The 1,153,433-nt window shown below is 41.2% G+C and overlaps 4 protein-coding genes and 2 long non-coding RNA genes across 20 annotated transcripts; 4 read left to right on the top strand and 2 right to left on the bottom strand.

Moving 5' to 3' along the window:
- The first annotated feature begins 271,932 nt into the window (after nt 1-271,932).
- Nucleotides 271,933-316,303, top strand: CRBN (cereblon). 4 transcript variants are annotated; one of them, XM_054034604.1, is made up of 12 exons: nt 271,955-272,021; nt 273,753-273,785; nt 278,733-278,842; nt 280,620-280,822; nt 282,329-282,478; nt 291,355-291,517; nt 301,031-301,093; nt 302,036-302,120; nt 302,895-303,010; nt 307,708-307,772; nt 310,044-310,175; nt 313,033-316,303. In XM_054034604.1, the coding sequence occupies exons 1-12, from the start codon at nt 271,955-271,957 to the stop codon at nt 313,208-313,210; spliced, it is 1,365 nt and encodes a 454-aa protein (XP_053890579.1). In that variant the 3' UTR covers nt 313,211-316,303. The 4 variants fall into 4 exon arrangements, with proteins under 4 accessions (XP_053890582.1, XP_053890580.1, XP_053890579.1 ...); XM_054034608.1 differs by having other exon boundaries at nt 271,958-272,021; nt 278,736-278,842; XM_054034607.1 differs by lacking the exon at nt 273,753-273,785 and having other exon boundaries at nt 271,933-272,021; nt 278,736-278,842.
- Nucleotides 316,304-337,202: 20,899 nt separating this feature from the next.
- On the bottom strand, nt 337,203-350,925 carry TRNT1 (tRNA nucleotidyl transferase 1). Of its 3 annotated transcripts, none has more exons than XM_054035040.1 (8): nt 350,830-350,925; nt 349,102-349,261; nt 344,320-344,513; nt 343,260-343,398; nt 342,579-342,705; nt 341,179-341,372; nt 340,737-340,990; nt 337,203-338,949 (listed from the first exon to the last, which is right to left on the bottom strand). In XM_054035040.1, exons 2-8 carry the CDS (start codon nt 349,259-349,261, stop codon nt 338,701-338,703), a joined length of 1,317 nt encoding a protein of 438 aa, XP_053891015.1. In that variant the 5' UTR covers nt 350,830-350,925; the 3' UTR covers nt 337,203-338,700. The 3 variants fall into 3 exon arrangements, with proteins under 3 accessions (XP_053891015.1, XP_053891016.1, XP_053891017.1); XM_054035041.1 differs by lacking the exon at nt 350,830-350,925 and adding an exon at nt 349,652-349,786; XM_054035042.1 differs by having other exon boundaries at nt 338,851-338,944.
- An 8,220-nt stretch (nt 350,926-359,145) lies between these two features.
- Nucleotides 359,146-390,307, top strand: IL5RA (interleukin 5 receptor subunit alpha). 3 transcript variants are annotated; one of them, XM_054033303.1, is made up of 11 exons: nt 359,146-359,210; nt 363,537-363,621; nt 364,764-364,909; nt 365,551-365,689; nt 370,109-370,241; nt 370,318-370,505; nt 371,991-372,136; nt 372,890-373,025; nt 380,053-380,161; nt 384,706-384,790; nt 389,295-390,307. In XM_054033303.1, the coding sequence occupies exons 2-11, from the start codon at nt 363,540-363,542 to the stop codon at nt 389,409-389,411; spliced, it is 1,281 nt and encodes a 426-aa protein (XP_053889278.1). In that variant the 5' UTR covers nt 359,146-359,210; nt 363,537-363,539; the 3' UTR covers nt 389,412-390,307. The 3 variants fall into 3 exon arrangements, with proteins under 3 accessions (XP_053889278.1, XP_053889276.1, XP_053889279.1); XM_054033301.1 differs by lacking the exon at nt 359,146-359,210 and adding an exon at nt 359,685-359,927; XM_054033304.1 differs by lacking the exons at nt 359,146-359,210; nt 363,537-363,621 and adding an exon at nt 359,686-359,927.
- Nucleotides 390,308-397,446: 7,139 nt separating this feature from the next.
- Nucleotides 397,447-1,051,658, bottom strand: LOC128840976 (contactin-4). Of its 7 annotated transcripts, none has more exons than XM_054035596.1 (24): nt 1,051,563-1,051,658; nt 972,673-972,713; nt 717,334-717,474; nt 624,397-624,523; nt 622,826-623,001; nt 572,788-572,883; nt 533,376-533,579; nt 527,796-527,898; nt 526,457-526,641; nt 513,207-513,343; nt 511,507-511,636; nt 504,791-504,941; nt 472,010-472,137; nt 437,009-437,184; nt 432,756-432,876; nt 418,998-419,156; nt 417,150-417,299; nt 414,656-414,726; nt 408,294-408,528; nt 407,630-407,745; nt 406,804-406,990; nt 405,904-406,016; nt 403,261-403,429; nt 397,447-399,340 (listed from the first exon to the last, which is right to left on the bottom strand). In XM_054035596.1, the coding sequence occupies exons 3-24, from the start codon at nt 717,386-717,388 to the stop codon at nt 399,240-399,242; spliced, it is 3,090 nt and encodes a 1,029-aa protein (XP_053891571.1). In that variant the 5' UTR covers nt 717,389-717,474; nt 972,673-972,713; nt 1,051,563-1,051,658; the 3' UTR covers nt 397,447-399,239. The 7 variants fall into 7 exon arrangements, with proteins under 7 accessions (XP_053891571.1, XP_053891577.1, XP_053891578.1 ...); XM_054035602.1 differs by having other exon boundaries at nt 432,756-432,873; XM_054035603.1 differs by having other exon boundaries at nt 437,111-437,184.
- LOC128840977 (uncharacterized) lies at nt 424,477-448,325 on the top strand. Its single transcript, XR_008445754.1, has 4 exons — nt 424,477-424,686; nt 425,399-425,452; nt 435,073-435,163; nt 447,960-448,325. It is a non-coding gene; the product is annotated as an uncharacterized LOC128840977 (long non-coding RNA).
- LOC128840978 (uncharacterized) lies at nt 486,139-509,693 on the top strand. 2 transcript variants are annotated; one of them, XR_008445755.1, is made up of 3 exons: nt 486,139-486,289; nt 493,324-493,441; nt 509,428-509,693. It is a non-coding gene; the product is annotated as an uncharacterized LOC128840978 (long non-coding RNA). The 2 variants fall into 2 exon arrangements; XR_008445756.1 differs by lacking the exon at nt 509,428-509,693 and adding an exon at nt 500,593-501,129.
- Nucleotides 1,051,659-1,153,433: the final 101,775 nt, after the last annotated feature.

Below are 1,153,433 nucleotides of genomic sequence, written 5' to 3'. Positions count from 1 at the left end.
AACTTTAAATAATAAAGGTATTATAGTTATCATGTATAATCTATTGTGCTGCACCTGATGTGGTAATGACTACCATTACAGAGCATTTTAGTTTCAATAATGAGTTAAATTTAGTACATCTAATGAAAGCTCCTGAATTAAGTGAATATTATATATGCACAGATACTCATATTATTAGTGTTGTTCTAGCTTTGTGTTTAGCTGTCAATAGAAAACACTTGCTCTCAAAACTGTTGTGATTTAGCCCCAAGATTTGTTTTAAACGATCCATTGAAATTATCTAGAATTATATTAAAATATGGTGGTTTTCTTACAGTAGGTTCTTTATAGACTTGGATTAACTTTTCCAGTTACAGTGGTTTCTAGCACCAGAATTCTTTCATTTTAGGAAATTTCTCTTAAATAATAATAGGACAATAAGAGAAAATGTTTGATCTAATAATACTGGGAGTTGAGTGACAACACTGCAAATGTAAGCATGGAATAGTGGAAATATATTTTTAAGCATGTGAGATCAAAAATAACACAAGTCTTTAAACGAGAAGTTGAAGAACAGGAATGTAAACAGTATTTCACAGTTAGTTTATGTAATCATGTAAGAATAGTCTTCTCCAGAAACTCTCGGCTCCTTTTGTTCTCCAACCAAACAATGAAGTAGAAAATGAAACCAAACTTAAGTATTTTAAATATTCCAGGAAAGACCCTGAAATATACTGTAAAATATCTTTCCCCTCTAGCTTTGGATATTTAGTCCGAGCCTTGAGTTGGACCTATTTTAAGATGTTCAACATAAGCATGAAATGCCAATTAGGAGGTTAATTGTAAAGTTCTTTACAATCCCATGCCTGGATCTAATAATTTAGTCCTTGTCCTCCCCAGTTTAAGGATTCACAATGCTGAATCTATATTAAAATCTCAATTAATCAGAATTCTCTTTTTCAGATTCCCCTCTTTATTGCATGTATTGCAAAACCATGACATTACATTATGTAAAATGACTGTTTTATTGTTTGATCACTTTTGGCTTGGTCCTGGGATATTGATAAACCTTGTTGCAAGCTTCTTTACAGTTTTTCATCCCACACACAGACCATTCTTGAAAATGAATCATCACAAAAAAATTAAGAACCTCCTTGAAAGATGTAGCACATTGTTTCACAGGCTTAACTAATCAGCCAGGAAAGCTGTGGACTTGAAAGCAAATGGGTTTTGGATTCTAGATGAGAAATGGCCTGAACTAGTTCAATGAACTTCAAATACAAGCTGGGGTTGTTCAGAGGCCCATGGGAAGTTAGAATATATGCCAACCCACTGCTGTCGGCTTCAGTAATTCTCAGAAGATTTTAGCTTAATAACATGTATAGTGTTTTGTAGGTGTTAGTTTGAGAAACTAGACTGAGATGAGTGTCCCTTTGTGCCAACAGGCACATGCTGTTTCAAATCAGGAAGATGTAATTAACAACAGAATCATGGCTAGGTGGTTGACAGCCTTTGGGAGGCAGAACCGCAGGAAAAATGAGCTGCCTTTCTGCTTCAAAGTTAACAGCTGGTATACTCCCAGCCTTGACCTGTAGATCAGCAACATGGCATTCACCAATAAGATGAAGCAAACCACAACAAAGATAAGAAGTACATGAAGTAGGAATAGTTTGGATGTGCCACTAAAAGAAGAGAGGGAATGGACATCAACAGATGATAATGCAGATGCAGCAAGCACAGCTATTGATGCAGATGGGGAGATGAACTAGAAGCTAAACTTTGGCACAGGCACGTCCAAGGTCATGCAATGCATCATCAAGTTCACAGAAAGAATCAGTGGTAGAGCTGGTAATAGAACTCAGTTCTCCTAATTTCCTCTCCTTTGCGCCAATTTCTAGACCATGCGCCTCTCCTCATGAAATCACATACAAAATGTGTAATTTCTGCCGATGCTGAGCTCTGTTTTATATGTGGTGGGGACACACACTTTAATCTAGCTTGTTGCAAGTTTCCATGATATTGAGTCTGGCAGTGTGACAACTACAATTATAAGGTGCACTAGCATTGTAACCTGTATACTTCTAATTGAGATGTTACAATGTGCGCCAATTTGTTGAACCTTCTATAGGCTCTTAGACTTGGATATTTATAAACCATGGAAGTTAGGTTTCCATGGTTATTTTAAGAGCACATGCCTATATCCATACATATTGCTGCCTGAATTTGATTTTAGAGACTAAAGAAACAGGGAGGTGGCTAGGAACAGTCAGTCTTTCCTCTTTGAAATCAATATTTGGTCTTATAGAAGAAATACTGATATTTTTCAAATCTGCTTTGTAGTTAAGGGCCAAGTATTCAGCCATCCCAAATCAGCCTGTTCTGCATATCTACTGTTGCATATTAGAAAACTGTTCTGCAGAAATGGATCTGCAGCCATGGTACACAAGGAAATATACATTTGCATATGAAAAAGTCAGGTAGTTGGTCACCCGCCTGCCTGACTTGCACAGGGAAACAAACACCGTACTGGAGAGCACCAAAAAAGGGCATTAAAGTGAATTGTATGTGCAAAGTTGATGCACATAAATGGAGTTTGATTGAAAAGGTGTTTTTTTTTTTTAAATCATGATTAACAGCATCCTAATGTGGGTGCTAGGAATTTAAAGAACTCTATTTTCAAGAAATGTTTGAGAGAGGATATTATATAAGAAGGAAGGAACAAAGCCTGAATGTAGCACTGTCTTGGTTCTGTCTCCCTCCATGCTAACCCACAAGATGTAGTTTTAGAAGTGCATCGGCTCCTGCAGGTACATGAAATTAGAAGTTAAGAATATTGCAAAAAAGAAACAGAGAAAACAACAATGGCAGCATACCAGTTTCCTGTCCCCGAGCTCATGGAGTTTAAAGAGGATGTATTTTGCAGTTTTTAGATCACAATGGGAAAACTACAGAATTGTAATGGAGCTGAATAAAAAGGAAAACATCATGAGAGCACACTCTACTAGCTGTAATGGCCAAAGGCTGTCATATGCTCTAAGAGCATCTGGATATGTCAGCAGCAGACTGGGAAGATCCATGTAAAATACCAGAAGTGCTTCAAAAGCATTTTCAATCCATGAGATATGTCATACACACAAGGTAACTCTTCAGCAAGTGTAATACAAATGTGGAGGAACAATAGATCAGTATATTCTCAAACTGTGCAAAACAGCTGAGTCATGTGATTATCAAAAGCTGAACTCGTTTGTGATAGATTAGTAACAGCAAAGCGAGAGTTTGAATGAGAATGTTCAGAGAGCCCACACTAACTTTCCCAGGAGTTACAGACAAGTGCACAGCTAGTGAACAAACCCACATCCAAATGCAGAGGATAAGTAGAGCAGACAGAGAATTCACCAACTAGAGCAGGGAACGCATGAAAATACAAAAAAAAGAACAGGAGTACTTATGGCACCTTAGAGACTAACAAATTTATTAGAGCATAAGCTTTCGTGGACTACAGCCCACTTCTTCGGATGCATATAGAATGGAACATATAATGAGGAGATATATATACACACATACAGAGAGCATAAACAGGTGGGAGTTGTCTTACCAACTCTGAGAGGCCAATTAATTAAGAGAAAAAAAAAACTTTTGAAGTGATAATCAAGCTAGCCGAGTACAGACAGTGTGATAAGAAGTGTTAGAGTACTTACAAGGGGAGATAGAGTCAACGTTTGTAATGGCTCAGCCATTCCCAGTCCTTATTCAAACCGGAGTTGATTGTGTCTAGTTTGCATATCAATTCTAGCTCTGCAGTCTCTCTTTGGAGTCTGTTTTTGAAGTTTTTCTGTTGTAATATAGCCACCCGCAGGTCTGTCACTGAATGACCAGACAGGTTAAAGTGTTCTCCCACTGGTTTTTGAGTATTTTGATTCCTGATGTCAGATGTGTGTCCATTAATTCTTGGAATTAATTCTTGGAATTAATGGACACAAATCTGACATCAGGAATCAAAATACTCAAAAACCAGTGGGAGAACACTTTAACCTGTCTGGTCATTCAGTGACAGACCTGCGGGTGGCTATATTACAACAGAAAAACTTCAAAAACAGACTCCAAAGAGAGACTGCAGAGCTAGAATTGATATGCAAACTAGACACAATCAACTCCGGTTTGAATAAGGACTGGGAATGGCTGAGCCATTACAAACGTTGACTCTATCTCCCCTTGTAAGTACTCTAACACTTCTTATCACACTGTCTGTACTCGGCTAGCTTGATTATCACTTCAAAAGTTTTTTTTTTCTCTTAATTAATTGGCCTCTCAGAGTTGGTAAGACAACTCCCACCTGTTTATGCTCTCTGTATGTGTGTATATATATCTCCTCATTATATGTTCCATTCTATATGCATCCGAAGAAGTGGGCTGTAGTCCACGAAAGCTTATGCTCTAATAAATTTGTTAGTCTCTAAGGTGCCACAAGTACTCCTGTTCTTCTTTTTGCGGATACAGACTAACACGGCTGTTACTCTGAAACATGAAAATACAAGACACACCAAAGTAATGCAAAACCAAATGTACAAAAAAAAAATGCAAAGGAAGACCTGTGGATAGTGTGGGGGAAAATATGGTAATGGAGAATGCCCTGCATATAGAGTCATATGCAATAATCATGGCAAGAGAAATCATTATGTCAAAGCTTGCAGACAAGAAAATCAAAAGGGGGCAGAGGGAGGAGTAGGAAGCGCCATATTGAGGAAGCAAGCAGTGACTCAGGAGATGAGACTTTGCCCAACAGACATTTATGCAGTACAAACCAGCAAAAAATAAATGGGTTGTAAAGCTCAGATTAGGACTGGTTGTAAAGACAGGGCAGCAGCACACAAACAGGAAATTGAATACCAACGAGACAAGTGGGGCATCCGAGAATGTGCCAGTCTACAAAGACTTCCTCACCATTGTGCAAGAAGAGAAAATGAAATTGCAACGAAGCAAACCAAATTTAAAATGCCAGGATGGAATGAACTATCATAATACCACTAGGACAAAAGTGCAAATTACAAACAGAATACCAAGAAAAAGCAGTACAAGTAAAATATAGACCCTACTGATTCCACTGCAAATAATTCATGAACAGAGTGACACTAAACCTGGGACAAATAATGCATAAATAGACACAAGCAAAACAAAACAAAAATCCAGAGCAGACAATGAACTGTCACCCTTGTGGCAATTCTCCTAAAGGATTATCATTTGATTTTTGGTTTTGAAGGATGACGACGTGTTCGAGGTATGTTACACCTGGATATAGACTAAACAATTCAGCTGGTACAGCACCTGCCTATTACATTGAGAGGAAAAAAATAATGGGAGCAGTAAAGCAAAAGGAAAAAGAAGGCATCATTGTTAACATCGCAGAAATCACAAATTGGATAAGCAGCATGGTATCCGTTGAGAAGCCAGGCCAATTGCACATCTTCATAGACCCAAGCAACCTAAACAAATTCACTAAAGAGAGCTCATTACCAAATGCCTACAAATGAAGAATATTACTTGACTTGGCTAAAGCAAAAATATTCTCAGTACTCGAGGCCAAAGAATACTGGCAAGTACAACTGAGTAAAAAAAGCTGCTGCCTACCCACATTTTGGATCCGAGCAGGTAGATACAGAAAGCTGAGGATGTTGTTTGGGATCAAACCTACAGTAGAAAAATATCAGTGCCACCAGCAAGATTTACAATAGGACTTGCAGGGATCAGTGTCATCGCTTATGACATTCTGGTGTCCGGATGTGGAAGCTACGGCAGATCACAGCCGCAACCTCATCTGTCTGCTAGAAGGAGCCAGAAAGTAAATCTAAAATTGAATAAAAGAACATAAGAGTGGCCATACTGGGTCAGACCAAAGGTCCATCTAGCCCAATATCTTGTCTTCTGACAGTGGCTAATGCCAGGTGTCCCAGAGGGAATGAATAAAACAGGTAATCATCAAGTGATCCATCCCCTTTTGCCCATTCCCAGCTTCTGGCAAACAGAGGCTAGGGACACCATCCCTGCCCATCCTGACTAATAGCCAGTGATGGACCTATTCTCCATGAATTTATCTAGTACTTTTTTGAACCCTGTTATAGTCTTAGCCTTCACAACATCCTCTGGCAAGGAGTTCCGCAGGTTGACTATGCATTATGAGAAAAAATACTTTTGTTTGTTTTAAAACCTGCTCCCTATTAATTTTATTTGGTGACCCCTATTCTTGTGCTATGAGAAGGAGTAAATAACATTCCTTATTTACTTTCTCCACACCAGTCATGATTTTATAGACCTCTTTCATGTCCCCCCCTTTAGTCTTTTCCAAGCTGAAAATTCCCAGTCTTATTAATCTGTCCTCATATGGCAGCTGTTCCATACCCCTAATCAATTTTGTTGCCCTTTTCTAAACGTTTTCCAATTCCAATATATTCCAAATTTTTTTTGAGATGGGGTATTCAAGATGTGGGCATACCATGGATTTATATAGAGGCAATATGATATTTTCAGTCTGATCTATACCTTTCTTAATGATTTCCAACATTCTGGTTGCTTTTTTGACTGCCACTGCACATTGAGTGGATGTTTTCAGAGAACTATCTACAATGACACCAAGATCTTTCTTGAGTCGTAATAGCTAATTTAGACCCCATCATTTTATATGTATAGTTGTGATTATGTTTTCCAATGTGCATTACTTTACATTTATCAACACTGAATTTCATCTGCCATTTTGTTGCCCAGTCACCCAGTTTTGAGAGATTCTTTTGTAGCTCTTCACAGTCTGCCTGGGACTTAACTATCTTGAGTAGTTTTGTATCATCTGCAAATTTTGCGTCCTCACTGTTTATGCCTTTTTCCATATCATTTATGAATATGTTAAATAGGACTAGGCCCAGTACAGACCCCTAGGGGACACCACTATTTACCTCTCTCCATTCTGAAAACTGACCGTTCATTCCTACCCTTTGCTTCCTATCTTTTAACCAGTTACCAATCCATGAGATGACCTTCCCTCTTATCCCATGACTGCTTACTTGGCTTAAGAGCCTTTGGCAAGGGACCTTGTCAAAGGCTTTCTGAAAAATCTAAATACACTATATCCACTGGATCCCTTTATCTACATGCTTGTTGACCCCCTCAAAGAATTCTAGTAGATTGGTGAGGCATGATTTTCCTTTACTAAAACCATGTTGACTCTTCCTCAACAAATTATGTTCATCTATATGTCTGACAATATTGTTCTTTATTATAGTTTCAACCAGTTTGCCTGGTACTGAAGTCAGGCTTATAGGCCTGTAATTGCTGGGGTCACCGCTGGAGTCTTTTTTAAAAATCGGTGTCACATTAGCTATTCTCCAGTCATTTGGTACAGAAGCTGATTTAAATGATAGGTTACAGACTACAGTTTGTAGTCCTGCAATTTCACATTTGAGTTCCTTCAGAACTCCTGGGTGAATACCATCTGGTCCTGGTGACTTATTACTTTTTAGTTTATCAATTGGTTCCAAAACCTCACTCTGGGACAGTTCCTCAATTTTGTCTCCTAAAAAGAATGGCTCTCTCACAATGATGCAAAGAATTCATTTAGTTTCTCCGCAATGGCCTTATCATCCTTGAGTGCTCCTTTAGCATCTCAATCGTCCAGTGACCCCACTGGTTGTTTAGCAGGCTTCCTGCTTCCGATGTACTTAAAAAAAATTTTGCTATTATTTTTTGAGTCTTTGTCTAGCTGTTCTTCAAATTCTTTTTTGGCCTTCCTAATTATATTTTTATACTTCATTTGCCAGAGTTATGCTCCTTTCTATTTTCCTCACTAGGATTTAACTTCCACATTTTAAAGAATGCCTTTTTTCCTTTCACTGCTTCTCTTACTTTGTTGTTTAGCCACAGTGGCTCTTTTTTGGTTCTCTTACTATGTTTTTTCATTCGGGTATACATTTAAGTTGAGCCTCTATTATGGTGTCTTTAAAAAGTTTCCATGCAGCTTGTAGGGATTTTACTTTTGGTACTGTACCTTTTAATTTGTTTAACTAACCTCCTCATTTTTGTGTAGTTCCCCTTTCTGAAACTAAATGCTACAGTGTTGGGCCACTGTGGTGTGTCCCCCACATGAAATTGTGATTGACTGCACCATACATGGGAGATCAGCAAGTATCCCAAGGACTACTACCTGACCCTGAAAAAACAAAAACAATATAGCAGATTCCCACACCTAAAAATATTCAGTCAGTGCTGATACTTTCTAGTATTTGTAAACTAGCTGACAAAATTTCTTCCAAGCTTCTTAGATGTGTGTGAATCCCTGAAGCGACTGCTGGACAATCCCACAGTATGGACCTCAACCTGATGTAGCGATCAAAGAGCTTGTACCACCTATCCTATTCTGAAATACTATGATGTGAATGACGAGGCAATCATACAATGGGAAATGGCAATCATACGAGGCAATCATACAATGAGACAGGGCTTGGAGCGTCACTCCTACAAAAGGGACAGCCAGTTACTTTTGCATCAAGATCAGTATCACTAATGGAACAAAGATATGCCCAAATTGAAAAGAAATGTCTAACAATAGTGTTAACATGGAAACATTTCACCAGTTTATTCAAGGACAGGAAACCTTTTGAGCAGAAACTGACCGTAAGCCACTGCAGAGCATTTTTTAAAAGCCATTGCTAGTTGGCCCAAAATGTGTTCAGCCCATGTTACTGAAACTGCAACTTCGAGTGAATTTTCCTAATTGCCCACAGCTCCTCCAAGAGCTAAGAACAGCAGTGGTCACCCTCCCCCCAAGAAATTACATACAGAATGTTTAAGGCTGCGAGTCTTGTAAGTCATGGATTCCCTGACTTTCCGGGACCTCTGTGACTTCTGCAGCTGGTGCGGCTGACCCTAAGGCCGCCTGAGCAGCTGGGGTGGCCCTGGGGCCAGATGCGCTGGTTGCTGCTCCAGCGGCCCCAGGCGACTACTCCTGGGAGCTGCACTGGAGAAGCAGTCCCAGAGCAGCAATTGCACCCCAGGCCACCCTGCAGCCCAGAGGAGCGGCGGCAGAGGCAGGGCCCCAGGCTGCCCCCTCCCCGCCCGGAGGAGTGGCAGCGGGGCCCCACCTGGCCCGGAGGAGTGGCAGCGGCCACCAGAACATCCCCCACCCCTGCAGCACCTAAGATTTAGTTAGGGGTATTTTATGTCACGGACAGGTCACTGACCATGGCATTTTGGTTATTGCCTGTGACCTGTCTGTGACTTTTCCTAAAAATACCCGTGACTAAATCGTAGCCTTAACAATTGTACATAAACGTAATACAGTAAGATGCCCCAGAGATATTGCAGGAAATGGCCATATCTGTCACACCTACTCTGACAGTCAAGCTAAAGACCTCTCAGGACAACAATCCACAGATCCTATCAGGATCAGATTATTTTCTCAGGACAAATCATACACTTGGAAACAAGCTACATGTGTTGAACAGATAAATCCCCCTTCATGTAATGTAGAAGTTGATGGGCATATATTTCACCAAAACCGCAAATACATTTGCCCACTAAGTACACAAAACAAAAACATGGATGTGGAGGACCATGAAATATGCACATTGCTCTAAGTTAACTAGCAGGACGTGGAAGGAACTCAGGCCAACAAGTGACCAGTAAATATAGAGCAGACTCTCAAAACACTACACCATGCGAAGTGCGTGGCAATGTCCTGTCATCACAAGAAAGACTTGCACTTGCTCCAACATCAAAAAACCTGCAAAGTATACTCAGGACTTTTCACAATAGTAAAATGTGAGAGAACAACCCTCCCAAACACAGAGGAAAATACCTTAGTTGCCAAGCAAGTTAAGTTAATTAACTTGAAAAACAAAAAGGCTCGATAAGTTCTATAATATCGACTTTATGATGTGTAATAGAATGTTAAGTGTGTAAGCCGGTTATGGTATTCATATTTAATTTTGATATCTCAAACAATTGTAACAGTTGGAGCCAGGGGTGTAATTCCTAGCTCGTGTGCACATACTCACACTAACCCTCATTGAGGGTTAAATAGTAGTGTAGTTGTGCTAGCACAGGTAGTGGCAAGTGGCAACATGGGTTAGCCACCACCAAGTACATACCCATGGGATTCAGGTGGGTTTGGACATGGGGGTAGCTAGCCTTTGTTGCTGCTGCCTGCGTTACCATAGCTACTAGTTGGAAGACAGCTAGCGCAAGCTTGTCTATGGTAATAGTGTAGATGCAGCCACAGAGAACTTGACTCACAAAATGCTCAGTGAGAGAGGACTGTATGTGTGGCGGGAGGGATAAAGCCTGAGGGTTGCACTGTTTTGGTCCTCTCCCTTTATGCTCACACAGAGAACAATGATGATAATTCTGACACACAATGCAGATAAGCCGTGCTTAACGCTACAGCATATTATTTATTTGTGGCTCATTGCATGGACATGAGAAACAATTTTGCAGAGCAGATAATCCAGCTTTTGCATTTCCATTTTTGGCTGCATGGAATTGCTACCTGGTCAGTATCTCACCAAATACAATGCTGAAGAAGCCTTTAAAATTCTTTTCTCTAATGTTCAATTTGTGATTTGGAAACTGAAGAACAAAAATATGCACGACTAGATTAAGAACCTGGCAATTAAACTACAAGTCCTCTCAGAAGCACTAAAACAAAATTAGTCCTTTAAAATGTTCCTGAAAATCATGAGTTTCTTTGCTAGGAAATTATCCTATAGGACCCAGGGGTAGGCAGCCTTTCAGAAGTGGTGTGCCGAGACTTCATTTATTCACTCTAATTTAAGGTTTTGCGTGCCGGTAATACATTTTAACGTTTTTAGAAGGTCTCTTTCTATAAGTCTATATTATATAACTTAACTACTGTATGTAAAGTAAACAAGGTTTTCAAAATGTTTAAGAAGCGTCATTTAAAATTAAATTAAAATGCTGATCTTATGCCACCAGCCTGCTCAGCTCGCTGCCAGCCTGGGATTTTGTTCACCTAGGCCGGCAGCAGGCTGAGTAGGGCCTGCGGCCAGGATCCCAGACCTGGGGGTGGGTGTTTCAGGGGTCAGGGCAGAGGGCTGGGGTGTGTGGGGGTGCAGGGCAGAAGGCTGGGGGTGTGTTGGAGTGTGGGGGGTTCAGGGCAGAGAGCTGGGGGTACGGGGGTGCAGGGCAGAAGGCTGAGTGTGTGTGGGGGGTTCAGGGCAAAGGAATGGGGCCGGAAGGGATATGCCCTGTTCCACCCCCTTCCCCCAGGCCCATCCCTACCTCTGCCTGCTCTACGGAACTGTGTGCACGTTGCTGCTTTTCCCCCTCCGCCTCGCTAGGGCCATCAGCTGATTGACGCAGGGACGGAGAGGAGGAGGGGCAGGAAAGCACCGCTGGGGGAAGAAGAGGGGGAGGGGGGAAGCTTGGCTGCTGCAGAACCAAGCTTTTGCCTCCTGCCCCCACAGGGAAGAGCGGTAGGCGGGGGGGGGGAGGCCTGAGGGCTGGGACCGCGTCAGGGGAGCTGCCTGCCACTCAAAATTGGCTCGCGTGCCGTAGGTTGCCAACCCCTGCTATAGGATGAGAAAAAGGATGTTATCTCTTCTTGTGAAATCCATGACTACATCCCATGACTCAATGTATTTATTCCAGAGAAAATATACATAATTCAGGAGTAGCAATGGGTCCATTCTGTGAAATTCTGGTCCAGAACATTAGTGTCAGTCTGAATTCAGGTCCACCTCTATTCAAGTAAAGTGTAGAGAGAATATTGAATGAATTCCTTTTTTTCTTGTGCATCATTCTCTGGGTACGTCTTCACTTACTGGAGGGTCTGGCGGCAGGCAATCGATGTTCTGGGATCGATCCCGGAAGTGCTCGCCGTCGACGCCGGTACTTCAGCTCGCCGAGAGAAGTACGCGGCATCGACGGGGGAGCCTGCCTGCCGCGTCTGGACCCGCGGTAAGTTCGGACTAAGGTACTTCGAATTCAGCTACGTTATTAACATAGCTGAATTTGCGTACCTTAATCCGAAGTGGGGGCTTAGTGGGGACCAGGCCTCTGTTTCAGTATGAACAAAACATTGTTTCATGCTCTAATGAAATATTGGTGTTTGTCTACTCTCTCCTTCACGTTTCATAGTAGAATATAGTTTGACTATATGCTGAGACTATCACAGTTATGCCTGATGGACATTGTTTGTGAGTCTTTTACGTTGTTAGAAAGTTTAACTTTCACACTGAGTCAAACTTAAAAATGAAAAGTGAATATTTAAAGCAAACAGTTTCCGTTCTGTTTTCTCACAGCACTCCTCTGAGGTAGTAAAGATTTTTTAGATGGAGAATATGAGCCACAGAGATTAAAGGACTTTATGTCAGAGAGACAATTAGCATTCAGGAGTATCTGGGTCTGAATCATGTGCTTAGACTACTAAATCATTACATTAGGGTCAAGAATTGAGTAATAGGGCCTGATTCTCATTGAAGCTAAGGCTCCTTGGCAGTAAAGGGGCCTTAAAATGCATGCAGGAGAGTTGTGTAAACGAGAACCAGGTCCAGAGTAGTGAAGCTGATTCTGGCATTAAACACAGGGGAATAATCATAACCTTTTTACTTTTGTAGAATAGCTTTTCTGCACATATACAGATCACATCACCCACTGGGGATAGCAAATATCAGTTGACTCCAGGTATGTACATTCTGTAAGGGCTTCTAACTCCTTCTTTCTTTTTGTCACCCACACTAGCATTTAAAATGATTTTGCTTTTCTGCTTCCATCTCTATGGTCTAAATATTCCAATAAACCCTCAAAAATGCACCAAGAAAAGTTGCAAATACACTTGTTTATGTGTAAAAATATGCATTTGTTTATGGAATTAGGTACTTGATGTAGGCCTAAAATGACCCACTTTGCACTCCTACGTACCCTTTAAAGAGATGCATTCACAAATGTTATAGTGGCAATAATAACAATATTTAGATACTCCTTTTGCAAATGCAAGTCCCTAAGTGGACATTCTTCAGTTTTCTTAAATGTTTAGGTATTTCCACAACTATGACAACATAGTTTGCCAGTAAAAGGCTTTACGTATTCTAATATCTTCTTTCTCTCAAATTTTTTGAACCTTAAGGGTACGTCTACACAGCAATTAAACACCTGTGCCTGGTCTGGCACAGCTGACTCGGGTTCATGGGGCTTGGGTTCTGGAGCTGTAAAATTGATGTGTAGATGTCTAGGCTCTGGGACCCATCCTCATCCCCCTCCCTCACGGTCTCACAGCCTGGGCTCCAGCCTGAGCCCAAACATAGACTATAATTTTTAGCCCCGGGAGCCTGAGTCAGCTAATCTATGCCAGCGCGGCCATGCTACAGTTCTTGTATTCCTGTATAGACATACTGTAAGTGAGCTCCAAAGGGGGAAACAATGGGGATTCTGTTCCCAACTAGGGCTTGTCTATACTGCCAAGTTTTGTCGATGAAACTAATGTCGACAACGGAAAATTGACAAAAGCAAAGTCGCCAAAGCGTTTCTACATTTCCTCCCTCTGTTGACAGATCGTGTCCACATTCGGGGCACCTTTGTTGACAGCACAAGCAATGGACTGTGGGTATGTATCCCACAGTGCCTGGTGACACCGTCTGTCGCTAGGTGTTGTGGGAATACGGAAATGGAGCGCAGCGCATCCTGGGATGTGCAAAATGCACGATCATGCACCGTTTTGTGACTCACCCCTCGAAAGGTCTCTGGCTTTCTTTCACACCATTTTTCCAACTGTCATTCTTTTGCATTGCACGCCAGCATCTGCAGTGAGAGAGGATGGATCCCACACTTCTCTCCTATGTGCTGTTAGCTGTCGTGAGGACATTGCGCATGGCAGCACAGTTACTCACAGAGTTGCTCGCAAAGTTAGCAGAGGATGAATCGCAGGCACCCGAGTATCATATGAACGGCAGCAACTTATCAGTGCTTTGTGCATTCACAGAGCAGCTGCATACGGTAGAGCGTCACTTTTGGGCTACGGAAACAAGCACTGATTGGTGGGATCGCATTGTCATGCAGGTGTGGGATGACGAACAGTGGGTACAGAACTTTAGGATGAGTGAAACAACCTTTATGGAGCTATGTGCTGACCTGGCCCCTGACCTGTGGCGCAAGGACACCAGATTGAGAGCTGCCCTTTTGGTAGAGAAGTGTGTTGCAATTGCTGTGTGGAGGCTGGCAAACCCAGACTGCTACCGGTCAGTCGCAAATCAGTTTGGAGTAAAGTCCACTGTTGGGGCTGTATTACTCCAAGTGTGCAGGGCAATAAATCACACCCTGCTGCATAGGACCGTGACTCTGGGAAATGTGCATGACATAGTGGATGGCTTTGCAGAGATGGGGTTCCCTAACTGATGGCGCACACATTCCAATTTTAGTGCCAGACCACCTCCCCTCTGAATACATCAATAGGAAGGGATATTTCTCCATGATGTTGCAGGTGCTTGAGGATCACCGGAGGCTTGAGGATATCAATGTAGGCTGGTCTGGAAAGGTGCATGACGCACACATCTTCAGAAACAGTGGCCTATACAGAAAGCTGCAGGTGGGGACTTTCTTTCCAGACCACAAGTTCACAGTGGGGGATGTGGAAATGCCCATAGTAATCCAGGGAGATCCAGTGTACCCCTTACAGCCCTGGCTCATGAAACCTTACACAGGGCACCTGGACATCAGCAAGGAGCATTTTAATGACAGGCTGAGCAGGTGCTGCATGGTAGTAGAACGTGCCTTTGGCCGTTTGGAGGTGTTTAAATGGCAAGCTAGACCTTACCGAGGATAATATTCCCGTGGTCATAGCCGCGTGCTGCACTTCACATCATCGGTGTGAATCTAAGGGTGAAATGTTTGCTCAGGTGTGGAGCACTGAGGCAGAGCGCTTGGCTGCACAGTTTGAACAGCCAGATGCTAGGGCTGTCAGAGGAGCCCAGAGGGCTGCTATGAACATCAGAGAAGCTTTGAGGAACCACTTTGACAATGGGGGGCAGTAACACATGTCTGCTTTGGAGCTGATTCCCTGCTGCATCCATGTACAATTTTGGGGCCCAAGGTCCGTGCGACACAATGCTTTAGAAGCCTGTACCCGAGTGTGAATTGATTGCTATACACTTTTGTAGAACACAGAATAAAAACGCTGTACCATTAAATACCTTAGCCTTTAGTTATTATTAAAAAGGGTAAAACCTCACAACTGTGTGTAGGTCCAGCTATCACTGTGTAAGCTGTGAGAGGGGGTGGAGTGATGGGGAAACCCAGGAGTGCTGTGGAATGAAAAGGAATGTGTGGGTATAGAGGGGGGTGGGGTTGGCAAAGAATTGTGCATCCGAGGCGCTCGAACTCGGATCTGCTCAGTTTGCAGCTGTATCAAGGACTTGAGCATCTCTGTCTGATCCTCCATAACTTATCATCCGCTCTGTCGCTTGCCTAGCAAATGCACCATTCTCTTTTCTGTCCTGCCTTTTGGCTTCTCAGCGCTCTTTACATGCCCTGCCCTGTGTCTCATTGTACTGCAGCACCTCGCAGAACATCTCCTCTTTGCCGCACCTAGGATTTTTTCTTATCTGTCGCAGCTGGTCGGCAGGGGTGCGTGGTGTGTTCCTCAAGGTCTGTGCTGAACAGAAGAGGGATTGTTACATTCCAGCAAATGATTGAAACATTTTAGTAAAAAGGGCATTTGCAAGTAGAAATCACTTTCTCTCTGAGACTCTAGGCAGGCACACAGCCCTGCGAGCACCCCAATCATGGTCAGTTCCAGGGGTGGGGGGAAGGCGGTTGTGCGTATGGACAAAAAGGTCTCGGCTTGCAGGGGAGCTTTGCAGGAAACTCATTCTAAAATTATCCCACAAGTTTTCACAGGCAGCCAAGCTGCTGGCTGACATCTCGCTGATGAGGGTGACTAGGGAAACCAGGACTCAGCTTTTGAACGCTTGCTATACCCTGGTCTATATGCAGCTCAGCAATGTGGCACTTTGGTCCCAGCTCCAGTGATTGCTAAATGGCATGGGACAGTTTCCTACCATGGGGCACCTAACAAGGCTGCAATCCCTTGGAATCTGTGGCAGAGGATTAACAAGTGCCTCTTGGAAACTTTCCAGAGCCTCTCTCTGGAGGATTCTCTGCAGGTCTTGATGTCCATCGACACCCTGCTTGGCCATGCACATTAGCGACACAGGGCAATATCCAGTTCACAGAAAACACTACCTGCTTCCCACTTTTCGATTCCCTACACACGCCACAGCAACTTACCCGGCGTCTCATCTGCTTCCTGCTCCCCATTGAGCACTTCTGGAGTGGAGAAAAGTTCCTGGCTGCGTGCCTCACCGGGCGATCCCACTGGGAGCACCACATCCTCTTCTAGCTTGACAGGAATGCCGGCCAATGGGAGCTGGGGGGGCAGTGCTAGAGCTCCCTGACCACGCCTCCCCAGCAGGGAGGGGGAGGGATCTGCTCCAGCTCCTCTTGCTCAGCCTGCCCCACCTCCCGGGGCTGAGCCGCCTGGGACCAGTGCCGGGGCCGGGTCATTCTCGGCCAGCATGGGGGGAGGGCTCGTCTGGGCCCCAGGCAAGGGGTTATGAGGGGGGCAGGCTCCCTCCCACTCTGATTTCCCCCACCCACCCCAGCTGTGATGCTGGCTCAGCCCAGGCAAGGCAAATAGCCCCCCCCCAGCAGGCCGGTGAGTGTGGCTGGGGGGCAGGCAGGCGGGGGCGCTGGGTCTCTGGGGATGGTGCTGGGCAGTGGGGGTCTGGGCCCCAGGGGCAATGAAAACAGCCCAGGTCCCCCTCCTGCAGCGTTCTTTGCTTCCCTGCAGAAAGTGAAGGCGAACCAGGGGTGTGTGATTGGGAATGTTCATGGCATAGTTTGGGGACATTACCCCCCAAATAGAGGTGAGGGGTGGGGGGCCACATGGGATGCAAGGTCACGCCACTGCCCCCCCCCCATATCTGTGAACACAGAGTTGCTGCAGCCCCGCTGAAAAAAGAAGGTGCTGCTCAGCTTCCTGGACTTTGCAGCTGGACACGACCTTCTGGGTCCTAGGGCTGGTTGAGCTCCCTTCTGTGTGCTGGGAGCCATCCTTCATCTTGTACAACAGTGAGTTGTAGGGCAGGGGAAAAGAGGCAGGGGGGAAAGAAGGGGGTGGGATGCAGAGGAGATGGAGTGGTGGGGAAGGGGCATGGGATGGGGAAGAGGATAGGAGAAGCGGGGGCAGGGGAAAAAAGGCAGGGGGGAAAGAAGGGGGTGGGATGCAGAGGAGATGGAGCGGTGGGGAAGGGGCATGGGATGGGGAAGAGGATAGGAGAAGTGGGGGCAGGGGAAAAGAGGCAGGGGGAAAGAAGGGGGTGGGATGCAGAGGAGATGGAGCGGTGGGGAAGGGGCATGGGATGGGGAAGAGGATAGGAGAAGCAGGGGCAGGGGAAAAGAGGCAGGGGGAAAGAAGGGGGTGGGATGCAGAGGAGATGGAGTGGTGGGGAAGGGGCATGGGATGGGGAAGAGGATAGGAGAAGCGGGGGCACGGGAAAAGAGGCAGGGGGGAAAGAAGGGGGTGGGATGCAGAGGAGATGGAGTGGTGGGGAAGGGGCATGGGATGGGGAAGAGGATAGGAGAAGCGGGGGCATGGGAAAAGAGGCAGGGGGGAAAGAAGGGGGTGGGATGCAGAGGAGATGGAGTGGTGGGGAAGGGGCATGGGATGGGGAAGAGGATAGGAGAAGCGGGGGCAGGGGGAAAGAGGCAGGGGGGAAAGAAGGGGGTGGGATGCAGAGGAGATGGAGTGGTGGGGAAGGGGCATGGGATGGGGAAGAGGATAGGAGAAGCGGGGGCAGGGGAAAAGAGGCAGGGGGGAAAGAAGGGGGTGGGATGCAGAGGAGATGGAGTGGTGGGGAAGGGGCATGGGATGGGGAAGAGGATAGGAGAAGCGGGGGCAGGGGAAAAGAGGCAGGGGGGAAAGAAGGGGGTGGGATGCAGAGGAGATGGAGTGGTGGGGAAGGGGCATGGGATTGGGAAGAGGATAGGAGAAGCGGGGGCAGGGGGAAAGAGGCAGGGGGGAAAGAAGGGGGTGGGATGCAGAGGAGATGGAGTGGTGGGGAAGGGGCATGGGATGGGGAAGAGGATAGGAGAAGCGGGGGCAGGGGAAAAGAGGCAGGGGGGAAAGAAGGGGGTGGGATGCAGAGGAGATGGAGTGGTGGGGAAGGGGCATGGGATTGGGAAGAGGATAGGAGAAGCGGGGGCAGGGGGAAAGAGGCAGGGGGGAAAGAAGGGGGTGGGATGCAGAGGAGATGGAGTGGTGGGGAAGGGGCATGGGATTGGGAAGAGGATAGGAGAAGCGGGGGCAGGGGGGAAAGAAGGGGGTGGGATGCAGAGGAGATGGAGCGGTGGGGAAGGGGCATGGGATTGGGAAGAGGATAGGAGAAGCGGGGGCAGGGGGAAAGAGGCAGGGGGGAAAGAAGGGGGTGGGATGCAGAGGAGATGGAGCGGTGGGGAAGGGGCATGGGATGGGGAAGAGGATAGGAGAAGCGGGGGCAGGGGGAAAGAGGCAGGGGGGAAAGAAGGGGGTGGGATGCAGAGGAGATGGAGCGGTGGGGAAGGGGCATGGGATGGGGAAGAGGATAGGAGAAGCGGGGGCAGGGGGAAAGAGGCAGGGGGAAAAGAAGGGGGTGGGATGCAGAGGAGATGGAGTGGTGGGGAAGGGGCATGGGATGGGGAAGAGGATAGGAGAAGCGGGGGCACGGGAAAAGAGGCAGGGGGGAAAGAAGGGGGTGGGATGCAGAGGAGATGGAGTGGTGGGGAAGGGGCATGGGATGGGGAAGAGGATAGGAGAAGCGGGGGCATGGGAAAAGAGGCAGGGGGGAAAGAAGGGGGTGGGATGCAGAGGAGATGGAGTGGTGGGGAAGGGGCATGGGATGGGGAAGAGGATAGGAGAAGCGGGGGCAGGGGGAAAGAGGCAGGGGGGAAAGAAGGGGGTGGGATGCAGAGGAGATGGAGTGGTGGGGAAGGGGCATGGGATGGGGAAGAGGATAGGAGAAGCGGGGGCAGGGGAAAAGAGGCAGGGGGGAAAGAAGGGGGTGGGATGCAGAGGAGATGGAGTGGTGGGGAAGGGGCATGGGATGGGGAAGAGGATAGGAGAAGCGGGGGCAGGGGAAAAGAGGCAGGGGGGAAAGAAGGGGGTGGGATGCAGAGGAGATGGAGTGGTGGGGAAGGGGCATGGGATTGGGAAGAGGATAGGAGAAGCGGGGGCAGGGGGAAAGAGGCAGGGGGGAAAGAAGGGGGTGGGATGCAGAGGAGATGGAGTGGTGGGGAAGGGGCATGGGATTGGGAAGAGGATAGGAGAAGCGGGGGCAGGGGGAAAGAGGCAGGGGGGAAAGAAGGGGGTGGGATGCAGAGGAGATGGAGTGGTGGGGAAGGGGCATGGGATTGGGAAGAGGATAGGAGAAGCGGGGGCAGGGGGAAAGAGGCAGGGGGGAAAGAAGGGGGTGGGGTGCAGAGGAGATGGAGTGGTGGGGAAGGGGCATGGGATTGGGAAGAGGATAGGAGAAGCGGGGGCAGGGGGAAAGAGGCAGGGGGGAAAGAAGGGGGTGGGATGCAGAGGAGATGGAGTGGTGGGGAAGGGGCATGGGATTGGGAAGAGGATAGGAGAAGCGGGGGCAGGGGGAAAGAGGCAGGGGGGAAAGAAGGGGGTGGGATGCAGAGGAGATGGAGTGGTGGGGAAGGGGCATGGGATGGGGAAGAGGATAGGAGAAGCGGGGGCAGGGGGAAAGACGCAGGGGGGAAAGAAGGGGGTGGGATGCAGAGGAGATGGAGTGGTGGGGAAGGGGCATGGGATGGGGAAGAGGATAGGAGAAGCGGGGGCAGGGGGAAAGAGGCAGGGGGAAAAGAAGGGGGTGGGATGCAGAGGAGATGGAGTGGTGGGGAAGGGGCATGGGATGGGGAAGAGGATAGGAGAAGCGGGGGCAGGGGGAAAGAGGCAGGGGGGAAAGAAGGGGGTGGGGTGCAGAGGAGATGGAGTGGTGGGGAAGGGGCATGGGATTGGGAAGAGGATAGGAGAAGCGGGGGCAGGGGGAAAGAGGCAGGGGGGAAAGAAGGGGGTGGGATGCAGAGGAGATGGAGTGGTGGGGAAGGGGCATGGGATTGGGAAGAGGATAGGAGAAGCGGGGGCAGGGGGAAAGAGGCAGGGGGGAAGAAGGGGGTGGGATGCAGAGGAGATGGAGTGGTGGGGAAGGGGCATGGGATGGGGAAGAGGATAGGAGAAGCGGGGGCAGGGGGAAAGAGGCAGGGGGGAAAGAAGGGGGTGGGATGCAGAGGAGATGGAGTGGTGGGGAAGGGGCATGGGATGGGGAAGAGGATAGGAGAAGCGGGGGCAGGGGGAAAGAGGCAGGGGGAAAAGAAGGGGGTGGGATGCAGAGGAGATGGAGTGGTGGGGAAGGGGCATGGGATGGGGAAGAGGATAGGAGAAGCGGGGGCAGGGGAAAAGAGGCAGGGGGGAAAGAAGGGGGTGGGATGCAGAGGAGATGGAGTGGTGGGGAAGGGGCATGGGATGGGGAAGAGGATAGGAGAAGCGGGGGCAGGGGAAAAGAGGCAGGGGGAAAGAAGGGGGTGGGATGCAGAGGAGATGGAGTGGTGGGGAAGGGGCATGGGATGGGGAAGAGGATAGGGAAAGCGGGGGCAGGGGGAAAGAGGCCGTTTGGGAAGGAAGGGGATGCGATGTGGAAGAGAAGGGGATAGGGGAAGTGGGGGCCCAGTGTGCAGATCCCCTTGGCAGCAGCTGAAGCTCCCCTGTTAAGCAGGCCCCTCAAACCCTCACTCTGACAAGCCCCACCTCCCCTGCATCTGTACCACCCTGATGAGCCCCCCCAGACACCGTCCCCACTGAGTTCCAACCACTTTCACTTGATCCCCTGCAGACTCCCATTACCCCTGCACCTGGAATCTCCCTGTACATCCAGATCCCCCACTGAGCTGCCTGCACCCAGACTGGCCCACATAGAACCCTCTTACCCCCGCCCAGCCAATCACCGCCTCCCCAGCGCTACACATGACCTTTGTTGACTTACATCAGTCGTAGCGCTCTTCCACCACTGCGCTCCAGCTTGGTTGGCACTCTCTGCGCCCGCCCTGTAAGTGCCATCACGCCATTGGTCAAGGGGATGTCCAGAGGGTGGGATTTGGTGAGGACTCTGTTCTGAGCTGCGGCGTGGTAAGGGGGCTGAGTCAGGCGGTTGGATATGGGCCAGAGGGTCTTGGGGGCAGTCAGGGGACAGGGAGTGGTTGGATGGGGCGTGGGAGTCCTGGGGGTCTGTCTGGGGGGCAGGGGTGTGGTTAAGGGACAGGGCAGTCAGGGGACAGTTAGGGGGTAGGGTCCTAGGAAGGCAGTTACAGTGGGGGGGGTCTCAGGAGGGGGCAGTCAGGGGACAAGGAGCAGGGGGATTGGGGGTTCTGAGGGGGGCAGTCGGGGGCGGGAAGTAGGAGGGAGTGGATTGGGCGGGGCTAGGGCAGGGCGGGGGCGGGGCTAGGGTGGGGCTCCCTGGGTGCACACCCTAATGAAATGTGCTGCGCACGCCTATGATCACCACCCAGAATAGCATTGTGGCAGGATAGAAGTGGCAGGTCTTAGATGCACGACGGGAGCGATGGTTCGCCTCCCGCACCTTATGGTATGCCTGCCTCAGCTCCTTTATCTTCGCTCTGCACTGCTGTGTGTGTCCCGATCAAAGCCTTTTTCACACAAACCTCAAGAAATTTACCCATATGTGTCCCGAGTCCTATGCGTCACTTGCAGCTGTGACTGAACAGACTCCTCTCCCCATATACTGATCAGAACCAACAACTCAGCGGGAGCCCGTATGGGGTGATAGCCAGCCATGCTCACCTGGGAAACTCCTCTGGGAAGCCAGCAAACAGGAAATGAGATTTAAAAGTCCCAGGGCTTGCAAGGGGGAGGGGTGGGTTGGCTGCAGGGCAGCAGAGTTCAAACCGCTGAACAGAGTGGCAGCAGGGGAATTGTGGGATATTTTCTGGAGGCCAATAAAATCGGGGGCGGGGGGAACCTGTGGTGTCTACACTGGCTGTTTGTCGACAATAAAGGGAGGGGAAAAGACAAAAATCTCTTGCAGGAGTGGAAGTTTTTTGTTGCCAAAACTGGGTGGGGGGGGAGAGGGTTTGAAAAAAGTGACTTTGCAGTGTGCACGCTATCGCGGGTTTGTTGCCAAAAGCCCGGTTTTGGTGACAAAACTTGCAAGTGTAGCCAAGCCCTCAGTCCTAATGTCTCATGTGACTACAGGCAAGTCAGTTCACCTCTTTGTGCCTGTGTTTCTGTAACCCACACACCTCCTGGGTGTGGTGCTCTCTCCCACCTAGTGGCACCAAGACCACTAATGCCTGGTTTACACTGGGGGGGGGTCGATGTAAAATACGCAACTTCAGCTACGGGAATAGCGTAGCTGAAGTCAACGTATTTTATTTCGATTTACCTCAGGTCCTCACCGTGCGGGATCGACGGCCGCAGCTCCCCCGTTGACTCCGCTACCGCCGCTCGCCCTGGTGGAGTTCCGGAATCGATGGGAGCGCGTTCAGGGATCGATATATCGTGTCTAGACAAGACGCGATATATTGATCCCCGATAGATCGATTACTACCCACTGATTCGGCGGGTAGTCTGTACGTACCCTTAGAGAGACATTAATGAGGCTACTCTACAGCCATCATTAACAGCCATGTGGCTTTTAGCTCATGCAGTAGAGGCTCATACACTAAGCTCCAGAGTCCGCAGGTTCAATTCTGCCTGCTGACGACCGGGGTCTGTCAGCGTTACATTTCTGTTCCCACTCTTTTTGTCTTGGCTCTTTAACCTGTAACTTCTTCATGGAGGAACTGTCTGTTGCTGTGTATCTGAACAGTGCCCTGAACAACAGGGTCCATTTGGTTGGGGTCTCTATGCACTACTAGTACTAAATAAACATACATTCCTGAAGGCAAGTTATAGTAGAGGAGTTTATATGTTAGAGCTGAGTGGGGATGTTTCTTGCATTGTCCACACTTAGTTTGCTTGAAAAATAAACAGGATGAATGGAAGTCTTGCATGCTTAATTTTTTTTTTAAATAGACCTTCTGTATCCTTGAGGACACCAAGCTTCTGTAATGCTACCAGGGGGTAATGAGATCTCTGCTCTGCTGTACCACAGGTTGAAGCTGCCTGAGGTCTAGTTTAACTTCAGTTTTTCCAAATTTCAGAAAACTCTTAGAGTGGATAGCTACTCCTGGGGCACTTGTTTCTCTCTCCCATCTCCTCTTTCTTTTGGACAAGCACAGCTCCTCCTCTATGTGCTGAGTCCCTATGCTGCACACCAGAGTCCATGCAAACACCAACCTTGTGAATGCTGAATGAATGTGTCTTATAATCCCCAAAACTAAAGGGAAATCAGATGTAAGTGGGATAGAAATCAGGGCATAACTCCAGCTTCTTTTAAATAGGACAGAGCAAGTTGTATTTATATTACACAATGCGTGCTCTGACTATAAATATTTTAAAATACTGTACAGACCTGCTAAAATCTCTACTTGAACTTGATAAAATTGTGCATTATCATACCTGATCTTTTGATTGGCAGAAAGGAGGAAAATTACATTTCCATAACAATAGCATTTAATGACCAGAGTGGGTGAAAATTCAAGGTCTAATTTTACATCTGGAAATAAAGATACAACTTTTCTGCCAGAATATTTGAAACTTGTTTTAAGGAAAGATGTTGGTAGCGAACAGATGGCCGCCTACTTTCATACATATTCATGAGTGCATTTATTTCATTATGTCTTCCCCTGGGAAACTCAATGCTTCAGCTTTTATAAGTTTGTGTGGCCATCAAATTGAGCAGTCAGAAGCCCTCTGTCAAAAGCTGTGTTGCTGAAGAAATTGAAGGAAAGAATGTGAAAAGCTTTCACACTTTTGTCTTGACTTTTATCACAGAAACACCTGTTATTTTGAGATCTAAGACGGGAATTTTATCAGGCATAATAAATGTTATGTTTTGATAGATAAAGTGACATGTTCATTTTATCTGAATTACTTTTACCTTAAATTTGTGACATCTCTAAGCATCACTATTTAATAACTTCATAAAAGAATGAGAATAAATCTTGCTCGTATTACATGATTAAGAGCTTTTCAATGCAACCAAAGGTGTCAAAAACTGTATTTGGGTTTTTTAAAAAATCATGTGACTTTTTGATGTCAGTGATGTACTATAATTCTGAGATTAGCTATTTAAGAGATTCCTTTCTCAGGATAGCAAGCAAGTTTTTAACAGTAATTAAAATAGTTTATAAAGAAACCAAACTTAAAGATACAAAGCAAATCCAGCAGAAACTAAGTTTGATGTAAACTTTATCAGATGGGAAGGCACATTGCTAAGAAATAGTAATCATGGTTAAAAATGCCATCATGATTATTTGTGAATATACTTTTTAAAATATTCCAAGTAGAGTTGATCCAACAAATTCAAATTTTTAAAATTTTCACCAAGAAAGGACACATTTTTCTTCTGACATTTTCATGAAAAAGGTATCCCTTTTTTCAACCAGCTCTCATTTCAAGTTTGTTAGGTGCTGAATTTCTTATATAGGACATTGCAGTGCAGATTCCTTCGTTCCTACTATCTGTGACAGAGACATATTCACCCTGAACCATATTGGAACACAGATCCTGCCCATCAGGGCAAGGTATGTCTGGTTTACCCAACCACTATTTATCTATGGTTTTAAGGTTTGTTCGTTTTTTCCCTTAATGTCCACAAGGTTTGATCCTATAGGGATTACTTGAAGTCAGTGGGATTTAGGCTACTTTCATGAATAAATATTCCAGGCCTTTATTTTGTACTCGGTGGGACATAACAATGCAGAATTTTTAGATATTTTTATGTTGTCAACCCCAATAGGCTTGCCTTTCCTTAGCAGACAGATTCCAGATGAATGCTCGCATCCAGCATTCAGAGATGGCGCAGAGTAACATCTGTGGTGGAATGATATGTAAAAGTCCAGTCCTTGAAGAAACATTGGTTATCCTTTAATATCTCTGAGGATATATCTTGTGGCTGCTTCAGGGCAAGACATCACCTCATAGAGAGTTTTGCTTTAGTAATGAGTCCAAGGGCTAGGCCCAAGTACTGGGTAGTATTTGCTCAATTACTAAAGAGTTGCACAGTTCATTTCTATTTAGGCTGATCTGACAGAGATGGGGGAGAGAGAGAAATACCATTGAGTTGACTGTTAGGCCTTTCTTCACTAGACTAATAATTAGCTATTTTCTGGGCATGAACTATAAATTGAACTCCATGCAGACTGGTTAAATAGCAGGAAGCAAAGGATGAACCTGTATGAAGTCCTGCTGAAGTCAATGGTATTACTTGGGATTTATACCAGGGTAACTGAGAGCAGAAATTGACCCAGATTTGTTGAGGGCCTATGAGGGTTTGGGATTTCAGGGCTCTCAGTGCCTCACAGAATTGGTAGGAAGGCCAGTGAATGCATCATTTTTTCTTAAGCCATGCTCACTGCCTGTCTTTCTTTTTAAGAGTTGTTGAAGGAATTCAAGCCAACCCAAGGTTTAGTTCTAGTGGCTTGGCCAAGGCAGAGTAGGGTTTGTGGCTTGATATTTCTTCTTTCGTTCTTCTGATCATTTTTTACTTTTTTCTTCCTGGCAACAAGGCTTTTTCTGTGTTTGCCAGAACAACACAGGTAGTGTCAGTGTTACACTACATAGAGGCAGCAGACCCATTAAATTAAATATCCCGTTTTAAATTAAACCCACTACCAAAGCTGAATGAGGGACACTAGAAAAAACTGTTTGACTTTAAGAAATTTCTTGCTCGGAGGCTAATCTGACATGAACTGGATAAAACATTGAAACTTTTTTTTTTTTAAAGCTTTACTTAAACTGGGTCTAATCACAGCCAACACAACATGACAATTAAAGTTGTCAGCTGTCTGAAACTAGATGAAATTTTGCCCTTGGCAGTAAACACTTGTCGTAAAAAAGGTGTTTTATTATCCTATTCCATTTACTTTGTTAAAAATCAAATAAAACAAGGTTAATGTTCCACCATTTAGTTTAATGGATAGAGTGCAGTTTAATTAAATACAATGTGCACAGCTATGGTTTTTTTTTTTTTTTAGCATTATGGAATGTCAACCAAGTGTGCATTTCCCAAAGTGTACTCAAAGGTTCATTTAATTTTAAAATGATTGTAGCCTTGGAACAGCTTAAAAGGCAGTAATACATTTAATCAAAGGAGGTAACTGCTAATATTAAAAATTAATCATTTGCACATGCAAGTAGTAAAGTGTATAAAGCCTGCATGGAAAACATTTAGGGCTAAATTCTTTCCTCGAACCCCTTCATATCAATTTCATTGAGGTGAATGGGAGTTATGCATATAGTCCAGGGCAGAATTTGGCTGCGTGTGTGTTTGCTCTTGACTTTGCAACCTACGTAATGTTTTCAATGGAGTTTTTAAAATGTAACTTCCCAAGTGTTTCTTAGAAGGAACAATGTAAAAGCCAGTTCTATTTGCAACTGTCAAAGTGCCCTAGTTATGTATCAGCACCAGGGCTTGGATCTTCAGAGCTGCCGCACAGATTGCTACCACTTGTAGCTAGTACTGTAGCTCATTAGCTAGCATCAGGAGAAGGTTGTTACCCCAAACTGGGGGGAGGTGTTGTCAAGACAATGTCCTATGTGTCTGGATGGTGATCCTCATTGAAGGGCGAGGTCCATAATCAGTATTTTACAGTTTGATATTCAAATTGTTTGGTAATCTGTTTTATCCTTAATTTAAAGGAAATCCTGGGCTCACTCCTATGGTTGAAGGGAAACTTCTTGATGCTCTGATGGCTTTTTTTTTTTTTTTTTCATGCTATAGTCTCTTCATCATTAAGGATGACTGATGGCCTAATTTAGTAACTCGTTAGTTTTGAAGGTATGGATTTTTCCCCCCTCATCTATACTTCTCAGCTTTCTTTTGTTATTGTTTCTGCCTTTCTGGTTAGTTCTCTCATCTGAAGTGCTGTATTTTGAACTAGAATGCTACTTGACTCAATTGTAAATTAAATTTCTCCATAGGTGTGAAAGCACTCCAGTAATGTTTCCATTATTGTATTCTGTAGATGAGGAGTTATAATTATAGCATCACTTCAAATTCCTATAAGAACTTGAATTTTGAAATGATTGGGGTGACTAGGTTCTGAGAAGGCAACATAGAATTCTTGGAGAAGTGTAGGGTTTTTTTTTTTTTAAATCAATACATATAATTGGAAATTATCCACATTTACAGCAATTTAAGAAGAACAATTTTTGACTTCTAATGTTCTGCTATTTAGAAGTGCCTCCATCTACTTAACTGAAGTGCAATTAGAAATGTGAAGCTTTCAAACAATTGTAAATCTCTCCATCAAGTAAGTGCCATAAACTTGACTTTTTGCTTTGGGGTATTTATATTTTCATTTCTAATCTGTGAAATCTTATTGGTAACATGTCAGTGTGAGAATATAAATCTCTACAAGAAGTCAATAGGAGACAAATACTACTTAGTTCATGCAGTGCACTTTCTATTATTGTGATTTTACAGTACAGAAGAAATGGTATAATATGGATATACCATCCATATTATAATTATCCTATGTGAGATGCTGAGTGCCTTCAACTTCTGTAGACTTCAATGGGTTCCTCTCACTTTGCATCTGGCTAATGTCTTGCAGATATACTTAACTTTACACATTTGAGTAGTCCCTTTGACTTCTATAGGATTATTCACAAGGGTAAAGCATGTACCTAAATCTTCCCAGGATTGGGCCCTATGATTTCACACACATTCAGAATGACCATATAACCATTCCTTGTGTTTAGTATTGTGACGTTATTGACATGAACTGTGACCATATAGAACATTGTTGAAACCAAGATCCTATAGTTGCACCAAATCTTGTACAAAGGAGGTCGAGTAAGTCTATGGAAAGGTTGTAATTGCTGGTTATGATTATGCTGTCTGTATGTGTGTATCATTTTTGTATTTGAAGTTATGAATATTGGCTATGTAATTGTATCTAAGTAGCATCAGTGAGGCATTTGGTCAGCTTCTTGAGAAAGGAATATTCTCAGTAAGTGCCCAATCAAGAAACACTTAACTGACAATGGACATTGGGAAACACCAATCCATATCTGAGCTTTCCTGGGAATGTTCAAACTAACATGTAAACAATGGCATCGGCCTGCCAAAAGCTGAATCATTCATGGACATGTGACTTGCCCAGGTGGCTACAAACTCCATCTTGTTGCTGTGACTTTGCACAGAAGAACAGAGGGGTTTCCACCCACGAAAGAGTATATAAAAGGCCCTGGAAGCCTCTCCATTTTATCTTCAGCTGGCTCAAGAGATGGCCTCCCCACCCCAAAGAGATGCCTGAAAGAAACTGGGACAAAGTACTGTAACTATGGGGGTGTGAGTGATTGCTGGACCCAGGCCATAAACCACAACATTGGTTTGGAAAGGATTGGGCCCAGACTAGGAAGGAGTCCAGTCTGTGAAAGAAGCTTATTGGAACATCTCTGAGGATGAGATTTTATCTGTAATTAGTTTCTTAATGTATTAGGCTTAGACTTGCGTGTTATGTTTTATTTTGCTTGGTAACTTACTTTGTTCTGTCTGTTATTACTTGGAACCACTTAAATCCTTCTTTTTATATTTAATAAAATCATTTTTGCTTATTAATTAACCCAGAGTAAGTAATTAATACCTGGGGAGGGGGGAGAACAGCTGTGCATATCTCTCTATCTGTGTTATAGAGGGTGGACAATTTATGAGTTTACCCTGTATCATCTTCATACAGAGTAAAACTGATTCATTTGGGGTTTGGATCCCATTGGGAGCTGCGCGTCTGGGTGCTAGAGACAGGAGCAGTTGCTAAGCCATTTTCAGTTAAGTCTGCAGCTTTGGGGCGCGTGGTTCAGACCCTGGGTCTGTGTTGGAGCAGACTGGCGTGTCTGCCTCAACAAGGCAGGGTTCTGGAGGCCCAAACTGGCAGAGAAAACAGGCTCAGAGGTAGTCTCGGCACATCAGGTGACTGTCCCAAGGGGATCTCTGTGAGCGAACCTGTCACAAGTATATTTAACATTTATCATTTTTGATTGCCAAAAGTATATAAATAGCACCATCATATTTCAATCTTCATACTGTATGTAATGGAAATGATTATGATCTTAAAATATTGCTTCAATCATCTTAAACATGAGGACTTACAATCACATGGCACAATTTTTTATTCTTAAAACATTATTATAATCTTCCTTCTGAAGTCTGATATCTGGGTTCTTAAAGCTTCTTGACTGTTCCTTGGTTTTTCAGACAATTGAAATGATTGATAAATATGTGTGTCTCACAATTTTAAATACTAAACAGAAGTTTTTTATTTTAATCTTTTCCCTCTCTATAGAAAGATAAATGATCTAGGACTGAAGACTTCACCGTCATAAATCAAAATATGACTAACTTCCGATAGGTTAATACACAGCGTTGGCTGTGTAAAATAGAATTGCCAACCCACAAAAGAACCTGACAACGTTCATATCTCTTGCGGACAAAATTACAAACACAAAAGCATGATGGCAGTAGGCTTGGGGGTTAGTTAACTAATTACCCTGATTCTGAAAAGTTCTGACTACCTCCTGCAAAAGCACTAAATGACATCAATGTCCATTGAGTTCAATGAGAGTTGAGGGTACTTGGCTTCTTTCAGGGTTGTGTACGGTTGTACGTGTCTGTATATTTACTGAGTTCAGTATCAGAGGGGTAGCCGTGTTAGTCTGAATCTGTAAAAAGCAACAGAGAGTCCTGTGGCACCTTTAAGACTAACAGAGGTATTGGAGCATAAGCTTTCGTGGGTGAATGAAGTGGGCATTCACCCACGAAAGCTTATGCTCCAATACCTCTGTTAGTCTTAAAGGTGCCACAGGACTCTCTGTTGCTTTTTACTGAGTTCATTATTTCAGTCATTCAAAAAACATGTAGCTCATGGTAAATATTGTGTAATTCATTCTAGTGGTTTGCACCAGTTAAACTCTGTGGTCGGGCAAAAAGTAGAACTGTGGGAGGAACAGCCATGCAGCGAGGCCTCTGCTCCCTTGTGTCACAAAGAGCGTGTGTGTGGGGGAGGGATCCAGAAGCTGTAAATCCCCAGAAAGGGAGAGCAGAGTGGCTAAACCCTAAGGTTGTAATACAGACGCCAGTGGGCTACTGCACCAAATTCCATCCCCACATCCCAGCTAAGGGTTTGATCCAAAGCCCATTGCAGTCAATGGAAAGATTCCAATTAACTTCAGTGAGGTTTAGCCCATGCTGAAATCCTAGCCATTGATTTCGGTGGGGTCAGGATTTCACCACAGGCCTCTAGTTTCCTTCATAGAGCTCAAAGCTTAGCGTAGGAACAGTGAATTTCACCCATAGTCTGAAAACACATCGTTGGTAAGGAAAAAAAATTCCCTACTATCTTGCCTTCACTGACATACCTTTCTTTCAGGCAGCCAGTTTTTGACGGCTTTTTTTTTTTTTTTTCAAACTGAGAGTCAGGAAATGTATTGATGGCAGCTTGGTGAATGCCTGAATTCCTATACTTTTCAAAATGGTCATGTTAAGTATGTAGAAATAGAGATAAGGGAACTAATTTGATGACAAGTGGTAATGAGACATGTGTATTAATCTGCCTTTTGATTTTGATTCCTCTGGCTGTTGTATATTTATTAAATGGGGTGTAAATTTTTTTTAATTGGTTTAACTCAGAGTCAACCCTGTCAAAATATTCTTACACATTATGTCCATTATGTGGTATCTTCCCTTCTTTGAATGAAGTTATTATGTTAAGTCAAAGGTTCAGAGAGTGATTTAATGAAAAATGAATTTCAAGGAAAAAAAAAGCCGGTGGGTCATAAATATGAGAGAATTTCCACCTGTTTGTGATACATGCCTCAGTGATAGATTCATACACCTGTGTAAAGGATGGATAACTTAAAAATCATAACAGAAAGAGCCTTTTTGTTAGTTTTGGGAGTGGCAGTCCTGCAGCGAGGCCAAGGTCATTTAGAATTCCAGTATAGTACCAATCTGCTAGAAGTGACATTTTAGTAACAAAACTCTACCTTTATGTATATTAATGGGAAGGATTAAGACCAAGGAAAAAACCCCTGGGGCCTAAAATACATACTCATCAAATAAAATGGAAATTAAAGATTTTGACATTTCATTAGTGCTGCTGCTGGGAAGTTGGCTTTAATTTATTCTTGATGCGTATATACAGTGCCTTTTCCTCAGACTTTCATTCATTAAGGTCGCTATGGGCAGAGGACTTGGAAAGCTGCACCGAACCAAAGATTCCCATTCCTGCAATGTCTAGAATTGGAAAACAATTCAAACACTTAGTCTTTTTTTTAAAGACAATTCAGAGGAGGTTTTGTTTGTTTGTTTTTGGGGGTTCTTTTTGCAGCTCAAAAGTAAGAAGCAAGATAAATGGGGAGGGAGGGAGTTTCACTTGTAATTTTTTTGCCTAAGCTGCCTTGGAAAAAACATGGTGTCACTCATATTTGTTTGAAATGTTCCTATAGAAACAAAATGGCTACCAGTCTATTTATTTCTATTGCATCTAATGTCAAGTGCACTTTCATTGGTCTGAGTCTGTGTATGGTGGGTTGTTTTGATTTATTAATGTACTTTCAACAGGGTTCCGGCAGTCATTTTGAGTACAAATTAAAATAGAAAACCTTTTCTGGTGTAAGGTAGGATAAAAATAAAACACATGTATATTCACTACAACTGCTGTATAGAATTCTTTTCTGGTAAGCAAACCCCTCAAAGTGTGGGAGATGTTACAGATACTTTGAATTGGATGGTCTGAACTTCATTGGTCTCTTCTTCTGATCCTGTCATGCCTGGCAGACAGAGACTGTGAGAATGCTGCTAAACCTTTTGCCCCTAGGGGAGGTAAAGCTTTGTGTCATTCTCTGAGTTTCCTTCCTGCCCCTGAATCCAGGGCGTGGTCTTGTTAGGCAAAGAAGAGAGGTATGGTAATTTCAGCTCTTCAGTTGTTGAAAAGGTTGCAATGACTTGGGGCCTTTGAGGGTAAATTATTAAGGTAAGAGGGTAAGGGGGAGAATGAGGGGTTCATCGGGGCTCTGAGACAGGCTCCAAAAAAATGTAATTCTCAGGCAGGAAATTAAATTTTCCAGCAGAGATGCTGACCTGTAAAGTGATATCTTCAAGGGTTTAGCTCTGAATGTCATTTCTTCCGTGAGACAAATCTGACTGACACTGACCTTATTAGAGAGCCTGAGAGAGAAAGGGAAGAGAGATCGGGGGACCGGGGACTGAGACATTTTTAAAGTAGTATGCCAGAATAATAGTATTTTAAAGAGAACTCTTTATTTGGGGCCTAACTTGTCATGACCTGTAACCAAAAATACGCTATTAAAAATCATTTGCTCAGATAAGTTTCTGGCGATAATGGTGCAAGGATTTCACACTCCGGGTGAAATCCGGACCCCATTGAAGTCACTGGGAGTTTTGTCATTGACTTCAGTGAGGCCAGGCTGTCACCCTCTGGCTTTAGTGTATAATGTTGTACAATGAATAAAGCATTGTGAGGTGCAATGTCTTAAAAATAAGGTTTGCTTCATAGTTTTTATGCAGTTGCTCTTTATTTCAGTAGATGGTCTCGCTATTCCAGACCCACAAATAACTGTACACTTCATATTTTTATTTGTTTTGTAATGTCCATAATACCACTAGGATGTGACTTTAGTTATATTCATCCCAAACTAGCAGCCATGCTTAACTAAGGCCTATTGCACTCATGATCACAGCCATCTTTAATATCATTTTCAAACATAGTTTTGTCTTCTGTGATTGTAACAGAATTCGCATCCATATTCAACATGCTTCCAAAAGTGGGGGGCCCAATTCTGTGAAATGCTGAGTGTCCTCAACACCCAATGAATTGAGAATACAGAGAATCTCTAAGACGCATCAGTTCCCATTGCATAATTGTGCTAAAAAGCCATGCTTTTATCTTGTTAGTGGGTAGCCTTGAGTGTGATTTTGGCCAGCCTATTAATTAGGAGATGAAATTTCCCCCCCCAAAACTGGAAATAATTGAATGAACTTAGTGGTAGTATGGTAGAAGCAGTAGTAATAATGAGGATGATTGTGGTAAAGTACATTATATACCAATTCCTCCTGAGCAACCCCAGTTTGCTTTACAAATCGATATACAAACATCTCTTCATCCACCACTGAAATGCAGAATCCTCTATGGTAAGAGAGTACACAATAACACTACTTAATACTATATGAAAGGAAGGGAGAAATTACACTGTTCTAATTGAAGCTGCAGGGAAGCTTAAGTAAGTGGAATGTTTTTGTGACCTGAACTGAAAATTAGTCTTGACATTGGAGAATATGCCATGGGACATTTAAGTCACCACAAGGTCAGGGACCTGTGTTTTGCATCTTGTCTGAAAGACAGCACCTCCAAGAGCAGAGTCATTCGTGCCAACCTGCTGGACTATATTTCAGTATGACTTAGAAGCAAGCGAACTGCATATGAATAGAGCCCTACCAAATTCATGGTCCATTTTGGTCAATTTCACGGTCATTTTAAAAATAACAAATTTCATGATTTCAGCTATTTAAATCTAAAATGTCATGGGGTTGTAATTGTAGGGGTCCTGACCCAAAAAGGAGTTTGGGGGAAAGAGGGGGTTGTTACCCTTACTTCTGGATGGCTCCTGACTGTGGTGCTGCCTTCAGAGCTGGGCAGCCGGAGAGTGGCGACTGCTGGCTGGGATCCCAGCTCGGCAGGAGGAGCTGCCACCAGCAGCAGCGCACAAGTAAGGGTGGCCTGGCATGGTAATCCCACCTTTACTGCAGAGCTGGGCCCTTAGTCAGCAGCCACCACTCTCCAGCTGCCCAGCTCTGAAGGCAGCAGCGCAGAAGTAAGGGTGCATAGTATGGTACTGCCACCCTTCTGCACTGCTGCCTTCAGAGCCAGGTGTCCAAACAAAAGCCGTTGCTCTCTGGCTGCCCAGCTCTGAAAGCGGCACAAAAGTAAGGATGGCAGTGCTGCCACCCCCGTAAAATAATCTTGCAACCTCCCTGCAACTCCCTTTTGGATCAGGATCCCCAATTTGAGAAATGTTGCTCTCCCCCATTAAATCTGCATAGTATAAGGTAAAAGCACACGAAAGACCAGATTTCACGGGGGCGGGAGGAGACCAGATTTCACAGTCTGTGATGCGTTTTTCATGGCTGTGAATTTGGTAGGGCCCTACATATGAGGGAGAGGCCAGCATTACTTCTTGGAGCACCTAGATGTTCCTTGGAGATTCCCATCCAAATATTCTCTAGATTCAGCCTGTTTAGCCTGTGAGATCTGAGGAGGAAAACAGCCCAAGGTAATATGTACAAGCTAATTGGTGAGCTGGGGAATTATACATGTAGCTTAAATACTATTGAATTTTTCTAACTTGTAATTATACAATTAGTGTAGCTTTTCTTCATCTTTCTATTGAATATACTTTCCAATGAAAGATGAATTGTAATGTATCTGTGTATACATACAGGAAAACAATATATGTGGATATTTTATACGTTTGTGTGTGTGTGTGTGTGTGTGTGTGTGTGTGTGTGTGTAATATGTATATATTTAAAGATTGTGAGGTGCTGAGATACTATGGTTGTGGGGGCTATGTGTGGTTGCCAGGAGTACAGCAGGGCTAAGACAGGCTCTCTGCCTGCCCTGGCTCCACACAACTCCCTGGAAGCGGCCGACATATCCGGCCCCTAGTCACAGGGGCAACCAGGGAAGCTCTGCTTGCTGCCCCAGCACCGACTCTGCACTGAGTGAGGGTCGGGGAGAGTAAGCGATGGAGGGAGGGGGGCTGGAGTGAGTGGGAGGTGGGGCCTCAGAAGATGAGGAGTAGGGGCGTGGCTTCAGGGAAGGGGCGGGGCAAGGGTGTTCAGTTTTGTGCAGTTAGAAAGTTGGCAACCCTAGGGCTATGGAAGTACCTAAAATAGAAAATGTGGACCCATTGATGCTTCCTCCTTTCTCAGAAAGCAATTCAATACATATTTATTTAAAAATAGAGAGTGATAGAACGTCCTTAGAGGCAAGACACAGTTTGGTATCTCCTTGTTTTTAAGTACACAGCGGTTGGTTTAATCAGAAAGTAATTTCACAGGTAGAAATTGTGTAATTCAGCATCAGAGCTTAATAAAGCTGTCTCCTGTGTATCCATTTAACTTGCAGCTGCATCCTTCTCTCAGATGTTGTTATAAAATATGAAGGCAACTCTCTCTACTTCAAATCTGATCTAGTAATGAGCCTAAAGTGCTGTTTTGGGTGAGCAGTTACCTTTTATAGCTTTTGCAAAAAGTGAATAGTGTACATTTGTAGTAAAAGAAACAAAAGCATGTCTCAAAAAGAATAGACCAAACAGAATGCAAGACAGCAAGTCTTTTGCTCACTTTTATTATTTCATCTCCAGATTATTAGAAAATGGTTCTGTTCCATTTAATGCCCATTCTTAAAGTTAGCAGGTGCCACTAAAAACTCAACATTTGTCTCTCCTTAGATATTGTGACACTATGGTGTCGCTTAAATGTAGGACGATATCACACTTTCAGGTCTGGGAAATGTACTCGGAGTCTCACAGCTAAATACAAGATGAAACAAATTGTTTAGCATAAGTGTTTTAACACATTGTAAGACACAATTCAAAGTGAAGTGTGCAGTTAACACTTTTGCAGCCACAGGATAAAGGAGGGTTAGTAGGTTACAGATTATTGTAATGAGCCATAAATCCAGTGTTTTAAGACTATGATTTTTAATGTCTAACAAAATTATGAATTTAAGCTCCCAGGCTCATCTCTTGAAGGTATTGTGGTAGTTTCCTTTGAGGAGGAGGACTGAGAGAGAAGATATGGAGTGATTATTTTGTGAAAAGTGTTCACCCATGGGTGATATAGTGTTTTTGTCTTTTATCATTTCCCTGTGTGAGTTCATTCAAGATGGTAGTGATTGTGTGGTTTCACCTACATAGTGGTGTTGGGGTATTTAGTGCACTGGCTGAGGTATACTACATATTGTGATAAGCATGTGTAAGACTCTTGGACCTTGAAAGGTGTGTTGTGGGGGGTATTGATCATTGTAGCAGTGGAGATATGTCTGCAAGTTTTGCATCTGTTATGATGTGATCTGATGCTACTTTGAGTTGGTGGGTCCTGGTCTGTTGGGAGCTTGCTTCTTATGATGAGGTTAGGGGGTGGAGGTTGTTTGAAGGCCAAAACAAGGGGTTCAGGCAAGATTTCTTTCAGGATGGGGTCCCCACTGAGTATGGGTTGTAATGTGTAGTGGTAACCCTTATGGGTTCCAGTGTGGGGTGGTAGGTGACAATTAAAGGTGTGTGGTCAGAGGGTTTTTTCCCCGTATTGAAGCAGGTTTTCTTGGGGTATTTGGGTGGCCCGTTCGATGATGCGATCTACTTCTCTGGTAGGTGTCCTTGTTTGGTGAAGGTAGTTTTGAGCATGTTAAGGTGTATATCCTGGACTTTCTTCTTGGTGCATATTCTGTGGTATCTGAGTGACTGGCTATAGATAAGATTTCTTGGTGTGTTTGGGGTGATTACTGGATCCGTGAAAGAAAGTGTGGCGATCCATGGGTTTCTTTATATATAGTTTTCTGTAGAGTTCCATTGCTGAAGTTGATCATGGTGTCCAGGAAACTGCTGCTAGTGTGGGACTGTTATAGAGTTTGATTGATAGGTGGTGGTTGAAGTTGTGGTGGAAATATCAGGGAGTTTAAGTCTGATGTCCAGAGAATGAAAATATCATTGTTTCTCAGGTATATCATTGATTTCATGGTGCATTTGTCCAGAAATTCTTCCTTGTGGTGGCCCCTGAAAAAGTTGGTATAATGAGGAACCGGCATAAGAGGGAACAAGCCTAGTACCTTGGCTGTTCCCATGGTTTGGAACAAATGCTTGTTGTTGAATGTAAAGTTGTTATGGGTAAGGATGAAATGAATGAGTTTGGTGATGTTTGGAGTGGATATCTTAGTGTTGTCCATTGTCCTGTAGATATTTGAGGCATTCAAATGTAAGAGCTAACCATTGCTAAAGATAATACCTGGGTATCCCACCAGCATTAAAATACTCCTATCAATTAAAATTTTTCTCACTTAAGGCCTGATCCAATACCACTAGAATCAATTAAAAGACTTTCATTGACTTAAATTGATGTTGCAAATGAGGCCCTAGAGCAGGGGTGGGCAACCTGTGGGCTGCATGCGGCCCATCAGGGTAATCCGCTGGTGGTAGGCTGACCAGATAGCAAGTGTCAAAAATCAGGACGGGAGGTGGGGAGTAATAGGTGCCTATGTGAGAAAAAGACCCAAAAATTGGCACTGTCCCTATAAAATCGTGACATCTGGTCACCCTAGCTGGTGGGCAGACAGTTTGTTTACATTTGCACGGCCGCCCATAGCTCCCAGTGGCTGCGGTTTGCCATTCCCGGCCAGTGGGAGCTGCAGACAGCCATGCAAATGAAAACAAACTGTCTGTTGGCCCACCAGTGGATTACCTTCACGGGCCATGTGCGGCCCAGGGGGGCATAGGTTGTCCACCATTGCCCTAGAGGGAACTGAGTTTTGCTGTAAAGATTCACTACATATATCTGAGAGGAAGAGTTTTGTGCTGTGCTTGCCTGTCTTCCATTTTGTTGGTTTTGGTGTCCTTCCTGATACCTAGAAAGTAGGCTTATGCATTTATTGGAAATGTTGTTGTGAGGCTTAACTAATTGTTCATGAAGTACCCTAGGGTCCTCAGAAGAGAAGTATATAAATGCAAGAATTACAAATTTGAAAACAAGAATCTCCATCGATAAACTCAGATTCTCCTCATTCCAGGAAGCAATCACAGTAAGCTAGCAAACTGATGAAGATAATCTTCAGGTCAGTAAAAAGTTTTAAAGCAAAACTATTAATTGATGCTATATAGATGGTGAGACATGGGAATATCTTAGTGCTGGTTTCATTACCCCAGTCATTGCAATTCTGGCATAATGAAGACAAGAGTACACTATCATTGTCAGAACCTCATTTAAAGGATGATAAATTTTAAGGAAAAAAAGCAATGACTCAGAAAGAATATAAAAGTACAAAAAAGCCAAATACCTTTTTTTAATGTGTGTCTATCAATCAGAGTTTATTGGAAAGGCAGTAAACACAAATGTAGAGAGATTATGTTCTGGCAAATAAAATGAAAATAATGGATGTAGCTAAAATTTCTCAGTTGTGGCACTTACCCTTCTGCAGGAACTATCAGTAGAAAAATTTCTGAAGGAACTTTTAATCTCACACACTCACTTTTTTTACTCTTCAAATTAAATTGCCTTTTGGTAATCCAGCTGTGTTTAACTTTACCCACACATTTCATGCCACAGCTGAAGGGGGATTTTTATGGAGCACTGTCAAACATATACATTTCTCATAACAATTCAGTTAAATTTTCTAACTAGAGGACTCTGCAGCTTCACAGCTCTAGTGGAGACACTGTTGTGCCTGAAAGATCCTGGTGCTTCTGCTCAGGTGGGTAAACAGTTTATGAAAAATGAGGGAATTGCTGCTGGCAGATTTAAATTGCACTTACAATAGCAGCATTAGTGTATGTTGCCCTCATTTAGGATAGGAATGAAATAAAACACCATTGGGCACTTTGTAGATGCTGCTGTTAATCATATAATAACACAAAATCTGCGTCTAGGAGGTATCCTAAGGCTGAGATATAAAGGTCTCTAGAACGTAGGTGCAATCAGGTAGTGACATAGGACACACTTCACTGATGGAGAAGTGGAAGGGACATCCCAGAAATGTTTTAATGTGCTGGAAGGTGCAATTCCTGTTTCAGTGACCCTCTTACCATAGGGACAAACCTTGCCCCTTCCTTCATGTGTGTGGAAGGCTCCACGTGCACAGATCTGGTGCAGTTCTGTTGCAATAGGGGAGGTTGGCAGGAACTGCAGGAGTTCTTTGTGCTACCCCACATGGAGAGGATGTGGTGGACCACAAACATAGGTACCAAGGAGTCCAGGCCTCAGAGCTGGTGTAGTAGCCATGGAATAGCTTTGGTGCTGCTCTATAGTCTGGAAAACGAGGTTCCTTGCTTCACGTCTTCATTTTCCGGTTACTTTGTTAGGTGCTGGTTAAAAAGGGACCTGAATCAGTTTCTGTCAAATTCAATGGGATTTTTGCTAATGATATCAACTAGAGCAGGCTTAATAGCCCAATCTTAAAGTTCTGTGGGGAAAAAATGATTTTACTGGAAGAGAATTCGAGTGTAATGATACATGCATGCCTTTGCTCTCAGAATGATAAAAACCTGGTCTCTCAAATTCAACCCCATTAACAGCAAGGCTAAATACAATTTCAATTGATTCTATTTTTGTATTGCATTAGTGCCTCAGAACCCCAGTCCTGGACCAGAACCTCATGGTGCTAGGTGCTGTATGAATATAGAACAAACACTGGTGAAATAATAGCATGCATGTGTGTTTGTGGGTTGTCTAATTAAATGATCCAGGAGTCAGAATCCTATTTTATAATTCATTCCAGACCAGTATCAAATAACGGGACCACTCACATAATTTTTCAAGTATTTTGCTTGAAGTAGGAGTGGGAGAACATGTTAGAAAATAAACTACTGAAATGGAAAGACGGCTCCTTTTCATTAAAAGGCTTATTTTATAACTTATTTTAGACACTGGAGAGCTAGAATATATAAATGACTTGCAATCTTTTTTTCACTCCCCTTTGCTATACTTTCCATGACCTGGTATGACGTCAAGTGTGTGCAAGTAGGAGGGGGCAATAGAAACAACACTCTATAACCCTTTCAGAGATCTGATTAGAGCAGGTTGGGAATTTTCTGACAAAACATGTTTTCATTGACAAATGTTGATTCATCAAAACTGAAACTGTTTGGGTGAGAGGGTTGGTTTCAACAATTCTCCCAATTCAATTTTTTTTTTCTGTGGGGGGGGGAGTTTTGAAATTGTTAAAACATCCCTTTGTGATATTTTTGAAACAAAATGTTTAGTTTTTTGATTCAAAAGAACTTTTTGTTCCTAATTTTTATTTAATTTATTCTAAAAAAAAAAAAGCGAGACATTTCAAAATTATTGAAACAAAATATTTCAACAGATCCTCTCTATTATTTTTTTGTCATCAGTTTGGGAAAATGTTTAAGATTTTGACTTTGGGACAGGAAAAATATATCAATCTTAAACTCTTATGGGCAAACCGTTTCCTGGTCAGCTCTGACCTCTGCATTGCTATAGCCCATTATGGGTGGGGTTGTGGTCTGGCTTTGGTGTCAAAGCAATACCCAGCCAAGAAATGCAAACAAGCATCCTATTAGTGGGTTGGATTGCAGGAGGGAGATGTTTTTCAGGCATACAAAAATTAAAAGCATGAAGGTTAGTGCTATGGCATCTTATCTGAACTTTATCTTCTAGTTTTGACTTTAATGGCTGGGATGTAAATTTCAAAATTAGGTATGCATGATTGGGCAGCTAATTTGTGCATGCCATTTCTCTAATTGCCTGTGTACATTTCAAAGAGGAAATGGTCAGTTATACATCTAACTAGCATTTAAACATGCAAATATCAAATTTGCATACACAGTTGGAGGTATTATACAAGGAACTAAGGCATGCAGTGGATTTTTGTGAAATGTTTGCCTGCCAGAATCAGGATACCAGACTAGATGGAGACTTGGCCTGTTCTAACATGATGAATCCTACATTCTTTCCAGTTTAAGCTTTCTTGATCTAAGGATCAAAGTGGTATCAGGTAAAAGACACTGTCATACTTATAAATTATTTGCTTGTGTGATTTCATTGTTGATAAGAGGGTTACATTAAAACTGTGGAAAAGCTCTGCTTGCCTGACTCATGCAGAATGGTTGTCTGAGCTGATTAATACTGCCTTAGTGGAAAAACTCTCATTTAATGGGAGAAATAACAGGAAAATGCATGATAAAATCTGGAGCTTTTATGATAAGCTTATTGAAGGAATTATGTGAGCACTTACATTTTAAAACTGTCTCTCTCACTGATACTAGATCATTGACCTATTAAATTTATATTTGTACATATGAGTGACTTTTACAGTATTTTTTCCTCTTATTTGTGCTGTTATAAAGCAAATCCGAAGTACTTTGTTCTATTATGGTTCATTTTTCCTTTATTCCAGTTTTTCTGTTACATTGTGTTTAAGCAAAAAGTACTTTATAAAGAAGATAAGAGATTATCTTCGATCAGAAAGGATTTTTCAAGATCCTATGGGCCAAACCTTGGCAGAGCCCTGCAAGTAGATGCATGTCTATATCCATTAGGGACAGTATAGTATGGAAGTTGTCTGCCCCAGTTTTGGATTATCTGTTTCCAAATACCGGATCGCTAGGCCTTGTGTATGGGCATTCTAGTCTGGCTCATAGGAGTAGAAAGAAAGGGCAGTGAGAAGGTGGGGAATGGAATGACTCAACATAGTAGGAGCATTCTCCTCCACCCTAATATATGGTGCATCCCTCTGGTCACATGAGTTCTTTACATCGGGATTCGTAGAAATGGTACAGTCTAGTCACAGACCTTCTGAAGTTTTCCCATTTCCCAGAATAATTTCATTCGTTAATTTCACTTTGTAACTGGTGCTATGTTGCTGAAATTATATTTTGCCTGCTTGCTGATGAAGACATTAGCAATGTATTGTGCTTCTTTGCTTTCTGTCTACCTTCCAGCATTGCACTGTCCCTTTTAAGGACATTGTATAAGGCGATCATTATTTTATGCCTGCTGTCTGAATCTTCTTTATTCACCTTTGCCACCTTTGTCCAGCTTGTCCTTGTCCGTCTCACCATGAACCAAGTCGATGCCACACCATTCTCTTTTGTTGTGAGTGTGTTCTTTGTCATGGGATCGGCCTAGTGTGTTTTCGGTCTGCCCAGTGGTCGCTTGTGGTCTCTGGGGATCCAGTCACTGATGTGGGTTGTCCACCTATTGTCTTGTCTGTGGATTACATGACCCGCCCATCTTCGCTTTGCGTTGTACTTTGCCTGCACTACATCGGTCACCTCTGTATGCCTTCTGATCTCCTCATTCGGTATATGATCACGGAGTGATGTCTTGCACATTCGCTTTTCCATTGCTCCCTGGGTGACAGCGAATTTTTCTTCCTCCGCTTTTGTCATTGACCAGCTTTCTGCTCTGTATATCATTGCTGGCAGAACAGTGGAGTTAAACAGTTCTTTCCTTTTCTTCGTGGGCAGCTCATCATCCACTAGAGACGTCTTTATTTTGTTGAAACTTGCCCACCCCGCCTTTTGCCACCTCCTGCATTCCCCTTTGAATGAGTTGTCTCTGCACAGCTGCTGACCTAGGTAAATATATTTGTCGACCTCCCTGTTTCCTTCCCCGTTTACAGTGATGATTCCTTCTGCACAATGCTTATTCTGTACCCACTTAGCCTTCGACGTGTTCACTTCCAACCCGATACCATGCGAAAGTGTTTGCAGTTGCTGCAGATATAATAACAAAACGTGAGCAATGATATTCAGTGTGACTTTGGATTCTAATCTTTTTGGAGTACTGAATTCAATCCATTTAACATTCATCAATTTCTCTTTTCTTTCTCCTATATTTATACTGTTGTGAACACAAAATGTAATGGTTACATTGGACTCGGATTCCTTGTTGTTTTATCCCAGCACATCAGTGAGCAGATGCAGTGATGCTACCTAGTGGCTGATATCCCAAGGGTTGCTTTTTAGTTAGTTTAGCACTCTCTTTAATTGACTGGCAAACAATAGAAACAAGATAGTTGAGGATAGCTGAGTCCATCCATGTAGGGAAAGGGTGTTCTAAGACTTCAGCTATGCATGAGGCCTGAGGGCACCCCTGTAGGGTTTTACAAATTAGCACATAAGAGACTTCAGAATTCTTTAGAAACTCATGGAAAGTAATGTTAAGGAAGTCCAGAATAGGGTGACCAGACAGCAAATGTGAAAAATCGGGGCGGGGTGTAATAGGAGCCTATATAAGAAAAAGACCCCAAAATTGGGATTGTCCCTATAAAATCTGCAAAAACAACAAGGAGTCTGGTGGTACCTTAAAGACTAACAGATTTATTTGGACATAAGCTTTTGTGGGTAAAAACCTCATTTCTTCAGATGCATAGAGTGAAAGTTACAGATGCAGGCATTATATACTGACACATGGAGAGCAGGGAGTTACTTCACAAGTGGAGAACCAGTGTTGACAGGGCCAATTCAATCAGGGTGGATGTAGTCCACTCCCAATAATAGATGAGGAGGTGTTAATTCCAGGAGAGGAAAAGCTGCTTCTGTAATGAGCCAGCCACTCCCAGTCCCTATTCAAGCCCAGATTAATGATGTTAAATTTGCAAACGAATTTTAGTTCTGCTGTTTCACTTTGAAGTCTGTTTCTGAAGTTTTTTTGTTCAATGATAGTGACTTTTAAATCAGTAATAGAATGACCAGGGAGATTGAAGTGTTCACTTACTGGCTTATGTATCAGAGGGTCCTGTGGCACCTTTGAAACTAACAGAAGTATTGGGAGCATAAGCTTTCATGGGTAAGAACCTCACTTCTTCAGATGCAAGTAATGGAAATCTCCAGAGGCAGGTATAAATCAGTGTGGAGATAATGAGGTTAGTTCAATCAGGGAGGGTGAGGTGCTCTGCTAGCAGTTGAGGTGTGAACACCAAGGGAGGAGAAACTGCTTCTGTAGTTGGATAGCCATTCACAGTCTTTGTTTAATCCTGATCTGATGGTGTCAAATTTGCAAATGAACTGGAGCTCAGCAGTTTCTCTTTCCTCACCCTCCCTGATTGAACTAACCTCGTTATCTCCACACTGATTTATACCTGCCTCTGGAGATTTCCATTACTTGCATCTGAAGAAGTGAGGTTCTTACCCACGAAAGCTTATGCTCCCAATACTTCTGTTAGTCTCAAAGGTGCCACAGGACCCTCTGTTGCTTTTTACAGATTCAGACTAACACGGCTACCCCTCTGATACTTGGCTTATGTATGTTACCATTCCTGATGTCCGATTTGTGTCCATTTATTCTTTTGTGGAGGGACTGTCCGGTTTGGCCAATGTACATGGCAGAGGGGCATTGCTGGCACATGATGGCATAGATAACATTAGTGGATGTGCAGGTGAATGAGCCCTTGATGGTGTGGCTGATGTGGTTGGGTCCTCTGATGGTGTCGCCAGAGTAGATATGGGGACAGAGTATGCAACGAGGTTTGCTACAGGGATTGGTTTCTGGGTTGGTGTTTCTGTGGTGTGGTGTGTAGTTGATGGTGAATATTTGCTTCAGGTTGGGGGGTTGTCTGTAAGCGAGGACTGGCCTGCCTCCCAAGGTCTGTGAGAGTGAGGCCATCATGTGCCAGCAATGTGGATGTAAATTGGGATTAACGCCATTAAAGTCAATGGAGTTACACCGGTGCAAAACCAGTCGGAGAACAAAATCAGTCCCTGATATTGGGAGCCAACCATTAGCAATTAATTCCTTAAAGTACTATGAGCTTATAAATGAGCAGAAAAGTGCATCCTGACAAGGATTTTAGACATGTATGTGGAGAATATCCTTTGATTATAGCAGGCAGCAAAGAACCTGATTTTAGCCAACAGATACATGGATAATTGGGTACCTGTGCAATTATACACCTACTCTTTTTACAAACTCCTCACTGTGTGGGTGCTGGAAAATCAGGTGGTGCATGAGCACGTGGCTAGATAGGTGCTTAGGTAGTCATATGCCTGTCCTGCTCCCTCCCAAATTGTACATGCATAATACTAGAGAGCTGTGAAAAATAAGCATGCAGTTGCATGCCTGCAGATGCACATGGATTTCACTTTTTTTCCCCCTAAAGTCTGCATGGCATATTAATCATGCACAGATTTTTCAAACAAACCAAAGAAAGATAAAATAGGAGCTACTTTGCTCTGCAGTTGTTTGGAATAGGTTGCACAACCTACTGAGCTGCAGGTTTTTTAGGAATATTTTGTCTCCATCATGCACATAGGGTGACCAGATGAGGGGAAGAAAATATCGGGACACATGGGGGAGTGCCCGCCGGCAGAGCAAAAAAACCCCAGTGCTGCCGGCGGATGTCGGGATGCGGAACAGACACCAAAATATCAGGACGGTCCCGATTTTATCGGGACATCTGGTCACCCTGCATGCACATATCGGATTTGAAGCATGAAATCTGAAACAAACCCCCTTTCTCAGCTTTGTGCAATTAAGGCAACAAATGGCTCATGAAATGATACACACTTGGAGAAATGTTGTGTGGAGTAATCTCTTTGCTAAAATATTACAAGATGAAATGAAGTGAATTTTCATTGTCCTCTGTAGCCTTTATTGAGATCTGGTTCTACGTTCATCTACCGGTACTTTACTTTAATATTTCATCTGGGTGACAAACTAATGTCTTGGTGGGGATGAACACAATGTATGTAATGACCTTGAATTTTCCTGGCGCATCTACCAGACAGAAAGGATTAATGGTATGATCCCGTATTGACAAAGCCTGTGTTCTTGTGACCTGTTCTTTGGATACCTATCCAACTGAACTTCTCATGCAATGAGTTCATGTCATTAAAGGGACAGAGAGACTCTAAGTGCTTGTGCAGTGATTTGGACAGATGATCCTCTATGCAGGTTAATCCATAAGTTCAGGAGCTCCACTTTGGACAAAAAATTCCACGTCCGTAGAAGATTACTTTACAAATTCTGGCTACATGAGGAGTGGTCAAACTTTTTGGCCCGAGGGCCACATCGGGGTATGAAAATTGTATGGCGGGCCATGAATGCTCACAAAATTGGGAGTAGGGGTGCGGGGGGGGAGGAGTGAGGGCTCCGGCTGGAGGTGCGGGATTTGGGGTGGGGCTGAGGATGAGGGGCTTAGGGTGCAGGAGGGTGCTCCAGGCTGGGACCAATGGATTCAGAGGGTGGGAGGGGATCAGGGATGGGGCAGGCTGTTGGGGCATGGGGTGGTTGAGGGCTCTTGCTGGGGGTGCAGGTGCTGGGTTGGGGCTGGGGATGAGGGATTTGGGGTACAAGAGGGGGCTCTGGGTTCAGATTGAGGGGTTCGGAGGGTGGGAGGGGGATCAGAGCTATGGCAGGGGATTGGGGCTCGGGGTGCAGGCTCCAGGTGGCACTTACCACAAGCAGCTCCTGGAAGCATGTCTCCCCTCTGGCTCCTACATAGTATGTGGAGGCACAGCCAGATGGCTGTGTGCACTGCCCTGTCCGCAAGGCACCACCCCCACAGCTCCCATTGGCCAGGAACGACAATGGGAGCTGCGGGGGCGGCGCCTGCGGACAGGGCAGCATGCAGAGCCACCTGGCCATGCCTCCGTGTACTACGTAGGAGCTAGAGGGGGGTCATGCTGACTGCTTCTTGGGAGCTGCAAGGAGTGGGGCAAGCCCCCGACCCCGCTCCCGCGCTGGAGTGCCAGAGTCCCCCACCCCGCTCCTCAGTGGGAGCTGAGGGCCGGATCAAAAGGTCGGATGGGCTGGATGTGGCCCACGGGCTGTAGTTTACCCACCCCTGGGCTATACAGTCCTGGTTGTAGACCCTGAGTGCACTCAGTAAGAACTGTAATGATATGCCCCTTCACGCTGATTCAGGGACTCAGGGAGCTTTGATTTTGCTTGATCTATCAGCAGCACTGAATTGCTTCAGCCACCATGTGATATGCAACTACTTATAGCATTCTGCGGGTCTTATAAGTTCCTTTCTAACTTAATTTTCTCGACACTAGAAATAGTTTGCCTCCTGATCTGTTGTAACTACATGGATCAATCCTGGGCCTCTTGCATTAAGTACATATGTTTAATAGGTTATTGCTATTCTGCCGGTGATGTCCACATTCTATCCGCCACTCTCTTCTGCCTAATTTGATACCACCTCAGAGCCAATATGGGCTACCTATACCTAAAAGCCATATCATGTTTCTAAGTCTCCCAATGTAGCAAGAGCTATTGCCAAACTATCTTTTTTCACACAGATAGGTGCTGAAACTAGAAACATGCCAAAAAGCAGCAGTCAAGGAGAACAGCTGGCTCTGCACTTATTTCTCTGCAATTTATAAAATAATGTACTCTGTGAAACTGTGAATATTATCCTCTTGCCTACTCATCATTGTATCAGCACGCACGCTGTGAACAGTAAAAGCCATCAGTACATATCAGTTCACTTCCAGTGCTCTTTCTTTTCAGGCTTGGATGATAATTTACTAATATTTGGCTTCAATGTTTCTGTGGGGTTTTTTACTTCATTTATTCAGAGAATGATAGCGATTTGTTATACACTTACTGCAAAATGGTAAATTACAAATATGATATGCAGTAATTTGCTATAGAACACATGCATTGGGTTTGAGTAAAATCCAACACAATGACTAACTATCCTAACTTATATGATTGCAGTATTTCCTTTGTGCTTCCAGGCCCTGTATTGTTTCTGTTGATACAAAGTAATAAATTCTGCTTTGGAATAGCGTGACGACTACTTTGTAACTCTAATTGTGACAGTGTCACTTTCTTTTTTAAAAGGGACATTAAGATAAAAAATTATATATATATATATATATATATTTAATACCCTTATCCCTGATAACATCTTATGCTATCAAAAATGAAATCATTTTCTAAAAGCAAATGTAAATTCCATCATGTATGCTGGCTGGCTGTGTTTTGGTACCTTGCTCACAGACAGTGGATGTTTATAGACCGTTTCACTTTCTGGTCTCATGAAGATTTGGCTTGAGTTTCCAGTACTGTAGAGGGAAGTGTTGATTTTCAAACAAAATACATATTTTAATTTAAATAAAACAATTCATGAGCACGTTTCTATTTTATTAGGGCCGGATTCTGCCACCCTGACTCTCACTGATTGTTATGGTACTCTGAGTTTCTCCATTGACTTTAATAAAACTTCAAATAGAGGACGGTACTACTCAGTGTGAGTAAGGGTAGCAAAATCTGGCCAATAAAATGTTGCATTTTTTTTTTTATTCACCGCCTGAAGCTAGGTTTTGTTTGTATTGCAATGTCATGTTGATCGTGTGTGGAATGATTAAGCAACCAAAAGTAAAATATTAGTCCTAAACTTGGCAATGTCCCTTTGCTGTGTTGCCAACTCTCACGATTTTATCTTGAATCTTGTGATATTTAGTGTTTTTCTTCAAGTCCCAGCTACTGAAATCAATTTATTCCATGAGAATCTCAACTTCAAAAAAATTAAAAAGTTGTTCTGGCCCTCATGGTTGCAGAGAAATGAGAGTGCACCCTGCAGGCTCGGAAGGCAAATACCTTCCCCCATCCCTTTAAAAAAAAAAAAGAATCTTAGGGTGATTAAGGAAATCTCATGATTTTGGGTGAGGGGGTGACTCCTGATTTTTGAATGCTTGGGGTTGGCAATACTGCTTTTGGGACTTATTTTTAAAAGAGGGGTCTGAGCACTCTGTATATTTTTCAGTATACATTGCGGGTGCAATTGTATGTAGCTATTTGGGCTCCCTTTTGTGGAAGTCATATTATTTGCCACTGTGTAAAGGGGGTTGGCATACCAGTATCTATTTCTTTATATTTTATACGTTTATCTTTGTCTTTATAAAAACAAGTTTGACTCCACTTTTTGCAGCACTGAAAAGCCTTTTCAAATGGAACGTACACTGGTCACTATTAAAAAGTCATCACTTGCCATGTGTTTCTACATAGTAGTATTTTAGACTTTAGTATTTCCTGGATACATTTTGATTAACAAGGGACCTGATGTATCTGTTTGCAAATGTTGGACATTTAAAAATCTTCCACTGTACTTACAACCTGAATGTTTTTTTTTTCACTGCAAATGAGAATATGTAGCATGTCTTATGCATTTGAACCCTGACTTTGAATATACCTTTCCTTAGAAAACACAGGTTCATGAACTGTTAATAATTTCAGTCACAAGGAAATGAATCAAGCTCACTTCAAGGTTGTACTGAAGAGCCCACTTCATGTGCAAAAACGTTGAATGTATTGTTGGGCTGACAAAGCCTTCTAAAACACTTTGGGTTATCAAGGGGTACTTAAGGCTTTAGATACTGAAAACCAGAAACAGAACTAGCCTACATCTGATAGTCATCAGGGCAAGATGCAAGGCCTGTATATTATTCCTGTTTGGAGTGAGGGAGAATTGTGAGGGTTGTAATGGGAGGATGGATGGATTAATGTTGATATAGTCTTTGCTTTGCCTGTTGAAGGTTGCGGAAGGTGTGAGTTGCATAAACAATATGTTTGTATGTTCTTTGTATATTGTATAAGTTGTCAAGGGCATCTATAACAATGGGCGAGGAAATCTTTTTTTTTTCTTTATCTGTGACTAGAAATAAATACATCTTACTCTTTCTATGCACTGGACCAAATTCTGTCCTTAAACCTCACTGGCAGAAATCCATGAAGTCCAGTGAGTTACTCTGGAGTTTCACTGCTGAAGTGAGCCAAGAATCTGGCCCAATACCTACTGTGTAATATGAATATTTCCACATCATGAACACACACAAGCATGGAGCTTGCCATGTATTTGATAGGGCTGGAGCAGGATGGGATATATTTTGCTGCAATATATGCTAGCTGATATATTACCTCTTCTCATTGTATTACACTACTGAGTTTAAGTGAGTGTAAGTTTACTTGTTGCTAGGGTGCCTGGAGTTTGTGTATAGGCTTTTCAACATATGTTGTATCTAATCGGTATTTTTTTAAAGAATAGGCACTTGTATGGCACTTTAAATCTTTGTAGACTTTGAAAAGTTTTAATCAATAATCCCCTATGAGCTAGGTAAGCAATTACCTCCATCTGGGATTGGGAGAATGATATACAAAGAGACTGAATGACTTTCAAAGGTCCATACAAAGGTCCGTTGTTAGAAAATTGAAGTTTCCAGTCCCATGGTCACACCCCTAGCTTTGCAGTAAACTGTCTTCCACACTTGTCATAATTCTTCTCCAGTAAATAATCTTCCTTTTTCCACAACAGTCCTCCTTACTGGCCTGATCCAGATCCCTCTGAAGTCAGTGAAAAGATTCCCACTGCCTTCAGTCGGCTTTGAATCACTCCATAACAGGGAACAAATGTGGCTTGGTTTGCTTTGTTGAGGGGAAATAAAACCCCAAATTCTCTCTTTAAGGTTTGTCCTTGACATGTCCAAAGAATGATGCATTTATTCAAGGTCTACCTAGTTCTGTTCCTCATTCCATGCAAAGATTAATTCCTACAGTCTCAGTATTGGAAATATTTTCCAGTGCTCATTTTTACAATATACTTTCACATCATGGAAAACCCAAACTGTATCTTTAAATCTGGTGCAAAAATAGAGTTTCCAGCATTATTTTAGTGACATTGGTTTTAATCACACTGTGGGCCAGATCTTCAACTGGTGTAAATTGGTATTGCTCCTTTGAAGTGAAAGATCTATGATGATTTACCCCAGGTGAGGATCTGGCTCATAGTTTTGAATGTATATCTTTGTTTGAATGTAACTAGAAGCTTTACACAACATGGGAAACCATCATAAACTCATCAATCACGTACTGAGTTTCAGGTGCAACTCAATTAATGCACTGCTAATTTATCATCCAATCAGGGATTGCTGGAAAGGTTTGATAACCTAATTCTCATCATGCTTATTTTCTGTGTGGTTCACACAAAAACACTTGCAAAACCTGTGTGTCAATGAATATAGTTGCCTGTACAGGAATATTTAATTGCCAAGTTTAAAAAAAAATAAAATTGGAACAGGATACTTAATGAATCAAAACACATTCAGATTGAATGATTAGAAGTTCTCAGTTAATCACCAGAAAGAAAACTAATTAAATTACAATTCGGCTTTTATGGGGGCTTTGGGGATAGTATGCGAAAATAGGTTCCTTCAATCATTTTTCCATTAGATGGGACAGGCATATTCAAGGTTAGCAATGATAAATGCAGTTTTCTTGCTCCCTTTCCCAATTACATGTAACTGATATCTTATGCTTTCTCACCTTACACGAACACCAATGGATACTGGTAACAGGAAGCCATGGTGAAGAAAGCTCAGTAGGCAGATACACAAAGGAAAGGCAAAAATTAGGCAATAAATCAAGTTTTATATGGATCCTCTTTTCATTGTTTAAATTTCTGACAGGATTTCCCCTTCACACATAAGGAACATCTTGGATATGAGAAGGTATGTAGGGAATTTAATTTCATACAGTCTTTATACCTTCCGAGATACAGCAGAATGGCTGTGTTCCAGAAAAAGCACTTACGCATGTACTAAAGTTTAAGCATGCGAGTAATCCCACTGATTCCAGTGGAGCTACTTTCAAACTTAAAAGATAAGCACTTGCTAAAATTCGCTGTAAACAGAAAAGGTGGAAAAAAAACTGCCTGACATTTTTTTTCCTAATACAGAACAGAATCTCTGTAATGAGCCAGCAAAGCTTGTCTTTCAAGCTGCTAGCCTGTGCTGTGTCCTTATAAATCAGGGTTTTTTTTTAAAGTGGACATTTTATTTTGTGTTTTGGAGATAGAGATCCTCGTTTAGATTGGTCAGGTCAGTGTGCACAAAGCATCAACTCTTCTCCACGCCCCCCGCCACACCCCTGTAAAACTGTCTGTCTTTAGATTATTAGCACACAGACCCTGTCCATCATTGATACACACACCCCTTAAGTTATTTTGATTTGAAAGGAAATGTTACCTACCTAGAACATAGTTAATAGGGTTGCCAGGTGTCTGGTTTTCGACCGGAACGCCCAGTTGAAAAGGGACCGTGGTGGTCCCGTCAGGGCCGCCCAGAGGATTCAAGGAGCCTGGGGCAAAGCGGGGGAGTCGCGGCGCTTGTACTCACCTGGTGGCGGTCCGGGTCTTCGGCGGCATTTCGGTGGCAGTGGGCCCTTCAATCGCTCCTCATCTTCGGCAGCACTGAAGGACCCCCTGCTGCCGAAATGCCGCCGAAGACCCGGACCGCCGACGGGCCAGGGCTCACAGGGCCCCTGCAGGGCCCGGGGCCTTGGGCAAATTGCCCCACTTGCCCCCCCCTCTGGGCGGCCCTAGGCCCCAGTCTGCACCACAGTTGGCGGCATAGCGGGACAAGGCAGGCTCCTTGCCTGCCGTGGCTTCGTGCAGCTCTCGGAAGCAGCAGCATGTCCCCCCTCTGGCTTTTATGTGTAGGGGCAGCCAGAGGGCTCCACACGCTACCCCCGCCACAAGCTCTGGGTCGACAGCTCCTATTGGCCGGGAATTGTGGCCAATGGGAGCTGCGGGGGTGGCACCTGCGGATGGGGCAGCATGCAGAGCCACCTGGCCGCACCTCCGCATAGAAGCCAGAGTGGGGACATGCCGCTGCTTCCAGGAGCTGCTTGAGGTAAGCATTGCCTGGAACCTGCAATCCTGACGCCCTCTTGTGCCCCAACCCCCTGCCCCAGCCCTGATCCCGTTCTGACCCTCCAACCCTCTTACAGCCCTAACTGCTCATCTCTAGCCCCCCAGCCAGAGCCCTCACACACACCCCCACACCCCAAGCCTCTGCCTCAGCCCAGAGACCCTTCCCGCATTCCAAAAGCCTCAGCCCGGAGGCCCCTCCTGTACCCCAAATCCCTCATCCGTGGCCCCACACCAGAGCCCGCAACCCCAGTTGGAGCCCTCATCCCCCCTCACCTGCTGCACCCCAATCCCAGAGTCTGTACCCCCCAGCCAGAGCCCTCACACCCCCTGCACCCCAACTCCCTGCCCCAGCCCAGAGCCCACTTCCACCCTCCAAACCCCTCAGCCCCATCCTGGAGCCCCCTCCTGCACCCCAAATCCCTCATCCGCTGCCCCAGCCTGGTGAAAATGAGTGAGTGAGGGTGGGGAGAGCAAGCGACAGAGGGAGGGGGGATGGAGTGAGTGGGGGTGGGGCCTCAGAGAAGGGGCAGAGCAGGGGTTGGGCCTCGGAGGAGAGGCGGGGCAGGGGTCAGAGCAAGGGTGTTCGGTTTTGTGAGTTGCGAACCCTAATAGCTAACCTTGGTGTTAAAAGAACTTTCCAAGTGACCATTGATGGAGTAATAAAGTTTTTAATGATGCAGTATAATTGGATCATCCCAATTAGCATATCACAACAGAAGCAGAAATGTGCCTGCTAAGCAATCATCCTGACTCTTGGTAGCTCTTGAGCATGTGGGGGTCTATGTTCTTTTTCATTTCAATGAATAGCATTAAAACTAAGATATATACAAAGCACTGAAACCTTTGTTAATTTTCATATTTTTCAGTGCTTTATATATATTAGTTTTAATGCCATTCATTAAATGAAAAGGAACATCCAACTTTGTTATTCTTGTGAGCTACAGATAACCTCTTTAGCCATCATAATAATATTAAACATATACTGCACAGTATCCAAAAGTTTGGAAAGGATGTAAACCTTCATGCTTCATGGCATGAACCAACCTCTAACTACTAGGGGGTAAAAGAAACTTTCCCTCTGGTTATTCAATAATTACTCGTGTTAGGGTTTCTGGCACCTTCCTCTGAACTTCTTGCCCTTCCCACTCTTGGAGACTAGATGGTGTCTGATCAGCTTGATAATTCCTGGATTGCTAGTGTACAGAGCTTTATGTCATCTAAGCTTAATATAAAGCATTAATTACTCCTCACAATGTCTCTCTGCAGTAGCATATTATTACCATTTTACAGGCAGAGAAACTCAGACTGTGATAAGAGAACATTCCCCCAAAAACATAAACAAAATTCTGTACTGCTTTAACAGGAAAAATTAAGGAAAGCAATTTTCTGGTACTCTTATTTGAAGTGTTGCATTTTCTGTTTCAAGCTGACTTGACTAGAAAGAAATGAAAATGGTGGCATTTTAGAAGTATGAAAATCCCTATGATATTTGGAAGACACAGGTGGGGGAAAGTTGTATAGATTTGTTCTCCTGGGGGTCAGAGATAATACAGAGGTCATATAATTCTGCATTCGATGGCATCCTATAGATTAAAATAAAAAATCAATGGAGGTATCCTATCTCCTAGAACTGGAAGGGACCTTGAAAGGTCATTGAGTCCAGCCCCCTGCCTTCACTAGCAGGACCAAGTACTGATGTTTTTTTTTTTTTTTTGCCCCAGATCCCTAAGTGGCCCCCTCAAGGAGGTAACTCACAACCCTGGGTTTAGCAGGCCAATGCTCAAACCACTGAGCTATATATCCCCCGGAGGAAAAAGTGATAAATCTTAGTTTATTTTGGAAAGATGGTGCTTAATATTTTTGTGTTCTGAAAAAAATCTATTATGGCCTCACAAGTGTAACAAAAAGATCCTGGTGATATGTCTTTTGTTCAACAAAAAGAGGATTTTTCAGAGGAAAGTAAAATCAATCAAATCCTTTTGCTTTCTTTCCTGGCTTTTTAATGTCTGCAGCCAAGGTCTCTGACATCTAGAACTTCCTTGAAAAGTTAAGAAAAGAAAATGCAGCTGCAAGATTTCAAAGCAAGTCACAATCAATTCAAAATAATCTGACTTCAAAATCTCAGGCCTTTTCTTTTACTCTGTTGTTTCCCATGTATTTCCAGATAGCTGAGGAAAATATGCTTTAAAAAGACATAAAGCAATTCTGTCGTCTTGTTACACTTGTGTGACCCCACTTAGAGGAAGAATTGGCACTTAAATAGGCCTTTTTATATGATCAATACACTGTACAAACATTTGGTAATTAACCCTCACAACAGATATGCATGCGATTTGGTGGTTATCTTGAAGCCTCCAATTTCTGGGATTGTGTTATTACCTGAGAATCTCAGCTTTCATTTAAAATAAAACACTAAGTTTTTAGCTCTCTTGGATGCACAGAAAAGCATGAAAACACGAGCCCTAAAATCTCTAACTGCAGAAGACCTATAAAAAGAATGCAGCTACTCGGTTTGCCTTAGGGCCAGTGCCAGTCCTCAAATCCTCCCAGCGGGACAGTAATGTCACTGAAGATGGTGTTCAGAAAAGAAAACGTTTATATTATATTTTTTATTTTAAATTTCTTAGAAATAATAAAGCTGTCATACAACTTTATACAATTTTTTGCCTGCCAGAGAGTTTTTAGTGTTTGCCAGACACCTGGCAACACTTCAGTTCTGTCAGTTTGTTGATGTTTGGCCTCCGTGATTGAGCAGTTGAAACCTTCAGGATGGCAGCAAGGTGTGCATCAGATAGCTGTGTTCGGTATTTTGACTTGTTTGTATTCATTGTGGAAAAAAGTGATGCTGCCTCCATGGCTGACTCTGCCCGGCAACTAATGATGATATCTTCCCCAGCCAATGGGAGCTACAGAGGGCGGTGCCTACAGCGGACATTGCCGACAGCATCTGCCTCTGTCTCTCCTCCGCGGGCTGCAGTGGGGAGCTTCTCAGTCTGCAGATGGCCCACAGGCCGGGAGCTTGAGACCCCTGTACTATTGTAATCTTACATTTTTCAGCCATTCTTGTGAATTTTTTTTTGAGTCTTCACTTGAACTTATGAATGCTTGGGGTTGGTAAGACTGACCTTTGTGAGATAAGTAAATATTATCTCTATTTTTCTTTAAATGGGGATACTTGAGCAGAGAGATTAAATGACTTCCCCAAAGACTTCATGCAGCAAATCAGTGGTAAAACTGGGATTAGAATTCAGGATTTCCTCATGCCTTGCACCTTGTGTAGTCATCTACTCCTGTACAAAATGGGTGTCAAATGCTGCCATTTTGACTTGCTAACATTTAACACACTCTTTGCATAGACATAAACAATGCCATAAAAGAGTGGAAAACCAGGTTCTCAATGCTTATTTCTCCAGGCTTTGGTGTCACACCATTCCTTGGACCTTGGTGGAAGAAGGGTACGGCGTCCAGCAGCCTGTGTGTCTGGTTTTTGTCTTAGAGAAGTAGGTTAAGGAAATTATATTGTGCCAATCAGAGGTGCCATTTTATACACCTCCTATGTCTCCTATAGCTGGGCCACAGAATCTACTCAATATGCTTCTGTTTTGTTACCAAAACAAAGTTAATTGCCAAGCTCTGCCCTCAGACCCTCTGCAATCTCATTGGCTGCAATGGGGTCTCACAGGGTACGAGTGTGAAATATATTCCACAGTTCTCATCTTTTCACTGTAATCTAATAACGGGGGAGGGGGAAAATAATCAATTCAGTAACAATTCTGACTTTGGTCAGTGCTTTTGGCCTGCCTGTAGTTAGATGAGTACATCACTGGTTGCAGTTATATTCATATATCTCAAGATATAAATAGCTAAACTTCAGTGGTTACTTATTTTGCTAAGGATTTGAGGCCAGTCTTCTGTTGTGCTGCTGCTGTTCTCTTAGATATCCTCACTCAGAGAGTAGCTGGCATTCCTCACCCCATGCTGCCATTACCCAAATTTATTTGCAATGTGATCCCATTTTCAAACAGAGCTCTAGAATGATTCCGCACACAGAAATACCTCAAAGAAGGAAGGCCCCTCAGAGATTTTCCCTAAATTCTTCCATGGGAGCAGCTGTTGCTTCTCCCAAAGAAGCAGGCAGATTCAGTCGTCAAAGCTCCCAAGAGCTATGTGGCTCTCCGGACTCATGAAAAGGAGAGAAATATCATAATGCAGACCTTATATCTCCCTATTAGCTCTTGATGATACTTTCCTTGGTTCTCTGTTAGGTTTCCACAACCAGTAGCTGCCCCCAGGGTCCCACTTAGAATAAAGTTATGTAACAGTTAGGGGCTCCAATCAAAACTGTCTCCAGTCTAAGGCTGATCTACTTCTTAACAGACTTGTCACAGGGCCCTGGGGGATGATGTGTATCTGTCTCTGCCCCGTACCCGGTTCTACCTCTTTCCATTGTGTGGATTCCTGGACCTCTGTGGATCTAGAGACTCTGCCCAGGAGTCAGCTCTATGGGGTGTGGGGGAGGGGGACACAAGACCTTGGCACAACCTGTGAGATCAGCAGGGATACTGTTGCTGGTGGTCCTTAGAGCTGGCGCCTCTGGGACTGAGGGGAAAGCCTCTTCATTTGAAGGCCCTTGTCTCTGAAGCTCACTGTCCTTGGTGGTCCACTGCAGCCTGACTTTGCAGAGCTTTGCAGCATGGTGCAAGTTAGCATTTGGGTGATTTTTTTTTTTTGTACCCCATACCATTGAGATTCAATTTTGGTTTTCTTTTGTCACCACTTTTATATTTCATCTGTTTAGCAGTGGAGATTAAGGTACCTGGTTATGGGTTTTCTAGTTGACATGTGTTGGAGGAGGTTCTTTACCTTGGTTATAAGGTGTTATTGATTACTTCTATTCGTGTTGTGGTATCATCTAGGAACCCCAGTCATAGGCCAGGACTCCATTGTACAGAGACAGAACAAAATGGCAGTCCCTACCCCAAGCAGTTTAAATTAATAGCTGTTGGATTTTGTCATATTTCACATCTGATGGCGGGGAAAAAGAAAAGAAGAAGAAACCCAAAAGCATTTGAAACGATAAAGGTTAATAATCCTGGAGACTGAAATCTTGGGGCCCATAAAACAGACTCTCTCAAGTTAGCCTCCTATTCCATTTCTATGTTCTGACTTTTGTGTGTAATACTGGTCACTGCCAGGGATACCGGACCAATGCTCATATCCAAAATAACACGCTCGATGTTTGTTGTGTTCTTATTCCTTGATACCAACTTTAGAGTCAAATCTGAATTGCAGGATGGCTAAATGTCTGCTGATTTTTATATTTTTGATTTTAAAAATGACTGAGGCCCAGACACTCAAAGGTATTTAGGTGCCTTTGAGGATATGGGACTTAGCCTAAGGGTATGTCTATACTACCCGCCGGATCGGCGGGTAGCGATCGATCTATCGGGGATCGATTTATCGCGTGTAGTGTAGACGCGATAAATCGCTCCCCGATTGCTCTCCCATCGACTGCTGAACTCCAGCTTGGCGAGAGGCAGAAGCAAAGTCGATGGGGGAGTGGCGGCAATCGACCCTGCGCCGTGAGGACGTGAGGTAAATCAAACTAAGATACGTCGACTTCAGCTACACTATTCTCGTGTCTCTTAGGTCGATCTTCCCCCCCCCCCAGTGTAGACCAGGCCTTAGTCTCATTGGAAGTCAATGGGAAAGCTCCTAAAACACTCAGATGCTTTTGGAATTTGTACCCCATGTATTAGTGAAAGTTGTTAAAGTCCCAGGACCAGTTTAAGATACTCCTGTTGTACTAAATTCATTAATTCTGAAAAGAAAAGAAAAGAAAAAAAAAACCAAAGAAGTCAATATTTCTACTTGTTTAAAGGAATCTGATCATTTGATTTTGCTGTAGAATAATTTTATTTAGGGAGCTGAATGATGAGATAATTTTGAGACATAAGAGTAGTTCATTGGAACAAGTATTGTAAACTGTAATACTTTCGCTAAAAGAAACAAAAAAGCACATTGTTATCTAACGTAAGTAGCCACTCATAATTGTGATTTGAACTTTTTTGGAAGAAAGCCAAAGATTTTCTGTCTAGGGTCCTTTAAGGAATATTAATCTTCTTATCCTGGAAAGGGAACTAGTGATAATCCAGACTTCACAGCTCTTTTGGGCCCAGATCCTCAAAGGTATTTAGGTGCCTAACTTCTATTTATTTCAATGGGAGTTAGGCACCTAAATGCCTTTGACGATCTGGGTCTTGGCCTTAGTTGGTAATAACTTTGGTGGTGGCTGTTGTTTGTATTTCAGTAGTGTGTAGATGCCCTGACAGAGATTAGGATTGCAATGTGTTAGGCCTTATACAGATGCAGTAAGAGCTTTCCCTACTCCAAAGAGTTTACAGTGTAAACCAGTGATGGGCAACCTGTGGGCTACATGTGGCCCATCAGGATAATCTGATTGCAGGCTGTGAGACATTTTGCTGACGTTGAACGGCCGCAGGCACGGCGCCCCTCAGCTTCCAGTTGCTGTGGTTCGCCATTCCCGGCCAATGGGAGTTGCGGGAAGTGGCAGCCAGCACGTCCCTGTGGCCTGCTACTTCATGCAGCTCCCGTTGGCCGGGAACAGCAAACCACAGCCACTGGGAGTTGCGGGGGGCCGTGCCTGTGGATGGTCGATGTCAGCAAAATGTCTCACGGCCCGCAATCAAATTATCCTGATGGGCCGCATGCAGGCCGCAGGTTGCCCATCACTGGTGTAAACAGACAGGACAGACAAAGGGTGGGTGAGGGGACGTATTACCCTCATTTTATATGTGAGAAATATCTGTCCAAAAAGGATGCGTTAATGAAAACACGCTTCTACAGACCTTGCCATCACAGACTGGGTAATAATTATCTTCTGGATTTTGATCTAAACTGATGACTCTATACTGAATTTGTACATGCGCTGTATAGCTAAATTTAGTACTAAGTAAGCAGCCTACACCAGCAGTTTAATACAGTGGTTGTCTTTTAGTTAAAAATAAAAGATTAATTCCTAGACAGGTGTTTATAAAGCACAAGGATTTTCAATGTCTGTACCCAAATGAACAATTGTAAAACTAAGTTAAATAAAGGTACAGGGATCTGTCAAAGGCATCACAATTCCCCAGGTGCCTGAATCCTCACTATTCTTTGTGAATTTGTTCCTTGCCCATGTATGGAGGCGATGCTGATACCAAATGGCTGCAATATGTTGAAGGGGGTTATTATAATAAAAATATTTCCTCGTCTTCCTCCTTCTTTTGCCTCTTTGCAGTAAAAATAAGATATGAAGCTGTGATTGCAGCTGTACAGTCTAATGATTTTGCTCCTTCTGCCTAGCAAATGTGCTTCTGGGACAAGAGAAGGGGAAATAAAAGGCCCTTGACGAGTCATAAAAGGCTAACATCTAAAATCTATAAAAATGATTCTTAATGGGTACTATTATAAAACCAAATAGGGTTCTTTGAAAGATCAATATGATCAATTGATGAAAGAAGCCAAAAACATTATGAAAGGGGCTTTTATGCCATTGAATTGGATAGAAATTCTAGGTGTGCTACAGAAAGAAAAGCCAAATCAGAAGTGTTAAAATATGAATATTCTCAGAAATGTTTTACATGTCTAGTCAATAGTGCATGAGCAAGATGAGATTTCCAAAGCAAGAGCTATTTCAGACTTACATCAGAGACTTTCCCACAATCTTTGAAGCAGCAACTGAGGGCAGCATTAACTAAAATACTGAAAAGCTGCAGCCAAGTAATGTATTTGTGGTTTATTATCTGGTCTTTTGAGCTTTCTTGGCTTTCCTGGCTGCATATCTAACTGAGCTGAATGTTGTGTGTGTACGTGGCACAGAAAGTAACACTGCACAGCCATCATCCCAGTCCTGCAGCCAAATGCCACAGATTATTAAATAGGTTCCATCTAAAATTGTGTCTCAAGCTGAAGGAAAGAGGAAACATTTCAAAAGAGCCTGCTGGCCACAGTCACTCCTGCGGGACTTTCGGTTCATCAATCCAGTCTGAAAGTTTTCATGGAAGAGTGTACCAAGCCTGATAACAAACACCTGCTGAACAACAGGAGTGTGGGAGTACCAGCTGCCAACCTGATGAAATGAGTCATACTGCTGAACACCATTGGATGCAGTGGACTGCAGCCCCTCTTCCACTGAACAAGCTGTTAAAAGATAAGAAGAGCAGCTGTAGAGATCAGAGCTTTGGAATAAAAAAAAAACCAAGCTAAGCGTTATACATGTTGCTGACCAATATAGTCTGGCCTCAGGTTCAGGTTCTTAGTAATGGAAGCACGTATAGTTTGGCCCCTCAACAGTAGATATGGTGTATAAACCCATATACTGAGAGCTTACCACTGAGAGAAAATTGATGTGTGCCTGAAAGATCACTTGCACCTAGTAGTAGTAAACTCTACACAAAAAATGTAATAGAATCTAAGTTGTGGACTTTGAGTCAGGCTTTTCAACAGTGACTAGTGAATCTGGATGCTCATTAATGAGACGAATTTACAGTGGGGCAGGTGCTTAGCACTTAAGAATTTGGGGTCCTTTATAGGGTATCAAGTTGGGCACCCATGGAATTAACTAGTCATGCCGGTATGGCTAAAGCCTACTTAGTTATTTTGTAAAGCAACTTTCGGCAGTAATAAGATTGGAATTCTTATTGGCACATATACAAACTCAGTAACAATTACAAAAAATGCACTCACTGCAGTATAACAGGGAATAGATTCATAGCTAGTCTGTGGAACCCAGAGATTCTAAAACAGCCATTGTTCTGACTGTGGAGTAGAGCTGGTCTAAAACTTTGGAACAAAATTTTGTTATTGAAAAATGACCTCTTCAAAATATGGGGAAAAATGAAAACACTTATTTTTTTTCAAATGTTTGTGTTTTTATTTTAACCAAAATGGGAATTTTGTTTCTAATTTTTCCTTTTCCCCTGGTTTCAGTGATAAATTTTTTAAAAGCATGAAAATAAGGGTACAAAAAAACCCCAAACTCAAATGTTCTCTACATTTTTTCTTATATATTTTGAATAAATGAAAAATCATTTTTTCCCTAAAACTGCAGAATGAAAATTTAGAAATTTTCAGTTTTCTCACAGACAAGGCTTACCATTTTGTCGTCTGCTCTGCTGAGGAAGCACTTGATCGAAGGCCAGGGTTAGAGAATGAGAAGACACTAGATAGGTCAGGGAACAATTAATGCAACTGGGAACAGAAAGCAGCTTTTCACCACCTGGACATTGTTTCAAATTTAAAGCACATGGGCAATGACCAAAAAATGGTTACTGTCCGGTGGCTGTTCAATGCCTTATGTGATGATGATCTCTTGGTGCGATAAGTCTAGTTTCTAGTACACAGATGTCGGTATCCACTTCATTATCACAACTGATGAAATTGGTGCTCCGATTGACTGTATCTAGAGAGGACAACGACTGAGATTTCACAGAGAGCACCCAGCCAGAGGTAGCCCTTGTAACTCAGGATCAAGGCAATGTGCAGAAGCTTGCATGGCTCTGCTGGTGCTGTCTATACCATATGTGCCCTGTGAATACATCAGGGGCTTCAGTTTCCCCTACAGTTAATCCCAGGCCTTTCACAAACAGTAAATTGAAGTGCAAAACGTAAAAAGAAAGCGTGGAGGATGGAAACTGGGAAAGGAGAAAGAATATTGGCTCCAGTACAAGCACTAAGCCTGTTACGTGAAAAAAAATTATAGCTAAATCTACTGCCAATGGTCAACTTGCTTTGTACTCAACAGCTGCGGGTGTTGGCTGTTTTACTATACAAGCTAAGACGCCTGTGTGCCATTTTATCACAGCCTTAGTTATCCTATCAAGTGCCCGTCTATAGAACATGCTATGTTGTATGGCTGCTTTCAGGCACTCCCTTTTAGCTGTTGTTTTAATATTTCCTTTCAGTGTTGTGGAATGCTATCTCTGCCATTAACTTGTCTGGGGTGCTGCTCCATTGTCTGAAATTCCTAAAGTTTTTCTCCAAGAAACTGTAACACAATTGTATAGACAAACTGGATAATTCAGTTACTTTACTATCCCAGTGTTGTATTTGCTACTAATTTTAAAGTAGGGTTAGTGTTATTTTAAATGTCAAATAGAGTGAGGTCACACATCAAGAGATGGCAGCATCAGCAGCTTTTTTGTTTGTTTGTTTGTTTGTTCTGTTGATTAGCAGTCTCAGAGTAGCTCTGCAATAAATTTCTTGTGTAACCTTGGACTAATACTTTAAGAGCTCTGTGACTCAGTTTCCCCTCTGTAAAATGGGGATCATACTCTTTGTCTCCTACTCTGCAAACATTTACACACTTGCTTACCTTTATACATGTGAGTAGTCCCATTGACTAGAATGGGATTGCTCACACACATAACATTAAACATATGTAAGTGTGCAGGATTGGGATTTTAGACTGTAAACTCTTTGTGGTAAGGGACTGTCTCTTGCTATGTGATGCTATAGTGGTAGCAGGATGATGCCCTGATGTCAGCTGGGGCTACAGAAGTACATATAATTAAACAATCATTTAAAAACATGGTATGTTAACCCTGCAGATTTGGGGAGGTAGGGGTGAACAGACAAAGGGCTTGTCTTCACTACTGGGGAGATCGACACTGCTGCAGTTGATGCAGCGGGTGTTGATTTAGCAGGTCTAGTGAAGAAAGACCTGCTAAATCGATGGCAGAGCGCTTTCCGGTTCTCAAGAGTAAAGTAAGTCGATCGGAGAGCATCTCCTGTCGATGCAGTGCAGTGACGACACCGGAGTAAGTCGACCTAAGCGTACCATAGGTGGACTTACCCCGGTAGTGAAGACAAGCCCAAAATATGGACTTCCTTGAGGTGGCTGAAAAAAAATGCAACGAATCCAAACTTTAGCCCTCTAGTTATGCCTGGGCCCTTGGAAGGTCCCAAATCCACCGGTGCCCTAGCCTACTGGAATGTGCCAGGGTATCCTTGCAGATTGTAGACTGTCTAAGACAGCATTGTAATGCCTGGCATAAACCAGTGTCTATTGCATCCTTAGTAAGACTTTTGAAAATTGTGTTTAAATAAAGATAATTGAGGCTTCAGGCAGCCTGTGAGCGGAGATATTTTCCAAGTGGGAAATATCATAAAATGCATTCTGTATTCTCTACATCTTTATAACTAAATGATCCAAAATATAGCTCTTGAGGATTAGCCAAATATATCTAAACACGAACTTGCTAATATATAAAATCAAATTGCACAGAACATTTAAAACATCGGTCTTTTTTTAAAAACTGGTTTTATGATTTGGACACAACACAGATGAACTATAGTCAAGGTTCATCCAGTTTATGGCATAAATTATGTGTTAGGTTACACATTTCTTTTAAAATGCTCAAAATTAATCTTTCCCATATGAAAGATAATACAGTGCCTCATAAACCTTTATTTCCATTAGGTCTAAAAAAGTTTATCATACTTGCTAACAGTCCACTGGATAATATTCTTTGTCTGAGGTTAAAAAATCAGATGTGATAAGGAAACATCTATAGTGTGTAAACAATACACTGCTTATCACTTGTATTTTTCCACACTGATATTGATAGTTGTACTAAAAAACACTGTTAACAAAGATGATTATTGATAGATGTACTAAAAAACACTGTTAACAAAGATGATTCTTTCAACAAATAGTGTCAATATTAGATCACGAGTTTAAAATTTACTGATATACCGGTATTTCATTACTGTTTATTTGCACAGTTGCATAGATATGTACATAACTTAACAGGATGAAAGAGTGGAGTCCTGCTTCAAGGGCCTTACAACCTAAATTGAGTATAAGCACATAAAGGATGACATATAATACACGGAACTAAGAGTGCTATATAAAAAATCCATGTAAAAAACTGCATGAAGAAGCCATTTGCTGTGCACAACAACAAGAAGTTTTAGTGGTCCTACAAAACCCAGGGACTGTGCTACATATTCTTCAGTACCATCTATTAATTATTTACATATGTATAGATATCGCTCAGAATGGTACTGACAGTTTGAGAGCTCAATGAGAGACGCTTTTGGTACATATGATACATGTGTGTTGTTGTTTTCATTCGGGTGTGGGTGCTTGCATGCGTACATACAGGCCCTGATTCTAACCTCTTGTGCAACTTCAGCGATGTAATTCCTGATTTACTGCTGTAAATGTAATCAGAAGCAGGAGAGTAGTTTTTAGACAAAGTGTTTTTTGTTTTGTTTTGTTTTTTGTTTTGTTTTTAAATTAACTTCCTTAGCCTGTATGATACGAGGGTAGGAGTGGTGAAGTGGAGGCCAGTGCTGCAAGATAACTGAGCAGTGACTTGAAGGAAGGTGGATGAATGGAGCACAGAATCTGGAAAGATACTGCAGGCTGAGGGCTTCATGAGAAGAGGCATGTAATTATTGATGGAAAAAGATACTAGGGGAACAATGTTGATTTGGCAGTGAGTGGGAGTACAAGCAGGGGAACAGCGAAGGAAAGAGATATAGAAGAGCTGTGAAAAGCCTTGAAGGTGAGGATGAGGAGCTGTCATTTGACATGCAAAAACATCAAAAGCTGATGCAAAGAATGAGAGTGATGTTACTGAAAGAAAGGAGCTGGCTACAGCATATTGGCCAGACTTGAGAAGCGGACAGAATCAGGGAACCTAGAGGAGAAAGCAGTGGTGAATTTGAGGTGACCCAAGTCCATTTTAGCTGTAGTTACGGAGAAAGTGTATGATCCATACTGTGTTCAGTTCAGTAATTATTTATTTATAATATGGTAGCACCTGTAGGGCCTACTTGGGTTTAGGACCCTATTAAACAAGGCATGGTACAAATATAGTGTGTGGCATTATCCATCTCGAAGAGCTTACAGTCCACATGCAGTTATTGCAATCTACTTTTAGAGCCAAACTATATGTAAGACTGACTGAACAAATATTGATACTTTTTGCAGATTGCATCTAGACTGACAAATTCTAATTTTCAGCCTGTTGTTTAAAAATGATGAGTTGACAATCACCTGAACAGTGGCATTTATTAAGGAAAAAAACAGACAAACCTTCAATGATGACATAGTGGGAACCACTTTAATTGTTTCCTTATTCAGAGAACAGTATTTGTAAGGGACTAAAACTATTTCACAAAAGGCAGTTCAAATCCTTCAAACCACGTATATTAAAACCTAGCCTGTTTTACTCAGGGGAATGTAAATGCATAGAAGCAGTAAACAGGCGATCTGCTTCACTACCTTTCTGCACTACTAGAGTTGTCATGTTTTGCAATGAAAAATATTAGCAAGCTGTGAAATTGGAATTTAATTGTGCTGTCTTTCTCAACAAATGATTCACTTAAATGCGGATAACCTGAAAATTATTCTTCTTGCAATTGCTTTTATTTAGTTAAAAGCTATTACACGTGTTCCCAAGTGCAGTACAGTAAGAACAAGTGAATTTGTTTAAAAGATGGTGTGTGTGTGTGTGTGTGTGTGTGCACGCTCACCTGGAGGATGAGAGAAAAATTCCTTCCTATTGTCTCTGCCAACTAATGGCTGGATACCATTGTGGATTTAATCAATCAGCAGCATTTCCTGCCATTGGGTAAGATTAAAACAGTTTAGTTGCACGCTATTTCTATTATGATGCCCTGGTACATTTCTCCTTAGCTCTCCCTTAGCTCCTCTGGAAATCAGTTAAGACCTTCCCATTAACTTCAAAGGGTTTTGAATCAGGCCCTTGGGCTCTAATTTGATTTATTACACGTCTTCCAAATACACTGGAAAATGCTGTGTATTGCAGTGATTCCCCTACCCCCCAAGTAATATATGTTCTAGATCAGGGTTAGGCAACCTATGGCATGTGTGCCAAAGGTGTCAAGCAAGCTGATTTTCAGCTGCACTCACACTGCATGGGTCGCAGCCACCGGTCTGGGGGGCTCTGCATTTTAATTTAATTTTAAATGAAGCTTCTTAAACATTTTAAAAACCTTATTTAATTTACATACAACATTATGTTTAGTTATATATTATAGACTTATATAAAACGTTAAAATGTATGACTGGCATGCGAAACCTTAAATTAGAGTGAATAAATAAAGATTCGGCACACCACTTCTGAAAGATTGCCGACCTCTGTTCTAGATACATAAACTGAACAAACAAACAAAGACTGCACACACACAAAAAAGACTTTCAGATAGTCAGTCACCTGTGTGTAATATTACAGAAACTGTCAGGAGTTGAGGTCAACAGAGAGTGATGGTAAAGTATAAAAGGATAGTGGAGGTGGTATCAGTGCTTGAGTTAGGATTTTTGGGAGAGCTGTTGAGGTCATTCTTTGTCCCTCCTCCCTCACCTGCTACAAATGTAACTGAACTGTAACATTTAAATTGGTGGTGCTCTCTCTGTTTTCCACATTGGAACCTCTCACCCAGAATCTCCTTCTCATCTAGCAAGGACGCCTCTCCTGCTTAGCAGTACGGGAAGGGCAGAAGAAAAAAATCTGTCCTACTATCAAATAGTGCTGGGCTGTGAAGTTGGGATACAGATTCAACTTCCCCAAAGTTCAGGGTGTTTGGAATCAGAGTTTTGGTTTATGCTCATCCCTCCTAGCAATGGCAACAAAGGTGGAAGGAAGCAAAGGAAAATGACTAAAACCCATTGTCTCAGGGGAGAGGTTTAACCACCTCCATCCTGGGTTTTATTATAAGGCAGAATAACAAGAAAAGCAAATTAAATTAACAGGAAGAAGTTACAGATTTCTTTCCCCTCCCATACCCCTGAGGGCAAGCCCTATTGTCCACATGACTTTCTTTTTCTATTTCACTCCTCCCCACTTCTCTGAATGTCTTCTAGTACCAAACTCTAGTTCTAATCTCTCTAGAGTCCTGATGTTCTTAATATTGATGAGTAACATCTATTTATTTCCCCTTAAATCTGCCGCAGATGCAAACAAAAAAAATCTCTCCCTTACCATATGTCTTGTCCATATGTCTATCCATTGACACTCCATCCATTCTTCTACTATGGATTTCCTAAGCTAATTTCCCAAGGATAAAAGCTTACTGCCCAGATCTATGGAAAACAATTTTTCAAAGTATCACTTAACCTCAAGCCTCACCTGCTTCTACAGTTTCTTTCTCCCTATGCTGCTCAACTGATTCCAGCTTCAGAGCCCTCATCAACTTGACATCACAGAGGGAGCGAGGCTTTCCCAGGCAACCAAGTAAATAGACAAAGGGGCAATCTATTCAGGGGACTGGTTGCAGAGTATCTGGCATGCGCAATGGCAGCTCCTTGGATAGAGGATTTCACCACTGAATCCTGCTGATTTTCCTTTTCTGCTTACGTTTCCTGAACTGAAGGGCCTTTTGCTGAGAACATAAGAACCTCAAACCAAGGCCTACGTTCAAGAGGGGTGGGGGAGGGCGCGATTTCCTTCTGCATTGACATGAACATGCCATCTTCTGGAGAGTGACCTGTATTGTCCCCTCCCGATGCAAAAAGGGCTTGAACCAAAGTCCACTGTCGTCAGTGGGAGTTATTACACCTATTTCAGGGGACTTTGGATCAGACCTAGTTTAAGCACAAGGGATCATGCTAAAAGTCTGCACATACATAATACTAAATCCAGCTCAGGGCTTATTTAGGAACACAAACACTGTTAATTTAGGACCTGATCTGAGCCCATTTTAGTTGATGGAAAGCCTCCTATAAGCCATCTGTTGATGCTCCTAGGATTGGGGGTCAGATCCTTGGTTACAGGCTCTGGGGTTGATATTAAGATATTGGCTTTTATCTGCAAAGACAAGTGATCTGGGAGCTGCTTATCTACCAGACCACCTCTCTCCCCATGCTATTTGCCACAGTTGTTGTCAGCAGAGGAGCCTATGCTGGAGTCCTGTAAGTATAAGAAAGGAAGGGCAGCTGGCAGGGCATTATCTGTTAGGACCCTGGGCCTTTGGAATTCACTTCCCCAGCATGGTGCATATCAGCATGAGCTTGTTAGCCTTTGGGGCATGTGGCATGGCCCATTGTTTCTCACTTGTCTGGGAGGATATGGGTGTTGGAGAGGGCTGGGTAGTGGCAGGGTGGGACTCTGGTGGCAATTGTGTGGGGAAGTTTTATTTTTTGTTATATTTATGTTGTTCCAAGCATATTGGGTTTGATCTTGAGATAATTGACGTCTTTTTAATAGAGTGCCAAGAGCATGCTTGGGTTTGTTTAGTTTGGAAAAGAGAAGACTGAGAGGGGACATGATAGCAGTTTTCAGGTATCTAAAAGGGTGTCATAAGGAGGAGGGAGAAAACTTGTTCACTTTAGCCTCTAAGGATAGAACAAGAAGCAATGGGCTTAAACTGCAGCAAGGGAGGTCTAGGTTGGACATTAGGAAAAAGTTCCTAACTGTCAGGGTGGTTAAACACTGGAATAAATTGCCTAGGGAGGTTATGGAATCTCCATCTCTGGAGATATTTAAGAGTAGGTTAGATAAATGTCTATCAGGGATGGTCTAGACAGTATTTGGTCCTGCCATGCGGGCAGGGGACTGGACTCAATGACCTCTCGAGGTCCCTTCCAGTCCTAGAATCTATGAATCTATGAATCTATGCTCCGTGTGGGTATAGAGCATGCTCAGTGCAGATAGAATAGTCAGACAATTTAACTTCTTGCCTCTAATAAATCTTTACAGAGCGTGTACAAAATGAGATTTTTCAGAAGGTTGTATGTTTGATAAATTTGGGCAGTCTTTCACAGGGATGGGAAAAGGCACATCCTGGACAATGTGGTGACCCCTTTGCCAGATTCAAGTATTCACGCCAAAACAGTTGCTAGAGCTTCTCACCAAAATGGCTGTATGCATTTTTTTTTTATGTGGGCAAAAGAACATTTCTCAAGACCTTCATGGTTAGAGAGGGGTTTTAACTCGTGCACTTTGACACTGATGAACTGAAGAATTGGCTAAAAAGCAACAGGGGGTCCTGTGGCACCTTTAAGACTAACAGAAGTATTGGGAGCATAAGCTTTCGTGGGTAAGAACCTCACTTCTTCAGATGCAAGTCTGAAGAATTGGATGTAGTTTTCCTGAATGTGAAGTCATTTGTAAGCAGTATTCCATCAATACCAAGCCAGATTTCAGTCTTCATGATGATTACAGTTCTGGTAATGTACTATCCCTTCATAATTAGTTAGTACATTCCAAAGGTTGTTTGGATAGGAAACATAGGGCCATTCTCCTTGAAAGCACTTAGCACATGCATAACTTTGCTCACCTGAGCAGTCCCACTGGCTTCAATGAAAGTGCCCACATGCACACCAGTTTGGAAACTATACAGACGGTAGAACATTCAATTTGCTCAGTTGTACTTTTGGATTTTTGGTGATCATAAATATCCCAGTAACTTCTCACTCAGATTGACCTTTCCTTGGCTCCGTTTTCCTTGCTGCAGAATGTAATAGTGCAGTGTACCACACTGTAGGCCCAGAACATGTCACAGGAAAGCACTTTTGTCATGTAAAGGATGTGTTTAGGAAGCTGTGACAGATCTGCAGGCAGCCTTCTAATGAACAGAAAAGTACAGTATGGTGTGTGTGTGTGTATATATGTGCGTGTATATATATAGATATAGATATAATGTGGCTTTCAGAGGGTGCTATTTTCTATTTATCCCCTGCCACCTCTGGGTCTCATTTTCAAATTCGTTTTAGCTTAAATGGAATCTGCAGTATGTAAATAAGTTTAGATGAATATGTGTGGATTCTTGGCCAATATTTAATTATAAGAAGTTGTAAATTTGCAGATTAGGTTATCCAGATATATTTTTAAAAGAAGCAGAAGCATGGAAATATGTTCTTTGAGCAAGGTACTGAGAACAGCTTGTGGTTTCATAGGAAACAAGTACATATTACATCCTGTACGCTGTCAGAATTCCCCACTCAGTGTTCTAATGTTAGATGGTCTTTTGCAAGCACAAATGAGTGTCAGGAGCATTTTGAGAGCTCCTGTGGTAGCAGGTAATCTGTAAAGAACTGCAGCAACATCATCAGAAGCAGAGAGAGAAGGCTGCACCTATTGTCTGCAGATTCTAGGCACAGCATTGTCCAGTATATTGCAATAAAAAGCCTCTGTCATAGGACTTACCATGTATAACACCCTCTCTTCCTTTTATGATTACAATGCTGAATATTTGAGTATGCTTCCATTCATGTTCTGTAAAAAAAAAATACTAATTGCATTGTGCCACCCTTATAAAGCAGACGGGCCAGGGTGAAATAGCATTTGATAGATTTCAAGGTCAAAAATGTATGTCCTCTATATTTATTATTATTTTATTGATTAAATGATAAATAACACCAAGGGCCTCTCAGTGGACCAGAAAGCCACAAACACACTGTGATGTTGTATGTGCTCTGAAACATCATTAGAAATATATGAACATATTTGTACCCTAATAATAATTATTAATGGAGATATCCCATCTCCTAGAACTGGAAGGGACCTTGAAAGTCCAGCCCCCTGCCTTCACTAGCAGCACCAAGTACTGAGCCCACCCACCTCCCATACCAAGTACTGATTTTGCCCCAGATCCCCAAGTGGCCCCCTCAAGGACTGAATTCACAACTCTGGGTTTAGCAGGCCAATACTCAAACCACTGAGCTATCCCTCCCCACCCTAAGGTGAATCTAGAAAAGTATTGGCCTATGGCGAGCTTCACTGTCATGAGATTTGGGACATTTCATTCAAGCTTTTCACAGTATTGAAGGCAATTTCAGAAAAATGATTTTTGCCCCTTGCCCTTATAATATTGTGCACACATATGCCTTTCAAAGCATGACAGCGTATGAACCAGAAGACCTGGGTCCAAGTCTGAAAATAAATTCAAATTAAAACTTCTCTGGAGGACTTCATGCACCTCAAAAGGTGTTATGTCACCCTACCTAACACAGTTCATAACCAGACCTGACACAAGAGTAGATTGATGTGGCTTGTAGGCCATCACCTGGTGGGATTGTCACATGTGAACCCCACTGTCTCAGCAAAAGATTAATCTTGCCAAATAGCTAAGATTGAAACTAGGATTAGAAGACTACCCAGAAGAAGGACCTATTTTGTAAGGTTTCTTTAGGCCCAGATCGCTCACTTTTCTATTGGTCATAGAGAGGTGAGTGTGAGGTATGATGCTTTTCATAGTGAAACTGTATAGTGTTGCTCTATGCTGACAGGATTAGCACAATATGTGCTATGAATAATCACACACAGCTTTAATAAAATAAGCAAATAACGTGATGACTAAGCCCTACGAAAATAATAACTTTACTCTTGTACATCTGAGACCACAGGAGGAAAACTAATTTCAATTCTGCTATGGTTTAATAATATTTAAATGACTCAAATAGTTTCTGTAAATGAATACATTACAAGGTTCATGTTGATGAAGTTTGTTAGTTTAGTTTCATAAATGTCACCTTGTTATTAACAACACAGGTAAAGGTAATTTTACTAGAGATTCCATTATCATATGGGCAATGAAATACTGCATTGGCTGACTAGTATATTTAGAAATGCTCTTTTTAATCTGATGCATTCTTAAATTACTCCTACAGTATGAAGGCATGAGGCAATATATTATTGCTGTAGTTCTCTAACAGTGGTGAGTGGAGTGCTTATTGGTGGTATATGGATAGCTGGCTGGTCATTTGGTGCCGGTTTCCCCTCTATATTTCCAGCTGCTGTGTGGCATTAAAGTATAGATGAAAACACATTACATATTCTTATACTTCTCCATGAAAGATAAAGGATTTCTGTAGTTAACACAAGGATGTCACATAATTGCAAGTTGGCAGGGAGGTGGTGGTGCAATTTCTGCATTCAGATGTCCATACTGTAGAAAAGTTTGAGGATTTTCGTACTGGTATGTTTTATATGCAGATGGAATTTGAATGTAAGGGATTGAAATACAACTGTATTATAAGGCAGAGGTGAGCCTGGAACAATTAAATAGATTATTTAACTGTGATGTTAGCAACATAATATCAGTGATGTCAGAGGTTGAGGAAATAGTCTTGAAGGTTAGTCTGTGCATCCAGGGCTTGCTCTGGCTTCCATTAAAGTCAGTGGCAAAGCTCACATTGAATGCATTGGCAGGAGAATCAAGTCATCGAGGCCCAGTTCACAGTACAGGCCTAAACCAAAACTAAGGGAAGTCAATGGAAAGGCATCCACACGGACTCCACTGGGGTTTGGATCTGGCTTTAGGTGCAATGCTGAGAAACATCTCTGCACTGGGAGTTCTTGGGATCATTGTGTCTCAAGGACAACAGAGGGAGCACAACACTGCACCATCCTTTGAAAGGGAACAGCAGCTACTCCTCCCTGCTGCAACTGCGGCAGATGAAGGGCTAAAGACATAGCCCCAGTATTGCCCTGCCTCGTTGAGGAGGCTGCTGCTGCTGTAGGTGCTTGCGTGAAGCAATCCGTGTGCTCCAAGGACTGCAGTTATGCCTGGCTCTTGTGCCAAGCACTTGTAGTTTCTCTCTTCCTTGCTTCCTTACATTGGGTAAAGCTTTAGTTGGAGTACTGAACAGGAGACCCTTGAAATATCAGGAGTGGTTAAATGAATTAGTTAATGTCTGCAAAGTGATCTGAAGAGGAAAAACAAATAGTATTAATATAATATTTCATAAATGTGAAAAGCATGATCCATAATAAAAGCCAACACAACGCAATTTGTTTCATTGCGGATTATTTTCCAAGTCTCCTAAACAAAAGACCGACTCAGTGATCTTTGCTTTCATTTCCAGATTAATCTTTGGGTGCTGTCAGTAGTTCACATGTTTATCTCCCCGAAAAATTAGGTTAAAAAATCATATACAACCATTTTTAAACCTTATTTTTCAGGAAGATGAGGAAGGCCAAGATGTCAATAATATCCATCAAATACCTTTGTCTCAGATATATGATGGGGCTGGAAGCATGTCCAAACAACTGCTCTGTCATTTTATTGAAATTCTGTCAGAGTCCCTTAGAATAAGATACAAAGGTGGATAAAGAAATCTGGATTACAGAGATAAACCTGTGAAACAAAGACTAGTCACAAGAGTGAAAATAGGTAAACGTTTAAATAATCCCAGGCTGCTGTTTTAATTGAAAACTATAATGTAGTTAAATTTCTTAAGTCTTGATTGTGACCTGGACTACATACCTGTGAGGGGATTAAGAGGGTGTAAAAAAGCCACTTTTCCCTCTACCACTGACTTTAGTGGAGCCACCATTTCATCCCTTGGGTCTGGACATATTGGAGTAATTGGGGGCTACATATCCACCTACTCCCTCCCTCCCTGAAGCAAGTGGGTGGGGAGTGGCTCCATTCTCCACCACTGAGCCAATGAGGGGTGGGGAGAGTAATCTACCCTTGGCAGTTTATTTCTTTCTTGGAGCAAGTGAGCGAGGTGCACACCAGGAAGGGGACTTGTGAGTCTGAGTGACAATGCCTCTCATGGCTACTCCTGGGTGATGCAGCCATTAGACTAAACAAAAATTGATTTTTTTGTATGTATCTGCTGAAATGCAGTATCTCTGACAATGAATGCTGTAGCTACTGATTGCAGTCTGATCTTGCATATGATTATTAGACATGATGAAGAATAAAGAGTTCATGTGGTGTGTGTGTGTGTGTGTGTGAGAGAGAGAGAGAGAGAGAGAGAAAGATAGTTAGTTAGAGCTGGCCTGCAAATGGGAAAGAGTTTCTGAGAAAATATTTGAAAGTATTGAAATAATTTTTGTTCTACAGATTTCAAAAAGCACATATCTTTTTAGTTCAGACACTTTTTGTAAAAATGTTTATCAGAATGTTTTTGTTTTTTTCCATTTTGCCTTTCTTTCTTTCCTGGCTTTTCCTTTATTATAATTTAATTGTATTTATTAACTCTTTATACCACCAAAAATGGGAGGGGGCAGAGAAAAAATTAGAAAAAAATCAGAAAACTTTTTGCTTTCAGGGTTCGTTTTTTAAATAATGAAAACTTTTGAAAAAATACCCCCCCCCCCAAAAAAAAAATTTCAGTTAAACATTTGTGAACAAAAACAAAAACAAAAACTCTGACAAGCTCTAGAATATATGTGGTTTGATATTGTTCTATTTTATTGTATCACCAAGTTGATGCCTGGTGGCTGGCTCAATATATGTTCTGTTTATAAACAATTTCATTTGTTTAACTGTCTTTACTTTTTGTCCTCTTGATCCATTTTTTTACAGTGGTCTATTGCTTCTGCATTTGTCCAGATGACTGAAAAAGAATCACATTAAAAAAAAAAGTGGTGAGGGTAAACAAGGCCACTGGTACTTTTCTTAGTAGATGCCATAATGTTCTTTAAAAAAGGAATTGGGGGGGATGGCAGGTTCCCTTTGATCTTTCCTAGTAATTGTGCCTATGTGCTCTGGGACTATGTACAATTCCAATAGAACTCAATTATTGCTGAATATAGTTCCCCAAGACAGGAAGTAACTGCTGCTTCATGATTCATTTGACATCCATTGTGAACAGTTGAATAACCTTGCACACTGAGAATCGTAGTTAAATCAGAGGTCATCCTTCTGAAAGTTGTGCACTTTAAGTATCAGCAGATATGACTTGAAAAATCAAACAAATGGTTATTACTATCACATATAGCATCCAAAATTATAGTTGTTTAATATACTGTTGTATCATGCTCCATAAATTCAGTAAGGTGACCCATGAGTGTTCATTAGAATTTATTTTAGCCTCTCTTATTATCACTTAACAGACTAAACAAGAACTGATGGCTCTTCAAGCAGTAATAGTAAATTATAGTTATGGTGAACACAAATGCCTCATTATGTCTAGTCAAGGTCTATTTGCCTTTTATAGTGATAACTGTAGAAAAGCATTGTTTTTAATTTATGAATGTAGATGCACAGGAATCTTAGCTCTTCTATTTACATAAACATGATAGATCATTAATCTTCTGTAAAGTAAGTAGAGCAGTATTTGGAAAATATTGACTACTTCTGAAGCACATTCCAAAATGCCTATAGGGCTTTTACATCACGGTGTGTTTTTAATAGTGATCTATTACACAGATACAAGTATAAACAGAAGATAAATAGACGGTATTCTTTTTTACCTAATTTTATGCTTTGTGATCTCTTCAACTAAAACTGAAGTGTGGAATTCTATAATGCCTATTGATTCTCAGAGTGCTTTATAAATACTAAGTCTCACAACATCCCCTGCTGTACTGCAGTAAGTGTTCGTTTTACAGATAGGCAAACTGAGAAACAAAGGGTTAAGTAACTTGTCTGAAGTTGCATAGCATGATAGTGGCAGAACCAGGAATAGAATCCAACAGTTTTGACATTATTCTCTTGCTCTAATTACTTAACAAAACTGCCTCCCTGATTTGGCTAATTACCTTTTTCGGTAAATTCCAATCACAAAATTCTGCTTTCTACACAGCCTGCTGCACGGTCTACAAATGGAACTCCCATTGATATTAGCGTTTATATTCCACTTACCTGGAATGAGTTTAGACTATGCAAAGAGATTCAAAGTACAGCTACTAAGTGAGAGAAGAAAAAGTCTCTTCCTTAAAGAAATGTCATCATGCCCATCCTATGCATATATTTATTTCTATGATAGTAAGCACCATAGTGCCCGAGGGCCAGATTATTAAAGGTATGTAGGCAGCTAAAACTGCAGGTAAGTGCATAGGTGGTTTTGAAAATCCCACTAGGCCCTAACTCCTATGATCCTGAGTGCTTTTAATGAGGTACATTTTTACATACCTCATATACGTGTGTGTTTGTAACATAACAGAGAGAGAAAGTGGAATGGCATTTCCTTTCATTCTTAAATTAGATTTCAAATTGAGGATGTTGCATATTACAGGCTCTTATTTCCAATGGAAATAAAATCTCACCTAACCAGTGTCACCACTGTTCATTTTCCTTAGGGATTTAACGCATAGGAACAGCACAGAGCAAACAGAACTGTCACTGTATGGTGAAAGCTCACAGCAGCAAGGTAGCCATACTGCATGCATCAGTCAAAGCAGCTGGTTTGCGACCTCTGTTGTAATATAGCTCTGTGCTTTAATTGAAAGGTACCAGTTTCAAATTCATCAGTAAGGTTTCCTGTGGTTTGGAACTCAGCTGTTAAACTAAACTAAAGATTCCACCCCAAAAGACATGATTATAATTACCAATTCTAAATTTACTACATTGGATTCCTGTCAAATATAAATCTTATTGAAAGTGCTAGAAAATAGAGATGGAAAAATCTCAAAAAGGTTTACAGTCAAGCTAGAGAAGGCCTCCAAGTCTGATCTGATTTTTCTTAATTGTTTTAAGATTTTCTTCCTCTCTCCTCTTCTCTCTGCATCCTCTTTGTTCCTCCTTTTCTTGCCTCTTTCCACATCACCAGATCCTTCTCCCTTTCCTTTTTCCCCATGACTGACCAAGTAAAATCAGCTGTCTGGCTTATTCCCTGTCCAGTAATGAGCAGTTAATAAGGAACTCAGGTGGAATTGCTTCACTCCAAATAAAAGAATTACATGCAATAACTTACTGAGGAAAACAACTGACACAAAGAAAACCAACAAATATCTAGAAATGGTGTTTAAAGAAGAAAGCAGAGGTTTGTTTTAAAGTTAAAACAAAACAGGAAGGTAGGATGACCATCACTGGAGTAGTATTAGTTTGGGGTTTGCAAACCTTGTTGGTCTGATTTTTTTTTTTTTTTTTTTTTTTTTCTGTAAAACCAAAGCTAGCAGTTGTTTGAGTCTGGATCCTATTTTAACCGAGTCAGCAAAATTTGTAGGAGTTCAGATCAATCACTCCCATTTTTGCGCATGCCTAGTTTAAAATGCAGCAGAAAGGCCTTTTTCTTATTCCTAAATGTCTTAATTCTTAAAGTGACCAAACCCCACATTAATTGTAGTTCCATGTCAGTTTTACATCTATTGTGAACAGATTGTACATAATGTGCCAACCTCCTATGCAAAACAAAACAAAACAAAAAATCAAGTAAATGATGTAGGCCTAAGATCTTTTTAATACCCCATGTCCTTTGGTTACCATCAAGTAATGCAAGAAACACTCATTGTGATAATATTGTTGAATCTCAGCAGAAGTTGTCTCCATTCTGCAAAGTACTTCAACCCGCTTATAATTATTATAATCATCATGGCAGATCCCAAAGGGACACAGCTTCCTTGCAGCAGATTGAGCGCCACCTAGATCAGTTTCTAGCTAGGTACTTCAGATAAACTGAATATCTAGCCAGACTATGTCCCTCACTGGCTACCTTCTTATACCACTGAAGCTTTTGGTGACTGTGATGGACAACGTGTAGCAGCATCCCTTGATAAACACACTTTGTAATTCTTTGGTCTTCTAGCCTAATATGTCTGTACCAAGCCTGTGCTTAAGTCTCATTGAAAAATAGTGCTTAAAGTTAAGTGGCCTCTGGACCAGCCAATCAGGCCTCATCTGGCCCAAATTAAAGGAAGCTGCAAACCGGAGCTAGTGAGTCTGCTGCAGGGAGTCCTAGGGAGAAGACTGGCTTCCTTGAGGGCTACAGAGAGACCGGCACCTGGAGAAGGGCAGGTGCTAGAAGGGACTGGAGGAGCTAGGGTGAGCTCCTGATGGGCTACCAGGACTTGCAGGCTTGAAGCCCTGGGAAGAGGGCAAAGGAGCTGGAGCCAGAGGCAGGAGCAGAAGGAACTGAGGCTGCGGGGAAGTGGCCCAGGGAATAGAGACAGTGAGCTGGAAGGAAGAGGCAGCAGGAAGCTGCTGTTTTCAGGGTCCCTGGGCTGGGGCCTGGAGTAGAGGGTGGGCCTGCCCCCCCACTACCCGCTGAAGGAGCCGCCTGGCTGTGGACTGCCAAGCCGCTGTGAGGAGAGGCTGGACTCTTGTTGGAGGAGTCCCCCGGACAGGGGGGAAACCAGATGGTGACGGCGGGAGGGCTGTGCCACGAAGCAGACACTGAGTGAAAGGAGTCGTAATGGGTCTGCAGGCGGAGGCGAGGACAGGAGAGCCACCACCACCTGCTGGGACTGAGCTAATTCCCAAAACGCCCAGCAGGAGACGCCAGTGTGGTGAGTGACCCCCGTGACACTGGGTTTGAAAAAATATTTTCTGTGGGTTTGATCCCATTACGTTTGCACCCTTGAGTTTTATTTTGACATGAGGTGGTCAAGTTCCGACAAGAAGAGAAAATAAATTCTTCCTGAACATAAATAGTACACCTCTACCCCGATATAACGCGACCTGATATAACACGAATTCGGATATAATGCGGTAAAGCAGTGCTCCGGGGGGCGGCGGGGCTGCGCACTCCGGGGGATCAAAGCAAGTTCAATATAACGCGGTTTCACCTATAACGTGGTAAGGTTTTCTGGCTCCCGAGGACAGCGTTATATCGAGGTAGAGGTGTACCTTACTCCGAAATTAGTCCCATTAAAATAAGTGTGACTGGTCATAGAATAAGGGACTCTGTAATATGAATAGGGGTATCACAATCTGGCCTTAAATTCCAATTTCAGGGCCAAATCCTGTCCTCACTGATACCTCAACAACCATAATGAAGAAACTGAGAATTTGGCCTGCAAAATCTTTACTTATACTGATGCATAAGTGAGAAAGAACCTGGCATGATTTTCAGATCCTAGGGTAATATTTCAAGGCTGACAGGGAAAAAATGGATATATCCTTGTAAACTGAGTAAATTTGGCCTGGAAATCATTGAGAAATAATAATAAACATAGCACCCCAAGCTTCCATTATTACAGAACCACGTTTAAGAACATGAATGCACTTGAAGACATTTTTTTCCGACTTTTCATCTTCTAGGCGTCTTTCTTCTAAAGCTCTCTGTTTTTGAGTAGTTCTTTTCAGAGCTTTAGCTTGATCCTACCCGCTAACATTTCAAATTATTTTATTGTTGTATAAAAAGTCAAAGTCTGAGTACTTCCGTTACAAAAAAAAAAATTGATTTCTTTTTAATGACTTTGGCTATGGTGTACTTGATCTTTTCCCTTTCCAGGACTTTCAAGAGCAGTAACTTAATATTTCTGTCATTACAAAGACATTTCTGTGGGATGTATTCACTTCCAAACATATTGCCGAGCTACTCTTTTCACTGACATTATTCTACCTCCTTGCCTTTACCTGATCCAAAAAAGTACTGGTGTATTGGCTTTATGGATGCATGTATAGGTTGGCTCATCTCAATGTATGAAACGCTACCTTGAGAGCTGCTTTTATATGTTGACATGAACATGCTAGTGGCTTGACATAGTGATCACCATTACAAAGTCACTATTTGTAAAATATTTAACAGCAGTAACCGAGATACTATAGTTCAGTCAAAATGTAGGATACCATTGTGTGATAGTTGCTGATAAATACAGAGTCTTTAATAGTAACTACTGTTCAAATGCCTACCAGAAATGTAAACACCTATAACTTTACATGAGTACGCTAATTATTGAAGGACACAGCCAGTAATCCTAAAATTACAGTCAGTTATCAAATGTGGGATCAGTAACAAGAAGTACAAAACTTGCTTTGAGTTGCTCAAACTGTCCATTTCAAACCGATTTTCTGCTAGAGCTGAGATATTAAGTAATAGGCATTTTTGAAAATGTAACCAAACTCCTATTTTCAAAGGTGAGGTAGGCACTTTGAGAACCTACATCTCGTTGAAGTCAATAAGACTTTTATGCACTTTTGAAAATGGGACTTGGGCACTTTTGAAAATTTTATTCAATAGCTTTAGAGCTTGATGCGATTATCATTGAAGTCAATAAGAGTTGTTCTATGGATTTCCATTAGAGAAAACTGAGCCCTCAGAATGGAACAACTGATCTTGCCTGTTTTCCCCAAGATTTCTGCAGATCTGGCCTCTTCTATGCCATACCGTAATTATTATTCAGTACTTCGCAGATTTAGTTGAGATGTACTTACTCCTACCAGATAGAGCATGATTTAAAAGGACACTGCCAACCTGTTTTTATCTTAGTAATTGATTAATTTTTAAATAAATAATTTTCCATTTATGATAGAATATTCCTTAAACAGTGTGTCCTAATTTTTTTTAAAAATCATTAAAACATCTATGAGTGTTTTTTCTGTTGATGTTTACACGGGGGATCTTTTTAATCAAGAGAGAAACTGAGGGTGTGGTTTTAAAATTTCTCAGCGTTAACATAACTCAACTCCAGTTAAAATGAATAGTAAAACTATTGACTTCAGTGTGAGCAGAGTTAAGCCAATGCTGAGCACTTTTGAAAGTCTCACCCTGACTTGCTGTATAGAGGAAACAGTGAAACTGACTAAATATAAAGAGCTATTGAATGCACTATATACACAAAGTTTAAAATGTATAGATTTTTGGTGAACTTATTTTAGTTACTAGTCACCTTAGATGTTAGGTGTAGCCACAATAAACACAAAAGTGTCAGACCAAAGTCACTTTCAAGCAAATAAAATGTTTGCCAAGAAGTAAATATTGAATATGGTAAATTATTTGTATCCATGTTTTGAAGAGATTTTACAAAATCCACAAATATCCCAAGTTGCTGTATTTATTTAAAGCCAGACTGAGCTGCTGTTTTTGCATCCTAAAAATTAAAGTAATGTAAATGGTTATAGTCTTCTTAATAATTGCAAATAATTCCAGTTAATTCGGAGTATCGTAATTCACCCTACTTCATGCAGACCCCTACTGACTCTACAGAATGTATTACATGCCAGAGCTTTCACCCTCATATTGATTGATTCTTTGCAATGGACCTTAAAAATCCATTAAGGAAGAAGTTAGAAGTTGTGAATTAATTTTAAATCCTTTGTTGGTATGTGCAGGCTGAAAAAAAGTATTTGTAAATCCATTAATCATACCTCAAAATACATCACTAACTTAAAAATAAATTTTAAAGTAAACTAGAGAACAAATGCAAGTAGGGTATTTATATTTGCTACTTCCTGAGTGCAAGGTGGACTTGGAAGTTTTATACAGTGTTATGGAGTATATCACCTATGTATTTCCATTTACATTATTCTGATGGAACTATCTTGTCACACAGCCACCTATGCCAAAATGAAAAAGTAGATGATTATTTAATAGATTAGGTATGTCACTGGTTTATAGGAATACGAAAAGCAAAAATAATAAACCTTGAAATCTATTGCCAGGTGACACCATTAATCAGGCAAATTTTAATTTAGAACATACAAAAAACCCTCCCTCTGAAAACTTCACCCATTATTAATTATTAAAATTAATTTTGTACTGAAAGGTTTATACACCCACTGCTCCCAAGAACATCTCAATCTTAAAAATTAAGTTACAGACACTTTAAATTAAAACCGAAATACAATAGAAGTGATGCATGAAGAGCAAGATGATCTGAAGTAGAAAAGGAGAAAGCAGAAGGGTGAAAAGCAGAATGAAGGAACTAACAGCAGATTTTACATATATACTTCATATTTATTATACTATACAACTAGATCTATTATCTATTTCTATATGAATTTATGTATAAGGCAGCTAGGGATTTGGATTTATATGGGGTATTAACTCAACGAAAATTGAATAGATAGTAAAACGTATTGCACCAAATCCTGTACTCGTGCTAGCCATCCTATTCATTTACATATTGATTGTCTAAATTATGCTTGCATTTGCTCTGATTCCTTATGTTACCAAACAATGTATTTAAGCATTACGGAGTGTTTTCCGCTTTAGCTGAATTCTTCATTACTGACTTCAGTGGGGCTACCCACACGAGTAAGGCAAGCACGATTAGGCTCATTCTATATAGATGATCTCGAAGAGCTACTACAAGAATATGGCTTCTTGAAGCTTCATCTTAATGACACTTGCTATCACTTGCAGATATCTGAATAGTTCATATTGGGTGGCGTTCAATCTGCATTGAGAGAACCATTAGTCATTTGAATCCTTCCTGCCTATTTACACGCAGATGTGGCAGTGCTGGTACATCTACTTTTTCTACGTACACTTTCTTTTTTTAAAAGACGCCCAAGAGAGGTAGGGTGAAAGTCTGGCTCTGCTGAAGTCAATGGGCAGAGCTCCCATTGACTTCAGTGGAGAAAGGTGTCCAGCTAAATAAGAATGGGCATCTTGAATGAAATCCTAACTCCTTTGAAATCCCAGCCTACTATTCCTAGCTGCTTCATGCCCATTTTATGCAGCTAACTAATGAGATGTTTGTGCCATACTAAACCAGAGTGGTGGCAGATTACCAATTGTATTTGTGGGTCACTGAATGCCCTCTGCTCATTGCTGCTTAATTTAATGGCCTGTAATTTGGCACTGTTTAAAGCTTTGCTGCATTCTCTTGGTAACTTTTCATTGTGTTTTTTGTAATCCTCTCCCTCGTTCATGTAGCTGCTGCTTCTCTAGTTATATAGCAGGATGATATTGCTAAAAGCAAGATCCTAGCATAGCTAATAGAGTTTTATAAATTCAGGGGAGTGACTTACAGAAAAACAGGGCCTGTCCATCTCTTATTACAAGTAACCATCTTTCCTTCTAATGTGGTCAGTCCATATGACCAAATTTTTGCTTCCAGAGATGTATGATGGGACATTTTGAGCTACCTTTGACACGAGAACTCTGGTTGGGATAGCAGAAAACTGAGTTGTGATTTACCATATGGATCAGAGGAGAGATAGTTGGTCCTAAATCTCAACAAGTAAAATCAGAAACTACAGGCTTATTTGTAAAACTTGATGCTGAACTTGGGGGGGGGGGGGGGGGGGAAACTACAGAAAATATTTTGATCATTCCCCAGAGATCCCATATATAGTAAATTGCTAAGTAAGCAAAATGAAGCCAGCGAGCTGTGTAATAATTAATCCTACTGCAGCCTGAGAATTTTATAGTACCTGCGAACTATTCTTATTTGAAAAGTATAACACAGGGATGCAAATTCATTTTCATGTGGTTACTAAATTCTATTAATACTTTATTCAGGTCTGATTATGAAATTGTGCATTATTTAAAAAGTGGTGCTTTATAAAATAGAGTGTAGTGCCCATTGCACGATAGGGGGTGGATTATGCAAGATGCTGAGCAGTCTCCTGTCCCATAGACTCGTAGGATTGGGATTTGTGGTAGAGGTGTTAAGGAGCCACTCAACCCTATTGACTTGAACGGTGTGATCCTGCAGACATTGTGAGAATAACATCTTAGAGGAGCATCACTTGCTCGGTCTGAGCATGATACTCAATTTGTTCTTGTGGTCCTTTCCATGTAACTCAGGCATGCATGCAACAATACCAATACATGAGACATCATTAGAAACTGTTATTAAAATATGCAATTTCTGCGTTAAGAATGGTGCCAACGAATGTGCCTTTGGAAACATGGGGCCTGATCCTTATCTTATTTACCCCACTTGTATACTGGTGTAACTCCACATAATTTAACGGAGTTACTCCTTATTTACTTTTGTTTGAATGAGAAGAGAATCGGGTCACATGTGATACAATGTTGGTGTACGTTATATGTGTGTGAATGGGTGTCAACAGGAGTAACTCACAATCTGAAGGGGCAAAAGGGGAGGCGGGTGTATCAAGAAAAACTATTCTCTATACTATTCTATTCAGGTTCTTGTACCTCGCTTTGTCACCATACTATCCAAGTGCCTTCACTCAACGACTACCAATAAAGTGTAAAATGATGTAAGGGAACGCAGGTTCCTTCTCATACCAACTTGCTGATATGTAACCTCCACCACCTGTACAGACTCTTCTGAATCAGGCTCTAAGTATCAGATTGAAATAATGGATTATTTTGCTTCAATAGTTGGTGTTCTGTGAACTTCATCCAAAGACTTCCATTGATTTGAAGGGGCATTGGATCAGGCCCTGTAAGAACACATAGCTTACCATGACTAATGCAGTTCATAAAGTTTTATGTAGTGGTGACAGCTCAGAATTCCATTAATTTCATTCCTTGGCATAGCATGTTGTATTGGCAATCAATAAAATGAAAGAGAATGAAATATTTTAAATGACATTCTGTGTAACATCTCAAGTACTGAATTTTCTATCTGTGACCTTTTTACTACCATATTTTATTATTTTGTTTTGGAAAAATATTTAACAAATCTTAATGAAGATTAATCACCATATAGGAGGGGATTGCAGAATAGTCCAATAGACAGGTGAATTCCAAAAATATGTAGGTGTTAAGTCATACTTTTTTTTTTCAAAAGGATAGGCTTCTCTTAGCTTGCATAACCAAAAATATTATTTGTTTCAAAAATTGTTGAGCCCTTTCAGATATCCAGCCACAATATAGAGATTCAATGACTTCCCATAGCAGTCAGTTCCTCATAATGATAACATATTTTATGCAACTTGTTCTATTTATTTGTTCTAAATGTATTTATCTTATATTACAGAATGGTCTTTCTTCTTTTTTCATAATCTTAAATTGAGAAAAAAATTATGTCTTGCTCTTTAATGTATTGTATGGGATCTGGCATACATGTTGATATCATAGCTGATGTACTAAATTTTCATAAGTAGAGATTTGATTTAAAACATGAAAATGAGTTGGATAGACTAATCCAACTCCTTGCTCATTTATCCATATCATTAAACCATGACTCAATTTTGCTTGTCTGCTCAGGACTGAAATCTCAGGGGTGGTGCATAGATAGATCAGAATTATGATGCAATGTACAGAGATTTTCACAGCACCCAGGCACACTATATCTTTCTTTAAATTACAGTTGTTAATACTATCCTTTGATGAAATTCACAAAAGATATTAAAATGGAGACAATATAAGGATTATTATAAATACCATACAGGAGATGAATTTTACAGCTCTTTCCCTACACTGAGCAGAAAATGAAACTTGAAATGTGAAAGGTCTCCTTCTGCTCATTTCATAGACTACTTTCTACTCTAACTTTTCTTATTATACAGGTTGAACCTCTCTAATCCGGCACTTCCTGGTCCGGCAACATCCGTGGTCTAGCATAGGCACCGACTCCGTGGATGCTCCGGGGCTGGAGCACCCATGGGGAAAAATTAGTGGGTGCGGAGCATCCACTGACACCAAGCTCCCCCTTCTGCTCCCCCTACCCCCAGGCCTCTCGCGCGCCAGTGGCCCCATCTTACCAACTTCTTCTCCGCCTTCCCAGCACTTCCAGAGTGCTGCAAACAGCCGATTCATGGCATTCAAGCTCTGGGAGAGAGGGGGAGGACCTGGGACTGGCAGCTGGGATGTGGGGCTGGCATCGGAGCCCCTGGGCAGGGGGCCGGCTCCTGGGACCCCGGATGGTAGCGGGGGCCCCTGGGTGGGAGGTCACTCTGGGCGCAAAGCCTGGGGGTGTTGCAGCAGCCCCTTGCACCTCTACTTCCCACGCCTATGGAGACCTACTGGCACTCTGCATTGACCTCCCATGGTTAGGCAAATTCTCTGGTTCAGCACCGGACAGTCCCGAGGGTGCCGGACTAGAGAGGTTCAACCTGTAGAGATGATGTACAGACAATATAGTCCTCCAGTTAGTCACATGGTTGCTATTTACATTTGTTTTCAAACTATGTCCCTAAAGTGAAAAGGAATTTTTCCATTGACTGCAATTGGCTTAGGATGAGGCCCTGAATACCTAACGTTCTTTGGCATTCTTTCATTAGCCACATCAAGAAAAGGTAGATTTGCCCTTGTCACGTGATTGTCATTGAAGTGCATTGGGGATAATGATGCTTACCTCCTTTGCAACGAGCTTTGAGATCTTCTGCTGAAAAAGCACTATATAAGAGGTAGATGGTATTACTATCATCACTGGTGTATACTGAGGCAAAGTCCAAACTGATTTGTCAGCACTGGGGAAAGTCTGAACATGAATTGTAAGCTATAGTCTCCATCTGTTCCTCCTGTAGAGCTGTTGAGTGTAACAGGAGTTTGCAGCCACTGTTAGGTCTTGTCTACACTTGTGCTGGCATGTTGGGTACATGTAGCTACACGTCACTGTGAAAAACAGGCTACGTCCATGGTAAGATCTACCTACGAGTGCCAGTGAAAGGCTCTGGCAGTGGGGTGGTGACAGGGAAAGTCTCCAGCAAAGCGGGGCTGCAAGAACCTTTCCCTGGGCGTTTTCCCCACTGTCAGAGCCTTTACTGTGGTGGGGAAAGGCTGTGGCAGTGGAGAAGCCGTGGGCTATTACGCTGCTAAAAATAGCAATGTGAACAATGGAAGCCTGGCTTGGGCAAGTAGAGAGCCATGTAAGTTATAGACCCTAAGGTTCTGGTGTGTTTGTATTCTACTTGCCTAAGCAGTGCCTCACCATCTACGCTGCTATTTATATCCACACTAGTTGGACATGCAGTATCTGTACTCTACATGTGCTGTAAGTGTAGACGTGAGTATAATGATTTAAGGAACTAAGATCTGGAAACAATGGGCTATTAGACTATTGAAATGACTGAAGATTTGAGTGGGGGCAAATGGTTTTTAGAGACTAATTAATTTGTTTGATAAATTTTGCTTCTCTTTTTGTGCATTGTGCTTGAGAACATGTCAGTTTTCTCCAGTGGATTTTTTAATTTGACAATATTCCTAGACGATTGCCTGTGACTGGCTCTTGGGCACTATATATCTATGCAGCAAGCCATATGTGCAGATTCACTTTCAGAATAAGGGTCTAAGTCTGAATTTTGTCCTAAAGCAGTTTACTGCGGATTTTTGAACTTTTAGCTACATTATACATTGACTGGTCAGAAGTCAGCAGCCAGTATCTGTTTTGGGCTGGCTATCTGGCAAAGTTACACTGCATTGGTTAGATCAAACTAGCAACTTAGTAAGTAATGGCATTTGTCCTTATCAATATTTTGTGTGGTGTATTCATCCCTAGCAAGTGAGGACAGAGCAAATCCAGTTGCCAATATTGTCAGTCATGCCTATCCAGAAGACAATATATCTCTGTGAATGTATGTATATGTTCTCATGCATACACATCAGTATATATTCATGTACAATAGATGTGTGTTTCTGTATTTTTTTTTCAGCTGTGAGAGTTTCTTACTCTTAAAAACCTGGACAGAGGATAGTTATACAACAGCTGCATTGCAGTATGCTGCAAAAACTCAAGCAGGACCACCTGCCAGCAATACCTTTGTAGTATCATATAACAATGTTCCAGTTACTTAAACAGTTGATTCTCAATGCACTAAATAAAAGACCTGATAAGAGGTGGATATATCTTATATAACTTTTTTTCAGCAGGTTAATACTGTATGTTTTACTCAGCTCTCAACAGTATCCTTAATTTTTAATACAAATGTACAGATATGATTTAAGACAGGAGTGACCTGATTTTTATGTTTCCAGAGTCCCTTTGATGCTTTGTGAATTCCTGCTATGTCTCCTTAGTGTACCCACCTCCAAAGATTTCTTCCCAAGCACATGCTCTCAAGTGTTGCTCTGTCCACTTCCCTTTGTTAATGGCTGTGCAGTACCTTCCTTCATCTTTATTGTTTACAAGTTCCAAATCAAAAGCTAGAGACATTTTATAGACATCGAAAGTTTACATGGACTATATAGATCTGGTAGCTTAAAATGTCTATGTTCAAACACTTCCACTGTGACTTTTAAAACTTCAACCTTGCTACTCGGCACTTTCTCCTTGGAAACACTCTTCCATGAAACTACATAGCTATTATTTATAGTGAGCTCTGTGTAGTTTTTTAATAAAATCTGCATGTCTTAGTTCTGGGAGTATTTAAAATAACCTACATGTGGAGCAAAATTTGCCTTTTGTTTTTAAAGCTCACCCAGTTCTAACTAAGTCATTATGACCTAGATTTTTCACAAGAGCTCAGCAGATCAGGCTGTTTATTTAGGGCCTGTGGAGTGTAACCTACTGATGTGTGCTTGCAAAGGATATAAGGTTCTTGCAGCTCCCAGTCAGACACCCTGGACTTTTTAGCCCAAGATGTGTTAACTTGGTTCAATTCCCAATGTGTCAGCTAAAATAGTGGCCCTCACATAACCTCTTTCGAAAATCTGGCCTCTTTCAGGTGCTGACCACTTTAAATTCTGGCCCAGTAAGTGCTTGCAGTTCAAGGATAGAGCAGCCTTTCAACTGTGAATGGATGGTCCCCTGTGCTATTGACGCCGTGTAGAACAAACCGCTCTTAACTAACATTCACCATTAAAGCAACATAGATTTCTGCAGTTTTGTTAGAAACCCAAGCCCTGAAGAATATATTTATCTATTAAAAACAACATCATTAGTGTCCTCCTGAATCATAGAAGATTAGGGTTGGAAGAGAGCTCAGGAGGTCATCTAGTCAAACCCCCTGCTCAAAGCAGGACCAATCCCAACTAAATCATCCCAGCCAGGGCTTTGTCAAGCCTGACCTTAAAAACCTCTAAGGATAGAGATTCCACCACCTCCCTACATAACACATGCCAATGCTTCACTACCTTCCTAGTGAAATAGTTTTTCATAATATCGAACCTAGACTCCCCCCACTGCAACTTGAGACCATTTCTCCTTGTTCTGTCATCTGCCACCACTGAGAACAACCAAGCTCCATCCTCTTTGGACCCTCCCTTCAGGTAGTTGAAGGCTGCTATCAAATTCCCCCTCACTCTTCTCTTCTGCAGACTAAATAAGCCCAATTCCCTCAGCCTCTCCTCATAAATCATGTGCCCCAGCCCCCTAATAATTTTCATTGCCCTCTGCTGGACTCTCTCCAATTTGTCCACATCTTTTCTGTGGGTGGGTGGGGGGAGCAAAACTGGACGCAATACTCCAGATGTGGCCTCACCAGTGCCGAATAGAGGGGAATAATTACTTCCCTCAATCTGCTGGCAATGCTCCTACTAATGCAGCCCAATATGCCGTTAGCCTTCTTGGCAACAAGGGCACACTGCTGACTCATATCCAGCTTCTCATCCGCTGTAATCCCCTGGTCCTTTTCTTCAGAACTGGTGCTTAGCCAGTCAGTCCCCAGCCTGTAGCAGTGCATGGGATTCTTCTGTCCTAAGTCCAGGACTCTGCACTTGTCCTTGTTGAACCTCGTCAGATTTCTTTTGGCCCAATCCTCCAATTTGTCTAGGTCACTCTGGACCCTATCCCTACCCTCTAGCTTATCTACCTCTCCCCCCAGCTTAGTGTCATCTGCAAACTTACTGAGGGTGCAATCCATCCCATCATCCAGATCATTAATGAAGATATTGAACAAAACCAGCCCCAGGACTGACCCTTGGGGCACTCCTGCTTGATACCGGCTGCCAACTAGACATCGAGCCGTTGATCATTACCCGTTGAGCCCAATGATCTAGCCAGCTTTCTATTCACCTTGTAGTCCATTCATCCAATCCATACTTCTTTAACTTGCTGGCAAGAATACTGTGGGAGACTGTATCAAAAGGTTTGCTCAAGTCAAGGTATATCACGTCCACCGCTTTCCCCATATCCACAGAGCCAGTTATCTCATCATAGAAGGCAATCGGGTTGGTCAGGCATGACTTGCCCTTGGTGAATCCATGTTGACTGCTCCTGATCAGCTTCCTCTCCTCCAAGTGCTTCAAAATGGATTCCTTGAGGACCTGCTCTTGAGTCTGTTTTGAAAACCGCTCCTATCAAAAACAGTTACAAGGAAGTGACTCGATTGTGTTTTGCACACACACTCTCTTTAATAAACCTGTTTGCTAGTCCTAATCTACTTTGAATAAAGCAACTGGATGTGGCATGTGCAGCAGGTGATTCCGTACCACAGTGCTCTAATGTGCAGCTGCAGATATGTAGCACGGTGTTTAATTTGCCAGCTAGCCAGGTGATGAGAGAGGGGGATGGAGGTGTCACACACCATTGTCAACAAATTCACAGAGTTGTCCTCAACAACAGGCACTAACTGCCGGTATAATCATCTGCAGTAACGACTCAGTGCTGGAGCTAGAGCCAATGTTGTCACTCCCCTCATCTGACTCAGGGGAACGGTGAGATTCTTGGCTTTCAGTGCAGATCTTTGTCTCTTCACATACTTTTTAGGTGCTGATTACATCTCTTCCCCCACCCCCATCTTTGGTATGGTCTAGAGGAGGGACCTACAATTACATAGTCATGTAGGAACAGGCACAGACCATAGGCCCATCATGTCTGTAATGTTTTAATGTCTTCCTGCTCTCTGGCTTACTGTACCAGGTGAAAGCAGAAACATTTCTGTACCAAGCCACAAACCCCTCCCCTCCACATCCAATGTGAGATGAAAAGTATGATCGGCAATAACAGCTAGGGTTGCCAGCTTTCTACTCCCACAAAACCGAACATCGTTGCTCCTCCCCTGCCCTGCATCGTCTCCAAGGCCCCGCCCCTACTCACTCCATCCCCCCTTTCTCTGTTGCTCACTCTCCCCACTCTCACCCGCTCATTTTCACCAGGCTGGGGCTGAGGGGTTTGGAGTGCAGGGGGAGCTCTGGGCTGGGGTCAGGGGTTGGGGTGTGGGGAGGTGTGAGGGCTCTGGCTGGGGCTGCAGACTCTGGGCTGGGGATGAGGGGTTCGGAGGGTGGGGGGTGCTCTGGGCTGGGACCAAGGGGTTCACGGTGTGATAAGGGGATCAGGGTTGGGGTGTTGGGGGGTGAGGGCTCCGACTGGCGGTGCAGGCTCTGGGGTGGGCTGGGGATGAGGGGTTTGGGGTGCCGGAAAGGGGCTTCAGGCTGTGATCAAGAGGTTCGGAGGGCGGGAGGGAGATCAGGGCTGTGTAAGGGGATTGGGGCCCAGGAGGGGGTCTGGGGTGCAGGCTCCAGGTGGTGCTTACCTCAAGCAGCTCCTAAAAGCAGCGGCATGTCCCCCTTCTGGCTCCTACATGGAGGCTCATCTAGGCAGCTCCGTGCGCTGTCCCATCTGCAGGCGCCGCCCCCGCAGCTCCTATTGGCCAGGGTTCCTGGCCAATGGGAGCTGCAGAACTGGCGCTTGGGAACTGGCAGTGTGTGGAGCCCTCTGGCTGCCCTTATGCTTAAGAGCCGGAGGGGGACCATGCCACTGCTTCCGGGAGCCGCACGGAGCCACAGCAGGAAGCGAGCTTGCCTTAGCCCTGGTGCACCACCGACCAGACTTTTAACGGTCCAGTCAGCAGTGCTGACAGGAGCCACCAGGGTCCCTTTTCGACTGGGTGTTCCGGTTGAAAACCAGACACCTGGCAACCCTAATAACAATAATAATCCCTAAGGGTATGAATGAGCAGCTCAGGAACACATTAGAAGTGCAGGACATCACAATCCGTGACTGCCAGAAGACAGCATTCTTAGGCGTGAGAATTTTAAGGACAGTCAAAGGAGAGTGAATGCATTTGAGCTCCTAAAATGCAGGAATTCTGCGGAGGGTTTAACAAAACTCCTGACTATCCAAACCCACGGGGTCAATTTGTGGTTGGGATTTATTGATGACTCATGGGGATAAATTTTAGACAGTAGCTTTCTCCTTTTTATACTTCATAATAATAATTAATAATTCCCTGCTGTTAGCCACTCCCAAGCACAGAAATGACGATTAACCTTTTAATTTGTTAAATTCCATCTAGTTATGCTTGCTTAAAAACATTGGCATACCTTGACCACAGAACCCTGACCAGAAACTTGTTCCACCCTGCTGTCACAACCACATAGAATTAATTCAAACCTGCATTCCCTCCCTCTGAAATGGAAACACTGTTTCTCAATCCAGTGCTAAGTCAATTTGTTAATAAACGGAGATTGAGTTAAAACTGCTGCGAACACTTACTGGTTGTTCACTCATTGTCTGACTGGCACAGTAATGAGACCATGTGTCTATTATTCTAAGAATCAGTGAACCCTGAGGAGGGAGTACAACATTCAGCCTGCTGCTCTGTGGTATTTTTATTTTTCGAAAGAAATGATATTTTTAGGTGTGTTCTAACACCCAGAATGGGGGAAGTTGGTAAACTAAGGGTTCCCGATCTATAAAGCTGTTTCCCCATTCTCAGAACCAAATAACTGGGCAAGTTAGAAATGATTTCTAACATGCAAAGCTATAACTGGTGAGAAATAACAGTTAATTACCATTACCTTTAACTCAAGAGCCATAAAACAAGGAGAAAGTAGAAGTGGAAAAACAAGTGCCAGAGCTTTTTTGTTGCCTGGAGAAGCTGGTAAGAGTAGATACACTGGCTGTGCTCCCAAACTAGAGACTATACATCCTGTGTTTGATTCTCTCACATCTGTATTTAACCCAGGAACTGGACTTAGTGCTAAGTCAGGATCCGATAGATAGCTGAGGTTGCATATGTGACTTAAAGGTTTTTAAAAGTCCATTTCTTTATGGATGCTCCCACAGTGAACACAGCCGGCTAATCCTCTGAACCAATTTCTGTTACAATAGCTCATTCTTCTAATATTGAGTAACAACTTGTTAGAAGCAACAGCCTCAGTGAACTTAGCTATACAGTTTCCTAGAAGTAACTAAGGACTGGGGATTTGTCGTTCTCAATATACAAATGCTCCTGCTAGGGTGAACGGTTTAAGAGCTCTTCCTCCTCTCTTTGGCCTTGGCTACACTTACCAGCTAGTTCGACGGCTGGAAATCGAAGTTCTGGGTTCGACTTATCGCGTCTAGTCTGGACGCGATAAGTCGAACCCGGAAGTGCTTGCCGTCGACTGCGGTACTCCAGCTCGGCGAGAGGAGTACCGCGGAGTCGACGGGGGAGCCTGCCTGCCGCGTGTGGACCAAGGTAAGTTCGAACTAAGGTACTTCGACTTCAGCTACGTTATTCACGTAGCTGAAGTTGCGTACCTTAGTTCGAATTAGGGGGGTAGTGTAGACCAAGCCTTTGTGTTATCTCTCACAGAGAAAGGAGTAGGAGATTATTAGTAATTCAAACAGACCCTAAGAAAACATCTTAGGCTGTCCATTTGAGAAATAGATGTATAAGGACAAGATGTACATCCCCGTTAATGATTTCATTGGGAAGAAGATAAAGTTAGTGGACTGCTTCTAATGATGGTTTATGTCTGTTTGTTTGCTGTCATCATCATTGAAACCAAGTACATTCAAATGAGGAGCTGTCTCCATCCCAATTCCGGTTAGTTCAGAATCAAATGAAGGTCCAAGGATTCCTACCTAATAATTCTGCGAATAATGATTTTAGCTTCTCTTCACTTTTTCCTGTGCACTGCAGAACAACACTTTAGACCGATAGCTCTCTGTGTATTAATTGGCAAGAGCAACAGTCCTCACTGTCCCTGGATCTCCTCCTATTACTTTCATTGTGCGTCAGAAGACCCACAGCTTGTGGAATGAGAAACCTGATGTCTCTTGTACTACATCATGCAGGAAACTGGTGTCTCCAAACTTCTACTCATATCTTTTCTTTAGATTTAAAAAAAGATAAAACAAGAGTTGATATGGTTATTATGCTTGGTGGTTTGATGGTTTCCACTGAAAACCAGAATTCACTAAAAAGAAGGAAAAATGCATATGAAATTGAACAAAAGAACTTGACTGACCGTACTGTGTGCAATACCAGTTTAGAATCCATTTCACATTGATTGTCTTGGTAATTCTCCAAGTATGATAGTGACACATGCACATAAATGTCCAGACATAAAACACAGGGAGACACACACACACACACACACACACACACACACATCAGTACTGTGCCCTTGCACGTATTATTCACTCAGTCTTACACCTGCCAGAAGAAACTAAGAAATAATGGACAGAGAGCTACTCACTATTCAATCTACTTTCAAGGAGTGGTGACGCTCTGTGATGGGGGCTTGACACCCAGTGCAAGTCTTCGACAACCATAAAAATCTTGAGTATTCCTTGAATGCTCAGGCCCAAAGATGGCTCCAGTGGGCATTCTTCTCCTGATTTAACTTCACCATTTCATAACATCTGGGAACCAGAAATGGGAAAGCAGACACCCTGTCACATAATGGGGAATATTACTAAGGAAACAAGAAGCCCACCCTGGAACCATCTTATCTCCTGAAGCCCCATAACTTAGTTAACGCTGCAATCTGCCTTGATGACCCTCCTTCAGACAGCTGCTCAGGAAAACCTTCTGCCGTGAAGCTCCGCCTGACAAAGGAATTCCATATAGGATGGGGTGACATATGTCAACGGGTGCATATACATTCTGCCGGGGTACTCCCGTATTAGAGGCACTACACTTACACCACAACACCATGATCATGGGCCACTTTGGTTGCCTCCAGACTTTTTGCACCTTTGCTCATTTCTTCTGCGCGTGGAAGTCTAGGCCTATGTAGTCTCCTGCACCACATGTGCCTGTACTAAGATGCCTTGCACAAGACTCTTTGCTACCCTAATATCCCTGGAGACTCTGACCAGATCCTGGATCTCAATCACTCTGGACTTCATTGTGGAGCTCCCAAACTCTGAGGGCCACACCATAGTTCTAACTGTCACAGACTGACTGACTAAAATGGCCTAATTCATTCCCTCTGACCATCTGCCTTTAGCTGAAATGATAGTCCAGCTGCTGGTGATGCACGTTGGCTGCCCCCATGCTCCCAGACCAAATAATCTGTGACAGAAGGCCTCAATTTGTCTCGCTTCTGGCAGGAGACACTCCACCTAATGGATGTTCATGCATCCACCTCCACAGCATATCATCCCCAGACCCATGGGCCGTTTGAGAGGATTAATCAGGTATGGGAATATTGTTTGCTGTGCTTTATTAACTTCCATCAGGACAACTTGGTTTCCCTGTTACCATAGGCCGGATTATCTACAATAATACAAATCATGTCTCTACTAGGCAGAGCCTCTTTTTGAATTGTGGATATTATCCCCATTTCCACCCTGTGTTACCCACATACTTCCCAAACCTGGTGGCTGTTGACTAGGTCCAGTGAATTCACCATATCCAAGAACAGTTCTGACGTCACCTGGAGAGTCTAAAAAAGCCTATATGCAGTTTGAGGACCGGCGATGCCAAGAATGTCTGGTGTTTATGGTGGGACAGAAGGTCTGACTCACCATAAAACATTGCAGCAGGAGCAGGGCTTCTCAAAAGTTAGACTGTCAGTTCCTTGGTCCCTTCCATATCTGCAAACAGGTCAGCCCAGGTGAATTTAAGTTGCAAAATTTCCCCAGTAACCTCCACATCCACCCTGAATTCCACACATCACTTTGCAAGCCCTACATAGGGAATCTTTTTTCTGGGTTGGTCTAAACAGCCCCCTCCACCAGTTGAAATTCAGGGGCTTAATTATATAGTGCACAAATTCCATAACTCCCATATTTGGCAAGGTGGCTTCTAATACTTCATAGACTGGGAAGGTTACAGTCCCAAGAAATAATCCTGGGAACCTGTCCACACCCCTGAGCATGTGAAAAAATGTCACCTGGATCATTCTGATAAACCAGGCCCTGAATCTCCCTGGAGCGGAGCACACCTGAAGGGGGTGGTGTAAGGATCCCAGGGTGTGGGTCCTTGGTTTTGGTGTCTAGAATCTGCAGCTGTGGGGGACCTGGGTCTCGGACACTCCCTTATTGCCACAAGAGAGACAGACAAAACAGCACCTTATCAATTCTGGGAGGTCAGGTCCCACAGGCAGTCTTAACAGAATGTCCAAGGCGTGTGGACATTTGATTGGGTCACACCCATTACTTAAGCCAGGAAGTGACCCAACTGGGATGTCTGAGCAACTGCACAGACTCTGTTGCTGCCACATCAGACCCCACTCTTGCCAGTCTCCTGCAATCTGCATCTAATTCCTGTTCCCAGCTCCTGCTCCACTCCTATTCTGTTCCTGGTCTTGCCTCTCTCCCTACCTTGCTCTTGCTCCATGCCTGACCTGTACCTCATCTCTGGCTCCCACTCTATGCTCCACTCGTGACTATTGACTACCTGTCCTGGTGCCAACCCCTGTTCATCTTTTGGCTTCTAGCTCAATTGCTGGCTCTGACCCTTGGCTAACCTCCAGACTCTGGGTCTTGCTCTGATCCGACTGCCTACACCCAGGTTCTTAACATGTGATATTTATTGTGACAAATTGGAGAGATTTCTTGGAAATTTGTATTGATTCCTGGTGGAACTTCATCTTTTATATAGGTGAGTGCTGTGAATATAACACTCTTTCATTCTGTTGTGATGACATATTCAAAGAAAAATTATGAAATCAAAGTGTTGTAAATATAAGGCCCAAATTCTATCTTCACTTATCCTTGGGCATTGCCCATATGGCTGGAATACCCTAGTGACTGTTGATTAAGGTGAGACATAATTTATTGTTTCACAACTCTGTAGCCAAATCTTTAAGCAATTAAGAGATGAAAATAACCTTCACTCCCCAGTGATGAAAAATTGAAGAAACAGCCAGTGGGCAGTCATTAATATTTCTTCAGAAAAGATCATCTTTCTTGGTAAATGGGCTAAATTCTGACTATCATTGTCTGAGCCCTTCATTTAGAAGAGGTCACTTTTATGTCACAAAAATAAACTGCAATATGGAACATCCATGTACATCAGAAGGTAAAGCAGTAACATTACAGATGTATTTGACTCTTTTTCTTTTTTTAAGGTTGAATGGTCCTGTTTCTTGCTCTATTAAGAATAACGAAACCTTAATCGTTCCATTTTGTCCATTCCCATTATGGCCGCTTTACAAAAGTACCTTTTAATTTCTCATAACGCTCTTACAGTGTCTTTTGTAAAATATAAGGTGACTGATACCTCTGTCCACTGTAGATGTGTTATACTTGGAGACGCTCAGTACTGGCATTTTTGAGTGGTGCTTCCTTCTAGTGCCATTGCTTATCCAGTTACAAAGTTGTGACTGATTTAGGTAAACTGCTGAATCAGAGACTATACCTCAGTAGCATTAAAAACTGAAGTACTCGTGGCTACTTGCAGTTCCCTTTGCATGGAGTAAGAAGCTCAAGGCCCATAAATCTGCACGCTTTTGCATTAAAGCATTTGCTTCATTAGTTCATCTCTTTTAAGAGGCTCTATCATTTCACACACTGTTGTCTTGAAAATGCATTAGTGTTTGCAATGTATTTGGTTGGAAAATGCTCACACCTCATAAGCCTGTAATAGGGCCCTACATTAAAGCGTTTCTTTCACAAGTTCAGCTATTTTAGTCATCATTTTACACGCTATCATTTTACACTATCATTTTACACGCTGTTGTGTTGAAAGTGCAATAGCGTTTGCAATAGTTGATTCTGTATGACATGTATTCCTGGCCTTACCATCTAATAGGACACCAGCTGAGATTACTGTGTTCACTTTTCTTTCTGTCTAAGGGAGACCTTGTAAAGCGATTAAAAAAAAAATGTTTAATGCCTCATAGACAAAATCCAGTGTGTCTGCTACAATGATGACATTGTTTTCATCTTCTTTTAGAACGAGGGCAAGTGAACAATCACATAAAATCCCCCCCAAAGTCACTCTGGATATTTATGTCATTCTTTGCGAACTGGAAACGAAGAGAAGTTTAGTTTTTATGTCTTGTGTATAATCTGCTATTGATCCACAGTAAAACGGCTGCCAACAGATGTAGGCATAGTGCTTCACTGACCCCAACTTTCTAGTTCTTTACCGTTTTATACAGTCTGATCCAAAATAGTTCATGTGTGCCAAATTAGGAAAAGATCATTTCAGCTTCATGAAAACGTAGGGCCAACCTTATCTCTGAAGCACGGGCAAATGTCACGGAAATCAATACATCCTTTATCCACTTAAACCAGACTTGAATTTAGCATGTGAGGTCTAGAAAAGAAGCCATATGAGAAAATTGGTTAAATGGTCAAGTTAAAGAGTAGGAATGATCCCCCCAAAATAAGTGAAAAACGGACAGACTTTCGTTGTAAAGCCCTGCTCTGGTTTCATCATGGCAAGAGCATTCCATTTCACAGCTACATTTGAGAGTGAATTTCCTATTTCTCAACTCCTCCATCCTCTTCAGTCGCTATGAGGCAATAGGCAAATTTAGAGGTTCTTCTAGCCCCCTTAGCGCTCTGTTTCTCACACTATATACCCCGAAATTGGTCTAGGGAGGGTGGAGGGTGGAGCCAGAAGGAGTTTCAAAGAATTGTTAGTGTATTTTAAAGTCCATATCCTGATTCAGGCTCAGAGTATCCTCTGCTTAAAGCTGCTTCGAGTCATCTCCATAGTTTGGAAGAACATTACCCAGGGAGTCAATATTTATAATGAGTCGAACCAACCGTACCTGCCCCTGCGAAGAAAAACCTGAATTTTGGGATCTGAATATTTTGACTTGAGGCAACCTCTATGTGGAATAAATGGGTGCTGGGGAAGGAAGGTGCATCAGAAGCTATTTGTAGGTGCTGTAGTTACAGAGGAGTGAGCAGAAACAGTTGGGCTGTTGTGGGTTATCTGCAGTAAGGGTGAGATCTGTGTAGTGGAGAGGCCTTCTCCGCTGCCGACACTTGCAAATTCACTTATGATCCAGGTAGAATTGTAATCCCTACTCTCTAGGGAGCACAGGGACTGCCCCTTCTCTACTCCCCTGGGAATGCATGGTACCCCAAAGAGGATAGGGAGGATGTAGGGCTCTACCTCTGCCCTCTTTGCGCTGCAGAATGGGAGTAGCGCAGTGATGGAGTAAGCTGTGCCCCCATCAAGGTAGTTGTACTAATGTGTTCCTGGACTTGAAGAGGAAGCACTTTAAGGGCATTCTGCTTTTCAGAGGCAGAATTCAGACCTGCTCCCAGTGCTTCCTCTGTGGTGCTGCTGTACTGCATTATCCATTACCATGGCTGTTCCTTAAAGTCATGATCTAATCTTGAGAGAACTGAATCAAAGCAAAAGAAAAAGAGTGTTTTTTCCCCCCCCATCATTTTAATAGAATACCTGTGATGCTGCCTGGGAAGGTCAGGCCTATCTAACACTGCAAGAATGCTGGTATTCTTGGAATGACCAGCTGTTCAAAATGCAGTGACAAATTGTGTTTGTGAACATGCAAAGTCACTTTACCTTGTAGATAAAAAGCGCCGTATCTTAGTACGTGGAATTACCTTTTGGAAAATTGGCTAGTAAGCCTAGTGATGCTCGTAAGCTATGGTGATTTATTGATTCAGTTTACTATCACAGGCCAAAAGAAGGACAAGGACATCAAGCCCGCAGGACTTGCATTGTATGATCAAAAAAGATCCTGGTCAATGGATCACTTATAATGAGATGCACAAGGACAGATGAGATGGAAGTGAGAGACTAATCGTGCAGTGCTCTGACTGGCAGTGCTTGAAATGGAAAAATGTGTTTGAACTGGGCTGAGGCATTGTCCTTGTATTGGAGTTCTAGGCACACTCTTAAGGTGCAGATTCTCTGTCCAGCACCATCTCCTGCACTTTGCAACCATGTGATCCAGCTGCCCAGCCCCTGGAATCAGTACTGACCCCTCAAACTCTCAATGTATCTTAAATACACCCTCTCCCAGAGCTCCAGCCATTTGGTGTTCTGGTCCACAGTTTTACTTTTTTACGGGGCAAATGAATAATGTAACACACAGACACTTTTTGCATAGGATTCTAAAATCATTGCTCTTTACTTAATCACACAAGAAATGCACAAATCTATACAAAAATAATAAAGCTTTACATGCATTTTCCTGCCTCGGTTTCCTCACTACTCCTGAGCATTCTTTGGGATGGGGTCAGAATTATCTGGGGATATCCAGAGTTCTTCGGCAGTATGCGTTGCTTATGTTCTGAAAAATGGAGCTCTCCTTCCCCAGTTCACCTCTGACCTTGGCTAGCCTGTCCTCTTTTCCTCCTTCTGCCCAAAACTTCAAATATGGCTTCCTGAGTCTTCCCCTCTTAGTCCTCTAGAAAAGCTAGCATCATCACTGTAATATCTTTGGTCTGCTACCGGTAACTTTCTAATCTTCAAACTGAGGGAAGTTGGAGAGAACTGGTTTCCCTGTACAGGCAAGTTCTTTCACATCCCTATTGTCCAGGGATCGGCAGTGTTTGGCCGCTTTGTTTACTTGCCGCATCTGCAGGTTCAGCCGATCGCGGCTCCCACTGGCCACGGTTCACTGCTCCAGGCCAATGGGGGCTGCGAGAAGCTGCGGCCAGCACATCCCTCAGCCCGTGCCGGTTCCCGCAGCCCCCATTGTCCATTAAAGTCTAGTGACCCACTGCTGTACCTGGTCTGGCAAAGATGTGGCGCAGACCTGCCATCCCATGGTGGCTTCCAAGGGATTCAGTCCTGACCCCAAAAAGGAGATGTGGAGAGGTAGCAAGGTTATTGTGGAAGAGGGGGTTGCGGGACTGCTACTTTTACTTCTGTGCTGCTGCTGGTAGGGCACCACCTTCAGAGCTGGGCACCTGGCCAACAGACGCCACTCTCTAGCCACCCAGCTCTGAAGGCAGCACAGAAGTAAGGGTGGCAATACCACGACCTCCCTAAAATAACCTTGCAATCCCCCTACAACTCCCTTTTCAGATAGGACCCCCAATTTGAGAAAGGTTGGTCTCCCCTGTGAAATCCTTACAGAGTAAAAGCACACAAAAGACCAGATTTCACGGGGGTGGGGCGGGGGGAGACCAGACTTCATGGTCCATGACGCGTTTTTCATGGCTGTGAATTTGGTAGGGTCCTAATCATGACTGCTCAAATCTGAGAAAAATTTTAGCCTTTTGGGGAAAGAATGTTTCCAGCATCTGATAATAGCCTTGGTGCTACCATTCTCCTGATTAAGGCAATCAAAGATAACTCGTAAGGCGTCTAAGAATAGCTTGTGATGCTCTGACTTTACTTTACTCCACAAATAGTCCCACTGAAGTCAATGGAACTATTAGTGGAGTAAGATACCACTCAGTGCAAGTAAAGGCATCACCATCTGACCACTAGTTAACAGGACATTCTGCTCTCAGTAACGGCTAGCTTCAGGGAACATGTATGGATGAAACTGAGAGCAAAATTTAGTCCAATATCCATTCTTAAGTGATTTCAGTGCCTAATTCGGGATTATTAAAAATTAATCTCCAGGTCAAACTGCCTGCTGGTGCAACTCCATTGGCTTGAGTAGAGTTACACCAGCAAAAGATTTGGTTCTGAATAATTAGGAAGTCTATGGAATGACTAGCGAGTCTGTGTGAGCCTAGGTGTCTGTTATCATATACATGTCAGGTAGATCTGTGTCTGGAGTGGGTTGTTTTTTTAATGGTGTTTTTTGAAAGGGGGAGTTGATTTCAGGGAGGCTTTTGCATTTAATTTGGTTGTATTCGTTGCTGTATTTTTAATGATAAAGGCACCTACTGCCCTGGAAAGGCACTTTTTAATGTTTCTGCAAATCTAACTGAATACACTATTTCAGTAATAATTTGGTAACAGTTTTTCTTACCCAAGATCCTGAAAGTGCTCATGGATAGGCTTCTGAGTCCAGCTATGAGACAAAACAATAACTTACTGCAGTATGTCAGTTTTCCCTGAAAACAATTACTCTCTCTTTCTCCTAATAGAATTTCCTCCTTCAGAGTTTCCAGCAGCGTTCTCTCTCTTCATCCATTGGACAGACCCAAATTGGTAAATTCGATTTGCTGGAGGAACCTGAGACAGTGTTTATGCAGCAGACCCTGTCACAACCTGCTCTCTCATTGCCTGTTACGTTTCCTCTGAACATCCCACACACCTTCTCCATGACACAGTGGTCTTCAGCAGTCTGCTTTTTGATTGGTTAGAAGTTTAGTTCCTGTATTAAGGTGTGCAGTGCCCCCACAACATATGGCAAAAAAGACATACAGATCTCCTGAACATGTGCTTTTAATACTTACATGTAAATTAAACTATCAAAACTAGAGAGCTGACCCATGCTTCCTGCCAATTACATTACAGACTAAAGTCAGTCTCTGTCCTACTGTACCGTGGCTTTTGCTAACTTCATTTTATTTTGGGGGACCAATGAGGGGAAAAAAAAACCTTTCCTATTGTTCCATTTTGTTCAGAGTCTGAAGCAAGGGAACCTTTTTCTTCACATAAAACTGATTCTAGCTCATCCCACCTCTGTTTCTATCTGATTGGGCATGTGGGTATTCTGAACTGTTTATGCTCTGAGCTAAAACAATAGGGTTCAACAAGTTGTTTGCAGATTTTACTTGCCCCTTGAATGGTTTTAACCAAACTTGGTTTCTTCTATTCTGTCAACTGGTTGCAGCATCTGACGTCTGGAAAACCAACCACCTAACCGCTTTAGGGATAAAAGCATTTTTGGTCTAAAGCTGAGTAGCAAACTGTTCTGTCTGGATAAAGCCATTCCACATACATACTATCCAAAAATGAAATGAAAACAAAGCTATTGTAAATGAGCACTGGAACCCCAGAAGAGGAGAAAACCTCTTGTTGGACATTCCATTCTATCTTCTCAACTATTGCCTTGAACCAAGGAAGTAAGTATCTCTAATGTGCCTAAGGGCTTCTCTACACTTACTGGGGGATCGGCGATCGATGCAGCAGCGGTCGATTTAGCGAGTCTAGTGAAGACCTGCTAAATCAACTGCAGATTGCTCTCTTGTCGACTCCTGTACTCCACCGGATCGAGATGAGTAGGGGGAATCGACGGGGGAGCGTCTCCCATCGACATCGCATAGTATGCACCCCACGGTAAGTAGATCTAAGCTGTGTCGATTTGAGTTATGCTATTCATATAACTCAAATTGCATAGCTTAGATCAAATTTCCCCTGTAGTGTAGACCAGGCCTAAGATAGATAGGTCTCAAGACTCTAATACGAGCACCAATTTGGAATTCTGTAGCCCTTCCATCTGAGAACTTCAAAGTACTTTACAAACAATAATGATTAAGCCTCATGGTACCCCTTTGAAGTGGGTTATTATCCCCATTTTACTGACAAGGAAACTGAGAGCCTGAGAGGTCAGGTGCCTGCCTGCTCAGGTGCTGAGCTCCTAAAACCCCAGATGATGTAAAGGGGAGATGTGGGAGCTTACCCCTTCTGAAAGTTAAGCTCTTTTACAGAGGTGCCCAAGGTCACACAATATATTGGGGGCAAAGCCAGAAAAAGAAACCATCTCTTCTGACTGCCAGCACTATGCTTTTAGCTACTAGATAGGCGTCGTCAGCTGGATGCTTTGCCATTCTCACTATAGATGCATTTTTTTTCCCTTTGGTGTCTGCATATTGGAAATCTTGATTTTGATCTTGAACTTAATGTCTTAAAGAAAAAAGGATTAAAAACCCCTTAGTATCTGTGTCTGGCATTTTCAGGCTTTTATAACCAGCCATGACTCTAATATTAAAAAAATCAGATGTATCATGTCTATGGCCATTCACTGGCACAAATTACGTTTAATCTCTATGCAGTGTGCTTCTCAATATTGAGCAGCAGAATAAGTATGAATTATGGCATAAGTATACTTTGTGAAATTATGTCTGTGTTCTCTTCCTTGTTAATACTAGTGTAGAATGAATAATGTGGAAGAGATAATCAACAAATTACCATGAAATCTCACAGTATACTAAAATGGGCATGAGTGTCTTCATTAAAGAGTTCCTTAGATCCATATTTTCATAATTACTTTTCAAAATGAATCTGCTGTTGAGTTGGCTATTAATTGCATTCGAGCTGAGGTATGTGCGAATCACTTCTGTGAAAAATCTAAGCTTCCCTTCACTTTGGAAATCCTTAAAACCAAGTAAATCAGAGCTTAGCAAGGAAGCTCTGCTCGGTTCTGATGAGTTCAGTTGGGTATTGAAAGCAGAATGCTGAGGATTGTTTTCTCTCATTCCCCACATGCTGCAGCGCCTGTGGTGGCACCTGAAACTAAGAGAGACATTAATCTTTTTCTTTTTACTAAGCCATATGACAAACTGACACCGTGCTGCAGGCTGTGATCTAAGCGTGGCACGGTAATGAACAGGCCTAAAGGGAGGGGGGTTGCTTAAGCTTTGGGAGAATTGTGCATGTGCTATGAATGAATTAATACGTCTGAGGCTGAGGTTTGAATCAGGCAGAGTGGGCCAAATTCTGGGGACTTGGTGTGGCTTGCTTTGAAGGCGCTTTAACTTGCACCCTGGCTAGCATGGCCCCTCTGCTTCACCCCTGTGCTATCATGTCAACCCCTTATGCTTAACAATGGACCCACCTTGTATTTAGCTTAGATGCTCTGTTTACCTTCTCCAGACCTCACAAAGAACTCTGTGAACCTGAAAAGCTTGTCCCTTCCACCAACAGAAGTTGGTTCACTAAAAGATATTACCTCACCCCCTTTTCTCTTTCATATCTTGGGACCAATGTGGTTACAACAACATTGCCTGGCTTCTATGGACCTATGATAGCTAGGCAATTGCCGGCTGTGACGTTGTGCAGTCTATATGGTTTTATAAAAACTTGATAATAAGTCAATATAATGTAACTGAGCTGGTTTTAGAGAAAATACGGTAATAAGTGAATGTAACGTAACTGGGATATGCTTCATGCAAAAGGTCTCTTGTAAGGTATCATTACAAAGCTTATAATCTACTGAGTATGATCATCTGATTTGTATAAATGTACCACTCTTGTATCTAAAACTAGAAATATAAAATGTAACTCTGAGGGCCTATTGTAATTGTGTAAAGTGTGGACCATTAATGATGGTTTGGAATCTTGATGACTCCCATTGTCTGCAGATGGCTGTATTTACCTGTGAGTCTTCCTGTATATGTGTGTGCTGGCAAGTGAGTAATGAAGTCTTGCAGTGACATGTGATCATGTCACCTGAACTGGAATCCATCTTTAACCTGGTGCTTTTCCAGTGAGGGGGGATGGAAACCCAGAGAGACAAAGAGTTCCCGCCTTATGCAAAAGATATATAAAGGGGGGAAGAGAAGAGAGAGGGGGAGGAGCCATCATGAAGAATCCCCTAGCTACCACCTGAGCTGCAACAAGAGCTGTACCAGGGGAAAGAATTGTGCCCAGGCCTGGAAGGTATCCAGTCTGAGAAAAACTTACTGAAACATCTCTGAGGGTGAGATTATCTGTATTTAGTTTGATTAGGCATAGATTTGCGCATTTTATTTTATTTTGCTTGGTGACTTACTTTGTTCTGTCTGTTACTACTTTGAACCACTTAAATCCTACTGTCTGTATTTAATAAAATCACTTTTCATTTAGTAATTTACTCAGAGTATGTATTAATACCTGGGGGAGCAAACAACTGTGCATATCTCTCTATCAGTGTTATAGAGGGCGAACAATTTATGAGTTTGCCCTGCATAAGCTTTATACAGGGTAAAACGGATTTATCTGGGTTTAGACCCCATTGGGAGTTGGGCATCTGAGTGCTAAAGACAAGCACGCTACTGCGAGCTGTTTTCAGGTAAACTTGCAGCTTTGGGACAAGTGATTCAGACCCTGGGTCTGTGTCTGGAGCCAGATGGGAGTGTCTGGCTCAGCAAGACAGGGTGCTGGAGTCCTGAGCTGGCAGGGAAAACAGGAGCAGAGGTAGTCTTTGCACATCGGGTGGCAGCTCCCAAGGGGGTTTCTGTGATCCAACCCGTCACACCGGCATTTAAGATTACAGCAGATGTGACTCCTCCCTCCCACTGCCTGTTCCCTTCCACCTTTGACACATGTCCTGCACCAAGGGTTCCTGCTATGGGAGGGAGTGCAGAGCTGAGAGCTGCACCGAGGGATTCTTAACTACTTTGTGGTGCCATGAAGGGACCACTGCACACCAATGAATCAGGCCCAATATAAGCGAACAAAGTTCTTCCTAGCCACCTTAATGGTGGACAGGATCCATAATGATCTTCTTACCCCGCTGCCGCTGCGCCTTTGAGTAGATGTGGTCAGTTGCGCTGAATTATGTGGTGGTTATGCAATGTGCTCTGGGGAGTAGGGTGAGATCATTGAGCTTATTCTCACCTGTTTACCTAAGCTAGCTGATGACTCAAGTCAGCTGTCTTTGGTTTAAAAACACACTGAATTACCTCATTGTGCCACCTACTCTGGATTTGACACTGTTCAGTTTAATTAGATATGAGGTAATTGTACTGGGAAAATTGCAATGCCAGCCTCACGATTAGGGTCGTAAGATGGGGTTGTTTGGAAAAGCAAAAAACGCAGAGAAGCCCATGAAATAAGAATTAAATTGTAGTCCTCGTTAATATCAACGGAAATGTGAGTACGTGCAATGAAAGGGATGAAGGATCTCACCCGTCCTCGTTACAGATAAAATGTTAAAGCAACTCAGCAGTATGTTATGTGGTTCATGATTTAAAAAGTTGGATTGCATTAAATATTACAGAACAGTAGTGAGCTGATTGTTAGAAGCAATATTTTTACTCTCTTCTGATTAGATCTAAGGGTGAGATTCTCATCCCGGCTCTGGCCCATTTGAGCCAGGATAAAGGCATCAGAGTGGTGAAAGAGACCCTAAAACAGGGGTGCTCAGACTACGGCCCACGGGCCACATCCAGCCCTCCAGCCAATTTAATCCAGCCCTCAAGCTTCTGCTGGGGCACAGGGTCTGGGGCTTACCCCGCTCCTACGCGCCAGCCAGGAACTGAGGCCAATGGGAGCTGCAGGGGCGGCGCCTGCGGATGGGGCAGCACGCAGAGCCACCTGGCCGCGCCTCCATGCAGGAGCCAAAGGGGGACATGCCGCTGCTTCCGGGAGCTACTTGAGGTAAGTGCCGCCTGGAGCCTGCACCCCTGAGCCCCTCCTATGCCCCAACTCCCTGCCCCAGCCCTGATCCCCCTCCAAACCCCTCGATCCCAGCCCCACCCCAGAGCCTGCATTCCCAGCTGGAGCCCTCACCCCCCACGCACTCCAACCCCCTGCCCCAGCCTGGAGCCCCCTCCTGCACCCCAACCCCAATTTTGTAAGCATTCATAGCCCTCCATACAATTTCCATACCCAGATGTGGCCCTCTGGCCAAAATGTTTGCCCACCCCTGCCCTATAAGCCCCAGTTCTAGGTAGGAGAGAATTCCCTTGGCACAGGAACTGCAGAGCACAATTGCAGGCACAGCACTAAGGATCTCCTTGCAAGCCCTGGCATCAGGGGGTTGCCAGGAGTGGGAGAGGCTTGTCAGGGGTAGGCTAGGAGGCAGCATAAGGTGCTGTGGAGTTTCTGAACAGCGTTGCTGCCCATTCGGCAGTCCAAGACGCTGCTATAACTTAGACAGATCCACATGGCTGTCTAAATTGTGTCAGAGCCAGAACAGCAAAGGATTGAGGGCACAAAATCCACTTAAATTCACCAAATCCCCCACCACCGAGCTGCAAGTTCTGTGCTGCATCTCTGGATCCCACTGCAAATCTTTCAGAAGAAGCCATTATCTATTACATATTTTTAAAATTGCTTGATGCTGTTTATATGCTTCCCACAACAGATACCTCTTTTCCTTTTTCTAGCTAGAACTCCCTATATTGGTCATGGCAACCTTTAGATTTTTGTTAACATTTTCACTTTCATTTGCTTAAAAAGTTTTTCTTATGTTTAAATGGTATATTTGGTGTATGATGAAGCTCATCTGTGGTATTTAAATGTAAGAATCAGAATCTGCAAGCAGTGTTTAACTCTCCCGCGTGCTTCCACTCCCTTTTCTTAGTCACACTCTAGAGGCCTGAACCGTCCCCCCATGAAGTAAATGGGGTAGTGTCACTGACTTCAGTAGGAGTGAGACCATGCCCTAGAGTTTGCTATTATGCACCCTCTGTGTATTGCACACCGAGAGGACACACAAAATACACGGACCAGTGGTTTACACAACACTGAGGCCCGTGGGTGGGGGAGGCTGGGGCAGGCCGTGCCTCCCCAAACAGCCAGGCAGGGCCCCACTTCGGCGGTGTTGCTGGGATCTAGGGGCTGGGGCCACGCTGTTCGCCTTGTCGGAACTCCAGCAGCGCCGTGCGCTCTGCCTCTTGGTACTCCAGGGCTGGGGGAGCTGCGGGCACTAGCTAGCCTGGGGTGGGAGCCGGCAGCTGGGGGGGGGAGTGGGTTGGTTCTGGGTTCCAGGGGCGTGGCCTCAGGTGGAAGGGGCGGGGCTGTGGCTAGCCTCCCTCAGCCAGCACTGCACACGCCACCCATGCTGAGGCCTATGAGTAAGTGACATTGTTGTTACTACTCATGGGCCCAATGAAAGGTTCACTGAAATCAATGGGCCTCTTTCTTTTGACTTGAGTGGGTTTTGGAGCAGGCCTCATGTTAGGAAATATTTACGAGCAGGGGTATTTCTGTTTAAAATATTTATTTGCTGATCGTGCTGAGTTATACTGTTAGTCTTCCATTTTTGCTCATACAGTAGCAGTATAAAGCAACGCAAATGTGAATAATCAAAGTGTTACTTGGAAGACATACTGTCTTTCCTCCCATCCATAACCTTGGGGGCTGCTTAATTTCCTTCAACTTTTCTATAGTGTTTGATTAATGGGAAAACGTGAGGAAGAAAATTAGCCACCCCCTTGCTGCTTCCAACAAAAGTGTATCTATTTGAAAAAAATAAAGAATTAAATGGTATTAGACCAGGTGTTCTCAAACTAGGGGTCGGGACCCTTCAGGGGGTCGCGAGGTTATTACATGGGGGGGTTGCGAGCTGTCAGCCTCCACCCTAAACCCCGCTTTGCCTCCAGCATTTATAATGGTGTTATAAATTAAAACCACTTTTTTATATATTTAAGGGGTGGTCGCACTCAGAGGCTTGCTATGTGAAAGGGGTCACCAGTACAAAAGTTTGAGAACCACTGCATTAGGCTGCATGCTTGACAAAGACATCTATAATAATAGCAGTTACTTACATTGCAACCATCATAGTGCAACTTGATAAAGTAATAAAAAGGAAAAGCCTGACTACTTGAATATAAGGAAATTGCTCTTGAAAACAAGTAAACACATCTTCCTCATATTCACGCTTTGGATTGTTACCTCCCACTTAGTGCATCTATATACTATTTAAACAGATAAAAATATTATTCATTTTCCATTAATTTAGTATTCCAATAGAAATATTTAAATAAATGGTATTCTATTATTGTTTAACAGTGCAATTAATCGTGCAATTAATCGTGATTAATTTTTTTAATTGCTTGACAGCCCTAGTTATCTCCATTATCTCCCTTAATAGAAGCAGTTGAGTCAGAAGCTCTAGAATTTTTTTGTGACAGTTTGATAGACATCAATTTGAGATGGAAAATCAGAGTACTGCACAAGCGCACCCATGCACACACAAAGGCTGAAGGCTGAACTAAATCACCACTAAATGCCCTACCACTTCTGTGATTAAATTGCAAGGTCAAATAAATTGTTGTTTTTATTCTTATTGTTGTTTTTTGTCTTATACAACACTTGGAGCCTCATTGTGTTAGGCACTGTTGTAAATTCACATTGTAAGAGACAGTGCTCCCCAACCCCCCAAGGAGATTATGATGTAAATAGATAAAACAAACAAAGGGTGGGAGAAAGGAAATATCATCTCCGTTTTATGGATAGGAATGGAGGCACAAAGCGATTAAGGGCCTGAGTCAAATACTGAGGAAGTCACTGTTCCTAACTGACTTGTCCAAGGACACATAAGAAGGCTGTACTGAATGGGAACTTGTCATAGGTTTCACCCCCACTCTGGACTTTAGATTACAGATATGGGGACCTGCATGTGAACTCTTAAACTGAATTACCATCTTAGATCTGGTTTTGCTGCCACCACTCAAATAGTTTGAATCATTTGGGAAACTCTGTCTTCCCCCAAAAAACCTTTCCCTCCCTGGGTAGCCTTGAGAGACTCCTCCACCAATTCCCTGGTGAACACCGATCCAAACCCTTGGATCTTAAAACAAGGAGAAATTAACCATCCCCCCTCCTTTCCTCCACCAATTCCTGGTGAGTCCAGATCCAACCCCCTTGGATCTTAAAACAAGGAAAAATCAATCAGGTTCTTAAAAAGAAGACTTTTAATTTAAAAAAAAAAAAAAGAAAGGTAAAAGAAAACCCTCTGGGAGAGATTAGCATACCAGCTACTCTCCCAGACAACAGATTCAAAACACAGAGGATGTTCCCCTGGGCAAAAACTTAGTTACACAAAAAATACCTAATTTGATTATTCCCTAATGCCCAAGACAAGTTACAAAGAAAATAAACATAAACCTATTTATTTCCTTCACTGATACTCACTACTTGATAAGAGGCTGAATTCTGGAGCTTTCCCACTCCGGTCAAAACTTAAACGGAAACTAAACAAAGGAAACTTCCCTCCTTCCTTTTCAAACATCTTATCCCCCCATTGGTTCTTCTGGTCAGGTGTCAGCTAGGTTAGGTGAACTTCTTAACCCTTTACAGGTAAAAGAGGCATTAACCCTTAACTCTCTGTTTATGACAGAACTGTACCCAGAACTTCTAAGCCCCACTCCAGGGCCTTTACCACAATGCCACATCTATGTACAGACGGGTGTACAAATAAAAGATTAGGTAATATAGTTGGTTTTCCTAGTTTTGCACTCACTAGGAAACCATGTGCTCTAATGTGTGCCTGATCCTGCAACAGTGCAGGTGCTTAACTTGTAAGTGGAGAATCTAGCTAGGGTTTCGTTCTGCTGGTATCTTCCTTCCTTTTTCCTAATTTATGTATATTGCTGTGTGGATAACTCATAACGACTAATTCATTTTGATGAACTTCTCCTCCCTTGTGTTTATGTCCGTACAGATAGCATGATTTTCTCAGATTTATTTGCTTTTTCAAATTATTTGCTGAATAATTCTTGTAAATAATACCTGCTCAGTAGTTCATTTTTAGGCAGCCAACATGAAAGGTTTTTGCTCCCTGATTGACTGAGCATAATTCTAAGAATCGGATTTCTGGTGTGAATAGTCATGAATTCAAAATTCACTTCCCATGAATATTTCCTAACGTCTACTATTATTGGAAATGAATAGCTAATATAATGAATATACTTGCCTAAAACTTTCTGTTTTGATGAATGTTCCTGCCAGTGAAGTTCTTCACTAGAATATTCATGGAAAGTAAACACACAGGGGATGCAAACACAGGTAAAGTGTATTAATTTGCAAACGTGAATTAATATTCATGAAAATTCTTTATAATATTCACCCATGTCTACTTATGTGTATATAGCTATGTCTGTTTTAGGGTGGAAAACAGCAATTCATTTTATTATCATCACAAAACAGTACGTAGGAAAAACTATGAAACACGTTTCTATATTGTTTTGTCTCACTTTGGCAAAGCAAAGTGCTATCTATGTTCTAAGCACTATATATTTTTTAGCTAATCCCTACAATACCCCTCTCCGGTAAAGTGAGTATTGTAATCCCCATTTTACTGATAGGGAAAATTGACACACATAATAGATAAATTAATTAAGAACACAGTGAGTCAGTGGTGGAGAAGGGATTATTTTAAAATGTTCCTAGTGTCTGGATGTTTGCTCCGTTTGCTAAGGCACACTGCTTTCAGGTGTAGTTCACTAATTTGTAATTTAGCCCAGGCCAACATGGACCAAAATTTGGCATCTGACAGCTATTTTAGTTCCCAAATCCCAATAAAAATCTCCTAAACCAGACAGTCACCTTGACATGAAAAATTGGATGGTATTTTGGATTATCAGAGAACTTGCCAAGCAATGTATGGGACATGTTGGACACATGGCACTGAATAGTTACCTGTTCTCAAAACATTTCATGTGAGTGCATAGAATAAGAGATGTCACCCATTGGTCTGCTGTCAGTTTAATATGTGAATACACAATGCAAAGGATCCCTGCCATCTAAGAAAGCAAATTTATGTATGTGTTAAATAAAAGCAAATAATGTTTAACAAATAACTTCTTAAACACGTTTCAAATTCTTTTCGCTGCAAACCAAGAAGACTGAAATCCTCAGGTGATTTATTTTGAAATTATTCACAAATGTATCTGTGATTTTTGTTGTTGTTGTTATCGCATGTATGAAGAGTTCATAAATAGTTTGTTGGGAATACTCAATATTTAAAATGTTTGCTTTCTTGGCATCAATCACATAATTGAATCCTCCAGGACTGACCTTTCCACCCATACACTGATCCAATGACTTGGGACAGCATATAAGTGCAAGACTTGGCCTGAGCAAACCCAATTGCAAGAACAGGGCCTTGAGTAGTTACATAAATCACTTGGCATTGTCTTTGTAACTTGATTGAATGATTTGAATAATTTACCAACAGAGCATTCATAATGAATATTAAAATAAATATACAAACCAAAATTCAGTTTTGAGGGAGATTTTCAAAGGCACAAAGGACAGTTTAGATTCCTGACTTCTACTGAAAGTCAGTGGGAGTTGGGCAACTAACCTATATTTTGTTCCTTTGAAAATCTCCCCATTGATGAATAGCTGAGCTTAAAATTCACTTTTCAACAGTGTTTGTTTGCACTGGCAAAACTCAGCCCTTGGGACGTTAGAGGAAAGCAACTATGAGTTTGTCTACACTTACCAGGCGTTCAACGTGCGGCGATCAATGCGTTGGCAGTCAATTTTAGTGGGTCTAGTGAAGACCCACTAAATCGACCGCCGATTGCTCTGTCGACTCCTGTACTCCACCTGTATGAGAAGCGCAAGGTGAGTCGGTGGGAGAGCATTTCCAGTCGACATCGCGTAGTGTGGACCCCGCGGTAAGTAGATCTAAGTGCATCTAAGTTGCGTAAAGTAGATCTAAGTTGCGTAACTTAGATCGATCTCCCTCCGTAGTGTAGACAAGGCCTTAAAGTCGCATTAGCTGAGGTGTAAATGCTAATGTGCACCTGTGTGTTGCACGCTAACTGAGCCATGTGGATCCTTCTGTCACACACACAAAAAGTTCCCTAGTGCACATTAACATAGTACCTTTTGAAACAGGACTACATTAACATGTACTAGGGAACTTTTAGTGCACACCAGCTGGGTGCCAACAGACCAGTTAGTGCACAACACACTGGTGTACATTAGAATTTACACGCCAGCTAGTCTGGACCAAGGTACTATGTAGACAAGTCCTAGGGAAGAGTTAGAGATGCAGTCAAAACAAAATTCATTTTCAAATTGAAACAAATACTTGGGAAAAGTATTCACTCTGCTCAGTGAACAGCACTAACCTGTTTTCTTTATTTGTAATTTAACTGTCATTGGCTCTTCAAGGTGCCAAATCTTACTACTGCACTTATGTGGAAATTTCCTCATACACTTTATTTAAACATTTTCCCCCTACTGATATATGATAATGTTTCATATCAGCAAAGATTGCTTCATCTCAGGACTGGCAAACACTGTTTCTTACCTGATAGCTTATTTGGAATACATTTGAAAAAATGTAAGACACATGCTGACAACATTTAAAACAAATCATGAGGGAATAAAGAAAAAGAAGAAATGTTTTTATCTCCCATGTAGTAACTGGGAAAAGAGAGAGTTCCTACATTGATTATCGTTGGGTTGTGTAATTTTTCTCAGTGTACCTGGTGATTAAGCAGTTATCTCAAAAGAGTGAATGTTACAGTCCAGTGGATTCCCAAGGTCACTGTAATTGGCAGATGGAAGAAGTTCCATCCTATCAACTTTCAGAATGGCACAGACTGTCTGCTTGCTTGACAGAACAGTAGAATAGATGAATTCTGCTTATACTGAGAGTGGGCTGCATAGCAATCAGCCAAATCCGTCAAACTGTATTATTTTTACACACAATGTGCTTTTCTTCCTGTAAAGCAGAAGCTTGCCTTTGTTTTCTCATAGAAAAAGTATATGCATCTCTCCTCTCCTTTGAAATGTCCTCTCCGCTCTTTGCTACAATTCCAGATTGCACAAGCACCTCCAACTCTAACTCATGTCTTTCTGCTGCTGCAGACTGTTTGAAATGGTGCAATAATTTGTTTGCATCTCAAAGAGCTACAGTACGAATGGTTGACATAGGCCCTTTCAAACCTTATCTAGTTCTGAACCTACTTACAGAAAATTCTTTTGTGGATGTTAAAAATTGTATTGGTAGAATAATGTGCATGTTTGCAATGGCTTACATGGGTCTCAATTAAAAAGCCTCTTCCTGTTTGAAAGATTTGATGCAATACTTCAAAGGGCCTAATGCAACTCTCATTTGGATCAATGGAAAGAAGATACCTCATTTACCTGAATGGGAGTTCAATTCAGGCCCCAAATGGTAACTACCAGTATTAGTGGTAATAGCTTTCAAACCAGCAGAAAATTTTTAAATTGACCCACTTTAATCCAGTTCTTCTGTGTTATAAGGGGAATAAACGTGTATTTTTTTACAGTTAAGGAAATAACAGTGTTAAGGGTCACAGTGCAATGTTTTAGCATATATATAAATAAATAAAATACATTTAGCAGAATCCGTTTGCTTTACTATTTATATATCCCTTATTTTGGTATTGAAGGATGGGAGAACATCAAATTAACTATCTTGGTTCTGCTTTGAGGACATCAGACCTTGAAACAACAACCTTCCTTTAAAAATGAGTAATTTGTTAGCTGCTTCATCATCAGGAATCCTCAACAATGGCTTATTTTGTTTACTGCACAATTATGTCCATGACCCCCGGATTCTATGAGTTCTAGTGGAACTGAAATCCAGTGGAAAGTTTCACTATTCACTATTCATTCATCTGCACTGAGAAAATAGAGCAACTCACTCCTAAAGGAGCAAAATGGTAGACTCCACAAATTTAGTATTGCAATTATGAGAAATAATAATGTGTTCTGTGCAGAACAGCAAAATATCCTTAGGTTGAAAAAAGAAGGGAGCGAAAAGCCAAGATTATTAAAATTGTTTAGTGTTTCAGTGCCCAACTTCAGATACCTTAAAAGAGGTCTAATTTTCAAACAGTGCTGAGTAACTACCCTCTGAAATGAGGTCCTTTAAACCTCTCAAATTGAGCACCGAAAAATTGTTATCCCCAAAGCACTAATCACATTTGAAAATCATGGCCTGAATACTCTAAGCACTAGAGAGGAAGTGTGATTTAAGAATAAGGCTGACCAGCTTGGTCTCGTTAAAATAAGAACTGACCCCAAGCTGATGTTTGAAGAAGTTGACACAATTTTTCCCTCTTTCCCATTTTTGTACATGATTGTGTCATACCAGAGTTAAATACCTTCTTGCAGTCTTAATCTGTACAAAGGATTTTGCAACAAAACCTGATTAAAAAACCAATAAATTCACAAGGCTAAACTCTCCATTGTTTAGGATTTTCTTACTAACCTATAACTGGCAAATGGACCAAAATGTTCACTGAGGTAATGTAAATTTCAACGAACCTAAGCAGCATTACAGCTGAAACTCAGCTGAGTTTCCCCATACTGTATAATTCCCATTCCCATAACTGGTCCCCCATAAACACCAATGTATATGTCCATATCTTCCAGTTGTTAGTCTCGATGGCTTGTTACCAAGACCTGGTATACTCAGGGGCAAGTTGGACCTAAACTCTATAGTAAAATCCCTAGTTTTTCTAGCAATGGAAATTCTATGGCAGCATCATTTAAATTTAAAAAAATAGAGGGTGTGTGTGTGTGTGTATATATGGATTAACTATGAAAATTAGCAATGTAGTCAGTATAGTCACCTCTGTATGTATTTTGTTAATAAATTCAATTTATTTGAGGCTGTTCAGCATTTTCCTTTTCAGTGTGCTGCAGAAGATTGCATTGATCATGCATCACTGACTCATGGAAGTTGTCAGGGGAGATGCTGTAGGTTTTGGCACCTCTGGAGGCCTGGGAAGTGGTTTGAGATTGTGGGATTCTTGGCTAAAATGATCAGCAGTGAAGTAGTTTGTGTTATCTGCAAAACAGACATTGATCTCTACAAATGTATTCATTGTGTGCAATTTTTTCAGCTAGTATATTTATGTTAATATATGTTAGCTGATAGGTTGTTTGCAATCTATAAACTTGGAGCATATCTTTGCTGATTCATTATTCTTTGTATGTGATTAGTTAGTTAAGGCACCTGGTATTGCTTCTGCTGCTTTATTGAGTGATTGTAATGAGGCAAGCACTTGCAATGCAAGTAGTGTACATGTACGTGTGTGTGTGCATAAAGGTGTTTGCATAAAGAACAGCTCTTTTCCCAACTCTCAGGTGAACAAATATCCATCCACACAAATGCTCATGGAAAAGTGCAAACATGGCCTAATTCAAAATAATTCCAAATCAGAGTTAATGTTTGTGAAGGCTCTTAAGCAAAGTAAGCTGTCATGGGATAAGAGGGAAGGTCCTCTCCTGGATCAGTAACTGGTTAAAGGATAGGAAACAAAGGGTAGGAATAAACGGTCAGTTTTCAGAATGGAGACAGATGTGAATTTCCCCCAGCGTTCTGTACTCGGACCAGTAGTGTTCAACATATTCATAAGTGATCTGGAAAAAGGGGTAAACAGTGAGGTGGCAAAATTTGCAGATGATACAAAACAACTCAGGATAGGTAAGTCCAAAGCAGATTGTGAAGAGTTACAAAGGGATCTCTCAAAACTGGGTGACTGGGCAACAAAATGGCAGATGAAATTCAATGTTGGTAAATGCAAAGTAATGCACATTGGGAAACATAATCCCCACTATACATATAAAATTATGGGATCTAAGTTAGCTGTTATCACTTAAGAAAGAGATCTCAAAGTCCTTGTGGTTTGTTCTCTGAAAACATCCATTCAATGTCCGGCGTCAGTCAAAAAAGCTAACAGAATGTTGGGAATCATTACAAAAGGGATAGATAATAAGACAGAAAATATCTTAGTGCCTCTATATAAATCCATTGTATGCCCACATCTTGAATACTGAATGCACATCGATCACTCCATCTCAAAAATATATATTGGAATTGGAAAAGGTACAGAAAAGGGCAAAAAAAATGATTAGGGTATGGAAGAGCTTCGATATGAAGAGAGATTACTAAAACTGAGACTGTTCAGCTTGGAAAAGAGATGATTATGGGGAGAGGTGATAGAGGTCTATAAAATCATGACTGGTGTGGAGAAAGTTAATAAGGAAGTGTTATTTACTCCTTCTCATAACACATAGGGGTCACCAAATGAAATTAATAGGCAGCAGATTTAAAACAAATAAAAGGAAGTATTTCTTCACACAATGCACAGTCACTTTGCCAGAGGATGCTGTGAAGGCCAAGACTATAACAGGGTTCAAAAAAGAACTAGATAGGTTCGTGGAAGAAGGGCGGCCAGCATCTCCTTCAGCCCACGCCGCTTTCTGCAGCCCCCATTGGCCTGGAGCGGTGAACCACGGCCAGTGGGAGCCGCGATTGGCCGAACCTGCGGACGCAGCATGTAAACAAACTGGCCAGGCCTGCCGGGGCTTTCCCTGAACAAGCAGCGGCCCAAGTTTGAGAACCACTGCTTTAAACGACCACACAAGATGCTGGGAGTGGAAACTCTGGCCCATTGGTTTTTATTCTGAGAGACCGATGTAGCGGATATGAACAGCAATTTCTGAATCCAGATGGCTTATATTTCAATATTAGTAATATAATATCATAACCAATATTCAAGTTCAGCCTTTTTTATCCTTTAAGAAATGCTGTACCAAGGCTCATAGCACATAATTTGAAATCTTTTGACTTAGTGCTAAAATATTACAACCATAGGATCCCCTGAGTCCTGAAGTTTGCAAAGATCATTTCTTTTTTAGATTAGACCAAATTTCTGTAGAAGACATTCTATTGTTCAGAATAATAATTGTTTCATATAAAATATAATAAGAAACAGAAGGGTCCTAAATTAGTAAGGAGGCTTACTGAATACTTGATTGTGTAACTTATCTCAGCACATCATACTATAAAAATTGTGGTTTTGCTAGAGACTTTGCAAGCCGCCAATACATGTCCTTTTCTACATCGGTATCTTTTAGAATTGCCATGGATGTGCACACTCTTCTCACGTGGGGAGAAAGCATTTTTTCAGTCAACCAAGGTTTATATACCAAGTTAATACCCGATTTTTCTGCTAGTGCAAAGCTAACCTTGTATGTTTTGTTTCATGAAAATTCTCATTATGAAACTAGAAACAGTTATGACATACTTGTGAATTTTGCCAAATGCAGTAGGTTTTACCCAGCATTATTATTAGTATTTATTAATGTGTATTAAAGTAGCACCTAGAGACCCCAATCAGGACCCCACTGCATTAGGTGCTGTACCGCACAAAATCGAAAGGCCATCCCTACCCCACAGAACCACTTTTGCAAGTTTATCCTCACTTTAGACAACCTTTTGTTATTGCTTAGGGATGATTGTGTTTCCAACATGTTATGCTTATTGCTTACTGTGATGGGTATACAAACCCCACACTGGACAACAAGAGGTTAAGGAGCTGCTCTGGGCTCAGCAGACTCTGCCCCATCACACCTGCAAGGCAAGCACAGGCTGGAGGAGGAGCTTAAAAGGGGACCAGAACAGCTCACTTGTGAGCAGATTAGGAAGGAGAGCAGACATTCAACTTTCAGCTCCTGAGGAAAGGGCAGAGGGAAGGCTTCTCAGACAGCCACTGCTTGAAGGCCCCTCCCTGAGGGAAGGGAGGGCTAAATCCTGATGCACCCTGAGGAGGAGTCATCCCCCTGAATCTCTTACTAATTCAGTTTATTTGTGATAATTACCCTTGCTTTTTGATCATGGGCTACCCTGGAGAAAGAGAGACTTTGGAGTGACCTGGCTGGAGAGCCAAGTCACAGGAAGAGACAGGCCACTTTTGGCAGGAGACCTCCAGTGAAGAGAGAGCTGCTATGCCATGCCCGGCCATAAGGAGGTGGTGAGTTGACCCCTGAGATGAGTTGACTCCTTCATACTTGCATTTCATGAAACTCCTTCAGCACCACTTTTATCAATTAAAAGCCATTCTACCCTCAGAGAGGCATGTGTCACTCCCACTGATTCCAATAGGGGATGCATAAGCAGATCATTGGGCTTAATTTGACCCTAAGTGAAACTGAGGGTTGTGGGGGGTTTTAAGTGAGATAACACAGAAGGAAAGAAGATACCCTTCACTAATGGTGTCAGTTATGGTCTACATTATATTATTATGTATTTGCTTTTCATGTTTAATCATTAGCAGTACAGCCAAGATAAGGAAAGAAAACATCTGTGTATCCTAAAGGAAAATTAACTTCTTTTGAAAGGTCAGCATAATTTAACTGCATAGTCATCATTCCAACATCAGATATCTTAACCTTGATAAGAGACATTTTCAGGATTGTCAGATGGTGGTTTATATATATTTTTTGCCAATGTGAAATTAGTTTATAAATGATAGGACTATAAATGGAATGATATAACTAGAATGGAACTGGAGACCTCAGTCTTGTGACTCAAACTTCCCCTGATGAAGCTTAAGTAGATCTGAGATACAGGATCAGGGTCCTAGAGTTCTTTTTACAGATTCCTGATAGGCTATTGATAGCCTCTTGAGATTAGGTGTTCCTTGGGTGAAACATTGTGGCTTTGAAATAAAAACTTCTATTTCCTAAGCACCACCGGTAATTAGCTGCTAGGTAGTTTACTATAAACTTCAAAGAGAAATCAAGACAATGATATTACTACATTCACAGTTCATCTAAATGTTAACATCTCCTTTTGATCTCTGAATTAACAGAATACAGTGATACACAGGAACCATTTGGTTACATTGTCAACGTCTAACAATATATATGTAAACACACTATAGTGAGGTGGTGTGGCCTCCCTCCCAGCCAGAGAGGGAGGGACCACTCTCTCCGCCCAGCTGGGTGGAGTCCAGCGAGGCCTGGCCCTCCCACCGGAAGTTGAGAGGCGGGGCAAAAGGCAGAGCCCCTAGCCCAGTGAAGGCCGGGCCAAGGAAGGAGACAGATGCTTACTGCTGCCCACCGACCCTGCTGCCGAGCCAGGCAGCAGCCCAGACCTTAAGAGGTCCGAGGCCGAGGAGGAGCTGGTGGGATTGCCAGCAGCCGAATACTCTGACAAGCCTGAGAAACCGGAGCCGGATCTGGAACTCAGGTAGGAAGTAGCCCCGGGGTTTAATTCAATGGTGTTGTGGCTTAAGAGCTAGTCAGCATATTACGGGAGGATCCCCGCTGACCCAGCGGCAGGATACCCCACCGCTGTTGGCCCTGGGCTGGAACGCAGTGGAGTGGGGCGGGCCTGTGTTCCCCTATCCCTGCCACCTCACTCCTCGGGTGGCAGCCTGCACACCACAGGCCATGTGGCCACTGCTTGCCAGCACTCCCCTGCCCACGGGTTAGCGCTATAGACTGCTTACTGACTCTACCCTGCCTAGCCGCCTAAGGCCTCTTGACCATTGGGAATTAATCCTGGTACAAAGGCTGGGACGCTGCACCTACACTGCTAATTCCCCCAACAGTAGGCCGGGGGCCTGGTGATGTACTGAGGCAGGGTGATGGCTGCTCCCGTACTACACACACACCAAACACAATCATTATCTACTAATATGTCCCTAAAGGCTTAATCTGGGTCAATTAGCCTGCTATCTGTGTAACCCTTTCTGGCCCTGTGTCACAATAATAATATAACTTCTTTCTTTCAATGTATTTACTGTCCCTGTCCCCAACTCTAGCTGCAATGGCATAATGGGGTGGTCTTGGGGAGCACAGCTAAGGTGACGTACTATGACATTGATTTTCTAAGTGTTGTATCTTTTTTTGTCATGTTCAGCCTTGGGATAAGTGATTTTTAAATAAATCTAAATAAAAGGTGGGAAGAAAAAGAACAGTTCCCTTGCTAGCAAAGGGGAAACAAGTAGGAGGTGCTTTTTAATGTGCTCAGAGGCAGCCTTCCAGGAGGAAAGTAAAGACAGCTAAATCGAGAGAGACAATCTGGATTGCCTCAATCTATGTACAAGAGTCCTCCGTCCCTAAATATAAAGTAGTTGGGCAGAAAGGTGGTAGCTCGAAACATCCAATACCATGAAGGTAACCAGCTATTCAGATTAAATACTGAAAACATGTTTACTTTAGGAATATGAATTGAGAGGAAAAGGGAATCTAATCCCTCAAAGCGGAATCACAAATCAAACACGTCACTTGAAACAATCACAGACTTCCTTCACTCGACTTCCCCGTAAAATGGAGTCTCACCATACGTAACATGAGGCTTGATGCTGCTCCCACTGCAGTCAATGACAGGTTTGGCATTGACTTCAGAATGAGTCCCTAACCCTGTCTGGTACATGTGTGCCACTGTATGCTGCAATGTGCTCATTTTAGCAGAACTGGTGGCATGATTCTCAGCAGTGAGTATCTGTGTAGACAGCGTGGATTAGCATAGTGAAGGTAGCATGTAAATAGAAATGAAGATTTTGTGGTTCATAAATATTTGCTGCTCCAAGATCAGGAATATATCAGTGGCTCATATCCTAGAATCTTCCAAATACTTCACAATGATTAATTTGCTTTATATATGTGTGTGACACAGAGAACTTCAGAGAAGCAATGAGAACAGAGACCGTTATTATTTCAGTAATATTAAAAACATGGAAACAAGCAGAGTTGTCACCAATAAAAAGTCATCATTCACTAGCCATTACCACAACATGCTGGGGTATTTCCCTATAGAACAAACAGGAAATAACTTCTGCATTTTGGAGACTATGGTACAGTAACTGCTGGTAAATGTTGACTTTATGACAACCACTGCACCTGAAATTTACAGCTACTTCTACCTGCCTTTTCATTTTGAGGAGGCCAAGGGTTGACCCCGCTTACCTACCGAAGGCCAGCTCAGATGAGGATGGATAATTTAATTTTGTTTTGGTCTCTTTATTTTCAGGCGGTAAATCTTTCCTTTCCTAATGCTTCCCATATTCTTGGCTGCCCTTTGCTGTGACTACTGCATCTTGTCCGAGACCTTATGTGCTACGTGATATCTCCTGGATGCTGAATTGTCTAATTTTTTATCAGTCTTTGTGAACCACAAAACTCCGCTGAAACTGTAGTTCAGCATCCTGACGTACCAGCTTAATCTTTTACTAGCATTAAAAAAAAAAAAAAACTGACAAACTTACAGCTTTACACCAGCAATAATGATAGCGAGGAAGCATTTCTCATGAGATAATCCTATCTTTGCAATGTTAGAGATAGTTCCCCTCCGGCACTGTTATGAGGCTCAAAGACTATCTTGCTCTTTTGACTTGAACTATATTTTAAAAATCCCCTCCCCTGAATAGATTATTAAAATAGAGCTGCATATTAGTTCTCCAGACTAACACTGTTCATGGCACAGGCTTTCCTTCATTGTCCTTGAGGATTGTTATTGCGTTAGTTGAGCTAATTCAACAAAGATGGGCTCCTTGACTTAATTAAAAAGTGCAACCTTGGTTCCTTTGTGTACATACACTTCATATGATTGTGCCTGAACTTGTCATGAACTAAGGGGATTTGATTATTAAGTATGAAGGTGGAAAGGCAACCTGCAGGTTTGATTAAGGGACTCTTGTTTATCAAACCAGGAGAGGTAGGAGGAAAACACTAGGAAAGAACGTAGGGGGAGATTTTCAAAGGGAAATAATCATATTCCCATTGACTTTCAATTTGAGCTTGGTGCCTAACTGCCATCTGTGCCTCTAAAAATTTTCCCCAGGCTCACCACTTTAAAGGAACAGATCTCATCACTGTAGATTATCTTAATTCAATCTAGGCTGTTCTTCTCCCAAAGTAAAAGTCCTATGAATACTATGGGTGATGAGAACTATAAATTCCAGTGCTGACTCTCAAGACACAGTACCTAGTTCCTACGTACAGGGATGCCAGTTAGCAGTTTTACCCTGGACAACCTTCAGGATTCCAAAGAATGACAGCTGGAGGCTGCAAATGTCACTTCAGGGGGATGACCATCACAGCCTGATGTAATATGCATCTACTCCGAAGCTCTTACCTCCAGCCCACTCTCCTTCTCAGGCCAGCAGATTTCTTTCTTAATGTGGCTGCTCTGAGTGACCAATTCTAGGGAAGACAATCCCGTTTACATACTTATATCTGTAGACCACTGGTCTCCACTTGGGGCTGGAAACATCCTCCCTCCTCGTTTCCTGTTAGAAAGGCCAGAAGGCCAGACTGAAACCGATGGCCTCAGGATGGCAATGTGGTGTATCTTAATCCATCATGTTTCTTCAGAAAGGGTAGCAGCTCTATTACTGTGGCCTGCCCACTGCCATGACCTTCTGTGCTATAATGTTCATGTTGCCCTAAGTCTCCATTTTAACATTAAAATATCTCAAATTATTAACTTTCCAAAAATGTAATAAACATGCAGAGAATTCTCCAGTGACAAGCAATCAACTGGACACAACCTATTTAGTATTTCAGTTCATTTATTTAAACTACCATTTTCATTTGCACAGCAGTTACGACATTTAAATCAATACACACAGAATAAAAATGCTTTGATTCATAATCCTTTGTGCTGGGGTCATCAATAGTTCATTAGTCTTGCTTTGCATCTGTCAATAAATGGAGCAATTGAGAGAGAGAGAGAGAGAGCGCCCCAGGAAAAAAGTAAGCAAAATTCATATTGGGAAGCAGACATCTTTCAAATCATTGCTTTGCTTCTTAGTCCTCCCCTTTTACTTTTAGAACCCATGATATGATTATAATACAGATGTTGGCCCTGATCCTGCAGAGAGTGTCTCATGGAGCCCTATTGAAGTCAGTGGGGTTCTTCCAGGGCTCAGTGGGGCTTTGCCCAAGCACAGCTCTTGCATGATTGAGGCCAGAAATAATTTTTGAAATGCTGTCTTTTATAATCATCCTTGCCGAAGGGAATGAGTTGCATATGACGGATTTATTTATTTATTTATTTATTTTACAGGGAGGAAAGTAGTACTAGAGAGAAAGCAGGCCTACTAATAAATAAGCAAGGGAATGAAATTGATTAAAAACTACCAAGTTACTGATCTCACTTTCAAATTTGATATTTTTTAACAATTAAAATAAAGGAAAAATTTAGACAACTGGGTAGTAATGAAAACCTTGTTAAAATAGTAATTGTTTAAAGATCAAGTAGGGGAATCCATGGAAGATCTGAATATGTGCAAATCAGCTGGTCCAGTTGATGTGAAAACTAGCATCTCAAAGTGCAGTTCAACTCTTCATAAGTAACTAAGGTGGTGTCATATTTACTAACCCAACATCTTGTGTCTGTTCAGTTACATCTGCTTCCTTTAGTATGGAATGAGACTCCAACCCTGCAAACATGTATGTGAATAACTTTATGCACATGACAGGACAGGAAAAACAGGATCTTGCCTTCCATTTGATGGAGGGGCAGGAAGGGATGGGGCTATTGCCTTTTATAGTAACACAAGAGACATTCTGCTGGTCTAGAGCCAGGATGGCTCCAGGAGGGCAAGGAGGAAGAGCTCTGCCCTGTGCATTTTACATCCCTGGCTTACGTGTGCTACAAATGACAGCATACGTTCTAGGTAATGGGGTCCTGGTTCAGTACTTTAGCTGGATAAAAACATCCCTTTGAGACATGGCTAGGAATCCATGCTCCATAGTTTTTCAGTTGACACCAGTGGGGTGAGAATTTCACTCCAGGTCCCCTCCAGCATTCTCCTGAGGGTTAAGTGGAGCTCCCGTACTGTTGCTTTGACAGAAAGAAGCTTCCCATGTATCCCTGTAAGGTACTCACACAGCACAGGACAGGATGGGGGATTTGCTTCAAAATAATAACCATACTACTTTTTATAAAGCTTTTACCTTAAAGTATAAGGTGGCGTACACTCACAAGGTATTTTTCATCTCTGAGGATCCCAAAGTGCTATAAAAATTCTTAGCTTTATATTGAGATCATTTCACACACCTAGGAAATGCACACGTGTAAAAATAACAGGTTGTAAAAACAAACAAACAAAAAAAAACCCACCTCACAGCAACACTGTGCACCACTTTAAAGCAGAACGTATAGAGTTCTGTATTTAGTTGAAACAGCACTGTGGACTTAGGCAGGAATTGTGGCTGAGACTTTCAAACTCCATGAAATCTGGGCTTCTAAAATTCAGTCTGTGTCATTAACCAGAGTTGTTATTTTGTCCGGAAGGTAAGGAATATCTCCTACTTTTGAAGGGGAAACATGCAATAGGATCTCTAATTATTATAGTTATGACTTTAATGGTAAAAATCAGTCTAAAAGATAGCAGATTAAACAAATCAGTGCTCCCAGGTTGGGACATTGGCTTCCTATTGATTCTGAAGATAGCATGCCACCTACTGAATAATGGGTACCATTTCCTGGAGCATCTAGGTGTTCCTTGAAGGCCTCCAATCCAAGTAATTACTCGATCTTGTGTAGGTTGACTTGTGAGATTTGACGTTATATCAGCATAAGGTGCTGGGGCTGCAGGTCATGCTACCTGACTACTATAATGTAGCAAAAATTATATTAACAACAGTTCATTACCTGGTCCCTGTCAGTCTGCACCACTAAACGTTACAGATAAACTGGAGATCATTTCTTGTAGCAGGTTCAAATCAAAGTTGACTTACTGGTTCAACAAAACTTAAGAACACGCTTGGTAATTTCAATTTTTATCAGTTAATTAGAACTTCGCATAGTATGATTAGAAGGTCAAGAACTAAATTGTATCATTAATTAGATATTAAATAATTAGCTTGGTAGGCTTCTGGGATTCTATATGATTACTGTCGTCTTGATCATGACATATTTGTACCAGGAGTTACTAAGCATCTGAATATAGTATATGCTCAACACTACATAGATGCTGGAGTCAGAGTGGTAAAACAAAACATCCTATCATCAATAGCTGTTTGAAGGTCTCAGCCTTCCCATAGTGAATTGAAAAAAAAACAAAAAAACAAAAAGAGGTTTGGCAGGAACTTGATTCTGTATTAATGAGAACTCTGCTGTCGGAGCACCAAGATGCTCCTGGCGTAATAGTGGGAGGGAGGTCGAAGAAGGAAGTACCCCACTAGGATGATGCAACAATTTTGCACACTCTGCTGTGTAGCATTCAGTGACTTTCAAGTTCAAGGCTAACATGGGTTTCTACCAACCCACACTGTTACAACTACTTTGCAAAGTTTGAGTGGTGTATTGTGCACTGTGTTGGAATTGAAAGTGGGGGCAGAGGTGGTTCTTGGTCCTGCTTTAAACTGGGGTCTTTGTAGCAAACCATGTAATCTGGGAACAGCAGTCAGGTGTGCAGTCAGCCAATCTATAATAAGGTGGAGTAAGTTTTAGGGAGAAGCCTGCTTTATCACTCTGTGTTTTTTAATTATTGTGTGTATTGTTACATTGCAATCTTCCAGCAAGAGTATTTGCTTGTGACGTTGTGCAGTCTATATGGTTTTATAAAAACTTGATAATAAGTCAATATAATGTAACTGAGATAGTTTTAGAGAAAATACGGTAATAAGTGAATGTAAGTAACTGGGATATGCCTCATGCAAAAGGTCTCTTGTAAGGTATCATTACAAAGCTTATAATCTACTGAGTGTGATCATCTGATTTGTATAAATGTACCACTCTTGTATCTAAAACTAGAAATATAAAATGTAACTCTGAGGGCCTATTGTAATTGTGTAAAGTGTGGACCATTAATGATGGTTTGGAATCTTGATGACTCCCATTGTCTGCAGATGGCTGTATTTACCTGTGAGTCTTCCTGTATATGTGTGTGCTGGCAAGTGAGTAATGAAGTCTTGCAGTGACATGTGATCATGTCACCTGAACTGGAATCCATCTTTAACCTGGTGCTTTTCCAGTGAGGGGGAGTGGAAACCCAGAGAGACAAAGAGTTCCCGCCTTATGCAAAAGAGATATAAAGGGGGGAAGAGAACAGAGAGGGAGAGGAGCCATCATGAAGAATCCCCTAGCTATCACCTGAGCTGCAACAAGAGCTGCACCAGGGGAAAGAATTGTGCCCAGGCCTGGAAGGTGTCCAGTCTGAGAAAAACTTACTGAAGCATCTCTGAGGGTGAGATTATCTGTATTCAGTTTGATTAGGCATAGATTTGCGCATTTTATTTTATTTTGCTTGTGACTTACTTTGTTCTGTCTGTTACTACTTTGAACCACTTAAATCCTACTGTCTGTATTTAATAAAATCACTTTCTATTTAGTAATTCACTCAGAGTATGTATTAATACCTGGGGGAGCAAACAACTGTGCATATCTCTCTATCAGTGTTATAGAGGGCGAACAATTTATGAGTTTGCCCTGCATAAACTTTATGCAGGGCAAAACGGATTTATCTGGGTTTAGACCCCATTGGGAGTTGGGCATCTGAGTGCTAAAGACAAGCACGCTACTGCGAGCTGTTTTCAGGTAAACTTTTGCAGCTTTGGGACAAGTGATTCAGACCCTGGGTCTGTGTCTGGAGCCAGATGGGAGTGTCTGGCTCAGCAAGACAGGGTGCTGGAGTCCTGAGCTGGCAGGGAAAACAGAAGCAGGGGTAGTCTTTGCACATCGGGTGGCAGCTCCCAAGGGGGTTTCTGTGATCCAACCCGTCACATTGCTTTTAATCTAACTTTTCTGTGTATATGTCATGAACATAAGCGTTAGGGTCCATACTTATATTCAGCACGTTTAAGAGAAGAACAGTGTTGTTTAAATGGTCTAATAAAGAGATGGTAAAGACAAAAAACAAAATGTGTAGTTTAATTTAAAAAAGCTACCAACTCTTGGGAGTTCTAACACTGGAAATAAGTTATTTGCCATAATAGTATTTATTAGGGCTGTCAAGCGATTAAAAAAATTTACCTCGATTAATCATGCGATTAATCGCACTGTTAAACAATAATAAATGGTATCAAATTAATATTTCTGGATGTTTTCTACATTTTCAAATATATTGATTTCAATAACAACACCGAATACAAAGTGTACAGTGCTCACTTTATATTTATTTTTGATTACAAGTATTTGCACTGTAAAAAAACAAAAGAAATAGTATTTTTCAGTTCACCCAATACAAGTACTGTAGTGCAATCTCTTTATCATGAAAGTTGAACTTACAAATGTAGAGTTATGTACAAAAAAAGCATTCACAAATAAAACAATGTAAAATTTTAGAGTATCCTCAGTCCTACTTCTTGTTCAGCGAGTCGCTCAGATAAACAAGTTTGTTTACATTTGCAGGAGATAATGCTGCCTGCTTCTTGTTTACAATGTCACCTGAAAGTGAGAAGAGGCATTCTCATGGCACTGTTGTAGCCGGCATAGCAAGATATTTATGTGACAGATGCGCTAAAGATTCATATGTCCCTTCATGCTTCAACCACCAATCCAGGGGACATGCGTCCATGCTGATGACAGGTTCTGCTCAACAACAATCCAAAGCAGTGCAGACGGATGCATGTTCATTTTCATTATCTGAGTCAGGTGCCACAAGCAGAAGGTTGATTTTCTTTTTTGGTGGTTCGGGTTCTGTAGTTACTGCGTCAGAGTGTTGCTCTTCTAAGACTTCTGAAAACATGTTCCATACCTTGTCCCTCAGATTTTAGAAGGCACTTCAGATTCTTAAACCTTGGGTCGAGTGCTGTAGCTATCTTTAGAAATTTCACATTGGTACCTTCTTTGTGTCTTGTGAAAGTGTTCTTAAAATAAACAACATGTGCTGGGTCATCATCCGTGACTGCTATAACATGAAATATATGGCAGAATGTGAGTAAAACAGAGCAGGGGACATAGAATTCTTCCCCCAAGGAGTTCAGTGACAAATTTAATTAACCCATTATGTTTTTACCAAGCATCATCAGCATGGAAGCATGTCCTCTGGAATGGTGGCCGAAGCATGAAGGGGCATAGGAATATTTAGCATATCTGGCACATCAATACCTTGCAATGCCGGCTACAAAAGTGCCATGTAAATACCTGTTCTCACTTTCTGGTGTCTTTGTAAATAAGAAGAGGGCAGCATTATCTCCTGTAAATGTAAACAAACTTGTTTCTCTTAGCGATTGGCTGAACAAGAAGTAGGACTGAGTGGACTTGTAGGCTCTGAAGTTTTACATTGTTTTGCAGTTATGCAACAAAAAAAATCTACATTTGTAAGTTGCACTTTCACGACAAAGTTTGCACTACAATACTTGTATGAGGTAAATTGAAAAATACTATTTTTGTTCACCATTTTTACAGTGCAAATATTTGTAATCGAAATCAAAGTGTATATTATTTTTGATAACAATACATAATACAATATAGATGAAAATGTAGAAAAAAATCCAAAATATTTAATAAATTTCAATTGGTATTCTATTGTTTAACAGTGAGATTAAACTGCGATTAATTGCAATTAATTTTTTTAATAGCAATTAATTTTTGGGCTAATCATGTGAGTTAACTGCGATTAATTGTATATCGTATTGCAGTGTTGTTGTAGCTGTGTTCGTCCCAGGATACTAGAGAGGTAAGGTGGGTGAGGTAATAGCTTTTATTGGACCAACTTCTGTTGGTGAAAGAGAGAAACTTTTGAACTTACACATAATGGCCTTACATAAGAATGGCCATACTGGGTCAGACCAGTGATCTAGCTAGCCCAATATCCTGTCTTCTGACAGTGCCCAGTGCCAGATGCATCAGAGAGAGTGAACATAACAGGACAATTATTGAGTGATCCATCCTCTGTCATCTAGTCCCAGCTTCTGGTAGTACTGTCCCATGGTGAAATATATTGTTATATCAAATTCTTGGTTAAAATCAATGAGATCCCTTGTACTGTTATTAGAAGTGTTAGAAGCAACTTGGGTTACTACTATCCAGTTATCCAAATCAAACCAATTGGCAGAGCTCATGTTTTCACTGTTATACTTACAGTAACTGGATCATTAGATCCTAGTGTGTAAATTGATTTGATTTTTGATATTATGGTAGATTTTCTGATCCCCACTAGATTCTGAAAGTGTGATATCTTGGCAAGAATAACACTGTATGCTCTTATAAAGTAATATGACATTGGTGAAAAGACCTTCAGTCCACTCATTTGGGGGTAAAAAAGCTGACTGACTCAGCATTGCCTTTTATTCAAATTTTTGCGATACATATTTTGTGTGACAAGTTAGTGCAGATGAAAACAGAATGTATAGAACCAAGGAGAAGAACAGAGAGCTAACTGCAGCAGTACCAGCAACACCCACAGCAGCAATAAAGAATGAGTGTGGTACAGCACCTGTGTAGAAAGCCTGAGGCCAGAGTGGTAGGTGGCAGAAAGATTGCAATAGGAAATGGGCATGGGGAGTACCATATGCACTGAACACTGAAAAGCTGAAAACAGCATTTTAATGCTGTGAAAAAAAACTTGTGACCTTGAATAAGGACAAGAATAGAGAGGAATAGATGAAGTTGTGAAGGTTGGCACATGCCGTTGTTTGCCTAATTTATGCATATAAATATCCAATCGATATAGGAAAGTCAGGTACTGTATTTGCATGTGACCAGTTTGGCAATCAACTCTGTGTGTGTGTGTGCACGCACACGCATGCACATGTAAGTAGTGAGTTGTGTACATATATTAGATATTTGCTAATATGAGGTAGATGTACATGCATGTAGATGGTGGCATGCACCTAACAATGAAAATTTGGCCATAAATCAATCCAGCAACTTACAAACTCCTATGTTTATCTCCTATATTCTTGTGTTTTGGATAGGCACCTTTGGTGTGGAGTTTGCGTAAGCCTGAAATCTAAATGAATGAATAATATTCTCAAAACAAACTCCACAATCACAGTTATTGGAATGTTTTAAATGTGTCACTAGTAAATGGCATTAGTAAATGTATTTTCCTCCCCTAACTTTTAAAATCCCCAGAGTCCTCTAAGCCTCGTGCGAGTGAAAGCTGAAAAACAAAAATACTGCTGTTTATATGGGATCAACGCTGGAAGTTGCAGTTTGGAATTTGCACACAGAGGGCAGCTGATGCATTGCCTTCCTTGCTCATAAAATGTCCATAATCTCCCAGTTAACATGCCTAGTGAAGATAATATGATTGTTGGTATGCAGTGAGTTACTTAGGTAGGAAATCCAGCACTCAGATGTTAAAAGGCCTCATGATGAACATTAATACTGTCTGGTTGCTATAAGAAAGGGAGCTGGGCTAAGATTATAAGCCAGGAAGTGAGAGCTGGAAGAAGCTACAGGGGAAGGTTTGTGCAGTTGCTCCCTGGGAGGAGGGAGGCCTCCAGGAACAAGGAGGTGGTTTAGTGGGAGAGTAAACCTTGGGCTCCTGCCCTAGATTAAGGAGTCTAGCAAGAGGTTTAGAGGGAGTGAAGTGTATAAGTAGTCACCATTTCTATTTATTTCTTGATGAATTTGGGCACTTCAGGGAAGCTTGAATGTATCAATGCCTGCATCCAAGTGCTATGTATATGGTAACTTACTATAGATGAAGATTGTTAGAAACAAGTGAGGAAAGAGCCACATCTGGCCATCAAAATGTGAAGAAGTCTTGTTGAATTTCTTATCGTAAGTCACTATGCGAACAGTTGAACCAGCTTTCTAAAGGTTTCCGCCCATAGTGAGAATATAAAATGGTGCCTTTCCTTGTGCTTGGAGTTAAGCATGAGCTTAAGTGCTCCACTGAAAAAAGGACTTACAAATAAGTCTTTAAAGATCTTTTTACTGACCATCTTGAAATATTTTGCATGGGGCTCCTTACCTGCTTGCTGAGTATAATTACATGGAGTGCAGTTAACTAAGCTTTAGTTCAGAAGGATCCTGTTTAATTTTTATTTATGTACATGGGTTGCACACAGTGAAAGCCAATATCTGGAATGGAACTTATCATGGAGAAACAGAAATACACTGGATTTTTTTCCCATTAGAGTAAAATTTCTCATTTTCAAAAGACAGTACAAATAAATTGGATGTCCTCCTTACAAGTAGCTGCAATTTACTGCAGTTGAGGTGTCCTACAAGTCACTCTTCCATGGTGCTTAGAAAAAACAGATCACTGTCAACAGCCAAGCCTTGTGACGGTTATTTGTTCTATTAAAAGCAAGCATGTTTTATATTTTTTAAAAATACACCCGCCCATGTTTTGAAAGTAATTTACACTTAGCTTTATCTAAACAAAGCATCGAAAAGTGGAAAATCTTATCTGACAGCATGCATTCTAGTGATTCCTAATTTCCAGTCACTCTGCCAATTCTTCCAGGTTTGTCTTTAATTAGTGTAGATTAAAGACTGAATGCCTTTGCACTGACTTCACATTATCTTGAGTTATTGTGATCACTTCACTCCAAATTCTTTTTCAGTCTAATTTAATTCCTGCAGCATAAATGTCATTATTAATAATACATTTAGAAGACCAACCTCCTTCAGCCTCCTGATGATAACTACAGAATAACCACCTTTCTTTCTGGTTGATATTTAAAAAGTGTGGCCTGGAGTAAGAATAGCTTCAGGCTTAGCATAGACAAAATACATTGGTGGAGTTTGGTTTAAAAAAGAACCACCCAATAGTTATACTATTACATTAGTTTAGAGAATATCACTTCAAAATTCATTTTAGACTTTGCTTTTTATCTTGGGACTCTCTATGTAGATTGCGAGAATTGTAATTATATACAGCAGAGATCTTTTCCTCAAATCATTCATTGTTTATGCAAGTGGATGGGAACCTGACTGGAGGAATATGGTGATAATGGCAGAAAGGAAGCTGTGATAAATGTGGGGCATCCCGCATCCTTTTCTTTGACCCCATGGAAGCTCCTCTGTGGGTTCCCTGCAGGGAATGGGGGACATGAAGTGGTATGGTGAGGGCTAGGGTTAGGATTGGTGGGGGACTGCCCTGTCCTCAACATTGTTCCCTCGCCCAGTATTGTGCAGGATGCTTTAACAAATGTGTAAGGCAATGCATACGATGGACTCCCTTCCACCTCCATCCCAAAGGAGTCGACTGAAAGAGAACCAAACTTCTGTGGAATATGAAGTGGTGGGCCACAAAGCAGTGCAGAGTCACAGGCCATTGACACGTTTAGCCATGTAGGTCTTGTGGAATGCATGGATTGTAAAGGTCTGAATCCCCTAGCAGTCCTGTGTTGCTGGAGAAACTCCAGCCCTGAAGGAGCAATGAGGCTGAAGGTTGGTGACTGGCACTTTATGGAGTGCTCTGTCTCATGAGTTTGTCCCAGATAGGTAATGACCTGGCCCATCATATTTATAATTATGGTCAAAAGTTTACTATTGGGAAGCACATACATATTCTCACTATTAAAAATGAGTAATTATATTGTGTACTCTATAGTAGATGTGGTTTTTTTTAAATCATTACAATGAAAAGAGGAAGTACTCAAAATTCATGGATCTTCAGCTATCATTGCACACTCAGATTAAATTTTAGAACATATGGACCCATTTACCAGGGAGAACTGGCCACTATTAGAACTTAAAGTGTCACTTTAAAAAAACAAACAAACATAGCATTTATATCATAAACATGAAGCATCAAGGGGTTGCAAAACCATGCAAAAATGAAACCTCAAACATTTCTGCGAAACAAAGAAAGCGACTATTTCACAGCTCTCCTGGGTAGATCAGATGGAATTACCTTGATATTTCCTTATTGGTGGCATTAGAAGTGATCCTCTATCTCTGTATCCATGAATCAGTGGTCTAAGGATTTTCTGAAGGATGCAAGCAGCAATGAAATAATCTCTCTTGGTAGGTGGGATAAAGTTAAATAATCAAATTGATTCTTGGTCCAAGAAAATGATTAAAATTAGACAGATCCGTGATCTTTTGTCAATATTGGTGGTATTAGGAAGCTGTGTAGATGGGGAAAGTACAGAACATCCAGCTAATTTTGTAGGGAAGGAGTCTGAAATCCATTTATACAGTCATAATGGAGGCTAAGATTTGTTTGTAGATATAATTAACTCAGGGCCAGATTCAAAAATGGTCCCATTGGCTTCAGTGGAACTACATGGGGGAGTAAGATGCTACTCAGTAGGAGTAAGAGTAACCAAATCTGGCCCTGCTACAACAATCCCAAATTCTTGCATAGCCTCGGTGTATTTATTCAGGCTTTAGGAACTCTCCTTGATGCTATCTCCTGCATATTAGCTAACGTGGAAGTCATAATGCACTGTAATTCAATCTGATTTAGTTAGGATGCATAGATCAGCCAATAAAGAAGTCATAATGCACAGTAGCTTCACTGTCCTTGTTAGGATCACATACTTTTCAGTAGTGATGACTTCGATAATCTTGGAAGTGATGCAGAGAGAGTAGAAATTGGGTGTCAGCTAAATATTTTTAGATCCCCTTTTGGGGACTGGTAGTCACATTTGCAAATGTCCATTCATTGAGCAAACTTTGAAGGTTTTATGTATAGTGTCATCCTAAATCTGCTGGGTAGAGCCCTGTGTATACATAAGCAGCCTGCATAATGGACAACCAAAAAGCTCTTCAAAACAAAATTTTGAATTAAGTTAAATTAAATTTAAATTGACAAATGCACTTTAGTAGTTAAATTAGTCAAATATCTGCTACGCTATATAAACTTACTTTCTCTTGTGTTATTCCTCCCATTTTAGACCATTCCCGAAGACGGTCTCAAGGTCAAAACTTGCTTTGTATGTCATGAATTTATCATAAACCCATTTGTTTCTTTGTAGCCATCACCATGAGGTCAAATGAGAAAGGGAAGGAGGAGTGTTTCAAATATTCTTAGAAGTTTCAATTCTGCCCATAAAATATGGCAAAGTATTGTAGAACACGCAGTGTGTGGAGAGATCTTCATTGCTGATTTTAAATTTAATGCATTATTTTGGCTGCTAAACAAAATCTAAATGATAAATGTTTATATTTTGATGAAATCTATATCTTGGGATTTTATATAAGAAAAGCCGCTGTTGCCATTGTAATTTATTAGGGGACCGTTATGTGCAGATGGTACATACAGAGTCATTTCCTGACCGTAGTCCAGAGTAAGTTGATTTGTGGTTTAATGATTTTTATCAAAATGAAATAAGCATTTGATCTTTGGATTTGATCTGACTATCTCTGCAGCTGCTACTCCACTACAGCTATTACTTCCAAACTGGGCGTTATGCCCAGGCAAATGGAGTTTGTCCTTGTTTCATGTCTCATTGACTGTCCTGATAATACACATAGTAACAGTCTAAGCTATTCCTTCTTCTAAATTTGATAGCTGTGAAAACGAATAATACGATTTTTCTCTTTTTCCCCCCTAATCAAAGAAGAGTGCTGTGCTAGAGTAATGCATTTGGTGGGACCAGTTAATTTTATTAATATAACACTCGAAGACACTTTTAAATAAAATTTAGTATGAATGCATGTAATTTTCTCTACATAATCCTTGTTCTAGGAAAACAAGAAACTCATCTATACATTCTAAATCTAGGCACCTACTGGTAATCTTCACATCTGTCTATCTATTTTAAAAATTGTCCTGTGGAGATTTTTATATATATACTGGAGCAAATCTATTCTTCGTGTAACTCCAACTGAAGCCAATTGAGTTGTGCCAGAGATGAATTTGGCCCATTATACCAGCATATGAAATACATTACTCTACATTTGCTAACCTTTGCTTAAAGCACAAACTAGGCTAATTTTAATGCTAGCTCATATTTTCTTTGCATGAAATATCTTTCCAACGCAATAGTTTTTCTTTACTTCCTCTAAGGGCCAGCAAAAGTGTTCAGCATCCAGCAGCTAATAGTTAAGCTTCATCCTAGGGCAAGCCCTGAAAACTGTTGTTCACGTGAATAGTCCTGATCCATGTGAGTTGCCCCATTGACTGCAGCGTACTAGACAGTAAAGTAATGTGAAGTAGTATGGGCTACTCCTATGAGTAATATCAGCCCTCGAGTTAGTAGCATGCAGTTTGTTCTTTGAATGGAATGGTATTGTTTTTTTCCACTGTTTTAGTGCTAAACTATCTTTCATGCCTCTAACAGAGCTCAAGACTTCAGATTCGTAGCATGAAATAGGTTCAGTTGCACAAAATTACAAAACAGACCAAGGATCTATATTTCCCCCTATTTACAGTCACATGGAGAAATGCATGACCCCTTAACTCTGGGCCACTTCGATTTGAAATAGTCGCTTTTGGCAGAATAGTGTGAGTATAGATCCCTATGTGATAAAAATGGAAATAACTGGAGAGGAATGGGATCAAACTGACTATAGATCTACATTCCTAGCAGAAACTGTGACATAAAGCAGGTAGTCATGAGTATACCAAAAGGATTTCTTATGCCAGTGTTGCTACTGTGTCTTTAGCAGATCAGACCACTTGTACTCTATTCACTTGTTAATCCAGGAAAATTAAAACCACCAGTGATAGCTTCATTGTCTTGCCATCTGCTGCTCCAGGTGCTCCCGTGCTTTATCAGAGATGGCGCAATGTGACCTAGAATTCTATTGCAGAGTTGGGATTGTTCCCAGAAGTCCTGAGTTTCAATCTCATGACATCGAAATAAAGTAAACATTAAGAATTGATGCGAGAACATATGTCCATTGTATACCTCATTGGAAGTCTAGTGTGGAGCTATTTTTAGACATGTACTACTTTGCAATCACCAGAATATCAAGTTTAGTGTAATGTTCAGAAAAATGTAAAGCTACCTCTCTAAAGATGCAAACAAATTTAGTTCAGTGGTGTGTGTGTGTGTGTGGGGGGGGGTTATAACTGTTGAAGCTTTAGGACCCAATTCTGCAGCACTTTAGTGTGTCCTAAATTTGAGTTAATTTATCTCAAATGGAAATGGTTGAAAACTGCAAAACTGTGTTCCTTTTCTATGTAATGCTGCTAATAAACAACCATAAGCTTGGAAGACATGAATCTTACCTTACACCAATTTCACCCTTGTGTAACTCCATTGAATTAAGTGGTTGAATCCTGATTTCCAAATATGGGGAAGTGATGAAAATGATTATCTTCTGTTTTCAAGTTATTCACTAAATAGTCATACTACTCAGGAGGCTAAGCAAACTGTTAGTCTAGCCAATCTGGGTAAAGTGTCACAACTCATTCTCTTGTGGCACCAGGAAGATTTAAAATGCATTCCGCTTTTAGAACACCTGGGACATTCACGTGTTCTCAGATGAAGCAGTCTCTAGCACCCTTTCGTCTGCTTTGTTTCACCTGACAAACATGGTATGAGCAAGGCACTTGATGGTCATTTTGCTGTAAGAAATTAAAAACAATATATGAGAAGAAATGGAAGGAGGAACTATTCTGAGAGCTTTTTCAATCTCCCTCATTGCTAGGAAGTGCCATGAGTGCACCACATTTCATGTTCTCAACAGCTGCCTAATTTGTACTGCAGAATTGAGGGCTATTTACAGAGGAAACTTTCACAAGAGAAGAGGAAAAATGTCAATGTGGATCTTTCCCCCCTTCTCATGGCTTTCATAGCACCTGATTAATTTTGGAACAAATCTAAAAATGTATGGAAACCAACTGTACTAATGACAGCAAGAGCCAAGGCCTCAAGGTTTCAGTGATTTCCCGCTGGGCAGATCCCAGTACCCCTGTGGTGCTACAATGACTTCAGTGAGGCTCAGTACAGGTGTAGAAGTCCATTTGCATGGAGCTCATTGCAGGCTTGAAACTCTACGGGCTAGATCTACAAAGGATTTAGGCACCTAACTGCCACTCTCTTGGGGCCCCTAAGACAATATTTAGATCCTCAAAACCCCTGCTTAGCTGTCATCTAACCCTCTGTTTGCCTGAAGTCCCCACATACCTACATTTCTGCTGATGGATAGGACTTAGGTGGCTTTGTGCATGATCCTGTCTTAGTCCCAGCATGATTCTCAAACTAGACATTCTCTGCTCCTTACCTATAAGGCAGGAGCACACCTATTGGAACAGACAACAGAGGAGCAGAGGTGATGGTGCCCACCTCCCCCTTTAGGCCCAACAAACTCACTTGGAATGTAGAAGACCAGACTCTGCCTGATTTGGGGAAAGTCTTTGAACCCAGCTCTCCCAGGAGAGTGCCCTAGCCATGAGACACTAGTGTATCCTAGGATGGGTCTCTCAATCTCTCCTCTTGAATCTGTTTCACTTTCCATGAAATACTTAAATAATCATTTGGCCTGAGAGAGAGAGTCACTCTACAGCCCAGTGGCTAGAGCACTCTCCTGCAAAACCCCGGTTCCAGTCCCTGCTCCAGTAGATAGTTAAGTCTGTTTTATACAAAGTGGAACAGCTTAAACAGGAGAGATTGAAAGACCCACCCTAGAAGAGCCTATAGCGCAGTAGTTATCACACTCATCTGCAGCGTGGGAGACCTGGGGTTTGAATGTGGGTCTCCATGTCTTGGGTGAAAGCTCTAACCACTGGTCTGTTGGATATAAAGGGTGGGAGTGTGAGATTGTGGAGATGAGTGGTGCCACTACCACCTCCTCTGTTTTTGGTGAGAAAGGGCTGGCCTGACTTAGGCACCTACCTCAGAGGAGGATTCATAGCTTTGGATCGTGAGTGGAGGGAGATGCTTGCTCCAGCCCAGAGTTAGTCACCTATGTCCCTCTGAGGGGCAGAGCTTAGGCCAAACTGCTCTCCCTCAGCATTTCCTAGTGGCTCCCTCAGGTGGCTGCCTGCTCAGTGTGCTGGCTTCTGTAAATCCCATGCTTAGGCACCTAACTTTCCCACACATTGTAAAAGGAGCCTGGGTGGCTAGAGGTTAAGCCCTGCAACACTGCGGCTCAGTGCCCTTTGTGGATCTAGCCCTAAAGGCCTAACGCTTATTTACAATAACATCTCTTTGCCCTGTTCTTACGGCTCCTTCCTATTGCCAGAGGGTGTAAAGATGCCTTAGTGTAAATGAGAATTGGGCCCTAAGACTTTAAAGATGGCAGAAGTGTTGGAGTGAAAAACAACTTTTGAGACCAGCTAAATTCTCTGCAATGAACACAATATCAAAATGATTTCTGCTATCAGCTAGTCAGGGTTCAGAGAGAGGAGTGCAGCTTTGCCATTTAACTCTCTTGGAATTAATCCCCACTGATACCGCAGCCTTGTATCATGGGTTTGTGAAGGATTCTCCGTAGAGGGAATTAGTGTCTTCCTATGTAAAGAACAATGGGTGAAAATGGGTAATCCCTTCTTCCTTTTCTGTTTGTTGTTTTGTTACGCCTTCCTTATTTACTATGTACAATTACATATTTCTTTTCATGCAATTATTCATCCCAAATTTCTTTCTCTGCTTTTTTTTTTCTTATAACCTCACTGTCTCACCATTCCTCACTGGACCTGGGGGCCTCAGACTGTTAACCCCACATTATTGTCCTATTTCCTCCTAGCTATTCCCTCAGAATTCCCTATTTGTGACTCTGAGCAAAGTTTTAGGAGAGCAGCCAAATGTCAGGTCCCTTCAAATTACCGTACCATATAAATAGACTAACAGATGCAAACAGTATGTTAGAATAGCTTTGTTCAACAAAAATTAATACTTAGAGGAGCTGTCCTCAACATGTCCCAAAGGCAGGCCAGATGGTCACTGTTGGCATGGCCCACCAACTCTAAGGCGTGCAGCCAACTTGCTGTCCCACATGTGTCCCAGGCACCCCCTACTTAATTTCTTTGCACCCATGTTGCACAGAGTAGTCTGTAATTCTGACGTTCTTATTTTTAAAGGGATGGGAGTTGTTTGCAAAGATTGACGCAGGTTAAATGACATTAAAGATGCAGAGCACGGCTGGGTAATGAAACTGTCATTGCGGTTTGTTCAGAATAGAAGTGGTTGGTCCTCCTGCGTGTCCTCTTTGGGTACATCACCCAGGAATGTCTATAGGCTCAGGATCTTTCCTGTGAGTTTTTCCATTACGATTCAGTGAAAAGTGATAATTCCAAGCTAGACTCAGCAACTTTCCTGGGCTTCTAAGGGCCTTATTTGTATTGTCTGAGTGGAGCCAGAAAAGCTCATTCTACACCAGCCAGTAGGTTACAAAGCCTATGTAGAGGCTCAGAGCCCTTTGTCATCTTTTTATTATTATTATTATTTATTATTTTATTTATTATCCTATGCATTATCAAGGAGGTGTCAGACACCGCTGCTACACTGAAGCAAGAGGATAATGACAGGTTAGTTTATGTGAGCTGAACTATTTTGGGGAGAACACATTGTGGAAGTTTTTCTGGTGTAGTATCAGTAGAATGGACGAGCACTTTGCAGAACAAAAAGCATTTAATGAAAAAATGCTACTTCAGTTTCTTTGGCAGACTCTCTCAGGGTCGTGCGTGCCCAGAGGGCCTGATCTTGAAAGGTGCTGAGTACTTGCGCTTCAAATTGTATTCAGGAGGCACACAGCACATCACAGGATGAGGCCCTACTAGAGTATTGGCTGGTTCACATGGCTTGCATGCGCTATGCAACATTAATTACTTTGCTGTGTTTGCTTTTCATTTTATGTTGTAATATATTGCCTCTTCCCACACAAGCAGTGTAACAAAGTACATTGCTTCATTACAGATTGAAGGAAAGCACCAGATAAGAGCTGATGTGCAACTTAAAAATCTTGTTTGTGACAAACCGTGAGTAACCCATCAAACAACACCAGGTTTGCAAGTATTTGAGTCATGTTTGGAAAGAGCAAGCTCTAATTATCATTTTTTAAAGTGTGATTTCTTTCCTTCTGGTTACATGCAAAGTTTGTCAAACTTGCCTGAATGTTCTTTAAAGAACTGATGACTCCCTTTCTTTTTCTCTTAGTATCACCATGCTCTCTTCTCCAGCCAAATCCTCTATCAAAAAGTTGGAAAAGACTCTTCTGAACTGCAGCAGGAGGGATATTTAGCAAGATATTGCTAAATGTAATGCTTTTTCAGGCTTCTTTAATTGCAAAGGACACAAGGAGCTAACTTAATTTCCCACTTTTTTTTCTTGTCTCAAAATTACAGAAATCTCCTTGCTCTTTAATAAGAGACAATCCTTCCCTTCTGCCCCCACACTACACACAGATTCTCAAAGGACAGGAAGACCTGACACAGTGAAACTGGTGGGATTCCAGTGTAGCAAGGAGGAACAAAGGATTGGGTCCTTCTGCATGGGTTGTGTCCTGCACAGAGCTGTATCATACTGTGGCTCACTGCAGACCAGTGATAAGGGGTGTTTCAGGAACAGGCTGGGAGAAGAATAGGCAGGGCTCAGGAGAGCAGCTACTATACATATACACTGGCCCTTTTCCACAAGCAGAAGGGTTAGTGAAAGGCATTGACCACTCCCAGTCAAGGCTGGGTTAAGGCAATCTGGGGTCCAGGACACACAAGGACACAGAGCTGCCTGGCTCTAACCCCACGCGGTGCCGTGGTGGTATAGTGCCTTCCTCACTTTGCAGCAAATCAGGGTCTGTGGCATATGACCCCCGTCTCCTTCGGAGCAGCAAAGGCAGCTGCGGGGATCCTCTCTACCCCATAAAACAGGGGTGGCAGCATTGAGTCCTCAGTATTTATCCCAGCAACCAGGTTTTATATATATATGTGAATAGGCCAGGCCCACTTGACTCTTCTCTTCCTGCCATATAGCCTGTCCTCTGGAAGTGATGTTGGCAGGGCTTCCCAAGGAAAGAGCCTGGTCTAAACACCCCATTGAGATGCATGAAGCCATCTACACATCTGAGCTATTGTTCCAGGCACTCTGCAAACTCAGGCAGACACTGCTGCCTCCGTTACACTTGATTTGTTTTCAACCTTTTCTTCACGGTTACGGGGGGCTAGAGGCTTATCTTCTTTAAATGAAAGCTGAGATTCTAGTATATAATTCCAGCAGCTACGGCCCTTGGCACAGACCATATGGTGCCTATTCCTTTACTCAGCATGCATCCCAACCCCATGGACCCACCCAGAGACTGACTGCTCAGGCTGTATGCTAGAGACAAGATTTAGCCCTTGGTGGCAAAGTTCTTCAGATACTATACTAAGCAGCATTAAACATCTCAGGAGAATATTCTCCCAATTTTAACCTCTTACTCACAAAGACAAAGTTATTATGGTGGGATGTTGGGGGGAAGAATTGCATTCAGGTCCCATGCTCTGCTTAATCCAGAAAATGGAGACTGATGGCAAATATGCACACAGTAGTATCTGTAAAGTTGGTATAATTTAAGTATCACTTCTCCATGATTGCCTTTCCTGAGAAGAAATTAGGACAAATAACTTTTCAAACCCTGTGAAATGTCATTCCCATAAAAATTGTCTTTGGGAGTAGGTCCTTCAAGGAATACGCAAGGCCTTGGGCAAGTCACTGTGCCTCTCTGCCTCAGTTTCCCCATTTGTAAAATGGGGCTAATAATACAGACCTCCTTTGTGAAGCACTTTGATATCTGCTGATAAAGTGTTATGTAAGAGCTAGCTATTTTATTACCTGAACACCAGTAGGTAACTCCCAAAATGGGAATTACCAAAATTGCATCCAATACATTTTAAAAAAACAAACAACTATATGACCCTTCTATCTTGATCTAAATGAAGCATGTAGCAACATTCCTTAGAGAGTTCAACAGGGAATCCCAATGATGTAACCCTTTTTCACACAAGATTTTGCTGAGCTCTAGGCAGCATCACTTAATATATTCAGGACACACGTTGATGTTACTAATAGTAGGCAAGGGCATCAACTTTCAAAAGTTTCTAGCTGTTGCGCCTTGAATGATGAAGATGCCCTACTGACCACAGACTTCCAGGGCGGGGAGGGAGGAGCTATTTACAATATAAAGCTGACAAATCAATTAGAGCTACTTCCTGATTCCTGATTAGCTCAAGAAAGGGAGTTCCATTCTAAGCAGAAAACACGTTAGTGCAACATCCTAAGGGTCACAAGGTTAAAATCTTGAGTTTATGGACAGAATGTCAGTAGTGATGACTGGAGAGCAGTACAGCCAGTAGCGGTACATAAACTTAGCACCAGGCTGCCAGAAAGCATGAATTTCAAAGGCAGAAGATTGTGCAAAAAGCAGTTCCCACAATTTAACAAACGGAAGATTATGATTATAATAGGCCCACAGGCAGCAATGTGAAATATAATGCTTTGAATTCAAGTCACACCGATAAGAATAACAAATAAAGAGACAGAATTCACTTAAAAAGCAGGATTAGAGAGGCTGTTGGGAGGGAAGGGGGATATTTTAAAAGATGTTAAACAGAAGTTGATCTGCTTTTATATAATTTGTTTTCCTATTCTTCCTGCGCTGGCTTGCTTTGGAGACAGCTGCTTTCAGGGTTTACAACCATGCATATGGTTAGGAACGATAGAATTGGCAGCCAATCAAGTGATAGAATAATGACTAACTAGTAAAACAGCTGAGTATATAATTTACAGATGATTTGACCACATCAAATCAGTGAAACATGAACTATTCATTTTTACTATCTCCAGCTTGCTGCCTGTTGTGAACTGTCCCATTTACAAGTCTGATTGCCACCCAATAGGTCTATTAGCCATGCATACGCTCCCAATGGTGGAAGCCTTTTCTTTCTGCAGCCCCCAACATGTCGGCATGGCATAGTCTGCTGATTCCTTTACAGTGTGTTGGACACACAAAAGCCATTTTAAATTCCATACCAGGTACAAAATAGAGAGAGACCTGAATCAAAACCTGGTCACTGGATCAGCACATCTCCTGAACTGTGGGACATTCCAAGGATACGTAACCCCACCTTCAAAATATGGGACATGCTCAGGATCCATATAGCACCTCAGCTATGGAACGTTCAACCTTACAGTTGTCCCATCTCTCTGTCAGAGCCAGACTAGAAACCCTAGGTCTGTGTATTCCCAGATTTGGGAGAAGTATGGCACTGGACCCAAACTTTGTGAACTAGATCAATCACTAATATGGAAACAAAATTGGTAGCGGAGCAGTGAGAACAGAGACTAAAGTTACATTAAAATTGTTTAACCCTTTACAAACTGCACCAATTACCCCTCTCTCCCCCTCCACCCCCCCCCTCAAATTCTGTAGGAGAACTCCTCTTCTGAAAATTTTCAGCCGAAAAATTTTGGGGTTCCTGAAGGTATTTTTTCTTTTAATCTAAACATACCTTTTCATTCACACTTTATTTTTTTATTACTTGGAAAAAGGGGGAAAGGGAGTAATGCAGGAAGTGGGGGGCAGAGGCGGAACACAAAACTCTAAAAATGGAAAACTGAAGTTTTTCAGTTTTCAAGAAGCCCAGCAACATTTTAAGTTGAAATAAAATTAAAAATTTTGTTTTGTTTCAAAATGTCAGTTTAAAATGAAAATTTTCATTTCTGGTTTTCTAATTGGAAAAGTAAAACATTTAGTCAAAATCAACACTTTTCCACACACACAAAATTCAATGTTGACAAAACCACATTGACAAAAACCCCATCCAAAACCAATATGAATTTTTTGGGGCAAAAAATTTTGTCCAGCTCTAACAAAGGTATTTGGCTGTTGTTCATGGCTCTGGGAGAACAATAGTGTGAAGTTTTAGGTGACCTTGTATGTCTATCTTTTATTACATCCTAGAGTATATATCATTGTTGTGTTACATATACTTATGAATAGAGCTGTTTGTAAAATGGGATATTTTTCTGCAGAAAATGTTGATGAAAATGAAAAAGACACATTTTTATTGAAACCCCAGAGATATTCAGTTTTACAACAGAAAGTTGCTACATTTCTACCCTTCCCCTTTGCCTTAGTGAAGCTTGCACTCCTTGGGGCACCAGAATAGAGTTGTCCCTGTGCCCTCCTGAATGCAGGACAGTCACTGTGCCTGCTCTTTCATAGAGGCACAAAGAGAGGTGGTTCTCATCACCACCCCATCTCCTCTTGTGCACCCATGCAATGGCCAGCTCCAATCTAGCCCATAACACCTAGCGACAACAGCACACATTGAAGAATCAAATGTTTCTTTTATTCCAATGTCTGTATAAACTGCGTTTCTCCTCTGTGTTTATTTTTTTTAATCACTCAGAACTCTTCAGCTCATCTTGACATTAGAATTCTGTTCATTATCCCTGATTCAGGTAATTCAACTGGCCAGAACCGGCTTGATTCTTTCGTGTTGCAAAATTGTTGCTCCGCTAGGCAAGCAGTACATTTTGTTTGCAATATATTTTACATGTGTTTGAGAGGGTCAGGTCACCACTCAATGAAACCGTCAGAAGAGTCCAAACAGGCCACAGTACTGCATGGAGTGCAGATAATATTGGTTTTTCCAGCCTTATTGTATTATGGAGAGAAGTCTTGCATCAAAGGATATTATTCTAGCAGTCGTAGCAAATGTAAAAGTGTCATATCATTTAACAGCTGAAGTGCCAGAATTTTATATGGTGAAGTCCAACTCTTTCAAAATTCTACAGGAGGATACTTGAACTAACAATTTTATTCACACCTCTTAGGGAGAAAGTCTTCCCCATTAGGTTTATTATAAGGCACCTTTAAAGCCAGGGGCTTAGTACAGGCCAGTTATTACTTCTGGCTCATGAACAAAGTGGGTTATTGTGAATTTATAGAAGGCCATATATTTGTGGCTTCAAAATGAGTGATTTGCTGTCAAAGTTTCTTAAAAGTCCATGTGCGCCCATGGTGAACAGCTTGAGACAACTGCGGCATCCTTGTATGATGAAATATGTCTGCAGTAGCAGATGATAATGGTGCAGAAGTTCCACAGAGTCTGTAAGCATCTTGAAGGTGGTCCAGAGGACATAAGATTATGAAACTCTGCAGCTATCATAGAAGGAAAATTCTTCATCTTTGTTGTTCTGTCTTTCTTTCCTGCCAAAGCCCACCAATATCCTTAAGACAAGGTCTGTGAACACTTGAGGGTTAGGAGGGGAGGAATGTTTGGTGGCATGGGCCAACTCATTTCCCTTTCCTAACTCACGTTGTCTTCTGGCGGCAGTCTCAGTTTGTCAGCTCTTATGAATTGGTATCTGCCCCCTGTTGTGCTCTTCAGTTTGTTTGCCTTGCACCTCTTGAAAAAAATTGTGTAGAGATTATCAGGAAACGGATGTGCTTAAGTTCCACTTAATTAAAGTACATATTTGAATGCTTTCCTGAAGTGAGATCTAGAGGACTGATCCAAAATCATTTGAGGTCAATGGGAGTTCTTTTTTCCCCTTGCCTTCGGTTCAGGCTTTCGGGGGTTATACAATGCGAGAGTTCTGGTATAGTTTATGCCTCCTTGGCCACTTATTAGTTCAGAGTATCCATTCTCCTGATCCTTTCAGGCTGTGGAATGGTTAGGGTGGTCTGCCCCTGGAGTTAAACCAGGAACTCAGAAAAACTGACAGATACAGGCATTCAGCTCACAATTTTGCTCCCTGCATTGCATTTTCTGGGGTGCCACTGGGACATTGTGCAGAGTTGGTGAAATTGCTAAACGGAGTTCCTCAGTTTTGTGCAGGAACCATGATATGCATTCTGAAATGTGCATAAATTTGCCATACTCTTCAGCTGATGATGCCATTCAGAGTAGCATACTTTGGCCCATATTTATGAAGCATGATTTATTTTAAAAAATTGCAGTGTTGCAACACGATATTCATTCATCCTACTTTCTTCTGAAAGGAAATATGTTTTGCAGGCTATTTTTTAGGATTTCAAGAGGGAAAGAAAATAACATTGTGGCCAGTGTAGTAAAGTAGGCTTAGCGCACTTGGCTTCTCTTGACTGGAGCCACTTAAAGTCAATGAGACCATAATGACTTCTCTCCATCAGTATCATCTTTTGAGTGATAAATTGAGTAGGTAAACTTTTGTACTGGGATGGACAACTGGGTTGACATGGAAGTCTATGGAAACCCCAGGCATATATTAGAGGATGGAATTTGGCACATTTTTATAGTCATTTATATTGCGAATAGACATGATTCTGGTCTCAAACCCAGTTTAACACCAGTGAAATTTCCTTGACTTGAATGGAATTACACCTATTTTCCACCAGAGGCAGCATTGGTTAGTGGATGGGGCACTGGACTGTGACCCAGGAGACCTGGTTTCTCATTCCCAGCCTGCAGCAACTGACCTTCTTTGTGACTTTGGACAAGCCACTCCACTTCTCTCTTTTTCTGTTTCTCTTCCCATCCTTTGTCTGTCTTGTCTATTTAAACTGTAAACTCTTCGAGGCAAGAATTGTCTCTTATTCTGGTTTATACAGTGCCTAGCAAAATGGAGTCCAAATCTCAGCTGGCCATTAGATGCTACATTAATACGACTAATAATACACTAGCATGAATCAGATCAGAATCAATCTCCATATACTGAAAGTTTAATACTTTCCCAAAGCAGCACTACATCATGGGCTAATTATCTACTAAATCATACTTTTCTAAAAAATCAAAACCAAGTTCCAAAGTGTGTTTTGAGAAGTTTCCTGCTAGATTAATCATAACCTTTTTTGCCAAGCTGTAGCACAGCACAAAACCTCAGGGCTGAGTTATAACCCCCCCTGAACAAAATGGGATTTATAATGGAAATGTTGATGCTTCACTATTGATTTTATACTTCATGGCTGTAGAATGGCACTAGTGGGACCTGCCATAATAAAACTCTTTGAAACATACAGAGTATACAGGCCCTGAAGTTCCCACCTCTCCTTACCCTCTCTAAATGGTGCCTTACCAAACTGCACCTCAGTTTCTTCTAGGTCTATCATTGTTCCTCTTTGCATTTTCAGAATATTTGTGTACGTTATTTATCACTAATTTCTGGAAGTTTTATCTCTACAGGTGATATTGTTTCCCAAAATAACTATTCATGTTCAGGATTAATCAGACTACACAAAATTCTTAAAGCTACAGCCAACGTTATCTCAATGTAGTGGAGCTACCTATTAAAGGAATGGGTTTACTAAGAATGCCCAAATCAACATGATATCAAGGCTGTAGATCAAAGTCCAAACATTACCTTTTGAATGATACATTCTACCCTGACCTCCCAGCTTTATATTCTGACACCAGGATGATAAAGATCCTTTACTGCGGCCTGAGTCACAGTTGCCCAGTGGCGCCTTTGAACCATCACAGCCGCTCGTTGTATTAATTTAGATGGAATAAATGGGCCAAAGGCATTAACTTAAGTCAGTCACTGTCCAACATTAAATGGCGTTAAACAAGGCCTGGGGTTTGGTGTACAGAGACCTTAGCCTGCTCAGTACCATGGAAACACACCATTAAAAATCCCTTTTAACCTTTTATTAAAGATGCAGAAAAGAAAGAAAAACAGTCAAAGCTTTTCAAATGTATTGAATAAGGCTTTAATTTTAACATCTTTTGTTCCTCTTTCCCTTTTGCTGGAGACAGGTTTTAGAAGGAAAAAACCCTTGTCTGACAGACTCTTAGATGGTATCAAAGATGGTAATAATTGTTCTTTTGGGGAAAAGACAAGAAATTGATTGAGATGGTTGGAGCTGTTGTTGAAGTACGATCCTGTTTCATCTCTGGTGTTATCTGGAATTCAGCTAGAGCTGGTAAAAGTGATGATGTCATCTGGGTCCCTCTCTCTCACTTGGTTTAGCAGGACTGTCTCTCAGGGTTAGGCTGAAGGTCGGGAGTCCCAGAAGATGGTGGGGGTGGCAGACATGATGGTGAAGCTCACACCAATAGCCAGTTTTTCTCCCCCAGTCTTTTTTTTAAGGACCCAAAAAGGCAGTGATGGGTAGACTAGCCCATCCCCTCATTACTTTGCCTATCAAACAGGCCTAATATCCAACACACCAATTTTGGTTCATTAATTTCTGGACCTGGATTTTCTTGTTGGCCAAGAATGATTTTAACACAGTTCTTGAGTTATATGAGTAGGCCTTCTTGTTTGGATTAATTCAGTCTTTCAGTCTCCCCTTCATACCTTTTCCTATCAACATTTGTTGTTATAGGTTATTGTGCTGGAGTGTTCCAGGCCCTTTGAGGCCCCCTACTGAAGGCCCTGTGGTCCTACCATATCCCAGCTCAGGAAAAGGAGTAGTGAAGGTGGGTCCTCCAGGCCTGCCTAGAAAAGCTGCAGGGAAGCAGCCAATCAGAGCTCAGCAGGCTCAGTTAAAAGGAGCTATAGGGCGTAAGCAGGGTAGTTGCTGGCTAGAACCAGAAGGGTGAAGAAGGAGTGGAAGGCTGTGAGACTCCACAGGTAAAGAGACTGGGGAGAAGCCCTGCTCAAGCAGTGATAGGACTGTAAAGCTTTCTCAAGCAGTGATAGGACTGTAAAGAGGCCTAGGAGAGAGAACCCTGACAAAAAGGGAGAAAAGACTGTTATAAGCTCTCCAGGCAAAGAGGCCTGAGATAAGATCCTGAGAAACCAGGACAGAGACTGAGAAGCTCTCCAGGCAAGGAGGCCTGGGAGAGACCCTGCTTAAACAGGGAACAGATGGAGAAGCCAAGAAGGTGGTGGGACAGAGTTGGAAGAAACCCAAGGAATGCAGCAATAGCAGCTAGTAAAGAAAGCTACTTGTAGGGTCCCTGAGTTGGGATCTGTAGTAGTGGGTAGGCCTGGGTCCCTCCACTGGTGGAGTGCCCAAAGCCCTGAGAAGAGGACAACTTTCATTTTGGAGCCCGAGAAAGGGGCTAGAGTGTAAACAGGCCCAGAGCCAGGGCTGAAGACCCTGGAGATGGCCAACCCTTTGTTGGATTGTGTTACCCCAGAAAGGGTTGTTTCATGTGTTTTTAGACTATTTGTGACTTAGCACGAGGGCTGAGCCACTGAAGACCTACACAAAGATTGCAACCACCAACAGGGGGTGCCAGGAACAGAAATAGGAAAGAGTGCATGATTACACCCAGCTGACAGGAAATGCTCATGAGAGGCAAGTGTCTGCCCCCACTATAGACGTCTTGTGAATTTTCACACACTTTTCCCAGTTGAGCTCAGAATTACTGTAAATTTGTAGGCCCAAATATCATAACCCTCCCACCCCAGAGGACAACCCTTAGAGCAGAAGGGCTGTCCCAACAAGTCTGCCACATCTCCCCCACAAGAGCCTCAGCACTGGTATTACTGGTATTACTGGGTGTGCCAAGGATAAGGGGGAAAGGCTTGGTCCTGCATGCCTCATTGGAGCTTTGGGAAGATGGGTAAAAGCCTGCTGGGCAGCCTCCAACAAAGCACTTCCTTCCTGTGACTTCACCAAGCTGTGCAGCATCTCAGGGACAAACTCAGCCTTCTTTGTCTGCATTGGCTGAAGAGGGAATACCCCCCTCTGCTCCACTTCTCCCGGTCCTTTTGGTTATAGATATCGCTGCTTATCTTCAGGGCACCAAATTGCTAATTTTCTTTTCATCCCTTCAGCAGCTGATTCTGGGACACTTCTAGTTGGGCAGGATTTTATTGACAGCACCAAGCAATGTGCATCAGATATTTTGCATTGTTCCCTTTGCGTTTTACGCTGCAAGGGTCATGTTCAAATTTATATTGAATTTAGCTCCCATCATTGGGAGCACAAGCAGACTACTTGGAACAGTGCTGAGTGTGTGCTCAGCATTGGATATAAACCCTTTCCTTGCCAAATGTGCTGGCATGTCATTTGTATTTACCCTAATATAAATACATTTACAGTTCCTTGTAAATAGGCTTTTTATGATCTGTTTCAAACAGCCGCTTGCCATGGGAAGTAGATGCAATTTAAAGGGACTGAAAATTTTCATCTTTCAAGCTAAAACTAACCCTTTTCCTGCTCTGGCCATATAAAGAGGCCTTAGTATAAGTAAGAATCTGACCCAGTATTAGGAAATGCAACAACTTCTTCAGTTGTGAGTAGCTAAAAATATAGGCTGCTAGCAGTTGTGTGGGAAAGCAAATGTTTGTTTAGATGTACTGTTGGATAAGGCACTTGCAAAACCAAAATGGAATGCTTTTTTCCCCTGCAGAGAACTTATTAATTGTCCTTTATTCATTATTCAGTATTTATATTGTGGATCAGGGCCCCATTCCGCAAGATGCTGTACAAACACAGGGAGTTATTGTGACGTTACACCTCATATTCTTCATAGAAATATTGCTATAATATGAATATGGCATAACTAAGATATGTTTTGTGCAAGATGGGTTATGTGAGGTATCATTGGAAAGTTTATGATTTACCAAATGTGTTTATCCAATTTGTATGCATGTATCATTTTTGTATCTAAAGTTAGGAATATTGTCTATGTAACAATTACAACTGTGTTGGTATGTGCTTGGGAAACGGACTGTAAACAATCAGCCTTGATGGGCCATTAGGAAAAGACAATGAGTCTTTGAAGATGTGGATCACTCATCTTCCCAGGAGTTCCTTCCTGTGGACCTTGCAAATAAACCATGTCTCATGGTTGCCTTGACACTGCAAGGTGATGTGATAATGTTACCTCACACAAAATACCAACTTGGACACTGCTGGTACTTTTCCACTGGAAACAAAGGCCTGGTCTACACTATGATTTTAGGTCGAATTTAGAAGCGTTACCTCGATTTAAGCCTGGACCCGTCCACATGACGAAGCCCTTTTTTTCAACTTAAAGGGCTCTTTAAATCGATTTCTTTACTCCACCTCCGATGAGGAGATTAGCGCTGAAATAGGCCTTGGCGGGTCAAATTTGGGGTAGTGTGGACGGAATTCGACGGTATTGGCCTCCGGGAGCTATCCCAGAGTGCTCCATTGTGACCGCTCTGGACAGTGCTCTCAACTCAGATGCACTGGCCAGGTAGACAGGAAAAGGCCCGCAAACTTTTGAATCTCATTTCCTGTTTGGCCAGCATGGCAAGGTGCAGGTGAGTGCAGATCTCATCAGCAGAGGTGACCATGATGGAGTCCCAGGATCGCAAAAGAGCTCCAGCATGGACCGAATAGGAGGTACGGGATCTGCTCGCCCTATGGGGAGACGAATCCATGCTAGTTGAACTCCGTTCCAGTAAACGAAATGCCAAAACATTAGAAAAAGTCTCAAAGGGCATGAAGGACAGAGTCCATAACAGGGATGCACAGCAGTTCCGTGTGAAAATTAAGGAGCTAAGGCAAGCCTACCACAAAACCAGAGAGGCAAATGGAAGGTCTGGGGCAGAGCCGCAAACATGCCGCTTCTATGCTGAGCTGCATGCAATGCTAGGGGGTGCAGCCACCACTACCCCAACCCTGTGCTTTGACTCCGTCAATGGAGAATCATGCAACATGGAAGCGGGTTTTGGGGACGAGGAAGATAGTTCATAGCAAGGAAGCGGAGAAACCGGTTTCCCCAACAGCCAAGATACGTTTTTCACCCTGGACCTGGAGCTAGTAACCGCCTAACCCACCCAAGGCGTGCTCCTGGCCAGTACAGCTACTAGAAATGTCTGTTAATGTGTATGGGGATGGAGCGGAAATCCTCCAGGGACATCTCCATAAAGCTCTCCTGGATGTACTCCCAAAGCCTTTGCAAAAGGTTTCTGGGGAGGGCTGCCTCATTCCGTCCGCCATGGTAGGACACTTTACCATGCCAGGCCAGTAGCACATAGTCTGGAAACATTGCATAACAAAGCATGGCAGCGTATGGTCCCGGTGTTGGCTGGCATTCAAATAACATCTGTTCCTTATCTCTCTGTGTTATCTTCAGGAAAGTGATATCATTCATGGTCAGCTGGTTGAAATAGGGTGCTTTTATTAAGGGGACATTCAGAGGTGCTCGTTCCTGCTCGGCTGTTTGGCTGTGGCTGAACAGAAATGTTCAACGCTGTTAGCCACTTGGTGAGGGGAGGGGTGAAGTGATCATCCCAGAGAATTGCATGTGTGTGTTTGGGGGGGGGGGTATTTGGGTTTGTGCTGCACACTAACCCACAAACTGCAGCCCCTCCTTTTAAATTGCCAACCCATTTTAAATGGCCAACCCAACAGCCGCTTGGTATGGGAAATGAGGGCGCTGCTGTTTGAAACCATTCCCACATGTTATGAAGGTTAAAGAAGCCAAAAGACTGTGGCTTACCATGGCTGCTTGCAAGCCGAATTCTGTTGCCTGGCTCTGCGTGTATGATCTCTCATACCAAACCGGCAGGCCCTCAATATAAGAGGCAAAATGTGACCTTGTAACGAAAGCACATGTGCTGTGTAATGTGAACAGCAAGGTTTAACAGGAAAGAGTGATCCTATTGTTCTCTAAAATGTGTCTTTTTAACTACCAATCTCCCTTTTCCCCCATCAGCTGCAAAAGTTTCTCCTTCGCAGAGGCTAGCGAAGATTAGAAGGCGAAAAAAACACACTCGGGATGACATGTTCTCAGAGCTCCTGCTGTCCTCCCACACTGACAGAGCACAGCAGAATTAGTGGAGGCAGACAATGTCAGAGTGCAGATAATATGAACGTGCGGAGAGGTGGTAGGCTGAAGAGAGTAAGTGGCGGGCTGAAGAGGATAGGTGGCGACAGCTTGCTGACAGAAGGCAAGAGTCAGTGCTCCGGCTGCTGGAGCATCAAACTGATATGCTCCAGTGTATGGTTGAGCTGCAGAAAAGGCAGCAGGAGCACAGACTGCCGCTACAGCCTCTGTGTAACCAACAGCCCTCCTCCCCAAGTTCCATAGCCTCCTCACCCAGATGCCCAAGAACCCGGTGGGGGGGGCCTCCGGCCACCCAGCCACTCCACCCCAGAGGATTGCCCAAGCAACAGAAGGCTGGCCTTCAATAAGTTTTAAAGTGCAGTGTGTCCTTGTCCTTCCCTCCTCCCCCACCCGGCGCTTCCCTCCTCTCCCACCCCTCTCAGACTACCTTGGCAGTTATCCCCCTAATTAATAAAGAATGCATGAATATGAAGTAATAATGACTTTATTGCCTCTGCAAGCGGTGATCGAAGGGGGGAGGGGAGGGTGGCTAGCTTACAGGGAAGTAAAGTGGACCAAGGGGGAGGGGGTTAATCAAGGAGAAAGAAACAGAACTTTCACACCGTAGCCTGGCCTGTCATGAAACTGGTTTTCAAAGCTTCTCTGATGCGCACCGCGCCCTGCTGTGCTCTTCTAACCGCCCTGGTGTCTGGCTGCGCATAATCAGCGGCCAGGCAATTTGCCTCAACCTCCCACCCCGCCATAAATGTCTCCCCCTTACTCTCACAGATATTGTGGAGCGCACAACAAGCAGTAATAACAATGGGAATATTGGTTTCACTGAGGTCTATCTGAGTCAGTAAACTGCACCGGCGCGCTTTTAAACGTCCAAATGCACATTCTACCACCATTCTGCACTTGCTCAGCCTATAGCTGAACAGCTCCTGACTACTGTCCAGGCTGCCTGTGTATGGCTTCATGAGCCATAGCATTAAGGGGTAGGCTGGGTCCCCAAAGATATAGGCATTTCAACATCCCCAACGGTTATTTTCTTGTCTGCGAAGAAAGTCCCTTCCTGCAGCTTTTGAAACAGACCAGAGTTCCTGAAGATGCGAGCTTCATGTACCTTTCCCGGCCATCCCACGCTGATGTTGGTGAAACGTCCCTTGTGATCCACCAGATGCCACAGAAACTCTGCAACTTGCCTAAAACAACATTTAGGGTGATAAATTACATTTTTAACCTGTTTCTTGAGTGTATTAAGCTTAGTTTGCGTGTTTTGTTTTATTTGCTCAATAATCTGCTTTGTACTGTTGCTATCCCTTATAATCACTTAAAATGTACCTTTTGTAGTTAAACTTATTTCTTGTTTATAACATAACCCAGTTAGTGCTATTCATATCTGGGGAGGTGCAAGAAGCTGTGCGTATCTCTCTCCACATTGAGGGAGACGGCGATTTTTATGAGCTTGCACTGTGCAGATTTTTCTATATAGTGCAAGACAATAATTTTTTGGTTTACTCCCCAAAGAGGGTGTGCACGTGAGTGCTGGGTGAATCTCCGAGCTGAATTCTCTCACACACAGCTGACTTCAGTCAGTGTCTGCAGCTGGGTGTGGCCTTACGTGTGTGTGTGTGTGTGTGCGCGCGCGCGCGCGTGCTAGAGAAGGCTTGAGGGCCTGCCGGCCTGGCACAGCATAGACAGGGTTAGTAAGCCCAGGCTGGTGGAACGGGCGGGCTCAGTGAGACCCCAGCACATCAGGTGACACCCCAGACTGGGAAGGGTCTAACCCGTCACTGCTATCATAAAGGAAAGGAGATACTCCGATTGACTTCAGTGGGTGTTGGATCAGGCTTGTACATTGTTGTCTTTTTAAACTGTAAGCTCTTTGGGGGCAGGGCCTGTATATTCCTACAAACAGACCAAAGTCCTGGCTGTGTGGATGGGTGGGGTTTGAGAGGTGGTGGGGCCGGGTCTGGTGGGAAGTGGGGTAATGGAAGGACTAGTAGCCCCTACATGTGCATAAAATTCCCGTTGCCTCCTTCTTCTGGGCTTTGGGGTGGGGACTTTATTGAGGACATCTCTCAGTGCAGGCCTCACACTAAGCAGCAGAGCAATGTGTCCTTGCTGTATTTATTCTTTTTGACCAGTAAGTAGCACCAAATCTAGCCATTGCTTTTACTGTTTATAACAGTAGCTGCTGGATATCCCTTAGAAAGAATCATGCATCTTGCTAACTTGGCAGGATGGTAGCAAACCTTGATACCCTCTTGTTGTAATCTGGCTCGTGGGCTTATAGTGATTTACTTACCATAGAACCTAAAGTAAATGAAATATGTTAAGCCCCTGCATTTGGTCATAAATAAGATAGTGTGTGCCTGTTGAAGTAATTGCATGTTTTATATGTATGTTTATCTTATGTATCGCAAGCACACAGCAAACCTAATGTCACTGAACTGCATAAATCTTTGGGTTATGACTGGTTCTCTTAGTTATCTTATGCAAAGTTAGCTGCAGTAAGTTACACATCAATTAACATTCTTATTAAATGTCAAGGAGTATTAACTGATCATTTCCTGTGACTACCTCACTTAGTACCAGTTCCATTGTGAAACCTGTCTTTGCAAGTTTAATATATGGAAAATAATGCTTATGCATTACCTACTTAAGTAACCTAATATTAATTACATGGCAACTGGAGGTATCTGTTATGGTCAAGATTTTAGAAAATGAATGCCTAAAATCAGTCTTCAAAACCCACAAGGGAGCTGTTGGGTACTCCACATTTTTGAAAGTCAGGTCACTTAAGTCTATGTTTAAACTTTCAGCACCTCTTGAAAACAAAATTTCCCTATATATTACTACTTAACCATAGCAAGCTTTTCTTTACTTATGAGCTCACTTGAGAGAGGTGAACTATCACCTCAACTTGCTCACCATCCTGTACATACTGCCAAAACACTTGTTGCTCACTGGGCAACCTTCCCCAGTCTTGTACTTAGGAATATGTGAATTGGGTATTTTTTATCCGCAAAAAAATCTCCCCTTAATCCTTGCCCTCTATTAGTTTCAAAGGGAAACGCATACATGGCAAACCATTATTTCATGGCTATAACTCACTTTCATTTGTTACAACTGTTCTTGTTATAAATGACCAGGCAGATCTCTCCGGGATTGACCCATCTTCCTCATGGCAATTGTGTTGCAGGAAGAAAGTGACAGAACTCAGGAGGATAGCATTGCACTATCTTGTATCCACAACCGAAGCCCCAAAACATTTGGGTGAGTGGGACAAGCCCTATTTCAGAAAATCAGCATTTTGATTGCTAGAAATTATATGGTTTGTTACTTTCTACTGCCAACACCATAGTTTATTTATTAAGGTTAATCTGGACTGAGGTCAACCAAAATATCTGCTTCCCTCTCCACTGCCTCTGCTGCACCACCAAAAGAAAACCTTGAAGTCTCCCAAAGAAGTCACCTCTTCTTCCTTTAATGTTAGGACTAATAAAGCAAGAAGGGCCAAGAGGTTTTGAATATTGCAGATGACTTGTTTGATGGCTCAATAAAACTTTGATACTTTTCTGCACAAAGTTAGGAGGTTTTGGAAAGAGGATTAAAAAATCATTAATTGATTTTTCCTTTATTGTTGTAATATTTATTTTCCATCAACATCATCTGCTGCATGATGGTTTTGGAATATTCTCTAGAAACATTGGACATTAGGATATTCTTATGCAGGAAAGATTGTCTTAAACTCTTTAAGGAACTAGAGGATTATTTAGAAAACTGTTAGCTCAGCAATTTGATTCCATCCATATGTTAATTGTTTGAATTGGGGAGGGTGAGTTGGAGTGGGGAATGGAAGATAGTCACAAAGTACAATATGAAGAGATTGGATTAATTATCATTAGAGAAGATTTACCAGTAAATTTAAGGTATTGAATTCTATGCAAAACTAGGGTTACTATAGTAACTATTTGTAGCAAACTCCACTGTGCAGTAATTGCTGTATGTATTAGGAAGACTTGCCCTGGAGCAGTCTTAGACACTGTCCTTTACTGTACATGAAGCTTTTACCTAGGGTTTGTTTTCTCTTGAATAAATTTCTTCTTCCTTTCATATGTTTCACTCTTCTTTTTTAGATTTAGCTGCCGTTTAGGCATATGGTTTAATCTCTCAGCCTGCCTCTGTTCTGGAATTCCATGTAAATACAGCGAAACCCAACCAACTGGGATGTATCCCTCCATGTAACAGAATATGGAATAATAGAACCATAGGGTTAGAAGGGACCTCAATGATCATCTAGTCTAACACTCTGCCAAGATGCAGGGTTTGTTGTTTAACCCATCCAAGAAAAATGGCTATCCAGTCTCCTTTTTGAAAACCTCCAGTAAAGGAGCTTCCACAACCTCCCGAGGCAGTCCGGTCCATTGTCCTACTGTTCTTAGTTAGGAAGTTTTTCCTGAGATTTAATCTAAATCTTCTATGCTCTAATTTGAACCCATTGCTTCTTGTCCTGCCCTCCATGGCTTTTCTCCGTCTTTTTTTTATGTAGCCTTTCAAGTGGCTTTGAGCAAGGGGTTGGACTAGATGACCTCCTGAGGTCCCTTCCAACCCTGATATTCTGGGGGGAGGGATAGCTCAGTGGTTTGAGCATTGGCCTGCTAAACCTACAGTTGTGAGTTCAGTCCTTGAGGGGGCCACTTAGGGATCTGGGGCAAAATCAGTACTTGGTCCTGCTAGTGAAGGCAGGGGGCTGGACTTGATGACCTTTCAGGGTCCCTTCCAGTTATAGGAGATAGGTATATCTCAATATAAAGTATCTGAAGACTGCTATCATGTCCTCCCCCAATCTCCTCTCTTCCAAACTAAACCTACCCACTTCCTTCAGTCTCTGCTCATGTGGCTGCATTCCATCCCTTTCATTATCTTTGTTGATCACCTCTGGATCCTTTCCAGTTTCTTTAAATCCTTTCTATATGTTGGTGACCAAAATTGGACACAGTATTTAGTACCTAACCAGTGCCAAGTAAGTGGTACTATCAATTCCCAGAACTTGCATGCTATGCCTCTGTTAATGCAACTGAAAATTGTATTTGCCTTTTTTGCAAAAGCATCACATTGCTGATTCATGTTGATGCTGTGATCCACCACAACTCCCAGATCCTTCTCAGCAGTGCTGCTGCCAAGACAGTTATCCCCCACTCTGTATTTGTGCAATTGGTTCTTCTTCCCTAAGAATAGCACATTATGATTGTCTTTGTTGAATTTCAATTCTGTTGTCTATAGCTCATTTCTCCAGTTTATCAAGATCCCTCCAAACTTTAGCTCTATCCTCCAAAGTGTTGGCAACCCTCCTGCCCCAAGCTTTGTGCCATCTGCAAACTTGGTCAGTATGTTCTCTATTCCAGAACAGATCCTGTGGAATCCCACTTGAGACCTCTCTCCAATCTGATATCACTCCATTAATAGTTACTGTTTGTTTGCTGTTGTTTAACCAATTATGTATCCATTTAATGGTAGTTCCACCAAGCCCACATTTCTCCAACTTACTTATCTGCTTATATATAACTGCTCCATCTTTATTTGGCGATCCACTTCAGTTAAGCAACCAATTTTGGTTGGTGCATTGAGGTAGTTACCTGAGACTGGTTTCAGAGTCCTGTGTGGATTGGTGGTTCTGACATTCCTCAGAGTACAATCTGGACTGAACAGTGGTGTCTCCTTAACTCTCTAACCTGCGGTGCTTTTACACTGCTTTGCTATCAGAACAGCCATCCATGATCTGATCACACAACTTTTGGCATATAAATCCACTCCCAACTAAATACATGAGCACTTTGACCATGAGCACTCTGAATTACATACAGGGTGACCCCTGCAAATTCTTAGTTCCTCCAGAAATGTGGTTTCATTCTGTCTAGCACACTACTGAACAATGCACCCTCATAGAAAGTCTGTCATTTCATCATGGGAAAATGATGTATGTACCAGCCTTGCTTAACCCAAATGGAGTTTCCCACACCCTTTAGTCTGAACACACTGGTTAAGATAAAACAATAAGATAAATTTAACTACAGAAAGATAGATTTTAAGTGATTACAAATATTGATGCATAAAAGTCAGTATTGGTTGCAAAATAAAAGAAATACACAAGCTGATACCTAACTTAACAAGCTACGTAGCCTTCAAAGCAAAGATTATTGTCTCACCATACTGCTATAAATTTCAGAGGCTGGGTCTCCTTCCAGCCTGGGACCCATTCCCCCATTAGTTTAGCTCTTTGAGAGTTGTTGATGTCATGAGCAGAAAGACAGGAGGAGGACAGGGTGAGTTGGCGGTTACTTATACTTACTTATATCCCTCTCCCTTCTTTGAGAATCACCCCAGCTGGGGTGTAGGAAACAAGCCTTCTCTTGTGGATGTGAGGTTTCAAACATTCCTGTGATGTAATGTAAAGTTCTCATTTACAACTTCCCATTGCTGGAGAATGGCCGCTTAAGTAGGTGATGGCCCTTTAACACCTGTCTGGGGTACTAGTGTGTCTGTGTCTGAGAAACTGGATTGTGGGTGTTACCTAGAATTACAACATATTTCAGTAACAGCCATAAAGTTAAACCTTATAACGTTACATACAATGTTGATACACATCTTTTACCAGGACAATGATATTCATCAGATTATGACTTTTAAAATGATACCTCACAAGGCATACTTTGTACAAAATTTATCAGAGTCTTGTAAAAGTGGTGACCATTATAGTATAGACCGTCACAGTGGTGTATCATCCCTCTTTTGTTATATAACAAAACAAGCCCTCTTGTGGCATATCATGGCAATCAGGATGACCATAGCACATGATCACCACCAGCAGACAGTTGTGGTTTTCTTGTGTGAATACACAAGTAATTTAATGTCTAGGGAGAGAGTTGGTGGCTGAATATTTCTGCACTTTTACCAAAGATACAGTGGAGGATAATGTGCCTAATGAGGACTGAGCAGTCAGTTCTTGCATGTTAATTTCAGAGCGTAGAAGCTCATCACTCAGTTTGTGCAGCCTGTTTCTGAATCTAGTTTCAGAATGTATGTGTCACTGCAATAGTTGGAGCTTGTGATGGTGTAATGAAATTGTGACCTGTGGCACATGCCTCTGGACAGTGTTAGGGGATTCCTGTGTGCATCCCAGTGCCTAGAGATTTGCAAAGTTGACTGAGGGAATGGACAAATGTAGAGCCAGCAAATCCACCTCTTAGTCATTGTTCACACATGGAGGGGCCACAAAGGCTATGGAGACTGCTTCAGACCTGAGGCTGAATCTATTTATAATCTGTATTACGGTAGTGTCTAGGGGCCCCAAATGTGTGTTCCCCACATTGCTGTGCATTGTACTGGCATACAGTAAGAGGTGGTCCCAGGGGTGAAAGTAACTTAAAGGACTTGTGTAGTGGGGTGGTTACCCCGCTCCTGCAGAGGGGTTTAAAACAGCCCTGGCAGAGGGCTGGGGCAAAGGGAAAAGCTACTGGGCTGATTGGGGAAGTAGCCACAGCTGGGCCATGCCCCAATCAGGCCCCAGCTGGCTTGTATAAGAAGGCTGGGAGCCAGGACCTCAAGAGTTTCTCTCTGAGTGCAGAGAGAGAAGGGCCTGGTTGTAGGGAGCTAGACAGGGTACCTGAGTGGAGCAGGGCTGAGGAAAGGCTGAGGAGCTGGGGAGCTCCAGGCTGTGGCCTGGTAATAGGCCAAGGGGTACTGGGGGTTGCAGAGGGCAGCCCAGGGCTAGGCCAAGGCAGCAGGTCCAAACCCTCCTTGCCAGTGATGAGTGGCTTATACTGCAGTCTGCTCCAGGGAGCGGGGGCTAGTTGGTGACTGGCAGTGGCCTAGTGCTGAGGCAAGGTGGGGATAGAGCAAGGGGCACTGGGGTCCTGGTAGGGACACGGGAGCCTGAGGAAGAGGACAGGTGGCTCACCGGCCTGCAGAGGGCGCTCCAGAGGCTGGAGAGCTAATTCCCTGGACAACGAGCAGGAGGCACCGCAGGGGTGAGTCCAGCCCTCTTACAACTTACCGGTACGCCGGAGTCCTGAGAGGTGGCGTGGCCTCAACCGGAAGAGGCGGGTTGTGGCTGGGAGCCCCAGGGCCTTTAAATCACCCCGGAGCTACCAGCTGCAGAGGCGGCTGGGAGCCCCGGGGCTCAGGGGCAAATTAAAGGGCCCGGGGCTCCGGCCGCTGTGGAGCACCGGGCCCTTTAAATCCCCGCCCGAGCCCGGCTGCCCAAGCTCCAGCAGCGCTTTAAAGGGCCTGGGGATCCCTGCAGCGGCTGGAGCACCAGCCCTTTAAATCCCCGCCCGAGCCTGGCTGCCGGAGCTCCGGTGGTGCTTTAAAGGGCCCAGGGCTCCCCGCAGCGGCTGGAGCCCTGGGCCCTTTAAATCACCGCCGCAGAAGCCGGTGCAGTCCAGCACAGCGTACTGGCTCTTGCCGGTATGCTGTACCGGACCCGACCGCTTACTTTCACCTCTGGATGGTCCCAAAGAGCTTACTCTCTAAACAGAGAAGACAGAGAAATGATGGAAAGGGAAACAGAAGCACTGAGAGGTGAAGTGACTTGTCTGAGATCACACAGCAGGTGAGTAGAAGAAATAGGAATAGAAGTCAGGTCACCTGGGTCCCAGTCCTGTGCCTTATCCCCTAGACCATACTGGTTCTCACTGATTTCCTTTTCTCTTCCTGGCCCTCTCCCCCTTCCGGACAGTTAACTCAATGTAGTTTGCTGGAGAGAGAATCCTCCCTCTGTAAACCATACAATCAAATCTGCTTCCCCCTCCCCTGCCAATAGTTTACATTTTGTGATTAAAAACAAAGTTTTACCATTTTAGCAAGATTGCAAAATTTGGGACCATCTCTTCCCACCCAAATCTGGTGCCACAGCTGCTAAATGTTACTATCTCACAGTCAGAGGCAAACTGCGATGACTTTAGACAATCACAAAGAGATCCCATCAAAGTGAGTAGTTTCTAAGGCTAAGGGAAGATTTCACTCAAGCTGAAATACCTCTAGGGCTTGTCAGACAATTCAGACAGGAACCTGACCCACTGGCATGGCGATAAGTGTTATTCAGGTACAAAATACAGGCGCGCACACACAGCTACTCCCCATATACCTGAACTTTTCCCAACATGCTCATTTCCCCTCTTAACACTATAATAGCTTTTAATTGTATATACAATACAAGTAATCGTTTTGTCTCCTTTTGCCTGGATCATCTAAATTGCTTTAAACCCATCTGCAAAGCAACTGCTTCAAATTAAATTTTGTGATAAAAACAAATGAAGCATAATTGACAACAGACAAAAGAAACTTGCCTTGAGAAAAGAATGATAAGAAATTTATTGAGACAATGGTGTTATCGGGTATATATTTTTACTCTACAGTAGTCCAAATGTTCCTGCAATCTGTGAGATGCTTACTACATTATAATTATGCCAGTTTTGTGCAGTTGTTGTAAACATTAAAAGGTCTATCTTCCCCATCTATGTCGTACAACTCCCCCCAAAAACATAACAATCGTACTAATGGAAGAATAGGTCTAGATTAAACACGGATGCAGAAACACCTGTATTTTCAGAAGCCTTGTGGGTAGAAAGTATATTTATTCTATAAAGAATTACAAAGATGCTTTATACTTTTGTTCATACTGCAGATGGGAGCATTGGAAAACATGCAGCTTGTCTCTAGTGGCTTGCTTTACCATGGAATTGTTCATGCAAATATGGATCTATTGTTTATTGTGTTAATTAATAAGCCAGCAATTAAGGTTGCTAGAGGAAATTAAGAGGTACAATAGGCTGTTAGCAGAAAACAATCAGAAACAAGCTTCTTGAAATGTATGCTTTAATGTTCTTGCTGATGATTAAGCTGCTAAGGAAAAGACTCCAAGGTGTATATAAAATTAATAAGGGAGCTGCTCAAGTAACATCCTGGCTAGTATGTCTTGGGGCTTGTCTGCATGGAGACCTCCAGGAAGATTAATCCAAAATAACTAAGGGTGTACATTTGAAGTGAGATAGTTAAATCACATTAAATCTCGGTGTGGACTCTTATTCAGAATTAAATGGGCCTTAATTTGATTTAGCTTAATTCGCATTGGATTGTGGAGGGCTCAGAGATTGGACTGTGCCTGTCACTAACCTGCAGAGGGACAGCAGGGCCTGCATAGGAGTGCTGGTATTGCCCATGGCCAGAGGCGTTGGGAGCTGACCCCTGGCAGGCAGAGCCAAGGGTTCATCACTCTAAGGGCAGATCATTGCAAGGTGCCTCACAACCCTGCGGATCCTGGGAAGCGTCACAGGAGGCATCTTCTGCCCCCTCATCAGATATCTGAACCTCATAAACGAAGGTGTCTCTCACTTATCATTCTCAAGACAGTATCTAACCAAAAGTGTCAGATGTATTTTCTAACTGCTGATTACCACAGGAGGATGCCATGCATTAAGTCAGACATTGTTTCAGTTCACGTTCATTGGAACAAGTGCCTAGAGAAATTCATAGCACTCCAGTGATCAGCACAGAGCAGAAATGCCAAGAGAAGACATTGCTGGGAACAGAACATGGAACTGTATAATTGAGTAACATTCTAGTAGCACTGCTAATTGTAAGTTCAGGCATGCACAGGATTAATTGCCAGCAGGTGCCAAAGATAAGAAATATCCCTTTGATCTGGGGAGGGGGTAGCTTTGTGCATTTCTTTTTATTGCTCCATTTTTACCAACATGTAATTGAGCATAACATGAGCCTTCATTTTAGGAAATGTGATAAATAATTTTGCTACCTTGGAGAAAAACACTTTAATACAAAAGCAATTTCCTCGTGTGAGCCTTCACAGAGCAGAGTGTGTTAATTAGGAAATTACTACATGGGGGGAAAAAATACATTGTGGGGGGGGCAACCCTTCACTCTTATGGGTGAAGCCGCTACTTTATAACCTGCTCTGAGTGAGGGAGTAGCACATAGCTTCACTGTCACAAGGGACACAAGAATGAATTGGGAGTAAGAGAGTCCCACATCCTCCCTCTTTGCTCTAAGGGGATGAGTGCACCTATTCTAGTTGGCATGTGGGGGATACGGAGCGAGGGAACTTTCCCGCTATTCATGCCTGCCCTGCCCACTTGCTCACTGGAGAGCATATCGAGCAAATAGCCCCGTTCTCCCCACTCCTTGAGCAACAGTCCCAATCTGAGCAACGGAGAAAGCAGGCACCTACTGTGTGTTTGAATAGGAACTGTAACAATTTAGTCCTATGTGAGAGAGGATTTACTCACGTGAGGTATGATTTGCAGAATCACAATAAAAGGGACTGAGGTTGAAGGGAATGGTTTAAAATTCAGAGGCTCTCTCAGCTTCTCAAAACATTTATTAAATACATAATTTTAATCAATATATATCAAAGAAAAGCTATGGCACCCATTAAAATCATGGGAGTGCAAATAGAACAGTCACAAATAAGTAACCATATGATCACTCCCATCCTTGCCTGACTGGTCTGCTTCAACAGCAGTTCCTTTGTTTACTATAATATTGCCAATTAATCAGAATTGTGAAAGCTATGGAGAGCAGCCTATTCCTATTACCGCCAATATGGGTTTAGCAATCGTCTTCAATGGAAGCCAGACCCGAGTCACACACGTAAGTTGGCAACTTTTATGCACCGTTTTACATGGATGGAAAAAGAGAATTGTGCACTGAGCTCAAGAATCATTGGTTTAAATGGGCTCTAGGAACATAAGGATTCCAATGTGCGTGCGAACACACACACACACACACAAATCTTTATTTTCAAATTGGCAAAAGAGCCATAGCCAATCACTTGACAAAGGAAAAAATAAAAATATAGTGATCCAAGTTTCTCCTCCTCCCAGCTCTGAACAGACATTTTCCATCTGCTTATCAGAAACAAATGCTTGTGAAGAAGGATATTCAGCCATTGCTGAAGAATGATTTTTCTCACAGGCATCTGCTAAAATGTAAGTTTTGCCTAAGTATTCCATTTCTCAACGGAACCGAACAGTCTTTCAAGACCTTTGCTAAAGGAGGAGTGCCAATCTTTGAGTGGCAGGTTTAGGAAACAGAAGAAATCTTACAATATTGTATTTTTAGTGCTTCCCAGATTTTCTTTTTTTCCTTCAATATTATCTGTTACAAAGTGTCTGAGATGCAACTTGCAATGAATTCCGCCTGCCCGAAAACACAAAAGGCCAGATTTTGATACCCTTCCTCACAGTGGAATAGCACCTTCCTCTATGAGGGGTCCCAATGAAATCAGTTCATTCTAATGTCAATATTAAAGTGATCAAATATGAATTAAAAGCTCAGTTCAACAAGATTTCTATTGACTATTCATGCTCTAAAAGAGTGATATCTAGATGTGAGAGCCACTTCCCTTTATGTATTTTGAATCCTACTTCATTCCCATTAAACAGCACACAAGGCCTTAAAACCTGTCTATGAGAAGTGCTAATAAATGCTAAACAAATTTCACTGCTACACCCTGTGGATACCTCGATCCACAGCAGAAGGGTTCACTGCACTCTCTAGGGCTTCTGGCTGTGAGCCAATGATATACAGAATACAAAGAAAATCTGAATCACTGGTGTGTTATGGAAATGAATAATTAGAACGCAAATGAAAACTTATCCCGTAGAGTGTCTGTTACACAAATATCATAAAGTTGCAATGGGAAAAATAAGTATTAAGTTAAAGGATGACTAATGTAAGTCCTAGTGGGCAACTTTGTAGATATTTAATAGTATTACCAACTCCTGCAATTTCATTGAGCGTTTTATGGTATTTGGTGTTTTTCTTAATGCCTTAGTTCCTGTAGTCATGGGATTAGGTGAGAATCTCAACCTTCATTTAAATTAAAACATAAGTTTCTAGCTCTCATGGTTGCAGAGAAAAGTCTGAAAATGTGACCTGAGTGCACCCCACAGGCTCAAAAACAGAAGACAAATAAAAAAGAACCTAACGTACATTATTGTAATATAATTACATGATTTTGAAGCCAATCTCATGATTTTTTGAGGGGGTGATTTTTGAATCCTTGAGGTTGGCAGTATTGATTAAAGTCTGTTTTCAACAAAGCAAAACAAACCATTTTGCTAATCTGGCATGAAGGTTGTAAAGTTATGTATTACTTAGGAAGAAAAGACCCTTAAGTGAGCATTTTATTTCTTTCTAAAATACCATCAATTCACCTGATCACTGTTAATTAAGATCACCCAAACAGCTTTAACCCTGCCCAGCTCCTGACCTTCCCCACTGCCCTACCTGACAAGTAAAATGGAGACTTCTAAGTGAAGGAGATTTTAATAAGGGTATCATGTCTAGACTCAAGGTTTCCATCCACCTTATCTCCTTTCATTCTCAATTGTTTACTTGTCTGTCCCTTCCTCCCATTCTGATCAGCAGTTGTTGAGGAAGGCAACCATAGCCATGCTGGGTCGGGGGCGGTTACAGAAGATGGCATCTGGAGTCCCCATGAGAAATTCTGGCTTCTGGGGATAAGAGATCCAGATATGAGAGTGGTAGCTTTACCACATTTGCACAGAGTACACCATGTTCAGTCAGCTTTGTTTAGTCATTTCCCCTTTCAAACAGCTACCAGCATGTGAACACTAGGGGGCACTAGCGAGCACTACCAGGGAGCGGGCATGGTGTTCCCCAACAGGATTTTGCACAGCCTCTGTGCGGGAGTATGGATCAGGAAGATGTACTGTACATCTTGCACCCTGTGTTCCCCACCCCTTCGTGCACCTGTGCCAGAATGCAGCCCTCTACCTGTATATATTTCCACATTTGTCTTGTGAAATGTGAAAATGGATGTCTCAGATGGGCAATGTGGTCCAGTTAACTTTTCTGTTAGAACTTCATTTCCTAGCTTTGTGGGTAGCCTAAGATAGGCCACCCAATCTTGTGTGAATGTGTAGACATACTCCCACCCACTGGATTGCATTTATTGTTTGGCAATTTAGAGGCATCAACGCTCAAGAAATTTGATCCAATATCAAATCAAATTGTTCAGAGAATGAGAGAGAGAGACTGTGGAACTGGTTATTCTGACCACCAAACCAAATCAAATCATGAAATTAAACCATTTGCGCTTAAGGGGAAAATGCAAAAAACATCCTATATTTTGTTTCGATGGCTGGTGTGCCACAGAACCCGCCAGGCATTGTACTCGATAATGGATGAGGAATGACAAAATACGGCAGCAGTATTGAGTGAACAATCTCTGTTGAGAGACACCCACCTTTATACCCTTATCTATGTTAGGTAAACCTGGGAAATTAAAACGTTTTATCCTATTTGGGTTTTTGTATTTTGAGGGCTGTCTTATCATACTGCAAAATAATTTGTATGTGCAGCACTAATTATGTTTGTTGCTGTTCTCACAAGTGATAGCAGATAGTGATATTTACCATTTCTTTTTGCCATCGCAATGCCTACATCCAGCCTGAAGCGTATCAGTTTATATGAGCAAAATGAGGTTAAAAACAAATATAAGCAGCTGAAGCACAAAGTAAGATATAATGGGTAGATCTCATGTTTTGACAGCACTCTCCCAGCTGCCTTTGACATCATCAAGCATTTCCCAACCTATCAAGTGATTGTTCTCTCTCTCTCTCTCTCTCTCTGGTGGAAATTTTGCAGTGCTCATTTTCTTGAACGAAAAAAGAGCTATGTTTGTGTCATGCACCAGTTGTTTTCCTTTCTGAAGGAAGATGTGCCGTGGCTAGAGTGAAAGCTGAAGTCAGTGGCAGAAAATAAAGCAGCCGGATCTGATGAAACACACAGGAAGGAACCGTTGGAGACTTTGCAAGTAGAAACAATGAATGGAATAGTGGTAAAGGAACAAGAGAAGAGGTGGGAGGATGTGGCACTTGAAAGGCTAGTAAGATAAGCAGAGGATAAATGTCCAATGAGTCTCTCAAATTAGTCACCAACAATATGTTCTGAATGTGAGCGGGCAGACTGAGAAAAGGCATGGGCTGATAGTATCCTAACCACTGACCAGAATCAAGGAAGTATGAAGGGGTATACAGACTCCATACTGGTCAAGCGGGGATTAATGACACCCTGTGAGCTCAATCAGCACTGCCCCACTAAACCTGTGAGAGGTGTGAAGCCTGGAGGGAGGAGTTAAAAGGGAGAAAGCCCACCTCAGTAATGGCTGACTGGGAGAGGAAGTAGAGCCCTTGTGCTAGTTCCTTGAAAGATGGCCTGGCTGGGCCAGGGTCTTTCTAGAGACTACCTAAAGAAAGGCCAGGCTGGGGCCAGGGGATATTCAGAGACTCCTGAAAGAAGTTCAAAGACTGCTAGATGCCAGAGATTCCTTGGGTCAGATAGGCCTGGTGCAGGACTTTTTATCTTTGCTTTGTTTTCCACAACTAATATGCTTTCCTTTTGGTCCTGGGAGACTAAGCCTTTACTATAGCAAAGATACCACTTCTTTATTAAAAACAAAACAAAACAAAAGAACTATATCACAGCTGACAGCAAGCATTTCTCCAAGAGCAAACTGCTATACAGTCAGATAAACATAACTTATAAGACTGTGATGGTGCCAGCTGGTGACTTCCAGGAAATCTAAATGTAATGGAGTATGCTGGCAAAAATATCTCTCTGCCCATCTAGGCATTTTTGCATAACAATCACTGAAATATCTGAATATATCTGGCACCCAAAAAAAGTAAACAGGATGGTATGCTACCATCCAGCACGTGGATCAGCCATATCAAAATGACCTAAAATATACTGGGGGTTCCTAATGATGATAATCCATGTGAAATAAATGTTACCAACTAAGAAAGAGTCAATATGGCCATGAATAGCTTTATTGAACTGGGAAGACAGATGAAGATGGTAGTGATGTAGGTTGTGACGGGTTGAATCACAGAAACCCCCTTGGGAGCTGCCACCCGATGTGCAAAGACTACCCCTGCTCCTGTTTTCCCTGCCAGCTCAGGACTCCAGCACCCTGTCTTGCTGAGCCAGACACTCCTGTCTGGCTCCAGACACAGACCCAGGGTCTGAATCACTTGTCCCAAAGCTGCAAGTTTACCTGAAAACAGCTCGCAGTAGTGTGCTTGTCTTTAGCACTCAGATGCCCAACTCCCAATGGGGTCTAAACCCAGATAAATCCGTTTTACCCTGAATAAAGCATAAATTGTTCGCCCTCTATAACCCTGATAGAGAGATATGCACAGTTGTTTGCTCCCCCAGGTATTAATACATACTCTGAGTAAATTACTAAATAAAAAGCAATTTTATTAAATACAGACAGTAGGATTTAAGTGGTTCAAGGTAGTAACAGACAGAACAAAGTAAGTCACCAAGCAAAATAAAATAAAATGCGCAAATCTATGCCTAATCAAACTAAATACAGATAATCTCACCCTCAGAGATGTTTCAGTAAGTTTTTCTCAGACTGGATACCTTCCAGGCCTGGGCACAATTCTTTCCCCTGGTACAGCTCTTGTTGCAGCTCAGGTGGTAGCTAGGGGATTCTTCATGATGGCTTCTCCCCCTCTCTGTTCTCTTCCCCCCTTTATATATCTTTTGCATAAGGCGGGAACTCTTTGTCTCTCTGGGTTTCCACCCCCCCTCACTGGAAAAGCACCAGGTTAAAGATGGATTCCAGTTCAGGTGACATGATCACATGTCACTGCAAGACTTCATTACTCACTTGCCAGCACACACATATACAGGAAGACTCACAGGTAAATACAGCCATCTGCAGACAATGGGAGTCATCAAGATTCCAAACCATCATTAATGGTCCACACTTTACACAATTACAATAGGCCCTCAGAGTTACATTTTATATTTCTAGTTTTAGATACAAGAGTGGTACATTTATACAAATCAGATGATCACACTCAGTAGATTATAAGCTTTGTAATGATACCTTACAAGAGACCTTTTGCATGAAGCATATCCCAGTTACTTACATTCACTTATTACCGTATTTTCTCTAAAACTATCTCAGTTACATTATATTGACTTATTATCAAGTTTTTATAAAACCATATAAACTGCACAACGTCACATAGGTAATCTCTCAAGTGCCCTTCCAATGCAGAATACAAGGGAAGAAAGGAGAAGAGTAATACTGGAGACCCATTGATAGATGCACAGGTGATATAGGAAGATGTGGTGTGTGAGGTTCCAGGACCACTGGAATGCCTTTAGTAATGGCAACCTATTTCAATTAGACGATCCTCCATTAATAAGAAAAACCAAGTTCCTAGACAAGCGTTCATTTAATTCAGATGATTGAGTTTGTACTTATGACATACAAAGCAGAAGATAGAAGGATTTAAAGAAGAATACAACATAAATGGGCTAAAGCAATGTTTATATCATTGAAAGATGCCTGGGGAAAAGCAAGAAGAGTTAGGCGTAATACTAAATTCTGGAGATTTTGATCTCCCTGGGTATAGTGAAACTTGGGGGGACAATTTTCATAAGAGCACATCAGAAAATGGCAATACTATGTTTTTGTAGGCTATCTGAATTGCTTAATGTCAGATACTCACCTAGTGTCTTAGGGCCACTTTAAGTGCCTAAAGTTGCAGATAGGAGCCTCAGGGGATTTTCAAAAGTGCAAAGGTACCTAACACCCATTGAAATCAATAGCTGGAATAAAATCCCATTGAAATCAATGGGAGTTAGGCACCTAGACATTTCTGAAAATCTCACTAGATGCCTAAATATCGTTAATCTGGCCCTTACTTCTTAAGTAGTCACACTCTGGACTGGGCCTTAAGAGACTGAGTTCTTTTCCCAACTCTGTCACTGGACTGCTGGGTGACCTTGGGCAAGTCACTTCCCCTCTTTGTGCCTCAGTCTCCTCATCTGTAAAATGGGGATAATGATACTGACCTCTTATGTACAGGGTTTTGTGATCTGCTAGATATTTTTAAGATTAGTATTTATTCAATGGAATATGCATGGAACAAGATATTACTCAAGTAACTAAGGATATTGCACTGAGAACTACCTCAGAATTACACTGAGAAACACCTCAGCAGGTGTTAATTTTTAAAATGGCCATGCACAGTGCATAAATTAGAGCAATTACCACTCATTTCATTTTTTTCAAAGCAGAGCATTGAGTATAACATACGCTGTGTCCTGTGGTACCCATTCTAATACCCAACTTCATGTTTAGTAGCTCTGCAGTCCGTGGGCATTTCCAGTGAAATCCACAAGACTCCCTGAAGAGCAAAGTGCTCTTCAATGTGACTAAGAGTATCAGATTCTGGCATTCTAATTACTTCATTTTTTCATCTTGCTGTAATTGCATTTAATTGCTGTAAGAAGACATTAATAGAAAGTACAGTACAATAAGCATCAGATAGAAGTACTCTCGTTTAAGCCAATGGGATCATATTCTGGTTTATTCTTAGCATTTTCTCAGCATAATCTCAATTAAGTGTGTGTGTGTGTGTGTGTGTGTGTGTGTATTTTATTTTTCTCTCCTAAAGTTTGTAATCCGTGTTTGCCAGAAATTATAGGCAGGTTGGCTTTCCAACACCGCTGTGCTCCAGGTCGGTTTGATAATATGGGAAATGGCAGTTTAACACCAATTAACAGTCCACTTTATAATGGATTAGCATTCTGTTCAGTTGATAATTACAGTAATTAATTCTCTGAGTTTGAATGCACTTTTGAACAGAAATTTGGGCCTTTTTTCAGTGCTGAAAAAGGAAATACACAGAACAGACATGGCTCATTGAAAATATTATAATCGGTTATGATCATGGGTTTACTAAACTTGTGCTTGCTTGTGAAATATGCCTGAAACTGGCATATTCCTAAACAGAACTGTCTGTATAGATCAATGTGTGTAAGAGGTATGTGTGTAAGCTAAGGACAGCTGCAGGTGGAGAACTTGACAAGTTTCTACAGTTCTGATAAGCTCTATGGTGCTTGTTCTGCAAAACTAATGTGTTCATTCTGCCTTCAGGATCCCCAGGCTTCCAAATTGCTGACTTGCTATATACCTGGGCCAGATGGTCAACTGCTCAGCACCCACATTCAGAACCAAATTTTCAGAACAGCTCAGTTCCCATTTAGACAATTAAATAAGGGCCAGATTTTCAGAAGTGCTCAGCAGATCCCACTGGGACACTTGTGACCAGATTTTCAAAGGAGCTCAGCAATCTGGTTCTATCTTTTGGGTGCCAGGCCCTTCTGAATAGTCCAGCCCTAAATTTCTGAATTTCAGAATCGTTGTATGAAGTGTCTCATGCACCCTGAAATGTTTTTCATTGCTATGTAATCCACTTGGAGCTCTAAAGCACAAATACTCCCATTGGTTTAAACCGATTTTTGGATCAGGCCATTGGCTACTTTCTGCCCTTGAGGGATTACATATATCAAGACGTGAGTTCTATTCTCAGCTTTGCCAGTGGTCTTCTGGGTGATCTGGGCCAAGTCAATTCCCCTCTCATTGCCTCAGTTTCCCCATCTGTAAAATGGGGATAATAATAATTCCTTCATAAAGTACTTTGAGATCTACTGGTGAAAAGCATTATGTAAGAGACAGGTATCAATATTATGTGGTTTTTATAATGGCTGGATTGTTTATGGGGTCAGCAATGCAACGCAAGCTTGCTTATCTGCATTTGGCCAATTTGTCCATTTTATGATCCCATACAAATCACTGTCAAAAATCAATCATGTCATATACCTGGTTCTAACACTGGGAGAGCAATGGTCTTAAATCGTTCTTAATCTTTAATCAACAGCATAGTGTCACCAAGAATTTGATCCTGCCAATGGGAGTTTTAGTATTGACTTTTGAGGTAGAAGGAGCTGGATATAAATTGAAAATCTGCTCGTCCTACTCCCAGAGAAAGGGTTTTGTTAGTTTTCTCATGCCAGGCTGTCAGCAACAGAATTATTGGATGTGTGCATTGTGTAGCAACCAGTCTCCCGTATGACTGGGTAACAGCTGTTATAAGGGTTTGTCATGCAGCTAAACAAGAAGCTTTAAAACTTCGGTTGTAGTTAAAAATTAAAATATTCATTTATCCCAGCAGAACTCACGTCACTGTTCTTGACATTTCATGAAATTACCACATACTCAGTGAAGACATAGATGGAATGTTCTTGGCTTATTTGAGAACCATTTAGCTCAACAATAATGGAGCTAATTCATAAACTTAAATAATATTAACGATACCACGGTGTTCATATAAAAGCCTTGACTCTTCACATTCGTGGCTCTCTGGGATTTAAGAGTTACATGGGAATGCCCACTGGATGCCTATTGTACTGGTTCTGCATGTGGGGAAATCCCTGTGATAGCCATATGTTGAAAAGATGAAAAGTCCTAAGTGCTGCCATCAGACATACATGTGCAACCAATTTGGTGGGGTGCGTTGTTATCCTCTAGTGGCGGGTGGGCTACAACCAGATTTGATGAACCTGCTACATCCTTGGCTAGTGGAGCTGTTCTTTTAGCTGAAGAGATAGAGGCTCATGCTTTAAGATGGGGTACTAGTTGGTGTCTGCTACAGATCATCAAATCACACTTGATAACAGGACGACTGGTTCCTTAAGCACATATCTATAATGTGGAGGGGGGGAGGAAGGGAGAACTGTGTTATGGAGGACCTCAAACTGAGGCCTGGTCTACACTACACAGGTCAATATAAGGCAGCTAATTATGTCAGTGTCTACACTATAGCCTTGTGCCATCAATGCAAGTGCCCTGCTACACTGACATAATAACTCCACCTCCACAAGAGGTGTAGGACTTATGTCAGTGTAGTTAGGGGTGACGCAGTGTCTGTATAGACACTGTGTTACTTACATCGGCTTGTCAGTTTCACTGCCATCATCGCCCTTGGAGAGCCCGTTTACGGTGGGAAGCCGGTGCGAAAATGAACCCCACTCCTGGCAGGGAGCCTGGGCAAGAAGTTTGGCTGCTCCCAGTGGGGAACATTGCCTCTCTTGTCAATTTCACAGCTCCATGCTAGAGCCATGAAATTGATAAGGCTGCCCGGCTCCTGGTGGGGAGCAGGTGAGCGGGAGGGAATGAAAAGCCGGGGCAGCTGGACCCCGCTTCCAACAGGGAATGAGGAGGTCGAAGGGGGGCAGCCCACGGGAAGCCTGTGGGGCAGCCAGGCCCAGTAGAGCTGCGAGAGCAGGCTCTGAGCCGCCCACACTGCCCCTCTTAGGTTGGTGGAAGCGCTCTTGGTGAGGACGTGTACCACCAATCCAAGGAGGGTAGCCTGGACATGTACCACTGCCGTAATTGCTGCAGTGGTACAAGTCGAGCTAGTATAGGTTGACTTACGTTTTTATTGTAGACATACCCTGAATGACACATGCTGGAGTCTCATGCTGTCAATCCTAAAACATCCCCTGAATTTCTAAAAGTTATAGTTTACAATTTCTTAATGCAAAAAGTGTTTAATCCAACATGGGGGGATTCTATATTAGACCTCATATCGACAGATAAAGAGGAATTGATCTCAGAACTAAAAATTACTGATTGCTTAGGTGCAAATGATTGTGGCTTGATTACATTTGTTGTGCAAACAGAATAAAGTCCAAACCACTAATATATATACTTGATACTTTTAAAAGGGCCAATTTCACAAAGCTAAAAACAATTATCCAACTCAGCTGAGATGATAATTGGGAATCGCTAAAGAATATTTTACTAGATGTTCCCAAATCCGCAATCTCATAATTGAGAAAAGACTGTTCTGGTTTAAAAAACAACCTGGCTTAGAGGGATAGCAAAAGCAGCTATAAATTTTTAAAAATTCTATGGCGAAACGGGAAGTTGATAGTAAAGAATATAAATTAGAAGCTAGGAATTATAGAATATTGATAAGAGAAGCAAAATGACACAAGGAGAAACAAATGGCTAGCAGAGTTAAGGACAATAAGAATCAGTTATTTTAAAGTATATTAAGAACAAAAAGGATGCTAACAATAGTATTAGACTATTACTATGTGTAATAGTAGAATAGTCAATAATAATTAGGCTTGGTAGAATCTGTAATTTCGACAAATAATATTGGTGTTTATTTTAAGCATTTTTTTCCATTTTTATAGATTCAAATTTTCACAGTTGCAAGAAATTATGGGGTAGTTAATAACTAATGACAGGACATGTGACAATTCAAAGAGTTAGAGCTTTGTACTGTTAAAACACAAATTGTCAACATCACATGTCAAAATATACAAATTAAATATCCTTAAATCAAACTCTATTAAGTTCTAACGTACTATTTTTCTTATTTTGCCAGTCTGTACATTTTGATTATTGTCAATGGAAATATTTCTTTGTCAGTTTGTGTGTGTATGGTGAAACCAACATATACTGACATTTACTGATAAAAATCGAATCTTTCCAAGCCTATTAATAATGAAGAAAAGGCAAAAGTATTCATTACATCATTTTGTTCTGTATTTGGGGGAAAAAATCAATGACTATTCATATCATATGATGATGAAAATAATTTCCATTCCAACAGTAACTCAGGAGAATATTAAATAGCAACTACTAAAGTTAGACTTTTTAAAATTAGTGTGCTTCGATAACTTGCATCTGAGAGAGTTAAAAGAAATGGCCAAGTAGCTCTCTGGAGCATTAATGTTGATTTTCAATAAGTCTTGGAATACTGGGAAATTTCCAGAGGACTATGAAAAACTCTTGGGAGTCATGGTGAATAATCAGCTGAACATGAGGTCCTAGTCAAAGGGCTAATGCTATCCTTGAATGTCTAAACAGAGGAATACGAAGTAGGAGTAGGGAGGTTAGCTTTGTATTTGGCACCTACATGTCCACTAAACCATCCGAAGAAGTGGGCTGTAGCCCACGAAAGCTTATGCTCAAATACATTTGTTAGTCTCTAAGGTGCCACAAGTACTCCTGTTCTTTTTGCGGATACAGACTAACACGGCTGCTACTCTGAAACATGTCCACTACTGTATCCAGTTCTGGTGTCCACAATTGAAGAAGGATGTCAAAAAAATTGGATGGGGTTTAGAGAAGAGCCATGTAAATGATAAAAGATTTGGAAAACCTGCCTTACAGTGATAGACTCAAGGAACTCAGTCTATTTAGCTTATCAAAAAGGATAAGATGTGGCTTGATCATAGTCTAAGTACCTACATGGGCAGCAGAAATTTGATAATGGAGGGCTTTTCAATCTAGCAGATGAAGCATAACAAAGTCCAGTGTCTGGAAGCTGATGCTATACCAGGGGTAGGCAACCTATGGCACGCATGCCGAAGGCGGCACGCGAGCTGATTTTCAGTGGCACTCACACTGCCTGGGTCCTGGCCACCAGTCGGGGGGGCTCTGCATTTTAATTTAATTTTAATTGAAGCTTCTTAAACATTTTAAAAACCTTAATTACTTTACATACAACAATAGTTTAGTTATATATTATAGACAAAGACCTTCTAAAAACGTTAATGTATTACTGGCACACAAAACCTTAAATTAGAGTGAATAAATGAAGACTCGGCACACCACTTCTGAAAGGTTGCCGACCCCTGTGCTATACAAAACAAAGTGAGAATTACAGGGTAATTAACCAGTAGAACAATTTATCAAGACTTGGGGTGGAGTCTCCATCACAGGAAACTTCTAAATCATGTGTAGATGTTTTGCTAAAAGATATGCTGTAGTTCAAACAGAAATTAATTCAGGGATGTCTTATTGCCTGTGTTAGGGAGGAAGTGGTCACAATGCTGCCTTCTGGTTTTATAAGTGAAGATAATCTAGAGGTCACAGGTTTGCTTCTCACTGCTGGCAACTCACACATGCGCTCCCCTCTTAACTCTAGTGGGGAAAGCACTGATGCTGGACGGGGGGAGATATTTGTGTTTAAGACATAGATTATTCTAAGAAGAAATGGTCAAATAGAGAAATAATGGGAAGAAGTTGGATACCTGATCTTTTATAGAATTAGAAATTTGTTTCTGCTTTAAATTGTTAAGGAGAAGTTGATTCAAATTTTTGGATTATGGGAGGATATTTACTTTCTACGCTAGCTGTTCAGCATAAGGTAAACACTCAGCTGATCCACTTAAGATATAAATAAGTAGTTTTAATGCAGTGTTGCATAAAACAGATGTTTGAAAGCACATCTGTTAGATGTTCAGGGTTTTTTAGTCACCTTCAGCTTTTTATAATCTGATCTCCTTCTATAGTTGTATTAAAGACTATTTTCAGCGGTAAATGTGCACCAGGCTGTCTTAAGGATGGAGTGTTCAGGAGTCGGCAGTCAATCTAGGTCTGATTCCTAGCCCTGGTGTTCATGCCTCCTGGGCTGGAAGAGGCTGAGACCACTGCAGAGAAAGTGTACTCCACCCCCGGGGCAAGGGAGCGCCTTCTATCCTTTGACATTGACTTGTCTAGCTGATTAAGGAGTCAGGTTGACAGACTGTAAAGGGAGCCACATTCTGTCATGTTCAGCTAGAAAGATGTGGTGGCTGCAGTGCAGGGGATAAAACTGTTAATGAAATGATGGGATCTTCCAAGAAATGCAGAGATCCTTCCCCTACCAGAGAGAAACTATCAGCTGATGTAAATCGAAGACAATGGCACTATGCTGATTTGGCCCAATACCTCTCTAACACACTGCTGCAAGAACCCCACTGGCCTGCTTTCATACTTCAGCAATGTGTTCTTTGTTACCCTGTGCATGGTATATTTCAAACATTGCAATTGATTTAAGATGTTGTGCTATTAAGTGCAAAAAGAAGCCTAGCTTTCAGACCACTTGTGGAAGGAATCCCTTCACTGATTCAAAGCCTGGAGACAGGCCTGCATTTCCAACAAATGTCTTCATAATACTTAATATTCATTAGAATAAGAGGAGACTAATGAGCACTGCCACTATTCCAGGTTAGTAATTACCTCTGTCATTATTAATTTTCTAAAGCAATCCAGTCAAATGAGTCATTATTATCTCAATTCCTTAGCTAGGACTGATTGAGTCTTTCTCCCTATTGTGCCTAATTTCATGTAATGTCTGACTACAATACAGAGCTAAGGATCCTGGGCAATTCTAATATAGAATCCTTATAAATAACCTGATTCTTTGGTTATAGCCCGAATGGATCTGGTGTTTTATGTTACTTTATTGAAATAAATTAATCCCTTTTGAATGAAATGGCAACGTTTTCTGAAGATACAACTATGTCATAAGCAAAAAATAACACACTTATCTGAGCAGATTTCTTTTAACATGCATTACATAAATCTATTTAGGGCTTGCCTTCATTTAAATCTTCTAAATAAATGTATCTATTCAGTGCAATGTATGTTGAATCAAATTAGTCCCAACTGTGTTATTTTTTTACAGATGACTCATTCAGTGTGAAAGTAAATGTTTCCTTTCATTTTGGACATGACATAATGTGCTACCCAGTCTATTTTGCTGATTGATGAGTTCATCCCAATTGTAGCCAATCAGCAGGCGGACCACTAAGAAATGCAGGTGAACTACAACCTCACCTGATTAAGATGAATCTGTGTCCTGGAAAAGTGTGAATGCAGTGGAGTAAAATCAAGTTGATGCTCTATTAAAGGTGCCATCCTTAACATGACAGGTCAGATCCTTAGCTAGTGTAAACGACCATCGCTCCATTGAAGTCACTGGATTTACACCAACTATATTGATTTACACCAGCTGAGGATCTGGCCCAAAATGTTTAAATGAGATCCTCAACTGTGCTGCTCATCCAGCTAGAAGAGTAAAAAATGCACAACACTCTTCAAAAGGAGTATGGAATAACCTGGGAACATTGATTAACTTTCTCACTCTTTGTGAAATAGGTTCTTAGAGCCATCTTAATTGTATTGTGTCATGCTGAAGAGAAATGAAAACGTGGCCAGCTGCAAGGGAGGGATATCTTGGGGTGGGGGGGGGGAGAAGGGGGAGTTTAATGCTGGGTGACTTAATGAGCTGGTTTTCCAGGTCCATTAGCACTTTGTTTGAAGCCTTCACAGCAGATCTAAGCGTGATCTAGCAGAAAGAAACTTAAGAGGTTAGTCATCTTTTCCCAACTCTTAAATTGTGAAAACAAGATCAATGGAAACTAGTGCCTTTACCAAGATGCAAAGGGCTTAGTATATCAATGACTTAGTCCTGTCTCTTGGTGAGTTAAATGATTCCCTGTCATTTAGATAGCTTTAAATTACACCTTTTTAATTGCTCTGCACCATGGAGAGGTTGATAAGGAGCCAATGGGAATTGTAAATCTTTGAACGCTTGCCCACGCCAGGGTTCAAACACCATCAGCTTGCTTTGGAAGAAGAGAATAGCGTATACATTCTACACTTAGTTCTGGGGTCATTTTTAATCAGTGTCAGACATGATGGCGTATAGCTATGTTTCTCAAAAGCCTAGAGGCCTTGGAACTCATATGTAGTGTTGTTGTAGCCATGTTGGTCTCAAGATGTTAGAGAGAAAAGATGGGTGAGGTAATATCTCTTATTGGACCAACTTCTGTTGGTGAGAGAGACAAGCTTACGCAGGCCTGATAAAAAGTTCTGTGTAACCTCAAAAACTTGTATCTCACCAAAGGAAACTGGTCGAATAAAAGATGTACCTCACCCACCTTGTCTCTCTCAGTACTCATTGACAATAAGCACCACATAGTCTGTGTAATGGGGATATAGAGTGGGTATAAATTACACTTGCACCCACTTTAAATCTCTTAATGCTTCCAAAGAGGTATAGACAGGCCTTAGTGTAAATTAAAACAATCTGCAATGATTAACGTCATGGTGTCAGTACAGTATGTAGTTTAAGGCAGTGCTAGCTTTCTATAAGGAGGTCTAAAACTAAGTTGTTTATAAATATTCAACTGTTGGAAATGAGGCCTTCATACTGAGTTTTAAAGCCCAAGGCCCATTACGTATATTCAGTTTCCAGTCCCAGCTGAGTGGATGTTCATTTTTTTCCCTGTGCACTCAGTGACCTTTATTTCTTGTGTTGCTTAGAGTTGTGAAATGAGAAGCACCTGCCTTGTCACTGTCACTGCTCTGAGCTCTGCTCATTTTTGCATTTCTAAAGCCAGTGTCTTCCCCCAGAGGAAGGCAAGTCTTGGAGCCCAGCTCACATACTTCCTTGTGCTTTGCTCTGACATTAGAGTTTGTCAGTTTATGCTGCGTTGAGTTGAATTTTGAAATTAAAAATATTGAATTAGACGTTTAATAAATGAGGAGAAGAAAAAGGGACCTCTTGGGGCGTTTAAAAATCTTGACCATCCAACATTTCATCATTTGTTAATTTCTACTGACCATTTGTAAAGAAAGCTTGACTTTGTCCTTTAACGGGCAGAAATCAGAAATAAACTTTGTTCTTTTGTAGCGTTTATAAACTCAAGCTGGTTGCATGGCTTTTTCTTCCCTTAATTTCTTTCAACTGATGTGTTTGAATATTTACCTCAGATAGTAATGTGTGATAAGTCAATATTTGTCATAGATGTTTATTATCTATCAAAGTGAATAGGCTAAATTCATCTTCACTGTAGTAAGCTTACATCGGGACTGATTTGGCTCAGGAAGATTAACTGCAGGAATTAATAGTATTTTAGCTTCCTCGGTTTAAACTTCATTCTTTAAAAAAATCTTTATTATTTTGGGTGAAAATCACCTGTGTGAATACCTCTAGCACAAGGCCTCTACAATCCCCTAAATGCCAATCTAAACTCTGTTTTGAGTCAACAGGACTACTCCAGTAAATAAAGTTACTCACATATGAGTGTTTGCAAACTTGAGCCCCTAAACCTTATGGTAAGGTCTTCAAAAATACAGACTGATGACCTCGCTCTGCTCCCACTGGCATTAACTAGGTAAAACTCAGCAGTCAAAAAAGCTAACAGAATTCATGGTATGCCCACACCTTTAATACTACATGCACAAGAACCAGGAGTCACCCAATGAAATTATTAGGCAGCAGATTTAAAACAAACAAAAAGAAGTACTTCTTCACACAGTGCACAGTCAACTTCTGGGACTCATTGCTAGGGAATGTTGTGAAGGCCAAAATTATAACGGGGTACCAAAAAGAATTCGAGAAGTTCATGAAGGATAGGTCCATCAATGGCTATTAGCCAAGACGGTCAGGCATACAATCCCACGCTCTGGGTGTCCCTAGCCTTTGCCTGCTAGAAGCTGGGAGAGGACGACAGAGGATGGATCACTCGATGATTGCCTGTTCTGTTCATTCCCACTAACGCCTCTGGCGTCGGCCACTGTCAGAAGACAGGATACTGGGCTAGATGGACCATTAGTCTGACCCAGTATGGCTGTTCTTATGTTCTTAACTCCCATGAATTTCACTGAGAACAGAGTTAGGCAAATAATTAGCATTAAAATCCCACCCTAAACTCTTTGTGGCAGGGACTGTCTTTATTTTTGTGCATTGTACAGCACGAAGTATATTGGTGTCAAAGAAACAATAATTATAATTAAGAATCCAACACTGTACATTTCCAGGGGATTTCATTTTAAAATGTTGCCTCCTGTAGTTTATGCTCCTATTTATATGTTCATTTCTGTAACCTGGAAGAGTTCTTGATGGCTTAGTTTAGGACATTTAACCCATTCATCCCGCACTATAATAAAAATGCATTAGGGAGCTAAACCAAAACCCTTTGAAGTCAATGGGAATCTTTCCACTGACTTTAATGGACTTTTGAATCAGGCCTTAAGTGTATTTAATAATTACATGTTCATGCTTGATTATAATCTATTATCCATATTGATTTCAGGGGCCAAATTGCCACTGATTTATGATGGTTTTGATCACAAATGGTGGTAGAGAAGCCTGGAGGAGAAATTTGGAGAAGCCCCAGTTTGCTTTGTACTACCCAGTTTAGTTAATATGATCTCCTCTAACAAGACTGTAGAGGATACAGAGCTATCTCTGCTTCCTCTCTTCACATAATTACAGTGTATATCATGTCATAGTCCTCAAGACATACAGTAAAAAAGCTATAAAATTTATATTAAAGTTTTATGATTTCCAGATTTTACTAGGAATACTTCATAATATTAGTGCCGCCTTCTTGGAAAGATTTCACTCTTGTAAATCATTGCTTTTTTCTGATGTTTCTCCCCCACCATAGGATAGGTTTAATCCGTGAATAAAAATTAAAAATGATATTGGCTTTAAATCCTGTTTCCGTTTAGTTATGATAAATATTCAACTTTGAAATCAGGTCTGAGATGCTGAAGCCACAGCAAAGGTCTGATCCTGAAAATCTTCACTCAGTTGAATAGTCCTTACTTGCCTACAGACCTCTTGAAGACAATGGGACTACTTTATATAGTGTGAAATTTGCCCCTTTGCAGATGATCCACGCATAGGGTGACCAGATGTCCCGATTTTATAGGGACAGTCCCGATATTTGGGGCTTTTTCTTATATAGGCTCCTATTACCCCCCAACCCCCTGTCCCGATTTTTCACACTTGCTATCTGATCACCCTATCCACGCAAGGCCTGTGTCAATCAAGTGCACAAAATAAGGCTTACATTGTGCCTATATCATGTGCCATAAGGACCACTTCTCTGAGTAAGGGTTGCCTGGCTAGCCCTTGAACTTGGACATTTTGGTAAAAGCAAATACTGGAGGAAAAGAAGTGCCATAGCTGACAAAGAGAGGAGTCGAATGCTTATTCTAAATTGGCAATATGGAGAGCTGCCAAATATCTGTTTATTCTTTTTCTTTTTTTAAAAAAAAAAGCCATCTAATGAGGAGCACGGTGGCAAAGTTCCTTTCGCATCTGGAAATTTGGCAGGAATATAAATGTTAATTGAAGTTACATATGAGAACAATAGAATCCTCCAAGTAAAAACAGAAAACACCCATTAGGTCATTCACCCAAACCCCTTCTCGGGAGAATTGTTCTTACAGGACATTTTCTAGTGCTTTGTTCAGTCTAGTATTACATGTCTCCTGTGATGGTCAGTCTGGTTAGATCCATACCCTTCAGACTCTTTGTCTCTTTACATTTTCATTCTCATTAAGTGATGCATAATAATGAGATAATAGGCCTGACCCTACTCCATGGTAGAAGTCCCATTAATTACAATGAGGCCAAAAAGGATAAAATCCTGCTGTCTGTTACTTAGGCAAAATTCAATCGGCCTGTTGCCTGAGTACGGACTGCAGGATTTGGGACCTGTTCCAGCCAGCCACTTAAGTATGTGTGTGAATTTAAGCACAGGAGTAATCCAATTGAAGTTAAATTACACACCTGCTTAAAATAAAGCACCTGTTTAAGTGCTCAGCTGGATCAGGGCCTGGCCCATAGAAATGGACAAAATTTTGATCTTATGGCAAAAAACGGAATGAGTGAAAGTAAATGGAACTTCCTACACGTAAACTTAGCTGAGCTTTGCAATGAATCGCCGTGGTTTTTATAGTAAATGTTACTTTATGACAGTTGCCATGTTACTTTAATCCTCTTTTGAGTATAAATTAAAAGCGTGTGTATCCTAAAATGTTTTGTTCTTTATGTCACATAATGCTGTCTTTCCTTCCATTCATGATTAATTTTTTCATGGTTCCCTTTAGACCTTAAAAAAAAAAAAATTAAATCTAATGAATACTCTGCAGTGGCAGTAAAGCACTGAGCATATTGCATCCTATCTCTGCTCCCAAGTCTGATCAAAGAGAAGTGTGGGGCTGTGAAGTTATAATGTTTTGTATTTAGCGTTCTGACCACCCATCGAGACCAAATGATGACTTTGGGGATAGTCATGAATTAGAGTTTTCACTGTTTCACAAGAACTGTACAGAGATGGTAGAATTCAAATTAGTTCACATAGTGTTTATTTCCTACTGGAGTCTTCTTTGATACTTATTCCCTATTGGAAGATAACGTTATGCAGAAGATTTTACAATGGCCACAGATATCTTTCCTCTGCTGTCTTCCTCTTTCTCAGTGTTTCACATACACTACATCCTAGACCTGGCTAACCTATTTCAAACAATAGTTGGTAAGACTCCACCCCTCTTTTATTTAAATCTGTTTATCTACGCTCCTAAAGCTTGATGTTTTTTCATATTTCGCTAATGCACTCAGTCTTCTAAGCCTGTGCATGTATTTCGGTGGAGATCTCAGTCAGTTTTTAGAATTTCTTTTAAAGCATTCTGGTTCGCTGTTAAACATTAAGATTTATCGGTAAATAATGGAAACAAGTGGGTTTGCAGCCCCTGATATCTGCCATTCCTGGGATTTTCTACAAAGCCTTTGAAATGAGCTTGAGGTGGGTAATTGACAACTGAGTGCCTGGTGGGGGTGAAAGTGTCATTACTACAAGAAGCAACCTTCAGAGCTCCAATCCAGTAGGGGATCAGCGAGGGCTGGCTCAAGTAAGACAGTCCTTCGGGATTGGTGAAAAACAAGCTCTCTAAGCAGGCTCATGGGGCTTTGCAAGCTGTCAGCTCCTTTTTTTTTTGTTTTTAATAAAGAAGATTTGCTTGAATTCAGTGGGTGTTTTACATGTGCAGACTGCAAGCCTAAACCCTACGTGGGCTTCCCAAACTGAGCACAATCCCATGGGAGTGCTGGCTGGAACATTTATAAGTCCTAGGCAGAAGGAACATTGGGTTTATGGTTCATATGAGGAGGATACTGAAAATGCAAACCATAATCTGCGTAAAAATTGCTTGCTGTTGCAGTAGCCCGGAGGAGACGTACTTTAGGCCAGATTCTGCCACCTTTACTCACACTTAGTAGCACCTTCCTCTGCGAGCAATCATGTTGAAATCAGTAGGACCATTCCTGGTGCCAAGTACTGTTTTTAAATGACTATAGATGGCAGTATCTGGCCCTTAAAGTATATCGCCACTACAAATATCATAACCATACTTCACCAGCTGTCGCTACACCGGTGGTGGCAACTGTGGCAACTGTAGTGTAGATAGGACTCAGTTGCTTTTACCCCCATCATGTTTTCTAAACATGGACAACACAGTGCTGATAAAAACACCTGACTGTTGAGTGCCCTCAGCTTCCTCTGTTGTACCTCTGGTGGAGATGCAGCTACAGAGCGTTCAGCATAGCACATCGCTGGAGCTATAAAGAAGCCATTAGTGCTATCTCGTTTGCCCACTGAGCACTAAAGTATTCACCGGTTTAGGTTCAAGCAGCCTAAAGGCTGCTGCAAACTGTGCTGGTGGCCAAAAGGGGGCCATTCCAGCAGCCAGGGATGCTTGTCATGGGTCAAGCTAAAAGTTCGTTCAACCTGAAACACGTTTCCTTACCTTTTGGGGTTATAAACTCTTTTTTGCCCTTTTTTTTTAAAAATGGCAATTTTCTAAATGAAAACATTTCAAAATAAGTCAAAACATGTTGAGATTATTCTGATCTTTTTCACCTATTTATTTTTAGCCAAAACTATACTCTGAATTTGACCCAAATTTGCAAATAGATTCAATGGCTCCCCAAACTGCACTTGTTGGTGAATGTATTCATTTATTTTCTAAAATGTTGGGCTCTATTTGCTAAATCACTAGGATGTCACAGCCATGCTGCCTGTGTCAAGGACTGGAAGGGCACACTAGGAATTGCTAAGGTGGTTCTGTCATGCCAGGGGACATGGGTGAACTAGCTTTAGAAGAGCTGAGTGCCGCCAGAGTAAGGAGCAGCTGTCATAGCAGGGCTGAGAATCTAACTCAGTGCACCCAGTGCTCTTCCTTTGAGGATGAATTTGCAGAGTCTCAAAATGGAGTTTTGCAGCAAGCCTAGGAGAGCAAAAAAATTTGCAGTTATGAGGGAGTTTGCTCTAAATCAGGGCGGGCAAACTTTTTAGTCCAAGGGCCACATTGGGTTTCCGACATCATATGGAGGGCCGGTTAAGGGAGGCTGTGCCTCCCCAAACAGCCAGGCGTGGCCCGGCCCCCGCCCCCTATCTGACCCCCTCTTGCTTCTTGCTCCCGACAGCCCCCACCGGCACTCCTGTCCCATCCACCACCACCCAGCTCTCTGTCCCGTGACCACCCCTGGACTCCCCGCCCCTGACTGTCCCCCGCCACCCCATCCAACCCCTCCTCTCATTCCTGACTGCCGCCCAGGATCCTTGCCCCCATTCAACCTCTCTGTTCCCAGCCCTCTGACCGCCCCGACCCCTATCCACATCCCTGCCCCCTGACCACCACTCGAACTCCTCTGCCCTTTATCCAACCCCCCGGCCCCTTTACCGTGCTGCCTGAAGCACCAGTGGCTGGCAGCGCTACAGCTGTGCCACCCAGAGCACCAGGACAGGCAGCCGTGCTGCCCAGCTGGAGCCAGCCACGCACCACGCAGCACAGAGCACCAGGTCAGGCCGCGGCTCTATAGCTGCACTGCCTGGCAAGAGCTTGCAGCCCTGCCACCTAGAGCATTGCACCTGCAGCGCAGTGAGCTGAGGCTGCAGGGGAGGGGGGAATAACCTCCCGGGCCAGGAGCTCAGGGGCCGGGCAGGAGGGTCCCGCAGGCCGGATGTGGCCCACAGGCCATAGTTTGCCCACCTCTGCTCTAAATACTTCTGAGATTTCTCTTTCAAGATATTTGTTGGTGTGTGTGTGTGTGTGTGTGTATATGCACATACATACATATTAGAGTAGCACTTAGAGATTGGGCTGTGTATGTGTCTGTACTGTACTAAGGGTATTTTGGTAGCTTCCCATCAAACATTGCATTATTCTAGTCAGCAGACTTTACCGAGAGCCCTGCTCGTGGATCTGAGGCCAAAATTTGGTCCTTTGTTTGGATGTTTTGTTTATTTCTATGTTTCTTGTTGATTTCACGGAGAGCTCATCTCTTTGAAAATCAGGCATGTGCCTTCAAATGGATTTAGGAGACTCATTTTAAGCTCCTGTTTTAATAAAATCTTGAAGCAGTATCTTGCTCTGCAAGTAGTCCCACTGATTTCTATGGGAATTCAAGGAGTAAGGTAGTCCTCAAAATGAGTAAGGATGACAGAATTTGAACCTTTATTGTTGGTTTATCCGGACTGTGATTTCAGTTGCTATTTGTTAGAAAATATGTCTGCATGTCAGCTATGGCTTCTTTTTTTCTCCCCTTGGAACCAATTAATAAATCATTTCAAAATGAAAAAGTGTGTTTTCCCAAAGCTGCACTACTCTACTTTTATCTGGTTTGTACAGCAAGTCAGTTTAAACATTTAAAACTTGTCTGAACAGAAATGAACCAAATTAAGGCCAAAAAGAGGAAGGATGTTGTTATGGTTAAGACCTCAAGATGGGCTTAAATTCTTGGCTCTGCCATGGACTTCCTATGTGATCTCGGACAGTCAGTTAGGTGGACTTGTTACCTATCTCCCACCCTTTGTCTATCTTGTGTAATTAAATTGTAAGCTCTTCAGAGCAGGAACTGTCACTTAGAAGTTGGGTATTATATATGTACCTGGTAAGTGCTCCTCTAATACAAATAATAAAAAATATCTTAAAGGAAAAAAATCTCAGAACTATTCAGTGCAAACTCTCCCATAACTGTAAACTTTTTTCCATCTTGCACATTCGTATAGTATCATGAGTTAAAGTGAACCAAATCTAAACTGTTGTGGCATATAAAAACTGCAAACAAAGGAAGGCAGCTTTTTTCCCCTAACCCCCTGAGATTTATTCTGACAGTTTGCAACAAGATGAAATGGATAATGGAAGTCCCTTGTCACAATAACTCAGTTTAAATGTATTGTCAGATTAATAGACTCAGTTATCCACTCTTCCAGGGAGAAAAATGGCTCGTAGTTTCAAATCATCCCCTCACTCATAATATCCAATCAAATTAACGGAACATTCCAAATTTAGATCACCAGCGGCAGTCAGGCATTTTATGCTTTTTGTAATAAAATCTATTTTATTTTTTATTTTTAGTGCTAGCCAAATGATTTCCAATTGTCACAGCAACATCTGTTGGTGACCGTGCAGCTGATCATTAGAATGAAATTCTATCACTAAACTCTCTGTAAAAGCCCCATTGGAGTGTACTGTGCTTAGAGTATGTATCCAAATATTATTGTGCTGTTCTGGTGATAGGAATCTTTTTCTTTACGTAGGTAACTCAGCTGCCCAGTTACAGATAGCAGAGATTTCCTTAAACAAGGATTTTATTTTCACACCCATCTGGAATGGACATTTAGACCCAAATCTGCAAGCAAGATGCTTCTATGAATGTCTAGCATTGAGCATGTGAGTTGTCTTGTTGAATGGCCCACTGAACTAGAGCCAAAATAGGGTGATAGAAATCACTGTAAAAGCCTGTCAGGCCAAATTCGCCGCTGATGTAAAGTGACACAGCTCCCGTGAAATCAATGGAGCTGTGTTAATTTACACGACTAGAGAAGTTGGTCCACTGAATTTAGATCCTTTCTATAGAATTTTTAACCCATCCTATGTGATTACGTAGGTCAGTTTAAAAATTCTATAGAAAGGATTTCACTGTCTGTTAAATTCAATAGGAAAGGAAATAGCTCCTTTCTTCTTATTATTATTTATTTTATCACATATTGAGGGTAATTAGTGTGTGCAGTGTTATACAAAATAGGCATAAAAGGACTATGTATTTGTCAAAGCAGGACTTATTAAATGCAAAGATTATGGTAAATTATTTATGGAAAGGCAAACAATTTGAGTAAAAACCAGACACCCCTTTTCCCATCCCTTGAACTGAACCAAAAGCAGTCATTTTTCAACCGTTTGGGGGAGTTCGGTTATGGCCTGGTCCAGCATATTAACTTCCATGGGACCCCTCACAGGCTTAAAAGTTAAGCACGTGCTTAAGTGGATCAGGGCCTTAATCTTCTACCCCTGGCTCTGACTCCTAGTCTGTCATTTTGTGGCAGTGGGAATTTGGGCAGCATTGCAACTGGTTTCTAGGATTTCTTCAGTAGCGATGTCCCCAATGTTAGGATGTTAGTTCATTAGTTCACTTGATGACGCAGAGTTTTTTGAGAGTGTTTTGGGTATTAACTAGCTGATGTAGGGCTGCTGGGGACTTTTTATAATTGTTGTTAGGCAGAATACTTTATGTAATTGTGAAAGAGTCTTTTCATATGCTGTTTTGTATGTAATTACAAAAACTTCATTAATGAAGTCATTCATTCATTAATGCATGTGCAGTGGGTTATCCTGATTTGCATCTGGATAGTGGCAAATTGTTAGCTTTAATAGTTCTGAGCATCTCTGATCTGCAATCACTGTCTAGCAGATTTTTTGATCTGACACTGCATTGTGGGGAGTATTGCAAGGATCTTTCTTCGACCTCTATCGGGGAATCCTGCTGTCAGGCACCAACTTATGACACATGAAATGTGTCGTATTAAAGTCTAAACTTCTTCTAATTCACGATGCTCATAGGCACCAGTTTCCATTCAAAGTTCTCCTCCTGTGTGTGCTTGTCCATCTCTTGTGATGTGTACCTCATACCTATCTCTCTCCTTTGCATCACTAGGGTTTATTTAGCAGTAAGTGTCATAAGGTTTACTTTCAAAAAATGTCATCTTCTCTCTTAATTAGGCATTTTCCTACAATGAACCATATGAGAATCAATTAGGAAGATGAATGTTTGTGTCTTTCCAGGATGATCACATGCAGCAGACTAGCTAAGTGTTTACTGATTGATAAAATTGGCAGAAGGGTAGATGATTGGATTTTTAATAGGGGAAGATTTTTTTAAACTCACCAGACAAATAAGGAAAGGAACCCAATAGGGAAATCCAAGTGCAGCATGTCTCTACATAACCGAAGGCTGCTCCTGCCATTGGGGACTCCACTTCAGTGTTTCCCTTCTCTTTGATTCTCCACGCCTGTTTTTGCTATCACCAGCTGCCACTTTACACCCTCAAAGTGGCTGTATTTCAATTGCAACTCCTGCCATGGCAGAACAATTCCTGGATGGTTCCCTGACATGGCTTCAAAGTCAATTCATAACCATTGTTTGATTTTAAAAAATCTGTTTCCTATGGGAATGCTATAAAATATGAGGCCATGACATTTTTGTCTTAGATCACAACCTATCCTATTTCCCATCCCTGATTGCTTTGTTGAGCCCTGTCCCCTATACTCTTGCTTTCCTCCTGTCTGGGATAGTTATCAAAGCCTATTAGCCAGGATGAGCAGGGATGGTGTCCCTCACCTCTGTTTGCCAGAAGCTGGGAATGGGCGAGAGGAGATGGATCACTTGATGATTACCTGTTCTGTTCATTCCCTCTGGGGCACCTGGCATTGGCCACTGTCAGTAGACATGATACTGGGCTAGATGGACCTTTGGTCTGACCCACTATGGCCGTTCCTATGTTCTTATGGGATCCATTTGCACTTGTTATTTCCCTTTTCTGTTCTTTTCCTTTTACCCATTCCCATTCCTCTCTCACCCATATATTTTCCATCTCCCACTCATCCTCTCCATATCCCTTCTCCCCACTTCCCATTCCTGTCCTCTGTCAAGCTTCCATTCCCTTTTGTCATGATTTTCTTCCCCCATCCCCCCCCCCTACATTTCCTTATAGAAAATAACTGTTGCATAGATGTTTTGGATCTTTCCACAGAATTTAACAGAGAATTACAGCCTTGCATAGAATCCTAGAGACTGGGTTAAAAAGCCCATAGGCATTGATTCAGAAAATCACTTAAGCATATGCTTGACTTTTGAGCATGTGATTAAGTGCTGAACAGGACTATAGCACAGATCCCATCTTCTATTAAAAGGCATAGGTTTTTAAAGTCATTTCCATAGGACCCTATTAAACGTTTCTGCTTCTCTAGGTCTTTGCCATAAGTGAAACTCCACTTGATGGGATGGACGTCCAAACCAGTGGGGGTAAACACTGAAGAAAATGTTTGTATGTCCTCCCGAGTAGCAAATTTGCTGTACAACGCACAGCCCCATAACACATTGGAACACTTCTTCTTTAAACTATAACTGGAAAGTGGAAAAATAGCCCAGACGAAGAAGAATCCCATGCCCTTTTCTTGTTGCTGTTAATGTGCAAAAATGGAAACACCTACTGCTTGCTGGGCTTGCTAAATAAATCTCTTTTATTTTCATAAATCACCAGAGTAGAATTTGAATAACATTGCCCCAGGTTTACAAACTAAATTAATTTCCATTCTCCAGGTTTTTGTAACTTGTGCATTAACTCTCGAGACTCTGGCCACCCTTGCCTGAGTAGGGTCCCACCACCTGGGAACTGCGGGGGCTTCATGAATTACAAAAGCAAACTGAAATGTCAGCCACACGCAGCCTTTCAAAACAGCTAAATTATGGATCACAATGCACTACATCAAACATTTAGAAATTATTCAGTCAAAGTAGTTGTGGGGCTCTGGTTTGTAAAAACACTCAAAAAACCCTACACTTGTGCTTTTGTAATCTATGGGGTGGTTGTTGTACATGCTTATGAGTAATATATTGTGTGTGTGTGTGTATAGATATAAACTCATTTTTAATAAATCTAGGCACTTCAATCAGAGCTTCATTCTACCGTAAACCCAATTAGCTTCACTCTGCCAAGTCAGCTTGGCTGTTCACAGGAGTGTGTGTAAGGCTATGAATAATTCCTAAACTCGGTTTTCCCTCTAAGAAATGTCATGTGGCTTTTGTTGCAGCTAGATAACCTTCTACACTTGTCTCTGAGTCCCCACATCCTAATAAACTGAAGACATCTGTTTAAAAATCATAAATATGTATGCAGCTTTAGCCAGGATCCATGGGTTCAACTGCACACACAGAAATCAGGCTGGATTAACCAGTGGGCACTGGGAGCACTTGAACAGGGCCCCTATCTCAGGTCTGTCAGGGGTGGTCAAGGTTTACTTGGTCCTGCCTCAGTGCAGGGGGCTGCACCTGATGACTTTTCAAGGTCCCATGCAGCCCTACATTTCTATAATTCTGTGATGGTGGGGTGGCTGGGCCAAATTTGAGTGAATGGCATTATGACCCCATGTGTCAGGTCACAATTCCTAGAATGGGCAGCTGGGCCCAACCCCATGGAACAGGAGCTGCTGTTGTGGGGTGAGTGCAGGGCAGGCTGTGGCGGGGGGGGGGGGGGGGGGAGGATTAGAGTTGGAGTGCCAGGGCAGACTGTGCTGCTGTGGGTAGTCGATACCCCCTCAGCAGTTTAGAGTAGTGCAACCCAGTGCATGAGGAGGCTATATCTGTCTAGTATTAGCATTAGTATATAGTGTTAGTATTCAGTGTATGAGGACATTCAATAAAAACATATGCCTGTCTTCTTTTCCTGGTCTCATCAAAATGAATGAGGGTTTTGCCATTAAGTTTCAGTGGGAGGAGGATTGAGATACTACTATTCTTAACCAAGATCTCAAGACTGTTGTCACCCATAAAAACTTTATAGGTCATAAACTCTATTGGGCAGAGACCATCTTTCTGTTAAGTGTTTGTAGAATGCTTAGCACAATGGGGTCCTGATCTCTAGGCACTCCTGCAATTCAATTTAATAATAATATAGCTGCCACTGATAAGTAGATAACATTGCCATGCTATTTCCTATACACCTAGACTATAGAGTGTATACCTGGACAAAGCTGTTCAGTTCCAAAGACAACTGAAATGTTCTGAAGGTGTATAATAAACTTCCAACAAATACAAATGATTTACAAAAAGCTGGGAAACGAACTATGTGCTATATGTCCGCTCTTGGAGGCCATTCCTTCCTTGGCCTTTTGGCTGAGAGGTCAAGATGGGCTACTTGTAACATAGACATCTGTGTACTGTAGCTGAAACCATTAACTCATTCTCTACAGGCCCAACCAGCAGGTCACCACACAGTAGGCCTATTGCCACAGAGGAGGGCACTTGGCGGACCACCTTGCACGTGGAAGAGGTAAGGAGAGAAAGCCAGGAGTAGGTAGTTGTCCAACAGTACATATCGATAAGAGGGTAACCTGCTTTATTTTAAAACACACACGCAATGCCAACACTTTGTTTTTACGATGTTTTAATATACTTTTGGTGTCTGATGGGAAAAACATGGGATCATTTTGAGGCTCAAGGGTATAAATGCTTACTAGCTGGTGATTTAATAGAACATACTTTACCACTGACTACTTTTACTTTGGGATTCTAAACAAATAGCAGGTAGGCCTGGGAGGTTGTTAATTTGCTTTTCTCATGGAATCTTTGTCTAAAATGCTGTTTCAAAATGTGCTGGGGAGGATCTGCACAGATCTCCCCATTCTTCTTCTTTTTTTTTTTTAGGGCTGTCAAGCAATTAAAAAAATGTGTCGCAGTTAATCGTGCAATTAATCGCACTGTTAAACAATAATAGAATACCGTTTATTTTTGGATGTTTTCTACATTTTAAAATACATTGATCTCAATTACAACACCGAACACAAAGTGTACAGTGCTCACTTTATATTTATTTTTATTACAATATTTGTGCTGTAAAAACCAAAAGAAATAGTATTTTTCAATTCACCTCATACAAGTACAGTAATGCAATCACTTTATCATGAAAGTTGAACATACAAATGTAGAATTATGTATGTAACCCACACACTTTCTGGGGGTGATGTTCTGTCCCATCTAGTGGCACTGAGACCACTTAGGGAGAGAGAGAGCTTATGAGTTTGCTCTACAGCCTTAGCTAACAGCTAATTGGCTTTTAGCTCATGCAGTAGAGGCTCATGCACTGAGGTCCAGGTTCAATTCTGCCCGATGACAACCAGGATCTGTCAGCATTTTTTTTATTTATATATATATATATATAAACTTCATTAACAATAAAACAATGTAAAACTTTAGAGCCTACAAGTCCATTCAGTCCTACTTCTTGTTCAGTCACTCACTCAGACAAACAAGTTTGTTTACATTTGCAGAAGATAATGCTGCCCGCTTCTTGTTTACAATGTCACTTGACAGTGAGAACAGACGTTCGCATGGCACTGTTGTAGCTAGCATCGCAAGATATTTACCTGCCAGATGTGCTAAAGATTCATATGTCCCTTCATCTTCAACGACCATTCCAGAGAACATATGTCCATGCTCATGGCGGGTTATGCTTGATAACGATCCAAAGCAGTGCAGACCGACGCATGTTCATTTTCATCATCTGAGTCAGATGCCACCAGCAGAAGGTTGATTTTCTTTTTTAGTGGTTTGGGTTCCATAGTTTCTGCATCAGAGTGTTGCTCTTTTAAGACTTCTGAAAGCATGCTCCACACCTCGTCCCACTCAGATTTTGGAAGGCACTTCAGATTCTTAAACCTTGGGTTGAGTGCTGTAGCTATCTTTAGAAATCTCACATTGGTACCTTCTTTGCTTCTTCTGAAATCTGCAGTGAAAGTGTTCTTAAAATGAATATGTGCTGGGTCATCATCCGAAACTGCTATAATATGAAATATGTGGCAGAATGCGGGTAAAACAGAGCAGGAGACATACAATTCTCTACCAAGGAGTTCAGTCAAAATTTAATTAACTAATTTTTTTTTTAATGAGCATCATCTGCATGGAAGCATATCCTCCGGAATGGTGGCCGAAGCATGAATGGGCATATGAATGTTTAGCATATCTAGCACGTAAATACCTTGCAATGCCGGCTACAAAAGTGCCATTCGAATGTCTGTTCAAACTTTCAGGTGACTTTGTAAATAAGAAGCGGGCAGCATTATCTCCCGCAAATGTAAACAAACTTGTTTGTCTTTGTGATTCGCTGAATAAGAAGTGGGACTTGTAGGCTCTAAAATTTTACATTATTTTGTTTTTGAGTGTAGTTATATAACAAAACATTTGCAAGTTGCACTTTCACGATAAAGAGATTCCATTATCGTACTTGTATGAGGTGAATTGAAAAATACAATTTATTTCGTTTATCATTTTTACAGTGCAAATATTTGTAATACAAATAATAATATAAAGTGAGCACTGTACACTTTGTATTCAGTGTTGTAATTTAAATCAATATATTAGAAAATGTAGAAAACATCCAAAAATATTTAATAAATTTCTGTTGGTATTCTATAGTTGAACCATGCGATTAAAACTGAGATTAATTGTGGTTAATTTTTTCAATCGCAATTCATTTTAATTTTTTTGAGTTAATCGTGTGTGTTAACTGCAATTAATTGACAGCCCTAATTTTTTCCCCCTCATCTCTTCACTGTACGCAAACAATCACCCTACTACTTTCAGGCTAGCTAGGGGGCTGCTAAAAAGCCACGAGATGGTATTTAGTACCCCATCTAACTCCAACTGAAGCCAGTTGAAAGATTCTTACTAACTTCAGTGGGAATTGGACTGGGCTCTCTTTCACTACCAATCTGTGCTTGCCATATCCAAATACCAGTCTTGTGGCTACTCACATGTTTTTTCTTCAAGCACTTTTATTTTGGTCACATAAGCTGATGCAGAGTAAGTAAGACTGAGATAAATACGATGTACCAAGGTTCAGAAAGAGCTAAAGTACCTGAGCCAGACTGTCTGATGTCGAATGTAGAGCTATTTTGGAAAATTTCAAATTTTGAAATTTCAGAAAAAGAGCCACTTTTTCAAATGTTGTTAAAAGAAAAATTAAATCTTGAATTTGTAAAATGTGGAACTTGCACAAAAAAGTGCCCCTTTTTTCAGCCATCTCCTCTCTAATCAATACCAAGCTTGTGGTGTTAGCTAGCTATGCCACTTTAAATATCTTTATACATTTGTCCTTGGTGATAATCTCTGCAGTATATTTTATTATTGCTTCAACAGCGCAATTTTTAAATTTGAAAATATTGCTGACACTCCAGTGGGAGGTCAGTTTTAACATCATCCTGACTGATTTTAATATGAGGTACAACACTGAGTCTATTTTAACAACTGTGAACTAAGTTGCATAAAATAGAAATGACAATGTGATTATAGCACAAGAAGTCAATCTATTGTACTGGTATGACAAAGCTCCATTATTGATTCAGCACATGAATGACAATTAGGGCCTGACATTTTCTGAATATACTGATATGTCAACAACTGCTTTCTCAGTTACTTAGAAGTGGGGTGGGGGCAAGGGAAGAGGTGACATGATGATAAATTCTCAACAGCATGATAATTTATTTTTTCTTTTCATCTATATCCATATATTTGTAAGGCATTGTGGCACCTCCATGTGAAACTTAATCTCAGTTCTTTGTGTGAGATTATCTAAATCCACATCTATGTCTCACTTCTAATCCATCACTATGAATAATGTATTGACAAACTGATGACTAGTGCACCTGTACTAGTAGAAGGGACAATGCAGAGAACCCAGCGAGTATGTGTAGTTCTCTGAAGATTTTCACTGCAGTGAAACGAATCCCATTGTGTATAAATAGTTTTGAGCCCTCTAATGGCACCCAACATCTTCTCTTTTAGCAGATGCCAGGAACTGATCAGAGCAGCAGTATGTGTATAGCTTGGCCTTGCATGTTTGTGTGCAGTTAGCAAATATAATTATCTGCCAACCAGCTCTGACCATGTGGCTTCTTCACTTTCTTGTGTTTGTGTAAAGACTAAGAGCAGAAGACACAACACACCCAGCCTGCAGAGAAGGGGGCATGGCCTCTTCCCTGAAGGTCCTGTGGACTCTAAGGTAAGGCTGAGAACCTTAACGTGCATATAGTTATGTTCTCTTATATAAGAGTGATGCAGTATTGCTAAGGATGTCCACACCCTTATCTCCCCAGTGGGCCATATCTTGGAGTTTTTTCTTAATTCTTACTCAGGCAAAACTCCCGTTGAGTTTTGGAATCCTGATGTGATCCTCTAAGTGTGCCTGCAATACAAATAATAAATCATCATAATTAGAGCACTTTCTGTGCCCACAGATATACAGGTGTTTCATAGAAATTATGTGGGGGGAGAAGATATTTTACACCTAAAGGGCAAATAAAAGATATTGTCCAACAGGCAAAGCTAAAGCTTTCAGAATTATAGGCTGGGGGGTCTTGAATCATATTCATGCTTCCCCCCTTTCCCATTACATTTGTAACCCTTTTAGTGCATTTATTACCTAAGGACATCATTACAAATTGTTTTTTGTACTATATTATTGTTTCATTGTCTAAAATGTTATAGATAATGGGTAAAGCAGCTGGGAAATTCAGGGCTTTGGAGCGGAGCCCGGAGCTGGAGTGTGGAGCAGCTCCGGAGCAGTGGAGCTGCAGGTTTTTGCCTGGAGCTGGAGCGGAGCCAGTTACAGTTACAGATAGACAAACAGACGCCTGGGAAATTAAGGAGTAATTTCAATTGTTATTAATGAACTACAGCTTGCATAGCTGATAGCCTTCAGGGAAAGGAGAGAGAAAAAGTTCTTGAAAATGCACAGATTCTGTGCTTGCACTGAGCTGTGCTGTCATTGTACATTTCAAGGGACAAACTTGAGAAGATACAAGACCGTTATGAGTTCTGTGCAGAGAGTTACACAGAGGAAAGTTTTTGCAGTTCACAACACCAAGTTTTATTGCACCTATCAAATCCATGAACAATGTTACATATTCTTGAGCTCCAGCTACTGCCACTTCATCTATTAACTATTTGCATAAATACAGAAATAAAGTATTCTTGTCACACTATGTTTTTATAAATCCCACATAGGATTTCTAAAAGATTAAGAGCCAAATTCTGTCCTCAGATACTTGTGCCCAAAGACCATTGAAGTCAGCAGGATTGACACACAAGTTTTTGAAAGCAGAATTTAGCCCACATCAGCATTTTCTAAATTTAAAGGACTATTGGAATGGGAGAACATGTGGAGGTTATTTTAGAAGATGGAATATATAGGAGCAACTTGGAAGAAGCTTGAAATCCAATTAGGGAAACTCAGTTAAAGGTTTTACATTAGCTCATTAAAGGATGGCAGATGTAGGAGGTCTTCAAAGCAAAGAAATTTCTGTTAAATGAGGAAAGGCTGCAGAGCTGCGGTTTTTGTGGTCCTGTCTAAGAATCGGAGTATTCTGGGGGACAGTTACAGATAGACAAACAGACGCCTACAGTGAATCCCAGAAATTTGCTTTGGGGGATTAGATAGCCTCATATTTAATACAGCTGTCTTCAGCAGCCAGTTATTTGTAGCTCAAGAAACAATTCTGATTTACTGGTCACACAATGTGCCCGTACTTTGGGCCCATCTACAGAAATGTTGGTGAGAATGCTGCCAATGTGATAGTTGCAGGCTGAGATCGAAAGTAAGGATATTTCGCTGCATTTTAACATTCAAAGGTTGCTTTAGTTTTGGGGCTTATATAAACAGGCTACAGAGGGAGACAGAGGCATTGCAAACTCCTCTGCATGCCTCTCAAGCCTGACCTGCAATGTCTATGCTATTCCTGCAGGGCTGAATCGACACACTTTGAAATCACATCAACGGCAATACAGCCCAGTAAGCCAAATTCAGTGCTGCCTACTGTGAGATCAATGGGGTTAAATAGGGCATAAAGCAGCACAGAATTCAGGTCCTATGATGTGGCTGTACCTCTGTGGATATACAGTAACCACAAACAGTCCTCCAACTGGGACACACTTGCAGTCTCAGGGAGCTGTTGCAACACAGCAAAAAGTTAGAGCAATCCTAATTTACTTTGGGGTCTGCTCCATTCCCCGTGTGCCTCCAGAATTCAGGTGGCACACATCTAATCTGGCCCCTCACCTTTCTGCACTGAGCTCAGCTTGGCCTCTGCCCACAATGTTTGTTGAATGTTATGAATCCTACCTATAGCTTATATTGTCCTCGAATGACTCCCATTTGTTTCAAATGCGGGGAGAAGGTTCCCCTTAGATTCTATATGTGCCCTTTTATTAGAGGTTGATCAGGAATCATTACCTTAAAAACTATTTTTAGCACTGATGTGTGAATTTAGACAAATACAGTCCTTTTAAATCTCCTTTATATAGTGAATAATAGATTGCCTTAAAGGGAAAAATGGAGATTGTGTATCATTAGGAGAAGCGTCATTAATGCTCTTTTGTGTTTATTTTGCCAATAAGCAGAAGGAGATTGAAAAATGAAATGTACAAATTAATTGGATGATTGTGCCGCGATTGTCATCAGCCTCTCTCTCTCTCTCTCTCGCTCTCTGAAGTTAGGGGAAGCCGTCATGCTGTCAATGTGACAGGCATGAGTAATAGCGTGCAGCTGTGCCACCAAGTTTCTTATTGCCCACGCCAAGCAGAGGAAATGAGAGAATTCTGACAAGGCCTTGCACTTTTCAAAAACTGTGAAGGGAATAAGCAAGAAAATTAAACTACTGGCAGAATGAAATCCTGGCCCAACTGAAGTCAGTGGGAGTGTTTTTCCATTGACTTCAATGGGGCAGGTATTTCATCCCTGGGACCTGTCTGAGAAGGAGCGCTATTTCCATTTCAGTCTTGGGAGCCCAGTCTCTCAATCCTTCCATGGGAGTTTTGCCTGAGTAAGGATGGCAGCATCAGATCTCTTTACCTCTGTGCTAAACTCCTATTGACCTCAGCAGGAGTTTTTAGTGTGGCTGAAGCATAGTTTATGGCACTTCATCTACAAACCTTATAAATGCAACTGAAGATCATTTGTCATTTAATGAGCATGGAGCTCCAATTTAAAACAATGGGAGCTAAGCAAACGGAGTGGGTATGGCATAAGGAGACAAACAGGTAATCCATATGTTTGCTGATATGGCCCCTGACCCGCCAGTAACTCTTGTGCACAGCCTCATAGAGAATTTATTCGGGCATCTGGCAAAAGTAATCTGCCCTGATGTGTTGGAGGGAAGAAAGGAGGAACTATCAAGAGGAAGAGCAGCGTTTGGGACTGGTGTTGGCCAAAATCCGAACACACATTACTGCAGCTTTTGCAGCATGAATGTTTGCTCCTGTGGGTAGTGGTGATACCACTTCCTCAGGGCCAGCCTTAGGGAAAATGGCACCTTGGGCAAACTTGTATTTTGGCACCCCTGTCCCCTGCTGCCGCTCATTTCTGCAGCCTCGCATCCCAAGCCCACCCCACTCCTTGCCTCTTGATTATAGTTCCCCCTGACCACGACACCCTGAATCGTCACCCAGGTCGCCCACTCGTAAGGCCAGCCCTGCACTTTCTCCTGCCCAAAGTTGGCCCCAGGCTATTAAGACTACTTAAATACGTTGCTCTGCTGAAGCTGCTTAAATCCAGAATATTGGTTAAATCCACAAGCTCTGTGATTCCTTTGACAGATTTGTGATTCCTCTTCAAAAGATATTCCCATGGAACCTCAAGCAGCAGAGAGACAAGAATGTTTATCTGATTAAAGAGTTTAATGAACAAAAATGAAAAATGTTCCGCTTTGCTAATGGATTCTTCGTTTAAAGAATGCAGTGAGAGGGAGCAGTGGTAGAGTTAAGGTTACAGCTGACTTTTCATTATAAGTCCAACGGCAGCATCCCCGTCTGAAATCAATGGTCTCAAAAGTGATATATTACTTCTGGGGTATAGGTAGAATTTGTCTAAAAAATTTGATGTGACTTAAACGAGGGCTTTACAAATTATGATGCCCTAAGTATTAACACACATTTAATTTTCCAACAGAAAATAGAAAGAAGAGAGACAAAACCTCATTTCCTGGATGCCCTAGCTGAGATTTAGAGCCCAAATGGGGCTAGGGCTGCAGCTTAGGGGACAGTGATCTGGGAGGCCTCTGAGACCCTCCAAAGGCTCTGGATTTGGTCTGCTATGCTGCTAAAACCAAAAGAGGAGAAGCGGGGAGGGCTGTGGGCCAGAAAGGATTGCCAATTGGATTGCTGGATTTACCCACCCAGAACTCAATTCGTGTGCACAGCTGGTGTCCACAGAAAACAGGCTGTCCTTCTAAGGATCTTAGGAGGTGTTCGTTAGTGAGGTACCTCTCCCACATTCATCAGGAATCCCCCTTCTTCCCCCCGCACCTCCTTCAAGTTCCAGTTCAATTTAGGACAATTTAAAAGACAATAAGGAAATCCCCATACAAAGTTGTGTTTTATTTTAAAGTGAAATAAAGTTGCAGAAATATATTCGAGAACTCAGAGTGTACTTTTAAAAACTAACAGACTTAAAAACTAAAAAAAAAAAATTAGGAATGTAGGAAATTCAGACTTCAGGCTAAAGCTTAAAAAAACCAGACTATTGAAAGCAAGGAAATTCACACTTCAGGTTGCTCAACTACCTTAACTCTGCCCCCTGCAGATCCCAGCATACCATCTGTTCTTCTTTGCATGCAGAGTATTGAAAATGTGCATCACAGAACATTAGTTTTATAATTTGCTTCTTACATCTCTGAGCTTATTAGATTTGTATATGGAGTAACATTAGCTCTGTGTCTCATGACACTATAATAATTGGCAGCCACATAGAATCAGACGATCTGATAATATATTGTTTAATCAGAGGGTTGTAAAATTCTTGATTTTGTACTGTATATAACCATAAAACAGGTCATAAGGCAACACAACCACAATGTAATTAAGATTAGGACATTCTAGTTTTTGTGGTCACTAATAAAATAAAACCGTTCCTTATGGATAGATAAGGTAGTGTGACTTTCCAGTGGTTTCAGGGCATTGCTAGTGGGGTGGGGGGGCAATGTGACTTCCCATACTTTCAAAGGTTTGGCTTTCTTGCGCCCTTAACTCTGAATTTCCTAGGTTTCTAACATACATTTTTAAAAGGAACTCTACTAGCCTTGCAAACTAACACATACTCAAATAACTATTATGTGCCTGCAACCTTCAATTCACCTTCAGTTTCATGTGGAAATTCCATACACTTATTAAGACATCCAGCAGGAAAAATACCATTAAACAGAGTCTTTTTAGCCCCCTCTTAGTTTGCCTTTAATATATTAAATGGCTGTCTTTGAATTTGGTAATGTGTGTTATCCCCTATTATCACAACGGATAAATTCTCTTTTCCCTAGTAACGTGTTTTAGGGCTCTTTGCAAATAGTTTGTAGCAAAAGGGTGGATGCATTTGTGGTACATCTTTAAGTGAAAGGCAGAATTTGCATTTCATCCTCTTGTGTCCATAAAATGATTTAGTGTTAACGTAATTATTAGCATTCTCATTAAAAACAGTTTAGCTAAAACCAAGACACACAAAGACATAGTGACTTCATCAAAGCAACTCAAATCCAGATAAAGCTAGCTTTCTAATTTGACTTCTGTGCTTTGAAATAAATCCTCAGAGCATCAATTATAGTATCTGCTATAAAGCAATTACTATCAGCCTCCATCACTTCCCTTTACACATTTTAATTGAATTATTATTTCTGCTTTAAAATGTAGGGTAAGGAGTTTTACAGTCCAAAAAAAAAGAACTAAAGCAGGCAACAAAGAAATATAATCTAAAAACAGAAATTGCTTTCTTTAAGAACCAGGTTGATTAGACTTGTGTATAATCACACACACAGCAGGTGGAAGGAAGATTAACATTTCACTAATTCTTAGTGGTCATTACAGCAAGGAAATTTAATCCGCAGCATTCACAAGAACTGCAATTGCATGCTGCTATATCTGATTTAAGAGACAGCAAAAATCACACAATTGTATATTTCAATATCTGGTTTCATTTGAATCTTTTCTGGCCTGGAGGCAGTACCAGTACACCCAACATCCTCTATTTAAATGAAAAATTCATTTTATTGATCATGAACATTTAACAAACACATTCACGATCTGCTTCTGCCTTCACTGGGAGTGGAATCAGCCTGTTGATAGGAAAGGTAGTTGTAGAGCAAAGATATTATTAATCCACCAGCAAGTCACTGATTCAGATCTCTGCTATATCAGAGTAAATTCAGAGGAACTCCCATGATTTACATGGGTCCAAATGAGATCAGATTCTGGCCCACTGCTTCATAATCTGGCAAATAAATAAATAAATGCAACAACTAAAATCAAACACAAAAGGCATGAGAGTTCAGCTGAGGTCATCCACTGTGCCTACCAGAATGTCTAAACTCTGTGCCTCCTACCTCCACTTTTTATGAGCTACGGGCCCCCCACCAATGAATCGCTGGATCTAAGTTGGGCCCAGGGTCCCTTACCAGCCAGGACTCAGACACATAGATCAATGGAAATCTGTGCTTAAGCTGTAAATGCTTGGAAGAGTGTTGGATGCTCCCAGAAATTTTCCTTGTAGTTCTTCGGGCCTAGTTTTCCATTTCCCAGATGCAAGACAAGAGGGAAGTGAAAGCATAGGAAGGAAAACATTGCTATCTCTAGAATTTACTGTGTAATGCTACTAAAGATGAGATGTGGCTAGAGCCAGCAGCACTCTGCAAAATAAACTGCATACTGTTCACTTCACCTAGAACCAGACGTCCTGCTGCTGTATCTGCCTTAGAGCCCTTTGGTATAGACACATCAAAAAGATGAGCTACAAGGAGCTGTGCTGGCAGGAAACATTAGTTCAGACATTATGAGAAAGCCATTGTTCTTGGCTATGCACACGGTATCATACTTGTAACTAATACGATGTGATCTCATAATGCAGCAGGGACCCTTCCTGTGTCAGTTTGGTTCTTCTCCTGAAGAAAAAAAACAGAAGTTAAGGACCAAATCCATCATCTTTCACACCAGCTGCAGAAAGAAGACCCCTGTACAGCAGGACTATCTGCAAAGAAGGGCTTCTGCCCCCTATTCCAGCATCTAGTCCACCTACTCAGCCACATCCAGAGACTGGATGTGCCCCTCTGGTAGATATCTACATGGTGCCTCCCTTTGAGCTGCGATTTGGTAACAGAGAGGTTGCCATTAAAATGCCTTGGCATTTTGCTTTGCTTGGTGTTATTTTTTCTGTAAATAAGGTGCTGGGTTTTTTAATTAATAGTTTAAAAATATTTAAAATAGAAAACAAAATGTGGTTAAAGATATTATGACTAGTATGTCAGGGGGAAACTATGCTACAATAGCATGACAATAGGCCCAATTCTCTCCCTCCTGAAGTCAGCAGGAGTTTGTCACTAAGCTCAGTGTCACTAACCTCAGTGGAAACAGGAGTGGGCTCAATACTAGTGTAGCCCATGTTAAATATCAGTGCAAGTCTATAGAAATGTTATTACAATACTAAGATGAAAGCACAATAAAGAAATCAAAATCCACTACTCGGGTGTATACATTAAAAAAGTTAAATATGCTTTTACCCTGATTATCTTCTCTCAGAAAGTCATGAATTAAAGAAAGTCTCTCCCAACCACTAAACAAAGGGGTCAGGAAGACATTTCCCCTAGGAACACATTATTCCAGAACTGTCCATTTCAAAAGTTTCTTGCACCGTCCTCTGAAGCATCTGGTATTGTCCACAGATGGAGAAGGGACTACTTGGACCATCACTCTAATCCAGTTTGGCAATTCCTGTCTTCCTAGATTCCAGTGAGTTCTTAGAAATGAGAGTCAGGGTGCTACACAGGTGTTTTCATCCCCTCCTTTCCGTACCATGATAAATAAACTTTAAGATGTCTTAGGCATCATCTTTCCAAAAAAAGCATGCCATTAGATGGCTGTTCCATAGATGCAGCTGTCCATTGTGCTGTTCATACTCTGCAGAATGGTTTCAGAATTATGGCTTTTTGTCTATTGCTGGAGCCTGCTACAGGGTCCAAAATCCAAATGTGCTGCCTCACAACACTCCCCTCTCGATTGTGTCACCCCCTGAGGTTGGAGCTGCTGCAGCCACTTCTTCTTCTTTGAACTGGAACTGAAGTGCACCAAGACACAAATGGGTGATTTGCTTTGGTCTTAGTCCAAGTATTAGGCCAGATCCTGTTTTCATTGACGCGAATGGCATTAACTTCAATAGATGTAGAACTGAGACCATTAGGTGTTTTTCTTTTTTAATACTCTTAAGGCCAATAATTCATTCCTCTGGGCTATAAAATGTGTGTATGTATAAAATACATACACACAAAAACTGTTATAAAAATAGAAGCAGATGGCATTGCAACTAAATGATGTTTGTATTAGAATTATTGAAGAGCAAATAATATATCCCTGCAAAGAAAACAACTGACCATCAGACATATGTTTTAGCTGTGTTTTATTGAGCAACAGGGGTTATTTACTAGGCTAATTATTATAGTAATGACAGTGATATAACCCTTGCTGCCTGTATTCATACAAATATTCTCACTGGACCTGATCCTCAGCTGGTGTAAATTGGCGAAATCAATGGAGCTAAGCAGCTTTGTGCCCTTTGACTTGCATGAGTGGAGGTTGGAAACTTGCTCCTGAAATGTAAGAGTTAGACCCCAGGGGGAACTTGTGCAGGTCCCATCACTTTCTGTTTTCCTAGGTTGCCTGTGCCATAAAGAAGCTGTTTTATCCCACTAATGGTGGATGAGATGAAATTGGTGGCTGAGATGAAATTATGTCTCCTGCCTGCCTGGCTAACGAGGATAGAAGAGAAGACTTGTGGTGTTCCATGAAGGAACTTGTGGGAAACGACAGAGCAAGATATCAGAGCCTGTCACTAGCTAAGATAAAAACACAAAGAAAATTAAACAATAAACTAAGAGGTAAGTTGTTGTTTTTTTTTTAAATGTGTAGGAAGAGTAAATGACAACAAATCACTGGAAATGTGATGCTTTAATGATTATGTTTTCAGAAATATGGCCCAGAGCTATTTCAGACTACAGATACTGACTTTTGGCTGCCGATATCTGTTTAAATGCAAGAAATAGAATTTATAACATGCAAACTAAATGAAACAGTCCTTAGGACAAGAAAAAATGGATTGCAGGTGCAAATAAGCATGAAATGAAATTCTGCTAATGAGTTTCCATTAGTAGCTAAATACATAATCAAATCATTTTTCACCCAACATACAACAGTGAGAAAATCAATTTATTCATCATAAGCATTACTGTGTGTATTGACACTTTCAATATGGGTCTATAACTAGCTATGTTGAGTGAACACTTCAATTTCAGTTAGGGTTCAGCTAGCATCAGCATATAAACCTTTCTCAGTGCAGAGACGGTAGCGTTCTGTGATTGGTCATCAGCTGAAAACTAATGAAATGTTTTATTTTAAAACCACAAACAATCAAAGTTAAGATTACAAAATACATGGAATGTTTCAGGATAATTGTATGTGGAATCAAAAGAAATAAAAAACGCGGTCTTGGCCTCATTACATCTAGATTCTACTTACAAATGTCTCAGTACGGTAAGTGGGTTAGTTTTTATCTTTATTTTTCTCTCCTATAATTTATTTAGTCCTCTTGTTAAATGTCTTCCTTGATTTCCTCTCTCCTGCCTTGATGAAAAACTTTGAACCTGACTTACCTGACTTCTTGGGACTTTATTTATCTGTGGCATGTATTTCTGTTGCAGATACCAAAAATTTGGGATTGGGGAGAGTGTCCTGTGGTTAAGGCACTAATTTGGTATTTAGGATTCTCAGATTTGATTCCTTTTTCTACCACTGACTTCCTGTGCAAACTTGGGCAAGTCTGAATCTCTGTCTCTTAGTTCCCCATTGTAAAGGGAGGTTAATAGCACTTCTGCACCTCACCGGGTTGCTGTGAGGATAAATACATTAAAGAATGTGAAGCACTCCAATTCTAAGTTTATTGGGAGCCACAGAAGTACCTAAGATTGATAACTAGAAATAAATATCAGGTAGTAAATGTCCATGGTGAAGTATATTCAGTAATGATTAAATAACAGAAGGCATATTTTAGAGTTAAAGGGCCAAATGTTTAGTACGGTGCATGTAGCTACCACAGTTACATGCAAGTTGTAGTAAATATACAACAGAACTGGGTAAAAAAAAAAATTTGCCCCAAAATGCAGTTTCAGGGTGACCAATTTGGTTTGGATTCAGCAAGTGGTTTGGTTGAATACAAAATAAAATTTAAAAAAATCAAAAAAGTTGAAACCATTTGTTATGAAATTTTCAGAACTCAAACATTTCAATTTTTCATTTTGAAACAATGTTTTGTTTAGAAATTTAGCTAGACTTTTTTTTTTAATAAACAAGTGTAAACGGTTAAAAAATAAAACAACCAAACACCTAAGAAAATGAAACAAACTGGGGGGAAAAAATTGTTTCAGGTCATTTCAGCCACCAATTATTTGCTCAACTCTTGTAGAAATAAACAGACAGCGAGTTGATTATTTCTGCATGTAATGATTATGGCACACAATAGCAGCAATTTTGCATGCAAACCATGCATCTGGAGTCTTGTACATGCAAAACTGTAAAACCTTACATTCAAAAATTGATTGAGATGAAGCCAATATACAAAATATTGTATTCCTTATTTACTAGATTCTGCCACCTTTAGTCCCAATGAGTCAGTTGTCCCATTGATTTTCAATGGGGCTATTTGTGGAGTAAAATACTATTCAATGGGAGCAAAATTGGCAGAATCTGGTTCTAATTCAGTGTTATTTTAAAATATAGTAAATGAGCAGGATCACTGCATTATCCCATTAAAGAAAACAGCACTAACAGCTGGTGACTTTTACCTACCAAAAAGCCCAAGACCGCTCTTCCTTTGATGCTGGTACTCAATACCTTTGAGGACCAGGACTTTTGAAGTCAGTGGGAGTTTTGCCTGGGTAAGGACTTTAGGAATAGCCAATAATCAATCCATTACAGTGCACTGTATTATGTGCATTAGCATCTAGAAAGGCACATGTTATTCAACCTCACAGAAATCCAAAGTAGAATAAATCTTAGAAAAGTGGGGGGACCCTCATATTGACCTTTCTTTCAAGTAAGAACTCATTTTGACAGCTGAATGCAGTTATTAAATTTTCAAAACTCTCTCCTTGACTGATGACATTGGGGCAGTATACCAACCATGCCTAGTTGATAAAAAGAGGATTTAGTAGACATTATTTCTCAGTCGATCTTATAGATGGAAGTTGAAGTGTGTATTAAGTGCACCACTGAAAAGCAAATGAGACACTTGGACACACAATACTTCTAGAGAAGCTTTCCACAAATGCATGGCTGGATGTAAACCTTCCATTGTGGCATAAATATGTGCCTTTCTTGCTCATACTAGAAATTTCAGCAAACTCTGAAATGAAATTTTTTTCCTGTCTCATGTCCAAAATAATGAAGAGGCAGGAGCTCAATTAAACTAATCTTCATTGATAAATGTTTATAGTTAAAGGGTCAGATTCTGCTTCCTATTCACATGGTGAGGAGCATTTTACTTCATGAGTGGCTGTGTTGATTTCAGTGGGATAATATTTTGCATTTACATAGTGCTTTTCATTCCAGAGGATCCCAAAAGGATTTACAAATTTGACAAACTGGAATACAGCCTCCTCTTGTGTGACAAGCATATGGTTCTGCTAGACAACTATTTAGGCTTGGAAATGATGAATATCTTACAGTTGAAACTACAATGGGCAATTTAGCCAGGCACAATGTAATGACCTGACTTGACAATTGGGTAGGACACATGGGTTTACAACCCAATTTTTGGAAAATGTGCCATGGCATCTATAATAGCCACAAGTAGTCAGAACTGCAGTTTTGGGTCTCTTCTGAAAGCTATTCAGCAACTGTTGTGATAGAAGCTATATCAGAATACTGATAGATTAGATGGAAAGATAACATCACCAATAGATGGATACCCGCTAAGCCCACCAGGCTGGGATGCAGAAGAGTGCTACTTACTGAATTGCCATTACTCACTGTAGAATGAATGAGAGCAAATCATGAGGCAAATATATAACATGCTATATTACTAAACACATTCCAAAATACTTTGTTTTTCAAGTTCATTGATTTTTATTTTTATTTTTTTTTGGCATCAGTGAAATTTTTATCAAAGGGGGGCATAAAATATCATGTGCTGTCTGAATGTCCACCACGCTTCTGAGGCAGCTTTCCACAGAGTATTTGCATAGCATGTGGACAGTGTCCCTTTGAATTTCCAGTGGAGATTGGTTACTACTTGGTAGAAGTGGAATAGGTGAAGTCACAAGGCATTTCTTCTGGTCTCTTGATTGGCCAAGCCTGCCTCAGGAGAAGCAATTTGACTTGTTTTCTCAGAAGGAAGGCCAGCATTTGGTGCCTGTAGCAGGGTGGACACCTGCTCCTGCCTGGAAGGGCCTGAGATAGCCCAGGGAGTAGGCAGTGTGAAGGCTGAGCTGATTAGGGGAAGTGGCTGCAGCTGGGGCCATGCCCCAAACAGCCTCAGCAGGCTCTATAAAGGCTGGGAGCCAGGAACTCAGGCCAGTAGTTTCTCTCTGCCTTCAGAGAAAGAAGGGCCTCGCTGCAGGGAGCTAGACAGGGTACCTGCAGTGGCGCAGGGCTGGGGAAAGGCTGAGGAGCTGGGGAGCTCCAGCCTGGATAACCCCAGGCTGTGGCCTGGTAATAGGCCAAGGGGTACTGGGGGTTGCAGAGGGCCGCCCAGGGCTAGGCCAAGGCAGCAGGTCCAAACCCAACCTTGCCGATGATGAGTGGCCTATACTGCAGTCTGCCCCAGGGAGCAGGGGCTAGTTGGTGACTGGCAGTGGCCTTATCCTGAGGTGGGGTTAGTGGGTAGGGGTTCCCCTGGGAGGGGAGACCTAGCGTGTCTGGGTATTGCCAGGGGGCAGCACCCAGGGCAAGGGGCACCGGGGCCCTGGGAGGGACACAGGGCTAGTGCAGATGACAAGGCGGATCACCGGCCTGCAGAGAGCACTCTAGGGGCTGGTGAGCTAAGACCATCATCCTGGACTGAGAGGGAGGACTGCTATCCACCAATGTCACCAGAGGAGTTGAAAGCCCTTCGCCTCAGAAGACCAAGTAGTATTGATGAGGTTTGTCAGGACTTGGGTCTTCCATGGAGGGGAAAGAAAATGTGTGGGACAGAAAGAAATGAAAATATTTGCACAACTTATTGCAATATAGTTCAGCAAGTGCTTTAGGCTTCTCGGACACTGTAGAAATGCACAGCATTCTTCTTCTTCTTCTTGTTTATTATTTTTCAGTAGTATCTCGGAGCCTCAAGCATGGCTCAGGATCCCATTGTGCTGTACAACCAGAACAAAAAAAATCCTGGACCCAAAAAGCTTACAGTCAAAGGCCTTGTATCCACTATACATTTAAGTCAACCTCTGTTAGCTCAATGTACAGCCAGCACAGTATTTACTGTGGTTTTTCATATCCATACTACCCTCCCTCAGCCGGTGGTGCACGCCCTCACCAGGAGCACTTGCACCAACTTAAGTGGAGCAGCGTGGGGGGCTGACAGCACAGGTTGTCAGCTCCATGCAGAGCTCCCAGCTGGGCCCGGGGAAACACAGTGCTGCCAGGCTATGTAAGTAATGCAGTATCTACACGGACACTGCGCCACCCTAACTACTTCGACCTAGGCACTACGCCTCTCGTGGAGTTGAGTTATTAGGTCAGTGGAGTGGGAGACTTGTATTGGTGGGAGCAACACTGTATGTAGACATCTACCAAGCTAGATCGACATAAGCTGCCTTACGTCAACCTAACTCTGTAGTGTAGACCTGGCCTAAGTATAAGACAAGAGACAACAGGAGACAGACAGACAGGGGGACACTAGGAAACAATATCAGTCAGCTCACCAGCTGCCTAAGCATTGTATTACTGTCAAAGCATTAGAACTTTCTACATATTCTCTACATCTATACCTCGGAGAGCTGACTCAAGGATGTCCTGCTTCCTCACCTTTCCTTAGACTTGTAAATGAGAAACAAATAAAATGTATGTAGATACCACTTCTACTCTACACATCAGGAAACACCCTTTTTCTCACACCAGCTGGATATCTTGCATTTTTATTGCTCTTCATCACCAGACACATTAATCAAACACGACGAATGCCTCCAAAATGCCAAATCATCCTCTCCATCTCAATGTCTGCATGATAGTTGTCATACCCCCAGTCAGTTTTAAAATATGTACATGCCAAACTGAAATACTACAGCTTCTACCAGGGATGCGAGAACAGGGGAAGAAAACTGAGTTCCAAATGAATTTTAGGTTTTTTTCACTTGCTCAAAAAATAAAGTTGAGATAAACTCAAGAATTGTTCTGGGACTTCCAGACATTTTTCCTGCTAATTAAGGTATGACCTGTGAAGTGTGAAATGAAAATGCAAATGCTTACAAATGCAGTTTCATTGATCTGGTGGAATACTCAGTTCCATGGCCTTTGCTATGTAGTTAGCTTGGACACCTTCAATTATCCACTTATGTGAAAACTATAGGGTTTGGATTACAAGGGGTTGCAAGTTAAGCAATGCCTTCATGCTTCCTTGGAGGAAAGAACTGTACAAAGCCTCCAAAGAAGCACCCAACTGCTTCCTTACCCCTGGGGGCCCCTTCTCTCTCTCTCTCTCTCCCCCTCTCCCCAAGCTGTTCTCTACCTTACTTCCAGCAAGGACCCATGCCACTCTTCCTGTCTCTGGGAAAACCCGTAACCACCTGGTACCTTGTGATGCTTCTTGAGCTGGGATGGGCCCCTTTCTGAGTCTTTTGGGGGTAGCCAGGTGGTTGGTGCCATTTATTGCATCTTCGGATAGGATGGCAGGCAGGATCATTGCTAACACTAACCTACAAATCCCCAGTTTTCTGGGGGACCAAGTAGTGGCCTTACTGCTCCCACCGTGCTGCAGCTGGAGGGCAGAGAACTCCCTGTCACAGAGATAAGTTTCCTGCAATATCCTGGACAAAGCTTATTGAGTTCATGTATCATTGTGGGCTAGGGATTGTATGAAGTTCCATGCGGGAGGGGGACCATAGCCCTCCAGGTTTTAAGAACAGCAGTAGGTAGTTAGGCAAATTCACTCAGGTTATAATACCTTCAGAGAGCTAACAAGACCTGAAGAGAGGCTCCCATATGCTGGTTCAAATTGGACTCTCCAGGGACCAATAGACAAAGAAAGGACTTTTGGTTAACTAGCCTGAGTTAAAACAGACTAGGGCCTTCTTTCTGATCGAGCAGCAATCAGGACCTTCTATCCAAGGATGGCCTCAGGCCTTCTTAGTAAAGGTTGGATGAACATGACCCAGTCCATGTGCTTGTTCTGAACTAACAGCTGTTATGAACTTATGACCACAGGAAAAAAATGGTTGGTAGGATTTGAAGGACTGTTGACTGGCCAGAGCCCGAGTTGGAGTGATCTCTTATTAGTATGTGTGTAGGTTCTATCATTTTAATATGTTGTTGCTGTAATGCTTTTACCTTAAGAATAAATGTACTTGTTTAGAAAGACCTGTGTGGTAACTTAACTGTGCAATTACATTGCTCAATTCTCTGAGGCGAAAAGTGAACAAGCCTGCTGAGGCAATCTGACTTTGCTGGGAAATACACAGTGTAGGCAGGGATCTGTGCAGCCTGCAAATACTCCTGATAGGGGGTAAAGAAAGATGCATGTCTCTGTCTGAGAGAGGTGATGGCTAGGGATCCAGGAACCTAAGAGTGGGTGCTCTTGCTAGACCACACAGGGGGAATACAGGTGCAGTTGTCCTGAACTGTCACTTTCACCATAAGGCTTTGTAAGGTAAAGTAACTTAAGAATCCAAAGGCATCTCTAGCGCTACATTCCTGGAAGAGAAGCCCCAGAATCCTTAGTTTCCAGTGAGCACACTAGGATGCTCATTGGTTTTAATTTAGCAGTCACTGCATTGGAAGAGGATGTGTTACCCTCTCGTTCTGCTTTCTGTATTTGTGGGAGGGAAGGAGGATAAGTAGAAGAAAAGGGCTTGAGACTACATCCAGACCTCCACCTAGAAAATCCAGCAAATTTGGAGTGGGTAGTGGTCCCAACTGACTGGCTCACAAAGATACCCAAGTAAGAATATTGGAATGGTCATTCGGAAGCTCACTGGATTTACTGAGAAAGGGGGAGGTGGAAAGGGACTCTGGTTAGCAGGGGATGTTCTCAGAAGGGTTTTGGCTGTTTCCCATCATATAAACATTCTCTACATGTTTGTAAAAATGTATCAAAATCAGTCTGAGTCGTGAAGGCTTGAATGAGTATCGGTCTGAGCTCTACCTATAATAACTGCTCCCAGGGAATTGAGTTCTATTCCCATCTGTGTCACTGTAGAAAAGTCCCATAAATTGGGTGAGCTTCCCTTTGGAAAGGAGCTTTTATGAGGCTTAAATGAGGTTTGTAAAACACTTTGAGGTCCTAAGATGAAAGGTACTGTGGAAATGCCGAACGATATTAAAAAATATATATACTAAAACTTCAAATTTACTGTTGCAGCTAATATCCTTTGTGCTTAATGGGTTTGAAAGTGTTGCACTGTATATTCCATTGTTGTTTTACAATCAGGTTAGTGAGTAAATCTGCCTTTTTTATTACATAACAGGTTACTTGTTTTCTGCTGAGTTGCCAAAGAAATATGCTGGGTTCATCTTGTGCAATGTTTTCATGTTGTTTTCCCTTAATATTGGTGAGTGAAGTTTTCTCTTTCTTATTACATATTCTTTTATTCTCATCCTCTTCAGTGTAATGGGTGTGGCTTTAGGCATTAAAATTCCATTCTTTCTGTTTGGGGGATTTAATGTTTGAAAGACACTAAAAGGGAAGCTTTGAGATCATCAAGGTCCAAAACATTGGAGTTATTTTAAAGAAGAAAAGTTACAAAAATCTAATATTGAAATCAGTGCTTTATGGATTTTAAAGGATTTAAACAACTGAATGACACTGAAAGGGAAACTATCAAGACATCTAGGCCCCAAAATTAGCTTTTATTAAAATATATATTTTTTTGCAAAATCCAGAATTTAAAATCAGTGTTTGTGGATTTTTCTAAAACAACCTCAGTGACAACAGTATAATTGTTTTGTGAATTTAAGCATTCCCTCTTTGGTGTTTTGCAACCCAAATACAAGAACCTTGTGTTCATATGTAAGAACCAGAAACTGACAAGGAGAGAAGAGGGGAATTTTTTATTTATATTCAGTTGATACACGATTCCAGAATCTTGAAAGCATTGAAATACATTCTCCCATGAACAAGCAAAATACTGACTATTTCTTTATGACACAGCATTTGCTTAAATCTATGTGGAGCACCTTAGTATTTGTTCCATTTTGTAGCTGTGCAAAGGAGAGTTTTTAGTTTTAGTTTTTAACATTTTTTTGCAACGCAATTCCCATTAAAACTGAATGCTGAATTTGTGCTGCACAAAAGAGTGCTAATGTTGCAAATGTCATAGAATGCAAACCCCACCTTGAAGTCGATGGGAATTCTGCATCTGGAGTGCTTAAAGAGTAAGGCCACAAACAGAAGGATGATCCAATGGTTAGGGTGCTGACTTGGGAAATCTGTGTTTAATTCCTTGCTATTCTACAGACTTCCTGTGTAACCCTGGGGAAGTCATTTCCTCTTGCTCTGCGTCAGTTCCCCATCTGTTTAAATGCGGAGGACAGAAGGATATTGTGGGGCACTCAGATACTAAACTAATGGGGGCCATATAACTGCCATGGATATAGATAGTTCTCACAAATTATTATTCTATTCCCAAACAGAAACCTTTAACCAAGAATTAATGTTAAAAGCGTATTTCAGTGGAGTCCCACTACCATCCAAAAAGCATTTACAAAATAAAGTAAATGTTAGGAAGTCTGGATATGAACAGTTAAGGTATTTGGCTAGTTTCCCCACTCCTCCTTTGCTCCCATCCCCACCTGATTTACAGGCATAGGTTGGAATGTTCAAAAGACCCTAAGGGGTTTAGGCACCCAAATGCCATTGAAATTCTATGGGAGTTGAACATCTAACTTGGCCTTCTTTTATTTGTCTCTGTGGGTATGTCTGCACAAGGATAAACAACCTGCAGCAGGCTTGGGTCAGCTGACTCGGGCTTGCCAGGGTTGGGCTCTGGGGTTGAAAAAAACGCCGTGTAGATGTTCAGGTTTCGTCCGGAGCCCAAGCTCTGGGACCCTCCACGCTCACAGAGTCCCAGAGCTTGGGCTCCAGTCTGAGCCTGAACAGCTACACAGCATATTTTATCCCCGCAGCCCAAGCTCCGTACACCTGAGTGGGCTGACCCGGGCCAGCCGTGGCCATGCCCCAGGTCTTTTATCCCTGTGTACACGTACCCTATCTCTCTCCCAGGCCCTGCACCCATTTCAAGGCTGTGGACATTATTTTAATCTCTTAGGATACAATTTCTAAAGGGCCTAAGGGTAATGTTTCTAAAAGGGCCTAAATCATTCAGGAGCCTAAATCCCTTTGAAAGTCAATGCAAGTTAAGTCACTTGGGAGCCTAAATCCTGTTGGGCATTTTTGAAACTTTCCCCCTGGTATTAATTCATAGGCTGCCCTTTATAGAGTGGCTGAATTAAATCAAGTGTTTTCAATGGCAAAAGGCTGCAGTTTCTCAGGTACCATCCTTTCCCTCCTTACTCCTGGGGAGGAGGGTGCTGCCAAGTTCAGTCTGTGGTAGCCATTTCTTGAACCTGCCAAGGCAGCTCATCAGCAGGGTTGGTTGGGGGGGAAAATGTGGGAAATCTTGACAAAAATTTAAAAAAAATCTTTTTAATCAAAAACATCCTGGGAAAATTTTGACTTTTAATTGAAAAACTGAAAAAATTCCAAAACTTTGGAAGGTTTTTGATGAACATGTGGCATTTCTTATGTAAAGCACACTTTAAAACGTCAGTGTTTTGAAAATCTAATTTTCCAGCAAAAAACAGTAGAGACCTACTGGGGATTACAGATTATTCACATGCATGGTCCCACATTCAGCCAGTGCAAACTGCTACTGTTTGACCTACACCCAAATGGTGAGGAAAGGACATTTGTCACATCCCTGCTGACAAGAACAAAGTGGTCTCATTATGCTGCCCAAGCTGAATGAGATTCACATAGCACAAATGGTGGCATGGAAGCTACATTCTCTTAAATTCAATTTAATAGTCCAAGGTGTTAACACAGGTGAGGGGGAAATATTTGAAGAATAATTTTTTTCCCCTATAGTAAAGATTCTCTAAGTGGTGACTCTTAGAAGCCAATTGCCTTATGAAATATATCTATTTATTACCTAGCGTTTGATACAGGTTTATCTATCAAAATGAGGAGGGATGTCAAAAAGTTAAACCTGTTTGCAAGAAGCCTATTTGGTGTGAAACCCTCTCGGGCTCCAGGCAGGAGAGGATTTCCCCAGCTGAGAATTACAAAAGAATATCTTCATTTAAAAGATGAGTTTAGAAGGAAGCATGTAAAGTCAACTGAGGATGTTTCCGGTATTAGCAAAAAGCTTCAGCCCAGAGTTAGAAAGCCTGCTGCTGGCATCCTTCACTAGTAAAGGCTTTATTACCTGAAAGGTGTGATCAGATGGAAAGTCAGCATTGTTGGGGTCAGGATGGGAATGAGCTAGTGGGTTTGGGAAGAAATCTTGCACAGCTGTTCATCTTGCTACTGCCCTTGAACTGTACCCCGGGGTGAGATTTCATTCATTGCAACAGGAGGGAGCATGTGATAATGCAGATACCATTGGCATCATCATACTTAATGGTTCCCTGCAGGGTCCTGGAGCTACAATGCCACCAGAAGCAGCCATCTCCCTGCCCCGATTCATTTCACTTGCAGAACATCCACTGGGTCAAAGGAAGGAGGATCACTACCCAGGGTGCGCCTCACTCTTTTCTGGCTCTCACAGAGGAAGGAATTAACCTTCTGTGGAGAGAGATCACTTCACTCGCCACTGAAATGCAGCCACCGTTGGAGTGGAATGCAGCATACATGATCATTTTGGGAGCGAGGGAAAAAGAAGACTGTAGGCCAACGTTCTGTGAATCTAGTGACCTCAACTCCATTTGACTTCTGGCCCTATAATTGTAAGTCCAACTCCCTATGTGTTGTCAAGACCTCCAAGGTACTCATCTGAAAGATGGTATTTCCAAGAAAACGCTGCCCCTTTACACAGTGTTAGGAATTGGTTCAGTACACAGCTCAGAAGGAAGAGGGCCACCTCCTGAATTATCAAACCCTGCTAGAAGTTTACGCTGGATGTTATACATGTACATACACATATACACGTTCTAGACAGGCCCCCATGCAGCTTAGCTTGTCAGAAATGCTGAAACTGCAAGCCAAGTTGGTAATGACTGCAGCCTATAATGAATCCTATGTGTTTCCTGTTAAAACCCCACCAAACAACTCTCTTGTTCTAGTCTGAAATATGAACCTCTTTTTTTGTAACTTAATATGTAATTTCCATCCATAAACAAGTTAACCTCATTGTAGAAAGCTGCTTCCCACACTGGCTGCCAGCCAACCCAGATGCAGTTTGCAAGTGAAAACCTGTCATTAATGTGATATTACATATGAACTATAGTTTTGTATAGAGATGGATAGCAAGAGACCCCTCCGTTGACAGGGGTCAGATAATATATGTGTATTTTGGATGTGTTTGTTCTATAATTTACTCTCATTGTGGCCATATAAGATACTGTAATTGCACAAAAAAGTAGCGTTAGTCCATTATTTTTCTAAAAAATGTGGACTTTAATAAATCACAGCTTTATTTTAGCATCTGCCTAGTTTTAATAAAATTCTGTTTTAAAAATAATTTTACTATGTGAAAGTCTAATAGTTATAGCTTCATTTTGTCCAGGGGAATATCTCTTGGGTGAGAGAATTTTATATCCGTGTTTAATGCACCTTCCAAGTCCACTTTTGGAAGATCTGTATTTGATCAGCAGTTAATGCAATGCACTTTTCACCAAAGCAAAATGGGTTATATCTTCCATGCAATAGCTGCAAGATTAGATTTTATTCCCTTAAGTAAAATGATTGTGGAATCAAAAGCATTAATCAGTTTCAGCACCAGTTAAAGTTATAGTTTAATTCCTGCAACTATTTAAACTTTCACTGCCTTTCTAACAAAAACATTTATTTGAGCACAATCCCACACCTCCATTTAAAGTGACTGATCAGAATATTTCATCATCTGTCTTTCTATTGCTGCCAGTAGCAATCTGATCCCACCCCACCCCACCCCAGCCAAGAAGAAAGGTGGAAGAGGAGAGTATTCAGTGAACATACAATTTTCCCAATTGCTTGAAGGCTTGCACTTGGTAGTATACAATGATATGAAAAGTGCTGGGGAAATGTGCAATGTACTTTTCCAGAATGCCCAATTGCCTGAATGATTTGAGAAAAGTTAATGGCACCCAATTAGTCTTTAAGACCAATATATGTGATTCTCTTTATACTGTAAAGGCTCAGGGCTTGACCTGCAAGGTGCTGACACTCTGCCCCAATCCAGCAAAGCACTTAAACACGTGCTTTACTTTAAGCATAGGATTTGAAAGCCATGGGCGCCACTGGATGTTGAGCACTTTTGTAAAACTGGCCCCCCAGAAGTAGTGATACTCAGCACTTTCATCCATAGGTGGGTAAGCATCCTTATCCCCATTTTATAGATGGGAAAACTGAGGTACAGGGAGGTGAAGTGACTTGCCCAAGTTAACACAGCCAGTCAGGGACATTTTAGGAATTACAACTCAGATCTCCTAATTCCCAACCTTATGCTCGATCGACTAGACAACAGCTGATCAGGAATGGTCTAGATAATACTTAGTCCTGGCATGAGTGCAGGGGACTGGACTAGATGACCTCTCGAGGTCCCTTCCAGTCCTGTGATTCTATAATGCAGCCATTGTAATGTGTATGCAGTAGTGTTATAACCGGGTTGGTCTCAGGATATTACAGAGACAAGGTGGGTGAGGTAATATCTTTTATTGGACGAGCTTTTGTTGGTAAGAGAGACAAGCTTTCATTGTAATGTGTAATTTATTATATCTGCCCCGTGAATTAAAGCACTATCCACATGTGCACACCTGGGTGATTTTACTGAGTTGCTGCATGGTATTGATGTACAAAAGTCTACAGTGTCATAGTTCAATTCAGTGGCTGGGTCTTCAGATCTGCCCAGTTGATCACATTAGAATAGCCTTTCTCACAATATTTTGGGGCTTTTTATCCTATTTGGAATCTGGAAATGGGGAACCACACAAAAATGAAAAGTAATATGGGGTACAAATGTGAATGGACATTTTCAAACATACAACTGATTCTTACTTGGATCTAAAAATGGGCAAAGGTACAAGAATTGATGGGGGAGGTCTTGAATTTTCTAAGCCAGTTCAATCACTAGTGTACATACTAATTTCTGAGATAATTGTTACACAATTTGCTGAACATAATCAAGTGTTAGCTGTGCCCTGTAAAATGAAGCCATGGCTAATATTTCGACTAACCACAGGGGTGATTTAACAGTTACACTAAAATGAGAATAAAGACTTGTTAATGATCTTTAAAGATCACATCATTTACTTCTGTGCTATTTGTAGTTAAACTAAACTAGCCACAAAGGGGTATATGCTCCTTTCAGTGCATGTATGCAACTCCTGTTAATGCTAATGGCAGATGCATACCCATTGAGAAAGGGTAGTCCCCCTAAACCAGACTTATCACCCCGGTGTGACAGCATCAGGAAGCACTGTAATGGAAGAGGAGAGAATTTGCTATTCTAATTGCACAACTCTAACATTCAATGTGATGAAAATAGTTTAAGGTCCCGATCCTGCAGGCTGTTGAGCATTTCCTGTATGGTGCTGAGAACCTTTGCTACCCATTGAGCTTGCAGGGCTAGGTCCTAAACAAAGAACATATTAATATGTTCTGAAGAACAAAAACATTACAGGCCAGATATTCAAAGTGCTCACTTGCAACTGGGTCCGATTTTTCAAAAGACTTCCACTCTCGTTTAGATACCTAAATGCAGTGGTCAGATTTTCAAAAGTGCTCAGCAAACAGCAGCTCCCATTAAGAACAATGGGAAATGCGGAGTGCTTTGATGCGTTTGGAAATCTGGCCTTGCAAAGTCACTATGGCAACATAGTAATAATCCAGGAGACTCTGTCCAAGATATTTCCCATTGTCTCCAGTGCTCTTGTTTACAGCAATATTCCAATCAACTACAGCAGTTCATACTTATGCACAACTGACGGTATCAATGGGCAATTCACATAAAAGTAAGGGTGAGTGATGATAGAATCAATTCATAGATTATATATGATGGCACTGGGTATTCACTGCATACCACTAGTACAATATAGAACATCTAAATTTTCACATCGACTATAGTGACTCAGAATTTACTTCTAACTTAATTTGCTGTATAAAGAGCTTAAACTGCCAACAAACAAGTAATTACTATTTTATCACACACTCTTTTTCTTATCTTAAAAGGCAGATAAATGCAATTCTCAGTAAAGGGCCAGTAATTGGGAGGAAATGGTCCACATTTTTTCTGTGAAGTTCACATTAATTAAAGTTGCTGGAACTATTTTTCCAATCCATAACTCACACGTGTGTGTCAAATTATTCCCTTGGTATATATGCTGCAACTCCTGATGAAATGGAAGCTTAGGTCCCAATTTTCAACCTTAGTACACCTGTTTTACACTGGTGTTGCTATGGCATAAAACTGGTTTTAAAGGATGGAGGATCAGGACCTCAGTTTTAGTTTTTTATTGAATACAAATTCTCCTAGTGTCATTAACCAAAATTGTAAGGGCTTGATGACTTGTAAGGGGGAGGGCTAGCTCAGTGGTTTGAGCATTGGCCTGCTAAACCCAGGGTTGTAAGTTCAATCCTTAAGGGGGCCACTTAGGGATCTGGGGCAAAATCAGTACTTGGTCCTGCTAGTGAAGGCAGGGGGCTGGACTCAATGACCTTTCAAGGTCCCTTCCAGTTCTAGGAGATAGGATATTTCCATTAAATATATATATATATTTCTTGTTTTGTAAGTCTGAAATTTGGGTAACAAATCTTTGAGCTTATATAACATAGTTTATTAAAGACTTTAAAGTGCTTCACAAAGTATCATTTATTAAATCTCATACTATGACCGTTAAATGTAAGAATTATACCCAAGTGTTTAATTAGTGCAAGGGATGGGTTATATAGTAAATCCTATGCTAGAAATATACACTGATTTTTATCAGTGAGACAAAGGATGATCCAGTGATTACAGTGATAGCGTGTGGCTTGAAAAACCTGAGTTCAAATCCCTGCTCTTTTGTAGACTTCCTATATGACCTTGGGAAGTCACTTGGGGCTGGCTTCACAAAGCAACTTAGGCACCTGACACTTCAGATACCTCAGTCTCAGATTTAGGTGCCACTTGTATTCATCCCATGAATTGTGCTCAGCTGCCACCAAACCCTGTAGGCACCTAAAATCACTTGGCACCTAAATTTGTGCTGAGAAAGTTCCCTAGGCACTTGTGTGTCTGGCTCTGGGTATGCACACTGCTGTCTCACACTAGGTGTTTGGATGCCTAAGACCCAGTATGATGCATAAACCCTAATTCACCTGCAGGGCCCAATACAGTAAGCATTCTCTGAGTAGCCTACCTCCTCACAAAACAGTTGAGTGGGAGGGGGGTCAGAGTCAGAGAAAGCATGAAAATGATGCTATAGCCTGGTGGTTAGAGTACTTACCCAGGCTGTAGGAGAACCAAGCTCCGGTCGCCTTCCTCCACTGACTTTTATCCACAGTGTAACAGCATTAACAAGAGAGAATGAGGGAGCTGTACATCAGACTATCTCATACCCCAGTGGTTAAAGCACTCAGGTGGTAGATTCCTGTTTAAATCCTTTCTCCTCAATAGGTGGAGGGGGGACTTGAACCAGGAATCTGTTGCATCTCACCACTGGGCTAGCAGTTTTGAAGGACTCCTTCCTCCTCTGCTTAATGCAAGAAATGCCTTAGGCATCTACCTTGAGGAGGGGGTTCACAGCTGAGAATCTCAAGCAGGGATAGGCATCTCCCTCCAGCCTGGACTTAGGCATCAAACTCCCTGACCGAGGTGGGACTTAGAACATATCCCTTTCCTTGGCATTTCCCACTGGCTAATGTAGGCAGCTCTCCACTCAGCACCTGACTTTTGGGGGGAGGGATAGCTCAGTGGTTTGAGCATTGGCCTGCTAAACCCAGGGTTGTGAGCTCCATCCTTGAGGTGGGGATTTAGTTGGGGCTTGGTCCTGCTTTGAGCAGAGGGTTAGATTAGATGACCTCCTAAGGTCCCTTTCAACCCTAAGAATCTATGATCTTGTGAATCCCATTTTTAGGTGCCTGTCTTCCTCCAAATTGCTGTGTAGACATTCATGTTCAGGCTGAAGCCCAAGGTCTGGGACCCTCCACCATCACAGGGTCCCAGAGCTTGGGCTCCAGCCCAAGACCAAACGTCTACACAGCAATTTTTCAGCTCTGGAACTTGAGCCTGAGTCAGCTGACCAAGGCCAGCAGTGCTATTTTTATCCCTGTGTAGACATACTCTAAGTGCCTGTCACTTTTGGAAATGGTGCTTAGTTACTTAGCTGCTTCTGAAAATTTTACTCCTGCCCTAGTCCAACCAGAAATTATGAGTTTGATGCAGGAGATACTGGGTGAAAGTCTCTGGCCAGTCTTATGCAGAAAGTCACTTTAGATTACCATAATGAGCCCTTCTGGCTTTAAAAAACATTAATCTTTTCCAATGTGTGATGGGGTGTTCACCCCACACCAGAAAGCAGCCTAGGGAGGCTGTGCAGAGAGCAGCCAATTGGAGAGAGGCTACACAGAGCATCCAGTCAGGGCCCAGCAGGTTCACATAAAAGGAAGCTGCAGGGCCAGAGATAGTCAGTAGCTGCAGGGACCCAAGAAGACAGGATTGTGTACTTAGTGGGAAGGTAGCACCTTGGACAGAGCAGTTGCTGGCAGGGACCAGAGGCACAAGAGGGAGGTCCTGACTGGCTGCTGGGACTTGCAGGCTGGAGGCTCTGAGAAGAGGGCGAGGAAGGTGCTGGGACATTAGGGAAAGAGGCCCAGGGAAGTGAAGCAGTAGAGGCGAAGAAGTTAAGGAGAGGTAGCAGGAGGCTGTTATCTACAGTATCGCTGGGCCAGGACCCAGATTAGTGGGTGGACCCGGATCCCCTCCACTCGCATTGGGGAAGTGGCTGGACTATAGACCTGGGTGATTCTTAACCCCCCCGGAAAGAGGGAAGACACGGATGGTGCCATGGCCAGAGGGCCGAGTCATGAAAAGGACACTTCAGTTCCTGGGCTGAGATGGGTCTGCAGGCATAGAAGGTGGAAAGAGAGGCACCACCAGGAGAGGGCATGCCAGCTGAGAACTAATCCCTGAGACAACCAGCAGGTGGCGCTGCTCTGGTGAGTGAACCCTAGTGCACAGTGTCACAGCAGCTCACTATGATATTGCTTACACTGGTCTCCAAACGATTCTGAATAGATCTAGATCGTATAGTAGTATTAAGGTACAAATTTTGCCATGGGATGAAGGCCCAATAAACTCAATGGCAAAACTTGTATTGCCTTTAATAGGGCCACGATTTCACCCCAGGTTTCACCCTAGAAGTTTCAAAGATATTATGTTATTGGTATGTGTTTCTTTCACTGAAATATACATCCCAGAATCTGTGGTTCAGTTTTACCCTCTGCCAGGTGCCAAAATACTAAGCCTAGCTGCATTTTCTCCTACCTTATTTTATTTGACCCTCATGTGGTACCTAGAGTCCCATAACTGCTCATGGGCACCTTACAAAACACATAAAAAGACCAAGTCCATGAGGACATTACAGTATAATACAACTACGGGGCATTGGTTTAGATGCAAGAGGTGGAAAGGAGAGACCAGTCCTGCTTCTCCACTGCCTTGTGCCAGGTATAACACCACCAGATCAGAATTTACCACTCTGCAGTCAGATTGCATAGGTGTGAATGACAACCTGAGGTACCAGGGGGAAGAGAGTCAAACCCATAACTAACGAGAGCAGAACAAGAAAGGTCTGCAAGAGAAATGGGTTTTAAGGTGGGGTTTGATAGAGGCAGAGTTGGCAGGGTGCATGGGAGGCTGTTCTAAGCATATGAAGCATTCTGGAGGCAAAGAGAGCATTTATGAGAGAGGATACATAGGAACAAAAAAGCTATAGGATGAAATGAGAGTGGAGGTTCAGGTGCGGGTGGAGTTGTTCAGGGTCCTTGACCTTTGAAGGGCCCTAAGGGGAGAAGTCTGAAACTTACACGTTTTCTCTATTGTCTGTAAGATAAAGGAAAACCTGACATTGTGTGTCATAGGGGGTCTGCACTCTTCTGTGAAACCATTTCAGGACTGGCTATAATTTTAGGAAGGCCTGTTCTGATGTTCTAAAATTAAGTTCAGGAATGAGTTGTGTCAACTGGCAATGAGCTTCATGAAGCTGCTGAGCTGTACTGAGTTGAGTGCTACCAAACTATACTTAAAAAAGTAGAAATCATTTTTTTTAAAGAGTCTCACCTGCCTCAAGTTTCTGTCCTAATCTACCACTGTCTTTAACATTTGCCTGTGCCAGAAAACTGCAGCATTTGTAGTTTGGTTTGATTGACACTTTCAAAATACCCTTTTGAATGTGTTTTGGGTCTGATTTCCCCACAGAAACCTCCATACATCAAAACATTTTAATAACCTCTGTCTTGGGACTGTTTCTCTGCAGTGGGGCACATCATGGACAAGCCTGCAGTCAACTGTCAGGAATACAAAGTACATCCCAGATTGAAATGTAGCTAAAATAGCAAAATGTATAGGTCAAACAAACAGGTATTTAGATGTCTAGATTTGTTAATGATTCATTTGAGGCTTTGAGCTAAAATAAGTATTTCTTTCATCCATTTTTAAATTGTTTGTTTTTCTACATAGTCTTTTACTTCAAAAAGAAGAACAGGAGTACTTGTGGCACCTTAGAGACTAATAAATTTATTAGAGCATAAGCTTTCATGGACTACAGCCCACTTCTTCGGATGCATATAGAATGGAACATATATTGAGGAGATATATATACACACATACAGAGAGCATAAACAGGTGGGAGTTGTCTTACCAACTCTGAGAGGCCAATTAATTAAGAGAAAAAAAACTTTTGAAGTGATAATCAAGATAGCCCAGTACAGACAGTTTGATAAGAAGTGTGAGCATACTTACAAGGGGAGATAGATTCAATGTTTGTAATGGCTCAGCCATTCCCAGTCCTTATTCAAACCGGAGTTGATTGTGTCTAGTTTGCATATCAATTCCAGCTCAGCAGTCTCTCGTTGGAGTCTGTTTTTGAAGTTTTTCTGTTGTAATATAGCCACCCGCAGGTCTGTCACTGAATGACCAGACAGGTTAAAGTGTTCTCCCACTGGTTTTTGAGTATTTTGATTCCTGATGTCAGATTTGTGTCCATTAATTCTTTTGCATAGAGACTGTCCGGTTTGGCCAATGTACATGGCAGAGGGGCATTGCTGGCACATGATGTAGGGTTACCATACGTCCTCTTTTTCCCGGACATGTCCGGCTTTTCAGCAATCAAACCCCCGTCCGGGGGGAATTGCTGAAAAGCCACACATGTCCGGGAAAATGGCCGGCACTTCCTCTCCCCCTGTGGCTCTGCTCCACTCCTCCTCTCTCAGATTTACAGAGCCAAGCTGCCCGAGCAAGCGCTACTGGCTTCAGGCAGCCTCCGGACCCCGAGCCCCCAGCCAGGCACTTCTCCTACCCGGCTCCAGCTGAGCTGCTCCCACGGTGCAAGGTCCAGAGGCAGGGGGGGTGCTGCCTGAAGCCAGTAACGCTGGCTCCTGCAGCTCTGCTCTGTAAGTCTGAGGGGGCGGAGCCGAGCAGCTCGGCTGGAGCTGGGGAAGGGACGTGTCCAGCCAGCTCTGGGTCCTGAGGTAGGGGAGGGCTGCCAGAAGCCAGCAGCTCGGCTCTTACAGTCTGAGCTGGGAGGAGCAGCTCAGCTGGAGCCCAGGTAGGAGAAGTGCCTGAAGCCGGTAGCACTAGGGCAGCTCGGCTCTTAAACAGAGCCGAAGAGTCAGGGAGCAGCAGCAGTCGCCAGAGCCTGCTCTAAGGTAAGCCAGGGATGCCAGCAAAGCTGGGAGTACCATGCGCCGCTGATTGCACAGGTGGGGGGCAGCGCTGGGGGAGCTGCTCCGGGGAGTCGCCAAAAAGCACTGACTGGTGGGGGAGGAAGGGAGGGCAGTGTGAAAAAGGCAGGAGTGTGCAGAGGGATCAGAGCTCTGGCTGCGATGGGCATCGGGCTGCCTTGCCTGCAAGTGGATCAGAGCTCCTGGGGCTGGGGTGTGCTGTATGGCACTCAGCTCCCCATTTGTGATGAGACACAGCAGTGTGGTGGATCACTGCGAATTGATGAAGAGTGTGACAAATTCTGTGCTGAAGTGAATAATATGTACAGCAGATGCTTAGAATATTTGGAGATGTGGCTTAGACCCCTTGAAGACTTCTCTTGTTTCAGGTGGATTACCCTGAGTGAGACACCGAATTGGAGTGATGTGGAACCTTGTATCAAGTACCTGACCGATAAGGGGATGCAAATTGATGACGTGAAGTGTTTTGATCAGTTCAGCAACCTGAAGAAGTTTACAGAAAGTTGCAACAGTGATGAAGAGTTCAGTAATTTGCTAGCACACCAGAAGTGGACCAAATATTTTGAGAAATCCAAAAACATTGAGTGTCATTCAGAACTGTTAAAGATTGCACAGTTTTTCTTTGCTATTCCTTCTCACAATGCAAATGTAGAGCGAATTTTTTCACTGATGCAAAGCCAGTGGACAAAGGAAAGGACCAACTTGAATGTTGAGTCGTTGAAAGGAATTCTACTTGTACAGTACAACTTCAGACAAACTTCTTGTAAAGACTTTCATGCCTTCTTAAAGAGCAATCAACCACTGCTGAGAAAAATGCGATCTGCAGAGAAGTATGCGTGGGCACATGAGGAGAAAGAAAACTGAAGAACTGGTGAAAGGAAAGGACTCACTACATATAAAGAATTACGTTTTAGAATTAAAGAATTAAATAGCTCAAAATGTCCGGGATTTTACCCGGCAGGGAGGAGAACTGGGTGCTCCAAGGCATCTGGGGAGCTGGGAAACAGAACAGTGTGAGCTGCGTGTCCTGACCGCTCCCAAAAACGGAGCGCTGGGGCAGATCCTCCACTGAGCAGCTTCATTAAAGTCATGGGAGTCTATACTAGTGGAGTGCCTGACTTTAGAATTGGTGCAGTTGTTTCGTGTGGCTGGGAGGGAGGAGGGGGAATGTGGGGTGCTCAGGGGAAGGGGCGGAGACTTTGGGGAAGGGGTTGGAATGGGGGCAGGGAAGGGGCGGAGTTGGGCGGGGCCAGGGGCGGGGAAAGGGGTGGGGCAGGGGAGGGGAAGGGGCGGAGTTGGGGCGGAGTTGGGGCGGGGCCGGGGCCCTGTGGAGTGTCCTCTTTTTTCAATGTTCAAATATGGTAACCCTACATGATGGCATATATCACATTGGTAGATGTGCAGGTGAACGAGCCCCTGATGGTATGGCTGATGTGATTAGGTCCTATGATGATATCATTTGAATAGATATGTGGACAGAGTTAGCATCGGGCTTTGTTACAAGGATAGGTTCCTGGGTTAGTGGTTTTGTTCAGTGATGTGTGGTTGCTGGTGAGTATTTGCTTTAGGTTGGGGGGTTGTCTGTAAGCGAGGACAGGTCTGTCTCCCAAGATCTGTGAGAGTAAAGGATCATCTTTCAGGATAGATTGTAGATCTCCGATGATGCGCTGGAGAGGTTTTAGTTGGGGGCTGAAGGTGACAGCTAGTGGTGTTCTGTTATTTTCTTTGTTGGGCCTGTCTTGTAGGAGGTGACTTCTGGGTACTCGTCTGGCTCTGTCAATCTGTTTTTTCACTTCAGCAGGTGGGTATTGTAGTTTTAAGAATGCTTGATAGAGATCTTGTAGGTGCTTGTCTCTATCCGAGGGATTGGAGCAAATGCGGTTATATCTTAGAGCTTGGCTGTAGACAATGGATCGTGTGGTGTGTCCTGGATGGAAGCTGGAGGCATGTAGGTAAGTGTAGCGGTCAGTAGGTTTCCGGTATAGGGTGGTATTTATGTGACCCTCGCTTATGAGCACAGTAGTGTCCAGGAAATGGACCGCTTGTGTGGATTGATCTAGGCTGAGGTTGATGGTGGGATGGAAATTATTGAAATCATGGTGAAATTCCTCAAGGGCTTCTTTTCCATGGGTCCAGATGATGAAGATGTCATCAATGTAGCGCGAGTAGAGTAGGGGCGTTAGGGGACGAGAGCTAAGGAAGCGTTGTTCTAAGTCAGCCATAAAAATGTTGGCATATTGTGGGGCCATGCGGGTACCCATAGCAGTGCCGCTGACTTGAAGGTATATATTGTCCCCAAATGTGAAATAGTTGTGGGTGAGGACAAAATCACGAAGTTCAGCCACCAGGTTAGCTGTGACATTATCAGGGATACTGTTCCTGATAGCTTGTAGTCCATCTTTGTGTGGAATATTGGTGTAGAGGGCTTCTACGTCCATAGTGGCCAGGATGGTGTTTTCTGGAAGATCACCGATGGATTGTAGTTTCCTCAGGATATCTTTTTGCGGATACAGACTAACACGGCTGCTACTCTGAAACCTATCTTTTACTTCAATTCTTTGAATGTTTTTATCCAATGTTAAACACACCACACTGTGAGTACCCAGTAGATATGGCTGTATGAGTATGCATACGCCTGTCATGCCAGCATAAACTAGAATTTGCATGAACATATTTGGCAAATGCATGGCCACAAAGGCTAAGCATGCAGTTATGTAGTTTGTGCATGCAAATTGCACTTTGCATGTTCAACTGCAGAGCTCCCTTTTGAAAATCTGGCTCTCTACATCTGGTAGCAATTGGCATTATGCAGAGCTGGCAGATGTTACCCTCTACTGGATTGAATATCAGACCTACTCATGTAAATGCGTCACGTTGCCTTCTAGTGGCTGGATTCTAACATGCATGCACTAATACTACTGCAGCTAATGGGGATTCTTCTTTTGTTCAAATGGTAGATGCTGGTCTGATGAGGCAGAACATGTCTTGATGTACGTAGGCACGAGAGTCCTACAGCTGTGAAGCTTCATGTTTCTGGTTTCAGGGCTGGTCGTGGTGTGTCTGATTTTACAAATACTGCTGGGTTTGTTATGGCTTTTGTTTACCTTTAGGGACTTTACCTGAAAGAGCAACCAGCCACCTGCACTGTTTCAAATGACAGCAGACAGGCTGAGAACCTGTGTGTCCGAGGGACCATTCCCCACCTGGCCTGACACATGCATACACTTTGCCTTTCCCCTCTAGGTCTCCCAGTGAGCAAACTCTGCATGAGTCCTTGAGCTAGACTTACCCTACACACAGGGGCGGCTCTAGCTTTTTTGCCACCCCAAGCACAACAGGCAGGCTGCCTTCGGCGGCTTGCCTGCGGGAGGTCCCCAGTCCCGCGGATTCAGTGGTAATTCGGCAGCGGGTACGCAGAAGCTGCGGGACCGGCCGCCGAATTACCAACGAATCCATGGGACCAGCGGACCTCCTGCAGGCATGCCACCAAAGGCTGCCTGACTGCTGCCCCCACAGCAACCGGCAGGCCGCCCCCCGCGGCTTGCCACCCCAGGCACGCACTTGGAGCGCTGGTGCCTGGAACCGCCTCTGCCTGCACATAGTCACATGGAGTTAGAGTTACTCCAGGCAATGCTATAAGTGGCAAGGTTACAGTCAGCTGAGCTGCATATCCAACAGATACAGGGGCTACTCATCTAGACTGAACTGGAAACCTCACTTCTAGGGTATCAGCACAAGCATGGGGTTGTGACAGGGTACAGGAGGGCAAAAGAGAGCCTGTTTCTAGGGAATAGATCGTGGGGAGGTGAGACAAAGGAAGACTGAGAGTGAACGGAGTGTCAGAAAGAGGAGAGAGAGAGGTCAGTAGACAAATGTGTTTGATGGTTTTGTCTCTAGTTTAACATGCCAATTGTTTGTGTTCAAAGGGGTCCTAATTGCATTTGAAGTTAAATGAGGACACAGTGCCTACTACCCTCCGGAGGTTAGATGAGGATACCATGGCTTACTACACTGTTTCCCTTTGCAATGTCTCCACCTGCTGTCACATAGGAACTACACACAAACATCTGAATGTGGTAGAGGAGAGACTTACACTATACAGCCTAATTTGGGAGACACATGTTCACAATTTACTATGAGTACGTATTGACTGGGACCACTCTGTCATTTGCTTTTATGCTGAACAATCCAACTTGGACAATCGAGAGCTGTCATGAGCAGAATCATTTAGCAGAGCAAATAGAAAAGAAAAGAGCTATAAATTGCAGGGAACTTACTTCATGGATAACAGCCATCACACTTTTCCGTGCTGTCAGAAACAGGATTATACAGAAACTGTCCTTTCATACAAAGCAAAATGGGTTGAGTGACAAACTATCCTGCAAGATCCCAATTTCCCATTCAGTATTTCTTAAAACTGGCATGATTTAACAGGCAAATACACTTTTGCCCTAAGCGCTGTACTGATAAAATGTATTACAGGATTAATTAGAAGTATAGAGATGGGTTTGTAGTAGCCTTACTGCTTTTTATTTTCTATATAGTGCTATATTTTAGGATAGAAAAAGTGCAGTCATTGAAAAAATGATATTTTGTGTATACATTCCTATTTCCTTTCTTGAATATGTAGCCTAAAAAGCAAGCAAAACTGTTCTTCCAAGGCACAAATACAGGGGTTGCCAATATTTAGTTAATGTTAAATAGCACTTTATTATTTCCTCGTTTTATTAAAACAAATGACTAATGTAACTATTGAGAGACCTATATTGTAGGGTTAGTAAGCTGATCAGCAGCTACGCTTCCCAATATCAGTAAAAAGGTTATGAAGGCCCAAAGCAGGTTCTAACAAATGGAGTCATGTGTGCTATTTGAGGTAAATAAGAGGGGAACAGATTTATTCCAGCTGGAAGCTTGTACAGTGAGAATTCCAGATGACAACTCTGTCACAATGACGGGCTGACTGCATCTCTGACCCTTCTGGGTCTTTTTCAATGCACCCCCCAGGTGTTGGGCCTCAAGCCATCATTCCTTTTTTGAGGTGTAATCACACAGTTCTGCCACTCTCAAACTGAGTCTTGGTCTACAATCCCCAGGTACTAACTATGATTGTCTCAGTAGGTCAGACTTAGGCTCAGACTCTGCAGTTCTGTTCCCTATGGGAGCAGTGACCAGTGGTCAGTACAGTGACCAAATAGTAGTATTTATTTAGAACAGAAGCATTTAAAAGAAAATAGGTCTTAAAACAATGAACAGACTATACACATGTCTAGCTTACCAGGTTATACATCTTCCACACAGCAATCCTTGTAGGACTACACTTCCCATATATCCCCCCACCAAGACCGCTAGGGTCTAGATGGTACAATGTGGCCCCATAACTCATAAATCAGTTCATTCCTCTCTGCTTCAGAGAATGTTCTTTAAAGCCACTTAGTCCTTCTGATCACCCGCCTTCTGTTTTTAACTGTTTGTAGCCTTTTATTCTGTTAATTCCCAGTACTGGCAACAAGTCTTTTGACTTAATGGAGACAGCATGTAGAATTACCAAAGATAAAAGGTTTCCCCATTGTCTTTCAAGCATGTGCCTTGGTGTTCTTATCGAGAGTTATTGTGTTGCCTTCTGGCTTTGTTTTTTCCAACAGCCCCTCCCTAGATCAATACATTCTTACAGGAAAGGCTAATATACCATAACTACCTCACTGACTTTCTCACATACAGGATTCATGAAAATTATTACATAGCAATTCTGCATCTGCCACAAGCTCCACCAGGTGGAATTGGGGAGTTTATAGCCAGACAGGAATCCATATGCACACGACCGCCACACAGATAACCACTGTTTCTGTTTGAATGTCTTACACAGTCCCCCTGGCAACAAGTGACTCTTTAGCTCTATCTAGTGGATTATCATCCCACAAAGTTGTGTAAAGTGTTTCCTTTGGTGTCTTGCATTCAGATTCCAACTACCAGCTATTGTTTGCATTAGTGCACACGTTTTGGTTGCTTTATAGTAACACAGTTTGAAGAGAAAGTAAGGATTCTAAAGGCAGTGGCTGAGGATTCTTAGATCTTACTATATACTTTCAGGGCAGCTAGAAGAGGCAGATTGACAAGCGTTATTGTAGATAAAATGATGTCTGTAAGAAGGTTGGAATGTATGGAGGGTATTTGTAATTCCTCAGCTATTGATTGGGATAACAAGTATTCGAATAGCTATGAGAGGACGTTTATAGTAACAAAGCTACCTTTCTTAGGGTCTGTTAACACATTTAGCATAGTTATAAGCTATTTCAAATTTCCTGCTTGGCAGTGAATCAACCATAAATAAATAAGCTCACAGTATCATTAAATCTGTAGTGCTAATGGGAGTGAGTGCTAGAGGAAAGCTCACAAATACTAACGTTAGTAAATGGAGTTTTAAATGCTTTAGATATTATTTCAAGAGTCCTCCATATTCCTCTTTACTTCCTCCCAATCTTTAAGTTCCTATAATTACACCCATCATTTTTACTGGAGAGGACATGAATCCACATAAGGTGCTTCTTGATCAGATGGGACACAGTCCAATTCAATGAGATTCTTTCCAGTGTCTTTAATGAGAGTTGGATTGGGCACTTGCAGGGGATACTTAAATAATTCAGTGAGATAATGCTCTTTCTGTCAGTGGCTGCAGGCATTAGCACTACAGCAGATTAAGCCACTTGCAAACCCTGGTAACCAAAAACAACTGACTGAACCAATCTCTTGCACACTGTAAGTGCATTACCGGTATAGCTGGCAGAAATTTGAGGGTGGAGTGTGGTGGCTGGGAAAAATTTGAGCAGGTGAGATCATGAATAATTTCAAAAGAAAGCAAACAATTTGGGTTCCTTTGAAATTTTTCACTTTTTGTTTTTTCCAGTGGATAACTTATAAATAAATTTTTAATTAAAAAGACCATTTTTCAAACTTCCTGGGTTTTTTCCCCTTCCTCTTCTTAAAAAAAAAAGAGAAGGTGAGAAAGTGTTACTTTTCTCACTTTTAACATTCTTTTACACTTTTTTTCTTGAGAAATATGCAGTTAAGTGTGAGAGAATCATAGAATCATAGAATATCAGAGTTGGAAGGGACCTCAAGAGGTCATCTAGTCCAACCCCCTGCTCAAAGCAGGACCAATTCCCAACTAAATCATCCCAGCCAGGGCTTTGTCAAGAATGCTTTTTCTCTTTTTTTTTCTTCCTTTTTTCACACTTTCCCCTGGGGGAAAAAAGAGGAAAGGGAAATAAAAATAGAGAAGGCTTGAACTTTTACAACAATTTAAAACAAAACATTTAAAAAATACCAGAAAAAGTCAGGCTTTTTATTTTACGCCCCAAACCATTACAATTGAAATTTTTCAATTTTTTTTCTTTCAACAATATCCAATTTTTCACTGAAAAAAAATTATATAAAAAAAATGTCAGCAACTCTAATTTCTAGTAGTTTAGCTGGCTGGTGCTGCTTTAAAGGTGCATCAACCTCTCAGGACATCAGAAGTTAGAGCTTAGATCTCCATTATCAATGGAAGCTCCACACTTGTAAGGAAAGCAGAATGCTGGAATCGAGAGACTTTTTGCCCTTAATTATTTTTACTGGAATTTTATACTATGTGGAGGATCAACTAGGACTAGGGAAAACAGGAAGTGTGTGTAGCGGGGGGGTGGGGGCAGAGGGTGGAGGGTTAACTTAAATGGGTGGAACGACTTCAATGGAACTTCATCCTGATCCATTTCACTAAGAAAGGGCAACAGAAGCAATATCTTTAAACTGGGCTATAAAGGAGAACAGGCAAAAGGTCGGAGGCATTTAGAAAAACAACAAACAGCCTTCTGGGGAGAATGATTAAAAGATGAGAAAAACAGGAGCAGAAAATAAAATACTGACGGGTCAGGTCCTCAGCTGGTATGCATTAGCTTTGCTTCCTTGAAGTCAGTTTACACCAGCTGAGAATCTGTCCCTGAATAGCAAATTGCAGAGAATAGTGAGGTACCAGCAAAGAATTTTCAAAACTAGTTGCAGAAAACAGAAGTAAAAGTGAAAATAAGTCCATTGGCTCATGCTGGTGGGGAGAAGATGAAGAAATGCAGGATTTTTTGTCTGTTACCAGCCAGCTGGCCCCTGCCTTTAGAGAGGAGGATAAGGCTGGAGAACTGCCGAGGACAGAAGATTATATTTCCTGGTGTGATGCAACAGGGGAATCTGATAGTCTCTAGATAACAACAAAAATGAGATTAGATGCTGTCACAGTAAATGAAGTCGGGAGAATTTAGCCCCACACTAAAATGTAATATAGTCTTTGGAAGTACCTGGAAGAGAGTTCAGATTCCTGATGGCTGCAGAGCACAGTAGTTAGCACCATTGTTTTAAAATACATAGCTACTAAGACATATCATAAGCAATGGCAGAGCAGTGATTCTACAGCAACAGTATTTTCTTTTTTGCTTTTTTATTATTCTTACTCTCCACTGCTTGATATACTCAAATATTGAATATAAATAGTATTTCTTCCCCTAACAGCTTTCATTTCTCCTCTCCTGTTTACCATTCTAATTTACTTTACTTTTCTAAAAGAAAGCTCAAACATCTGGCCATATCAGTACAGAGGCCCCCACCGACCCGGCCAAGTGCCACCTGCACCATCTGGTGGCTGAATGCTTTACGTGCATTGGATTTGTATTCTCAGGCTTTGCAGCCTTGCTGAATATTAATGCATTCTTCTCCCATTGACTTTAGTCTTTATTTTTAATGGCACAAATTTTGCTCCGTTATTCACAATGTAACTCCATCTTAAGCTTTGCATTGTGTTCATTGGACTCCCCTGGGTTCAGTGGAGCTATTCACGTCATGGAGAGAATTTGGATCCCTTTCTGTTTCTTGTATGTATATTAGGGTGCAAATATGCAGACAGTTTTGCAGATGCTTCTACAACACAAAATGTGACTGCACTAATGATTTAAGAAGAAATACATTCTAAGAATGTCATGCTGATTCTCTGAAATAATGGTGTTGATGTTTCCTATGCAAATCATCATAAATATTGTACATGTTTCAACAAGTAAAGCTTGGACTCTTAGCTAGGTATGACACTGACAAATGGATATAAATGTGTACAAAGAAAAAAAGGGCTAGGCTGGCTTTGAGCCATGGCCTGCATTGTGGATATGACTGAAGATGCAGCAAAATTCCCAGGAGCGATTCTGGCTGGCGACATTCTTTCTGTGGATTTGGGGAGAGTATTCTGCGAGGCCACTCCATCACACTTTGGAAGGGCACAGTGTGTGTTCCTTACAATCTCTCCTGATTCTTGCACACCCACGTAATGCAAACCGTGATCTGGCCCTAAGTATTGGGGGCCCAATTCTGCCTCCCTTACTCATGCAGAGTTGTGCTTTCCTCAGATGGCACCATTTAAAGCAGGGAGATGTCCAAGAGCGGCAGAATCAGACACTGAAAATTGCAGAGATGTATCTGATTGCCCACTTTTGAGCCTGACACTTCTCAACAAGTGGGTAGGGGTAACAACCAGACCTAACTGAGTAAAGGGCTTTCCAGTGAACAGGAGTTCCTTCCTAAATGTTCTGACAGGGCCAGGTTTGCCCCCCAAACACTAGCAAAACTGGCAAGTCCCCCTAAACCTGCAATGACAGCCAGGGCCGGCTCTGGCTTTCTGGCCGCCCCAAGCAAAACAAACAAACAAAAAATGCGGCGGCCAGAACAGCAAAGCAAAAAAAAAAAAAAAACCTGCGGCGTGGCCGGAGCCAGGGTGCAGGGGGACTCCCTGCTCTGCCGATGTGCCCCAGCTAGCGGGAGCGGGGGGGAGAGAGAAAAGGGGGTGGCCAGGGCTTCAGCGGGGCGCTGCCACGCAGCCCCTCCCGCCATGCCCCCCTGCCGGGTGGGCTCCACACCGCTCCAGTCGGCTGGGAGGGAAGGACGCGGGCTGCCCTGCCGGGCTTGCTGCAGGGCGCTCCCGTCCTCCACCCGCTGCCCCCTACAGGGCAGCCGGAGCGGAACAAAACAAAAAAAAAAAAACGGCCGTGCCACCCTAGGATTGGGCGGAATGCCGCCTCCTACAAGCTGCCACCCCAAGCACCAGCTTGCTCAGCTGGTGCCTGGAGCCGGCACTGATGACAGCCTTCATCACCCCCTGAATGATCTCACTCTCACATTCTGGACTGCACCAACTGGCTTCAAGCCCACCCAGCAGTGCAGAGGTTGTGTGACTTGTATCACTGTTATCCCCTGCTGATGGAGTTTCCTCCATGGTAAAAACCAGTGGAACCCAGGCACTGACTCAGATACTTTTTCTTTCATCTGTCCCATTTGGTTTGCTGGCTAGAATTGCTGCAACGTACCCTCCTACACAATGGGGCAAATCCTGCATTCCTTATAATCCAAGCAAAGTTCACACTGAAGTTTGCTATGTACGTTTTTTCTGGTGTAAGAACTGCAGGAGTTAGTTTCTTGTAGGATGCACTGATCTGAGGCCAATATCAATGCCATCTTCGAAACTAGATTTTCCCACCTCCATACTCTGCATAGTCATGCTATCCAATAAGCAGTTAACATTCCTGGTTTCTCCTGTCTGCGAAATAAGTCTTCAAATCTACTCCAGTTACTTGTTTCATGTATTGTTTTAGAAATGTTCAAACGCAACTCAGTATATTATTATGAATGTGATTTGGTCACCTTATTTAAAATATTTACATGACATTTAAATATGTAAGACTCAGCAAATTGAGTTGTGATCAACGTCTTTCAATGAGCCAAAAGCAAACTCCTTTACAAAAGTACTTTAGTAAGAATTAAAATAGAATGTAATTGTGGAAAATGGGAATTTTGATTCTAATTGTCGTTAACTTACTTGAAAACACATTTGGTATTTAAAACTTTAGTAAATCATCGTGTCTTCCAATTAACTCACACCCCAGACAATATAATGTGACTAATTTGATTCAACTCTGTTTATTAAACATCTAAACAATTCTTTATTTCTGACACACAAAGAAATGTGAAGTTGTGTTTTATTGGCAAAAGGAAAATTACTGGAGTGAAATTCATTTTGGCTCCTTGGTTTATCAGTTTAAAGAAAAGAGACAGTTTGAACGATGGCCACAATTAGAACATTAACTCATCTTCACTGTCTTACAGACTTAATTATTTGTAGTTTAGAAGAATTTAAAGTATTGCAAACTGAATTTTTGTCTGCCTAAGCAAAGGCATAATGGGGGTCGGAGTCAGTGCTTAGCAACATCCTTGGATATCACAGAGTGCTGTCATGACCCTCAGGCATGATTGTTACCTTCCAGGTGGCATCATGCTTAGTTTTGAAAAGAGAAGACTGAGAGGGGGCATGATAGCAGTTTTCAGGTATCTAAAAGGGTGTCATAAGGAGGAGGGAGAACTTGTTCACTTTAGTCTCTAAGGATAGAACAAGAAGCAATGGGCTTAAACTGCAGCAAAGGCGGTTTAGGTTGGACATTAGGAAGAAGTTCCTAACTGTCAGGGTGGTTAAACTCTGGAATAAACTGCCTAGGGAGGTAGTGGAATCTCCATCTCTGGAGATATTTAAGAGAAGGTTAGATAAATGTCTATCCGGGATGGTCTAGACAGTATTGGGTCCTGCCATGAGGGCAGGGGACTGGACTCTATGACCTCTCGAGGTCCCTTCCAGGCCTAGAATCTATGAATCTATGTTAAGGAGATATCACATCACTCGTGGACAACTTCAAGCAGAAGTTGTAACTAACTATATGTATTGTGGCAAGGTACCCCTTCTGCCTCGCCGGACTTAGCGCTCCCTCCTCTGGCAAGGACAGAGCCTGGGGTAAATCAGCCCCCAAGCTGGAGCGTATCCATCTTCCCTCTTCGGGGTTTGTTTCTCAGAGCCTTTCCAGTAAGCCTCAGGGCAGGCCTGAGGAGCGCTCCTCTGCCAAACAAAGGGAAACAAGTCTATAACACACTGAAACAAAAGGGGAATACCTTTCCCTGCCCCCCTCACTGGGACAGTTGTTGTCCTGTCACTGGCCCTGGGGGGTCAGTCCTTCCCCTAAACAGGCACTGAGTTCTGGGTGTCTCCCCTATAGGGAGGAGCGCAGTCTCTCACAGTGGAGAAGCCTATCTCCCTGCTGCCTCCAGCCTTGCAGAGTTTGTCTCTCCCTCCTCCCCTCCTTCACCAGGAGAGAGATTTTAACAGATTTCAGGCAGCCTTTAATTGGACTCAAGTGTCCCTAATTGACCTGAAGTAACCTCTTCCCAGCTTGTAGGAAAAAGGACGTTTAGCATTCTGGGACTAACATACCTGTTTCCCAGACCTTCCTGCAGCCATCCGGCCTGACTTTGTCACAGTATATACACCTAAAGTGCTGCCCAATCCAAGTTTAAGCAATAAATAAATATGCTAGGACCTCAACAATAATAATTTTAGTAATCATAATAATAAGCAAATGAATAATACTATGCTTAGTCTGAGAACAGTATAATGGCTGCAAACATGCGGCCCCTGTCCTGGATTGGGTCCTGTAAGTACTGCTGTAATACAAATAATGATCAAGTTAGAGAAAAAAGTCAACATGTTTGAGCAAAGTTTTGCTTCATTTAGTCTTTATTATAAAGTTGATAAGGTTTCCCATTGATACCTTTGATAAGGTTTCCCGTATGGAACAAATTCTCTGCTGGCATCACTCCACTGATTTCGGGAAGGTCCTGTGCATTTCGGTTTCTACATGTCACCCAGGAAGCCTACATCAGAGCCAGGCATTGGACGCTGCTCTTAAGCCTCAGTCCAATGCCTTAACCACAAGAACATCATTCTTCTCGATAGGAAAGTATGAATGCTCCATCAGCTCCCAGCAGATTTTAAAAGTTTTTCAAGTGATTGGAAGAGACCAATGTTTTCATTTAATGGTAAGCAAGTCCCTATAACTTTGCCTTGCAAGTATTCATGCCAGAAGAGTTTGAGCAGTTATCCAATCAGGGGAGAGAGACAATACTATGTGACTTACCAGACTAATCACAGGTGAGCAGCGCAACTTGAAATTTGAATATTTGTGATCCCGCCATAGAGCAGACAATTTGAAAAGATGATTGCTGAATACATTCATGATGAATAAATCTGAGGAAAGTGTGATTCGCTTGCAGTTATTCCATGAGCAGAAAATAAAAAAAAAACTAGATTCCTTGAATAAATTTTCCATTGCAAATTATTTGCTCAGCTCTAATTATAGTCACATGGGTCCAAAACACATTTTCTGAAATGTCACTTTTTTTTCTTTTTCTTTTTTTGCACAAGCACAAAAATCTACATTTGAGCTTCACAAACAAGTCTATTTCCACCCGATTTGTGGGCATAAATTTGAGTTTTAGCACATGGAACAGCACAGTTGAAAATGTATATGCCACTTTTGAAAATGTGGCCCATATTATACAGTGCTTTTATTACTCTAGTGTTATTTTCAAATATACATGTTAGCAGAGCCATTAAAAGTCAGTGTTTAAGCGCTATTCCCTTTGCAGCCTTTTGTGCTCTATTCTGCAAAGAGGTGGCTACCCTGACAACTTCTTAGAAAAAGCAGTTTATAGCATTTGGGCTACTTTCTCTCCTGGCTGGGGTGAAAGTAACTTAAAGGACTTACCGGTATGCCGGAGTCCTGAGCAGGGTGCGGGGCCTCTTCCAGAAGAGGTGGAGCCTCAACCAGAAGAAGCAGGGCCTTTAAATCCCCAGGCCCTTTAAATCCAGATTTAAAGGGCCTAGGGCTCCAGCTGTGGTAGCGGCGGCTGGGAGCCCCGGGCCCTTTAAATCACCACTGGAGCCCCATGGTAGCGGTAGCTGCAGCAGCAGTCGGGAGCCCCGGGGCTCTGGCGGCAATTTAAAGGGCCTGGCACTCCAGCCACTCCTGGGAGCCCTGGGCCCTTTCAATCGCTAGCCCGGGGAAGCTGTCCCCTACCAGTATGGTCGGCGGTGTACTGGCTTTTGCCAGTACGCTGTACCAGACCGGACTGGCTTACTTTCACCTCTGCTCCTGGCTTTTAGTGAGACTCTGCAGAATCCACTAATTGACCAACGGTGATCTCAATGATTCTGGAGCTTCCAAGAAAGAGATGTTAATATAAACAACAATGTTGAGTACCGGGGGCAATGTGATGGTATGTTTGTGTGCGTTAAATTCATATAGCATCATCTGTGACTAGAATGAAAATTTCCCAGTTAATGATGGCTAAAAATCTTTACTTCATAATAGACTCAAATGTGGCCAAGATTTTCAAAAATGACTAGTGACTTTAGGTGCCTTGAGACAGCCTAACTTTCAGAGGGCAGGAGCACAGCACTTTCTGAAAATCAGGCCCCTGGAAGGTCTCTCAAGTTGTGCATCTCAAGTTGGGCACCCAGAATCCCTGAACCATTTTGAAAATCTTGGTCTGATTCTCCTTTTGACTTTATCGGGATTATTTCTTTATGTTGCATCTTCAGGTACTGGAATACAAATAGTAGTAATAATACCAGCAAGAGTGGAAATCAAGATTACAGGAAAATGGCCACCCATGCAGATTTTGAATTGCCACTTTAACTATACTGGTATACGGAAAGTGGTACGATTCGTGTGCAGACAAACTCTAAGTCATTGCTAGCTCATGGTTGTTCTGTGACTTGTGTAAAATGAGTTATGGACTCAAGCCAATTCACAGTGGATGCCCTTGTATTTGGGCCTTGTGTTGAAAGTCTTAGTGCAGGGACCAAGGGCTAACAGGGCTCCAAAACTGATTCTCTGACCTCCTGTGTTTTTCTCTGTACAGAAAGACTGAAGTGGGTAGAGAGCTAAGGCTAGGACTGATTATGCTAAACCTTACTTGTATTGTTACCGCATTTTTCCAACCCTCCCTCCCCGCCCTTCTTCTTCTCTGTTTGATCCAAGTGTTTATGTTGAGTCACAAAGCCGACTATGAACTATCTGAGGTGGGGACTGTCCATTTGTTACTTGATTGTACAATGCCAAGCACAATGGGGCCCTAATCCTTGGTTGGAACCCCTCAGCATTAATAGTGGTAAGGCTGGATAGGGAAACTTCAGCCTCTGCTATTATGTGCCAGTGCAGAAGATAGAAGGCATAAGTCTCTGTGATTGCTGTTCTGAAACCTTTAAACAAAACTACATTCCCTTAATTAAAAATGGTATGTGGATTGGCTTAGAATACAACATAGTGCCAGTGATGTCAGACTTTCAGAGCAGATCACAGTTTTGTTTTGCCTGATATCATCAAAGCTAACGATCTAATTATTTATTAGTTGCAGGGAAGCCAAGAAAATCTCCTTCTCATTGCTTCCATCTCTAAACATTCAATCATATCTCTGCCAATAATTAATCTATCCACTTCTGTTCGATATATTTTCTGTGGTTTGTACTATCATTTCATAAATGTACAATTACCACAGCTGGTTGGAAAATTGTCATCTAAATACTTGATGGAAAGTTAGTGTTTTTTTTTTTTATTCAACCGACATTTTTGAGGAAAAAAATCCATTTAAATCAATTTAGGGGTTTTCACTGAAAATCAAAAATCCCCCAAATGATATTTTGGGGGAAAGGTTGTTTTTTAAAAGGGAACCCCTAAAAATTTCAAAGAAAATATCATTTCCCAATGTGCTTTAATAATTATTTATTCTTTACCTGGATCTACAGCTTTGAGAACCTTGGGTGGGCTTCCTTTCACTATGCTTTTGATTGTGCAGTTTTCTGATCAATATCTGGTTATTGGAGTATTGCAGGTGTTTAGAGTCCATGCTATCTGGGTGTGATGGACAAAACATTCAGGGGCAATCAACCATGACTATCAACAAGAGCTTTGGACTCTGAATGTGTTATGATGTGGAAGCTGTTCATAAAAATTAACCCCATGGTTAATAATTATGACTGAACTAAAGTTTCCACTGAAAATAACTTTAACAGATTATGCAATAATCATCATCATGATAATTAATAAATATAAAAATATTATTTAAAAAGCACATGTTTACAGAATTAAATAAATCCATAAACTAAATGCAAGGCGTATCCACTTCTAAATAGCTCTAAAACCAATAAAGTTGCACCTTTTGAGTTATGACTGCTCCTACCTCTGATTAACAAAGCTGTGATCAAGTATAGGACCAGCTGCAGATTTGGCACTTCAAATAAGTATGTGATAAACTTCAACCCTAAAACCCTTAACAGAAAATACACCAAGATTTACTGTAAAATTCCATGGAGCAGTAGAGCAAATGGTAGGTAAGTACTAAGTCAATAAGTCTTGGGTTACTTGGCGCTTTTAAAGTAATCAATACTTTCCAGTCAAATTAGCTCATAAGATGGAAGATGACATTAATATCTGTCTCTTTTTCCTCTCTATACTTACTCATACTCTCGCTTTAATCAATTATGCTGGAATCAATAATAATATAGAAAAAATGCAGTTATTTAAAAATAACACATTTGATCTGTATTGACTGGCTTGTTGGAGCTAATTTATATGGTGTTTACTTGGAGTAAATAATTATTTTATTTTTCCATCTCTAAATGGAAAATTCCTACCCCTGAAAACTCTGGGGTAGCATGTGGTATTCCCCATGGTGGTATTTGTTCTGAATAAACAGGATAATAATACTACAATATCCATTTTAGTAAAATCTTGTAGGATGGTTTCAAATAATACTTAGCATTTATGTAGTATATTATGATTTAAAAGCAGGGTACAGACATTAACTAAAGTTAATTGGTATTAACTGTTTAATCAATCAGCTCTGTACTAGTATACATTCAGAGTTACCTGAAATAATTTCACCCTCTTTGGTTGAAGGAACTGATTCTTTGCCTTTGATTCTGTATCAGAGAAATGGAGCAACACTTACAAAATATATTGTCATTGGGTCCAATACTTACCCAGGCAAGTCAAGATTAGAGGTGGTCAGAGGTGACATTTCAAAATTTGTTTTTGTTCCAAATTGGAATGAAAAGTTTTGAAATTTCTCACAAAACAGATTTCTTTGATTATCAAATATGTACAATCCCTTTTGACATCATGTCATGATAAGTGAATTTACATGAGCCTAACCTCAATAGACCTTTGTGGATCCAATACACCACTACTCACTGATAAAGTGTTTTTGGAGTTGCATGAAAGTAACTTTTGATATGCAGTGTGCCCATCAACCTGTTCTTCAATGTAGACACTATATTAAGTCCAAATATACCCAAGTATACTCCCCTTGGGAGTCTGGTTTTATTACACAAATTGACAGTAATGTTACATAAAGTTCAGCTCATACCTTCTTGCTTGGGCCTAGGGTTCCTGTGTCAGGACCACTCCTGATCATCTCACCACCACCACCAATTCCACCTCCTTCACAGCTGAGCGATTTAATGAGACACCTGTCTCTTAGTCAGCAGAACTTACTTTGCCCAGTCTCAGCATGATTAATGCCTGCTGACAAGGTGGGGGCGGGGTTCAGGAAAACATTACTAGATTGGGATATACCTCTACCCAGAGCATGCTGTCTGGCGTCCGATCCCATGCATAACCCCTTTGGGCTGCAGCTGAGTGGCACACAGTGCATCTCAAGAGAAGCAAGTATAAAGGTGACTTTCAGGCCTTTCTAGTCCCCAGTCCTAGGTTTGGAAGTTGCTTTAATTTGCAGTGGGTGCCATTTGGTCCAAGGGCCCGTTACAACAGCCAAGAATCACAAGGGCGTTGGGAAGCTCAGGCCACATTGCCTTCCCCCAGCCACACTCCCTACACTGGCAGCCAGGAAAGGAATGGCACAGGGCTGCTACAATAACTCTCCACCACTGGAAAGATGCTTCCAGGGCTGGCTTCACTAGCTGAGAAGCTGTTTTGCCATTAGCAGCACAAAGCAGAGTAGAATGTGATCCTGTGTGTCCATCTCTTCTATTATTACTGGGATGAAGATCATAATGGTGAATTACAGAACATGCTTAAGCTTCAAAAGCATCTGAACACTTTTGCTTTAATCTGTATTCTGTCAAAACACAGACAATTTTGGAATCTTTTCTGGGGAGGGGAAAGTGTTTGATATTGTGTTTCAGTTGGTTTCCCATTTATGCTAGCTGGTTTTGATCCCTCACGTTCCTATTTTGTACATTCTTTCCATTGGCTGGGCTGGTGAATGAACAAATGTCACTCTCAGAGTGACATTAAATGCCAGGATGATGGAGTATGCAATGTAGCTGTAGTTGAGTCAGTACCAGGATAATAGAGAGATAAGGTGGGGGAGGTAATATCTTTTATTGGACCAATTTCTGTTGGTGAGAGAGACAAACTTTCAAGCCACCGAGAGCAGTTCTTCAGGTCTGAGAAAGCTACTCTGAGCATCACAGCTAAATGCTCAGAGTAGCTTTCCCAGACCAGAAAAGGAGATGGCTTGAAGGCTTGTTTCTCTCACCCACATAAGTTGGTTCAATAAAAGATATTACCTCAACCACCTTATCTCTCTAGGATGATGGAGTGTAAGACCACAAAACTCTATGCTGTGTTCATGAATTTGGCCTAGTATTTATTTTGGATACTTTTGCTAGGAGAGATAGATGGCCTAGCTCTAAGTGGCTGGGCATTCACTGACCCAGACCAGGGTGAGAAGGATTACTTTCGACCTTATTTGTTCCAGGATTTGTATCAGGACCTAATCTTGTACTCCCAGTTAAGATCTGTAGCTCTCAGGCAGGATCTTGTTTAAAAATGTTGTTAGTATAATGTTCATCTTTGGATATCAGGGAGTTTATCGTTGAACTGTGGTCTTGAACATCACCGGTCTTGCAGTCCTCGAAACTGTAGATTTTGTACAGATCTAAGAGCTTCAATGAATCCAACCACAACAAAACAATCACTAACCTAGAGCAATCATGCACTGGCTGTGATCTTGCCAAATCTTGCAAACTAAGCAAGGTGGACCTAGTAAGTACTTAAAATGGAAATTTACCAGGAAAAAAAGGAATTTGTGTATCATTAGGGCACCAGACTGCAGCTGCTGTTCCATCATCTGACAAATTACACCATATTAACTAATGGAAAATACCTGAATTTCTATAACCTTTACTACCTAGATGCAACATTTTGAATTATGTTGAGTGAGCATATAGTCAAAGACCCTTTTGTAATATGGAAGCAGAAGGGGACTGTGACATTGGTATGGGAAGTTATATGCTATTAAAACTTCTGGACCACATTTTCAGCCAGTCTGAAAGTTGGTCTCTGTAATTGCTCCCTTAAGTTTCGTGCGCATCAAGAGTTGCATGTAATGTGTACAAAGGGGGTACTGGGGGGGATGGGAGGATGGAATGAATAATGAAAAATCTAATTTCCAAGGGTGACTGAAATGCGCCCCTCCATGAACATTATCTTCTTTATGGAAAGTAAAGTTTGTCTAACAGCTTGGAAGAACTTGACTGTGGAAATGCATTGCAATAATTTAAATTAATGTCTCTGAATGATGTTCTTTTATAATTAACTAAATCATAAACATGGCCATGTAATCAGGTCAAGAAGAGAATGGCTTGCAAATCAGTTATGTAGTTATGGACAATAAGCATCAGGGATTCCTTATGTCTGAAAATACAATCCGTTAGCATCAGGTCTGTTTAACATAGCAATTTTTTTCTTCTTGTTTGAACAAACATGATTTGTGCAAACTATTGTTTCTAAGTACAGAGTTAATTTGATAGATTTCTAAGTAAATTAAAATGAATGAGGAAAGAACGTGTTTAGCTATGTATTGAATTCACTCGTTTATTAGTGTTAGATTCAAAAGATACTGGGCCAGATTCTCTTATTTCCATCCCTTTTGCACCATCTGAGATGTATAGAGGACCAGAATCTGGCTGTAGCTACCTAGCTGAAAATTCCCTTGGTTGGGCGGGGTGGTGGGGGGGGTAGATCTCAGCTGCTGTAAAGACAGCAGAGCTTGTATCTATGACAATGGCCCCCAGCCTAAGTACTTTAGGGACTGGGAGACATGGGGTGGAACACAGCTTTGCTTCGTCAGTTCACAGTGGGTATACTGTCCCTTAGGAACTATAATAAGCTGTTGTAAGTTTAAAGCAATCCCCTCTAGAAATCTCCCAGGATTCACTACTTCTGGAAGCTGTATTGGGAACTGCAGGATAGGTACCCAGAAAGCACTGCAACTAAAATGGTTGGAATAGCAGGAATATGAGTGCAAGGAAGCTGAAGCTGTTCTTAAAGAAGTTCAGCATGGCTCAAGTGAAGACACTGAACCATTTATGCTTAAATTAGTTTACTACAATAGGTTCAGTTACAAACAGTCCAATCCTGAGTGCAGACATGGCCACAGATTTCGTCTCTAGGAAGCTGCACTTTGGCAATGGTATGTGACCCAGGTATAACTTGGTACCAACTGGTGGAGGGCACAGGAGATGCATAGAGTTTTATAGGGGTCCCCTGGGTCAGATATCTGCATACTAATTCAGTAGTGGGTGACATGGGAGATCTGTGCTGAGAGCCAATGGCCCACTGGTCATCAGAATAATTGTGAAATATACGTACAGATACTAGTTAAGGAGTTATGGGTCTATACTGAAAATTATGTTGTTGCCGGTAACCAGGAGGTGGCATGTCTCAGATAGGTTCTTTCAGACATCTATTTCCATGTCTGGTCACCGTGTATTGTGTGTCTCATAATGTATGCCTATTTGCACACTGAGCCAGATATCAATTAAGAGATTGTGACATCTACAAAAAAGGAATATACAGGAAAAAACAACCAGCAGGGTGGGGTGGAATGGGGAGATAGTCCTGTTTATAATTAAGGACTAGGGATTGTTCTGATATATCTGGGGATGCAAACAGACACCCTGGATCTTTCCCTGAGGATGCAAGTGATGGCATGACTTGTCTCATGAACAGTAGATCATAGTCAAGTCTGGCTGTATAATGCTGGAAGGACTTTTGGGTAAGAATTGCTCTGTAAGACATGAAGGTGTCTAGCTTAGCAAGTCTAGATTCTAGAATGCATCTTATGATTTTATTTTATATGTAGCCATTTGTTCCCAACACTAAACTTTTACTTGTTTCCACTATAAAAATATCTAAGTGGTGTGTGTCAAATGGAGCTGTGGTCTTAGGTGACACTGGTAAGCTGGGGTGTACTGCTCTTTTGGAAGCAATAAATCTGAGTACTGCACGTGTCCAGTGGAACGGGGACTGGATATTCCAGGCAGACACTTGAAGGGTTTGGGGATTGGAGTGTGCATATAGTTAACTAGAGAGAGACAGTGGGACCTGCATAGGCCTAGAAGGGAGTGCTTGTGTTCCCCTGTGGCCACTGGAGTTGGGCAGATGACCCCTGGCAGGCACAGACAACACTTCCTCATGCTAAGTATTGGTGGTAGCAAGGAGCCTCATGACCCTGGATAATGTCACAGGGTACATATTAATCTTTGAAACACTGATTCAGGTCAGGTGACTGGAGATAGTAAATAAGGTTAAGAATTTCAGAAGTGCTGAGTGCTTTTGAAAATCCTACCCTAAAAGTCCAGTTTCTGCTGCAGTGTGTGAGGTGTTTGATACATAGTAAGTCCATTTGCAATGCGCTTTGGGATTCTTCAAAATAGACAGCACCCTCATAAGTTATAATCCACTTTCTCAGACTATATGCTTGCTTGGCAGTGTAAAAGTCCGGTTCTATCTGTGGACTACTTGTGCAGAAAATATCTCTGTCTCAAGGATGGTAAACCTATCAACCTTACCAGAGATGGCTTATTGATTCTTGTTGCTCTTTCACCCTAGCTGTCATGGCTAGTCTGAACTGAATATAATTAGATGAGCTCCATGCACTCAAGGGAAACAGCTTTTCCTCTTTTACAGCTGCTTATAAACAGGACATAAAAAGAGAATGAATCAGTTTTGCATTCTGCAAAATGGTCAGTTTTTGCCATTTCATTATCTGACTCTATTAATCAAACCAATGAAAATGCAAATACAGCACTCAAACACCTCTTACCTGAACATAGAAACATATTCTGAACAGACATGCCAACCCCTCCCCCCCCCCCCAAAAAAAAATAACACGCAGAAATTGGGCTTGTTTTTTGGCTTAACTGGCTTGTGAGTTTCTTGTTGGCTAGTTTTTGGCTTGTAGCTTGTTGCTTCCATTTTTTTGATTGGCTCCTGGCAAGCAGGGGCAAGGAGGGGCAAACAGGGGTAAGGGGCAAGCAGGGGCAAGAGGGGGGAGAGAATTGGGGGTGCACAGCAGGCCCACCACAGTCCCAGACTGCACACTGGGGGGGATCTAGTCACATAGAGTGTTGAGGTTCTTAGGGACTGGCTTGTTTTGGCCTTGTTTTGAAATGGGATTAGCTTGATTTTTGGCTTATTGTGAAAGTTGGGGTGCTTATTTACCACGTGAAAGTTGGCAACTGTGATGCTGAATTTAGTTTGCCTTGCAATGTGCATCAGTTACACAACCATCTTGTGCCTTTCTAAACCACTTTTCCCAAGCTAAGTTCCCTGTTCCTCCACCCTTTTTATTTCTTTATGTTATTATAGACTCTGTGGGGAAGATTTTTAAAGCACGGGTGGAGTGAGATGCCTCGCTGCCCTTAGCTTCCTGGGTGCCTAACTCTATTTGTGCCTTTGAAAAATCTCCCCCAATGCCTTCATTTATAACCTTTATATATGCTTGTTATAATAGTATTGTTGTTACAACCCCCCTCTAAGTTTAAGGATGCAATATCCTTATAAAGACAGTATATAGGATTTTCTATTCTGCTTTGATTTTCTAAGAGCACATTTTTATACTTAACTAACTATCTTTATTGTAAGATTAATTGAATAATTCAATTTTTAGAACTTTAGGTCAAGCTTTTCAGAACTTACCTCCATTTCTGTGTATGCCTAGAAAATGACTGCACCCACAAAATAGAATCTTTGCAAATGTTAGTAGTTAAACATTTGAGTACCTGTTTGTTTTATTTGTTTTGTGTTATTAGCCGCTCAGGTACTTAGATGCATAGCTATTATATGCACATGCAATTTACTACATCTGTGAAAAGAGAGAGACAATTATTTGTGAGCAGAAATTTGCACAGACAGAGAGTAGGAATGTCTACACTGCAATTAAAAAACTGTGGCTGGCCCATGCCAGCTGACTTGGGCTTACAGGCTCGGGCTAAGGGGCTGTTTAATTGCAGTGCAGTCATTCAGGCTCCCGTCCGAGCCCAGGCTCTAGGACCCTGCAAGGTGGGAGGGTCCCAGTGCTCAGGCTGCAGCCCAAGCCCTAACGTCTACACAGCAGCTGAATAGCACCTTAGCCCAAGCCCCGAGAATCTGAGTTATCTGTCTTAGCCAAGCTGTTGGTGTCTAATTGCAGTTTAGACATACCCATAGAGACACCTGAAAATCTGGCATTGTGTTGTTATGCTATTCAAATAAGCCTTTCAGAACATTATATCATTAAAGGAAGGTCAATTCATTGTGGAAGCATTTTTGTTGACTTTTCCATGGCCTTGAAACTTGTGAACCATAAAATTCTTCTTCATGAATCTGGCAGATTTTTGGATTGGTTCCATTGGTTAGAATTTGTTCAGGAATCATATGAGCAATTGAGCAGAGCCAATTGCGAACCATTGTAGGATTCTGTTTCACTACCAATTTTAAACTAAAGGTTCCACTGGGATACATCACAGCTCCTCAGCTGTTTTTCTCATGTCTTTGTGAAAGTCTTTATGTCCCTCTGTAGAAGATCTCTGTTTCCTTTCACTGAAGTGATGCTTATTTTCAAGTGCCCTTTAACAGGCTTTTAATAACATCTTTTCAAATACTGGTGAAGGGGAATAAAATCACCCAAAATGCAGTATAACATCAATGCCAAATTTCAAGATGTTAGGAGTTTCTCAGATTTACCATTTTAGAAAGTTGTCATTTGAAACATGAAATGAAATTCACCCCATGCAGACAGCCAGCACAACATTGCCTTTACATCACTTCAAACCCACTTTGCCCTCAAAGCAGTTGAAGAAAATAGAGCTAAAATGGGTCTGAAGTGATGCATAGGCCTTTAACTGTGGTCAATTTTTCGTACCTGGTACATAGTGGTATTAAATCCTATTAACCTTAGTATTTACAAGTAATTATCCCCATGAATTAGCTGTGATTATGTCAAAACATCTGTTTCCTTTGAGCATCAGCCTACATTTACTCTTAGCCAAGGTGAAAGGTGTCGGCTTGGTTCCTCTGAGAACTGAATTTGTTTTTCTGCAGAACAGCCCAAAAAGTGACAGTATAAACTTGACCACACTGACCTGAACATCTGTACAAGAGTATTTTAAAATATATAATTAATGTGTTTTATATTTAATTGTGTCCTTTTTTAGAATGTCTTATTTTCCGGTACAAAGGACCTTGTCAGACTAGAATTTTAGCGATTGAACAAATCAGATGGTTAACATGTATAACACTTTTAGACATATTGCATCATTATTTCAACAATGAAATATTTCAACTGAGAAATCCATTTAATGAGCTTTTCCTTGTCTGCTTCCTTGTTTGGGAATCTATCTATATCTGACTACATTTTCAACCACAGCCTCTGATTTTGCATCCACAAAAAAAGTCTGAATTATGCTTAGATTGTAAGCCCCCGGGGCAGGGATTGTCTTTTTATTTCCTTATTATTCATGCACTTGTACAGCACCTAGCACAATAGGGTCTTGGTATGTGATGAGGGCTCCTAGGCACTATGATAATAAAAATATAATAACAAGCTGAGTTGAATACACAAATAATTTTCATGACTACCCTTGGGAGTTTAAAATTGAAGGATGAATAGTTAATAGTGTATGGGTACCTGGGTTAATGATATTCAAATGCTCACTACTTCTAAATCAGGCCATGCAATTTGCAGATTTAAAAAAAAATCTCCATTTACTGAAAATACTCGGAACATGATACCTTTTAATCAACACACTTGCAGAGATTTTCACAGGTTGTCATTTTGTTTCAAGTTCCTTTAAAGGCTGTTAGGTTAGGATTTCATTTGGAGGCTATTAAATATAGTGGAATTTTCTTTATGTGAAGGATATTTTAGTAAAGGAAAAATATTGCAGAGTTTCCAATATGAGTTTTTCTGACAAAAGATCCTTTTCTTTTAACCCTAGCAGTTGTTGGCAGGGTCTTTCCTCACCTTCTGCAGTGGCAATTGGATGGGATGCATGTGGGGAGTGGGTGTATATTGCGTGTGTGACACTCTGTGTGCGTGTGTGTGTGTGTGTATATATATATATATATATATATATATAATATAAAAACATATACTAGGCCATAATTTCACTGCAAAAGTGTGCATCAGCTGTACCAAGAACACCTTATCAGCCTCCATTAGGGGGGAGGCAGCCATAGAAAGCCTGGGAGAGAAGGATTCTGCCTTTCCATTCCATGGGTTAAGGCAACTTCTCTTCTCCTGTCCTCACTGAGCAGAGGTGGAAGAGCTAGTGCATGGAAAAGTGATACACCAAAACAGGATAGTGCCACAACTTTCATAAATGTGTTTAGCTCCTTTCCAGGGCACTGTAAGAGCTTTAAAACTAAAAGATAAACGGACTAGTTCATGGTTTTATCTGTATGTAGCACACGTTTTTATTAGACTCAGTAAAAACTTTCCTGGGTTATAAAACAATTTCTAAAATACATTTCTCCTCTCGCATAGTTTACTCAGCAACGTATAAATCTGTTTCTTCATAGGCAAGAAAGAAAAAAACAAAAGGGTTTTGAAATAACATCATTTTATGCGCAAAAGTCAGAGTCAAAAATATATAGAAAGTGATTATATTTTTCTTACTCTGAACTTGATCAAGAGTGCTGAGTTTGTGAAAACCACCTTTACAAATATTTTTACTACAAAGCAACACATAGGCACAAGGTAATTGCTGGACAATATATTTACTGTGGCCTCTTTTCTCTTTTTTATAATCTGTTCTGAATGAGGCACAACACAGATTTGTTTGTTCTCTACATGGGACTTTTCAGTTTAAAATAAAATGGTAGATGATAATAGGAGTTACTTTAAACACACTAGCTTTTCACCCAGAGTGCTCTGCTTTTCATCTAATAGTTATGGACCTGATTCTGATCTCACTTATACCTATGGAATTAGTCCAAATATACACTAGTGTAACCAAGAGCAAAATTAGCCCAATATCCAATTTATTTTATCAGAAAACTTTATGAGGCTGCCTTCTGTAGCCCAAAGGGCTAGCTTGCCTTTACTGTATTCACTTCCTTGTCTTCAAGTATCGGGGGTAGCCGTGTTAGTCTGTATCTACAAATGTTGCGTCCGAAGAAGTGAGGTTTTTACCCACGAAAGCTTATGCCCAAATAAATCTGTTAGTCTTTAAGGTGCCACCAGACCCCTTGTTGTTGTTTTTCCTTGTCTTCATTATATTTAGCTGCTTTCATTATAATCTGCTGAAATAGAAGAAACCTACAGTATCCCGTATCCTCAAAGCTGAAGCATAAATTAGCATAACTGTGGTTAGGTAGGCTGTAACCCTTGGTATAGATAGGGTTACCATTCGTCCGGATTCCCCCAGACATGTCATAGCCCCTCCTCAGCTTCCCCTGCAGCAGAGATCACACCCTCCCTCCCTGCATTCGCAGATCGCCTCCAGCAGTCTGGAGCTCCTCCCCCGCTCCTCCTCCCCTGCTGCCCGGCGTGCCGGGACAAACGGCTCAGGCCGTTCCTGAGCAAGTTCACAGAGACATTAGGCGAAGGCCAACAACAAGGGGACCAGGGGGTCAGAGAAGGGGCAGGGAGGTTTTGGATGGGGCAGTCAAGAGATGGGGGGGGGGTCGGGAGTTGGGGGGGGCTTTCTGGGGGTGTGTGGATAAGGTTTTGGGCAGTCAGGGCACAGATAGGGGGTAGGGTCCTGGGGGGCAGTTAGGAGCGGGGGGTCTTAGGAGGGGGCAGTTAGGGGACAAGGAGCGGGGGAGGGGGTTGGGAGTTCTAGGGGCAGGGCTGTCAGGGGGCAGGAGTGGGGAGAGGGATTGGAGCAGTCAGGGGACAGGGAGCAGAGGGGTTTAGATGGGTCAGGAGTTCTGGGGGGGGGGGCTGTCAGGGGGTGGAGAGTGGTTGGATGGGGTGTGGGAGTCCCAGGGGTCTGTCTGGGGGTGGGGGTGTTGAGTCTGAACTTTTGATGAGCTTAAACTTAACCGAGACTTGATGTCTCTGTCTGAACTTTTAATCAAAGCTCTGACCTGCGAACTACTCATGACACCCCCCTCCCCTTAAGTAGTCATCTCCCCTTTTCTCTTTCTGAATTTACATTTTAACCTGTTTTATCCTGTAGAATCTTGATTGATTATACATGACCATTATGATCTGTTAATCACTTTGTTTACTTCTGTGTATAAATATTGATGCTCACCCCTAATAAACTTGCCACACTTACTCTGAAGCTTTTCAAGCTAAGGATAGTGTGAGCCCGTTGATCAACGAATTGGTGTCTGGTCTCTGACAGATTGTGAGCCCCATACCAACTCCGCACGAACTCGGGTGCTGGAGAGGTGAGTGAGGACTTGCTTTTTACCTAACAATTTGGGGGCTCGTCCGGGATTTCCTTCTGGTGCGGTGCCTCTGTCCAGTGGTCAGACCACTCATATACGAATTGGCAGGCGCCACGGGAGATTTCTCCCAGCCAATTCAATATTGAGGGGTCGTGTACTGGACAGCAGGGTAAACGCCAGTTGGAGGGCTCCTGTCAGACACCATGGGTCAAGGGACTAACGTGCCTCTTGAGAGTCCGTTGGGGATTGTAAATAAGTTATGGAACGAAGGGAAACTCCCAGTACAGACAGGAATGTCTAGGAGGAAGTTGTACACACTGTGTGTAAGGAATTGGACTGGGAATACCGCGGTATTGGCCGACCCGGAGATGAGGTGGCCTTCGTATGGCTCTTTCAAACAGGCTGCCTTAAGAGGAGTAAGGAGCCAGATCGAAAAAGACCATCCGGGACAGTTATGTTACTGGTTTTGTTGGGACACAGCAGCAGAGCTGTGGAAATCTTTAAAAATTATGGCAGTCAGGTATTCTCCCGAGAGTGAACCCCCTCCATGTTATTTCGATGAAGGGTGTAAACCACGGCGTGTTTTGACTCGTCAGTTGGTCCCCACTGCACCTGCCCCTATTCCTCCGCAGGGGGACTCTCTCCAGGGCGCAGAGGGGAATCTGCAGGACTCCAGATCGGAATCTCTGCAGAGGGATAAGGGGGAAATGGAAGGGCACACCTCGGGAGGAGTAATTACTAGGCAAAAGATCAAGCAGATGCAGCAGGTTGCATACCCCTCCCCTGGGGACGCCCAGAGGGTCCGGTCGCATCCGCAGATACTTACACCAGGGACGAATACACCCCTGCACCACCAGCTCAGCCCGTTCCCCAGGCCTGGATCAACTACGGGCAACAGCAGCAGCTGCAGCAAACTCAGCCTCCTCAATGACGGTACCCCGGGGGCGAAGGCAAACAATGTGATGGTCTTATTTCCTTAATGTCTTTAGCCGGCTCCTTCCTCACTTTCTCCCCTCCCAGCAAAGAGCCTCGTCTAACCCTTTCAGTCCAGGCACTGCCTGTCTCCTTCCTCAATGATACTGGAGCTACTTTCTCTCTTTTAAATCATGCCCCCTCTCCCTGGCTATCCTCTGAGGTTAAAACTGCAACTGGGGTGGAGGGCAACCCACAGTCTCTGGGACTCACTTTGCCTCTAAATGTTATTTATGCTGATAAATGTTTTTCTCACCATTTTCTTTTTTCCCCAGCTTGTCTGATCCCTTTGATGGGCCGGGATTTACTCTGTAAGCTTGAGGCTACTTTAACCTGCACTCCTGAAGGGGTAGGATTATTGATGACAGTGTTAGGAGATTCGGCCCCAACTCAGGGTAATTGGGAACCCCCCCCTCTCTCCCCTGACCTCACTGACTTGCCTTTAACCCTCTGGGGAATTTCTGACACTGATGTTGGCCTGCTCCTTTCGGCAGAGCCAGTAAGGATTCAAGTGAAGCCCTCCTTAACCCCCCCGTCAGTCCCTCAATACCCCCTGTCGCTGGAAGCCCGGGAGGGCATCCGCCCCATTATCGAGGGATTCATTGCACAAAAGCTAGTCCGCCCTCAGCGCACTCCCTGTAACACCCCTATACTGCCTGTCAAAAAGCCTCCTAAAAAGGACGGAGACCCTATTCGTTGGCGCTTTGTACAGGATCTACGGGTTGTTAATCAGTATGTGGTCCCTCTTCATGCAGTAGTTCCTGATCCAGCTACTATCATCAGCCAAATCCCCTGGGATGCTAAGTGGTTCACTGTTATTGACTTAAAATCAGCCTTTTTCAGCATTCCTGTGCACCCAGACTCTCAGTATCTCTTTGGTTTCACCTGGGAGGGACAAAGTTATGTCTGGCAACGACTTCCTCAAGGCTACAGAGACAGCCCCATGATTTTCAGCCAATGCCTCCGCCACTACTTGGAAGGCTTCACCAGTCCGCAGGGATCCACGTTAGTCCTATACGTAGATGACATCCTATTAGGTAACCGCGAAGAAGCTGCCCTCCGCATCGATGGTAAGGCACTTTTATTATACCTACACACCAGAGGCCACAAGATAGACCCTAACAAGATTCAGTGGGTCTCACAGAAGGTCCGATATCTGGGCTTCCTGTTAACCCCAGAGGGGAGACAAAGGGACCCAGTCCGCATAAAGACTATCCAAAACTGCCCTCTGCCAAACACCAAGAAACAACTTCAAGGTTTCTTAGAATTAATTGGCTTCTGTCACCCCTGGTTGCCGTCCTGCGGGGAGTTAAGCAAACCGCTCCACCGACTCACTGCTAACCTTGCTCCTGACCCTTTGCAGTGGTCCCCGGACACAATCCAAGCCTTTCAGTTACTCAAGGACAGTGTGGCCTCCTCCATGTCTCTCCGCCCCCCCCCCCCCCCCCCCAATTACAGCAACCCTTTCACCTTTTTGTCCACGAGAGGGGCGGAATTGCTAGTGGCGTCCTTACCCAGCTGAGCGGGCCCCACCATTTCCCGCTTGCTTTTTACTCTCAGCAGATCGACCCTGTCGCTCAGGGAACCCCATCCTGCACCCGGACTCTGGCAGCAGCTGCCCTGCTGATCACAAAGGCAAAGAGCCTGACCCTGGGTCATTTTACCATGGTTTGGACCTCTCATGCCTTGTCAGCCCTTCTGCATAGGGGCACAACCCAAGTCTTTTCGGCCCATCGTCAGCAACAGCTAGAGGCCGAACTCTTAAAAGACACTAACCTAATTTTTGAAAGGTGTGGGCCCCTTAATCCAGCTACCTTGCTTCCTGACCTGCCAGTCCTCCAGGATCAGCACGACTGTTTGGAAGTAGTTTATAGCATCTTACAAATAAGGGACCTGGCTTATGCCGGATGGCTGAGCCTGCCTCCCTCGCTCCACATACCCCGTGGCAGTTCACTGGCACCATGATAAGGGGGGTCACTACGGCACGCACGCCCTTGTGGACACCATCGCTCGCTTTTGGTATGCTCCAGGCATTCAACCCTACTGCCTGTCAATAGTGAAAGCATGCAGCACATGTCAGCGTAATGGACCTGCTCCGCCTCTTAACAAAATTAAGGGTGGAAGACCTCTGCCTGCTGCTCCATTTCAACATCTTCAAATTGACTTTGCAGATATGCCAAAGGCTTTTGGGAAAAAGCACCTCCTTGTTTTGGTTTGCCCTCTGACTTCCTGGGTCGAAGCTTTTCCTACTGCTAATTGTACTGCTGCCACAGTGGCGAAGATTCTCCTTAGAGACATTGTACCCCGTTTTGGCATCCCTCTCGTGCTTGACTCAGATCGCGGACCTCACTTTACTGGTCATGTCCTTGGCCGTTTAGAACAAGGACTGGGCATTTCACACTCCTTTCATACACCCTACCACCCTCAGTCTAGCGGGAAAGTTGAGCGTATGAATAGGGAGCTTAAGTTTACATTGGCTAAATACTGTCAGGAAACAGGGTTAAAGTGGCCTCAGGTACTTCCCTTGGTCCTGTTTCACCTTCGTACTCGCCCAACCCGTGTATTGGGATTATCCCCCTTTGAACTGCTCTATGGACACCCCTCTTTCAAAGGCGGGGCGCTACCACGTGCTGATGTTTCACTATTGGGAGGGGATCATATGACCGCGTGCCAGTTTCTCTCCCTACAGGCTCGCCTCCGTACCCTTTGGAAAGCCTCGCAGTTTTCCCAGACCGTGCCGCTGGAAGAACAGATCCACCCGTTCCAACCAGGGGACTTCGTCTGGGCCAAAAAGTTCGTTCGTGGCGACACCCTCCAGCCGAGGTTTACTGGACCCCACCAGGTTCTTTTAACAACCCAGACTGCAGTGTTCCTGGAAGGACGCAAATCCTGGATCCACCACTCCCACGTCAAGCCAGCCGTAGTGGACCACAGTGACGGACCAGCAGCTCTTGCCACCACTGAGGACACTGCCTCCGACCAGTGGACCAGCTTACCTCTTTCAGACATCAGACTTAAATTGACTCGGCAAAAATGAGAGGACCTTTTATTCTGACAACTGTATGTTTTTTATTATGCCTTTTTAGTTTATTTTCTACTTATGAAGATAATGCTTTTATTAGATATTCCCATGAGGTTAAAACTCGTATTTTAGGAAATAGAAGTAATTGCTGGGTATGTACTCAATTTCCAGTAAATGCAGAACAGGGACTACTAGAATCTTTAACCAATGAAACTGCGACCCTATTTGAGAATCAGGCCGGGGAAATGTCCCAGCTGCGCCAGTTAGCTTTGCAAAACCACATGGCTTTAGACATAATGTTAGCAGCCCAGGGAGGAACTTGTGCCCTCATAAATGAAGAATGCTGTGTTTTTGTAAATGACACCTACTCTGACACTTTTCAATGTACCAAACATTTAAGGGAAATGGCTAAGAACTACTCCTCTGGCCAGCCACCTTATAATTGGTGGGGAGCCTTATGAAATTGGCTGCCTGGATTTGGGTGGGTTAAAAAAACTCTTGGTGGGTATTGTTGGGGCCATAGTAATCCTTATAATACTGTGTTGCTGTATTCAGTGTGTCCCCTCCCTCATAGACTCATGTGGGTCAGTTTATTCTTTTCCTACTTCAGCCAAGGGCCTTACTCTCTTCGAGTTGGCCCAGGCTGAAATTGCCAAGCGGCCCTTGGCTCCTTAAAATGGGGTGTAGCTTTTGGTAAATAGTTATCCCAAAGCTACAAATGGAGGAATGTTGAGTCTGAACTTTTGATGAGCTTAAACTTAACCGAGACTTGATGTCTCTGTCTGAACTTTTAATCAAAGCTCTGACCTGCGAACTACTCATGACACCCCCCTCCCCTTAAGTAGTCATCTCCCCTTTTCTCTTTCTGAATTTACATTTTAACCTGTTTTATCCTGTAGAATCTTGATTGATTATACATGACCATTATGATCTGTTAATCACTTTGTTTACTTCTGTGTATAAATATTGATGCTCACCCCTAATAAACTTGCCACACTTACTCTGAAGCTTTTCAAGCTAAGGATAGTGTGAGCCCGTTGATCAACGAATTGGTGTCTGGTCTCTGACAGATTGTGAGCCCCATACCAACTCCGCACGAACTCGGGTGCTGGAGAGGTGAGTGAGGACTTGCTTTTTACCTAACAGGGGTGTGGATAAGGGTTGGGGCAGTCAGGGTACAGGTAGGGGGTAGGGTCCTAGGGGGCCAGTTAGGATGGGGCGGAGGGTCGCAGGAGGGGGTAGTCAGGGGACAAGAGGCAGGGAGGCTTAGGTAGGGGGTGGAGTCCTGGGGGGCAGGTAGGGGCAGGGGTCCCAGGAGGGGGCAGTCAGGGGACAAGGAGTGGGGGGAGGGTTGGGGGTTCTGAGGGGGGAAGTGGGAGGGGCAGGGACGGGGCTAGGGCATGATGGGGCGGGGCTAGGGCAGGACGGGGTGGGGCTAGGGCGGGGCTCCTCCCATCCTCTTTTTTTGCTTGCTGAAATATGGTAACCCTAGGTATAGCTCAATGGTTGGTTACCTTTAGATTTTAGGATCTAAGGAGAACTTGCTTAATGGTAGGAGTCAGAATGTTTCAGTAAGTGCTACCGCAAGGAAGATGGAAGTAATAACCACAAATCCGCTTAAGCAAGGGGTGATGGGTATGATCATGAGCTGAAATGGTAGTTACATGTGTGACATTGCACCCCATAATGCTTTATTGAAATATGCTTATGAATGTAATATGTTTTATGCTACATATGCCATGTAACATATCTCTGTAAAGGTTATGATCTACTGAATATATTCATCCTGTTGGTGTACATGTATCATTTTTTTATTCAAAGTTATGAATATTGGCTGTGTACTTGTCTGATTTTTAAGTAGCCTTAGTAAGGCATTTGGTCAGCTTTTTTAGAAAGGAATTTGCAAGTTAAGTGCCCAATCAAGAAACGCTTAAGTTAACAATGAACGTTGAGACGCCAATCCACATCTGAGCTTTACTGGGAATGTGGCCTGGCTTGTAAGGACTGAGTCATGCATGGACATGTGACTTGCCCATGTGATTGCAAAACTCCATCTTGGAACTGGATTCTGCACAGGAGAGAGGAGAGGGGCTCCACCCACAAGAGAGTCTATTTAAGTCCCTGGGAGATGCCTCCATTTTGTCTTCAGCTGGCTCAAGAAATAGCCTCTCCACCCCCAAAGGATACCTGAAAGAAACTGGAACAAAGGACAGTAACCACAGGGGTGTAAGTGATTGCTGGACCCAGACTAGAAGGAGGTTAGTCTGTAAAAGAAACTTATTGGAACATCTCTGAGGGTGAGATTTCATCTGTAATCACGTTCTTACTGTATTAGGTTTAGATTTGCTTGTTTTATTTTATTTTGTTTGGTAATTTACTTTGTTCTGTCTTATCACTTGGAACCACTTAAATCCTACTTTTTGCATTTAATAAAATCACTTTTTACGTATTAATTAACCCAGAGTACGTATTAATACCGGGGGGGGGGGGGGGGAAACAGCTGTGCATATCTCTCTATCAGTGTTATAGAGGGTGAACAATTTGAGTTTATCCTGTATAAGCTTTATACAGGGGAAAACGGATTTATTTGGGGTTTGGACCCCATTGGGAGCTGGGTATCTGAGTGTTGGAGACGGGAACACTTCTTAAGCTGTTTTCAATTAAGCCTGCAGCATTTAGGGGACGTGGTTCAGACCAAGGTCTATGTTTGTAGCAGGCTAGTGTTTCTGGCTCAAACTAGGCAAGGTTCTGAAGTCCCAAGCTGCCAGGGAAAACAGGCTCAGAGGTAGTCTAGGCACATCAGTTGGCAGTTCCCAAAGGGAGTTTCCATCACAACATGTATTAGTATACTAACTTATAGAAGAAGAACACCTCAACATTAGTCAGATGGGGAAATACAAATAAGGAAAAGGGGGGGAACCCCCTACTGAATATGCATTAGATATAGTGGCATCGTGTAACATATTATAAAAGTTGAATCCCAGCCTGTGGGCAGTAGGGGAGAGAGAGATGTAGCTCTTGGAAGGGGCCAAAAATGATGGCCACTAGTGATAAGGAGGAAGGTGATGGTGATGAGGAAGATATTGGCTAACAGTTCAGGTCATCCTGCAAGGGACAGTATGAGTGGAGAGATGTACATTCTATAGTCTCTCTATCTTCCTTATTGAGTTAGTGTTTGTGACTTTGTTAGATGTATTAATAAACTATTTGGGAATATAGAGTTCCTATAGTGTGAGTGTTCCACTTGTGCACATTGAGGTTTCCAACTGTATAGTAATTTTAATAATACTGGGCCTGATCTTGGGAAAAGAACCTATCTACCCTCAAAGTGATCACTGGGAATTCTTAAGTAATCAATATAATTTATTACATAATCTACAGATTGTGCTACACTGCTGGCCCAGTGATAGGGCTGTGGATGGTTATCCAGGAGCACTGAGTTCATTTTTCAGTTTTTTCACTCCCTGAGCTCTCAGGAGCCAGGAATGTTGTCAGGGCCGGCTCCAGGCACCAGCTTGCCAAGCAGGTGCTTGGGGCGGCCACTCTGGAGAGGGGCAGCACGTCCAGCTATTCGGCGGCAATTCGGCAGACAGTCCCTCACTCCCGCTCGGAGTGAAGGACCTCCCGCTGATAGTGGCGCTTTTTTTTTTTTTTGCGCCACTTGGGGCAGCAAAAACCCTGGAGCCAGCCCTGAATGTTGTGTACATAGCATGTCCAAATCCAGAGGGACTGATTGCCTTATGTCCATAATATAAGAACGGCCATACTAGGTCAGAACAAAGGTCCATCTAGCCCAGTATCCTGTCTTCCGACCGTGGCCAATGCCAGGTGCCCCAGACGGAATGAACAGTACAGGTAATGATCAAGTGATCAATCCCCAGTTTCCCATTCCCAGTTTCTGGCAAATAGAGGCTAGGGACACCATCCCTGCCCATCCTGGCTAATAGTTCTTTTTTGATATAATATACCTCCAGACACTGAAGAAGCAGTGTGCATGAATTCTGTGTAGTGAATGGGACATAGGCAGTCATGCCTAATGGTTAGAGTCGGGAGCCTGGAACTGGAGCCAGGGTCAGAGTCAGAGGTAGGGTGTAGGAGCAGGGACCTGGTGTAAGGCAGGAAAGCAGGAACCAGGAGCAGACAAGGGTCTAGGATGAGAAGGGCAAGAACCAGGAGTCAGGCCAATAGGCCGAGTCCATAGTAGCAGTCAACCAGGTATTCACATAATTGCTCAGACAGGGATTCACCTGTGCCTCTTTCTGACTTAAGCAGGGCTGGTTCCAGCTTTTTTGCTGCCCCAAGCGGCAAAAAAAAATAAAGAAAGAAAAAAGAAAAGCCCGACTGAGCTGCCGCCAAAGAGGAAGCCAGGGAGTGAACCGCCGAATTGCCACCGAAGACTGAAGTGTACCAATTGAGCTGCCGCCGAAGTGCCACCACCCTGGACCTGCCGTCCCTACAACAGATGGACTGCTGCCCCTTTCTATTGGCTGCCCCAGGCCCCTGCTTCCTTTGCTGGTGCCTGGAGCCAGCCCTGAGCTTAAGAAGTGCATCCCAGCCAAACAGTAGGGCTAGACATCTCTCCCAATCAGGAGCTTTGTGGGCAAGACTCTTTGTGAGCTAGTTGTGCCCCAGGGGAGAGCAGGAGGGAGAATAATCTTATCACAAATCTCCTAAATCTAGAACATAAGAAAGATTAAAATATAGAACCGTCTCGTCCTGCACAGAACAGAAATTCTGCTATCAGCAACATGGCTCAATCTCACAACAAAGATAATAAAAAGTTGCACTCGTGAAACTCACAGCAGAATTTGGTTCTTAATCTTTCAAAGCATTAAGGTAAAGGAGCAGGACAGGGCAAGCCCAGTGTGAGTGCAAGCTGGCAAATGATTGGCCAAATGGTTTGCTTAGCAAATCTTTGAATTGCTTATATAGGATGGATTTTAGTTGCTTCACCCTTTATGGCAAAAGTTGTATGGCCACATGTGCTACTATTTCATAAGTAAAAAGAACAGAGGGATTATTTTTAGGGGATTAGAAGTATACTTATGAAATATTTCAGAGTAGCAGCCGTGTTAGTCTGTATCCGCAAAAAGAACAGGAGTACTTGTGGCACCTTAGAGACTAACAAATTTATTAGAGCATAAGCTTTCGTGGACTACAGCCCACTTCTTCGGATGCATATCCATGAAAGCTTATGCTCTAATAAATTTGTTAGTCTCTAAGGTGCCACAAGTACTCCTGTTCTTTTTGCGGATACAGACTAACACGGCTGCTACTCTGAAATATTTCATAAGTATACTTCTAATCCCCTAAAAATAATCCCTCAAAAAAGCAAGTACTATCTAGCATGGGATGTGCAATGGTACTTCATTGAGATATATACAGTAACATAGCATAAGCAAACCAGTGGGTTTTAACATTTTGAAAGATTTTTTTGCTAGTGGTATGTATTGAATATAATGTTGTTGTGTCCCCACTAGTCCTTCAAAGGGAAGTTGCAATGTTTGCATGTACATTTCTGAGCATTAGCATAGAAAAATACCAGTGAAGGTCTTGATTTTAAAACCGTTACTGCACCTCTTACAGTCCCTTGTCAGTGTTAAATATGACTGGGTAATACATTTTAAATTCTGTAGTCTGCTGAGCTTATATATTCCCTTTCCTTAAAATGTGGGGGGAGGGATAGCTCAGTGGTTTGAGCATTGGCCTGCTAAACCCAGGGTTGCAAGCTCAATCCTTGAGGGGGCCACTTGGGGATCTGGGGCAAAATCAGTACTTGGCCCTGCTAGTGAAGGCAGGGGGCTGGACTTGATGACCTTTCAAGGTCCCTTCCAGTTCTAGGAGATGGGAGATCTCCATTAATTTAATTTAATTTAATTAAAAAAAAAAAAAAAACTAGCTCTTCCACTGTGAAGCCAGCAAAATCTGAAGCAATCCTTAAACCAAACCAGGGAGTATTCCTAAAATGAATGCCAAATACTGTTGGAAACGATGTGCTTGCATTAAGTTTTTTGAAGTTTGTTCACTGTTGAATGACTTTGTATGAGAAATGGAGATAACAGTATAAAGCATGCATGTAAACTAGTGCTTTCAACTGATTTATGCTTTAGACTTGAGTCTAATTTATGAATTAGTTCTCGTTATAAATGTGTGTAAACAATGATTTTAAACTAGTCTACATAATGTATGGAAATAATGTAATCTTTGACTTTGCTGGTTAATATATACATATGTAAACCTAACATTAATGCTCCATTACCCAGTGATTTACTGTGCCTTGTTTAAATCTTGTGTTCCCTTGAATTGTTGTTTGGAAACATTTACACATGCAAGATAAGCTTTGTAAATTGACTGTTTACATCACATTTCATTCAGTTTGCTCACTAGGGGTCCAACTCTCCTGCCCAAGTTAATGTGGAGCAGTGCCTCCTTTTGCCAATAGTTCCCCCTCATTTTACTGTGAGCAGGGATGGCAGAAGTGAGCCCTCCATTAACTTCACTTTTCATTCAGACAGAGCTGGTCAGAGACTCCACTGCAGCACCAGCACTGTCCAAAATTATGCATTGTTCCTTCTGCTGAGACAGGTGCCATCAAGTCAAATAAGAGCTGTGGTGACAGAGAGAGAAGTGAAAATCACATTTTAAAACTACCTGTATAGGCCTGATTTCAGGTGTTAATGAAAGTAGCTGTTTAATTCAACAGTTACTCCAGTTTACACCCGCTTGAGTATCTGGCCTATATGACCATTAGCCCGTGATACAAAATAATCAAACAATAAAGGAAAATAGATTTTTGCAGTCAAATAAAATGAATATTGCTAAGAGCCAGATCCAGTTTCTGGTATGTGCTCTTTGCACTTTAAGGTAGCAGCTGAGGATACACCAACTCTGTGCCAACCCCAGGCTCTAACAAAGGGACATTTCAAGGTTGGGGGAGACAGGACCAGAGTGTAATGCTCTCCCTGAGAGCTGCTCTCTTTTGGTACAAGTTAAAGCAGCCCCACCTGTGCTGTCTCACCTGCATAGGTGCACTAAGAACTGGTCTAGTGCACCTGGGGATTTGATCTTAGGGCCTGATTCTGCTCTTACTTATACTAGTTTTACAACAGTGTAACCCAAACCACTTCAGTTAAGTTACTCCTGATTTACACTGGTGTTCATGAGAGCAGCATTAGACCCGTAGATTTAGATGGGAAGGAGCTCCTTGCCCCTGTTCTCATTACAACAGAATCATCTGCTATGGGCAACAACTAGATAGTTAAGAGAGAACCCTTCCTATGCCTCAAGGACAGCAGTGGATGGGGCAGCATAGAACCAGTTTGGGAAAGGGCTAGAGTTGGATTTTTCTTGGGCTGGTTTGCGTACTCCTTTCCCCCAACTAGCCCAACATTACCTAAACTTATGACTTTATATTCCCTTTCTACTGTCTTTATCACATTTCACTTTATAATCACATTCACTTTCTCTCCCATGCTGTGTATCACTAAAGTTGAATACAAGTTTTGCACACAAGCCAAATAGTTTGTTACATGGGAATGCATTGGCCAGAGTTTATTGGGCATGTTTAGTAATGGTCTCTTTGTCTAAAAAACATTTTTTCCAAGTCCACTGAGATGCTCACTCATCACACTAGCCTGGCCCCATCATATGCCTGGTCAACAAATATTAAATGAGAGTCATAAATATGTCATGTCCTGATTCATTGTTTTTGCTATAGATAATGTATTTTCAATTATGTATCAAATCACCTAGAGCCTGGGAGTCACTTTTTACATTTAAATACATAAATATAGTGTTACTCTTCTGCCTAGTGGTAGCAGAGTTCAGTGCTTCGTCTGGGTATTTTCTTAATGTTACTTGTTCTATTCACACTATCTATACACACCAGTTCTTGAACAGAAGTGATCACAAACGGCACAGCAGGCAAGCCCATTGTAGAAACCTCAGCCAAGATAGCAATGCCTGGTTCCCGAGGAGCAACACTGCCCCAAGAATTAGTTGCAGTTTGAAAGCTTAAGGTAGAGAGCAAACTCTCCTGCTGCTTGCCACAGCTCCCCCCAAAATACATCACAAAACTAACAATGAACCATTTCTTCAAAGACCAACCAGTGATCACATGCTATGAAAAAGAACTTGCAAATCTCTTTGTAACAACGACATTTGTTGACTCCAATCATAGCAATAAAGTACATTAATCGTAAATACAGAAGTTTACACTTCACTCAGGGATATATGTTAGGCAGAGGGAGCTTGTATTTGCTACTTTTTGAAGACTGCTTTTTGGAGACTGTATTCTCTCAAGCAATGCTGAGGAGGGCAAATAGCTCTAAAAGAACTGGAGTTTGATGTGGCAGTAAGCTCTCTCCAGTGCAACACTGGCTGCCACTCTTCCATCCCCTAACCAACCACATTTTCCCCTCTTGAATACAGGCTGGGGGCAAGCACATGAAATCTACTACATTCCACATTGTGGGAGAAATGCTGAACAAAGCGGGAGATAATATCTTTGTGTGTTGGGGTCAGGGGGCAAGAAGCAACTTGAACAATAGGTAAATTATAGAACAGTTTCTGTGATCGAATAATTAAATCATAAGGCCCTGACTGAATATATCAACTCCCTCTACTGGCGTAGTTACAGAAGTGGAATTCTCTCTTTTGCTTTCTGGGTAGAGGCCTTTATTTTTAGTAGCCAAAGAATGTAAATTCTATTTCATGGATATAATTTGCTGATGAGTGTGGTGTTGGAATATGTTTGCAGCCATGGAATACTGCAAACTGCACATGAAATTAATGTGTATGTTCTGTGTACTCACACCTAGGGTCTTTATTTTCTATATTACTAGTGTCACTCTCTGCCAATGCCAAACTAACCATTGGAATCCTAACTTACTGATTTTTTTTACTTCCTTTATATTGCTGCTCCTCTTCTGTTGTTTTCCTCTGGGAAGGTGATTACCCTCCTATGACACCAAAGCCACTCTGAGATTAGCCATCAGTAGTCTTGCAAGTAATGTATGGCCATTAACCCTCCACTATAACACTGTCTTCTAGGACACAGGCAGATAACCTGCCACAGACTCAGGGAGAAAAGTGTGTAAAGTGTATTCTCATATCCCAGTGTTCTAAAACACAGTACTCCTGAAATAATAAAAATGCAAATTCACTGCAGCTGTCTCTGTGTGTCTCCAATAGACAGGTGCAAAGGAAAAAATGAAGGAAGAGAGATAAGGGCCCCTTCAAGTGCATTGACTTAGTTTAAAATTACAATAATTTAAGCTATTCACAGACAGACTGGCACTAACCAGATTAACTAAAATAGCTTGGGATATACATACACACTCACTGGCTCAGACCAGATTAACTAAAATAGTTTGAGACTTTTATAGTAGCTTTCTGGTCTCTGACAACCCATCCTCTTGTTGCTGCTTGCCCTCTTCTATCAGATCCCAGGTTAGTACAACGACAAGTGTACAAGTTAAGTTGACTTCTAACTCTGATATGAACTCTGGAGAAGACTGATCTCTGCTGGGATGGATTAAAGAATGAAACCTTGTGATATCAGACCTTTCAGCCTAGTGATTACCTGATGTGGTACAAAAGCCGATATTAATCTATCAATTTAAAAACCCTGTTAGAAATTTATATTTAACAATGTTCAAAAATTGAAATAAAGTATCATTTAGCAAAATTTAGAACAAAATAAATAAGAAATATAATTAACATAACTGCAGACAAAGCCACTGTGCAGAAGGCTGGTAGAAATTATCATCCATATTTTACACAGCAAGAAACTGAGTCAGAGGTTGAGGCCTACATTTTCAATGGTCTAATTCTGGGTTTCTAATCTTAGACACCAACTGGAATTATGGGATGCTCAGCCCCTTTGTAAATAGGTCCGAGGCATGTCTAATGACTTATCCAAGGCCATGGGAGGAGTCCCTGTCAAAGACAGGATTAAAACTCCAGAGTTCTTGTCTCCCAGTCTGCATTCTCAGCGCTCACAATTTTATCATGAGCCAAATAATATTTAGTGTTTTTCTTAATATCCCAGCTCTTTGAGTTGAGATCTCAGCTTTCATTTAAAAAAAAAAAAATTCTAGGCATGTCTTTGGCTTTCTATACAGTATTATTTTTTTTGGAAAACTGCAATAGCATGGTTGGATTTCAAATAACTATGTTTATTAATTAAATACAAATATACAAGACATAGCTACTTATGTACACTGCTGCTCCAGCAGGGTTCTGAATAGCTTCTAAACAAAAGACAAAGATGCTAACTAAAAGGCTCCCAAACGGTTTAAAGGGATAGTACCTGGTTCCTATACACTAGCCCTCATGATTGAGGAGGAGAAGCTGAACATGTGACCCCAAGCATGCATGTACCCAAGATGCAAAAACCGAAAGGCAAAAAAAACCAAAACTCTGCATGTATTTTTTTTAAATATCTTGAGTTTTTAAGCCAAACTTATGATTTTTGTGGATGCTAACTCATGACTTTTGAATGCTTGAGGTTGGCAACACCAGGACACTCACGTTGATTTGACTTTTTTTTTTTTTTTTTGGGTAGTATGTTACAAACATATATCTGGGTCCAAAACTGTTCCACATTATGGATCACTGGAAAATTTGATGATACCAACAGATGCCCATTAAAATAAACTGCCTTTTTGCTGTTATTGATTCTGAAAAATCTTTTAGCAGTACTGGGAAACACTTCAGGCTACATCATACTCTTTTGTAAGTAAAAGTGAGTTGAAAATATCTATTCTCTGAGATATTCAAACTTCCTATCAGATTCTACCACTTCAAAAACACATATCCTGGGATGAGGATCTAGGTTTTGACTAGTTTGAAGAATATTATTTCTAAAGTATTTGTCAGTGTTCATGTTCACACAGCAATCAACATCATATCTGGAGCTGCATTAGGAGTGCTGAGTAGAGAGCCTCGTACTGAAAAATTTGGATAAAAAAAAAACAGGTTTCAAAGGCATCAAAACTTTGAGGTGTTAAGATCTGCATTTTGGAGTTAGCCCATTATAAAGTATGGGCCATTTGTAGGACCAGATATTCGACTTGTGTAAATCAATATAGATACACTAAAGCTAATATGTTTAGACCATCTGAGAATTTGGCCCACAAAATACTAATCTGGGTTCACTTTTCAAATATCCCCCAACCTCAGGCAGGGTTAGCATGTTCCTATCTGGGGTTTCAGTTTAGTTCCATCTCTAGTTTTGTAAGATCTGGCCTCAAAGCACACAGTGGGCTCCCTAATGAGTTTCTTACTTGAAAGTACATGAATCCTGTTCCTAATGACAAATATCATTATCCAAAGCACAATTTTTTGTGTAAAAGACCAGAGTGGTGTTTGTTCCATGATGGATTAACTCAGAAATGCATTTGATCAAAAAGTCCCATATTACAAATATCAGCCAAGAGTATTTCTTGAGAGCACCATTTTGTGAACATGGGCCATTAGATACTGTAATCCCATCTCATATTTTGGAAGATAATTCTCACTGTTGGTTTCAAAAAAATTAAAGCATTGTGTTGTAAATAAATATGCTGTTAAGGGGAAGGGAAGGCACATTAAGCATAAGGGTCAGCATGGAATAAAATGCAAATGTACAGAGACAGTTGATAGCTAGAAGCCTGAGACTTGACTGGGGACTCCTGGAGTGGACTGCAGAGGGATGATACAATAGGGTTACCATTCGTCCGGATTTACCCGGACATGTCCTCCTTTTTTGTTCTAAAAATAGCGTCCGGGGGGAATTTGTAAAGCACTCACAATGTCCGGGATTCCCCCCCTCCCCCGGCAGAGCAGAGCGAGCAGCTGGGAGGGCTGCAGGAAAGTCCCGGGCTGGACTATGGAGCAGCTGTAGAGGAGCCGGATCCGCCCTGCATTCTGAGCCGGCAGCTCTCCCCTGCAGCCCGATCCAGCAGCACTGTGCAGGGCCAGGGACCGGGTTTTGTTGTGCTGGGGAGCGCAGCCATGTGTCCGGCTCGGCTTGCACAGAGCCCAACACCCTGTTCTGAGCAGCAGGGTAAGGGGGCCAGGGAGGTTCTGGAGGGGGCAGTCAAGAAACGGGGGGGGGGCTTTTTGGGGGGAGTGGAGAAAGTTTTGGGCAGTCAGGGTACAGGTAGGGGGTAGGGTCCTGGGGGGCAGTTGGGGGGGGTCTTAGGAGGGGGCAGTTAGGGGACAAGGAACAGGGAGGCTTAGGTAGGGGGTGGGGTTCTGGAGGGCAGTTAGGAGCAGGGGTCCCAGGAGGGGGCAGTCAGGGGACAAGGAGCGGGGGGGGTGGGGAGCTGGGAGTTCTGGGGGGGGGCTGTCAAGGGGCAGGAGTGGGGAGAGGGATCGGAGCAGTCAGGGGACAGGGAGCAGAGGGGTTTAGATGGGTTGGGAGTTCGGGGGGGGGGGCTGTCAGGGGGTGGGGAGTGGTTGGATGGGGCGTGGGAGTCCCAGGGGTCTGTCTGGGGGTGGGGGTGTGGATAAGGGTTGGGGCAGTCAGGGGACAAGAGGCAAGGAGGCTTAGATAGGGAGTGGAGTCCTGGGGGGCAGTTAGGGGCAGGGGTCCCAGGAGGGGGCAGTCAGGGGACAAGGAACAGGGGGAGGGTTGGGGGTTCTGGGGGGGCGGGAAGTGGGAGGGGCAGGGGCGGGGCTAGGGCGGGGCTCCTCCCGTCCTCTTTTTTGCTTGCTGAAATATGGTAACCCTAGATACAAGTTCAGTTACTCTGAAATTGTGGCAGGGAGATGGGTATCCAGAAGGACTAAAAGAAGGAAGTTATAGAAATCAAGATTGGAGCTGAGAGTTTTAGCTGTGCAGAGAAAAAAGGGCATTTTTTGGAATGTTAGGAAGAATTAGCAGGGAGCATAGCTTACTGCACTTTCACTTTGCTCCCTGCCCTTTGTTTACTTCAGGCCTTCTGCTCAGCTGGACCAGTTTTCTTGTTATTATTTGTATTACTACAATGCCTGGAGGCCAGTGTGCTAAAGGCCGTATAAAATAACAAACAGTCCCTGCCCTGAGGAATTTACAATAAAAAGCGTCAGGAGCGAGGAAGGGTGGGAGAGAGGGATATAACATACAGTGATGGGTTGCCCAAGTCTTATTAGAGCCGCATTTGTGTGTGTGTGTGTGTCCCAAGGGGTTGGTGGCGGATGGTGTTTTTGCAAGGAATGGATCAGCTAAGTGGAAAGCCAAAGCAAGGAAGAGGGACACTGAAGGGAGGGAAGGAAGGGGGCAGATGGACTGAAGCCACGATAATGAGACTGAGGGCAAGGGCTGCCTGGGGTTGAAGCAAGTATCTCCCTAGTGGAAAGTACAGGAACCAGCTGATGCCAAAAGCAGCGGCGCCAGCTGCAGGCTGCCTCCGTCCGTCTCTCTTCCCAAGTCCAGGCTGGGGCGGGGAGACGAAGGGGCCACAGGGAACCCGCAGCCCTGGGGGGGAGCGATCAGCTGCTGCCTGCAGCGCGCCCGGGCGAGGCCCTGGCCCGGCGCGTGGCTCTCCCGGCAGCTCCCGCCCCGCTGGGCGCTAGGGGTCGCTGTGCCGCGGCTCGCCGTGGCTGCGGGTCGGAGCGCTCCCCCGGCGGCTCCTCCTCCTCCCGCCCGGCGGCTTCCCAGGCTCCTCTCCGGGTAAACAGCGATGGCTGCCGAGGAAGGAGGCGGAGAGCCCGACAACAACATGGGGAATCACCTGCAGCTCCTACCCGGTAGTGGCCGCTGCCGCCGCCCCGGCCCGGCTCCCTGCGCGGGGGCAGAGCGAGGGACGGGCTGGGCGAGGGGGTGGAGAAAAGGAGCTCGGCTGGGGGGCGCGAGGGGCAAGAGGCTGCGGTGGGGGGCAGGGCCCTGTGGGATGGGGGGCAGGGGGCTGCGGTGGGGGGCAGGGCCCTGTGGGATGGGGGGCAGGGGGCTGCGGTGGGGGGGCAGGGCCCTGTGGGGTGGGGGCAAGGGGCTGCGGTGGGGGGGCAGGGCCCTGTGGGATGGGGGGCAGGGGCTGCGGTGGGGGGGGCAGGGCTCTGTGGGATGGGGGGCAAGGGGCTGCGGTGGGGGGGCAGGGCTCTGTGGGGTGGGGGCAGGGCTCTGGGATGGGGGGACAGAGGGCTGCGGTGGGGGGCTGGGCCCTGTGGGACGGGGAGACAGGGATATGGTGGGGGGCAAGGGGCTGCAGTGGAAGGGGCTGCGGTGGGGGGCAGGGCCCTGTGGGATGGGGGGGACAGAGGGCTGCGGTGGGGGGCTGGGCCCTGTGGGATGGGGGGGCAGGGCTCTGGGATGGGGGGCAAGGGGCTGCGGTGGGGGGCAGGGCCCTATGGGATAGGGGGACAGGGCTGCGGTGGGGGGCTGGGGCCTGTGGCACGAGGTAGCTGGGGGCTGCAGTGGGGGGCAGGGACCTGTGATGCAGGGGTGTCAGGAGCCTGTGGCACAGGGGTAAGGGGGATGTGGTCGGGGGGCAGGAATCTGTGGCATGGTGGGGTATGGAATTGCAGTGAGAAGCAGCGGGGCAGGAGACTGTGGTGTGGGGGTGGGGGGGAGAACAAAGGGGGGTGTTTGGGGCCTCTGAACATGTCACCAGGATCCAGAAGCCTGGGACATCATTGGGGAATAGGGAGTGGGGCTGGGTGGTGGAATACTGCAGCACTGGTATGGTGGGGAAGCAAGTGAGAGGTCTAGGGAAAGGTCTTGGACTTGGTGAGCAGAGGAGGGAGAACTAGGAAGGGAACCTGAGGACTTTGGCAGTGGAGGAGGGATTGCTGTATAGTGGGCTCAGTGTAGTATACAAATAATAACAATAGAGGGACATGATATTAAAAGAGGTGTTTTTCAGTGCGGGACCAGGCATGATCAGATTAGGGGAAAGTAGGAGAGAACAGGTCCTTTGGCGGACGGTGAGGTGTGGAGGCAGGGAAGGAAGACAGGCTGTGTTAGGATGTGGTGTTTATGACTGCTTATGTACAGTCATCCCTCCTGCTTTCAGGGGTGCTCTGAATCTGCCCCGGCAGAGGGCTCTTCTTGGTCAGAAGAAGGAGCAGCAGCAGCATCTACTATTGTTTTCACTTTTACTTTTGTTTGTGTGTATTGAGGAAGCTTAGACAGAAAGGGGAGGCATTCTCTGATTATTTTTTTTATTGCTGCTTATGTAGTTGCAATTAGTATTTAAGCAGGGGGTAAGATATGCAGAGGAAACAATGTTTTACAAATGAAGCTGCAGTCTTTCAGCCTTCATATGTCATGTAATTGTCTAATATTGGCTTGCTGCTTGCTTACAGCAGGGAATGTACAGGAGTTAAACATCAGCCACGCAGCATAGACGGGCAAAATAATTAAATATTGAATGTGTGTTAGAAGTTAGGAATGGAAACTTTATCTTTTAGATCAAGTCCATACCCATGTAAAAGGAGAATTGGATATTCGGTGTATGATTTATGTAAATCTATGATTTACAGGGATGCTGAGCACTGATTCAAGGAGAACTGCAGGTACCTTTATCTATAGCTCAAGAGTTACTATGTTAGTTTGAAGTCGAAGGAGAAACTTTCAGTTTGAACACTGTAAATCCCACTAATAAGCAGGGAAGCTGGGATGGACCGTGGTTAAAGCACTTAACTCAAGAGATCTAGAGTCAATTCCTCCTCCTGCCACAGACTTTCTGTGTGACCTTGACTCACTCAAGATAGGAATTTTAAAGCAGACTAAGGGCTTGTCTGCATGGGGAAGTTTGCCAACATAAGGAAACCACTATAATTATATCAGTCTGGCATCCCCTGTGGACACACTTATTTTGGAATGAGTGCTTTCTCCATGTTAGTTTATGTTGGTTTGGAAGTGGTAAGAATTAATCTAGAAAAAGGCATTCCTATTCCAGACTAAGGGTGTCTACATGGGGTGCCAGACTGATATAGTTATGATAGTAAATTTCCTATTGTGGATAAGCCCACAGAATTCGGTGCTTAATTTCCATTGAAATTCAGTGAGTGGGTTGCCTAACTCCCTTAGACTCCTTTGAAAATGCCTGCCTTAATCTTTTCCCTGCACCTCCTTTTCCCAGCTATAAAATGAGGTACTTTCTTACCTCACAAAGGCATTGAGAGTAAATTCATTAATATTTGTGATTGATGAGATACGTTTGAGTACCTAGATTGGTGATCTGCCTTCTACAAAGTAAATGTAAGGTCTGTCATGTGGTTTGAATGTTATCTTGGGTGCTTGCCCTGACTTTGGCATAGTTTTAATATACTAAAGGTCACATTTTACTTTCAGCTGAAAATCAGATAGTTTCTTTTAGGTAAGAGAAGGCAAGATGTACTCTTTCTGCCTTCCCTCTCATTTTTTTTCTGATAAAAATTTTGTAGAAAAGTAAAGACACTGATGCTCTTTCAGTGTTCACATTGTGCCATTGCAGTAAAATGAGTCATCATTCCTCACAGGCTTCCAGGCTCATTCGGCCAGCACACCACAGTTAATATATATTTTGGCAATGCTATGCAAAACTTTGCAGGACACAACTGATTTTTAATCTACAAATGATGCTTTCTACTCTCTCTGTTTCAAACAAACAAAGCATCTCCTCCTTTTTTTCCCTACCTCTTTTTTAAAATAAAAAAAAAACCACAAAAACTCATTACCTAGTGATATACCTGAATAAGAGTTCGTTTAAATCAGAATATCATTTTTAGATGGAAGGAATCAACTAGCAAAAATCTTTTGGGTATGAAGTTTTAAAAAAGGAGGGCCTAATGCTGATTTGAATACAATTGATTTTATAATATACACAGGACTTCTCACTGGAGACAGTGGGAGACAACTCTAAGTAGAAATTAAATGTGTTTGAAAAATAACTGAGAAGATGTCTATGTTTAGAGCTCCAAAATATAGTTAAGACAATATAGGAAATGAGATTAGGGGGTTGTCAGATACAGTCATTTCCTATTAATATGCATTCTGCACCTAGAATTGAGCCAGCTTGTTAAAATATTCATATGAGTGGGAGAAATATGATATGCGCAAGGTTCATAACACAGACAAATCAGATCATGTCCTCCTATGTGGAAAGTTATGTAAAATATATTAGCACAACATTTTCAAATGTAATTTACTCCTGGGGGAATTCTGCACCAAAAAAATAAAAATTCTGCACACAGTATTTTAAAATTATGCATATTTTATTTTTCAAAATAACACAATACAATCATACCAGTTTCAATTATTTTTGGTCATTTATTTCAGAATACTTGTCAGCAAGTGTCTGTTACAATACAAACAACAAAAAAGATTCAGGAAATATTTTTTGACAAATAGATTCCTTACTAGGCATATTAATACAGAACTCTGAGTAATAATTCATTTAAACTACAATACAGAACTGTATTTCCCGCACCCCTCAGAAGTAGTGCAAAGGCTTGGGGGTGTCCGGGGTAACGGAGGACCTGAGGGAGAGGGAAGTAAATTGCTGGAAAGGAGCCTGAGTGTGAACTTGGAGGGTTGTTGGGTATGGATGGGAAAAGTATGGAACAGGTTTTTGGGGGTGGAGGGGAGAGATTGTAGGGAGCTTCCCCCATGCAGACCCTGGCTGACCCCTAGCCTCTCCCATTCAGTCAGGCACATTTGTCCCTGTCCCCATGTGTTCCTGCACCCCTGTGTGTCCTTACACCCCCTGTCCACATGCGTCTCTTCACCCCCACTCAGACACCCACTCCCCCATCCCCATGTGGCAATGTACCTCTTCCCCCTCTCCCCACTCCACCACCCCTCTGTCCCTATGTAGCTCTGTACCCCCTCCCTTGTCACCATGTGGCCCTGGACCTCTCTCCCCCCTGTGGCCCTGTTCCTCCACTCCCATTCAGCCTCTGCCGTGCAGTCTGTCCTCTGCCACTGGCCCTTATGAGCCCCTGTCCCCCCCAGCACCCCATGTTGTCAGACTCTCCATAGCCCCTGTCTCCTGACCTGGCCTGACCGGTGCTGTGAAGAAGGCAGGTTCTTTCTCTTCCTTAGCTGGCCAGGAGCTTCTATTGTGGTCTATTGCCACAGTGCCTTCTGGTGGGCAAAAGGTGGAACTGCAGAAGTTATTTTCTGCTGGGAGCTGCTGCTGTTCTTGCGCCACAGTGCCCTGTGGTAAGCAACAGGCGGAACTGCAGCAACATTTTGGCAGAAGCTTTTTTCTGTGTAAAAAATTAAAAGTATGCGTGGCTCATTAATTATGCACACACCCAGTAGCACAGATTTCCCCCAGGAGTAGTAATTGTCCACTGGAACATATAGAAAACTATCAGCCAAGCACTTGGAAAAGCTTGCATCTGTGGCATTCACTTGTGATAGGTGAAGAGGAGAACTTGAGAAATGCCATGTTCACTGTTTTGCAATCTATTCAATATTTACCTTATTTTAAGATCATTTACAGACACATCATACCTTAAAAGACATGCAGGTTGTCATGCATCATCATAGAGTCCCGGAAAGGCTGTTGGTTTCTTTCTAATTGTGCCCCTTTACCTCTACTTTTGAACACAATAGGGTCTTGGTAAGGTTTATGTAGCCTGCACTTCCATTGCTGAGAATAGAATTATTCCTCCTGAGACACTTTACTTTTATAAGTCTGACCTCTCTTATTGTGATTTCGAAATAAGATGCAGTTGCTGATCTTTGTCAATATTTGTGGTTTGTATTTGTTACTTGATTTTGTTTTCTTTGTTCATTTTAAAGAACATATTAATTATAAAGACAAAAGCTGAGCAAGAAATCTGTCACAACCCTTATATTAGGTCCTTTCTGTGTTGTATTTCAAGATCTGTGTGATGTATTTCAGCACCATTACAATAGATTCACTACTCAGCATTTATTGCTAGAATCCTGCAAATCTATTTTAGACAGCTTACACGAAAGCTAGGCATGAATATATCATGTGACAGTCATTTTCATTCCTCTTCTGAAGAAAAAGTATGAGTGTCGTGCAACTAAAGGAGAAGTGATGTTTAATTAGCTCATTGCACTATATGGATATAAACTAACAGTAGCCATTATGTAGTCAGTGAAAAGAACAGGAGTACTTGTGGCACCTTAGAGACGAACAAATTTATTTGAGCATAAGCTTTCCTTCCCCACTCTGAACTCTAGGGTACACATGTGGGGACCTGCATGAGAACCTCTAAGCTTAACTACCAGCTTAGATCTGGTTTTCCTGCCACCACCCAAATTATTTATGAGTCATTTGGGAAACTCTGTCTACCTCCCCCCCAGAATATCTCCCTCCCAAGTACTATAACCCTTCCCTCGGTAACCTTGAGAGACTTTTTCACCAATTTCCTGGTGAACACCGATTCAAACCCTTGGATCTTAAAACAAGGAGAAATTAACCATTTCCCCGCCTTTCCCCCCACCAATTTCTGGTGAGTAGTCAGTGGTCATGCCTAGAATGATCACTAGTTAGCAATTTATAGAGACGTGTATTGCTTTGATTTTTCTCCACTGTAGTCTCTTACATTTAATACAGTAGAAAAATATTTAAATTTTTAAACACATTTTATATGTAAGTGAAGTAGCTATTGTGAGCACTGAATCACTAAATACTTTTCTTATATAGGAGATGTATTTACTACATATAGATTATGGAAGTAAAGGATTAAAAAGGACATAGCAAACTTAAAAATCACACTTTTGTCTGAAAATATTTTTAGAAGTAACGTATAATTACTGGAATGCAAGAGATTACTACTTTCCTCCAGTTTTACATATTATTTACTTTTGTATTTGACAGCAATTTTTAAAGAATCAAGTTAATTGCTTCCCCTCATAGTAACTTAGTTTCGCTTGCTGATTTGTGTGGGTGTTTCACACAATGACGAGAGAGGTTAACAACAACACCAAAAAACTTGGCCAGAAATATTGTTTGAGGGGCTCAAATGGGTGTAGAACTTGGTATTTCTTTTAACTCATTTTGTGTAGATACTACTACTAACTTTTATTATGCAATTGTCTAAATTTCAAAGTACTATAAATGTAATAAAATATTTAACATCTTGCCATATAGCCTAGTTTTCTGGGTTCCTTCAGTTCATTTCCTTACATAATGTGAGTAAAAATTTGGAATTAAGAAGTACTACTTTGTATTATAATTGGACATCTTTGGTGACAATATTGTTTCATGTAATAATTGCTGCACCTTTTTCTGTTTGGTGCCTTGAAAACATATTACCAGCACTTGACTGTTTCTGTGAAAATGTGATTCTGTGCAACAGCAGGAAAATAGTTTCCCATAAAAGTAAAACTCATTTGTTTTTCACCAATTTATAAATATGAAGACTATTTGCCTATGGAAGGATATATTCCAGGGATGCTATGTATCCTCTTTTTCCTAATGCTTTGCGTTTTCAAGGCAGCTTAACACTTGTTGGATGATGTTTCTTCTTGACATTTTGTTTCCTGCTTGCTAGCAGAGAGTGAGGAAGAGGATGACCTTGAAATGGAAGTTGAAGATCAAGATAGTAAAGAAGCTGAAAAGCCAAACATTAATTTTGACACCAGTCTGCCAACATCACATATGGTATGTGGTTTTTCTATGTGCTTTCCACAGCATCTTAAGCATCCTTGTGAAGAGGTTTTGATCCAGTTGTATGTAAATATACAGGCTTGGATTTAATTAAAGATTTTGAATAAATGCAGTGGTATTCCTAGTGTTGTCAGGTTACTTAGACTATTCTTTCAAATATTGTCCCAGGAATCCCTCCTTTTAGTTATAGTAGTAATGGAATAGAGACCAGAGGTACATATAACTAACTTGAACTTCTACAAGAAACAAATGATGGGTATTTAATTTAGCGCAGTTCTAGTTGGTGATCTCCATCATATACTTAATGGATCAGGGATTATATCCTAAGAATGGCCGCAGTTGTCACCCTTATTTTCAGCATAGAATCGAATGGCTACTTGAAGCCACCACCGTCTCATGTATAAGTGGGTCTTCCAGAGTAAGGTTGTGGCATTTTGACAAAGCAGTAAGTGTTCACAGCTGTAGCCTCTGGTGTGCCAGTTCTGTCTGAAAATAACAGACTTCACACATCCAGCAAAAGTATATCAAAGTTTCAGAACTAATTGAATTATATTTAAATTGAAGATTTTTCAAAGTTTTGACATGCTGAAAAGGCAAGGCATTTTAAAAAAACTTGAATGGGCACCATCTCTAGATAGCAATTTGCAAAATTACGTTTATTGTAAGGCCAGCAGAACAACCTGTAAAATATTCCTTTGACATGAAAATGTTGCAGGATTCCTGAACTATTGTCCTTTATAGATGCTTGATCATGCACATGTTAATTACTGAGTTTAGGGCTTTACTACCACTATGAATAGTCTCTAAGTACCCTTTAGGTCTTGTTTAGACTAGGGGAAAAGGTACTTTTAAAAAAGAAACATGTTAGCCAACTGATTTTAAATGTTACTTAGCATTTCGGTGCTGACCGTGTTTAATACCTTTAAAACATATTAGCTGGTTGTGGATGACAATAGTCTGGGGTTCACAAAAACCAGTGAAGTTTTTAAGGGTATTAAACCAGGTCTACACTAGGTGCTAAGTGAAGTTTAAAATCATAACATCTGACATGGTTTACATATATTATTCCTATCCCTTCCACTTGTCTTAGAGTGTTACTAAATCCATGGGCATTTTAAAAAAGCAACAAAGAGTGCTGTGACATCTTATAGAATAACAGACATATTGGAGCATAAGCTTTCGTGGGTGAATGCATGCTGATGAAGTGGGTATTCACCCACGAAAGCTCATGCTCCAATACATCTTTGTTGCTTTTTACAGATCCAGACTAACAGGGCTACCCCCTCTGATAATGGGCATTTTTGTAACTTAAGTGCAGCTTGCAGGCCAGAAGCCCCTTGTGGAGTGCTTGCTGATGAGCTGCAGTGAGCTGACCGATCATTTGGCAATGGTTCTTTTGCTCATTTCTAGCTGCTAAATCATTATATATTTTCCTAATATTACTTTTCCATTTAAGGAATTGGTATAGTTGCCACAGGAATGTTACGTGATCTCAAATGTAAGATGGGTACACATGATTGTGAATGTGAGGGAAGGTGACCTATTAATATTAAGATGCAGTCCACAAAGAATCCCTGTATTAGTCCATTGGAACCAGTTTTTTATAATCTTTATTCCTTCGTTGTTCAATATTTTTAGAAACTTTGCAAATACTAATATGTTGTCATCTCCTCAGGCTAGACATTTTGTCTTGCTTTATACGTACTAAGCACCAAAACTACTTGTAGCTCTCAAAAGTAATATGCTGTGATATTTATGTTTTGCTTTACAGTATTTGGGTTCTGATATGGAAGAGTTTCACGGGAGAACGGTGCATGATGACGACAGCTGTCAAGTGATTCCAGTGTTACCCCACGTGGTGGTGATGTTGATTCCTGGACAAACCTTGCCTCTTCAGCTTTTTCGCCCTCAAGAGGTTAGCATGGTGCGGAATTTAATTCAGAAAGACAGAACCTTTGCTGTTCTTGCATACAGGTAAAATACTCAGTAGTTACTGATGCTATGAAGCTTATGTTTTATCACTGATTTCTTTGGGCAGAATATTATAATATTCTTGGTTAGAAAACCAAGTTTGCCTAATTATGTAAAGATTTAATGGGTTTGTCTCATGACATCATCACAAACATAACCCCTTTGAAATATGGAGGGAAATACATTTGGGGATTTTTTATGTGACTATTTTATTGGTTTCATTAAATGTTTGAAAGCAGTGCCCCTCTTTGCTTAAAATAAAAAGTCTCAGGGTCTGGAACATAAGGACACAAACCAGAGGTTAGCTTCTTATTTTCTAGAACTTTATTTATTTAAGTGTGTTTTGCCTGTGTAATTGAAAGAATGTATTTCTGATTCTCTTTTCCCCAAATTAAAACCACAGACTGCATAACTTATATGTAACATGCTTAGACATATTATTCAAATAGAGCTAAGGCAAATGAGGAGATATCAGAGCTACTATATGGGTGTGTGTGTGTGTGTAAAAGAGAGAGAGAAGCTTACTGTGACTGCCAAGATGTCAGGCCTTTCTCATTGCTTTGGTTCTTAGCTGTCCCTTGTCTTTTTCCCCCTTACTCCTAACTGGCTCCTCATCAGTTTCTCCCTTGTTTCCCCCTTCCCCTGTCATAGGCAGTGTACCCTGGAAGGGTGCTCTCCTTGCCACGTGCCTCACCTCCATTTAAGAGCTGAGGGAGTCCCCATGAGTCCTAGTTAAAACAGTCAAATCGCAATAGCTCCTCCTTCCTTCCCTTTTTCACCCCCCACCTGCACCAGCCAAAGAGATGTTCCACAAGGGATTAGAAAGGAGTAGAAGTATGTTTTGCTTTCTGTACAGTAGCTGATGTGGGGAGAAGCCACTGCAGCCCCTCAATATCTAAAGGCCTTCTCGAACTCCAGCAATCTTGGTCAGATCTTGGGAGTGTTAACCAAGGTTCCTCACTTCAGAATCAAGTCCTGCCTATGGATTGCCCAGACTGGTTAAGAATTTGTAGGTTCCCCTCCCCCTCCATTAGAGATGTTACTAGATCATACTGGGGGAAGCTATTTTCAGAACCATACAGTCTTAAGAATTTGTTAGTATGTTCATTATCAAAATTTTAAACACAGAATTGTTTTTGTTATGATTATGTCATGGCAGAATCATTCTCCTTGCAGATCAGCTGTGTGCTGAGTCTGAAGGGGTTTTTGCTAAGTAATTTTTGAATGATTAGTGTAAACACAAAATAAACAAAATTAGACTTTATTTTTTAAATGAAAACAAATATTGCTTCCTCTTTGTAATTCAGATAGCTGAAGAGATTTTCCTCCTCAAAGTTTAAAAACAAAAACAATTTTAAGCTTAGACGAAGCATGGATAATTTCAGCTCTCAAGGAGACTTTTTAAGAAAGTGATGAATGAGTGAAAAATGGAGGTGGGAGGGTTAATAGAAGTTGAGTGAACACTACCTACCGTACAGATTACAATGTGTATCTTCTACTCTTTTTTAGCAATATACGTGAAAGGGAAGCACATTTTGGAACAACAGCCGAAATATATGCCTACCGAGAAGAACAGGAGTTTGGAATTGAAACAGTCAAAGTGAAAGCAGTAGGAAGACAGAGGTTCAAGGTGCTTGAAATAAGAACTCAGTCAGATGGGTAAGAAAATAGATAATGTATGCATCTCTGTGTTCAGCAAAACTAGTGACTTCCAGCACTTTTTGTAATTGGTTGGTAAAATTTGACTCTGAAGAAATTTTCCCTCTGAAGAAAATTTTTACTGTTCCCAATGCAACATTTTAACTGTAGTGCTGGGAAATCATGCCTCTCAGGGTCACTGAACTGATTAGTCATTATGGATCAGGCTGTATTTTTAAGGTTGCCTGACGCTGCCTGTTTAAGACCCTATTTTCAGTAGACTAGAACTTTACAAAATGTTTACCATAAAATGGTTCATCCATTCCTGAAGTGAGGCTAAGGAAAAATACATTGATTTGCTGTGTTAAATTTTTTTGGCAACTTCTTCTTTTAAAAGATTTACCCACCGCTGCTTTGGAACAGGGACTTGAAATTTGGCCAAGGGCATGGCCTTTGTGTCAGGAATGTGCTTTTTGCCATCCCCATGAAAACACCCCCAGATTTGGTCAAGTTATAAGCCCTTGAAAAATTGCAGTTCTCACTTGTTCAGTAGAGATTTCTTAGATTTTAGCAGCTAAATTCCATCTCTGCACCTATCCCCGTTATGCACATGTGTTATGAAATAGTATGTGATAATGTAATTATAGACTATTTTTTCCACAGGACCCCGGCTTCTGCGTTGAGGGTGAATCAGGGTTGTATAGGGAAGGAGACTGTTGCCTGTACGACCCCTGCTTTGTTGCAAATGTTTGAAGGTTTGTAGTGAATGAGGCAGGGGATTGCAGGAAGAAAAAGAATGATGTCATGGTTAAGTCAGCTGAGTGTTGTCCTGGAGAATTGGTTTCTATCCCTGCCTCTGGTGGTGTTCATGTGTGATGCTACTCGAGTCACTTAAACGAAACTTGGTTACTAATTGTGAGTTCCTCATTGTCATCCTGACTAAGTTTCTGGAATTTGCAGAAGGTGCTGAGGAATCTTAGCTACAACTGATATTAATGGGGGCTATGCATTGAATGGTATTAGTGGTAAATACTCTGGGGAAAAAAAATCAGGTCCTCTGCATCTCAAATGGGGCACCCCAAAATTAGTGGATACTGTTGACCTTAATCTCTGTGTCTCAGTTTCTCTATCTGTAAAATGTTAATGATGATATGCCTTCATCTCACACAAGTATTGAGGAAATAAATTAATTAGTGTTTATGAAACACTTAAGATACTATAATGATGAGCACCATAGAAAAGCCAATGAGGAAGTTAATTCTGTCTTCAGAGCAGGGAGGAATTAGTGTGCAATAAATAAGGCCTGGGGCTACTCATTGTACAGTGAGGAGAAAATAAAATGTTGAATAGCTGCTCAATAAGTAAGCACATCCATCCTGTGCACTGAATTAGGCAGAGGTCCTGTGGAAAAAGTAGTATGTGGTCATTTAATTAAAGACTGTATCACATATTCACAAGAGAAATTAAAATTGCACAGGCAACCTTCATTCTGGCATTTCCTAACTTTTGAGTGCTTGACGTTGCAACCTTAATGTTGTTTTTAATGCATCTACATACTGTTTCTAATAATTTTTGCTTTTTCTCATTTACATTTTAAATGTTTTTTAAAATTGTGTTAACTGTTCTAATTGAGAATTTTAAATTCTGACATATGATTTTTGAAATGGTGGGGTTATTTTTCTTACCAGTAACTCTGCAAAATCACATCTCTGGCATGTTGGCTAATATACCATTATCAAAAACAAACATTCTCCATTCAGAATTTACTGATCAGTTTTGTTTCACTCTGATAGCAGTGCCAATACAGCCAACAGGAGTGAAAAATAGTAAAAGGTTGTTTTTAGCATTAAAGGAAGCCCTTATTACACCTCTACCCTGATATAACCCGACCCAATATAACGTGATAAAGCAGCGCTCCGGGGGGGGGCAGGGCTGTGCGCTCCGGCGGATCAAAGCAAGTTCAATATAACGCGGTTTCACCTATAACATGGTAAGATTTTTTGGCTCCCGAGGATAGCGTTATATCGGGGTAGAGGTGTATTTGGCATATTCACAGGGCTCAGATTGATTGAGTAAGAAGGTGCAATATTTATAGTGATCTTTTTTTAAACCATAGTTACACTTTAAGTTTGGGACACATGGCTTAAACTCCCACATAGATTTCCACAACCACTACCTGTCCCATTAAATTCTCTCTGGAACACTCCCACACTAGCATCAACTTCCTGGACACCACAGTACCGCTTCGTTCTGGGTGACGGATGAGTCAGACAGGCTATTCACTCCCTCTGGTCTCCGTTCGTCCTTATCTCTGGGTCTGTAGGCTCCTCTGCATCTGAGTCGAGGTCATCATCCTCCCTCTCTCCACCGTCCGACCTGCATCGAGGGCAGTTGATGGATCATTATGGCTACTAGGATTGGTGCCCAAATTGCGATTGGGATGGAGGTGCCTGGCCCAGCACCTACTGGCCACCAATGCCTTATCCATGTCAGTGACCTCTGTGGAATCCATGGGAACTCGGTTGTGGAGGTCCCGCTTTTCATCTCACTTAAAGGGGAGATTATGTGCCAGATCTGTGGTGGTGACCATCAGTCCGCCACAGGCCTAGGCACTGACAGTCCTTTTCCCTGTGAAACCTCCAGAGTTGTCCTGTTTGGGTCCGTCACCCCTGTAATGGGATTTGGCTTTGGCTTGTCTTTGTCTCCGGATGATGCTGTACTACCTGACTTATCCTTACCTTCGGTACCAGAGGATTTTAAGGAGTGCCAAGACCTTTTGTGGCAAGGAGCTGCTTCCTTTAGTATACAGGCAGAGTTCTTGCAAGGAAAAAAACCACAAATTGGTGGACATCCTATAGCTGTCTGCCTCTGGGAGATTCCCTATCAACAATGTGATCCTCGAACTGGCTATTTCCCTCTGGAGACGCTGGTTTCATTATCACCTGAAGCTAAGTGCATGGAAAAGTGCTGATTCATTCCCATGCAGGGATTTGAGGGTTTTACTCTCATCTCACCCCAAATTCCCTAGCTGTAACTGGTAAATGACAGAGCCTGACCAGGCAGGTTCAAGTCCACCCCCAAGGCTAGGGACTCTAAACAATTTGACCTCTTAGGCAGGAAGATTTACACCTCCTCTGAAAACATCCACTCAATCTGCAGCGGCAGTCAAAAAAGCAAACAGAATGTTGGGAATCCTTAAGAAAGGGATAGATAATAAGACAGAAACTATCACATTGCCTCTATATAAATCCATGGTATGCCCACATCTTGAATACTACGTGCAGATGTGGTCACCCCATCTCAAAAAAGGTCTATTGGAATTGGAAAAGGTACAGAAATGGGCAACAGAAATGCTTAGGGGTATGGAATGACTTCCATATTAGGAGGATTAATAAGACTGGGACTTTTCAGCTTGGAAAAGAGACAAGTAAGAGGGGATATGATAGAAGTCTATAAAATAATGACTGGTGTGGAGAAAGTAAATAAGGAAGTGTTTATTTACTCCTTCTCATAACACAAGAACGAGGGGTTACCAAATGAAATTAATAGGCAGCATGTTTAAAACAAACAAAAGAAAGTATTTTTTTCACACAATGCACGGTCAACCTGTGAAACTCTTTGCCAGTGGATGTTGTGAAGGGCAAGACTTAACAGGGTTCAAAAAAGAACTAGATAGGTTCGTGGAGGATAGGTTCATCAGTAGCTATTAGCCAGGATGGTCAGGGATGATGTCCCTAATCTCTGTTTGCCAGAAGCTGGGAATGGGCAACAGGGGATGGATCACTTGATGATTACCCTGTTCTGTTCATTCTCTCTGAGGCACCTGGCATTGGCCACTGTCAGAAGACAGGATACTGGGCTAGATGGACCTTTGGTCTGACCCAGTATGGCCACTCTTATGTTCAACACTGGCTTCTACCCAGGACATCTTGGAGTACCTGTTATGTCTTCAGTCATTAGGGCTTGCACTTAGTTCGCTGAAAGTGCATCAGGCAGTGATATTGGCATTTCATCTCCTTGTTCAGGGAAAATCAGTCTTCTCCAATGCCATGGGAACAAGATTCTTAAAAGGGATCCTTTGTCTACATCCTCTGATTCAAGAGCGTGTTCCCCTATGAGACCTAAACACAGTCCTAACAGCTCTGATGGGTCCTTCTTTCGAGCCCCTAGCATCTTGTCCCTTTCCATTCTTGTGTCAGAAAAGATTTTTCTGGTAGCAATAAAATCCTCAAAGGAGATTGTGAGAGTTGCAGGCTCCAATGGCAGATCCTTTTTATGCACAATTCTCCAAAAACAAGGTGACTTTATGACCACACCCATTTTTTTTTTGTCTAAAGTGGTTTTGAGCTAGTCAGTATATTTACCTGTGTGGGGTTTTTTTTCCCCGTAAACTGCGTTCAGCTCCAGAGGAGCAGTGTCTCCATACCTTAGATGTCAGGCAATGTTTAGCTTTTTATCTGGACAGGACTAAACCATTTCGTGCTTTGCATCATTTATTTGTGTCATATGCAGACCACATGAGGGTTCAAGCAGTCTCTTCGCAGGCTGTCTCCAAATGGATAATATCCTGCATCAAGATGGCATAAGTCTCCTCAGCAGGTGCGAGCTCATTCTGTGAAGACTCAAGCAATGTCCATAGCTTTCCTCAGTGACATTTCCATATTGGACATATGCAAGGGTGCTTTGTGGTCATTGATACATTCGTTCACAAACCATTACCCCATAACCTTATATTCCACAGCGGATGCAAGCTTTGGTAGTGAGGTCCTGCAGTCTGAGTTTAGGTAGACTCTGAGCACCGCCTGCTGCAGCTGAGGGACATGGCACTTCTGCTTGTGTCACCTAAGTGGAATACACAGCTGCATCTACTTGAAGAAAAAACGGGTATTTGTTGTAACTGGAGATGTGATGGAGACCTGCATCCCCACTGCATCAGAGTCTTGTTTCTGGGCATTCAGTGTGAAATTACTCCTTTGGCGCCTCCTTCTCCACTGCATTAAACACTAACTTCTGTTCCTTTACTTTACCAGTTCACAGTTTAGCTTTCCCATAACTTAATCAATTTCTTATCTTATCTCACTGCTTTGTGACTCATCTCCTTCACTCCATCAATGATGTCAGCCTCTTTTACCAGCTTGTCATTTCTCCCATAATCACTTCTCACCTTCTTCCATGCTGCCCATTAGGCATTAAATACTATTCCCTAATCAATTTGCAAGGCAGTTCTCTGTCCTCTGTTATGATGCCTGTGGTTCACTACATAATGATATTGGCTAGGTTGGTGGCTTGTAGGTGATTCATTAAGACCTCTTGTCTGCTTATTTAAAAAAAAAAAACAAATTAGACACTTCTAAATTGTGCACTCAGTTGAAAATATATGCAACCTTGTATTCCTGGTACTGTCACCCATGTATTCCACTTTCTCCTTCTCCCATCAGGGGTGCTGGAACAATTTGTGTAGTGGGGATGCTCAGAGCCATTGAACCAAACTGTAAACCCTGTATACAATGGAAACCACTTCAAGCCAGAGGGTGTGTCAGCACCCCCACACCCCTAGTTCCAGCACTTATGTCTCCAATTATTTTCTACACCTTGTTGGATCTTGTCTCTATTTAAAATGTAACCACTCTGGGTTAGAGACTGTATTTTGCTATATATTTGTACAGAGCGCTGCACTGTCCCTACTGAGGACTATGGGTGGTACCAAAATACAAATAAAATGTACATTTAGAAATGAGATTTCCTGTCCATCCACGTAAAAGGAACAAAGTAAATGTTTGCATTCATTGTTCAGTACAGCAACATTCTTTTTAAAAAGAAGCATTAGAATATCAGCTAATCATTCTGTTACTTTACAGTAACCTTAAGTAAAAGATTAAATAATGTGTTGCCATTTACAAAGACCAGTACTGCTCTGCTGTTCCTAACTGTCTAATTTTTTGCTTATCTGTCACTGATCATTTGAATTTTGAAACAAGAAAGTTGTTGTTTGAACACAAGATGGCAGTACACAGTTAACCACAGTAGCAATCACATCTGTTATGAAAATTGACTATCTGGAGGTGGCAAAGATACAGCTGTTGTGTTCTGCTGCTAGAATATTTTACTATGGCCATTACATTCTAAATGTGATTTAGAAAGTTCATTATTCCACAGCAAAATATGAATCAAGAAAATGTGAAATCTTAAGGAATTTGTTTTTTAGGTTTTTAGAACTAACTCAGGATAGGGTCTAAAAATTATCTACAAACAAGATATTGTTTAACTTTTTAAAGATTACATTTATGTTCAGCTTTATTGCATGGTTGGGGAGGCATTCTCATATTTTAAACTGTTCCATGCACTTACACCTTGTACAACATATACGTAGTTAATAACTCCAGTGTGCTGTATTAAACTTCCCTAATGTGACCTTTGAACCACAGTGAAAAATCAAAGGTTACCTAAGTATATTTCTCTTGGACCTTTTTAAACCTTTCTATTCTTTGTCACATGAAGTGACTATCAAAAACTAAAGGGTGCCATTCTTTTTTTTTATTGCTCACTTTCATCCTATTATTTAGCTTCAGTAAATATTAAAATATCACTTTACAATATGATCAGCATTTGTAGTCAAGACAGCAGTTACTCCTAAAAATATCCAATGGGAAAGTACACATTAAATATACCAGAAAAAGCATAAATCTAAGTCTCATGCTTTTCTTGTTGAATTGAAACATGTGGAATCACACTTTTAAGCTGACAAATTCATTTTAGTATTTTAGCATTCTTGATGCTGTGACGGGTTGGATCACAGAAACCTCCTGGGAGCTTCTACCTGATGTGCCCAGACTACTTCTACCCCTGCTTTCCCTGCCAGCTCAGGACTCCAGCATCCTGTCTTGCTGAGCCAGACACACCCGTCTGCTCCAACAAAGACCCCAGGGTCTGAATTACTTGCCCCAAAGCAGCAGGCTTCACTGAAAGCAGCTAACAGAAGTGTTCTTGTCTTTAACACCCAGATGCCCAACTCCCAATGGGGGTCTAACCCCAAATAAATCCGTTTTACCCTGTATAAAGCTTATACAGAGTAAACTCATAAATTGTTCGCCCTCTATAACACTGATAGAGAGATATGCACAGTTGTTTGCTCCCCCAAGTATTAATACATACTCTGAGTTAATTAATAAGTAAAAGGTGATTTTATTAAATACAGAAAGTAGGATTTAAGTGGTTCCAAGTAGTAACCGACAGAACAAAGTAAGTCACCAAGCAAAATAAAATAAAATGCGCAAATCTATGTCTAAGCAAACTGAATACAGATAATCTCACCCTGAGAGATGCTTCAGTAAGTTTTTTTCCTCAGACTGGACACCTTCTAGGCCTGGGCACAATTCTTTCCCGTGGTACAGCTCTTGTTCCAGCTCAGGGGTTCTTCATGATGGCTCCCCCTCTCTTTGTTCTGTTCCACTCCTTTATGTATCGTTTGCATAAGGCGGGAATCCTTTGTCCCTCTCTGGGTTCCCACCCCCTCCTTCTCAATGGAAGGACACCAGGTTAAAGATGGTTTCCAGTTCAGGTGACATGATCACATGTCACTGCAAGACTTCATTGCCCACTTGCCAGCACACAGGTATACAGGAAGACTTACAGGTAAAACACAGCCATCTGCAGACAGTTGTCCTGGTTAATGGGATTCATCAAGATTCCAAACCACCATTAATGGCCCACACTTTGCATAATTACAATAGGCCCTCAGAGTTATATTTCATATTTCTAGTTTCAGATACAAGAGTGGTACATTTATACAAATACGATGATCACATTCAGTAGATTATAAGCTTTGTAATGATACCTTACAAGAGACCTTTTGCACGAAGCATATTCCAGTTACATTATATTCACTCATTAGCATATTTTTATAAAACCATATAGACTGCAATGTCACAGATGCATTATACTGTTAAGAGAACAGAACGTATTAAAATACTTTCCTACTAAACAGTGTTCCTGGTAGGGGGTGTGGTTTTTTTTCTTTTTCTAAGTACAGTGGCCTTTTTGTGGAGTAGGTGACCTGGTGTATAAGTGGGGTATTAAAAGATGATTATCGTCTGTATCCTATTTCTGCCGATTTTGAATTCTAGCTAATCACATAAGGGTTAGGGCTTAAAGAATGTAAACTGCTTTTCAGCGAAACTTCCTTTCCGAGAGTTTGATATGTATTAGCTGACAGTTACTTTAATACCAAAAATAACTTGAGGAGACAAATATCTAAAAATATAATGCTGAGGTGGTAGAATGTTCTGCTGTGACTCTACTTCCAACCTGACTTCAGTTCTGATCACAATTCTGATACACATCCTATGCCTTAAAAATGTTGATGACGCTTATTTTGTATCTCATGATAAAGGAAGCTAACTCAGAAAGGAAGAAAGTAACCATGCTGAAAGTTTTAGGTGGTAGTTTCCACATTCCTGCATAAAAAGATGTGATAAAGGAATATTCATTAAGTTTAAAGAAAAAAAAAGTAGAGATTAAGAGATCTAACTATTCTTAAACAGTGATACTTTATTCAGTAGTTGTTTTGAAAATGTGGGATACACTCGGCACCTAAAAGTGCTTCTGGTGGTTTGTTTATTAACTGGAACAAATTTCAGTGGGCCACACCTTTTGAATATAGCAAAGATGTGTTCTGTTTGCTTTCAAATACATAAGTTCTATGCTATGTAGTCACAACAGTAATTCAATTTATACAAGTGAGACTTAAGTAACTTTAAAAATGTAATGAAATGGCTTCATGTTTGAAGTTTTACAGTGCTGCATTGAGGTTTGGTCTTCTGCACATATTTACATAGGCGGTGGAATCCAAACTGTTGTTCTTCTAAATTTTGTATTTATAATTTTTTTTTCTTTATCAGAATCCAGCAGGCTAAAGTACAAATCCTTCCTGAGCGAGTGCTGCCTTCGACTATGTCAGCAGTACAGCTGGAGTCTCTCAACAAATGCCACATATTTCCTTCTTCCAAACCTACAGCATGGCAGGACCAACATATACATCAATGGTGGCAGAAATATCAAAAGGTCAGAAGCTAATTGTGGTGGGTTTTTTTGTTTTTGTTTTGTTTTTATGGCATTTCAAAAATCAATACGTTCTATCTGTGCGTCTTTAAAGAAAAATGCACAAACTGGGACCCTATATGTCAACCTTCTGCTGTTGCTGTAGATTGTGTGGGTTGTTTAGCAATGGACAGCAGTGGGCAGATACACATTTTGTATTAGATTAATTAAGTCCTATTTTAATTACCATGTCATTGCTTTGGGGGAAGTAATGTATGTGTATATCTTGCTAAATTACTGGGAAGGTATAAGGATTGCCTACATGGGGAAATTCACCAGCAGAACTATACTATTACAGTTATTCTGCTATAGTTATACTGGCATAACTCCCCATGTGGACACTCTTATTTAGGCATAAGAATGCCTTTTTATTTACATAGCTTATGCGGCTAAGTCCACATGAAATCTGTTAATGTTTGTGGTGGCACTTAAACATATAAAAAAAAAAGTAAGCTAAGAATCCCAGGCTCCCAAGACGCATTCTGTCTATTGGGATGGTCAGTGTTAGGAGATTGTGGTGATTGATACATAATGATAATTAAATCTAAGGGCTTGATTTCTAGTTCCTCTCACTAAGATTTACTTTTTTTCCCCCTCATGTTAGTTCCTGTCATCCATCAGTTTCTTTCCTCTTTCATTATCATCCTGACTTCTAGTACTTCAGGTGAATTATAGACCAGTCAGCCTAACTTCAATACTGAAAGATACTGAAACAAATTATTGAACAATCAGTTTGTAAGCACCTAAATAAAATAGCCAGCATGGATTTGTCAAGAAAAATCATGTCAAACCAACCTACTTTCCTTCTTTGACAGGATTACTGGTCTACTGGATGGGGGGAAGCAGTACCTGTGATGTATCTTGATTTTAGTAAGGCTTTAGAAAAAGTCCCACATGACATAAACATTTGCTACTTTGCTTATGTTAGTGTTCTGCATTGTGTTTCTGGCCATTTCTGTAACTGTACCTGGTTTGTTTTTTCTAAACTAGGCTTCTTTTTCATGTACATAATTGAACCTCACTAATCTAACGCTGATTAGTGAGGTTTGTAGAATACTGAGAGCTGGGGATAGGGTCAGCAAGTTGATATGTTGTTCTTTGTGGGCAAATAGAAGGGCTTCTTGACATACCCTGGGCTAGGGTTACCATATTTCAGCAAGCAAAAAAGAGGATGGGAGGAGCCCCGCCCCGTCCTGTCCTAGCCCCGCCCCTGCCCCTCCCACTTCCCGCCCCCCTCAGAACCCCCAACCCTCCCCCCGCTCCTTGTCCCCTGACTGCCCCCTCCTGGGACCCTGTCCCCTGACTGCCCCCCAGGACTCCACCCCCTACCTAAACCTCCCTGTTCCTTGTCCCCTAACTGCCCCGTCCTGAGACCCTCCCCCCATCCTAACTGGCCCCCTAGGACCCTACCCCCTACCTGTACCCTGGCTGCCCCAACCCTTATCCACCCCCCCAAAAAAGCCCCCCCCCGAACTCCCGACCCCGCCCGTCTCTTGACTGCCCCATCCAGAACCTCCCTGCCCCTTCTCCGACCCCCTGGCCCCCTTACCCTGCCGCTCAGACCAGCTCCAGACTGCCGGTGTGAACTGGCGGCTGGTGATCTGCGAATACAGAGAGGGAGTGATCTCTGCTGCAGGGGAGAGGAGGAGGGGCTTTCTCTGGCTGTCGGAGCCCCATGTAAGTGGCATCATCTGGCCGGCTGCCCTGTTAGCCGCGCGCGCTCTGCATGGGGGGCGAAGTCCGGACATTTACAAATTTCCCCCGGACGCTACTTTTAGCTCAAAAAGCCGGACATGTCCGGGGGAATCCGGACGAATGGTAACCCTACCCTGGGCTTAGCTTTGACTCGAAAACTATTGGCCATCAGTGCTGCTACTACTGCCTCTGCTTCTGCTCCTGTCTTGGTGCTGCTGCCATGGCTTTGGTCTGGCAGTAGGAGAGAAGAGGGATGTGGTAGCTGATTTGTAGTGGAAAATTTTAGAGTGCCATCATTTCCTGTCTTTTCTCTGTGGCTGGGTAAATTCAGCTGAAGGGCAGAGGTGGCTTCTTTTTGTGGCTTTATTGATCTGTGGGAGCACTGAGAGCTTGCACCAGTGGAAGAGCATGAGTAGCATCTGCAAGTGGTCTAATCTCCTTCCAGGCATTTGATATGTGGGTGAAAGGTAATCCATCGGTGATACTGTATTCCTGTAGTTATCCACAGGGAGGCGACTTCCCCAACATCGGAACTGCTGTGTTTACTTCCTCACTGAACAGCAAACTTGGAAGTCTACTTTCCTTTTGCAGCTGTGCAGTTTAACAAAGTGCAAATCAGTGAGGTTCCATTGTGCTTAATTTTTTGTATTTAAATACATAGTTTTTTCCTCTCATGTTAGGATTGGTGATCCTAGACCATAGATGACAATCTCGTAGGCTGGATGCATTTTACTGTCTTCTACTAAATACTGTAAAGGAAATTTTATAAATGAGGTTCATGAACAGGCTGACAATATAATACAAGAAATAGAAGTTACTTGGTCTTTTTTAATAAATTGACAGTGTCATGTTTTAAGATCAGAGGCCCCTATGTGTTAATCCAATACAAATTATGATAACATGCCCCTTTCTGAATAACACAAGAATCCTGAATATCCCAAACTGATATTTGCTTAATGCCTTTTTGCTTAAATATAATCCTGTTTCACCCTCGTTATTGAAATGAATCAGAAAGAAGGTAGGGCAAAGCTGATTGCAAGTCCCTCCCTCCCTGCATATGTTAATCAGGTTGCCCCACACTTTTGCAGTGAAAAAAGGTGCTTTATGGCCAGAGTTCATCACCTGCAGAAAGTAACTCATCAACAGAAAATGCAAATCCAGCCTTTCTGAAGACCAAACCTCTGCAGGAATCAAAAGAAATCAGGTGTGTAGTTACATCTCGATTCTCCCACCTGAGAAGTTGGTAGTTAACCCTAAGAAGCTGAAATATAGCCTATTTTTGAGCACATTCATGTTGTAATTATCATATTGAGAATATATGAAGAGATATGTACCCATGTCTGAAATTATATACAAAATATTTCTGCATACTTCAGTGCCTAATAACCTGCCCAGTAAATTATGTCTACCAGAGAACTACAGTATTTGTATTTAACCCATTTGTTTTGGACAAATTCTACATACTTCTAATGCTACTTCATTGTTCTTGGCATATGTTCTTGGCATTTGTGTTGAACACAAATATTTCATGCTCAGAAGAGCTAGTATGTAATTTTTGGTTATATATTTTGAAATTTAAATTCAGAACGTTAATTTGATTTAATGCAATATTAAGGTTACATATTTAAAAGTCAGGAGATGCAAAACGTAAGGTTCACATAGAAACCTTTATTTGCCTATGTTGCATATGCTCTATCTGTACGTTCTAATAACAAGTGAAAGAGAGCATAGTATATATGAATTGGTGTTTCTATGAGAATCTTAACTATTTTATTTCCTCCTCTCCTTTTTAAAGATGCAGCTTTATGCTGCTGAAACTTAACTTTGAGAATTGAATTCACTTTTTTTAAAAAAGAGAAGAGGAGAAACTGCTATTGCACTTTAATAAGGTGTTAGTCATGATTGACCGGAATTTAACTTCAATTTCACTTATTTCCCCAAAGTATGCTCCACTGGTGCAAATCCTATCTCCTTCCCTATGCCGTGGAGTTGCACCATTGCAGCTGTGCCAATTGGCTGAAATTTCAAAAGAACCTAAGGGTGTGTCTTCACAGCACAGTTAGCTCTAGTTATGACTCAAGTCTTGCCCCTAACTCGATTCCCGTCCACATACAAAAACCTCTCCCTTAAATTAAGAGGTTTCAGAGTAGCAGCCGTGTTAGTCTGTATCCGCAAAAAGAACAGGAGTACTTGTGGCACCTTAGAGACTAACAAATGTATTAGAGCATAAGCTTTCGTGGACTACAGGACTATGCATCCGAAGAAGTGGGCTGTAGTCCATGAAAGCTTATGCTCTAATAAATTTGTTAGTCTCTAAGGTGCCATAAGTACTCCTGTTCTTTTTTTAAATTAAGAGGTGTTTTAAGCTCAACCTAGTTGGCCTATCAGGGAAGTGAGTTGAAGCTCAAGTGATGCTGATGCTCAATCTAGTAGTGCAAGAGCTCAAATTACAGTAGCTAATGCAATCACTCTGCTAATCTAATCAGTCTGTACTGTTGCTGCATGTTTGAATTTAATAACTATTTGAGATTGTCAAATAACAAGCTCAAATGGAATTATGTAATCAAAAATTTAATCAGAGATTAGTTCAATACTATCCAGAAAGAAAAGATACATTACCACGTTTGGTGTAAGTTAAAGAGCTGGCCTTTGTGTCTCTCCCCTGTATAACTGGTGGGATGATGGCAGGTTTCATTTCCCTACCTAATTCCCAATATGTCTATATTTTTTTATGGGGTACGAAACAAAGAAACCCCTTTTGTGAATGGAAAAAATATTTTCCTATGATTAATTTTTTTGCCATATTTTATGTTTTAATGTTTTTGTTTACCTCATTACTTATGGAATTTCCTTTATGGTATTTGTAGGCTACATTGATAAGCAAAAAAGGGAATTCTAAGCAAGTCACTATTCCTGACAACTGGCAATTCCCCAAGACATCTTTTAATGGATCCCCATTTCATCACTGCAGAAAGCATCTGCAATAATAATTGTTCCTTACCAAACAGTCCTGCCTATATCTATGTAGACTCTTTTGGTAGTTTGAGGGGGTCTCTTTCCTGGACATCTGTCTTCCCACAGAGTTGGATCTCTTATTGTCTAATATTCAATCATAAGTTCCTGCGGATAAGTCACTCACAGGTTATGGACCAATACTCTGGCCTTACTAGTCAAATGCACTTTGCTAACACCATAAAGAATTTGGGAGAATCAATAATATATAAATGACTTATAAGGTAAGAACCTCAGAGTTACGACACCTCAGGAATGGAGGTTGTTCATAACTCTGAACAAAACATTGTGGTGGTTCTTTCAGAAGCTTACAACTGAATATTGATTTAGTAAAGTTTCAAAACTGTATTATGCAGAAGAAAAATGCTGCTTATAACTATCTTAATTTAAATGAAACAAGCACAGAAACAGTTTCCTTACCTTGTCAAATCTTTTTTTAATTTTCCCTTTATTCTTTTTAGTAGTTTACGTTTAACACAGTACTGTACTGTATTTGCTGTGTGTGTGTCTGCTGCTGCCTGATAATGTATGTCCAGTTCCAAATGAGGCGTTTGGTTGACCAGTCAGTTTGTAACTCTTGAGGTTCTACTGTACATTCTTATAAGAGCAAAACTAACACATTGGTGACCTGGTCTGGTCCCCAGCTGCGAGGCTGTCAGTTCTTAGCTAATGCCTGCAGCCTGAGTAAGAACTAGCATCTGGCCTGCCAGCGTCACATGTACATCTCAATGTTAGTACTTTACAATATTGGCTGTCAAACAATTACAGACAAGGACAGACACAGTGAATCAAATGCTTTCCATTCTAAAGAAAGTGCTAATACAGTATCTTTAGATTGGTGAACTCAACCTTGCAACAGCTTTATTGTTCAGTCTTCCTGTTCCATTTATAACAAGTGCTACAGATGCATGTAACATAAAATGGGGTGTTCCCTGCAGCAGGTTCACAGTGTGGGGACATTGCAATTCCAAGCATTCTTTATTCATCTCCAGCACAAAGTTGTCCATGTCCTGAGCTTTCGCCACCGGAATATTAGGACAGTGGGTTTTTAACTGACCTTGAACTATCTTGTTCCACTGCTGTTCAGAGCATGTTAGAGAACTTTAGGAAAGGATCTAATAGAAAATGTTGCAATTAAAAATGGAAAAGGTTCACAATGTCGGCAGATAATACTGTAATAATAATAATAATGTCCCGTACAAAGGCCTCAAACCATTGTCTACTCGAGTACTTGCTCCGGCTCAAAATATCATACCTATCACTTTTTTGTTTAAATATGGTCCATTTATCAGTCACTGTAATGAGAAATAAATTTACACGATTACCGGAGATTCCTTCCCCTGCATCAGGGTCTCCCATGCTTGAATACCGTAACCAACTGGACGTCGGTGGAATCTCAAACAGGTCCTGGCTTGCGACATAGCTCAACTCCCTCCTCCCACTCCCAGTTACATGTCCCCCATCCTTATTCTTGCTGTTCATGTCCGGGGCCTGTGATTTGGGCTCCTAAAAGGTATCCACAGTAGTGTGCGGGAAGGTGATGGGGTCTCTGCCAATATCGCCTAGAGCTCTTTGTAAAAGCAGCAGATCTGTAGCTCAGCACAGGATTGACTGGTGACCTCTTCTGATATGCCTGACACAGTTCCTTTGTTTTTCATGTAGCACTGGCACTGATCTCGGTTGTACTCCGTCTCCTGCATCCACCTGCAATCTGTTTGTAGATGTCCATGTTACATAGCTGTGCTTGCACAGCCTCTTTGCCCAGGAGGCCAATATGTCCTGTCCACTCCAAGCTGGAGCACATCTGGAACATGTAGCTGGCATGGTCGCCTGGGCTGTTGCACCAAACAGATAGCTGCTAGGTGTGCTCGCCACGATGGACAATCAGGAGAAGGCATTTCAAAAATTCACATGGTTTTAAAGGGGGTGTTGTCTTCTGTTCTTCAGCACTGGAATGGGTTACCTAGAGAGGTGATAGAATCCACCTTGACAAAGCCCTGGCTGGGATGATTTAATTGGGGATTGGTCCTGCTTTGAGCAGGGGGTTGGACTAGATGACCTCCTGAGGTCCCTTCCAACCCTGACATTCTATGATTCATGACCCCTGGGCAGCGCAGTTCACAGTTGTGACCAGAGTGGTTAGTGTCTGGGTTTGTGGGACAGCTGCTGGAAGGACTGTTAGGGTCAACATAGGTAACACAAAAAGAACAGGAGTACTTGTGGCACCTTAGAGACTAACAAATTTATTTGATGCATCCGTAGAAGTGGGCTGTAGCCCACAAAAGCTTATGCTCAAATACATTTGTTAGTCTCTAAGGTGCCACAAGTACTCATGTTCTTTTTGCGGATACAGACTAACACGGCTGCTACTCTGAAATAGGTAATACGGTGTCTACACTCATGCTGCATCGACCTCAGTACGTTGATCATGGCTCAACACTGCTCAGGGAGATGGTGTTACTGTGTTGGCTTAATGGAGAGCATATGTTAATGGAAGACAAATTGAAATGTAGATATGCATAGCTAGGTAGACACAAAGTGGCTTACGTCAACCGAACTTTCTAGTGTAGACGAGGCCAAAGGTACCAGTTAGGACCAGTTGTGGTGTTTGTTTTTTTGGAGAGTAAACCTCTGTCCATTAGCAAATGGACAGAGACCCACCGTACTCATTTCTCATATGCCAGTGAACAATATAAAGTTTTCAAATTATTAGAATAAAAATGAACAAGGAATTTTTGGCTTGGTACCTTCACATGCCAAGATTTCTGAAGGAAGATTATTTGACCTAGTAATATCCCTGAAAATAAGGGCTTATAATTAAATGCTGACAGATTTTTAGCTAGACCATTGCAGTAGGTGCAACTGTTAAGACACCCACACTAGTTTCTTTAAATAAAGAAATAAAATAAAATGCCAGTCCTGTGTACTTGAGTTCAGTCTCTCAGTAAAAGGTCCCTAAGTGTGTAATGACCAAAGCATTTTCACTGCAGAAATCAGTCATAATAGATGTCCTTGTTTTGTGTTGGGGCATCAGCCTTCCTAGAGAATCATTAATTCCCAGGAAGTAGCCTGTGACTTCCTCATTATTGCTAATATTCTTAATCTCTCTCATTCTTTTGTTAATTCCTTGAAACAAGCATTCGCTGCAGAGGTTTGATTTGTTTTTTTGAACAACTGAAAAACAGTGTGTTACGGTTGGACAGGTTGAACATTGAAAAATGACGTTGCTGAGCCTTTTCCCTTTCATGCTGTTTCTCTGAATCCACTCTGTATGTTGTAGTGCCGTTTCTTTAGAGCAGAAATCAAGTGATCCTGTTACTTGTTTTCACATTTGAGAACAATTCAGCTAACACAGGTCACTCTTGACCGTAGAATTTTACAGTAATCGTGGTTATGATTTCTTCTACATCTCAAACTGTGTGTGTGTGTGCAGTCTATTAAGTAGAGTAAAATCTATTCTATTTCTATTTTTTAGGGTCTTATACCACAATCATGGTATCAATAATGCAATTATTATTTGATTTTAAAGGCACTTCAGTAATGTTACTCATTATACCTTCAGTGAATACATTCCCAGTGCTTTTAAGTTTTCCTCATCTTCTTGTGACACATCTTTCCCATTCCACTTCATTTGAACCTGAATTGTCCTTAACAGAACACTGTTAAAGTATGATATAAGTATTTTTATGCAATACTTAATATATCTAAATTGAAACAATAAGTGCCTATGTTGTTTAAATAGGCTTCCAATAGATTGGGAATAAGCATTGATATTTGGTAAGCATTCTTGAAAATGTTTAGCACTGACGATTGCCACATAAAAATATTTTTACCTTTCAGTTAGAATTTAGATAGCAATGGACTCATGACTTGACCACAGTTTTTTATTTAATATGAAATGTCCTTACTCAACAACTGTTTTACTATGAGGAAGCACTCTTTGGATCTACTTACTAGACTACTACAGGGCTGAGACTTGGGGGATCTGGATTCTGTTTCTGGCTTGTCCACAGATTTTTGTGTGTGTTTAACTTGTCATTTGGGGACACTGGCAACTTAAAAATCAAACATCTATGTGAGTACTTTTACCTGTGGTTTTTACAAGTATCACTTACCATTGCTAATTCTTTAAAAATATTCGTTTGAAGTCAGGGGGACAGTATACAGCAGCTAATTATCTGGCCCATTGTTCTCAATTTTTTTTAGTTTGCATGTGCATTTGGCAGCATTTGATTATAATAATTTCATTGTTTACCCTGTGTAGTCAGTCAGTTTCCCCATCCTCACCCCCCATTGATGGAGGGGATCATTCATATAGCAACAGGAGAGGGATAAATATGTTTAATATACAAAAAAGTGATTGTAAAACCCACAAAAATTAACCATGGGCTAATGGACAGGCAAATTACCTGAAACTACTGTTAACTTTTTATAAAACTGACTAGATTTGAAGGTGATGATGTATCTTTAAAGACCACGTCTGCTTGTTGATTATTTGTCATTAAATGAGATTTAATTTCTGTTTGTTTGTTTGTAAATCTACAACGTGGGTACTGTGGATCTTAATACATTTGCAAAATATTTTGCGATTTTTGGATTGAATATGGTAACAAGTCCCCAGTGGTGTTATGTTGATTGACATTTCAAGGCATTTTTAAATAAGTAGATGTCTTCCCAGATAATTTTCTCCTCTCCCTCCCCTATATCTGTTTGTACAAGATTTACAGAAATATTATGATTCAAAAGTAAATGTTATGTTTTCTGTTCCAGCGGAAGTTTCACTGTGCTAGTTTGACTTCTTGGCCTCCATGGCTCTACTCTTTATATGATGCTGTAAGTATAAACCAGATCTTACCCAGGGAGCTATAATCAATTTTATGCTTTTGGGTATTTCATTATTAAGTAGCACAAAACCATATAATCTATTTTTATTTCGTGTTTCTAAGTACTAACTGTGGCATTATCAAAACATTAGCCAAAATGACACACATTTTAAAATATCTTTAACAAACTTACACATATTTACTGCAAAAATACTCAACACAATAACAATTTTTGTTTTTATTTCCAAATCAGTAGCTTGGATTTTTATTTGCTATCTTATAGTGTTTGTACATGAATTATAGAAACCGTGGACCCCCACCGAATATGACCTACCCTAATAGTTGATCCAGTACTGAAAGCTTCACTTTAATTAAAAAACTACACAATTAGAATCTTTAATCAGCACTAAATTAATCAGATATTCCCCTCCCTCCCAGTAAAGTCTGCTCAATCTTTACCACAATCATTATAAACAAAACGGAATATACATCCTGTGAAGAACTTGAGCACTACCAGCCCTGGCTGTTCGTGTATTACCTCATCTATGAAATCTTGTGGTGCCACTGAAGTCAGTGGAAGTTTTGAAATTGACTTCAGTGAGACCAGGATTTCACTCCTTGTGTCCTGTCACAAGAGGAAGAAGGGGGGCAGTTCTGCTACCAACCACCCTGATACTACCATAATATAGAAATCCTTTAAAGATAGTTAATTTCTTTTCCAAACTGATCAGTTCTCTCTTTCTGAGAAGTGTTCCCACCTTGCCAGATGGGAAACCTAGGCTGATTTTTAACTTATTAGCTCAAAATATGTAGACATGTAGATAAACTGTCTTTGCACTAAGTCTTTTAAAAGATAATGTCCACTAGAGGCCAATAGCTCACTCCCCGTTTTGCTTTTATTTTAAAGGGGAAAAAAATGTGTATTTAAATTACGCTTTTCTTCTAATGAAAGGAAACCTTAATGGAAAGAGTCAAGTGGCAACTACATGAGTGGGATGAAAATCTTAAAGATGAATCTCTTCCATCAAATCCAATAGGTATTGTAAAATTATGTTGCTTGGTTTTCAGCAAATTTGTATTTTCTCCCCTCATATTTTGTTAAAGGTAATGATCTTTTTTTTTTTCTTGCTGGCTAGCCCACGACTACTACTGGGAAGAGATTATGTGTACTGAACGCATGTACTGGTCCATTAACAAAGCACCTTTATCAAAAATTTTCCCAACACACTTTTAGCAGTTGTTTTCTGAACTGGTAGAAATTAATGTTTAAAGCTGGAAAGTCCAGCTTTTGAATTTTCTGACTGACCATGAGATGTAGTATATCTGACTGACCATGTAGTAGTATATCAGGCCTGTGCTTGTCCTGTGGTCTAACAGTGATTTGATGACATAAGGACAAGAATGAATACGGTAAAGTCCATTACCTTATGACCACATAAATTCCAACGTCTGGTTAAAGGCAGCTGATTTTTATATAATTTTTTAAAAATAAAAATCACTTGAGTATATCAAAACTGAAACGTGAGACTATTGTTATGTTTTTGTTCTGTGTACAAATCGGGGGGGGAAGGAACCCTACAGAAATGAATGCACTCAGAAAATGCTTATCCTTCCCATGATATAACACTTAAGCAAATGTTGGTATTAGAGCCAACATTGCCACTTGGATACAGTGTGTGAAAAGTGTACATTTTTGCTAGTACAAGTTTATTTCTCTTGTTTAGAAAAGCATTGTGCATACATAGAGAACTGAATAAAAGACATCCATATTTTATTTCTTACATTGTAACAGGCATGGTGCTTTTCTCCAGATTTTTCTTACAGAGTTGCTGCTTGCCTGCCAATTGATGATTCATTACGTATTCAGCTGCTTAAAATAGGAAGCGCTATTCAGCGACTGCGTTGTGAATTAGATATTATGAACAAAGTAAGTATCTTATTTATGTTTAATTTACGGTACTTTGATTTAGTGTCACCAGGTAAAAAGAGTAGTTTGTATAATCTATAACAAAAAAAAATTCTGCCATTTCCAAGTTATATTTTAAGAAGTGGTATTTTTTAGAACTTTTTATTTTTCCTGTTTATTTTTAACTTTGATAGAATATGTAGTCCACTGAGATTGGCTGGCACATTATATTTAGCCGCAGACTTGCAGTGCATTTTATCCTTTTTTTCCCCTATCACTAAAGTACTTGCTGGCTTTTTTTCGTCTTGAAAGAATGACAATTATATTTTTTAAATGATGTTCCAACACTTTATTGTACTGTGCCAGCCAAGAGATGGTGCTAGAAGCCTGATGCAGTTAGTACCATTCTTTCTAAAATCAGAACGCATTTACAGTAAAACATACAGTAATGAAATATTGCTGTGCCATGATAAGTGGAGTGGATTTTAGTGCTTTATAAAGTATGATATATCCCTACAGTGATAAGACTACATAAATATTGGACTGAAAGGATTTTTACATTCAAACATCTACTATCCTAATAAGCAACAGGATTCCAAGATGATTTAAAACTTGTCTTTTGTTGTCCTTTTAATATGGGTTTTCTGGAACTAAAAATTAACCAAGACTATCTAACACAGGAATTACAATAGCTATGTGTTCAAATGGGCTGTCAATCTAGCGTACATGCACGAACTTCACATGAAAGAGCTACAAGAAATGCACAGAGCGGAGCATTTGAGAGTTAATAACAGATGACAGAAGGCTGAGGTATTTAAGGCCTATTTTGTTTCAGTCCTCACTAAAGAGGTTAATGGTGACCAGATGCTTAACACAATCAATATTAACAAGGGGGAAGGAACACAAACCAGAATAGGGAAAGAATTAGTTAAAGAATGTTTAGATGTTAGAGATGCTCAATTCAGCAGGCTAGGATACTTAACGTATATACTCGTTCATAAGCTGAATATTTTTGTTAAAAAAGTGACGCATCACAGAGCAGGGGTCAGCTTATAAATGGGTCTATACCAAAATTTGATGATTTTAAACTCTATGGAATCATTGTATTGAATATCTAATACAGGCAGGAAGTGACGGCCCACGCCGCTTCCCGCCGCCCCCATTGGCCTGGAGCAGCAAACCGCGGCCAGTGGGAGCCACGATCAGCCGAACCTGCAGACGCGGCAGGTAAACAAACTGGTCCGGCCTGCCAGGGTGCTTACCCTGGCGGGTCGCGTGCCAAAGGTTGCCGATCCCTGATCTAATAGATTGTCGTTCTGTTTACCTAGAGCGACTGCAGGCATGGAGCCCCGCAGTTCCCATTGGCTGGGAACAGTGAACCGCAACAACTGGGAGCTGCGGGCTCCATGTCTGCAGACGCTCCAGGTAAACAAAATGTCCCGACCCGCCAGTGGCTTACCCTGACGGGCTGGGAGCCAAAGTTTTCCCACCCCTGAAATATAGGGTCGGCTTGTGAAAGGAACATACAGTTTTTGCTATTTTTACCTATCCATTTTGGGGGGATCAGCTTATAAACGAGCGGGCTAATGAACGAGTATATACGGTAATTCACGCTAGGGTACTTAAGGAACTAACTGAAGCAATCTCGGAACCATTAACAATTATCTTTGAGGACTCATGAAGGATGGATGAGGTCCGAGAGAACTACAGAAAGGCACACATAGTACCTATCTTTTAAAACGGGAACAGAAAGGACCTGAAAAATTAGACACCAACTAGCCTAACTAAGAAAGTGGAACAAATTACTAAACAATCAAATTGTAAGCAACTAGGGAAAATAGGGTAATAAGTAATAGCTAACATGGATTTGTCAAGAACAAATCATGCCAGACCAACCTAATTTTCTTCTTTGACAGGGTTACTGGTGGGGAAGGAGTAGATATAGTCTATCTTGATTTTCAGTAAGGCTTTTGACACGGTTCAACATGACATTCTCATAAGCAAACTAGGGAAATGTGATATAGATGAAATTACTATAAGGTGAGTGCACAACTGGTTGAAGGACCATACTCAAAGGGTAGTTATCAATACTTCTCTGTGAAACTTGGAGGCCACATCTAGTGGGATCCCACAGGGCTCTGTCTAGAGGCTAGTATTATTCAATATTTTAATTAATAACTTGGATGATGGAGTGGAGAGTAGGCTTAAAAACTTGTGGCTGACACTAAATTCGGAGGGGGTCGAAAGCACTTTGGAGAAGATGATTAGAATTCAAAATGACCTTGACAAATTGGTCTGAAATCAAGATGAATCAGTAAAGTATTTCACTTGTGAAGAAAAAATCACCAATATGGGGAATAACTGGCTATATGGTAATATTTCAGAAAAGGATCTGAGGATTACAGTGGATCACAAACTGAATATGTACCAACAATGTGCTGCAGCTCTGTAAAATGCCAATATCATTCTGGGGTATATTAAGAGTAGCGTCGTATGTAAGAGAAGGGAGGTAATTTTCTTCTCTACCTGGCACTGGTGAGACCTCAGGTGAAGTATTGTGACCAATTCTGTGTGCCATGCTTTAGGAAAGATGTGGACAAAAATTATAAAAGCTCTAAAAAACCTGACTTATGAGGAAAGGTTAAAAAAAAACTGGGTATGTTTAATTTTGAGAAAGAAGACTGAGAGGGACCTGATAACAGTTTTCAAATATGTTAAGTCAAAGTTCCCTCTAGCCGATGGTTCATCGAGCTGTTATAAAGAAGACTGTGATCAATTGTTCTCCACGTCCACTGAAGGTAGGACAAGAAGTAATGGGCTTAATCTGCAGCAAGACAGATTTAGGTTAAATATTAGGAAAAAGTTTCTAACTATAAGAATAATTAAATACTGGAATAGGTTACCAAGAAAGGTTGTCTAACCTGTTCTTTAAAACCTCCAGTGATGGGGATTCCACAAACTGGGATGGTCTAGGCATGGTTGGTCTGCCACAGCATGGGAGGATTGACTAGATTGTCTCCCATGATTCCTTCCAGCCCTACGTTTCTATGATTCTAGGGCTGTGTTGGGAAAATTTTCAGATGGGATTTCTCTAATCATTTAGGAGATTAGCCACCCCTTTCCTGTGGCTGAAATTATAAAATGCTCTAATGTTAACATTCATGCAATTCCAAGAACTGCTCATCTACAGAATTAGGTACATCTTTTTATAAATCCTAAAAGAGACTAGGAGACTTGACCTGCCCTTATGAAATATATAGCATTGATTTTAATATATAGTCTTTCCTTGCCCAACAATATAGGACACTAGTGTACATGTGAAGATCCAGCTGTAAAAATGTATTATATAAATCTCTCTAACTATTGTATTAGTTGGAGTAATATATAATATGAAGGCCACTAAATTGATTACATACAGAATCAGCCAAATTCTGATTTATTCCTGACGTAGTGTTGTAACTGAGGTCAGAATCTGGCCTGTTGCCTTTATGACATTTGATGCATGTGAAATGTATTGCATTAGTAATGGGTTTTGTGAATAAAACTTGCACTGCTCTTATGATAAACAGTTTATTATTGTTTAATATTTATATAGAGCTAAAAATGTGCATAGCACTATACAGAAATAATACATACATGATTCCTTCCCCAGAAAGTTTACATTATAAATCAGACAGTCCTAGTGATTGAAACACCAGATAAAGAAGCTGGTAAGAAGGGAAGGATGGACAAAGAATAAAATAAAGGAGAATATGGGTGGTGTCTGATGCTTAAATTCTGATAATTTTAAACTAAGTGCAGTAGAATGAGAGAACAATAGAAGATGGCACACAGGAATGGGTCAGTGGTGGGGAAGTAAGGCAAAAAGAAGTGGGTGTTGAGGGATAGGAAGGAAAGTAATGACAGTTGGCACATTATTAGAGGGAAGTCATTCAGGGTATAGTGCGCATCCCAAAAATGCATAAATAAGAGGAGACAAAAGGAGCAACATGCTGAAGTGAGCAGGAGATAGGACACGAGGAGTAGGAGTCAGAACTTAGTTGGAACCAAAAGTACGAACTGTGATTTACATAAATAGTTTTAAGTGAACATTGTTAAAATAACATTTTGTCCCATAAACTTCTTAAATTGTTTCACTGACAATTTCAAAAGTATTATTCTTTTTTTTTTTTAAAGATGGGAAATATTTTACATCCCAAAAATTTATACTGGAATAAAGTATTATTATGAACTTATTTTTAAAGGCTTAGTTTCTGGGAAAGGCCAGTAATGAATTGTTCTGTTCCAGCTTACTTTCTAGTAATTTTAAGTGATAGATTAATCTGTTATAGTACTTCAGAGGGGGAAATAAGAAAAAGGATGGTGAGGGAATCAATCCATTTAATGTTACAAAATATTTTTTCTTGAAGTTAAAAGCACTCCCAGTATTTCAGAACTTAATACATTTTGCAGAAATTAAAAATGCATGTTTGTACTTGTCCTCCTTTTCTGTGTTACATATTAAATAGCAACATCTTTGTATTTCTCTAGATGTATTAGTTTTTCAAAAGCTCTTGAAAGAATAGACCTTTTCCTAATTTATTATAATTACATAGTCAGAGGCCTTTTCTTTTAAAAAAACAAAACCAAAAAAGCTTGTGATTATGTTACTTCGATGACAAATATGCAGAAGTGAGTAAAGTTGTCCTTTTGATAGTGTATTTGTTTTTCTTTTGAAGTGTACATCTCTTTGTTGTAAGCAATGTCAAGACACAGAAATAACAACTAAGAATGAAATATTCAGGTGAGTTTTTAATTAGTTTAGTCTCTTCTTTGGAAAACAATAAATGAAAATTGGGTATGTATTCATAGTTTTGCTCTTCCTACAACTCTCATTTTCTCTTTGCTTGTATTCTTCTGAGATCGTTCTGAGCTGATCAATAAATATTCATAGGAAATTCTCTGTGTAAAACAAAATAGGTAAAATAAATTCAAAGACATCATCCAGTCCACAGACCTCTAACAAAATGGTTATTTATGATAACTTTAGAATAATAGAAGTTGGAGTTTGAAAGGCCATGTTATATTATCTAGCTCAGCACCCAGCCAGTGTAGGGTTGTACTCTTATGGTGAATTTTGGAGTATAACTTCTTCTATATCGCTGTAATATTTCGGGTCTGATTAACCCAATTCAGAAGTAATAGGGAAAAAAATCTCAGTTGTGCATAATACTTCCACATTTTAACAAGCACTGATTTCAGATTACTATATGTGATTTGAGTATCATAGATGTGCTATTAGTATGTTGTGAAGCAAGAAAGACATGTATCATTGGATATGACGTGATGTGAAACAGTCTAAAAATCATTCTAAGAGTTGTAGTAGGCAATTCATTCTTATATGTATGACCTATCCATTGTCCTCATTAATAGCTGTGTCAGGATAGTATTTCTTGAAAACAGTTACCACTGCTGGTGGCCTTGTCTCCAGCTTCACCCAGGATAACTAATATCTATCTTTCAGAGTAGCAGCCGTGTTAGTCTATATCCGCAAAAAGAACAGGAGTACTTGTGGCACCTTAGAGACTAACAAATTTATTAGAGCATAAGCTTTCGTGGACTACAGCCCACTTCTTCGGATGCATATAGAGTGGAATAAATATTGAGGAGATATATATACACACATACAGAGAGCATAAACAGGTGGGAGTTGTCTTACCAACTCTGAGAGGCCAATTAAGTAAGAGAAAAAAAACTTTTGAAGTGATAATCAAGATAGCCCAGTACAGACAGTTTGATAAGAAGTGTGAGAATACTGACAAGGGGGGAGAGATTCAATGTTTGTAATAGCTCAGCCATTCCTGTTCTTTTTGCTAATATCTATCTGTCACCTATGATGATATGAAGGTTAGAAGATTTCTTGGCTTAACAAAGACTCTTCATAGTAATATTTTTGTTTTGTTTTATCCGTGTGATAAGCAGCTGTAGTAATTATCTAAACGATAGAAGCTGCTGCTATGTTGTTCATTTGTGGGGTGTCTTTTTTAACTCCTTTTTTGAAATTGAGACAATAGTGTGACAATAAATGCTCATTTTTGCTGACTGCTCAATTTTAAAGGTAGAATTAAGAGGCTGAGTAGTGTTGCTATTTGTTTTCATTGTAAGTTTTTACTCAGTGGAGGCAAGTAAAAGTAAATGGCAAATTATCCTGTATTTTGTTTACACTAAGGCCATGTCTACACTTACCAGTAGATCGGCACTGCTGCGATCAATACAGCGGTGTCGATTAAGTTAATGGGAGAGCACTCTCCCGTCGACTCTGGTACTCCAGATCCCTGAGAAGAGTAAGGAAAGTCAGCGGGAGAGCGTCTCCCATCGACACAGCACAATGTAGACACCGTGGTAAATCGACCTAAGCTACGTCAACTTCAGTTACGTTATTCACATAACTGAAGTAGCGTTACTTAGGTCAACTTACTGCGTTAGTGTAGATTAGCCCTTAATTACATATTGCTGAGGTAAAGACCATCAGCCACTCCAAATGAGGTATTTTCCATGCCAACATTCCATCAGGCCTGCAGTTATTAACTTGTCACCTTTAAGAAACACTTAGGCCCTAATTCAGGAATGCACTTAAGCATGCGTTTATAATATTCAGGAAAGCATATAAGCACTTGCTTAAGTGCCTTTCCTGAAACAGAGCCTTAGGAAGTAGTCAGCAGGAGTTGCTCATGTTAGTAAAGATTACTAACTCTGAGTAAGGGATAATAGGATCAGACCCTACATTTATACAAAGTTTGGAAAATTATTGTGACGTTATCGCATGTAATAAAGGTGCACATACCTATTTTTATTCCATTTTTTAATACTTTAACTCAATAAATCTTGTCTACAAGCATATTAGACTTCTTTTTATGCAAAATATTTTTAAGTGTTTGGCAGTTTGCTTCCTCTATTCGTTTTCTAATTGGAGTTGTTTTAATTTTATGAACACTTTTCAGCCCTGTTTTCCTTTTTGATGTATGTCTTGAGAAACTATCAAAGTACATAACTGGTTCTTATTTATCCATTGTAGTTTATCCTTGTGCGGACCTATGGCAGCATATGTGAATCCTCATGGGTATGTCCATGAGACCCTTACAGTGTACAAAGCCTGCAACTTGAATCTGAGTGGCCGACCTTCTACAGAGCACAGTTGGTTTCCTGGGTAAAACAGTATTTCTTTCTGCTAATAATGTACTCCAGTATTACAGAATACAGTTCAGAAATCTTATTAGCAAATAATAGAAATTAATAATTCTGATTTAAATGCATTCTGGCCTGCAAACACTGAGAAGCAGACATTACATTATTTTCTAAACTCTTAAAAATGATCATTCAACTACTGTAAATGAAGAAAAAAGTAAATTTAGTATTCCTTCTTAATCTAAAATAAATTGGAGAAGTTAGATAAAATGTATTCAGAATTCTCTTGTGCCTTTAAAGTTGTACATAGATTTTGCCATATTTTAAAAGTTGTTTTTGAATAATTCTCTTTTAATTACCCAACTAGTGTCTTGATAAATAACTATATATAACAGGAAGTGTTATCATTGGTATTGTAGTAGTACCAAATGACCCCAATCAGGTATCAGGGCCTCATTGTAAAATAGACACTCTGTCCCCAAAGGGCTTCCAGTCTTTCACACAGATGGAGAAAGAACCAGCATCTAAAGTGTCCGGTGACATTAACAATCATCTTAAAATCTGTTAGCTATGGGATCACGTCTTTCATTCTTTTTAAAAACATTTCAGTCTCCAGGATGATACTACTGTTGCTTCTTCCCTCCCTCCTCCATCCCCAATTTGAATTGTCTTCAGTATGTAATCTCCAACCCTACAACTTTCCACATAGTAAACTGTGAATGTCTCTCGTTATGACCAGAGATTATTTACTAATCTGAGGACCTTGTTTTAAACTATTTTGGTTGTTTATATTGCTTGTGGTTGGGAATTCTGTCTTTCATGGATTAAAATGTATAGATTTGTATAGATTTTATTCATATTAGAAACGTTAAGTGGTGCACACTTTAATACTGACTTCTGACTCCTCACTATCAAATATCTGATAGATCTTTGAAAAGGATTATGTGTAATTTACTTCTGTTCTCCCTCAATCTCCTCAGTTTATCTTTGAAGCTCCTTCCCTACCCTCCCTACAAGTGTAGTTGATGTAAAATGCCAAGCAGAATATTTAGCGTATTTATAATTTCAGACCATGTCATGTTACTCATCTTGTCTAAAAAAATTACAAGGAAAATTTCCTATATTAAACCATATAACTGGACTAGTAGCTTCTTAAGTAGGTTGGAGATTTTGAATACCCACCTTTTAAAATAAAATAGAAAACTTTAAATAATATATTTAGACACAATCCAGCTTCTGGAGCAGATAAGTGGGATATTTATTTCCTAAGAGTTTCTCTGTCTGTGACATAGACAAGTTTATGGAAAACATAAATTAATTAATTCTGTAGGGATCAGTCTTGTCCTTACAAAAAAACACAAACAGAAGTTTATAATTTTAAACGGGGAATTGTACAGCATAAACAGATGAATTCTGAAAAAAGCCATATTGTTTCTCTGCAGCTATCTTTGGTGATAAAAAATTTAGAGGCAAATACAGAAAACGTGATGCCTACGTGGTGGTGTTCCTATATACAATATTTTTAAAAAATCCATGAACTGTCAGCTATGCTTTAATAATAATTGAAAAATAGAAATATTACCTTATCCAGATACTTATTTAAATCTGCAGTGATATCATTCTGCTGTTTGAGGAAGTAAAATACTTATTTTTCAAAATAACAAAGGTATTTATTTCTGAACCATTTTAGAAATAATCTCTTTAGTGTGTATAGTGCACTGCTGGAACAGTAACCTAATTTTGTTAGTTTATTCCTGAACCATTTTATAAATAAACTCCTTAGCACCTGTAGCACTGCTGGAATAATAACCTAATTTTTAAGCTATTTGAGTTCTGAGCACTTTAAAAAGTGTGTACACTTCGGCAGGTGAAAGATGCAAATAAATCCCATTTTTCTAACTTGAAGGAGATAGAGGGCAAGGAGGAGAACAAAATGTACAAGTGCAGGAACTGTCTCAGATCCTGCCAAGAATCAAAGGGGAAACGGAACAAATTTAGAGCAGTCAAAGTTGTTCATGGTTTCTGCGTGGACTATTTCAAAAGAAGGTTATTCCACAGAACAAGTTTTGGTAAGGTGAAGTGATATCAATTAAGATAAAATTACAGTAATTAATTCTTTTAGATAGTACACATTTGAAAGGTTGATGCCAGCTTGTACTTGTGCAACCAGCCTTGTCCTGAGCTCTCCCCTATAAAACCTCGGGATGTGACCTTTTGGGTGTGGTGCGATTTTGTGGGGGGGAGGGGGGAGGTTCAGTCCTTTATCTGTTATTTTATTAAGCAACTACTATGATCCTTTCTTCCAACTGAAGTTTAGTTTCCCTTAAAGTTGCCGCCCATCTCTCCCACAATCATTTAAGCTTTTGGTTTGAATAGACAAGCATATTTTAGAATAATTAAAAAAAACAAAAACAAAAAAAACTTGCACCTGTAAGGCCGTCATAATTCACATACAATTTGCCTCATTCTTTGATTTTTTGGGGTTGCTGATGGATTTAATATTCTCCTTTAAATAGATCCTTAAAACCATCCCTTATAGCTTAAGTTTATTATGATAAGCATTTTGAGACTCCTGTATTGGCACACAATAATTAATCATGTTACTGAAATATATACTGAAATAAAATGCTTTTATTATTCTACTTTTTGTAGACAATGTAATAATCTTGAAGGCTGAGATTTTCAAAGAGACGTAGGGAGTTTGGTGTCCAAGTCCTATTGAAAAATCAATGAGAATTGGGTGCCTGAATCCATTAACCCATTTGAAAATCCCAAACTAAAACTGATATTTTCTTCTTATTTAACTGTGTTCCAGTTCCATTAAAATGTTCTCATGAATGATGTGACTCCTGCCAAAACACTTTTTTTTTTTTTTTTAGGTATGCATGGACTATAGCCCAGTGCAGAATTTGTGGGAATCACATGGGGTGGAAGTTCACAGCTGCTAAAAAAGATCTCACTCCTCAAAAATTCTGGGGATTGACCCGATCTGCTCTCCTGCCTAGAATTCCAGAAGATGGCTCAGGCAACGATAGAACACCATTACTTTGCCTGTAATCTAGTAACCTGTTTTTGGAATGAATTAGCAGCCGCCAGTGTCTCTCAATTGAACGTGGTCAGTGCTGCTTCTGATGCTTGCTTAAATAAGTTTTTTTTTTTAACGAAAGCAAAGAAAAAGACAAGTATCGTTACATTTTGGGTTTGGTACACAGACAAGGTACTGTTGTTTCCAGATACACTGGGAATTGAAGGTTGTGTCTTAAAATTTGACAACTGGGAAGAGAAGTACAGTGAGAGACCAGCAAATGCATCTGATTCTAGGAATGTCAGATAAATGCTGAAACAGATTACTCAAACTTGCCACCGTATAATTAAAGAAGATATTTACTGCTATTGAATTAAGGTAAAAGATATGCAAAAAAAAAGTCCTATTAAACAGTATTTGAGTCATACAATTTATGTGTGGTGGTAAATATCAAATTTTGTTTGTGGGATATTGGCTATTAGTATACTTCAAGTATATTTTGCTGAGAAATCCTTGTTTCTAACTATATGAAATATTCCACGTTCACACTGTTTGTTTGTGTTTCAAATGTTTGCCTAAACAAGTATCAAAGAGCGTGTCAGGTCTAAACCTCTGTTCTGATTGATGTTTCATTGGTTAATGTCATCCTCGTAGCGGTGCTGTAAATGGTAGAAGCCAAGCACTTCCTGAGATCTGCTGCTAAAGCAACTACTGTATTCGATTCCTTTTTAAAGGAATCCTGTATTAATTGTTTTGTCCTTAACAGGTATTTCATATACTTACCATGTTTGACATGTTGATTAGCAATCGTTTAAAAACTAAATTATTAATATAAAATGTACAGGTTGATTCCAGTGCATAAAATATATTGTCATTTGTTTCCATAATACATTAGTAAAATTTCAGTCAATAAAATTAAATAGGTTTACATTTTTTTAAACAATTTCCTTCTGAAGTTTAATTTACCTTGTATACATGCCTAAAGTTTGGTGAAGTAATCTGTGAAATACTTCACATTGGAAATTGCTCACATCTATATTTTGACTAGGGAAACGCAGGATACCTTTACTGCTTTTTATGTTTGCATATCATAAGTGAAAGGCTGTGCATTTATCATCATCCTTTCCTGATAAAGGGGGAATGTTTCTAAATAAAGCAGAAATCAAAGGCAGGTTTGTTTTTATGAGACACTGTGCTACAGAAAAGGGTGTTTGCTATTTTTTCAGAATGCACTTTGATGGTAGAATCTGAAGATGACAGATTTCTATTATATATATATATTTTTTTCCTTGTGAGGCTCTTCTGTTCACTCTTTATTTGTTCAAAGTAAATCTTAGAGATCCTGTATGTGTGGTTACTTGTACTGTTAAAGGAAAATTATACTAAAATGCTTAAGATTATATTTATGAAATGCTTCATCCATCCCCACATACCATGCTTGTTTATTGTATGTAGCATTAATATGTTACTCCAGTAAAGGAATAAGGACAAATATCTTTAAGAGACAAGCAACTGACTTTACTGATAATGCCATGGTTTGTGTTGTACTGCAGCCAAAAAAAGATTTTCAAATGATACAAGATGTTATATGCTGAAAGGATATTAGAAAACTTTATTATGTTAGGTATCTAGAGAGTAATGATGGTGTAACTCAGGTTTAATTCCTTGAAGCCTTCTACCTCTGTGCTTCTATGATGTTTTTTGTTATCCCATATACATCTGTAAAATCAAATTTCACTTTATTCTGCAACATTCTTAATTTATCAGTGAGCTGTGAAAAGCAATACTAGCTTAAACATAATTCTGAACAAATAGAGAGTGAAAGATGATTCATTTTCTTAAAGCATTCTAGATTCTGTTTGTTTTTTTTAGAATCAGCTTTCAAAAGAATTAAATGTTAAGCACTAGTGTGAAAAGAGCAAGAGTCTGTGAATTATCTGTACTATACTCATTGAAATCATATTAATTTTTTTCTAACTTAGTTTGATTTTTTTTTCCCCAAAGATACTAAGCACCTGAAGTTCCTATTGACATTACTGAGCTTTGTGGATGCCTAGCACTTTTGAAAATCATGTCATTCACTGTTAACATTCACTGAATTGTGGTGAGTGATTTTTCAAAAAGGATGTTGTCTTCGGCTATCATCAAACCTAATAGTGTGCTTTTATTTTTGGCTAGGTCTGTATCAGATTGCCTCAGCTAAAAAGATGAGACAATATTTTAGCATGAAATAGGCATATTTTTGGTATTGTGCATATATAAAAATGTAAAACTATTATAATCGAGAGAGATCACTAAGAAATTAATTTAGCAGTATCTTAATGTTGTTGTTTTTCACTCTGCCTAAACTTCTGTGTAATGTTTGCCATTACAAAGTTCATGACATTTTCTAAGTTAAAAACATGTGTGATTCAGGTTAATTGCAAAGAAGATAAACTCTGTTGTGGGACACCTAGCCATTAAAAAACTACAACTGTAGGGATCGTTAATATGTACAGTATGTATTTTATAGCATAGATGTAGAATTGTAAAAGGTTCTGTACATTAGTTAAAATTTTCTATGTTTAGAAAAATGGGGTTTCTTTCTGGGGAAAAACTACTACAATGTTAGGATTGTCAGCTGTTATCAGTAAATTATTCAAATACAGAGATTACATACTTCTGAGAGCCAAGTACTAAACAAATCAGTAAACATCATGAAAACAGTTGTTTCAGCTTCATTCAGTTGCTTCTTTTAAAGTCATTATTGCAGTAGCACTAAGACACCTCATTGATCTGACAGTGCATTTCACTAACAAATATCAAGATTTCAAAATTTCTGTTCAATTTTGATGCATAAACAGAACCATAATAAAATGTTTTCTGTTGCATGTAGCTATTTTTGTTCTAAAGTGTTTTGGAGTTCTATATCATTTATTTTATTTTATAATAATGCTATTTTTGTACATGAAACATTTTGTTCATCCACCTGTTTTTCATCTGACTCTGTTAAAATTTCTTTGTAAGGTTGCAGGTAGGGTAACATGCTCTGCTTTAACTGTTCCTTTGTCTGCCTTTTTAAACAAGTTTTCAGAAAATCTCATTGCTTGCAAACATTTGCAGAAAATAAAACTCTTTCAAATATATTTCAAAACAAATGCCTAGGATCATGTTTTTGGGTGGTGCTTGGGTGGGGAAGGAAAGATAGCATTCAGTTTTGTATTTATTATTTAGATTGTGTTGGCATCCAAAATACCGAGGACCCTGTTTCCAGTTCAAAGAGCGTGCAGACTGAAAAGGCAAAGAAGGACAAAAGGTGTTAGATAGTCATACAATATATAAGCAAAATGGTACACATGTGGCTCAGTAGTTTTACTGGTTTTATTTTTGTTTGTTTTTGAGGGGGGGGGGATTAAATGAAACACTAAAGTCCCTCCTCCCTTACTCCCTTCCCCTCCTCCATCAACCCTTTTAGGATGACCACCCATCCTGAATTGGGTGGGACAGTTCCGAAATGCAGAGTTCAAATCCCGGTCCCAGGCTGAATGACCCCAGGAAAGCATTTGGCCCAGATTCCCTCCAGTAGCTGCCTGAGGCTCAGGGGCAGCACCAGTCCTCTTTCCGGCGGCCTTAGCCCCCCTTGCCATGAGGCCCTGCCTTTGCTCCTCTCCTCCCCCACCCCCGCCAAGGGTGTCCCACTTTTGCCTTTTTAAAAGATGGTCTCCTTAGCCCTTTGCTTCCACCCACCCAAGTAGTCCCTAGCTTCAATTCCAATTTTTGTTTTCCTCTCTTCTAGCATTCCACCATTTATCTCCATTTAAAGGAGTAAATCTTTCATTAACAGAGAGTTTAGATAAATAAGTAGATAACTTAGGCAGCTAATTTTTGAAAGGCATCATGGAAGAAGTGAGTTTTGAGGAAAGGGTAGCTATGGCCTTCGCAGATAAGTTCAGGAAAAGTGCCATCTACAGGGAGCTGTGTGGAAAAAGGATCAGAGACTAATATTGGAGAGGCAGACAAATGGTATGTTAAGCCTGGCAGAATTAGCAGAGAGGAGGAGAATGAGGACATAAGGCCAGGGAAGATGAGGCAAAATTATGTAGGGCAGCGGTTCTCAAACTGTGGGTCGCGACCCCATTTAATGGGGTCATCAGGGCTGGCTTAGATGTAATGGGGCCAAAGCCCGAGCCCCACTGCCCAGGGCCGAAGCTGAAGCGTGAGCCCAACTCTTCCGGGGCCAAAGACTAAACCCAACAGCTTCAGTCCTGGACATCAGGGCTCAGGTTACAGCCCCCTGCCTTGGGTTTCGGCTTTGCTCCCCCACCACCACCCCGCCCCCAGCACACCAGGAGGGGGTCACAGTGCAATGAAGTTTGAGAAATCCTGATGAAGGGCCTTAAAAGCTGTTACAAGCATCTTGAATGTCTAAGATAAGCAGAGGGACCAACTGGCTCCAGGATGGGGGGAAATATAAAAATGATGTCAAGCCACCATCGCTCCAGCTCTTGCTCAAGTCCTGCATCAAGTGCATTTGAGCCAGAGCAAAGACTCGGCTTAGATATGAACCCAACAATATGGTCTCAAATGTGTGCTATCACATGAACCAGGAGCATTTGAACGTTGTCTAATCTGAGCTTTTTCACCGCTAATGTGTATCCTCTGGGCTAGGTGACCTAAAGAAATAGAGTAACTTGGTTTTGCTGTTGATGTTTTTGTTCCAAAGTACAGGCCAGGAACTAGTTTTCTGTTAGAAAGCATCCCCAGTTCTGCCCCCAGCTCCACCTTCAGCCCAAGCCCCATTGCTGAGCCAACTGTGCAGTAATGAAGGGGGGGGGGAGACAGGAACAGTTTGGGCTCCACTGGGCTAAGGGCTTAAGTCACTTGAAAATGGCTCTTAGGAGTGTATCTCGCTTAGGCACTTTTGAAAATTTTATCCCAAGACTTGATGTAAAGTGGGAAGAGTTTTCTCCAGTTACCTGGCAAGAATTGTAATGGAGGGTGGTTAGTATGGCAACTCCCATCTTTTCGTGTACTGTTATATATATCTCTCTCTTCCTACTGTATTTTCCACTCCATGCATCTGATGAAGTGGGTTTTAGCCCATGAAAGCTTATGCCCAAATAAATTGTAGTCTATAAGGTGCCACAAGTACTCCTCGTTGTTTTTACTGATACAAACTAACACAGCTACCAATCTGAAACCTGCTAAATACCAGCAAGTATGAAATGTAAATCTTGTCCAATTCCTGTTTGTTAATGTTTTCACAAATGCTAGTGTATGACTACATTTCCGCATAGGCTTTTCAGGTCATACTTTGAATGTAAACGGAAAGTGTTTGCAATTTTTTGTATATTCCAGCAGTTTATAATCACATGGCTGAAAAGCTATTCCGTGCTACATATTATATACATTTTTAACGTCTCCCCTCCCCCACAAGATCTAGCATGCAAGAAAAACTGGGCATGCATTTTCTCATAAACAAGTTGCCATTGATTGGCCTACCAGATGCTTGACTCAGTACAAATTTAAGATGTCTGCCCTTCTATCTTGGGAGATCAACGTTTTTCAACATTGTGTAAATCCGCTAGGGGCTAGTGACAAATGCATAGCTATTGGGCATGGGTTCATAGATTCTGCATAGAAAGGTAAGCCTGTGCCATATGAAGAGGACAGATCCCAAGCTGTATGTGATTTTAGGTAGAGTTGTCTAAAGATATTATGACTAAATGAGGCTGTACAACTTGTACTTAAGGTTATATGCAGGTAGTGGAGCATGTTGAATTGAATTTCAGACTTTCAAAGAGCTATTGTGTTATGAAGAAATTACCTAAAATGTCAAGACTTTAAATCCTTGTCCTTTTACACACATTGATAATGAAGGGCACTGATAGCTCCTTTAGCACTAACATTCTGTTAAAGCAACAATCTTTACTATCCCATTGGAATTTGAAGAGGATTGGGGGCGGGGGAGGGAAGAATTATTAGACTATAACCAGTCATGCTTCACAGTATTCTATAGGATTTGCTGATTTATTGAAGCTCATAAGAAAGGTCAACCACCTGAATACAATCGGTGATAAAATACTAGATAAAGATAAAGATATTATCACAGGCTTTATTTAATCCATAGAGAAATTAAAAAGGGTCTGGAACGGCAGCATGTTATATGACTTATTTAATCTTTGTGTGACTTTTTAAAAATAAATATATGACTTTTAGAGGACTTAGAGGACAAACTGATTGAAAAGCTTCATCTATGTCTGAATATGGTAGCACTTGTCTATAAAGGGCTGCAATCTGTATTTAATTCTCTGTGCACATTTTCCTTACCTACTAGTAATTCCATTTGTAATATATAGGAACAAAAAGGTTAGTATTGTCATAAAAACTATCATCTGAGACTATGAGAGTCCCACAGAAGTTAATGAGCCTTCATGTCTATACCAGATGGGCAAGTAAAATAAGGATAATGCTCTGCCTTCACATTCAGCCAAATGGATCCCAATGCACAAATATTGATTGTGCAAGCTACCGAGGAATCACTCTTACTCCAAAAAGTACAACATTGTATAAGGTGAAGCAAAACAAATTCTAATAGAGCACAGCAGGACTTCACAAAAGTTTAGGAAGTAAAGAATAATTTACAGAAATGAAAGCACATGGGAGATTTTAATACTCGGTGATGTAGTGTTTATTCAGGTGTAGACCTCTGTCTGCTTTTAAAACATGGCTAAAGTATCATTATTTCCTTTCTGATGGATGGGGAAACGAGAAGTGACTTATACAAGGTAATCAAATGATTCAGTAAGAGGTCCAGGACAGAGTCAAGAGACCTAGCTATGAGCCATTTGCCATACCTATGTAGGCAAAGTATGATTACCCACCATAAAAGGAGGGATTAGCCCTTCTGTGAAAAGTTTCATGGCATCTGCACTGACCACAACCGAGGGCCATGTTCTACATTTCATCCAAAAGACAATGGGTAAAATTTTCCGAAACTGCTCAAGTTATTGAGGAGCCAAGTCCCATAGACTTCCAATAATAAAATACAAAAAGTAAATAAAAGAATACAACTAACTGTACAAATAAGGCCAGAGCCTGAGATCCTGTAAATTGATAAATCTCCACTGGAGTTCATGGAGCTACAGCAATTTATACCAGCTGAAGGTCTGACCCATAGCATTTAAAAATACAGTTCAAAAATCTGAGCTCTGAGGCAAACATAAGCATTGTGAATTCATGATATTGTTTGTTTGCCGTGGAATGCAGCCACAGGTAAGAAAAACCCAGGAGAAACTACCTTGCAGTGAGGGAGGCTGTCCATGTCACACAATGAGCAATAATCAATACCAAACTTGCAAACTGTGTCTTTATTTTCATTCACGGTGTGTAATAATCAGTACCATGACCTTGATTCTCCAGCTGTGCTTGGATAGACAGGAGAGTGGCAGTTGCAGAGAGTTGTTTGCAGCCCTCTAATTCTCTTTGACCCCTGCTCTGGTGGAAGTTAGAACAAGGGGGTGGGCCTACTCTACCTGAGTCAGTGGCATAAGGGCCACAACGGACCACCACATTCCACTGTTCTCCCTCCTGCCCTTGCAAGTATCTGACATCCCCTCCTTCCCCCATTAACTCTGGTTACACTACAGAAGGGAAATTCTCTACCCATTATCTCTAACCATTTTAAAACCGCCTTGTGCAAAATGGCTTCAGCAGACCAGCAAATCCAACTGTATGCATCTCCCTAAAACCAAATGCTGGGAGAAAAGTGAGATTAACACAAAATGTAACCATCACATTGTAACTTGCCTATTGTAACTTGCCTTCATCTGATACTTCGTATTCATGTGTCACTTGAGCTGTAATGTACCGGGGCCATGTTAGCACAGTCTCAGTCAGTTTGAATATGTACGGTGTGGTCCTTGTGATAAAATAAACTACAATTGCGTTAGAAATGTATTTGTTGTAAAATGATTCTCCCCAATACCTGGGGAATACCATTTGCTTTCAGTGCGCATAAAGTTTGAATAAAACTTTGTCATAAAATAAAATTAGGTTTAAATAATCATTTTCTCATGTAAGAGCAACAGATTTGTCTTTGTCTTTAAAAAAAGTCATCTCATTGCAAATGCAGCATAAGTCCCTTCATAAATCAAATTGTGTCCATTCATTGCTGAAGTCTATGCTAGGAATAGAGATAAGACTTTGAAGAGTAGGGGAAAAAATTAAAATGCTGCTTTTGTTACTAGCCTGCAGTCTGGGTAGCTGGAAACATATCTTGTTAATTCAAAATGGTAATGATTTAACCCTTGATGTCTTGGAGTATGTTTTCCTTCATAAGAATATTTGCAATTTAGGAAGCCAAACAATATAGTCCTCATAATATTCTTATTAGTCTTGCAATAGCACCTAGGAGCCGTAGTGATGGACCAGGTCCTGTACAAACACACAAGAACAAAAGATGGTTGCTACCCTAAAAGACTTTACCTTGCATTTCTATTGCACCATATGCCCTAGAATCTCAAGATATTCAAAGCAATAAAGCTACACCACTCCTGAAAGCAAGATAGGTATTATGTGATGTGAGTCACGTGAACTGAGGCAAAGAGATGTATGATTTGAGGCAGGTCACAGAGTGAGTCAACGGCAGAGTCAGAAATAGAACCCAGGTGGTTTTCCCCTTTCGCCATTCACAAAACCCCCTGGCCCAGCTGAAACACCCCCCCACCAGCACTGCCCAGCCCTGGGGAAACACACACACCCCAGTGCCGCCCAGCCCCCGCGTAAGCAAGCAGGACACACCACAGCGGCACCTCCTGCTGGTCTTCTTGGGAATTAGCTCATCCAGCCATTGGAGCGCCCTCTGCAGGCCAGTGTCCCACTGCCGCTGGCCCCATGTCCCTCCCGGACCCAGGTGCCCTTTGATCTAGGGTGCTGACCCCTGGCAATACTCCCACACTCTGGCTGTGTCTCCCCTCTCTGGGGAACCTCCCAACCCTCTAATCCCCACCTTGCCTCAGTATAAAACAGCTTGGGGGGTTTCCAGGCTGGAGCTCCCCAGCTCCTCTAGCCTTCCCCCAGCCCTGCTCCACTCCTAGTACCCTACTCAGCTCTAAAAGCAGAGAGAGACTTCCTCTGGGCCTCTGGCTCACAGCCTTTTTATACAGGCCAGCTGGGGCCTGACTGGGGCATGGCCTAGCTGCAGCGGCTTCCCCAATCAGCCCAGCTTTTCCCCTGCCACAGCCCTCCCCCAGGATTGTTTTAAGCCCTTCAGGGTAGGAGCAGGGTAACCACCCTGCTACTCCCCCCCGAAACACATCCCCCGCCCCAGTGCCGCCCGCTCCTTCCCCAGCACCACCCTGCCGAAACAGCTGTGGGCCAAAAAAGAAGGTTGTGGGGGGTGATACTTTATTAAGAATTTTTCAATTAAAGCAAACAATTTTTTTAATTAATTAATTTTTTAAATTTTTTTATTAATCATGGAAAAATGAAAAACACCTGTTCCATTGAAAGAAAACATTTGTACTTTTCATAATTACCTTGCAAATTTAATGAGAGATATTACATCTCTTTTCGGCAAAAAGCTTGTCGTATTCGGGGGTCATATCTGAAGTGGATATTTTCATCATGTCTTCCAAATGGTCGTCAGTCAGAGAAGAACATTTTTATTCATGTTCATGATGGAAAATGTTTGTTCACATATGTAAGTGCTTCCAAAGATGCTGAACGTTTTCAGTGCAACGTCGATAAGATTCTTGTATTTTTCATCATCCAGACTTTTGTAGAAGTCCCACAGGCTGCTTTCTCTGTGCTTATTTCGGTAAACTGCCGAACAGTGAAGTTCAATAACCTCCAACTGCAAATCTAGTGGCACTTCCTCTGGATCCACAGAAAAGGGATCTTCAATCAGTTTCAATTGGACCTCATCATCTTTAGACAAAGTAAGTCTTCTGTCAAATTCTTCAATCAAAAGATTGATGTGCTTTGCATATTTTTCTCCTAATGCGGTGTGTTTGTGCTGAGGGATACGCTGTGCACAAGTGGGAAAGTGACACATTTCACCTTTTGACAGCTGACTTCTGAAAAGTTTCAATTTCATTTTGAAAGCTTTCACTGCTGCACACATTTGAAATATAAGTTGATTTTTTTCCCTGAATTTGAATGTTGAGATCATTCAGGTGTGCAGTAATATCATAAAAGAAAAAGAGATCTTGATTCCAGCATTCATTTTCAAGCTCTGGGAATTTTATTGGCCCATTTTCTAGGAATTTTGCTACGTCGTCTTTCAAAGCAACGAAAGGCTGAAGCACTCTTCCTTGACTCAACCACCTCACTTCTGTATGGTAGATTAAGTTGCTGCACTCGGTGTCTTCCCCTTCAAGAAAGGCTCGAAATGTCCTATCTTTTAGTCCTCTAGAATGGATGTAGTTTACAATGGAAACTACCACTGACATTAAATGCTCAAATTTTAAGACTTTGCTACACAAAACTTGCTGATGTATAATGCAGTGATGTTTGGTTATTTGTCTCCCAATAAATTCTTCAAGAAGAGTAACTACTCCAACAGTTTTTCCGCACATAGCTGGAGCACCATCAGTACAAATGGCGACTGGGTTTGTGAAATCTAATCCCAACTTATCATTCATGCACTTTATCACTGGAGATTTCTTTTCTGGTTGTGTGACCCGTCATGGAGCACATGCCAACAAGTTCTTCAGTAATTTCAAAGTTTTTATCAATACCTCTAATAAAAATAAGAAGTTGGGCGGTGTCTTTTAAATCGGTGCTTTCATCCAGAGCTAGGGAGTAAAAGCAGAATTCACTGATTCTCTGCTTTAATTGATCACTTAGATTGGTAGAAATGTCAGCTATTCTTCTCTGTACAGTCATGCGTGATAGACTGACATTCTCAAATATTCCCCTCTTTTCTGGACATAACTCAGATACAGCAATCAACATACACTTTTTTTAAAAACTCGCCTTCTGTGAAGCATTTCCCAGCAGCAGCAATTTCCTTAGAAATTTGAAAGCTTACTTTAGTAACTGTATCGTTCTCAGTGCTCACTTCCTTGAAAATTTGCTGTTCTCCACTAAGGGTTTTCGCTAAACTGGCTGCTTTAATTATTTTTTCATTTGGGTTCAATTTGGCGAGATTGGGATGTTTTGTTTCAAAGTGCCGCCGAAGGTTGTATTCTTTCGGAATGGCTAACATTTCATTACACACGAGGCACTGTATTTTGTCTTTGGAAACAGTACATAAGCATTTATTCGTCCATTCAGTGTTGAAAACTCTGTGCTCTGATTCTCTTTTTCTCTTTTTCTTTTCACTCATGGTAGCCATTATGAAGTTCAAGATTTTGTTGAATAACTTCACACACAAGGGAAACACTCAGTCACACACAAAGAGAAGCAATATCTCACGGCGGCACACTAGCAAGGCACTGACAGTGTGTGGAAGCCTGTAGAGGGGGAAAGAAACAGCGCGCAGAGGGTGATCAGATCACAGCAGTAAAATAGGACCTGCCCCCTCCCTGCTCGGCCCCACCATTATACCCCTCTTCAACCCCCCAGGGGTCACTATATTACTGCACACAGCAGTACCAAAAATTAAAATACTTAAAATGGATGCCTCCCTCCAGCCGCTGACTCACTTCCTCACCCCACCCCCAAGTATAAAGCCTCGCCGCCACTGCCCGCCCGCTCCATTTGTCATCCCACCCCTGAAATAAGGGGAGGGGAAAAGGGGGACAGTTTGAAGGGATTTTCTGGGGCTATGAACTAAGCCGGAGAGGGGAAAGGGGGGCAGTGTGAAGGGATTGGATGTGACTGTCCAACACACAAACACAGGGGCTGCAGGGAGCCCGGGGATGGGGGCGGGGGGAGGGTAAGGTCCCTGGAGCAGGGAAGGGGGCAACAGTCGAGGCAGGTCTCACACACACACACACTCTCTCTCTCTGCGCCCCCCCCCCGGGATTTCCTGGCTGCCCACAGACAGTTCAACCCCCCGCCCCCCCCATCACTACAGAGGCCGCCCTGGGAGCAACCAGTGCAGTAGCCGCCATGCCCCAAACCAAAGGGGGGGGTTGGGGGAGGTCTCGGCCCAGTCCCCCCTCCCCCTCCCCCGAGCTGCGGCTCGAGCCCTGGCCGAGCGCCCCTCCCCTTGCTTGCATTTACCGGCTCTGCCTCGTGCCCAGCGCTTCCCGCCTCAGCAGGCCCTGGAAGTGACGCACCCGTTGTACGCCAGGCGGGGGAGTGGGAGACGGAGACACGTGCGCTTCTGGCATTTCGAGTGCGGCGCGTGTGTGCCGCACTTCTGTCCGTTTGGGTGGTTGGAGCGCGGCGCGCGCGCGTAGGTCTGTGAGGTTGGGCCCCTCCTGGGCAGGGGGCAAACCTGGCAGCCCCCTCCCGCCGCTTGCCCACAGGCCACACAGTGAGCCCACGCGGGCCACATGTTGTGCAGGCCTGCTGTAAACTATATTAAAAATGGAATTCAGTCTCTGCAACGAATGAGTTTAACACCTTATTCTAGGCCATCCCATTGTCAGGGTGTCAGTGGGTATGAAAGGCATTTATCTTCCCAACTCCTCTACATGGTAGGGAAGTATTACCCTCATTTTGCAGATGGGGAACTGAGGCACAGAAGGATTAAGTGATTTGCCAAGAAAAATCTATGGCCATAATCACAACCAGTGTAAATACAAAACACGCTGTTAGGCACTTGCTCAAGTGCATCTCCTGCTACTAATAATCTCACCAGTCATGGTCCTCTCTTTAACCTGCCCTTGTTGGGGAGATAATGCTGACATCACATGACTCTAAGCTTTCCTTGGTCCCTGCATATCAGAATGGGCAGAAAATTTTCTTTCCCATTGACTCCACAGGATAGAGGATTGGATGAGATTGTCTACCCAAAATAGAAGCGTTGCTGGTTGACTGGAATATGTGTCTTGAAAGAAAGGCATGGATGGTGCCTATCATCTTGCCGGAGGGTGTTTGTCCAGTTATCTGAAAATACTTCAGAGGGACTTTACTTTTACCTGAGCAAGAGAGAGAATCATAGAATCATAAAATATCAGGGTTGGAAGGGACCTCAGGAGGTATCTAGTCCAACCCCCTGCTCAAAGCAGGACCAACCCCAACTAAATCATCCCAGAGAGTGTGTGTGCGTGCGCATATATAGAAAGCTGGCTACCTACAGGGCCGGCTCCAGGGTTTTGGCCGCCCCAAGCAGCCAAAAAAAAAAAACAAAAAAGCCGCGATCATGAGCGCGATCTGCGGCGGCAATTTGATGGGAGATCCTTCACTCCCAGGCGGAGCGAGGGACCGTCCGCTGAATTGCTGCTGAATACCTGGACATGCCGCCCCTCTCCGGAGCGGCCGCCCCAAGCACCTGCTTGAGAAGCTGGTGCCTGGAGCCGGCCCTGGCTACAGATGCATTTTTTGCTCGGTGTGTGATTTGTGCCCAACAGAAAGCTGAGGTAATAATGGCCGTCTCGTTGTGCATTTTTAGCCTGAGCTGCTCCTCTCTCCTTCAGTAATGGAAAAGGGTAAAAATGTTAATTTGAAGCAACACTCATCGCTGTGAGTTATGCTTAAATAGCAAATTACTATCACTGCCAGAAACTCATCAGAAGAACAGCCCTAATCCTCATTAATGCAGCCTTAGTGCAGAAATATTATCGCAGAGAAAATGAGGCTACAAGAGGAACGAGGCTCATTTTCTGAGAGTGAAATAGATTATATTGTCTTCCTTCAGATCAACTCCTATGTATTAGCTGTCACTAAGTCAGATTATGGGTTAACCTTTTAGGAAAGCGACATCTCAGCTTGCACATGGAGTTTATTTTCCTTATGCAACCTGATAACTTGTTTAACCTCCTTTTTTATGATATGCCATGTCTGATATGCCCTGACGCCCACCTCCCGGTAATTCATTTCTCAGTGGTATAATTTTCCATCTAGCACAATGACTATTGTACAAGCTCCACTCTTTCCTTGTCTCTTACAGCGCCAAGCACATTGTTTGCCAATTAAAAATGTGAATAAATAACATGAGCCAAGCTCTTAAGGTACAGGTTGCTATACGGGCCTAACCCGTAAGAAGAGATTTAGTTGACATTTAAAGCCTAACAGACACACACAAGCAAATGAACTACAGGCCTGAAAACACCCAACCAAAAAAATGTCATAACTGCATGTGTTAGTGCTGCTTTGTCACAACTGCTTAGTGAACCCAGGCCCTGGCACTGTATCGAGCACCTGATTCCGCTGTGCTCATGCCTCAAGGACTTCCCAGAGAGTTGGCAGTCGTGTTTGAAGCCAGCTGGTTTGCACATTGATGCTTGGTATCATTGAAAACTATAGTAATGCATGTGGTATCAATGCCTAGCTCTAATGAGTTATTATTTAGATGATTATTTAGCAGGGCTCTAGGGCTGGAGGGGTGACTGGGGCAGGGCAGAGTGAGCCGTGCTCTGGGGATGGAGGGATGAGAGGGGCAGGACAGGGAGAGCCACACTGTGGGGCAGGATGGGGAGGCCACCGATACCTCTCTCCACCGGAGCCATTTCTGAGTGCTCCTCCAGGCTCCAGCAGCTGCTGCTCTTCCCACCCCCCAACCCCCAGTAGCGGAGGCCTGTTCCTGCAGGCAACTAGACTTTTAGTGTCCAGTCAGCACTGCTGACCGGACACTACCAGGTTCCTGTTTTAACAGGACTTTCCAGTGGAAAACCAGACACCTAGCAACCCTATCAGGAACTGGATTCTCTCTGAAATGAATTGAGGTACCCTATGCATATAGGCAAGACAAAAGCCACACAGAAAATCAGGTTGCTTAACCCATCCGCAACCATGTTTGACCCTGACTCTGACTATCAGGTTTCCTAACACAACATTCACAGACTCCCGTCCACGGCTGTTACTGCAAAGTCACTATGCAGAATGGCCAAAAGCAGCACAACTCCTGGAGTCAGCAAGGCCCTTCGACGGGCTCAATTCTAATGTTAACAGTACCAGTTTTACCTCATACAGCCGTCACATCCCAGCAGGAAATGTACCTGCTGTATGTGGTGATGGTCTATGGTTAATGGACGCTTTTGAATAGTTTCCAGCTTACATATAATTGGGACTGTGACAAAAGGTTTGGAAAGAGGATTCTTCCAGCCGTGTGATGAGCTACTGGCAAACGGTAACTCAATAGGAACAGCAGTGATAGAGAGAGACCACTTCTGTCTTGTGCTGTACCAAAGGAGTCACCATCAGGCCAAGCACTGAAACTGGTAGCCTGATTTAAGTGGGTGAGTGTGGAAGCCAGAACATTAACAGTGATGTGCCCTAAACTCTTCAACTCGATTCAGCCAACTGGTCAAACAGAGTCTGAACCTGTTGCCCTTTGGGATACACAGCATGGCCATGTCGGGAGGTGGGTTGAAGGGGGAGCATTTAGGTAGGTAGCAATGTTGAGCCTCGTAGGTTGGATGGGTGAGAAGCATCACCATGGCAGCGTGTACCTCACTCTCTATTTCCAATTTTTTCAGAGCTTTAAGTATAGGCACATTTGGTGTTCTAGACGGGTACTAGGCATTCCCAAGCAAGGGCAACCTTGTGCTAATGCTGTTTTGGGGGCAGTAAATAAAATTACAGTACAGGTTCCTTACTTTTAAACTCAATGTCAGTGCTTAACAAAAGGTTTTAAATTAGCATGTGTAATTTGCCTCTCTCTCTACACCCTCTGATTTGTTCATTCTGCTTTGTTAATGAGAAGCAATTGCATGAGGTGAGTGGGGCGGGAGGACGAAGTAATTGGAACTTAACTCACAACACCATTCACTAGCATTCCCAGTCGCTCAAACTCCAGCACTGACAGTCACAAGCACAATTTTTTTTTTTATTTGCCACAGGGCTAAATTTGGTTTGCTATTTTTAGTTCTTGTTTGCTGTTCTAGAACCAATCAGGCCAATTTGAAAGCATTACATCTAGTTATAGTTCAATTTTCTTATTGCCACGCTAAGGCATAATGCAGGAAGTCTTGTATGACATTACTTGTATAGAAGCTAGTTCACATTTCAGAAACATGCTCCTTCACGTTACGTGCAGCAGTACCAGTCCACTATGTAGAATACTAATTCATTTTTAAAACTGGTCTCCACAATGTAACTATCCTTGTTCTTAGTTTTTTTCCCCCCTAGAGACACTTTTCCCCTTGATTACTTGGTGCATTACACAGTTCAGATAAGTCTTATGTAACAGCAATAAGTATCTAAGTGATACTAAGCAAATATTGCACCTTGAAGATGACTTTTCTTAACGACCCAGCACCTATCAAAGGGGGCGGCAGTGGGGGGGATGAGCCCAAGACTGGCACCCGCCACTACATGGCCAGGGGCTAGAGCCCAAAGCCCCGCAGCCAGCTCCCGGGCCCTGAACCCGAAGACCTGCTGCTGGAGACTGCAGCCTACTGCTGTGTGGCCAAAGAAGGCCAGAGAAGGCAGTGGGACACCAGGAGTGATGGTGAGAAGGGCGGGGGGATGATGGGTCTGGGGCCCTGCAGACTGGAGACAGCCCACCTCCATGTGACTGAAGCCCGGGGCCGGAGGAGGCAGAAGGTACGAAGGGTGATGGCAGGGTGCGGGTGGGTCTGGGGCCAGAGCTCGCCGGAAGCCCTGCAGCAAGATCCCAGGCCAGAGCCCGAAGCCCTCCCACTTTTTTCCTGCCTTAAGGGTGAGCAATGCCGGGGAGGGGAGAGACTGGAGAGGATCAAGTGATAGGCAGGGCCTCGGGGGAAGAGGCCGAGTGGTGACAGGGCCACGGGGGCAGGGGGTTGGCCTCCCACTTCTTGGGAGCCTCTGGCGCCCCTGCTCCAAGGTGGGGGGCCAGTATGGCATGCCTCCAAAGGGGGGGCACTCACATCCAGCATGTGCCCTCCCTGCATAGCCAGCCTTTTTAATTTTGGGGAAGCTTAGCCTCCCCAAACTCTTATACATGCCATCCATGAGTAAGAGAAATTATTTTAAACATTACTGCAACGTCTTGTTGACTGTGTCTCTTTAATTGAAAGCCACCATGATATGCTTGCTTTATTTTGCTTTTACAGTGTGCCAAACCCCTGTTCTTAATCTTGGGGGAAATTGCATGGCATAAAACAAACTTTTAGTGCCTTGTACCTCCTCTATGGTTTTCTCTCGCTGTCACTCCAGCTATCCTCTCCAACTACATGGCAAGCAGGGTGTTTGTTGCTGTATGTCTTGCAGGTCATCAGCGCTGGACACGGGCAAACCAAGGCTTTGACCCTACAAGCAGAATCACTAATGTGACCCTCTATGCCAGCACAGCAGGTCTAGGGCTGTACACAGGTACAGTGGTCCATGCTAGCAGATCTGATTGCAGGATTGGGGGCAAAGAAAGAAGCTAGTCCCAGAGGTCAGAATTCCCGCTGCAGCACAGCCGAAGGACTGGAATCTCAACTCGTATGAGTAAGCCTAGCACACTGGGGGAACCCTTGGGCAAAGGCCACGAGTAAGTCTGCCAGGCAGAGGTGGCGCATGAAGCTGTGACTGTGGGAAGTGCGCTTCCTCCTCCACCATAGGAGGGCGAGCAGGGCCACGTTGGCAGCTGTGGCACAGACACTAGCGCCAGCCTGAGGTCCCTCTGTGGGGGGCTTGGCTCACTGCCAGCGCGAGTTCGCCCTGAGGGCCCCGCTAGGCAGGAGTGTCAGATTTTGAGCAGTCAGAGGGTAAAACAGCTTTTTAGTTGGTATTGAATATACTTTTTTTACATATACTCTAGGTGCTGTATGTGTGTGTGAGGGGGGTGTACATGCTTCTGTGTGTGGGTGTGCACATACACGTGTATATGCTGGGGAGGAGGCATGGGAGTTCTACTCTGTATATGTGTGTGTACACACGTGTGTGTATACCTGTGTGTGTGCACACATGCTCCCTGTGTGTTCACTCCTGTGTATTTGCCTACCCTAGTGCATGTGTGTGAACTGAAATGCTACAGCAAAATGTTTGGCTGCCTCAATGACGGGCTACAGAAAACCCTAAACTAGACAGTAACAGCTTGAAGTGGCAAGCAGAGTAGGGAGGCCGGGGCGGGGGAGGGATATAGTTGGTAAAGTACTACAGGAGTAAACCCTGCAAATCAGACCTGCTCCAAACCTCACAGGGACTCCTTTTTCACGCCTCCATCTCGCTCTCATTCAACTTTCTCATTTACTCCTTCAATCGCAGTGCGTTAAAAACTGCTCAAGGCAAACATGAAGCAAGCTCTTTTGTGTTTTAATATGGAATACTTCAGTTGCTACAGGAGGGCAGCAATAGGAACACACACACACACACACACACACACACACACACACACACACACACACACACACACACACACACACACACACACACACACACACACACACACACACACACACACACACACACACACACACACACACACACACACACACACCCCCGCTCTCTCCCCTGGGGCAATGTTCCTGGGGTCAGGAAAATAAAGCACATTTATCCAAAAGTTTCATGCCACTCACGGTCTATAAAGCGCTTAATAACACACATGCCCATATAAAAGCTTGTTATAGCTAGGCTGCTAAAAAGACGGGCTTAGTGTCCCTGAAAAGTTTGCATAAAAATGCTTACTTGTTGACAGTCTTCCTTTCCTTACCTATACATGGAAACCAGCAGCAGGCGCCGCGCACTCACCGCCTGCTGGCAGAAGGAAAGGATTGGCCTGGAGTGTAAATTTTACTTAAATGTTTGCTTTGCTGCGCTCACCCTCATCTCTAAATCTAATCTGGAGGGTGGAGCAATTGCTGGGTTGTTTTGAATCTATTATGAGTGGCCTGTTTGTCACTGCAAACAGACAAAGCAAGGTACAAGCAACTGGCTTTTATTTCAGTGAGTGCTAGTTATACAAAAACAGGGCTCATGTGACTTCATGTCTTTCGCTGCATCCTTCACCTGTTAGTGATAAGGCAAAAAGAGCAGCAAGTTTTCACTCTTGTGCCTCTTGTTACAAAGAGCTACAGCAATAAGATGAGCTATTTTGAAATGGGCAATGAAAGGCTAATGTATGCATTGGGGCACCCTAAATGTTATATGGACTGTAGAGGGACTAACCACCTCGGGGTGGCTCAGCCCCCATGGTACAGTCATGAGCAACGAGGGCCAGTTTATTTGAGATTAAAGAACCAACTTGAAACTTGATTACAGATCCGTATGGATTGTCACGTGACAGAGATTATTAAAGGGGAACTGGACGGATGCGGTGACTGCTAATAGGCCATTGACGGTGATTTACACACAGATAATGGGCAATCCTGGTTTAAATCTGCCCTCTGCCTGATGTAAGAAGGGATTTGAACATAGGTCTCTCACTGCTCCAATGAGTGCCAAATCACTGGCCTATTCTGAGGTGGGTTTCTGGTACTGTTGGTGTACAAATAATTAATTGGGCTGGCACGTAAGTGAGAATGACACTGTATTTGTGTGAGACGTGGGTGACCCAACGTCAAATCCCTTCACACTAGGCAAAGGGAGAACTGCACTGGAAGGAGCCCCCATCCCACTTAAGTGCCTTAACCACCGGGCCAAGAAGTTATAAGGGGAAACTATTCTGCCCCAGGCTGTTTTGTGCCTTGCCCCGGAGTTGCCCCTGGCCTGTGTCTTGGCAGAAGTCATCCCTTCCCCGCTCCTCCCTGCTGCAGCCGGAAGCAGCTCCTGTCCCTTCCCATAGCCCACAGCCACAACCCACAGCTGCTAAAAAACAACAACCCACAACTGTCAGTTAGAAGTAGCCTAAGTGAGTGGAAAAAAACGCTAGGAGTGGGGCTGGGTGGGGGGGGGTGTGTGAAGGGGCAAAGTGGGGAGGCGACAGCATGAGGTGGCACTAGGGGAGGAGGCAGCAAGGAGGGCCGATGGGTGGGCAGCAGAGATGGGGTGTTCATGTGCTCCCCCCTTTAAATTGTGCCCCTCCCACACTATCAACAGTTACATCTTGCCTTTTCCTACCAGATCACACTCATATAAGAATCCTGTTGGGGCTGCGTGAGGCCATAGTGCATATGCCCAGTGGCAGAAACATAGGTATAAGGGACTTTTAGACACCGCCAGAGTTTGGTAGCAGGTATGTAGGCATGCTAGTGGTGCCTAAATGTTGGATTTAGGCATCTAGAGCGGGAATCATCTTGTTGTAGCTAATTAGCACTGGCAGAGAAGAATTCCAGATTAGATGGCTCATGAGTGCATTCCTGCTTGGCAGTTCCTGTGCTACAGTCTTTTGCATATAGGTTAATTTGGATAACTGGTGTATACTGCAAATTATATGGACAAGCTCCGCATCACGCTAACCATTGGGGGCTGTTATAAGAGGAAAGAACAAGCACTCCTCCAACAGCAGGCATGCACGTGCAATAACAATGATCACATTTACTGTGGCACATTCAAAGGAAATCCTGCCGGTTATTGTAAATTTGAAGTCCTTGCCATAAAGACAAGCTTATTTTAGCGCTTCCCCCATGAAACACAACCTTAACTCCAGGTCTAACAGTCACCACTATTATGTTGCTAGATACACTCTCTCATAGAATTTGTTTTTTGTTCATGTTGGCTGAGAATTTAGTCTTTGAGAAAGTTGCCAAATTACTGCAGCTGTAATCCAATTTCATCTGTTACCCACAGCATGGGCAATGGCATTTTGAGGCCTACTTAAATGTATCCAGCTTATTGCTAAATGATAAACACATGTAACTATGCTATACCTGACAATAGATTATTTTATCAATACCTTCCAGTGTTTCTTAAGAGTTTTGTCTTTCACATCTAAATGTTTAATGGTCCAAACCGTTACTTGTCAGCTAGCTGAGGTGGTGGGAGTATTTCCCAAATGGAGTCACCATGTAAGCATGGCTCAACCACAGCAGGTGTGCATAATTTACAAACTGTTGTCCTGACCTTGTTATTGGAGCCATGAAAGTAGCCTTCTATGCCTGTTCCAAGCACCAATGAAAGCCAAGCAGACGTGGGGGAATGGTGTCTGCGAATATCCAATTGTAGCACTGGATCCTACAATGCTAATAACTTGCACGTAAGGCTCTGCGAATAGGTTTCAAAAGCAAAAATGGCACCCAACTCCCCTTGACTTTAAGTGGCAGTTAGACACATAAATGGCATTTGTGCCTTTGAAATCTACCCCCTAGTTTAATGATGGCCTATTTTAGCACTGGACTTTGAAACTTAGAGGGGGAAAAAAGTTTGAACGAGAAAAAAAAGTGTCTGAGGTTTTTTTTTTTTTCAAATGCCACAGCTCTCAAACTCAAATAATGATTCGAGCAATACATTTTTGATTAAAAAAAATGATCTGGCCTCTGATTGTGAATATTAAGGCGAAGGTTTGGAAAAACTGGTTTTATGGGCTGGTGTTAGCCTTGTCTGTAAAACTTCAGCTCCAGTTGGTAGCTCCTGCAATTGAGCAAGTCATGTTGATGCCAGGATTCAGAGGTGTGAATTGCACGGGTTGCTAACAGGCAATTTAGCAAGTCAGCATGTTAAGCTAAGGTCTGTACAGCCCGTCAAAATGTAAAACCCTATAGAAGTGCTAAGTATTGCTATAAAGTGAATAAGAAAGGGAGGCGGAAACAACCCAAGAATGCCCAGGAAGTAGGGTTGCCAACCTTCCAGGATTGTCCTGGAGTCATCAGGAATTAAAGATGAATTTTTAATTAAAGATTGTCATGTGCTGAAATCTCCAGAAATACCACCAACCAAACTTGGCAACCCTACCTGGAAGCCACTGATGAGTGCTTGTGAACACTCCCACTCAAGCCAGGCCTCAGCTGCCCTGCTCATCCTCTGCTTAGCACTGATGTCAAAGTCGCTTGAGCGCTGAACTCAACCACTGTACCTGGCGCTCAGTGTGCTAGGTGTTTTCTAAAGAAATCAAACCCTACATTCTATGTACTCCAAAAGGCCTCAGGTCCTTACAGTTATTTTCCTACTAACCTCCCTCTAGCAAGCCTTTAAATTTAGCGTTCTCAGGGGGCATAAAAAAAAGCCCCATTGTAGTGATAATACTGCTCCCAGCCTGCTGGCTCTGACCTTTCCTTTTGAGATTCATTCAGGCCCATTTGGGACATTAACGATATTTACCCAAAGCACAGTAAATACATTCATTAAACCTCACAACTCACCTTGGAGGTACATAATTAGTATTATTCTCCATTTTGCTCTCCTCAGGTGGTTCCTTATCTGAGGCAGTGGCATATAGTCTTTTCTTGTCCCTTGGAGAGGGGGGGAGAACGGGTGGAGGGCAGATGAGCAGCTTGCTGAGGGCAGGAGGCCCGCCCTCCCCCTTGGAGTTCTGCACCAAGCGAGGCTGAATTTGTCTTGTGCTACGCTATGGATGGTTGCTACCTCAGCATGGTATCCTTGGTAACATTCTAAATATTAGTCCTTTTCTAAGCATTCCATTAGTGGACATCCCGGGATGATTAGTCATCGCCTAGCTAGACCCCGGAAGACTACAGAAGCAGAGTATCATTGCCTTGTTTATAGCTACTCCCACCCCTGCTTAAGCCTGGCAGCACTGACTCTGCAAGAAAAAACAGAAGGGACAGAGAGCAGAAAAATTGCAGGGAAAAGACAGTGGAAAAGCACTTTCAACTCTTCCTCCGGGTTTTCTCCACAAAGAATCTTCCTCTGCTGCTTGGTGGTTGGGAGCTCTTTTGAAGGATAAAAGGAATATGGTGTATCAGAACAGAACCATCAGTTCCTTTCAGTGACACAGGACAACAAATAAGGAAGCCTGTCTGCACACCAGGGGGATCAGGTCTGTAAAAACTGAGGACATCTACACTACAAAATTACATCGACCTAACTTACATTGGCAGACAGCCCCTGCAGTTATTAAATTGCTTGTGAGTATGCACACTTAGCTCCTTGTGAAAGTGGTGTGTCTGCACCAGGAGCACTTGTATTATCAGAGTGTGGCACTGTGGGATGGCTTCTGAAGGCCAGTAACAGTCATAATCATAATCAACATAATCAACAGTGTGTACACTGACAGTGTGTTGACCTAATTAGATCGACTGACTCTAGGCTGCTCAGAGAGGTGGTGTTACAGTAGGCTTAGAGAAGCACTTATGTCAGCGAGAGCCCAATGTAAGTGAAGACACTGCCACAGCTAGATTGAGACAAGGCAGCTTCTGTTGCCCTAACCGCTTAGTATAGACCAGGCCTGAATTTGCTTAGTTACCCTGGCTTCACAAAACATAATAAATAATCCATTCAACCATTAATATTGGGAGCCATGTTAGAGAAAGGGCCACAGTATTTATGAACAGGGATGTCCTACAGCCTGTCAGACCCAAAATATGTTATATGGAACTTTACAAATTAATACAAATTATGAATAGAGCTTAAATAAGCCACTTATGGAATACACTACTTAAAGTGAATTTGACAATGATATCTACAACAGCTTTGTTGCTTAATTGTGGAATTGAATATAATTAAATTTCATACTGAATTAGAAAATAGAGCTATTAACAGCAGCTTTTAATGTAGAATTTAATAGTTTGTTTAAAATGTTATGTAGTCATTCACAGCTATGAAAATTGATCTCTCACAGTTTCACATCTTTTAATTTTATTTCTTCCAAATTCTGTGAAACAGAATTGAGCATTCAATGCACCCGAGGTAGGCACCAGAAATTTAATAAGAATTTTAATTGGGGTATTTGATCTGAGGTGCTAAGCAGGTTGCAATTAAAAACAGAGTGATTGTATTTAATCACACTATTTTCAAAGCAACTTGCTTTTCAATCTGCTGAGAGTGTCACTTTAAGGATAGAAAAGTCAAAGATGCCAAACCCTCCCGGAGTTTCATCTTGAGAAGAGAAATTTCAAAGCTGCTGCATTAAGTTGCTACCTGACAGGGCTGCTTTAAGGATTAATTCAAGTCTGTTAAGTGTTTTAAGTTCCTTAGAGAGAAGGACCTACTTCAGTGCTAAATTGTATCATGTTTTCCCCAGCAAAATTAAACAAAAATACTTTATTTAACAAATTGTAAAGATAGAATGCTGTGATAAGCACATCAACAGACTAACAAAATACAACCATGCTCTTATTAATATGAAAATACAGTACTCAAGGATTTGTGTTTTCTCCTCAGTTTCCGATCATTGGCCCTAAACTGCTACAGAACAATGTATCATGTCGAGTGTGTAAGTAACTGGAATCCAACACCCCCCAGTAATAATTAGCCACATAAAAGTACACAAATACATGTTCTGCTGTAAAACTGCTCTGATTTTACTGCCATCTAATGTTAGAGTCATTGTCTGTTTTCGTAAACTAATCCCATTGATTTCAATTCAAGCATTCATTGAATGACACTAAACCTAAGTAAGGGTAGCAGGAACTAGGCCCAAAGTCAGTTCTTTTGAGAGGTGTGGGGGTATTACGGTAGTAAATATATTTTTACAGTCCATTCCTTATTCCCCCAAATGCTAGACATTTTTTACATGCCCATATTTCACTGGAATGTCAGTACTTCAAAGCGTATACCCAGTTCAGGTTCACTTTGCCTAGGGTATGTCAAGAAAACACACACTAACCCTTTTACTCTCTTTGAGAGCTGTGGCTGTAGGGAAAGGTGAGAAGGGAATTACTTCTAGTCAGTAAAGAGAAGAGGAGGTGGTTCTCTTTTACTATGGCAGGATGTGATTACCTGACACTGGAAGGAGAAATCTGGACTAGCTACTCTGGACCTGTTTTAGTTTTCAGTGGTTACATGTTACACTTTAATATTCCTCATTTCATGTACAAAAATTAAAATAGATTTTAGGAAAAAGGGCAGAGGGGCTCCAAAATTTTGTATCCTTGTAAAATGAGAAACAAATGATTGAAAAAATCACAAGACATAAAAAGTACTTATACCCAAGTAGATACTGATGATAGTGATTTAGACTAGTCATCCATTTAATCTAAAATTGATTTTGGAATTAAGATAAAAACCAAAACCTTTAGGAAAACAGGGCTGTTTCACATGATAGGATATCATTTGTTTGGGAACTGTTGAAGTGAACCTTTCAATCTGATACTCAGCTTTGACTACAAAAAATAATGCATTAAAGAGGTTTTTTAACTGGAGCACAGAAGTCATTCACCTTGTCTGTAGCTAAATCAGAATATCAAAAATCCTTGTGTCACCTCTACTTGCCATTAGGAACATAAGAGATAAAAAAAAAACCCAAGTATTAATTATTTACCATTTAAACAGAACAAACAGAGGTAGGGTTTTCAGTCAGATTGGCAGAAATAAAGCCGCACGTTACTGCACAGCTAAACTCCTGCATTCAGAGCATAGTATGAATTTTGAACATAAACAATTCTGCGCCTAAAAGTCTTGAACTCAAATGCAATATTGGCTGGTAGTAGCATTATATTTACATATATTTTGATTCTTCCTGTAACAAGATAATTGTATTTATGTGCATTACTAAATTATCATCAAACCTCACTACTCTTAGATTTTACACCTTCTTTACACACGTTAAGAGTTCTTCTTTATCCATTTGGTAACCACTCTTCTTCCACTGATCCCTTAACTGCTGTAACACTGTTCCAATTTCCTTTCCAGAAGAAATTCCCATTTTTCTTAAATCATGGCCACTGATAGGAAAAGAAGGGACAGACCATTCTTGCATTTCCTTTAGAAGATGCTCTTCTCCTTGGTATTTTAGAAGCTCACAGATCCTGGAGTTCATATCAGGTTCTCTAGACTTAAACAAAACCAAACCACACATCAACTATTAAAGTGTCAGAAAACAGCTTAGTCTCAGATCAGTTCCTACACAACATCACCAACTGACACCACAACCGGCGCCCTCTTGGCAGCCTATAAGGGCAAGTTAATATATATACACACATATATACATATACATATATATACACACACACACCCCTCTACCTCAATATAATGCTGTCCTCGGGAGCCAAAAAATCTTACCGCCTTATAGGTGAAACCGCGTTACATTGAACTTGCTTTGATCCACCGGAGTGTGCAGCCGCCCCCCCAGAGTGCTGCTTTACCGCGTTATATTGAGGTAGGTGTGTGTGTGTGTCTGTGTGTGTGTCTGTGTACATTTTATAACATCTCCATTTTAACTGTGCAGTTGATTAGTTTTCCCCAAAATCTAACCAAGACTGGCACTTGCAAGAGAGCCACTGTAGCTACCAGACTGACCCAGATGAGAAGTTGGTTTTAGTATTTTGGGGAAGGTGGAACAAATCAGAAGAAATAGTGGAGGTGATATTTTTCATCCCAAGTCAGTGAGCCTGTCTGATTACTTAGGTTTGCAACCTGGGGATTTTTGGCAGATCCTTGGAGGCTTCTGGAAACCCAGATAGTAGTGGTAGCAGTGGCCATCAACCTTTTTTCTTCTGTGTTAATGCAGCATTAGAGATCAGCTGGGACAGTCACAGCCAAACTAACATTCCCCAGATATGTTTGCAAGGAATTGTGCAGCACTGACTCAAACTTTTGTTTCAGATGTTTAAGTCCAACATTTCAAACCTGGCTGCCTTAAAGTCAGACCGATAGACCCATGCAAAATCTGCTACCTTACGGAGTTGGGGCAGCTCAGCACTGCTAAAAATGATATTACTTCTAAGAAGGTGCATACATATGGATTTTAGGAGCCTAACACAAACCATCAAATTTGAAAATTTTGGCTTTTTTTAGGTATCAAAGTGTGATACAGGTGACCATGTGAATGGCAGCTCTGAAGGGGGCCTCAAAATATCAAACTTGGTGTTTTATGCGCACGTGATAGATTTATTATAGTAATTAAATTCCTCCCCTGACCCCCAAACCTCCCCCCACACCCAACAACCCTCCAGGTTCACTCCTAGGGTCCTTCCCTCTCTCTCAGCTCCTCCGTTGCCCCAGACTCCCACAAGCCGTTGCACTGCTTCTGAGGGGCATGAGAAATATGTTTCTGTATTGTAGTTTAAATGAATTACTCAAAGTTCTGTATTTATTTGCCTAGTAAGGAATCTATTTGTCAAAAAACATTTCCTGAATCTTTTTTTTTCCCTGTATTACTACTGTCATACTTGCTGACAGATATTTTGAAACAAATTACCCAAATAATTGAAACTGGTGTGATTCTAATGGTGTTATTTTGACAAAAAAAAAATATGCAGAATTTTAAAATATCATGTGCAGAATTTTTAATTTTTTGACACAGAATTCCCCCAGGAGTAAACTATAGTTAACTCTGTATAGCACTTTTCATCCACAAATCTCAAAGTACTTTTGAAAGGAAGGAAAGTATCATGATCCCTATTTTACAGGTGGGAAAACTTTGGTTATAGAGGTGAAGTAACTAACCCAAAATCACAAAAGCAGGCCAGTAAAATGGCTGGGAATAGAACCCAAGAGTCCTGATTCCCTGTCCAGGGTCCTCTGCATTGGATGAGGCTGCCTCTTTTCCTGTCCGTCTTAAGTGAGAGCTTTGAGTTTAACATAAGAAATAAAATAGACAGTGATGTGAAATTCACTTACATCTATAATGAAGTCTTGATATGGTTTAAGTGGTTCTGGACTATCTATAGCTTTGATTAAGTCTCTTCTATGCTTCATTATAAAAAGGCCAAGGTTTTTCTCTTCTTTTGAGATTTTCAGCCTCAAATCGAGTTTTATGACATCATCCTGCACCTTGAACAGTGATGTTAGAACGGTCATTGGTTTTGGAAACAGATTCTGAACATTTTTACTGACTTTGTCAAATTCCTCTAAACTCCCATTAACAGGTAATCCTGAAGGGGGACACACAAAAAGCATCATGAAACAGTGTTACAAAAGAACTAGCAAATCAGTAGAAGAAATGGTCTAATCAAATACTGCACAACACCACAAATGACTATGGAGACTACTGCCATCTTAATATGCTGGTCTGCAGTTATTTGTGTTATACAATTCTTATGCAACCATCATTGTACTTTACCTATATAATGGGCAACATCAAGTTCATACATAAGTCGAACCAAATGATTTACGTGGTTTCCAACAAGAATTTTTTTCAGTTCCACCCAAATCCTCTCTCCTGATATTCCAGCCAAACCTTTGGCATTTTTCTTAATTGCTTCCAGAGTATTAGGTTCATGGTCACCAGGCTTTTCTGCTATTCTTCCATAAAACCTACAAAATAAGAATTCTAAATTTTATTACATTTAACAATTCTCCTGTTTATTACTTCTCAGAGAATTACCTCAGGGCAATATTAACTGTCCCAATCTTAAAGTATTCATGGAGTATTAAAGTGCAACTGATCTTACAAAATTAGAACTTCTATAGTGCTTTATATATCCACAGATGTCAAAGTACATCACACTTTCAAAGGCATCATCACTTCATTCTACAGATGAAACTGAGGTACAGTTGAAAAGGGTCTTACAGAAAGTTGGTGGCAGATCTTGGGACAGAATTGAAGTCTCTTAGGGACAGATTTTCAAAGGTATTTAGGTGTCTAGTGGGTTTTTCAAATGCACCTAAACAGATTAGGTGCCTAACAGGAGTCAGGCAGCTAATCTGTTTAGGCACTTTTGAAAATTCCACTAGGTGCCTGTCTGCATCTTTAAATGGCTATATAAATGCCTTTGAAAATCTGGCCGCTGACTGCTATGACCTACTCCCAATGAACCAATCAGTTTCTAAACTTGTAATGATTATCCAACTTTTGTGTCTTCAGAATAGCTCTTTCCTTTTCTCTCTGCATGTTCTCAGATAACGTGTCATTCATAAACCATTCCTGAGAGGTTAATGCTACGTTGGCTCTACTCTAACTTCCCTTGTAAAAAATGGCAGCACTCCCCATTCCTCAACAGAGGAATTATATTACGCATATTACACACCCACTAACCTTCCAAGCCACTGTAGTGAATTCTGGACATCTGCTTCCAAATCAGAGGCAATCACAAAAGAAAAGCTGATTGATCACTGAAAATTTCTAGGTATGGTAACATTAGATCCATTGAGGGGTCAGAGTAACCAGTAAATTGAGCTTCACGTTATCAGTTAACTCCACAGTTCTAAGGCTAACCCAGTCTTGTTTCTCCATCTACATGTTTTGTTAATAACTGGGACATCAGGCTGCAGAAACCAATGTGTAAAGACCCATCGTCCTATTTATCACTGCAGAGGGAAAATCATTACCAAAATTACATTTGATTCCTTATTTTCAGCATCTTACTGAGGACAAGGCACTATATGAGTTTGGCCTGTGTGTTTTTCATGACACACTAAGTTTCTATTTATCCAACTGGCTGTGGAATATAACACTCTATAGTTATTTTCAAACAAAATCTTCACAAATGTTATTCTTTATTTAGAAAAGCAAAGTATTACCTGAAATATCTCAGTATTCGTAAATAATCCTCTCGTATTCTCTGGCTTGCATGTCCTACAAATCTGACTCTCTTGTTTTTTAAGTCTTCGTAACCTCTGAAATAATCAAAAAGCGTGCCATCCAAACCTAGTGCAGAAAAAGTGTTTTTAAAAGGCGTACTTAAGTAAATGTAAAAACAGCCTATAATTTAGTTAATTTAAAGCAGCAGAGAATATACACTTAGTTTTAACAAGATACTCTATTACTGGGTAGATGATTAAATTGCAGCAAGGGAGGTTTAGGTTGGACATTAGGAAAAACTTCCTATCAGGGTGGTTAAGCACAGGAATAAATTGCCCAGGGAGGTTGTGGAATCTACATCATTGGAGATTTTTAAGAGCAGGTTAGACAAACACCTGTCAGGAATGGTCTAGATAATACTTAGCCCTGCCGTGAGTGCACGGGACTGGATTAGATGACCTCTTGAGGTCCCTTCCAGTCCTATGATTCTATGAAGAAAACGTTCGCATCAAAAGACATGAAAGCCAAGCCTCTGATCTGTCAGATCTCCCCCGTTTGTGCAACCCAAAGTTTAGCTATAGGAATAAGTGGAGGCAGACTGTGGCTTTTGTTGAAAGCCTAGATGAAACACTGCCTTCACAATAAGACAGAAATTATATTTTATTTTTGGAAGAACTTACCTAAAAACATAGAGTTGATTGTAAGATCTCTTCTTTCAGCATCTTTTTCCCAGTCAGTTGTGAATTCCACCTCTGCATGTCGTCCATCAGTGACTACATCAATTCTAAGTGTGGTAATTTCAAAGTTCTGTTCATGGAGCTGCAATTCACACAATATTGTTGTTTTATCTTCAAACACAATAGGGAAAAGGAATCAATGTACAAGAGTTAAATGTTTCTTTGTGCATATCCAGCTTCTAAACACATGTACAATGAATTCCATGAACAGAAAAACCAGAATACGTTCATTGCCTTTAAGTTAGGTAAGGTTTCATTTTTAATTTTCTCATGCTACTTGGGGGGCTATACTTTTGTTCAGAAAACAGAAGCAAAATAATTATACAAATCTTGGAGGAAATAATTGCAATGGTACTTTGGCTAAGATCAAGCATAGTATCAGTTTACTATTGGATAAGCCCTGTATTGGGGACAATATATCCTGCTTTTATATAGTGATGGACTATCTAACACAGGGTGGGCAAACTTTTTGGCCTGAGGGCTGCATCGGCTTTCAGAAATTGTATGAAGGGCCGGTTAAGGGAGGCTGTGCCTCCCCAAATAGCCAGGCAAGGCCCGGCCCCTGCCCCCTATCCACTCCCCCACCTCCTGCTTCTCACCCCGATGCCCCCGCGGGACCCCTGCCCCTGACTGCCCCCCATCCAACCCCTCCTCTCATTCCTGACTGCCCACCTCCAGGACTCCTGCCCCTGACTGCCCCCCGCAACCCCATCCAACCCCCCCCTCCTTCCTGACCCCACCCCGGGACCCCTGCCCCATCCAACCCCCCCTTCTCCCTGTCCTCTGACTGCCCCTGGAACCTCTGTCCCTGACTGTCCCTCACCGCCCCATCCAACTCCTTCTCCTTCCTGTCTGCCCCCCAGGACCCCTGCCCCATCCAACCACCCCTTCTCCCTGTCCCCCTGACTGCCCCACGCAGGCCGTAGTTTGCCCACCTCTGATCTAACAGATCTTTTCTAACTACTAAGAGCCTACATGATTCATAAACCTAGTTTGTGATTACCCTGGCAGTAATGGTTCCATGTTTTTCTCCTTTGTTATTGATCATACGAACACCAGCAGACTGGAACATTTCCTTCATCTGAGTAGGCGTAGCAATGGTGGCAAAGTCCACATCTTGTGGTTTCGTTCCATTTAATAAATCTCTGACAGCACCTCCAGCTATTCTTAATTCATACTTTTCCTTTTCAAATAACTCTGGGAGGGGAAAAAGTCATGGTAAGAATATTTTCTTTTAAAAATGTAATATCCATCTTTAACCAGCTGTAGATTTGGCTCACACATATATTGGGGCAGATTTTCAAAGATGAGGCAAATATTGAATACGCACAAATACCAGGATTGCAGGTAAACAAAAACAAACTAGGCATGTGCGCATACAACCAAGCCAGCTGATTACCTAACTGGCCACGTACGGACACAAATCTGTTTGCAGTCATGACATCGCATGCACACATTTGAAAATCTAGCCCAGTACATTATGTTAACAAAGGCTTGTTTTGCATAAAAGACAAAGAAAGACAATATAGGCCTTGTGCATTCAGCAAATAAATACACCTCTACCCACATATAACGCTGTCCTGGGGAGCCAAAAAAATCTTATGACGTTAGAGGTGAAACCACATTATATCGAACTTGCTTTGATCCTCCGGAGTATGCAGCCCCCCCCCGAGCACTGCTTTACCGCGTTATATCTGAATTTGTGTTATATCGGGGTAGAGGTGTATTTAGGTTACTGTAATTTGCATAAGGTTATACTTGCTGTAAAGTTTGAATAGCACCACAAGAGAACCTAAACAAGATTAACTGTGCAAGGGCTCGCACATGCACACATCTACCATTGGGTTTATGTGAAATTAAAACATGTGATAAACAGTTTAAAGCAGTGATACTCAGATCTCAGTGGTTCAGAAGCCAAATTAGCCATCAACATTACCTAAAAGAGCCACAGTAGTATGAATTCATTGTTTCATTCAATATTTTATGTATACAATATGTGTGTGTGTGTGTGTATATATATATATATATATATATATATATATATATATATATATATATATATATATATATATATAAAAACAAACACACACACTATACTCACAGCAAAATGAGAACTGCAGGAGACACATTAAAGAGACATTTCTGACTTGCGAGACTCAGTCTAGTATCACTGGTTTAAAGATTACTGCTGGTAATAGTTCAGTACTGACTTCTGTTGTCACTGTGGACCCAGAATATGAAGAAATGCCTCTATGACCTTGAAGAACCAAAAAAGTTAGTCTGCTGCCTTCAGCAACTTCTTGACATAAATTATGAGGTGCACTGTCTTCTTTGGAATCTATACAAATGATTGTCATATTTGAAATTGGTAAAAAAGAATATATGGCAAAGTACACATCTCCCTGTAGTCTTAATATTTTACCAAAAAGAGGCAACCTTCCTCAATTAATTTAGAAAAGTGGTTCCTGCAAGCCTTGCAATACTTTTACTTCAGTGCATCTGCAAGATTCATGAGTTAGAAACCAAATATTTATTTTCTTTCAGGCAATACGTTAATTTTACTAGAATTTAAAATATTTTTTTAAATAAAGTTTCAAAAGACACCCTTTAAAGTTGAGAGGCATGGTCAGTACATTACTACCACATTCCGGCAAATGACATTATAATTTACGTAAATATTATTACAGTGCAGTTTTCCTAATCTCCAATGTTTTCTTCTTGACAGATTTACTGATGCAGTAACCTCAAAATGTGATATATCTCAATTCAAGGTCAGAGGTGTAACTGCAATACCATACTTATTCAGTGGTGCCAAAAAATCAGTTGTTCCACCCCAAGTTTAAAAGAAAAAGTCAGACTCAAGAAGTGAGATTTGTTTTCAACTAAGAAAAGAGAAACACACAAAGAACATATTATACATAAAAATGCGTTAAAATGTCCAAGTTTGCTAAAGCGAGGCAGAGGTTTTTTTAGACCTCTTAATTGTAAAACGAAGACAGAAGAAACAAGAATACATACTAATTTAGGAACAAAATTGTTGATTTTTTCATTGTTTATAAACCTACTGTGAATAAAAATGTTTTCATTTATTATTTCAATTAAAAGAGTTTTGCGGATAAATATTCCCTTGTAGTGTTGAAATCCTTAATAATACCCGCACATGAGAACCAAAAAGTCGAATAGACTAAATAGACTAAAAACTGACTGAAATGGCTTTGACCAATGTGCCAATTACACTGTCCTAGCTGAATGAAATGCAAACAAGGAAACAACGTACATTGGGAAAAAACAGCTGTTTAAAGCTTTCAGTTTCAACAATGTAAGGCATTTTAGTATCAGCCATATTAAAATGTTCTTTTTTCTTGAAAGTGTCCCCTTAAGAAGTTAGAATAAAATGATATATGAAGCCACTTTCATGTATTTATTCATTTAATTTCCAAAGTGATTTAATAATATTTTAAACTTACATAGTACTATCCCGAAAGATCCCAAACACTTCACACATTACACAAAACACCCCAACTTTTGGAAGGGACAGCAAACAAATGGCACACAAAGTCAATGAAATTTTGTCTAATACACTAGAGCAAATCCAAATTCAATATATGGTACCATCAAATCTTTAATATATTTACAGAGCTAAGATAACAGGATCACTGAGTTTAGAAAGCTTATGCTCCAATACTTCCGTTAGTCTTAAAGGTGCCACAGGACCCTCTGTTGAGTTTAGAATGCAATTCTACCCTCAGGAAATGAATCTCTAAAAATGTCACAGTGGGACTCCATATACATTGTCTCACTGATCTGCATTTTAAATTTGCTCAGTTTGAAAGTGAAAAGATTTGTTTTCTAAATGCCATCACCCACAAACTCACCCTGGACCCCTACTTCTCTCTATTTCATAAATCAACACCAGTAATAGAGGTTCTGCAAGCCAAATGTATCTTCGGCCCCATAAACTTCAGATTTTGCACTCAGTGACACTATCAGCCTTAGGTAACTTTGTACAGGTGTTACCTATAATCTGAAGACAGAGGGGTTGCCAAGGTGCAATCTGGCAGATAGCAGTGAGAAAAATAAAAGAATTCAGCTTGACTGTGAAAACACCCAGGGTTTGTGCTGATGACATTTGCAAGCTGGGCATATCTGAAACGTGAATCCTAGAAATGTAGGACTGGAAGGGAGCTCAAGAGATCATCTAGTCCAGTCCCCTGCACTGAGGCAGGACTAAGTGTTATCTAGATCATTCCTGACAGGTGTATGTCTAACTTGCTCTTAAAAATCTCCCATGACGGAGATCCCGCAACCTCCCTAGATAATTTGTTCCAGTGCTCAACTACCTTGACAATTAGCAAGTTTTTCCTAATGTCTAACTAAATCTCCCTTGCTACAATTTAAGCCCATTTATCACTCTCCTCTTTATAACAACCTTTTACGACCTTGAAGACTGGTACGACCCCCCTCAGTTTTCTCTTCTCCAGACTAAACAAACCCAAGTTTTTCTACCTTACAGGTCATGTTTTCTAGACCTTTAATCATTTTAGTTGCTCTCTTCTGGACTCTCCCCAATATATCCACTCCTTTCAGGGGTGAAAGTAGGTTAGGCCACTTACTGGTACAGGCTGGGTGGGGAGGGGGGCGGGCCCCTCCGGCCCCTGGAAGGGGTGGGGCCTCAGGCAGAATGGGCAGGCTGGGGGTCAACATCCCCCAACCAGCCCTTTCAGGCCGCCTGGCCCGTGCTGTCTGGGGCTTCCGTGTTGATTTAAAGGGCCCGAGGCTCCGGATGCCGCTGCTGCACTAACAGCAACAGTGTCCGGAGCCCCGGGCCCTTTTTAATCGCCGGCCCCAGGGCAACTGCTCCCTTTGGCCCCTCCGCCCGTCAGAGGCTGCGGGAGGGAGGGGAGAGCAATGGGGCAGGGACAGTAAAGCGCTGCAGGGCCCTTTGCCGAGGCAGCGTTTTAATGTTGCTGCGCCCCCCACTGACCAGGGGGGCCTGCCGGGGGGTGGGGTAGGGGGGGCGCGCAGGAACGTTAAAGCGCTGCCGCGGCAAAGGACGGGGGGGAAGGGGCAGCGACGTTAAAGCGCTTTAAAGACGGTCCTTTGCTGCGACAGCGCTTTGAGGATCCTTAAAGCGCCGTCGCAGCAAAGGACCGTCCTTAAAGCGCTGCCCCCCCCACCCCTTCTTGACAGTGTGCCCTGAGGTTGGTACTCACGCTCTTGTACTTCTGCAAGACAACTTGATCCAGAGAACAATATCTGCACATTGGATGGTACGGTTCCACCTTTCATTTTCTGAGTTCATAAGTGATGGAGTAAGAGTCGATGATGAATATGGAACCATTTACACAAAGTCACGTTTGCAGGAAGCACTGAATTTTACAGTTATACAAAAGCATGCATGTTCCAGCATGCAGTACCTGCACCAATACCTAGTCCCTCCTACATGTGTACAGATAAAGGCTATGTGTACATTAGAGATCTCTCTGATGGAGATATCCATTCATTGGTGAGAAATGCACTTGTGTCCACACTCAAATTTGTTTCAATATATATTTCTCTAACCATTAATCAATGCACGCTATACCAACACAAGGTTGTAGTAAGCTTCCTTCTGTATTAGCTTCATCAATTGAGTGGCAGCCTGGACCCCTCCAAATTCCAATCAGTGCTAACAGTGCTCTGAGCTAGTGATCTACAATGATCTGGTCACTTTTCTGAACTCCACTGCCAGGGATTTGCTTGACCAGAAGTCACCTCTGAGGATGGAAGTATAAGGCTCTCTCACCTGCCACACTCTTCAGCCCTGGGGTGAAGAGAGACTGGAATTCCGGAGACTCCAGCTTCATGGTGACCAAGTGCCGTCCCTGGATCTGGACCCCTCTCTGAGTGCGGGGGAAGAGGTGGAGACCTCCCCTGCAGCGCTGCAGGAACAGCTGACACCACATCTAAAGAGAAGGAATGGACCCAGTTTAAGTTGGGACGGAACCCGCAGCTGAGGACAGAAAGCCAAGCTCCCCTTCTCTGCAAGCTTCTCCATAAAGGTGGGAAGGGGCAAACTACTGATCTTGACATGAATATGCCCTCTTCAATTACCACAGCACCGGTGCACCTCCAGAACTTCAATGAATGTCTGCTCAGTACAGCCCCTGTGAAATAAGGGAGCATCACCACCTTTGTTTTACAAATGGAAAACTAGGAACAGGACTCCTTGTTGTTTTTGTAGATACAGACTAACACGACTACCCCCTGATACCTGACACAGGAACAGCCATTAAACCCTTGCCTACGCATGCTGTGGTTCCCGCTTAACTGCTCCTGACGATGCATAGACCCACCCAGGCCAAAATAACGGTGCCTTGTTCCGGGTTAGCTCAACCGACTCTGAAAGGTTCAGATTCCAGAATAAGAGTGTCCACACACACAGCTACTCCGAGTCCGGACCCCAAGCTGGCGCGCAGAGCTGGGGGGGCGGGGGGGGGACACGACCCCAGGCCGGCGCGCAGAGCTGGGGGGGCGGGGGGGGGGACACGACCCCAGGCCGGCGCGCAGAGCTGGGGGGGCGGGGGGGGGGACACGACCCCAGGCCGGCGCGCAGAGCTGGGGGGGCGGGGGGGGGACACGACCCCAGGCCGGCGCGCAGAGCTGGGGGGGCGGGGGGGGGGGACACGACCCCAGGCCGGCGCGCAGAGCTGGGGGGGCGGGGGGGGGGACACGACCCCAGGCCGGCGCGCAGAGCTGGGGGGGCGGGGGGGGGGACACGACCCCAGGCCGGCGCGCAGAGCTGGGGGGGCGGGGGGGGGGGACACGACCCCAGGCCGGCGCGCAGAGCTGGGGGGGCGGGGGGGGGGACACGACCCCAGGCCGGCGCGCAGAGCTGGGGGGGCGGGGGGGGGGGACACGACCCCAGGCCGGCGCGCAGAGCTGGGGGGGCGGGACACGACCCCAGGCCGGCGCGCAGAGCTGGGGGGGCGGGGGGGGGACACGACCCCAGGCCGGCGCGCAGAGCTGGGGGGGCGGGGGGGGGGACACGACCCCAGGCCGGCGCGCAGAGCTGGGGGGGGGGACACGACCCCAGGCCGGCGCGCAGAGCTGGGGGGGCGGGGGGGGGACACGACCCCAGGCCGGCGCGCAGAGCTGGGGGGGCGGGGGGGGGGGACACGACCCCAGGCCGGCGCGCAGAGCGGCCCTGTGCAAAGTCTGAGGCGGAGCGAGGCCCGAACCCCGCTCTCCTTGCCCCCCCAGACCCCCCGAGTCCGGAGTTCCGGACCCTTCCCGGCGCAGCCCCCCCCGGCAGAAGGCTCCGAGGGGGCCGCGCGGAGCCGGCATTGCAGCGGGGCTCGGCCCAGGGCAAACGGCGCCGGGATGAGTGGGGCCCGCCCCTCCGCTGCCCGCTGCGGGCGGGGGGCTGGTTGGGCCCAGGGCAGGCGCCGCGGGCTCCGGCCTGACGGGAGCGGCCCCCAGCTCGGCGGGCGCTTGGATCGCGGGGAGCGGGGGGGGGAGGAGGCCGCCTTACCCAGCCTGCGGCCTCCGTGCCGAGCTGCCCCGCCGAGGCCGCCTCTTCCGGGAAGGGCGCGGGAGCGCCGAGCGCCGCAAGAGCGGGGAGGAGCGGTCGCGGGGCGGGAGGATGACGGGCCCAGCGCCCCCTGCCGGCCCCTAGGGAAGGTTCTGGCTGTGGGGCCCTGCGCCCCCTGCCGGCCCCTAGGGAAGGTTCTGGCTGTGGGGCGGCCCCGGGGAAGGTGCTGGATGTGGGGCCCTGCGCCCCCTGCCAGCTCCTGGGAAAGGTGCGGGCTGTGGGGCCCAGCGCCCCCTGCCGGCTTCGGGGGAAGGTGCAGGCTGTGGGGCCCAGCGCCCCCTGCCGGCTTCGGGGGAAGGTGCAGGCTGTGGGGCCCAGCGCCCCCTGCCGGCCCTTAGGGAAGGTGCAGGCTGTGGGGCCCAGCGCCCCCTGCCGGCTTCGGGGGAAGGTGCAGGCTGTGGGGCCCTGTGCCCCCTGCTGGCCCCTAGGGAAGGTGCGGGCTGTGGGGCCCAGCGCCCCCTGACGGCTTCGGGGGAAGGTGCGGGCTGTGGGGCCCTGTGCCCCCTGCTGGCCCCTAGGCAAGGTGCGGTCTGTGGGAACCTGCGCCTCCTGCCAGCTCCGGGGGAAGGTGCGGTCTGTCGGGCCCTGCGCCCCCTGCCGGCTCCAGGGCAAGGTGCGGGCTGGGGAACACCAGTGCCCCCTAAAGGCGAAGACAGTGGGACTGTGGGATCTGCATCCCAGTGTCCTAGTGCTCTTAGACCATCTCATCACCCAGCCCCTCAACAGCCAACATGGAGCCTTCAACCTGCACCAGGTCTACGCTGTCGTCCTCCCCCGATCACCTCAGCGTCCACTGGGCCAGGCTGAGGGAGATAATGATGAGCCTCCTGCTCCTGTGAGCATCCCTGTTGTGGATGAAATAAATCCCCACACAAGTCTGAGGGACCCCTGGTCACTTGCCCTATTAACCTCTGTAGGGCACCTTGACTGATTCTGCCACTAACCCACAGACAGTGCTTCTGTTTTTTGGCATTTATTAATTTCGTTTTGGGAGGGTTATTTTCAAGAGTTTTTGAGTTTTATGTAGCTGTCCAAAAAAACGGGGGGTTGCGGCTTTCTCTCTGAATATACACTGATTTCATTTCTTTTTAATTGGGATATTTATCAGTTGCACTAGACAATCAGAAGCCAGCCTGCAGAGTATCATGAGAACTTCCATACATACTTGGGTAAGGTGGGCAGAAGAAACATACGGTGTACGGTAATAGGTATGTGTTGTCAGACGTCACCGGTGTGGTGCTCTGCTCTGTCTAATGTTGATAACAGTCAGCTGTGTGTGTGTTCTCCCTGTGTGCTGTCCCAGCTCTGCGCACATCACTGGCACAGCAGATCTCGAGCGAACTGCCCAATGACCACAGACTCCGATAAGGTACAAAGGCATCCGGCCACGTTTATTGCCAAATGAAACAGTCTCTAGCTCCCCGGATCAGATGTCTATAGTTCTGCTAGTACATATGTGACAATGCCTGGGAATGTTAGGCCTGGGACCATGACTGAGGAATGTAGTATTATGATTGAACCTAAGAGGCACACCAAATAATTAATATATATGAATAATATGGATAGGGTGTATATATTTGTAGTGTATACAGGCATATATGTATGTATGTGTACATATAACAGCACTTTATATCCAAGCATAACAATTCTTTTCCAATCTGGTGGTGTAATTTGGCCCTTCTGGTACTGCAGATAGCAACCCACTTTTATTAGGGCAATTACAGTTACCATCTGTATCATTATTAGTAGTTGGCTGAGTGTTTTGAAATACTGAGATAGGGATTGTGATAATGTGTCCCACAGTGCTATGTACATGAGAATTAAAACAGAAATTTGGAGTAGTGACACTACCACTGAGGCCTTTATATATAAATATATTGTAATTAGTTACTACACAGTACTGTCCATCCATATTATAGATTACCCTTACTGCTGGTTGTCACCCTCTGGTAAGCTTCACTGGGCAGGAAACAGAAGTGGCTAGCTTCTCTGTTCCATTGGTTGAACTGCTCTGTGATCAGAGCCAGCTCTGTCTTTTTTGCCGCCCCAAGCAAAACAAACAAACAAACAAACAAAAAACCTGTGGGGCGGCCGGAGCGGCAGAGCAAAAAAAACCGTGCAGGGTGGCCATAGCGCGGGTGCAGGGGCACTCCTGGCGCTGCAGAGGCGGGGGGGGGGGGGAGGAAGCAGGAGATAACCTACTGAATGGACAGTAACCAATTTATCAAATATTGCTGTGTCAGGATGAACACTGAATAAGATTATTTTGAACAACATGTGCCTTAGTTAGGATGTAGTGTCAGTAACCCAAATTATGACTGGTACTAACAGGGAATTTGTTTACCCAATTTGTAGTTACTGTGTAACTTAATTTCTTTACCAATTTGTTTTTTCCTTGCCTTCATGTTGATTGCTGCCATTCATTTGTTGATTTTTAACCTGTGTGTTGGTTAAGCAGTTTAGCAAGGTTATGCACATTGTAAATGTTGTACAGCAATAATGCAATACAGCAATAATACAGTAGTACAGCAATAATACAGTTGTCTTTACATAATAACCAAGTTGAAATTAAATGACAGTTTATCCTGGTCCAGCTAGTGGGTTTTAGCTGATTGTTAACTTAATTGTCCATATATGGTAGATAGAGGTGTATTTGACCAGTCTCTAATTTATAAAGCACTTCATTTTTCTTTTCTTGATGCTTGGGGGTTTCTTTTGGTGTCTTCAGGGTGTGATATTTTCTGGTGTCTTTGGGTCTGTGGGATGCAACTTAAACAACTTTTGTTAGTTAACACAGTGAAGTTTTTTGTTTGTTTTCCTTTTTTGTTTTTGTTTTCAGTAACCCAAACTTAATACATTGTAAACAAACTTAGTTAAATTTTGTAATAGGGACAATGTAATAGGGACCGAATCTTTCATAATACAAGCTATACTTCTGCAATTGTTGTATAGACATTCATTTTTATTTGAGGTGCATTACTAATATTTTATACTAAATGTAATGCTTAACTACTAAAATAAATGCTCACAATCTTTCTTTGTTACTGTTACTTGCCCCACCGATTTTGTGGTGTGCTGTTTTCATCATTTAACAGCCATGGTTATAGTTTGCAGTAGTCTACATTTCAAGGCTACTGTCTCTGCTCTAGCCTTACAAATTACATTACATGTTTCTTCCCCATTATATTTTTTAAACTCTGTGGGGATTTGCAGAAAGGAGTTACGGGGGTTCCCTAGCTTGTGGTTTTCTGTCATGTTAGATTGCGATTCCTACAGCGGACAGCTCGCTTACTCATCAAATCAACGGTCGGGGTCACCAATGTCAGACATCACCAGTGTGGTGCTCTGCTCTGTTCAATGATGATAACAGTTGGCTACGTGCGTGTTTTCCCTCTGTGTGCTGCCCCGGCTCTGCGCAGATAGCTGACACAGCAAATCCCGAGAGAACCGCCAATAACAGACTCCGATAAGGTACGAAGGCACCTGCCCAGGTTTATTGCCAAACAAAACACAGTCTCTAGCTCCTCAGATCAGATGTCTATATTCTGCTAGTACGTATGTGTTCCCTGACAATGGACCGGCTCAGTCAGTGGCGGGATTTACCACTGCCTCCTAGGTCAGACAAAGACATCCACTCAGGGATGCATTCTTATACACAGGTACAAACAAGTTATACATCACTCTTGACGTATTGAGGTGCAACCCCTCTACGTAGTAAGGGGCCGCCTCTCATCTTGTACATGTTGGTTTGAGCAACACAACTCTATCGATCATATTACCCTTTTGCCTGTCTTTAGGATGGGTCAGCCTGTTCCTTGTTATCTGTGTGGAATGTGCAAGTATCAGAATGTTCTGGTATGTGTATTTTTGCAACATCAGCCCTTTCCTTGCTAGCTTCTATGAGCAGGGCCTTCCTCTGGCTCACAGTTCAACTTTGCTTTATGTTAATAAAGTCTTGCCCATTACTTTAGTTCAGGCCTTAGGCCTCATACCAGGCCTCTGATACAAGGGTTTATGTTTCAGGGCCTCATCTTACTATAGTATGTTGGCAAACAGAAATGTAAGTGGCTGGAGGGGACTTCACAAGGTCTAGTCCATCGTCCTGCCTCATTGTCCTGGGCCATCCTTGACTCTGACAGATGCTTGTCCAACCCGTTCTTAAAAACTTCCCATGTTTTTAAAGACTGTCCTTTAATTCATAGAGATGCACTGTTGCTCACCCCTAGAGTTCAAAGATCATGACTCAGCTCCCCCCAAAATCATGACTGGCTGGTTTAGAAATAATGAGATTTAAAAAATTAAAAAATGTGTTTATTTGCCTTGGACTTTTCTGAGCCTTTAGGGTGCTTTACTATGGAACTATGAGTGCTAGAAATTTACATTTGCAAAAAAATCAAAGCTGAGATTCACATGCAATCCCCTCATTCCAGCAGCCTGAACTTTAAGAAAAAGTACTGCAAGTCTCACAATAATATCACCAGAGCTGGCCACACTACTGATGAGCTGTAAACATGAGGAGTATTCTGTGGTAAAGTCTTAGGTCAAGAATCCCAGATAGACCTGCCTGGTTGCACCTGCTTACCTTTGGTGGGGCTCTGCATGGATGTAGAGATGTATGCAGATGGATCAAATTTCCCATGTCTTTAGTCCTTAGATTTCATTATAGAGAGCCCAAGCAGAACAGAGGTCCCGTGTGCAGCATGCCTGGATGCATTATGGATAGAAATAATGCAGAACATAGTTTAACTGTTAATTGTAAGCTCTTTGGGGCAGGAACTATCTCCTACTATATGTGCGTAGCAAAATGGAACTTTGATCTCATTTGGAGCCTCTAGGTACTGAACATAATAGTATTTCACATGACATATAGATGTTATATAAAAACATAAAATACTATTGCTGGAAAGTTGCAATGTAACACTACTTTATTTCTTAGAATGCAGAACAATACACACAAGAGCTTAAGAACAGAGAGACACAAAGCGGGTGACTCCCTAAAACAGAGAGACACAACTCACTTAAAGCTGGCTCTCTGCAGACTGTCTGCTGAGAAAGACCCAGATCACATGCTTCCCTATATAGCCCCCAAACCTGCAAGCAGGACCAGTAAACCCCTTACAAATTACAGTGGTAGCATCTTATTTTAATACAGCTTTCAATACACCACAAATACAAATAATAAAATAGCACATTCCCGTTTGGAATGTTGTTTTCAGTGTTGGTATCACAATTTGAAGATATAGCTGAGATTCAAAAGGTTCAGTGAAGGACAATAAAGATGGTTAGAAGTCTTTTGTGAGGATATGTCTATAGAAAGAGACTGAAAAGCGAGAGAACAGTAAACTACAAAACATAATGAGATAGTACTCCGAGCACAGGATGGGAAACGAGGAGCTCCCTGAGTTCTAATCTCAGCTCTGTTAGTAACTCATTGTTGGCCTTGGACAAGTCACCTAACCTTGCTGCCTCAGTTTCTTCATCTGCATATTACCTACCAAATGATATAGTTTTGAGGATTAATTACTATTTGAACAAAACTTTGAAAATGTAAACACTCTAACAGCTTTAAGTATTATATCATAGCCTCGACTGTGGGGACAGGTACATTAAAAATACTGTGAAAGGTATATAAGCACTTATTTGAGGTATATAAAATTAAAAATAGACCTGTTTTTTTATGTGGTCCCTTGTAAAAGAACATAATAAGGCATCTGGCCCTGTCAGTTCAGAGTCCACAAATTCATGGATTAATTTCCTGTTGTTAGCTAAGTCGTTTTGCTGTGTACTCCTTACCTTTGATCTCAAGAGCAAGGGGTCACTTGAAATTAATGGTTGGTACTTTTGATATAAAACAAAATAATTCTTCACAGTGTGTTAAGTCAGTGAGCTGAATTCACTAATACAGGAGGTCAGAACATTATATGCTGTAGCTGGCTTTAATAATGGCCTGGATAATTCTGTGACCAGAAAAACAAAATTATAGCTACAAAGGCAATGTTAGAGCCCATTGAATTTGATACTCCGGGTATTAAATGTTAGCCCCAGGGTCAGAAGGATCTCTTCCCCATGAAAAACATTTCACAATTTCTGAGGTGCATTAGGTTGGTGGACATTCTGCTTTCCTGTGAAATAATGACAGTAGTTAGGATACTGGTCCTAGTATTGCAAACCTGATGGTCCTACGTTTTCCAGTGCAGAGGGCACTATACCTCACTTAAACCTTTCATTAAGGCTTTAGATGGAATATACTGGTATAGTGAGACCTTGTTTGGATCCATTGACAAATTTTGTTGTTAAGCCATAATCAACTTGGGAAGATGCTGATGTTGGTCCATCCTCTGGTGCGTTTAGGACAATCACAAAGAAAAGTACCGCAGGGGTTTGCTTAGTACTTACCCTGATCCTGCTTGTTTCTTATTTACTGAACCATCATAATGCAAATGTTCTGATTTCTGGCAAATGTAGCATGTGACCTCCCTCTTGAGGTGAGCACAATTGGCAGTACTTCCCTTGTGCATCAGGCTGCAGGTGCTTCTGAGCACAGCTGCAGGCAGGCAAGTACTCACACAGTAAAGAACAAAACACACAAGTATCAAGGGATGATAAAATGAAATTTTAACAAAATGTAAGCAAATAACCAGCGAAAACATCACAAACAACAGAAAGGAACAGTCAGTGTCGTGACTTCAGCTTCTTAATGAAAAACACAGACAACGATTACAAAAGAATAAATTTATAATGTGTTCAGAAAAATTCCCATCATTAAATATAAGTTCATACTAATCTTCAGGCAACTTTAAAATTAATAGAACTCTATCTGAAATGTAACAATGTTTACCATTCTGAAATGTTTTACAAACATAGGCCCCAATTCTGCAAAATGTGTCCACCCACACAGAGCCTTGTGGGGCCTATATAGACCTTAATGGGTTTATAACTGATACATCAACTACAGAGATCACATCAAGCAATGAACTGGAGCCACTTCTGGTATTAAATTTGAGAGCTGTTCAACAATGCTCTGTGACATTGCATAATAATTTGGGTATTTGGTATAACTTTATTGAGAGAGAATGATTCAAAAATGGATAAATTTCCTCTTAGAAAGCTAGAAGGACACTACTGACTGAGGCAAAGGGACAAATTTGGCTCATTAGAACAAGAAGGCAGGCTGGGACTTTCAAAGGAGCCTGAAGGAGTTACACATCCACAGTTCATTGAAAGTCATTGGGAGTGGATGCCTGACTTTCTTTGCCTCCTTGGAAACTCCCGGCCTGAATAAAGTTCAGTCTCAGCAGCAAGTGTGTTGAAATGTTCATTGCAAATGGGAGGCAATGTTATACATAAATGCAATCTTTTGTCTCACATTTTAAGCAAAGTAAGCTGACACATTAGCATCTTGCCGTGGAAAGATTTTCCTGGCATTGAACACTTAAAAGAGATTGCAAGAGTGAAAGCCTGCAAGTATAAACGAACTCTTCCAAAAAATCTGATTTTATATATATATATATATATATGACCTTCAGTCAGACTTGTGTAAGATGGTAAGAATACTAAGAATCTGTCCCTGAGTGGCGGTAGCTAGGTTGATGGAAGGATTCTGTCATTGACCTATCCAATCCACATTTACACCTGGGATAGGTCAGCATAACTACAGGCTACAGCTCTCACGGGAATGAATGTGTCACACCCCTGAGTGCCGTAGCTATACCCATCTAACTTTTAAGTGTAGACCAGGCTGATGTGGCATAGCTAGGAAGAAGTTTTTTCTGCCAATGCAGGACCACCACCTGCTCAAATAATATTAGCTTTGGCAACAGAAGGACTCTTCTGTTAGTGTAGCTGCATCTATACTGGGTGTGTTTGTCAACATAGCTATGACGGTATAAGTTTTAAGTGTAGACCAAGCTTAAAACTAGCCTCCTTTTTATCCCATTCCAGAAACTTTCCATTGATAATGACAGTAGGGGAAAGGTTGCGAAAGATTGGCAGCTAAGTGGCGGACTGAGTATGGGACTAAATGTGAGCGGAAAATGCAGGCCGTTCAGTGAACTCTGTCCGGCAGACCCTGCCAAGATATGGTTTAGCGCAGTTCAGCATTTTTTTGTCTGTAAACAAGTCAGCTTATATAATGTGTATAATTTATGAATGCAATGAATGTAGCCAGCTGTTGACCCCATGTAATCTTGAAATAAGCGCTGGGGGATATAGCATTGCAGCGGACTCCCTTGGGTGGAGTCCTGCCTGGCCAGCTGTCCCGAACGGTCAAAGTTCCCTGCAGTCCCTCCGCGCACGCTGGGACTCTCCGCGCAGCTTAAAGTGTAAGTTCTTCCTTCAGTAAAGCTTTGCTTGCTATTCTCAGACTTGAGTGTCATCCTTTCACCGGTATCATGGCCCCCTTGTAGGCACAATGACAGAGTTGCTTTCCCTATCAGTTCTCTACATTTGTCTTTTCCTTTGTTTCTTAATTTCTCATTTCCTCTGCTATCACTTTTAATTGTAACTTTGTGCCAGAATTCTTTAACCCTGCAGAGCATTTGGGGATGCAGTTTGTATGAAAGACAAAAATCATCATAGTGTGTTGTATCATATTGCTATATGCCAAATTATTTATAGACCCACCATAGTATGGTATATAATTAAGCCAATACAGGTAGAAGTAAACCATTTCATGGCTTAAGAAAGCTCTTCATTCTGTGGTTATATGCACAGTTCCCTTTTTTTTCTGCACAGTCTCCTAATTAATCATCCGTCATCATTTCTAACGTACCTCTCAGAGTTGCATTTAAGCACAGAGCAGAGTTATAAAAGAAACACGGAGAGAGCTGCCCAGAGGCCAGTTTTCAGAAACAGAGCAAAGAATCTGAAAGGCACCCTTAGGATTCTGCTGGGAACCTCAAGGAACATTTTTTGGAGGCGTGAATGGGTATCCCTTTTACAGCTTGCCTTGTCTTCTGTGCACTGGGAAATGAAAGTCTGGAACCTGCTCCCAGTCAGTAAACTCTTGACAGTGGACTAGACTGCAGCTGTGCTAATAAGTAAGAAAAACCTTAACTTCTAGCAGATGTTCTCTGCAACCTTGGCTTTTTTGCTGTCTTTTAAGATGGAAGATACTATTTATAATTTTCTACAGTATTTATTTTATACCATACGTAATCAAAATTTGCTTGCTTCTTATTTCAGTGTGAATACTTATCATGCTTATTAATGAATATGCTGTTAATGCTATTGTAGATATCTAATCAGCTTGTCTAATGATTTAAAATGACACTTTTGTTTGATCAGAGAGACAAGGTGGGTGAGGTAATATCTTTTATTTCACCAACTTCTGTTGGTGAGCAAGACAAGCTTTGGAGGCACACAGAGCTCTTCCTCAGGTCTGGGAAAGGTACTTCCAATGTCATAGCAAAATGTAACATGGACTGGATTGCTTAAAGCACATAGTATAAGGGACCATTCAAGGTAGAGTGGCCCGTTAACACCATAAAAGATTTTACTTCACCCACCTTGTCTCTGAAATATCCTGAGACCAAGACAGCTACATGTACACTGCATACATTTTCGTTTGATTACATTTTCAGTAATTTAACATACAAACCCACCAGTAAATGATACAGTACAATGGTAAATATATCTGAAAAGTTTGTAGTATTGTGTGAGTATGGAAATGCCTCTTTAAAGCGTTAATTTTTCTGTACTGGGATGATGGAAAAATGAAGTATAAAATAAAAAGAAATGAGGACGGAAAAGATTTGGAGCTAAAATAACAAGGATTCAAGGATAAAACAGCGTAAGATTCGGTCAAGGTAAACTGATCTGCATTAGTATAATATTTTTCTCCCATTTTTCAGATGGGGAAATTAAGGGTCCAGGAATCTTAGGGCAGGTCTACACTTAAAACGCTGCCCGGCACAGCTGCCCGAATGCAACTGCACTGCTGTAGCACTTTAATGAAAACACTCTAAGCCGACGGGAGAAAGCCCTCCCATCGGCTTAGTTAATCCACCTCTGGGAGAGGCGATAACTATGTCGGCGGGAGAAGCTTCCCTGCTGACATAGTGCTGTCTAACCGGTGCTTAGGTCAGTATAACTACGTTGCTCAAGGGTGTGGATTATTCATACTTATCCTGAAGTAATTCTGTAGTGTAGACCAGGGCCTAGTGTCCTTCCAAGGTCCCAGGGAAAGTATGTGGTGGAAGAAGAATTAGAATCCAGATCTCTTGACTCCAAGGTAAAAATTTACAAACTTGGGTGTTAGGCTCCCAAATCCATCTTTTGGCTACTAAATAGATGGCTTGATTTGCAGGCGTGCTGAGCACCAGCCGCCTCCATCCAAGTCAGTGTTGTGAAATTACTGAGGTAAGGCCGAGAGGTGAGTCTTCAGCACATCTGAAAAGCTGGGCATTTTAGAAACCTAAAGGTGAACTCAGGTACCTAACTTTAGGCACCTATGTTTGAAAAAATTGATCGCCGGTGTTGTGCTCCCTATTTACTGAGAGAAATATTATAAAGCTCTCTTTAAAACATTACATAATGGTACTGCTGCAGCTATGATGCAATAATAAAGCACCTCCCATAGCTAAAAAGTGTAATCATAAGTGAAATCATAAGTTCAATACTCTGATTACATCAGCTTAAATGATACCAGAACTAAACGGTAAGTACCATTGCATTGTCTCTATGAGGCTCAGACCTCCCTGTTAGGATTTGTATGTGTTTAGTCCAATTTTTCAGTAATTTGAATGTGTTTTAGCAGAAATATGATCTAGCCATGCACCTGTGGATTTCACCATTGGCTGTAATTACTCTGGTGGCTGTAAGTCAATAACATAAGTTGAGTTAGATTTTTGTATCTTTAGTAATGTTTATGGAAGAAGAACTGAAAATCTGTATGAGGCTTGCAAACGGAATTTTAAAGAAATGCTGTATTTCATATTTTTACATTTTTTCAAGACCCACTGAGTCTTTTCTTACACAAAGACTTTTTTATTGGTATGATTTCTGTGTCTTTACATACAGATTAGGCAACAATTAAATAGCCCATTTTAGGGCATGTCTACCACAGCCCTAACTCAACCTATGTTATTGACTTACAGCCACCACAGTAATTACAGCCAATGGTGAAATCCACAGGTGCATGGCTTTTCAGGAGCTATACTGCCATCGAGGGCAAGTGGTCTTGGAGATATTGTGCAGGCATGTGGATGGCCCTGGCATGATTCTTTGAAATTCACATGGATCTCAGGAGGGCATTAAGTGTCAGGCCAAATCTGGTTCCCACTCCACAGTAGCAGATGGAGGCCAAGCTTGGCTCCCTTGAGACTGAGCAGTTAGAAACACCACAGGTCCAACCAGACTCATGCACTTTCCTGACCAGCAAAGAACTAGCTCCCCACAGGATATAAACATAGAGAATGGAGTGGGACTTGGCTGTTACACAACACCTTGTTTTCATGAACTCAAAATTAAAAATAGTTCCTCTTCAGCAGAAGTTTTCAAACCTGCGCTTGCTGGCTCACTGGGGATCTGCAGAGTACTTGCTGATGGGTCATGGAAAACTGATAAGTCACGGGATGCTAGCTCTTTTCCTTTCCAACTGCTAAATCACTTTACAGAGGCTAAAATACACTAAATACTTTCACAGTGTTATTTTTCCTTGTAAGGAATTGCTGTAGTTGTCACAGACAAATTATGTGCGTCAGAATGGGAGGGAATGCACTCATGCCTGAGGACGTTCTTAGTGAGACAGTCTCTCTCTTAAGATGAGGTCCATCATATGAAAGTTTGGGGACATACTGGTCAGTACTGCCTTGTTGTTTATATGTGAATGATCAGTAGAACAGATTTTCTGTACTTCACACAAAAAAAACTAGTTTAATCTCAGCACACTATGCTGTTTACTAAACATTAAAAGTCTAATACAAACAAAAATGGGTTCTCTTACACCCAGTAATAAACACAGTCATGTAAGTCCCTGGAGAATGTAGCCCATACGGCTAGCCTGCTAGCTTGTTTTATTATATACCGCAAGAACATGGAAGTAACGGTTCAGGCAATAGGATGTTGACAAGACGTAAGTTAGTAAAATAGTGTACATGGAAAGGAAGGAGGGTACAATGAAGGTTGTAGTGTGTGCAGAGACAACCTGTACCTGCTGATAGTGGGGGGAGGACACAATTTAAAGGTTCGGCTTCGAGTCATACCCCCCCACAAGGCTGACCACCTTCCTTTACCCTCAGTCTCCCATTCCAGAAAGCAGCGGCCCCTCCCTAAGCTCCCAGATTTTGCTCCTGCCTCTCCTTGCGGGGTGCAGCTCACCGGTGCCGACAGCTGCTGCACAGGGAAGGGGGACCTGCCATAACATGTGACCCACATGCCCCCCCCCCACATGTCATCCTTAGGTGGGTGGTCCACAGAAATTTGGTAATGGCAAGATGTGTACCTGCAGGGGAAGGAGTGGAGAGTAGACACTGTAAGGTGACATCTTAATTTCCTTAATTTTGTTTATTTGCATGTAGCAACCTCAGATGTTACACTACAAACTTTGTGTGTTAATTTATAGCTAAGGGATTGTGTCTTGTATTTGCTAGTTGAAATGGGGCTGAGGCATGTGCTGATAACTAACTGTTATCGTTTATTACCAAAAGGCTATGGCCATCGTGGTGAGCATTTTTCCAGTTCTCCTTTGGAGAATGATGGCATTTCAGACAAACTTATTGCAGGCTAAAGGAAGTAAGTAATTTTCTTCTAGTGATACCTGAACCTTTTGTTCTTTTGCCATTTATATGCTTACATTTTTCACCCATCATGATTTGTTCTCCCGGGGTCTCTGTCACCTTGTCCTTCTAAATTGTCAGTCCCATCCTTCTTCTGTCTCTGCAAATATTTATGCCTTGTTTCCTTGTTCAGCATACATATGTTCCACACATATATGTAGGCTTGGCAGAATTCAATTTTTTTTTATTATTTCAATGGATAATACCAATGTTTATTTTAAGCCTTTTTTCCAATTTTTATTGATTCTAATTTTCACAGTTGGGCAAAATTATGGGTGTGTGTATCAGACAATTATTTAATGACAGCAGGTGTTGTTATTAAAAAAGTTAAAGCTTTATTATATCATTAAAACACTAACTGTCAACATCACATGTCAAAATATACAAAGTAAATATCCTTAAACCAAACAAAAATAAGTTTTCAAGCAGCATTTCTCTTACTTTACCTATTTATAAATTTTGATTACCAATGGAAATATTTTTCGTCGGTTTGTGTGTGTGCGTACGGTGAAAGCGATGTACACGGATATTTGCCAATAAAAATCTAATCCTGGGAAGCCTACACATATAAATTCTTGTGTTTTCAATTAAATCTCTCTGTATGGTTTAATATACATTTCTTCCAGGGACAAAACTCAATTCCATCTTGTTTGTAAGGCCCTAATTGTGCAAACTGATTTGTGGGTGACAGCCCTGGGCCAATACAAATGCCCATGGACCTTAGGGATCCATCCATGTAAATCAACGTGAAGGATTCAAAACTATGTTTTATAAACAAACTAGATGTGATAGTAGGTTACTCAACTTCACGAACTTAAAGAAATCTGGTTTTCATAATAATTTTAGCTTGGTTAGGTTTTAATTAAATTCCTGTTCAATAATCTATTTGCTCCTAACTCTCAGCCTTTTGACCAAGTATAAGAAACATGTTTTATAAGAAGCTATTGAATGAATGCAGTCTAACATTTAAATGAAGTCTGTAACCATTTTCCTGTATTGATAGTTACTTGTAAGTAGTTATTGCTCTGACCTACTCACTATTATTAGTTTATTCATTAGTATATCATTAATTCTTTTGTTTTCTCCCTTAATCAACAGTTCAGGTTCTCCCACCTGTTAATTTCACCGTCACAGTCTCTGCACTAGCAGAAGTACTTTTGCAATGGAAACCAAACCCTGATCAGGAAAAGAATGACACTATTAATAAATATGAGGTGGATATTATGACTCCTAAGTTGGACCCAGTAAGTGTAAAGTATGGCTAATACATGTTGGCTTAAATATGCTATATCAAATTCAAACCCAAGATTTACTGATTAAGATATGACTTTCAGATACATTGGCTCATCAGATTTACTTTTGGCTCTGTGTCATAAACAAATATATTAACTGTTGGCCACATCCATCTCTCTCTCTGCCTATGGGAACAACTCTGTTCCAAGGGAGATTAACCCCAGGAGATAGCAGGTGTTAGTACTGCTGTCACGCTTCCCAAGGAATTCTACTAAGTGAGGGCAGTTTTGCTTTTTGGCCCGTTGGAGGCTGTCCGGGAGAGGTGTTGAATCAGCACTGCTTCTGGATGGTATAGTCCACCACTGATGTTACTGCATTTATTGCAGATTGACGCCAGTATATAGATAGTATTTGGGACCATGCTTCACCAAAATTCTGTACATGGAAGCCTTCATTTAACCCATTTCCAGTAGGCAATCCCTCATCTTAAGCAACACATTTGAAGTACCTTCATATGGTTTCAAATACCATATGATTTGAACTTTAGTTAAAGACCACCTTTGTTAGGAGATCTACCTTTGCTGGTTCCCTGAGTGAGAACCTAGGTCAGGTTTCATTGCATTTGAGACTAATAAATTGTTTATTTTTCAAGTTTGATACAAAGAAAACTTGCAGTACCTGTACGGTTGTGCTTCATAATGGTTTTTCTGCACGTATTCGGACATTGCTTCTCTATAACAACTCACAAATGGAAAGTAACTGGGTTACAGCTAAACTTCAAGCCCCACCAGGTAAGATGTGTTAGGAACAAGGATTTAATTTTATGTTATGTTCTAGTCTGTAGACAAGAAAGCATGAAAAAGATGACAGGTTAAAAACTTCAAAAGGAGACACATCTCCTGCTCTACATGCCATTGTTCTTATACAATAGTTTTGGTCCAGATTCCAATATCTTTATTCACACTGAATAGCATCTTACTCCTGATTATAACTTCATGACTTCATTTTGTCAATGGCACTACTTGTGGAGCAAGATGCTATTCAATCTGAGTATGGGTATCAGAACTCGGCCCTCAGGAGGGACATAAATTCCCAAGGAGCAGGAGATGGCTGAGATTTAGGGTATCAGTTAAGATTAGCCTGGTTTGGCCAATATAACTGATAAAAGGAGGTGGAGTAGTGGTTTTGTTAGAGCAGGAAGTGGGCAGAAATATCATGAGGATGTGTAAGATCCTGAAATGAAAAGAACAGAAAGATGCATATCCTGGAAGACTTACTGGCTCAGGGGACTGGTAACAGAATAACGACCTTTTTCACCTGTAGTTACTGTTTGACTTTAAATTACTACTACTTAAAAACTGTTGAGAGGTCTGCGAAATAAGCTGGGGAATCCTGTTTGGTTTCTGGTGGAGCTGATTCATCATCACAGTTTTAACTAATTGTCTATCTATGCTGAAAGGACTGAATGGAGATGGGCACTATTTCTCAACCTTAGAAATGACCCCTACAGGTAGCGGCAATTTAGATGGTAGGGATGCATGTAGAAGGTTGCACCCAAGCAGCAAAAAAAGCGCCGCCCCGAGCCCCCCCGCCAAGCGCCGGAGCCCGCCCCCCCCCCCTGCACCGATTGCCGCCGGAACCCCCCCCGAGCGCCGAGCCCCGCGCCGCCCCGCCGGAGCCTGCCCCCGCCCCCTGCCGAGCGCCGCCGGAAACCCCGTCCAGCGCCGCGCCAGCGCCGCACCTCCACCGAGCGCCAGAACCACCCGAGCGCCGAGCCCCGTGCTGCCCCCCCGCCGAGCGCCACGCCGCTGGAGCCCGCTCCTGCCCCCCGCCGAGCGCCGCCGGAACACCCCTCCAGCGCCGCGCCCGCGCCGCCCCCTCGCCGAGCCCTGCGCAACCGGAGCCCGCCCCCCCAGCGCCGCGCCGCCGGAGCGCCCCCCCCGTGGAATGCCGCGCTGCGCTCCCCCCGCCGCCCCTTACCAGGTGCCGCCCCAAGCATGTGCTTGGGTGCCTGGTGCCTGGAGCCGGCCCTGACTGCTGTTGTAAGATTTGATCCTGTAAATGGACTCGCATTCTTATAAATCAAATCTAACCATCCATCCTTTGTTTTAAAAAACATACTCCTGTTTTAGGATTTTGAATTCTCCATGAGACAAGTCTGTAGCACTCGTCTCCTACAGAATTTTCATTTTCCCAATTGTCCTGCATTGTTTTCATTGTTGGCCTGGTATCCAGCAATATCAGCAATCAGAGCCTTGTGTTACAAAAAAGCTAAGCAAACAGGCCCCAGAGAATCATAGTTATCTCTATTGCTTCTTCTATCTCCTTTCCAATCTGTATCTGATTTCAATCTCTCTGCAGCTCTTGTCATCTCCATGCTAGCCAGACTCACTCTTGGAAGCCCTCAAGCCTGGAATACGTTCTGCAGCTGCACAACTTTGATAATCCTTACAACAGAGTTCTTGAAAGACAGTAGCTGACATCATCTAATCCCCTCTTATTTAATAATTCAGTTCACTTCTGCTCTAGAGACAATTTAGACCAGCTCAAGTCTAAATACACCAATTACATCATAAAGCCTGAAGGGCCGTGTTGTATCTGTTCTAGCCTGACTTTCTTTATGCAAACAGATTCAACCAATTCTGCGGAAGAATGAAATGGAAGTGATTTTAAGAAGCTTTTGATGTTTGAAATGTTTATTTAGATAGAGATAGGTCTGTTTACACATGTATGTATGTATGTGTACTTGTCAGACATCATGCAAACTGCTTGAGAAAGCCTTATACTATTGAACCTGATTCAAAGCCCTTACTAGTCAGTGGGACTACGGAGAGGCTTAAAATTATGCATGTGTGTAGTATTAATTGGGCCTACAAACTTACCCTAATTGTGAGCTCAATTGTAAGAAGTGAGTGAAAGTTCAGAAAATGTCACAGTAGCCTACAATAAATGTTGATGGGGAAAGATACAAAAGGGAGACAGAATTAGTTAAAAAACCTACTGTTATAACTCAAGCACTGTGTTAAGATCATGCCTGGTAAGCAAAAAAAGTCTGGGACTGGAACTCAGTGAACCAAAAATGGTGTTTTGGAAATTAGACCTAATTGGCAAACAAAATAATGAGGCAATGGGTTATTCTGCCCATCATTCCCTTTTGGGTGCCTTAAAAGAAAAGACGTTAGTGTGTGTGTGTGTGGGGGGGGGAAATCAAGCAGCAGCTGTCTGCCAACAACCAGTGACTGAAAGATGGGAGAACAGGAACAAGCAAGCTTCACCACCATGGCTTTCCTCCCTCCCTCACCCACTGGAACCCTGGAGTCGGCCCTGCCCAGATGATATCACTACCCCCACTGGCTCTGGCTAAATCCTGGACACCATCTGGGGTCTGAGACTGTGTTGTTTTCTTCCCTGCCTGTGTATCTTTTGCCCGCCCCACCTTATTTCTTTTCTTTCCTATCCCTCCTCATTTGCCTTCTAATTAATAGAAGTCTTGCTTAGCCAGCCGAGACTGCATATTTTTCCAGTATGTCTGTGAGCCTGTGCCTAGAGAGGCAGATAAAAGCAATGCCTAAATACTCCAACACTGGTACAAGTTTGCCAAGTCTTGGAGTGGCTGATAAGACTGTGCCATGCCTGTGTTTCTCCAGCAGTCAGGTTGCAAATGAGAGTTAACACCAGAGACAAAAGTTGCATTTTCTATCTTTCCTGTTCTTTTCTCTCCTCTTGTGTGTATTTGTCTTGTTTTGCCTTCTAGAAAATGGGATCAGACTTTAAAAACGACAGCAACAGCAGCTCCAGCCCATCTCACCTAACTTTTTCTCTTTTCCCCAAAAATGACCATTTAAGAGACTATCAAAGATTTTTTTCCTTCTAAAGACTCTCTATAGGTAAAGGAAAAGGGAACAAGGGATGCTGTTAAAATAAAAGTCTTGCTTAATACTTTACAGTTTAAATGCTTTAACTGTTTTCCCTTCTTTTCTCTATCTTTAATAATAGTTTAAAAGGTTTTTTAATGATGTGTTTGCTATGGTACTAAGCAGGCTGAGGTCTTTGTTTACCAAATGTTAAAGGTCGTTTAAAACTGTTTAATGTTCGAAATTTACAGGGTTAACACCTTTAACTCTTTGGGCTGATATATAAGGCCCGACTTGAATTGTGGGATGAATTTTAAATAATTGCGGCTGAGTTGCGAACAAGACATGGAAAATCATGGAAAAGTAATAATGGACCTTTATTAATAGCAGTAATTTGGAAAAGCCAAAGTAGACCTATATGTTTAAGAAAAATTTACTGGAACGATAGAACACTGAAGAAGGGGGAGGGATAGCTCATTGGTTTGAGCATTGGCCTACTAAACAGAGGGTTGTGAGTTCAATCCTTAGGGGGGCAGTTTGGGGCAAAAATCTGTCTGGGGACTGGTCCTGTTTTGAGTAGAGGGTTGGACTAGATGACCTCCTGAGGTCCCTTCCAACCCTGATAGTCTATGATTATGTTATGCCTGCTAATATTTTTGATAACCAACCATTTTGCTGCAACTATATTACATGCATTTTAAAACAGTGATCGTACAATATAAAATTCAGAAGACTAAAAGTCTCAACACAACTGCTGTAGAAATCAAGTCCAGTCACGTTAGCCTTTTACAGGCATTGAATGGTAGTGCAGTATTAATTGCATAATCAAAATGTCTGCAAAATTGTGGACTGTGCAAAGTAAGCCAATTAAAATAAAAATTGCAGTGGAAGCCGCAAGATCTGCAATTTCTGTACTATCGTGGATGAAGTAGGGCTGTACTCTTATAGACCATCAAATGTAGTCTAACATGTGCTTAAGAGTTTTGGTGGAATGCGATTTAAAGAAATTGCTTCAAGTGAATGGGGCTAAGAGAAAATATTTTATAACTTTCTAAAACATTTCTAAACATTGTTTTCCATAACTGAGGGGCATATACAGAATACGTGGTGGTGTCCGGTGGTATAAAAATAACATTTGTAGTGTTTGGGATGAACCACTTCACTACTCATGAGAGAGACATCCCAATCTTGTATAAATATTTGATATATAGAATATATACATATACAAGGAACCAAAGATTGTAATCAATTGTATTTTATGTTATTTTATATTCATGAGTAATAAGAACATGCTAGTAAATATTTAGCACTTATTACCTTACAAATGCAACCTTTTATGTATTGTTGGTGCTAAAGGTGCTGTTGAGACATCAGTCACTAACTTGTCCTGTGTGATTTACATGGCCATTAATAATACTGCATCTCTTCATTGCAACTGGCTTGCTGGCAAAGAGGCACCAGAAGATACAAAATACTTTCTATTTTACAGGTAAGGGTCTGATTCTATTTTTGCCCCTTGTTAGTTTCCTTAAGATAATAGTGTCTTACAAACTCATCTTATTTAGGTATAATAGCTACACTGAAGAATGCCAAGAATATAGTAAAGACAACTGGAAGAGAAATATTGGTTGCCGATTTTCAAACACTTACATAAAGACAAGTGAAATTGACGAAGTCGTCGTACACATTAATGGGTCAAGCAAGTACACTGCAATCAAACCTTTTGAACAGTTATTTAATCCAAATGCCATTGGTGAGTAAATATGTTTAGTTTTTACACATTAAAATATCAGTATAACTTCTTAGATCTTGGTGAAATGTTTGCAGTGAAATCTTTAAAAAATCTGGTATAAAACTCAAACCTGCTCTGCATTTTGGCTTAAAGGCTTGCTGAAATTCCTTGGTGGTTTGAATGATCCATGCTCCAGTTTAAGATATGGGCTAGTTTAAGGTTTTGCGTGGATATTTTCTGAAATTGGAGGTGTTAGTGTGGAACTAGGGCAAATATGATTTTAACTGTGTGGTTTTAACAGTTAGGTTTAAATTCTAGGACAATAAAAAATAAGAGATAGAAATAACCTATTAGTTCATCTAATTTATCTGTCTGCCAAAGTATGGTTTCAGTATTTTTTTACTGCTTTATCCAGTCTAGTCTTAAATGTCCCAAGCAATGCAGCTTTTACCAGTTTTTATTATACAGTTTAACACATTTCATTGGAAGGAAGCTTTTCCTGATAGGTTAATTTTCCTTTTCTTAATGTCATCCCTTTACTCCAGTTTATACCCCCTTGATCCTCTTATATAATTCCTCTCCCATCTTAATTTTTACAACCTTCACTTATTTATAGACTTATGACATCTCCTTTCATATGTTGCTTAACTAAGAGAGACATATTTAACTTTTTTAACTTACATATTCAGTTTCAATGCTCTTCTCTGAACTTCTTGCAATTTTTCAGAAACTTTATGGCAGCATGGTGCCTGGAATACACTGAAGTATTGTATTCCAGTCACCATATTACCAAAAGGATGTTGAAAAACTGGAAGGTTTTACAACACAGATGGACTCAGGAGGACATATAGAAGCACCTTTGGCACAGGAGAGGCAAGATTTGTGTGTGGAGGGCAGCCTCCATATACACAATTCTAGGGGGCATGATCCAACCCCTAAAATAAGGCAATATGAAATGATATATAGTGGCAAAAGCTTAGGGTGACCAGATGTCCCAATTTTATAGGGACAGTCCTAATATTCGGGGCTTTTTCTTATATGGTCACCCCCCCCCCACACACACACACTGTCCTGATTTTTCATATTTGCTGTCTGGTCACCCTACAAAAGCTGATGGAGGCTAAGGAGAAAAGGGGGAAAAGGTTATAGCAACAAGCCCTATTTTGCATGAAAAAAATCTCCTTACTTCTCTTTGAGAATAATGAATTTTACAAGGGATGAAATAATTGAAAGGTTTTTTTTTCTTTTTAAATCTTGTAAAGGGTTTTAATAAAGGAGGAGAGTTACTCCGTAATTGTTGATATATCAGTGGCTTTAGCTACTTTTCAGTATTTGTTTTTCCACTGATATATTCAGTTCTTTTAAACCCCTTCCTATCATACAACAAACTCAAAGTGAAACTCATGGGCTGTAAATTCAACTAGATCCAAACCATAGCCAAACTTTGAACAACCTCCTGCCAAGAGACTTGCTTTATTGGTAACACACTGGTATTTTATTTTCTAGAGAAAGTGAATCCTCCCAGAAATGTCACCGTGTCTTTAAAACAAAACAACCTTCTGGTCACGTGGGAAATGCCAGATTCTTTTTTCAAAAAGGAATGTTTTGAATATGAATTTAACATCTACAACTGGAAGACAGGTTACAAAAAGGTAACTGCTTGTTAAAAGTTGAGGTATTCTATATAGAACTTGTCTATGAATTGTCTTTCTTATGTCTAGAATAAGTCTCATATGTAATCTAGTGAACAAGTCTTCTGGTTCATGGACATCTTTTGAGTTTCAAATTATGCATGTAACCAGAACTCCATCTACCATCCTCTAAAATCTACAGATCTAGTGTCAAATCTTAGTCCCACTGAAATCAATGGCAAAACTCCCACTGACTTTAATGGGCCTAGGATTTCACCCCTAATTTTTAAATCAGCTTTCTTTTACGGAGCATTTTTTTTTTTGTTTTTTTGCCTACAATGAATTATACCCACATGATACTTGGAAAACACTAATGGAACAATTTAAAATGTTCATCAGTTTTGGATGCTCATCTTGATGCATCCAGGTCCATTCTGTCAAAGGTACAGGTGCTCCCAAAACCAGTGAATTCTTTTGAAAATTTTGGCCTGAATGAATTGCAGGTGAAAAATGGTGGATGTAATTAATTGTGGGTGCAAAACTGTGCCCACAAATATGGAGGTTTTGTGTGAAAATCAAGTCTTTGGCATCCACCTGTAGGCTATTAAAACTAATTTAAAAGAAGAACAAACAAATTAATCAATTTGTAACGATGCTTATATTTATGCCTAAAGCAAATATTGTAAAGTTTAGTAACTGTAGCAATTTAAGTGTTGTTGTCTTGACCTTATTAGTCTTAAGAAATCTATGACAGAGTTGTGTTGTTTTTAACAGACATGGGAAACGAAGTTAAATAGTTTCAGTTTAAGGATTGATGACACCTGCAGATATTCCATAAAGATAAGAGCTAATCATCAATCATGGTGTAGTGAAGGAATTTGGAGTGAATGGACTGAATCTGTTTATATTGGTAAGAATCAAAATGTATTTGTTGTCTAATAGTTACTTTAATACATATGTTATTGAAGGCCAAATTCTGTTTAATCATGAGCATGTACAGCTACCATTAACTTCAATGGAAGCCATGCAAGTGTATCTGAGGACGTACATTGACTCTTTAATTGTTGCTACTACTTGCTATCTCTGGATAGTCCAGAATATAGGTTCCATTCATAAAGAAACTTGTGGATAAATGAAACATTTGTTTGAAAGAACACTTGAAAATAGTTTAGATCCCAAATTGAGGTTTTAATCAAAAGAATCAATAAAAACAGCTTTGTAAAAATAAACATGGTGTTGTGAACACAAATGTAATTGTATTGCTAATACAGTAACTCCTCACTTAAAGTCGTCCCGGTCAACGTTGTTTTCATCGTTAAGTTGCTAATCAATTAGGCCAGGTCTACACTAACCCCCTAATTCGAACTAAGGTACGCAACTTCAGCTACGTGAATAACGTAGCTGAAGTTCGAAGTACCTTAGTTCGAACTTACCTTGATCCACACGCGGCAGGCAGGCTCCCCCGTCGACTCCGTGGTACTCCTCTTGTCTAGCTGGAGTACCGCAGTCGACGGCAAGCACTTCCGGGTTCGACTTATCGCGTCCAGACAAGACGCGATAAGTCGAACCCGGAAGTTCGATCGCTCGCCGCCGAACTACCGGGTAAGTGTAGACCTACCCTTAGGGAACATGCTCGTTTAAAGTTGTGTAATGCTCCCTTCTAATGTTGCCTGCTTTGTCTACTGCTTGCAGGAAGAGCAGCCCATTGCAGCTAGCTGGTGGGGGCTTGGAACCTGGGTAGACCAGCAGCCCCCCTATCAGCTCCCCCTATCAGCTCCCCGCTCCCCTAAGTTCCCCGTGCAGCAGCTGCCTGCAGTTCAGCTGTGTCCCTTCCCCCACTGCCATGTGCTGCTCCTGCCCTCTGCCTTGGAGCTGCTCCCCGAGACTCCTGCTTGCTGTGTGCGGGGGAGGGAACGAAGAGGGGGGCTAATGTCAGGGTGTCCCCCTCCACCTGCTCCTGCACCCCGCGTATCCAATCTTCCATAGAGAAGGGGGGACAGACCAGGACTCAGGACAGAGGGAGCTTGCAGCCGCATCTCAGCAAGCTGATCTAATTAACAAGGCAGTGTGCTTAAGGGAAATGCTCATATCTCCCTCCATTCCTGCTGCCTTGTGTAGAGAGAGAGTTAACCCTTGAGGGCTCAGCCAATTGCTAGTTCATCATTTAGCAGTAAGGGAAATATCCCACGCTCTGACTCCTCCACCTCAACCAAGCTTCACAATCATCATCACTGGGTACCAGTATTAAATTGTTTGTTTAAAACTTATACTGTGTGTGTGTGTGTGTGTGTATATATATATATATTATATATAATATAGTCTTTTGTCTGGTGAAAAAAATTTCCCTGGAACCTAACCCCCTCATTTACATTAATTCTTATGGGGAAATTGGATTCGCTTAATATCGTTTTGCTCAAAGTCACATTTTTCAGCAACATCTCTACAACATTAAGTGAGGAGTCACTGTACATGAGAACCAGAAGGTGAAACTGACTGGTTCAAGTTTTAGAGCTGGTTGAAAAGGATTCATTGAACTACACCCACAATTCTCTTTGAAGTTAATGAGGGCTGTGCATGCTTGGCACCTCTGAAATCAGGGGAGTGTATAGAGCTCCCTCCTGCCTACTGATAGAATGTTGGTAGCATTGGCTATGTCTACACATGCAGAGTTTTTGCACTGTCAGTTTCAATGGTGACAGTGAACCGGTGAAAGAAAAGCGCTGGTTTGTGTACTCACTTACTTCTACAGGCATCAGAGAGTGTTTATATTTGCAGCACTTCCATCAACAATGAGAGCAGCTATTCCACAGTGCAGCTCTCTCCATTTTGACGATGGGTCTTGTGCGAAGGTGGGGTTGTGATCGTGGGGCTTCCTGGCTCCCTGCACAGCCTCCGCTCCCCAAACACTGATCAGCTCCAGTTGCTCAGCATTGCTCCAAGCAGGGGATCCTTTGCTCCAGGGAGCAGGCATTGTCGCCTGGCCAGATGATAAGAGAGCACTTGCAAGAAAACAGGGAGGAGAATTTCAAAGTTCCCGGGGCTTTACAGGGGGAGGGGTGGATGTCTGTTTACCTGGCGTCACAGCAGCGGAGCTGCTGCCAGAGTGGTCACCTAGGCACTGTGGGATATCCTGTGGAGATGAAAAGCTGTGTAAACAGGAAGAACGTGCCTTCAGTTGCACATCACCGCAAAAGCATCCCCGGTAAGAGCTGGACGCCTCTCGTGGAGGTGGTTTTCTCTTTGTGGTGAAACTTCTGAGTTTTACTGCAAAAAGTCATGGCTAAGTGTAGATGGTCCCATGGTTTTTGCGCAAAAAAGGGACTTTTTCCACTTTAAATGGCAAGTGTAGACATGATTGGTGCAATACTATTTCAGAGAAATCAATGCCACCTCCTAAATCTACCTCTTGTAGTAATCTGCAGTGTCCTTAGGTGTCTCCATATAATTACTAGCCTGGGGCAATTTTGCTCTCCATGTGAAATATGACAAGATCCTAGCCTGAGCTGGCACAGCTGGGTCTGACATGCATCACACCTGAAGAAATCAGCATATCCTGCTAGCTGTTTACTTCTTTAAATTTGACACATACCTGTCATCGTCCCCCCCCCCTCCACATATGTGGGTGCTGGTGTGCTAATGTCAAAAGTCAAAGCAAATGGTGAGGTCACATACTCCTTATTAGAAGTTACCTGAAGTCCCATGGGATCTGTGAAGGTTAGTATCTTTGGAAGGCATTAATTTGCCTAGATCTGATCCACTTGATACTGCCTTTCCTGATTGCTGAACATGTTTTCATAGAAGTAGCAGTTATCTTATCATGACACATTATTGACTGTTTGTACTCAGCCATCCCCCTCACTCTTATCTTTGGAGTTATATTTCTTTACTTCCTGATTTTCTTTAAAAAAAAATGTTCTTCACTTTGCTCTTCACTTTACCAAATTCTTCAACGCCCTTATACCTATCTAATGAACATTAATGTGTTAATCAGCCTACATGGCTCTAATGCATTCGCTGGGTACCTTTACCCAGCTCCTGGTAACAGAGTGTCCTTCAGAAATGTGGCCACAGCAATGCTCTGGTGCTGACCAAGCTCGGCTCACAAAATGAAGGAAGGCAGTATAGGCAGGGCCAGTGCTACCATTAAGGCAAATTAGACGGTTGTCTAGGGCACCAAGATTTGGGGGCACCAAAAAGCGGTGCCCCCAATTTTTTTTTACAGCATTCTTGGGCTGGGCTGCCGGCGATGCGCTGACACGTGCGTCTCAGACTTCCTCTCCCAGCGCAGCGGCCGCTCCATGCAATTATTGTCATTGCTGGCGGGGGCGACGTGCTTGGGGAGGGAGCGTAGCAGAGGTGAGCTGGGGTGGGGAGCCCTGCGGCAGCTCCCCCCTGCCCTGAGGCATCCCCCCCCCCCCCGCAGCAGCTCCCCACCCCCCTGGCGCCCCCCGCCACGGCAGCTCCCCCCCCTGACCTGAGGTGCGGCAGCTCCTCACCCCAGCTCATCTCTGGGTGGCGTGCTCGGGACGGAGGTGGAGCAGAGGTGAGCTGGGGTGGGGAGCTGCCGCACGGCTCCCCACGGGGGGAGGCACCTCAGGGAAGAGGAGGGGAGCTGCTGTGGGGGGGGTGCCTCAGGGCAGAAGGGGGGGGCGGGGAGCTGCCGCAGGGCTGGGGGGGGGGGGGAGGCGCAAGATGGAAGTTTCGCCTAGGACGCGAAACTTCCTTGAACTGGCCCTGAGTATAGGGCTGCTTACATCGGCCCTACTCTGTTTCCATGCTGCGGAAATTTTCCCCAGCCCTTTGTGACTCATTTATAGGTCCTATAAGCCAGTGGTTCTCAAACTTATTTGATTGCACCCCCCTTCTTTGTGTCTGTAGGAGTTTACAACCCCCCACCCCCGCCCCGCTTCTGGCCCACAAGTACATATATGGCCACCTTAGCTCTGAAGGCAGAGCGGGGAGCAGTGGCGGGGCGTCTAGCTCTGAAGGCAGCACCACCACCAGCAGCAGAGCAGAAGTAAGGATGGCAATACCATACCATGCCACCCTTATTTCTCCACTGCCTTCAGAGCTGGATGCCCAGCCACCAGCCGCTGCTCTCCTAAAGCTTCTCACCCCCCTTTCCCGGAATACATTCCACGCCCTCCCAGTTTGAGAACCTACTGGAGCCAGGGTCAAAATTTGCCACAGTCACAATATCTGAGTTGCCATGGTTAAGGCCCTGTGTTAAGTTCTTTCAGCTGCCATTAGATTCATAGATTCTACGACTGGAAGGGACCTCGAGAGGTCATCGAGTCCAGTCCCCTGCCCTCATAGTAGGACCAAATACTGTCTAGACCATCCCTGATAGACATTTATCTAACCTACTCTTAAATATCTCCAGAGATGGAGATTCCACAACCTCCCTAGGCAGTTTATTCCAGTGTTTAACCACCCTGACAGTTAGGAACTTTTTCCTAATGTCCAACCTAGACCTCCCTTGCTGCAGTTTAAGCCCATTACTTCTTGTTCTATCCTTAGAGGCTAAGGTGAACAAGTTTTCTCCCTCCTCCTTATGACACCCTTTTAGATACCTGAAAACTGCTATCATGTCCCCTCTCAGTCTTCTCTTTTCCAAACTAAACAAACCCAATTCTTTCAGCCTTCCGTCATAGGTCATGTTCGCAAGACCTTTAATCATTCTTGTTGCTCTTCTCTGGACCCTCTCCAATTTCTTCACATCTTTCTTGAAATGCGGTGCCCAGAACTGGACACAATACTCCAGTTGAGGCCTAACCAGCGCAGAGTAGAGCGGAAGAATGACTTCTCGTGTGTTGCTCACAACACACCTGTTAATACCTCCCAGAATCATGTTTGCTTTTTTTGCAACAGCATCACACTGTTGACTCATATTTAGCTTGTGGTTAACTATAACCCCTAGATCCCTTTCTGCCGTACTCCTTCCTAGACAGTCTCTTCCCATTCTGTATGTGTGAAACTGATTGTTCCTTCCTAAGTGGAGCACTTTACATTTGTCTTTGTTAAACTTCATCCTGTTTACCTCAGACCATTTCTCCAATTTGTCCAGATCATTTTGAATTATGACCCTATCCTCCAAAGCAGTTGCAATCCCTCCCAGTTTGGTATCATCCTCAAACTTAATAAGCGTACTTTCTATGTCAATATCTAAGTCGTTAATGAAGATATTGAACAGAGCCGGTCCCAAAACAGACATTAGCTGGGCCCTTACTTCTTATTTGAAGTATGAGGAAATACTGCCTTGTCTCAGGTAACACACTGTGGTAACTTTGGCAAATGTTGACTCTGCAGAGGCTAACTGGGTAAATCTTAGTCTGCTTGTCTGTGGAGAACTTATTAGACCTGATCTAGCCTATGACAATGAACTGTTTATGCGTCAAGTGAGTCTGCAGCGACAAACTGGTTTCACATGTGTTTTGCAGAACTTGAACTTGCAACCTCATATGTTGCATCATTAATTAATTGGAAACATGAAACATATTCAAACTGATGAAAAAACTAAAAATGTACTTAGATGTCTCACCAGGGTCATTCACTTAAAACCTAAAAAAAAAAAAAAACCAGTGAAATTCCCCACAACAAACTGAATTCAGTTTCAGTTAAGGTTGCTAGGTTTCTCTTATTTACAAACAGCAATTTGCATTCCTGATTCCTGCCTTATCTTATGGCTCTTTAGGATCATGGGCAGCCAAAATAAGACACAGAAGCTTCAGGGCTACTCTAGTCTGTGCTGGGAACCAGGAATAGCTCACTCCAGTTTTAGGACTAAGAAAATGTAAATGCGTCTTAGGGCCACTTTCCACCCCACCCTCCCAGTCTTGTACTGAGCCTAGCTTGGCCTCAGGCCTCATTTTCTTGGAAGTATAATTGTAACCAGAATTTTTAAAAAAATCTATTTACATCAATGGCGGTAATTAATATGCACAATGTTAGCCCAGGTCGCTGAGCTGCAATGGCACAGGACCCAATCCTGCAATCGTTTCTCATGTGAGCACTCCATACCCACAAAAGTAATCCCAATGACTACAGGGAGACTACTCACGTAAGATCTGCAGGCTTAGACACTTAGTCCTTCATTCCCCAGAAAAGAATCTGTTCCAAAGGTGCATATTATTTCTTCTTGAAACCTGAGCATTGTGCTGCTCACCAATTTGTTAGTCTCTAAGGTGCCACAAGTACTCCTGTTCTTCTTTTTGCGGATACAGACTAACACGGCTGCTACTCTGAAACCTTTAAAATCTAAAATCTAAAATCTAATCTAGGAACACCTTTGTCGAATAAGAACATTGTCCTTAATGTAATAGGTGTTTCTGCCCCCAGGCAGTTGGAGCAGTGACATTCTTCCTGAGGGAGGATAAACAACAGACTTCAAAGAAAGAGTGGTGGTCTCACTGCATGTTTCATTGGCCATGGCTATTAAGCCAGGAAAATCCAACTCCTGGCTTGAAAGGATTAATATAAATAACTGAAGGGTAGTTTAACGGAAAACAAGTTCTTTGTGACCACGATTATAAGCAAACTGTCTCTTTATTGCAGACTCAGCCATATTTGCCTGTTGTGTGAAATTGCACAACTCAGTATGTTAACATAGCAGGGTGTACTGTACTGATAATGATTGTGGCCTTGATTCATGCCAGTTCTTAGCTCGCTTTCTTTCTTCTACGCATACGTTGAAACCTAGCCATGTGGAAGAAGTTTTTAATGCTGAATTTGCTACAGATTGTTCCCCAGTCATAAGTATAAAATATTTTATATGGAGAGATATAAATTGTGATTCAGTTACATCCATGTAAACCCACTGAATGAAGTTGATGTAGTAAGCTTGGTTCCAAGGGCTTATCTATTAGAAGAATTTTTCCCAATGTGTTTTTTCCAAAGGAAAAAATCTCACCACTTTTTTTTTTTTTTTTTTAATCTAGGAGAAAACCAGCCAAGGACTTCATTAGACTCCAAGGCCTACATGGTTCTCATTGCGCTTATAGTATTCGTATGTTCCATGGCATTGCTTATTGCTATAATATGCAGAAAGTAAGTATTTTTGATTAGACAATAACTAATTAGCATAGATTAAATTTGCACGAGGAATCATTAAATGAATTATTCTGTACTCAAAGGGCTTTTACTTTGGTATTAAACATGATTAATAAAAATCAAGAATATTGATTAAATGATAAAACTTGTTCAGTGAATTTGAGGAAATTTAGGAGAATGCTCAATTTAATCTCAAATTCCAAAGCCATGTGTTGAAAGAGGGACTGAAACGGTCTCAGTGTGAGATGGACTGTCGGGAAGCTACCTTATCTACTTTGCTCAGTCCTCACTAAGATGGACCCTGCTGGCCATTTATCTCCACAGAAGAATGCCACCTTGAGACCCAACAAAAGCTGCTAAGAGAAACCATCTTTCATGGTTAAAGACAAAGGCCAGTATTTTCAAACTTGTGGTCTAAAACCAGGCACCCAAAATCCATATTTAGGCACCTGTACATTTGGCCTGATTTTCACTGACTTCACTGGGAGGCAAAGGTGATCAGCACCACCAGAAAACCAAGCCAGTATTGACTCAGACCCTTAGCATTTAACTATTCTCTAGGGCTGTTTTGGAAAGTATTTTATACCAGCTTCTTTTTAATATTAGGGCCCAATGGATGCCCCTGTAGCCAACCTTCCAAAGACATTGTGTGAACAAAGCCAGAAATATTTTGGATGTCAGTGGCAGTATCCAGAAATCAAAGAAGAGAATCATAAATCAATGATGAAGTCAGTTCATCAATGATGATTCAAAGAATCAATAATTTAATTACAAACTCCTCTTCCTAAGAGATATATCAAGCAGCAACCATCAGGTTCACAATAAAAATGCTCCCAGTAATTTAAGGACTGTCCATGAATCCACTAACTGCCTGTTAATTTCTTTAATGGCTCTTAAATTAGTTGCTCACCTGATGAGTCCTCAGCTGATTTCCTTCCCACAAAGTTTCTTTTGTCAAACTAAAAGCACAGGTTGTGAAAAAAATCACTTTGGGTATGTCTATACAGCTGACTGTGGTAGCACTTTAATGTGGCTGTGTAGTCACTGTTCCAGCGCTGGGAGAAAGCCCAGCGCTGTAAAAAAGCCACTTCTGTGAGGGGAATAGCTACCAGCCCTGGGAGCACAGCTCCAGTGCTGTAGCACTGTCTACACTGCCACTTTAAAGCGCTGAAACTTGCACTGCTCAGGTGGGTGTTTTTTCATTGTGTATATTCCCAGTACAGAGTTAATTCGGGAGTTGGCCTTAATTTCCCTCCTATCAACACACAAAACCCTCCTATCCAGATTTCACAGGGACTTAAACCTGGGCTAGCTGGTATGGCTGGAGGTGTGGGTTAGAATTCCAGTTCCACTTTCACCCAGGCTGGTAATCCACCCACTCTGCAATATGGACACAGGCTCACTCATTTGAGTGCTGATAGTTCTCCATTACCTTCCCACAATTCCCCTTTTGTGCCCAGGACAGACATGTTCTCTCACAATTCACTGGGAAGGAATTAAAGAGTAGGTCATCTTACTTCAGCTCAACGAACATGGGATAGGCCTCTGAAGTCCTAGCCACACACATGCACGAGTGCAGCACCAGTGAGGTATGTCTACACTGTGATAAAATCCTGATGGCGCCAAGTGTCGGAGCCCAGGTCAGTAGACTTGGGCTCAGGCTGTGGAGCTAAAAATAGCATGTTTGAGCTTGGTCTGGAGTCTAGGTTCTGAGACCCCCACGAGGCGGGAGGGTTAAGCCTGAACCCCAACATCTACACTGCAAATTTTATAGCCCTGCAGTCTAAGTCCACTGACCCAGGCCAGCTGTGGCTGTGCAACAGGTCTTTTATTGCAATGTAGACATACCCAGTAACTAGGGTAGGGCTTTGCAGTGTGGCTGCTCACACTTGGGTTGGGACAACATAAGTGCTCAGACCAGGTGCCAATCTGTGCTGTGAAGATATTCCCTTTGTGGTGCAAGTAACTCACCTGCCAAGAGCTGAAATGATAGCAGCATGTACAGCAGTACTATCTCCAGTCAGCTCTGTCCTATTCCTGAGCTCGCTCCCCAGTCACCTTCCCCTGAATGACTCTAGCTGAACCACACTTCAGGGGATGCCAAGCACATTCCAAATCATTTTGTGATGCCGTGTTCAAAATAGGATGCGGAATGTTCCATCTTTTCTCCTTGGTAAGGAGGAGGAAGTGCCTAGGTCCCCTGAGAAATCTCTTTCTTAGGCACCCTCTTTCTCCCCCATTCCCAATGATTCCTTGGCCACACACCTCAGGCATAAAGTTATAGCCCAGCGGTTCTCAAACTGGGGGTTGGGACCCCTCAGGGGGTCACGAGGTCAAAACATGGGGGGTCGCGAGCTGTCAACTTCCACCCCAAGCCCCGCTTTGTCTCCAGCATTTATAATGGTGTTAAATATATTTAAAAGGGTGTTTAATTTATTGGGGGGGGGTCGCACTCAGAGGCTTGTGATGTGAAAGGGGTCGGCAGTAAAAAAGGTTTGAGACCCACTGTTATAGCCTGTACAACAGTGAAAAGACTTCAGTGTGTTTTCAGCATTCCAAGTCTTCCCTTTTGTGACTTGTAATGTTCATCATCATGTCACTAAATAATCAGCTAAGCGCAAATAAGTGCTTTAACATTTACCTTCTGAGGCGGTAGCCGTTTTAGCCAGGGAATGTCTACCAACTACAATCCTGCATGCTAGTCATGGAAGACTTTGAAGGAGCTATCTGTGGGGTATAATTAAGTGCTCAAGGGGGAGAGACATAAATGGGAATAAATTAGTAGCAGAAATTTACTTTAGACAATTTGATCAGAAGGAATGTGGGATAACAAGAGCTTGACAGGAACCAAAAGGGCTTTTGAAAAGGGCAAAGTGATGGTAATGGAAGAGTTCAGCCAACCAGATGAACTGAGACAGTGGTTATAAAATAAAAGGCTCAGTAGCTTAGTGGGGATAGTACAGGACTGCCTCTTCCTTAAGCAGCACACAACAGAGTGAAACAGAAACAGGCCGTTCTCATCTTGACCCGAACCAACACAGATGAAAGTGGTGCAGATGTAATGCTAGCTGAGCATCTAATCAATAGAGATTACCCTAATTGTTGCGCTAAACCAGTGTCATTTCACTTAAATCATACCGGCATGTGATGGAATGGACAATTAAGTCATGTATATTAAGGATATAGTTTTGTCACGGAGATCACAGGATCATGTCTGTCCTGGGCACAAAAGGGGAATTGTGGGAAGGTATTGGAGGACTATCAGCACTCAAATGAGTGACCCTGTGTCCATATTGCAGAGTAGGTGATTACCAGCCTGGGTGAAAGTGCAACATTGAGCCTCAGCATCAAAGTTGGGTGTAAGGATCTTGATATGGTTCCATAGGGGGTTATGGGATTTTAATCTCGTTTTTGGCAGGTTCTGCAGGTCATGGTGCTGTGGGATTCTCATATTTGCATTGACATGATTAAGAAAGTGAAATAGAGCTTTTTTCTGAGCAGATACTACAGATTTTCATTTTGGTGATCAAACATTGTAACTGAGACTCTGATAAACTCAACCGAAGCTTTTGAGTTACTTCTCACTGTGTTTCTGTGGGGACTGACCTGTTTAGCCTTACTTTGTTTTATTTATGTTTATGTATAACTGTGAAGATAATGTATGTGGATTATAAAGTAGCCTCATTATAATGCAGAAATTGTTGTTCTTATGTTTCTTTAGCGTTATAAGATTTTATAAAGTTAGTAGTTGAGAATTAAGTTAATTCCTTTTACAATTGGTTTGGGGAGGTTGAGCCTGTGCAAGCCGTGCTGAAAATCTTCAGCAACTGAATTCTGGGTCTCCATGTGCTTTCCTAGGGGAGATGGGTTTTTGAAAGCACTGGAGAAGGGAAGTGAAGTAAACTCTAGCCCACCCACCCATACAGGCCACATGGGCTTTTACAAAGCAGAAGCCCTGTCTGCTGACCCTCAATGGAGTCCAGCTACAAGGAACCTATTGCGCATGTCCCAAACTACACCCAATTTCAGGAACTTCTGGGTGTGGCGTGCTAATTTTGCATTTGCCAAGCACCAATGACCCAGTCATTCCTAAACCCCCACCTCTTCCCCATAGATCTCTTAAAGATATCTTTCTCTGTTAGGTACATGGGTTACAGCTGCATTATCCCAGGACCACCTTAGAGAACAGATTATGACACAGAGTCACATTCCCTCCCCCTTTCCCTGGGAAAAGAATAAGTTATTGCATTCTTTTTCACTGAGCAGCACTTCACTACTCGCTGTGTGCTTGGTCAGCTGTTCTGGCCAGTCATTAGGGTGAGTGGCGTCTCCTCCCTCATTGCTCTGGCCTCAGGCATTTACTAGAAGGTGAGTAGCCCCCCAGCTCGCCTCCCTGTGCAGGAGTCAATCTGAGCAGGAGTTTGGGCAGGCGAGTTGAGTGTATGTGACAATAGAGCCCATGGGAATCAAATCATTGTTAATCATGGTAGAGTGAAGAAAACAACTGATTTTTTCATAAACCTGCTTTACTGTTTCCACAGATATCACTTATGGAGCAGACTATTTCCACCAATTCCAACACCCCAAAACAGTATAAAAAATCTGTTTTTAAATAAGAGCTATCAGGTAAAAGAAATGTGTTCCATTATTTGCACAGAAGAGACAATTAACAGTCTTTGGCTGCTGCCTCTTCCTAGACATCTGCTAAGCCTGTATTTCTTTTGTATTGTCCTCCTGGAGAGCAACTAACATGGCTCTGATTAAGAACTCCCTTCCTGCTGTTTATAACTTCCCATGTATATAGTACTTGTGAGCCACATTTTCAGACTAGTGCATGCAGAAATGCGTGCACGTAATTTGTGTGTGCAATGAACGCAATAACTCAGACAATCCTAACGGCAAGTGCAAAAGACGAGCTAGAAACCGAATTAGCCATTTGCACCTGCAGTTAGTGAATTATGCAATTATGGCAACTGTGTGCAATTATGGCAACTGTGGCCAGACTCTCAAACTGGTTTAAATGAGCAAAGATCTGTTGACTTTAGTGAAGACTTTAGATCTAGCCCTGTTTGTGCATTGTATATTTTTGTGAAATCTATATTACATAGCTCTACTAAAAATAAGCCACAAAGCCACAAAGTTCAAGGTTTAAGGCCAAATCCTGGTAAAAGGACCAAACTTGGGTAGGAGACTTTGCTTGAAGAAATATCTGTAGCTAGACTAGGGCTGGCTACAGTTGTGTATTTGTGTGTGTGTGTGTGTAGGAGCAGTGGATGTGGCCTGCTACTACCTTCTAATGTGAGGCATGATACGTCCTGCCATGCCTGCAGCTTGCCCACTGGGGAGCCCAGGGGAAGCCATATACATTCCTTCAGGGTTTGAGAGAAATAGCCAGATTTTCAAGGGTGACCACATAAATGTGCACCCAAATCATACATTTGCTCAGGCAAACTGGCATGTAGGTGCATAGCGAGCTACCCATTGGAAGGCCAGAGTGCCAGCTTGCCTAGTCAGCTATAGGATTTGCACTGATGATTTAGAATTCACGTTTGGAAGCTGTGCCCACAAAGTGTTCCAAAGTGAGCCCAGATTGCTACAGATGCTGCCATAGCTCCGATGGGGAAAGAAGCTGTCTCCTAAACCGTGAAGTGGAGTTCGAGTCCAGAGGTATTTAATGGCAGATTTGTATAGGATAGTACAAGTGGTGTAACTAGGACTAATCTGATGAAATGAAGAAAGGGAAAACCAAGGCAGATTTATCTGGAAACATTTGCTGACAGCAAAATGTATGTGGTGGAGGAATGGTGGGAAGTGCTGGAAAAGTCCGTCACAGAGGAAACTTGAAACCTGAATGGACAAAGCACTAAAGAATATATTCTAGGAAACATTCTAGGGCAGAAGGATGATCCAGTGGTTATAGTACTAGCTGGGAACTCTAGGTTCAATTGCCTGCTCTGCCACTGACTTCTTGGGCAATTCAAATGGAGCACTGCAATCGGAGGTGTGAGTGTAGTATGTTACATGGCTGAGTAGCTTTAATCTAGCCAGCTTGGGTACGAATGGCAGTGAACCCATGGCAGCACGGACTGCAGCATGAGCTGTTGGTACCCAAGCTAGCTAGAGTAAAGCTAGTTCAGGTATGTCTACTCCAGCTGCAACCACACCCCCGATTGCAATGTACGTACCCTTAGTCTCTCTGTTTCAGTTCCCCATCTGTAAAATAGGGATAATGGCCTCTCAAGGATGCTGTGAGAATAAGTACATTAAAGATTGTGAGCACTCAGATATTACAGTAATGGGGGATATGGAAGTACCATAGATAGATAGACATGTGTTGGCACGGACACAAACACCATCTAAGTTCTGTCTTCTGACCTGATTTACTTTGTGAAAACTGATGAGAAATCCTTTGGACTTAATATTAAGCAGTTTTTATGCTTTCTTATGTTTGCTATTCCTGAAACAATATAATTGCCTTACAGATAAGATGTAACTTCTCCTTGGCTTTTCATGGAGAATTCTGTAGAGTAACTTGCTTCTAATTTCCCCCCGCCCTCTGAAAAGTTTTCCTTTGTTATTCCACAGTCTGATCAAGGAAACAGGTTTAAGAGATTATTGTATAAGCTTTCAGTTTGTTTTTAATTAAAGTAAAGTCAACTGTGGAAAATAATGTGATTGGGTATGACAAACTGATTTTAGAGTAAGAGAAATAGCAAATATTAACATAGCAGCTAAGCAATCTTTAGAAAAAGTGAACTGAGACAAAGAGCATTTTACATTACTGAGAGCAGCATTGGGGTTTACTTAGCAATCTTTTTATTTAAAGTAAATTTAATGCAGGTGAACGAAACCAGATTGATAGCCCTAGAGGCAGAAGGCCTGTGTTTAGCAATAGAATCAGGGCCGGCTCTAGGATTTTGCCGCCCAAAGCAAAAACAATTTTGGCCGCCCCCCCTTCTTTAATTACCCCACCCCCGGCCCCGCCTCAACTCTGCCCCTTCCCCAAATCCCCAGCCCTGCCTCCTCCCCCCAGACTCTCAAGCCTAGGAGGGAGGGAGCGAGGGAGGGGGAGACGCGGCGCCCGCGCCGCGGCCACTCAGAGTCTCCCTGGGAGGGAGGGGGAGATCCCGAGCGGCCGTTTCACGCGCCGCTGCTCCCCCTCCGTCCCAGGCTTGAAAGCCTGGGAGGGAGGGGGAGAAGCGGCGCCCGCGCCGCGCGAAACAGCTGCTCGGGATCTCCCCCTCCCTCCCAGACTTGAGAGCCCTTTTGAGGTTTGAAATCCTGGGAGGGAGGGGGAGACTCCGAGTGGCCGCGGCGCGGGCGCCGCATCTCCCCCTCCCTCCCAGGCTCTCAAACCTCAAAAGGGCTCTCAAGTCTGGGAGGGAGGGGGAGCAGCGGCACGCGAAACAGCCGTTTCGCGCACCGCGGCCGCTCGGGATCTCCCACTCCCTCCCAGGCTCTCAAACCTGGGAGGGAGGGGGAGATCCCGAGCGGCCGTTTCGTGTGCCGCCGCGGCGCGGGCGCCGCTTCTCCCCCTCCCTCCCAGGCTCCCAAGCCTGGGAGGGAGGGGACGCAGCGGCGCGTGAAACGGCCGCTCGGGATCTCCCCCTCCCTCCCAGGTTTGAGAGCTTGGGAGGGAGGGGGAGACCCCGAGCTGCCGCGGTGCGCGAAACAGCTGATTCGCGCAACGCTGCTCCCCCTCCCTCCCAGGCTTGAGAGCCTGGGAGGGAGGGCAAGTAGCGGCGCGCGAATCAGCTGTTTCGCGCCCCGTGGCAGCAGCAGCGGAGGTAAGCTAGGGCGGCCGGGGCACATTTTTAGGGGCGGCATTCTGGCGCCGGCCATGCCGCCTCTAAAAATGTGCCGCCCCAAGCACCAGCTTGTTTTGCTGGTGCCTAGAGCCGGCCCTGAATAGAATACAATACAACATGAGCAGCCAGCAGTGCAAATTTCCCCCCACCACACGGACATGCCTTAATTTGTTCTGATGGGACCACTTCTGTGCCAGATCAATTTTGGTGTCTCCGCTGAGATTGCCAGCATCATGGTGTTGCCCGTCAGTTCTTAAATATTTAATGTTAACTCCGAAAAGGGCCTGTGTAAAAATGGCAATTCACAATTTCCATATTTATTAGGTTTCAGTGACTCCAAGGCAACTTTGTTCAACTTACAAGTAAACAGATATTGTATCTCTCTGCCAGCCCTACAAACTTAGCTTCGGATCATGAAAGTCCAACTGTGTTCTTTCTGGTTCATGTATCAAGGTTTTGCAAGCCACATTCTACCCATAATTACACCTGTGAAAGCCCATTTGGGGTTCAGAGGTCAAAATTTGGCACCACCATTCTTATTTAAGAATTTTCTATATGATGGATAGCCCTCTCAGTCTCTCCTAATACTATTCATAGTGCTTTTCCTCCATAGATCTCAATGCATTTTACTAAGGAGGGAAAATATCATTGTCACTTTACAAAAGGGTGAACATCTGGTCCCACTGAAGTTATGGCAAAATCCTCACTGAAGTCAGTGAGACCAGGATTTTACAGGACTTGTCCAAGGTTATGGCAGGCCAGTGGCCAAGCCAGGAATAGAACCCCAAGTCTCTTGCATGCTGGTAGGGTGCACCACACTGCTCCTCTCGGAGCTAACAGGCCAGAGTAAAAAAAGAAGTCAAGCATTGATTTTGCAATGAAAATAATTAGATATAATAAGACACCAAATACACCTGGGGCAGATCTGTGGAGTAAGATAGTGCCACTTTTGCCACAGTCAGTGCTTTAGTATTTTTCTTCTGCCAGTTAAGGCAATATTATACAAAGCTGGATTTGTGACCTTTGTCAGTAGATCTCACACTGCCATGACAAAAGTGACAAGCAACTGGGTTAATTGTAATATAAACTTTTATACAATTTATCCCCTGCTGAGACATACTTCGCACCCTGCAAAATTTCATACTGCTTGGATAAGTTAATGGATGTGTCACTTCTGGAATACACCAGTTTCAGAGGTTAAATCTCAAGCAAAAATATATATTTTTCAATTGTGTGTTTTTAATCATTGTGAACTTTGAACTGTAGCTCAAACACATTTTTCACCTACCGTTTGATAGCTAAAAGCAGTGTTTATGTTTCAGAGAGCACGTACCTTTACCAGTGAAACGGAAACAGAAATTGGAAGTTGCTTTGAAGATCTTGGAAGTTATGTTGAAGACCTTTCTTCGGATGTCCTTGAAGATTCTTGTAATCTGTAATCCATTCATGAACTTGAAATTAACGGGAGTGTTACTGCAAGTGACAACATCTTAGATTGGATGAACCTTCAGATCATACCATCATTAGTGCTTCAAAGACAGAAAAATGTGTTGCTTCCAAGAGGTGAAGTTGCTTAATTCCAAGCTAACACATACAAATGTCACTTTTTAAGAAAAAAGTGAGTACATTCTATGACACTCTGTACCTCAGGGGGGACACACTACACCCCCATGTTCATCTTTATAATATGATTGTGTGGTATCCAACGCAAAGTTTGTCATGTTGGGTGTCTTCGGAAGGCTCATGATGCACTGAGCATGGTTGTTATAGTGATGTTACAGTAAGGTTATAGGTTATAATTTCATGTATATAGTGACGAGGCTGAAAATGTATCTTCATGGCTTAAAGCAAGCCCTGGCAAAAACTCTCCAAGAACAGAGAGGCAGTTCACACCTCATCAGGGCATGGATGGGACAAACCCAGCCCAGCCTCACAGGAACAATGGACATTGGCTTAGGCAGCAACAAAAGAATCTGTTAGACCCTTGAGGGAGTCACCCCTTCCTTTGGGCAGTTTGGGACTGCAATGTGGTAATGCTCACCTGACTCTGAAGGGGGGGCAAAGCCAAGAGGAAAGAAAAGGGAGAGACATTTTGCCATGCTCTCTCTCTCTCTTCCACCTACACTTACAGACACCACCACCACCAAGCGACTGAAGCGCTGATCACGGGGAGAGCCTGACTGAAAAGCCAGCCTGTGGTGAGAAGCATCTAAGTTTTTAAGGACATTGAAAGTGTTAAGATCAGCTTAGAATGTGTTTTGCTTTTATTTCATTTGACCAAATCTGACTTGTTTTGCTTTGACTTATAATCACTTAAATCTACCTTTATAGTTAATATATCTGTTTGTTTGTTCTACCTGAAGCAGTGTGTTTGGTTTGAAGCGTGTCAGAGACTCCCCTTGGGATAACAAGCCTGGTACATATCAATGTCTTTGTTAAATTGACAAACTTATATAAGCTTGCAGTATCCAGTGGACATAACTGGACACTGCAAGATGGAGGTTCCAAGGGTTGTTTCTGGGACCGGAGTTATTGGCTAGTGTCATTCGCTTGCAAGTAGCTGGGAGCAGCTTACATGCCAGAGGCTGTGCGTGAACAGCCCAGTGGTGGGGGTTCTCACAGCAGAGCAGGATAAGGCTGGCTCCCAGAGTTAAGGATTGGAGTGACCTAGCAGATCACTGGTCCAGACAACACCAGAAGGCAACGTCACACATTCTGTAAGCATCTCTTATCAAAGCATGACAGCCAAAGACCTCTTCTGCTTGGCAGCTAAGAGATAGAACCCCAATAACCTCAGTGAAGCTACCTCTACTTACATCGGAGCTGAATTTGGCCAAGTGGAACCACCCCTATAAGAGTCGGCTGAAGAACTGGTGTCCTATTGCTTGTTTTGTTCTCCAACAAGTGGAATATTTTTGTTCCTAGAACCGTATGTTCTGAGGAAGTGGTTAGGGGACTATCACACTTATATAAATCACATTTGAGTCTTTGCTCTTTGTGAGCGCAGGAGGGACACAGCCAGAAAGACTCAAAAATCAAAACACAGTGAAAGAACTTTTTCAAGAGATGGTGGCTCTGTGTTTTGTTACGCAAGTCCCTTGCCCTCCACTCCCTTTTTAAACTCACCTTTTCCCATACAAACAACCCCCCATGATATAAAATGGAACTTAATTATGATACATCCTTTGTTGTCTTAGCTGCTCTAATAGCTGGAACTATGAACTACATCCTCCCTCCATCCTTCCCTTTTTTAATATTAATTCCCTCAGCATCCTATGTTTGTTGAACTCATCTTAGGTTGTAAGCTTTTTAGTTTGCAAGACCTGTGTCTTAATATCTGTAAAGTGTAATTTATATCAATGGAAGTATAAGCAAATACTAACAACTTACCTAATTAGGCAAACTGTACTCAATTTAATTTAAAATGTGGATTTTCTTCCCCTTTTTTTTTTTTTGGTAATTAGAACTGCTTTAATGGTGTGTGAAATTTGATGTGCAGAACTCTGTTTCATAGTATTTAACCAGAGGTCAAACATCAGGGTCTGATTCTCCATTACCTTGTGCAGTTAGTTACCATAGTGCAAAACGGGTGTAAAACTTTGTATTTGCATTCTTTTTGCACTGCTGTAATTGACTAAACAGGTGCAAGATAATGGCAGCTCAGGCTCATCTGGTCTTCTTAAATGACAAAAGTTTGTAAACTGTGAGGTCACGAGAGCCTGATTTTTAAGAGGTTAGTTACCTTCTGCAGCATTCAAAATAGGCTGCTTAATTTGCACATGCAATTGATAACTGCACACGCAAATGAGCTTTTTGCATGCACAACTAGTCACACTTATAAGTGATTGTGTGCATTCAGATAATTCTTTGCTTGTGCAATCAATGCAACCTTGGATTTTATGCATCAGGATAATAGCTTTGTGCTCTGCAATGGTATCACTGTGCCAAATTCAAACACGGATGAATTCATACTGAAAAGCATTCAGGGCAACATCTATAAAGTTCAACAGAAAACCAGGAATAGTCACACATTCACATGTAAAGAGGAAGCCAACAGATTCTTGGTAGCTGCCCTTTCAAACATTGTGAAATGGTTAGCCTATCAGCGTAAAGCCCATCTGTACTACGTGCCGTCTACAGACAGGGCTGAGCACATTATCAGCACTTAACTCATAAATCGTCATCATTACTTTGAAAATGCTGCTTGTGCAGATGAAACAAATTCTTGGCCTACGTGCCGAAGTCAGTGGGAGTGGCAGGCACCCAGCACCTCTCTGGAGCACGTCCTGTGCCCTCTCATGGCTTCTTCTCGAGCATTTTCTTCACAACATCTGTGCTTGAGTGCCCGATATCTTCAGCAATGTACTGTTGTGCTAGGAATGCCTCTAACCTGAGGACTCGCCATTTGCCCAAATCAAAAACTGAGTGGGAGAGCATATTCACCAGGGGAGCCCTGCTTGCCCCACCAGCCTTCTCACTGTTCTCCTGGGTCCAGCTCTGCAGAGTGGAGACATCAGTGGGTGAGCACCACTGCTGTTCCCCTGCTTTCATCCCTCAGCTTTGGCTCTCCTGCTTACAACCAGCCAGCACCTTCCTCCGATGCCCCTCCTGCCTTCAGCGTAGGGTGACCAGACATCCCAATAAAATTGGGACTGTCCCGATTTTGAGGAGTTTGTCCCACGTCCCAACCAAAGTACGGTTGGGACGCCATTTGTCCCGATATTTTGTTTCGGGCATTTTTTTTCTTTTTTCTTTTACACTCACCTGTCCGGGTCTTCGGCAGCAATTTGGCAGCGGGTCCTTCAGTCGCTGGCGGTTTTCGGCGGCGGGTGCTTCTGTCTTTGGCGGTAAGGTTTATTACCCGCTGCCGAAATGCCGGACGGGTGAGTGTAACCATTAAAAAGGCACCCCTCCTGTGGTGGTCCCGATATTTTCCACTTAGCATCTGGTCACCCTACTTCAGCCCCCTTCAGCTATGGCTCTCTGGGTTGGGGAGGTCAGCTGGCAAACCCAACCTGTGACTCTCCTCGCCTTCAACCTTGCCTCAGGAAACACTTGGCAGCTCTCACCTGCCCTTCCTGACTAACTCTGGCAACCTCGACTCACCATCTTTCTTCCTCTTAGATTCTCCCTGATCCTTTATAGCCCCAGGTGTTGCACTGCCCTCTTAACTAGCCAGCCTGGGACACCTTGTCTGGCACAGGGAAGCTGGACCTATTTCACTTACGGCGGCCAGCCACCCTGTGACAAGGTGAAAGAAAACCCTCAGAGAAATATTATTGCTCTTGTCTGGGATTTCTGAATGAGCCAAAGGGAGTTAGGCTCCCAACTCCCCATTAATTTCAGCTCCCTTAGGATCCTTGAGAATTCCAGCCTTAATCAATACAGTTTTCTGGTATTGCCTACATTGTACGCTACACATTTCAGCTCTCAGTTGCACCAGTCCAACCCCAATGAAGCAGAGTTTAAGCCAGTGTTTGTTCTTTTAGTTTAATCTTGCTGCCTCGCTTGCAATCTGTATGCTTGCCTTGTGTAATCCACAGAGCACACTGTAAAATAAACCTGCAACTTTGTCTTGAAAGGGAACTTGTTGTGCTGATGCTCATGAGGTGTGGCAACTTGTGCAGAGTTTCTTCTAAAACTATCAGGAAGTTAGTACCACCACTGTCCGGTGCTGTTGTTAAATAGGTGTCTGGTAAGGCAACTCCCATCTTTTCATATGCTGTGTATTTAGACCTCTCTACTGTATTTTCCACTCCATGCATCTGATGAAATGGGTTTTAGCCCACGAAAGCTTACGTCCAAATAAATTTGTTAGTTTCTAAGGTGCCACAAGGACGCCTGGGTTTTTTTTCTTTAATTAGCCAGTTCCCAAACTGGTGTAAATTGGTATGACTCCTTTGAATTTTTGTGCCTAAAAATCTCCCTTCAGGTGATTTTAATGGATCGGAGGAGCCAACATATAACAGCCTAAAAACAGTGTGTTAGATCAACAGAATCTTAAAATGAGAACACAGGAGAATACATTTGCTATTGATGTATTTTATTTGTTTTATGCCATCAAATATCCTAATATATAAGAATGCTAAATCTAGTTCTCTCATTTATTAAGCCCTTTTTAACAGAAGGCTACCACAGGAATTATGCAGTATATTTAAATAATTTTTGTGTTGTATTACCATAGGTTCAGTGATTAGAAACTGCCTGGAATGCTCAGAATTTACCAGCCAAGCTAGTGATGTGATCAAACATAAAAGACTGGTATATTAGGCTGGTGTACTTGGACAAATATTTGTGTTTCTGATTAATGTCTCAAATAAAAATGAAAGACAATCTTTCAAGTTTTAGTGTTATTGACAAGAGCCAGATGGATGGTGCATGAGGAAATTACACAAACATTTGCAAAGATTTGATGAAAACATGCAAGAATGTGTACAGATTGTCATCAAGCCAGAAACAATGCTCCAGATTCTTAGTACTTCTAGAAATGTTTCACTTGCTCAAGAAGGGCCAGATTGCAAAAACCTTACTCACAACACTAGTTGTGGTGTAAGGTATTATACAGTGTGAGTAAGGGTAGCATAATCGATCCCACAGAATATAAATGCTGTGTGGGGACCACAGCCATTGCCTTGCTCTTGGAAAAATGCATTTAAATAAAATATAACATGAAAGATATATATCCAGCAACAAACTGTTAGGATCTGGCACCTAGATTTGTTCATTCTGCCCATAGGTGAGCAATACTGCATCTCCATGTATCTATGCTGGTACGTGCTCTTCTGAAATCCAGGTACCCCATCTCCAGAGAGGAGATGTCTTGTCTAAATCACAAAATTTCCAATAAGATTCTAGAAATAAAGTCTAATCAGGCAAGTTTGTAAATATAATTGAAAGAGACAGTGTGGTCAGTGAATAAGGCACTGGACTGAGAATCAAGATGCCTAGGTTTTATTCCTAGCTGTGTGACTGTGGGCATGTTACTTTGCCGCTCTGTGCCTCAGTTTCCCCCTCTGTAAAAAGGGCATCATGACCTCACATCCCTTTGTAAAATGCTTTGAGAATTGCAGATGAACAGCAGTAGGGAAGAGCTAAATATTATTACATCGTTAAAGATATTCAAGATGTAAATTTCCCTTTGAAGACAAAATGTTTGTGTGTATCAGATAATAGGAAATAAGTATTTTTCAAGGCAATCACTATTTTCCCCTCCTTACAGCACCTCTTACTGCCAACAGTACAGATTTATACTGGGTTTATTCTTTTAATGGGATGAGATCCTAACCTGATATAAATCAACATAGAATCATTAACTTTACCAGCTGAAGATCTAGCCCATTGTATTTGCTGTTGTTGACATCACAGTACTGCCTATCTTATGCAGATGTATATAGGGAAGCTTTGCTTGTGGCTTAAAGGGACTAGCCATTTATTTAAAAAGAACAAAAAAACAACTCTCTAGTAACTCATTCCTTCCTGCCATTTAGCAATTTAAGCCACAGGACAGTAATTTGAGTCACTGAAAAATTTCTAATACACTCATAACATTCATGGTTAATTGCACTATTATCATTTAGTGATTACTGCCTCTTTACCGTGTAATATGGCAGAGATGATGGGCCAAATTTACCACTGGCGTGGTGGCTGCAACTGTGCTGAAGCAAATATTGAGCCTGTTTATACCAGTGTTTTTAGCTCTGAATTACAAATAGGTTCAGTACATTTCTGCTAGACACCCAAGTGAATACTTCACACAAATTTTGTCTTCGATTCGGATACACAAACCCAATACATTCATCATATACATCAACACAAAAATATCTGAGATAACATCAGCTGGAGAGTCAGCATGGGGAATGCCTACCACTAAATTCTGAACTTGACTGAGTATTGCAAATTTAGAATTGAGTTATATACTACTAGGCCGTTTGATTTTTAAGCTCTCTTGATCATAAAGTGGAGCCTGGCTCCTTTGAAAAGGTACAGCGTCATTGGAGTGCTATAATCATATCGTCTTCACACATTGGTGTGCCTGAAATTCAATGTTAGAAATGTAATACTGCGGGATATTCAGACCCCACACCATTCTGCTGGAAATATGTGATGGGGGGGAAGCTTGTGCAGATCAATTTCTCCTTGCTTGCTTGTTCACTGAGCACTGGAAAGTTGGAGTCTGTAAGAAGAGCTATGTTGGACTGAGTGGTAAGCTAGCTAGTATCAGACTGGGAAGATCTTCCTGGAAATCTTGCACCTTTGCTTGCATAGCCTGTTGCTCTGCCTTCATCTCTTGCTTGGTCCGTTCAATAGAGACTCCTCTTTAAATCCACATAAGGGCTGCAATTAACTCCCCTCCACACCCTTTTGAGGAGTGTCTGTTTACTGTTAAATTTAACACACAGCATCCAGTGAGAACACATATCTAGATCCAGAGATCACGTTCCCAAGCAGAACACTGAGTTTATGAAACCGCAGTATGGGCCATATAAATGCCAACTCATGACTTTAATGCCATTTTCAATTTACCATTACCCTAAATCCAGCAGCACTGACAAACTGAGGATAATACCTCAAAGAAACTGTTAGCCTCTCTAGTATTGAATCAAAGAGAACCCTTGCAGTATAAATGAGGATATACCATTCTTGACACCCTGCGCATCAAATTCAGGGATAGTCCATTCTTTTTTGTCAAGGTCCAAATTTCTTGGTTAAGGTCCAGACTCCAGGAAAAAATAATAATAATAATAAGTAAATAAAAAGATTTTGGGGTCTGTTCAAAAGCGGATTTGGCCCGCAGTCCGCCTATTAACTACCCGGATGTACATTGTAAAACACAAAGCAACAGCCTTTCAGGTGAAGGTTCATTGGAATTGTGTAGAACTTAGAATTGGATGAACATTTAGAAGAACATTTCAGCAGTAACAGCAAGAGTCAGCAGGAATCTTGATAAAGCTTATCCTTACGTACAGAATTAATATTCCCACAGGCACCAGAAGCACTCATCCTCTGGACTGTATTTGCGCTATCTGCAAATGTTATCAGCAAACTGGCCACCTGTACTGCAGTTCCTTCCTACCTGCTGAACGTTTGTAGCTTGTGTCCTTCCTCCTTAACTGTCAGAAGTGTTAAGTGGGTTTGTGAAGATAAACATTTCATCTGTTTCTTTTTTCCATATCTAAATGAGATGCTAACTGAGATTCTCCATCAGTAAAGGCTTTATGATATTAGTTTACATAAGCTTTGAAAGGTCACAGAGCTACACAAGAGTTTGGAATCATCCAAAATTCATCAGATACCCCCCTTTTTTTTTTTTAATAGTGTAGGAAGCAGAATAAGCCTAGAGACTTCTCTGCCTCCCCTTAGTTCTGTGTTGGACTGCTTCCCACTTTTAAGTCAGTGGCAATCCGAGATAACCAGTGCTGAAGTTTGTCTCAAATTATGAACAGGTATTTAGGAAAAATGCTCCTGAAAGACCAGTATCTTTACAAATGACAGAATATTTATTACCAATACCTTTAAAAAAAGATTACATCTGCTAGATCACCGATAAATATCATTTACACCGGGGCAAAAACTACATAGGCTTTTTTTTTTTTGTTTCATTTTCTTGTTTTTGTGGGTTTTTTTGTTTTTGTGTTTACATAGAAGTAACCATATCAAACTAAGAAAGGAACACAGCTTGAAATATTGACAATATTTCTCTGGTTAACACCCCTGACTTTTACACAAGTGGAATCCCAATTATGAGTTACTGAATAAATATATTGAGAAGGTTTAAACGTTAACTTGTAGTATTTTGTAAGCAAAAAAGACAAGTTACAGGCAAATTTAAGCTATCAGGAAAAAAAATAAAGCACTGCAGCGCATTTAAACTTGAAAATTTTTATAGAAAATTCCATTGCCTTTTTACCAGCATTGATCCAGCTGAGTGGACTTACAAAACGATCCCATAGTAACAAACAGTCCTTTTCTCAAGAAGAGTTATTTTGCTGTTGATATTGTCATTTTCCAATATGATTCTATTAAAACTTCATATTTGTATGAAGCGTTTGTAAAGAAACAAAGACTTCCTAGCACAGAACTATTGAGGGACCATACACACAAAGATACTTTGCAAATTAATATGAAAAATGTACTTCAGAGAGTTATTCACTAGAAACATGATACATCTGTCAGATTCAGTTTATGACCGACACTCAAAAGAGATTATATAAGAAAACATAATTTTGTGATTAAATTATGAAGATTTATGAATTACATTTAAAATGTACACTGAAAAGAAATACATATTCAGACAGTGGAACCCAGAATTAGTTTTAAATCTTAAAGACATGCATATTGTGATTATAATTTCCTTGATGTAAATCCAGAGTAAAATAATTGATTTAAACTGGCATTACTTTGGATTACACCAAGGTAACTAAGCTCAGAATCTGGTCCTTCTTTTGCTGCAGTAACTTTTGGTCTACGTTACTATAGGAAGAGATTACGACTATGTAATATCAACTTTAATGTTCAATTTAATGTTAATTATGATCAAGACAAAGCTACTTAAATACAGTAAAATGAAAGCTTAATATATGATGTTAAAGTATTGGCTAGGAACAAAAATCTGCATACTTATTTTTGAAGACTGTAGCTGTTCTTGAAGGTTATCTCAGGTTTATCTTGTACACTCATCTGATCCAAAATGAAAAAATATCTTAAGCACTTGATTTTACTTAGGAACCATCATAACTGTCGTTTAAATACAGCTGCCTTGAGTTACGAACCAAGTCCTAAACAGTTCTCCCAATGTGTACCCTTGCAAAACTGTACAATCAATTTGTAACCAATTTACTGAGAACAACTTTGAACTCTCAGTTTTAAAGGAAAAAATTCCAAACAATATTTTTTATGATAGTGTTATCTGTAGCATTTTATAGCAGAGGAAAAATTAATATCTACATCATATGTTAACTTTAAAAAATTCTATAAAACACTAAATATATAATAAAAAATATGCATATAAGGACATATGTAAACTGCTTTGGTAACATCATATTACAGATGTTTTCAGTGCATTGCAGAGTTTCCAAGGAAACTTCAAACAAAGCTATATTTGCTTTGAGGAAGTACTGTATAATGCCATTCCTAAAGAAGCATAAAACATTTTTTTTCCAGTAGTAAGATGTACTTGAACAACAATATTACTTAGTACTGGGTGTCTTCAAAACAACTAGCTAAATGTTGCTTATATTATAAACAGGAAGTCCTTTATGTAATTTTTGTCATAAACTTGATCTAGCTGTGAGGGATATCATTATTGTGCTGATGGCTGACAACGTACACGCATTTGAAGTAGAAGTACCAGATCCTCTCGCATATGCATCTGAGAAAAGGAGAGAGAAAAGAAACAGTAAGGAGAGCAGGATTCAGCCCACAGCCATTAAATCCTGTCATGATGAGTCCAAAATGCATTCGACAGCAAAATGGGTAACAAACCACAAATGGGTAACAAACAAACGAGGAGGTGGTCACCTCCGAAGGTCCAGAGTTCAAAGTAAGTTTGGCTACAGATCCAAGAGTTCAGATGTTCCTGCAAAGTTTAGCCAAACTGTACATTTGCAAATTGGAATCTTACTACAACAGCCTTCTGATGGGATATCAAACTCCCAAAGAAATCAATCCACTTTAGCCAAGCATACTGAATGCCCAAAATTTGTAAATCTCACAGGCCCAGTCTGAGGAACACAGAGGGAAGAGGGGATGGAATTTCTCTTTCTTGGACCTAATCAACCTCTTCTCCCCTTCTAGATTCTGTTTATTTAGTGGGACCTACTACTTTCATTAGCCATTCTGCATTATGGTTTGTACTTGTATTTCCCCAGTCATTTGTATTCAAGGGTACATTCAAAATTCTATGGCTTTAGGGAATATCTCTCTTTAGAATAGAACAAAGTTCAAGTTACCAAACACCATACCAACATGGCATGATTCATAGATTCATAGATTCATAGATTCTAGGACTGGAAGGGACCTCGAGAGGTCATCGAGTCCAGTCCCCTGCCCGCATGGCAGGACCAAATACTGCCTAGACCATCCCTAGTAGACATTTATCTAACCTACCCTTAAATATCTCCAGAGACGGAGATTCGACAACCTCCCTAGGCAATTTGTTCCAGTGTTTAACCACCCTGACCGTTAGGAACTTTTTCCTAATGTCCAATCTAGACCTCCCTTGCTGCAGTTTAAACCCATTGTTTCTGGTTCTATCCTTAGAGGCTAAGGTGAACAAGTTCTCTCCCTCCTCCTTATGACACCCTTTTATATACCTGAAAACTGCTATCATGTCCCCTCTCAGTCTTCTCTTTTCCAAACTAAACAAACCCAATTCTTTCAGCCTTCCTTCATAGGTCATGTTCTCAAGACCTTTAATCATTCTTGTTGCTCTTCTTTGGACCCTTTCCAGTTTCTCCACATCTTTTTTAAAATGCGGCGCCCAGAACTGGACACAATACTCCAGCTGAGGCCTAACCAGAGCAGAGTAGAGCGGAAGAATGACTTCTCGTGTCTTGCTCACAACACACCTGTTAATGCATCCCAGAATCATGTTTGCTTTTTTTGCAACAGCATCACACTGTTGACTCATATTTAGCTTGTGGTCCACTATAACCCCTAGATCCCTTTCTGCCGTACTCCTTCCTAGACAGTCTTTTCCCATTCTGTATGTGTGAAATTGATTTTTCCTTCCTAAGTGGAGCACTTTGCATTTGTCTTTGTTAAACTTCATCCTGTTTAACTCAGACCATTTCTCCAATTTGTCCAGATCATTTTGAATTATGACCCTGTCCTCCAAAGTAGTTGCAATCCCTCCCAGTTTGGTATCATCCGCAAACTTAATAAGCGTACTTTCTATGCCAATATCTAAGTCGTTGATGAAGATATTGAACAGAGCCGGTCCCAAAACAGACCCCTGCGGTACCCCACTCGTTACGCCTTTCCAGCAGGATTGGGAACCATTAATAACAACTCTCTGAGTACGATTATCCAGCCAGTTATGCACCCACCTTATAGTAGCCCCATCTAATTTGTATTTGCCTAGTTTATCGATAAGAATATCATGCGAGACCGTATCAAATGCCTTACTAAAGTCTAGGTATACCACATCCACCGCTTCACCCTTATCCACAAGGCTCGTTATCCTATCAAAGAAAGCTATCAGATTGGTTTGACATGATTTGTTCTTCACAAATCCATGCTGGCTATTCCCTATCACCTTACCACCTTCCAAGTGTTGGCAGATGATTTCCTTAATTACTTGCTCCATTATCTTCCCTGGCACAGAAGTTAAACTAACTGGTCTGTAGTTACCTGGGTTGTTTTTAGTTCCCTTTTTATAGATGATGAACCAGATCCTCACATAGCTAGCTGATTTATACCAGCTTGGAATCTGGTCTGATATATTTTGTGACTCCATTTTAGATCACAGAAAAATAGCATGTGTGTTACTGGCTTTTGAGCTTATGATTTTCTGTGACTGACGCTTAGATTCCTGACTTGTTTGTATAAGCAACAGGGCCGGCTCCAGGCACCAACTTACCAAGCAGGTGCTTGGGGTGGCCACTTCGGAGAGGGGCGGCACGTTCAGCTGTTCGGCAGCAATTCGGGATGGTCCCTCACTCCTTCTCGGAGCGAAGGACCTCCCGCTGAATTGCCGCCGTAGATCGCGATCGCAGCTTTTTTTTTTTTTTTGGCTGCTTGGGGTGGCCAGAACCCTGGAGCCGGCCCTGATAAGCAAGGTACATATCTACATAGATAAGATCAGAATCATAGCCTATTACCTTTGACACTGCTGTAACTCTACTAACTGCAGAGGAGTTACTCTGTAAGTAAGGGCAAAACCAGGCCCTTACAATGGATTAGTGTGAATATAGCATCCAGAACTCTGAGAAATATGAAAGATTCCCAGTAAAACCACCAATCTGGATTTAAATCCAAACCTAGTCAAACACTGCAAGCAAAAGTGACACAGTCTTAAAAATTCCCTTCAGAACATCCATAAACACCTTCCCCTCTGACAAATTTATGCCAGGGTCAGGCTTGAAGAACCTGCAAAAACAGTCAGCCTAGCATCACCTCCCTAAACTTTCAGCTCTGTCTTGCCCTATCAGCTCTGATCCTGCTTGGAGACTTTCAGCCATCTCAGGTGGACTGGAGCTTTCCCCCTGACTTTCCCATGGTATGTGTCAAATCCTGCCATCCTATTTCAGTGGGAGTTTTGACTGAGTTATGATGGCAGGATTTGGCCCGTGGCCATAAACTCCCCCACCCACCTGAGTAAATCAGTTTGCCAGCTGTAGCATCACTCATGGAAATCACTTGGGAAGGTGGAACACAGACATTTTATAAGACCAGTGCATTGTAATAACTACTCCTTTCTCTATTGAAAATGAAAATATCAACTTCTACATGGAGATAAAACCTCATTTCCCTAAATAAGTATATATGCACACAACATAGAGTGAAGTACTGACATAACGCGACAGTATAAATTAGTAAGTTGTTGCACTTCATACTGGACACTTTCTGATCACAAATTGCAATGAAACAACAGATTCAATATATATATACACCTCTACCCCGATATAACACGACCCGATATAACACGAATTCGGATATAACATGGTAAAGCAGTGCTCCAAGGGGGCAAGGCTGTGGACTCAGGCGGATCAAAGCAAGTTCGATATAATGCGGTTTCACCTATAACGCGGTAAGATTTTTTGGCTCCCGAGGACAGCGTTATATCGGTGTAGAGGTGTATTGAAGAGACTATCAAGACCTGTAAAAACAAATGAAAAAAAACCTGAGAGTGTCAGTCTAGAAACGCTCAGTGAAATATAACCCTTTTTACTATGCTGTTGCATATCATTTATTCTTGAGTAAGGGCCAAACCTAAACCTTGGGTTTGAATGCCCACAAATTCTGGGAAAGTTCAGGTTTGAATATGAGTGCTGTCGCTCAGTCTCGTCTCCGGTTTATTGTTTCTCAGCATACCTATCTGCGTACATGCGGAATTGGGCAAATTTGAAGCCTGCCTTCGGTATGATTGAACGCTCCAGTTTGCTTGCACAAAACCTTTCTTTGGGGCTGCAGCTGATATTCTGCATATGCAAAGTGAGCCACGGTGCCCCCAACAGCTCAATTTTAGTGTGCAAAAAACGGGATGCCATCTGAAAATGTTGGCCCTTGATCCATTAAGAATCCATGCTCCGTGGGCTGGAAACACAAGCACAATGACAACATTCTTACTTGATATCTTTGGAATTCGGATTTGTTCGCTGCTGCTACCATCGCCTCCATCACTAAATGGCTTTATTTCTATGATGTAATCTTCATCAAAAGGCAAAGAAAGCTCGACAGATGTTTTATTCGTTTCGATTACAGATGTGCTACTCTGTCTGTTCCATCTGTATAAAACCTGTAAAACATTGGAGTGGAGAAAGGGTGGGGGTGGGTGGGGGAGAGAAAAGAGAACTGATCATCTCCATAACAACCTGAAGATTTACTATTGATCTTTTCCTTCCTAGAGCACAGAATTGTCTCTATTATCATCAGAAGCACAGCAGATTTCACAGATGTGTTGATCTGAACCTGATGGGTGCTTTAGGAAGCCATGTTTGTGAATTCTTCACTTTGTGCTGATGTGAAGCCACTGGGCACTGAGGGCTAACTATGGAGGGAGCTTGCAGAACGCGGCTCTTGTTGGAATTCAGATGTGTAGCCCTGTCATAAAGCCACATGACACTCAGCAGAGGCCCTTGTAACCGGCAGAGCACCTCTGCCTCTCAGCTTGATTAAACTTCATTTTCCCATCAGCTGGAGCAATTTCAGAAGCTCTCCAGCACAGCCAGTTTTAGCCAGGCAGGTGTGCTTCAAAAGGGCAATCTAATTTATGGGTCAGCCATCAGAAATCGTTCTGAACAGGTGCTGCTGCTGGGCTCTTTATTCACTAGGTTGTTGGGAGAAGCAGGGAAGCGCACTTCTACTGGAAAATAAAAAACAAAAGCGATTCTGCTGTGGCGTGTGATCAGATGAGCCTGGCATAAATCACCCTTCCATTCAAAGAGCTAACCAGGCACATATAAACTTTATTCAGAATCACTGAGTTCCTCTGCAAATACTTCCCTCACCCTCCTCTAAAGTAGCATTAGATCACCTTAATTTATACTTGTTAAATGCAAGGAGCTGAATATGATTTTCCTTAAATTAGCAAGATCCCTAAGCCTCCTTTCTCAATTCTGGGCACCAGAGATATCCAATTCAGTATCACCTTAGTCCTTACTAAGGATCAAACTAAAATAAATCCTGTGGCTTATGTAGAGATTTCATAACATCTTATTATAGTGCTTCAGAAAACTGGACTGGCGTATATGATGTAGTGTCACAAGCAGCTTCGCAGAATAAATTGCTTCTTTGATTTACCTTCTTTCTTTTCCTAAGATCTGGAAATTCAACTTATTTAGAATATAAACCCTGCCACAAAATAGCATATTTCCAGAAAAAAAGAAGTGGTTTTGCTCTCTGCATATAAATGCAATAATGTGGCTGTACAACTGTAACACAAAAGAAAAACAGGAGCTACAAAAAAGACACACTACTAGATGAGACGGCTTTGGAAAGGTCACGAGGGCCTCTCTTCCACCATTTCAGGCTGACTTTTGGTTGAATTTTGAACTCAAAAACGTGACCTGAAGCTTGGCCAAAACTGCTGAGATTTGCCGGCATTTGGATGGAAACAAGTTTTGACCATACAAAAACGTGGTCTAGATTTGGTCAAATATCAGCACAGACATGCACGAAACTTGGCCTAGGTTCATGAATGTAAATGAATCTGGCTTGAGTTTCATGTTCCTAACAAAACCTGAAACTTCGTAAAATTTTCCGTGGTTTCAGGTTCCATTGGAAAAGGTTTGCAGAGCTTGAAACTCGATGTAACTTGCTGGCAAAATTGCCATCACTGTTTTCCTCAGGCCAAAGTAAGGTCTTGTGTAGCATGGCATAGTTTTAGGACTGAATTCTACCCTTTACTAATTATAGAACAAGCCCACTACGTGTTGATTCTGTATCTATTTCTGAATGTCCCTACATAGTTACAATGGGCTATGCAACTGTGTACAGCATTGTTCCTGCTTGGGTCAGGAGAGCAAACAACACAAAAGTCTCTTGGGTAGGGTGATCATAGTTCCCAAAAAGGAAAAATGGACACTGCCTGGGGCTAGCCCAAAGTGCCCTCCCACGCCCCATGGGGCTGGCCCGAGCCCTGCCCTCCATCTCTGTGTGGGGCTGGCATCAGCCGCTGGCCCAACCCCCCACCCCCTCTGCATAGGGCCGGGCCCCGAGCCGCCAAGCCGTGCTGCTCACCCCTCAGCCTGCGCTGTTGATCCCCCCCGAGCCCCTCACCCGCCTCCTGGCTCGCGTGGGGTCACCCTGAGCTGCCTGCCCATGCAGGGCCAGCCTGCACTGCTCGCTCCCCTCAGCCCGTGCTGCCCACCCGCCTTGGCCCCTGCCACTCACCTGAGCCATTCCCCCCCTCCCCGCCCGTGTGGGGCTGGCCTGGCCGGAGCCGCTCACCCAAGACATCCAGGGATGTTCCTCCATGCCCCGCTAGGGGTCGCACCCCTCTTTTTTAGCTCCTTTGCTCTTGCCAACTGATGATCAGGACAGGGCTTAAAAAAGGGACTGTTCCGGCCAAACCGGGCCGTATGTTCACCCTCCTCTTGAGTTTTATTCCAAACTCTAAACTCAGCTTCATGGATTCATGGACAGGTTCACTTTAACCAAAACTCAATGTGAAAATCCCAGGGGAGTTGAATCATCACAGGCCTACTGTCAAGAGACAGTTAATACAGATAAATAACCAGTCCTATGTGCCCATGCTAAGAAGTTACCCACTTTGTATCCTTTCACTTCCGATTCATTATCCAGTGCTTTAACTTGATCCCAGTTCAGTATAATCTTGGAGTCAGATGAATTCCATATGATGTTTCCAGGAGGTTGACTCGGTGCTATATTAAAATATACAAAGTATTATATGGTTAAGTAGCAATGTTTTCTAGCTTAATCCATCTAAATACTTATATGGCTTCCATCACCATAGTAGCTGAACATCCACAGAATCCTACTGCTCTGGTAAATTAATGAGCTGTTGCACCGAGGTCTGTGTTCTAGGTCAGAGCAGGTCTTAGGCCTGGTTTACACTGGGAGGGGGAATCGATCTAAGTTACGCAACTTCAGCTACGTGAATAACTTAGCTGAAGTCGACGTACTTAGATCGACTTACTGCAGTGTCTTCACTACAGTGAGTCGACTGCTGCCACTCCCCCGTCTACACTGCCTGCACCTCTCGCTGAGCTGGAGTACAGGAGTCGACGGGAGAGCTCTCAGGGATCGATTTATTGTGTCTAGACTAGACGCGATAAATCGATCGCCGCTGGATCAATAGCTGCCCGCCGATCTGGCCGGTAGTGAAGACATACCCTTACACAACACAGTGGTATAAATGAAAAGCGACTCTGTTGCTTACTTGATGTGAGTATGACTAGAAGAGATAGCTACCTTGAATGATGATATGAATGTTTAACTTTTCTGCACAGTAATGATTTCAGAAGCATTTAAAAAAACCCAACCCACCACAACAACCCCACAAAGCTCTTGCAGAAAGAACGTAGCTACAGAAAAAAAAAAAAACCTCACAGCATCTTCAAATTAGAGAGAGACCTGGAAAATGCCAGCAAGGAAAGTGCTTGTTGGGATCCCAATGTTAGATCATGATCTATCACAATGAATACTCACGTGGCTTTTTGGTAGTGACATTGACTGTAGCACTGGAGGGTCCTGTCCCTGCGGTGTTGTATGCCTTGACGGCTAAATGATATAATGCATTGCCTTTCAGATTAGTGATTTTTGTAGATGTTCGATTACCAATAGTCCTGATTTTTCTAGCATTTTCTTCCTTATCTTCATGTCTCCAACATCTAACCTGAAAAAACAGAATATGTACATTTACCTACTTAACTCAGTGTAATTGAGCCTATCCTTGTCTTAATTCTCCATAGATATGGTACTGCAGTAAGTGAAATCCCGAGATTAATAATGTAAAATTTATCTCTATGAATAACATGCCCTTAACTACTGTCAAATGGAAAAGGGCCATTCACCATCCTGGAAGTGAGAATCGTACTAAGACAATGTTCCAGCTCCACTCTGTAAATCTTGCCATTCTCTCCATCTTAGAGAAGACCACAACTGGAAATGTTCATAAACCCAGAGGTCAATGCTTCTGACCTTCAGTGGACTCTGAGATGGAGAAAATGAAACAATTTATAGATCTCAATTTTCCACTGAACAGCACTTACTGCGGGTTACTATGGTCTCCACAAGGCCCTAGAGAAGGCAGATTCCTCTCCCCTCCCCCAACAGACTGCTACCCATTGTCACCATGGATTACATATATATTTTCCTTTGTACCTTAAAAAGAGACATTCCAGTGTACAATGGGGAAAAACAGTGAGCAAGCAGATGCATGTGTAAGAAGCAGTGTTTAGGTGACCTTCAATTATATATTGCTATGATCAGTATTAAGTCTGCTCCAGCCTGATATCACATTTTATTCTCATACCTCATAACCCTGTATCCTTCCTTTACTCTGATTCTCACGTGGAGAGGCCCAATAAACTTCAATGTCCGAAGCAGAAAGGCTTTTGGCAAAGACGCTGGTTGGAGCTCTGGTGGGTTCTATATGTATAGTTTGGGGGGGAAAAAAAGGTCTTAGTGTAGGTTCTATGCTTAACTTTGCTACAAACTTCAGGGTTTACTCCTCTCACTAGAAGAGAGTGGGGTTGGGTAGCCAAAAAGAATGTTTCAAATTCAAAATGGTGACCCGTCAGGGCTAGGCAGGATTTCATTATGCCAATGTGTAATAATTAATCAGATGTCATTGGGGGCACTTAAACCAGGACACTATGTATTGGTATTAGGACAAGAGAAACATTTTCTAATCAGTAGACATTAATTCCTGTTAAATCTCTGTTGAATTCTTTCAAGATTACATATTACGTTCCCATTAATATCAAAAGATTTCACTGTGATTCATGTTATTTTAATGACGATCAAAAGAATGAGTTGTGACTCACCATTTATAATAAATCAGAGCAAGGATTAGATATCAACAGATGTGTCCACGTGGGATACTAAACCCTTTCAAAAACAGTTAGCAGCATGCCTCATGCATCGGATTTCAAGACAATGCAAAGGAAGAAAGTGCAGTGCGCAGCCTACTGTACCTTCTTCTGCAGAATATACAACTGTCACAGGGCTAAAAGAACCTTCCCCTTTATTGTTGTACACGCCCACTTTAACTTCATAGGGCGTGAATGGCGGCAAGCTCTCATTTCGAAACACGTATCTGGAGGCATCAGAAGAAGCTACTACAGTCTGCATCCAGCTCACTGTGCCCAAGGGTCGGAATGCCACCACGTAACCGAAGCCACCTCCGTTCTGTAATTCTTCAGGCACTGTCTATAAGGAGGGCAGATCATATACAGAATAATCAATAGGGTCAGGTATTGCTTGGATTTATTTCTCCTTCTCGCAGGCTTTCCATTCTCAGTTTGCTCCCTTTAAGAAACCCCCTCATAAATGGCACCATTCAAAACAGGAAACAACAGTGGTTCTACAGTAGGAGCAGCTAATAATTAGGCCAGAGCATCTAATTGCCAAATATCTGCAAGGCAGCACCTCAAATTCATATAGAAATTCCTGTATAAAACATTCTGAGCCACATCATACCTGCAGACACAACTGTCTACCCAGAGCCGGTGCAAGGATATTTTGCGCCCTAGGCGAAACTTCCACCTTGCACACCCCCCCCCCCCAGCCATTGGTTCATCGAGGGGCAAATCCCAACGAGCCTTTATAGACCCCAGGGGCCAGCCGTGCCCAGGGGCTGCTCCCCAGACCAGGTTCCCCTCCCTGCCCCCTGAACTGCCCTGGAGGATGCACAGCTCCCCCGCGAGCCCTCCCCTCCTCACCCCACCCCAGCGGCCCCCGCCCCAAGTCCACTCACTAGCTTTGCCGGGCTTGGGTCGCTGCAGCAGCTCGGCAGGGAGGAGCTGCCTTCTGAGGGCTCCTGCAGCAGATGCATGGGGCAGAGACCCCGTGCACCCCTTGGCTCCCCCCTCACTGTGCTCGGGCTCTGCGGCTCCCAGGAGTGTGAGCCGCCGCCGCCCCTCCCCCTCCCAGAGCAGTCTCACGGCCCCGCGCCCCGGCGGCAGCTCACATGCCCGGGAGCCGCAGAGCCCGAGCATGGCGAGGGGGCAGCTGGGGGGCGCACAGGGGCCTCTGCCCGCATGCATCTGTTGCAGTCTGCAGGACCCCCCGGGGGGGCGCTAGGCCGCAGCCTGGGCAGGAGGGGTGGGGGGCGCGGCTGCTCCCTGCTAGCGGCGCCACCGCCTTTGCAGGGCTCCTGCCCCCCTGCGCTGCACCACGCCAGCTCCTCCATGGCTGGGGCTCACCGCCCCCTGCAAGTTTAATGCAGTATTATTAAACTGGTGCCCCTATGCCCGATGGCAGCCTGAGCTTGCAGCCCGGCAGGGGCGGGGGCGGAGGGACAAGGCAGAAAGAATAACAAGACGCCCAGCCCGCCTCACGGTGGCGGAGAGTCACAGTTCCCTGCAGAGACCCCTGTACCCTCTCCCTCACGCAGAATGGACATGCAGAAGGTACCTAATTAAAAGCACTAAACTAGGGAATAAAAAATGTCAGTCACAGGCTTTTTGATATGCCCTGAAGTTTGTCAGACATTTATTTGCAAAAACTTTGTAGTAAGGGTGAGTCAGCTGTCTTGCTGAATACACCATTAAATATTATGGAATCCATGATGCAGCTCTTCTCTGTTTTACATTTTCTTAATCAGTATTTCTAAGCTGATTTAATATTTTAAATGTACTCTTAAGCCTTCATAAAGTAATCATTCCAGATTACTACATTAACTCACTGAAACAGACATTATTTTAAATTAATCAGTCACAGAGGTTTAGTGTGTTCATAACAATGTTAATTGCTTTTAGAAAAGGGGAACATTAATTTACTGTGTGTGATCTCCATAACAATACACACGTTTATGAAATTTCACCAACTTTAAAAAATATGTTTCCAAAGATTTTAGGCATAACGAAGGATTTTATATCTTACAAGGTACTGATTTTGCTTAAAACTAGTTCATCAGGTAGTCAGAAGTAAAGAAAGGGAAATTCTTTGTCCAGCTATCTGGAAGCAAAGGGCTGTTGCTTCCTTCAATGGGGGTGGGAGGGAGGAGAGGGGATGAAAGGAGAAACGGATGGACAGAAAGGACAGGAAGACTTTGGAAGTAAGTTTTTTTACTATAGTAATTAAAGTGTGTATTTTAGATAAGGGTGGTCTTTTGAAAAAATGATTTAAAAAACCATATGTCTGAAGATTCAAGCATTTAAGGCTAAAGATGATTGTGCATCTAAAAATCTATACAAGGATTTTTTAGAGATGTGATTTTATAATCTTCACCAACTCACTAATGAAATATTTTTAAAGCAAATTTTAAACTAAGGTCCTGTAGACTGACATGTTCTGAGTAAATATTACAGTCATGCACAGCTGTTTTTGTCAGTACATGCAGAAACTGACAGTAGATACCTGGGAGTTGGCAAATGACTGTTTAATGTCTTCATTACCCCTTGAATGGCTCTTTAACAGTTTCAGTGTTGTACTAATAGGTCTGGCAGGCTGGAGACTGTTTCTCTTTTAACTAGTAGATCCCCTTCCCAGGAAGACTCAGAGCCTGCAGGAAGGGTCAGAACAGGGACAGGAAAACCAGTGGGGTGGACACTAAGACCCAGTGGTGCCCCAAATTTTCAGGTGCCCTACCCGGCTGCCTATGCCTGAGGACGGCCCCAGGCGCCCCCAACCACTTGCCGCCCTAAGCAACTGCCTAGTTCACCTAGTGGTTGCACCGGCCCTGTGTCTACCCCCTTAGGGCTGCCCTGTGATAGCACCTATCTCTGTAGCATATCCCAGGTAAATTAAATCCGCAGAACAGCTCCCATTTGTTTTCAGTGAGTTTCTCATCTGCATCTCTAAGTTAACATGTGGCTCCATTGTTTATATAAACTGACATTAACCATGTGTATTTACTATTCAGCTCTCTGACTTTATAACCATCCAAGGCATTAGCTTGTGTGCTCCTCTGGCTACTCTGTGGGCAGTTTCCAAATTCCTGGGCCTGGTAAGTAGCTTGTTTTCAGGCAAAGAAGTAGACTAACAGCTGTAATATAGCAGTGAGGGACATGTCATAAAAGTCATGGCAGGCAAATGATGTATCGCATCTAGAAGAAGAGATTTGTCCCCTTCAGGTCACTTTTGTACATGCTGCCATTGGCTAGCTTCCTATTTTTAACCTTAGAAAAGGAACATAAGCAGTAAAAGCCCCAAGTCAGTAAAAGCATCCCTATACAGGAGAGTACTCAATTATTGTACTTTAGTCTCACTAAAGTCAATGGATCTTAAGTGTGTGCTTTTTGTGAATATCAGAGTAAAAAAAAAAAAGTAACTTTAAATGAATGTTCCATAATCAGTGTTATATGGATTTTTTAAAAAAGAAAAGAAAATGACTGTGTGCTGATCATTTTAGAGGAGCCTAAACTAAGATACTTGCAAAGCATGATTCAAAGTCATGGATGATGTTTTTGACATCTCTCTAATACTTAAAAAAAAAGTATATTGAGTGTCTTTAAGGGATACAGTGAAACTAATTAGTCCAAGGGAGGATAAGGTTCAACACATTGAGCCATGTAATGAGGATAAAAACACATTTGCAGATTTTTAATAATCTTAAAAAATACCTCTGGTGACTCACAGCTGCCAGGGTGCTCAAAAGAAGTGCTGAGTGTGGGCAGTATCAAATCTAGTGACGTTAATGGCTAGTTTAACTCTCTCCATCGTACCACAATATGAAAATAAGAGCAGTCAAACAATGAATGTTTCACCCTCAATTGCCTTCAAGAATTTTTCATCTGTGTTTTCTGCTTCTCTCGGCTTTGTGATAGACTGAAATCAGCTGGTATTGCAAGTTCTATATGATGCACTATCATTACAGCCACCTTCAGCCTGGCGCTAATCACCCACAACTCACCAAGCAAATCAGCACCTCTCAGGATTTGGCCTCTTGAAACTTATTTTATACACCAAGGTTAATCCTCTGTGCAGTGGCTGTCCTGAGTAACCACATCAGATGATGGGCAGGTATGTAGAGGACCAAGAGTGGAGGAATCCTGCCTCCTGACCCCAGGCCATGGAGCTGCTTCCTGGGGTGGAGGACAAAAGGATCCTTTCTCTCTCTCTCTATCCTCTAGCTCAGCCCATCCGTGTTCTGCCATTGTCCGTGCTGATGTGCAGGGGTCATTGTGGAGCTGAGCTCACTGCCACACAGTAGTGCACACATCCTGCACCGCCCACTCACAGCCAGCTCCACCCACCTTGCACAACAAATATGCATTAGTTCCATGGCTTGGAGAGCTTCCATGGGCATGGAAGAACAGGCTGGATTTTAGTCCAATTGAATCGAAGGCAGGAACCTTTTCAATAAATGTGATCTTGTGCTCACATACACAGGTGTAAGTCAACAGTATCTCCACTGGAGAATGGAAATACAATGCGATAGAATCGGCGTGAGCAGATCAGCATCAGTCATGTGCTGCACACTACATAAGAGTGGCCCTACTGGGTCAGACCAAGGGTCCATCTAGCCCAGTATCCTGTCTTCTGACACTGGCCAATGCCAGGTGCCCCAGAGGGAATGAACAGAACAGGTAATCATCAAGTGATCCATTCCCTGTTGCTCATTCCCAGCTTCTGGCAAACAGAGGCTAGGGACACCATCCCTGCCCATCCTGGCTAATAGCCATTGATGGACCAATCCTCCATGAATTTATCTAGTTCTTTTTTGAACCCTGTTATGGTCTTGGCCTTCACAACTTCCTCTGGCAAGGAGTTCCACAGGTTGACTGTGCGATGTGTGAAGAAATACTTCCTTTTATTTGTTTTAAACCTGCTGCCTATTAATTTCATTTGGTGACCCCTAGTTCTTGTGTTATGAGAAGTAGTAAACAACACTTCCTTATCTACTTTCTCTATACTAGTCATGATTTTATAGAGCTCAATCATATCTCCCCTTAGCTGTCTCTTTTTCAAGCTGAAAAGTCACAGTCTTATTAATCTCTCCTCTTTGGAAGCTGTTCCATACCCCTAATCATTTTTGTTGCCTTTTTCTGAACCTTTTCCAATTCCAATATATCTTTTTTGAGATGGAGCGACCACATCTGCACACAGTATTCAAGATGTGGGCCTACCATGGATTTATATAGAGGCAACATGATATTTTCTGTCCTATTATCTATCCCTTTCTTAATTATTCTCAGCATCCTGTTCGCTTTTTTGACTGCCGCTGCACATTGAGTGGATGTTTTCAGAGAACTATCCACAATGACTCCAAGATCTCTTTCTTGAGTGGTAACAGCTAATTTAGACCCCATCATTTTATTTGTATAGTTGGGATTATGTTTTCCAATGTGCATTACTTTGCATTTATCAACATTAAAGGTCATCTGCCATTTTGTTGCCCAGTCACCCAGTTTTGAGAGATCCTTTTGTAGCTCTTTGCAATCTTAAAGATCTTTAGTAATTTTGTATCATCTGCAAATTTTGCCATCTCACTGTTTACCCCTTTTTCCAGATAATTTCTGAACATGTTGAATAGGACTGGTCCCAGAACAGACCCCTGGGGGACACCACTATTTACGTCTCTCCATTCTGAAAACTGACCATTTATACCTACCCTTTGTTTCCTATCTTTCAACCAGTTACCAGTCCATGAGAGCACCTTCACTCTTATCCCATGGCAGCTTACTTTGAGGAAGAGCCTTTGTCAAAGGGACCTTGTCAAAGGCTTTCTTAAAATCTAAATACACTATACCCACTGGATCCCGTCGGTCCACATGCTTGTTGACCCCCTCAAAGAATTCTAGTACATTGGTGAGGCATGATTTCCCTTTACTAAAACCATGTTGAATCTTCCTCAACAACTTATGTTCATCTATATGTCTGACAATATTGTTCTTAATTATAGTTTCAACCAGTTTGCCCGGTACTGAAGTCAGGCTTACAGGCCTGTAATTGCCAGGATCACCTCTGGAGCCCTTTTTAAAAATTGGCGTCACATTAGCTATCCTCCAGTCACCGGGTACAGAAGCTGATTTAAATGAAAGGTTACAGACTACAGTTTGTAGTTCTGCAATTTCACATTTGAGTTCCGTCAGAACTCTTGGGTGAATACCATCTGGTCCTGGTGACTTATTGCTGTTTAATTTATCAATTTGTTCCAAAACCTCCTCTAATGATACCTCAATCTGGGACAGTTCATCAGATCTGTCACCTAAAAAGAATCGCTCAAATTTGGGAATCTCCCTCACATCCTCAACCATGAAGGCTGATGCAAAGAATTCATTTAGTTTCTCTGCAATGGCCTTATCGTCCTTGAGTGCTCCTTTAGCACCTCGATCGTCCAGCCTTATAAAATAGATGCATTAATTCTCCCATTGGTTTATACTTTACTTACCTCCCAGGTAATGACCAGCTCCGACTTGCTCCCTCCACCTCCACTGACGTTAGCCGGGGTGATTTCAGGAACTGTGTAAAAGAAATGTTATAGTAGGTAGCATGGAAAGCACAAGTGATTAATTTTGAAGCTAGAAGTTTGATTCATTTTAAACAGAGAAAGAAAGAGGCACATATAGCACTGGCATCTTGTGACTTTTCCCTTTTGGGACCATGAGCCTGACTATCAAAAGGAGAACAGGGAACAGACACTTCCACTTTTTTGTCAGTCAGATGGACAAAGAGCATGTCTAGTATCCATGTATCTAGTTGCTAATTGTTTGTTTTAAATATTTATTTTCCATATAACAAGGTCCATTTATTTTCACAATATTGATTCCTGCTTTTCAATTTAGAGCCAAAATCCTGCAGTCAGTAGGGATTTTTCCTGAGTTAAGACAGAGCAAGAACTACAAGATTGGACCCATAATGAACAGTCCTAGTGATAACTGCCTGGGGTGATATCTCCAACCCTGCTCCAAGACCTTTAGGGCAGGTGAAAGGGCCAGAGCAGCATAAAGGGGCTCTGAAAGCCCCTCGGCTATAAGGCTGCCTTTTAAGAATCTCCTCATGAGTATTAATTTAAAAGGTGTCAGGGAGTGTGGCTTGTCAGGAGCGAGGATATAGCCCATAGTGCTGCAGAGATTATGAGCAGTGCTGTGGCCCAGAGGACAATCCACAGAGGCTGCAGTAACTAAGGCTGGTTGAAATTTTTTTGACAAAAATAATTTCGGTTCAAAATGCCGTATTGTCTAACCCAAAATGGTTCATGGAAGCATATTGGTTTCAGTGAGAATTTCAAGAAAAAGCCACCCCAGAGTAGTCAAGAGCCTAGTGCTGAAGGTTGTCTCCTAGGATGTGGGAGACTCAGGTTCAAGTCTTCGTTCTGCCATATCCCAGGTGAGCGCTCTAACACCAGCCCATTGGCTATTCTGACATGCATGGACGGCTCTCTGTCTCTTGTGTTTTTTTGTGAAAAACATTTCAAAAGGTCTCATTTTTGTTCATCATCAAAATGAAAACAAACTTCAAAATTTTTTGCAACACCGGATTGATTTTTTTCTGGCCAGCCCTCACCACAATTCTCACAGACGCCCCAGAGCTGTCTGAACATGGGGCGGACCAGGAACAAGAAGGCCTCAAGATGACTTAAAGCTACCTTAGGGTACGTCTTCATTACCTGCCGGATCGGTGGGTAGTAATTGATCTATTGGGGATCGATTTATCACATCTCATCTAGACGCGATAAATCGATCCCCGAACGCGCTCCCCGTCAACTCCGGAACTCCACCAGAGCGAGAGGCAGAAGCGGAGTCGACGGGGGAGCCGCAGCTGTCGATCCCGTGCCGTGAGGACCCGAGGTAAATCGATCTAAGATACGTCGACTTCAGCTACGCTATTCTCGTAGCTGAAGTTGCGTATCTTAGATCGATCCCCCCTCCCTAGTGTAGACCAGCCCTTAGTCTCTCCTCTGTCTCTGCGCTGCAAATTCTATGCTCGGCCTCTTAAGCTACATCTACACTGCATACCACTAGCGGCAGTGTGTAGAGTTTGCGTAGCTACACACGACAGTAAAAAACAAGCTGACGCCACACTGTTATGTGTAGCTACAGTGAAAAGCTCTGGTGGGGGGGCGCCTTTCTCCAATGCTGGAGTCTTTCACTGAAGTGGGGACAGTCTCCAGCAGTGGGGAGCTGTCAGAGCCTTTCCTGGCTACCTTTCCCCCTGCCAGAGCCTTACCATGTTGCTAGAGCCTTTTCCTGTGACATGGAAAGACTCTGGCAGTGGGTCACGACACTTCTGGGAAAGGCACTGCTTGGGTGTGTACAGTGCTGTATAGATTACATACCCTAACCTAAGGAATCAGGTGTGTTTTTACTTGCCTAAGCAGTGCCTCAGTATATACTGCTATTCATACCCATGCTGGAAGGGTGTGAAATGTATGTACTCTACACTCCACCATAAGGAGTGTGAAGTGTAGATGTACCTGAGAGGAGTAGACCAGAAACTCACCTCTGATCTGAAAAAAGTAATCATACTGTACTCTACTCTCTAGAGTGTTTCCTCTGCACAAATGTGGGACAACAGAGGGATTACTAGACTGGTTCACATCCGTGATCCATCGTATCTTCAGAGGAAGCTGAATTCACCTCTCCTCAAATGCCCTTTGTCAGCAGGGCTATAGAGGACATGGGGGAATTGGGGGAATTCTTCCCAGTCATGTACTTCTAGAAAGCATGGAATAAAGCCCATCTTGGGCCTCATTTTTTCTATTAATTCTATTCTACTCTATTTGTGTGTGCTCTTTGTGAATGTTATAAGATGAGGCAGAGGAGAAACTAGATAATATAACTGTCATATAGAAAATACTTCTTAACCTTGTTCCAGGTGACCTACTGCTTATGGCAAGGTGCTTTTTAAAAAAGACTTTATTGGACTTCCTTTCTACTACTTACGAGCTTCTTCAGTTCTTCTTTTCTCTGAGGGTCTGCTTGGTTCCCCAATCCCAATGAGGTTGGCTGCAACTGCTCGGAATTCATATTCAACCCAAGGGTTTAATCCCACCACGGTTGCAGTGAATGTCTTGCCATCAATGATATCTGGAACTGAAATATACCCCCAAGTTAGGAGAGTGAGAGTTGGACATTAAGAGCAATTACACATATTCAGTCATTGAAGAACAGTAGCCTCTTGATCTATGGGCACAGTCTTGAAACTATTAAACAATGGAAGATCACCCTGAGAGCAGAACGATTAAGGACTATGAATCTGGGCCCATAGTGTGTCTTCCCATTTTACTCCTTTGTCAGTGCTTAGTATGGGGAAGCAAATCAGGCTGTATACAAACAATATGCAGGCATCAAGGAAATCTATGCTTTAGAAACTGACTTTTCATCCTCACAGAAATACCACAGTATCCTTATAGGGTCTCATTAAAAGGTAACACAACTTAGGCCTGATCTACACACAGTTTTTGTATCATATGATTATTTTGTTTAGGTGGTTATTGGTTTAACTAATAGAGATATACTGGTACAAGCCCTAGTGTGGATTCAGTTACACAGGTAAGAAGGTGCCTTATAGCATTATAGCTTATTTCCCCTCCCATGCAGGAATAGGTATACTGGTATAAGCATATTTATATCAGTGCAACTATGTTCTCTGTTGTATAGTTTTAACTACATGGGATTGGTTAAAAAACAGTACAACTTTCATGTGTAGAGAAGGCTTTCCATACATACTGTAGCATTCTGAACTTTTTGCTTACAACAGTTGAAATGATTTTTATAAATTGTGTCTTTCATAACAATTAGCTGAATCAAATGAACATATTTAAGAATGAGCAAATATACAGTGGAGAAAGTAATTCCGCCAAAAGAGACGGTACTCCTGATGACATCGTCTGTCATCTGAAAGATGTCTTTACAGTGCCATAGTTGTCGTCATGGTTGTACATCACCAGCGTATAGGGTGACCAGATGTCCCGATTTTGGGGTCTTTTTCTTATATAGGCTCCCATTACACCCACCTACTGTCCTGATTTTTCACACTTGCTGTCTGGTCCCTCTACCAGTGTAGCAGTGTGTAATATTTGAAAGAATGGAATGAAACCTTTCCTCGAAAATACAATGCATAAAAACTGATGAGAAAAACTGGTTGAGTAATACCACAGCAAGGTTGGCAAATCATGAAAAGGATTAAGAAAGACCAAATGTATTGCTATTAGAGCTGGAAAGGAAGTGGTTTTCCCATTCCATGAAACTTTTTGAAATTTCAGCCATTTTTCCCATTCCATCCTGAGACAAACCTGAGACCTTCTGAAGTTTTTCTGTGAAAAATGGGAGAGACCCTCCTCATAATAGCCAGGTGGTCAGGGCACTCATCTAGGACGTGGGAGACCCAGGAGAGAATTCCTGATTCAGACCAGGAACTTGAATCTGTGTCTTCCACATCTCAGGTAAGTGCCCTAAACACCAGGCTACTGGCTATCCTGGAGCAAGCGACTGGTTGCATATGTCTGTTTCTCTCCCTCCCAGACCTGAGGAACCTTTCCTGACAAAAGTTTTATCTAAACAGGTAGGTTCCAGGAAAAAGTTTCAGTTTCACTGAATTGGCATTTTCAGACAAAAAGGGTTTTGGTGAAAAATTCCCAACCAGTTGTAATCACTGTGCTGGAAAATGAGTTATTCTGGCTGCATTGCTAACTTTACTCTTTCTGTACGTGTGTGTACTGATGGATCAATTTTTACATGTACAGAATTCTTTCATGGCCAACTTTAGTTACCATTGAGTGCTGCATTTACCTGTGTTCACGGCTTGCCATCCCACAGAAAATGGGGTCCTTGCTTGAATTACATACATAGTAATGGGGCTGTGATTATCTGCTCCTGGCCTCCAGGATAACTGAGCTGTAGTGTCAGTGATTTCATCTATTGTCACGGCTTCAGGTGGGCCTGGTGGACCTGTGATAAAGTACATACAAAACAGTTCAGCTCAAATAATTGAGATGACATAATACAGCATGTGAAGGAAGGAATGTTCTATTCTTCATTTAAGATTCAGTAACAGAAAGCTCAGACTTAGAACGGAATGGCTCTGTGGTTTTTGCCTCTAGCACCTAGACCTAGGAGCAGCCCTAGCTGTTTTGCCACCCAGGGTGAAAAATGTGCTTGGCACATACCTCCTTGCAGAAGTATGGCAAAAAATCCCCCCCAAAAACAAAAACCCCACAACATCCAAACAACTGTCCAATCAGCAGAGCAAAACAAAGGCTGGCCAATCAGAGCAGAGCAAAAACAGCGGGCTAATCAGAGTGGAGCAAAAACAGCCTGTCAGAGGAGAGGGGAAAAGAAGCACCCAGTGGTGTGGTGGAGTCCCAAGGAAGTTGGTGCCCAGGGCTACTGCCCAGTTCGCCCAGCCCTAGAACCAGCCCTACCCAGATCTACCAGACCGTACTGGCAGACCAGCAGTGCAGCTCATGGGCAGTGTAGCCCATCTAGAAGAGAATTGCTACAGTTGAAGTAGATTTTACAGCAGAGAATTTAATTAGAAAAACACATAAGAATGTGCTTAAGTGCTTTCTAGACAACTTAAACTCATGCTTAAATGATTTGCAGAATCAGGGCTTTAAAGCGATAGTGTATCCAGTCACTTCACTGTAATAATAATCCAATGCAATTAGTTTAATCCAATGCAATTTGTACAGATCTCTGTGCGAAACAGCTATTATCAGAAAGCATTCAATAGCAATGGCCTGAAAAGAATTAACCTAAAGTACCAAATATCCAAAAGAAGAAACACAAAAGTTTGGTCTCCTAATTCCAAGAAGTCAGACTCTTCCTCTTTACTAACTACTGAAGTTGTAAAATCTTTGCTTGATAACCACCTGGGTTTCCTCTGGTGATAAAACAGACAACTTTCCTGCAAACTCAAGCCATGATTTGGATAGGTCTAGAGCAGGGATCGGCAACCTATGGCACACGTGCCGAAGGCGGCACGCGAGCTGATTTTCAGTGGCACTCACACTGCCTGGGTCCTGGCCACCGGTCTGGGGGGCTCTGCATTTTAATTTAATTTTAAATGAAGCTTCTTAAACATTTTAAAAACCTTATTTACTTTACATACAACCATAGTTTAGTTATATATTATAGACTTATAGAAAGAGACCTACTAAAAACGTTAAAATGTATTACTGGCACGCAAAACCTTACATTAGAGAGAATAAATGAAGACTCGGCACACCGCTTCCGAAAGGTTGCCGACCCCTGGTCTAGAGCGTAAGTGCACAAGAAAGGACAAAGACCCCAAACTTCTGATTTCCTTCTATAAAGAAGAAAGGCAGGAGCATGCTACAGATAAAGACCTATTTAAAACCTGGTTAAGAGAAGGCTTTACTACAGCTGGTTGAAATTTTTACAAATTCAATGACATTTCAAAATTCTAAAATGAAAAATAAATACTACATTTTCACAATCCTCTTCCTTCTCACCCCCTCATTTTTGCCGACCGTAAGATTGGTGGATGTGTTTCAAATTTCAAAATTCCAAAGGAAAAAAAGTTCAAAAGTATTTTTTGCAAAATTTAGCAGAAATTGATTTATAAGATTTTCCAGTTTTTAAATCTAGATTATTTAGACCAACAATGCACTGATTCAGGCCTCTCACCTAGTACCTTATTCAAATACTCAATATAATATCACTTTAGATTACCTGCTGTAAGACTTGCTTCTTTTGCAACCAGCCTGGTCAAGTGTCTTACAGATTAGACAACAAACCCCAACCCCCCAATAAAACAAATTTTGAAGCAACTGCTGTGATACTTTTTACTTCCAAGACTCTGGGAGAGTACAGTTCTCCTTAGACAAGATAGTTTGATAATATCTTAGAAGTTCTTCAATGTTATACTAATTAAATCCACTGAAAACTAGAGACACAGCTGGAAAAGGGAGAGAAGAGAAAATGAAATTAAGATACGGATCCACCTTCACTTCAGCAATGTGTGCCTGTTTTAGCTGCCAGCATGCACAATCAAGAAACACTATCATTACATGGCTTCAGAATGAGTGGAACTCTCAGCCTGTGATGGGTGGCTTATTTGTTATTTATACAATTCCACAGGAATGTTTGTTCAGTATTATCTTGTCAGTTTTTCTTGTTTTGTATCCTCTGACATAAGGTACCTAATTTATTTGAATTCTAGATGTGAATAACACACCATATCTAATCTGTGTTATTAACTTAACCTACCTAATTTGAATGGCTATATTGTACATTTATTAAAACTTTTTTCTATGCATTTAACAACACACTTTTATGGCATGTATCGTCTTTCTCCATGCCTATCCCCACAGTATCTTAGTGGCTCTGTCCACAGGAACAATTTTTGTGTGCCCCAGTAAAGGGGGAGGGGGAAGAATAGAAAAATCTATCTTATGTTTTCATACTCTCACGATCACAGTATCTGAGTGTCTTGCTTGAAAATTGGTAGCTATAAGTCCTTAGTAGACTTCATGGGGTCTCTGGCTCACCTCCTTTTTTGGGGCTCAAACTATGGTTTGGTGTTTTTTGTTTTGTTTGTTATGGGTTTTTATATTTTATTTTTATTTTTGGGAGGCACAGGAGGGTGTCTGTGTGGTGTCATTCTGCCTATTATGCAAAGGCAAAAAATATGAACAAAATGTCAGTGTAGTAGGGTGACCAGATGTCCCGATTTTATAGGGACAGTCCCAATATTTGGGGCTTTGTCTTATATAGGCTCCTATTACCCCCCAGCCCGTCCCGATTTTTCACACTTGCTGTCTGGTCACCCTACAATGTAGTGAGAAGGAAACTCATCTAGACAAAGCACAGACCATGAGAGCATTCAAGGAGGACTTGAAAGAGCCATCATTCTTGCCCAGGCAGGGCTGCTGTCGTTTTGGGAGGTAGCCTCTCCAGCATGAGTATGGAAAGGCAGAAAGTAACAGAGCCATGATGCTGTTCCTCTGTTATGAGAGCATAGACCAGACCCTTGCAAAGGATGGCTCCCCTCTTCTTGAAGACATTGGATCTTTAACAGCATGAGGTCTTGCAGGTCTTGAACGGGCCACAGGTCCCCAGGTAGTGCCCAGACTACAGTGGCCATCAGGCAGCTCGCTGGAACTGAAGAAGACGACTAGCAGAGCTTTAGCTCACTCTGGGCTCCGCCCACAAAATATCCTGATTGGAGGAGATGTCTGGCCCCACAGATTGGCTCAGATGCACAACTTAAGCCATCAGGAGGCAAGTAGGTGAATCCCTGGCTGGCTGCCACTTCGGACCCCGTCTAGTTCCTGTCCTCCTTATCCCAGATCTTCCTCTGCTCCCAATTCCTATTTTCATACCTCAGTCCAGCTTCCTGCTCTTTTGCTCTACCTATTGTAGTAAGATGAGGCCCTGAAACATAAAACCTTGTATCAGAGGCCCGGTATGAGGCCTGAGGCTTGAACTAAAGTAATGGTCAAGACTTTGCAAACATAAAGCAAAGTTAAGCTGTGAGCCAGAGGCAGGCCCTGCTCACAAAAGTTGGCAAGAAGAAGGCTGCTAACTGGACGTATGCACATATCTAAAGGGTATCAAGTCCTAATAGGATAAACAGGTGCCAGGCTGGCACCAGAACAGTCCAGCATGAACACATTCCACAGAGATAATGAGGAACAGGCTGACCCATCCTAAAGACAGGGTCAAAAGGATAATATGATGGATAGACTTGTTTGTTCGAACCAACATGTACCAGGAGAGAGGCAGCACCCCAACATGCAGAGGGGTTGTACCTTGATGTGCCAGGAGTGATGTGTAACTTGTTTGTACCTGTGTATAAGAATGCATCCCTGAGTGAATGTCTTTGTCTGGCCTAGGGGGCAGTGGTAAATCCCGCCACTGACTGAGCCGGTCCATTGTCAAGGAGCACATACGTACTAGCAGAACTACAGACATCTGATCCGGGGAGCTAGAGACTGTATTTCGTTTGGCAATAAACCTGGGCGGGTGCCTTTGTACCTTATCAGAGTCTGTGGTCTTTGGCAGTTCACTCGGGGTCTGCTGTGTCAGCTATCTGCGCAGAGCCGGGGCAGCACACAGGGGGAACACACGTACATAGCCAACTGTTATCATCATTGAACAGAGCAGAGCACCACACCGGTGATGTCTGACAACATTGGTGGTCCCAACGACTGATCTGGTGAGTAAGCGAGCTGTTCGCTGTAGGAATCGCAATCTAACATCACCGAAAACCACGAGCTAGGGAACCCCCTTAACCCCTCGATACAAGTCCCCCCAGAGTTTAAAAAATATAATGGGGAAGAAACATGTAATGTCATTTTAAAGGCTAGAGCAGAGACTGTAGCCTTAAAGTGTAAAATATTGCAAACTATAACCATGGCTATTAAGTGATTAAAACAGCATGCCACAGAATTGGCGGGGCAAGTAACAGTAACAAAGAAAGAGTTAAAAGAATCAAAAGAAGCTACACAGATCTGGAATGCTCCCACCCCCCTTGCAGGGTGGTAAGCAGCCCAGAGACAACCAGCACAGGAACAGAATAAAACATTGGAAACAGCTGCAAGGAACCTACAAAAAAAACATGTGCCATCCCCTGTTATAAATATTGGTGGCAAAGAGCAGGCTTTAGGTAGCTACCCTGTGCCTGAAGAATGGGGACAGAAGTAGAAAAAGGTAGCCCTAGTAAAATTAAAAGATGGGGTCCACTGCAGTGCAACCACCACCTTATGATAAAAGCCAGGTTCTGGTAAAACCTAACCCGGGACCTAGACTGGTGCTTGTCAGAACGGGGCAAGTAAGTGCACAAATGGAAAAAGTAGCACACAATACTTTCACTGAATTGGTAAATCAAATGAAGGAAAAAATGGAACAGTTCACAGTGCACATTACAAGACAGGAGCTGCGACTCAATTGCAGGGGAGTGAATAAAAAGGTATTTCAAAGTCAAAAACTAAAATTTAGCAGGTTAACACCTAGAATTGATGCATTAACATATGGAGTTGCCCCAAAAAAAGGAAAAAAGGGCACTACTGCAATCTGTTTGGCATGCAGACAAAAGCAACAGACACTGAGGGAACAAATTCAGGTTTTACAAGAGCAGATAATTACCCCCACTCTCATCTCAGAGCCAGGATTAAAACCCAGGTGTGGTTTCCCAACTGCTTTGACCCACGGAACCACACTCCGCACTCAGCTAAAAATATAACCTCCTTTCTCAAATATTTTTACATACCAGTATGTTTTATATCCTTTATCAGTTGTAACTTGCTGCTACTGCCTGGACCTTAAGAGTTAATCTCTCTTGGCTCAAGTCTCACTACCTTCCTAGGTAGCTTTTCAACCCCCCACACTCCTTTTTCCCTGCCTCTCCTCACTGCAACTCTTTCTCTGTGTTAAAAGTTATAGGTTTTACAGAAACCTCCAAAAGATAAAGCAATTGAAAACAGAACAAAACAAGAAACAAAAAGAAAATAAGGTAAAAACTTTATTTTAAATAAATCCAGTAAATTAATTATTTTAGCCCTTCAGGAATGCAACAGCTGGAATTATTCCTAACTTTCTTGAAGATATGGTTGCCAAGCCACAGAAATGCACACTCTGCTTCTAATCCTAACCACTCACTAATATTTGAAACATGGGCTTTTCTTATTTCTATATAGCACAGTTTTAAAATAATGTTAAATATAAAGTAATGCAAAATTCCTTGTTACCAAATTAATACAATACATTTGGCAAATATTAATATATTTTTTATCAATTTTTGTTAAAAGTTTTAAATAAGGTAATATTTAATGTTTAACTCTTTTTATTTTTTATTTTTGTTTGCCTTATTTTGTATGCTTATGAATAGAATTCTGGCACCATTTGTTTTTAATTGTAAGTTTGTCCTATATGTCATGTGTGTTGTCCTGTGTTGTATGTGTCATGTGACTATTTTTTATTATTTTTATTTTGTTGCAACAAAAGTCAATTTTATACCCTTTTGAAAGCATATGTATATGTGGTACCACACTGTTTTAAGATCATGGATGGGGTATAAACATAGTATTATTAACAGCAATTTTTTTGTGCAAAGTTCAAAAAGGTTTCAGTTACAAATATGTGTATATTTCTGCCTCAAAAAATAATGCAATTGCAAACAAAAATAATTCTCTTTTATTAATCAAAGTTTTGTTTTGTTTTTTAAGGTTTTTTTATTTGTTATTCAAAGGAAAAATGTAAGGGGAAACCTCAACATTAAGGTAAAGATAATATTAACAAAATGTCAATTTCTTGTTTGGGTTTTTATTAACTTGTTTGCACTTTTAAATATAATTATAAGAATGTGATAGCAAAAATGTTTAAAAATAACAATTTACGCATAAAGCTAACCAAATAATTTCAACAGGTTTCCACGTTTTCAATAGGTTTCCACCTTTGGCTCCCAAACACAACAAAGCAACATGAAAGTTTAATACTGTCAAAGTATTTGCATGGACCTCTATTTAAAATTTATTTTGGTTTAATTTTATAGTTGGTTTAATTTTATACACTTTTCTTTTCTTATGTTATGTTAATGGGAAGCAGTGGTGTTAAAGTTTGTGCTTGTAAACAGTTAACAAGAGTGAAATTGGTATCACAAGCAAATTAACTCTAAAAAGCTTGGTAACAATTATGTTATTGACACTTTTGCTAACACAGAATGTTCATCAGGAAAAAAAGCAATACACCTTCTCACAGAAGATTTGAGCATTTATTTTAGCAGTTAAGCATTACATTTAGTATAAAATATTAGTAATACACCTCAAATGAAAATGAATATCTATACAACAATTGCAAAAGTATAGCTTGTGCTATAAAAGGCTCGGTCCCTATTACATTGTTCTTATTACATTGTAAACAAATATCAGAGGGGTAGCCGTGTTGGTCTGAATCTGTAAAAAGCAACAGAGGGTCCTGTGGCACCTTTAAGACTAACAGAAGTATTGGGAGCATAAGCTTTCGTGGGTAAGAACCTCACTTCTTCAGATGCATCTGAAGAAGTGAGGTTCTTACCCACGAAAGCTTATGCTCCCAATACTTCTGTTAGTCTTAAAGGTGCCACAGGACCCTCTGTTATTGTAAACAAACTAAGTTAAACTGCGTATTAAGTTTGGGTTACTGAAAACAAAAACAAAAAAGGAAAACAAACAAAAAACTTCACTGTGTTAACTAACAAAAGTTGTTTAAGTTGCATCCCACAGACCAAAGACACCGCAAAATATCAGTATACAGTGAAGAAACTCCCAAGCATCAAGAAAAGAAAAATGAAGTGCTTTATAAATAAGAGACTGGTCAAATACACCTCTATCTACCATATATGGACAATTAAGTTAACAATCAGCTAAAACCCACTAGCTGGACCAGGATAAACTGTCATTTAATTTCAACTTGGTTATTGTGTAAAAACAACGGTATTATTGCTGTACTACTGTATTATCGTTGTACTGCTGTATTATTGCTATACAACATTTACAATGTGCATAACCTTGCTAAACTGTTTAACCAACACACAGGTAAAAATCAACAAATGAATGGCAGCAAACAACATGAAGGCAAGGAAAAAACAAATTGGCAAAGAAATTAAGTTACACAGTAACTACAAATTGGGTAAACAAATTCCGTGTTAGTACCCATCATAATTTGGATTACTGACACTGCATCCTAACTAAGGCACATGTTATTCAAAACAACCTTGCTTAGTGTCTGGATACCAATATTCCAAAAGCTCTTACTACATCCTGACACAGCAATATTTGATAAATTGGCTACTGTCCATTCAGTAGGTTATCAGGAAAACAACATCCATAAAAACAGCTAGATCTACGTCAACTACTGGTGTATCATAGGGCAATGCAATCCATGGAACAGAAAAGTTAGCCATTCCTGTTTCCTGCCCAGCAAAGCTTACCAGAGGGTGACAACCAGCAGTAAGGTGACCCATAACATGAATGCACAGTACCGGGTAGTAATTAATTACAAGGCATTTATATATAAAGGCCTCATTTGTAGTGTCACTACTCCAAATTTCTATTTTACTTATATACATAATACTGTGGAACACACTATAACAGTGCCCATCCCAGTATTTCAAAACACTCAGCCTATTACTAATGATGATACAGGTGATAACTGCAATTGCCCTAATAGGAGTGTATTTCTATCTGTGTCACCAAGTAAAAGGGCCAGAGTACAACACCAGACTGGAAAAACATGGTTACGCTTGGATATAAGGCGGTGTCATATGTACACATACATACAATACATATATACCCATATATGCTATAAATATATACACCATATCCATATTATTCATATATATTAATTATTTGGGAGTGCCTCTAACTCTCAATCAATACTACATTCCTCAGTCATGGTCCCAGGCCTAACATTCCAAGGCCCACCATAAGGCACTAAAAAATAATTGGATAATAAAATCTGTCTATCAGTCATACGAGGGAATGTGCAGACTAAAAAGACAAGTGGGGTATGAGTGTATGGATGGTAAAATGAGGTAATCATATAACAGTGTTTAGTCCCCTGGGTTATCTGTAGTCCATGCATTATGCTTTTCTGGGACGATGGGTAAACATCCTCCCCATAAAAAGACAAAAAGTGGGGGAATGTAGTAAGATAGGCCCTGAAACATAAATCCTTGGTATCAGAGGCCCGGTATGAGGCCTGAGACCTGAATTAAAGTAATGGTCAAGACTTTGCTAACATAAAGCAAAGTTAAGCTGTGAGCCAGAGGCAGGCCCTGCTCACAAAAGTTGGCAAGAAGAAGGCTGCTAATTGGACGTATGCACATATCTAAAGGGTATCAAGTCCTAATAGGATAAACAGGTGCCAGGCTGGCACCAGAACAGTCCAGCATGAACACATTCCACAGAGATAATGAGGAACAGGCTGACCCATCCTAAAGACAGGGTCAAAAGGATAATATGATGGATAGACTTGTTTGTTCGAACCAATATGTACCAGGAGAGAGGCAGCACCCCAACATGCAGAGGGGTTGTTCCTTGATGTGTCAGGAGTGATGTGTAACTTGTTTTTACTTGTGTATAAGATTGCATCCCTGAGTGGATGTTTTTGTCTGGCCTAGGGGGCAGTGGTAAATCCCGCCACTGACTGAGCCGGTCCATTGTCAAGGAGCACATACGTACTAGCAGAACTACAGACATCTGATCCGGGGAGCTAGAGACTGTATTTCGTTTGGCAATAAACCTGGGCAGGTGACTTCGTATCTTATCAGAGTCTGTGGTCTTTGGCGGTTCTCTCAGGATCTACTGTGTCAGCTATCTGCGCAGAGCCGGGGCAGCACACAGGGGGAACACATGCACGTAGCTGACTGTTATCATCACTGAACAGAGCAGAGCACCACACTGGTGGCATCTGACAACACCTATGACTCTGATTCTGGCTTCGACCCTTGGCTTGACTCTTGCCCCAGGATCCTGACTGTGACCTCTAGGTTTGACCACCCAGGCCTCGGTCATCACAAACAGCTTCCTCTGTGGTGGTGTGACTCCACATCGACCTCTAGTAAGTAGACCTAGTGGGATCCAGGAAGTGGGCGGGCAAAGCCCGCCCACTGCTAAGGGATCCCCGCCAGCCTAAGGGGGGGTTCACAGGACCTGGAGACCAAAAAATTACGCTCTAGTAAGTAGAGCTAGGCAAATAATTGATTTGTCAGTTTGGTGGGAGTTCAAGAAATAAAATCCAAAATATTTTCGTTTGGGTTGAACTGAATCAGAAATATTTTGGTGAATAAAAAGAAAGTCTGTTTCAGACTATGGATTTGAACCCACATCCCAAGTGTGTGCCCTAACCACTGGGCTAATGGTTGTCAGGTGGGGAGTAACATCACCTCCTTCTCCTTCTCTGTCTGTTTTGTGACTAGCCAAAACTATACCAATAGTTTATGAATAGTTACAGGTCAAGCTGAAACTGCTTTTTTTTTGGTCAAATAATCTATTAGTCTGAGAATCTTTCCCCAGCTCTACTAGTAAGGACGGCCCTTAGTATGCCTCACAATGGTGCAATAGGTATTATTCAGCCTAATAATGGTTATGGAAGCTGAGGACATAAATGACTACTCATAAGGGTCAGTGGCAGAACCAAAAGTGAAGCTTGGGAGCTATGGCTCCTGGTCGCACACCCTAATGTTTTGACAATACATTTATCTGCCTTTGTGGCATGCATAAACCCTTATCAATAAGTTACCTGCTTTCTGTTTCCTCACCCATCCTGACACAGAAAGTTCCCATAGTTTCCCTGGCCCTTTTTCCCCCTCCATGTATGTTTGAGTGATTTCTTTATTTTGGTATGATCGGTATAATTAGCAACAAAAATGGCCCTGCTTTTCAGTTGAGGAGGCAGAATCAACAAGAGTGTGCGTAGTCGCCATGGGACAACAATCTTGTCAGAAAAGTTTCAGACTGGTGTTTTTTGTGGTGGCAAGGTCACTATTTCTGATATCATTGTGGTCATTTTGTTGTAAGAATCATGTTCTTGTTGACTGATTACAGAGCTGGTTTACGGGAAGTTACCTAACTCATGTTCTCATCAGTGGACTGTTTTGAAATGTTTATGCAAAAATATTTATCTGAAACAATAAAGACAAAAAACAGCAATGTAACTGTAGGAGCTGAGCTCTCTGGGGATATGGGGTAGCAGCTTTCCTTATTGGACAGGGGATGTCAAATATAGCAATTAATGAGTTTTTGCTTCACACATGCCCTCACAAACAATGATTTGATGATCTGGCACATGCCATTTCATCAACAGCTATCATCAGCATGTGTTGATAGATTCATGAGGAGAAAACATGAATGTTACAGTCATTCCTCCCATAGGTGTAGCTTTTCTCAACTATTTTGCTAATTAAATAAAGAGAAATTCAGAGTTTAGGAACAACAGACCTAAATCATTCATTGCGTTTGTAAGGGGACTGTTGCCCCTTACTAACATTCAGTGGGGGTGTTTTGGTTGGCTAGCTCCCAGCACTAAAAGGGGAAGGGTCGATGAGAAGCAGGATCCTGAGACTGACAGCCCCCAGGAACAATGGCGAGAGGCCAATGCTTCAGGTCAGCCTGATTGACAGGGCAGGCAGGCTAATCAGCATGACAGGAGACCAGGGGTGGGTCCCGTCCTCCGTGTGAGTTGGAATTACCTGGGTCAGACTGAGTGGGGCCGAGCTAAGGAGAAAGCTGGGGCCTAAGCTGAGCTGGAGAGCAGAACCGTGCCAGATCCAGAGGGGCCAGAGGCACAGCCACCGAGCCAGAGACAGCCCAGGGAGAGCAGATCCTGGGCTGGGGCCAGAGGCGCAGCCACAGAGCCAGAGACGCAGCCCAGGGACAGCAGATCCTGTGCTGGGAGCAGAGCTGCAGCCACAAAGCCAGGTGTGGTGAGCAAGTGGGGCCAGCCAAGGGGGGACCTTGGGCAAAGGGCCCAGCACAGAAAGACACCCCTAGCCAAGGGCCCTTGCAGGCCAGACCGGGAAGGGGACCGTAACCTGACGGGGGGCTGACGCTGGGAAGAAGGGTCCCACCACTCAAAGCCTGGAGGTGTGTGGCCACCACCATTGCCAGTGTCCAACCCGCAGCATCCCTGCAGCACAGCCAGGGCCTGAGAAGGAAATCTGGGACCTACAAGGAACAGACTGCGAAGTGCCCTGATGTCCAGAGACACTGTTTGTGATGTTCCCTGCCACAGAGTGGTGTGATGTGTTTTCCTTTAACCTTTCCCATTTTTCCTTATTCTTTTCTTTAGATTAATTGTTAATTAAACAACTTGTATTTGCTTTAAATTGTATGGAATAATCAGTGGGTCAGGGAGGTGCCCAGTGCAGAGAGGGTACCCTGGAGTGGGGACACCCTAGCCCCTGTCCTGGGTGACCATAGCAGGGTTGGGGGTTGAGCCCCCCAGGAATCCTGGGATCAGCCTTGTTGGGGTTTACGGGGACTCTGCCAGACAGGAGAGTGGAAGGGGAGTCCTCAAGGGCAGGGAGGCCTCTGGGTAAAGGGAGTGGGAGCGAGGACTCAGATCCTTTCACTAGCCCACTTCACCGGGGTAGTGCAGAAGCCAGGAAAGTTCCCCACAATAGCAGGACCATTCCCCCGCTTACACGTTCACTGGGCTTTTTAGAATATGTTTTCTTCTAAGAATGGTGTTGACAATCTAGCAGAATCTAATGTTATTTCCTATAAAATGAAGTATGCAATATCACTTAGGAACTTCACATACTACTAATTTAAATACTTAATAGTTTAATGTATTGATATTTAAGTGCCGATCTGAGCATCATCCTCATTAAATGGAGTATACATTCAGAACATGAACAATGTCTTTTATCCTACAAGGGAAGGACTGACAAACAATGATTGTCTTCTTAAATGGACTGTAATAATTTCTTCTCTGCTAGACTCTGATGGCTTGCCTGTGGTTAAGAACTTCAGCATTCACCTCCTAAAGTAGTAAACATATTTAAACTCATAAAATAGGATGTTGATTTCAGGAATTCCCATCTATACACAGGGGTACATTTGTGATGGTAGGTTTCTGGCCTAATCTTGTATGTTTTACTCTGACAAAACTGCCACTGCCAATAGGTGAGGGGTGCAGGATTTAGCCCTTGCTACATAGTTTTCTCTTTTCCCTTTTGGAGTGAAATGAAAGTTTGTGGAATACATTGGGTAAACAGCAATAAAAACTGAAGTCTTCCATTGGCAGATAAGTATGCAAGCTTCTCCTCACACTGCCCAAAATGTACCTGCCTTTACCTTGACCCAGAGGGACATCTTCAGCGGGGTGAGAGTCCAATTTGATCTCAGTTCCCATCCCATTCATAACTGCTTTGCTGAGGCAATCTAACAAAGGCAACTAGAGCAAGTTGCAGGTCTGGGTTTTGGGATAGTGTCCATTCCTATGATGAGCATCCTCAACTTCCGCTGAAATTGGTAGGAACTAAGATTGCTCAGCACCTTGCATGAGCAGAATGGGCATGTTTAGGGACTGGTTTGGTTGAAACTAACAATTGTTTTTTCTGACACAGCAACTATACACTGAATCCAGGCTATATTCATGCGTGTGACCCAGAATGAAGATTTAATACATTCAAATTAAAGGCCACATTCACAGATCATCTAAGCACACGAAGGATTTGATCTCAAAGTTAACCATGACGGTGGTTTTACTAGATCATGATTAATCTGGAGAAGCAATGCAGTATTGACAGCAACAAATTTATTGAATTAACATTACAGTATTTCAGTTGCAGAAGTAATTCAATATAAAATCTTGTTTCTGCAAGTTATGAAAATGTTGTGATGGATATATAAACACACATACAAGGATTTTTGTGTGCAGAGTTTGGAAAATGTACTGTGTGGTACCTTGGAGCTTATTTCTTACAATAATGATAAGGTGTTAGGATTTTAATGAATTTCTCTGAGACCATGTATTGTATTACCAAGAACAGCAGATAGTGCAAAAAGTAGTTTTACAACAGCAACAAAATTCAAATACCTCTTACAATCAGGTCTGCAGTAGCCGATAGCTTGTCCACAGTTGTTTGCACCATGCAGACGTATTTCCCAGCATGCTTCAGCTGGATGCTTCTGATCATCAAATCACCAGCTGAATCCTGCTGATAAAGTAGGGAAAAGTGGTTACAATTACTTTTTAATGAGCTCTAAACATCATTACCACACGAAGGACACTGTGACTAATGGATTTATTTTACACCGGCTGATGAAAACATTAGTAATGGAAGCTGTGTGGCCTATTATAAATATGTGAACCTGCCTTGAAGATAAGAGCAGTAGCATTTCTAAAATTATAGTTTCTACAACGGATGGGGGAGTCGGGTTTGGGTCAGTTAGACAGTTTACCATTCAAATGACGTGACAAAACTTATGTGAGGCAGGTTCTCTATGATTCCTTATTTATCTCTCCAGCCATCCAATGTATAGACTTAATTGGTATTCAGATATCTTATGTTCTGCCTACAGTCATTTCATAGGTGAAAAACGGCCTAAATTATGAGGCATCTGCAATAATTTGACAGCCTTGTCTTACAGCCAGCATTTTGATTGCCCACAATTCATATATTAAAGATCATGAGAACAGTACTCTCTAAGGAAATCTTGCTTCACCTAGAGTGGAACAACACTAATGCATGTCTGATTAGCAGTTGAATAGAACTAATTATGTTTATATATGTATATGTATCTCAGTATTTCTATACTCTTCACCAGACACAATGCTTTCAGTACATTAGAAATCTCAGTGTAAGATTGTGATTACGGCATCTTCAGTGAAGAATAGTAATAAAGTTTGCAATTTTAGTTTTGTAGCCCTATCAAGTGTAATCACTAGAAACAGCTGTCTCTGTTGCTGTGTACCCTAGAGTGCAGATCTTTGAGTGATATGTTGCATCTTCAAATTAATTTTATTCGCCCCCACCCTCAAAATGATAACAACAAGGCTCATAAATTGCATTTGCTTTTCCCTGCAGCACTAAATTTCACACCTGAGAAATGTAAATGGAGACCATCACTCTGTTTAAAGTCTAGAAAAGGCTCTAACTTTGTGAAAAGTCCATGAAAGCCACACATGGAAACCTTTTTCTCTCCCTCCACTACTTCTAGTGAATACATATTTGATTTCTTCCATCTTTTCTGCTAGCTACATTGAATGCAAGCAGACAACGGAAAAAAATGAAATGAAATATTTTTTTCTGTTGCAACTAGGTTAGAGATTAAACCCTCAACATACCTGCACAAAATGGAGTGGGTACAACTAGATGATATCGGAAATGTGAAAAATAGCATAGAATTTCCAAACGAAAGCAAACTTTCCATCCACGCTATGAGTATAACCTATGTGACAGCTAATGCTTTTGTTTGAAACAATGTTTTTTTAATCACACATCATATTTCATCTTTTCTACCACAGTTGGATATATAAGCATGTAATATGATAAGATACATGGACTTTGTCTATGTATGAAATACTGCACTGTACCTTCACCCGACCCAGTTTTCAAACTTTTTATTCAAATGAAACAGAAGTGAACCTAAACCTTATATTTTTAGTGAACTGCAAGGGATTTTGGTCCTGTGGGCCCAAGTGACCTCAAAAGAAGTCACACACAACAACTCAACCTGTGGTTTACCCCTTTGAAAATTTAAGGGGTGAAAACTTTTCATCTGTGTTATCAATTTTTTTCAATCAGAAGAATAACATCCAAAAGTTTGGTTGGTTGTGGGGAGCAGGACCGGCTCTAGGCACCAGCAAACCAAGCACGTGATTGGGGCGGCACAATTCCAGGGGCGGCATTTTTTTTTTTTTTGCTTCGGCAGTTGCGCTCTTGGAGGTTTTTTTTTTTTTTTTTTGCTTGGGGCGGCCCAAAACCTAGAGCTGACCCTGGTAGGGAGAAACTCATGGATCTGTTATTCCTATTTTAAACCTTCTTTATAATGACTTAATCCAGAATTGTCCCTTGGGTATGGCAAATCGGGGTGATTGGATGACTCGGGCTCTTTTCACCTCTAGGTCAACAGTTTGATCCTGACTACTGTTGGTAGTGACTGAAAGTTATTACCTCAGGATGGCTGTTCATGAGTCCATGTGTAATGAGCTCTCATTCTTATAGGGTGTGGTTTCACATTACTAAATCCCCTTTCAAATAAGATATCTATGTCAATAATCTCAGTAGAGAGGCCAAGTACTGATGTGATTAATGAAATAGACTCTATGCCTGATCCGCTCCCTTGTTTTCTTTTCAAAGGCATCTCTAGGAATTTGTACTGAAGTAGTATGGCATTTTTATTTCCTACAGGCCCCATGAGGAAACCTGCTTGCGAACACTGCAGGAACACCAAAAGCACCATGAGATTGTCATCTTCATACAGAGGACCTTGATTGCAAAGGTATATTTAAGGCTTTAGACTTTGAGAAATGACTTCAACTTAGTGGCTTTGACAATTGGTATATTCACTGCCGCTGGGATCTTCAAAAGGGCCCATCCCTAAACAGCACTCAACTTCCATTTAATTTCAGTGAGATTTGGATGCATTAACTCCTTTAGGTTCCTTTGAAAATACCAACCTACATCTATTAAGTCAAACCTCAAACATACTGTCACAGACAAGGTACCATGCAGAAAGACTGGCTGCCTCATGGTGCTCTTCCTGCTGCCATGCAGTGGATCCTTGAAGAGAAAAGACAATATGACCCATAAATACTATAAAAATGGCCAAATCTTGATCCCATTCAACTAAATGCAAAAATTCCTATTGATTTCAATGGGACCAGGAATGGGCCCAACGTCTTTTGTTTTAAAAACAAAAGAAAACTATAAGATTAAGGCCTGGAGGTCTTTTCAGTGAGTTTAATGGCCACAAGGGTACTAGATTCACAGCCATGGAGACCTCTATTGACAGACAGAAGAGGTTTGGCACAGGTAGCAGTCGGGCAAACTTCCCCACACTGTCACATCAATTTACCACGCCTCATTCAGCAGATGGGAGAGGGTGGTTCATGCCTTATGCCCATTTAGCTCGCAGACTCTCCATGGAAGCTGCTAACAATAGTGTTAATTAGTGCCGATTTCGGTAGTTGTTTTCTGATGGGCTCCAAACAACTCTAGAAGAAAGTGGATATGTTTCACACAGGCCCGCTAGGCAGTGATCAGACAAAGTAATAACTTTGGGAGCTGCTGTATTTGAACTAGTGTCCTAGAGGTGAAAGGTGTGGGGTCACTAGTTAAGTGAATTTGAAATGAAATAATGTATCTCACAAGGCAGAGAGGATTTTATGGATGCTTTTCTAATCCCATAGTCTATTCTGTAATGAGCAACTTTACATTTTGAATGTGATCGAAATGGTTACAACTCTTGTCAAACCTGCTTTTTTACTCCATACCATATTTTCATGGGCACAATCTTTCTAACCTACGAGTAGCATATTCTTTGGTCATTGAAAATATTTGCATTATCTGGTGCCACAGTTTAGAATTCAGATAAACAAAAAAGTATTAAGTGGCGTTAATACCAGCCAGCCATATCACACAGACAGAAAAATCAGATGGTAAAACATTGAAAGAAAACCTGATCCCAGAGGCAACACTGTCCATAATACTATGCAGATTATGCAGTTTGTGGGAGGAGGGGATACTTATTTTGAAGATGTAAACTGGCACAAGAGTGAGTACACATTGATTTATGAGGGCATAGAAACATGCTGACAATGACAAAGACTAATCAAACAGGTTCCAGAGCTCCAGAAAAGCGGTGTTCCCCAAATTCCTTCGATTTTTTATGTGAATACAGAGTTTTACAATTACATTCAATTTATATTTTGCTGCTTCAGCAAGGAGGAGAACATTAAGGAATTTATTCACCTTGGGGCAGATTAAGAAATCTGTTATACGCAAAGGGAATTGCCAATGTATTATAGGTATCTTTAGCATTAGTGGGATGTATTGGCATAAAATATGTTCCCCAAGAATCCACAGAAAAATAGACCTTGAGAAATCTCAGTCATATTGGGCTATATGAATTACCACAAAACTAGGATAGTGTACCTATTTAATGCGTTGCTTAGCAGTCAGTAAAACACAAGATAAAGTTCTCACTCTTAGCAGGGATATAATTTATCTTTCCCTTTAAGTCTGGTTCTGTGTAGACTGTCCTTTTCTCAATTATCTGTGGTCATTACTGTGTCTCAGTATAACATGTGAATGGCTTTTGGGGGTTGTTAATATTAATACTTACCCCTCCAACTCTTTCAAAGTGATCCCCGTCTTTCTCAAAGTCTATCAGGTGTCCATTAAATGACCAAGTAAACATAATATCTAGCGAGTGATCATGAGATACCTGGCAAGGCAGGACAATACTTTCTCCAACAGTGACATCCGTGCTGGAAGGTGGCACCACAACCTGTGTTGGATCTGTAAATAACAAACAGAGAACACACAAGAGAAGAATGAATCCCTTCTCCTTTAGAAATACATAGATTTCAAGAGCTGATTACAACACTAGGCAGCTTGTTGCAACCTCTTTACTGGTGGGTGAACTTTTAAAAGGTTAAGAGGTTCAATTAGGACAAGAACTTAAGAGTTAGGAGGATGCTTAAAGGAACAATTGAACTATTAAGTTTGTAAAACTGGGCGAGGAATTTTGTAAGAACAGGCCCTTGAGTTCTCTGTTTTCAGCTGAGTTGAAAATACCACCTGCAAAACTTTCAGGATGTCTGCTTCCAGCCGCAGCCTGGAAGGGTAGGGAGAGGTGTATGAAAATAAAAAGGTAAAGACCAGATGTGGAGAGGGGGCGGGGAGAAAGGAAATCAAATTTGAAAGGTTTGGTTCAAATGTAGGGAAGGGGCCAAAGATCAGAGAATCTTTCATCAGAACCTGTCTATCCTCCCGTTGTCAGTTTATCACCTTCTATTTATGTGGGAATACATGCTGCAAGGTTTATCAGCCAATGTATTGGTTCACTAGTAGGGTTACCATATTTCAACAATCAAAAAAGAGGACACGGGGTGCTGCCCTAGCCCCTCCCCTCCCACTTCCCGCCCCCCCTCAGAATCCCCCTACCCCCACCTGTCCCCTGACTGCCCTCTCCTGAGACCCTGCCCACCCTAACTGCCCCCAGGACCCCACCCCCTATCTAAGTCTCCCTGCTCCCTGTCCCCTGACAGCCCCAACCGCTCTCTACACCCCCTTCTCCCGACAGCCCCCCCAGAACTCCCGAACAATCTAACCCCCCATTCCCTGTCCCTTGCCTGCTCCAACCGCTCTCTACACCCCCTTCTCCTGACAGCCCCCCCCAGAACCCCCGACCAATCTAACCCCCCCGTTCCCTGTCCCTTGCCTGCCCCAACCGCTCTCTACACCACCTTCTCCTGACAGCCCCCCCAGAACCCCCGACCAATCTAAGCCACCCATTCCCTGTCCCTTGCCTGCCCCAACCGCTCTCTACACCCCCTTCTCCTGACAGCCCCCACAGAACCCGACCAATCTAACCCCCCGTTCCCTGTCCCTTGCCTGCCCCAACCGCTCTCTACACCCCCTTCTCCTGACAGCCCCCCCAGAACCCCCGACCAATCTAACCCCCAACTGTTCCCTGTCCCTTGCCTGCCCCCCCGCACCAGGCCGAGGGAGAGCTGCGAGCTCCACGTGCAGCCAAACACTGGCGCTGCTCTGCGGGGGAGGAGGGAGCGGGGGAGGGGAATGGACTCTGGCTGCTAGAGGCCCCAGTGGCTGCGAGCGGCTTTCAATCAGGCCCAGCCATCCAATCAGCCGCGCCACACTCTGCATTAGGGGAAGGGGGAAATCCCGGACATTTCTACTTTATTAGAAATCCCCCCCGGACGGCCATTTAAAGCTGAAAAAGCCGGACATGTCCGGGGAAAGCCGGACGGATGGTAACCCTATTCACTAGTGTTATCAAAAAAAGGGTTGTGAGTATTCTGCAGACTGAGCATTACCTCGATGCCATTCCTTCATGGACTAACGAGCACTTATTGTCTGAATCATAGAGTGTGCTAAAGTAGCAGCAATCAAAGTGAAGCAAGAACATACTAAAATTAAACTAAAGATAGTCAGAACCTCCCTTATCTGTGGCTCTTATCGCAAACTGTGTGTTTCCTTGGTACACCTGTTTACCATCGTCCCAATTCTGATGCTCTTAAGTCCATTTGGGTGAAATTATGTTTTGAAGAGGGCCCACACGAGGCCTAGGCACCACATTCCTCTTAAATGGGAGATTTTAAGTGATGCATAAGCCTTATATGCTGGCTCCCTGCACAAGGATGAATTTTACCATTATTAAAATTTCAAAGCTTATATTGTAGCTCTCGACAGATATTTTCTCTCAGCCACCCCTCTTCTCCCACACCTGCCCCTTGATTTACATGCCTTTGAAGCCAAAATGATGATTTCATTTTTAAAATAGCAGTGACCCTTCCTCCCAAACAGCTCTTTATGAAGATTTTCTCATTCTGTCTTGAGATATCAGATGTTTCAATACTTAGACAGCAGGATCCTAGTGACATTCTCAGAGATACAACAAAGCAAATATTCCACCATATGTCTTACTGACGAAGACTAAGTTCACCAATGTAATGATATTAAGGAGTATTTCTCATCATGGCATAGACGCAAACGTTATGCATAAACACTGCTGAATATTTTACAACTTGTTCAAAGACAAGGCCAGGGGACAAGGGCCTAAATGTACAAAAGGAGTTATGCACCTGTCTGTTTTAGTTATCTAAGTCCCAGTTTCGGGGACCACTGGGATGCCCAAAACTTCCACTGAAACCCTGTAGGCGCCTAAACTCACTTGGCACCTACGTTTTTGCAGTAAACGTTCCCAAGTTGTTTTTGCTTCTGTCTCTGAACATGCACACTGCTGCCTTACTGTGGGCGTCTGGATGCTCATCTCCTGCTTAGGCCCCAAAGTGATTCACAAGCCAGGGAAGATAGGCATCTGACAACCTAACTCACCTGAGGAGTCCAATCTGGTAGTGTTTGAGAGCAATGTAGCTTGGCAGATTGCTGGGATACCGGGGTTGGCTTCCCGCAGTAGGATGATAAAATTATTGTTTAGGCATCTCCTACATGATGTATCTAATCCAAAGGTAAATGTTTAAAATCTGGGCATTTAGAGCTTGATTCAAACCCCACTGAAGTCAAGAGAAAGAGTCCCACTGACTTTGTTAGGGTTTGGATCATGCTTTCAAACGGACTTTAGAATGAAGTTGGACCGTTGTTGGTTCACTAACTACATAAATACAAGGAATAGAAGACTTGGGTAATACGGATTTCCACAATGTGCAGCAGGAAAACTAGCAGAACAGGTAAGGAAATACAATATGGTACCTCCCAACACAGGTATAGTATTATCATAAGTTGGCCTACAACATCTGTACTGACTATTGTGTTTCATTATAAATGTTATATGTTAGCTAGAGGTTCAGAGTCTAAAAGATTGAGTACATTGGTTTCCACCTCCAACCCCTGGAATGGATTAAGACACACTTGATTCAAGCTACTCTTTACAGCAGTCCAGCATGTTACCCTAGGGTTTGTACCAGTGAGGGTTTCATTGGTGTTGCTACGCTCATGCAAAATTCCCTGTGGGTCTGATCTTGTAAAGTAAAGTTAATGGAAATTGAGGGCACTTAGCATTTCCCATCCCCCATCCCCCGAATAATTTCAAAGAATAATAATAAAAACCCACCTATCAAAAGCTCTAGATGTCCTAACACATCTTAATGCTACAATAAAATCCTAGCAGGATTACAATAATCATTTAGACAGGAACTGTCCTGTCCCTCAGCCCTCTCCAAAAACCCTATAAAATGTTTAAGAACATGAGTGTTTCCTACAAGTTTATGAGCAAAGTTGGGCAAATGTTTTTACACTAATTGTTTTACTGAGTTTAAAAAATGTTGATTTGGTGACAACAAAATATTTCTTGAATTCGTGTTGATTTAGCTGAATTTTTTTATTTTGGAAAAAAGTCAATAAAATTTCCCAAAAATGTTGAAATGGCCAGTTTTGACATTTTCAAGATAAAATGTTTAGATTTTTCAGTTCAATTTTTTTTCAAAATTTCCAGTAATTTTATTTTAAAAAAATCAAAAAGGTTTAAAATCAAATAATCAAAATCAAAATCAAATGTTTGTTTTGTCAAAACAAAATATTTCAGTGGACCTGAATGATTTTTTTTTTACTTTTTGGAATTGCTAACAAACTGAAAAATCCCTCCCCTCACACTTCCCACCCCGCTTTTGTCCTGATCACCTTCAGCTTCTACTAGAGTCCTATAATTTATCTTGCAGGATTGTGCCCTAAACAAATATTAGTGGCTAGTTTTGCTGAGTCTAGTCTGTACTTCCCTGTGACATCCTGCAAAAATGCAAGAGGTCATCACTACAAAAGGAAAGGGAAGGGCACGGACTGGTTGCTGAAACACACACACACACACACGCTTTCAGAGATGCTAAGCATAATCCCAGTGGAAATCGATAGGAGCTACAGGTGCCCTTGCCTGAGGTTCCTAATCCCTTAGTGTCGAGAAGCACAGTGATGTTATATTTTAACATACTGTTTTGCACTGAACGGCTGATACAGCCTGATGACAAATGACACCTGAGTGGAATACAGGCAAGACTTTGACCCTAGTCATATTTAGCATGAATGTGAGCCCTCTGTGATGCAATTTACAAATCACTCTGGGCAGAATGCTTACCAGTCTGTTTTCAAGGACTGGAAAAGTAAGAAAAAGTTCTATTTAATAGTTCTAGTTGCAGCAGCAAATGGAAAGTGTTATGCACAAGCCAGTTGAGGACAGTCAAGTGGACAGACCTTGGCAATATGAGGTCAAATGGTAATCAAAGTTATTTGATTTGCATTATTAAAATCCATAGTTTGAAGCATCTATTTAATCAAAGAGAGTGCTTCAATGACACCAAACTTGTTCTGATTCGCCTTCATATTTCAAAGTTAGCTACAACAAGGATTTTTATGAAAAATTTGCCAGGAAATAACTATTTATTTATTCATTCTCTATGCTCTTAGTTACTATGCAAGAAAGACGAATGAACTATTTACCATATACTACAGCAGAGCTGGGTTTTTTTTGTTCTTCCACCATGATGTTCTCCTAAATACAGATTATTTTCCTCAGCTATCTTTGTTAAGTAACCTTTACCCAGAGGAAGACTTCCAAGGGCAGCTAATTGTTTTTAAAAAATGGTCAAACTGAAAGGTTTTTTTAATTTGCGATTCAAGTGAACATTTGCTTTTGGAAGCCCTCTTGTGCACTTTGGTATGGCTTTAAAAATAAGAGCAATCAAAATTGTTTAACGTGAGTTCTGAGAAAGTTCAGCTAGCGTTACTGCACGGATACAATTGGAAATACAGCCGCATATTAAATTGAAAAAGGTAATGTTCAGTTTCTCTAGAGGTTTTTATTTTCTTCAAACACCAAATGGGTAAAAAAAAAAAAATCCACTTTCCAGTTTTGAAAAGGAACTAATGACAGATTAAGAAAAAAGAGCAATTGAGTGAAATAGCATGTTTTGTATGCATATATGTAAGTATATATTGTAGATTAATATATATAGGGCCAAATGCAGCCCTGGTGTACATTGAAAGAGTTCAATTCCCATTGCCAAGGGACGGATTTCAACCATAATTAATACAAAGGCTTTCCTAGATAAGTATTGAGAGGACAGGCAGTAAATGACGAGATTTACAGTTTGATCTGACTCACTGCTACAAACACTGTCGGTGAGTAGTTAACACTCTTGCCTGTAGGTGTCACTGAAAGCTCAGTAGAATAAGAAAGCTGCCCTCAAGTCAGCAATTTTCAGGACCACAGGTTTAATGCTTATCATGTAAAGGAAACTTCATTTTCTTATTTTACATACAATTTTTCTTTGCATGCCAACAATATCTGACAGATCATGTACTGGCTGAGTTTCCAGTGTGTTTTGAAAGCTTAGGTGATTTGAGAAGAGAATATGCTTACAGGGCCAGATCATCAGCTACTGTAAATCAGCATTATTCCATTGATTTCAGTGCCACTATGCCAATTGACACCAGCTAAGGATTTGGCCCATAATACATATGAAAGAACGCTCTGAGAGAATTCAAGCTTTCCTGACCTATCTTTTGATCTGCATTGTTTCTTTTAGTTTTACTGTTGATTGCAGGCTACCAAAATCTGCTGTATTTCTGATTAGTTTAGTTTAGTCTGCTTATGTTGCACTATATTTTTAGCAAGAGTAGTCCTGTTAACCTTCAAAGTGAGAAGATGTGGGTAGCATTTGTCATCAGTGGGCTGTTGCTTTTGTCACTTGTATTTCACCAGAAGAAAATCTTCTCTGGCTGTTTGCACTGTTTGGTTTTCATGTCTCATTTTGGGAAGTTGCAACACATTTTATAGATACAAACCGCCTAGCTGTATGTATCACCGATACTGTCTGAGGGGACAAATTATCCAATTTGAAAAGAAACCAGCTTGCCCTGATTTTTTTTTTATTGATTCTGTGTCCATTAGGAGGGATTGTTTGTTTAGAATAAACAGCTCTGCATTGCCATATTTGCTTGTTGTAGATCACGCAGTGCTGTGTTGTGTCATGTTGATCTAGAGTACATGACACAGTGGGACACAATCTGCTGTGGCACAAAATAAGCAACATAAATAAATCAGAGGCAGACAGTCAGAGACAGATACATTTTTTTTAAAGTCGGTGCCCGATGTGAGAGTGTCAGCTTCTGAACGAAACGAGTGAGCAACAACAGAGTAATGAACGACACCACAGTGGATAACAGTTTATCCCTAGTGACCAAAAAGACGTCAAATGAATTGGTGATTTCTACCTAGAGCTAGGCTGGTTTGCTGGTCCATTGCATTGCACCACACAGGGTCCCATTTCAAGTGTGTTCGCTTCCAACCTGGCAATGTTGTGTGCTCAGACTGTGAAGGGATGGGAATGCTATAATGTTAATAACTGCAGTGCCTTTCATTCAAGGACATCAAAGTGCTTAGCAAACAAAGGATGAAACCTCTTAAGTCCTGAATGAGGTGGGAGGATAGAGTATTTTAAATCCCAAAAGGCTGAATACTGTTTACAACATACAACTTGAGACGAACAAAAGGAGTTGTGATTCAGTGGGAGCTGAGCATCTCAAATGATTGGTCCCAAAGAGACGTAAATGTTTTCATATGTGGGTCTCTAAAGTTAGGGAACGAAATACGTATTTAGTCATCTAAACAAGTGACCTGATTTTCAAAGGTACTGGGCTGAAAAAGGCAAGCCTTGTGATATAGACACTAGACTGGGACCCAGGAGATGGGGGTTCAGTTCCTGGCTTTGTTACAAACTGTGCAACACCTTGGACAAATCAGCTTCTCTGTGCCTCGATTCCACATCTGTAAATCTCCACCCTTTCTCCACCCTTGTCTATTTAGATTATAAACTCTTCAGAGCAGGGACTCTCTCTCTCTCTCTCCTCTGTATGTGGGGTGCATTGTACAAATGTCCCCCATCTTGATTGGAGCCCCTATGCACTACTATATTACAAATAAAAATCATCATAACAATGGGCACCTACCATTTCCATTGATTTAGCACCTCTGAGCACCAGAGAGCTTATTTAGGTGCCTAAATACATATGTAAGTGCTTAGCTTCAAGTCCCTATGTTTACATTTTTTGCCAAAATGACTCTCTCCAGGTTCTACCAGTCACTGGAAATGCTCAACAGAAAAACAACCCAGGTGCCTTGCCCCCCCTTCCTATATTGTAATCACTAGATCAGGGGTTCTCAAACTTCATTGTACTGCGACCCCCTTTGAATCACAAAAATTACTACACGACCCCAGGAGCGGGGACCGAAGCCTGAGCCCACCCGTGCCCCACTGCACTGGGTAGGCAGGGGGCAAAAGCAAAGCCCAAGCCCCACTGTCCCGGGCGGGGGTGGGCTGAAGGCAAAACTGAAGCCCAACAGCTTAACCCCAAGGAAGGGGGCCTATAACCTGAGCCCCGCCACCCAGGACTGAAGCCCTCGGGCTTTGGCCCTGGGAGGTGGGGCTTGGGCTTCAGCCCTAAATGGTGGGGCTCGGGCTTTGGCTTCAGCAAGTCTAATTCAGCCCTGGCAACCCCATTAAAACAGGATCACAACTCACTTTGGGGTCCTGACCCACAGTTTGAGAACCGCTGCACTAGATCTCATGCTCTCATCATAAAGCCCCATTGGACTGATGTAAAGAATGGCACAGACAGGGTTCATAAGGCACCTGGTCTCTCTCTGCTCTCCACTATTATTAAACATCTCCAGAAGATTAGCATTATGCTTCTCACTGTATAAGCATATTTGAAGACCCAGACCCAGATCCCCAAAGAGCTTCATAGAGTCAGAGTTTAAGACCAGAAAGGACCACGAGATCATCTAGCCTGACCTTCTGCATATCACATGCCATCAACACCACCCAGTTTCCACACACTAAACCCACCGCCTAAACTTACATCGAAGTATTATAGCCTTCAGGAGACTAGACTATTATCACAGAATGTAGGGCCAGAAAGGATCTTCTCAGGTCATCAAGTCCAGCCTCCTGCACTGAGGCAGGACCAAGTATCCCTGACAGGTGTTTGTCTAAGCTGTTCTTTAAAACCTGCAGTGTTGGGGATTCCACAGCTTTCCTGGAAGCCTATTGCTATGCTTAATTACCCTTATAGTTAGACAGTTTGTATTTTTGCCTCTGAACACTCTTCAGTTTATACATGTTTCTTAGAGTGGACTGGACACAGTACTCCAGCTGAGACCTCACCAGTGCCGAACAGAGTGGGCCAGTTACCTCCCATGTTTTACGTACATGAGGAATATGGAGATATACCTATCTCATAGAACTGGAAGGGACCTTGAAAGGTCATAGAGTCCAGCCCTCTACCTTCACTAGCAGGACCAAGTACTGATTTTGCCCCAGATCCCTAGGTGGCCCCCTCAAGGATTGAACTCACAACCCTGGGTTTAGCAGGCCAATGCTCAAACCACTGAGCTATCCCTCCCCCCTTAAGAATTGAAGCTAGCTCATGGAGAGAGAACAAACCTGGTCTGGCTCTTTACTTGGAAGAAAAAAAGTGAGTCTTTGCTCAGGTAACTCATGGAATTTTCTTCAAGCTCCTGGGTACCATTTGTTACCCATATATTAGCAATCGACTCGGAGGCGATGCCTGAGTTAGAGATCCTGAGTAGCTCTGGCACAGAATGGCCAAAGTGGCTGCTGGAGAAAGCAATGAAGAGGATTTCATTCTGAGTTGGAAAGGAGGGTGCCGTATAGACCAAGGCCATTTCAGCACACAAGGTGCTGACTTCCTGTACCACGTATTGTCATTGGAGCATGCCAGGGTGTCTGTTAGATGTTTAATGAAAGCCAATGTCGATGACAAGGTAATTTCAGGTTCAAGCATGAATGCTCAAGTGCAGGAGTTTATGTTCAATTACCAGATGCTTCAAACAAGCAGTAAGACAAAGGAAAGCAATGCCAAGCACAAAGGGTCAAGTCCAACACTATTGAAAATGGACAGAATGTTGCCTTTGCTGTTGATGTACAGTGATCAGATAAGACACAACAGGGTAAAAGGTTCAGTAAAGTTTTAGCATCCTTTGTGTGGGTCTGGGGATTTATGCAGTAGCTATATATTTGAGACCAGCCATTCCATGGCCTCAGGTATTTAACAATGTTAGGAACACCTCCCCCTCCCTCCCATCCACTGTGGAAGAATAATAGACCACAGTTTTTACTAAATTCCACTCAAATGCATTAAGTTATCACTTTTGATTGTGCATTCATGGTTGATTCTGGAGAAATTTACTTTGATTAACAATACTGAAAGACTAGTTCAATAAATTACATTGAGTCATTTTTGTGTCTGATTTCATAGGCCTCAGTTGACCCTGATGTGCATACCCAGAGCAAAAGCAGATATAGGGCTATATTTTTTCTATTGCCTCCATTCCGCATCCATTTTTGTAGATACAAACAATTGTGCCTGCAGTTGTGGACCTGAAATGATTTTCAAGTGCAAATACAAGCCCCACCCATTTAACTACCTGATTTTCTGATGCAAACATCAGAGTTAACTTTCAAAGTTCATTTTTTGCTTAGGCACTCATACAACTTTACAAGGATTTAGATTTAAATTCAATTTTTTAAAGATAAATTATAACCCCAGAATTTTGGAGATGATTTTTGAAATATTTTTGTTTGATTAATTTATTTTTGCCATAAGTAGCTGTTCAAAGATCTCCATTACTTAGTTTCAACTGGCAAGGACCAGTGATTACACGGATATAGCAGAAACTGCTCCCAGGCATTTCATTTTGGCCTTGGATGTGTCCGACTTTGGAAATCCATTATGAAGGGAGATAATGGGCAGCATACCAAAGCAGTATGCCCTAGATTTTGCCCTGCATTGTAGAGCATTATGTTGGTTTCACGTAAGACTGAGTCTTATCTTCCTTTGTGTAAGCTGCAGAATTTTAAAGCGTTCCTAGCACATGTATCTCACCTGAGTGAGCAGATGTTCTCACCTTCAAATTTAGGTCATTCTGGTACTGTTGTTGAAATTTTGCTTGCTGACTTTTGGCTTCAACATCAGGGGTTAAGAAGCTAGGTTGTCTTGTAAGGGTAGCAAAATACCAGTAAGATAAGAGATGATCTCACCATTTTCCAGGAATATTTTAATGGCATAATATTGGTACTAAACCACACTTGGTGCCTGAATGTAAGTTTAACAGGAAACCTAACATGGAGGGTGTGTGTGTGTGATTTCAAAACATATTTTCAAGGTTTGTTCTAGGCAAAAAAGAAGTCAGAATTTTTCAAAAAAGGACAACAGGATTACAAAGATGTAACAGCTTGGGTACACCTCCACCTGAGTTCTGGGCTGTAGAATAAAGCAGGAAAAGAGAGAAAATGAAAATATTTAGTCAGTGGTGATCTATTTTATGAGTGATGTTTATGGCCATTCTTGGTTTGTGACTAAATTATTGCATTATGTAAATAATTCAGTGGCCTTTTCCCTTGCCATGTTAGGGCTGACTTTAATTCTCTGGGAAAGGGTTATTTGGGTGTCTGCCAGTGTTTTGATATAAATTAGCTAGGATATAAATTAAATAACCTCTTCTTCTGTTTCTATAGATGATAATGTGATGGAACCAGAAGTACTTGCAGTTGTAGTTTGGTCAAGAAGCAGGATGCTGATGACAAAAGGGCATATGGACAAACAAGGAGAGAGATTAAGCAGATGGGGGACCACATGAAGTGGTTGGAAAAGCCCCCAGAAGCAGACCGATAACAGTTAGCACTGTGACAGCAAAGAGAGAGTAAAAAGACACACTGATTTGTTTTTTTAAACATGCATAAATAAGTGACATTTTTGCCTGTGCAGACAGTGAAGATTGAATGCCACACTGTCGTTTTTGAGCAGGCAGAAATAAAGCTTGGGTTATCATGCAAATATGCTCAACAACACTCTTGGTGTCGTCCACGAAAGCTTATGCTCTAATAAATTTGTTAGTCTCTAAGGTGCCACAAGTACTCCTGTTCTTCTTTTTGCGGATACAGACTAACACGGCTGTTACTCTGAAACCTGTCATAAAATTTGTCAAACTTTTAAAGAAAATAATGACTGCCTTAAGAGTGGCAATGCGAGCTAGCAGATACAGATTAAACTGAAGTGTTAAAAACCTAAGGCATCCATGTAACGCAGGCAGAATATCTACCTATCCAGGTAAATGGAACCAGGGTAATGACCCAATGAAAACACAATGAAAGTGTAAATTCCAATGACTGAACCAAATTCACCCACTTACAATGATGAGGTGACATGTAAACTTATGATGCCATTTATGTTACCTCTGAATTTGGCCCTAAAAATCTATAATCATCATCCAGTCCCCTAGCATATGCCTGCATCCCACAAAGACATAACAAAATGCAAATTCTCAACAGCGAGGATAATTAACCATTGGAACAGTTTAGCAAGGGATGTGGTATGTGCTCCATTATTTGGAGTCTTTAAATCAAGGCTGGATCACTTTCTACAATAGAATGTTCTAGCTCAACCAAGAATTATTGGTCATAATGCAGGTCTCTTAATGGGTGACATTTTATAGCCTGTGTTATGTATGAGTCAGACTAGATGGTCATAATGGTCTCTTCTAGCCTGACAATCTGTGAAAGACCTTGCAGGACAAGACAGTGACTAGAGATAATACAAATCAACAGTAGCATTTAAATCACTCTGCTTTTGATATGTGATCAAAGACTGGAAATCACCCACAGGAATACACTAAATATTCAGACAAGCTACATTCCCCCCCCTCGCTTTTTTTTTATTTGCTAATGCAACATTTCTACAAGAACTGCAAATTGCCTTAAAGTCAAAAGCATCTGAAGCTTGGTGACTATCAAACTTCTGGGACCTCTTAACACTCTAGACATCATCAGACACTGTGAAAAATGCTGAAGACAGGATAATGTGACCCTGAACTGAGAAGATTAATAACCGGTGAATAGCTAAACTAACATGTGATAGTTTGCTATGCTAATTTCTACAGCTATCCTAATGGATCGTTTGAGTAGTTTATGGGGCATGGCCAAAATTCATTTGAGTAAGGAACGGGGAAAGGTCAGAGCAAAGGTGAATGGTTAAACAAAATCTTCTGTTTTACAATATCACAGCATCCACCTGCATTGCTTTCACTTATATGCTGTCAATCTTACAGGAAGGCAACAGCACAGAATGTTCCACATATAATAAATAAGACTCAGGATTGCTCTTTTCATATACCAGTATATGTTTCCATGTTTTTTGTACAATGAACCATTGTACGTGTGTACTCTCAAGCAAAGGAACTGCTTTGTAAGGCATGATCCATATAAGAAAATGTATAGCATTTGACTGTTATTGATTATTTTCTGCAGTAGTATGATATTGCCAGATATAGAGTAAAATGTCTCATGACACGTCAATGGACTTAATCTCCTAAGTGCCTGAGTCACTTTTCAAAACAGGACTTAGGTGCTTTTGAAAAGTTAACCCATAGTGTTACTATATACTCCTGCCATACGTTTCTGTAATAAGGTATGTCAGTGATTTATAGCTCTGTATATAATTGGGAGTGAGGCTTGGAGGGGGAGAAAAGCGGTCTTTTCTGAAGGAGCAAAGGTCCTGATTCAGCAATTCATCCCCGATTCAGCAATTAAGCACATGCTTAAATGCTTTCCTGAGTGGGTGTCCGTATGATTTCAAGCCTGGCAACTTAACATGTTTAGTCTTTGCTACATTAGAACCACATTTCATAAAGGGAGAGCTTATATACTTTTTAGATATATGTTACAGTGTCTCCTGAGCCATTTTCTGTTAGGAAGCATCCATTTCATTTTAACATGGGCAATTTTTCTTTTAAAGTAAAATGTGAGCAAAATACTGTTCCATTGCTTTTCCTACTAAGCTGTCCATCTGTTCACTTTTAAGAGTGGCAGTTTCCTTCTTAGCTCCATTCATACCTGAACGGAGGTTTTGGTACAACTTATGAACGCATTTCTTAAAATGACATTGAAAAAAGGCTTCCCATAGATTGAAAACTGTCTAAACATGATGTAAGAGTCTCCCTCCCAGGAATTAACACCTCCCATCTCCCAGAAAAGGACCAGGCAGTCAATCAGCAGACAAGCATTCCTGCATACTGAAATACACACTCTTTGTGTGGCTGAATAGTAAATGAAGGTTAATTTAAATCTGAAAACAAATTAAGAATGGAATTGCATCAAAGGATACCGGGGAGGGATGCACCATTATAGCACCATGAAGACAAAATAATTGAAAATATATCTGGTCCAGAGAGAGAGCACAAAGGGTGTTTCTTAAGTAAGAACAGGGAACAATACTTCATTTTAACCACCATTTTATCCTGTGCAATGCTATCTTATTAAATCAAGCTCTCTCCATACAAATGTGACAAAGAGAATCCTATCTAATGGGGTCTGGAAATGACAATCAAATCTGTCACTCAGAGAAATTTTTACTTGCTCTTTTAAAGCAGTCAGCATTGGTGCCTGATTACACTAGGAAAACAAAGCATACATTTTGCTATACATGTATCGTTTTGTATTTAGCACTAAAATAAAAGGCACTTCACTTCAGAAGTACCTTATATGAAATTGGTATATTTGACAAATGATTGTACCATTTGTGACAGACTTTATAGATAATCCAGTGAATTCAAGGTGTCACCTTTTGTGGGCTATTGATTAATACTAGCTGATATCCATCTTTGCAAGTATGGAATAATCTACTGTCATTACAAAAATGATGGCCATCTTACAAGGAAGGTTAATCAGATACAGGAGCAATCATATCTGGTCTTTGATAAATTACAAGTCACTCAAGGATCAATCATCAGTTCCCCTTGCAACAAGCCATTGTTACTGCACAAATGTGATGACATGCAGTGTGTTCTACTATCACATGCACAGCATCCAAAAGAATTTTGCCACTTTGAACAATGTAGCCTGCTGAGATTGTTGATTTGTGGTGTTTTAAAATATCTTTGGAATGATAATGATTGTAAATATAGAGAAGTGCTGGCTTAAATTTTCAAGGGGCTACAGGCGAGCAATAAAAATAACTAATATGCATGCACTCAGACACATCAGCTATAAGGTCATTGATATAGTTTGTGCATTTGTATGGAGCTGTATGTATTCTTACATTTCTCTACATGCCCATCATGCCACCATATTTATCTCTGCTCTGCCACCTCCATACCCAGGATGTAGGCCAAGACGTTATTCTAAAGCTCAGGATTTAGTGAACATGCAACAGTAAGATCAAAATAAACCATTTTTAAAGTCTAATATCTTGAATCACCAAAGCTAAAGAATACCATTAGACATCAATGGAAAACCAGGATTTCCAATGAACGTGGTATAGCATTAGTTTCTAATCCCTAGTAGCATGGATGTCATACCATGATATGGTCATTAGTCCCAAGGGTTAGGCAAAAATCTAGGCCTTCCAGGACATTTACTATACAGAATATGGTACTCTCAGCCAATTATGGACTCTGTCCTTTTGTCTGATGACCACTCCCCAGAAAGCTGAAGTTGCTGGAATAAAAGTTGGTGATTATTACTTATTATTTGTTTTGTGGTAGCCACAGAAGGCCCCAGTCAGAGACTGGAGCCCCACCGTGCTTGGCACTGTAAAACAGAACAGACATCCACGGCCTCATGGGGCTTACAGTCTACATATACCAGTATATGGACACATGAATATGTGCATGTGTGTGTTTGGGAGTGGGTGCGGAGCATTATCCTGGTATATAGCTGCCCATATCCTGGTGCCATTATTTTGATTGTACATGTCTTAGGGGGTGACAACATCCTATTTCAGGGGATCATACTCAATGGATAAGTATTTTGTCTCTCAGATGTTATAGTAAAACATATAACCACCACACACCTGCCTTTTAGATCTCAATTCATGTTGCAAATAAAGCCACAGGCAAACATCTCTTTTTTCTTCCATTTGGCTAAGAGTCAAGTTCTAATGTTTATTTCACAAAGGTTCATGTTTTGCCCCAGAATAACACAGTTACTGGCCATAACATTTCATTTGAACTGTACTGGGTTACTGAAGGACACCTCCTGTACATTTAAAAAAAATAAAACATTCTTGATTTCATGTCCATTTGTTGCAAGTTTTACAAACTTCTTCAAGATGTGAAAGACAAAATTCTATCTATCGTCCTCTGTTGAGCAGAAGCAGATATCAGGGCCTTGCAGTTTGGTTCCCTGGTAGAGGAGAAATCAATGATGTGGAGTCCAGGTATAGTCTTAGTGCAACTTTTTTATTTTACACCAGATACATCAGTCCTTGAACAGCCATGGTCACAAACAGCACACAAGCAATCCACTTTCTGTCATCTCACTCTGAACACCAATGCTTGGTTCCCAAGGGGCAACTCTGGCATAAGAATTTGACCCTAATTAGCAAGATTAAAGCAGAAAACAGCTCCATCTTATTGCTTGCCATAAGTCCCACAAGAAAAAACTACATAACAAAACTAACAATAATACCATCATTTTTTCCAAGACTGAACAGTGCTTGCACACTGAGAAAAAGAACATCCAGGACTATGTAACAGTGCCACCTGCTGACATAACATATCTAAATACAGCTACATATTGTCTTTCATTTACAGGGGTGATTAGTAATTCTTAATGACTCACTTTTTTTGGGTGCCCCACTGGAAGTAGCAATGAGGGACCTGATTTTCAAAGGGTGTCTTATCAGCCCTTTCTAAAATTCAGACCCCTAGGCAGTGTCTCAATCTAGGCATCCAAGATCACCAGACACTTTTGAAAGTCTTGACCATAGTATGTGCATCAAAGGAATATGCTGAAAATGTTCAGCAGAAATTCAGTGTTGTAAATGTCTGAGGATAAAATTAGCAAATATGGCCCTCAATTCAGCAACTTGGGACACCAGGGGATGAAGAAAAACTTTCCAAAAATAAAGAACAGTAAGTGTTTTCATACTAGTTAACCAATTTTCTGTGACTTTCTCAGTGATGCAGAGAACTGAATGCCACGAAGTATTAATTTTTTTTAAACAGAACTATCACTAGGGCGGACTCCCAGTCTTTATTCTATTTAGCAAGTTGAACAAAACTCACAGCCGTACATTTAAAGTAAAAACACAGTCAGGCAGATTTTCAGCTGGTGTAAATTGACTTAGCTTCTTCGACTTCAAGAGAGCTACACTGCTTAGCTCTAGCTGAGAATCAGGCCTTTTATCTCTGAGTTGATGCACAATTTCCCTCTCCTTCTCCCCACCCCATCTTTGTGTCTGAAAACCCCTGTTCCCACCTTAAAATGCTTTTGGACAGGAAATGGACTATCAGACAGGAAGTGGATTATCAGAGTTGATTTTACTGGAAACCAAATTCTCTCTATTATTGTATATTGGAATCTGTGAAGGAACACAAAAGACAGTGTAAAAGAAGAACAAAGCAAAGAGGTTCACACTGGGACCTACAGTTATTTCTCCTCCGGAAAAATGACCACCTCAGTTTTCAGCAATGAATGGCAACAGCCTGTTGTTATTACAATGGTTTCTCTGCAGGTTGGGTTGTTGAGTCAATCCCACAGATGACTTCAACCAAAGTATTCCTCTAAACAGCATCTGCTGCCACTATTTTATAATGAGAAGAAAATTAGTAGAAGTGTTAGCAAATATCTCCCTGAAAGAAATGATTCTATAATACAAATGTCAAGTCTAAGATCCTTAAGCCTTTTAGAAACCACACTAAAAACCACACTATGCTTTTGCAATACAATAAAGAAACAAATTAGACTGCAGGCTATATTAACTTACTGTTATATATGCAGAGGTGTAGGTCATAACACAACCTGTGGCTGTTACAGCTCACTTTGTTTGGTTCCAACCCAACGTATTTTGGACTTGCACAAAAAGATAAGCAGTGTGGGATCAGGCCTTCCATGTAAAGTTAAATTCTGCCTGTATATGGACCAAGTGGGGAATGGCAAGTAGGCCCTGGGACATGACCGCATAATAGAGGGAAATACCATCATATAAGTGTAGATAATTCTTATTTTAAAATACATCTTTATCCTATATCCTGTTGATCCTTTGCCCTATTACTGCATCCAACACAGAAGACAAAACACATCTTTCTAAAAGGACCAAATGCCAAGAATTGAAAGAAGCCCAACCAAACAAAACCCTCCAAAACAAACCTCTTTTTAAAAAATTCCATGCTCAGAAGAGACTAATTTGTTTTCTGGTGAAGATGATAACCTCTTCTCAATTTACTTGGGAATCCTGCAAGTACTGATTAATGTTTCCTTGTCCCATTGACAGATCTTGAGACAGCAAACTTTTATTTCGATAGCTGAGCTTTTCTTCTATTACTGATAACCTGAGGTGGCTGAAAATCTCCAGTTCCCACTCCTGACTAATAGTACAATATGACAGCTTTCAGAGTAGCAGCCGTGTTAGTCTGTATCCGCAAAAAGAACAGGAGTACTTGTGGCACCTTAGAGACTAACAAATTTATTAGAGCATAATACTACAGTCCACAAAAGCTTATGCTCTAATAAATTTGTTAGTCTCTAAGGTGCCACAAGTACTCCTGTTCTTTTAGTACAATATGAAGCATTCTTAGAAAGCATCCTTAATGTTGCTCCCCTTTCCCAGATTTTTACTCCAAATCAATCACAGGTTTCCTTATGTAGATCACTTCATAATGAGACTCAAGAGCTAACTTATAAAAATATACAAAGAGAGACAAACTATAGTACACCAACGTGTAAACTAATTTTCATATTTCAAACTTTAGTTTCAAGAATTTTTTAAATGGTTAAATAAAAGAGTGGGTTTAGTGGTCATAAAAGTGAGAAACGAAAAGTGCTAGGTTTGGCTGAAACTACTTATTATTTGCATTGGGTATATATAATAATAAGGGACCTGAGCTCAGCTGTTCTAGGCACTGTATATATACACCTCTACCCCGAAATAACGCGACCCGATATAACCCGAATTCGGATAGAACGCGGTAAAGCAGTGCTCCAGGGGGGCGGGGCTGCGCACTCCGGCGGATCAAAGCAAGTTCGATATAAAGCGGTTTCACCTATAACGCGGTAAGATTGTTTGGCTCCCGAGGACAGCGTTATATGGGGGTAGAGGTGTAAAGAAAAGATGGTACCTGCTCCAAGACGTACTGGGGCATTCATCCCAACTTCAATGCAGTTAAACCATGGATGAATTTGGCCAGTGCTGGTAGCTACCATAGTAGCTATCCGACCTAGCTCTGCTGCTGCCCTTTAATCATTATCTCCAACACCACTCCTTGCCATTCACATTCATGGTTCTCTTGAGCGGAGAAGATCAGTCATCTTGAAATATATCAGACAGTTTGGTTATCTGGACAACTTATGTCTAGCCTTCAATCATTAAGATCACTTTCTATTGTAACCTAAGTCAGGATATTAATTCAGGCCTCCAATGTTGAAAGGTGAGTGAATCACTATAGCACATCTTTCTCTATTTTTTTTACTAGTAAATACAATAATAATAATAATAATACCCAGCTCTTACATAATGTTTTTCATTAGATCAGTAATTTAGATGTTAGAAAGAGACTTCCTGCTACTCTGATTTCAGAGTCATTGTTTTCAAATTTCACTGTGTACAATTTTCAGCACTGAAAAATTCTTGCCACTGCTGTCCATTTCACACCCCCTCCCCCCACATTGCTCCCTTTGGCTTATCACCAGGCACTGAGACACAGTCGCATTTTCAATGTGTGTAATATCCAGGTTTAGGTCTCCATTCTCCTTCAATAACATGAATGGAGGGGAGTCAGATTGCTCCCCACACGTTGACAGCCACTGACTCGATGACAAGCTTTCCCTTTCCTCCAAGACAGGGTTGCATATTCAGGGAGGGATGGTGCTGTTCTCTGCGGTGTCCTTTCCCGTTAGAATATCAGGGAAATAACAGCAGAAGATAACAGTGACCCTGTCTGCAATTTCTCCCTCCTACGGAAGTCATGCTGCCAAGGCAAAGGAGATAGATACGAGGCAATCCTGCAGAATCCCTGCCCTCTCTCCCCCACCCTGCCCAGATCTGTGGGATTTCTGTAGAGGTGATGCGTTTGGAGGTCCATTCCCTGCCTGCTCTGGAAAGGGACAAACCCCATCCCTCAGAGTGGATGAGTAGAAAGACATGCTAAGAGTTGAAACTCACTTAGTTTGACTAGCCCCTATGATGTGGGTTTTTCCTGCACTGGGGTGTTCTGGGACAGTAGGAATTTTAAGCCATGGCCGCACAGCTGTCACATTTAACTTTATAAGAATCAAAACAGTCAAAGGAACAAACAAACATACAAATTCACTGAGCCAGATCTTCAGCAGGTGTAAATTGATGTAGCTCCATTAAGTCCATGAAGCTACTCAAATTTGCACTACTAAGAATCTAGCCTACTGCATCCAATTAGAAATGGATTCTTCTTTTTATTCTTATGTTGCAGACATTGGCGTTAGCCGTACAAATTGTTAACTGTCAGAGCTTAGTGATGCAGGAAAGGTTAGTCAGCTCATCACTCCTGTTCTAACCCTGCAGCTACCTCCAACCGACTTAATCTGTCAAATGCATCTGTGGCCTTCTTCCCACGATGTCGGTGCCTGACTTACTGGATTCGAAGATTCTCTCATATGCTACAAGTTACAAACATTCTCATTTCCCTAAGTCAGAGTCCAGCAAAAGTTGAGCTACTTTCTATTCCTGATAGCTGAGGAAAGTGGGTCGGATGATAAACCAAATGTATCCGCTTTACTGTAAACACACTCACCATGCTGATAATCTTCAGTTAACCAGCTCTTGCTGCTCTTTACATGTCTTCCCTCGCTATGAAATTAAAACAGCTTCCATCTGGCCATGGGCAAAGTAACTTATTCTTGATATTTTGCACTCGTACACATACACGCTCAGATGTAGACGTAAGTAGGCATCAGATATATATCAGAAAACAACTATGTGTGCTTTGAGAATGCTTTTGTTTTAATAACATTGAACTTTCATTTGTATTCAGAAAACTGCAAAATATTGTAACCTTTCTGAAATGGATCATGTTAAACTAAATTGGAACAAGTTGATGAAAAAGTGTTAATTAACCTGCTTTCATCTCATTGAGCATTTGTGTTTAACCTACAGGTCATCTCCTTTTTGAACTGCTGTATGGATTTGATCTTCAACGACAGGCAAATCGACTGAATCATCTATTGACAGTGAAATTAAGTGAGACCTCTTGAACCTCTTCCTTTCTCTGTGAGGGTAAGTAAATTCCTAAAACGGAAGGCATGAACCTTTTCATGAATTATTCTAAGGTTTTTTTTTTTTATGGTAGGAGAGGTTGTAATAATTCTTAGTCTTAACATGTGAGCTTGTGTAAATTTGTTAGCTATGCCTTGTGGGCGTAAGCTGAAAATACAGGGTGACAAATGGAAAAACCTCTCCTTTTCTACAGGGAATGTAGACGTACGGCTGACCACTTTTAAAAAGTCATTTTCCCATAAGTTTTACCAACTGAAGCAGAAATATTTAGAAACAACAAGACACTTGCTCCAGTCTTGACATGCTTATTTATCTGTGCAATTATCTGGTTTAAAACCACTAATTGACTAAAAGAGTAAATGGAGGAGGAAAATCCTTCTGAATTTAACATTTAATAGAATAGACATTTCACAGCACCCAGCTTTCTTTAAATCAGAGTTGGATAGGCAAAATAAGAAACTGAACTGAAAAAAGAAGCTCCGAAGGAGTCAATATATTTTTATTTCTGCTGTTAAAAATATAACTTTAATAATGCTAGAGATAAGTCCAAAACTGGCAAGTAAGGTAGGTCAGAGATCTATGCTTTTTAATATCTTGCTTTTCTCCAGTAAGACTTTTATCACATTAATGGCTAAATCATACTGATTGTAAAACAGCCAAAATGAAGCAATTAGTAAGGCCTGTGACAGCCATGGAGAATGAAATGCACAAGGTTTACAATGCAAGCCAGATGGATATCTTCAATATATTTCTTATTATCTGCTCGTGGTAATATGTTCAATTAAACTAAATCAGTACTACAGAAGACCATTTGAATTGCCTGAAAAAATTAAGTGTCTGCTACAAGTTTAATGAGGCTAAACAGTCATATTATGTTTACAAGTTTTATTTGTTATGATCAGTAAGTGTTTACAAGAAAAAAAAAGTAATCTATTTCATTTGAGCAGCCTTTCCTAAGTGAAAAGTATTATACTTTACACTTTAATTCAGCTGCCTGAGTGTGTTCTATTCACTTGTTAAATCCTTTAGGTATCAGAGTTCAATTTAAATGTAAAAAGGGCAAGAAACAAGCATTTTTTCTCAAAGTACTTTCTGTCCAGCAATGATCATAAATTAAAGGAATGCAGTATAACAATATACAGTTGTTAACCAATTATAATAGTTAACCAATTATGGGACTGAAGCAGCTCCCAGAGAAGTCAATGGAAAAACTCGGTAGTAGTTGGATGGGGCTTTAAAAGAGGGACATGTTCAGTAAGCCATTATGCTTGCTATAATCTTTATAAAATGTTATGGAAAGTTATCGACCTTTCTCTACTACAACACAGTGCTAATGGTCCATGGCTGTACTGCTTGTCATGTTGGCATTAAGAAAACCAAAAGGAAAAGACATTCTAACAAGAACTATGAGGATGGTAAAAATCACACATTCCATGGCACGCACACATTTTATACTCTGTGGGTTACATTTTCAGCAGTCCTCCTTAACAGTGTCTGCAAAATTTGAGGGGGGAAGAGAATATGGTTCAAATGTTATAGCATGGATCCTGGGATCTGCTGTGTGACCTTGGACAATTTGCAGTCTCTGTGCTTTAATTTACTTATCTGAAAAATGGAGATACTGAAATAATTCAATTTATTTTACCTCAAAAGGGTGTTCTCTGAACCATAGTCAATGTTTCCAAAGTACTTTTTCAGATCCACAGGTGAAAGGAGATGTCTAAGTTCTAAGTATTATTAAATGCAAGTTTTGCATGCATAAAATGCATACCCCACAAATTTTGATTTCTGAAGATGATTTCTGAACATTTGACCCTACATATATGATTTGGAATGGAAATGACTCGTGTCTCACAATGAAGATCCCAAAGTGGTCTACAATGAGACTATTCAACTACTGTATTTAGGAGAAGAAGTGAATAATAACTCACCCCAATTAAAACTATGGGGGAAATGCAGTAAGGCAACACACTGGAATTCTGCTTGAAATTGTAATACTGCTCTTGCAAAATGACACCTACTGGACATCAACAACACATCTTTCACTTCTATCCAACTACTGACCAGGCTTAGCTTAGAACAGTGATTTTCAACCGGTGGTCTGCAGACCCCTGGAGGGAGGCAGACTACATCTGAGGGTCCATGAAAGGTTGTCATTACCACAGAACAGTAGTTTTCAATCTGTTATCCATGGATCCCTGGGGATCCACAGAGTATGTCTAAGATTTCCAAAGGGGTCCACACCTCCATTCAAAATTTTTTAGGGGTCCGCAAATGAAAAATGGTTGAAAACCACTGGCTTAGAAGATCCACTACCAGCACGACAGCCCCAGGGGGTATGGCTACAACAGTTTGGGAAGGTGACAAAGAAGGATCACTGAAATGAATAACTTTCTCATTTAAAAACTTTTTTTTTCATACAGTGTATGCGTTGGATCATATTTAATCCTACTAGAAGACACTTAATTGTATCCTAGAAAATAATTGGTGTCATTGGAAACACTCCAATTAGGAAGAATGTACTCAGTTGCAATTTTATGGCCTAACGTTATTGCTTTTGTTAATTGCTAAAATTTAGTGTTCATTACTGATTTCTAACTGTTTGTGAGTCAGAAGACTGAAACATTTTTCAATACTTACACATATTGGTTAGTTTCAACAGACTATGTGAAAATTATCACACTTTTCTTTAGAAAGTGGTAAAGAAATGCACAGAGATAGTCTCTCTACTGAAAACCAAAGTTGGAATCAATTTTATTTTTCTACTCCAAAACTAAACAAGAAAAACACAAAACCAAACCATGAATAAATCAGAGGTCAAATGTCTCTATATCCCCTGTATTTTTCCCCATAGAATTGTACCTAAAAAAATCTGGATTTGTTGAAGCATGAGATCAATAGTGGGTTTAAAAAAAAAACACATTATTAAGCCAAAATTGGGATTTCTTTACCCAAAATTATTTCTTTAAACGAGTATTATTTTTTATGGAATGCTCACATCTTACATATATACGATGAGTCCCCATAAAAATGGTCCTCCATTACTTAATAAAATATTTTAAAATTGTCTCTCCCCCCACCCCCTTGACCTTTTTAAAGTTCTTGATGATGGGTAACTGAATAGTTTTGGCTCTGATATTAGTTGACAATACATAGTGTGCCATCAAATATAATTACCAAAAACCAAGCCATAGGCAGCCCAAATTGCCTCTCTTTGATTGCTGGTCTACGGAAGCTATGCCTTTTTCTTACTGGGTATTGTGACACTGGCAAACCAGTATGACCCTTAGATGGTTGTAATCAGGACAATTCTCTTGTGTGTGGGTATCAAAGAAATGTTAATTAGACTAGCAATCACTAATTTGTTCATGTGTAGTGATAAGAATCAAGAATAATTGCTAAATGTATTTGTCCGTGTTTACCTATATCCTGTTAGAAGTTTACCAATGTCACCAAATCAGCTTGTAGATGCTAAATCCTTTTCAAGTCTCTTTAGATGAGGTATGTGACTGTACTCAACCAGCCTTAAAACCAAAGATGCGTATATAATGCATGAGACTAATGATAATAACTGATGGTCGTCAATTATCCATCCCTGTTATAATGCATGGCCAGCAATTACCTTATGTAAATCAATGTACAGTATCTGGTTTGTTTGTTTATGCATGGGAAGCAGAAGGTTAACTTCAAAGAAGTTTAACAATGAAGATCCAACTTGCTGTGACAATTTCTGTAAGGAGGCTTGTTAGCCTGCCGGAGAGTTATAAATACTGGACCTTGGGCAAAATCCTGCCATCTCTAGTCTGTTGAACTTTAAACAGGGAAAGTTTAAGCCATTGGACAGAGATGTCCAAGTAACTTCTTGGATTGCCCTGGATAATTCATGCAAGGACTCTAACAGACTACAGCTAAGCTATCATTTGGGCTTTTGGATGATCTAAAGACATTTATTTGCCAACTACCAGATTTAACATCACTGGTATTATCCTGATCTACAAACTCTGAAATCAACTGTAATGTACATGATTCATTTACCCTCTTAATAACGATCTTTCCTTTTCTTTTATATTATTAAAGTTTTTAGTTCCTAAAGGGTTGGCTATGTGGATTTTTGGGGTAAGATCTCAAGTATATTTTGACCTGGGATGCGTGTCTGACCTTTTTGGATTGGAAGAACTTTATATGTGATTTCTGGTTTTAATAATTGCAGAAGTCCAGTTGTCTGGGTGGTAAGCTTGGTGAACTCTAATGTTGGAATAACTACCAGTTTTGAGGTGACTGCCCTGAATGTGGCATTCTCAGGGGTGACCCATACCAGGCAGCATGACAGGTATATATCCCCCTCTAGTTCAACATTAAGTTGTCATTGAAACTTGCTCTCTTCTCAATGGCAGAGTCAGAGAGAACTATTAGGGCTCCTGGAAATGACAGCCTGATCATACTAACTTTCAGAGTTCAAAGCAGACTTCCTGGCTGGTGCCAGGATGAACTTTTTAGGAGTTTAAAATTGGATGATGTACATCAGTCAGCTGGGAAAGAAATGTAAAGCAACTGCATGTCACAAAGCACCACCACCTCAAAACAAATCTCAGAGAGAAGAAAAAAGCAGCAATTTATTATATTTATATGGTGAAAGACTGGGTCATAACTCACAGAGTATCTGTGAAGAGGATGCCAAGGTTCTAAAATCTTATTCTGGCAAATATGAAATATACCTTATGTCTGGAGCAAATTCAGACTTTTTTAGACAAAAATTCTATGGGGAATAATGCAAAGAGACATTTGACCAGTGATTTAGAATTCTTAAGTCAGACATTGTGGCTAATACTATGCAGACAGTGATGAAATGGTTAGAGGTAGTAAAGTATTTGATGCAAATTCTCTCCTAGGGAATATCTTCTTGATCAATAGCTGGTGAAATGCATGGTGATAAAATGCATGTGCAGTCAGTGATGGAAAAAAAAGGGGCTACAAAAAGACAGCCCAAACACTTGCAGAAAATCTGCACTTTGTATATCCCTAAGGCACAGAAATGTTGTAGTTAAAGACCTGCAAATGAAATAATATACCCAGAAAATGGTGGTCACTGTACTAAACTTAATAAATTGTCAACAAAACTTGGGAGAGGCATGTAGATATGACTCAAACCAAGCCACGTAGATTTTTGACCAATACATGATAAAGGACAAAGTTGCTGAACACAACACATTTGTTTTGATATAGTCAGCATTAATGTTTGAGAAATAGATCAGTCATGCACAGGCCAAACATTTGGAGAGCCCAAAGAAACATTATACCAAAGCACATGCTGTATTCAGCAAATTCAGCCTTCTGGTTCCATTGCATTGTACAAGTAAGAGTTTCTATGGCTATGGAACTAAATGACAAAGTATAAGGCACAAATATAAGCTGAAATGCAGACATGCTGAGGACTGAGATTTTTGTTATGAACACTCAAGCATCTTCAGTTATGGACCTGGAGTCATAGAATCATAGAAGATTAGGGTTGGAAGAGATCTCAGGAGGTCATCTAGTCCAACCCCCTGCTCAAAGCAGGACCAACCCCAACTAAATCATCCCAGCCAGGGCTTTGTCAAGCCAGGCCTTAAAAACTGCTAAGGAAGGAGATTCCACCACCTCCCTAGGTAACCATTCCAGTGCTTTACTACCCTCTTAGTGAAATAGTTTTTCCTAATATCCAATCTAGACTTCCCCAACTTGAGCCCACTGCTTCATGTTTAAATCTTGCAGTTATTAAACTGGGGTGATCTGCAGATCCAGTTGACAACATGAAATCTGACACTCTAAGCATCATCCCACCATGAGAAGAATTACAATGCAAGAATGATGAGACCTATGAAAGAGTTGCAAGGGTCTGAAAACACAACTGCAATGCAATACAAAAGAGGCTCCTTCTTTTAAGCAGCCTTAGTGATATGTCTGAACCTAGGAAAAAAAGATTGCTGTGTGTACTGGAGGTAAACTAGTTGGAACATTGTTTGATGGAAATGGGATCAAACCAATCCAGTTTAAATCATTCCAATAAAGAACATGAAACAACCATATAAAGGTTCTTGTAGTTAACTACTGTAGCTGGCAAAGTTTACACCAAACTGTTTGAAATTAATGCACCACCATGGCCATACTAAAACAAGTCAATGAATTCCATTTAAGATAAAGAACATGACACTGCTTTCCATAATATGATGGACCTTTTCACAAACCAACCTGATTCAGTGTTTCCTGCGTTTTTATTTGAAAACTTGACCTTGTCAAGCAGATGCTTCTATGAATGGCCTTGGTGCAGTAGAGCCTCAGAAAGGCTGACTACTACTGAATGTAACAAAGTCACTCAGACCAATCTGAAGAGCATTATGCATAAGCAGAAAAGCAATTCCGTCTGATTGCAAGTGTGATCATTAGTATTGGCTCGATCACCCTATTATAGAAAAATTAAATCACTTGAAGAAACACCAAATTCTCCAGCACCAATCACTTTCAGAACAAAACTTCTGAAACATGCAATATTGGATAGATGGCCAGACATTAGAAAGTAATATTTTTCTAATGCAGCAAAGTTTTGGAACAAGAGATTTAAGTTCTTTTCAGCTCTGTCTTGGATGGCATAATCTTAATTGTTGAAGGTGAGAAAATAGTTATTTCACATCCACTAAAACAAGATACAAGAGTGCAAATCCACACTGGTTCTATGGGTATAATACAAAACACGAGGCAGGGACATATTGTCTCGGCCTGGCACATGGTAGCAAGTTGACCACTTATTTCAAAGTGTCCAAACAAAAGATGTATGTGAAATACAAAAGAGCCATAGATTGCAAGTTAACGTTTGCAAGACCATTCCAGACCAGGGATGTGGTTTATGTGGGACAATAAAGCCTGTATCAATACTGATTAATACAATACTCTTTGAACTACAAGCCTGAACATATCAAAGGTATTACAATAATCCATGAATTGTCAGATATGGAATCCCTGAAAAGCTCTCAGACAATGGAGGTAAATATTCCTCAGAGGAATTTGCTGAATTTTGCCAAACCACAGGATTTTAAAAACAGCTCATTAAATCAGTGTATCCACAAAGTAACATGCTCACTGGGGGTGGGAGAAAAGAATCCAAACCTGAGCTGCTGGAGAAAGTGGAGGCTGTTAGCAAAGACCTCTATCTCAGTCTATTCCAGGGTGTATATCTTTGCACATTACTCCTGCGTGGAGATAAAGAGCTGAAAACCAAAGCAGCCAATCTGAGATGGATGCAAGCTAGTCTGAGACACAAACAAAAATAAAAGTAAACAACTATTTAAATCTGTTAAGCCATTCACTGCTTTGAATGCTGGCCCAGCGGTAGCTGGAAACCTTCTCCCAAAATGAAACAGGTAAATAATGTAATTAGAACTTGTCCTTGCCCTAGTTGCATGTAAGTACTGGAACCATTGTTATAATCTGCTCTGGAGAGCAGAAAAATCAGTCTACAAAACATACTGACTCTATCCCTACCTACTCTGGTATAGGACACCAGAAAGTGATAAAGCCACTCCCACCAGACTGTTACTTACAAACCCCATAGATTCTCCCTTGTCCTGAACTTCATCTAGCTATTTTCACCAGGGAAAAGGGGTTGCAAATCATTACCATTCGGAATGTGTAGTGTTTTCCATACACTGAGTAGTACAAGGTGCAGTACAGTGAGGAACCTGACCCTATCTCTCCAATGTAATTACAGTTTACGAACCATTAGAGCAATAATACTTGCACCATCGCTATTTCCTGTTAGGATAGTGCAAAGACCTGTGGTGTGAAGCCATATACTAACTTGGCCGAACAATTAAACCAATATCGTTTCAGATTTAGAAGCTGTTTTATATGATACAGAGGGCTATACCAAAGCAGGTAACACTGCACCTGTTTACATAGTTTGAGTGTTAAGAACTGATCTGATCATTCCATTTCTCCAAAGCTACAGAACTAAATCATATTAAGAGGATCATGTATGTCAAAGTAATTTTGCCGCTAACTCATGTAAGTGTTTAGTGTAACTCACAGGCACCAAGATGTACCAGAAGGATTATCTTATTTTGGGAAGGGAGCAGTAGCAAGATCATTTGCATTAATGTCATTATTAGCTTGTGTACACAGCTCCCTCCTGAACCCCTGCGTGCCAGAGAAACTTCATTTGTGTATTAGTCATTGCTATCCGAGTGAGAAGGGAACTGTTGGTAATTAAGCCGTTCTGCAAGCAAATGGTATCCGACTTGTGCACGTAAACAAAACACAAAATAACACATCCGGGAAGATGAAAGAAGCTGGTCCTCCCTTAGCCATTGACAATGCAAGGCTCAGGGGAACCATTCCAGCAGGCTGCGTGCGCCCACTCTGAGAATGTGGAGTTGAAAGAGGCAGAAGACAGGAGTCAGGATTGGCAGTTGCGGTGCGCAGAGGAGGTACCTGGTTGGAAATAAGTTGCTACTGCAGTAACTAAAGAAGTTCCCTTTCCCAGAGTCTCTCTATAGTTAATGTATTCAGCTTTGCTATTAAAATCTGAATTAGTCCTCCAGCAGCTCAGAGCTGCCACTATAAAAAGCCACTTATGTGACTACATTAAAGTACAAATAAGCCAGCATTCGACAGTATATGCCTAACACTGTTTACTCTATTTGTCATGTAAACACTCCAGTACTAAGAGTTTTTATGTCATGGAAGAATTGGAACATTTAGCCTCAGGTACAGCAAAAATGGAAAAATGACTGAAAATTAATATGTATATGCTGCATGTAAACACATCCTGTGTTCTACACATCTCCTAATAATATCTGCTGAATTGTTCCCTATCCATACAGATGCAATCCCTGCTTTTTAATGTAAAGGTCAAACCATACATGCAAGGTTTGCAAGAATTTGGGTCTCAAAGGCCAGGACAGTTTTCACTTAGAACTAACAGAACAAACCAAAAATGTATTCTGATTGGTTTGGAAAACCACTGAAGTTCAGAATTTCTGACAATGGCATGTTAATAAACAGCCCTGTAGGCACCTGTCAGAAAGTTATATTTTTAAGACATCTACTCATGCATAATACGAATATTTATTCATCTCTCTGGTTGTTTGCCAGAGATTATTTTAAGCCTCCCTGGATCTGGTGTAACAGATATTATCCTTCCTCTCCTCCCCCTCCAAATCCTCCGTCCTTGATCACCCTATATGTGACACTATTGGCATCCCTCTTCAAATTCATGAGGGAGGGGGAAAGAGGGCAATAGGATTTAAAAAAGAGAAATGCTTATTGTTAATGGAAGAACACAGAAAGGTTAGAAAAGATGTCTCCTGATGTATGACCTTCACCGTTTTTTAATCAATGACATATGATGAGATCAAAAAGAATAAAAACATATCTTAAGGTCAGAGAACACATCAGCTGATAAATTAGTCCTTTTGTAGACCACAAAATTGAATTAAAATATGGCATTCAGAAATATTTCACCCCAACTATTACATGTGTTACTTAAGGCATAGAAACTCAGATATTTCAATGTAAAAATACAATACTTTACTCAGTCATTTAGAGTTCAGAACAGTTTTATGTGCTTTTATACTTTTTGTGGGCTAGATTTTAAAATTGTGTTCACTGTTAATATCCATGTCTCAGACCTCAGGGTATATTCTCCGCTTCACACATATGTGTAGGTCCTATTAATGTTAATGGGATCAAGTTCCTACTGAGCATTGAAGATGAAAAAATAATACTTGCTAATCTCTTATAACCTCAACACAATGTGAAGTGATACTTAAACCATGTGATCAATAAAGAATGACCAGATGCAATATATACTTTTGCATTAAGTAGCAAACAGGCTGCCTCTAATAATAATAATAAGGAAGAATTCGATAATTCTTAAATTACAAAATTACTACTTTTCAACAGCATCAGCTAAACAAAGTAATATTTTTAAATATTAACCTTTTATGAATGTACAGTCAGGGCCTGATTTGTGGAGGTGCATCTGACTTCAACTGGAGATGTGGGTCTTAGCATTTCTGAAAATCAGACCCTGTAGACCCAGGGTATGGGTCTCATCTTACTTATGCTGGTTTTACATCTGTGTAACCCTCTTCACATCAATAGAGTTAGTTTTGATTTACATCAAGTGAGATCAGAATCAATCCCTAAGGGTTGGCCTGGACACCATCTGGGAGCATGCTTCCCAGTGCAGGCAGACAGACATGTGCTAGCTCTGCTAGCTCATGCTAACAATAGCAGTATGGCCCATTGCAGGTGGCTTGGGCTATCCACCAAGTATGTACTCAGTGGGTTGGGCGGGTTTGAACTTGGGTAGCTAGTCCAAATGACAGCACATGCCGCTGCAGCCACACTGCTAGTTTTAGCATGCTAGCTCGTGTCTGTCTACCCATGCTGAGAGGTATGTGCGCAGCTGCAGTGTAGACATAACTTAGGGGCAAATTCTGCCTCCATTGTAACCCCTCACTAGGGCTGACTAGAATCAAATTTGTCCTCAGACACGGAGCTCTTAATTATTATTATTTAAAACAGTACGTTACAATTCACCCAAAGGTGAGAAAAGTGTGCTTCTATATCTATAGAGGCAGGAGTGCTGAAACAATTTGTATAGTGGGGCTGCTGAGAGCCATTGAACCAAACTGGGAACCCTGTAGATCATGAAAACCAGTTCAAGCCAGGGAGTGTGGTAGCGCCCCCAGCAGCGCTAGTTCCAGCCCCTATGTAGATAGGTTCTAATACCACTCTCATTACCATAGTATCTGGGCACCTTCTAGTATTGAGCAACGTGACTGACATCTGTCATGGATTATTCTCTCATCTGCTCCCCAGGCGGTGAAGCACGTACAGTGGAGTGTCTTGTTTGCTAGGGGTTTTGGTTGTTTTTGATAAATATAAATGTTGCTGTTTATTGTTATGGGTCGAATTAAAACCCCACTGAGACGGATAGGTGTGAAACCACCCTTCAATTAGCATCACTATTAGCATAAGTCCCTGTGTCAGACAAAAGACGTGTGTGAACCCACCCAGGAGCTTTTGGCCAAGTATTGTTTTGGGTGGGGATGTTTGGTGGGAGAGGAGGGGGAAAAGGTATCACACATAAACTGAGACCAGACAAGAACAGAGACAGAAGAGGCAAGAAAGCCAAGCAGGAGCGTGTAAGCACAGTGTGACCATGGACAAAGCTAAGATCTAGTGTGGCACTGTAAACCAAGAAACTGCTCCTTTTGTTCTTGGTTCCTTCTGCATTCAGAGACACAGGACTTTGTACCTTCCTTATAAATAACCAAAACTGCATCAAAGAAAATATCAGATTTCCATCAATTTCTACTTCCAACTGAAACATCTTTAGGGCCCTGAACTTTGACCAGGTGCTTGGTTGAAAAGGGGCAACTTTTTTTTGTTAGAGAAGGCAAAGTCAAAGAAAGGAACCTTGCACTTGGAGCAGAAGCAGTGAGGTTTATGATGGTCCTTTGTTCCTGGAAGAGTTCATTCCATAGTCTTGGACTGGCCCCCAAGAAAATTTCTGTGTCCCACTTGACCTGGCTATGTTTTGGGTAAGCGTTCTTCTCACATACTGCACCTAATGCCTGACAAATGTCTCAAGTCTAGCCCTGGCGCTCTTCTGACTTGAGATTGACAAGCAGGGTTAGTGGTATGGTGGTTTTGAGATGTCCACAAATGAGGGTTCGCACATTGGGATTCACTCATTTGGTGCTTCCATCTTCAAGATCTGAGCCCAGAGTCAATTTCACCGCTGACATAAGTGAGTGCAACTTCCTCATAGTCCATGGAAGGGCCATTGCACCACCCAGTCACATTCCTAGCCTATCTGCTTTCTTCTACTAACATAGCGGGCTAAGAACTGTATCCTTCTGTGTCAACAAGGTCGATTGTTATATTCTGCTGTTTATGTTTTCCATGCAATACTAATGTATTTAAATTAGTACCTTAATTTACAAAGGATTCACAATTAGACTTTTCCCTAAGGAGAGACTATTGAGATCCAAATCTTCAAGGGGCTGAGCACCCTCAGCTGCTACTAAAATCAACAGCAGCAGCGGTCACTCAGGGCGATCTCCTGTGCCTGCTGAAGTCCAAAGCTCCCGCTGACTTCAGTGGTGGGGCACAAAGCCTTCTGCCCCTTACAGGAGGTGCTCAGAACCTCGGGCAAGACTTTTCCTGCTGTCCTGTTCTCAGGAACGTCCAGAATTTCACTCACACTTATTTGTTATGCCTCTGCTTGAGGATAACAGGGATTAATGTTTAAGATGATTCTGGCAACCAGAGTCATCTTAAACACAGACCTACTGCTAACCTTAGGGACTTCCTGTTCAAAGAGACTAATATCTGCTGAGGCACATGCTGTACAAACTGCACAAACTGGAAGTGACTATGTTAAGTCCAATTTATTTCTAAGACGTAATATAGTCCCCCTATAGCCTTAATTTTAAAATAAAAATTGCACAAAGGTACATGTACGAACAAAAAAGAAATATGCATTATGCAGGTGTATTTGCCCAGTGCAGTCTTACTGTAGGGACTGACCCTTCAATTCCTACACATGTACCAGCCTCATCGATGGAAGTTCTACCTGGGAAAGGACTGCTACATTTTCAGATGGTATTGCAGAAGATCCCAAGGGGAGAGAGTCGGGGTAATCAAGCACAAAACACAAAGGGCCAGATCATCAGCTGGTGTTATTCCATGAAGCTCCATTGACTTCACTGGAGCCACATCAATTTACACCAGCTGAAGATTGCCCCAATATGCTTAAAAATGTTTCTAATATAAAGAGAAGCATGTGAAATTAGAGAGAGAGAGAAGATCTAATAATATCATTGGGACAGTTCCTGTCCTCAGACACAAGTGCACACCCAATATTTTAGGGAAGATTTTGCTCCACGAACGTGCTGGTGCTTCATCAAACACACACACACACACACACACACACACACACACACACACACACACACACACACACGTAAAGTGTCATGGGGATCACTGTTTTTCAGGGCCAGCTGTCCTGAGATTCATTGCTTCAACTCGGATTATAAAAAGCACCCATTTAAACTTGCATTAAAAGCATTTTTAAGAAGTCTCTGTATACTATAGAAATAATTGATAGGGAGATCCTCTAAACCAATATTGTCCATCAATGCCAATATATGGGAGAATTAAAACTGACAGCATTAGAGCTCTGTGATTGATTACAAAATAATAAATCAATCTCTCCTGATCTGATTTTCCACAAATAAGAGAGAGATGGAGAGTGTTTATCAGTGTAATAATCTATATGTCTGTTGCCTATAATAATTCATCAGACACGCAACTTCTCATAACAGTGCATAACTTTAAAACATTTGTCACTGTCACCGCATTTAACAGATTTGAACTTTAAATCCTTGGTCAAACATTTTATGTTTACTTTTTAAAAAAAAATTGTTGAGACAGAATTTCTGGGCATACACTTGGGATTCATGGGATGTATAAAGAAGATCACCCAGTGGCAAGAATTATTAAATAGTGTTAAATAACTCACTGATTATATTTTGGAAAATAAAAAGCTGTATTGCAAGGTCAAAAGTTGCATATTATTTTGTAAACCTGCATGTATTAAGAGTTTACCAGGACTTTTAAAAGGATTAGACATCTGCAGATGCATTAGATTAGATAAACATTTTTAAAGGACATAAACTAGCCATTAACTGCCTAGGGTAAAAAAAATTCCTCCATGGATAGTCTGACTTTAATGGATTTTAAGTTAAGCATGTAGTTCAAAAACTTTGCTGGATCAGGGCCACAGTGCACAACTGTTCATAATTAGTCATTAGGGAGGCAACTTCCTCTGAAGGGTCTAGTGCTGGTGACTGTCAGAGGCAGGACAGTGGACTTAATGGACCATTCATCTGATCCAGTGCAGCAATTCTTATGTTCCTATATTTAATTCAGTTGAATCTTATATATATTACAAAACATAGTACCAACTCGCTATAAATATTATTCAAGACATCAAACAGATTTTACTGTTAACATATCTTTGGCCTCAGTGATACTTAACGGCATTAGGTAAGCTTTGATATTTGAGAATCAGCAATCTCTGTATACTCCATAGAGCCTTTCAGCAGAAGGGGATGTTTGGCAACAGCTCCCATTGACTTCACCGGGAGCTGCTGAGATTCAGTACCACTCAGGTTCAGAGAAATTAAAAAGCGTGAAACATGTGTGGCTTCTTCTTTCTCTATTAGAGATTAAGACAGCGATATCAGCGATGTGTAATAAGGGCTGTTGTTACCTTTCACCACCAAACTTCCAGTGCTGCTCGCTGTACCAAAATGGTTTGTTGCTACACAGGAATAACTTCCAGCATCTGCCTTAGTGACATTGACAATTCGGAGGCTTCCATCATCCATAATATTGATTCTGGAAAGACAATCAGGCATGAAGGTTTTTTTTAAGATAGCATAAAATTATTTTGAGTTTGTATCAATTATTTTCATTTTGAACGGTACACAGTCCATTGCCAATTACAGAGGGCCCAATTCATAAATGCTGCATGCGTCATTTACATGAGTTTTCTGTGTCTTTACCTGAGGGCAACTTTAATTTACACAGTAGCAGCATGTGTAGGTTTTATGTGAATCTGCACTTTGATAGTCAGTGCTCACTGGAACAACTCTTGCAACATATGGTGCACATGCTACACCTAAAAATTGAGAGTCAATTACTTAATACTGCAAAACCGAGTTCTTACAAAATTAAACTTGCTTTCTTTGATTTTTCTGTAAGACACTTTGTGGCTTCTAAAATAAGTGTACAAAATTTACCAAATTCAGGGTGCATTTTCTGCTTATTGAACACCTAGCACCTGGATGTTTTAATTGCACTGTCATTCCATGGCATGTCTGACAGCACTGGCCTATACAATCATGGTTTGAGAAGTCCTGTAAACTTTCTCTCCTTTGCAATAGAATTCCTGCAACATGCAGTGTTATACCTTGCTTGCACAGCAGGGGGCAGCTGGATAACTGAATGTTAACATATAGCATGGGGGGAATAGATACTTGGTCCATTCTCTTCTATACATTCTGTTAGATTTAGGCCAGGACTGGCTTTAAGGGCAGGGCTGGCTCCAGGGTTTTTGCTGCCCCAAGTGGCGCAAAAAAAAAAAAAAAAAAAGCCGCGATCGCGATCTGTGGCGGCAATTCGGCGGGAGGTCCTTGGCTCCGAGCCGGAGTGAGGGACCGTCCACCGAATTGCCACCGAATAGTTGGACTTGCTGCCCCTCTCTGGAGTGGTTGCCCCAAGCACCTACTTGGCAAGCTGGTGCCTGGAGCCAGCCCTGTTTAAGGGCTTGTCCATCTTACAGTGTCATTTTACCTTTTTTCTGTGCTAATCATTTTCTTTTTCACTGCTGCATAAGGACACAGAATATCTCCATTCCTACTGTTGTGTACATAAATGGGAGCACCAAAAAGTGCTTAGAATGTTGATCCCTATACCATTAGGGTGGCAGTACGCATGTTTGGGTGCTGTCTGGCTTATATCTAATTCAGCATGCTAAAGCCCAATCACCGATTGTGTGGCAACCCTGCCCACACTTGGCAGTTTCTCACATGCTGTGGGGTTATCACAGCCCAGCTTCCATTAAAGTGATTCACTTTCCCGCTCAGTGCCTTACTTACGCTTCTGTGATAATGCTCATGTATTCCTCCTCGAAGCCTATTTGTGCCGTTAACTCTCCCGACACCCGGCATCCACACTCATGTTATGGAGCTGACATCATATCCATTCAAATATAACCAGCTTTCCATGGGGTGGTAAATCTGTCAAGACCCAGCAAATCCTGGGTTTGGGGGTCCCTGAGAGTTTCACTCTCTCCGAACCCTTTCCAGGGGAAATCTCACACCAACACTATTGATTCTCTTTAGCAACATGTTGCTTTTCCCTTTCTCTGTTTGTTCAGATACTTCTGAAATATTCTCCACTTTGTGAGCCAATAGAATTTAAGAGGAATTCTCAGAGCTGAATTAACTTTTTCCTTGTACAACATATGATCATAGAATCAAGGAAACGTAGGGCTGGAAGGGACCTCAAGAGGTCATCTAGTCCAGCCCCCTGTGCTGAGGCAAGAACAAGTAAACCTAGATTACCCCTGACAGGTATTTCTTTAACCTGTTCTTAAAGAAGGATGGGGATTCCATATTTTCCCTTGGAAGATTAAATATCCTTATAGTTAGAAAGTTTTTTCTAATATCCAACCCAAATTTCCCTTGCTGCAAACTAAGCCAGTTATGTCTTGTCCTATCTTCAAGAGAGATGGAGAACAACTGATCACTATCCTCTTTATTTGAAGACTTAATTCCTTCCTCAATTTTCTTTTTTCAAAACATACCCATTAAAAAAAAAAATCTGTCCTTACAGGTCAACTTTTCTAAACCTTTTATCATTTTTGTTGCTTTTCTCTGGACTCTCCAATTTGTCCACATCTTTCTTAAAGTGTGGCAGCCCAAATTAGATAATACTCCAGCTGAGGCCTCACCAGTGCTGAGTAGAGTGGGGCAATTACCTCTCATGTTTTAGATACAATACTCCTGTTAATACACCCCAGAATGACATTAGCCTTTTTATTGACTGCATCACATTTTTGACTCATGTTCAATTTGTGATCCACTATAACCCCCAGTGCATGGAGTACCAGAGACATTTTCTGGAGGAAGACTGAGAAGTTGGCATTGGAGGAGCTGAATGTACGCCAGCAAAAAGTAGATATTAAAAGTAAGGAAAAGAACAGAGCTGCACATGTTCAAGGAAAAGGACAGTTGTGTTCAAAAGCAGCAGAAAAGTCCTGTAATGTATTTTTAACTATAATCCACCATTTCCGTCATCATCAAACCTTCTGTCATGTCATCTACAAATGTGAGTTTCTTGCCATTTATCATGTGTGCATATTCACCTGGCCCCTTCCCAGGTGAAATATTGGGAAATATTTCTTCCACGGGGCTCAAGATGAGGTCAAAGCACATCTGTCTGAGCCATTTACGGAACCTTCTCAGGCGCATGCAGAGTTGGATGTGACAGCTACCAACAATCACTGTTCTGACCAAGGAGATGTTTCAGTCGCAAGAGCCAGTGCTAGTCCAGCCCTTGTGCCACTTGTGTGCTCTGTCAACGTGCACAATGAGGAGACAGACACCGCCTGACATGTCCACTGTCAATGCATGGAGCTGGCTAACACAGCAGCAGAGATTCTGAGCTTGCTGCACAATGGTAGCTGTGCCATCACGTGGAGGCTAGAAAGCAGGCTATGGGTAGTCTAAGTGGTACTTGGCAGGCAGGGGCGGCTCCAGGCACCAGTGCAGTGCCTGGGGTGGCAAGCCGCGGGGGTGGCCTGTCAGTTGCTGTGAGGGCGGCAGGCAGGCGGCTTTCGGCGACGTGACTGTGGGAGGTCCGCCAGTCCCGTGGATTCGGCAGCAATTCGGCGGCAGGGACGCCGATAGCGCGGCACCGGTGGACCTCCCGCAGGCATGCTGTCGAATCCACGTGACCAGCGGACCGTCCACAGGTGCGCCGCCAAAAGCCACCTGCCTGCCGTGCTTGGGGCAGCAAAAAACACAGAGCCGCCCCTGTTGAGAGAATACATTGCGTGTATTTCATTAGTGTGTGCAGTTTGAATAGCTTAGGGATTTGCATCAGGTCATTGCAGTCAGCTTTAATATTTTTACTTCGTTGCAGAAATCTAGTGCCCCATATTAGATTCTGTGCTACCTCCCCAATAATTAGAGGAGACTGTTATGTTTTTACTTGTCTTTACCCGTAGACTGCCACATATCAATGTACGTGTGACGTGAACTGTATATTGGAACATAGAGATTGCCCTACTGGAGCAGACCAATGGTCCATCTTGTGCAGTATCCTAAATCCAGCAGAGGCCAGCACCAGCTGTTTCAAAGGAAACTGTTGGTGCTATTATTCACGACAAGTCTTAAGAACAGACCTAAAAGCATTTTTCTGAAAGCTGAAGATGCCCTGGACATGCATTAAAAATTCAAATTGACATAAACAACAAATGCAAGAACAAAAAATATTCCCCAGCCCCCAAAAGAGAATCCCGCCCACCCTCTCCATCCACAGCATACATTCCCCCTACCCCCAACCTAAGCCAGCCCTCAGCACCCCTGCTCTACACAAAAGCCCAAGAAAGGTGATAATTTTATATTTTATTTTTGGTTTTCAGAACTTAAAGAAAGGGACGAAAGGAACATTATTAAAAAAATCACATTTTTGAAACCAAAAAGGGAAAATTATTGTGTATTTTAATTAATTTTTTTAGAATTAAAAAAAAATGTTTGGGAAAAAAAAAAACCCTTGTGTGTCAGTGTTTACTGTTTCACTTTGTCAGCAGAAGCCAAAGCTGTACAGACAGGAGAATGAAGCTCTTGGGTCTGCTGGAAAAGGCGTCTGGGGGCAACATGAAATGAGACCGTGGCTGAAAAGAGCCCAGTGTGGCTCAGGGGAAGAACAGATGGAGCAAATTTATTTAAAAGGTGATTATTTGATTTTAAAAAGGCATGAGGCAAGTTCCAGGGTGAACAAGAGAGTCTGATGGGACCCCTTTATGTGCAGAATTCAGGAGACAGTGCTGCCTAGTCCATAGCGCACAAACAGTATGTCAGGAAACCTGGTTTTTCCTCCTAGCTTTGCTACTGACCTGCCTTGTTACAGTTGGTAAGTCAATTACCCTCTCAGTATCTGTTTCCCCATATGTATGTTGGAAAACCCTTTGAGGTCTGTGGATGAAAAGTACTAGATAAGTGCTATTAAGTACTGGCACAATGCTCCTAAGGAGATGGATCATAGATCTTTATTTCGCGTAGAGCTAGTTGGAAGCTATTTATCAGATAATGTATTTCATGAATAATGCATTTTAATTTTATCCACTGTTCAAATGGCTCTAATTTTGAGTTTTGTCTAATTCCCTCTCTCTCTAGCTTCCAAATGCTACCCTTTCTCTTTTTGTATGAACTTCCTTCACAGCATAAATTTAGTTTGCTGATCACTTGAAAAGAATTTTGGATTTCAGCTTCCAAAGAAGTGACCTTTGGATGATGCCAGTGAGTCTAATATCAGCTTTGTGCACACTTCAAGGGGGTAAGGGGGAGGGTTAGTGCTGCTTTACTGAATGAGGATCTATGTCACTTCTGTTTCCAATTTTGAGGTTCATGTGGGTGGTTCTCAAAATTGACAGGTGGGTGTCTCTTAATGATGATATGAGATTGCCAGCAGTCCACTAAGTACCTACATAAACCTCTCTACCTGCATTCTAATAACTGTGAATACACCCTTCTTAATTCTAAAACCACACTCCAGTAAGTAATCCCTCTTACTTTCATGCTAAGGATTTACGTTAAAACTGACAAATACCTATAAAAAGAACAGGAGTACTTGTGGCACCTTAGAGACTAACAAATTTATTAGAGCATAAGCTTTTGTGGACTACAGCCCACTTCTTCGGATGCATATATATATCCGAAGAAGTGGGCTGTAGTCCACGAAAGCTTATGCTCTAATAAATTTGTTAGTCTCTAAGGTGCCACAAGTACTCCTGTTCTTTTTGCGGATACAGACTAACACGGCTGCTACTCTGAAACAAATACCTATGTAAGACAAATGTATTTTTTAAAATAAATCAGATATTTAAGCTTACTGTTTAAATTGTGACTCATTGATTAAGTGGGCATCATGGTCCATCTTACTGAAAGTACTCTTCTAACCTGTACATTTTGCCCCTTAATATGAAGCTCACATGGTAGAAGTTAACAGGAACAATTTTTTCAGCACTTTAAAATTTGCTAGAGAGAGTTCAAAAAGTAGGAATGACTTCCACTGCTTCACAAGTTTTCTTTGTAGATGTAGCCACATTAAAACAAGGGGAAAGGCTCATTGTAGGCCATTGAAGGCTCTCTAACTGCTAATTGGGTTGAAAGAAAACAGGTCTTCATCAACCACTTTCAGCAGTTTGGTTAAAGATGTTCTTTCATGATGAGAAGTTCAAATTAAATGAAGCTTTGCTCAGCATACTTTTTGTTCTAAAATATACCCACCAACACATTTTCTAATTAGTTGCAAGGAACGATGTTAACTAAAGCAACATTTTCCATAAATGCATGTATTACTTTAGTGGAGAATCAAATGTCAATTGCTGAGTACGTTTTTTTTCAAATTAAATAGTCCTTTAAAACTGCTTCAAACTTGAAAATAAGAAAAAAACAGTACTTTTCCCTGGAGAGTGTGTTAACAGTACTACCATTTGCAATTCATTTACAATTATAGGTGTCTGGCCACATGGTTAGAAAATGTAAAAAGTTTCCACAAACTTTTGCCTTGTTTATTGCAACTCAATGCAAATGATTTTTCAGTCTCTGTCGATCATTATTATTTATATAGAGCCATACAAGCACTGTATTATCTAAATATTATTCTGTAATAGACTTCCATTGACTTCAATAGGCTCTGGATTAGGCCCCTAAGAGTTACTGTTATCCTAAAGATCCACAAGGGACAGATTAAGGCTATTGCCTGTTGAGTCTGGATAGATATAGAAATATCTATCCAGACTCAACAGGCAATAATCACTTTGCTGACATCAAGCAAGTCTAATGCTATTGAAACCACCAGGCTCACCATAACTTCACCTCTTGGAAAGGCCTGCCAGACTTATCTTTTTCACCATTCTTCATTTCACGTTCTTCTCCTATTCTTTTCTCCCATCATCTCCAAAGTGCTAAGCAGGTATTTATGAAACGTGTAATTCCCCACAGCATCTAAAGTCAGCAGAAGCCAGATCTTTAAGAAGAATGAATTTAAGAAGAATACTTCAGCAGCAGCATGGCAACCTGGCAGCAGTGATATTGGACAGCTGAGTGGCAAAAGCTGAAGTTTTATTTGTATACTGAGCAAAAGTTTTTAGGCAAAGCCAAAACATACATGAAGATGCTATGTAGGCTCAGAATAATAAAGAATCTTTAAAATGGATCCATTACCCTTCAAATCAAAGAGATCTTTTTTATTGACTTCAGTGGGCTTTGGATCTGGCACATAGCGCTTAAATATAACATTTTGGATATTACAACATGCTGTAGGATTATACATCGGACTTTCCGCTTGCATGGCTAGTTATTTACATCCATAAGAGAGCACTGAACTGGAAAGTGTCTGCCACTTGCAATTCTATAGAGTGTCCATGAAACTCTGAATCTTTAAGGTAGCTATTAGAATGGTATCTTACGTTGAGCAGGATCAAGAGTATTAGAAAGTCTGTCTCTATATAACTGCTAATATGGGTGGCGGGTGAACGCGTCCATGGAGGATGCTAGCCCTCGGGCTCCTCCCCCTTTGCCCGAGGTCCCTATCCTCCCCTTCCATTCCCCATTTCCTGCGCTGGAGCCTGGAGCACCCACAAGCCCTGGAGTTCCCTATTAATTCCCATTAATCCTGATAACATTAGATAAGAACTGAAAATATATATCTGCTTCTACTCTTGCATAGGCTAGTGAAACTGACCGACCTGTAGGCTGCCTTTTAATCACTGACAATATCATAGAAAAGTCAAAGAAGATAAAAGTATTAAGGTGGAAAAATAAAGAAGAGACAAATACTTCAGCACCCCTTTATAAAGACAGGACATCTTATCTGCAACATATTACATTATCTGTAACGTACAGAAGCTGCTGGTCTTGGCTGTCAACTTCAGACCCATTGAGAGTAGGAACATATCTGGACTTATGAGATAAATTGAATTTCTGTTTCTTAAAATGAGGCTTTGGGTTCTAACCATTGAAGAGTTGACCTTGTTCTTCATGTAAATCAAAACCAGTCTGGGGAGATGGTAAAAATGCTGATTTTTCTTCCCCTGCAGCAGCAGCAAATGACAAAAGCAGCACACTTCCTGTCACCCTAAGGAAGAGGTTTATCCCAAAACTGATACATACACAGTTTTCATGACAGCGCCTCATTGATGCTGTAGAGCCCATGTGATAGAGAATGCCCTTAACTGTCTTTGAAGCAAGAGGAGAAAATGTCTTAAGGCATTTGTTCATTTGGCTGGCATGGACCTTGGAAATAACACACAAAGGAGAATTACAGGTCAAAGCCTCTCTTATGAAAGAAAAATGTAAATCTTGAAAGCAGAATTTTGAGTAGGAGTTATATTTCTCAATGAGTAACAAATTTAGGACCAGATTCTGCCCCACTGAAGTCCATGAGAGTTTTTATCATTGACTTTATGGAAACAGGATCAGGCTATATAAATGGGTAGCCTGCCTCCTCACCACCAGGGGTGGCTCTCTGGCATCATTTGTCTGATGACCCAAAGTTACACAGGAAAAGGATCTCCTGAACTCATCACGAACCTGGATATCAATGATAACCCCTTACCAAACCTCAGAGGAAATCTGACAGATCTTTTGTGTGTCTGAAGATACGCATTTCGACCAAAACATGCCATTGATCCGTTCTTCAGTTTCAAACGCCTATTTCAATCTGGTATTCACTTAGAAATCCCAAACCTTGCATTATTTACTGTAAAAACCTGTCCCAAGCAGCATGTTCAATTAAAAAAAATCTATAAGGGATCCAAGCACTAAATCTAACATCTTTGCTGGCCAGGGATTGACAGCATCATCCCTACCTTGCAACGATCAGGGAGAAAGATGCCCTTGTACATGTGCATGTAGGTGCTCTGCTGGCAGGCAAAATCCTAATATATTTCATTTTGATTTATTTACTAACCTGCAAAGTACATGCGACTGCATCGATGTTTGAAAAATTAGATTTGAGCCAGAGTGATGATATTGCAGGTATTTATGTTTATACAATTCTCAACATGCCTCTTTTTACTGCTCTGGGATATGAATGGGTCGGGGGATAGGATGAGGGGGGTGGAGAAGGCAGTACATATGGTGGGCTAAGTGTGCAACATTAACATTTTTACCTTCCATAAAAAAGTGATATGGACACAGGCTATAGGACTTTTGGGCTATCAGTATTGACTTGTAGGATGGTTTCTTTAGAGCAAACTATTCACAATTATATGGTGGCTTTTCTCCAAATTGGGCATATTAGGTCTTCTGCAATGAAATCAGTTATGTTGCTGCTTATGTGATAATATTAGTACTGAGATTTATGAATTACAAGCAGATCTTTACTTGCTTTGGCTGTTGATTAAACAGATAAATCAGAAATATATCATGCTTAGCCAAGTGAATGTTTTAAATTTTAGTTCCCCAAGAAACAATTTTTAGGATGTCTGATCCTTTTTTTATTACGAGGAGAAAAGATGTCTTAGAGCAAGAATTTAAATGAATGTCAGCTGGAAGAAACACACACTGAGTGCAATTTCAGATAAAACTACCATTGATCCCTTCATGTACAGCCTTTGTGGCAGTGGTTGACACGGCTATTGAAAAGAGACTGTGGTGACAGAGTTCTTCTAAAAGGCAATCTGTCTTCTCTGGGAAGATTTAGGTTAAATGCACCTGTGTTTCAGCCTGTATGATAAATGGCTCACTGGCCATCCTCTGAACCTTATGGGAGAAAAAAAGAAGCACTGATCAGACAGACCACACTGTATTCCTAGCAATTTATTTGTTCAGCCTCTAGCCACAATTCTACAGACAGAATCAGGCCCTAAAGCATTTTCAGAGCTTATTTAACCTAATGCAGACCCAATCCTGCCATGAATTCAATGGCAGGGTGAGGGTGTTGAGCACCCGAGGTGCTCAGCATCTCCTCTTAGGAGTTGTCGAAGTTTGTTACCTTGTCGAAGTTTGTTATCCTTTTCTATTTCTTGCCATTGAACTAAGCAGAAGGTTGAGATTATTAAAGTGATCCCATAACACAAGTATTAGCCATTAATCTATTTCAGTAAAATAAGCAAAATGCTTACAGGGCAGATTGTGAATCCCTCACTCACGATGATGAGTAATGACTCACAAATGTGTTGCTACTGAACTCAGTGAGATTGTGAGTGACTGCTCAACATATTGTGAAAGGGGTTGGTTCAGAATATGACCCACATACTGTAAAACGCTTTGGAACAGGGATCTTGTCTTCTTACTTGAGTGTAAAGGTCCTAGCACCCTGCATTCTATATAAATAAACAAGCAACAATGATCAACTATTGCATTTAAGCCCATTCTTTACCACGGTTGTGAAATTAATCACTAACAAAGTGAAGGCAGAGTTTTGCCCTAATGGCCCAGTCTAGATCCCAATTTACCTCAGTTCCATTTACTTTTATGGAAACTGAATCACACCCTAAATCAATGGAAGTTTAAAGTGCTCACCATCTCACAGGCAGTGATCACCATCTCTCAGATCAGATCCTACCAAGTGGCAGATAAGACATTGATGCAAAACTGTATATTGCAGAACAGGGGTCAAAAATTGTCACCACAGTATAGTTCTCCACCCAAAACAAACAAACAAATACCTCAAGCAAGGTTTTTACCCCATAAAGGGACAAATGCTAGAGACTCCATGAATTCCACTAAAAACTTCACTATTGCTACTGGTTTTACATGGAAGAGGGCTCAGACACCGATGGCAATATAAAAACCTAAGATAGGGAAAGCATGGGAAGAAAATATTCTTATAGACTGGTCTGATCAAATCATTCTGATGGGATGATTGGGTACCATATGATATTTCTGTCCATTTTAAAATCTGTGGTATGGGGAAAATCCATGCTACTACAGTTGTGGGAGTGACTGAGCACTGCTTGAAGATCCTAATAATCATTAACTGAGAAACAGAAATGAGGGACCTGAACAATATTCACAGTTATGTAATCCAGTCATTACATTAGATAGGACCACAGGGAAGACAGGCAGTTTTTGTTACCACTGCATTAGAATGTATTTTAATTTCATTATCAAACTAAACTCAGAATTGAATGAAAAACTAGGCAATAGATGGCTAAGTCCTGCATTGTGCACACACAATTGCTTCCCTTATTAGTTTTGCTTTAGTTAAGCAGATAGTTACCTCAACACATACTTCCCTATACATAGTATGGGAAATATTCAGGGATTACTGCAAATACTAAGGTAATGTTATTTAGGGACTGATCAAAAACCATTTAAGTCACTGGTAATTTTTCCATTGATTTCAGTGGGCACTGGATGTTGCATTTACTTGTCTATGATAATTGACAGGTCTTTTAGTTTCAGAATAGCAGGTCTTTTAGTAGTGACCATTGTAACTAAATCTCAGGAAAGATTTACATTTGCTAAAAAAAAAAAAAAAATTAGGTAAAATGCTGACCCTATCGAGGTCAACAGAAAAACAGCCATTGACTTCAGTGGGGTCAGGATTTCACTTCTCATCTGAGTCTGATAGATGCAAAAAAAGTATGTGCTTTTCCCTTAGGGAATTACCTGTATTGTTGTTCGCAGTGAAATGGATATCTGCTATTTTGTAAACAGAAGACAAACCAACCATCATGTGAAAAATCCAAGGTTTAACTGGTCATCTCTTATCATCTCCTTCCCAGGTGACAGTTATTTTTTGTACTGTAGAATCTCAGACCCTGATGGGCAACCAATCTGGAAAGAGCTGTGAAATCACCCAAGTAATTGGCTATAATGACTAATTAAATCAGTTGACAGGATATTTTGCTAAAGAGTTGCATTTTCTGGAAAATTTAAATATTCCGGAATGACAAAGGCCTTTCCATAATTCTAAGGAGATGATGATAATGAAGAGCTTTTTATATTCCCAATAACCGAAAAGCACACATGAAATCAGGGAGAGTACTCTGTGAAATCATTGGGAGTATTCACCTGTAACTTTTCTCAGGTTCAAGTTACAAACCATGCTAAAGTATTCTGTAATAGTGGCTTAACCATTTGTTATTTTCATTGTAAAAAAACATAAGAGGCCAGGTGTAAATTGATGTAGTTTGTCTATGACGCTATGCTGATTTATCCCTCTCGGTAAAAATGTTTTCTTTTCCTTTTAGAATAATACTTCCAATTCTTCTTAACAGTAACCTGGAAAAATTACAGCTTATATCTTCCTCAGTCTTAACTATACTATCTTTACTGACAATAGTATAATTGAAGTGGAAATAAGTTCCTAAATCGCAATTCACTTCATTGAAGGAAGTCCATTTTGTGTTCTGGAGGAGATAAGTATCAGGAATTAGCTATGAACTGATTATATTAAAAAAGCCTGATTGCCTATTTTTTAAATGCAATAGGGTAAATGCAGCCCTATGTGATTGTTAATTAGAAAGACCTCCTGGAAGTTTCATTTTATTTTAACTTTGGTTTCCTTCTGTGGTCTCAGAGCACTCCCAAAGCCAGCTCCACTGAATCATGCAGGATTCAGTTTACCTCAGAGTTTTCTAACCAATTTACCACCTACATAACTGAATCGATGTTCCAGGTGATTGTAATTCACAAGTACAAACTGTACAAAACACTCTTCCTCAATATGTTGCCAAATGCAGCTTCCCCCATAAAGCATGACATTTCTTGTTTTGCTGCGAAAGCTAATATTAGTCAAAATAAAATTTCAAATTTAGATTCCCCTCCCCACTGAAAATGCCCTTGGTTCAGGGTGAAAGACACCCCTCATTGTCACTCAGATGCATCAGGGAATTGGTCTAATTTTACAAAATAGTTTAAAAAAGTCCTTCACCTCATAGAAGTTTTTCCATTGGGAGGGACCAGGCCAGAAGCCACAGATCCCCAGAGAATCACACAGATCGCACTAGAGATACAAGGTGCACAAATTCACACACCCCCACCCCCAGAGACTTCCACAGTGCTGAGTACCCACAAGTACAGCTTGGAGTCATATTAACTTCCTCTGTTTGTCTCTCAGCTGCCCTGACTGACCTCTTTCCAACCCCATCAGTTCCCCAGATACCCCAGTCACCACAAAACACATTTTAAATGGGGAGGAGGAGCTACAGTTGCTACTTTAGCTTTTAGCAGGAGCAGGGGACAGGCCATGGTTTGGGGAGAAGGGCTCACACATATCACACTGTTACTATATAAGCCCAATAACCTCAGGATTTATACAGGTGAAGTGAATTCCACACAAGAATCTCAAGGTGCTTTACAAAAACAAATTCATTCAGCCTATCTGAAGTCCAGTGCGGGTACTTTAGGTATCAGGAAGCCCATTCTTACACAAGAGTAATTTGTAACTAGAGTCACAGTGGTTAAGTGACTTTCCCAAGGTGACTCAGATTCAGTGGAAGCACTAAGGAGACCCCAAGAATTGTGACTTCCAGCCTCCTGCTCTAACAGTTCTACCAATTGGAATGACAAGCGCTAGTCCTCTCTATTTACATTAGGCACTTGGGTGTGCTGAAGGACGGAAACATTAAACTAAAACTCTTCAGATCCTTGTAAAAAAACAACTTATTTTCTAATGTGGAAAACTATGTACATTCATACAGATTTTCTATGTGAATCAGCTGCTGACACAAACCATTTTTGGAACCATTCATGAGATTAGAAAAGAAGCAGTAAATGCATTCTCAGCTTAATGTTCCAGCTGATACCATCTGAACAGAAGCCCAAAGGCACAGTCTTTCAAATACAAGACATTCTTTTTGTTAGTTTCAATGAAAAATGTCCACCGTACAAAGATAGATTACCCACTTCACTTATAATTGACATTAACATGGATTTTAAAGTTCCAAAGACACATTTTAAACTACATAAACATAGTATTTAATTACTCATCAAAAATACTATGAGAACATGCAGGAATATCTGAGAAAAGTACTTTAGAAATCCTTCCCCTCCCACTCCCCCCCAGACATATAATTATTTCCTCAGATTTTAAACTCATTACATGAATTTCTTAAAACTTAGCCTTGAATGTAGTATCAGTATCTTGTTTTTTTAAATTATGAAAAGCTCATGGAAAAGAAATACTTGACAATAAATAATATTTTCCTTTAAAATGCATAAAAGTTACTGAAATCAGTTTCTTTGGATTAGGGGAATACTGTGTGTGTGTGAATGAATCAATCTACTCTTGCATTTAGGAATCTAATTTTAGCATTTTTGAAAATTTTGGGGGGTGTGTGTCTGTGTGGGGGTGTTAGACCCTCCCCTAAGAAAAGTTCCCTGCTACTTGGAGACAGATTACACCCGTCTCCTGCACAGTTTCACTGCAGGGAATAGCTCTATCTTTCGCTATAATGCACTCACAGGGTGAGAGTAATAATTTAGCCTTATGTACAGTACACTGGGATAACTTTAATAGTCACTGAAATGTGGCCATCTCCAGTGTGAAAAGCAACAGCTGTTTAACAGCCCAGAGCAAATGACACTATTTCTTAGGAAGGTGTAAGCACATAGTGCCTCTCACTGCATACAGGAGGCATGCTGCCTGTCAGAGGCAATGCTGTCTGTAGGCACCAGTTCCTCCGCTGCCCTCCACTCCCTTGTGACCCACCAAACACCACCTGAGAAAAGTCACAACTGAGACCAAGGTTAAGAAGTCTGTTGACAGCTTTGGGTTCTTTAGGTGAAACTGCTGCTGGAAGGTTGGTCATTACTTTGACTAAGCAGACTTAACTAGCATCCAGCTTTTGTGTGTGTGAGAGTGTGTGTATGTGTGGGGGTAACGATGATGATGAGGAGGAGGACAGAATGCTCAACACTTGCATAACGAGCAAATATTTTAGTACAGTGGTCACTAACCTGGAGCCTTTGCCAGTCGATCGCGATCTCTGGGACGCTAAAGTCTGGTGGCGCAGCGGGGCTCAGGCACGTTGCCTGCCGCCTTGGTCCCACGCCGCTCCCGGAAGTGGCTGGCTGCTGGCATGTCTCTGCGACCCCAGGGGGGCGGAGGCAACCGGCCAGTGGGAGCTGCGGGGGCAGCGCTTGCAAGCACAGGCAGCGCATGGAGACCCGTTGCCACCCTCCCACCAGGGACCGCAGAGACGTGCCAGCAGCCGGCCGCTTCTGGGAGCAGTGTGGGACCACGGCAGGCAGGCAGCCTGCCTGAGACCTGCTGTGCCGCCGGCTGGGAGCCACTTGTGGTAAGCGCCTCCCAGCCCAGAGCCTGCACCTCTCACCCCCTCTTGCACCCCAATCCCCTGCACCAGCCCAGAGCCCCCTCCTGCACCCAAACTCCCTCCCAGACCTCTCACCCCCTCTTGCACCCCAATCCCCTGCACCAGCCCAGAGCCCCCTCCTGCACCAAACTCCCTCCCAGAACCCACACCCATCACCCTCTCCTGCACCCCAACACTCTGCCCCAGCCCAGAGCCCCCTCCTGCACCAAACTCCTCACTCCTGCACCCCAATCCCCTGCCCCTGGCTCACCAATGTACACCCCACAGCGGAGAGTGTTACACTGATTTGTGACAGTTCCTTTAGGATTTTGGATCTATAAACCACAAATGACACTAATAAAAAGAAGTAAAATCCATCAAATGTCCAGTGGAGTCTATGAGATTAGGTGCAGTGTGACCATATGACCCCTGCACCCAAACTCCTTCCCAGAGCTTGCACCCCTCACTCCTACACCCTAACCTCCTGCCCCAGGCTCAGCCTGGAGCTCCCTCCCACACCCCGAACTCCTTAGCCCCAGCCTAGAACCTGAACCCTCTACTGCACCCCAAACCCTTGCCCGGTGAAAGTGAGTGAGGCTAGGGGGAAGTGAGCAACAGAGGGACAGGGGAATGGAGTGAGCGGAGGCAGGCACTCAGGGAAGGGGTGGGGTAGATCCTGGGTTGATCTTAAATTCAAAAAGTGATCTTGTGTGTAAAAAGGTTGGAGACCACTGTTTTAGTACTTTCCCCTCTCATTCCATGAGAATAATATGCATGAAACGCTCAATACTAAAACATCTCTGACAATACAGAGCACTGCATTGGTCAAGGATCTATGGAGCCTGTCAGCTACGGGTCACTGGTTGAAATATGGCTTAGGTTGGTATTAACAAATTCATTATCGTCTGAATGTGCTAGGTGACCTCTGTAAAATGAACTGAGGAGTTCCATTCCTAGTCAATAAATGATCGTACTAAGGACAAGATCATGGCTTGCCCTGTGCACTTGCATAGAGGAATAAGAGGGTAGAAGATGCTTGCTTACTCCAGTAGGTGTGATACCCAGAGGAAAGCACCTTCCTTGTGGCTGCCACTTTTCCTCTCATACAGAAGGCACAGGCAGGAGTGGGAAGTGTGCAAATATTGATTTAGCTGATACTCGCCTGGCAAAGGACTGGGGTAGATTATTTCCTCCATGGAGCAAGGTGGCGCCAAAGACTGAATTGCGACTCAGACTTGTTTGTGTGGAACCACGCACTGTCTGTTACTCGGGATAAACTGTATAATTACAATCTGTCCCTAAATAAACATTAGTTGGAAACCAGAGAGTCCATCAATGGCTATTAGCCAAGATGGTTAAGGATGGAACTCATGCTTTGGGTGTCCCTAAACTCCAACTGGACAACAGGGGATGGATCACTCAATAATTGCCTTATTCTAGTCATTCCTTCTGAAGCATCTGCCACCAGCCACTGTCAGAAGACAGGATACTGGGGTAAATGGACCACTGGTCTGATCCGGTATGACTGTTCTTATGTTCTCACTAGACTTTAGAGGCCTGGACATTGAACTTTTTCATGGCACTTACCAATGGCCCTTCCAGTTGAGCAGTCAAGGAGCTAGTTAGTGAAGGTTGTACTGCTATTGCTAGTGTTATAACTCTTCTGGGGATAAAATGAGGACTTCATTCATTTCACCCCCCTGAGAGATGAAGGTATGCTGGGGTAAATTCCCAGTGTAGTCCAGCCCTTGGTTAGTTAGGATTAACTTTCCTGCGTGTCCCCCCATAGACAAGCCCTTATTATGAGGGTATGAAGTAAGCCTCTTTCAGTCAGATTGATTTTGATAGCACGTTCTGAAATTGTACCATGGGGATGGAGAACTGAATTCAAGGGTCAATGAAAAAAACCTGATAAATATAATTGAAATTTCTTTGCAATATCCTTTTTGATGATCAGACTTCTGACATTGTGACAATTTAATATGGGGAGGTCTAGACCTCAGTCCCCTCATAGAAATTGATCGTGTTCATAATCCTCTATGGAATTTGTGGATGATTATGATAAACCATTTCCTAGTGCCAGGTGAGACGAGGTGACAGACCTAGCTCATTTTTGTCACCACTGCAACTATTTTACAAAGTGGGGAGGGAGGAGAGAATGGCACTAAATGAAGAGTTCAGATAATGTTATACTAATTCTAGGAAGAGGCTTCACTGGGAAATTAGTTTGTTTAAGAGTAGAAGGAGATCTTCATTGTAGCAAGTGCCCTATGGCAAGCTTAAATAACGGATAGGAGGTTGCCACACCCTATGTTTCACAGGAACCCTACCTATAGTGAAACACAAATCTTGACGACTTTTAATGCATTGAATTTTTATCTGCTTTTCAAATTCTAATCTTTGTGGAGGTGCCCTTCACAGGGGAAAGTGAAATTGGTATTGTAATACTTTAAGGTTCCAGTGGACGCAACACCTGGTGTTGGTTTTATAGTGGACTATAGGACAGACTCATAATTTCAAAACAGGATTCCATGTTTCTATGATCCTCCAAGTGCAAGTCATTAGGTGCCTGATTCTGTGAGCTCCTCTCGAGAGGCGTTAAGCACCTTCAATTCTCATTGCCTTGGGCCCCAAATCAGTAAGGTATTGAAGCAAAAACACGTTTAAAGTTAGGCATGTTCTTAGTAACTTGCTGAACTGAAGCATTGATCGAGAGTGAAGGCTGCTGAGCCACCTCTTAGGAAGTGCTCAAGACTTCACTGAATCAAATCCTAGAACAAAATGGTTACATTTTTTTGAATACTTGCAACAAAGACTAAAGCAAAGAGAAACGCGTCTCCCCCACAAGTGGTCCATGGAGGTGATGCACCCACCACCTCATTTTCTGCCTCATTCTCTGCACACCATCCAACCTGTCCAGTGAGAGCTCAATGTAATGAAGATTTATACTGTGATAAGTGCAAACAATTGCACAAATAAAGCACTGAATTGTAGGCTCCCTGTCCTAAGCTTAGAGAATAATCATGTGCTGCTTCAGGTGAGTGAAATGGATTGAATCTGAGGATTAAAACTGAATCTTTAAAACCAATACAACATACTATATTTCTGTAAGTGGGGGTGGATTCCTGCCTATCTCCTGAGCCTTGGGGGTGTTATGAGGGAGCTGTCAATCAAAAAGAGCACGATACATCTAGAGCCAAATTCTTAGCTGATGTAACCAGCGTAGCTCCACTGACTTCAATGGAGCTAGGCTGGTTTACACCCGGGGAGAGTCTGGACTCTAACCTCTTTAAAGTAATTCCATAAACTAGTGATCTTTAGTCAGTTTGGGAAGCAAAACCTGATTCCATGTTAGGAAATCTTGGAACTCATTCAATTCACTAACAAAGTGCGCTCAGATTCTTGTAGAGCTGAGTGAAATTCTTCATGCAAAAACCTTTCGTTGGCTGAAAAATGCAGATATAGGTCCACTGAAACAATTTTCAAAATTGGGTTGGTTTTGGTGAATTGTTTTGGCAAAAAAAAAAAAAAAAAAAATAAGAAATTTGGAAATGTCAGAGCAGTTTATTTCCACATTCCTGAAACATTTTGTTTTGGCTTTTCCCCTAATTTTATTTCAAAAACATTTTAAATGTTTTTAAAACCCCAAGATCAACACAATTTTGTTGACATTGTGGTTCACAACAATTTGGAAACATTTTCATTTTGGGTTGACCCAAAACATTTTTTCCCAGACCTATGGCGGACCCAAATATTCAGTTATTTACAGCCGTCACCTCTTGATATCCTTTACAATGGTTCAATTGTCATAATTATGATAAGGCAAAGTGGAATGAGAGGTCTGAATACTGCCCTTAAGTTAAATGCATGGAGTTCCATTTGACTCAGTACAATTGCACGGCTGTAACTGACGGCAGAATTTGGCCTATGGTATCTTCCCTTTGGAATGGGCAGCTACAGTGTCACAAATGTCTCGTGTGGAGCTGCAGGACTAGACTTGGACAAGTTACTATTCCTCAGAACTCTGAGCGGCCTTGGCAAAAGCCAAGGCCAGGAATCTCACGGATCAGCCCACGTGGCTCACTTTTGGCTGCTCATCAGAGCATAAAAGAACAGTGTGTGGTTCAGAGTCACCTCCAAATGCCAACTGAGCTAAGCCTGTACAAAAGGCAGCCAAGGTGCTTTATCAAAGAAACTCCGCAAAGCCACAAATTAGATTGAAAGTGTTGAACATATCCATGAGCTTGTGCGACATCACACTTTGATCCTTCCCTGAACAAAATACAGAGAAGCACAGGTTCTGCTGAGAAATAATCAATTAAAATGATTCCTTTTAAGGACAGGATACCCAGTGATTTTGGACCTCTCTCTGTCCAATCAAGTAGTTAACTTCTTCATTTTAGCTCTCTTTTGCAGTAAATGGGTTAAAATAAGTTGACAGGCCAGTTATTTCACATGTTCAAACAAGGTAAAGCCACCTCTTTGAGAACTAAGATAAATGCTGTAATGTCAATTCAAACCTCAGAAAGCTATTTACACAGTGTCATTTTTCACTCTACTAAGGCAGGATGTAATGAAAAACCGACAAGTTATTGATGATTTGGCTACCTGCCTGCCTAAAAGAAATTGCATAGGTGCTTTATTAAAAAAAAAATACCCAACACAATCAATGCAAGACAATGGTTGGAAGCTTCCTTTGGGGTTTTGGTCTTCTCTGGAATGCCACTAGACTACATGTCCAAAACAAATTCTTACACTACATCTGTCAAGTTATCAATATGAAACTAATATCTCTGTTTGCACACAGGCACCATGTGGCTAATATGTGTTTTCTATCCTATTGTCATTTTCTTTTTGATGTTCAGAACAGTTAAGAAATAATTAAGTAAGTTCAAGGCAACCAATCCCTCTCCCCCGAATCTGTATTAATACTCTTTAACTCGAGACACATCTAAAATGCTAGGGAAAGCCAATTTGCATTCTCTTTCTTATCTGGCTTTGCAATTTTTCCTTACTCGTTGTTTTTAAAATGGTACAGTTATATAGAACTATAGTTAATATAATGTCAGAATTTCCATTATGCAAAATCCTTCTAGTTTTAGTGGCTTGTGAGTAAGTCCAAAAATTTTATTTTTTAAACACGGTTCTTGGCATGCAAAATGACAGCCTGGGAGCAAACAGTGATTAATATATTTTTTTCCCCTAGAAAAGCAAAGTTGTTAAACCTCTTTAAGGATCAAAAGTTGCAAAAAATAAAAGTTGAACAGAAAAATCTCTACCTTTCTATCACTCAATTCAGCTTACCCCTTGCAGAGAAAGTAGAAAGCGGTGTACACACACACACACTTTTTTAAAGTTATGGGCCAAATTTTAACCTCTTTGGTAAATCACTATGGAATATGGACCTACTGGCTTAACTTAAAATATCCAATTTTGCGAAGAAAATACACTCAATTGAATAAGCAAAGTAACTAACATAAAAAACAATAGTTTGGCTAACTGGCAGGTAACTTCATATTTTGGAGTAGTGCTGCTAGTGATTTGGGAGCTTTTAGAAGATCTATTTTTTTTTAAAAGAGGATTGTATACATTACACTGTCAAAATAAAAATAAGTTACATTTCAAATAACAGGCCAAATTCTTCTTACTCTAGTAATATAAGTAGTCAATATGGCCATTGTTGTGAATAAGGTGAATTGCAGTAGGATAAAAGTGTTAAGTAGCACAGTGGGGATGAATTAAGTCCATCACATCCAGGCTATTCAGATACAATTCTAAAAGTCCAATATGACGGTTAAGTAATGCTAGTGAGCCCAAGAACTGCTATCATTTAAAAATCACAAACATATCTTATGGCTAATTCTCCACGAACTCACTTTAGTTAGAAGAGTGACAACTGAGCATGTAGGTTGAGATTTTCAAAGTAGAATAGGGGAGTCTGATTCACATTATATCATTTTTGTAGCAAAACATGTGTCTGAATTGCACACACTACTTTGAAATTCTCAGTTTGAACACCTAGCTTCTGGACGACACCTCCTGGGTTGTAGTGGTGCCAAGATGAATGGATTCTTCTGGAGCTTTTGCGTTCTCTCCTCCTGTCACAGATCTGAGTGCACTGAGGCCATGATCTTGCAAGGAGGTCCACATGGCAGACCACTACATTTGCAGAATTAGGACCTAAGTGCACATATATCAAGGATGAAATCCTGGCCCCAGTGACTTCAATAGGGTCTGGATTTCATGCTACATTAGTGAAACTGACACAATTAGAAGCCCAAATTTAGAATAGCCTCTTTCAGGATCAGCAATTAGTCACAGGCTTAAGTGCTATATGATTAAGCATGGATGTAAGCATGTGCTTCAGCACTTTCCTGAATCAGGGCCAGAGAAATCAGCTGTGTATTTTTAGAAAGCAAGAAATCAGAAATGGCTTATTACATGCTTTGACAAGATAACTTTAATTTACATGATACTGTGTCATTTTTATGTATTGCAATAAGCAATATTTTTCTTTACAGAAAAACTCCAGCTAAGTGTCAAAGAAAGTCTCCGTCCGGTTTTGACTATGCAGTATTCTCAGGGTTGCTCTGGTTATGCAGAAGGACTGAATTCCTTTCCCAGCTCCTAGCTGATGAGGTAATCTGGGCAAGTCATTTCATTGGTGAATCAATGAAGTAAGGATACCAAGAGAGAGCTGAAATATCCAATACTACTTCATCCTCATGTGATTGATGTGCAATTAATGGTGTTGGTGAAATGAAATGCTAAATGATTTAAAGTGATGGGATTCTTGTTTATTTGAAGGGCTCAATAAATGTCAGCCTTTTTACTCCACCCTGTAACTATAGCAGAGAGTAGGATGCCTTGAAACAACTACAGAATCTCAGAAATGTAGGCCTGGAAGGGACCTCAAAAAGTCCTCTAAGCCCGTCACCTCATGCTGAGGCAGCATAAAGGATACCTAGATCTGACAGTATTTGTCTAACCTGTTCTTACAACCATCCAACCTTCCGAGGTAATCTGTTCCAGGGTGTAACTATCCTTATAGCTAGAAAGTTTTTTTGTAATATCCAACCTAAATTACCCTTGCTGCAAACTAAGCCAATTGCTTCTTTTCTTACTCTCAGAGGAAAAGCAGAACAATTGATCACCGTCCTCTTTATAATGATCTTTTACTTATTTGAAGACTTATGTCACCTTAGTCTTCGTTAGATTAAACATACCCACTCTATGCCCACTTCTTTCAATTTTTCCTCATAGGTCAGGTTTTCTAAACCTTTTTGTGGCTCTTCCTCTGACTCTCCAATTCGTTCACATCTTTCTTAAAGTGTGATATAAAACTGGATACAGTACTCCAGCCCTCAGCGCCGGAAGAGGGGAGTCCTGGGGGCCCTGGCACTCCCACTTTTTGAAAGCGTTTTTGCAGAGTACAGTGCCTGGCTTGTTCACTTTTTGCCATGGGCCCCCCCGTCCCTGTTCCTACTCTTCCCCTTAAAGCCCCCCCCGGCCAGGTTGGCAGCTGGAGCCCGGCCGGGGAGCCCGGACAGCAGGGGGCACCCCACCACACACCCCCGCCTGCCGGGGGTGGGGGCCAAGAGCAGTCCCCAGCCCATGTCCCCACCCCTGGGCCCTCTGCCCACGGTAGGTGGAAGGTCCGTGGCTCCTCACAGCTGCCTGGCTGCCCGGCTCTTACCATGGCTGGGTTGCGGCTCCAAGGCCCCGTACCCCAGCCAGGGCTTGGTCGGGGTAAGAGCCATGCAGACAGCTGTTGGGAGCCATGAACCCTCCACCTGCCCTGGGTGGGGGGCCTGCAGGGCGGGGACACGGTCTGGGGGCTGCTGTGGGCCCCCCAAGGCAGGTGGAGGGTCTGCAGCTCCCAGCCTGCTCCATCTTTTGGCTCAGCTGGGGGTAGGTCCTCGGGCAGAAGTGGAGGGGCAGGGGTAGGGACATGGAGGGGGCAGGGCCCCTGGCCCCCTATTTTTGGGAAGGCTCCATTGGGGCTGACTCCAACTGAGGCTTCACTATTGCAGAGTACAGTGGAACAGTCACCATCCCATGTCTTACATATGGCACTCCTGTTAATACATCCCACAATGACATTTGCCTTTTTTGCCACTGCATCGCAGTGTTGACTCATATACAATTTGTGGTCTTCTGTGTTTAAGTAAAGATGGTCTGTGACACCAAGAAGTCAATGCAAAGAAATCCAAACGTCCGTGCTGACACTATGGGTAAAATTTCCAAAAGCCAAGCTAAGTGAGTTAAGAGCCTAAGGGTACGTCTACACTACCCGCCAGATCGGCGGGTAGCGATCGATCTATCGGGGAGCGATTTATTGTGTCTACACTAGACGCGATAAATCTATCCCTGATTGCTCTGCTGTCGACTCCTGTACTCCACTGCAGCGAGAGGTGGAAGCGGAGTCGACGGGGGAGCGGCGGCAGTTGACTCCACGCCGTGAGGACGCAAGGTAAGTTGACCTAAGATACATAGACTTCAGCTACACTATTTTCGTAGCTGAAGTTGCGAATCTTAGATCGATCCCCCCACCCAGTGTAGACCAGGCCTAAGTGACTTTCAGTGAGATGTAGCCTCCTTAGTTACTTTTGAAAATTGGATTTAGGGATAGATGCCTAACTCGCAATATCTTTCAAAATCTGGCCCTCAGGCACATTTGAAAATACTACCATATCCCCTTAGCTTGTCCCCTCAAGCCTTCATATGGCAGAAGTATAAATTTAAGGAGCGATGCGCCAGACCTCCAAGCACTGCAGTACCTATGCTCAGTGAATTAAATAGAAGAAGATCAGTTTGAATGTTGCATTTCTTTGTTTTTACTGGTTTTCATAAAAAAGAAACCCTTCTGGACTTAAACAATTCGGCTTTGTGTCTGTGCATGTGTCTGTGCACTCATATATCACAAAGCTTGTCAAGGCTGCAACATAAATGGGACCAACTGGGAAAATTCCCATGAAGATAGCAAGCACGCCTAGAGTATCTAGGTCAGATCGTGCTGTAACAAAGCGCACCGTGAAGGCCCCTTTATAAAGAAACTTGTTTAATTAAGATAACAGATGTTGCTATTATACAAGTCCTTGTGAGCGGCTGTTTAATTGGACACTTTCACATTCTTTGCTAGCAGTCCTGAACATCATTTACTTTTTATGATTTTTCCTCTTACAAATGAACTGAATAAACAATTCACACACTGTATGCTCATACAAAGGAGAGAATTCTAATGGTACAGGAGCTTAACATGAGCCAGAGTGGGAGGAGAGGTTTCAGAGTAACAGCCGTGTTAGTCTGTATCCGCAAAAAGAAGAACAGGAGTACTTGTGGCACCTTAGAGACTAACAAATTTATTAGAGCATAAGCTTTCGTGGACTACAGCCCACTTCTTCGGATGCAGAAGAATGGGAGGAGAGTAATCTTTTTTGGCATAAAAGAAAAGTTAGTTTTCTGTTCCACTGTGTGTCTGGTAGCAGCGTCAGTTTAATATTCAGTGTCTTTCAGGGAAACATTAGGAACAAGAGCCCCTCATTTGTGAATTTTAAATATTAATTATTTTAACAGAAAATTAACTGGTTTGGAAACGCTCAAGCTCTGGTTTTGACATGAGCTGGCAAACTGGATAACTGACAATAGACTGTGGGGCTCAATGTGTGATGGAAGGGGAAAAGGATGAATGACTGAATCTGAAGGCAAGACATAGCATAGGGTCTCTTGTCATCTTTGCATATTGCACAGCTCTAAGTCTGAAATGGGAAGATAAGATTTCTCACTTACCTACACGTGGAGAGAGAGAGAAAGCATGTCCAAATCTTAGCCTGCGTAAGGGCCAAATGCGGTCATCCCCTTCAAGGGGCTGGACGGCATTAAATCACAACTGAATCACTGTGGCTCTGCAGCTGGGGTGGAGGAGGACCTAGCTGTGAGCTGCCATGAAAGCAGATTGAGTACACCCGTTGTGCTGCGGAGATTTACTCTACTACAGTGCCTATCTTCAGAGCCTGTCTTCAGAAGCAGTACACAGCAGGAGTTAGGAGGGGGAGAGCAGTGAGAGGATTCATCATTATGCAGTTCCATAGTCCTAAATTCTTTCAGATAAGGGGGTGTACAGGGCTCCCATGTGCCATTATTGTCCTTAGGCTATAGAAACATCAGTGGAATGGCTGCACAGCACCCCCACAACAAGCTCTGGGGCTGTGGGGAAGATTTCCTTCAACTAAACCCTTCTTGGATCATCCCTGCAAAGGCTACTCACTGGAGCTATGCAGAAATGTTTGGGGAGTAGCATTTGGCATTTTAGACAGTTACTAAACATTCTGGTTTTTTTTGTGACTGGTCATGGAAAAGTAATAAGCTTTGATGTGTGTACAGGGAGACCGATATTCTAAAATGAATACCTACCACTTAAAACAGCGCCTTTCATCTGAAGACTGTCCGTGCTTTGCAAACATTCATTTAGCTTCGTTAACCCCCTCGCCCCCGTGTGAAGTACATAAGTGTGATTATCCCCAATATATAAGGGTGTAAATTAAGGGGGAAAGAAAGAGAGAGAGAGAGTGACAGGCCATCCATGATGGAGCAAGAAAAGGATCCTATAACTTCTGGATGCAAGACCTATGGTCTAATCCTTGCCCAACACTCCTCAACAGCGACATGATTTCACATCAAAGGTGAGGTACATTCTGTGGAATAAGATCAGTTCAGACAGAAATATACTTTCCATATATTACAAACACACAAAAATGCAATAAGATATTTACAGAAAACCCAACCTTGAGGCTTCAGTGAGTTTGGTAATGCAGATTAATAAATCATATTGTACTAAGTGCAATGCTGCTTTGGCTGAACGTGCCAAACTTTATCAATTTAGCGTATATTCTATTGCTTGCAAGCTTTCTGGATTGTGCAATGTTATAATTATTTGGACTATGGAGGATTATGCTAAAATGAAGGGGAATATATATTTATAAATATTTAAAAATATGTTTTCTGATATAATTACATAGTTCCGGGTGGATAGTTACCTAAATTATAGGGTATTTCTTACTCAATTTGGAATATGAGCATGGTTGTGCGTGACCATCATAGCTTTAGTTGACAACGCTCTATGTACCACCTGTATTTATCTGTAGTCACCCAGGGCCTGATTCTCTCTCACTTATATTGTAAACCAAGAGTAACCACGATAGTCACTGACTTTAGTGAAGTTATTTCTGATTTACACCCATGTACGCTAGAGCCGAATCAGGCATTCTATCTATAACAGAGTAAGTTCCCTGCAGGAACCATACTGTACTTATAAAGAAATGTAAAGCTTTCTATAATAAGATCACCTGAAAAATAAAGGTTTTAAAACACAAGTTTAGGTAACAAATCTATCTAACATTGTAATTGAATTATTATGAGAGGATTCACAAACCCTGTAGGAACAAGTCTGTCATGATTCCCCCAACCCAGTCTTCCTGACCAACAGTATATGGCATTTGATGCTAAGAAATTATTGCCACAAATAGGGAATATGGTGAAACATAAAATGCTTGATCAAAAACTTGCATTAAAGGTGCAAGAGTTTAAGAGAAGAGGGAGAATATGAATCTCCTCTCATTTATACCAGCCTCCCACTGGGGTAACTATTCAGTCCAGTGAAGTTGTTCCTGATTTACACTGGTGTAACTGAGAGCTGTATCAGGCCCTGTGACTGAACATGGCTCAGTGTCCATTGTTACCATGATTCAATCAGCATTTTCTTCTGACCAAAGCTCGCATTAACTGTTCGATATTTAGAGCCCCAGCTCTGTTTCCAAAAGGGTGGGGAAGGGAGAAGAACGGTAGGCAGGGCCGGCTCCAGGCAGGGCCGGCTCTAGGCACCAGCAAAACAAGCTGGTGCTTGGAGTGGCACATTTTTAGGGGCGGCATGGCCGGCGCCAGAATGCCACCCCTAAAAATGTGCCCCAGCCGCCTTAGCTCACCTCCGCTGCTGCTGTCACGGCGCGCGAAACAGCTGATTCGCGCGCTGCTACTCGCCCTCCCTCCCAGGCTCTCAAACCTGGGAGGGAGGGGGAGACTCCGAGTGGACGCGCCGCTTCTCCCCCTCCCTCCCTCCCTCCTAGGCTTGAGAGCCTGGGGGAGGAGGCAGAGCTGGGGATTTGGGGAAGGGGCGGAGTTGAGGCGGGGCCGGGGGTGGGGTAATTAAATAAGGGGGGGGCGCGGCCAAAATTGTTTTTGCTTTGGGCAGCAAAAATTCTAGAGCTGGCCCTGGCTCCAGGCACCAGCTTAACAAGGTGCTTGGGGCGGCCAAGGGAGAGGGGCGGCATGTGTGGCAATTCGGGGGCAGCAGGTCCCTCACTCCCTCTAGGAGTGAAGGATCTGCCGCCGAACTGCCGCCGCCGATCGCGGCTTTTTTTTTTTCCCCCCTAATTGCCGCCCTGACGGTAGGGCCCATATCTTCTCTCTCCTCCACATGGTACTGGGATCTCTGGATCTGGTTCAGACCCTGCTGCTAGTCTACTAGTACTTTCAATATAGGGCCAAATTGCTTGGCAGAACTGAGGAAGTTGATGGTGCAAAAGTTTGCAACCTCCTCTTCCTGATCCACACGCCTATCTGGCATAAGGCAGAGCAGCAAGTCTACTCTACATTTTACCAGGTGCTCAGAGTCTCAAGGGTCTACTCTGAGACCCACACATTGCCAGAATCTAGGATGTCTGGCCTTAACCCTTATGCTGAAAACTTGGAGGATGGGAGCTGCTGTGGTAGCACTGTATTACTAAGAGTTACCCCAGTTCAGGGAAATCCTCTACTGGGCTGCTTCAGCCATATGTAATGTAGTTTTGCACAAGGATTATGTTCTATGTTGCCCATAGGACATAACAGGGTCTTGGCACTGAATAATGTGTTTGGATGTTCATGTAGCACCAAGAACGGGTAATGAACTCTGGATCCATAGCTATGTAGGAGCGGTCTTTATTTCCAGAGCTGATTTTGCAGCATGTCTATATCTATGCTATAGCTATATATAATTTAGCTTCTGGAGCCAGGCTGCTAACATTACTTTGATGCAGTTATGCCTCCAAGGCAGGATTTCCATTATTATGGAGATGAACTGCCTTTAATGATTGCAATAATATAATTGTACCCCAGGGCAGAATTCCTAATAACACAATGGTAGAGCTCTCAAACACCAGTCAGCGATACCTCCAGGGCAGGTTGTTCATTAAGGGCACAGTACACAGTAGTTCTGCCTCCAGAGAAGAATACAAAACCTAAAGCAATAAAGCTCTCTTTTCCAAGATAGGCTGTGCCTTCTAGGCAAACATTGAGCATCGCATTTAGTTCTGCCTCCTGGATAGCAGTAGCCCCCAGAGCAGGATTCCCAGCAGCACATGATACATGTTATTTCTGCCTCTAGATGTTATTCCCTGATATTACACTCTGTCTGCAAAGTCACAAGAGCCCCAAGGTAGGAACTTGAACAATTGCCATGATATGGCAGAATTCAAAGCATCTCAGGGAACTGGCACATTAACATTGCTTTTAATTCCTCTTGGAATTGGAAGGACTATCCACATCAATTAACCTCCACAGTATCAGAGCTGAGGTTCAGTTAGGAGAAGTATCCAGAAGTTCAGATGCTCGTTCAAAGTTCCCACATTTGCAGAGTTGGCTAGGCTGGAAATTTCGTGGGAACAGCTTTTCTCACGTGCTACCCAAAACTTCTGCTCCCAGCCCAGATGAAAATATCCCAGCAACAGCTATTCTTTATGCTCTTTTTTCCATAGATTTCAATATACTTAAGACCAGAAGGGACCGTCATGATCAACTACTTTGACCTGCATAACACAGGTCAGAGAATTTCACCCAATGAGTCCTGCATCAAGTCCAATAAATTGTGGTTGAACAGGAACAGATCTTTGAGAAAGACATCCATCCTGGATTTAAAGGCTCTAGTTGATGCAAGATTTACCACAAGCCTTTGGACCTTTAGCATTTTCAGTCTGACCCCAGGGACTCATTCCTGCTCTTGCCCCTTTGTGCCTGGTAAGAGAGCTGCAGCGGCATAAAGGGGTTTAAGGTGTCCTGGTTCCTGCCAAAGGATTCTCTTGGCACAGGCGCTGCAGAAGATATCCATAAGACTGTGCTGTGAGGATCCCCTTGCAAGCCCTGGCATAGGGATGAGCTGGGGCAGGACGGGCATGGCAGGGCTGTACAGAGTCTGAGCACTGCTGCTGCCCAGAGGGCAGCCAAGATGGCTGCTGTAACTTAGGCCTCTAAAGCTGTCTAAATTACATAGGGGGGAAGAGCCTCCCCCTCCTCTGGGTCTGCAAGTTCTGGGCTGAGTCTCTTAGAGGCAAAACAAACGAATAATCTCAACCTCGGTGTGCCCTGGTGGGATCAAGTATGATCATAAGGCTTCTGTATTAAATTGCCTATTTTGATGTGTATCTAAAATGCGGTCTGTGTGCTTGACCTCTAAAATGGAATGTTAGACTAAGCAAGGGGATCAGGCAGTTTCAACACCCTCCCACAAGGGGGAGACAGCAATCAGGCCTCTGATTTTACCCCATTGAGAATAAATGGTTTTAATTTCCCAAACAATGGAGCAGAAGCCATTGCAGGGGCATTCTTCTGGATAGGCCCTGCTGAATGATTCCTGAACCAATGGCTCATTGAGCTGACAGGGTTAAGGCACATCAGTTTCACAGCCAATAGTACACAAGGGACTGATGTGGCCAGCATCTCATCCAACTGCCTTTGACTGCCGTAACCTGATGCATAAGGTACCCATTTTGCAGCTGGGTGAACTGGAGGCTCACTGACTAGAAGAACCCAGGTTTAAACACCAGAAGATGCCACATCTTGGCCTGTAAGCAGAGAAACTATTGACCAATATGGTAAGTGGGCTCAGAACCCTACACAGAAAGGGGGTGGAGCTTTCTTGAACCAGTCAGAGAGACCCACAGACACACTGGAGGATCTGAGCTTTGTTAGAAGAATGAAAGCTGGATTGTCTCCGTTCCTGTAACGTACAGGGAAAGCCTGTCTAACACAGCTTGAAGGGAAGCATAAGACTAAATACACATGCAGGCTGTTTGTTGTTTTAAGATCCATTTTTCTCTGACACATTGTTCCAGCAGCTAAATAAGAGTACTTTGTATGAAGAAGGCTGTTGTTCAATATCACTGGCCATGGATTCCTGAAGGGAGGATCAAGCAGATGTCCACAAATCTATTTGGACCTGCAGAGTGATAAGTGGTTAGTATATATGGGATAGTGAACTCAGGACCTGGTCTAAGGGCTTGTCTACATGGCTAGTATGTCAAAGCATATGACAGAATTTTTAGTGCACAGTTCACATGGTCAGTGAGCACACAGCAGGCTAGTGCACTGTAGATTCACACTCTGGCTTGCACACTGATTCACTGGGTAGAGAAGCCCTAAGAGTGAGAGAACTGCATATTTCCACCCTAAAGCAAGTAATTGCAAGACTCTAGATCTGAGCTAGGTGCATTCAGAGACATTTCCATGGTATGGAAAAACGAAAAGTGGAGGGGGCGGGGTGCATGGAAAAAAACCCCTCTCAGTATTTGGTGCCTTTAAAAAGTTTGAATTTCATTCTAACAATAAATGAAATGTAGCAGATGAGAGAGTTTTTTATATTTCCAAGCAGCCAGGAACCCCAATGGTACCCAGTTTTACATCTGGGCAGGTAGGCTATCATGGATTTGTAGTAATAAATACAGTATGGGAAACTTAGAAGGAAAATTGTCTTATTAAAGCATTAGGGCTAGGAGAAATAATTGGAAGAACAGTAATTCTATTTGGGTCCATATGAAAGAATGTATTGATGTCATGCCTCAGATCTTGCATTAGTCATCATGATCTTCTTTGCTATTTTTTCCACAATTGCATCTGGCTCTTGCCTGGCTCTCTCCAGTGAATATGGAACAGATGTGATACTGCGAATTGCTAAGGCTTTTATGAATGAGTAGTTAATATATCGTAGTTAATCTGTGTCCTGTTGAACCATTCATTTATTTGATTATTTTCCCCCCATTAGAAGCCAAAATGATCCCACCTTCATGAACTGTTTTGGTGAACCACACTTCCTTAAATTCAAATGGTATCTATTACTTTCCAACTCCAACCCCTTCTGTATCGAAATCTTTTCTAATAATAACTATAGGAGTTAAAGAAGAGTTTTCATGTTTTAGTTCATATTTTCTTCTGGGAGGATAAGGTTAAAGTCCAAAGAATTGTGCTTGGTCAGCATTGTATCACAGTCAGAGTAAATATTTAGATGAGAAATATATATTTGTATACTTTTCCTTCTAGATAGCCCTTTGTCCAAATAAACCAAGCCTCAATCACCCCACCACCACTGCACATGAGAAAATGTGCACAGGTGATGCTTATACAAACTCCAGATCCTGAATTTGGCTAGTGGAGAATGCAAGTAGAACAGTGAGCTCACAATTCTGAGACAGTAAAGGCTTAAATGTTCAACATTTTTTATTCTCTTTACAGTCTTTTGTCTGAAGAACAAGATATCTCAGTTTTAAAACCCGATACATCCTGAGTCCCAAACACTTTTTTATAACTTTCATCTAGACTTGCCTCATATTCTAGTTGGCAGAGGTAGCTCTATACTTCATCCACAGGATAAGACTGAACGAAACTCTGCAGTGCTCATCCAAGCACAACTTGTACTTACTTCAATGGGTTCATTGCACGGTGTAGCCCACTTTAAAGAGGGAGTGGGGAAAAATGACTGGTCAATTGAAAATGGCATCTTGAGAGTTCAAAGCAAACAGCACGTAAGGCAATAGCTTAATAAATAAATGTCAGATATTGCAAGGCAATGAGCACCCTTGTCTTCATCATGTTTTAGCATCTGGCCATAAATGAGCCTAAATTTTGACATACCCATTCTAATGTTTGCAATGAGAATGGGGTTATTACAGGTAAGCAGTTCAGATAAAACAAATCATGAGGCTAGAATTTCAGGTGAATCAAACCTGAGCCAGTCTAAGCACTGAAAACGGTTAGTACATATTTTAAAAGTAGCATTTGGGCACTTCTGCATTTGCTGATTTCGTGCATGACTGATTGAAGGATGATGGCTAAAGTCATCCTTGTGGGCAGGGGAAAGCCAACAGTACCAGAAATCTTGACAATTTCCACTGACAATATTTTAATAAACACATAGAGCTACATGCATTAATTTTAAGAACTGTAAAATGTCAGCTATCTGCTAGCAGTACAGGATTCTGCTCATTGATCTAATGCCACCAAAATTGGCATGTAACACTATCTCATAAATTCCTTGTGACAAATTTTCTAAGAATGGTTTCCATTGTTTTCCTGTGTATAATTACAAGCACAACTGTTGCACAAATTGGGTAGATAAAGCCATCAGATATCAAAATATTCAGTACCAACACCTGACTATATGTGCAAAATGTGCAGGTGCAAATTTAGAGGCCATGTTGAGGCTGGTTGCAAATATCATCCTTGGTATAAAATAAATGTGACTTGGCCACTCAGAAAGTACTGTCACACATTACAATTGCCAAACTAGTTACTGACCCCAAATAACTGCTGTTTGCTGGGAGACGGAATAATTTACAAGGGACAGTAATCTGCAGTAGGGAGTTTCAGGGAGAGGATCTCCTGGGAAATCTTTTTGAAGAACTATGGCTATTTGGAGCAATCCAAAGGCAAAAATATTTGCTTTAGACTATACCTTTAGTGAATAAGCTTCTTGGCAGGTTTTTTTTTAACACTCTACAGAGCCTGGGATGAACACAAGAGGAGCAGCTCTCCCACCCCCCAATACCACAGATTGAACACTAGCTGTTTTCACATTTATTTGCAAGTCATTTCCAGCAAGCTATTAATGTCCATTTTAGCTTTCATTGCTGAAAGCCCTTGGGTTGGAGCAAGCTAACAAAAGTAATGGTTACTTTAAGAGTTTACCTCTCGTTTTCTCTTAGGATCTCTTTTCCTTTCTTCCAAGTATAAGTAGGCCTGGGGGAAGCTTTTGGCTTACACTCTATGATTACTTCACCGCCCACTTTAACAAGAGTTAATCTTTTCAAGAGGGTTTTGGAAAAGTCTGGACCCAAAGCTGAAAAAGAAAAGTAGAAGCTTAGAATTCACTCTGGAAAGAACCAATCGTTTTTTTTTTAACATTAGAATATTCTGGTGTATCCGCTCACCAATTTACATTTGTAACTTCCGTAATTATCAGCATCAGGAGCTACACATGCAGATTGATTAGGAAAATAGATACTTCTGTGCTTAAAAGCTTAATTTATTTGGAAAGATGTATTTAATAGCAAAACGTATTGGTAATGAAATCTTAAGATCATGGACCAAATATTCAGCTGGTGTAAAGCAGTGTAGCCCTAATAAAGTCAATGGACCCTTGCTGATTTACACCATCTAGGGATCAGGCTCCATTTATACAGTGCAATTTGGAGAAGCTCACATCAGAAATACTTATATGTGCAGTGGGGGTCATTCTTCCATGTCCATAACATAACAGTGTGTGGTGATGATGAAAATATGCTAAGATGCCTAACAGTACACAGGCGATTACAGATCTCTTCCCCAGTACTGTGCGTGCGTAACACAACAGTATGCAGGGAGGTGTTTGTGGCCATAATTATGGAATGGAACACATAATATAGGACAATAAATGCTGTGATTTGAAGAGAGGTTGAGTGACTCAGGGAATTTAGTGGGACATTTAGGTTCTCAGCTTTTTTTTTTTAATAACATAAATGTTTCTTGTTCTAACACTTTTTACTGTAGGGACAGTGATCAGCATTGAACTGTCAGCATTTGCAAACAATTACTCCAGAGTGGTTTCTGAGATAGCACAATTTATTTTATACTTAGAGTGCCGAATAAAAGTGATATCTCGGTTTCCATCATGTTGGAGCTCTTGGCAGATGTTGACATGCTAATAGTATCTACAATTTAAAGAGTCAGAAAAAGTAACATTTATATTCAAATAAGCTGCACAGTTTTGTATAGATACAAGAACTGATTCTCCTTTCACGCTAGTGTAAATAAATTAGAAGTACTATGAAGTCAGTGGAATTATATTTGTATAAAACCAATTTTAGGTCAAAATAAGCCCCATAATATATAAATATGTTCATTGTGTTCAGAATCAAACTTAACACACGTAGTGACAGTTAAAGGATTTGATAAATATTTTTCAGCTGAACACATACATCTTTGTCTACCTGTTCCAAACCCCAAATGAGGCTTTTTGATTGAACTTGGTGCTCCCACTTTCCCCCTCTCCCTCGATCTGTAAGTGTTCCAGGATTTTGGGAACAAAAATCTTGTTACACAGCAACATTTACTTCAGGCCTCCTTAAATACATCTGCACTTTTTACAGATGTCCATTTGCATGGACAATTGCCTACACAGGCATGTGCAAACAGAACTGCCTGGAAATTTGGAAGATGCGAGGAAGCCTGCTGAAAGTTTGGTCCATTTCAGTAGACATTCAAGTTTTATTTAAAAATATGTTTTATAATTCAAACCACAGGTGTGGAAAAACCAAACCAAACCAAACAATACATTTTGTAGGTGTCCCCTGAAGACTTCATTCACAAACCCACAGACCACCTGGAACAATGATCAATTCTCTCCATGTTCACTGTATAGTTTGTCAGCTGTGGCTAACCTGGAAGGTTTGTGCAGTATAATGGAAAGTAGCAGGACTTAACACAGAGTGTCAACCCAAGAGTTTGTGATTTGAATTATCTTTAAGCATACAGTAAATTTTGTTTGCTAAAAAGTCTTCAACAACTTCCAGAATTAAACTGAATTATGGAGTACATACTGTATTTACTATAATTAACATGTATGCACAAATCCAAGTTTAAAAAATGGCCAGCCCTATAAATGTGACACCTACAAACTGGGACAAATTAGAAAAGACCTCATCTCCCCCACAACCGATAACACTAAATTTGCTACTTTTGTAACTACAAAAAAGTTATCTTTACATCTTACATGTCCTATTAGCTAAGATACGATGCAATATACTAATTCAATATGATTATTTTACATGGGTACTAATCATAGCAGAGCTCATTTCACAGTACATTTCATACAGCTATACTTTTGAATACAATGCTTTGGTACCATGTTTGGCTTTTATGAGTTATGACATTCATTTTGCATTCTATTTTCAATTCTACTACTGTTGTTCCAATGCATGATTGTCCTCACAACTCCCTTCTAGGACGCAGGTCTTTTGTTTGCTTGTTTGTTTTGGCAAATAATTTCTGCTTGATAATATATCGAACTTGGTTGCCAAAATGCTTTGTGGCAAAAATTAAAAACTTTTTCATGTTATGGCATATAATTTTAGAAGTGAGCCCAAAGATTTGGCTTGGCTCTGCAGTTCTGTGTTACACTGCTCCTTCAGGAGAGTTTTAATTCACTGTTTATAGATCAAGTAGATGTTACACATAATGAGCTAAAATCATGACCGTAGTTTGGGGAGGGATGGTGTGTGTGGGGGGTATTCCTCCCCCCCGCTCAACTGCAAACTCAGGTAGGCACGGATTTTGCCGCCCCCTCCATGCATAGCCCCATTGTCTGCACTGGTGCTGCCCCCCCCCCAAATATAGAAGTCAAACTAGGCCTATGTCTAAAATGCTCCTGAAGCAGCAGGGTGGCACAAAACTGGAGAGTGGAACCCATGAGAAATTCAGTTTTCTTGAAGCATCTACTCTGCCACTTAATTTTCTGCCATCCATTCTGCCTCCAATACAAAAAGAACATAGGGTAAGGAATAACCTCATGCTGACTAGGGGATGGACTATATGACCTAAGAGAATTCTTCTATCTCCAATTTCTGTGAATCTGTGAGTCAACTAACGTCTGGGCTGTCTTGCCTTTTATGTGTAATCATAGATGGATAATTTTATTTTGGCATAGAGGAAAGTACGTATGTTATATAGGAGATTATCAAAGTACCAGAAAAACAACAGTGGAGCCAAAAAACCTTTCAAAATAGAAGACACACAGTGAGGACCTCTACATATTAATATACTATATATATCAGAGTTGGTCACATTGCTCTTTGAGAACAATATTAATTACCAATTTTAAAATAAAATGTGCCACTTTTTTTCTATTGAAAAATAATTTGGAAATCAATTATTGAATAGATCAGTTACTTTTAAATGTTTACTGAACTGTTTAGACAACTAGTTCTCAGAGTATGGTTTGCTTGCAAAGTGTTTGCATTGACTATTCACTTTTGTTACTTGTATACATGTGTTCTACGTATAGTAGCCTGAGTCACACAGGACTATTGTTTTTGCTCCCCGATGGTATGAGATGGCTGTAACTTTTTTTAAACTGGAAAATAATGAACACCACATTTATTGCAGAATCATCATTCTTGTCATTTTCTGTGTGTGTGTGTGGGGGGGGGGGGACCACACAGAGCCTACTATGATTTACATATAAGATATTGAATACTCAGCAACAGCCTAAATAGTTGTGAACAGATAACATAACCCTAGGAATCACAGAAAATTGAACTCAGGTCTCGGATTTACCAATATATTTGTAAAGCAGGTTGTTTGGTATTCTACTAGTTCTTTTATTTCAAGCATTTATTTGGAACAAAGAACTGATCTTAATATAGAAGAAGGATCTGTGCCTCAACAGCACAGAGTCATTGCAACCTCAATGTGAACAAAGCAAATATAGAATTAACCATATCCTTCTCTCGATCTGCAGGTTTTTAAGACTAACTCTTTAAGGTCCTTGCTAGTTATGCATGGGGCAGTTCTCTTAGACTTGTTCTTCATTTGAGCTTGATGAAGATGGAAAATACTATATGTAAAGACCCCAGGCACTCCTTGCTTACCCATTACATTTTTGCACAGGCCCTGATGAAATGCGGTATAATGCAGAATAGGACTGCTGTCAGACAGGCAGAGTGTCATACTAGCACAGGGATTTATTGAAGTGGCAGACAGAATAGAGAAACAGGGATTTTGTTTGCTGCTTTAAGAGATGCTGACCTTGAAGAGTTGGGTTTTCTTAGGGCTGGTCCACACTAACTCCCCCAGTTCAAACTAAGATACGCAACTTCAGCTACGTGAATAACGTAGCTGACGTCGAAGTACCTTAGCTCGAACTACAAAGTACTTACTGTGTGTCCACACGCGGCAGGCAGGCTCCCCCGTCGACTCCGTGTACTCCTCTTGCAGAGCAGGAGTACTGGCATCGACGGCGAGCACTTCCGGGATCGATTTATCACGTCTAGACAAGACACGATAAATCGATCCCAGAAGATCGATTGCTTACCGTCGAACCCGGAGGTAAGTATAGACGTACCCTTAGAGATGAAGTATCAGGGTAAAAGCCATCTAAAATCTATCCCGGTTTCCTGTGTGGATATGGGAAGCTATTGCACTATACTCTTTCCTCTCTGTGTTCTCTGGGGGCTATTGTTAGGATCACCCACCAACTCCACAATATACTGGCCTAGAGCCTCGGCTGCAGCCAAACACTGGAAAAGTAAAAGTGACTTTCAGCCATGTTTTTGTACTCCTGATCTTAGGGCTGTTGTGAGTTGGTCCAGTCCACAGGAATGAGAGAGCAGTCTCAGGGCTACTCTAAATGACATCAGCTGCCAACAGCTCCAAGAGGCCATTCTACCATCCAGAGATTATCAGGGCACAGGTAAGCGCTGGACCTGCCCCCTATACCAAGAGCAGCCTGAATGCAGCGAAGAATCTGGGTCTTTATCTCATGCTAGGTTCTGCCTACCTTACAAGGCGCATTTGTATAACAGTTCTGAATAGACTGGAAAAGCATCAGTGGTTTATCTGGATTTCTTTTATACAGTAGGCAACATGCCCAATAAATCTTATCATTGTGAAGCCTAATTTGTAGAACACGATTGTACTTTCCTCGAGCAGCAAACTTCTAGATGAAAATGTTTTTTTCTATGTAGGCATCTCTCAGGTTGATAAAAGGACGACCTACATTGAAATGTGATGTGCAGAACACACCTCATGCCTTGTTCTTAAGGACAAAGCAAACAATGGTACTGAACATTCTCTTTGAAAACTCCTAAGACTAGATTGTTTAAATCAGAAACTCTAGCTTCCTCTTGGAAATGCTGCATGTAATCTGACCTCTTTATTGGTTCCCTCTTTTCTCTCTGATGGAAAGAACCTTCCCAGCATTGTAAGCGAGCATATTAGCTACTCGCAAGCTTATGCTGAAGGAAGGAAGGGCAGCTTTCTAATTCAGTGCAGAACTAGGAGTCTGGGGACATGAGTTCTATCCCTGACTCTGACATACACCTCCTGGAAATCCCTTTAGGTTTGATTCTGATCTCACACCAGTTTTATGCTGCCAATGAATACTGTGGAGCTACTCCTGATTCTCACCAGAATAAGTGAGAGGAGAATCAGAATTAGTCTCTCTGTGCTCCAGCTTCCCCCTCTGCAGATAAGATAAGGAGACGAGATTTCTAGTTCAAAGTGATGGTCTGAGGCTCAGTCCATGGATCCTTGTAAAACTGTCTGGTTGGCTCATTATCTGAAACTCTTTTTATCTTATGGTATGAAGGGATAGCCAAAACCCCGGGTTAAACGGAATTGTACAGTATGCAAGACCAGCAAACAGCCTGTCTCTCCATTCTGGACTTGCTCTAGTGCTACACAAATTGACCCCGATTTTCTTCTTGCTTACACCAATTTTACCAGGTGTAACTAGTGAGTTACTCTTAATGTACTCCAGTGCAATAGAGGCCAATATACCAGCCCCAAAGTGTTTACTTGCTGAATGGGCCTCAGAGTGCATAACACTTTTTAAATTCCCATGTGTGGATTGACAATCACTTGACAAATGAGCTGCTCATACAATGCATACAATGGAACCCTCTTGTAGTGTAGTCATAGAACAATTTGACTATAAGCAGATATATAGGACGAACTGCAGTTTTACTATTGCAATACATTGACACAATTTATAGCTGTCATTATGATCACTAATATGGATCTATAACATGGGCATGACCCACTGAAGTCAGTCTGTCTCTCTGTCTTAGGGTTTTATACTGCTTTCCACATAAAATCAGTAGCAATAATGAAGTCCCTATGGGATGTTACAGAGTCTCCGGCACTTCCCTTTTTGTGGTGTCAAAACTCTGCTTAAGGTAGAGGTCTTTTGGGATTTAGGGGTTGAAGAGGGTGTCAGCGTTGTGAGTGTCATTCTTAGGGTGAAAAGGCTATTCAAAGAGGAAAGTTTTGCAGTGTTTCCTAAAGAGGATTCAATTCAGACTCTGTATTCAATAGACAGATTTACTGAGTTCAACATGGATCAAGTCCCAACTGCACTATCACTGGTTCCTACTGTCTTATTAAAAGGCTGATATAGGGGCTTTTAAACACCAAGAGGTGTGTGGTATGCCACCAACTTTCCATGCTCAGGTACCTGTATTAACAACAAGATGGAGTGATATAGGGAATTCTTTATTCCGTGTATCTCCACCTGCCTCAATAATATTTAGTATACTTGTTTCCTTGGTGCCGGAGGTATAGTGATGTACTCTTGGCAGAGACATTTAAGCTTCACAACATTGGTATAGGTTACAAGAGATTTTCGGTTTTTAGGAAAGGAAACTCACCAATTACAGTCAACTCCGCACTGGTGAAAATGACTCCATGTCTGTTTTCTGCTACACACTGATACATGCCTGCATCTGACAGATTCACATTTGTTATTGTAAGTGCTCCATGTTCTATCTGAATTCTGTCCTGTAGAACAACAAAATAAATAAGGAAACCCCACATTAGAATTTATATGTTACAGCAGCTGTGTCATATCTGATATCACAGGGCACAAGAAAAAAATAGTAATATGAACAATTTACATGCTACAATCTATTTGTCTGTCAACTAAATTTATATCAGGTTAGACGTTAAATGGAAAAACCAATATCGTAGTTGGTAAATGCAATTTAAATTGGAGGACTCTCTCTTGAGTTCTCATTGATTTAATACCTAAACCATTCAGATTAATATCCCCTTCAAAGAGATAAACTCGAATCTAAAAATGCACTTCTGTTTTAAGGTAGTGTATCATGGTCAAATACATTCTTGAGAGCATTTAAAACAGTTGAGTTATTAGCCTGTAGGCCTCTGAAGGTTAATAGGAATAATAATCATCTTAGGTGGTGCAAGGAGAAACATTTAAAATCAGCTGCAGTTTACTGGGGGGAAAATGTAGATGTTAATAATTTAATGATCCTTTACTTTATTTCTGCCACTAACGTGATTTAAGAACAAGACCATCTGCTAGTGACCAGCATGAAGTAAAATTAGCGTGTGGAACAAAAGACTATGGTATCATTTGTCAGCCTAAGGATATGGAACTCATGTTATCAATTTTAATAAGTACAGCAAAATGTTCCCCCTCCCCCCCCCGGGAGTTCTGCCATTTTAAAAAAATAAGGAATATAAAGAGCTATTGGCTTTCTACTTGGCTGCAGGGTGGCAATTTAATGTTTGTGCAATCTTTATTAGAATTTGATCAAATCTAGGCAGCCATGTCCTTTCACATTAAGTGGAGGGAGAAAAATGCAGGCTACCCTGATAACCCTTTAGTAATTTGCTTTAGTTTTGCTGTATAATTGAGACAATCCTGGGACTCAAAGTTGCCCTCTAGTGAGAGAAGGTGTGGGGCGGGGGGAGAGTGAGCTTTATCCCACACTTCTATGGATTGCTAATCTGTAGGCAGTTCTTCATGGCACTGCTAATGGCAGGTCAAGTCTCTGGTTGCCTGTACAGGAACAAATCTGAACAAGAGGAATTGGATTATTGTTTAGAGACTGGAGGAAATGCCAAAGTTTCATTAACATTTGAAGTTCAGCTGAAAACTATCGAATGAAAATCATTTTATGTCCTAAAACCCCACGGTACCTGATTTTATTGGGCCTCTCGACCATCAGATTAATATTATGAATTACTCTTTCCACAGAGCTATAGATACTTGTAATAGTATAATTGTTTCATGTAACCTGTTTGCCCTAATATAAATCTCTTCTGAACCTGTCCTGAAGCCTTCCTCATCATCCTACAGAAAGTAAAGGACTATTTTTCTTCAATACAGGAACTCAATGTCATACAATGGCATTGACTCACGAGGGTAGAAAATATTCTCTAGCTTGAATTTTAAGGGTCCACCACTGTTTTCACTTCTATTTCAAAGGCAGTGAACTATGCAGACATGAAAAAGCTGCCAAATCAGCAGAATCCATATAGAACATTCTGCAAAAGGCCACCTCGTTCAAAGAACACAGGCATTAGACTTCAGCAATGTTCTTACCCGAGGTATCAATGGTTCACCATCCTTTAGCCAGCTGTATGAAGGCTTTGGTCTCCCATTTGCTTTACACTCCCAAAAGATGCTTTCTTCTATAGCTTTGTGCGCATCACTTATTTTCTGAATCCAGTTAGGTGGTGCTGCAATGGAGAAAGTAATGAATAAAACCATGTTTGTAAACAAGAGTCTATTTTCTAGATGCCAGCAAACCCCCCAAATAGCTTTCCTCAAAGAATCACATATTTAATACCATTGGATTCGCTTTGACGATTTTTTCCCCAGGGTTCCAATTCTGCTTCTTTTGAAGTCCATGGGAACAGGATCAGGACCTAGTTTCCCAACTTTTATTTTTAATATAAGTATTTAATAAAAAAAAATCACATCTTCAGAAATGAAGTACTTCAGCACATGAGAAGTGCCGTTGAAATAAACGGGACTCCTGGCATGCTTGAAGTTAGTGCTTTCCTGATGTTTTCACGAACTGGGCCTAAGTGGCGTGCTGGATTGCAGCTCTTGATCAAAACCCTTTAAGCTTTGGGAATGTTAGGATCTACATTCAAGCACTGTACTCAGTCATGCGTCTGTAATGGGCCTAAATTCAAATTTTGGATAGTTGGTATTTAGATTTAATTGCAGATCCTAATACCATATCTTGGCCCCTTGCTAATTTAGGGACAGATCCTGCAAAACCTGAGCTACTCATTTGAAGAAAGGATACATGTGCAGAAAAAGGCATCTCATGTCAATAAGGGTTCAGAGGATTGGGACCTTAAAGTAGTAGCTTTTAAAGTACTGACTTCACATACTTAATCTTCTAAATAGATCTCTGTGAAAACTGGCGTTTGTAGTTCGCAGGTGTCTGTATAAACCTTTTTCTAGTTTTGTGTCAGGTATGTTTTCACACCCTGAGATTATCCATACTCAAAACTGAGAGCAAACTTCTGCTGTAACTCAAGTTTTGCTGAAACCTTGAAAAAAAAATGAGTTTATGTTATCCCCACAAAGCCACATTGGCGCAAGTTTGTCTCTAGTTCACTGCACAAAACCCCAGTGATCCTTTCAAAAAAACACAGTCTGAGCTTCAGGACTGTACTAAAATCAGATGTGTTTCAGGATTTTCTTAAAGATAGATTTGCCCTATTTTAAAAGAACAAACACAACCTGAAAGAATTTAAAAAAAAAATATTACCAGCAGAGGTCTCCAAGAACCTGGATAATATTTTTCTATACTTTCCCTCGATAATCAGATAAAACAATTAGGATTTCTCAAACAAAAGACAACAGCTTTATAAATCCCGTTTAGACTGAGATGAGGGATCAGAGAAAGGTTTGACAGAATAGATGAAAAAAACAAACTTGATAACAAACACCAAACGCTAAGTCGAATGGAAAGTTGACATCACTACACTTTACCGCTGTGTCTGTCTTTATATGTTCCTGCTGATAGACCCCAGAAACCTCAAAGAGCTGGGATACTTTTTTAATGTTCTGCCTGGGGAATTAGTCGCAACTGATGTTGCTGTTCATGACAGATATGCACCTAATTCCACATATGCCACATTGAATATTTCCCCTCCCACTGTGTCTATAAACAACAAACCAAAGGGGAAAAATACAGAAATTTGCATAGAATCTTAAATACACCACAGAAATACTCAGTGGGGATTACAAAAGCAGAAAGGCAAACTTAATATGGTGAAACAATGTTAATGTAGAATTTAAACAGACCTCACAACCAAAAATGGAGAGGTGGACAAGGTTTACCCCTTCCCACCTTTCCTACTGTTATACTTAAGGCGGAGTGGGAAAAGTTTTTGGCCTGAGGGCCACATCAGGTTTCTGAAATTGTATGGAGGGCCTGTTAGGCTGTGCCTCTCCAAACAGCCAGGCGTGGCCCAGCTCCTGCCCCCATCTGAATCCGACCCCCCCAGCTTTTTGCCCCGATGGACTCCCCCCAGGACCCCTGCCCCATCCAACCACCCCTTCTCCCTGACCTCTGCCAGAACCCTTGCCCCTGACTGCTCTCTGCCACCCCATCCAACACCCCCTCTCCTTCCTGACTGCCCCCCGGGACCCCTGCGCCCCCATTCAACCCCCCTCTGACCAACTCCTATCCATACCCCCGCCCCCAATCACCACCCCGAACTCTCTTGCCCTCTATCCAACCCCCACCCGCTCCTTGCCCCCTTACTACACTGCCTGGAGCACTGGTGGCTCTACAGCCGCACTGCCCAGAGCACCAGGACAGGCAGCCGTGTCGCCTGGCTGGAGCCGGCCACACCACCGTGCAGCTCAGAGCACCAGGTCAGGCATCCCCGCTACCCAGAGGATTGCGCCGGCTGCGGGGGAGGGGAGACAGCAAGGGAGGGGCTGGGGGCTAGCCTCCCAGGCCAGGAGTTCAGGGGCCAGACAGCAGGGTTCTGCAGGCCAGATGTGGCCCGCGGGCTGTAGTTTGCCCACCTGTGACTTAAAGCTTGTTCATAACATGCATCCCAAGAGACATAAAAAGGGGAGGCCGGGAAACATAGCAAGATGGGTGGCAACTGTTTAGCACTGTATTGAATAAGACATGAAGTAATGAGTTCCAGCATACATTCCTTCTTTCAGTGCAACAGGTTCCAAGATTTAATGCTATTTACAAGTTACAACTGACTGCACAATTTGTTTACATGGCTACTGTTACTGTTAGCATCTAACTCATAACTTTGAAGAAAACCTTAGGATACCCTTTGTTATGAAAGGTGCTCTATAAAAACCTCCTTTTTGTTTTGTTCATTTCCCATTTCCCAATAAAACAAGTTGCTCTTTTGAAAAAAATAGACAAAATAATCAAAAGCAGCTCTCACATTATGAAGAAAATCTACATCATCTGTACAGTGTGCTCTGTGGCATAGTTATATTGGAACGTCACATATAAATGTCTCAGGTGAAATATAAGAACTCATATTCTATGATAGGTGAGATTTTAGATCTTTCTTTGTCCTTTTGTGGCTATCAATCTTACATTCCTTGCATAAGCAAAGATTTCACCCATACAAATGGCAGCTTTTTGCTTGTCCAGTCCTGGATTGAAGGACTGAGCCAGTGTTTATTAACTGGAAGGAGAAATCAGATCCCTACTTTTAGAACGTTTCATTCTTTATTTTATTCAGGTTACCAAATCTTAAATCTTAATGCAAGTAATTGCATCGAGACTCATACTTCCGATGCTGGAAATGATCCAAGCAGCTACAGAAGCTATTTATTTCAATCTCTTGTGCAGCACCTGTGAGCCACAGACTTGAACCATACTCCAGTGTTCATCCATTCTAGTTATGTGAACTGGTTAAACTTTTTATCCTAATGCTATTTATGATGCAGACAGCTATAGTGAAAGCTTAGTAGGTCAATAATAAATCTCAGTGACAACAGCAGGGCCCTTTGTTTCACAGGAATGCAGTTCTGTGCTTCTCTTTGGGAGACATTCCTAATTAGGTCAAACTCTCCATTGAACCACTTGTTCTAGAGAATGCAAGGCATTCTCTGAATTTAGTCTTATGTAAAACGCCGAGGCTGGTTCATGAAATAGGTGTGTTTGAGCCACCAGGACCAGCCGCCATAATATAATGAAATGTTGACATCCTCCCATTGGGGGTCATACAAAGAAGCAGTAAAGGGATACAAAGCTTCAAGCAGGCTAATTTTAAAAAATAGAATAAGGGTGTAAGGCCAGGTGTACACTACAAATTTTTAATGCCAGAGCGATGTAGGTCTGGGGTGTGAAGAGGTGCGATTTGTGACTGACATGGCTGTGCTGGCAACAGCTGCTAGTTTAAAGGCAGCTATATTGAAAAAACTGCTCCATTGTTAGTAGAGCTCCTTCCAGACCCCTGAAAACTCCTGAAGGGAAAAGCTAGGTCATTCGAAATCATAAAAGCAGCGTGGAAGCTAATTTAAGAATTATATTAACATCGCAAGAAATTAGCATATGTCACATCTATGAGAGAAAGGGAAAAAAAAGGCAAGAAAAAAATACAAAAATGGTTGAATGGATGGATACGAGTATTCTTGAAAGAAAAGAAATCCATCTCAAGTGATGGAATCAGGGCCTGGATCTCAGTCTCTGGCAGGTACAATGTAAAGTGGAGATTACGGGACACATTTCCAAAGCCCTGCTCACCTTTTACCACATTCAAAGGTTGAAAGGTGTAGTTTAGGACATTTAGAGAGCTAAGTGAGTAACTATACTCAGATTAGGGTTACCAATTTGGTAATATTTAAAAACCAGCCACTCCACTAGGAGTGCGAGAACCTCCCTTGCCCTGCCTCTTCCCCATGAGTCCCCACCCCTACCCTGCCTCTTCCTCCAAGGCCCTGTCCCTGCCCAGGCTCTTCTCCCAAGGCTCCACTCCTATCCATGCCTCTTTCCCCCTCCTTCTCCTCACTCACTGCTTTCCCCCTCCCACCCCCCACCCCCCGCCCGGGTCAGGAGGGACTTGCCTGCTTTGCCGGGGTTGGGAGCTGCAGCTGCCTGACACAGGTAGGAGGTGGCCTTGGCGGAATAGGGGCTGGAGTGGGTGATGACCCAGTGCCACCCTGCCTCCCCCGCCCACGGTAACTGGACTCTGGGTGTTCTGTCAGTAGAGCTGACCGGACACTGTCAGGTCCCCTTTTCGACCAGACTTTCTGGTCATAATCCAGGCAACTGGCCACTCTAACCCAAATAAGTGCAAATATAGTCTGGCACTTATATGTCGAAATAACCTAAGCTGTGTTGCCATTATTGCACAAATTGCCAAAAAGGAGACACAGGTAAGGCTGGACCTGAAATCCTGCACTAAAAGGGTTAAAAGCAAGTTTGAAGATGAAATAGACAAAACTAGCAAAAATGTGTCTGGAGCCAGAGCAACTAATACACATATTGTTAGATTCACAATTGCTGTATATAGACTTCAGTGGAGCTAAGGCAATTTATAGCAGCAGAGGACCTGGCCCAGGCTGTGTAATTCATCATTAACAGCAGATACTCTATTGAAGGGCTAGAAGACTGCCTATTGTTGTATCTATCCTTTATGAAAACGCTGAAAGTGAACCTGGGAATCAGACCAGAGAGCCAAACACTAGTACTAACTAAAACAGCTGAACAAAATAATTAACAATAAAGCATTTTTTTGTTCTGAAGCATTTGCACAGTGAATGATGTTTGCCCCCTATGAGGGACAATTAAGCACACATGTTATATTGGGACAAAGATGAACGCAGTCTCACTAATTCATACATCCCTAATCTGTTAGAATTCTTAGTGACCATGTGGAGGCAGGTGACAAGCTGTTTCCTTCTCTCTACCCTCAGTAAAAAACAAACGATAATCCATTCATCTAACAAAGCTGTGCAACTTCAGCAGGTTCATTGGCTTGACTGCTGTATCCTCATCATTCTACCCTTCACCTGTTTGTGTCTGGAGAAAGTAACACATTCTGGGAAGGGATTGTCTTTTCTCTGGTTGTACAGCACCAGCACAATCCTGACTGGGGCCTTTGGTCAATACTATAATATCACAGAAGTAGTAGAAGAAGAACTTGAAGGAGTTAACAAAAGAACAGTTAAAAACAACTATTTAAATTGGTCCTTCCAATGTGCCTTACACTATATTTATCTATGTTGAATTTTATTTGACATTATGTTGCCAAGTTATACCAGCCTATTTCCTCTTTCATAAAACATTTTGTACAATTATGTATTTTCTTTTTTTGCCTTTTGTAATGGCACTGATAATCATGTGTTGCAGACTCAGTATACATTTATAAAGGGAAGCAGTATATGCTTGAAGTTTTTGCTATTCACTCACTTATGAAACAGACTGCAGATACTGCAAGAGACTGTGGGAAGTTGGAAGGTCTTATGCATCCGAAGAAGTGGGCTGTAGTCCACGAAAGCTTATGCTCTAATAAATTTGTTAGTCTCTAAGGTGCCACAAGTACTCCTGTTCTTCTTTTTATGATCATCATTGAAACTCTTATTTTGAACAAATAAACTATACTAAGTATCATACTGATTTTATTGTATTTTAGTTGAACAGTATTTTATTTCACCTCAAGTCTTTCTGGAATTTAAAAAAATAGCCTATGATTTCAAGCCCCAGCCCTACACAGACTTATTGAACCTGGTTCTCAGTACACCTCTCTGGCAGTGTAAAAGGGACCTAGAAGCAGGAATAATATAATTTACATTTAAGGCTGCTTTACATTGCCAGAATGGTATAAAGTGGCCTTAGCATAAATGAGAATCAGCCACCTTCGGATTACAATAGGATTACTCATGTGTGTAAAGATAAGCATTCACAATTCTTTGCAGGATTAGGGCCTGAATTGGACGGCTATTTACTCTGAATGGATCGTCCCAATTAAGTATTTATTACAAAATAAAGAAAGAAATAAATGCAACTCATTACAGAAGAGTGCTATCTCTTCTCTACTCTGCTATTTTTAGAAATCATGATGCCTACCTTAATGTTTTCCCCCATCTTTGTTTATCAGGGAAGTGCTCTGCAGGGAACACTATCTCAAGGGAGATATAAACTAAGCAACTCCTTGAATGTCCCTTCAGCTTGACCTGGTTTTCTTGTCTAAAGATTTGTTTGGTGTGCTCATGTACTGTAGAAATAGATACTATATAGAAATAAATGAGTTTGTAGAAAGTATTCTCTATTGGAACTTTTCCGTTACTATTTGGTTAATAGTGCTCTATTTTGTTTAGACATTTGAATACTTTATATGCTTTTTTTTTTTTTTTTTTAAGGTTTCCAAAACTCAGCCTCCATTGCTCTAGCAAGTTTGACAGCAGAGTCAAGAAACTCAGAGAGGAAGGATGGTTTTGGGATAAAGTGCTATACTGGCACTCAGGAGAGTTGGGGTCACTTCTCAGCTTTGCCACTAACTTTCTGAATGACATTGGGCAAACCAATTAATCTCTTTGCTCCCCAGGTCCCCATCTGTATAATTAGGATAGTAAGGCTATGTCTACACTAGCACTTTTGTTGGTATAACTTTTGTCCCTCAGGGGTGTGAAAAAAACCATCCCTCTGAGTGACGTAAGTTACACCGACAGAAGTGCTGGTGCGAACAGCGTTATGTTGGCGGGAGACGCTTTCCCACTAGCATAGCCACTGTCGCTCTTTGGGGACGGTTTAATTATGTCAACGGGAGAGCTCTCTCCCGTTGGCATAAAGTGGCTAAAATGGGAGATCTTACAGCAGTGCAGTGGCATCAGTACAGCTACGCCGCTGTGAGGTCTCTACCGCAGGGCTGGCTCCACTTCTTTTTGCTGCCCCAAGCAGCGCGCCGAATTGCCGCCGCGGACAGCGGGGGCAGTCAGTGTGCCGTTAGGGCGGCACGTGCGTTTCCGCGGTGGCGGCAATTTGGCGGCAGCTTCTGTCTTCAACCGGGGGCAGCTGAACATAGAAGCTGCCGCCGAATTGCCCCTGCATCGGAATGGTGCACGGACTGCCCCCGCCATCCATGGCGGCAATTCAGCGTGCTGCTTGGGGGTAAAATTTTCAAAAAACACTTAGTCTCATTAAACGTCAATAGGGTTTAGGTGCTCAAGTGCTTACATCACTTTTTTTAAAATGGGAGTTGGCACTTTTGAAAATTTATTTCACTTGCAAAAGGCCTTTTAAAGACATCATGTAGCCATTTGTTTTGTATACTTTACATTATTTGCTATCAGTGAAAACTTGTTTTACATGGGACTTGTAAAAGAGGGTGCATGGCAAAGCTGAGTGCCTTTGCTCAGCTGGCATGGAGCACTGTAGTGGGGCCAGTTCCCACTGGAATAGCTTACTGGGATGTTTGCCATGTGGAGGATGACGTTTTGTTCTCAAAATAGCGTCCTCCACACAGTGTGACCTCAAACTACAGGGAGGATGCGGAGCAAAATGGTGTCCATCACACAACATGCATCTGAGGTCATATTGGCGGGGGCATCCTCATAATTGTCCATTCAGGACTACACCACAGTGTGGAAGTAAAAATCAGAGCTGAAAATGTGTTTTGCACCTTGAATAGTCATAGCTTCATAGATTCCAAGGCCAGAAGTGACCACTGTGATATCTAGTCTGACCTCTGGCATAACATAGGCCATAGAACTTCCCCCAAATACTTCCCTTTGAACTAGAGTATCTGATTTTAAAAAAACATTCAAGCTTCATTTTAAGATTGCTAGTGATAAAGCATCCATCATGACTCTTAGTAAATTGTTCCAATGGTTAATTACCCTCACTGTTAAAATATTACACCTTATAACTAGTCGGAAATTGTTTAACTTCAACTTCCAGACATCGGATTGTGTAATAACTTTGTCTGATAGACTGAAGAGCCCATTAGCAAATATTTGTAGGTAATTACAAATATTTGATATTCAGCCCCTAACCTTACCTTTGTTAAGTTAAATAGATTCAATTCCTTGAATCAAAGATTCAAAGAGTAGTTACCAATAGTTTACTGTCAAACTAGGAGGCTCTATCCGGTAGGTTTCCTCAAGGTTCTGTCCAGGGTGCTGTACTCCTCAATATATTCATTAATGACTTGGGTAATGGAGTAAAGAGTATGCTTACAAAATTTGTGGATGGCACCAAGTGGGCAGGATTGCAAGCACTTTGGAGGACAGGATTAGAATTCAAAATGACCTTGATAACATGGAGAACTGGTCAGAAATACAAAAGGGGGAATAATTCACTAAGTGATAGTACTGTAGAAAAAGATCTGGGGGTTACAGTGAATCACAACTTGAATATGAGCCAACAATGTGATGCAGTGCCAAAAAAGAGAAAACTCAAGCTGCAGTGTATTAATGGGAGAGTCATATCAAAAACATGGGAAGTTATTGTTCTTCTCTACTCAGCACTAGTGAAGCCTCAACTGGAGCTGTGTCTAGTTGTTTAATCAAAATGTCATGCGATGTGGAAGTCTAAGTATATTACGTCAGCACTATTATCTGTATCCACCAAAGGCAACAGCATTGGTGTAATATACTTAGACTTCTGTCATTTATAGAGCTTGCTAATAACTGATTTTTAAGTTTGCTGGCAATTCTAAAAATAAAAAAAATTGTTTCAGCTCAACGCAAAACTGAAATCTTTAGCAAATAGAAAAATGGAAAAAATATTGTTTTGTTTTTCAAGCAGTTTTTAACTTTTTAAAAAATAATACTGAAGGACATTCTAAAACAAAAAGTCATTTTGAATCAAAAATTCGAAACATTTCTTTTAAGAAATGTAAAAACAAAACACTGACTTTTTCATATATTTTTTGTTTTTTCGACCCAATTTGTCAAACTTGGGGCACATTTCAGTGTCACTGAAGAGCGTTTTTTGTTGAAAACAGTTTCAGCTAAAAAATTATGCCCAGCTCTAGTCATTTACACTTCTACAATAGGAACGTAACATGAGTATAAAATGCTATGATGAGGTAGCATTTTGCTCCCACTAAGTGCAAGACAGTGAGAATCAGGTTCACTGATTTGAATACAATTATAGCAGGAATGCAATTGGCCCATTTTTCCTAGGAATGTTTTTAATCACAGTAGTTGAAAAGGCAACACTATTGGTTTTTTTTGTATTCTCCCATCAATCTGTGTCCACTTGTCTCCTGTTTTATATTTAGTCTGTAACAGGGCTGGCTCCAGCATTTCTGCCGCCCCAAGCAAAAAAAAAAAAAAAAAGCCGTGATCGCAATCGCGACTGGCGGCGGCAATTCGGGGGGAAAAGCCGCGATCGGCGGCGGCAGTTCGGTGGCAGGTCCTTCGCTCCTAGAGGGAGTGAGGGATGCCACCCCCGAATTGCTGCACATGCTGCCCCTCTCCCTTGGCCGCCCCAAGCACCTGCTTGTTAAGCTGGTGCCTGGAGCCAGCCCTGGTCTGTAAGCTCTTTGGGACAGAGACTGTCTTTGTGTTCTGCGTTTGTACAATGCGGTCCTGGCTCATGACCTGGGCTCCCAGGAGCCATGGCAAATAATAAATAATAATAATAAATAAAAAAGTTATCTTGATGCCAGCTTGGTGAAAGGAAAAGTATCTCTCAGAATCAGCTCAGAAGAGTCACCTTGGAAAACCCTAAAAGTGTTTGGTTTTTACCTCTGCATAAGATATAAATCTTTGCTTCATGTAAGGTGATCAAGTTTAAAATTCACGAGCGGTCAGCTTAAAAATAGAAGTCAGGTTAAAGTGAATACTTCAGAAATGTTTTGAATCAAAACATATTGCTCTGACTTCTGAGGAACCTTACTTCCAAGTTCAATCAGTTCAATGAGAAAGCAGAAGCTAGAAGCCCAGGAACCTGTCCAAATCATATGGCAATAATACATTCCTACTATCTGGGAGCCCTGGATCTGGTAATAGGCTCAAGTTTGAAGGCTCACTGCATTGCAGAGGGAATTTGCACACCTTCTTCAGCAGCAGAGGTTCAATCTAGATCTTGTTATGAAAGCTTTTTTTTGTCTCAACTCAATAGGGAGCAGATTGTAAAGCCAGGTATACCGTACAACATACCTGTGACTGTTACGGTGGTGTAAGGATAAGCAATACATAAGGGCTAAAAAAGAGAGGTTCATTTCCAAACTCAATTCACTAATATTCAAGAGTTAAACTCAGACACAAAACACCTGTTAGGCATTGTGTGTGTTATGCTAGCCTCTTATGGTAAAAATAACAAGGAAAGCAATGTTCAAGTCAGGGTTTGCCATGTACTTTTGGTTGAGAAATACACGTACTTATAATTATATTAATTTGATCCATTTTCTAATAATGAAATAGGACAGCTGGATAACGGGAATACATGCCTTTGGAAAAGAACAGCACAACATATTTTAGTGTCTCAAAACAGAGAACTCTATGGAAGAATACATCTTTCATGTTTAATTATTCTTTCCTGCTGCAGTGAGAATGCCAGACAACTTTGGTGTCACTGATATGCTAGCAAAGGGAAAAGTCACACAAAATAATAAGCATTGATACAAGAGTGAAATACAACAAAAGTCAGTCTTTCCTGACAACTTTTTGAAGAACCAAAAGTGGTTGACAAAGGAGGAATGCCTGGGTTATCTTCAGCAAGCAGACAAATTTGAATTTCATTTTCTTTTTTTCCACTATTCACAGAAGTAGATAACTCAGTTTAAAAGAGTAACACTGTTAGAGCCAGATTTTAATCTCTGAGGGCATGCATTGCGATAGAACATTTCCCTGAGCAATGCTGCAAGTAAGTGACAAGTCTGATTTTCCATATCAAATACTCTGGAGTGTTCCCCTTTTTAGGATGTGAACCTTTGACCCACTAGAAACAACTTGAAAAGCTGTAACAACCTTAGTTATATTTCCATAAAGATATAACATTTCCCAGCTTTAAAAAGAAAAAGGATTAAAGGAATATGCTTTCATTCAGTATTAGCTACTCATATGAAGTATTTACACAAAGTTGCTTTCAGGATGAAATTTTTAGCCTTTGTATGAAACTCAGGGTCAAGTTTCAGGGCCTAAGTTTTGAAACGGTCTACGTTTTCAACATTAAATGGCTGCCCCAAAAAAAGGTCTCCTTGAAAACTGGACAGATTATGCCCGCCTCAAAATGACACTAGTGAGGATAAAAAAAAAGGTTAATATTTTAATTTAATATCTTTCAAATAAAAAGTGGAATTAGCACTGGTCACTGGTAATAGATGGACAGTTCTGGAGACTGAATTCCTCTATTTACCCAGATTAAAGATAGGAGCACAGACAGCAGTAGAACCAGCTTCTCAGCATTGCACTGCAATGTGCTTCAACCACGACCTGGAGGAACAGTTTTAGGGATAAGAGGGTAGCTCAGTCTCCATCATCCCGTAAAAGCCTTAGCTTCTCTGCAAAGACTGCTGATAGATATGACAATTGACAGCAATTGTGGTTGTGGCTTTTGTGATGTGGACAATTGTCCACTGGGAATTGGATTGAGGTCACCAAATTCATTATGCTTACTTCTTATAATCTAACAAAGGTTGTGCCAGCAGTGCAGTGCAGACATGCTGTACTGTCTTGGTGGGGAACATAAATTTGGTCTAGAGTTCAATCCAGTCTCCCAGGCGGACAGAGCTCTGCACTCTAAAGAATAACTGTGCTCAGTACAGGTGCAGGAGAGAGAACGTTGGGTCACGCTTGAACAACTGTTCCCTCACTGGAGGACACCAAGGTGCTCCAGAAGAAGCTGTGTCTGGAAATAGAGTGGTAACTATGCCACAGGGACTTTTGAAGCCTGTTGGGAGTGTAAAGCAAGGATAACTCTGTGTGTGTGTGTGTGTGTGTCTGCTGGGGTGTGTGTGGGTGTGTGTGTTGGGGTGTGTGTGTGGGTGTGTGTGCGCGCACGCATGGGTGCACACACTTGTATATTCTGCAGGTTCCAAAAAAATAACCAAAATGAAAATAAATCCCAAACCATGAACATTATTAGCTAGTGCTTTCTTACCTTTAAAAAACGCAACATGATTCCCCCTCATATCCAAAAAGAGTAAATCTAATGTAACTTAGACCAGCTCAAACTTTGCAACTGCAAGGTCAGATAGTTTCCTAAAGGCTGACACAATTTGGGGCTGAATTTCCAATAGATGATCGTGTATCTGTAGACATTTCTATTCAGATTAGAGGCACCAATACAAGCTTAATAGGAGTCTCATGCATTTGAAATTTTACATTTAAATCGTGCTCGGATCAATACCTCTGATTTGACTCTAAGAAGAGCAGATACAGACAGTCTTTGGAGTGGGAAGGATTGGTCAGGCACTGACTTGGTTAATCACCAACAGTTTTCAGTCTGTGTAGTGTTACCACCAAAACCCCTTCTAAAAACAGCCCTTAACCAGCTAAGAGCAATTACCAATGATTAATGAAGGGCAGCACACAGCTCTCATAATAAATCACAAATCATAACAAACAGAATGCCTCATAGGAGTGTTAGGTTTGCAGCTATTTGTAGGGAAAGGCAAATAAATTGCTTTACAATTGCTTTCTGTGTGTTACCATGCCAGTCTCCTTTCCACAATGCATGTTTTCATTTCCCCTCACTTCTTAGTCACAATCAATATGCCCTACTCAGAAAGATTTTATTTTATTTCAAATTGCACTCTTTGAGCACTACTGCTGGCAAAATAAAATAATTTAAGAAACATAAAAAAACAATGACATCCTGACAAAATGTTTACTACACATTGCTTGTGCTGCAATAAAAAAAACAGGAAAGTTGTCACGCTGTTTACCATAAAATGTAAGCTGCCCTCGTGCCATGTTCTTTCCTCTCACGTTTTCAGCCACACACTCGTATAGACCAGCATCTTCCTGCTGAAAGTTTGGGATTTCAAGAACTCCACTCGATTTTTGTCTCCTGGCTTTCCTGGGTATTTGTTTACCATCTGCTCTTCTCCAACTAATAGTAGGAACTGGGCTGATAATAAGAATAAAGCAAAAGAGCCTCATAGTAAAAGCTACATTCTGTTACTGGGTTATTAATTCATATTTTAAAAAGTAGAACCAGTAGAAGTTCTGTTTCTCTAAAAGCAATAGTTTTGTTCATATACTTAATATATTGTGCAGTGAATCCAAACTGCAAGCAACAGAACCAGTTTCTAGATAAGCCACTCCCCACGTCCCCTTCTGACTTTGGGAATCAGGACTCCAAAAACACAGGTGTGTATCACCTTAGGTGAAGAGGATGTTCAATAGCTGGTTACAATAATAGGTTCTTTATTCTCTCTGTGGGCCAGTCACTAGAGGGTGTTACACACACACATCCATCCATCTCCATATATTATGCATGTTGCTAAGTGAGAGCTGGTTACCCTCTTGAAAACATTTCAACAAGCACTTCACAAGCTTAATTTTAATTCTTTGATTTGATCACCAAAAGCTCAATTGTGTGTTCCTCATACTTCTCTTGGAAAGTGAACAATGCTGTCATTTTGATTTTATGTCTCCCTGGGCCTAAGCTTAACTCCCACTGAAATTCAGAGGGAGCAGGTTTGGGCCCCATATTGGTACAGTATTGGCCTGATTAAGATAACCGTTTATCTGATCAGTTCCATCTGTTTCATATACAATGACTTCTCTCTCCACAGGGTGAATACTCTGCCCAGGAACTGGAGTAGTTTGGTCACTGATTGCATAATTTATTTTTTTATCGGTTTACCAGCTAGCCCATCATGCACATTGTCTGCACTGGCCTGCTAAGCAGGAGCCCATGAATAAGGGTCAACAACTCCACTTTCCCATCTGCCCCATATATTAATTGTATATGTGCTGAAAATGTATGTTAATTGCAACATGTGACACTTTTCAGAGCCTCTCAGGTGCCAAAAGAACCTTAGTAACAGAATATACCTAGATGCAACTTTACCAAATAAATTGTCTATTTTCTTCTCCTTAGCAATCACATTTTTTTATGGCAGGTTAATCTAAGACAAATCTTTTGCATGTAGCTATACTACAAATCAGCAAATAGCTATACTACAAATAAAGCAAGGGATTTAAAAAAGCATACTCTAATATACAGTACCATTATACCCATGTAAGCTAAAGTAATAATAATGAACCAAAACTTACTTTCCCAAGGCAAAGCATTCCAGTTTCACAGTTGTTCCTTTTGCAGATGGAACAGTTTCTGGGACCTGCACTTCTATTTTTGGCTCATATTCACCCATCACCCCTGTGAACACATCATAGATGCTAAAGCGTGGCTGAATTTTTGTAATACATTCTCAAGTGTTCCTGCATTATCACAGAGCTGTTCTATACATCATTACTGGCCCAATTAATCTGTTCATTTAAAACAGGGCCTGTCTCTAACAGCCGAGTACTGTGGGCTCTCTTCCCATTTACTGCCAGAGGAAAATCTGCATCACAGCTCCCCTCCATCTGTTTAAGATTAAATTTCTTCATGGTTCCATTACTTTTTTGCTTTTGAATATTTAGTTCTTTTGCAGATAGCTTGTAAAATAAGGAAAGAGATAATAAAGTAGGATCACCACCTTTTGAATAATGTAATGTGGAACAAATAGCCTCTAGAAAAAGTTTTAAAAGCACTGGGGGCTAATCAGGGCTCCTATTAAGGATTTAGATGCTCAGAGATCGTATACTAGTACTTTCTTGATCTTTAACTGCCTTATTAAATAATGTATCATGGCAGGATTTTTATGAAATTGTGTTTAAAAATTTGTGCACATAAAAAAGCCATTAAATTTATGATAAATTGCCACATTTCTACTGACTGCAGAGTCTTAAAACTGGTACATATAATTTCACTGATAGTGATTATAAACTAATTGATGATCGTAGTTTAAATCTTAATTGTTTCTCTCTGGGGGCTCACCATGCAGGACTGGTGTTCAAGAATGGGGGCAGTCCTGCAGTTTTGGGGATAGGGAACAGCACTCCTGATGAAGAAAAATGATTGCTACCAATACACACTGATTCAGAATTTGGGCAGCATAGGTTCCCACAGAGTTAATTCTGATGAGTAAAACAAATGTATTGAAATAGTTCTGGTGGTCTTTTTTTCTTATCTGCTGTATTGCCATGTGTGTCACTGTTTTATAAAAAGTACTGCATGGTGCAAGTTTAATGAGAGCAAGAAGAAGCTAGAGAGGCTATTTGCTTTGTGTTTTCACAGTGGGATTGTTTTATATCAAAAATGCCCAGGATAAGTGTGTGTGTGTGGGCTAAGACATATATCAAATCCACTTTTACTTGACCTATATATTATCTGTTCTGATACAAGAACAGGTTACATTGCCTTCCTTCAATCCATTTGCTTCAAATGAGCATTGTCTCATTATATAAAAAGCAGCTGCCACATAAAATCAGTCATCTGAACAAAGTATGTTTGTTAACAATACGAATACACAATACTTACTACCAAAACAACACGACACATAAAAGTATCAGGGAACTCACAAGTGAATGTCACTATCCTAGGCATTTCAATCTGAATTATTAGGCCCAATACTTTTCAGCCTTTGGAGGTTATAATATGGATGGGTCTGATAGTGCTGTCCATTATTAAGGCTGCCTGACAGTTTCCAATATAAGACACTGTTTTCAGTTGCTTAAAACTTGCCCAAACTTCAACTGTTTGGACTAAAATTTTCTATTCTGGGTGTCTGCCTCAGGATGATTTTTATGTGTTTGTTGACAATATCCGCCAAAATGGATTGTTTGTTTCCAAAAACAAGGCTAGAGAAAAATACATAGGTTTTTTATGTTAAAAAATTCTGATGACCTTTTGTTTGAACAGCTCTAGTGTCACCATGCTTTGGAGTAAAAACTTGAAATTTGCATCAGGGATGTGCTGTTTGCAATCCCCATGAAAATCTGCCCAGATTTGGCCAACTTGAAAACCTTTGAAAAATCAGAATTCACACATGCTCCATTGAAGACTTAGATTTTAGCCGCTAAAACCTCTGAAGATTCTATCTGCATTGAGCATGTTCAAGCCTTTCACAGCTCCTAGTGCTTTCCAGACTGTGCATGAGCTCTACCCACACAGTGTTCGAGCACACTCCATCCAGCCCACAGCCACAGGGACGAAGTTGGACTTTTCCTGTAATTGCAACTCTCAGCAGCTCTGGCCTGTGGCGGGGTTGAGGACTGGAACGGAGAGCCGGGAGGTGGTCTGTCCTGCACTCTCAGTGACCCTGTGCTAATGTAACCCACGTGCCTAATAGGAGATATGCCTTTAAGAGATCTATCGGGGTGGTGGTGGTGGAGGAGGAAAGGAATGAGTTGTGTCTGGGTCATTGTTGCTAGGCAGATGCACAATTAGCTCTCCACATCCAGAAGTTCCTGGAATTGGGTGTGGTAGTTTTGGGCATGCTCAAGAAGTTCCCTGTTGCTGGAGTCAGACTCCAGGAGGGCAGGCAATTAAGACAGCTGCTGTGCAAAAGGCCACATGAGCACGGTGTGGGTGGTGAGAAGTTGAACCACAGGCGCAGAAAGCAGGCTGAAGCATTTTGCTGAATGTCAGTGCTATTGTTAACCTTCCAACAGGGAAGCCCTGGCAGTGTTCATTATAAAAAGAGGAAATTGGGAGAGAAAACTAATTTCTTTTGTTTTAATTGCATACGTTGAATGTTTAATTTTAGTCAAACTCTTTTAGTTACCGTATCTACTCGTTCATTCGCCCGTTCATTTATAAGCCCACCCCCCAAAATCGACAGGTAAAAATCGCAAAAACTGTATGACCCTTCCATAATCCGATCCTATATTTCAGGGGTTGGAAAACTTTGGCTCCCGGCCCGTCAGGGTAAGCCGCTGGCGGGTTGAGACGTTTTGTTTACTTGGCGCGTCTGCAGGCATGGAGCCCCTCAGCTCACTGTGGCCGCGGTTCACCATTCCCAGCCAATGGGAGCTGCGGGAAGTGGCGAACCGCGGCCACAGGGAGCGGAGGGGCTCCATACCTGCAGACGCTCCAGGTAAACAAAACAACAATGTATTAGATATTCAATTCAATGATTCCATAGAGTTTTAAATCATCACATTTTGGTGTAGACCCATTTATAAGCCGACCCCTGGCTCTTTGATGTGTCACTTTTTTACCAAAAATATTCGGCTTATGAACAAGTATATACGGTAAATTGTCTCAACTAGTATGATTCACCAACTTTTCTTTTATAGAAATGTGATAATGGGGAAAGAGTCATTTATTTTGCTATTCTCGGTTTTGCATTTTTCTTGTAACAGGTTTTTTAAAAATTTATATACGTAACTGAGTGGTTGGTTAATTGGTTAGCTGACTAACTAACTGAGTGATTTCAGCAGAGGAGGAGGAAGGGTCTGCAAGGATTCTAATGGAAGGTTTCTACAAGCAAGCAGAGCAGTGTTTCTCAAACTGGGGTCTCCGCTTGTGTAGGGAAAGCCCCTGGCGGGCTGGGCCGGTTTGTTTACCTGCCCCGTCCACAGGTCCGGCTGATCGCAGCTCCCACTGGCTGCGGTTCGCCACTGCAGGACAATGGGAGCTACTGGAAGTGGCGTCCAGTAAGTCCCTCGGCCCGCGCCGCTTCCAGCAGCTCCCATTGGGAGCCGGTGATAGAAATGAGCAATACTGGGAGCCAGTTGGCTTGGGGAGAAACACTGAGATTGGACTAGGAGCTGGAGGGAGAAAGGGAGGCTGGGAATGGCTGGACAAGGTGACTGGGTCTAAGATCCAGAGTAGGGGGGAATGCACTGCTACCTGGAGTCTCTACTGTAATGTGTCCTGTGTAGCCCCACCCCAGACACACTCTCCCAGCCTCAGCTCCTGACACACACCCTACACCAGTCTTACGGCTGTCCTCCATAATGCCTGTGCCGGGGGAATCCTCCCTAGGCAGAACTGAGATTTTTAAGGCCCCCTTTATGCTACTAAAGCCCTTCAACCCAGCATAAAGGAGCCAAAGTGGTGGAAAGGATCTCAACCTCAGGTTTTCTACAGGTGGAGAGCATCCCTAGTCTAGCCTATATTTTTGGGGGGGAAAAAGGAGGGGAGGCTTCCTATTCTACCTCACCATAGACAGGAATTCTGCTACATGGTTCCATGTTTAATAATATGTACTCTACAGTAGATAGATTAATAACAGTTTAGTATATTTTAAGTTAAGTGGGAGAGGTACAATGTGAAATTTTCCCATTCTAATTGAAATTAGATGTAACTGGGACATTAATTGTTGATGAATTGGCCTCTTAGTCTGCTAATTTAATGATACAGCAATCTAATGAGAATAATATGTCATATATTAAGATGTACTGGACATGTCGGCATAAATCCAAAAGACAAGCAAGACATATTTGCCAGTTTAAATACAATGTGGCTATTCTGTGGTTTCCAATTCATTCATTTGTGCTCTTTATATTTCTGAAATGTGCTGTGTTTTTTCATTTGATGCATCATAACATGTTAAGTCCAGATTTTATTGCATCACTAACTGTTGTATTAGAAACTAAGTTGGAAATGATTTTAGATGTTGCCCACAATGTTAGTGACAAGCTTAGTTTCTATATACAAATGTAGCACATCTTAAATATACTAATTTTTGAGCCTGGGGAAATCTGACCATATTTTGCTAAATGGACATTAGAGCACCTTTCCTGTTTAATGCAATGTTTTCCAGGGCTCCTTAGCAGTTCAATTAAAACTTCAAGTCCATAATAAACTCTAGAGTAAACTTCAAAGGAGTTGGAGTATGTTTGTGTGAAATACTTCAGGAAGGCAATTGGACCCTGTAAATATGATAGTGTGAGTGTGCAGAGGAACGATTTGCTAAGGTAAAGCCCTTGGCGATATGCTTCACAGTGAGTACCACTAGTAAGCATCATCACATTATGCTCCATTTCAAGAACAGCAGCATATACAGGGCCCAATCTTACTTACTACTTACTAAAGTCAGCGGAAGCAGAGCATGGTATGATTTGTGTAAAGTATTGTTACTGAAGATCTTAAATAACATACAGGCTATGTGTATTCCTCAGATGGAGCAGATGCTAATGGAAGACTTGACAGCTTTTAGCTTTCATCTTTTTCTTTCATGCACTGGATAACCTGTACTGGATTTAAGGGCCAAATTCTGCTATCCATTATTCCACTGACTTCCTAAAGCCTCATTTAAACACTGCAAGCAATCATGAAAATATGATTTATGTTTCTACTCAAAAACTTAATGTGATACAGATCGATTTGCGGTATAAAATTAGAAACCTTTACTTTTTTTCCCCTTCTTGTACCACTCCTCTGACTACTAAAAATAGAATTCATTCTACTGGGAACTGTTATCTAAGCTAATAGCTGCAAAGTATTTCTGTGATCATTTTGGGGCTGTATAAAATGAGCAAAACTGCAGCATATCCACTAAAATCTGTTTTCTTCCCTGTCCTTGGTCAAGTGTCTCCAAGTTTGTATTTTATTTTACAACCATTCCGTGCTATTGTGGCATCTTCCTGTGACAAAGTATCTTTCACAACTACAGCTTTAAAAAATACTGATTTCTATGACATAGAACTGCAAACTGAGTCTGTGTATTCTTCAGATCCTCAGTGGATCTTTCGAAAGTTGAGACTATTTATTTATCTTTACTCTGAATAAAAATTCAGTCCATTTCTTAATATTTGCGCAATGATTGCTTCACAAAAAAAAAATCAAACCAGATATCTTACCATCATTCCTCAGTATCAAAGGAGTTGGGGGGCCCAGCACTTTATTATTTGTTACAGTGTTTGTCACCACGCATGTATAGTTGCCCACATCCGAAGTTTCCACCTTTGCTATGTACAAATTCCCAGTCTCTTGAGAAACAAAGCGACGATTATCCTGGTGCACAAATGATGGGTATTCATTGAAGATCCATGCATAAGTCAGTTCTAGAAGTAAAAGGTATTATTAGTATTATTAACATAATGCTTTTTAAAATTTAAAATATGGTTCCATCCCAGGGCAGAACTGAAACTCTGAAAATGAATTTCTCCTTGTCTCTTGTACTTACAGTATGGGGACACTAACTCATAATGAAACGAAAAATTCTTGTTTGTACAATTATGGATATAATCTTCCATACGTGTATTGGTGCAGTGCTGTCTTTCTGAGTCTTCAGACAGACAGCTTATAGCTCCAATGCCTCTGTGGCCCCTCAACTTTTCCAAACCAGAACAAAATGAAATTAACAAGAATTTCACTAATGATATTCTGAAACTGTCAAGAATCGTGCCAATTTCACATGGCTTAGAAAAGTGATGAGCTGTAGCACATGCAGGCACTGGAGCTATTTATGGCAAAGATGACTCAAGAGCAGCCTTGCATAAACGAGGAGGGCTCTGTAAAGGAGCAGAAATGCAGATAGAGAGTAACTTATAAAATAGAGGGTTCTCAGTACCTTGCTTCTTTTTCTGGACTATTCGTTCATTTGGGTAAAAATAGTAAGAAAACCTGTCACATTTGGGTATAGATAATGTTGGTCTTGTTTAGTGGACTTTTACATCCATTACAATGCTGATTTTTGTGGGAATTCTTTGATTTATACCCAAAGGTTCAGTTTTTTAAACAATTTCACCAAAAATGTCAGCTTGGTATAAAGCATCTCAAATTTTTTTTTTTTACAAATTAATAACCATGATATCCTGTACCTACAATAAAACATGTATGTAGTCTTAAAAATTTACATGTTAACACATTTAAAAAGAAACTGGTTAAAACTGAATATATTTTCCTCCTATACTGACCTATGTCCACGCTTCTATTTTTCTCTTGCAAGTGTTGAAAACTTTAGACACAAAGGATAACAGGGAATAATGCAGCTGCTGCCATAACATTTGGTCACAATCTTGCAAAGTTATCGTGCTGGCTGACTTTTATGCTCATGTAAAATTCCCAAGTCAAGGCCCCACAAATGTCTTTCTGCACTGATCATTTAGCAGGATCAGGCCTTCCACCATTATGCAAATGAAATGAACCATTGTCTTTGGCAGGGAAACTTACTTTGTAGTTCACCTTTCAGAACTGTTGAGGACCAGTGGACAGTGGACCAGCTTTCACAAGCAAGTTCTACATCTTCGCTTCCAAAACTGCGCATCAAAATTGTGGGTGATTACGTTTGGATGTGCACATAACTCATTTGGATCCACATCTATTTATTTGAATTTATCAGCCACCGTATTGCAGAGAATTCAGACTTAATGGTTTGACAGGTCAGGAAGTGTGGAACAATTGTTATGCCTTTGTCACCAAGAACCTATCTGTAACAGGGTGTGCTGACACAGGAGCTAACTCAGCACTCTGTCACTCAAATCCCCATCTGTTCATACTAACTGAGTTCTGATTGAAAGCCAGGCAGTTGACGGAAGAGGATAATTAACTGAATGGGGATACAGCTGAGTGGCTAAGTGGGTAGAAGCAGCCCCAACAACTGGGCCCATATAAGCAGACAGGAAGGAAGGGAAGTAGGGAGAGTTGGGAGCCTGAAGGAAGGCAGAAGTAGACAGGACTGACTGTTGCTAGTAGTACTGTTCCCTTTGCTAGAAGCAAGTGGGGAAGCTGGCTATGAACTGTAAATATATGTGAACAACACTATATGCTGTGGCCTGCTGGAAGAATACAATAAATAAAGGTGGTGGTGAAGGAGACCTGGAGAAGTTGTGGTCTGTGACCTGAAAGGACTCACAGGGGACCACCCCATGACAATCTCATTTTTCCTGAGTCATGAAGAATACTCTTAACTTTATTTCTTCTTTCCTTTCAAGATAAATTATGGTGGGATCTGCCTTACTCTGTTCTTGTGAACTGTATGGTTTTATACTTTGGAATTTTTTAATACACTAAATTAAGTAGCTATAATCTTTAATGTGACTAATTAGATAATACTTTAATTTATAACATGCCTTTGGAAGTTATTTGCAAAAGGAAAAAAACAGTGAGAGACATACTGCATACTCTGATTGCAGAGTTTATAAGTTAGGTTAATGTAATATAACCCCATTATATTTGTCTAAGACTAATACCCAAACACAGAAAATGTTTGAGAAATTACAGTAAGGAAAGATCACTGTAGCTTTGTAAAGGGAACATTAATTATAGTAAACAGCATATTCCTAGTTTAACACTCTAATGAGCCATAATTGTAATTGACCTCAAGTACTGTTATGTACTTTAGGAAATACAGTCTGTCCTAATGTTCCAGTGTTTACACACATAGGAGGGGGTATGCAGATTGTTGTGTTTTTCATTTCATTTATTTATTTATTTAATGACAGGATTATAAAATGTCTGCTTCAACTTCTTGGAAGATATAATTATGTTTATGTGGGAATATCTAATCATTGTATTTACACATGTGCATCTAATTATAAGTAACCCCATGCTGATGTCAAGAGGATACTTTGAGTAAACAAGGTAGCACTTCTCAGCAGGCTTATTATTTTCTGCAAGTATTTAGATTTTTTTTAAATTTACTCTTGGTGAACAATTAACTTATTTCCCCCAGAAACATCCAACAATAGACAAACATTTCTGCTTTAGAATGCAAAGAGCAGCTTTTAGCTCTGAGTGAATCTCCACAGAGCTTGGTCCCCCCCAGCAAAATAAGGAAAAGCCTAAGACAAAAATGTTATGTAGTAACTACAGCACAGTCAATTAATAACGTACTCCACAATTTGTTTGACTCTAATTCAGTGTCAGTTTAGAAACCCTGGGCAAGTAGATTGCAAGGGTGAAGAAGGCTGTGTGGCTGTTATATGCAATGGGGAAGACTGATTTAAAAACCAACTAGTGATTTTGAGTACTTCAATTATTGGGAGACCATCTTGAGGCAACTTAAAGTGGACAAATTTTCAGAGGATGGATGCTCAGAAGTTTCTGAAAATCAGGTTCCTTTAAGTTGTCTCAAGTTGGGTTTCCCTTCCCCACCCTCAAAAAACAAAAAGAGGAACCCCAAATCACTAGCCACTTTTGAAAATCTCAGCCCTAATAAAGAGCTAATGATTTAGTATCTCTGCCTTATTCTGATTCTAATACAGTTAGAACTGCACAGTACTACAGCTATATGACTAATAACTGCTGTAGCTATAAGGCATGAGACAGCATTACCACGTCAGCTGTGCTGTGTAGTATTTAAAATAACTGGGTGATACTATTAAGAGTTCTAATTTTTTTTGTTCTAAAATAACTGGGGACTTTTTATTATTGTAGAATTACAGTGAGTTTGAATCAAGTGATATAATAAAAAGGATGGGAAATAAAGCAGACTGGAGAAGCCTTAAGTACATTTCCTTGTGTAGCAATACATAAACACATACTGTACCATACTCAATTTGATTTCCTTAGAGATCCCTGTGCAATATTTATGTCTTTTCAAACTTGACAGATTTCTTTTGATAAGGTTTCACATACTAATTGCTCTGGAAGTGACAGACAGTTCCTGTCCCATAGGCAATTTGTAACATCTGAGTAAACAGACACTTAAAATACAGAACGAGATAGCATTTGGTGATTCTGGTGGGTGATTGAAACACTTATGTGGGTTATAACAAGGTGCCTTACAATGTAAAGGTTGTACACAGACTATATAAGGTATCCTTTGAGGACTTAACATGATGTTCTGTTTTCTAACTTGGGTTCTTATGTAATTTTGGCTAACAGACAATGTTTTACTACACTGCATAAAATGTTTTATTTGCCTTTTTAAAATACATCAAACTAAGTCACAAACATGTGGTGCACTATTTTACACATTTTGACCCAGATTTGCAACTGGTGAAAAACTGTGAAGCTTGATTGGTTTTCAGTCGACTGCTACCAGCCGAGGAGCTGGCCCTTTATACATAACATACCTTTTTTCCCCTAGGGAGATGCAATTTCCACATGGGGAGGTGCTTTGACTGCATGCATTTCCAAAAGAGATAAAGGTGTGTCAAAAAAATCTAAAAGACTGCTGGCAAATTCACACTTTGGCAGGGTTTTCAAGACTGGACAGAGGAAAACGGCTATTTCTGAACTTTTAACGCACGATCACAGGCTTCCACAACTTTTTAAAATTCACTGGATTCAGGACGTTAAAGAAGAAACTTTTTTTACTATACTGTCCATGTTAAGAACTTTTCCTGTATGCTGCTGATCAAGGAAAACTGGTGGTGTCGGCTGTTAGTGCTTCTGTACGTACTTGGGATGCTCAGTGCCATAGCAGTGAGCTTATCGCACACCAAGCGAAGGAAAGCAGATTTCCTTTTGTCCAAGAATGAACCTCTTTGTGCACAAGGTCAGAAGATACTAGGATCTGCTCTAAGGCTCTGGAGCAATGAAGCTAAGATAATACAGATATGGAACAGCATGTTAAAACTCTATAATATCCCTCAGAATTCAAGGGAGCCCTTGGTAAATTCAAGCACAGGTAAAGACTGGTGAAGCGAAAGGTGGGGAACACATTAGGTTGTTGAGAGAAGCTTGGTCTCACTCTGGCTAAAATAAATGGTGGAAGAGAAGTGCTGAGGCATATAGTCACAGAAATGGAAGTCATATAAACATATGACAGGGAAATGTACCACACAATAGTACCTAAGAATGTACTTCATTTAGTTAGCCATCAAAATTCACCAACAACGGGAAATACCATAAGCTTTTAGGGAAAGCTTGGGCACACAGCGATAACAGAGAACATGTTATCATTATTAGTATTAATATATTTAATTTTATGTTATGGATTAGTGATCAGCACTGGAATGTGATAGACTGCATGCTACAGGTGGAATATACATTTCAAACACATCCATCTAAGGCAGTGGTTCTCAAACTTTTGAACTGGTGATCCTTTTCACATAGCTAGCCTCTGAGCGACCCCCCTTATAGATTAAAAACACTTTTAAAATATATTTAACACCATTATAAATGCTGGAAGCAAAGCGCGATTTGGGGTGGAGGCTGACAGCTCGCGGCCCCCCATGTAATAACCTTTTGACCCCTTGAGGGGTCCCAACCCCCAGTTTGACAACCCCTGATCTAAGGGACATCAATCTTTATTCTAGTTCACAGCCCTGTGAACATTCTTGGCTTCTACTCAGGTGCAATATTAAAAGATAGGAACCCTTTATTTAAATTCTTTCATCATCTTCATAGATTTTTCCCCACTACATGTCTGAGCGTGACAATTTCGCTCCACAACGGCTTGAACTATGTCTGCATTTCAGAATCGAGTATATTGGTCACAAATCCATATTATATACTATAAGAAACAAACAAAAAGAACCCATTACCAAATCTCAGCCAGGATTTAAAAACAATAAGTTTTAGGCTCTTGAGTTCATTCCTAGATGACTAAATAAATGGCCTGATTTTCCGAAGTTTAGAACATCCAATAACTCCCATCGACTTCACTTAACACTTTTGTAAACTGACCACTTATTTAAGCTACTTAAATAAAGATTTTGGAACCTAATTTAAGACACTCATTTTTAAATATCTTGTCCCAGATACTGTCTCTTCTGGCCTGTTATATGCCTGCAGTCAAAGCTCCTCTTTTTGCTGAAACCACTGTCACACAAGTTGCCACTAGAGAATCTACAGCCACAAGCAGACGAAGGCAATCACTCTGCACCAGAAACAGTATCACTAGACATGGCCTGACTGGAATGACGGGAGATGGAGGTGTAGAGATGTAGAAAGATGTATAGAGCATCATACAGACACAGAGAAAAATGGCATCTTTTAGCCCAGCAATGGGCAATGGAGGAGGACATAAAGAATCAGTAGCCTCATCACTCTGTCTGCCCCTTGTGTCTTCTTTCTGCTAGCAGCATCCACTTGCTCTCTCATACTGAGATATCTGTGCCTTCTATTTGATTTATCATCTGTGTCATTACTTCCTGTCTGGCTACTCTAGAGTACCTTACATTCAGATGCACGCTTAGTTTCCTACTAGTATCATCTCATTCAACTCACAGAGATTTTATAATATAAGTAGAAAGTGCTGTTTCTTTAGGAACATTTGTATCTGAGAGAACAGTTTTACAGTTTTATTGCAGGTGTGCTCAGTCTTCATTCTCTGACAGCTAAATCTGACAAAAAAAGGGATTATGCCATTCTGGCTCTTTTATAGAGCTTGCATGTTACTGTGAACACCTGATGCTTTTTCCAAGGTGTAAGCGGAAGAACTGTAGTGCTCTTCGAGCTGGCAAAGGTTCTCTTGGTCACTGGCCTGGTTCTCAGTGACTCTTGTTATATCTCTCTAAGAACTGAGATTGGCCAATTTCCTCTTTAAATGTAATCCTTGAATTATAACCATATGACTTGTGAATATGTAATTTGACATTCCTCAGACTCTCTTAAATGTCTTGCATCTTGTTGCACGCTAGATTGACTAAATAACCGTAAGTCCATGACTCCAGATTTCAGAAGCCAGCTGCGCTGGATTACCTGAAAATATATGCATTGTAGCCAAGACTAGTTACTTTCCTAGGACATTCATAATACCCTGGACAACAAAAACCTTCTGTACATGCAAATAATAAATAAATAATAATGGCTTGCTCTTATAGAGTGCTCTTTGTCAGTAGATCTCAAGATGCTTTACAAAGATGGTCATTATTATTTATCCCATTTTGCAGAGGGGGAAACTGAGGCATAAGGACCTGACTTGCCCAAGGTCACCTGCAAAGCAGTGGCAGAGCCAGGAACTGAACCAAGGTCTTCTGAGTCCCAGTCCAGTGCCTCTATATGTGTATATATATCCTCTATTTGATATTCTTGTCATCTATAGGTGCAAGGTGCCTGGGATGCCAGTGGACAAATGGTCCTGTCATTAAAACAATGAAGAGTCCGGTGGCACCTTAAATAAATCTGTTAGTCTTTCAGTTTCCACTGCACTGCTTGTTGTTTTTGTGGATACAGACTAACACGGCTACCACTCTGATACTTGGGTCCTGTCATTGTGCACGAGAGCTTAGGGATGGAGTCACCCAATTATTTTCTGAATTTGGTTCAAGGAAGTGCTACTAGGGAAGCAACCATGGATTCTCTTTACTCTGTGACAAGAACTATTCCCATGAGTATCATAATGCACTTCTCCATAGTGTTCAGTTCTCCTGAAAGGCAGGCACATAATCAAGCATGATCTACCTGAGGAATACCTCAGACTCCACACTCCTCTCAAGAAATTCAAACCTCTGCCCAAACTGAGAATTACTTTCAGTCATACTAGAAATATGATTTTACCACATTCTATAGCAAATCCCTACTTATGAATCAGGCAGAGAGAAGAGCTGAATCACCAGGCTGTAGAGTTGTTCTTACTTTCTCTCTCTGGCCTAATGAATATATAAGTATGAATACAAAGTAGACCAGCTTCAATAGGAGAGAATGTAGCCCATTGGTTAGGATGTTCACCAGGAAGGAGAAGATCTGAGTTCAACCTTGCTCTAGGATGGGGATTCAAACCTAGGGCTCCCACATGACATCCCAGGCAAGTGCCCTAACCACTGGGCTAAAGGTTATGGGGGAGGAAAGGAATGGACACATAGACACACTGTCTATCTCTCATTTCTGAAACTGACCCTGAAAACCTTTTTTCCAACCGAAACTAAGTGGGTCACTCTATATCTGACCTATCAGTCTTCATCCTCAAAGGAAACATGCACAACACTTTCAAAAGACAATCTTTTTGGAGCTTAAATCATTACTCTGCTAGACACCAAAGATCAGCTGGACTGAACAGAGACACTGGATTTATGGCTTATTAACCCCCTCTTTTTGTCCTTTGACTGCAGAGGTGTTAACAGGCCATTTTATCTTAAATGGTCCCTTACAATCTGAACTAACTACTTCTGCTAAACAATTTGTTCCACCTTGCATTTTGCTGTGAGACTAGGCGTTCCTTTCCCAGATCCGAAGAAGAGCTCTGTGTGGCTCGAAAGCTTGTCTCTCAGCAATAGAAGTTGGTCCAATAAATGATATTACTCACTCACCTGGGTCAAATTCACAGATAGTTTTGGGTTGACCGAAACTGAACTTTTAGAGAATAAACTACGGGTCCAAAAATTTTTGCCCAGCTCTGCCAAAGTGGCTCTCAGTTACACCATGAAATATGGATTATCTCTATGGTGTTCAGTGTCCACTCTGTATTTACTTTGGTGTGAATGGGAGCAAAATTTGGCCCACAATATTTCCAAAGAGTATTTGGGAAATGTATTCTTTGCATTGCACTTTCCCACATGCAGTGCTTGGCAATTTTTGGTTAGAGCACATCTGAATATATAGACCTTGAACAGTTAAAAAGGTGTCTCCCCATTTTTGTATATATCCTTCCCCTTTCACATCTCCATTACTCCCTGTTATGTGGCATGGCCCAGACCCCTGGCAGATTTGCATTTAGCTGATGAGAATCACATTTCATTACATTTCTAATTAATTGATGAGAATCTATATGAAACAGAGCGTAATCCCCAGTACATCCCCAGGACAACACTGCAGCATACTTTCTACTTTAGGAAAAGATACAGACTTAAAGGAAGTTAATGTTAATTGCAAAATGTTCTCAAATAATAACTTTTACAAAGTTGTCAAAAATGTTACTGAAAGCTGAATAGGACTTATGCTTTGAATTACTATTTTAATTAGACAGATGATTTGCCAAAATAATGTTCTCTCAGGTTCCCATGTAGTTTTAACCTTTTTTTTCTCTTAGTGAATACAAAATGCATATTTCATGTCTCATACATTAACAGCTTCCTTTTTGGTATTGCTTTTAGACAAAACATACATTTTCCATAAAGAGAGGTCCTGTCACTGAGCAAATTTAAAAGGTCTATATAATGATTATGGAAAAAGCTATTAAAACATCAAGATTTCATTTACCATAAAGCTAAATGGAAGAGTAAAAAATGTAAATGAGTATTAACAACAAAATGGGGAATGTTTATAATTTTTAATACAAACAGTGTGCTGTAATATGCAATGTTAGATTTTACAGGCTTTACTGAAAGTTACAAAGAAATATCAGATCATTAATAGCTCCTCTAATATTTCATCCTCAACAAGTGGGTAAAAATTGTGACTCCCTTTTAATTACAGAGGTTGCAACATTTGCTGTAAAATCTCGTATAGACAAAGAATGTATACAGATCTTAAAAGATATGTATGCCACAAATTCACTGTATGATCTTGGGAAAATCATTCAGACTATTTGTGATTAGTTTATCATTGGCAGAATGGGGATATTTATATCTTAGCCACCTTTTAAAAACTATCTTTAACCCTGGAATGAGGGTGGTATGGGAAGGCCTAATCCAGCTACCAGTGGAGTCAATGAAGAACTCCCATTAATTTCAACAGGGGTCAGGCCTCAGTATGAAGTATCTTTATTTATTCTCCTCTTCAGATAGTATATGGCTCTAGCTATGAACTTTAAATGGAAAACATCTACTTTATTATTATTGCTAGTATGGCAAACAAACAAGCAAAAACTCCTGAAATAAATCAAACTTATAATTAAAAACATTAAACAAAACAAAAAAGTGCACCCCAAAAAGACTTTTTACCCCACTAGGGACTTCACTTAAGCTCAGAGATTGTTATGAAATATTCATATTATGGCAGCACCCAAAAGCTCTATCTCCATGTATCTTATCTATGCATTTCTAATGCTCCCATCCACACAGCATCTGGACACTGATCGCACTGTCAGGCATACCATTGTAACAGAGTTCACTACATTAGTCTGCAAAATGTGTAATCTCTCCCTGGTGAATTCTGCAGAAAGAGACAATTCTTTTGGCTGTCTTCATTGTACACAAAAATATCTTTACTCTTTGGAAAATAGGCTAAGTCTCCAAGCTGCTGCAACAGTGAGTATGTGCTCAAATTGAGGGGTGGAGGGAATCAGGGGCGGCTCTAGGCACCAGCAAAGCAAGCACGTGCTTGGGGCAGCCCATTTGCAGGGGCAGCAGGGATCCAGCCTGGGAGCTGAGAACCAACTGCTGCCTGTCCCCCGACTGCCCCCCCGAACCCCTGACCCATCTAACCCCCCTTCTCCCTGCCCGACTGCCCCCCTGAACCTCCGCCCCATCCAACCCCCCCTGCTCCCTGTCCCTTGACTGTCCCCCCGGAACCCCCTACCCCTTCTCCAACCCCCCAGCCCCCTTACCGTGCCACTCAGACCAGTGTGTCTGGCTTCGCACAGCGCCAGACACACTGCTGCATACATGCTACCGTGCTCCCCTGCGGAGCCACAGGCCCATCCCCGTCCCTCCACCCCCCAGCACCTGCCTTCCAGATTTGAACATCTCAAAATGCAGGAGTGCTCAAGCTCAGTTTGGGCGGCTGTTACTTCATTTCTCCCAAATCAAATATACTGACCCACTGTAACTTGCTGTAGAAAAAGTAGGATAAAATTGAGCAAGAAATGCTTCCCAGTTATTAGGACTGGAACTGCTATTTTCAACAGCCATTGCCTTTTTGTTTGTTTGTTTAAAAGAAAGACAATGATATTGCATTGGCAAATTCCCCATAGAAAGAAAGAGTGGAACAAAAGAATAATAAAGGCACCTCAACTTTTCCTCATTTATGTAGGACAGTCTTATAATATGCATCCAGATATCCTCCAATCACACAAGCTGAAAATTGTTCCACTTTACTGCAGTTCTGTAACCATATGGGAACCAATCCTGTCTGTGTTCTTTGCCCATCTAAAATTCCTGCTGAATAACCTGTGACCTGCCCTGGGAGCGAGTTACCAGTGACCCAGGGCTGCGGCGGAAGGAGGGTGTGGCGGGGGGGAGAGCCCAGGGCTGGGGCGGCGGGGGGTGCGGCAAGGAGCCCAGGGCTGGGACGGGGGGCAGCCAAAATGTTTTTTGCTTGGGGCGGCAAAAAACCTAGAGCCGACCCTGGGGGGAATGTCAATTAATGTATTTCTCGCTCCTTAAAGTGTCTTAGATTAAAGCCATGGTATGACAGACAGAAAAAGGCTTCCAACCTGAATAACTGTCTCCGGCACCTGTCACGACTCACAGCCTCTTCACCAGTCAGATTAGCAAACCACTCCGCCCACCCTTCAGTTAGAGATGGATACAAATAATACAAATTATTTTACAATGCTGAAAACAAATGAACGATCATTGGCTTTGGCTTTGAAGCCTCCCCCTGAAGAAGTGAAGATGGATGCAGAGACATACTCCCCTCTACCCTTGCAACAGGCACTCAAACTTCTTCCCACTGTAGGGCTGCTAACGCAGATGCTCTAAAGCCGACGAGAGAGAGCTCTCCTGTCGACTTCGTTACTCCAGCCCCCCCGTGAGTGCTGTAGTGATGTGGGTAGGAGAAGCTCTGCCACCAACATAGCACTGTCCACATCGACGCTTAGGTCAGTGTAAATAGGGTGGCATATTCACACCCTTGAGCAATGTAATTTATAGCAACCTAAGCTGGAGGGTGCACATAGCCTGACACTCTCTGCAACCTTCCGGAATGTGCCCTAACTGGGCGCCTCCCACTTGTGTCTGTGTTCCCTTTCTCCCTCATCTGCCTGCTTCCGTTCTGGGTCTCTCTCTGTACAGAAACACATGGCCAGGGGGGAAGGGGGATGTCATTCTCACTCCCCATTGCCAGTTTAAACCTAATGATAGGTTAAGGAACTGGAAGAGGAGAAGGAGATTAGCTGGAGAAAAGGGGCATGAGGCCACTAGAAATGGAGCTCTCCTGCAGAAAACCCTCCTCCAGCCCAAACATGTTCACATTACATGAACACTCAAACCCCTTAAACACAGCCATTCCCGGTGGATAAGAAGTTCCAGCCCCAGTCTGCAGGGACTTTATTAGCAGAACTCCAAGCATGAAGATGCTGCAAAACTGGCTCTTAAACAGAGCATGGGCTGGGAGGAGGAGGAAGTGAGGGCTTTTTTAAATGCCTTCATAAGTATGAAGGAAGTCACCCCTTCTGTCCCCCTCCACTGTAAATTGTAGGCCTGCTCCTTAGATTCAATGCGGTCCAGGGTTCTCAGTTCCCTCCATTCTCATTGCTTCCTAAGACCAGCAGCACACCCACTGCTTTAGTACCGCACTGCTGATCTCCCAGGAGAGAGAACAGTTCATGTTGCACTGAGTACTCCAGTACTAGCGATCCTAAGAACAACTCCCTTTGCTCCTGTGAAGGAGCACTATATCACAGATCACATTTGTTTTCACACCCACACACAAACTAGTGATAGGTCAAGCATGCGAATGTAACCATCTACATAGGAATCATATTTGATATTAGGTGGCTGGTATTGTGGCTAGAGAATAGATTTGCATTTGCCTTGATAAATGATGATTATTGCTAAGCTATAGGTAATGGATAAAAATATGTTATTGCCATTCATATAATACAGCAGCTTGTGACAGAAGACCATATATTGTGCTGTAAGCTACCATGGCAAAGCCTCAAGGATACCAAGCAAAAGGGCCCATGGCAGATTTATCGGAAAATGTCTTGGCTATGGAGGGTTGAAAGCAGACTCTTAACATTATATTTAATATGCTTGCTTGAATTTCCATAGTAATTTCCATGGAGACTTACCTAACAAAGTAACAGGAGCCAGTCTTTTGCTGCATTTCCCCTAGCAGCAACAAACGGAGGTAACAAGAATACAGAACTGACACATCACATACATCCCAGCTGGCTCTGGTATCTACCATTCCATTCCCTCTCCCAAATGCTGCTATTCTTCACTTTTATTTCTTTACACCATCATCTATTTTGTAACATAAAAAGTGCAGAGGCTCTGGGAGGGAAGGGAGCTGAAGAGCACTGGAATATAGCTGTTTACTGCCAGATATTACCCTGAACAAACACTGCACACCAAGACATGCAACACTGTCTCACAAAACTCATACCCAAAGATGCAAATATGGCTGCTATCAATATTCTCTTATTATTACAACCAGACAAACTCCTGTGCATATGGTATGGGGACGAATGTGACCTATTCTTAGGTTGTTTCAATCCACACTTTAAAACACTAACACCTTCTCTCTTTTTTAACTGGCCTTCACTGTTGATGTTCATTCAATTTTAAAATAAAAGAGGAGGCCCTGTAAAAAACTGGGCTTCCCTTAACTTCAGCAGAAATTGAGGAGGCTTAACATCTCTCAGGATCAGACCCTTAATGAGAGGGACAATCTCTTACTTTATTATCACTGAATTTTCAAAGAATCTGCTAGAACTTGCATTCACAGGTTAAAAAAAAGATACACTACTGGTCTAGTACCAATATGCTCCTCGGGGAAGAAAGACATGAGTAGTAAAGCTGTCAGAGAAACCACAAAAGGAGCAGGAGAGGAAAGCAGTGATATTTTCCTTCATTTGGTCCTACTCAGTGAGCCTGCAAAAATCCTTCTGTTTTCCACTGTACAGATGGGGCTCTGCAGCTCTAGGGCAGAAGGAGGGGGAATGAAGTCTAGGAGCAACCATTGTCCATGGAATACTCCCTTCTCAGCCAGGCAGATGAATTAGTACTTTTCTAGATGAAGACAGGGTGGATCCCAGGGCAGTCTGGTGACTGGTGGCACAATGCAACTAAAGGGGAAGAGAAGACAAGGCTTCATCATGGGGTTGGAGCTGCCAATCTGTGAGGTTTGATGAACACAATTCTGCCCTGTCTCCAGCCTCCCAAGCTCCTTCTCACTTGAGTGGAGTGTTTGTCTGGAATTCTGCAAGGCTTGTTGTAAAGCAGTGGTTCTCAAACCTTTGTACTGGTGACCCCTTTCACATAGCAAGCCTCTAAGTGAGACCCCCCCCCTTATAAATTAAAAACACTTTTTAACATATTTAATACCATTATGAATGCTGGATGCAAAGCGGGGTTTGGGGTGGAGGCTGACAGCTCACAATCCCCCCATGTAATAACCTCGCATTCCCCTGAGATGTCCTGACTGCCAGTTTGAGAACCCTTGTTGTAGAGTGTCCTGGCTTCTCTGCCTATCTCCCGTGGCAGTAACGCTAGATATATTATTAGTTGTGAATAATATTTGTTGTGAGCTTAGCCCAGTTCTCTTTTCTCAGGTTATTTATTAGTTGATCCCCCAATTTCTATCCATGTATTAACTTTTAAAAATATCTGCTTAATAATTTAATTGTCAGTGGTGCTTGCACTCACAACTCTCTCTTCACAACTCAAAAGATCTCTCTAGAGGAGATAGAAGAAGCACTGAATAAAATGAAGAATAAAGCAGATGGTAAAAGTGAGATAACTGTTGATATGATCAAGGCAATTGGAGATACTGGAGTAGAGTGTCTTCATAGATTATTATGTGTTTACTGGGATCAAGCTATGATCAACCTTGATGACTGGAGAATGGGGTTGATGGTGCCTCTCTTGGAGAGTAAGTGTGATGCAAATTATTTTAACACCTATTGGGGCATCGCCCAGTTACGTCGGCCTCTCAAAGTCCTTGAGAGAGTTTTGGAGGCAAGATTGAGGTGCAAGATGGAGGAAAATTTAGGAGACGAGCAACATAGCTTTAGGAAGGGAACTATACTTTCTATACTATAGATTCGTACTATAGATTCATTATTGCCAATGAGACAGACATTTGAAAGAATGATAAATGGAGGCCATGACTGCTATGTAGCAGTTATAGATCTTGAGAAAGCACATCACTTGGTTCTGCAGCAGTTGGTGGAGCACTAAGTTGGATGGGAGGAGGCCTGCAAGAATTGGAGATGATAGAGAGTTAAGAGCGAAGGCGTAACAATACATGGAATTTCAGAGAGTTTTGAGATGACCATGGAACTGAGACAAGACAGTGTGCTGAGTCTACTTCTCTTCATCCTGGCTATGGAGTTAATTAGTAGGAGAACCAAGCCTGTGGAGACACAGAGAAAAATTATGTCTGCTGATGATCTGGCCCTTTTGGTTGACAGCAAAGAGGAATTGGTAACTACAGTATCAGAGTGGGCATTGGTGTTTGAAGATCCTGGTTTGAAGGTAAACTGAAGTTATGGGAAGATAGGCAATGAGCTGCTAACTGATGTTTCAGGAAAGAAGCTGAATCAGAAGAAAGAATTTGTGCACTTCTGAAGTACATTCAGTGCCATTAGAAAGAGATCTGGAAAGAAGAACCAAAAATGTGCTTGGGCAGTAGTGGAAAAGGTGGCAGGCAATTCAGTAACAAACTGAAAGGAAAAGCATATGTTGCATGTGTTTGTGCCTGCCTGCTCTATGGTTTGGAAATGGTGGGTCTTGCGGAGATGGACGAAGACGACAGGGGAAAACAACATAATGAGGAACATGGCAGGTAAGTGAAGGGTAGACAGAGTATGCATGGAAAAAATCAGGGCACATGGAAGATCCACTTGGGAATCTGACTGATAGGCTGGAGAGTGCATGTTTGAATTGGTTGGGAGGAAGAAGACAGCAAGAAACAATGTGGAAGACTGAGGATACAATGGAAAGATGCTGTCAAGAGAAGTTTGAAGAGAAAAGGAGTGGAACTCCAAGACCTTTGAAAACATGCTGGGGACTGAAAGGCATGGCAAAGAACCATGGGCACCTGTGACTCCAGGTAAATGGAAAAAGGACTCAAGAAGTGAAGTGATCTGCTTAATAATTTAGAAGAACCAAATTTAAGACCATTGATTTATTCACTTACTCTTCACTTTGACTATTTGCTAGGCACTAACCATGGTGTGTGATTGGTCACATGCCACATGCCATACTTGTGCTAAAATTTATAAAACTTTCAGGATTTGTGAATATTTTCACAGATGCTCAGCGGCCATCTAACTATTTGCAACAACAAATAATATGAACCCACAACAGCAGTAGAGAAAATATACTACTATTCGCCTCAAAAAATCCAGGAATCATCTTTTTGTACTACTGTATTTGACCAGTTCTATGCAAAAGGATACGATGTGGCCCTCAACAAGTAAAACATCAGAAGATTTTTGGTGACTGATACAAGTTGTATTCCAATAGGAATGTAGCACTCATGCAGCATATTTAAAAAATAATTGCTATCTCTTTAAGAACTTGCCTCATACCTGAGGGTTTCAGGAGGCAAAACTGGGAAGTTATATAATTAGGAAATTTGGAATGTACTTTAAAGGAATGAAAATTGCAAGCTGAAGGCCTATGTGATGGGAAATGTTTATAATAAAGACCTGTATAAATATCATAGGCCCCAGTCTTGCAAACACTTATGCACATGCTTAAATTTACCCCGAGTAGTCCCTTTGACTTCAATGGGACTAATCACGTGTGTATCATAAGTTCACAGTAATAAGTGATAGAGGAGATGCTACACCATAATATATATATATATATATAAATAGAGAGAGAGAGAGAGAGAGAGAGAGAGACATATTATGCATGCACACATACACTCTCCTGTACAATGTGTTCCTGCATTTAAACCTATCTTTTCCCACCTACAATAATTTGAACATACAAATTAATTATATTTTCATTAAGGAACTAAAACGGTGTAAGAACTACGGTATTATATGGATTCCAGTCAATAATCAGTTTGACCCATTCCTTATCTCTGCTTTTCTATATCTCTAAAATGGTTAAATATTTGACAGTTGTTCAATAATTGACCTAGCTTATCTCCTACAAACAGGTTGCTATCCTAGTTGCTATAGCAACTGTAAACATTAACAATTATTGCCCCAGCATACCATTGGGGATTTTGAGACAGTCTTAACTTAAAAGTTCCCTCAGGGAGAAAAATCATCTGTAGCCTCCATCTATGATAGAATGGAAAATATTACAAGACTGAAAGACCTCTGTATTGTATTTATTACAACTAAATACACAAACCTATTTCAGAAACTTCTCATGGGTTGCAGATTTTTTTCCCTGCCAGCCTAGCATGCAGGCAGATGGGTCTTGGAGTAAACTGTATGGATAAGAACTGCATGGGTACTGGCACAGTTCAGGGTAACTGCGCCCTTCAGTGGCCCAACAAGGGAACCTACTCTGAGGCTTCCAGGTCTCCATCTGTTGCCTCTCATAGGTGGAGACCTGCTTCCCTCTCTCTTCTGACTGGGGTATTCCCAGGCTGCACAGTTCTCTGCCTTCTCTGTGTATTTCCCATCACAGCCAGGTTGCCCAAGGACAACTGCTTGCTTTTTCTTTAGAGACAGATACCAAGTGTAAAGGCTACAGATATGTACCCACACAGGCTTCCTATGCAAGCATACTTTATTCTTAAGGTAAAAGCATTACAGAGAAAATGTATTAAAACAATAAAAGAACTTGCATGCATGCTAATACGCTTCCCAGAGTTAACCCAAACTCTAACATGGATTCTGACAGGATAAGTCCTCCAACCCCCCACCTTAGGGATGTCCTTGTGGTTACCAGTTCATCACAGCTTCAGCTCAGAACAAGCACGCTCATAACTAAGGCTAAGATTTTTTCACGGTTATTTTTAGTAAAAGTCACAAACAGGTCACAGGCAATAAACAAAAATTCACGGAGCTCATGACTTGTCCCTTGCTTTACCAAAAATAACTGGGGGCAGGACTAGGAATGGGGGAGGAATGGAGTCCCTTGGGGGGACAGCCACAACTCCAGTGGCTGCAGCAGGGATCGCAGTCACGGGGGACACACAGCCCTTGCTCCAGAACTGGCCCAGCTGCGGGACAGAGGTGCGCACCCAACTGCAGCCCTCACCAAGCTCTGGCCACAGCATGGGGGGCAGGGTGGCAGCACATGGCCCTGGGAAGTCGCAATGGGGCACGCGGCCCCAGCTGCAGCCTCCGGTGAAAGCCACGGGGCTGGGGCACGTGGACCTTGCCAAGCCCGGGTCACTACAGGGCTGGGGCACATGACCCTGGCTGCAGCCCCCTGCCCGGCTGCAGTCCCTGATTCCAGCGAGCCCCAGTTGCAGGCAGGGGCGCACAATCCCGCCTCCTCCTCCTGAAGCCCTAGAAGTCACGGAGGTCCGGCAAAGTCACGGAATCTGTGACGGCCGTAACCTCCGTGACTAAATCATGGCCTTATTCATAACCTGTTCAGTTCACTCTTTATACAGTTCAGGGGTCTTTAATCTGGAGTTTTCAGAAGAAGGTAATTAGTACACAATATGTCTCACTCTTCCAAAAGTTGGTTTCTGAGGGGAGAACTTGCATTTCCCTCACCCCAAAATACTTCCTTAGAAATCCACCTCATACATATTGTTCCAAAAAAGACTTTTGAAGTTCCTAATAGCAGCCAGAGATAGAATTAATTTTGTCTTCCTGCTAAGGCAATTCTATACAATCTCACAGTAGTGCATAAACATTTGCACTGCTAATACAATGAACTCCAAAGAAGTTAAATTTAATTTACCAAAGTTTAACTTAGTTCCATAAGGTTTATTCAGGATAACACAGGACATTGTCAGTCCATCACAGGTACGCTGTAAGTAATTCTAGAGCTGTGAAAAACTTGCTTGGTAATTTAAATTAGCAAACTTTTTTTCCAGTGTCAATTAACACCAAAATTGACACCACTACATTTTTTGGTCTGACTCTGATCATAACCATAAATTGTCTCAGATTCACTCAGAACTTGGCCTAAGTTTGCTTGAAAAATCAACCCAATTTTGTAAAAAAAAGATTTAGGAAACTTTTGATGATCCAGTTCCAATGTTTGGATTGTAATAAAAAACTTAAAAAAACCTGAATTTTCCCTGGTTGCCAGTTTCATTACACACATTTTTTGCAGGTCTAGTTTAAGCTAGGCTCAGTTTGCTCCTGGCATTAGACCAATGGGTCTCCCCTAAAGTGGAGATATAACTATTAATACTGTCCAAACCCCTACTCTGTTCAGGAGGGAACTGTATCTGGGTGGAACAGAGACCACAAAGTACACAGGGTTGGGAGAGGATGGGACAGGCCCAGCCAGCAGATGTACTCTGTAGAATTTAAAGTTGATCTCCTTTAACAGAACTTCTGGGAGTAGGTATCCCTTAAACCAAACCCCACATAGCACGGCTGCTACCATAGGTACAAGTGTTGCGAATTGTACCCCTTGTGTCTTTGGGTGTGAAGCTGTCTCCTAATGTTAAAATAATGATTTCAGGCAAACTTTACTGCCTGGGGACAGTACAGTGTCATACAACTTCATTCAGTCATGTCCACAAAAACAGCACAGGGCATTCATGAGTGGGCCAACCCCCCTATATTTGCAATTATTCTTCATCTAGGTGAAAATACTGCTCTTCTATTCAAGCCAAGATGGTTTCACAGCACTTCCTATTGAACTATGCATTGGGCCATATCGTTCTCTCTGTTTTTGATCTACGCTTCCTCATTGATTTTAGTCAGGAAATTTTTCTTAAAAGAATAATAGCATGATACGGTCCACAGAGTGGCATAGAAAGAAACCACTCATCCCATTCTGCCAAGCAGAGATAAGGTGTCTCAATGGTAGATCTTGTCAGTAGTAAATAGGAAGAGGAGAGAACAAGAATAAAGATAGGACAGACTAAACGATTAGGAGGACCAGACCGTTGCTGCTAATTACCTGTGGCCTGAAGTCAAAAGAGAGTCCAGATGCCTCAAGTTAGTTATGTACTTAAATCAGTGTTTCTCAAACTGGGGCCACTGCTTGTGTAGGGAAAGCCCCAGGAGGGCCGGCTAGTTTGTTTACCTGCCCTGTCCGCAGGTCCAGCCGCGCGCCAAGGGACATACTGGCCACCACTTCCCGCAGCCCCCATTGGCCTGGAGCAGTGAACCGCAGGCAGTGGGAGCCGCGATCGGCCGGACCTGCGGACGGGGCAGGTAAACAAACCGGCCCGGGCACCAGGGGCTTTCCCTACACAAGTGGCGGCCGCAGTTTGAGAAACACTGACTTAAATGATACTAAAATTGATTTTTAACTCTAGAATATATTTGTCCTTTACATAATTCAACCATTACTTATATTTCCCAAGCTTATGATGTGTACTATATAAAGCTATATATAATATCACCTTAAAGAGTGATTCACAGATTTAATCTGTCAGTTTGTTTTCTATTTAAAGTCATGGAGAGTTAGCTTATATCCCTTTTGTATGCTCGCTTGAGCTGAGCCTGATCTAAAGGCCCCGTGCTTGTTTTAAAACATATTTCAATGTGACCTAGCTAATCCTTTAATACCAGGCTTTCACTACCTTTGATCAGCCTCTTATTGTAGCTATACGAGATTAGATCAAACCTTTAAAAGAAAGTTGCTTGTGGAGAATTTTCTTACTGAAGTGTATTAATATCAACTCCAAGGTTGAAATATTTAGCAAAATAGTATGGGAGAGATGTCCTTTTTAGGAAATATCAGACTGCCGAAAATATTTGATATCTGTGTAGATTATGATTGCATTACATTATATGATGCTACTGTAATGTGCATGGTAAAACAATATTATATAGATGAGCTGGATTTAACTGCTGTAAGTAAAGTTATATTGGAACTTTACTAAGACACATTGTTTTCTGAAAAAAACTCTGCATTTGGGGGTTAAAACTTTATTTTATTTTATTTTATTTTTAAGCTGGGCAGTTTCTCTGTTTTCTTTTAAAAAATCGTGGAAATTATCCCATGTTCATAAAATATTAAGGTTACATATTTACACACACAGAGGAAATGCGAAAGTTAGGATTTTCACAGTAACATGACCTTGCTCATGATTTTTTTTTTTTAATTGAAGGTCAGATTTTGCCTTCAATCATCTTATTCCACATGGGTTAACATACTACCTCTATGTGAATAAACAACAGTGCTGTCAGATCCATTAACTTAAATGGGATTCTACAGGAGCAAGCAGATCTAATTGTAAGATTGGAGATGCACCAGTGTAGTGTTTTGCATATATACTTTGTGGGTACATGTACACAGATAACTGTCTCACTCACGTGCTTTGTGTTCTGTAAGGACTGTTTCTAAGGACCTGAAAGTTGCTCACAGTCTCTGCCCCTTTTTTTGACATCTCTGTGGGAGACTGCCAAGCAAAGTTTAAATTATTATGGGAGGGGGTGTGTGGTGGTTGTGGTGTGACCAAAAATACACTAGTAACTGTATTGTACATAGACCATGAAATGGTAATATCGTAACATAACTTAGAGTCTATTTACTCAGAGGTGAAAGGTGTCAGTCATTAGTTGTCTCCCTTCAATATTCATTCGGTATAGACCCCGATTTAGCAAGGTAGTTAAGCACACACGTAACTTTAAGAATATTTGTTTCTTTGTTTTTAAACCCTGTCATGAGCCGTCACCAAAAAAGAATAAAACATTAATGTCTTGTTCCTTATTATTTCACTATCGTCAAGGGTCTTTACCGGGGAGATGAATCTGTTCTGTTTTAGTTTTTGTGACTGCAGCATGAGTTACATATGCCAGATGTCTTTTCCCTTGCTGTTTATCTTGTGACAGTCCACCAGCCCAACTGGCATATAAGGGAAAATAGTAGGCGTTCGGTAGGAAACTTGCTGTTTTCAAATATTTAGTCAGTTATTAACAAGAAAAGTCACTGGGTTGTTAATGCACATGTGTCACAGTTTCAAACTTGAATACAGATCCCTGGGGAAGCTGCACTGACAGATGTGCTGAAGACAGAACTGCAAGTGGGCAGTCAGTCAGCAGGAGATCATTAGTCGGCATGAAGAGTTGCAGCTCCTAAGTGACTGAAGGGTAAAAATCTACAAGAATCGTGCATAAATGATACATAGTGGGGTTACCCTACCAAAACATATATATATATATATTAAACCTGCAGAGGAAACTGTAAGCAAATGTATTCCTTCCTTTCATAAATAGAATTTTTTAAATCCTCAGATGGTATGAATCAGTGTAGCGCCATTGAAGTCAAAGGTGCTAATCAATTACACCAGGGGTTCTCAAACTGGGGATTGTGACCCCTCAGGGGGTCACAAGGTTATTACTTGGGGGGTTGTGAGCTGTCAGCCTCCACATCAAACCCTGCTTCACCTTCAGCATTTATAATAGTGTTAAATATAAAAAAGTTTTAATTTACAAGGGGGGGTCTCACTCAGAGGCTTGCTGTGTGAAAGGAGTCACCACTCCGAAAGTTTGAGAAACGTGAATTACACCAACTGGCTCCAAATATCTGAGCTAAATTCTATTCTCAGTTATGGCCCATGTCTGCAACTCCAGTTCACAAAAGTTGTCCTCACTGAAATCAGTGGGACTACTTACTTTGGTAAGGGTTGTAAGATCAAGTAGTTAAAGAAGTGTAAATCCAAAGTAAACTGGATTTACAACAGTGTAACCAGGAGTAGAGTTTTGCAATTTCTTAGAATTCCCAATTAAAACAAAACAACAACAACAACAAAACAATATTAACTGTAAGGGGCCAGGAGCCAAAGTTTTCCAACCCCTGAAAGATAGGGTCAGTTTATGAAAGGGTCATACAGTTTTTGCTATTTTTACCTATCCATTTTGGGGGGTGGGCTTATAAATGAACGGGCTAATGAACGAGTATATACAGTAATCTATTTCCCTCCCACCTTTAAATAAATTGATAAACATGTACACACACTGAATGGGCACTTTTAAAACAAGGATTATGGAGGATTAATTTTAATCTCATCTATGTCTATCTCCTGAGAACCATTTTACTTCTTGAACTTAATAATTTAAACAGTGGCTAAGGCTGCATATAACAAGTAAATGATGGACCATATACTTTAAATGGAAGTTACAACTTTCAACCTGTTCTAATTTAAATTAAAGTAGAGTTTTTTATGAGTGATTTTAAGTTTCAAGAAACCTGCTTTGCAGATCAAGAGACTTCTTCAACATGCGGAATCAGAGAGAATAGAATTAAGCTCGATTGTAAGGTTTCCTAACCCTGTACTGTCATATTTAATTCAGCAATGGCCTCTTCTGTAATTTTTTAAAACTGATTTTCATAAAGGAACAGACAACGAAAAGTACAAAAAGGTAAATGATTTATAGCTTGTATTTGTTTTCAAATACTGCTCTGATGCATATGCTGCGGGACTGTCCAGCAATGGATTCTTGATTCTGACTCATTGTTTACAGGCTATTTGTAATACTATTACCTAATGAGATAACTTACATTAATTTTGTTCTGTTGATAAATGATTGCACCTGGGTACACAGGATTTCAACCACTGGCTTCAATGGAGCTACATTAATTCACAGCCTCTGAGGATCTGGCCCAAAAATTCATACTGCAGGATTTGGAGCAGCAATTTTTGGGTTCTCTGCCTGCAGTATGTCACTTGATGGCTTTCAGAGCCAAACCTGTATTCTCCAGGATAGAGAGCACTTCTTTATTATTAATTTTTTGTATTGTCATAGCACCTAGGAATCTCAATCATGGACCAGGACTCTATTGTGCTGGGTGAAGTTTCTAATATTGTTACTATTTTTGATCCACACGGCTGGACAAAATGTAGGATCTTGTGGTTGTTTCCATTGGGGCGGGGGGAAGGGGGAAATCCATGATAGATCAAATCATGTCTCATTACAAAGAATGAACAGAAAATCCTGTTTCCCTAAACACAGTTGGAATCTAAGGAGCCAGGTTTTTTGCTCACAGTTCCAAGCCCTTTTCCAGCCTGCACTTAGCCCAAAATTCTTTCTCTTAGCTTTTTCCCAGGGTCATGGTACCAATTCTTCTGCATGTGTGTCTGATGCTTCCTTGGTGCCTTCTCTGTCTCCTTCAGTGGTGTTTCTGGTTGCATCTTCTCTTTTTCTCTCTCTCACACACACACCTCCAACAAATGATAACCAGCGAAAAACCTTTACCAACATAGCTATGCCTCTGACCAGCTCTGCATGACCTGTTTTGAGCAGTGTCTCTACTGTTTCAGCTATTTATTGTATAAAGGAGCCTAACTGTTTTCTTACATTTATTCTGAATTAAGGTTATGGTTATGCCCACCAGCTTCCAGGAAGTATAACCCAGAATGACAATATTAAACATGTGGGTGTGGGAGTGCTAGTTCAAGGTGGAGTGTGTGTGTGTGTGTGTGTGTGTGTGTGTGTGTGAAGTGGTTCTCTTGTCACAAGATAGCTCACTTGTCCACCTGTAGATCTCTGAAATTGGCCACACCGCCATTTGACTAGGGTTTGTTTAGCTATTTCATCTCCAGTTCTGTTCCGTCTTCCCTCACTGCATCTTTCATACACCTCGGTAAACATATGTCTCAGTGGCACAGACAAAAGTTCACCTTTTGAGATCCTAAATGTTTCAAGGCAGCAGCTATCTATCTCATTAGTGCTAATTCAAGCAGTTTTAGTGATAGCTGCTTTCCCCCCCAGGCACCAGGGAATGATCACATTTTCATTCCAACCTTCACCACAATCAACAATGGATTTTTCACAGATTCAGCAGTTAGACAACTAGTTAAACCAGTGAATCAAGTCTCTCCATTAATTTGACTGAATACAATGGTGTGATTTTTTTAGCATAGCTTTTAATATTAAACTCAGGTAAATGATGCAGGCTGCTTTGGTTTTCTCTGTTTATATTGGCCTATTCTAATGACTTTGCTCATTGCAAAGTCCCTTTTTGGACATATACAGATTTTTTCCTGCAGGAAAAAATTCCTTTTCCAAAACTTTTGTTAGAGGAGATGAGAACCACAAAAATAGAAAATGTATGGACATCCTGTGTTACTCTCTATGTAAACAAAGGAAATAAGCAGAATTCTGATCCCAACAGAAACATGAAAAAATAGCACTTTTCCTGATACAGCATCCCACTTCTCCATGGCAACCAGAAATAACGTGGTAGGAATCCCAGGTCAGGTCACAGTGAGCCATGGCTGGACCTGTTCTCCCAAACTCTTCTCCATGTTCCCCGCATGAGGGTTTCAGAGAAGGGAGGATAAATTAATGCCACTCTGATGTACACTTAAACAATCCCTCATTTCCCCGTGGACTGGCATGTTTGCTCTTCCATATTGACTAGAAAGGCCATTTCCTCACTCTACCTCTTATTCCCTTGACCCATTCTCTTTGACTACCTTGGGTTTTTTGGGCCACACATTATATTAAGATTCCATTTATAAATGGTGAACAAAGGGTTAACAATGATGACAAGATGTTACAGACATTAGCAGCATATGAACAGATGGTTATAAACGCTATCAGAACAAGGTGTTACAAATCATTATCAGCCATTGTTATAAGCAACTTTTTGATCTGTTGGACTCTAACATTTGTTGAGACAGTTATTAATAATTTATTACCCCTTTATAAATGGTACCTTAATGCAAAATGTGACCATTATTTTTGGTGGATGGGAGAGGGCAATGGTAGGCAAATATTTGGTGCCAGAGTGTGATACCCAGGATTTTCTCCAGGGCCAAAGGGCTAGATTGCGATACCCTTTCTTATTTTGAGTAGTACTTTACTCTTGTCTGCAGCGAGTCCTACTGAACAGTCCTGCTCAACTTTTCCTGCTTTCCCCCCACTTCCTCCTGAGCAGAGTTGGGTAAGTGAGACAGAACTTGGGACATGATCCATGCAGAGAGGATTGCACAGGCAAAAAATAATTCATTTCACATAACAGTTCGTCCTCCTCCTCCAACCAAAACCATTGTACTGGTTTCAGCCTGTGAAATGCCTGTCATTGTTTTCCAAAAAATTCAGGTGAGGACAAATGTGTTCAGGCCAGGCCTTAGGGAAAATGGTGCCCTGGGCGAACGTGTATTTTGGCACCCTTTCTTTGAATTTAAGTACAGATACACAGTAAGGTCGCACACCTTGAGTTTACAGGAGAGGCTTTAAGTTACAGTCAGGACTGTGCGTATCCTTGTGTACCACTGCACTCGCACCCATGGCAAGACCACCACGTTGGCAACCGTGCAAAGCGCTGGGGGGATGGCAGGGCTGCGAGGTACTAACTAAAGCCTAGCACAGCACGCACCTGGCACAGGGTCTGTTTCCCTGAGCTGCCATAAACCTGCCCAGGGAGCCCTCAGTGCTACCCAACTTCAGACACTGCTGTGCGCCCCCAGGAGCACTTTCCACTAACCTGGGCACACTCCATCCTCCCCTGATCTATGGGCATTCAGGGGCGGGTGAGCAGCTACTCTGGCAGGGAGGCTGTATCTAGGGTGACCAGATGTCTCGATTTAATAGAGACAGTCCTGATATTCGGGAGGGGGGGTTCTTACATAAGCGCCTATTACACCCCACTCCGTTCCGCTTTTTCACACTTGCTATCTGGTCATCCTAGCTGGTGTGAGTGCAGGAGACACAGGGTGGAAGCAGCTCTCCCCCGGGTGCTCTCCTCACCCCTCAGTCTCTGTGTGGACCGGCGCATGGCCCAGGGCAAGGCTAGTCCTGCAAGGTGCTCCCCCAGGCCTGCTGGGGCTCCTACAGCTCACCCCCAGCACAGACCCTCCCCAACCGCAAGTTGCAACAACACCCCTCACAACTTCAGCTCCTCCCCTATCTGGGGGCTGGCCCAGCTTACTCAACCCTCTGCCAAGCCAGGACCCCATGCGGGCCAACAAAGCCATCCATAAGTAGGGAGTGGAGGCTGGTGGGCACTTTCCTCTTGCCCTGCCCATTTGCCAGCACCCTCTTGACCACAGCGCCCCCCTGACCCTGGTGCCCTGGGCAGTTACCCATGTCGCCCACTTGTAAGGCTGGCTCTGTGTGTTTCCCCAACCAGTGACACCCTGTGCTGAGGACCTGTCTGCAGAGCTTTGTTGCTATAATTGGCAGTGTATTTTGAAAACAGGGCTGGCAGCTGCACTTCACTACCTACCATATAGCATGAAAGGCTGAGATTGAGATGAAATCAAAATCGCCATCTCTTCTGTCAAATGCTAAAATTTAGTTAGTTCTACTTGATTAAGCTGTGCAACAGAACCCAAAGTCCTCTCAGCTATTGAAAAAGTCAGGAGAGAACAAAAAAAAAGAGAGAACCTTTAGCAGCTCATCCATTATGTGAAAAAGATGTGAAACTAATTCCCTGTCAACATATCAGCTCAAAGGCACAGAGCTTACAAGTGCAATTCCATCAAAAGTAATGGCCTGAGATAGTTAAGAGTTATTTGAACAGGTTGATCTTTAATAACTCCCTTCCCCTTGGGAAGATGGAAATATGCAAGTGGATCTTCGTAACATGTAGGCATACAATAATTCCAAAGAACAAGGTGTCAACTCGCTTTCCTTTAAATCTTGTTTTTCCAAACAAAGCCCTACTAATCAACGCCAACGTTTTAAAATTGGGTATCTAATGTTAGGCTCCTAAATGGGAAATAAGTGACTAGATACGAATGTACGAGCCTCAATTCAAGCATCCGGACCTGAACACATGAGTGCATATTTCTATTTTAATTAGTAAAACATACCTCTTTTATAGTTCTAATAGAACAAGGTGGAAGAAAAATAGCTGAATTCTGTCAATATTCAGACAACACAGATCAAGCTATGAAATGATCAGGTCTAGCTCAGGGTTGTGTTGCACTGAAATTCCTGTGAGATTCTGGATACAAATTCAGAACGATCTTTTTAAAGTCTCTTTTATGGGTAAATACTATAGTATTTAACCAAAAATACTACACCAGGGTGTTGTGAGGCTAAATACATTAAATATTGTGAGGTACAACGGCTATGGGAAACCACATAACTAAAACAGTGAGAAGAACATATAAACCAATCAATGGAATTTCGTAGTGAATCCTATAGCTGGATTCAAGTAATATTTATAACACCCTAGAAGTCTCATCTCAATTATTCTATAGGATGTTCCCACCAGGGTTGAGAATAGGCCTATGTGGCTCCTCTTATCAAGAGGCATGGAGGTGAGCAACTGAAACAAAAATGGGGAAGAAAAGCCCGAAAGGCAAAAGAGAGGGGGAGAATGACTCATTGTGGCTGAGCCACAGTCTCCTCAAAAGCCTGTAGTGGGAGCTCCCTACAGGCAGTCTGAGGCAGGGACTCTCTTTTTCCTGTGTTTGTACAGCGCCTAGCACAATGAGATGCTGTTCTGCAACTGGGTCTAGGAGGTGCAACCGCGATACAAATAATTATAGGTGGGGCTCTACATTCAATTATACAATCCTGTTTTCAGTTGCTTTACCAGACTTGAATAATTTGGGCTGAAACTTTCCATGCCACGTCTCTGCCTTGGGCAGAATCTTTTTGGAAAATTTCAGCCCAAAGCATTCTTCTGTTTATGAGAATGAGGCTAGGGAAAATAATGTTTTCAATATTAAAAAAAAAAATTCTCTCCTTTCTTTGGAAAGCTCTAGCACCTCCATACTTTGCAGCAGGGACATGAAATCTGTCGTGTGGGTGGCCTTTGTGCCACAGATGTTCTGCTTGCCATCCCCATGAAAATCTATCCAGACCTGGTAAAGTTTATAAGCCTTTGAAAAAAAAAATCACAATTTGCACATGCTCAGTAGAGACTTTCTAGAGCTTACCATCTAAAAGCTTTGTGTGAAGGGATAAGACTAGGATTTACTGGGCAAGGAGACAGGGACTGGGATCAGCAGCCCGAGGAGCGAAGAGGCAAGGAGAATAGGAATGCGATGAGGAGCTAGAGGTGGGGTAGAGACAAGACTGGAATATGGAAATGTTAGGGGGAATAGGGCAGAAGGACCAAGCTTGTGGGCAATAGTCAGAAGCGTAGGCGCCGACCCCATGGGTGCTCCAGGGCTCAGCCACCCTCTGAAAATAGGGTGGGGCCACTGATCAACTGTTTAGCAGCTGGCAGAAGGACGAAGAGCAGCGAGGGGCCTCGGGGGAGGTGGGAAGAGGCAGAGCAAGGGTAGAACCTCTGGGGAGGGGCTGGAGCAGGGGCAGGAAGAGGCGGAGCAAGGGTGGGGCCTCAGGGCGGAGTGGGGGTGGAGCACTCACAGAGAAAATTAAAAGTCAGTGGTCAGAAGAGTCTGTGTCCACTAGAGTGCACACACTTCCAGAGTCTTGAATTGCACCCTCCTCTGTCAGCAAATATTTGTGACACCCACTGGCAAAATGTCCCATCTCCCTCTAGAGCTCGCCTACATAGAGAATAACTACCTACTACTGCTATCAGTTTTTCCATTAGTTTAAGTGGCAGAGGTCAGTGTGGCAGATCTAAAGACTTCACCCCTGCTAATGATCTACGTGGGTATCAATATGATGCCACATGATATAATTTTTTTTTCAGTTTGCTTTTTTTAAGAGGTATGAAATCACACACAAAACCCCACATTAAAAGATTATTAGGGTTGCAAATTCAAGCATCCAAAATTTAGGAAAGGTCAGAATTAAAGTTGGCTATGCAACCTTATTTTGGCCCCTTTATGTTAATAAAGGTTAATTTAGGTTAATTTGATCTCATACTATTTTTTGCACAGCAACCCTGCCTCATTCAGTGCACAGAATAGACAGTCCATATTTTGTTTTCTCCATGTTGTTCAATGCGTGCCTCATGCCTTATTTAGATCACATTATTCAAGCCCTGCTCTGAAGACAGAAATATTAATTTCCTCATGGGCTTTCCTGTGGTGCTCATCACTACAGAATACAAGTGCTTCACACACAGTAATAAAAATTATTTTTATACTCCCCCCCAGACAGATTAGGGATGTTAAACGATTAAAATTGCATCTTTTAACTGGTTAACCATTAACCAAGGTCACCCAGGTGGGGTGGCGTGGGGCAGCAGGGTTTGGGGTCCCACTGACCTAGCTGGGGTCCCATTGGGGCTGTGGGCCTCAGGTCCCACACAGCCGGGGATGGAGTCCTGCATCCCTGGCCCGCCATGGCTGTGGCCATGCCATTGTGGCTGTGGCCACTCTGGAATGGCCAGGGCTGGGGTCCCGCCAGCCCACTGCGGCTGGAGCTGGGGCCACCCCAGCCCACCTGGCCCACTGCAGCCGGGGTCCCACCCTAGCCCACCTGCTGCAGCTGGGGCTGCCCCAGCCTACCGCAGCCGGGGTCCCGCTGCGTGGCCTGTCCAGCCCGCCAGCCCGCCCATGGTGGCTGGGGCCACACCAACCTGCCCGCCGCAGGTTTAACCTTTTACATCCTTAGTACAAATGGGGAATGGAGGCCGAGAGAGAGAACGGTAAAAAAGGATTCACTAATTTTGGGTGCCCAATTCGAGATATGTAGCACCTGATTTTGCAGAGTACTTAGCATTATATAGTGCTTTTTACTTACACACTCACACTCTTACTCTCAGCCTAGTTCCCGCTGAGTTCAGTTGCAGTTTTCTCAGCACTCCTGCAAATCATACCCAGGGTCTGAAGTCAGGCATTCAGAATATGAGGAACATACAATTAGTGATCACCCCTGAAAAGACCAGTTTAAGTGACTTGACTGGCATCTCACAGGAACGCTATGGAAAAGGCAGGGACAGAACCCAGTTCTCCAAGGCATCATTCAACTGCCTCAGCCATGAAACTGTCCTTTCTCTTTCTGTAGTACCCTGCCTCAGTCACTACACACCTTCCAACTTCTGCAACAAATGATGTAGAGGTCCTCCAGACAACAGCCCCCTTAACTACACAACATTCAGCAATCCTGTGTAGGAAATGAGACTGGGGTCCTGTGGAAAAAATTGTATATGATCATGTAATTAAAGACAGTATCAGAATGCATGCAGATAAGGGGGTGAATTAAAGTTGCAAAGGCAACCTTAATTCTGGCATTTCCTAATTTTTGAGTGCTTGACTTTGCAACCTTAATAATTTTTAATATAGTTCTCTTGCATGTAATAAATAATAATAATAACAACAGCAGCAGCTAACTCTTCTCTGCCAGGACTCGATGATGGGAGGGACATATCAAGGGCACACAATAATTACTTTCTCTGACAGGATTCGCAGATGGCAGGGACACTGATGGCAAAATCAACCAGAACTGATGCTTTGATATGTATTTAAATTCCACGCTGCCCTCTCCTCATGGAGATGAAGAATAGCACAGATACAGGTGGGGCAGCCAATGCAGATCTGATTCTTGCAGTGCTTTGATTTCAGAAGGAAGAGAGTCACCCCAAAACTGAACAGGTCAGAGAAGCAGGTGGCGGAATTTACACTCCCCCATGGGTCACTGATGTTGGCAAGCTGCCTGCCCTGTCTTCCTATGTGCACTGATCCTGAAAGGAGATCATACATCAGGAACACCAAAAGGACAACCGCATGAACTTTCCTGGGCCCTCTGTCCCACTCCTGTGGGTTTTACTACAAGAGCGTGTTCTGTGTCCCTGCAGTTATTACATTCTACAGGCTGCAAGAGTTAAAAAAGAGGCTGTTAGTGTTCAGTAAACCAGTGCAATTGAAGCCGGCTCAGATCGAAATAGTTCAATGTCACGGTTTAATCTATAGAGTCATAATGAAATAGCAGAGATATTGTTAGCAAGTATTCAAAAATTAAATTACTATTTGTATAGTAGGTAATGCGGCACTCAGCAACAACATAAATCTGGTAAATACGACAGTTAAATGTCCCAATTTCCATAAATGCACAGAATAAAGTACCAGTGTATTAGCACTGATTCGACATGAATTAGTGAAAAGATATTAAATATGGAGATTTGTACTGGAATTCATTTAAAGGGAAAGAATCCCTGAAATATTTGAAAGGGGGTCTCAGTCCCTGTGGAGTGTACACATCTTCAGATGGTATCGATCTAGCAGTATTTTGAAAATGTAAAGCACTATAAGTACTATTTTTGCTACCTCCAAATTATAGGGCTGATCCTGAGAAACGCTGAACACCCACAACTTGTCTCATCAAGAAAGCCACCCAAATGTTTTAAGGTCCTTTACGTTTCCTAAAACTGCCATTGGTTTTTAATATACTTAGTAGGAGATGCTAGGATTTATTATCATTGACTAGTTAATTTTATGGGTAGCACACAGAGGCTGCAATCAGGACTCAATGTTGTTAGGTGCTGTGAAAACAGAGGTAGATGTAGTCTTTTGTCTGAAGTGTTTACAATGTAAAATGATTGAAGTTGTTACTACAACTGCTAAATCCTGCTCTTTCTTAGAGTGTATTCAACACTATGATTCCCCTCCAGAGAACGGAAGTTACTGGCACCGTTGCCATTGTTAACGTCCATCTTTATAAAGCACTTTGTCAGCAATAACCAGTGGATCTAGGTGTGGTGGTATGAAAGAAGGAATTATTAGAAATGGACTTTTTAATGATGAGAGAACTAAGAAGTATTGGGAAGGAATACATGAATGTGATAGGATAAAAGAACAAAGATGATGACTTAGGTAGCTTTTTATTATTCTTAGTTTTACTACTTCCCTATTTTATACTTGCTTAATAGATATGAGTGAAAAAAGGGGGAAAGGGAGGAAAAATGTGAACTTCTAAAAGACAGGGTCCTATAAATATAGCAATACAATCTTCTGTGCCCATCTATGTAATGTTTCAAGAGCTGAACATCTGACAGTGGCAAATGTTTGATTTACATCCATTCCTGCCTTTATTCCTCAGCTCCAAATAGGTGTCTATTTCCAAATTTCCAGTGCTCAGCCAGCATTTTAGCATTTCAGCATGTCGCATCATTATGCTGCTTAACACAATGTAACACTATGATGCACTGACCTGACAAAATGCTGACTCCCTGCTGAAAATATCTCCTAAGAAATACACATTTCTTTTTCAGCTGGAGAAAAAAAAAAAAAAAAGGACTAGATTCATACAGTGAATTTCCAGCTTGTATTAAAACAAGAATTGTTGTGATGCATCTTGCATTGGAAAGTCCAAATGATTATGTATGAACTGTATTCGGTCCCCTTTAAGAAGCTGAAAATACTTGTTAATCATTTGCCTCATATTAGGATAAATTACTGCTAGAATTTTAACAGAAGAAAGCTGATTTTTTTTTAGCATCTCTAAGGTAGTAAATGGCTCAAAGCCCAACTAGCACATGAAATCCAACATAATTTTGCCCTCAGATGCAATCCCTTTAAAAAACAGATATATCCCAAAGACCAAACTTCTGTTTTCATACATGTAGCAAACTACAGCTGAGAGGAATGAGGGTAGGGGATGGAAGCAAAGAAATAGAACCATTCATTTTTTTAAACACAATGAACCATTAATAATTTTTCTTAATGATAAAACAAAGGGGAAAAAATTGTCCTGGTGCCATACATCTACTGCTTGCCCCCTGTCTGATCTCCCAAGCAAAGGAGGGTTGGGCTGGGCCACTCCATGGCGAGTTTTCTCCAAGGAGTAGCTGAGGATGTGCTAGTGGTAATGATTCACTAGATGGTGCTATTCCATCTGAGTCACAGTGCGAAGGGGCACTGTGCTCTTTTTTATGATATGTAAAACGATTGTCCTCAGTTGGGATTTTTTGGACAAAATGTTTTTTTGTCATAAAATGCCAGTCTGTCAAAACCAAAGCTTTTTGGAGAGAGACTCACCTCAGAATAGGCAATAGGCCAGTGATTAAGGCACTTACCTGAGATTTAGGAAGCCCAGATGCAACTCCCTATTTTGAATAAGGCAGAACAAGCACGTGAACCTGGGTCTCCCACTTGCTAACTACTGCACCATTGGCTATTCTGGGGTGTGTGTCTGTCTCTCTTGTGGGTTTTTGAGAAAAAATTCAAAAGGTCTAGAGTAAGATGTGAAAGGAAAACAAATGTTGATATCTCAAGATTTTTCATGAGACAGATTTCTTGTTTTCTGGCCAGCCCTAGTCCTTAGCAGGTAAATTAAAGGTCCATGGCACTATTTGCTAGGAGATGGCATTAAGCACAATGTCCTAATCAAATTCCAAATCAGATAATTGTATTTTCTCTCTCTAAATTGCTCTTGTATTTTCAATTACATATAGTATTCTTCACCTCTAGCCTAAAACTGCTGTGTATTGCTGTAGTAAAGCATTAAACAATTGCTGTGTTACATCCCAGAGGTGGCAGAGCTACAGTATTGGATGAAGTGATCTCTACAGATTTAGTTTGTAAACACTACTTTGAGATCCCTTGGGATGGAAGCTGCTATAGTTTTTCACTAATAAAACATCCCTAGAAAGAGTACCCGCCGGGAACATCAGATATCCCCATGCTCACTTCTATCTCCCCACAGTTGGAAAAGGAGATATCTGCAGTAATTGTGCAGTAATCATTAGCAAATGGTTTCCAATGTATATTGTGAGCAAGCTAGTTGGCTAACTAAAATGCAATTTGGAAACAATCACTCTAGTTCTGGAGCCTAAAAATTCTACCATTTCTTCAGGTTATTTCCTGCTGAGCAGGGTGAATTATATGAAAAACAAATTAGGTCCTGTTAAAAAAAAGAAGACGACATTTTCTTCATGCAGGGCAAGTGAGATTACCAGGATCCCGGCCAGAATAGACTGGAATTACTTTGCGTTTCATAAAATTTCTTCTTATTGAAAATGGTTTAGAACATCAACTTCTGTAGACTGGCACAGGCCAACTGACTACAAGGGAGCGGTGCCAATTTAAACTAACTGTGGATCTAGTAATAATATCCTCGGTCTTCTGCCTTGCTGGGCACCAGAAGTGAGTGTGCTTATCTCACAGACACCGTAACATGCCTTTCCTTACATGCTGTATATATTCAGACCACAGGAATGGGAAATAACTTTATCAGCTCTTTAGAGTGATACTGTCATCACTGAATACATTTACATTAAATGTCTTTGAGTCACTTACACACAATACACCAATCTGACAGTTCAATCTGGATCTCAGCCATTTTATCTGCAAAATAGCAACAAAATTCCTCACAGCAAAATAAATGAATAAATAAATAAACCCCTCAGCACATAATCTGGAATTCCCCTCACCCTCCCATGGCTCATGCTAAATTAATTTACACATTTAATCTTCGTGGCAGAGGAGTTTTTGGTATGTAGACCAATTCTCTGTAAGGGTGAGGTGGGACTCATCAGGGTGGTATAGAAGGAGCATGGTTTGATTTTAGGGCTGCTGAATTAATGTTTGGGTCGGAGAGAGAGTCATTGTGAATAGCCTTATGTGTGTCTTATCTCTTGTTTAGAAGTTTCCCCTACTGGGAAATGGCAGCCTCTTTACTTGGTGATGATATTGTCAGGATAGGGGTGGGGGATAATTTGTGGGGGCTCATGATGTTAGGAGAGAGCCTGGGATGGTAGCGTTGGTTTTATGGGAGTGTGTGTATCGGGTGTATGCAGGGAGCGTATCACTGATTCTATGGATGAGCATTTTGGTTTAAATGGCACTGATAACCTGCAATGGAGAGTGGGCCAAATTCATCAATGTAGTTACACCATGTATGGATTTGGCACCAGTGCTTAACGTTATTTTATGTTACAAATAATAATAAAATTGTCAAGATTTTACATGCACTCATGCATCACTTGAAACACAGGCCACAATTCTGACACTCAGTCCAGTAGCATTTTCAATTGAATTCCATCCTACAGCAGTTTCCTAGGTAACCAATATACAGCCACAGAAACTAACTGCATAGAGCACACAGAAAGCAGGGGAGAGGACAGAGGGAGGAGAGAATGGGGTGTGATGGGGGAAGATGGTGCCTTCAGACAGTAATATGCTTTTCTTATTTTTGGTATACAGTGCCTCTCTCTATGATGGTGAACTCATTATAAATAAATGGATAGACACATTTGCATACATATGTCTAAAAACTATCTGAAACTATTATATCTTTAAGAAGCCAATTTTAAGCATTTTAGAGTAATGTTTGTTCAGCATTTTTACAAAGCAACGGGTTCAAAGACTGACCAGTTACTGGTACGGTGATAATAGATGTGTAATTCTTATGAGTATCTCAGGACATATGTTTAAATCCCATTTCTCTTGTCAAAAGCAGAGATTTGAATGCAGATCAAGTATCAGCCTCCTTCAAAGTTCAGCACATCTTTGATTTCAGCATGGTAATAAACATGATCATAACACTAAAACAGCCCAGAAGGGAAAGAACCTGCTAACCCCCATCAAAATAAACAAAACAAAAAACTCTTCCCAAGACTACGGCATGAAAAGAGGGATGAATGGGTTTCTGAGCACCTGGGAGTCAAGAGCTAAACAACAACGACCAAAAGAGGAGCAAAACAACTTATGTCACATTGTCAAGAACTAAATTCAAAGTAAACAGAAGAACAGAAGAACAGCCATACTGGGTCAGACCAAAGATCCATCTAGCCTAGTATCTTGTCTTCCGACAGTGGCCAATGCAAGATGCCTCAGAGGGAATGAACAGAACAGGTAATCATCAAGCGATCTATTCCCTGTCGCCCATTCCCAGCTTCTGGCAAACAGAGGTCACGGACATTATCCCTCTCCATTTTGGATAATAGCCATTGATGAATCTATCCTCCATGAACTTATCTAATTATTTTTTGAACCCTGTTATAGTCTTGGCCTTCACAACATCCTCTGGCAAGGAGTTCCACAGACTTTGTGTTTTGTGAAAAAATACTTATTTTTGTTTGTTTTAAACAAAAGGGGATTCATCATAGGGGTAGCTGAGGTGTAGCCTGCAGTTGGGGAAATCAAGTCAGGAAACTTGTCACAGGGAGGGAGACAAGGTTTTATAGCTGGGTGGGTGGGGGGAGAAAAGTTGAAGCAGTTGGTAGTGGGTGGCATGTGATGGAGGCTTTGTGCACCTGGGGATGAGAGTTAAGTAACAGGCTTGTAATATAGGAGTCAGCTCAGGGTACTTTTTACTGAAAATTTGCTACCGGACCCTTCAAGCTCTTACACTTACTTCTGACCTTTCAAATGCCAACCACTACAACCTCAGGGTCTTTTTCCTTGCAGAACCCTCCAGTAACAGCTCCTCTACCATAAAATTGCAGGTTTTGTTGCATCTGTGTTGGGTCCCACATCTCTACTGAAAAGTTGGGTAAGCTGGTATGCATTGGGATCTGGAAATTCTATAAAACCTTAGAGACACTAGATTACATAAGAGCCAATCCTTCCATTATATGCTCGAGTGCTTAGCAGTTAATAAATGCAGATGCCCCAATGGGGCACAGTCCAGGTAGGCCCCAAATTTAAGGTAGGAACAAAGTGCCTTAGATTGCAGATGAAACAACCATGTCCCTGTAATGGGTACTTCCATGGAGATTCCAGAAGTTGTAATTCTGATGGTAATATTATACATTGAAGGAAAGGGATAATGCCTAAAAAAATGAAAGCGAAAGGTGTCCTAGTTACAGAAACTAGGTAGATGGTTATCCTTTATCATGGCATTCCCTCTCCCCCATACAGTGACAGCATGGAATGTACCTTTGGTGAAGAAATACTTCAGAGCGCCCCACAACTTAAAATGCAGAACAATGTTGTTGGTGCAAAAAATATTTACTCAGACCAATAGGGGTCAGTGGGATTTCTGCATGGGGTTTATCCCAGTTCTAAAAGGTTTGGTCAAGGCTTACAGATGATATTCAGAATTAAAAGCTCTCTTGATTTGTAAGCAGTAGCAGATCATACAGGTCATTAAAGTGTCAGACCCAGGGGCCTTCTAAACCATTTTTTAAAAATTTTTGTTTCTTTCAAGTGGCAGTCTAGTTGGAGACTGTGAAGTCCAGGGACCAAGGGAGGCTGGCAGACTTGTCAAGCTTTTCCTGACAGCTGGTCAAAAGCAAAGGGGCTCAGTAAATACTTGCCTCATTGTGTCTGAGCAGTCAAAGCACCACAGTGTCAAATGGTTTGCTAGGCAATTTTTAGCTGACAAGTGAGGACTCAAATGGCACATAGGTTTAAAAACATGATTACAATTAAAAAAAAAAGAGAGAGAGAGAGAAATTACCTGAAAAGTTATATGTGGATTACTGGAAATACCACTTGGGCGTATACCCAGCCAAAATAGATGGTTGTTGATCATAGTGATTAGTGACAATACACTAAAGTTGTATGACACACTTCATAGACTATTGGGCACACAATGCATTACCTGCGATCAAATCCAATATCAATCAATTGATATAATAGACAACTAACTAATTATCTTTCCAATGCTTGATTTGTGAGAATTGCAACACAGAAACACACAGGTATAAACACCCAGTCAACCAGATCATTTTGGCACCACTCGTTACATATCTACATAGGATATAACAAGAGATCTTTATACAATTTTAGTTGAAAATGATTGCTTTGAATTTTCTAAACTTTTTTTTATCATCTCCTTTTAAAGCAATGTTGTAATAAGGTAATTGCTATAGTCTTCATAGTTTATAAAATCCATTTAGAAACCTGATTTTTTTGGAACATCTACCACTTTCTTTGCCACTGAGAAAACACTGAGTTACTATTGAAACTTCCCTGTTAACGTGTCTGAACAGCAGCATCGATGATGCTGATTCCCATCAGGGACAAGGATTTGATAGATATCACACACTGTCAGAAGAGAACAAATCACACGGGCGATTGTAGTGTGTTCTTTTTCACTTCCCTGTTAAAGACTGTTGAATATTTCTTTATAAAAGCAATATATTTAGAATATAGGGGATTTTATGTACCATGTTTTAAGCTAATTCATACACTAACTTGATAACAGCCTTTCATTTCTCCCCACATTATTTAAAGTCTTAGAACCACATAATGCAGAGTCAAATTCAGCTCTCGAATAGGTGGGTTCAAATCTCATTGACTTCAATGGGACTTACGCTTCAGGTCTAAATTTGGTGCACAGGATATAAGTTCTCTTGCACTGAGGGTGAAATTCATTATTGTGAATGAAATAATAATGCAATGGAAAGAGGCTCAGCATGTGATCCACGCTCTTTCTACATGGTTACCCTCCCTGCTGACTGAAAACTTGCAGAAGACCAAACACGCAGATCATAAACAGATGGGCTTCTATGGGCTCCATGTAATCTAGGTTTATCTGCTCCACTTTGGCACACACTGGCATTTGCATTAGTTTCTTCTCCATGCATGCATGTAGATGATAAAACTTTGTCCTTTTTCTGGGTTTATCACACCAAGTTCTTAGCAGATTTACCAAGGTGTCTGTATGTCCAGCAAGAACCATTCAGGTTGGATCATTCTCTCAATCCAACACTATCGCCTGCTTCTTCCCTGGATGGAAACTTTAAGAATTCTTGAAACCCTATTCTGGAGCAAGAGACAGAGAAACTTGCAAATTGTCATTGAATATTGAAAATAGTATTATTAATATGATTGATTTACCTCCAGAATGTGGTGGTGGTCCACACAGCAGTACCATTCCCTGACCCTGTCGGACTGACACTGTACTTCTTGTTCTTGTCTTGAAGTTTTCAAGGTCTGTTAGCAAGAAAGAGTGCATGAAATGGCATTAGTATTCTCTTCTGGAAGGACTGCATATGTTAGGGTTGTTTATTTTATTTTCTGAAGGAGATACAAAATGAACATCAGTTTGGAAAAGATACTTGTAGAAGTCTGCTCCTAAGAACAGGCTGTTGCCTAGTGTAGCAAAACATCGGAGGAAGCAAAAGGTTCAATAAATATTTGGGTGATTGTGGACTGGTACTGGTGGACATTCACCTAGGGCAAAGTAAACTCAGAGATAACACTGACAATGTATTATGCTTGTGCAGTTAATGCTATAACACACAATAGAAGAAATTATTGCCATAAATTGCCATTTATCCTCATTTATTTTATAATCCAGGTCTGTTTCCCCACAGGTTATGATTCTTTCCCTTGTGGATGAGTCTTGTTATCGACGTCCCATGCGACCACATGTGGATGCAAATCTGCAATTCGGAACATGGAAAGATTCCTCATAGTGAAACTCCCTGCTAACACTGACATTAATCCACCAATGTATGTTAGCTGCACAGTGCTTTATTGCACCTAATTCCTCACTTCATTTCTCTCCTGTCCTTTCCTGGAGGTATTAGACACTGTGAAAATGTGCCCCCCTCTCTCCCTGTCTTGCACAGTGAGCTTGAGAAAGTTACTCTTAATTGTTGAAGTTACAATTTGGGACCCAACTAGCAGCACCAAGTATTGATCAGCAGCATCAGCTGCCATGGGAATTCTGTGTAAAATCTCTAGTATATTGAGTCACCCCAATAGCCTTTTTATCTTATATAGTGGCTTGCTTTTAAATTTCCACTCTGTTTTTCCTTTCAATGCAGCTGAGCCATTGTTTGCTGACCTCAAAACTGCTGTTTGGCGCAGCAGAAAAACACAGAAAATACACAGGAGATAAGTGAACAACAGGAATGTCAATTATACTGTTAGAAAGTGGAAAAAATTACGCTTAATTTTTATCCCCTTTAGATCTTTTTGCTACGGAAGAGTTAACACAGGTCCATCGATAGTGCTCTTAGCTATTAAGAAGACTCCATTTTTCATTTTAACCACAGTGCTATTCAGGTATTAATCTCACATTAGTGTCTTAGATTCTGAACCTGCAAAACACTTATGCATGCACATACCTTTACTCTCAGGAATATGGTGACAAGATGTCCCGTTTTTAAAGGGACAATCCCGTTTTGGGGGACTTTTTCTTATATAGGCGCCTATTACCTCCCACCCCCTGGCCCGTTTTTTCACAGTTGCTATCTGGTAACCCTACTCAGGAGTAAAGCTACACAATGTGAAAACTGTTTGCAGGGTTGGGGCCAAGTTCCCTCTTACGCCTTGGGCTGAGTGTTCTGACCGATCATGAAAAGACTTTTTTGGGACAAGGCAGGGGTTTATTATTATTTGTATTATGGTAGCACCTAGGAGCCCAGCCATGTTTCTAATTGTCAGGGTGGGTAAGCACTGGAATAAATTGCCTAGGGAGGTTGTGGAATGACCCTCATTGGTGGTTTTTAAGAGCAGGTTAGAAGAAGACCTGCTAGGAATGGTCTAGATATTACATGGTCCTGCCATGAGTGCAGGGGACTGGACTAGATGACCTCTCGAGGTCCCTTCCAGTTCTATGATTCTATGATCCAGTATGCCATTGTACTAGGTGCTGTATGAATTCAGAACAAAAAGACAGCCTAAGTAAAAACAGTCATCAGAATGCAAATAACGGGCAACAATTAATTATAAGGTTTATACGCATTTTAGCACAGTTCTGCTGTGTCCTTATGCTATACATTTTACTATTTTTTAAATCACTGAATAATATTGCACAATATTCAGAGGGTGTATGGCTTGTGAAGGGTGATTAAGGAAACTTGTGCACTGCTGTGTGTTAGCATACAAGCCTGTTTGTTAGCCTGAGATAGAATATTGGGTTTGACTTTTAATACTCTTACATCCTTACTAATATGTGTGAAGAACAAAGGACAAAGATGTTGTGTGTTGCATTCCCACAACCAGATGGGGCTTTTAGTACAATGAGACAGATAAGGGATGGAGCTGAAAGTGTTACAGGGTACGGTGGGAGTGTAATATGAGCGCACACTTGACGACTCCCTCAACGCCTTATCTCAAAGCAAGGTCAGGCAACCAGTCGGGAGCAGTAAGGGGAGATTGGGTGGGGTGGGAGGTAAAACACTAAAAGATCAGAGAAATGCCTGCCCCCGACCAGAGCACAACCTCACTCCTTACCCCTCCCAGGGGGTACAAAAGGGGTGGGATGAAGACCCCCGACTCATGCCCTCCAGAACGGAAAATGACCATAAGTTATAAGGGGTATGACTAGGGGCGTGCATTGCAGGTATATTTGGACCTGCTAAGAAGGGGGAGTGGGAAGGGGAATGGTAATGGCACAATGGGAGAATGAGGGACTGGGAATAGGGCAATGAGGAACAGGGACACAGGCAAGGCTCTGCAGCATCAGAGCTGGAAACAGAACACTGGGAAGAGACAGCTGCATCAGTGTGTGTAGCTAGGGGTTAGACAAAGGGGTTCTATTGGTGTATAGAACTGTAGTTGGGGGAGGAGAGGGGAAAACTCTATCGGCTTAAAAAAATAAGCCTGACTGGTGTGAAGGGCTTCAAAATATGTTTGCTTGAACTAAACCCCCATAAACATCGCATTGCCTGCACTTCGGACTTCTGGTCTTCTGTTTTCTGTCTGTGTAACAAGAACCAGGGAAGGGGGTGAAGGAAAGCCCCCTAACACTGTGAATGTGTTGTGAAAATTATAATAGTCCAAATATCAACATGTCTCAGTTTCTTTTGGAGTTAGTAGACTGAGGCAATGATAAGTAAATTGAGGCCAGTCAGCTATTGGCTAAGCGTTTTACATGATCAGACCCTCAGGGAAGATCAAAGTAATACAGAGGTCTCAGAGCTATGATCCAAATTAAATAATGTGTCCTCATAATTTGGGCCCCAATTCTGCATTGGATCAACTAGTGTGGGCCATTGCAATAGGACTCCACAGTGAGACAGAGGTTTATACTGGCAACCCTGATTCAAGATTGGGAACATATGTAGCAAAAACAATGCAGAATACAAAACCATGCATAAATAGGGAAGAAAAATAGAGTCATATTCCTTGACTGGGAAGTTACTGAATGTTGAAAATCAAGCAACAGACAGTTGTGGGTGGAGAGAATTCCCTTCCATTCACACCCCATTACTGTGGTTGTAGCCTAGAGAAAAAAACAATGGTGATGTCTTTTCAAACAGGCAAAATATACCTTTAAAATTAATAATACACAAAAGGGAAAGTGAGGCTTTCAAAGGTCCGGTCCTGCATTCCTCATCCTCCCCAAAACTCCCACTGACTAGTTATGACTGTGCAAAGAATTATGATTGAACTTCATTCTTGTTGCGGATGGTAACATAAGAACTAATAGCCTGAAACCAAAGTAGGGAGAAAATAAATTAAATATTAGGATTTTTTTAAACTGTAGAACCTGTCTGACAATGGAATAATCTGCCAAGGAAGGTTGTCATACATTATAACAAAAGCACTAGTGATTTTCAAAACAGACTCAAGAGATTGTTGTACGGCAATTCTGCCCCAGGGGCTTGAACTGCAGGTTTAAACATGTGAGGTAGTCACTGATCATTGATTTCCACTAGGGCTACTCACGTGGGTATAGGCTGCAGGATCAGTTCCCCAGAGCAGGGGGACTGACTAGATCAGTGGTTCTCAATCAGTCGTACGCTTACCCCTGGGGGGGGCGTACACAGAGGTCTTCTAGGGATACATCAGCTCATCTAGCTATTTGCCCAGTTTTACAACAGGCTACATGGAAAGCACTAGCAAAGTCAGTACAAACTAAAATTTCACACAGACAATGACTTATTTATACTGCGCTATATACTATACACTGAAATGCAAGTACAATATTTATATTCCAATTGATTTATTTTATAGTTATATGGTAAAAATGAGAAAGAAGCAATTTTTCAGGAATAGCGTGCTGTGACCCTTTTGTATTTTTATGTCTGATTTTGTAAGCAAGTAGTTTTTAAGTGAGGTAAAACTTGGGGGGTACACAAGACAAATCAGACTCCTAAAAGGGGTACAGTAGTCTGGAAAGGTTGAGAGCCATTGGACTAGATGACTCAGGAGATCTTTTTCAGTCAGTTCAGCTGTGATTTTATTCATCCACACAGACATCTTTGCTCAGGTATAAGACTTCACCAACATCACTTCTCTTCAAGTCAACAAGTAAAGGTTTAACAGTGATGTCAGATTAATGAGATTAGTGAAAAAAGCAGGAAATGCAGGTAACTGTTTTTCACATCGCATTCACAAACAAAAAGATGGGATTCTAGAGAAATTAAAGTCAGTGTTGCCAAATGTGGCTATTTTATTCCAAATCATGCAATGTACGATTACTCTCCATTTCATGAGTGACATCATTCTATGATTATCTCATTTTTATTTTATTTTAAAGTAAGTTTCTAGCCTTTGTGGTTGTGGAGAAAAGTTTGAAAACATGAAGCAAAGGCACACCGGAGGCTCAGAAACCAGAAGGCAAATAAAAAGAACCCCTTTGAAAAAAATCTCATGATTTTTTAAGCCAATATCAGAAATTTTTTTTTGCCAGGCTTCAACATTTGAGGTTACCAATACTGTACAGCCAGGGGCTAGCTCTTCAACCCTTACTCATATCGATGAGCATTGAATCACTGAAATCGTCCTATTGGCCTCAGTGGGACTATTTGCATGAGTAATGGTCACCAACATGTGTAAGGGTTGCATAATCGGGCATTTAATAAGCAAAAACTGTGTGTGTGCATGTGTATACATACACATGCATTTAACAAATAATAGCGACACTACCACAACCACTGTTACTACCAATTAACATAATCATCTGGGAAATCCAAAGTTAAAACTGCACAAATGAAAGCATTTGGAGAAAAATTTAATGATTACTATTGATGATAAATAAAAATCCCAAGGAAAAGGTATCATGGTCCCACTCATCAAGGGAGATGTATGTACACCTCTACCCCGATATAACACGACCCAATATAACACAAATTCGGATATAAAGCAGAGCTCCGGGGGGCGGAGGGGGCTGCGCACTCCAGCAAATCAAAGCAAGTTCGATAGAATGTGGTTTAACCTCTGGCTCCCGAGGACAGCATTATATCGCGGTAGAGGTGTATTTAAAATGTGTCCATCTATCTAGTAAGAAAATTTTAAAAGTATTATAATCTCAAAGTCTTGAAGACATGTAGTAATAGACTTTTCAAGCAGTGACTCAGCTATTCAATTATTCCTCCACCATAGACTGAAGTATTTAATTTTGCATTATATAAAAAGGCACAGTACAGACTGTACATAATACAGTTTTCAGGCCCTGTGAATAATCCCATTGGCTGAAAAGGGAGAATTTCTTTTATATTCTGATTTACTGCTCTTGGGAATTTTGCTGGTAAGGATGGTTAAAAAAAATTCTTAGGTCATTTGTCATGACATCAGTAACTCTAGTTCTTTCAGCATGGGGAGAAAGTACACAACATAATGGTAAGTTTAAACCCAGAGCTGTTCTTCTAGCTTCTTTGTGGGTGTGAGAAAATCACCAGTTTGTTGGCAAAACAGCCAGTAATCTATTTATGACAAGAAAATGGTTATAACCGAGGGAAAAATGTTTCCACTTGAGTGAGCTGCAGAGAGATGACAGAATAATGGCTAGAGCTCATTTCCGGGTAAGTTTCAGGTTATGAATATAGACGATCATTCATCACTCATGCTCACATTGCAAATTACTGAATTTTGTAAATTAGGCAAATGCTCATGCATTACTCAGCCTTACACTGTAAATAAGGACCTGACTGTGAATCTGTTACTCACAGGAGTAGTCCAATTGGCTTCAGTGGTGAGGAACTTTTCACTAATGTGTGTCAGAAGGATTTTTGATCTAGTCCTAAGTGAACAAACATGAATAAAACTTAAAGGCTGATGCATCACAAAACATATTTCATTCCCTCATTTTGAAGTGCATAGTTTTGTTTTATTTACGCATCTCTATAGTGTACAAATGAATTTACTGTGCTACGTAGTATCTTGCTATTACATTTTTTGTGAGAAGGGAGGATAAATTATGGCTTTTTTGACTTATTTATAAAAATATATGGATTAGTGAAGTGCCGGTTAAAGAGGTTCTGCTGTACCCTTGGATGCTGTGCAAAGTGGAGACGTTGCCTAGAAACTTGTATTCAAATGGGTACAAAATGTTCCATTTCAGAATTAAATTCTGCACAATTGAACAATCAATACATGGAAGCAAGACCACTTGCCATACAAAAGTTAAATGCACCTGCTGAAAATTTCCCCAGAAGCAGCTTTATTGCATAAGTGGCACTCATACATTTTATTCCTTCGATTTATGCTATCCTCAATCATAGGCAACACACCTTTCTAGTGCCTCTCCACTCCTGCATGAAGAGTAGGTGGGAAACTGTTCTCTACTTTTTACCATAAAGATCAATGGGATGGTTTTGGAGAAGAAATGAAAATAAGCCTTTGCAACTTCCGATTACTGTGAATTACAGTGCAGCTATGTATATTTCCCTTTGTGACTATCACTCCTAACCGGTCATGTATTCTCTACAGTCTGGCTTGCCCAACAATTCTCAGATTCTAGATAACATAAGGAAGATTTTATTTTTCTTTTAGTTAATTAAAAAAATAATTACATAACTCTAAAAGAGCTCTTGCTACAGTATTCTGACTTTCTACAGTTTGTGCTTTGTAAGCAAGATGAGCCCTTCAAAGTCATGAGACTCAGAACATGAACTTTTTTTAGCCAATTTTTAATTAGTTAGAACTCGGAAAGTAATTAACAGATTTACTTGAAACTCCTTAGAAAATTCAAGCTTCACTCTGAGATTACGTGCTGAAAATTTGAGGCTGTGGTTTTCATACAAAAACCAAGAGTGAAGTCCTGCATCAAGTGCAAAACCAAACCCTTGCTTAACTATGGAGTCGCAACGGCTCTGCCACAATGCATAAGAACGTAAGAATGGCCATACTGGGTCAGACCAATGGTCCATTTAGCCCAGTATTGTGTCTTCCAACAGTAACCAGTGCCAGATACTTCACAGGGAATGAACAGAACTGAGCAATTTTCAGGGGATCCATCCCTTATCACCCAGTTCCAGCTTCTGGCAGTCAGAGGCTTAGGAATACCCAGAGCAGGGGGTTGTGTCCCTCACTCTCTTGGCTAATAGCCATTAATGGATCTATCCTCCATTAGCTTATCTAGTTCTTTTCTGAACTCTGCTATACTTTTGGCCTTTATAATCCCCTGGCAATGAGCTCCAGAGGTTTACAGGCCGGCTCTAGGCACCAGCAAAACAAGTTTACAGGTTTACAGGCCGGCTCTAGGCACCAGCAAAACAAGCTGGTGCTTGGGGCGGCACATTTTTAGGGGCGGCATGGCTGGCGCCAGAATGCCGCCCCTAAAAATGTGCCCCGGCTGCCCTAGCTCACCTCCGCTGCTGCTGCTCGCGTGCCATGGCGCGCGAAACAGCTGATTCACGTGCCGCTGCTCGCTCTCCCTCCCAGGCTCTCGTACCTGGGAGGGAGTGGGAGATCCCGAGCGGCCGCAGCGTGCAAAACAGCTGATTCGTGCGCCGCTGCTCACCCTCCCTCCCAGATCTGAGAGCGTGGGAGGGCGGGGGAGACTCCAAGTGGCCGAGGCACGCCGCTTCTCCCCCTCCCTCCTAGGCTTGAGAGCCTGGGGGGAAGAGGCAGGGCTGGGGATTTGGGGAAGGGGCGGAGCTGAGGCGGAGCCGGGGGTGGGGTAAGAAAACAATGGGGGGGGGCACAAAATTGTTTCTGCTTGGGGCGGCAAAAATCCTAGAGCCGGCCCTGTTTACAGTGCATTCTCTGAAGAAGAACTTACAGATGTTTGTTTTAAACCTGGTGTCTATTAATTTCATTGGGTGACCCTGGATTCTAATGTTATGTAAAGGGGGTAAATAACAGTTCCCTAATCACTTTCTCCATATCATTCATGATTTTATAGACCTCAATCAGATCCCCTTGTTGTCGTCTCTTTTCAGAGCTGAATAATCCCAGTCTTTTTAATCTTTTTTTCATATGGAAGCTGTTCCATACCCCTAATCATTTTTGTTGCCCTTCTCTCTACCATTTCCGATTCTAATATATCTTTTTTGAGATAGAGCAACCAGAACTGCATGCAGTATTCAAGGTGTGGGCATACCATAGGTTTATATAGTGGCATTATTACATTTTGTCTTATTATCTATCACTTTTCTAATGGCTCCTAATATTCTGTTAGGTGTTTTTAACCGCTACTGCACACTGAGTGGATGTTTTCAGAGAGCTATCCACAATGACTCCAAGATCTCTTTCTTGAATGGTAACAACCAATATAGACCCCATCATTTTGTATGTATAGTTGGGATTATCTTTTCCAGTGTGCATTACTTTGCACTTATCAACACTGAATTTCATCAGCCATTTTGTTGCTCAGTTTTGTGAGATCTCTTTGTAACTCTTTGCAATCTGTTTGGACATAGCTATCTTCAGTAATTTAGTAGCACCAGCAAATTTTGCCACCTCATTGTTTGCCCCCTTTTCTAGATCATTTATGAATAACAAAGGTCCCATGACAGATCTGTGCGGGAGCCTGCTATTAAACTCTTTCCATTATGAAAACTGACCATTTATTACTACCCTTTTCTATCTTTTAACCAGTTACTGATCCATGAGGGGGCCTTCCCTCTTATCCCATGACTGCTTACTTTGCTTAAGAGTGTTTGGTATGGGAACTTATCAAAGGCTTTCTGAAAGTTCACTTACTTGTTGATACCCTCAAAGAATGTTAAAAGATTGGTAAGGTATGATTTCCCTTTATAAAAACCATGTTGATTCTTCTCAAAATATCATGCTCATCTATGTGTATGATAATTCTATTCTTTACTATCATTTTAATCTATTTGCCTGTTGCTGAAGTTAGGTTTACCAGACAGTAATTTCCAGTTTCACCTCTGAAGCCTTTAAAAAAAATCGGTATTACATTAGTTATCCTTCAGTCATCTGGTACAGAGACTGATTTAAGCAATAAGTTACATACCTCAGTTAATAGTTCAGCAATTTTGGATTTTCTTCAGAAGTCTTGCGTGAGTACCTTCTGGTCCTGCTGACTTATTACTGGTTAATTTATCAGTTTGCTCCAAAAGCTCCTCTACTGACACCTCAATCTGGGACAGTCCCTCAGATCTGTCACCTAAAAAAATGACTCCGGTGTGGGAATCTCCCTCACATCCTTTGCAGTGACGATAGGTGCAAAAAAATCCTTTATGCAGATTTTTATAATCACTCCTATTATCATAGTATCTGAACATCTTGTTTCTTTTTCTTTAAAAGAACCACGGTATTTCTAGACACTAATGCTACAAGAAAATGAGCACCTCCTGCGAGCAGGAATTGAGGGCACTCTGAATTTCTAAACAAGTGCCTAACACTCTGTAAGGATTTCCCATATCTACCAGATACATTAACAATTGTAGAGGTTTTCATTTTTATTTTGGTGGCTGAGTTATATTTGTTTAATCCTAACCTGGACTCTATTCCTGTTTTGTTTCTCTCATTGGTCTCAGGGGCCACGAGTGAGTTTATCACTTAGTCTCCATCGACTGGTTGTTAATATGATTAATGACTTTCAATAAAAAAAAATCACAAGCTTGTTCTTAGATCTACACTGAGTGAGATGATAGTATACATATTGCATAGTCAGGCATTTTCTGAATTAGGAGCAAGTGGGGTGTACATTATCCACAGTAGTTTGCCATGCCAAAAAAGTGCAAAAATAACTCACTTTCCTCTCCTGTCTTGCTCCTTATGTTGCTCGTTCAGCCCCTGTTGCTCCACTCCTCAGTCTATTTCTCTCTCTCTTACATCCCACCACTCTTGCTGCCCATGTTCTGTTGTCCGGTTCCTGTCTGCACCTTTCTGTTGCTGACTCTCCCCATATGCTTCACTTAGGGTGACCAGACAGCAAGTGAAAAATCGGGACGGGGGTAGGGGATAATAGGAGCCTATGTAAGAAAAAGACCCCAAAATCGGGACTGTCCCTATAAAATCGGGACATCTGATCACCCTAGCTTCACTCTCCTATTGCCAAGATCCGCCTGTGCTTTGCCTTTCTGTCTGCCATTGACCCAAATTCACCATCGCTCATCCCTTCAACTTTTTCTTCTCCATCTTCTTTCTTCCCCATTGCTCCCAAACTTTAAACATATACCATTTCTTTTCTTTCCCCCAGTCACAGATCCTAGCAAGTGCCTCCTGCCAGCCATACACGAGACAGCTCTGAGGGGAAGCCAAGCCTCTGAACTTTGCATCCCCTGAGATGTGTTACATTTCTGAAACCCTTGGCTGGCCTCTCTGGCACATTTTCTGGGCATTGACTCCCAGTCTGCTACCCCTTCTTGGAAATGAGAGTCCTCAGCCCACCTGCTTGGGGCCTCCAGGACCAGCACTGACACCCAAGATACCCCAGCTCCCTAAGCACACCCCTTTCCCAGAACTCCAAAGGTGTGGAGTTTTTGGTGTACAGTTTAACTCTCTCACGGGCATGCAGAAGCGGTGAAGCAGTCCACACACACACACAGAGTACAGTCTAACACTATTATGCTCTTTTATACTTAATGATGCAAAGCACAGGAGACAACTGATCACACAAAACAATAAACATCTGAAACCACAAATATCCCTCATTTTCTACTTGATCCTTCTCTTGTGAGTCCTTGGGGAACCATCTGGGTGCAGGGAAGTAGTGTGTCCCGACCTCATGCAGCAGGGGCGGCTCCAGGCACCAAGCGCGTGCCTGGGGCAGCAAGCCGCGGGGGGAGGCCTACCGGTCACCGTGAAGGCAGCAGTCAGGCTGCCTTTGGCGGCATGCCTGTGGGAAGTCTGCCAGTCCCGCAGCTTCGGCAGCAATTTGGCGGTGGGTACGCCGAAGATGCAGGACCGGCAGACCTCCCGCAGGCACGCCACCGAAAGCGCCTGACTGCCGTGCCTGGGGCGGCAAAATACATAGAGCCACCCCTGTCATGCAGGCTGCTGCATGCTATTCAGTCTCTCTCAAGGAGTCCCTTATCCAGCTGCTGTGATCTTGCCCTCTCCTGCACCATGCTTCCTCTTCCTGTATGGCCCCCGTTCCTGTCGGTTTCTTTATCTGAAACCCTTCTTTTATTCTCCTCCCAATTATTGTCCATTGCTCCTACCTTCCCCTCCTCCCTTCCCCTCCTCCCTCCAGAGGAACCAGGTAAACTGTTTGTTTCTAAGGATGCAGCTGCTTCTTTGCATAACCTCAGTGAGGTGTAAGTTCCATCCTTAACCTTAAGTATTTACTTCTGTATCTCTCTGCGGTGTACATGCTCTAGGTGCTGTCACCTATGTATGGACCCACATACATATAGGCACTCATAATAAAGCACTTTTTCATAGTACAACTTCACAATATCAGAGTTCATAAGTTGTACAGACTTCACCAATTCATAGCACCCCCTTCCCATGACGACATCATTTCCCTTTCTTTGAAACCCACACTGAAGAGTACAGGAGCCAGAAGGTGGCAAACAAAGAAAAGAATTCAGCCAGCAGCCCCGCAGCAACACAAGATAATTCCTTCCCCTTCTCAGTAAGCAGGCTACCAAACAGAATATAATGCTCAGGTTCCTACAGCACTTAGATAGCAGGTAACAGTAGAGCTTTGGTAATATGGGCATGAATACATACACATGTTGGATGGGCTAAGATCAGCTGTGCTGATAGAGAAAAGGCACGGTCCTAACCTTCTGCAAATATTCTTTATAAAAAGACTTTGGATAATTAACTCTACTTAAAATGAAAATTTTGAGATACAAGAAATGTTAATGCTCCCTATGTCTTAAACAAATGAACTTCCCAGTGAGAAGAACTCAAATAATGTGACGTGACTGAGATGAATAAAACATTAAGCATCATGAAAATATATAGATATGGTTACCAGTGGTGTAGTACTTTCACCACGCTGTCAGTGATGTATCATACAATTATTTGGTCTTCATTTACCAGGGCAGTTTTATAACTTAATAGGCTACCAAGTATGACATTGAGAATTAAACTATATATCACAACCACAAAGGATTATGTGAGTTTTATATAAGAAACAGGCTTCAATCATTATACGGTATAAATCTCCAATGAATTCTTCATTATTTTGGTTTCTAAACAATTTTATTTGTTTAAACAAATAAAAGATGTCTTCGCATAACAGAAATCAACAATATTGTAGGTGAAATTAAATAAATTTAAATGGGACTTTGCAAACAACTGAACAGAAAAAAAATGCTTTATTTTAAGACTGTGGGGGAAAAAACAGTCAGGCTATAAGAAAAGGTTTATGGATTGAGTCTGACCTCAATTACACTGATCACACAGATTTAAATCCACAGACTTCATAGTGTGATTACCCTTGATTTACATTGGTTTGAGATCAGAATCAGGACCACAATCTAGTTAAAATTTGCAAGTTATAGTATCAAGAAGAGATATATATTAATGACTCATATTGTTCTGTGATGCCCTTGACTGCCCATGGGTAGGTACCCTCTTTAGCTCATCTGCTTACAAACCCACCTGGATACATTGTACTATATGAAAGTAATATCTCTACAAGACAGCACCTTCTCCATGTAACATATTGGTAGTACTGGATATTGAGATTCACAGACAATGAAAAGCCACTTCCTATACAGTACAATCCTTCCACACCCAATAAGATATTGATAATGTAATAAGAGATCAGCTCAGAGCAGGGTATGCTATGTCATCCTTTACAGGTAAGTACATGTGCTTCCCCCAATCCACTAATCAGAAGTCAGTAGACACCCATATTTTTGGAATACAACCAGCCCCTAAGATTTGCCCAAATGTCTTCATCAAAAAGACTATGATGCCATCTAGATACTTGCCACTTCACCACAAAAGTGCATTTTAATAAAGCCAAATGCCAAGTGGCATATCTAGAAACAAAGAATGCAAGCCATAATGACCGAATAGGAGACGGTATCCTGGAAAGCAGCGAATCTGAAAAGGATTTAGGGGTCATAGTGGTGAAGCAACTGACCCTGAGTGCCAAACGCAATACTGTGGGGACAAAAGGCTAATATGATCCTGGGATGTATACCCAGGGCAGTAGTGAGCAGGAAGGTGATTTTACACTTGTGAGACCAATACTGGAATGCTGCAGCTTGGGGATTTAACTAAAAAGTTTGAGGATATTTTTGTTTCATTTATTTATATACGACGTGACTAAAATTGGGAACCCCTGAGATGATTAAAAAAATCATACGATATTAGGCTCTGTGTGTGTTCAAGCACTTTGTTAGATTATGCCCTCAATCAGGGTTTGCCAGGATAATCCAGATTTTTTTGTGGCAGCAAGGTCATGTGTGAGGAGTAGGAAATACCCTTTCTAGACACATGATCAAGAAAGACGCTTTATACCCTGATACTGCATTTCACGGTTGTTTTAGCAGATGATAAAAAATAAGTGGGAACTTATTCTGAATATAATACTTATTCTCAGATACTGACCACTGTCAAAAGCAGGATATTTAACTTGATGGACTGATTGATAGTCTGAATGTGTCTAAAAAATCCCATGCCCCACTCATCACAGATTGCTTGCATGATCAGCGACTACAATTTATGCTGTGTTTTGTTCAAATGAGTATTAATTATAATATATTTTTGTTTTCATCAAATCAAATATCAGCAAAAAAAATCAACTACTGAATTGGGGGGAAAAACCCAACCCAAAAACAAGCCCTCACATGTACAACAACCGCTGAGTGTCTGCATAATTCCACTAAGTAGACATTTTAAATGAAATAAAAAGAACTGGTAATTGAAAATTACTCCAGAGAATAAAATTTTTATGTTAGCATTAAAATGTGGGGAATAAAGAAATACAAATCAAGTAGGTACATAAAATCTGCATAAATTATACTGTATGTAAATTTCTATGGCCCTTGAGCATCAGTAACTTATGCACTGTCTTGTTCCATAATTTGTGATTATTTAATGATTGGGAAAAAAGAAGAAGATGAAGAAGAAAGGGTTGAATCAGGGACCTACTTTCAAATCAGGTTTTTATTTTTAGAGCCTTAATACCAAACTAAATAAGACAGGGTTTCTTTTTTATAATTGCTTAAAAAAACCAAATTAACATCAATATGCACATATGAGTTTTGATTCTATTTAATCTGAGTGTTCCAAAATAGCACACATTTGTTGTTAAGAAATGATAATATTGGTGGGTGAAAATTATACTACAGGGAGATCATTATGAGTTTACATTCATTTCATAACAATCAAAAGGGCTATACAAACCAGACAGAAGGATCCCTTCATCGGCCATTGGAAGGTATCAAATATTTAACAGGGCTCAGAGATATCACATTCCTATTAAGAAGCAAACAGTAAATTTTCCAACTGACACTGCAGAGGGGTGATTATTAGGCAGTAAGTAATGTGAATATGGGTATGCCACCAGGATTAGCATAGTCAATCTTAGCAAAAGTGCCCCAGAATCTGTAATGACCATGATTGGTCAAGACCTGTTTTTGTCTCTCTCCAGAACATACCTCCAGAGCACAGCAGCTTTGACCCAGTGCTGATTCAAAATATTGTACCATGTGCTGAATCACCAACACCACTTTCTGGTTTTCCAGAAAGGTTTCCCTTTTCATGTATTGTTCCAGCCTGTTCTTGCTTCGGATGGGAGTGTGCTGACAGGGCCACATCTAGTGATATAGCTGGTTGAAAGAATAATGGTAAAGTAGAATGGTTGAAAGAAAGATGACTTGATCATTAGAAAATAATTTTGTTATGAATCTTGATTCTTTCTGCAACTTGCATCTTTTGGCATTCTTTGGCTTTGCTGTTCATTTGGAGATATATATTTGCTGATTATCTTGCTTTTTTGTGTTGCATAGTAGAGATCAAAACTTATCTATAATTATACCTATAAATAAGGCATGCCCTGACTTTGCATCTAAAATTCCTAAGGAAATAGTGGAGGAAAAGATGAACCGTGTATTTTTAAAAATAGACTTATTTGCCTTTAGTGAGGCGCTTTAATTCATTATGTGATGCAAATTACAAAAACGAGGAACACAGATTAAAATAAAATCAAGCAACACCAATCTAAATAGTGTTTCTGGATTGTGCCAAATTCTGCTCCAAGTTAAATGGGTTACCAAGAGTAACCAAGAGCAGAATTTGATCTAACAATTCAAAAACTCTTATGTTATTAAATATCATCAACAGGAAAGCTGGAGAATGCTGTAGCCTTCCATGATGTAGAGATGGAACTCACAAAAATTACAAATTCAGATTTGAATCATAATCTTAAGGAAGCCTAAAGGGAGTTCCAATTAAGTTCCCCTCAATGTGTATGTTGGGCCAATGTAGATTCCATCTAGAATTAACTATTCAGACCTGGGCTATACATTCATAGGGCCAGATTCAGGGTTGAAGTGTAATGATCCCCTTAGACTGACTTCAATTCTCTTAGAGCTACTTTCTCTCACTCTACTGATGTCTAAGGGAGGGTAAGTTATTGTTGCACATACATCTACGGCCCAGTTGAAGGTGTAAAGAGGTATAAGTTAAAGTAGCCACCATCCTACTTTAATTATACCTTCTTCCAGTTCTTTGGTGTGTAATTTACATTGACTTAGATACCCTTAGATATCAGTAAAATGGATGTAATCAGCTCTAAAGCTGACTAACTGAGCATAAGGGAATCTAAGTTAGTTTAAGGTGGTCTGATACAGCTCCTTCAAATTTGGTCCATTGCCTTATATAATACATATTAAGAAGAATTATATTGTGTAGCCCTAAGAGTACACCTAAAACAGCAAGAGGTGCTGTTCAAAATATATTGGATGCCACAGAGGCTGTGCATGATGGGGACCTTCTCCTCAGGCATTCGTTGGCGCTATAATAGAGAAAAAGGAACTGTGAGGCATTTGCTGTGGGACTGTTCAACGGTCAGGCAGCTATGGAAAGAGGTGGACACAAGGGTGAAAATAGAACATGGCTTTCAGCAACCAATTTCATCTGAAAATTATATCCTAGATTATGTACCTATCTACTAAACTGGGTTTAACTCCACCACAAAGGTTCTTGGGGGCCATAATGATTACCAAAGGCATGATTTTACAAAAATGGACTAGATGAATGCCCAGAAGAGAGCAGTGGTATTCAGTCCTTTCTGAGTTAGCAGCAATAAAATAACTTATTATGTAAAGAGCAATTATATAAATTTGAATCCTGTTTCTTTATATATTTTGATAAAGAATGCTGAGATAGCTCAAACAACAACAGACTTCCATTCCACCTGACCTGAGCCTTTTCCCTTTCTCTTCCTGCCCCTTCCCTGTCCCTGGTCCCCTCCTTCTCTTTTTTGCCTGTTTGTGTATGTCTTGTGTATGTGTACATATATATATTATCTACGACTCATAAACTCATAGACTTTAAGATCAGAAGGGACCATCATGGTCATCTAGTCTGACTTCCTGCACATTGAAGGCCACAGAACCTATCCCACACACTCTTAAAATAGACCCATAACCTCTGCTTGAGTTAGTGAAGTCCTCAAATCATGGTTCAAAGACTTCAAGTTACAGAGAATTCACCATTTACACTAGTTTAAACCTGCAAGTGACCTGTGCTCCATATGTTGCAGATGGTGAAGAACACCTGGGAAAGAATTCTCTGTAATAACTCACAGCCCTCCCCCATCTAGTGTCCCATCTCTGGTCGCTGGGAATTTTTGCTACTGGCAGTAAAGGACGGGCCACATGCCATTGTAAGCAGTCTCATCATACCATTCCCTCCATAAATGTATCAAGCTGAGCATTGAAGTCAATTAGGTTCCTCCCCTCTCCCCCACTGCTCCCCTTGGATGGCTGTTCCAAAACTTCACTACTCTGATGGTTACAGACCTTCACCTAATTTTGAGCCTAAACTTGATGGCCAATTTATAGCCATTTGTTCTTGTGTCCACACTGGCACTTAAATAACTCTTCTCCCTCCCTGGTATTTATCCCTCTGATGTATTTATAGAGCTCAATCATATCGTCCCTTAGCCTTCTTTTGGTTAAGCTAAACAAGCCAAGTTCTTTGAGTTTCCTTTTACAACGATTCCTTGGATCATCCTAGAAGCCCTTCTCTACATCTGTTCCAGTAAGATTCCTAACCTGTTATGTCTGTGTCATACTGTCTGATTTTGTGTGGTCTGGTCTCGTGGTTTTGACAAGTTGTAAAATGGCATAATTGCATTTTATTGGATATCCTGTGAAAATGCAGTATTTGATAACATGCATGCTGTAGGTCATTTACTTCTTGTACTTCTTACTGTTGGTTTCTTTATGAAAATTAATAAAGATTAGTCACAGGCACACCACAATTACTTTGGATAAGTCTCAAAACATGAAGAAACAACCTATAAAAATTGAGGAACACTGCTTAGACTGTATCATCTCTATAGTATTGTCACCCTTAGTCAATCATCATTGAACCCAAGCAACTGTAAGAAAATTTGTGATATATTTAGTCTGTGAAAAAAATGTTGATTTGTGTTGCTGGCTCACTGTGAGACCTTGGGTAAGTCATTTAACTTCTCAGTGTCAAAGTTAATTCATCTGTAAAGATGGTTATAATAAAACTTGAACTATATACCTCAAAAGAGGCTTAATTAATTAATATATGCAAAGAGAATTGACATCTTAGGATGAAACATACCAGATAAGTGCAAGATATTATTAGAATGCATGTGTTAATAACCTTCCTTTAGTACAAACTTGATTTTCTTTTTAGTGCAATACTAGTTTTTTCTGTGACCTTTATTAACATGCCATATTGAAACTTCTTACTTTTATGAATGCACCTTATTTTGGTAGAATGAAGTGATGACAGTCTGAAGCAGATTAGACCATACTAACTCTCTGAAAAATGTCCAAGGTCAGTCAAACTTGCCAGCTGCAGCTAGCATGATATCGCACCACATTTAACTTTTCCTTCTAGTTTATCATTTTATATAGGGTACTGCATGACTCACTTCTGTAACATCATATGTGATGGAATAAAAGCCCCCCTCCCCCTCCAAAAAAAAAACAAACCCTACAAATCCCTGCAAGCCTCTGTAGTTTACTTCAGTAAACTTCATACAGAAATTTTAACTTGGAACATATGGCATTTGATGGTTATAATTATCCAACTTTGGCCAGGGTCGGTAATATTTTCCCCATATTTTAACATTCACAGAAAGCACAATCATCAATATTTATAGGCTATGAAGATTAAATGATAAGCAAACCAGGGCTGCTGTATTTTTCCTTAATTATGAATGACTAGGGTCCACATGGCCAGGGATTAAAGCAATATAAAATCTGGAAAATCTAGCATATAACTTTTACCTCCAGAGAGGTCTTGAAAGTCACAATTTGATCTTTTATGCTAAGGTCGCATCCGTTAATAGCAGAGATCAGAAATGCACCAAATAGCAAGAAAAAGGCAAGATGATCTCTCTTTACTAAGGATTCAGGGGTAGAATGAGATACAGATAATGTAATGTTTGACCTCTATTGTTAGTATTTAAACCCATTTTCATTTACTGCTCACCTAATTGATTCATTTTGAAAATCTGAAGTCAGGCATGTTTACAGCATTTGTATACTAGGTCCACTTGCTTCCTGTTGTGGGCTACAATGTGGGAATAATTCAACTACTGAACTCCAGGCACCCTGGAAACAAGAATGAAAACAGTAAGACTTCCCTAAGGAGGCCGCATGTCTCAGGTCATTGGTGATTTGACAAAGAGCTTCCTATCTTTTATGAAAGCTAAGCTCTGTTTTGCATTTCTTTCTTTGCCAGAGGAGTGTTTCCATGGTTGTTTCTCCTTAAGCTTGTATAAAAAAAATGCTTAGCATATTTTTAGACTCCAGAATGCTTTTTGTAATTATTCCACTTCCGAAACTAAAAAAGTGTTACACACATATGAGGACTATTTCATAACTATTAAACAAAAACAAAAATACAGTAGAAAAATGATTCAAATTGGTTGTGACAGGTGTCTACATGTCTTTTAGAAAGCCAATTTATGTGACTGTATCTTGCAAAAATAAGCACAGTTGTGCATTTGGTTGAATGATGCACTGTCAAAAAATCATACTCCATTGGTTAACCCTTTGTTATCATTTAAAGCATTTTATAATGATTGGGACACAAAGTTTCAATGATATTTCTTCTCTATTACACTTCTAACTTCTTTTTTTAAATGTACAGCTTATATGAGAAATAATTATTTATTTTGATGTATCGTAGCAGCTGATGCTTAAATCAATCACAGAATCATAGGACTGGAAGGGACCTTGAGAGGTCATCTAGTCCAGTCCCCTGCACTCCTGGCAGGACTAATTATCTAGACCAGTGGTTGGCAACCTGCGGCCCGCAGGCCACCTGCGGCCCGCAGGCTACATGTGGCCCATCAGGGTAATCTGATTGTGGGCCACGAGACATTTTGCTGACATTGACTATCCACAGGCACAGCCCCCTGCAGCTCCCAGTGGGGCAGTTCGCCATTTGCGGCCAATGGGAGTTGTGGGAAGCGGCGGCCAGCACGTCTCTGTGGCCTGCCACTTCCCCCAGCTCCCATTGGCCGGGAAAGGCGAACTGCGGCCACTGAGATCCGCGGGGGGCCGTACATGTGGATGGTCAATGTCAGCAAAATATCTTGCGGTCCGCAATCAGATTACCCTGCAGGTTGCCCACCACTGATCTAGACCATTCCTGACAGATGTTTGTCTAACCTGCTCTTAAAAATCTCCAATGATGGAGATTCCACAACCTCTCTAGGCAATTTATTCCAGTGCTTAATCACCATGACAGTTAGGAAATTTTTCCTATTGTCCAAACTAAACCTCCCTTGCTGTAATTTAAGCCCATTGCTTCTTGTCCTATCCTAAGAGGTTAAGAAAAACAATTTTTCTTCCTCCTCCTTGTAACAACCTTTTACTTCAATGAAAACTGCTATCATGTACCCTCTCAGTCTTCTCTTTTTCAGACTAAACAAACCCAATTTTTTCAATTTTCTCTCATAGGTCATGTTTTCTAGACCTTTAATCATTTTTGTTCTTCTTCTCTGGACTCTCTCCAATTTGTCCACATGCTTCCTGAAATGTGGCGCCCAGAACTGGACACAATACTCCAGTTGAGGCCTAATCAGAGCAGAGTAGAGCGGAAGAATTACTTCTCGTGTCTTGTTTACAACACTCCTGCTAAAACATCCCAGAATGATCGCTTTTTTTGCAACAGCGTTACACTGTTGACTCATATTTAGCTTGTGGTCCACTATAACCCCCAGATCCCTTTCCGCAGTACTCCTTCCTAGGCAGTCATTTCCCATTTTGTATGTGTGCAACTGACTGTTCCTTCCTAAATGGAATACTTTGCATTTGTCCTTATTGAATTTCATCCTATTTACTTCAGACCATTTCTCCAGTTTGTCCAGATCATTTTGAATTTTAATCCTATCCTCCAAAGCACTTGCAACCCCTCCCAACTTGGTATCATCCGCAAACTTTGTAAGTGTACTCTTTATGCCATTATCTAAATAATTGAAGAAGATATTGAACAGAACCGGACATAGAACTGATCCCTGCATGACCCCACTCATTATGTCCTTCCAGCCTGACTCTGAACCACTGATAACTACTCTCTGGGAATGGTTTTCCAACCAGTTTTTCACTCACCTTACAGTAGCTCCATCTAGGTTGCATTTCCTTAGTTTGTTTATGAGACGGTCATACAAGATAGTATCAAAAGCTTTAGTAAAGTCAAGATATACCACATCTACTGCTTCCCCCCATCCACAAGCTTGTTACCCTGTCAAAGAAAACTATCAGATTGGTTTGACACAATTTGTTTTTGACAAGTCCATGCTGACTGTTACTTATCACCTTTTTATCTTCTAGATGTTTGCAAACTGATTGCTTAATTATTTGCTCCATTATCTTTATGTGTACAGAAGTTAAGCTGATGGGTCTGTAATTCCCTGGGTTGTCCTTATTTCCCTTTTTATAGATGGGCACTATATTTACCCTTTTCCAGTCTTCTGGAATCTCTCCCATCTTTCATGACTTCTCAAAGATAATCGCTAATGGCTCAGATATCTCCTCAGTCAGGTCCTTGAGTATTCTAGGATGTATTTCATTGGGACCTGGTGACTTGAAGACATCTAATTTGTCCAAATAATTTTTAACTTGTTCTTTCCCTATTTTAGCCTCCTCTGATCCTACTTCATTTTCACTGGCATTCACTACGTTAGACATCCAATCACCACCAATCTTCTTGGTGAAAACCGAAACAAAGAAGATATTAAGTACTTCTGCCATTCCATCCCCCCCCCCCCAGCCCTCCATTGAGTAATGGGTCAATCCTGTCCTTGGTCTTCCTCTTGCTTCTAATGTATTTGTAGAATGTTTTCTTGTTACTCTTTATGTCTCTGGCTAGTTTGATCAAAATTTGATCAATAGATCAATTCTTTATACATTGTTAAATCCCGATTTAACATGATTCAGGGCTTACAGCAAAAATGCTATGGGATTTGGATATGCTATATGGATGCTATTATGCTGCTATACTTGGCTCAAAGAGTATGCCTACAAACTATCTGGGAGGGTGGTTCCCAGCCTGGGTAGACAGACACATGCTAGTTCTGCTCCAGCTACGTGCTAAAAATAGCAGTATGGTTATGATCACATGGACAACGGCTCAGGCTAGCTGCCCAAGTACAATCCTGCCTGACTCCCTGGGAATGTAGCCCAAGCTTCTGCCTGTGTCACTGAGGCCACACTGCTAACTTTAGCACACTAGATTGAGCAGAGCTAGTCTGTCTGTCTGTCTACACATGCTAGGAAGCACCCTCCTACCTGCAATCTACCCATACTCTAAGTATGTTTCTAGTGACACAAGTGTAAAAATGGTGTGACATAATAGTTCGCAACCCAGAAAAAATGTAGTTAGCATATATTTTGGCAAACTTAAGAATTTTTACCAGCAATTTCCCATATTAAGGACCTTATCTTGCACTGAGGACCCAAACCATAATTAATATGGTAATTTACTAAACTAGGCAAAGGCTAAATTATAGTACTTTACCTAGCTATATTTTCAAATGTATAATAGCCAAGAAACACAAGGGGATTTTGAAAACTGCCTAAGATTTAGGAGCCCAAGTTCCATTGATATTCAATGGTTTGTGTTTGTATACCTGCTATTTTTTTAAAATGTTTTCAATAGTGTATAACCTTGTAAGATGTAAAGTATCTTGGATCTCTGATGTAGTATGAATTTTAAGATAAAATTCAGTTGTCCTTAACAAAATCAATGGACATTTTGCTTGATTAAGGACCACAGAATTCAGCCCCAAGTGATTATGAGTAAGTCAGAAATGACATATTATTGAAAGCACAGACCAAAGAGGTTGGCATATCTGCTCATTTTAGATTGGATAAAGCATGTTCTATCAAGAGATTGCTCATACACAGTCTTCCAAATTGCTTTCACCAGATTTGCATAGCTCTAATACACACAACAGAGCCATGCTTTCATATCCTGGACACAAATACACAAACAGATGGAAAAAGAATCCATTTGCATTGCTGCATATGGAGTAATGTGACTTCACTAGATGTAGACTATAAAATCTTCTAATTTGGCCCATAACACAGCTTTTAAATAGCATACTCCAGGCCAACTCAATAAGCTGTAGAGTTTAGAGGACACAGCTTAAAGGAAATCATAGCCTGTCTATAAGAAAGTGAGCTGAAAGCACTTTAATTGATGACTAGCACCCAAAAAACATTAAAGCTTTTTGCTCTCGAAACACTAGACAAGACTTCCCTCTTGATATTTATGGGTCTAATATTGCTAAACACTGTCTCTATAAAACCTGTGGCTGACTTTTTAAAAGCAGGGTTTTATGTCATCCCTTTCACAAATACATAAAGATTAAGTTCTTCTGCCTGTGTCCTTGCTGTGGTGTCAGGACTGTATAGCTGCCTGTGTAGTTCAGAATAAAAGCTCTGTTGATACAGGGCTTAATAGTGTTTGAGTTTAAGAGCTTGTGTTTTAATGAATAATTTTTAGAGTCACTGATTTGAGAAATAGTTTACAAGTCTTAGGATGGATGCTTTTTTGACCTTTTGAACAGAAGTTACACTGGGATTTGAATTTAATGGGGGGGGGAGGAGGGGGAAGGAGTTTCAGAGGGTAGGTCCGCAACTCCCCTACCCTCTATGAAAATAATGCTGTTATGAGATTTTTACTGTGTGCATTAAACAAGAGGCAGTATAAGGTTGAACATTTTTATTTTCTGTTACAGATTTGTTTGTGTTGAACTCTGTTTTATTAAATGAAAGCATTGGTGTCTTTCAATAAATACTGGGGATTTCACTTAATTGCATACTGAGTGTGCTAATTACTAAACCGAATATGTAATTTCTTGTTTAATTGTTCTAGGGTAATTAATATTTCTGTAAAATATTTTCTATTATTAATCATTATTATTTTTATTGCAATAATATGTAGAAAATTCAATCAGTATCAAGGGTTCATTGTGCTAAGATCTATACAATCATAAAGGAAGTCCCTGGCCTAAGAAACTTACAGTCTAAGACACTGCAATGACTTAACTTTATCATGTTAGCTCCACTGAAGTGAATGCAAGTTAAGCACTTGCTTATGACTTTGCAGAATCAGGTCCTAAGAAGCAAGCAACATATGAAGGATTAGTGAGAGAGATATAATCAAAATGTCTATATAATTTTAACAGAGATCTTAATCTTTCCTCCCAAGTCTTCCCTGCTACCTCTCCTTTCTTGATCACTGTGGACAACATCAGCGGCTTATTCCTGAGGCCTGTAACTGTGTGTTAACTTCTACTCAAATCTCTCTCTTGATTCTCACATCCAGGCTATGTCTAAATTTTGCAGATTATTTCTGCATAATATCTGTAAAATATGGCTTTTCTTATCCACACAGCTAAAACCCTTGTTTATCTCACATCTCAATTACTACAACACACTTTTCTCTAGTCTTGATAAAAGCAATTGTGCCCTGCTCATATCCCTTCAGAACAATGCTGTAAAGACCATTCTCCTAGCCCATCGCTTTGACCATGTCACCTGGCTCTTTGCATCCCTCCTTTGGCTCCCTATTCTCTATCCCATCAGTCATAAGCTGCTTGTCAACATTTTCAAGGCCCTTCCTGGTCTTTCCCCACCCTGTCTTTCAGTGAGCTGTCGATAATCACCTTCAATCACCCCATGATGTCAGCCTCCACCACCCACTTGTAAAGTTTTCAGATGAGCACTTTTCTGCTTTCTACCATCCTTCCCTATATTCTTGGGAGGATATCCTCATAAACAACCACAGAACTACCCCATTATCCTGCTTCAAATCCCTCTAGAAAATTCTCCTTTGCCTTGATGCCTCCAAAAAAATACTTGACAATAGTTGGGCTGCTGGTGCTCTGTGAGCACTGTCTATCATCAGTATTGTCTTATTGTTCCCTTTTATGTCTGGATCCATCTCTTGTTTTATACTTAGAGTAGAATCTCCTTGGCAAATTTATTCATTCATTTCTTTACTGATGGAAGCAAAATGCTTTATTATAACCAGGGGACAAGGAGGTACAAACTGACAAATACACATACAGGTGCATACTAAATGTATCTGCTGGAAATGATTCTCCTTTGTTTCTGTTAAAGTATAGTATAGCTTTTAACGTGTGTAATCTGAACTCTGTCTCTCATTCAGCAAAGCAGTTATGCATATTCTTTAATTTTGAGCACATGAACAATCCTGTCAGAAAAACTTTTAAGCTGTGCTTAAGTCCCATAGATTTCAATGAGATTTAAGCTTGGGTTTAAGTGCTTTGCTTTATTTGGGCTTAAGGAACGTTGAGTGAGGACCATGCATGTTTGTGGAGTACTGGACATTGCCTTCCCTAAGTTTTTGTTTTAGTGCAATTTGATGCATTTCAAAATCAATCTATTCTTCAGAAGTATCTTCATGACCTTCATTGAAAGATTATTTGTAGATTATTTAGCAGTATCTAAAGAGAGAAGAGTTCCATCAGAGGCAGGGAAAAGCACTCTAACCCTCTCTTCTGCTTGATTACAGCACATTATTAAGGGTCCTCTGAGAACCTCCTTCAGCACACCAAACCTGATGGATTATGTTGTACCATACCTTGTTACTTTGGGCTGCTGCACGTATGCCAGCATGGCAGTAAAATGAGGCAACATAACATTACACAAGCACACAGAGTTAGAATTTTCAAAAGGATAATTTCTCTGAACTCAACAGAAGTGCAGTAGAACCTCAGAGTTACGAACACCTCGGGAATGGAGGTTGTTCATAACTCTGAAACGTTCGTAACTCTGAGCATAACGTTATGTTCTTTCAAAAGCTTACAACTGAACATTGACTTAATACATCTTTGAAACTTTACTGTGCAGAAGAAAAATGCTGCTTTTAACCATCTTAATTTAAATGAAACAAGCACAGAAAGTTTCCTTACCTTGTTAAATCTTTTTTTTAAACTCCCCCCCCCCTTTTAAAGTAGTTTATGATTAATATAGTACTGTAGTGTATTTGCTTTTTTGTGTGGCATGTGGTTGACTGGTCAGTTCACATCTCTGGCGTTCGTAACTTTAAGGTTCTACTGTAGAATAAAAAGCACCCAGCCGACACTCTGAGCATTAAAGTTTAGCTGGTGATTTAGGTTGCCCATGAAAGATGTATATTATTATGCAACCCAAGACCAGATTTCAATAGCAGCCATTTCATTCTTTCTGCTCATATTTCTATTCTAGTGAATTATAAAGTAGTAGTCATATTTTGTGGCAGATAGGCAAAAGGAACTGACAAGTGATATCCTGACATACATGTGTTTAGAGTTCCACTGTCCCTAACTTACAATTTATTTCATTGTTTTGTATTTTCCCCTCCCAGAAAAGAAAATGGGAAAGGAGAAAGGAAGGAAAGGAAGTTCATGCACTGAAATTAGATTGTTTGTTTTCAGTTCAATAGAATGTCCTAATAAAACCCACAATCCACAAGGCCCCATCCTACCAGGTGCTGAGGGTCCTCAACTCCCACGGATATCAAAGGGAGCTGAGGACATTCAAAACCATCACTCAATTATTTGGCAAGATATAGCCCAAAATGCTCATGGTGCCCTTTGATACTATGTTGGTGGGCACTGTCTAAAATCCTGGAGCAACATTGAAAAGATGCAGTTGGGTTCTATATTTCAGAGATAGCTTGTGTTGGACCAGGTTATCTATTACCTACTGCAAATACAATTGGAAAGTACTTTATAAAAATGGACAAGTATTATTATCCTCATTTGAAAAATGGAGAAACTGAGGCTGCAAGAGGTGATATGACCTAACAAAGGTGTCACAGAAGTCATCTTAAGAGTTGAATCCTGGCTCCCTATCCTGTGCTCAATTCACTAGACAGAGCTGAATAAAAATTAAATAGCTGAATGCAATATGCACATATTTAGCTTTGTGCATTCCATCCCAACAGTATTAAAGTTATATACATTGCCCACTTGATCTCTATGAATGATGGTGACTGCTTTTCACTGGGGTTTGTGTAAGTTTTGGTTCAGGTGAGTTCACAGGCCTGAATTTTAATTTCAGTTTAAGATCTGAAAGAAATTGAACCAATCCAAACCTCAACTGAAACCACAGAAATTTGTGTGGGATTTTAGACGAAACACATGTTAAAACCAAAAAGTTCACAAATCTGATTGAAGCTTTAGTTTTGTAATGAAAAGACCTGATGAATTTTGTTTACTTAAGGTTTCATTATATAAGTTTTAGAGTTCTATTATTCTTCCCATGTTAGAAAAATAAGAACATAAGAATGGCCATACTGGGTCAGACCAAAGGTCCATCTAGCCCAGTATCCTGTCTACTGACAGTGGCCAATGCCAGGTGCCCCAGAGGAAAGAAACAGAACAGATAATCACCAAGTGATCCATCCCATCGCCCATTCCAGCTTCTGGCAAACAGAGGCGAGGGACACCATCCTTGTCCATCCTGGCTAATAGCCATTGATGAACCTATCCTCCACGAGCTTATCTAGTTCTTTTTTGAACCCTGTTATAGTCTTGGCCTTCACAACATCCTCTGGCAAGGAATTCCACAGGTTTACTGTGCGTTGTGTGAAAAAATACTTCCCTTTGTTTGTTTTAAACCTGCTGGCTATTAATTTCATTTGGTGATCCCTAGTTCTTGTGTTATGAGAAGGAGTAAATAACACTCCCTTATTTACTTTCTTCACACCAGTCATGATTTTATAGACCTCTATCATATTCCCCCTTATTGTCTCTTCTTCCAGTCTTAATAATCTCTCCTCATATGGCAACTGTTCCATACCCCTAATAATTTTTGTTGCTATTTTCTGAACCTTTTCCAATTCCAATATATCTTTTTTGAGATGGGGCAACCACATCTGCATGCAGTATTCAAGATGTGGGCATACCATGAATTTATATAGAGGCAGTATGATATTTTCTGTCTTATTATCTATCCCTTTCTTAATGATTCCCAACATTCTTTTTTGACTGCCGCTGCACATTGAGTGGATGTTTTTAGAGAACTATCGCCAATGACTCTTGAGTAGTAACATCCAATTTAGACCCCATGTATAGTTGGGATTATGTTTTCCACTGTGCATTACTTTGCATTTATCAACATTGAAAATGGAAAATTGAAAACAATGGAAATATACAAAATGAAAATGCAGATACAGAAAGATAATATAATTTGCACAGAAATAGAGAGGATAACTGAATTCTGGCTTGTTTTGACTAAATATTAAGGGCAGTACCATGTTCATCTTTATGTATAACTTTCACTGATGCTAGCAATAGTGGTACATAGAAATCAAGGTCGATAATATGGTTCTAGACAATTAGAATGGAATGTGCTAATATGTAGGTCATAAAAGTGATCTGCAAAAATTTTTTTTTCAATGATTTTGTGTTCTTTTTTTCTCCTTCATAACTAGTGTTGCCAGTTTTGCTTGGACATATTCCTGTAGGTTTCATCACATGACATCTTTAATTAAAGACTAATTCCTGGAGATTCTAGGACAATCCTGGAGGATTGGCAACACTATAATCATAACATATTACAAGGAAAGGTCTCCTTTTTTTAAGCCTTAGAAATATCAAGAATTTTCTTAACTATCAATTCAAGTAAAATCAAATCAATTCAAATCAAATCATTATGGATAATGTGTGTGTATTTTTTATACACACACACACACACACACACACAGACTTCATATATGTGTGTGTGTGTGTTCATTGGTTCAGTACCAAACTTCATTCTATTCATGTTAAAGAAGCTTGCAGGTATTTTTATACAACTATTCATATAACAAAACAGTTATACTTAGTAAAATTCTGTAGGATGGAAGGAAGACAGAGGTTTTTTTAGGTCATTATGTTCTCTTTTGAGAGACCTGTTGTAACCCACAATATTTTTTTCCTGATGAAATTACTTACACCAACTGTTCTGATCGCTGACTTTCGTGTACCTTTCTGAATAATCATTGTTTAAAGACATTCCAAGAATTAAAATAATTATATTCATTTAGCAACAATGTTCCTGAGCCATATCATTTTGGCCTTATATATGACACACAATAGCTCAGATAGTTTTCCAGCATCACTAGTCTCCATTTCCTTGAAAAGTCAGTACCCTTCAGTTAGGACACATCTCAGTTTTCTCCTTTTGAATAATCAGGATCCCTGAATAGTTACTAGCTGTCTTGGGACACTATGCTTTACAGTATCATCGGCATTACTCAATTATTCTACTCTCAATTTACTGTTGAAAAAATAACTTCATTTGATAGTATACTTCCTACTTCTGTTTATGTATCCCTGATACTTTACTGCAAAAATAAATAAACCAAGTACTGATGATTTGCAGATGTACTGTAGTCAATGAATATAGCACACATTTTTCCATGTACACAAAGATGAGCAATACAATAAAAGCGACTTACCAGTCTATATTACTCAATTACTCCTGTCCTGTATTTTGATTTATAAATAAATAAAAAAAAAAGGCCAAGAAAAATATTCAGTGAATATATTCATGCTCAGAGGATTAACACCACAGCTAAGGAGACATTAATATTCACAACAGGCTACTTATCTTTAAGGGACTATTAGCATTCCCATTTTTTTTTATTTCTTTATTTTTGCCTTCAAAGACTGGGCTAGATTTCAGACAAACTCCACTGAGTTTCTAATAATCTAGGAGTAAACAGCCAAATGGGCCATGAACTGGAACTAACTTGGTGGGAATACAGATAGGTTATAAAGACTTAGCGAATGAGATAGAAGAGAACAGGAAATTTCACTGATAATAGTACAGTATGAGATTCTTTGCAAGGCTGTGGTAAACAGGTAAAAGGTAAAAATCACCTTGACCTTCCTTAGTCTTACTATTGAAGGTTTATATTGGCTTCTTTATGAATAGCATATTTTTACATATAATTATGTGCATGTGTGTGTGTCATATATATATATCTATGTATATATAACTGGAGCAGGGAGTGATTAGGTAATGTTAGTGAATTTGTAACTGGTTGATGAAGCCTGTGGTGACCAAATTACCTTTAAAAACACAGACAGCTGGTTTATTTTAAAGTGAAAACTGTCCCCAATATCCGGGATCAAATCTGTGCTTCAGAAATAACAGAAAAAAAATGGGAAATTTTATATTCACTTCAATCTAGTAGCAATCTGAGTCAATCATAATACTTTGCCACAATTCAACACAATGTATTGTGTGGCTAACAACTGAAAATAGCAGCAGGCTTTGCAACATATGAAGTCTATTAGCAGAGCTTTGCACATTTTTTTTCCCCATTTCCAGCCCCAGCTATGCTGTGCTCAAATGAGTGCTATTTTACCGTCAGTTTAATAAGCAACACGAGCCCAATCTACAGCTCTCTGAAGTCACTGGCAGCCTTTCTACGGACTTCATTGGCCAGAAAAAAATGTTTGAGGCCTTAACTTCATTAACAATGATTAATAAATAAATAAATAAATATGGAAGTAACTGATAAATCTATGTTCTCAAAGAACAGAATTTTGGAAACCCTTCCAAATTGTATCCTGACTCATATGCCGTGTAACCCAATTAATTTAATTAATTAAAGGGATTTACACTGACTAAAGAGCTAAACATAGGTGAAAAGGTAATTTGTATCTTGATTTCTTTGTTTTATTTTCTACTTAGAAATGGCACCTTCGCTTGCTTTAATAAAAAGAATAAACAACCAGAAAAAAATAATGAAGTTATATCAGTTCTGGAGACGATACTGATTCAAGTAAGTATGGCAGATGAATGAGGTGGAAAAAAAGCCTCTGTTTTTTTTCCCTCTGGCACATGTAAAAACTGAGATTTTTTTTGCAATTCAGAACTGGATCTAATGCATGTGAAAACAATCACCACAAAATGTAACCAAGTCAGATTCCACCTTAGAATTCCATTGAAATATTCAAGTCTTTTACTGAGGCTTCTAGAATATCTACATTTCAATGGCATGCCAGGTTTTAAAGTAAACTTTAGAAGAGCCTGGGAGCGTAAATTCATAACTTCACTAGGCACTAAAAATCAAGGCGTGAATAGAGACACTGGGTTTATGTCTTATTACAACGATCTATAACTCATTAACAACTCCCCAGGTGGTCCTCACGGGCCTCGCACCAAACTTTCCCCCCCTATGACTGGGCAGTTGTTAACGGGCCACTTCACCTTGAATGGTCCCTTGAAATATGTGTTAACTACTTATGCTAAACAATCTGCTCCACCTTGTATTTAGCTAAAACAAAGGCTGCGAGTCTGTCATGGAGGTCCGGAAATCATGGAATTTGGGACTTTCCGTGACCTCCGTGACTTCTGCAGCGATCACTGCCCCCACCAGCAGCAGGAGTTTGGGTGAGGGGCTTAGGGCTGGGGGTTGGGGCGTGGGAGGGGGTGAGGGCTCTGGGTGGTGCTTACCTCTGGGGGGCTCCCTGGAAGTGGCGACATACCTCGGCTCCTAGGGGGAGGCATGGCCAGGGGGCTCTGCACACTGCTGCCGCCTGCAGGCACCGCCTCCGCAGCTCCCATTGGCCGTGGTTCCCGGCCCTTGAGAGCTGCAGAGCCAGCAGTTGTAGAGAAGGCAGCATGCAGAGCTGTGTGACTGCTCCTCCGCCTAGGAGCTGAGGAATGTCACCCCTTCCAGGGAGGGCGCAGAACCTGATAGGGAGCCAGCCAGCCCTGCTAACACCTCCCTCCCGCCCAGCACCAGCATGGGTCCTGGGCCATGTGCCGCCGTCTACCCCGCACAGCAACAGTGGGGGTCCCAGCCTCAGAACCCCTCTGGGATGCCCCCCCGAGCACCCACGGCACCCCTGGGACAGCCCCCTTCCCAAGACTTACTCAAGGGTATATAGTACAAGTCATGGAAAGGCCACAGGGCATTAATTTTTGTTTTACTAAATTAATTTTTTACTTTTATTAAAAATATACATGACTAAAACATAGCCTGAGCTATGACTCTTTGAGTAGAAGAAGAGCCTTGGGTAAGCTTGAAAATTTGTCTCTCTCACCAACAGAAGATGGTCCAATACAAAATATTACCTTACCCCTCCTCACCTTGCCTTCAGAAGAGCCAGTCATTTTAGACGTTAAGAATGACTATGTTTTTTTTAAAGAAAGTGCTCCAATAACGGTAGTTCTCTTTGTTACAGGCACTTTCAAGAGATCATGTGTTTAAAGCTCAGGTAGAGGAACTCACTTCACAGTCTATTATCTCTCAGTACACCGAAAAATCTCTGCTAACGATAACCTTTTTCATTAACCATCAATGCAATCTCCCTCAATCCCGTTTCAATTGTAGTCTTCTTTCAATTCTAACTTTAGACAGGTCACAGGGGTTTTTTTTTAATTATTTTTGGACTAGTTATTGCATCTGGCTATTTTTCACTAAAGGAAAGATTAATAGAATTTTTGAGTAAAAAGTGACACTGGGTAAAGCTGGCCCCTCATATGTTTGAGGATCATCTACTCCGTCCTGTCTGTAAAACATCTAATGCATATTTCAAGTGCGATGTTAGGGACAGGGCTGGCTCCAGGCACCAGCTTGTCAAGCAGGTGCTTGGGGCGGCCGCTCCGGAGAGGGGCGGCACGTCCAGGTATTCGGTGGCAATTCGGCGGACGGTCCCTCACTCCTTCCCTCAATCCTGCCGAATTGCCGCCGCAGATCACGATCGCGGCTTTTTGTTTTGTTTTGTTTTGTTTTGGCTGCTTGGGGCGGCCCAAACCCTGGAGCCGGCCCTGGTTAGGGATCCATCAAAACTTGCCTTCAGTTTTGGGTGCTTCCACCTTTGGATGCCCAATTGGGGCCTAAATCCTCAAATGATGTAAATCAGGGCGGCTAACTTGTCTTTATTGGCCTCCATGGAGCTACCTCAATTTACAGCAGTTGAGGATCTGGCAGCCAGAAATGGAGGTTTCTAGAATTTGAGGCCACTTTTGAAATGTGGGCACTACTGCATTCGCAGATTATAGATATAATTTATAAATACCAAGGTGGCTAGAATGGACAAATGTTATAGATATTTCACTTTTGCAGCATCTCTGGCTATACTTCCAAAGCACATTTTTTAACAAACTGGTTAGCTTACATTGGCCCATGGTTACTTAACATATAGCTGTGTCAGGTACAACAAAGAAATCGATGGCAGTTATCCAATACATTTAGAGTAGCTACTTCTGTGATAGTCCTTTTAAACTGTATCTATATTAGGACATAAGACTCCCTTGTGCATTGTTTTCTTGTTTCAATAGTAGCCTCTCTGTGTGATATAAATTGAAAACCATTTTCTGAATATCAAAGGGGGCTTACAAAATTACTAGCTTTGAGATAGGGTGAGCCGATTATTTACACACACCCTGCCACGGTTTTAAGTAACAACACGGTTATTTTATTCATAACCCTCAAGTAGAAACAAACTGGATATAAATCCTTACACCTCTATTTCTTGTTCATTAAGGTTATAAAACAATCCTTTGTAATGTAGTGCATATTAGTCCTACTCATCCAAAAAAGCTGATGGTGCTTAGAATGTCTTCCTACTCATCCGAGTATGTGGTTGAAAAGGCGTAGAGGTTGTACAGCTGATACCAGAATGATTGCTAATGTGCCTAGTACAGCTGTGTGTGAAATGATGATGGAAGCAAAGAAGAAAAGGTGTGTTTGGAAGCATTTGTATGAGCAGAAATTCAGGGGAGGAGTTTGCATGTCATCTTTTACAGAACACACTCGCCTGCATCATAGTAAACATGATCACATGGAACCTAGAACAATGGAGCTCTGATTCTGGCTGAACATCGAAGTTCTACTGTATGACAAACAATAGCAATTCAAAAAAAGATTGAGGACCTATTCTGTTAAGCGTTGAGATAGGAAGACACAGCTCCCTTCTCCACAGAGCTTACAATGGAAGGAGGAGATCTGCTCTTTCAAAATTATGTCAGATGCTACTGATTCCATTCCCTGCCCGGCTTTGGCCCTGCACGTACCATGGTGGAGAGCTGTAAACCAGGCCCAAACCCATCTTCACAACACTGATGCTTTCCTATTGATTAAGGAACCAGTAAAGACCCTAACATGCTCCACTGCATTCGACAGACTGGCCCTACCTCCCAATAGTATGTAATCAGTATGGACCTGGTAGTATTGGGCCAGTAGATGTCAGCTTAGTGGAAGTGAATGTTGGGTTTCTGAGTTATAGCCAGGCTGTATACAACTCTGCCTGGCTTAGAGATACTGCTGAGAGAGGGGAATTATTTCTGCATATGGTGCTACTGCTGCTCAAGACTGCATTGATGTTGCAATAATGCAATTCTTCGACCATGTGCAGGGAAACCAGGGTTTGCTGCCTCTAACCTTCTGGTCTTTTTTCTTAATTCATTTGAAGCCTAGTTCATGAAATTACCCTGTGAACAGCTTGGGCACTCAGTAATCAGAAAGAACATGGAAATGCTGAGGCCATTCAAATTGGATAATCTAAACTGTGCTCAGCTGTGAGATTGCTTTGATCGGGCAGTCAGCATGTGAACAATGTAAGCGTCCATCTGGGTTTTCAAACAACTAAAGGACAAACTGTACAAAAAATGAAGCTTATTTTTAAGGGGCCTCACCTCACAGTATTTTATTGATGGTACAAAATACACCAGTGTATCACAGTGACTGATTGTTTGCCTGATTATTGCTTGGAAACAGTCATGACTGAATGTTTATAAGCAGCTTTTTATTGGCTATGGGTCAAAGACATTAGTCACCAAGGAAGGATGTCCCTTGAGCTATAAGATGGGTGGATCAGCCTTCTGTTGGGCAATGGCTAGTGAAAGAAAGAAAACCGCTTCTTCAGTTTAGAAAATGCACGTGATGTTTTATTTCCTGGAGAAGTCTGCAGCTGAAAGAATCTGTTTGGGTTTTGTGAAAAAGTGGAGACTGAGCAGGGGGCAGAGATGCATTGGTTATGTGCATTGGTGCAGTGGTTATGTGCACAGTCTAAATGCTGGCACAGGAAATCAAGACTATAACACCCCAACATTTTCATGGAACTGCAAAGGTTTTAGCCCCACAATCCCATGAAAGTCAATGTGAATTGGGGGGGGCTAAACGCCAAACCATGACTGCACTAAGTGTTGCATCAGCTGTTCATCCTGATCTTGAATTGAATGTGGGACTAGATGACTATGTGGGCTAGCTATGTATGCTGAGAGTCGTACAGCTAGCTCTCCAAAGTTTCTGTACCTTTCACAAACATTCCAAGGAAACCATGACACACATGTTAATGAGATACATCAATCTTATGTGGACAGTGATTTGTTATAAAATTTGGCCATTTGGGTAGCAGAGCTCCTGAGCCAATGGACACTCACAGACCCAGGAAGTCTGGCAGATGATCACCTGAGTTCACCTCAGGCCCTTGACTCTGGACACAATTTACTCCTTAACACCTCCCTATTCACTCCACTCAGCTCTTGGCCCTTCCTCCTGACTGATCTCAACAGGATTAGGCTCCACTAGCCATTTATCTGGGAGTTGCATATGAACTGCATTCTCTCAGTCAGCATTCAGCATCCCTAAAATGATTTGCTGCCCTCACCATCTGGTTGCTCAGGTGATTTGGGCAACTGTCTGTCAAACTTCCTGGGCCAGTAAGTCCATCAGCTCATATTTGGTGGTGGGGTGGGATCTCAATGCCTGGGTGAAACACATGGAGACTGAGAAGAACATCCACAGAAAACAACTGAACAAAGGAAAGGAGATAGGGAGGAACCTGGAGAACTAGATTTCCACCCCTTGCTGGCAGATCTGGGAAAAAAAAAAAAAAAAGACGAAGAAAGTTCAAGGTTGAGATGAACTCAGGCAATCATTTGCCAAACCTTTCTGAGCCAGTGAGAGAACCACCAGCTCACAAGGTCTTAATTTCCAGATTTTATTTTTTCATCTAATATAATGACTTCCAAGAGGTTTGATAATTAAATTATTGCTTATTAAAGGCACCATCTTTTTCTCAGCAGCCAGAAATTACAGTTACCACCTTGGAAATGATTTCATTCAGATGTGCCAAAAGCTTTGTTCAGTTTCATACAATAATGTCAATAAATTAATTAGGGGCTTTTGTTGTTGTGGTTTTTTTATTTATATATTTATTTATTTTTGTCCTGAAAAATACAGAGGCATTGGTGGCTTTCTGTAAATGTTTTCGTTATTAATTGTTCTTGAAAGAATTACTTCATTGATCATTTAATCTTCAGAAAGAAAATGAATGCACTTCAGGGCAATAAGAGGCTACAACAGTAAAGAATTTGAGCAGCAATTATAATTTGTTTCTTAGCAACTAATAGCAAAAATTATGGGATTTGCTCTACCACCAAATATTACAGGAATCATTACAGCTTTGGGAATATTGCGAAATCCTTTACTGTATAATGTTGGGAGTAATTTTCTTTTTCCACTATCATAGTGAAATTATTTTGGGACTGGTAGGTCAAACCCCAAAAGTAGTCTCATTACAAGTGCATTATTATTGTTTTTGCTTCTGCCATTGCATTGCACTGTGCTGCACACTATCTGTTAAGTCATGCATAGTAATTATTTTCAAAGTAGCATTTCTATAAAACAAATTCCTTTAATAAACTGTGTGTGTGTGTGTGTGTGTGTGTGTGTGTGTTGGGGGGAAGGGAGGGGGAAATAGGTCTCCAAGCTATTTCCTGCACTTAAAAAAACATCCTCTTGGTTAAAGCAAATTAAAATTTCTATAATGGATCTGAATGAAATCAACAAGGACTTTAAAGAAAGGAACCACACTAGAGAATAGAGAAAATGCCCACAAATTTTGAGTGGATTTGTTAGATTAACTTGTCCTGGGAATTTACAGTTCAGCAGTTTCCATAAAAATATCAGACTTGTGGCCCACATTTTAATAAAAAAATAATCACACCAAAATATAGATTTTCCAGAAACCGCTCCATCCCCTATAAAATGTTACTATTTTTTTTTAGAAAATATGTATGTTGTGTAGCAAATATTTAGCCAGCCCTAGGAACAACCTCTGTTTGGTGGGTGCAAGGATCAATATTTTGGCTCCATCAGAAATGAAGTGCAGGTGTAGGTTTGAATACTTGCATCTCTCCCTAGTTTGGCCCACAATCAGGCGGTACAAAGTTCAAGTATTCTTGTTGGTGGACACTGTTCAGTTGCTGGCACAAATTACATCCACCAAAGAGAGGCTGTGTGGTTGAACATATATCTTTAAATATCAAAATCAGTTCTGAGAGTTAAATACTGAATAATAAAAATACAAACCAAGCATCAGAAGGATATACATTTCTGTATTAAAGTTGTATCTAATTAGAGAACGCACCCAAGAGATGTTAAAATGGAGGGTCAAAACTTCCATTAGAAATTATTTGGTCCATAGATATCAAAGGTGGACCCTATTAGGTAATTTACTTCATCACCATGCCAGTGCAGAATTATTCTTTTAGTGCTTTGTCCAATTTAGTTTTAAATGTTTCAGATGGTAGGGCTTCAACAGCTATTCTGCAGTCTAAACAGTTTCACACTTAAGAAGTTTACGGAGTATAAACCTCAGATTTTTTCAGAAACAATGAAGCAAAATAAGTGTGAAGCAACATATTCTAATGCACTAAGCATGTGGCTGGTAACCAGAAACTCCTCGGTTCTAATATCAAACTGTGGCCCTTATTCCACTACCTCTGACAATAGGCAGATCACCCAGGTTGAGGTTTTCAAAAACGTCCACTGCTTTTGGATACCCAATTTGGAAAACTGTAAGCCTGACTTTTAAATGTGCTCAGTTCCCCTTTAAATGAGAGCTGCTCGCATTTCTGAAAATCAGGCCCTAGGTATCTCATGCTGGCTCCCAAACAATTGAGGGATCCAAATATAGTGGACATTTTAAAAATATCTTGGCTATGAACCAGTTTTGGTCCCGGTTCTCACTTACACCAGGCTCACACTGGTAATTCTATTAGCTGCAATGAAGTTGCTCTTGATTTACACCGAAGTGAAGCAGAAACAGGCATTCTGCAGAGCTACAAAACCTTGGGAAATAATACAGTTGATGACTTCAGATACTTTTCAAAATAGCTTCTCCTGAAGAAATGCAAAATTACCCTTATTGAAAATAGCTACCATCTCCCATTATTTTCAAACTGACTGAAGCCAAGAAGCTGATTCTTTAAAACCTGTGAATGGAAAGTTTACCCCCAGTAAAGAACTGCCTTTCTCCTATTATTTCCAATGGGACTGCAGTGATGATGCCCTCAGACAAGATGGCTTCCCTTAATTCTCCATGGCCCAGGCTGGGGAGTAGGAGAGAGACAAATGTGTGTGGGAGATGGCTCCGAGGAAGATGAAGAATGTTAGCATGGTAGATCCTTAAACCCAGAACGTTAGAAGTGTGTAAGTGGAATCTCCCTCCTCTAAATAACAAGGGTGACACCTACATTTTTTGGTGCATCCCCAGCTAAATTTCCAAAATGAAATTAGTACATACTAATTGGGACTGAAGATTTTCCTTAGGCTTAAAAATCAGAAAGCAGATCAAAGAATCACTGTATTTGATTTTTTTTTTAAATCTCATGATTTTTAACCCAATCAAATTTTTTGGGGAGGGCTAGACTTATGTCTCAGTGTCCACTGTTATAAAATGGGGCTAATAATATCACTTGCCCCCTGGATAAATTCTGATGATTAATTAGCTCATGTTTATGCAGTCCTTAGCAAAATATAAGTGCCAAGGGGTAAATACTGCCATAGGCAAACAGCTCAAATAACTGGTCTGAGATCTATGGGGGAGGGAAACCTCCCCTCCAGGAGCTCCACAGCCATTAAGGTAACCCTAATTCAGTAATGTAGCTTCATTGACTGCATGTTCCCACCCCTTGCATGTGCAACTAACTGGTGGATCTACACAGGTTCCACCCCAGCTCCCTCCCCAGTCTGCCTCTGCTTCACCTACAACCTTAACCTTCTGGAGTGGCCTGGAAGGAACCACTGCAGAGATGGGCTCTACCAAAATAGTCCCAGAAGCCATGATCCTGGCCTAGCAGACCTTGCTTAGCTCCTCTGCAGGTAGAGTCCATCATATCAGTCCAGGAAGGGACAGGCTTTGACTCAATACTACATTTATTAATAAGTAAAGTCCCCAACTTTCTACATTTTAGTGGTCAGACATCCTGAGCGAACACAATGCGTGGACCACTGTTACACAGTATGTGATTTATATGGTTAGGAATGGAAACAAACCACCGTCTGTGGAAGAGCCCTTATGGGCCTGCAGTGAAACAGTATATGATGAGTGAGCAATAAAGACCAGATGCCGAGCTTAGCATTACCACATGTCAAAAAAGTTATAATGAAAAGTAGAAAAATATCCGAAGAGGGTAAGGAAAATGATCAGAGAATGAGTTCTGCACTAAAGATTTAGAAGATGAGAATTATTTTAGTTTAGAAGAGAGAGCAATAAGAGGTAGTATAACGGACGGTTATAAAATAATGAATGCTATGGAGATGATGAGCAAGGCATTCCTATTTTTCCTCTCTCTTAATACTAGAAAAAGAGGATGCTCAAATAAATTAAAGACAACAGATTTAAAACTGTGGAAAACCTGTGGCAGTCACTGGTAGTGTTTTTAAAAGGATTAAACTTTTACAGGAAAAATAGGTCTGATTCTGACCTCATTTAAGTCTGCCAATTTACACCAGTGTAAATGAAGTCAGAATCAATTCCAGTAAGAGCATCCACAGACAGTATAAAAATGCATTCAGGAGATGAGCCCTCTTGATCCAGGGAACATTTCTCGGTTAACTGACAGGGGTTATGAAGAAATATCCCCAGTGTGCACAATGGACACCTTCTCCTGTGAACTGTGGGGACTCCAAAGATCTGTGGGGAATCCTAGCCTCAAGTCAGTATATCTGAGGTCAGTTGCCCGGGGAATACATTCCTCTGTATGCTCTCCTGGCCCTGTCACTCCCTGCGCTGCACATCTCACTTCCTAGCAGTGTTCCATTCACTCAGTTCCTACACACCAGGGTGGGAGAAGCATTACAGTCTGACTGGAAATCTGTGTTTTTCCTAAGAAATCAAACTGCCTAGGATGGCTGTACATGGCTCATAGTACAAGAGAAATTAGAGAAAAGACTCATTAGATCCAAAGACCCATCCCATCCATCACCTAGAGGCCAATGCAAGATTGTTTGTTCCCTGGTGCACGACTAGTATTCTGTCCAGTCTCGTTTCAGCTATCCACAGCAAGGAAGCCTCCTGACTTCTCCTTGGGGGACTATTCCACAGCCTAACATGTTGCACTTCTAATATTCACCTTGTGTTTTTCAATCCCGTTATTCCCATTTGTGCTTTCCTCCTTCTGCCAGCCATACTCGCCGAACTCACAGGGGACCCCAGTCATGCAGGGGGCACTTTACAGTGATACCGGCAGTTCAAAGAGTGTATCCATCAGTTCTGCTCATTTCCCTTCCATCTCTGTCACCTTCTCTTTCCTGCAGTATGCAGTGGAAGGGAGCATAGGGCCCAATATGTGATTCCCCACCCCCCTTTGTTAAATAAACCTCTTCTGAATTTGCCTGCTGCCTATGGCTCAGCAGCAGAATAAAACTTGTCTTTACCTGTCTGTCTGCATCTAGTATCTAGTAGACTGTGTGTGTTCCCTGTTGCCAAGCACTGCTGGCAACGTAGGTCTCTCCTGGCATTGTGCTATTAACTAAGTGTTAGTTTTGGACTCTTGCTATTCCCAATGCACCAGGTTTCCCAAATGCAATTCATTCTCACATAACACTGTACTTGCTCTTAACAACTCCTTTGCTGGGCACATTTCACCTGTACCATCTGCACCATCATGAGCTTTGCTTTCTCTCTCTTGTCCTCCCCCCCTCCCAATTCTCATCTTTAAGGTACTTGGTGTGATGATACATGAATAATGAATGAATGCATCTTGGAGAGTTGATACTAAAACATTTACCATAAACATCTGCAAAGCATTTTACATTTGTTAGCTTCAGCTGGTAGGCAAATTTCTGAGGATTATTTCCCTTCAAGGGCCCAATTCTGTTCCCTTTGATGTCAATGGGAGTTTTACTATTGATTTTAAGGAGAGCAGGATTGGGTCTTAGATTGGTAGAAGCTATTCTATTCTATCCAGGTTCAGATACCGCATTCATCATAGTACTAATCAGAATGCTTTCCAGTAGTGCATTAAGCAATGTGACTACACATCTGGGCCTATCCTACTCCCATTGAGATCAATGAGAATTTTGCTATTAACAAGATTAGAGTACAAGTGCTCTGAAGAGCTGACTGACTTGGCCATGGGTTATGGGTGTGTGTAGAACTGCAAAATCTCATGCAGCATCCACCAGCCCGTCTCTCCACATTTTTCAATCAGAAATAGCCAAACATTATTTTGAGGAGCTCTCTTGTCCTGCTTGCGGTAGGTTGTATATGTGAGAAACAACTGCTTGAGAGAGAGGAGATGGTCACTGGATATAGCAGCTGGTGAAAAAGATGTGCCGAGAACTAAATTTAAAACATTAAGTAAAGTTTACAGTGTATCTGATGCAAATGTAGGTAGGTAAAGTGCACCCAGAAAAGACTCCATTGGTTGTGAGAATATGAGAATACCTGCCCCGCACCCAATGGAGAACACGTATAATTTGAGTGAAAAACGTACTATGCAACAAATTAGCATAAGTTTTCCTGTTTTACACTGCAACTAAGCTAAAATATCATATACAATAGAATTCATTAGAGGCTTGAAATCAATAGCAGAACTCCCACTGACAATAAGAGCAGAGACTGGGCTCCAAGAGGAAGTAATAATCCCTCACTGATTCCAAGAGGAATCAGTCTAGTCCCTGACTATAGGCTCTCCCAGGGCTGCACTACCCAGGGAGAGCACTGGGAGACATTCTGGTTCAAGGAGGAGCTTCCAGATACGCAGAGTCAGAGCATCTCCTGTTACCCCCCTTCATCACTGATTTCCAATGGCTGGTGTGTAGTACAGGGCAGACACATCCTCACTTCCTTCCAGTCCCTTCTGGGGTGCCAGGCATCTTTAGAGAAACAGAGACTGAGCAATCACAGTGATCCCTGAAGACAGGGACTGAAAAGTCTTCATATGTGGACTGCCAAGGGGTAAGCATGACTCCTCTTACCCTGCACTGCAAACCCGGGTAAGCGTTAGGCAGAATCTTAATGACAAGCAAGCATAAAGAATGACATAGGATTAATATCCTGAGTCTTTTAGTAGTTCTACCAAAAGAAAGGATGCAAGGACACAAAGCCTTAGACTTCAGTCCCAGAAATTTTATGGATTGACATTTAAAGGAATCCATCAACATGAAATCTAGTCAGTTTAACAAAAAGTGAGTTCAGAGGCACTACACCCATCCGAGTTCTCCTGCTAATGTAGGTGGTTTTGCAATCAGATCTTCTTTCCTTTTATTTTATTTTCCAAAGTGTTCCCCCCACTCCCCCCGCTCTGCTGCCATGTGGAAGACTCCCAGAAACAAAAGGGAAAATGACTAAGACTCAGATTAAATAAGTCGAGTTGATTTCAGAGGGACTCCATTGGGGCTTAAATAATAGTGCAGCAGGACCAGTGGCACTGGCTGTTCACATAGAGTGAGGATATGTTAATATTCCAAAGCTAAAACAAACAGGACAAAAAGAGAGAAACATGCATTTAAATACAATCTCATCTTTCAGTCACAACAACCTTAAAAGTGTTACTCATAACTAAAGGAGGCAAAACTATTACATGATTAATGAACTGTAGGCTGTTTTTTGTCCCTCTAGATTTTTATTGCATAATCATCATCATGTGATGAGAACCTGTAGTTGTAATAAATGTATTAATCTGGCTCACCTTATGGCCATTTTATAATAAATCCCAATTTGTGGGTCATCTGTTTATTTATTTTTAAATCAAAGCTATTGCATATAGCTACCGCCTTTGTATCTTTGCATGTCTAGCTGTACGTGTTGTTGAAGAATTCAGGTACTTCCGGCCAAATTTTACTCTGGCTACCATAGCAACATCAGGGCTCCCTTCCTCCCCTGTATCCTGCTGCTGGCTACTAGCATCTTGGGTAGCAGTGAGGGAGTAGGTGTCTCAGAGCTGCTAAATCCCACCCCTTCCTGTTGGTATCCAGGAAATGGGTGGGCGGAGCCTTGGCTCTGCATCCTCAAAGTGCCAGGCAACATACGCTGGCTTGGGTACAGACTGGGTGCAGTTTACTGACTCCCCAGCGTAGCAGCACAAGCGGGAGGGAGACTATGAGAATGAGTCAGAATCTCCTTCCTGGGCTGCTGCTGAGGCAGTGCTAAGATGCACTGCACCTTACTCGAGCCTGGTGGTAAAGTCACGGTTGAGCATTTAATGAAATAAAATATGACATTAAGTTTATTAGATTAGGAGACTGTGTGCTTCACAGAAAATAAAATGAGCTATCTGAAATGTAAGATTATATTATATTATACATGCCAGAGTGTGTGTCAGTCTGTGTATGAGACAGAGATATTACTGTCATCCTTCACCTCCGTTCCACTAACTCAAATGGATTTTAAAACAACAGATTTAATTAAAAAAAAAAGTCATTTAACAAAGGTTTGTAAACAAAAGCAAAGGAACTGAAATAATATCACAGCTTTTTAGCAACTCTTTTAAGCTACCCTCTTTTCTTTGGCACTGAGTCTGCAATCCTTACTTATTTTGAGTGGTGTCTTATTCTGCAAGTCGTCCCAGGCTCTACTCAGTGTGAATAAAGGCAACTGAATTTGTTTCATCATCATTCTTTGGTTAGTGATGGCTGGATCGAAAGAGACTGGAAAAATGTTTGTGATAGATGGGATTCTTCCAGGAGCATAGATATGGGGTTTATCCCTGGGTTTTCAGCTCTGCCGTGAAGGTTTCTCTCTACAATAACATAGTTTGTGCTAGGAAGCGGTCACAAAGCATGAGTTGTTGGAGATTTCTGGGACCCCAACAGGAGTAGGTTTAGCCTCTCATATGAGCTGGGCTCCAATTAGCTGAAACATACAACAGAGCTTTTTTTTTTTTTTTCTTCTTTCAGTTTTGCAAATCAGTCACAATATGGCAACTCAATAATATTACAGTGAACAACTGTCACTCTACTGCATATCCGTCTGATGTAATGATAAAATGGATGTCAATCATTTATACAATAATGAAGTCATTGTTAAAGAATCTTTCCATGGAATCAACATAACCTCTTTGTCTTCACATTTATAGTATTTTGCACACGTGCCCCAGAATGTTCCTTCAGTGTTTATGTAGCAGTAGGAGACCTGCATCCTGTAACAATTGTCTCTCCGTAACTGGTATTGGGGCCTACATTCTTCTCTTAGTCACACAGGTACTACCCCATTCAAGGGCCATTGAGAGGAGTGGCTAGCCGAGCACCTAATTTTTATCCTGAGAACAGCAATTAAGCGCTCAGACTGGTCCAAGCATTTTGTACCCCATGCTCTTGAGAATAAGGGAGCGTGCACGCTAAGGGGCTTGAGACTTACTTCTAGAAAAGTTGTGGACAACATTTAAACCTTGATCTTGCAAGTCAAAGCACACAGCATAAGGCTGGTGCTCTCCAGGACAAGTCTGAGTAGGGCTAACTATGCACAGGTAAGGCTAGGAACTAGCAGAGTTCCCAGACCAGTGGAAATAAATCTTAAGCCCACGTGTCACCTTGCTGTTATTACTGTTAATAGTGTACACACAACCTGAGGTGAGGATAAAAAATGGCCATGTCTGACAGGACATGGGTGTCACATGCAATCCTCAGCATGGAAATGAGACGTTTTGTTAAATACTTCCCTCTTACTCTTGCTAGTATCTAGGAATTATTTGGCAGCCATGCCACAATGCTAGGATCACATTCTCTGTGTACCCTTCCTGTCCAAGCCCATTACCTATTACTTTACATTTATATGTACAACACTTTGCACCTGTGTTGTGCAGGATCAAGCCCCCTGTATTCAATGTTACTTGTGCCCATTTGTAACTTCTGCTCCCATGTGCACTGGAGTACAGCCTTGTGCTCCTTATTACCCATCAAAAAAGGGTTTTCAGTGTCAAGGCATAGATATAACTGTGTTTCTTTAAGTGGAATTTCTTTGGTGTATGTGGTGATGGGCATACCCCTTTTTCACCATAAGCTTTACATGGGGGAGGCAAGCTTCAAAGTTCCCTGTACTTTTTCCCCAAGCAGAGCTTCCTTGAAAGGAGCCTTAGTTTAAATGAAAATTCACACACACACACACACACACACAAAAACACAAACACACACTATGGCACTCTAAAGCAGAAAGTAGATGATCAGTTTACAAATACACTTCTGAATGTCACTGGATTTAAAAATTAATAGACATATCTTGTGACGTACACATGAGGGAAGCACATCTTTCCCAAGGACTTCTTCAAGCTCCTGCCTTGAGACACCCCCTCTCCCTCCAAATATCTGCTCAACCGTAGGTTGGTCCTACTGACTCCATGAACAGTCTGAACAGTGTTCCCCCTTCACACATACTTCTCAAAGGGCTCTCTCCTAAACTAGGCCATATGGCCTTGATTTGACTCTCCATAAAATCAGTGGAGAGACTTCTATTGCTGTCATTGGGAGTTGGATCAGGCACGATACTTGTGGAGTTAAGAATTTCAGGTGTAATCCATCCTCAATACCTTCAAGGATCAAGCACTTTATGATGCAGTGATGTGCTATCAGGGCCTGATCCAACTCCACTGAAGTCAATAGAAGTTTTACCATTGACCTCAATGGAAGCACGACTGGGGCCATAGTTAGAATTTTTAATGTTATCTTTGAATAGGTGAATACATTTAAAACTACAGCACAGGGGCTGCATTTCTTACCTAGGCAAGACTCCCTATCGACTTCAGGCCCTTTATTTCTGAACACAAGTTACAATACAGCAAATAAAATTGTCAAACTATCCCTCCTCCACAAAAGAGAAAACACACAATTTAATTTAGCTTAAGTGTGTTTTCATATATCATTTTGAAAAGCAATTGTTGGGTCTCATATTAAAAGTTTAAGGCTTTTTCCCTCTTTGTGAATCTGTACTGCTACAAGCACAGGGTTTCAAGAATCATTAATCCATATTCCATTAGTGTGGTGTAGCAGACTCCTTACTTTTCAAAAATGTGTTCAATTTAAGAGACAATAGCATGTCAAGAAAAAAAGGAACACATTTGAAATGTTAATGATGTATAACTAAGCAAGTATTTGGGGGCATATATTAGCACTTTCATCATAATTAGTTTGTAACCTAATACATATTTCAGGGATAAATTGCTGACCCTTTCTGACCTCCACAGGAGGCTGAATAGCTACTTCAGAGTTTAATCTGCAGTGAAAAGGCTAGAGAAGAATAATTTAGCCCTTGAAATAAGAACGAACATCTTTTAATGATGCCCCTGGATTCAGAATTTAACCCTTGCACTTAAAAGCGAGTATTAGTCTCAAAAGGGCTGGCAATAACTTAGCTCACAAATAAGAATGAGATAACAAACAGCATAAATACAGAGCAGCCCAGAGGAAAATGGATTGTTCATTTTAAAGGCAAAGCAGAGAAAGGTGCTGGCTGGTAAAACAACTGAGTCTTGGACTCTATAACAAAATGGCTTTCCACAGCTAAAAATGTCATAACACGTAATGGTAACAATGCTTGAGAGACCACAGTTGAATTGCTGGAGCTGCAGGTAGGTCAGAGATTGCAAGTGCAATAATAGCAAATTTCTAGGTCTCCAAATGCCAGACAAAAGGGTTAAATTCAGGGTAAATGACCCTGGTAAAAGGAAAAAATACAGAGAGAGGAATTGAGGGCAAATGGACCTTACCGAGACACTTCAAGCTGCTAAAATGGATTCTTGCTAGGAAATATTTTTAGATTATTCCATAAAAAACCTACAGAGGGCAATTCAAAAATGATAATGTCAGAAAAAAGTATAAGGGAAAGAGGTTACGTGCTCTGAATTAGCTAGGACTTCCAGTTCCTGCAACAAGTGCCTCTTATTGTTGATTTCATCGTATTAAATTGCACTGGTACATCCTCATATCTTGGAATGTCAGTGTTAAAAAACATGCATTATTAAAACAGATTCACACTTCTCAGAGGCAGAGCTTGTGTAATAAAATTAAAACTACAGTGGGTATTTCAGAATTCATCCAGTTCTGGTTGCAATCTCTTTGATCATATAACTCGGAATGACTTACTGTTTTGCTGAAGAGCGGAGTCAGACTTAACAAATGCTTGTTATTCTCCCCATCACCAATCCAAGTGTTCCTAACATGATTAAAATCTAATTGATCTAAATTTGAGCAATTTATTTATCCAAACATTCATCCATCACCATCTTAAGTGCTAAGAAACAAAATTCGCTTCTTAAAGCAACCTTCTTAATTAAGAATCAGTCAAGCCTATCTTATGCTTGGTCATCTATCAAAACTCCAAGTACAGTCCAGATTTATTATTGTCAAGAAAGATCAACCAATTAATTATAAATGTAATAGACATTAAGGTTCCATGTTTGAAAATAAATATGAAACGTTATGATTGGTTGTTTTTTTTAAACACAGCATTGTTTTTATGATTACCAGCTAATGGTCAATTGATTCAAAATGGGTTACTGAATAAAGTGGCATAACCTGCTCCCATTCAAGTAGTCAGTGGGAGTCTGACAATTGATTTTGATGGGAGCAGGACCTTGCCTTATATCACTGAACCCTTAACTTAGTACACCTGCTCTCACCCTCTAGGTAGCTAGATGTTGAGATCATTATTGACTTTCATAAACGATATGATTACAGCACAAGCTGTTTTCAAGTGCTTAGCTATGAATAATGACATTGCAAAGGCTTAGCCTGATGGATATTCAAAGTCCTTGATTTGTAAGATTTGGGATGCTGTGAAGCATGTGATATGCAGAGAAGCAGGCCCAAAACAATATTTATGAAACAATCCCCCTGACATTCTGAAATCTAACGTTATTAGATGAGTTTTGAGGAAGCAGTTCATTAGCGCTCTACAGTGAAAGAGCATCTTCAGTCATGGAAAAACACAAGCAGATCATAAGAAAAACTGATAATATGTTGCCAAGTATCAGGGGGTAGCCGTGTTAGTCTGTATCTACAAAAACAACAAGGAGTCTGGTGGCACCTTAAAGACTAACAGATTTATTTGGGCATAAGCTTTCGTGGGTAAAAACCTCGCATCCGAAGAAGTGAGGTTTTTACCCACAAAAGCTTATGCTCAAATAAATCTGTTAGTCTTTAAGGTGCCACCAGACTCCTTGCTGTTTTGATAATATGTTGTGAACTACTCTGGGAGAGGGAAGACTTTAGCTTCCCACACTACTATTTCTTATTACAAATCACCTTTTTGAGTACAGCGCATCTGACATAAAAGCTTTTATGGCATCTTACCCCTCTTACTTGCATAATAGGATCACATTAATTGTAGATATTAGCCAGCCCATTAAACATATTGCATTATATTAAAAGTCTAGCTTTCCCTTAACATGAAAATTATGCTTAAGAAATACTAAAATCTGACAAAAAAAAAAACACATGAAGAAAATTATTGTTAAGGTATGGCTTGCACCTTTCACAGCACGAGGCTTCTCAAGGTACGTCTACACAGCAAGTAGACACAGAAAGTAGCAAGGCCCCACTGCTGGCCCATGACAGCTGACTTGGACTCTCAAGGCTTGGGCTGCAGGGCTGTTTCATTGCCGGGTAGACTTTCGGGCTGGAGCGCGAGCTCTGGTAGCCTTCCACTTCGCAGGGTCCTAGAGCCTGGGCCTCAGCCCAAGCCAGGAAGCCTACACATCAACGAAACAGCCCCTCAAGCTCAAGTTGGCTGGCATGGGCCAGCTGCGGGTGTCTAGTTGCTGTGTAGACATACCTTCAGAGCTTACAGGTATGAAGGAGGAGGGACTTGCCCTCAGTGCTATTATGCCAGCTAGCCAAGGGGGCTGGCCATGGCTCTTTATAATCCAGGGTCTTCCTTTTAAAGGACCCTCATCCTGCACTCTATGAAGTCAAATGCAGAATTCTTACTGGCTTCAAACGATGCAGGCTCAAGCCCATAAAAACCTGTTTAGCTCTCCTCATTCATGAAGGTGTGTCGAAAGTGCTGAATAGGCTTCAAATAAATATTATAAAGCAGCCTTTAAAAAAAACAACAACTTTGGTGTTTCTAAAATGATCCAATAAATCAATCTACATGATACATAAACAGCACATGTAAAGAACTTAGCATTGTACACCATCTTTACATTCATTTCAATATTGTGTATATATACACCTACACACAGTGTCAGTATAACCCACACACCTCCTTGGTGTGGTGTTCTATCCTATGTAGTGGCACCGAGGCCACTTAGAGATTAATGGGTCTGCTCTACAGCCTTAGCGAAGGGCCATGTGGCTTTTAGCTCATGCTGTAGAGGCTCCTTCATTTAGCTCCAGAGGTCCAGGGTCTGTCGGTATTACAGGTGGGACAGAACACCACACCCAGGAGGTGTGTGGGTTACATCAGCACTTAAAATCTCTGTCAGAGATGTACCTCCCACTGGATCTTGTATCACAGGTGTGATAAAAATTGCCATTATGGAACTGCTGCTTCTAAAGGGCATGTCCCTTTGGGCACTTTTGAAGCTTTAAAATCTTTGTTTTCCATTGGAGGGAAAAATCACATTTGAGCATTTCTATTATTCACTTGTAAAAAGTGTTAGTAGTATGTTTCCTATAGCCACGTACTCCCACTTCCACTGTCTCTCATAGATAGGCAAATATACACATTATGTGCTGTACGCCCATTTAGTTAAATAGTCACAAAATAGAACATTTCCAATCCTCACTCAGATTTAGTCAAGATAATTTCTAAACAAAACAAGCAACTCGGCAAAGAATAATGAATAACAAATTAGATGAGGTTTAAAAAAAAAAAAAAAACAGCCATCATTTTACCATTTTTCCAGCATTATATCGCAAGAATTCAGTATTTGCTAAGGGTTATATTGCTACTTACAAGCAAACTGAAGTTTTGCCTCTCTGCTAACAATGGTTCCAAATGAGTTTGTTGCTATGCACTGGTACATTCCAATATCCTGGGTTTTATTGGGGTTATTGAGCAACAAACTGCCTCCCACTACACTGTAGCGGTAATCCATACCGACGTCAACACTGGTTCCATTTAACTTCCACCTATAGTATAAAAATTCCAGGAGTTTAATTCTGCTAACATTAACCAATATTTCTGTACATTTCTAAAGCAACATGCAGTAAATACAGAAAACATTCAAACCCATTTGATTTCTTATTTTTAAACCCAGCTTGAAAATGCATGTTTCCTGCACAGCATCGAAACGTTCTAATATTTCACTTACAGAGCAACATCCTTAACATATATTTCAGTCACTGATTTGATTAATGTTCTTATTGTTTCGGCTGTTGTTACTGATGTTGTTAGTCTTTGAAATTAATCATTTTGCAAGGGGAAGCCCCAGAAACAGAAGTTTTGAACCACTCAATTCCATAGTGGCTTCTTTTCCTTTTCTGCCTTAGTTGTTTGTTTGCTTTTAAATTTAAGAAAACTCACTCACAGCAGATGTTTTAACAAACTGGGGCATCAAGATTTTCTAACAAAACATTCCCCCAATTACAACTGCCATCTCTGGCAGCCCATGATGGAACATATAAAGGATTAGATCCTCAGAGCAGTTCCCTGTATTGGAACCTATGGGGAAGGAATTTGAATATATTTGCATGAGTGAATCAACATATTCTACTGCATTAAATGCTAAGTATTGCCAGAAGACAGCAACAGGATTGGGGTCTTATGATTGTAATCGGTTTCAAAGTGGCATTTACACTAGAGAGCAAAATGAGGGGGAAAACAAGAAGGGAGACACCAGGTTAAATTGGTTAAAACAACCAGATTAATTCTATGTAATAATAACAGCACCACTATAATGGCATATTTTCATATATATAGCTTCTTTCATCCAAGGTTTTCAAAGCACTTTATAAAGCTAGGAACTGTAAGTAGCATTATTGAAATTGTACAAATTTTTAAGATAGTTAAGCACATAGAGTTTAAGGGACAGATTTTCAGTTCTGCATGTAGATAATTTGCGGTGAAATTATAATGATTGTGCACAGAAAGTTCGACATCACACTGCTTATTTGCACTCAGCGCTACTGTGCCATTTTTGTGGGAAAAAGAGAGCGTAAGGACCAGAGTTTTAAACGTATTAAAGTTCAGGGGATTTTAGGTAGATTCAATGTATTGCAATAAAGATTTTAATCCCAAATGTCTCATTTAATGTGTCAAAGCAACTCTTAGGAAGCTTTAGCAATATATGAATAGGATTCAAATTAACTAAATTATTGTGTTTGGTGTGTTTCATGGATTTTAAAAGTGCTAAGCAAGGGTAATCTATTGTATCAATTCAAAATCGAAACATACCAGCAAATAAAGATACATCACATCCCAAATTCTGAAAGAGCTTCTCTGTGTGGGATGCATGCATACATGTGTCTTGGAGAGACATAATCATGGAGAGGGCATGCTAAAGAATAGAAAAATGTGTAACAAACCTGATAGTTGGTTTAGGATTTCCCTTTACTTCACAGCTCAACTTCACTTTCTTTTCCTCAGAATCCAGTGGAAAAATCACATTGTTTGGTTCCTGAATGAAAACTGGCCCATGCAGCGTGTTGTCATCTGTGTTACATGGAACAAAAATATGACAGGTATTGTACAGTATCTTAATATTACAAATATAAAGAAAAGTATTAGAGAAAGGTGCATCTGGTATATCATTCACCCTAGAAATGACCAACAACAACTCTTTTACTGGGAAAAGAAGCCAAAAGATTTATTCTACAATTATACAATCTCTTATACTGCTATCTTCACACTGACTGTTGGACTTTCACTAGAGAGAACATAAACATAACCAACTGACAGATTTGAATTTCATATTGGCCCAAGTTCTGCAATTGATTGTGAACAGGCCCATCCCCCAGGCCCAAAGATACTTCTATTAAAATTAGAACTTATTATTCTTGTGTGTATGGTTTACGTAATTTGATGTAGACATTATCTTTAAGAAACATTTTATTCTGAAACCATTTTAAATGCAATATTTAAAATAATGTGAGATGTAGGTTCATAGGTATTTACAGGGTCTGATAAAATCCTGCATGATAATTGGGTACTGTTAACCCACTGTGTACTGAAACCCCTTTGTACTGAACGAGTTCATTGAAATACTGGCATTTCTAAGGGGTTCTTTGGCCACACAGTATTTTAAAATACTTTTCATATTATCAGATCCTTGACATAGACACTGTCTCTATTTATTTTTTGTCTTTACAGTTCCTAGCACACAGTTGCCACTTGATGTAGCCTTATTTACGGTATTATCATCATCAACTATTATGATAATTTCATCATTATCATCATAGCATTCAACAATTACCATAAGAGCATTTTGTATCATGTACCTGGTACACGATACAGCAGTGAAGGAGTTAAGTGCTTCTTTCTATGGTCCTGATCCTACAATGAACTCCACATGAACAGATGGGCAGACCTCTTCACCCATAGTAAGGGCATCTCTACACTTAAAATGCTAAAGCGGCACAGCTGCACCACTTCAGTGTAGACACTAACTACACTGATGGGAGAGATTCTCCCATAGGTATGGGTAATCCACCTCCCTGAAAGGTGATAGCTCATTCGACAGGAGAATTCTTTCATTGACCTATCTCTGTCTATATGTGGGATTAGATCGGTTTAACTATGCTGCTCAGGGGTGTGGATTTTTCACACCTCTGAGGCTACGTCTTCACTACGGGGAGGGGGGGGTCGATTTAAGATATGCAAATTCAGTTACGCGAATAGCATACCTGAATTCGACGTATCCGAGCCGACTTACCCCACTGTGAGGACGGCAGCAAATCAACCGCTGTGGCTCCCCCGCTGACGGCGCTTACTCCTACCTGTGTTGGTGGAGTACAAGCGTCGATTCGGGGATAGATTGTCGCGTCCTGACGAGACGCGATAATTTGATCCCCGAGAGATCGATTTCTACCCGCCGATTCAGGCGGGTAGTGAAGACGTAGCCTGAGTGAGGTAGTTAAATCGACTTAATTTTCTAGTGTAGACCAGGCCAAAGTTTATTGCAGAAAGAGCGCTTGTATGTTTAGCTACTCAGAAATGCTCAGGGCAAATGGACTCTGAACTTCTCAGAAATAAAAGTGTGGTTTCCCTTCTGCCCCCTTTCCCCCCCCCACCCTGAAATGAAAACTAAAAATGTCCTAAATTGGTATACAAGAGTGAAACTATTTTAGCAAAATATCTTGATATGAAATGCAAATAATGCTGTAGCCTCTTAATATTCTACAGTAATTTAGGGAGGGAGAGTGTGGATGAGAACTTAGCTAGGGTTGTATTTATTATACCCTCCTTGCTATTATCTTCTGTTAATCCTTTCATTCCCCCCGGCCCTCCTTCTTCCTATTACCTAACCTTCTCCATATTTATTTTAACCTTTATTATGCATGGAGCTAAAGGTGAGCATTGCTAAGAGATATAGGTAAACTGGTTCAATGAAAATAAAAAGCAACCCAAACCTTCAGCCAAACATTGACTACTAGACCTTTCAGAAGATAAAAAGTTCAGTTAACTTTTCATCTCCCGTCTTCTGCTTTCAGGCTTCTGTGCCTCCTATACTAAAATTGGCAGCAGAATTTAAATTGTATGAGGGAGACAATGCAGGTGGCACTTCTGACCTAAGGTCTACTTGAAAGTATAAAAGAAAAAAACTCACAAAAAAGTTATCACAAGATTTCTGGTCCAATTACCTTACCTAAGAGCTTTGATGGATAAGCCTGTATAGAAACTGGAAAAGCACCTGAATTTTGCATGTTTATCTGAACCACACAATGTCCTGATTTCATAGTTAGTGTCTGAGTTAAAAATCTATCAATATATTGTTGGACTCATTGTTACCCACAATTCCTTCTACTGTTTTCTAGGAGTTATGTTAGATATAGCTGATAGGAAACACCAAATATGGCTCGTGTTTCTCACAAACGTAAAGAACAGTAATTACTAAATCAGGCCACAAAGGTATTTTAAAATTACTAATTAGGGCAAACTCCCATTGTGATCTAACTGGACTTTTTAAAACGTTGTAAAGGACTCATATTTTTACAATTATTCAGACAATTTCTGAGCTTCTTAAATTCTTATGATATGTTAATAGGAATTTCTTGTGGGATCACCAGCATTGTGTCATAATTAAACATAAAACAGTATTTCAAAAAATAGTACCAACGTTGTTTATTTTTATATATATACATAGTTTGTATTATAACATAAATTCATTACCATCACAGTTCATGTTTCTGAGTGATTTGATATTATCTTTAGAATAAAACTGTACACAGCATAAAGCAAACTCTGATTTTTTTTAATCTCAAAAATAATTTGTGCTTTCGTCAACCAGTTATTGTTTTTTTTAAATGTTGTTATTCAGTATCATGAATATTGGTTCCTTGCTAGATGTTACAAGGCCCAATCGGACTCCATTTGAAGTCAGAGAGACTTTTCATTGACCTTAAAAGGAGTTTGATCTCTCCATCTGTAAAATTTCTGGAATAGGTCCTAATGCTAGAACACAATCTACATGTCAATAGGGATCTGCACAGGCCACTACTCTTGCACAAGAACCTGGCGAGCTCTTGTTGCATCGACAAATAAAAAGAAAAGAAAAGAAGGTAACCGAACCTAACCTAAACTCCGTATTCCACAAATGAGAAGTGAGGTAGACTCTGTTTACACACATTTGCTCTCAACTACACTACTGATTGTGACCTAAGTATGGATTTAATTTGACGCCTCCTAAAAGGCGCCAATCCCCTAATTAAGGATAAAGATTCTTAACTCAATTAACCATTTAAATTTTACATGAGGTTAGGTGATCAGTCTTCCCGGTATTACCCCTTGAACTTGTTCTGGCTCCCTACTGCCTCCTCAATGAACTCTCAGGAGAATTGGGCTTGGTCCACACTAACCTTCCACTTCAAACTAAGATACGCAACTTCAGCTACGTGAATAACGTAGCTGAAGTCGAAGTACCTTAGCTCGAACTTACCGCAGGTCCAGACGCGGCAGGCAGGCTCCCCCGTCGACTCCGCGAACTCCTCTCGCGGAGCAGGAGTACCAGCGTCGACGGCGAGCACTTCCGGGATCGATCCCAGAAGATCAATTTCTTACCGCCGGACCCGGAGGTAAGTATAGACGTACCCTTGGAGAGGGTGGGAGAAAGGGAGTCACATAAAAGAGTGACAACGAAGCTGGAAATGAGCAGAGGGGCTATAATCCTGTGATATAATACTCTGAAGCAATCAGATGTGAGGAAGATGCGTCTCAGTGGATCCATTGCACTCATGGTCAGGCAGCTGGGAGAGTGTAGAGCTGGTGGGGGTAACTTATGATTCTAGCATATATTCAGGAACTCTACTGAATTGTTTTGAGGGGTGTCAGAAGAACCGTAGCAAGTACCTCAGAAAGAAAACTCTGCTTCTGTTATGTAATGATTTGAGAGAGAGACTGCGCAAAGATTATCAAGGAGCTACATTTCCCAAATCTCCTCTCCTCAACACAAAAGGGGATGCTCTAAGGAAATACCTGTTGTATTTATCTTTATTTTTAAATACATATTAAATATGTCTGACTGATTCATATATTATTCAAAACACATTTCACATAATCTCTACCTTCAATTATAGCTGTGAGCAGCTCCCTGTTGCTGGCAGAAAAAGAAAGATAATAACAACAACTAATAATAACCACCACCACCTCAGGGTGAAATTGGGATGTCCTTACTCACTTCTGATATGCATAGGTACTTTATGCCTTGAGTAGCTGACTAGGCTTCAAAGGGACTACTTAAGGGGTAAAGAATGCAGCATTGGGAAGGCAATTGAAATCTGGCCCATAGGGATTATAACTTCAACTTTTATACTGTTTGGATTTAAACCAAAAATTAAAGGACATTTTAATTTCTCCAATGTTCCAAATTGTCAAAAACAGAAATGAGCATTAACTAATTTCAATAGATGTGTTGTCCTGATGCTCAGATACTACGGTGATGGGTGCCTAGAAATATCATAGACAGACTGATTGGTCATGCTGGAATAGGGATAAGACAAACTATCCCCTCATACTTCTATTAGTCAGTGAACCATGCTGACGCAGATATGTACTGTATCGACTACATTATCTATGTTACACCACATCGAGGTACTTGAGTCACACTGTGTGATTGTTTCGCATTATTTCAAGTGTGGTGTGTCAGTTTACATTGCATCACATCATACTAAAGGTCACAGGATCACAAGAAAATATACCTCATGTTTAAAAGGGGAGGGTTGCCGTTAAGCTCAGATACTCAAACTAATAAAAAAGGCACACGGCAAACTTGTTTCTTTATTGCTGGTCTTTGGCAGACATATGATGGCTGACGCCAAAGTGTAATTTTTAAGGCTGTTTTAAGTGGCTTATTTCTACAGAGGAAGCGAGTTATCTAAAGTGCCTATACACAAATGCAAGAAGCCTGGGAAACAAGCAGGGAGAACTGGAAGTCCTGGCACAGTCAAGGAACTATGATGTCATTGGAATAACAGAGACTTGGTGGGATAACTCACATGACTGGAGTACTGTCATGGATGGATATAAACTGTTCAGGAAGGACAGGCAGAGCAGAAAAGGTGGGGGAGTTGCATTGTATGTAAGAGAGGAGTATGACTGCTCAGAGCTCCGGTATGAAACTGCAGAAAAACCTGAGAGTCTCTGGATTAAGTTTAGAAGCATGAGCAACAAGGGTGATGTCGTGGTGGGAGTCTGCTACAGACCACCAGACCAGGGGGATGAGGTGGACGAGGCTTTCTTCCGGCAACTAGCAGAAGTTACTAGATCACAGGCCCTGGTTCTCATGGGGGACTTTAATCACCCTGATATCTGCTGGGAGAGCAATACAGCAGTGCACAGACAATCCAGGAAGTTTTTGGAAAGTGTAGGGGACAATTTCCTGGTGCAAGTGCTGGAGGAACCAACTAGGTGCAGAGCTCTTCTAGACCTGCTGCTCACAAACCGGGAAGAATTAGTAGGGGAAGCAAAAGTGGATGGGAACCTGGGAGGCAGTGACCATGAGATGGTCGAGTTCAGGATCCTGACACAAGGAAGAAAGGAGAGCAGCAGAATATGGACCCTGGACTTCAGAAAAGCAGACTTTGACTCCCTCAGGGAACTGATGGGCAGGATCCCCTGGGAGAATAACATGAGGGGGAAAGGAGTCCAGGAGAGCTGGCTGTATTTTAAAGAATCCGTATTGAGGTTGCAGGAAAAAAACATCCCAATGTGTAGAAAGAACAGTAAATACGGCAGGCGACCAGCTTGGCTTAACAGTGAAATCCTTGCTGACCTTAAAAGCAAAGAAGAAGCTTACAAGAAGTGGAAGATTGGACAACTGTCCAGGGAGGAGTATAAAAATATTGCTCAGACATGCAGGAGTGAAATCAGGAAGGCCAAATCACACTTGGAGTTGCAGCTAGCAAGAGATGTTAAGAGTAACAAGAAGAGTTTCTTCAGGTATGTTAGCAACAAGAAGAAAGTCAAGGAAAGTGTGGGCCCCTTACTGAATGAGGGAGGCAACCTAGTAACAGAGGATGTGGAAAAAGCTAATGTACTCAATTATTTTTTTGCCTCTGTCTTCACGAACAAGGTCAGCTCCCAGACTGCTGCACTGGGCAGCACAGTATAGGGATAAGGTGACCAGCCTTCTGTGGAAAAAGAAGTGGTTCGGGACTATTTAGAAAAACTGGATGAGCACAAGTCCATGGAGCCGGATGCGCTGCATCCGAGGGTGCTAAAGGAGTTGACGGATGTGATTGCAGAGCCATTGGCCATTATCTTTGAAAACTGATGGCGATCGGGGGAGATCCCGGATGACTGGAAAAAGGCTAATGTAGTGCCCATCTTTAAAAAAGGGAAGGAGGAGGATCCAGGGAACTACAGCCCAGTCAGCCTTACCTCAGTCACTGGAAAAATCATGGAGCAGGTCCTCAAGGAATCAATTATGAAGCACTTAGAGGAGAGGAAAGTGATCAGGAACAGTCAGCATGGATTCACCAAGGGCAAGTCATGCCTGACTAACCTAACTGCCTTCTCTGAGGAGATAACTGGGTCTGTGGATGAAGGGAAAGCAGTGGATGTGTTATTTCTTGACTTTAGCAAAGCTTTTGATACGGTCTCCCACAGTATTCTTGCCAGCAAGTTAAAGAAGTATGGGCTGGATGAATGGACTGTAAGGTGGATAGAAAGCTGGCTAGATCGTCGGGCTCAACAGGTAGTGATCAACGGCTCCATGTCTAGTTGGCAGCCGGTTTCAAGTGGAGTGCCCCAGTGGTCGTTCCTGGGGCCGGTTTTGTTCAATATCTTCATTAATGATCTGGAGGATGGTGTGGACTGCACTCTCAGCAAGTTTGCAGATGACACTAAACTGGGAGGAGTGGTAGATACGCTGGAGGGTAGGGACAGGATACAGAGGGACCTAGACAAATTAGAGGATTGGGCCAAAAGAAACCTGATGAGGTTCAACAAGGACAAGTGCAGAGTCCTGCACTTAGGAAGAATCCCATGCACTGTTACAGACTAGGGACCGAATGGCTAGGAAGCAGTTCTACAGAAAAGGACCTAGGGGTTACAGTGGATGAGAAGCTGGATATGAGTCAACTGTGTGCCCTTGTTGCCAAGAAGGCTAACGGCATTCTGGGCTGTATAAGTAGGGGCATTGCCAGCAGATCGAGGGACGTGATCGTTGCCCTCTATTCGACATTGGTGAGGCCTCATCTGGAGTACTGTCCAGTTTTGGGCCCCACACTACAAGAAGGATGTGGAAAAATTGGAAAGAGTCCAGCAGAGGGCAACAAAAATGATTCGGGGGCTGGAGCACATGATTTATGAGGCGGGCTTAGGGAACTGGGATTGTTTAGTCTGCAGAAGAGAAGAATGAGGGGGGATTTGATAGCTGCTTTCAACTACCTGAAAGGGGATTCCAAAGAGGATGGATCTAGACTGTTCTCAGTGGTACCTGATGACAGAACAAGGAGTAATGATCTCAAGTTGCAGTTGGGGAGGTTTAGGTTGGATATTAGGGAAAACTTTTTCACTAGGAGGGTGGTGAAGCACTGGAATCTCCTACCTAAGGAGGTGGTGGAATCTCCTTCCTTAGAGGTTTTTAAGGTCAGGCTTGACAAAGCCCTGGCTGGGATGATTTAGTTGGGAATTGGTCCTGCTTTGAGCAGGGGGTTGGACTAGATGACCTCCTGAGGTCCCTTCCAACCCTGATATTCTATGATTCTATGATTCTATGTGGTTCTGGTATGAAAGGTGGAGCAAGTAAACACAGTGTGCCAGAGGGTCATAAATACCTCACTCTGTGCTCAGTTCGAGAGGGACCATGGAAGAAGATTAATTACTGCACGGACCTGATTGCAGGACTGGCGCCTAAAGAATTTGCTCTTTCATCCTCCGCCAGTGCACCAATTTTGACAAGCAGATGAGACACCAGTTTTCAAGCTTCAGCCATACTGGTTCATAAAATGTCTTCAGACATTTGATTTGGCACTGTATTTCTAAGAAATAAGTGCAACCTATTTACATCATTTGCAAGCACTGTACTGGGTAGTAAGAAAACTAGTTACAACACACAAAAGATACAGAATTCAAAGGTAGATATGGCCTCAGTTAGGTAAAATAATTTTGTTAATTGATTTAATTAATTTGTATCAAACCGATAGGAGCCAAGAACAAAATGACATCAAGTATAAGTTGATGACAGATCATTAGATCAAGTTGCTTTCCACATACTAAAATACATGCACTTGACACCTTTTAACATTTGTCTTACCCTCCCCACCAACTCCACCCCTCCACCAAGAACTTTTCTGCTACCTAACAACAACAGGCACAGCTAAAAATACTACTTGGCTTTCAAAAGAGAAAATTGCATTGGTTGAGGAAAATAAATGAGAAATTCTGGGAGCAGCTGTCAGCATAAAAGTAGAACAAAAGAGGGAGAGAAAAATTTCAACAATGCACAATTAAATTTATTTCTCAAATGTATTTCTGAGTGGCTATTCTTCCTTCTTCATTCTCTTCCTAATTACTGCCTGTGCAAAGCCAAGATAAGCAAGTCCAAACTGTTTAGTCTATAGCCCACACAGTCTTGTTGCCACAATCCAATGTATTATTGAAACCAGGACATGATTGTATCTGATAACAAATGAGCTACGCTGATTTATACCAGATGAGGATCTGGGCCAAAGAACTCTAAATACTCAGCAATTAATAAACAGAACAAAATTGCTGTCTAGTCTCTTGTATGTGGAAAACTATTATTTGCACCATAAATGATAGTCTTGATTAAATTACAATATTGCTGGATAAAAAATGAATTTAATATATACAGTATCTAGTATATCATGAGGCAAATACATTTTACTTTACTATAATATGTCATTTTGTGGGAAGAGGTTTGTTATACGATGCTTGTTATTGTAAAATAGGCAATAGCATTTAAATTCACCACAAAAATGATGAATATTTATATTGCAGTAATGGCAAGAGATCTCAATCATGGATTTGAGACCCATTGGGCTGGTCGCTGTAAAAACATACACCAAAAAAGATGCTCCTTGCACCAAAAGACTTCCTTATCTAAGTATATGTTTACTAGATGCAATGGTTAAAATAAGGATACACCTCTAACCCGATATAACGCTGTCCTGGGGAGCCAAAAAATCTTACCGCGTTATAGGTGAAACTGCGTTATATCAAACTTGCTTTGATCCGCACAGCCCCGCCCCCCGGGAGCACTGCTTTACCACGTTATATCTGAATTCACGTTATATCGAGTCGTGTTATATCGGGGTAGAGGTGTAATGATAAAGATAGTATTAGTTTTTATAGATCTCTCTCTTTATATATATTGATAGGGGCCATGGCTGAAAGATTGATAGATGGATAGATCTGTAAAGACTAACAGGCCACACCGTGGGTATCATTAAAATAATATGAAATATCAGTAGTGGCCATAGGCCATGATTTACCAACTGAGAGCCTTGACATCAATGGAAGTCCTTCTATTGAGTTCAGTGAGCTTTACATCTGGCCCTAAATGGGGAGAACATTTATATGATTATTTTAATTATACTTTCTTTTCCTCCTATAAAATGATGATTCGATGTACCTACATTTATAAAGATCTACTACCACATGATTCATGGTGCTCTCTTTGATCCTTTACTTTCCAGCATCTACTGTCTGGTCTGTGTTCATCTTAACAGATCTATTACTTTTCTGTGAAAGCTCAAGAAATACCCTTCATGCGTAAGCTATGCTTTCTGTTTATGTATTTTCACAATAATAGATTCCTTTTGAGTTGCATCTCATAGACTTTAAGGTCAGAAGGGACCATTATGATTATCTGGTCTGACCTCCCGCATGATGCAGGCCACAAAGCCGTCCATACCCTTTCCCTTGACTCTGCTGTTGAAGTCCCCAAATCCTGTGGCTTAGAGACTTCAATTAGCAGAGAATCCTCCTGCTAGCGATCCCTGCCCCATGCTGCGGAAGAAGGCGAAAAACCTCCAGGGCCTCTGCCAATCTACCCTGGAGGAAAATTCCTTCCCGACCCCAAATATGGCGATCAGTAAAACCCCAAGCACCTAGGCAAGATTCTCCAGCCTGACCCTCATTAGCCATTATACTATTTACCTGCCATGGCACACTGTTCCTTTGACTAAAATCATGTTATCCCATTAAACCATTCCCTCCATAAACTTATCTAGCTTAATCTTAAAACCAGACAGGTCCTTCGCCCCCACCGTTTCCCTCGGAAGGCTGTTCCAATATTTCACCCCTCTGACGGTCAGAAACCTTCGTCTAATTTCAAGCCTAAACTTCCCCACGGCCAGTTTATATCCATTCGTTCTCATGTCCACATTAGTACTGAGCTGGAATAATTCCTCTCCCTCCCTGGTATTTATCCCTCTGATATATTTAAAGAGAGCAATCATATCCCCCCTCAGCCTTCGTTTGGTCAGGCTAAACAACCCAAGCTCCTCTAGTCTCCTTTCATACGACAGGTTTTCCATTCCTCTGATCATCCTAGTGGCCCTTCTCTGTACCCGTTCCAGTTTGAGTTCATCTTTTTTAAACATGGGAGACCAGAACTGCACACAGTACTCCAAATGAGGTCTCACCAGCGCCTTGTACAACGGAAGCAGCACCTCCTTATCCCTACTAGATATACCTCGCCTAATGCATCCCAAGACTGCATTGGCTTTTTTCACTGCCACGTCACATTGTCGACTCATAGTCATCCTGCGGTCTACAAGGACCCCGAGGTCTTTCTCCTCCTCCGTTACTTCTAACCGATGCATCTCCAGCTTGTAACTAAAATTGTTGTTAGTCATCCCTAAATGCATCACCTTACACTTTTCACTATTAAATTTCATCCTATTTCTGATACTCCAATTCACAAGGTCATTCAAGTCTCCCTGCAGAATATCCCTATCCTCCTCCGAATTGGCAATACCTCCCAGCTTTGTGTCATCCGCAAACTTTATCAGCCCACTCCTACAATCGGTTACGAGGTCAGTAATAAATAGATTAAATAAAATGGGTCCCAAAACCGAACCTTGAGGAACTCCACTGGTGACCTCCCTCCAACCTGACAGTTCACCCTTCAATACGACCCGCTGCAGTCTCCCCATTAACCAGTTCCTTATCCACCTCTGGATTTTCATATCGAGCCCCATCTTTTCCAGTTTAGCCAGCAATTCCTCGTGCGGTACAGTATTAAACGCTTTACTGAAATCAAGGTATATTAGGTCCACCGCATTTCCCTTATCTAATAAGTCCGTTACTTTCTCGAAGAAGGAGATCAGATTGGTTTGGCACGATCTGCCTTTGGTAAAACCATGTTGTAATTTGTCGCAATTGCCATTGACCTCAAGGCCCTCAACTACTTTCTCCTTCAGAATTTTCTCCAGGACCTTGCACACTACAGATGTTAAACTAACAGGCCTGTAGTTACCTGGGTCACTTTTTTTCCCTCTCTTGAAAATAGGAACGACATTTAGCTATTCTCCAGTCTAATGGAACAACCCCTGAGTTTACAGATTCATTAAAAATTATCGCTAAGGGGCCTGCTATTTCTCGCGCCAATTCCTTCAATATTCTCGGATGAAGATCATCCGGTCCGCCCGACTTAGTCCCATTAAGGGGTTCAAGTTTGGTTTCTACCTCGGATACGGTAATCCCCCCTCCTGTATGCCCCTCTGTCACGCTGCCAATATTCCTAATCCCTTCATTGGCCTCATTGAACACCGATGCAAAATATTCGTTTAGATATTGCACCATGCCTAGATTATCCTTAATCTCCTCTCCAGCTATAGTCCTCAGCAATCCCACTTCTTCTTTCTTTGCTTTCTTCCTATTTATATGGCTGTAAAACCTCTTACTATTGCTTTTAATTCCCCTCGCAAGGTCCAACTCTACACGGCTTTTGGCCTTTCTCACTCTATCCCTACATGCTCTGACCTCACTAAGGTAAATTTCCTTACTGATCCCTCCCCTCTTCCACTCTTTGTACGCTTTCTGTTTTCTCCTAATCACCCCTTTGAGATGATCGCTCATCCAGCTCGGTCTAAATCTCTTGCTTACTAACCTTTTTCCCTTTTTTGGGATACAGGCGTCCGACAGCTCATGCAGCTTTAACTTAAAATAATCCCAGGCTGCTTCTGCCTTTAGATCCATTAATATGTTTGCCCAATCCACTTCCCTTACCAGTCCTCTTAATTTGTTAAAATTAGCCTTTTTAAAATTATAAACCCTAGTCTTTGATTTAATTCTGTTACTCCTTCCATTTAGTTTAAACCGAATTAGCTCATGATCACTCGAGCCCAAGTTGTCCCCTACAACCACTTCCTCAACGAGCTCCTCACTACTCACCAAAACCAAATCCAAAATGGCCTCCCCCCTCGTCGGTTCAGCTACCACTTGATGAAGGAATTGATCAGCAAGCACATCTAGGAACATCTGAGCCCTATTATTGCTACTAGCATTTGTTCCCCAATCTATATCTGGGAAGTTAAAGTCCCCCATAATTACACAGTTCCTATTAGTATTTACTTCCCTAAACACATTAAATAGTTCTTTATATAGCACACCCCAAGCACTATCCCTGGAGAGGCTCTAGTAGTTCTTTTACCCAGTGTGAGTATTGCCCAGATGGTCTCCGTCTTATCTATTCCATCAACTATTATTTCTTTACAGCTTATCTCATTATTGACATACAATGCCACCCCCCCACCTTTACCTTTGTTCCGGTCGTTCCTAAACAGCACATACCCTTCCATACCTGTATTCCAGTCGTGACACCACATCTGTTACTCAAGACAGAGACAGCTGACCCAAAATGAACATGGAGCAAGCTTAAACTTAAGGCCAGTTGCAAACAGTGATTCACCTCCAAAAGGCATCTTTTCTTCTATCAGCAAAAATAGACAGAAGCAAAGATCAAGGTTTCGACTCCTTTGAAAGGAGCATGCTTTTCTATGCTCGTGAGGCTTTCATCCAACACACACAAAATTACATTGAATTTTAGGAGAAAAACTATTTTTTAAACACAGTAGTATAGGAACTGCCAGGCTGCATCTAGTCTAGTATCATATCTTTGACAGTGTCCAGCAATAAATACTGCAGAGGAAAGTCCCTTGCTGTTCTATTTCTATTGGGGCTGGACAGCTGTGGATCAGTGAGCAGCAACTGGCCCCCTGCAGCCACATTGTCTACTAAGTCCAAGCACAGCTCAGATATAGTTGAGAATCAGGTCCTAGGTACACAGTGGACATAGGAAAGTATCTACATTTTCACCCTTCATGTCTAGGTTCCAACACACTCGCTGGGCACTGCAGGAGAGCCCAGTCCTGAGCCACTGTATATATTATGTATGTTCCATAGATACACAGAAGCCATGGTTTTCTTGGGCTGTCAACCCATCAGCTTTCAGAAACTCTAAATTCACTATACAAATGTAAGCAGAGTCAGGATGAGCTCTACCCTGACATCTGGTGGTGAATTATGGCGACTGTGGAAAAGAACTCCAGGGGCTGATCTTGTTTGCATAGGCACACCTATCCACCTGGCATCAGACAACAGCAACCGAAAGTGGTTACTTTGGCTGGTGTGGGATCCCCAGTTTCTCTGTTATTGGGGCAGGAAGAATAAAGTTTTGTTACCCTGATTCTGTGAATCAAGGCCAGTGGAACTGTTGTATGACAGAAGGACTCACCATTAACTAAGTAGCACTTGCTTGACAAGAGGCATGGGTTACAAAACCTAGTGAATTGAGAGAGGATGGGGACAGGTATTTGTACCTTATGGTATGGGCCCCCTTTGAGGGCCTGAAACACCAATTGTACCACCTTCTCTCTTCACTGTTGAATGTCAGAGCTAACTTTGATTCCATTAGGAGTCTAGTTACAGGCTGCTGAGCTGAATTCACTTTGGGCCAGTGGTGCACCAGCACTGGGGCTCCCTTACTACGAGCTGAAATCACAAAAAAGCTAAAGTTACTAAGAGCTGAGATTACTGTGTGCTGTGTTAACTAGTGGGGGAGCCTGAAGCTATATTGCTAAGTGGCTGGTGGAGCAGTTTGCGGGGACGGCTGGAGGAGCAGCGAGCGGCGCGAAGCATTGCGGGGATGGTTGGAGCGGCCCAAGGAATGGCGAGCGGAGCCGTTTGCGGGGACGACTGGAGTGGCTCACAGGTCGGTGAGTGGAGCAGTTCGTGGGACGGCAGGAATGGACTGGCTCGTGGTGAAGTCTGCGGCGGAACCCCACGGAGAGACAGCTGGTTGGCCTCGGATCACGTAAGGTGCCCCTTAACACCCTGCGTGCTCCCCTTTTACTCTGGGGCTGCACTGACCAGGGACAGAGACTCTGGAGGTTGTTGGACTTTTGGGACTTTGGGTGGTTGCTGGACCCAAGAGAATTTGGGGATGTTGGACTTTGAGGACTCTGGGTGATTTTTGGGTTGCTGGATTCAAGAACCAAAGGGAAAGGACACGGCCCAATTTGCTGGGGGGGGTCTTTTGCTCATGGTTTGTGTTATGAATCCTGTTTGTGGTGTTTTTTTCAATTTAATGCTGATGTCGTTTACTTCATGTTATTAAACATTTTCTGCTACACTCAGACTCCGTGCTTGCGAGAGGGGAAGTATTGCCTCTTAGAGCCACCCAGGGGGTGGTATGTAATTGTCCCAGGTCACTGGGTGGGGGCTCGAGCCGGTTTTGCATTGCGTTATTGAAACGGAACCCCTAGATACAGAACCCGGCTCTTGCTGCTGCCAACTTAGATGGGCAGGAGGGTTACACAAAAGTAAATGAAGTAATTGGAAAACCCATCTGGAGATTTCTTTATTAACTGCAGTTTATTCTATCAAAGATAATTTCTTTATCGGAATTAAAAAAAAATCTTATCTCAGTCTTAGTTTCAGTCTTTTTAATGTACAAAGTTTTATCCAGGTCACTGGTGTCTAGAGCTGGACAGGAACTGGACTTTCTGTTTCAGGGAAATTCCACAATTTTGGGAAACCAATTCTGTTCCAAAATGGGACAAAACAAACAAACAAACAAACAAACAAAAATTCTCTTGGGTCAATCAATTTTCCCCCCATTTTGGCCTCAAAATGAAATGTTGAAATTGACACGTTTCTGCAAAATATTTCACTTTTGACATATCAGAATTTTCGGATGGAAAACGGTTCCATTGGAAAAATTCCAACCAGCTCTAGGGGAGTCCCAACAAAGTGATTACTTTTGGGGGGGGGCGGGCTGTTGAATTTATGTTTACAAGTCTAGCCCAGAAAGATCGCTTAGCCTACAACTAAAGGGGACCCAAGCCAGAAGTCTTCTGTCACCATCAGGAGCAAGATTCACTTGTGTGATAATTCTAGTGCCACGTGACCTGACTCACAAACTGCTACCTGGTGGCTGATGGCTCTGTGGAAATAATAGCTAAGATGCCTGGAAAATGAGGCTAGCTCCACCCCATCTCAACATTTGTTGGAGTGCATCACAGGTTTTGCCCTCTTGTTTAATAGAAAACTGACATCTATTATTCCTTCCCTAAAACACACACTGGTTCTGGATACTTTGCTCACAGATCTGTCTTTTGCATGACTGAAAGTCCCCCAACTACTTTGGCAACTATTGCAACTACCCGCAACTACTGTGGCAGGGCTGTTTGTGGAAAGTGGCATCTTGAGGGACTGGAAAAGCAGAGACCAATTAAGTGCTACTCAGAATCAAACCTCTTCTGAGCTTTAAGACACTTTATAACCATTCGATCCTCCCTTTTGATTAGCTGAATGCTGCCCCACATGGGCTGAAAAATAAACTTTTATACCATGCACATTAAGTCAACTTTTCTGTAGTCAGAATTTTTCATCTAATTGTTTCATCGATTTATTACAACTTGATGTTTTGCCCTAATGAGCTTCTAGCCTAACTTTATTCACACTATCTTTGAGATGTAACTTAATTGTGTGTAGAGAAATGCCTTTAATGTTCCCTTAGCATTATAACATCTTCAATGCATTGTACTCAAACTATCCTCCCCTCTAAGTCTTCTATTTATGCAAAGCCCTTTCCCTGTTTTCTTCCACCCATCTCCACCACTCTATATTTAATTCACCTCAGCTACTTTTACTGAAGCTTCATTACCACTTGTTATGGAAGAAATCTGAATTAATATTGTATAATTTTCTGAAAAAATGCATAGAATACGCACAGAAAGCACAGAAAGACTCAGATATTTTACTCAGACAGGGATCTGCCCAAGGATATATACATTTGACTTCTGTTGACATCAGCCGCATCAGGGCAACCTTCCAAGTGCTGGACTTAGCTTCCTCTGATTACGCCATGAATATATCACACAGATAAAAAAAGAACAGGAGTACTTGTGGCACCTTAGAGACTAACAAGTACGCCTGTTCTTTTTGCGGATCCAGACTAACACGGCTGCTACTCTGAAACAGATAAAAAAAAATCAAGCTTGGGGGGAGGGGTCTAAGTGTGATCCTCATCAGGGGATCACCATGTCCCCAAAAAGTTGACTCCGATGCCAAGTCACAAGGAGTTCAGTAATGAGTTTAAAGCATAGATACTGGTTTAATGGCATGATAATAACCTAGTTTTGTTTTGGTTTAAGTCACCCATTATAGGTTGTAAAAGCAGCAAAGAGTCCTGTGGCACCTTATAGACTAACAGACGTATTGGAGCATGAACTTTCGTGGGTGAATACCCACTTCGTCGGATGCATGTAGTGGAAATTTCCAGAGGCAGGTATAAATATGCAAGCAAGAGTGAGTCAGGCTAGAGATAACGAGGTTAGTTCAATCAGGGAGGATGAGGCCCTCTTCTAGCAGTTGAGGTGTGAACACCAAGGGAGGAGAAACTGCTTTTGTAGTTGGCTAGCCATTCACAGTCTTTGTTTAATCCTGAGCTGATGGTGTCAAATTTGCAGATGAACTGAAGCTCAGCAGTTTCTCTTTGAAGTCTGGTCCTGAAGTTTTTTTTGCTGCAGGATGGCTACCTTTAAATCTGCTATTGTGTGTCCACGGAGATTGAAGTGTTCTCCTACAGGTTTTTATATATTGCCATTCCTAATATCTGATTTGTGTCCATTTATCCTTTTACGTAGGGACTGTCCAGTTTGGCCAATGTACATAGCAGAGGGGCATTGTTGGCATATGGTGGTGTATATTACATTGGTGGACATGCAGGTGAATGAGCCAGTGATGGTGTGGCTGATCTGGTTAGGTCCTGTGATGGTGTCGCTGGTGTAGATATGTGGGCAGAGTTGGCATCGAGGTTTGTTGCATGGATTGGTTCCTGAGTTAGAGTTACTATGGTGCGGTGTGTAGTTACTGGTGAGAATATGCTTCAGGTTGGGGGGTTGTCTGTGGGCGAGGACTGGCCTGCCACCCAAGGCCTGTGAAAGTGAGCGATCGTTGTCCAGGATGGGTTGTAGATCACTGATGATGCGTTGGAGAGGTTTTAGCTGGGGACTGTATGTGATGGCCGGTGGAGTTCTGTTGGTTTCTTTCTTGGGCTTGTCTTGCAGTAGGAGGCTTCTGGGTACACGTCTGGCTCTGTTGATCTGTTTCCTTATTTCCTCGTGTGGGTATCATAGTTTTGAGAATGCTTGGTGAAGATTTTGTAGGTGTTGGTCTCTGTCTGAGGGGTTGGAGCAGATGCGGTTGTACCTCAGTGCTTGGCTGTAGACAATGGATCGTGTGGTGTGTCCGGGATGGAAGCTGGAGGCATGAAGGTAGGCATAGCTATCGGTGGGTTTTTGGTATAGGGTGGTATTAATGTGACAGTCACTTATTTGCACTGTGGTGTCTAGAAAGTGGACCTCCCGTATAGCTTGGTCCAGGCTGAGGTTGATGGTGGGGTGGAAGCTGTTGAAATCGTGGTGGAATTTTTCCAGAGTCTCCTTCCCATGGGTCCAGATGATGAAGATGTCATCAATGTAGTGTAGGTAGAGAAGGGGCATGAGTGGACGAGAGCTGAGGAAGCGTTGTTCCAGGTCAGCCATAAAAATGTTGGCATATTGTGGGGCCATATGGGTGCCCATAGCGGTGCCACTGGTCTGGAGGTATATACGGTCATCAAATTTGAAATAGTTGTGTGTGAGGATAAAGTCACAGAGCTCAGTTGTGCTGTGGCATCATCAGGGATACTGTTCCTGACAGCTTGTATTCCATCTGTGTGTGGGATGTTTGTTTAGAGAGCCTCTACATCCATGGTGGCTAGGATGGTGTTTTCTGGAAGGCCACCAATGCATTGTAGTTTTCTCAGGAAATCAGTGGTATCACGGAGATAGCTGGGAGTGCTGGTGGCGTACGGTCTGAGTAGAGAGTCCACATATCCAGACAGTCCTTCAGTGAAAGTGCCAATGCCCGAGATGATGGGGTGTCCAGGATTTCTGGGTTTGTGGATCTTGGTTGGTAGATAGAACAACCCCGGTCAGGGCTCTAAGGGTATGTTGATTTGTTCCTGTGTTAGTGTAGGGAGTGTCCTGAGTAGATGGTGCAGTTTCTTAGTGTATTCCTCAGTGGGATCTGAGGGAAGTGGCCTGTAGAATTTGGTATTGGAGAGTTGTCTGGCAGCCTCCTTTTGGTAGTCAGACCTGTTCATGACGACAACAGCACCTCCTTTATCAACCTCTTTGATTATAATATCAGGGTGGTTTCTGAGACTGTGGATGGCATTGCGTTTTGTACGACTGAGGTTATGAGGCAAGCAATGTTGTTTTTCCACAATTTCTGCCTGTGCACGTCGGCGGAAGCATTCTACGTATAGGTCCAGACTGTCATTTCGACCCTCAGGAGGAGTCCATGTGGACTTCTTCTGACTCACTCTTGCTTGCATATTTATACCTGCCTCTGGAAATTTCCACTACATGCATCTGACGAAGTGGGTATTCACCCACGAAAGCTCATGCTCCAATACGTCTGTTAGTCTATAAGGTGCCACAGGACTCTTTGCTGCTTTTACAGATCCAGACTAACATGGCTACCCCTCTGATACTTGACACCATTATAGGTTGGCTATTTGTCAGTTTGTAAGATCTAATAAGAATATTGAAATCAGCTGTTATATCCCCACAGCTCTCACTTCTCCCCAACCTTCATTTATTTATTTATTTAAACGTTCAGGTCAATTTTATCTGACCCTCCCTCTACTTGCTTTGCCATAAACAGTGTACAAATAGCAGGAAATATGGTAGAAGCAAACCTGTTTGCACATTTTCCCCCTCTATATACACTTTAGGGCACATTTTCTATATCCCCCTAGTATGTACCTGTAAAATTGCAAGTGCACTTATTTGCCTGTGCAAAAAATAAGTGCACTTATTTGCCTGTGCAAAATTGCATTTATGAATGCAATTACCCATTTCATGAGAGTAACAATAGGAATTTACAGACTCAAATGGGTATGTACACATATTTTGAAGATACACTTTAGGAGGCTCTTTAGAATATCTTCCATGTGGAAATACCATGTGGTATTTAAATTATATGCAAATGATATATATGCAACTTATATTTGACATCTTGGTTTTATGTTCAGTCATATATTTATTCAGATATTTTAAAATACAGGAAAATGTATTATTTCATATGTTACTGAGTCACTAATGCATCATATGAAAAGATACTATATACCGGGGTAGGCAACCTATGGCACGCGTGCCGAAGGCGGCACGCAAGCTGATTTTCAGTGGCACTCACACTGCCTGGGTCCTGGCCCACCACTCCAGGGGCTCTGCATTTTAATTTAATTTTAAATGAAGTTTCTTAAACATTTTTAATAACCTTATTTACTTTACATACAACAATAGTTTAGTTATAGAATATAGTCTTATAGAAAGAGATCTTCTAAAAACGTTAAAATGGATGACTGGCATGCGAAACCTTAAATTCAAGTGAATAAATGAAGACTCGACACACCACTTCTGAAAGGTTGACAACCCCTGATATATACCGTTTATTTCCTTTACACATGGGGTGGTCCACTACAATTTTAAAAGTAGAGGTTTCCTCAATGTCCAAAATCTAATACAACATTTGGTTAAAAGAAACCATGCAGATCCTGCAAACTTTTTGTTTATCTACAGTACATTTTCTGTATCCAGCAGTCAAAACCCAAGGCAAAATAAGAAAGCAATCAGCAGGCTGCTAAGTACTAAGTACTTGTCTGTACATTTATTAAAATGAAACTTGAAGGGAATTTAAACATTTTATTTCAAATGAACAGGTGGAAGCCATTCTTATTCTCTCTGAACATTATACTCAGTGATTGATATTGTTAGCTAAATGGAACTTTTAAAATTTCCATTGAAAATTATGGCCAATTTGAGAGACGGTTTAATTGAATATTTCATACGGTTGGGAAAGCTAATAAAACTGAAGAGAGAATTCTTGGAATATATCCAGTTTAAATGATAAAAATCCTTTCCTTGTTTTCTTCCTCGGGAATTAGTTTTAACTACCTACGCCAGTGTATTTTCATACAGAGTTACAAATCGGTATTTCTGCAAGACAAAATTGTGCCTTGGGAACAGCAACTCTTTTCAAGAAAATAAAAAGCCAGATAGATTGGACAGCTGAAGGGCATCACTGATTAAAACAACATAATGCTCTTCAAGGTGAGTCAGTTGTACTAAGACTTTCAGAGCAGAAAAGAACTAAAACTCACTCTCAATTTCTCTCTATTTTTTTTGTTGCCTATCACTTCAATTACCTTCATTACATCAAGTGCACAAACATATCCTGCTAATAATATTTAACTGATAAGAATGAGATTTCACGTAAGACATTTCTAATACAATAAATAAATAATAATATTAATAATAATGTGGGTTTTTTTATAAACAAGTTGCACCAGGCATTTTTGGTGTGATGCAGTGCAGTAAAAAAAAAAAAAAAAAAAAAAAAAAAATGTAAAAACTCCTGCATAAAGAGCTGTTTTAGGGAGGAGGCTTTCCAATCTCTGCATGCATGCTTGGCATGCTTCCCTTGCTAACAGAACTGTGGATAATGCCTGCACCACAGCCACACCACTTGCTTTTAAGAAACCAAGATAGTCAAGATCAGACATGCAACCATGAGCATTCTCATCATAAACCAATTTGAATCCTTTGAGGATCAATATCATCATACCCCACAGATCTCAAAGACAAAGGGTCTGGCGACACCAACCCACAGCTGATCTATCTTAGCCATGGAGAACACAACAAATTCATCACAGATAATTGAAGAGAGTATTACCAAGCTGAGGCACTCAGCTTAGTAAAATGGCAAACACCTGGATAGATGGGTGCTGGTGGTTTCTGTAGGTTAGTACAAGCAATCCCTCTTGATCTCAGTCACATCACTTTTGCAACTCTGAACAAAGGCCTACAGAAGACCATACTCCAAGCAGCTCCCCCAGTTATCTTCTCTCTCATCTCTCCTTCACTTCTCACAGATCATGGTTATGCTAAGTGCAAGCAGCTGTGGAGTCGAGAGAACTGTCTAACAGGTGATGTATGTCATTGAGCCAATTGACACTTTGTCAGATATACCTTGCCACCAGTAACAGGACCACAAAAAATCCATAGTTTTCCTTAGCCTCTGAGGATGCGAAGAAATAAAGCTATTCCAGTGTTAATTTAGCTGTGGAAGAGTTCCAGTACTGAAATGGATGTGGGAATGGATAGATCACTGTGAGAGTAAATTAAGTGTCTGAAATATTTGAATCAAAGTCAAAGACAAGGCTAAACATACCTCCAGTCCAATAGAAGTGGACTTTACTCAAAGGTCACGGAGCAGAGTCTATCATTCACTGAGCCAGGGAGAACGACTATGACTCTATAGCCTTGGAGTTGGGCATTCCCCTGGGGGTGGGAATGACAGCCCTTGCTCCAATTAATCTTTAACTATTTATACAAAGTGGAATGCCTTCAACAGGAGATACCAAGAACACCCCATGCCAGAAAAGCCACTAGCCTAGGAGAAGGAACACCTGACTTCAAGTCCCTGCTTCAGTTGTGGGTCTGCCACATCCCAGGTGAGTGCCCTAACCACTGAGCTATTGGTTATAGAGGGTCACCACTACTACCACCACCACCTGCTCCTCCTTCATTTTGAGAATGGTGCCTCAATCTGCCTGTGAATCTAGCCTGAGAAATTAAAATGTTTCCTTTTTAAAATGTCAAATGAACCGTATCAACATTTTCCATCCCCCCCTCCACTTTTTTATTAGACTGTAACTTGTGTCATCCCTATAGTTCCACACGATGATCATGATCACAGATGCTTTCTCTTCATTCCAGGACAAAAGCACAGAGTTTCTGGGTTACTGACACAAATGTTCTGACACCAACCTTCCATATAGTCAGCCCACTACAGCTGACCACAGCTAATAGCAAATATATTCACACTACTCCATTAGGATTACTTATATTAGCCCAATACAATGCATGATACAATGTATAATTACAATGCATATAAAGAATACATAAAACACAAGGAGAATCTCTAAGTCCCTTGACATGAGATAAGTTATCAAGGAGAGACAGGCCCCACAGCATATTTATTAATGACCAAGTCATTTGTTGTTTTCAATTTCTGAAAGTTAGGAATTGCTCAAGGGACTTTTCTGAAAAGTAGTTTAAAAACAAAGTCAGTCCTGTGCTGATGTCTTATTAGTTAAGTTTGAGCCTAGAGGAAATCATTGGAGTAAAGCTGTACATCCATGGAAATACAGGAATATAATGGGAACTTTGAAATACCAACCCTTAACTATAGCAATACCTCTAGCGGTACTATAGGATGAAGAAAAAATACAAAGAACTTCAGGAAGAAAAACAGGAATAAACATGCATCTTCAAAAGCAGATGGAGAATGAATTTATCTATTATTCAGCCGAGTTGTATGAGTTTTACAGCTAGCAATAGGTGAATTAAGTCAAAGTCAAAAACTCCACTGAAACTTTTGCTTATTTCACGAATTAAAGACGTTGCATCTAGAAGTTTTAAAAGTTTTTTTAATCTATTATTTTTCTTTTACATGTGCCTCTTCTTATGAGTTTGGGTTGTTCCCATAACTGTTAGAACATCATTGGAGTTTGGACATTACATCCATACTTTTGGGGCTTATCAGAACCAAGCCAAACCCACACTCTGAAACTTGGTTCTTCAATTGCTGGTTATTCTCCCCTTTTGACCTTCTTCACTCTCCCAAACATACATACAGTAAAAATTGAGGGTATTATGCTATCTACCTAATTAATTCAAAGTTTATTGCTTATATACACTATTAACTTTCTCATGATCTCCTCCTCCACTAGCATATAGAGAACCAAACTAAACAGATACGGTACAGTATTATAGAAATTTTATGCCCAGGCTTATTTAAACTCTGTCATATTTGTGGGGAGGAGGAAGAGAAGGTCAAGTTGGAAGTTGTTCCAAAGTATATGTGCCCATTCATGTACTACTCTTCGCAGTAAATTTTACCAATTGTAGTCGGACTTCATCAAATTGATATCTTTGCCTAACACATTAAAACTAAAATGGGGTCAGTTGTTTTGTTTGGTTTTGAATAATATTGTACATTTATTTTACATCAAAGTTCAGGCACATCTCTAGTGAACATACAGTTTCAAGAAAATTACTGCACATTTTATAGTTAATTCTTCCAGGTCAGGGCTTTTTGTAGTTCAAGTTGGGGAGGTCAGTCAATGACAGGGGGACCCAGTTGGGATTCATTATTTTTTTAAGGGAGAATTTTCTGCTGTTGGTAGCCTGCTCCAAGAATGTCATTATTCGCAACCATTTACACAATGGCTTCTAACCATCTTCTTTCTATTCTTCATCCTCACCGGCCACTGTGATGGTCTGTCACAGATACTACAATGAGGTGCAAGTCATGTTCCATATCTGATGAATTGTGGCCTTGAGTATTTGTAACTCAAAGCTGATTGCTTGTATACACCAGAAATTATTCTATTAACAAGTTTCTCATGAGCTCCTCCTCCATTAGGGGAATGGAACTTGGATTGGGGCAAACTAGCTGTGGTTCAGTCTTGACAAGAGTGACGGGATGCTTGTGGGCTGACAAATAGCTCCTGCCTCTATTTTTGAGAAAGTATGTTCGTTCTTTGTCAAACAGTTTTGATTTTGTGGGCACCCTTGGAGACTTCTGTTACCAAACTATCATTTGGGTCTGATAACCAAGAACATCTTTTTCATTGGCATGTGGCCTTTCCTGTCTGATCTGACTCTCTCCACAGCAATCCATGCAACTTCCTTGCTGCATTATTGCACTGAACTTTACTTGGAGCTACTCTAGAAGATCGCTCAGGAGCTCCCTCTAGTTCAGAATGTTGTTAGGTAAGTGATGAATTTTCTCTAGGGACCGTCCTGGTTTGCTATTCACTTTTGGGTACAATTCAAGTACAGTGAATCCTCACTTAAAGTCGTCCTGGTTAACGATGTTTCGTTATTACGTTGCTGATCAATTAGGGAATATGCTCATTTAAAGTTGTGTAATGCTCCCTTCTAATGTCGTTTGGCAGCCACCTGGTTTGTCTATGGCTTGCAGGAAGAACAGCCCGTTGCAGCTAGCTGGTGGGGGCTTGGAACCAGGGTGAACCAGCAGCCCCCCTATCAGCTCCCCGTTCCCCTAAGTTCCCTTTACAGCAGCTGCCCAGCAGGCTAGCAATTGCAGCTGTCCCTCCCCCCACTGCCATGTGCTGCTCCTGCCCTCTGCCTTGGAGCTGCTCCCCGAGACTCCTGCTTGCTGTGCGGGGGGAATGGGGGGAAGTAGGAAGAGGGGGGCTAATGTCAGGGTGTCCCCCTCCCTCCTGCACCCCGCTCAGGACGGAGGGAGCTTGCAGCAGCTACGGTCTCAGCAAGCTGATCTAATTAACAAGGCATTGTACTTAAAGGGGAAATGCGCATATCTCCCTCCATTCCCACTGCCTTGTAGAGTGAGAGAGTTAATCCTTGAGGGCTCAGCCAATTGCTGGTTCATCATTTAGCAGTAAGGGAAATATCCCACCCTCTGACTCCTCCACCTCAACCAAGCTTCACAATCATCATCACTGGGTACCAGTATTCAATTGTTTGATTAAAACTTATACTGTGTGTGTGTATATATAATATAGTCTTTTGTCTGGTGAAAAAAATTTCCCTGGAACCTAACCCCCTCATTTACATTAATTTTTATGGAGAAATTGGATTCACTTAACCTCATTTCACTTAAAGTTGCATTTTTCAGGAACATAACTACAACGTTAAGTGAGGAGTTACTGTAGTTATCTTTGATGTAACCGCTTCCTGTCTAGTTGAGAGTCTTCATCTCTCCTTAGGTGCTTTCATGACAATTTAGGTCATCTGAGCTCCTTAAACTCAAAATCTCTAGATAATAAACACGAGGGTTCTTAAGGAAAGGAAAGTGTTCTCTTGGCAGATTATACAAAAGCCAGGCTACAAAAACTATTTTTCCACTAAAGAAAACATTAGTCAATAAAAGTTATGGAAAAACCACCTTACACAAGTCTGTAAAATATTGGAGACTGGAGTAACCATTAATCCCTGTATCATCTAATGGTTAGAAAGCTAAAGTGAATTCTTAAAATATATGCACAGGTTCTAAACTAATTGAAGAGAACAACCTTTTGCAGAAATCCTCAAGGTGAAAGGAATTCTCTTTCAATCGCAGCTTTAGTGGAGAGCCTGATGTTTTTATTTTCAGGTCGAAGTACATCAAGCAACATCAGAAGTAAAGCTGATTCCTGCCAACTTTTTATCCTGCTATTTATAGAAAGGTTTAGGCAAGGGATTCAGTTCTCAAATATTTGTGAATAAGCAGATAAAATTACCAATGGGTAATTAAATACTTCTCCTGGGTAGGAGCAAATACTAGATAATCTGTCTGGCATGTTTCTTTAACTGAAGGATGTGGAACCTAATTTGCACTCACTGGATTGCAATTGTGCTGTATTCTGTTACCTAACAGAGCGGCCAAAATACATTTTTCTATGTCATAGTTGCATATTTTGTAAATAAAGCAGGAAACATGACACAATATTGCAGACTAACAGCATTACTGGTCTTGCTTCAATGAAGGCAACAGGATACACCAGGAGTACTTTAGGCCCTGGATGTTTATAGTTGTAACATTTTAAGAGGACTAGTGCTTACTTGTAAGAATTGTGAGCTGGTAACTGGTATAAATACGTAGTTGGCTGTATCCAGTATAAGCAAGGCTGCTGCGCAATTACGGAAATCTTGGGAATATTTTTTAAAAGGAGATGTGGTTAATTTTAACATGCATGTTTTAATGGTAATAGTAGATCAAAAGCAGGTTTTTAAATTTATACACAGTGAAGAGTAAAATGGTAGTTAACCAATTCAATAAAAATCCATGTGGTTCTACCTACATGTTTTGCCTTGACAACAATAGGAGCACTTAAAACAGTGCTCTTGGGAGGACATAATAACAGGATTCCAGTGAATGAGTGTGATGAAATTTCATCATACCCACCTGTCAAAAAGGAAGTGTTTTCTATGGCTGTATTTCATTTTATGATTAAAGAAGCATGCAGTATCTGAGTGATTGATTTGGGTTCTTCATCTTCTCTCTTGCTCTCTCTCTTCTAGATTTGGTTAAAAGTACTTGAATGTAATTCTGTGCTAATATTCCCACAGATCTACCAATGAACTGTAATCTGACTTCTGGTAACCCTGATTCTCTCCCCTCTTCCCCCCATGAAAAAGAGACTTAAAGATGTGTGGCTACTTTGTGATGGGCATAAACACTCTGTCTCTCTCATTCTGGGCCCCATGGGGTGGAACCAAGTTTTATAACCCCCTGCCTCTACCCCTCTGTTTTGACTGCATCTTTCATGGCTCAAGACTGACCAATGTAACTGTTCCAGGGATCCCCTATTGGTTTTTCTCTCCAAAACTGAGCGGTGCTTCAATTATTGATAGATAACTATAGCCATATATGAATTAAATTTATATTATAAAAATTAAATATATAACTATTTTATACTTAGTTTGTAAACTCTTTGGGACAGAGACCATTTTTGGCACAATACACTCCAGAGCCATAATGGGCTTCTAGGTGCTATTGTGTTACAAATAATAAATAATTATCGTTAGATCACAATAACTGTATTGTATTGAATAAATACTGTACTGAAATTTCTCTTTTTCAGCAAGGAGATTGTTTTTTTTTTTTTTTTTTAAAGAACTCAAGTTAATTCAGTTAAATTGATTCTGCAGAAATGGTCAAGAGACATCGTAAAAGAGCAAAGGCCCCAATTCTACCATCACAAAATAGGGGTAATAGGCAACTTGTATCCTGTAGTGGGAGAATCAGGCCTGGATGGTATATTTCAAAAGAGTCTGGGTGAGTTAGGCACCTAAGCATGATTGACAATTCAAAGAGAGATTGGTGCCTAACTCACTTAGGCTCTTTTGAAAATCTCACCCTTTGGCTGTTGCGTGTCTGGTCTTATATAGTGGCTTTGATGTTTACATGTTAGTGTTATAGCCACATCCTCAAACATGTAATGGATGGAATGGAAAGATGATTTTTTTTAACAGAACAATGTAATGTTGAATTTTAAAACAAAAAGGGGGGGGGAGGCTAGTAAGCAGTATAGCAGTAGCTGTTAAATAGGTCAGCCGACTAAACTGGAGACACTTCTGAAGAGGAAGCATACCAAATTTAAATGGGTTGACTGGCCAAGCCTGGTTGACAGGTGGCCACCTACTGTGTTATATAAAGAAGCTCTTTTAAAGACAGGTAGGTAGGTTGGTTGAGGCATGAGGGTTGCAGTGAGGGGTAAGACTGTTAAAGTCCAAAGAGGGAGGAGAGTGGGACAGGCCCTGTAGAGATGATAGGGAGGGATACAGATTCAAATGATTTCAGGGGCTCACCATTTCGATTAGATTCTTCTCTCTTTATTTCACACAGGTTAATCTCTCCTTTTAATACTGGTTTAATCACTCAAGTAAATGGTATATTAAATGGACTGTTTCTAATTACTGGAGACACAATCATAGTTTTGCAAAAATACCTAGCAATACCTGGAAAGTAAGGTCGTCTTCACTATTTTCACATTGGCTGTCCTAGATTATGCTTAAAACAGCCATTTTTAATATGCTGAGAAAAACAGCAATGATCTGATCTAGCAAAGCAAAGATTAAAAGAAGTAGGTTGAAGAGAGAGCACTTTGCTGTTCCCTGTATAAATCAATTTACCCTCATGTTTTAATCCTTTAAAACTATACGGGATCATTGTAAAAACAGTCACACTTTTAACAGACCCCTTTTATTGACATTACAGCTGCTTTTATAGAAAGACTGCAATTGAATTAAATTGTAAACAGATTCCTAAAAAAAGAGAGAGTTTGGGATTTGCATTTTTCCTACTGAATTTCAATAAAGGGAAGAATAAGGAAGGATCACAAGGGAGATAAGCACAGTCTTTCCCAAGATTTATTTATATCTACAATTACTTTGGATAATATTCATATATTTTTATATACTTAAGTTACCAGTGGGACCAATATGCTTATGCTTTGGAGGGAGAGGCCTGTCAATAGCTCGATTATAACTCCCTCACTTGGGATGTATGTAACTCAGAGTATGCCTGTACTACAAATTAAACATGATGTTCCAGATCTCAGCCCAGGAGCAAATTTTTTTCACATTGGAAAAGCTTCTGTAGTAACTTGTGGGGAAAACCACCAGAGGAGAGGGAGATACCCACCAAAGAACTTGGAGGGTGAAGTGTATCTATTTATTACAGCTGACTGGGAATTTTTTGACAAACTTTTATTCATTAAAAAATGCCAATTCACCAAGTATTGGTTCTGACAAAAATTTAATTGAGAAGGTTCCTCAGGTCCAGGATGGAATCTCTCTCTCTCTCTCTCTCACTCACTCCAGAATAGCCAATGACCCAATGGTTAAGGCACTTACCTGGGAGGTGGGAGACTGAGGTTAAAGTCTTTACTCTGCTTGATTCTTGTTTTCCAGCCAGCTCTACTATTTATGTCCATTCTATTACAATCTAATGCTAGAGAAATTTAGCTACTAAACGCTTGCCTCATAACACAAACCAGGCTGGTATATTACACCCTAAATTAAACCATGCATCCTGCCCTCTGGTATTATTTACAGCAGTTACAGTCTACCGCCCAACAAAGGCAGGCACAATAAAGAAATATTTTTATGCACAGATTTCAACACAATTGGAAGAATTGCCAGGGAAGGGAAACCTCTTCATCTTTATTCATTCATTCATTGGTGCAAACCTAGGCATCAGCAGCTTGCAACTGTCTCTTTGATTTTTCATTGACCAGAATGCCTGCCTACCAACACAAAGATCCCAGCCGTCTGCTTGGAATTTAAAGAGAGCTGATTTGGAAAGACAAAAACCATCTCTTATACTACTATGGTCCAATGCCATATCAAAGCAAAGTTTGCATGATTTTGTTCTTCACTATGTCAAGTTCCCTCTTCAGATGCTCTGGCCAACATATATCACATCATTGCTTCAAAAACTGATGGCGTGTGGTTGTGGGTGGTTATGAAAGTTTTACTAGCTTTTCCCACTTCTCCCAAATGTTCAGTCCTCTTAAACAGGATCCAGTGTTATAAATCTCCAAGTTGTTACCATGTATAAATGGATTTATGTTATTTGATATAGGTTGTTTGGACATGGGGACAGATTCTCAGCTGCGTAGCTCCACTGAAGTAATTGGAGTTACACAAATTTACACTGTCTGAGGAGCAGGGCCTCAATCTTAAGAAAGCTACTGTGACTTAAATCTGAAGTAGCTATAAGGCACTTCAGTTTTCCTCACATGTACAATAATTAATGCGCATTCCCAGGACAACCTTTGGAATGGCTACACACAATGCTGAATCATTTGTGGACAACCTCTGAACACTAGCTCTTCAGAGGACTTTCTTTAGCACTCTCTCTGGATTTTTTACTTTACAATACCCTATTTGGGATTGGGGTATATGCACAAACTCTTCCTTTATGCCTGCTTAGTATGAGCGAAGTAGCTTTAGGCACAGGAAATTATTCACAACAGTGTCCAGTAATGTTCCGTCAACCATTTCTTTCTTTTATGGGCTCCAATCTTGCAGACCCTTTCACGTGCCCATTTACTTTAATCGGTGTTCCATTTGTAGAGGGACTTGAGAACCTGGACCCACTGAATGTAAACACACGCACACAAAATCTCACACAATTGCTGAGAGCTGCCCACACAATTTAATGTTCTGAGTTACACCAATGTAAATTCAGAGTAACTCCGTTGACTTCCACAGAGTTACTGGTATAAATTTAAAATGTATCTGAGCACTTAGGATCCTTTCTGCACATATAATATAAATATTTGAATCTTCAAAAGGGTTTATAAACTGTAATTAATCTTCACAACACCTCTGTATAATATAGAAATGTGATCACTATTACCCCCTTTTTCAGTATAATGTAGCACTCATAAAAGCTGTCAAGATGTCTGACACGGGAAAGTGATGTCATCCATCACTTAAACTTCCTAATGCGGTCTTGATAATGTGCTTCAACTCTAACCTGGTGGTATCACCTGTAGAGGTGAAAGAGTTGTTCATTTTCAGTGGTTCATTCAAACCTTGACCTCTCTGTTCAGGCATCCAACAAGATGGATCCCATTCATGGTCATTCTTGTCACAGGGGACGCACATCCAGTGGAAAGGCTATTAATGTTGATGCTGATACTTCAAATATATACTTCAAGTTACATTTCAAACTTAATCCAGCAGTACCTGAACAATTGCTTTAGAAAGATACATAAAGCCAGGAAAGATAAAAGGTGACTTTCCATCTAAACTATTTACAAACAAGCATGAGAGTTTCAGACGTACAGCTGTCTATCAAATCTACAAAGGCCTTCGAACCAGGTTAATGACAAAGTAGAACTTTTGCACAGTACAGTTAATAAGTGATACCTAGGTATGATGCAAGACTATTTTCAGCACTAACAAATAAGGAGGTTCTTTTGTATGCTGCACATAGGATTTCCTACATCACCATACCCCCAAGGCATTAAGGATAAACACAGAATAATTGTCTCTCAAGAGATGGAACACAGCTAGTTGCCCCCCGTGGAACCTCTTGTTTTGATGTTGCAATGAAGGACGTTATGTTAGGAAAATCTCTAAAGAAATGTATCACAATAAAATTGAAACACAGATAAAAATCAGATCAAATATTAATGAAGGCAGCACACTAACAAATGAAATGCAAGGGAGATGATATGTAGATCTTCAGAAGAAAAGTTTCAGTCAGAAATGTCTATTACCTTACAACAAACATATTTGTTTTATTGCATAATAAGGAATGCTATTTCTACTGGGTTGGTGTGGTCCTTCTAAAGTAAACTAGTTCTAAATACCATATATTTATGATATTTTGGCAAATCTTAAGAAATCAGCAAAGTTATGGACTAGAATTTCAAAGGAAAGTAACAAATGTTACCCTTTGACATATTTTACTGGGATTAACACAAGAAACAAAACATTCACAAGGCACTAAAGCTGAAGAATCTTAATACACCTACGTTACAAGTTAGAGAATTTATGACTACCTGCAGTGTTTTATCAGGTGGTCACATGCTAATTTGAGAGTGGTGTGTCTCAGGTATTTTTCTTTTTAAATTACAAGTCATAGAAGCTAAAAGAAAGACTATTAAAGAAAAACATAATTTTCTATTCAGTGAGAGAAGAGCTCAGTAGGTAATCAAAATGTATGCACTGCTTCAGCAATTTTTTTTCATTACAATTTAAATAATAGGTTTTTCTATATTGAAATTAAAGGATTATACTGGATTGAGAACTGCACTACACAGAGTCTATAGATTATTTTTTTAAATGCCTTGAAGACAAATCAGAACTTTTCTAAGTAGTCTTTTATTTAGTCTGAGTGCGTTAGTTTTAACTTTATACTGAACTTATTTAAAAAGTAAGCCATTCCATGTCATAATGAGGAATATGCAGACAAAGTAATTAAAATAAGAATAACTATTTATAGATTGCTTTGGTTGCACTCTGTTTTCTCATTAGAACAATACTCAGAAAACAGCAGAAAATCAAAGATGTTCAGAAGGGTTTTTCTTGACCTGTTTGTTTCACAACCTGCTGTATATGAAATAGAATTTAAAATGAAAGGTATCAGAGCCATTAATATTTTGGCTGTTAGCAGAAGAAAAGTCTAACGCATTTAGATGATTGCCAACAACTAGTTCAAAGTCAAGAGAATTAATACGTTTTTAATTATTTTTAAAAAAATCATTTAACTTGTGAAAGCTGAATGGGCTTAATGATAATATCTCATTAAATCTTAATGAAAATAATACCATAGTACTGGTGACCCATGTCAACAGCAGCATTATCACATAAACACATGGTGTCATTAACACCTCAATGCTCATTAATTTTGCTACAGCCACTGTTTCTAGAATACATTTTCACACAGATCTCCTAAGTTTTCTCAGTAAAAAGGCAATGAACACAGATCAAACATATGGCATCAATATATATGTACCTATCTCATAGAACTGGAAGGGACCCTGAAAGGTTGTTGAGTCCATCCCCCTGTCTTCACTAGCAGGACCAAGTACTGATTTTGCCCCAGATCCCTAAGTGGCCCCCTCCAGGATTGAACTCAAAACCCTGGGTTTAGCAGGCCAATGCTCAAATCACTGAACTATCCCTCCCCCCTACTATATCTGCAAACGTTCATAAGCATATTCTAAATAGAATGGACATGACTTTGGTGTACATGGTTGGGTTGGAGGTCTAAACATCAGGTTTGACATAAACAGACGTCTTTACAACCACAAAATGCAATAAGGATAGTTACACACCTCTCTGCTTTATTTATAAATGATTTTTCAGTTAAAATATTTAAAAACAGCAAGATTCTCATCAAAGATGGAAATGGAAATGATCGTTGAGACTACCCAGTCCTGCCTTTTCTATTGACATAAATGATCCCATGTCCCTTTTGTGAAATAGGGGCTTTTACTAGGATCCCTGCCAAAAAATGCCTCCACCTTCAGCTCCACATACATGCACATTGTTCTGCAGTATGCTGAACACTGATTACCTACTTTACTATCAGGTTCCAATAAAAAAGGAGCTGCATTTCAGTGCTTTATGAACTGATTCCTGTATTGCAGAGGCAAACCTAAGTTTTGGACTCATGCTTCCCACGTAAACATATAACCCACTCCAGGCATAACTTGTTTATACATGCCAAACCTGCATATTTGCTAATGTTCCTGAGACTGTAATTAAGATTTGTATTATACCGAGAGAGAGATTATGATGTGGGTAGCATGTTTCCTTATCAGTTGCAGACACTCCCTTGTGACAATGTGACGTCTTGTTACTGTCCGTGCAACTGTGCTATGGTACAAGTATATGGCTTAACAATGGCCTACCAATGACTTGTTATATCCTTGCTTTTGGGGGTTTGCGTTGAGGTGATGGGGACATCCACTTGAAAGACAGTAGATACATGTATATGAGTAAACAGAAGAAAATACTGACATTCCAAACAGTATGAAAATGTGATGGCCATCATTTTGGCCAACATAGAAGACTGAACTGGGGATCTCCAGAGCTGAAAGCCATGAGTCTCTACAGCCTGAACTAAAAGCCATGCCCCTTAATAGGGGGTAGTGACAGACTTACATCTTATGTGGATCAGTCACTGAGGGGAAAGTGTAGCGCACACACACGAACAGTCAGAGAAAACTCATCCTGAGGCACTGAGGCCACAGGAGCTTTGATACTGGACAAGCCCCAGTTTGAGTGACAGCTGCCAGTTTGGCTGACACACTGGGGACTGAACTAAAAGCGTGAACCACTGCAACTTCAGCATAGGTGTAATTTGACATCTATATTTGAGGGGGTAGCTCCAGTCTGCCAATGGGGCCACATGTGGGGGTGGGGCAAATTCCACCCCTACCCAAGGTTTGCATAATGGAGGGGCAACACTCTCATGCCCCCCACTAGCTTCAACTAAGGCCAGAGTGTAGCATTTAACCATTGCCCTAATGATGGAGTAGCAATCAAGAGGAGCTCTTGGGACGGGTTGGGGGAAGTCTGTATCTAGAACAATATTAATGCTAAGTGGTTATTAAGAACCTTACGTCGTCTGCTGACTACAAATGAAAACTGGATCTGAGAAACTTCAGTTCTGTAGATAAGACCAATATAAAGATGGACTCCAAACAGCATTCAGAAAACATGATGAATGAAGAAGGTTGCAAGGTATATGTGACATCATGCTAAGTGCAGAATATTCAAGTATAATTCCAATAAAAATAAAAACAAAACAAATATTTACCAATAGTTAATGCAGAGTACATGCGTTATAGCATTACCCTATATTAGGAATTAACTGCAATAGCCAAGTTGGCACAATCTGGTAAGTGTTGACTTTGCTGACACTTTATTTATCATGTCTCTTGACCCTTTAACAATTAACATCCCGTAGTTAAGCAGTTTTGTCCACAGACTAAATTAACTGAAAATAAATTGAGAAACAATTTCGGTTTAGTGTTTTTGATTAATTTTAATTTGCTTTTCTCTCTTTTTTGTTCCTTTCACATCTACATAAACTTTCAGAGGAAATGTATAAAGTTTTAGCCAACGCTTTTATAATATCAATATACCCATAATATCATCTCAGAGGAATTTCATATATATTAAACTGCAAATATACATCCAATGGTTACAATTTAAAAAACATAATGAATATTTAGTAATATATACTTCATTGTGAGTTCTGAGAAATAACATAGGAAAATAACTTAGAAGAAATAAGTGATGCCTCTCAGATACTAAGACATTGTAAATGTTGATTTTCTTAATGGCTACCAGAGCAGTACATACAACATACACAAAAGATGTATATCATCAGCTGATGTAAATCTATTAAGCGCTGTTCACTTCAGCCTAGGATCTGATCAGCACAGGAGTGCCCCAGGGGTTGGTCCTGGGGCCAGTTTTGTTCAACATCTTTATTAATGATCTGGATGATGGGATGAATTGCACCCTCAGCAAGTTCGCAGATGACACTAAGCTAGGGGGAGAGGGAGATAAGCTGGCGGGTAGGGATAGGGTCCAGAGTGACCTAGACAAATTGGAGGATTGGGCCAAAAGAAATCTGATGAGGTTCAACAAGGACAAGTGCAGAGTCCTGCACTTAGGAAGGAAGAATCCCATGCACTGCTACCGGCTGGGGACTGACTGGCTAAGCAGCAGTTCTGCAGAAAAGGACCTGGGGATTACAGCAGATGAGAAGCTGGATATGAGTCAGCAGTGTGCCCTTGTTGCCAGGAAGGCTAACAGCATATTGGGCTGCATTAGTAGGAGCATTGCCAGCAGATCAAGGGAAGTGATTATTCCCCTCTATTCGACACTGGTGAGGCCACATCTGGAGTATTGCGTCCAGTTTTGGGGCCCCCACTACAGAAAGGATGTGGACAAATTGGAGATCTGGTTCTATGTGCACAGTAAAGTGAAGTAAAAACCAAATCCTGAGAGCTGCCCAGCACCTCTCTGTTGATTCTAATTCCTAGACCAGTATCTTAATAAAAAACCCATATTTTCTCTTTCTGCAACCCTTTCCCTCTCATTCACTGTACACCTTCTCGTTTCTGTAACGAACAAGGCAGAGGTCCTAAGACAACCACCTCATTAATTACACAACCTTGTTTCATTCACCATTCATCTTGTACACTCAATGAGGCAAAGTTCCTGAGAAAAAAATAGTATGTGATCACATAATTAATGACTATGATATACATAAAGGAGTAAAGTTAAGGTTGCACAGGCAACCTTAATTCTGGCATATTCTTACTTAAAGTGCTTGAGTGTTCATTTAATGGAATTTCATAGGGGCCTTAAATAAATAAATAAATTAATAACAAACAAATAAATACATCTGAAAAAAAATAATGAACAATAACATGGGTTATCAGCAGAGTGTGAATCCAGGATCTTTATTTCACACTGCAGGTCTCTACCATTTGAACTAAAAGATTAATTGATATCAATTAGCTGGTATCACTAGAAAATTGTCATCCTCTTTGTGCGCCGGTCACTGAAATGGAATTTGATGCCTAATTTGCCAGTCAGATACACAACTACTTGCTAGAAATTAGGATCCGGTATTCTGTTCCTGCAAAGGAGGCTGTATATTCTAGTGGTAAGAGCAAGGAACCAGGAATTAGAGCGCTTGGGTGCTATTAATTTGTTACTAATGCTTTGCATTTACATGATGCCTGTTCATGCATAGTTCTTAATGGTTGCTAGGCAAGAGTATCCTATTTTACAGACATTTTTGCCCAAGAAATATATTTGAAATATTCATTATGAAAGGTAGTCTGAGACTTCGGTCTACCAAACTAGGGTGCTGGGTTCTATTACCAGTTCTGTCAGAAGTGACCTTATGCAATCTCTCAGTTACCTCAGCCGAAATTTCCAAAGGTGACTAGTAATTGCTAGCTTTAACAAACTATAATAATTCAAGCTATAAATTATCATATTTATTTATCATATAAAGCTCCTCAAAATGTGAGTGTCCAAATGGAGGCACCTTAAAGGAGCCTGACTTTTTTGAAGGTGGATGCTCAGTGCTTTCTGAAATCCACCCTAAAGATGGCCTCCCAAGAACAGACACCTAAAATCACTAGTCACTTTTGAAAATCTTGAACTCATCTGTAAAAGGGAGGAAATTATGCCTGTCCGCTTGCCAAAGTAGGGTGTGAAGATTTGTTCAAAAATAAGGACTATGACATGCATAGAATTATTAACAACAGTCACTGGAAGAGTCAAGATTAACATTAGAATCATAGGGTTTGAAGAGACTGTAAGAGTCATCTAGTCTAACGGTTTCTTGGCTCCCAGACCAGTATACCTCCCCCAGGCCAAAATATATTCTGCTGGAGAAAAAACAGGAGAGGCTCTTTTGAGCTTTTAGCTCTGTAGGTATCATTTACCTATTATGGTTGTAGGAGACACTTGGAGCTCAGGGAGCATGTGCAATACAGTTAGAATGTTCAGCAAAAATAAGGAACAACTATAGAGATTTCTACTGTGCGTATGCAAATGGCAATTTTCTGTGGCTTATAACAGACTCGTCAGGTTTTCATAGGGAAAAAAGAAAGACACTGATTTGACCTCAGAACTATCTCCCTACCAGATTAGTTTCCTACTTCAAACTATGGATGTTCTAGAACTCTTTAAAATGATTAGGCTTCTTTCATGTTTGAAAAAATACCCATTTTTCACTTGTGTCATTCTTGGAAATGGCTGAACCATTTTTGTTCAAACTTTCAAAAGCAAGAATCTGAGGCTGCACATCTCAGCCCCTCTTATCCTCTGTCTGTGGCAAACAATAGCTCAGGCTGTGATACTTTGGTCTAATTTTGGCTGTTGGGACTCGTGTGCAGGTGGCATTGGTGGACTGTCATACACAGATGGTCAGACTAGATGAAAAATATGATTCTTTGAGCCCAACCAGGAAAATTTCAACTTGAATGATTATAGTTTGTTAAAGCTGGCAGCAGCTCAAATATTTTCCATTATAACTTTAACAAAAAGTATTCGGCAATCGTCACTATAAGCATCACGGCTGCTCCATCTATAATAGTATAGACGTACGTAAACACACACACATACACACAGAGTCCTGGCTCTTTCAACTTTTTCCAGTCCCACATGTGATTTCCTCCCCTGCTGGGTGAATGCCATTGAAAAACATTGAGTTCCTAAAGAACAAAAACAAAAATAAAATACTTTCTTCCTGCAGAACCAGAAGAATATTAAAGAGCCAGGCTGCATACACAACCACACAAATGCTGCATATACACACCAACACCCTGTGTGCAATAGTGGTTTACAGAACACTTAGAAAACTAATTTACTTCCTGCATTCCCTGTAGTTCTATCTTCCTTTCATGTAGCTGTTCCAACTTTCAATTCACAAAAGCAAAACCTCTTTAGAACCAAAATAAATACTAATCTTAAATTCAATGTACCCTGACAGCAAATAAGTTTGCTGTGCTTACTTCAGCATGAATAAAAAGCCCGCAAGGAGACTCCTACATACGAGTATATTTACAAGTTCCATTACCCACTGGAGAGATTGATGTAATAAACCTATAATAAAAAGCCTCATGTTATGGATTTCTCTAATGTTTCTTATCAAAGAGCCTGTATTATGTCGGCTTGTGTATTCAATTTAAAATAGGTTTTCAATAAGTGCCTCAGAGCCAGAGGTCATTTTCGCTTAGTTTTCTGACATGTAGAAATGTTTACAGTCTTTTCTATTTTTTAGAATCTGAAAGCTGTGTTTGTAGTTTGGTCAAGTACTTTACAACATTTATCTATATACATTCTTTTCTTGTATCTACCTCCAAAACTAATACAGTTGCTGGTCCCATTATGTAATTTATTTTTTATTACTAAGTAGGAATAGGTGAAGTGTTTCACATCAAGTAAGACTAGCAGACAGAAATTGTTTTGTACTATTCATAGCTGTCACTGATTTCTAACTTGCTTGTATTTCATGTTGTCTTGCTGGAACACAAATAAGGTATTCCTTGTTCCCCGCAAGGCAGGAACACTCCAATAGCTACTTCACTTTTTCTGTTAGTGGAAACAGTACAATGTCATCAAATGGATGCAGTGGTAGGAGATGCAGGCAATAGTAAAACACCTAGCTCTCTTTAGCAGTTTTTATTTCTGTGCACTGGCTGTAGCTAACTGCATGAAATATCTTTGCCATTATGATTTAACTGTTAATTGATATCCATTGCAATTTATCTTAGGAAATATTTGGAATCAATTAAATATTACTATGCTACTTTTTTTCTTGGATTGTTATTTAAGGTGCTTTATTATTTTTTTCCAATCTGTGCAAACCATGACAATCTTAAACTCTGATCCTGCAATCGGAATAATGTGGGAGCCTCTCTTATCTTCAAAGGGGTTCCATGGAGGACTAAGGGCTTGTCTACACAGTGCAGCAGTACACTTCAATGGGGTGTGAATTCTAATGCGCACGAATGTGTCATTAACTGGCCCATACACACTCTGCTGATGCTCATTAAAAGTTCTCTAGTGCACGTTAACCTAGTCCCATTTCTAACAGTGCTATGTTAACAGAAGGGAACTTTTAATGCATGCCAGCAGTATGTACACGGCCCAATTAGTGTGTGACACATTAGTGTGCATTAGTATTCAGACTCCATTGATGTGCACTACCCAGGGCTGCCCAGAGGATTCAGGGGGCCTGGGGCAAAGCAGGGGAGCTACGGCGCTTGTACTCACCCGGCGGCGGTCTGGAACTTTGGCAGCATTTTGGCGGCGGGGGGCCCTTCAGTCACTCCGCATCTTTGGCAGCACTGAAGGGCCCCCCACCAAAGACCCGGACCACCGCCAGGCCAGGGCTTGCAGGGCCCCTGCGGGGCCCGGGGCAAATTTCCGCACTTGCCCCCACCTCTGGGTGGCCCTGGCACTACCCCACCATATAGACAAACCCTAAGAATCTGTGTATGAGTATCTGATTTCAGGATCAGTGCCCTAAAGCTTATTCTCCTTTCAGTGGGTACAAATTTAGTGCCATTGGGAGTTACATGTACTAAAATGAGCTCTCTCTTCATGGTCCTGATCCAAAGCCCATTGAAGTCATGGGAGTCTTTCCATTCATTTCAGTGGGCATTCAATCAGGACCCATATGCAGGCAAAACTGGAAGTCAAGAATTAGTAAAATACCCCCTCAAACTTACAGAGGTGTTTTTTACCCCTCTAGAACAGTTAATATTCTGTATTCTACATGCTAGCAGCAAATAAAAAGGGAGAGAGAACGTCAGACAAATGTGAGAATACTGTAGGGCATTAAATGGATATTAAGACACAATTCAACTTCTATGAGAACAGTAGAGTTACTTTTCCCCATCAATCTCAGTCAGACAAAGGTGAAGGCCACTCAGAGGCAAGGAATCAACTTGCCATTAAAAAAAGTTAAAAATAGAAAGCTTCCTTAGAGCACATCAGGTGAGCACTAGTCATCCAAATACTGGGGGAGCTACATTTCAGTACTCCTGTCATGAGAAATCTGGAATACAAGATGCTTTTTTGCACACATTCAATATAATTTAGCCTACTATTTAACCTCCAAGCATTTCCCACCCTAGCAATTAACAGCACTGGTGCAACTACATTCTTGTTCTTGAGACATATGCTGTAGCAGGGCCATAGCCAGGATCTACATGAGGTGTGACATAGCAGCAGAAGCACAGCCCCTACAAACAATCCCCAGAAGTATCATCATGTGACGTATGATCACGTGAAGCCCTGCTTACCCACAAGAGGACTCATTCCCTCCTGGTGTCTGTGTCCCCTCAACGCATTCCCCTCCCTTTGCCGTTTCCTTTCCCCACTGTGTCTGGCTTCTTCGTTCACTCTCAGCCACTGTACCTACCCATTTTGGGCCTTGAGTTCAGTTCCATCCCTCCCCTTCATCTCTCCCTCACTTTTTCTTCTTTTCCTCTCCTCTCCCCGGCATTTACATTCTCCCAGTGACGGCTACGTGTTGCCCCTCCCTATTCTTTCACCTCTTCTCCCATCTCACCCTTATTTTTATAAGTTCCTTATTTTTAAAGAACACATTCACAGCAACTCAGAGAAGCATGAAAGTTGTAACATTGGCGATCCCTGTGTATCCCCATTGACCTATGCCTGGTAAGAAGAGTTCAGTGGGGACAGTGCCGAACCCAGCTCACTTACCTCTCAGACAAAAGGTCAGAGGCTCAAGTTAGACACCAAAATTTAGACTGTATATAACACTGACATGCTATTACTACAGCATGGTACAGGGGGTTTTCTTCAGATGAGATGCTCTGTGATGTCTCTTTTGCCCACGTAGATGTTAAATGCATCAACTCACATTTGAAACAACTAAGTTACATTGTCCTGACCAGCAATCCCAATCTTAGTACAATAGGTGCTAACATCCTAGTCTGGATGAGAATTTAGACACTCCTTTAATTGCCTACACTTTCGCTGTACTACAGGTATCCCATTAATTTGAGATACTCTGTGTATGAAAAGTACTATAAAAGAAAAATCTGTTCTATAACAAAGCTCAATCCATCCAGCTTTCATGGTTGTTAGTCATGTCACAGGAAATAGAATTTTTTATTTATTTATAGGCCCATTAGGTCCATGTTCCCCAACCTAAGTAAACAAGCTACTAAGAGTAGCTTGGAAGCAGGACTTAATATCCACACATTGAAAACATGATGTGCTCATGCATCTTCAGATAAAGAGGGAGTTGGCTTCTTGAAAGCACTCACCCTCCCCTCCCTACTTTTGCTGTGGCCCCTACACACCAACAGCTCAAGATTCTCCTGCAGTATTCCACTCAGCTGGGGGGATCAGAACCTGCAGCAAAGGGGAAACAGAGTAGTAAGCAAAAAATGCTCACTGGACATCAGTGGAAGACCTCCCATTGATAACAATGGATTTTGGATCAGATCCTAAAAGTCTGAGTGATTATCAGGCCATTACCTGCCAGAAATTTCACAAGTACAGACTATCATGACAATTCAGGTATTTCTGACTCCATCCAGACCAGAAACATTGTGTTACGAACGTTTCTTGGAGTATTTCAGCACTCTGTCTTTCACCAGTATAAGTAATGTATAAAAATCACACACGTCCTACAATACCTAGAAGCCATCAAGACACTGCATGAAGTGTATGTATTGTCAGTGTAAGAGAAGAATGAAAAAGGTGAACATCTTTTCATCTTTTACAGTATTCTCTGATTTGGGAGGAGGCAATGGTTGGTACGTACAGCAGAATAATACCCTTGCTACTTTCATTCAGGGTTGAACAATATTTCCATTAAAATCTTGAACTATAAAAATCAGATATTTTCTAAAACAAAATCCTCCTTATAGCTATTTCCAATAACTTAGATAGCTTGATACTTATTTTATTTACATTATAATATAAAAAATGTGTTTTTTAATTGATCTTAAATAAAAGCACAAAACAAGCCTTAAATCTCAGAATATTTCATGTGCTTTTAATGCAAATATGATAGAGTTCTAAAATGCTTTAAACTGGACTAATATGTTTGGTTACAAAACAACATTCTTTACTATGGAATATCACAACATTAGGCTGGTATCACAGTCACTTGAACGATAAGGTTTCTAGTCTTAATAAAAAGACCCAAAGCAAGTCAAAGGAAGATACTTTTCTTTTTCATAATGTTTAGATACTGTAATAATATTGAAATGACAAAGGATGCAAAATACAAAGGTTTAAATAAGGATGTGGGGAACAAATCTTCAGCCAGTATTTTCAAACAGGGTCCTATGGTTTGGCACCTAAAAATATATATAGCCACCTAAGCAAAAGTTGCATAATTTTCACAGGTAATGAGTCTTTTCATCTCTTGTTGAAGCCAGGGGAATCTGTGGGTGCTCAGCATCTCTGCAACTCAGACCATTTTTACGTAGATTTCTAAGTACAGATTTAGAAACTCGTGATTTGAAAAGACTGCTGTAGAAAAAAGATGCTTAAATCATGGGTGAAGGCTCAGATCCATAGCTATTATACCTACATGCCACAGTGGGGTTGTTTAAATAACGTAAACTCAAAATGTATTTGCTTTGGTCAGCATAAAAGAGAACTTAAATATTTTTATAACAGGGTTTTTTTTTTTTTTTCTTTGGTTTGGTTTGGTTTGGTTGGCTCTTTTTAATTTAATTTTATTTTATAGCCTCTAAAAAGAAAAAAGATGCTCAGGACTAACTTTTAATGAAACATCTTGAACAAATTATAGCAAAGGAAAATTTGAGTCCTTGATAATTTAAGTGTTATTTTTACTACTAATGTGAATTCAACCCTAGCAAATTAAAACAGAAAGAATTAATTGGATATGCAAATGAGATTATTCAGTATATAAATCTAATTACATACCAATTTGCTTTAACAGCATGAAAAAAAGAATAAACTGTTCTTTGTAAATTGATTGTCTTAAATAACCACCTGTAGCACAATAAAGTGCCATGCAAAAGCTATATTTTATAGGCAGTCATTGTCAGCATTAATAATACAATGCTCTTCAAAGATCTTGTCAAGAGTACCTTCTAAAAGAGGAATCCTGCTTACGCTTCTGATTTACAATATTGCATTATTAGTCTTCTAGTATATACTAAAACATTGTCACAACTTCTCCAGTTTTTTGTCAGCGATAGACAATATGTAAACAAAACACACTGATCTTTAAAACACTCCGTGCTTTCAGAGACAAAACCAAACTTTCAGCAGAAAACTTCTTTTTTTCTTATCTGACTTTAGAAAATCCAGGAACATAAAAAAGAACACATTTGAATGAGATGTGGACACTGCACACATCCTTAGTAATCTGACATTAACTTTAAGCTCAGTGATCCTGAAACAGCTACCAGTACAGTATATTAGATGATTCCTTTAGGAAAATCAGCTTATGTTTTAACTTTTACTACTACACATTTGATAAAACAAAAGGGTGCAGGACAATTTTAACAGAATGCAAAGAAAAAATGAGAAAACAATTCCTTAGAGAGAGAAACTTCTGATAACTTTGGGCCAGTTTATAACTCTCCTATTCCAACTGTTGAACTGGTACTGGCACAAGTAGCCTCTTGAAATCAGTAGGATTCTTGTTCAACTTACCGTTCAATAATGGGACTAAGTAGTTTAAAATCCAGAATTTAAATAAACTTCAGTATATGATGATGCTCAACAAAATATAGTGTCCACAGTCAGTTAAGAGAATGGAAATGGCCTTTTCGCTGGTATCAGAGGAGATACTGGGAGAGAGCAGGGCTGCTAATTATAGAACATTAAAATATAACAATCTAAAATAAGTTTTACCCATTTAATAAAAGTAACAGTCAGAGCTGGGTGAATACTGCTGAAAGTTGTGTGTATTTTCATCAGTATTTCTAAACCAATCTGATTTGACTGTGCGTGTGCATTCTTTTCACAAATACTTTAGCAAATGAGTATGAAAGATCAAGGAAACCACACATCTAAAGAGACTATTCCAGATTAATGAATTTGAACTCAAACTTTCCTGTTCAAAGCAGAAACCTGCTACTAAGAGTTAGACTGACCCTACCAGAAACATACCATGTGACCTGTGTTTCCAATCAGCACTAAGCAATAAAACTCAACTACCCAATATCAAATATTTACAACAAACTGCTCATGGGCAAACTGCAGAAATTATTGGGAAATAAATTAACAAAAACAAATAAGTAAATAATTGACAATGTCCCAATCTGTTTTCAGACAATTCATGAGCAGAAGCAGGGTGAAATCCATCAAATAAATTATTTGCTACAATTTGTTCATTTCTAATAAAAATACAACAAAATATAGTAAAATACAGTAGAGAAACAATCCACTAACATACATTTCACCTATATTTTTAAAAATTTAAACAGTTAATATATGAGAAAAATAATTCAAGACATCAACAAGATGAAAAATAACTGCTCCAGGGCCAGTATGTGCCCAGAGGATGGAGTGCAAAGAGAGTGAGGGAAACACAAAGAACTCCCCCTGAAGTCCCTCGCTTCCCTCCCCCTGGAATATAGGGACTGCTGCTCTCTGTAAGTGAAACCTACCCCTCAAATAGGCTTTAAGTGGGTCTTCCTGGCTGACAGCTGTGGGATAGCTTGCCTGAAGAGAAGAGAACTCCAGTCAGTACTGGGACAAGGAAGTGAGACTTCTTTCATAGCAAAGTTGACTATAACTGCACTCTGAGGACAACTCTATAGCCATAGGCAGGAGATTAAGGACAGAAACACAACCATGCTTCCACCCAGAAGCTGGGATGGGATAGAGACCTCCAGCTATGCCAGCTGAGAGAAATTTGGGGCTGCGGTACATCATTCACTGGGCCCCCCACCTCTCCTATTTCACTTTATTTACACAGATGTTAGGGACATTTTGTCCCCCATCCCCAAGCTTGGGGTCCCAGTACAATTGTCCCCCTTTCCTCATCCCCTTGTCAGACCTGTCTCCAGCCCTGTGAGCTCCTCCCCATTACAAAGCAAGAGATGTTCCTTCAACAGCCTCAGATTAACATTTGGAGTTCAATAGGTCCCGTTATACTCTGCCCCTGGCATGCTCTCTTCATTAAACAGAATGGAAATACCTGTAGCAATGGGTTTTGTTCTTCCTCCCACCCTAAGACCCCACTATCCCTGGAGCAGCTCCCTTAGATGGGCCCAACTGGATGGAGAAAAGGGAAACCAGAATAGTGAGTAGGGCTGCTGTTGTTTAGGGGAGGAGGATGGAAAACATCTATTATTCTTCCATGCCAGATCTGATGAACTTCAGTTAGTTAACAGGGGGGCTCTGCATTTTGTACTAGCTTCCGATCCCAAATGGACAAGGCAAAGAGCCACATAGAGCTCTTTGCAGTGGCCTACTCTTGAGGTGACAAAGGCACAGATCAAGGTAGCGAGGGTCAGATCTACACCCTTTGTTGCAAACCACTGAGCATGAATAAAAAACCTCTCTTGGTCATACTTGCTATCTGATAACCTGAAAGCAGATGGGAATCACGCCCTAAACTAAGGACTCAAGTGACAACTGGTGAGCAAATTCCCTCAGTCACCACCTGAAGTGAAAGGCCTATTCTCAATTCACCTAAAACATCCAGTCCCTTTTATGGAGATGCCTTTCCTCCTGAACTCCTTCCCCATACATAACACCTGCATGGTAACTAGAAGTGAACTATAAAAGGAACTGTGACTTTACAGATTGTTTTGTAATGGAATAACTTTTTGGCTTTAAATTGTATTAAGGAACCAAGGACTGCAAGGGACCTCTGGGGCATCCAGTCCAGTCCCCTGCTATCACAGGCCACCCTGTCATATAATCCCATTCACAAATGTATCAATCTCCATCTTAAAATTAGTTTTCCCCCACTACTCCTATGGGAAAGACGCTCCTCTACACAGAGTTCCACTGTGTCCAACCTGACTAAGAAGAGGTTCCACTGTATGTGTATCAGTGGGAAAGGCAATCTAGTGTCATCTTGCACCTCTGGAGATTGAAAGCAGCAGCTGGACCCAAATACATTACAATAATTTTACAGGCATTTCTTGTTTCATCTCTGTAAGCAACATGTCACTGTTCATTGCTAAAAAGTTAAATGATTACTGCACCATTACTTTGAGAAAAATCTAACATGATCTTTGATAGTGTTGATCCTCCAACCAAAAGAGGAGCACCACAATGCATTAAGTTCTTATGACTAAAGCATCACTCTTTAGTGAAAGATGACAGCACCCTAATTAGCCAGACCACCCACCTACACTCCTGCTTTCAATGTATGTGTTGATTGTAAACATTTAACCCTGAGTCACATTAGCAGCCAGGCAGATTATGGTTCTAGTTGATCTTTCTCATGAATATTCTTGTCGGTTTTCCAATGTGATAAAGTGTTAGTTTATTGAAACAGTCATAATTCTTCACCTCTTTATTGCCTGCCTTGCTTTCAGTTGAAGGGAAGATTCCCAAACACTGTAGTTTTTTTTCTGCTAAGGCTACAGAGATTGAAAGGATTTTTTTGGAGGTAGAAAGAAAAGAAAGAAAAAGAAAAAGTCACACCGTTCCCTTACTCATTTGCAAACCCTTGTCTCTGGCTGGATTTTCTTCACCCTATAGAAAAACAGATTTCATTTTACACAGAAATGCTGGGATTTATGATGAGCATTTTTTCTCCAGTGGGCAGAGTTAGCTATCCTTGAAAAGCTAACTGCCTCGTAGAGGACAGATTGAATAGAGAATGGTTCTGTCCCAGGAACAGCTCACTCCATTCTCCCCACCTACATAAGCACCATGGACTGAAGGGGGCAGTGCATTGGATCTTTTCCTCCCCAACACAAAGGCCTACGGCCTGTATATTAACTTTTGGTGCTTCCCTTCCAGGCCATGGAGAAAGTTCTGGGCCAACCAAGGCAAGAAAGGCAGCTGGAAGTACAGCTTGTCGGTTAAGGGCAGATCCCCTGTTGTGCGTGTGCAGAGAGAACCATACTACCCAAATATAAAAATTCAAAGGAAATACCATGACTTGAAACTCACAAAGTGTCCTCTCACATATGAGGGCAATTCCTGCATGAGGGAAAATGGTGCCCCAGTCTTGCAGTTCGTGGCTGCAACACACCTACCTCTACCAAAGAAAAGGGAGTTTCTTTTATTAGACACGGAACTACACAACAAAATAACCTGTATCATGCTGAATAAGAACATCCTTTGGTTATATTTTTCTGTGTCAGAGACATTTATTAGCTGATTCCCACTAACTAGAAGGACACATGACGTATGGGATAATACTTTACTGAATGAATCTCTGCAGGACATGATGAAGCATCTTTGGACAGATGGGCTAATGAATGCATAAACAATATCTTTGCTTGTTGATCAGCTCAGTTTTTTGCATTCATTCTCAATATATGTGTCAAGGCTGGATCCCCACTTTGATCTTTAGGGTACAAATGTGGGGGCCTGCATGAAAACTTCTAAGCTTAACTACCAGCTTAGCTCTGGTTCGGCTGCCACCATTTCAAGGGATTCCCTTCCTGGGAAACCTTGAAAAACCTTCACCAAATCCCTGGTGAAAACAAATCCAAACCCCTTGGATTTAAAACAAGGGGAAATTAACCATTCCCCTCCTTCCTCCCACCAACACCTGGTGAATCAGTTCCAACCCCCCTGGGATCTACAACAGGGAGAAATTAACCATCCCCCCTCCTTCCTCCCACCAACTCCTGGTGAATCAAGATCCAAACCCCTTTGGATCTAAAACAAGGAAAAATCAATCAGGTTCTTAAAAAGAAGGTTTTTAATTAAAGAAAAAGGTAAAAATCATCTCTGTAAAATCAGTATGGAAATTAACCTTACAGGGTAATCAAACTTAAAGAGCTCAGAGGACTCCCCTCTAGTCTCAGGTTCAAAGTATAGCAAACAAAGATAAACACTCTAGTAAAAGGTACATTTACAAGTTGAGAAAAACAAAGGAAAACTAACACGCCTTGCCTGGCTATTTACTTACAAGTTTGAAATAGGAGAGACTTGTTTAGAAAGATGTGGAGAACCTGGATTGATGTCTGGTCCCTCTCAGTCCCGAGAACGAACACACTCCCAAACAAAGAAAACAAACAACAGCCTTCCCCCCCCCCCCCAAGATTTGAAAGTATCTTGTCCCCTTATTGGTCCTTTAGGTCAGATGCCAGCCAGGTTACCTGAGCTTCTTAACCCTTTACATGGAAAAGGATTTTGGAGTCTCTGGCCAGGAGGGATTTATAGTACTGTACACAGGACAGCTATTACCCTTCCCTTTATAGTTATGACAATATGTATGTGAGTTTCCTCTAAAGAAGATGATTTTTCTTCACAACAGGCATTTCCAAAACCCTCCCATCTTCTTCCCTGCATAGCTGCCTTCACTGTTCAGAGTAGGATGCTGGTGCTAAAGCTAGTTTCATTCCACAGGTGTTCTTAGAAACGATTCAAAACTTGACCCATGCATCCTGGGTTGCTATCAAAGTATAGAAAAAATAAAAATCAGTTTTGCTAAATGAAGGAGGTGTTGTCTGAGATGTGTGAAACTGAGTGCTCCATTTTCTCCCTCCTCCCCATACCATTTTCAGTACTGTAATGACAACAGCCCAGATAAACTCAGCTGCATGCCAAGGAAGGTCAGAGCAGAAAGAAGGATTAATTGGAGAAGTAAGAGGAAATTGAGCCCTAGAGTCTCCAAGTTGCAACCAATTGTATGTGTTGGGACTCCTTTTAGAAACCACAGAAATGAATAAACAAAACACAACCTTCCCGGCCCCACCCCCAACTCTCCACTTCTGTGAGGTGTCACTACAAAGTGGATGCAGTGACGCTTCATTTATAGTTTGAGTGATGACCTTTGGAGTCCTTGAATGAAATGTTCTACATCAATGTTTCTCAACCTTTCCCCCTTTCAGGAGGTTGATTTGTCTTGCATACCACAAGTTTCGCCTCACTTAAAAACGACTAGTGTACAAAATCTGACATAAGAATACAAAAGTGTCACAGCACACTGTTACTGAAAAATTGCTTCCTTTCTCATTTTTACCATGTAATTATAAAATAAATCATGACCCCCAGGTTGAGGAACACTGATATAGTATATAGAGCAGTATAAACAAGTCGTTGCCTGTATGAAATTTTAGTTTGAACGGACTTCGCTTGTGCTTTTCATGTAGCCTGTTATAAAACTAGGCAAATATCTAGATGAGTTGATGCACCCCCTGGAAGCCCTCTGTTTACCCCCAGGGCTACTCCTACCCCTGGTTGAGAACCACTTCAGCTACACTACACTAGTAATCTCAGATCTATGTCAGTGCTACACACCACAAAGGCGTGTTTACATGGGCTAATTCGCTCTGGGTTTAAGGCTTTCAGTTAAGCTTGGCTTGTAATAACGAAGATTATACCACATTGTACAGTGATCATCTCAATGCAGTTTACTGCAGAAGTAAAGCTCAGACACTGGATAGTGTAACTATGCACCTTGCTTGTGCGTTAATGGCAGGGGCGGCTCTATGTATTTTGCTGGCCCAAGGACGGCAGTCAGGCGGCTTTCGGCGGCGCACCTGCGGAAGGTCCCACGGTCCCGTGCCTTCGGCATACCTGCCGCCGAAACCGCGGGACCGGCAGACCTCCTGCAGGCATGCCGCCAAAGGCAGCCTGACTGCCGCCCTCACAGTGACTGGAAGGCTACCCCCCCGCAGCTTGCCACCCCAGGCACGCGCTTCGAGCGCTGGTGCCTGGAGCTGCCCCTGGTTAATGGCTCCTTGATTGTCATAGTAATAGGGATCTTATCCACAGTAACATCCCTCAGTGACTTTTACAGTTTTGTCACCTTCAGCTTCATAATACACAAAAGTTGCACAAGGCAGAAATTCAGGATACAGGCCTGTCGCATCTTTAACATGCGCAATTTCAGCTTTACGCAGTCGACAAAAACAAAAACAAAAAAGAGAAAAATAACAATTTTAAAACGGTACCTGTAGTGCGGGCAATTCCGCCCGCCATTGAACTCAATGTAATTTTGACTATACGCGGTTTTCACTTTACGCGCTGACCGCGGAACGGAACCCCCGCGTAAGATGAGACAGACCTGTACATGCACTTTCACATCCATGAATGCAAATTGCTCACACAAAGGCTGCATCCCAGGAAGCTGTTGTTCCACAGATCACATTTTTCTGAGCCACTATTTTAGCAAGGCAATTTAGCTCGCGTAGGGCCAAATCCTGCTCAATTGACACATGCAGATGATCTTGCTGAAGCTACTACCCAAGTGGCCCTGGGAATTATATTTTGGACCCCATATCAAAAGGTATCATTTCCACATGCCTCACCATAGATGCAACCCTACTAATCCCAAATTACTTTATCAGTGGCCTTTGCTGGTTCAGAAAGTAAACTAGCCAATTTTTTGTAATGCTGTCACTTCAAGAGACTCATATCAAGCAGGTGAAACCATATAGACTGACAGGGGCAGAAAACTACCCACTGACCAGGGAGTAAATTCCCTTGGAGGAATGTCTACAGGAAAGGCAGGCTACTGTTCAAAAATCCTCAGGACTGTAAGGCTATGTATGCTGTTAAGCTGAAATGACCACATTGATTAGAACTACTAGGGCCACACGATAACCCACTGAACCAGTGTAAACACAGCGAAGTTACCATAAGACATCAGGGCTTGATCCTTCTAGCTGACACAGGGAAGTGAGGCAAGCTGTGTTCCCTGAGCCAGGCAGCATCAGCGTATCCTTGGGGGCTTCCCCACCTCCCCCACTCCCATGGAAAAGCAGATGGCATTTGCATATTGCCCTCTCCCAGGAATTGCACAGGTGAAGAACATCTTCATATTGTGGAAACTCAGGGCTCCATAGCAGCATTGCTTGGAGAAGTTGTTCCAAATCAGCACTCCAATGGACTGATTTGGCCAATCCTCCTTTTCCACTGGCAACACCCACTTTGGGGGCGGTCCTAGCCGGCTGCAAGGTCCCTGGCAGAGTAGGCCTTATGGAAAAAGTCCTGAAAATTTTTAATTGGGATGAAACCAATAGGAAACTATAAAGGCTTTGTCCTGCGTGGTGTTGAGCACTCCTGAAAGGTGTTCAGTACCTTCAGCTCCTACCTACTTCAGTGGGAGTTGAGAGTGTTCAGCATCTCTTAGAAGGCCTCAGAACCTGGCAGGACTGAACCCTTAATAGAGGTTTATAGAAATTATTCATAAAACCCATACAATTTATTAGAGAATGACATCTTCTCTACATGTTTTTCAACCTGTAGCAAGGATATAATTATCCATTAAAACATATAGGATAGTTCAACATACCGAGAGGAAGTTTTCATATTCTATTAAATTATACATGACTTTCATCACATAAGGGAAGGACAGTAGTTTGTCCTGTATTGCAAATTCCCTTACCACATACTCTGCACCTGCTAGGACTCCCCACCTTGAATCTGAACTAATTTAAAATCTCTCCAGATTGGACCTTATGTAAAAATGAAAATCCTCTTTTCAACATATACTGTATAGAATTTAGATGTGACATAGGAGACAAACTAAGAATGTTCATACATACAAGTTCCTTCTTTAGTTGTGAACTAGTCCTGGGTTCTGAAAATCTAACTGCTATTCATAACTATTTACTCAAGAGTTTCAACAAATAATTTTCAGCCTAGGGGATGTCCACAAGCTGTTAACTTGAGTTATTTGTTATTGCTCACCTATCTCATATGGTGTTTCTTCTCACTGACTGAATAAGTGAAACTTTTGAAATGGAAAAATAATTAATAAAGAATTAATAAATGTCTGATTCAAATATTCAGACAAACATTTGCAACACTAATTCACGAAACTTCTGGGATCCACAAGTATTTTCAGAACTATGGGGTAGTCCTCTGAATATTCACAAATGCCTCTCCGCTTCCACAGAAAAAAGATGTCATCAGTCATATCAAAGCAAACTGTACTTTTGCTCACAAGAATATTCACAAATCAGAGATTGTTTGTTTTTTGGGAAGGTTTGCTATTCAACCATCTTTAAGATGGGTGATAACAATATTTACTATCATACGGAAATATTCTATGAACAAATCATTTCTGTCACTTAAAAGAAACCAAAGGAAGCAGTTTATAATCCAGTATTTACTGTATATTTTAAATATTATTTATACTTCCAGGACTAGGTGAAGCTAAGCATCATATATCAACCTAAGGAGAGGCTGGTAATACACTTCTATAGTTCAGCTAATACATTTTTCATTTAACTACAGAGTGGATGCCAATACATTTGTATAGTGAAACTAATACATTTTTCATTACTTTAAATGCAATGTGGGCAACTACAGAGTTACTAATGAATTTACATGAGATCCTCCAAAGACCTCAGAAACAATTTAAATAATTTTTAAACCACTATATTCTCTTGTTCACAAAGAGCAATGATGGTAATGAGTAGGATATCATTGGTACAGAGTGTGTCAGCATATTTATTTCTACTATCAACTAGGACTAAAGAAAACCCATAGTATCCAAAAACTCATGTTTTCTCCATGTTTCTTCACTATGCCTGCCTCCCTCTGACAGCTGTTAATATAGTGACTTACTCCTGGGGGAATTTTATGTCACTGAGTGTGTGCAGAATTCATGTCCCTCGCAGATTTCTTTGCTTCCCCACAGAAAAATGACTTCTGCGGTGTAGAGAAGTCTTATTGTAAGGATGGTATGGCTTATAAATGGTTATGGTGCTTTAGTGTTTTGAACTGGTCTAAATGTTTGGACTAAAACATTTCCTATCAAAATATGCTCCATGAACTGTTTGCAACTGATCTTTCTGGAGATGGTCAGTAGCCATTATCAATTGTGAGTTTGATTCACCAGCCCTCACTTGCCTATGGTGTAATACTGAACATATGGCTGCATATATTTGTTGACTAATAACTAGAAATAAATGGTCAAACCAAGCTACATTACTATTGGAGATTTGGAGATTTCCTCTAATGCTCTCCACTTCCATTCTCCATTCATTGTATTGTAGTTTAAATAAATTACCAAAATAATTGAAACCAGAATGATTATATTGTGCTATTTTGACAAGATATGCAGAATTTTAAAATATTGTGTGCAGAATTTTTAATTTTTTGGAGCAGAATTCCCAAAGAATGTTAGAGGTCAGAAGACAATGTTAATGCCTCCACGGATGCTAGTACCAGGGCTGCACAGTGGACTGGGATATTTCTCAGGGCCCATTTGCTCTATAGAACAATTTGAGAAGATATTCTGTTGTGAAGTTTCTGATACTATTATCATTAAATATCATCTCAAATAGTCAAGGCAATTTAGAATGCAAAAACAATTAAAATCAGCACCAAACACATATTAAATGTTCGAATTCTTCAATTTAAAATAAAGAATTGTCCCAGATTTTTGATTATTATTATTTATAATACAGTAGTATCTAGGGGCCTTGACAAAGATAGGAGCTCCATTGTGGTAGGTGCTGTACAAACACAAAATGAGATAACCCCTGCCCCATACATTTGACAAACTGAAGAGATGACACAGAGAAGTGGTAGGAAAGGAAACAGAGTCACAGGTGGGTGAAGTTAATGGCCCAACATCCTAGTACATGTACAGCATAGCAAGGGATAGAATCCAGGGCTTCTGACGGCCGGTACGTGGATCTATCCACTAAGCCACTGTTCAGGATCCTGTCTGAATACAAGCAGGAATCAAATTCCTTAATCATCAGACAGACCACTCCAGCAAAGAGAAGATAGTTAGGTCCCAAATCTCTCTATACTAACTGCAGTCCTGGAAGAACTGTCAGGCAAATCCTTGTCTCCATTCTATGGTCTCCAGAGTAGAACATGGATAAAATGCATCCCCATAGGAGAAACCTGGTGGTGCCATTGGAGAACTCACCAATAGCTCTCCAATCACCATACCCCGGTGGAGGGAGCACATTCATTGATCTAGGCATCCACAACATATTTGACTTAAAAAAAATTCAGAGGGAGAAAATAGAGTGATGAGGTAGAAGAGGAACAAGAGGGGAGAGCGAGAAGGGGACAAATTGATAAAGGGAGTGAGCCAGGAATGTCTAATGACTTTGGGCCTAGAAACAATCTTGATGCCATGTTACCCATCATACCAAACAGATTTAATTGTAACCCTAGGATAATATTTTGCTTCTTTTTTACCCCACAAACATATCCTGTTTCACTGACAACACTTGACTCATTCAGTGAATCAATGATAACAAGTTGGACCAAAAAAACCAACTCTGAGCAACACCAAGAGCAGAGACAATAGCCCCAGAACAAGCTCCTTTCTGGGGGTTAATTCAGCAGGAAAGATATGCTCTCTCTCAACCAGGAAGTTAAAGGGCTTGGTGCACATGTTACTGATAGAAATTAAATGGCCTGTTTTACCTAGGAGATCAGATAAGATAATCATATTGGTCCCTTCTGGCCTTAAAATCTATGAAACTTAAAGATCTGTTTGGCTTTAACCAGATCACACTCCGATCAACTAGGGAAGCCAGATGTGGTGAGGTTCTTAACTCTGAACAAAACCAGCCACATTCAGCCACAGAATAAGTGACAACACCAACAAATGAAACCCCTGGGAGCCACATTTGCTTTGTTTGCTGTTGGATTTCACCAAAGAGGGCTGGGGCTGATGGCACCTTATTTTTCCAAATGATCTGGATGAGCCATATTTCATTTAGCATGGGAGTTATATAGTCTGAGGCCAGAAGGGACCAGCAGATCATCTAGTCTGACTTCCTGTATATCACAGGGCGCCAACCCAACGCAGCACCCACACACTATAGTCAAGAAATGAGAAATGAGACCAAAGTATTACAGCCCCAGAAGACTAAGTTATTATGTGCCACAGGAAGAGAATATGAAAGACATGGTGCACCAGTGTCTGAGGCTCTCACAATAGCAGAGAAATGATTAAGTGGAACATATCCAGATAATCCTGGCAAATGAGCTACACTCACACACTGCAAAGGAAGGTGCCCCCCCCCAAAGTCATTGCCAATTTAACCTGAAAGAAAGTTCCTTCCCAGCTCCACATATGGTGCTCAGTTAGACCCTGAGTATATGAGCAAGAACTAGCCAGCCAAGCATCTGAGAGAGAATGCTCGGTCCCACCTCAGAGTCCTGGACCTCCCTGTCTAATTCCCATTTACATCCTGGCCATCACTGGAATACCTCTAACACGTAGGTAGTACATCCAATTGCATAAGAATGCAAAAATATTCATTGCCAAAGTATTCACTGTTATATTTTAAAGTTTAAAACCCAATATGAACAATCTGAAAATGTGTTCACCATAGTCCCAATCCTCCAAACCTCTAAGCATGTACGGATTTTTATTTATGTGAATAATCCCATCAATTGTAGAACCACATTTTATCAATTGATAAATATTAAAAATGTTCTTTATTTTGTTTCTTAAAGGAATGTTGCAGCTTCTATCAACGTATGCAAAATACTCATTAATTGCTATGCTTGTTCATGTGTATCTCTCCCTCTCTTTTATATTCAAAAAGGAATAATTTTAGAAACAAGCAGTTAAAGATTCCAGATAATCACTAAATTCCAGTGACAGGGGCTTGAAGTAGTTTTTACCAGTAATTGGATGTCGCATTAAGGAATGCTAAAAAAAATTGTGTTGAAAGGCTGTGTGATAGTTTTTAACTACACCACCTAACACGAACTGTGAATTCTGCTGCTGACTCAAATGTGTAAGACCTAAAAGAAGGCTAACAACCTTTCACACATCAATCTGCAAACATCTGATACAGATTTTAACATTGCATCACTAAGAAAAAGTGAAGCTATATTTTATGCCTAGCAAGGTTATTTCAAAATTAGCATACACACACACACACACACACACACACACACACACACACACACACACACACACACACACACACTGATTTTGATGGTTCTCAGAATAAACTAAAACAGAGACCTTCCAACTAAGTTTATAAAATTTAATTTAATTTCAACAGGATTCAGAACAAATTTAAATGAGAAAACAGTAATGCACTTATGAAAAATTAAGCAAACTTTATTATTGGTCGTAATGATCATTTCAGCGAGAACATCTTTGTCATGGAAGTGCCATGATTTCTTTCTAGGTCAGCATAAAATGTTAAAATAGAGTGTGTGTGTGTGTGTGTCTGTGTGTGTCTGTGTGTGTCTGTAAGTAAAACGTTAGCAGTCATTAAAAGGTTGAAAGAATTAAACATGAAAGACTGACATCACTGAAGATGTCATCCCGGAGCTCTGTGGCAAAATACTGGACCCGACTGTGGCCCTTTTATTCCACTTCTGTAAAGGGGGCATAACATCAAGCATTGGGCCATCAGAGGCAGACCCCCAGTACAAGGCCATATTAGAGGTAGGAAGGGGAGGATTGTGGGTGGGGAGTGGGAGTGGCTCAAGGGTTATGTGCTCCAGTTGTTCACAGCTGCTCTAACTTATTCCAATGGCTGCACTGGCCTCTGAATCAGACCAGAATTTGGGAAACGCAAAAATGGTCAGAAGACACCTTTGCGCTGCTCTGCCTGACCTGTGTTTTCTGTGCTTTGATTTCTGAGACACACAGCATAGATTCTGGCACCTTGAATCCTACCTGTCCTGCAGCAAGGGAGTGTTTTGTTTTGTTTTTAAACAAAAACTCAGTCTTATTAAACGATATTCCCCCTGCAGAGCAGGATTTACTACTTTGAGAGGAGAAAAGTACAGTCTCTTGTCTCATTCATTTCTTGGGCTCAGTGCCAAGCTTACCAATAAAGTGAATGACTTGCATCAGGTATAGCTGACAGTGTATTTTTGCAATGTAGATACATTCTTTTCTATTCTATATAGGTTCTTATACCTCCCTCTTCATTGTAGTATCTGACCAAATCCTGCTACTGCACTAATTGATGCGACTGGCATGTGTCACGTGGTTCATTTTCTCTGTCATCCTCTCCCCAAGAGGAGAACTGTATACCTAATGAAGTGTTTTGGTAGAGACTTTTTTAAAAAAAATGTACATACCACTAGAGAGAATGCAATGACAAAAACGCATCTTGCACTTGAAGCAGAATGTGGTCAGGTTTGCAGCGCTGTAGCAGCGAAGGGTTCAGAATGCTTCTATCTCTGCCTGTTTTCAGTCATCATGACTGAAGTCTTAAAAGCTTCCGTACTGGTTTATAACACACTGCTATCATGTTTTGCATTTTCTTATTCAACTCTGCTCTTGGTGCAATTTGTTTTTTGTTCAGTTGCTGGGTGCAGTAATTTCATGTTTCATCAGTGCTGATACCGTATTACTGCATTTTGTTCTCTACTCCGAGTTCCCATGATGTAACCCAAAGACCTTGTTATTGTTGCTGTTTCTATTGTTGCCATTTCACCAGGGAAAGCTTCTGTGATTTATCATTCATACCCCCTGTTCTTGCTGATAATGTAGAAGTTGCACAAAAGAAAGAACACTTTTGGAAACTAACATCCATCATGCTTGTTTGCACACATCAGTGTTTACTTTCCCTTTGACCTTTCTCCCCCATTCATATTTTGATAACTACCACTGCAGATGGGTGACCAGCATCACCCTGCAGTTTATTACACCTAAAACAGAAAGGTAGTGGTAACTAACCAATAGAGATTATTTATCCAGTAATCTGTAAAACATAGAAAAGACTGGGGCATTTCAGGCTGTGAGGTGAATACAACAGATAGATATTGTACAATATGATTTATCTATCGCATAAATAAACGAAGACATAGAAAACTGATAAGAAGCATGAGAATAGAAAGTAGAAATGTAAGGTGATGTCATTATAAAAGTATGGGCAAGACCATCAGCCAGTATAAACTGGCACAACTTGATAGAAGTCAATGCATTGATTTGAGGATCCAAGCCCATATTGTCATTCTAAGTTTTGGAGTTATCTGATCAACCCACTGATTTTGTTTCTTTGGGTTTCCACATCACATGTGATAGTTATAGAGGTCTTTGTGTGCGTGTTCATTTATTTTTCCTTCCAGTTCCAACAAACTGGGTTTTTTTTTCAGAACGGAAAGTTTGCTAACTCAAGTTTTCCTATTTCACCCATTCACATATTTTCAAAAATTTAAATATTGCTTATTCCAAGTTCTTGCTTACACAGATCCCGAGATAAATAGGTTATATTGCATATATAAACACACAGATCTGTTTTCTTTTTAATTTATTTATAATTATAATTTTTCCAAATATAACAAATATTCCAAAACACCAAATTCATCATAATACACAAAATAAATAACGCAGCAAAGAGTCCTGTGGCACATAATAGACTAACAGATGTATTGGAGCATGAGCTTTCGTGGGTGAATACCCACTTCGTCGGATGCATGTAGTGGAAATTTCCAGAGGCAGGTATAAATATGCAAGCAAGAGTGAGTCAGGCTAGAGATAACGAGGTTAGTTCAATCAGGGAGGATGAGGCCCTCTTCTAGCAGTTGAGGTGTGAACACCAAGGGAGGAGAAACTGCTTTTGTAGTTAGCTAGCCATTCACAGTCTTTATTTAATCCTGAGCTGATGGTGTCAAATTTGCAGATGAACTGAAGCTCAGCAGTTTCTCTTTAAAGTCTGGTCCTGAAGTTTTTTTGCTGCAGGATGGCTACCTTTACATCTGCTATTGTGTGTCCAGGGAGACTGAAGGGTTCTCCTACAGCAGGGGTCAGCAACGTTCGGTACGCGGCTCACCAGGGTAAGCACCCTGGTGGGCCGGGCCAGTTTTATTTACCTGCTGACGCAGCAGGTTCGGCCGATCGCGGCCCTCACTGGCCGGGGTTCGCCATCCCGGGCCAATGGGGGCGGCGAGAAGCGGCGCGGGCGAGCGATTGGCCCGCGATGGTGAACCGTTGCCAGTGGGAGCCGCGATCAGCCGAACCTGCCGCGTCAGCAGGTAAATAAAACTGGCCCGGCCCGCCAGGGTGCTTACCCTGGCGAGCCGCGGGCCGAACGTTGCCGACCCCTGTCCAACAGGTTTTTGTATATTGCCATTCCTAATATCTGATTTGTGTACATTTATCCTTTTATGTAGGGACTGTCCAGTTTGGCCGACGTACATAGCAGAGGGGCATTGCAGGCATTTGATGGCATATATTACATTAAAATAAATAAATAAATAAATAAATAAATAGGGTTTGGATAAAGGGAGGGGAGAGGAAGCGGCATATCTATCTTCAGAGTCTATGTTCGTTATACACTTCTAAAAGGTCAGACCAAATCGCTTTGAGTTTTTCAGACACTTCTTTTCTGTGGAATGCAAGGCATTTGTTAGCTGTGAGGTCAGTCATCTCACGGAGCCAGGCATCCATAATTGGTGGGGATTGACTTCTCCATTTTTGTGGGATTAATTTTTTAGAGACCAAAGCTGCACATTGGAACCACGCCGCTTTGTTACCAGGCAATCTCCAGGTATGAATAATGTATACAAGAATGAAATTTAAGGGGAGAGCTCCAACTTAGCATCCAATATTGAATCAATCCTTTGACCCACCACATACCAGAAATTCTTGATATGAGGGCACTTCCAAAGCACAATAGCTAACAAAGCACCAAGGGAGTTACATGTCCAACAGCGGTAAGCACGTATGAGGTCCATTACCATTAGCCTATGTGGGGGCCAGTATATTCAAAAAAGTGTCTTTTGATGAATAAACTGTAGTCTCGGGTCTATAAATGTTTTTTTTAAACATTAGATACAATTGTATTCCAATGGGTTGGATATAAACTATGTATCCAAATCTCTATTCCAAGCAACTCTCAAATGATCAATCTTTGCAACAGGTTTTTGGGCCAGAAAAGTGTAAAAGGATACCGATGGCTAAGAAAATACAAGTTGCCTCCAAAATAAACGTTCTGGAGGTTCTGGAGTTCCCAATGCATCCAGTCCAAATACCTTTGTAAGTAAATACTTTAGCTGAAGATATGTCCATGCTCCAGAGCAGGCCAAGCTACATTATTGTTGAAGATCTACAAATTGTTTAAAATTGATCACAGTCAATTAGCTGTGACATAGTCATAATTTCGCTGTCCATCCCAATCCCTCCACATCAAGGTTTTGCCACTGATTGTAAGGATAGGACCATGGGACCACCTCTACATGGAAAAATGGATGGAAGCAGAACTTTCTAGCCAGGTTTACCAAGCTTACCTCATAGACATCATTGTGGGAGCTTTGGAGCCATCACATCTAAAGTAATTTGACTTTACAATGCCTGAAAGGGGGACAGGTGTACCAATTCTTGTTGAATCTGAACCCAAGGTGGGGGTCTGTGTGGTCATATCTAACAGCCACTTAGATGCCTGGTTTAACAAAAAGGAGATATGATATTTTCCAAGTTGGGAAAACAAAATCCTTCCAGAGACAGGGGGCACTGTAATTTGTTCAGAGCTAGACTAGCTTTCTTACCTGCACCCCCCCAAAATGTTCTGAAAATAATATTGAATTTCTTAAAATAAGTTTGAGGAACAGAAATAGAGAGACCCCCAGACATTCAAAATTCTGGGAAGGACATTCATTTTCAGCATATTAATTTTACCCCACAAACTGAGGATTAACGAACTCCATCTCCCTGAATTGTTAGCTGCATGCACAACAATTTGTTCTATATTTAACTTAGGGATGTTCTGAATATTTTTGGGAATCGGTATTCCTAAGTATTTCATATAAGAGGATTGCCATTGAAAGTCCCAATTTGAGAAAAGGTATTTTGTGGCCATATTTGTTAATGCCTAAGCTTTCTGATTTACCTCAATTAATTTGATATCCTGAGAGGAGTCCACATCTGTTTTCTTGTAATATAGTAGCAAAGAACTGACACTATGGAAAAGGCTCAACAGCTACCTTTTACAAATTATACATGAGAACTCTTATTACAAAGCCACTTCCAAGTTTCCAAAAGTTTGAGAGAGAGACATATTAGTTGAGCAATAAAATACAACTTGAAGTACCGGTAATTGTCATTGACCCTATTAAGTTATTGAATCCCATTCCAACCACATGAATGCCTGATTCACATCCAAAATTCACAGAATTTTGATGGGAAAATGGTATCTATGTGTCTCTCCAAGCAAGCTGATGACATATCACTAAGTAGTCACTCATTAGGAGATAACACACATATGCTATGCTGTCAATTTAGGATCAAGTCCAAAAAGAGACAGAATAGAAAATGTGCACCTCCAACTGAGCATGCAGTAGGAATCTACAAATACAAATGGAGAGAAGGGCATTTTCAAAAGCTCTCAGCATTGGTCTAACTTTGCTTATACCAAAGTCACTGGTAAAACTCCCATTGACCTGTGTGAGACTAGAATTAAATCAACAAGTAGTTGAATGTTCATCCATTCTGCTCCACTTTACAAAAACCATTTCAGCCCTGCCTACACTAGAGAACTGAACTATTGCTGATAATGGTTGTCAGGAATGGATCCACAAAGTTTCAGTCTTTCTGAAACAGAGCAGAAAGCAGTTTAGTTTTCTCTACATATTGCAAGCATTTTCAATACCAATTTAAGGGCACACATTGCCAAAACCATTGTCAACACAATTCAGTTTTCTCCTGCATCGTGTATTATACTTGCTATTTCTCCACAAGCACTTGGATGTACCTAACCTCCATGGTCATACAGATGATATTTTAATTTAAGTTGTGCTTGAGATGAACTGCATGCAGAGTTCAAATAGGATGCTTTAATTGCTGGTGATTTGTTTTTCCTTCTAATAAAATGCGCTTTGTGGATGCAAGCTGCTTTTAAGCCACATCATTTTCCTGAAAACAGATATGATCTTTAATGTTTTCAAAATCAAGAAAGGTGGAATTAAGATACTTTACAGAGTAAAAATTCTTTCATAGCCTCCCTGGCACCTGAAAAGTTTAATTAAGTTGAAAGTCACCAACTTCTCCTCAAGATGCTGACTGCCGGCTTGTTAATTAGTTGCCTTTCTCATTGATTAGCAACTTGTGTAGTACTCGATTATAAATGGTTGTAATGCTTGCCTTGTTTCAGTGCCTAATTAATATGATATAGACTATTTAACAGTTGTGTCTTAGTTTGATTTATGATGCTAAATCTGAATATTTTATTGCTAAATAAAAATAATGCACAAGAAAAAAATAAAGAAACAAACTGAAGCACTGAGGTGATAACTTACAAGTTTTGTTTTTTCATCATAATTTATAAGAAAACTTTTCTAAAACTTGCAATAATGACTCAGTGCAGCCTGTCATGGCTAAATAAATTTCAGTGTGCAATACTTGACAAATGCTTCAATAAACCAGCATTAAACAATGTTCAAATGACTGAGTTGCACTATATCATTTTGTGGTGTATTCATTAAAAATAATATTTATTGTGAACAACCCTCATACCTGCCATTTTGGGAGATAACATTCCTTTGCAGGAATACATAAGGATCTTGTTTCATGTTAACGGCTTAATCCTGAGAGATGCTAAGCACCCTCAACAGCCAGGTGAGGGCACCCCAACACCCTCTCAGATTCAGGCTTTTGGATGAAATCTACACATGGGGCTGGATTCACAATGGAACTTGGCTGTGGTGATGCTGAGCATTGCCATGACTAATTTTAGGTGATTAGAAAAATCACTGGGATTCACAAAGCCTTTGTTCAGTGCCTTGACAATGAAGGTGGAAAGATAGGTGCTTTAGAACGGGATTCATTAAAGCCAGCACACTATGAAATTCTTTGACTAAACTAGCCAATGGGATATTCCAAGCTGAGGGGTGTGCACAAAACCCCACCCCTCTCTCAGAGACAGGTCCCCAAGGCTGGGCTACAGGGAGATGCCTACCTCTGCTTGGGATTCTCAGCTGCCAATCTTCTCTTGGCATTAGGCATCTACACTGTTTTAGCAAGAAGCTGGGGGTAGGGAAAAGGAGGAGGAGAAAGAAGAGGAGGGACCTCCTTCATCACTTTTAACCTAGTGGGTAGGGTACTCCTCTAGAATGTGGGAGATCCAAGTTTCAAGCCCCCCCTAAATCTGAGAGGGAGAAAGGACTAGAACTGGGCTCTGCTACCTTGCAGGTGAGCGCTCTAACAATTAGGTATGGTTTAGTCTTATGTGGGCTCCTTCAGTCTCTCCTGCTGAAGCTGTTCAACTGTGGATAATAAATAAAAAAAATCTGGAACAGAGGGACTTGATCCTAGCTCTCCTGCTTCCCAGGGGAGTGCTCTAACCATCAGGCTACCATGTCGTCTCTTGCTTGCCTCTTGCTCCCACCCCATCCTCCATGATTCTTTTCTTATGTGTTCACAGCTTCAACAGGAGAGACTGAGGGTCCCACATCAGCATATCCCATAGCCCAGTGTCAAAGGCCCTCAGTGAAAGGAGGTAGATCCCCGTTTAAATATCTTCTCCTCCTGAGATGGGGGGGGTGCTTGAATTGGGGTCTCCCACATCAGATGAGTACCCTAACCACTGAGCTAAAGGTTCTGAGGGAGATTTTCCCTTCATCCCTAAGCCACTGTGTGTAAGTTCACCTATAAAGATCTGATCTTGTAAGTGACATCTGAGCACACTTACTGGACTGGGCACCCTTGGTGAGTTAGGCAGAGGAACGCCTATTTTCCTCAGTACATGACTCACTCTAGGGCTTAGGCCTCCAGATGCTGGTGTAGGGCAGAAGTGTACATGTTCAGAAGCAGAACAGTAGACTGGGAAATTCTATTGCAGAAATGTAGGCGCAGAGTGATTTTAGGTACCTACAGAATCCAGCAGAGTGTGGGGTTTTGTGAATCCCACTGGGGTCTGGTTCTGAGATTTAAGCACCTAAAGTGGCAGTGAATCCAGCCCATGGTGCAGAGCGGCAGCAAACTCTCATAGCAAGCTGCATGCCATAAATATGAGGGGAGCAGTCATGCAGCAGTGGAACCACTTAGGCTGGTGTGAAAGACAACAACGAGGGTGGGCCAGGAGAGAGACCACATAATCTACGATTCTGCAGATTCAGTAGCCCCAAACTCCAGCACAACTAGTGCAGAGTGGCTGTGGCTGCTCTTCCAGCTGATAGGACGGAACGGCATCTACTGGGAGGAGCTGTACAGCAGTCCCGCTCACTGGCTCCAAGATTCTCCAGTCTCCTCCAGCACAAAGAGGTCCAATGCCGGTGGAACTGATTTTCTTTCTTTCTTTCTTTTTTTCAATACACAAACAGCAAAAATCATGCAATCTGACTAATGCAAAACTCCTATTTGTAGTCAATGTAAGGTCTAAGTAATAACTTCAGGGTTTGCCCCTCAAGAACTAAATAAAGAAGATGAGGAAATGCTTGCTTTCCCCACGAGATAATATTAACCAGCAATATTCTGCTGATATAATATTTATACTTTATATTGTCAGAAGAGGGCAATTCTATCCTTCCCCACACTTATAGTATCATTAATTATCAGGGTTTGAAATGCCCCTTTTCCCATTTCATTCCATCCTCCTTGGAAGTGACACATCCATTGACTGCATGGCTGAAAGATCTTTATTTAAGCTATAATGACCAATGGCAATTGCATTCCTTGGCAGTTAATGATAAACTGGAGAAGACAAGAGCATGAGGCTAAGTCAAGGGACCTGAACCCAAATAGTTATTAACTGAAATTAAGTGCCCTTGGTGATTATTGTTACTATTATAAATGGTGGACTTAAAAAAAAATGGAAAGAACAAGTGAAGTAATTCCCTTTATGTGTGAGGGAAAGTCAGAAGACGTTAAAGTGACCATGACACAGCCATAGATACTCTGATTAGGAGTACTGTTTTTTTTTCCCTAGCAGTTCAAGATGGGGGTAGGGACCAAAAGAGCACAAAGCTTAATTATCCATATTAAATAAACCAGTAATAGAGCTGGCAACAGTTTGCATTATAACATGCAATGAATTCAAATGGCACTTTTTCTAGAGAGGCCAAATTATGGATCCAATCCTGCAGTCCTTAATCTGTATTCAGACAACAGCCCTGCCCCAAAGAGCTAATAATATAAATCAACAAGAGACAGGGTATTCTCCAGGGTCACACAGATGCTCAGTGTTGGAGCCAGGAATTAACTCAGATTTCCTGATCCTCAGTCTGGCATCTTCTGGACCACGTTCTCTCTCAGCACTACCATTTACTTCAATGACTGGGTAAGGATTACAGGATGGTTTCCTATCCCATCACACAATTCAGATTTTCCATGGAACACAAAACTTTTAAACTACCTAAGAGTATAGCAATCAACAATGCCTATGCCATGGCACTTGGTACTTACTAGCAATAGAGTGATACTTTGTGTCTTCGTTCTCACCTACTTTAAGAGGAGGCTATGTTATGGCTCCCTAACAGATTTAATTTCAATCTCCACACAACGAATTTTCAAAGCAAAGAAACTAAAATGAAAAGAGGCATCATATATAATACACAAGGGATCAATATGCAACCAAATACTTGGAACATTTTCTTACAAAAAATCTTCTGTATATTTTTATCATCATCAATAATTTTTTCTTAGAAGATGTCATTCATCACATCCAGATAGATTTGGGACTGATAGGAGAGAACCACAAAATACCTAGCAGTTTGTGTGGAAAACAAAGCTGGGCAAATTATAATGCTGTTGCCTCTCTCTATGGGTACTTTCATACTTGTTGCATTAACCACAAGCTGGAAATTATGGGTCAGATACTTTGTGCTACACTACTGGAGGATTTTGGCCATTGAAGTTGTATGAATGATCACTTTAATGCAATGGAGTTAGTTGATGTAGGCCACACACCCTCATTGTTGCTGGCTTAATGGGAACGGGGGTGTCACCATCTAAAAGAGGTTGTGGCTGGGATGACACTCCTCTACATTAATCCTGGGTTAAGTATTCTGCCCTGTGTGGCTGTTACAAGCCAGCATAGTTTAGTGAAGCCCTGATGCTGTGTTAGTAAAGAGCATGGTTAGGACATGCATTAAATGATATGTGATCAAATGGGTGCTTCATGCTAGCATTGCATATCATCTTTCCACTCTCTGTGTATCAGGAATACCACAGGATGTGGCACAATGACTCATAATATTTATTATTAGTGGTGATACCTTTACAGTGCCTTAAATCCAAATCAATGCACTTCACAAACATTAATTAATTATGACTCTCAGTACTCCTGTAAAGTGGATAGCACTTGTTCAAGGTCATACAGCAAGCTGCTGATAGACTTGGACCAGAGAACCCTGAGACAGAGCTGTCAGAAGAGGGACTAACAGAGTGGAGTATAATTCCTGAATTTTAGCCCCAAATTGAAATGGAAATTGTACAAAATCTATAAAGGCTGAATAACTTTCCTGCCATATTACATGTCAATGTACTTCCTGGTTTCTGAACAGCACTAGAAAATGAAGTACTTGGATCCTGATCAGAAGCAGAATGTACAAGCAAATTAGATTAAAAAAAAAGTCTGTCTGGTCTCATGAGATTAGTAGCCCAGTTTGGGGATTCAAGAGGCCAAACAGATAAGCATATGGATTCAGGGTAATTTTCTGAACTGAACTGCCAAAGACTTTTGAGATGTGCCTATCTCTTCTTGTAACTGACTTAGCTAATAGAATACCCCCCGCAAAATGGATAGGACTTGCTCAAGTTCATATAGCAAGCCATGTAGCTTTTTTTCATGATGGGCCTGATACTGCTCTCTTTCCTCATTGAAGGGGAAAAGAAGACTGCAGGGTTGGGCATGTTTTTTTCCATTGGAACTTTCTATATAGAAAATAAAATTTCTGGCCCCATTTTAAAAGGAATTAAAAGAAAGACAAATCGGTTACGAATGTAAATTTAGAAGCACATTTGGTACGAAAATGTTTAATGTGTGTTTTATCTAAGGATGCTGCATGTCTTAAAATTACAGCTACCAAGTTTACCTTTGTAATTTAGAAAACCCTTTGTGAAAAAGAAACAAATGCCTTTCCACAGTGATTAGGAATGTTGAGCACTATTAATAAGCATTTATCATCATTTTTAGGGAATATTTAATGTCTATGTTCATTCTCACTTTCCCCTAATTTGTTTTATTCAGACAATTAGCAGCAGCATGCAGGCGTAGCTTTCCTTAGGCAGTTGTCTCTGCACAGTATTTTGTACTGCATCTGAAAACTCCTCAAAACATTTAAAGCTTTCTGTACTAACAAGGAGAGTAACTCTAATCCTGGGAGGTCTTTAAATCTTATAAAATGCTTCACATTGGTGGAACCACTATGTGATTTGATCTCAAATTGCTACACCTTGTCAGCTGCAAATTGTGATGTTTGGCCTCCTTTGGTTGATCACCCATAGTTCTTCTTGCCACAAGCAATTACTTTTACAGTAGCAAGTCCTATCAATGCTACAACCACTCCTGCTTATAACAGAATTATTCCCAGACATAGTGAAAACATGCTTAAAATATTGATGGGATCTAACCGTGTTTAACAGGCTGTAACATAGTTTGGGACACAGGTTGAGTCTATGCTAAAAGTCAGACGCACGTCTTAACTGCGTTGGGGGTAACAGAACTGGTATCGTAATCCCCCAACACTTTTTGTGCTATACACAGGCTCTTTATACTCCTGCAGTCTTCTGGGACAGGGCTGAGAGATGAAGCATGATTGAAAGTTAAAAGATGACCAGACTTTGCCAATGAGACAAAAAAAAAAATAAAGTATGTAAACCAATGAAACCCCCCTCCAACAAACAGGGAATGCTTCTGGACTAAACTCATCTTGATCTGGGGCACATGCCAACTGATATATTTTATTATTCTGGGAAGTGATATTTTACCTTTTTTCCAATTCCTGACTTTAAATTTTTTCAATGCCTCTCTTTATGCTTAAAATTATCTCCGACCCATTGTATGGGAATCACCCACACTTTCTTCTTTCCTCTCCACAATTTCCTCTTTAGGTCACTCCTTCCACAACACCTTTCAACAAGTGTCCACTGGATAGATAATGATCTTTCATTTAACAAAGATTACTTTTCCCCTGACTCTAGGGTGACCAGATGTCCCAATTTTATAGGGACAGTCCCGATATTTGGGGCTTCTTTTTTATATGGGCGCCTATTACCTCCCACCCCCATCCCAATTTTTCACACTTGCTACCTGGTCACCCTACCCAGCAGTTTTCAAACTTTTTGAGGTAAACCTCCTCTTTGAGTTTCAATTTTTGGTTGTGCCCCCCCCAACCTAGATAAAAAGAGGTGAGTCAGGAGGTGGAGCTGGCACTCCCTCTCCGAGCCCCGCCAGGCTGAAGCATGAGCTCCACCACACTAGACTGAAGCTCAAGCCATCTGGCATCACCGCTCCTCTCCCCACCGAATATTCCTTGGTGCATCCCACAGTTTGAAAATTTCTGCCCTAACTTATGTGAGGTTTTTGCCTGACCACTGTATTAAATGTGACTGATTTGACTGGAAGCTCCTTTGGGGCAGGGACTTCTATGTTTGTATAGCGTCACCCACATGTATGGTGCTCAAGGAACAATACATAACAACAGTAAGTCTTATATTCATTGTGTGCACATGTTCAACTGTAAGTTTGTGAAGAGAAAAGCTCTGAGGAGCACACAACACAACTGCAGTTTCCATTGAAAAGGAAGTGTTTGTAAACTAACAACAAGGAATCAAGGAATGTCATATTCTGGAGAAAAAAAAATATCATACACAAACACACTAAGGGTGAAATTATTTCACCTGCATAAACACCAAATAACCAGGCTTTTTACAAGTGAACTCTTGGTGAGTTGGGAGGTTAAATATACTCATCCAACCCTGGGCAGGACACATCTGCCATGTAGCCTAAGAGCTACAGTAAAGGTTGCTTTCTCTCCCTATCACCTGTGCAGTGTGATGGGGCCAATCCATATAAATATAGATTCCATGAACCGTCCTCTGGCTTGCCCAGCTGCTGACCTCCACGATGGCTGATAGTGGGCCAGCATGGAAACTCCTTCTGCGTCCACTGGATGGCTCTTTCTTCTGCATTCCTTGTTCCCTCCAACCCCATGCTCAGCCCCAAAACAGGATTTATGTGATACAGAGTGCTTTCTGCTTCACAGGTGAATTTCACCTTAAAGTATTTGTAACTGCTGCCTTGAAATCCTAGAGTATGTTAACTGTGTAACTCAGTGACATAGAAAAACATGCACATTCTTTTTAATCATATATATCAGTGGCTCTCAACCTTTCCAGACTACTCTAGCTCTTTCAGGAGTCTGATTTGTCTTGCGTACCCCCAAGTTTTCCCTTACCTAAAAACTATTTGCTTACAAAATCAGACATAAAAATACAAAAAGTGTCACAGCACACTACTACTGAAAAATTGCTTACTTTCTCATTTTCACCATATAATTATAAAATACATCGATTGGAATATTAATATTGTACAGTAAAATCTGTTTTTTCCACACTTCACCAACCAGAAAGCTCTATAAATTGGCATTTCTGATCTTCATTGAAATTCCAGATTACAGTCCAGTTGACGCACTGCCTCCGCCCGCAGGTGCCACCCCCGCAGCTCCCATTGGCTGCAGTGCCCAACCAATGGGAGCTGCGGAGCTAGCACTCGGGGTGGGGCAGAGGCAGACTGCGGAGCCTAGACATGCGCCTAGGAGCAGCCAAGACAGGTCATTGCTTTTAGGGAGCCACTCGAGGTGAGTGCCCCATAGATCTAGCACCCCCTGCCACCAACCTGAGCCCCCCACACACCCAAACTCCCTCTCAGAGCCTGTGATCCGCACCTCCTCCTGCACCCAAACTCCCTCCCTCTTAGTTAACCAGTATTTTTCACTTACCGGCACCCCCCATTTCCCCAACATGCCGGTTAGAACAGCTTTTACTGTACTTACATTTCAGTGTGTAATATATAGAGCAGTATAAACAAGTTATTGTCTGCATTACATTTTAGTTTGTACTGACTTTGCTAATACTTTGTATGTAGCCTGTTGTAAAACTAGGCAAATATCTAGATGAGTTGATGTACCCCCCTGGAATACCTCTGCATAGCCCCAGGGGCACACGTACCCCTGGTTGAGAACCACTGAATATCCTTTGTACATATGTTAGGGGAATGTTTGTGCAAATGTCAAATCACTACATGCATAACTATATCAACTAATTGAACTAATATACATTACAGTAGCTGCTAGCAACCTTTTCTATTCAGTTTCTAAGTCTAGTTACATTGAATTCCCAGTCAAGTCTCTTTGGTTTATTTGAATCATGAAAAAAAAATAATTATAGTCAGGTCATGCACTCTGGCTTTATTACAGCCCAAAATATTACACATATTTTCACCTTCCGACTTTAATTTTAAATAGAGATGTGCCAAACAGTGAGATTAAAATTGGTCCCTGAAAAGTCAAAGCCACTGTGATTAGAATATTAAAAAGCATCAGAGAAATACTTTGATTTTTTCCCTTCCTATTAGTTATATACCAAAGGGCATGTTTTATAAAAACAAGGGGTTCCAGAGTGTGTGATCATACTTTTTAATATCATCACTATATATGATATGATGTACACACACACACACCCCGTTTGGTGATATTAATGTAAAAATACTTGACAATCTGGGTTAAAACTGGGAGTCAATGGAGACCTGATCAAAGAGAGGCAAATATATTGCCTGGACTGTGGGCGCATTGCAATTTAGAAATAGCCCCGTGAGGAAGGCCATAAAAAAGTATCAATTCCTAAAATCAATTCCTGAGGTAACCAAGACATGAATAATATTTTAGCAGCCTGCCTGTTAAAATTCGTACAGCTGCAAGAAATGTTCGACAGGGAAAAAATAGAACCTTCTAAGTCAGAGATGTAAAAGTAATAAAGCCTACCTTCCATTTCCAAGATGAAACAAATAATTCAAGTGATGGTACTTATTTGAGTAAGACATAACAGTTCATTTCTGAAGTCTTTTTTTTTTTTTTTAAATATTGATTGTATCTAAAAAGTCAAAATTTTCCAAAAAAAAGTTAGGCTCCTCACTCCTTATTTAAATACTTAAATAACTAGCCTAATTTTCAAAAGTGCTAAACACTTAGCATCTTCCATTGGAGGCAACTTTAAGCATATTTGTAGGCACCAATTTTTATACCTTACCCAAAGCAATATTCTTTAACTACTGTGGTTTCTCCAGATAGTGCTGGGTGGTACATATGGGTAATTTTTTTATTAGTTTTTGTGGCAAAACCGTAATTATAGAAATATGCCATTATTTCTATAGGTATTCATGCATTATTTTGCTTCATTTTTACTTTTAAAAATACATTGGTTTATGCTGTTGAATAGAAATGACAAATCACTTCAGGAAAACATTGAATATTAAGGGCCATATCGTGATCTCAACCCATAAAAGCAGCTCTCATTGATATCTGTGAGAGCTGATTATGCATCACACAGCCATTAGTATTTTGATAGAATGGGGTGCTGTTATGCTAGACACGTAATGATGATAAAAACAGTTATACCGTGTTTACCTGTTCAAAGTGCTACACAAATATTAACTAGGCAGTCAGGTACTGGAATTACTGGAAATACATAAATTAAAGGAATTATATAATTAAAACTGATCATTTCCTATTTACTGACAACACTGAAGTAGGAGGTGTGGAAACTACGTAGCACCAGTAAAACAGTACTTCCTGAGTTAGTGGTTCATACTTAGCTATAGACACAAGCAGAATCTCTCTTATATTTGTAGTCTCCATTTGTACTGAAACATGCATTCCACTAGGTTTCCTAAGCATTTATCTGGATTTTCAAAGGCATTTGAGGGACTTAGGCACCAATTTGTGCCTTTTAAAATCTCCTTATATCTTATTTGGTATATTGGGGTACACTGACAATACTGTACATACATTTTGTCTGATTCCTCTTCATGTAAATGGTGTCTAAATTAGTTTAAATATTGCATTTTTCTGAAACATTTGGCTTATGCATCTAAGCAACATATTCTTATATTTTTTATGCATATACTGCATCATGGACTTTGTAACCATCTAAAATCATTGCCTTAAATTAAATTATTCACTTTGGAAACTTTTCCTATACAAGCATGTGCATTTGCTCATATACAAGGTTCTCAGTGGGGCATGGCCATATGTCTAAAGGCAGAATCAATCCCTTTACATGTTGAATTCATTGATTTGGTTACACTGATTTTTGGTGTGAAAATACCAATTCTAGAAAATACACTGGAGTTTTTCTGTGAAGCATAGAAGTATGTTTGAAAAATATGGTCTGTTTGAAAAATATGGTCTGCATCATTTTTTATTGTTGGGTTGAGAAATATATGGTTGAGGTCTTTGGTTATGTTGTACCATCATGTGAAAGAGAATGTCCAGAGATGATGCTGACAGAATATTTTCATGTTTGAAAACACAGTATTGAAAATTACACTGAAAATATACCTCTTAAAAATCTGTCTCCAGTTTCAGAATCTCTGTTCTTACATACATGTTTCAAAATCCACTGTTGGTGGGATAAATTATGCGGAGCTGCATATTTTTAACTTTGTGAAAAATATCATCCTACTGAATGTCTAAAGCTGGATTTATTAAATCTGGACAGAGGCTGATGGTACATTATTCCCTACTGCTGACATTCTCCCATGTACAGAAGACCAGCAGAAGGACTGCAGTGCTTAAGTCCCACTTAAACCCTATTTTAATTGCCTGAGTGGCGTATAGGCCTTGCACTGGTGTTCTGTGAATTTCACTCTACCATTTCAGATGAGAGAAGGTGTTGTGCTCATTGTGCTAATTAACAAATGCACATGCAGGGAAAGGGTCACAAACAAAGGAAATGGTAGTCAGACATCTTGAAGAAAGGCAGAGTAATGCAGAGTCAGGACACAGTGCAGTGATCAGCAATCACTAACTATTATGTTTCAAACGTTAAACAAAAATCCTTTGTATAAAACAGCGTAAGCTTCCTAAAGTAACAGAACTACACATGGTACCAGAAGTGGCTTGATGGGAGAGCACTGTTTGGAAAACATCTAAAGTCAGCATATAAAGAAGAGAGGGACTGTTTCAAGCAGCCATTACACTAAAGAATAGATAGGAGGAACTCCCCTCCCTGTTCCAGAAACCCACCTCCTCTGCAACACAGACAAAAAATAAAAGGATAGCATAAAGCCACCGCTGGAACTCAGGCTAGTGGGAAACATGGAGGAAGCTTGGAAGAGGCTTAAACAGTGTTTTTTTGCTATATATGACAGCAATTGATGCAGGCTTTTTGAGCTGAGCCCGGAAAGTAGCCTTACTGCTAACCATAGCTGATGTGGGAAGCTCTAGATCTTTTTACAGCTTCCAGCTCTCCCCAGAAGAGAGTGAAGATTTTGATAAGGTCTGAGGACAATCTGAGGCACATTGAACTCCTAGAAAGACTGAAAACTCATGAAAGACTCCTTTTCCCACACAAAAGTAGAAAAGGAAAACAAAAAGGCACTGACGATTACATCCTAGACTTGAAGCGTAAGAGCCAATCTTGCAATTTTGGGCCCCTAAGAGATTCCTTGATTAGAGATAGGCTGGTGGTAGTCTACAATGATGCAAAGCTGCAGGAGCATCTACTGAGAAACTGTGATTTAATTTTGGAAAAAGCCATAAACATGTGCAAAGCAACAGAGCAGGCTTTAAGCAAAGAGGATAACAGGGAGACTGTGCAAGAAGTCACTCTATAGGAGGACAAGAAGGAAACATACACAAAAAAGTGGTACACTGACAACAGTCAATATAAGGAAGGGCAAAAAACCAACAACATTCTATGGCAGGGTTAGCCCAAATAAATGTGTTGGAAGTGTGGAACCAAATGTGTGTACCCACAATGCCCAGCATTTGGACAAAAGTGCAGAGTGCATCACAAGTACAACCATTTTGCTAACCAATGCAGACCACAGAAAACCAGGGATGCAATGCAGGAATATGGTAATAGCTCCAGTGAGGAGGCAGTGTATGTTGATGCCATGAGGCAATGATTGCCAGTAGACAAGAACTGGCTCATTACTCTTAATAGTAATGGTTCACAAATCACATATAAAGTAGATACAGGTTCGGCCACTATGGCAAACTTTAAAATACAAGTCCCCACTGGAGAATGAAGCAAATGTCCTGATGGTGTTCAGTGGACTCCCCATTCCAGTGATGGGCAGCTGCCAGCTCAATCTGCCACACAAGAAAGAAAAGACTAAGCACACCTTTGTTATTGTTATAGGAGACAAAACATCTATATTGGGCCTAGAATCATCTCAAAAACGAGAACCGATATGCCAACTGTTTAATCGAGAACATAACTTGTCTCAAGGCATCAAAACTTTAGTAGAGAAATATACAGATGTTCAAAGGCTTGGGAAAACTGCCAGTCATGTCTAAAATTACTTTGAAGAAGGATGCAAATCTTGTTATACACGCAGCCAGGAGAGGCAGATTCCAGCAAGAACTGCAATATCTCCTACCCATGGAAGTAATAGAAAGAGTTGAGGAATCTACAGCTTGGGAGCACTCGCTGGTGGTTGTACAAAAGAGATCTGGATTTTAGTGCTTGTGTCTCAATCCCAAGGAATTGAGCACTAACATAATAAGGGAGCGTTATCACTTACTCACCAAACATTAAATCTTGGGAGAGATGGCAGGTATCAAAAACTTTTCACTGTTATAGATGCATTTAATGGGTTTTGGCAAATGTCCTTGAACTCTGAGATCTCACAGCTGTGTACTTTTAACATGCCTTTCAACAGATACCGCTTCAAACCTTGCGGCTTTTGCTCTCACCTAAAGTATTCCATAGAACAATGCAATGCTTACCGGATGACATTGAAAGTGTACGTAGATGATATCCGCTTCTGGGGCACTAGAGAACAGGAACACAATACATGGCTGGCAAAAGTTCTGCAGATTGCCAGAGAGGAAGGATTGAAGCTGAGCACAAAGTGCCAGTTCATGAAGACAGAACTTCTCTATTTTGGGTAAATCCTGTCAGAAAGTGGGGTCAGTCCAGATCCAGCAAAAGTACAAGCCATCCATAGGATGCCAAGCCCAAAGCAAAAAGACTGACAAAGGTGTATAGGTATTGTGATTGACTCTGCAAATTCATAGATAACCTGGCTGATAAAACAAAAACAATATGAGAAAACTATGACTTAATGGTGTGTAAAGGAACTGGACTAGAAAGCATGAAAATGAATACAACACACTGAAAAGATTACTTACAGGTGCTCCCACGCTACAATATTTTGACATCTCCTGCCTTGCAAAGTTATCCACACATGCTCCTAAGGATGGATTAGGTGTAGTGCTACTTCAAAAGAAAGGCTGTGACTGCAGTACTACATAGGGTTACCATATATCTGGATTTTCCCGGACATGTCCGGCTTTTTGGGCCTCAAATCCCCGTCCGGGGGGAAATCCCCAAAAGCCAAACATGTCCGGGAAAATAGGGAGGGGCCGGACCCACTGGGTGCTGGGCCGGGGTCCGGGGCCGGGCCGGGGGTGCTGGGCTGGGGGCCCGGGCCGGGGGCTGGCAGTGCTGGGCCGGGCCGGGGGCGGGCCGGGTGCCAGGGCCGGCAGTGCTGGCCCAGGGGTGCTCGGCGGGGGGCTGGGCCGGGCCGGGGGCCGGCAGTGCTGGCCCGGGGCCGCTCAGCCAGGGGCTGGCCTGGGGCCGGCACCCCAGGGCCCGAGCCGAGCCACGCTGGAGATGCTGGGGCCGGGGCCGGCCGCCGGAGGGAGCCGCTCGGTTGGGGGGGCCAGACTGGGCCGCGCCTCCTCCCCCCCCCCCAGCTTACCTGCTGCCTGCTTCAGGCTTCCCGCGAATCAAAGGTTCGCGGGAAGCAGGGGAGGGGGCGGAGTTGGGGCGGGGACTTTGGGGAAGGGGTGGAGTTGGGGCGTGGGGGCGTGGGCGGGGCTGGGGCCCCATGGAGTGTTCTCTTTTTGGACACTCAAAATATGGTAACCCTAGTACTACAGCATATGCATTGAGAGCTTTCACAAATACAGAGCACATATATGCACAGATTGAAAAGGAAATACTAGGAATTGTATTTGGCTGTAATATTTGTAACAACTACATTTATAGAATAGCTTTTGTAATTGAAACAGATCATAAACTGTTGATAACCATTTCAAAAAGGACCAGTGGAAGGAACTGCTTAGAATTCAAAGTCTTCTAATGAAGCTTCTAAAATATGACTACAGGAACTCCTCACTTAAATTGTCCCGGTTAACGCTGTTTCATTGTTAAGTTGGTGATCAATTAGGGAACATGCTCGTTTAAAGTTGTGTAATGCTCCCTTCTAGCGTTGCCTGCTTTGTCTACTGCGTGCAGGAAGAGCAGCCCGTTGCAGCTAGCTGGTGGGGGCTTGGAACAAGGGTGGACTGGCAGCCCCCGCATCAGCATCCCCAATCAGCTCCCTGCTCCCCTAAGTTCCCCGTGCAGCAGCTGCCTGCAGTTCAGCTGTGTCCCTCCCCCCACTGCCATGTGCTGCTCCTGCCCTCTGCCTTGGAGCTGCTCCCCGAGACTCCTGCTTGCTGTGCGGTGGGGAGGGGAGGGAAGGAAGAGGGGGGGCTAATGTCAGGGTGTCCCCCTCCCCTCTGCTCCTGCACCCCGCTTATCCAATCTTCCATAGAGCAGGGGGAACACACCAGGGCTCAGAACAGAGGGAGCTTGCAGCAGCTGCTTCTCAGCAAGCTGATCTAATTAACAAGGCAGTGTGCTTAAAGGAAATGCTCATATCTCCTTCCATTCCTGCTGCCTTGTGTAGAGAGAGAGTTAACCCTTGAGGGCTCAGCCAATTTATCAGTTCATCATTTAGCAGTAAGGGAAATATCCCACGCTCTGACTCCTCCACCTCAGCTTCACAATTATCATCACTGTGTACCAGTATTAAATTGTTTGTTTAAAACGTATACTGTGTGTGTGTGTGTGTGTATATATTAGTCTTTTGTCTGGTGAAAAAAATTTCCCTGGAACCTAACCCCCTCATTTACATTAATTCTTATGGGGAAATTGGATTCGCTTCACATCATTTTGCTTAAAGTCAAATTTTTCAGGAACAGAACAACAACGTTAAGTGAGGAGTTACTGTATATCATTGAATTCCCTCTGGGAAATCATTTAATCATGGCCGATATGCTATCCAGGATCTGGGATGAATCTCAGAGAGCTGTGGACCCAGAAACTCAATCTGAGAGATATTCACATCAATGTGACAAAATATTCAGAAGCTGTTTCACCTCACATGTGGGCACAGCTAAAAAGTGCAACAGTGAAAGATGAGATGCTGCAGTTCATGATTCATGCTCTACACTTTGGAGGGAAAAAACAATTCACGCCTGAGCAGTATGTTCCTTTCACGCACGAGCTGTCTATGGTTGATAATGTCCTTCTCATAAGTAAGAGCATTGTGATTCCATTTGAACTCAGAAGAAACGTGCTAAAGGCCATTCATGAAGGGGCTTGGGTATAGAGAAGTGCAAAAGAAAGGCATGGGAAGTACTCTATTCAGGGCCGGCTCCAGGGTTTTTGCCGCCCCAAGCGGTGGGAAAAAAAAGAAAAAAGCCACGATCGCGATCGGCGGCATTTCGGCGGTAGCTCCACCCCACTGCTTTCTTCTTTGGTGGCACTTCGGTGGCAGGTCCTTCCCTCCGAGAGGGACTGAGGGACCCGCCGCCGAATTGCCGCTGAAGAGCCCGATGTGCCGCCCCAAGCACCTGCTTGCTGTGTTGGTGCCTGGAGCCGGCCCTGACTCTATTGGCCAGGCATGAATGATATCGTAAATAACTATGCCACATGGGTAATTAGCTTGCAAAATGTGGCATAAAAATTGTTAGGTGTCTGTTTAAAAATATAACATATAGATTCATAGAATATCAGGGTTGGAAGGGACCTCAGGAGGTCATCTAGTCCAACCCCCTGCTCAAAGTAGGACCAATCCCCAGACAGATTTTTGCCCCAGATCCCTAAATGGCCCTCTCAAGGATTGAACTCACAACTCTGGGTTTAGCAGGCCAATGCTCAAACCACTGAGCTATCCCTCCCCCAATGTGATGGAAGACCCTCTTCTTGCCTTGCCTTGCTGAATCACAGAGCAGTACCATTACCAATGTGGTAAGTCACCTGCAGAGCTTTTGCTAGGACATCAGATAAGAACTAAACTTCCTCATCTGAAGATGAAGCAAGGTGCAGTTAAGGAACAGATGCACAAATAAGTGCAGAAGGACAGGGAAAGACGTAAAAGTATTAAAAGGTTCCACTGTGGCAAAACCTCAGTGTGCCTGAGGTAACTACATCCTGGAGAATCTGTTAAAATTTAGAATAATGGTTCTCGGGGAGATAAGACTGAGGTGATTAAGCTGGTTGCTCCAAGATCATATGAGATCAAAACAAAACAGGAATTTTTGTTGAGATGGAACCGTAAGCATCTCTTACCGGTACCAGTGATAAGTATCCCAGATGAGCTACTTCCACACATAGTGCAGGACTTACCAGCAAAACCACCTACACATCAAACTAGGCACATCCCAGTAGTCACATCAACACATACCAAAATGATACAGCTTGCTGAGACGACTAGGGATGTGGACTTATCAGACACAAGATCATTGGATACCCAGGTCGATTATCTGGGAAACACACTGCCAAGTCCAAAGACTTCCAATGGAGACGAGGACACATTGTGGCATAATGGTCAAAACCCCAAAGAGACTAACTGAAAGCTACTGAGCAGCAGGGGAATCAAGTCTTACCGTTGTATGAAGAATTACAGTGTTGTTTGTTCATTTGGTGTTAATAAAAAAAGGGATGGATTGTGCGGTGTATGCCAATGAACTAATGCATAAGCAGAGAAAGGGTCACAAACCCAAGAAGTGGTAGTCAGACATCTTGCAGAAACTCAGAACAATACAGGGACAGGACACGGGGTGATGATAAGCAACAAAGTCACCATTAACAGTTATGTTTCAAATGTTAAATAAACACCTTTTGTACAAAACAGCATATGCTTCATAAAGTAGCAGGCCAACATAGATATTTGATATTGTTGGCCAGATTTACAAGAGTTTTTGGCATTTAGGCACCGGAATAGGGGTCTAGATTTCTGAAAGAACTTTGCACTTAGAGCGCTGCTCCATTTTTAAAATCTGGCCTTAAGTGTCAAAATAGGAACTGATGGGAGCTGAGCACTTTGGAAAATCTGCTCCCCCATCCCAATGGTGCCGCACATTTGAAAAATCTGGTGATGAGGCTTTTTGAAAACCTGGCCATATGTGCCTTAGTGTGTGTAAGCCTCTGATTTTTTTTTTCACTGTAGAGAATAATTGATACCTGCTCTCAAATTGCTATTAACCAGTATGAAAGAATGCATGTTATGCTAAAATAAAAAGTTGTAGGCATTTTGGTTGCTTGTGTTTTGGGCAATGGCGGATTAGGGTTTTGTGGGGCCCTGGGCCAGAGCAAGTGGGGGCCCCTTCCCACCCTTCTGTCTGCAGCCCCTCCCCGGCACTCCTGTGGGGGGGACATACTGGGGTTGGGGTGCAGGGGCTTGCCCCGCTCTGCCCACCTGGTGCTCCTGCTGGGGGGGAATGGGGTAGGGCCATGGGTGCGCCCATTTTTCTGGGGTCCCCCAATTGGCTGGGGCACCTGGGCACAGTGGCTAATCTGCCACTGGTTTGGGGTGGGAGGTTTGTTTTGTTCTGTTTCTGAGGATGGAGTTCAAAAGAGAGGTTAAATCTGGGAGTGATGAGTCAGGATTCCTGGATTCAGTTTCTCGCTCTGCCACTAAGGGCGAGTCTAGTGTCGGTGTGGTTGCAGCACAGGCAGGCATATCTATATTAGCTTTAATCTAGCTAGCACAAGGAACAATAATAGTGAAGATAAAGCAGATCAGGTTTCAGTGTGGGCTAGACCCCCAAGTACAAGCCCACTGGGGACCCTGGGTACAGACATGGGTTACTAGCCCATGCTAAAGCCTGTGCCACCACATCTTCCCTACTATTGTTACCAGTGTTAGATAGATTAAAGCTAGCATGGGTAGATCTACCCATGCTACAATCACACCTTCACTTTGCTGAGGGTGAATTGCTGCGTGATCAGGGGCAAAATACGAAATGTGCACACATCTGCACACATCTTTTTGAAAATATGGACCACACCTTATCCATCTGTATACGGGTAGTCTCCATCTAGTTGCATCTGAAGAAGTGAGGTTTTTACCCACGAAAGCTTATGCCCAAATAAATCAGTTAGTCTTTAAGGTGCCACCAGACTCCTTGTTGTTTTCATCTAGTACAACAGTTTTAACAGGAGTGTTGTGAGGACACATTCATTTTATGTCTGAGAGATACCGGAGATCTATGTATCAAAGTGTCACCAGAGTTGGGAGATGGGTTTCTGAAGATAACAAAAGATGTACAGAAGACATTTTTACTGGACGAACAGGTAGAAGACAAGGAATCGCTACCTAAATTAGAATTGGAGGAACAGAACATTAGGCGGTGTCAATGAGCATAACTCTACTGACTTTACTGCTGAGTATGCGACCCTGAAAATGGTCTGGAGTGCTGAAAAAATGCTAGTTATGTTTTGGGTAACAGGCAAAGATTTTTAACTGAATAGAGCAACGGGATTTTTATTTCAAGTATTGCATAACAGTAACGGTTCTACTTCATGCCTTGAAAGAAAATACATGCATTGAGAGAAAGGAAAATACACTGCAAGGAAAGTGTGCATAATGCTTCACACAAGCACAGTGTGAGAACACACAACACATCCCAGCAGACACCCACGAAAAACTGTTGAGGTGGAGTTAGGGTGTGACAGGAAGAAGAGGTTCTCATTTTGTAGTAAGAGTTCATTACAATCCTCTTATTTTGTTTTATGTTGCCATCATTTTCTCCTTCTCTGCAGTAGCCTTGTTTTAACTATGTATCCCCCTCATCTTCTCTAGCTTTCATAATTATTGCATCTATTCAATTTAATCTCTGCCCTCTACAATCTGTAGGGCAGGCAGCGACACCACTCAGCCGGACAGTATTCTTTCCGGGGCTCTCATGTTGTACTAATGGGAAAGCAATTTGTGACACCCCTTTTAGGGGTATAAAATACCCTCTCCCATGCATCTAACCAGCTCCACTCACCAGTGCATATAGGGGGCTGGGTGCAATGGTTCTGCTTTCTCACCACACACTTTCTCAAGGAAGGAGCACCTCAGGAACAACCCCTCTGCTTCTCAGTGGCAGGAGCTAGGATCTGGGAAGCTCAAACATGAGCTCTGAAGTGGTGGTGGAATCCTAACCCCTCTTTATTCCCCTATATGGCCATCGTCATGTTAGACACAATTCAGCCTCTTTCTTAGCAGGGTTCCAACATAATTTCCCCATCCCTGCCATTCTCCCCCCAAGTTTCAGTTATTCTTTTCCTTTTATATATACAAACTATTCTGGGAGCTAGCAGCAGTGCTAAGCACGTATCAGGAACAGGTCCTAACTTACAACAAACCGATGACAACAAACTCATCTTTATACATATCACTTCATTGATTATAAACCAAAGACTTACACAGACAATCCAATAAGTTTCATTACCAAGCTATGTTGTTGGAGAGTAAAAATAAAATTCTTCATGTATTTTAATCAATAAAGCAAATATAAATCTCATGATGTGACACATCAAGTCTTTGTATTTTGGCCCGCACACTTTGCAGTCTGTTAAATGGCCACTTTAATTTTAAAACCGATCACTCAGAAATACTAAATGGATAAACTCTTTATAGCATTTTCACTATGACAAAACACACTTAGTAAAAACAAAAGCATGATCATAAAACTGCATAACAAGTTGTCACTTATGGATTCTTTTATTTGGGCATGAGTTTATGAGCTTTCTTCTAAAAAAGGAAGGAAGGCAAACAATTTTACTTGACAAGTTTTGCTTTGCAAAGAGCTTCGAGTAAATGTTATGAACAACAAGACTAGAAACCCAATTGTCTCAGAAGATCTAGAGAGAGGAAAATTACAGAAGCAAACAAATTCTGTTTAAAAGTCATTGGTTTCCTTACTCTCTTTCTCCATGTGTTCTAACATCCTCACTTCCAAACACACATTTGTGTATTTTATACATCTATAAAAGAGGCAGTGGGCAGGGGAGAAGGAGCTCAACCGCAAAACTTTCAGGTGAATATGCTTGGTCATATGTGAATACTCATATTTGCACACAAAAAAGGTCCTACTCCAAATGTATGAATAAAGACCTGACTTCCTTAAACGGGATATCAATAAGAGGCCACAGGATGAAAGCATATAAAATAATAAATAGTACAGAGAAAGTAGATCATGAATTTCTGTTCTCTTTGGCTGCCTAATAACACAAGAGCACAGGGACATTCAATTAAATTAAAAGGTGGCAAGTCCAAAACTGATCACAGAAAACACTTTTCACACAATGTGCAATTAGACTGTGGAACTCTTTGCTACTGTAGGTCAGTCATGACAAGAATTTAGCAATATTCAGGAAGGGATTGGACACTTATATGAGCAACAATAATATCCAGAGTTACAATTAATGGTAATAATTTAGAAATGGATATTCATCCTCACACTTCAGAGCTTAAGGCAGTTTAGAACTATTAGAGACCAGGATGAAACTTAATATGGGAGGCAGATAATCCCACGTCTACCTGCAAAGGGGTTCTTACATTTTCTTCTAAGCATCTGGTACTGGCAGAGACAGGATAGAGAACTAGATGGCGCTCATAGCTGATCTAGTAGGGCAATTCCTATGTTTCTTTTGTGAAACAGAAAGAAAAGAAAAGAAAAGAAAAGAAAAGAAAAGAAAAGAAAAGAAAAGAAAAGAAGGGCATGTATGAAATTGTACTGCAATTGGCAAGCATGTTTGCAAATACATTTTCCCTAGTTTCCCCTTTGCTGTAATCAGTGACGATAGTCTCCTGGAAAGGAAGACAGACCTAAAGCTTCTACTGTCTGATGGTTCCTTGGTATCCTACGTTAAATGAATTGGTGGACAACATCACACAATCCACCGCCTCAAGAAGCACCTTTGTTGGGAAGTATACATTACGCATGGAGAAGAACTACCATCTGTAGTACTAGTCTCTTCTAGTAAGATTTTAGGCAGGTTGGGCCAGATCCTCAGATGGTGTAAATTGTCATAGCTCTATAGAAGACAATGAATCTGTGCCTTTGCTTCTAGAGAAGGCAATCGAGCAATTTACACCACCTGAGGATACAGTCCATTACTGGGATGGCCTCTGTATTCAGTGCTGTCAATCCAGCATCCTTCATGAGCATACAAATTCATCTCAAGAAAAAATAAGTCTCTGGTGACATCCCAGCCCCAATATAATCAATGGGAGTATTGCTTTGTTCTACATCAGGGATAGGCAACCTTTGGCCCGAGGCCCGCCAGGGTAAGCACACTGGCGGGCCGGGCCGGTTTGTTTACCTGCCGCATCTGCAGGTTCGGCCAATCGCGGCTCCCACTGGTTCGCCGCTCCAGGCCAATGGGGTCTGTGGGATGTGGCGGTGTCTGAAGGATGTGCTGGCCGCCGCTTCCCGCAGCCCCTATTAGCCTGGAATGGCGAACCACGGCCAGTGGGAACCGCGATCGGCCAAACTTGCTGACGTGGCAAGTAAACAAACCGGCCCGGCCCACCAGAGTGCTTACCCTCATGGGCTGCGGGCCAAAGTTTTGCCAATCGCTGTTCTACATGCTGCATGAGTCATAGCAACCATCTGACCTTTTAGGAAAGTCTCTTGCTGATGACAACCAAACATTTTCAAAACATTAAATTATGGAAATTAACAAAATAAATAAAACTGTATTAAAAGGATTCAGCTTTAGACAATATGCCACCCAGTAAGCAAAAGTACCATTCCTAGAAAAGTTGAGTGAATCAAGTAAAGTAACACAGACCCCATCACTCCACAAGTAGCGCTATCAACTCTTATTCTCCTCACTTTTCATATTAATTTGAATACTAAAGATCCAATAGATTGAAAACTTGATTTTATGTCCCCATGAATTGTGGGCTTCACCTAAAATCAAAATGGCCTGGTACCATATGTAAAAATTAATCTAATAATTTCACTCAAATCAGAACCTATTTGATGTAACTGATTTTTTTCTGTAAAGTTTTAATCTTCACGATCCCTGAAAATTATTACTGTGCTTTGCTCCTGAATCACAAGTTTATGCTTAGTTGGTTGTCTTGACATTCATTTCTTTGTAGCAATGGGAGTGCTTTTCTGGTGTATTAATTTATTTCTGGTGTAGGTGTCATTTACATTGGAGTATTACACTTTAATCAGTGGCTTTGCATTTTGATTATTCATCTTGCTAACTCAGCTTTATATGCTACATCTGTGAGGTCTTGATGTATTTTGTTTATCACCACCACATTTTCCAAGATTCTTTTATGGTTCATATTAGTCCTTCTTTATTACTACTGTTTTCGTTGACTTGGGATCAGTTTAGTCTCATGAGTGGAATTTATCATTTGTTTATGCTTTGATCATTTTAATTAAATTGCAATGGGGTTTGGAAGATTTTGCTTTGTGGGCTGGTTTTAGTTCTTCAAGGTCACATGTCATCTGAATATCATCTCCAAGTAGAATGTGTCATTTTTATATGCAGGATTTATAGCCATATATTACTACAAAGTTTCAGTCAACACACAATCAATTTTTTCCTCAGTTGATTCTTCTGCTTTAGTTTTGTGTATAAACACTCAGAAAATTCTGGGGGATGTGGGGGTGATATTTTCTGCATGGAGAATTGCAGTATATGGCAGATATACTGGACCATATACATCCCTGGTGTCATTTCTTTGACTTCACATGGTCCATTTTATACCATAGCTTCAGTTTCCCATCCCTAGCCACATATATTTTATTCTGTGACATATGGCTATCTCATACTTTACAAGAAAGAGATTGCTGGATCTTTGCTAAAGACGGATAAGTGTTTTTTTTATGGGCCATTCCCCCTTGGGTTTACAATTATTAGCATCAGGATTTTTAAAGCCCTAACAAATCAGGGTTGTTTGGCATTGTAGTATTCATGTAATTATGGGGAGTGCAGTTCTGCAAAGTTGGAAATTCAAGGAAAGATTCTAGAAAATATAGCAGAGTCTTTAAGAATATTGACGTGACAGAATACACCCTTGTATTCACACCCTACACACTATTGTAATAATCTTTGTACAAAATATGCCTCGTAAGGTCTCATTTGGAAACTCATAATTTCCTGGTCAGGACTGTCCTTTTAAAATATCTGTGGCAACATTATATGTGAAGTTATAAGATCCCTTTGTATGGTTCCTAATCTCACAGCCCTGCCCAAACAGAAGTTGGCAACAGGTCTCTCCTAAACAAAGGAATGTGTGGTTGCCTTAATTTGCATTTAAGCAGTGAACAAAGTCATCTGGCAGGAAAGGAAGGCAAAGGAAGTTCGAACAGGTGAAAAATCAGCAGGGAATATTCTTGCACATAGACTGGTTCTCACCTGGAAATGTTTTTCAAGAGGGGGGCTGAAAGGATAAAAAAAGAGGAACCTCTCTCTGTGTGTCTGGCTATCTCATTCACTGCAGCTGCAGAGACAGAGGAAGCAGGTGTTCAACTCTGGGGGAGGGGTCCTGATATGAGAGTTTGGTCAGTAATTTGCTAGCGCATGTGGTGAGAAACTTTGCTTGAATCGAATATAGTTTGTTAAGTTAGGCATTAGTAAGCGTCTCGTCTTTAGTTTTCTTGTAACCATTTCTGACATTTATGCCTCATTACTTGTACTCACTTAAAATCTCTATGTCTAGTTAATAAATTTGTTTTACCTAATACAGTGTATTTAAACTGAAGTGTCTGAATAACTATTTGCAATAATAAACTGGCACATTATTCCCTGAAAAGAATAACAGACTTAAAATATTTGTATTGTCCAGAAGAGGGCTGAGCAGTACAGGACATACATTTCTGGGGGAAAATTCTGAAACTGGGGGGAAATTGGGGGTCACCCAGCACCATAACCAAGGCTGGTAAGAACCGAGGTGTGGCTAGCTGGGTGCAGCACACACAGAGACATAACTGGGAGTGACTTACATGCTGGAGGCTGTTTGTGAGCAGTCCAGGCTGGAAGCTACAGCAGCAAAGCATTGTAAAGGGCACCCCAGGTTAGAGGTCACAATCAGGGCCAGCTCTAACTTTTTTGCCGCCCCAGGCAAAAAAGAAGAGAGCCGCCCTGCTGTAAACCCCAGCCCCCCGTGAGCGCCGCCGAAATCCCTGCCCCCTCCAAGCGCCGCGCCGCCTGAAGCCCCCGCCCCTCCTCCGAGCGCCGCACCGCACCAGCCCCTGCCTCCCCGAGCACCGCGCCGCCCGAAGCCCCCGCTCCCCCTCCGAGCACCGTGCCGCCCGAAGCCCCCGCCCCCCTCTGAGCACTGCGTTGCCCGAAGCCCCGCCCCCCCAGCACCGCGCCGCCTAAAGCCCCCGTCCCCCTCCGAGCACTGCACCACCCGAAGTCCCCGCCCCCCCTCAGAGCACCACACCGCCTGAAGCACCCGCCCCCCCTCCGAGCACTACGCCGCCCGAAGCCCCCCCCCCCCTCCGAGCACCACGCCGCCTGAAGCCCCCGCCCCCACTCCGAGCACCATGCCGCCGAATCCAAAAAAAAAAATAAAAAATCGAGCGCCGCCCTACCCCAAAGTGCCTCCCCAAGCACTTGCTTGGTCGGCTGGTGCCTGGAGCCGGCCCTGGTCACAATTGGCATTAGTTATAATGTCCAGGGAAAATGATCCAAGGTTATATTGTATATGTTTTATTTCGTTCTAGGTAGACCTTCAGCAGTGCAGGATATGAAGGAGACTAGATAGCTCAAGGAATTATTAATAGATTTTCACCAGTAGGTAACATTTAAATACAGTCCAGGATTGGTCTATATATAATTTATTTTTCCAACACTCCTCACTGGATCATTAGAGTTAATATTAAAGTAGACCGTGAGCCTCTTACACTGATGACTATTCACACAAATAGTCCCACTGACTTCAGTGACACTGCTCATGTGAGCAACTTCTCCCCAATGTGAGAAAAGAGCTAGGAATTCTGACCTTTAAAGCTCATAGTAATGACCAGAAAGGTAGGTAAGTAGCTGATTTCCTAACTGGATACCTAAAATGACAATTGGTAATGCCCTAAAAAGGTGATTTCTGGAAATTGGAATGAATTAGTTACATTTAAGAGATGGGAAAAGGCTTCACAATTTAGATCCAAATCTGGATTCTGAATAGTAAGGTTCAGGAGTGTTCGGATTTTGAGTTTGAGGTTGGATTCATCTCAGACTACTACAGTACTAAACCATAATTTATTATGAAAACTGAAAATTACCTCATATTCTTTTGATTTGATTGAACCTTTTTTTTTTTTGAAGGGATGGAGTCAACAAAGCTTTCTAGGACTTTTAAAAAATATTTTCTTTTGAACCCAACAAAACAATACACAATCTTTGAAAATTTAAAGAAACTCAAAAAGTCTGATTTGATTCATGATGCTAGTTCCATAGTGGGATTCCCTGACACCCCTCTTTCTTCCTATATGTCTTTCTATGCAGAGTCTTACAAGTTTTCACAGGTAAAAACAATGTTCTGAGATCACAAGGAGTTCATTTAGGAGTTCCAGAAAAGGAGAGTAATGATATTTGGTCCAGGCCATATTTGGATGGTAAGTTTTCCTCACACCTCTGTAGTGCTGAACAAGGATTATCCATAAAACCAAGAGACTAAATCCCATATAATCAATTCAAGGAATTAGGAACTGGGGAGCCTTAACCTTCCTTTCATCTTGTTAGTTTCTAATTAGGACATATTTTTGGGAAAATCTCAGTTTTACTGAGAGATACTTTGAAGGGAGCCTGAATCATGTAATCATAGGAACAGGAAAGTACAGTACTCTTATATTTTAACTTTACTTTATTTTGGTGCCTATACATTGTTGGTGCTCTAAAAATACATAAAATAAAATAAAGACTGCAAGCTCTTTGAGATAGGTGGTGGGTTTTTTAGCATATTATATATTTTAGGTATTGTAAATACATACAGTAAGGCAGCTATAGAACTAGTAATTAACCACCATCATACTAATATAATAAATTTTAATTAACCGTGTCATATTCTACATTTTTGTCATATTTCCCCCATGGCCTGAGCAAACCAGACTGTGGCTATTCTCTGTTGCAGAATGGCCCATGGGCCATTACAGCTGAGATTAAGTTAGACCAGTCCCAGGACAGTACAATATTATTTATTTTCGATTTCACTCTAAGGAAAATTCCACATCAAAGGATGTCCTTATCCAAAGCTGTGGCCATCTTTGGCAAACAATTAAAGACACAATAATGCAGGAGTTACAAAAATTCTCTCAAAGCAGCAGCACTTCTCTGTCTTGCCATAAAACCAAGCCTCAGATAGTCATCAGTCACCTGAAATAAAACATACTCAAAACTTGATATCACCCCCTCTGTTCCGGGGTGAGTGCAACTTAACTGGAACATAGAATGTGACACCATGTCATTGGGAAATTCATTGCAAAGCACAGGAGAGGGAAAAACTGCTGCTGCAGAACAATCTGTATTAAGGCCAGTTTTCATTTAAATTAAATCTTAAATGGGAAAAGTAGGAATGTAAAAAACATCAGGCCTAAAAACCCAAACACAATCCTCTGAAATATTATTTTACTGAATTGCTTTAAATATCATGGAGAAACAGATTTTTTTATTTATGAGTTTTTAGGATGGAAATGATAGCAAATAAACATGCATTCTTGTGGTTTGTGAGATTGGGTGAATTTATTATTCTGTATAAACAACATAGAATTATACTAGATCTATACCTAAGACACACTGTTAGAGTTAGAATGTCTAGCACCATGTATGGAATAGTATAACACTTTGTAACTAGTGTTCATCCTGCTTTGAAATTGTCATAATACACTTAAGAGACTTGCGCCAACATTTTCAAATGTGGGTACCTGAAGTTAGGTACCTAAATCAATATTTAGGCACCTAGACAAAGTAGCCTAATGTTCAGTGGTCCTGAGTCTAAGAGAATAAACATATTTTCAACTGGCTTTTAGAGAATACTCAAAAGTAACATAGAAACAAAAAAAATATAAAAGGAAGGAAAACACAAGTTATTGAAGAAAACACTTAAGAATTCTGAATATCAAGCAGTGGATAAATTAGAGCAATCAAGATGAACAACAAGATGACAAAAACAATAATTAAAACCTAACTACCCCCATTCAGAACAAAGCAAGTGTTTAAGAATATTAATACTGTTTAATGAGAAAGCCATCAATGAAGTCTTATCAAGGGAGGAGGAAGATTCAAAATGCCCTTACTGTATTTCTTTATCATTCATGAGCAACCCTTTGTTCTACCTCTGAATGTGTTTGGCATCACAATTTTGGGCCTCATTCTGATTTCACTCACACTGATTTTAATAGTATAATGCAAATGTAGCTATTCCTGTTTTACACCTTTGTTAACAAGATCAGAATCAGGTCCGTTGTTTGCAAAGAAGCCGCTTTTTTGTTTGAATTAGGGTGTGTGCTTAGCTGTATTGCCTTAGTGCTTTTGCTTCTCAGGCAAGTTACATGTCTCTGGAGAGAGCGGGGGAAAAAGCAGGCCTCCATTCTAGAAAAAAAAAATGAAATTATTTAGTAGGGCTTGTGTTTTGCAAAAATACGACGTACAAAGTGATTTTGAAGATTAATGTTTAAGAAATTGAATATGTCCCAAGTGGAGACAGGCTGTTTAAAAGGTTTGGAGGGGTGAATTACAGATCATGAGATTTTCCCACTGTAGGGATTTGGGGTGTATAGCACTCTTGCTAGGAGTCATATCCCAGAAACTCTTACTTAGTTGAGGCCTACACTCCCCACAGCACTCATTTCCCAGTTATATATTGTTAAGCAGACAATCAAACTAGAAAACAGCCCTGGGTCAGGTCAGCTGAGAACAGACTACACAGATGCAGGCAGGGAAAAAATTGAAACAGGGCAGAGAAGATTGGGAGACAGGGAAGGGAAATCAACATATCCATCTTTGCAGGGAGGATTATAGTTCTAATAGGAGGATGAATGAGACAAAGTCAGAATTTGAATTGCAGAATTCAGAACTAGAGTGGCATCTTTTCCATAGACATTTTTGGCATTTGTGGAGACACACTGGACTGGAAGTGGTGAACTTTCCACAAAGCACCATAAAGTCATCTATTGTGGAAGCACAGACAATGCCCAGAATGAAGGAGATGCCTTCATACTATCAGAAAATATTTACAGCGCTTTGAAAAGCTTTAGATGCATCTCATCATGCATAATGAGCATTAAACTACAAGGGAAACATGATCCTGCTATCATAATACAATCTAAACCATTGGTGAGTAACCTGCGGCCCGTCAGGGTAATGTGCTGGTGGGCAGCATGACAGTTTGTTTACGTCGACCATCCACAGGCACGGCTGCCGGCAGCTCCCAGTGGCCACGCTTCGCTGTTCCCAGTGGGAGCTGCGGGAAGTGGCGCAGGCCGTAGGGACATGTTGGCTGCCGCTTCCTGCAGCTCTCATTGGCCAGAAACAGCAAACCGTGGCCACTAGGCGCTGCGGACGGCTGTGCCTGTGGACGGTCAACGTAAACAAACTGTCTTGCAGCCCACCAGCACATTACCCTGACGGGCCATGTGCGGCCCGCGGCCGCAGGTTGCCCACCACTGCTGTAGAGTGATCCTTGACCAAATGAAAAAAAAGAGCAGAGGAAATCCTTTGAGTCACAAGATGGCTTTTGATCTGGATGTTCTATGGCGTATCAGATACTTGTTTGTCATCAAATGTTGGAGTCACACAGAGCTCAATACCTGTTTCATATTCATTGACTAAGTATTCAACTCCTAACAGAGAGTCTCTGTGGCAAGTAATCAAGAGGTATGGTTTTAGCAGCAAGTTGATTTAAATACTGCAGAGTCTGTATAACATAGCTTGACATACAGTATGAGTCAGCGGCAAGCTGACAGAGTGGTTTGAAGTGAAAACTGGAGTCAAACAGGGATGCATATAAAGTCCAATACTTTTACTATACACTTTGAAAATGTCTTGTTCAACTCCCTCAGCAACACTGGTGGAGCCTGCAGTGGGGAAGATTATCAATCACCTTGACTTTGCAGAAGATATCATAATTATTGTGTTTATAGAGGAATACAACCAAGAAGCAGCAACTAACTTGTACATAACATCCATAGAATGGGGCTTAAAAATGAAGGAACAAAAGTCAAAACCAATGATAACATCAAGAAATCCAGAAACAGGCTAAACTAGACATTAATGGTGTAGACATTGAACAAGTAGAGTTTCTGCCAGTTGGGCTCCATTGTATGACAACTGCTATCAAAATGACATCAACAAGCAGATAGCTATTACCAACACAATTTTCACAGAAAGTGTGTGGATCTTAAAAGCAGTGCCCATACGAGCTACAACACGACTACATACAACACTCATTGTACCCACATTACTTTTTGGTTGTGGAACCTGGGTACTGAAAAACTACCTGGAGCAAAATTGCAAACAATTGAGATGAAGTGCCTGTACCATATCTTAAGTGTCACAAGGCTAGACAGACTAAGCAATGAAGACACCTGTAGAAGACTGAAAGTGCAGTGCATGACTAGAATCATCAAAAGGTGCCACCTACAACGGGTTGGCCATGTTGGTAGAACAACCCATTACCGATTGCCTGAAATTGTTCTTTCTGGACATGTCCATGGAGAGAGAGAGAGGCCGAGGATGTCCAAGGAGACAGTGGTATAACATAAAACCATCCAGGCAATACCCAACAGCTCAAATTGTGCCTCAAAACAGATGTGGATGGAGTCTGTTCATAACCTCAGGCCTACCCAACCTTGGTGTTGGAAAAACAAGATGACGACAATATAGGTGGGAGAAGATCTGGACTATGGTGGGCTGGGATCAAGCATTTGAAGGAGTGTTAGATTGCATTAAGGGAGGAGGGAGGACTGAAATACTGACAACTCTGCAGTTCACTCACAACAGTGCTGTAGCAGTTAAAAAGATGAGTACAGTGTTGCATCATATTATTCAAATTATTTGTATCATTCCTCTCAATATTGTTCTCATAGGATTTAATGCTATACTATACCAGTGTTTAATTGAGCATTGAACTGCTTAGCATGGAACATGGGCAAAACAATAGCTTTTGTCAACAACAACTCAATTAAAAATGGGTAGAACTGGTATCTGAAATAGCAGAGTCTAGCTTTGGAGATACTAATCAATATTAAAGAAGCAGGTTGAGAGCATTGGTTTGGTCTGTTCAGCAGTCTTTGTTAATGCAGTTCACAGAGTGGAGTCTTACTTTGCTGTTTTATCATTGGCATATAAAACTTGGTGTAATTTGAATTAGTGTGAAATACAGTGGCATTTTTAAATCAAAAAGTTTTAAAGTGACACTTTACCTGCAAGGCACAACATGAATGATTGCAGCACGAGCAGTTCCCATAGCAACCTCATTTTCAGTTTCCGAGGTCAAAGGAGGCGCGAGTCCAATAACTAGTGAATAGAATGCTGCTTCTTTTAAGTTTTACACAACCTTTAATCTGTGGGGGGGAAAAAAGAGAGACACATTACAATGAGATTTAGGATTACAGCTTTTTATACTATGAGAGTGTATCTTTCCATATGAGCTAAATGAAATTAACACCTGGAGGGAAACAGAAATTGTTGCTTTATAAAGTCAGTCTGGGTGGGGTGGGGGTGGGGGGCAGGAATTAGAAATTAAGGATCTGAAGAACAAAGAAGAGGATTTACAGAGTGTGTGTCGGTATTTACAGAGGAGCAGTATATCTGTGAGATGTGCAGTCTATGTGATCTGAGCATAGGATTGGTAGGCAGACTCCTGTGATATAATCTTGATTCTGCATCCTCCACTTTCTCGGTTACCTTGGGCAAGTCATTTGAACTTCTCTGCCTCATTTTTCCCCTCTGTAAACTCACCTGTTTGCCTCACGGGGGAGCTGTTATTAGTTAGTTAATTGTGTAAAACACTTTGAAGATGAAAGAATTATTATTATCCCTCTTTACTGTCTGACAACTTCAAAGTACTTCAGCAACTGAACTGAACTGAGCAAAATGTAGCTACCTCCAGAAATCGTAAATCTCACTCTGTCCAAAGGAGACTGTCTCTAGAGGTGGTGAGGTCTTCTCTCTGCCTACTCAACCAGGGTACTCCCTCTCCTCCCATGACCCTGCAGTGACATAGTCAGCTTGGGACTAATTTCTACACTGTAACTCAGATTTCCTGCATGGCAGCATGTCGTGTTGTCACTAGACCATCAGGCCAGCCAAGGATCACAGTGCTGTAAAACATTTGAGAGTCACATCAATGTCTCGAGGCAATACATTTTCTGTAGAGCATGACTTTTTTCTTCCCACCCCTTCTCTGGGAAGTTTTTCTGAAGCATCCCCCACTGTTACCCATGCGCAGATAAGGAACCCGAAACACACTGGAAACCTTCAATGAAATTATCATCTAAGCATTTCCAAATGAAACCTGATCTTTTCCGGGCACTCTAATCTCCATGACAAATTAGGGGGAGAAAATATCCCTTTTCTACATAGGACTTCTATCCGGAAATAACCACAGCAGGCATTTAAATACTATAAATAAATACATAATTTCACCAATCATACATTCTTATCATTTATTCATATCTCTGATGTCTAGAAGTTAAGGAGCCTTCATGTTTACAAGACAAACTGCATGACTAATAGAAAGTGAAGTAGTATCATTAGAAGTCTCTGGTTGCTTTTGTGAGCTAAAATTGATAAGATTCTTCTAATAAAATCAGGTTCAATGTGCTGAGAAGACTAAGAATCCTTATCTTCTGATCTGAAGATGTAATTTGAAGAGGGTGAAGACTAACTGAATATATTCAGATATTCTGACATGCATGATGATTAGATTGGCTGTAGATAAGCAGGAAGGACTGATCAATGAAACTAATAACATCTTAAGTGAATGATTAGGGTATTAATAATTAATTTTATTTAAAAAAATGTCGTGACTGACCTCTGAATTGATCTACAATGTTAAGCTGTTTCTCTCTTTCAGCAATTAATGAGGGAAAGTATCCAATTTCGTAATACAGATTTCATACTAGGTAAAAAACTAGTTATGCTCTATGTGCCAAATTGTGCTCTCAGTTATGGTAACATAAGTACAGGGTCACTGCACAGAACTCAAGGCAGTTATTTTCAATTTACATCAATGCAACTGAGAGTAGAATTTTGTCCTATGTTCACCATCATGTTGTATGTGTCTTCTTCACATTCTGGCTTTCCAACAACATATTCTCACCAATAAGCAGAGATCCTTATGTATAAGGTATTATTTATAAAACTTGTACTATACTGGGGCAGTTCAATGATTTAGGATTATTCTTCTCACTTCCTGGAATAAGCTGAGTGGAACTTGAGCAGAATAGTAATTTACAGGTAGTATTTCCTTTGATACCTAATTAAGAACACAAGAGGTAGGATAACACTTATAATTAACTTAATCTACTGCCAGAAAATATCTCCAATGCACACACAGGCACACGCCACAAAAAACACAGCTACTGGCATATAGAAAGACTAACTATGATGATCCCCAGGGGCACTGAGATTTGTGAGACACCTCACCAACACCTGGCTTTAGCAAGTCTTGTCTGTGCCTGCTGTGATTCAGCTCCCTGAAACCACCAGCCCCTGGCAACACATGCACCTCACTCTCTCTGCACAGATAGCAATAGGCACACACCAACTCCCAAATCCTGGGGCTGTTCCCTGTAGCGTCCACCCCTTGTCCGCTGAACACACTGGGAATTTCCAGGTCCGCTGTTCCCAACGGAACAGTCCACACCCACTTGTAAGACTTAACTCAGGATCATCACTTTGCTTAACACCACACCACGTAGATATAGTTGCAGTGAAAACAAGAGTACATTTATTGTCAAAGAACAGAGATTCAAGTGAAAGTGAGTAAGAATATTGGAAACAAATGGTTACAGGCAAAACAAAATCACAACATGCTTTCTAGAGAATCACAACATGCTTTCTAAACGTAACCAACAAGTTATCCTCTCATCAAGAGAAGCTTATCTCACCCAAAGTTCTCTGCAGCTATTTCAACCAAGCCTGGTTGTAATCCCATTCCCATGCAGTAAACTCACTGGGTGGAGGATAAAAAGGATGTCCCCCAAATACAGCAGAGCAACCCTTGATGAGCAGCTCAAGATATGTCTTCCCTTCCCCGCTGCTTGCTTTCCTGTTAATTTTCTTCTTTGAAATTCCCACAATCCTTCATTAACCTTCAGTTCAAACTGGTGAGAAGAGACCCTTGATAAACTACACAATAGAATCATAGAATCATAGAATATCAGGGTTGGAAGGGACCTCCGGGGGTCATCTAGTCCAACCCCCTGCTCAAAGCAGGACCAATCCCCACCTAAATCATCCCAGCCAAGGCTTTGTCAAGCCTGACCTTAAAAACCTCTAAGGAAGGAGATTCCACCAGCTCCCTAGGTAACCCATTCCAATGCTTCATCACCCTCCTAGTGAAAAAGTTTTTCCTAATATCCAACCTAAACCTCCCACACTGCAACTTGAGGCCATTACTCCTTGTTCTGTCATCTGGTACCCTGAGAACAGTCTAGATCCATCCTCTTTGGAACCCCCTTTCAGGTAGTTGAAAGCAGCTATCAAATCCCCCGTCATTCTTCTCTTCTGCAGACTAAACAATCCCAGTTCCCTAAGCCCGCCTCATAAATCATGTGCTCCAGCCCCCGAATAATTTTTGTTGCCCTCTGCTGGACTCTTTCCAATTTTTCCACATCCTTCTTGTAGAGTGGGGCCCAAAACTGGACAGTACTCCAGATGAGGCCTCACCAATGTCAAATAGAGGGGAATGACCACATCCCTCAATCTGCTGGCAATGCCCCTATTTATACAGCCCAAAATGCCGTTAGCCTTCTTGGCAACAAGGGCACACTGTTGACTCATATCCAGCTTCTCGTCCACTGTAAATACTTAATTTACATGTAAAAGCCCCCTAGATAAAAAAAAAAATCACATCTAACAGAAAACTTGTTCACCTTTGCTGGTGACCATTCCCTAGACAAAGTCTTTAGAACATAATTTTCACTGTATATGCATAACTCCTTACACAACATCCGTACATGCATTTCAAAATGACAACCAGTGTGACACTGGCTTTTATTTGAGACCTCACATGACATTCTTTGGTAAACTAGAATGGACATACCAGACCCAGGAGATCCCTATACCCTATGCACCCCCTTCTGTGCCCCTTGCCAGTTGGCACTAAGTGGTTCCTGGATCACATTCACCAAGTCACATTTTAGTAGGAAGGTTAAATAATAATAGTACCAATTTCAAGCTAAAAAACTCTCCAGTTGGTTTGCATACATCCCTGTGAGGTAAGGAAGTATTATAGCATCCATTTTACAGATGAAGAACTGAGAATACAGAGGCTAGAGGTTTCATCCAAAAAGCCTGCTGAAGGACTTCCATTGATTCAATGGACTTTGGGGATCAGTTGTAGGCAACTCGATCAAATTGATGGCCAAGCAAGTCCCTGACAGAGCTGGAACTAGACGCCTGGAGTTCTGATTTGCTTTCTTCTATAGGCATCAGAAAGCAGCCAAATGGCACTCTGTCATTCATGTGGCTCATATTGCAATTTCTAACTCCTCCTCTTGAGGTGCTGATCTTTTGGTAGACACCCCAGGATGTGCCATGTACTGCCATCCTACTTCCAGAAATTGGGGTGCTCCAACACAGGGGAGTAATTGGGACCTTTCATATTTGTGCTGTGTCTGGTCTTAGTGGGATAAAGTATTAAGGTGGCTTCCAAGTATACATGATACCACAACATGCAGATATATCTCTATTCACATTTTCAAAACTTGCATTGAAACTTTCAATATACAGGAAAAAGAAAGAGAAAAGTAGATCATTGACTGACACGATGTTATTACCATATTTTTTTTCTAAACATTTAGGAAAGGCATTCAAGATGGCAGCTTCTTTCCCTTCTATAAAATCATTTTAACACCACAACTACCTGTCCTGGTTTTAGCTGAAAAAAAAATGATGACACAGATATGTATTAGTATTCAGCATAGTTATTTATCAAATACAATGGAAAATGTGAAATCTCCCTAAAATTCTGCTTATTTCAACATTTTTAATGTAATCAGAAGACATCAAAAGGAGATGCGTCTGCTTTAAAGAAGCATTTTGAAGTAATATGTGATGATGGTAGACCAGGTGCCAGCTCTTGCCAAGGCTGTAGGCTTCAGCTGAGCACGGACAAATTCTTAGCTGGAAACCAGACCAGCTCATCTGCGTGTTCAAGATAGATGTTAGACTCGCAAAGATCTATTTAGTGTTTAGTGTAGTGTTTAAACTATAGAATACTTGTACGTTGCTACATGAATTAATCTTATTTGTAATGTCTGTATCTCATGCTATAAGGTAATATGCAAGTTTTGCTTCATAACTGTAAAAATGTCTGCCCTGAATTTGAGAGCCCAAGCAGGCGGAGGAAGATTATCAATACTAAGTGGGTGGTTGTAACACATCGCAATACGAAGACTGGGTTAATGGCCTTCTCACACCGATGAAGGTGCTATGTGCAAGGAAGCTTGTTCCATTATCTTGAATTCTGGAAATTAAGATACCTGGCATGAAAATTCTTCATCTCTTTGCTGTTTGCTGCAGCTAGGAAACAGAAGCAGAGATCCCAAAGGTCAACCTGGGTTAACCCGAAAAGACATGGAGTGTTGACAGATTACTTCATGTCTGTCACCTTTTTGAACCATATCTGCAATTGATTTCTTTATGTATGTTGTCTATTTTAACCTGTAAATAACTCTTTCATTTGCTACAACCATTGTCTTTGGTGCGAGATCTGAGGTACAAATTGACCTGGGTAAGTGACTGGGCTCTTGGGACTGGAAGCAACCTGAATCTTTATTGATCGTTAGTGTATGGCAATCAACTGTCACTAGTTCATCATACCTGGGTGGCATGACAGACTGGAATGCACAAGGGGACTGTCTATGACTGTGTGGTAAGACTGTTATAGTGCTTCAGAATTCACATTTGTTACTAGATTGGTGAAATCTAATTATAGAATATACAGTGTGGTGTGTCTGCCCTGAGGTTGGCACTCACTGCCATGAACCACTCCAGCCAGCATGACATAATCAAAGTTGAAATTCTCATCATTTGTGACATTAAGGACCAGCCTACGTATAGCACTTGTCTCCTTCAGGACTTCTACGAATCTCAAAGGAAATTTTATGCACATAAAGGGGGGGGGGGATAACAGGTTTAGTAATTGCTTTATAATATATTCCTTGAGGATGTGCTAGCAGATATAGAAATTCACCAAATTCATGGACCAGTACCGTGTTTTGATGTAATTCCCAGAAATGCCGTTGTTGAAAGCAATTATTTCCTGGAATGATATTACAGTTTCAGAAGCATTATTTTCCTGGTACTATATAACAGCTTTCCCAGAAGTCCCATTGAAAACAGGCACTTGGATTTTTGGCATGCCAGCCCAACATTGGTATTGCATGATAAAATACCTACCCAAGTCCCTAAATGTGACATCTAATGGGCTATGGGAAAATCTTCCAATAGATTTAGAATAGAAATAATGCAAGCCCCATCATGAGAGGAAGTAAAAAGTAAATGTGGGGGGTGGGAGGGGGAGCGAGCACACCATTAGAAATAATATTCATCGATATTTAAAATAAGGTGGTATCTTAGATACTGCTTCATTTTCCTATACTTAGAATCCCAGATTCTTCTCCCATTTCACATATCAATGAACCAGATCCTGAAAACCTTTTCTCACATGAATAGTTATCATTTATGCCAGTAGGCCCATTGCCAACAGCTATGTTTGTACTGGAAGTGTTGGTACATGTTTTATGACTACCACCTTAGAAAGGGAAACAACCAAGCCTGGGCAATGAATTTGATAATTGAAAAGATCCTGCCCATCTCTAATTTCTGTTTTCTGGTTGAATAAAAGCCTTTGGTATCACTTTTGGAAAGGAATGCAACAAACCTGAACACTCATAAAAGGAATTCTTATTCTTAAAAGGAAATATCAATGGTGTCGAAGCATCACATAATTTTTTTAAGCTATGAAAATGAGAGACTCATGATTTAAACTCTAATTATATCCCCTCTGATATACCCCACCTCGAAACAACAGTGCAGATGCTTTTGTAACCTTACTTTTGGTAATGCCACCATCAGTAGCAATTTGTTCTGAAAGGCACCTTTTTCATAATTGGGTTTTGACAGAGAAAGTTGACTGTATAAGCTGGGAGCATGATAAGGTATTAGAAGAAAGAAGATGTGCATAGTTGTTGAGGCATTTAGGAGTTGGTTTTCCAGAGATGCTGAGCACACATTGCTCTCATTAATTTCAACTGTAGTTGTGGGTGCTTAATGCTTTAAAACGAAACAAAACAGGCCTTTAGCTTTCAGGGCACTTGGGCTAGTGAGTTCACATTGTACAGGAAGAAAACACCAATAGATGGAACTCTCTTTTTCCCTCTAGTGTAAAGGAAAGCACTGTACTCTTTCATGAAAATGTTAGTGCCCAGAGTCCAGCATACAAACCCTCCACTTTTGGAGACATTCAGAAATAAAATTTGCAAAATGCCTCAGGCTCTCAGCTAAAGTAGTAGTAGCAAGAAAGGTTTCTTAGGAATCATGTCACGTTTGTTTTTCTTCTACCCATTGGTGTGCTACAGAGTGCCAATTCCTCTAAACTCCAAAATAAATCACTGTTAATGAAGCATGTTGCACATACAGACAGCAACAGGCATCTTTTAATCACCTAAACAAAAGAAGAGCTAAAGGTAAGCACAAAACACTCCAAAACCTAATATATGAGTTGTCAGATATAAAGTGTCAAGTACCCTATGATTTTCACAGCTCTCAACTGAGGGCAGTTAGAAGCACAAAGATTTAAGTGTAGATTCATCTCTTTTTTTACATACTAGCTTTCAAGCCACATACCAGTAACCCCTTAAAGCCAGGAGTCTTTTTGGTCAGAAATACAGTCATTTTCAAACTCAGAAATTCAAGGTGCAACATGAGTCAAATACTAGTCCCCAGCAAAGAGGAATACAAAGGCTTGGTGCATTGGAAGTGAAGATTCCTCCCATACAACTGAAGAGAAGAAAGAGAGCCTCTCAATAGCTCCTACTGCAGCCTCCGTGTTGCAGTACCTCATTGGACTGTTCACCACACTAGTAAATGACTAGCATCTGTGCAGTCACAGAGTGATCGGGACTGGGCCCATTCTTCCTTCAAACATAATCACCCTAAAAATATGGAAAGGGTCCCGTAGACCAGGGCCGGCTCCAGGCACCAGCTTAACAAGCAGCAGGTGCTTGGGGCGGCCAAGGGAGAGGGGCGGCACCTGCGGCAATTCGGGGGCGGTAGGTCCCTCACTCCCTCTAGGAGTGAAGGACCTGCCACTGAACTGCCGCCGCCGATCGCAGCTTCTTTTTTTTTTTGGTTGGGGTGGCAGAAATACTGGAGCTGGCCCTGCCGCAGACCACAACTCCATGGACCACAGGGGTGTGAAGACACCTTGTGCAGATGCTTGGTATGTCAGCCCTTCTACCTTATAGAATTGCATTGGTTATTCTGCCTTCAGAGCCCTGCATGCGAAAAGGATGAAGCATTTGGATTCTGTTCTTTGGAGCATTTTTTTGCAAGACATGTAAATAGTGCATTTCACCGTGATACTTACCAACGACTTTTAAAAACTGTTTGTGTCCCTTTTTATAATGCTGTACTAATAAACGAGAAAGTAGTTATACAATTTGTACTTGTATCCAAGGAACGAAAGGTTCTTTGTAAAGGTGATTTAATATTAGCATTTTAAAGATGAGGAAACGGAGGCACGGTGAGGTTAATAGACTTGCCCAAGATCAAACACCAAATTAGTAGCAGAATCCAGGAAAGCTGGCTCCTAATCCCTTTCTCTAGCTGCTAGATCACAGCGCCTCCTTTGATACTTTGCTTAGCCTTGTACAGTCTTCCTGTCTTTATAGATATTGGCTATATGCCTTTAGTGGCAAGGACCTTCCCAAGAGCAGACTCTGTGCCTTCTTCTTCCTCTGTTTGACCCAAAGTTAAAAGAAACATTAATGTGACAGACAGCTTGGAATTTGTGGGATAAATTTAATATTTACCCTCCTGATTCTATCATCTTCAATAGATTATTCAATAGCTACTTGCTGCCAAAAAGGTTAGAGAAAAAAATAGTGAAATATTGTTTAGATTCACATGATACAATCAATATTGTCAATGTTGTAGCTGGGTGCCAATTACATTAGAAATATTGCTGACTATTCAGATTAGACCACGAACAGATACAAATTCATCCTGTTTTCATGAAAAAGGGTGAAAATAACCCAGAGTAGGATTTCTGAGATTAAAAAAAGAAGTTTGTCTTTAGAAATGTGTGATCATTCCAAAGACACAATATTACACAGAGCATGATACAATCATCATTATAAAAATGTAGGAACAATAAGCACAATTGCAATGTCGCTGTTTCAGTTTGTATCATGACATAAACCTAGCTCCATAAATTAGCATTGTGCACGTGTTGTAGGGGCAAGAAATTTCAGTAGTTCTGGTTACCTGTTGAGAATAACAAATGGCTGAATTACGTGAAAAACCCAACTAATCACTTTTGAGAATAAAGACCTCATTAGTTTGAGATGTTTTTAAGTTCTGTAATCAAATGTCCTGTGCTCTTTTAATTTTGTATTTATTTTTGCCAATTTGCTGAGAAAAGAAATGAGAGAGAATGGCACAAATGAAGCATTGAGTTGCTGTGATAATTATTGAGGGTCTCAGCCTACAAATTCTTACTCCAATTAGCAGTTCTTACTTACCCAATTTGTCCCACTGCTGCTTGTGTGTATAAAGACTGCTCATGTAAGATCAGACCTTAAGAGAGAGTACTTTACTTCCTATACACTTTTATCTGATCCTTCCTAGTTTAATATTTCAGAATACTAGTCAGAACTGAATCTGAAAGACATTGTTTTACATAAACCTTCAACTTGCCTTGTAGGGTGCAGGCATTTGTACACATAACAGCATTTATTCCCAACTAAAGAAGTGTGGACTAGGCATGTAAGTGCTGTAGAATCACTATTAACATTCAAAAATTCAGCAAAGTCCCCACATATCATTATTTTTCTTTCCCTTGCCTCCTTGAACTCCATGCACATCCCTGGAAAACCCTGGGGGAAATAAGAGTTTCCTGAAGATAGGGTGACCAGATAGCAACTGTGAAAAAATGGGACAGGGGGTGGGAGGCAATAGGTGCCTATATAAGAAAAAGTCCCAAAAAACGGGACTGTCCCTTTAAAAACAGGACATCTGGTCACCCTATCTGAAGGTCACAAATCCCAGGCTGTGTCAAACAAAGGGAAGTAAGTGAATTCCAGAGTCAAGAGCTCCTGTCTGGGCATACCCTGTCATCCCAAACCTATGCTTTCATTTAAGTGGTTGTCACCTTAAGCACTTTAGTTGCTCACAATTGCCACGTCCCCACACATGCAGTGGTATTGACAGCCCCAAATGTTAAAAAAAAAAATCATTGCGAGTTTGAATCCAAAAAATCGTGAGTTTGTCCAAAAATCATGAGATTTTTAAAAATCATTTTAAAAAGTTTATCTTCTGATTTTTGAACTCACCCTGTCAACCTTAAAAGTATGTGACAATTACAGCATTGCCAAATTGCAAATTTATCATAAGGCAGTTTTGGCCTGCAGGAGCTCTTGCTAGAAGACCCAATCAAGATTGTGACACCATTATGCCAGGTATTGTACAAATGCATAGTGAGAGAGGGTCTTTGCCCTGAAGACCTTGCAGAACACAGTGGTGAATTTTTGATGAGAGAGCTGGAACTAGGAACCACAAAACCGATCTAATTTTGGACCACCAAAGACCCATTAATTAAGCAAAATACAAACTAGTGAACTTCAGGTGAAAGGTTCTTTAGTTTGTTATTAGTATACTGAGGCATCCAGCCCCACAGAAGTATTAATGTCACACCTTTGAGAATGTGGCTTGCTTTCTGGAAAGTTACATTTACTAAATCAAGTTCTGACATTAATGTATCCTGCATAGACTGGGTCTTCCAGTCTCTGGACACACAGAGATAATCTCCTACACACTGTTCTCAGTCTCAAACATAGGATCTTAAAGGCACAGTTTCCATTAATCAAAAGACAAACAATAAAACTGCAAGAACAAAACAAATATTAACACAACGTTTAAAATCATTTTTTAAGTCAATGTTTGGCAGATTTAATAATCTCAGCTATTGCTCTGTGGTCCTTGTATTAACATTTAAACATATGTGTATAATTTTTTAAAGTCCACGTAGGTCCTCCATAAGATTTAAACTCATAACCTTCAGCTCCACATCTGTTAGAGGCATAAGTAGTGGGATAAAAACATGCTCATTTCTTATATGTGGAGCACCAGTACAAGGAAACACAACTTATACTTTGCCAGTGGGATACATTGCTATTTGCAAGACAGCAGAAAAATTCTGGGCATCAGTGTTTCTGTTCATGGTTCTGGAAGCAGAGTGTGATCTACTGGTTATAGACAGAATATCATAAACAAATGTAATACTACCTCTGTTTGGGTTGTGAGCAGAAAATGAACCTGGGACCTCTGGATATAAAAAGAATGAGCCTCTGCCACTTAATCATATCTGCTAGCATCAGAGATAGCAGTCAAACATCTATATATGGTATAGCCAATAGAAGGTCAATACTGTGTTGTTCTCGGTTACAGAAGCACCTAATTCGGCACATTCCTTCTGAAAGGCTGCATGCCAAAGCAAATGAGACTTAGCTCTCTTATATCAGACACATGGGTCCTACTCCTAACTATGCCTAAAGTATCCTTGTGGGAGCACTCTGATCTGTGAAATGGGTGGAAGATGGTTACTTTCAAAGTAGCATGAGGCTCTGATTCATAATAAAGTTATGAAGATCATAGAAATATTAACAATTATTAGTGGAAAAGATGTGTCCAGAAGTCGGCTTAGTGTACCTTCCCCTAGATTACAGGGTATTGTGTGAGGGAGAGTCTGTCTGTCTCATATTTTTCTTCATCAAGATTGTCTGAAGGCTAGACAACTTTGTGAGCATGTTGGCAAAGGGGCTGGGCCGGGAGCTGGCGGTGCTGAGCGCCGGGGGCCGGCGGGGTCTGGGGCCGGCGGGGCCGGGCGCCAGTGGTGCTGAGCATGGGGAGCCGAGCGGGCCAGGGGTGCTCGACCAGGGGCCCGGTGGCCGGGGGGTGCCGAGCGGGCCAGGGGTGCTTGGCCGGGGACCGGCAGTGCTGGGCGGGCCGGGGGTGCTCGGGCGCGGGGCCGGCACCCCAGGGCCCGAGCCAACCCAAGCTGGAGAGGCCGGGGGGGCCAGACTGGGCTGCACCTCCTCCCCCCACACCCCCCTTACCTGCTTCAGGCTTCCTGCGAATCAAATGTTCGCGGGAAGCAGGGGAGGGGGCAGAGTTGCGGCGGGGACTTTGGGGAAGGGGCAGAGTTGGGGCGGGGGGGGGGGGACGTGGGCGGGGCTGGGGGCGGGGCTGGGGCCCCATGGAGTGTCCTCCTTTTGGAGGCTCAAAATATGGTAACCCTAATGTCACTCAGAAATAATTAGTAAGAGTTGGTAACAATGGAAGAGGTGGTTTAGGTGGCTTCAAAATTGTCCACAATTCAAACAATGCAAGGCTTTTCAGGGCCTGAGTTTCATTCAGAAATTGACCGGCATTCTGTGCAGCTCACAGAGCATAAACATGATCCTTTCTTAATAGAACACATTGTAAGTAGGCAGCCACACTTTTCCAGTAGTTTTAAGGGGTAGGCCACAAATGTAGGCTGTGTGTCACTAAATGGTACATACTCATTTTCACAGGTGGAATCACTGACCCACACAAAACCTGATGTACCAAAATAGAAGCTGCCTACAATGTATGTCCCACAAAATCCAAGTCTTTACAGAACTCTATATTCTTAATATACAGTGCCAACTTTTAAAAACTTGTTTAAAACCTAGGACTTGATTTTAACCCTCTCACTGTTGTAGATGTTGCTGTGAATCTCAACGTAAAAGTTATGCAAAATTGGCCTTTTCAGAGACAGCCCATTCACTTTACAAACATGCATACATACATACATAAAATAAAGTGAGCTAGCTAGGAGAGAAGGTAATGGAAGAGTACCAATGACATCTCTCACTGTATTCTACTCATTCTTGTTATTCTCACGGCATGTTTGTCAGATACCAAAATATCTCAAGTTCATTTGTTGCAATTATCCTCTTCAAAACTCCATTATAAAATATATTTTAATATTTGGTGGTTGATAAAGCAAATGATACACAACTTTATATGTAACACATTTACAAAGTATGTTCATCATAAATAGAAGAGAGATGCTCTTTTTAACATAAATTTGAATATCTTAAAAAAAACCCCACCTCATCAAATTTGCTGTCTAGTTTTCTCCTCTGGGCATTTATTTTTACTGGCTAGATAGAAACTTCATTTCATTGCCTCTCAAGAAGTTTTAACACCTCAAGAAACAAGTTTCCAACTCACCCTAGTCATTTATATTTGTCAGACCTTTTTGGTCTTTGGCATGCGTTGCATATGAAGTCTCATCTCTCAGTTGCACATCTGCCGTAGGCTGTCACAAAGCTCAGTCATCATAATCGGAAGAAAATGAAAAGGTATGCAACTGCCAGAGAGTAAACTGGCTCTTGTTCGATTGCACCACCTTAAACCAATCCAGCCTAGAGATACTTAGTATCATTTCTACTATTCTGTACCATGGGGATACAGCCCAGGAAAAGAACATTCCCAAAAGATCAGCACCATGGATCCAAATCCTTTGAGGTTCTGATTGCCATCAAATCTGACTGAGTTCACTGAGTCACACAGTATCTCTCAGGATTGGGCTAAGTAACGCTACCGGCAGGCAATGCCATAAACCCAGTCATATTACTGAAGAGTAATAGACCACCACTTCCTACAACTCTTCTTCATTCACTAATTGAACTATTAGAAGACCAAGAAAGCGACTGAACATATGAAAAAGAAACAGGCTTGTGGCACATTCACCTCAATCTGCATGCAATACTCTCCATATGCCAGGATGAATGTATTTATTTTAAATGTATGGTGGTTTACAAAGAAACAATTGATCAGATAATGATGATGTCAACATATTGCGGGGAATACCGCATGGTGGCACCAGTTATAGAAACATAATCATGCTTAAACTTGCTCCTCAATTAGCGCGACCAGATAGCATATGTGAAAAATTGGGATGGGGTTGGGGGGTAATAGGTGCCTATATAAGAAAAAGCCATGAATATCAGGACTGTCCCTATAACATCGGGACATCTGGTCACCCTACCCTCAATGGCTATAAAAACAACTAGACTATTCAAAATAGATTAAGAGAATAAACATGCTTCCAACTAACAGCAGCATAGCTCACTGAAAGGATGGTCTGGTAACTAAGATGATGTCCAGTCTGGTGCATTGCGATCCACAGAATTTGAGCATAATTTGTTCTTGCTGGCTTGTGTGGAACACACAGGCCTCATATTACATACTCATATTGTACAATGGTTTGATGGAGACAGGGCCGGCTCCAGGGTTTTTGCCGCCCCAAGCGTCCAAAAAAAAAAAAAAAAAGCCGCGGTCGTGATCTGCGGCAGCAATTCGGCGGGAGGTCCTTCGCTCCAAACGGGAGTGAGGGACCGTCGGCCGAATTCCCGCCGAATAGCTGGACGGGCCGCCCCTCTCCAGAGAGGCCGCCCCAAGCACCTGCTTGGCATGCTGGTGCCTGGAGCCGGCCCTGGGTGGAGAGGCAGTTAAGAAAACTTTTTTAAGCCATGTAACTACAAACTTTTAAAAGAGGGGAAAATGTGTATATATTCTACGGCCTCCTGCCTGCATCACTTTGTATGTATTGTCTTTGATTATAAACAATCTGATCTTTGCAGTGATAATGTCTGTTTCTATTGCTGTACAGCACCTAGCATAAAAGGGTCCAAATCCTGAACCGAGCCCCTGGCCACCAGTGTAACAAAAATACCAAATCATCATCATCATAATGATCATGATCTGCTCACAGTTCAGCTTGGTGTAGTATTCCCTATTGTCATTTATTTCAAAGAAAAACATTATAAAAGCAGCAGTGTGCCTCAGATAAGTGCTGAATATTCCCAGTTGTATAACTTTTCCTTTTACACACTTCAAATCAGAGTGCAGCTACCACTGAGAAAATCCCACTAATTAAAGCCTTTTAAGGGACCCACACACCACCACAGATCCCTCAGTGGACGAGAAGCTGGATATGAGTCGACAGTGTGCCCTTGTTGCCAAGAAGGCTAATGGCATTTTGGGCTGTATCAGTAGGAGCACTGCCAGCAGATCGAGGGATGTGATCATTCCCCTCTATTCGGCATTGGTGAGGCCTCATCTGGTGTAGTATGTCCAGTTTTGGGCCCCACACTACTGGAAGGATGTGGAAAAAGTGGAAAGAGTCCAGCGGAGGGCAACAAAAATGATTCGGGGGCTGGAGCACATGACTTATGAGGAGAGGCTGAGGGAACTGGGATTATTTAGTCTGCAGAAGAGAAGAATGAAGAGGGATTTGATAACTGCTTTCAACTACCTGAAAGGGGGTTCCAAATAGGATGGATCTAGACTATTCTCAGCGTACTAGATGACGGATCAAGGAGTACTGGTCTCAAGTTGCAGTGTGGGAGGTTTAGGTTGGATATTAGGAAAAACTTTTTCACTAGGAGGGTGATGAAGCATTGGAATGGGTTACCTAGGGAGCTGGTGGAATCTCCTTCCTTAGAGGTTTTTAAGGTCAGGCTTGACAAAGCCTTGGCTGGGTTGATTTAGTTGGGGGTTGGTCCTTCTTTGAGCAGGGGGTTGGACTAGATGACCCCCGGAGGTCCCTTCCAACCCTGATATTCTATGATTCTATGAGTCTATGATTTTCACTGCTCCTGCTTGCTTACTTGCCCTGGTAAGGTCCAACATTGTAGACAGAATCCTCCCAAGGCAAGAACAATTGGGTGACTAATGTAGCTGCCTCTGGATCCATCAGTGGGACTTAATCAAGGTTCAACATTGAAACATGCCCTCCTGCAGGTAGAGATGGAGTACTCTGCCAACGCTACACCATCAGTTAACATGCAACTCTTCTTACGCAGAGAAAACAGTGTTCTCCCCTATGTAAGACACCCATTTCTGCACACCACCTGCATGTAAGCATCCACTACAACTCCCAAAACTTCTTGCTGAATCCAGAAGTATCCCGCTGCACAGGAGTGGAATTTCATAGCCTAGCATTTTCTATAAATGACATTTTAGTCTCTGGAAAAAACAATGTTCTTATGGAATGACCGTCCTACCTTCTCTTTAGCCTCCAAACAATTCCCAGCTGCATGCAGAATAAGATTATCCCTTTAGTTGTTTGGCAAATTTAAAATAAATAAATATTCTGTATACCCAAGGAATTAGCAGTAAAACATGCTAAAGAAGATGGTTTTAGAGACAGCAAGCTTTATTCCTTATAACCTTGGAGCACAGCACCACATGGAAGATGTTAGGCTCTATAGTCAAGAAATAAAATTTACCTCTTCTTGCCATACAGCAGATCCTGTATCCACAGAGGGGGTAACTGACGCGTACTCTCAGGAAGCACTCTCATGGATGCCAATGGGAGTTCTGCACATGAAACAGTGCAGGGTGTGCAGCAGAAATCAGGACATGTTCGTCCCAAAGTCACCTCAACACAAACCGGTATATTCCAAACTGTTTTGTCTCCCTTCCACCAATAATTCAAAATAGCCCATCAGGTGCTGTACAATACAGTAGACGAGAGATTTTTGGAGGTCTTTCCACAGAAGTGCTGTTCTTTGTCAAGATCTGGTGTTTAATGCCTCAGAGACAAAACTGGGCAGTGGGAGTAGAAGCTTTACCTATTGCCCTTCTTTTCCCAAGGATTGTTTTTCTTTTTAAAGTAGCGGGGGTTAAATTACCAGTATCTCAGTGGCTAATTCCATTGAACTTTTCCCCTAGGAAAGATGGCTCAAGGGACTGACAGTGACAAAGATTATTATACCTCTACAATATTGGTTTGAGTCTGGATCAAGAGAGGTAAGTTGTATACAAAGTTATTATCCAGTGGGTGTTCAACTGCCTGTAGGAAAAAAGTTTCTGTAAGTCCACACCACAAAATATGCCATCACCAAGAACAGCAATCTTGTCTGAAACTCCAACACGATGTGAAGAAATTGAATGATCATGGAGGCTGAGTTAAACCATCTCTGGCAGTCAGAGGTGATGCGTGGCAGGGGCACGTGGGGTCACTTGGTCCCCCAGATTTCTGCCGGGTGGGAGTCAGGCTGAGTGTGGCTGAGGGGGGGACATGCCTGGGAAAGGCTCCAGTAGCTAGTGCTTCTGCTGAGTTCTGCTAGTAGGTTCCCGGAGAAGGGAAAAGAGACAGGGCTGGCAGCACAGCTCCGCCAAAGGGTGCACAGGGAAGCCCTCTGAATCCCGTCCCTTCCTCGCCCACAGCCGCAGTTACCTGCTTGGCAATAGGGGTCTGGAGCCTGCTCCGGCCTGCGCTGTGCCTGCAGCAGGGAGGCTAGGGGAGAAGTAAGCGGGGAAGGAGCTGTGAGGAAAGTGGGAGCAAGGTGGTGCCGACCTGGACCGGGTGTGGGAGGTGCAGGGGGAGTGAGAAAGGAGCCAGAGGCGACATGTGGGGCAGTCACTAGCCCCCTCCCCCAAACCTTTAAATTCTCCACCCTTACCATCAAGAGTTACAGGTTGTCTCTGCTGGCAGTGGCTCCTTCTCACTAGGAATGTGACATATTAAAGTGATGGCACGTGGAGCATGCATTGCCTGTTTTGTACCTTCAAGGCTATAATCTTGGCACCTCTGGTGAGTATACAATTCACTTAATTTTACTGAGGATTTTTCTTTCTTTACAATTTTCTAAGAGGTGCAAATCTTGCAGCTTATATTCTACTCTATATTCCTTGTCAATGTCGTCTATTTACACAAGATCATGCGTAGCCAGCAAAAGTCCTCAAATATGAAAATTAAGTTTTGTGGGTCCAAATATTTTGTACTATTTTGTTAAAAGTGCCTGTTCCCATGGAGGGGGGAAAAATATCACTCCCTGGTAACTCTTACTATTTCCTTATGGAATGTTTTATTTTTTCCTTCCGAGTTTACTTTCAAAAGTTGTTTCTGAATCTGAATGGCTGTAAGTGAATAGCGGTGTCTTCCTCCTAAGACTTTTTCAAAGATAAGGTTAGCAGCTTAGCTCTTCATTACTGATGTGATGCCATTAACGTTCTACTCCTTTCAGACAAAAAGACATCCTCCTTATTTTTCAAACTAATGGCATCTGGTGAGCCATATATTTTCTTTTACTGACAAAAATAGGCTCCTCAGAGCAATTGGAAGCAGAAGTAAATAGTGAGGGATTTATCTCTCAGCATCCTCTGACACAGCCATGCCCAAAATTCTAGCTGTGTGCGACCTTTCATAAAACTAACATTGTTTGAATTCAGAGTTGGGTGAACACTGAAAAAAATTTTGAATTTGTTCAACGTATTAAACAAATTCGCCTCTTCTGTGATTACATTCTAGGAAAATTCTAGTGTATGAGTTTACTTGCAGGAATGTCCTTCAGATCAATTAATTTTAAAGAGACATGGCAGAATATTTGCAGAAAGCACATCTCCTAATCAGAATCCTCTAGGCTTCTCTCCCCTTTCCCACACACCAAAAACGTGATTCTGACACTTACGTTTATTCAGTCAGAGAACAGAAATATACCAGGTGACCTATACATTCTAATCAAAACAAAGTGAATACTCACAACAGCAACAAAACAGGCTTAAAATGATTTGAAGTAATTATCCAACAAATAATTATGGATAATTAATACATGCATGAAAATAATTTGTTTGGACACAATTCGTAACAGAAAAAGGTGCAAAATGTGTCATATCTAGTTGGTGCTTCTCTTCTTCCATTACAGATAATACACCTACACAGGATTTGCCTCAAACTCTACAGTAATCAAGCTGGAAGTGCAGGAAAATGTTCTCCTTCAAGAGGTATGCCAACTCTGCAGTACACATCTACCACCAATGGGAACTCAAAGCACAAACCACTATCACTCCTTTCATGATGAAATTAATATTCCTGAAGTCAGGAACAAAAACTGGTGCTGTAACTGCTGTGTGTGGTTCAGAACGCAGGTGTCTCCACATGACAGCCTGCTCTGCTTTCACTCTGCCAATGAGTCACCAAGCACTGTTTTTCCAATTTATCTAATAACACAGAACTTCCACGCTATTCTGGCAATATTTACAACAAAATCCATCCAAACCACCTAAAAGCAAATCAGGTACAATAGGTTTCTCATACCGTGAAATTATTTCACTGCCCTAGAACTAATCTGTAACTATTTGAGCCTCAATCTTCACAATGAACAGCACGCTCGGCGACATCCACATTTCTATTCTGAGAAAGGGAGTTTTGTTTCAAGTCGCACATGGTTTGAAGTCAAAACAGCAATTGACTGAAAAAGAACTATACCCTAAGACCTGGGGTTCTTCAAAGAGACTACTCCTTGAACAGCAGTATAAGAAATTAGTCTGCACTAAGTACTGCAGCAAACATCCTGCAGTGGCAGAGTGATGGCCCACATGAACTAACGGTACAAAATAATCAGTCAAACTCAAACCGGCCTTCATTTCAGTTTTTCTACATAGAGTAAATTGCAATCTCAAAAGCAGGCACACCTGTTTCATCTATCAATATAGTACACAGCATCAGAGCACCTTGCAATATTAAATTTATTTATCCTCACAACAGCCCTGTGAGCTAAGGAACTATTATACCCATTTTACAGATGGGGCATTGAGGCACAGAGAGACTAAGTGACTTGCCCAGAATCACCCAGACAGCTGTGGCAGAGAAGGGAGTTGAGTCACAGTCCAGGAAAGCACCCTAACACCCTGGCCCTTGGTCCACCCTTCCTCCCACATACATAAAATCATCGGTCCCTAAATTTTGCCCACAGAGAGCTGTTTCCAGGCAAAAAATGGGAATATGTTCAATGTTGCAGATGTGGTGAACTACATCTGTTAAAACTGGCACTTGAAAATAGAGGGGCTGAAAATCTGGCTCCATACTTTTGTTGTTTCTTCCATCTATAATTTCTATGATTTTATGACCACCAGTCTTAGCATTTTACATAGCTGTTCAGGTTACTACTTATTATTATTATTATTAATAAATAATTATTAAAACTTTAAAACATCAAACTTTAACCTTGCTCTGGTAAAGGATTTTAATGAAGTATCATGATTAACAAACATGGATTTTCCATACAAGAATTAAAACATCGTATTCCTACTCTGTAGTTATCTTTAAAAGGCCCATTCGTGTTTAGTCAACCTCTTATTGTTGCCTGTGTATTTATTTTGTTCAAATTCCAAAAAAGGTAACCGTACTTTTTTGTTTTAAATACATTTTGGATATTCTCAGAATCTTGTAACCAATTTATTGCAGCTCCAGACAACAGCATAGAGAGACATCACGACTATCATCCTAGTTGTTTACAGCTTTAACATTCAGCTCAATTTAGCATGGCAGGGGTACTTTTATCAATCTAAACTTTGCACCAAATATTTTCTTCAGCCATGATTAAGCTTAAAATAAAAGTCTAAAATCATGTACTGTAACTAGCACACGTATGTTCTCAACATTTTAGATAAAAACAGCAAAGAATTGCATTGCAAGGTCTCTGACGCATAATGTAACTAGAGTATATTTCACATGGGCACAAATCTCAAGTAAAAGTTGCTCCTTCTCATTCCAAGTTAATTAGCAGATTAAAGGAGTCCTTTAACTCTACATGGCATCAATCCAGAATCCCTTAGTGCATGGTTCTATTTACAGTGAATTTTTCTGTGCTTGCTTGAAAATCTTGGCTACTACAGCCTCTGTCATTGGCTGTCAGTTAATTTATAACAAATGTATTTAAGACTTTTAAAAAATAATAATATTCCAAACAGGTTATTACTGACAAAGGTTTGACAACAGGTGTCAAAAAGGTTAAGCCCCACAAGTTCAAAGTTTCCAATATATACATTTTTTCCCCCTGAAGAGTTGTCAGTAGTATCTGTGATCCTTCTAATTTGGACATTTACTAATATTAGTGGGCAACACTTTACATTACAATCATGTCTTTTAACTTTTTTTTTTTTTTAATTTTTGTCAAAAATGAGGCCAATTGTATTGTAAAGGGGAACAGCCAACTCGGAAATTAGTTACTTCAAAAAACCAGTGAGAAATTGAGTTCCAGGTGCTACAGCAGACCCTCAACCCCTGAGCCAAGTTTTGTGATTTAGCAATCCCATTATAGTTTTATGTTAAAAATATTTTTCTCATCTCAGTGTTGTGTGAAAAAGCCACACAGCGGAGGGAGCTGACTAAAGCCTGACCCTACAAACACACGTTCATCAAAGTCATTTTACTCATGTCAGTAGTTCCATTGGCTTCAACTAATGGAACCAATCAAATCCAATTGATTGCCATGTAAATTAAATAAAGAATTCTTAAAGTCATGTGTCAGGCCTGAGCAGGAGACTAAAATGGTACATTCATTTCCACCTCAGCATCTGTCAACTCTTGCAGAGCGGAATCGTTCCACGTAGTGGGCACGCAAGTTAATCCAGTCTGGCTCCCATCAGTTACAGAGATGGGTGGGTCTCACTGAGGAATTTTTATCCGTTTCACTGGGACTACTCAAGTGAGTCACCTTATTTGTGTGTGTATGAGTTTTCATGGACTTACTATACAGGGGGAATCATGGTGAAACAGACTACATAAGAACTGCCATCAAATGCATATAAATAAACTGAGAAAAATAGATATTTTTTATTTTCTCTCTAATCTCTTTTGTGGTAGTAAGCTTACATGATGCTTGTTGTTTATAACAATAGCAGGTAAAAAATTCAGGTAGCAGAGTGATATTTGTGTCAGTGATGTCCCTTTAACTTGTACGTTGCCACCACTGTAAATATAAATACGCCTGGTAGAAAAGGTACAGATTTTTTTCCCCCTGGAAAATGTTTCTAGCTGATGTACTAAAGAATGAAAAACGTCCAAGTATGAACCCTTTACTACTGAATTTGTTTTGTAGCAAGGGCTCATGTACCTTGTTACTGGCTTTTATTGTATTGCATTCTCTAATTCTTTTCATCCCCCAAATAATTTAATGTTATATACATAACAATGACATATCAATGACTTAAGACATCAGTCAGAGGAGTGTTCCTATAAATTCTGTACTTGTAAACAGTATAACCTCAATTTTATGAAAGCCAATCTTAGACCCGACCAGTTATACAAACCATTTTTCCTGACAATTAAAAAAAAAAAAAAGATCATGTCCTGGAAGTGATGAAGAACAAGTCAACATCCCTTCACATTCTGATGCCTTTAGTGCATTGGAAATCACTTTGCAGTGATTTGAAGAAATAGATGCAGTGCGCCATACTGCAATTTATGCACCAAACTGTAACTATGCACCCCTGTAACTTTGAGACGTTCAATTTTATGAACTATTCAACCTTCAATTAGTTCAAAAAACTAATTTCTGTATAGAAATGCACAATATTTTGTGGGATACTTCTATAGATCCAAGAAGCAACAATGGAATTTCTAATACAAAAATTAAAATTAACTTCTGAACTAACATTGCAAATCTTATTAAGACTTATGAAAGCAGACAAGTTTGAAGACTATTTCTTGGACTGAAACTCACAGTTCAAGACTGCAAAAGAAATTCCAGTTTGTATTATTGGCTGCATGTACTGTCAGTTATTACATAAAATATTTATTAATATAAAATTAAAATCTAATATAATACAATTATTTGTACTTTATTAAACCTAACAATGGGAATTTTGCCATTAAGTTTAATGGGGCCAGGATTACACCCATAGAATTCAAAGCATATCCATCATATACCTGTTTGCAATAAATGTGAATATTTGCCATTTCATATACTCCAAAGATTGTGTGACTACTTACTTGCCTAGAAAATCTAAAACAACTAAGTAGCAAATGTGTCAAAATCCTACCAGGAAAGGCATATTTTTTCTCTCAATGTGTTTGGTTGACCTCTAGGTAAGGAATTGTGTGGGGATCCAGTCCTGAACATTGTTGGCACAGAAAGGACTAGCTCACTATCTTCGAAATCAGTAGATTGGTAGGACTCAAATCCCCTGGGGCAGATCAAGGACAAATCTCCCACATTTACAACATGGCTTAAAGAACATTCAGTATCTTTGAACTGAAGAGCAAAAAGGACCTTCATCCTTTCCCGATAGGAATTGCTTAGCCATGCTCCGTGTTGTTAGCTGATTTAACCTTGCTTAAGAAGCAAATCCCTTGTGGCACAATATATAGAGGGACGAGAGCCCTGCTTCTCAGGTGTCAACCACAGGAGTCATGTTACTGTTGGAGGTTTGTGGGTAGAACTGGGCGGTAGTGACAACAGCATACTGGTCTGTCTAGACACAGGAGATTTTAAAATGCCTATTTGAAAGTAACTGCCATTCCCTACAGCAATAGGCACCTAGCCACCTCAGAGGAATGGGACCGCCAATATCCTACTTCCCACTAGCTACAGGAGTTGGCAAACCATAAAGGAGAGGCCAGCAGCCCTTTTAGGGATGGAGTCTCTTGTGTACCTGGAGCTCCTGGAAATGTTTTCCCTCTTAAACATGCATCCCACTGGGGCAATAAACCTCTGCACAACCCCTAATGAAGGCCTGTGACTTCAAAAGCACAACTGAGCCCTGACTAGCCAGTTCATAGTTCTTGTGGCACCCAGCCCCTTGGACGAGTTGGGAAGGCAACCATGCAAAACCGTTTTTGACTGGATGACCTTGTCTCAGCTACGTGAATCTTGCTTGGTAGTCCAAAGATGCAATCTACACAATGTCCAGAGCAAAAGGAGGTCACGCCTATGGTATCCTCATGTAATCATGGCTACGCTTTGGTACATTCCACGATGCAGTATTTTCCCCCTGATTTAATTACTAACATAAACGGAAATAAACTTCAGAGTGCAAACAAAGAAATTGCATTTCATCTAATTTATGTAAGCTATTCTTTAGCTGAATGCCATAAAATCCTGCATGTTTATGATGCCCTATTAGAAGGCTGAAAACATGCTTGCAGTTGCACATATTGACTATGCAGATTATGTGATATTATTGCTTTTTTCTGCCTCTTTCATTTTTCACAGAAGAAATTTATTTGTTTAAAGACATCCTTGCACAAAGTGCTGGCTCCTGCTTGGAAAAAAAAATCAGACTGTCTGCGTGCTCCCTCATAGCCACAGGCTGTCAAGCTGGTAAGTGCACTGCAGCCAGCTGTGGTATGCTAAAGCGGGGGCACCGAAGACTGTTTCGTTTCCCATTCTGGAATATCAATTATTGGCGGAAGCAACCCCATGGCCAGATAAGTATTTCTGCAGTGGAGAACTTAATGTCAAATGATCTGAACGGTATGGAATTTCAGGAATGGCTGGATGGCAGTGTGAAGATTTGTTGAGATCATAGAATCATAGAATCATAGAATATCAGAGTTGGAAGGGACCTCAAGAGGTCATCTAGTCCAACCCCCTGCTCAAAGCAGGACCAATTCCCAGCTAAATCATCCCAGCCAGGGCTTTGTCAAGCCGGGCCTTAAAAACCTCCAAGGAAGGAGACTCCACCACCTCCCTAGGTAACGCATTCCAGTGTTTCACCACCCTCCTAGTGAAATAGTTTTTCCTGATATCCAACCTGGACCTCCCCCACTGCAACTTGAGACCATTGCTCCTTGTTCTGTCATCTGCCACCACTGAGAACAGCCGAGCTCCATCCTCTTTGGAACCCCCCTTCAGGTAGTTGAAGGCTGCTATCAAATCCCCCCTCATTCTTCTCTTCTGGAGACTAAACAATCCCAGTTCTCTCAGCCTCTCCTCATAAGTCATGTGCTCCAGACCCCTAATCATTTTTGTTGCCCTCCGCTGGACTCTTTCCAATTTTTCCATTAATGTGAGATGTCACATTAATCCCTTGGTTTTCTTGTCAGATGCAGCAGATGAAAGGAACTAAAGGAAAGCAAACCTGAATGCATCATTGATTTATGTATAATAGCTTCTCGGTGAGAGAAGAGAAATATACACTTCTGTTATCCCTAGCTTCGGGCTCCATGTTCCCCTTCTCTCCTTGTGTGGATCCTGGCTGGAGGAAGTCCTACATCTTTGACATGTTCCACAGCTCTCCTGAACCCCGCCTCCCCCCAAGTCACTCACAAAGTGTGTCTTCATAGCACAGTTAGCTCAAAGTTATAACTTGTGTGTTACCCCTACCTCGACTCCTGTCCACACACACACAATCTCTAGCTTGAGTGGGGCTTTAAGCTTGAGCCAGCTGGCCCATTGGGAAGAGTGGGTGGAAGCTCCAGGGACGCTGATGCTCGAGCTAGGGATGTAATGGCAACAGTTCATCAAGAGCTAATCCAATCACTCTGCTAGTCCAGTGACTCTGTGTTGCTAATCAAATCACTCTGGGTAACTCCAGTTGTTGCCAAATGTGATCACTCTCCCTTGAGCTAAATGTTGCAGTGAAGATGAGCTCAGAGTGGCTGGAGGAGTTGGGTTCCAGCTGGCCAGGTAGGGAGACAGCAAAGTGATGGTGGGGAAGACACAGGAGAAGAGGGGCAGAGCTGACAGGTGTAAGGGCTTAGTATGGAGGACAGAGGCAACTCCCCCTTAATCTCAATGGATTCCCAGGTTTGGGGGTTTAAGCACACTGCGGAGTAGAATACCCTTCCCCCACCTTCCACAGGCAAAATGCTTATGAGTGAAGGTCTGTAACAGCCTTCCAAGGGGAGTAGTGGAGGCAAAAACCTAATTTGTTCCAAGATTGAGTTTGCTAAATTTATGGAAGGGATGGTATGATGAGATTGCCTACAGTGGCATATGGTGCATCTGTGACTGCTATTAGCAAGCATCTCCAACGGCCACAGATGGGGAGGGCTCTGAGTTACTACAGATAATTTGTCCTGGGTATCTGGCTGGTGGGTCTTGTCTACATGCTCAGGGTCTAACTGATTGCCATATCTGCAGTCGGGAAGGAATTTCCCCCCGAGTCAGATTGTCAGAGACCCTGGGGTTTATTTCGCTTTCCTCTGCGGCATGAGGCACAGGTCACTCACTGGTTTTAACTAGAGTAAATGGTGGATTCTCTGTAACGTGAAGCTTTTAAAACAAGATATGAGGACTTCAGTAACTCAGCCACAGGTTATGGACCTATTACAAAGTGGATTGGTGAGCTTGTGTAGCCCGTGATGTGCAGGAGGTCATGAGATGATCATGATGGTCCCTTCTGGCCTTAAAGTCTATGAGGAAATTCGGTGGGTGCAAACTCATGGGGTTTCCACTCTACAATGTAGACTACTCCCCTATAGAGGGACTAAAGTGCCCATTGTTTGCAAACACAGAGTGTTCCAACAATCTGTCAGATTATGTCTAAAACATATCTGATGTAGTAGAAATTCTTCTCTCTATTGCCCATCAAAGTTCTGGTTTAATATAATCTATGAGTGCTAATTATTAATCTTTCAGCATTCATCTGTTCCTTATCTACAGGCCTTAAGTACCAATTCAATTCCTGACATGGTCAATAGTTTCTGTTGCTCATCCTGCGTAGATATATTTATTAACCCAGATTGAATATTTTTAACATTTGACAGAACTCCTTAGTGGTTTAAGGACTAAATGTTTTAAAACTACTTAAATTTAAAAAAAGCCGTAAGAGTCCAAATACCAACTCATAAGGGAAATATAATAATAATTTTAGACACAGGATTCAAACCTCAAGCTTGGAGCCAGAGAATTAAGAATTAAAAAAGGGTACGAAAAGATACATTTGACTAATCATTTCACCCACTTCATCTTTGTAGGTTTGAAACTCATTGACCTGAAGCTTCCCAGAATCACCTTAAAGTCTCAGGGCCAGATGTCCCACTCATGTAAATCTGTGTAGCTCAACTCACATAAATTGAGGATCTGGCTTTAACCTTTCCAAAAATTATCACAATAGCAAGAGTAAAGGCAAGCGATAAAGTAAGACTTTTTAGCAGCTCATGGTTCTGTTCTTGGTTTTGCAGCATGAATGAGACAGAATGTTCTTAATGCCTGACCTCAGTCGTGTCACCTCATGCCTCGAGTAAGTTTTTACTTTGGTTATATAATTCCTTCTAAAACAGTCTCTGAGAGGTGAATAATTCCTTGAGCCCACTGAAGGAAAAGTCTTCAGCTGGAAAGGTCAAAAGTTTCAATATAATCAAATGGGGAGATTTTTCAATGCATTCATTAAGGAAATTCTTCACACAGAATACTCTTAGTAGGGCACATCAGTTATGAAACCAGAGATGGATCAGGTTAAATGTAAAAGGATTCTTCAGGTGGGCCCCTTGCAGGATACAGCTATAACTCATTGACTGTGATGGGAGTTACTTGTATCCTGCCAGGGGAGAATCAGAGTAGAGTGCACAAGGAAGCACTCCTCCCTTAAATATGTCAAAAATCATTAAGAGTGACTGGGCAGCATGGACAAGAATCAATATTAGGGAAGACAGGAATAAGCACATGAAGCAGGAAGTGCAGATACAGAGAGAAACCTAGAAGCAAAACAGAAACCTGTGGGAGATAGAAGGAGACCTTGGACCCGAGATAAAAATACACATTTGGTGGGAGAGGGAGGAAGGGAATGAATGAGAGTGTGGGTGTTGGAAGCCGTGACACAAGAAACAAAAAAGTGACCTTCACAATTGAAAGAAGAGGCTCTAAAATGAAAGAGAGCTAAGGCTAAAGGGGAAGGCTTGGGAATCCAGCTTAGGGGAATTCATTTCACTATGGGGGCTGTGATTCTGATCTTTATTTCTTTGTATTTCTTACTTTTTCATTCTATAACATTAAAATGATCTTTTGAGTAGCCAGATAAGAATTTACTGCATATAATAAACTTCAATCCCGCTATTTAAAATCACAGTGATAGTATTTTAATTTCTCTCCTATTAAAATAGTTACAACCACCATAAGTAGCTATATCTTGTAGTACGAATGGTGGTAGGAGTAACCCATTTTAAGGCTTGATCCAAAGGCTACTGATGTTAATGGAAAACCATTTACTCCAATTGTCTTTGGATCAGCCCAATAGTGCAAACAGTTATATTATCCGCATTTAGTAGGAAAAAAGATATCGCCATGAGATAAATCACAGTCTGTCAGATAAACTGGTGCTGTGTGTGCAGATAATATACAGACAGAGAGGAAATGGACCAAACACAGAGCGATGATAAACCCTACACTTAAATTAAATAAGCATCTTTAATATCCACTTTTTATCAAATTAAAGCAGCATCCAAAGGCATTCCCATAACAACCCTCCACCCAATATTTCATGGCTATACTATTTCTTCAGAGGCAACTGAAAGTATTACTAGAAGAGGACCAGAAAACTCATAAATAATCTAGGAGTAAGATAAATATTTCAATAAAGATGATGCCAGATCAGTGGTGTTACATGAGCCAGGCACTGGGCAGCAGGAAGTAAGCTGGGATAAAATTCAGGGTTTTCAGAGAATGCATGCGAGAGAGATGCTATATGTATTGCAGATATGCTCTGTTCAATTTCTGCAGTGGAAGAGTGAGGGAGGATATGAGGCCTCACTGAGAAGAATTCAGAGACAGATGGCAAAGGAACAGAACTGGCATAAGGCTACAAAGGTATAAGGAAGAATCCTATTTCTTTTTTTAAAGTCACTGCACACGAGAATGAAAATGACAGCGAACTCACAGCAGGCAACTCTGTTCAGTGATAATCACATGGGCTGAAGTGTGTCAGTGTTAGAGATGGGTAAATGCTTGGTTTCAAAATGCTTACCAGATTTTTCCGGTTTCTTTTTGCAGGAGCTCTCACTCTGAGTTGCACTCTGACTTTTACAGTTGAAAGAACCTGAAACTCACCTAGCAGTTCTCAGCTTCCAATCAATGCAGCACTGTCACAGGGTGACTGGCCTCTTTAAGGGGAGATGGGGCCAGCCACACGTGTGACTTAAGCAGCTGCTTCTAGCCTAAGAGGGAAGGTCTAAGGAGAGTCAGATGGTAGCTTAATGGATACCTGGGCCTTATAAAAGGACTGACAGTGGGATCGGTCTGGTAGTTGGAACCACAGAAAGCAGGCAGGTAGGCTTCTGTGGAAGGCACTGGGCCAGGGTTCGGAGGGGAAAGGGGAACCAGGCTGGGGCCAGCACTTTAGCCCAGACCAGAGAAAGAGACTCTCAAAGGTAGCACAGAAGGGGGCTAGGAATAGGGCCCAGAGCATAGCCTGAAGATAAGCCCCAAAGGACAGAAGAGCTTTTTCGTTTGTTAGGACTTTTTAGTTTAGACTTCTTGTTTTGTGACTTGGCTGGAGAACTCACTGGTGTGTGGAGAGCTGAGGAAACCCACCTCAGGAAGGGAAATCGAAGCCCTTGCAGTGCAACACTTGTCCAACAGGGGCGCTATGGGCAGCCACACCCACTTACAAGCAAAAATATTTTAAATTTTTTGGACAAGAAAACACAGAACTGGCTAAACTCAGAGCAAGTAATAAATGCTGGCACTGAGCCAGATCATCCCCCAAACCAGCATATATAGACACTATTATGAAAGTATCATTAATGTGTGCTTGCACTTTGGCAAACCAAGCCCCCCTGCATAGTCTGCCAGTACTGCTACCTGCCAAAAGATGAAATGCACAGGCATACATGCTGAAGGCCCATTGCTGAGTCTGTGGTTATATTCCTGGAAAGATGCAAGCCATCACCGTTGGAATGCCTATCTGGTAGCAGAGGGCATGGAGAGTAGAATCTGTGAATCCAAAGGACCAAAGGGCCCAGTCCAGGGCCGGCTCCAGGCACTAGCCTGGCAAGCAGGTGCTTGGGGCGGCCGCTCCGGAGAGGGGCGGCACGTCCAGGTATTCGGCGGCAATTTGGCGGACGGTCCCTCACTCCCGCTGGGAGCAAAGGACCTCCCGCCGAATTGCCGCCGCAGATCGCTTGGGGTGGCCAAAACCCTGGAGCCGGCCCTGGCCCAGTCAGTCAGAATTTTGCTCCGAACGGGACAATTTATTACTTTTTATATAAGAGAAGTGTCATGAAAGACTATGGATGAAACTGGAGGTAGTAGTTCTGCAATACATTATTACATTTTGAAGCTCACTTGATTAGCCTTGCTACATGTGAATTGAGCAAATATTAATCAAACTGCTAGAATTTAAAATGAAATCACCCCAGTACAGATGTACAGTAGTGGGAATTATTTCACGGTACAGAACTAACACAGATTGGAAAATATTTTCCCATCTCATCCAACATTTTAAAAAAATATAGACCAAAATACCCTCAAATTAATTTACTATGGTATTTTAAGGACCAAATCATTTAATCTTTAACAATTCCTCTTTTCAATAGTCCTTCAAACGTCATAGACAGAAAGTCAATTCTTCCAATTCCATTTTCAGATCATAAAAAATAGTGACAAATCTTGTAAGAAAAATATCTCCTAGCTACCTGGGGAAAAGGAAAGCACACATATACACCCAAAGAGATAAATGCTTAGAAGCACCTATATATAGAGACAGACTGACAGTTATATAGATATAGGTATATATTTGTATTGAATAACCACATAGTGTGGTCTACACCGGAAAAGTCATGTGAAATCTAACATCTTTTAGCTTCACTAATGCTTTTCTCTTTCATTTTATAGGCAAATGTGTATTCAGTGCTTTGGGCTCATGTACAGTCGATGTCAAAATAATAGGGTCAACAAATGGACTCTCCCCAAAAGCCCTCTTAACAAAACTCTTGACATCCAAACCATTAACTTGTTTTCCTCTGGAAGAACAGTCTGGAAGAACAAATGGCTGCCCTGCACCTTTAAGCAGGGAGGTAATTGGCTGGCTCCCCGAATGAAGGAAACAGTGTTTTATGGCTGGTGGGGGGAGGGAGGGAATGAAAACTGCTGCAAAAGGGTCAGCATGGTCGCTGACTCATCCCCTAGGAATGCGGGGTTTAAAAGGGGCAGCTCTGCACACTAAAGCCTCCCTTTCGCACGGAGCAGGCTGAAGCAGGAAAGAACTCAGCACTTCAGCACATCTCAGCTGCATGGCTCCATGTGGAAGCAGAACAATGTTGGAAGACCGGCCATGGAGGCGTTGGTGTTGATCTTTGGGCACAGGATTGTTTTTCTTATGTACATAAGTGGACGTCCTAGTGGCCTTTAGGGGTTGGCAACCGAGGTCCAGTGATGGGGCGAGTCTGTGTTGGCATGGAAGGAGAAGCATGTTATTGGACCAGCTGATGCCACTGCTGTGCGTCATGGGGGCCCATCAGCAGCCACTGACATGATGTGGCACACGTAGGAGAACACTATCTGGGAATGTGTAAAGGGGTTCCATTACTGCCCAGAACAAGAAGGGACTTGATGCAGGTCCGTGTTGTCAGACATGCATTAACGCAGGGTCTGGCTCGGAGCCATGGGGCACCACCTGGGGGGACAAGGCTCAACAGATTCTAACAGAGATGGTCAAATCCCTTGGGGTCATAAAAGGCTCAGCAATTTGGGCATCCTGGGGAACCAAATTATTCAGGGAGGATAGGGTTCCCCTGTAAAACCTTGGAGCCCATTTGGCCAATATAAAAAGGGGGGCAGTAAGAGATGTCTGGGAACCTGACTGGGTTTGGGGGGGCAGGTCAGCCAAGCTAATTGCTGGTGCCTCCTTGTGGCGGATGTCCAGTGCAGGTACTCCATAGGAAAGGTATACCATGATCGGATAAATGGCTTGGAAAAGGGACTTAAAAGAGGTGTTCATTAAAGGAACAAATGGGGGGGAGGTTGGGGACTCCTATGATTGGTACGCAGGGAGCCAACCCCCCATTTGTATAGCCAACCTTAACCCTCCTAGGAGGTGGGGTGGATGGTAAGGTCCCGACAATCCATTTGCTGGAGAGACATGAAGGGAAAAAGAGAGGGAGCTGGTAAGAACCCCTGGGTAATTCAGTAATAAACATGGGGTTATCTGCACTGTACGTTTTTATCTGCTGGGTAGTCCCAGACATCTAATAATAAAGTTGCGTTCTGATTAAACCCATGTCAAATTTCTCCTGTCTTTCCTTCGGTGTAGCCAGACAATGGTCTTGCAGTGTTACCTGAAAGAACAAGATCTGACCTTTGGTGAACTGAAGAGAATTCCATGATCAAGAACTTCTCACTGAAATGTCCTGCCTCCAGCCCCATCACAATTAAACTAGTAAATATTAGCCAGGAGCGCCGCCAGCTTTTCTGCCGCCCTAGGCGGAGGAAGGTCCCGCCCTGAAATGCGGCCCCCCACAGAGGCAGCGGACGGTCCCGCCACCGAAATACTGCCACGGTCGCCGCCCCCCAAATTGTAGTGCCCTAGGCGACTGCCTAGGTCGCCTAATGGGTTGCGCCAGCCCTGCTGTTAGCTCAAGAGCCTCAGATGATCTATGATAAATGACCTGGAAACCAGAACGTATGAAAGTAGGACCATTTTTATTTAGCTTAATCTAAATCCAAGTGATCTTGCCCACAAATGCACAACAAATAAACTCCTTGTAATGAGAAATATTCAACTCTGCTTCTAAAAGTAGATAGCACCAACCCATGAAACAGGTCCTCTGATGAGGATACCACAGCACATCTAGGACAGATGCATATATTTCTTGAATTTCTACTATTCCCAGATCGCTACCTTGTGCACTCTGTTCTGCCAACCTCACTGAAATCAATGGGACTTCCTCTGAAGCTATGTATTACTCAACATGAGTAAGCATGCCAGAATCTGGGTCTAAAGGACATCTCTTTAGGATAAGGCAATGTCATTCTCATCATATATAACTTTTCTGTTACTGTGATGCTGAGTGCTAATATCTGCACCATTTTATTGGGACTGTATAATGAAATCATGAGGAGAATTATAAACAAAGTAGAAAGCCATTTTTGTGATTGAGACCATACCATCAAAAGTTAGTTTTTAATCAGAACTTCTTAATATCCACGGTACCCCCGCCTTCAAAAAGTTAATCAGTTTGTATTCTCACAATAGCATGTCTATACCAAGCCAGAACCAAGTTGTTAAAGAAAATACATTCAAGTCTAAAAATCTGGTTTGAGTTTAGGGTGAAGTTTTATGCCATTCTTATTTTAGCCTGTTTTGAGCTGTTCCATTCTTATATTGTTCTTTGGATACATACATGGATCACACACTCTTTTTCTCACTGTTGTTTTATGCAGCAGCATAGATGCATTCTCTGTATGATTTTCAAGAACAATCTATGGAAACAGTTTTTCCAAGGAGCTCAATTCCTAGTTAAGTGCCTACATGAAGTAACCAGATTTTAAAAAGCCCTGAGCACCCAATGGCTCTCATTGTACAGAGTGCAAAGCACTACTGAAAAACACAACTTGGTAGCATTGCATTGGACACTGGTAATAACTGAAGCAGAACTTTAAAGAACTTTTGTTTCTGGAGAGCTTTTCCAAGATTTTGAGTTCTTCCTGCCTCACTTGCTCTTATTAGTTTTGTCCTAATTGGGGGAAGTAGAAAGACTTGGTGGAAATGGGAAGAAGAATTTTCTTACACTCGCCATAATGAAAACATTTCCCTGTAGAAAAGGAAACACAAGTTCCTGGTACTAAAAATATTTGGTGTTGAATATTGCTCTTCAGAAACCTTTACAAAGAACCGTTCATCTTAAAGACACCCCATTAATTCTACCAAGATTTGCGACATCCTGTGTAATGCTCTGCATAAATTAAGGCTGACTTAGGACTGCTCCTCCATTTTTTTTCACATTTTCTCTCTCACACACACTTCTGGACTCATACAAGTCCCTTTCATACGTCAGATGAGTGTTTTATTGCAACATGAACAATCAAAGGTAGTGAAAAATGACCTTTAATAAATTAGATGAGAAAGTCACATTCCGTAGCCCTGTGCGTGGTCCAAAAAGGACCCTTTGTCTTCACACCACTATGGGTATGTCTACACTGCAAGGAGATACCCGCAGCTGGCCTGGGCCAGCAGACTCAGGCTTGCGAGGCTCGGGTTAAGGGGCTGTTTAATTGCGGTGTAAACATTTGGACTTGGGCTGCAGTCCGAGCTCTGGGCCTCTCCCACCGCGCAGGATCCCAAAGCCTGGTCTCTAGACTGTGCCCAAATGTCTACACGGCAATTAAACAGCCCCCTAGCCTGAACAAACAGGCACAGGCCAGCCGTGGGTTTTTAATTGCAGTGTAGATATGCCCTGAGTGCTCCAAAATCTGTCACCTGAAGCAACTTCCATTAAACTATAGCAATGAATATACCTTCATCTGGAGAACTTTGAAAAATTACTTTATTTTTTCTCCTTCCCATGGCAGCTGTCATCATGTCACTATAGCAGGGAGAAGTAAGTGTCTCTCTATCCCTAGAGTTGTCACTAGCAGCAATGAAATATGCAATACGCAGAAGAAAAATAAACATTTTTATTGGGAGCCACAGGATGTAAAGCTCCTAGCAGACCCTGGCCAGCTCACACAACATACTGTGTGGGGAAAAATAAAGTTCCCTGGAAGAAACATACTCCTGACCGAGAGCATACATAATAAATTCCAAAGTCAGAGTTTGTTGTTTCCATCCCTAAGAGAGAGAAGTTGTTCTCCCTGCCTACAATAAGTCTAAAAAATATTCCAGCAAATGTGATGGCAGCCTGAACCTGCCTAAAAGCCTTGAGAGCTCATTAACTGAGGGTTTTTTTTTTCTTTTTTTTTTTTATAAACAATCACAATTAATGGTAGGCGATCCAGCGAGTTTAAAAGGCTTGAGTTTGCACACCTTTTTCTCCGGTACTTTAAATCAGTGGGTGGGTCAACTAGTTAAAAGGAAATCTATGCTATGTATTAAGCTATTTTGGCCCTCCATATATGGCAAAATATGTTACTGTGGGGAGGGAGACACAGTTCTTTGTCAGGCATAAGTTTGAGATGGAAGGGTTACACACAAGTGGTGAAGCTTTGAGTGAGTTATTTGGGAAGGGCTTACGTGATTGCCAGTAAAATCTGTCACACCGTCCTGTCTTCTGTACGTGCCACATATTTTACAGGGGAAAAATTAGAGAGTTAGTACAATTTGTCAGATTCCTCCACATTCAAAGTGCTTTGGTTATTATGGGGTTCAACTGTACAGGACTTTGCAGGAGAGGAAAATGATAACTCATACATAATGTTAAAGTGGCATAGAAAATGCCTTTTGTGTATATATAATTATAATAAGTTTAAGGTTAGATATTTTGGGAACTCACACCCTAGAATCAAGTACTGTACAACTCAAGGGAAAGCTGGAAACATCCTCATTCTCATGGTAAAATACCTCCTGTTTCTAGTCCTGACACAATGTGAGAAATCGGATTTTAACCCTGACATTGATCCAGGACATTATCTGAATTGGCCCTCAGACCAGTGTAATTTCCTTTTAAAGGGGTATGATGGACTGACACATTTGTTTCAGGCTTTTCATAGCTTTGGAATGTTGGAAGTACCTTGTAGTAGCAAAAGAGATGGATTAGTGAGAACGTGCAGGTGAAGTGGTCAAAGGTGAATGTTAAAAACAATTTATCACACAGCTTTCACTGCCACATACTATATGTGAGATGTTTACTGTATTTATTTTTTCATTACATTTCTTATCCCCATTCTATCTCCTCCTCCTTTTTAAAGAAAAAAAATCAGTCTCTCTCTATTTTCCCCTCAGATTCTTCTCTACTCTTTCCATTCCCACCAGCTTTTGATAAGTGGACTATAAGCTAAAAACAATGAAGTAAGACTTTCAAACCTATAAAGTTTGAGTGGGTTTGAAATTCAGCATGAGTTCACCCCTCCCTAGGCACAATGGATTTTTCATAATACATGTGTCCTCCAAGAATGTGCAGGCCCGGTATAAAAGTAGAACCTAAAAACTGGGGCAAGATTTTCAGATATGACTAAGCTATTCTGGGTGCCTAACTTGACACACCTTCCAGGATGCTAATTTTCAGAGGGTAGATGCTCAGCACTTTCTGAAAATCAGGGCCATTTAAGGCATGCCAAATTGGGGACCCAAAAATCACTAATCAAGTTTGAAAATCTTGACCTGTGTATGGAAACTGGTATAGCTTGGTGAGAATTGAGAAGAACGTAGTTCTTTACTGATAGCACTGGAGGCATGGCTGATGCCAAGATGCTGCAAAGATGGCAAAACACAATACAAAAGCAAGTTTCTAAAGTCTTAGCTGCTTGACTATTTGGTTACCAATGCTACAGATGCATGTTTGTGCCTAGAAAAATCTAAACAGCAATACAATCAAATGGATAAAAATGTTGGATAATTTATGAAAGAGATGATATTTAACATAACATAGGATGTATGTAAGATGCACTCTAACATGAAGTACAAAGATCACACCGTAGATTTCTTGTGGAAGAGTTATACTAAGCCCTAATATTGATGTAAGGTTAAAAGATATTCTAAATCAATTGATATTTAAGACTGCATCATTTGTTAGTGTCTCTGTGGAAAATGCAACAACCTTGTTAACACTCTGCGTATAGATCTTTAACTTTAAAATACTACATCAATTTGATACCAGGCAATCTGCCACTTAGCATAAAAGGAGTTTCCAGGCTATTAAGAAACAGTTAGGAGGTACACTTTTGTTTTAAAGAATATGGGTCAGATCCTCAGCTGGTGTAAAATGACATAGCTCATTTGATTTTTTAAATGGACTATCCCATTTGATACCAGCTGAGGATATAACCCTATAAAGATAGAAACCAATTTTGGAAACATTATAAACATTCAGAGTAACAGCCGTGTTAGTCTGTATCCGCAAAAAGAAGAACAGGAGTACTTGTGGCACCTTAGAGACTAACAAATTTATTAGAGCATAAGCTTTCGTGGACTACGGATGCATATAGCATATCCGAAGAAGTGGGCTGTAGTCCACGAAAGCTTATGCTCTAATAAATTTGTTAGTCTCTAAGGTGCCACAAGTACTCCTGTTCTTCTTTTTATTATAAACATTGTAATTTTACCTTTCACATAAAGTTTTGTCTTGTTTGTTTAATTTTTTCAAAATGGTTCATTAAGTGTATTCTACTTATATTTAAAATCCGTAATCACAACTGCATATGCCCACAAAACCCAGAATGTGTCAGCAAATGGAGACTCCAATCAGGTAGGCACAAACGATAGCGAAAATGTGGTCCTTAGTTTCTGTAGCTGAGGGCAAAATTAGGTCTAAATACTTAAGATACCACAAGTGATCATGAACACAAAATACATAATTAGGAGAAGATTCTGATAGCCTTGCTATCATGTAATAGCACCTTATCCCATGAGTTATCCCACTGATTTCAATGGGACTATTTGTGGAGTGCAGTGTGTCTTTTTACTGTGAGTTAGGGAATCAGAATCTACCTACTATCCCCTTGTCCCTTAAGATCACAATATTAGATACATAATATGTAATAAATATATATTTTACAGTGACCTAGTCTTTTAATATCAGGGACCACTCTGTCACTCATGTCCTTTCTATGTTAAACAAAGCTGTCAATATCAACAGGTTGTATACCGGGAACTGCTAATAATAGCCTTGACAGTGAAAATTTGGGATTTTCTAGTGAGAATTCAGAGGCACATTCTATATAGAGATACCAAACTCCACTTTTCTACTGCTAGAAGAAAAGTCAGCACCTTCCATCACAATTAATCTTACATGAATCTTCGATCTCTGGGTATTGCAAAAAGAGAGCTGTCGGCTATAAATCATTTTCAATGGCTAGCTCAAATCTCATGCAGGACTTCAAGCTACTCAGTTAAAATAATTCAGAAAGTGGTGAAACAAAAGATTTGTGGAATAAAATATGCATCAAGATGGTTATAGTGTTTATTTAGTATCAATTCTGTTTTTATTGGTTGACCTGGAAATAGAATAGCCCGTATCCTTTAGTGCTTATCAGCCTTATTAGCTAATAAGCACCATAGTGCCTGGGCAGTGGAGACCCACTGACCAGTGGGCCAGTGCCTTTGTCCACCAGGAGGCAGCAAAGCTACCATCAAAAGATGAAGGATAATACAACCCCAAGACCACAGATTGCTACCTACAGCATCCCTACCTTGTCACCTCCCTGCAAGCACAACTCCCACTAGTGGTTAGCAGACCTCCAGGAGAAGGAACTATAGAATTACTGGAGAAACTAATGCATTTCCTGCCCGGTCTTGTGCTGGGAAACCCCAGAGCCACTGTGATTGGCAAATGCAACAACCACAAAGGCAATACCAATAATAGTGTAGCCTCTGAACTCTTTTTCTACACAGAAATATAGTTCATGCCAACAATCTCCAAAACTTAGCTAGAGACACAGTGGACCTAAACTTCAGCCTAAGAGTAGAACAAGGGACATCATAAATGAAAGAAATTGACTCATAAGACTCACTGAAACACTTAACACTTCACTCCATAAGGCTAATAAATAAATATACAATCAAAGATTCTGGGTAACATTTCCAAAAGTATCTATGTGATTTAGGCTCCCAAGTCCCATTTTCAAGAGTCTTAGGGCCAGATTAGTAAAGGTATTTAGACACCTAAAGATGTACATGAACATCTAATGTGGTTTTCAAAAGCAAACAGGTACCTTACACAAATAGAAATCAATGAGAGTTAGACATCTAAGTGATTTTGAAAAACCCTCTAATGCCTATCTGCATCTTTTGGCACCTAAATACCTTTAAAAATCTGGCCATTAGGCAGGTAGTAGTTTATATGTCATTGAAAGTGCATGGGGATAAGGCTTCTAAGTGCTGAAGTCACTTTTGAAAATGGGACTTAGGTCGAACAGTATATTAAACCTTGAGTTTTCACAAACTCTTTTCTTCAGATTTCCCCGGCAGTTCATTTTTGCAACAAATCCAAAATGCAGAAACTGTCTCGATGTCTGAGCTGAAATCCTGGATCCAAACACTCTTGGACCTTGGGGAAGTGTGGACCCAGAGCTGAACTTTTCAGCTTAGGCCCATCTCTAATAAAACTCAGTTTTGTAAAACTGTCTTGAAAATTTAGTAAATCAGCCACAAACCCAGCTAGCCCAGACTTTACAATCATGTTAAAGGAGAAGGAGGTTTTGTTTGCCCATCAGAAAATGCACTTGGCCTTAATGAATGTACAAGTATATTCTCCTATGTTTGTTATGCCAACACAGTGCACCAGTATTTGCTGATTCCCACATTTAGGTTCATAATTTTCAACCTCACATAGGAAAAGTTTAGTATAGCCCAACATAGGATTATGAGACAAGTTACCTGGTTTTATTCTACCATGCTTTTCTTTCTAAAACTATACATCTTGCACAGATTAAAATTATTACAGTATTTCTATTATTAGTGCAGTGCAATGCTGCCTATTCTGCTCAATTTAGCAACTCTCCTACTTTCCCTCTCTAATCTTTAACGTCATTTCTTCACTCTGTTGGGTGAATACTCCCTGACAGATGTGGGATGATCTACTAGCTCTTCATTAACTGCAGCTGCTTAGTTTTACTTGAAAAAAGAAGTCAGGGAACTGTCTCTAGTCTTTATCTACTCCTTCAAGTAGGATACCAATTGCATCTTATGAAGCATATAAAGAGGATATTGTGAGATATGTTGAAGTCAATCTACTTGGTGAAAAATCTAGATTTGTACACCTCTTTTATTACGCATTTAACATATTACTCCATCTACATGGCAACTTCCCAAGATAAAAAAAAATACTGTGTTTGTATTTTTACACAAGGTTTTCTAATTTGCGGGGAAGCAAATAGAACATTTTGTTAAATATTATCCTCAATAGTTTGGCTACATTTACTGTAAAATAGTGAGATAGCATTTTCTCTCATACAAGTGTAGCTATAGAGTTATCTAACATATGTAATTTTTTAAGTGTACTGTATTCTACACAGTTTCAACAAGAAACACAATAATTTAAGAGAGGTTATAGTAGTAAATAAGTTTTCCCAAAGGGGGTACTGCCAGGGCAGGGAGTATGTGGGACCCAGGAGTATCTCTTAGCCATTGCATCTTCCCACTCCATAAATATATCAATAACTGAAGAAGACAAACAGAACACTTCAAATTACAGAATCTGCTTTTGCACCATACATCACTTACACGCCCTAGAAACCATATTTGATCACAATATTTCCTCTGTTCTGAGAGCCACCCCAAGGATTTATTTTAGTGTCATGAAATTCTTTCTGTGCAAGCAGCTCTTCTACTCTAAAAGGGGCCTGAACGTACAAACATTCAAAGAAGCAGAACAAGACACCACTTTCAAATTACTGTGCCTAATGACTGACCTTGTTCATTAATAATATGTCCGGAAGGCAAACAACATTTTACTAAATGTCTATAGCACCTAGATACAGTACAATGGTTTTGATTCTCAGACTCAGAGAAGGCAATACAAATGGTTTAGAAAATGTCTTTGTGCTAACTAAACACATTTTCCATATTTGTGGTATAATTACACATATACACACACTTCAGTTTGAATCACTCATTCACAATAATACGCTCCCAAAACTAGAAAGTGTACTTTATATATACAAATTTCCTATTATTTAGTGAGACATGGTGGATGAGGTAATGCCTATTACTGGACCAACTTCTGCTGGTGAGAGAGATAAGCTTTCGAGCTTACACAGAGCTCTTCTTCGGGTCTGGGAAATGTACAGAAGTTGGTCCAATAAAAGATATTACCCTACTTTGTCTCCCTAATATACTGGGATTGACACGGCTACAACATTGCAACACTGAAAACTGTTTAGTAACGCCTATCGGGTAACCACATTCATGTAACTTTGCAGGGAGATTCTGTGTTTCTAAAGCAGAATCCTAGGGCACTTCTAGTATTACTGTAACAACTTCCCACAGAGTAGTAGTTTTTACTTTTTAAAAGCATACACAGTAATTTTATTAACACGTTTAGGCATCAAAAAGCAGCTAGAGGCAACAACATTTTTTAACATCTCACTACAAGCTATTCAAATTTCATAATCATTTACACAGTAACTTACCAATGCATGCGGCAGCCGTTTCTAAATTTGTCCCAGTGGTCTTATATTTGATATTTTTCCACATACACCACATCTTCCCTCCTCGGCTTGAAGCTGTTTCTGTGCATTTCATTTGACCACAGAACTCTCAGATTCTACTGCCGTATTTACATTTCCTTTGCAGGGCACTTGAATCTACCCACTGATATAGGGTTTCCTTCTGGCAAGTCTTCAATCTGTCTTCTTTAGTCCCTTCTGCCAACTGCCTGGGATAGTCAGCTTCTGTAAATTCTGCCATCTCCTCTAAAATCTACAGCACTGCATTCTATATCTTGCCATAAGATATACTTTATTTCTTTGCAATACTTCTGATTCTTTCCTCTTAACATTAAATCACTGGCTTTCCCTTGCTGAAAAAAAACAAGCTAATCCTGTTTTACTTTATAAACAAAACTACTACTTTATTCCTTCCTTGAGAATATGTACCTTTTAATTATAGAAAAAAGGACTCTACCAGAAGGGTCCCTGTGTAAATACAGCCATGTCTTGTCTATGATTTATAGCTTTCTCATACAATACAATAAAACTGTCTGGTACACCATTGGAACTATTAACTAACCAATATTGAACTGTATTTCCAAAATCTTCTCATTCATTGGTTTAAACCCATGATGCCACTGAAGAAAACATATAAGACTGCAGCTAAAGAATTAACAGTGTAAAGAAATCCTGCCTGTCACCATTCTATTCTGCATAAGAGAGAGACTATGTGGATAAGAGTATATTATACTTTAATATGGAAATTCATTGCCTGGATGGAGAGGAAGAATGCAATGACAAAAACTGTATAGATAATCTTGCATCGCTGCTTTCACTTAATTGGCTCTGTGCTGTCCAGCAAGCATACTGATACTTGCAAAACCAAAAGCAAATGATTTTCACATACTGCATTGATCTCATAAAAATTAACTATTTCCTGCGTCAATATGTTACACTATATAAATGTAATCAGGGGTGAAATTAGAATTCCTAAAGTACAACAAAGCAAACCTGAAATAATACCATTCTCTCTCTCTCTCAAGAAGTTCGTGCATATTTACATACAATTGTATGCGGTGCACTCATAGCATCCAGAAAATACTGCATTGTCCTGTTTTATATTACATATATTCCTCCACGTCAACATACAAGCACTGAATGTTAGTGAGAATCAATGTCCATCAGCTCTTAAAGAAGTGCTCATTAAATAATTTCTTATTGTCTCCAGTTGTGTGTAAAGTACATGAACAAATTTACACTCTCTGCTAGCTAGCTATTTCTTTCTTTCTTTCTTTCTTTCAACAAATTAGCCTGTCGAAAACTAACTCATAGTAATCTGATCTTCTTGCAGTTACTTAACAAATGCTCATTTTAAAATATCCTCATGTGATGAAGCAACACTTGGAGGTCAGTAACTATATGTTTAAAGTAGGGTCCTATAAGAACCACAGGTTTGAAAGTACTTACTATAAATCCATAATCAATGCATCATAAGGATTTCCCAGGATTATTATTTTCTGGGGTGGGCAGCAACATTAGCTCATCTGGGTTGCTTCAGAGTTAAAACTTCTACAGGGTTAGCGATTGTAATATGCAACAAATCATGTGTTACGTGCACATTTTTAGCAAATAATTTGCATTGACCTAATTTTGTCATGTCAACAGCTTAACATTAGAGAAATAAAATTCCCCATGTACAACTCCACTTCTGAGAAACAAATGGGTAATGACTCATTTGGCATTCAGCAAGTTCTGTACCTCTGAAAAGATGAATGCTATTATTGTTCTAGCAATTTTATGCCATATTTTTAAGTTGCAATAACCAGTACAGTGTTTTTTTTAAAGTTTCTTTTGTCTTATGTGGAAATTAATTAATTAATGCTGTGGAGAGACACTAACAATGTAGGTGATCAAAGGGACAAAGACTGTTCCTAATCTTACAACAAGTGGTTTTGTTTTGTTTTTGTACATCAGAAGTGACCAGTAGTTAGAACAGGAGACTAGAAACTGGGTGCAGAGGTTTACACTTCTGGTTGCATCACAGACTTGCTGTATTGTGACCTTGAGCAAGTCTCTGCCAAGTGTGTTTGTGCCTCAATCTCCACTTCTGTAGAAGAGGGATAATAATACTAAGACAGGGCATAGGTGCCTCGTGAGGCTTATTTCATCAGTTTGTGGAGCACTTTGAGAATTTCATACGGAAAGTGCTATATAAGGCCCTGATTCAACCAAGTGCTTAACCATGAACTTAACATTAAGCACATAAGGACTCTCATTGACTTCAACCCATGTGCTTAAAAACCACACACATGTTTAAGTATCTTGCTGATCCAGGGCTGTAAGCTTAAGCATTATTATTTACAAGACCAGTAAAACCACTTGATTATGCAGTATGGACAATAATAATTGCTGTTGTTGTTGTTCTGCAGCATTGCTGGCATTGCAGTTTTCTTTTAATTCCCTCTTCTCCCTCATATACATTTTTAAGCAAATCTGGATTTAAATCAAAACCCTTTGTTTCAAGTTCACACCTGCCTGCAAGGTGTGTTAGCACTACGCAACAAACTGCACACTGTTCCGGAATTCAACTTTTGCTTTCCACGAGTATATTTCAGCTCCTTTTGGGGATATTTTGCATAGCTGCTTCTGACTACTCCATCACAGTTGCAGTCAGTTGCTTAAATTTTCAAATCTCCCACAATGATAAGGAACACCACAAAAATTAGTAATGGCAAACACTGCTCACTAATATTCAAAATAGCTGTGTCATGAGGCTAAGTAAGAATAGTGAACATCCCCTCATCGCTTGTACTCGCCTCAAAATCTTAGTTCTAAGTTTAAACTAAACTGAAAACTAAATAACAGCTATAAAAATAATAATAATAAAAAATCTTTGGAGAAATCACGCTGTATAGTCGCAAACCAGTACATTTTAAATGTGCTAGGGAAGTTTGACTAGGAGGTCAAGTTCGAGCAAACAAATCTCCCAGTGTAAAAACCTGAGACAAATGAAAAGGATAGCTCTCCTTTTTATGAAAACATACATATTTGCAAAAGGCTGACAGATAACTAAGTACATTGGTTTAGCTAACGCATATTAGAGCAATATCACATTTCATGCTGCATGTGCTCATAATCATTACAGAAATGCTGAAATAACACCGTTCCTAAAGAAACAAATTATCATAATACCCATGTAGCTCTTTCTACAGCGGGGCTCATTGGAGATGCCTTCTATTTTGAAATGAGGACAAGTTCTTCTTTCAATTATGAAAAAAAACAATGCTTAGGAGGCAGTTGCTGAGACCAATTAACCTTAAACATGTTTTCTGTAATACTTAATTCAGACTTACTCTTTTCCATGGAAGCAGAAACCTCCACACTAAAATCCCAGCATATGGAAGGCACATGGAAATACTGTATTCATTCTCTAGCATCTCCTCTTACTAAATGTTATATTTTCCTTATTTTCTCCCTGGATCCCTAGGATCTGAGAATATCTGTACTACCGCAGGTAGCCATCTATTGTGACTCCACTCTTTCTTGTGCTGTTCCCCTTAACCAAGTCTAATGAGAAAATACTCTGTCCTCACCAGAAAGACACTTTCATACTTCACAGCCTGTGGTTTTCTCAGCTTTGAGACTTATTGCCTATACAGGAAAAAAAATATTTGCACTCCTTATGTACCTTCTGCATCACAGGATTTCATTCAGCTTGTCTGACTATTCTACCCTTCAAATCAGAACAATTTTGAATTACTTTCATCTATTCCAGGGCTTGACCTATAGCACAAGAAGTCCAAGGGCACTGTATGTAAAGCCACATATTACATAAATGTATAGAACTGGAAGACAAAGCCCATGAAAGCCAGAAAAAATAATATTAATACTGATATTAATTTTAATGCCACTACTGCCACTTATAATTTGCAAGTCACTGCAAAAACTTATTTCTTCTGCAAGTACAGTGCTAGATGAATGCATCTTTGTAAATGACATATATTAACATGATGGCTGCTCAGATATTACAGTAATCAGGGCTATATAAAGCATGTTGATATATTGCATCTTTTCCTAAAAATAAATAAAACACCTACTCCAAATTTGAGTTAGTCACATCTGTGTTCACAATATGCCTTGCAAACAAAATGAGATTCTTACTGTATATGGCCCATGCTTGTCTTACATTTTAACTCAGTCCTCGACATTTAAGTGAAATTAATCAATACCACAGACATTCCATTATACATATGCATGTACATTTTAAAAAGAAAGTTTTAAAGCACTTTGCAACTCACTGAACACTTCACTTCTCCTCTTTTCCCACACTGTGTTTATGAAGACAGAAAGCTGGCAGCTTGAATGAACTATTTTGTCAACAAGTATTTTCTACATTATAATACAGAATACAAGCACCTGTTTCAGCTAAATAATTTTTGGTCATACTATTGTCATTGATATGCATAGAAAAACTGTAAAAGACCCAAATGCCTGCTTTAAGATGTCTCACACGAGCCTTTGAAACAACACACTACTACCCATGTAGCGAGATCTTTAATGTTCATAAAAAGCATTTTGGAAAAAAAGACAACTAATTTGCTTAAGTGAATCAATTACATGCCTGTATAAAGGACCCAAAGAAAACTGCAAGCGCTAAACAGATTATACCCTGTCTCACCAGTTAGATTCAACAAAGAGCAGTGGAATAGAAAATCAAATGCATCGGGCAAAGTCACATTCACATGCAGCTTTAGAGGCAAAACTGGTACTTACAGAACTGTAAAGTAAAATGTCCCAGTTTCTTTTACATTTTACAGCAAATCAAACAAAGATTTCAGCTCTCAGCAAGTCACTCCTTCCACGATGCTGATCAGCCAGGCAGAACAGGCCCTTATGGATTGTCTATGCAGCTGGGAGATAATGGAACCATATTCTCAGCTGGGACTAGAGATGCTTAACTGCTATCCACTGAGCACTGCATGTCTCTTCCCCAGCATTAATCAGGAAGTACACTGCTTCGCTGCTGTATTCCCCCAAAGGACCTACACAATTAGCACATGAATCAAAGATGCATACTGAGAGAGAGCTGCACACATCTTTAACTGGATATCCTAACACAGATTCTGATTAGGGAATCAATTTTGTTCACTGATCAAGTGTGTCAAACCTTACCAAAAAACAGATAAAATATATATACTTGTTCGCCGGTTTCAATTAGGACTTTATGTTTGCTATGACCACATAAAAGATGATTACACAAATCCCTATAATTAAACTGGATGCTTTACATGTACAGTAAACTATGCTGTTATAATCCAACAAGTCTGTGTCAGGTCTTCTCTGCAGTCCTATTTAACTATTGCATGGTGCCATACATACTGCAGCATCATTTTCACCCCTTCTCTGTGTAATAGTTATATCCTTTTCAGGTTTAATCTTTGGGGAACAGAGATTTGGTGAATTCTGACCCTAGTGGGGAAGAGCCTTTCCACTGAAGATAACAGTCCTGCAGCAAGAATCAGAAGCAGACCTACTTTTCTTTAAAAAGTGAGAGCACTATTGTACTTGTATTTTTCTTGCTAATATATGGTGGCTTTATTTTTTGGTGCATGTTTTATTTAAGTTTCAAATCCACTAGTTCATAGGAAGGCTGTGTAGGAAAGGGGTAGCATATCCAGTTGCCACATTTAGTGAAAGTGAGCCATTCTAGCCATTTAAAGGCTGTGCTCTCAGTTGGTGTAAAATTCATCTCTTGAAAGGTGTTTTCTCCATCCTCACACATCAATATGTACGGTATAGATTCATAGATTCATAGATTCTAGGACTGGAAGGGACCTCGAGAGGTCATCAAGTCCAGTCCCCTGCCCTCATGGCAGGACCAAATACTGTCTAAACCATCCCTGATAGACATTTATCTAACCTACTCTTAAATATCTCCAGAGATGGAGATTCCACAACCTCCATGTCGTCATGAGAGTGTTTTTGGTTACTGAACACTAGCTTTAAAAAAATAACCCTTTTCTATTTGTTGAGAAAAACAGTTAGGACAAGGAAGAGTGATAGCAGACTCTATTATAAATTATTTCTACTACCACAGTGCCTCACAGACCTGATCATGGACCAGGGCCTCATTGTGGTAGGTGCTGTAGAAACATGGGAACAAAGAGATGGTCCTCTGCCCCGAAGAATTTACAATCCAAGAAGAAGACAGCAGACAAGAGATGGATACAGACCGGGAGTACAAGTAAACAGAAAATATTGGTCAGCACACAGCAATTTACACTAGCCAAGAATTGTGCCCACCACATGAAAGCTTCTTCACAGAACTCCCAGGACACCTCATTCATTGTCATGCCACTATCCAATGGCACAATCACTTGAGAGGCTGAGTCTCACCAACTTCAAGTTTTTCCAATGGGAACTGAAAGCTCTTAGTGTTTTGTGGGATCAGTGATTTGGGCCTCGGAAAGAGTGCAACAGTCCAACAATAAATCTTCTAAGAGCCAAGATGAAGTAAAACATTCACTTGTGTCCCAAGTCAGGATTTTGACCAAGGTTTTCTGCAGTGACAGGCAAATGACTCCGAGTTCCCAGATAGGCTAAAAATATTGCTGTGTTGTATGGGAGTAAACGTACCCCTATTAACATGAAGAGTAGAATACACAACTTAGCTTTATGAAATAGCCTTCTCTTGCATGTCAAGTAGTGAATGATTTTTTGTTCACTAATGTGAAACAATGAAAACGACATTGGTCAAATTTACATGCAATAATCTGAAGCCACACCTTTGGTGAAAATTGTTTTGGCCATATTCTCAGTTGATATAAACTGGCCTAACTCCTCAGAATTCAGTGAATTGAACTGAATTCTGATTTACAGAGACAGAGGGTCTGGCCCAAAATTTCAGATACTGGGCTTGATGGGAATTTACTTGCTAATTCATTGATGCTTACAAGTCCCTTATTTTTATTCTTGGCATTATGGGAACTTCAGTCTATGTGTTTCACACAGAGTATGTGAGAGGCAGACCGTGAAAAAGGTTAATTAAATAGCAATTGTGCATCTCAGTCATATTAGTAAGCAGACCACAGGAGCAAATAAAAAGAGAAGCAAATTAATATATACCGAAGTATCTATTCAATAATAAAGTTGAAAATAAATGGTTTAATTGATTTTAAGTTCTATTCAATTCTTATTTGCTGGGTAGTTAGTTAGATTCATTTTTGATTATTGTTTGGGTTGGATACACTGTGGTGCCCAGTGATTTGCACTTGTTTCAAAATATAAGTGATAATTAGTAACCACAATTTTCTTAAACTCCATCAATCGCTAGTGTAATCCCCTCGGAGGAAAATTATTAGAAAAATAGAGCAGAATCATACAAAGCCTTCAATTGTGTGATGTAATAATTATTTCTTTATTGAAAGTGGAATACCAACATTGAGGAGAAAATAAATAAGAAATATAAAATCTGGAATCTTTGTAATTTATTTATGGAAAGGTTGAAAAAAGCAGACCTTCTCCAACAGAAAGCTGTCAAACAAGACGTGTATAGGTATTGTTAAAAGAGATGGGTTGAAATAAATAAAAATAATAAAAAGAGCTATCGGAATTGGTAATGTTTTATAGTCATTGCTTTGTAGGAAGCTAGAAAGTGATATTGTTTATATTGTGGTAATGCTTAGAGCTCCAGTCAGAGACCAGTGTGCCACTTTGCTAGATGCCATATAAACAAAGAACAAGAAATTGGATCCTTTCCCAAGGAGCTTATCTATAAGGACTTACCTGGATTGGGGCTTCCCTACCTGACTCTTCCCTATTTAAAGATGTAGTGCCACAGTTGTGATCAGCGGAGGTGCTCAATCTGTTTAATAAATGGGGGTGGGCTTGGTAAAGCCTTCTCCAGGATGAACATTCAACTCTGAGTTAAGTTTAGGCCCCTGCTCTGAAAAAGCCCAAATGTGTTGATCTTCAAGCAAGTCTATTTGTGGGCGCTGCAGAAAGCGAGGTTCGATCTGCACGGGGGAAAGAGTTCTCTGTTTTTGATAGGGGTTGAGGTCTGCTGGCTGTCAGGAATGAAGCAGCTATTCAATTTCATTTTTGTTCTTGTAATGTGTCACGGGCTAGGATTGCCAATTTTGGTTGGTCATATTCCTGGAGGTGTCATCACATGACGTAATCTTTAATTAAAGATTAATCTTTAATTCCTGGAGACTCCAGGACAATCCTGCGGGGTTGACAACCCTATTGCTGGTGCACCTTGAACCTTGGATACTCATCTCTTTTTCTTATTGTATAAATCAGTCAGGTGTCTAGAATGTTGTCTAATGAGTAGACAACTAAAAACCAGCATCAGGATTCCTGTTCCTGATCCTCTTCCACTGACTTACTATGTGGCCTTGCAAGTCACTTCAAGGCTGATATTCCAAAAGTCAGGCACGGTATTGCACGTCAAATGTGTGCGCCTTATTTTTACCTGTACACATCAGGCATCTGCCTGTACAAATGACCAGACAGATGCATGACTTGCCATTAAGATGCATAAATATACAATTTTCAAAGGCAACTATGGCAATTGCATGAAAAAAAATATTAGGCATCCTGTAATGTGTCTAATTTTGGTAAAATAAATGTTTGTGGAATACAAGGCCATTAATCTCTCTGTCTTGTATGTAAAATGGTTACAACAATGTTAATTACCTACTCCACAGAGGTGTTTTGAGGCTTAATTAATATTTATAAAACAGTTTGATATCCTTGGACCAAAGGCACTATATACAAGTGCACATTATTATTTTTACTACCAGTCTATGTAATTAGGAAACAAGATTCTACATTAAACTTCTCCTCATGGTTCATTCCTAATGTAATAGCATATTCCAGTTACCTCGGACCAACTGCTCTACCCTTATTGTCAACAGAGCAGTGTTCAAATCCAATAGTTTGCCTTACTGAGTGGCAGTGTATATTCAAAGTCTGACGCTAATGCAAAGTCGACTAAAGTCAATAGGAGGCCTTCCCTGACCTCAATGGGCTTTGCAGCAGGTTCTACATGCAAGGAAGCATTCAGATTATCTTTGCATCCTATGTATATTCAGTGTCTTTGAGCTTCTTATTGAAAATCAGGGGACCTGATGGAACAGAGAGGCCCATGGTGTGCCAGGTGGAACAAAATGGGTTAAAATAAAAAGAAGGGAGGTGCTTCTGCAGAAATAACAACCCCCCTGCAAAAAAGAGAAAAAACTCTCAGCTAATACTCTCAAATTAGGGGAGCTGCAAGACATTTATCTACCCCTGTGTTGTAGGCATAAGAAGTAGGGTTTTAAACATATTATTCTGAATCAAACCCTCCATCCAGACAGGCAGGCAACTATTATAACACTTCTCCTCCAATTGCCAACTCAGAGCTGCCAACTCTGAAGAATGCACTGGGCAGAATTCCTTCCTCCAGATATTCTTGATAAAAGAAAGGTCAATTGTGTGCTGGCGGTAACCCCATATTTGGCAAAGAGTGTTACCTCTAACTCCTGAAAAGAGCCACATACAAAATTGTTACACTGTAAACCAGTCTTCCAGAATCCTTCCTGGAATGGTTATAACTGATCTGGACAAAATGGTTCTTAGATTCCACTGCTGAAAATAAGTAAAAGGATGAAGTTGTTTTGTTGCAAATTTACACTCATATGTCTGTTCCCAAGGATGCAAGGGCAAATTGGTGGAGGTCTATTGAAGTTCATGGTGCTATGCTCATTTTAAGATAGTAGATTATTTTGGTCAATTTTTCCCATGATGTTCAGTGGAGGCAATTTCATTGGCCAGCACTTACATTCAGCCAGAGGGAATATGGCCAATTCTGTATGGAGAAGCTCATATTTTGAAATAAAAATCTCAGTATTTATTGGGCTTCAATCTTTTGAGTGAATGAAGAGCTCTAAAATTATCTGACTAGAGACATATACTCATCTATTCCTTAAACATTCATTCCATAGAACAGTTGCTTTCATATTGCCAGTTTTGCAACTAAAAAAAAATTGCAAAGTGACTTTTAAACTAAAGAAAGACACTTGTAGCCGCAAAGGTGGAAGGAAATCCCATTTCAGGATGTTAACTGATTTAGGAATCAAATATGCTCAAAAGGGATATTGTCAACAATGCTTAGTCTGTATCTCAAATACTAGAGGGTTACCATACTTCAACCCCACATGAAAATAAATGTGCTTTGAAGGATGTTTTTGTGAACAAAATGCTGGAGGCTGTATCTTCAACATCCTCCATCTCCATCTCCCTTGATCCCATGTATCAGGTATATATCTTAAAACACATCATTTTTTTAGAATGTTGGACAAGACAAAAGAAATTGGAGAAATAACAGCCACATCGATTCCACCTGCTGCAACAGCAACAGCAGTGGGGCAGGGGGAAAAGCATGCACGTCTGAAAGTGAAGACTATGTGCCGTTAACATTACTTGATCCATCTCTCCTGGGAAGACTTGAAAAAAAAAATCCCTCCCCAGGCAGACTTTGATTTTTGGAAGGATGCTCTCATAAGCAAATTGCCAGAAGACATAGCATTCACCCTCTTCCATCTCCTGAAGTCCCATGTGGATGTTAGGTATATCATATAAAACAGAGTATCTTCCTGGATGTCTGGGAGTGCCAGTGAAACTAATGAAAGGCACTACAAGCACCTCTAGCAAAAATTACAAGCTGTACTCAAAGTATATCTTAAGTGATGCTGGGGGCATTTGACAGACCCAGTTGAATTCAGCTGAAGATGAAAGCCTCACATTTTAAAAGAAAACTGGAAAAGTTATTTCCAGGTGCCTTCTCTCTTGCAAGTGCTCACGCACTACAATGATGATGACCAAATAAATATCAGGGTAGTCAGATTATACTTCAGTGGACATGTCTAGAGAGGCAGCAAAAATGATAATTTATTTATAGCTGATTGGGCATGTTTACTTCTGTGTTTGAACAGCACCTGGAACAATGGGATCTCGATCCTGACTATGGTTTCTGTGTGTTACCACAATATCAGTATTAAATAAAGAAGAAGAAGAGAGGTAAACTGCTTTCCCACTTTTGCTGTCAAATATGCTGTGGATAATCTCCCTGAAAATGTGTCTGCTGTTTCTGATTACTTTTGCCACTTTTGATCCAGCTAAAGAACATGGGACTTGCCAACTGCTTTGTTTAAGATGAGGTTGACTCAGGATCTCCTCCACTCATACCTGGCCCTTATTTGTTTTTATTGTATCAGTATAATTCAGAAGGGTCACCTTTCTTCTCTTCAAGTTGATGACTGGAATCCTACTTGGCTCTCCCCTCATCAATGGCCAAAGAATAAAAAATGTCAGGGTGGGGCATGAACTGCAACAGTCATCCTTCATCAAAGCTGACAATTCATTATTCATAATGGAGTAGGCTGCTTTGCAGACCATCATCACTGACACTGTCATGTAACTCTAGCTTCCGATGTTGCATTGCCAAGACATTCAACAAGATTGTAGAGCTGCCGATGCTCTTCTCCATCACAAAACTCAAAGCATGCCACTGCTGCTTCAGAAGAAGAAGATCAGTCCAAGAAGGTGTTTCATTTACTTTCCTGGTTCTTGATGTCTTTGCTACTTTGCAATATTTCATAGCTTTGTGGGAAGGGTATTATGGGGATCCAGATGGAGATCAATAGCTCATCACATCTTCTATTTGATTTATAGTCCCCCCTGAACACACCTTCTCTGCATCAGCTTGTTTCCTATTTTTTTGCGCAAAATACCTTTCCCTGCCCCCTTGAGTTCTAGACCTCTGCAGAAGATGGCATCCCAAATAAATGAAAGAAAAGAATGCCACTATTTTAATTCATTCTCACACTTGATGCCTCTGGGGAAGGCCATAATTATCACAGAGGATAACCAGTTATGCCTACAATTAAAATACTTTAAATATTAAAAGCAAGATAGACACTTGTTTACAAGAATTAGCATTTATGCACAGAAAATATTTTCAATCCATAAAAAATAGTTTATAATGCTCAAGGGTAATCAATTTTTATGTTCATACAATTAAAACTGTACAGCTCAACATGCCCAGACACTGCATTTTGCAATGTTTTCCTGTAAAATTGATTGACTTGACAATAAAATACAAATAAACTTAAACTAGACTGTCAATATTAAATTCATTAATTACTATCAACATCCAAAGGCTTTTTAGGCACCTCCAAAATCAGAAAGTGGTATAATCTCTTCCCAAACTATATACTATATGACATATGAGGGGACTAATGATATAGTGGGAAGGAAGATGGGATAAAACCAATAAGATCACGTGATTATTCTGCACAGGCTAAACATGGCTGGAGGTACTAAAAAGGCTGTTTTCTGCTCTCGTGTTTTAAACATTGTTACTGAATATCACAACATACCAATCTAGATGGATAGAAAGCTGTTTTGCATAAAAGACCTGGCCACTTCTTGGACCCTGTGATGCCATATACTAGGTATGACTAGCAGGCTTACCAAAGCATCTCTTGGGGAGGGGAGAGAGTGTTCAGGAAGTGTCCAAAAGGCTAAAACTTCTATTGGCCGAGCCATCTAGATTCTAATGTGGCCAGGAGCACTTTATTTTGAGCACTGCCAAGGAGTTAAAAGATGGTAATGCACTCTCTCTCTCTTCTCCGCCTCCAAGAACCAGGCTTTTTGGGGGGGGGGAGAAGGGGGTAAAATAAAAAGGAATCTAGCTCTAATTCTTTTATTCTTGTTAGGGAAAATCATACCCTTTCTTCTAATAGGAAAGCTAGAAAGGACTGGCTTGCCCTTACCCGAAAGGATTTCACACTAGGAGACCTCTCATGCAATCTTCCATCTTCTTTGCTACAGGAATCACGGTGGATGAGTTAGCCTAACAAGGTGAAGAGTCACCATCACAATTTCCAGTAGATCCATAGCCAAGAACTAATCATTGGCTAGTAAAGGGGGAAAAAGAGGTGAGGGATTACGTCTTGGAGGAGAGCGGTCCCGTGACACCACAGTCTCTACGAATACGGGATTAGGGTTGCGAAAGTGCTCTCTCTCATTGCAGCATTCTACTTTGACTGAGGGATGTAGCAAGTGAATCTGCATCTGGCGCCCTGTATGCTAGGCCAATGAGGAACCAGGGTCTTGTGCACCACAAAGGCCAACGGGTTCGATAATAGTGGGTTGAAGATCACTATTTCACTACTGCATTTGTCTACTTAAGTCATGAAACATTCTGTAAAGGAAAACAATGGCAATAGGGAGGTACAGAAGGAACAATTGGAACTGTATGGTAGATTGAGATTAGGAAAAGAAGCAGAGGGACATGGAGACCCTTGACACTAAAAGCTTTGGTCACAAGCACTTCCTGCTGCTGTACATCATCTAACAGACAGATCTTCCAGTCTGGATCACTGGAGCTGAGGATGCTGAAAAAGTATCAATTAAACTTTGTTTAATGTTAGATTCCAGTTATTTTTTTGTTGCGTATGTCATTGTAGCATTACCCATCAGGAACAATATATATATAGGAAACCATTCAAACAAAAGCACTCTGCTTATTTATGGTCTTTTATCATCCTGCTGAGTTGCCTACAGTAAATATGAGAGGTCAAGAATGACATTAATTACTGAACTTCAGCAAATGCTTCCACAAAACATCATAGCTACCTACTGAAAGGATATTCTGCATAAGTGGAAAATCATACTGGAGGACTCAAAATGGAACTGAGTTTGGCAATAAAATAGGGGAATAAAATCATCTTATGCAGTTTTAGACCAGAAAGAACCAGCCTGTGGATGGGAATATTTTCTCTCTTACATCTTTGATGACTTCCTAAATGAATCACAATTGTCAAAGAATAAAATAAAATAAAAATCCCTTTATTTCAAATGAACAGTTTCCAGGTAGACTATCAGCAAACCTTGAACAGCTGATGTAGATAAAGAGTTTCATAGTTTTATCAATAAATAAATAAAAATCAGAAAACAACTACGTTTCATTGCATAACCAAAGACAAAAAAAATTATTTGCAAAACCAAAACAAGGCTGTATGCCAAATGAAAGCTAATGCAAGTCAGCAAGTCTCTATAGGGCAATGCTAAGATGAATGATTCGGCCTCTTTTGTATTATTTATCATGCCTTTTTATCTATGAATTCTAAACTATCCATTACCAGAAATGGTGCCTACACTCAATTTAAATAATATTATGACAGTCAGTTGTTTCTCTCATTCCTAAAAGCCACTTCAACTGAGGCTGATGTTAATGCACTAATACCAAAGTTAGGATTTGTGCTAGCTCCCAGCTATTGTTTCACTGTGTATGGTATGGAATTTCTTTGCTCACTTTCTCCGGCAAACAAGAACTTGAATTGCTAATTGTTAAGCCTATGCATTTTAGATAATTACTGATTGCTGTATTTGAAGTGTAAGTGATTGTAAAATGTGCTGTGGCTAATGCCCAGAAAGCCAACTCGGTATCAGAGATAATTATAGACAGTTTAATTGCTTTTGGTGTTTTAATTGGCAAAGTACACTGAGAATGAGAGGCAGAATGAAACTGAAAGGGTCGGCTAGCCCATGTAGGTGTTCAAATTTGCTAGTCATGAATTGACCTTATGTACTGTGGGTACAGCCTTCAAGGACCCAAGCATTCCTAGGACAAAGAAGACCTAATTATTTTTCTGACAAAACTAGTACTGCCCAGTGTATGTATTTAGTTCTTGTTTTGAAGAATAATTTTGCTTGCCTGCCAAAAGGTCTTGTAAATACTATAAGCTTTCGTGGGCTACAGCCCACTTCTTCAGAGGCATAGAATGGAACATATAGTAAGGAGATATATATACATACAGAACATGAAAAGGTGGAAGTAGCCATATCAACTCTAAGAGGCTAATTAATTAAGATGAGCTATTATCAGCAGGAGAAAAAATCTATTGTAGTGATAATCAAGATGGCCCATTTCAGATAGTTGACAAGAGGTGTGAGGATACTTAACATGGGGAAATATATTCTCTATTTCCATTCTATGCATCTGAAGAAGTGGGCTATAGCCCACGAAAGCTTATGCTCAAATAAATTTGTTAGTCTCTAAGGTGCCACAAGCACTCCTGTTCTTTTTGCAGATACAGACTAACACGGCTGCTACTCTGAAACTTGTAAATACTATGTTTATTTCAGTTATATACATTATGCAGAGACCGACTCAGCCGATCTCCTGCAAGTCTAACTTTCTTTTGGGGAGTTTCTTTTTGCCTCAGGCTGGAAAGATGCTCAAACCGTGAGTTTGAGCCTCAGCTGTGATAAGAGGCAGAAGAGCCAAAATTTAGCTTTATGCTAAATTTCCACTGAGTACAAAAAGGGTATTTTGACTGACTAAGGATTACAGGATTTGGCCAATGGAGCAAGTCCAGCCACCAGATGGGGTGAAGTAGTCTTCACTCCTTGTTTAAGTCTCCTCCAGTGTTTGCAACAACTCAGTAAACTCAACTTCACAAATATTATTAGTGACATTTCATGCTCATTAAATGTGTCAGATTGACAGATATGAAAACTTAAATCCTCTATTTACCCCCAGAGCAGGAGGCAACTGGGCAAGCTTCCTTCATTGTATCCTGTAAATCTGCCTTAATCCTGCCTGCTGACTTCCCCTCCAGTGGCTTTAGGGTAGTTCTCCTTTTTAATGCACAAAAAAATATAACCGTTTTCCTCTCTGCAGTTCCTCATTTTACCTCCTTATTCTGTAACTTTCATGCACCACACTAGCTAGCTGGCTGGCTGACTGTCATCTACCATATACCCATTATACACGTTATTTAGTCTCTTATGCTATAATTTACCACATTGTGATAGGCATGTGTAGGATCCATGGATCTTGAAAGGTTTGTTGTGAGGGGTGTTGATCATTGTAGCAGTGGAGATATCATAGAATCAAAAGCGTAGGACCGGAAGTGACCTCAATAGATCATCTAGTCCATTCCCTGCACTCAAGGCAGGTATAAGGGCATGTCTACAAATACAGTTCATTTATCAACATCTGCCATTTGTTGCCCAGTCACCCAGTTTTTTGGGTGCTACCCAAAATAGAGTCCCTTATCCTGTAAGCATCACCTACATTCTTTATTCCTAGTTGCACACATGTACATCTAGCAATATTAAAATGCATATTGTTTGCTTGTGTCCATTTTATTAAGTGATCTAGGTCAGTGGTTCTCAACCTGGGGTACGCATACTCCTGAGTGTATGCAGAGGTATTCCAGGGGGTACATCAACTTATCTAGATATTTGCCTAGTTTTACATCAGGCTACGTGAAAAGTGAAGTCAGTACAAACTAAAATTTCATACAATGACTTGTTTATACTGCTCTACATACTACACACTGAAATGTAAGTACAATATTTATATTCCAATTGATTTATTTTATAATATTATGATAAAAATGACAAAGTAATTTTTCAGTAATAGTGTGCTGTGACATTTGTATTTTTATGTCTGATTTTGTAAGCAAATAGCTTTAAATGATGTGAAACTTGGGGTACGCAAGACAAATCAGACTCCTGAAAGGGGTACAGTAGTCTGGAAAGGTTCAGAGCCACTGATCTAGATCAGTGGTTCTCAAACTAGGGCCGCCACTTGTTCAGGGAAAGCCCCTGGTGGGCCGGGCCAGTTTGTTTACCTGCCGCGTCCGCAGGTTCCGCCGATCGCGGCTCCCACTGGCCGCAGTTCACCGCTTCAGGCCAATGGGGGCAGCGGGAAGTGGTGGCCAGTACGTCCCTCGGCCCGTGACGCTTCCTGCAGCTCCGATTGGCCTGGATTGGCGAACCGCGGCCACTGGGAGCTGCGATCGGCCGAACCTGCAGACGTGGCAGGTAAACAAACCGGCCCGGCCTGCCAGGGGCTTTCCCTGAACAAGCGGCGGCCCTAGTTTGAGAACCACTGATCCAGATCACTTTGAAACAGTGACCTGTCCTCTTCGTTATTTATCACTCCCCCAATCTTTGTGTCATCTGCAAAATGTATCAATGATGATTTTATTGGTAAAAATGTTAAATAATGTAGGGCCAAGAACCGATCCCTGAAGGACACCACTGGAAACAATCCCGCTCGATGATTCCCCATTTACAGTTACATTCTAGACCTATCAGTTAGCCAGTTTATAATCCATGCAATTTGTGCCGTGTTAATTTTATATCATTCTGTTTATTAATCAAAATGTTATGTGATACTAAGTCAAACACCTTATAGAAGTGTAAGTGTATTATATCAATACTATCATCTTTATCAACCAAACTTCTAATCTTATCAAAAAAAGATATCAGGTTAGTTTGACAGGATCTATTTTCCATGAAGCCATGTTGATTTGCATTAATTATTTTACCCTCCTTGAGTTCTTTATTTATCAAGTCCCATATCAGCTGTTCCATTACCTTGCCTGGGATCAACATCAGGCTGATAGGCCTATCTATAATTACCATTTAAGCTTTTAAAATATACACATTCGCTTTCTTCCAGTCTTCTGGAACTTCTCCAGTGCTCCAAGACTTATTGAAAATCAACATTAACGGTCCAGAAATCCAGCTCTTTTAAAACTCTTGGATGCAAGTTATCTGAACATGCTGATTTAAAAATCTCTGACATTAGTAGTTTCTGTTTAACATCCTCCAGAGATACTAGTGGAATGGAAAGAGTGTTATCACCATATGATGAGACTGCATCATCTGTTGTGTAATCTATAGAAACCTATTCAACTTAATTAAAATGTGACTAACTTAAAGGATATTCAATTCTATATTAATTTCTGTAACTGCTTTTGAGCTCATTTAATCTGTTATGGGTAGTGTATTTGTTTTAAAGACTTCTGGTTCACAGGCATATTTCCCTTATTTTCAGCAATTTGTTTTTAAGAATGCCCTTCATTCTTCTTGGCACGTTTTGTAAAGTATTTCATATGAAAGGGAACCATAGGGCAAAAGTGGGGGGGGGGGGGGCGGAGAAGGGAGGGAGATTCAAAGAAGAGAGCAATGGTGGCTGGGAGCCAGATAATTTGATGTGGCAGCTGTCTTCAATTCACCATTTTGTTTGTGCTGTGAGAGGGAATCAGAACAGTGCAGCAAATGGCATTTTCATAAATTCTTTCTCTCTCTCCGTCTCTCTCTCACACACATCCCTACAGTAAATGAATATTGTATTATACTTGTGAGTTGTAAAAGGAGAAGAACGAAAGCCTAGATAAGGGCAAGCCTCCAACCACCAAGGCACACAAAAGTACATTAAGGAAAAATTAAAGGGGTCTACAATGGTGCTGGTGTTTCACCCCCCTAACAGTGAATAAAATTCCAGAGTGAATTTATTCGCTTTCATTGTGGTGCAGTAAAAGCCCATTTATATGTAGCTGGCATATTAGTTTTGCATGTGCCTGTGTGACAAAAGTAATTTTCCTTCTGTTCAATTTCTCCACTAAGCAAACCCAACTCATAGAATCATAGAATATTAGGGTTGGAAGAAACCTCAGGAGGTCATCTAGTCCAAACCCTGCTCAAAGCAGGACCAAAACCAACTAAATCACAACTGGTCACATAGACATGAACGTGTGATGAACTGAACCCTTAATTTAAAATTTGGTGCAAATTTAAGTCTTTTTTTCTACAAGGAAAAAAAAAAGCGAAATTCTTCCTTGTATATTTTGATTGGCTCAACATTTCTAATTTTAAAAGCGCTACCATTATGAAAAGTTTATGGTTAAGATTGTGTTTATTTTTGCATGAGTTAATGGCTGGGGTGCATGTGGTTTCAAAATGATGAATTGCTCATGGAAATTAATCTGAATATTAAAAACGTGAATGCTTTACAGAGATTGTTAAAAGTAAATAAGACTGATATGGGCAAAATGAGCCATTACCATAATCCTTTTTAATATGTGTATATATAAATATAGCTATGAAATAACTAGTTCAAACCTCAGTAAATCTCTTGGAAACAATCTCCTGAGCACAGTAACTATTTCAAAATGTTTAGTATTGCAGAACAGTACTTCCTAGGGACAAATATCCTGAGTTGTAAGAATGTTAAGATGATAATACCATTACCATTTCTTTTTACCTGCTTATTGTTAATAGTAGCCCGCACATAGGGGCTGGGGCCTTCCATCTTTTTATATCCACAGGATGAGGTAAAAATGAGTTTTGTGGTCTGGGGGATTGATATATCTTCGTTCTCTCAACAGTCTGATGAGAATAAGAGGGTGTGATGGATTAAATGCTTCCCTATTGCTGTCTCATGATGGTTTGGTTAAAGGCAATTTTTCTCATTAAACCCGAACATCGTATTGCCTGACATCCAGCCCTCTATTCCTAAGAATCAGACAAATCTCAACCTTCCCTGTTTATTATCTCCTCGATGCTAGCATAATCTTTATAGTCAACTTCTCAGAAAGTAGAATCATTCTCCCTTTATATAAAGAAAAAAACTTGTGATAACAGCCACTCCCCAAAGATGTAGGTATGTTACTGGGAGCCTATAGTATCCAGGAGAGGTGCCTGGTTTGACGGCCTAGGATGTTACAATGCGGAGTCAGAGAGAATGGGATCTATCGAAGGATCTCACCATTCTGTCCCATCAGCATGCTTTAACCTCTGGACAGCATGTATCCAGTGGCAAATGGGTTGTTTATTCTCCGTATCTACTTGGTTTCCTCTCCGCTGACAATTAGTAATTGGGACATTTCATCTACACTCCCAATCAGATATCACATGGTAACAGTCACTGCTGACCTAGGCTGAATTTGAAATGGCAATCTAGAAGTGAAAGGCCCTCTATCCCATTATCAGTCCCCTGTGTCATTCAGTCCCTCAGCTAGATTCAGGACTCAAATTCTAATGGCTTCTGTTCATGGAATTACAGAAATTAGAGATGGGAACAGCATGTTAGGTGGACTATGTCAAATGACTGTAGATGAGTTGGTCAAATTAGATGGTCTTATGCATCTCTTACTTCGAAAAGCCTATGGATTTTGGAATATTGTGTTCTGAGAAAAAAATCCTAAGTGATAAACTCACTGAATGCTAGTGGCTACTTTTGCTATTATTTTTCAGTCCTAGGAGTTAGTAAACATATTAGTCAGTAAAACATCCTGCTAAGTGTATCATTTACCTTCTCCCCTTAAGTGTGTGTTGGGGCATCTCTGCCAATACAGGATTGTTCCCTACAGTACATTTTCTAGTGTTTAGCCAATTTCATTTAAAATGTTCAAGTAAAGGGCCTTCCACTACTCCCCTAGGGAGAATATTCTACAGTCCAACACATCTCATGCTCAATACGTTTCTTTAGCTTAAATGTTATCTTGATTATTTTTTCACCTTTCACTTCTAGTTACACACCTTTTTGTACAACTTTAATTAGATCCTTTCCCTCCTTGGAGCTTTTCCCTTCAGCTATTCTTGTTCTTTACACTCTTGATTTTCAGAGGAACTGCAGAGCCAACTCTATTGTGAGCTACACCTGTGAAATCCTGGGAAACCATGGGGCTCCGCAGGTGTAGTTAAGGGCAGAATTTGTCCTGCAGATTCTTTATTGCTGATGGAGATGTACAAGCCAGAAAGAACACAGCTTGACTTTCAGATCTCATACAGAGCCAGCAGAGGTAGCAGTTGGAGAAAAGAAAAACATCTTTTTACTTGTAAACTGAACTTACTGGGACGCAATAAGCCTGGAACTCCACATTGTCCCTTTTACCATCTCTTTTTAGAGCAGAACCATGCTCTGATATTACATTTTAAAAAGTGTAGCTATTTGAAGAGCTTACAAAGCTGCTTTGCAACCTCCTTAGTTTGAAAGACCTTTTATTTATAATTAAAGACTGCAAAGGAAAGAATTTCATTTCCCCCCCGTTTTGACCTTCTTGTGCTTACTGAATTCAGTGGCATTCCCCACTGAGGGGAAGGATCTTTGTGTGTACCACAGACATCTTGAAGCTATCTCATCTCTCATGCAAACATTGATGCTTTAAGGATGATGGTAGCAAAACAGGCTAAACGTGGACATTGGGAAAATTAACTGGAGATGGAGTGGAAGTGAGTTACAGAGGTATGGTGGGAACTGCAGGCTGAATTCTTAGCTGTGCCCAGCTCACATTTGGAGGAGCTGAGGAATGGAAAAGGTGGCTGTTCATTACCTTTCTGCCTTCCACGATCCATGGATTGTTGGGGGCCAAGATGTCTATCAGCATAACTTAGAGCAGCCAAAGGGTTTCTCCGAGTTACACCAGAGGCATTGGTCCCATAGCTGTAATCAAGGACTGAGAACAGTGCTGTACATTTTAGTCCTACGTATCCCTCCACCAATCATGCCTCCTAACCTGCCTCTCTCTGTCCCTTACACACAAAGATCTTACCTTTCTTTGGAAGCTGTTCATTAACTATACTTGAATCTTTGTTGTTGTTTTAGTTATCCAGTGCCCAGGCAACTGATACATCTTTTGACCTATTGTGACAGGCATGATAAGGAAATAATAACCAGTAATTTGCAATAGCTAAATTCTGCCTATAAGAAAACAAAGTTGTAATGATTCACTGTACATTCTTAAAACTGACTGAGGACAACTACAGGATGGAAAGTGTGATATTACTAGAATGTCAAACTTATAAGACAGCTCAAATACATGAGTTGTGGTTTGAGGTGAGAGCTTCCATCCTGAAGGTATTGGATATCAGATTAAAAAGTGGTGTTACTTCAGTGTGATGTACAATGGAGACAGCTGAAGAGTACAAGGCTTCCTGCCAGGTCCCTCAGAGCAGGAAACATTTGTAAGTAATACAGATGTCTCTTGCTTCACAGACCCTCTGAGTCCTTTACTGTGGGCCCTGAAGAGAATATTGTACTTTTCAATTAGTTTAAAAATAACCTTCCAAAACGACAACATTTTGCACTTCTAAAGCACCTTCCATCAAAGGTTCTCAAAGTGTTTTCTGCTCATTAAGTCACAGACTACTCTGTAAGATAGGTAAAATATTAGTGTCTCTGCTAGATGGGGAAACAGAGCTTCAGAAATGCGCTTGTGACACAGTGAGTCAGTGATATGGGCAGGAACATCCCCCAGAACTCCTCATTCATGTGCTTTGCTTTAACCACTGGGACACGTTTTCTCATGATCTATCCAGCACCATTGATGTGTATCGCACTTTACCATCAAGTATGAAGACAAGGTCTCTGACCCCATGTAAACCTCTCCACCACTCAAGTTCTATTTTCAGGTCTTTAGAGGGACATAAAAACCTTGTTCAGGATCTCTGTACAGGCATCAATTTCATCCCGTTCAAACACTGCTAGGGAAGTAATTTTCTCATACAGAGAGCTACTTATGTCAATTGGGGTTTAGGACCACTGTGTGGACAGAAACAATTTTTATTGTGTTAGAAATATACTAATGGCTACTTGAAGGAAAAGTATAGGAAGAATAAACATGATAGACTACTGGCAGAGAGAGAGAGAGATTACAGAAAGTGAGATACATAAGGAGCACAAAAAGTTTGGAGGGTTTGTTGTCGGACTTGTGACATCAAAGGGCATTGAAGATTGTGGGAGGCACCGAGAAGAGGAAGAAATACTAGCAATTTTCTATTGATGACAGTAGCCCTTGGTCTAAACAAAAGAATAAAGAAAATATATAAAAAATATTTATATTTATAAGAAATATCTGCATTATTTCACTGTATGGAAGTCACCCAAACAATCACTGCTGTACGAGTCACACAGTCACAATGTAATTGGGATAGCAGGTAACAAAAGTACTATGAGTAGAGAGATGTATATGGCACCCTGATTAATACATTACCTAAAAATGTAGAATGTTATCAGAATGTTTATACATCAGCACTGGTAGCCATGCTCAAGTAACCTTATCAAAGGGCATTTTGTCAGGAAAAATGTGTTAAGGAGGAGGATAGTGATGAATGAAGAGTATAAGACTGGCTTTGCATTTTTGTTTAAGCTGAAAAAGTGCATCTTCTGTTCATAATGTTGCACAATCCAGCCACTCTAATTCATATGAATGGTCAAATTTGCCTAGTGAATCAATTCCTATTTAATTACATTTAAAGTGTGTGTCCTTTAAAAAATTGCATTTCACTTTCCCACCCTGTTTGTCCTGTTACGCTGCTTATCAGTTTAGGCTGCAGTGGAACTAACCATGTGCTTAAATTTAGGCAAATGGATTAAAAACTGGCAGGGTTAAGGCCTTAGATTGTAAATTCTTTGGGTTTGGTTTTTGCCCACGTAGCACAGTAGAACCCCTTCTTGATTATGGCCTTCAGTAGCAACAATAGAAATAAATACTAATCTAAGAAAAGATGCAGAGACTATAAACCACCTGTAGTGGAACCATCCACAGTTAAATCCTGGTCCAAAAAGCATGGATTTAAGTGAGGAAAAAATGACCTAGGTGGAAGTTTATGCTGCAAATAAATACAGATGAGATAAAGACCAAAAAGACAATATCCATCTGTTATCAGATCCAAACTCCTGACCTTTGTACATTTAAGGACATGGCAATGGCCTGTGTACTAAATTTTGCCAGCCCACAAAAAAGGGGAGCTTCCAAGAATTACACATATATATGTTTGTCTTGGTCAATTTTCATAAAAGGGGGGAATGGCCATACCACGAGTAGGCAAAGTTAAATTGTTTGGGTAAGAGAACACAACAGAAACAAATGCCTATCTGAAATGTGATATGTTATTACAATATTGTGCAGCACATCATACATGACATGAATAATTATTTTTCCTTATACAACGCTGTGCCTTAAATTAATAGTGCCATTGCACAGCTTAGGTAACTTGCAAACACCAACATTCATGCATGTGTTATGCATACTCCATATCACAAAATTCTGCAACCCCTGCTGCATGAAGTGGTCATACATGCCAGACAGGTATCTTGAACTGCCAGACTATAACATTCAATGTCCGACAAAACGCAACAGAGGGTCCTGTGGCACCTTTGAGACTAACAGAATGTCCGACAGTATCCCAATAGACTAAAACTGAAATACTGGTAGGACACTATAGTGCTGTTGAGTCAAGTACCCTGTAAAGTTTTTACAGTCCTAGGTACACAATAATTTGGTGCCGAGAATATTATGCAACTCCACATACCACACTATTTGTGATTTTTTTGCTAAATGTTGTCTTGGATCATGGAACAAGTTTTTAGATTTAAAAAAAAAAGAAAAAAAAAATCATAGTTTAATCGGTATTTTTTGTACCTATTGTTGTAAGCAACCTCCTAAAATTACTATAACTGAACAAGATCAGAGAGGGCAACATTGTTCTCTCCTTCCCACATCCCCCACTCAAGTTTGCTTACTTTGTGCATTTGGATAGTAAAAAGTCCATTCCATTGTTTTGAGGATGGTGAGTTGTCTCATGTACTAGCATGATATCACTCTCTATTCTGGTGCACTATCATGCACTGCTCATTTGTACAGGCCCTACAAGAAGATGTTTTAGTAGTTACAGCAGGAGCAGGAGAAACTGAAATAAGAGCGTATAACGAGGACAAAAAACTGGTGGGCCTTCACGTGTTTTGTGGTAGGGCCCACCCAAAACCTTTATAAAAATAATGAAACACTATTTAGAGGGTGTCCTCTCAGAAATATGAACTTTTTATTTTAAAAAAAGTTTAAAAATAATCCAGTTGGCAGTGTACCTTCATATATTAAGACTCTGGTCTTTCAAAACACACAGAAATGTGCTTTAGATAGCAATGGTCCGGGTTAGAAAGATGATTGGATTACTTTCAAGCAAGAAAATTACTAAGAAAGGCCTATTGTGTTCTTCGTGGCCAGAACGAGGAAGCTTGAATGAAAACAGCCAGCACAAAAAACAGACAAATGGAAGCAAGGAAGCGATTGATAAAAATATGAAGACAGGGAAGAAAAAATATATACAAGAAAGGGTAGACAACAGAAAAAGTTTATATTAAAAAACAGATTTTTAAAAAAAGCATAGCAGAAAGGATAACAAAAGCAAGACAAATTCCCAAAAAACAAAGAGAAAAGAACAGATAATAAAAGAACACAGGAAAAAAAGCAACTGACAAAAAAATCCCCGAAAACAAAAAGCAAGACATAGTAAAAAGAGACTATTTATGCTTATGAATGCAGGTAAAACTCAGACCTGTTCAAGTCTCTACTTTACTGACTCTCTACACTACATCTTGATTACAGTTCTCAGGAGGAAGTGTGGTTGGCTATAGGTTACGGTAAGGTAAGTGGCAATGTTTGTTGTGAGGAGAATATATCAAAGTCCAGTATTTGACAAAATAGTAAACCTGCCTACACAGAGCCATCCATTAAGCTTTGTAGACAGATTTCTGTTTTGTTTTGTTTTAATTTCTTATAAGGTTAATTTTCAAAGTGCAGTGTTGACTTCTTTTTGCAGAAATTCCTTTGTTATTAATTGGAGTTACATGGCTAACTATGCTTTGATAATTTACCTCTCTGTTTAGAAATAAAGATATGGAGGACATATCATCTTGGCTTCAAATTCTCTTGAATACAGATGTGGGTTTACTTTTTCTGATAGACTTCACAAAACAATAAGGGCATTTTCAGGTTCACAGGAGCTTTCAAAATCTGCAGTCCTACCATATTTTATGGCCTGATCCTATTCTCATTGAGGTCAATGAGGATTTTGCCAATGGATTTCATTGGAAAAGTCCCATTTACTAAAACGGGAGCTGGCTCACGTTGTAGGAGACTAGATGAAGATTAAACCACTGGACATGTCATACGTAACAAAATGACCTTTGATCTAGTGGATTATTTCATCTACATGATAATCAAAATACTGTACATGACAGCTTTCAACACATCCAAAAGACTTGATTAACTATAGCGCTGGAAAAGATTTGCAGGGAATTGAGCATTTAAAAATCATAACATTGTCACCAGAAAGGTTTGGTTCAGAACAAACGTAAAGGAGAAATGTACAACACATGAATCATCAGTGTTTCTCATTGTAACGGGGTTCACACTCTGCCCCTCTGGATTCGGCCTCTGGACCCTTCTCTTCCATGAATCAGGGACCCTTCAGTCTGGTACAACACCCGTGTTCTTTATTCGTGATCAGTTTCCCACCACCAGTTTCCAACTATATATTGGCTTTACAACTGCTTGGCCTACCACAGGCCTGGCCAGCAACCGACTAGGAGGCTCTCACTCCCTCTTTTAGTCTCCCGCTCTTAGTCTCCGCCCCACTTTCCCTCACTTCCTTCCAGCCTCATAGCCAGGGCCGGCTCTAACTTTTTTGCCGCTCCAGGCAAAAAAGAAGAGCGCCGCCCCACCGTAACACCCACCCCGAGCGCCGTGCCAGGCCGCCCAAACCCCCGCCTCCCCACCCCCCCAGCATCGGGCCACCGAACCCCCCCCCACACACACAATCAGCACCGCCCAACCCCCCGCCCGCCCCCAGAGCACCGTGCCGGGCCAGGCTGGGCCAGCCAAACTCCCCCCGCTCACAGCGCCACGCCGGGCCGCCCAAACCCTTGCCCCCCTGGAGCACCGCACCGGGCTGGGCCAGCCGAACTCCTCCCCCCACCGGAGCACCGTGCCACCCAAAGCCCCGCCCCCCCCCGAGTGCCGGGCCGGGCCGCCCAAACCCCCGCCTCCCTCAGCGAACCCACCCCCCACCAGCACCACGCCAGGCTGCTGAACCCCCCCCCCCCCCGAGTGCTGCACTGCCCAAACCCCCGGAGCACTGGGCCAGGCCACCCAAACCCCCGCCCCTCCCCGAGCGCCGCACAGCCCAAACCCTCGAGCACCGTGCCACCGAAGCCCCCCCCCCCCAGTGCTGCACCGCTGAAACACCCCCCGCGCTGCCTGGCTGAAACAAACAAAAAAAAAAACCCTGAGCGCTGCCACGCCGAACAACAACAAAAAAACCCCACTGCGAGTGCCCTCCCACCATCCCAACATTGGCCACCCCTTCTAAGGTGTCGCCACAAGCACGTGCTTGGTCGGCTGGTGCCTGGAGCCGACCCTGCTTATAGCTTCTGCTAATGAGGCTGGCAGGTGTGGTCAGTTACAGGCAAACATAGGGCCTTTCACCCAGCCCCAATCCATTCTCCCAGATTGGGGCTGGAGTGGCAGGAGCTGATTAAGGGCTTCTGTAGCAGCACCCTACCCCACTCATATATATATTATTATTTTGTTGTTGTTGCAGTTACCTAATACTATGAACTTTTTGATATTTTTAATATGGCTGTAATTAATGATACAGAACAAAATATATAGATCAGCAGTGATTTGAATCTTAAAACAGGAAAGCCTGCCATTTAGTCCAAATGTCAAGGTTAAAATTAAACAGTGACTAAGTACTTTGGCACCTTTAAATGAGGTGTCAGATGATTTAGTGATTGGTAATGGGTTATGGATGTTTGAATTTTAGGAAAATTTGCAATAGCTGAATAACACAATAGATCTTTTTATGAAGTGTAGAACTAATAACCTGTAAACAATGGAATATGTATAACATGATAATTCTGCTGACACTATGGTTCATGACATAAATAATTATTGATTTAGCTAAAGCATGATAATCAGTTTAAAATATTAGATTTAAATAATATTCATTTAAAATAAACATGTCAAAATCATGTATTGCTAATTGAAATATGTATAAAAATGAGAAATTAGTTTTGGCATAAAACAACATACATTAGAATTAGTTTATGTACCAGATATTTAGAAATACTATAACTAGATAAGAGAGAAAGGTAATGTCCACTGTAATTACCATGTAGTAATATTGTTATTAATTATTTGTACTGCAGTAGTAAGTAGGAGCCCCAGTCATGATCCATGGCACTGTGCAAATTCATAGCAAAAGAGACTGTCCCTGCCCCCAAAGAATTTACAATCTAAAAGTAAGACATGAGACAAGAGGTAAATACAGAAAGATAAACGAGGGAGCACAAGGAAACAATGAGACAACAGTCCAATGTTTCAAACATGGGGTGGGGGGAATCAAACTGAAGGCTATCAATCATTCTTTAACCAGGGGTCAGCAACCTTTGGCACGTTGCTTGCCAGGGTAAGCACCCTGGCAGGCCGGGCCGGTTTGTTTACTTGCCGCGTCCACAGGTTCGGCCGATCGTGGCTCCCACTGGCCGCAGTTCGCCGGTCCAGGCCAATGGGGGCTGTGGAAAGCGGCACGGGCCAAGGGATGTGCTTATCCTGGCAAGCCGCGTGCCAAAAGTTGCTGACCCCTGCTTTAGACCATAATTTTGTGCTTTTTGCCCTTCCCACATCCTCAACCTCATAAGAACGGTGTCAGTCTTAACTTTGAATTCCCTATTTTTTGTTATTTTGGGTAAAATGACCTTAACATTTTAAATATACAATACATTGGGCTTGATCCTACATTCCTTGTGCACCCAAAATTTCCATGACTTCAAAAGGTGGTTTGGAACAGGCTCAGAGATGTCTCTTTTTCTATCCTTGCACATGTGCCTTCCATGAATATCAACTGGAATTATAATAGTTAATGTGAAAAAAAACCCAACTCCATGATGTTTCTCTGCAGTAATTTTTTATGGTCCAGAGAAACATTACTATTGATCAGAATTTCCACTTTAGAGATTTTTATTCTTTAAATTTATTTTCCTTAATGTCTGATGAGGGTTCAAGATGTGTTTGATTATTGAATGCTTTGAGTGATTTTTTTAAAAAGTCCATCATATGGTGAATGTCCATTTTATATGAGCAGGATCACCTGCATTAATTACTATGAGAGATTAGCAAACCTATTCTATGCTCTGATGGCTTCATGTAGTGTTGGTTTAGTGCACTGAAGTGCATGTAATAGATTGAGTCCCCTGTTGTTTACAACAGACAGCCAATTACAAAGTACTTGCACACTTGATGTTTTTGACCTTGTCCATAACAAAACCTGAATTGATGTACTGAGTCACTTTCAAATGATAAAACTTTTGAGCAATAAAGTGAACACAACTTCTTCCAACAAAAGTTTTCAAACTATAAAATGGAAAAAAGTATTCCAGATTTATAGGAGGATTATTGTAAATAATTTCTCAAATCGACAAAGTTTACTACACATTGTACTGTTCCATCTCTCCGTACTTTATTGGAAATCAGAGGAAAAACTGTATCACCATTGTTTCTTCAAAACTGAAGGCCAAACTGAGAACCCAAATGTTGAGGAAAGTGAAGTTTTATAAGCATCCTACCTACCAAAAGTTTAGGATTTTCATACTCCTACACTTATAGCATTCTTTATTCTGTGCCATACTACATATATATATAGCCACATTCCTGATTTGGGTGTAAAGTGGTATTTCACCATCCCAGCAGCTACTCTAGAAGGAACAATGCCTCTTAGAGCCATTGGGTAGCACAGCCTTTTGACACTGGTCAGTGGAGAAGGGTTTCAAGGGCAAGAATAGTATATTATTTAAGAAATTGCAATTATCTGAAAACTAGACAGGATCCTCTGTCAATAGAAACATTGATATTAAAAACCCTCAGATTATGGACAATGGTATTGTCAGTCTCTCAAGCAGACTGGGATCCTGTTCAAAAGTGAAACCATGTGACCTGGCAAAATTATTCCTTCTATTACATTTCTCAGAAAAGGCCCCCCAGTAGCCTAGAAGGAGAGTGTATAAGTTCAGTTTTCAGATGTGGAAAAAAACTAAAGATAGGTTATGCAGGAAGTTGATGGCAGAACAGGAAATAGAACCCAATAGGTGATGTCATAGCATTTAACAAACAGGGAAACTAAGGCATAGTGTGTCTAAGTGATTTGCCCATGATCTTACAGTAAATCAATGACAGATGGGAATTGACCAATATTAAAATTATAAAGGCTGAACTTAAATGTTTATCTGTGAACCATTTTCTTTGTTTCATTTCCCTTCCTATTACAAATTTATTAATAGAACTTATTCCATGTGTAGCAATTTATAATTCCTGAATTTCTTGAGGTGAAAAGGAAGAGTTTATTTTGAGTATTTTGGGATGAAACTCAGGTGTATTACATGCTTTGGTTGAAAGTGTCTTCTGAGAACAGCTTACTCTTAAGAAGGTCTGTTCTTCTGTAGATGCACTGACTATTTACTCAGATAAAATACTCACTCTGTATGATCTACAGGGCAGGGTTTACCTTTGTGTTAGATATTTGTACACTGCCTAATAAAAATGAGGCCATGATCCCTGTTTGGGTTCCTTATGTTAGGGTTGGCAGAACTCTATTTTATTTTATTTTATAATTTCAACAGATAATATCAATATTTAAGAACTTTTTCAATTTTTATCAATTTCAATTTTCACAGTTGCACAAAATTATGAGTTACGTTTTTTTTTTTAATTTCAATAGCTGTGGGAAATCAGACAATAATTATTTAATGACAGACATTAAGATTCAAAAAGTGAAAGGTTTATCACCATTAAAACACACATTGTCAGTGTCACATGTCAAAATACACAAAGTAAATACCCTTACATCCAACTCTAATAAGCTCTCAAGCAGCATTTTATTACTTTTCCTATCTGTACATTTCAGTGATCTTTGATGGAAATATTTTTCATCAATTTGTGTGTGTACGGTGAAATCAATGTTTACCAACATTTACCAATAAAAATCTAATGATTCCAAGCCTACTTAGTGCTGCCGCCATAGAAAAATAAATACTATAAAAGGGAGTTGCATTTTCAAATCTCCCATATGTGGGCTGGAGAGTCAATGCTGAAGACTTTGAAGTTAACATGTTATTACACATCTGTTGTCCAAAAAACATCTGTGATAGCCTATACTCTTGCTACGATTTTCAACTTTAATATCAAGCCTGGTCATAAGCAGAACAAAAGGAATTCATACTGTTGTTGAAGTACTCACCAGATGGCACTCTTGTGCATGGTCTTACAAGTTTTGGTGCATGTGTGTACATTTGTTTTGTTTTGTTTTGCTTGCAAGCAACAATGTACTGTTAATTTTGTTGTTGCAGGTTCTTTGGGGTAGGGCAAGCTGTGACAAGCAGCAGAGGAATATACTCTTGGCTCAATCTGTCTAAGGCTTTGTCTACACTACAAAGGTAGGTCGACGTAAGGCAGTTTACGCTGACCTAACTCTGTAAGTGTCTACATTAGAAGGTTGTTCCCGCTGATATCAGTTTCCCACTACACCAGCCTAATAACCACCTCCGTGAGAGGCGTAGTGCTTTGGTCAATGTAGTTAGGGTGATACAGTATGTGTGTAGACTCTGCATTACTTACATTGCTTGTTGTCTGTCAGTCCCACGTGGGGCTAACAGCTGAAGCCCCACCAATGCAGGGCTGACAGCCCACCCCACATGGTGCTCACTGCTCCAACTGTCAGCCCCGGAGAAGTGGGGCTCCAGCTGAGAGCTCTGTGAGAGACTGATAGTTTGGTCTGTTGGCCCTAGGGGTGGGGGGCTCCAGTTGTTAGTGCCACACAATGTCCCACACAGTTAAGTCGGTGGTAGCGCTCCTGGTGAGGACGCGCACCATCGACAGAGGTGGCATTGTGTGGACATGAACCACCGCAGTAATTACTTTGGTAGTGTCGACCTAACTTAAGTCAACTTAATTTTGTAGTGTACACAAGGCCTGAGTAGAGTTAATTCTTGAGACAGAGTTTCTCCCTGAGAAGCAGGCATTGTAGTGGGCTGCAATTTTGGAAAGAAGATATTTCCATGGTGTTTCACCACCTCTGCTCCAGGGATAGGCAATGTGTAAGTAAAGCAAACTAAAAATATACTCTGCATCACTGATTTCTCCTACAACAGGGTGCTGACCTGCAAGACCCTGGATGTCTATCACCACTCGAAATGACAGACTGGACCTCTACATAGAATACTTCCGCAGACGTGCACAGGCTGAAATTGTGGACAAACAACATCACTTGTCCCATAACCTCAGCCGTATAGAACGCAATGCCATCCACAGCCTCAAAAACAACTCTGACATTATCATCAAAGGGGCTGACAAAGGAGGTGCTGTAGTCATAATGAACAGGTCGGATTATGAACAGGAGGCTGCAGGCAACTCTCCAAGACCACATTCTACAGGCCACTATCCTCTGATCCCACTGAGGAATACCAAAAGAAACTACACCATCTGCTCAAGAAATTCCCAGCTACAGTACGGGAACAAATCTACATGGACACCCCCCCAGAACCGCGACCAGGGGTATTCTATCTGCTACCCAAGATCCATAAACCCAGAAACCCTGGATGCCTCATCATCTCAGGCATTTGCACTCTTACAGCAGGATTATATGGCTATTTGGACTCTCTCCTCAGGCCCTACGCTACCAGCACTCCCAGCTATCTTCGAGACACCACTGACTTCCTGAGGAAACTACAATGCATTAGTGTTCTTCCTGAAAACACCATCCTGGCCACCATGGATGTAGAAGCTCTTTACACCAATATTCCACATGAGGATGGACTACAAGCTGTCAGGAACAGTATCACTGATGAGGCCACAGCACGCCTGGTGGCTGAGCTTTGTGACTTTGTCCTCACCCACAACCACTTCAGATTTGGGGACAACTTATACCTTCAAGTCAGTGGCATTGCTATGGATACCTGCATGGCCCCACAGTATGCCAACATTTTTATGGCTGACTTAGAACAACGCTTCCTCAGCTCTCGTCCCCTAGTGCCCCTCCTCTACTTGCGCTACATTGATGACATCTTCATCATATGGACCCACGGAAAGGAGGCCCTTGAAGAATTCCACCTGGACTTCAACAATTTCCACTCCACCATCAACCTCAGCCTGAACCAGTCCACACAAGAGATCCACTTCCTGGACACTACAGTGCAAATAAGTGATGGTCACATAAACACCACCCTATACCAGAAACCTACTGACCCTATACGTACCTACGTGCCTCCAGCTTCCATCCAAGACACATCACATGATCCATTGTCTACAGCCAAGCCCTAAGATACAACTGAATTTGCTCCAACCCCTCAGACAGAGACAAACACCTACAAGATCTTTATCAAGCATTCGTAAAACTACAATACCCACCTGGGGAAGTGCGGAAACAGATTGACAGAGCAAGACGGGTACCCAGAAATCACCTACTACAGGACAGGCCCAACAAGGACAATAACAGAACATCACTGGCCATCACATACAGCCCCCAGCTAAAACCTCTCCAGTGCATTATCCACGATCTACAACCTATCCTGGAAAATGATCCCTCACTCTCACAGACCTTGGGAGGTAGGCCAGTCCTCGCTTACAGACAACCCCCCAACCTGAAGCAAATACTCACCAGCAACTACACACCACACCACAGAAACACCAACCCAGGAACCAATCCCTGTAGCAAATCTCATTGCCTACTCTGTCCCCATATCTTCTCTGGCAACACCATCAGAGGACCCAACCACATCAGCCACACCATCAAGGGCTCATTCACCTGCACATCCACTAATGTTATATATGCCATCATGTGCCAGCAATGCCCCTCTGCCATGTACATTGGCCAAACCGGAAACAGGGCCAGCTCCAGGCACCAGCCCACCAAGCATGTGTTTGGGGTGGCACCTGGAAGGGGGTGGCATGGTGCTCCATCCGAGAGCGCGGCCGCGACTGGGCTCGCCGCCCTCCCCCCGAGCTCTGGCCCCTGGGGAGAGCGGAGCAGCAGCAGGCTCACCGCCCTCCCCCCCGTGCTCTGGCCACCGGGGAGAGCGGAGCCCCGGCTGGGCTCGCCACCCTCCCCCCGGTGCTCTGGGGGGCGGGGGGCGGCGCCTGGCTTTTTTGACCGGACAGTCCCTCTGCAAAAGAATAAATGGACACAAATTGGACATCAGGAATGGTAACATACATAAGCCAGTAAGTGAACACTTCAATCTCCCTGGTCATTCTATTACAGATTTAAAAGTCACTATCTTTGAACAAAAAAACTTCAGAAACAGACTTCAGAGAGAAACAGCAGAACTAAAGTTCATTTGCAAATTTAACACCATTAATCTGGGCTTGAATAGGGAATGGGAGTGGCTGGCTCATTACAGAAGCAGCTTTTCCTCTCCTGGAATTGACACCTCCTCATCTATTATTGGGAGTGGACTACATCCACCCTGATTGAATTGGCTCTGTCAACACTGGTTCTCCACTTGCAAAGTAACTCCCTGCTCTCCATGTGTCAGTATATAATGCCTGCATCTGTAACTTTCACGCTATGCATCTGAAGAAGTGAGGTTTTTACCCATGAAAGCTTATGCCCAAATAAATCTGTTAGTCTTTAAGGTGCCACCAGACTCCTTGTTGTTTTTGTAGATACAGACTGACACGGCTACCCCCTGATACTTATCACCACTCAGTACAGAGCTGACTCTATATTATGAATATATATCTCTGCCTCTCAGAGTGGTGAGGGTGTTGCCTGTAATAGGAGAAAAGAAGTTTAGACAGCCAACTGAAATGCTAAATATTGAAAAAGATGATAGTAGCATGTTCCACTACAGTAATTCCTATGATTTGGGAGAGATATCTACATTCTTGAGGTGTGCACTGAACAGGAAATACCTTAACGTTAGTTTATTCTTCTGACAAAGACTTTAGTGTGGATAGGAAACAACTTGCTCTTCACCCAGTCTCTGTTCATTCTTCCTTAAAAATGTGACTGTTCTTCTTTGGATGTTATATCCTAAATGAATTCAGTTTTCAATTGTCATTCCTTTGCATATTTGTGAATAGCCCTTTGCACAGATCCTCATCCTAGTCGTATGTAAATTATGTGCCTGAATGTTGCTTTTCTAATTGTATGCGGCTACTTTACAGAACACGAGACTTCATCGCACAAAAAATGATTAAAATACACAAAATATTTATTAACACTGCCAGTTTAATTGCAGACACTGTATTTTCCAGTGTTTACCAAATAGTGTTTAGAAGATACCACAGTTTCCCCTATGCTTAGATTAGAAAAAATATCTACGAAGACTGCTGACAGATGTTGACTTTTTATTGTCTTCTACTGTAGGTTGCCACTTAAAATGAGAGTTTTTTTGACCCCGTTTATGATCAAGCTCTTAATTAAAACAACATTTATTTAGAGTCTCAGGATATAGGATAGTAAAGTCTTTACAAACTACAAAGGACTCCCACTCACCATTAAAATGTGGAAAGCTCTGCCTTGGTATTTGACAGTTTTAACAGCACACAGAAGCATTACTCAAGGATTTAGAACGATAAGTGAACACTATTGTATCTGAATCACAGAGGGAATTTAGTAAGTACCATGTAGTTACTGAAACTGAATTTTGCCTAGGAGATTGAGGTTAGCTTGGGCCCCAATCCTGCAATGGATAACACATGTTTAACTTTATGTACTGTGACTGAGGTAAATGTAATTAGTTGTAGCAGGTACAGGTAAGAACATGTGCTAGTCTTTGCAGGATCACAACCATACTTACTAATACTAAAAGTGTCACAAGAACTTTAATGACCACAGGTGATTATAAACTCACTTTTATGCCTCATTTGAAAGAGGATAGCTCTAACCGCACTGTGGCACCCCAACACCAGATCAGACATTTTTGGCAGACATTTTCTCTGACTCAGAGAAAAGACTAGCAGCAGAATCACCAACGGCAATTCATAGAGAATCTCAAGAGTTCCACAGAGATCTCCCATCCAACTACTGAACATGCTTTGCTGATGAGATCTTACATGTTCCCATCCTGGGCATGTAGAGCTTCAGGCATAACACAACCTTACTATTGTGTAACACCTTTACACAGCAGTTCAAATAAAGGTGTCAGTGGAAATGCCATAGCCATTACTTTGAAAGATGTGAGCTGTCCTGGATATGGCATTCTGAAGCCAGTATTAATACAACTAGTGTAAGATTATGTCAGTGTGGGGGTAAGGTATACAACTAATTAATATAATAAAAAAATCTCTAAAACTTGAGTATTTCCAATTTTCAAATTCTCTATGCATATGTGCAGGGATTAATAAGGTTAAAGATACACGGCTTGCATCTGAAGAAGTGAGGTTCTTACCCACGAAAGCTTATGCTCCCAGTACTTCTGTTAGTCTCAAAGGTGCCACAGGACCCTCTGTTATTATTTGTTTAAAATATATATTATTGTAACATTCTGTTAAAAGTCACCAGCCATGGTGGTTGTTTTTTTTTTTTTTTGGTATATTCCCCATGAATATACGAAGGAGATGACGATAATTCCTTACCATGAATGCTGCTAGGAAAGTGTTAATGCTCCCTTTTGCATCTACAAGGAGCAGGGTTATCATTTAAGCTTTTGCTGAGATTGCAACTCACTTGCCTCAGGTATTAAGTGTATGTAATTTTCCTAACCATGGGATATCCATTTATCAGATTTGATACTTAAAGGGAAAATCTAGTGCTGACACCTCTTAGTTGCTTTAGCTGCAAGAAAGTGTGTTACTCTAAAAAAAGGTTATTCAAATCAAATATGGCTAAGAATAAAAACCAAAAGCAACCTCAAAATACTAACCAGGTCCAATTTGATAAAATTCACTGGCAATTGGCAGTATGTTGGGGAAATTTAATATAGCAAAACAGTAAGTTATAATCCTTCACCCAGCAATTTAGTCTAATAGCCACTGTTTCATTTGCATTAATGTATAAAAGGTACTAATGAAAAAGACCAGTCAAGAAATAACCTTTGACTATGCAAAATAATGTAAAGATCTTCATTATCACAAGAAAGTCATTAAACATCCTTTTGTCCCTGACCACCATAAAAGAAATCACTAATATTTATGGGTGTTGTCTTAGCAGAGAAAATTAATTCTTTAAAAATTAATTTGCAAATTGCATGCAAATTTCACTAGCATGTCCACTCCAAATGACCACTATATACAGCTCATAAGAGGTGGAGAAAAGATAATGGCCAATTAATATCTTTACAATTAATGAAGCCATGAAATTTTAAGTCCATGTATAGTTTTTTCATTCTATTTCATTAATCCATTTCTTTTAAAAGAAATAACTTCCACATAATGAAAAGCATGCACTCAATCCTTGGGCCAAATTCAGCCTTGCTGTAACTCCACTGCCTATGAGCTGAACTTTTAATTTAACAAATATATGCAAACAACAGTATATATCATGGCATTAAATTATTTGTTAGAACCCTGCACATTTCAGTGCACCTGCCACCGGGGAGGACTTCGCTTATTAGCAACTTGTATGGCTAGATTTTCATCAATTGGGTAAGAGCTATCTATTCCCAGAACAACATGTCTGTGTAGTTTGATTTCAGTCAGAGCATACTCAGGGGCGGCTCTAGCTTTTTTGCCGCCCCCAGCACGGCAGGCAGGCTGCCTTCGGCGGCTTGCCTGCGGGAGGTCCCCAGTCCCGCGGATTCGGTGGCATGCCTGTGGGAGGTCCGCCGGTCCTGTGGCTTCGGTGTACCCGCCGCCGAATTGCCTCTGAATCCACAGGACCGGCGGACCTCCCGCAGGCATGCCGCTGAAGGCTGCCTGACTGCCGCCCTCGCAGGGACCGGCAGGGCGCCCCCTGCAGCTTGCCGCCCCAGGCACGCGCTTGGAGCGCTGGTGCCTGGAGCTGCCGCTGAGCATACTGGGACTTCATGAATTCCAGTAAAGGGAAAAAATGAATCGGGAAAATGAGTACATCATATCAAAAAACCCAGTCTGATATATTTCATACCCACTCAGATTTTGAGACTATGACATATATTTCCAAACCCTTTCAGAATGTTTAGTTTTGTAAGTAAGATCACTATGAATTTTGGTGGTCTCCATGAGGACATGAAGTCCAGCAGTACTTTATACTAGCTATGAATTTTGGATGTGAATTCTAAACTTCTACAGATATTCTAATATTATGGCTTGCTTTCACCTCTGCCTCAGATCATCCATGTACTATCCCTGGCTCCGAATTCTGTTCCTCTTCAGCATGTAGGAAAGGGCAGTGGGACCACTGAAGTTCTGCTTCACTGAGAGAAGTAGGAATTCAAGAGCCCACCTCTGTGCAGCACAGATCTGAGCTCCACAGGTGATTTCTGCATGTCCATATTCAGATGGGCTTTGGAATGGAGTTGGGCAGGTGGCTCTGACACTATGCAGATCCTTACATGGAGGTGATGTCACAGAAGCTATGGTGGCTCCTCTAACCCTCATAACACTCAGAGAAGCTCCACTACTACATCCATCATAAATTCAGAGAGGATCCTTCCAAGTTACTCCTACAGAATTCTTCAGAGCCCAGTCCAACTGCTTGGCTTAGGTGCCTGGAACCAGATTTTCCCTTTAAAGTACAAGGAAATTGAGGTCACTTTCTCTGCCCCTCTCCCTGTATGCTTAGCATTTATGTGTAAATATAGCTATTACTTAGCAACAGAGATGGTGTGTGATGTTGCAGTTATGATGACAACACAGTGTGCTGAATCTGATAACATCAAGATATCAACCGGTTTGGTAAACTTGGTATTGACAGAGATGGCAGTAGCTTTTCTATGTCAGCTGGTGGTGATCAATGTTTGAGTGTTCTGCAACTACTACCATTGTCCGTATGCATGCACCACGGCTAGTCTTAACCTCTGGTTTGTGGAAAAAGGTACTTGGTGAGTAAGTGATTTGTATTTAACCCACTTCATCAGATGCACGGGGTAGAAAAAAACAGTAGGCAGGTATATATACACAGTACATGAAAAGATGTGAGCTGCCTTACCAAGTGGGGGGTCAGTGCTAACAAGACAAATCAATTAAAGTGGAAATGGCTATTCTCAACAGTAGAATACCAAGGGGGGAAAATCACTTTTGTAGGAGGCCAATGTAAACAGGGTGGTCCATTTAAAAACAATTGACAATTGACAAGATGTCAAAGGTGTGAGTAACAGTAGGGGGAAATTAGTATGGGAAAATTAGTTTTTGTAGTGACCCATCCACTCCCATTTACTTTGTAAATACATATCAGAATAAGGGATTGTTCTAACTCATTTCTAAAATTCCGTAAGGGCTTTGTGAATTAAAAGACATGATTAATCAGTTCAAAAGAATTATCATATGTGAATGTGCCCTCAAAGTGAGAGAGGTGGCAGAGGAAAAGTTAGGATTGTGCTGACAGAGTGTTAACTGGCACAAGGGAACATGGCCATCAGGAAGAAGAATGATGATGGCAGAGGGTAAAGAAAGCATCGTTTGCTGGTAGGTGGCCTAGGAATCACCAAACTTGATTTCAGGTCACAATGAAAATTGAAAACGTGTGCAAAAAAATTGTTGGGGTTTTTTTATAACTAGTTTAAGAAAAAAGGTTCCACAAAACAGATAAGAACAAAAACAATACATGACCAGTATTACAGAGATTTTGTTTTACTTTGAGCACTTTGGGAACTCTCCCACCGGAAAAATATTTGAGATAGTGAGGTAAATGTGCTTGCTTTCTGATGCAAACACAAGAACAGTTGGAAAGTTCTCAGTATCGTACACTCCTCCAAACTTGTGATAGGACACAGATTACGTATTAAATATGATTATTTAACATTTGAATATAGCGCAGTAGATAAGTCTAGCACTTTAAACAGCAAGCAAAGACCTGCTTCCTGCTCCAACAGTTTACAATCCAAGCATGATAAGACAAAGAGAGCAATGGAGCGAAGAGGGAAGGGCAACAGACGGAAGAAGGAAAAAACAAACAAACAAACAAAACCCCCAAGGCTATGGGGCTGCTTAGGTATACAGTAAGCATCATGTTAGTTCCTAGCTTTTAAAAAAATATGTTTAACTGATATAAATCGCCTCTGTTGGCAGGAAGAAAATATATCAAAGGCACTTTACTTTTTTCTAGGCTATCTTTAAGTAAATATGTAAAGTAGTAATAACTCTCTACCTTTCCTCGTCATGTATTTTTTAACAGCTTATGATAGTGTAATGCTGACAGACCAGTTCAGAAAGTCAAAGAGCTCCATGACCAGCATGTAGAGATCTTCTTTTCTTAATATTTTGAGTGTTTCTGGGCTTCCCTTGTCTTGGTTTCATTTAAATAATACAGATGTGCCAATAGTGTATTTGTATGTGCTGCAATATTGATTTGAATGTTTAAACAAAACTCACCTCAGCAGTGTCCGCCCTCTTTTCCATACATGTTGTGTGCAATTGATATTACTAGCAAGAATGCTCACAGAAAGTGCATGCTAAACTTACACACTTAAAATACTCATCAGAAGCAAATTTTAAATTCAGTTCCTTCACGCCTTCACAAGAGAAATCTTATTGCTGTAGTTAGGCTCACCCAATCAGGGAATAGAAACACAATTAAAACAAAGCAATACAGCTGAAAAAGCAAGCCAAACCGCACATGATATTCACAAAAGAAAAATCTCATTGAATAAATTCAGACAACAAATACATTAGAGATAATTGTTAGATCCTTTGAGGACATTCCAGGAAAAAGAGGCAAAATTAATAAAATACATTATGAAATTATGAATTATTAACTCAGCTCTATTAAATACCAACTAGAAAAACCATTTTGCATCAAACATAGCTTTAAAAGGTCTGCAAACTACAGATTAGATCTCTTTGAATTTAAAGTAATTTTGATTTAGACCTCAAACCTATAAGAGAGTCTGTGAAGGGAAGCTTTCCTAAAAAGTGAATCAGATTCATTGCAAGAGTACCTTATTCTGAAGCAACATAGATGGTAAAGTTAAGCTGCTTTCACAGAACTTTCACAGAGTGAAAATGAGGAAGGAAGACAGACATTTTCTATCTCACAATATTGTATTACAAAATTTAGAAGTACTTGAAAATACAAGAGTTGGTAAGAAGACTTCCTTAGAGTGCATAGTAGTAGTATCTTTGTTTCTATTTTGAATAATGAGGTTGTCTACTGTTGCATCATTTAATTCCTAAATGAATAATGGCTGGTCACAGACTGCTGCAACAATTTCAAAGCAATCTCAGAAATGTTTCACTTCTCCCATAGCACTTTGGACATTTTAGCCATTTAATACAGTTCTTTCTTAATCACACAATCATAGAAATGAGGGTTAGAAGGAATCTCAAGAGGTCATCAAGTCCATCCTCTGTGCTGAGACCTAGACCACAGGTGTTTGTCCAATCTATTTTTAAAAACCTCCAATGATGAGGATTCCACAACCTCCCTTGGAAGCCTATTCAGGTGCTTAACTATCATATTATTGGAAAGGTTTTTCCTAATATCTAAACTAAATCTGCCTTACTGCGGATTAAGCCTGTCACTTCTTGTCCTGCTTTCAGTGAACATGCAGAACATTTGATCACTGTTCTTTTTATAGCAGTCCTTAACATATTGGAAGACTTATCAGGTCCCCACCTCAATCTTCTTTTCGCAAGACTAAACATGCCCAGTTTTTTTAACCTTTCCTCATGGGTCATGTTTTTCTAAACCCTTTATCATTTTTGTTGCTATCCTCTGGACTCTTTCCAATTTGACCACATCTTTCCTAAAGTGTGTGTCCAGACTTGAACACAGTACTCCAGTTGGGGTCTCAACAGTGCCAAGTAGTGTAGACAATTACCTCCGGTGTCTTAAATACAACAGTCCTGTTAATACACCCCAGAATGATATTAGTCTTTTTTGCAGAGGCATCATATTTTTGGCTCATATTCAATTTGTGATCCACTATAACCCCCAGATACTTTTAATCATTACTACCAACCTAGCCAGTGATGCTATATTTTGTAGTTGTGCATTTGATTTTTCCTTCCTAAGGGTATGTCTTCACTACCCGCTGGATCGGTGGGCAACGATTGATCCAGCAGGGGTCGATTTATCCCATCTACCCCGAGCACTCTCCCATCGACTCCTGTACTCCAGTTTGGCGAGAGGGGCAGGCAGAGTCGACGGGGGAGTGGCAGCAGTCAACTCACCACGGTGAAGACACCACAGTAAGTCGATCTAAGTACGTCGACTTCAATTAAGTTATTCACATAGCTGAAGTTACGTAACTTAGATCAATCTCCCCCACCCCACCCCCAGTGTAGACCAGCCTAAGTGAAGTACTTTACACTTGTCTTTACTGAATTTCATCTTGTTGAATTCAGACCAATTCTCCAATTTTCCAAGGTTATTTTGAATTCTAATCCTGTCCTACACAAGTGCTCCCAGGTTGTGTCATCAACAAATTTTATAAGCATTCTCTCCACTCCATTAGCCAAGTCATTAATGAAAATATTGAATAGTACCGGACTCAGGACTCACCCCTGCGGGACCCCATTATATATGCCCTCCCAGTTGGACAGCAAACCATTGATAACTGCTCTTTGAGTATGATCTTTCAACCAGTTGTATACCCACTTTATTGTAATTTTATCTAGACCACATTTCCTTAGTTTGCTTATGACAATATCATGGGGGACCGTGCCAAAATCCTTACTAAAATCAAGATATATCACCTCTATTACATTCCCACATCCAGTAAACCATGTCAAAGAAGGAAATTAGGTTGGTTTGGCATGATTTGTTCTTGACAAATTTATGTTGGATATTCCTTATAATCCTATTATCCTCTGGGTGTTTACAAATTGATTTTTTAAATCATTTGTTCCAGTATCTTTCCAGATATCCAAGTTAGGCTGAGTGGTCTATAATTCCCTGGGTACTCTTTGTTTCCCTCTTCAAAGATAGATACTAGGTTCACCCTTTTCTAGTCCTCTGGGACTTCACCCGTCCTCTATGAGTTCTCAAATATAATTGCGAACAGCACCAAGATTGCTTCAGCTAGTTCCTTAAGTACCCTAGGATGAACTTCATCAAGCCCTGCCAACTTGAATACATCTAATTAATCTAAATAGTCTTTAACCTGTTCTTGCCCTATTTTGGCTTTCATTCCTTCTCCCTTGTTGTTAATATTAATTGTGTTGAGTATTTGGTGATAATTAACCTTTTTAGTGCAAACTGAAGCAAATAGGATTAAACACCTCCACCTTTTTGATCTCATCACTTATTAGCTCTCCCTGTTAAACAGAGGACCAACACTTTCTTTCATCTTTCTTTCTTGCTGCTAATGTATTTAAAGAACCTGTTCTTATTGCAGATAAAAGTGTACAGTACAGATAACCCTATGTTCATTCCATAATTATCCAACGGGCTTCTGCCAGCTCTCCCTTTCTTTCCATCCAGGGCCCCCCAGCCAATCCATTGCTGGGATGTTACCATCAACCCCCCGCCTCGTAGGTTGGTGGGCTATCAGCAAGGGGGGTTGGCTCCCTGTTGTACCAATCATAGGAGTCCTTGACACCTCCCTCCCCGTTCCGTTCCTTTAATGAACACCTCCTTTTTAAGTCATTTTCCAAGCCATTTATCCAGTCACTGTATACCTTTCCTATGGAGTACCTGCACTGGGCATCTGCCAAATACTTATATAATGAGTTGCGACATACAGCCTCTACCGCCCTTTCTGCCATGCATGAACAGAACCCTTCCTGAAACCCGCTGTGGGGAAGGCAAAAAAACCCAACTCCACCTATGACAATCTCTTGGTAAGGGAGAAATTCCTTCCCAGCCCCACTAAAAAGGGGCACCTAGCGCAATGTCCACAGCAGGTCTTGACCAAACCTGGTATTTCACCACCTAAAGGAGAAGGAGGGCGGGTGCTGCCTCAGCCTGCTCCATGTAGAAGGAGGCTTCATGCACAGAGCTGTCCCTTTTAAACCCTTCCACCCATCCGGTTCTCAGGGGCTGAGTCAACATCACCACGCTGGCCCCTTCTCCCCTTTTGCAGCAGTTTTCCTTTCTTTCCTCCCACCCAGCTATAAACCACTGTTCCCTTTATTTGGCCAGCTAATCAAATTCCCCCCTCCCCTTCTTAAAGGTGCGTTATGGTCATTAGCATGTTGTTTCCTGAACAATTTGTCTAGCACAGTCCATTGTTCACTGTATTCAGCACGATGAAACAACATACTTTTTCCTTGAGTAGAAGAATATGAACCCACAAGCTTTCCAGTCTGCTCAATATACTTAATTGTACAATGATTTGTTGTTTCCGTGCTGTATTTACAGGTTTTATTTTTGTCTCTGCAGTAGCCAACAGATACAATGCATCTAACGTTTAGTGATTTAGCCACTGCTCTTAGATATTTATGGTGAAGTGCACTCGAATCTGTCTGGCTTTCTATTTCTAAATGGCTTACAGTATGTCTAATTACAGTATTATAGCAATAACAGTAATATTCGGACTCAAGTGAAATCCAGTTTTGGGGGGTGGGAGGTTAGTCCTTTAAAGGCTGTATTTCTACAGGGAAAGAAGTTTCTAATTAGTTCAAGATTTCTGCAGAGCCCTACTTCAAACATGACAACTGCTAGCTCTTTTTTACATTATGCTCTGATTGTTGTGTGTGTTTATCTTCTGGTGGTGCAGAACAACAGTGAGGGAACCACGGAGCTTCTTGACCCAGTAGGAAGAATTTCAGTCCCATTCTTGCCTCCTTCTCATCTTCCCCGCAGGGCTCTGAGTCCTATTACCCTTATCCTTGCATTTGTAACATGACCAGCTGCACCTCCTGTGTTTACTACCAATGCTGGTTCACCTGCCTTTCCAATTGTGTATTCTTCTTTTAGCTCCAAACTGCACCCACAGTACATGGATACCCTTCACCAAACAAGTCCTTAATCTTTCTCTTTCAAAGCTTAGAAATGTTTTTTTGTCCATGATGGTACATTTTTCCTTGCCCCTTTCCCATTTAGTTCTAATATCAAACAATTGAGCTGTTGCCCTCCGAATCTGCATCTTAATCTTCAGCACTGAATTCAAAAGGAGAATTCACGGAAAGCAACAGAGGAGGTTCCACAGCACTCAAGGCACTGTGGCAAAACTTGTAGCGAGTTGATACATTATTTGATGGTTTTGACATGATTGATTTTGTTCTTGGTGAGTTAATCAGATAATTACAAATTAGTCGATTATTTTATACTGGAAAATTGTTCCAGGAATTAGGTCACTGTCACTTATCATTATAATTTCTTTACCTAACACAGCCAATCTTTTGATCTGTTAACATCCAGTTTTACTCTGCAACATTTTTTTCCAGTTAATATCTACTCTTGATAATTACCATGACACAATGAAGAAGAACTAAGCTGACAAGATCTTACAAAGCCTGAAAAATGCCCTCCTTCCCTCTCCGTTTAATTTTCCTCATTAGAAGGTGCATAAGAGCAGCTAATGACCAACTCTATACATCTTCTAATATATTGTTCTAATACCAATGAAGTTCTAAGCAATTACTGTAGCACTTACAGTGTCTAAAGATTAAGTCCGAAGTCACCTTGGGTGAGTGATATTACTTTTTTCTAGGCTATCTTTAAGTAAATATGCAAAGTAGTAATAACTCTCTACCTTTCCTTGTCATGTATTTTTTAACAGCTTATGATAGTGTAATGCTGACAGACCCCGGTCGTCTCTGGGCAGAATTGAACCTCTGGAGCTTAGTGCATGAGCCTCTATTGCATGAGCTAAAAGTCAACTGCCTGTTAGCTAACACTGTAGAGCAGACTCATTTTATCTCTCTCTCTCTAAGTGGTCTCAGTGCCACTCGATGGGAGAGGACATCACACCTAGGAGGTGCACGGGTTACAATAGCACAGGTGGCAGCTCTGGATAACTGTTCAAGTTCATACCTAGAGGGTCCAGGCGGGTTTGTGCTTGGGCTAGCCACCCGAGTACCCGTCTGGGCCCTTGGATACACATTTGGGCTGTTAGCCCAAGCTGCTGCCAATGCTACCCCAGCTATACTGCTATTTTTAGCACGCTAGTTTGAGTGGAACTAGTGCAGTCTGTCTATCAATGCTAGGAAGCGCTTGACATCGCAGTGTAAACGTCCCCTACGTTTCCTTTTTGGCAACATGTGCATTTATGTCACCATTCAGCAATTTGGTGGTGGTGGGGGGGAATGATTTAAAAATGTATTTAGTTAATCCTTACAGTAATCATTGAAAATAAATTAATAAATATAGATCCCATGTCCTTTTCTCCTTTTTCAGAGGAAAATACGCTCTTTCTGCAGTTAGAACAAATTAAAAAAAAAATTAAATAATTGCACAAAACTACCGGTAAAATTTGAAATAACTTAAATACCGGCAAAAAAGGCACAGTAAGTGAAGAATATACGGGAAGCATATATTTCATTTGATTTTCCTCATTCCTCATTTCCTCTTATGCAATTAGTACAATTCTAAATGAGACTGTGCAATTATTTGATTTAATGACAAAGAAATAAATAAGACATTTGTATATATATCATGCAACTTCCTTCTCTTTCCAGAGGAAAATATTCCTTTATGCAGTTACTACAATTGTAAATAATGTCATTTGAAATTAATGTATGATGGTCGCAAAGTGAGGGGGGGAAATATGGACAGAGAGCAACTACTCTACATCTTTTGAGAAATGTGGTCAAAAAATGAAAACTTACTTTCAGAGTTGTCCAAGAAAGTTTATATATATATATATGAAAAATGGCAGAGAGAAGAAGAAAGGAAAACAGCTAATCCCATTAAGCCCTGAGAGCCTAATGGCAGAAACCCTGTTTCTGGGAGCTTGGGAAAAAACACGCTCCATTGGCTTTGCCAATGAGCAGGGATTGTTTAACCACATGATCTTTTACAGAATTATGTATCATATAATATTCAAATGCACCATATTTTCTTGAGAAAATTTGAAAGTTTTTCTAACTCTATGGTCTTATATGGAATTATACATTGTAGTGCATTAAAATGTAAATTAAAGCTTAAGATACCAATCAAAAGGAGTAGGCATGTAGATTACATATCAACCTTTTTATAAAACATATGTAAATTTAGCAATTTACCATAGTAATTTTTAATTTGTTTGGGACCAGGAATAAAATTTTCCTCTTTCTACACAATCCCTGGTCAAGAGTTTTTACTGGTATTAGATGCCTAATCTTCATTCCAGTTTTCCCCATTGCATTTACTCAGCAAACTAGACTATTTCTTCACAACTTTTTGTATTAATTGGAAATGAACAGCTATTGACTTAACCTGTACAAGAAGTTTTGGCCAAATGAAATGCATAGCATATAAAAAAGAAAAAAGAAACCCACTCTACACCAGTTTACAATGATATATTTCTTTCCTGGATTAGATGTTAATCATTTATAAACGGGGGGGAAAGTTTACAGACATGTTATAGTAAACTAGAAGAAACACAATTTATAGTTTTCTGTTTGAAGGAAAGTGATAAAAAAACTGCAGTAACTGCCCCTTCCTGCCTCTTCTTTTCCGGACTTCTTAGCTGCTTTCTAGAAAAAGCTTAGTAAAAGAAATGTCTTCAGTCTGGGCTGATTAATCAAAGTGAGATTATAAATAAAGTGTTTAAAATAAACTCTCTCATCCTTTTAAAGGTAACACAATAAAGCAGTGTTAGCTTGTTTTTAGAACAGTGATATGTATTATGGAAATAAGGAATAATCACTACAAACTACTTGCAAACAATCTGAAGACAGAATTGTTTGCTAAAGTTACTCAGCAAAAAGTTTTGAATAATAAATAAATAAGACAAAATAATAAACTGCTTGTGAACAATGGACAAATGGAAAAAGATTAAATTAAATAAATGAATTATTCACTGTAAGTTATTTGTTCAGCTCTGTCTAGGTGACAGCATATGCAGGAGTGACCATTAATTTCAACAGAAGATTTATGTGGTTATCTGTGGACGAAATTTGGGCCAAAGTGTCTGAAACCAGTGCATTATTCTCTCACAGCTAATTTTATTTCATATCTATGTAGAAAGGACAAGATGTGGTCATATGAATGATGCCATGACAAACGCAAAGATAGCTAGAGCACATTCAATATCTCAATGAGAATGCTCTGTGCACATGCTAAGTCCAGTCTGAATAATACATTTCTCCAACAGGAACTAAAATAGATGAAAACCACATATAAATTGGTTCATTTTTCACTCATACGTTGCTCGTTTATGATACCCATCATTTTCTTGTCTAGTAGCTGTGTATGTTTTGGTAATATCTTTAGACATCAAAATCAGCCATGTGCCAAACTTCTGCCAGCGGTTTACTCTGTGTTTAACACAGTGTAGTCATCAAGTAAGTAGTGGACATTACTGGTATTATCTATACAGCTACAATAATTACTCCTACTTATTCCGAACTAAATTAGGGTGGCGTCTTTCCACGATCCTTTGTGTTTACACTGATTTCAGTGCCATAACCGGCTGAACTCTGTAGTGTCAGGCAGATTTGTTTGATCATAGCTGTTAAGAAAACTCACTTGGAGATAAGATTTAAAAATGTAGTTGCTTAGGAACTGAAAGATGCCCTCCTTTTGCTTCCCAAAATTGCAACACTCTCATCCTTTCCCCCCCACAACTCCTACTGACTGGAGGTGAGACAAGTCTCTGACAACATAGATTAATCTTGCAATTTGGACACTGCAAAGTTTCCTGCCATATTGCAGAAAGTTTTGAAAATGTAAAACCAGTTTAAAAACGGTTATATTTTTCAACCTAACCTGTAACCCTTACTTTAAAAGTTTTAAAATGCATTACAAAATGGGTGTTATGCTATGCAGCAGTGCAGGAGAATAATCTAGCACTCTTTTATTTTATAATGGAAATTAACACTATAAAATAAGATTAACACTTGTCCGTCAATGGTTAAACCCAGAAGTTCATCAACTAGTGGCAAGGAAGAGGGTGGTGGATATTTTCCAACCCAATGCTGGTCCCACCTATCGGCAGGAGCAGTTCTTCAGGCTGACCATGACAGGAGCTACCGAAAGGCATTCTAAAAGTGGGCCTCAAGTTGAAAGGGCAAGGGCGCAAACAATTCCTAATGTGAGAATATACTAAGGACACATATGCCTACTATACTGATGATCCATGATCCTACAGGAATGAGTGCCGGGTTGGGTGGTTGTACCCACACTGCTTTAGCAGAGTAAACATCTGCCTAAGGGAACCTGTGTATATTTTTGTTGTATATGTGTAACAGTGACAGACCCAGAGCTTTGGCAGATTGGGATCAAACTAGGGACCTCTGAAGCTTAGTGTTTGAGCCTCTACTACATGAGCCATATGCCTCTTAGCTAAGGCTGCAGCAGACTCTTTAATCTCTAGATGGTCTAGGTGCCACTAGAGGAGGACAGAGCACCACACCGAGCAGGCATGGGTTACATATAGCAGTACAAAGTCAACTGAAGTCAATGGGTGTGTTTCCATTGATTTCAATGGGCTTTGGATTACGCCCTAAAATGTGAATTTAAAAGAAGAGGGGGGAGGAGGGAGGGAGCCAAATCCTAATTCTGAAAACACTATTTCAAATATTTTCTTTTAATAAGGCCTTTTGCCTTCCATGCTTTACACACCACATTCAAACCGTGTCACAAGGATAACAAGCAATCACTGTGGCCATATTTATTTATTTACTTTACAAGAAAGGCTCAAGAATCCAGGACAGTACAGCAGACAAAGTACCTCATTTCTGCTTCTTTTCCAAGTACAATGAAATGAAATGGATGAAGTTTGCTGGCATTGCCACTGAATTATATAATCCTAGAGAAGACATTAACGACTGCTCTAAAAATCTAATTAAATTTTAGAGCGCTAGTAATGCAGACATAAGGCCCGTGTAAGCCATTATCTACATTAATAAAAATTAAAGTCAAACAATACCTATACAGTAATAATGTACCTGGACTCAAGGTCACTTTAATTCCCTTACTCCAGTATTTTTCTTTATTGTTGCTATAAATATTATTGATTATTTAATCAAATTCCAAATGTATGTTCATTTGTTTCCTTACCCTGTTTTCCTAATGAACAGTATTGAGAGAGAAATTATGAAGTCAATTATTTCTTTTTCTTACTTAATTATTTTCATGCTTTGACCATAATGTTATAGTTATTATTCGCATATAAAAGAACAAGAAGCTGGGATAGTCTACAGTATTTTTATGGAGCATTTCTAAATATACCTCTAGAGTCCATCTTCATTTTTTAAGTGTATCACTTTTATTCTAAAACAAATTACTACGTACTTGACTTTGCTGCAAGCCTAGTGCCTGTTTCTCTCTTTCCTCTGCTCCCCCTGCTTCAGATTTTAAACCTCTCTACTTTATGCCTCCTATCTCTCTTCCATAAACTCTTTCCCTGTGTTCCATAAACTCCCTGTGTTGCATAAACTCTTTCCCTGTCCCCACCCCGAATATGCAAAGCTTTATTGAAGTGGAATGACAGTGCCAATATAGTATTCATTAATATGTGGTGCACAAGAAAAATAGAGAAATATGTAGTGCTTTTGTATTGGTAAAAGCTCAACCTAAGCAATATTATAATACACTACTTTCAGTTTCACAGTAACTAGTAACACTTAAGCTGTGCCTTGTTCAGGGTTGGCTCCAGGTTTTTTGCCGCCCCAAGCGCGAAGGGGAAAAAAAAAAAACGATTGAAGTGCCGCAGAAGTTCTGCCAAAGAGGAAGAGACAGAGTGAAGGACCCACCGCCGAATTGCCGCCGAAGACTAAAGCAGAGCGCTTGAGCTGCCGCCAAAGACCCGGACGTGCCACCCCTTTCTATTGGCCGCCCCAGACACCTGCTTCCTTCATTGGTGCCTGGAGCCAGCCCTGGCCTTGTTGCAGAGGAAGGGTCTCAGTGAATCATGATCAGTCTTGGATTTTACTCCTTCACTGAGCATGAACAAGGGCACCTGCTCCCTGGCCATATCCAAATCCTTTGGGGCCAAAGTTCTTTCCAAGGCTGGTATTCTGGTGTTCTAAGGCTGGTATTCTGCAGTATTCCTCCCCTTCCCCCACCCAGTACTGTAGTTTTTCCCTGTAATCTCCAGATAACAGGATCTACTGTAGTAAACTGAGCTGTCTTTCAGATGATGATCCTAGCAGTGTCACTATAATTTCTTATTCATTCTCTCACCTTACTTAAACTTAACCCACATATTATACGTTTTTTCAACTTAATTCAACTCCCTCTCTCCCATAAACTTACATTCACACATTTTGACTAGAGGTGGAGAGAATTAGTTATAGTACGCTTTTTATTACTCCATTATTATTTTCTTTTTCTTTTTTCCTATATGTGTTCAACCTTGCCCCTCTGCCAACAAGGATATCGATTAGTGGCAGTTGTGAAGAAGCGGACATTTATTCAGTAGAGCTGAGTGAAAAATCAGAATTTCCATCCGTTGGGAAATTCAGGTATTTAAACTTCGTGTGTGTGTGTGTGTGTGTGTGTGTGTGTGTGTGTGTGTGTGTGTGCTGATTCAAGATGAAAAATCGAAATATAAAAATTTTTAATGGAATGAAAAGTTACAAAATAAATTCTATTTGGAAATTTCAACATTTTGTTTTGACATTTCAATTTGAACAAAATGTTATAACATTGCTGAATTGAAATGTTTCAATTCATTGTATTGAATAGAAACAAAATGTTTAATTTTGAGTCAGATTAACATTAAATGGTAAAATTATCAATACTGCAGAAAAAGCATTATTAAAAAGCAGAATAAGTTCACTAAATATTTCTGGTCTGTATTTGGAGGAAAAAAATCAGATTACATAGTCTCATCATATGGTGATGATAAAATTCTTTCAATTCCTCTAGTATCACAGAAAGATGTTAAACAGTGACTATTAAAGTTAAATATTTTTAAACCAGCGGGTCCAGATAACTTGCATCCAAGAGTTTTAAAAGATTTGGCTGAGGAACTCACTGTACCATTAATAAGTCTTGAAAAACAAGGAAAGTTCCAGAAGACTGGAAGAAAGCTAATGTTGTTCCAATATTTAAAAAGTATTAACATGCCAAACCAGATAATTATATGTTTGTCAGTCTGATATCGATCAAAGAATGGAGTGGCAGATATGGGACTTGATTAATAAAGAATTAAAGGAGCGTAATACAATTACTGCCAATGTAAGTTTTTGAAAAATATATCCTGTCAAACTAACTTGATATCTTCTATTGTTAAGCTTATAAGTTTGGCTGATAAAGATAATAGTGTTGATGTAACAGACTTTTAGAAGGCAGTTGACTAGGTACCACTGGACATTTTGATTAAAAAATTAGAACAGTATAAAATTAACATGCTACACATTACATAAATTAAAAGCTGCCTAACTGATAGATCTCAAATCATAATTGTAAACCAAGAATCATCATCAAATGGGTGTGTTTTTAGTGAGGTCTTGCAGAGATCAGTTCTTGGCCCCATGTTATTTAACATTTTTTGAATGATCTGGAAGAAAACATGAAATCATCACTGATAAAGTTTACCTATAACAATAAAATGGGGGCAGAGGTAACTAACAACGAGGTCAGGTCACTGACAGAGTAGTCTGGCTCGCTTGGTAAGCTGGACAGAAGCAAACAATATGCGTTGCAATATTTCATATCTCATTACCAACCTATTAGCCACCCAAGGCATCTTAAAAGTACAATTACTTCTTTGGTCATTTTCTTCTGTGATGCACTTCCATTTCTGAAAGCTAATGGATATTTCTTCTTCAGCTTGGACCAACTTCTACTGGTAAAAGAGACACGTTTTTAAGTGCCACAGAGCTCAAGTTATCGGTAATCTTCTGCTCTTCAGGTAGACAGGTGACAACCAAATGTAACTTAGAGGACAATAGAGATTTTGGTGCCTTCCAAAGGGCCAGTTCTTCCTATGTACTACAACAGATCCAGACGATCCAGACCTGTAATAATCTCAGGCCATGATCCAAAACGTCACTGAAATCAATGGGAATCTTTCTGTTGAGTCAAATGGGCTTTGGATCAGGCTGTTAGGTGAGGCCACAACAAAAATTAACTGAGGATGCTTCACCATTACCAAGGGCAAGGGCATCAGTGAAATCTAGTCATAGCAAGGAATGATCCTGTAAGAAAATCTCCTCCCTGTGAATGGAAACTATCAAGTGGAACAGTACTGGCTTTTCCTCGTTTGCTCCAGCTCTGAATAAGGATTGGTAAAAGAGCTGAAAATAAAGGACTGCTAACAAAGAATATACAATCCTAGCAGACACAAAGCCGTAAGCCACCTTTCAGTACACATTCTGAATCTGGTCAGAAGAGGAAGGGGTTGACCTTCAGGGGAGGGAAAGAGGGCTACACAGTTCACTCCCATTAGTTGGGACTTCTCTTACTGACAAACAGAGGAGGGACTAGCTGTGTCAGCCTGCACTGATGCCAAATGCATCACAGCAAGGGAATGAATAAGTAAGGAGCCATCATATGAAAATTAGTATCTACTACACATTTCTGATTGGCAGTGTTGCATTTCTAATGAGATAATTCTTTCTTCCTAGAGCTGAGGATGCTTGCAGTTGATGGAAAAATAATCACTAAAGTGCATTTGGTACTTACAGGTACATTATACTGCACCAGTTGTTCTGAGATATGGAATAACAAAGAAGTTGGTTTTGCAGTGCTAGGCGTCTATAAAGTCCTGTTTTGCAAACAGCATTGTGCTTTCTATTATTGCAGTAAATGCAGTCTTGGCTGAATTTACCTCACAATAACTGGCAATCCCTATGGCAAACAAAAGCCAAACAATTACCCGATAACAACTACCTAACACACCAATGGTGTATATTAGTGTTCTTATAGTATGTCTCTTGCCACTGTCCACAAAATGAAGTGCATTCATAAATTTGCTTTCATCTGGATAGCATCACAGCCACAAACAATGTGAGTGAGTTGCATACAGTGTTTTAATCTGCAATAGAACTGCCCCAAAGTTCTGGAGTGTTGGGGTCTTTTTTTTTTTTTTTTTTGGTTTTGGTACTCTAGTTCAGTCAGCCAAGCTCTTAGACTCAGTGGTAGAGTTAATATTGAGATGAGAGCCAGAGAAAACCCTGTAAACAAACAGAAGAGAGATCACCAGTTGCTCGAGCTGGTCAGGAATTTTCCATTGGAATGACTTTCTGAGGAAAATCTCACTTTCCACAAAATCAAAATTTTCCATGTGAAAACTTTAAATTTGATAGAGAATTTTAATTTTCTGTTGGAAAATCATTCCCGACTCTGTGGCTCCCCTGCTACTTGGTAGCCTGCCTGGTGGACTTCTGGGCAGCCAACCGTTCCAGGCTCCAAAGCTGTTCAGCCATCTGCCATGGCTCCAGGTAGCTTGAGAAGCCTCAGAACCTTTTTGAAAAGGTCAAAAGTGAAACAAAGCATTATTATAAGTAGACTTGGCAGAATTCAGTTTTTATACAGATAGTATTAATGTTTATTTTAAGCATTTTTCAATTTTTATCAATATAAAGTCACAGTACACAAAATTATGAGTTTTAAGATTTTTGATTTTTATCAATTTAAATTTTCATGGCCATGAGATAATTATTTAATGACAGATGCTGAGATTCAAAAAGTTAAATTGTCATGGTCACATGTCTAAAAATGTACAAAGTAAATATCCCTAAATCAAACTCTAATATGTTCTCAAATAGCATTTTCTTACATTGCCTATTTGTAAATTTCAATATTTTTGTCAGTTTGTGTGGGTTGGCAAAATTGATGTTTAGTGACATTTACAGATAAAGAATTCTAATACTTCCAAGCTTAACTATAACTTTTTCTAGATTCAGAACCTTGTTAAAAAGGTCAAAAGTTAAACAAGCACCATTATAACCTTTTCTAAATGATCTTTTTGAATTCCTATTCCCCGGGAAATTGCAAAATTTCAATTTTTCATTTAATTTTGGAACTTTTTTTTTTAATTTCTCATTGAAAGAAAATTCTGGTTTCCAGTCAGTTCTACCAATTATAGATAAATTCCAAGGGGGATTCAAAAACACTCATCTGATTCAGATGGGGAAGTCTCTGGCTCTTTTTTGTTGTGGTAATAAACTTGTAAGGGTAAACTGGTCTTTAGGGGTCAGAGTTTCTCACAGCTTTTTCCTGAAATTCATGTGATTCATAATCTAGTAAACCATCCATGGATGGTCTTTCTGGACTGATTGAAACCCAGGCTGTGGCTCTCTTCTGTTTTGGGGTTCCTCAGAGTAATTTTAACTGTGGGGACTAGAAGTTGCCAGAAATGCTATTAGGTTAAGGCCACCATATTTTCTTTCAGCTATGAAGCAGCTGCTTTATCTAGAGAACAACAAAAAGGGTGATCAGTGCCAATATGAAATGTAAAAATCTTTAAAGGGAAAAAAAAGCTTATAGCACACAGGCCTCTGAACAGTCTTTAGGTGGTAACAGATTTTTGTGCCAACCCCTGAGCTGGATTCAAATCAGTAATCTAAAAGGGAGGTATTGTCTAACTGAAGGGGAAAAAACAGAGCACAAAAATTTTATAAGACAGTTGAGAGAACTTTCTGCTTGTTTAGGAAAAATATATTTTTTAAAAAGCATGTTAACTACTTGGATTGGGCTTGTGCTGATAGGACTGTCAAATGATATTTGCAGTTTATTTCTGTCTCCAATGTGCTCTCCCTGCAGATGTGAACAAATGGTTTTATTTAGTTTTCTTAGTTTGAACAGTAAACATTATTGTGCATTTAAATAACGTCTCTCCCCCACTAGGGTTTATTCAAAATGACAAAACAAATTACAAAGATTATTTTAGAATAGCTTCCAGAAGATGGAAGATTTCATTTATGACTGTTTTTATTGCAATTTCTTTGGAAGGCAGAAAGGACCAAAAAGTAGTTTGAAAACCAAAGATTATTGTAGATCATATACAGATTCTCCACTTAACTCTCTGCACCTTTTCCTTTCATTCTGTACCAGGGCTAAAACTGTGCAGACTACGATAGTATTCAAACAAAATTGTAGCTTGCCTGATTCTAGCTTTGTTTCTCTGATTAGTATTGACAGGGATTGTATTCTGTGATCCAAGCTATATCCAACCATGCTAGAGGTTACTCCAACCACAAGTCTATATGCAGCTCTACCTGCTATTCCTTTGAATGATCTTCCTTCCCCTCAAACAACACTGGCAAGAATCTATACACATATACAATCCACCAGCATGGTGGCATTCCTAGTCTGAAAATAATGGCAAAAATACAAATATTTGACTTGAAAATTTTCTTGATTTTTCTATTTACAATAATTAATATGCACAAATTATTTCCATAGAGATGTAAGTGGGGTGAATAATAAAAAAGTGAAATATATTTATTTAAAACATTTAACTTAGGCGAATAAATTATGCAGTGGCTATTGTTTAAACCAGCTCTACCCACAGTAACTTCCTTATTACTTAGGAAGCAGAACAAAAGATCATATGGGTAGTTGCTCCAGATACAACAGGTAGCTAATTAGCTATATTAAAAAAAAGTGCCCATCTTTGAGACCATGAAAAATAAATAAATAAATGCAGTTGCACATACAAAATGGCAGCGTATGTACTCTGGCTGACATTAGCGTGTGTTTTAGACAATGTCATATGCAGCTCCACCCTCTATCCCTTTGGATGACTTTCCTTCCCCCAAGTCATCATTGGCACATATACAATCCACCAGCACAGTGGCTAGGCTGTTCATTTAGTCTCCTGCTTGCTTAAACCATTCATCAGTGTCTCAAACTAAAGAGGCTAAGAAGCGTGCTGCTGCTGTAACTGTTGGAATATTTCTGTTAACACTCCTACTGCCCATATATCTGGTGCCTCTGATGGTACAGGCTAAGAAGCTCTCCATATAAGTATCCATTTTAACAGGCGAGCAAGGGTTATTTGCTGCTCTTTAGAGTTCAAAGATAAATTTAATAATTGCCTTGCTTAAAAAGGAAGTTACAGATCCCCATGTACTTCATTAATGGAAAGAAACAGAACACATGCTTATATTACCAGTACAGGTATTAACTCTAAGGATAACTATGCCCTATTTATTTATAGCAGAGGATGTTTCACATTCAGAGAAAAAGTTCAACATCAGATACTGAATAAGTTCAAAGAAACTGAGGATGAAGGCATGAACTATAAGAATAATGTGCTGGAAGATGTGCATTTGCTGAATTCTAGAGAAGGAAAGCAGAAAGAGAATAAAAGAATAATTGGCATGAAGACAAACAGACCTTTAAGAGAAGTGTCAGTTTAATGGGATAGCCATGTTCTTAAAAAAAATAAAAAAAAAAAAAATCCAGAGAACAGTGTGCATGAGCAAATTAAAATCTATTACAGGTCATATTATTATATTTTCTGCCTGAGTCAGCAAGGGAAAAAAATCAAATTTTTACACATATGATATGTGTATTACACTATATTTTGGAACCAAAGACAGGGACAAACAACACAGAAGAAAGGGTGAGATGATTTCTGGTTCAAAAGCCATAGAAAGATTCGGTTTGTAGGTAAAATGGAGTGCGAACATGAAAGGAATTTTTATGGAAAGCACATTTGCTACTATGAAATCAGATGTTAAAATAAATTCTAGTTCAAACTGAGTGTTCAAATGTTTGACTCAAGTGTCTCTGCTTTTCTGAGTTATGATTAGAGCTGTGAGAAATATTCTCAGTGAAAGGTGCAAACATTCACCTGCTTTTGGGTTTGACTGCAATGCATGAAATCTGGATCATGCTGGATGAAAGGTTTGATAGACGTCACAAACCTGGACCAAGCACTAATGAACCTTGGCCAAGAGATGCCTCCGCATCAAAACCATGCTATTTGCAGTTTCATGGTGCAGCACAAGGGACAGCTGAGGGAATGAACTGAGGCCATACTGTCTTTAAATCCAGTAATCCTTAAACACAGCCAGAGCCCTCACACACAACTACCTGCCTCCTCTACTGCTTAGAGTATGCAGCACCACTCCCACATTCCATGGTGTCAGCTACTTATGTTAAACCTTCAGTTCTGCCTTTATTTAGCTGTGACACTCTGAGAACATTTCCCAGACCTGAGAAAAGCCCTCTAAAGCTTGTCTCTTTCACCAAAAGGACTTAATCCAATCAAAATATGACTTCATCTACTTTTCTCTTTAATATATGGTTTATGTATGACCAATGCTAATTAACCAATGAAACAGTTCATGTCTAAGTTTGTGTACATTCCTGATATTAATTGGAAGATATATAATGCTTAATGCCAATTGGAAGAGAGCTAATGAATACATAATTTGGATATACACATATATACTAAAATGCACATGGGTAGGTGGAATATTGTAGGAGAAATCTATCATGAACCTCCGAAGCCCCAGGAGAAGTTACTTGATCATTCTCTTTTGTTCTGTGTATCTGTTACTGCTTTAATAGCAGTTAATTGCAAAAATGCTTTTGGTTCAAATAAAGTTTTGAATTAATAAATGTGAGTATTGGCCTGAGTGTGTCGAACTACACCTAACAGGACGACTAGAGGTGTGGGAGGCTATGTAGATTGAGACTTAAATGAATGTTTGCACAGATCCTTGTAAAGCAAAAGAGCCAAGTTGCGCAGCTCTAATTATTACCAGTTACAGTTTGTGAGTGAGTGAATTTTTATGCAGATATTATGTGTGACTGGGTAAAGTATGTTTATTTAACTGTGTGCATCAGATACAGATTACGTGGAGCATGTCCACAATACAAGCAGCCGTAGCTCCAACTTCAATGGATTGCCCTTACTGACATCAGCAGCGCATTTGGCCCAACATACATAATTGGTACTGTCCACATACCAGAAGCATCTCAGAATAGCAACATAGGGCCACATTCTGCTCATAAATCTATATAACGTTCTTCCTTTGATTTAAGTGGGCAAAATTTGGCACAACTGAAGATAAAACCGTCACCTGCACCACAAGTCCTTTTCTTGAAGGTGTTATCAAATACACACCACAGTCCTGGATAAAATATTGTGAAAAAGCTTCCCACGTTATTTTATCACTTCCAGTTTTAATTCAGGCTGGAACCCTGAAGTGGGGAGAAAAGAAAAAGCCAAACATTTGAGAACTTTGGTTCAAGTTTGGTTCCAGAATTGGGGGGAAAAATCCCAGGAATTTATAGGGTGGAGGGAGAAGAGGTTGGGGACAGCTACATTTTTCAGGATTGGTTCAGTCATCTCTAGTGAATATGCAGAGTTTTGGTGGCTTGGGTTTAAAAAAAACAACAACAACTGTTTTAAGCATTCAGTTTGTATGTTCAAGAATATGTACTAATTCTTAATTTATGTATTTTCCCCTGACTTCCTTTTCAAAAGGTGACCAAGCAAAAGACAACGCACAACGGGAAATATCAATTCACAAAGAGAAACATTCTGTGCTCTTTTCAGAGTAGCACCCATGTTAGTCTGTATCTGCAAAAAGAAGAGGATATATATACATACATCTCCTCACTATATGTTCCATTCTATGCATCCAATGAAGTGGGTTGTAGCCCACGAAAGCTTATGCTCAAATACATTTGTTAGTCTCGAAGGTGCCACAGTACTCCTGTTCATTCTGTACTCTGTTTTTCTACATCGTTTTAGGGAAAGTACCTAAGAACATAACAGTGGCCAGAATGGGTCAGACCAATGGTCCATATAGTTCAGTATCCTCTCTTTGGACAGTGGCTGGTGTCAGTAGATAGCTGCATGACAGCTTTTCATTTTTAAGCAACAAACCCTAAAGACTGTTTTTTCCAGCTAAAGAGAAATATTCAGAAAGAAATATATAAAGAAAATATTATTTTCTCCAAGCAATCCATTTTGCTGACAGGCATACTACAAAGGAAAATCTCCATTTGCAAATGGATTTTTTGTTTGTTTTTCAACACTGATTCTTACAAAGGATGGTAAGAACTTGCTTTGGGGAATTTAAAAACCACTTCAATATTGTTGGTTCAAAATTTCTCAACAGAACTGAATATTATGAAGTTCAGTTTCTATTTATAATGTTTTCCTTTTAAGGCTGGCTGGCAAGGGAAAGTGAGAATTTGAGTGATAGTTCCCTTAGCTCCCTGTACCTACTCAGCCAGCCAAATTGTTGTAGGCTGGTTAAGTGGTGTCACAGGAAAAAGAAGGGGAGGAAACAGTGAAAGGAGCATGAGAAGTGTTTCTAGTAGCCAGTTCCAGAAGTGGTGGGAACAGAAACACTGAAATAGCAGAGGCATCTTAGGGTAGAGTGCATAAGAGGGTGTCAGGAAAAGATCTGTCAGATGAAACACTGTGGGGAGAAGAAAGAAAAGAGGGTGAGGTTTAGGGAGTCCGTGGAAGCAGAAAGAGGAGACTCCAAAGAGAAAAAGCAGAGACTAACGGACCCCACAAGGCTAGAATATAATGACCAAAAAGGAGACTTCAGCCTGATTGTTTGCATTTATATTTTAAGATCTAAACTTCCCAGTTTAGTGAGAAAAACCTTTCTGGGCCAGATTCTAGTCTCAACTGCTTGGGATTTACACCAGAGATTTCAAGGCAGTTATTCCAGATTTACACATGTAACTGAGATCAGCATCTGGGATCCTCTATACATTCCTCTGCTAAACAAAACCTTATTTAAAATAATAATAATAAAAAAGTCTACCTAGGTATTTAAAGGGAAAGCCTTCAAAATATTTTGTGCTACATCTAAAACTTTCCAAAGAGCTCAGTGCGGATTCTTGCCCTCTCTAATTCTATTGCTGAGCTTGCCTGGTTATTGCATTCTCTGCTTCAAGAGCTTTGGTTGAGACTTATAGAGAGGTTGAATGACCCTGAAGGAAGTTAGTGTTACCACACTATTGAGAGGGCAGCTACACTACTGTGGTTAATGGGGGGAAGACAACCAAAGAGATGAGGATGGATGGCCATGAGTGGGTGGAAGAGGCAAGAAACACAAGCAGCCTGAATAGACCGAGAGACACTGTAGACTTTGGGTGACAAATTAGACTATAATATCCATTTCTTGCACCATTTCCTACTCTCTTCAGGATGGGTCACTGGTAACTGGGAGGGAGCCAGTGCACCAATTACAGTGAATGGACAGATCTCCCAAACAATGTTTTCTTTCCTCTGCAGCAGCAGGGACTGGCTGTTTGTTTTTACAGTTAGTCTTCCCAGCTGTATTTTATACATTTGTTAAATAAATTGCTTCAATAACTGAGTGGCAGAAAATGTTAAAACAGAAACATTACTGAAGGCATGCACTTTAGATGCCTGTTTCAACTTTTGCTGAGATTTAGCTTTTGAAGCCTGTTTTGGGGTAAAAAAAATATGAGCTGTCTTATGAGATTCAGAATTTTACTTCTAAATGTGGGTATCTGAGGGGAAGCAGAGGGAATGTGCATGTAATATATTGTGCTATTCTGGACCACTGTGACTCACTAAACATAGATAACACAGTCTGGCTGAAAACAACAAGTATTCTAAGAAAGTCGCCTTCTCGCTGGCCTCTTGCAAATTGGCACATTTCAAATTAATTATGGGACTAATACCGCACATTTACTGCATGTAATGCCTTTGATCCAGAGTACCCCAGGGTGTTGCAAAACTTTCAAACTGATTTACCTATGGTGGACCAAGTTCTGCTCTCACTTAAATGGTCTCAACCCTATTGAAGTGATCAAGGCTGTACAGGTTTATCTAAGGGCATAATCTGATTCTATGTTTACAGGAATCACCAGTGACCAAATCTTACCAGCAAAGTTCATTGTGGGGGGTGGGAGGGAGAAAAGGGAAGGGATACAGACTCTCACTAATTCAAGCCCATCACAGGCAGCCGCAGCAGAACATGTTCCATCCCCACCATTAAACCTGGCTTGCTAACCAAACATTGCTCACCTCGCTCCTCCTTCCAAATTCCAACTTTCTCCTCCCTTTTCTCCAAACATCCTCATTTCCCCGGGTCTCCCTCTGTAGCCTGTGCTCCCTGCAACATCCTTCCTCCCCAAGGTTTCTCCCTCAATCCTTCCCCCTTGCCTACATCCTTCAGTCTGTGGCTATCTGTGCCTCCCTTCAGCCTGTGCCTGAAACCTCATTGTCCCCCCCAACCCCAGAACCTGTGCACATCCTTCAGCTCCAATCCTGAATCCTGAACCTCCTTCAGAAGGTGGAAAGGAGGAGGAGAAGCTGGAGCTGCTGGGAAGGGTTGGTCTCTCCTCCAAGGCCAACTCAGCCTTCTACCTGCCCCAGCTGTATTCACAACCGGCAGAAGGAAGAATGAAGGAAGGGAGCTGTGGCTCCAGAGGGCAGCCACCTTCCTATCTAATGACATCACTGCAATATCAGCTGCCCCCTCCTGGCTCAGTCCATCAGCTGGGCAGTAAATCAATGGGGAAGACAGGAGAATGTTGAGCTGCACTTAACAGCTTGAAACCTTTCTCCCCCAGCACGCTCGCAACCTTCCTCCCTCCCGCTCCAAGGTTGGAGAAAAGAGGCTGAAAGTTGGGAAGGAGAAAGTGTTGATTCCCCTTCTTCCATACTGGACATTGTGTGAGAGGCAACTCTCCTTGTATCACTCCTTTGAGGGGACACCCAAATGTAGCCATCTCTCAGATGGAAGGCAGCAACTGATTAACAGCACAGAGCAACATTATGCAAGTGCAAGGCAGTAGATGAATAGTATTTTACTTACGTGAAATTAATGGGGAAGGAAGGAGGGAGATTCTATGCAGTTAACAAAAACTGAAATTTGTCCAGACCAGGATCCGGGGATGAACCCATATAAAATAAGGCCCCACACCTGCAGTTGAACCCATTCAGGCTGATATGTGGGTGCAGACACAGATTAAGGACTTTGTGTCTGACTCATGGGTAGGCTCTTGGATGAGTTGGTGTCAGGGCATAAGGGAAATAGATAGTTGCAGCATATACACACATATCTGACTGCTTCTATTTAAAGAAAAAAAAGTTTTGAAAAAAGCTGGACCAATGTTTTGCTTGGGGGAGGGAAGGATCCTCAACCTTTCCCCAGTTTGACACCTTATGTGATCTAGAAGCTGGCACCTCAAGCAACATTGTGCCAACTAACACCTTTCTGCATCAATGGTACATTACTGACTCAAAGGGAAGAGTGCCACCTACTGAGTCACTGCTAAGTTTAAAACATATTATTACTGATAATTCCTTTCATGTGTGGAACAAGATTATTTTGTAGATACGTATGGGGACATGGATCAACACAAAAGCAGCATCTTGGAAAGTCCCTAGTGAAAAGTTGTCAGGAGTTTCCCTTCATGGCTCTAATACATTGTCAGAACCATAATATGAAACTGCATAAGATAACACAAAGTTGGTCTCTCTGGTATTCTTTCGAGTGCAAAAAGAAAGCTATTGCTACAGTCTGACCTGCAAAACAAATTCAGAATTACCTCTAGATGAAATGTTAAAGATAAATTGATTGAAAGGTTAAAGCAGTACTTTATAAGAAAAGCAATACACCTTCTAAATGAAAATATATTTTGAAACCCACTGACTTCAGTCATGCCTTGTGGACACTAAAGCTAATTCTCTGATCATAACTATCACCTACTTATTTTATTTACTTTTAAAAAAATAATTTCCAACTTTACCTCTGGTGAAATGGCTGTAATATTTTCTAGTTAAAAAAGAGAGAGAGTGAGAGAGAGAGAGAACAATACAGTACAAATGGGATTCTCTTTCTCCTCTCTGGACTAAACATGCCCAGTTCTTTCAAACCTTTCCTCATAGGTCATTTTTCTGAACCTCTTTAAAACAACAACCCTCCTTCCCTTTTTATTAAAACATAGTTACAACAAAACCTTAACTACATTATACCTCACTTATTCAGGATCAGGTTAATATTCAAAAAACTTTTCTAAAGATTCTGGCTTGTTGGCCGGAGCATCCTCTTCCTCTGAGTATGCTAAAGAGAGTGATCAAGTTTTTAAATACCTAACCTCTTTTTGGTGCACGTGTGTCTGCGTGTGTATACATACTTCATATGAAAGCTTTTCCATTACAAGGACAGTCCCTATTTTATTATGCCAGAATTCCATCGGAGGAGAAGTCACATTTTTCCAATCATATGACATACAAAATCTTGCCGCTAACAATAAAAAAAGGAATTAATTTGTCCTATTAAAATGTTGATCCTTTTCTGGAGCAATAAGTAAGTAGTTTGGGGACTTTCTTTGAAGCTGGCATTTTGTTATAAAATGGTCTCTTTAATAATGTCTGTCCAAAACAGTCTAATTCCTGGACATAGCCACTACATGTGCAAGTGGCTTTCCCTGCAATCGCTCCAACAGAGTGCATCCCTAGTAGCAAAAATATGAATGCTATTAACTGGAGTCAAATGCCATCTACACAGTAATTTATAAACATTTTCTTTGTGAGCTACACAATTTGAAGATGTATCTCTTCTTTCCCATTTTGAGATCCACTCACCTGGATCAATGTCTTTGTCCAAGTCCCTCTCCCATCTTTTAATCTGGGTTGCTTTCCTGTCAATATCTTTTTTCAGTCAAAATGGTATATTATCTTACAAATTAAACCTTTTGTTCCAGCTTGCCCCAGGTGAACTCCTCAGATGTCATTAAAGGTGTCAGCAGAGCCGTCTTGTATCCAGATTTCACAATCAAATGTTTGACTTATAAATATTGAAAATATGGGATCTTTATATTATGTACATTATTATAAATATCTTGGTCTGATTTCAAATCAGGACCCAGGAACAGCTATCCAAATTGAATAATCTCAGCTCTTATCAAAAGCTAATAGTCACTTGGCTATTTTCTAGAGCTAAATTCCTGATTATGAATGAAAGTAGCCAAGGGAGAAGGCCTCAGTGACAGGAATTTTAAAAATGTCCCCAAAGCTGCTAATGTGGTTTGGATGAACAGGTGATTTTTTTTATTTTATTTTCGGCGACCTAAATTTCTTTTTAACCTAACAATTGTTATAAATAGCTATATTTGGGCTCCAGTCTTCTCTGAGTTTTATCCAGTGTTTGGATGGTTTATTGTTAACCCAACTGACCACATCTTTTAATTGTGATACATAATAAGACGTCTTATGAGGTAAAGCTAGCCCACTGCCACTTTATAGGCTTATACAGAACCTTTAGAACTCACCCTTTGTCTTTTCTGTTTCCATATGAATTCTAATGTCATGTCAGGGATACCAATAGGGATGCACTGAAACAAAAACAACAACTTTGGGAGGACATTCATTTTTCCCAAGGCTACCCTACCTAGCCAAGATATTTCATATTTGGTTGTTAGTCCCCTCTGGATTCTGTCCAATTTGTTCACATTCTTCTTAAAGCATGGTGTCCAGAATTGGAGACTGTACTCCAGCTGAGGACCCGCCAGTGACTAATAAAGCAGAACAATTACCTTCCATGTTGTCTGACATACGACATTCCTGTTAATACACACCAGGATGACATATGCCTTTTTTGCAACTGCACCACACCCTTGACTCTTTCATTTTGTAATCCACTATAACCCCCAGATCATTTTGTAATCCACTATTCCCTATTTTGTAGTTGTGTATTTGATTCTTTCCTTCTTTGCACTTTGCATTTGACTTTATTGAATTTCATCTTACTGATTTCAAACCAATTCTATGATTTATCAAAATCATTTGAATTCTTATACAGTCCTCCATAATGCTTGCAAGCCCTTCCAGTGTGTTGTCATCGGCAAATTTTGAAAGCATATTATTGAATAGTACTGGACCAAGGAAAGACCCCTGCGGAAGCCCATTTGATATGTCCTCCCAGTTAGACAGTGAACCATTAATAACTACGCTGAGTACAGTCTTTCAACCATCTCACTGCGCAGAATTCTCATCCATTCACCCAGGGCCGGCTCCAGGCACCAGCATTCCAAGCGGGTGCTTGGGGCGGCAATCTTCAGGGGGCACCAGTCCATGTGTTTTGGCCACTCCAAGCAGCACGCCCAATTGCCGTTGCGGACGGCGGGGGCAGTCCCTGTGCCGTTAGGGTGGCACGCGCGTTTCCGCGGCGGCAGCTTCTATGTTCAGCTGCCCGCGGCGGCAATTCAGCGGCTTCTGTCTTCCTGCTGAAGACAGAGGCTGAAGAAACGCGCGTGCCGCCCTAATGGCACAGGGACTGCCCCCGCCGTTAGCAGCAGCAATTCGGCGTGCTGCTTGGGGTGGCAAAAACAGTAGAGCCGGCCCTGCATTCACCCATCTCCTCTCTCTTGGGGGTGTTTTTCGCCAGCACTTTTTTTTTTTTACCCTTCGAAGTCATATTTTTGGTTTTATGTTAATCATCTTGAACTGTATTTTGTTTCTGGGAGCTTCACTTCCTGAGCAAGGAAAGGAACGGAGTAAAACATTCAGAGGGCAGCATTTACATTTGGCAAGGGATGGGCTGGCATGTGACTAGCTTGAGCTCCATCTTACGCCTCATAGTTCTCAAACCTTCAGAGCTAGGGGAGTTCTGGTTGCCTCACACTAAGGAGCTAAATTCCAGGAGTTTGAATCCTGCAAGATAATTTCAGAGAAGGTAAATCTTTCCATTTTTCTTGAACTCTCCCTACAAGCAACAGTGTGTCACTAAGGGGCATGTGATCGGATATTAAAAATAGGATACAGGTTATGATTTATTTTTCACACACTCAGAGCGTTACTTGGTTTTGAGGATCTCTTCATAGCTTATTAGTCACAGACAGAATTTTAAAACGTTATACATTTCTCCTCAGTTTGCTTTTCAGTCTCTCCATGTGACTCTTTAAAAGCCACACAGAGGATCCCCACACTGGCTGTAAATGCTAATGAATGTTGGATGAGCAGTTTTGTGTGTCTTGAAACATTTCCATCTTAACTGGCTGACCAGAAGCTTATCAGCTGGATACCAATAGCACCTTCATTATTAGTATATATTATTTTAATTTTCAATATAGTTTTACTTGATTTGAGAAGTTACTTCATTTGAGGCTCTTCTTGTCATTCTTCCCCCTTCCCCTCTGTAGTCACAAAAGATTTGAAAGATTTAACATAAACACTATGTAAGTTCCTGAGAAAGGGTATATTGTGTTAAAGAGTGAGTATCGGCGGAGTCCCAGAGTCTTCTCTCTAGCCTGTAGATGAGGTGAGAGCCTCAGGCAGCAGAAACTAAAGATTAGAAGTAGAACCTACTAAGAATCAAAATATTTTAATATTTTTGTGTGCTTAATTGCTTTCTTACTTGACTTGACAGTCTCATCAACCTACTGCCACAGGCTATCTTTATCACTAACTGATCGCCCCCTCCTCCAACTACATAGGGAAATTTGAGAAGCAGGATAGACTATATACCTTTCTTTCATATAATAACAACCTGATTGTAAAAGGGACTGCCAGTGTTGAACGCTCTGTGACTTGACTTCCATTTATCTATGTTTAATATTCCTTTCTGGCTCTCACTATAACAATTGGAAAAATTTGAAACTGCAGAGAAACAGAATACAAAACAACATAGCTACAGTCAATCCAAGCCCTAGGGGGTCCTCCACTATGACAAAAAACGCTAATCAGTTCCATTAGTACTGAATACAAAGAGCATCCATCTTCTACTGCCTCTCCTGTTGGTATGATGTCACTATAAATAATGGCTTTCATACCCCCTGTTAAATAAAATTTCTGAAAAGACCAGCTCTTAATTTGGAAGAACTACAATAGAAAAGAGAAAAATGGGCATGAAAGGAGTTTAGACTTGTCATTGTTTGCAAAGGAATAAAGTGCTCTTGGAAGCAATTCGTAGAAGTTGTGCATAAAGTTCTACCAGAGGCCATATATTGCACTTATTTCAATGGGAAGGGGAATATATTAAGTTATTAAAACAAGACTGAAGTGTTTGGAAGAGAGAACATGTTAAAGTAAAATATCACCATCAGGAGAATGACACTGAGGCAGCTATAAATTCTCTGAGTGACCCCATCTCTGTTGGCTGGGCCTCCTTTATAGACACAGGATACAGAACAGTTATTTTGAAGTGTTTTCCTTCATTTAGCATTTCAACCTACTACAGAAGTCAGCACTAGAAATGCATTTTTCCTGATGTATTGAGTAGGTCAGAATACCTTGTAGAGATTAATGGCACCAACTACACAAAGAAAGAAAGGAAGATACATTGCTATGTTCAATGTTGATAAGCTCTGAAGGTTATCCACGTGTCCATGACATTAGAAGAGTCCATCACCTGACAAGATCCCTGTATTACATACTAAAATATTCCCATATTATATACTAAAATAATGGCAGCCACAGGAACATGCCATGCTACTAACAACCACTATCTGAGTGATAGCCAACATACACTGTTTTAGGAGCAGTGCATGAAATGTTGGCTTACTTTAAGCAAGTTGCCTCAACTCAAGGATGGAGACTAAAGCTGTTCCAAACTACAGTTTTGTTTTAAAGTTGTTCACTTGTAAAAAAAAAAAAAAAATCTTCCTGACATTTTGACAAAATCCTGTTCTTGCAAATATTTATGCATTGAACCAGGATGAAGTGTTGGCAATTTCAAATCCATCTTTTCATGATGAAATTCCAAAATTCTGCCAAGAGGATAAAACCTTGAAATTTTAATGATATTTACACCCAGAAAAAGAAATCCCATGCTCACTGTAAATTTTGCCAATTTTAATTTTTTTTAGACAAAGTTCCTCTAACAAAACAAAAAACAAAAACACACAAACAACAACAACAAAAAAGCACAAATTTTCAGCCTGTAGAAATTACCTTTTGTTTCAGCAAAATGTGTCAGTCACACACAAACCAACTGCACTGCCAAAAATAATCCTTTGGCTTTTTCATTAAACTGTGAAAATCTGATTCTTTTTCATGAGTACGGAGACATTAGTTTACAGGGCTCTGTCACAGCCATAGCTGAGCTCCCTCCTCAGAATGCTCACCAGGCTACAGTGTTCAGATCCCAACTCTGGAGCCATGTGCTTTAAGCTTCCCGAGACAGAGCAGAGTCCAGACACTACCACTCCGTCTATAGGCACACTCCTGCACTCCAACTAGCTATGCCTTGTGAGTAGTGCAGACTCCTCCAGATGCTCTGGTTGCTTTAGTCCCTCTGAGTTTTTAGATGCTAGCATTAACACTTACACACACACACACACACAAGTTGGAGAAAACTGGTTTTATCTAGGATTCAATTATTCCCTTAGGGCAGGTCTACACTACAGCGGGAATCGACGCTCTGAGATCGAGCCACCGGCAGTTGATTTAGCAAGTAAATCGGTCTAGTAAAGACCCGCCAAATCGACTACTGATTGCTCTCCAGTCGACCCCACTACTCTACCCCCGACAAGAAGAGTAAAGTAAGTCAACAGGAGGGGAGCTTTTTTCCCGTTTCCCCCCTGCGGTGTAGACCACGCGGTAACTTGACCTAAGGTATGTCGACTCCAGCTGCATTATTCACATAGCTGGAGTTGCATAGCGTAGGTTGATTTACCGCGATAGTCTAGACATTGCCCTGGCTATTTTTTATTTTCCTGGCCAGAACTACTCAGGTGCTGATAGTCTTTAAGGACAGACCTATTCATAGGCAGACATGGAGGCACCACTTTCCTGTCTCCAAAGCACAAGCAGTATGAGGCAGAGCACAGCACACTACAATCATAACACATAAGGATACAGAGAGTTCATAAAATCAAGCTGGAATTCACAAGTTGTACATAGACAGATTCCCCAAATTATAACACGCTTTTATGGAGACACTATCTACTATGCAAAAAGCAGGAACATGAGTTTCCACAATATTTTGTGAAACAGTGAGTTCCATTTCATTTGAAATCTTCTTGTGCTATGCTCAAGTGACTCCTGGAATGAACAAACATGTGGCTGGCCAATTAAGCATCCTTATTCTGAGAAGCAGTCTAGTTATTCCTTTTTCCCTATTAGAGATGACAAGCCAGAAAGTCAGTGCTCTGACAGTATATCTGAGCATAAATATTAGCTATCAGTAGAAAGTACAATACATGAGGATTAAAGAGAAAAGCAATTTAAATTAAAAGGAATTCTTCTGACAAATCACTTGGAAAAAAATATTGGCTATCAAATTTTAAATCAGTGTCATTAGGAACCATTTAAAAGCAGAGTGCTGGCCTCTGGAAGAATGTTAAAAATATTTATTCTCATAAAATGTATTGAAAATTGACAGGGATTTTCATTGAATAAATTATTTGCTGGTCGACTCTCTACAGCGCAGATTAAAATAATGAAAAAAAATCAGTGTCAAATAATTTCTTCAAACAAAAATGCCAAAATTCATCAGATCAATTACTTACAGTGAATAATTTGACTCACTCTAGGAGGCTAAAAATTCAGCATTAGCTGCTGTTAGCAAGAGGTTAGCTAATTAGGAGGATCATCTGACTTTTCCAGTGTGAAAATTTCTATATTCCAACAAATCCCAACCCAATTTTATTTATTTTAAATTGTTTAACATTTGCTTTTATTCCTCACACACGTGTCCATATTCTGGTTTCATTTGGGAACAGAAATAGAACCTGTAAATGAAAAAGGTACTTTCAAACTGGCCAGAATCTAAAATTATTAGAAATCTCAAAACAGCCTATTTTTGTGAGATTTCTATACTAATTTCTAGACCTAAGAGTTGCACATACATTTTAACATGCTTTGTGTAAAAATCCAAACTCTTAGATTCATATCTAAGTGATCATTAAAACCTTTTGTTGTTTTACCAATTCTGATGGCAGTCATTTGGAGAATTAATATTTATGTATCTTTCCTTCAGAACCCCAAAAGTGTAATGTGTAACTGCAAAAAAGACAGTATGGACTTAGACTTATGGTAATTTTGGGGGACTGTTCACCAAGTTTGACCTGACCCCAAATGAAATATTTTGCCACGTTTTTCCCAACGGTAAAATCAAATCAATCAATTTTGATTTTTGCAGCGACTGCATTTTCTGCTAAAAAATGTAAATGGAAAATTCTGCATTAGCTGTAGTTAAACCAGAAGCCATTGTAGGGTAGACTGGGATCAATCAATCTTCAAGATCTATAGAAATAAGGAGCTCAACTACACAGTTTCAGAAAGATTGCTTCCACATTTCTTCAAATGTAGGAAATTCAAAGGTTATACTTTGAAAAGAAAACAAAAAAGGAGAAAGCATTGTAAATGAGGGGAATGCAGAGTCCCTTAGTCTCTCTGTCTCAGGTTACCCAATTATAGAAGTAAGGAAGGGTAGTTATCCACATCAAAGGGTTGCTGTGAATTCTAAGGGCCCGGTCCCAACTCACAGGATCAGCCCCTAAATAATATTCAAGGTGGGTTTTTGAAAAGCTCTCACTGCTGACCTGCCTCTGCCACCCTCAGTCCCTGTACTCATTCCTCTAGTCCATGTGGTCTCCAATGAAGTGGCTCATCTTCTGGGCACATGTGGTTTAGGAAACTTCTGTTTGCTGATTACAGGCTTCCTACAGTATGTGGTAGAGTAAATATCTACATCATAGGTCCTTAATCATTTTGCTTCCTAAATCCTATTTTGGAACAGCCACACTATGCAGCATTCCTAAGGCATGCGTGGTACTTCTGTGCAACCTGCTCTTAATTAAATAATTACATAAAGAAACCCACTACAGCTAGACAAAGACAGCGGTCTTTGCCAAGCAAAATAGATTAAAATACTATTGACACTTCCGGGCCATTTGGAGGTCTGTCAAGTAAAATAAGAAGATTTAGGAGAATGTATAGCAAGATATGTCACTCTGAAGTCCAATATCTCCCAAATACTTCATCCAATTTACATTAAACTTTCCAAAAAAAAGTGGGGTCGGAGCTGGTTTACTTCTGATGATGTCAGAGTAGGGGTTCAACTCTGTGTTTGTAATGAAAGACCAGCCTTAAATTTAAATGTCAGCAAAACGAATTGCACTATCACAACAGTAATGTTCAACACACCTACCCTCTGAATACTTATCTAAGGCATTTCAGCTAAGCTTTTATGGGTCAATTGCAGAAGAAATTATTATTTTCATGCAAGGGCAACTAATCAAACCTGCCAATAAAACTTTATTGTTTTCTTTATCCCTCTTCTTTTATACATGTCATTTCTGTCCTTTATCCTGGAATACCAGCAAACAAAGCTGATACTCAGAAGATGCTGGTTTTTTTGCTTATAAAGGGCTAGAGAGATTGAATAGTTGATTGGATAACTGACTGATTTCCTTCTATAGTCCACTGGAAGAGAAATACTTTTAGGTAGTAATTTGGAGTTGTCAGCTAGCACCTACTCTGATATAAGTCGGTTTGTCTGCAAATAGTTTTATTGGGTAGTTCTACATTTCCACATCTGTCTCCAAGTTTTTGGGCCCCAGGGCACAGACAATCTATAGATCCACAAATCTCAGTACAAATGTAGTAGCAAAACACCTGCATCTTTAGCACCTTGAGATAAACTATGACTGTCCAATGCTGAAGAATTCCTATGTGACAAAGCATGATATGAATTAAGTGAACAGGTAGACATTTTTGCCTAAAATTACAGAACCCTCACATATATGAACACTGTTAAGGAGTGCTTCTTGTAAGCAGAACCAAAAAGAAAGGAATTACCAATATGAAGTTCAGATTCTCAAACTCAAGCAAAATAATAATAATTCAAGGGAATATTATGTAATGTTTGCACCAATGTGAATTTATAAGGGTAGTTCTAGGTTTTTTGTTTTAACTTATTTGTTTCCCAGCAAGCTACTCTTGAAAGTGACTCCATGGGGATTAAACCCATCCTCATAGTGTACAAGTGAATCACAAAATAAACTTTTGATGAATTTTAGCAAGAAGACTGAAGTGAATCTGTGCTAACCTACTTCTCATTCTGTAAAGTATTAATTCATTAATTTATTTATTGAAGAGGGAAGCATGTTACTGGGATTTATATTTGCCTATACTTTATTGAAAAAAAGAGAACATCTTTCCAGATACTTCTTGAGGGCTCTCTGAAATATTATGCAAAAAGAAAAGTTCATGCAGTGTTTTCAGAAACTGCTGCCTATTTGCTTTATTCAAATACATGTCTGGATGAACATGATCAATGTTCATTAAAAGCACTAAAGTGACAGGTACACAAAACAGTACTGGATGTTTGCGCATCTAAGCTTTCACGGCTATAATGAATAAATGGAGCGTGTGCTTCCAAATGGAGCCGGCACCATCCATAACTTTGCATTTGACACTTGACTGCCCTGAGGAGGAATCTGTTTTTCAAAACTAGTATATCTGGAGAAAAAACAAAGCCTCATCAAAATAACCTTTTAAATATAAAAAGGCTTTAAAATTCAGTTACAAATGAGATGCCAGGAAGAAACTCTCCTGCAAGTAGTAATGTTGATCTTGGCTGAATCAATTATACATGGTGGAATTTATTACCAAAAATGTACAAAGTTTATTTTAAATATAGTAGGATCGTATACTTACATATTTCCTCAAGTAAGTTTTAGGTAGAGTATATTTCCACAGGTAAATTTAGGTAGACTACTCAAATCATTCACATTTCTGAGCAGCCATGTGGGCTAACATCAGACGTCTACAGCAGGTGTTTTGATCTGTCACCTCTTATACTAAAGCTGCCATTGTGGGTGATGGACACAGAGCACAGTGCTCAACCGAATGGCAAACACTCACATTACACTGATGTTGTCTTCTGTTGCAGTATGGCTTTCCACACAGAGCCAGCATCTGCCCCTACTTATCCTCCAGTGAAGCCCTATTATTTCAGTGGGGTCACATGAAGTTTAAAGTGAGGACTGAATTTGGCTTATAGCTGGAAAGGTCTAGAGGAACTGGTACTTTGGCAATGGCACAATTAGAAGATGAGTAAATCCGAGCTGCATATTCTTCCTTTCTGATTAGTAGACAGCAAATTACTTTGGAACTCTAACACAGCACACAGGCATAGACATCTCCCAGCAGGAGATGCATCTGATCCTCCGCACTGGGTGCTGCAGCTACAAATACTCCTGTGAAGTGATAGGCATAGATAACCTAAAGCAATTGCTACAGCTGTGTCTGTTCCTCTCATTTTTTTTATCTCCCTGTGTCAGTAGCCCTGCCAGACTCAATGCCTTTAGGCTGAGCGCCTGCTGTTTAAGAAGCCTCTTGCAGCTTTTTGGTTAGAGGAGTCTGAGGAAATGAATGGTTTGAGGGCTTGCTTCCAAGCTGTTGTTTCCTTCCCTTCCCCATGTCAACACTAATTATTAGAGATGTACATGTTAGCATGTTTGGATAATAAAGGAACCATCCTCACAGCTAGAACTCAATGATGTCGAATTTATAAGGTTCACAAATGTCTCGTTAACTTTTTTGGCCAGATTCTGCTTCTCTTTCTCATGCTGAGTAGTATCTGAATTCACATGCACCTCATAGCTTCTGTAGGCCAAGCAGATTACAGGCCCCAGAGGTTCATTGCATCTCTCCATTCTCACCAAAAAGGTCCCTGTGTGCCATGCTCCCATCCCCCCATCAGGGTTTCCAGCAATGCCTCACCTTCCTTCCTTAATGCCAGGGGTTGTGTGTGTCCTCCCTCCCGCTCCATGACATGTCCCTCATTCTGCCCACTTCCCCCTAGGGCTATAGGGGTGCCACATTCTCTTCCTCAGCATTCTGCCCCCTTCTAACAAGGGGTTCTGTGTGCCCCTCATTTCTCCCATCAGGTATTTCTGTGTGTCCCCCATTCTCCCCTAATACCAGGGGCCGTGTGTGCCCCCATGTCTCCCTTCCCCCATGTTCCCTATTCCACCCTCTGTTGGGAGTCTGAGTGCCCCACCCCCCATCCTAAAGGTTCTGTATGTCCCTCATTCACCCCTTCCCCCCATTCTCCCCCTATGCCAGGGATTCTGGGTTCACCCCCAGTTTGTCTCCTTCCTCATCCCATGCCTCCCTATTTCCCCCACTGATCTTATTTTTCTCTCTCTTTCAGGATATCAGCATTTTTACATTGTATTGGGAGGGAGGGCAGAGCTAAAATGAGAATTATTGTTTTGCTAGAATGTGTTAATGGCTGCTCTAGTTTCCGAGGTGGTTGAAGCTGATAGCAATGTGTCTCTCACACTCCCCCCCGCCTTTTTTTTCTTCTGATTTTCACCAAAATCGATATGGTTCTGCCCATTGATGCCCAGAACATTCCCTGAAATTTTGGAAATGATTGGATATAGATTGAAAAACTATTGCAATGTAAGGCCTTGTAAATCCCCTTGGACTATTCACTGAGTAATGGTGGAAGAATCTGGCCCTCTCACTTCCTCCTGCCTCTGTAACACCCCTTTGCATAGTGCAGCCTTCTTCCTATCCTACAGTATGTGTCTGGTGCCCATCCCATATTGTGAAACCCTTGTCCCAGTGAGGTACATATCATTATCCTGCTTTTACAGATGGAAAAAACAAGATTAAGTGACTTGCCTTGCACAGGAAGTCTGTGGCAGAGCCAGCAACAGAACCCAGGCATCCTGATGTCCAGTCCTGATCTTTAACAAAAATCGAATAAAATTAATTTAGGGTCTTCTTTCCTCCTTCAGTCAGTATTATACTAAATATACTGTCAAAAATAGAAAAGAAATGAACATGCTTAATTCTCTGTGAATTATGTATGTATATTTTTGCTCTGTTGAAGAACTTTGAAACTAGATCCAATGAGTCTGACAAATAAAGAAATAGTCTAAATGCCCAGTATATCTGAGTATAAGTTGATTAAATTGTGTAATACTGCATGCTACTGCAAAACGGAAGTATAAATTGCAATCATATATAACAGAGGCACAAACTATGCTGCTCCCTTCATTCAAATAATTCTATTTTGCTTTGGGTAGAACATTAAGGAGCCTTTACAAACCAACACAATCAATACCAGTACAAATATGTTTGCTCTTGGCATGGTCACTCACGCTGAGAAGGTTAGGGATCGGAAACCAGAAGAAAGAGTCAACACTCTAGCATGAAATGTGATAAGGCAAAGTACATTTGACAACATGATGTATGATTAAATGGCCATTCTAGTGATTCCCCTCTCCTCTAAATGGCTGATCATTGTCTCTATTCACACTTCATAAATTCTCCTTTAGGAACTGGTCCTACAGGGTGTGGCGCATCCTCCAATACCGAGTGAAATCAAAGGGAGTTCAGGACTCTCAGCACTCGCAAATCAAGGACCTAGGTTTTCAATCCCTGCGTTAAGGGATTAGGGCTGCCTGCTGTTCCACTCTATTGATCTCCAGAGTGTGGAATGGCCTTTTGCATTGGACGGGCATGCAAAACAATGTTAAAATCCTGATCTCTCAAGTATTCTGCTAAGCTCACAAAAGCGGAGAGAACTCTCGATCCACACAACAGGAGATCTCGAAAAAGGGATATGCCTAAAATTCTTCCTAAATTACCTTCTAAACTTGTGGGCAAGATCCTCAGCTATCGAAAATCAGCGTAACTCCATTGATATGACAGTCAATGGAACTATGCCAATTTACACCGTCTGAGGCCCCTTATGTTAGGATTATGGAGCCAATGTATTGACTAAGATTTATTCCTGATTTTTGCTGGAACAACATAATGTTCTTGCTTAAGCAAGAAAGTAGTCAATATAGCTATCTATCTAAATTAGATTTTAGGCATCTTTCAACAAAAATCTGACATCCAATTTTTGGCCAGTTATAGAATAATCCTCACATACTGTGCAAATTACTCAGAGTGAATAATTTATTAGCTGAATTTCATAATTTTGTTTGCAAATTGTCCACAAACATCTTATGATTTTCTCAGATTTCTTTAATATTTAAATCATTTAGCAAATATTCTCTGTGGTCTACAGACTATTCATGAGCAGTATGCATGATTGTGAGTATTCAATATTTGAATTACAATGTGTTGGTTAGTTTTGATTAGACCCGTAGGTAAGGTGCAATGTTTCTGTTCCCTGATTGGATGTGTAAAACTCTCAGTATAAGATTACCTGGATAAACACTCAGGATTTTTGTGTTGCTTTCCAGGAATAGTCTTCAATGTTCACTTCATAGTCATGGAATGTTTGCAGAACATTCTTGCCATTAACTCCATTCAGAAGACTATTTTCAGAAAGCACATATGAAATGGACACAAATACAACTGAAGTTAATTTATTTAAGAATTAAAATGAAGAGTCAGGGACACTTTTTGCAGGAGCTGCCTAGTTCTGCTCAGGACAGTTGTTGTGTAGATTTGAAACACTCTCCAGAGAATTTTAGAGACAGAATAAAAAGTCCTGGGTCTATGTGTGAGGAGGAGTTTGCCACGGGGCTATTGTAAGAAGTGTGCAATGCATGTCATTCGTCACCCCAGAAACCAGCAGGGAATCCACAGAAGCACTGATACAACCCTAGTCTATAAACTAATACAGCCCTCTGTGTGTTGGCTGGGGGCCAGGATGGTAGTGAAAGAAATGGAGGCAGCTTTGAGGGGCATTCATTCTGTCAGGGGGTAAAAGAGCTGCAGGTTACCATGACATCTGTACACAGGTAGCCCTGGCCTCTTCGGGTTCATTGGGTCCAAACTCTGCCCACTTCATGGAAAGCAGACAGGGAGATACAAACACACGGACAATTGTATGATCTGGTGGAAACTCTTTGAGGAGGATTTCACAGAATTTCTTTTCCCTTAATAGAGTTTTTCCTCCACACACAGGAAAAATCTGCACTTATGTTCTTAAGTTAAACAATATCCTCATTTACCAAAAGTGTAGAATAAAAGTTAGATCAATGGCCAAATCCATGAACACAGATCCATGAAAATCAGAGATCAGAATGTTGTCTACCTTTTTTAGTGTGGCTGATGTGATTAGGTCCTATGATGGTATCCCCTGAATAGATATGTGGACAGAGTTGGCAAAGGGCTTTGTTGCAAGGATAGGTTCCTGGGTTAGTGTTTTTGTTGTGTGGTGTGTGGTTGGATCTACAACCTATCCTGAAGGACGATCCATCACTCTCACAGATCTTGGGAGACAGGCCAATCCTTGCTTACAGACAGCCCCCAAAGCTGAAGCAAATACTCACCAGCAACCACTCACCACACAACAAAAACTCTAACTCAGGAACCTATCCTTGCAACAAAGCCCGTTGCCAACTCTGTCCACATATCTATTCAGGGGATACCATCATAGGACCTAATCACGTCAGCCACACTATCAGAAGCTCGTTCACCTGCACATCTACCAATGTGATATATGCCATCATGTGCCAGCAATGCCCCTCTGCCATGTACATTGGCCAAACCGGACAGGCTCTACGTAAAAGAATAAATGGACACAAATCAGACATCAAGAATTATAACATTCAAAAAGCAGTTGGAGAACACTTCAATCTCCCTGACCACTTGATTACAGACCTAAAAGTCGCAATATTACAACAAAAAAACTTCAGAAACAGACTCCAACGAGAGACTGCTGAATTGGAATTAATTTGCAAATTGGACACCATTAAATTAGGCTTGAATAAAGACTGGGAGTGGATGGGCCATTACACAAAGTAAAACTATTTTCCCATGCTTATTTTCCCCCCACCCCCACTACAGTTCCTCATATCTCCTTGTCAATTGCTGGAAATGGACCATTTTCATTACCACTACAAACAGTTCTTTTTCTCTCCTGCTGATAAAAGCTCACCTTAACTGATCATTCTCCTTATAGTGTGTATGGTAACACCCATTGTTTCATGTTCTGTGTATATATATATATATCTTTCTACTGTTTTTTCCACTACATGCATCCGATGAAGTAGGCTGTAGCCCACAAAAGCGTATACTCAAATAAATTTGTTAGTCTCTAAGGTGCCACAAGTACTCCTGTTCTTTTTGCGGATACAGACTAACATGGCTGCTACTCTGAAACTTGTCTGCCTTTTGATTGAGGTGGTCTCTCACACACACATATAGAGATCTGCCAAAATGTGTGGTGAAACTCATCCTGATTATGCCACTGATGCTGTCAAGGGCAAAAAAGAGCCCTATATTCCACTTCAATGGATTGCAATAAATACTAAGAGACAGTTTATTCATTCTGACAGGTTTCAGAGTAGCAGCTGTGTTAGTCTTTATCCGCAAAAAGAACAGGAGTATTTGTGGCACCTTAAATTTGTTAGTCTCTAAGGTGCCACAAGTACTCCTGTTCTTTTATTCATTCTAAATCATAATGCAAGCACATACTGAAATGTTTCCTGTCACCAACGAACTATGAATAACTGACAAAGGGGTCTCCAAATTAACATACAAAATTAATTATGCCACGCACAGGAAATAAACCCCCATTGCTAACATGAGAGTTGGTAATAAATAATAATATGAAAATACTTTATTGTACTTATTTTGGTAAAATTAAAATCAGTGCTCAAGCAGCAACAAATACTAAATAAACTGAACAAGGAAGATCTGAGAATCCTAAAGTCCAACAAAATTTGTGTCAAGAAACAAACCACACGGTGAGAACAAATGCAATAGATCAACTACACCATTCTGAAGTCTTTGGCACAAAAGTAGCAAGCTAATTTGCCACAGATGTGTGAAGTCAATTGAACATCTTAAAGTGATAATAGCACATGTTGGGGTAACCATAAACTCTTGGTGACTGATTATGATCCCATCTATGCAAGTGTAAATCAATCAAAACTCCACTGATTCACCTCTGTGTTACTCTAATTTTACACTGGCATAATTCCACCCAAATCAATGGAATTACACTGATAGAACCTGCCACTCAATTAAACAGATTATGTTAAAAAATAAACTATTGGCCTTTTAATGTAAATACCCCTACAACCAATTATAATAGCCCTGTAATACACATCCACATTCACACACACACCGTTCATCAGCTTCTCAGAGGGGAAACTATTTGCCATTTGAAAATTTGATATGAATCATTTCACTCCAAAAATTAAGAAGAAAGGCTAACCTCAAGAAAACGTGTCCACTTATTCCCCCGATAATAACATCTTCATCACAGAATGGATAGGATGAATCATTCTTGTTTTAACCTCCACAGAAAATCATCTTTGAAATCAGTTATTCTGTTCACAATGGGATAGGAGAGAAGATATGAAAAAATAGCAGAATTAAAGACCCTTCAAACCTGGTTTGAGAGGATGAATATAGGGGATTACAATCTTAAAACTGGCAAGAAGAAAGAATTAATTTGATATAATTTTCTGTTTTCATTCCCTGATGTGGAAGGGTTACATGAATTTCACACCATTGTCTTTACTCATGTGGTGTAATTTAAAGATTATTATAAGAAGAAAATAGTTTTTCATCATAGTGCCATTATTCCAATTTTTGTCTTGTGAATGTTTAACATTCTGTTCTCCTCAAAATGTAAAGACTGCTATTAGTCTGGTTTAATTATGGACCTCTTATGTTTTCAATATAGTTGTAGTAAAAAAAAAAAGACACACAAGAGATTTATCAGAGCTATTCAATCTTCTTATTCTTCCCTGGACAACATCGGTGGGAGACAACTTGATTTGGTTAAATCTACATTGGTAATCCTCCTTACTGCAATTCTTTTTGCTTTGAATGGATTAATGTTATGGTAATGGTCTGCGCTCATAAGAATGTAGTACCTATTATATTATGTGAATTATGGCACTATGCTGTTTCATTTTGACCTTTTTGATATTTTGCATCTTGATTAGCTAGCCAACCTACTGTTTTCATCACAGGGTAGTATAGCCGTAAATATGCCAAATGAATGGGATGAACCAGTTAAGATATAAATGATCAAAATAGTCAAAGAACTGTAGTATATCACATAATTGGAGCTCCCACATTTTAGTACAATACTTTATAACATAGAAAAGCATCTTGTATCAAACAGAGGGTAAATGTATAATGATGCATGATCAAAAATATGCAATTAATAGAAAAGAACAGACCAATATAAAGCCCTCTGGAAATGCCTTTAAATGACATAGTAAATGGACAATACCTCTTTAAATTTTCTAATAGCAGACTCTTAATGTCATTAATATATTACTGCTAAGGGCACAGAGCGGATTGAACTGATTTCATCCCCTTGCAAAAGCACGTAAAAACCAACGGAGAAATGGAAGGAATCAGATGGAGTTTAGAGGTTTGAACTGAAGACAACTTAAGAAAAACACCAGGAAAAAAAATGCCAAGTCAAACCACATACAACAGCAAACTTCCTTAAGAACAGTATGTAGTAAAAAAAAAACACAACATATCCACTGATACACAGAAGGCTGAGTAGAAGAGAGAGGTGAGCCCCGAATGAAAGCAGAGATTCCAGACTACGTGGTTCCAGTGATATATAGGGTCTGACCCAATTGCCACTGAAACCAATGGGAGTCTTTCACTGGGTATTGGATCAGAGTATGCTGAGGTAATATGTTACAGACTAGGATGCATTGAAATGAATTAGGAGAGCAGTACCTGCTCACAGAACCACTTCAATAGGTGACATCACACCCTGAAGCACTGGAAGAATTGGGGGTGAGGAGGATATACTGTCTAAGAAATGGGAAATAACTGCTAAATCCCTAATCCTGGGGCAGGGAAAGAGGGAAATCCAAGAGGGGGAAAGAGGGGAATAAAAGAAAGAGGGGACAGCCTTACTGGGGGCTACAAAGCATAAGACCTGGGATAGGGATGAGTTCCTTAACAGGAAGGGGCAAGAAAGTGAGTGGGAACCAGGAGAGATCAGACCAGGAATCTGAGTGTTATGATAGATGGCTTTCCTATAGGAGGCATTGTAGTGTGTGTATGCATAGTGTGAAGTCTAGGAACTTGGAGAACTCTTTCAGGAAGTGCTTCATGGAAAGGACAGCACATGTGGAGGAAGGAATAGAAGCTTGAATATTGCAATGTCTTGGCTCTCTCTGTCTTCTTGTGATTGAACACTGAGCACACACTAGCATACAAGCATATTAAACCCAACTGGCAGGTAATGGAGGGTAAAGAATACCTCAGAAGATGTCTCCGCAATCTAGAAGAGTTGGAGACTGAAGAGGCAGCACAATCAAGAAGCAGCTGGTTGGACCATTCCAGGGCTGGGATTTATAGTGTCCAGAGCAGTGAATAGTAGGTGACCTGGAATGTTATTTGTCCTGCTGCCCTCTAGTGAATTCTGTCAGTCATGCGCTAAAGCACTAAGAGTCAACAGTGAGAATCCTGCACACATGGAATCTTTGGAGAACGAAAACGCTGACATGCAGCAGCATTTAGGAAGGTTAATTAATGACAAATTTTCAAACTTGGGTGCCACCTACATCCATATTTAGGCACCAAACTAAATATGTGGTCTGATCTTCAGAGGTAATGAAGACTCACAACTCCCATTAGTGGGAGTGGGTGGAGCTGAGGGGCCTCAACATTGTAAATATCAGGGCACCTGTTTAGCTGCTAACTTTTAGAACACCAGGGAAAGGATTAACTTAAGCATCTCAGAAAATGGAGGTGATGTACTTGCAAAGTATTATAATGTTACTCTAAATTCAAACAGGAGACAATAACAGAGACTCACATGAAAATGTCTCTCAGGCAGGGCCGGCTCCAGGCACCAGCTTACCAAGCAGGTGCTTGGGGCGGCCACTTCGGAGAGGGACGACACGTCCAGCTGTTCGGAGGCAATTTGACGGACGGTCCCTCACTCCTGCTCAGAATGAAGGACCTCCGCCGAATTGCTGCAGCAGCTCGCGATCGCGGCTTTTTTTTGGTTTGTTTTTTGTTTGTTTGGCTGCTTGAGGCGCCAAAGCCCTGGAGCAGGCCCTGCTCTCAGGTAGGGTGCATTTGGGTGTGCACGCGTTTCTCCCTCTCTCCACCCCCACCAACATTATGCTTTAGCTGTGGAAGGAGGATATTTTATTAGATCGGTATCTTTATATGGATGATAAAGTATCACCTAAATGCTAAATTGTTGTAACATTAAATTTCATTCCTTTATGCTAGCTTCATTCCTAATTATCCATGGGCCGCTCTAAACAAAAATTAGCTCTCATATCCACGTTTTATTAAAATGAACCATAGATCCAAATATGTACACTAAAAATCCTCTCCGCCTATTAGCTCTATTTATTACATAAAACCACGACAGTCCTTTAACAGTGACTTTCTCTGCACTTCCATTAGCAAACGGCTGGCATGATTTCCCCCTTATGAGAATTATAACTTATACCTCCATACTACTACTATTTTTTTAAAATACATTTTCCTAATATTTAATTTATAAATCATTTCCCAGATGTATTAGTAATAAACGTTTGAAGGCGGCAGACAGGAATACAACAGGAAAGCATAATGCGTGCTGTTTACTAGGAGGCCTCATTAAAAAGGCATCAAGGAAAATAAAAACAACCTTGTGAACCTTTACAATTGGTCTCACGGGAAATGGAACTCTAAGGACATCAATGCAGAGATGTCCCAGGCCAATCTAGTGCTTAAAATTATAGAAAATATTAACTTCAGACTCCATTTCATACTCTTCTGTTCTTAGAATGGAAGTTATTTGTGATTAGAAAAACATTTAGTATTGCATCAAGGGCCAGTTATATACCACACTTTATATACCATATTCAACATTTGGAAGTATGATTTTCCATAGCATAAAGTACCTGTTATTGAATCTCTTTCCTTAGAAGTTATTTTGTTGGCAGGACAATTATATACCACTTTCATTGCAATTCATCTTCATCACGTTTCACTGTGCCTTCCTGGATGATCTCTGATAATTTGGCCAATGTCCAATGCATTTGGTTGTATATTTTAACTGTTTCTACCACAGTAGCTTTACTTAAGCAATCTACAGTGGCTGTAAAGTTAAGTACTTATACTTAACTTGCTGTTTTTAGAATGGATTGGGCCAAGGATAAATTTAGTCTGAACTCTGGGCAACAGAAAGGGTTAATACATCACTAAAGTGAACAGTTAATTTGGCACATTCCCCTCCTCGTCCCCCCACTCCCAATGTGCTGCCTGTATATTCATTTAAACACAGATGTCACTTGCTAAGCTTCATTTTTAGACCAAATGTAGCATACCACTTATTACTGAACAGACTTCAAAATCCATATTTAAACCCAGCAGGTCCCAGAGGCTCTTTTCAGATACTTCTGGGCTTCCCAGAAGACTCATGAAAGTAGATTAAACTAAAAATTGCATTTCATTTTCCTGTTTTGTTTGCATTTAAATAGTGGAAGTTACAGCTGGATAATAGCCATCCATTTTCTTATGTACTTCCATTCCAGCAATATGCATTTCCATAACGTTCTTAGGCCCATAAAGTACATATTTCTCTCTACTTCTCGGAACATGGACTAAAACAGTTTTCTGCTGTGTAATTTTGTATGGGGAAAAGCTAAGATGTTCTAAATGGATTTAATTTGTGAGATCTGAAAGCCATCAAAGCACAATTATTTTTAGTGTCTTCATTTAGAGATGTATTTCACTGCGGAATAATCTGCGTGGGGGGGAAAAATCTACTTTAGATGCCTAACTCTTTGGATTTGTATTCCCCTCACCTTCTTCAAGTCCTAACACTTAGCCGGATGTCTAGGATCTTATTTATGGGCTGGAATTATTACCAAGGGTACCCTGTTAGGAATGCTATGTATCTGTCAGATTACCTGTTCACAGTATTAGTATTTCTACCATTTTAAATCCTGAAATATGTTGGTTGTTATTTCCACTTACTATTATTTCATATTTATATTCCAATGGGGTCTCTGGGCCACAATTGTAACACATAGGATGGTACAGTTCACTCCACCACACTTAGAACAACTCTGCCTTGATAGGAGTCGGGGAGTTTTTGCTGCTGTCTATAGAGTGAGGCAGGTCAGAGTGTTCTCTTTCACTCTGCACCAAATCCCGTTCAACAGAGGTTAGGAAGAAGTGAGCAAGGGCAACTGTAGCTCTGGGATCCTGATAGCACAAGACCTTAAAAAGATGTCTATTCTTAGCACCTGCTGAATGAGTGCTTCCAGCCCCATCAACTGGGGAGGCAGTAAAGATCAATGGGGAGCTTGTCAGAACAGCTGTTTTCACAAGCTGTTCTGCCCCTTTCCCAATAAGGCTTTGGGAAAAACTGGGGTCTGAACTTCTGGATGCATGTTCAAGCCAAACTTGCAAACCTTTAAACATTTGCACATTGCCATTTCAATGTTTTGTTGCGCTGTATTTCATGGTTGGGGCTGCTGTACGCAAAAGGAATGTCTCAGCAGAATAAAAAAACAGCCACAGTCAGCCAGGTCTCTTCTTCAAGTGTAATATTTACAACTAGCAAGGCCAATAATTTAACACTGTAGAAAAGTAAACAGAAACACTCCCCAGTTTGAAATTCACCCCTGTTCCATCAGGTGCAGAGTCCAGCTGCACTCTCTCCTCTATTGCCACTATTGTAGCCCTGCCTTTGAGCACGTGGGGTGGAGGAAAGCTGAAATGAAGTGGCATCCAACAGCTGAGAACGGGGTGTATGACATGCCAAAACTACACAAAGCTTCAAATACCTCCCTTTATGTGGGGACAATCTCTGCTTTCTCTCTTATGCATGGGCTTATGAAACAAGTTCACTAACTCTGTTCTCAGTGTTGTAATTTTCACTAATAAAGACAGCACCATTCCTGGATGAACATGGTCCAACCCTTGGTCTTCTGCACCCAAAGTCCTCCAGACTAGGTTATAAATCTACTCAGTGTTTTTGAATGCTCTAATTTGCATTCAGATGTCTGGTTCAAATGAAAGATGCATAAACACTGCTTTAGTTCGCTATTGTTTATGTATCTAAAAAGGCCTGATAGCATAAATTATTCTTTCCAAAGTCAATTTGTAGTTTGTGCTCACTAAATTTTTTCAGGCGCACCTTTCCCAAGCAGAATCATAGGAATAGTTTATTAATTGAAGAAAACCCAACTCTCCAATAAAGGGAGATGACACCCTCTGATGCAGTTGTCATCACAGACAAGGAAAATAATTCTCTCTGAGGAGTAACATATTTAGGAGGATACCTGAAAACTAATAGTTCCCATGGGATTATATTCCTAGATTCTGAGGCCAGAAGGGACAACCACATCATCTGGTCTGACCTCCAGCTATGACAGGGCAATAAACATCCCCTCCCCCCACCACGCCCTCCCCATCAAGATCAAGAAGTAGAATTAGAGAAAAGTATCACAGCACTCAGGAGACTAAACTATTGTATACCACAGGCAGAGTACAACAAAGACCAAGGTAAACCAATGTTCACGGTCCCTGCAGTGATTTAGTGAGATATGCCTAGGTGAGGCTGCCGTTAGTTCCTTTGAAATACAACTGACTCTAAATTTCAGGGATCTGCAGCGTAAATCTGAGAGGAGAATGCGGCCCTCCAACTTTGAAATACATATGTGTGATGGGGTCCCACCCCAGAGAAAACCCCATCTGCACAGAAGCAACACCCTGGCAGGCGTCCCTTTGTGGCTGGCTGTGGGTTTGCTGTATTTTACCCTTGGTCACCTCCTGTTGGCTGCCGGTGTCTGAGTCTTCTGTGGTCTAGCCCTCCATCCAGGTTACTCAGACATTCATTCCCCTTCTCAAGTATCCAAGTCCAGCTGTAACTGGCCAGGCCCCAAGTTGGCTTTCCCCAGGAGGTCCATTCACCCTGCTTCCCCTGGGCTGGCAGCAAAGTCCTTACAAGTCAAACAGAATCACACTCTTCTTTTACTTCTCCCTGGCCCCTCACTAGAAGTCCAAAACTACAAACAAAGCTAAATGCTACCAAAACATATTTTATCCCTCTCTTGACCACCCCTCCAGCCCCTTTGAGGGGCTGGGCTTAAACAGGAATCCCTAGCTCGCCTTCTTGGAGTGGGGTTGTGAATTAGCCAGCTGCAGGGCCTTACCCAGCTTATCCCTCAACTGGCCTCTGCTGGTGTCTACACCCTCCCCTTCTCCCAGCTCATCCCCAATTGTCTGGATGAGAGCTGAGCCTGGCCCTGCCTCCTCTGCAAGGCTTCTGGCTTTGAGTCCTTAAAGATACAGTGATGGGATTATCTCCCAAGCACCGCTTATTCCCAGGATCACTTCCTCTCTGTCAATATCCCCTAGATCCTTTAATAGACAAACATACATATAAACATATTGGGCCTCTCAAAATGACGAGGTGGGCTAACCACTAGGCACCACTATACTTAAGGGCAGAGAATATGAGAGGCTATAAATCACATTGTTCCTGCAGTTCACTAGGGGATTCAGTTCAGATAGAATAGTGGTAGAAGGATGTTTGTCCCTCCTGCTACTCTGGTAGCCATGTGTGCCTGTCCCTTTTAACAGTATGTATAAAAAAAATGCAGGGGTTGCTCAGGTGCAGTTACAAGCGGTGCACATGTCAAAGACCTCATCTTCAGCTGATTCTGTCTTATTAGATTACAGCCTAGCAGATGTTCTTTGCCCTGAGAGGAGTTCCAACATATTTTACATTCAAAGTCTGTCTCCTCTGAGAAAAATTGAAAATCTAGCTACCATTTTGCAGCCTTACAAAATTGCTTTTGAGGGATTCAAATATTCAATCTCCCGAGCTTTCTGTGGCAGTGTGGCTAGTTCTGAATACAGGTAAAGGAACGATCCAGGCATGTGCAATTTACCTTTAAGAGGACTGAGGGAAAGAAAACTAGAGAAAATCTGTTTTGGACCCAACTAAAAATATATATATTTTTTAAATATACAGATTTTAATGATATTCAAGAAGGGGAGGTTAGTCCATCAAGCATTAATGCCTAGCTGTTGAAAGGGGAAGTTACGCACAATGATGTACATTTTCAAAGGCACATTTAGGGAAACTGTGTGTGTGCTTATATGTGTGCCCAAACAGAACATGCACACTCATTTCTGAAAACTGATAATTTATTCCTGCCCTTTGTTTCCTGTCTTTTAACCAGTTACTGATCCATGAGAGGATTTTCCCTCCTATCCCAGGACTGCTTACTTTGCTTAAGAACCTTTGGTGAGGGACCTTGTCAAAGGCTTTCTGAAAGTCCAAGTACACTATATCCACTGGGTCACCTTTGTCCACATGTTAGTCGACCCCCTCAAAGAATTCTAGTAGATTGGTGAGGTATGATTTCCCTTTACAGTTTGGAGGGCAGAGAATATGGTCGGACAATCACAGCCTTAGCAAATTACAATTTTACCCACTGACTTTCAATGAGACTTAGGGAACAATTTTACAAAGTGCCTAAATAGCTTAGGAGACTAAGTCACATTTCCAAATGTGACTTAAGAAGTTAGGAGCCTAAACTCTATTGACTTTCAATGAGACTTGGACTCCCAAGTCTTTTAGTGAAAAAAGTAACCCTGAAAATGGTATTGATCCACTACTAGATGGAAATGGTAGATTTATCAGTAATAATGCAGAAAAGGCAATAAATATTAATTAATTAAAATCAATAAATATTTCTTTTCTGTATGTGGGGGAAAACAGATTACATAGTTTCATCGTAAGTTGCTGATAAAACTCTTTCCATTCCTCTAGTATCTCTGAAGGATGTTAAACAGAAGCTACTAAAGTTGGACATTTTTAAGTCAGCAGGTCCAGATAGCTCTTTTAAAACTCTTGGGTACAAGTTGACCGAGGAGCTCACTGGACTGTTAATGTTGATTTTCAATAAATCCTGGAAGCACTGGAGATGTTCCAGAAGACTTGAAGAAAGCTAATGTTGTGCCAATTTTTTAAAAGGGTAAACAGGATGACCCAGGTAGTTATAGGCCTGTCAGCCTGACATCAATCCTGGGTGAGATAATGGAGCAGCTGATATGGGACTCGATAAATAAAGAATTAAAGGAAGGTAATGTAATTAATGCAAATCAACATGGGTCTATGGAAAATATAATCTATCAAATTAATTCAATATCTTTTTTGATGAGATTACAAAGGTTGGTTGATAAAGGTAATAGTGTAGACAGAATATACTTAAGGCTTCAGTAAGGCATTAAACTTGATACCACATGACATTTTTATTAAAACCTAGAATAATATACAATTAACATGGCACACACTACGTGGTTTAAAAACTGGCTAACTGATAGGTCTCAGAATGTAATTGTAAATAGGAAATGCATGGGTGTGTTCCCAGTGGAGTCCCACTAAGATCAGTTCTTGGCCCTACACTGTTTAACATTTTTATTCATCACCTGGAAGAAAACATAAAATCATCACTGATAAAGATTGTAGATGACACAAGAAAAGGAGAAGTGTAAACATTGATGAGGACAGGTCACTGAGTAAAGCGAAGAAGTTTACTTGGTAAACTGGGCACAAACAATATGCATTTTAATACACCTCTACCCCGATATAATGTGACCTGATATAACACGAATTCGGATATAACGCGGTAAAGCAGTGCTCCGGGGGGGCAGGGCTGTGCACTCCGGCGGATCAAAGCAAGTTCGATATAACGCGGTTTCACCTATAACACGGTAAGATTTTTTGGCTCCTGAGGACAGTATTATATCGGGGTAGAGGTGTATAGCTAAATGTATACAACTAGTTACAAAGAATGTATGTCATACTTACAGAATGGGAGAATCTGTCCTGGGAAGCGGTGACTCTGAGAAAGATTTGGGGGTCATGGTGCATAATCAACTGAACATGAGCTCTCAATGAGATGCTGTAGCCAAATAAGCTCATGCAATCCTGGGATGCATAAGCAGGGGAATCTAGAGTAGGAGCAGAAGAGTACCAAAAGTACCAGGAGTACCAGTAAACAAGGGAATCTCGAGTAGGAGTAGAGTACCTCTGTATTTGGCACTGGTGTGACTGCTGCTGGAATACTGTGTCTAATTCTAGTGCACACAATTCAAGAAGGATGCTGATAAACTGGAAATGGTTCAGAGAAGGGCCATGAGAATAGGGTTACCATCCATCCGCATTTCCCCGGACATGTCCGGCTTTTGTGTCTTTAAATAGCAGTCCGGGAGGCATTGGTAACAAGGTTAAAAGGTCCGGGATTTTCCCCCCTCTCTCCCTTCCATGCAGAGTGCAGCATGGTGATTGGGCGGCTGGGCCTGACTGCATCGCTCCCATTGGCCTCCAGAAGCCAGAGCCCCTCCCCTGCTCCCTCTCCCCCACCCCACCCCGCTGCCTGCAGCCCGATGTAACAACACAAACAGTCCCACCTGCAGCGTGTTTTGCCTACACGTGGAGCCGGAGGGCAGTCACAGAGCACAGAGATGGTTGGATGGGCCTGTCTGGGGTGGGTGTGTATATGGGGTGGGGGGCGGCGGGTTATATTCTTTTTTGGTGCCCAAGCTCCAGCAATATCCAGGGCCAGGGGTCCTGCTCCAGCAATATTTGGAGCTGGGTCTCTCCCCCAGCCCTGCGTGGAGTGGGCCTCGGCCTCCACCTGCCCCACCTGCTCCACAAGTCCCTCCCCCCCCGTCCCTGGCAGAAAGAAAGCAGCGGGCCCCTCTCCCCAGCCTGCTTGTGCACATTCCTACCCTGCTCCATAGAGCAACTGCTGTCTGCTGCCCCAGGGTCCTAATGCCCCCCATCCACTAATGGCAAGGCAGGCTGCCCTTACCCTGCCCTTCCACCCTAGCCCTGAGCCTCTCCAATGTCCCAAACCCCTCATCCCCAGCCCCAGCCCTCATCCCCCCACACCCTAATCCTCTGCTCCATCCGTGAGCCCCCTCCTGCATCATGAACCCCTCATCCCACACCCTCTCCTAGCCCCAAACTCCATCCCAAACCCCCTCCCCCTTCCCACACACCCCTCCTGCCCTCAAACTCCCTCCCAAATCCTGCACCCCCTCCCTTTGCACCTCCTCCCACCCCCAAACTCCATCCCAGAGTCTGCACCTCTCACCCCCTCCTGCACACCCACCCCCTGCCCCAACCTGGAGCCTGCACCCAGCACCCAAACTCTATCCCAGAGCCTGCACCTTGCACCCCTCCTACACCCTAATCCCCAGCCCAGGACCTGCACCCCAGACCTCCTCCCCCCACCCAACCCCCCTCCCAGAGCCTTAGGCAGGTGGCGGGGCGGGTTCTGGGCACCACAAAAATTTCTACAAACCTGCCACCCATAGGCAGTCAGGGGACAGGTAGGGTCCTAGGGGGGCAGTTAGGGTGGGGGGGTTCTCAGGAGGGGGCAGTCAGGGGACAAGAAGCGGGGGGGTTGGGGGTTCTGAGGGGGGAAGTCAGGGGGTGGGAAGTGGGAGGGAGTGGATGGGGGCGGGGCTCCTCCCCCCATGTCCTCTTTTTTGATTGTGGAAATATGGTAACCCTACATGAGAATGATTAAAGGATTAGAAAAATGCCTTACAGTGATAGAGTCAAAGATCTCAATCTATTTAGCTTAACAAAGAGAAGGTTAAGGGGTGACTTGATTACAGTCTATAAAGTATGTACATGGGGAACTGTTTAATAATAGGTTCTTCAATCTAGCAGAGGACTGTAGAACACGATCCAAAGTCTGGAAGTGAAAGCAAGACAAATTCAGACTGGGAATAAGGTGTACATTTTTGACAGTGAAGGTTATTAACCATTGGAAGAGTTTACCAAAGGTCGTGGTGGATTCTCCATAACTGACAATTTTAAAATCGAGATTAGACGTTTTTCTAAAAGATCTGCACTAGGAATTTTTTGGGGGAAACTCTATGGCCTGTGTTATACAGGAGATCAGACTAGATGATCACAATGGCCCCTTTCTGGCCTTAGAATCTATTACTCTAAGCCCTGGTCTACACTACGAGTTTAGGTCGAATTTAGCAGCGTTAGATCGATTTAACTTCCGTTCTGAAAATGGGATTTAGACTGAGTTTAAAATATTTCAAAGCATCCAAATGTTAAAAAGGATGATTTGTGGAGAACCCACTGAACTTACCCTTTTAAATACAGCAATTCATTTGCTTCTTTCATCTGTAACACACCCAGGAACTCTAACTTAGCCCACATGAGAGCTAAAAATATTATATGAGCCACTAACCCAGGTAACTAAAGCAGGAAGAAGAGTTTGAAATGCTCCTCTAGTCTTACGGCAAATTTTGGTCTTAGCTTTCTCCCTGTGCGAATATACTCAATTCAGCAGTGTTACTCAGGTGAGTAGGGAAGGGCAGGATTTTCCCCACAATAAAGAACTGCCTGACAGAAGGAACCTTCTATTAGTCTGAGTAAGAGTGAATGAGACATAATGGTAGTAACACTCTGGGCCTTTCTTTTCATCTGCAGGGTTGCTGGAGATATTGCAAATACACAAGGAGAATATGGCAGCTGAATGCAGACAGGCATGAAGAAGGACTTGTTCAGCTACTGTAGCAGGCCAGTTTCATGCTTTCATAGGCAGAGTAGTATGATGGCTGCAGGCATATGTCAGGCATGAAACAGACTCTCTTCAAGTGCTCTGGTCAGCCTGCTTCACGCCTGTACAAGCATTACGCAATGGCTGTAGGCATACAACAGCACTTCTGCATTTGTACAGCAGCTGAATAGGACTGTTTTGCCATTAGAGATATAAAACAGTGGAAATATAGGTACAGAGTAGGTATTTTGGTTTGACCAGGAATATAGTCAAAGACTGGAAATAAAGGTATACAACAAAAAAAAGAAGTGACCCATTCCTTTAAAATTTTGATTTCCTTCATCTGACTTTGACGTAAATATGAAGGTGTTCTAAATGGCTTACGGGAGATATAAGCTGCAACTGAACAAGTGAGACCAGCTAATCTGGAGGTAGCTCAAGGACTGATCTGCTATTTAGGCCCCATATTCAGATCACACATTGTATGCCCCCCAAGACTTTTTAACATAGTGGAAATTGATATAATAAAAAAATTTAACTCCATGAAGAAATCATTCCTAATTACCTTTGCCACATTAAATTATTCAACACACTGCATACAAATGCACCTTGCCTTGAAAGATTTTATAATTAACGAAACGCCCTCTTCCACTGCCTATAGCGGAAATAAAATGCAGAAGTTATTTTAACAGGTTGTGCCTCACCACAGCACAATTATGTGGTGAGTTAGTAATGAAAGAAAAACCTTCTGCTTCACAGCCTGAACAAAGCAAACTTTAGAACTTCTCCTTCCACAACTCTGCAAGCAGCATTTCATAGTATAGATGGACAAAGAACTAATTTAATCTCCTTCCAACCAGAGTGGTGCATTGAGGTTCTGTGTCAGCCCTGACATAAGCAAACGCAGCTCCTATTGAAGTAAATGGGACAGATTTGATTTCAGTTAGAATAAATTACATATGGATTAAGGCTAAGGACAGAATATGCCCCACAGTAGCAAAAGTGCAAGGATCACACAGGGGTTGTGCAGGACATGTCAAGATCAATTATTCAAGAATTAATGCAGTCATTCTTAACCTGGGTGTTGGAAACCTGAACTGAACATAAACCAATTTGGTGATGTCTGCCTGAATCTTTAGACAGCTTGCAATGAAAGCTCTGTAAAACAGGGATCCTCAGCTTGGATGTTGTGATTTCCCAGCTGGTCATGTATGGATGTCAGGAGTTACAAATATCCTGTCCTTCCAATGTTGCTAAATTTGAGAGGGGTTTCATCTAAATCCAGGCTAAATGGGAGCTGATGTCTTTTTAAGGTAAAAGGGGCTCTCAGCACTGAAAAGTTGAGAACTGCTGGTTTAATGCAATGATCATGTCTGATTTAAGACATTCACTCTTCTATCTTGTAGAATGCATGCATAATCTTTGCAGCATGTGTGTGTGATCCATGTATTTTTGCCTGCATGTGGTCCTAATATGGATACTTTACAGAACAGCTTTAATTAATATAGATGCAGAGTTATAAAAGACTAGCTACCTATACTTGCACGGTTCCCCCCTGCCCATCCCCCACCCCCTCCTTTTTTTTTTTTTTTTTAACTTGACATGATGAAACAATAGCAGTAGTTCCAGGAATAATGTCACAGAATGGTTGATTTAACTTTTCCAGCAGGAAAATGGAACTCCAGAAAGAAGTGATTTCTGAAGGGGACGCTTCCAAGACGATACTAAATAGCAGCAAGGCACCTGACAGGGCCTTAGGGACTGCAGATGGTGAATCAAAATCTGTGTTACCAAGTTTGCTTATGTTGAAAATTATCTTTTTTAATAGAGATGTTTTAGAAATATGGATGTTAATAGTGTTCATATATTTCCCAGCAGGAAATCAGTTCTTTTTTCAGACTCTACAGTCTCAGAGGCAGTTGGGGGATAACAGTAAGTCAGAAAAAATTAACAAGATTAAAAAAATTATTTTCAACTTTTTCCCCCAGTATGGTATCACATATCAAATGACTCACTGTTCTATGTAATCATGAACAAATCCATAATTAGTGTAGGAGCTTGCATACTTCCTTTGAAATCTTGTATGGAGTAATTAATTTTCTGAGAACCAATTTTATATGCACTTTCTTCACCACCCTGAGCTACTCCTTTAATAATGTTGTCTGAATTGCTTGAATCAACAGATGGAAGCAATTTTTTTAAAAAATAAGGTACAAATGGTACTAACTATGCAATGTGCTATACTCTTTCAGCTGTCCCTGTTAAAATTTCACATTAGAATTTCACTATAATATCACCATATGTGCATTTTATACTGTTATGGTGATTAAAGAGTTGTAATTTAAAAAAAAATCTTGACCCAATTTCTCATTAATTCCATTTCTATATTCTATTAAAATTAAAACTGAACATTTAAAACAAAGGGCAATACTATAATGTTTTACATGTGAACCTCTTGCCTTGTTAATTTACAGATTATCTTCATAGGTGAAGAAAAAATATTTCCAAAAGATTTTTAAATTTTAGTTCTCAACTGACAGTATAAAAACTGGAGTATCGAAATTTTTACCCAGATCCACTTTAAATGTTGAAGCTGAGAGTTGATTAATAACTATTTCACTCAGGTTTGATACTGTCAAAGGTAGGTTATGTTTGCGAAGGACAAACATTTTGATACCTTTGTAAGTGTCCTCTGCAAATATAATGTTGTGATAAGAAAAAAGTATGAAGAATTTTAAGTTCTAATTTCTTTTCAGACCGTTTAAATATTACATGGGCTATAGGTACTAGAGTGAAACAACATTTTAAGCCTCCATTAAATAACACTGAACCAAATTAATGCACACCACACCCTTCTAATATCGTATGTTAAAAAAGAGAAGAACTACATTTCTTATAGAGAAAAATTGTACTTACAGTATGAGATGTCTTTGTACTCTCATTTGCATTAGCCTAATTTCAAGACTTAGTGTATTTCTTCTTTCCGTCTTACCAGTACTGTGGATACAAGTAGCTTCAACCCTTTATTTTCAGACAGTTTCCTTCAACCACAGACTCTCTCACAAATGAAACAGCTTCATCACTTGAACAAGTCCAAAAACCTTGAGAAATCCATGCACATTCATCTCTTTTTACAGTATTTCACAGAGGTAAGAAAAAATACTTCCTTACTTTGTGTTACATTTCAGAAACTTTAAATGGTCTAATATCCTATTCCTTTTCAACATACCACAAAGTGCTAAATGGTAAGAATTACATTACTGCTGCTTCTTAGATTATGACTGATAAGGTGAGCCTTTTACATTTATATTGAGTTCTGAAGAGCTGATGCTATACTGGTCTAATAATTAATAATTCATGGAGCCAAATTACAGCCCCAGAAGGATACAGTCACTTTTACTAGTTCTTTCATATTCCACTGATTTATATCTGACAGTGTAGGAGCCTGAGCAAAAGAAAAAGTTAAAACTTTAGGTTTAAAATTAACTCCTTTTTCTGTCCTTGCAAAAGAGGTACGGTATACAACGACATTTCTGTCGAAATAAATATAGGTGGCATTAATGAAATCTCAGGACATAAGTAAAATTTATAAAAAATTAACTTTCTCCGGCACTCGGAAATTTGGATATTAAGGCTGATAATAATCCTCAACACAAATCTCTCTCTTTTTTATCCCCAGAAATGCTGTATGGCCATTCAATGATTCATTAGGCTTCATAACCTCTTCTCAATGTTCCCTTTTTCCTGCTGTCTTACATGCAGTCCTTTCATGGACTGATTTTCCAATCCAGTCTGTCTGGCCCCCAGCCTCTTCTTGTTTTTCCTCATGACCCACTTCTGATGTGAAACTAACATATGGAAACAATGAAAAATGACAGACTAAGAGGTTTATAGGGTAACCACTTCATCTTGATTTCCCAAGCACACCTTGGCTGGGATTTTCAAAAGCGCATAATTCCCATTTTCAGAAGTGATAGGCGAGATTTTTAAAAAGTATTTAGGTGTCTAAAGACACAGATAGTGGCCTTTTTAAAAGCACATAGCCTTGCTCTCGGAAACCACCAAACTGTTTTGGCTGAAATTTTCCAGAACAATTCACCCTGAGGCAGATGCCCACCATGATAAGGTTCAGCCCAAATTGTAAAAGTTTGGCTAAATTTTAAGCAACTGAAAACAGGGTCTGATAATAGGAATTATCAGGCAACCTTAATAATAATAGGCCCCCTGGCCTTATAATCTGCTTGAATGAGGCATGCTCAGAGCGCCTAAACCAATGGTGGCCAACCTGTGGCCCATCAGAGTAATCCACTGGCTGGCCACCAGACCATTTGTTTACATTTGCACAGCTGCCCGAAGCTCCCATTGGCTGCAGTTCGCCGGTCCCGGCCAATGGGAGCTGTGGATTACCCTGATGGGCCATGTGCGGCCCACGGGCCACAGGTTGCCCACTACTGGTCTAAACTAAACCCATGTTAGATCAATATTTTCACATGGGGAGAAAGTTCTATTTCTTTTTAAAAGCCATTTTTAATTTTCAGTGTTTACCATGACTAATGAGTAATAATTAATGTTTTAATAACAGACACTAGGATTTTATGAATAAATGTTTATAGAGGGGGTTATCATGTAGATTTAATCCGGGAGAAAAATAAAATAGGGTTTGATATAAGACTGCATTAAACCACTCTATACCCCAGGGGTCGGCAACCTTTCAGAAGTGGTGTGCCGAGTCTTTATTTATTCACTCTAATTTAAGGTTTCGCATGCCAGTCATACATTTTAATGTTTTTAGAAGGTCTCTTTCTATAAGTCTATAATATATAACTAAACTATTGTTGTATGTAAAGTAAATAAGGTTTTTAAACTGTTTAAGAAGCTTCATTTAAAATTAAATTAAAATGCAGCGCCCCCCGGACCGGTGGCCAGGACCTGGGCAGTGTGAATGCCAGTGAAAATCAGCTCACGTTCCGCCTTTGGCACGCATGCCATAGGTTGCCTACCCCTGCTATACCCTCTTATCGTGTCCTCTAGTTCACTCTCTTATCTGCTTAGCATATTTGGACTGGATACCTGCTATGTTATTTGAATAAGTGTCAGATATCCAATTACCCCCCAAATAAGGATCGTCTTTCTATTGTAACTATTGTATAATGCTAGTATGATGTCCACTACTACTTTACCATGAGAGCCAAAATTAAATCCTTAAAAAGATAAAGCTGCCATCTCTATCAGAGACTAGCTATTGAAAGTCTGCAAGTAACACCTGTTATTAAAGTTTTAGGCCAGATTAGAGCCATAACGTTTTCTGATTGGCACTTCGTATTTTACAAAGCTACAAAATATGCTTGAACAACACTATATTTTCCATAAAAACATAATGCCTCTTAGAACTCTAAAAGGGATTCATTTGAAATCTGAGTTTTGGCAAGACTCCGAACAAAATCTCCCACTCTAAGCAATATATGAGGAACCATTATTTAGAAATTAAAATGGCCGTCTGAATTCCTCGTTATTTGTTCAGAGTTAATTTTGCATCGTACAAATCTCACAAAAGCACTCTCAAGCAGTTTGATTCATTTTTAAAAACAAATTGAAACTGGTGTTGAGAAGAAAACACTTCTTGTTTGGATTTTGAGAATATTGTGTAGGGGTAAAATTTTCAAAAGTGCCTAAATCTTAACATTGGGCTAAGTCATTTTTGAAAATGTGACTTAGGCTCCTAAATCAATCAATTTTTGAAAAAAAAATCATAAATCTATTTATATTTATGTATTTATTGTATCTGTTTTGAAAAGATTATGTTGGATTTTGTAGGCTCAAAATGTAAAGCCCTGCAGGGTGCCATATATATGTATATATATATTTTAAAGTATGCACACAAGTGTTTACACATTTCAGATTCAAGTGAACAGCCAAATTGGCTGAGGCAGTAGTTTTTGTGGTGGGCACTTGGATTGAAAAACTAAAAAGTCTCCAGCCCTGTCTAAGTTAACCAAATTTAAACCAGTGATATCTGCCTGAGCTATTGACAGCCTAGATTAACAGGGATGTTAAACGCTGCAGCTTAATGATGATAATTTAAATGTTAACACCCCATACTATTTCACAGCAGAGCAAAGTATGTAAGAAAGGACAGGGACAATCCTATAATGAAGGTCTGCACAATTCACTGTGAATGGCATTTATTTTGGCATTTCATACAGGCAAAGCTTGGAAGAGTAACGTTACAGGGAATGATCTGGGGCAAAAAGTGGAAGTACATGTGCAATTTTGCATGTTTGTAAGTGGAGGCCTGAAAGATTTTTCAATCTTGGGAGTGTCATTCAATTAAAAGCATGTGTTGACTATTAACAGGCAACTGATACCTAATTTTCTGTATTTGATTTTTCAAATGTAAGTTAACTAGGCCAATAGAGTTGAACTATTATTAATAATTATCCTGTGCTAAACATGTCATTGAGCATGGTCTAAAAATGGTTCCATGAAATAGGTTATTTTGTATATAATTTATATATACAGAAAATTGTTGACATTAATGGGAGATGATAATGCTCAGCACATCTAAGAAAGCATTCAGCACTGGGACGAGGACTGGGCCATACATTTGGAAGAGGGACTTCTAAGAAAGACCCTGGTGTAAGCTTTATAAATCAAATCACTGTATGTGAACTAAGAATTTTGAAATGGCATTCTAATCCCAGCATTTTGAACAAGATTATGTAGGTTTAAAACATGGGTACTAATCTAGGACAGTCCACTTTTAAAACCAATTCAGTTCACATTGTTTTCTGCCTTCTAGAGAGGCTTGCAGTGCAGGTATAATGGGAGAGGCATCAAGAACAATAGAGAGCAACGGCAAAGGAGACCTCAGCAGAAGCATTACATCGTTTTACAAGTCAGAAACATAACATAAAACCTCCTGTGAGAAATAGCAATCTCATCCTCAAAGAAACAAATTTAAGGTGAATTTAGAAGTGTAAGTTTATCAAAGACTATTTATCTTCACTGGCAACTCTGTTTATGCTACTTTTTTTCCCCTGTGGATTTAATAATGTTCCCTTCTAAACAAAATGTGTATATAGCATTTACTGAGGACTGTGAATTCAAAAGCTACAGATTGACATTAGTAGCTGCGCATCTGTACTTTGCATCATTTGATATGATAAAAGATATGGATGCCATTTGCAAAGATTCTGGTAGCAATTCAATCCGACTGTCATGTGCACAGATCCTGGCATTTTATGTACAATTTCTTAGCCCTTCATTCAAATAAAAACGTGTGTTGCCTGAATTTAGACTTTAAAGCTGAGATTTTTGAAAGCATTTACAGGACTTGAACATCCAGTGTAAAATTTTCAGAAGTAATTTAGAGACAGATTTTCAAAGGTATTTAGCCTAAAGATATGGATAGGTACCTCGTGGGATTCTCAAAAGCAGGTTAGCTGCCTCAATACTATTGAAGTGAATTGCAGTCAATGGGAATTAGGTACCTAACCTGCTTAAGCATGTTTGAAAAAGTCCACTAGGTGTCTATCTGCATCTCTAGGTGCCTAAACGCCTTTGAAAATCTGGTGATTTCTAACCCTAACCCTTAGTGATTTCGGAGCCTTAGCCCCATTTTCAAAAGTGATTTAGGCACTGAGGAAGCCTAAGTATCACTGAAAGTCAATTGGAATTAGTCTCCTGAGTGCCTAAATCTCTTTTGAAAATGGAGCTTAGATACTTTTGAAAATGTTACCCACAAATCCCAATGTGTTTAATGGGAATTGGACTTTCAAACCCCACCCCTCCCAGTAGCACTGAAAATCCCACACTCAAATGTAACATTTGCACTACTAAAATAGGTATTTAAATAAATGAATACATAAAAGAACACTTGCTTAATGTATTGATAAATTGGCACAGTAAATGATTAAAGCAATAATATACATTTTCAGTCAAAAGATAAAAGCAAAGCCACAATAGAGAACATAGAACATATGCAAGGATTTGAGCTTGAAAACACAGTTAGTGGTTCTTTAGTAGACAGACTCTATTCAAGTAAAGTCTATACCAATTAAATATAATTTAATCTTTTCCTTCATCTGACAAAATTACCCTTCCCCACTGACAGATTAGTTTTAAACCACTGCCTTATTTTTCTCATATCTAGTTATAAAATGCCATCCTACAGAAACCGTTAAAAAAATCCTATGAGTTGTATTCTCCCCTCATTGTGAATGTGATGCATATAAAAAGAAGCACAAATACTGTATCTATATACAGATACACAACTTACATATATGTGTCCCTATCCCTAGCACAGATGGTCAAATTCTACAGTCCTAATATGGGCTGAATTCTTGTTGATTTCAAAGGGAAGTAGCCTCCATGAAAACTGAAGGCTGAGGTCCATCAGAGTGTGCATGTGCACATCAAATATACCATTTTGTTGCTAAAGAGGATTTAAATTAATCAAAAGGGTTCAGTGTGTCACCAGTGTGGATTTTTTCTTGGAAAATGCCAATGGTTTTCATGAGAGGTTTCCACTGCTGTGTCATTTAAACTTCAGACTAAAACAAATGGGCACAAATACTGAGCTGAGCAAAGTTCATCCATTCTTAGGAACAGACAATGTGTGCTCCATGAATAAAGCTGCAAACGCAATGTCTCCAATTAGAGAACATCTATACTGCTTCATGTGCTCAGCTGATTTTTTTCCCCTATATTATCTATGAAAATTGCTGGTAATTACTACATCTGCATTGTCTTTGCTGCGAGGTTGTAAAAAAAAAAAGTATAATGAAGCTCAGCTATATCTCTGTGTTAACTTCAAATTATACTCAAAGTCTAGTGAGAGCGATGTGTCAGCTGAACCTTCATTGCTAAGAGAGCATTAGACAGACTGGCAAAATGCCAGGCTACGTTTGAAATTAACCCTGGAAATTTTCTCTGTCAGCTAAATATTTAATCTGTTGATAATCTACGTTTCCTCTAAACAGCATCACATTTCTTATGTCATATCATTTACTATTTCCGTGCCATGCTGCTGAGGTGAAATGTACGTTCAAATAGAAACGTGGATTTTTCTGAACTGAGATGTTTAAGAGGCTGACCTTATCATACTTCAGTCTTCGCTCATTACCAGAACAATTTAAAATCAATTTGTCTCATCTTTTCCACTGCATGGTGTTTTGGAATCAAGAAAATCAACTCTCTGCTCTTTCCAAGTCTTTCGATGAGACAAAACTGAAATGCTGACTGTCACGGAGTGTGGGGGACTCAGGGCCCTGCACCTCCGGCTTCCTGCGATTCACCTTGACTCTCAGCCAGTCAGTAAAGCAGAAGGTTTATTTAGACGACTGGAATACAGTCCAAGACAGGTCTTGCAGGCACAGACAACAGGACCCCCCTCAGTTGGGTCCATCCTGGGGTCTCAGGGCGCCCCAACCCCTTGGGAGGTCAGAGCCCCGTCTGCCTCCCAGCCATCTCTCCAGGCAGCTCCTGAAACTCTTTCCTCAGCGACCCCTCCCACAGCCTTTGTTCAGTTTCCCGGGCAAAGGTGTCACCTGGCCTCTAACCCCTTCCTGGGTTCTCATGTTACATGCTCAGGTATTCTCCATCGGTCAATCTCCCATCCTCCAATGCAGACTATCCTAGCCACACTCCACTGTCAGCATTCAAAGACCACAGTAAGAACTGTCCCAGTTCGTCACACTGACCAAATGTCATTATTAAATATCTCCTGGCCCCTTTTCCCAAGAGTAGCGGTCTTAGCCCCGTTGTGCTAGTCAAATTTCTATTTCAGTAATTACACTCTGCCATCCTCAATTCCTCATGTAATATCAGTTGAATAAGCTAGTTTTCCCTGTCTCTCCTATAGCATTATGGAGAGTTGTCGTGTGCTGTTCAACAGATGTCACTTTTCACCCCAGAGGTAGCTGCATTTCTGTACTGGGTAAAGTGATTCCTGCAATGCTGTAGTTTAAAATGTATGTGTAATAATATAATGTTGTTAGAGATCATTTGGGAGGAAATGTGGTAGCACTGATGCAGTAAATGTAAATTGCCATTCTCTTCTCATGTGTCTTGTTGATACCCACTAGGAAATAAGATATGCAGAAATAAGTTTTTCCTTCAGATGTCTTCATCATGTCTGTCAGAGCATATAGATAAATTAGCAACAAGCATCTTAGCAATTGTAAAGACATTTACCCTGACAGTGGTCTTATTCATGTAATACAAAATACATTTTATATACATTCTTTCAAAAGCTAAAAAAAATGGCTTGCATCATAATTCCCTATGACGTATTTTAAATATCGGATTATGGAAGTGTAGGACTGGAAGGGAACTCAACAGGTCATCTAGTCCAGTCTCCTGCATTCAAGGCAGGACTAAGTAATAACTAGAACATTCCTGACACGTGTTTGTCTAACCTGTTCTTAAAAACCTCCAATGATGGAGATTCCACTGCCTCCCTAGGTAATTTGTTTCAGTGCTTAAGTAACCTGACAAATAGGAAGTTTTTCCTAGTGTCCAACCTAAACCACTCTTGCTGCAATTTAAGCCCATTGCTTCTTGTCCTATCCTCAGAGGTTAATGAGAACAATTTTTCAGCCTCCTTCTTGTAACCCTCCTCCTGGAATATTGGATGATTGCCTGTTCTGTTCATTCCTTCTAAAACACCTGGCACTGTCGGAAGACAGGATACTGGGTTAGATGGATCATTGGTCTGACCCAGTATGGCCGTTCTTATGTTCTTAACAACCTTTTATGTACTTGAAAACTATAATGTCCCTCTCAGTCTTCTCTTCTCCGGACTAAACAAACCCATTCTTTTTTTCAATCTTTCCTCATTGGTCATGTTTACTTTCAATCATTTTTGTTGCTTTTCTCTGGACTTGCTCCAATTTGCCCACATCTTTCCTGAAATGTAGCACCCAGAACTGGACACAATACTCCAGTTGCGGCCTAATCAGTGTGGAGTAGAGCACAAGAATGACTTCTTATGCCTTTCCTTACAGCACTCCTGCTAATACATCCCCAGATGATGTTCACTTTTTTGCAACAGTTTTACACTGTTGACTTATATTTAGCTTGTGATCCCCCAGATCCCTTTTTGTAGTACTTCTTCCTAGGCAGTAATTTCTCATTTTGTATGTGTACAGTTGATTGCCCCTTCCTAAGTGGAATGCTTTGCATTTGTCCTTATTGAATTTCATCCTATTTACTTCAGACCATTTCTCCAGTTTGTCCAGATCATTTTGAATTTTAATCCTATCCTCCAAAGCACTTGCAACATGACCAGATTGATATCATCTACAAACTTTATGAGTGTACTCTCTATGCCATTATCTAAATCATTTATGAAGGTATTGAACACAACCGGACCCAGGACCAATCACTGGGGGACACCACTCACTATGCCCTTCCACCTTGACTGTGAACCACTGATAACTCTCTGGGAACCGGTTTTCCAACCAGTTATGCACCCACCTTATACAACTCCATCTAGGCTGTATTTTTCTTGTTTGTTTATGAAAAGGTCATGCAAGAGAGTACCAAAAGCCTTTCTAAAGTCAAGATTATACCACATCTACAGCTTCCCCTCTAACCACAAGCCTTTCAAAGACAGATAATAGGTAGATTTGACATGATTTATTCTTATACAACATGCACTATAGCCATACATACAGTAAAAGACAGATTTAAGTTCAACTGCACAGAACGCACATTACTTGGGGAAAGGAATAGGTCTTTTTATCCCTCGGTTGCCTGACGTGCATACGTCAAGTTATCAATATTCTCAGGTTGTCTTATGGGAGTGCCTAGAAATCTAACCAAAATTGCAGCCCTATTGTGGCAGGCATTGTGTACACACAAAGAAGAGACAGTCTCTGTCCTGAATAGCTTACAGTGTAAATAGAGAAGACAGGGAAAGGAAGTATTATCATTCTCATTTTACAGCTGGGTTATTGTCGTACAGAGAAATTATGTCATTTGTCCAAGGTCACATAGGTAGTCTTTGGTAGAACTAAGAATTGAATCAGATCTTTTGAGTCTTAGTCCAGTGCTTTAGCCCCAAGACCAGCTTTTCCTGCCTAAGTATTGTTAATAAGTTATCGTTTTGCCATGTTAAGCAATGAATGTTGTGGAAGGGCAGAGAGTATCCTGGCTAGAAGAGTGTAAACAGAGAGCACTAACACAACAAAAACATTTATGACCTGGTTCTCAGAAATGGATCCAGGCCCGAATAGCCCCTGTGGATGCTCAGTATTTCTGAAAATCTGACTCCTATACTATATTTGTTTGTGCTTCAGTCTTATCTACATTAGATTCATGGGATTTCTAATTTCATATTTGAGATTAGTAAGATATGTCGGCACATCGGAACGGCGCCATTCACTTTAATTAAAGAACATTTTCATTTCCAACACTAGAAAACTTTCCCAGTATGAGACTGTTCATTTAATCCCAAAATAAAAGCACTTCGGTATGTTGCAAAACCTCACAGAGATCCCCTGCACGCTCAGAAAAAAATACCCATGGGTAAAATTAACCTGGCCAGTGAATATTATTTTATCATTCTAGAAATAATATATTTTTACATTTGTATAAGGCCTTTCATCTCAAAAGTACCTTACAGTTATAGATATACACACACACATGCACCCATGCGCCTTAAAATTGATCTGTCTCCAGGGTAGATGCAAAGGAAGATAAACATCATTATCCCTACTTTGCAGGTGGGGACACTAAGGCACCAGACAGTGAATGAGATGCCAAGATGTCACTAGCACAGTCAAGGATAGAACCTAGATGACCTGACTTCCACTCCAGTGCCCTATATACTGTACCACAGTGCCACTCCAACAGTTTCTGCTAAATCATAGGTCCATACTTAGCAGCTCATGATATACTAATTTTGATTAAATACACTTTTCCACCTGCCTGGCATTTGTTAAAAAAACACAAAACAAAACAATAAACAAAGTGTTACAAGATTTTTTACCATATAGAGAGTAATTTCTTTGTTTGCTGCAACTTGTGTTTCTGCTGCGCTTTTCAGCACAACCCTAATCTTGCTTTCTCTTCTGAAAATCAAAAAGGAAGTCCCTGTGAACAACAAGGACACCAACTTGACCTTTCCCAGGCAGACATCACATCGCTGAAGAAAAAAGCTGTAATGCTGCACAGCGAAAACACATCTGCGCTGCCACCACAGGGCATGTGTGTGGGTAAGAGGGAGACAGAGAGAGGCTGAGACAGGCAGGCACTGCTGAGCATCCTATTAATGTACTCTACATAAGGCACAACTTGGTGTTTATATTACAGATGCTTAGATAGCGAACAATCCACTCCACTTGGTACCTATCAGATAGCAAGGCTATCAGGGTAAAATCTTAATCTGCTGCATGTAAAACCACTGGATAGTGTATCAGGAATTCAAGAATTACAGTGGTACATTTTTCTATTTTAGTTACACTAGTAATGGAACTCTCCATCTGCATTTCACAAGGATGGACAGGCAAAAGGAGGGTGTGATAATAAAAGACATCAACTCAGTAGTAAAGTAGCATAAAGGTGCAATGACACAACTTAGCAGCATGCTGAAGGACAGCACTGGCAGCAACAGCTGGACAGAATCTCAGTGCAACAAGGAGACAGGAACAAGATTTATGAATTGGTTGAATCATTTTCCTTTAAAAGAGCAAAAATTAACCTTCATGTATGGGAATGACGTGATACTGTATCTATGTATCAAAGGTTCCCATCACAATATAGTCTGAGCTTCAAATACAGTCATTAAGATTCATAGAGAGTGGCCCATGTTGTTTGCACAACTCTTCAAGACAGCCACTTCCTTTACTTTAATTCTTCCTCTCCAGTTTTAGCAGAAATGTATTTGAAAAAAAAATATGACAGTATCATTTCCAGAGCTGCTGAGCACTCACAGCTCCTAGTGATTTTGATCAAAATCTGCACACCTGAAAATCAAGCCCTGATAACAATCACTCTTGAGCTCTTATCTCCTCCAGTAGGTTGTTCCATAGTCAAGCACACTTGGACAAGAACACCTTATCTCTAATTCTCAAGAGTTATACCCTTATCTGCATTTCCCCCGAAAAGTACAGCTGTCTCTATGACCCTGACGCAGCCAAGCTCTAAACTACTGCAACGTTTAAGATTAAGGGTTTTGATTTGATGCCAGAAGTTACCAGGAACCAGTAAAAGATGTGGAGTACCAGTGAGATATGTTCTCCAAGTGCTCCTGAGGAGGGGGACAAGAACTGGCTGGGGTTTCCCTATTGTCCCCACCTTCAGCCATAGATACTGTATTGTAATTTATTGTTGTTGACATTCAGCTGTTCTTGACATCTCAGCTATTGTATTTCTAATTGTGTTTGTTTAGTAACTGAGTTAGCGTGTGTCCTGTAGCCATTAATATGCAGAGATGCTTTTCCCTGAAAGATATGGGATGAGAGGTTTTTACTGTAAGGTTGTGCAAATGTTTTGGGATCAATTTTGCCTGGCACAAAAATAGGTTAGCCGAAGAAGGAAAACTATTGAAAAATATGTTAAAGAGTGGAGTTCCGGCAATGCAGGAACAGCTGTTCTTTTCCAGTTGATATATTTAGGGCAGACATAACTAGAGCTAGGAGAACATCTGGACAAAACCCAAAGTATTTAATATTTCCAAGAAACTCAGTGAAATGGATGATTTATAGTTTTTACATTTTATAGTGCCATCTCGCTTTATGGAATTTAGATAACAAAAAATCCTTACATTCTCACACCATAAAAATAGTGTAAAGAAGGTGATAAAAAAGTCAACCCAGCCTAGAGCTACTCTGTAAGCAATCCAAGTCTGAGTCAGGGGCATTCTGTATATTGCTTAGCTGCTGCTACTGATTCCCTCCTGGCTAAGCATCTTTTAGACCCTGCCCTCAAGCATGAAGTCAGAGCAGGGTTATTACAAAGAAAAGAATCAGAAAATTAAACTGCTAAGCTGAATTATTTAATACCTTTTAAAATTAAGAAAGCTGAAAATAATATTTTAAGGTCCCATCTCAGGAGGGGTGAATGGAGGTCCTGTTTGATGCCTTATTTGCCACAGAAGTGCTATTTTAGTCCTCTATGGGCAAAGGGACCACACAAGTGGGCCTTCTGCATTGCTGGCATGCTACAGGGTAGAAAAGGGCTCCAAAAAGGCTGGCAGAATCAAACTGAAACATGACTGGGAGACCCATAATTGAATCATAGAATCATAGACTATCAGGGTTGGAAGGGACCTCAGGAGGTCATCTAGTCCAACCCCCTGCTCAAAACAGGACCAATCCCCAACTAAATCATCCCAGCCAGGGGTTTGTCAAGCCTGACCTTAAAAACCTCTAAGGAAGGACAAGTTTCAGAGTAACAGCCGTGTTAGTCTGTATCCGCAAAAAGAAGAACAGGAGTACTTGTGGCACCTTAGAGACTAACAAATTTATTAGAGCATAAGCTTTCGTGGACTACAGCCCACGGACTGCATCCGAAGAAGTGGGCTGTAGTCCACGAAAGCTTATGCTCTAATAAATTTGTTAGTCTCTAAGGTGCCACAAGTACTCCTGTTCTTCTTTTTTCTAAGGAAGGAGATTCCACCGCCTCCCTAGATAACCCATTCCAGTGCTTCACCACCCTCCTAGTGAAAAATTGTCCTAATATCCAACCTAAACCTCCCCCACTGCAACTTGAGACCAATATTGACTCTATTGTTTGTCTATAGGGGCTCAAAGTCCATGTGCTTTGGAAGGAACATAGCGGCAGCCATTGTTCCAACTTGGAGGCTGGCATTGGAGTCATGGATCAGTCTGCTGTGCAACCTCATGGTTTGCTCAGACAGATCCCTTTCCTTCCATCCTATACACAGAACCTAATTATTCTGGTTTTGTTTGCAGGGAGGGAGAGATGCAAAACCTACTTTCTAAAAAAACCAAACAAAAAACAAAAACAAACTATGGGCTTGATCAAAAGCCTACTAAAGTGAGAGGGACATTGCCGTCAATGTCCTTTGGTTCCAACCCTATCTGAACATCATTTCTTCTTTTGCTTATCTGCCTAGTCCTGACATCACAATTCTTTATTGTCTCTCCAGCAAAGCAGGAAGCATTTTCCTGTACACTCTTTATTGTATAATTGTGATGGTATCATTAGTTTGGGGAAGATGGAGTAGTTGAGGGAAGGCACAGTAGCTATCAGGTAAGCGAAGAAGGAACTGATGTACAAATATATAGACTTGTCATTTAGATAGTGTCATGAATTTGCTGGTCTTCATTTTGTTGTAGTTCTGCCAAGAGCTATGGAGCTCACATATCTTCATACCAAGAGTCATGAAATTTAAAAAAAAAACGTAAAAAGGAAATATTGCTATTAGGGAGTACTCTGAACTATGAGATGTTAAACATACACAGAGAAAGTAAATACTGCTGTTGACAATAGTTGCTTCAAAATCTCCATGGCTTCCAAAATAATAGAGCCCTAGTCTATATATGTCCACTCCCCATTTTCAAGAGTATGTAAATAGTTGCTTAATTATTACGCTCTGTTACACATCACGAACAGCAAAACTGGTTTCAACCGTAAAAAAATAAATCATTATCATAGATTAAAATGTCATTTTAAGTAAGACATCAGGGAACCAAAAGGATTATTTCTGCTCTTTCCAAATTGAGCTTGCAAAACTTTAAACTGTAAGTGAAAATGCCATATATTGCATTGCAATGAATTTCCAATAATAGTATCTACTTTATATTGGTACAAACAAACTTAGTCTTAATTAGGTTGACCTTTAAAGAGCTTTTCAGGCACTGGAGAACTTTAAATGCTTTAAAATAGGATGCACTCATATTCCTGTCTGCTCAAACATAATTATAAAAGCTTTGGGCCAATGCAATCCTTTGTGTAACTTAGCTGAAGTCAACTGAGTTGGGCCTGGGATCAATTTTGGTTCCCTTATATTAGAATTTAATCTCTCATATACATTGAAATACTTGCAGCAAATTCTATGTGCACATGTTTACATGGGATACAGTAAAATATTTCATTTGTAATATGTATGTGGAGTGACATATACTTTACTTCTATTGTAAGGTACCTCAGGAACATGTCCGTCACCTCTCCATACCCACCTTATTAAGTTGGAAATATAGTTGTAAATTGGAAAACCTGGAATGGAGTCAGTGCCGGATTGGGATCCAAATGCAATGCAACTAAAGGCTCTTTCCCAACCCCGCAGCTAAAGTGTCTGTGGGATTCCTGGCTTCTTGCTCTGCCATAGGTATCTCCTGCTCTTCAGTCCCCTCTGGCAGTGTTCCCCTCCAAGCATTCCTGAATCCAAAGTTTGATCCCTCCCAGCACCAAGAACAGATCCGTATATCCATGGATCCCACCTTAATCCACCCCCTGAGATTTGGAAATCAGAACAGCTGGTATCTATAATCAACTGAATGGATAAAAATCGATTCTAGGTCTCCGACAGATGTCTGTAACATATATGATGATACACAGTAAATGCACCATAGCATGTGGGTTGAATATGAACATGCTCTCTAAGAGCCTACAGTCATTTGCCTATCAAATTACAGTTTAGAGTTTAAAGAGAGTGTATCTCTTCCACTGTGTGTATATTTGTAATGCAATTTGTTTATTTTAATTGATTTGTTTTAAGGTGCCCAGACTCTCATTTTAGTGTCATTCCATCCAGCAAAACATTACAGCTATTGCTGTTAACAGCTAGTGCTGCTACAGGAAAACACATTTAAATATGACTGGACTTTTGTGTGTGTGTCAATATCTGTTTCTGGCACAAGATTAGTTGCACTGCCAGGCTGGAGAAGTAGGTTTGCTAAGGCAGGGCATCAGCTGTTTTCAGATATTGGTTTCAGATCAGCTGGAGGGCAGCTGTGACGTTTGAACAGACGTGGATAAAAGCCCACAACTGAAGGGAAAATTAAAGGCACATTTAAGGCTGCAACTTCATCAACTAATGAACTTTATCTGTTTATCCTCATAGATTGGCTGATTTCCTATGGGACTTGCAGGACAAGTGAAGTCAAGAGGAGCTGCTGGGTGCTAAGCACTTTTGAAAATAAGGTCACTAAGATCCCAATCCTGCAAAGCTGTTCACGTGCTTAGCTTTACCCAGGTGTGTCGTTCCATGTGCTAACTGCAGATTGTATGACCAGGGTTTCTTGTGATGGTATGGGGCTGGACTCAACAGCCTTGGGACTAACGTCCAGTTTATGTCTTATGTTCCTACAAGCTCATGCTTCAGGATATGAAAATTAGATCTGTCTACGCATGCTAGAGAGCTAGCTTATGCCCACCCCTGTGTAGGTGAGGACAGATGGCATGGAGCTTTCTCTCCTTATGTCTCTGTACATGGGCCAGGTCAGTGCACTAAACAGCAAAGTGTGTACAACTCATGCTACATGACCCATTTATTCTCCCAGACATTTCCGGGAGGTGGAGGGATGAGTAGGTGGGTGGGAGCGGTAGGAAAGGATGGAGGTTTTTGGTGGGGTCTGGTGGATTTAGTTTGTTGGTCTTAATTGCTGCTATGCTCTAATAATAAGCATGCATGTGCCTAGAGCACTGGATGGTGGGATCTGGGTGCACTTTTTAAATAAATTGAAATAAATCAAAATAAGAAATTCTAGAAGGCAAGCCCTTTACATATTTAGTATATTTCATTCCTTGTAATGCTGAAGTGACTTTTATTGTATTCAGTATGCATAAAAATCAGTTGTCTCATTATGTTGTTTCAGCCTTTGAGGTTTAAACTTCTACAGTGCCTGTCCTTGATGTGAAAGGGTAACGAACAGGATGTCATCATTCTCATGAGTGGTACTGAGGCACTTATCACATTTATACAATTCTCCTGGCTTGTGTGGGGACAAAAACTCTGTGACCTTAATATCCATGACTATCACTATTTGTACACAAATATGCAAATTGCTCATTTACATGGACTAAAATTGTTTTTGTCCAGCCAGAAAAATATAAGAGATTCAAGCTTTAAATTGTCCCTCTGAAAATGTTTCTAATATCTAGAGAACCTGACAAATTGGTATCTCATAAAGATGCTGCCTGTTTGATTATGCAGCCTGGTTCCCAATCTCTTCAGCTCATGGCAAACCACTTAAATAGCAAAGCACAACTTCCACTTGACATCCATGCAAGGAGATTCTAATGCTTTCTCCTCACTAAAATCCCTACTGACCAAGTGAGTGAGGGAAAGTTCAACCTACAACTTACTTTCGTCTACTTTCTACAGATATATAGCTATCACAGATTCCTTGCAGCAACAAACATGAATTAACTATGTATAGTATGTCGATGCCAATAAACTGCAAACTTAGGGTTAGATTCAGATACAGCCTTGTGTTTAGGGCAGGGTGATATGAGAGCATGGCCAGGGCATTCTGTCCCAGGGAAAATGGCTGCCTTTTGGAGCTCTCTGTTATGTGGGGAAAATAGAGACTACTACAGCATACTTCCCCCTACACAGAGGCAGCTCAGTGATTGCATCTTGTCTTAATTTAACCCCTGGATTTGTAAATTATTCAATGTGGGCAGACTCCTGCATTTGTACAGAGAATCTTGAAGGCTCAGGGCCACAGATTTTAAGTTCTCTGGAGCAGGGACTGGGCCTTGTGTGTTTGTACAGCACGTAACAAAATGGTGCTACAATCCTGACTGGAACCCATAGGAACTATCATAATATCAGGATTGGAACTGAGGCCTCATTAAATAATGATAAAATACCACTCATCCCTTACAATCTTTTACAGAGAACAAGGCAAGAAAACTGTAAATTGACACTTTATCTCATACATTTTCAACATTGCTGTAAGGTTTTTTAAGAAAGTTTATTCCTACTCTATATCATCATCTTTCTGCTGTTAGAAGATGAAGTTCAATTAGATGCTTCCAGCGGATTGGTGCTGCCTTCCAACATCCATTTTAAATTACACTCAAATTATATTCAATGTTCTTATTTTTTTATTGTTCCTAAAGGTATAATAAGGGTCTGCTCCTTTACTCTGAATTGTAACTTTCAGGGACTAATTTAGTATTTATTTGGAGTGTAACAAAGTCGAACCAGGAACTGAATTTGAAATAAGGGAATTTATTTTGCTGGTCATGGCGACCTTTAACTGTGTGTGGACCTCAAACAGTTAAGCATAGGAAAGCTCATGTTTTAATGTCTGGACTTGTTATCTTTCTCTACATTCCTTTTTCTAAAACACCATTGCAGCAACTTTGAGACAACCATAATAATAAATAATAGTGGGCCAAATTCTGAAAACTCCTATGTATTAAAGGTTTGTATGATTTGGCACAATACTAACAAACAGCTAACACTAAGATGAAGAACAACAAGATTATCCTTGAATCAGAAAAAGTTGCTGAATAGGGCTAGGTAGTTACTGGTCACCCACCGCACCCAGTTGGAAATAAATGGCCTGATCCGTCAAATCCTGGTTTTACGGGATCACATCTCAGGCCAGTCTTCTCTTTAAGATTTCTGTTCCCCACTGCCTAGGCAGCCAAAATTTGGGATCCCCAACAAATAGAAAAATGGAAATGAGAGCCCAAAATGGACACAAATCCTGGTAACTTCCCCCTTGGCAGCAGCATGTAATGTAACAGCATCACCACGCCAGTCATGATGACTTGCTTTTACTTAGTTCCCATAAAAATTCCTCTTCTTTTTCTTTTGCATGCGACTGTGGGCTGATTGTTCGTTTCACACTGTCAGCTTAAGGGATTCCTTTTATGAACTTCAGCTCTGACTAGATTACAGAGACGGTTTATGTTACTGGAAATGAAGAAGAAAAGATATTAAGGCTAGTAAAGCTGGGCAAGAATCATAAAAATAACTGCATATAATTGGCTAACCTGAAACACAAGTACAAGGAAATGAACAGGGCAGACAATAAAGAACCTGAGGAAATGATCTTAAAATTTCTGCCTTGGGATGGACTGACTACCGACTAATCAGCATCTAGTGCTACTGCCACAGACTGAAAGAGGAAACATAATGCAGAAACACGAGAAAGAGGGGAGATAAAAGAAAAGTAGTGAGGAGAACAATCTCTTTCTTAAATCGGCCAGGGAGTGGAAGAAAAATGACATAGCTTATTTATTAGACCTCTGGTGTATGGCAAATTCACTAATATATTTTTCATATCATGCTTAGAATCTTTAAGAAGCAAAGTTAAGCAGCTTACAAAGAAAGGTGTGTGTGTATGTGTTAGGCTAGAGTCTTATTATGCAAGTGTGCAGTACAATAATCGTTGTGATAATGTATTGGGGACTTGGGGGGGTCAAAAGCATTTAAGAGACTAGGATGCCCAATTCTCAGTGATTTTGAACTGGAGTTGGGCACCTAACTACCCTTTGTGCCTTTGAAAATCTTCTCCTTTCCCCTTTAAAATGCAAGCTTTTAGAGGCAGAAACTGTGACTTTCTATGAGTTTGTACAGTACTGGCTACAGTAACTCCTCATTGAACGTCCTGCCGCTTAAGATTGTTTCGAACTTGCGTCGCTGCTCCATTAGGGAACATGCTCGCTTAAAATTGTGCAATGCTCCTTTATAACGTCATTTGGCTGACTTTACAAGGGAGAATTGCACAAGTTCCTCTTCTCCGCCTCCTCCCCTTCCCTTCCTCCCTCCCTTCCAGCTAGGATTACCATATTTCAGCAAGCAAAAAAGAGGACGGGAGGAGCCCCGTCCTAGCCCCGCCCCTGTCCTGCCCTAGCCCCGCCCCGTCCCTCCCACTTCCCACCCCACTCAGAACCCCCAACCCTCCCCCCACTCCTTGTCCCCTGACTGACCCCTCCTGGGACCCCTGCCCCTAACTGCCCCCCAGGACTCCACCCCCTACCTAAGCCTCCCTGCCTCTTGTCCCCTGACTGCTCCCTCCTGAGACCCTCCCCCCATCCTAACTGGCCCCCTAGGACCCTACCCCTTACCTGTCCCTTGACTGCCCCAACCCTTATCCACACCCCCAGACAGACCCCTGGGACTCCCACGCCCCATCCAACCACTCCCCACCCCCTGACAGCCCCCCCAGAACTCCCGACCCATCTAAACCCCTCTGCTTCCTGTCCATTGACTGCTCCGATCCCTCTCCCCACTCCTGCCCCCTGACAGCCCCTCCACAACTCCCAACCCCCCCCTCCCCGCTCCTTGTCCCCTGACTGCCCCCTCCTGGGACCCCTGCTCCTAACTGCCCCCCCGGACCCTACCCCCTACCTGTACCCTGACTGCCCAAAACCTTATCCACCTCCCTTCAGAAAGCCCCCCCGAACTCCCGACACCCCCCCCCGCTCCCTGTCTCTTGACTGCCCGCTCCAGAACCTCCCTGCCCCTTCTCCGACCCCCTGGCCCCCTTAGCCTGCCGCTCAGACCAGTGTGCCTGGGAGGAGAAGCAGGGGGAGGAGCTCCAGACTGCTGGTGCGAACGGCTGGCTGGTGATCTGCGAATGCAGGGAGGGAAGGAGTGCTCTCAGCTGCAGGGGAGAGGAGGGGGAAGTGGAGGAGGGGCTCTCTCTGGCTGTCGGAGCCCCATGTAAATGGCGCCATCCGGCCGGCTGCCCTGTTAGCTCTGCATGGGGGGGGGGGGGGAAGTCCGGACATTTACAAATTCCCCCCAGACACTATTTTTAACTCTAAAAGCCGGACATGTCTGGGGGAATCCGGACGAATGGTAACCCTACTCCCAGCGCTCCCCCCACCCCCGCCAAACAGCTGTTTGGTGGCGCTTAGGACTTTCTGGGAGGGAGGGAGAGAGCGAGTGAGCAGGGAAGCTCCCCACCCCCACCCCTGCAGGCAGAGCCACCTGGAACACAGGGGCTTTAGGGGATCTCTGGCTGGCTTTGAAGGGGAAAGCGCCGCTTCTCTCCGGCAGCTGGCTGCGCGGCTGCCCTGCTCCTCCTGAGTCCTCTGGCCCGTGCTCGCAGGGCTGCATTCCGAAAGGGGCTTTAGAGCTGCAGTCCAGGGTCCCCGGGGCCCCCTTAGCCCAGGGCCCTGCAGCCCCTAAAGTCCCTGCGTTCCAGGTGGCCCTGCCTGCTGGGGAGGGGAGGGGGGCAGCTCCCAGAATCACGGCCATAGGGACTGTGCTGCGGTGTGCAGAGCCACCTGCACACCCCCTGCACCAAACAGGAGCTGCCCCAGGTAACTGCTCTGCACCTCCTGCCTGCCCCAGTCCTGAGCCTCCTCCTGCACCCCCACCCTGAGCGCCCTCCCGTACCTAACTCCCTCCTAGACCCTGCACCCCCAGACCTCCCCCCAGGGATAAGCCAGGGCACCTCCCCACCACAGTACAGTACAGTACAGTACATAATGCCTTTTGTCTGCTCCAAAAAAATTTCCTTGGAACCTAACCCCCTGCATTTACATTAAATCAAAAATAAAACAGTGTAAAACTTTAGAGCCTACAAGTCCACTCAGTCCTACTTCTTGGTCAGCCAATCATTCAGACAAACAAGGTTGGTTATAATTTGCAGGAGATAATGCTGCCTGGAGATAATGCTTTTTGTTTAAAATGGCACCTGGAAGTGAGAACAGGCACTCGAATGGCACTGTTGTAGCTGGCCTTGCAAGATATTTACATGCCAGATGCGCTAAATATTCATATGTCCTTTCATGCTTCAGTCACCATTCCACAGGACATGCTTCCATGCTGGTGATGGGCTCTGCTTGATAACGATCCAAATCAGTGCAGACTGACGCATGTTCATTTTCATTATCTGAGTCAGATGCCACCAGCTGAAGATTGATTTTCTTTTTTGATGGTTTGGGTTCTCTAGTTTCCGCAAAAGAGTGTTGCTCTTTTAAGATTTAAAAAGCATGTTCCACACATCTGCCTCTCACATTTTGGACGGCACTTCAGATTCTTCAACCTTGAGTTGAGTGCTGTAGCTATTTTTAGAAATCTCACATCAGTACCTTCTTTGCGTTTTGTCAAATCTGCTGTGAAAGTGTTCTTAAAATGAACATATGCTGGGTTATCATCCAAGACTGCTATAACATGAAATATATGCAGAATGCAGGTAAAACAGAGCAGGAGACATACAATTCTCCCCCCAACGAGTACAGTCACAAATTGAATTGACACATTATTTTTTTAACGAGCATCATCAGCATGGAAGCATGTCCTCTGGAATGGTGGCCGAAGCATGAAGAGGCATACGAATGTTTAACATATCTGGCAGTAAATACCTTGCAACACCAGCTACCAAAGTGCCATGCAAACACCTGTTCTCACTTTCAGGTAACACTGTAAATAAGAAGCAGGCAGCAGTATCTCCTGTAAATGTAAATAAACTTGTTTGTCTTAGCGATTGGCAGAATAAGAAGTAGGACTGGGTGGACTTGTCGGCTCTAAAATTTTACACTGTTTTGTTTTTGAGTGCAGTTATGTAACAAAAAAAATCTGCATGTGTAAGTTACACTTTCATGATAAAGAGATTGCACTACAGTACTTATATGAGGTGAATTGCAAACTACTATTTCTTTTGTTTATCATTTTTACAGTGCATGTATTTGTAATAAAAAATAATATAAAATGTGCACTATGCACTTTCTATTCTATGCTGTAATTGAAATCAGTATTGAAAATGTAGAAAAACATCCAAAAATATTTAATAAATATCAATTCTATTGTTATAAGTGCGGTTAATCGTGATTCATTTTATTGAGTTAATCACGTGAGTTAACTGTGATTGACAGCCCTAATTTATATATATATGGAAATACAGCAGCTATAATCATTTTGTATTTCCCAACTAGGTAATAGCACAAATGACTCTCCCTCTAGAAGCTCCCGCTCTTCCCTTCTGAGAGTTTGTGAGATCCTGGCACCACTACTCAGGAGAGTTTCTGATCACTGGTAGGATATGTTTTGAAAGAAATCACCCACAGGCCCATCTCAAATTCTGAAAACAAGAAACTGAATAACTGCATGCACGTCAGTCCAGTGTATGGAAAAAAAGAAAGGAAGTCCAAACAAAAAGGGAGGGTGTCTCCTGAAACTCAGACTCAGAATCTTCCTAACTTCTTGATAAGCTAGTGGGATATTCTACATAGTGGTCTGTGCAGGATAGAGTTTTTTAGCCAGATCCTCTTCCGGCTATAAATTGGCTTAGCTCCCTTATCAGCAGAGGAACTATGCAATTTCTACCAGCTGAGGAGCTGGCCCTTATAGTGTAAATGTAATGAACCTTTACTACATACACATGTGTTCATCAATGGAGACTGACAGATAACCATGCAATCAGACATAGCGAGCTATTATACACAAGAGAAGGTATCCATTTCCTTTCCAGTATTACTTATTTTCTCATTCACTCTGCTAACACAAATTCAGATGCTTTTTCACACTATTTGACAAAACACCAGTGTATCCAGATACAAAATAAGAGCTTTCTCAAAACTTTAAGTCCTTGACATGAACTCATCTATAGTAATTCAAATATCAGCAAAAGTGTTTTGTCCAATTAACTATTATTCATAGAACACTGGCATGCTTTTTTATTTAAACTGTTAAGTCAGCAGGGTGCAGAGTACGCACCTATGTGCTACAGATGCATATAACTATTTGCACGTTAATGGATTTTCAAAACACCTACTTCTCGCTGAACTCATAAAGTGATAGATACCAATTTTCAGCTGGGAGAACCACTCGCTGCTCAAGAGAAGGTCTCTCCCAGATGAAATAAAGATGCAAAACAAGCTGGAATCAAATATTCTCATTAGGCAGATTTCCTTCTATACTTCTTAGATCAAACATGAATGCAAGCAGTAGGCGGTAAGCCCATATCTACTTTGCCATATGTCAGCCTATCATACTTATCCTCAGTCCAGTTAGCTCTTTCAAATGTCATTAAACTTGATTATACTGGAAAATATCATAAGATCACTGCATCTGTGCTTTTCCTGACCCATGGTATTTATGTCTATAAAAAGATCTCACAAAGATTATAAAAAAAAGCATTGGCATACTCTCAATCTGTGGAAAGCACACAGGGCTCAATCCTGTGAGGTGCTGGCAGCCCTCAATTCTCATCAACTTTTGAGAGCTGATTGTGCTTAGCAGTACCTCGCAGAATCAGGCCACATTTATACAATTAATAATAAAAGGAATAATAACCAACAATTAACATTCATATATAATAGGTACATGAAGAGATCTATTTTCATACACCACACACAGGGTCATAGACTAAAAACTGTGGTAACTCCTGAAGAAAAATTGCTGCGCTATTACTCCAATGAAGGTTTTGCATAATCCGTATTCATTTTTATTTATGAAGCCCTAAATTGTTTGGGACCTGCCTATACATTTGATATTGTTTGCCACAGTGACAAGTTCACAAGCCTCTTAGTTAAAAAGTGTTAGAAACTGTTCCATGCACTGACCTTAACTTTGAAGTTCATTTCACCTGTGTTCTGAAATAGCTTGATTTCCTTACTGCAGGGGACCAATATTTCAGGGGACTTTTTGAGGTGGTTTGAGAGGTCTGAGGTGGTCGGGGCTTTAGGAAAAGAAGAGAGTTCACAGTCCACTTATTCTGATTTTTATACCATGCCTATAATCCTGGTATCTGGTTCACTGGTACTATTTCTTCCATGAAGATTTGTTCAGGATGGACTAGCAATCATATTTTTGGATTAGATGTGGAGGTTTTAAAATTTGTCCCAGAGCCTAAGGTTTTCAGTAGGCCATCCTTAATACATGGAAATAAATATCAGAAAAATCTTGGATGTCAGGAAGGAACCCACAGAGTTTAAAGCTTTGTTTTTATTCCTTTAAATAATTATTTTAACTAAAGAATTATCAGTTCTAATTGTTACAACTGATATTGGGCACTTGCCTGAACACACAAAAAGCTTGGTTGATATTAGTCTAACATCAGTGAGTAAGTCTACAGCAATGGAAGGCCACTCCAGCTGTGAACCCAGAAGTTAACAAATAATAGTATACCTAGCTATCATAAAGGGCTTTTATAGGTAGGTCTCAAAGCACTTTACCAAGGAAATCAGTGTCATTATTCTCTTTTTACAGATGGAGAAACTGAAGCACAGAGCGGTTAAAGTGACTTATCCAAGGTAAGCCCACAGGCCAGTGGTGGAGCTGGAAGTAGAACCATGGTCCCCAAAGACCAGTACAATACTCTGTCCATTAGGCATCACTGCTCTCTAGCATTTCTGTTGCAGATGGTTTTCATTAGATGAGATCACATTCAGAAAGAGAAGCAGGGGAAAATGTATGAGGTTATTTGGAAGACTTGTATGGTCTGTATTTACAAGGCAGATGTTCCTTCTTAGGGTACGTCTATACTTACCTGCTGGTTCGGCGGCAAGCAATCAATCTTCTGGGATCAATTTATTGCGTCTTGTCTAGATGCGATAAATCGATCCCGGAAGTGCTCGCCATCAATCCTGCTCCACGAGAGGAGTAGGCAGAGTCAACGGGGGAGCCTGCCTGCCGTGTGTGGACCCGCGGTAAGTACCTTTAAGTTCGAACTAAGATACTTCGACTTCAGTTACGTTATTCACGTAGCTGAAGTTGCGTATCTTAGTTCGAACTGGGGGCTTAGTGTAGACCAGCCCTTAGCATTTAACCTCAATTCCATTTTTTGTGTATATGCAGTTTGAATTATATTACAAAATGGTGATCTTTCCTTTCACTAGCAATCAAAATTGTCCGTCCCCCACCCTTTAATGAGATATAGCTGCAGTTATGTTACCCAGCCATTCAATGTCTCTGCTATATACTGAAAATTCAAGAAAGGGAGTGGTCTTTGATAAAAAAAAGACAAGGATAGAGATTAATCGTTAATGGTGACTAGATGCTCCACACAATCAATATTAGCAACAAGGGGGAATTAACATAAGCCAAATCAGGGAAAAAATGGGTAAAGAATATTTAGATAAATTAGATGAATTCAAGTCAGCAGTGCTTGACAAAATTCATTCCAGGGTACTTAAGGAACTAGCTGAAGCAATCTTGGAACTATTAGTAATTAATTTGAGAACGTATGGATGATAGGTGAGGTCCCAGAAGACTGGAATAGGGCAAATATAGAGGACCAAGGAGGACCTGGAGAATTATAGCCCAGTCTGTATAAATTTTATATCCTGGAAAATATTGGAATAAATTATTAAACAATCAGTTTGTAAACACCTAGAGGATAATAGGATAAGGAATAGCCAGCATATCAAGAACAAATCACATGTCAAACCAACCTAATTTCCTTCTCTGTCAGGGTTACTGGCCTAGTATGCAGAAGAGAAGATGTAGACATCTTGATTTTAGTATAGCTTTTGGCACAGTTCCACGACATTCTAATTAGCAAAGTAGGAAAATGTGGTCTAGATGAAATTGCTCTAAGGTGGGTGTACAACTGTTTAAAGGACCATACTCAAACAGCAGTGATCAATGGTGCAGTGTCAAACTGTGAGTGTGTATCTCCTGGGGTCCTGCAGGAGTCAGGCATAGGTCTGGTACTATTCAATATTTTCATTAATGACTTGCATATTGCAATGGAGAATATGCTTATAAAATTTGCAGATGACACCAAGCTGGGAGGGGTTGAAAGCACTTTGGAGGACAGGTTTAACATTCAAAATGACCTTGACGAATTGGTCTGAAATCAATAAGATGAAATTCAATAAAGATAAGTGCAGAGTACATAACTTATGAAGGAAAATTAAATCACACAACCACAAAATGGTGAGTAACTGGCTAGGCGGTCGTACTGCTGAACAGGATCTGGAGGTTCTAGTGGATTACAAATTGAATACGAGTCAACAACGTGATGCAGTTGTGTGAAAGGCTAATAGCTTTCTGGGATGTATTAAAGGAGTGTCATATGTAAGGCACAGGAGGTAACTGTCCCACTCTACTCAGCACTGGTGAGGCCTTAGCTGGAGTATTATGTTCCAGTCTGGGTGCTTTAGGAAAGATGTGGACAAATTGGAAAGAGTCCAGAGGAGAGCAACAAATATAATAAAAAGTTTAGAAAACCTGACCTATGAGGAAAGGTTAAAAAAAAAACTGGTCATGTTTAAATTAGAGAAAAGAAGACTGAGGAAAGACCTAATGATAGAGTTCAAATATGTTAAAGGATTTTGTAAAGAGGACGATGATGAATTGTTCTCTATGTCCATCTAAGGTAGGAAAAGTAGTAATGGGCTTAATCTGCAGCAAGGAGATTTAGGTGAGCTATTAGAAAAAAACTTTCTAACTATAAGAGTAGTTAAACTCTGGAATAGGCTTCCAAGGGAGGCTTCCAACGTCCCATTATTGGAGGTTTTTAAGAACAGGTTGGACAAACACCTGTCAGGAATGGTCTAGGTTTACTTGGTCCTATCACAGTGCAGGGGCCTGGACTTGATGACTTTTGAAGGTGCATCCCAAACCTACATTTCTAATTAAACTAGTAATGAATGACTATTTAGAGAGTGTTGTTATTTTCTTTAATAAAAGCCAGTTGTTTATGAAAGTCTGTGGCTCTCCAGAAGATGACACCCCATCTATTGGCTCTCATTTCTCTTAATTTTCATTTCAAAGATGCAGTGCATTCAAAGCTTCCCCAATCCTAGCACTTTTCTCTCAAAGGGTGTTACAGTCAGATAGGGCATCAGCAAATAATTGTTCTTCCATTTATTAAACCTTCCAGCATTTCCCTAAATCCCAGCCGGGTAGGAAACATGCACATTTCACCTAGTGTTGATTTAATCAGAGCCCAAGTATCTCACTTTTTCTCATTCCTATTTCAGAACAGAACTCATGGTAAGTAAACTTGACCATGGGAATTTCTATATGGATTATCTGCACATCCATGTCAATAAATCCTGTCAGTTCTTCATGATGTAGCACCATGAAACCAGTGGAGTGTTTCTGAAATTGGAGCACAATTCAATCCATTCTGAATAGACAACAAAGCATTCATTGAAGATGCAGCATGCATCCATACAGTTCTCATTAGTGTCCACCCAGCCTCTGACCCTGCATAGAAATGTTTTAGGGTTTAAAGTCAAATTAAAGGGGAAAAAATCCCAGTGTGATTATTGATAGATACAGTAAATGGAGTATATGGAAAATGACTGGCTTCAATTAATGGTGTTTGAAGTAGGGAGATATTGGATTAAAAATCTTAAAACATGTTCCAAGCCAGTCATGTCAGAAAAAGAAAATGTTGCTTGTGTAAAGAGGTGATATTTTTAAAGTTAAAATTCAAGAACCACGTTGGAAAGAGACATCTAATATATATGATAAATGGTTCTCTATCACACATCAATATGAGAAAACCTATAAGGAAAGGAATTAATCAAAAGGAACGAAATGTTAAGAAAATAACATGTTGATCTCACATGACTAGCACTGTATCACTGTATTTTTTGTGTTTCAAATGTATTTCCTCCATTTCATGTGTGTTTATATTTTGATATCCATTGAAAAATTAGCCTTGTTTGCAACACTGATAAAAACAAAATCCCCACAATATCTTAATTAGCATCCTTTGAAATAAGAAAGTCCCTCTAACTAGTTTAGATATAACACACACAAACGTAGAACCATAGAATCTTAGAACTGGAAGGATCATCAAGAGGTCATCTGGTACAATCCGCTGAACTCATGACTAAGTATTATCTAGACCATTCCTGACAGGTGTATGTCTAACCTGCACTTAAAAATCTCAAATGATGGAGATTCCACAACCTTCCTAGGCAATTTATTTCAGTGCTTAACCACCCCGAGAGTTAGGAAGTTTTTCCTAATGTCCAACCTAAACCTCCCTCCTGCAATTTAAGCCCATTGCTTCTTGTCCTATCCTCAGAGGTTAAGAAGAACAATTCTTCTTCCTGCTCCTTGTAACAACCTTTTATGTACTTAAAAACTGTTATCATGTCCACCCTCTCTTTTCCAGATGAAACAAACCCATTTTTTTTCAAATCTTCTCTCATAGGTCGTGTTTTCTAGACCTTTCATCTTTTTTGTTGCTTCTCTCTGGACTTTCTCCAATTTGTCCACGTCTTTCCTGAAATGTGGTGCCCAGAACTGGACACAGTTCTCCAGTTGAGGCCTAATCAGCACGGATATCTGATGAGAACATGATATCTGGCTGTTTCTAACAGGGAGAAAGAATTCTTTCAATTCCTACCATTTTGTCCCAGCCAGGGATGGGATTGGACCCCCACCAAACATGCAGGTCTCTCTGTGGAGTCACAGTGCCTTCACAATGCTTCTCAGCCATGGCAATACGTTTTCAGTAGAAGCTTCCAGGCTTTTTTGTTGAGCACCAGTCCCTGTCCCACTCTTGGAAGTGTGTGTGTGGGGGGGGGGGAAGGGGGAGTGTGGTCATGTCAGTTAGGATGAAGATCTAGGGCTTTTTTATTTTATTTTTTTGGTCTATTTAGTCTCTTAAGGTGTATTCCTTCCTTATGATTTCTGGCAAGATGGGGCTGCATAAGGAGCCCAACACACCTATCTCCTTCTCCTCCCTATCTGTACAGAGCATCCAGAGTGTATTCCATGGGGAAATGGAATGGAAGGAAGTGATGGCATAAAACCATCATCCCATGTAGACGAAGCAGATCTGAATCCTCTAAAATCATATGGATCAGTGGTTCTCAAACTTTTTTGTGTGTGTGGACCACTTGAAAATTGCTGAGGGTCTCGGCGGACCACTTAATGATCTTTCCAAATGTTGTTTGTACCGTTAGCTAACTACTGTAATGGATAAAAGCGCTATATAAAAAACCAAACTTAATAATAATAAACATTCTTTGTTCTACAAATAAAAGCACACAACTCATATTTTAATATCGATAGTCTTACCTTTCTAATGCAATGGATGTGCCCTCTCTCCCCCGCCACAGCAGCCCCAAAGCTGGGGCTGGGAAGGAGGGGAGGTCTCTCCCTCTCTCCCGCACTGCAACAGCCCCCAATCTGGGGCTGGGAAGGACGGGGATCTCTCCCCCACCACAGCAGTCACAGAGCTCAGGCTGGGAAGGAGGGCTGTCTCTCCCAGGCAGCCGCAACCCTGGAGCTGGGGAAAGTTGCCTCTTTCTCTGGCTACCGCAGGTCTGCACATCCCAAATTCCCCCCATGCTCTCTTCTCACCCCACTGCCCCCTCCCACCTACCCCCTATTCTTCCCAAGGCCACCACCTCACCTTACATGTGTATCTTCTTCAGGGTCTAAACACCTAGTTAGTAGTGCCACACCTAATTAGGTGGGTGGCCCTTCATTCTCTCATGTGCGGCTGCCCAGGCGCGGACCTTAGAGGGAACTATCCACGGACCACCTAAATGGAGCTCACAGACCACTGGTGGTCCACGGACCACAGTTTGAGAACCTCTGATATGGATGGTGGGGGATGATCTAGCCCATTGAGACTAACAATATCTACTGTGCTGTCATCTAACTTGTTTGAATGACAGCACAGACACACAGTCATGCCCAGCAGCAGCAGAGTTACGCCTTCTCTTTATCAATTACAGATACCAAGATTTTCTAGTCATGTGACTATCTACATGCACTCATGAATTTAATGAAAAATCAGACAATGTACTGTTTATTTTTCTTCTTCAACCAAAAAGGAACTACTGAAATGTTTTAAGGAAATGCAGCATATTTGAGGATGCTAAAGGCAATTGGGAGTGAGAAGTTAGCCAACAAAGATGCATTTAAAAAAAACAAACAAAAAACAAACTGTAATCCCAACAGGATTTAAATTCACACAATCTTAACATATGGCAGACACTTTCTCAAGTATTGCTTCAACTTTTACCAGAGCAAACTTATACTCAGCATAGAAAATGAACACATAATACATAACCCTGCAAGTATTGCAGTTGTAGCAAATCCTACATAAACACACTGTAGAGAAAAGCCCAGCATCCTGACATATTGCTAGCTTCCTAAACAATACTCCATTGCATTAGTTCCACTCAAGAATGCACAGTACATCTATTTAATCTTTCATGTTTTCCAGGCATCACAGATGTGCTAACCTCAACAGTTTATGATCTAAGTCAGGGGTTCTTAAACTTTTTATTACATTAATTATTATTATTATTATTATAGTGTGAACAACATCCCACTAGAGAAATTGTCCTGTTTACCACCTCCACTCTCATTCATGATGATATAATACCTATGTGGCAACTACAGCAACTCTGTACATGGGGAAACTAAACTTAGGAAGGCATGTAATGCATTTTTATTTCTTTTGATGTAATTTAGCAGCTAGAAATAAGGAAGACATGCCTACTCTTCAGGTAACTAGCCTACTCTTAATAGACACCACCAAATTGTCAGTGGACCAGAATTGGGGAATCTCTCAACTAAGGTAACTCAGTTTTTGGTTCTGGGTGCTGGGATTGGAAATTGCTAATTTAGCCAACAAAATGGAACTTATATTGTTTCATTAATGTAACAGAAACAATGAGTACTGCAAAGCAAATTAATACAAAATTGTATCAGAAAGCAACAGAATTTGTGCAATCTCTGGTTTGACAAAATAATTGCATTCAAGAAAAATAATAATTTATCGACATACTTCATTCATTGTCTAGTTTGGTCTAATGGAGAAGAGAGTTTGGTTTAGTGATCAGAACACAGCACTTTGAGTTAACATGGCTGTTCTCTACTCTCAGCTCTAGCTTGGACTTGCTGTTTGAATTATGTAGCTTACTCAAATCTCTCTGTGTCTCAGTTTACCCATCTGCAAAATGAGTAAAAGTATTAGTATTTATTATTTATATTACATTAATACCTAATACTCCAGTCAAGGATTTGGTGCCCATTACACTAAAGCTTGGTACACATAATGACAAGATGGTCCAAGCTCCAGAAATTTATTATGATTATTTATAATTTGTAGTGCGGCAGAGCCCCAGTCAGAAACCAGGATCCCATTTTGTTAGAGCATTGTACAAACACAGAACAAAAAGATGGTCCCTGTCCCTGTAGTAGGCCCATGAGGTAGGAACAGTTAGTCCTGTACTTACAGTCAAAGTACAGGACTAACTGTTCCTACCTCATGGGCCTACTACAGGTCATAAAACAATGTTTGTAATGTGTTTTAAGATTCTCACATAAAAGGAAGTGCAAAATGTTTTTAGTTATTGCTTCCAAAAAAAAGTAGAAAAGAAAAATAAATGGAGGGTTTTAGTACATTTTAGTTATTTGTTGTCTTATTAACTTACACACCTAAAAATAAACCAGTTCCCCCTGTTTGCGATGTTACAACTAGGAGGGAGGTCTGAACAAAATTACATAAAAGAATGAAGTTCCAGTGATTTATATTGTCATGGCAATGGCCTAGATTCACCATCAGGTCCAGTCCTGTACAAACTGTAGGGGATAATATATAGTGGCTAGAACCACTAACATGAGTTTCATTTATCAGAAAACAATGATGTACTATTGTATTTTTGCCTTACTTGCAACTTACACAACACAACGCACTGCACATCTACTTTGACCCTATACACAAGAGGTACATACATCTCAATTATTTCAATTTGCTTAAGAGTCAATTGAGAGTAAAGGCTGAGTGAATATTACATCTCAAAGGGCCACGTAGCTCTTTTCAAGTAACTCAAGTAGGCTTTGCAGCTTGAGGTGAATCCACAACTCATCAGCTACCCAAGAATGTGGCACAATTTACTTCACTAACCACAGACTTGCTGGGTTATTATTACTCTTATAAATGATAATTCCTAAACACAGTAACCTTTTAAAAGATATCCAGAACAAATACACAAAATGCCATAGCAACTAGGGCTGTCGATTAATTGCAGGTAACTCACGTGATTAACTCAAAAAATTAATCGTGATTAATTAATCGCAGTTTTAATTGCACTGTTAAACAATAGAATACCAATTGAAATTTATTCAATATTTTGGATATTTTTCTACATTTTCATTTATATTGTATTCTGTGTTGTAGTTGAAATCAAAGTGTATATTATTTTTATTACAAATATTTGCACTGTAAGAATGATAAACAAAAGAAATATTATTTTTCAATTTACCTCATACAAGTACTGTGGTGCAATCTCTTTGTCGTGAAAGTGCAACTTTCAAATGTCGATTTTTTTTTGTTATATAACTGTTCTCAAAAACAAAACAATGTAAAACTTTAGCGCCTACAAATCCACTCAGTCCTACTTCTTGTTCAGCCAATTTCTAAGACAAACAAGTTTGTTTACATTTACAGGAGATAATGCTGCCCTCTTCTTATTTACAATGTCACCAGAAAGTGGGAACAGGCATTTGCATGATACTTTTGTAGCCAGCAATGAAAGGTATTTACATGCCAGATATACTAAACATTTGTATACCCCTTCATGCTTTGGCCATCATTCCAGAGGACATACTTCCATGCTGATGATACGCGTTAAAAAAATAATGCCTTAATTAAATTTGTGACTGAACTCCTTGGGGGAGAATTGTACATCCCCTGCTCTGTTTTACCCACATTCTGCCATATATTTCATGTTATAGCAGTCTCGGATGATGACCCAGCACATGTTGTTCATTTTAAGAACACTTTCACTACAGATTTCACAAAATGCAAAGAAGGTACCAATTTGAGATTTCTAAAGATAGCTACAGCACTCGACCCAAGGTTTAAGAATCTGAAGTGCCTTCCAAAATCTGAGAGGTACAAGGTGTAGAGCATGCTTTCAGAAATCTTAAAAGAGCAACACTCCAATGCGGAACTACAGAATCTAAACCACCAAAATCAACCTTATGCTGGTGGCATCTGACTCAGAGAATGAAAATGAACATGTGTCAGTACGCATTGCTTTGGATTCTTATCAAGCAGAACCATCATCAGCATGGATGCATGTTGCTTGTAATGGTGATTGAAGTAGGAAGAGACATATGAATCTTTAGTGCATCTGGCACATAAATATCTTGCGATTCTGCCTACAACAGTGACATGAGAACCTGTTCTCACTTTCAGGTGACATTGTAAACAAGAACCGGGCAGTATTATCTCCTGCAAATGTAAACAAACTTGTTTGTCTCAGCAATTGGCTTAACAAGAAGTAGGACTGAATGGATTTATAGGCTCTAAAATTTTACAATGTTTTATTTTTGAATGCAGTTTTTTTTGTACATAATTTGACATTTGTAAGTTCAACTTTCATGATAAAGAAATTGCACTACAGTACTTGTATTAGGTGAATTGAAAAATACTATTTCTTTTGTTATTTTACAGTGCAAATACTTGTAATCAAAATAAATATAAAATGAGCACTGTACACTTCATATTCTGTGCTGTAATTGAAATCAATATATTTGAAAATGTAGAAACGTCAAAAATATATAAATAAATGGCTTTCTATTATTAACAGTGTGATTAATCACGCAATTAATTGTGATTTATGCAATTAATGGCAATATTGCTTGACACCCCTAATAGCAACATACAATTCCCTTTATTCTCCCATTTGTGGAGAATTGGGGAATGGTCTAGTGATCACCTTTTTCGTACTCTATCTATTTAACTCTTCACTCTACTTCTATTAGCAAAAACAAATTGCACAACTCTCTTCCTTCATCTAGTAGACCGCCTCTGAAGTTACCATCAATACCATCCTATGAACCAGCTTCTGAGTGAGGTCTAGAAGCATATCGAATTGACTCATATCCCTCACTTGGTCCCTGATGGCCTTCTAAAATCCCAATCCAGCAAACACTTATGCATGGGCTTGAAGTGTTAGACTATGCCCCAAGAGAGCAGAACTCTTGGAATAAGACTTTCGCAACAGTATATAATTAGAACTTCAGTTTGCAGGGAAACCTCTCTCTCTCTATCCCACAGTACATACTGGTAAGCTGTTTCTGATTTCCAATTGCCGGGTGATTAGAAGGGCGTAGGCAGAACATCTTCACAACTCACTAGCACTAGAAGAACGTTTTGCTCTTTCTCAGCTTCTGTTAAAGGCACCACCACAGCACTTCAATCATTATCACTTTCACAAGAGCACTTGAGCTCAAATAGTTGAGGAAGCAACATGGCTACTAGAATTTAACCAAGTTTGAATACATTAAGAACTGGCCTGAACCTTTACAGCAAACTCAAAATGAGCCAAATCTGGACCTTTACTGAAGTTCAAAATATGAAAAGTAAGTTTTCATAATATTTTGAAAGTAAATTTCACATTTCTATAGGTCCTGGTTTCAGGCTGCACCAGAAGCAGTAATGTGGAATAGAGTCTTAGATAGTGTAACTGGATTACTTCCACAACAACAGATTAGATTATCAGCCGGTGTAAAATGAAGTCTAGGGAGCTAAGCCGCTTAACATCAGCCGAGGATCTAGCCTCTATTATTAATAATAGTTTACATTTACATGGCACTTTTCATCCTGAAGGGTTCCAAAGATCTTTACAAGCTTACAGCAACATACAACATATAAAAGATATTCATGCATGTATGTTGACATTTAGCTATCAATAATATTGACCAACCACAAAATAATTAATTTTATTTATTAGCATTTTTTCCCACACCAACAATACATTCCAGGCCCTGCACAACACAAAAAAACTGATTAAAACACAATTAAAAAAAAAAACTATTAGCAGTAACCTTGCTAAATTCAAACAGATAGAAGCCACTAGATTTCATTAGTGTTCTTGTTTGTTAAAACAATACAGCCTCACTGCAAATTACTGGCTATTACTGAATTAAATGGTACAGAACTGATTGCTTCTGTGTGTGGCATCAGACTTCACATTGACAGTCACCCTCACTTGCCTGGTTCTCATTAAAGGGCTGCAATAGATTGATCATGCAATCCTGGAAATAAATATAATTCTGTGCTACTAGGCATATTAGACCTATTGAGCTTACAAGTAATTGCAAGGGCAGTTACCATTTTTGGAAGGTGTGGGTCTTCTGGCAGAGAGCAGTGTTCACTACTAATAGTGTTGTCTTGCACAAGGGAGGTGAGAGGACCATACGGCATTGCAGTGATGGTTTACTGAGGCTATTAGACACAGACTGATCCATAGCTATTGGGTCTCTACCTAGCAGACTAACACAGCCTGGCAAGTCCCAAGTCACCCACATGGGGTCTCCTTACATTAGGGTTACCATACGTCCGATTTCCCCGGACATAGCCAGCTTTTTGGTACTCAAATCCCCATCCAGGGGCAATTGCCAAAAAGCCGAACATGTCCGGGGAAATAGGGAGGCAGCATAAGCCAGGGTCCGCCCGGCCCCAGCACGACCTGCAGGGTCCGCAGCGCAGCCCAGCCACCCGGCTACATTGTAGCAAGCTCGGGCGGGGGAAGGGTGGCCGCAGCCGCAGAAGGCGGCAAAGGGGCCGCTGCTGCCCCCGGAGGCTGGGCGGACCGCGCGCCCCAGCCGAGCCTGCAGGACCATGGGGAGGCCGGGCCCAGCCAGTGACTCTGGCCTCCCTCGCGGGCAGGGAATCTCTGGACACTGGGGGACCCTTCCTGCAGCCCCGTCACCCTGCACGGCTGGAAGGAGGCTGCGGGGAGTGCGGCATGTGCCGGGACTGCAAGGACCCGCGCTGACCCGGTCGCCGCTGAGCGTCTGAAGCCCCCGCCAGACAGAGGCTGCCGGGGGAGCGGGGGAGCAGGGCAGGTGGGGGGGTTCAGGGGCTGCAGGGCAAAGAGGAGCAGGGCAGGCAGGGAGGTGCAGAGGCTGCAGGGCGAGGAGGAGCAGGGCAGGCAGGGGCATAGAGGCTGCAGGGGCAGGGCACGCGGGGGCACAGAGGCTGCAGGGGTGGGGAGTGCAGGGGCTGCAGGGCCAGTGGGGAGCTGGGGGCACAGAGGCTGCAGGGGCCGGGGGGTGCAGGGGCTGCAGGGCGAGGAGAAGCAGGGCAGGCAGGGGCGGTGGGGTGCAGGGGCAGGGCAGGCGGGGGGTGCAGAGGCTGCAGAGCGAGGAGGAACAGGGCAGGCAGGGGCACAGGGGCATAGAGGCTGCAGGGGCAGGGGGGCGCAGGGGCAGGACAGGCAGGGGGTGCAGAGGCTGCAGGGACTTCAGGGCAAGTGGGGAGCAGGGAAGCACTTAGTAACCCCCAACCAAGATCAGAGTGGGAGGGAGGAGGGAGAATGCGGGGTGCTCAGAGGAGGGGGCAGAGTTGGGGCAGGGACTTTGGAGAAGGGGTTGGAATGGGGGTGGGGAAGGGGTGGGATTGGGGTGTGGCCGGGGGCGAGGAAGGGGCGGAGTTGGGGCGGGACTGGGGCCCCATGGAGTGTCCTCTTTTTTAAATGTTTGAATATGGTAACCCTACCTTACATCCTTGACGGAATGAAGGAATGGAATACTAACTACACTAAGCAAATACTGCTGTTCTGTATGGAAGGAGGGGAAGTGCTCAGAAAATTCAAGGGGGTCTAAATTTGCAGCGTTTCCAAGGAACGCATCCCTCAGGTAGAGACTGAAGCCTTGCAGAGGGGGATGGGACCCAGCCAATAGTTCCTGTCCAGCTGACACGTTTCCACTTAGAAACGTGCCACACACAGCAATTGTTCTCTACCTCAGCAGTCAAACCCCAATAACACCTCACCAAACCCAAAAACCCACAAACAAATGCTGTAATGAAGTGGAGGAGCATGGAACACAGCCACTTTCCTTGTTCCTTGACTTTAGTCGGCATTGGTGGACTTTCCATTCCCTGGCTTCTGTTTACAGCTCAGGCTGGATGGTACTCAGTGGCCCCTTGAGTACTGAAAGATTTGCTCCATTAACATAATTTTAACATCCATAAATAACTTCTGCTTCCTGACATTTACTGCAAAGGACTTGACAGGGGGAGAAAAATTAAAATTCCACCCTCCTTGATTCCCTCTTTTAGTGTTCTGCACCACTGTGACCCCAATAGAGTGAATGGAGTTACTCCTCTTTTACACCAATAGGAGAAGACAATCAGGCCCAGTGTAGACATACTCCATTTATATAGCTTTACTGCACTTACTGTACTTGAGAATCATAGGATGATTATGAAGAAAATCCCAGTACTGTTCATTATTTTTTCCCAGTATAAATCTTAGCGTGGGTTGAGTTCTGTGTTCTGATTACAGAGGTCCTGAACTACTTTTACTTCAATACTTCAATGGCAAACGTCCGCATCCATTCTATTCTCTTCCCACTTACTGATTTACTAGTGAAGTCTTGGATGAGAATAAAATATAAAAAAATGTTATTTTCATTCAATTTCTTATGTATTGTGTAGGAATACATTGGAGTGTCTTACTTAATGCTTTGTCTAAGGGCCAGGGAACCGGAAGAGACCTGACTGCTGTGCTGGAAAGCCAAAACGAGCGCTTGTCATGGAGCCAATGAAGAAAGGCAAGCCCTTGTTAGTGACCCACGATGCAGGGGCAAGACCCTGTTCTGCTTGTGGAGAGGGCTGGCAAACTGCAAGTAAGGTCAATTTGCAGGTTGGAGAGCTGTGACTGAGGAATGCTGAGAGGAAAATCAGAGATGTGTGTCCTATTACTGCAGTCTTCTTTACCGTATTCTGTAATTTACATGAGGACTGTTTTTTGGACCTTCTCCAGGACCACATGTTAACATATTCCCAGATGTCCTAGCTCTGGACACTTCCTGATCATGCTGCTGTTGCACACTGCCAGGTCTTTCAGTTTTTATTTATCCCTGAATAGGCTATGGCCACTTGTCAGGTGTGTGGGGCAGGTGAGGTATCTCACCTTGTTTGGAGCTCCTGACATTGTGTTTAAGCAGCACAAGCATGCTAGGGTGGTTGACATGACAAAGAAATCTGTGTACACAATCAATGGTTTATGCCCAACCAGATGGTGTTGTTTGCAGTACAAAATGGGAGGGGGGGACCTGCTTTAAAATTATAATATAAATTCTCTAAGTACTGAATCACTATAACCATAATTTATGGCTATGCTTTTGAAAATAAATTAGATGTATAGGGCCTAATTCAAAGCCCACTGAAGTTAACATGAAGGCTCTTGCTGTCTTCAGCAGGCTTCAGATCAGGTCCTTGGAGTGTGACAGAGAATGGGTTGGCTTGCTCTGACTTGTATAAGAGGTGTTTTTAAATCTCTCTTTTGGTACAGTCTCTGATCATCGGGGTAAAGAGAGGACAGCCTATTTCATAAGGGGCTACAAGGTATTTTTGTAGGATATTATTTCTTCTGTGCCTAACTTTTTCCTTAAGGTTCTTCTTTTCTTTTGTTCTATCTTGGTCTTTTATCATACACCAAAGATTAATTTTGAATTTTCTGCTGATTGTATGAACATGGACTTCAGGCACAAAAGCTCTTTTATGAGAGACATTAATATTCACGTTGATGTTCCTGAACATCTACTTTCTGAAAGGTTTAATAATTTTTTTAAACCTCGTGATTTTGTCACAGTGAATGTATTCACAAAAGAGCTTGTACTTTGTCTTGGGCTCTGGCATTTACCTTGAGTTTTGCTTGCATAATTAGCACTGGTTAGGTCCCTTATTCATCATCTTAGTAATTGTGATTTCTTTTCCTATCTAGTTTTTGGAATAGATAACTTCAACCTGAGCAGAAACAGGAGTTAGGGCCATGGGAGGAGGGAAGAGGTGATTTGAAAGTAGCCAGTTGTCTACGTCTCCTCAGTCAGTCTCTCCCCCAACCTCAACCATTATTTTAATGGGACCTTTTAAAGTCAAGATAGTGAATTAGGAGCCTTTTAGTTCAGCTTCATGCAGTCAATGTCCACTCTGAAGATGGCCAGCTATTTCTCAGAGGTGGGTAGCTGAGCTCTGAGCCTGGGCTGCTCAGAGAATCAATGGTTTCCTTTTGAAGCACTGCTGCTTGAGTAAAACCACCCAATGCTTCCTCCTGCAGCCTACCTGCTGTGAACACCACCAGTGAAGTGGACCCGGGTGTGCAGGAAGCTAAGCTACGAGCTGGACTAAGGAGTTTCTTGACTTAAAATGTCATGTATAAGAAGGTGGAGGTCCTGGAGGAATTTCCTGTATTGGTATCAATTATAAAAAATGGGCTGGGGAAAAATGGAAATTGTAGAAATATAGCTTCCAATATTTATTTAAAAACCCATTTTAAAATAACTTGTTTATTTGTTTTGTTGGTACAATCCTAGTTGTGCATGATTTGCATTCAAACCCTAGGTCTGTCATGCCCCCAAAGGCCCACATGACGAACAAGAAAGACTATGACAATGAAGTGTGAGTGTCTGTAGGATTGGGGCCACAGTGAACAACGTATGTTACAGCAAAGACCTGTGTGTAGAGTTTGTTGCTGTTTTTTGGTTGATCAGTCAGGTCTTTCTGAAGATAACTTAACCACGGACAAAGATAGGGATCTATAGTATCTTCCCTGACCTCATTTTTATTGTGACTCTGCATTTCTTCCGTACATTGAGAGCTGACAGAAAATGTAACTCAACTATGATTTAACTGATGAAATAGCATTTTGGGAACCAAACAGCTGAGAGCTAGCCACTACTTCTCATGGTGTTTTATGGAGCAGAAGGAAAGGAGGAGAAATGCTTGGAGCTCTTGGGCTCTCTGATATTATGGAGTGATTGAATGCTTTGAAGTAAACATGGTCCCAGTATTTTACTCCTCAAAATATTTATGTAAAATCTCTTTCTTATTTCATTATTCTGTTCTATAAATAAATAAATAAATAAATAGAAGCACAGTATGATGCAAGTTTCTGTTACAAAATGACTAGAATCAGGGCACAATTACTTTTAAGTGGTGCCCCTCCTGGTAGCTTTCATATTTTTGTTTGTTTGTTTCACTGCCATCGGCAACTTGTGTTTTTCCCCACCCCTCTTGTTTCCCTTCCCGTTAAGTATTGATGAAATTAAGAAGATTATTCAGTAGCTTCATCTTTCCACCTGCTTTTCTGATCCTTGGCTTTGAAGGCTCTTGATACATTGTGTACATACTTTGGGCTCAGTTCTTACTAACACTGTTAATCTTTCACTTCCTCAAGGCTCCTTTCCGTCTTGTTTGAAGATGACTGCAATTACAGATTTTATAAGGCCTCAGTTCTTTTTAGCAAGTAACTAGCTAACTTTCATCTAATTACTAATCTGTCTTTTTTATTTCAAAGGCAGCTCTAAAGTAAAATAGGAAGTGATGAAATCTCTGCAATATATTTGAGAGCTTGACCTCTTATGATAAGTTTTAGCCCAACTTCTGAACAGACCACAGCACTGCTGAGACACAAGGGTTCAGCAGCCCTCACATATTTGTTAACCAGGCATGAAGCACTGGAGGATTTTTCTTATGCTTTGTATAATATTGGCTATTACCTGCTTTTATTTCACGTGGATTTTTTTGCATTGGTTTCCAGGTACTGTTTTAGATTGATGATGATTCTATTTGCTTCAGTCTCCGCCGTGTGCTGCACTGGGGCACGAGAGCTCCAGTTGAGATCATATTTAGTTCTGCATTTGTATGCTCCCACAAGTTACCATTCAGTCTTCTGTATGTGCAGTATAAAACCCATGCCAATAATATTCATTGATTCCATTCTGTTCCTGCAGAACTCAGGAAGCAACTTGATGTTTAGCATAATTGTAAGACATCCAGTCATAGATGCAGCAATTTGTTACATTTTAATACAAACTAAATTAACCCAGTATTGATTAGTGCACCTATTCAGAGGTCTCAGGTATTATCTGTTATGGTTTCCTCCAATGATCATGCCATTTGTCTTTCACATAATTCATGGGGCTTTGGGAATTAAGAGAGATTATTAAGAACACTATATTAATTGGCAATCTAGCAAGACAGACCTACACTTTCCTATTCTGATCTCTGAAACCTTAATCCATCCTATTCAGTTATGAGATTCTGCTCTCCACTGGGCTAGATACTCAGCTTGTGTAAGTCAGTATAACTCTATCGCAGTCAATGGAGTTATGCCAATTTACAGCTGCTGAGGATCTGATCAACAGGTAGTACAGACTCTGGAAAAGGAGGCATTTTACCAGGTCTGTTACTTTACCCCAAGTTTGAAGAATTTAGATAGAGTAGAATGAGCTGAAGCTTCTTTTCTATTCCCTTTCAAGGCTTTAAAAGCATCGAGTCCTTCCAATTTATACAATCCTTGGGCACATCACTCAGCCGCCAGATGGCTTCCATTTGTTCCATGTGTCTGAACTGCATCATATAGATCACACATTTGCAGGTTATGCTCCTTCCTTAGCTAGAGTAGATAATTTATTAATTCAAACTTCAGGGAAACGGATCGATTTTCAGGCTATCTCCATCTGTTTGATTTTGCTGTTTCACCCGGTATTGGTAATAGTTAAAGTTGTGTGACCAGAATAACAGATTCTCAACTAGCCCAAATATTGACTCGATTTGGGAGAAAGTCATTTCCAAACAGTAATTGGAAACCATTCAGCTCTGTGTACGCAGATGCATTTCTTCCCCTAGCTCCCTCCTGTAGAGCCTCCAAGATTTCTTGATTCACAGTTCGCCATTCCCTGCAACATTGGTTTAGGCAATGCTTCCAGATCTGCTATTACAAGGGGCCCCAATCCCATAGGGCAAAGTTGCCAATGGGATATGTATTGTTCTTGTTTCAGTGCCATGTGGTGTTGAGTGAGAATTGCTACTTCCTGACTAGGAAACCTGTAGTTATAACTTGAATCCCTGGGGAAAACAGAATGTCTTCTCTGACTCCTGTCCTGGCAGGGGAATATAACAGGTTCCTCAGGTCCTTGTTTTTAAATAGGGAACCTTCATCCACATTTTCTCCTAATTCTCTTAGGAACATACTACCTAGTTCTTTATACAATATCTATTGCTTCTCCCCTTTCCAACCAATTAGTGTAACCACAGTTAGTGTATACGTCTTGCCCATTGTCTATCAGACTATACAATTAATACAGATTGGTGGGAAAGAGATATTAGAACAACTATCACTTAGCAAAGGGGCCCAGTTTATCTTGAACGGGTCCTAATCCCTAAACACAATCCCTCCATTTTAAGGGATATGCCTCCTTACTCAGTGGATCCAAGTCTCTATTGCTCTGTATGTTTACACCAGACCAAAGAGGTACAAAATGTTACCGTATCAGAATGGTCATAGATTACACATAAGTTGCACTCAGTTGGCACTGCTGCAGATGACTACACAAAGCATGAAGCAACATAGAATCAGGCCCAGTGCATTAAGGGCATTAAACCCTCCCTCCCACTAATCTCAATACTGTGAGAACAAAGGGAAGGCATCAGGGAGGGTACGAGGATAGGCAGCCCTCCATCTTGAATCAGTGTTGTGGGGCTAGCCGGGTAAAGTTTTCCCCCAAACTGGGGAAAAAGTCTTTTGGAAGGAGGGGTTTGGAGACAAAAGACCCATCTGTTTCCTTGCACCCCACTGCTGTAGAAAAACAGCTTTCCCTGCTGCCAAAGGGAAAGAACCTTTCGAGCCATAAACAGGGCAACTCATTTTTATAAGGTCCTTGGCTCTGATGTACACCTCTCTGCTATTCTGTTGGCCTCAGTAGGATTGCATAGGTACCACCAAGAGAAAATCTTGACCCCGTGCATAAATTGTGCACATAGAGGTTTGCATTTAAATTTGCTGTAAGATCAGATATTTCAGATCCAATATTTTCATTGATTTATAGTTCACTGGCTAGCTACTAAAATGTAGGCATTTTAATTATCAAAATTAATTAAAATGCGCATGACACCCAATTCCTAATTTCATACCGTTGTATGATTGCAAGTGAAAAATACACATAAAAAAGAATCCACAGAAAGCATGTACAAATATGGCTAATTTATCTGTCAAATTTGATCAGGTACATTTTTGTTTCATGTTTCCTTGAAATAATTATCTTAATTTTTTCATACAGTATTTAAATAGAAGAAATATAGAAAGAAGCTAATCTGCTGAAGAGAAAATCAAATTCTTAAGTCTCAAGGGAGCAAAGAAAAGGAGCGTGGGAAAAAAATCTGTTGATTAGGCTATACAGCTCTCTTTCTGTGCCTAACACATTATTTGCCAGTCCCAAATAGAATCATAAAGGTATTGAATTATTTACAGATTTGAACTAGAATCTGACAATAAAATTAAACTTTGTTTTTTAGTCCCAATCTGCTCAGAAAAGGCCTTATTTTCATCTGTGAACTGGATATACCAAAATATGCCAAAATGAGGTAAGGATCATACACATTCTATCAGTTCAGCCATTGCCCTTATGACATGTTAATCCTCTTCTTGTAAGGCAGCTAATATTGTGTCAATGGAGGAAAGTCACTCTACTATCAGGAGAAATATATGAAAAATTAAAAACATGAGCTTAAAAAAATAGAGTTCTCTGCTATATCAAAGCCCCCATGGGAACTTATTAAGCTCATTAAGACCAAGTTGCAAATCCAACAGCACTTTCATTTTTTGCCATGTCTCAGAGAGTAAAACACATCAGGTTATAGATGTCTAAGCTGTCAAAAGCCCAAAGCAAGGGTATAAGGTAATCTCAGGAACCAGCATTATTATCTAGCTCTTTGTTTGCCTCAAGACGTTTCATTTTTGCCCTCTGAATACAACATTAGTTATTTGAACATTTTTATAATGTCTAGCACACACCACAGGGGAAAAGGCAGAGCTAGAAATATGCAATTCAGAAATATTGATCTTCCTGATGAAGAGTGCTGTACTTATAAGGTACAGTAACTCCTCACTTAACGCTGTAGTTATGTTCCTGAAAACTGCGACTTTAAGTGAAACGATGTTAAGCGAATCCAATTTCCCCATAAGAATGACTGTAAATAGGGGGGATTAGGTTCCAGGGAAATTTTTTTTTTGCCATACAGTACAGTACTATAGTTGGGAGGTGCCCCCGCCTTACCCCACACAGGCACAGCCCACTGGCACTGGAGACAATGAGGCAGGTAAGGAGGCTGAAGGTGCTATAGGCTACGAGAAGCACGTTGCGCAGCAGCAGCGGCAGCATCCCCTACTCTGCAAGCATCAGGGGCGGGGGGCTCAACCCTTGGCCCGCCCACTCCACCCCTTCCCTCAATCCCCCAACCTTAACCATCCTCTTCTTCCCCACACGCTGTGTCCTCCCTCCTACCCCCTCCCTCCTGTCTCCTGAATGCCGCAAGCCAGCTGATTGCCGTGGGCAGGAGGCAGGGGGGAGGAAGGGGAAGGGCTGATCTGCGGGGTCTGCCAGCAGGCAGGAGGCACTGTGGGGGGGTGTAGGGGAGCTGATAGGGGGCTGCCAGCTGTGGTCAAAGCAGGCAGCCAAACGACATTATAGCGAAGCATTGCACAACTTTAAATGGAGCATGTTCTGTAATTGAGCAGGGACGCAAGATCGAAACAATGTTAAGCGAGAGGACGTTAAGTGGGGAATTACTGTACATGGTCTTAAACTTGGTTGATATTTGGAGGCGACCAATATCAATTGAAGGAAACTACTGGCAAAATAGTGCCTTACAAGGATTACCTCACCTGGGTGACCGTGCACTGCCCTGCTGTGGATGAAAGGACTCAGACACAGACTGCTTAGAACCCATTGCCCTGGTGCTCTCCTCTCTGCACTGGCTCCCTTTAAATTAAATAAATGGAGATATCCCATCTCCTAGAACTGGAAGGGACCTTGAAAGGTCATCAGGTCCAGCCCCCTGCCTTCACTAGCAGGACCAAGTACTGATTTTGCCCCAGATCCCTAAGGGCCCCCTCAAGGATTAAACTCACAACCCTGGGTTTAGCAGGCCAATGCTCAAACCACTGAGCTATCCCTCCCCTTTATTCAAAAACAAAGGTGACACATTTGGGTGCTTATCTTCACAGCCCTCTTTTGGATGAGCCGAGCCATCTGAGATCTCATTACCAAGGTCCCATGTATGTTTCATCGGAACAAATCAGTCACAAGAGTAAATGGGATTCAGTTTTCTGGGGAGCTTGCCCAACACCGCAAAAGCAACACCATCCTCAGACTGAACTATGAAGCCCACCTTTTTGACACCCCTCTCCCCCACTAAGATAAATGGATATCACATACCAGCCAAGGAGTGGAAAGAAAGATGTGGTCGATCCTTAATGGGTTTGGTTTCAGAATCTGTAAGGTTCTTAGAAATCACAGTGATTTCACTACATAAACAGTGTTACAGAGAGACATGACCACACCTTATTGGGGTGCAGCATGAACTACTTTCTAATAGAATTTACGAGGGATGAAACTAGTTCTATAGAAATTACATTAAAAAATCCTGTAGGACTGAACAAGGAATGAAATCCCCTCAGTAGGTTTCTGGAACCTTCTATAGAATTCTATACCAGGGATATAATTCCCTAATGGATTGTCTATCGAGTAGTAAGGGGGAAAAAAACTCCACCAGCTAAATAAAGTTTATTATTTTCTATTGAATTCTACAGGAGCTACTGACTGGTGCAGAGGGGGAGTGAAATGAAGCATGGCCTGGCCCCCTTCCCAGATCCCTTTGAGAGAGTTAGTGCTGATAGTTCAATTCTGGTAGATGCTGAGCACTCTGGTCTCAAAACAACAAAGCCAATTTAAGCATGTTTTTAAATTCCAGAAGTCAGTGGGATTACGTGTATGCCTAAAATTAAACCCACACTTTTGTGTTTCACATAATCATGGCTGGAGTACTCAACACCTTGCAGGACTGGACTCTCAGGCTTTTTCCTTACCTGAATGCTGGGACTGTAATGATGCCGAGTTCTTCTGTGTGCAGGAGGGGATACAAGTAGCAAGTCCCATGTGCAAGGGGCTGGGCAAAGTCTATTACAGAATTTTATTTTTTGAAGTTTGCCATGTTTATTTTAGGTGAAACTCCTGTGTGGTTTCCCTAAATGTAATGAAGTAAAACAATTCACCTAACAGTACAGAAGACAACTCCTAAGTGATGGTTTAATTCCTCCCTCTTCACAAGTTTTTGAATAAAGAAATGCAACAGTTTAATCAGACATTGACTGGGTGGGTGAGCCAAATCTGGCTGCTTGGAGGGGTAAACTGAAAATGAGAGCTGGTTGAAAACATTTTCAGTAGAAGGGTTTTCCATCAAAACCTCAGTTTAATCAAAATGTAAACATTTTGTGGGACTTTCACTCTCTCCTTTCATTTAAAAAAGGAAGAACATTTCATTTGGACTTTACCATTTGAATTTATGTAGTTCTGACTATTATATTAATATTAATTTTATTATACATAGATTACACATTATGTTTAATATATTTTATTGAATACTTCAATGTCTGACATTAAAATACAAATATTTGATGGTTTTGAATATTTAATTATTATTTTGTGTGAATTTTTTTATTCCGTGGTAAATTTCTGCTTTTCATTCTCATTTGGAAAGAAACATTTTGAAATGTTGGAATTTCCTGCAGAATGGAAATTTTATGACCACTGTATTTAAAACATATTTAGCCTATAAACTCTTTCAGGCAGTGACTGTATTTTACTCTTTTTGTATTGTCTTTCCATTGATTACACTGAACGTTGGACCAGATCCTGTTACTCTCAAACTTATTGGTAAAGTTGAACTGAATAAAGGTAATTCTGGCAAACTAAATTATACCACTTTGATGAGGTTTACATAGACAGAATATGGAATTAATAAGGTATATAATGTAAGCCCTGAATTTATGTTTTTCAATCATAACAAAAACACTGGCAGTCTGGGGAGTGTACAGGTTTATTGTGGGATAGGGTTAGAAAAGAAGGAATAGATACAAAGAATTTCCAAATGCTAAAGAGGAAATATCAATTGAGGAAATGATAGGCCTTTGAGACCTTATATTGTAATATATATATATTCTGAAAGTAATATATCTGAGCCTGCAGATTTGAGCCTCTTCCTCATGGGATTTCAGGTCCCCATGCTAAATAACAAACAGCGAGATGGATTACAGGAAGCTGTATCAGCAGGGAAGATAAAGGAGGCCATAAAATCCATGCAGTCTTTTAGGAGTTCAGAGTTGGATGGCTTTCCTGCTGAATTTTATAAGTAATGTATGGATCAGATCACATCATCACTGCTAAACACCTTTAAATCGGCTTGTAATATTAGTGTCTTCCCCTTTAGTTTAAGAACTGCTCTCAATGCTTTGATTCTCCAGCCAGGTAAAGATGGGGAATAATACATAAATTATCATACAATCTTCCTAATCAATGCTAATTGTAAAAATTCTCACTCAGGCCCTTGATCACAGACTTAATCATGCCTTGCCTGAACAGATTTATCCACATTAAGTGGGATTCATTATCAATGGACTCTCCCATGACAGCATCATATTAGTTTTGAATGTAATATATTTATTTAGGAACAAACAAAATTGAGTTGCAGCAACTTCTTTAGAGGCAGAGGGAGCATTTAGTCAAGTGGGATAGGCTCTTGTTTCTGCATGAATTCAACTGCTATGTATTAATCTGGAAACCTGTGTTATAATTAGGGGTGTAGCATAGGTTGTCTTTTCCTTATATTGTCACCTGTTTCTGAAAATACTTCCAATAACTATTATGCAACTATATTTTGGATTAACAAACGAAGAAAGCTGTGAACAAAAACAACAATAAACAGTGTTGATACACCTTTTGCATCAAAAGTGAAAACAAGTCATCATCTATCTAATCAGTCAAGTGTCCTAGGCCTGGTCTACATAGTGCATTAGTCACATGCTCATTGACCCATGTGAATCCTGCTACAGTGCACTCCAAGTTCCCTGGTGCGCACTAACATAGTAATGTTTGAAATGGGACTACATGAATATGCACTAGGGAACTTTTGCTGTGCACCAGCAGAGTTCACATGGGCCAGTTAGCACATACTAAATGGTACACCCTTCTGGTGTGGATTAAAGCACCATCTAGACAATCCCTTGGAGTTTTGTACTGCTGTCCATCACCACAGTATCTGAGCTCTCTGTGCAACTGGCAGTAGAGAAGCCCCACTACATTTTTAGTCTCTGACACGTCTCCCTTGTTAGGTTATAGAAAGCTCTGCTTTGTGTTTGTTTATTTATGTTTCCCTGGTTTATTTTAAGGGGGGTGGTGAAGGAGTGTTTGATGAGCTTTAAACTAGGAAGTTTGGGGAGATGGTTGGGAGATGCACAGTTAATCTCCACGCCAGTTTCCAGTATTGAAAAGCTGAGTGTAATAAGAGGAGACATAGCCAGGGAGATGAGATTGGACATAGGAAGGACAGGGGGGACGAACACAAAGAGGCCCGCAACATACAGTGCTACTAGTGGGAGACAGGCTAAACGACATACATTAGGCTGTTTGTACACCAATGCGAGAAGCCTAGGTAATAAAATGGAGGAATTGGAGCTCTTGGTCTGAGAATTGAAACCGGATATCGTAGAAATAACTGAAACGTGGTGGAATGGCAGTCACGACTGGAACGCAGGTATGGAGGGGTATGCGCTGTTTAGGAAAGACCGTGATAAAGGTAAAGGTGGGGGGGTGGCATTGTATGTCAATAGTGAAATAAGCTGTAAAGAAATAATAGTGGATGGAATAGATAACACGGAGTCCGTCTGGGCGATACTCAAGCTGGGTAAAAGGACTACTAGAGCCTCTCCGGGGATAGTGCTTGGGGTGTGCTATAGACCGCCGGGATCGACCAAGGATATGGATAAGGAACTGTTTAATGTATTAAGGGAGGTAAATACTAATAGAAACTGTGTTATTATGGGGGACTTTAACTTCCCGGATATAGATTGGGGAACAAACGCTAGTAGCAATAATAGGGCTCAGATGTTCCTAGATGTGCTCGCGGATCAATTCCTTTATCAAGTGGTAGCTGAGCCGACGAGGGGGGAGGCCATTTTAGATTTGATTCTAGTAAGTAGTGAGGACCTTGTTGAGGAAGTGGTAGTGGGGGACAACTTGGGCTCCAGTGATCATGAGCTAATTCGGTTTAAACTAAATGGAAAGAGTACCAGAATTAAGTCAAAGACTAGGGTTTATAATTTTAAAAAGGCCAATTTTAACAAATTAAGGGGACTGGTAAGGGAAGTGGATTGGGCAAACGTATTAAGGGACCTAAAGGCAGAAGAAGCCTGGGATTACTTTAAGTTAAAGATGCAAGAGCTGTCAGAGGCCTGTATCCCCAAAAAGGGAAAAAGATTACTAAGCAAGAGACTTAGACCGAGCTGGATGAGCGACCAGCTGAAAGGGGCGATTAGGAAAAAACAGAAAGCATACAAAGAGTGGAAGAGGGGAGGGATCAGTAAGGAAACTTACCTTAGTGAAGTCAGAGAATGTAGAGATAGAGTGAGAAAGGCCAAAGGCCGGGAAGAGTTGGACTTAGCGAGGGGAATTAAAAGCAATAGTAAGAGGTTTTACAGCCATATAAATAGGAAGAAAGCAAAGAAAGAAGAAGTGGGACCGCTGAAGACTATAGCCGGAGAGGAGATCAAAGATAATCTAGGCATGGCGCAATATCTCAATGAATATTTTGCATCGGTGTTTAATGAGGCCAATGAAGGTATTAGGGATACTAGCACCGTTACAGAGGGGCATACAGGATGGGGGATTACCGCATCCGAGGTAGAAACAAAACTAGAACGCCTTAATGGGACTAAGTAGGGTGGACCGGACGATCTTCATCCGAGAATATTGAAGGAATTGGCGCGGGAAATAGCAGGCCCATTAGCGACTATATTTAATGAATCTGTAAACTCGGGGGTGGTCCCGTTAGACTGGAGAATAGCCAATGTGGTTCCTATTTTCAAGAAAGGGAAAAAAAGTGACCCGGGTAACTATAGGCCTGTTAGTTTAACATCAGTAGTGTGCAAGGTGCTGGAGAAGATTCTGAAAGAGAAACTAGTTGAGGACCTTGAAGTTAATGGCAAATGCGATAAATTACAGCATGGTTTTACGAAGGGCAGATCGTGCCAAACGAATCTGATCTCCTTCTTTGAGAAAGTAACGGACTTATTAGATAAGGGAAATGCGGTGGACCTAATATACCTGGATTTCAGTAAAGCGTTTGATACAGTACCCCATGAGGAACTATTGGTTAAAATGAAAAACATGGGGATCGATATGAAAATCCAGAGGTGGATAGGGAATTGGTTAATGGGGAGAATGCAGCGGGTCGTATTAAAGGGTGAATTGTCGGGTTGGAGGGAGGTTACTAGTGGAGTGCCTCAAGGTTCGGTTTTGGGACCCATCTTATTTAATCTATTTATAACTGACCTCGGGACCGATTGCAAGAGTGGGCTGATAAAGTTTGCGGATGATACGAAGGTGGGAGGAGTTGCAAACTCGGAGGAGGATAGGGATATTCTGCAGGGAGACTTGAATGAGCTTGTGAATTGGAGTATCAGAAATAGGATGAAATTTAATAGTAAAAAGTGTAAGGTGATGCACTTGGGGACGAATAATAAGATGGGGACGCATTGGTTAGAAGTAACGGAAGAGGAGAAGGACCTAGGGGTCCTTGTGGACCGCAGGATGACTATGAGTCGACAATGTGACGTGGCGGTGAAAAAAGCCAATGCGGTCTTGGGATGTATTAGGCGAGGTATATCTAGGTAGGGATAGGGAGGTCCTGCTTCCGTTGTATAAGGCACTGGTGAGACCTCATTTGGAGTACTGTGTGCAGTTCTGGTCTCCCATGTTTAAAAAAGATGAACTCAAACTGGAACGGGTGCAGAGAAGGGCGACTAAGATGATCAGAGGAATGGAAAACCTGTCGTATGAAAAGAGATTAGAGGAGCTTGGGTTGTTTAGTCTGACAAAGCGAAGGCTGAGGGGGGATATGATTGCTATCTTTAAATATATCAGAGGGGTTAATACAAGGGAGGGAGAGGAATTATTCCTGCTTAGTACTAATGTGGACACGAGAACGAATGGATACAAACTGGCCGGGGGGAAGTTTAGGCTTGAAATTAGACGAAGGTTTCTGACCGTCAGAGGGGTGAAATATTGGAACGGCCTTCCGAAGGAAACGGTGGGGGCGACGGACCTGTCTGGTTTTAAGATTAAGTTGGATAAGTTTATGGAGGGAATGGTTTAAATGATAAAACATAGTAGCCAAGGAAAACCAAGCAATGGTACATGAATAGCATAATGGCCAACAAGGGTCAGGCTAGAGACTCTTGCCTATATGCTCGGGGTATTACTGATCGCCATATTTGGGGTCGGGAAGGAATTTTCCTCCAGGGTAGATTGGCTGAGCCTCTGGAGGTTTTTCGCCTTCCTCCGCAGCATGGGGCAGGGATCACTAGCAGGAGGGTCTCAGCCGATTGAGGTCACTAAAACACAGGATTGGGGACTTCAACGGTAGAGTCCAGGGAAGGGTCTTGCGGCCTGCAACATGCAGGGGGTCAGACCAGATGATCATAATGGTCCCTTCTGACCTTAAAGTCTATGAGTCTATGAGTCTATGTTGTGAATGTCATTCTGGTCATGGTGGAAAGGCTTTATCAAACAGGAAGCTTTTGCAGCTTTTCTTAATATGGTGATCATTGTCAGGATGTCTCTTATGTAAACTTGTTCTTCACCTGTATCCCTGAAATTCTTTGCTGCATTAACCAGTAGCTATCTTAAACTGGGAGAAATTGGAGGCATTGTCACTTCACAAAGTATGCCTAATACATTTTGAATAATATTTTATGTGGACTCTAAGTGGTTTAAAATACTCTATTTTAGCAAAGTCAAGCAACCCCAATGTCATTGTAAGGGTAAATCTCAACACCATCATGAAGAATTATAAAATTGGTTTAGGAAGATGAGAAGACCATAACTCCATGTTTGGAATAAAAGATTAAAATTATTCGTATCAATTCATTTCTTAGATTAGGTTACACAGACACACACATATATACATGGCCAAGATCTTCTAAAACTACTCATGAGTTTGAGTGGCCAACTAGAAATTCCCAAGGTTCCAAAGTAGATGAATAGCACTTCCTGAAAATCAGGCCCCTTTAATGTGTGAAGTTGGGCATCCAAACACAGACACACCCAAAATCACTATTCACTTTTTAAAATCTTGGCCATGCATATATGTAAATGGAGTCTATGTACCTAAAATCCCCCAAAAACCCAACCTAAAAAATCATTTAAGTGATTCCAAGCTTGTACCCCAAAGTGCAGGGTTATGATTTTCCCTATTTTCTTAAACTGTGCATGAGTGTCATATGTATGTATTAGCCATAAAATACTTCTAGCGTTTTTTTTCAGTTAATTGTTTTTATATTTTTTCTGATTTTCATTAAGTGATAGGGAGGGGACACTATATTGGCCACAAGGAATATTTGGATATTTTAAAAAGATTAATCACATACTCTAATATAGGTCTTATTCAAGATGCATAGACAAATAATCAAGCTGCTCAAAGAATAAGACATGGTATAAAATTTTCTTTTTTATTCAAAGTGTTTGACTGGGGAACATAATTGGAAAAAAATTCCTTATGAGAGGTTGGGGAAGTATACACTGGGAAATTGTGGGATATTAATTGACTCTATTGTTTAAAAATATTTATAATGAGTCCCAATAACATAGGAAATAGAAATAAATACATAATGAAATTTTGACTTGGATTTCTATATAGCAGGAGTTTAGACAAAGGACATATTTTAGGGCATCAGAAAAACATCACAATATGTTGACAACTGGTAAATGCACATTCATCCAACACCTGATATGCCAAACTTACAATTGAATTACTTGGACAATTATGAATAAGTGGCTATTATCTGAGGAACAATATCCTTTTAACATTCATTAAAAGATGCATGCCACACAGAAATTATGGTACAAAAGGAATTCGCAGTCTTTGAAATTTAAATACAGGCTTTTACCTGATTTATTATAAGGATGTTACAATCAATAATGGAATTGAGGCTTAAAATAATAAGGACTCATTTACTCGTAACATAAATCCTATCAATGACTGTACATTATCTTCTTTATCTGCTGTAACTGCAACAGATGACTTCTGATGCATTGCATATTAAGTAATAAGACCCACTTTTTGCCAATGAAAGGGCATGTTTTTCCATTGAGTAACATTTTTTTTCTAAATGTCTAGGCAGATTTAATAGTGCTTTTTCACCGCATCTGTCTCTTTCACGTGCGTCTAGAATCTAATCTCACTTTCTAAGATGTCTACATCTTTTATCAAGAGAAAAATGGTTTTGAGCTGACACACAGAAATCAGGAGCACAAGCATTATCTCCAAAGCTTCTCTTCATGAATTACTTTGCTAAATGAGCCAAGTCATATTCTTTCTTTATCCCTGACAAAGCCTTAAAACTTTGATCTTTTAGGCCCCAATTAAACGGATGGTCAGTCTGGTTTTGTTGCTAAGACCTCCTACCCTGTAAAGTCCTGTAGGGCATTTGAGTCTTCATGTTGAAACCACCTTTTTTACAGGGTACCAATTGGCTTTTGTTTCACACAATTACCATGTTTTGCTGCCATCCTCTCTAGAAACAAGTTAGTACAGATGCTGCATTTCAAGTACAGTACAAACATGCTCAGTATGGTACTTTGTGTCAGCAAGTCTACTTTTCACCTTATGATCCCTGTCATATCGCCACCGAGTATAATAATGTTATCAGAGATGCAGAGTCTCATAGGAAACAAATTCTGTCTTACTCTGTGTAAAGGCCCAAAGAGAAAGTGGATGACATTTTCCTATCTGATAACCAAGTATGTTATGTGTATAATGTGAACATTTTCCATTTGTGGGCCTGCCTCTGAACTACGACTCTACTGTTGGTTGTGTACCATGAAGTTACAGTTGTTAATGCAAGTGCTGCATACTGAAAGAAGTCTGAAGAATAAATACATTGCCAGATTTTAGTGCTATATATTTTTAAAAAGTATTAAATACAAGTTCATGACAAATTCCATGGCAGTGCCATTAAATCCTCCACGTTCACTATGCCTGTATTTACCTAAGCCAAGTATTTTCAGTCTTTACTTGTTCTGCAGTGTTTGCAGCATTTTTCATATTTATAATAAAGTGAGTGGCTGACGTTAAGATTTTAAAGGGAAATAGTATTTAAATTAACGATGAAATTAATTCAGCAAACCCCAGCAATTATCCATCTCACTGCATTTTTATTTAGATGCTCTCTGCGAAGGATATTTGTACCCAGTGTTTCTGGTCTTTGTCATACAAAGCTCTCACTGAGCTCTGAGTCATAAACACAATATATATTCTAAGATAGACAGGTGGATACAGATGTAGACTAGGGTTACCATTCGTCCGGATTCCCCCGGACATGTCCGGCTTTTTAAGCTAAAAATAGCGACCGGGGGGAATTTGTAAGTGTCTGGACTTCCCCCCCATGCAGAGCACGCGCAGCTAACAGGGCAGCCGGCCGGATGGTGTCACTTACATGGGGCTCCGACACTCAGCCAGAGAGAGCCCCTCCTCCCCCTGCAGCAGAGATCACTCCCTCCCTCCCTCCCTGCATCGCAGATCGGCTCCGGCAGTCTGGAGCTCCTCCCCCACTGCTGCCCAGCGTGCCAGATAAGCGGCTCATGCAGTTCCTGAGCAAGTTCACCGAGACATTAGGTGAAGAAAGGCCAACAACAAGGGGGCCAGGGGGTCGGAGAAGGGGCAGGGAGGTTTTCGATGGGGCAGTCAAGAGACGGGGGGGTCGGGAGTTCGGGGGGGGCTTTCTGGGGGTGTGGATAAGGTTTTGGGCAGTCAGGGTACAGGTAGGGGGTAGGGTTCTGGGGGGCATTTGGGGGGGGTCTTAGGAGGGGGCAGTTAGGGGACAGGGAACAGGGAGGCTTAGGTAGAGGGTGGGGTTCTGGAGGGCAGTTAGGAGCAGGGGTCCCAGGAGGGAGCAGTCAGGGGACAAGGAGTGGGGGGGGGTGTTTGGGACTTCTGGAAGGGGGCCTGTCAGGGAGCAGGAGTGGGGAGAGGGATTGGAGCAGTCAGGGGACAGGGAGCAGAGGGGTTTAGATGGGTTGGGAGTTTTGGGGGGGGGGCTGTCAGGGGGTGGAGAGTGGTTGGATGGGGCGTGGGAGTCCCAGGGGTCTGTCTCGGGGTGGGGGTGTGGATAAGGGTTGGGGCAGTCAGGGTACAGGTAGGGGGTAGAGTCCTAGGGGGCCAGTTAGGATGGGGGGAGGGTCTCAGGAGGGGGCAGTCAGGGGACAAGAGGCAGGGAGGCTTAGGTAGGGGGTGGAGTCCTGGGGGGCAGTTAGGGACAGGGGTCCCAGGAGGGGGCAGTCAGGGGACAAGGAGCGGGGGGAGGGTTGGGGGTTCTGAGGGGGGAAGTGGGAGGGGCAGGGGCGGGGCTAGGGCAGGATGGGGCGGGGCTAGGGCAGGACAGGGGCGGGGCTCCTCCCGTCCTCTTTTTTGCTTGCTTTATTATGGTAACCCTAATGTAGACTGATAGACTATCTTCAACAGAAGTTTAGCATGAGTAAGGGCAGCAGAATTTGGCCCTTCATGTGAACCTGCATAGGTTATAATATTATCTACAATTAACCCTTGTTTACTACACAGGGAGCCCTTCAAGGTGGGCCCCGTGGCAAATGATGAAAAAATGATTAACTTCAAGCTAGCCATATTTAACTTAGAAAACACAACACAACTGGGACATATCCATGCGCCATCCCAAAGGCGTATTTAACTGGACATGGGACATCACTTCTGTTTCACAAGCATGCAAGTGCATGGGCATTGTTCAAAGGAATGAAAACATCGGCTCTCTGAGCTCATGGATCTTGCATGATTCTATTATTCATATGCAGAAGTCTATGTCTGCAACTAGAGATTGCCCGCAGTCAAAACTCTGTATATCTGAACACCTGAAACTTAAAGGAAAATATGATTTTGGATCCAGATCAAAACAGTGTGGACCAGTCTTATATTGGATTAAAACTATGTCATGTAGTGGGAGTAAGGAGGACTGACAGCTCACGCTGACCCATCTACCTATATTACTAATGTTAATACCCTGTAATGTCTTTTTCTTTTAAAGTGCATGTCTAATTCCTGTTTTAAATATCTTCCTCGTTGCAGCTTTTGTTGTGCCTTTGCTAATCCATTCCACATGGTAATTAGCCTATGTGTAAAGATATTTTGCCTCTGCTACTTTAGAGCTTCATCTTTTCTTGGCTGCAGCTGAGTTTTACAGGCAATTACATTTATGTAATCTGTGAAAATTGTACATCCAATCTAGTTCCCTACATATGAAATATATTCTGATATATACATTGCACATGATAAACAGGCCAGGGTAAAGACACTGGGTGAAATTCTGCTCTCATTTCAATTAATGCACTAAATCTGAAGTAATTCCAGGTTTCAGTGTAGTTCCACCAGATTTACACCAGAGAAACCAAAAACAGAATTTGGCCCCAAGAGGTTTATTTATTTATTTAGCGTTTGCATATTCGCCGAGCCAAACAATAGCATTCTTAGTGGCCAAGTGGAGCTCTCGGAGCCCACTGCCGAATTTGGTTAGCAGGCACTCCTCAGAAATGTGGTAAAAAGTGCCCCACTAAATATAATGGCTGCAAAAGTAGTTCTAAACAGGTGATGTATGTGCTTTTTGGAGGAGATAAAAAGGAATATACAAGATAAACAGAATTTTTAAACACTGAAAAAACATAGTAAGAAAGAAAATATAGTAACATTTATACCCCCAATGCAGTAATTTGATTAAAAGTAATGAATCAGCATTTTTCGTCAGGCATTAGCTAAAGGGTCCTCACTAATCACAGTCTTCTAGTGACATCTAGTCTTCTTGTTTCCCAAAGATATTTGCAAATGTAATTTGTTAGCTACTCAAGTGTTACAGGTCTTCTATTGTTAAGAATCTGTTAAGCTTTGCATTATAATGACTGGATAAAAATTTTGCACACAAATACTCATTCTTCAAACACTTAAGTGAAAGTCAAATGGCATTTGAGTTATGCAAAATAAACAAAATAAACCATGGGATTTAGACACTTAAGCATCAGTTCTGAAATCCTGATACCAGAAGAGCTATCCTTAGATCTGGTTGAAAATCTCTGACCAAAACATTTTCCTGTCAAAAAAATGGGGGAAATATTGTTGGGGGAGGATATTTTGAAGATTTTTTTTTTCAGGAAATTTCAAGATGAAACCAAAAATAAGCTTTCCAGTTGAAATTTCATTTTTCTAAAACCAAATTTAAAAAAATCCCCCTTTCTAATTTTTTTGCCGATTAATGTAATAGACTGAACGAGGTGTGGGTTTTCCCCCACTTCCCCCTCCCTTTATTTGGTAAGAACATTCTAGATAAAACTGCAGCAAGTGTTGCACATTGAAAATCTTGTTTTGAAATAGCCCAAAAGACGACAGTATTTTCAGAATATGACTTCAGAGCATAACTTGTATTTATGGACTAAACCTCTGCCCTTTCCAAAGACATTCATCTTCACCCCCATGCATGCAATAACAGGGCAGGATCCGTCTCTAGTGCTTGAAGGAGGCATGACAAGCAGAGGTTGTGTGCTGTTTGGGTGAGAAGAGGCTCTCCAGGCTTTGGCTGATTAATGCATATACACCTCAACCTCGATATAATGCAACCCGATATAACACGAATTCAGATATAACGCGGTAAAGCAGTGCTCCCGGGGGGGGGGGGGGGGGGCGGAGCTGCGCACTACGATGGATCAAAGCAAGTTCAATATAACGCGGTTTCACCTATAACGCAGTAAGATTTTTTGGCTCCCGAGGACAGCGTTATATCGAGGTAGAGGTGTACTCCTATCAACAGCAAGGATTAGTTAAGGATACACGCTGCTCATGTTCAAAGTAGCATAAAAACGAGCCCCGCTGTATAATCCCCAAGATTGCCCTGTGGGATCCTCCCTGGTTGGCAACATATCTATGGCAGAGTGTGTACTAGGCAGCATCTCTGCTAATCTTTGCTACAGGATTTACCCCTAAGTGCACCCATTAAGAATTCCCAAAGGGTACATATTTTCTGCTTCAAGTAGCAAAAACTTTTTTTTCAGGTGATGTCCCTGTAACAAACGTAGTGAATGATTGTTAGTACCAGAAAATCCCTGAAGGGGTGGAATGGTAGAGGATTTCTTTCCTTTTTTATAAAAAGAAAAGAGAGGAGGAAAGGACTGAAAGGAAAGCAGTAGGAGTCTCCAAAAGAGGAGAGGAACATGGGTGATGAAAAGCAGAACATTCCTATAAGAATTTAATAGAAAAATTATAACCTTTCTATAGATTTTAAACCATACAGTATAACATAATAGTCAATTACATCCTGCTATAGAATTCTATAGGTAGTCTTTAAAAAGTATATAAGTATCTAGTTCTCCATTATATTCTATAAAGCAGCTAGGTAGCCCCTCTATTGATGTTACCCTGATTAGGGAAAGATCCTGTGGTGCTTAAGTATCAGAGGTGATTTAGACTAGAGTTTGACTGCAACCTCAAATATTAGCCAGGGTTACAAGCAGTCAATGAATCTCAGCTAGTGCTGTTTGCACAGCCCACCCCTCCTCCTCCATTTTATTCCTTTTCTGAAAGCCCTAAGACCTTAACTTTGTTGCCTATGGGCAGCCTCTGGCCTGAACTGTCTCCTTCTCCAACTTGAGGCTGTTGGGATGAAGCTACTTGAGGTCTTCAGGGACAGACAGTCAGTTGCCTCGATAAATTCTTCAGGGGGAGAGGAAAGAAGAGGGAAAAGTAAGTACCACTGAGCCCCAATCCTTAGATAATTTTCAAGGGACGGCTGCACAGGGATTACCCTCCACAGCAGCAGAAAGACTCTTCCTCATGCTGCCCGTGACTGCTGCAGTGAGCACAGGCACATATATGGGAAATAGGGAGTTCCAGGAACCATGCAGTCAAGTTTATGTGGCATCCAATCCACTTCCTGAAGCTAGGAAACATCCCTGGATTCCCTAGCTGCTGCGCACAAGGGGATGGATCTGAGCTCACTGAGGCAACCGGCTGTGAATTCCATATGATCAAACTGTGCAGGATTATCAGACCCTCAATTAGAATATTCTCATTGGGGGGGGGGGTGGAAATTATTTGAGAACAAACACAGGCTATGTGTCTGCTGCCTAAAAATATACAGCTGGTCTCCAGTCTTAAATATAATGTATATGTACAAGCAATAAATGATTGCTAACAATTATCAAGTATATACTGTATTACTTTTTGTCATAGACCTGCACAAAGTTGGCCTAATATCATTATTCCCATTTAACAGATGGGAAAACTAAGGCAGAGAGACATAAAGTGATTTCCCCAAGGTCACAAAAATTCAGCAGTGACAGAGGCCAGAATAAAATTCTGGTCTGCCCACTTTCAGTCCAGTAACCTATCCATTCTCAGTCCACGCTGCTTTTCATAAAGACACCAATATAGTTTCAAAATATAGTCTTTCTCCCGCTTTTATTGAAATCCAGTACGTTATTTTGGGTATATTTAATCTTGTTAAGACACTCTATTAGCACCTGATTATTTGTGGGAAGCCTCAGAAATTTCAATTGCTTCCTATATGGGTATTTGAGAACCAATCTGAATTTGCTGTGGGAAGAAAAGGTCATACGGATATTAAAGTATCTATTTGTTTCCAGAATTCCTATTAATTTTGCTTGGTTAAAACCATATGAACACAGAGTTATTGAAATAAGACTAGGAAAGAGATTATATTTAAATGCATTTACTTTTCTGCAATAACAAATTTAATATGTTTGGGCTTCTAATCACAAAGCCTGACACTAACAAGTAAATGGTCACTTTATTCCTTTATCATTATCACAATGAATAATATGAAATACATACAAAGATTACAGATACTTTCTCCATTGTAAGTAAACAACAAAGCATACAGGCTACAGAGTTATCAGGAGATAATCACATCCTTGGGACATTTACTGGATATGATAAGTGCCACTGCCAGAATATGATTATCTCTTGATAACAAGAGTCCCTGGAGTTTTCACACTGTTGCATAAAAACTCATTACAGAGAAGAAAATGGGTATTTATTGTTTGTGAACATGAAGTTGGCAGTTTAGACTACTGAACAGCAGTTTTACCTGCAATGCTCACTTCACATAGCCAGCTGTCGATGTGACCCAGCCAGTCATGCACTTTAAACTATTCATTATTCCAAGTAGTTTTATAACTAAGCTATGCTATGTTCTTACATGTTCTAACCCTTGGAAGCTCTTTAGTGAAATAATTGACTGTTGGACAAATTGTGTGTCCAGAGAGTGAGAATGCATGTACACCTCAATATTAATTAGATGGTCCTGTGGCAAAAGCACTGGAGTAGGTCTCAGGAGATCTGTTGTCACCAACTTTCTGTAAGACCTTATGCTAGTTGCTTAATCTCTTGGTCTCACTGCAAGAAGCTGGGGTCTCTATTACTGGCTGTGGGATCTAAAAACCCCAAATAAGAGCAAGAAGTGGGGCATGATCTCTTACCTCCTCTGTTCCAGTTAGGGTTGCCAACTTCCTAGTCGCACAAAACCAAACACCCTAGCTCTGCCCCTCCCCGAGGCCCCGGCCCTGCCCTGCCCCACCCAACTGGACACTTGGTTACCCTAGCTCCAGTCAGTGAAGGTGGCCCCATACAAGGGGGACTGCACAGTTCACCATGCCAAAGAGCAATGGTGCTGTGTGGCTGCCTGAGACACAATGCCTACAGGAATTCCCGGTTCCTCTCTGCACCATCCCTCACACAAGTGGTGCCTTCAAGGCACAGCTTAGACCCAAAGCAGGAAACACTAGAGGTGGAGAGAGAATGATAATTCTTAGAAAAAGGTGCTTCATTTTATTTAGGCTGGGTTGTCAGCTGGCTATTCCACCAACCAGAAAGACAAGCTTTGTGCCTGCAAGGAACAGCTTTTCCCATAAGGAAAGACAGGGAGAAAATGCCAAGCTTTTGGCTTTTCACAAATCCAGTGAAGAAAATGAATTTCTGCTGATTTCACCAATAGTGCAGAACCCTTGGCACAGCTCTAATGGAAACCTGTCACTCTGCATTTTCTAGTTCTATCATGCCAATTTGTGTCACATCACTGCTGATTAATATGTCACTTTATGAGATGTGATATAATAATATATTGGAAATTCGAAACATAGTATTTCCTGCAGGTACGTGCCCTCCATCTCATGTAGGAAGTAGCTAACTTGAATATTTGCACAGGTAATAAAGCACACAGACTAAATTACCCACCTTGGCCACTATTCTGTACTGGATGATTCAATACTTCTCTTATCTGAATGACGTTTCTGCTATATATGAAGGGTCATTTCAAGGCAAGTCCGAACTTGATCAAAATCAGAGTTCTTTTCAGAGCTGACACATAATACATTATCTAGATTTAGAAATGGCAGAGAAAAGGACCAGGCTATTTCAGTGAACTAAGGGCTATTACAATGAATTCTCTGCATCCAGCAACATGTTCTTTGTATTCCTAGAAGTTAAAACACTTCTCGTCTTGCAGAAAAAATGTGTCTTTTTTCGGTACTGAAACGTAATGTTGTTCAGTGAACTTCACCTTGAAGAGTAAAGAATCCATGAAAGGCGGAAGATTTTTAAAAAAAAATCGATTATTTCAGAATAATTGTAACATTAATAAAGAAAAAGGATGGTCTTGTGGTAAAAACCCTGGATTAGGACCCAGAAGATTGGGGATTAAGTCCCAATTCTTCCATAGACTTCCTGGGTGACCTTGAGCAAGTCACTTAATCTCTTTGTGCTTTAGTTCACTAGCGGCAAAATAGTAATGATAATGATTCCTCTCTCACACCTTTTGTCTGACATGTCTTAATTATAGAATCATAGAAACATAGGGCTGGAAGGGATCTCGAGAGGTCATCTAGTCCCCTGCACTGATGCAGGAACAAGCAGACCTAGACTGTCCCTGACAGGTGTTTGTCCAACTTGTTCTTAAAAACCTCCAATGAAAGGATTCCACAACTTCCCTTGGAAGCTTATTCGCACTTAATTACCCTTACCGTTAGACAGATTTTTCCTAGCATCTAGCCTAAATCTTCCTTGCTGCAGATAAAACCCTTTACTTCTTGTCCTACCTCTAGTGGATGCAGAGAACAATTGATCACTGTCTCTTTATAACAGCTCTTACCATATTTGAAGACAATTATCAGGTCCACTTTCAGTCTTCTTTTCTCAAGACTAAGCATGCCCAGTTTTTTAACTTTTCCTCATAGGTCATGTTTGTTGCTCTCCTCTGGACCCTCTCTCATTTGTCCACATCTTTCTTAAAGTGGGGAACCCAGAATTGGACACAGTACTCCCACTGAGGCCCCATCAGTGCTAAGTAACATGGGACAGTTACCTCCCATGTCTTACATACAGCGTTCCTGTTAATATACCCCACAATATCATCACCTTTTTTCACAATTGCAGAACACTTAACTCTTATTCCATTATAACCCCCAGATCCTTTTCAGCAGTACTACTGACTAACCAGTTATGTTATAAGCAGACTCTCCACTCCATATCTTTGCTGCACTTCCCATGCTACCATGGCTACACTGCTATTTATACTCCTCCTAGATCAGTGGTGCTCAACCTATTTACCATTGTGGGCCACAGCCACTATTATCTGTATGGCCCTGAAGATATCACATGGGTTGCAGCAGTGTGGCGATTGGGCCGTAAACAGCCCACGGGCCACAGGTTGAGAACCACTGCCCTAGTTCTATGAGAGCTAGAGTGAGTACATGTACACAAGAACGGGAATCACACCCCTAGCTCGTAGTGTAGATGTAAGCCTATATGTTCATACAGCACGAGGCCCTAACATTACTTAAAGATTCTCATTGCTACTGTAATACCATTACTACTTCTAATAATGATTTAATTCATAACCAAAGATAAGAAAAGAACCTCCCATCTCTCAGGGTCTTACAGCCCAGGCTCCAGCCCGAGTCCAAACGTCTACACCATTATTAAATAGGCCCTACTCCCAAGCTGGCATAGGCCAGCCACAGGTTTTTAATTGCAGTGTAGACATATCCTTAGGTAACTGAAGGGGAAGATCAAATATTTGCAAAGAATATAAACAGAAGCAAGCCTTGCAAATAAATTAACATGTCCAAGCATCCACATGGCGACACATTCACTTTAATGGAGTGCTGTTCTGATGCAGTGATGCACCAATAAGATCCTTCCTCTGGACATTGAAGACATACCTTATATGTAGATGTTGGAGGCTTTCCTAACATTTTCTAAAGTCTCTATTTTCTGATGTAACAAGGCACTGTTCTTAATTAAGATACTTGTTTACTGCGTTGGTACATTCACTCTCTGTTTCCAAATGTGAAAACTTTTTTCAACATACCTGCAAGGTACTTCTCTGGACAATGGTGTTATACCTGATTAATAGCTATCTGAGCTATGAGTCCGGCTCAATGTATCTCTCTCAAAGGGCTTTGTTAGTTTCCGACTACACTGTTATAATGAGACAGGCAAAGAGAGCCTAGAGATCTATAGAGCCACATCCTATACAGTCCTCCTATGGCAAGTTTTTGACCCACCAAGCAGAATTTCATCAAGCAGTGTTTGGTAAAAGAGATTAAGGAGGGAGACTGCAAAGGGAACAAGTTGGGTGCCTTGATATGGATCTCTCTGTGCTAAATCAGATGGCACCTTATCTGTTCTCTTAAAAGGTCCCTTGAGGTTGTATTAGCACACAGAACTACAAAATGGGCAATAAGTGGCTAGGTGGCAGTGCTACTAAAAAAGAGCTGGGGGTTATAGTGGATCGCAAATTGAACACAAGTCAACAGTGTGATGCAGTTGCAAAAAAAAACAAAACTAATATTCTGGGGTGTATTAACAGGGGTGTCTTATGTATGACATGGCCATAATTGTCCAGCTCTACTCAGCACTGTGAGGCCCCAGTTGGAGCACTGTGTCGGAGTCTGGGCATCACAACATAGGAAAGATGTGGTCAAACTGGGAAGAGTCCAGAGTAGAGCAATAAATATGATAAAAGGTTTAGAAAATCTGACTATGAGGAAAGGTTAAAAAAACTGGGCATGTTTAGTCTTAAGAAAAGATTTAGGGGGGACCTGATAATAGTCTTAAAATATGTTAAAGGATGCTCTGAAGAGGACTGTGATCAATTGTTCTCCATGTCTAGGACAAGAAGTAACGGGCTTAATCTGCAGCAAGGAGATTTAGTTTAGATATTAGGAAAAACTTTCTAATGATAAGGGTAGTTAAGCTCCAGAAGAGGCTTCCAAAGGAGATTGTGGAATCCCCGTCACTGGAGGATTTTAAGAACAGGTTAGACAAACACCTCACAGGTTTACTTGGTCCTGCCTTAGCACAGGGGGCTGGACTAGATATCCTCTCAAAGTCCCTTCTGGCCATACACTTCTATGAATCTATGATCAGTAATATCTATAAATTGGGCCCGAATATGAATATGAAAAAAACGGCTGCCACAGAGCTAGGCTGTCAGAATAGTCAGTATAGCTTCATTTGCAGCTTGTCCAAGAGGCTAAAAGAGGAGAAGTTCCCAAAAAGGTTGACCAACTCCTCCAATAAGGAGAGGGAGAGTTGGTCCATGAGCCAAGGCTCTTGGTGTCCCCTTGCCACAAGAAAAACCGTGCTGAGAAGGAAAGGATGAGGGATGCAATAACTGTCATGTCAAAGCTTTGAGTGGTTACAGAAGTGAAAAACAGTACTTTTAAGATCTCATTTATTAGGTCCCATTGATGAGTACACTGCACATGACATATAAAAAGGCTGACTCACATACTATACATTTTTCATTCTCCTTTGCTCTTGTATTTCTCCTTCCTGTTTATACTGACCCAGGGGCTATGTAATAGAGTTACATTTTAATACCACCGTAGGGCTTTCCAGTAGGAGATCCCAGCTAGCAGTAATCAGAGTTGCATGTATGCTCATGAAATTAAATTGGGACCGTTTGATTCCTTGGGAGTATTCTTGCGCATATTGAAAATCACTCAAGATTCTTGCAAGAGCTGCCTTGACCAGTAATGCCTCTGCTTATCAATCTGAGCTTTTGAGCTGTGTGCAGTCAGAGTTACAATTCCTGACCCATATAGTAGCAGAGGGAGCTGGACCATATACCTCATGGCTGTAAGCTTCAGTGATACTGTACAGTGCTCAGTCCTCAGCTTTTGAGTCATACTTTCCTTTGATTTTAGCTCTTTAAACAGGTGAATAAAACCAGTTGAAACATCTAGGTATCAGAATAGAAATGCAAAAAATTTCAGGCTTAAAATAAAAGGTTACTGATAGTTTTAATCCTATGTGCTGATCACAGTTACTGAAGGTATTTGAGTAGGGCACATAGAGTCAGATCCCACAAATTTTAATCACAGATAAACTAAGACCTTCAATGTTGTTAACACTTGTGGAAGTGACCTAGCCTAGCTGTTGTGAGAAATTTGGGCAAAATGTCTTTAGTGTAGACAGGGCTTGAAGCATAAACACCTTCATCCACACTGGCTGGGCAAAGAGACTTGAACAAGAAACCTGGGGTGGAGGAGAAGACTGAGATCAGATGATGACTGAGATCAGGAGACTTGTGGAGAAAACACCATGTCTTCAGGTAATGAATGAGTATATTGTAGTTGTAATGAATATACACTAACTGTAGGAGAGGCAGAATTAAGGTTGCATGGGTGATTTTATTTTTGACATTCCTAACTTTTCAGTGTTTCACCTTAATAACATTTTCAACATAGCTTTTGTAATATTTGAAGAGGGAACAAACTCATATCATTCATTAAAATGCTCCTTCAGACCAATATGTATATGATATTCCTATCCAGTCAGTGAAAAGATAACAAACATTATGATGAATATACTCATCACATCCCACAGAAACAGCCAACTAACTATAGATTTGTATTTTTGTTCTGAGCAGTAGCATTAATAGTTTTAGAACATGGCAGCATGCACATTTCTGAATTCATATTGATAATTGCTTCAGGATAATTTACTGCAGTAAAGTGCTACACAAGGAGCATAATACCCTAGTAGATATTACCATAGTAAATTAAAAAGGAACAGTTACTGATAACTTGTATAAAATTAATGTACCATTGAGCTTATCTATATCAATAAAGGTACACTATGAAGGTCAATAGCAAGAATAAACTAACTCTGGATATACATAAATTTGCCGGCAGATGCATAGTCAACTGAAATTGCAATATGGAAGTTTCACAGAGAGAAGAGAGGAAGAGATCATAAACAAGAGACAATAAGACAAATTCAGGCCTGGTCCAATTCCATTAACTTCAAAGGAGTTGCATCTGTTTCCACCAGTCCTGAATTTGGAACCACGACTATAAAAGATACACTAAAAATGCACACAGATTTAGGTACAGAATTTATTCCAACCTCCAGGCAGGTTTAAGTTGCCTCATTTTCACTTATATGGTAGAAAAGCATTCTGACTTTGGATTCGACAGCATTAGAGAGACAACTGTTGCTTTAAGATAACTTTTGAGAATGTGCATTATCCTAGACACAAGTTCTTCTTCAACATCAAGCATCCATGTAATGATCCTTCTATTTTTTCATGTATACATTTTTTAAAGATAATGTAGTGCTTGTGAAAGGTGCTGAAATGACAGTTCTGGAGGTTCAAGTCTTCTTATCTATCCAGAGATAGGGCAGTAGTAGTGCAAATTTTCTCACACTGGTCTACAAAAGCAACACTCTAGGGATTATCTTTAGGCGCATTAAAATTGTTCTATTCGTTAATTGGTCTCTTTGATGAGGCTGCCAGTAAAGGTGCCAAATTGTTGCCAGTTGTGATGATTGCTACGGTGATGTAAATACAGCTAGGAGGTAAATTGAGAGCTACCAACTAATTTAAAAACTGACCACTGAACAACCATTAGATGGTAAACTTTGAAGGGGGTGGGGGTGGTAATCACTCCTGCCATGGGATTGATTGGAAACTGTGTTATCAAGGTGAAACGCTCCATATTCCATGATCAATGCCTCTGTGCTGTCACATAGAAAATGCACAGGGGATAAAAACAGGAAAAACGTGTACATACAAACGGTAACATCAGAAACAGTCCCCTCAATACATTTGATTCTATGCTTTAATTTCCATATTGAAAAGTCTTCTAGAATTATTTGGGATCCAACTATGGAGGCTCTCTGGAAATTTAAAAATATAACCAGGATCTACAGAAATTAATCTAGAATTTCATAGAGAATGATCAACTTCCTATGGGTTTTTGAAGTATCCTACAGAGTAGGATAGAATTAATGAGGATGGTTACAACAAACTTACAGAAATTTTACCATTTTCTATTAAATCCTAGATTACTATACAGAATACCAGGACACCTTTAGACTAATTGACAATGTAGGTGAAAGTTCCTCATAGTGAACTATAAAATAGGATGATAGAAATGTGCAAATTTTGTACTTCTCTTTTTAGAACATGAGGAGAGAAGCAGAAATGAATGAAGAAAGCAGAAGAGTAACTAAACAAGTGGATGTGACGGGCTGTTCCAATGCTGCACTGGGTCAACGGGGGCGGACCAATCATTGTGGGCCCTGGAGACCATGCCCTCTTTCCCGGCTGCGCATGCTCTAAGTGGAGGAGCCAGATAAAAGGAGGCAGCCCTGCTCAGTCGGGGCTGGCTGTGGAGGAGGAAGGACATGTCCTGAGGGCTCCTCCAGAGGCCTGTGGACCCAGAGTACCCTGTTGATAACTTGCTGACTACAGAGAGTGGAAATGGTTTCTAGAAGACTATCAGAGTGTACTTTCCAGTGGCTCTGCTTGGAATACAGCAATTTTAGTAATAGAGGATGTATAATCACACATGATGTGAACTAATTTTTCCCCCTGTTCCTTTATCTACGCAGAGACAGAGAATTTGAGAATGGAGACAACCAAGCCTGTATAGCAAGAAGATGTATTTGAACATAATAACTAGAGCTAATTGAACATCCCTTTCTTTGGGGCTATAAAATTTCAAAAGTTCAACTATCATTTTTCTGGAATCCTATGCATTTCCTCTCTATGAATTCTGAAGGATGGTCTTATAAGGAAAATCTCCATAGATTCTTGATCTGACTCATGGAACTCATACTTCACTTTCTTTCAACAGTGTGCATTCCACATGCCCTCTTTCTGTATTATTCAATTCCACAATATATAGTTTGGAAAGCATTGTTGCCTAATACATCTTGGCTTGTTATTTTTACACTATGGGTTGTAGTAGAATTTCTTTAAAAAGATCCACCCCAATACACCAAACTAAGTATCCAGTCTGAAATACTGTAGATATTAAAGAGGACTTTCAGCACTCCTCAATATTACACAGTATATTTTCTAGTTAACTTTCCAAATTTGCTATAAAAGATTCAGCTTGTCTGGGGAACGGGAGACAGAGAAATGGAGGCCCACGTCATGTTTGTTTTCTCCTGAGTCAATTTATCACGCCAGCCGCCTGGAACTCCTCAGTTCTTCAATGCCAGAAATAATATTCCCACATTCCAAATGACAGGTTTCAGAGTAGCAACTGTGTTAGTCTGTATCCGCAAAAAGAACAGGAGTACTTGTGGCACTTTAGAGACTAATAAATTTGTTAGTCTCTAAGGTGCCACAAGCACTCCTGTTCTTTTTCCACATTCCAAAGACAGCTGAGTCAGCAGGTAGTATTTTCATAGAATACCAGGGTTGGAAGGGACCTCAGGAGATCATCTAGTCCAACCCTCTGCTCAAACAGGACCAATACCCAAACAGTTTTTTGCCCCAGATCCCTAAATGGCCCCCACAAGGATTGAACTCACAGCCCTGGGTTTAGCAGGCCAATGCTCAACCACTGAGCTATACCTAGTACAATAGGGCACCTGGCTCTGGAATTTACCCATTGATTCATAGGGGCAGATCCAAAGCTCATATAAGTAGTTGTAGCTCCACTGACTTCCATAGAGCTATGACAATTTGATGATGGAATCTCATGTCAATGTCAACATATGAGGATTCAGCAAACACTATAGGTGAATATGTATGTGCTAGGTCAGATCAACCCAAGCACCACAAACATGGTTACTTGTGGGACAGACAAGATTGTCAATGACTGGGGCAGACTATTGTATCCTTGCTTTGAACTGTTCACATTTTTCACATAACGTGTTAATGCACCTTGTTTCAAAATGGTTAATGGCAATATGACAAATCTGTCACTACCTTGCGCCATCAGGGACTGTTTGACCCCAGCAACTGGGAAACATCTGACATGCTTTCAAGCTTGATGTACAGTGTATGTTTATCCTTTTTACTGGCCACTATAAAGATTTAAACCAGTTGTGGATCTGTTGCCTGTTGTTACTACCATGAATCAAAGTTTTCTGTCTGAAAAAAGAAGAGAATTCCCAGTCTATGCTTTGAGAATTCTAAAGAGCTTGGAATTAGCCCTCCCTTTGCTATAGAGTATTTTCTGTTTATGTAGAAGTGTCACAACTACTTGACATGTTCATAAAATACAGGAAAGATCAATGAACTTAGTTATTTAGTTATTTCCAAGGATAAACATTCTTCATTCAGATAAATTGGGATTTGACTTGTATTATCACATACAAACCAGACTTGTCTCATTAGAGACAAGAAATTGTGTAAAACCTCCCAACCGCAGCTTAGGATTTCGGTTAATATACAGTACCACAATGTCAATGCAAATGAAAAGGAAACATTTAAACAGTGCTATCCTTTTTGGGGGGAAGCAGTGACAGCTTACTAGGCTATGGAATCACACTGCTGGAACATCAGCAATTTTAAAGAAATTACTGGCATGCTGTGTTTGGTTTACTGTCTCCCACCTTGCATTTTACAAAGTGTATCAAAGCACACAGTGTAACAGCTCCAATTTCTTTCACAGCAGCTACACTGTCTGAGAAAAATTGACAAATTAAATAGAATGCAGCCTCGAAAGCAACTGTAAACTATGGCTGCACAACAGAACAGAATTACACTCCTCAGAATAACGTGTTAAGGAATGCTTTGGTGATCAAATGTAACATGAGCTGGTGGTACTATAATGCTTCTGGAGAAAGACACACACACACAGACCCTGACCCAGCAATTGGAACCTCTAGTGTTCTGCTTGACCGTGTTTTCAGGTAAGGAGCACTACCTAGAGCAGAAATGTACCTATTGATTTTTCTTGGCATATGTAGTTTTAATTTGATGAATTCCCAACCTGTCCTTCAAGTTAAAAAAAACTTAAAAAATATCTGATCTTAACAGAAATTGATGCTAAGCTAAATGAAACCCCTACTACTTCACTGGAGACATTAGCGTTAATCCAGTCAAAACACTTGAAGTTCGCTACTTTAACAAGTGTGACATGCACATGACTAAGTGCTAGTGACATGTGCCTACATGTGTTATTTATCTTGATCTAAATATATTAAATGGATAAATTAATATCACAAACACATTAAATTCATGCTGTCTTTCCAAAGAATTACAAGCACTGTGGAATGAGTCTTTTCAACTTCAAAGGCCAGTTATGGTGTTAACCTTATTGGATAGACAAGATATGAAACACACTTTATTATATTGTTTATTACTTGAACTGACATCACATTATACTATGGATAGAGCATGCCTCACAGCATAGCTTTAGTCAGAAGTCTATCACAGATTCCATTAAAAATCTAATTTTTGAATAGTTCATAATTCAGCCATTCAAATCAGCATGTAAGCAGAGGCTTGAAAGAGCATGTTCCCAAACTTGCACATATATACATATATGTGTGTGTTCCTTTTAGATACACAACACTTCAGTGCAATTTGTGCAGTCACACTTTTTTAAAGAATAACAAATAAAACAATTTAGATGGTTTCAAGTGTTGTTTTGGGGGCTCTCCAGCATGAGAAAGCCCTTCCATGGACTTACAAAAGGAGCAGGTTTATCCTGAATCTAATCTTTTACAGCCCTCTGAGCCATTCGACAAGCTTGGCCAGGCAGCTGAACTATTCTTCCGTACGTCCCACCCCTTTTAAAGGAAGAAGGAACTGGATATTCTAATGAGTCATCCACCACCTGTAGAGCTTCAAAGTGAAAAATAAAATCTATACATTGTTGGTGAACACCCTTTGATGTCCAGATAGGCTGCATTCTTTAGCTGGTGAAACAAAGAAAGCAATGGGCTCAATCCTCCAGTTCTCTAAACCCCCTTTAACGCTCCTCATCCTGTACTTGGGAAGTCTAGGACACAAACCAGTCCCTACGCAAGTTAGAGGAATCACAGGTATGTTCTGTTCCAGCATGTACCCTCGGTACCATTCCACCAATGAGGAATCAACACTCCAGTTTCTCCCCCTCTGACCTGTCAGACCCACTTTCCACTCTAGACAATCCCCGCAAGTTCACTTTACCATCAGAGGATTCCCCTTTGCCGGACAGCTTTAAGGTCATTTTAGGCCCATAGGTGCTGAGGCTCAGGCCTCTCGTTTCCTATCCAAACATTAAAGGCATCCAAATCGCTGCACTCACTTCCTCGGACTCTCCATCTCATTCCCTATGCTCTTCTTCTCCCACTCTTGTAATTCCTCTTTTTGCCTCAGTGATATCCAGCAACCAACCCACATTGTGTTTGTTCTATAAGTTGCAATGAGTTTAATAGATTGTGCAGGCTGCATCCCTTCCAGAATGAAGGGGCAATAAACATAAGAATGGACCTTAAAGAACGGTATCCCAATAGTGAAGTAACTAGAGTCACTGGGACCATTCATATAAATCAGGGGTCGGCAACCTTTCAGAAGTGGTGTGCCGAGTCTTCATTTATTCACTCTAATTTAAGGTTTCGCGTGCCAGTTATACATTTTAACGTTTTTAGAAGGTCTCTTTCTATAAGTCTATAATATATAACTAAACTACGGTTGTATGTAAAGTAAATAAGGTTTTTTAAGATGTTTAAGAAGCTTCATTTAAAATTAAATTAAAATGTAGAGCCCCCCAGACCGGTGGCCAGGACCCGGGCAGTGTGAGTGCTACTGAAAATCAGCTCGTGTGCCGCCTTTGGCACGTGTGCCATAGGTTGCCTACCCCTGATATAAATAAAGTTAAGCATGTCTTAAATGTTTTGCTGGATCACTGTGCTGTTGGGGGGAGAAGTGAAAATGACAACACAAGGCACTGTCAAATACAAAACCAAAACAAACTGAGAAACAAGCTTAGAGTAGAGTTTTGCAAACAACTGATTTTTTTGGTTCTCTGGTCAAACCAAAAAAATGGGGATGGGGGTAGTTGTTTCAAGTCCACCCAACCAAAAAAAAAAAATATTTGGGCAAACTAAAAAGTCAAAATTAAATTAGTTTGGGATAGAACAAAATGTTCAACAAAAAAAAAATGCTTTGAGTTTTTTAAACTCTTTAAAAATAAAATTCAAAACAAAGGAATTTTGAATTGAAAAATCACACCATACCAATTTTTCAGATTTTTTTTTAACCAAAACTATTCAGCAAATTTGACAGAGGTTCATGAAATGTTTTAGCCAAACTGAATCTGCATTTTTCCATGAAAAAAATTTGGCCCAACCTTTTTTGCCCACTCTAGTTTAGAGGACTACTTGGACATGGAAAATGTAGTCAAATGTCAACTATAGATTTGGCCCACCTCTGTACATGAGTATGGGGGGATATTCTACAGCCCCAACTGAGACATATTCATGACTCCTAACTCAGGTTTAAGGTCTGTGAGTACCAATCTGCAGATGTTAGGGGAATTCTCGTGTGCTGCATATCAAGATAGATATCAACTTGTACTTCCTTTTTAGAACTTACATGTATAGCCTCATATTTCACCATGTCGTGGTCTCAGTTCTTTCAGCATTTGAAACCAAATGAGAATATAACTAACTTATTTATATTTGGAAAGTAGCACTGCATGCATTTAGCAACTTTCATAACGGATGCTAATGCACATACACAATACATTCCATACTATGAATTACTTCATGGGTATTCTGAAAACATCACATTAAATTTGGTTTGAATTGGAGTACAAATATTTACATAACAATTCACTTCCAAGCAATTATGATGTCCCTGTCTTGCCAGGATCTTGCGTAATATTCTCACTAAGCAATGAGGTTTTCCATTGTCAGAATAAGATGCAATCTGCAGGGTTCTCATTACACAAAATGCCATTAACAGGTACTATGATGTTAAGGAAATTGCTAACAGTTTAATAAAAACAACCCCTAACAATTCTAGTGTAAGCAGAATTTAAAGTACTTTAATTCTTATGTTTTATTTCAATTATACAATTAAAATAATGCAGCAAATTAACCCAATACAAAATGGGTATCAAAACTAATATTAAGAAGCTGATTTCAGAAGACATGAGCAACATATTTCAAATCAAAGCAGACAATTCATTATTAACTAAATCCATTGTAGCTAAATCTTAAAACAGTTTCTGATTCATGCATGCTGGCATAGCCAGGCAGGACAGGGTGAGTAAAGAACAGAGTGGTAGCAATTAGAACTCCCTTTCTTTCATCAATTCCAATCAGCCCTTAATACTATTTTAATGGAGGAGATTTTTTTTGTTTTTGTTTTTAGTATTCAGTACCTTTCTCTTCTTTGAAAATTCCTGCCATTTCTCTCTTTAGGGCCTTCTGCACTGCAGGGTAAGCCATTATAAACTAAAGGTCTGCCACTCTGCAGTGACTGCAGACCACAGTGTCTCATATCCCAGCACAGGAAGACACTGCAGCTACCACGGGCGCCTGGGTGGTGAACATTGAGATAATGCCTATATATTGTTAGATAAGAGCTTGGCTCCATTTTAGGTTATTCAAAATGGAAATGATTTACAAAAACCACACAAACAGAAGATGATGATTTTTGTTTATAAATCAAATATGGCCATTGCAAAGCAGCCTTATTGCTTGTAAAAGGATTGGCCAGGTGGTTAACAACTAATATTTACCTAAGACTTTATTCATGTAACACGTTTTTTCCTTATTTCTTTCAACTTTCTAATGGGGTAGCAACATAAATAAAAGAAAGAACATTACCACATGTCATGCAGTGGGCCAGATTCTGATCTCATCTGTACGGCTGTAAATCCAGACTAGCCAATCACTTACTGCAATACAATTAATTCAGTAGAGTTACATTGCATTTAAACAGCATCAAGAGAACTGGTTTATCTTACTACCAATTTCTGGTTCATAGTTTTCTCATATGCTTGTTTTGAAACTGGAAAACGAAGAGGAAAATGTAACAATGTTCACAGAAAGAAAAAAAGGAGACAATTATTTCTACGAGAATAAGCACCAAGTTCAAAAACCCCTTTCAAACAGTAATAATCTGCCATTAGTCCACCTTAACTCACAAGGTTGCTGCAGTAGCATCTTTCCCTATAAGTTCTGCTTTCAGGATGTGCCCTATCATCAACCATTATGGTATAGTTAGGTAGAGTCAGAGAGTAGAGATGGTCAGAAAATGTACCCCCCCAGTGCACAAAGTTTCAATTTTTCAGTGACTTGAGGACAAACTAAATATTTTCCAAAACCAAAATTGTTTGATTTGCAAATGCCACAGTGCCTTACGGGAATTGTAGTTTGGATGCTTCCTGCTTCCATTCCCCTCCGTCACACTACTTCTGCCATTCATGATGTACTGTGGTCTTTCCTCTTTGTGAGGAGACATGATGCATCTTGGGAACCCAAGGCCATGATTCATCATGGGAGATTAGTCCGGCTGGAGAGCCCAACCCATAACAAATGGGGATATGAAGACACCAAACTACCTCTCCCATAAAACACTACAGCAGAATATCCAAATCAACGTATTTTACATTTCCAGATGTTTTTTTCAAAGAATATTTACACAAAACTTTCACGCAGCCCTGTATGACAGTATTGTAAATAGAGTGGCACAGTTTTGAGCACACCTATGCCCACATTCAAGGGAATTTGGAAAGATTTCTGGTTTCACGTGGTTTAGCTGTGAAATAAGCCAGTTTGCTCTGAGTTTTTCTTTCAGTTTGTGAGCAGGAATTCCCCTTTAAACTTGTGTTTGTGAGTGAAACTGCAATAATAATGATTGTGGAGCCTACATATATTGGTTGATACTAAAGGAAGTCTGCACGACCCCTGTGACTATTCTCCACTTGTAACACTGACAGACCCTGCTCGTCGGCAGGCAGGATCGAACCTGGGACGTCTGGAGCTTAGTGCATGAGCCTCTACTGCATGAGCTAAAAGCCACATGGCTCTTAGCTAAGGCTGTAGCAGACTCAATCTCTAAGAGGTCTCAGTGCCACTAAAAGGGACAGAACACCACACCCAGGAGGTGTGTGGGTTACATTACCACTCAGCAGAGAGGCCATAGGGGGGTTAAAACAGGAAACTTATGTCAGAAGAAAGTGCAACATAATTTACAGAGATAAAACTGATAGGTCTTGCCATCGAGTATGTTGAAAATTACACGATCAAAATGAAAATGACAGGAAAATGCAGCATGCGTGCTGATTTCTGGTGCAGTGCAGCGAATAGGTGGTCATGCTGATTGTTCCTCTAGGATACATGTCTACACAGTAGCTTCCTAAATCATGGAGGATATTACTTATACTAATAGTGAGTGACAGGCATTTTACATTATGTGAGAAATGAAGGCTATTCCTTTGTTGAACATGCTCTATTGAAAAGCACAAGGGCTGAAAAGAATATGCCTATCACATCTACAGTATTTGCAAGGGGAAGCTTTCAATGAACAGAACAGTATGAAAAAGTATTGTTAGGCTTAGACACACTTGTGTGATCACCAGCATCCCAGAAGAAGCTATAAATATACTTTTTTTCTCCTTGCCCCCGTTGCCCAAGACAAAGACACCAGAAAAACCAAGTTTCAGAAAACCCACTTGTCCTCCCATTTTCATTTTCTAAGAGGGGGGAAATGATAAGGAATTAATACCAGATTTGTTTTCTCCTCATCCCTTAACAGTTACCTCCTTGGGAAAATATTCTAGGTCAATTGACTCACTGAAAAGCATAAACGCAATGCTCCTCCACACGACTAAACCAGAGCACTCTCTCACTTTTGAAACTTCAGGACACCACTTTATTAATTCTTGACAATAAACCCTTGAATCTTGGCACATAAACAAAACAACAAATGGCAGCAAACAAAAGAGAAATACCAAACCAAGCAGATAATGAACCTGTGGTAGACATGCCTGTTGGAAATGTGCTGCCTAGAGCTTTGACAAACACTTATCCAGCTGGAATCTGTAGGTCTTCCCAGATCAATCGGGGCCTAAGCTGATGGGGAAATCTACCTCTTGCTATCACTTGCTTGTCCCTAATGTACAATAAGGAAGCCTGGCTTACAGTCTCATTTTTACTTGCTTACGTTGAAAATATAACTAGAGATTCCACTTTATCAGTGGAGACCATTGCTTTGTCAGCCCTATTCTGTGCCTATACTAATATCTTAAATTTACCATGAGAACCTATAATAAATCATAATATATTTTGTTTGTACATTTCATATCTGTGTGCACGGCCGATAAGAATCACTTCACCCCCCACCTGCCCCCCAAAGATGCAGCAGATCCTTAGATTAAATTTGGCAAGTACTTGATAGCACAGAGCAGCAATACTCTATAACAGTGGCTCTCAACCTTTCCAGACTACTGTACCCCTTTCAGGAGTCTGATTTGTCTTGAATACCCCAAGTTCCATCTCACTTAAAAACTACTTGCTTACAAAATCAGACATAAAAATACAAAAAAAAAGTCACAGCAGACTATTACTGAAAACGTATTTCTCATTTTTACCATATAATTATAAAATAAATCATTTGTAATATAAATATAGTACTTAGGTTTCAGTGTATAGTATATAGAGCAGTATAAACAAGTCATTGCCTGTATGAAATTTTAGTTTGTACTGATTTCATTAGTGCTTTTCATGTAGCCTGTTAAAACTAGGCAAATAGCTAGATGAGTTGATGTACCCCCTGGAAGACCTCTGCATACCCCCAGGGTTACATGTACCCTAGGTTGAGAACCACGGCTCTGTAATGTTTTAATGGCAGATGTGAAGAATTATCCAACATGCTAGTGAAATCACCTAGCTGAGATTTACATAGGTAGAGCTTAATTATGTAAAATGTAAGAAGATTGAGATACCTCTTTTCTTAGAAACAAATATCATGGGATATTGAATGATCAAGTGTTGAGGGCCATCGTTTTAGGACTCATTTGAAAGACAGCATCTCCAGCAGCACAGTGCCGCATATAATCGTACTGGGAGCAGTGGGAGAGTATCAAGAGAGAAGACGGCTATGTTCTGAATCACCATCATCACGTCTTACAGTAGCCTGCGTGTTCCTCAAGGGTTTTACATTAAAGATTAACCAGAATTGGCTCGTTTTAGCTTAGGTTTGATATGTTCACAGCCCGAAGTGATATGGCTACTGGCCAACAAAAATGAGGGTAGTTTCACAGCTAAAGCAAACAATAATGGCATTCTGTTGAAGCGATAGCTAAAGGGTCAGTGGATTAAAAAAAAAACAAACTTTTATGTAATAACCACAAATAAAAAACAAATCATATACTTAGAATTCTACCCCATCCAGAATATTTCTGCCACATGCAACCAAAGGAGGACTTTGCATTTGTCATCTTCATGGCTCATTGTCACCTTGATACTTTCAGTTTTAAGGGTATTGATTGTGGAGGAATGAGAGCAACCCGACTCCCCTATGCCAGGACAGTGCCCTATGTTTAAGAAAAGCTGGCAGAATTGGACCTCGGGCAGCATGATGAGTCAGATCACCCACAAAACAGTGAAGTGAGAACTGTTTTTGTGTATGTCTACACAGCCCAACATCCCTCCCCCCACGGCATTGATTCTTAGAGCCCGGGGCAACTGACTTGGGCTTGTGGGGCTTGCGCTGTGGGGCTAAAAACAGTAGTGTAGCAGTTTGGGCTGAGGCAGCAGCCTGGGCTCCAAGATCCTCACCAGGTTTCGGAGCTGAGCCCCAGCCCACAAGTCTACACTGCAGTTTTTAGCCTGGCAACACAGGCCCCACAAAGCTGAATCAGTTGACCCGGGCTCTGACTCTCGCTGCTGCATAAGGGTTTTTTGCTGTGATCTGTTACTTCTTAAGGGAAGGTGCCAACGTTGTCCAGAGCTTTGGTCACCCTTTGCTGTGAAGCTAGCATAAGACTGAAATCTAAATGAATAAATTACACAGTCTCTCACATGTACATGGGAATATTTTGGTGTGTTCTATATCATAATATTATACAACGTCACATGTCATCTCATTTTCTGGTTCAGGTCATCTGAGGAGTCTGGCTTTTGCACTTCATTATTTTTCCTAATTACTGAGACCAGCAGTGCAAGATTTAAATCACACTGTAAACTGAAGTGAAAAGATGATAGGTGTTTGCAACGTCAATAAATGAATGCTCCTTTCCTTCCGTTCCCTCTTCTTGTCCCATCCCCCAGATTAACCAGGGTAAGTCACATGGATATTTTAATTTACATGGAATCGTTTCCAAACTATCTCCAACACTTCCAAAATTGGGAGCCTAATTTTAGGCACCAAAATAAAAAGTAGCTTGGTTTTTAATGGGACTTCTATATCCTTTTACTTTCAACAGAAACTGAAAGTTTCTAACCAACCACTAACATTCCGGACATTTAAGTACCTGTCTAACTTTAGACTCTCAAGCTTGAAAAATGTTGAATGAACACCCATACCACACACACACTGGGTCATATCAACAAGTAGTGAACATCAGCAGAGCTCCAATGAAGCCAGTGGAGCTAAACCAATTTACACCAGTTGAGGATCTGGCCCGATCTTTATAGTGCATTATACCATTGTAATGTATTTTAGGTTAATAATCCTCCCAATAATCAGGAAGGTATTTTCAGTATTCCATAAACCTCATCTCCCTTGGCTCCAGTTCAGGAAAACAGTTAAGTACATGCTTAAGTTCATCCTTATTTATGATAGTCAAATGTGCTTAAAATTAAACGTGTGCTTAAACGCTGCCCTGGATAGGGATGCTTCCTTGAATTGGAGCTTCAGTTAAATTAAATAAGAAAACTCAGCAGCAGAATTAGAGGTTTTGTACCCTTCATTCGCCACAGATTTATATTGCTATTGCTGAATGGCATGTTAAAAGACTAAGGACTAAACTCCATTCTCAGTTACAACTCTCTGGAGCAATGTCCTTGGGCTTCACCTAGAGTAGAGTGAGACTTCCTTACAAAATTAGTCTCATTTAAGCTATAGAATTGCGCTTGCAAATTCAGTCCTAATCCAAAGACAACTGAATGATTAGGAGTCTTTCTGTTGATTTCAGTGGGCTTTGGATAAAGCCCCATGAGAACAGGAAGTAACCATAAATCTAACTCACACTGGGTAAGGCAACTCACATCTTTTCATGTATTTATATCTGCTCCTGTATTTTCCACTCCATACATCTGATGAAGTGGATTCTAGCCCATGAAAGCTTATGCCCAAATAAATTTGGTAGTCTCTAAGGTGCCACAAGGACTCCTCGTTGTTTTTTCATAAATCTAATGTGCAAGAGTGCAACTATACCTCATCAACAGGAAAATTCTCCTATTTAGTGTAGAGTTCCCTTCTCCACCCCTTCCACACTCATGTATGAGTGATGTGGAGAAAGTGGATAAGGAAAAGTTATTTACTTATTCCCATAATACAAGAACTAGGGGTCATCAAATGAAATTAATAGGCAGCAGGTTTAAAACAAATAAAAGGAAGTTCTTCTTCATGCAGCACACAGTCAACTTGTGGAACTCCTTACCTGAGGAGGTTGTGAAGGCTAGGACTATAACAGAGTTTAAAAGAGAACTGGATAAATTCATGGTGGTTAAATCCATTAATGGCTATTAGCCAGGATGGGTAAGGAATGGTGTCCCTAGCCTCTGTCTGTCAGAAGATGGAGATGGATGGCAGGAGAGAGATCCTTGATCATTGCCTGTTAGGTTCACTCCCTCTGGGGCACCTGGCATTGGCCAATGTCGGTAGACAGGATACTGGGCTAGATGGACCTTTGGTCTGACCCGGTACGGCCTTTCTTATGTTCTTATGTATACAATGGAAATATACACTCATGTGAGAAAATGAGTTATCTCTCTGTGGATGAAAACCTATAGAGTTTACATGTAAATAAGAAAAACTACTAACTCAGTGTTTGTTGCAAGGCATAAGGAAGGTGAGGATGCATTTTTATATATCCAGAAACCAATAAGCCAAACAAAATATCAACTTCCTGCAGGAGAAATGATCGTAAAACAGTTTTAAAACAATAGGTATGTTACAAATTGTGTCCTTTGTTTTGCAATAATACAGACAGCTGTGGGCTGGTGCCAAAAGAACCACACCTCATGGAAGTCATTACACCATTTCATTGACACTTTTTTTGTGGGAGGGAGAAACCCAAAACAGGTTCAGAGCTCTTGATTTTAGTAGCTTCAAGGACATTGGGAAAGGACTGCATATGTTTAGAGAAGCACTTACATTTTGCAAGATGTTTATGGCATCACGACTGATTTAGAGTTTTGTTCAGATTCCTTCAAACTCTCACTCTATCAGAATTTGAAGACATTTTGTATTATCCCCTAAATGACTTACCTCTTTCTCGCTGTGATTATGACTACTGCTCAGGGCAGATAATCAAATTTCTTGTGAATCAAAAGGAATAAAACCATAAGGTGAAGCTGTTAAAAACCAGCCATCAACAAAAAGGTCAGGGCCTCTGGCAATGAAAGAAAAAAAATACTCCCCAGTTTCAAACAGATTTATTCTTGATATAAAGCAGGTCCATTTACAGCTAGGCAAAATTTCAAAACTGGTAGTAAAGCATGTTACAAGCTTTCTTAATTCAATTTTCTCTGGCATTTATCATGTTTAATAAAATACCTAAATGTCAACTAGATTTATAAAAAATTGTTTATAATTTAATAAATGCATAAACTGGATTATTCATGAACACAACTTAGATGGAGCATAATATCCTATATTGATATAGATTTTTGTTTACTTCTCCATCACAGAGGTAATTAGTGTGTGTATACAAAGATTTTATTTTACAGTAACAGGTACTAAAAGAGTGACTGGTTGCTTTCATGATTCCATGTTGCATAGACAGTGGTCAACTTCATGGTATTTATTTTGCTTTTTCTTGTTGACTATGAACTTTTATTGACTTTGACACAGGGACAAAGGTTCAAGGATGTCTTTGCACAAGCCCACTCTACTCAGAAATCTGACCAACATCTGTATTATTCACAAAACCACGCCCACACAATTATCCAATTTGTTAGAGCTCAAGTGGAGTGAAATACTGTACCTGAGTTGGTGAACACCATTGACTTGCTGCACTTCATTTGTGCACTAGCTTTATGATTAAGCTTTTCTGGAAAGACAAAGAAGAATCTAAGAAAAAAACATAAGTTTTTCCATCATTGATGGAACTATGCCAGAACTGAGATCTCTGGATCTCAATGCACTGGACTTACAATGCACTGAAATCTCTTCTTTATACTGCAATTTACTGTTCAGTAATAATAATAAGAACACTGTTTAGAGATATTCCATTTATACATGCAAGTATATAATGCAAATAGGATGACATGAAAATAATGAAGTCTTGGCGCTATTTCAAGGTCACTGTATAGTGCAATGAATGGCCAAATACCTTCAGAGAGTTGTTTTGGTTAGAAGTAGAGCTACTGGGTCAGCTGATTCAACTGCATCATAGCATGGCTGGTTTAATTGTTTCCTTAACTAACCTTTTCTGATGGATGTTTAGTCTAGCCTTGAATATTGTCAGTGTCGGAGATTCCATCACCTTCCATAAGTAGCTTTATGTATAAGCAATATCCCTGTGTAACCCACTGACCAGTAGGTTACAACTGTATAGGGTCTAATATTTTTGAGGGCCACACATGGACTTGATAACTGATGAGCACAATCTCCTTCTCTGGCAGTACTGGAGAAGACAACGTTCAACTAGACTTGCAGCTGTACCACTAGCGAGGGAGGGTGATGAGCCAAACACTACCCAAGCCCATTTTGGAGCTTGGGGGTCCATTCTTATTTGGCATCCTGCAGATCATAAATCCATTCCTGAGCAGCTCGATTTCACTGACAAGTATTTTTTTATTGTTATAACGAGTTCCCTGCAGTGCTTAATCCAGGGTTTACATGCTGTAACTTAAGCCCAAAGCCATTGATGCTGTTCTTGATTAAAGACAGAATGGGCCACATCCTGAAGATGGAGCCAAGACAAATAAAGTGATTTAGTTCTGAGGGAACTGCTTGGAGCACATCAGGGTTAAAGGAAGAAATCCTCTGAATCAGAATGTCCATCAGACCCATCTAAGCCATGGCTGCTGTTCTACTAGAATGTGAGGTTTGGCCTTTCATACTATACATGAACCTACTCAACAAGCCCCTGAGCATGGCCAATTCTCCCTCTCCCTATAGAGGAGGAGGAGGAGGAGAAGATCCATTATGGAAGTCTTCTACAGCCTCGTTGGAGCACATTTAGAATCCCCCAGCTGGGCTCTCCACTGACTTGCTCTCCATTGCAGCTGAAGCGTGGCATCCCTTTCTATATTTGGATCGTATCCATTTGGGGGACCCAGCATAGGACGTAGGCCAATGTGAAGAGTTAAATATTTGATGACTTTGGGAAGGCAAAAAAGACCTGATTTGGGAACTGTTTACTGGCTTGCTATGGTTATGTCAAGCCCAGCAAAATATTACAGGCAATTCAGAATATTCAGTCTACCTGATATTTATAATGACAAAACTGGTATTGAAATTAACTGGTATAAAAGAGGACTTGCAAGAGGAGGGAGGGATAATTATAACACAAATTGCAAGCATTTTGTAGATCTTCAGGCCAAAATTGTCCTTTCAGATTTCATAAGTTCCAGGAATACAGGGAAAGAAGAATATCAGAGTCCAGGTACACGGAATATCCAGAGTACACTGTGCATATCTCAGAAAAGAATTCTGTCCTTAATGTCCAATTTTCTAGTTCAGTGAAATTTTCTTTGGGGGAAAAATGATAGCGTGTATTAACCAAAAGCAGTTCTGCTTACAACACCGGTCACTTAGGATAGCTGAATAGTTCTCGCTCCCTCTTTTAAAACTCCCCTACTAAACCTCAAAGCTAGTTTTGCCATTTCAATTTGACTGAACTTTGTCATGAGAATTTGCCGACCGCCCAAAAGCTTTTTAAGCTCAGCCTTCCTACTTCCATCTTCAGATAACTATTATATCTCTAATAGTACATCTAGTCAGTGTCAGCACTTCTTTCTGATAAACTTTAATGTTCTTTAATGACATCCATGGTAAAGATGATGGAGAATAGTACATTCTTAACAAGTACTTGAACATTTAGCGTAACCAAAGCTTTTATGTCTAATTAGCGCTCTGAGCTGAACCCTGGTACAGTACCATTTATATCTGAAATACATTTAATGAACATTTAGATACACCAGACTAAAGGACTACATGTTTCTAATACTATTAATGAATATTTTATTTTAAAACTGTCTAAAATGCATCTCAGTAAGCAAACATACAAACAAAATTAAAATAATTGATGTTCCAATTTGCTTTTACAAGATATTTGTTCAAATTTCATCAGCATTATGAAAGTTTCATGCCTTTTAGTGCAAAAATTTAAAAACATACATGAAGTGCAAGTAGATTAACTTTAGAAAGAAATGTGTGTGTGTGTGTGTGTGTGTGTGTGTGTGTATAGACACACACACACACGTACATATCACAAGAGTACCATAAAATCTCTCTCTCTCTAATATATATGGATGGATGAATATGGTCCTCTTGTTGTGTGTGTGTGTGGCTATAGACACTCACACATACACACACTTTTCTTTCTAAACTCAATCTATTTGTACTTTTAAAAAAAAATTGCTCTAAAAGCAAGAAACTTTGTACACATACACAACACACACAGCCATTTTGACAGTTTAAGATGAACAGCCCCTAAACATTTTTAATGCAAAATGAATCATCTAAAATAAGTTAAAAGCATTTATGAGCAAGTTGCCCAGAAAGTTAATATATGCATGTTCCCTATCTACCCTAAATACTTCCTGAGCCCTAGCTAATATGGAAGGCCATATGACTCTTTTGCAATTCATTCCATGTACTGGTAGCTGCAATTCTGAAATGATGAAAAGCTTTTATTACTTCTGAAAGTAGAACTTCGGGAGGGTTCTCAGACTTTTGACTAGAGGGTCTTTGCTTTTTATGTCTTTGATTTTCTTTGAAAGCTGCCATTGGATTATACACTGTATGCCAAGGTCTTGGTGCTACAAAGTCAGTGACAAAGGGAGAGTGCTCTGAAAAAATTGCTGCTTTCTTATACAGAGCACAGTTCAAACCTTGTCTTCAGAATTGGGTTGTGGGGCTGCTCAGTCTTTGAGTTTCACTCTGAATTTTGGGTTTGAATGAACCAAAAAAGTTAAATCAAAATTGAGATGAAACTGATGAAAATTCAGTTTTATTGCGAGTTTCAAGGCAAAAATCACAAAGTAGGGCAGGTTCACTCAAAGGGCTTGCTCACTTCAGTGAAAGAACCATTTCATGAACCTAGCATGAGTGTCTATTTTATAACCCAGATGGGGCTGGATTTTTACCATGACTGGTTTGCACAGCCCTAAGGAGCCCTGTACTCTTTTCTGGAGGTGGAGTTCGCTCGCTATGAAAAAAAATAAATGCCCGACGATGCAAAGTTTCCAGGGAAGGTTTTTCAATATTTAACAACCCTCAAATATTTTTTACAGAGATTTAATACTCTTTAATCAATATTTAATTACAATTTTTAGTTCAGAACATCTCTAAAGGATTAAATAAATATTGAAGAAATTTATTAGACCTTGGCTTTTTATAAAACATATGACTAATACAACTTTTGAACAGATGTATTATAAAAAAAGAAATCTTTAGCATCTAAGTGAACCAATAAAGTTAAACTGAATAAGAACTTCAAAAACAGCAACTAGGAAAATGGAAGATTTACAGTTAATTTCACTATCCTATCAATTGCAAAAAAAAGGTACAAATAAATAGGTACCTTCCCTACTAGGAAAATAATTTAGAGCAGCATTATTCGAGTGCTAAAACCACATTTTCACACATGAGAGCCTAATATTAGGCACCTATGTCCATATGTAAACATAAATAAAGACTTGGGATCCAAACCCCACGGAACTCACCGGGAGTATTTCCATCGACTTCATTGGGCTTTGGATCAATTCCAGAATAGCCTAGAGGCTGCCCTCTCTGCTCCCATTCACTTCATCTAGACTTGTGCCTCTGAGAAAGTCAGGCTACTTAAATAATCACATCAATATGGATTCAGGTGCCTAATTGTAGGCACCCAGAATTACATGTTTTTCCCCTATTCTAAATCCATATGTAAACACAGATTAAAATAATTAAATGTAAGCATCCAAATTTGGTCTTCACTATGTGCCATTGTGCAAGGATGATGTTCATCTGTCATAGCCTTTCAAAACCAAATGCTAATTTTCAACTTGTATAATTTTGCTTTGGAGAAAACTTTTTAAACAGATGGTTATTAGCTGTATCCTTTGCTGTTTGACCTCAATATTTATGGGTCTCATTCACTGACCTTTCATGGCTTGGCACAATTTTCTCTTTAATGAATTCATGTCAAGCCAATTAAGGTCTGTCACTGTTCACAGACCAGTTATATTTGAGAACAAAGTCTACTGCATAGTCTGCCACACTTAAATTGCACCTAGTTTCAAAGTTACAGCATGATGGCCTATTAGTTGCAGTGCAAAAAGTGCCTCATAATGGGGAAGCACAATCCTGTTACTTTACAAGTGAGTTTTGTCATCTTGACCAGATGGTATCATAGAATCATAGAATATCAGGGTTGGAAGGGACCTCAGGAGGTCATCTAGTCCAACCCCCTGCTCAAAGCAGGACCAATCCCCAACTAAATCAAAAACTCAGTTCCTTGTAAACATTATTCCTTTTATAGGAATGAAGGCAGAATTTAAATGAAGGAAGAATTAGGTTAACTGTAATTATGCAAAACAAGAAACAACTTTACTCAAGAAGCACATTACTTTTGGTAGACCTGGCTCCAAAGTTCTTGCAGTTACCTATTACATTTAATCATTGATTGCATGGTTTCTAATTATCAGTGTCTGTAGCTGTTTTATTAAAAAAACTTTCCAATAAAATTTGTATGCATAATTGTACTTCCTAAAATTAATTCTCTTTTATAAAAGTGTATAAAACATAGGACATGAAACAAAGATCCAAACTTCATTCAGGGACTAATCCTGCAAGATGCTGTGCACCTCTTTGGGTGTGTTAAGTGCCTTCATCTCACACTAAATGCCCACAGAGGGGTAGAAGGCATGTTGCAGGACACATCTTGCAAATTTAGTCCCAAGCAAAAGAACAAAGCTTGAGGCTGGCCAGTTTCAATATCAACAGATGAATCTATCACTACTCAGGGCTTTTGGATAGAGCTCAATTCCCCCCCCACCCAGTTTGGCAGGAACTGAGAGAGATACACAAAAGCAGAATGTTCAGCCACAGAGGAAGGGTTGTGCTTTAGTGCAGCACTGATCAACACCTGTTGCTCAATTTTCCACACCTCTTGTTGACATTTACATGAGGGCGAAATGGATGGAAAAATGCTAGCATGTCAGAATGGTGGTGGTTTACACGCATTTTGCAAAGGAGAAAGTGACTGCACAGGTTCAAGCCTGTGAACAGTCAATCCCGTAAAGGGGCACTGAGAGATTCCTTAGGTAACCAGTTCACTCAGAAGGAGAGTTAGCATGCAATGGGATCTATAAGTACACTGGGGCTTCTCAGAATTAAATATTTACATATAAAGTTGTAGATATTGTTATGGCATGAATAATGGGCGCCAGATGTGGGGAACTGGTGTGGAAGAGGGGCCTCAATATTATTTTAATTATCACGGAGAAAATGACATTGTTACAGGTAATGGACAACAGATGTATCATTAGGACAATCACACAGACTGAAATTTAGGTCTCATTTATGCCTGAGCACTTCCATTGAATTCAATGAGATGGCACCTATTTAAATGAAAGTAGAATTAGGTTAACTATGCAAAACAAGACACAATTCTACTCAAGAAGCACATTTACCAATGAAGCAGGAGTTAAAGGTATGAGCTATTAAGGTTTATTTTATGTTCATGCTATTAATTGCACATTGGCTTTGTATATGGTAACATGATGTCCTATTTTATCCGGAGCTTGAAGTACAAATTAAAATGCTCCTGAACAGCAGTAGGACAAGATCAGCTTCACAACTATGTCCTGACTTACCATACTTAACTAAAGACAGGTAAGTGCTTTGAATCGAAGGGTATATTACTCCAACTGTATGACTAAAGAAAGATTTCAGCCATTCCAAATCACAGCCCAGACATGCTAGAGTTGAGTAATCCATTTTCACAAATGAAATCATCATCATCAGATGAATGCAACCTTTTCTCTTCATGTGGACTATCCAGGAGGAGATTTTCTAGAAACTATTAGATTACAGAAAAACATTCTGTGAACATATATATTTTAAACCTCCAGAGAACCGATGATAAGAAGCAGCTGATATTTGAAATGTATTATTCTATTATTAATAACTTTGTATTACTTTAGCACCTAGAAGCCCCAATTGTGGACCGGGATCATGTTGTGCTAGGTGCTTGAAGAAAATGGAAACAACTTTATGGAAGATTGGCAGAGTTCATAGACACTCTTCAGACTCCATCTGCATGTTTTCCAACAAGTCTGCAAACTGTGAAACTGATATTAAGCTCTGCATAAGATACATACAGCTGAGAGCAACCTTGATATGACTTTGAAAAACTTCCTCATTTGCTTTTAACATAATTAATTCCCTTAATATTCATAAATTTCTCTCTCTGTTCGCTATTGACCCGAATGACATACTGTAATGAATAGTGATGAATGAAACCCTAAAGATTTGGAATTCAGGATTCAGTCCAGCTGAACACCCAGAAAATTCAGAGACTTATTCAAAATCCATGGGAATTATTCAACACCTTATGGTTATAAAAAATTGGGCTGGAAATCTCAAGGACATACTTTCTTGTGAGATTTGTGGTCCTTCCAGTTTGCAGACAGTTTGAAAGTCATCAAATAAAAATGTCCTTTATGCTCTCTCTCTCTTTTTGGAAAGCAGAGGTAAAAATAATGCAAAGGAAAAAGAAAACCAAATCAACCAAACTAATTTCCAAACAATGCTCATTTCAAGGTTTCCAAAAAATGTGTTAGCTTTAATTTTATCTAATCCAATTCACTCATTAAAAATGTTTATCTCTTTTAACAAAAAAAGAAAAAAAAGCAATGTTACCAAGTATATGTTTGATACAACTCACATTCTCTATTATATATTGCATATCATGACAGTACACCTCCCTTTTACATTGAAGCAAATTATAACCACATCAGCTTTCACAACTTCATCTCCTTATACCAGTACTAAAGAAAAAGAGAGCTAAATTTTCAAATATGCATAAACAAAAGTGTGCATCTACTTGTGTCCAAATTAGACATGTGCAATGTATGTACACAATTTATTCACCTGGACTAGACTGACGCACTTTTGAAGAATTGGATCTAAATTCTAGAAGATTTCATTTTTTAGAAACATTTACAAAACAAAGATTTTAAGGGCACGATCCATAGCCCATTGAAACCAATGAAAAGATACAACTGATTTCAATGGGCTTTGAATCAGGCCCTAAATGCAATTTGCACAGTGTTCAGGGAAAATTATCTTGGAGGAAAGATTGACACATACACTTAAGAAGCCCAACGTACCACTTGAAATCCAGTCACAATTTTTTTTATAAAGACAGAAGTTCCATTACAAACAGCAGGACGTTTGCTTTCATAAGAATTTTGCTTTTCATAAGATTGGAGTGTTCAAATTATATGGTGGATGGTGTAGAAGGCATGGGGCACTGTTCATATTTTCCTCTGTAAAGCTCCATAATATATGGTCTTGATTTCAGAGAAATGAGTCTGATTTTGATGGAAGTAAAGAAGGTTTTTTCCTTTAACATGGACAGAAATCAGCTCTCAGAATCAGTGCTGACAATGATACTTAATGGAAATTTTAAACATGGTCAGTTGAATAATTTGACTGTTGTAATTCTTTGAATATTAGAGTCAAGTCTGAATTCATACTGTCTCATGCATATAAAACTCAAAAGTGTTTACATTGGAATTTTCACACCTCTTCAGGACTAACTTAATTCGTGGGATGCTGAAGAAGTGCAGTGTACCATCCTGTCATATACTGAACTGTAGAAGAAGGAACTTGAGTTATAGTTTACATTAATTTCATTCCCTGCTGAAAGTACTTTCAGTTCATTTAGAGCTTAGTGGATCATGACATACATTTCATCTACTTATTTTTTTAAGAAATGGAATAAGAATTTCAAGCGGGAGCAAATTTCAACTGTCCAGTAAAAAAAATATCAAAAAGTGTACTACATATTTGGCATTTGCCATCTAAGATCTTAAAAGAACATTCTAGTTCCATGAAACACTAATTTAGTGTGTACTATTTATTGCACACGTAAGTACTTGAATATTCCCATTGGCTCATTTTATAGCAGTGTAACTCCATCCATTGACTTTAATGGAGTTACACTAGTGTAACTCAGATAAGAATCAGGCCTTTAGCACATAAAAAGACCTTCCAACCTGCCAGATGTTTAGATAGATCAAATGACAGACAGACTAGATCAATCGATTGTACATGCTCAATGGCAATAGCAGTTGTATACCACTGTGTTCTGCTGGATGGAATCAGAGCTGCTCCAAGTGTTTGAGACTGTGCTACTCTGAAGGGGTGGCCTCCACAGAGGATAAGTTTGAAGTTAATAACAACACCCAATGGAGGCTCTCCATTAGTACAAGTGGTAAAGGCTTGTTTTTAAACTGCAGTAGGTCCTGAATTCTATTACCAGTTTGTATTTATTTGGATAAGTGACCCACACCCACTTAGTGTATGGTATTCTATCTGCTTCCGGTGGTGGCTAGACCATATTAGAGAGGTTGATGAGTCTATTACAACCTTGGCTAACAGATCTGGGTCTTTTAGCTCAGGCAGTAGAAGGTCATGCTTTTAGAACCAGAGGGCATGGCATTATATGTAAGAACCTCTCCAATGCTCAGATTGGCCAGGTCATAAATCTAAAATACCTCTGGCAATACAAACAACAGTCCCATAGAAAGGACTGATATATTGACTTGAAATCATACCCATCTTGACAAATTCATTCACAATCTCCAAATTGCTAAACTACTACAGAGAAGCATATCAAGAAGATCCAAATAATAGCAGGATTTCCCCTAAAATACTTTGAGTCATTTATTTTCCTATGAAAAAAACACAAGGACAACAAATAAATGTCCTAACTGCCTGTGTTAGACTTATTTTCCAGGTCAGTACCTTTACCAGTTGGAACTAAAGGTAGCTGCCCTCCTTCAATTTTAACACCTATTAGATACAACTCCACTTTTAATCCAACTCTTACAGCTCCCTGAGAGACTGGGATAATACAGCAAATGTTGAAGGATGAGGACATTTATAGAGAGGCTCTATGAAGACAATATGATGGACTTAAAAATTCTGGCATTTGACTATCTTGTTTATATTCTTCAAAGAATAATAAAGTGGAAGAAAATTTCAAAATATCATTCAGAGGCATTAAAAAAGAGCCATATACCAGACCAGAAATAATATGGGATTAATCCTGTGACTTCAAAGAATTTGTAGGAACACAGGAATTACCAATCTGGACCACACCAGTGGTCCATCCAGTCCAATATCATGTCTCTCCAGTACTGGATGCTACAGAGGAAGGTGCAGGATACCGTGCAGAGTACAGTTATGGAGTTATGTTGTTACCTGCCCATAGATATGTTTCTTCAATCATTAGTTTGTATTTGGAGTTTTTTCTCTTTTTTTAAGTGCTATTATCTTATGTGACTGCAGGTAGTCTCATTGTCCATATAACTTCTGCACCCTTTTTTCCTGAATCCTAGGCAGCTCTTCATCCCAATGATATCTTGTGACAGTGAGTTCCACAAGTTAGTTCTTTTTATCAGTTTTAAACCTTTTTATCCATTTAATTGAATCTCTCCCTTGATCTTGTAATCTGAGAAAAGGTGAATATGAGTCCCTTCTCCATAGCATTCATTATTCTGAATATTCCATCACATCCCCACTTATTCTTCATCTCCACACTAAACAGTTCCAATTGTTTCCATCTCTCTTCACACAGAAGAGGGGCTCCTTGTATTGAATTTGAAAACAAAAGTTAAATGTAGATTCATGAAAAAATGGAAGATAGTAGATAAAGAAATGACTATGAAAGAGAGAATGGGCTGCCGCTTTCTTTCTTTGGGACAAAATGAAGCAAAATCACTGTAAAGGTACTATTATCTATCATTGGAAGCACAGTCCAGGAAATTTAAATGAAATTTATAATAATGCTTGATACATACATGCTAGAGTCCATTCATGTCTGATGGAATTGCCCTAAACCTCAATATTCTGGGGACAAAGAGACAAAATTATAGGAACTACATGGCCAATAGATCCTTAGAGAGACAAGGTGGGTGAGGTAATATCTTTTACTGGACCAACTTCTTTTGTTCAGAGAGAGTCACACTCCGCTTTAGACATCCCTACATGGTTTTATACATTTAGGACTCCATTGGTGATGGAGATGATCAGGCAGCCAGAGAACAGGACCTGTTCACTGCCACCTTGAGATTTTGTAGACATTCTTTCCCAGGACTGAACTCATGAACTGTCTCATTCAGGCCCACCTAGGATCTTAAACCAAGCCTACCACCTCAGCACCTAAGGAGGATTGGAACCTGAGATGTCAGTAGGGCTACACTGATTTACACCAGCTGAGGAGCTGGTCCACTATATTTACATGCATACGGCACATTAGTCTTTAGGCACATCAAGACAAAAGCCATTAGACAATTTGGAGAAAAAAGAAAACATCTGAGCCAGAAACATTATCTGTCCAATCTACATAGCAAATTTTGTCTCTGATGCTCTCTTCTCTTTATCTGCATAGAAAACTCCTTTACATCAAATGGAATTCCATTTATTTAGGAAGGGCAGAATATTGGAACCAGGTACGTTATACAAATCAGAAAGGAAAGATGTGTATCCTAAGATAGCACTAAACTGAAAAACTATTTAAAAAACATGTTCCCAGCCAGAAAGTAACCACATACTCTCCCATGCCACCTTGCAAGAAAGTATTGGGTATATTCTCATATCTTTTCCTTTTTATCACATACATGCACTTAAATTGTGCCACTTCCTGTTTTGGGCTAGCTCTCTTTGTTAATCAGCTGTAGCAGTAACTATGTTTTTGTCTTGGGTCTGATAAACTAAGGAGCCGCTTACATTTTTACTGCATATTGCACTGTCACCAAACTGGTCAGATTTGCTCTGCTGGGAGGCTGTCTCATTCCAGAAATAGAAATTAATTAATCAGTATACTGTACTTGCCGCCCACGTGCCAGGAAAAACCTCTCTGATTAAATTAATGTAGTAAAGTTTTGCAATCACCAGTGACATAACTATTGATTAAATGGAAGCTTTGCAAGCACATACTCATTTTATGGGTTTATTTATTTATTTCCTTTCCTTTCATGCTTTTGTTTTAATTACAAGGGTGTAATTCTGAACATTTTGCTACTGGCTCAAAAAAAAAATCTAGATTAAATTCTTAAAACACATTATGGTCTTGTGGTGAAGGCATTAGACTGGAACCCAGGAGCTGAGGGTTCTCTTCATGGCTATGCCAAAGACTTCTTAAGTAAATTTGAAAGAGTCATGTAATCTCTCTCTGACTAAATTTACCATCTGTAAAATGGAGATAGTGATACTTCCCTAATGGATAACTTCAATAACCAATACTGGAGGCTATATAAATACCTAGAGGAAAAACAATGTAATTTAACCTATTACAGTAGAGTAGGGCAGCTAATGTGTCCAAAACGTTGGCAGCGGTCGGTGTAGCTAAACCTGTTATAGCTCTACTGAAACTCTGAGGTGATCGTTTCTATTTATCTTTAGGTATTAGATACATATTATCTTTGAGAAGGAAGGGGGTCCCTGCAAGTCTATTTGATTTAGAGTCAGTGAGATAGGGCCTGACCCAACTCCCATTAATATCAAAATGAGTTTTCCCATTAACTTAATGGCACCTGGATGAAGCCAATAATCCCTTAGTCACTGATTTTACACTGCAATCTGCATGGATGAATTGGGTACCCCCATAGAACTCCACTCAAGTCAAATGAATCACGTGGTATCATTTTTGTTCTTTTATTGGATGAGTGGAATTTACAATTTGAATACTTGCACGTGTTCATCCTGCAACTGGCTCTGCTCAGGTGGATAAATTGTCTTCAGTGGGACTCCATGCAGGTGCAGTCAGCTCCAGGGTTGAGGGCTAAATATGTCTCTTTTGTCCCTTTGGTATTCACTTTCCATGGACATTTAAGTGATGGAGTTGCACTTGCAGAAATGTTGGTGGAAGGCAAATTTCAAAGTCCAGTATGCAAATATTGACAGAAACTGATTTTAGATTTGCAAATGCAGGGATTCAAACTTGAAGTGCTTGCAGAACCAGGGCCGCTCAGAGGATTCAGGGGACCTGGGGCAAAGCGGGGAGCTTGTACTCACCGGGCACGCTCCGAGTCTGCGGAGGCAGCATTTCGGCGGCGGGGTGCCCTTCAGTCGCTCCGCGGCTTCGGCAGCACTGAAGGGCCCCTCGCCGCCGAAATGCCTCTGAAGACCTGGAGCGACTGAAGGGCCCCCCGCCACCGAAGACTCGAACCGCTGCCGGGTGAGGAAAGGGATTCTCAGCCAGGGCTCGCAGGGCCCGGGGCAAATTACCCCACTTGCCCCCCACTCCCCTTTGGGCGGCCCTGTGCAGAGCAGCCAATCAAGGAACAATAGTGTGACTTATCTCATCACCCACAGCTAGGCAGCACAGCTGAAATGTCAGATATTAATGATCAATGCAGAGTTTATAAAAAGACTCACCATATTAACTGTGGTGTGTAATTTGTGGACCTGGAGCAGTGGGGACATAAGTGCCACCCTATCCTTCTTTCCTCACTCTTTGAGTGTGTGGGAGAACTCCGGTTCCTACCAGAGTTCCCAGGCAGGCTTGGGGATGTTGAGGGAGGATTGCCCTCATACCCATCCACAGGTGTACAGAACCCAAGGTCATTGGTGTCCAGTTAAAATCTGCACTGTTACTGCCCTGTCAGGTAATTTGAGGTTCCTTATTGGTTAGTTGCTTAATAAAGTTGCAGCCTCAACATTAACCTTTCTCTGGTGTATGTCTCATTGCTTCCTTCTCTACATCAATACTGAAAAGATGTTCATGGAATAATTTTGGATAAATTAATTAGCGGGATTAATCCTCACATACATTTTGGTAGAAACACATGGATGCTGCATTCATGCAATGAATTTCAGGTTGTGAATTTTCAGTCAGCTCTAGTAATAGGCAAGAAGTATTGATGGCCTCATTCTCCTAATTGTTTGCCCTATGCATTTCTACCAGTTGGTCTACATGATCCTTTTATTAATTATCCTTTCCTAGCTGGCATTCTACTCCTCCTCCCTTGCACTCAAGTGTGTGTTATGTTTGCAGCATACATGTAGAGAAGTTACATAAATATATAAATATGCTTGCTGGAAGGCTGCAATGTAGCACTACTTTATTTCTTAGAGTTCACAATGATAACATACAAGAACTCCAGACAGACACAAAGCAGGCTGCTCCCTCAACAGAGAGGCACAACTCACACAACTTTACTACAAGAAGGTTGTCTGCAGACTGACCGTTCCAAGGCCCAGTTCATAGACACCCCTACAGAGCCGCTTAACCTGCAAGCAAGATCAGGAAAACCCCTTAATTTTAAAGTAGAACAGGAGTACTTGTGGCACCTTAGAGACTAACAAATTTATTAGAGCATAAGCTTTCGTGGACGGTCGAAACAACAGACTGGAAACAACAGACTGGATTTCTACATAGATTGCTTCCGTCGACGTGCAAAGGCTGAAATTGTGGAAAAGCAACATCACTTGCCACATAACCTCAGCCATGCTGAACATAACGCCATCTACAGCCTCAGAAACAACCCTGACATCATAATCAAAAAGGCTGACAAAGGAGGTGCTGTCGTCATCATGAATAAATTGGAATATGACCAGGAGGCTGCTAGACAGCTCTCTAACACCACATTCTACAGGCCATTATCCTCTGATCCCACTGAGGATTACCTAAAGAAACTACACCATCTGCTAAAAAAACTCCCTGACAAAGCACAGGAACAAATCCGTACAGACACATGCCTAGAACCCCGACCAGGGGTATTCTATTTGCTACCCAAGATCCATAAACCTGGATATCCTGGACGCCCCATCATCTCAGGCATTGGCACCCTAACATCAGGCTTGTCTGGTTATGTAGACTCTGTCCTAAGACCCTACGCTACCAGCACTCCCAGCTATCTTCGAGACACCACTGACTTCCTGAGGAAACTACAATCCATCGGTGATCTTCCAGAAAACACCATCCTGGCCACTATGGACATAGAAGCCCTCTACACCAATATTCCACACAAAGATGGACTACAAGCTATCAGGAACAGTATCCCTGATAATGTCACAGCTAACCTGGTGGCTGAACTTTGTGATTTTGTCCTCACCCACAACTATTTCACATTTGGGGACAATATATACCTTCAAGTCAGCGGCACTGCTATGGGTACCCGCATGGCCCCACAATATGCCAACATTTTTATGGCTGACTTAGAACAACGCTTCCTTAGCTCTCGTCCCCTAACGCCCCTACTCTACTTGCGCTACATTGATGACATCTTCATCATCTGGACCCATGGAAAAGAAGCCCTTGAGGAATTTCACCATGATTTCAATAATTTCCATCCCACCATCAACCTCAGCCTAGATCAATCCACACAAGCGGTCCATTTCCTGGACACTACTGTGCTAATAAGCGATGGTCACATCAATACCACCCTATACCGGAAACCTACTGACCGCTACACTTACCTACATGCCTCCAGCTTCCATCCAGGACACACCACACGATCCATTGTCTACAGCCAAGCTCTAAGATATAACCGCATTTGCTCCAATCCCTCAGATAGAGACAAACACCTACAAGATCTCTATCAAGCATTCTTAAAACTACAATACCCACCTACTGAAGTGAAAAAACAGATTGACAGAGCCAGACGAGTACCCAGAAGTCACCTCCTACAAGACAGGCCCAACAAAGAAAATAACAGAACACCACTAGCTGTCACCTTCAGCCCCCAACTAAAACCTCTCCAGCGCATCATCAGAGATCTACAACCTATCCTGAAAGATGATCCTTTACTCTTACAGATCTTGGGAGACAGACCTGTCCTCGCTTACAGACAACCCCCCAACCTAAAGCAAATACTCACCAGCAACCACACATCACTGAACAAAACCACTAACCCAGGAACCTATCCTTGTAACAAACCCCGATGCCAACTCTGTCCACATATCTATTCAAGTGACATCATCATAGGACCTAATCACATCAGCCATACCATCAGGGGCTCGTTCACCTGCACATCTACCAATGTGATATATGCCATCATGTGCCAGCAATGCCCCTCTGCCATGTACATTGGCCAAACCGGACAGTCTCTACGCAAAAGAATTAATGGACACAAATCTGACATCAGGAATCAAAATACTCAAAAACCAGTGGGAGAACACTTTAACCTGTCTGGTCATTCAGTGACAGACCTGCGGGTGGCTATATTACAACAGAAAAACTTCAAAAACAGACTCCAAAGAGAGACTGCAGAGCTAGAATTGATATGCAAACTAGACACAATCAACTCCGGTTTGAATAAGGACTGGGAATGGCTGAGCCATTACAAACATTGACTCTATCTCCCCTTGTAAGTACTCTCACACTTCTTATCACACTGTCTGTACTCGGCTAGCTTGATTATCACTTCAAAAGTTTTTTTTCTCTTAATTAATTGGCCTCTCAGAGTTGGTAAGACAACTCCCACCTGTTTATGCTCTCTGTATGTGTGTATATATATATCCTCATTATATGTTCCATTCTATATGCATCCGAAGAAGTGGGCTGTAGTCCACGAAAGCTTATGCTCTAATAAATTTGTTAGTCTCTAAGGTGCCACAAGTACTCCTGTTCTTCTTTTTGCGGATACAGACTAACACGGCTGTTACTCTGAAACTTAATTTTAAAGTGACAGCCTACAATTTTAACAGAGTTTTCAATAAACTACAGCATGTGTCTGATGGAGGAGCTTGGCAGAATTGTGTAAAGAGTTGTGTTAACTTACCAAAGTTGCACATTTTCTCTTCTGAAGAATTCTATAACATTTTCAAAACTTGATGTGCATAAATTAGCAGTACCACATAAGGCAGCATTAATTTATGCACTTGCTATGGACCCAATTAGGCTCTCCATAACACATAGTGCCAAACAGATTTTTTTAAAAAATAAAGCAGAACATAATATTGCATCTAATATTTATATATTACACACATGCATCCCAGTTTTAGCGCTGTCATCTCATTGTACTCACTTCAGTTAGACATAAAGAAGAGCTTAGAAATTGGCTTGTTTTTCACATGGAGTCATTGATGGAACATGGGACAGATCTTTAGGTGGGATCAATCAATATAAAGCAATAGCCAACAGAGCTTCATTGATTTATACTGGCTGAGGGCCTGGCTCCATAAGTGTCTGGATATTGTAAAATAACATGTGGGTTTCTACAAAGTTCCATATTATTGAACAAGAGAGAAATGTGTATAAGGTTATTAGGATGCGTAGGGGCTTATTCAGTGGGAATCTTCCCATTCACTTCAATAAGCATGAGATCATGCCTTAGTGAATAAGAGGGGGCTGTGGTGCATTCATTATGTTGATGACACTTGTTTTAACATGTCTTTTCTCTTCCAGCCTAAATGGTGCAGATTAGTGCCTTGGTCCAGTACCTTGTGGAGATTGAAGTATGACCAAGAGCTAACAAACTGAGGCTCAGCCAAGATAAAAAAGAGTTGATCTGGTGGAATGAGGAAAGAAAATCCAAGGTGCAGATAGATGATTTTATCTGTCTCTCTCATTGCGCGTGTTTGCCTGACATTTTTCATCTGAGTTTGCAACCTGGAAGTCTCAGTAGATTTCTAGTTATTGCTGTATAATCACATATCAGCACAATTCTCCTTTGTATCTGTTGTATCTGTGACCTTTATTTCAGATATGGTCCTCAGTACAGTGATTCATAAGATTGTCACCTCTAGATTAGGCTCTACGTGGGGGCTACATCTTAAATCAATTTAGCAAACCCGATACAGAATTCAACAGCCTGCTGATAAACAGGATTTCTCATTGCAAGTATATTACATTGCTGTTCTGAGGTCTTCTCTGGTTGCTTGTGGGTTTCTGTAGCTCAAGGTGTTAGTTTTGACCTTAAGTGGCTTGGGATCTTGTTACTTCAGAGATCACATATTTCCCTGTGCCACATTGCCACAGCTGAGGTTCACAAAGATGCCCAAGATGGAGCTCCTTCAGTTTGAAAGGAAAGGTGCTCCTCGTAAAACTATGTCTATGAAGGACACTGGACTTTGTGCTCCCTTGGTCCAAAACAACCTCTATCTGCTGACCTTCAGGGAACATTGCAAAGATCACCTTTTTACCAGGCCTTGTGTGGAGGAGGCTGACTAGATAGCTATCTAGGAATGGTGTTTTATCTCCAATATATGTAGAGCCCTACCATATTTGTGGCCATGAAAAATGCACCATGGACCATGAAATCTGGTCTTCTGTGTGCTTTTTTCACAGGGGAGAGCAGCGTTTCTCAAACTCGGGGTCCTGACCCAAAAGGGAGTTGCAGGGACGTTGCAAGGTTATTTAACGGGGGTCGTGCTATTGCCACGCTTACTTCTGTGCTCCCTTCAGAGCTAGGTGGCCAGAGAGCAGAGGCTCTTGGCCAGGCACCCAGCTTTGAAGGCAGCACCCTGCCAGCAGCAGCGCAGAATTAAGGGTGGCAATACCATACATGCCATCCTTACTTCTGTGCTACTGCTGGTGGCGGGTCTGCCCCCTACAATAACCTTGTGACATCCCCACAACTCCTGTTTGGGTCAGGGCCCCTACAATTACAACACCATGAAATTTTAGATTTAAAATATCTGAAGTAATGAAATTTATGATTTTTAAAATCCTATAACCATGAAATTAAGCAAAATGGACCGTGAATTTGGTAGGGCCCTAAATATACAGTAGCATTTGCTGATAGATCTTTGGTTTCCCACAATAATATCACAGGTGCCTAGAGCCTGGGATTGGTGCACTTTAGGTTCCTTCTTTTCAGGTATCTAATAGGGTGTCATAAGGAGGAGGGAGAGAACTTGTTCACCTTAGCCTCTAAGGATAGAACCAGAAACAATGGGTTTAAACTGCAGCAAGGGAGGTCTAGGTTGGACATTAGGAAAAAGTTCCTAACTGTCAGGGTGGTTAAACACTGGAACAAATTGCCTAGGGAGGTTGTGGAATCTCCGTCTCTGGAGATATTTAAGAGTAGGTTAGATAAATGTCTATCAGGGATGGTCTAGACAGTATTTGGTCCTGCCATGCGGGCAGGGGACTGGACTCGATGACCTCTCGAGGTCCCTTCCAGTCCTATAATCTATGAATCTATGAATCTATGAATCTATAAATCAAAATAATGACAGGGATACACCAGTGTATGTAAATGAGGTCAGTACAGAAGTACCAGCAATAATGATGCCCAAATCACAGTCAATGAAGATAAAAGGTCAAATGGAGTTTACATATTTGAATATCACTAACTAAATTTCTCCTTGTGTAAATGGTGTTAACATAATCAGTGTGACTGGATCATATGTACCTACTGTGCTCTTGGGACTAACTTTTAGAAATTGCTCCTGGTTTTGTACCTTCAGCTGGAATTGAGAAAAATATTTACAGCATATAGGGGATAATCTGGCTTGCAGGATCTAGCAACCTGCTTATCAACCACAGTACCTACCATTGTTTGTCTGCAGAGTTGCACTCAGAGTAAACTATGTGCAGAAACATGTAGGTGCAAATTGGAGATGTCATTCAAAAAGTGACATTGTGAATACATAAAATGTTCTCAGTTCATGGAGAATCTTCCATTTCTCTCCAGTCCCCATCTTCACTCCCAACCCTGTTGATCTTTGGTGTATTCACCTTCCTTCCACTAAGAAAAGAAAAAAAAGGAGATTCCTTCAGAATCTGTGTTACTTTAATTAGCCAGAGTGGGATCATTGTTGAGTGAACTTCCTTTCCAGTGACTCAGTAACAACTACAGTCCATGTGATCCCTAAAAATGAGACTTCAGGATATTATGATGGATCCTTTTAATACTATATTAATATCATTATATTAATATGCCTGCAGTGGTTAAAAGGGAAAAAGACAATATTTATGTACATTATTCTGAAATGGCCATTTTATTCTGTTTCAGAATGAGGCAGAACCAAGAAGTGCATTAGGTCATCCCAGATGAGTAGCCAAAACGTTATTTGTCCCTTTGGTATTTATTTCAACAACGTTAATCACAATGAATCCTTCTGATATTCATACAGAAGTAAATTACCTGCTTTCTTATGCAGATTGACATTTCCCAATCAAGAAGCTCCTAATGGACTAATAATTATGTTATTTATTCTGGCATAAAGCCTCTGTAAAACACAAATTTAATACTTCTATAGTCATGCAAAAGAACATGACACAATATTAGTAATAGGACCCAGTTTTAATATACTAGATTCAGACAGTAATGCTATTTATGGCTTTGTTTTGTGTTGCAGATCTGGATTCCAGAATCCAAATTCCACATCTGGGTCAAATTTCCAGATAAAAATGCCCATCTCTAAACATTTCACTTTTTGTTTGCAGATATTTTCTTTCCTTTTTTAAAAAACAGGCTTGTATATGTTCAGTGAAGTTTGGCATTTCTTAAGCAGAGGGCAGTATTACATCAGTAAACGATGATTGAAGTTACCTAATCTACAGTATGTGAAATTGCATTTCTACAGAACAAGGACACATAACACAGTTTACTGGCTTAAGGCACAGATATAAAACATTAGTGAAGCGGAGCTGTTTTCAAGCCTCTGATAGGAAATAATAGTGAAAACACTTGATTATTAAAGCCTCCTTTTTCCCCAAGTGCTTTACCGTTGAATGGTGCCTTGCAACTCACTTTATAGCTTGACTTTGACCAAGTACCATTACTAGATCCTTCCCTCAACCCAGTTTTCTTAATATTTTCTCGCTCTCCTTTGCATGGTGCAGGGACAGGATCATTAAATATTCTCCATGCAGTTAGATGCTTTTCGTTCACCTAAAGTTCTCTAATAATGAACAGTGCCTCATTCATTTATGCCTCTGCATCCAAAGCCAAGAACAAGAACAACTATCACAAGTTTCCCTTTGACTCTATGACATTGGTCTTTCTCATGCAGAAAATTTGTCAGTCTGCTGATGCTGCCATCCTTAATTGAAAAGTTGGAAATGATAAGTCTGCAAAGAGATAACATTCAAAAGTGAAAGACCAAATCCTAAAACTGTGCCCAATACTTTTGACATTTCAGTGTCATTCAGAAACCACTTGCTCACACAGAGGTGTTGTTCTTTACTCATGAAGCAGTTAAGATGGAAGGTATTATCAATTCCTAACTGACATCTTTCACTAAATGAAACCGTTAATTAACTTGGTCCTAGGCCAGTTCTCATCCTTTTCACACAGGAAAATGAATGTTCCTTTTAACTCATTGGCACTATGTTCACTGCCTCTTCTCTCCCTTTAACACGAACTTTACTTGGTTGCAATGGTACAAGAAATTCCAAGCTGGTACTAGCCACTCCTCATTAATCAAAATACTACACAACATCGGAATGCTTTAGTACAGAGATGGCTTTGGAATTCAAAATTGTATGCGCTGGAATAGGAATTAAAGTGAAAAACATATCTGGCTGTAGCAGCAGAAGAGAAATATAATGCATCCCCTTTTTAGCAACCACTGGGGTGTATTACTTCAGAGTGTGAATTTTGTACAACAATTTCATGGAATATGCTGTATATGGGGGTTATAAAAATACTTGAAACCTGTATATATTAAAAAAAATGCATGGAGTAAACTCGGGACATGATGAAGAAAAAGGGCCTGAAAATAGCAGTACAGAAACTGCATTTCACCAGCTGGAGATGGGCTTGGGTAATAAGCAGAGACAATATGATTTGTGAGTTACAGTAAGTTGCAGAAAGCACTAAGGAGAAGGGAATGAAAATAAAATGAAGACGACAGCCTGCTGGAGACTCGTGCAAATAATAAAATCACTTTTAGCATGCATCTCACACATACAGTGAGACAGATTTATATGATCAGTTCTGACAATAATAAAAAAACTGTACAAACAGAGAATACCCAGACATCTTCAAGGTAAACAGTTTTGTCTGGAAATTAAACCACTAACTTCCAACTCACAACAGTCCATTGCAAGGAGAGAGCTAGAATACCACCTGTCTCGTGGTACTTGCAGCAAACTGCACAATTATTTCTAGCTCTTGCAAAGTGTATCTCAGCAGCTTGGAAGAGCTGGCTGATGGACACACTTCTGTGTCAGAAGGTAAATGAGATCAGAGGTCTTTATAGACATGACACTCCGATCCCAGCTGAAAACACATTCACAACCCCTGCGTTAATGTGGTTAATTGAGTACCCAATGGAAACTGGTAGGCAATTATCAGGAAAATGGGGCAAAGTCAACATGAGCCATCTATAGAAAAATCATAATTTGCAGCTTTCCATATTCTCAATGACAAACCAAAAAGTACAGAGTCTTGGGCCCAGATGCTGCAATTGTTTGCAGTGCTACATCTGTGTGGAGTCTTATCTAGGGTTACCATACGTCCTCTTTTTCCCGGACACGTCCGGCTTTTCGGCACTCAAACCCCCGTCCGGGGGGAATTGCCAAAAAGCCGAACATGTCCGGGAAAATGCCGCCCAGGCACTTCCCCTCCCGCGGCGGCTCTGCTCCTCCCCTGACTCTTCGGCTCTGTTTAAGAGCCGAGCTGCCCCAGCGCTACCGGCTTCGGGCAGCACCCATGCCTCCGGACCCTGCGCCGCCGGAGCCCGGGAGGGGAAGTGCCTGGCCGGCGGCTGGGGTCCGGAGGCAAGGGGGCTGCCTGAAGCCCATAGCGCTTGGGCAGCTCGGCTCTTAAACAGAGCTGAAGAGTCAAGGGACTCCCCGACTCTTCGGCTCTGTTTAAGAGCCGAGTGCTACAGGCTTCGGGCAGCCCCCATACCTCAGGACCCTGCGCTGCCGGAGCCCAGGAGGGGAAGCGCCCGGCCGGGGGCGCAGGGTCCGGAGGCATGGGGGCTGCCCGAAGCCCGAGCGCTACTGGCTTCACGGTTTGCCGGGCAGCCTCCAGACCCTGCGCCCCCGGCTGGGCGCTTCCCCTCCCGGGCTCCAGCTGCGCTGGGGAAGCGCCGGCCAGGGGTGCAGGGTCTGGGGGCTGCCCGGCAAACCGTGAAGCCGGTAGCACTCGGGCAGCCCTTTCCGCGTGGCTGGGAGTGGGAGGAAGAGGGGTGGAGTTAGGGCGGGGAAGGGGCAGAGTTGGGGTGGGGTGGGGGTGGGGAAATGGGCGGGGCCAAGGCCCGTGGAGGGTCCTCTCTTTTTATTTGTTAGATTTAGACTATGAACTGACAAGGAAAGTGGGGCTATACAATCAAACTGAAAGTAAAACAGGAACGAGTAGCAAACAAAGACAAAATAATGGTGCGACCCAGGGACCCATTTGTGCCAACTAGCCGAGGGCATAATGGGTGCATAGTGGTTTATAGGGGTCTTCTGGGTCTAATGTCTATATAATAGTACACCAAATAGCCACATGAGATCTCTACCAACAGCCACTGATGCACCAGTCATCCTAATCATTGTGAGATGTATGTATGGATGATATTTAAGGAGTTATGCATGAAAGCTGTATACTTAAGATAGGAGAGTTATGACAGGTCATAAGGTGATAAACAGGTTTTGTGTAGGCAGGGGGTTGTAGACTCTCTCTCTCTCTCTGGCTGATCATTGTGCATCTCACAATGTAAGCCTATTTGCATTGCTAAACCTGAGGCTATTGAAGAGATTGTGAATTCACGAGAGAAGATATGCAGGGGGGAAAAAACAGTAGGGGGTATTGCATTTATAGGTAAAGACAATGGAATTGAGGGGTATAGCTGGGGGCACAATGAGGAGATAAACTGTCAGTGTATTGTGTCTTATGACAGGTGGGTCACAAACTAACATCCTAACTGTAAGAACAGTAGGACAATGGAACAGACTGCCTAGGGAGGTCATGCACTCTCCTTCACTGGAGGTCTTCAAAAGGTGGCTGGATAACCATCTGTCTTGGATGGTTTAGACACAAAAAATTCTGCATCTTGGCAGGGGGGTAGACTAGATGACCCTTGCAGTCCCTCCTAAGCCTATGATTCTAACCAACCTGCCTCGAAAATGCTGCAAAGACTTTGGGTGAGCTCAGCTTCTTTAAGACAAGGCAATATTTTGTTAATCAAGTCTATGCTGTAGGATGCATGTTGTGATTTTAATTTACATATTACCATTTGTTTCCACTATTTGACTTGCGACTTCTCAAATCCCTATACTTGGTTAAATACACTTTTACTTGTTTTCAGCATCAACATTGTGATGCTGGCTGACCAGGTCATGCTAGATTGTATTCAGGTCAATTCACTTGTGTATTACAGATCAAAGCAATTAGTGTTTTGGGTATTTACACTTCACAAAACTAATGGGATGTTACATGCATTGTTTTCACGTACCTGTTCCTGTCATAATTTAATATCAAACATTTACATTGTAAATCCGCCAGTAACTAAAGAACTCAGACATCAAAAAAAGCCTTGGAGATTGCTAATGAAGGACTTTGTCAGCAAAGGTGTTAATTCAAAAGCAAATGGCCATTGTGATGATGACCCGAGGTCAGAGACTCAAAGTGCATTCCTCACTCCCTGTCATCATAGGAAAAGCCCACATGGGTACAGAGACTGTCAGCTTGTCTTCTGTGAGAAGAAGATATAAATATGGATTCAAAGAAAGATCCTTTATCTCTGACTGTTTGGACTCTTACAGTGGATTGTGCCAGATGCACAGTCAAGATCCCTAGAGACAACCTGGGTACCCTGAAAGACTTTTGGGAAGCTGGCAGTTTATTACATCTCTGCCACCATTTGGAGTTACAAATATTTTTTGTACATATATTTTACCAGCTTTAATCTTTCAGTAACTCTCATTCTTTTTTCTTAGCTAATAAACCTTCAGTTAGTTTCCTACAGAACTGGCTACCGGCATTGTCTTTGGTGTAATATCCAGAGTACCAATTGATCTGGGGTAAGTGGCTAGTCTCTTGGGACTGGACAAAACACCTGATGTGGAGTGATTTGTGGTTTAAGTGACCTTTTATCAAAGTCCAGTTTGGCTGCGTGGCAATATAGACTGGAGTGTCTAAGGGGATTGTGACACCATGCTAAAATTGTTATAGTGATCCTGGAGGTCACATTTGTTACTGGCTTGGTGAAACCTAATTATGGAACATACCAAGAGTTTGGGGTGGTTGCTCATGTTTTCCAACAGTCTGCTCTGAGGTAGGCACTCACAGTTGTGAGCCACTCCAGTCAGCATGACAAACATATCTAAGTTCTGTGTGTATTAAACAGAGCAGTGATCTGAAAGGAAACTGGTAAGTTGGGTTGTACTGCTTCTTTGGGAGCTACAGATCTTTGAGTTCTGATTGTGTCTAGTGGACCAGAGGCTGGTCACTCCAGGAGCACCCTCGGAGAGCTCAAGGGTTAGAGTGTGCCTATCACTAACCTCTAGAGAGTGAGCAAAGCCTGCATTGGCCTGGAGGGGAGTGCTTTTGTTGCCCGTGGCTGGTGGGGTTGCGTAGCTGATCACCAACAGGTATAGACAAGGCTTCCTCACAACCCTAAGTACCCCCAGGAAACATCACAATGGAAAGCCAACTGGGGGGAGGGGACAATCTGTAAATCCAGAGTGACTCCATTGGCCTCAGTGGAGTTAACTCCAGTGTAAATATAAGTTATCAAGAGTTGAAACTGGCCAAAAATACATACGGACTAAGCAATGAGCCTTCTAGGATGCTAGTATATTAGGAGACAATTAGGAAAAGGTTACGATAAGAGGTACAGGAGAAGAATTATGACCCTTATATCTGTAATGTTATCACAAAAAGAGGAGGTAATAAACCAGATCACCGGATTGTCACTATTGCAGGGTACAATTTGTTTTGAATGGACAAGGGTGTGTGCAAGGAGCTTACCTACTTCAGCAAGAGAATTTATACTATCTACAAAATACAGACAGATAATGAAATAAGTGGCAACAGTGACATTTTAGGGAACAGAAGAAGAGACAAAGATGAGGGATACAAATTTGCAGTATTCCTAAGTCATGACAGAAATGATGATTTTATTCTAGAACAGACATAGAAAATGCCACAAACACACACACACACAAAATCACAGGCCACTATTACTCATGAATTATTTTAACTCAAACTTTTGTTACGAGTAAAGTCATCAAGGAAGTTATTGGACTGTACAGAAGATAACTTCATGTGTCAATGAGTGAGGAGATAAAATGGAATTTTAGACTGTATTATGTTCTAAAGAGGAAATAAGTGAAATCCTGGAGCTGCTGGTGAAGAGGAGCTTATGAGCTGAACATGCGATCTTGCTCTACAGAAATCAGTGGGGTTTTGCAATATACTTCACTGGCTGCATGATCAAGTCTTGTATTAAGATATTCAAATTGGGGAGTTTACTATATTGCACTTGATTTCAGTAAGTTTAGAAGAACTAGCGTGCATCATTCTATAGGTGGAAATAGTAAGAGGTAAAAGGATAGAGAAAGCCTGGAATACAGTGAAGCTGCTACAGCAAAGGCAATCAGTGGAAAGCAATTCTTTTACAAGATAAAATTGAAGGAAAATGGAAAGGTCAATGTGACTGTACTGATAACTTCTGAAAGATTTGAAGGGTGACAGGGAGTTGTACATTAAATGAGAAGGGGAGGGAGTAACAAGACAGGAGTATAAGGTAGCAATTAGACATTGCAGGCAAAACAAGGGACAGATTCTGATGTCCTTTCTTATGCCATGTGGCACCTTCATATCAATATGGCTACTCCTAGTCAGTGAGAATTGGGTCATTGTTACTGAAAGAGGTAAATACAACTCCAGAAGGTAAAGTAATTGTATACTTTCATCAGAGGCAAAAGGAAAAGTAGGGCAGTGAAAAATTACTTGAAAGCAAATAGTATAAGAGATGAAGGGTGTTAATTTACATAACTTACCGTTGCAGAACAAGATGCAATGATCTGTTCATGAAAAAGGAAAAAATTAAACACGATCTAAAGGGTCAAATCATCAGGTTCTTCCTCAAGGAAAACCCCCATCAGCTGCAATGGTAAACTTTGCCTTCAAAAAGAACACTGAGAACAGACTCCATGATTTGACTAAGGATTTTTGTTTGTTGTTTTAAACTGATGGATTGGTGCATTGTTCCCTTGTTTTAATCAAAGGGAATGTTGGAGGAGTCAGCACTAGAGATGTTTAAGAACATACTAGCTGAAATGTACTGGGACCAAATTTTGCCCTTGTAAACCAAAGTGAAGTCATTTACTCAAGCACTGTTATTGTTGCTATTCTTATTAGCAAAGGATCCAACTGTGCCACCCTTATTCTTCTTGTTGAATAGTACCTTATTCCAAAATCAGATTTACTTCAGAGTAAGGTCCTCTGGAGTAACCTGGAAAACACAATGTTAATGCACATTATTAGCATTCCTAGAGCAAATGTTTAACTGTTTAATGTTTATTAACATTCCTGGAGCAAATGGATGACTTGGTTGAATTTCCTAAATGTTAATTGGCACTATTACAAATTGCCAGTGGCATTGTCAAGGTGTACAAGGCAATTAACAACAGGAGAATTGATAGCAAGAGGAAACTATTTTAATAACTGGTCAGGATGACAGATAAAGTGGCGGTTTACTATCCATGGCAAAACACATTCATTCTTATTTAGCTTGTTGAAAAGCTAGTAAAGCCGATCTAATTTATAGTGACAGAAAACACTATTAATCTCAGAAACCTGATTTCCCTTTTTCATTTCAAGGTAGGGCTATTTTTAATTTGGCTCTGGGCCTGAATCTGGGAGGTGACAAGCATCTCATTGACTAAGGAGTTGAGGATGCTGATCGCCTTGCCAGAGTCAATCGGCACTTCCTAGTATGACTCTGCCTTTATATACTCCCCATCTATGAATAAAGAACCGGAGTACTTGTGGCACCTTAGAGACTAACAAATTTATTAGAGCATAAGCTTTCGTGGACTACAGCCCACTTCTTCGGATGCATGAATGAGCATTATCTTCATACTGCAATAAATAATCAGACAAAAGAAAGCAGGCTACTTAGTGAACAGGATTTTTATCTAGACAGAATTGTCAACTTAGACTGTAAGCTCTTTGTGGCAGGGACAGTCTTGTGGTTCTCTGTTTGTATAGCACCCAGCATAGTAGGGTCCTGGTCAAATAAAACATAATACATAGAAATGCTGGGAGTGGACAACAGGGGATGGATCACTTGATAATTGCCCTGTTCTGTTCATTCCCTGTGACATTGACCACTGTCGGAAGGGCTAGCTGGTGTAGTAGGAAGAGAGCCTGAGACATAAGCCCTTATATCAGAGGCCTGGTATGAGGCAGGACCTGTTCACAGAATCTGGCAAGAACAGGATATTGCAGAAATACACATTCCTAAGAAGTGCTAGTCACAGAGTACTCACACAAACACATCCCGATATCAAGTGGTATCAGAACATCCCGATATCAAGTGGTATCAGAACATCCCGATATCAAGTATGGTACAAAAACATTCACCAGGGATAACAGGCACACACTGACTCCTCCTAAAAGTTAAGGTCAGGATGACAGTACGTAATAGAGATGTTTTGATTGAACCAACACGTACAAGGTGATGGGTGATAACTAGCCACATCAGGGGGCAGTAACTACATTGGAGGGGCAGTACTAACTTGTTTGTATCGGGGTATAAAGATGTATCTCAGCGGGAGTATCTTTGTCTAGCCTGAGGAGGAACAGAAAGTCCCGCTGTTTACTGAGCTGGTCCATTGTTACGGACATATGTGTATTAGTGGTCCGGTAGAGACTGTGGGATATTAGTACCATGCTTCATTGATAATAAACCTGGCAGGGTGCCTTCATCCCTTAATGGATATTGTGGTCATTGGGTGGTTCGCTCAAGATCTGCCGTGCCAGCTGTCTGCGTAGGGCTGGAGTGGTACACAGAGGGAACACCCACACACAGCTAAACATCTATCAACATCTAACCACAGATAGACCATTGGTCTGATCCAGCCTGGCCATTCTTATAATAGATATTAGGAATATTTGATTTATTTGGTCAATAGATTGAAGAGCCAATAAATCTTAAAGGCCAAATTTCACTCTGGTACAACTCATCTAAACTTAACGGAGTTGTGTGCACCTACAATAGGACTTAGTATGATTCTAGGTCCTCTTAAGTCCACTGCACTTTTAAGGTCCTGGGTATCTCACTTACCTTCTGCATGACAAAGGAAGGTTTGGTACTGCTTGCATCACAGCTGACCAAAGCCATTGGTTGTTTTGACCAGAGGGGGAGCTAGAGAGCAACTCCTGTCACAATGGGAATAAAGGGTCAATGTGGGGCCATAAACAGAGCTCCAGGCTGCAGAGCACAAACTGGCAAGCTAACAGCAAAACAGGACTTTTCTTCTAATAGAAAACAAGTATCAGATGTAGAGCATGGCTGGGATTTTCAAGAGAATTTTTGGGAAGTAAGGTCCCCAATCCTGTTGAATTTGAATAGGATTTAGGCAAATAAATAATCCTTCAGGCACCTTTGAAAATCCCTACCTAAATAATTAAAGGACCAGATCCTGCTTACTCACACTAAGTTGTATCTGAGCATCTTAAATCCAACAAACAGAACTACTCACATTGTAAGAAACTAGTCAGCAGGACTAAGAACCTGGCCTTATATATATATATATATATATATATATATATATATATATATATATATATATATAAAGAAACTCTACAACATGCAAACGCATTCACTGAATATCCCTTCAGGGATTCCATGCCTATTTTTTTGACTTGCCTGAACAAACATGAAAAGTTGGTTGGGGAGAAAAAACAAATCAAAACAAATTCTCTCTCTAGGTGGAATGTTTTCTCAAGACTTGCAGCCTTATTTAACTCTTATTGTGTACATGTGTGTTATCGTTGTGTTATAATTTTGTGGAGGAGGGATTATTCTGGGTCTTTGTTAAAGCTGTGGCGTACCTCTTTAGCCCTTCATTTCTTTGTGCTCCATACCTTTTAATATTTATAATTGTGACAGCCATTGCTTCAGCCAAAGAGATTCCTCTTTCAACTCTGCAGCACCAAGCAAGGTTTTTGCATTCAAATTTGCTATGGTTCAATTCTGACTTCCTTGCCTTTCACACCCAGATAGCTCTTTCATGTTCAGTTTGATGCAGGATGCTGCCTCTAAATTCTCTTTCATTCTGAAAAGGGCTTTGTAGATTACTAATGCTTTTTGCCCTGGTTAACTCAGAGAATATTTAAATTACGGAAATGTGGAAGATCTGTAATGCAGACATTACCTTTACCTCATTCTTATTAAGATGGGAATAGCGGGTGAATTTATCATTCAGACTCACAAAGTTTAGTGACTCCTCTTACCTATAACAAGCACTCACACTGGTAGTAGTTTGAATAATGTTAAATTAAAATATGCAGTAGGACTAGCTGGCTTAGCAGATGAATAGTAGGACATGGAACCTTTCTTATCAAGGTCACCAATTCAAATCCAGCACAGATTGGTAGAGGCTAGAGATGGGTGAACTTGTTTTGCCCACTTTCAAATCTGTTTGATTCAGGAGACCCTGGGTTCTATTCCTGGCTCTAACATTGACTATGCGACCTGGGATAAATCATTTAATCTCTCTCTGTCTCTGTTTTATTTATCTGTACAATGTATAGTCTAATAACACTTACCTCTGTGAAATTTAAGTATTTTTTATCATCATCCTCACCCAAGGCCTGAAGGTAGGAGAGAAAACCAAAAGAAATGCAAGGAGGCAGAAAAGGGAGCAAAAAGCAGGCTGAGTTACAAATGAAATGTGGAAAGATTGTGAAAGAACAACAGAAAGGTTTTATGTTATGGTGGGAGGGGGAAGGAAACAGTCTACACCAAATACCAACCAATCACTGAGTCTAACTCTTTGGAAAGAGGTGATTTTCTCCCCTTAATACATAGGGATGATCATGATCATCTAGTCTGACCTGCACATTGCAGGCTATAGCACCTCACCCACCTACTCCTTTAATAGACCCCTAACCTCTGCTAGCTGGAAAAGTGCATCTTCTCTTTTAAAAAAATAATAATGGATTTAAATTACAAGGGGGAAAGCAGCAATTGAAATTAGTTTGTGAGATATGCAAAACCTTAAATCTCTATGTATCTATCTATGTGCCTATGGTATGATATAGTGTGTGGTACGGTACTTTTGATACTGTTTGGTATCTAAGTCCCTAGGGTTCATTCATCCCAAGTCATAAGCCATTCAAAGTTGCTGATTACTGGTAGGCTTCAGGAAATAAGATAGTGGTCTCATTTCAGTTCATAAGGCACCCCAAACCACTACGGCAATTGAGATAAATTAGCAATCTGCTTGAAAGTCTTAAAAGATACACAGAGACTGCACTTTCCTCAGTCCTAAACTGGTCAGGTATAAGTTAGCATGGAAAAACCTTGTATCTTTGCTGTATGTGCTGTGAGTAAACAGAGAACCTCACTTCCAGGACTGTCAATCTGGCATCTTTCATGAGCACTAAATTCACTTAACTGTCCCTTGAGTCATCTACAGTCCTGAGACATGGGATGATTGATGCAATACCTGAAATAACAGCTCCTGTAGCAATTTTCATCTTTCTTATTGCACCAGACATATTGTTTTGCCGTGCCCTTTAGAACCAGTACCACATGCTTGCTTACAGTGATGCAACATTTCATTTTTCAATACAGTAATTCTTTCCATGAAGCAGTTTTTCATTCCTTTTAAAGAGTACCCATGACAGCAGCTACCTATATCATTGTTGTTTAAGGCTCTCTCCCTTTTTCATTTAATAAATGTAGTTTATCTCCGACAGATCTCTTCGCTTTCAGCTCCAACCACCTTTATACCCATTAGAAGACTCTCTACTTATAGGCTTTGCGTAGGTGATAGCACACATGATGTACGTTTCTTCAAAAACTCCCAAACCTGACCTGACCGCCGTATTGTAAAAGGGTGCTTTCCAAAAGATCAGTCAGAGATTGCAGTGGGAGCACTTTCCCAACCTTAAAACACAAACAAGCTCTGAGAGGCTCTTCCTGATGTCAGAACAACACATTTATTCTGCCGATTTTCAAGTGCTCACTCAACAAAACTGCAAACGGGCTATTTTTATTGTTAGCTTGAGAGAGTGCTCAAGCTCATCATCTAAACTCCCAGCTTTGATAAATAGTAATAGCATACATGTATTTGTTAAGGAAACAGCCCGTATAAAGCGGGGAGAACTTTGATTGATAATGTTTACTGAATGGATACAAACATTATTGGCCTTTTCTTTAAAACTGTTTTTATTCATTCTCCCTTTTGTTCAGGCCTTGGAATTAAAATTCAACCAGAGTTTAGCACACATAGTAACACCACTGGAGAAATGACTGGTGGTGTCACATGAACAAAAGGGTTCGGTGTGCTAGCACCAGGATCCAGTGATGTTATAGAAATCAAGTTGAGAGGACTAGACCACCTTTAACACTTACTTAAACTTTATTATTCACTTCAAGGGCTTTATCTATCATAGTAATGAGCGCTTAAAAAAAAAAAGTATAGCAATATGCCTCCACCATTATCACGCTGGAGCCACGAGCGGTTTGTCACAGAAAAGCAATCCTCATAGGGGTGACCCCCTATTGTCCGAAATATAATGCTGTCACTCATGTAATAAGTAGGCAATAAATCACCAAAACCTATCCTGTAGCACCAGTTTTCATGCTATTTCAGCATGATGGTTACTTTCCCCTTAATCAGAAGGGATGTCTAATGCAACTAGAAACCCAGATTACATCATAATCTAAGGAAGGAACCTTGAAATGTCTGGAAAATGGGCAATTTGTGTGCATCTGCACACACACCCCCAAGATTTAAAACTACCATCCGTCATCAGTATCAATCACAAGTGGCAGCAGCTTTAGCAGCATTATTTATTTTCAGTACATATTTAACTAGGTGACAGCTTAACCTTCTCAGAAGACCATGATAATCTCTCTGTACATCAACCAAGTGAAGAAAAGTGGATTTGCTCTGATGCAGAAACTGTTTCTCCATCTGATTTCATAAACATGTAAGTACCCTTGCTAATTCAATAGATATTTGGTGTTATGTTGAGCACTGTGCACTCTTATCAGGAGAGTAAATACCATATAACTCAAGTGCAGTCATTCTGAAAGCCAGGCTTGCAGTGATCAATGCGAAAGCTGGCACGCACAGCAAAAGAAATAGTCAGCCCTAAAATCAGTTAAACAGTTAAAGGAATAGAAGAACTTCCAAGATACACAGCCCACATCTTTTAATTTAAACTAGTCACAGAGCTCTTTCAAATATCTCACCCTCTGACTATGGTGGGAACAAAAGTACTGAATTAACACCAAACAATGAGCTTTGCCTCCGATAGTTTCCCTCCTTTCCTCATTCTCCAAGTCATAAGCCCAATGCTAAACACTGTTGTACTGTGACCAAGGCCTGGTCTACACTAGGAGGTTATGTCGAATTTAGCAGCGTTAATTCGAATTAACCCTGCACCCGTCCACACAACGAAGCTATTTATTTCGACATAGAGGTCTCTTTAAATCGATTTCTGTACTCCTCCCCAACGAGGGGAGTAGTGCTAAATTCGACATGGCCATGTCGAATTAGGGTTAGTGTGGACGGAATTCGACGCTAATAGCTCCGGGAGTTATCCCACAGTGCACCACTCTGTTGATGCTCTGGACAGCAGTCCGAGCTCGGATGTTCTGACCAGCCACACAGGAAAAGTCCCGGGAAAATTTGAATTCCTTTTCCTGTCTGGCCAGTTTGAATCTCATTTCCTGTTTGGACATCGTAGCGAGCTCAGCAGCACTGGCAACGATGCAGAGCTCTCCAGCAGAGGTGACCGTGCAATCGCTGAATAGAAAGAGGGCCCCAGCATGGACTGATCGGGAAGTCTTGGATCTGATTGCTGTGTGGGGCGATGAGTCCGTGCTTTCGGAGCTGTGATCGAAAAGACGGAATGCGAAGATCTACGAGAAGATCTCCAAAGCCATGACGGAGAGAGGATACAGGATGCAACGCAGTGCCGCGTGAAAATCAAGGAGCTGAGACAAGCGTACCAGAAGACCAAAGAGTCAAACGGACGCTCCGGATCCTAGCCCCAAACATGCCATTTCTATGAGGCACTGCATTCCATTCTAGGTGCGGCCGCCACCACTACCCCACCACTGTCCGTGGACTCTGAGGATGGGGTATTGTCGACGGCCGCTTCCTCGGAGCTGTTCGCGGACGGGGAAGATGAGGAAGGAGATGAGGAGGACGAGGCAGTCGACAGCGCTTTCAACGCTGATTTCCCAGACAGCCAGGATCTCTTCATCACCCTCACGGAGATCCCCTACCAACCCTCCAAAGGCGGTAACCCGGACCGTGAATCAGGGGAAACATCAGTAGGTAAGTGTTGTAAACATTTACTTTGAATAGAATAGGCATGGTATGTTAGCAATGGGTTTTTAATGATTTGTTTGCCCTAGGCACTTAACTTTCTCAGCATCTGCCTCTGTAAAAGGTGCATGATAAGGCGTGAGGTGTTGACAACGGCTTATGGTGCTATGGCGTCCGTGCTGTGAATCACCAGAAAAGTGTGCGAACTGATTGCCCGCCGGTGCTTTCACAGAGGGAGGGCAGGAGTGAGGGTTGAATGACAACAGTTACCCAAAACCACCCTCGACACATTTTTTTGCCCCAGCAGGCATTGGGGGCTCGACCCAGAATTCCAATGGGCAGCGGGGACTGCAGGAAATGTGGGATAACTACCCACAGTGCACCGCTTCCAATGCCGATGCTTGCCCCGTTAGTGTGGACTCACAAAGTCGAATTACTGTCCTTATTGTGGATACACCCGTTCGACTTTGTAATATCGGGTCCACAAATTCGCTTTAAGTAAAATCGAACTACTCTCGTAGTGTAGACATACCCCAAGTGTGGCCCAAAGTGTAGATGTCAAGAGGAATGCATCTGGGTATGCTGTGGACAAAGAAAGCTTCCTCTGGGTCTCTTCTGAAATGCAACTTCATGAGAAGTAAAGAAAACTCATCGTCTTGCAAGAGGAGCTTTGCACGTTGCAGTAATAGGTCATCTTTGGGTCTCATTATATGGTACCAGTCTTTGAAAGACTTAAAATTACACAGTGCTTAAAGTAGTGTGTAATTTTTTAATTTAACAGATAGAAGGAGTACTATAGAACCCACTTCCTCGGATAGAAGAACTTCCACAGCTATAAAATCAGATAACAGTTTTACTGATTTTTGACATTACTTCAAAACTATTGGTTTAAAAACTATTTGCCTAATTAGGCCAAAGAAATGCCAAGTGTGTTTATTTATTGACAAGTTTAAGACATTGAAAGCATTTTTAATTGTAGCATGCTGAGAAGCTCACACTAACCCTCCATGAACAGCCCATGAACAGTATGAGAATGTGAGTGAGTAATGGTAGCCAGCAGAAATCCAACAAATATTTTCAAGAAGAATAGTGAGGAGAAAAAAGTACCTAAAGGTAATGGTAGGGAGAGCTGGCAAGAGAAATGAAAACAACTAGGCGGGAACAGAAGTAGGGGAGAGAGAAAAGACCTAAATAAGAGGAGATAGGGGATGTTCCGGGGTGGGGGGTGGGGGTGGGGAGGGGAGCGGCAGAGGAGAGAAAGAGCCTAGTAATGATCAAGGAAGTCCTAGGAGGAGAAATAATTCTCTTCAGTGGGGTTGAGAAGACTACAGGGACAGCAAAAGCTCCCGGTGCCTTTGAAGAAGATAGAAAGAGATAGGAGATCTACGTCTTAAATAGTCCATTTAAGGACATTGACTAATTGAACTAATAGAGAAATGTCTCCAAACTGAATGAAATATCAGTCATCCAGTGACAATTATTAATAGTCAACTGCCACAATTACTCCTTCAACCCAGAATTATCACTTTGCCAATAAATACTGAGGAGAAAAAATAGTCTCAGATCTTTTCAATAACTGATTGCTATGCATGCTATACATATAATAGAATATGCATCCATTACAGTTTCCTACCCTAGAGCTATTGTCCAGAATTTCCAAACAGCAAATGATGGCACTGAAGCTCATGTACAACAGTACAGTGTGTTTGCTGGTAATATTTCTAATTAAATTACACTGACGACTTGTTGAATACAAAGCATTGCAGCTAAAAGCTTTCTAAGATTACTGTTTGCAGGCAGATGTTCCATTGACCTCAACAGGTAATAAAGGAACAGATTCCACATGATTTTAATTGTATGTTTATAAATATTTGCCTACAAATCTTTACTTATTGGACCCTTCTTGGAAAATGAAAAGCTGATACTGACCATCTTGCTTACGTACTGGACCACAGAAAGACACACACCTATCACAAACCAGCTATAACATCACATTAAGGGAATACATCAAGCATGTGTGCGTATATACGTGTTAGACTACAAATATTCAGCAGTTGCCAAATGATCTTGGAGACTAAAATGTTTGTTTTTAAACTATATTACTAGTCACATATATTAAATTTGGAAAAAATATGCTGGTTAAGGAGGCATTTAATACAAATGGAACACATTTTATATGCAAATTAAAACAGACAGCATTCGTGTAAAAATATCTAGTATAGCACTGCTGAACAGAAGTAAATAGGACAGTTGTTTTGTTGATGTTTGTGGGTCATTAGTAGCACATCTATTACTGTTCCAGAACTTTTCTTTGTATCAAATTGATGTTTGGAAGATTCAGAGTGCAAAACACAGACCTAGCAAAGTTAGAATATCTTTTTCATAACACAAATCTTGATCCTACTGTTCATATTCAGGCAAAATTCCCATTACTGTTAATTATTAATTATTATAATAATTATTAGTAGTAATAATAATCTCACCAAACTCTTATATAGCACTTCTCATCAGTAGATCTCAAAGCACTTTACAACAAGATTAATATCATTATCCCTCATTTTGCAGGAAAATTCATAGGAATGGGAATTTCAGTTGAGGAGGGACTGCAAGATCAGTTTAGGAATAATATACTACAGCACAATATTTCTGAATAATAGTTCCTTTAGATAAAGGAAATTAAGCTCTTTCTTTTGGACAATTAGAAACTGATGTGTCACGGGAGCAAAATTTATCAAACAATATTTAAAAAGAAAAAAATAACTTTGCAAGTTTAAGAAACATGATCCAATTTCCAACAGGACCACACTACTTAGACAAAGTCACTTGAATTCTCTTCTAATTCAAATAAATACACAAAATTCTTCAGTTGCCATTCTACACAACATGCAAGTTGCCCAGGAGAAACATTTTAAATTATTCAAATCTAGAAAAGGAGAACAACTGAGAAAATAAATATTTTAATGATGTGCGGTCTGCAACTACCCAGTAGAGATGGGGTAATCAAATCTCAGATTAGAAGAACACCACAAGCAAATTCATACATATCTCCCACAATATGATTCAAAGGACAACTTTTGAAGAAGCTTAGATAGATCCAACTATATTACTAAATGCAATACTTTCTACCATGAGTACTCCTAGTGCGTAGCTATTTAACAGTGGAAATTGGCTACTTCAATATTAGAGAAGGTAAAAAACAGATTATAGAATGGGATACAGTATCTGACCCAAAACGAGCTCATTTTTGCAACCTTGATTTGAATGGGAGCAGACTTGGGCCCCAAACTTTTTTCACAATGAAATTTAGATTTAAATCCTTACCCTGCACCATTGAAATCAACGGGAGCTCTGGCGTGCCAGACCTCACTCAAAACACGGAGGCCAAAATCTCATCTCAAACCAGTAAATTTTCAAACCTAGGTGATGTAAATTTGCTGAGCACCCAGCATTTTACACTCAAATGACCTATTTAAAAGTAAGTCAATTAAAATAAACACACTCTTAATCTACATTCTCAATGATTTACTAACCACCAGGTTTAGAAATGTTATGATAGAATCACAGGAAGGGACAGAAAATACAGCCTGAACATAAAACACAATTTCTGTGAGAAGGCCATTCTATCAGATATACACATTGAATCTCAAACGAGGTTACTTTTGGAAAAATGAGGGGAAAGGAGGAGATTAAGATGAAAATAGTTACATGAGTGCTGTATGTTTTGTCAATCCTAATTTATGCAATATAATCTATAACTCAAAAATTATACCTGTTACTGATCCTGTGACATTTAAGTAGGTAAACAGTGAACAAAATTCTCCACTCAGTTTCCAGAAGTGAAAGAGGGCCTTTGCTACCAGTTACTATCATTCAATATATTAATGTAGTTCAAAAGCTGAGAAACTATGGTATAAGAGGAATTATGAGAGATGACACAACAATAAATATTAAAATATAAAAGCTCTACCTACTCCAGTGCATGGTACGAAGTCTTGATTCAATTCACCATAACCTGAAAAAAATAATACAGAAAATAAGTCATACTGATTTTTATCAGTAAACTGATTAATTGTGTGTGTTACATCATTTTTACCTGCAGGGAGGGATGGGTAGAGCTATTTGCAATTACAAAACAGAATATAATCTACAGTTATTACAACAACATGAACCACTTAGGGTATCTACAGCTTAGTAATTCAAACTGTACCAGAAGCTAAGAAGACAAGTAGACAGTTAAATGAACACACATGTGCTGCGCAGGTATTGAAGGAGGTTGAGACTATACCGTGCAGGACTTATTGCCTGCAGGTACCCAAATGTCTCTCTATGCAGCTGAGACCTAAAGTATTACAAGGGCTTTAATCCCTATGTCCTTAATTTTTACTCAGGGCTAAACTTTTTGTCGTCAATAGGAATTTGACTTGAGTCAGGACTGAGTACAGACTTCAGGATTTGGTACTAAATAGCTTTTTTGTTTTTTGAGAAAATACAATATACAATTGAAATGCTGGAAAATAAGTTTACAAAGGTATGACGGGCAGCAAAGTTACTCAACCTGCAAAAAAGTGTTCTCTGAAAGCATAAATGTAAGTAGTCAGACGCACCAAATAAATACATAAAGTGATGACAATAGTCAAGCATAAACAACTAAATGCAACCATCCCCTGCCCCGTTCCAAAAAAATAACCTCTCTCTTCCTGCATTTCTCCTAATATATATATGTTCTTGGATTATGAAAGTTAAAACTTTTTTTTTTTTTAAAAAAAAGCTTAATCATTTGAAAACCAAAGGGTTAATTGAACAAAGTGAGTTAAAAAAGTAAGTTAGGTCAAGTACTCCACTGGATTTTTCCACCATATGATTCACAGTTCCCTTCTACTTGAGTTAATTCTCTCTTGAACAGCTCTCGGCGGTGGCATATGACTCTCAGACCTACCACTCACCGCACTCAGTAGCTTACATTCAAGTTCAAGAATTCTACTTGTGGCTATTTGAACTTAAGCTTTCAGCAGCTTGGACTTAACTGTGTTCTGAACACGCTCCTATAGCCTGCCAAGTCCTCCCAGGGAAACCCAGCTTCCTCTGCTGCTCAAATGTCCTCCGTCTGCCAAATGTGGCAGACTTTCACTGCTTGCATGGATAGGATTTTCAGTTCCTCAAAATCACAGCTCATAGCTTGCAGCTCACCAAAATGGGTAGGCCCCAAACCCTAAAGCTTAGATGTCAGATCACTCTAACTTGCAGCTCATCCAGTTCCCAAGAAGCTCTAGCTCTGCAGGTAGCCAGTTATCCCAAATTACCACCTACTCAAATTTTGGTTTAGGGTAAAGGTGATGGAGTGCCCACCCCACACAAGGCCAGGAGGGGTTAAAGTGGCTAGACAGGCCAATTAACTGCCCAGGCTGCACCTGAAGAAGGAGACCGGGGAAAGGGCAAAAACTAGAACTGGGCTCAGTTGGGCCGGAACAGGAGGGGGTTGTATAAAGTGGAGGAGCTGCAAGCAGAAGGGGGCTTTAGGAAATAGTCTATAGTCACTCCCTGGGGGGAGGGAGTTTGGGCTGACAAACCCAGGAAGAGGGGAAAGCCAGATAGGTAGGAAGCCCAGGGAAACAACAGCCAGGGTAGGATTGTATAGACCTTGACTGCTTGTTATAGGATCCCTGGGCTGGAAGCCAGTGTAGAGGATGGGACTGGGTTCCCCTACCAGTGATTGAAAGTGTCACAGAACTCTGGAGACAATAGGCAGACAGCTGGTATGGAAGGATTTTGAATTTCCCAGAATGGACAGACCTTAGTGACCTGGCCGGAGGGCCAAGCCAGAAACAGGAACGTGAGCAGGGTGAAAGAGATGGGTAGAGACACCACCCAGAGGAGGGCAGTGCGTGGCAAGACCTAATCCCCAGAGTCACCAGGAGGAGGCACCACATGCGGTGAGTGGATCCCATGACAGGAAATAATTGAAACATTTGAAAATATGAAAACTGTTTTGAAAAGTAGACAGTAGGAGATGCAGAAACAATTCAATATAAGGATTGATAATACATTTGTAATATACTTAGCATAGTACCCAGCCATGGGACATGCAAACATCAGTTGCTTAATAAAAGTCAGCTTTTGTATAACTTCAGCGGTCTGCTTCTAAAAAAGTTTTGAAAACAGTGTTGCAGAACAACGCTGCACCTACAGACAGTCAGGCCACCAACAGCAAGTTTCACACATAATTAATGGAACAGACAGCAGACCTCAACTACTGAACAATGGGTTCCCACAGGGATCCATCTTTGCACCATTGCTTTTTAATATTTATATCAGTGACACATCATTGACCCAGTTACAGAAATTTGGATACATGGATGATTTTGCACTCATCATTCAAGCAAGCATTTTCACCCAAGTGGAACACATCTTCACAGAAAACCTAAAAACACCTGGAGCAGGGCCGGTGCAAGGAAGTTTCACACCCTAGGCGAAACTTCCACATTGCGCCCCCCCTCCAGCCCTGCGGCAGCTCCCCGCCCTCCCGCCCCTCGCCTTGAGGCACCCCCCCAATACAGCTCCCCCCCCCGGGGAGCCGTGCGGCAGCTCCCCACCCCAGCTCACTTCTGCTCTGCCTCCTCCCCGAGCATGCCGCCCCTGCTCTAATTCTCCTCCCCTCCCAGGCTTGCAACGCCAAACAGCTGATTGGCGCTGCAAGCCTGGGAGGAGGGAGAAGTGGAGCAGTGACCGCGCGCTCGGGGAGGGGGCGTAGGAACACTGTAAAAAAAAAATTGGGGGCACCGCTTTTTGGCGCACCCAAATCTTGGCGCCCTAGGCAACCGCCTAGTTTGCCTTAATGGTAGCACTGGCCCTGACCTGGTTGGTCATGGCAACTCTGATCCGAACCCTAAAATCCCCCCAGCTGTCTCAATTTGCAAGCAACATGCAAAGAGGTGCCTGAATGTCACCATCCTCAATATTACACACAGGTACAAAGACTTTCTGAAATAGCTGAGTGATTCTGGATCATAGCCTCATATACTGACAGCATCTGATGAGGATGGCTGTCAAGATAAAGACTAGGAACAATGTAATCCACAAACTAGACAGGATCAGTTGGGAAGCAGCGCTCACACCTTGTGGACAGCCACTTTTGGCCTTCGTCTTCTCAGCAGCTGAATATTGCATGCCAGGATGGGCAGGTAGCATACATATGAAACTTGTCGATGTGCAATTGAACACTGCTATGAGAATTGTGAGACTGCTGAAGTCAGGCTGGCTTCCTGTCCTCGTGCATATCTTACCACCATCTCTCCGAAGAGAAGCAGCAATAATACAAGAATACGTCTTTGTGATAACGAACTTAGACTTGCCCATTTATGAAGATCTCAAAGAAACCCTGAGATGCCACCTGAAGTCCAGGAACCTACTTCTGGTTAACAGCTAAAACTCTCATTGCTTTGGGACTGTCACGAAAAGACAAGTGTCTGAAGCTGTGAGAAACCAGTGATGTCAAGAATCAAGACTTGATTACAGATCCTACAGACCACCACCTGGTTTCACCAGGCCACATACAACATGGATCACAGCAACCTGCATTTTAACCTCACCTGGGTGTTGCAATTACTTACTACACAAATGAAGAACAGGCCAGTATGCACATGTGGAGAAGACATAACTATGGACCATCTAGTGAACTGCTGCCTTCTCCAGAGGAATAGCCTTGATTCATTCTGTTTCATCAAAAGCCATAGAATGGATGACAAACTTGGATGTTAATCTTTAATGTTGCTTTTCAAGTTGCCATATGAAAAAGAATGTTTATGCAACTTTTGGGTGGGTATTTCTTTAGGAATAAGTGCAGATCCCTTTTTACTGTCAACTCTGACTCTTCAAGATAGCCAAAAACTAAAAGTCATTGGCCAAATTCAGCCCTAGTATAAGTCCATTGATATCAATGGAGTTGGAGCTACTGATATCACCACCTTCACTCTATGTACTGTGCCTCACTGAGTTTCAAACCAAGTCTGTTATTTTGCTTTGAATATGGAAAATTTTGCTTGTTTATTTTGTAAAATGAAAGTTTGGTACAGAGAGGCTGGTAGGTATCATTGGTTGCAGTATTTAATGTCATGATGTAATACTGAAGGGGAAAGAAATACAAAATTCCTTATCTTTAAACAATATAGTGCCCAGAATGTGAGCTCATTCCTGATTCTTTTGAAGTCTCTGATAGAACTCTTCCATTTAATTCATTGGAAACAAGATCAAGCTCTAAATTACTCCCTAGATTATTAAACAATTTTGCTGGCTATAATTTCATGTGGGGGAATTATACATTGCTACTCTGTATTGAAATGTAATGGGCACATTTTACAAATATCTACCACAGCACATGCAATTAGACTTTTTCTTGAGGACTGACTGAGACTTTCTCAGCCAATGTTTGAGTCAGCATAACTCCACTGAAGTCAATGAAGCTATGTAGATATACACCATCTGAGAATCCATCCCTTAATATTGAGAAGAATGCATATAACCAAAAGGTGAAAAAAAGATGTATATGGTCCAATTATTCACTTTGACTGTGATTTATTTAAAGAATCTGCAGTTAAAAATAAATTTCTTTTAGAATTCATGGCTTGAGTAGAATTCCAAATATTCCCATACCCAAGAGGGGGAAATTCTGATCTTGCTTACACTGCCTAAAATCTAGATCAGTGGTTTTCAACCAGGGGTACACATAGCACTGGGGTACACAAAGGTCTTCCAGGGGATACATCAACTCATCAAGATATTTGCCTAGTTTTACAACAGGCTACATAAAAAGCACTAGCGAAGTCAGTACAAACTAAAATTTCATACAGACAATGACATGTTTATACTTCTCTATATACGATACACTGCAATGTACCATAAGTACAATGTTTATATTATAATTGATTTATTTTATAATTATATGCTAAAAATGAGAAAGTAAGCATTTTTTCAGTAATAGTGTGCTGTGACACACTAGTTCATTCAAAGTTAAAAAACCAAGGGAGACAGAAGCAGGAAAATCTGTTTTCCTCTTCCAATCTATGAACTAAAAACTAGGTGTGAGAGAATGAGATCTACTTGTTCTAAAAACTTAAGGGCATGGTTACCAGAAGCAATCAATTCATTGCACTAACCACAAATAATACTTCCTTTGTCTGATAAATCAGTTTTAAATGCAAAACTTTAATAATTTTTTCTTATGTATCCAAGACATTTTAGGTAATTATTTAATACTAGTTCTAAAAATAAATGTTGTTTTTGTGCATTTTAACTGGATTTGCATTTCCAACCAAATAGACACATCAGAAGTAAAAAAATTAATCTAGTAAACAAATACATCATTCACCATTTTCTAACATAATAAAAATGTAAACATTAAGAATCTGAATAAATGTAAGTTACGTTATGAAACTGCTTAAATAAATGTAAATATAAATAAATATATCCTCCTGGTTAACAAAAGGAAGCACCAAATGTGTAAAGGCTATATTTAGACACAAATCAATATGTTTTGATTGTTAGCCACTAGTGAGAATCAACCTTTCTTTAGGAAAATAACCAAAAAGTACAAATGAAAAAAAAAAAACCATGATTTAAATCAGGAAGCAGTGAACACTGATTTTAATCATGATTAAAATTGCTTTGATTTAAATCAATCTACCCTAAGGGTTGAATAAAATGACAAGTTATGGGAGTACTTTAGTGCATGGGCAAATTTATATTTAAGATTTTATCTAAAAATGATTTAAAATTAATCAAAACAAACTGCAAATCTAGTAGCTTCAGCTAGATTCTGCAAGATGTGTATATTTACAGACATGCTAAATGACAGCTTGTATTTCAAGTAATGTCTTATAAGGGACAGCCAAGCTTGGACTTGTATGGGAATTTTCCTGCATAAAAACTGCCAGATTAAGCTCACGAATCAGTTCAGATGTCCTATCTTTTACACCTTTTGATTCCTGGACATTACATGTTTTCGTTTTGTAGTTATATTTTCTATTGTGCACTTGGTTTTGCTCTTGGTTTTCCACTGGTTTACTTAAGACTTCCTTTTGGTTTCACATAAATCAGTTTAGTCTAGCGTGATCTTAGTCCACTCCTCATTTCACTATTTTGGGATATTTCTTAAACTGATCTCCAGTAGCAGTCTGAAACATTTCTTAGAAGGATTTCTCCTGGGATTCAGGCAATAACCGTGTCAGTATTCTGTGTTCATTGTTCTACACTCCACTAGAGTCAAAATATACAACTGAGAATTAACTTTCATTCCTTAGGAGCCACGTATAAACTGGTACTCCTTAAGAGAGTTTTGTGACCTCAGAATAACTTTTGAAAAGATATTCTTTATTTGCTTATCTCTATATGAAAAAGGAGGGCAAAATCATTGCATGGTACATGGTCTAAAGTTTCCATCGGCATGAGTTTAGAATGAATGCATTACTCGCTGGCGGTAAAGCCAAGGCATCCCACACTCACGCCAATGGAAACTTTAAATTGTACAACTACATTACAGTCAGAAGAAAATTATTCCAGAGCATAGGAGTGTTTGTCAGAGCCAGGCTCCAATATGGCTATGTGAACGGTTTGCTATTACCAGAGGTGCAGATATTCATTATTGGAATTTGCAGTGTAGATTCTTGTGTATTCAAATAACCTTGGGTCCACAGGAATCTGCCAGCATTTCACCCTAAGGTACACAGATTGCCTAAAGAGACATTGATGTTGAAAGTCAATCTGAGCTGAAAGCCCAAGTTTCCTTTGTGTCTTTAAAAATCTCCCCTAAGCTTGTGCCCTTTAAAACACAAATAAGTTCCAAAATAACCACAAAATCTTTTGAAGTAGCTCTGAACTATGAGAGCTGAGGTCTTGAATTCATATGGGTCCTGTGTTTTTCCTGCAACTAATTTTCCTTTATATGCACTCTTCATTAACTAGTAAAAAAAAACCTCTTAAGGAACTTCTCATTTCACTCTAGAGACACACTGTTGATGAATATGTTTCACAAACTTTTTGTGGTGTATATATTCAAATATTAACAGCAGAAATCCTCTTATTGTTTCATTAATTTGTGTCATATTTATTTAGTTTCCACCACAGATACACTTCTTCATAGCACAACAGTAGAGGGCAAAGATGACTGACTGACAAACAGATAACTAGCTGGCCAGGTGCAAGCATACATTTACATTTAGCAGAGAGGAGAAGTGATGAATGACAAAACACCACATCAGATACAAAAACTAATGGAATTAGAAAACATCACCAGTATTTATTATTTCACTGGTATTTCTTTTTTCAAAAGAGCACTGAACTGCCCTCTAATAATTGCAATGATATATCTAGTTGTACACATGTGTAGATGTATGTTCGCATGTGAAATTAATATATATCCTACAGAAAGACCCCAATCCTACTTTAATAGGTTATGCATTCTAAGTCAGGAAATACCACACTTCAAGGTGCACACAAACTTAACTCTCCCCTCCCCCCCCCCAATCCCTGAGCCCTGGCCCTAGGTGGCTTGTTGCCCAGGATGGAAAACTTTATCTGCACCACCCTTTCCCCAAGCAGCCTAGCTAAGGTGGATTGGTTGAGTGACTGATCAATGTGTCCCCTTCCCTCCCCCCAGATGTTGAGTTGATGTTGTCGGAGATGGGTGCCCAGAACAATTGCCTTGATTGCCCACACCCTACGACTGGCCCCACATTGTTGTTCTCCTATAGCAGCAGTCTTTAACTACCTTATCTCATTACTTATTAGTTAATATGAGCAACAGGTGATGGAGGTGAAATGATGGAGGTGATTTCCATAGAAGATTGAAACTCCTCGTATGCCTCCCTCCAACACAGGTTGGTGTTGCTGTGGATACAAGCAAGTCATCCTCTATTACCCATCCTCCTCTCAAACTCGTGTGTTTTGGGCTTAGGGTCATTATCCTCCCTCTCCATTCCAGACCGTATTGTTGCTTTAGGTGTACAGGAAGGAGATGAAAAGCATATAGGTCCACTTGCTCCTTAGAAGGAGCTTGTTAAAGTGGAGTGAGGTTCACTCCTGAGCATTGTGATTTTGCACATTGCCAAGAAAAAAGCATTTGGCCATAAGGGGCCACATTTAATGATATTTTTCAAGGTGACAGATTTGAGTCCAGAATGATTTTTTAAGTTTCAGGATATACTTGGAAATGAAAACATTTACATGAAGGAAAAATTAGATTGAAGTGTTATAATTCCTTAAATATCCATTCCCAGGAGCTGCTCTGGCTTTAGGCAAATTAGGTAATTGCCTACTGAGGCAGATTCTGCCTAGCCAGGCAGTTGGGCTACCTAGCCAGGCAGGTGAGTGAGTGGTGCTGCAAGCTGGTGCTTCAAGGTCCCCCTCCCCCCAGGGCCACTTCCACCATAACCACTGAACCATCAAAAAGGCTCACTACGCCCGCACAGAAATTCTGATGCAGTTCAGAATCTCAGTAAGAGGGGGGCAACACCCTGAAATTTTGCCTAGAGCAGCAGATTGTCTTGGATGGCCTCTATCCATTTCCCCTTTTTCCCTCCAGTCTCCTTTTTTTTTTAAATCTTTTTCCTCACTCTCTTCCTAGATTCGATTGTTAATTTCATATTATTTATGAAACAATACACAAAGGTCAGAGGAAAACCTTAGAACCTACATGTTTTAAAGTACCTGTGTTTGTACGTGTCTGTCTATACCAGGGGTCAGCAACCTTACAGAAGTGGTGTGCCGAGTCTTCATTTATTCACTCTAATTTAAGGTTTCGCGTGCCAGTAATACATTTTAATGTTTTTAGAAGGTCTCTTTCTATGTCTATAATATATAACTAAACTATTGTTGTATGTAAAGTAAATAAGATTTTTAAAATGTTTAAGAAGCTTCATTTAAAATTAAATTAAAATGCAGAGCCCCCCGGACCAGTGGCCAGGACCCGGACAGTGTGAGTGCCACTGAAAATCAGCTCGCGTGCCGCCTTTGGCACGCATGCCATAGGTTGCCTACTCCTGGTCTATACACACAGCAATAGACACTTTCAAACATGTAAGTTCTAAGGCATTCCATTGACCTTTGTATATTTTATACAGTTTTCTGTTCAGCTATCTGCATATTTTATCTGTATCATAGCCAGATTTCCTTTGCTCAAGGAACTCCCCCTCACAAACAAGCTGAGGCAATGGACGGACAAAAATTGCCACCACCCACTGTCTGCTTGTTGCATTCGCCATTGTAGCCACGGCCACAAAAAACAAGGTGGAGCAAGAGAAGGGAACAATCACTCCTCCCATCATGATAGCCTGTGTGTTACCAGAGGATTATTAGCAGTGGGAAATAGTCAAAGCCAAAGAACTTTCAGCTTCAGAACAGAAGCATTGCTTCTATGGATGATTTCATGCAAAGCACAACATTTACATGGACACGGCGACTCGAAACTGGGAAGAAGGGTAAGTTTATAGTGCTTTAATTTCACTGCAGATATTTCACCTCGCTCTAACCCAAACTGTATAGTGCTCTGGTAGACACATGTTTGAGATGGTGATTAAAGTAATTGTACTTGTATCCTCACAAGCCACATTGAACGCAGATTTCCTCACTTGAAAATCTAATGCATTTAAACTACATTACGACCTAACAACCAGCAACCCCCAAGCAATTTTGCTTTAGAATAAATATCAGTCATAGCTTCCAATCAACTCAAACACTCACTTCATACCCAGGTGGGAAACACACTGGAATTCATAACTACGAAATTACTGTGAAACAAACATAACACTCTCCTAGACGCCACTATATAATGCACTACAACATATCCTGAGTTCTTAAGCCGCTCAGAATTTTCTGTATGCCTTTCTCTGAAAATCACTGCAAGGAGCTGCAGAATGCAGACATAAAGGTGTTCCAAAAGCTAAAGGGAATGACAGTTCTTTAACATGGCTCCCCAGTCACCACCTGTGAGTTTTGATCTCTCAGTTGTCTCTTCCAAGAAACGAAAAAGATTCATTTTTAAGTGATCCTCATTTTATATAAAAGAGTAACAAGCGCTCCAAAGGAACAATCACTTCAGGAGAAAAATTAAAAGGAAGACACTGCTTCATTTCACAGAACTCCTGCTTAATTGCACAAAAAATAAAATCTATTTTTCAGGTGAAGGCAGCTTTTTGGTGGCTGGTTACTGGGAGCTACTGATGACAGCCTAAAGACCATTTGATGTTGTCCGTTGGCAATAGAAATCTTTACGCTGCATTGTGCATCTGCTCAGTTCTGGGAGTCTGCAATTTGTGTTTATATTGACATTAACGTAGACTGCTGTTTTTCAAGAGAAAGAAGCCATACCACCAAAGATGCACATTCACATCTATCTCAGACACTTATGTGTCTCCAACTACCATCCAATCCCCAGTTTTTAATGCATTTATCTTCACACCACCCCTGTGAGGTAGAGAACTGCTATTTCCCCCATTATAGAGATGAGGAACTGAGGCACAGAGAAAGGAGAGAATTACCTCAGTTTATATCAGAAGTCTGTGGCAGAGCAAGGAATTGAATCTAGGTCTTTGGCAGGCACCATATTCACTATCTGATCCTTCCTTATCCTTCTTCTTTTGTGATTCCTCACTATAAAGTACTTAGTTAGAGGTAATTAGCATCAGAAACTTTATATAATGTTTTTGCCCATGGTTATGCTGTGAATACAGCAGGCTCTGGCCCAGGGAGGGAGACCAATTATTCGGCCAATTTAAGAGTGGCACTGACTGACTCCTGAGGGAGCTGTTCATAAGTGGATTGTGAGTGATGGGATGAGTGGAGCACATGGAGAAAGTTTCTTAGGGCTGTAGGAGGGGCTCAGAATACAATGAAAAGAATAGAAGCCCCCTGGCATTTCTGAACTCTTCAATCCAACAGTTCAGATTATTACATACAACATGTGCTGTTAGGGATTATCCTATTATGTGTACAGTCCTGGCTAATTACATACTGGATTGTTAATGCTATTGTTATAGACATTAAGTTATAAAAAATCATTGCCCCAACAATTTGTTGTGTCTTTGCTATGCTGATGTCACTCAGCTATAGGGGCTGAATCCTCAAATGTGCTGGAACAGCGCTCTGTACCTATAGGTGGGATACAACTGATTCAGGGGCTGATTCAGTTGCTGGCATAATTTAGAGCAGTCTCAGTCTGTTCTAAAGTCCTCTGGCTTGTGAGAGGAATCTGAAGAATCCCTAGATTGAACAGAGCAGGAATAACTAGCTCAAAGACCCTCCTTCTAGCTCACCCCTTTTGACAGAATTATTTTAAGTCCCCAGTGTGTTGTATAAGCAAATGGGCCACAGCAAGGCCAAGAATTTGACCCTATACATCCTTCTCATAAACTGTAAGAATGGTAGTTTTCAGTCCCGCGACGGAAGCCTGGAACAGGTTTTGTTTGTTTGTTTCCCTTTATTTATAAAAAACAAACAAACAAAATAAATAAGTTATGAGACAAATGCGTATGCAGCACTCAGGGGAAGACGGAGGCTTTGTCCTTTGCAGGGCTGGAATATAGCTCCATACTCTCACAAGATGCACTAGATAGGAATTGCAACTCAGTGGGATTAAAACGTAGATCTCCCATCTTCCAAGTAAGTGCCTTAACCAGTGGGTACTGGGCATAAAGGGGCTGCCCGTGCTACCTCCATCTCCACCTCTGCTTTTGTGACTGGTATTTAAGTTCCCTTGTGCAATTCAAGAATTTGGGAGAACAAATTGGCAAATTTGTGTCAAATTTGTTTCAGTTGACTCTAAACTACATTTTGGAAGGAATAAGCCATTCTTCCAAAAGATTTAATTCAGCTCTATTCATTAGTGATTTTTTGCCTTCTAATCCACAGTATGCATCCACCGGTTTATATTTTTTTTTATTCTTTTCCTAAAAGAGAAAAGATTCACGAGAGTTGATTTATGGCAGTAGGTGGTTCATTTATTTAACCATTCGTTTGTTGATTATTTCCCTAATAAACGGCTAGACTGTGATATTTTTTACCCGCTCTGAATAAAGTGCACCATGTAGCTGCACTGCTCCCAGAGCAGACCAAGGAATGAATTTTGATTCAGTCACAATTTGTTTCCTGGTTGCCTTCTTGCTCCAGGAGAAAGCCATCTGTTACTGTTACGGAGCAGTAGGAGATCACTTCCTCTTGGTGCTGGCTCAGCTGTGCTACTTGGACAGCTCCATTCAGCCCCTACCCTTCCCTGATCACCTAAAATTTTGCCTCACCCCTGTGCTTTGAGCCACCCAGGGGAACAATGACATGCTTTACTCCCCTATGCAGGTGCACACAACAAACAATCATCTTACCTAAAAGGAATACCATGTTTTACTCACCTACCAGCTGTAGCTGATAAATTATGAACACTTTTCTCAGATATTTGAATCCCTGGCTTTCCTCCTACCCCTGAATTCATACATAGTCATTAACACAATAGACTGATGATGACAACTAAACTGAAGAGATATGATTTCAGAGGTGAAATATAAATCCTGTATGTATTTGTCATAAGCACATTTCTTGTTCATCTAAACATTCGGTAAAAGCACTCTAAGTGCAATCTGTCTCATGGAAAGAGGAATCCAAGTCTAATCACCACAGTACCTCTCCCAGCGTTCATCTGTTTAACTTCAAAGAAAAATGTTGTCAAAACAAAGATCTCAGATGGTTTGCTACTTCTTAAATGTGAAAATTCGATTGTTGAAAATGTTTTTTTTAAGGTAGCAGAACACACATCATCAGCTTGAGAACAATATTATAAATCTCTATTGATTTTCAGGTTTTAAAATGAAATTTTCTCGATCTCATTTGCTTCACAAATGAAATGAACATTGAGCTGCTTGACTGCATGTTGACAAATAAAATCATCTTTAGAAATTGTCAAAGAAATGTAGACATGATTTACAGGCTAATTCATAAACTGAAGATATTAGCCACATAATCTTAAACTTTTAACTCCTCTATTGTTTACAGCGGGCTTTCACTCTCCATTGAGCTAAGCTCAATACACACCAATATACTGAAAATAGGAGAGAGAGATCCATGAACCTGAAAAAACTTTTCTTAGGGAAACATTTTGCTATGTGGGTGTAAACAGGTTAAAGTATATCTGTCAGTAAAAATAAATGATCGCTAAAGAATGCAGTTTGTATTAGAACACATTATATTCATCTCCTTTCTACTTTAAATGCAATGAAATGCATTACATCATTTTGTATTTCCTCAAAGTGATACACTAGTCTCTGAACTGCTGAGTAAGTGATTCCTGACTTATTTACATACAGTAACATCAACCCAGCCACTTATAAAAGATTATTTAACAGTATGCCAGACTCCAATGATAAAAATGGAGATTTGTTGCTGATGAAGTTAGTTCTGCTTTGCTTGTTTGAACTTTTTCTTGTCAATTTTGGCAGCATCTTCCAATAGCCAGTGGTTTTCTGAAAAACAGAGGGTTATTGGTTGCATCAGGTGGTAGCCAGTCTTCAGTCAACAGTCAGAATTCATACACTATCATTTTAATCTGCTGTTGTATTTGTTTCTTCTTAATTTTTAATGAGATGTCTAATAAGTAGCAGCCAACCTGGTGGCAAGTGGTAGAACTCTGCTCTCTAGGAAGATCAGTGTTCAGTTCCTGATCCTAGTCTTTCACTCTCTAGAGCATCAAAACCGTCATTGTCGTCTCCATAACACCGTCGGCCTATAACCGTGTGTCTCAAACTTGGGCCGCCGCTTGTGTAGGGAAAGCCTCTGGCAGGCCAGGCCAGTTTGTTTACCTGCCCCATCCGCAGGTCCAGCCGATCGCGGCTCCCACTGGCCATGGTTCACTGCTCCAGGCCAATGGGGGCTGCTGGATGCAGCGTGGGCCGAGGGACATACTGGCCACCACTTCCCGCAGCCCCCATTGGCCTGGAGCAGTGAACTGTGGCCAGTGGGAGCCGCGATCGGCTGGACCTGTGGACAGGGCAGGTAAACAAACCGGCCTGGCCTGCCAGGGGCTTTCCCTACACAAGCGGCGGCCCCAGTTTGAGAAACACTGGTCTATAAGGAAGGGGAGAGAGAATGCCTCCTTTGGCCAAAGAAAGAACAATGCTGACCGATTCTCTGAAGTGCCTCATTTCCTCCTGCAAGAAAAATTCCAGCTAACCACTGGAAAGGTGGGGAAAAATCCACAACTTCCAAAAGTCCAAAATGTCTACAGCTTTTCATGAACAAATGCGGGTTTCTCGTGATTCTGTATTTCTATTTCTATTTCCAAACTGTTGTATTTCTACATCTTTTGCCAAAGAATCATATCATACTAAGGCAAAGAAGATTTTTCATGGCAAGTCAGTACATCTTCAGTATACATCAGAAAGAAAGATACACAGTAGGCAAAAATCTTGATATAGCAGGGTAATTAGCTAGATGGCCATTAGATCTTTTCCATTTCTAACATCTATACTTTTTTGATTTTCAAATTTGTTTTTAAGGGGAAAAAAGTGGTTAAGGATCTTTTAGAATTTTCCTGATCATGGCTGTGTGTCTCTATTTGATTTTGATTCTTAGTAAGACCAGTATAACCGGACACCGGATGTCAAGAGCTCAGGAGAATGCCTAAACAATCTATGTTTTATGGACAGCATCTGTAGTAATTATTGACATCACTGTATCATCCACTTTGCATTTCTTTAGAATTCAACTCCTGTTTATTTGAAGTGATGATTTTGTGGTTCTTCACCAGCTAATATATTCATCCACCCAGTCCATTGATTACTCTGAATGAAAGCCTTGAATATTTAATGCTAGTTAAACATTTTAGCAAGGTTCTACTGTCACTAATGACTAGATTGGTAAGTGAGATTTTAGGACAGCTCTCTCACGTTTCTGTGATAAGAAGATCAGATGGATACACACCCACATTCTGGCCTGCCTTGCACAACAAGCTCCATCTCTCTCAGTTTGTGTAGGTTTTTTTTTAAATACTGTTTCTTTACTACTTAAGACTTCTTTACTTTGTTCTCAGCTACGCTTCAGAACAAACTAGGAGCTGCAATCTCAGATCACCCACATTCTCCCACACACCTGCCTGCTCTTCCACAAAACAAAGAGCCGTTTGCTTTCTACACCAAAAGAATTTTGCAAGCTTATGTATCTGGGTCACGGGACATAGACATGTAAACTCACCACAGAATCTCACAAAATTTGAAAAGTTCACTCCAATAAAATAAATAAAGTGTCCCTCCCATCACTGTATAAGAAAAGTCTTGACACACAGGAGTGTGGGTGAGGGACTTAACTTTATACAGTGGTTGACCCCAGTAGCTACTGTGACAGCCTCCTTTTGTTTTTACATGAAACAAATAAAACATAATACTCAGTAAAATTAACCATGGACCAATACCAACAATTAATAAATAAAACAAAAGTGGTGATATCTAGAATGGTGTGTGAATAGATGATCCAGACACCCTGGAACAGATGAGGCAAAGTGTTTGCAGTGGACAGTGTACCAGTTCTGCTCTCAAGACACCTGGGTTATACTCCCAGTTCTTCCGCTGACCTGGTGTATGACCTTGGGCAAGGCACTTTCATTACAGCTTGGCAAGAAATGTTTTTTTTCTCCCCCCATCTGTATCAGAGCATGGCAGGGCCCCCCTGGCTCCTCCCTCTGCCAGGTCCAAAAAGTCATTCTGAGATCCTGGAGTTAGTGACTACTGGTGCAGTTTATTCACAGGCTTGTTCTCATTACTGTTTCACCATGTACAGTTGGCCCTTTACCATCTGCAGGCAGGAGGAAGGAAGGAAGGAAGGGAAGAGCTACCTCCTTGCTTCCACTCCCTGCCTTTTCCCTTTCTTTCTGCTCCCCTCCTCTGGCTTCCTTCCCCGGAGGCTTTTATACAGCCCCAGGCTAATTAGGTGGTAGCTGTCTCTGCCTCCCCAATTAGGTTATCTCCAGCCAGCTGTAATCTATCCTCCCTAAAGTGGAGCTGGCGTGGCAGAGGGCTGAATCAGGAACCCTTTGCCCAGCACCCTGTCACACATCCCACCAGAATTTCTGAGATTTTTGAACTTTTTTCCTATCCTGAAAAGTCAATATAGCTCAATGTTTTGCAAATCCACAATGCCCATAAATTTATTTGTATAGGGTCAATCAAAACTTATTCATATCTGGCCAGAATAGGACAACTCAGGCTCTGGACTTGCACCTCTCAATATCCAGATCAATATTGTAGGTAGTGCCTAATTCTAATATATTTGATCATAGACTGGGGTAATATGATATGGGTGTCCTTCATACAGATGGTATATTCCTGGGGTACAAGGGTGGGAGCTGGAGGAATTTGGCTGGTGCCTCGCTTTGTGTGATTCATGAATGGGTCTGGGGGCATTCATGCAATCCAGCTGCATGTGGGGCTCCACATGCTGTTGTGTTGAGTGATCACAGTGTCTGGAGGGGTTTTCTGCTTGTCACTAGCAAAGCATTGTGAGAGACAGCCCAGGCTGGAGAGTTAAGGGGGCACTAACCACAATCCCAGGCTGCACCCTGGGGACCTCGTCACATCCTCCCCCAGACAGCAAGAAAATAATTAAACAAATTACAGATTGTTGGTGGGGCCGGGAAAGGAGGGATGCAAGGAGCACCTGGTATGTGCAATAAGCTTGGACTATAGAAGCAATGAAGTGTGCAACCATAGGCACAGACTCCGTGGGTGCTTCGGGGCTCAAGCACCCACGGAAAAAAATAGTGGGTGCTCAGCACCCGCCAGCCACAGCTGTTTGGCAGCACCACTGATCCGCCGTTTGGTGTCTGAAAAGGCGCTTTGGGGACGGTGGAGAGTAGCGGGCGTGAGCCTCGGGGAAAGAGGCGGAGCATCCTTGGGGAAAAATAAAAGTCAGTGCCTATATGTGAAACCCTCTAGTTTATAGCTCAACATTGTTAATGCTTTCTTTAGGCAGATGTTCTTTTATTTAACTCACTTGATATTAACGGAGTACAATCCTTTGGTGGCAGTTTTTGACTTTGGGTGAAACAAACACCTTTTCGTTCACATCAAAATCTCCACGCCTCTACTCCATTTCTGGAAGCACCCTCGCACACCAAACAGCAGAGTGTGAGATGTTACGTTTCATGACATTGAGAGAGCTACCTGGTTGTGACTGCAATCTGACCCAGAGTGTTATTGCACAAACAAATCAGGTCTATGTGCTCGAAAATGCCCTCACGGAATTGCACCTGCAATTATTTCCAGGTGTATAATTACAGAAAGAAAAATCGATGGCTAAGTTGAGACTCTGGTGAAAATCAGAGCAGCAGAGTCTGTCTTTGAGTCTGATTTGTTTGTTTAGTAGAAGCCTCCATGGTTCTAGAGAGAGTATCCTTTTGTTCTTTTAAGTAACAGTTTGTGTGAACCTACTGTAGCAGCTCCTAAACAAACAAACAAAAACCAGGACAATAGACTCCAGCAATCCGTAGGCAGTAACATTTACTGCTTTCAGTAGCTTCTTTCCTTTATTAATGCCCCTAAGAACTATGGATTAATACTATCAAAGAAAGACACTTTTATGCTGTAGGCTAATTACAGCACTTACACGTTTTGTGGAAGCATTTCCACATCTCTTGGCCAAGGGACGTATGACCTAAGGGCCCAGGCTTTTTTCTTGGAGTGCAATAGTGATTCAGCTTCCACGCTAATTTCTTTCTGTGTTCTGAACAAAAGCTGTCATCTGGGTTGAACTTAGCCCACGTGGCTCTGATATTGGAACAGCCATGAAATGATAGAAAACAAAAAAAACCTTCAAAGAGTCCTGTGGCACCTTATAGACTAACAGACGTATTGGAGCATAAGCTTTCGGGGGTGAATGCATGCTGACGAAGTGGGTATTCACCCCCGAAAGCTTATGCTCCAATACATCTGTTAGTCCATAAGGTGCCACAGGACTCCTTGTCGCTTTTTACAGATCCAGACTAACACGGCTACCCCTCTGATACTTTAAAAAAAAAAAAAAAAAAAAAAAAAGTGTATCTTTGGTAATCTGCATAACTTAAAAAAAATTGGGAGCCATGACAACTATGCCTGAAAGATCAGATTGCTTCTCATATGCATATGGTGAAAATAGCTTTACAAATTTCAACCTAAGTATCACATTTGTCCTACAGATGAGCCTCCACCAAAATGCCGTTTCCATATAACTCTGCATTCTGACAAAATGCAGATGCAACTCCAAATTTCAATGCCATCGCGTATCTCTCTAACAGGCCAAGGCAAAACCTGGAAGCAAATACTTCAAAACTTTGGAAAGACTTTTAAGAAAGTCACCCTCTAATGAATTATTTTCTGAATTACCTTTTGTGTTCAATATTATAGGGGCCAAGTTATCAATTTAACTTCATTTTTTGGATTTTTAATTTCTATCACCCGAAAATATTATTTGTTCAAAGATTATGATTGGGGTCAAATTCTGTCTCCAGGTACCAGTGGCCAATTTCCATATGTGTCACTGGGAGCTGCATGTGTGTGTGGGAAGCATGCCAACCATCAAACCTACCAGTGTGTGATATAAGTAATTAAAATATGACAAATTAAACATGGAATGCCTGGGTTTTGTTGCATGGCATCCCATAATTGACGTTACAGTTGTTTTTTTTTAAACTATGAAACCCATTTCAAAGGAGGTTAATTAACTAAACTTTTTTTTTTTAAATACAGGATAACATCTATCATCTGATTAAAAAGAGTGTTTTTTTCCTTTATATGGACCATACACTAAAGGTATATAACACTCTTTGCCAGTGGCTTACACAAGACTTACTAGATAATAGAACATTGGGGATCAAGAATTCTGTTCCTGGCTCTGAGAGAGGACCATGGTCCAGGGGCTAGAGCACCAGCCAAGAACGTATATTTGGCACATTGATTCCGAAAGGATGAGAGGATAACACTTACATTTTCCACATTGGATATCTGAGTTATATTCCCAGTTCCACTTGGCGTGACTGTACAGTTTCTCAGTTGGCTTGTTGTAAAATGGCAGACAATACTGGACTACCATCTAAGACAAGGATATATGGCCTAGCTCAGTAGGAGCTATGCAGTGTACAGTAATGTGAATAGCAGTTAGTAGAAGCGAGATTGGAACTCATATCTTGACTCCTAGCTCAGTGCAGTTTCTCTTTTCCAACAGGGTATTTGGGAAGTGGAGTTTCTCTGCCCTGTCCATTCCACGTGGATCCTGTGATGCCTGATTCAATATATATGTGAAACCACCAGCAAAATCCAGTACTCTAGAGAGCTCCAATTGAAGACACAGAACATGATCCCAGGGGAAAAAAAAAAAGTCTTGTCTTGGTTTTGCATTACTAGAAGTTGTGCTGTCTGCCAGCTTTGAGAGCACAACGCAAACACAGTTATAGACTGTAATGCTGGAAGGTGTTAATGGCTGCCATCAGTCATGGACCTGCCTAAAGCTGATTGGTGTGCTAACCACTCTTTTCAAGCTAAATGGAAGGAGCAATTAAATGCTTCTTTCTGTAGTGATAACCAAAAACAAGAAAAAAGTATTGCCTAAGGCACGAGGCTACATAGCCAAGTGTGAGCAGAGTTAAGCTGAGGGTATGGCTACATTCCCATTAAACACTCGTGTCTGGCCTGTGCCATATGGCTTGAGCTCACAGGGCTTGGGCTAAGGAGCTGTTTAATTGCAGTGTAGACATTCAGGGTTGGGCTGGAGCCCAGGATCTAGGACCCTGTGAGGTGAGAGGCCCCAGAGCTCTGGCTGCAGCCTTAGCCTAAATGTCTACACCAGAATAAAACCTGAGCCCGGGGAGCCAAAAAGTCAGCTGATCCAGACCAGCAGCGAATGTCTAATTGCAGTGTAGACATACCCTGAAAGATTTCCCTGGGACTGATTGTAAACCGAGGTGCTGGAACAATATTTATAGTGGGGGTGCTGAGAGCCATTGAACCAACTGTAAATCTTTTGTATAATGGAAACCACTTCAAGTCAGGGGTGTGGTAGCACCCCCAGCACTCTTAGTTCCAGTAAACACAGGGGCTTGGTTGCAGCTATGTTTGTGAGAGGCAGAAAACATGAAGAAAGCCAATAGAAACTGAGGGAAGCGGTCATGAGCATGGCTCTGGGAGGAAGCAGAGACAGATTTTTTTGGCCACAGTAGTTGCTGGAAAGGCAGACTTGGATTTCTGAGCAAGGAAATTGCCTGCTGTTAGTTTCTACTTTATTCAGGAAAACATGACTGTGTTTATACTCTTTATAAAAACAGAACTGAAAAAAAAAAAGCCCACCATACCAATTGCACCAAAGAATTACCTAGCTCGTGACATTAATTTCTCCTCCTAAAGGAAACAACAGGGAAGGCCCCAAATATTGGCCAACAACTTGGGCTAAAGGGGTAATAATATTTAGCAAAAGTTATTATGACTAAAAGAGTTCATATGCTTATTTGGAGAACAATAAACACCCATTCTAACCATCAGTCAAATCTTACATTAATTTCACTCTGAGTTAATATTTAATATAGTTCTATCTGAATACTTCTTTATTTTTCCTATGTTCAGTCTCCCTTAACAGTGCACTGGAAGCAAGAAAGGAAATAAGACACATCCTGAATGATAATAAAATTGATAGTGCACAAAGCGACAGTGAAGGCCTCATGAAAATTTCCATAGCAAGGGAGAATGTCATTAGCAACTGATGTACAATAAATCTTACTCCCTATGAGACAGCATTTGGGATTTATTGCTCAATGCAATTCTGCCACTAATCAAAAACCACATGTTATGAAATTACAACTTCAGTCATACTGTTCCTTCAGGAGGATTCATGCAATACTGGAAAGTAATGGAGAAGAGATAGCTCAGGTAACTAGATAGTGGGATAATAATACCTTTCACATACATGGATTTAGCGTCTAGTTTCCGTGCACATGTCCTGCTGTCTATGAGTTCACCATGCAAAAGATACAATGTACATTATGACGTCACTTTCCATTCTAAACTCCTGTTTTCGGTTGCTTATAATTTTGCTAAACTTTAACCATTCAGGCTAAAATTTTCTGTGTTTCCTCTCTGCCACTGGCTGAACGCTTTTGGCAAGTTTCACTAAAAGTGGTTCAGCCTTTTCTGAAAAGATGCTTATGGAAATGATAGCTTTAATGTTCACAAAACCTATCTCCCAACCTTGTTTTTTTTGCAGAGCTCTAACACCTCCAACTTAGAATCAAAGAGATCCCTTTTGTTTTTTCCATCAAAATTCACTCAGAAGTTATAAGCCTCTGAAAGCCACCTTTTGCACATGTTCATTACAGCTTGTTAGAAGCTTACTACTGAAATAGCCAACATCCCTCTGCACTGGCATGCTCCAACCTCACAGCACTCAATACATGCCAACTGCACTGATCATGATCCAGCCAGGTAGGAAATGCCAGAATTAAAGTAGCCCTTTGCCTAACTTTTGAATGCTTGTCCTTACAAAGAATGTTTTAAAAAGTGTACTACTAAGGTTTTATAAAACATGAGTTTGGAATAGTTTCATTACTCACGGATGTCAATAAAACCTGTACATCAGTCCACGCCTTTGTGCATTCTGTACATGCTAGAGAAACCATTTCAGGAATCTTTTAGACACTTTTTTGGATTTCTCTTCTGTAAAGCAGGCGCCTTGGTTACCATATGGTAACCATCTGTAGAGAGCTAAGATGAAGCCATAAAAACCTTAAATAAAACTCTTAAAACCTTTAGCTTTCCAATACTTAAAGTCACAATTTTAATATTTCATATCTCAAGACATTCATGGTCTATAAACAAGTGCTCATAGAGAAGTTGGAAGTCTCCCATTTCCAGTAAGACTATGTATTATACACATTCATTCTTTATGTAAGTTCTATATGCTCCATTACCAATAGGGAAGGATGGGTGTTATAGGGGATATATCACTGGTCTGGAACTCAGGAGACAGTTCAATTCTAGGCTCAATCACAAATTTCTTGTGCCATCATCAGCAAGTTGCTTTATCCTCCCCAAGACTCAATTCCCCATCTGTAAATTGGGAATAGCAGTTCTCATCACTGGGTTGGTGTCAGGATAGGACTGTAAGACACTCAGATATTAGTGTGTAGAGGACCATATCAGAAGATAGCAGTCCTAACTGTGCTGCTCTTCTTCAGGTCAAAGCATTTAGCAGACATAGCAGTTTATTCACATCAGTGTTACATCCTTGAAACAGACATCATCTGAAACAAGCACATGTGCATTTCATTCACAAAGAGTGATGCTGAATGCACATTAAGCTAAATAAGTGGAACTTCATTAAAACCGAAAGACTGCGCTGTCCATGTGACTGAGTTTCTCCCAGCCTAACTCCCCCATGATCCTGTTTTTCTGGTGTCCTGTCAATAACAGTCCCTCCAGGGAACATGGTCCCCTCTACTCTATTTCCACTGATCATGATATATCTTCCCTTTTTCACAAATATTTTATTATAAGCAATAAAAACAAAAATGATTGACTCCCAGATCCCCACACGATGTCCCTTCAGCCAGAGGTTGCTAGCCTAAAGCTGAATTGGAGTCCTGTTTTTAAAACACAGACTCAGCTAGTTACATATTTTTTGAGATAGTTTGGTTTCCTCAACAGGTGACCACACTAGGAATGACTTTCTATGTCTCCCTGTCACCTGTCTCCAAGCTTAGCAAAACTATCTGTGCAGTCTCCTCCCTCCATGTGGAGTTGGCCTCCAGATGGTTCTCTGCCTCTCCATTCTACAATGATCTCTCTAGCTCTATAGCTTCTCTTGGCGTTGTGTCTGCTTCTTTGTAATTGTGTCTCGTTCCCGTAGATCACTTCTCTCTCTTGCTTGCCACTGCACCCCTCACAACTTCTTTAGTTCATCCCTTGTGCTCTCTCTCTCTCTCGTGGCTGGATCCTCACAGAAGTGCCTGTCTGCAGGGCTGGAAGGTCCTTGGCTGGCCTGTCATATTCTACAATATCCCTATTTTTTCTGGTTGCAACAGGTCTCCCCTCATCAGTAGCAGGTTTTGGTCCTTTGTCCCACAATCAGGGCCTGCGTGAAACAGTTTTGCCCCCCTGTGTTGGGGTATTCCTGTGTATCAGAAATGCTAGCATGGGGATCTGAACCAGAAGAAACAGCTCTGTGTAACAGGCTGTTGGTGTTTTTTTTATAGCTGATTCCACCTTATCATTACTTTGTAGGCAGGCTGGGGAGGAGGTGTAGTGGTCAAACTCCCATTTGCATGCAAATTCACTGAATTCTTCTGAGGCAAATTGGGGGTTGTTGTTCATGAATATATCAACCAGAATGTTCTCTCTCTCAAGGTGGGCCTTACATTTGCGAATTACTGTCTCTTTTTTAGGGCTAACGATTAATTGCAGTTAACTCATGTGATTAACTAATACCGATTAATTGCAATTAAAAAAATTAATTGTGATTAATCACAGTTTTAATCACACTGTTATACAATAGAATATCAATTGAAATTTATTACATATTTTTGGATGTTTTTGTACATTTTCAAACATATTGATTTCAGTTACAACACAGGATACAAAGTAGACAGTACTCACTTTATATTGTTATTTTTATTCCAAATATTTGCACTGTAAAAATGGCAAACAAAAGAAATAGTATTTTTCAAAAATAAATATAAAGTGAGCACTGTACACTTTGCATTCTGGGTTGTAAGTGAACTCAATATATTTGAAAATGTAGAAAATATCCAAAACTATTTAAATAACTGGTATTCTATTATTATTTAACAGTGCGATTAATCTTGATTACTTTTTTTAATCGCTCGACAGCCCTACTCTTTTTGTATCAGGAGGGCATTGACCTCCCAGAAATTTGAAAAACAGTCCACAGTAATCTGTATTGCTTTTCCTTGTAGATAAGTAGTAGGGTGAGGAGCTCATGTGGTAATAGAGTCTCTTTTCTGCTTTCAATTTTGACATGAGTGGCAGCCATCACACCAGTGGAGAAGCAGAGGTGTGCATTCATTCCCAGTCATTAAACACACTTTTGAGTCCATGTAGAACCGCTATCGATGCCCAGGTATGAGGCGTGTATTTTTTGCATGACATCCTTATGTAATGAGGGAGAGACAACAGCTCTCTGTCCTCAAAATATGAATCCATCCTGCACGCTCCCCTCATGTTTTATTTGAAAATATGGATATATTTTCTGGCCACCCTACTAGCATTGCTCTCTTGACGCCTGTAGCTGGACTTCCTTTCCCATAGGCTCTTTGATTATCAGCTTCACTGTTGAAACTGGGAAATTAAATCCATTAACATGCTGCACCTGATTCCCTCCTCCCAACTCGCTGATGCTGAGTATACGTATCCTGCTCAGGGTGTCAACTAACACCAGTAAACATCCTGGACAATCTCCAATCTCTACCTGGTTGTACTGGATGTGCATCAACTCTTTGGTGTGCTAAGCAGGAGCTTTGGTGTGATTGTCTCTACAGGTTTTTGGTCTGATTGCACTATTACTGGATGGCCATATTATTTGGGTGTACCTGTGTTCGGTCTGACAGGCCTCTGCTGGCATAAGCAACTGACAGCTGCCCCTGAAAAAATGCTCCACCCAATTGCATCAAAACTGGAGCTCTCCTGGTTGCTTGTACTTCAGGACAGGGCACTCTCATCATTTGTTTAAGGGTGTCAAATGCTTGTTGGTGGGGACCTGCCCAATCCCACTCAGAATCTCATGAGCTGTCCTATGGGTTCCACTACTGCTTCCAAATGTGGACAGAACTTGAACAGAATATTTTTCATTCCAGTGAAGTACTGCATTCCTTTCACATCCACTGGAGCTGGCATATCTCCGACTACCTTGATGGTGTGGGGATGGATCTGCTTTCAGGCCCAGGCTCTGAGCAGATGACCAACATATGTCACCTCATGCTGTTTGAATCACATTTTTTCTAGATTGAATCTTATGTTCTTGTCACTGCATCGCTGTAGAAAAACTTGTGGTTTTGTTGGTCTTGTTCAACTGCTGTACCATTATTTCCTTCATCTAAAATGAGGATATCATCTGCAATTATTTTCACCCTAGGCAGTCCTTCCAGCACTTGGGTGAGTCTTCGCTGAAATGCTTCTGGTGTTGGGCTTATGCCCATTGGCATGCACAACCATCTGCAGTAACCAAATGGTGTTGCAAAGGTTGTCAGCATGCTGGAATCCCTATCCAGGCTTATGTGCCAAAACCCATTCCTCATGTCACAGACCATAAAGATTCTTGCTGTGGAAAATCCTAGCAAAGTGTCATCAATTGTGGGCAGTGGATAGTGGCATCTTTTCAACACCCAATACAGTGATTTGGAATCTCTGCAGATGCATAATTTACCTGATGGCTTATTTACCACCACTGTACTGCATTCCTAGGTTGTATTGGCCTCTACAGATGCTATGATACCTCTGCTCTGCAGACTTTCAAGCACCTTGTGTACTGGATTATGCAGTGAACTGGAATTTTCCTTCATAAGCATAAAGGTTCTACTGTGGGGTCTACTTCTGGTTGCAGCTTTTTTTTTTTTTTTTTTGAGGCACCTGTTGCTTTTGAAAACATATCCAGAATGTTTTTAATTGTCTGTTGTGTATGGGACTGCCCGTCCCCGTTGCTTCTTGCACTGCAGCTATAAAATTCTGATGCTGCGCCCTGATTAGATCCACGGCTTGCATGGCTGTATTCACCAAAAGGGGGCTGTGTGCTTACTACCAACCACCACAAACATCAGTTGGCACCATCTGTTATTTTTCGGGTTAGTTATTATGAGGACATATTTTCCTACGGGATGCATTATGCTCCCATTGTATATTTTTAGATTGTGACTGCTCTTTGTAATGGGTGTGTTTGAGTCCATTTCATCCAAGGAATCACATTGAAGGAAGCCCCACTATCGCAGTGAAATTGCACAGGGCAGTTCCCGATTACCACTGTTGCATGCACACAGATTGGTGTCGTCCCTTGTTGCCAACAACCTGAACCTGATATGCTCTGAGACTCCAGGAGAGAGTTATGTCATCATCATCTCCGTCTGATGTGCCATCCCCCTTGTGCACAAGTCTAACTGAATCTTTCTGAGACCTTCCACTGCTGTTGCATGTACTGCTAAACTGGTTCAGCTTGCCACATTCCTTGCAATGCTGTCCTAGTGTGGGGCACTTTTTCTTTACCTACTCATGCTGTCTGTCGCAGTAAATGCATCTCACTATGGGTATGGAAACCTGGCCACCTGCTCTTCATTACTATGGCTTCACTGCATGGACTACTGGGGGTCTAATGCCTCCCAGGGCTTTCATTTTCTCTCTTCTGGTTTCCACTGCAAGCCCTACATCTAAGCCCCTGTCTAATGTTACATCACGTTCCTGGAGCAACTATTCCTGCAGCTGGTGATCCCAAGTGCTGCAGACTATCCTGTCCCAAATTAGGGAGTCTGTCAATTCCCCAAAATTGCATGTAGCAGCCAGCGTGCATAAGGCAGTAAAAGAGGGGTCTAATTCCTTCCATTTTGGACTTGTCTCTAGTGAAAAACATGTGATCCTCCACAGTTTTATTCTGCTTTGGGAAGGAATAGGTCCCAGGGCTCCTATAACTGCTGTGAGACTTGAGACAGTGGTGAGCTTCAGGAGATGCAGACCAGTCTGACTTATTCCCCAATAAGGTAAAATAACAGTTTTACTTTCCTGCTGTTGTCCTTCTCCTGCACTGTCACATCTGCATACATTTCAAACTCTACTTTCCAAAAGGTCCTTCAGTGGGCTAGGTCTGTGTCTGCAAAATCCAGGGCTCTGCGGGGCTTCTGACCAAGTTCCATGGCTCATACTGCCAGCTGCTGCATTGCAGAAAACTCAAGAGCTCCAAAATTGCCACCATGTTTCATTTGCAAAGAATTTGCTGAAGTCAGGTTAAACTGAACAAATGGAACTTCATTAAACCCTGTGGACTGCTCTATCCATATGGCTAAATTGTTTCTGGCCTCACTCCCTGCATTCCCTGTCTCTCCTGGAAACATGGCCCCTCTGACTGTGGTTCCACTGATCATGATACGTTTCCTAAATATATTCTACAGTATTATCACAGCCTGGTAGGAAAGCTGGACATATGGTAGCCAGACAGCTTTTCATTTTAGATCTCAGCTATTTTTATATTTGGATTATTTCAGAGAAATATCAGAAACTATGATGAATGAATTTTGTAATTCTTTGTGAGCTTCATAAATCACCATAGACACCTACTCCTGTAGGAAATGATCTTTCTGCTTTTACTCCCTCTCCCCCTCCTCCCCGCTCTCCCGCCCCTCCCCGCACCTTCCAGAAGAGAAACTGCTGTGTTAACAAGACATGTAAAGTACTTGGGAATTTTCTACCAATTTATTCACTAACTTCAAACTGCTTGGTTATGACTAGGAAACAAGAAAGGTGGTTGGGGGGAAGGGAACCCTGCTGCAGTGTAATCTATCCACTTGCAGAGGTACAGAAAGCTATTAGTCTGTGTCCCAATGATACCATGCCATTTCAAACATTAGAACAAGCTAAGCTATCCAGCCATGATACCTGTCAAAATAACGTAGGTCTTGGGTAGTAATTTGTAAATTGGATGTTTTTTCTGTTTCCAAGACTGGTTCAATTATTGTAACAACATCATGAATAAATTGTTGGGTTTTCAGGGGAAATTAGAGGGGAAAAAAAGAAAGAAAAATATTAAACCCTAAAATCTCTTCCTGGATTTCTGTATAATTGCCCACTCTCCACAGATTGCAAGATCTATTCCTAATGAAGAATTGCTTTAATGGTTACAATTGCAAGAATATTACTCAGATTCACCTGTTTTGCCCTGATGTCCTCTTCACCATTTACCACCAAGTCTTGCCCTGCTTACATAGACAATTAGCATAGCTGAAATTAATGGATTGCCTATATGAATAGGGAAAGCAGCATTTAGCCCTTAATCTGTACATTGGATAATCTAGAAGGCATTAATAGGGTCAAACACACACATACAGCATTGTATTGGGGCCAGATCCTTCTGCCATTGATCAAGTGGCAGCATATTCAAGCCCTTCATTCTGTGCTTTGTATAAAAAAGTACCGTAATTCATGTCATTAGATGATGTGAGCCAAATTTTTATTCTTGCCAGTGCAGTAGGGCTTACAATACCTGGGCACATGGAGTCTACTTCTGTGCAAAATGGGCAAGATTTTGTGCTAAAGCTGGCATGCAGAAAGAGGCTGGGGCTGAGAAGTTGGTGCTAAAATTTCAAAAGTACTAATGATGTTTTAAACTAACAACAGTTCTTATTAACACACCACTTTTCAACCATGAGAGAATAACAGGTTCTCAGATACCAGCTATAGGGACCATATAAATAATTAGAACGATTTAGATCACAAAGATTACAGATTGCTTCACAAACTATATACAGCATTACCATTTAGCTACTTCTGAGGACCCAGGCAATCACCCACTGGCACACAGTTTACTGTACAACAATTGAGGAGAGGGGAAAAGGAATGGTTTGGCTAGACTCTAAGGCAAAACCAACAAGAAGTGCCCTGGGAGTTTTATTATCTCTGCACATCAGACTTGACCTAATTCTTTAAGGTCTAACCTGATACTTACCCACAGGGTAAATTCCTTGCTAGTAATTTCCTCTTCTTTGGAAAGAAGAAGGGTTGAGCCAACCCTGTTAGGATTCTAAACTGTGTATCCAGGGTACCTAGAATATCTATCCTGATGTGTACTCCATATATTAGAACACTTTGCTACACTAGGTTTTGATCCCATTAACACACATCAAAATTCCATTTCAGGTGTTCATAGAAGAATTTCACATCCAGTGCCTCACAGGTCTATAGTCCAGGGGCAAGTGTAGGGTAAAAATTAAGTTTGGTATTTGTGTTTTATTTAAGTAACAAAATATATATATATCATTTGCAGCTTCAGAAGCTTTTTTTTTTTTTTAAACACACTGTGGAAAATCTCTCAATTATCTTCTAAAGTGTGAGGGGACCCACAGGACATTAGAGAAAGAGGTGAGATACAGCTTTCCAAGTAGACATGTTACTCTTCAGTAGAATACGATAACATGCTCCACAGCATAAGCATGAGGGGTTTTGGGGCATACTTACCATATAAAGCTACAGACAGGAAGAACTTACATTTATTGTGGCTATCTCCTACTCAGCTACAACCCGATTGTCAACATTTGTGTGTTTTATTTAGTGAGGGAGCTAGGTTATTTCTGAACCTATTAGAATAAAATAACATGTTTATGTTACCTATAGTGTCTTTCAAGAAAGCTGTGGGCCTTTGATCTCCAAAAAAGGATATATATGAAAAGCAGGAAGGCCATGGGCAATATGGTGAACATCACAGGCTTCATTTAGAATTATACCTATTGCTTTTATTACCTATTGTAGCAAGTTCCTCCTAGTGAGATTAGAAAGAGTGTCATAGTTGGCTGTCGCCTGCATAAACATATGCTTGAGGAGATCTGACAGTTTGGTGTAATATTTGGTATGCTAGCTGCAGTGCTAGTCACTCGACTGCAGCCTTGAATGGCAAAATAGCCAGTTGGTTAATTACATTGTTTTTCCAAGCATTTATTATTACTATAACAGATTTGTTGCGGCTACTGTGCAATGATTGGCTATGTGAAAATATGTTCTATTTTCACAGCACAAATAATGCCATAGAGTCTATTTCAAATATAGAAATTTTGGGGGCAAGCATAAAAAAAATCAGCCTACAGTGTTCCTAGGTGCTACATTTATATGTGCATAGAGTTATCGTGTATGTTATAGATATATTCGGTTGAGTGTATGCAGGTATGTTTATGAAGGCATATTGCACAGCGTTATATTTAGTCTGTATTTATATCTACAGTCTCGATATATAAAAATATGTTAAGAGATTAACTTTGCTAAACCAAGTACTCAAAAGTTAGAAAGTGACAAAATTATGAATACTTGTGAAACCTTAATTCCGCTGCTTTGCATGTATGCATTATGACAATTTTTAATAACAACATGATTGCATACTGATTAAAGTCAAATTCAGCTTGGGAGTAAACTAACAGCTTAATAAATAGAGCTGAGTTTTGCCCATTAATTTTAACAATTAAAAATCAAATCCTCCTTTTTGTGAAGTCCTTATTTCACTGCAGTGAAAACAACTGACCTTTATGTTTGGGTGAGATTAAAATTAAGGTTGGTTAAAAAAAAAAAAAAGTATGGAAAATTTTCAACAGACAGCTGTTTTCTGTGAAACTTTTCATTTTGTCAAGTCTGCTTTCCTTGAAAAAAAATTCGGGGTGTTTTTTTAATGAAAATCCAAAAATACCTAACATGTAAAAATAGATGAGGTCAAAGATTTTTGCAGAAAAAAAAATTCCAACCAGCTCTAACAAAAATGCATTACATTATTTAAAAACGGGCAGGTATCAACTCTGTTGCTCTTACATTTAATTTGGGAGTGGGAGGACGGGGAATCAGGGAGAATCAGAGATGGGACCTGTCATTATGGTCTCATTCTGGACTCGTTGAAATCAACTGCAGTTGTGTAATTGACTTCTGTGAAAATGGGAATGAGCCCAATATCTGCGGCTTCGAGAGTTTTACTCCATAATACTAACTGATTAGCAAATAGTGGTTTGAATAAACATTTTATATAGGTCACAAATCTACAATTTAACTATGAAATGGCATGTAGTAAAATCGGTCAGTGATCAAACAGCAAATATGACATTTAATGTTATATGTGACAACTGTAGTATGACCATGAATTTACCTGGTTCTCCAGCCATTTTATCCATGGTTCAATGATTAAGGCTGTACTTTTGTCTCAACTATTACAGAATCCATGGATTTTATTCATATGTTTTTAAAGCAACATCCATGACTCTTGAATTTTTTAAATGTTTTGCATGTGGGTAAACAGATGCAGTAGCAAATAGTTGTGCTAGGAACATTGAGCACTGCCAAGTTAACACCTGGACTATGAAATCCATCCCAGAGATATGCGACATGCTTCTCAGGATACACGAACAAGGGAACTCAGGCAGACCACAGCTCTATTACTGAAGGATTATCAGAACTCATAGAAACCATCCTCAAACCCACTCACCGCACACACTGTCAGCTTCCTTCAGGACATAGCCAACTTCCTCCAACTCTGCAACATTAATATCCTCCCTCAGAATGCCATCCTTGCCACCACGGATGTCTCTTCCTTATACACCAACATCCCACACAATCATGGAATAGCTGCCTGCCTCAAGTATTTACAAGACAGTGGATAACCCACAGATAGCCACCCCAAACTCATTCCCAAGGTCATCCATTTCATCCTCATCTATAGTCGAAACCATAGGAACTTGGATGGCTCCCCAGTATTCCAATCTCTTTATGTGCCACCTTGAAGAGGAATTTCTGGAGAAGGGCACAAAAAAACCAATGATGTACCTGAGATACACTGATTATATTTTCATCCTCTGGACAGATGACTTAATCTCCCTCCTAGATTTCCACAACCCATCCAGCAAATTCTCGCTGGAACACTCCCACACTAACATCAACTTCCTGAACACCACAATCAGCTTCAACAATGGAACCCTATAGACAACTATATATGAAACCAGGGATCACCACACCTACCATCATAGATCCAATAACCACCCCAAACACACCAAGAAATCTGTTATCTACAGCCAAGCACTCAGCTAATACAGAATATGTTCCAAGGAGAAAGTCTGGAAAATACACCTTACACTCAAACCACCTTCACCAAACCAGGACACTCAACCAGAGAAGCAGATGGCATCATGGAACGGGCCACCCAAATATCCCAAAAAAGTAGCTTCAGTACAAAAATAAAACCCCCTCTGACAACATGCCCCAGTTGTCACCTACCACACCATACTGGGTATCAACAAACAACTACAATCCATACTTAGGGTGATCAGATGAGATGAAGAAAATATCGGGACACTGGGGGGGCAGAGGGGGCAAAAAAAAAAAAAAAGCCGAGTCCTGCCAGCCAGCCAAGCGAATAAAAAAAAATAATTCCTGAACCCCCCTCTTTTGGCCTTCAAAGAACCCCTCAACCTCATCATCAGAAGCAGGCTTCCCACAGACCAGGACACACCAACTCAGAGGCACCAGACTCTGCCAGAACAACAGATGCAAAACTTGCAGATACAATGATAAACACCCACCAAAACATACCTTTCAAGATCCCTGGGTCCTACACTTGCCTGTCATAGCATGTGGTGCCCCACATCCAGTGCACAACAACTATGTGGGTGCAACCAGACATTCACTGCGCTCTCAAATGAACTCACGTAGGAAAATTATAAAAAGATAAAACCCACAATACTACCTGAAGGTGAACACTTTTCACAAAGAGATTGCTTGTATCTGACCTATCAGTCCTCATCCTCAAAGGTAAACCTGAACAACAACACTTTCAAAAGACGAGCCTGGAAGCTTAAATTCAGACACTAAAAAGACACTCAAATGGTTTTAAAAAGACACTGGATTTATGGTTTATTACAATAATCTGTAATCCACTATCGCTCTTTTGGTCCTATGAATACAGGGATGTTAATGGGCCACTTCACATTGAATGGTCCCTTAGAACAGTGGTTCTCAACCTTTCCAAACTACTGGACCCCTTTCAAGAGTCTAATTTGTCCTGCATAGCCCCAAGTTTCATCTCACTTAAAAACTACTTGCTCACAAAATCAGACATGAAAATACAAAAGTGTCACAGCACACTACTACTGAAAAATTGCTCACTTTCTCATTTTTACCATATTATAAAATAAATCAATTGGAATATAAATATTGTACTTACATTTCAGCATATTGTATATAGAGCAGTATAAACAACTTATTGTCTGTATGAAATTTTAGTTTGTACCAGGGCCAGCTCTACTGTTTTTGCTGCCCCAAGCAGCGCGCCGAATTGCCACCACGGATGGCGGGGGCAGTCTGTGTGCCGTTAGGGTGGCGTGTGTGTTTCCGTGGCGGCAGCAATTCGGCGGCAGCTTCTGTCTTCAGCCGGAAGACAGAAACCGTGAATTGCTGCCGCGGGCAGCTGAACATAGAAGCTGCCGCCAAATTGCCGTCGCCGTGGAAACGCGTGTGCTGCCCTAACGGCACACGGACTGCTCCCACCGTCCGGCGGCAATCGGCGCGCTGTTTGGGGCGGCAAAAACACACGGACTGCCGCCCCTTGCAGATTGCCGCCCCAAGCACCTGCTTGGAATGCTGGTGCCTGGAGCCGGCCCTGGTTTGTACTGACTTCGCTAGTGCTTTTCATGTAGCCTGTTGTAAAACCAGGCAAATATCTAGATGAGCTGATGTATCCCCTGGAAGACCTATGCGTACCCTCAGTGGTACATGTACTCCTGGTTGAGAACCACTACCTTATAATATGCGCTAACTACTTACGCTAAACTATCGGTTCGATCTTTTCTTTAGCTGCAACACTCTCAGTATCTTTCCCAAACCTGAAGAAGAGCTGCGTGTATCTCTCTCACCAATAGAAGTTGGCCCAATAAAAGATATTACCTCACCCAGCTTGTCTCTCTATACTTTATGTATACTAATGCAGCTGCCTGCTACAAGTGGTGTTTAAGAGTGTGTGAAAATGAGAGAGAGGGAGAGAATGTGTAAGAATACATATGGGAAAGCTATTTGAAACAGGGCAGGGCAATGTGTTATGTTCAATTTTGGATTCACTCCCATTAAAAATGGAGCATTCCATTTGGCCTGAATAAATGTAAGTTTGCTTTCTAGTCAAACTCATGTTTGATATTGCCAGTCCCAATCACTCAAAAATCAAAGCTAGGTCCCCAGTGATTATGAGATTGGCTTAAAAATAAGATAAAAAATAAACACATACATTTTGGGCTCTTTTCATTTGCCTTCTGGTTCCTGAGCCTTTAGGCTATACTCGCTTTACATTTTCATGCTTTTCTGATGCAAATATGAGGGCTAGTAACTTACTTTTTTTTAAAAATGAAAGCAGATTGTCATGCAGTTTCTTGCTTCCAACAGCTGGGGCTTTAGAAAAAGACCATTATTTCAAGATTTGCAATAAAATTGCAAGAGTTGGCAACAATGCATTTATTTCCATAGCAGGAATTACAAGTGATGGGAAGGATCAGAGGGGTAGACATGTTAGTCTGAATCTGTAAAAAGCAACAGAGGGTCCTGTGGCACCTTTAAGACTAACAGAAGTATTGGGAGCATAAGATTTCATGGGTAAGAACCTCACTTCTTCAGATGCAAGTAATGGAAATTTCCAGAGGCAGGTATAAATCAGTATGGAGATAACGAGGTTAGTTCAATCAGGGAGGGTGAGGTGCTCTGCTATACGTTCTATACATACAGGGCTGGCTCCAGGCACCAGGCACCCAAGCACATGCTTGGGGCGGCACCTGGTAAGGGGCGGTGGGGGGAGCGTGACGCGGCATTCCGCGGGGAGGGGGGGGCGCTCCGGCGGCACGGCGCTGGGGGTGCGGGCTCCGGTTGCGCGGGGCTCGGCGAGGGGGCGGCGCGGGCGCGGCGCTGGAAGGGGGTTCCGGCGGCGCTCAGCGGGGGGGGGGCAGCGCGGGGCTCGGTGCTCGGGGGGGGGCGTTCCGGGGGGGGAGGGTGTTCCGGGGTGCGGCACGGGCGCGGCGCTGGAGGGGGGTTCCGGCGGTGCTCCAGCGGCGCAGGGGGGCGGGGGCGGGCTCCAGCGGCGCAGCGCTCGGTGGGGGTGGGCGTCGCGGGGCTCAGCGCTTGGGGGGGGTGGGCTACGGCGCACGGCGGCGCTCTGGGGGGAGTTCCGGCAGCGCTCGGCAGGGGGGCGGTGTGGCGCTCGGCTGGGGGGGGGGGCGGCGCGGCGCTCGGCGGGGGGGCTGCGCTTTTTTTTGCTGCTTGGGGCAGCAAAAAAGCTAGAGCCGGCCCTGTATACATAGAATACTTCTGCTGACGTGCACAGGCAGAAATTGTGGAAAAACAACATCGCTTGCCTCATAACCTAAGTCGTGCAGAACACAATGCCATCCACAGCCTCAGAAACCACCCTGACATTATCATCAAAGAGGCTGATAAAGGAGGTGCTGTTGTCATCATGAACAGGTCTGACTACCAGAAGGAGGCTGCCAGACAACTCTCCAATACCAAATTCTACAGGCCACTTTCCTCAGATCCCACTGAGGAATACACTAAGAAACTGCACCATCTACTCAGGACACTCCCTACACTAACACAGGAACAAATCAACATACCCTTAGAATAACCCCGGTTGGGGCTCTATCTACTGCCCAAGATCCACAAACCTGGAAATCCTGGACGCCCCATCATCTCGGGCATTGGCACTCTCATTGAAGGACTGGCTGGATATGTGGACTCCCTACTCAGGCCCTACGCCACCAGCACTCCCAGCTATCTCCGTGACACCACAGATTTCCTGAGAAAACTACAATGCATTGGTGACCTCCCAGAAAACACCATCCTAGCCACCATGGATGTAGAGGCTCTCTACACAAACATCCCACATAGAGATGGAATACAAGCTGTCAGGAACAGTATCCCTGATGATGACACAGCACAACTTATTGCTGAGCTCTGTGACTTTATCCTCACGCACAATTATTTCAAATTTGATGACAATATATACCTCCAGACCAGTGGCACCGCTATGGGCACCCGCACGGCCCCACAATATGCCAACATTTTTATGGCTGACCTGGAACAACGCTTCCTCAGCTCTCGTCCACTCATGCACCTTCTCTATGTACGCGACATTGATGACATCTTCATCATCTGGACCCATGGGAAGGAGACCCCGGAAGAATTCCACCATGATTTCAACAGCTTCCACCCCACCATCAACCTCAGCCTGGACCAATCTACACGGGAGGTCCACTTCCTAGACACCACAGTACAAATAAGCGATGGCCACGTTAACACCACCCTATACCAAAAACCCACCGACCGCTACGCCTACTTTCATGCCTCCAGCTTCCACCCCGGACACACCACACGATCCATAGTCTACAGCCAAGCACTGAGGTACAACCGCATCTGCTCCAACCCCTCAGACAGAGACCAACACCTACAAGATCTTCACCAAGCATTCTCAAAACTACGATACCCACACAAGGAAATAAAGAAACAAATCAACAGAGCCAGACGTGTACCCAGAAGCCTCCTGCTACAAGACAGGCCCAAAAAAGAAACCAACAGAACCTCACCCTCCCTGATTGAATTAACCTCGTTATCGCCATACTGATTTATACCTGCCTCTGGACATTTCCATTACTTGCATCTGAAGAAGTGAGGTTCTTACCCACGAAAGCTTATGCTCCCAATACTTATGTTAGTCTTAAAGGTGCCACAGGACCCTCTGTTGCTTTTTAAGTGATGGGAACTGCTGGATGGGCAGATAATTTGAGTTTTAAATTTGGCGGATTGCTAGTGGTAGGTTATCTATAACTCTACTGCTACATTTAATATGTATTTTTTAATTGCATCTAAGGAACCTCTAGAGCATATGGATTAATGCCCCTCATAGCATTTCTATAAATAATGAAACAATTACTACAACCCTAGATTTCCAGACAGTGAAAGTCTGGCTTGGCTGAGTGAAATCCTGTTGCTGGGATAAAAGGAATAGGAAGAGGTTGACAAAGATTTCTTTTCATACAGATGATCTTTAAGGAGTAGAGAGCAAATTCTTCATTAAATACATGGGGGTTCTATGCAGCAGGGCAGAGAAAAATCGTTTATTACAAAGCTCCAGCCTGGTAGGAGACCTGACTGTACCAATGCTTATATTGTCCTACAGCTTTCCATGCCAGTCAAACTCATTCTGTGAATCCCAAATATTCTCTCAATACCTCAAACATCACTGAGTTTACCTATCTCTAATCGGAATTGGCCTTTAGCTAGGGGCATAGTCAGGATTTGATCTCCAAGGTACTGAACACTCAACTCTCCATAAAGTCAATGGGAACAGAAGGTACTCAGCACTCCCACCAGGGACAGTCAGCAACTTGGAGAAGCCACAGTGAGGGAAACCTAGCCCAGAAGTTATTAAAAAGCCAATATTTACCAGCTGTTACCACAGATCCTTCCTATTCTAAGCATAAGGAAAAATTAAGTTGATCTCAGATATAGAGTTGCAATAATTGTTGGCAAATGCTAATTTTACAAGGGCACTGTCACCTGGGGTGTGGGAGAGTAGGAAGAGGGGCAGCATTTGCTAGTGGGGAAGGGGAGCAGTTGCCTCCCCTTATTTCAGTTCCCCCCCCCAATTTTTCATAGACCTATATGCCCCACTCACTGCCCCTACCAACTTCACAGGATATAATATAATTACATATAATACTCTTTACACTGACAGAACTTTGTTTGCCCCCAATTTTTCTGAAATGACACTCCTGGGTAGGGAGCAGTGCACCTGTAAAAAGTCTTGCCATCAGAATAATTTTAGATGGAATAAAAAGGAATAGCAGTGTGAGGGAAATAAAATTCCCATTAGAAATATTGGACATGAAAGCCGCCATTGCCCTTGATGACATTCATAGAGTGTACCCTTAATAGATAATATCTTAATGGGGTAATATTTTTTTTGTTATAGATGCTACATGGAAAGCATTCTTCCATGCCAAGAGTAGAGGTTATTGTCTCCAGGTTTCCTCGTGGGTTACACTGGGAATTCTATCAAACAGATCTTTTAGTCTCACTTCTCTTCTTAGGCAGAGGGTGGGTGCCATGAGGGATGACAATTATTTTAAAATGGCATGTAGATTCAGGCCAAGATTTTCATACATGACCAGTGATTTGGGGTGCGCCTTAATGTTTGGCTGCCCATGTTGAGACAGTCTGAGGGGCCCTGATTTTAAGGTGTACTCAGCTGGGCCCCACCCAAAATATCAGCCAGAGCAATGTCTCTATAGTCACTGTTTGACAGAGCATGGTGAGGAAGAAGAAGGATGAAAGATTTGTGGACAACTTCCTTAAATTCAAATATTTAATGATGTCTAAATACACCATTCCCTGTAAAAGGTGCAAATAACTATGTGCAATTACATGCTAATTACTTACAGTTTAATTACTGTGTAAATACAGCTATGTAAAAAGATAATCAGATGGTTACTTGTGCAGTGTAAATTAATTGATAGGAGATTTACAATTGCAAATTAGGGTGATTACACTTTGAGTACTATGTTAGATGTTAAGTGTAATGCATAGTTAATCACTTATCTTTACTTCAATACACCACTGCATTATGCATTAAACATGATGGCTTGTGCCCTGTATTGGGGTGACATGGAGGGGAAGGATGACAATATTTTCTGAGTTCACATATTCACATTTTGAAATTATTTCCACCATAATTTTCCTGCATAATTTCTGTCATTATCCGTTACGTTCTCAGTGCTGCTGGCAACAGGCGACTGTTGCAATTTCATTTGGAGACAAAAATTTCTGCAACCTTATCTTTAACTTTCATTTCAGATTCCTTCATCCGGTACTCAATTTCATTTCACTTGTGTGGCCGTCTGCAGCTATCAACCAATTGTCTGCAATGGCATGCCTCCAAAATGCTGCTTTGACCTGTATTTCTTTCATTGTTTCACCAGCTTATAGTGGAAAAAAAGTACAATCTATGAATAAAAATGTGGATGGTTGTTTTTGCTGCTTACTAGAAGTTGTTTTTCCTCTTTTTAAACATTTCTTTGTGCTTGTGTTAGTCTTGAATGTGTGCATGTTGTGTCAGATCCTTGCTAGATAAAAGATGCCTGCAGTAGCCGCTTGTTGATGTTCTATTGACTTCTGTTTGAGGCTGACGGTGTTTCTCATTACTTTCTTATAATACAGTGAGGATACCAATTTAGCTACATTGACCTTGTAATGATGTTTATTTCTTCTTTTATTAGTGCCTGTGTTGAGCATAGTTCTTATTACTCAATCCATGCCTGTGTTTTGTTGCTTTTTGGATTACGTGAAACAGCTAGTACGTGCTGTATACCAGTCTGCATTTGTTCAGTTTCTGAAATCTGAACATGTTTTTTCTTATAGCAAGGAACTCCTTGCATAGTCATCACTAGGAGTTTAAGATATAGTTTATTTGGGAGATCCAATTTGCCTTAAAAATCTGTCTGGATTAAAAAATAATAATGCAGTGAGTGGGCATTTATGTATGATTTCCTGCATGTATGTGGTAAAGTAATATATTGACTGATTTAAGTAGTGAGAACTGTATTGCAAACCCTGTGAGTTCAAAAGTCATGAGTCAGGTCCCACAAAAATCATGAGATTGGTTTAAAAATCATGAGCATTTTAAAAGAATAGTAAATTTGGGGTTCTTTTCATTTGCCTTCTGGTTTGTCAGCCTTTAGGGTGCATCAGTTCATATTATTCAGGTTATTTCTGCAACTAAGAGGGCTAGAAATTTATTTAAGTAAACAATGTGAGATTCTTACCTAATCACATGCCTCCAGGAGCTGGGGCTTTAAAGATCACAAAATATCAGTGATTATGAGAGTAGGAATAAAATCGTGAGAGTTGGCAACACTGAAAATCAGTTTCCCATTACCATGTAAAGTGTTGGTAATCCTCAATCAAGTCATTCAGTCTTTAAGCATTATTACTTTTTATTATTTGTATTACCGTAACACCTAGGATCCCTAGTTACGGACCAGGGCCTCGTTGTGCTAGGCACTGCACAGACACAGAACAAAAACTGCACTTTTATGCATTTATATATGGCAAGGGGTGAAGAATGCCTTGCCCAGCAAGTGCCTGTTTGATCATTTGTTACGCACTGAATATTTAGGAGTTTATCGTAACAGAAGCTAGAATGTTAAGTTCCAAGCTGTGTACAGCTTGAGTGTACACAATGAATAGCTATAACATTTAAAAAATATATTTCTGGTACCAGAGGTATCCCCAGCTATTAGAAATAAAGGCCTGATTCTTCAAACAGACCCACACAGACAGGGCCGGCTCTGGCTTTTTTGCCGCCCCAGGCAAAAAAGCCTCCCGCCACCCCGCCCCCCTCTCCCCCCCCGAGCACTGGGGAGAGGGCGGCGAGCCGGCCGCGGGTCCGCTCTCCCCGGCGGCCAGAGCGCCTGGGGAGGGCGGCGAGCCCACTGCAGCTCCGCTCTCCCCGGCGGCCGGAGCGCCGCGTCGCCCCCCTCCAGGTGCCGCCCCAAGCACAAGCTTGGTGGGCTGGTGTCTGGAGCCGGCCCTGCACACAGAAATACATTGACTTCACTTCTCATTGTACTGTGGGTTGGGGGTTGAGGGGGCTACATTTTAAACATAAACTAGTTAAAATAGGATTTTCAAAAGCATTCAGCATTGGTTTAACTCAGCTCCCACTGAATTCAGTGGTAAAGTTGAAGCATTCAAGAAGCTTTGTACCTGGGGTGATAATTCTATTCAACTGTATGGAGTTTATATAAAAACGGAATGCTTCACAGATCTTTACCTCAGTGTGATGCAGTTAAAGATCTATCATATTGAATCCACTGCATATTAATACATGTTTTTGTGTTTCATTACTGTACACTTAAAAAACAGAAACCAAAATATTCATTCAGCATGCACTAAGGGTCTAAAATAATTAATGAGACTAGTATAGCTAATTATTGGTGCTTCTTGGATTATGTTTTTAGCTTCTTTATTCCCCTACTGACTACATAGTTTTAATTATGCATCTTTTTTGCTAAAACTTAACACACAGATTAACAAGGACAGCAGGTAGCACTCTAGACTTTATATCCGAGGACTCTTTTTTGGCCACCTAACTCTTCAAAAATTGTTTGTCAATGAGTATGAACATTTTTCAGTTATTCCAAGTGGACTTCATCACCTTTCTAAAGCCATGACTTTCCTTAACTGTATTTCATTTCCCTGTCACCAAAAATATATTTAAAACAAAACCGCTATTATTTATTCAACATATTGAATGAATGTGCCTGATCATATAATATTCCACAGGCACCAAGTGACTGCGCCTTGCAACTTGCCTGCCAAAACCCAAACATAAAAAGAATGAAAATGGAAGGCCACCATAAAATCTTCAAAATGAAGTTACAGTTCAAAAAGACATTCTATAAAAACAGAGTAGTGAAGGCACATGTTCATTATCCGTCAGTGAGTTCTAGAACAAATCTGATGAAGCTGCAAGCAACAGGATATTCTTCAAGTTGCCAACCCTGCAAACTTAGCCTATGTATCTGAAGTCAAAAGAAGGGTTTGTTTGGGCTCTATCAACACTAAACTAAAATGTAGCTAACAATTCCACTGATATGCAAGACAAAAATAATCTAGTTCACTGTCCTAGAATGGTGCTGGCTCTGCAAGGCTAACACTAACACTTACTTATGCAACTGTTACACCCCTCATTTCTGATCAGAACCCCCTTTTCTAGCTTGCACAACTTTATACATAACCTCAGTTTCATGATTCAGCAATTACAATTATTACAGACTAGAGTGCATTCAGCCCAGCGTGCCTTTGCATGGAGAATGTAGGCCACAAGCAACCCTCTGCCCCATGTGCTTACCCATGTGCAATAGTCACAACCAGTGTGCTCTCTGCATGCAAGGAGCAGGGTACTTTAGACCGACAGCCGCATCAGAAATCCCCTAACAGGTAGAAGGTGTTAATGTTTATAGGACTTTTGAAGGGTGCGTTTTAAGCAGAAACAAGGGAGAAGACAACAGAGCCATGGTGGACCAAATCAAGGGGAGTACTAGCATATGGGCCAGCTTGGGGGAGGGACTGTATGTGCGAATGAGATGAAGACGGAGGGGAGAGGGAGACTGAGAAATCTGATGGTGATGTGTAGTTCAATCATAAAGAAGGAAATGGCAGCACCCTGATTTGTAGGTCATTTAACTAGCAAATACATGTAACCTGGAGGTTGAACATGCATGACTGTAAGGCTTGCTAGGAGTATGACTGAACTAATTGATGGAACCATCATGCTGTACCAAACTGACCTTATTATTGTCCAGATTAAAAAAGGTCAAAACTGAGCTATGACAGCCACAGCTTTCAAGAGAGCTTTCAACTATAATGTGCCATTTTACCAATGTTAGGCCCACACACAGAGATATTTCACACTGCAATCACTCCTCATGGCACCCATCACGGGAAGGCTGTACAATGAGACGGTGTACAGGCAGGATCATTAAAATGCATGCCATTCTCTGCTTGTTATCAGATCAGTAGTGCATAGGAATATGCTGTTGCTAATAGCGAAGGCACTGGCTCCAACCTTCTTATTCATTTGAGATACCTTTACTACATCAGAATTGAACTGACTTATATCATAAAAGGGAATACGCCACGGGTACCTGGCTCCAGTTGGCAAGCTTTACCAGGAAATGAAACACAGGAAAGCATACAAGTAGCTTTTTTACTTAATCTCAACTGGATTATTCAGTTTGCAATTTATTTGTGTATGGGTAGGATAAAGTTTCTTTTTTTTAAAATGTACATCTTAATCATTCTTCATTTATAGATTCTATTATTTTTATGGAAGACAAAAATATCAAATAAAAAAACAGGAATTGATCTCTGTCATGGTGAGATATGAAAATATCTGAAATCATTCAGTGAAAGAAATCAAAACAAAAAGGGTCTAAATGTGTTTGGCTGTTTTCCTAGCTATTCACCTGACTGGCGATATTAAACAGAACAGAGAACCTGAGAAAGGAGATTACAGTCAATTTCAAGGTAAGTAAAGGGATATTTTTTTTCCATTCTACTTGAAGGCATTGCACAACCAAACGAAAAAGCTGAATGGTGATGACAGAGTAACTGCAGTCTGCATATCAAACAAACATCTTGAGGGGGAAAAGCACAAAACTATGCTGAACAGGGTCCACATGAATCCTGAATACACTAAAGTCATTGGAAATAAAATGGAGACCTTTCACAGTTAGTTAGCAGCTAGACCTTATGAATCCTAACAACAGTATTGATTGTACTTGTATTTTAACAGGTGTTTGGAAAAGAGAGGAAGAAAGTTCCCTGGACAGCAAATAATCTTAAAGACACTAGGCACGACTAATTAATGCATATGAAGGTCACAGAGTGGATGAATTTGCTGCATTTTATATGTCTCAAGCAGCCACATGAGAATTGCAAGCTCCAGGGAGCCTGTAAAGATGTGGGCAGTCCTTATGAACCCCCTTGCAATCTGGTGTTGCCCTGTGAGGGAGTGCCACTTGAATTTTCTTCAGGTGAGGCAGCAACAAGTTCAGCTTATGAGCCCAGGACAAGGAGAAGGCAAACATACATTAACAAAGTAGTAGTCCCCTTTTTTCATAAGAGTCCAGGAGCAATTGATAAGGTTCTCACCTCAGGACCCTGGTTCAGAGCCCCCAGACTTAACATCCATAACACGAGTCTTTGAATCTAATTAGGTTAGTTTCCTGGAGCCTGAGAGAAACCACTGGAGCCTGAAAGGCTTTTACTCCTCTCTCTCTTAGCATCCTCTTCCTGTTTATATATCCCAGTCCTAGTACAGGGCCTCCTTGATTACACCCCGTACTGTCCTAACCATAGGTTCCATCCTGTCCCTTAAAGGGATAGTATGGTCCTTCACAGAGCCCACAAAAAGATATTCCCCCCCACACCCCTGCTGACCCCTGGAATTATTTATAGAAATTCAGGGTCATGTAGCTAGCCAAGGCCACAACTTGAAAACATGGGAAAGATTTACAGAAAATATCTATTCCATATATAATTACAGAAATAAATTTAAGTCTAGCAGTCAGACACTCCAAGGTCCACTGCTGTCAACCTTAGCTGAACCTAAAACCAATCTCCAAAATTAACCATTTATTTTTTTGTAGTATGGGTATCTCCCAGTGGCCCCAATGTAGATCGGTTGCCCATTAGGCTAGGTGCTATACACATATAGAGAAAGAAATCCCTTTCCCCAAGGAGTTTAGAATCTAAATAGACAAGAAACAAAGTGTGTAGGAAAAAACCACACAGAGAGGTGAAGTGATTTGCCCATGATCACAAAGCAGGTCAACTGTAAAGCCAGCAATAGCACCTAGGCCTCCTGACGCCTTAGTCCAGTAGTCTGTCCACTAGACCACACTGCCTCCTAAGCAAATGAGTCTGCGTCGCTTTATGGTGACAAACCAAGCTTGCTAGGCAGTTCTTACAGGGAAAGACACCTTTAACAGCAACTTCTTTTTAAGAAGTGATTCCTGAGATTGCCAGCTATCAGGAAATCATGCTAAAATCTTTGGAAAGTCTACAGTAATGGAAAATACAGAAGCTCATCGCTGACAAGCATCACTTTTCTGAAATAGCAGTATGCTTTTTGTGTGAAGGTTAGAGCATTACAGGCCTGATTTTATCTTAAAAGCAGGTCCTTGAAAACAACTGGGAGCATGCCAAGAAGGTACACATGCTCTGCATGGATTTGAAAAGATATAGAGGCAGATAGCAAGAGACAAATTATGAGCGATGCTTCAGTAGGATGGAATGCAGGACAAGCTACTGCAGCCTAGCAAATCCCTTTGTTATGGGGGGAGGGAGAAAGCTCTGTATAGGTATGTCTTTATGGCCTCTGTTTCTCTAACTTGCTCTATTCTATTGCATATATTGACAGTGACCAGAGGAAAAAATGTCTTTGTTTATATACGGTTGTTAAACTTGACTTGATTATACTCATTTCAATGAAACAGCAACAACAACAAAAATATGCCATATAAAATTTACAAAATATATTGCCAGTAATTAGGAGGAATTCTGTGAAAAGACCAAGAATATTGTCCTCCGGGGAAATCACCAGGTACTGGCATTTTGCATTAAAAAAATCAGCAGTACACCAAGGGTACTGCCAGAATGGAAAGAATAAGAAAGATTAACGTTTCTGTCTTAATCATAGTCTGGCACAGGGATAAATACTAATGCAAGTAAACTAAACAATGAACAACAATTTTTGAGGGTATACAATTGACTGTATTCCTGGAATTAAACTGTGCATGTCATTAAGATGCAAATGGCTGGGGTTTCTAATAACAAAATGCTAGGTAATGTGGCTTTGATGGAGGTGCTGCATAAATCCCCCAGCCTCATGAATAAAACTTCCACAATGCCAGATATCTTGTCAATTGGGGATTATGATGCAATATGCTATATTGCTTGGGCATGGTACTGATTCAGTTGGGGCTATGACTCCAAAAGAAATCCAGAATTATGTTTGTTTGAAAAACATGCAACAAAATTCAACAATATAGTGAATTATTGAATGTTAAAAGCTAGTTAGGAGGTATATTCACAAAGACACTGGACCAGACTCTAGTCATTGTCTGGTTATCCCAGAAGAAGGACAGGAGACGCTGGATATAGTTTAATCAAAATCAACCCACAACTTTATTATTAGATGTCGGGGATTACTCGGCAGATAAAAGTGTACAGTGCAGGTAACTCCATGATCGTTTAAATATTTTTCAAGGGGCTTCCACCCATCCCGCCTTTTTCCATCCTGGTCCCCAGCCAACCCATTGCTGGGACCTTACCATCCCCCACCCTCAAACAAGCATTAAGGTGTGCTACAAAGGAAGGGGATGGAGGGTTAGCTCCCTGTTGTGCCAGTCATAGGTGTTCCAAACCCTCCCGCCCCCCACCATTTTGCTCCGTTAACAAACACTTCCGTTAAGACCTTTACCAAGCCATTTATCTGATCACTGTATCCCTTCCCTATGCAGTACCTTCATTGGACATCCGCCCCACATTTACATAATGAGTTGCAACATCATAGCTTAACTCCTTTCCCTACTCATTGTAACAAAACCTCCCTCTCCCCTCCCAAGCCCGCACCTTGGCCAATCTGGTGGTGAGGGAAAAAATTCCTTCCCAGCCCCACTAGACAGGAGCGGCTAATGCAGTGCCCACAGAAGGTCCTGACCATGTGGTATTTTGCCACCTCCAAGAGTGTGGGGGGAGGGGAGTGCTGCTCCATTTGGTTCAGGGAAAAGGCTTTCACCTGGCTTACACTTTATCAACTCCTCAGCCGTTCCAGTCCCTGGAGGATGAATCAGTGTCGTCAAGCTGACCCACTCTGCTCTCACTCCCCATCTTTAAAGCGATATGCCCCTTCCCCCTGAAAGCAAGACAATGCCCTCCCCCCACCGCTTAAGGTGGGGTGTGATCATTAACATCAATGCAAAACCTGAGTAACTCCTTTGACTTCTGTGGAGCTACACCAGATTCACACCCCAGCGTCAGAACAGAACCTCTTCCACGATGTCTGTGTCTACACTAGCTTTTTCCTCTGCAAAATCCCCTTTTTGCAGAGGAAATTGTTAACATTGATGCAGCTTCACCCCTGATAGCAATCTTGGAGGAGGGGCTATGCCCCTGTACATGTAACGACCCCAGCCCAGGTCACCCGATTGAATCTGCTCAGATCAGGATCTAGCCATGCTTTCTGACCCTCTGCTAGATATAGCCTGTCCTTGTCTGCACTTACACATAACCACATAATCAGCTGCACTTGTAGCCAATTCCCATTGTCAGCACCTGGCAATTTCCAAGCATAGTCAAGACGCATGAGGTAAGACAACAGGAGAAGCTGAGCAAAAAGATTAGGCATTTTCCAACCTATCTGCCCCGCCTTTTGGGTGGAAATTCCCAAGGCAATGGTAGAGGATCAGTGAGGGGACAATCTGATCCAAGGTTATGAGATCTTTACAGTGACAGTGCAATTACCATTGCATAAATATTCTTATTTAGCCTTGTCAAAAACATATGTTCTTAAAAACAATGATTTAATGTGATCGGAAAGATCATCCCCCTTCTTCCTCATTTAAAGGAATAGGTCACAGCCTTGTCAGATGCTTTTGCATGCAAGAGAGCAGTTTATAGGAGACTATTATCGTTATTGCTATTTGTTTTCTGTGTCATGACAACAGTGTGATCCAATTTACTCAGCTATAAAGACAAGGTCTCTGCCCTGAGAGCTTATGGAGTCATACAAACCCCACAGAAGTCAACAAGAATCTTTCTGTTGACGTAAGTGGGCATTGGATCAAACCCCTAAAATCTAAATAGAGAATTAGAGGACCATTAGGCCATTTGAAATCATCTAAACTGTGTTAAAATATATTGATGAATTTGTGACTCTTTGAAAAGCAGGAGCCACTTTCCAGTTTCATTCTTCCTTCCCTTTATCATAAATGATCTGGGAAGGGGGATAAACAGTGAAGGTACAAAATTTGCAGAAGATACAAAATTACTCAACATGGTTAAATCCAAAGCTGATTGTGAAGAGTTACAAAAGGATCTCACAAAACAGAGCAACAAAATGGCAGATGAAACTCGGTGCTGATAAGTGCAAAGTAACACACATTGGAAAAACAGAATGCCAAATATACATATAAAATGATGAGGTCTAAATTAGCGGTTAGCACTCAAGAAAGAGAGTGTCATCATGGATAGTTCTCTGAAAACATCTGCTCAATGTGCAGCAGCAATCAAAAAAACTTAACAGAATGTTAGGAAACATTCGGAAAGGGATAGATGATAAGATAGACAATATCATAATGCCATTATATAAATCCATGGTATGCTCACATCTTGAACACTGCATACAGTTATGGTTACCTCATCTGAAAAAAAGATACATCAGAACAGGGGAAAAGTACAGAGAAGTGCACCAAAAATGATTACAGACATGGAAAAGCCTCAATCTGTGGAGAGATTAAAAAGACTATGACTCTTGAGTTTAGAAAAGAGATGACTAAGTGAGGCTATGATAGAGGATTATAAAATCATAAATGGTATGGAGAAAAAGTTTATTTACCCCTTCACATAACACAAGAACCTGGAGTTACCCAATGAATTAATAAGCAGAAAGCTTTAAAACAAATATAAGGAAGTTCTTCATTAAAACAATGCACAGTCAGCCTTTGGTACACATTGCCAAGAATGTTGTGAAGACCAAAAGTACAACTAGGCTCAAAAAATAATTACATAAGTTCATGGAGGATAAGTCCATCAATAGCTAGTAGCCAAGATGGTCAGGGATGCAACTCCATGCTCTAGGTGTCCATAAATCTCTGTCTTGCAGAAGCTGGCACTGGATGACAGAGGATCATTCACTCAATAAATTGCCCTGTTCTGTTAATTCTCTCTGAAGAATCTGGCACCAGCCACTACTGGAAAACAGGATACTGGGTTAGATGGACCATTGGTCTTACCCAGTACTGCCCTTCTTATGTTTTTACGATGCCCCTTTTAAAAATCATAGGCATACAATGCTCATGAACCATGGTTCCAAGTCACACATCCAATAGGAGCAGCAAGCAGGGATGGCATCCTATGTCCATTGTGATGGGAAAACTCAGATTTGGTGGTTCAGTATGGTTAGGATAAAACTTAACCAAGGCTCCTCTAACAGGAAAATTCATGGGGAAAAAAATCTCATTCGATTTCCCGTGTTTCCTGGTACAGATGGATCAGAAGTACCAGGGTATTTCTAGTTGAAACTCAAACCAGAAATGGTCTAAACACGCTAAGACTTTTTTAAAAGTAGTGAATGTTAATTTTGGTTCAAATTTGAATGCTTCTTATTTTGGCCTAACTCATAGCCCAGATTGAGAAAATTCAGAAGATTGATACCTGTTGACAGTGTTAATTTGCAATAGCGTGGCTTCTCAATGGCAGAATGCTTGTTTCCCTTCCTGTTCTGTAGGATGGAATCTGACTTTACCTAATACATTGCATTATGTTATAAGTCCTTATAACTTAGGTATGTAGGTCAAGTGCACAGTACACATATGTTTCTTAAGATTTCATGGCTTAACAATTTACTGCAAGTTGTGACACTTGTATTCAATAGCTATTTGTTCAGTTTATTATTTTGGCCTTTCATTATGGAACAGGATGCTGTGGTCTCATGAGATTCCACACTCTTATTACTCCTTTCTACAAATTGATTTTTAAAGCAATCACAGAAGGGCCCAATCCTATGAGATGACGCGAACACTCTCCCCCTCATCACCTGACCTTCCACAATAGAATTTGTGCAGGACTAGAGCCATAGCTCAGGGGAAGGAAGAAGAGAAGTGCTGTTATTGATTCATTGAGATTGGGAGGTGCCCAGCTCAAGATATGGGTAACTTGAATAAGCATCTATGCTGCTGGATGATTCCAAGCACCACTGTCCTTCCAAAGTGGAACTTGATCTGTCAGTAATCTGACCCACCTTTCAAATTTATGGGTCAGGTTCTCTCTGGTGTAAATCAGCAAAGCTCTATTTAAGTCACTGTAGCTATCCTGATTTATACCAAATGAGGATCTGACCCTATAGGCCTACTTACAGGTGGCAATTCTCTTTAATTGTTGGTTTCCCTTCTCAAGATGATTGTTAAGACTATCTGGATCAATAAGTCAATTATATGGGACCTATTAATAGGTAGATCACAAACTCTGCTAAACCTCCATCTGTCTGTATGCTCCATCAGTGATAAACCAAATATCAACTCATTATACCCCACAAGTACAGTACTGGCTCACACACTGTTTAGCTGTACTTTTAGATTAATGTTGCTGGAGTCTGACAGAATCCCAATCACTGTCTTGCTATACTTATGCCAATATTGCCTATTTAATATACATGTTTATAGGATTTGACAAAGAGATTTCTTCAGTTTAATGTGGAAGACAAGCTAAATGAGTCACTAAATGTTAATGTGTCCATGTTCCTTCCAGATAACTAGTTGCCCCTGGGACAATATCAATAAGTGGCATTTATGTGGTATTATGAATGTGTTAATTATGTGTAGACAAAATAATGAGTAAGCAAAGGTCAAGGACTAATGCAATTTTCCCAGAAATACACATCACAGCACTTCCAATATTTAGGTCATTACCATCACTGAATATGCACCACTACTTAAATTATGTACATTTTATTCACTGTACTTGTATTTTTCGTTTGGGAGTTATTGTGTAATTTACAAACACTTCAGACAGATTTTTAACAAAACCAAGCAAAACTCACTTGTCTACCTCTTCAGCAAAGCTAGTCCAGTTTTTGAGCAAGCCTAGCTTGATTTTCAAATTGAACTTGGACTAATTTATGGTTTGAGAGGGCATTCTTTTTGGTATGGTTTTGAAACAGAGCTGGGCAAAATTTGACTGTTTTGGCTATGTTTAACTTTTTAACCTCAAAACTCAGTCGACTGCAAACGTATGCGAATCAAACTGAAAAAGGCAGACCCTTGAGAACTAAAACCACTAGTTTTGCCCTGGTCTGTTCGCGTGTGTGTGTGTGTGTGTGTGTGTGTGTGTATTTTTAAATTATATTGCTACACTCCTGTTGTTTCGTTAGTCAACCATAGCCATAAACTTGTCAGTTGTAGGAGATTGTTTTGCAACTTGCAATATTTTATGCAAAGTGTATGTTGGGGGGGGAGGGAACCCTACCTGTTTAATATTAATGTTTATTTTTAAAGAAGAGAAGTTTGAATCATGAGTTTTCCTTATGAGCAGACATGGTTACAGTTTAAGTATTGGTACTACTTTTCATTTGCCTTTAGGCTTGATGAAACAGTTGGGTAACTCAGTAAGCATCCAAAAGTTATTGTGCTGCTAGGCTGCTCAAGGAAACGCTGAAATTAAGACTTCATTGAGTCTCAAAGGGTTTCCTCTATTGGTTTTTTAGAAGTCTCTCTCCTCCAAACAAGATGTTGTTCATATATGAAATATTCATGTTGCAAAATAAAAACACAGTGCACAATATTTTAATAGTGTAAGCAAAATTATATTAACACTATATTTTTCTTTTAGCTATTTCTGTCAATTAGGATTTCTAAATCAGTTTGTCTTTGTTGTCTCGAGAGAACATTGTTTTCTGAATATTTGCCATGCTGTATTTTATTATTATTTTTTTTAATAAAGAGACACATTGCCTCTGCATTTAAGGTTGGAGCTCAGGAAGTTTTTCTTCTTTTCTCTCTCTCCACAAGCATTTGCCATCAGACTAAATTCTATTGAGGGTACAGGAGTCGCGCTATCGGAATGACAAACTACCCAAAAATATTGGATGTGCTTTAATTCTTTCTTCCGTCCTAGTACAAATGACACAAACATAATGCATTCATTATTACTTTTCTACTCACAATGTATATAATAAAGTAATTGTAAATATGGGAGGAAAAAGGAGAACATAAAATAAGAATATAAGAAAGTCCATCCTGGGTCAGACCAATGTTCCATCTAGCTCAGTAGCCTATCTTCCCACAGTGACTGGTGCCAGGTGTTTCAGAGGGAATGAACAGAACAGGATAATTTATTGAATGATCCATCCCGTCATTCTCCATACCATTTATGATCTTATAATCCTCTATCATATCCCCCTTAGTCATCTCTTTTCTAAACTGATGAGTTCCAGTCTTTTTAATCTTTCCTCAGATGGAAGATGTTCCATACTCCAAATCGTGTTTATAAGCCCATTTCTAAACATTTTTTTCCAATTCTAATATATCTTTTTAGAGATGGGATGACTAGATGTGTACACAGTATTCAAGGCATGGGTGTACCAGGGGTTTATATAGTGCAGTGGTTCCCAAACTTGTTCTGCCACTTGTGCAGGGAAAGCCGCTGATGGGCCGGGCCGGTTTGTGTACCTGCCGCGTCTGCAGGTTCGGCCGATCGTGGCTCCCAGTGGCTGCGGTTCGCTGCTCCAGGCCAATGGGAGGTGCTGGAAGTGGCACGGGCCAAGGGACATACAGTCCCATTGGACTGGAGCAGCAAACCGTGGCCACTGGGAGCCGCGATCGGCCGAACCTGCGGACGCGGCAGGTACACAAACCGGCCAGGCCCGCCAGGGGCTTTTCCTGCACAAGTGGTGGAACAAGTTTGGAAACCTCTGTATAATGCCAGTATAATATTTTCTGTATTATTATCTATCACTTTCTTAATGGTTCCCAACACTGTCAATACTTTTGACATCCACTGCACATTGAGCAGATGTTTTCAGAGAACTATCCAGGATGATGCCAAGATCTCGTTCTTGAGTGGTAACAGCTAATTTAGACCCCATCATTTGTGTGTATAGTTAGGATTCTGTTTTTCAATGTGCATTGCTTTGCAATCAACATTGAATTTCATCTGCCATTTCGTTGCTTTGTCACCCAATTTTGTGAGATCCCTTTGTAACTCTCCACAGTCAGATTTGCACTTAACTAATTAATTTTTCATCATTACAAACTTTGCACCTCACTGTTTACCCCCTCTTACAGATCATTTATGAATATGTTGAACTGCACTGGTCCCAGTACAGATCCTTATGGGACCCTGCTATTTACCTTACTCCACTGTGAAAACAGACTATTTATTCCTGTACATAGTTTCCTGTCTTTTAACCAGTTACTGATCCATGTGAAGACTTTCACCCTTATCCCATGGCAGACTAGTTTGCTCAAGAGCCTTTAGTATGGGACCTTGTCAAAAGCTTTTTGAAAGTCTAAGTAGATTATATCAGCTGGATCACCCTTGTCCACAGGCTTCTTGACACCCTCGAAGAATTCTAATAGATTGGTGAGGCATGATTTCTCTTTATAAAAGATGACTTAATAATTTGGAAGATAAAATGCAGCAATCTTTTTCCAAACTGTCTCCCTGTTTTCTGCATATGATAAAAGCATTTTCTACACACCCATTAATGTGCCTCTCCCTGCCATTATTAAATCCTTCCCACCAACATCATAACTACCAATGCTCCTGCCCCAAAGTTGCTATGCAGGTTACAGAAGTCTACCTGCATCCCTAGATGTATGGGCCTGGGACGGATTATGGTTCTTTCTTTTAAAATATTTATCCAGCTATTGCTTCCACCCTCAATTAAGAAAGAATATAAGAAAGGCCAAACTGGGTCAGACCAAAGGTCCATCTAGCCCATTTATTAGACCTGGCCAGTAATTTTTAAACTAAACATTTTTTTTTTGGTTGGAAAATGCTGATTCACATTGACACTGAATTTTTTCTCAGGAAAGAGTCAGTTTTCATAAAGTTCTCAACTTGAAAACATTTTGAAATTAATTTTGAAATTGTCAAACAATTTTTTTTGACATTTTGAAAACAAAAAATTCTGGTTTTCATGTTTCAAACTGTACACTAATTACAGTATTTTTTAAATGGTTGAATTGAAAGAAAATGTTTCAGCTGACCTGAATTGATTTTATTTTTAATTTTGGTTCATGAAAATATTTGAGATTTTGACTTTGAAATTTCCTGTTCTGAACTGGACAAAGAAAGGAAAATTGTTTCCCACACAGCTCTGTTTTTTAATCAAGAAAGAACAAATGGAGTAAAGGCCTAGAAAAGAATTTGTTATGTAATGAAGGAATATAGTATGTTTGAATCTAAGTGACAGAAACAAAACATGGGAGGTAATGACTACCATGTTTTGCTGTTACCCATTTATTATGCAGAAGAGGTTGGAGATAAAATACAACTTGAATTACTAAGACAAGTCAGAAACAAATGAAGTCCACAGAATGCCACAGTTAACAAAAATCAAAAAGGCATTTACATCCGTGTAACTGAGGGAAGAATTTCCCCTTATGTCTCATCAAAATATTTTAATATTTTATTTTAAATACTTGCAATGAAGTGTTCACAAATGAACTATGGGCCAGGAATTATTCATTGAAAAATTTCAAACAACAAACCCATTTGAAAAACTCCAATTTTTGCAAACAACTCAAAATAGAAAGAACAAAGTCATATCAAATCAATGATTTGCCAAGTTCTAACAGTGAGATTCTCATCTTGTTGCATGAGCTGCACAGAATATATATTGGGAAATGTTTAGAGTATCTGCCAGGTTAGTGACAGTTGAAGGATGGATCAAACCTGATACCTGGAATACTAAATGATAAGGTTTGAAAATGAAAGGAATGAGTGACAGTAGGTTTGGGGGATGGAGGAAACTTAACAGAACAAGGTCATGTATTCAATACATTCTTTCCCTTCATTAATCATTACCATAATGAAGAATGGGTTGATTCCAGTGTGAATGTATGTCTCAGTACAAAGGGATGGCACTAAGAAACTTCCATTTTGCTGTTATGTCTGTTAATGATGTTACTAACATCTGAATATATCTTATGAAGACCAGCAATGGTAACCATTAGGTAATACTAGCTTGCAGTCACAGTGCTTACCTTTGCTTGTGGTTTGAATTTGTCTTCTTTTTTATTTTTAATTGATATATGCCAATGGGTGCATGCTTCAAAATCCAGCACTTCTACCCTGATCTATTGGGAGATAAGGCTAGAGCTGTGAAAGCAGCAGAAAATATTTTATGACTTGATATAGCTTAAATTATCAATTCACTCTTACTTCTAAAAACAGAGTTATTCAATATGCACTATAACTATTCTTTGAAAAGTTGTACAATCCAAACTCAGTTTCAACGTTGAGTTAATTGTATATTTGTTTGTTTTAGAAACAGGAATTTGCTGTCAGATTATTACACTCAGTGTGTTATCTGAGGCTATGTACACACTACAGCTTAGGTTGGTATAAGTTAAGTTGCTCAAGGGTCTGAATAAGTCACCCCCCTGAGCAATGTAAGTTTTACTGACCTAAGCACCCGCTGGACAGTGCTATGTTGGCGGGAGAGCTTCTCCTGCCCAGGGCCATCCCTACGAGGGTGCAGGGCCCAGGACAAATCAGTCTCCACTGTTTGGGGGCCTGGCTCTGCATCGGCAGCTGGGCTGGAGGGACAGATCTGGCCTGGTGCTGGGCGTGGGCCCGGGGTGCTGCAGAACCCCACTGGCGCCCCTAGTTCCCGCACCTATTTCTTCTGGGACCAATCGCATCGGCCTGCGGGGTCCCCTAAAACACGGGACCTAGAGCGGTTGCCCTGATTCGCCCTACCCAACGGACGGCTCTGCTCCTATTCCACATAGCTACCACCGCTCACCGGAGCTGGAGTAATTACGTTGACAGGAGAGCTCCTCCCCTCAACTTAGAGCGTCTGCACTAGCAGTGCTAGAGCTGTATCAGTGCAGCTGTGCCGCTGTAAGCTCTGTAGTGTGGCCGTAGTCTAAGGGTCATAATTACAGCTGGTCAAAAAAGGGAATTTTAGCGCCATAAACTGGGATTGGATGACAGGGGATTGATCACTTGCTAACTGCCCTGTTCTGTTCATTCCCTCTGAAGCCCCTTGCACTGGTCACTGTCAGAAGACAGGATACTGGGCTAGATGGATCATTGGTCTGAGCCAACAGGGTTCTTTTTATGTTCTTATTTTGCTAGAAATTCCAACATTTCAAAATGTGTTTTCTTTCTCATTCACAATGAAAAAGTCAGACGTTTCCCATGGAATGGAAATTTAAAAAAAAATTGGAAACATTTTGTTCTGATAATGTCAAATCATTATAATATAAAGTATTTTCTCTCTCTCTCTCTCTCTCTATATATATATATACACACATATAATATAATTATATAATATAATCATCTTAAAATATTTTAATATAAAAGCATGAACAAAATTATAAGATCAAAACAAAATGTGTTCATCTTCTTGAAATGAAACATTTTGAGTAGAGCTAGAAAATTCCCTGATGAAATAGTTTGCCATTGGAAAATGCTGATTTGAGAAAAATCAAAATGTTCCATAGAAATGAATTACTAGGGAATTATGAAAAGGTTTTGACCTTATTGAAAGGTAACATTTCATTTTGATATATATATTCTGAACTACCAATAAGGATAATGATGGAATGAAATGTTTAAACAGTTTCAATCCTTTCCTCTACAGTTGTGTGTTGGAACACAAAGAGATTACTTCTTGTGTGTGGTTTTTGTTTTGTTTTTTTTTAAGGATGTTTTTCCCCCCTTCTTTGGTCTTCGTAAAACTCAAGTCCTTTTCAGTCCATACAAAACAGTCACTATGATTAAATTCCATGCAGAGCTGGGCGGGATTTGGATTTTTTGTTTTGTTTTATGGATTAGTTATGTAATTTCAGAATTTCTTCTGTTCCAGAATGGTTGAAAAACAAAAACAAAAAATTGGAATTTCTCATGCACAGAAATTAATAAATTATGTATATTTTGGGTTGAACATTTCAGGTGTGCTTCGTTCTAATTTTTTACTTTTAAAAAAGGTTGTAATATAAAAAAAGAGTCACTTTGAAATGGAAAATTGAAATACTCCATTCAAAATAGTTATAACATTTCAAGCTTATCAAAACCCTAATATCAATTTGTCTTTCAAAATGAATTTTTGTGAAAGGCGAAATCTTTCGATTTTGACAAATTGGCATTTTCTGACAGAAAAAAAATATTAGATTGGAAATTATCCAACCGATTATGCTTCCATGCCTGTTACTCTTCTTCTTCCACTACATTTTCAAGCTTCTTATCCTTGTTTTATAGCCTCCCTCCTGTCTCTTTTTAAATGGTCCCTCCAGGTCCCTATTCTCTGCCAGTGATATGGACACGGGCACACTGTTTGTTCTTCAACTATCAACTCTGTGCTTCCTTTCACATCATGCTTCCACAAAGAACATTTTATCTGTGAGCTAGGAGTAAGTGGGGAAAACAACCAAACTAATTTTAAGATGGAGCTTGATACATCTGTGAACAGGATTATATGATAATGTTGTGCGTGATAGCAGGAGATTGGCCTTGATGACCCAAGAGTTCCCTTCCAGTTTTATGTCTTATGTTCCAATGTAGTCCATAAGACCACAAAACAAGCCATTGTATTAATCAAGACATGGCCATATATCACTTTGACTCCTTCTCTAGAATATTATATCCCCTATCTGTCCACCCTTTGTCTGTCTCTTTTTGGACTATATGGGACAGCGACCGTCTTCTTACATTTTCTGATCAGTGCCTAATGAATTGGTGAGTATACTGGAAACAATGATAAAGTTGATAGAAAACCTGCATAAGTGGTGCCAGTCATTTATACACATTGTTTATATAAATGATACACAATATACTTTGCAGTAATAGGGAGACTTGGCAAATTTCCTTCTCAGGGATTTACACAACCTTTTTTCTCCCTATCTTTAAATCATATGAGTTCAGCCACCACATTTTTTTCCCCTTGAAAATGAACCCAAAAACGCAAAGAAAAGAAACTGGCAGAAATAGGTGTTTTCTTTATGACTAAAGGAATCTATACACAACAGCTTGCCACCTTAAATAAAGTTACCCAAACAATTCACAGTGCCAGATTAATTTTCACTAAAGAACAAAACAAGTTTATTTAACTACAAAGAGATAGATTTTAAATTAGTCCAAGTAATGAGGCTTTAAATTAGAAATGGTTACAGGAAAAATAAAGTTAAAACACTTTCTAAACTTAAACTTCACTTGATTCAAAGTGAAGTCCTTACCACATGTTTTCAGTACATTACTGACCAAACTTTCAGGCCAGAATCTGTTCCCAAAGTCCAATGACTGGGATTTGTGTGTGTGTGTGTGTTGTTTTTTTAGGTGAGAGATGGATAGGAGGAGATAAGTGACAAGAAAAACCCAAGTTATTTTTATGTTAGCCACCCTTTAAAAGCATTTTCTTGAGCATGACCTTAAAGTTAAAGTTCTTTCTGGCTGAGAGCAAGGAGACATGGAGTCCAGTGGAGGAAGGAGGCTTCATGCTGTTTCTTTTCACCTGTGTATAGTGAAATGCAGATTTTCTTTGTTTTCTTTTTTCCCCCCTCATGCTGTCTGAAGATTCTTTTTAAAGCTTATACATAAATTGAAGTTAACACAAATCCCTTTAAGATTGTCCTCTGTCAAGCAGACCTCTTTATAAAACTTTGATACATACATTTTACCACAATATTTTTTGACCAGCAAGTTATTAGTTTTCAAATGATACCTTACAAGGCATATTTTGTTCAAAGCTTATCACAATAGGGTGCAGGGCCTGGAATACAGGGGTACATTCTGTCGCAAAATGGCAAACACACAAGTGCTTAGCTTTACCTGTAATCAGACTTATGGTTCATTTTAATTGACTTTAAAAATACGGTTCATGGGGTGGAATTTTCAATTGCAGGACAGCGTTCTTTGCGCTATTGGATAAAGGAGATGATCTGAGCCAGATAACGTATACAATTTTCATCACCAGAGTAAATTCCACTGGAGAACTACAGTCTTGTGTTATGTGGAATTTAATCAATTATTAAGGCTGCCAGAAAGAATCTAAATGATTTGAGAGCTGCACTTGGATTGAGATATTATAAAAAATAAGTTTTATGCAAAACCTTAAGTAGTTTGCAGATTTATACCACTGTAATGTAAGGGTTTGATATATGTTAGTATCTAGTTATTATTAGGTTTTCCTGTGGTGTTTATTCCTCCTCATAATGAGTATGCAATTTAATTCTGCTTTTGAAAAATTAACAAAATACATTTTGAAACCCGAGTATTTGATTAGGTACTCAATCCTTAAGTTTGGAAGTTTAATTTAGTCCTTCAAATATAGGAAGAGTAATGAATTTTAAAAGACTCTGCATTAGAGATAATCTATCCCAGTGGTCCTTAAAGCCAGTCCGCCGCTTGTTCAGAGAAAGCCCCTGGTGGGCTGGGCTGGTTTGTTTACCTGCTGCATCCGCAGGTTCGGCCAATCGCGGCTCCCACTGGCCGCAGTTTGCCACTCTAGCCCAATGGGGACTGTTGGAAGCGGCGGCCAGCACATCCCTTGGCCCGTGCCCCTTCCTGCAGCCCCTATTGGCCTGGAGCGGCGAACTGCGGCTAGTGGGAGCCGCGATAGGCCGAACCTGCAGACACGGCAGGTAAACAAACTGCCCTGGCCTGCCAGTGGCTTTCCCTGAACAAGCGGCGGACCGGCTTTGAGAACCACTGATCTATCCTACATATTCCAATGGCTAAAACTGAATATTTGAAGAATGTACTAACTAAAGATGGGTCCAAAGAAAAAAAAATGCAAAGACAATAAAACTTTGCAACTCAAGACCATTTCTTATTTTAATTAGGCAGTATATAGATTTATAATGCAATCCATGGCGGATATAAAAAGTTAATATTAGGTGCCTTTCTGCCCATTTTGAACGGTTAAGTGATAGAGGCAGATAATATAGATATAAGCTGTTTCTTGATCCACTTCAGAACTATGAACTTATTTCCTCCTTCAGTCTTTTACCATAATAAAGGACCTAGTCTAATTTTGGGAATCTTCTTTTTTAGAGAGTCACTTTTGGACTAAGACAGTGCCATTTCAGACTGAGGGCAAATTGTAACAGCTTAACTATTTTATAAATCCTTGAAAGTGTGGGGTTTTGGTTTTTTGTTTGTTTGGTTTTTTTGGTTTTTTTTTTGGGTGGGAAGACCGATACATCCTTAAGTAGTTTGCAGATTTTTATCACTGTAATTAATGTAAGGAACTAACATCTTATGTCTGTTACAGACAAAGATGGATAATCCAGGAATAGAAGTACCATTTTGAAGTGTGACCCTGAAGTTGACAGATTGATTTTATAGATATAGAACTGTGTTATTTCTGTAATATCTGAACTCAGTTTAAGTTTGATCTATAAGATTATTTTCCCCTTTGGACAATTGCAACAATGATGTTTCACTTCTCCCTACCCGGATCTCATTTTGTCTTGCACTGCAACTCTGCTTAGAAAGCTGTTGGGCAGCAGTATTTCAGAAATATTAATCAAATTTTGCTGAATGAAATGAAATTAACTATCCAGGAAAAGATAATCTACTTTTTCAGTTGTAGCAATTCCATATTTTGTGCAATAGTACTGAAATACACTAATAAATAATATTAAATGGTTCTGAGACTTTTTATTCTCTACTGATAGCAAACAAACAGGCCAACAGAATTAGCCATCCTTTCTCTGAATATGGTGAAAATTGTCTGGGGGATGTTGTTGGTCCACTAAACAGGCAGAAAACTATACATTCATGACAAAAATTCTAGTGGAGCTACCAATAACTTCCCTGCACTTGGCGAGAAATGGAAGGAACTGGTCAAGCATTTGGTCCTCAGTACATTTTGGATTCTGAATACTGTCAGGGTGTGTCTACAAAGCAACTAGACAGCCATGGCTGGCCTGTGCCAGCTGACTCAGGGTTGCAGGGCTTAGGCTACGGGGCTGTTTAGTTGCAGTGTAGACTTCCAGGCTTGGGCTAGAGCCCAGACTCTAGGACTGTGTGAGGTGGGAGGGTTTTTGTTTGTAGTGTAGATGTACCCTCTGATTCGACATTTAAAATGCATTTGAATAGGATTTGAAGGAGTTTCCCTCTTTTTAATATTTTAAATGTATAGAATGTAGTTTTGAATTATAGTTGAGTCATATCATATTGGTGTGTTCCTCCTTCCCACTGGACACACAGTAATTGCCTCATCTTGTATGAAGATGGTATGAGCTCCCAATCCAGCAAAGCACTTAACTTCAATGGGATGACTTATGTGCTTAAAGTTAAGCAGATGTTTCAAGTGCTTTGGAGTTCACGTGCACTTGCTGACATTCTTTAGCTTATGTAAGGAAAGAAGATGTCTCTGCCACATAGGCCCCTCTTCCCTGGGGAAGCCCATCAGAAGAGCTCAGTAAGGGTGAATCCATGCTGGGGTGGGGGAAGTGGGCTAGGGTTGAGATGAGTCTATCACCATCATTCTCCCTTCCCGATGTAGTGCATCCACATGGATTTCTAAGCCTACATTAATGCTGCTTGAAGTAGCAATCCCTTCTTTGGCATCAAGACCCTCATGGAGAGTTTCAGCAGGAGTCTCCCCCCAAGAGCTGTGATGCCAGATGGGAAGCATCCATGGTCCAATTCTCTGTGGGACTGGAGATTCCCTTCCAACCAGATCTCTTCATGTTCCATTTAAAGTAGTGGTGGAGCTATCAGAACAATAAATAAAGGATTCAGCAGGGAGGAGACAGGTGTCAATGATGGCAGAATAACTGAACACAAGGATTTTCTCATCGCTCCACTGACCAATCCCCAATCACTCCTTTGCATTTCTCTCCCTGCCTCTTGCTCTGTCCCACGTTCATCAGCCCTTCTCTAACTCTTCACTTCCCTGCAGCTGTCATGTCTTTCCTTCTCCTGAAGCACTATCAGGAGGGTCTCTAATTGCTTCGTATGTAAGAGTTGCATTGTATGTAAGAGAGCAGTGTGACTGCTCAGAGCTCTGGTATGAAACTGCAGAAAAAACTGAGAGTCTCTGAATTAAATTTAGAAGTGTGAGCAATAAGGTGATGTCGTGGTGGGAGTCTGCTATAGACCACCAGACCAGGGGGATGAGGCCAGAAGAAAGCCTCGTTCACAACTAACAGAAGTTACTAGATTGCAGGCCCTGGTTCTCATGGGGTATAGATGTGTAGAAAGAATTGTAAATATGGCAGGCGACCAGCCTGGCTTAACAGTGAAATCCTTGCTGATCTTAAACACAAAAAAAGGGGCTTACAAGAAGTGGAAGATTGGACAAATGACCAGGGAGGAGTATAAAAATATTGCTCAGGCATGCAGAAGAGAAATCAGGAAGGCCAAATCACATTTGGAGTTGCAGCTAGCAAGGGAAGTTAAGAGTAACAAGAAAGGTTTCTTCAGATATGTTAGCAACATGAAGAAGGTCAAGGAAAGCGTAGGCCCCTTACTGAATGAGGGAGGCAACCTAGTGAGTGAGGATGTGGAAAAAGCTAATCTACTCAATGCTTTTTTTGCCTCTATCTTCACAAATAAAGTCAGCTCCCAGACTACTGCACTGGGGAGGAGGTGACCAACCCTCTGTGAAGAAAAGTGGTTCAAGACTATTTAGAAAAGCTGGATGAGCACAAGTCCATTGGGCTGGATGCACTGCATCCGAGGGTGCTAATGGAGTTGGCTGATGTGATTGCAAAGCCATTGACAACTCATGGCGACCGGGGGAGGTCCTGGATGACTGGAAAAAGGCTAATGTAGTGCCCATCTTTTAAAAAGGGAAGAAGGAGGATCTGGGGAACTACAGGTGAGTCAGCCTCACCTCAGTCCCAGGAAAAATCATGGAGCAGGTCCTCAAGGAATCAATTCTGAAGCACTTAGTAAAGAGGAAAGTGATCAGGAGCAGTCAGCGTGGATTCACCAAGGGCAAATCATGCCTGACTAATATAATTGCCTTCTATGAGGAGATAACTGGCTCTGTGGATGAGGGGAAAGCAGTGGATGTGTTATTCCTTGACTTTAGCAAAGCTTTTGATATGGTCTCCCACAGTATTCTTGCCAGCAAGTTAAAGAAGTATAGGCTGGATGAATGGACTATAAGGTGGATAAAGAGCTGGCTAGATCATTGGGCTCAATGGGTAGTGATCAATGGCTCCATGTCTAGTTGGCAGTTGGTATCAAGCGATATGAAGGGTCGGTCCTAGGGCCGGTTTTATTCAATATCTTCATTAACGCTCTGGAGAATGGCATGGATTGCACCCTCAGCAAGTTTGAAGAGGACACTAAACTGGGAGGAGTCGTAGATATGCTGGAGGGTAGGGATAGGATACAGAGGGACCTAGACAAATTAAAGGATTGGGCCAAAAGTAATCTGATGAGGTTCAACAAGGACAAATGCAGAGTCCTGCACTTAGGACGGAAGAATCCCATGCACTGCTACAGACTAGGGACCGAGCGGATAGGCAGCAGTTCCGCAGAAAAGGACCTAGGGGTTACAGTGGATGAGAAGCTGGATATGAGTCAACAGTGTGCCCTTGTTGCCAAGAAGGCTAGTAGCATTTTGGGCTGTATCCAGCAGATCGAGAGATGTGATCATTCCCCTCTATTAGGCATTGGTGAGGCTTCATCTGGAGTACTGTGTCCAGTTTTGGGCCCCACACTACAAGAGGGATGTGGAAAAATTGGAAAGAGTCCAGCGAAGGGCAACAAAAATGATTAGGGGGCTGGAGCACATGATTTATGAGGAGAGGCTGAGAGAACTGGAATTATTTAGTCTGCAGAAGAGACGAATGAGGGGGGATTTGATAGCTGCTTTCAAATACCTGAAAGGGGGTTCCAAAGAGGATGGATCTAGACTGTTCTCAGTAGTACCAGATGACAGAATGAGGAGTAATGGTCTCAAGTTGCAGTGGGGGAGGTTTAGGTTGGATATTAGGAAAAACTTTTTCACTAGGAGGGTGGTGAAGCACTGGAATGGGTTACCTAGGGAGGTGGTGAAATCTTCCTTAAAAACCTCTAAGGTCAGGCTTGACAAAGCCCTGGCTGGGATGATTTAGTTGGGCATTAGTCCTGCTTTGAGCAGGGGCTTGGACTAGTTGACCTCCTGAGGTCCCTTCCAACCCTGATATTCTATGATTCGTTTTCTTTTCACATACCCTCCATGCTCCTTTACTCCTCTCTTTCCAGACAGCTGTACAGGGAACAAGAGGCCTCAGAGACTTGCTTATTCAGGTGAGTGTTTACAAAGGAGGATAAAACAGCAATGCAAATAATTCACTTCTGCCCATTTATTTGTTTACACTATTCTAGATTCCTCTGAGATGTGCTATTCAGCTACATTGTAACCTCTTATGCCGGACTGAACAAATCAAGGAGTATATATTCCTGAACCATCAGCAGCTTATTTTGGCACATACTGTCAGTTTCTGCCTCAGATGGTATAGTCAGACTTTATACTTTTATGTACTAGGAAAATACAGATTGACCTTGAAACTCACTTTTCAAAGGGAAGCACTGAGAATTAAAAAAGGCGTGGGAGGGACATAACATTAAGCCAGAGGATCAAAGAGACCGAAACCACTTAATCTATATCAAGCCATTTTACAAAATGATATAGTTGCTAACATTACATAACAGTGTGATTCTGATTAAATCACAGGTTAGGGTATAAAATTTTTACATATGAAATCACGCATAAAGATCTAGGATTTGTGACTTTTAGAAGGTATTGTGCTTTTTAACTGAACAGCATTTTATCTCTATTGCTTTTGTTTCATGGGCACACATACAATGACTGTGGACATGTGAAGTTGCTGTAAAAGCTGGTTGTATGATTTTTAGCATCTTTCCAGGAAGAGATTATGGTATCTTCCTTGATTTTCATGCACAATACAGAAAGAGGGCCAAGTTCCCAAGTGCAGAAAGAGGTGCAAGTCTGTAACCAGCTGGTATAGCCCACTAGAACAGGTGGGGCTGGCCAGGAATGGGCAGAACCACAGGATTTTGGAGATGCACTGACCATGCACACTGTAAGAAGAGCTTTAACTGGCTGACCTCTCATGGTGCCTCAGACAGAGTTTAAAGATGCTTACTCTCCACTCCAGTCTATCCCGCATTGACTTGCCCTCCCACCAGGGAGAATGCTTTCTCGGACATAGCTGCCTCTGTGGATGAAAGGTGCTGCAAGTTTCACTGCTGCATCTCAGAGGGTGAATCAAGCCTGTTACTAAGTGTAGATAATTACATGCCTAATTCCATGGGATAAGAAATTTCTCCTGTGTGGTGCTGGACTCCCATTGAAGTTACTGGAGGTGCTGCGTATTTCACAGGATTGGGACCTATATATCTACCTTGAAGAAAATTGTACAGTCACGTGGTATAGTTTAAACAGCAATTCTCTTTTTAAAAGAGGTCAGCGAACACATACCTTCACACAAAGCTACAGCATCGACTTTTAATCAGAGATGATTAAACTCCACTTTTAAAAATGTCATATATAGCAAGATGCCTTTAAAACATTACAAATACATAGCTCAAAAGTTGCCATAATCACGAGTAGAGTCACATTTGCAACATATGCTACATTCTCATATTTTGTAAATATAGGGCAGGAAAACCCTGCACTTAATACAACTTGTTGTCAAGTATCTTCAGTCTTTAGTATAAGTACCACATGGCTCCAAGCTCCCTTTTAGCTGGAGAAAAAAATGAAGCTTGGGATCCATTAATTCATTGCATGAGTTATAGTTCCCTGCAGCACCTTTTGTTCACTGTCAGAGTTCTGCAACCATGACAAATGCAGCTGCAGTTAGCCCAAAACTCTAGAAATTCATATACTAAAGCATTAAATGACTAACTATAAACCTACCAAATGATCTCCTATGTAACCTAGAATTTTTATTACATATGCTGCAGAAGAGTCTAGTGATAGCATTCCACTAATGAAAAGTGGAACTGTGTGAGATTATGCACCATGATTACCGTTTTCTGGGAGAAATCAGAGCCCTTGCGAACATCAGGCAGTGATATCAGAGACCGGGGGAAGGTTGTGGATGAGCATGGCTAATTAAGTCAGTTGAGGGGAGTGAGGGGCTGGATACCTTTTCCTGCTTCAGTAGTAAACGTGTATATATTAGCTATTTATACTATTCACCCCACAAGAAAGGCTGAATCTAAAGGAATAAACAGACAAACAGATTCGTAATTGGAAACAGCAAGTTACGGTCAAGTTTTCTGTTCTCTGTTTTGTTCCTATCAAATGACAAGGGTTAAAACTGTGGCCTGGTCTACACTGCGGGGGGGGAAGGGGGAAAAAAATCGATCTAAGATATGCAACTTCAGCTACGAGAATAGAGTAGCTGAAGTCGACGCATCTTAGATCGACTTAGATTGACTTACTTCGCATCCTTGCGGCACGGGATCGATGGCCACTGCTCCCCCGTCGACTCTGCTTCTGCCTCTCGCCCTCGTGGAGTTCTGGAGTCGACGGGGAGCGTGGTCGGGGATCGATTCATTGTGTCTAGATGAGACACGATACATCAATCCCCGATAGATTGATCACTACCCGCTGATCCGGCAGGTAGTATAGACTTACCCTGTGATGCTGTGATCTAAAAACTCTAGGATCTTCATCATGGGCCCCATCCAGAGCCCAGGGAATCAGTGAGAAGACTCCCATTGATGTCAGTGGGCTTTCGCTCACCCCCTAGCGGCGGTAATAGTTCAGAAAAACAACTTTCAAAGTCTTTAGAACCTCCAGCTCTTCAAAGGGATCTAAAACTAAATTAAATTGGTGAGGAATGTTGTTGTTGTTTTTTTTAATGCCTCTAAATTACCAGCAAGTAAATCATAGTGGTGAAAAGAGATTTTGCAGTCATTGTATCAATGATAGAAGGATTTCTTATTTTCCATGAGTAAAAAATTAGTTTGACCTTTGCAGGATTCTAGTACTAGCCTTTTTTTCCACTTGACTTCAGAAAATATTGAGTCAGTCTACATCTGTGCTCCTTCATTCTCAGATCTATTTGACTAGTGGTTTTTCCCTACATTTGCAATTACAAGCAGTATATTAAATTTTAAATTCACCTCAGAAATTCTTTCATTCAAAATAGTGTATTATTAGCATTTCATATAAAAAAGATTTAACATTATGCCTCCTCTTTCAAAATATCCCCCCAGTAAAGTGTGTTAAATGTCTAATATGTACATTTAATATTCACTGTGCAGCATGTACACAAAACACTAGGAAAAAATAGCAGGAAACTATCATGACTTGGAACAGAAATGGGGAGCCATGCATGAACAAGTTGGATGTATTTCTGTGAGGCTCCTCTTATCAGTGCCGGCTCCAGGCACCAGCTTAACAAGCAGGTGCTTGGGGTGGCCAAGGGAGAGGGGCGGCACCTGCGGCAATTCGGGGGCAGCAGGTCCCTCACTCCCTCTAGAAGCGAAGGACCTGCCGCTGAACTACCGCTGCCGATCGCGGCTTTTTTTTTTTTTTGCTTGGGGCAGCAGAAATGCTGGAGCCGGCCCTGCCTCTTATGGTCTGGTTTACTCCTGCAAGAAACATCTGATCATAGCAGGAACTAACTGAGAAGTCCAGGATACCAGTACAGAATGCCCACTGAATGTAGAAATATCTGCTCCTGTGGCACATTGCTCTTCTCCATTTTCCAGGTAAAGAAGCCGAGATGTGGAAAGGATGAGCAAAACTGTTTAAAAAGGGAGACAACAAAAGAATAGGTTTTGGAGAGAAGGGGGGGCACAGGGGGAAGAGAAAGAGAACTCTCTGCAGCCCCTTGCTATACCTTACTGACCTTCCAGATGGAACTGAGGGAAGGGAAGAGGCTATGAAGCTTTCACCACAAACTGCCCATTAGACTTTGCACAGATATGTTGTTCCAGTCCATAGATCTTTCTCCTGGTCTACTGAGGGAGATTCATAGCTTGGACACTGAGTGTCACTTTAACTCCTGTGGAGCTGACGTGACCTGCCTCCTGTGAATTGAGCAGTGTATTCCCATGCCCACTTCTATTTCTGAAATACCAGGCTGGCCCTTAGCTACACTGTATGTGTATTTGGGAGTACCCAGGAGGAGATGCCGCTACAACTAGTTAGCTAGTGAATAAGGTAGGTTCAGAAAACTCTCAAGGGAGCCTGGGTAATGGGACTATGCTCTGTCCAGGCCTCACTACTAAGTCCCCTGCATTTCAGTACAGGATCCCTGTATAGGAATGTGCGCTCATAACAAGCACCCAGCTTGCTGTCACCATTTCACAAGGGTTCCTGCTATACTTTGAAACTGTTGCCCATCTGCCAACATTTGGTCCAGTGAACACAGAGCTCTAGGAACTGTTAGCTGTTCATTCATGTTCTAGCAAGACTGCTAGGGAGACCTTGACAGCAGGCCTGCTCAACTTCCGGCTTTCTGGCCCCACCTGATTCATTGATCCTTCCGTGTATTTTTTTTTTTTTTTTGCCAGCTATAAGAGTGGGCTGGGCTAGTATCTAAGACTCCCTCTTTGCCTGCTCTGAGTTCTCCCCCATTTCCCTCTCAATGAAAGGGAAAGGAAGTTAGGGAGGAGCAAAGAGGGGAATGCTGAACAGCCAGCAAAGGTGGGGTAGTGGGAGGAAATCTAAGCCATCAGTCAACCACTACAGAAGCTGCTGCTGTTGGGAAGACTAGCTCAACACCCAGGACGTCATGAGTAAAGGAGGATAATGGTGAGGGGCAACCAGGGGCAGAGAACTGAAGGGTAATGAAGGAGGAGAGAGGATTTGTGGGTTGACAGAGAATTGATGGGGACATTGATAGAATGTGAGAAAGAGGAAGGGTGTGTGTGCTGATAGATATTGGGAAAAGTTATGGATTCTGGTGGAGGAGTTGGGGAGTGACATACACCATTAGGGATTATATGCAAATTTGCATGAGCTTTTGGCTGAGCCCATGCAGACAAGTCTGCTTCTGAGGCTTCAGGGATTTAGGGGAACAGTCAGCCGGGGTGTTGGAAAAGCTGAATTGTCAGTGTTATTTGCTGGTCAATGGGATGATGCTGTTTGCTTTACATGGTATTACTTTCCCCTCAGGTCCTTTTTCTCAAAATACTTCTCCCTTTAGCACCTTTCCCTAAAGAGAAACTTGTGTGTGTGTATCCAGACTGGCTCATTGATTCCTTGGAGCACTGTGCATGCTATGTTAGATACTAAATTTGGTATCAAAGTCTGGGCAATGCCCACTATGTGCACAATCCCATGAAAGCTGGAGGACTTGCAAAATAACCACACTAATGATGGCCTCAAATCCAGTTGCCAATGACTAGATGATGCCATAATCAAAGTTATTATGCATTGGCTGCCACCATCTAGTGGAAGAGGGGTTACTATGTGTGTGCAAACAGAGATTATATTCACAAGTAACTGCCCACTGAATTGGACATGTGTTTTGAAAATGAAGGTATTGACATGATTCAAGAAAAAAACCTGACAAGCTGCTTCCAGTTAATTGCAAACACTGAACAATATTCCAAAGGTTCTTTTGGATTAAAAACATATTTATATAATGATTTGGAAGAAATGGTCACTCAAATATGCTCAGAATAATGAAAAATATTGTAATTCAAAATAATTTGCATGCAAAAATTACCAATCTGCTGTATCTACAAAAATCCTATTGACATGCATATATCAAGGGCTGGTTTGAAATCCTGTTTCATATGTTGCCAAGGGTTGATGCTATTTGAAATGTATTTTTTCCTCCTGCAGTGCATGATGATTTCTACTTCTAGCCATACATGCACAGCAGAGGGCATTAGATATCTCCAAACTGAACAACAATATATGTACAATTAAATAGGAGAACTCATTCTCAAGACTAAAACCATTTTAGGCAAGTGTTCTGCTTTGATGCTAAACAAGCAACTCTTTTGTAAGCCAGGAGTTCTGTGCTGTTCAGGAATTCATTTCAAAAGACTGGAATAAAGAGCTTTCATCCCCCTCCACCAGAACAGTCTAGTAGTGATAAAACATCATTATTTGAATACAGGGGTTCAGTGGCCTAAATAAAGTTGTGGTGGTCTCACTCCAGTGCCGAGTGGACAAGCTTCCACCCTAGCAAAATTCATAGCTTTGATTGTCCCACAAAAGAGCCAAGGTTTTAAGAGGCTTGGCAATTGGAATAACTTCTGAACCCTACTGATATTAATTCCAGGACAGTGATGAAGCGACATGGACAAGCCGGCTTTTCCCAATGACTCCGTTATGCCTGTCCTGTGGCTAGATAGAAGATTACATTTCAGAGCTATTAGACTGTCACTTTTCATGAGGAGTAAATTCACCTTAACAAAAAATAGAAATTTAAGAGGCCACATCTTGCCCTGATTTATAGTACCATGTCCAGAAAAGTTGTAACTAAATGGAGTGAGAGTACATTAGGTTTAAAACAGCTCAGAATTTGGCCTAAGTATTTAATCACATTAATCAAATACAGAGATACATTGCCGACAATAACCCTCTTGGCATCATTTGCAAGTTTTGTTGACTCACGGAGAGAGGCGAGTCCCCATCTAACCTGGGCATAATGGAGATGGGAGAGACTATCTGGAGAATGAAGATCAAGGCAATGGGCTGAGCAGATTTGAGGGGCAACAGCTAAATACAGCTTGAACTGAACTTTATCATACTGTTGATTAAACTGAGGATGGAGAGTTTGGACTCTAAAGTGAGGGCTGCATTTGCAGAGCAAGTTGGGAAAGGCACCTGGTCAAACTTTTTTTCAAGCTATAGATAATAAAAGACAAAGGCTGGAGAACAGAACAATGAACTAACTATATCATGAAAAAAACATGCATGCAACATACACTCAGAAGCTCTGTGGACTTTCAGAGATAGCTATTTAAGTCTTTACATCCATATATTATTAGAAGCATATATATGTATGAATAACTGTCTAGGTTTGATTTATTTGTAAGTATTGGCAATAATACCCTGTGATCACCTGCATAAGAAGTGTTTAATAAGATGGATATTAAAGTTTGGTTTAAAAAACCCTTGTATATTACTGCCATCCAGGACATGAAGGTTTAATTACCATTTGTAATGCAAATTTTTTCCATTATAAACAAAATAATCTTTACTGTTTGCTCATTATCTTAGTCCTCTAATTTAAGACTAAAATTACTTGTTAAGCTTTATGCATATCAGGTTTAAATGGGAAATGTATAAATCAGGTTAAATATTTTATATAAATAAAATGCAAAGGCATATATTGTCTCAAGCCTACAATTACCTTGTATTGTATATGATTTAGGGATGGTGTCATCAAATCTCTCACCTCCGTAGAGCCTTCTAGTGCCTGGATGAGGCATTGCAGGGATTGTCCTGGACTAGTGCCCACTTCTGTCATTCTGGGGGCCTCAACAATTTGTCGTTGTGTGCAGCCTAGCTCTCTGGCCAGGTCACTGTTCAGTACTTTCCCCTTTGGCAGTAAATAGAAAGGTTGCCAAAATAGGAAACTCAAAGTCTAATGTCTTCCAAGCCCATCTCCCAGCGTCTATCAGCAGTTATTGGCTTTTTTTGATCTTTGTTGCCCACATTTCCCCTCTTGGTCTAGGGAAGAGATGGGGGAACCCAGCCCTGCCCTCTCCTCTGGGTTCCAGCCAACAAACCCTATTTACGTGTTTAAGGACCTTTCCTTCAATCCCTCCACCATTTTCCCCAGGGCTGCTCCTACTTTTACTTCACTTATCTAGTATCCCCACCTGTACTCGGAGCTTATATCTACACAGAATTAAATGCCCACAGATGGCCCATGTCAGCTGACTCAGGCTGTGGGAATGAAAACTTGCAGTATAGATGTTGGGGCTTGGACTGGAGCCCAAGATCCAGGATCCCGTGGGGTGGGGAGAGGGTCCAGCCCAAGCCTGAGTACCTAAACTGCAATTTTACAGCTCCACAGACTGAGCCCCACAGTCAGCGGACATAAGCCAGTCATGGGCATTTAATTACAGCGTAGACATATTCTGTGGTTCCTCACAGCTTCTCTTGGGACTAGCTTGGGAGGTGTTGCCTACAAGCCAGTCTCTGTTTCTCTCTTCAGTGAATGGACTGTACCACTAGCAGTTTTGTCCCTTGCCTTAAACCAGTCAGTAGCTCTCTCCTTTGAATAGAAGTTCCTCTCAGCCATCTCCCTGGATCTGGGCTGTGCCTCATTCCTCTTGCCTTCGGTTAGTCAGTTGCAAGGCCTTCTGCCAGCTCCCCTCCACTGAAGGCCCTGCCTAATTAGCCTTCCAATCTGGAGGGTACAGCAAGCCAACCTTCTGTTGTCAGCATCACCCTGCTGTGAGGGAGGAGGCAGCCTTTATATGGCTCCTCTTCTCCCAACCTCTTCCCAGTTGGTTGGGTTAGAGGGGAGCTTTGCCCTTCCCTGCAATCTCTGCAGGGTTTCAGTCCCTTAAAGGTACAGTAGCCTGATTCCTTCTCTGAGCACCAGGACTCAGTCTCTAGATGTATTTTTTGGACCCTTCTCAAGCCTTAGAGGTTCAAGTCAGGTGGCTGAATGGGATGACCACTGGAAGCTACTGCCCTCTATGGTGGACTACCCTATCACAGATGGGCAAATGAGTTTTGAGTTACTAATAAAGTAGAATTGGCCTAAACCTTCTAGACCAGCCATCAAACTCAAATGAAGGTCTGAATCAATTTTAATAAGAACACCTCTTCTCCAGTATAACATCTATTCTGCCCATCAGAGGCCCTGCTACCTTGACTTGGCCCCTTGTGGAATCACATAGGGCAATCTCTACTTTCCTAGGTGCTGTCCTCAGACCTTGGATGCTCTGGCTTCAGCCATATGATACATTCTAGAACTCTCTTAACTCAGGGAACTCTCAGAACATGCAAGTTTGAAGATAGCAGCTATACCAAAAACTTGACCATAGGCTAAACATGAATATTATAAAGTGTAGAGGGAATAATTAAAGGGGCGGTGGAGACCTTAGACTGGGCAGAGGAGCGAGAAAGGACCAAAGTGTGAAAGGGGAAGGAACATCATGGGAGAGAGAGGGGAAGAAGGTTGTCCTCCTTGGTAAGGGAAAGTAGAATGTGGGAAAAGCCCAATTCTCTGAGGTGGGCAGGGGGTCAGGTCAGAAGGGGAACAGATTTGGTTAGTGAGAGGAAGGGAAAAGGGTGAATAGGGAAAAATGTGTATTAAGTAGCAGTCATCTTTTGGTCCTTAACATACACCCATTTGATGTGGTTTCATAATGTATCATTCTATTTATTGAGCTCTACTATCTAAGGTTCATTTCAACTGAGTTTATTCGTGGTAACTATTAAGTCATTACTGAGGAGTGTTTCTTTTTTAAAACTCTTGTGTTAACCTTTAATTAAACTAAACATTACATTTGAATGGATTCTCCCTGAATATTTGCTTTGCTTGCTTGTTAAATGTCATTTTGTTTGTTTTTGACAATATAAATATGAAGCTATAGAATCCACTGTATTCCTTAAAAAAAAGAAAAAGAAGACTTTGCTTTACCCCAAAACTTGTGCCCTTAATAAAATTGTATATAGTACTAGTCTCAGCTTGTGGCTCACTGAGACTTTATGGAAGAATTAACAGAACAATGAATTTTGTAAGACCAAGTTCTTACCCCTTCAAGCTATGTAATGCAATCATGTGGTTTACCTTTGAGACACTGATCTTAAAAGATTAGGTATTCAAGAAATAGGCCATAATTGCTAAGAAAAAAATAGCCAAGATTTTTTAAAAATGGAGTAGCAATGTGATGAGTTTACCCTACTTAAGTCCTTCATGTTATTATACCTACACTGTGATGTTGGGGGGTAGGTGCCTTAGGCTTCTTACAAAATCCCAATCTATATTAATAGGGCCATAGCCTGCTCGTTTTGCCCAGGTGGGAAGTATACTACCTATGCATCATGCACATCATTATGAAATCATTAGAATAAATGTTTTTAAAAGGTTTTGAATCGGTTGATAACAAAGGCCACCATTTCAGTAACGTGACCCAACAATTCTAAAATCCCTGCCTTTATTTTTGTTGGTGTCAGATTAAAATAGGTCTTCATTCCTCAGATTAAGATTAAAAAAATAGTGCTTAGATCTAGGGAGTAGCAAAGAACAAAATTACTTCCTCAGTACAGCATATACAGTCTTGCAACCATTGCTTCATGTATGAAATGTTGTTGCCCAGGTTCTGCAAAGAAATGTGAAACTTATGTATCCTAACATTGACATCTGAGGTTTTCATATCTTTGTAACAGGCGCACCTCTTTGTGGCTCATCTGGGGATTAGCTTGCCAAAGGTTGGATGCCTCTTCCAGCGGTCGCTCAGCCTGTTGTCTCAACCTCGCCCTCCAGGACTCTCTGCGACTTGACCCTCTGGCCAGGTCCCTATAGTCCCTGCGTTCCAGGGTCTACCAATGCTTCTCTGAACAAGCTGTCCCTCTGCCATTCCAGGCAGTCTTCTCTCCTACATCCAAGGCTGTGCCACTTCTCCAACAGCTGATAAGGGTCCCCAGGCCCACCCCTTATTCCAGGTTCTAGCCCTGGGATTCTGTGCTCTGCAGTTATAGTCTACAGTTATGATCCCAGACTTCGTTGCTACTGCCCCATGCTTTGTCTTACTTCCTTTTTCTAGCCTTTAGCAGCTCTGGGTTTACCACCCATCTGAGCTTCCTCCACTCCCTGTGGCTACTTCTTCCTTTGGCTTCTTGCCAGACCCTGTAATTGCCAACACATCTCTCTCCTGTTAGGGAGTGACTGCAGACTACTTTTCTCAGCTGCTCCCCTTCTGTTCTCAGCTTCTTAGCTTTATTGAAGTCCCACCTGCTCCTGCCTAGGTTAGCTTCATCCTTAATTAAGCATTACTGAGCCCTGGCTTCCCTCCAGGTGCAGCCTATGCTGTTAATTGGCCCATCTAGCATACCCTAACCCTTTCAAGACTGGTGTGGGGTGAACACCTCATCACAACCCCCAATTATTATTTTTTTAGTGGGGGGTGTATTATTGAGGGAATGGAAAGTGCTTATATACTGCCATGTAATTCATTAGATATGTTAGGAGTCATCATTAGGTATTCAGCTAACAAATAATCAAAAGAATGAATCACTAGCATCACAACATTCATATAACCATTGTAACAGATGACAATAAGAATGTGTACAACTCATACTTTTGGCTGTTTTCGAGTTTTAAAGCTGACATCTGTGTATTTCCTGTGATTCATGTTACTTTCCTGTGTTTGTGATTACCTTTGCACCAGAGGTGGACATCACTCATGCAGCAACAAACAGTATACAATTCCTGTGTTTGAAGGAAAATTCCCATCTGGTTCTCCAAACACTTCTCAAAATTACCACCACTTTCGTGTATAGCTGTAAGTAGCAGATCACAGCTAACATGAAAGTGAGTTAGAAACAATATTTAAAGGGACAATATCAGGTCAATTTAGGCCACAAATACAGGTGTGGTAAGAAAGCCACATTTTACAAAATCCATCATCATCAGAAATAGGACCGTGATTATTCTTAATTTCAATTAATTTTACGTGTTCTTGCCTCAACACAGGGGGCTGGGCTAAATCACCTCCTGAGGTCCCCTCTATGATTCTAATTAAAATCTTTTATTTTTAAAGAAATAATATTCTCCAGCAGTGTCTGAAACCCAAACGTTGCAGCATGATGCTAGTGTAGGGCTATGCTACGTGTACTTACATTGAGATATATCTATAGATCCTCCTACAAGGCAGAGGTCGTTTCCTCAGTATAGCTAGTGGATGTGAACTCCAGCAGGGTGGGGGCACAGTCTTGACTTCAACTAGTTACACTGAGGTGAAAACTACCTGTGCCGTGTCTTCCACTAGGAGTTTACATCAAGACCAAGATAGCTAAATGGAACCAGAACATGAACCCAGCCACAATGGCATGTGAAACAGATGCAGCTGAAAATAATGAAAAAAACATTAACAGCATTATGTTGATGGTAGAAACGAGTTTTGTTTTTTTAATACCACAAGTGTTACTAATAACACAGATAAGGAAATCTGTCTGCATCTTAAAAAATAAAATATAGGAATTTTAACCCAACGGTGTCATAAGTGTAAAAAAGACTGAAAAGTAAACCTGAAGATCAACAGCAAACATTTATATCCATCTAGGAGACTCAGGTTCAGGAACGAATAGATGTTCTTGCTTCCAGGTGACTGAGAGGCGTATGCGTTGTGGAGGTCACACACTCACTCTGCAAGTTGTTTGAACTCAGCAACACCACTTGTCTGCTGGCTTGCAGTGCTATTATTTCTGACTCCAGCACAAGTGATTCTCAGCTGACAGTAAAACATCAGCATTCAGAAAACGAACAATAGAGGGACTACAAATATAAATAAGCCAGTAATAGCAAAGGATGGTGGAAATCTCAAAGACCAGCCATCATAAAGAGTGCTGTCCTGAGTTATTCCTAAAAGATATGAGTCAAACATCCTTCCTTCAAGTCATGGGAAAGAGGACTAGAGGCCATTAGTTGCAACTGGTGTCACATCACAACATATGTAGGCTGCACACAATTCCAGTACAGAATTTCAAATATCAATAGCACATGACTGGATTTGTCATGCAAGTTCATGGTTAAAGGAACTCAGTGTCATTTTACCATTAAATTTCCCTATGCTAAGGCAAAATTCCCTGGCCCTCCTCTAGTTAAGGGAAAGCTCTTTCACCTCCTACCATTCACATCTAAACAGATACATTCAGTGATCCAAGAAAAGCTTACGCATCAGGAAAATGAAAGAGGCTAGAACAGAGCTCTGAAGTTAAACTGCAAGAGATTTCCAAATTCTTCAGTTCTATTCATCCCAGCTCATCTGAATACATTCAAACTAAACTGCTCTTTAAGAATCCAGGCATTTAGTGTGTGGTTTCACTATGCAATACTTAAGCATGATCGTCATACAACCTAACATGTAATGGGTACTGTTTTCAAACATGAAAAATTAATATTTTTTCTGAGCACATGCACAATTATTTACAAATACCTACAAATTCAGAGTTCATCCTGCCATAGTTCACTGAGGACCTGATCCAAAGCCTCCTAAAGTCAATGGACATCTTTCCCATTGACTTCAGTGGTGTTTGGATCATGCCCTTAGTTTGCTTTTGGTGTGCACACAGTAGCTGTGAAGATGAAACCAATATACTAGTGCATTCACCACTGGAAGCCATTGCCTAAAAGAAATCAGGAGTTTGGGGAAAATTAGCTGCCTACATACCTCTAAATGAGGAAGTACAGAAAGTAATAGAACTACTGCAGAAGCAGGGGATTATCCACATAAAATAAATAGTTATGGTAGAAGATTAACGGGGGGACTTTAAGGGATTATTCAGAAGCTATTTAGGCAGATTCAGTAACTGGCAAATGCAATTTAAGGACACAAAAGCTTTGATGAACTCAGAAAGAGAAAACACAAAGTTTCCTGCAAAGTGAAGTAGCAGAAGCACCAGGAATTTTTCTCCCTACACGCCGCCTTCCCCCTCCCCCCCCAACCCAGCACCAGATTTCACTGCTAGTTTTGAGTTGGACATCTAAACATAGAAGGATATGTTGGAAAGATTTACTAATAGCTAGAGAAATGAGTGGATTATTTCAGATGGCAAACTAGCCTTGTTAAACATGCTGATCTTATGCCCTGTGGCATCCCCAGCAGTGAAAACAGGTGTTTTGTTTTTTAAAGAAAAAAACAATAACTATTTAATAAAGGATTTCAAAAAGAACGTGACAGTTTTAATATGAAGCCTGAATCAACTTCTACTGCATATAACTCCAGTAACTTAGCTGTTAGCATAAAGATTACGAACCACATCAAGATATAAGGATAGATTTTTTTTAAAAAATGAGCACAGATACAAAAATGAAATTCATTAAGAGAGGGAATAATTTTATATGAATACTTGTGGCATCTAGCTCTTTAATATTTTACTCTCTTTTATGCAGTAAGAAAAAAACAAATTCATTGCCTCAGGCAAAAGCCTGCCTTTATCTCTTCCTGCAGAAATCTGCTTTCACTTATTCTAAGAGGTGATCTAAAATTAGTATGTAAGATACCAACTAATTCCACTTGTTATGCAAGCAACATCGTTTAATTTGTAGGTTAGAGAGCAAGTCGCTCTTGTCTGGGATAAGTAAAACAACATGCTGCATTATGTTGCTCAGAACACGGAAAGCGAACATCAGCCCTTGGAAAGCAAGAGCAGCCCAAACCCCTAAACATCAAGAAACACTCGTTTACAACAAGCAAAAGTTATGCATACGTTTCTACTAGATAGCGACATAGCAGGTCCCACCATCCCCCTCGTACACACGCTGGGCTTGGTCCTTTCCTCTCCTATTGCTCGGAAAGCTGCACTGTGCATCTAAAAAATCTCCCAAGGACACTGGCTTGATCGCTCTTTGTCGTGCGTTTCGTTTTGGACTTGCGAAGATCAGAGAAGAGAGCCTGGCATTCTGCGAAACATTTTAACTTGCTGCACCTAAGCGGTTTCGCTTCGCAGTGCTGCAGAATGTCAGGGACCTAGCGCATCCCTTTTTGCTTCAAGGGAGATAAATTAACAGCTCTGCCCCACGCCCTGAAGTATTAGGAAGAACTAACGCAATTCCCTTCAGGGTTGATCATCCGAGTGTCTGTTTCGCCGCGATCCACCACACTGCTCCGCTGTCTCTTATCGCCAACGGGGAGCTGAGCCATACAGCCTGTGTGCCGCCGTCTTGGCTTTATTGCCAAGGTGACTGCAAAGATAGCCGCTATCTAGCAAAGTTGATCGGAGAACCTTGACTTCTCCGGATAAGCCCGCAGTGTAGGCTCGGGCCGGGCAGTTAAGGGGAGATGAAGGATATAGACTAGACAACCAGGAAGTGTGCCCTTAGTCTAATTCACAAGTCCCTTTGCAAATACACAACTTCCGAACCTTGCGTGATGTTGCCTCCCAATCCCTCCCCGCCGTGAAACCGCAGGATCAAACACCGGCGGGTCCCCTCGCTGCCCTCCCATAACAAACCTGTTCAGTGCACAAAAAAGTCTCCTAGCCGGGATAGAGGTAAATCGCCAGGACCGTTAGCGTCCAGCACAACTGCTCGGGGAAAGGTGCCTGGCCACGGGCGAGCGGGCTGCGGGGGACACTACCACCCTACACGACTTGGGCTGTTTTCCCCAGGGCGAGCCCCGGGCGGCAGGAGGAAGCCGCGCGTCCGGCAACAAACAAACTTATTTACCCCCCTCCCCTTGCAACGAGAACGGGCTAGAGCCGCCTCCCAACCAGGGCGCAATTGACCCGCCTGCAAAGAGCCACGCGTCTGCGGAGCGCGCCCGGCCCCGGCAGCCCGCCCAACCCAGCCCCGGGAGCTCCGATCCGCTGGCGGCCAAGGCAGCCGATGCCCATCGCCGCCAGAGCTCCGGTCCCTCTGAACGCTCCTGCCCTTTTTCACACCGCCCTCCGCTACTCCCCCACCGCAATCAGCCGGTGCATTGAACTCCCAGCGTCGCCAGCATCTCTGCTCCGGTCCCGGGCTTACCTTCCAGCCGGCTCCGGCAGGCTGCGAGCCGCAGTCGGATTCCCCCCGCCCGGCAGCGGCTGCTCTGAGCCTCGGCTCTGTGCAGCTGAAGAGCCGAGCGTCCTTTGCCCGAGCGCTACCTTCCCGGTTTGCCGTGCAGCCCGGAGGTATGTTGTTAAACCGAGCCGCCTTTGGCCGTAACATTGAACGTCAGAGATTTGGGAGCGCGGAGCAAACCCCACCCTCCAAAACCTGAGCCTTCGCCGCCCGTGGGGAGGCGGGGGGGGGGGGGGGGAGAGAATTAAAGAGCAGGCGTGTGTGTTAACTACAAGCGGCGCGGCTCCTCCATTAACCCCTTTCCTCCTCGTCCCCCTGCCCTCCGTGCGGGGAACGGTGCAAAGGTTCCTGGCTGCAATGCCTCCCTGTGCGTGTTAACATGCCCCTGTTGCGAGGGAGGTAGATTTGCACGGCTCCAGCGCACTTTCAGTCGCTGTTTCCATTACAACTGCTTGCCGGGTTTACAACTTTGCTGCAGAAGGAGTCATTCCGCTCTCCCTTGCAGAGAAAAGGCTTTCAAGGAGTCACTGATGATGATTGACGTGACAGTAGCATCTGGAGGCACAACCCCGATCAGGACCCCGTTCTGCCGGGTGCTGCCCCAAAGAGCTTACAGTCTAAACACACCAGACAAAGAGGGGAAAGAGGACCAGAGAGAGGAAGTGACTTAGGGTCTGTCTACACAGCAAACAACCAACCAACCCCTCCAACAGGACTTGGAGGTCTGGGTCTACTTAGGGTACATCTACACTACAGGGGGGAGTCGATTTAAGATACGCAAATTCAGCTACGTGAATAGCGTAGCTGAATTCGACGTATCGCAGCCGACTTACCCCGTTGTGAGGACGGCGGCAAAATCGACTTCTGCAGCTTTCTGTCGGCGGCGCTTACTACCACCTCCGCTGGTGGAGTAAGAGCGCCGATTCGGGGATCGATTGTTGCGTCCCGACGGGACACGATAAATCGATCCCCGAGAGGTCGATTTCTACCCGCCGCTTCAGGCGGGTAGTATAGACCTAGCCACAGACTCTGGCTCACTCTAAAAATAGCCATGTACCTGTATGGGCTGGAACTCTAAAACCCATCCCTGGCCCAGTTAAGAGCCAGAACATATACAGGGCTATATTTTGCACTATAGACCCAGGCTCTGAGACTGGCTGTGGCAGGGTTTCTTTTTGCAGCGTGGAGACACAGCCAAAGTCACAATAGTTTAGCGGCAGAGCTAGGAATAGACACCTATGCTCCTGGCCCCCCGGCTGATGCCCTATCCACTGGACTAAATTAGGCTTGGAGGGGTTAAGATTTTTATCAGTAAATGTCACTTTCACCATACACAAAGGGACAAAAAATATTTCCATGGCTGACAAGTGCTGTTTACAGATAGGCAAGGAAAATGCTGCTTGAGAACTTATGAGTTTAATTTAAAGATATTTACTTGGTATATTTTGATGTGTGATGGTGACAATTTGTGTTATAATGATTATAAAGCTTTAACTTTTTAATCTCAATGTTTATCGGTATTAAAATAATGATTGCCTGGCACATACACCCTTAATTTCTCACTACTGTGAAAATTTATATCAATAATTTTTTTTTTAAAAATACTTTAAATTTTCACAGTTGTGCAAAATTGTGGGCTTTAATAGATAAAAATCTTTTTTAAATGCTTAAAATGAATGTAGATATTATCGTTGGAAATTAAAAAAATAAAAATCAAGTTCTTCCAAGTCTATGTTCCCACCCTATTTAAAACCAAAAATCAAAACAAAAATTTATTTCTCTGTTTACTTTTACTCAGAGGCTTCATTTCAGAACATTAAGACTGTTTTTTTCTTTTGATGTTGATAAAAAGGCCTGGATTCTATTCAGACAAGATATTCTTTGAAAAACTCGAAAGTTTACCCCAGCAGCATGCCCCTACTGGTTGGGGGAAAGGGGAAGGGGGCAAGGGGTGAGGCCAACTCGTTCTCCTTCCCCCACCTGTGCACCCTCCTCAAGACCTAATGATCATAAGAGCACATGCCTGCGCACCAGGCCTTAGGCATAGGGGTGGCCAGAAAACAACAATTCCATTTTGCAAATTGTTCTTTTTTTCCTACATAGGAACAAAAATGAAACACTTCAAACATTTTAATGGGGAAACAAGAGAAAGTGAGAGAGAGCAACAGGCACCAAAATAACCAATAGTGATTAGGGCATTTGGCTGGGAAGTGGGAGACTCAGGTTTAAGTCCCTGTTCTGCTTGATTCAGTGCCCAAAATGCCAGACTGTGGATTCCATGAAACACTCAAAATGGTAGTTTTGATAGAAAAAGTTGTGTCAACATTTTTTCAACCAGCTCTGCCCATGCAGCCCACGCTCCCCACCCTCTTGGTCTCAGTGGAAGTATAAGCAGCAGCTCTTGCAGTCTAAGCAAGCCCAAGAGCCAGAAGCAATCCCCTTCAGAAGGAGCAAAGAATGAAGCCCTACTGCACCCTACTGGTTTACACCTGTGAACATTAGTGATTTCATCAGATTCCTACTTCGTAAATTACAACTCTGGATGTTGTTTTCTATTTTACCTACTGGCCATCTGCTCTGCTCCAAGCCTCACTCTCCTTGCCCTCCATGCTTCTCACCAGCCTTTCTTCTCCATTATTTCCATTCACCTTCAATCTCCCTAGTCCTCTTCTTTTGTCCTTCCCATTCCCTTATTCCTATGTATCCATCCCTACCTGCATGCCTTCTTCGTCACCTCAACCTGACCCCTCAGCACACACTTAAAAAAAATCCCAAAGAAAAATCAACTCAGACAAGAAGAGTAGAACATACATGGTGTTTTCCATCACTATGATTGTTTTGCAGATATGGTATATCCCTCTACATTGCCCTTTGCACCTGTTTTCTATGTAGATTTAGCTCTTTGGAGCAAGACCGTCTCTCCCTGTGTGTAGGAACATCATCTGATACCATGAAGATATCAATCCTGATTAGAGCCTCTAGCTGTTACAAATAAGTAAGCCAACAGCTACTTAGAGTTCCAAAGTTATTTCAAGACATAAAAAGGAAGGAAATTTGTGTTTAAAGCTGTAGGTGGGACCCGCCTTTACACCTGAGTTGCAATCTAAATTCAGTGTATGTTCTTAATGACTGTGCAAGCAGTGTCTTTAGTGCAAACAGGGTGTTTAACCTTAACTGTGCATCTCCTGGGTTTTGGTGGATTAACTGAAACTCTGATTATATTTAATTATCTCCAGTGCAGCTCTCTATGCACGTTGCCTTGCTTTATGGTTTAATAAACTGCACATTGATATAAACCAAATGACAATTAACATTAGTGCAGGTTGGGTTTGCATTTATTGCTGTTCCTCGGTCTGCACACCACATGCTTCCGCTCTGCAGTTTCATTGCCATTTATCAGCACCTCCTTATTGGAACAGCTCCTGGCTTTAAAAATAAATCAATTGACTTTTCCCAAACAGCTAGGAGAGTGAGGATCCTAAGAACAACTTGACCAGTTTTCTGTCAGAAAGCAGGAGAGCTCTCTCAGACAAATTGCAGGGATTTAGCATTCTCAGACTGCACTGCCTGGGATATTACAAAAGGCAGTGAGGGCGGGAAAACGTTAGCATGTGTGAGTTTCCCAGTACCTAAGAAAGAATCACACAGTATCAGGGTTCACCCCCACCCCCCAAATCCCTGCTATTGGCCCAATCCTGAGGGCATCCCCCACGGTCTTTGATGGGAATGGACATTGCTCAGCATCTATGAGCACAATCTAAATAAACAGACTCAAAATCCAATAAAACGAATCAGCCTCCCACAGTGAATTTAAGAGGGACACAATCCTGCTTCCACTGAAATCAACTCCCGATTTGAGATTGGATGGGAGCTAGATCTCATAGATGTGAGAGGCATGCCTTTGACCAGCACATGATTGAATTCTAGTGCTGTATTTCATGAGCTGTTCCATAAATGTTATTTATGATTTGCATAATCTCATTCTGATTTATACAATGGTAACATGTGCTCAGTAATCCTATATATATATATATATATTTCAGGTTTAGCTCCGAGTGCTTTCAATTTGGGAGTGCCTGTGTCTCCAAGGTCACCTCATAAATCCAGGTATTGTGGCACTGCACTGCCAATCTGTGTGGGGTATAATAACTCTTAAGGGAAATCAACACTGAAAATGCTTCCGAATTTTTCAGAAAGGACATGTGTAGAATACATCATCATAGCCCAGCTGAGCATGCAACATCTTTGCAAACACCAGAGAAATACATCACATCCCCTCAATTGGGTGGTGAGCAAAAGCAAATAATGTGCAATAGGTAAATCATGGGACAGCTGTGCGAAGAGATTACTTGCTTAAGCAGCATTTCACCCATGCACATTTTCTGTGCATATTTTATAACCCATCACTGAACAAGCCCACCTGCTTTGTTCTAAATAAACTCATGAAAAAGTCAAAGGTGGACAAAAGCAGTCACAAATCAAAGGCCCTAGCTCAAAATTCAGATGCATTCTGTTTAGAAAATAGTCTAAAATATTTCATAGACAGGATGATAAATTCAGCTACAAAACTGCCTTGCAGACTGTTTTAAGATCAATTGTAATAATAAGGCTGACATTTTGGCCAATGCCTTACAGACCAACCTTCAGAAGCACACAGCTATGTAATTGTACTAGATGATTGACAATCAGAATACCAGTTTCAGGGCATCATAACAAGAACAGTACATAGCATGATAATAGTAATTAAACACACAAAACCTATGTTTAATTACCATGAAGGCTGCAACACATGCTGGCAAGCCAATCCAAGTAAAATGTAAAAGCTGGCACAATCCTTAACCATTCTATCATGTCCAGATATAGAATTATAAACGAGGACCTAAGGAGTCTGGCAAACATATGTACTGTGTTGCATGTCCAGTTCCTTCCTCCTCATTGCAGTTTCATTGTACATACCCTGAATTGCATGGCTCTGGAGAGGTTTATTCTATGACAAAATGTCAGGACAAGATATATGAGAGCTGGGGTGAAGCCTCAGGATTAGGGATGCAGAACCCACCGCCCAATTTCACTTGGCAGTAGCTTCATTATCCTAAAGCTTGTGTCACTCTTGAAAATGATTTTTACTTGTACACTGAAGCCTTCATTAGGTAACCCCGTCTTAAGTAACTACTTCAAAGTATCCCCAAGGTTTGCAGTACAATTCTGTTTGACCTTTAATTAAATACCAAGGCTATCTTTAGTAGGCAAAGGGTATTTGCTAGTTCCTCAGGGGATTTTTAATTCTAGCACTTCTTGTAGCTCAATGGTTGCAGTGAACAGGGATTTGTGCAGATATGTTCTTCTGTTTTGATCTGTGTGGGCTCCTACCCCATGAGTTTCACTTTAAGTCGCAGGTTCAAATGATCCCCCAAAAAAGTCAAAGCAAAACTCAGATAAAACAGCATTTTCACACACAAAACCCATGGTTTTACCTCATTTCTTGTTCAAAACAAAGCCCTGATATGCTTGAAACCAATTCTGGGTTCAGAAACTTAAAATGAACTAGGGGTGAATTCTTCATTTGTAACAAAGCCCGTGTCATAACTATAAAGGGAAGGGTAACAGCCCTCGTGTGTACAATACTATAAAATCCCTCCTGGCCAGAGACTCCAAAATCCTTTTACCTGTAAAGGGTTAAGAAGCTCAGGTAACCTGGCTGACACCTGACCCAAAGGACCAATAAGGGGACAAGATGCTTTCAAATCTTGGTGGGGAGAAGGTTTTTGTTTGTGCTCTTTGTTTTGGTGGTTGTTCGCTCTTGGGACTAAGAGGGACCAGACATAATTCCATGTCCTCCAAATCTCTCTGAACAAGTCTCTCATATTTCAAACTTGTAAGTACAGCCAGGCAAGGCGTGTTAGTTTTATCTTTGTTTTCTCAACTTGTAAATGTACCTTTTACTAGGGTGTTTACCTCTGTTTGCTGTAACTTTGAACCTAAGGCTAGAGGGGGTTCCTCTGGGCTCTTTAAGTTTGATTACCCTGTAAAGTTATTTTCCATCCTGATTTTACAGAGATGATTTTTACCCTTTTCTTTAATTAAAAGCCTTCTTTTTAAGAACCTGATTGATTTTTCCTTGTTTTTAGATCCAAGGGGGTTGGATCTTGATCCACCAGGAGTTGGTGGGAGAAAGGAGGGGGGATGGTTAATTTCTCCTTGTTTTAAGATCCAAGGGGTTTGGATCTGTATTCACTAGGAAATTGGTGAAGAGTCTCTCAAGGCTACCCAGGGAAGGGAATTAGCACATTGGGAGTGGTGGCAGCGGACCAGATCTAAGCTGGTAATTAAGCTTAGAAGTTTTCATGCAGGTCCCCACATCTGTACCCTAAAGTTCAGAGTGGGGAAGGAGCCTTGACAGCCCGAAACCAGGTCAAGATTTAGCTCATTCACAGTTTCTTAAAGCAACTTTGTACAACTCTGCTTACCTGGTGCAATGTAGGTTAATATCCTGTGTGTGGGTTTTCTTAACAGTGCTCTAAAAAAAGGAAATGCATTTTCAATTCTCATATACTGGCCACAGCAGCTCCTTTCATGTAAATAATTATTCACACTCATTTAGAGATTACATTCCAAATATGCATTTTAAAGGAGATTTAAAAAGCAATAGACTGTAACAAACTTCTGCAGGAGCATTATCTGCAGCATAATGTGTAAATATTCTAGAGTTCACAGATAAGTGACAACATAAATGGTACTGTTTTCAAAGACTATGGCACTAATGCACTGAATCCTAGGAGTATAAATCTTTTAGACAATGTTTTAAGTGATTTTAGGGCTGATGAAGAGGTGCTGGATTGAAAGTCCTGGAGGCTGAAGTCCCATCAATGAAAAGGGATGGAATAGAAGAAGCACCTTGGTGTACTGCCAATGTGCTTTGACCCTTATTTCAGAAATCATCTCTAAAAGTGAAGGAGTTTTCCTTTCTCCAAATTGATTCAATGCTTGGCCTCTGGCCAAAAGAGATGCCAATTATGGTGGAGGGTTTATGTAATGTGGACATTTATCTATTAGGAGATGGATGGTTTCACAGTTCAGGGCAACAGCACATGTATTTCTCCTCCATGGTCCCTTGAGGGAACCCTTTCTAGGTTCCCAGATCCTCAGCCATCACCTGTTTTGATCTCTCTCCCTCCAGACTGGGGATGTTCTAGGCTGCACAGTTCTTTGCCTACACTATGATATCCCCAGTGAGCCAGACCATCTGAAAGGCCAGCATCTGCACTTTGCTTTGTTATGAACATTGTAATTGCCCACAGTTACAAGTTACTACACTGAGCTTAATAAGCAAGTACATTTATTCTTAAGGTGAAAGCATTACAAAGAAAACATATTAAAAGCCAATGAAACCCCTTCACATATGCTATAAAGCTTACCAGAGGTCACCCCCAACTCTAACCTCGAGTTCCGGTAGTTGTCCGTTCAAAACTCACAACTGGGTTTTCCCCATGTTTATATGATCATAGCTTTCTCCAAATCAGAACCAGAACCACCATGAATATTTCAATCTTTTCTTTACACAATTAGGGCCAGGTGATCAGCAGACTCCTCACTCCTCAGGATGTAGCTTCAAAGGGCTGGGTTTTTTGCCTCGCCCAAAGTAGGGAATTTGCATTCACCTCCCTTTACATATTCCGCAAGAAAAGCACTTAAACATTTTGTTTCAAAAGTCCATTATTGTTGAGCACATTGTTCAATATACTCCATTGAACCCCCAGGTCTTACATCTGTCAGATCTGCCCCCTGCAAGATTAGATACAATCCTGGCCAACAATAATATATAAACCATTTATTTAATACAATGGATCCCAAAAGATATTTCAACTTAATTCAGTAAAGTCTCCCAAGGATATGGCAGGAAATGGCCATATCTGTCACAGATGGAAACCAAACAATTCATTTAATATCCTTAGAGCCTCCATACGGCCTTGAGATGTTCATATTTATGTCCCTACTGTTCATGGATAAAAGTGTAGCATGTAGATTGCACTCACTTTTCAAGATACAGTTTTTTGGGACACCTAAATCCACTACTGATTCTGCATTTTTTACCTCAGCAAAACTTCCAGGGAAGTCAGTGGCAATTTTGCCTGAATTAAGAAATGCAGGATTTTACCCTAAACTAGAGTTGTAAAAGCAAAAGACTGTTTTTAATCTTAAAATGTGCAACACAGCATCTGAATCCAGTCTTCTTTGTTATTTGTTGCATTCATCCAAGACATCCAAATGTCCTCCCAACTCTTTGAACAAAAATGCCTGTATACCATGTCTGCGTCCAAAGCGAAGTTTTATGATTGAATTTCCAAACCCTGAAATTAGGGGTTTTATAATAGAAATGATGTAATTTGAAAATGAATGGTACCATTATAATTGTAATTTATAATTCAACACATTAAAAAAAAACAGCACAGGAAAAGACTGCAGCTTCTCAGTTCAAGGGCTGTAAATTATTTTTACTTGTGTTTAGGATCTACCTCTAGATCTTAGTACTTAAAGAACCACATTTATATAGAAAACTATTATCTGCTGTGAACTTTTCAGATTACATTTTAACACTATCCACCTCATTATTTCAGTTATTAAAAGAAAAGTTCAACAGTCATTTGAGTTCAGCACAAAAGGGAAGTTTTGAATGATAAAACATGTATGGAAAAATGTAAATCAGAAGCAAATACATTTAAACACAGGCACACACAACATTCAGACTGTGTTGGCATGATAAGGTGCTGACATTTCTAAATGTCATGTGAAGAAGAGATACAAACTCATTGCATAATAAAGCCTATTAGTCAGCAGTTGACTAATAAATATACAGTCTAGTGCCAGTGGAATAGTTTACTACTTGTAAACATTTTAAATGGAAAACAAAATATTGAATTAATGTATTTAAAGAAACACTTATCATAGGTGACTGTGGTCACGGATTTTCCAAAGATTGGTTACTGGGGCCTATTGATGGAAATCAACTTCATGCACCAACTGTGCACATCCAGGACCTCACTGAAAAACAAAACAATGTCTGTGGCCATTGCGTTAAATTCAGAAAGCTACAGGGATAAAAAAAACAGTGAGGGTGGGTAGTAAAAATGGGCAGATAAGAGGGAGAAAATGGTGGAGATACTGGGGACGGAAAGAAAAAAAGGTTGTTTAACCATCCATCAAAAATGCCATGCTGTCTTTTTAGCAAAAGTTTAAAATGTCCAGGCACTTGAAGCCATCATAAGTGCTGCACTAGAAATTCATTAGTATTTCATGTGTAGGCTCTAAGTCTGCAATCTGATCCACATGCCTCCAGCCTTTTGGTGTTCCATTGACCTCAGTCAGTCTCTGTGTGGTCTCATGTGGATCCAGTTGCAGGAGTGTGGCTGAAGGGATGGCTTTTCTTCCCAAGAGAGATTGGCCATGGAGATGTGATTTTCAGGCCAATGGAGTGCTGGATGACTGGTTAGGGAGAATTCATGTCAGGATACAGGGGAGTTGATAATCAGAGGACATAGGATTTGCCATACCGGATCATACTTGTGATCCATCTAATCCTATATCTACCCTCTGACAGTGGCCAGCACCACGTTCCAGAGGAAAATGCAAGAAACCTCTTAACCCTTACTAGTTATGGATAGGCTGAAGTCCTAAAGCATCTGGTTTAATATCACTATAAAATTTATATTAACGCTATTATAATTCTGGATATTGTTGTTATCCATTTAAGGGTCCAATCCCTCTTTTGTATCTTGCTAAGTTCCTGGCCTCAATGTCATTTTGTGGTAATTAGATTGTGGAACTCATTACATATTGTGTGAAAAAGTATTTCCTTGTATCAGTTAATTTGTCATATTTTAATTTCATTGAATTTCCCCTAGTTCTTGTGTACGAAACAAGGACAAAAATTCCCCATTTTCTTTCTCTAGACCATTCATTATTTTATAGACTCTTGTCATCTCCTCTTTTCATCTCCTTTCTAAGATTACAAAATCTTGATCTTTTCAATCTGTCTTCATATAAGATTTTTTTTCATGGCCCCTAATCATTAGTCACCATTCATAGATTCCAAGGCCAGAAGAAAACATTGTGATTATCTAGTCTGACCTCCTGTAAAACACAAGCCATAGAACTCTGCCAACATAATTCCTTTTGAACTAGAACATTTTTTTTTTTTAAATCCAACTTTGATTTAAAAATTGCCAGTGACGGAGAATCCACCACAACCCTTGATGAATTGTTCCAATGGTTACTCACCCACACTGTTAAAAGAATACGTCTTATTTCCAGTAAGAATTTGTCTAGCTTCACCTTCCAGTCACTGGATCTTGTTATACCTTTGTCTACTAGACTGAAGAGAGAATTATCAAATATTTGTTCACTTAGTAGGTTCTTATAGACTGTGATCAAGTCACCCCTTAACTTTCTTTTTGTTAAGCTGCAAATAGATTGAGTTCCTTGAGTCTATCACTATATAGGACTCTTTTTTAAACCATCTTTAACTCTACAATACTCTTTTTAAGATCAGATGACAAGTATTACACACTGTATTCCAGGAGAGGCTATCTTAATTTATATAATTGCATTACAATATTTTCTATATTACTCTCCATCTCCTCCTTTATACTTTCTTACATCTTGCTTCCATTTTTGACCACAACTGCAAATAGAGCTGTCCACAGTGAAAATCAGGTCCCTTACTCGAGTTCATACAAAGAGTCTGAACCCTGTAAGGCAAGAAAATTTTAATGGTTTCCTTCCAACATGAACTGCTTTACATTTATTAATATTGAACTTCCATGTACCAGTGTGTTGCCCATTGACCTAGCGTGGCTAAAACCCTCTGAATTTTCTCACAGTTCTCCCTAGACTTGAATAACCTACATAGCTGTGTGTGTTATCCTCAAATGTCACTACCTTACTGCTCATTCCCTTTGCAGTTCATGAATAGAGGCATTAAACACTGACCCTACCATGGAATCTTGAGGCACCCCACTGTTCACCTCTTGAAATGATAATGTTGTGTCCCTTCAACATTATACCCTGAAAATAATTGCAGTTAGCATGGCAATTGGACTGAGCCTTGTTAAGAGCTGATGTAAAAAGCTGCCCGGAGGAAGCCAGAAACTATGGTACTTGTTCTTGAGCACCATCTGCTGGCACCCTAACCATTTACATATCTTACACACACATATATGTACATACACAGATATAGATCACTGTCACAGGGAGACCCTATGATTGCACAGGTGAGTAGCCAAAATTAGCATGGTGGGCTTGATTTTGCTCCCACTGAAGTCAACTGCAAAATTCCCATTGACTTAGTGATGTAAGACTACATCCTATGTGGCTGCTAGGAAGAGTGATGCATCTCTACCGAACTGGGAACAGTCTTGAACTGTAAGACCTCTTGGACTTTCCCTAGGGCCAGCAGCCAGAGAGGCAATTTTGAGCAAGAAAGTCTATTATCAATATAGAGACAAAAAAGGACAGAAATAGAACCATGTTAATTTCAGCTCAAAAACAGAGGGAAACATACATTTGTGCCAAGCAAAAAAGTGATAAAGAAATTTTATTTGAAAGGTTTCTCTAGCGGCCATTACAAACCACGAAGAGAGAGAAAAAAATGAAAATTATAAAGTAGTAGGTGAAAACATCCTTCAATTTATGAATAAACAATAAGCCTGATTCACGTAACGATAGGTTACAGTTAGATGCTGAAGTGTAGTAGTATGTCAATATTAAAGGTAAAGACAAATCCATTAGAAGACAAACTCAGAGATGCATTTTTCTCCCATCAATCTTCTGAGGGGCATAGGGGACATTTAATAAGCAAGTTATTAATAGGGTGACCAGATAGCAACTGTGAAAAAACGGGACGGGGGTGTGGGGGTAATAGGCGCCTATATAAGAACAAGTCCCAAAAAAGGGGACTGTCCCTTTAAAAATGGGACGTCTGGTCACCCTAGTTATTAACAATCATCTCTTAAAGTATGCTGCAGAGTTATGTAGCAGTAACACCATTCAAATCATAAATTGCAGATGTGCTGGTGTGGTTTGCTAACAAAGACATAAATAATGATAAACAGTCCTATTTAAAGCTATTTTCTGAAAATAATGTCTCTGATTGTATACATTTCATGATTATTTTTTTTTTAAGATCTTGGGTGAAATTTGTTAATGGTAAAAAATTAAGCCTAAAGTATATACTGTATGTGCCAAAACTACTAACATAAAAGTACTAAAATATTTCTCAGTGATGGTCCAAAATACTGCAGTATCAATACTATAAAACACATAGTGGTTGCCATTAAAATCTATGGAATTTCACCTTTTATTTAATTAATGTTACTACTAGTTAGTATAAGGAATAACATGGTAACATGAGTTACTTGCAAATGCCAGCTGTGAAGATTTCAGTGGGGGACCATTGTTAAGTCAAGGACCATTTCTGTAATTTTTATAAAAAAAAGTTAATGGAGCTATTATGTAATGTCTGGAAAATTATATTCAAATTTGTGTTTAAATATTTGCATCTTTTCTGTATCCTCATGAAACACAGTACATATATACTACCTAAGATATTGAAATTATATGAGGACTTATAGGGAGGGACAGATTTATTTATTTTTAAAATTATTTGAATTACTAGAGACCTAAATCAGAATTGGGGCCCAATTGTTCAAACACATAGCAATAGACGGTATTTCATGTGTAGGCTCTAAGTCTGCAATCTGATCCACATGCCTCCAGCCTTTTGGTGTTCCATTGACCTCAGTCAGTCTCTGTGTGGTCTCATGTGGATCCAGTTGCAGGAGTGTGGCTGAAGGGATGGCTTTTCTTCCCAAGAGAGATTGGCCATGGAGATGTGATTTTCAGGCCAATGGAGTGCTGGATGACTGCCACAAAGAGATTATGATTCAAATAGACATGGTCCAGAAAGGATGGGATGGAAAACAAAGACACCGAGAGGTTAAGTGTCTTGTCCCAGTTATAAAGCAGCAGATCACTGGAAGAGCCAGGAATAGGACCCACTACTTCCAGTTTATTACCTTAGCAATGAGACCATGCTAGCTTGCATTCTATGTGGTATACACCACTAATATCTACACAAAGTCCCATCTTATTGACTTATCTGCCACCTTGAAACAATATTTCAGAGATGCAATTACTTCACCATGTCACCACCAGCAACTGAGAATTACAGCTGCCAAAAGGCTTTTCCCCAGAAGTGCTGCAGCAGATCAGGCCACACATTTTGAAATTCCTAATCCAGGCATTCATTTTGCAAATCAGACCCACGCAGGCAGATCAAGAAACAAAAGTAGTCTTCTTGTAGCATTAGTAAGAAGTATAATTAATGTAATAGATCCACACATCTTGCCCCTCAACTCTACTTCTGTGTAATCTACTATGATACTCACTACATCAGTGTGGGAGTCAGCTGATATTTCATTATTACAAAAGAGTAGAGATAAGTGCAGTTGGGATCTTGTAGAAGCTAAGAACCTTTGATAAACAGATGTAGCCCAGTCAAAGGAAGGGAGAGTGTATTGTTGAAGCTTTAAGGAAGTGCATTGCTTCCTTAACAATGCTGAGCTGTTCCACTAAAGCTTATATTCAGCCTCTTCCATTGATTTATGAGCATTAGATGACAGTCTTAATGAACAATGCTGCTTCTCAGGAAGAGAGTCAAACAATGGGGAATAATTCAAGGTGTGCCAAAATTCTTATATGGAAAAATAAAGAGTACCTCATAGCAAGCTACTTTAGAAATAAGGATGGTGTCCCAAAAATGTATTCCAGCCATATATTAAGTCTGATAAATGTAGCACAAAGACTGTGGTATATTGGACAGCAGCATAAAGTCACGAAGCACCACATACGAGTTACCGAACATGCAATATAAATTGTTAGCAATAATGGATGTGTACGACATGAGATTGATGGCACCCTCCATGAAAGCCATCGTACTTGGACCATCAATAAGATCCTTTTGTGCTTCATATTGACAGATTTAGAGCTGCTACTCATCAGATGTTGAGGAAATTAGAGCTAGAGCCGAGGGCAGTGAATCCGCTACCAGAGAAGCTTATCTTAGTTTAGTTGCAAGGGGAGAAGGGAACAGCAGCTGGAAGCTGCCTCTTTAGATGGCCATAAGAGCCATATTTTGCACCTACTACCCATTTAACAATAGTCTTTTCCCATGCTTTCTTGTCAGTGAGGAATCTACTTCTATTACAACTATTCAGGGGACAGAGAAGGCTTAATAAGTATCAGGAAAAACAACTGTGCTGATCTTTTTAGGCTTGAGCACAGGGTACTTGGTTAGGATAAGAGCATGCTAAAATGAGAATGTTTTGAATTCAGATTCTTTTTGTTGATGGCATTTTATGAAATGTGGCTTTCCATAAAAATCAGGTGACCTGGACTCTGTCACAAGTGAATACAACTTACATCTTTCAGAGGTGGCCAAGATACCAGTCCTACAGCCAAATCAATCTCTACCAGGTGACTATCTGAGAAATCAAGATATGCACTGAGCCTGGATGGCCAAGAAAACTCAGGTTTGTCAGTCCAGTGTGGGTATCTACTGCCCTGTCACCAGCCCCTTCATGCTTCAGTCTTAGGACTGTTAGCTGACCTCATTCACATCAGAGACAAGTTGGGTGAGGTAATATCTTTTATTGGATCAACTTCTGTTGGTGAGAGAAACAAGCTTACCAGCCACACAGAGTTCAAAAAAGAACTAGATACATTCATGGAGGATAGCTCCATCAATGGCTATTAGCCAGAATGGGCAGTGATGGTGTCCCTAGCCTCTGTTTGCCAGAATCTGGGAATGGGCGACAGGGGATGGATCACTTGATGATTACCTGTTCTGTTCATTCCCTCTGGGGCACCTGGCATTGGCCACGGTTGGAAGACAGGATACTGGGCTAGATAGACCTTTGGTCTGACCCAGTATGGCCATTGTTATGTTCTCCAGATTGGGGGCTTATACTTTATGGTCCCCTGAGCATGCGTAATAGGGAGCTGTTTGCTTCTCCTCTCTGACCAAGTATGGCTGTTCTTATGAGCTCTTCTTCAGCTCTTTGTAGCTCAAAGGTTTTTCTCGCTCACCAAACAAAAGTTGGTGCATTAAAAAAATATTACCTCATCCACCTTGTCTCGCTAATATTCTGGGACCGACCTGGCTACAGCAACACTCATTCACATCAGCAGTTCACAGGCAGAGAGGCTGGTTCTCAGATAGCCAAGGCTGAAGCCATGCTGGGCATTAGAGACCAAAATAAACACATTGAATTGCACTCAGATGAGAAGGGAGTCAGAACATTTGCTGACAATCTCATGAATAGTATGCTTCCAATAGGCATTAGCTATTAGTGGAACAACTGGAGAAGAGATCTTAGAAGTGCTACAAGTGTGTCCTGAACTAGCAAATGAGTATATGCGAAAAAGCATAGGAAAAAGTTGAATATCTAACTGTTAGGAGGGGGCTGGAATTGATTTATCCATCTGTCCCCTGTTAACATTCCTTGTTCCCATGGAAGCCAGCTTCTCAGAGATACTAATGCTAACAGGACTAGCATTTTTCCTCTGTGCCATCATCTATCACATCTGTTTTTAAATGCTCGCATGTGCACCCAACTTAATTTTGTGTGAATAAATTCAGGGCCCAATCCTGTGAGAGGCCAAGGGTCAGCTGGGAAATACTGCCAATGAAAGTTGAGTTTACTCACTATCCCCCACAATTGCAGCCCTGCGCTAGATACTTTCCCGGACCCGATCTCACCTGGGCCCAAGAGGAAGGGGTGCGGGGGATATTTTCAGGATGTTAGTGGAAAGCTCCCTGATTCTGGCCACAGCGTGATGCAGGGTACATCTACATTTGAGGTGAAAGATGTGAGTCCCAGCTCACGTATATGCACCTGCATTAGCTCTGCCCGAGTTAGGCCCTAGAAATAGCAGGGTGAGCGTGACAGCATGGGCAGCAGCTTGGGCTAGCCGCCAAAGTAATGCCCAGGATTGTACTCTGGGCAGCTAACCATGAGCAGCTGCCTATGCTGCTGAAGACAGATGGCTCGTTTTAGGCACTAGCTCAAGCTGAGCTAGTACAGGTACATCAATGTGAGCTGGGAATCACATCTACTATCTCAAATGTAGACATGTCCAGGAGCGCCGCCAGCTTTCCTGCCGCCCTAGGCAGCGAAAGCTCCCGCCCGAAATGCCGCCCCCCACAGAGGCAGCGGAAGGTCCCGCCGCCGAAATACCGCCGCGGTCGCTGCCCCCCAAATTGTAGTGCCCTAGGCGACCGCCTAGGTTGCCTAATGGGTTGCGCTGGCCCTGGACATGTCCTTAAGCAGCTCCCAGGCTGCTCTAAATCATTCCACTGGTGTAGGGTCCTTAATAGCCTATTCTAGTGGAGGACTGGCAAAGTGAAACTGAGCTGTCCCATATAGTTGTGCCTCCAGCATGCCCCCTACTCCACGGGGCAGGGTGTGAGTGCAGGGGAGACTGCTGGGTCAGGGCCCAGATCCTACACACTCATATTAGCAGGGAGTTTCTCTCTTCCTCCAACAGGAGAATTCTCTAGCATACATCCATAGCCTGATGATGATCCCCATAGCATCTACTTAGTGGCAGAGAAGAGTGAGAACTGTAGAGAATCTGCTCCTTGTCACTTTTGGACCATCTTCATTTTGGTCTTTATTTTAAAATACAGACTATAGGTTAATGGCTTTTTGAAAGGGAAGAGAGGAAATATGGGGCTGGTACAATAGCTAAAAAGGAATATAGTTTTTTCTGGAGCAATCTAGCTAATTTAAGTTGTTTTTAAAATGTTCTGTATTTGCTGCAAGTGTCACTACTGTGTACTCCATATAGCCACATGCAGACTGTCTCACTATTGTCTTGCCTTCCGATTTATTTTTAGTTCTGTGGAAAGTATAGCAATTAGCTGCCTTCTTACTGTGGTTGTTTCTTCCCAGGCATTTGCTGGTCATTTTTTAAGCCCTGTATTAGCTGTTTACATGTCATATTTTGTACCATTCAGGCTACAGTTTGAGGCTATAATGCCTAATTAGTGACCATTTTGGCTGTGCCAGCCTATTGTTTTTATTTATATATATATTTGTGTGTTTGGATAAGTCTAAGTGCAACTGAAAACATGCATACTCCAAAAGAAACCCCACAAAACAAAAACATACGAAAGCCACCTCTACCCCAGATAAATATCATAGTTATCTTCAAAAAGTCACCATTTACTGAGGGTTACCCCATTATTATATTCAAGTAAAGCCATGTGGATAATCTGCAATAATAATGTCTTTGAACAATTTTTTTTATTCATTGTAAGTCTAACTAGAAAGGTGGCGGCGGGAGGGGAAGAGAGTGTTTATTATGATTTGAGGTCTGTAGAACCTGTACCTCTAAGCAATAAAATCCATCGTCTCAAAATTCATATCTAACCTATTCTTGAGAACCTGCAGCAATGCCTCAACCACCACCTTGGTGCCAATGGGATAGTCACAGGAGTGACTGCTTACCAGTGTGAGTAAGGGAGACCCAGTCTGTTAAAAGAGGACCCACACATATTTAGCTTTATAGATGCTCCCAAATGATCCGCAGATTTCCAATTGTTTTGAATAGTTTAATACATCCTGAAAGGGTTGATTTGCATCAGAATATATCACAGAAAGGATATTTTTTATGGAAATAAGTGGCTGTATTATGCTAAATGTATTCCTTTCAAAAGAGTGTTCATTGGAACAAATCCACTGCAGCTTGAAATGCTGGGATTTCTTCTAAAAGGAAGATTACATGTGGATAAGGAAAGTATGTAGCCTATAAACATGTTTCTGCAACATGCTCACAAAGGCCTAAAGAAAGTCATTACACATTTGTGCATCAAGGTATTTTAAGATCCCAAATACAGTCTTCCTCAGCTCAAGTTTTAGGATAATATCGAATCACATGCAAACATATATAACATTAATACACATGGAATTTTTAAATGATAATGTATTTTAAACAATTCTGTAATTAAAACTCCACAGAGATAGTTAACTTCAGCTTTAGAGTTTTAAATCACCATCAGCTCATTTAGGAATACCACGTGCCTACTTGTCTCTGTTCTGTTTTGTCAGTGTCTGAGCTAGTTTGCATAAGCTTTTTGGAGTAGGAATGTTGTTTCCTTATTTGTTTATAAAGTGCTAAGTGCAGAGTTGGAACATGATGAAATAGTAAATAATTTTCTTGTAAACTGAAGCAAAAGGGGCTGGGAGAACAGCTCCAATTTCCTTTAAGTATAGGAGGTAATTTGTACATCTTGTATTAATTTCTCTTGTCAATATTTCCAGTCAACCATTGCCTGCTTTCTAATTAGGGAAAAGCACCTCCACACACACTTATCCTTGTCTTTTTCAACTGCATGATTAAAAAGAAATGGAATAGGGTTTGTGTGGTGGAGGCTGGGGGAAAAAAAAAAAGAAAAGAAAAAGATGACACAGCCTGCTAGTAACATATTGTACATTTTCACTTCCACCCACAGGTTTTGGGCCTGTGGAGGTTTTCTGATCATAGTAATACTTATTCTTACATAATCACACTTGCCAGGAAACACTCCCTCTGTACTGAGGCTGGGGGAGAAATGCACTATAATCTCTTGTGAAACCCCCAGAGGGGCATACTAGCAGCCACTTGCTGGAGATTAGATGACATTGTTGTCACTGAATTCATGAACAAGGCTGGCAAGAGTAGGAGTGTTTCTCAGCAGTGTAGGTGCATTCTACAATGCACTTCAGAATATCTTCAGAATATCTTTTTAGCCAGGATGGGGTCCCTAGGCTCTGTTTGCCAGAAGCTGAGAATGGGCGACAGGGGGTGGATTACTTGATGATTACCTGTTCTGTTCATTCCCCCTGGGGCACCTGGCATTGGCCACTGTCAGAAGACAGGATACTGGGCTAGATGGACCTTTGGTCTGACCCAGTATTCTTATGTTCTCCAGATTGGGGGCTTATACTTTATGGTCCCCTGAGTCCGTGGTATGGGGAGCTGTTTGCTTCTCCTCTCAAAAGTAGAAAGGAAAGTGGTGGGAGGAGGGGAAGATGTCAGGCTATCACTGTTCCTTTAAGTTCTCCAAATCCTTACAAGGGAAAGGAGGGCATTAGTTTAAAGAGGCAGCTGGTGAGGGGGAGGGGAAGGGAGCCTTTATAATGATTTGGGTTCTGTAGAACCTATGCTCCTAAGCAATAAAATCCATCTGCTTAAAATTCATATCTAACCTATTCTGGAGTGCCTGCAGCGATACCTCAACCACCACCTTGCTTTCAATGGGATAGATCACTAGAATGACTGCTCGACAGTGTGAGTAAGGGAGTCACAGTCTGACCTAAAGCCAAACCAAAAGAAGTCAATTTTTTGTGCCCACCAACTTTTACTGTGTGTCTGATAGAGCTTTGCTTTATGCCATTTGCTCTAAACGGGAATGGCAATGGAATTTGAATGTTCAACAGCAAATATTAATTGAAATGTTTACATAAGAGAGAAATACTTGTTAGCTTTTAGACTGTGTCTTAGCCATTTGTGTATCTTCTGAGATATTCATCCTGGGATCACACTTCAGGGGTACACACCTTGTCCTGGCCCATTCATTAGCTAGTTAGGAAATGTACTAGTTAAGCAAAGGAAAAGTTTTAGAGGCAATATTGGCCAACATTTGAAATTGGGAAACAGATGCATGTGAGACGTTCAACTCTAACCGCAGTTTCGTTGAAATGCAGCCTTGGTTTGCTTTTGACCTACCTTTGGGAACCAGGAGTCATTTGCACAAATGTATTCATGTCTGTAAACTCATCATCACAAATACAGATGAACGTCTCTCACTCTTATCTGGACATTTGTACATTGTCAAGCTTGTATTTGTTATTCAATTTATAGTTGCATAGAGCAAGTTCCATGATATTTTCCAAGATGTTCTCTAGCAGTTCCAGTGAAAACCAAAACTTTGCACTACTTGAGATTTATGGGGAAACAAATTAACTCAAATACTAGCCCAAATCTTTTCAAATTTAGGGATTACGAGCCCTATGAATCAATCTTGACATACATGTGTGATCCCAATTTCTAACTTGGAAGAATTAGCACAACTAACTTGGAATCAGATTATCTGGAACCTATTCTGTTTTCTGCCACTGACGCACTATATGAGAGGTTTCAAAAATATGACCAATGAGGAAAGGTCAAAAGAACTGGGCATGGTAGCCTAGAGAAGAGAAGGCTGAATGGGGAGATAACAGTCTTCAAATAAGTAAACCGTTTTTTTGAAGAAGGTGATCAATTGTTCTCCAGGTCCATCAAGGGTAGGACAAGTAGTAATCAGCTTAGTTTGCAGCAATGAAGATTTAGGTTAGATATTAGGGGGGGGGGGAAACCCTAACTCTCAAGATAAATAAGCACTGGAACATGTTGCCTAAGGAAAGTGTGGAATCCCTGTCCTTGGAGGTTTTTAAGAACAGGTTATACAAACATCGGTCAGGGATAGTTTGGTATACTTAATCCTGCCTCAGTGGAGGGGGTTTGACTAGATGACCTCTTGAGATCTCCTCCAGCTCTACATGTCTGTGATTTTATGGGTGCTTTCATTTCAGAAGTAGTAGCAGATTCACATGGCTATGATGTAGCCACGGTGGCACACAGAATGGATTTCCATCATGAATAGTCCTTTGGAAGTCTTCTTCCTTTTTTTTTATTTAATGGAGATATCCCATCTCCTAGAACTGGAAGGGACCTTGAAAGGTCATCGAGTCCAGCCCCCTGCCTTCACTAGCAGGACCAAGTACTGATTTTGCCCCAGATTCCCAAGTGGCCCCCTCAAGGATTGAACTTACAACCCTGGGTTTAGCAGGCCAATGCTCAAACCACTGAGCTATCCCTCCCCCCCTCTTTGGCAAGAGACATTATGGGATGGTTTAAGCTTCTTCATTCCTCAAAATTGCATCTTCAAATCTCATTCATGGTCAGTCACCTGATCTATTTTCTTCTACCTCAGCTGTACAGACGTTCTGTAAAAGCATATCTCCTTCTGCATGTTGGACATTACCCCACCAATGCATTTGTCTTGTTCTCTGCTAGTGCAAGGCTGCATCTTGCTGGGATCATCTAAGTATCTCCTTGTTTGACCAAATAAAATAAAAATCAAACCAATGGATGTTAAGAGTACCTTCATTTACCTATGTGTAAAGTGGATGTAGTAATACTTGCTTTCTTCATAGAGATATTGAGAGATCTATTTAAATCTAATATTAGCACAGCGCTTTGATACTTTGTTTCAAGCACCATTATGCCATCTATAGTTATTAACTGGCATTAGTATTGTCAAAGGTAAAAGTGGCAGAATGTTTGCGTGACAATGAATGTTCAACCTACTGTAAATATGTTGTGAAGCCATTATACTCTTCAAAAATCATTTATCAGTTTCTATTAATATGCTTGTTTACAGTGTGACATGTTGAAAATCAGATGTGTATCATCTGTGTCTTGTTTTAGTTATCAATGGTTTGTTGTCAAATTGGAACGGTGTATCTAGTGGGGTCAGTCCTGGGTCAGGTACTAGTCAGTATTTTCATTAATGACCTGGATAATGGAGTGGAGAGCATGCTTATAAAATTTGCAGATGATACCAAGCTAGGAGGGGTTGCAAGCACTTCGCGGACAGGTTTAAAATTCAAAATTTAATTGAGTCAAAAATGTACCAAGCAGCTCAAATGATTGTAGCATGTGGGGAGGCATCATGACACAGGGGCTAAAGCATTCAAATCAAAGTCAGACAAGAATTCTAATGCTGGCTCTGTCATAAATTCACAGTGTGACACTGGGGTTATAGACATCTTGTCTTGCCCCAGTTTCCTTATACATACATCCACATTTTACAGATAACATCTTGAGAGTTATTGATTTCACTGCAAAACCATGAGTTCACGAACCTTTTGGGGCACATTAGACACACCTTTCTAGGAACCAGGTCAAATTAAAACCAGACAAATGTTTAATTGGTTTCAGGTTTCATTATGAATATTTCACATCTCTAATTAAGAGTGCAATTTAGAAGATTCATTGCTAAATCTGAAGTTTCCTTCATTAATCCATTGCAAACTGCCTAGGAATTGCAAGGAACATGGCTACAGAAGAGATTAGAAAGATTTATCATTATATTGAGATAAAGACCAGGAGCTTGAATTTTACCTGGGGTAGAACTGACATTGTCTTTTGCATTTCGGATTAATTTAATTTATGAATGGCCTTCTGGGCCAGGTCAATGTAGAATAAATTGCAGTAATCTAGCCTTAAAGTGACAAAAGCACAGATCACCTAAAGGAATGGGTATAGGTTCCTGACTAGTCAAAATATGGAAGAAAGTATCTATGGCTGTTGTTTCTGTAATGTTCTTGAGTTGGGACTGGTGTAGTAGGACCCCAAGATTTTTAACCAATATAAGGAGAGACATACTTAATAGGAGAACTGAAGTTTCCTGCAAGTTACTCCAGGTAGTTCTCTCTTCCAGTCAGCACTACTTTAGCCTATGTGAATATGAGCTAGCTTTTCCCCCAGATCTTTATTTCCTTCAAAATTTGGAACAACAGAACCATCACACTTTGTGGATTTAAGGAATAGGAGATGGAGTTGGGAATCAATAGCACATCAGTGACATCAGAATCCATACTGTTTTCCCCCAGCAGCTTCACATATGCCATAAATTGCTTGAGAGAGAAAATAAGACAGAGACATGTAGTACTCCACAAGAGAGGGCCCACAGTGAGGTTGTATACCATTTGATCTCTGCAATAAAAAAGGAGCAGAGCAATACCAACAAGGCTCCATCCACCCTTGGTAGGTCATGAGTGAATCAGCTAGATCTCATGATTAACTTTGTGGAAGGCTACCAGTAGGACTATCAGTACCAGCATGGATGTTTTGGCCTTTTACCATAGTGTTGAGGAAATGGTCCATCAGCTCTGAAGCAGGGCCAGATCCAGGTTTTTGCCGCTCCAAGCGGCGGGGGGGGGGGGGGGGGAAGCCGTGATCGGCGGCTCTACCGCCCGCTTCTGCAGCAATTCGGTGGCAGGTCCTGAGGGATCCGCCGCCGAATTGCCGCCGAAGAGCCCCTTTCCATTGGCCACCCCAAGCACCTGCTTGCTGCGCTGGTGCTTGGAGCCAGCCCTGCTCTGAAGATTATGTGGCCTGCAATATCTAGGGCAATAGAAGATGGAAGTTTAGTTGTAATTCTGATTTGATACAGGTTTAAAGCAGATAAGTCATCATCACGTTTACAGCTTTGGTATAAATCATTTTAAAAAAAGAAAATTAAAAATTCTTGATAACAAAAAAGTGTGTATATACCCAATAAATTCCAAAGGCAACTCCTGACAGCCTTGTGCACATTTGCAACTGTTACCCAACCACCTATTTTGTTAAGAACAGATTTTGATCTTAACACATACCCAATGAGGTACTCAGCTTATTCACGTTTATAAAACAATGTGTAAGTGTAGCTATGCTGCTTTGGCTGCATAATAACTGTTAAAAATAGTAATGGTTGGAACTCTCTGTTGTGCAAAAGACGTTGGAAAGCTAAAGTTTCAGTCAGACCAACACTGGATCAATGGAAAACACGACATTGTTCCAAGTCAGGTACAAATTCCTCAGCCTTGGCTCAAGTGTTATAGTTTGTTACTCATCATGCAATCTGGACAGTTGCAAAATTAAATTTTGCAGGCCTTCCAATCTCAACTGCTGGATGTGCTAAGAACATATTCATTTTTGCATATATTTTTGGAGTTTTTTAAAAGTGGTGAATCATTTTTAGCCTCAAGTGTTGTGATAATGAACTACAGGATATCAAAATATCAGTACAAATACTTCCAATGAAGTCACATATGCTACCAAATGATACAGTGGTTGGAGACAAGTGGTCAACAGATCTCTCATCCATTACCTGTCTGACTATCATTGGAAATAGGAACGGTAAGATCTCAATTGATTTTTACAGAATGGCATAGTATAGAGCAGGGGCGGGCAAACTTTTTGGCCTGACGGCCACATCGGATTTCATAAATTGTATGGAGGGCCAGTTAGGGGAGGGGGTCACCCCCCGCCCCCCGCTCCCTGTCCCCTGACGGCCCCCGGACGCCCGCCGCCCAACTCCAACTCCTCTCATTCCTGAAGGCCCCCCCAGGACACCTGCCCCATCCAACCACCCCTTCTCCCTGTCCCCTGACTGACCCCAGAACCCCTGCCCCTGACTGCCCGCTGCTGCCCAATCCACCCCCTTCCTTCCTGATTGCCCCCCGGGGACCCCTGCCCCTGTTTCCCCCCCGACCACCATCCACACCCCCCCACCCCCTGACCACCACCCTGAACTCCCTTGCCCTTTATCCAACCCCCCACACTCCGTGCCCCTTTACGGCACTGCCTGGAGCACTGGTGGCTGGCGGCACTACAGCTGCGCCACCCGGCTGGAGCTGGACCACGCTGCTGCTGCCGCCACCACGCAGCACAGAGCACCGGGTCAGGCCGGGCTCTGCAGCTGTGCTGCCCCACGAGCTCACAGCCTCGCCGCCCAGAGCATGGCGCCAGTGGCAGAGCGAGCGAGCTGAGGTTGCGGGGGAGAGGGGACAGCAGGGGAGGGGCTGGGGGCAAGCCTCCCAGGCCAGGAGCTTGGGGGCCGGGCTGGATGTGGCCCGCGGGCCGTAGTTTGTCCACCTCTGGTATAGAGTATAAACACTTAATTTGAAATGCATATTTCTGAAGGAAATAGGATCACACCACACCCTGAATTTGCATACATATGTCAGTGCTGAATATTTGCAATTGTTGCTGTGGCTGTACTTAGAGTTGTGTGTAATACTGCAAAGTGGTTGGGTATAGTGCATTTCCTTCTCTGCTAGAGAATGAAGACGTTACCTTGTCATATTCAGTAGAACTGTATTAGGTTAAGAGGTATCCCATAATTTCACATTTCCTTCCTTTTTAACAGTCTGTATTGGCAATGGGGGAAAGGAAATGTCACAATTGACCAACCTGAATTCACTTTTAAATGATTTTTTGTTTACATATACAAATATTCAATGCTTTCTCATAATTTCCAAGGAACTCCAAATGCTGAGGCATTAAAGAATCCCACAATTTGTCACAAATTAACTTCTGTGACATGAACTTACTCAGCTGCATTTTGATTTCTTTTTATTCATGCATGCCATGTCTCACAGTCTCTCTCTCTAGCTGTTCTACTACAGTTTGAGGCTCTTTTGTTTACCTGGAATACAAAGAGGGAGACCCATAGATTTCCCTTTTATGTTTCCTGTTGTCATAGCCATCAGGTATTGCTTCCTGACTATCTGGCCTGCACACTTCTGACCAGCATGAAAAGAATTTTCTCTTAGCAAACTTTACCACGTAGTCCTAAAAGGCTTTGGAAATGCAGTGGAAGTAAGCGAAGGGAAATGGATTTTGATTATAGCAAAAGTACCTCCTTCACCCACCAGCACCTGTACAGGAACTTGAGATCCACATCCTTCCTCCTTTGCAGCCAGCTCTGATTGAGCTTGGATGGCTTCTTTTATCTGTCTCTTCCACCTGGAGCATGCGCAGGAGGGGGGAAAGGGGCATGGCCTCCTGGGCCCACAGTGATTGGTCTGCCCAGATTGGCCCAGTGCGGGGTTGGTGCACCTTGTCACAGTCCCATGCTATGGGAGACTGATTTAGGCAACAAGCTGTCTCACACTCTTGGTTGAAACCACACTTCCTTCAGCAAGAGAAAAATCAGACCTCTGCTCCCCTTTCCTGGCAAAGAAGAACTGGGTCTCCTACTTTTCACTCCTCTCTCCACTCCTCACATCTGCTACTGGTGACAAGGTCCACCGGCCTTCATTAATCCCTCCTTCTCAGTGTGGAGCCTGTATCCCCCATCACAATCCACTTATTCTTAAAGATAAAAAGCCCCTTCCTGGCCATGGCCAGTAGCTGACCATGAGACATTTTAATATCCCATATTTCTATTGCATCCTGTGAAATTTCTTCTCATTAAAAAATAATCTATGCATGGCTAGAGAGAGATAATTTAGACCTGTCCAGCATCTATTTAATTTATGGCAATTTACAGGAAGGCTTTAAAAACAAACAAAAACAACCTTAAACTTATTTCCTATTTTATGCCTGCTAAAAAGATTGCATGATCCAGCTATTTCCAATATTTGTCTCTCCTGTGGGTGAAATGATTTGTGTACATTTAAAGCAACTGCAAGGAATTGGAGCCAACATGAGAGGTTAGGTCAGAGCACAATGGATTTTGCTGTGTGCAAATTAAAAAACAAAAACAAAAACGGCATAGAACAAAACATGATGCTTAGCATTACCCAAGGTAGTTAAGTCCAGTTTGGTGGAAAATATCCAACATTGTAGCAGATGTGCATTTTTTTCAAATAGCAGCAGAAATTCAGACAAACGCAGCCTGGAGGAGTTGGGTACCACTCCCAAGGAAGTCGGAGGAGCCCATCCACTTGCGATGAATACAGTGGTGTTGAAGACACACACGTGATAAGTAGAGCTAAGCAAAAAATAGATTTTCCTTTTTGCTGGCAATTGTGACAAATAGAAAAAAAATTGATCAGAATTCCTCCCCCTCCCCCCCCCCCCGATTTTGTTGTTGTATTGACCAAAACAATTTGGCAAAATGACATGAAATGACAACAGTTTTGGTGTCACTGAATCTGCATTTCTCAAAAAAAAAAAAAAGTTTTGTGCAAAAATATTTGCCCAGCTCTAGTTATAAATTAGTCAGAAAATTTAGTCAGAAAACAGACCTATGTGACAAGTAGTGTAACTTGCAGCACTGAGGCATTCAAGGATTATATTCAGATACCCTTACTCATGCTGAAATAGTACTTTACCCAACAAAGAGCCAATGAGATTATCATGAAATAAAGTGCCCATTGGTAAAGGTATCAGAATCTGGTCCTAAATGGTGCAATTTAAACAAAGAGCCAGTGAAGTAGGTAAAACAGCTAAATGGGAATATATGAAATAAATCAACACTGCTTCCCTCCTCCTCTCCCCGCCCCACCACACTTTCAGACTTAATGTTGCGTGTCCCCAGGCAGTCATTCAATGAGATTTGTGTTCACTTACACCAGGGATGAGTTTTTTTACAGCAGGCCAAATCTGTGCTTGTCGCTCTTGTTTTGAAAAGCCACAAATGCCATATTTGTACAAATCACACTGTTTTGCTTCTTATATCTTTGCAAGCAACATACACTCAAAGTGTAAATTGTTCCAATTATGTCCCCGCAAATCTCTAGCATTCACTGATATAAAAGGATGAACCATGGGAAACTGGATAGGTGACTTTTCAGGGATACGTGGCAAGCATTTGCTTTGGTTCTAAACCGTCCCACCCTCCCCCCGCATTAAAAAAAAAAAAAAAAAAAAAAAAAAGGATTTGAGTTTTGGATCAAACACACCCAAAAAATCTCACAAAGAAAATTCAAACCACTGAATTTTACAGGTTTCCACCTGAAGCCATAAATCCTTAGCAAACAAAACTTGAGCCAAACTCACTAGAAATTCTGCTGTCATCCACTAAAGCTACTGGTACTAGACCCAAAATTAAAGGAATTGCACCTGAATTCAGGTTTCAGGATGGAAGTTTTACACAACTATAGGAATAACCATGTCCTTCTGGTTATTATCCTTGATACCACCTCTTATAAACTGGATTCTGGACTGAGCTCTGGGTAATACTTTTGCTGGGGTGAAGCACAAATTAGTGGTTCAGGCACTTAGCTGGTGTCAGGGCCGGCTCCAGACACCAGTCAAGCAAGCTCATGCTTGGGGCGGCAGATTCTACAGGCGACATTCCACCCAATCCTAGGGCGGTACGGCCATTTTGTTTTGTTTGCCAATCCAGCCACCCTGTAGGGAGCGGCGGCGCGGAGGAGAGGAGCGCCATGCTGGGACTGGGCTGCTCCCTCCGTCTGCCCCAGCCGGTGCCAGGTCTGTAGCAAGCCCGGCAGGGCAGCCCGCGTCCTTCCCTGCCCGCTGACCGGAGCGACGCGGAGCCCTCCCGGCAGGTGGCGCGGCGGTAGGGGCCACATGGCGAGCGCCCCACTGAAGCCCTGGACGCCCCCCTTTTCTCTCTCCCCCCACACCCTCCTCCTCCCCCCGCTAGTCGGGACACGTCTGCAACGCAGGGAGTCCCCCTGCACCCTGGCTCCGGTTGCCCCGCAGGATTTATTTATTTTTTTGCTTTGCCGTTCTGGCCACCCCGATTTTTTTTTTTTTTTTTTTAGTTTGGGGTGGCAAAAAAGCCAGAGCCGGCCCTGGCTGGTGTAAACCGGTGCAGCTTCACTGAAGGCTATACTGCAAGCTGAGGATCTGTTCCATTGTACTGCAGCCCTTGGGGGTTACAATACTGTGTGTAGTGTCACAGGCATTATATCTGATAACCCAGGTAGTTCACTTCATTTTGGTAGAGCTTTGAAGAGCATTTACTTTCAGAGCATCCCTTCCATAGAGTTTCAGATGGATTTAAAACAAACCAAAGGATCTGTCCACTTTTCAGAAACAGGTGATAAAATTAGCATCAACTCCTTTCTTAATGGTAAGTGGAGCAAGTACAAATTTACCTACCAGGGCCAAGTTCTGTAAGGACTCATTACTGGCATTGTTATAGCCACAGTTATCAGGAAGGCAAATGGACTGTTAACTTCCTCGGTTACCTGAGTCTTTGCATCTCCTTTGCTAGAAGGAGATTATCAAATTTCTATTTACTTATGTCACTGAATTCACAACATGTATCTTGTGCTGCTACTGCAACACATTCCATTGGCTTTTCACCAGCTTTGCCCCCAAATCAGTGTGGGCTCTCTCATTCCACACATGCTGGTAAGAATCCTTATTGAATCTCTGGAAAGTTGCCAGAAGGGGCTACATAGCTAAACTTGGAAAGAGAGAACAGAAATCTAAGATAAATTTGGTATACATGGAAAAGCCATCCCAGGCAACTTTAATTTGCTTTACCAGCATTTACTTAGCGAATGATCAAAGGTCTCCTTGACCTTGTCAGAATAGTGGGTATTGTAACATCACATGGATAGCCAATTTGAAACAGTTTGTCCAGAGCATGAGAAACAAACATGCTCTTTCTCAACAGCATCCTTTCTCCACATCACTTTCTACAACTCTCCTCACCCCACCAAGGATGTAAAGGAAGAGCAACTGGAAGAATTTGCCACTTATTTGGCCAGCCTAGATCCATTCTTTTAAGAGGACAGACCTTCCTTTCAGCACAAGTATGTGCACAGTATACCCCTTCTCTCCTCTTCCAACAGCATGTATTGGCACTGGCAGCAAGGGATGAGAGATGGCAGCTGTTTGAATATCAGCATGACAGCCAAGGTGCTGTATATATTGATAACGTTGAAGCAATAGTTCTACTACCCTTTTCCCATGGATACAAGCAGTTCCAGTGTGCTGCTGTGTTCTGGCCTCTTTGTGGAACTGCAATGTGTCAATTGTACATTATGAAAGCCCAAAACTGCATTAATCTGTTTACCTGCACCCTGTAATGTAAATGTTGATGCATCCACACTTGCACTTTCAGAAAGAATGGCTGTGCTAATCTGGAAAGTTAAAATGACAAGTGAGTTCAAATGACAATTTCTCCATTGACCTTTCTTATTTCTGAAATTAATTGAAGCTGATCTTTTCACTGCCTGCTCTAATTAGACAAATGAAAATATTTCTGGGGAAAGCATTGAATAATAGGAACAGTGATTGTTAAAAGACTAAACCTGAAAAATATCCCAGCTGTAAGCTCAGCCAGTCATTATTCTAATGTACTTTTTATAATTGCTTGTATCCTTTTAATGTTACAAGAGGGACAGCACTGAAACCCAATATTTTATGAACGGAGACATCTAACACTGAATGATTATTTGTAAGTGTTTAAATATTTGTCATATAACACTGGGTTAATTATAGATTAGTAATAAATACAGCACGGAGGCACAAATACATGAATACTAATGACACACTACATAGTTTGAGAATCATTTGGAACCAGCTAAGCAAAGGATGTGTCATTTAGCTGTAGCAGTAGCACAAGAGATTTTCATGAAACGAGGTCTGCATGTCACTTACATCTGCCAGCCTATGTTTGTATTTTCAGTTACAGAAAATTGTGCACACAAGTTGAGTTTTCATGCATGCCAATAAATACTCAGGCAAAGGCACCTGTGCATGGTTTGGATGTGTCCCTTGATTTTTTTGGCAATTGGTGAATAGATAAGTTTTGCCTCTTTTTTTCTAGCTAGGCATTCATATCACCAGCTTAGTATCTGAGCACATCGCAATCATGAAGAGATTTTATCCTCACTATGCCCCTGTGAAGTAGGGAAGTATTAATCTTAATTTACAGCAGGGGAAACAAATGTGAGGGAGATTAAGTGATTTGCAATGATCACACAGGACGCCTGTGGCTAAGCCATGATCTGAACCCAGGGTTCTTAAATCCCACTCTAGACCATGCTTCCTATTAGAGAGACAAGATGGGTGAGGTAATGTCTCTTATTGGAACCAACTTCTGTTTGTGAGAGAGACAAGATTTTGAGTTTACACAGAGTTCTTTTTCAGGACCGGGAAAACAACCTAAAGGAGAGCTCTGTGTGGCTCAAAAACTTCTCTCTCTCACCAACAGAAGTTGATCCAATAACAGATATTATCTCATTCACTTTGTCTCTCTAGTATCCTGGGACTGACATGGATACAACTACACTACATGCATCCATCCTACTGTAATCTAATAAAAAATATTGCACACTATTTGACCAGTTCTATTTGGCAATTAGAACTCCAAGTTGGAGTTAAAAAGCCTTTGTTTAAAGAGGGGAGAAGGGGTTGGGAGCCTATCCCATGAACAAACATTTAGGGATGTACTTTAAAACTCTTTTCATTATGGCTTCCAGTTACTGGGGCAGATTCCCTGGCCTGTTCAACTGCCATATAGCAAAGGGAACAAAAGCCACAAACATCTCCTCAAACAGATTCCTCTTGCAGGTGTACAGGCAGCGTAGCCAGGTCCTAGGGCCATGGGGACCATAGTGTAAGAAAGAGCATTAAGGGAGGATCAGAACATGCTGCTCTCCAGCTATCCCCAGCTGGTGGAGAGTTGCTGGTCAGCACAGCTTAGAGCAGCCCCATAACTGCTCTAACCTGCACTGGTAATAGGCAGAGATGCAGGTTTGCGCTGTAACCAGCTCCCTGACAGCCCAGCTCAACTCGCACCTGCAACCAACAGTGAAACAGCAGAACCTGGCCATGTATGTACCTTGGGACACTGACCTCACTTCAAAATTCACCCAGGTCAAATTGCTGTACTTAGAATGTAGACCTATGTTTACACTATTCATCTTTGTATATAGAGAACAGAGGGGCACAATACATGTGGAGGGAGGGGGACAGATGTATACATTTTCAGATCCTCACAAAATACTGTGTTTCAATTGATACACTTGGTTTTGTGAACTTGACTTTTCAGATAACGGGGTTTCTTCCCCTCCAATTGTGACTTATAAATTCCAGTTTTTTTTCTAAACTCACTTCGTTCTATATTTGTTGCACGGAGCCCCCTTGTTGCCCTGTGAGGTGGTTTGTTTTGTTTTTTTGAGTGGGGGATGTGGGAAAGAAGGAGACAGAGAAGAGCAGTGACTTTTAACACCCTTTTTGGAATGTAGCCAACTTTCTCCTCATCCCTTGCACCTAGCCAGCTCCGCTGACTAACGTGTGTGTATATGGCAGAGGGAGGTGGAGAAGAACAGGAGTAAATGATCTATGCCTCTGCCTATTCTCCACGCATTCACCCCTTGGGGGACGCATCTGGCCAAGCGCCCTACAGCATCCAGAGCTGAGGTTGGAATAGCCTTAGGCCTGGCCTATGCTACACGATTAGGTCGACATATGGTGTTTTGAGTTAACCTAGCTGTTGAAGTGTCTTCACTTAAATTTGGCCCTGCCAACATAAGTGTCTCTCTATGCCAATTTAGTTACACCACCTCCCTGAGCAGCGTAGAGGTACAGTCGACGTAATTAGGTCGATGCAGCATCAGCTTAGACACTGGGTTGCTAACGTCAACTGTTACTGGCCTTCAGGAGCCATCCCACAATGCCCCCATGCTGACAATACAATCAATATAAGTGCTCCCGGTGAGGACGCCAACACAAGGAGCTAAGTGTGCACACACACAAGTGATTTAATAACTGTGGTTGCTGTACGTAAATTGGGTCGCCATAATCTTGTACTGTAGACATGGCCTCAGTGCAGTCATCTAAAGGAGTAGGGGGGGAAAAGAACAGGGTTAACACTCTCCCCACGCCCTTACTTGGAGGCATTAGGGCTACCTAGATGTGAGCTCTAGGTGCTGAAAGAAGTTAATCCAAATGTTTCCCCTCCTGGACAGAGTTGGCTAGCTGCATGGAGAGGGAGGGGGAATGCATGTCACAAATTACTCCAATGCAAAAGGGGAATCCTGGAAATAATTGTTTGAGGGATTCTTCTCAGTTTCTTCCAGTGTTCCACCCATTACCTAGGGATGTGCGTAAAGATAACTTAGCCCTATATGTTCAGCTGTATTAAATACAGAACAAAATCCCCAAATGACTAGTTTTCTTTACTTTTCATTAAGAATTCTCCAGCAGTTGCTTTCCCATGATCTGTCAGTTTCTAGTGAAATATCACACAGGTATAGTAATATATGAAATATTATTTATCACTCTGTTATGTATTCCATATAGGAGATGCTTTACGACAATGGAATAGATTGTATCAACTTGATTTACTCCTTGTACATATGCTATATTTACAAGAAGGGATTTCACATGTGATTTATATTTAACTGTAAAAAAAAATCCACAGGAGATCTATCAAAAGTAATAGAAGACATAACATTTCCTATTTGCATCAGTGAATGGATCTTTAACAGAATAGCTCAAAATACTGCCATACAGCAGCTGTTGTTCAGTAGAGCAAAAATAATGGTTTGGGAAACAATGGATATTGCAGCTTCAGTGCTTCTGAACTAAATCCAGGCACTGATTGTATCACTATTATACCGAATAGTCTCAGAAACCCTTAAGTCTGTTAATGTACAATTAATTATGACACTTCTTCATACCATAGACTTTCCTTTGGTGTGTCACAAACATGGGATGTGATATTTTGCTAGGACTGCAGGTAGTGTGATTGTAAAATTCAAACTTACAGATAGATTTTAAGTCCACAGATTTGCAAATATTCAAATTTAATGTAGGTTCAGTTCCAATATATATTTCTCAGAAAAAAACAAATCTTTTTCAGATTTCAGACAGAGCAATTTACATGTTAATCAAAAACTAGAGATAGACCCATATCAAGTCTCAAATCAGAACAAATCTAATTTTAAGGGAAATTTTCACCCAGATCAGAATTGCATGGCTGTTCCCTACCCTGGTGCCCATAGTATAAAAGAGTCTATTGAAGTCCACAATAGAAGTGGTCAAAAGTGTTCCCCTGAAACTGTTTTTTGATGGAATATTAGATTTTTGGCAAAATATTTTCTGAAGAGAATTTCAAATTTTTGGTTGAAAAAACAAGTACCTCAAAACTGAAGTATTTCAGCTGAAAGGCAAAATATTTCAGTCTGGAAATGCTGCCACAGTGCCTCATGTCCTCATCTGTTCTTCTGGGTAGGCTCACCATCTGGGCTATGTCTTCCATTATGTGCCGTGACCAGGTATTCTCTCCTCTCTCTGAGAGGGTAGAACATGATGCATCATGGGCTCTTAGTCTAACAAGGAAGATCTGAATAAAGGGGATAATGGGAGCTTGAGTCTCCCAAACTACAAGTCCCATGTGGCACAATGGCAGCATTTCCAAATGGAAATATTTTGGGGTGTGGTTTTTGAATTTCTGCTGGAAATCAAAGTTTTCCATGAAAGATGTAGATAAAAATAAAATGGGTTTCATAGAAGTTTTTCGTAGGGAGGAGAAAGCCCTCTTTTTTAACCAGCTCCAGTCCATGTTACTACTCAGATTGGTCAGGTGCTACTACTCACAATTAGTAAGGGTGGCAGAATTGGGCCTTGTCACTCTCAAATTTTCAACTCTGCTCCCTTTGTTTCCAGAAATTAAACATTCAGTACAATCCAGCTGTGGCATTCAGGTATAATAAAAATAAATAAAATAATAATAATAATGGAAAACTAGATTCTGAATCTGAACAGGGAAGGGAAAGGAGGAGACTATTTTTAACATGATGATAAAGAGTAGCAAATAAATTCTGGAGTCAGCACCCTAGAAATATTGACTACAGAGGACTTGTGACCATTATCGGTGGTCACAATTATCGGTGGTCTTTGAACATGATCCTGTAAACATTTACTACTCCCAGTAGTTAGCGTATGCAAGAGGCTCCCATTGGGGTCAGTAGGTATCTGACTAGATGGGTAATATTGCAAATGTATTACAGTATTCTGCTTAAAAATTCAACAAAAATATAAAAATAAAACAGCAGTACCGAATAGAGACTGGGATGTGTATAAATGATCTCACACACGGATTCCTGTACATACATTTGCGTATATACATATCATGACCTCCCTGTGTTCTACATCTCAACCGGGATTTGGATCTGCATTTTATCACTGTCTCTTACTTCTATGCAGGGCCAGCACCAGCGTAGCAAGCAGGTGCCTGGGGCGGCCAATGAAGAGGGGGGGGGGCGGCATGTCCAGCCGTTCGGCGGCAATTCAGTGAAAGCGTCATCACTCCCTCTCGGAGCGAAGGACCTGCCGCCGAATTGCCGCTGATCATGGCTTTTTTTTTTTTGCCACTTGGGATGGCAAAAACGCTAGAGCCGGCCCTGTCTCTATGGCATTCTGAACTAAGACCCCCCAGGTTCAAATGCTCTGATACTTTTTGATTTGATTAAGAACATTAGTTTAGCATGCTGGCAATTTGTCTTCTCAACATACACGGGCCAGGGGATTTTTGCATGCAGATGTCTCTGCCACATTATAGCTAGTTTGCAGGTGGCATATTAGAGCAGACGTTCCCAATCTTATCTTTACTGGCACTCTTTCTACACAAGCAGCAGATTGCATTGCCGCTGCCCTTTTGACCCAAAGAGAAAAAAAGTTGCACACTCATGATGTTGGTTTTCCCTTGCAGGCTCCATAATGATGCAAACTGGCAAGTGAATCCTTCCTCATCTTGCTTCTCATCAGCAGCATACCATACCACTCAGCCCCATATCATCTTAACTCTCAGCCAGATCCTCTCACTCTCTCCAGTTTAAACCGTGCTGTCTACTCTCTTGCTTTGTTAGTTCCACAAGGAGTCCTGCATTTCTCTTCTCCTGACTGCTACTACAATAACTCCTCACTTAAAGTTGTCCCGGTTGACGTTGTTTCGTTGTTACGTTTCTGATCAATTAGGGAACATGCTCATTTAAAGTTGTGCAATGCTCCCTTCTAACATCGTTTGGCAGCCACCTGCTTTGTCCACTGCTTGCAGGAAGAGCAGCCCGTTGCAGCTAGCTGGTGAGGGCTTGGAACCAGGGTGGACCGGCAGCCCCCCTATCAGCTCCCCCACTCCCCTAAGTTCCCTGTGCTGCAGCCGCCCAGCAGGCTGTCAATCGGCAGTTCAGCTGTCCCTCCCCCCACTGCCATGTGCTGCTCCTGCCCCTGCCTTGGAGCTGCTCCCAGAGACTCCTGTTTACTGTGCGGAGGGGGGGCTAATGTCAGGGTGTCCCCCTCCCCCTGCTCCTGCAGTTATATAGAACGGGGAGGGGACACGGAGGGAGAGAGACAGAGAGAGCTTGGGGCAGCAGCTGCTGTCTCAACTTCCTGATCCACTTAAAAAGACAATGTACTTAAGAGTGGGTCAGATTACTTAAAGGGGCAGTGTGCATCTCTCTCTCTTTCCCACACACAAGGTGTGTGTGTCTCAGTTTGCTATGTGGCCTCCCGTCCCTCCTGTTCATGCTGCCTTGATGAGAAGCTACATTAACAACCTGTTAACCCTTGAGGGCTCAGCCAAGTGCTAGTTCATCATTTAGCAGCAAGGCATTCCCTGGGAAATATCCCACCCTCTGACTCCACCACCTCAACCAAGCTGCACAATCATCATAGCTGTGAACAGTATTAAATTGTTTGTTTAAAATATATACTGTGTTTCTATCTATATAATATATAGTTTTTTGTCTGGTGAAAAAAAATTCCCTGGAACCTAACCCCCCCTATTTACATTAATTCTTACGGGGAAATTGGATTCGCTTAACATCGTTTAACTTAAAGTCACATTTTTCAGGAACATAACTACAACGTTAAGCGAGGAGTTACTGTATTTCTCATATAGAGACTGAGGGAGGGGAGAAAGGCATTGATTCAGACAGGCTCTTGCATGAGTGCACAGATATGGGGAGAGAGAGCATGCCCCTTATAAGAGTCCCTTTTGTGCATGCCCCTTGTAAGAGTCTGTGAAAACTGCAGTCCCTGTCGGCAGCCACTACTCCTCTTGCTCATCCCTGTAGGCAGTGCCATGGATCTGCCACCTTGTCTGCACCAACGTGCAAGCAAGACCATGTACAGTGTGAAATATGGTGCAGCCCATGGGGCAACTGGACTTTCTCTGAGTTCTTCTTGGCGCTGTGCACTACTTCATTGCTTCCTCAATGTGGGCGAGTGTCCAACAGAGCTAATATAGTCCAAATAATGTAATAAGCTTTAACATCAGTGATTTGTGATACTTATATAGGTGTCATCACCTCCCCACCCCCCATGATCATATTAATTTGGTCCCCATCTCCCTCCCCATGCCAGGTCAAATGTGTGCTTGGTGTCTTCTCTTTACCACTTTGATTAACAACAGAAGTAGCTCTAAAATACATTTCTAGAACATTCTATGCACCCAATCCCACCCAACCACATCATCCCTGAAGCAAATAGAGACCGTGGTTATATGGAACAGTAATGTTAGAACAGCACCAAGATAAATACACACTCACTTTCATTTGAGGATATATGACTGCTTGGTTAGTTCCCACATTTTTATCTGTGTTGTTTAATTCCTTCCCTTGGGTGTAGGACTTGACATTTTAGTTCTGGATCACTTCATTGCCTACAGCAATGAGATTTGTAATCTCAACAACTAGCCTTGTGCTTTGGTTCAATCCCCCTGTATGATTGCTACTGTACTCTTCCAATTTCAGTGTCACCACAGATATCGATCATGGCTTAATTATACCAAAGGATGACATGAAGCTGTCACACGGGATGCTGACTGCTTGATGACTAATGCATGCTTTACCATCGCATTAACTGAGGACCACATAAAATTGCTTCACTAATTCAGAGCAGGTAAGAGATGTTTACTTCAAGAGGAATGTAAGGAGTATAAAATAGGAGCTGATTCTGTGGCCTCATTGTTATACTGTGCCCATTGGTGAATTGTTGACAGTGATGATTGAACCTAGAAACTTTGGTTCTAAAAGCTTGAGGTGTAACCATCATACCTGCCTTCCCTTCATGTAGACTGTCAGCCCCCTGGGGCAGGGAACATGGTTTTTTTCTCATTGATGTTTCATTAGCAATAAGAGATGTGGCAAGCTGGCAAGTTGTAGTAAAGAGAGTTTTATTAAATGTGCTGAGAGACCAGTATTACATACTAAAGCTCTAGAGTTTGTCTGTTAGCCACCTCACCCCAGCATGTGCTCTGGAGTCCTGGTGTTACTCCAGAGTAGGTCCCTCCTGAAACCAAACCCTTTTTCTCTAGCTCCGCTCATCATGCTACATTTGTAAAGCATCGTGCACATATCTGGTACTACATATAAATGTCGGATCACCACCACTGAAGGAAAGCTGGGGAACTTTAGTACTTCACTCCTTAAGTTTCGCTTCCTGAAACATTCATAGCTCTCATATATACTCCACATCTTTCCATTCTTTCAAAGATGTCCTTCTGGTCACATGACTGAGGTTCATATCTCAAGATAAAGCAATATAATGTCTAGATTACCAATTTGATCTCATATTTATCATGCATCTGAAACAGTGATATCAGGCATGCGCTGGAGCTTCCACCCCCCATCAGTTTGACAGAAACAATTCTTTTATTTCTTTGAGTTCAAAGAAGCAGCACATTCTGCTGGTGAAACTGCTTTCGCTAGGGTGAGATTAGTGCCCAAGGGACAAAATTCACCCTATGCACAGGCCCAACACAATGATTACGCACTTCTTTAGTCCCATTTAGAGGTTTTAAGTGGACTTAAGAACTTTATCTTTCTGGAAGCTCTGCTTGGCTCCCTTGACATTATATTGGCTTGGTTGACTCAGAGAATGATGAGAAATGCAATTATTCTCAATTATGAGAAACACAATGATAATGTTTACATTTCACATACCAAAGTAAGGATCAAATTCATTCACAGGAGGCCAGTACAAGGCCCAAGGCACCACAAAAGCTGCACATAAAGAATACAAATGCATATGCCTTGTGTGGACCCTATGAAAAAGGCAAGCTTCGCCTTCAGTACACTGAAAAGCCATAGTCCACAGCCCCACTTCGGGCCTCACAAAAACAAGCATTGCTTCATTGAACTCAATGGAGTTACACCTTTTTGCACCAGAGATGAACTTGGCCTTGTATGTATTGTTAAGCTATTTCTGTCTATGAATTCCGGGCCCCTGACAAAGATGGGATTTACTTGCCTACTAGAATAATCATGTATCTAATATTATTTCTCCTGCACCCTTTCCCCACCCTCACAGCTAAGTACTGATAGTTATTCAGAATACACTGTAAAAATGACACCATCAAGTAAAGAAACAAAAACAAAAATACTCTAAAAATCCACCACAGTACACAGTGTTCTTTTCTATATCTGATTTGTTTGATTTTTCCATCCTACTTTGATCTAAATGAGATTTCAGTCACTAAATAATCTCAATTTTACTTCTCTCTTTTCTTTCCCCTATGTAAATTAGTTAATAAAAATAGGTAAAGACTGACAAGAGAAGAATCATCTCTAAAGGCCACTGGTAAGGTCACCTCTGATGCAGAGTCACTAAACAATGCGAGAGACAGAGGAAGAGCATTTTTCCCTTAGACAATATACCGATGTATCATGGGAGCATGGGGGGGGAGTGGAAACATGTTTAGCTAGGCTTTCTTTAAGTGGAAGTCAACACATAAAGGGCATGCACATGCTGGACAATATAAACCATTCCGGGGCATAATTTATCTTTGTCATGTATCAATGGAACTGGCCTTTTTTTGAAAAGCAATTTAATTAATGAGTTTACTAAATTTTTCAGTATGGTGAAGTGAATATATACAGTCTCCTACCTTAGAAGGATTTTTACACATTTTAATATAGGGTTCAAATACCAATATTGATCATGCAATTATCTGATTTAAAAAAAAAATCTAAAAAACAGAATTTCTCTAAAAGGAGCTAGAACTTTTTTTTAAAATAGTTAAAAATTAAATCATTATCTTATGTTTCAGCAGGTGTGTAGGGTCCCCCGCCAGCCCTCCTGCTTGAAAAACACCCTTATGCTGCTCAAAAGACCTGAGGCATTTTTTACCCCATTTATTTTTTTGGATTTTCCTCAGCCCCATCTGTTTATTTTCTATGGAGCAATCATAGTCAAGCAGATAGCCAAGATATAAAGAGCTGAGAGCAGGTGGGATTGGGAGATAATTTGTGATGCACAATGTTATGTTCTGAGAATATAACATCTCTGATCTGATTACTTGAATGGTAACCTAATTTGCCTGGTTTTATTCATTTAATTAAAACAAATATACATTGTTTGTGTATAAGAGAAACATTTTATTTGTGGCCAAATACTGCATGCCTACCTGAAGGGAGTCCAAAAATACTATATCAAGGAAACTTACTTTCTACAAAGGAATTGCCAGCTTATCTATTTTTTAAGTAAAAAATGCAGTTTCCTGAAATTTTATAGTCTATGGGCCTGATCGTCTAAGATATTGAGCCCCCTCAAATTCCTTTAAATTCAATGGGCTGAGGGGGAGATCTTTAGTTTGCAGGACTGAATTCAGCTGTAGGCCCCAAAGTACTATGCAAAGACCAAAGCAATCCTAAATCTTCTGTTGCTTAAATGTTTATAAGGCTATTTGTACATTAAATCTTATTAGATTGGATAACAAAACATTAGAGATATTATTTTAACTTCCCTTGCAGTGGAATACCGCAGGAGACCATGTGGTTATGCATGCAGGTATGTGTATGTATCTGTCTGTTCTATTTTAAAGCTAGAATTAAGTTGGATAATTTGCTACCTAAGGGTTTTCTATGGCAAAATGTGTAAGGTAAGCCATTTCAGATATGAAGACTGAAGAGACTTCTTTGCTTTGCTGGCTCAAAGCCAAAGTGCGATTCATTAAGTATCGTCTCACCACACCTGCAGAACTGTGACCATACGACTGGCTTTGCAGATGCCCCCCGGCCTACACAAAAAGCTGATACATGGCAGATGGCCATACTCCTAATGATAATAATGTGCTGCTGACTAAACAGGACACGAACCAATTAAGTAATGGCTTACACACTGTGAGGGTTCTCTAGGGTATGGTAATAACAGCCCTGCATTTGATCACCCATAAAGAAAAACCCACACTTCATGATTATACCTGCCAAGACTTTGCTAGTGAGAATTTGCAGACTCCAACTGCTGATAAAAATAACCAGATGAATCAGTTTGAATTCTACTGATTCATAGTGTGTAGGTGGACAAGGACCAGCTGATCTATAACAGTGTCATTGCCTTCACCAAAGCCAGTAAAGGTTTATTTTCTTTCATAACCTGAAGAAACACTAGGGCCCTGTCTACACTGCAGGGAAAAGTCGATCTAAGCTACGCAATTTGAGTTATGTGAGTAGTGTAACTCAAGTTGACGTAGCTTAGATTTACTTACCACGGGGTCCACACTGCACAATGTCAACTCCCCCTACTCTTCTCAATCCAGCGGAGTACAGTAGTCGACAGGAGAGCAATCTGCGGTCGATTTAGCACGTCTTCACTAGACCCGCTAAATTGATTGCTGATACATCGATTGCCATGTGTTGATCCCCCGGTAAGTGTAGATAAGCCCTAATACAAGTGACTAGTTAACATCACATACCTCACTTCTTAGGTTTAATCAAGACATATCTACTATTGCCAACCCCAAATGTTCAAAAATCATGAGTCAGGCTCACCAAAAATCATGAGATTGATTTATAAATAAATGAAATTATGGAAAAATAATAGATTTGGTATTCTTTTTATTCACGGTCTGTTTTTTGAGCCTTTACGGTGCACTGGGGTCTCATTTTGAAGCTTCCTCCACAGCCACGCTGGCTAGAAACTTCATTCTTAGAGGAAAAGTAAGGCTGAAATGATCACATCTCCACTAGACTCCAGGAGCTGGGGCTTTAAGGAAAACAATCATGGGAGGCATGACAAAATTATGAGAGTTGGCAACACTACATATTTTGAACTCCATCAGCTTCAGTCATTTGTAGCTTGGCTAGTTCCCTGCTGCCATGTCTCCACATTGCATATGAGACGAGGAATTATTTTTTTTAATGACAGAGTTTGTGACTTCACAGGGTGTCTGCTTGGTGTACTCATACACATAGAATTTTAACATCTCAGGCAATATAGGTTTCCAGAAATCTCTTTTCAGAAGCACAACCTGGCCTCCAGGCTGCCAAAATGCCTGCCATCTCCACGTCTTTATTTCAAGCATAGTTCAAATGTATTTCTTTTTTTGATGGGATCGGAGGAGAAATATATTTAAAAACATTGGCTTTGGTTCCATGGTGGTGCAAGGTAGCATCGAAGTGCCAAAGAAGAATGCAATTTTGATGTAAAGGTCTTTTTTATCATCCCGAAGTTATCCAGCAGTAGAGCAAGAAGTGTTTCTGTTCGGATAGAATAGAGCTGAGTCAGATTTCCACCCTATGCAACTCTTCTGAACTCAATGGGGAGTAAGTCCTCCTTGAAGGACTCCAGGTCCCACTGACAGTAATGGCTTCTAAAATGTAGGGCTGGGCAGCCAGACACTTGTGGGGTGACAGAATTTACACTTATAACAGTAGCTTTACCCTATCTCTTCATCCCTCTTGAAGAGGGGAGTATCATGGCAACATCATGATACCTGGGTACACTCAATCAATTTGGCTGTGGGACATTTCCCTTGAATGGGTCTTCTGTGTTACCAAAAAGTCAGCCTGGTTGTGTCCTACTTCTGCCCTTAGATGGATGCAATGTCTATTGAGTTGAATTCTGGGCTGATTTGCATCCCTCCAACCCTATTATGCTGTTTATTTTTCTAGAGTTACTAAGTTTTTAATGAAAGATGCCAAAATCACCCCATATCAGCTGCAATGTTCTCAAAAGCAGCATCTCAATTATGTTAAACACCAACTGATCAATGTACTAATTGAGGGACCGTGTTGCTTTTGCCTTTAGTAGAGCTATCTAGCTGACAGCACACCATGAAAATTTAATACCCCGGCTTCTTCTATCTTAATTATTCCTAATGAGCTACTTGCTTTAACAAACAAGCAAATTCCAATATCCTGTCTATACTTTTCACAGCAAGACAATATCATGTTAACTGAAATTGTGTTTCTCAATAATTGGATGAATTTAAGAGAGATAGTAGATGATAAGATCTATAAAGATGCCCATGTGGTATGAGACAGTTCCCCTCATGGTTACTGACAGTGAGGTTTAATTTATTCATTTATTTAATAAACACATCTTCCTCTCTGGGGCATAGCTGGTTTCAGTTAAAATGATATTTCCAAATGATAAAAATAAGTATCCTAATAAAGATACTAATTGGCAAATATGTTCTTTAGAGACAGCCATAAATTAGAATATTCCACAGCGACTAATGCCACTTGTATTAACAGCTACACAATTCAAGACACAATTTCCCATCAACTATGCTTGTATTTTACAATATTCAGGATGCCAGACAAATTTTCTTTCTAATGTCAGTTAACACCGCTTTGATTATGAACAGAAAGGTGTTGAGAGAGGTTAGCGCCAGACTGAGAGAGCAAACGTAATAATTAGATACAAGTTCCAAATGACAAACAAACAGCTGTTAGAACATTGGAGAACTCACTTAAAAAAAAGGAAAACAACCCCCAAATACTGAGGATCAAGCAAAGGCCAAAAATGCCAGGAAACAGACTGGCAGAAAGGCCAGGTATGAAACTGATGAAAATCATGAGCAGCTGCAAAACGTGAGAGGTCTGAAATAAACTTTCTAGAATAAGAAGGATGTTACAAAAGTGAACCATCACTTCCAGCCAAAGACAAGGTGTTTCATATGCAAGGACGTAAAACTCTTTGCAAGTATGATGACTGGAAACCATAAAAAAGTAACACGAAGGTCAATGAAGATATGCTGCTTTACATCAACTGAGGACTTGGCCCAGAGAGGTTTAGGGCTCAATCCTGTATGGTGCTGAGAACTCTAAGCCTGATCCAACAAAGCACTTACTCACATGTTTAAATTCTTAAGCTCTGATTCATAGAAGCATTTAGGCACCTGCTTAAGTCCTTTGAAGTCAAACCTCAAATGTTTCAGCTTAGAGCTACACCAAAAAGTCATCATGGATTTTGGCAATATTGTCGTCAAGTTATTTATGAATAACCTTTTACATTATTTATTTTTATTCAACCATATTTACATCTGCTCAAATAACTTAAATCTGCTGAAATAAATAGAAAACCTGTAGTACTCCTCTCTGTAGGATCTAGTGTTCTCATCCATTGACTTCCATGACTCTGCATGGGCACCAGGGTCTAACCTTATAGAGAGAGAAATAGATAGAACTGTCTGGGTGAGTTTTCAGGATAGGGCCCAACCACTGATTATAATGTCTATTCTATAATAATATTCAGTGTGAATTCTGGCGTGTTCTATCTTGATTTGCAAACACAAATAATCTCACCAGCTCTAGTTTAGATTCATTTTAGTTTAGCACACAATAGTTTGATAATAATCCAAACCTCTTCACTACTATCCCCTTGCAGCTGCCAAACTAAGCAGCAAGTCTCATGGGGAAAGGGCTCACATTATTTCCAAAAAACAATATTTCTTGTTTTGTCTCTCTCATTCTCTTTATCAATTTATCCTTTTATTTGCTCACTTAAGAGTCTCCAGAGATACTAATAGATTGTATTAAGGATGGCGGGATAGTAGTGAATAGAGGTGGGGAAGGAGGAGAGAGAGACTGGAATAGCATATGCTCTAGTAACATCTAGTCTCACCATAACAAAACTGACTTTAAAAGGTCAAAGCTTTAGGCAAGACTGCATCCTACTCCAGGCTCCCTCACCTCCTCTCCAGGATAGCCACAGTTTCAGGAGAATTGCTAAAGCCTCTCCATAATTGCCAGGTCTTCTTTAGTGGTGTTACTGTTAATTTATGAGGATCTCTCTTGTCTGCCCAGTAACACTAATTTCTTCCTCTGCTGTATGTATGAATATTTCCCTTTAACAATCCCGTTCCAGATCTGGGACCTCTGTCTTTTGCACATATGGGCAAACTATCAGTGATACATATCATTTATATAATTCTCTATTTCCCTTTTCTTTCTTCTGAAAGAAATTGTGCTGTTCTCTTTACCCATCCCTAAAGCAAGGAGAATTTGTCTCTTCCCCCCCCTCTTTCTCCTTTAACCTAAAAGGACCAGCAGAGCTCCTGAGAAATTGGTGTTTAGGTGTAGCTGGACAAAAGCTCTTTCCTCAAGAGCTGAACCAAGCCCCAAACAAAACTTCTCAGCTAATGAACACCAAAAGAGGTACCTTCAATTAACAGGTAACTATAATACTGCTGTAACTGAGTTAAGATTAAAAGGCTTAAATTTATTTTGCTTATCCCACATGCAACACTTTTGAGTAAATAGAAAGTGCCTTACTTGATTAGTATCAGGAAAGAAGAGATGCAGCCTGATCCAGGATAAGTGAATTTGCAATGCACTTCTCTTCCACACCAACCACTCCCTAAAAGCATCACCATAGGTTCTCCCTTGCTCAGCTGTGGGTGGTTTAAGGCAAGCTAGGTGCAGCAGGGGGAGGACAATAAGACTGAAGTAATTTGTGTAATAAGGAATAGGTCCTGAAACAAGCAGGACTTCTTTACTTCAGAAGTTACAAAGAAGTAAGTGGGCCAGATTCTGGTCTTACACCAAATCCACTTAGTAACCCAAGACTAGCTTTTATGAGTGTAAATGAAATGAGAACTGCTCTAAATCCTATTTTTTTTCTTGCCAATGCTGTTTGAAAAGTAAATAGATTGGCCTTCATGTAGTAAAAATATAACTTATCAGGTGTGCCAGTGAATACATTTGCACCCCATTCCTTAATGCAAAATAGCATGAGAGATGGTACCTGATATCTTATAGTGAAATAGGAAGGGAAGTATTCTTAAAACAAACAAACCAACAAATAAAGAACCCCACCCTCTCAAGTATTAGATAGTATATTAAAAAACATAGGCTTTCAATAGACTCACCTCCATCAAACTAAACAAACATCCAATTGGTATTCAGAATCTTATAAAGCAGGAAGTATTTAGCAAATGCACCATAGCTATTTGTAAATGAAAATACAATTCCATGTTTATCTTAGAAGTACTGCCACAGTTTCTAGTCTTCCTTCTCATCTCCAGGCTCTATAGATGCATCTCTATAGTCGGAGACATAATTACTTGGTTCCTCTCTAGCACTTTTCATTCATACATCTCAAAGCTCTTTCCAAAGAAAGGTAAGTGATATCACCCCCATTTTACAGATTGGGAAATAGACAATTCTCGTTGCCTCAAACACACAGCAGCAGACTTAGGAGGCAGACTTAGGACCAGAGCCCTTCCTGACTCCTAGTTCAGGGTCCTGTCCACTCAACCACACAATCTTCCCTAAATAGGAATAAAAAATTTATCTAAAACTAAAGAGACTCATAAATGTTGCTGTGCTGCAGGGTACATTGGGGTCATGCAATTAAAGAGAAATTGAGAGTTCATGCAGAGTTATATAATGTGGGATTAGATGTAGGAAGAATTGGTTTTGTACTAGATCTTCAGGGCCTGATTCTGATCTCACTTTCACTGGTTTCACAGTGGTGTTTTGCCAGTGAGTTCAATGGAGTTACTTCTGATATATGACAGTGTGAGATCAGAATCAGACTCTCAATATATAAAAGTGTGTCAATGCATTCAGAAGCTACTTGGCTAACTGCTACCAAATGAGCTCATTCCTTCCCTCCTACGTGGCTGTTCTTGACTTGTAATTAACTTATGGATTTGAACATGATCATGGTAACTTTGGATAAATAGAAAGTAAAGCCATTCAAATTGCAATGTGCTAGCTGCCACAGTTCAAAGCATTCAGTGCTTTTTAACTAGAAAGGAACTAAAAAGGCCCAGAGTGTACCAGTTACACATATACTCTTAGGCCTGGTCCACACTAACCCCCCACTTCGAACTAAGATACGCAACTTCAGCTACGTGAATAACGTAGCTGAAGTCAAAGTACCTTAGTTTGAACTTACCGCGGGTCCAGACGTGGCAGGCAGGCTCCCCCGTCGACTCCGCGTACTCCTCTTGCGGAGCAGGAGTACCGGCGTCGACGGCGAGCACTTCCGGGATTGATCCCAGAAGACTGATTGCTTACCGCCGGACCCGGAGGTAAGTATAGACGTACCTTTAGGGTATGTCTACACTACGGGATTATTCTGATTTTACAGAAACCGGTTTTTGGCAACAGATTGTATAAAGTCGAATGTATGCGACCACACTAAGCACATTAATTCGGCGGTGTGCTTCCATGTACTGGGGCTAGTGTCGATTTCCAGAGCGTTGCACTGTGGGTAGCTATCCCATAGCTATCCCATAGTTCCCGCAGTCTCCTCCGCCATTTGGAATTCTGGGTTGAGATCCCAATGCCTGATGGGGCCAAAAACATTGTCGCAGGTGGCTCTGGGTACATCCTCCCCCTCCCTCCGGGAAAGCAACGGCAGACAACCATTTTGCGCCTTTTTCCTGGGTGAACAGTGCAGACGCCATACCGCGGCAAGCATGGAGTCCGCTCAGCTCAAGACAGCAATCATGAACATTGTAAACACCTCACGCGTTATTGTGCAGTTTATGCTGAAGCAGAACCTGCAAAACCAGGCGAGGAGGAGTAGGCTACGGCAGCACGGCGACGAGAGTGATGAGGACATGGACATGGAATTCTATCCTACAAGCAGCACCCTCCTTTTTCCCACATACCAAGCAAAGCCCGTAGAGTGCTGCGGTTTTCCTGATAACGTGCAGCAGCAGAAACCAAACTAACCCCCCCCCATCCAATTCTCTGGGATGATTGCTTTATCCCTCCTCCCCACCGCGTGGCTGGAATCAGAGAAGATCCCTGCAAAAACCAAACTAACCCACCCCCATCCAATTCTCTGGGATGATCGCTTTATCCCTCCCCCCCACTGCATGGTTGATATCAGGGAAGATTCCCCCCACTCCTCCGCTTAGCTAACTTCAGGGAAGGATATCTTTTCAGCCACAGACAAACAGCCCAATAGGAACGGCCACCTCTGTCCCCTTAATTAAATTCCCGTATTTCAACCAGGTTACCATGAACGATATCACTCTCCTGAGGATAACACAGCGAGATAAAGAATGGATGTTGCTTGAATGCCAGCAAACACCGGAACCATACGCTGCCAGGCTTTGACATGTAATGATACCAGATTACTTGCTACTAGCATGGTGTGGTCAAGAGTCCTACCATGGAGAACAGAATAAGGCTGCACTGCTAAGAAACCTTGTGGAAAGGCTTTTGGAGTACCTCCAGGAGAGCTTCATGGAGATGTCCCTGGAGGATTTCCGCTCCATCCCCAGACATGTTAACAGACTTTTCCAGTAGCTGCACTGGCCACGAATGCATCCCAAGTCCTCAGGGCAAATTAATCATTAAAAAACGCTTGCTTTTAAACCATGCCTTATATTTACAAGGGTACACTCACTGGAGGTCCCTTCCATGGCCTCATTGTCTGGGGGGTTGGAAGGGTGCTTCAGTCAGGCTGAGAAAAAGATCCTGGCTGTTGGGGAGAATGGAGTGCTGTGTGCTCTCCATGAGCTCGTCCTCCTCCTCCTCTTCCCCATCTGCAGAATCCTCAGATTACCCTCGCCTCGGAATCCACGGTCAGAGGTGGGGTAGTGGTGGCGGCCCCCCCCTAGAATTGTATGCAGCTCAGCGTAGAAGCGGCATGTCTGCGGCTCTGACCCGGAGCGACCGTTTGCCTCGTTTGTTTTTTGATAGGCTTGTCTGAGCTCCTTAACTTTCACGCGGCACAGTAATGAGTCCCTATTGTGGCCTCTCTCCATCATGCCCTTGGAGATTTTTTCAAATGTTTTGGCATTTCGTCTTTTGGAACATAGTTCTGCTAGCACTGAATCCTCTCCCCATATAGCGATCAGATCCAGTACCTCCTGTACGGTCCATGCTGGTGCTCTTTTTCGATTCTCGGCCTGCATAGTTACCTGTGCTGATGAGCTCTGCATGGTCACCTGTGCTCTGCATGCTGGGCAAACAGGAAATGGAATTCAAAAGTTTGCGGGGCTTTTCCTATCTAACTGGCCAGTGCATCCGAGTTCAGATTGCTGTCCAGAGAGGTCACAATGGTGCACTGTGGGATAGCTCCCAGAGGCCAATACCGTCGAATTGTGGCTGCACTAACCCTAATCGGAAATGGCAATACCGATTTCAGCGCTACTCCCCTCGTCGGGGAGGAGTACAGATATCGATATTAAGAGCCCTTTATATCGAAGTAAAAGGCTTCGTTGTGTGGATGGGTGCAGGGTTAATTCAGTTTCATGCTGCTAAATTCGAGATGAACTCCTAGTGTAGACCAGGCCTTAGGCTCAGCATTACAATGCCTATCTCTAAGGTGCCCTGTCAGCTAGTGGAATCTTTGGCTCTGAGTGAGGTACCCAGGCTCTCTATACAATACAGGGGGAGAGTTAAACCCCTAAGAATTCACAGAAGCGAGGAGAATGAGCAAGGAGCAGCACAACCTTTCCAGGACTGAACTGAAATGAGAGAGAAAATGTAGGGCCTAAGCACCATCCCTCAGATAAAGTTAGACACCTCCCTCCACTTGAGATTCACAGGTGAGCACCCTCTGCTGGAGTTAGGCACCAAAGCCAGGTCAGCCCTTTCTCACAGGAGTCTCCCTTATGCCCAGTAGATACAGGTTCAAATATCCACTGCCTGATTTGGAACAGGGACTTGAATCCCAATCTCCTTCATTTTCCAGGTGAGTGGTCCAGCCATTAGGCTATAGCTCAACAGTTGTTCTGCTGAAGCTTTGCATACACTATTTAAATAGTCATTGGTGCAGTGACTGGAACTTGGTCTCTCAGGTAAGAGCACTAACCTCTGGGCTGTAGAATCACTCTCTAACTCTTTGGCCCAATGAATATTTAATTATTTTACACAAACTGGGACAGCTTCAGCAGGTGAGAGTGAAAAAGCCAGAATTCCCTAGAGCAGTGTTTCCCAAACTTGGGATGCTGCTTGTGTAGGGAAAGTCCCTGGCGGGCCGGGCCGGTTTGTTTATCTGCCGCGTCCGCAGGTCTGGCCGATCGCGGCTCCCACTGGCTGCGGTTCTCTGCTCCAGGCCAATCGGAGCTGCAGGAAGGCAAAGGGCATAGATGGGATGGGGTACAGGGATCCCCTGGGTTTGATGTGTGCATAATAGTTCACCAAAGGTTGGCATCCAAGTTCTCTAATGAATGCCTGTGTCACTCTGATCACCATAATACTTGTGAAATATTGTGAAATACAAATATTATGTAAGGAGTTATGTATATATACTGCAGGATATGTTTAGCCATCTATCTGTTTACATGTAAACTGAAGTATTGTCTGGTTCACCATGATCAACTATTTGTAGTCTGACTCACATGCTAATGAAGGGTTGTTATATCTCTGAAGAGAGGAAATTTACAGAAAGAAGTGAACCAGCAGGGGGAGCTCCATTTACAAATCATCACAATGATCTTTTGAGCTATAATGGTAGGAAGGGAGACTCTCACTATGTCTACACTACCCACCGGATCGGCGGGTAGCGATATATCTATCGGGGATCAATTTATCGCGTGTAGTGTAGACACGATAAATCGATTCCCAATTGCTCTCCCATCGACTGCTGAACTCCAGCTCGGCGAGAGGTGGAAGCACAGTCAATGGGGGAGCGGCAGCCGTCGATCCCGTGCTGTGTGGATGCGAAGTAAGTGATTCTAAGTTGATCTAGGATACGTCAACTTCAGCTACGCTATTCTCGTAGCTGAAGTTGCGTATCTTAGATGGATCCCTAAGGCTGTTCCTTCCACTGAGGAGGCAAAAAGAAGATCTCAGTCAGGTTAGGCTGTAATATGCTGGAAGGACTTAAGGCAGGGGTCGGCAACCTATGGCATGCATGCTGAAGGCGGTACGTGAGCTGATTTTCAGTGTCACTCACACTGCCCGGGTCCTGGTCACCAGTCCGGGGGGGCTCTGCATTTTAATTTAATTTTAAATGAAGCTTCTTAAACGTTTTAAAAACCTTATTTACTTTACCTACAACAATAGTTTAGTTACATATTATAGACTTATAGAAAGAAACCTTCTAAAAACGTTAAAATGTATGACTGGCACGCGAAACCTTAAATTAGAGTGAATAAATGAAGATTCGGCCCACCACTTCTGAAAGGTTGCCGACCCCTGACATCAGGGCTGGCTCCAGGAACCAGCCCTCCAAGCATGTGCTTGGGGTGGCACCTGGAGGGGGGCGGCGCTCACCCGGGGAGAGCGCTCTGGCCGCCGGGGAGAGCGGAGCCGCGGCAGGCTCGCCGCCCTCCCCCCGGCGCTCCGGCCGTCCGGGAGAGCGGGGCCGCACTCCCCCCGCGCTCCGGCCGGCCGGGGAGAGCGGGGCCACAGCCGGGCTCGCCGCCCTCCTCCCGGCACTCCGGCCGGTCGGGGAGAGCTGGGCCGCCATCCCCGGCGCTCTGGCGGTTGGGGAGAGAGCGCTGCGGCCGGGCTCGCCGCCCTCCCCTGCCGCAGGACGGGGGCCGGCGCGAGGCTTTTTTGCCTGGGGTGGCAAAAAAAGCCAGATCCGGCCCTGCCTGACATAAGGTGAGGAAAACGTTTCTAGACCGGAGGTTAACTTGTTATTTAAGTTTAGATTCCGAAGTACCTGTTATGATGTTACATGTAACCATTTGTTCCTATCTCTTACACTGGCTTCTATTTGAATCTCTATGCTTTCTTGAATAAATTCCTGTTTGTTTTATAATTGAACTCAAGTTCTGTGTGTATTACAGGAGTGGTGATTTAAGGTGAAACTGGTGAACTGTGGTACACTGTTCCTTTGGAAATAGAGGATCTGTGATTTCTGTGGGTATCCAGTGATCAAAGGGGACACTTTGAAAGGACCCCAGAGGCTGGGATGCGTCTATTGTCAACCTGCAAGGGCTGGTGTGGCTCAGAGGAGAGTGGCTGACTGGTTGCTTGTGTTAGGGAGTCCCAGGGAAAACTCCCTTGTTCTGGAAGCAAGTGGTGACAAGATGACCCACAGCCCTGGGTGCCGTGAGAAGAGTCACAGCTTCATATTTTGTATCATCAACCAAGATGGTAGTAATGTGGTGCTAAGTAACTAAGCACCATAGTCATAACACTGATGCACAAATGCAGATTGGAAATCTTGGCTCTGTGCTTTCTAGAAATGGCAGCATAACTTACACCAACACTTGTTTGGAATTATTTCTGTGGAAAACACAGGGGCTGGAAAGATGTTCCAAATCCTACTGAGTTTTCCCCCTCATATTGCAAACCTCTTCTCCCCCGCCCCCCCCGTAATGCTGTAAACATGTCAGTCACTTTCCGTGTATAAAAGAGCATAGTATGAAAAAAGGGTTAGATAAATCCCATATCTAATAGTGGATTTCGTGGTCATTGAATCATGAAAGCTAGAACCAAGTTAAAAGACAGACCAGTGATCTCCGCTGTGTGGCGGAACAGCTAGCTTCATGTTATGACTGTCACTGAGATTTTATAGAATTATCACACTCCTTGTTACAGAATGTTGACCAAAGTCTTGCAGAATTCCAGGCACCCTAGCTTTAATTAACTTCTTTCATGAATGGAGCTGATGGTGGGGGGTGGGGAGGAGAGTGATGGAGTGAGGGGCACATGTACACATTGCATGGGAAGTTTTTAGTCATTATATACACATTAATAATCTTCATAATACATAATTTTATGGATGACACAGACACTATTTTTACAGCTGTTCTTTAGAGAAAGAATAAGTTTCTCTTCATTAAAGACTAATGAATGACATTACATTTAAGTGCTCGCATTAGATATGCTTCTTTGAATTTAATGATGGGGCAATGAGGCCTTTAATTAAATAGTCAAAAATTTCCACTGGGAGAAACAAAACAAATTTATCTATAGGATTTCCCCCCTAAAATTAAAAATAAAACAGAATCCATCTGCTAGATAATCAATGCTTTTATTCGTTAAATTAGGCCTCACTAGTAATTTATCTTCTGAAGATTTGTTCCCCATTTCTGAAGTCTGTATGATGGGATCAAGATACATTTCATTTGTAGATGTAATATCTACATCAATTAATGCCTAGGTACTGATCCCATAAAAAAGTTTTTCTGGGAAGGAAAAAAAATACAAATCTCTTTCATAGATCTCTGACTTGTTAATGCATGACAATCTGTCACTTTGTGGCATACTATAAACTCCTTCATATGGCAGTTTCTTTATCCAGTCAAAGAATTAGAGCTGAAGAAGCATTATCAGACTATGAAAGGATAGCCTGAAATTGGTCTGTTTCCAGCTTTAGAGTGTGTTATGCTTGGTGTCCACATTACCCCATGCTCATTAATAAGGTATCTATCAAAGACCCATTATTAGGGACTTGTTAGTGGGAAAAAAAATTCAAACTAAATTCCATTTCACATTCTTAGTAAAGTCCTCATAACTGAAAGCAATTAATACAACTTTCTATATTCTTGAACATGAAAAATAGTATCGGGTGACACTTGGAAAACTTGCCTGATTAGCCAACTGTCTTATGTTCAGACAGACTGTTATTTTTATGCACAGCTTCATTGCAATAAACTGCCATAATCCAAACATAATTCATAGGTTTACAAGGATTACAAGCAAATGAGGTTTAATAAAATCAGTAGAGGAAGTCTGATGTTTACTTGGTAACACCATCTTTATTCTGAATTTCCAAATTTCCTCCCTTTAATGTATTTTCTTTTAACCGAAGGACCCTGTTGTTGTTTAAAATAGATTTAAATTTGTTGCACACAAAGTGTATTAAGTTTAAAACAGATACCATCAATGTTAGTCTGGTCAATTTTCTATACCAGTTTACTTCTGCCTCATGTGAAGTTTTTTTCAGATTCACTGTATTTCTTTATATGTCTGGTTTAGTGCACAAAAGTGTTTTATTTAAGCACTCATTAAAATGCACAGTGGTTGCCATAAATAAACCAACATTTTCCTACAGTTAAAATACTGGGATACTTGAGATACTGCAGTATTTGCCTATACTTACAATTAGATCTGGATGAATCAATGATCTTTCAGTTCAGTGGTCAAATCTGGGGAGAAGGAGGGAGAAAGTTTCAGGTCAACCCAAAATGACAATTTATTTTGCATTGGGACAAACAGTTTCAGTTGGCCTGAAAATGCAGTTTCAGCAGATAACTGATTTGCTGAAAAAAATTCACTCAGCTCTACTTTAAAGAAATAACTATTATGAAATACCTCAAATAATTGGTAGATAACTTTTGATATATGCTGACTTTCCAATGATAATCACTATATTCAATTTAACTAGTATCCTGAATTGTGTGTTTGCAGATATATGATCTATGTTTCCTTTCATTTCTTTTAATAAATTGGAAGGAAGAAAAAAGGAAACCCAGCACATAACTCTACTGGAAAAGTTGAAGAGCAAAAAGGACAGCAAAAATACAATATTATTTTCGAAAATGATTAAAGAATGTTTGTTTTCAGTGTTGACTTCATTGCAAACAATGCAGCTCATTTCTATTGCTGAGAATAAAAATGATTTTAAAATATTTATAAAGAAATCAAATATATTCATGAGTTATTCATTAGTTCAAGAAGCAACATGATTGTTAGTAATGTAGACACTTTTTTCAAACACCACCTGACAACATGACCTTATTTTCCAAATGGCAAGTGTTGGAAGTAACAGTAGCATGCCACATAGACATGAAGTTTTATGTAAAAAATGTATGTGAATGTCCAAAGGCGGTGGTGGGCAAACCTGTGCTCCTGGAAACGGCGTGGGCCGAGGGATGTGCTGGCCACCGCTTCCCACAGCCTCCATTGTCCTGGAATGGCGAACTGTGGCCAGTGGGAACTGCGATCAGCGAAACCTGTGGATGCTTCAGGTAAACAAACTGTCCCAGTGCGGCAGTGGATTTCCCTGACAGGCTGCATGCCAACAGTTGCCGATCCCTGCTATACTACAAATAAATAATAATAATACTTTGGTGTCTTCCCTGCTGGACAGCATACAAAAGAGAAGTAGGAGCCAGTTGCATAATAGGAATAAACATGAAATGAGATACAACAGATGCTGTAAGATGCTTCAATATTATTTTATTTTTCAAATCACTGGTGCCTGTGTAGTGTGTAGTGAAGCTTCTGGTGAAGGCAAATTCCCTGAAAATGTCCATTATTTTTTATTATCGGTATAAATGCTTTGCAAATAGATCAGAAAACCGCATTAAATAAATGCCAAGGCTCCTAACCCTTCACAAAGTGCCAAGTGTGACTGTTTGTCCAGTGAGCAGGCTGAAGAGTTCATATCAGCTGCCCTTTTTGTGAAACATTTATGCTCTGTTCCCCACAGCAGCAACATCACATCTCACTTTATTTTGCCACTTATGGCTGCTATAGATTGGCAAGCTGGGTTGAAAGAGGAGGGTGGTAAAGTCAATAATACATAACTGATGTGGAGAATTCAGTGGATGAGGGAAGCTATTCAAGCTATTTCACTTCTCGGTCTGATTACAGAAAAAGATAGGTCTGACTGACTCTAAAATGTTTTGGTGCATTGCACACTTATGAGTATGTTATGTCTGATTGCAATGGTAACGGGTAGGCACCATTTGCCATAGCAGCCTTGCCACTGACTTGTTTTGTGATCATCTTAGGCTAGTCATGTTGAGGCCTTATTTCACCCTTCCATAGAAGTCTTAGAAAACTTCATGAGATTCACCTGTTGGAAGTTCTGACACACGCGCCCAGGGAGAGATTTGTGGGTTAAGAAGGAGACAGAGCATGTGCTTTCCAAACCACATAGGTCCCAGACATTAATAGGGAAAGGAATGCCAAACAATTTTCTGGCTTTTCTATATTGTTGCCTGGCCTCTTTTACTCTCCTGAAAGCAGTATTCCTATCTCTGAGAAGGATGAAGGCATGCAGCAGAAGATAATGCTGCTTGAAACAGTATTTGACTTCTGCATAGATATACAAGTATGATATCCACTAGTTCCTAAGAGTAGCATGCTGCATAGAACAGCTGCTCCTTAACTTTGCCATTTCCCAATCAAACCCTGCAGAGTCCTGACTACATGGAGCTGACAGAGATGGAATATTCCTTCCTACATGCCCTATGGAGGGTCATCTCTGGGTTTGGATAAGAATAGGCCAATGGCTGGACCTGCGGGTTGCATATCAAACCCTCATTGACCCATGTGTCTTGTCTTTTTCCACAGAATCCCTTCCATCGTGGAGACCCCCTTTTTGTAGGAGCCTCCAGGGCACATTCTCAGTTTCATAGCTCCAACAGAACCATACTGCTTTGGGGCAGGAGGATTCTGGTGTCTGCTGGGATGCTACATAGATGATTCTGGCTTTTTGCTCACCCCAGAAACACTGCAGGGTTTGAGGGCTGGTTCCATGACCCATTGTGTGTGTGTGGGGGGGGGAGGGAGAGGCACAAACCCTCGACAGAGCAGTGTTGGGTGATTCTCACAGAGGATTTTCCTCACTTTAGTCCCCTTTTGTGTTTTTACCATGAGAAAGGATGACCCAGCTTCTTGTCTTCATCTGATATTCAACAGTCAACAAACACAAGAAATAGCAGTTTTAATTTTAAAAGAAAAGGGGAAAAAACAGTTTCAGTTTCTGAAACTGAAACCTGACTGAGTGAGTTGTTAGACATGGTTGAACAAAATTAATAGTGTTTGGTTCCTTATTGTTATTTCATTCTTCATGACCTTAACAGAAAGTGCACCTCCATAAATACTGATAAGCACAGAGAAACAGCTAATTAAAAATAAACACTTCCATATTTAATGAAGTTTAAACCAACAGACATTTAAGTCTGAGAGGAGAGAGCAGCAAGTCTTTGCAATGCTGTCCCCTTAAAGTAACAGTAATCTTTTGTCCCCTTTGGAATATAACAGTGACTTATTGGATTTCAATGAAGTTACACTAGGAGAGGGTTTGGTGAATAATTTTAACTTTTCCCTAGATGTGATTTAATAGATTGCTCTCCATGGGGCTTGTGGTAAGTTTTGCAGTACTTGCACAAGTACCAGCTGTGTTAATTACAGCTGGACCAGAAGTTGTCAAGCCCGTCAGTGTTTGTAAGGCAGTGACCCTGTTGTGTTTTTCTTCTTCCTGACTGAGATCCTTGAGGTGTGTGCATCCCAAAATGAGGTGAGTCTAGAAACATAGATTTAAGTGCCTGATCCTTCAAGTTGTTTAGTGCCCTCAAGTCCCTTTGAAATCCTGGGTATCGAGGGAGTTCAAAACCTCACTGGAAACATGGTGACACTGTCATCTTTACTGTACCTTGTCCCCTATCCCAAACCCAGTCCTGATCCCATTTACTTCCAGGATTTTACCCCCTGTTTTTAGCCCCCTGTTGAATCTTGTCCTGATTCCAGAGTGTCTTTGTTTTACTTGTTTGTACAGGACCTAACACAAGAGGGCCCCAATTCCTGATTAGGTCTCTATGTTCTACTGAAGTGTTTCCCAAACTTGGGATGCCGCTTGTGCAGGGAAAGCCCCTGGCGGGCTAAGCTGGGCTGGTTTGTTTACCTGTCCCATCTGCAGGTCCAGCCAATCACAGCTCCCAGAGGCTGTGGTTCACTGCTCCAGGCCAATGGGAGCTGCTAGAAGCGGCAGCCTGTACGTCCCTCCTCCCGCATCACTTCCAGCAGCTCCCATTAGCCTGGAGCAGCGAACCGTGGCCAGTGGGAGCCGCGATCGGCTGAACCTGTGGATCCGGCAGGTAAACAAACCGGCCCGGCCCACCAGGGGCTTTCCCTACACAAGCGGCATCCCACGTTTGGGAAACACTGTTCTACTGCAACAGAAAGAATAATAATGACAATATAGAGGCATTCAACATTTTGCACGATCAGATCCTAAGTACCCTCTCCACTGCAGTGACCCTCCTGAGTGAAGTAGCTAACGATACAATAATGCCTACAGAGTGCAAATTAGAGAGACAACTTAGCTATAGTGTATTCAATTTACATTCTTCAGGTGTATTTTAACTGAAGTGTAGTTAAATACACTGCTTATGTACTCGTCTTAGGAGGAAGTGTGTTAAGATGAACACCTGGAGATGAATCCAACTCATTTGCACTTTAACTATCCCCCTCTTTGATGCCACTACTCACCCTAAATGAGTGCTGCTGAAAACTCCTAGCAGTAGTTTGGCTTATTTTACAGGAAGTAAGGTATTTATAGTCAAGCCTACCTCTATTATTAATTCACTTAATTTCATCGTAGTGAACAAATACGACCCTGTCCAAACATTCACCTTGAATCACGCAATTTGTATAATAAATTATGACATACGTTCTAATTTTTGACCAAAATAATAGGCCATTAACATTTTCCAATTGCCTTGGATAACTACCGATAAGTATTTGCAGTTAGATAACCTCAATATTTGCAGTATTTAAGGCATTTCCTATAGTAAATTTAAGGAAGGACAAGGAATTACTGAAGAAATTATGGTAAATTTATTGATTTACCTTGGGGTGGGGTTTTTTTTGATCCACTATTCTTTTTCTTAGAGATTTTCTTAGAGATTTTGTTCTTCATGAAATGTAAGTAATTCAGACACACAACAAAACCACCTTTTGCTAAAGGTTTCCTTTTTGCCTTATCACATAAACATTGTTGTTTTACATCTCAAATGTTAAGTAATTGGATTCCTCATGCCTGATTGAAGGGGAAAATATCTGTGCAAAGCTGTTAAAGAGAAGTTTTCAGAATGTTTGACAGCTGAAAATGGTACTGGAGTTCTATAATCTAAAAAACACTGGAGGTTGGTTCTTAGCTTTTTCTAGGTTGTGCCAAGTTTGATAAGGATTATATTTTATTTTCTTATTTTGTAGCACACTGGTTTTACAGTTGCAATGAACCTGTGATTAAGGTGGGAGTGACAAATGTGGCCTATATATTGGCTTACTAAAACATTTTTAGCTTTTCAGACAAAGGAAGGAAAATTAGCTACATTCACTGCAGTGAAATTTAAGCTTTCAATTCACAAGTATTCCAGCAAAACTGAGTTAGTTATAATTTTAAAAGAATTAGGCAGAAAGAGACCTACATATATTTGTTACATTAAAAAAAAATCACCATTTTGCAACTCATGTGCAGTATGATTTCAACCTGAGTAGCCACTTGTATGTTCTGAAATCTATTTATTCTCTGGGTTATGTTACTGTGAAATCAGCTTTTTTTAAAAAGCTGCACATGCCTACACTGAAGTTATTTAGAATCAGACTGGGAAAGTTATTCATATGAGTCGTCCTACTGAAGTATGAATTAAGCACATTTCAACCACTGCAGGCAAAGGGACTGCTTGGGTGAGCAATTGTTCACCAGTGTTCAGGAGTCCATCATCTATTTTCACCCCAGTAACTTCATATATATTTCATTAATTAAAAACAAACAAAACCACACATGTAACCCCCATTGGGCTTCTGAATCTTGTTAAATTCTTAGCCTCAGGCCTTCTATGGCCAGATTCAAAGCCCACTGAAGTTAGTAAAAGTTTTTCTGTTGACCTCAGTGGGCTTTGGCTCAAATCCTAAAAGCAAACCAGTTCATTGAAATTATCAAGGAATTTTTATAAAGTAAAAAGGGGAAAAATGATAAAATAACCTTCTAATGTCAAATTTTAGTGCAAAAAACCCTCCAACACTTTCCTCTTTTATCATCCTTTACTTTATTGCTTCATGGACCTCATCTAAAAGGTTCTCTAGGTAAAAGGTGTTATCACTTTGATGAGTGTCAGCCCTTTGACATGAGGCGGAAGTCTTTTCTTCTCTGACAGTAGCCCTGACAATGCTAAAGAGAAGATCTGGGTAGAACACGATGGGGAAACCCCACTGCTGATGAGTCAGCGCTCCCTGCTGAAGGGCAGGCTGAAGATGCCTACCAGCTAAGTTTAGAGTCTTTGCAGTAGGTATAAAAATCAGGCTTCTTCTTCTTCTTCTTTTTTTTTTTTTTTTTTTAAGATTCTAATCTAAAGCCTAAGGGCTGAAACTGAAACTTCCTCAACATATAGATGATTATTTCCCTGTACATTTTTTTCTTCAGTTTTAAGTTTTGGGGATTTTTTTCTTTTGTAATACTTCAGGCAATAATGTAACAAACAAACTCTCTTCTGTCCTCACAATTGTGACTGGCAGATGTGAAAACGTTGAGAGACCAGGTAAAGTCCCTCAAAGTTTAGAGGCAAAATTAGGCTGGAAAAGCCACAAGATCAAGCTCTGTCATGAAATGTCCAGTGCTTTCTTGTTTTGATTGGAGTGAGCACAGCACACCTTTGGACACTATCATTATTATTATTGTTATTATGATAAATTCCACTGTAGTACTTTTTCTTTATGTCCTGGGCCTTGACGGCATGCAAAAGTACACAGGTAAGGAACAAAAATAAAAAGTAATGGGAAAAGTTGTTAACTAAGTATTTTAAAACCAGAAAAACCCAGGCTGTTTAGGTCAGGTCAGTTCAGTTTATTTGTTTAGGTTTTTAGTTGTTGCTATTTTATTTGAACTTGTTTAGCTCTATCTACCTAAAAGAGACACAGATATAATTAAATTACCCTTTGAAAAATTCAAAAGGTACGTAGTATTATTACTAGTTATTTGTATCACAGTCATTTCTAGAGTTCTCGAGTTTAAGGATTCACTATGTTAGATACTGTACAAACATATATGGAAAAAAAGATGTGTTCTTATCTTATATTGGTTAACACATGGTAACTAACACAAGGTAAAATCTTTGAGAAGGGAGGCATTTGTCATTTTCACACGTAATAGCAGCTAGAAGGTAGCTTAGTGTTTCACTCAAACTGCTAACGTGTTAATACTACATATTGTTCATGGATAGTGAAGCAGAAGCAGTTGGAAGAGAAACTAATATAGAGATCACCCATAATCTGGAGAATTTAAGAAACAAGAAATACACACTGCCCAGCTACTGCTCAGAGCACAAACTGAATCAGACAAGTTGAAGGAAGAAAGCAAGCCAGTTGAATACTTTAATCACTTCATGTGAAGAAGGCTTACTGTATAGCTGCCAAAGCTGAGGATATTTAGAAAGGAGAAAATTGGTTAGGAAGAGGTAAGCATGTATAAGTAAAAAAAGAAGACTAGGATATGAATGAATCAGAGGAACCATTAGCATGGAATTGTGTGTCAGGGACTGGGAGAAAAGCTATATGTGCTATAAAATATTGAAGTCAAGCAGCAGAACAAGAAAAAGGAGGTTGGAGACTCATCAAGAATTACCCACAATAAGTCTTTAGCTACCTCAGACTCTGATTCCAAGAGGATGTGGACAAGGTAAATACTTGGATGGTAGACCTTCAGAGAGGTGTGTTGGAGATTCAGTAGGTGGCATATTCCTCCTGAGTCAATGGGCCTAATTTTTCTCTCACTTGCAGCAATGTAAAGTAAGAATAATTCTACTGGTTTCAGAGTAGCAGCCGTGTTAGTCTGTATCCGCAAAAAGAACAGGAGTACTTGTGGCACCTTAGAGACTAACAGATTTATTAGAGCATAAGCTTTCGTGGACTGGGCTGTAGTCCACGAAAGCGTATGCTCTAATAAATCTGTTAGTCTCTAAGGTGCCACAAATAATTCTACTGTAATCAGTGGGCTTACATTGATTTAAGTAAGAAGAGAATGAGGCCCAGCATGTCAGCATAATAGAAGGTAGGGGTTGCTGAACCATTGGATGTATTGCATTTGAGAAGTAAAACTAAAATCGTCCTAACCTGTTGTGGTTGATTAAAACCCCAGGGCAAATTTCATAATAGTGATGGTACCAATCTCAGTAACTTGATCAAATAGCAGCTGAAGTAATTACATTTCTCTCCCCTACATTACCTCTGCAGTTTCATTTAGTTTTATATTGACCACCATTAAAAATGAATATTTACCACATTTCAGTTCTTACCAGGGACTACTTCTTACTGTAGTCCCAGCACTAAGAAAGGTAAATACTGTATGTTCTGAGGTAAACAAAATACTATCGGCATTAACATGTCTGGCTCTTAATGCAGCTTACTCTTGTGTACTTCTTAACTTCCTAACTTAGACCTCGATCCTGCAGTCTGAGACACTCATGTGGACCCCTGTGCCTATATGGAGCTTCAGTGACTTCAATAGGAATACACATTGGGGTCAGGGTCCATCCATTCACATTCCTATTAAAGTCAATAGGGTTTCACATGAGGGTCCATCCTCATGTATCAGATAGAAGGATCAGCTCCTTGAGCTGTCGGACTGAGATGAATTTGAGTTAAAACATTCAGATTTGGATGAAATTTGGATATTTCAGAGCTGGGCAAGTCTTCAATAATTAGAGGGGAATTCCACCCCCAACCCTCACTTAGCTTTAACACATGTATTAGTGTTCACATTGAGACATACGGATCAGACTCACAATTTGGGCAGGTGATCTAGTGTGGACTAGTTCCTAAAATGGTGTAAATTGGAGTAGATCCATTAAAATGAATGCAGATACATCTACCAGCTGAGCATCTAGCACATTCCATGTAGTGTTGCTGTGTGCTGTTAATTTAGTGTCAGGTGATGTGACCTTTCTGGTGTCCCTCACTTACCTCATAGTTTGTCCTGCAGTTTAATCTTAGGTACTGATCCTGTCAGTTCTTTGCAGGTGCAGGATTATTCTTCCACAAAGCATCTTGCATTATTGTGGCCTTAATATACATATTAAAAGCTCAGATGAAAGTCACTATTGTACAGAAAAGTATGATTATCATTAGTATCATTATAATGCTTTCCATTATTTCAATATTTGCCCCCCCACAACAGTAAATGGCTTTAAAAAGCTTTACCTTATCTCCACACAATATACTTTAAAAAGATCCTGTTCAAGACAGAAAAGTTTAAGTAATGTAACAGACCATAGAAAATCTCTTACTATAATTAAGATACAGGTGAAGCAATGCTTACTCACCTTGTAAATATAGGAACAATGAGAACAAGTCACCTGAATGTTTTAAAATATTTTTCTCACAGTTTATAATAATCCTCCTCGAAGCTTGAAATCTGTTTGCTTACCAAATATTCATTAGCTAATGTTTGTACAGTGCTTTGAAAATGTGAAGCACTAAATATGTGCTAATTATAATTATAATTACTTTATTACTAGCAAAACCGTTTTCTATCCCTCTCTTTTTTTCTTTTTGCAAGGAAGCTCACAGAAGCTGGGCTAATATCTTTATTTTTCCTATAGGAAAGGATTAGGAAAGTGTTTTCTTTGAAAAAAAGAGATATTACCAGGGCCTTTCATATGCAGCCAAAACATAGTAGGTCAAAAATCAAATGTTGTGCCTATCAGCCTTAACAATGCCCCTTTTTGGCATTGCCCTTGATGGGCTTCATCTTAGACCCATTCCAGTGAATGGGAATGTTGCCATTGATTTCACTGAGTTGGTTCATGCCCTATTTGAGAGGCTCATTCATTAGGGCTAACTCTTTATGTACAAAGAGACAAATCTAGCCCCTTTCAAAGGTTCTAGGAGAGACTGCTCCTGTCTGGTTCCCCCAGATTTCCTGTGCCTGCTTGTTCTTAGTGCTTCCTCCCTACCTTTTTAGAAGTGAAGGGTTCACAGCTGTACCCTCATCTTCCCTACTATTGGTAGCCTGCTGCATGCATCACGTGTTTTTCCTCCTTCATTGTTTTAGTGTTTTCTTAAAGCAAATATTCCCAGGGGTGCACCATCCTGCTCTCCACTAACACCTTTCCTACACAAACAGCAGATTGCAATGCAGCTGTCTTTTCAATATAGAAGAGAACAAATCCCACTCTGATGACGTTGGAGTCTTTGTCAAACTGGCAATAATGCATGTGGGCACCTGTGCCCTTCCTTCCTCCCTCCCTCATTGCTAGCTCTGCTTGTTGCAGCTGCTTCCTCCAGGCCTTTTTTCTTCTTAAGTCCCTGTTTCCCTGAGTGACCCAGTCTTTTATTCCAACTGTTTAAAATTAAATTTTCCTATCTTCATTGTCTGGCATCTCAGAGCCTAGTTGTTGCCAACATGATAACATTCTACCTGCTCCCTATTTCATTTCCTAGTGGTGTAATTCAGTCATTTTGCTTTGCATGTGCATTTTCTGACACGATTTTAATGAAGAAAATGGCATGTTTTTAATTAAAAGGTGCATGTAAGCAGTAAGAAAGGGGCCAGATTGGTAACATTAACCATTGGAACAATTTACCAAGACCTATGGCAGATCCTCCAACATGACAATTTTTAAATTAAGATGGGATCTTTTTCTAAAAGGTCTGCTCTAAGAATTATTTTAGGGAAGTCTATGGCCTGTGTTATACAGGAGGTCAGACTAGATGATTACAATGGTCCCTTCTGGTCTTGGAATCTATGAATAGCACTGGAAAATGAAGCCCTCAGTTCACTCATAGAACAGGTACAAAATGGATAGCTTCTCCCACATAGCCCTATCATTCCAGTTTGAATGGATGAGACTCTAGGAGGAGAAAAAGTTAGTTCACGCTCCATGTCCATTCAGTCCTTCCCCTCCTTTTTGAGTTTCAAGACTGTATACAGCAAGGCAAGGCAGCCCAGTTTGTGGGTTTACATGATGTAGACACATCTACAGACGACTGGACTAAGACCACCAATTGATTTCACATGAACCCTCAAACACTGTCCAGCTGTTAACAAGTTGCAGCCATTTTGAACCTTGGCCAGAATGAGATCAGTGGTTTTGAGGTTAAAGGCACCATAAACCTTAAGCAAAACTACTGAGCACTTATGCAGCACTTTATATCCAAGAACAACAAACTAAAATAAAAAATAATTTTCTGGAGCTGGACAGAGAAGGGTAATTCCATTTCACAAAAGATTATGATATTTCAAAATTTGGTTTAGTTTGGAACAAAAAACAAAAACAATTTGAAATTCTCCATGAAAGGGAATGGAGCCCCAACTTCCAACCCATGGATCCTGGAAACCCAGGCTCCCCAGCAGTTCCCTAGCAACCTGCCTTGGTTCTGCATAACTTTTGTGAAATCTAATCACCTCTGCAAAACAATTTGAGTTTACCAAATTGGCAAATTTCGACAAAAAATGTTTTGTTGGCTTTTTTCCAACCATCTTTGGAATTTATATTACAGTGAAGCTTGTGTTACAGGCCCAAGCTTTATTAAGAGAACATCTGCCCTAAGCAACCACCCTGGCTGTCAAGTATTTTACAATGATAAATCATTTGTATTAAGTGGCTACCTCTCCAACATGAACAATGACCTCTTGCAATTGGGCCTAGAAACAATAGTCACTCCTAAGTGACCAGCAGAGCTTCTTTTGGGCTTTAATGTCAATAGGACACACAGAGAAAGGGTGAATCCAATGGTAAGTCACTAACCTAGGAACTGAGATACTTATTGTGAGAAAAATAGCCTATATGGATACAGATTCTATATAAAAATGATTTTCATTGTTATTTTGATAAATTTGAAAGGAACTTTTCTGTCACGGCAGAAATTTCCAAAGGAGGAATTGCTTGGCCTGTCACCCAGTCCTAATACAATATTACAACTGCTTTGTTTGCAAGACAACAGGGACCATTGGTCATGAGATGTTTAAATGTCTTTTTATTTTTGCATATGGATGAATGTTGATTTGATGTTGATTTTTTTTATTATGAATATAGATATTTGCAGTCCAACTGTTCAGAAGTTGATTTCTTTTAAGACCTTGTCACTCCGAGGAAACTATTTTAGCCATTTCAGAAGTGATTTCTGTTCTTTATTTCAATCACTTTTGGGGGGCGATGAACATGTAGTCTCTGTGTGGTATGCAACAACTGATATTTTAAGACGTTTGCTGTTTAGGCAGGGCTTTTCCCAGATATGTCGCTAGCTGAGCAAGGACTGAATCTGAATCCGACTGGGTCATGTTGCATGGTGAGAAGGGAGAATACACCTAATTCATCTGGAGCCTCAGAAGGAGGTACTGTAAGGAATAGTGAGCATAGATCGGAAACCTTGAAAAGCCAAGATAAGGTCAGGAAGCCTTTTCCTTTCAGGCCAACCCTGCCATATAAGAAAGAATTGCCAGAATCCCAGAGCCTGATGAACTCAGGGAGAGGAATTCATGACATCAACTGACAATTGTCCTTGATCAGTCTTTTGCTAGCCATAAACTGTGCCAGCAACATCTGATTCAATAAAATGAGCCATAAGCAATATGCAATGATATACCTGCCTGTGTCAGGAGTCCCTTTCTCCTTTCCTTCACAAGCCGAATAAGAGTTTTCTGCAGCTTATCGGCGTTCCAATCTTTCCGGGCTGAACTCCTGTGCTTCCTGAGATAAATGCTCCAATATGAAAGCAGTAATCTGATCACAAGGCAGAGACTGAACTGGCTGACTGGTGATTAGGGTAAAAGGGACACAAAGTCAAATGAAGTTGATTTATTGCGTAGCGTTGAATGAAAGTGTTGGGTGTGTCTTACCACTACGGGGAGTGGTGATTTGAGAAAATCAACACTTACCATTTGATTCTTCTTGGAGCAGACGCTAGCAATCTCGCTGTAGGTACTCTGGGTAATGGCTTTTCACCAGTGGTGGAGAAAGCAGTTAGCTTCTTTCTCGAAGGTTTCACTGTATATTCCATTTGATTGCGTGACCAACTCCTTTCTAATGCAAAAAAGAAAAAGAAAAAGTGTTGGATTAAAAGCTTCAAGAAGTACAGGTAACTGATAAATAAGAAAGCAAACTGACAGCCATAGTGGAGGCAAAATTTCACAGCGTTGCAATCCAGAGTATAGCAGCAATGAAAACAGGCAGCAGAATGCTTCGGTATCTTGCTAGGGGAACTGAATATAAATCAACGGAGATGGCCTGATCTCACCGGTCTAACCTCACCTAGGGCAAGCATCGGATTCGTTGTTACAGAATACCTTGAGAAGAATATAGTGGATTTTGTAAAGTAATAGTTTAGAACAAGCAGAGAGAAAGTACATCATAGATACTTTAGTTATGGAAGAAAATCTAAGAAAATTGATCTGATCCTTACTGAGAAACAGTAGACTTTGTGATGATTTAATTGAGTTGTTATAAACTGGTACAAAAAACTAGTGGGGGAAAAATATGAAATAAACAACATAACCACAATAATACCAAACAGGCTGGGATGTGAAAGAATTATAGTACCAGGAGAATATGGAGAATTCAGGGTTAATCAGTTGAAACCAGACCAAAACTACTGACATTGTATAAGCTATTCATGATCATTACAGCTGTAGCTAATGTTCGCAACAAATCACAAGCAGTGAAACTTGCCTGGTCTGGGGTTTTATTATTAACATGAAACTCAGATAAGATACATTAAAAGATTCATTCATGCACATGACATTTTGCATAATTTGGGGGCCAGTTTTGAATGGTATCAAAACCAGTTTTTCAAACAAAGGAAAATGTAAAGTTTAGATGTAAAAGCTGCTTGAAATGCTGCCATACTTTTTATTTTTATTCCAAAGCACTATGAGAATCTTATGCAGGGGAGTAGGAAGAAGAAGGGGAAAGGATGAATATGTGCATCGAAAGAAATGGCACTAATGAACCACTGTGAAAAGAAATACCCCAGTTTTGCAAAGAAAAAAGCATCAGCTTTTAAGACAAAGTCATATGTCTGTAGACTAATTTGAATAGTTCTAAACTTTAAACCTACGTATCAGGTTACTGGACAGCCTCATAATTTAAGGCAAAGAAATTAGATAGTGATGCACAAAAACTGTTACATTACCCTTCTTGTGGATATCTGCACTGCACACACCACTGCCTAAACTCTAAAAGTCTTGTCCTAGTGTAACACCGACGGACCTCAGTTGTCAGGATCAAACCTGGGACCTCTGGAGTTTAGTACATGAGCCTCTACCGCATGAGCGAAAAGCCAACTGGCTGTTAGCAGACTAATTTTATCTCTCTCTCTGAGTGGTCTTGGTGCCACTAGATGGTACAGAACACAACTCCTGGCAGGTGTGTGGGTTACACCAGCTCAGTGTAAAACTGGATGGATTCTATGAAAACAGAGTTTCCTCTGGTTTTTCTTAAAAAAACCTCCATGAAGACATCCGTATGGGATTCCTCCCCAGTCATTCTATCAGAGGTACAGAATTTTCCTGCTCATGAAACAGTCTGTAGCACTCTCCCTCAAGCCTGGTGGATCCTGGGGAAGCCAATACCAGGCATGTGGTAGCTTCGTAGAAATGATAATACAGCTGTATTGTATTTTTTGAGTAATGGCTGTATGGTTAGAAGGGGAAGAATGTCTATGTTGAGCTGCATGCTATTCTAGGGGGTGCCCCTACAACTACCCCACCCCTGTGCTTCCCTCCTTCCCCACCCCTCCCAGGCTACCTTGGCAGTTATCCCCCCATTTGTGTGATGAATTAATAAAGAATGCATGAATTTGAAACAACAATGACTTTATTGCCTCTGCAAGCGGAGATCAAAGGGGGGAGGGGAGGGCGGTTGACTTACAGGGAAGTAGAGTGAACCAAGGGGGCGGCTTTTCATCAAGGAGAAACAAACAGAACTTTCACACCATAGCCTGGCCAGTCATGAAACTGGTTTTCAAAGCTTCTCTGATGCACAGCGCGCGCTGCTGCGCTCTTCTAACTACCCTGGTGTCTGACTGCGCGTAACCAGCAGCCAGGTGATTTGCCTCAACCTCCCACCCCGCCATAAATGTCTCCCCCTTACTCTCACCAATATTGTGGAGCACACAGCAAGCAGTAATAACGATGGGAATATTGGTTTCGCTGAGGTCTAACCGAGTCAGTAAACTGCGCCAGCGAGCTCTTAAGCGTCCAAAGGCACATTCTACCACCATTCTGCACTTGCTCAGCCTAGAGTTGAACTGCTCCTTACTACTGTCCAGGCTTCATGAGCCATGGGAGCAAGGGGTAGGCTGGGGTAGGTGCGATCGCGTGGTGCTGCTGACTGGGAGAGCAGCCTGAGGCAGACGCCTCCAGCTGGCATGATATTCCAGGTAGGACTGAATCTCGATTAGACAAAACTTAAAGAAGAGAATGATCTGGAGTCATTCCCATTTTTGTCCAGGCACCCCCGACTGACCTCACCGAGGCCGGCCAGGAGCACCCATGTCTGCCCAGGCACCCCCAACCAACCTAACCGAGGTTGGCCAGGAGCACCCACAGGACGACGACGATGACGGCTAGCAGTCGTATTGTAGCGTCTGCTATCCGCAAGGCAAGGCAAGGGGATGCTGCTGTGTAGCACTGCAGTACCGCATCTGCCAGCAGCACCCAGGAGACATACGGTGACAGTGAGCTGAGTGGGCTCCATGCTTGCCATGGTATGTCATCTGCATGGGTAACCCAGGAAAAAAGGCAAGAAACGTTTTTTTGGCGTTGCTGTCACAGAGGGAGGAAGGGAGGGGGGGCCTGATGACATGTACCCAGAACCACCCACGGCAATGTTTTTGCCCCATCAGGCATTGGGAGCTCAACCCAGAATTCCAATGGGCTGCGGAGACTGCGGGAACTGTGGGATAGTTACCCCAGTGCAATGCTCCAAAAGTCGACGCTAGCCTTGGTACTGTGGATGCACACCGCCGACTTAATATGCTTAGTGGGGACACACAATCAACTGTATCAAATCAATTTATAAAAAATCGACTTCTATTAAATTGACCTAATTTCGTAGTGTAGACATACCCTTACATTCCTTAGAGAAAAGTGGGTACAGTTGCAGGAACTGCTTCATCTACAGATTAAGGGCAAAATTTAAAGGCATGCATCTACCAGCTTCAGTCATTGATTACAGCAGAAAGTAATTATTCTAATTATAGAACCCTCCTTCCTTATTCTTGGAACTGTCCAGTGCAAGTATATTAAGCCTCAGGATAACAATGTCGACACATCATTTGAAGCAGGTCATATAACTCACATATGGTCATTTTTGTGCCTTTACAAATATTAGTTAACTTTTTTTTTTTTAAACAGCCCATTATCTAGTCACTTCCTATTTTTCTGCAGGGGTAAAAAGAAAGCTTGAGGAATTTACATAAAACTCTACTTTTGCTGCTGTTTGGCTAAAATGGAAACTCTATTAATTGATTAAATTTAATCTGAATTCCTGGGGAGGAAAGTTGATTGTTCACTAGATGAGATCACTTTTCAGAAGCCCACAAGCCCCTAGCAAAAATAACTAGTTGCTCTTCAGCTCATCTTTATTTCATTTGGCTCTGGCTGGAACATTTTATTGCATTGCTTCCAATGACATTTGTCTAGTTCTGGCCATTATGCACTTGTTCTTGAGCAAGTTTCTTTTTCCTATTTGTCAACACTTAAACTGGGGAAATCACAAGTAATGAAGACATTTATTTAAAAGATGCATATTTACTCTTATTCTGATCTGACCTGTCCTTATGTGTTTCATGAAATGTTAATCTGCCACTTGACCTTAAAATATAACCTAGTTTTATGTAAACACCAGAAATAAAATTTGGTACTAATTCTAGGCTTCTTTCCAGGTATTTATCCCCTCTAAAATCTATGATAAGCGAGACCTACATATTCATCACATTGATTCCTGTTTGTGTTTCGTTCCTGCCCAGTCAAACTCACAATGGCTTGATCCAAAGCCCATGACAATAAATGGAAAGATTCCCTGACTTCAGGGGCCACTGCATCAGGCCTAGTGGGATCTAAGGCAAGTCATGTGACCACTTTGATCCAAATTAATTCTCTTTTATGCCTCTCCACCAATGGAGGGAGGAGTTAAAGCTGTACTAAACAGGCAGCTGTGGACTCCCCTGGCTTCAGTCCTATACCACTAAAAAGTGTGTGTGTGTGATTAAGAGAGAGAGAGACAGAAATATGGATGGTGATTTCATTATAATAAATGGAAATATCCCATCTCCTAGAACTGGAAGAGACCTTGAAAGGTCATTGAGTCCAGCCCCCTGCCTTCACTAGCAGGACCAAGTACTGATTGTTGCCCCAGATCCCCAAGTGGCCCCTTAAGGATTGAACTCACCACCCTAGGTTTAACAGGCCAATGCTCAAACCACTGAGCTATCCCTCCCCTTTTATCATTGCTACTTTACACACCTTATAGAGAAGGTTTTTGGGGGGCATAGCAAACATCACACACTGCACATTTTTGATCCATTATTTTAAAGGGAATATTATGAGATTAATATGTTACAATGTTATCAGTTGAGATTCTAGAAAAGGAGCTGTTAGCCATCTTTTACCTCAGCAGTAGGACAACAGGCATTTACCCATGTGGCGGTGCACGAAGGGAGTTAAAAGAAAGTCAATGTGGTATCTAAGCGAGAGAAGCAGAAGAAAAAAATGATATGCGTTTTTACTAATCACCATTACTACATAACGTCCTTATCATTTGAATTATTGAACTGTACGTTTGCTATTATATTTGCACTTCACGCTGTCACATACATCAGGGTACATTTTGCTATTCTCTCATCTCATCTGATTATGTATAGCTGACAATTTGTCAAATTTCAAAAGGCCATAATACACATTAAAAAAAAAAACAAAATGATGTAGGAGTCATCAGAAACATGTTCATCATAGTAAATATGCAGGCATAGGGATCTCCATGGCTCTCTAGCTCCATAAACCTGGACCTGAACAGAACTAGACTGTCCTGTTCAGGAAGGGACTATTGAATACGGTACAGTATCCAGGAACCATTACTTTAGACAACTGCACAGCAATGTCAGCTACTGCAGAATTTGCATAATGCTTCATTAGCATTTTCAGAAGCATATCCCAGCCAGAATTAATATTAGTGCAATTATTCCAGTGGATTTGAGGATCTGGCCCCTTGAGTTCCATCTAGTATTAGTTAAATGCTCTATTGTTGTTTTTTCTGTTTGCTATAAAGTCTACGAAGAGGCAACTCAGCATGCACAAATTCTCAGAAATGCAAATGCAATCGCCTCTAAAGCTTTATGAAAGTAGCTTAAAAAGGGAGGAACATGGGATGGTGCTTCTTTTTCAGAGAGATGATTTGTATTCGTTTTGCAGGTACCCAAATGAACATAATGCAGGCTTAGAAATGCACACAATGGTCATAATAATAAAATAATCATTAACTCACATATGTTTCTACCAAAACCATAATTTATGCTTCGGATAACAAAACTCATGGTGGGAGTGGCTCAGATTTCACGTACTCGTGTATAAATCAAGAACAACTGTACTGAAGTCAATGGAGTTACCCTGGTTTCAGACCTGTGAAAATGAGTGGAGAATCTAGCTCAATAGCTCAGAACAAAAGCAGTTTACTCCTCCTTTACACACAACCCCACTAGCAAATAAAAACATGAATATTCATGCATTAGTCTGAATGACAAGCATGACAAAGAGACCAGACAATGCAATTCATCATTTAAAACAAAAAGAAAGTGTCTGCCAACCCTTATTGTTTATATACAGCAATTGTGCTGGCTTTTGTACTCCATCTAAGCCTTGTTCTGCAGTGCCTGGGCCAAATCCCACTCGCACACCAGACTGAAGGAAAAGTGAATCCACCGGCATCACAAGATTTACACCCCCAAATGCAGCTAGGAATGAAATTTGGCCCAGTGATTGGTTTTTTTTTCCCCAGATTACTCAATCTGTTTCATTGCAAATATGCACTCTGCTCTTGTTTCACTTGTAGTTGCACAGCTGTTCTCTTTCAGTGCGACTCACAGTCAGTCAGACAGATGATGAAGTAATGACAAAGGGGGCTGAGTTTGGATTAGTGCATTTTACAGCAGACATGTCATTTAGCAGAAGGGAAAGGAATGAGCAGATCTCTCTGTCTCTCTCTCAGCTCAATGGACTACATTTATTCCTGATTTCTGAATGGGGTTCCGTAAAGACTTCAGGAAATAATGTAAGGGTATTGGTGCCCTTTATTATTGGATTAGAAATTGAACATCAATGGCCTCTACAAACCAAGGAGCAGAAGGCGGAATGAACCTGCTTTCCATTATGAGTAATGTTCCACCTTTGAATTATATGCTAGGCCATTTCCTCTATTTGCAGATCCCGAAGGCCTAGCCTCACAGTCTTACTTTTAGTTTTAATGTTAGATGTCAAATGAATTGGAGAGAATTTCTGAAGAAATGATTAGTGTAAATGCAAGAGGCTACAGATGACAGCTAAAATAAGACTTTATTCCCACAACCCTCTAAATTTTAAGGGGTGATTTGTCTACATCTCTTTTCATGGTGCATGAAGTCATAGACAGCTCAAGAGAAAGTTTGCCAGAAATCAAGTGGATACTGTGTTTCTGCCTTAAATGCCACACATCACTTGAAAAGCTGTTTATGTAAAAAACAACATATAAGGCATGGGCTTGCACTTTATTGGATGGTTATGGAGGAGGTGAGCACCTTCTGTGCTAAACACACATACTCAGGAATGGCCTAATCTAGCTATGTTGACTTACATCAACTGAAGATCTGGCCCATCATTATTTCTTCAAAACAAGCTCAAAGTTATACTGTAGCTATTTTACCACAACTCAGTCAGAAACAAAAAGTGTAAGCATTAGAACCGGGCAATTATTGAAGTAATGAGATGATACAACAAACAACTGCTTACAGAAATCACCAACTGTATGGATAATAAGGTAATCCGCTCTTGATAATACTGACAAAGCTTGTTCAGCCATAAGGATATAAAAAATCATCAAGTATCATTCTACCTATATTCTATAAGACAACTACAGTAGAGGAAAAAGTGAAAAATAGTCTATTATATTATCCGTGTACATAATTGTTGCTCTCTGTTTATGTTTACGAGAAATTTCACTTTGGAATCGCTATCTTTTTTAATGTGGGAGTAAAATGCGTAAAGACCTAGCCATCAAGAGCAACAACAATAGATGTCATCTCCTCTCATTTGCATTATGCTATTAAGTGTTCGTGACAATGCTATCAATGCAGTGCAGTCAGAAGAAGATTTTGGTTTCCAATATATGCCTTGACGTGAACAGAACTTTCAAACACTTCAAAACTCTTTGGTCAAATTTAATGTAACACTTATAAATGCTTAATTAATGAAGAATAAAAGAATAATACAAATTGCTTTCTTTACTGGTACAGTTTAATAAGGTGCGCAAATAACAAGTTTTAGCATTGCATAAATACTTTTATGTGCTCTACTGGCCTCCAGTCATACCGCTTTTGGCTTTGATCTTGTCAGCTCTCATAATCTAAGCAGGATCTGGTTTGATTTGGTACCTGGATGACAGAACTCTGTGGAAAATCTATGTGATGACTGTACTTGGGTTAATGAATGAATTCCTTTTAAGTCAGTACTAAAGCACAGCCCCTGCATGCTTCTAGGGGGCATTGTATCATCAGAGTTGTTTTTCAGCTGAGATGTTAAACTATGCGGCAAAACACTAGGCTTGAAATGACTCTATTTTTATTGGTAAACAAGGATTTCACCATACAGACACAAACTGACAAAAATATTTCCATTGATAATCAAAATGTACAGATAGGGAAAGTAAGAAAAATGCTGCTTGAGAATTTATTAGAACTTGACTTATTAGAACTTGGCTTATTTTGACATCTGATGTTGACAATTTGTGTTTTAATGGTTGTAAGATTTAAACTTTTTGAATCTCAGTGTCTACTGTCAGTAGATAATTATTGTCTAATCCTCCCATGGTCTGACATTTCCATAATTTCCTACAATTGTGAAAATTTAAATTGATACAAAATTTTAAAATGTTTAAAAATAAGTATTGATGTTTCCAGCTGAAATTATTAAAAAATAAAAAACAAATTTGGCCAAGCCTAATCATCATTGGAAAATGGGTCTCAATTCAGTATGATGAAATTCAATAAAGATAAGTGCAAAACACTTCACTGAGGAAGGAAAAATCAAATGCAAAAACTACAAGATGGGGATTGACAGGGGAGGCAGTAGGACTGCTGAAAAGGTTTTGGGGGTTATAGTGGATCATAAACTGAACATGAGTCAACAATGTGATGCAGTTGTGGAAAAGACTAATATCATTCTGTGGTGTATTAGCAGCAATGTTGTATGTAAAATGGGAGATAATTGTCTTGCTCTACTTAGCAATAATGAGGCCTTAGCTGGAGTACTGTGTCCAGTTCTGGGCACCACACTGCAGAAAAGATATGAAAAAATTAGAGAGTGTTCAGATGAGAGCAATAAAAACAACAAAAGGTTTAGAAAACCTGACCTGTGAGGAAAAGGTAAAAAAAACTGGGCATGTTTAGTCTTGAGAAAAGAGGACGGAGGGGGGACCTAATAACGGTCTTCAAATATGTTAAGGGCTGTTATAAAGAGGATAGTGATCAATTTTTCTCCATATCCATTAAAAGTAGGACAAGAAGTAATGGACTTCATCTGAAGCAAGGGAGATTTAGATTAGATATTAGGAAAAAACTTTCTAACTATAAGAGTAGTTAAACTCTGGATTAAGTTTCTCAGAGACACTATGGAATCCCCATCATTGGAGGTTTTTAAGAACAGGTTGGACAAATACCTGTCAGGGATGGCCTAGGTTTACTTGGTCTTACCTGAACACCGGGGGCTGGTCTTTAGGTCTCTTCCAGACCTACATTTCTATGATTAGTTATTATTAGAGAGCATGACCCTTTTCATAGGGTTATATTAGCCCTAGTGTTATGGGCATATTCAAGATCAGATAATTACATATTGTTTTCAGTCTATATAGTTTTCATAGGACTGTCTATCTGTTTTCGTCCGGAGGCTTACCCTGGATAAATGAGTGTACATTTCTTTATCTGAGACGTAGTGTTGAATATGCCTCTTGGTATAGATGCCTGATGTGCATCCACTCCTTTGGTGGCTGCACTTCAGTGATAACTATGATTTCTACATAATAATATTTAATACTGCTATGGCAGTTTCCATTGCCAGAGCTCAATGTGCTTTACAGAAAGCAGGTAAGCATTACTATCCCTCTTTTATAAATGGGAAAATTCAGGGCCCAAATTTCTGTCCCTGATTTATGAGCTAATCAGTTTCACTACAAATATATATGTACAGATATTTTTTAAGACTTTGGCAAAAAGGAAGGACAATTTTGCTTTGACCTAATGTAGGCACAATCCATCAGTGGTGTCAATGGGAAGTCGTCACATCAATGGGATTTTGATTGGACCCTACACTCTAAATTCAGAAGTCATTCCTATATTTGATGAATACATTATCTCAGTAGTACTGAACTTGTTGCGTTTCAACAAGAAAAAAACAATACTTGGTCTCATGCCTAAAATAGTAGAATTGAATGTTATTTTCAGGACATGTTTTCCTTCATCATTTGTGGAGGTGCAATGGGCTTTTCCTAGGGAGGCTTTGAATGCTTAATTTCAGGACACATCTGTTTTTCCTCCGGAGTTAACTTTTTAAAGTAACCTTTCAGAAGATGAAAGCGAGACATGAAACATTTTCATTTTCTTGTAGAATCTCATTTCTCATCTCTCAAGAGATTGTTCCATTTGGGAGGTGTCTGGTTTACTTTAAATGATAGCAACTTGTTTGAAAAAAAGGAAGACTCAGGTAAAAAAGAAGTTTGTGAATAAAAAAGCCACACAAAGCAGAGTTCTTTTTATTTTAATTAATCTGTACAAAAATTAACTGTAAAGTTTAAAAGGCTGAAGTAAGCTAATGTTCCAGAATTGGCAGATATAATCAGATAATTACTGTTTTTTAATGAATATTAAAACATCAAATATTCAAGCCTTGCAGCTCACTTTATTTTTAATATTCTGCTGTAATGTTTTACTTTTTACCCTGATTATAATTTGGGAAATTCAGTGCAATTCACCTTGAGTGAAATTCACCCCCGTGCAGAGAGCCAGCACTAAGGCATATGCACCACTCAAGTCTCACTTGAGATCTAAAAATAGGGCTTAAACAGGACATAAGTGGTACATAAACTTGTACTGACCCCCTGCCTAGGAGTGAACTTCATGTCTTATGAACAAGCTAACCTTTTCCCCATATCCCTGAGCTCAGTGAAAAAAACCTAATATAATTCTGGGGTGTATTAACAGGAGTGTTGTATGTAAGACACGAGAGGTCATTGTCATGCTGTACTTGGCACTGGTGAGGCCTCAGTTGGAGTACTATGTCCAATTCTGGACACCACACTTTAGGTGAAATGTGGAAAAATTGAAGAAAGTCCAGAGAACAGCAACAGAAATGATAAAAGATTTAGAAAACTTGACCCATGTGGAAAGTTATACATTGCTAAGTTTCTTTACTTCCCAGCCAGTAAACACATTCTCAAGTCCACCTAAGAAAGTTCTTCATGTCCAGGTGTGAGTCATGTATTTTTTTGTATTGCATCATTATATAATATGGCAGGGACAACAGCTCTCTGATCTCCAAATAATTTGTTTTAAAAGCATTGTACTGGGATCATCTTGTCTTACATTGTATTTATCTGTGCTTAGACCTATTTAATTGCATTTCAGTGACTCGAAAAAATTCACAGTTCTGAAGTAGAGCCGAAAGGTGCTGCCAGCAACAATGAAAGGAGCAGGAGGGGATTCTTGGTAAACCTGTCTCTTCCTTTTCTGGCTGTGGTTCCTGGTGTTCCAGGGGAATCCCAGGTTCCTCTATCAGCAGCGAGACTGTTTCTATTTCTTTTATAAAATGCAAACCTAGTGATTTTAACATTTTAATGTGCATGTATAAATTTTTCAGTGCTTTTTCTATTTCTTTCTGGCTGGTATCAGATGTAACAAACTGAATGCAAAGAAAGAATATTACACCTTTGAGATGAAATTTAAATATAAAATAAAAGTGACCTATATTGGGAAGCACTTATAACAGCTGTTTGGGGCCTAGTCAAAAATCCCCACTGCTGTCTTGTTTTCCTTTTTCATTCTCTCAGGCTCCTTCCCCCCAAATAGTTTTTTTTTTAAGGCACTTAATATCTTTATAACCCAAACCTGCTGTCCTTGAACACCATAACCAGTAACATTTATTATGGTCACACAAAGTCCCATTTTCTTACAATACTTTTTGCTAATAGAAAATGATGCCCATTTGTCATCTTACTGTTCATAATCCATTGGAAAATGCTCCACTGTGTGTTTGCTTTTCCTTGCTCACACAAGCACAACTGCAGACTCCAAAGCTTTGGAACAATGAGTACCATGATCCAAATTATGATATGTACTTTTGGCAGGATTCTAAAGGCCCTTTGAGGTCAATGTGAGTCACTCGGTCGGCATTACATGTGGCCCAAAACAAGCATCATAACTGTGGAACATTCAGTAATGCTGTGCCTTGTTCATTGGTATTAGGTCCATATTATGTATGCAATTTATATTCTGTGTCTTTATATCTGAGGATCCAGGAAATATCTCATGACATAATACCCAAGGGTATATTATCTATGTGTGTTCAATGGCACCGAAAGGGTGAAGCAGCTTCAAAGGCATCTAGTGCAGATTAAGCAGGAATGTCAACATCAAGAATGCATTGTGTTGATGCATTTCTCCTGCTTGATAATATAAAACCACACCTATCTTTCTAGAACCTGGTCTTGCACCACTCTAGTCAGTAGGAACTTTACCACTGAATTCAACGGGTACAGGATCAAGCCAGAAAAGGGCTGCGCCAAAGCCCATTAAGTCAATAGGAGTCTTTTCCATTGCCTTAAATAAGGCCACTAGTGAGCCTCGTTGGAGACTGCACTAATATATGAAACGTATTATTATCCCAGGCTGAAGGATGTGCTGGCCGCCGCTTCCCGCAGCCCCCATTGGCCTGGAACGGTGAACCGCAGCCAGTGGGAGCTGTGATCGGCCGAACCTGCGGATGCTGCAGGTAAACAAACCGTCCTGGCCCGCCAGTGGATTTCCCTGAGGGGCTGCATGCCAAAGGTTGCCAATCCCTGCTATACTGCATGAGCTAAAAGCCATATCGCTCCTAGCTAAGGCTCTAGAACAGACTCATTAATCTCTCGCTAAGTGGTCTCAGTGCCACTAGATGGGGCAGAACACCACACCCAGGAGGCATGTGTGTTACACAAACACTTATGCAAATACTTTATTATACTACCATGAATAGTCCCATTGAAATCAATGGGGTTAATCACGGGACTAAAGTTAAGCATGTTCATAAGTGCTTGCAGGCGAGAGACATTACATTTTATACTTGAATAAATTCCTCTTCGTTGGACTCTGATATTCTCTATTTCAGAATAAAGTTTTTATTCTCTATGGCATATGCATTGATTAGATGATTCTTTATGAGTGAATAAATATTGTTTCTCTAACCTTTTAAAAAAAGAGTATTCCACTCGTACTCAACCAGTAGAACAGCTCAGCTACAGTAGTAGGAGTTTAAAATTCAGAATTTGCTGGAGTTCTTTTTTGGTTTTACTTTGACTACATTGGGCCAGATTCTTCTCTGGTTCACACTGAAATCGCGCCTCTGTGATTAACTTCTATGGGTCATGCCTCTAAAATAGTACATCTTATCTTCCACTTACCCTGCTGAGAATTTACTCTTTTGGAGACGTTAACATGATTATAGCTCATTATCTACTTTCTGACGAAGTGCAATCAAGTTAGAGCCCTGTTCATGGAAGAAAACACATCTCAGCAGAAAATGGAGGATAGTACCACCAACTTGTGACTTGACAAAATAGGATGTGTTAAATGAGATCTTATTCTTGTTTTAGAGAAAATTACAGCTATCAGTTAGCTTCTCTGTAGGAGTTTAGGATACACAACAAAAGCCGGTTGGGCCTTATATATTGTTGATAAATATAATAATAATAACATGGAAGGCAGGGAGCTTCTGGAGGGATTCAAAGATCTGGTGATATTGTCAGACAGATGGGCAAGAGAGATGACCTTAGCTTCTGTGTTCGGTATGGACTGTAGTTGGATAATGTGGATGATAGGGAATCCAAAAAAAAGGGGATTATAATACTCATGATGTTAGACAATGAAGGCCTGGACATGAGTTTCGTTGGTGTGGATAGAAAGAACAGATCAGCTTTTAGACTGCTATAGAGAAGAAAGCAGCAGGATTTGGACATGGCTGGATATATTGTGAGAGGGATGAGTCAATGGTGAGATGGCTTACAAACTTAGCACTGTACAATACCAATAGAGCACACATTAAATGTATTAAGAACTGGCTAACTGACAGGAAAAAAGTAGTTGTCAATGGGGATGTTTCCATTGCAGAGCAACAGTGCTCTGTACTAGACCTAGCACCGTTCAATGTTTTAATCTGTGATCTGAAAGCAAATATAAATTCACCGCTGATAAAATTTGTGAATGACAAAGATTGGTGGAGTGATGATGATGAGGACAGGGCAGTCATACAGAGTAATCTGAATCATTTGGTAAGATGGGCCCATTACAAAAAAAAGTTTTAATACAGCCAAATGCAAAGTTATACACCTAGGAACCAGAAATGCAAGCCACACTCACAGACTAGGCAGGAGGTTCTGTATCATAGGAAGCAGTGGCTGTGAAAAGGATTTAGGGTTCATAGTGGAAAAGCAGCTCACATGAGCTCCCATTGTGATGCCCTAGAAAAAAAAGGGGCTAATACAATATTTGGATGTATAAATAGAGTTGTATTGAGAAGGAGTAGGGAGGTGATTTTACCTCTGTATATGGCACCGGTGAAACTAATACTGGAAGACTGTGTACATTGCTTGTGTTGCCATTTTTAAAAAGATGTTGAAAAATCAGAGAGCATGCAGAAGAGAGAGATAAAACTGATTCATGGGCTGGAGAAAATGTCTTATAGTGAGACACTTAGGGACCCCAATCTTGTCTAGCTTAATTTTTTTTTAAGAGGTGACTCAATTATTGTATACAAGTAGCTTCAAGGGGGAAAAAATACTATGTGCTAAAGGGTTCTTACATCTAGTGCAGACAGGTAACAACAAGAATCAACATTTGGACCTGATTTTGGGTCAGGGTTCCATGTGTACAAGACTAGCTACATCACTGCAATCTATTGAAACAACCAATGTCTGGAAGCCAGGGGTGAAAGTAACATTAAGCACTTACCGGTTCAGCGGCCTGGCTATGGGCCCCCAGAATGGCTGGGGCCTCAGGCGGGGCTGAGGGATCAGCCTCCCACAGCCAGCCTATCCGCACTGGTACGCCATACCGGCCCACTTTCACCCCTGCTGGAAGCTGAAGCCAGACAAATTCAAATTGGAATTAGGAGCACATTTTTAACAGTGATGGTGATTAACAGTGGAACAAACTCCCAAGGAAAGTGGTGGATTCTCCACTTCTTGATTTCTCCAAATCAAGACTAGATTCTGCCTGGAAGATATGTTTTAGTCAAACACAAGTTATTGGGCTCAATATATGGGTAACTAGCTGACATTTAATGGCTTGATATATCTAAGATGTCTAACTAGATGATTTGATGATCCCTTCTGGTCTTAATCTCTGTAAATATGAAAGTATAAATGACAGAGAGGATGGTGGTGTTACTAACAGTGAAGGAAAATAGGGAAAGGGGATTTTAGGTACATGACACTGAAAATGTGCTCTCTTCTGTGTCCAATCTATTGACTCCAACCCACTTTTGTTGAGCCTTGGAAGTCAATGAGAGTTTGCCATTAATGTCAATGGGCGCCAGATCAAGCGATAATTCTTTTCTGTTCTCCCACTAATTTTCCTGCATGCTCTCATCCCAAGTCTCCGAATGAAACAATCCTATATTTGATGACATGGCACAAGGGATGGGATAATTTTGTTCATTCCAGCTGTACAGTGGAAGATGCATCCATTGTCTGAATTAATGTCACTAAGGTATCTTTTGATTAAATCCTATAATCCAAAATTGTTCTGATTTATATATCCTTGATGTCATGCTGATATATTTTAGTAGATTACATAGCTAGTTAAAATATGTCAATCTTTGGTGGATGCTTAATTGTATATGGGTTGGATACAGCAATCTATGTTTAGAAATGAAATTCTAGAACTGGGGAAAAGCTTCTAAGCCTCTAAAATTATGTAGCTCCTTACTGGATGGTATTAGAAATAACCAGTTCTCCCCCAGTACTAAATGGGTGGTCCTGAAAAACAACACTAATAAAAAAAGAAGGGTGAAATATTTGGTGCTAGCTGTTGTATCATATGCAGACTGTCAAGAGGAATCCACAGGTGCTTTAGGGCAGCTTTCTATTTGCTTTGCACTACTCAAAAATTAAAAACAAAACAAAACAAAACATTTTTAATGATTATTGTAGCTGGAAAAATCACCATGTTCCAGCCTTTTCTCTTCTACAGATTCTCGAGCCCATGGCAGAAAGGTTTTCACTTACAAATAAGAGGAAAGGGGGTTAATCAGCTATAAAGAAGATAACTTAATTCAAAACATTAATGTCTAAAAAAAGGAAAAAAGACTAAATTTTAAAATAAAAGAATAAATCAGCCCCTTTATATTGTGTGAAACTTAAATGATCCTGACTGAAGATCCTGTTCAATATCTCAGTCTTACTTATCTGAATTTTAAATCCTTGAAAACTTTGACAAGCACGATTTGGCAATTTTATTTTGGCAAGTGCAACCATGCAGCTTGATGTAGTGTTATATAATTATTAGAACCTGGAAAAATACATGGGATATGGAAGGAACCCAAATTGTAGTTGCATACTCCGAGCTTATCTATAGCAGAGCCATAGCTGTAATAAAAATGAACTGGATGGGAATGCATGAGTAAGCTCTTCAGATGTTACAAGCGGACTTGTGAAAAGAGGAAAATACAGCGGCACTCATGAAATGGTGCTTTCTTCTGGCCATTATTTTAATGCTTCATAGAGGAGATGGAAAGCTACTAACACAACTGTATTTCTCCCAGCATAGTAATTTAAATAACATAAGTGTGCTTCAAGACCATATCTACACAGACATAACCTGCATCATCACTTTTATGATTTGAGTGATGGGCAATGAAAGGAGACAAAAAACATCATTTATTTTCTTATAAACTGAAGATTAAAGAGTCTTTTCTGCCATAAGAACTGTGCTTACGTTAGAAATTTCTTGGGGAAGAGAGTTGCCTATGAGCAAAATTCCCATCGATGTCAATAGTTAACTGTTCTCATTTGAAGAACATTTGTAGTGTAGGATATCACCTGCTATCAGTGTGCTCTCTTCAGAAGTAAAAAAATCTTTATCCAGTCCATTCAAGCACAGAAAAGTTGCCAATCCTGCACTACTTGGTGCGTCTCCAAGTACCAAAGACAGGTGTAATGGTTCATTTAGTTATTGTTAAGCTTTTCGGCCTTGTTTTGTTTGCATTGATTGTATGGTATTGATTTTGTTTCTAATTAATTGTTAGGGGTGCCTAGAGTGTAAGGCAGGCAACAGCTGTGATTTTATAAATCCAAATAAGCAAAGATATAATAAAAAGCAGAGGCATATGGTATATCCCACCATAAAATTTCCTTTATCCTCTAGAGTGTGTGGCTGTAGAGAAAACATGGGGCCATCAGACAATGGACAGCTATTTCCCAACTCCTATTTCCTTCACTGATGGATGTAGCCTGTCTGGGGCTTCTCTGAAGATCCCTACAGCTTCTAAAAAGTATGTTTTATGGGGGATGTGAGTAAAGGGAAATAGAAGCATAAGGTGGATATGTGTGGGAGGGGTCTCTGAAAAGAGGCACAACCCTATTGGACTACATATATCATGAGCTTACTTGACTCCCATTACATTAGCAGAGCACTCCATAATCTTTAATGCATTTATCCTCGCCACACCCCTGTGAGCTAAGGAACTGCAATGACCTGCCTTTTACAGATGGTAAATTCAGGCACAGTGAGATTGAATGAGTTGCCAAAGATCACGCAAGAAGTCTGGTGAAGAATAGGGACTTAAACCCAGGTCTCCCAAGACCTAGTCTAGTGCCCTAACCATTGGACCTTCATTCCTGCTACCTGGCCTGCGTTCTAGTTTCTATTTTAGCTGTTCATTTTTGCCTGCTTTAGTGCCATTCAGCTTTCTAGAATGATTTTTATGGGTTAATTTGGATTGGGACTGCTCCAATTAGAGCAAAAATGTGTTGTTTCAAACAATCTCCTTTATTGTTTGCCTCCTGCGTTCCCACTAGAACAATGAACATACACAAGCAACAAATCTACTTACCACCCTGCTGCTGCGTGCAACCATGAAATGAACCACAGGGAACATGAACAGGAACTTCAGGAAGTGACACAGACTGTAATTAAAAGCTGACAGTGTGAGCAGAAGGTGAATTACATTGAAAGCCCTTTTAAAGGAACCAGGCCATTTTCTGGTTCCTTTCACCCTTCCTCTTGTGTTTATTAATTAAAAAAGATCCTTGAAAAACTATGGTCTTGTGCAGTTTTATGTGTTTCCAGTTACAACAGCACAATACAGATGGTAAGTGACCCAATATAAAAGGCTTATGATATTCATAACAATCTGGGGCTTAAGCGAGTGATGAGAGATCCTGATAGCCAAATGGCTACCCAGGAGCTATCCTTTGTACCTACCCAGATTCTACACAGGCCATCTACAAGCATCCAATGCCTTGACCGTCCCAGCACAAGATCAGAACATTAAAATATATTAATAATATTTGACTCCTATTAATATAATTTTCCCCAAAGTCCTTTACCAAGGAGGTTGGTATCATAACTCCCATTTTACAGAGAGGGATGGAGGCACAGGGAAGTGAAGGGACTTGAGTAGGTCACCCAGCAGGTGAGCCAGGAATAGAACCCAAGTCTCTCAAATCCCACTGCAGAGCTCTAACCATTAGGCCACACTGCCTTCCAATAAAATAAAAGACATCTTGAATTTTGCTAAAGCAACTTAAACTTGCAGCTGACAAAATTGGGAGAGTGAAGCGGAGCGGTCACTGATACAAGGTGATCTGGATCACTTGGTAAACTGGGAGCAAGCAAACAATATGTGTTTTAATACAGCTAAATGTAAGTGTGTCCATCTAGGAACATGTATACATCTAAGAATGTCAGTCATACTGAGAGAATGGAGGACTCCATCCTGGGAAGCAGTGCCTATGAAAAAGACATGGGGGTTGCAGTGGATAAGCAGCTAAATGTGAACTCTTAATGTGACACTGTCCCCCAAAGAGATAATTGGACCCATAAGCAGGAGAATCTTGACTAGGAGTAGAGAGGTAGTTTTCCTTTATATTTGGCACTGGTTCGACTGCTGCTGGCATACTGTGGCCAATTCTGGTGCCCATATAATTATAAAAGGATGTTGATACATTGGAGAGGTTTCAGATAAGAGTCAGGAGAATGATTAACGGATTAGAAAACATGCCTTATAGTGGTAGATTGAACTCTGTGAGTCTATCGAGCTTAACAAAGAGAAGGTTAAGGAGTGATTTGATTACACTCTATAAGTACCTTCATAGGGAAAACATATTTAATAATGAGCTCTTCAATCTAGCAGAGAAAGCTATAATACAATCCAATGACTGGAAGTTGAAGCTAGACAAATTCAGGCTAGAAATAAGGCATACATTTTTATCAGTGAGGATAATTAGCCATTGGAACATGGTGGATTCTTCATCACTGATAATTTTTAAATCAAGCCTGGATGTTTTTCTAAAATAGCTGCTCTAGGAATTATGTTGGGGAATTTCTATGGCCTTTACAGGAGGTCAGACTAGACAATCACAATGGTTCCTTCTGGCCTTGAAATCTATGAAAGTTATATTAAGTTAAAAGGCCTGGCATGTCCACATTTCTACACATTCCCTTTTGGTCACTCAAAATATGTTGGGTTTTTATGTGAACTAATATATCTCTATGGAGAGAACACACATTTTCCATTTCGAAAAATTAAGCTATTTTAAACTCTGGAAAAAAAATATCTGTCAATTAAGAACATTCACCCATCACTAGATGATGCTGTTGGAACTTGATATCTGATGTTTTTAACTTGTAGACATTTAAGCTGTCCCTTAACCAGCATCTTTCCCTCAAGTATTGCTATACAGACTCAAGCACATTTGCTTTGCTTTACACTTATCTGTGATTAGTATTTACTGTAGGGATGTGACTTACTGGCCAGCTAATAGACAACATTCCATTTCTTCTCATACCTATTAGAAAATGGGGCTGTTAGACAGGTCACAGAATTTGCTGAGAAGCAGTACATAGCTGGCATGATCTACCCCACTGTAGGTATTCCTTGCCTCTGAATGTCACTGCTTGGCAACTCAAGAAGGAACGATATGATGGAAACTCCCCCACTCTCCCTGAAGTGCAATTGAAGCAAAGCTACAAAATTTGGCAGCAGTTCTGTGGAATAGGTCCCTCACTAATGATTGACTTGGACTGGCTGTAATAACTTCTTATGCCTTCTACTGGGCCTTTGCTGGATAATTTATTTTCAGTGTTTCCTTCTTTTGTTTCCACAGGAAATTCAGATCCCAAGGTCAAGATTCCATCATATATATATATGCATGACCAGGCACTTCTCCCTAGCAAAGTTGGCACCTGTCACAGTTTACCTGAGGACAAGCGGTCAATTTAAGGATAATGATGGGGGTTAAAAACCATAGTGCTCCACCACAGCTTAAGTAGATACGTTTTTCTCTGCCAAGCAAACAGGCACATATGTACAGCTAAGTAGATATATATGAATTTGGTGGATTGGGGGAACCTTTGCTTTTAGCATTGCTTGGTCTATAATTTAAATAAGCACACAGGGAAATTTAATACAATTTACATCTGAGTTTGATCTCACATCAGTTTTCTTTATTAGAACAGGTTGAAACTCAGGATATCTGTTTGATGGGAAAATTTCACAAATTCAAATTTGGGTTGATTTTGAGTTGGACCAAAAATTTTTTTTTTTTTTAAACAACCCACTATTCCATAAAATGTTCGTTGTCATGCCATGCCATGCCAATTTCAGACACCAGCTGTTAGGGCTTCCAGGGTCGATAGCCCCATTGTGCAGACTGCCCTAGGCTGGGGACCTCAGGGTTTCCAGGCTCCTGGACCAGCTTGTTGCCCGAACTGCTCAACTCCCTGGCCAGCTGGCCCCCGAGGCTGCCAGAGTCAGGCAGCCTGGGGATGCAGTTGGCCCAAGAGCCTGGAAGCCCTGTGGTAGTCCGCATGGCGGGGCTGCCCCAAATCTACAGCCATGAGAATGTCTGGGGATCTTGGCCCAGGGGCAATCTGTATGGAGGTGCTGCCCCAGAGCCATGAACCCTGGAAGCCGGGGCTCCGCAGCAGGCTTCCAGAGAAACTGGCAGGAAAGTTTCCTAGTGGTCATCAGGAGTTCATCAAACCCAGTATGTTTCCACAAAACATAGAATCATAGAATTAAAGGGTGGGAGGGACCTTGAGAGGTCTTCTAGTCCAGTCCCCTGCACTCAAAGCAGGACTAAGTATTACCTAGACCAGGGGTCAGCAACCTTCGGCACATGGCCATCAAGGTAATTCGCTGGCGGGCTCAGAGACATTTTGTTTATGTTGACTGTCTGCTCCCATTGGCCGGGAATGGTGAATCACAGCCACTGGGAGCTCCGGGGGGCCGTGCCTGCAGATGGGCAACTTAAACAAAATGTCTCCGGACCACCAGCAGATAATCTTGATGGGCCACGTGCTGAAGGTTGCCAACCCCTGGTATAGACCATCCCTGACAGGTGTTTGTCTAACCTGCTCTTAAAATCTCCAATGAGAGAGATTCCATAGGCAATTTATTCCAGTACTTATTTATCCTGACAGGAAACTTTTCCTAATGTCCAACTTAAATGGCCCTTGCTGCAAATTAAGCCCATTGCTTCTTGTCCTATCCTCAGAGGTTAAGGAGAACATTTTTTCTCCTTCTGCCTTGTAACAACCTTTTATGTACTTGAAAACTGTTATCATGTCCCCCCTCAGTCTTCTCTTCTCCAGACTAAACAAACCCAATATTTTCAATCTTCCCTCATAGGTCATGTTTTCTAGACCCTTCATCGTTGTTGTTGCTCTTCTCTGGACTTTCTCCAGTTTGTCCACATTTTTCCTGAAATGTGACCAGAACTGGACAAAATACTCCAGTTGAGGCCTAATGAGCACAGAGTAGAGCAGAAGAATCACTTCTCATTTCTTGCTTACAATGCTCCTGCTAATACATCCCAGAACAACGTTTTCTTTTTTTGCAACAGGGTTATGCTGTTGACTCATACTTAGTTTGTGATCCACTATGACTGCCAGAAACCTTTCTGCAGTTCTCCTTCCTAGGCAATCATTTCCCATTTTGTATGTATGCAACTAATTGTTCCTTCCTAAATAGAGTACTTTGCATTTGTTCTTATTGAATTTCACCCTATTTACTTCAGACCATTTCTCCAGTTTGTCCAGATTGTTTTGAATTTTAATCCTATCCTCCCAAAGTACTTGCCACCGCTCCCAGCTTGGTATTGTCCACAAACTTTATATGTGTATTCTCTATGCCATCTAAATCATTGATGCAAATATTGAACAGAACCAGATCCAGAACTGATCCCTGCCGATCTGATATGCCCTTCCAGCTTGTCTGTGAAACACCGATAACTACTCTCTCTGAACAGTTTTCCAACCAGTTATGCACCCACCTTATAGTAGCTCCATCTAGGTTGTATTTCCCTAGTTGGTTTATGAGAAGGTCATGTACCAAAAGCCTTACTAAAGTCAAAATATACTACATCTACCACTCCCCCTCTAGCCACAATGTTTGTTATCCTGTCAAAGAAAGCTATTAGGTTGATTTGGCATGATTTGTTCTTGACAAATCCATGGGGACTCTTACTTATCACTTCATTACCTTCTAGGGGTTTGCAAATTGATTATCTAATTATTTGTTCATTATCTTTCCAGGTACTGAAGTTAAGCTGAGTGGTCTGTAATTCCCCAAGTTGTCCTTATTCCCCTTTCTGTAGATGGGCACTATATTTGCCCTTTTCCAGTCCTCTGGAACATCTCCTGTCTTCTATGACTTTTCGAAGATAATCACTAAAGGCTCAGATGTCTCCTCAGTCAGCTCCTTGAGTATTCTAGGATGTATTTCATGAGGCCCCGGTGACTTGAAGACATCTAACTTGTCTAAGTAATTTTTAACTTGTTCTTTCCTTATTTTAGCCTTTGATCCTACCTCATTTTCACTGGTCTTCATTACTTTAGGAGTTGAAACTACCATGAAAGCAGCTAACACAATAAATGAAGATAAAGATAAAATAAAAAAAAACATCTATGGAGTGGAGGAAAGGGACATTCCATAAGCAATGGTGCAGCATATTAGCTGTGGTACCTTGGCATAGGGATTTAGTTGGGACAGTGCAGGGAAATCAAACCAAAAAGTAGTAACTAACAAGTGTGACAAAGTTCCTCCTCTATCTTGGTGGGTCGTGCGCTTATTGGCGGATATCTCTGCCTCAGAGATTCACCATGTGGGATGGGGAACAGCCCAGAGACCTTCCCTCTGGAAGAACCCACAGACCAGGTCAATTGGGAGGTTTGGGAGGAACCTAGGCCCGCTCTCTACTCCGGGTTCCAGTCCAGGACCCTGTGGACTGCAGCTGTCTATAGTGCCACCTGTAACAGCTGCATGACAGCTACAACTCAAAAGGGCTACTTCCCCATGGCCTCCTCCAGACACCTTCCTTATTCTCACCACAGGACCTTCCTCCTGGTGTCTGATAACGCTTGTGCTCCTCAGTCCTCCAGCAGCACACCCTCTCACTCTCAGCTCCTTGCACCTCTTGCTCCCAGCTCCTCACACTCACACCACAAACTGAAGTGAGCTTCTTTTTAAAACCCAGGTGCACTGATTAGCCTGCCTTAATTGATTCCAGCAGCTTCTTCTTAATTGGCTCCAGGTGTCCTAATTAGCCTGCCTGCCTTAACTGGTTCTAGCAGGTTCCTGATTACTCTAGTGCAGCCCCGGCTCTGGTCACTCAGGGAACAGAAAACTACTCATCCAGTAACCAATATATTTGCCCTCTACCAGACTCCTGTACCCCCCTGGTCTGGGTCTGTCACACAAGACAAGCACCTCAAGCATTTTATTTCTCCGTCTGTCTATTACCGTTTGTCTCTCTCATCTATTTAGACCATAAACACAAGGGACCGTATCCTGTCCTGTATGACTGTACTCCAGTAAGGCCCCATTTCTAATTACAATCCTAATCTAGGGTGCTGCTCAAACCAAAAAATAATAATAAATAATGAAAATGCACCCCAGAGAAACCTTACACATTAACTGTGTAACAGGAAACAGGAGGCTTTACTCTGCATTTAATGTAGGGTTTAAAGCTCATGCTGTTTGACGGGTAAATTTTTAGAAACCTGAGCAAGAATGTGTTGCTGCTTTGGAAATGAAGAGCAGTAAGATTTCCATTCCGTCTGCCATCACATTAACACCAGCACGATCTCGTCAAATGTTTCCTGCTGATTCCTATCGAGCACAAGAAGCAATGTTCTGGTGATTAAGCAGTAATATCATTATAAAAGCCAAATGAATAATCATTGTGTTAATGAACTTTATCTTAAAAAGGATTAGTTTTTTAATGTTAAGCTTCTTTCCATATGAAAGAGGAAATGCACTCTCATTCAATTTAATCAACTCAGAGATGTTCATGATCTATACAATTTAATTTTCTGTCTGCACATTTTCCTCTGTATCTGCATATCTAGTTGCTTAAATAGATGGCTTCAAATCCTTTTAACAGATCAGAGGCCAATAGATCCTTTTAAGAAATGTAACAAATGTGTTTGATAGAACCAGATGCATTTTGTCTTAATGATGCCTATGTCTTATTGGCTAGATTTCTTTATAACAAGCAACATAGTGTTACCTGATAAGTAATCACAATGCAAATCACACAAACAGTTGGTGACTTGAGTCCACTATGCCTTGATAGATTTTGGAGAGTATTTCTCAGAGGCTTCTAGAGACTTTTTGGTTCCAAGACCTCCCTTGAATAGTTTGCGTATAGCTGATTACAAGGACAAGATTCATTTGGAGGAAAACTCTCATGGAAAGTGGATTTTACTTTTTCAATTCCACTTCTTTTTTCTACCATCACCCCACCAACAATGGTATAGCGCAGGGGTTGCCTTTTTTTTTTTTTTTTTGCAAGTTCAAAGTTATTTGCTAGTTACACCTGTTATGGACTCATGGCATAGAAATCAAGAGTCTGCACTAGCAAAAAGGAACATATATTATATATATTGGTGTCTGTGGAGTTATGTACTAATTTTTATTTAGTAAATATTTCCCCTAGTTTTAAACTGTGCTCACCGATCTGAGATGAAAAATAGTTAGGCTAATCCAGTGGTTTCAACCAGGGGTACATGTACCCCTAGGAGTACTCAGAGATCTTCCAGGGGGTACATCAACTCATCTAGATATTTGCCTAGTTTTACAACAGGCTACATAAAAAGCACTAGCAAAGTCAGTACTTTGAAAATTTCATAGACAATTATTTGTTTATACTGATCTGTATACTATACATTGAAATGTAAGTACAATATTTATATTCCAATTGATATATTTTATAATCATATGGTAAAAATGAGAAAGGAAGCAATTTTTCATTAATAGTGTGCTGTGACACTTTTGTATCTTTATGTCTGATTTTGTAAGTTTTTAAGTGTGGTGAAACTTGGGGGTACCCAAGACAAATCAGACTCTTGAAAGGGCTACAGTAATTGGGAAAGGTTGAGAGCCGCTTGTCTAGCTTAAATGGTCTATCTTAAATGGCCCCATGTGACCACTGTACTGGAGCACCTCACACTATTTAAGCTCACAATGCCCCTGTGAAGTACTATCATCTCATTGACAGATGGGGAACTAAGATACAGATAGTCTAAGGGTATGTCTACACTGCCCATGTTATAGCACGGCTGCAGCAGCATTGTGACGTGGGCAGTGTAGTCACGCTTTTAGAGCTCTCCCGGCGATAAAAAATAACCACCCCAAATGAGGAGTGGTACTTTTGTTGCTCGGGGGGAGGGGGAGACAGGGGTGTCACACCCCTGAGCAACTAAAGTTTTAGCACTGAAAGTGGCAGTGTACAGACAGCCTTAGTGATTTGCCCAAAGATCATATAGGAAGTTCATGGCAAAATAGGGATTTGAACCCAAATTCCTAGGCTTGTGCCTTAACCACTAGAACATCCTTCCTCTCTTTAGGAGAACTAAATTAGAAATAATTCAGACCGAAGTCATGGCTATGGGCCTCAGGTAATTGCAGATTGGTAAAATTTAATAACACTGACACATAACGAAATTGAACATCTTTGCACAGTATTTCCTTAATAGGTCTGAAACCTAAACCATTTGGATTTATTTCCAATTTAGGACATTTTAATCTATTTATTTATAAAACTCCACCATAAAGGTTTTGTTTTTACTCCCTTATTACCATTTATTTTAATACCACAGTGAAACAAAAATTCCAAATAGGATTTTGGTGGTTGGACTTTGTTCCTTATATTTACTGATTTTCTTTAGAGCTGGGTTGTTTCTGCTTTCAAAAGCACACAGCCATCTGAAAACAAACAAACAAATACTCCAACCTATTGTGGTTCTTTTTTTTCCCCCTTGGAGCAATTATGGGATTTTTATTAAGTAGCATGTCTGGTTTACATTTCTTTCCCCCCTTTTACTCTATACATGGTTCATAGGTAGGGCCCTACCAAATTCACGGTCCATTTTGGTCAATTTCACGGTCATAAGATTTTACAATTGTTATTTTCATGATTTCAGCTATTAAAATCTGGAATTTCACAGTGTTGTAATTTTGGGGGTCCTAACCCATAAAGTAGTTGGGTGTGTGGTGGTGGTGGTGGTGGTGGTGGGGGGGGGGGGGGTTGCAGTATGGCTACCCTTACTTCTGCGCTGCTGCTGGCACCGGCACTGCCTTCATAGCTGGATGGCCAGAAAGAGGCGGCTGCTGGCTGGGAGCCCAGCTATTAAGACAGAGCTGCGGCCAGCAGCACCGCAGAAGTAAGAATGGTATGGTATGGTATTACCACCCTCTGTTCTGCTGCTCGCAGGGGCCACCTTCAGAGCTCGGTGCCTGGCTAAGAGCCGTTGCTGTCCAGCTGCCCAGATCTGAAGGCAGTGCAGGAGAAAGGGCAGCAATACTGTGCCCCCCCCCAAAATAACCTTGTGACGCCCCCTGCAACTCCCTTTTGGGTCAGGGCTGGTCTCCCCTCCCTGTGAAATCTGTATAGTATAGGGTAAAAGCACACAAAAGGCCAGATTTCATGGTCAATGACACATTTTTCATGGCTGTGAATTTGGTAGGGTCCTATTCATAGGACTACACAAAAGTTTTTATAATTCACTTTTTACTTGCAATAATATTAGCTATATTAATATATATTAATCTTATTACAGCTTTTTAGCTGTTGCTTTATTACTGAAAAAGGAATTTCGAGGGGTTTTTGTTGGTTTTTACTATTTGGTTTTGGCCACCTTTTGGGTTTTTATTTACTAATTTATATTTAACATTTATAACTTAATTTAAAAAAATGTTAAACTTTGTAAAAGTATTGAGATACCCAAATGGTTAATTAACATAATTAAGTCTGCCAGAAAATCTTGGCTGCTGCTCAAAGAGTGTCTGTGTTAGCTTTACAAATTTGAATGAAAGATTTGGAGGGTTTTTAGTGTATTTTTTTTTTACAAGATAGTTTATTTTACAGATACATTTTACATTTTTTAAATCGTTTTTTTTTTTTTAAATTGCGGTCCCCTGCTATGTTGTAAACAGTTTATTATGAGAGGCTGAATAAATATTTTAAACTTGCTGTGCTTAGCCTTGCTAGCAGAGCCTTTGAACTTTTTTTTTTAAATGATTTTACAGTCCTGAAGTTTTCCTTTTGTAAATTGCAAATTATAAACAGATGACACATTTAAGTTGCTTACATTTTTTAAATTGCAAATTTGATTTTTATATTTAAGCTTTGAGTACGTTTCTCTTTTTACAAGCAAGATAACTTTTTGGCATGGGCTTTGATGATTGCTATATTTTAGCAACATTTTGTTTTTACTTTTTTATTTTGTTTTATTTTTCTATTTTAGTTATTTGAGCTTACTTTAGTAAGTTTACTATTACACTTAACTTTTTCTGACAGTTTTAGCTGCTGTTTTATTTATTTATTTATTTTTAAAGTTAGCACAACAATTTAATACTGGTGGGGGGGGGGGGCTTGTATTACATTTTTACTAGTACCATTTGGAAGCAGTCAAGTCATACAGAAAATTTTATTTCCTTTAGTTATTTTAACTAAATTGTTTATAGCCAAACAATTTAAATTAGATAGTTTTGGTACCAACAGCAGCATGCAATACACATTTATTGGGAAGGGCCAATTTCACTGCTCTACAGCCAAAATGCTTCTGAAATAAATGTAGTCAAACTTTACTAATTCTGGGTCACTGAGAACGAAAATGATGCTTAAAATTGTTGATTGGTTCTAGTTTTCAAGATATGCTATTGGGTCAGTATATACTGACTTGACTTGGGAATGGCGGAGGATAAGTGAGTTATAAAGGGAAGGGATCTCAATTTAAACCAGAAATGACTAAAATACATCTTTGACTGGATCTATGAATAAATCTATGACTGGGTTTGGACAGTACTTGCTTTTTAGGCAAAACAAAGAATGATGCAATCTGAAGCTGGTATTGCGTCATACATGATATGAATTGCATTATGTTATTCCTAGAAGTCAGGGATGATGCAATCATAACGAAGCTTACATCACTCTGCTGAACAAATTGCCCTATATCAGCTCTAGAAATCATACAGTGTCGTGCTCTTTTATTTGTCAGTGTTTGATTTTGCAAAGGAACACATTTCTGTTTAGCCAAAGTGAGCAGAGATGCCTCGTACTTGTGTGAACAGCGCAGATAACTTCTGCTATGTTTGTGGTGAAGTGACTTTTGCATCACAAAAGCGCAGTATAACCACTATAGTTAAGAAAGCCTATCACCTTTATTTTGGCTGCAAAATTGGAGATCAGGACAAGAGGTGGGCCCCACACATATGCTGCAACACTTGTGCAACAAATCTTCGCCAGTGGTTGAACAGGAAAAGGAAATCTATGCCTTTTGCAGTGCCAATGATTTGGAGAAAGCCAACAGATCATACCAGCAATTGTTACTTCTGCATGGTGCCTCCAGTTGGGAAAGGTGTGTCAAAGAAGGAAAAGTGGACTGTGCATTAGCCAAACATTCCATCAGCTATACGCTCAGTACCCCATGGAGAAGGACTGCCGATTCCTGATGCACCAGAATCATTCTCACTTGAATCAGACAAGGAAGAGGATGAAACTTCTGGTCCTGAACCATCAATGTCACAGGACCCACATTTTCTTCCATCCTCCTCCTCTGAACCACACCTCATAACACAAGGTGAACTGAATGACCTTGTCAGGGATTTGGAACTACCCAAGAGTAAGGCAGAGCTGTTGGGCTCCAGACTACAGCAGTGGAATCTCCTGGCAGGTGATGTTAGGGTTTCCATGTTCCATGACCATCAAAAGGATCTTGTCCCATTCTTCTTCATGGAAGGTGATCTTGTAGCCTGCAACAACAACATCGATGGTGTGATGGCAGCCCTCAACATCCTTCATGATCCAGATGAGTGGAGACTGTTCATTGATTCTTCAAAGACGAGTTTTAAAGCTATTTTACTGCATAATGGCAATGTTTTGCCATCAATTCCAGTTGGTCATGCAGTCCATATGAAGGAAACCTATGACAACATGAAACAACTTTTGAGGTGCATAAACCATGACCAACATCAGTGGCAGCTTTGTGGTGATTTGAAGGTTGGTGCTCTCTTGCTTGGTCTGCAGACTGGATACACAAAGTACTGCTGTTTTCTCTGTGAATGGGATAGTCGTGCAAGAGATTCCCACTACATCAAGAAAGATTGGCCACTCCGACTGTCATTCGAGCCTGGGAGGAAAAGTGTTCAGCATCCACCACTTGTTGAATCAAGGAAGATTTTGTTACCACCCTTACACATCAAACTGGGTCTGATGAAGACCTTTGTTAAGGCCATTGACAAAACACAAGCAGCTTTCAAGTACCTCCGTGGAAAATTTCCAAGGTTAAGTGAAGCTAAGATAAAGGAAGGTGTCTTTGTTGGTCCTCAGATTCGTGAACTTCTTCGAGATGATGCATTTGACCATGCACTGCATGGCAAGGAAAAGATGGCATGGAAAGCCTTCCAGTTAGTGGCAATAAATTTTCTCGGAAACAACAAGGCAGACAACTTCAGGTTGTTGGTGGAAAACCTCCTCAAGGCATACAAAAGCCTTGGTTGCAACATGTCACTAAAGATACATTTTTTGCACTCTCATCTAGATTTTTTTCCACCGAACTGCGGAGCAGTGAGCGACGAGCATGGCGAGCGATTTCACCAGGACATTGCAACAATGGAGAAACGCTATCAGGGCAAATGGAGCCCATCAATGCTTGCAGACTATTGCTGGATAGAGACAAGAGATGCTCCATTTAATGAATACAAGAGACAAGCCAAGAAGTGCCGAGTAGACACTGAATAGGACTAAACTATGTACATAATAGTTTTTTGCCTTTTTGTTTCATAATAAATTTTATTTATATAACCCTTTTGCTAATTTTTAAAGTGTTACATAAACAGGACAGGTGCAATATTATCATGTAAAGCAACCATAAACACATGAAAAGACCTAGGTTTACAATTTATGATTAAAACTCTACTATCTACACAATATACATAGACATAAAATGTAAAAACTTAAATATCTTAGAAACAGTAGCCAATCAGTTGTTTTAATTGCCATATTTGAATTCAGCACATCAAAATACATAATAGATAGCACATTTTATCTCTGAAGCAGACGACTTCTCAAAAATTGTAGACCAGTGTTGTCTTTAATGACTGTAAAGGCTTTTCGGGGGGGAAAAGCATAATGGTGGTAATTGTTACCACCTCTCCTTTCCTTTTCATAATTTGTTTGATTACTAAGAATTTTACCAGGCAGGACTGCACTGAGATATATAGGTACAACTGGGTTTCATTACGTAACCAAGAATTTTTAACACTTTTTAAACCCCCTTTTTCTTTTTAACATTTTCATAACCCCCAACTGTTTAATTTCCTTTGAAGTTAAAAAAGTGTTAATTTGTGCAAAAGCTTTATTACTTTTAATTTAAAAAACAAAACAAAACAAAACAAAAAACCTTATTTTTTAAAGTGACACTTTTTAGCTGAATTTTTTCTGTGGTTTTAAGCTTCTTCTATGTTTTTTGCACTTATGTTTTAACTAAGTATACTTTGCTCGCAAAGCTATACTCTCTAAATATAGTCCTTGAAGGATGGCTGCTTTTTACTTTGGATAAATATTGTTTTTTCCCCTGAACTTTCAGGATTTTTTTTCAATTTATTTGTTTCCTTCTATACAACTTTGATTTGCTTTGTGCTTTTGCATTCAGTCCTCAATGTGGCACATTTTGCTGGTAAAGTTTTAGCCACGAGAAATAATTTTGTCAAACTGCTGCCTTTATTTGTTTGTTTTTTGTTTGTTTGTTTTAGGATAAAACAAACCAAACAAACAAACAAAAACCCAACACAAATCCCTCTAGATTTTTGTATGGCTGCCATTGGGTTCCTATTTTTTTAACATTTTAGTGTCACTTAAACTTTTGGTGTGCTTTGCCAAGCATTTTCTACATAGGCATTTAAAGTTCCTGTTTAATTTTTTAACGACTTTTATTATTTTTAAAAAATGCCTTGTTAGACTGCATGGCATGTATCTTATATATTTCCTTTTGCTCTTTCAGCCCATTCTTTTCTCTCTCAAGATTTCCTACAAAACGTGTACCTCTTACTTTACACAGGGCTTCTATTTCCAGGATTAGTCCCTGCAATAACAAGTTTTTTGCATCTCTTTTTTGCATTTTTTATTCAGCGCTATTCATTGGTGTTCCATCTCTCTAGGGAGTCAGTTGGGTCCACCCTTACATTTAACCTACTTCTCCAGCACCCTGGAAGCCTCCTCAAATTTAAACCCTGCCAATGCCATTGCTAAACTGCTGGGTTGTGACACTTAACTGTTAAGCTACACATATAATAAACTATAAGTTACCTGCTCCAGATGCATGGATCCAATTAGAGTCATGGCACCACTATGTAGTGGTAGCCTCCGAGACCTCTTCCACTTGGCTTTCCAAGAACTCAGTTTGACTTCAATTTCATCGCTCATATTCTTTTATTTGGCATACAGCAAAGCTACGCGGAGTTGACTAGAGTTAAATGGAGGGAGTAGGCACAGGGTATACTATACATCCAAAGTCACACAGAAACCACCTTCCTTTATGTAGATTTACACATCACGTCATACTCAAAATGAATTACATCACATGTTTTGGAACTGGCTTAGTTACTTTGCAGGAACCAATCCCTCTGTAGAATGATCTGCCCATACACTATTCATGTTCAAATTTACTCGTACCTCATCTTTACGCTTCTGACTTATCTTGTCCATTGTTATCTTGTTCTTAGTGAATGTTTCTCTGAAAGTTGCCCTCATATCTTAGCTGTCTTTTAGCTTAATGACCCATTTACTTATCTTAACACAAACATTCCGTTTTTAGCCTGCTAATCTACTTACCTCCCTAATTCTGTTTTCCAAAAAATGAGGCCTCCCTCATGTTTAATTACTCATGTGAAGCCAGGCCTAAATAAGAAAAACTGGAGAAATATACTGGATCCATAGGTCTCTGAGGTCAGAAGGAAATAAACTGCTTTTTGGTATTAATATGAGAAAAAGAGTGTTTTCTATGATGAAATGAACAAGATGATAGTTTGGCCACTCAACAAGGGAAACTTGAGAAGTCAGAATATTCCAAACAAACCCAAAGGTAAGGCTGAGTATTGTGTTTGGCCTGGTTTGAAAGTTTTTGTTAGAGATAAATAAATAATTCTCAGCAAATAGTTTATTCAATGAATGTCATCTATTGTATTCACAAATTGTCTGTGAATAGCTTGCATTTTCCACAAACGTTAGTTATTTAAACTTAATCTTTGTCTAAATCTGGCAAATAACTCCTATTTTGTAGATTGTTCCCAAGCATTTCATTGTATATATTTGTAATCCGAGCTAATTTTTTCTTAGACAGATAAGTCTTATAATACTGTTCCTCTTCCCTGGTTAGATGAGTGTTGTCCTTGAATTTTTTAGTTCAACATTCACCTTCCACCAATATGCTTAAAATTTGCTGTGTCAGTGAACATTGCTGCTGTTAATCATGGTTGCTAAAATATTCCTACAGAGCACATACAAAGGGGCTCAAATTTGATTTGACTAAATATTTTCAAACATTTTTGAGGTACCTAATATGCCACTTATTACAGCAATTGTAATAAAAGTTTCTGTCATAGGGGATATAAACGTGCTGGAAAGACCACAAGGTCCTGCCACATCTGATTCAGAGATAGAATGTGTCTTTTCTGACACTTTTCGCTGTTTCAAAGCTTCATTTTTAAATGTAATTAGGCCAGATGGACATGACACAAAGAAAGGGAAAAGATAAAATGATTTCCTGTAGGAGCTATGAAATACCACAACCTCACTGGGTTCCTGTCTAAATGTAGGGCACACTCTATTCACTTTGCCCTTTCTTCTTTTCCCCTGCTTCCAAAAAAAAACCAGCCTCCCCCAAAGCCATCAGTCCCTGACACTCTATGAACATGCTGTACATCTATACATAAACATGGAGAGGAAACATTGATTAATTTTCTAATTCTAGAAAGTGCTTAAATACCACAATGATGGTTGTGGTCCAAGAACCTGACTAGAACAGAATAGCTTCCATTGTCTTCCTATAGCAGGGGTCGGCAACCTTTCAGAAGTGGTGTGCCGAGTCTTCATTTATTCACTCTAATTTAAGGTTTTGTGTGCCAGTAGTACATTTTAATGTTTTTAGAAGGTCTCCTTCTGTAAGTCTATAATATATAACTAAACTATTGTTATATGTAAAGTAAATAAGGTTTTTAAAATGTTTAAGAAGCTTCATTTAAAATTCAATTAAAATGCAGAGCACCCTGGACCGGTGGCCAGGCCCCGGGCAGTATGAGTGCCACTGAAAATCAGCTCGAGTGCCGCCTTTGGCACGCATGCCATAGGCTGCCTACCCCTGTCCTAGCAATGAGATAAGATACTGATTGAACTCCATTTGTTGTCATTTGAAAAAAAAAAGTCATTTATCAATCTGTTACCACAATGTGGCATCTCATATTAAAATGTGTCTTAAAATAGTGCATAGTTGCAAACTCAAACCAAGATCAACATCCATTTAAGATAGTGGAAAAACTCTTTTTGACTTTAATAGGCACTGAATCAAGCTCTCAGATACCAACCAGTTCCCAAATTATGGTAATTGTAGGTATTTTATTGGTGACCGTGTACACTTTATGGGGAGCAATATAGGTTTAGAAGATTTGATAGGTCAAGAGATTTGCTTGAGATTTAATTAGTTTTATATCCTCAAAAGGTAAAGATATTTCACAATTTACTCTCAAAAGTAATGAACAAATAAACAAGACTTTTTGTCTAACAAAAATCTCAGCACACAGTTGGTTTTCTGCCACACGTTTCCTCAAATTACATTTATAACATCACTGTAAATGATTTCTTCCCTCAAATTCATAATTCAACAAGAGTTGAAGTTACGTTAAAATGTGTCTTTAATTAGGTTCTCTTGTAATCAGTACAGTACTTCATTACCTTTAACTATATCAGTGTGTTGCTATGGAATTTTTACCCATGTAAAGTAATGAACAACATGATAACCAAAGAGCACATTGCTTATGAAAGAATATATTTCTGTGGTATGACTCTGCAAAAATAATTTTTTATCGGTTTGTAATAGATTTGGGAAATGGATAGCATATGCTAGGCGGAGAGAGAGCCAGACACAAACACATGCTCAGAAGTCCAGAGGGAGACACTCAGATAATTACAAGCTTTTTGTGGATTAATCAACTTGCAAAAATGCTTCAGCGGTGTTAAGCACCCAAATACCTATTCATCTCCCACTAAAATAAAAAGACAAGACCTCATGTCCTCCCAGTGTAACTGCCCAGAAGTCAGTAGTGTTGTACCAGAGAAGAATGTGGCCATATCACCTTTACCAATGAGGCCAATCCATTTTCAGACCTCTCTACAGGGCCAGGCTCACTTTTCCCCAGCTGGCCATGACCAAAGGGGCCACTCCAGTACCCAGCAATAGCTGGACCACAGCAGAATTCTTGCCTTGCTAACAAGGTGCTGACAAAGCAGGGGTCACATGGCAGTCACAAGGCAGTGTATCCTGCAAGAGGATTCCCCTGTGGCAGGATACACTGGCATTACAGCCTACTTGTGCTGTTGTTGCAGTTCAGTATCACAACAGAGAACTAGAACAGTTATTTCAATTTTCGAACCAAACAAAATGAAAAGTCCTTCCCCACCACTCTTCCCCTTCATTATAGTCTCTTGTCTTCTCTTTCCTCCCTTTCTTTCTATACTTCTTCACTTTGAAAGTCACAGTCAGAATCAATGATAGATTTTTGTACCATAAAAATATTGAAATTCAAGTTAGGAGTTTCTCTCTTTAAGAACAGTTTCTCTGTGTTCTGAGAAAGGTTACAGGTGGATGTTTCTTTGTCATTATTGTTCACCCACCTTTCTCTGCAGAACTGCAGAGAAAACAAACCCAAGATAGGTAGCTGAACAGGGCCGGCTCTAAGATTTTTGCCGCCCAAAGCAAAAACAATTTTGCCCGCCCCCCCCCCCAAATCCCCAGCCCTGCCTCCTCCCCCCAGGCTCTCAAGCCTAGGAGGGAGGGGGAGAAGCGGCGCCCGCGCCGCGGCCACTCGGAGTCTCCCCCCCCTCCCAGGTTTGAGAGCCTGGGAGGGAGGGGGAGACTCCGAGTGGTCGCGGCGTGGGCGCCGCTTCTCCCCCTCCCTCCCTGGCTCCCAAGCCTGGGAGGGAGGGGGAGCAGCAGCGCGCGAAACGGC

The sequence above is a fragment of the Malaclemys terrapin genome, chromosome 7 (genome assembly GCF_027887155.1).
Source record: "Malaclemys terrapin pileata isolate rMalTer1 chromosome 7, rMalTer1.hap1, whole genome shotgun sequence".
Lineage (NCBI taxonomy): Eukaryota > Metazoa > Chordata > Testudines > Emydidae > Malaclemys > Malaclemys terrapin.
The sequence above is the reverse complement of the archived record's forward strand: the minus strand, read 5'-3'. Positions and strand labels throughout refer to the sequence as shown.

Excerpts from the sequence above, each read along its gene's own strand:
- CRBN (XM_054034604.1), top strand. The coding sequence starts at position 271,955 with ATGGCTGCCGAGGAAGGAGGCGGAGAGCCCGACAACAACATGGGGAAT. Across the intron at positions 280,823-282,328 it reads TTTGCTGTTCTTGCATACAG|CAATATACGTGAAAGGGAAG; the intron begins GTAAAATACTCA and ends ACTCTTTTTTAG. Across the intron at positions 301,094-302,035 it reads TCTACTCTTTATATGATGCT|GAAACCTTAATGGAAAGAGT; the intron begins GTAAGTATAAAC and ends TTCTAATGAAAG.
- TRNT1 (XM_054035040.1), bottom strand. The coding sequence starts at position 349,261 with ATGTGGTGTCAGCTGTTCCTGCAGCGCTGCAGGGGAGGTCTCCACCTC. Across the intron at positions 343,399-344,319 it reads ATGGAACCATTACTGCCAGG|CTCCATGAACAGAACTTTGA; the intron begins GTAATCACAAAC and ends TGTGAATTGCAG. Across the intron at positions 338,950-340,736 it reads ATCAAGACTTCATTATAGAT|TCTAGAGAACCTGATATGAA; the intron begins GTAAGTGAATTT and ends GTTTTGTTTAAG.
- IL5RA (XM_054033303.1), top strand. The coding sequence starts at position 363,540 with ATGGCCATCGTGGTGAGCATTTTTCCAGTTCTCCTTTGGAGAATGATG. Across the intron at positions 380,162-384,705 it reads ATTGCTATAATATGCAGAAA|ATATCACTTATGGAGCAGAC; the intron begins GTAAGTATTTTT and ends CTGTTTCCACAG. Across the intron at positions 384,791-389,294 it reads TTTTAAATAAGAGCTATCAG|AGAGCACGTACCTTTACCAG; the intron begins GTAAAAGAAATG and ends TTTATGTTTCAG.
- LOC128840976 (XM_054035596.1), bottom strand. The coding sequence starts at position 717,388 with ATGAGGTTGCTATGGGAACTGCTCGTGCTGCAATCATTCATGTTGTGC. Across the intron at positions 527,899-533,375 it reads TTTGATACTGAGGAATGATG|GGGTGATGGGTGAATATGAG; the intron begins GTAAGATATCTG and ends ATGTGTTCACAG. Across the intron at positions 504,942-511,506 it reads TGCGGAGTTGACTGTAATTG|CTTTGGGTCCAGACTTTTCC; the intron begins GTGAGTTTCCTT and ends TTTCTTTTTCAG.